This window comes from Lissotriton vulgaris, chromosome 11 (assembly GCF_964263255.1).
Source record: "Lissotriton vulgaris chromosome 11, aLisVul1.2, whole genome shotgun sequence".
Lineage (NCBI taxonomy): Eukaryota > Metazoa > Chordata > Amphibia > Caudata > Salamandridae > Lissotriton > Lissotriton vulgaris.
Window position 1 is genome coordinate 299,206,638 of NC_141699.1, and position 999,390 is coordinate 300,206,027.

At 45.0% G+C, this 999,390-nt stretch overlaps 1 protein-coding gene across 1 annotated transcript; it reads left to right on the top strand.

The window, feature by feature from the left end:
- The first annotated feature begins 298,622 nt into the window (after nt 1-298,622).
- FBXW8 (F-box and WD repeat domain containing 8) lies at nt 298,623-897,925 on the top strand. Its single transcript, XM_086943265.1, has 11 exons — nt 298,623-299,238; nt 416,586-416,690; nt 482,642-482,806; nt 533,501-533,589; nt 594,039-594,196; nt 651,675-651,871; nt 665,092-665,301; nt 781,057-781,184; nt 815,935-816,108; nt 844,328-844,444; nt 896,475-897,925. The coding sequence occupies exons 1-11, from the start codon at nt 298,819-298,821 to the stop codon at nt 896,617-896,619; spliced, it is 1,908 nt and encodes a 635-aa protein (XP_086799391.1). The 5' UTR covers nt 298,623-298,818; the 3' UTR covers nt 896,620-897,925.
- The last annotated feature ends 101,465 nt before the right edge of the window (nt 897,926-999,390 follow it).

Sequence of the window (999,390 nt, forward strand, 5' to 3'; positions counted from 1 at the left end):
AACTAAAGTAAATAATCAGGCGTCTATGAGTGTCCATGGGAGACGGGGTGTCACACTGAGTTTTTTATCCCTGGGTCTATACACTGACACCCATCCTGGTTTTCCCGACTTTTGACTGCCCGCAATCAGAGTCCAACTGGAAAGTACCTTTTTTTGAACGAGGGATTTGATGTACACATCCCCTTCGTGTGTCCGTCTGCCCCACTAGTGACTTTCTCTCACTGTCCATCAGTGGTGTCAGCACTGTTAGGGTAGGAATCAACGTGGTTCCTTTTTCCTGTGTAAAGGCCTCACCTTTAATCTACACCCCAGTGGGCCCCTTTATTTATTTATTGTTAGTTTTCCAGCGTGGACAACTAATCAACGTGTGTAATTTTATCATCTATTACCTTTTCCGCGGGGCTCGTGCATAGCCGCATTCACTCTCTTCAACCGACAAGTAAAGCTTTATTAACCCTTAAGTGGCACAAGGATCGTTGAGCGCAACCGCATCAACCCCCATTAGGCAGCGGTCTAGTTGTTCTACACAATACCGCTACACGCATGCCCACTAGACCCGCTGCACTCGTCGAACGCAGCCGCTATGCGTGTCCCGCTTCTGCCGTCTAACCTAGGCAGGTCTTGATCCTCATTATCGGCACTCTCTGTCTGTTTTATGACATGTACCTCCTCTGCACGTAACCTTCCCAGGTGGGGCGGATCTCGAGGCAATTATGCAGTGTATATGTACTACAATCTACCGACTCCTCATATCGCCAACGCATGCAGTAGGTAGCAACTCTACGCTTGTAACTATGGCATAGTTGCATTGTCAGCTGGATTTACGTTGCCCACCACTTAGTGAGTATCTCCAACTCTGTTTTTCGATTTCATTCCTACAGAGTGCCATTGAGCACAGGGTCCTTTCCCTCTACAGGCTCATGATGCTATTGGCTTCATTTTAACAAGTATGCTTTTTACCATTTACATCGCACTGTGTTTTCTTTTTACTATAAGCATGGAGGTTCAACAAACGACTTTGTGGACCTAGCTAGAGTGTGTGCTTTATGTTATATGTTGGTTATGTCCATTGTACATTAATTCTTTTTTACAGGGCACAGACACTGCACAGATAGACTGATAATTGTATTAGGACACCATATGAGTCACCTTTTGCAGGTCACAGCCACTATCCATGAGTGCCTACCTTGAATTCCCTTTTACATTTTCTTTGTGTTCTTCTTTTTACAGATTGTTTGAGGATTCATCTCAAGGCCAAGTACCATAGTAGGCAAACTAGGCTTTATTCCACACATGAACCTGTAATGTACTATCACTTATGAGTAAGGTAGGGATCTGTGCACACGTCCTGAAGAAGAGGCTTTAGGCCTCGAAACATGTTGACGCACTCAGGAGGTATTGTAAATTAATTACACTACACCTCCATCACACCCATTTTAACAATGCCAGCACAGAGGTATATTAAAGTTTTTTAGCCCTCACCTACAAGGTATTTTGTCCAGATATTCACTTAGCATTCACTTCTAACCCTACCTTTCACAACCCTCACACACTACACATAGCAAATTTATCAGTGCTCAGTCGTATTCGCTGGTCAGTACCACGCTGCATTCCGTAGAGGGATGCAAAGACCCCTATGATGAAGCATGACACCAAGGGCCGTTTTGGTGTGTGAGGGGTATTTAAAGAACTCTGTGTGTGTCCCACCATCGTAGGAGGCACACTCCCTTGTTTTCTTTCCCGGCTTTCACCTATTTTATATGGGTGGATTCTCTTTGTTTATAAACTATAACTGGGGAGATTGAATCCGCCCCTTGTGTCTGTATAGAAGCATTACCTCTCCACTCCCTCTTTTGATATATATGGCGTTGGCCTGCTGCCTGCTGCTTCTGTTGTGGAAGTGAGAAGACGAGACTTTGGTCTATGCGTCCTACTTTCTAAAGTTTCTCCAAGGACCTGAGTGGAGCTTGCCTCCTGTTAGAAGTCTCAGGGCCATCAAAGATTTTACCTGCAGCTCCTGGGCTCCTCTGCTGAGAGTGTTACTCTACCAAGTGGTGCAAAATCCAGGTCCAGTGCCCTTGGAAGTGAGTTGCTGTACTAAAAAAGACAAAAACAGCACATCGATTTCGAGCACCACTTCGGAACTGGAGCTGCTGCCTGCACCGAAGCTGTGGTTCCCACTCAACACATTTACCACGACTTACAATGCAAGTTCTGACACTGCTGCTACACCTCGGAAGAACCGCCACCGTATGAGTCTCGAGGACCGAGTCACGAAAGCTGTGATGCCTGATTTTGACTCCGCTAAAGTACCTGTGGAGCTTGTTGTGATATCGAGGCCGCAAAATTGACGCCTTGCGGCTTGACCCTTGTTTATTGACATCTCATCCCCTTCAGAACCAATGCCTCACCGCAACCATCAGATCACCTCCTCTGCACATCGCATTGTCCCTGGGCATCAGCACTTCAACGACTCTGCACCGCCTCCAGGAACCAAAGCCTCACTTGCTTTAATGATACCTCACCTCCATTGTGCAGCACACAGCCCCCAAGAATCTATGCGCCAACGACCTGTATAGCAGTAAGGAAGCAATGTCACGACAGCCTCAGCAATGCCTCATCTCCCTGGTGCCTTGCACCGTCCTTGCGTCTCAACATCTCCAAGGTTGGGGTCTGTGCAATTCCGTAGCCGGTTCGCACTCCATGATGGTCAACCTGAACTTGTGGATTCATCCTCGTTTAGCACGTCGAGATAGCCCCAACCTGAGCTATTGTGAAAGAACTGCATTTAATCGTGAAAAAATCATATCTTGACTTTTGTATGCTGGATTTATGTTGTTTTGGTCTTGTTTTACTCAGATAAATATTGGCTATTTTTTTAACTGGTGTGGGGTATGTCTGTGGTACTCTGTGTGTATGTGTGTGTGTGTGTGTGCGTGCGCGCACAAATACTTTACACATTGCCTCTTTTAGCCTGACTGCTCTGTGCCAAGCTACCAAGGGGTGAGCACAGGTAAACTTAGTGTGTACTACACTTACCATGTCTAGAATTGTGGGTCCCTCCTTGGACAGTGTGCATACCTCTGCCAACTAGAGACCCCATTTCTAACAACTACCATGGGCAGAGCTTAGGTGTATATTGCTAACTTTGAGCAAACTGAAGGAACTCACCTCCAAGGTGTTTTGAGGCACGATGCAATGTAATAAGTTAAGTGTCCTCAAAGAGCTGAGTAACTCATCTTTTCTATCGACCACACACCGCTCATTTTCATCAATTCCACCAAAGCTCTCCCCAATAATTGATCAATGAATATGCTCGGATGATCGTCTGGTTTGTCTTGCACCCTCCTCCCCTTTTCCCCTCCGCTTATGTACTTGTTCCCTACCCGGCGCGATCCCTCATGCTCTACCAATTACCTCTACCATCTATTTGCACATTATTGTATATGCTGTAAAGTGCTTGATACCCCTGAGTCCAGCCAGCGCTGTATGAAACTCCTAAAATAAAATAAAATAAATAAATAAATAAATAAAATAGCTCCCAATAGAGTGGCTGCTACATCCATATCAGTGTTCATTCTTACACTTTCCTTAAAATGACCAAGAATCCACAACAAACATTCAGCTTTTACATTTATTTTGTCTAGTATATATTACAAGAAAACTATACTCTTATAACCTTGATGTTAACTTGGCGATATGTTCAAGACAAAATTCCCACCAGCTGTTTATGATCCATTATCAGAACATAATGACTTCTTCAGATAGTTTGTCAACAGTTCCTTTTCGGTTACTGCATACTTCCTTGCCACAATGGAGAGGTCACATTCCATTCGTCCTTGCCTGCCCTTTGTGAAAACATCACTCCCACACTATACATACTAAACAAACCTTTCCCACACAGAAATGTTTTGAATGGACACATTGGACTTTTCTGAATTGAGCTGTTCAAAAACTTCACTCTGAAACAGTATTCCAAAAAACTCCATTCCTTTTGCATCAAAATCCTCATGTTCTTCTCACCAAAATATTAACAAACGTGTTCCTATATTCACAAAGCCTTGTGAATGACAGTAACTTCCTTTGTTGCCTGGGGCAGAAACCTGTTGGATGGCATCAACCAGAGACTTCTTAGGTACAGCTCCATTCCCTGACACCATGTGTCCCAAGTACTCTACCTTGTTACAGAACAGTTTGCACTTGTCCACCCTCAGGGTCAACCCACCCTCTCCCAAACTCTTGCAGATCTTTTTGATATGCCTTATTATAACTATTTTTCTAGAAGTTAAGAGGTACTTATTTATAAAATAAGTAAACGCAAAGGTCCTACTGCTACCCTGGACGCATTTATTATCAGGGCAGAATCTTTACTAAACCGTGAGATCAAAATAGCTGAAAGGCAATTATCCCTTAAACCGACACAGATTCAGATATCCTCACCTAGGCTCTCATGCGCCCCGCATCTATTCCCACTGCTATCCATAGGAACAGGCAGAAATGATGGGCTGATAACAAATTGCTCTACTATTTCTATACCTCCAGGGCAAAATGATGATATAACCAACTCACCGAGTCCGACACTAGGAGCCAGATTATAAAAAGAAAAATTTGAGTTTGGGGAAAAAGGGAGTTGACAAGTACCAAAAAAAGAAAGGTATCCCTGCTGCAAGGAAATCTAGGGCTAAGGCGGTAGGGGGGCTAGTACAAGGGGCGAAACCAAAATCCATCTCTAATCCATCAAGTGTATTAGTGAAAAGTGTATGTAAGCAGACAGAGATCAATGATGACCCAAATATCCCAGATTTGAGTAATTACTATGAGGACTTAGAACGTTTTGTAAAAAGATCTCCAGAGTCCCAAAGAGGCTATGTTATCTGAGCTGGTGGATCATATTAGTGCGGTTTCGAAGTCCTTGGAAGAGAAGCTGGGTCAATTGTGAAAGGATCACGGAAGAATGCCAGCCACCCCCTTAGTGAGTGTGTACAGAAGAAAGCGACGCAAAAAACAGATGGGGATTCTTCACTAATATCTGTGTTAGGTGATAATAGGCCAACACAGGCTCCATTGGTGATTAGTACAAGGCATGGTGCGGTTGGAAAATAGCTCCAGACTACTCCCTAGCCCTATGGGAGATGAGAGGGTGGTAATAGTAGAAATGAGATACAAGTCAGTAGTGATCCCCAACCTAATGACAATGGAAAATCATATTGAGACACTTCTTATATTAGACCAGGTGATTCAAGTAAACCAGTACTATATAGTCCAAAAGGTACAGACCTAATTCCTAGCAATGATGTTTTAAATGTGCCTCCCGCCTCATGCACATACGTGATAGTTTTAGCAGGGGTACCGGCGCTTAGGAGGGATCAGAACGAGAACTGGGTAAACCTAAGAAACAAGACGGTAGACTGGTTAGTAAACTTCAAGCAATTTAACATATCAAGAGTGGCTGATATTTTAATGGTACGCAGGGTAGGATGGGTGGGAGGATCTAGGACGAATATCAGGGGTGACTGTGGTGGTAAATTTTAGGCGGCCGCTCACGGTTAGGGCCATATTAGCCGCTAAAGAGTTAATCCTTTCAGGGAGCACTAGCATTAGTGTGTTACCGCTGGGATATTTTTATAGACCGACTGAGAGAGGAATGGCAACTGGTGCTGATTCTATAGTCCAACTATCAAATAGATTTGAGGCATTGTCATCACTAGAGGACCTGGATTGACATGCAAAGTCTCCATATTGTAGGTTGGTTCCTTCAACAGTGTCTCATGAAAATGGTGATTTTAAGGCTAGGGGAATTGTCCCAGGACCACTGGTTGCGGAGATGTACCATCCTGATATATCCAGGGACCGGAGAAATGAAGTACTAAATCTAGAGTTGTCAAAGGGTACTCAGAATCTACAGGTGGCAGATATTGAGGTGAATGTAGCCCCCATGATAGGAAGTAATGATTTAAGTACTCCAGTTAGGAATACTGGAGGAGACTCCGCTCTGATCAGGGATTTGTCCATGACTTCGAACCTATGTCTGACATCGTGGAACATTGCAGGCCTGAAGAGGAATATGGCCGATACTGCTTGGAATGAATATATAGAGGCCAGCGACAATATACACTTGCAGGTAACTTGGCTACTATAAACACCACATAGAGTTGGCTTCAAAACATTTAGTGTAGCTGCCAGCCCCTCAGTGAAAGGGAGGCCCTAGGGAGGATTGGTCATTTGGTTACGGGTCTCCATGGAAATTGATATTGTTCCACTAAATGTACCGTCTCAAGATATATTGGGAGTAAAATTAATTTTGAAGAGTGGGGAGGCCTTATTTCTATTTAACATCTATAATAGACTAGGTCGTGCACACTGCAAATCGATAGTCATAAGCCAGCTGGAGCCCCTTCTTGACACATTAGGATATAGACCAAATATTATAATTGGAGGTGACTTCAATTGTAATTTTGAACCCATATCAGGATTTGGCAATTTGTATGAGGCTGAAGATATGGCATACAATACCCCAGTTATAGAAAGTGATAAGGAGGTGAAGAGCACAGTTGCTGCGACACAATTATTAAGGCTTACAATGGGGCACAGTTTGAGAGCATGCAATGGACGCCTGCCCTCTGACAGACCAAATGCACACATCTTTAGTAGAGGTAGATCTCGAACAAATATAGATTATATACTGGTGACACTGGGATTTTGGAGCCACCTGGTCGATTTTAAGATTGATGCCAGGATGGAGAGTGACCACCGTCCCTTGAGGCTGATGGTAGTATCAGAATTTTTTTTCCCTATTCAAATTGGTTCCGAGGAAATTGGCACCAAGGAAGATGTTATTATATTAAGCAAAAATAATCAAGCTGTAAAGTGGCCATTTATCTTAGGGAATATTAAAGCAATGAGTAGTATTTAGTCTACCTTTACAGACATCACTGCTGCCCACATAGAACAATCAGCCGGTCAAAGCAATATGACGGACCTTCATGGTATGCTGGTCAATGCATTAGAACCAGTGTTAACTAAAAGATCTATGGAGGGGAATGCAGGAGCACAAAACAAGAACAATTTTGGAAATCCCTGGTACAATGCGAATTGTCGAGTGGCCAAGACAGAGTTAATCCAGGCTATTGAGAGCGAAAATATATCTATAATAAGGGCAAAGAGATATAATTATAAACAGACCCTGGAAGAAGCAAAGAGACTATGGGATGACGAAATTTGGTCAGGACTAATCTGTGCGGCTAAAGCCAAGGACCAGGCTGGATTTTGGAATCTGATAGCTAAAGGGAATTGGTCAGGAAGGATCCAAAGAGATGTATTCCTCGATGAAAACATGGGTGAATCATTTTTCTGGTCTTTACTCCGAAACTAACGGTGACGCCTTTCTGGTAACAAAAGAAATGGAGAATGCCGCTAAGGCAGCTAAATTACATTTTAGCCTTAATGACACTTTAGTAGTTCTGGAGTCAGTTAAATCAGGCAAGGCACCAGGACCAGATAAAATCCCGGGCGATCTTTTAAAACAGGATATGAGTATTTGGGGACCTTATATTAATTACCTTTGTAACGCAATCGTTTTTTTTGTGTTTTAAAAAAAATATTTTTATTTGCTTTTTACAGTACATAAACACAACAAGCATGTCACAGAAGACCATCATCCACCACCCTTCATCCCCCCGCCCTCCTCCCCTCTCCCGCGAAGCCATACTCCTGTCTTTCTTTTGACCGGGCTTTATATTGCTTCTCCAAGAGCCCCAAAATACTAAAACACATTTCCAGTTAGACCAACCAGAGCAGCCGAGTACCCCTCTCTTCCTGGTTCACAATCCTCCTTCCAAACCATGGTATCGGCGCCATTTCCCCCATACTCTATTGAACTTCTTAGGGCACCCCCTTGCCTTGTACGTGACCCTCTCTGCTGCCATGTATAGGTCCATATCCCTCCTCCACTCATCCAACCTTGGTGGGGTACAGGCCCCCCACGCCCGCGCCACATCCCTCTTAGCTACCTCCAGAGCCAGAGCTATGAAGATCATGAGGGGGCGGGCTCAGGTCAATATAATGTGTTATGCCTAGCAGCACCAATTTAGGATCTGGCAGTAGGGTGACTTCCAGGACCTTCCCCTACTCCCTCAGGACCTCCGCCCAATATGTCTGTATGACGGGGCACAACCAGACAGTGCGGTAAAAATCCCCCCTCTCCTGACCACATCTGAGGCACTGTGTGTCGCTAGCCCTCCCCATGTAGTGTAAACGTACCCTATCATAATATACCCTGTGCAAGATTTTATACTGGATAAGCCGCAGATGGGACTTGAGGGCTACTTCCCTCGGGTGCATCAGGGCAGTCTCCCAATCCACCGTATCCATCTCCCCAACATCTTGCTCCCACGATTCTCTGAGCTTTACCAGCCCATCTGGTATATTTTTGATCAATGTTTTGTAGGTCAGGGGAACTGCCTTACACGGGATGTGTTCCTGCAACAGTCGCCCCTCCAGCGGTGCATACTCTGGTAAGGGCCCCACCAGCGCCTCCTCCGCCCGCCACGCATGTCGCAGCTGCGCATATCGAAAATACTGTGTGTGGTGCAGCCCAAATTCTGCCCTCAGGACCTGCGAGGACTTTAGTTTCCCACTTTTTATCAGGTCCCCCAGTACGGAGATACCAATGTCATCCCATCTCTTGAACCCAGGCAGCCTGTGCAGCTCCTTCAGCTAAGTGCAATGCCATATTGGGGTCTGTTTCGTCGATGTATGCGTCCAGCCTATTGCCCTAGTTGCCCTCTTCCATATCCCTAGCGTAACCCTAGTAACTGCGTGCAGTTGTTCCTTCCTCTTGCCTCCATATATATAGTGTAGGCAGGTGCGCCACGCCATAGTTCTCCTCTCTAGGCAGTACGTGGGATGCACTGCAGGGGCATGCAACCATTCATTTATGGGGGTGAGGTGTTCCGCCCAGTAATAGGCTTCGATGTTTGGCAGGGAGATCCTACCATTATACTGGTTCCTTTGCAGAGTTCCCAGTGCTACCCTAGGCTGTTTCCCCAGCCACAGCAGGGATCTCAACTCTGCGTTTATATTGGTGAAAACCTGACGAGGAAGCAGGAAGTATTCATTTTGTAAGGGGTACAAAAACCTCGGTAGCGTAATCATTTTAAACATGGCAGCACGGCCCAAAATCATGATGGGGAGCGCCTTCCACCTAGCAGCATCCTCGGCAAAATTATCCAGCACCCGCTGAATCCACAGTTTGTTTCAGCTCCACCCCCAGAAAGAAAAATGTTTTACATAGACAGACAGAATCCCTTGTGAGAAGTACATCCAGTCAGGAATGATGATAACACCCTTACACGTGTGTACGTATACACGCCCATAACTAAAATGGAATTATTAGAAATAAAGAAAATAGTGCCCAGTCACGATAAAGACCCTGCAGGTTTTCACCGTGAAATAAAAGACATGTTACTCATGGGTGATTATACCTATCCCGACATTATGAAAATATTGAAAGTACTATTGCCTGCCGGCATTTACGAGAAACTCAAAGAAAAAGAATGGGAGGTGGGAGACAAAAAGATTGATTGGGCTGCATTGGAAACAGAAGAAAATGGCCGAACCCCAGGGTTGGGTCTTGGGGACAAAACTAAAGCATTACCAGGATTGTTAGTACAGGTCTTGCCACGATTATTAGCAACTAAAAAGGAGGACTGGGATGCTATCTCAGCCTGCAAACAGAAACCCGATGAAGACACTAGTGATTTTTATTCCCGATTTGAGAAATGTTTTATTATTAATTGTGGCCTGAAAGCGAGTAGCGAGTCATACCCACACCTTTTTGTATCCAAATTAGTCGAGAATTCTCTGCCCCAAGTTAAGAATCGTGTGCTGAAAGTCGAGAGCACATGGCAAGCAAACACGCCTTCACAAATGTTACAAATGTTACAGTACCACCAGAAGAGGATTAGAGAAGAACATGATCACGAACAAAGACGTATGAAAGACACAAAAATGAAAATGCTAGTTGCTCAGTCAGTTCCAGCTGACGGTCAGAAAAAGGGTATGCCACAGTCCAATAATTCAGCAGCTCCTGTTAAAGGGACATGCAACTATTGTAAACAGCCAGGTCACTATGTAAACGATTGTGCAGTTTTGAAACACAATATATCTACAGGTAAAACTAAAGAAAGACCACGTCAACCTAGACAAGACCAGGCCCAACAACACGTTCCACAGAATGTACAGCCTATGCACGCTCCACAACAGACAGTGCAGACCGTAGCGGTACCACAGCCCCAACCGATTGCCGCAACACAACATGCAACTCAGCAGATGTACCAGTATGCCCAAACTGATTATCCCGATTATCAGCGATACACATGAAACAGCCTAGAGAGGGAGGTTGGCTTGCCTCTTATTGAGGTTCCTGTAGATCAAGAGGGTCCTTACGTACATAGTCAAGTATTAGGAAAAGATAGAAAGTTTTTGATTGACACAGGGGCAAGCAGAACAACAATCAGTCACGACGAGGTACCAGGGGCACCCCTCTCAGGCTCGCAGAATGTTTCCCTTGGATTTTCAGGCAAGCCTATTGTAAATGAAGTATCGAAACCAGTACCACTTTTAGTTGGTCCATTGTCTCGCACTACAGATTTATTCCTCACGAAATCATGTCCAGAAAACTTGTTAGGTATCAAAACACTGAAGGCTCTAGGAGCTGTGATTTGCTGTTCTCCGGAAGGAGTAAGATTGTTTTTGCGTGACTTTAAGGGTCACTATGTGTTGAGAGATATTGATCCCAGATTACAGAATATTCCTGCACATTTGTGGGCACAAGGCCCCACTGATGTAGGTTGTATGCACATCACTCCATATCGTGTCACACTCAAGCCAGGAGTAGTACTACCACGAATCCGACAATACAAGTTACCCCCAGATGCTGTAGTGGCTTTACTGAAAATCATTGACGAGCTCATTGCACAAGGAGTGGTTGTAGAAACCGACTCGAATCTATGTAATTCCCCTATCATTCCAATTCTTAAACGTACTGATCCAAATGCACCTCCAGTTTATCGCTTAGTGATCGATTTACGAGAATTGAACAAATGCATTGTCCCACAGTATCCTGTGGTTCCAGACATCTCTTCATTATTGACGGCTATTGATTCAGAGGCAACGTTCTTTACTGTAATTGATCTGAAGAACGCCTTCTTTAGTGTCCCAATTGACCCAGAAAGCCAATATCTTTTCGGATTCTGTTTAAATGGCCGAAGCTTCAAATTTGCACGCGCACCTCAAGGATTCACAGAAAGCCCCAGCATCTATAGCCAAGCACTGAAAAGACAACTTGACGGTATTCATATGCCTGACAACACTGCCCTACTGAAGTATGTCGATGATCTATTGATCACCGCCCGACGTGAACCAGAATGTGAACAAGCATCACTGACGGTTTTGCATTTCTTGGCTGACAAGGGACACAAGGTGTCTCCTTCGAAGCTGCAATTCTGTGTTCAGCAAGTGGTTTACCTTGGGCACTTGCTGTCCAAAGGGGGGAGACAGCTAACACCTGACCGTATCCAGTTAATTGTAAACATGTCACAGCCCAGAACACAAAAGGAGGTACGGGCCTTTATAGGCCTCACTTCTTACTGTAGACAGTGGATTCCTCAGTATGCATTTCTAGCAAAGCCACTCATACAGTTGACAACTCAGGAGGCAGCGACATCGACTGTCCTCCCTTGGACTCAGGAACATACACAAGCTTTTGACGACTTAAAGAAAGCCCTATGTCAAGCACCAGTTTTAGCGACACCATGTTACAGTAAGCCTTTTACACTCTTTGTCACAGAACGCGAAGGTACTGCATTGTCAGTACTCACTCAGGATCAAGCAGGTTCACACAAACCGTGTGCTTATTTTTCTAGTACATTAGATCCAGTAGCCCAGGCTTTGCCTGCGTGCTTGAAATCAGTTGCAGCAACAGCTCTAGCAATCAGACAAAGTGATTCCATAGTGTTAGGACATCAATTGACAGTACAAGTTCCACATTCCGTGGAAGTTCTTTTAAACCGAACACAGACTCAGCACTTGACTATAGCACGACTGACAGGTTATGAATTGACATTGTTTCAGCCACACATAGAAATCAGACGTTGCAATACATTAAACCCTGCTACACTTCTGCCATTAAGTGAGACATTTATTTGAAACAGATTTATATTCATTGGTGAGCCGTAACTATGTAACGCACTCTTGTGTATCCGTAGGATAACCGGTTTGCATCAACTATAACAAATATATTGGTGGAAGGAAAACTGAACAAAATAGAGCAGAGAACGTATTGCGTGTTCAAAAACCAATTCTTTATACTGCAACAAAAGTAGGGAGACAGATACAAATGAAATAAGGCAAAAAAGTCATGAACAGAGATAAATTGAATTTTCACTGCAGTTCATAACTGAAAACATCAACTCCAAAAGTTTAAAGACACAACCAAAATTAATTAATAAAAAAGGGTTGTGAATTGGTAACAGAGTAGCGTGACAGGAGATGATGGAGTGTCGACGTTTCGGTCTAGGTAGCAGTCGTCAGATAGACCATCATCAGGACGGTGTTTTTCTATGCAGAAAAAACTCCCTTAAGTGTAGGCAGTACACGCTGTAATTGATAACAAGTTAGTGCGTGAAGATTAACATCCGAAGTTCATTGAGAATTGTAGAAAATCGGCATACGGGCGCATCGTCAACCGTTGTTCCCAAACAACGGTTGACGATGCGCCCGTATGCGCCCGTATGCCGATTTTCTACAATTCTCAATGAACTTCGGATGTTAATCTTCACGCACTAACTTGTTATCAATTACAGCGTGTACTGCCTACACTTAAGGGAGTTTTTTCTGCATAGAAAAACACCGTCCTGATGATGGTCTATCTGACGACTGCTACCTAGACCGAAACGTCGACACTCCATCATCTCCTGTCACGCTACTCTGTTACCAATTCACAACCCTTTTTTATTAATTAATTTTGGTTGTGTCTTTAAACTTTTGGAGTTGATGTTTTCAGTTATGAACTGCAGTGAAAATTCAATTTATCTCTGTTCATGACTTTTTTGCCTTATTTCATTTGTATCTGTCTCCCTACTTTTGTTGCAGTATAAAGAATTGGTTTTTGAACACGCAATACGTTCTCTGCTCTATTTTGTTCAGTTTTCCTTCCACCAATATATTTGTTATAGTTGATGCAAACCGGTTATCCTACGGATACACAAGAGTGCGTTACATAGTTACGGCTCACCAATGAATATAAATCTGTTTCAAATAAATCCCTTGTAGCACCCTTTGACCTAAATTACTCTGTGCCCAAGCCTACAAGGGTTTATTGGGTTTCCCCTGCCTTTAACATTAAGTGAGACAGACCCTTTGGCACATGACTGTATTGAAGTCATTACTATTACGACGAAACCCAGACAAGACTTGACAGACACTGCATTACCAGATCCAGACCTGACACTTTATGTGGATGGTTCATGTATGAGAACAAGAATAGGAGAGTTAGTGGCCGCATATGCAGTCACGACAGAAACTGAAGTCCTAGAAACAAATTGTATTGACACTCTGTCAGCCCAAGCAGCAGAGCTCATGGCTCTGACTCAAGCCTGTATTCGAGCAAAGAACAAAAGAGTTAACATATACACAGATTCACGTTATGCTTTCGGAGTCGTACACGACTTCGGTGTACTCTGGCGAGAGAGAGGTTTCTTGACCTCTCATGGAGCCAAAATCCAGCACGGTCCCCTCATTCAAGCTCTGTTAGACGCAATACATTTGCCTACAGCGATATCCATCATGAAGTGCAAGGCACATACGAAAGTCACAGATACCATTTCCCAGGGTAACGACCTGGCAGACCGAACGGCCAAGCATACAGCTCAGGCTCAGACTCACGCAACTGACCTGACAAAGACAATAGTTCCAACACCAACACATTGCATGACAGTTAGAGATCCCGCCCTAGATGTAATTGACATACAGACACATGCTACACCAGACGAAATCAAGAAATGGATTGAACTAGGAGGGTTTCAGACAGAACAGGGATGGATGACGAAGGGGAAAGCCACATGGTTTCTCCCCGACTCTATGGTTCAAGTTATCATTAATACAGTACACAGTCCTGCACATTTAGGAGAAAAAGCCATGTTAGACAGTATTCCAAACCTTTGGTTCAATAAACATTTACGAGCAGCAGCCAAACAGAAAGTACGTACTTGCATGATCTGTTGTCAGTTCAACCCATTTAAAAGCATTCCCGTAGAGCAAGGTGGATTTCATCCTCCCGACCACCCTTTTGAAGTCCTCCAGATGGATTATATCCAGATGGAACGTTGTCGAGGATTCAAATATGTCCTCGTAGTTGTATGTGCACTCTCCCGTTGGACAGAAGCATATCCAGTCCCAGATTACACTGCTCCGACCACTGCCAAGCAGTTGGTACGTGAATTCTTCCCCAGGTATGGCTTGCCCCGTGTCGTGTACTCAGATAATGGTCAGCCATTTTCGTCCGAGCTTATGAAGCAGGTATCACTCCTGCTAGGTTATCAATGGAAATTCCACTGTGTCCGACATTCCGAGGCAGCAGGTCTCGTAGAGAGACATAATCAGACCCTGAAAATTCGCCTTGCCAAAATCTGTAGAGAGAAAGGCGTTGATTGGATAGTAGCTTTACCAGTTGCACTCTTTTACATGAGAATGATCGCACATTCAAGAACAGGGCTATCCCCGTATGAGGTGGTCTTTGGTAGGCCACCGAATATGTGGGGGACGCCTCTGCCTCGTAAAATCACTGATGTTGACTGTACTATGCTGACAGATTACCTTGCTTCCTTGATGTCTGCACTACAATCATGTCGTTCACAGGTGGCTGCAGCTTTTCCCGACAACACCGAGGTGAAGCCACACGAGATTGTTCCGGGGGACCTGGTGCTCGTGAGGAACTTCGACAGGAGGAGTCCGCTGGAGCCCCGTTGGCAGGCGCCGAAGCTCGTGTTATTAACAACAAGGACCGCGGTCAAGGTGGAGGGCCGCAAGGGTTGGCTCCACTCGAGTCATGTAAAACGACACTATGGACTGCCTCCGAAACTAGACTCCCAGCCCTGCCCCCTTTCAGAGACTGATACTAAACTCCCTTTGGTAGAGAAAACTCCTTCCCAGGAATTTCGCATGAAGTTGAGGTCTAGCAAGTCAGACAGTTTAATTGTTTAAGTCCTCCCCTAGGTGAATCGGTTAGACAAGTTCCTGACATGTATCCACTAGACCCCAATCGAGAGAGAGATAGACAGAAACAGATCAAGAAACATGAATATTGTAAATCTCTCAGTAGTCACTGCATTGTAGCATTATTGATTATGTTTTTTCTGAGTCTTATGATTATTGCTGCAAGTATACTGCTTCACATGTACTGTCCTATTTTCAAACGTGCACATTCTTCTTCAAATGTCACTGCCGAGCATACTTTCAGTGAACTGCCCCCGCACGAGTTATCTTACCGACTTGCGCTGCGCAACAATACATTCATCAGTATGTTACATCATTCCCATCAGACCAGCAATGCTACCAATTGTTGGATATGTGGCCGACTCCCTCCCTATCAGAAGTACAAGGGAGTTCTGCCCCTCTTTCCGTACCCGTTCACACACAATGGTTCCTGTGGTGCATGGTTTAGTTTAATGAACTCTTTAGATTCGGATTCCGTAGTTTACCAGGGTAATTGGGTATGGGGAAATCTGAACACAGTTCTGCATAAAGTATGTTTCCCTGACAAGGAGGGTCTTCCCCAAAGGACAGGGACAGATCTAGAAAACGAAGTATATGGATTAGGTAACTTTACACTCAACCTCATGATTCTGAATGTCCAGTCCGAAGCCGAACCAGTCTTGCCCGCAATGTCAGTATTACCAGTCAGAGGTGAATTATGTGTCAGAAAGAATGGTTCAGTACATCTGGGTCATAGTAGATGTACTACTGTGATCGAATTCAGTGATAAAGTCAAGTCTACATTTAAAGCTTCCCGTCATTCCTATTTCATTTGTGGTCATACAGCATATATACGCTTACCTCTAGATTGGGATGGTACTTGTTACATTGCATTCTTACTGCCACCTGTTTTCCTAGCCCCTTCTGATTATCATAGGGACTCCCATCTAGTACACATTAGACCTCAGAGAGATCTCCCGATTGTCGACTATACTGAAACGGCATGGGAGCAGTATACAGACTTCAATAAAGGTTTCTTTCCCTATTTAGGTGCTGTCTTTAATAGTAAACTGATACGTAAACTAACCAGAACCCTCGAGGCAGTAGTGAATGAAACTACTTCCGCCCTAGGCAACTTAACAGAGGAGCAGTCTGCTATGCGGATTGTTGTTCTTCAAAATCGTCTTGTCCTTGACGTCATCCTGGCCGATAGGGGCGGAGCCTGTAGAGTCATCGGATCGAGTTGCTGTGTTTTCATTCCAGAAAACGCACCATCAGTATATAGAGCCATAACCCGTCTGCATAAAATTACAAGTCAGATACACCAGAATCCAGGCACCTGGACTTGGTCCGGTTGGTTCTGGAGCGTGCTATCAGCCTGGGGATGGAAAGTCCTATCCTTCCTTGGAATAGCCCTTCTCATAGTATTCAGTTGTTGCCTATGTTTACAATGTGGGCCAGCGATTTGCGGCTTGTGCGGCACATCATGTATTCCCCATTCAAGTCCACGTTCAAAATCCCGCCAGAAGAAGGAAGAGCAAATGATGTTATATGAACAAATTGATAGACTAATGAAGATCGATATATCATGAAGGGTCCGTAGGGGACAAGGAGGGAATGAGGTAATATGAATTTTTATAGTCAAATATGTCCCCTAACGTAGACCCCAACGGCTCCATGTACGTGCTTCAAGTACATGTATGTTCCCTCCACAACCAGCTATGAAGACGCAAATACATTTGCGTCCAACGTTAACATGTCCTCTTTCAGATCCACCATGAATGGGTCGATTATTCAGTTCCTAAGTATGCCGTGCCACCGTCTTTACATGGTGCACTTTCACGTTTTTCTGGCTCTGGCGAGTTAGGCCCTGATTCCTGCCATCGAGCCCTTTCTGCCTTCTGTCTCTGAAAGCTGCAGCCTGGATCCGCATCCATGACCCTTACCCTACTCCCTGTGCGGCTAGCGGTGCCTGGCTCGGCCTGCTTGCCTGCCAAAACTGTATTTTACCTTCAAGTTATCTGCTCCGCTCCTTGAAAATACATTCCTGTCTAGTGTTTTAGGAAAACATCTCCCCAGCTGCAGAGCAAAGGGCCCGGCCTTTCTGTCTCCGTGCAAGTAATTCATTGCTCCTGTTACCATGGTAGGCCCATGGCCCCCTCGCATTAACACGTAGACACGTAGTCACATATACACGCACTAGCAGTCAGTATAGAACAGCCTTTGTCCGAGAGACCTTTCCTTCTAGATAATACAGTTCCTCAAACACACGATATTAGATATGATTTGGGTTTAGGTTGTTCTGACACACCAGACTTCTGTCTCCCCGTATGGTGCTAAATGTCAAGTCCCCTTCACCCTCCAGTTCCACGTCAATCACACGTCATGCTGCTGCGCGCGCATCTCTGCCATATATTTCTGCTGACACTGCAGGATTCGTCTATGGATCCACCCATCTGAGACACCTTTATGTGACGTTTCTAGCACACACCTCCGTGTACGCCCTCGTGCACGCCTTCTGTTACGTACATGTGTTCTTATCTCTTTTCTCTCAGCTGTTACGCCTTCTGTACCCATCACCATTGAAATGCATTTACTATATATATGGTATTCTGTTAATAAAGCATTGTCTATACCTTCCTGAACCTTCGTGGTGATGGAACATGATACCTGGTTCGAACCAATTCCTTTTTAAGGAATAAAACCCTTATAAACTCAGATGCCACGGACTCTGCCTCTCATTTATTGATTGAGTTATTCTTATTGAACTTTACCGCATAGAAATTCCGCATAGGTAAATTTTATTTACCACACCCCCACCCGCACCAGTAGAGGTGAGTGGTCCGAGATACCTCTCGCTTGATACTCCGCCACGTCCTCCTCACTTAGAGCCTGTCTCGACATAAAAATGTAGTCTAATCTGGAGTACACTTTATGGGCCCCTGAGAAATACAAATAGATGCTAGCATCTGAGTGCAGCCACCTCCAGACGTCCACTAGTCCCAGAGTGGAGATAGTTCTTGCCAGAAGGGTTGGGGTCGAGTCCCTAGGTCTACATCCCGACCTATCCTGTATAGAAGACATGACATCATTAAAGTCCCCTCCCACCACCTGCAAGGTATCCGTCATGTTCAATAGGATGTCTGTGGCACCCGACAGGGTCCTGGCCTGTAGTTTTGGTGGGGCATAAACGGAAATGATCGTAAGCTCCTGTGGTCCCCATGTTCCCCGCACCCCCACATACGTCCCCAGTCTGTCCAAGTCTGCGCGACCACGAAGGGAGGAGTCTTCTTAATCAGAATGGCGACCCCTCTGGAGCCCCTTGTGTACCCCACATGCGCTAGCACCCTGTAGGATCCCCTCGCCAGGAAGCCACACTTGGTGCCCTGAAGGTGCGTCTCCTGCATCAGGACAATATCAGGCCCCATCCGTTTCAGATAGGCTTGTACTAATCCCCTTTTAACTTTGTTGCCCAAGCCATTCACGTTCCAAGTGAGGATTTTAGCGCCACCATTAACCTGGACCTCCGTCCCGTGACTATCTAGCAACGTAAAGGACATCAGACCATAGAACTCTCAATTGCAGCAGGAGTTGGGCTCCGGGATCACAGGTGCAGACGACGGTCCCAGCCATGACATGCTTAAGAAATTGAACAAACAACCCCAACCAGAATATAGACTCATCCAGAACTACCCCCCTCCCATCCCCGAAAACAGAATGACTCCCCCCCCCGTAGCACCCCCCTCTCCACCCCCTCACCCCTCCCGTCCCTTTGCCATCCTAAGACAGAGATTAGGCCTTACAGGTGAAGGAGGTCTGTCGCCCTCCCAATCTTACCCCCAAGAAACCCGCTTTGAAACTTTTAACCAAGGAACATACACAAGTATACGTGTGAGCAGGTAAGAACAATAAAGGAATTTAGACCAGAGAACAAAGCAAACTGTAGGGGGTTGTCCAACTTGCGTGCTCCCCGGCCACTGAGTCAATACTCGGTCAGCCCAGCCTGTCCCATCTTCATGAATTAGAGTCCAGGGGGTCCCCTTGAGATGTCCCCGTGTCTTGTGCTGTTTCCTGTTCCATGTCGTTGATCGCCACTACTAGGGGATGCAGAGATTTCTCCTCCACGTCTTCACCCTCCGAAGAGGTACTGCCAGGCTCTCCCTCCCCCTCTGATCGTGCTTTCCCGGCAAGGCAGTGGAACCTGGAACCCGTCATCGGACCAGAGTCCAGGAAGGCCGCACTCCGCCTCCGCCTTCGTACGGATCCTTTTACGGGGTAAGGGGTTGCCGCTGCGTTTCGGCTTCCACGTTTCTGTCTCAGTCTCTGTGGTTTTGGCGATCCCCTTGGGGCCTCTGTGGGTTTCCCCACATCCAATGCCCTCTGAGCTCCTGATGCATGCCTTGTCAAAGGGGGGCGCTCCTCCAGCCACTGCCATGCCTCTTCTGGGTTTTGAAAGAAGTGCGTTCTCTCTATGTAGATTACTTTTAACTTTGCAGGAAAGAGAAGCATGTACTGAATGCAGAGGTCCCTCAGTTTAGCCTTCACCGCATCAAAGGAGCGCCGCTGTTTCTGCACTTCCTGGCTGTAGTCCGGAAAGATTATGATCTGTGCGTTCTCCAGATGGATTTTCCCTAGCTTTCTAGCTTCCCTTAAAATCATGTCTCTATCCAGAAAATTCAGGAAGCGGGCAATGACTGGCCGCAGCCTAGCACCCACTGACGGCTTAGCCAGCAGTGCCCGATGGGCCCGCTCTATCACAAAACAAGTCGAGAACTTATCCTTCGGAAAGGTGCCTAGCAGCCAAGAGTGCAGGAACTCCGCCATATTGGCCCCTTCAATTCTCTCCCTAAAGCCCACAAAACGGAGATTGCGCCTGGCTCTGTCTTCTGCATCGTCCACCTTCCACAGGAGCTGTTTATTTGAGGATTGAAGCTCCGCCATGCCCTTCCTCAAGTCCTGGATGGTGTCTTCAGCTTCCCCCAGTCTAGTCTCAGCCTATGTCACTCGCCCCCCAAGTTTAGAAAGTCCTGCCGTAGGAGCGTAACTTCCGTGCCCACCTCCCCGATCTTGTTCTCCAAGGCCGTGCGTGATGCCTGTATGTCTTCACGGGTCGCCTGTATGGCCCCCACCAGTAGGGCCGTGTCTGCACGTGCTCCCGATGAGTCAACCTCCGGGGGGGAGGAGTGCCGTGGTGTAACGGTTCAAAGTACCCTGCCAGGGGGTTTTGGGGTTATTTGTCTTTCTTGCCCATGTTGTGCTATCCTCAGACAGCTCTTTGACAGAGTCTGTACTATCCGCAGTCCCCTTCAGGATCTTGCCGTCCCTCACCGTCCACACAATCCCCCTTCAGGGCAACCCTCCAACTTCAGCTTCACACCAGGCGCCACGAGGGTCCCTTCTCTTGGCCACCCAGGGAAGCCCCTTGTCGTATCTTTCACCAGGCAACCGAGGGGGGTAGAGGGCGGAACCGGGCACCAGAAGCAGAAATGGTGCCTCACCTCTACAGCTGGCAGTCTTCATATGGACCCCCGGAGCTCACCGCCGCTGTATAGGGCACTGCCCTGCACCCCTCACCACAGGAAGTCCACACCCGGCTCTATAGGCGGAGCTAGTACCCCCTCGCTGTTGCCCTCCTCTTCTAGCAACCCACAGCGCTCCTGACGTGGCCCCCGTGTCCTGGTGGGGGTGCAAGCCTGTCCTCCAAACCGGGCTATGCCCTCCGCCGGCAAACCTAGTCGATTAGGAGCCTCCTTCTGGCCCAGTCCTGCTCCCCTCAGGTATAGTGCAGCAGGGGGGCAAAGCAGATCACACACGCTCCCTCTGCCGGGCCGCTCCGATGTAGGCCTCCGCCCAGCATCACCCCGGCCTCCCGGGGCCCCAGATGCTTTCTTTAGTCTCTTATGGGGGTGGCCCGCCCGTGTTGAGGCACAGTCCAGTGTCAGGGCGTCTCCCCCCCTCGCACCCGATCCCGGCAAGGAAGCGGAGCAGGCGTCCCCCAGACCGGTCAGCCGCGGCCTCAGGCCACCGACAGCGCTCTCCTGGCTGTCAGCCCTCACCTTGAGCCACCGCAGGTCTCCATTAGGCCGCCAGGCCTAGCCCGATAGCCACCACTCCTCCAGTCGGCACCTCAGCTTCTCTGGCCCGACGTGGCTCTACGCCGGGCCGCCGATCCACTGCCTCCTCCGAGACCAGTCTGTAGGGCGACACGATCCCACAATCCGGGCGCCCTGCAAGCGGCAGCGTCACCAGGCACTCCGCGATGAGGGAAGCGTCACCGCGGCACCATCTTAGGCCGTGCTCCAGGGGCTCTGAGCTCATCCTCTCCGCCTCACGAAACAGGATCTCCCGACTCCCGGATCACCCACCAAGTCGGCCGGGGGGATCAGGGACCTCCGTGGATTTTATAGTGTCGATTTGCAGGACTGTGGGCCACCTTAATATCAGTCGGATCAGTGAAAAATGCCGGAGCTCTGCAGGGACACGTCCTACTCTGCCATGTTGTTGGCCACGCCCCTTTGTAACGCAATAGTTGATTTCGAACCAATACCCAACACATGGAAAGGGGCAAAAATAGTCACTATTTTTAAACAGGGTAGTCAGCATGATCCAGCAAATTATCGCCCCATCAGCCTAATTGATATCCCACAGAAAATATTTGCTAGGCACATTTTATGTAGATTAATTGCATAGATTGAAGAGGTTGACTTATTTTCAAAATATCAAGCTGGGTTCAGGAAAAAGACTAGTACTATTGATCAAGTATTCAGATTTATGTGTATTTGCTGGAAATATATAAATTGGAGGAAAGGCAGTCTATATATTGCCTTTGTAGATTTAAAGGCTGCGTTCGATTTGGTACCCAGGAATCTGTTATGGGGATGTTTGCAAGATTTGGGTGTGCCAATCGAACTGCTAGTTCAAATAATAAGGCTCCATGAGGGAAACTATGCCAAAGTTAGATGGGGGCCGAGGGGCGAACTCACTAAGGAAATACCGGTGAGTCAGGGAGTGCGCCAAGGATGCGTACTAGCGCCCACCTTGTTTAGCCTTTATGTAAACTACATCCCTCGCTATCTGGAAGGTTGTAAAAATGATTCTCCTAGGTTGGGAGATGAATTAATTCCTGCTTTACTTTTTGCAGATAATTTCGCAAACCCCTAATTGACTCCACAATCTGATGAACTCCTTCCAGCTATATTGCATTAAGAAGGGCCTAGAAATAAATTCCAGTACTGATTGTTATTCACAGATTTTTTAACTTAAATGTATAAGCCATACACATTTAAAAGCTCTTTAGTAACTTGTTTATTTCAAAAATGCACTATTTTTTCTCATCTAACATTTAGCACATTTTTCACTGAAAACAAAAACAAAGGGGAGATAATTTAAGGACAAGGGAACTAATGGCAATTGTCACAAACATTTATTCATTCAAACACATACTTTTACACCACATACAACACAATAAATATACACACGCACTTTTTATGTGCTTTTATGGTCTAAAAGACGGAAATAAAGTTTAATTGATATGCCTTATGTGCTCTCTTTCATTCTTTGAGAAAATCAAACTATTATCTTGGAAACCCTTCACATATGTCTCCATATCTCTGAGCATATACATAGCTCTCTGGAAGCCAAACTAACAGGCAATGCCCTGAACAAGTACAGGCCCTGCAAAGCAACAAAAACAGTAAGCCAACATTAAAGAGCGGAGAGGGTCACAGAACTCGTGTGCACAGTTGAGTACTCTAGGTGTATCACTTATTGGCTAGGTATACAAAGAAACCGCTCACTTCTGATGATCCACCGCCCAGAGGTCATCTAACAAAAGATTAAATCCACACAGAAGGAGCATACAGTTATTATGAATTCATCCACAATTGATTATTGAAGTCCATAAATAATCAAAATTCCAATGCAAGCTTCCTTTTTTTTTTTTTTTTTGTAAATATATTTTTATTGCAGGAATTAGTAATATTTACACATTGGTCAGTGATAAGGCAAGCAGTGATGATGTCACTGATGATGAAATAACAGTGTTACACGGCCATTCAGCCCAAAACCCGGGGGTCGGGCGGCAATTAATGTTGAAACGATGATTCGGGGCCAGCGGCCTTCTAAATATGATGAGGTATAAGTTAAGGTTTTACTTCTGCTTTTCCAAACAAAGAACACCCCCTTCCAACTAATAAAACACTCCCAGAGGCCTAATGTCCAATCAGAAAGTACAATAAACAAATAGTACTATGGGAAGCTAATGATGCTCCCTTCGTCCTCTATCCCCCGCCCTCCTCCCACCCCCGCCATCGGTGTCCTGGTCAATGAGCTAAGAGCGTGTGGTAGGAGACATTACGCATCCTGACGGGAATACTGTGCCTTTGTTGCACTACGGGGATGCAGGCTGCTCATCGGCCTCACTGTCAGTGTCGCTGGGTGTGCTATGATCACGCAGGGCCTGCACCAATGTCTCCCACGCCTGTGCTGATTCTAGCGCCTTCTCATTCTGCTGCCGCCTCGCTAGCTGGTATCGCAGGGTGCTCTCTCCCTCAGCCCACTTAAGAAATTCATTGCGCCATTTTGTGCCCGTTGGACCAACTCGTGCCTTCCAGTGTACATAAGCTGAGTATGTGGTGTTGTATAACTGCCCTCTCCACCTACGCTGCAACGCCAGCCCCTCTGTCTTTGTTAGGTGTGTCTCTTGCAATAGCGCTATCTGCACTCCTCTACGCACCAAGTAAGCGTGGACCTTATGTCGCCTGGACATGGAATGCAACCCGCGCACATTCCAGGTTATGCACTTTAGTGTGGAAAGATCAGCCATTGTCCCATGGTACCTCTTCAAGCCTCCTCCAGCAATGCTCAAGTACTGGTAAATACAGTGAATGCCCCGCACCGACGGCGTACCCCCCCCCATAAACAAAACAACCCCCCAACACATCCCCTCTCCCTCCCTCCCAAGAACAGGTCCCAAATGGTGCCATCTAGTTCCCATCTAAACTGCGCCCACAAAAGAACCCAAAACTATCCTGACGGTAGCCACTGCAGGTATGCCTTAAGGGCAAAAAGGAGGGTCGGGCGTTGATAGGGGGTCTCCGCACCTCAAAGCTACCAAAGTGCGATCGAGCCCTAAGTTATGAGGGCTAAATGAAGGGCTTGTCCCCAACTCACCCCACGTTCAGTCACCCAGCAGTTCCCACATAGTCTCATCCCCCCCATCGCCTCCCCCTCCATTGAATCCGGCTCACCCGGGATTACCCTTGGCCATCAAGCAGGCCCTCCGCTGTCTCTGGAGTTATCACCGGGAGGTTCACACTATCAGTCTCCGAGTCCTCCGTGTCCGTGTGACCCCTACCTCCGCCCGGCTCCGAATCTTCAGTTATAGGTCCACCTTGGGAGCCTGCCAAACTGGAAACCATCTCCAGGACCCCTCGCCGTTTCGCCGCAGTTTCCACTTTCGAGGGACGGCCAGGTCTGCCTCGGCGATTCCGGATCCTCTTAGACCTCTGTTGTAGGCCTACCTCCGAGGTGGTCGAGAGGGAGGACCCAGGGCCATCCTTTCCAGCTCTGTATAGTTCAAGCCAATTGCATGCGTCGTCCGGGGTATCAAAGAATTTGGTGGTGCCATCCAGGATGATGCGGAGCCTCGCCGGAAAAAGCAAGGAATATTGGATGCCCTCGCTCCTCAGTTCACGCTTGATCGCCAAAAAAGAGGCTCTTCTCCGCTGGGTCTCATAAGTGTAATCCGGAAAAATGTTCACCCGGCTATTTGCCACCTGATATGGACCATTTTGTCTGGCGGCATTGAGGAGTAGATCCCTGTCGCGGAAAAGTAGGAGTCGCGCCACCACCGGGCGTGGGGGTAGGCCCTGTTGAGGCGGCCTAGCCAGAACCCGGTGCGCCCACTCTAGGGTGTAAAAGGAGGAAAGCCCCTCAGGTGCCACCACAGTACTGAGCCAGTCCTCCAAGTAGGCCACCATGTGCCCACCCTCGATTTTCTCCGGCAGGCCCACCACACGAATGTTATTTCTTCTATTGCGCCCTTCCGCGTCCTCCGCTCTCCTCTCCAGGGCATCTATGCGGGTCAGAGCTTCTTTCATGGCGGCAGCCAAAGTTTTTTGCGCCGGGCCCAAGATTCCCACCGAGCTCTCCACTTCTTTGACCCTGTCCGAGAGCTTACCGTGGTCCGCTCTAAGCAAGCCCAGGCTCGTCGCGACCTATGCGATGTCATGCTGAAGGGCCGACCACGTATCCGTGATCGCCGCCAGGATCTGATCGAGTTGTTGCTGGATGTGTGTGCTCCCCGACATCTCCGGGTCTAACCGATCTAGACCTCCACGTCTGATGAGGCCTGGGAGCCACCCTTAGTGCTCTTCGGTTTCACCATGGCGGCAGCGGTCTCCAGCGGTGGGCCCGAAGGCCGTCCAGTCAAGAGGAGGGTCAATCAATCTGTCCTCGACGAACCGTCTCCCCAACTAGGCCGCAGCGGCAATGGGCCGGGCGAAGGCCGACAGCACGTCCCCTGGAAACCAAAGGGCCGGAGGGGGGAGAATGGTCACTGTAAGGTAGTAGTGCGCAGCCGGGGTCTTCGATCTCCACAAGATGCCGTCACCTGCGACATCAATTGCAGGCCTTTCGGACCACCAATCCGGCCTATGTAGAGTCTGTGTCTAGGCCGATCTGCGCCCAGCCATTCTCGCTGTCCTCCGGTGTCCGGCCAGGGCTCAGAACTCTGCCAGTGGGGGGAGGGGCTACGACAGCAAGCAAGATGGCCGCATAGTCTCCCGGCTCCGCTGACCTCTGTCTTTCGCTCGCAGATCCTGTCATTTATCCTGATATTCCGCCCCATATCCGTGTCTATGAACTAATCTGCAGTCCGATGGAGCAATCCCGAGACTTTTCCGACATTGTGGAGTGGAGTAATGTCGAGGTTTGATTTGAGGCCTAACCCAGTCTGGAAGCCGGGGTCTTGAGTGCTGGTCCAGCCGGGTCCTAGTTGAACAACAGCGGACCGGTGAGGGCGGCAGTGTCCGGTCCATGGAACTTTCGACATCTTTTGGATTGCTTTGCTGCCGATCTGCTGCCTGGTCTTGTATCAAAGGTGAGGAGACGAGTGATGCCCGAGACGGTGTGGCGGGGGTCCCTGACCCAGAATCCTAGCTTTTGCATCGCCGGTGCCTTTGGGTTGGAGACTTGGCGCGCGCATACGCATGTTGACGATCTGTCCCTCACGGTTCATTCCTGCTCCGACTAATCTTCCCCCGGGGAGGGCGACTCTCCGAGGGGATCACTATGCCTGATGTTATGCGAAACCCAGCGGAGCGGGCTAAGTGCGGCCCGTCATTGCGGTCAGTGCTGGCAGTCCTCGAGGCACTTCAGGTGACTATGGAGGCCCAGGTCTGGAAACTGATGTCGGCAGCGGATGGAATTAGAAGATCGGGACCGGACCCTTACTCGTTGCCCGGGACCCGGCGGACAGCTCTACTCCCGATAGACACCCCAGCGGTGCATTCAGACCCGGTGCATGGAGCTGTGCCTGCCCCTACAGAAGTGGAACTGATCGAACATGCTGAGATCTGCGTATCAACTATATGGTCGGAATCTTTGGTTTCGCTACCAGCGGAACACTTAACTGCTGTTCCCACTCTGGAAACGTTTGGTCGGAACTGTGAACTGTTTTGGATTGTGTCGCACCACCTTCCCAGCTGGTCCACCAAGATGGTGGATGGGACAGTGTCTGGCCTTGGAGTCGGGGAGGGGCATCGTTGGAACCAGCCATCTACTTTGGGATTTGCCATCCTTTCTCCATCTAACAGACTATATTTCGGCAACTTCTGTGTATATTTTGACAATTTGACGATGGGGCTCTACTTATCGGAGGGAATCAGCAAATTTGATCTACGGGGTCAAGGCTGAAACTGTTGTTCTGGGTTTCACACTGTGGTTTCATCGGTAACGGGATTGCTTTACTAGGTTAACGGAGATCGGGCGGGGTTTTTTTTTGTTTTGCCTTTATTGTTTCTATGGCCTTTTTTCTCTTTCATATCTTTCCTTTTGCCTTTTCTTTTCTTTCTTCCTTTTTTGGGTCAGCGTAGTGGGTCCACTCTTCAGTCAATTATCGATTTTTTCTTATCTGTGCCTATACTATTAACGGTATTTCAGTATCATTGGGCGGGCGCTTAACTGGTGCGAACTGTGATTGTATGCTTGTTTATCCTGAACTGTATGCCTTAGCACCACTGTCCTAAATGAGATCGATCTAACTGTGGAAATCCTACTATTTTGCCTGCCCTTTCCGCGACTCTGTGATATTGTATGGCACCTGATCCTTCTATTTTTATATTATAAAATGGAGCCTTTAGAATCCTGTCATTCACATGGTATGCTTAATAGCCAGTTTTAACCGAATTTATGGTACTTTCGCTTCCCGGGCTGCCGAGCCGTGTCCTAACTGACTTGCTGTGATGAAACTGATTAGCGGCCGGCCCTGGTGGTTGTAGGCCCATATTTGTAACTGGTTGAAGTAACAATAAAGGTTTTCCAAAAAAAAAAGAACTCGCTGCCGATTCCCAGGACCAAATTGGTGGCGATCGGCGTCGTCTTGAGGAAGGCGAGGCGTCGGGCCGCTCCCTCTTCCCTCCGTGGCTGTACGCCGTGTTCAGGGCTCGACTGACCGGCGGTCACGATGAGCACCGCTTAGAAAGTTCATAGGTGTCACCAGCCGTTCAAGTAGTCGCCGTTGATGTCGTTCCTCCGGGAAGGGAGGGAAGGAGAAAGTGTCGCCGGAGTCGCCCTGGGTCCACAGGCTACTTCAGGACCACGGAGATGGAGCGGGCGCCATCTTAAGCTCAGCGCCGCACGCCTCGTAGACTCTCGTTCACCTCGATCGGGCCTCACTGAAGGTCCCCAAGGTCGCCCCCCGGTTCAGCACCCACAGCACTCAACGATCTGGGGGTCGGGGTGCCCGTATCGCCCAGGGATCAGGATTAATGGCGGCTCGATCGCGGAGCCGAGCGCTCAAGCGACCTCCACCATCGGCGCCCAAGGCACGCCCCCTTCCAATGCAAGCTTCCTTGTCCACTTGTCTTTATTGACACTTGTTCCAAACTCTTCAAAACACAGATCAATCAATAGTTTAATACTACATGTTTCGTCCCTCATATGACATCAACAGGGCTGTAAAAAGAAACGAAAAAACACGCACTAGCAGTCAGTATAGAACAGCCTTTGTCCGAGAGACCTTTCCTTCTAGATAATACAGTTCCTCAAACACACGATATTAGATATGATTTGGGTTTAGGTTGTTCTGACACACCAGACTTCTGTCTCCCCGTATGGTGCTAAATGTCAAGTCCCCTTCACCCTCCAGTTCCACGTCAATCACACGTCATGCTGCTGCGCGCGCATCTCTGCCATATATTTCTGCTGACACTGCAGGATTCGTCTATGGATCCACCCATCTGAGACACCTTTATGTGACGTTTCTAGCACACACCTCCGTGTACGCCCTCGTGCACGCCTTCTGTTACGTACATGTGTTCTTATCTCTTTTCTCTCAGCTGTTACGCCTTCTGTACCCATCACCATTGAAATGCATTTACTATATATATGGTATTCTGTTAATAAAGCATTGTCTATACCTTCCTGAACCTTCGTGGTGATGGAACATGATACCTGGTTCGAACCAATTCCTTTTTAAGGAATAAAACCCTTATAAACTCAGATGCCACGGACTCTGCCTCTCATTTATTGATTGAGTTATTCTTATTGAACTTTACCGCATAGAAATTCCGCATAGGTAAATTTTATTTACCACACCCCCACCCGCACCAGTAGAGGTGAGTGGTCCGAGATACCTCTCGCTTGATACTCCGCCACGTCCTCCTCACTTAGAGCCTGTCTCGACATAAAAATGTAGTCTAATCTGGAGTACACTTTATGGGCCCCTGAGAAATACAAATAGATGCTAGCATCTGAGTGCAGCCACCTCCAGACGTCCACTAGTCCCAGAGTGGAGATAGTTCTTGCCAGAAGGGTTGGGGTCGAGTCCCTAGGTCTACATCCCGACCTATCCTGTATAGAAGACATGACATCATTAAAGTCCCCTCCCACCACCTGCAAGGTATCCGTCATGTTCAATAGGATGTCTGTGGCACCCGACAGGGTCCTGGCCTGTAGTTTTGGTGGGGCATAAACGGAAATGATCGTAAGCTCCTGTGGTCCCCATGTTCCCCGCACCCCCACATACGTCCCCAGTCTGTCCAAGTCTGCGCGACCACGAAGGGAGGAGTCTTCTTAATCAGAATGGCGACCCCTCTGGAGCCCCTTGTGTACCCCACATGCGCTAGCACCCTGTAGGATCCCCTCGCCAGGAAGCCACACTTGGTGCCCTGAAGGTGCGTCTCCTGCATCAGGACAATATCAGGCCCCATCCGTTTCAGATAGGCTTGTACTAATCCCCTTTTAACTTTGTTGCCCAAGCCATTCACGTTCCAAGTGAGGATTTTAGCGCCACTATTAACCTGGACCTCCGTCCCGTGACTATCTAGCAACGTAAAGGACATCAGACCATAGAACTCTCAATTGCAGCAGGAGTTGGGCTCCGGGATCACAGGTGCAGACGACGGTCCCAGCCATGACATGCTTAAGAAATTGAACAAACAACCCCAACCAGAATATAGACTCATCCAGAACTACCCCCCTCCCATCCCCGAAAACAGAATGACTCCCCCCCCGTAGCACCCCCCTCTCCACCCCCTCACCCCTCCCGTCCCTTTGCCATCCTAAGACAGAGATTAGGCCTTACAGGTGAAGGAGGTCTGTCGCCCTCCCAATCTTACCCCCAAGAAACCCGCTTTGAAACTTTTAACCAAGGAACATACACAAGTATACGTGTGAGCAGGTAAGAACAATAAATGAATTTAGACCAGAGAACAAAGCAAACTGTAGGGGGTTGTCCAACTTGCGTGCTCCCCGGCCACTGAGTCAATACTCGGTCAGCCCAGCCTGTCCCATCTTCATGAATTAGAGTCCAGGGGGTCCCCTTGAGATGTCCCCGTGTCTTGTGCTGTTTCCTGTTCCATGTCGTTGATCGCCACTACTAGGGGATGCAGAGATTTCTCCTCCACGTCTTCACCCTCCGAAGAGGTACTGCCAGGCTCTCCCTCCCCCTCTGATCGTGCTTTCCCGGCAAGGCAGTGGAACCTGGAACCCGTCATCGGACCAGAGTCCAGGAAGGCCGCACTCCGCCTCCGCCTTCGTACGGATCCTTTTACGGGGTAAGGGGTTGCCGCTGCGTTTCGGCTTCCACGTTTCTGTCTCAGTCTCTGTGGTTTTGGCGATCCCCTTGGGGCCTCTGTGGGTTTCCCCACATCCAATGCCCTCTGAGCTCCTGATGCATGCCTTGTCAAAGGGGGGCGCTCCTCCAGCCACTGCCATGCCTCTTCTGGGTTTTGAAAGAAGTGCGTTCTCTCTATGTAGATTACTTTTAACTTTGCAGGAATGCGAAGCATGTACTGAATGCAGAGGTCCCTCAGTTTAGCCTTCACCGCATCAAAGGAGCGCCGCTGTTTCTGCACTTCCTGGCTGTAGTCCGGAAAGATTATGATCTGTGCGTTCTCCAGATGGATTTTCCCTAGCTTTCTAGCTTCCCTTAAAATCATGTCTCTATCCAGAAAATTCAGGAAGCGGGCAATGACTGGCCGCGGCCTAGCACCCACTGACGGCTTAGCCAGCAGTGCCCGATGGGCCCGCTCTATCACAAAACAAGTCGAGAACTTATCCTTCGGAAAGGTGCCTAGCAGCCAAGAGTGCAGGAACTCCGCCATATTGGCCCCTTCAATTCTCTCCCTAAAGCCCACAAAACGGAGATTGCGCCTGGCTCTGTCTTCTGCATCGTCCACCTTCCACAGGAGCTGTTTATTTGAGGATTGAAGCTCCGCCATGCCCTTCCTCAAGTCCTGGATGGTGTCTTCAGCTTCCCCCAGTCTAGTCTCAGCCTATGTCACTCGCCCCCCAAGTTTAGAAAGTCCTGCCGTAGGAGCGTAACTTCCGTGCCCACCTCCCCGATCTTGTTCTCCAAGGCCGTGCGTGATGCCTGTATGTCTTCACGGGTCGCCTGTATGGCCCCCACCAGTAGGGCCGTGTCTGCACGTGCTCCCGATGAGTCAACCTCCGGGGGGGAGGAGTGCCGTGGTGTAACGGTTCAAAGTACCCTGCCAGGGGGTTTTGGGGTTATTTGTCTTTCTTGCCCATGTTGTGCTATCCTCAGACAGCTCTTTGACAGAGTCTGTACTATCCGCAGTCCCCTTCAGGATCTTGCCGTCCCTCACCGTCCACACAATCCCCCTTCAGGGCAACCCTCCAACTTCAGCTTCACACCAGGCGCCACGAGGGTCCCTTCTCTTGGCCACCCAGGGAAGCCCCTTGTCGTATCTTTCACCAGGCAACCGAGGGGGGTAGAGGGCGGAACCGGGCACCAGAGGCAGAAATGGTGCCTCACCTCTACAGCTGGCAGTCTTCATATGGACCCCCGGAGCTCACCGCCGCTGTATAGGGCACTGCCCTGCACCCCTCACCACAGGAAGTCCACACCCGGCTCTATAGGCGGAGCTAGTACCCCCTCGCTGTTGCCCTCCTCTTCTAGCAACCCACAGCGCTCCTGACGTGGCCCCCGTGTCCTGGTGGGGGTGCAAGCCTGTCCTCCAAACCGGGCTATGCCCTCCGCCGGCAAACCTAGTCGATTAGGAGCCTCCTTCTGGCCCAGTCCTGCTCCCCTCAGGTATAGTGCAGCAGGGGGGCAAAGCAGATCACACACGCTCCCTCTGCCGGGCCGCTCCGATGTAGGCCTCCGCCCAGCATCACCCCGGCCTCCCGGGGCCCCAGATGCTTTCTTTAGTCTCTTATGGGGGTGGCCCGCCCGTGTTGAGGCACAGTCCAGTGTCAGGGCGTCTCCCCCCCTCGCACCCGATCCCGGCAAGGAAGCGGAGCAGGCGTCCCCCAGACCGGTCAGCCGCGGCCTCAGGCCACCGACAGCGCTCTCCTGGCTGTCAGCCCTCACCTTGAGCCACCGCAGGTCTCCATTAGGCCGCCAGGCCTAGCCCGATAGCCACCACTCCTCCAGTCGGCACCTCAGCTTCTCTGGCCCGACGTGGCTCTACGCCGGGCCGCCGATCCACTGCCTCCTCCGAGACCAGTCTGTAGGGCGACACGATCCCACAATCCGGGCGCCCTGCAAGCGGCAGCGTCACCAGGCACTCCGCGATGAGGGAAGCGTCACCGCGGCACCATCTTAGGCCGTGCTCCAGGGGCTCTGAGCTCATCCTCTCCGCCTCACGAAACAGGATCTCCCGACTCCCGGATCACCCACCAAGTCGGCCGGGGGGATCAGGGACCTCCGTGGATTTTATAGTGTCGATTTGCAGGACTGTGGGCCACCTTAATATCAGTCGGATCAGTGAAAAATGCCGGAGCTCTGCAGGGACACGTCCTACTCTGCCATGTTGTTGGCCACGCCCCTTTGTAACGCAATAGTTGATTTCGAACCAATACCCAACACATGGAAAGGGGCAAAAATAGTCACTATTTTTAAACAGGGTAGTCAGCATGATCCGGCAAATTATCGCCCCATCAGCCTAATTGATATCCCACAGAAAATATTTGCTAGGCACATTTTATGTAGATTAATTGCATAGACTGAAGAGGTTGACTTATTTTCAAAATATCAAGCTGGGTTCAGGAAAAAGACTAGTACTATTGATCAAGTATTCAGATTTATGTGTATTTGCTGGAAATATATAAATTGGAGGAAAGGCAGTCTATATATTGCCTTTGTAGATTTAAAGGCTGCGTTCGATTTGGTACCCAGGAATCTGTTATGGGGATGTTTGCAAGATTTGGGTGTGCCAATCGAACTGCTAGTTCAAATAATAAGGCTCCATGAGGGAAACTATGCCAAAGTTAGATGGGGGCCGAGGGGCGAACTCACTAAGGAAATACCGGTGAGTCAGGGAGTGCGCCAAGGATGCGTACTAGCGCCCACCTTGTTTAGCCTTTATGTAAACTACATCCCTCGCTATCTGGAAGGTTGTAAAAATGATTCTCCTAGGTTGGGAGGTGAATTAATTCCTGCTTTACTTTTTGCAGATAATTTCGCAAACCCCTAATTGACTCCACAATCTGATGAACTCCTTCCAGCTATATTGCATTAAGAAGGGCCTAGAAATAAATTCCAGTACTGATTGTTATTCACAGATTTTTTAACTTAAATGTATAAGCCATACACATTTAAAAGCTCTTTAGTAACTTGTTTATTTCAAAAATGCACTATTTTTTCTCATCTAACATTTAGCACATTTTTCACTGAAAACAAAAACAAAGGGGAGATAATTTAAGGACAAGGGAACTAATGGCAATTGTCACAAACATTTATTCATTCAAACACATACTTTTACACCACATACAACACAATAAATATACACACGCACTTTTTATGTGCTTTTATGGTCTAAAAGACGGAAATAAAGTTTAATTGATATGCCTTATGTGCTCTCTTTCATTCTTTGAGAAAATCAAACTATTATCTTGGAAACCCTTCACATATGTCTCCATATCTCTGAGCATATACATAGCTCTCTGGAAGCCAAACTAACAGGCAATGCCCTGAACAAGTACAGGCCCTGCAAAGCAACAAAAACAGTAAGCCAACATTAAAGAGCGGAGAGGGTCACAGAACTCGTGTGCACAGTTGAGTACTCTAGGTGTATCACTTATTGGCTAGGTATACAAAGAAACCGCTCACTTCTGATGATCCACCGCCCAGAGGTCATCTAACAAAAGATTAAATCCACACAGAAGGAGCATACAGTTATTATGAATTCATCCACAATTGATTATTGAAGTCCACAAATAATCAAAATTCCAATGCAAGCTTCCTTTTTTTTTTTTTTTTTGTAAATATATTTTTATTGCAGGAATTAGTAATATTTACACATTGGTCAGTGATAAGGCAAGCAGTGATGATGTCACTGATGATGAAATAACAGTGTTACACGGCCATTCAGCCCAAAACCCGGGGGTCGGGCGGCAATTAATGTTGAAACGATGATTCGGGGCCAGCGGCCTTCTAAATATGATGAGGTATAAGTTAAGGTTTTACTTCTGCTTTTCCAAACAAAGAACACCCCCTCCCTCCCCCTTCCAACTAATAAAACACTCCCAGAGGCCTAATGTCCAATCAGAAAGTACAATAACCAAATAGTACTATGGGAAGCTAATGATGCTCCCTTCGTCCTCTATCCCCCGCCCTCCTCCCACCCCCGCCATCGGTGTCCTGGTCAATGAGCTAAGAGCGTGTGGTAGGAGACATTACGCATCCTGACGGGAATACTGTGCCTTTGTTGCACTACGGGGATGCAGGCTGCTCATCGGCCTCACTGTCAGTGTCGCTGGGTGTGCTATGATCACGCAGGGCCTGCACCAATGTCTCCCACGCCTATGCTGATTCTAGCGCCTTCTCATTCTGCTGCCGCCTCGCTAGCTGGTATCGCAGGGTGCTCTCTCCCTCAGCCCACTTAAGAAATTCATTGCGCCATTTTGTGCCCGTTGGACCAACTCGTGCCTTCCAGTGTACATAAGCTGAGTATGTGGTGTTGTATAACTGCCCTCTCCACCTACGCTGCAACGCCAGCCCCTCTGTCTTTGTTAGGTGTGTCTCTTGCAATAGCGCTATCTGCACTCCTCTACGCACCAAGTAAGCGTGGACCTTATGTCGCCTGGACATGGAATGCAACCCGCGCACATTCCAGGTTATGCACTTTAGTGTGGAAAGATCAGCCATTGTCCCATGGTACCTCTTCAAGCCTCCTCCAGCAATGCTCAAGTACTGGTAAATACAGTGAATGCCCCGCACCGACGGCGTACCCCCCCCCATAAACAAAACAACCCCCCAACACATCCCCTCTCCCTCCCTCCCAAGAACAGGTCCCAAATGGTGCCATCTAGTTCCCATCTAAACTGCGCCCACAAAAGAACCCAAAACTATCCTGACGGTAGCCACTGCAGGTATGCCTTAAGGGCAAAAAGGGGGGTCGGGCGTCGATAGGGGGTCTCCGCACCTCAAAGCTACCAAAGTGCGATCGAGCCCTAAGTTATGAGGGCTAAATGAAGGGCTTGCCCCCAACTCACCCCACGTTCAGTCACCCAGCAGTTCCCACATAGTCTCATCCCCCCCCATCGCCTCCCCCTCCATTGAATCCGGCTCACCCGGGATTACCCTTGGCCATCAAGCAGGCCCTCCGCTGTCTCTGGAGTTATCACCGGGAGGTTCACACTATCAGTCTCCGAGTCCTCCGTGTCCGTGTGACCCCTACCTCCGCCCGGCTCCGAATCTTCAGTTATAGGTCCACCTTGGGAGCCTGCCAAACTGGAAACCATCTCCAGGACCCCTCGCCGTTTCGCCGCAGTTTCCACTTTCGAGGGACGGCCAGGTCTGCCTCGGCGATTCCGGATCCTCTTAGACCTCTGTTGTAGGCCTACCTCCGAGGTGGTCGAGAGGGAGGACCCAGGGCCATCCTTTCCAGCTCTGTATAGTTCAAGCCAATTGCATGCGTCGTCCGGGGTATCAAAGAATTTGGTGGTGCCATCCAGGATGATGCGGAGCCTCGCCGGAAAAAGCAAGGAATATTGGATGCCCTCGCTCCTCAGTTCACGCTTGATCGCCAAAAAAGAGGCTCTTCTCCGCTGGGTCTCATAAGTGTAATCCGGAAAAATGTTCACCCGGCTATTTGCCACCTGATATGGACCATTTTGTCTGGCGGCATTGAGGAGTAGATCCCTGTCGCGGAAAAGTAGGAGTCGCGCCACCACCGGGCGTGGGGGTAGGCCCTGTTGAGGCGGCCTAGCCAGAACCCGGTGCGCCCGCTCTAGGGTGTAAAAGGAGGAAAGCCCCTCAGGTGCCACCACAGTTCTGAGCCAGTCCTCCAAGTAGGCCACCATGTGCCCACCCTCGATTTTCTCCGGCAGGCCCACCACACGAATGTTATTTCTTCTATTGCGCCCTTCCGCGTCCTCCGCTCTCCTCTCCAGGGCATCTATGCGGGTCAGAGCTTCTTTCATGGCGGCAGCCAAAGTTTTTTGCGCCGGGCCCAAGATTCCCACCGAGCTCTCCACTTCTTTGACCCTGTCCGAGAGCTTACCGTGGTCCGCTCTAAGCAAGCCCAGGCTCGTCGCGACCTATGCGATGTCATGCTGAAGGGCCGACCACGTATCCGTGATCGCCGCCAGGATCTGATCGAGTTGTTGCTGGATGTGTGTGCTCCCCGACATCTCCGGGTCTAACCGATCTAGACCTCCACGTCTGATGAGGCCTGGGAGCCACCCTTAGTGCTCTTCGGTTTCACCATGGCGGCAGCGGTCTCCAGCGGTGGGCCCGAAGGCCGTCCAGTCAAGAGGAGGGTCAATCAATCTGTCCTCGACGAACCGTCTCCCCAACTAGGCCGCAGCGGCAATGGGCCGGGCGAAGGCCGACAGCACGTCCCCTGGAAACCAAAGGGCCGGAGGGGGGAGAATGGTCACTGTAAGGTAGTAGTGCGCAGCCGGGGTCTTCGATCTCCACAAGATGCCGTCACCTGCGACATCAATTGCAGGCCTTTCGGACCACCAATCCGGCCTATGTAGAGTCTGTGTCTAGGCCGATCTGCGCCCAGCCATTCTCGCTGTCCTCCGGTGTCCGGCCAGGGCTCAGAACTCTGCCAGTGGGGGGAGGGGCTACGACAGCAAGCAAGATGGCCGCATAGTCTCCCGGCTCCGCTGACCTCTGTCTTTCGCTCGCAGATCCTGTCATTTATCCTGATATTCCGCCCCATATCCGTGTCTATGAACTAATCTGCAGTCCGATGGAGCAATCCCGAGACTTTTCCGACATTGTGGAGTGGAGTAATGTCGAGGTTTGATTTGAGGCCTAACCCAGTCTGGAAGCCGGGGTCTTGAGTGCTGGTCCAGCCGGGTCCTAGTTGAATAACAGCGGACCGGTGAGGGCGGCAGTGTCCGGTCCATGGAACTTTCGACATCTTTTGGATTGCTTTGCTGCCGATCTGCTGCCTGGTCTTGTATCAAAGGTGAGGAGACGAGTGATGCCCGAGACGGTGTGGCGGGGGTCCCTGACCCAGAATCCTAGCTTTTGCATCGCCGGTGCCTTTGGGTTGGAGACTTGGCGCGCGCATACGCATGTTGACGATCTGTCCCTCACGGTTCATTCCTGCTCCGACTAATCTTCCCCCGGGGAGGGCGACTCTCCGAGGGGATCACTATGCCTGATGTTATGCGAAACCCAGCGGAGCGGGCTAAGTGCGGCCCGTCATTGCGGTCAGTGCTGGCAGTCCTCGAGGCACTTCAGGTGACTATGGAGGCCCAGGTCTGGAAACTGATGTCGGCAGCGGATGGAATTAGAAGATCGGGACCGGACCCTTACTCGTTGCCCGGGACCCGGCGGACAGCTCTACTCCCGATAGACACCCCAGCGGTGCATTCAGACCTGGTGCATGGAGCTGTGCCTGCCCCTACAGAAGTGGAACTGATCGAACATGCTGAGATCTGCGTATCAACTATATGGTCGGAATCTTTGGTTTCGCTACCAGCGGAACACTTAACTGCTGTTCCCACTCTGGAAACGTTTGGTCGGAACTGTGAACTGTTTTGGATTGTGTCGCACCACCTTCCCAGCTGGTCCACCAAGATGGTGGATGGGACAGTGTCTGGCCTTGGAGTCGGGGAGGGGCATCGTTGGAACCAGCCATCTACTTTGGGATTTGCCATCCTTTCTCCATCTAACAGACTATATTTCGGCAACTTCTGTGTATATTTTGACAATTTGACGATGGGGCTCTACTTATCGGAGGGAATCAGCAAATTTGATCTACGGGGTCAAGGCTGAAACTGTTGTTCTGGGTTTCACACTGTGGTTTCATCGGTAACGGGATTGCTTTACTAGGTTAACGGAGATCGGGCGGGGTTTTTTTTTGTTTTGCCTTTATTGTTTCTATGGCCTTTTTTCTCTTTCATATCTTTCCTTTTGCCTTTTCTTTTCTTTCTTCCTTTTTTGGGTCAGCGTAGTGGGTCCACTCTTCAGTCAATTATCGATTTTTTCTTATCTGTGCCTATACTATTAACGGTATTTCAGTATCATTGGGCGGGCGCTTAACTGGTGCGAACTGTGATTGTATGCTTGTTTATCCTGAACTGTATGCCTTAGCACCACTGTCCTAAATGAGATCGATCTAACTGTGGAAATCCTACTATTTTGCCTGCCCTTTCCGCGACTCTGTGATATTGTATGGCACCTGATCCTTCTATTTTTATATTATAAAATGGAGCCTTTAGAATCCTGTCATTCACATGGTATGCTTAATAGCCAGTTTTAACCGAATTTATGGTACTTTCGCTTCCCGGGCTGCCGAGCCGTGTCCTAACTGACTTGCTGTGATGAAACTGATTAGCGGCCGGCCCTGGTGGTTGTAGGCCCATATTTGTAACTGGTTGAAGTAACAATAAAGGTTTTCCAAAAAAAAAAGAACTCGCTGCCGATTCCCAGGACCAAATTGGTGGCGATCGGCGTCGTCTTGAGGAAGGCGAGGCGTCGGGCCGCTCCCTCTTCCCTCCGTGGCTGTACGCCGTGTTCAGGGCTCGACTGACCGGCGGTCACGATGAGCACCGCTTAGAAAGTTCATAGGTGTCACCAGCCGTTCAAGTAGTCGCCGTTGATGTCGTTCCTCCGGGAAGGGAGGGAAGGAGAAAGTGTCGCCGGAGTCGCCCTGGGTCCACAGGCTACTTCAGGACCACGGAGATGGAGCGGGCGCCATCTTAAGCTCAGCGCCGCACGCCTCGTAGACTCTCGTTCACCTCGATCGGGCCTCACTGAAGGTCCCCAAGGTCGCCCCCCGGTTCAGCACCCACAGCACTCAACGATCTGGGGGTCGGGGTGCCCGTATCGCCCAGGGATCAGGATTAATGGCGGCTCGATCGCGGAGCCGAGCGCTCAAGCGACCTCCACCATCGGCGCCCAAGGCACGCCCCCTTCCAATGCAAGCTTCCTTGTCCACTTGTCTTTATTGACACTTGTTCCAAACTCTTCAAAACACAGATCAATCAATAGTTTAATACTACATGTTTCGTCCCTCATATGACATCATCAGGGCTGTAAAAAGAAACGAAAAAAATAAAAATCCAATTTACGATTGCACATTCAAATTACAAACAAAGTACCAAAATGTTTAGAAAACATGTTCATTACCACCTGCCTATAGAACAGTCTATAATCATCTGTAAAGGTATGCCCCACTATATTTGGCACATCAAAAATGTACTTGCAAATTATTTTCAACAACATACCAAAATGTTTTGATAACTTGTTCATTTCAACCTTCCTATTGCACAGTCTATACTCATATGATAAGTTAGGCCCCACTATCATTAACTTATCCAAAATATACTTATATCAGACAAAAGGAAGCCTGCCTATATGACATTCTTTTAGATCCACAATCCTATACAGTTTCCAACTTATATTCACCTATACATAGTAATTAACTATCTTTGTTCAAAATATTGTTGATCAGAATAGTAAGTGTGCACTGATCCATGATGTATCATGACTAACCTGGCCTTCAATTATTCAAAGTTTTTATCAGTTTTTATCATCAGTTAGCACCAATCCTCCGTCTAACGTATTGAAACCCTGAACACTCCACGTAGTCCTATTTAATGTGTATTTATCAAGAAACACAGGCCTCTGTCCCAATAATTTCCAACAAAAATCCCGAATATTTACTCCCCATCATTAGATTCAAAGTGATCTCACCTGAATAGTTTTCATGGTACTGTCCATTCTTATTCTTTTTCCAATTTTCCGATATTTCGATTTTATGATGCAAATTCTGTGAAATGAGAATTACCACTATTTAGTGTACTCTCCCTTACTTTTAGATCTGTTCCTTAAGCTTGCCTCGTTCTTACTTATTGCTCACCTTTTTATAATGTCGAACAAGTTTCTATCAATTGCTCTTCCAGGCTTCCTAATCGATTTTCAAAATGTATATTTTGTGATGCTAATTCTGTAAAGAAAAAATATAGCCGCTATTTAATATTCTCTCTTATCCCCCTCTAGTAATCCCCCTCTAGTTAGCCTTCTTCCCACTCATCTGCTCACCTTCTTATTATGTCCAAGCATCTCCATGAAGTTCTATCCTCTGCAGCCAGGCCTGATAAATCCCGCTGCAATTTGCTACTATTCCCCACCTCTATTTAAAATTCTTTTGAACCAATCCGGAGTTGCGCATTCAAACCTTGCGCTTTAAATACAATTCTGTCCAATCATTAGTTAGCCACTAACATCATTCATTTAATTTATGTGTAATTTTGAGCTGCAGTTCCCTCTCTGGTCCATGTCGTCTACCTATCTCCTGATTGGTCACTTTATTGACTCAGTGAGCCAATCACCTCTCAGTTAAATTCTGTCCAATCATTAGCGAGCCACAAACATCATTCATTTAATTTATGCGTATTTTTGGGCCGCAGTTCCCTCTCTGCGCCACGTCGTCTACTGATCTCCCGATTGGTCGCACTGTGAGCCAATCAGCTCTTAGGTTCTGTGGACGAGTCAAGTTTCCCATAGCATATTACAAATGTATACCTTTCACCGATAGGTCTTTTAATTTATGAAAGGGTCTTTTAAGACTACATTTCTAGCTGCAGTTCCCTCTCTAGTCTGCATTGTCTACCTGTCTCCCGATTGGTCACTCTATTGACACTGTGAAACAATCAAATCTCAATTCCCATTCCCTGGACGAATCATGTGTTTTAATCGAGTTTAGCTTCACATATTCCAAACCAAATCCTTTCAACTATAGGTCTTTTAATTAATGTAAAAGTCTTTTAATACAATGTTTACCTGCGCCCACTCTGTGCATATCAATTCATAAATTGGATGATATAATTTAATATATATTTGCCGTAATTAACTGGCAAATTCAGATTCCCACTCGATGCATGCTAGGGGTCCCGAAACTAAGAGTTAACTTAGAACTGCTATGTTTAAGCACAAATGCCTTATGTTGGACTTGGCCCGTTTTCTCCCCAAAAAATGTTTGCCTTTAGCCCTCCTAATTTAGGATGTCTGCCCATGGTAAAAAAAGTTGTATAGGCCATGTGTGTTAAGAGATTTCCTATTTAATGTGAAAATGTAATGCAATGGTATGTGCACTTGTTAACCCCCCATTGTGGAAATGCACCCTGGTGAAATGCTGCTTTTAAAATGGATGCCATGGCTTTGTGTTGTGCCACCTGGCTGCAGTGGGTTAGCAGTCTAGTTGTTTGGTACCCAGCGCAGCCATCCCAGCTTTTGGAGGGAAAGCCTGGCACCCAGGGTGCTCTACTCCTCCCCCTGAGCCAGTTAGAGCCGGTTCCCCAGAGGCTTCTAGAAGCTTCTGGCATTGTCTGGTAGGTGGGGTGAGGGGCATATAAATAAGGGGGCTGTGCCACCATGAGCTCAGACAGAGCAGGGACGTGAATGTGAGGGGACCTGCTGCCAGGGGATACCGCCACTTGGGCCTGTGTGCTGGACTCTGCTCTGAACTAAAACCCCTCTGCTGTCCCCAGGGCTAGTGGAAGCCCATCTGCAGGAGTACAGGCAGCTGTACAGGAGGAGGGCCACGCTAAAGTGGAGGATGGTTAAAGCCTACCCTGTCTCGATGAGTTCCCACTGACCGCGGACCTGGCCCAGTAGTGCCTGCTGCTCTGCCACCTGGCCCCTGAGGAAGGAGCGCCAGCCTAGGTCCCTGAGGCTGCTGGGACCTTGCACCACGCGAGCGCTACCCCTGGGCCCTGACTACTCCCAAGCACCTGGGTAGGAAGGAGCACCTTGGACTGGCCCCACAGGAGGTGAGAAGCGTTACCCTCGGGCCCTAAGGCCCTGAGGCTTGCTGTTGGGACTGTCTGCCCCAGTCTTGCGCTGTGCTACTGGAAGCGCTTTCTGTCAGGGCTGGGAAGAATGGCTGTCTGTTAAGCACTATACTGCAGGGTCCTAAAGCGCTGTGTTCCAAGAACTGGGCCTTCCAAAGCGCTCTGTGTGAGGGGAAGGACTGTTGTCTTCTAAGCGCTAGCATTTCGAAGTGCTGTGCCTGCTAAGTGATGAATCCCTAAAGCGCTCACCTGCTGTTGTCCCTCAGAGCGCTTCACCTGTGAAAAGGCTGTTGCCCCGAAGCTCTGTGTCTTCAAAGAGCTACTGGCTTACCTCACCGCAGCGCCTACCCGGAGCCACCCTCTGATTGGCTCTGGTGCCCGGCCCTCGGGGGAGCTGCGCAGCCATTGGCTGGAGCTGCCGCGCCCCCCTCAGGCTGCATCCCTATTGGTCCCCGGGCTCGAGGAAGAGCCAGAAGGCCCAGGACCGCCCGGATCACCGGCGAGGGGAGCTCCCAGGAGGGGGAGAGCCCCCGATCGGTCCAGGCTTGCCAGGAGCTCACAGGAACTCCCGAAGAGCTGCGGGGAGACTGCTTAGCCAGCACGGGCTCTCACAGTGTCTCCGAGACCAAAACGAGAGGTAACACCCCCAGGGGGGAAGAGGTCGAGACACTGTGGAGGCGGTGGGGCTGTAGAGAAGCCTGTGAAATTTGCGAGGCAGCCCCGTGTCTGCCCCTCCCCGGTAAGAGTCTGTAGTGGGGCCTAATGGCCCGCATCAACCCCGTGGTGGGCTTAATGAGTACTGCAAGGGCCTGGGGAAAAGGAACTAAGGGCCCCTGAACTGGGCGATAGCATGAAGTACTGACTGTTGTTGTGCCTGCTGCTCTGGTATCCTGGTGTAGGAAGGGTTAATGATACCACGTGCACATGACTAGGCCCACTGAGAGCCCCTACTATGTTCATGCCTGGGTGCTTATGTTACTGCACCCCCTGCTCATGATTGATTGTGCCGATGCGGAGGCTGATTCCTAACGTCCTGCTAATGGTATATGCCCCCACGTGGAAGGTGTTCATGCCAGGGAAGGCCTTTAGGCCCTGAGTCCTGCCTATACTATTGTGCCTAATGTTGATGCCAATGGCCCCTTGAGTACGCATCCTGATGTTCTAGGCCTATGGTGTACTTACCTACATGAGGCTATGCCCAAGGTGTTTAGGCCATGTTTATGCGCACCGTGTTACCGGCCTAATGAGTTCATGCTAACTGAGAATGCTTTATGTTTTTTCTAATTCAGCATTGGAACTAATGGACTTACCCTTTTCTTCTTTACCCTTTTTCCTGTAAATAATCCCTGTGCATATATTGCCCTTGCGCCAGTTGGCGCAACATTGTGATTACTGTGATTTCTGTTGCAGATTGGAGACAATACAAGAGTTATTCTTTTTCATCAAAACTGGTGTTGTGTCTCTTTTTATGCTGTGTGTGGGGTGTCGTTTTTAGGTCTCGGCTAAAAGACGCGCGTAAGCGCGTCTCCGCCGAGATCTTATGTCAGCGAGTAGCAGTCCCAGGAGACAGTCCTGGCCACGCGCATCCTTCCAGGCGATTTGTAACTGGAACGCGCGCTGTGGCCAGGCGCTGTCTCCTGGGAAGCGCAAGCACCACACACGCATGCGCATACACACACACACGCGCCCATGCACGCACGCACATACATACATACATACATACAGAGACACCACCCCTGACTCATACACACACGCGCGCACACACACAAGTGCACCGAGGCCCCCCTCCCCCCCCCGCCGTCACCGTCGCACACATACATACATACACACACACGAGCATACACACACACACGAGCATACACACACGTGCACCAATCCCGCTCCAGCCTTTAGGAACTTACCTTACCTCAGCACGCGGCGCCCAACCTCCTGCTGGCGCGGCCCCGGGGCTCTACACCGCTCACAGGAGCCCCGGGCCGCGAGACGCAACGACTCCGCCTGCCTCCTCTTCAGTTCCGGTCTGAACGTGGCCCCGCCCCCGTCACTGGCGACCGTGCCTGACTTCCGGGGCGGCCGCGATACGTGCCTAAACAATAGCGATGCGGGCCACTTCATCTTTGGATTTTCATCCTAATCCTCTGGGGGCAAACATACATACAACTGCCCAACTATTTCCAAAAACGTACCCTAACAAAATGACAGATCTATTGGCTTTACCAGTGCATATTTTGTAATCCTTGCGTATTATTCAGAAAATACATATTTTTACTGTTTCTTACAAACGTGTTTTGACCTTCAAGTTATGCTAACTTTAATGATGCTTTAAATGTTTGTTGCATAATATATCCCTCACAAATCTCTGAAGAGTTCTGTGCTCCGCTATGTTAGCAAGTAGGCTCAAATACCTTCCAAGTGGCCTGGTTTCGCTGATAGGGAGCTCTGTTGCAGCTCACATAAAGACAGTGACCTCTCACTGCCTTGGCCTTCGTGTCGGAGTACCTACTTTTATTAAGCATTTTACGTTGCTTTTATATTGCACATGCTCAAAAATGGAAAGTTAAGTGGATTCCTGTTTGTCGAACAGTGCAGAGTGGTGAGTGCAGAGTGGTGAGTGGTGAGTGCAGAGTGGTGAGTGCAGAGTGGTGAGTGCAGAGTGCAGAGTGGTGAGTGCAGAGTGCAGAGTGGTGAGTGCAGAGTGGTGAGTGCAGAGTGGTGAGTGCAGAGTGGTGAGTGCAGAGTGGTGAGTGCAGAGTGGTGAGTGCAGAGTGGTGAGTGCAGAGTGGTGAGTGCAGAGTGGTGAGTGCAGAGTGGTGAGTGCAGAGTGGTGAGTGCAGAGTGGTGAGTGGTGAGTGCAGAGTGCAGAGTGGTGAGTGCAGAGTGGTGAGTGCAGAGTGGTGAGTGCAGAGTGGTGAGTGCAGAGTGCAGAGTGGTGAGTGCAGAGTGCAGAGTGGTGAGTGCAGAGTGCAGAGTGGTGAGTGCAGAGTGCAGAGTGGTGAGTGCAGAGTGGTGAGTGCAGAGTGGTGAGTGCAGAGTGGTGAGTGCAGAGTGGTGAGTGCAGAGTGCAGAGTGGTGAGTGCAGAGTGGTGAGTGCAGAGTGGTGAGTGCAGAGTGCAGAGTGGTGAGTGCAGAGTGGTGAGTGCAGAGTGGTGAGTGGTGAGTGCAGAGTGCAGAGTGCAGAGTGGTGAGTGCAGAGTGGTGAGTGCAGAGTGGTGAGTGCAGAGTGGTGAGTGCAGAGTGGTGAGTGCAGAGTGGTGAGTGGTGAGTGCAGAGTGGTGAGTGCAGAGTGGTGAGTGCAGAGTGCAGAGTGGTGAGTGCAGAGTGGTGAGTGCAGAGTGGTGAGTGCAGAGTGGTGAGTGGTGAGTGCAGAGTGGTGAGTGCAGAGTGGTGAGTGCAGAGTGGTGAGTGCAGAGTGGTGAGTGCAGAGTGGTGAGTGGTGAGTGGTGAGTGCAGAGTGGTGAGTGCAGAGTGGTGAGTGCAGAGTGGTGAGTGCAGAGTGGTGAGTGCAGAGTGGTGAGTGCAGAGTGGTGAGTGCAGAGTGGTGAGTGCAGAGTGGTGAGTGCAGAGTGGTGAGTGGTGAGTGCAGAGTGCAGAGTGGTGAGTGCAGAGTGGTGAGTGCAGAGTGGTGAGTGCAGAGTGGTGAGTGGTGAGTGCAGAGTGGTGAGTGCAGAGTGGTGAGTGCAGAGTGGTGAGTGCAGAGTGCAGAGTGGTGAGTGGTGAGTGCAGAGTGCAGAGTGCAGAGTGGTGAGTGCAGAGTGGTGAGTGCAGAGTGCAGAGTGCAGAGTGGTGAGTGCAGAGTGCAGAGTGCAGAGTGGTGAGTGCAGAGTGGTGAGTGCAGAGTGGTGAGTGCAGAGTGGTGAGTGCAGAGTGGTGAGTGCAGAGTGGTGAGTGCAGAGTGGTGAGTGCAGAGTGCAGAGTGGTGAGTGCAGAGTGGTGAGTGCAGAGTGGTGAGTGCAGAGTGGTGAGTGCAGAGTGGTGAGTGCAGAGTGGTGAGTGCAGAGTGGTGAGTGCAGAGTGGTGAGTGCAGAGTGCAGAGTGGTGAGTGCAGAGTGGTGAGTGCAGAGTGCAGAGTGGTGAGTGCAGAGTGGTGAGTGCAGAGTGGTGAGTGCAGAGTGGTGAGTGCAGAGTGGTGAGTGCAGAGTGGTGAGTGCAGAGTGCAGAGTGGTGAGTGCAGAGTGGTGAGTGCAGAGTGGTGAGTGGTGAGTGCAGAGTGGTGAGTGCAGAGTGGTGAGTGCAGAGTGGTGAGTGCAGAGTGGTGAGTGCAGAGTGGTGAGTGCAGAGTGGTGAGTGCAGAGTGGTGAGTGGTGAGTGCAGAGTGGTGAGTGCAGAGTGGTGAGTGCAGAGTGGTGAGTGCAGAGTGGTGAGTGCAGAGTGGTGAGTGCAGAGTGGTGAGTGGTGAGTGCAGAGTGCAGAGTGGTGAGTGCAGAGTGGTGAGTGCAGAGTGGTGAGTGCAGAGTGGTGAGTGCAGAGTGGTGAGTGCAGAGTGGCGAGTGCAGAGTGGCGAGTGCAGAGTGGCGAGTGCAGAGTGGCGAGTGCAGAGTGGCGAGTGGTGAGTGCAGAGTGGTGAGTGGTGAGTGCAGAGTGGTGAGTGCAGAGTGGTGAGTGCAGAGTGCAGAGTGGTGAGTGCAGAGTGGTGAGTGCAGAGTGGTGAGTGCAGAGTGGTGAGTGCAGAGTGGTGAGTGCAGAGTGGCGAGTGCAGAGTGGTGAGTGCAGAGTGGTGAGTGGTGAGTGCAGAGTGCAGAGTGGTGAGTGCAGAGTGGTGAGTGCAGAGTGGTGAGTGCAGAGTGGTGAGTGCAGAGTGGTGAGTGCAGAGTGGTGAGTGCAGAGTGGCGAGTGCAGAGTGGCGAGTGCAGAGTGGCGAGTGCAGAGTGGCGAGTGCAGAGTGGCGAGTGGTGAGTGCAGAGTGGTGAGTGGTGAGTGCAGAGTGGTGAGTGCAGAGTGGTGAGTGCAGAGTGCAGAGTGGTGAGTGCAGAGTGGTGAGTGCAGAGTGGTGAGTGCAGAGTGGTGAGTGCAGAGTGGCGAGTGCAGAGTGGCGAGTGCAGAGTGGCGAGTGCAGAGTGGCGAGTGGCGAGTGCAGAGTGGCGAGTGGTGAGTGGTGAGCGCAGAGTGGTAAGTGCAGAGTGGTGAGTGGTGAGTGCAGAGTGGTGAGTGCAGAGTGGTGAGTGCAGAGTGCAGAGTGGTGAGTGCAGAGTGGTGAGTGCAGAGTGGTGAGTGCAGAGTGGTGAGTGCAGAGTGGTGAGTGCAGAGTGGTGAGTGCAGAGTGGTGAGTGCAGAGTGGTGAGTGGTGAGTGCAGAGTGCAGAGTGGTGAGTGCAGAGTGCAGAGTGGTGAGTGCAGAGTGCAGAGTGGTGAGTGCAGAGTGGTGAGTGCAGAGTGGTGAGTGCAGAGTGGTGAGTGCAGAGTGGTGAGTGCAGAGTGGTGAGTGGTGAGTGCAGAGTGGTGAGTGCAGAGTGGTGAGTGCAGAGTGGTGAGTGCAGAGTGGTGAGTGCAGAGTGGTGAGTGCAGAGTGGCGAGTGCAGAGTGGCGAGTGCAGAGTGGCGAGTGCAGAGTGGCGAGTGCAGAGTGGCGAGTGCAGAGTGGCGAGTGCAGAGTGGCGAGTGGCGAGTGCAGAGTGCAGAGTGGCGAGTGCAGAGTGGCGAGTGTGCAGAGTGGCGAGTGTGCAGAGTGGAGAGTGTGCAGAGTGGCGAGTGTGCAGAGTGGCGAGTGTGCAGAGTGGTGAGTGTGCAGAGTGAGTGTGCAGAGCAGTGAGTGCAGAGTGGTGAGTGTGCAGAGTGAGTGTGCAGAGCAGTGAGTGCAGAGCAAGTGTGCAGAGCATTGTGTGCTGTTGAGTGCAGAGTGCTGTGTATTGGCAATGTTAATGACAATGGCCATTTATTTTTGATTTAAAGAAAAAAAAAGAAATGTCATGAGCAATGCCAATAGCTCTACCTTTAATGATGCCGAGACCATTGCATTGCAAATGCTTGTTGAGTACTGCGTGGATGCTTCACAAATGCCCTCAGGAGTTTGGCCCGCCCACTCTGCACCATGCTACCCCCCGTAGAATTGGTAACCCCATTTCTAACATTGTTGGTGAGCGGTGGGATGGGACTTGTGTTTGTGCAGTACCGCAGCAACAACGGGTTACACTGCAAATAGAGCTTTGAAAAGTAATCACAGTTTTTCTTGGGGATTATTGTGTTTTTTTCTGATTATTGTTTCCTCCTAAAAGTTTTTTTGAATTGTGTCCCCCTGTCGCACTGTGAGTGGTGTGTCCCGGGTGTACCTTGCCAGGATGGGGTTGGTCTATGATGAGGATTTCCTCATGGAGTACACCGAGCAGGAAGTGTTGTATTTCTGTCAAGAGAGAGGGATACCCCCAGGAGGCGACATTCACAGGAAGCTGTTTCTCTATGAGGCCCTCAAAAGGGGGGAACCCTTAGAGCCCTGTGGGGACCAGTCTGATTAACCCTCTGCGTAGTTAAAGAGTGGATTTGGTAGAGACCAGAGTGAGAGGTCCCAGTCCATAACCCTGGAGGGTGGTGATAGTGATGAGGAGGAAGAACTTGATAGGGCGGAGACACCAGTAGCTAATAAGGACACCATAGATAGGGAGTCCCGCTCTGGGTCCAGTCCCGGGGGCACTGCCCCGTCCCTTTCCCTGTCCCCAGAAGAGTGGGTAGATAGGAGGGAAGAAAGGGAACATTAAATGGCGCTGGAGAGGCTCAGGTTGGAGCATGCCAGGGAATTAGCGCAGCTGAGGGTGGAAGAGAAGAGGCTAGAGACTGAGAAGGTCCTAGCACAGGAGAGGACGGCACAGGCGGAGAGGGCCTTTGCCAGGGAGAGACTAGCTCAGGTGGGTAGGTTGTCCTCTGAGAGTGGTTTCTGTGGTCTGGATTCACCAGTGAGGGTGGGATCCAGTGGTGGCAGCGAGAGTGGTTCCAGTGCAGGGCTCCCATTCCCAGAACCCAGGAGACAGTGCCTGATTCCCAGGAAGAGGGGGACGGGTTAGTGTTCAGACGCAGGGGAAAACTGTCCCACCAGTCCTGGGGGGAGTTTGCAGAGGTGTGTTGGACTGCATTGGAGGATAGGGTGGTGAATAACGCAGTGGAGGATTGGGAAGGGCTGTGTCATGCAGTTATCAGGGAGCACATGCTAAGGAATTGTTTCCCAAGGCTGCGTCACCACCTGTTGCAGTGTGGGTTCTCAAACCCCAGGGAACTTGCACGGGAGGCAGACCTTTGGGTAAGTGCCAGAGAGTCTGAGAGGGCATTGGGGAGTGATCCTGAAGGGAGTGGTGCAGGGATCTTCCGACCCAGCGAGGCGGGAGAGGTGAGGAATAGCCCAGCTAGGTCCCAGGGAAGTGAGAGGGTTGTAGGGCCTCACATCCTATCTTATTTATTTATATTTATTTATAGCATTTGTATAGCGCTCTGTAACCCTACGGGCATCCTGGCGCTTAGATACGTAGCTAAAGCTTTATGGGGACAGGAGCATGAACGAGATGCTGAGCCGGAAAAAATTATTTATTGCGGAGGGTTTTGGGAGGGTTTTTTGGGAAAAGCCAAGTTTTCACCCTTTTCCGAAAGGTTAGAAGATCATTAGTTGTCCTGATGTCAAAGGGGAGGTTATTCCAAAGGTGGGCTGCAGCAATGCTGAAAGCTCGTCCTCCACAGGTGGCTTTCTTGATCCTGGGGGTGCTGATGAAATTCATGGATGAGGATCGAAGAGACCGGCTGGGCTCATACCACTTGAATTTGTGCTGGAGTGGTCGGGGGCCTAGCCCGTGAACTGCCCTGAAAACAATACATAGGGATTTGAAGCAAATCCTTTGGTTTATGGGCAGCCAGTGTAGGTCAGCCAGGGCAAGAGTAGTGGAGGATCTACGCTCACGGGAGAGTGCCAGTTTGGCTGCGGCTGCCTGGACACTCTGGAGTCTGGAGATGAGATAGGCAGGGGACTCCAGTAGGAGGGCATTGTAGTAGTCCAGGCGGCTCAGGATAGTACTCCTGACTATGTCGGCTCTGGTCTGTGGGGGCAGGAGAGGTAGCAGTCTTCGAAGTCCTCTTAGTAGGGCGAAACAGCAGCTAACCTGCTTGTTGACGTTAGTCTCTAGGCTTAGTTTGTTGTTAATAGTGACTCCAAGATTTTTTACAGAGCTCACTGGGGTGGGCGAGTCCCCTAACGACTGAGGCCAGAAGTCAGTCGGAAGACTTTTGGGGATTTTTCCTACTGTGCAATGTAGTATTTCAGTTTTCTCACTGTTGAATTTTAGTGAGTTCTGACTGAGCCAGAGAGACATGTCCAGCATACAGGTGTGAAAAGTTTCCATTGAGCTTGCTCTATTTCCGTCCAGCGAGATTATCAGCTGGGTATCGTCTGCATAGTTTGTCACGCTGATGCCATGGCTTTTGATAATCCGCATCACGGGTTGCATGTAAATATTAAAAAGTATAGGGCTGATGGCAGACCCCTGTGGGACTCCATGCGGAACTTTCGTGAACTCGGATTGGTAGGGAGGGATAGATACTGCCTGCCACCTGTCCGTCAAGTAAGAGCGGAACCAGTCAAGCAGGAAGGAGTGAGATGGGGAGCTGTCCCGAGGTGCCCCAACAGCAGTCTCAGGGCAGGGAGAGTTTCAGATGGGAACCCCAGGTTGGGAGCCTAGGCTGTCCTGATGTGCCGTCCAGGAAAAGGGATCCCCTCTTGTCAGGAGAACCCGGAGCATCTGTAATCGGAACTCCAGAGGTTCGGGGGTCTGCTCAGCCACAGGGTTTAGATCCTGGGCTGGGATGCCAGGTTCAGGGGTTGCCTGGCCTGGCGGGTGGGACGTCTGTAAACAGTGTCCCCCCGGAATTGACTTCCAGGGGTACTTCTCCAGGTGGGAGGGTGCGGAACTCTGGAAGGGGGTGCAGGGGGAGGCAGGACTCACCCCTGTGACCAGTTCAACCTAAGGTTTTAGACTCTAGTTGGGGAATCAGTTGCAGGGTCAAGGTGTAGTGTAGTTCCTATTTTCCCAATAGGCTCTGCGCATTGGAATAACATAAACAATAGTTTAGACGTAGGACTGAGGTCGACTAGGTCTCTATTGAATATGTTAGACTTAATTTAGGTTTGCCAGCTAGCTCAGAGGTCACTAGAAACTTTCTCGAATGAACAGGGAGGAGGGAACTGCCCTGATTAGACAAGAAGGGATTCAGCTTCTGACAACCGCATAAACATGACAACTTTGCTCCCCCAGAATAAGGAGTATATCTCCAGAGTTGTGTGAAAACAATAGATAGCTATTTCACTCAGTCAGTTGTGCATACTTAGTTTCACCAGAGAGCAGAGAAATAGAGAGACAGGCGTTTTTAATAAAAGGTGTTATTTATTGAACAGTCTTCTTTCTCATGCAAGAGAAATGAATTGCTATGATTGCAATACTTGTTCTAAAGTAAAGTGCGTACAGTAAAAGGAGTATTATGAGATAATACTGTAAAAGCATTGATATGGTTTCTGAGCCATATGATACTTAAAAGATATAAAATATATACAGTTACATACAGAGATAAAAGCTTGACTAAACGTACTCAACTGGTGCTTCTAAATACGCCTACCCCGGTGTACCTAACCTAAGCCTAGTACGTGGGAAGGAGTAGGTGGGCTGCAGTTTAAGTTAAGTTAGTTGTTTGCCAAGTATCGGACCCAAAAATTCTCTAAGGATCTAATCAGCTCCGTACCTTGGTTTCTAGAATGGAGGAGGTCTTGTATCTCGCTCTCAGGACTCGATCTCCCAGTACCCCGCGAGTGAGACTGGAAACACCGGAGCTGGATTTTCTCGGCAGGAGAAAAAGACAGCGTCTTTCTCAGTGCGTCAGATGGGAGGGACGGCTTCCTTCGGCACTCGCATCAGCTGTGCTTCGGATAAGTAGATAGCCGCTCTGCTCCACACCACCGTGTGTTGCTTAAGGCAAACGCTGGTATATTTATACCTGGAAGGTGCCCTGTTTGACGTAAGATTGGACATAAGACGTCAATTACAGATGTCATTAAGAACTGACTGTTCTTTCAGTGCATGTAGGAGTTCTAAAACAAATCAAAACAACGGCACGGAGAATTCCCAGGTTGCTGGAAGTTTGGTATGTTGTAAGAACTCGTTGTGCTTTCTAGGAGTCTAAGGAAGTAGCCTTGCCGCATTTGGTTTGCAGTGGCTTATTATTAAATATGAGATATTTTAATTAGGGTCCTAGATAAAACACAACAAAGGCCCTGGACTGGGGAGAGAGTGGTTGTCTGAGGGTGTCACGCATAGGAGAGGGCGGAACCCCAGAAGGAGAGGTAGGGGTAGGAGAGCCTCACCCCTGGTGGCTGGTCAGCCTGAGGGTGTGGACCCCAGGTGGGAGGACCAGTGGCAGTTTGGTAGGAGGAGAGTGGTAAAAGGGTACTACGGGCCTGGGGCTAAAGCCTCCCACTCTGTGAGAGACAAGGGCCAGAGACTTCTGGATGGCCTAGTGGCCGGTCCTGGCCACATCCCGCTAGAGAGCTTCAGTGGGGTGGTTTGGTTGGTGAAGGGAGGGTTGAGCGAGAGAACCATTGGGTTACAGAATGGCAAAGAGCCTGCAGATGCCCCTGCAGGTGTGGGCCTGCCTCCACCTTTTTTTGCCCCAAGCAGGGAAGCCCATCAAGGCAATGATTGGTCTACCCTGGCTTTTGGCTGGGGGCGAGTTGTGTTGGACTTGGCCCATTTTCCCCAATATTTTAGCCTTTCACCCCCCCTAATTTAGAATGTCTCCCCCATGGTAAAGAAAGTTGTATAGGCCATGTGTGGTATGAGATGCCCCATTTAATGTGAAAATGTAATGCAATGGTGTGTGCACTTGTTAACCCCCCCATTGTGGAAATGCACCCTGGTGAAATGCTGCATTTAAAATGGATGCCATGGCTATGTGTTGTGCCACCTGGCTGCAGTGGGTTAGCGGTCTAGTTGTTCGGTACCCAGCCATCCCAGCTTTTGGAGGGAAAGCCTGGCACCCAGGGTGCTCTACTCCCCCCCATAGCCAGTTAGAGCCGGTTCCCCAGTGGCTTCTAGAAGCTTCTGGCATTGTCTGGTAGGTGGGGTGAGGGACATATCAATAAGGGGGCTGTGCCACCTTGTGCTCAGACAGAGCAGGGACATGAATGTGAGGGGACCTGCTGCCAGGGGATACCGCCACTTTTGCCTGTGTGCTGGACCCTGCACCTAACTAAAACCCCTCTGCTGTCCCCAGGGCTAGTGGAAGCCCCACTGCAGGAGTGCAGGCTGCTGTACAGGAGGAGGGCCACGCTACAGTGGAGGATGGTTAAAGCCTACCCTGTCTAGATGAGTTCACTGACCGCTGACCTGGCCCAGTAGTGCCTGCTGCTCTGCCACCTGGCACCTGAGGAAGGAGCGCCAGCCTTGGTCCCTGAGGCTGCTGGGACCCTGCGCTACCCCTGGGCCCTGACTGCTCCCAAGGGCCTAGGAAGGAAGGAGCACCTTGGACTGGACCCCCCAGGAGGTGAGAAGCGTTACCCTGGGGCCCCTGAGGCTTGCTGTTGGGACTGTCTGCCCCCCCCCCTTGCGCTGTGCTACTGGAAGCGCTGCCTGTCAGGGCTAGGAAGAATGGCTGTCTGTTAAGCGCTATACTGCAGGGTCCCAAAGCACTGTGTTCCAAGAACTGGGCCTTCCAAAGCGCTGTGTGTGAGGGGAAGGACTGTTGTCTTCTAAGAGCAAGCATTTCCAAGCGCTGTGCCTGCTAAGCGCTGAATCCCTAAAGCGCTCACCTGCTGTTGTCCCTCAGAGAGCTGCACCTGTGAAAACGCTGTTGCCCCGAAGCGCTGTGTCTTCGAAGCACTACTGGCTTACTTCACCGCCGTGCCTACCCGGAGCCGCCCTCTGATTGGCTCTGGTGCCCGGCCCAGGGGGGGCTGCGCAGCCATTGGCTGGAGCTGCAGTGCCTCCCTCAGGCCGCATCCATATTGGTCCCCGGGCTCGAGGAAGAGCCAGAAGGCCCGGGACCGCCCGGAACACCGGTGAGGGGGGGCTCCCAGGAGAACCCCTGATTGGCCCAGCCTGCCAGGAGCTCACGGGAACTCTCAAAGAGCTGCGGGGAGCCTGCTTAGCAAGCGCGGGCTCCAGCAGTAACTCCGAGACCAAAACGAGAGGTAACACCCCAGGGGGGAGGAGGGCGAGAGACTGTGGAGGCGGCGGGCTGTAGAGAAGCCTGTGAAATTAGCGAGGTCTGCCCCTCCCCGGTAGGAGTCTGTAGCGGGCCCTGTTGGCCCGGATCAACCCCGTGGTGGGCTTAATGAGTACTGTAAGGGCCTGGAGAAAAGGAACTAAGGCCCCCTGAACTGGGCGATAGCATGAAGTACTGACTGTTGTTGTGCCTGCTGCTCCGGTATCCCGGTGTAGGAAGGGTTAATGATGCCACGTGCACATGACTAGGCCCACTCAGAGCCCCTACTATGTTCATGCCTGGGTGCTTATGTTACTGCGCCCCCTGCTCATGATTGGTTGTGCCGATGCGGAAGCTGATTCCTAATGTCCTGCTCACGGTATATGCCCCCATGTGGAAGGTGTTCATGCCAGGGAAGGCCTTTAGGCCCTGAGTCCTGCCTATACTATTGTGCCTAATGTTGATGCCGATGGCCCCTTGAGTACGCATCCTGATGTTCTAGGCCTATGGTGTACTTACCTGCATGAGGTTATGCCCAAGGTGTTTAGGCCATGTTTATGCGCACCGTGTTACCGGCCTAATGAGTTCATGCTAACTGAGAATGCTTTATGTTTTTTCTATTTCAGCATTGGAACTAATGGACTTACCCTTTTCTTCTTTTCCCTGTAAATAATCCCTGTGTGTATATTGCCCTGGCGCCAGTTGGAACAACATTGTGATTACTGTGATTTCTGTTGCAGATTGGAGACAATACAAGAGTTATTCTTTTTCATCAAAACTGGTGTTGTGTCTCTTTTTGTGCTGTGCCTGGGGTGTCGTCTGTGCGTACTGCGTGGATGCTTCACACATGTCCTCAGGAGTTTGGTCTGCCCGCTCTGCACCATGCTACCCCCCGTAGAATCGGTAACCCCATTTCTAACACCCTACCTATTGTAAATACAACCACCTTTGAGTTGCTGTTTAAAATTTCCAACACTCTGGAACAGACAATATTATTTATGTGTATGTTACTGAGCAATTGTGTATTTATTTTTATGTTAATGTTAATTTACAAGACACCCATTTACATCCTCTAGGTTATCTGCTAATGACCACAACCTATGCACTATCGATTCTACCAATATCATGTACATTTATATTCCATAGACCATACCATTCAATGAAATGTATCCAAAAAATATATAAAGTTCTGATTCATTATGACTGTTACATAAATCTTACTATCCACTAGTCTTCCATAGAACATATAGGCTTCTCAAACAATCTAAGAAATAATGCAACTTATTATCACTATTCAAGCCCTGGGTCACCGCTCTGCATCTGCTGATCCATCTTGCCTCTTATTTTCTGATCATTAGTTCGCAGTCTCCACATCTGGCTCTGGCAGAAATTATTTGTATCCCATGGAACCTGAAATTTGTGTCCCTCATGTGGTTTTCTTTGATATGTTGGTAAATGGGTGATTTCATCTCCTGATTAATGATAGCCCTTCTATGCTCCTGAATTCTACTTTTCAAACTTCTCTTGGTGCTACCAATGTAGATTAAGGGGGAATCCTATGCAGCAAGTAGGAAGACTAATAAAGGAAAGTCTCTTTTTTTTTAAAGAATTAGGATTACTAGATGAAGCTGAATTTAAATATCTGAATGTGAACAATTGTTCCTACCCATTTATCTATACTTTGCCCAAAGTACATAAATCAACAACAAGCCCGACAGGGAGACCTATAGTTTCCAGCATTGGAAGCATAACAGAGCAAGTATCTGAATTGTGGGTCTGTTCTTAAAACCATAAGTTGTTAATTTACCATCCTATATTAGGGATACGATGGACATTCTAAATAAGTACAGGGCGTCAAGTGGGAAGCAAGAATGAGTCTGGTTACACTGGACGTGGTTGGGTTGTATACCCGCATAAATAATGACAAAGGAGAACAGGCATTGAATCAATATTTTGGGCAGTCGTGGTGCCAGTTTGCATGATCATTCTAAAATGATTCTAGAAATGAGTGTGTTAATATTGAATAACAATTACTTTTTGTTTCAAGATGATTGGTACCACCAATTCAGGGGAACATCAATGGGTTCCATGGGATACAAATAATTTCTGCCAGAGCCAGATGTGGAGACTGCGAACTAATGATCAGAAAATAAGAGGCAAGATGGATCAGCAGATGCAGAGCGGTGACCCAGGGCTTGAATAGTGATAATAAGTTGCATTATTTCTTAGATTGTTTGAGAAGCCTATATGTTCTATGGAAGACTAGTGGATAGTAAGATTTATGTAACAGTGATTATGAATCAGAATTGTATATATTTTTTGGATGAATTTCATTGAATGGTATGGTCTATGGAATTTAAATGTACATGATATTGGTAGAATCGATAGTGCATAGGTTGTGGTCATTAGCAGATAAACTAGAGGATGTAAATGGGTGTCTTGTAAATTAACATTAACATAAAAATAAATACACAGGTGCTCAGTAACATAGGCATAAAAAATATTGTCTCTTCCAGAGTGTTGGAAATTTTAAACAGCAACTCAAAAAAGGTTGCATTTACAATAGGTAGGGCAGTTTTGCTTAAACATAGCCGTTCTAAGTTAACTCAGGAGTTTCGCGACCCCTAGCATGCATCGAGTGGGAATCGGAATTTGCCAGTTTATTATGACAAATATATATTAAATTATATCATCCAATTTAGGAATGGATATGCACAGAGTGGGTGCAGGTAAACTTTGTATTAAAAGACTTTTACATTAATTAAAAGACCTATAGTTGATAGGATTTGGTTTAGAATATGTAAAGGGAAACTTGGTTAAAACACATGATTTGTCCACGGAATGGGAATTGAGATGTGATTGGTTCACAGTGTCAATAGAGTAACAATTTGGGAGACAGGTAGACGATGCGGACTAGAGAGGGAACTGCTGCCAGAGATTTAGTCTTAAAAGACCCTTTCATAAATTAAAAGACCTATCGTGAAAGGTATACGTTTGTAATATGCTATGGGAAACTTGACTCGTCCACAGAACGGTAACTGATAGGTGATATGGCTCACAGTGCGACCAATCAGGAGATAGGTAGACAACATGGACCAGAGAATGGAACTACGTCCCAAAAATATGCATAAATTAAATGAATGATGTTTGTGGCTCACTAATGATTGGACAGAATTTAACTGAGAGGTGATGGGCTCACTGAGTCAATAAAGTGACCAATTGGGAGATAGGCAGACGACATGGCCCAGAGAGGGAACTGCAGCCCAAAATTATGCATAAATTAAATGAATGATGTTAGTGGCTAAGTAATGATTGGACAGAATTGTATTTAAAACGCAAGGCTTGAATGCGCAACTCCGGATAGGTTCAAAAGAATTTTAAATAGAGGTGGGGAATAGTCACAAATTGCAGCGGGATTTATCGGGCCTGGCTGCAGAGGAGAGAACTTCATGGAGATGCTTGGAGATAATAAGAAGGTGAGCAGATGAGTGGGAAGAAGGGTAGCTAGAGGGGCGATAAGAGAGATCGGGTGAAGAATATTAAATAGCGGCTTAATTTTTTCTTTACAGAACTAGCATCACAAAATATACATTTTGATAATCGATTAGGAAGGCTGGAAGAGCAATTGACAGGAACTCGTTCAACATTATAAAAAGGTGAGCAATAAGTAAGAATGAGGCAAGCTTAAGGAACAGATATAAAAGTAAGGGAGAGTACACTAAATAGTGGTAATTCTCATTTACAGAATTTGCATCATAAAACAGAAATAACCAAAAATTGGAAAGAGAATAAGAATGGATAGTAACATGAAAATGATTCAGGTGAGATCACTTTGAATCTAATGATGGGGAGTAAATATTCAGGATTTTTCTGGATATTATTGGGACAGAGGCCCGTGTTTCTTGATAAATACACATTAAATAGGACTAAGTGTAGTGTTCAGGGTTTCAATAGGTTAGGAGGATTGGTGCTAACTGATGATAAAAACTGATAAAACTTTTGATAATTGAAGTCAGAGGCCCGTGTTTCCTGATAAATACACATTCAATAGGACTAAGTGGAGTGTTCTGGGTTGCAAAAGTTAGAAGGAGGATGGGTGCTAACTGATGATAAAAACAGATAAAAACTTTGGACAATTGAAGGCCAGGTTAGTCATGATACACCATGGATCAGTGCACACTTGCTATTCTGATCAACAATATTTTGAACAAAGATGGGTAATTACTATGTATAGGTGAATATAAGTTGGAAGCTGTATAGGATTGTGGATCTAAAAGAATGTCATATAGGCAGGCTGCCTTTTGTCTGAAATACGTTCATTTTGGATAAGTTAATGATAGTGGGGCCTAACTTATCAGATGAGTATAGACTGTGCAATAGGAAGGTTGTAATGAACAAGTTATCAAAACATTTTGGTATGTTGTTGAAAATAATTTGCAAGTACATTTTTGATGTACCAAAGATAGTGGGGCATACCTTTACAGATGAGTAGAGACTGTTTTATAGGCAGGTGGTAATGAACATGTTTTTTCTTCGTTGTAATTGGTATGTGCAATCCTAAATTGGAATGGATTTTAATTTTTTTTGGTTTCTTTCTACAGGCCTGATGATGTTCATGGGGGACAAAACGCGTAGGCTGGCTGTATTGAAATATTGATTGATCTGTGTTTTGAAGAGTTTGGAACAAGTGTCAATAAAGACAAGTGGACAAGGAAGCTTGCATTGGAATTTTTATTATTTATGGACTTCAATAATGAATTGTGGATGAATTCATAACTGTATGCTCCTACTGTGTGGATAAAAACAGTAAGCTGTCTGGATCTCCTAGAATCCGTAGCTGGTCCAGTGTTTCTTTTCTGGTCATAGTCACTATAAATGTGGGCTCTGATAAATTCATAGGCTATAGTACAAGAATTCCATGAATATCCTGAGATAAATTAGCACTAGGGTTCAAGCTCCCTTCCATTTCTAACAAGGCCTCATCAATTAATTTGATGTACACTACTTTTCTTTCTGATCCCAGACGATATAGTTAAAAGCATTTTTGCTCCCTTTTAACAAACCTTTCATCCATTTCAGTGGCCCTCATGTAAGTCATACATTTTCCTTTCCACCTGTTCCATGGAATTGGTGGTTTGTCCTTAGAAATTGCCCTTTCATTTTTGGAATTGTACTTCAAGTTGAGCTGTGAATCCTGTTGCTCCTGCACAGACTCACTTCCTTGAGTTGTTCCATTGCTGGTCTCTGTCCATTAGTGTGTTTGCTTGACCTCCATGCCAGGGAAATCTTCTCCTGTGTTGTGCCTTCCATCAGTTAATGTGTCCAGCAAGGTACAGCAACTGTTTTCCCAAGTGTCACAGGCCTTTAGGGGAACTTGGGTACAAGTTCCAAATCTAGACCAGTGTCTTCTAGCTGAAGTTGTAGGGGTTCCTCCAAAGTTTAACTGACTATAAAAGGCATGGCAGGAAATATGAACCAATTACAACTTGATCCATGTTAAAAATCATTGTTCCTGCACATTAGTACAGGGCATAGCGCCCATACATTTTTTCATTCAAGGACTACTATTCTACCTGTTTGTGGACTTTGTCTCCAACATCATAGTTTCAACAAGTCATGGGTCTCAGATTTTTGAGTCACTGGACTCAGTTTCCCATGGCACTAACTAAATATACAATCTGATGAAAATGTGTGAAAGGAATAAACTGTTGTTCACCTTTAACCAGAATACGATCTGGAGACACTGATCAGTCAAGTATTTACTATTATGAACCGAGGGATATTGCTTTGTTTATTATATCCACCCAAGTAAAGTGTCCAGGACAGTGCATCAATTGCATAGTATTGTTAAAATTAGAAAAATATGTGGACTATAACTTAGCAGAAAAGAGCCACAGGTTTTCATTGTTTAGAACCCAGTTACTAATAGATCGTAAATGTAAAGCAAGTAAAGAACAGAATCTAATGTACATGATGACAACTTAAACATCAAGCAGGAATTGAGAAGTTCAATTTCTTGTGATTGTCTAGAACTTTCGACAAATTCGGAGGTTCTTCTATTGAGTCCTAGTAAAGAGGGAGACCTTAGATTCCACCTACATTTTTACCATATATCATAGTGGGTATTTCTCTTGGAACAATATATTCTGAAGTGATAACCTAGAGGATGCAAAACATTCTGTTAATTTCACTAGATTCGGACATCGCACATTGTAGTATTCATTGTATCGGTTTTCAGAATGGAGGGTTTAGATGCAATGGTTGCATCAAAATGGCTGTTGAGTACCTCAAAATACCATCAAGGTGACAATCTTTCCAATGAAACTCCAATTCTTGTTCCCACCCAACCCACCATGAGCTGACAGGGAGAGCCACAGGACCGAGCAAGGGGGCCAAAGAAAATGGCACTGGAAAAATATAGAAGACTGCTTCTATGGACCCTTATGTGTGTCATGATTTGGAACCATTAGGGTCAGTATCCTGCCTATGTCCACCTTCTGTCAAAACCCCACTCTGATCCAAATCCATCCAGAGAGTTAGCATGGCCAGATGAGGGGGAAGGGATTTGTGAAGAGTTCAGTGGAAAGGAGATCTGGAACACGAGAACACTGGATTACTGCAAAAGAAAACATATTTATTGTTGCCTCAATTCATTCCACATCATGTTTCCTTACTTAGAAGGTTTAGCAGAAATTATCTAGATAATCTGTACATTCAGAACATACATATCCTTGCATTAATTACTTTTAGTATTTATTATATTTGTTTTCCAAAGTAACTTGGTCTCGTATACAGTTAATCTTCAAAATGAATACTATGATGAACCTTTTTAGCTAAACCATTGCTTCACAACTTGCCCTTTCTGTACATCATTTGGTTTTTGAAAACCAGCTCAAGAATACCTTTTGTGTTTCTCAAAATTATGAGTAACAGATGCCCCTTTGTTTCTTCACCTTTTCCTGTGTCAAAAACAATCCTTCAACAGGTTAATTATCAAATGGAATGCCCTCAGACTCGACGGGTTGTTGCTGGTGTTTTTAATCTCTTACATTTCCTTCATCATCTCTGTAAACAGTAAACTCCAGCAATGCCACAACCATTTCTTCTTATGTATGCATGTATGATTATTTTGTAAAGCTGAAACCTAACCAAAAGGCAAAGGAGCATGGTAGACTGTCATTGACAAGTATAAAGTCAGTGAGTAATAGGAGAGTTAGCTGAGTTGGGATGGTTACTTCATTGTGATGTAGTATTCTTTAAATGGGTGAGCCTTCAACTCTTGCCTGAATTGGAGCAGCACTGGGACGATCATGATGTTTACGGGAATCTTGTTTCAGATACTGAGTGAATAGATGGAGATGTCATGTAGCCTTGGTTTTAAAAAACGTTTTTACACCTTTTAGTCACAGTCTGATTCTGTCTTGGCTGTGGGTCTGCTGAGTGCTACCAGAGGTGGTGAGCTTGGTTGCAAGCTATGAGGTAGTGCTTGTCATGTTGGCAGATGGTTTTGAAGATGGTGCAGGCTGGAAATGAGAGTCAATGGAGTTCCATCAGGATGGGGGGGGGGGGTGTGACGAAATTTCTTCAAGCTTTCCATGAGACATGCTGCAGTTTGTAGGAGGTCCTTAAGGGGTGCCAGTGTGGAGTATGGGAGGCAAAGGAGGAGGGCATTATAACCATTCAGATGCAGGAGTACGAACGCTTGAACAGCAGATATTAAGTCATTTTCTGGAAGAAAGGGCTTGGCTTTCTTTAGAAGAGAGAGCTGTTAACAGGCCACCTTTGTTGTTTCAGGAAATGTATCCCCTAAGAGTGAGATTGGTGTCCACAGTGAATCCAAGTGACTTTGCATTCATTGAAAGGTGGGGTTCGACACTGTCAAGATTCATTCATGGAACCAGGTTTGTACTGTTTCTTGTTTGTTGTTCTTGACAAGAAAAAGGATTTCTGTCTTGGTTGGGTTAAGCTTTAGTTAGACGCTGTGCAGGCAGTGTCTGAGGCATTGGAAGTCTGAAGTAGAGGAGACTTTTAAGAAGAATTGTGTATCATCAACCTACTGGTGAATCTTGAAGCTATTATCTATGAGTAGAGGCCCAAGCATTTCCATGTAGAGTCTGAAAATGGCAGGAAACATTTTGGAACTCTCTGAGAATCCGCAGGTGATAGGGATCTTTTGCGACCTGGAGGTGCCCATGTGAACAAGCTGGTGTTGTTTGAAAAAGTAGGAGAACCAGTGAAGGATATTGAAAATGCGGATAAGTAGGAGGGTGGGATTGTCAACTGTGGAAGGCAGCTGAAAGGTCCAGCAATGTCAGGAGGCAGGTATCCTCTTCATTTGTGGTCATGAGGGCACCATCTACACTGTGTAAGGTAGAAGTCTCCATGCTGTAGCGTGATCTGAAGCTAGACTGGTAGTCGTACAGGAGCTGGTTAGCGCTGATGTGATGTTGGAGATGAGCCTAAACTGCTTCTTTAACCCCTTCGGCCACCATGAGTCACGGTGGGCATGTGCGCACGACGACCAGGGGCTGTCCGAACCACGGCCACTGATTAGAATCTTAGCACTGCGGCGGAATTCGCGCCTCAGCCAAGGTGTTAATGATCTTGCAGATAAATGGTGGGTGAGTGATAAGCAAGTGTTAGATTTGGGGGTCTCTAGTTGGCAGAGGTAGGTATCTTTGACCAAATAGGGACCCTTGCGTCTAGTCAGGGTAACAGGGTACACTCCTAAAATAACCCCTGCTCACCCCCTTGGTAGCTTGGCACGAGCAGACAGGCTTATCAAAGGCAGTGTGTAAGGCATTTGTGAACACATACAGTAACCCAGTGACAACACTGCAGATGGACACCACACAAGTTGTATTATAAAAATAAGTTATTTTTATATAGACTTAACACAAGAGCACAAACGACAAAAATCCACAATACTGTACTTTAAAAATGGTAGAATTAGCTTAGTTCTCTTTAGATGTAAAATGTGACACTTTGAGTTCAATGTACCTTCGTATGCGTAACGCTATACAACTAAAGTGTTGCAGGGAAGGTGATGCGTCGGTTCCTTACACACAAGAACAGTGATGCGTCGGGTCCCTACTAATGCGTAGGGGATGCATCGGTTCTTCTCGGCGTGGGGAGGTGATGCAACGTTTTCTTACTGCGCTTCCGTGGCGATGCGACCAGCAGCGCTGTGATGCGATGAAGATCCAGTGCAATGAAACAAAAATGGCTTCTTCTCCTTGATGCTATACAATGCGTGCACGCCCGATGGCTGTGTGGCGACTCAACGATTCTACTGAGCCACGACAGGCCCTGCGACACGCTCCTCCGGTGATGGGACGGCGTCTGATGCGACGGCAACCCTCTTCTCCGGTGATGCGAGACGCTTCTGCGATGCGACAGCTGCAGCAGCGACACCCTTCTTCAGTGATGCAACGACAGTGGTTGTGGCGGCGACACACTTCCCGATGATGCGACGGCATCTGATGCACTGGCGACACTCTTCTCCAGTGATGCGAGGTGCTTTTGCGAGGCAATGCGACAGCGGCAGCGGTGACACCCTTTTTCAGTGATGCGATGACAGCGGCTGCGGCGGCGACATGCTTCTTCTTCGTGAGTGGCACTTCCAGCTCCTTGCAACATGCAGTCCCTCAGAAAGCCCAACACAACTGCAGGCACTGCCAAAGAACTCTTGGGGAGCTGGTGGGTGAAGTCTGTTGTCCCTGAGACTTCAGCAGGAGGCAAGCTCTATATCAAGCCCTTGGAGATCCTTCACAAGTTGAAGGAAAATAGCACAAAGTCCTTTCTCCTTTCTTTGGCAGTCAGGTAACCACTGCAAGTCAATCCCCCAGACAGTACTAAGCATAGGGATAGTCTATTCCTCAGTTCCTCTCGTTCCACTCCTCAGAAAAGGTTTCTTCTTGTTTTCCAGAAGTGATCTAAAGTTCTGGGGTCTGGGTCCCCTCTTTTATACTCATTTTCCCTTTGTTCTCTGAATGCAGAGAGGCCTTTGCCTAGTCCAAACCAGTTCTGATCAGTCCTGGAGCACTTTGTTGACAAGACTCCTTCTTTCCTTTCACAGTGTAGGCCTGGGACATCAGACGCACCACAGGAGGTGGAGCCAGCATTGTGGAGGGAAGGCACTGCCCTATTCAGGTCCCAGGTACAACTCCTCCCTCCCATCTGCATTCAGATCTCACTTTTCAGCCCTGTGCTGACTCACCCTGTCTCCTGGAATCCCCCAGCCCCTGTCACTCAAACGCCAGACAAGGAATACACAACCTAGCAGAGGCAGGCTTGGATAGTTAGGCAAGAAAATACCTACTTTCTAAAAGTGGTATTTTCAAACACAAAATGCTGAAACCAACTTCACTAAAAGATGTATTTTATCATTCTGAGTTCAGGCATACTAAACTCGAATTTCGACCTAGTTCCCTGAGTCAGTTAGGATTATAACATGTAATAATCAAACTGCCCATTCTGGCCTATGGGGAACAGGTAGCCTTGCAATGGAGAAAAACGAAAATGGCTGTAATTCACTATTAGGACATGCCATACACATCAGGGCATGTCCTAACTTTCACCTACAATGCACCCTGCCATTGGGCCTACTATAGGGGTGACTAATATGCAGAAAAGGGAGGGTTTAGGGACTGGCAAGTGGGTGCACTTGCCCAGTCAACATGGCAGTACCAGACTGCACACAGGCTCTGCAGTGGCAGACCTGAGACACACTTTTACAGGTTGCCTCTGTGGGTGGTACACCCAGTGCTGCAAGCCCACCAGCAGCATTTGGTTTACAAGCCCTGGGCACACTCAGCGCAATGTACTAGGGTCTGACAAGTAAACCAAACCAGCCAATCATGGAGCCTCTAATCCATACATCAAATAGGGAGAGCATATGCACTTTAGCACTGATCAGCAGTGGTAAAGTGCCCAGAGTCATAAAACAGCCAACAAGAGGTCAGATAAAATACAGGAGCAAGGCAAAAAGTCCAGGATGACCCTGCAAAAAGGGCCAAATCCAACAGCTAATAGCTGGCCAGGTCATCAGAGTCTAGTGCAGGTTACCTTAGCAGAGGGCCTGTCTTGAGTGCTTCTGATAAGAAGCCTTGAGGGAGGGAGGCATTGACAATAGTTGGAAGCTGTAGAGAGCCTCTCTAGAGAGAGCTTTAATAAAGGATGAAGGTTAGACATCATCTTCATAAATAGTGGCTTAAAGGTAGTAAGATCAGTAAGATCTATGAGAGATTGAACTTCTTTGAATGCTGAGCACTACAGGGATCTACAAGAAGAAGTGAAGGAAGGGGATGAAGCAGGCCTTTTGTTGCTGATGTGATTTTGGATCTTTGGTATTTTTTCACTGAAGAAGAGGTTGATGGTGTTGCACTCTTCTGTGTAATGAGGAAGGGAGCAGTGAGGAATAGGTGGGTCAGTGTTCAGTGGAAAAACAGTACTAGCTCAAGGCCCTTCTCGGTCCCAACAGGCCCGAACAGGTGATGCCCAAATTTGTGTCTGCCCTTTGATGCCTGACCATGTATTTCCTACTCGGGGTTGATGGAGAGGTCATCTTGGGAGATTTCGACAACAGTGACTTAATCTCATTTTTTAATATATATGTATTGTTGCATAGATTGACATCAGTATTAACAAGACTCTAATGTCAGGAGTACAGATTCTCTTGCAAAAGCAGGCAATAATCCGTGTACCAACAAATCAAACAGGATTGGGATTCTACTTAAACCTGTTTCTTGTCCCAAAACCAGATGGTTCCTATCACCCAATTCTTTATCTAAAAGCCTTGAACACACTTAAACACTTTAGTTCTACTGGCACATTTCAGGATTATTTTTCTCCAGTCCATCATACTCCTAATCATGAAAGGAGACTATCTCACAACACTTGACCTACTGGATGAATACTTCCATGTGGCTGAGCATGTAAAAAGCCAGACCTTCTTGAGGTTTGCAGTAAACAACCTTAATTTTCAATTCCAAGTCCTGCCATTCAGCCCAGCGACTTCTCCTCCCGTCTTCACAAAGGTATTGGCTCCTATTATAGCTTTCTTACAGTTGAAAGGTGTTGTCTGTTTCTTTACTTAAATGATTGGTTGTTGACATCCATTTCTTTTTTAACGCACACCAAGATGTGCATCTGGTACTACAGTCCCTGAAGGACGTTGATCTTTTGGTAAATCTATAGCAATCACATCTGACTCCTTCTCAGGAAAAGATTGGATACTCGAGCAGAAGCAGCATTTCTTCCTATCGACAGGATACATCATCTCTATTCAGGTGTGAGATACTTGTTGGCATGTACATAGAGTTATGTAAGATCCTGGTTAAGAGTGCAAGGACTGTTGGCAGCCTCAACAGCTGTGGTTCCATGGGCAAAATTTCATCTGAAACCAGTAGTAAATCACATTCTCAAGCACTGGGATGCCAATTCACACAATTACGAGTTGATGATACCTCACACAGATCAGATCTCCCAGGGTTTCTCATGGTGGTTGCTTCCGAGCCATCTGTGGAAGGGGATACCATTCCAATGGCCGCCTCCTGTGCATCAGACCACTGTTGCCAGTATGTGGGACTTGGAAGCGATGTTGGATCAGCAGGAGAAGAGTGCTACTTGATCCAATTGGAAAAGTCCTCAGTTCCTTGAACTGGAGGAAACTCATTGGCTATCAGGATGGCCTTGATAGCCTTTCAGGAACACTTAAAAGGAAAAAATTTGGTGGTATGAATGAACAATCAGGTGGCAAGAGTATAGTTCAACAGACAAGGTGGTACAAGGAGCATACCCCACAATCAGATTGCATCCCTGATTTGTAAATGGGCGGAGGTTCACGTTCTGTGTCTCAGAGCCATGTACATTCAGTAAGAGATGAAGGTCTGGGCGGACAGTCTTGTAAGAAACTTGCCCTCTTCAGTGAATTTCTACTTGCCCCTTCCTTAGTGCCACCTTGTTGTCTGTCAGATGTTTGGGAGCCCGTCGTTGGATTGGTTTCTTACCTGGACACTACACAGTATCCTCTTTTTTGCACAGAAACACCATCCCCTCTAGCATGGGTTGTAGATCCCTTGGCCTGATAGGTTGCTGTATGCTTTCCTGCCAATTTCTCTCCTTCCAAGGATTCTCACGAAGATCAGACTGGAGAAGGCCCATGTGATTCTGATAGCTCCTTACTGGCCCCAATGTCATTGGTTTCCTCTCCTTCTATCTATATCCAAGGGTCGTTTTTTTAACTCCTGAAAGATCAGTTTACTCTTCAATACCCAATACTATCTCCCTAAATGGTAAAATGGTTCTGTCTGATGGCTTGGCTGTTCAAGGAGTGGGGTTAGAGAATTTGGGCTGCACTTCACAAGTGACTCTGGAGAATCTATCTGCTTGTAAACAATCTACATTGAGATCCTATAGAAAGCACTGGAATTCCTTTTCCAAATGGTGTTCCGTAATATCTGAGCATCCTAATGTGATTGATTCCTTTAAAATACTTGATTTTTCCAAGGTGGGTTTGAGAAGGTATTAACCCCTACTACTCTTTCCACTCAATAGACTGCAAAAAAGGCTTTCTGTACTTTCAGTGATGATTTCACCACACGTTTTCCCTTGGTGTAGAGGTTACTCAAGCGTTTCAGGTTGCAAAGACCTTCTATTTGGAAGGATATTCCTTCTTGGGATTTGTCTATTGTTTTACAAGGATTACAAGGTGCTCCATTTGAACCCATTGAGGAGGCAGGGTTGCTCTCGTTGTCTCCTATAGTGGTGTTCTTGGTGGCTATTACTTCGGCAAGACACCTGGTGGAAATGGGGGCACTGATTGTTATTTTTCCCTATCTGAATATCTTTCGTGATCGTGTGGTACTTGGGCTGGATCCCAAGTTTATCCCTAAGGTCTCTTCTACTTTCCACTATGCTCAAGAAGTCATTATTCCTGTACTTTTAGGCCCATCCTTGGATTCTCTTCCCTCTACTCTAGATGTCAGAAGGGCTCTTCTGATTTATTTGCGACACACTGAACCTTTTTGATTGACTGAACTGTTTATTTATTGAGCATGGCTCTGTGGCACAGGGTAAAATGGTTTCTACTCAAACCCTGAGTAGATGGGTTCATCACGTTATTACTCGTGTGCACTCTTCAGTTGCAGGGTCCCTCCCTGCTAATATCCAGGGATTTTGCACTAGGACCATCTCCACCTCTTGGGCAGTGGCAGGAGGAGTTTAATTGGTGGAGATTTGTCAAGCAGCTACTTGGTCCTCACAATAGACGTTCATTAAACATTATCGCCTTTCTGTTTGTGATGATTCGAATGGTCATTTTAGATCAAAAGTTCTGACCACGGCAAAGAAGTCATTGTTGTTTTCTAATAAACATATTTGGCATCTATTAGTGTGGTGCAATTTTGTATTGCTTGCATACAACCCCAAGTGTAAAGACTGGGATTAGAAGGACCCCATGAGACGGGTAATGAAGTTTACTGGTAAGTAATGATTTCATTCACTATGCTCACAGTCTAGTGCATTAGTCTGCTCAGGTTGTGGCCTCTGCTGTTGTCAAACACAGGCATTTTAATTTATGATGACTTGAATCATAATAGAAGGTCAGGTGCGTTTTTGACGATGTAGCAGGCACACGAGACTCGGGGTCCACTGGAGACCAACACACTCCAAAGCATGCCAAAGCGTTATTTCCCTAATGGGAACAGCAGGACTGTACTATTACATGAGTTCATGCAGTGGGAGGACTGGCACAATAATGCAGTTAATTATACCCTTAGTCCCTAGTGTTTTCCCATGTACTTTGCAGTCTGGGGATTTCACTTAACAGCTCTTTAACTGGCATCAGCTGGGTGCCTGCAGCCTAATTCATCCAAGCCCTCAATAACTGACTCTCTAGCTTATGCTGGTTGTGTGTGGTACAGCTCTTGCCTGGACATCTGCATGCAACTTCCGGACTCCAAAAGTGAGTTGAAGCATGTTTGCAAAATATAATGCACTTATCTTTTATCATGTGTTGATACAGGGGCACCTCTTCTGGCTCGGTCCCTGCTACTGATCCAGTGTAAGTGGTACAAATATTTCAAGTTTAACTTCCACTTCACTACCACTATCCACTAACTTCATCTATCCATCCAACTGCACAGGGCCCGCTACAATTAGATGGATTACTGCATTACCCTCACCACAGAGGCGAATGGTCCACCAAAAGATCTTTCTCTGCTGATAGGAGGGGTGGGAATTAAAATGCCCAAAACACAATGTTAGTCACCCAATGAGGACCATTAATTGGTGACTAACTCACAAAATTGAAATAAAGTTCAAATACACTACTCTCAGGAACATAATGTAAAAATAAAGTATAGTAATGTGGAGTTCCAATCTTCTAAAGAAATTAAGTCTAACCAGTATGCTATAAATTCGAAATTCTGCTACGGTGACACAAAATATAAGAAGCAGAACTTGATATTGTTAAGTTATGTTAAATGGGTTTTATTAAGTGCACAGCTACTCAGTTGAGTGTCCTGGTGCTAGGCATGATGATTGAATGTCACTGAGCCACAGTATCCGGACATTAGAGTTCGAACAGCCACGTTTTCAGTGGTTTCCTAAATGCCAGGAGATCCGGCATCAACCTTAGTTCCAGCGGCATCTCATTCCACAGTTTCACGGCTTGCACCTGGAAGGAACGCCTCCAATGCAAGTTCGCAGATGTCTAGGGATACGAGCCAATTGAAGTGTTGTAGACCTGAGAGTGCGAGGAGGATGGTAGAATTGCACTCTCTTCGCGATGTACCCGGCGCCACTGCCGTGGAGGGCCTTAAAGGTTGAAGCTATCAACATCTGTCTCCCCCTTGCTAAAAAGAAAAGAACTGTTCATAAGTCACCTGCCCCTTGGTACAATGAAACACTTCGTCTTCAAAAATCCCAATGCAAAAAATTGGAACGTGCCTGGAGAAAGGACTACTCCATCCCAGCCGGTCTTATATATAAAACGGAACTAAAGCAATATCACAAGGCTTGCGCTTACACTAGAGCCACCTATGCTAATAAAATGATCACTGAAGCAATGAACAAATCTAAAATATTGTTCAATGTAGTCAGAGATCTTGCTGGCTCACAAACTACTGCTATACCCCCCCTCTCTCCAGCAGTAAATGTGATGAACTTGCCCAGTACTTTATTTCTAAAATCGAAAACATTTACCAGGATATTGCTGCCCGTGACGAAAACAATGCCTTAACTAATTCATCCTCCATTATGAGTAATGGCGCAGACTCCTTCTCGCTTCTCACTGAACCTTGTTCACCTTCAGCCTCACTATTGACCTGGCCGTATCTTTCTCCTTCTACGTTACTAGAGATCTTAAACAATATTAAGTCTGGCTCTCCAATTGATCCCTTACCTATTTTGATTTTACGTAAGTTAGAGCTCCCTCAACTTACTATGATCTGCACTTTACTCAATTCCTCACTTAGCTCGGCTACTGTCCCTAGCTGTTGGTAGCACGCAATGGTCACCCCGCTATTAAAAAATCCAACCGCGGATCCCAATGTTGCTTCAAATTTTCGCCCCATTTCATTACTGCCTGCATTTTCTAAAATTCTTGAAAGGCATATTCATCTGCATTTATCGCATTTTGTAGCAACTAACAATCTTCTTCACCCCTCCCAGTCTGGTTTTCGTCAGGGTTTCTCTACAGAATCCACCCTAATGGTAATGTAGTTTCTTATATAGCGCACGTATCACCACAAAGGGTATCTCGGCGCTTGCTTTGGGAACCCGTCCTGGTTTTTCCCTGTGGGATAGCCCAGCTGGGCACCCCCAAGGTGAAAGCCAGGCATCCCGCCGCGGGGGCCGTAGTGGAGATTGAGCAAGCTATTGCCCAGAGTTGCAGAGCGTGAACCCCTGATTCAAGTAGGCACCGAAGCGAGAATTATCAGGTCCGTGGACAAATGGGCTCCAAACCCTGCCGCGTCGGGAATCGAACCCTGGTCCCGGGCCGACCTCTGCTTCTGGGTCTGCCTCCTCTAACCGGTGAGCCACACTTCTCCCTCCTCTAGGAGTGACTGAGAATCTTCGCCTACTACTAGATCGAGGCGAATCGGCTGCACTGATATTGCTTGATCTCAGTGCAGCCTTCGATACTGTATCTCACAGTATCCTCCTTAACAACCTTGCTTCTTTCGGCATTGGCGAAAAAGCATTGCATTGGCTTTCGTCTTTCCTCACTGACCGGACTTTCCAAATCTTTTCTCACACGTCTACGTCCAATACTTATGTTTCCCCACATGGTGTGCCCCAGGGTTCTATTCTTAGTCCTCTTCTTTTCAATCTTTATGTTATTCCTTTGGCCCATATTGCACATTGTTTTGGTCTGAATTTATTTACTTACGCTAATGATTCGCAAATTGTGTTTTCCCTATCCCAAGCTGATCCCACCTCTTCCTCTTCTTTGCAAACGGGTCTCAGCGAAATAGCCCGTTGGATGAATCTCAATTTTCTTAAATTAAATAGCGATAAGACGGAGGTATTAGTCTTTGGAAACAAACCCGATCTTTGGAGCCCGAGACACTGGCCATCGACCATGGGTTCCTTACCCACTCTATCTGAACGAGTACGTAATCTTGGGGTCATTATTGATGAGGATCTATCTATGAAAGATGAGGCCAACAAAGTTGCAGCCACCTATTTTACCATCCTAAGGTGGTTGAGAAAAATCTTTTGGATTTTGCCTTCTAACACCCAGAGATCTGTAATGACGGCCTTGGTGACCTCCAGACTAGACTACGGGAACGTGCTCTACCTGGGGTCTACCAGGGCGGTCATGCGCCGTCTCCAATTGAATCAAAATGCTGCTGCACGGCTTCTCTGTGATTGTCGAAAACGTGATCATATCACTGAGCGTCTCAAGGAGCTTCACTGGCTCAATCTTGACAACCGGGTAAAATTCAAGGCACTGTGCTTCATGCACAAGATCAAGATTGGAGTCGCCCCCTCCTATCTTCAGTCCCTCGTTAAACCTTATGTTCCTGCTCGTTCACTTTGTTCTTCTTCCCAACACCTTTTTTGTATTCCTAAGTTCAGACTCTCGGGAATGGGTGGTCGCTCTTTCGCTACCTTAGGACCCAAACTCTGGAATTCTCTTCCCTTGGACTTGCGGATGGAGAACCGTCATATTCTCTTCCGTAGAGCCGTAAAGACCTGGCTTTTTGTCCAATAATTTCCCCCTTGGATTGTATTTTGCTGCAATTGTCTTATAGCGCCGGGAAACCCTTACGGGTAGCTGACACGCTATATAAATTTAATAAATAAATAATAAATAAATAAATAAACCAAGGACTTAAATTGAATCCTCTTGTGGACAGGAAGCCACTGCAAGGATCTCAATTGTGTTGTCATACGCACTGTAGGGCCAAGCAATAGTATTGCCCTGGCAGCTACGTTCTGGGCCACCTGCAGTCTAGCCAGTAACTACTCTGGTAGCCCTAGGTAAAGTGCGTTCACATAGTCCAGCCTAGAAATTATTAAGGCCTGGACCACCGTTTTTATGTGGGGGATAGGCAGGAGAGGTAGGTATTCTGAAAAGATTCACCGATTTTCCCTACAACACAGATTAAAGGAGTAATTCAATACAATATCAAATAAAGAACATCAAGACAAAATAATAGACTCAGGCAATTTAGATAGTTCCAAAATGTATACAAATAAGCACTTTCTTAAGCATGTCATTCAAACATATTAAAACTTGTCATATTTGACCAGATGTTTAGTCAGTAATTCAAATCCAAAAAGGATAGTTTTAATAAAACATCAGATATGAGATTACAGGTTCTTTCCACCATTAGAGCAGACAAATAGTTCAGTTCTATCTAAGATTCACAGCAAAGGGGTAGAAAAATCAAATGTAATATCCTCTAAGGGGGAGTCCATAAGCATTGGCAAAAAGAAGCAAAAAGTCAATTAGTTTGTTATAGAAGGATTCGAGGTCGACTGTTGAATGTAGTTGCATCAGCAAAAAGACAGCCCAAGATAGAATTTAAAGGAGGATTATAAAATCATAGGAAAAGAGTTCCATTCTCCGTCAAAGAAAGCAATATAAAACAATGTGTTGTTCCAAAGAAAAACTAATAGCAATGCCCTGTCAGAAGAGAAAATGGTATGGCGCTGCGCCTGCTTTGGGGTTTCTTCTTTTATAGTCCTTATGACCCCTTAATGACGTGGTGCCACTCCACTAATCAGTCCATTGTATTATTAATTTATGTATGTAGTCACACAATACATATAGTTACTCCTGCATTCTTTCCCAAGCATTTCACGTGAACGGCTTGGCTTTCCGGGCCCCACAGGGGTTAGTCAATGATTGAAATTATATAATGTAACAGGCTATGGCATCGAGTGAGAGTTGATTTTCCCATTGAGCCATTCCCCCATGAAGTTAGAAAGAATGTCCTTTGTATGTATACTGACCCATGCACAGAACAAATAAAGCAATAGCTACAAAAATGTCAATAAATCATTATATGTGTTTAAGGGACAAATTGGAGCGCAATAAAGAACGCATTTAAAGCTTAACACGCATGCATCAGCTTCTAAATGAATGAAACCTAATTGGAAACCAATATAATGCTCAAATCATTATTTCATTAAAAAAAAATAATAATAAATGTTTCACCGTTATATAATTTCACGAAATTTATTAGCGTTAGCTATGGTCTACTGCACCAAATCTTTCAACATCCGTACATGTAAATTATTCTTAGAAAACTTTTTTTAAATTGTTTCTACATTTTTATAATCATTAAGGTCTCCACTATCACCTCTGTAAGTTTCAACTTCCTAGCTAATGTTATTGCATGATTGCACCACAATCTGATTACAATGCATTTGCAATGAAAGGTACTGTTAGGCGTCATCAGTATATTCATTAGTTTTCATCAGTACGTGAATAATAAAACATCATTTCATAAGTAATCTTGTTATGAAACTCATCAAAACTATTTAGCAATGTATTTTCTCCTTTTCTAACCTGTCATGCACGCTTTTACTGTGCTGTTACTTCACTTGTCTCTATTGTATCACTTCGTCTATCTTGTGCAATGTGCACATTCAGGTTTTTGGGCTAGATGTAGGTAAATTAGATTTACCGATTCATAAATACCGAATTTTACCGATTCGGTATTCATGAATCGGTAAATCTAATGTAGGTAGGTAGGTAGAGATCGGTATTTACCGATTCTGTAATTACCGAATCGGTATATGCCATTGATCCTATGGGCCTTAAAGCCCATAGGAATCAATGGCAAATAACGATTCGGTAATTCCCGAATCGGTAAAAATACTGAATTACCAAGGGGTACAGGGTGTCACTTTGACACCCTGTAGCACCCCTGTTTCTGGCTTGCGTGCCATGTGACACCCTTAGGGCATGTATGTGTGCCACATGGCAAAGGTGTACATGCACAGATGTGCATGTACACAGGAATTCGTTATTTACCACCCAATAGTATTGGGTGGTAAATAACGAATTCTTAAGGGCCTGTGGCACTGTTTACTGTGCCACCTACATCTGGATTTACAGAATCGGTAAATTTACCGATTCGGTAAATTTACCGATTCTGTAAATCTCAAGCCCCCTACATGTCAAACACCAAATACCGGTCGGTAACGGCCGAAATCAGCCGTTACCGACCGGTATTTGGTTTCCTACATCTGGCCCAAATTGTGTCTAAATTGGTAAAGTCTCGGGGGGAGGAGCTTCGCGGGCGACCAAGATGGCCGCGTAAGCTCGGAGCTCCGCGGACCCTCCTACCCTCCGCAAATATCCTGCTGAAAATCCTGATCCACGTTTGTGGATTCTGTTTGGTGAATGGTCGCAGACGCGGGAGCTGCTTTCCGCTTTCAATTTGGTGGTTCCTAGGCGAAGTTACGTCGAGCTGAACTTCGTGCCAGTGATGCGCCATTGTCTCATGGGTGGCTGCTGCCTGCACCGACGCTCCGCATGATTGGAATGCGAAGCGGATATACGCTGTCCCTGCTGGCGAAGTGATTGTGGCTGCGGAGTTGCCTACTACCGGCCTGACTTGTTTGCTGACTTCGCCTCTGTTTTGCACATCTGCTCCCTTGCTCTGGCGGTGTAGCCCTTTGTTCTCCTTGGATCCATCATGGCAGGCAGAGGGGACCCCGACAAGGCGTCGAACAGAGGTGTTCGTAGGATGACTCAGACGCAGCTGAACAAAATTGACCGATACGCTCAGCAGCGGACTTCGCCCACGGTTGTGGCCTCATCTAAAGACCTTCATCGTGCGGGCTCGCCTGAGGGTTCTGAGCCCACTCTGAGTGACATTATGGGGGCCATCGCGGGCATTCGGTCTGAAATGCAGAAACAACACGAGGCCCTGACTCATATGGTGGACACTCTGGCCGTGGACCTCACCCTGATCAGAGCTGACTTGGGGAAGACCAATGATCGGGTAAAATCCCTTGATCTCAAGACCTCCAGCCTAACTACCGACGTTTCGGAACTGCAGACGGAGGTCCGGACCTTACGATCGGTTAACTATCAATTTTCTAGAAGGTTGGAGGATTTTGAAGGACGTGCCAGGCGGCAGAATGTCCGCATTATTGGCGTTCCGGAGGGAGCGGAGGAGGCGGCAGTGGACCTTTTTGTGGAGGACTTGGTACAGAGACATCTCGCACCTTCTGGCCTGAGCAACTTCTTCTCTGTGGAGCGTGCCCATCGGATACCGGGCGGCCCGCCGAAGTCGGGTGTTGCACCTAGACCCATCATTGCCCGGCTCTTCAACTTTAGCGACCGGGATGTGATCCTTCAGGCCTCCAGGAGGCAGAGGCCGCTCAAATTCCAGAACTCTGAGGTGCACTTTTACCCGGACTTCACCAGGGCCGTTCAGAGGCAACGTCAGAGTTTCGCAGGGGTGAAACGACGCCTGAGAGACATGGGCTTTAAATACTCTATGTTGTTCCCTGCTAAACTGCGTATTGAGTACGAGGGCCGAGCCCTGTTCTTCGATGTGCCGGAGAATGTGAGTGATTGGCTGGACACCTTGCCACAACGCCGGGAAGAACACAACGAAAATTCTGGAGGCGCAACCGGTGGCTCTGATCTCTAGGACTGGGCTTTGCTGTGCTGATTGTGGCGGTTGGTGACCCTGATGTCTGTGACTGCTAATACCAATGCTATTCCGATTTTGATAGTTCTCCTGTTTCTTACATGGAGGGTGGCCGGAGGGGTTTGTGGAGATTCCTTACTCCTCTAGGGACTTTTTGTAGACTAGTTATGGGGCGACAGGCACACTGCTGGTTGGGGGGGCTTTTTAGTCTGCTGCAGGGGTGCAGGGTGGGGGGTGGTGGTGGGGAAGTTTGTTTGTTTGTTCACTTTTCTCTTTTTCTATTTCTTAGGCAATGGGATGTATGCACTGTTCAGTTTCCTTTGTTGTTGAGGCTTGTTGGGGTTGGGTGGGGCCGGGGACACGACGATGGGGGGTTGGAAGCTACGAGTTCTCAGTTGGAATGTCAACGGGTTGGGTGACCGTATCAAGAGAGGGGTTGTGCTTCAACTGATTAAACGCCATATGCCTGATGTCGTTCTCCTTCAGGAGACACATCTGGTTGGAAATACATGCAAAGCGCTTAACCGCAAAGGGTACAAAATGGTGGCCCACTCGGGGTTCTCCTCGGGATCTCGGGGGGCGGGAGTTCTTGTTCGTACGTCCCTTCCGCTTGAGGTTGACGTCACAGTGATCGATGAGAGGGGGCGGTACGCCGCTGTGGCGGGGCGATGGGAGGGGCGCGCCCTGACATTACTTTCAGTTTACGTTCCCCCGGGCTTACAATCTAGCACCTTCCAGGACCTTGGTGGCGCCATTTTGAATTTGCCTGCTGGTTTGCTGATAGTGGGGGGTGATTTCAATTCGGTTTGCTCCGGCTCCTTGGACCGCCATCCGCCTAGAGACCTCCGTAGCTCCCAATTGTGGTTGCCATCTTTCCTCGAGACCATGGGACTGATTGATAGCTGGCTTTTTACAACAAAGGGAGTTTTGCCCATGCGGACGGAAGTGGGGTAAGGGCCCAAATACTGTATGAAAGAAGGAAACCCACACTTCGATAATTTCACACCATTTAACTTTAGGATGAAAGAAGATAAACAAAGTTTAATATGTTCATCTGGGCGATTAGTTGCGCCGTTTTATTTTTCAATTTTATCAAAAAGTAAAAGTCACTTCAGTCTAGAGAAATCACAATGTCTTGAACGTACTAGCCACAAGCGTACGACAAGAAACTTAAATCAAAAGGTGCATCATAACACAACAATTTAACGCAACATACAACACCAATTGTAAAGACATACAGCTAATGAAAAATACAATGTACAAAAAACATGTGATATTGTTTCACAAAAGAAGGGGGAAAAAAACAATATATAACCATATATTTTTACATGCCACTATTAGAGAATTGTTAAATTTGACCAATATGGAGTCTATTGATAGGTCGTTTTGTTCTTTTTTGGAGATCTATCAATAGACTCCATATTGGTCAAATTTAACAATTCTCTAATAGTGGCATGTAAAAATATATGGTTATATATTGCTTTTTTCCCCCTTCTTTTGTGAAACAATATCACATGTTTTTTGTACATTGTATTTTTCATTAGCTGTATGTCTTTACAATTGGTGTTGTATGTTGCGTTAAATTGTTGTGTTATGATGCACCTTTTGATTTAAGTTTCTTGTCGTACGCTTGCGGCTAGTACGTTCAAGACATTGTGATTTCTCTAGACTGAAGTGACTTTTACTTTTTGATAAAATTGAAAAATAAAACGGCGCAACTAATCGCCCAGATGAACATATTAAACTTTGTTTATCTTCTTTCATCCTAAAGTTAAATGGTGTGAAATTATCGAAGTGTGGGTTTCCTTCTTTCATACATGATTGATAGCTGGCGGCTTTTGCATCCCACGCTCTGTCATTTTTCCTTCCATTCTGGCGCACATGGTAGTCTTTCTAGGATAGATTATGTTCTTACATTGGCTGCACACGCGCCTGCCATTTCTGAGGCCCGTTTTTTGGCACGGGGCATTTCTGACCATTCCCCGCTGTGGGTCTCCTTTGATTTTGACATAGTCACGTCGGACCGACCAGCGGTTGTTAACCCATGGTATTTCCGCAACCCCAAGACTCGCAATCTCCTAGCCAAGGCCATCGACCTCTATTTCACAGAAAATGAGGGATCGGTAGCGTCGGCTGCGACTCTGTGGGAAGCGTTTAAGACAGTTCTGTGGGGTGAGGCCTTCGCTCTTATAGCGGAGGCCCGTAGAGTCAGGGATGCTGATCTGCTACGCATCGAGGAGGAGATTATGGAGCTTCACTCCCAGCTGGAGACGGAGCCTGATCCCGCTTTCCTACACGACCTCTCCCTCAAACAGTCGGAATACCGCAACCTTGCTACAAACGCTGCCCTTGTTCTAGCTAATGAACAGCAGGGACGTATATATGACGTCGGCGATAAGGCCGAGAAGTTACTGGCCTGGTTGGACAGAAGAGAGATGGCTAGCCGTGTTGTACCCGAGATAGTAGGGGAGGACGGAGTTGTCGTCTCCGATCCAAACGCCATTGCCGAGTCCTTCGCCGACTATTTCCGGGGCGTTTACACCTCTGTTTCGGACCGGTCTGAGACCGATTCGACAGTGCTTCTTTCGGCTGTCGATCTCCCCTGTCTTTCGGACGAGGAGCGTGATGATCTGGACAGAGACGTCTCTGTGGATGAGATCGCCCTTGCGATCCGCTCACTGAGATCGGGCAAGGCACCTGGTCCCAATGGCATCCCGGTTTAACTATATAAGATCAGGCCAGATGTGGTTTCCCCATACCTGCGTAACATGTTTCTGGAAGCGCGGGAAACCGGCCTACTTCCCCTAGACCAGAGGTTGGCCACCATTGTGGTCATCCATAAGGAAGGGAAGCCGAGAGACTTGTGTCGGTCCTACCGCCCCATTTCTCTTCTTAATGCTGAGCCTAAGATCCTCGCCAAGCTACTCGCTAATCGACTGATTGGAGTTATCGGCGACTTAGTGCATCCGGACCAGTCAGGCTTTATACCACACCGCAACACTGCCCTTAATTTGCGTAGACTCCACGGCGCCCTGGCCAGGGCCCATACCTTGGAAGAGCCGGCGGTCCTTGCTTCCTTGGACGCCACGATGGCTTTTGACTCTCTTGAGTGGAGTTACCTTTGGGCGGTGTTGGAGAAGCTCGGCTTTGGCCCAGTGTTTGTGGGATGGGTGAAGCTGTTGTATGCTGACCCACTGGCTAATGTTGCCGTCAATGGCCGTATCTCGGCGTCTTTTGCCCTTCATAGAGGCACCAGGCAAGGTTGTCCCTTGTCGCCCCTTTTGTTTGCGCTCGCTCTTGAGCCGCTTGCGGCCCTGTTGCGTACGCACCCGGATCTGCACGCATAAGCTGGGCCCCTGGTTTCGAGGACAGAGTCTCTCTCTATGCGGATGACATTCTGCTCTACCTCACTTCCCCCTGCAAGTCACTTATTGTGGCATGTGATGTACTCAGACTTTTTGGACGGCACTCTGGCCTTGTTATCAACTGGGCCAAGTCCTTCCTATACGTACTGAAAGGGGACACACCGCGCCTCCCTAGAGGTTGCAACATCCAGGTGGCCAGCCAGGGCTTTAAATACTTGGAGATTTATATCTCTGGTAATGCGAAGGCGAGATACGAACACAACTTGCTTCCCCCTCTTCTGCGCCTCCGTCGTGCCGTGGAGGGCTGGCGCAAGCTTCCGCTTTCCTTACTAGGGTGCGCGGCATTATTTAAGATGATGTCATTACCCAGGTTCCTGTACGCCCTGCAGAACACCCAAGATCCGGTCCCCGCCCGTTACTTCCGAGAGATTGAAGGCCTTCAACGTGCCCTACTCTGGGACGGCCGTCCCAGCATCGCTGTCACGAAGCTCACGCTTCCGTGGTACGACGGGGGTATAGCACTACCAGATGTGCGCAGATATTACTGGGCCTCCCAATTGGCGGCTATTAACCATCGATTTTATGGTCCGGAAAATAACCCTGGTTATGCAATGGATAAGTGGCTCTTGAGTGGCGGCAATTTCTACAGGGCGCTGTATTCGAGGTCTCTAGATAGGCGGATGTCGGGCCCAACGAAAACTGCGGTCCATATTTGGCGGACAATTACCAAGGCGCAGGGCTGGCAAGGCAGGCTGACCAGGTTCACCCCGTTGTATGATTCAGATATTTTGGGCAGGCTGTGGCACACCAAGGGATTCGATAAATGCGACCTCATAGGTATCTCCAGGGTGGACGATATGCTGTCGAAGGGTGAGATCAAGACCTTCTCCCAGCTGCAGGCTGAGTACCAGCTGGGCAGCTCGGAGTTTTTCCGATATGCCCAGTTGCGACACGCACTGCTTTCTGCTAAACCAGCTGAGGGGGCGATTCCAGAAAGCTCCCCGTTGGAGGACAGGGTGTTGGATGGCCATATGCCTGACAGTGCTATTTCACTGTCGTACAAGAAACTCATTAATGTTCGCACTGACCTCCTCCTGGGTGTGCGGGAACAGTGGGTGCGTGACGGACTGGAAGTTGACGACGAGGATTGGCTGAGTGCGGTTTCTTCCCCTAAGGAAGTTGCCATTTCCTTTCGTCTCCGGCTGGTGCAGCTCAAAATCCTCCACAGAGTGTACGTGACTGGCCCCCGGCTTGTGCATATGGGCTACTCGATCGATGGGCTCTGTCGTCGCGGCTGCGGCGCCTCTGCCACTTTTATGCACATTCTTTGGGAGTGCCCCGCCATAGCCTCCTACTGGAGACGAGCGCACCGGATTATGGACGAGGTGACTGGGGTGGTAGCGATTGCCGAAGCTAGGAGATGCCTCCTCAACATTTGGGAGCCGTCCGATCACAATGTGGCCCAGACGCAGTGGGTGACCCTTGGCAACATGGTGGCCAAACGCGATATCGCGCAGAAATGGGGGCTTCGGCAGCACCCATGGTGGTGTAATGGAAAGCCAACATGGATTGGTGTATGTTTAGGGAAAAGGCGGTCTATGTTGCCAGGGGTAAGCCCAAAAAGTGGTTGAAAGTGTGGGGGGCCTGGAATGCTTATAGGGGAGAAATTTGTGTGCCCCCGGAATCTGTCTCTTTGGAGGAACATCTGTCGCCATAACCTATGACACCAACTGTGACACGCTGTAATGCTGAATCCTGTCTTCTCTTCTTTCCCCCCCTCTATCCTGTCCCACTCTCCTGTGTCCGTGTTTGTGTACCCGCGGCTCCCCCCGCCCCGCAGTCAACGCTTCGCTGGTCTCATCTACTCCATTGCCACTCTTTTTACGCCTTTTGGCGTCTCTTTTTTCTTCCTTCTATATGTTCCTTTTATGACAAAAATAATAAAACCAACCTTCATTGTACTGTGCCATCCATTCTTGCACTGTTGCTCTCCTGCTTCACTATGCTGCCTTGCCTCCGGGATGTTAGGCTGAATAGCTGTGTGCACTTTTCTAAATAAAGGTTTTAAAAATTTTTTTTAAAAAAAAATAAATTGGTAAAGTCTCATGTAATGTGGTTTTCAAAATATTTGCGCTATCACTACCATGATTGCCAGATCAGTCTGGCCAACACACAGAGGAAGTCCCTGTGTAGAAAAACAGTCCGCTGCTACCAGCCTTCACTGTGCAGGACTTCCTATAGTACCACTCGAGGGCGAGAGAAACTAGGTGGGATTACAAAGAGCTAGCATCAAATTCCAGGAATTTGCATATCAAACTCCAGGGCTTGGTATTTTAGTCCTGCTCACAATGTTATATCTGTAAATCAAGTAAGTGAGGAAGATTTAGGGAAGGATGGACTGCTCTCACAACATACCCTGTCATAAATTACAATATATTAGTCCATGTCATCAGTGGAAATGTGTAAACATTTTTTTGGGCACCAGCGATTATTCTTTCCAATGTAGGCACTCTTTAATTCAGCAGTTTTCAATTGCGCTAGTCAGTACACAGTTAACATTTATTAGATTTTGTTTATTTCTAAACAATTGTCATGACTTTGGCTCTGAGGGAAAATAAGCATTGATGAATGTCAGTTCTAGAGCCCAGCATGAAAAGAAAGCCTGTGCAAGAGAGGATTTAACACTGGTATTGTCAGTACAGAGTCTTTAAAGTTAGCCATAGTTTTTAAATTACACTTAAATTGTGAATATATTTTCACGGGGTTTTCTTTTATTTTGCAGCTTCACTGTATGTGTTTAAATCTCAATTTTATGAGTTCACTCCATGATGGAAAATTGCAACTCTTTCAACGATTGCACACAATTAAAATGTCCTTTTATTTATTAATACAACTCATAATATAGGATAGCTAAAAAGTGCTAAAATGTAATAGCTAAGACAGCCGAAGTGTGGCAAGTAAAGTGATTTGTCCAATATCATACGGTGAGGTCTGTACGGCAGACAGGATTAGATTCCATGTCAGGCCATTACTTGATGAATACCCTCTTGTTAATTTTCACATTCCAGTCATCAGCATACAGACCAACATTCAGGAGCAGGAAAGTGGAAGATTTTAGGGAAAAAAATCAGGGAATGTATTTTCCCAATTCACTTATTTTGAAGCATAGGCATTTTTAGATAGGAGACAGTAGAAGTATCTCGTCTGAATTGGGTCCAATGGCATGAATGCATCTCGTAATTGATGTGCCCTCTGACAGAAACTCATGAGTCATATCTCTTTTATTAACATAGAAGAAAGTTGCACAACAACACTAATATTCCCCTGGCGGACCGAAGCCCTCCCACCTAGAGCAACACATTGCAAGATAATGCTTCCAATCAACATAGACACCTGCAGTTGCTAACACGAAAAGGGTGGTTGACAGGTCTTAACGTCTGAAATGACAAAGAAAGTACTCTGAGTAATGGAATTAGCAGTAGGTAATTGAAGCATTCCATTCTAGTCCAATTCCTCAAGCTACAAACTAAAGTTTGGGTACCTAGAGATCTACACAATCAGACACAGAAAACATTTGGGTATGTACTGGAAGAGGTGTGGCGCCGCGGCCAGGGCGACTGACGTTGGAATCTGTTTGATCCCCAGCGCTGGCGGCAGGTTAGCCCAGCACCATGTGACTCTGGGCAATAGCTTGCGTAATCTTCCCGACGGCCCCCAATGCCTAGAGACCCTTACGGGTGATTGTTCGCGCTTTACAAATGTGGATTATTATTATTATTACAAAATGTGGATTATTAAAGAGTAAAGATTTTATTTGAGATCCTACTCATAACACTGCTGGAATGACTTTTGACCCAAACTCCCTCTAAAATCAGTCTTCACATCTGTTATGATAATTGCTAATAAACTTTTAGGGTTCTGCTCATGTGGCAGCTCTACAACTTTCTACAATAGAAGCACCTTGATCTTCTACCGAGGATTCATACATGCCTCTGGTTGACCTCTCTTATACCCCACCAGCGCAGTGCAAACTACTCTGTTCATAAGAAGTAACAACAGTGAAACAATTCCAGAATAATACCACTTCTACCAGTATAAGCACGGTCTGCAGCTGAAGAACAACTCCAACCAGCACACCATGCCAAGAAGTCAGGCACAGGCATCACCTAACATAACCTCATACTAACCTCAACATACGGATGGACTATAACAACACTCCATCACAATCATGAGAATTGTCTCTACAATCAGTACTAGAAGTACTTGCCGCCACTATGCACATGAAGCCTCAAATCCTGCCCAATGACTCTAGTAACCTACCAACACAGGTTAAGTTGAAATAGTATTTATTTGAGCAACCTCATACAGCTTGGAGAACATGTTCACACACAGGTGAAGTGCAGCATCTTATAACACCATGATTCTAAACCTGTATTTAATTACGTAGAATACATCAGACATTCAAATTCTACTTTCCTCAAGTTCTACTTAGAACATTATGCAAAGTTACACCATTACTACACATCCCTCACCTTTACAAATAAATAATAATACAATAAACAAACAAACAAAACAAGATTATACTATACCTTTATGTTATGAGAAAGTTTTATAATAAAGATTGCACAACTCTACACTGCAATTGTCTTTCCACCCTCTGAACAACCACTCTGATTGCCAACATTTACAACATCACTCTCCGGACCACTCGCACCCCAGCAGTCATTCAACCCCTCCTACCTCTGTTCCGTATTCACACAAACATTGTCCTCTTTTTGTAACTCCTGACTCATTACACTCTCCTCATTATCTCTTTCAGGCACAGTATTAATTCACCAATATTTCTTACTACAAAAGCTACTGCTTTGATCAGTGTCACAAATACTGTTCCCATTATAGCTGACGTTTGCCAATCTGCTCATATGACAAATACTACCATCCTCCAATTCCACCATATTCTTAATTAATTTCACAAGTTTGATAGGATTGGTGAACCAACTTTTCCCTTAAATACCCTCTTGGTGGATTTAGCACATACCCATTGACCCACTGCTCAGTCAACATTACGTACACCATGTTTAGTATTCAAGTAGATTATATTCTTCTCATGTAATGCTAATATACTTCTTTTAATTTCTACTGCATCCCATGATAATTTTTTACCTCTCTTAGTCCACCCTAGATTAGCTTTAGAATGAGGTACGCGCCCCCTATTGCTACCAAATCGACTTTCAGCTACCGACTCATGAATAGTCACTCTATGCATCCACACAATTTTCTCAATTCGTTTTCCCAACATCTCCTTCCCTGACTGGTTACCTGCTGAATTTCTATAAACTGTATCCACAACTACATTACCCCTTTAATGATACAGCACAACAAATTTCTGTGTAATGCCAGGAAACTCCATGAACATTTTCATTTCTTCTGATTTGAATTGGACACCATTGTCCGCGAGCACCGATGTTGGGAAAACTTCTCTCAAAAATAAGAACGTAGTAACGGTTCTGGTCACTGAAGGACTCAATTACCCCTACCTCAAGCCATTTAGAAAACAAATAAATTAGTGCCAAAATATATTGTGGAGTGGTGTGGCTCACTGGTTAGAGGCGGCAGACCCAGAAGCAGGAGGCGGCCCGGGACCAGGGTTCAATTCCAGGCGCGGCAGGGTTGTGGACCAGGGTCAGCGGACTTGATAATTTTCGCCTCTGTGCCTACTCTAACCAGGGGTCCCACTCGGCAACTCTGGGCATTAGCTTGCCTAATCTCCACAACGACCCCATCAACGCCGGGGATGCCTGGCTCCACCTTGGGGACCGACGCCCAGTAGGGACCATCCCACAGGGAAAGCCAGGACGGGTTCCCCAGCGGTATACCGTGCCAGGATACTCCGGTAGTAATTTTGCGCGTTACAAAACAGCTTATAACATAACATATTTACTTGTTTCATCACTCCACACAATTGGACCCATAATATCAAATGCCATATTTTCCCACTGCAAATTAGGGCACACCAAAGAACTCAATGGGGGATTAAATTTTTTCTGAGAATGATCAGCACTCTCACAATCCATGCCAGATCTCACCTATCCTTCTATTTCTATCCATATCCTTCTATTTCAGTATCATTTTTATGCCACCAATATAATGCCTTAATGTTAAGTTTTGTAAGTGTTATGCCTGCATGTCCTTCATGACATAATGATAAAATTCTGTTTCTCATTTTGCATGGAGGTATTATTTTGTCACCTCTCACCAAAAACATATCTTCCAATTCCAGCTCATCTCTGACTTCCCAAAAAGCTTTAATTTCACCAAGGAACTTTGCTTTCACAAAATCCCCCAACCATTCACATTTTTTTCTTTGACAGCCTGTAACATGTCATCCTCCATAAAAGTTATCATCCACTCATCCTTTTGCACATTTTTGGCATCATGAGTGGTGAAAGTACCTGCTCCCTGTACATCATATCAAGAATTACTATCCACCTCCTTAAGAGGCAATGATAACCTACTTAAGAAATCTGCTGTTACATGTTTGTTTTCGGCACGTATTGTACTTCATATGAAAAATCTTGCAATCTCATGGACAGTCTAGCAATACGTGCTGACTTTCCTGATAAGAAACACTAAAAGGGGGCAAGAGGAGGTTAATGTACCGTACTCCCCATATTCAATAAACAAAACGGAAAACAGCCCCCGGGTCTAAAGAGAGAGTGATATGTGTCGGCTGATGATGAAGGCGTCCCTCTAAAGGACGGTCTCCCTCACTCACCAAAGTGGCATGCTTCATCATTGGGGATTCTCCTCACACCATAAAGCCTAGTCATGGTGCTGACTACCACCCCCTCACTGAGAGGAAGGAACTCAGGGATGTTTTTTTATGTCAAAGGGGTTATTACTAAAACCCAGTGTGAGCCTACAAGATGTGGTGAGGGACGCAGTGCAAGTGAGTGGGTGAATTAAAACTAGCTACAGGGTTTACCAAATGTCTTTATTCAGGTTACCGTGTGCTAGGATTAAAAGATAAAAGACAGCACGGGAACTATTAGACCCAGTCGTGCTACGCTAAGATTGGCATGTTTCAGCCAGTGGCTTGAAAGTGCTGTGGCTTTCTACAGGATCTAAAGTGAGCTACTGCTTTGAGAGTGATAGAAACAAAAAAAAAAGCAAGAATGCAGTATATTAACTAGATTCAAAACCAGTGTACCACAGTTTTCAGAATGGTAGATTCGCTGGCCATGCCCATAGGGGAACACATGTAACATACTGTATAGTATTAAACATTTGTTAACAGATTTCAGTTCAGCCAACTACTAAGATGTTATAAGGACAATGTGTCGAACACAATAATTCTATGCATGTGTTTGAACGAAGGAGGCAATTTTCCAAACCCCTCCTGATTGAGACTTTGTCGGTGGGTACTTCAAGCATTTTTTTAAACCAATTCACAGGATATCATAATAGGGTGTCTAAAAAAGAAGAAGCGCTTACCCGCAATAGTCAGGTCTAGTGCCTCGGCTGTCCTTGGCATGGGTGCTCAAGGAGCAGGAGCGTCTCCAACTTGACTGATAAAGGTGGGGACGTTACCAATCATAGGTATAGTGAGGATGTAGCATCAAGCGCGGCTAAAATGAAGACCAAAATCACCATCTAGTCTAGTTAGAGGCAGAAAAGTAAAGAAATGAGTATTAGAGGGGAGGAGGAGGACAATTTTCATTGAATGGTTCGTACCTATAATTGTATTTGGTGCAGGAAAAGCATATTAACGCGTGCCTGATGTAACAGCATTAGAAAATCTGATAAACAAGGGGTATAATGTGAACCGAAATCCTTTCTATACGGGCAATCCATTGTTACCAAGTCCTTTGTACATGTTAACGAGTGAAAAGAAATTACAAAAGGGGGAGGGGGAGAACGGTTGTATAGGAATCTCACTAGAAGATGAGGGGTGAAAGATTGCATACCCAGACAATGTACCATGTGTGGATGGCATATTATTTGATGGGTAATGGGTACAGCTATGATGGGTGCCCGGCGCACAGTAGAATCAGCCATTTGACAGTGGAAGGGAGGGGAAGGGAGAGTAACAGCTCACCTTGGTTCAACTGTTCCCACTTCAACCAGCCATTTCGAGGCAAGGTCCACTAATGTGTTCGGTAGGAAGGCACAGTAGGCTATGGTGGATGGTATACGACTGCGCGGTACACATGGAAAGAAAGAAAGATAACCGTGCTGCCATAGACACAGGTCCGGCAAGCGCGGTCTCTGCCTACAGAAAATGCAACATATAATAAATAAGCCTCACCTTGGTGCGATGGTTGGGAAAGCTGCCGGCCATGCCGAGGGACAGGAGTAGCGGCGAGCAGTCAAGAGCCCAGAGTGTTTCATGTCCCGGGCCGACCCCTTCACCAAATACTTCCTGTTTAACGGCAAAGCATGCCAGGAAGTGTAGTTCCCTGGTCCCAATGAGAGCAGGAAACAGTCAAAGAAGGGCAAAAATGTAATATTGAAATGTATGAAGTATGATGTGGCATTGTGAGGGATATAGTTAGAGATGAGAGCAAAACATTTTGACACAGGATGTTTTATCAAACAGCCCCACTCGCTGGAAAAGTCATGGTACACATCAATGGCTTCGTACATGGGCCTTTTTAGTGTGCCATTCAGGGATAGGTAGTTTAAGATAAATACAGTTTAAGATAAATGCAACACCATTGGACCCAGAGGTCGTCAATGTGTTTAGTCAACAAGTAGTGTGTTTTAATCGCTGGAGAGTGGCCAAATAATGTGAGAGAGAGCCATGGTACTTCATCGTTACGACCCCTTTTGGCAGTACCCAATCTGAACACCCATCTCTGTTCATTTCTGAGGAGAGTTTTTGTCATGTTGGGCGTGGCGGATAGCAAATTGGGTTTATCCAAAACTGTCCATCTCAAGTCCTCTGGACGGTGACTTTTCTCTATGAGGTGTTTAGTGAGCTTGGTAGCTGGTTTCTCGCACCTAACTGTTCTTTTATGTTCCATGACTAGGCTTCATGGTGTGAGGAGGTTCACCAATGATGAAGCAAGTTACCTCTGGTGGGTGAGGGAAACCGTCCTTTAAGGGGACGCCTTCATCATCAGCTGACACATGTCTCTCTCTCTTTAGACCCGGGGGCTCTTTTGTGTTTTGTTAACACTCTGAATAAATGTTCTGTAGTTACTAACTTTTTCAGTGGCTTATGATCAAAGTGGGCCAATAAACTTTATACCTCACAATAATTTATGAAAATCTTCAAGTGCCGAAACAAAAGCTAACGTCTCTGTTTCAATCACAGAGGGGCATATTACCAACAACTAGCGATAATTATCGCTAGGTTGGCTTAGCGGCAATAATTTTATCGCTGTGTAGCGACGATTTCTATTGCTTAGGAGCCTTGATATTATCAAGGTTTATCTTCTAAGCGATAAAAATCGGCCGAAATGCATGAATATTGCTGAAAAGTCAGCGATATTCATGCATTACCGAGCAATTGCTCTTAGCCATGTTATCCACCTCCCATTGGATAACATGGCTAAGAACTGCTCAGGGCAGGTGTTAGCTTTTGGAGATATTCGCGCTTAGCACACCCACTTTGCATGTCATTAGTGATAAATATCACTGACATGCAAAGCGGGGCCCAAGATGGTCGCTATCTCCTACTAGCTGTCGCTAACTGGTGTTAGCGACAGCTAGGTAATAGGGAGATAATTTTATCTCCGCTTTCTTGGCTTTTAAAGCCAAAAAAGCGGAGATAAACCCCCTTGATAATATGCCCCAGAGTTCTTCTCCTATGTAGGTTTCAAGTATCTAGACACAAAACAATTACATCTCCACACCCTTTATTGCTTTACTGTATGAGCACACTTCCTAACCCTTTTAAGCTAGCATCAGGGCCTCTGTGGTTATAAAAGTTTCAACAGTAGGGTTAAATCCTTGCAAGGAAGGTGCACTGCCAATTGCCTGTTTAATTTCTATGAAAGACTTTTGACACTGAACAGACCATTTAAATTTACTCTAGTTCTTAAGCAAGATGCACTTCTCATGCATCTTTTCTGAGACTTTTTTACAAATTAGGAAATAGAACTCAGCTGATCCCAAAAAGGAGAGAAGTTCATCCTTTTTTTTGGTGAAGAGGCTTTACTAATGGTATAACTTTCAGGATTAATGTCTGATAGCTCCAAATGTTCCCCAGTAAGTCTAACAAAATGGTTCTGCAACACTCTCTGCATTTATAGTACACGGGGATCCAGAATGCGCAGTCACTTGTATCACTACTCCACCTAAGCAGACCCAACACAAAGAATCAGAATCACGTTTATTTGCATAGTTAATTAAAACCATTGCATACGATAAAACCAAATCAAGTACTTTAAAATGTAAAAATGTAAAAAAAACTCAAACCCTACTCTAAAAACCATTATCATTTTTAACATTAAGCAGTGCATTCTAAGTTTGTGCAAAATATCCTGCAGTTAAAAAAACCCTTACACAAAAGATTCTGTACAGTAAAACTCGAGATTATTATATGTTCTTAAAGGTAGCCCTCAGTGGCTTAGTGTTATAGCAAATCGGCCACAACCCAGTTCCTAATCGGGGTATAGTTCAAGATGTATTTGCATACTGCAGGCGTTGGTCTAGTGTGGTTAGGAGTTGAGTCCGAAAAAGAGGTCATTGTTGGAGCGTGTTCCCATCAGATAGGTGGAATGCATTGGCAGATCCGTGTTTGTCTTACGCATTTTTGAGCAGTTTTTGTTTGACTATCATTAGGAATTTTACTAGTCGGCAGTTTAGCTGGTTATTTTCTGGATTTAGACAGGCTAACACAGCTTGCCTCCTGGTGCGATTCCCTTCAGATTAAACTTTTTTTTAGGAGTTTCCACCGTGCTTGGAGCATTTCTTTGCATAGGCAGATTAGACGTAATATATTGCCTTGCTTTGCGTTGCACAGTCTGCAAGTGACTTGTGCCGATGGCCTTTGCCATGGTGGAAGGTGCTGAGCACAAGGCAGAATTCCCAATGTATGCCTCATAAAACTCATTTTTGTTGCCTTCGTACCCCTGGTTGAAGTATGTTTGGGGAGCAGATCCTTTATATGTGTTAAGGGTCATCCATGCATGAGCTCTGTTTGTAGGTGTCAAGGATCTAGACACAAAACAATTACAACTTCACACCCATTATTGCTTTTCTGTATGAGCACACTTCCTAACCCTTTTAAGCTATCATCTGTGGTTATAAACGTTCCAACAGTAGTGTTAAAGCCTTGCAAGGAAGGTGCACTGCCAATTGCCTGTTTAATTTCTATGAAAGACTTTTCACACTGAACAGACCATTTAAATTTACTCTCGTTCTTAAGCAAGATGCACTTCTCATGCATCTTTTCTGAGACTTTTTTACAAAGTAGGAAATAGAACTCCGCTGATACCAAAAAGGAGCTAAGTTCATCCTTGTTTTTTGGTGAAGGGACTTTACTAATGGTATAAGTTTCAGGATTAATGTCTGATGGCTCCAAATGTTCCCCAGTAAGTCTAACAAATTGGTTCTGCCAAACACTCTCTGCATTTATAGTACACGGGGATCCAGAATGCGCAGTCACTTGTATCACTACTCCACCTAAGCAGACCCAACACAAAGAATCAGAATCACGTTTATTTGCATATTTAATTAAAAACATTGCATACAATAAAACCAAATCAAGTACTTTAAAATGTAAAAATGTAAAGAAAACTCAAACCCGACTCTAAAAACCATTATAATTTTTTTTTCAAAGTTGTATTTATTGATTTCAGAATCAGAGAAAAAAAAACAATAAGAAGACACAGCGACAGATATCACAATTCCCACACAGGGGACTCCGGGGATGCCCTCTCAATAGACCACGGGAATGCAAGAAGAACAAACGGCAAAGCTAATGCAAAGGCAATGTCCACTCGTAACAGTGGAACAATCGAGGCCAATGCCCGGCCCACCAGTTGTCAAATCGCTACAAGAGGCAGTATTCTGATAGGCCAAGCTACCAGCCAGGCACGCATCTGCACCGGAGTCCTCCATAGTCCGCTTCCAACTGCCGGGTGTCACACAAAAAACAATCAACAGTCCCCAACCAAACCCCCCCCCCCCACCCCCCCCCCCCACCCCTCCCCGTGATGGCGACCAACCACACAATCATACCTGGATGCATACACCCCGTCAATCAAATCTGAAATAGATGTAGCGCTCGCAGCGCTGAGGGACATACTGCCGACGGAAGGCCCCGGGAAAGAAATCTGACCAAGGGGCCCCATTTAAATAAGAAATTCTTAAAGTCACCCAGAAATATATCAGACACCCTCTCCAGACTCAGTAATCGCCACAACCGCGCATGCCACAATGAGGTCGCCGGCACGGCCGGCTTCTTCCACGCCGCCGCCAGCGTCAATTTAGCCGCTCCCAGGCACAGCCAAATAATCCGTTTGTCGGCTCTAGTTTGGTGCTCCAACATTGGATCACGAAGTCCCAACAGGACATAGTCCATGGACTCCGGGATCGGATACCCCATCACCTCCTTGATGTGGGCTAGTATCTCCGACTAGAAAGGCTTAATGGCTGGACAGTCCCACCATATATGACGGAAATCTCCCAATAAGCCGCATCCCCGCCAGCACCTGTCAGAGGACGATGGGAATATGCGATGTAACTTGGACGGGTAGAGGTACCAGTCATACATAAGTTTCAAATGAGCCTCCCTAAGATCTATCGAGTGGTTATGTGCTTTGATATCTCGCCATAACCCCTCCCATTCGACTTTCGAGATGTCCCTTCCAAGACAAGTCTCCCAGTGCTCCATATAACGGGGCCTTGGGAATATGACAGTGTCCAGGAGCAATCTATATAGGAAGGAGATCGTCCCTTTCATACAAGAAGTACGGACGATAAACGCCTCGAAGGGCGTCAGCTGCCTCGTGGCCGCATCCCGCACTTCCGGTGAAGCAGCCTAGTGCATGAGCTGAATATGACGGAATCGTTCAGTGGGTGGGACCCCATAGTCCCTCATGCAGTTGTGGAAGGTAAGGGGATCCGCCCCATGGAACAGGTGGGTAAGCACTCTACAGCCCCCCTCACTCCATAGCGTAAACGGTCCATCTCGCACTGCCGGCGGAAAGGACGGGTTTCTGTGTATAGGGGTAAACGGTGATGGAAAGGTGGTCCAGCGTTCATCGCTATTGACCGTGTCCCAGACTTTCAGGACTGTGCTAGTGGGAGTGCATATATAGGCATTCTTAGGCCGATCAGCTTTAGGCTTCCATGCCAAGTCCCAAATGGACCTTCCAGCTACACTACGCTCCATATTTAGCCAATGCTTCTCCGAGAGAGGCTGTGACCATTCTACCAGCACCCTCAATTGCGCAGCCTTATAGTATAAGTGCATGTCGGGGAAACCAACTCCCCCCTCCCCCGCGGCCGTCGAAGTACAGCAAACGAAAGCCGTGCCCGGCCTCCCTGCCACACAAATTTCAGCATCAGGGTCTTTAAGCGTCGGAAGAAATCCAAGTCCACAGGTATGGGCAGAGCTTGGAAAAGATACAAGAATTTGGGCAGCAGCACCATCTTAATCGCGTGTATGCGACCGAGCCAAGAGATGAATTTCGGCTTCCACTTTTCCAGTTCCCCACGGACCGCCGCTAATGCAGGAGGGAAGTTAGCTGCGAACAGTCCACCCAGGGTGGGGGTTAATCTAATACCAAGATACAGCAAGGATGAAGACGACCACGAAAGAGATGTAAGCGGTCGCACACGGTCTACTTCGTCAGGTGGAAGAGTCAGATTTAAAATGTACGATTTATCCATGTTAACTTTAAAACCCGCAACCTTCTCGAACTCAGAGAGAACCGCGTGGACATGAGGTAGCGAGCGGGCCGGATCCCCTAACAACAAGAGAACATCATCCGCGAACAGAGAAATCTTATGCTGTTCGCCGGTGAAGGGAAGGCCAACAATCTGTTCCCTCTCCCTAATAGCAAGGGCCAGAGGTTCTATGCTGAGAGCGAAGAGAAGCGGGGAAAGAGGGCACCCCTGCCGCGTGCCGCGGGAGTGGGGGAAGCAGGCAGATATATGCCCATTAACCAACACCCTAGACACGGGCCGATCATAATTAGCCCGGATCATTCTCACGAATTGAGGGGAGAACCCAAAAGCCTCCAGTGTTAAAGTCAAAAACCCCCAGTCCACATGGTCGAAAGCCTTCTCCGCGTCCAGACCCACCAATACGGCAGGTAAGCGAAACCGGTCGGCCTTTTCGATCAGATGCATCACCCGTCGCAGATTGTCATGGGTTTGCCGCCCTTTGATAAACCCAGATTGGTCTGGGTGGATAATGGCCGGCATCAGATCCTGGAGCCGTTTTGCAAGAATCGAGGAATACAGTTTGGCATCCAGGTTAAGGAACGCTATCGGACGGTAGGAGGTGCACTGGGTGGGATCCTTCCCCGGTTTGGGGAGAATGGTGACCAAAGCCTCGGCCATCGATCCCGATGTCCGCCCCTCGGCAGCCATGGTGTTGAAGAGGGTGACTAAAAAATCGCAGAGTTCTCCCGCAAACGACTTGTAAAACGAGGCCATGTACCCGTCAGGGCCCGGGGCCTTGTGGAGCTTTAGAGCTTTTATAGCGTCCATCACTTCCTCCCCCGAGATAGGGGCTGAGAGAAGCTCATTCCACTCCCTGGAGACTTGGGGTATAGGGAGGCTAGCTAGGAAAGCGGATTGAGCAGCCCGATCCAGGTCCTCCCCTCCATATAGAGCAGCATAGAAGCGGCTAAAGATAGCAGCCTTGTCCACATCCCTATGTTGGTCCTTCCCCGCCTCATCCCGAATCCCTCCTACATATTCACGCTCCCGTTTATCTCGAAGCTGTCTCGCTAAGTGCTTCCCCACCTTGTTCCCCATCGAGTAGGAAGTCCTCCGCAGCCGCAGGAGTGTGAATTCCGCTCTGTTATTATAGTGAGCCCGGAGCTTCCCCCTAACCGCAGTCAAAGGCCGCAGGGTCGCCCGGGACGGATTGGCCTTATGAGCCTGTTCCAGCACCGCTAGTTCAGACTCGAGAGCCTCACGTTCTTTCCTCCTTTGCCTATTAAGATTAGCATTAAGGCTTAGGCAGGTACCCCGCAGTGAGGCCTTACAGGCATCCCAAGTGGTATACACCGAGGTGTCCGAAGGCGGGTTAAGCTCCAAGAAGTCCCGAATGGCCCTCCTCAGGTCCTTACACGCCACGTCATCCCGAGTTAGTGCCTCGGGGAAATACCATTTCTTCCACCCGTCCCCCCCCATCGACCATTGCAACCCTAGCACGACCAAGCTGTGGTCCGACACTGAGAGTGGGAAGATGCTGGATACCTGGGTGTCCCCCCGCAGTGCTTGGCTTATGAAGATATGATCAATTCGAGAGTAAGACAAATGAACGTGGGAGAAATAGGTGTAGTCCCTAGACTGGGGATAAAGGAAATGCCAACTATCAATCAGCCCCAGTTCCCCCACCCGCCGCTGCGTCTCATTGGAAAATACCCCAGCCCCCGACCTCTGCGTGCACGAGCTATCCAGGACTTTATCCCACACCATATTGAAGTCCCCCAATAGGAACAGCTGGCCCTCCACGAACTCCCCCACCTTCTCCAACAATGTCTGCAAAAAGCCGTTCTGCAAAGCATTAGGCACATACACCACCACAAAAGTGCACATTCGTCCATACAGCGATCCCTTCACCATCAGCCATCGCCCCTCCTTATCTCCGCACACCCCCCCCGGTTGGAAGTGGAGGGACGCCCGAAACAAAAGAGCCACCCCCCTGTGCTTAGTGGAAGCGGACGCCCTGTAAATAAGAGGAAAGTGTCGATGCCGAAGCCTAAGCTCGTCTTTCCTGGCTAGGTGAGTCTCCTGAAGACCAACCATATCCAGGTGGTGGTCCACCAGGTACTTCCACACCTTCTGCCGCTTCTGTGGAGAATTGAGCCCCTTCACGTTCCAGGTGCCTATACTAATGGTCATGATAAATCAAGAAACAGCCCCCGCACCATGACACGTACAGCCGAGGGTGGGGTCTTCTCACCTCTCCACCCGGGGGCCCATCCAACCCCCCTCTGCCACACCCATCTCCGCCCCCAACCACCCATCGCACCTCTCCCCACACTACCAGCACGCCCTCCTCGGGTAAATGCAAGCCAAGCACGACCCCCGAAAACTGAACCTTAGGAACGAGATGTAAAGCACAAGCCCACCCCCACATGCAGCACCCCGTACACACAGCCAACGGTCGCCACCACCGGTCCCCCTTCCCCCCCCCTGAGCCCCAACACCCCCATCGTGACCCCCAGCCCCAGCACCCCCCCCTCACCCCCCCCAAGAAACAGAGAAACAGCAAAACACAACTCAAGGCACTGAACCTGAACCTCGTAGTCATCAGTTCCAGCAGGTCCCAGTTCGGAAGTCCCCCACTGGTCTGGAATCGGGGCCGGGGTGTCAACCTGGTGACCCCCAGGTCCAAGGTCCGGGGTGTCTCCTCCAAAAGTACCATCAAACCCCGGGGACCTCAGGCCAAGAGCCCCTCCGACGCCATTCAATGGTACCAGGGGTCACGCTGCCCCAGAACTTGTCTGGGAGTCTGCCATAGTGACGGAGGCCACCGAAGCCACTGCGGCCCCCCTCTCCTGCACACTAGTCGCAGGATCTGGTCGTCGTCGCTCCGGTGAAGGGCCCACCCTGTGCCAGGAAGAAGAACGACGACGCCTCCGTAATGGTGAGCCGCGGGCCTCCTGAGAAGGGTCTGCATCCTCGATGCCCAGAAGATCCTTCGCCGCCTGCAGGGAATTGATCTGCCTTAGCCTATTCTCCCAACGAAATATAATCCTGAAAGGATGGCCCCATGAGTAAGAGACCCCGCGTCCCCGGAGGAAGGCGGTCACAGGCCGGAAGTCCCTCTGCTTCTGCAATGTCGTCGCCGCCAGGTCCTGGTAGAGCTGCGGGCGGTGGTCTCTAAATTGCAATGAGGAGATGGTTCTAGCCTTCCTCAGGATCCTTTCCTTCAGCTGAAAGTCATGCACACAAACGAGGATATCCGGAGGCGGGCCCCCACCCCGTCTGGGCAACCCCACTCTATGCACTCTGTCCATCTGAATGTCACGCACCTCTTCATCCTCCAGTATCTGGATAAACAAGGCCTGAACGTACCCACGCAAGTCCCCCGCTTCACCGTCCCACGGCACTGCTTTGATACGAATATTATTTCTCCTAGAGCGGTTCTCCAAGTCCTCCGCGTGGGTCTGCAGATCCAAATTCTGCTCCGTGAGGCGAATGATGTCCTGTTGGAGCTGGTGTACATCATTCGCCATGCTTAGATCGTGGTCCTCCAGTGTCGCCACCCTTTCACCAATCCCATCCACGTCTCTCCTCACCTCCCGGAGGTCCGAGGCCAACTGCGTACGGAGTTCGGAGATGTCATCTTTAATAGAGGCGAAGAGCTCCGTCATGAATGCTTTAGTAGCAGGCGCTTCGTCGTCCGACTGCTTTGAGGATCCGCTGGCACCTGGCGATGCTGGCTGCTGCGACGATTTAGAGGCCTCATCCTTCAGCATTTTCCCCCTACGCTGCGAGGAGGACATGGCGACCCACACGGCCGTGAGCAGCTGCAGCACTCCTGTCACAAGACTCCGATGCGGCCATAACCGGGGGTTGTACTCAGGCAAAGCGAGTCTCCGTCCCGGCTCGACCTTTCAGCGGTGCGGCTTCCCCTTCCCCAGGGCAACCACAAGCCGGCTAGTGCTGCGAGCACCCGAAGCCCTCTCCAAACCGATAAGCAGATAAGGGGTGGTAAGACCCTCACCCCGAGGTCGGCGCCCAGTCCATAGGGGCGTACGAAGGCTCTATAACAAGTTCCCCAGTCAGCAGCCAGTTCCAGAAGCAGGCAGGGCCGGGCCGCCAAGCTCTGCTAAGCAAGGCCCCTCCAAAATGGCGCCACGTGCGTGTTTGCGAGGTGCGTCCACTTCACGGGCGGGCGGCAGCGTCTGGTTCCCTCAGTCCGTTCTCCGTGCCCTCCTGGCACCAGCCCCACCGCCTCACTGGGGAACCAATGCTCGGTCCAAAGGTGCAGCTACGCTGACAACGTCCCCTGGGCGCTGCAGACCAGGTCCGCTACAGAACCAAGGGCTAGGGCCCGCCACCGGACAGTGCAGCAGAGGTAGCGTCCCGCCCTATCACCACTGCAGGCGCTGCTCACCTGCCATCCGTATTGACTCACCCTGCGCACCACGGGCGCGGGAGCAGCGTCACACAAGGACTCCCAGCCGGTAGGCCCCCGCCGGGCCCGGCCCACGTGCGCGGTGCGCTGCACCCAGCTGCTACGGCCAGTATCGCCGACTCTGTCCCTGATCCACCCAGTGGCCAGCTCCTCCGCAGGCCAGGCGCGCCTATCGTCCCTGCTAGCGGCAATGGGGGGCTATCAGTTCACAGCGCTCTCCTGCTGGTCAAACGCCGCTCAGATCGGGCCGGCCCTCAGACCACGCAAGGCCGCTGCTGCACAGGCCCCAGCTCGGCTCCAGTCCGGTGAGCTCCGGCGGGTCCCCAGTCACCCCCGCAGGTACAGCCGATGCTTCCTCAGGACCGCTCCTCCGCCAGCAGCACCACCGGCGAGACCAGCTCTCTGCTCCCCCAGGTCGATGCGGGGACACCAGCTTCCGGCGTCCGCTCTCAGGACCAGGAACCGCTCAGTCCCGGGTCGGCCTCCCGGACACGCAAGGCCGCCGCCTCACAGGCCGCGACTCAGCTCCTCACTGTCGGTCGCCTCAGGCACCGATTTCCCCGCTGACGGCACTGGAGCACTCCTCCAGGGATCGGCAGCCTCCTCCGTCCAGATAACTCCAGCCAGCACTCCTGGGACCCCGCTATTCGGTGCTATGCAGGTCTGGCGTCGGAGAGGCTCTAAGAAGCGTCCTACTCCGACGACATCTTGGCCACGCCCCTCCACCATTATAATTTTTAACATTAAGTAGTGCATTCTAAGTTTGTGCAAAATGTCCTGCAGTTAAAAAAACCCTTACACAAAAGATTCTGTACAGTAAAACTCGAGATTATTATATGTTCTTAAAGGTAGCCCTCAGTGGCTTAGTGTTGTAGCAAATCGGCCACAATCCAGTTCTTAATTGGGGTATAGTTCAAGATGTATTTGCATACTGCAGGCGTTGTTCTAGTGCGGTTAGGAGTTGAGTCCAAAAAAGAGGTCATTGTTGGAGCGTGTTCCCATCAGATAGGTGGAATGCATTGGCAGATCCTTGTTTGTCTTACTCATTTTTGAGAAGTTTTTGTTTGACTATCATTAGGAATTTTACTAGTCGGCAGTTTAGCTGGTTATTTTCTGGATTTAGACAGGCTAACACAGCTTGCCTCCTGGTGCGAATGCCCTTCAGATTAAACTTTTTTTGAGGAGTTTCCACCGTGCTTGGAGCATTTCTTTGCATAGGCAGATTAGACGTAGTATATTGCCTTGCTTTGCGTTGCACAGTCTGCAAGTGACTTGTGCCGATGGCCTTTGCCATGGTGGAAGGTGCTGAGCACAAGACAGAATTCCCAATCTATGCCTCATAAAACTCATTTTTGTTGCCTTCGAGTACCCCTGGTTGAAGTATGTTTGGGGAGCAGATGCTTTATATATGTTAAGGGTCATCCATGCATGAGCTCTGTTTGTAGGTCTCAAGGATCTAGACACAAAACAATTACAACTTCAAACCCATTATTGCTTTTCTGTATGAGCACACTTCCTAACCCTTTTAAGCTATCATCTGTGGTTATAAACGTTCCAACAGTAGTGTTAAAGCCTTGCAAGGAAGGTGCACTGCCAATTGCCTGTTTAATTTCTATGAAAGACTTTTGACACTGAACAGACCATTTAAATTTACTCTTGTTCTTAAGCAAGATGCACTTCTTATGCATGTTTTCCGAGACTTTTTCTACAAATTAGGAAATAGAACTCCGCTGATCCCAAAAAGGAGCGAAGTTCATCCTTGTTTTTTGGTGAAGGAGCTTTACTAATGGTATAACTTTCAGGATTAATGTCTGATGGCTCCAAATGTTCCCCAGTAAGTCTAACAAAATGGTTCTGCCAAACACTCTCTGCATTTATAGTGCACGGGGATCCAGAATGCGCAGTCACTTGTATCACTGCTGCACCTAAAGAGACCCAACAAAGGGGTTTGTTATCCCCCTTTCCAGAGATTTTTAGTACCAATCTCTTTTATACATACACTTAGAACAATTGTCTTCACCACTTTCATCCGATATCGGTTTCTCTTCTTCACTCTCTTTGATACACGCTACATTATTACATTTACACACCCTTGCAAAATGTCCTATCAAGCCACTTTCCATACATTTGGCTGGTTTAGCCGGACTCCTGTCAAATCTAGCAGAATAAGCACTACTTACACACCAGTAGCATACACAATTAGCATTCTTGAAACCTGAAAACGTATCACCCTTCTTTTTTTTTCTTTATCTCTTATCATACTAAGTTGTCCTGTATTCTGTGCAAACTTACTTTTACCTTCTGATATTTTACTAACAGTGTCGCCACCATCGTTCTTATCCTGTACTACTACTGTAACCTTTGCACACCTGTCAGACAATTCAGCTTTTTTTACTATTGCAATGATGTCCTTCAAACGAGACTCTCCTTCCACCCACAGCCTGTCTTGAATGGATTTATTTTTTGCATACATTACAATTTGGTCTCTCACCAGCTCATCATGTAAATTGCCAAACCTACACGTAATGGCAAGTTTTTAGGTACTGATTCGTGTTTCTCCTGTTTCCTCTGGAAAAAAACATGTCTCATAACAACGACATATACAGTTGAAGAGAAATGTTCATTCAATTCTAATAAGGTAGTTTAAAGGTGTCTAAATCACCAGAGATGCCATCACATTTTTGTAGCTGATTATAGATTCTTAACCCTTCAGGCCCTGAAATCATTTTTCTTCCCTTCTGGTGAAAAAGTTCCACCACATTCCTCTAAATTGGCAATGTAATTAAGGAAATATTCTTTGCATTCATTTCACTGTATGGCCAGTTCCCCTGGCGAGTTTAAGAATTCCTTTCAGAAACTTAGTTGTAGACCCAGACTTGCAATGGCAGGAGCTTCAGATGCAGACATTCAAAAAGTACTCGTATATGTTGTATTGGAAAAAAATACATAAATACTTTGTCTCTCTCCTAAGCATAGAACTCTCTTTGTACACATTCATCTTATATATGTATAATTTGGGAATAACTATATAAATATTTTGTATCCCCCAGTCTCAGAAAGCTGCTGTGTATAGTGAAGAACAGGATGTGCAAATCACAGTAATTCACAAATACACACAACAAACACAACTTCACCCAAAATGTAGATTGTGGTGTGCCCGTCACCGAGCATCAAATACCTGGTGTGAATGTGAAAGTTTCAGAAATGTGGGAATGGTGTGCCCATCACCGAGCACTTAGCATATCACAAAAAAATCCTCAATTTTCTAAAAGAAATAGGGCTTGCTCTGCATTAGCTGCTATTCTTTCTGCTGGCGAAAGCACTGGTACGGATGTCATGAAGCGCTGCAGTCAATTGCTCGAGGAAGTTGGACCTCCGTTCCAACCATAGCCTTTGTTTCTACAGGTGACTTCCTTACATGCATAGGTCAAAAAACTAAAGGCGAATAGCCCCATGTATCAATGCCCTGGCAGGGGATCTTGCTGACTACGTCAGGAGGCTCAACAATGCACTGCCCTTGAGGACTGAACAATGCACAGCTCGAGAGGGCAGAACTGCACGTGACGGTAAGGTGCGCCCCCGTAATTTATAATCTGAGCACAACGTGCACCACCACCAACTGTCACAACTGTTACAAAGTAGAACAAGCATTTACAATGCAACGGTCTCGCCTTTGCGAAAGTTAGAGCTATTGGCATTGTAAATGACAACATTTTTATTTATGTGTTGGTTTTGAAAACAGATAAATAAATGGCATTGTCATTTACAATGTCAATAGCTTAATCTCTCGCAAATGCGAGACCTATTGCATTTGCACCCACACACACACAGAGAGCCACACACAGAGAGCCACACACACAGAGTCCCCCCACACACACAGAGCCCCCCCACACACACAGAGCCCCCCCACACACAGAGCCCCCCCACACACACAGAGCCCCCCACACACACACACACAGAGCCCCCTCCACATACACACAGAGTCCCCCCACACACAGAGCCCCCCCACACACAGAGTCCACCCACACACACAGAGCCCCCCACACACACAGAGCCCCTTCACACACACACAGAGCTTACCCACACACACACAGAGCCCACCCACACACACAGAGCCCCCCATACACACAGAACCCCCACACACACAGAGCCCCCACACACACAGAGCCCCACCCACACACAGAGTCCCCACACACACAGAGCCCCCCCACACACACAGAGCCCCCCCACAGACACACAGAGCCCCCCCACACACACAGCCCCCCTACACACACACAGAGAGCCCCCCCCACACACACAGAGAGCCCCCTCACACACACAGAGCCCCCCACACACACACACTATTTATCTGTAATTCAGTTCGTACCATCCTAAAATCCGCAAATAGTGACACCACTGTCAAGGGAGGAGGTCTGAAGAGGCAGGTAGGTACACAACTGGTCAAAGCCCGGGATTTGAAGGGGGACTAACAACCATAAGGTTCGTCGGGACTGAGGTACAGAAAGAGGCAGAGAGCACAAGGGGGAGGGGGCAGGTCGGAAGGTGCACCCTTTCCTGGCCGGAAGTCAATCTCGCTCCCAGCTCACCTGCTCCGGGGTATCCTTCTCGCTCACGGTGGCCAGCGGAGTCCTAGGAGACGTCATGTTTGCGGTGGACCCTGAGGGGGTATCCGGTGCAGGGGTTTCAATACGGGCCCTGTTTCTGTCCCTCATGGCGGTGCCACCTCCCTCACACCGCGGCCATCACTGCCGGCCTCTGCGCACCGCTCCCACAGGTGTCCGCGTGCTCGACCTCCACCACCGGCGAGCGACCAGGCTCGTGCACTGCCCCGCAGCTCGAGCACACGCTCCTGTTGATACTACGGCCACCTCCCAGCCTCCCCAACATGGCACGGACAGTGGGCAGGCGGAAGGGAGGAGGCACGGACAGTGGGCAGGCGGGAGGGAGGAGGCACGGACAGTGGGCGGGCGGGAGGGAGAAGGCATGGACAACGGGAGGGAGGGCGGGGGATAAACAAGGCCACGGACAGTGGGCGGGCGGGAGGGAGGAGGCACAGACAGTGGTCGGGCGGGAGGGAGAAGGCACGGACAAGGGGGAGGGAGGGCTGGGGATAAACAAGGCACAACAACGGGAAGGGGAGGATAGAGAACATGGACAACAGGGAGGAGGCGGGAACAAATGGATCGCTGACAACGGGAGGAGGGCGGGAGGATGGAAAACGCAGACAATGAGGGGTGTAACTCCTCGGCGAGAGGGAGGGTGTGGGCGGCGGGACTTAAAAAAAGAGACAAACGCCCACGAATCGCGTCGTGACAGGGGAAAGAGTGATTGACAACCATCTCTTCCAATGGCTAGCCTCCATTTATGGAGCTAGCCAATGGAAGAGAGAGGCGGGTTAAAGCCCCATACTGGAGATCAAAAGATGTCGCCTGCGCGACACTGCTGCGCAGTGAATGCCAGGCGAAACCTAAAAATGCCCGTAAATGTTCCTCACTCATGGAAAACTGGACCGCAAAGCCTCACAGCAGGTCCCTGAGAAAACGAAATCCTCCACGCCTCCAATACGGTTCACCAGCTGTATAAAAGTAGATTTCACCACAATCCAGTGCACTCAAAAAACGTCAGGATAATCCATAAATGCACAAAAGAAATCTGTGGGTCCGGGAGATTGCCCTGCTCATCGCCAAAATCTGTAATAACCTTCTAAAACAGGTTAAGTTGAAATCGTATTTATTTGAGCAACCTCATACACCTTGTTGAACTTGTTTACACACAAGAGAAGTACGGCATCCTATAACCCCAGCATTCTAAACCCTTACTTAAATACATCAGGACATTCTAATTCTACTTTCCCCAAGTTCTACTTACAACATTCTACAAATTTACAAAATTACTACAATGACGTATAACCATATAACCATTAGCACCCCCACAGTTAATTGACACAGTAAATAATATCTACCCTACCTCATACCTCTAACCACAAGATGGAGGACAGTTAGTCTAGTCTGTATGATGGTTCTCCCCATATCAATTGATATGATTCATGTCACCATATGATATCAGTTAATAATTATTGGCTGATCCCTCATTGTCAATGAGACTGGCATACAATTTAATGAAAACATCGTTGGGCCATTCTGGCAATTGAATGCAGAGACGGGCTACACCAGCCTGCTTAGTTACCCATTCATCTCTAATTAGGTAGTTGCACCAAGACCTACGAGTACTGCCACAAATTGTTGGTCACTGGCAGACTCTAACATAGTCCACTTTGCTGGTTCCCAATAGTTACTTATTTTGGCCATTGACATCCTACAATGAAAAAATGGATGACGACAATACTGAACGTCTTGGCAAATCTCTTCAATTAACATCTAATAATGGGAGTGATGACACAGTGGCTCTTAACCTGTGGTCCAGACATCCCCGGGAGTCTGTAACACCTACTCAGGGAGTCTACGACTCCTTAGAAAATGTAATATTATTAGCACATTAATAAAGTATATATATGTCAAAAAGCTAATTTTTTTATTTTAAAATGCTCCGCAAATGTGAAGGAATTTGAAATAAGGAACCTTTAAACTAAAATGGGTATCCTCAACTTCAGTCAAAGATACAGCAACAATAATTTAGGGCCAGATGTATTAACATTTTGCATCGCCCATGTGCCACACAAGGGAACTTGGCGACGTAATTCCTAGAATGAGATTTACTAGGCCACCTTAGTAAATGAGGAGTGATGCAAGTCAGTGCCTTGCATTACTCTGCCCTAGCAAGGAGTTCCATGGGTGGTGCATGTGTGTTCTCACGCATCCACCCATGTATTCTGATGTGTTCCCAGATTTACCAACACTGGTAGACCTATACGCCTTCCCACCAGAGGCGCAACAAGGAGAAATATCTTCAATTCTCCTAGTTATTTCCTCTTTCTAAGTGTTCTGCATTCTTCAGCACATTTAGTGGAAATTGTGCTTCTAAAAATTGTTTTTGTGCAGAAAGATGTTTGTGCACCAGCAAAGGCAGAGGACAGGAATGCGCCATATCTTGAAAGATATGGTGCTTTCCTGCCCTCTCTCTTTTATGCAGTGCAGCAAGTTGTCTTGTTGCGCTACGTTGCGTGAAAACATGTTAAATCTGGCTTTGTTCTGATATCTGCCCACAAAAAGAGAGCATGTATTAGGAACAAAAAAAGATAAGCAGTATTCTAGAATGTAGAGCATCCGAGAGGGTCAACCTTCCCATTAAAATTTCAGTTTTTGCATTTTTGTTGCTCATGATCTTTGCGAATTTAGTAAAATATTTCATAATTTGTGTGGTTTTTGATATTCACTTGTTCCTGTATTTTTGTGTATAGTTGTGTGGTTCAAATCGGAAAAATCGCTTAGGGTGGGTCCCCAGCTTCCAGTAGTGAGTCAATGGCGGCCTCAGAAGTGAAAAGGTTAAGAATAGCTGACATAAAGAATGAGTGTAACACAATCTTTTTGGGTAGATCTCTGACCCCCCCTTCTCTTTATCCACACCAGTTACCTCTCCCAGATACTTAAGACCACAGAGTGGCTGATCTCCTGCCTCAGGCACCATAGGAACTGGGATTGAGAACATAAAAGATAAACTCCCAATGGAATAAAGAGACTTGCAGGCTTAAACATGTTGTTATTATTATGTTGCGCTGTCAACACAGACCTTACTCCGGCCATGGTCTCCAGATTGCAGCAGCCTCCCTGCCCTTGGCACGGTTTAAGAGGTAGACTCCTATGTCTGTCCCAGCACATAAACACAGCTCCCCCTGGATGCCACTCTTGACACCCTCTGTACATTTGTCCAGCTCTAACATGATATACACCACATTAGCTGTTCCAGTTTCTGTTGGACAGGCCTCGTGAAGGGGCCGCTCCCTCCCCGCATATTAAGGCCCGAGCACCGGCTCTCCCGGTGTCCCCAGAAGAACCACCCCGGCAACCCACAGAAGCAACCCGCAACCCGTCCCCAACGGGACGCCTGCTCCCGAACACCTCGACATCGGCTGGCCCGGGCCTCCATCAGCAGCATTGCCCCGGCCCAGCCGCCATCTTGGACACTGCACCACGAGGCCGCGTGGCCCCAGCTCGACCCCAACCCTGGGCCTGGCCAGGCCCCGACATCGAGGCACCACCATCCACCCAGGAGGTGAAGAGACCACTTGGCAGGTCAATGGGAGAAAGGAGTGTCGATGGCTCTCCCTCGCCAGGTGCCGATCGCCCCCGGTCTCCCCGGGCACTGGCTCCACCCCCCTGCTGGGTGTCTGGACTCCCTCATCCCAGACCTCCCGACCTCCCAGCGCGAGGGTCCGGACATCAAAGGAGGCCAGACCTATAACTGGGGCAGCTCCGGAGCAGGAAGGCAGTTGTATCCTGGAGTCGAGAGACACCTTGAAGAACTCATCCTTGACGGACTGCTGGCGCTGCCGCAGCCCTGCCTTGTGAACTAGCTCCTGCCTGCTGGCGCTGCCGCGGCCCTCTGCAACCTACACCTTCGTCGGGACCTGCTGGCGCTGCCGCGGCCCATCCTTGTGAACCATCGCTCCTGCCTGCTGGCGCTGCCGCGGCCCTCTGCAACCTACACCTTCATCGGGACCTGCTGGCGCTGCCGCGGCCCATCCTTGTGAACCATCGCTCCTGCCTGCTGGCGCTGCCGCGGCCCTCTGCAACCTACACCTTCGTCGGGACCTGCTGGCGCTGCCGCGGCCCATCTTTGTGAACCCTCGCTCTTGCCTGCTGGCGCTGCCACGGCCCTCCTCACCGAGACTTATCATTCTAGCCTGCTGGCGCTGCCGCGGCCCGACCTTCCAGACCTCCGAGCTCGAGGATTGTGAGCTCCCCTCCTGCCACACCTGTACCGGACCGGTACCAAGACTGTCCCGCTACCCTTTCCCCTACAGAGACTAGAATTGAGAGGACCCTTGTGTCCCGATCTCACTGTATCGCTGATACCCTTGCTTCAAGAATCGTATCTAAAGAGTGTTGACCTCATCCTTGTGTGGTGTCCATCTGTGGGGGGGGAAGTTACTCGTCTGTACGATCGCTGGAGACGGCCCTCACTGGAGGCCTCTCCCCCTGTCCTCGGCCGACCCTCCGGGTCCCCGTCTAACATTGGTGGCCAGCGGCGCGATCCGAACCAACGCGTAATCGTACAGAGAGTAACTCACCCCACGACTCAACCACAATGTCAACAAAAGAGAGCGGAACCACAGAAAACTTCCAGATGGAGAAACTAGAAGAGTACAACCACAGAGAGCTAAAACAATTTTGCATAGAACTAGGCATTGCTACCACAGGACTGAGCACGAAAGAAGACTTCAAAAAGGCCCTGGAATCTTGGGCGGAGACGGGTACGGCCGTACCCCAAAACCAAAGCCTCGAGGCACCGGAAACAAACACCACTCCGACAGAAGGGAGAAGATCGGGTCTCTCCCCGGAGGAGATCCGAGAACGAGAAAAAAGCAGGCTCCATGAATTGGAGCTGGCGCGACTTCGGTTGGACGGAGAACTGAAATTGGCGGAACAAAAAATAACATTGGAACACTTGCGGCTCCGAGAGGAGCGGGAAGAGAAGCAAAGACAGAGGGAGTTAGAAGAGAAAAAACTAGCCTACGAACATGAGCGCAATCTAGCAGAAATAGAGCTTCGGAAACAGAATAAAGATCTCGGGGTACCCGAGCGGCCGAACACTCCTGGCACTACAGACCCTAAAGTCCACATCCCCAAGGATGTCGTCAGAGAATATTACCGGAACGACGATATCCAGCAATGGTTCAAAGCCTATGAGGTAGACATGACCTCCCACCGGATTTCTCGAAGCGACTGGGGAGCCGGGTTATGGGGGAGGTTCATCCACGAAGGGCGAGATGCCCTGCTGCAACTCCCGGACCATCAGATGACCTCCTACGACCACATGAAGGCCGCCCTCCTCACTCGATACGGACTCACGCCCGAGATGTACCGCCAGCGGTTCCGCGACTGCAAACGGATCCCGGGTACAACTTGGGTGGAGTACGTGAACTTTTTCAGCAGAGCATTCGAGGGGTGGATCAAGGGCAGCAAGGTAACCACCTACGAGCAACTCTTTGACCTCATTGTGTGGGAGCACCTCTCCAACAATTGCTTCGTCGAGCTCAGGCAGCACCTCCTCGACAGTAAACTGACTGAACCTCGGCAACTCGCCGCCGAAGCTGACCGATGGGAAAGCACCCGAGTTGCCCGAAACGGGCCCAGCGAGCCAAACAGAACCAACCAAGGTCCCCATCGCCCCCGAGGAGGAGGAGGCCAGGGTCGGGGCAGAGACGCCGTCCCGGCGGCTCCTGCCAGCAACACCCCGCCCCCGGCCGGCAGGGGAAACCCCCCGATGCGTCCAGGGTTCCGAGCCAACGTTACTTGCCACCGGTGCCAGCGGCCCGGCCACTATGCCAACGACCCTAATTGCCCGAAGAACCAGAATCCTATGCCCCGCCAGGTCGCTGCCGCCGCCCTGGGAGAAGAGCAAACCCCAGAGGATTATGAAGAGTACGAACCGGACCAGCCCGAGTGGGAACCAGCCGCCATGTCCCTGGTCTGCCTAGGGGAAAGAGACATGATCCCGCGGGCTCCCCTACCCGCCAATACGCGAAAATACAGCCAGTGGGTCAACATAAATGGGCGCCAGGCTGAAGCCCTACGCGACACCGGGGCCAGTGTGACGGCAGTCCGCTGTCATCTGGTAACCCCGGAGCAGATCTTGCCAAACGTCCTTTGCCCCGTCCGGTCAGCCGACAACTCAGAAAGCCTGTGTCGGATGGCCTGCGTCCCCTTCGAGTGGGGAGGAGTATCCGGAATGCTGAAGGTGACTGTCCGCGATGATGCCCCCGTGGACTGCCTCCTGGGGAACGACCTCGAAAGTTCCCCCTGGGCAGCCGTCGAAAGAAGAGAGCACCTGGGGATGTTGGGCCTCCCTGAATGGGCCTGCGTAACGACCCGGTCCATGGCCGCCCGCGCCATCTCCAGTCCCGAAGAACCCGAATGGCCAGAACCTCCTCCCACGATCGTCCCGGAGGGAGACGCCCTAAGCGCCAATCCCCCAGGGCAAAACGAAGAAGGGCCCGTTCAACTCCAGGACCTTCCCGAACTAGCACAGTGGCGTCAAGAGGGTGGTCCCACCCAGGAACAATTCCAACAAGAGCAGAAGACCTGTCCCTCCCTCGAGGGACTCCGGCAGCAAGCCCTCGCCCAGAGCGCAGGAGACACCGCAGGGGCCCACTGGATTTATTGGGACAATGACCTGCTCTACAGTGAGCAAAGAATTGCTGAGCTGGGGGCCGGTCGGGTGCTGGTGGTGCCCCTCCGCTTCAGAGACTTCCTTTTGAACTTGGCACACGATGTCCCCCTCGCTGGGCACTTGGGGCAAGACAAAACCTACAACCGCCTGGTAACCCACTTCTACTGGCCCAAAATGCGAAATGATGTCTCCAACCACTGCCGGGCCTGCCCCACCTGCCAGGCCAGCGGGAAGAGCGGCCGAAAGATCAAAGCACCCTTGCAACCCTTTCCCGTCGTCACCACCCCGTTCGAACGGGTGGGAATAGACATTGTGGGGCCCCTAGACCCCCGAACCGCCCAGGGACACCGGTTCATCCTAGTCCTGGTGGACCACGCCACCCGCTATCCCGAGGCCATTCCTCTTTGGACCGTGACAGCACCTGTGGTAGGCCGAGCCCTCATGGGGATCTTCTCTCGAGTGGGCTTCCCCCGGGAAGTCGTCAGCGACAGGGGCACGAACTTTATCTCCAAGTACATGAAGTCTCTCTGGCAACAGTGCGGGGTCACCTACCGGTTCACGTCCCCCTACCACCCGCAAGGAAACGGACTGGTCGAGCGGTTCAACCGCACCCTCAAGGGAATGATCATGGGCCTGGAGGAACCCCTACGTCGCCAATGGGACGTGCTGCTCCCGTGCCTCCTCTTCGCCTATCGAGAAGTTCCCCAGAAATCCCTCGGCTTCAGTCCCTTCGAGCTCCTGTATGGACACCCCGTCCGGGGCCCCCTCAGCCTGGTCAAGGAAGGATGGGAGATGGCCCCCCAGAAGACCCCTCCGGACGTGTATAAGTATCTCCTGACCCTCCGCAACCAGACCCGGCGATTCAGGGAACTCGCCAAAGCCAACCTTGAGGCCAGTCAGGAGGACATGAAGAAATGGTACGATCAGCATGCCTCCTCCATCGAATTCGAGCCAGGCCAGCAAGTCTGGGTGATGTCTCCAGTCGAACCCTGTGCCCTGCAGGACAAATGGACCGGGCCCTTCAAGGTGATAGAGCGCAAGGGCCCTGTTACCTACCTAATAGACATGGAGTCCCCCCGGAACCCCCTACGAGTCCTCCACGCCAACAGACTCAAACCCCACTTCGTACGCTCAGAACTCAGCCTACTGATGGCAGCAGATAGTGGGACGGAAGAAGACTCCGAGCCCCTCCCGGACCTGCTGAGGACCCGGGAAAAAGATGGCTCAGTGGAAGGGGTCAGACTCTCCGAGGCCTTGTCCCCGGAACAACGCAGAGACTGTCGGGCTCTCCTGCTGCAATTTGCGAACCTGTTCTCCCTCACCCCAGGGGTCACCCCCTGGTGCCTTCACGACGTGGACACTGGGGATAGTCCACCTATTCGACACAGGGCGTACCGAGTGCCAGATCGGGTGCGCACCTGCATTCAGGAAGAAGTCTCCAAAATGCTGGCCCTCGGAGTGATCGAGCCATCCGACAGCCCCTGGGCCAGCCCAGTCGTACTGGTCCCCAAGGCTGCCGCCCCGGGCGTTGTCTCCGAGCTCCGGTTCTGTGTAGACTATCGGGGCCTGAACGCTGTCACCCGAACCGACGCTCACCCCATCCCCCGGGCGGTTGAGCTGGTTGACCGCATGGGGGCTGCCCGCTACCTGAGCATCTTCGATCTAACAGCGGGCTACTGGCAAGTCGGCCTCACCCCCAGGGCCCAAGAACGATCCGCCTTCTCTACCCCAGATGGCCACTACCACTTCAAAGTGATGCCATTCGGCATGAAAAACGCTCCAGCTACTTTCCAACGACTCGTGAACCAGGTACTGGCGGGCCTCGAAGAATTCAGCGCCGCCTACCTGGACGATATCGCTGTATACAGTCATCACTGGGCCGACCACCTTCACCACCTCTGAGAAGTCCTGCACGCCCTCCAGCAGGCCGGCCTCACCGTCAAAGCCAGCAAATGTCAGATTGGCCAGGCGTCTGTGACCTACCTCGGACACCAAGTGGGGAGCGGTCTGGTAGCCCCCCTTCAGCTCAAGATCGCTGCCATCCAGTCCTGGCAACCTCCTGTCACCCAAACCGAGGTCCGGGCCTTCCTGGGGCTCACCGGATACTACCGGCGGTTTGTAAAGGACTATGGCAGCATTGTGGGGCCCCTCACAGAACTCACATCCAAGAAAAACCCCAAAACCGTCAACTGGACTCCGGACTGTCAAGCGGCCTTCGAGAAATTGAAGGCCGCCATGTGCACCGCCCCGTGCTCCAGGCCCCCGACTACAGCCGGGAATTCATCGTCCAGACGGACGCCTCAGATCATGGCGTTGGGGCAGTACTCTCTCAACTCAACGCCGAGGGAGTCGATCAGCCAGTGGCCTTCATCAGCCGACGCCTGCTGGCTCGAGAACAGCGCTGGAGCACCATCGAGCGGGAGGCCTTCGCAGTGGTATGGGCCCTCAAGAAACTCCGGCCCTACCTCTTCGGCACCCATTTCAGGGTGCAGACCAACCACAGGCCCCTGCAATGGCTGATGCAAATGCGGGGGGAAAACCCAAAACTGTTGCGATGGTCCATCTCCTTGCAGGGGATGGACTTCACTGTGGAGCATCGCCCTGGCCAGGACCACGCCAACGCGGACGGCCTGTCACGCTTTTTCCGCCTCGGCGAGGAGAGTACCCAAGAGGATGGGTGACTCTCCCTGCCTTCAGCTGGGGGGGACGCATGTTGGACAGGCCTCGTGAAGGGGCCGCTCCCTCCCCGCATATTAAGGCCCGAGCACCGGCTCTCCCGGTGTCCCCAGAAGAACCACCCCGGCAACCCACAGAAGCAACCCGCAACCCGTCCCCAACGGGACGCCTGCTCCCGAACACCTCGACATCGGCTGGCCCGGGCCTCCATCAGCAGCATTGCCCCGGCCCAGCCGCCATCTTGGACACTGCACCACGAGGCCGCGTGGCCCCAGCTCGACTCCAACCCTGGGCCTGGCCAGGCCCCGGCATTGAGGCACCACCATCCACCCAGGAGGTGAAGAGACCACTTGGCAGGTCAATGGGAGAAAGGAGTGTCGATGGCTCTCCCTCGCCAGGTGCCGATCGCCCCCGGTCTCCCCGGGCACTGGCTCCACCCCCCTGCTGGGTGTCTGGACTCCCTCATCCCGGACCTCCCGACCTCCCAGCGCGAGGGTCCGGACATCAAAGGAGGCCAGACCTATAACTGGGGCAGTTCCGGAGCAGGAAGGCAGTTGTATCCTGGAGTTGAGAGACACCTTGAAGAACTCATCCTTGACGGACTGCTGGCGCTGCCGCAGCCCTGCCTTGTGAACTAGCTCCTGCCTGCTGGCGCTGCCGCGGCCCTCTGCAACCTACACCTTCGTCGGGACCTGCTGGCGCTGCCGCGGCCCATCCTTGTGAACCATCGCTCCTGCCTGCTGGCGCTGCCGCGGCCCTCTGCAACCTACACCTTCGTCGGGACCTGCTGGCACTGCCGCGGCCCATCCTTGTGAACCATCGCTCCTGCCTGCTGGCGCTGCCGTGGCCCTCTGCAACCTACACCTTCGTCGGGACCTGCTGGCGCTGCCGCGGCCCATCTTTGTGAACCCTCGCTCTTGCCTGCTGGCGCTGCCGCGGCCCTCCTCACCGAGACTTATCATCCTAGCCTGCTGGCGCTGCCGCGGCCCGACCTTCCAGACCTCCGAGCTCGAGAATTGTGAGCTCCCCTCCTGCCACACCTGTACCGGACCGGTACCAAGACTGTCCCGCTACCCTTTCCCCTACAGAGACTAGAATTGAGAGGACCCTTGTGTCCCGATCTCACTGTATCGCTGATACCCTTGCTTCAAGAATCGTATATAAAGAGTGTTGACCTCATCCTTGTGTGGTGTCCATCTGTGGGGGGGGAAGTTACTCGTCTGTACGATCGCTGGAGACGGCCCTCACTGGAGGCCTCTCCCCCTGTCCTCGGCCGACCCTCCGGGTCCCCGTCTAACAGTTTCCAACACTTTTTCTGAATTTCCCTTTCAGCCCATCTCAATGAAATCCCTTTTACACACGATGGTTTCTATTCAAAGTGTCCATAAAGAAACAGGAGGTGGCAAATTTGGTTTCTCCCAAACTATCATGGTCACCTCCACCGTCTGTAATATTGTCACAGTCCCATCTATTATGGTGGCACTAATTCCTGTAGGGGTGCCTGCTTCCTCTTTCACTTACTTCCAGTTTCACCCTACAGTAGGAGGTGGAGCTCTTAGAACAATGCGTCACAAATGTTCCATTAACTGTGGTGGTGGGTTTCTCTCCTTTTTGTTTGAGTCTAGTTCCTGTGTTTTCCTGCTTCATTCCTGTAGTCCTGTACCATATTCTGGAATCCTTTCATTATCTCATGGAATCTTGCACCTTTTGAATCCAGTCCTCATCTACTGTGGGCCAAGTTTTGTACGTGCCAGGTTATTCAACATTTCTCTACTTTGGATATCCTGTGTGCCTGGAGGTTTTTTTTTATGCGGCAATGCTTTTCCCTCCAATCAGTGACCCTTAAAGGAGACACACTTATATCTGGTAGCTTCAACAAGAGAAGGTGCGATTGTTGGGTTGAGCAGTTGACAATTAATAAAATGTATTCCTATCTCTCACACTCCCTGTCCATCACACAGCTAAATGCAACATCGAAAAAGCATGATAACCACGCCCTTTCCCCACTTTGGATCAAAACAAAGACAAAACACTTTCTGTGGCCTAACATCTAGGGTGGTCGACCTCAAATCTGGGGAACTGGGTTCGAGTCTCGACAACGACGCTCCACATCCTGTGATTCTGGGCAAATCACTTAATCTCCCTGTGCCTACCAAAAAAATAATAATAATTAGGTGTACTTATGTAACGCAACTGGTACTCAAGTAAAGCGCTCTGATACTTCAGGTCACGTTCGTTCTATATAAAACTCTGGGAAAAAAACAGACCCCCTTCATAGTGCAGTGCACTCCCCGCCTAAACAAGTGCTTGAACAGCCCACGTAAGAGTAGTAAGCACTATACAAATACTATAATACAGTACTTTTCAATAGATCAATAGTGTCACAAGCGTGACAGACGTGTGCACAGATGAGATAAGGGGTTCCTGTTCACTATATAGAGTTTAGAAGCTAAATTCGTTTTTTACAGCACAGAGTAGGACTTCCTATGATCAGAGATGTACAGGTTTCGTATAAACCCTTATATGAGTAGAACTATTAAAACATTTATGAAACTTTGCACCACTAAACTAAACAAGTTCGCAAAAAGAAAATTGCCTATAGAACCTAACAAGAATTTTGATTCTATTTTTTTAAATTTGCTTATATCTGACCCCATGACTATACTTCCAGCAATCCATAGGCTTCAATCAAGGATAATTTAATTAAAAATGTTCATGATGTCAATTTTTCACACAGGACAGTCCATTCAAAACACTGTCATTTTAAAATAATTTTGCAGATCACTTTACTAGATATCAGGATTTAAATATAGCATAGAATTGTTGTTATTATGTCTTGGTAAATGGAAGCAGATACTGAATCAGCTAAATATTTTAGGTATTTAAGAGTGAGCATTTTACAATATTATAAAGAGTTGTGCAAAGCCTACACTGGAAAATTACTCAATTATTGTAGTCAACTGTGGCAGAAAAACTGCCTGCTTCGAGTTGGTGAAATAGAAGGAATTGGGGTGCATAACCGCCCATTTCCTTTTCTTCCTTTCAGTCTCCCACGTGGATCTCTTACTCCAGATCCCCCCTTCACAGCTGCATCTTGACCCCAAAGAAAATGACCCTGTTGGCGCCGAAATCCAGGTACGTACATTTTGTACTAATTACCCATTGACTGGACAAGGCACATATGGTCCCGACTCCAGCAATGGGTAAGTACTGATAGTCGGCATTTTTTCACATGTGTCATGCATATGTGTACATTTAACATTTGTGCAGTGAAAATATACACACATGCATCAACACATATGAAAAAACATTGACCTCCGCCAGAAACACTGTCTTTTAATACGGAGGGTGGGACACTGCCTCCATGACGGTCTTCTTGGGACCGCCGCGACGCTACAATGGTAAGACCGACAAACTCGTAATCAGGCCCTCAGTTATAGTGTGTTACTGAGCACCAACAATCAAGAGATTCAAACTGTTTTTATATTTTGAATTTGCCCTGAACATGAAAATCAATCTATTAAAAATATTTCGAGTGATGGGGAAATGAAGCAAAACATATTAAAACTCCAAATCCAAAGTATTTAAATGAAAGGCAGCAGAACACAAATAATTCTATTGGAAAGCATGGTGTCATATATCCAAACTGGGGGACACATGTATGAAACTTTTTTGCATTCGCAAATGGTGCGAATCGCAAAAGCAATTTGAGAATGGAAAATTGCCTTGCATGAAAAGCATTTGCAGGCCCCACTTAAGTAGTTGCAAAAATAGCAATTACTTATTTGGCAAATTCAAATTGTGAATTACAAAATGCAATGAACCATTAGCAATTTGCGAATGAGCCTCAAAATGTAATTTTGCACGTGCAAAATACCACCAATTCAAATCAAGTGGTAACCAGGTGCAAGCTATTTAAACAGGCCCAGAGGGCCACTGAATGTTTCACAATTGTAGCATTATACGTCATAGGGAGGAGAATGAGGATTCAAGCAGCAGTACAGAGAAGGAGGTGGAGACAAGAGAACGTTTTTAGAACATGCGCCACATTGTTTCGGTAGACAAGAGGAAAACATCCATGATAAATATAGATTCAATTGAGCTATAATCTTTGACCTATTATCTGAACTGCATCCACAACTGCAGCATCAGACTCGCAGGACCAATGGCATTCCCACACATGTGCAGATCCTATGTTCAATGCACCTCCTAGCTTCAGGGAGCTGCCAGGGGGTAATAGCAGCAGCAGGAGGGGTCTCCCAAAGTGCTTTACCAGAGAGCCCAATTCCCCCATGTAATTGAGTGCAATGATGCATGATGCATGTAGCTATATGTTACCCTTCAGTCAATGAGTATGTTTACAGGAACAGGAAATCCTATCATTCATTGAACAGCCAAGTTATATGCAATGTCTCACACATAATCACATAGTGGCAAGATATCCAGATAGTACGCATGATTCGTTCATCTTTAGACACAGTGGTATACATACACGTCTCCTTGGAGATGAATTTGGAAAAGGATACCTGCTAGGTAAATGCATGTAACACAGTCCTGCAAACTATCTGGATATGGTGAAACATTACAGTGAGTAATCTGTTAACTTTTCACCTGTAGGTGACAGTGCATATTCTGTCTGCTCCTTCATTCTCACCCCATAACTAAATCCAATTACTCCAAGCGAGCCGCGGTACATTTCTGCACACAAGACTACACACAATGTGATAGAGAGGACCTTTGGATTACTAAGGAGTAGACTCCGCTGCCTACATCGAAGTGAAGGTGCACTGCAGTACAGGCCTGAGATATGCTGCAAAATTGTGGTCACTTGTGCCATGTTGCACGACATTGCGACTTCCAGAGGTATATCGTTGGACCTATCTGATCCAGACACAGATGAGGAGGAATGGCCATGGAGGGCACAGCAACCTGCAGATGGATCAAGGGGAGCAGAGGGCAGACAACGTCCCCCATAAATAACACAGAATTATTTTAGGGTGAATAATGATCAGGCAATGTACTTTATTAATTAAATGCTACTGTGTTTTATTTACATTAATCTCAGGTAAACTGTATGCACAAAGTCGTTATCAGGATACATGTTTAAGAATATGTAGTACATAACTGGATTTTAAAAAACAACATGCAACACAGTCAGCAGAGAGTACCACTTGCAAGAGGTTACTTCACCTATTGGCATGCCAGGGTCTAATCTAATCCCTATCTAATTTTTACACCCAAGCACATCATTTGAACAGTAGTGTGTACACCTGCCTTCCATGAAGAGGCCTCAGACGCTGTAATTTGCCTTGCACTCCGCCGTCTGGTTTCAGCCATTGGGCAGTGATGCTGCTAAGGCCGGAGGCCTCCTCACTGTCCCCTGCACCCAGTACATTTGTCTCCGCTCTTGTAGCCATCTGTAATTGTTTAACAGCATTGGTGACCAGGCACCAATACCCAGGCCATGTCAAAACTGCAGTGAGTCATTTTCACCTGCATGGCACACTGCGTCTGGACAGGACAGCTGTGGCATTGCTCAGACGGTGTATTGCCCTGGTGAAACCATCCAAACGACACAATAGGTGGTGGTTTTGTCTGCGACAAGAGGTATGCTCCCTTTGCATGGTGTTACAGAGTTCTCTGATACCAACTATTATGTCCCTGAGACTATCTACATTTGTCCTATGGCCCTCCTCCACTGTGTTGGTCAACTCTCTAAAGCTGTCCTCAATGTCCACCATGTTGTTCTTCAGGAACACCAGCTGGGATAGCATTGACATACCAAAGGAGATGATGGACGGAGCGCTTGAGCAAATCAAACACTCACCCCCAGTCAACTGATCTGGGTTTAATCCATCATCATTCTTTAGCTCACTCCACCATCCCAGTTCAGACATGGCCATATGCAAATCAGCCTGACCCTGGGCCTCATGGGAACAGTCCAGCCCGAACCACCAAGTCATGTCTTCCCTGGACTGGAAACAAGAATTCTGGGACCGGTTTCTGGCATTTCAGCCGTCATCAGCCAGGCTAGCTTGAATCCAGTGACAAATTGAGCAAGGGACCCACGTCTGACCATACCCTGCTAACTTAGGGTGAACAAAGCAATCCCAAAGGGGATGATGGACCTGAGTACAACTCCCATGAGGCATTGTTGGGTGGCAGCTAAGAAGTAGACTGGAGTGACAGTTCAACAGATTTAGCTGGCCTTACTAAGAGTGCATTTTGGTGGCAAGTGTACTTTAGCATGCATCTTACCTTGAATGGTGGTGGGGGGCAGCCGCTGTGAAGATGTCCATGACGTCAATGTTGGATTCAGGCTGTAGGGTGGACTCCCTCAGCTCCTCCAGGGGAATTGACAAAGACTGGGTTGACGGTCCTCTGCCGGTCTTCTTTGCCTCAGCAAGTCTGCTTGCCACCTCTCCTTTGCCCTTAACCGCAAGTCATACCAGTGCTTGCATATTTCTTCAATGGAGCGCTGATTTTTTTATTGGATGCGCACCCAATTTTTCTATTTCTCTGACTCTGGAACATGGAGGAAGTTCTTTCCAAACAACTTATTGTGGCTCTTAACAACTTCCTCTATTTGGACCTACAATTCTTTTTTACCAAATTTTTATTTTATTTTCTGTCCTCCATCGTATTCCATACTTTGTGTTCTCCTGGGAAGCCATGCTCTGTAGCTGCACCTGTCTCTTCACTGTGGATGTGCTCCTGGGTGTTGAGGTCCTTCTCTCTGCCTCCTACTCAGCATTGGACCCTCTGCAACAGCATGGCAAGCCTCACTTCCTGGTTGTGAGGTCCTCATACTGCTCCTAAAAGCGACATTCACAATTAATGATTACCTAATTGCGATTCGCTATTCAGCGATCTTTGCAAATAGGTAATGGCTAATTGTGATTGCGATTTTTTGGTAAAGGCTAAAATGTAGGGATTTTTTTCTTGCATTGCATTGAGCGATTACCTATTAGCAAATTTTACTGAATCGCAAACAGGTAATCACTAAATGTAATTTTCATACATGTGGCCCTAGGTATACCCTGATTTAAGTAATTTAGCCAATTACGGGGGAAACATGACTTTTCTGATAATACTTTCTAAATAAACCCAAATAAAATTTTGGGGGGAAATATCCATGACTGGAGAGCAACGTCCATTGAAATATTTAGTGAAAACCTATCAAATTAAGTAAAATATCTTGCAATATCTAAGAGTAAAAATCAGTAAAAATATAAAAGGAAGAGTTAGGTAATAAGGCAAAAATGTAGGGAAAACTATTGCCCCATTTCCCCAATTAATCTTGATGTGCAGGGTGTAATAAAGAATGTATTTCATTTTAAATAACTTGAACTACACTCATTTTGATGACAGGCTGGCATTAACCAAGTATACCTGTCAGGTTTCTAGAAGGCAAACCCGCTGAGAATCCTGTTCTGTTCCAAAACCTCTACACAGCGCGAAGACAATGACCAAAAGACTAACAGAGAGATTTGGGGACAACAGAAAGGGATCAGGATTAAGGGTAAATGAAAACCAGGACTGGATTTGCTCAGACTTGAATTGTCTTAGTGTTCAAACAAACCCCTTTCTTACGATTACCGTATGGCATGAGGACTTCGGGATCCCACTAAAGACAAGAGGAGAATAACTATTATGGCCATAAAGTAGCGAAGAGAAGTCGAACACTTTTCCTTGATTTGTCGTGCAGTGTTGAGTCTCTGATAGACTAAGCATACCAGGCAGAAACTCCTGGACACCAGAACAAATCAGAGGGAGCCGCTGTGAAGAAATACAGTTAGAGGAGCAACAAAGGGCAGAGACAACAATAGTTCAAAGGACTGTGAAACAGGGAGAAAAGAAACAAGCATTTGCAATGCAATAGGTCTCGTAGTATCTAAGTTAGAGTTTTTTGTATTGCTTGGCTTTTGTTTTCTTATATTGTATTTTGTCAATGATTTCTTTCGTAGAGAAAGCTGTTCATCCACAGTAGTAAAGATGAAAGTCCCACACACTTCCAGAGAACAATGACCGAAGCAAGGAGAGATAACTTGCTCAAAGTCAGCTGTTATCAAAAAGTATGGGGGGAATTTTTCCAGGGAGTATACCACTCTCCCCCAGCAATGATGCTGTAGTTGCACTTTGATGGCAGGTGGTGTATGGTAATAAATGTACAACAATACTAACTTTTTAGTAATTTACATGACTGATACATAAGTGTTCAACATAGCATTCTACTTACCTTTTTAGGTGTGAGTCATGGCTTTTAGCTAGCAGTCAAGTTGAGAACCATTAGGTATAGGAGGGAAAATGGGTGAAAGTATTAAGGATATCTTTAAGGCAGCAATTACACAATTTCTGTTCTGCTTGTAAACTGTTGACAGAGCAAACTGAGTTACAAGAGCAGGTAATGACAAGTGAGTATCAGTTATAGAGCTAAACACAAAGTGACATGGAAACTTTGACTTCCAGTTTATAAACGTAAGACATATTGTTGAGAAAAAGAAATAACACAGAAGTAAAACAATACTATTAATACACATACTTTGTTTAACTTGTAATCTTCGGTTGGAGTCTAGCAGGTTTATATATAATAGTACAATATAATAGAGTTATGTAGTAGCATTCTATTAGTAAAGTTAAGATGGAGGTAGCACATAAACAAATACATATAGAATCTGTACTATTTTGAGGAATACAAGGTTGATACATTAACAGCAATGGGGAGTGAAGTATTGCCAGGGCAAGAAGGCGGAAGGGATAGAGAGGCACTGGGGAAGGAGGTGCTGGGAATGGAGCAAGATGACCGAAAAGAGCTGGATGTACAACAATGGGCATGACAGGGGCTGGGAAAAGAAATACTGGTACTGAAATTGCAAATAGCATAAGATCAGGTAAGGAGCAATATTGGAATGCGTAGGCAAAATAGTATCTTACAATGCTATGGGAAAATAATGCATCAGGATGCTGAGTAGAGAGGGCATGGTCAGCAAGTAAATAGTTAATTAAGCTATTTTTTTTGTTAAAGTCCCTTTTCTGCTAGTTAGGGATTGTTTTAAAATAATGTGGTATACTGCAGTAAGAGATCTAGTGTATGTCACCAAAGTATTCTGGGGTAGAATAACAAATGCGAAAAGGAGCATTATATGCAGCATTAAGGAATATAAGGTGAACACTTATGAAAGTGGTTAGATCTTATCTGCATTAACATATTTACTGTTCAAATTGAATCTACTGTGCAGCTTGTTACTGATAAGCCATATAGTAGTTTAAGTAGGCAATATGTAGTCTGAATTATTACTTGTTTATAAAATACATTTATAATTATAAATATTGATATGAACATTTTTGATATAAACTTTGTTTTTTGTTAAGTTTTTTTATTCATTGTAAATGGAGAACATGTAAATTTACCAAAAACATGCAAGTTTCCTGAAACTTAGTAGTAACCTTTACAGTTCTATATGTCAAACTTAGTAATTGAAAGCAAATTATAAAACTATAAATTGTATACAGAGAATAGTTGAGTATTGTACAGTAACTCCCACACAGTAATTCTAATAAAAACCTTTCAAACAGTGTTTAGCAATTGAAAGCAATTTTGTAATATAATTTTTATATCAAACATTACCAAACAATATATATATATATATGTTATCTTATTCAAACGTGTGCAATGTAACATATTGTAAACATTAATTGTATTTTCAGTAAGCTACATTTTTTCAATGTTTGTATCATTGTATGACATGATATATTGTCAATGATGCTTGTTATATATCCATTACAAAATGTTATCTTTACAGACAATGGTAAGTATTTCATCAATGCATCAGCTAAGTCCTCTACATCGTCTCTTATATGTAAAAAGTCCATTAATGAAATATTATGAATTATCATGGATTGGAAATAATCTGTTCCATTAACTTGTACTGTTACAATGCTTGTTTCTTGTAGTATGTTCTCTAATCCATAAATTGTTACGTCAAGGTTTTCTTGTGGTGGTTGTACTACCTGCAAAGATACTGTTTTAGTATGTATTCAATCAGTAATATTAGCTAACTATTAATTTTAATACAAAATTTTACTTACTTGTATTTTCGTATGACGAGTTGTGTTCAAAATGTTTTCTTTATTAAATTCATGCACTGTTAGGTGCGATAAATGTACATATTGTCCAATATGTATTGGGAAGTTGGCTGCCTCTCTCCATAGAGTAATTTTTACAGAGTCACTTGTATCTTTAACAGTGATACTTTTCAATTTTGTTTCCTGTCCTCCAACGAATATATTTTTGGATTGTTCTTCCTGTAAAATAACATGTGTTTGTTATATTTGTTATATATAGTAGTATAATATGCAGTTTGTAGTTGCTCATATACAAAATTAATATTTTGCAGAAAATGGTATTTGTCAAATCTGTCACTCTAAGTAGCATTTGTTTGTTATGTTGTCTGTCAGCTGTATTTTTTGAGTGAGCAGCTAGTTTATGAAAGGCCCTTGTAGTGATATAATTGACAACAATGGATACAAACATAATTAGAACACTATTATAACAGCATTAGGGCTGTTGTGGTAGGAAGAATGTTTTTACAGGTTTTCTAAAGGGTAGCAGTTTATTAATAGCATATATATGAACAGGAAGAGAGTTCAAAAGATTAGTAGCAAGTTGACAATAATGTAATTTTTTGTTTACTTACCTTGTAAAGTTGTATGCTTTTATGTATATATCATTTATATTATGATTTTGTTTCTTGTATTTATGATGGCTTAGTGCATACACTTTGGTAGATAGTGTAGTATAGCTTTATATTACTTACCTGTTATTGAATGTTGCATACTTTTGTTGTGATACTGTTTCCATTTCATAATGGTTGTAGTTTTTGCACACCAGCTGCATGTTTTTAGTATAGAATACCATTGTCATGTGTTAAATCATTAAACCTTAAAAAATTAATACTAGTTTACGCGAAGAAAGAACCGTACTAATAATGTAATATTTAGTTTTACTTACCTTGTATAGTTGTATGCTTATATTCATATACTATTCATAGTATTATTTTGTTTTTTGTATTTATGATGACTTCATGTATATACTTTGGAAGTAAGTGTAGTATAGTATTTACATTACTTACCTGTTAGTAAATGGTGCATACATTTGTGGTATGATATTGTTTCAATTCACAATGGTTGCTTTTTTTTTGTTTAGTACCTATAGATAAATTCTATTTATATATGTTTGCACATGTTGTGCAGTTTGTGTATTTTTATAAATTGTAGATTACTTACTTGTTATTATTTTTCGGAAAGTAGCAATATCAATGTACCATAATTTTAACACAGTAACACAGACATTAATCATAAGAAACAGCATATTGAATTTTTTTGTAAGACAATTAGTGATAATTTTTTGTAAAACATTATAGTATTGTAATACATTTATTTATATGCACATAGATGCATTTTAGTAACATGCAATTATTAACATTTTTTAACATTTGTACTTTTTTGGTAATTCAGATAATGCAGTAGTAAAAATACAAAGTATAAAAAAATAGCTTACCTCAGTTATTGTTCCGGAGATGCTTAGGAGTGTTTTTACGCTCACTTCTCTCACTGTCTTTATCGGAGACACTGGTGGAGGTGGTGGTTGCAAAATATTAATAGCTTCTTGAATTATTTCTGCAGGTATTTCAATTGTTGGCATTCTTGAAATTTTAGTTTGTTTTGTCATAATCATAGTATCATTTTTCATAAGGTAATTGCGAATTAGCATGCCATATCCTTCTTTGGTTTGAGCACGGTAGTCTTCATTATAGCAAGTAGCTTTTAAAGATGAGGTTTGATCTGCTAATGCCATATGGTACATTACTTTATTCCCTTGCTTAGCATTGCGATAGTACGTTTTTCCTGTACAGTGAATGATATTTACACGAATTGCCTTTTGGTATGGCTTACTTTCATCTTGTTTGCTGTCTTTCAAATTTTGAATAGAAATCATCTGTAAAAAAAAAGCTGGCTAATCCCATTGTTTTTGTAGAGTCTGCTGGTAATTGCTTTAATATTTTTTTTTCACTTCTTGACTTAGGTCTGAAGCAACTGTGTCTATTGCTAATGTGGTATAAACTGCATGATGTTGCATATGTTGTAATAATACTTTGTTATTTATTTCATTTACTTCTTTGTTAGTACCCATTATATATGGTATACCATTTTTAATACTTTGTGGAGGTTCTATTTGTCGTAATTTGATGTTTGTGATATCGTTTTTTGTGTGTTTGCCTATTCTTAACCTGTTGAGCATTTCTGCAAATGGCATGTCATTTAGTTGCCTCATTATTTTTGTAAGTTCATATAATTGAAAATGTGTTTGCCACAAGTTAGTGCCTAATGGGCCATACAAATGTTTTGAATTCTCAAATATGTATGTGTCAAATACAGGTTTTAATTGATAGAAATCTCCAATTGCTAATATTGATATCCCTCCAAATGGTTGGTTAGAAGCTTTTATTTCTTGTAATCTATTGTGTATGAAATTAAACATATTTGCACCTACCATTGATATTTCATCTATTATCAATACTTTTAAATGCATAAGCTTACTTTGAAGTATGCTCCTGTTTTCATGAGTTACTTGTTTATATGTTAATGTTTGTGATACTGGTATTTTGAAAGTACTGTGTAGTGCTTGTCCTTGTATATTATGTGCTGCTTTACCTGTAGGTGCTGTTAGTAATATATGAAAATTTTCTGGATTCTCTCCGGCTTTAGTATTGTAGTAGCGTAATAATGTTTGATGGAGTGCTGTTATAAGGAAGCTTTTTCCTACGCCTGCACCTCCAGTACAAAAAGTATTAAAAGGTACTTTTTGTGTTTTAATGGCATTTAGATGGTGATAAATAAAGTTTATTTGTTCTAATGTTAAATTTTACATTAGGTCATTGTATTTGTCTTGTGGTAACATATTATTTATTAAGGCTTCTTCTTCTGTAGTACTTCTAATTCCTAAATCTAAAGATATGTCATATTGTAATTCTTGATCATATAGTTCATTGTCATTATTTAAATCATCGGGTATATTTATTACAGGTGATAATGGTGGTGTAAGTATTGCATCATTTTCTGTTGATATATTACTTCTGTGCAGTATGTCATGTTGTTTGTTATATATATAATGGTTTGCATCAATTAATGTTTGTAGTTCCAGATATCTTTCATAGTATGTGTCTTTTGTACCAATTATATTATTCTCTATCCGCCAGGGATAAAATAGCAATAATAACTCTCTGTAATAATTTTCTGAATCATTCAATTTGCTGAATCTGCAGTATCGTATAATTTTTTGTTTTGTGCGTTCAGTAAATATAGTATTGCCTTGTTTATTAACTATGTTATTAATTTCTATTTCTTCATCATCTGAGCTATAAAAGTTGAGTTCTAAAAGCTAGTTATCATGTGTGTTTGTAATTTTTTTTTGCTGTTTGTTTTTTTGTATTGTAATTAGATGCATAGTTGGCTAGCGTGGTTTCTTCCAATGTTATTGGACGTGTGCTGTATTTTACAAGTATATTGTCAAATTGTATATCAGTTGATGTGTCTGGTAATGAGTTTATTGTATTTATAGCTTTCATTAAATATGTGCGTTTATTTGGTCTATTTGTATTTATAAATACAAATGATCGTGAAGCTTTTCGTAATGGTATTTGTAGTATTAGATAAGCTGCCTCTTGTGCACTAATTTCAGTACAGTTTAAGAATTTATTTCCTATGTGTTTTAATTGTTCTTTAATATTTGGATTGTGTTGTACTTCTTTCGTAGCTTGTGCAATTATTTTACTTAATCCTCTTTGAGATTTACTAATATAGGAAACAATATATACAGCACATGCATATGCATCTAAAACGTATTGTAAATCTATGTTAGCTTGCCATGCTTGTAATATTATGTTGTTATAGTTATTTATAAAACACTCAGCTGGAGTTCTTTTGAGAGCTATGGTTGTTTTTTGTATTAGATATTGTATGCATGTTATATATTGTTCTTTGGTTAATTTCATTTGTTGCAAAAAATCATCAAATGTATAAGTAGCAAATTCTTGTGTATGCATTGTTGTATGAATTAATTGTATGTGTTCTTTTATGAGATCATTGGTTGTTTCTAATTGCAATGGTTCTAATATAATAGTATGCCGCATAGGGTATCTAGGATATTGGTACTTACATGTCTTTTGGTGTTTTATGCGACAGTTTTTAGTATGTCCATGTTTTTGCAATGGTATTAAATGTTGTATATTTGAGTTTTCAGTTTTACTACATGTTATATGTTGGTCAATGAATTGTGTTACTTCTTCATTTTTAGATTCATTATACTTAGGTGCATTATGTATCCAAAGTAATGCATGTATATGTGGTGACCCGCGTTGTTGGAATTCTACTCTGTAAAAGTAATCTACAATTTTACCAATAGGATTACTTTTATGTAATAATATGCTATTGAATAATTTCCTTACTTGGTAGTCGAAATGGCGAGCACATATAATGGGGTTTTGTTGTATTAGTGTACATTTGCTTTCCCAAGACATATTTGCAAATTCTTCATGAGTGCATTCTTTGTTACCATTTATTCGTAATAATATGTTAATTAAATGAAACCATTTTGTTTCTGCTGCTGATAATGTTAGAAAAAAAGTTGGTACTCCTAATTGTCTCAGCATTGCAAATATTTCCTTTTTACAATTTTTCCAATATGGAGGTGAACTGCGTATTGTTTTTAAAATGTTGTAGCCTTCATTATATTGTAGTATTCCTTTTAAATTTTCTTTTATGTGTTTTAACTTGCCCATTGTTAAAATGCTTTTTTAGTGATATATAAATTTTGTCTTGTATTTGTTTAACTTGCAATTTTTTAAGTTTAAAAAACATATTTGTTACTGATTGAGCTACTCTCTTGTCACAATTTCTTAGTTCACATTTACAAATTGTACTGTAATGTACTGGTACATGTCTATCTTCATTTGCTGGTCTACGTTGTCCGGCAAATATTGTCGGGAATGCTAAGTATTCTGAATCTTTATCTTCATATAAACCTCGGGGTACGTTATGTTCTGCAGGAGCTAAACTTAAAATATTGATGCTATCTGTTGGTATTGTTTCATTAGTTAACATAGTATCTAAGTTACCTGCTGGTATGTTATCTGAACTGCTTAATGTATTACTTGTTTCTGAAGTGTGTATGTTGTCATTTTTTTTCTGGTATATATTCCCAATCTTTGTTTATTGTTATTCCATATTCTTTAAATAATGCACTATTTTGTGCTAGATATATGGCTGCTTTTTTTACAATGTTAGGTCTGACATTTTCTAAATGTGTATATGATTTATAACTTAATTTTTGTTTCAATTTAATGGGTATTGTCATGCTATCATGTATTTGTCTAGGTAATATTGTATTAGTAGTCATGACATTTGCTGGTACATTAACAACAGCACCTGATAAAGACTTTTGAAAACCACGAGGTAATGTTCTTATTTGTAAAAAAGGTATCCTTGGTGAAACTAATCTTTCTTCTAAGTTATGTAGGTACAGTTCAGGTGGTATATCTGGAAATTTCATTCCATTAAATACTGAACTTGGAGGTATTTTCTTTTGACTAATATATTTGTAGCATGTGTTACATATATGGTCAGTTTTTTGTGAACTTATATCACATAGTATAAATGTTTTGTGTTGCTTAATGCTATGTGTTTGTCTTACTGTTTCTTTATGCCACATTTGATTAGAAATAGTACAAATATATTCTGGCCCTGATTGTACTTCTTGATGAAATTTTGCAATAATATTTGATTGCAATGTGATGTTTTCTATTATATCACTATGTTGCATACTATTTGTTGGTGTGGAAAGGGGCGACCACTCGGTCCCCCCGAACGTATGGTCGGGGGCCCGGATCCTCCCGGGAAATCATTTTGTGCGGGGGGGGGGCGTGTCACGGCTGGTATGCCCGAAGCGGCGTAGCCGGGGCGCGCCTTTTCCCGCCCAAGAGGGGTTGTCCTAGACACCTACACCGTTGGCCACGCCCCGTAGGCGTACCGGAGGAGGGTACACGCCCTCCCGAAGAGGAATAAAAGGAGCAGCAATCCGAAGAAGCATCCTCTTGTTCCTGTGCTAGGAAGCTGCACCCCCTCGTTGCACGTGAGCCCTCGACGGAACAAAGAGCAATTTTGAAAACTTGTAATTTTTGTGTTTCTCTTCCAGTGACTTCGAACCTTCGGATCCAGGACCGTGTTGAGTAACAAGGGTCGAACATCCGACAACAATGCCTGGCAGGAAGGCCGGAAAGAAGCCAGGGACTGACCAGATGCTTCGCATGCTGATGAAAGATATGGCGAGTATGAAGAAGCAGATGGCAGCGATGAACAATACGGGCAGACCGAAGAAGGTCATAGGACCGGCGTTGCCCGGAGTCGTCCCCGCTGGGAGAGGTAAAAGGATCAGGGATAGGGCAGCAGGGGGGGAGGTCCCGATTCCCGAGTTACCCCCGGCAAGCCCGGTCATTCCAGTGGAGGCCCCGGTACCGATCCCGGATGCGGGCCAACCGATTCCGGTCGTTGTTACGCCCGCCAGCGAGGAGGATATGCCTCCGGAGTTAGCCGCCCAGTTAGCCGCATGGCTCGGCAGGAACACAGGGGGTGCTACGGCACCGGGAGACACGGCCGAAGAGGCCAAACAACTAATGCAGCAGTTGCGGCAGTCACGAGATGCCGCGAAGGCGAATCTCCCTCTTGTCCCCCCACAGGTGACCTCGGAAGGACCAGCAGCCGGCGTCGACAAAACGGCGGGACCTGCAATGAAGCCGGGTAAGCAGGCATTGCCAATGGCAAGGGAGGGGTCTTTGCCCTCGAGAAGGGAGAAGGTGGTCCAACATATACCGCTGGCCACAAAAGAGATGATTTGGGCTGATAAATATGTGAATATGTTTTCTCTCCTGACTGACCATCACGAGATGGAGTATGTTAAGACTCAGAAGGATTTGTGGCATCCGAGTGTGTGGCGAGCAAAAATGGCGGGATTCTGGGTTGACGAAACGATCTCAAATTGGGCCAAGGCATTTGCAATGTTTACGGCAATTATTGGGGAACGTCAGCCCGAGGTTTTGACCGAATTGGCCTGCTATCAGGCACGTATAATGGATTTTTATGAAACTTATGAGGGAGATGAATGGATGGGCTATGATATGAAGTTTCGCAAAGCCAAGGAGCACGATTCATCTCTGACGTGGGATTGTCTCGACTCCATCTCTTGGCAGAAGCAGCTCCTGCCGGGCGCGACAAAGTCGTCCTCGCTTGGCGGGAATGGGTCGGGCCGTCCCGCCACCGGCCGGCGGCGCCCTTTCGAGCGGGCCCCGCTGGTGACCACCAACCAAAGAGTGGTGGGAACGGGGGTAGAAAAGGGGTCTGTTGGAATTTTAACAGGGGCAAGTGCACTAGGCCACAAGGGACGTGTAAGTTCAGACATGAGTGTGCAAGTTGCGGAAATTCTTCTCACCCCGAGAGTGCGTGCAGAGCCAAGAATGGTGATACGGGGGGTAGAGGGGGGGCCAAACATGTCTGAGGTGGACCAAGGAGTTCCGCTACCAACCCCTGTAGATATCATGGCACTGATCCCCTGGCTAAATGAATACCCTGATCATGTCTCCTCTGGGGTGTTGAGGAACGGCTTCTCGTACGGTTTCCGCATCCCGGCGGGGGATTTTCGGGGGGAATCATTGTGTAGGAACCAACTGTCGGCACAGCACAATCCAGCGGTGGTGGAAAGAAAGATTGCAAAAGAGGTTGCCCTTGGCCGAGTCGCTGGGCCATATAGGCACCCGCCGGTCACTAATTTCATCTGTTCCCCGTTGGGAGTAGTCCCCAAGAGGGACCCGGGTGAGTTTAGGTTGATCCACAACTTGTCAGCTCCTAGGGGTCTTTCGGTGAACGATGCGATTGACCCGGGAGTTTGTTCGGTGCGGTACGCATCCTTCGATGATGCCGTCGCCATGTTGAATCGCCTGGGGCCCGGAGCGCTGATGGCGAAGTCAGATATCGAGTCAGCGTTCCGGTTGCTCCCGGTACACCCACAGGATCAGCGTCTGTTAGGCTTTGTTTTTCAAGGACTTTACTACATGGATAGATGTATGCCAATGAGTTGCTCCATTTCTTGTGCTTATTTCGAACAGTTCAGTTCTTTTCTGCAATGGGCGTTCACCAAGGCCACGGGCCATACCCAGGTTATGCATTACCTAGACGATTTCTTGTTCTTGGGGGCAGCCGGCGACACTCAGTGTGCTCAGGCGTTATGAGAATTTTGCACTCTCATGGAGCAATTCGGGGTGCCATTGGCACCAGGTAAGACGGTTGGACCATCGACTTCACTCGAGTTTCTAGGCATTGAGCTCAATTCTGTGGAGGGATGTTTCCATTTGCCGGTGGGGAAGGTAGCGAAGTTCAGGGCTTCCTTGGAATTGTGCATCAGCAAAGAAAAAGTCACGCTCCATCAGCTACAACAAGCTGTGGGCCAGCTTAACTTTGCCCTCCGAGTGATACCAATGGCCCGCCCCTTTTCCCGCTCTATTGCACAAACCATGGTCGGTCTCAAGGAAGGACACCGTCGCACGAGACTGTCTGCAGAAGTTCGCCAGGACATGCGCATATGGTTGGCATTTCTGGCGGATTTCAACGGTCGAGTGGTGTGGACCAAACCACCGGCGTCCTCGGACGAGCTGGGTTTGTGGACCGACTCGGCAGGGAGCGTGGGTTTTGGCGCCATCTTTGGTAATCGCTGGTCGGCGCAAACATGGCCGACGTGGTGGCACACCAGCGGTCTCACAGGTAACATTGGGTTTCTAGAGTTGTTCCCCATTTTGGTGGCTCTGATGGCATGGCCGGATGAGTTCAGAGATCGCTCTGTGGTGTTTTGGTCCGACAATATGACTGTTGTTGAATGTATAAATAGTCAGGCAGCGCGCTGCAAGTGGATATTGAGATTACTGAAGGAAATTGTACTAATTTGCATGAGACTGAACGTACAATTCAGGGCGAAGCATGTGCCAGGAGTACTGAACCAGGCGGCTGATGCACTCTCTCGTTCACACATGCAGGCTTTCAGGGGTTATCTACCTTCCGCGGACCTAGCGGCGGCCCCATTTCCCGGAGCACTCTGGCTAATCGGTGCCCCGGATTACAAGACCTCGTGGCAGCAAGCCTAACCCCCAGGACATGGAAGGCATACGTAGGAGCGTTTCGTTCCTATTGTGCATTTTTGGGTCCGGCTGGGGGGGTCAATTGGGGTCAGGAGGAGTATGTCCTGAAGTTTCTTGTAGCACTACACAGTGCAGGCCGATCAGCGGCAACGGGCAATAGGCACCGGGCCGCCATTTCATTCATGGCGCAGGCGCATGGCATCAAGGACCCCACATCGTCTTTTTTGGTAAAGAAGGCCCTTCGTGGTTGGCAACGCCTTGAGGGTCGTAGAGTAAACGAAAGGCGCCCGATTGGGTTAGAGAGGTTGTCCCTGCTGATGTCGATACTCCCCACGGCATGTTCCTCACAGTTCGAGGCAGTGCTGTTCCGGGCCGCTTTCGCATTAGCGTTCCATGGGGCTATGCGGGTGAGCGAGCTGGTAGCAAGAAATAAGAAAGATGTAGAGGGAGGCCTGTGTCGGGATCACATTCTGATCAAGGGTGACTCAATGGTGGTCACAATAGCCAGGTCCAAGACTGACCAGGGGGCTATGGGAGACAGTATTGTCGTCCAGCGCATGGAGGCTCCCCCATGTGCCCGGTGAAGTGCGTTGAGGAATATTTGGCGCGAAGGGCGGATGCATGGGGGGGGAGCTTGCTGAGACACATCGACGCCACCCCACTGACAAGGTTCCAGTTTCAGCCGGTGCTAACGATGGCAATCGCAGCGGCGGGCTTGGACCCGGGCGATTTCGGGACCCATTCCTTTAGAATAGGGGCTGCTACAGAGGCTACAGCCAGGGGTCAGAGTGTTGAGAAGGTGAAAGAACTGGGACGATGGTCCTCGAACTGTTATAAAAGGTATGTGCGGTTGCACATGTTATGAAGCCAATGTCATGCACTCACGCTTCTTGTCTTCTGTTTGGTTTGCAGTTTCGCGAGCATTCGATGCGGGGCGGACTGTGCAGTCGACCCGGCACCTGGGGACCAGCGGTCAGAGATCACCGGCTGAGGAAAGAGTGGTGTGGGTCGTGGGCCACTCATACGTGAGGCGGGCCGGGGACGTATTCAAAGCAGGTGACGTGATTCACGCAGCTGGGGAATACGGGTACAGGGTGACCTTCCACGGAAGGGGCGGGCTCTGTATTGACCGGTTTCAATGTTTTATTGAGGAACTGTTAGGGCGGACAAGGTCACCGCCGTCTGTAATCATAGTTCACCTGGGAGGCAATGACTTAGTGACACTCGGTCGGCGAGTACTACTCGAGCGAATCCTATCTACTGTTAGCTGGCTGGCGAGAAGGATCCCTGGGTGCACGATAGCATGGTCCCACATGATTCCCAGGAAGGTGTGGCGGGGGGGCCTCTCTGTGTCAGCACTTAACCATTCAGTGAAGAAGGTCAATAACAAACTTGGTAGGTTGTTTCTCTCGGCGCAGTTGCACTGTATTCCGCATGGATGTATTCGGGGGGATCACATGTATCTCGAGGATGGGGTCCATTTGTCCCGGGAGGGGAATGTCTTACTCATAGGAGACTTCGTAGCTTGGTTAAGGGGTTTGTAAAAGCATGACCTTTAGTAGGAGTTTGTGGGGGGGCCGGATAGCCGGTCAACTATCCGGCCTGTGGCGGTAAGGTCATGATCGGTGAGCAGTAATTTCAAGATCCCTAGAGGGGGGGCGCCACCCATTATGGATGGGAGCGCCCGGGGGGAGGCGGCCATTGGCCCCTCAAACGGGGAGGCGGCACCCACTAAGTATGGGGTCGCCTAAGGGAAGGTGGTCATAGGCCCCTTCCAGGGGAGGAGGTGGCTCGATGCCCCTCCTATGAATTTCCAGGGGCCAGGATATCCGCGACGGTGGATATGAGAAGCAGTGTGGGGTGGGAGTGGGGTCCACGCTACCTTCTAGACACCTCACACGAGTCCTCGGACGACCATTAAGATGGCGTCGAGTTAAATAGAGGGCCCCCGCGAAGACAAGGGAAATTGGAGTTGTCACAGAGGTACAGTCCTCTGTGCGCCCGCCCCTCACACCGTGAGGGGGGAGTTCTGGTAGTTGGGATCTGACACCGGTTGCGACCTTGCCGTTGGCCCGTAATGCTAGGATGTACAATTTTAATTTAGAAAAGTATGCATTGGCAGGATGTTAGACTCGGCTAGGAAAACCTTTGTACTAGAGATTTGTTAAGGTTAGCCAATCAACGTGTCTTCATCATAATGTAATAAATGAAAATTGTACATGATATGAAACTATTATTTTAATGTTTTAATTTTTGTTTCATATTTTAATAAATACGGCCGGGAGGGTAACTCCCTCCCGCCTTCCAAAAGTTCAGAACTGCGTCCGTCTTCCCATCCTTGGGGATTGTGTTGGGAGGGGGTGACAGGCATCCCGGCCATATGTGCTCATGTATAGTGATGTATTGTTCTGTTAAAGATGCAGTACATAACTTTGTGTTAGTTGTTTGTGACAATAATGATACTTTTGTTGTTTGTTCATTAGTATTGCTTTGATTGTTTTTGGCAGCATTATCACTGTTTGTATTTGTAGGTGAAGATATAATAGTTTCATTTGTAATGTGGGATGCTTTTGCAGTATGTACAGTCATATGTTCAGGTGTATTTGCTGTAGTTTTATGTTTTTTTCTTTGGATTGTCTTTTTTAAAGATTTTATTTGGATTGTATTTAGATTGATTGGCACTAATTGTATTATGATATTACTATTTGTAGTAGACAGTTCAGTAATAATAAGGTGTAATAGATACTTTATTACTTTAATTGCTGCTTCTATTCTTATGGCTGTACTTGTTAACTTTACATATATATGTTCTATTAGATCTGTCGTATTGCAATAATATATGAAGAAAGATTTGCTTGTTTTACTTATTGTAAATATTTTGTCATGTACGAATAACAATATAGCATTATATGTTGTTAACATAGCATGTAATACTTGTTCAATTTCTTTTTGTAAAGTATTTTGCACTGATATGTTATAATAGCAATGTTTATAAAATTTAATTGCAGATATTATATTATTGTGTTCTATATAATTAGGTATGTCTGCTATTTCTATTTTCTTTTTGCCATAAACATTTTCTATTTCTGTTTGTAAGTTGTAACTTAATTGCATTATATTATTAAGGCCTTGTTCAGTCCATTTAGATGCATTGTGAGTGCAGTTATATATAATTGCAAATATACTATTAGTAATATATATGTTATGTTCTGTATTAATTTTGTTTTCATTATCAGTAACTTCATTTGATTGTATTATAATGTTAATATTACATGTGATTGCTTTAGATGTAATATTTTCTTTTTTATCTAAGTTTTGTAATTCTTGTACATTAATAGGTACTTGTAATTCTTGTGTTATTACTGAAGTTGTTAATATACTGGCTTTTATTGAGTTACATGTTTCGGTTTTTGTTGTGTTTGTGTATGTGTTGTGTTTTATATATTGTTTTGTATTGCTTGTTTCTGTGCAAGTTGTATTTTGTTTTGGAATGGTACTTTTTAAAGTGCTTGTATTTTGTACTTGTATATTGAAGTGTGGTTCTATAGCTGTTATATTGTTGTCTATAGTAATATGAGGTTTTGGTGGATTAGCATCATTGTGTATACTATTGTATGCTGGTTTTTTTTAATTTATTTTAGTATTTTTGGAGATTACAGTGTTTGTACGTTGTCTCTTGTTAGGTGAAGATTGGCTGTTGCTACTATGTGTAATTGTTTTTTTTGTAGTTGATGATTTTTCTTTTGTCAGTGTTAGTATATTTCCTGTAATTAACTTTGATGATACAGATTCTTGGTGAGATGTACTTGTACTAGGGTGAAATAGTGTAGTATTATTTGTAGTATGCATAAAGTATTGTGGTTTTGTAGATGCAGTTTTCTTAATGTAATTTTGTTCTGCCTTTTAAAAAAAAAAATTTATGCTTCGTATTTTTAATCCAGTTAATTCGAATGGTACATTATCTTCATTATTTTTTTTAATTTGGTGAGCTAAATTGTAAATGTAATTCATTACATCAGGTAAAGTTTCTTTTTGCAAAACTATACTTGTTCCATGTGGATGTGGCATTCCATTGCTGTCTCTACTATGCGAATCAAATATAAAATAATGATCTCCAGTTTTTATAATAGATATAACGTATATATCCATGCAGAGTAAAACTCCTGAATTAATTAATGATATTGTTAATGCTGTTTGTATGTCTGGGTATAATATATCAAATTTCTGTAATATATTTCCATAGTATGGTTGACATGTCGTAATAGAATATATGTTGTTTGTATGTGTAATATATTTAGGTAAATCATCAGGATGCATAAGATCTTGTTTATTAAAAAAGTGCATATCTTTATATAAAGCATCGCCAAGATCCATAATGTAATGTAAGTCTTCTTTGTTCCATATTTGTGCTGGTTTTTCATAGTTATGAATAATAGCAAATGTACTATTTGGTAAACATTGTTTGCCTTTTGATATAACTGAAAATTTGTCATGTCCTTGATGGTAATTAGCTTGTATTTTTTTGTGCATGTTTTTAATTTTTTATGTATTATTCGGTGTTACAATTTATTAGTAATAGTTATGTTGTTATATTTAAGAAATGTATTTGTGTAATATGTTTTTAATTAAGCTTTTGTTAATCCAACAACGTTAATTAAAGCTATGTAAGGTATTGTTAGTCAACACTGAAATATAAATTGGTTCAATAAATGTCTTACCTTTGTTGTTTTCTTTTCTTGCAATATCCTGCAGAAGTAAGCAAATGGTATAATTAGTATTAAAATAATATATTTAATTCCTATGCAAATAATGACATTTATAGTCAATTAGTCACATTATTTTAAAAAGGGTAATATAATATTACTAGATAGTATATGTATACTACTATTATAAAGAGAGAACTTGCACTTTTTGGCCAGGTAAACTAGGGGACCATAGTACCAATCTACACACCCGATACATCTATGAAACGTCAGGATGTGTAGATGGACATAGGTAACATTAAATTTAAAAAGAACGTAAATTATAAAAATTAAATGTGTAAACAAAATAGTCCCTTAAAACAAGCACCGACTGTGACATAGTGCTAATTGCAACCGACACGTAATGTAATGATATATGTGGCGACTTGCGACGAGGAGTGAACTTGCGGCGAGGAGTGGACTTGCGGCGAGAAGTGGCAGTAATGCAAATGCAGGCAGGAGGTAGGAGGCGGGTGTGAGGTGGGAGGTGGGCAGGAGGTTCAAGGCACAAGGCGTGAGGCGGGAGGCGGGAGGCGGGAGGCGGGAGGTGGTAGGCAGTATGGTACTCTCACCGAGCTAGGCGGCAGGTGGTGGACGGGAGGCTAAAAGCTGAATGTTGAAGGTGAGAGGCGGAAGGGATGCGGTTTGGGCAATGTTGGTGGGGGTGGGGAGGTGTGCACAGAGGCTTACAATACTGCCTCCAACTCCCTTCTGCCTCGGGCAAAGCTGGGGCAGTGTTAGTGATAAGTAAAAGTAGGAGTACTATGCAACAAAGCAATCAATATATATATATTAGTGTTTTGTGGGCTGACGTAATGCACTTTGCTTGTTAACACTTACATATATTAAGAACTGCACTAATGCTATAAGAATGACATTTATAAATAACAGGCATTGCACAAATGCAATGTGAATGTTATTTACAGAGACATATAATGTACAAATGCATTAATACTGACATTAAAGTATAATATCCATTATAGTAATGATATAATCAATAGCTATAGTATATTAGATAATAATATAATAATAATAATAATCTACATTTGTAAAGCATACAAACACCTGTTTGGGTCTTCAGGGATTGGTGGTTGTTAGGAAGTTTAAGCATGTTATTGTTTAGAGTTACATGGTGCTGACCTAATCTGCTGCCAGAGCCAGGAATTGAATTGTTATTTTTAGCTTCTGGAGTTAGTTACTGTGGTTGTGATGCTACACTTTTTACTAGCAGTGTATTAATGCAATGGAAACGACAAATATAGAGAGCAATTGTTGGATAAATGCTATGATAGTGATATTTATAGAGGATACTTATTTAACTGCTGGTATAGAAGTGAGACTTATAAAGAATAGGCACTTTATTACTAAATATGTGATAGCCATATATATATTAGGTACTATAGCCATGCTTGTATTGATGCTATATTTATGACAGTTATATAGAATAGGCAGTGCATTAGTACAATGGGAGTGATACTCCTACAAAATAAGCTTTTCACTAATGCTATAATAGTGATACTGTTAAAGAATAGTTAGTATAGTGATGTTATGAGAATGAGAGACATAAAATAATTAGTACACTAATGGTATAATACTGATATTTATAAGGAATAGGCAGCATACTGATAGTACAAGAATGATACCTATAGAAATAGGTATTCCATAGTATGATGGTAGGTATACACATACAAAACAGGAAATGCATTGCTATTATATTGCAGTTCTAAAGCTTAAGTAGTACAGGTGCAATGGAAATTACTTTTTTAGAAAACTGGTGTTGCATTAATGTTAGATAGTAACACTTATAAAGAGCACACATTAATGCTATAGAAATGACACATATAAAGAACAGATATTGTTAAAGTATAAGTGGCATGAGATGATAGTCAAGAGGTACTAAATACTATTATTGCAACTATTGGACAGATATATCTCACATTTTAACAATGCATGCAGATTTCTTCCATACAATTTTGGGATGGTTAATAAGCTAACACCACTGCTTGTTCAGCCTTATGCTCTTGTGTCTACCCAAAACTCTGTGTACTGCTCCATTTAGTGAGTACTTACACTTCTTTTTCTTTTTTTAAAGCACTGCCTTTGGATAATAAAAAGCTTTCATTTTAAGAGCCCATTATTTTAACTCCTATGTTAACATGATCATTAAAATCAGGAGGTATGGCGATATGATCTAGGTGAGGAGCGCAGCTCTTGGGGGACAGCAGCTAAAGCAAAGTCAAGGTGCTAGTTATTAATGGCAGTGTTGCATTATTGCATGTCCCACTGTATATTGATACCACATTTTATATTTACAGGGCGTGGAAAATATAAAGGTAGTGGAACAATCACTCGAATGTCTTAAAAAGCATAGCGCCTCAAGGATGCTGTAGTTTTAGCAAAAGTGTATGCTGGTTGTGAGGAGAATCTGTTAGGATGCTATATGATTAGGAGTAATCTCACTGGGGACCGTCAACTGTCAAGGCTCAGGGGTGTCAAAGCGTTTTTCCCTTTTAGAAATGTGGTATACTATTAAGGAGAGGATGTAGCATAACAGCTCGAGCTGGTAACTTAAAGCAAAATCAAGATGTTAGTTATTGATAGCAGTGCTGCATTATTGCATGTCATAATGTATATTTAGATTACATTTTGTATTTATACTGCCTTGAAAACTTATTCATAGTGGAGCAATCGCTTGATGTTCTTAAAAAGCATAGCGTCTCAAGGCTGTGCCATAGTAATACTAGTATATGCTGATTGTGAGTAAAATCATGTAAGGATATCATATTATTAGGGGTATTGGTGCAATGGACTTTCAACTGTCAAGGGTCAGGGGATTAGTGTTTGTCCTTTGAGAAATTTGTTATACTATTAAGGAGAGAATGTAGCATAACACCCTGAGCTGGTAACTTAATTATGGAGACATGGATAGCTTCAAACCTTTAGTATATGTTCAATGGAATAAATCTCAGCTAAATTAGTAGAGTAATAACTGCTGATGTACATACAAATTAAGAACTAGTGTAAACTATTGTCACAAAGAAGGCATTGCAATTAGTACTTAACTTTAGCTCGAATGGAATTGTGACAATTGTTACATTGCATTGTTACAATGTCAAGAGAAGGAGGTAGGCAGAAGCTTGGATAAGGTGTTCTTGTATGTTAACATTGCCATGTTATGTTATTACTTTTGCTGGGTAATAGTTCTTGGAGAACTGCTTTTATAAAAATTATTACAATTCAGTTTAGCCCATTATAAAGCTTCATTAATAGCTTCTTTAGCAAAGTTTATGCTGCGTGCTATTAGCTTCACTAAGGTGGCAGGAATGTAAATACCTTTCTTTATGGAGTTGGGGGATGATTAGCCTATGGATATATAATTTCCCAAAGTGCGCCCTATTTTACATGTGTATTTTGGAGAAGCACATGTAGATTTGTTTTGGAAGTAGCATATAAACTCCAGCTGTTGTAATGAGTCGGTTTCGTACACCAGTAAAACTATTTTTTGTTAGCTGGGTCCACTGATTTGACCACAAGCTTAGCTTAGCCCAGTAAGATGTACAATGCAATCAACATTGAGGGGCCCTTGGAAAAGAAATGCAATTTAAGAGCTCATCCCTATAACAAGTACTGATGTAGATGTGACATAATGCACATTCAATGAAACTATAAAATGAATTAATATTTAGGTAGTGTTATGCATTTTTGAATAATTCATGCAGAGTGTTTCTTTTTTGATTAAGAGTCAGCAGTCATTAATGAGTAATGAGGATAGGCAATATAAAAAACAGAGGAGATGTCACAAATACTCTACCAGTCTTTATAGTCAATACAAAAGCCAATAACTTGAAAAAAAAAATTTAAGCTAGTGTTGCATAATAAATTGCGTGTATATTTATGATGTAAACATATGCTGGCATACGTCTGTTAACATCAATAGATAATTGTATCAATATAGTAAGCAATATGTTGCTTTATGTTGTAAATATAAAGAAACATTAATGTGTAGCATTTGACAGCCAAAGAGCAGATAATTGCAGATTGGGCAAGCAAAAAAAAAAATTACTAGCTAGCTTCAAAGGAGTGCTTGTTAACTTAGCTATACATGAGAATGTCCTATTATGGGCCACACATGTGTTCACCAAAGATTTAAAGCTCCTCCTCCAAGTGTGATCTCTTCTCACTTATTTGTTAAACATTTTGTTTTAATGCACAGTGATATAATGGAAAGCAGTCTCTAAGAATAGTCTAAACCTGTACCACAAGCCAGTCTTATACAAGCCTACTTAATATCCCTACAGTATTAACCTTGTAAACAACTGTCAATACCTCAACTTATAGACTATTTGTAAACTCCCATTGCTATCTATTGTTTAGTTTCAACACACTCTTTTTAATATTAGTATGTTAGATTCATCTAACTAATTAAAATGGCTGGCTGCGCATGTCCGTATAAAATATGAAATTATAAATAAAATTGTCCTATCTATTTTGACTCATTTAGCCATATGGCAATTGTCTAGTCCTTTCTTTATTTTGTTTTACTGGCTGCATTGATCCGCATTACTTGAAAACTACTTAAATATGTTTATAATCATTCTCCCATTGCAGCTTTGCAAACCTACTCAGACTTAGAGAAAATGCCGGAATGTGCCTGGCGAAGGTGAAAGAGGTTTACATGTTGTGCAACAGAAGCAAAGCACGAAGTTGCTACTGTTGAAGATGTACAATGGATCTCCTCAAAGATCCGAAATGAAATTAACAATGAATTCCAATGCTTTTGCTTGTGATGTTTATGCTGAGCCGTTGCACATAGGAGGACCTAAAAATATTTATTTTGTGATTAGACTCTAGATAATTATATTTAGAGTTAAACATGATACAACCATGCACTCTAAATGTAATTATCATGTGCTTTCTCCCGGCAAAAGAATGTATGAAAGGCGAATAGTGATTTTTAAATACTCCTTCATTAAGTATATATTAGTTTGTGTAAAACTTGGTGTGCGGCGAATGCGTATATCAAAATGGCCGCTACTTTATCTTGTAACCACGTTTTGATGTAATGCGCTCTAGTTTTTTATTTTGCGCGTGTGTTGTTTTGAACGACGTAACCAACAACCAATGAGATTGCAACGTTTAGTTGCGTAGCGTAACGACGCATGCGCATAAACTATTCAGATCGTAACTGCGTAGCGCGAAGAAGCATGGACTTGGTGTGCGTCTTATCGGTAAGTTTGTTATTGTGAGATTAGTTTTAAATTATTAATATTATGTAATTGTATTTTGTTTGTGCAATAATCGCCATGTTTTTGTTAACGCGAATGAATTTTAGCGAAGTTACTGCGTACATCGATAGAGTGTTGATTTAGTTGTGCGTGTAATTGGTACCTTTTTCGAATATTATATTTAACTAGGTAATTTATACATATTTATTTATTGTTTATAGACTAATTGCTATATCTATGTTGGGGCGGGTGAATTTTATTAAACAACGCATGCGCATGAATTAATCACATTATAACTGCGTAGTGAAGCACTGTTGACTTAGCTGTCCGCATAATCGGTAAGTTTGTTTTTGTGAGATTTACTTTTAATTTATTGATAGATATGTAATTGTGTTGTGTTTATGCAATAATTGCTATATTATTGTTAACATGGATGGATTTATCGAAGTTGTGTAATACGTCAGAAAACGTTTCGATTGTTACGTAGTGTATAATGCTTACACAGTAAATATTTCGATTGTGCTTGTAACTGTATGCACGCTCAATGTAGTATATGGGTTTCCTGTAAGAATAATTACTTGTTACTTTTAAAAACATCTTGATGTGAAAGTGCCTTTAAACAGTGCACTCTTAACAGGTGGCGCTATGCTAATTTTGTCTATTATTATAGTTTAATGTTACTGTTTTTAAAAGTTATACTTATTAGCTCTTTTTTTAATATGTTAAAGTTATGGCGTGGCAATTACAAAATTAATGTTTAATGTTAAGGTCAAATATAGGTAGCGTACACGCTTACAGGCTCCGATTTTGTTAAATAATTCACTGTTTCTGGCAAAGCTAATACTGTGCAAATTTAGGGTGCACCAAAATCGTGCATTTAGATAAACTTCCAGTTGAATTACCTTTAGGAAGCGCACGTCTCTGATACTACCTCCCCTGTATGAATAATTAAAGCCTTTCTGTCTATGTTTATATTGTGCAAACATACAGTGCACTAAAGTTGTGCATTTTAATGCATTTTTTTGAATTAGTTGTAGGCAGTAAACGTATAGACTACAAACTTTCTGGGTATTTACCTAAACAGAGTAAACATTTATAGTTTCTTTTGCATAAACTATTGGTATCTTACTTTTGAAGGCGTTGCATTCCGGTACGTGTCTTTTTAAAATGTGGAAAAATGAAGGTCGAGCAAGGCAATCCTTTAATAAATAAGGGCCCTCTTTATTTTGTAATTGGCTAACATAATGACGTAACCACGTTAAAGTGTACACATAGGCCGGTATGCCCTAAAAAAGCTTCACTTTTTACATAGACTACTCCAAAGTTTACAGCTCTTTTATATTTGGTATTAATTGACATCTACTAGCGTCTTTTACTTGTGCCTGTGGCTGCTTGTTATTTACATAAGACATCCCAAAAAACGTAAGCGTTCTATACTCTTTTTCTTGGCTACCTAACATGAATATTAACAATGAAAAAAAGCAAATGTAGGATGCACCAAATTAGCGCTTTTTGATACATTTCCAGGCAATTTACCTTAAGAAAGTGCACATGCATTTTACTAACGTTTGTGCTTAAATAATTAACGGCTTTCTGGCGAAGTTAATACTGTGCAAACATAAGGTGCACAAAAGTAGCGCATTTTGCCACACTTTCTGTCGATTTAGCTAGAGGGAGTGATTATCTGTACAACAAAATTTCGCTGCATTTACCTAAAGAACGTAAACATGTCTACTTTTATTTATGTAAAGTACTGAGGCCTTATTTATGAAGGCCTTGCTTGGCTACTGCGTTACTTTATTCGGAAAAGTGAAGCACTAGTAAGGAAAGCCATTATAAATAAGGCCCTTTGTATTTTGCAATTGCGTAACACGATGATCCAAGCAGAACGAAAAAGTGTACACATATGGGGCAATGTAAACAAAAAGCTTTACTTTTAATATTAGCTAGTTTTAAGACTTCATAGCTTCCTTATATTTGGACTAAATTTACATGTACTATGGTTATCTAGTTCTGCCTATGGCTGCCTGGCATTTACACCAACCACCAGAAAAAAGAAGTAAGCGTTCTCTACTTGCTTTTGGCCTACCTAACATGAACATTAGTTATTAAAAAGCAAATGGATGGTGCACCAAAGTCGCGTTTCTTGACACACTTCTAGATGAATTCTTTAGAGGAAGTGCACATCTCTAGTATTACTTTTACTGCATTAATAATTAAAAGCTTTCTGTCTAAGTTAATACTTTGCAACCATAGGGTGCACAAAAATGGCAAATTTTTAACACACGTTTTGTCTAATTAGCTAGAGGAAGTGTACGCTTGTATCATAATCTTTTACTACATTTTGCTAAAGAGTGTAAACATGTATACTTTCACTTATATAAAGTACTAAGGCTTCTTTATGAACGCCTTGCACAGACAGTGCGTCACTGTTAAAATGGGTTAAGTGAAGCACTAGTAGAGCAAAGCCTTCATAATGAAGGTCCCTTGTATTTCGCAATCACATTACACAAGTACTTGTGCCTGTAGCTGCCTCGCATTTACACGAGCCATGTAAAAAAACGTAAGCGTTTTTTAATGGTTTCTTGTCTACCTAACATGAACATTAGCCATTAATAAAAGCAAATATATGTTGCACAAATGACGCGATTATTGACACATGTCTAGGCGAATTACTTCGACGGTGTACACATCTGTTACTAATTTTCTGTGCAGTAATAATTAATAGCTTTATGCAGGAGTTAATTCTCTGCAAATATACGGTGCACAAAAGTCGCGCATTCGACACATCTTCCGTTACATTAGCTGGATGTAGTGAACATTTGTAACACAAACTTTCCGTGCATTTTTACATAGTAAAGGCATTTAATAAAGCATAATACGTTTGCTGCTTGGCCCGTATTAGAGTGTACAATAATTATGGAGCACGTATACATATTACTTAACGTATAACTTTTGGCCTGCTATGTCGAATTTAATAAAAGCGATATTCTATCTGCAATTTAGAAATGTATGCATATTGAAAATAATGTAGGTATGTATATAAAACGTTTGAAATTGCCTAACATGAACATCAGTCATTAAAAGACCGTATAAAAACGCCCAACAACAATGGCCGAACAACAACGAAAAACTGTTGACTTAGAGCGCCATGCAAACAAAAATCTTCCCTTTATTTACATTAGTTAGTGTAAAGTCTAGCATCCTTATATTTGGACGTAAATTACATCAATTAGAGTCTTTTACTTGTGCTTATGGCTGCCTGGCATTCACACCAGCTATCTAATAAAACGTGAGCGTTCTTTACTTGTTCCTTGGCTACGTAACATGAACATTAGCCATTAATAAAAGCAAATATACATCGCACAAATGTCGCGCTTTTACACACACCTGTAGGCGAATTACCTCGAGGGAGTACACTTTTTTGTTACGAACTTCCTGTGCATTTATAATTAATGGCTTTCAGCAGAAGTTAATACTTTGTAAATATAGGGTGCACAAAAGTCGCGCATTTCAACACACCTCCCGTTAAATTAGCTGTACGTAGTGAACGTTTGACTACAAAATTTCTGTGCATTTCTACATAGTAAAGGCATTAAATAAAGCATAATACGTTTGCCGCTCTGCCACTTAGACAGTACAATAATTACGGAGCATGTATACACATTTATAGACATATCGTCATTGATACTGTGCATTGCAAAAGCAGATAACGTTCTACATAGTAGAGGCACTAAATAAAGCGTAGTACTTAATATTGCCGTTTGCTTCACAATAAACTGTACAATAATTACGGAGCACGCTAACACATCTATGCAAATACAGCTTTTCGCTTGTGTAAAGTCTAGCATCCTTATATTTGGACGTAAATTACATCAATTAGAGTCTTTTACTTGTGCTTATGGCTGCCTGGCATTCACACCAGTTATCTAATAAAACGTGAGCGTTCTTTACTCGTTCCTTGGCTACCTAACATGAACATTAGCCATTAATAAAAGCAAATATACATCGCACAAATGTCGCGCTTTTACACACACCTGTAGACGAATTACCTCGAGAGAGTACATGTTTTTGTTACGAACTTCCTGTGCATTTATAATTAATGGCTTTCAGCAGAAGTTAATTTTGTAAATATAGGGTGCACAAAAGTTGCGCATTTCAACACACCTCCCGTTAAATTAGCTGTACGTAGTGAACGTTTGACTACAAAATGTCTGTGCATTTCTACATAGTAAAGGCATTAAATAAAGCATAATACGTTTGCCGCTCTGCCAGTTAGACAGTACAATAATTACGGAGCATGTATACACATTCATAGACAAATCGTCATTGCTACTGTGCATTGCAAAAGCAGATAACATTCTACATAGTAGAGACACTAAATAAAGCGTAGTACTTAATATGCCGTTTGCTTCACAATAAACTGTACAATAATTACGGAGCACGTTAACACATCTATGCAAATACAGCTTTTCGCTTGCTATGTCGCAAAAAAAATAAAAGCAACATTTTATATGCAATTTAGAAATATATGCATACTGCAAAAAAAGCAGCTATTTAACTAAAACGTTTTAATATAATGGTAATAGGTACTTACGTTTTTGTTAACAAAGCAAATCTTCCAATACCAATAACACCGTAAGTTATCAAAAGTATCCAATCCTGTAAATAAAATACAAATTAATTATATGCTTTATATTGTAAGAGTTATATTTGCGCTACGCTAACATATAAGAAAATCGGTGTAAAAGCTATTTTTATTGAGAAGCCGTACGTGTATTTAAAGGAGAGCATTAGCAAACGTAGAAAAATGAAGCGTAAATATACGTATTTATAACATTGTATTATATTCAATAAATAATTTAACTATTATGCACTGAAACTAATATTTTCCCTGTTATAGCTTAAAAAGACATTATTAAGTAATATAAGTTTTCTAGAAGCCGAACTTACCAAAGGCATATGGCAGTAGAAAATCGAATCCTTCGTTCACGAGCAGTTCACCTGCAATGTTTACGAATGGGCAAAGCATTGGACTTAAGTAGAGGGTTTTAAGCAGATAGCTATCTTTAACAGCAATAAAATGCAAACAACAGATGTTAAAGGAAATGCATGGCCAGCGTGTGAAAGTTCTACAGTGTTATAAACGGGTGGCTGTTACTTGTCAATGCCAATGGAGAGGGCAAAGTTCAATCTTCGTTGGGAAACAGTTTCGTTTCCCTAAAAGTGTAAAGGTAATCTGGAAAGAGTTTCGTTTCTTAAAGGTTGCATGTACGCTTTCACTATAGAACGATAAAGTACGTATAAATCCCAAATCAATACAAATAAATCATTATTACTAATATAAATAGTACAAGATGCTTCAAACTAGGTATCCTTTACTTATGTCGTTATGCAAAAACATTAGTGTGTTGTTAATTAGGAAACAGTTCTTTTCTTAAAAGTAGTATGTATGGTTTTACTGTAAAGGAACGAAAAAAATACGTTCATATCGCAAATAAAGTCAATTAAATAAATTATTGAACGCTAAACGGTAAAACATGATTAAAAAGAGCTATCCTTTAACTATGTGCTTATGCAGAAAGATGAGTGTTAATAATACTGCATGTGCAGCAAGGTGTAAGTAATTTACGTGCTCAATGACACTGAGTGGCAGTAAATGGCAATGTGAGTATGTATAATTGTGTTGTTGTAATGGATAACTGTTGTTACATGCAACTGATGGTGTGCAGCAAGGTGTAAGTAATGTAGATGCTCAATAACATTGACTTCCAGTGAATAACAATGTCAGTATGTATAATTGTGTTGTTGTAATGTATGACTGGTGTTACATGCAACTGATGGTGTGCAGCGAGGTGTAAGTAATGTATGTGCTCAGCAACATTGAGACTGAGTGGCAGTAAGTGGCAATGTGAGTATGTATAATTATATTGTTGTAATGGATGACTAGTGTTACATGCAACTGATGGTGCGCAGCAAGGTGTAAGTAATGTAGTGACACTGAGTGGCAGTAAATGGCAATGTAAGTATGTATAATTGTGTTGTTGTAATGGATAACTGTTGTTGCATGCAACTGATGGTGTGCAGCAAGGTGTAAGTAATGTAGATGCTCAATAACATTGACTTCCAGTGAATAACAATGTCTGTATGTATAATTGTATTGTTGTAATGGATGACTAGTGTTACATGCAACTGATGGTGTGCAGCGGGGTGTAAGTATTGTAGGTGCTCAGCAACAATGACACTGAGTAGCAGTAAGGCGCAATGTGAGTATGTATAATTGTGTTGTTGTAATGTATGACTGGTGTTACATGCAACTGATGGTGTGCAGCGAGGTGTAAGTAATGTATGTGCTCAGCAACATTGAGACTGAGTGGCAGTAAGTGGCAATGTGAGTATGTATAATTATATTGTTGTAATGGATGACTAGTGTTACATGCAACTGATGGTGCGCAGCAAGGTGTAAGTAATGTAGTGACACTGAGTGGCAGTAAATGGCAATGTAAGTATGTATAATTGTGTTGTTGTAATGGATAACTGTTGTTACATGCAACTGATGGTGTGCAGCAAGGTGTAAGTAATGTAGATGCTCAATAACATTGACTTCCAGTGAATAACAATGTCTGTATGTATAATTGTATTGTTGTAATGGATGACTGGTGTTACATGCGACTGATGGTGTGCAGCGGGGTGTAAGTATTGTAGGTGCTCAGGAACAATGACACTGAGTAGCAGTAAGTGGCAATGTGAGTATGTATAATTGTGTTGTTGTAATGTATGACTGGTGTTACATGCAACTGCTGGTGTGCAGCGGGGTGTAAGTAATGTATGTGCTCAGCAACATTGAGACTGAGTGGCAGTAAGTGGCAATGTGAGTATGTATTATATTGTTGTAATGGATGACTAGTGTTACATGCAACTGATGGTGCGCAGCAAGGTGTAAGTAATGTAAGTGCTCAGCAACAATGACACTGAGTGGCAGTGAGTGGCAATATGAGTATGTATCATTGTGATGTTGTAATAAATGACTAGTGTTACATGCAACTGATGGTATACAGCGAAGTGTAAGTAATGTAAGTGCTCAGCAACAATGACACAGAGTAATAGAGTGTCAATATAAGTATGTATAATTGTGTTGTTGTAATGGATGACTAGTGTTACATGCAACTAATGTGTGCAGCTAAGCTAGTTAGTATTTGCCCTTTGAAATAAATAAAAAGCTTTTATTTCTTAATGACATTTAGACAGATTTATCAAACATAAATCCATTTCAGTGAAGCTCGTTGTTTGAATTATGTGCTGTTGCAGGTTGCCTTACATGGACCTTTAAAAATGGGGGTACATTTCAAAGCATGTTAGCTTTAGGATTGTTAGACGGAGAAGGGGGCCATCCTGTTATACATTGATGTACCTATAAACATCTTTAAAAATACGCCCTTATTGGCTACTGATAAGCAATGTTTGTTTTGCAGTAGGAATACTGACAAAGAGGGTGTTGTATATAAAATGGCCACTACTAAGTGTCATCGGTGGAAGCATTGTTGAAGCTCCAGGCAAAATGAGTGTTGGCCATTTCACATGCGTTCCCATACTGTGTCAAGTAGGCACTTTTCTCTAATATGGCGCCCTCTTACTGCATTTCCTGATGGTGTCATGAGTCAGCCCTTGAAAGCAGCCTTATTATAGGCTCTGCGGTGGCCTGCTCAGTGCTTACTATATGTTGTGTTTTTAGCCACAGCTGCAGTGACATATGAAGTAAATGCAAACAAGCACATTAGAATCTTAAAACGTGGATGAAATAAAAAGCTGGATGTGAGACTTCTTCCAGGATCCTGTAGCAGTCAGTAATTGCGGATGTTATAGTCGGTGCTTAATTTGAGCCAGTATTAGCAGGTGGGGCCCACTAACACTTATGATTGGGGACTGGGCATTTTATTATCGCAGTAGGCTCTAATACAAAGCAAGAAAGACCAACACAAAAGAATAAGTATGGGAAATAGAAAGACGGAAATGATTGTAAAAGAAAGACAACAGGGTCGAAATAGGACTTGCACTAGTTAAATAAAATAGCAGGGAGGGTCTAATGAGCAATTTGAGGGTGCCAGATATCTTGGTTTCCAGTTCCAGAGGCAATCCAGATAATTCAGTAACTGGTGTCCAGTCATGACACCTTTCAAGTCAGACCCGTTAAGAGTTTGGCTGCTCCTATCATATTGTAGCACATGCAGTCGTGGCCTAACACCCACTGTGACTTCTACCCTGGGTACCAAGTTTAAGTATCTGAAAATACATATCTATTCATGGTTCCATTTTTTTAAGGTGAGGTACTACAATGTATGAAGGACGTCTATCTCCAGTTAACAAAGCCAAGCTTTAGACCAGGGGTGTGAAGCTGATCTCTATGTCTGGGATTGGAAGAGGGAGATATGTCACTGTAATTGTATGGGGAAGTTGAGGATGATGCAGGCTCACTGTGTTAGCCAGTTGGGGAACCGTCACCGCCATTTGTGTTTAGTTATTTTTTTTTTTTATTTGCTTCCTAATCTATGTGAGTCACAGTGACCTCCGGATCCCTGCCATGTACTCTTGGGTAGTCCAGTGTCCTCCGTGAGCAGGCCTTCCAAGCAGCCAGGAACAGTTCCTCTCCTCACAAAGCATCTCAGATTCTCATTATTTTAGCTGGTTACAGCAGAAAGGTGATATCATGGAGAGAGGACAACTTGTGCGGAGACTACCATTATACAGTTATAACCGTAATGACCCAAATAGACATATAAATCGTGGCAATGAGAAGCGCTCGCATGAATCTTTGTTTTGATCTGTTGGTCTCCCCTTATATATGTTTATCTCTCTTTCCAATCATTGGAAGTTCGGCAGATATTTAACTAGTTTTATTTAATTATTTCGCCTCTATTTGCAGTGGCCTAACACGCTGCACCAAAAATGCGAAGCTAATAATAGAGAAGATGTTAAAAAAATAGGCTTAGATTGCGTTTAATAATTAAAGACTTTCTCCCCAAGCAAATACTGTGTAAAAAGTCTACACAAAAGTTGTGCAAGAAGGCTGCACAACAGTCGCGCATTTTGACAAAATTCACTTCGAATTATCTACAAAGTGAACGTTTTTACTAAAAACTCTTTGTGCTTTAATAATGAAAGGCTTTGTGCCGAAGTTAATACTGTATAAAAATAGAGTGCACGAAAGTTGCGCATTTTGATACACTTTCTGGCGAATTAGCTTGAGAAAGTGAACATCTGGCTTAGATTGCGTTTAATAATTAAAGACTTTCTCCCCAAGCTAATACTGTGCAAAAAGTCTACACAAAAGTTGTGCAAAAAGGCTGCACAAAAGTCGCGCATTTTAACACAATTCACGTCGAATTATCTACAAAGTGAACGTTTTTAGTAATAACTCTCTGTGCTTTAATAATGAAAGGCTTTGTGCCGAAGTTAATACTGTATAAAAATAGAGTGCACGAAAGTTGCGCATTTTAATACACTTCCCGTCGAATTAGCTGGAGAAAGTGAACATCTCTACAACCAACTTTCCGTGCATTTAGCTGAAGAAAGAAAACGTCTATACTTGCACTTAAGTAAATTGCTTGTATTTTGCTATCACCTAACACGGTAATCCAACCACAAACGGAAAAAAAAATGTAGACTTAGGGCGCCATGCGATCAAAAGCCTCACTTCTCACAGTGCGTTGTTAGTTCACAGCTTCCTGAGACTTAGACTTAATTAACGTTTACTAGGGTTCTCAACTTGTGCCTCTGGCTGCCTTGCATTGACACCAGCCTTGAAAAAATAACGTAAGCATCCTCCACTTGTGCCTTTAGCTGCCAAACATAAACAACAATCATCAAACAAAACGTATAAACACGCGGCGCCTTGAAAAAAAAACATTTTTGTTGAGATTGTGTACTTATAAAGTAGGCAACGTTCTACATAGTAAAGGCTACTACGTTTGATATCATGGACAGAGGACAACTTGTGCGGAGACTACAATTTTTTTGCAGTTAAAACCGTGATGCCCCAAATACACATCTAAATCGTCTTAATAAGAAGCGCTTGCATGAATCTTTGTTTTGATCTGTCGGTCTTCCCCTATCTATGTTTATCTCTTTTTCCCAGTCATTGGAAGTTTGGCAGATATTTAACTAGTTTCATTTAATTATGTTGCCTTTATTTACAGTGGCCTAACACGGTGCCCAAAAAATGCGAAGCTACTAATAGAGAAGATGTTAGGAAAATAGGCTTGCATTGCGTTTAATAATTAGACATTTTCTCCAAGCTAATACTGTGCAAAAAGTCTGCACAAAAGTTGTGCAAAAAGGCTGCACAAAAGTCGCGTATTTTGACAAATTTCACGTCGAATTATCTAGAAAGTGAACGTCTTTACTAAAAACTCTCTGTGCATTAATAATAAAAGGCTTTGTGCCGAAGTTACTGCTGTATAAAAGTAGAGTGCACGAAAGTTGCACATTTTCATACACTTCCCGTTGAATTAGCTAGAGGAAGTGGACATCTCTACTACCAACTATCTGTGCATTTAGCTGAAGATTTTTAAACGTCTATACTTGCACTTGCGTAAATTTCTTGTATTATGCTATCACCTAACACGGTGGTCCAAGAACCAACTAAAAAAAATGTAGACTTAGGGCGCCATGCGATCAAAAGCTTCACTTCCCACAGTGGGTTCTTAGTTCACAGCTTCCTGAGACTTGGACTACATTAACATTTACTAGCGTCCTCTACTTGTGCTTCTGGCTGCCTCGCATTGACACCAGCCATCAACAAAAAAATAACGTAAGCATCCTCCACTTGTGCCTTTAGATGCCTAACATCGGTGCCCAGTACTACTGGCACGGTGCCCACAAGTACCTCTGTCTGTGTACTTTAAATTTGTCAGACACGGTATCCCATAAAACGCTACAGTAAAGAGCTAAGCCGTAAATATCACAAGTTTTTGCACCCAAAAGAGCAAGGCTAAAAAGAAAATAAAAACGATGCGAAAAAGCGAGAGCTAAAATTATTACAAAAAACGTAAAGAACATAAACATACAGCATTTAAATGCTGATTCAATTGACTATTTTAGTTATTTGTGCGTTTTGGCACGGTGCCCGCTACTACTGGCACGGTGCCCACAACTACGTCTGTCTGTGTATTTTGTAAGTTGTCGGCCACGGTATCCCCAAAAAAGCAACAGTATAGAGCTAAGCCGTAAATGTCACAAGTTTTGTTCTCCCCAAAAAGTAGAGAGTTAATTTTAAACAGTTTCCTTTTTACAAATAATATGTGCGCTTTCACTATGAAGGAACGAAAACAACAAATTAAAGATCGAGTTATAAAAACAAAAGCATGTACATGCCATTATAATTATTATTTATCCACGCTGCTCACTCCTACTTCAGATTTGCATTTCTTTGCAATCACCTAACACGCTGGCTCAACCACAAACAAAAAATGTAGACACGCGGCGCCATGCTAACGAAGCTTCACTTCTCACAGTCGGCAGTCGGCAGTTAACACTTCACAGTTTCCTGAGACTAGTACTTAATTTACAGCTATTGGCGACCTCTACTTTTGGCCTTTGGCTGCCTGACATTATAAAGACCAGCCATCCCAACCAGCACCCAAAAATCTTTATTATTCACTACATAAACAAAAAATAAATAAAAAGATATTATTCAAAGCACGTAAACGTACATCATTTAAACTGAAAGTAAAAAAAGAAAAACTGTTTAACGCTCACAGTTTAATGTCTCTTGTTCTATGATTAATGAGGCACACGTGAAAGCCTCGCAGAAAGAACTGAAAATGAAAAAAAAAACACTCTACGACGCACACAGTTGAATGTATCAAATCTGGAATGCTTGCTGAAGCGCGCGGTCTTGTGCGCGTGGCCAGCAGAAATCGCCTCCTTCAACAGGAAATGCGCGCGGCCGGGTACTGTCTCCTGGGAAGCACAGTCAGTAACAAAAGGTCTCTGGCGAGACACAGCTCTTACGCGCTGTTTTCGCTACGAGACCTAAAAAGGTACATGTACGAAGAATGGTGCAAATGATAGCAAAAGCGGGAAAACCTGAGCAATGCGGCACGTTTCCAGTCATCTACTTTCTGTAGAGGTGGACTTAAATACTTAAATTGGCGCTTCTCTTTACATGTATGATGAAATGATGCTCTGTTTGAGTTTGAGTGTATGCATTGTGTGGGAGTGAGTTAGTGGTTGATTGATGGAATGATTGAATTGTGCGTCATTTTTTTATTGCTTAATATAGTTCTGGGCTGATGCTCTTCTCTTCTTGTATTGTTCAAACAAAATGAAATTTTATATGTAATAAGATGATCAAAATGAATTTCTCTATTATAATGTGATTATTATTTAAAATGATTATAAAAATAAATTCTGAAAAGTAAAACAGCTGTTCTGTGGGTGCTTTTGGTTGGCTTTATATTTGGAATTTTTTTTGTCCCTTTTTTTTATACGTTGGGGACGCCCCTTTTCATGTTGTTGAATATCTAATTCTCCCTGGTGGGTTGTTCCCCTTGCCTTTATTAACTTCAGGTTTTCAGGGTCCCTCTACTGTTTTTGGACTTAAATACTACCACCACTACTTTTACTCTGGAAGTACTCACCATAACCAGGAAGTGATGTTCCAAAATGATGCTAAGGGGAATATTCACGAATTGCATTTTATTTTACACTTAGTATTACTACATTAGTAATACTAAAATAGTTTAATATACCATGCGCCAACCTACGAGTGTAAATCTCTACTTCCACCTCTCCTATCTTTTCTTTGGGAAGAGCTTCACACATTACTATTAAATGTGGTAGGGGCCAAGGGGAATGGTTGAAAGATGAAGCTTACTTACTACAAAATAAGTAATGCCTAGGGTAGGCAGGGGTTAAAGGAGGGTTAGGGAAGAACGAGCACCCACCCTTAAAAGAGTAAGCCCACCTCCTTTTAGAAACAGCACTTCTAAAGTTAATATGACCAAAAAGGGACCCGAAAAATTGTAGTAAATTGCTCCTGCTCAGAGCTAAAGTATGTCCAGCACCACACATGGCCAATCACTGGTAATGCTGCATCTGCCCATAGAAAATAATGGTGATAGGGACATAAAATAAAACCCCATGGGAAATAATGTTAAATTATATTAAATTATTTGAAACAGTTAAAAATATAAACAAATATATTTTAACATTACGAAAAATATCAGCATATATCACATATTTATTATTTAATATAAAAATAATGTAAGATTCAAGGCTAATACAATATGAATTTACGTAGCACCAAGCAGCTGGGTCCTAGACGACTTCACTGCCAGGGCTAGTCACAGATTTTGATGCAGTATATTGCCCACCTCAAGTGGCCTGCTGCTAGTAGACCACAAAAAAATATACCACAAGCTAGTTTGAATGAGAGGCAACATATAAAGAACAGAACAAAGTGTAAGCATTCAATGACATGACATATTCAGATGCTGTTTTTCATCTTTTATTTACCTTAAAAAATGCAACAAATGCAACAGTTGGTATTGAGAAGAGAGTGGGACCATGACTAACCGCTCACCCCAGCAGCCACTTGCTGCTCCTCCTCATGTTTGTCCAGTGTCTGGTTTGGCAGGTTATACTAAACATAGCACTTATTTAGTGAAGACTCTACTAACCACAGTGTTTTTCACGTTTAAAAAAATACCTAATAAATCTGAATTTATTGCTAGCCAAATATCACTTTGAAAGGTACACTTCTATATTCTAAAACACAAGAACTCAAAAAGTGAACGCTATAAAGTTTTAATGATAGGAAATGATCAGGAAAACAACCATATTAGAATGGTACAGGGAATAGAGAGGAGAAATATATAATGGGTAAGGAATAGGTTTATGATGCAACAATAGTAAAAACGGGGGAGCGAAAAACACAGAACACAAGAGGAAGTAGGATTCGGAAAAAGAAGAGAATATAATCAGGAAACAAGGAGGCGTGTAGGAGTAAGGCACTTACTAATGCAGATGAAGGAAAATTAGGAAAGTGTTGGAAAAAGTACACACAGAGTTTGCTGGAAGGCCACACTGTATTACTATAGGTGAGATTGCTAATTGAAATCTAAGAAGAGTAAATGTGAAAAGCTGGCCTGGCATATGATGTCCACTAATATAAGTGGCACACTGCACCAGTCCAGAAAACCATTATGGAGATTTAAGAGGTTTTAGACAATTTTAGAAAGCTCTCTAATTGGTAGCTGTGGAGAGCAGCCTTTAGGCTTAGTCCAGATGGAGTATAAATCAGCTTGTTTTACCAGAATGCAATCTTATAGTATAGATTAAATGAAAAAGAACTACACTAAGTATTTATAAAAATATGTATTTATTATATAATACTCTCCAGTAAGTTCCAATATCTCCTACATGGAGATAAATGTAATGTGCAAAATACTTTAGCAAAGAAACACAGTAAATAGCACAAAATACACAGTGGCCCCTGGTGGGGACCAAACCATATACTAAGAAAGTGGTATAAGAACCACGACTTGGTTCAAGACAGGGTCAAGAGGAAGTAGAAGTGCTGGGACCCTAAGGAACCACCCAAGGTGAGTAGATATGGACTCCACGGAGCGTGTGCAGTGTGGAAATACGACTGCGTGGTCTGCTCAACTCTATGTGCAAGTTGCGGTTTTTCAAGATTAAGGACCCTTCCCAGTAGACCTTGAAGACACCAAGTGGTAGACAGAAGGTTGGAGAGCCACCCCACCAGGGGATTCCCTAACACCCATGTTACCTACACCAGGGAAGCCGGGTGCATACGTGTGAAATGGTGTCGGAAACTGCTGTTGAACCCAATGGAGGACTTCAGGAAAGTTCCGCTGTGGATGAAGGAAGAACTGTCTGGTGGAATACGAGGATGGATTATTGATGAGAGGTACCAGCAAGCAGAGGGGACAGAGTATATGTCACTTGGGAGAGACCAGGAGACTTGGAAGACGAATGCTCTCCAATGTCGGGTGTTGCAGGATGGATGACGAGGACTTTGACTCTGCAGCTGTGAGGATCAGGGGATGCTGAGAGGACCAGGAGCCATGCATGAACTGTCCCACAAAGGATGTCAAGTGCTGAGGGGTCGGTGTCTGGCGGGAGCACCAACAAGCCTTGGCAAATGGAACCACTGCAGGAATACAAGAAGGCACAACTTCGGGACCAGCAAGGTCCAGGGGACTCACCAACAGCAGGGGAGTCATGGCAGGCCCCAAGCAATTAGAGGGTCCCAAAAGAAACAAGTGTGACCCTCAAGTAGACCCAGAGGCCAGAGGCACTGGAGTTGCAATTGGACCCCAAGCAGCTCACCAAAAGATGTAGGCCACAATGCACACAATACGGTGTGGCTGAAGATTATGGTCACTGGAGGTGCTCAAGGTTTGGGCTACTTGGAGCCCGGAGACCTTCTTGGAAGGAAGCCAACAAGCCTTTGCAACTGCAAGTTGGATGCGGTGCACAGGGATTTGATTATTGCAACCCCCACGAGGGATACAGTCCTCAATCTTGGTGAGAGGGCAGGGGTGGCCTTGGGAGCCATAGAAAACCACCACCTGTGTTGCAGAGCCCATGGAGTCAGGAGGAGCTCAGGAGCTGCAAACCGGCTGACTTAACTGCGGTGCCTGCAAATTCAGGGGAGTGACTCCTTCACTCCAAGGAAGATTTCTCCAGGTGTCTTTGATGCTTCACAGGCCCTTGAAGGTTTCTGTATGATGCACAGCCATAGATGATGCAGCAGACTGGAAGGGAGATGAAGTCAGGATCAAACGAAGTCCAGCAAAGTCCAGAGTGCCCAGGTGGTAAAGGTGCAGTGGTGTCTGATCTGAATCTAATACCACGTCGAATCTGGGGACCAACACCCAGGTAAGCCCTTAAATAACCCAGGGAAAGGGCTGGGAAGATTCAGGGGACTCTCCCAGGGGAGGGTCTGGACAGGGGGGGAGGTTACTCCCATGTACTTTGTCCAGTTTCACGCCAGAGTGGGAGCCAATGGCTTCCAGAACTGGTCTGAACTAGACTATGCATGGGAACACCAAGTGTGCCCCTCATGCAGACTTTCGGGCACTGGCAAGTGCACCCACCAGGTCCCAATACACTAAACCCTGTCTGGGAAGTGGTCACGCCTCCCTGTGACAGGATGCCTATTGTTCCACCTTCCTCTACTCGAGCTTGGCTCAGTAGCAGGAGGGCAGAAATGTATCTCTGGTCGGCAGCAACCATTTTGTGCTGTCTGGGTCTAGAAGGTTGGCACCGGGAACACTAAGCGCTTGTGCTGTCTGGGTCTAGAAGGTTGGCACCGGGAACACTAAGCTCCTTATGGAGGGCTCTTCCACTGCTTGGAATCATACCTCCCACACCAATGGTGTGGGAGGTATGGTTCCAGCATGTGTGATACCAAACATGATAGGATTTGTTGCAGCCGTTTTCGAGATGGTCATCACTTAATTACACAGTGCCCCGCTATATAGTATATGGCTGCTTCACTGACAACCCAGGAGAATGGACTCCATAGGCCGCAGGGGTGTCCTGCTCATGCAGGGGCACCCTCCCACTTAGAACCAAGCACTCTGCCTTCAGGATTGCAAAGGCCTGCTACAGGGGTGACTTATAGATTTTAAGTGCTGTGACCTTAGATATAGGAAACCTATATCTACAGTAAGTGGTGTAAGCACCAACTTACACAGGCTGCAATGTCAGGCCTGTAGTTCCCTTTTGCATGGTCTCTCATGGGTGGCATAATACATGCTTCAGCCCTTGGGAGACCTCTGAGGTACCTATGCCCTTGGTAAATGAGTACCATATACTGGCGTCTTATGAGGGTACCCCAGTATCCAATCTGGGGATGAACACATTTAGGAAGAAGGCAGATAGACTGGGGTCCTGATTAGTAGGATCCCAGTCAGACTAGTCAAAAACAGCATCACATGAAGCAAAAAGTGGGGGTAAGCATAGAAGCAGATCCTACTTTCCAACAGTAAATGAATAATTATACATGACTTACCGACACCAGAAGGAACACTTCAAGTGATGGTGGTGGCAGATGATGCTAGGTTCCCTGTCCACAGCCATTTCTTCATTGGTGTTCCTGAAAAGCGGAAATAAAAAGAAGACTCTGATTATTCGTAGTGCTATCTATTAAAATGCATGTATTAATTTATCGGCAAATACATTTCCTGTTTTAGTGACTGACCCAGTTCTCACCCTTTTTTCTTCGTCCTAAAAACAGTTTCATCTCATACAAATTAGTTACAGCTACAAATGATATTGTACTTCCACTACTTCATAAGGGGGCATATCTAACTCTTGCCCCAACTATGCCTTCACCAAATGACTCTACCCAATCAGCAGAGCACCTATTCCCAATGCCTCCATTGACCCAGTCACTTTCCCAGATACCCGGAAACATGTCACAGTCACACCCCTGCTCAAGATCACATATGCTGATCCAGTCACGCTTTTCAACTACAGACCCATCGCCCTCCTACCATACCCAATAAAATTCTTAGAAAAAATCTTCAACTGACACCTCACTGACCACCTCAGCAACTACCAGCTGCTTGACACCACGCAGTACGGATTCAGGCCCAACCACAATACAGTAACAGCACTCATCGCTGCCATAGACAACATACTCAGGATCCTTGAGAGAGGAGACATGGCAGCCTTCATTCTGGTGGACCTTTCTGCGGCATTTGACACAGATTTTCACCACAGCCTTATCATGTGCTGCTTGAGATTAGCATCCATGGACCCACTCTCTGCTAGAACACAAGCTGTTAGTCTGGCACCTTACTCTTCGGAAGCCCACAAACTCATCCTCAGAGCTCCTCAGTTTCCATTGCTCAGACTCACTGTCTTCAATGCATACATAACCTTTGGTTCTTCCAGTTAATTTCAAAAGTTTTTTCTATTTGATTTTCCTAACTATAACGTCCCTGCAACCTTTTGTTTTTTCCAAGAATTCCTACGTTTTTAAAAAGTTGTTTCCTAACTATAAAGTCCTTGTAACCTTTGTTTTTTTTGGTGAATTTCTAAGGTTTTTAAAATGTTATTTCCTAACTGTAACATGTAACCTCTCAGTGGGCCTGGGAGTGGCTGTATAAGTGTTTCACTGGGCATGTGAGTGTGTGCGTGAGTGGGTGTCTGAGTGAGTGCCTGAGTGAGTCTGTTTCATTTGACAATGTATCTATTATGGTTTCTATTCTGCAGGGGCACTGCTTGTTCCTTGTTCCCCAATTAGGTCAAAGCGAATGACTTTCCATAATCACCATGCACTCACATTTTCTTATTTCTCAAATTCTGCACCAGTGTGCCGTTTGCCCTATAGTCACTTTCACACTCTCTTGACTTTAAATGTATGTTCTCACTTGACCATCCATGAAGCCTCAATTGTCTTGGTTTCTGTCTACACTGAGATTCGTTTGCGCTATCTAGTTTTTCTGCCTGACCACCATGAGTCTTTTCTTCCAGGAATTGCGACTTTCTTTAATCCACTGGGCACACACTATATGTACACCAGGTGCCCTGTGACACCATTCGTCAACACATATGCCACAATCTGTGGGTGAGGCACCGAGAATGCATACTTCTTTTCCCAGCATGTCTTCATTTAGACTGCTACTCACGCCCCAGTGACTAGTACTGACGCACACATGGATCTTCATTCACATGAATTTCTAGATACGCTTGCTCTTTATACAACGGTCATACTACAGTTCCCAGAATGCACCGTTTCAGGTTCCCTTAGGCACCCGGACCATTCTACGAGCCCCAACCTTAGTTAATTCACATATCTTGCCTTACACCCAGGTGCCCAATTTTTAACCGCTACATACTCCTTGCTGGATCTTTTTAATGTCTGTGACACGCATTGTGGGATGCGTCGATCAAATACTATAACAACTTGGGCATGGTGGGACGTCTGATTTTAATTTTTTCATTTGGTTGTTTTTTGGATTGCTTTTCCTTTGTTTTCCAGTGGCGACCACTCGGCACACAGGATTACAATTCAGCTACTGAACCATTAACTTTGAGTCTTAGATTATGTTGGTTTACATTTCATTATTGTGAGCATTGGCCGTGCAACAGACGTAACTCTGAAGCAGAGTACCATCATTCACTTTCATTATTTACTTCTGTTGAATTACCATGTTGATTTGTGAAGAGTTGCATCACTGATTGTGTATGAATTTTGTGTCTTCTATGTTCATGCATTATAAATCATTGTTTGTTTTCACAATTTTATTAAATAAGCACTGTGATTCGCTTAACCTGACCTGATCAAGGCCATTGAGATGGCAAAAACGTGTATTGGTGGGAGCAAAGCTAAGTTTTTCACATAACTCAGAGTGAACGTCTTTGCAGTGTTGGCCCTGGACTAGGTCATTTTGTCTGAGGGCTCGTCCGGCTTTTGTACTGTACATATCATGGGCCCCAGGTCTTCTTTCGAGCAGTTGGTTTGGAGATATATATTTAATAATATAAAAATATATTTTTATTTAATGAAAAAGCAAAGATTAAAGCTAACTCATAACTAAGAAAACTTTCTAATCTTTCTATACAAACCCAACTTATACAAACTGGAAATTTATATTTCTAATTTATGCTACACTAGATACAACTTACATTAATAATTTACGCACCGCCTTCAATTTACTATATGTAGCTCACTTCCATAAACATTCTCCTTACATCAATCAGCACACTACATACTAATAGCATAGAGTGAATTGGCGTAGAGTGGAGTAATAGACAGTGGAGATTCGTAGACTGGAGTGGTGTATAGGGGATTAGTGTACAGTGAAGTGTTGTAGAGTAGAGTGATGTACAGTGGAAAAGCATAAAGTGGAGTGACGTTCAGGGGAGTGGCATAGAGGGAAGTTGGCATACAATGGAATAGTGTACACTGTAGTGGCGTACAGTGGAGTAGTGTAGAGTGGAGTGGCATAGACTGGAGTAGAGAACAGTAGACAAGCATACACTGAAATAGAGTACAGTGGATTAGTTTACAGTGGAGTGAGGTACACTGGAGTGGTGTAGAGAGCAGTTGTGTACAGTGGACTACTGTATAGTGGAGTGGTGAACAATGGAGTGCAGTATAGTGCAGTGCGATACAGTGGATTGGCGTAGAGTGGATTGGTATACAGTGGAATATCGCACAGTGGAGTGGCGTAGAGAGGAATGGCATGCAGTAGAATAGAGTACGGTGGAGTGGTGAAGAGTGCCATGGCATAGAATAGAGTGTACTAGAGAGTAATAGTGTATAATGGAGTAGTGAAGAGTAAAATTGTGTTCAGTGGAGCAGCATTAAATGGAGTGAGGTACAGCGTAGTGGCATACAGTAGAATAGTGTATGTGGAGTGGCGTACAGCGGAGTAGTGCAGACTAGAGTGGTGTAGTTTGGAGTGGCATACAGTGGACTAGCGTACAGTAGAGGAGCATACAGTGAAATAGCATACAGTGGAGTAGTGTAGGATGTAGTGGCATATAGTGGAGTGGTGTTCACTGTAGTGGCGTACACTGGAATGGCATATTAGAATAGTGTACAGTGGATTGGAGTAAAGTGCAGTGGCATACAGTAGAGTGGCATACAATGGTGTGAGATAGAGTGGAGTAGTGTATAGTGGAATAGCATACAGTGGAGTAGGGTACTGTGTAGTGGGGTAGAGTCGAGTGGCATAGAGTCAAATAGTGTAGAGTTGAGTGTCGTAGAATGTAGTTGCATAAATTTGAGTGTGGAATAGAGTACAGTGGAGCTTTGTAGAGTGTAGAAGCTTACAGTGGAGTGGTATAGAATAGCAGACAGTGGAGTGGAGAAGAGTGGAGTGGCGTAGAGTGGAGTGTGGTGGAGTGTAATAGTATACAGTGAAGTAGATTTGAGTGAAGTGGCATAGAGTGGAGTGGTGTACAGTGAAGCGAGGTACATTATGGTGGTATACAGTAGAATAGAGTAGAGTGAAGTTTCATAGAGTGGAGTGGCTTAGAGTGGCATAGCATATAGTGGAGTGACATAGGGTGGAGGGGCATAGAACAGAATGGCGTACAGTGGAATAGCATAGAGATGAGTGGCGTAGAGTTGAGTGGTGTAGAGCTTAGTGGAGTAGAGTGGAAATATCGTTTAGTGGAGATAGGTACTGTGGAATGGCATAGAATGGAGTGGCATATAGTGGAATAGAGTAGAGTTGAATGGCAAGGGTGGAGTTGCATACAATTGAATAGCGTAGAGTGGAGTGGTGTAGAGTGCAATAACATACATTGGAATGGTTTCGACTAGAGTGGCATAGAGTGGAGTGACAGAGTGGAGTGGGGTAGAGCAGAGCAGTGTAGAATGGAGTGGTGTAGGGTGGAGTGGCTTACGAAGGGCTTAGAAAAGAGTGGCATATAGTACAATAGCATAGAGTGGAGTATCGTACAGTGGAGTTGCGTACTGTGGAATAGTGGTATATTGGATTGCTGTACAGTGTAGTGGTGTACAGCGTAGTGGCAGAGACTGAAGTGCCATACAGTGGAGTGGAGTCAGTGGAATAGTGCAGAGTGGATTTCTGTAGAGTGGAGCATAGAGTGAAGTGGCATATATTGTAGGGTTGTAGAATTAAGTGGTGTAAAGTGGAGAAAGGCACAGTGTAGTAGGATACAATGGAATAGTGTAGTGTGCAGTGGCATAGAGTTGAGTAGCATACATTGAAGTAATGTACAGCGGAGTAATGTACACTGGAGTGGGGTAGAGTGTAGTTGCTTACAGTGGAATAGCATAGAGTGACGTTGGCAATCTTTGTGCCGCCGTTTGACGAATCTTCATGACATTTTCCCAAAAAAGTGTCAAGTTGGGTCTTGTTCTGCATGTAAAGTTTCAGAGTGATCTGTCAAGCGGGGGCAGACAAAAAGGGGGGACAAAAAGTGTGTTTTCTATGTTAAGACCCATAGAGATTTTAGACTCACCTACAGCCTGAACCGCTGGACCGAGTTACACCAAAGTTGGCAAAAATTTGGCTTTTTGTCCAGAAAGCATGTTTTTTTTGTAGTTGGTGTAAATCTGTTCAGCAGTTTTTGAGATGTTAAAGAAAATCCAAATTTGTATATCTAGGGTCACAAAGCCTTCTATGAAGAATGACAAGCTTGTGAGAAGATATGTAGAGCTCTGATCGGCTTCCCACACTTCAGCCATGAAGTGTTGTTCAGAAGAGTCCCAAAAAAAACACACAAAAAAGAGAAGGAGGCAGGGCACGAATACCCAAACCCTCTATCCTTTATTTTGGGGTCCCCCTGAGACCCTGTCAGTGCAGGAAGCTTTTTTTTTGTATTCACATCAATTTTGTAAAAATGTACAAATTTTGCTGTGAATTAACCAAAAAAAACAAGCGCTGAAGTGCCATACAAGACTGAAGTGCCATACAGTGGAGTGGCATGTCAGTGGAATATTGTAGAGTGGAGTTCTGTAGAGTGGAGCAGAGGTTGAAGTGACATATATTGTAGGGTTGTAGAATTAAGTGGTGTCAAGTAGACAAAGGCACAGTGTAGTAGCATACAATGAAACAGCGTAGTGTGCAGTGGCATAGAGTTGAGTAGCACACATTGAAGTAATGTACAGTGGAGTAACGTACACTGGAGTGGGGTAGAGTGTAGTAGCTTACAGTGGAATAGCATAGAGTGAAGTTGGTGATATTTGTGCTGCAGTTTGACGAATCTTCATGACATTTTCCCAAAAAAGTGTCAAGTTGGGTCTTATTGTGCATGGAAAGTTTCAGGGTGATCTGTCAAGCGGGGGCAGACAAAAAGGGGGGACAAAGAGTGTGTTTTCTATGTTAAGACCCATAGAGATTTTAGACTCACCTACAGCCTGAACCGCTGGACGGAGTTACACCAAATGTGGCAAAAATTTGTCTTTTTGTCCAGAAAGCATGTTATTTTTTTAGTTGGTGTAAATCTGTTCAGTAGCTTTTGAGATGTTAAAGAAACTCCACATTTGTATATCTAGGGTCACAAAGCCTTCTGTGAATAATGACGAGCTCGTGAGAAGATATGTAGAGGTCTGATTGGCTGCCCATACTTCAGCCATGAAGTGTTGTTCAGAAGAATCCAAAGAAAACACACAAAAAAGAAAAGGAGGCAGGGCACGAATACCCGAACCCTCTAGCCTTTATTTTGGGGTCCCCTTGAGACCCCAATCAGGGCAAAAAGCTTTTTTTTTTTAATTCACACATATTTTTGTAATCATTTACAAATGCTGCTGTGAATTAACAAAACAAAAAAACAAGCGCTTGTGTTTTTATAAATCCCCTGGGTCAACTCAGTGCGGGGGACATGCATATTTTTATAAACATAATGGTGGGGGCTGCACGTGGCCCCTATCCAAAGGCATTTTTATGCCCCAGGGATCACCAACTCCCCAGGGCTGCTCATACTCATGAGGGGGTCATGCTGATACCCCCTGGGGACTACCCCCTTCCCAGGGCTTTTGTAAACGAGCTGTGTCGAATTTCCAGGTCCATTTTCAAAAGCCCAGGAAAAGGACTCTGGCTGCGCGACATTGCTTGCGCAGTGTACACTAGGCCCGAGACCTAAAAAGGAGGGGGCTGCACGGACCCCATCCTAGGGCTTTTAGAAGCCCTGGGGACCACGAGCTTCCCTCGCTAAATTAAACAATATGGAGGGGTCCACTTGGACCACCTCCCGGAGCCAAATTTAAAATGAAAACACGGAGGGGCCCTGTGAAAAACAAAGGAGGTGGCCCTCTCCTGGAGCCATTAATGGCCCTGGGGACCACCACACCCAGGGATGGATCCTGCTATGTTCCTGGATGCCCACCCCTAGGGACATAGCAATTTGCTTTCGCTTGGAGGGAGCTGATATCTCCCTCTAAGCAAGAGCAAAAATAACTGTGCTTCCAGCAAGCGGAAGCTGTCAAACTGCTCCAGCTTGCTGGAAGCAGAGTTTTCATGAGATGACAGATGAAAGAGTGTTCCTACATGCAGGGGGCTGCATCTCTAGCAGCTCCCGCAAGAGGCGGGGAGGTGGCCGGGACCGCAAGGTTAACCCTGTAGTCCTCATCATTGAGGAGGGAGGAGCCATCTCCCATCATGGCTGCTCGGAGCCGTTGCTCCGTGGCAAACCCTCTTTCCAGCCTCCCGAACGGCATTTTCTCCGCTGTGACCAACCTTCCTCGACCAGTTTCTGCATCCGGAACATATGCAGTGTACCCTTCTCCGATCGACCAGCATTGAATTATCTACGGAACATATGCGGTGTACCCTACTCCGGTCGACCGGCATTCAATTATCTGCCGCGACGTCCCTCCCTCCGACCAAGCAAAGATGGTGTACGAAGAGTTGCGAATAAACGACTGGTGCTGATTTAAATGCACTGCAAGGCCATCGACTACCGCTCCAAGCCTGCATTCAACTCCTCCACCCCTTGACCCCATCTTCTGCCTGCTGCCCCCACTAGAGTAAGACAGCTGCCCTTGACTCTTCTTGCGTAACCGCTCTTCCATTTATACACAACTGCTGCTTGAGAGGGAGGAACAGGCGAGCACAAATGGCAGTGCCCTCCAAATTCCACCTTTGAGGCGGTGAGTGGGGGAGCGAAATCAAAACAGCCATATCCGATCCCAATACAGGCTTGTTGACCTGCTCAAGACTTTTGAAATCCCCTATAATTTTTTCGCCAAATACTCTCATATTTACTCGTTGAGCCTGACCCTAAAATGGCACCCGCCATAGTATTTTCGCTGGTGAGGGTAGATGTCCCTTCTGCCAAGAGGGTCCTGATGTTCTTCCAGGATTAATGGCATAGCCAATTTAACTAATCCTAGAACTTGTGGCAACTAGAACTAGCAACTGAGTCATGGAGACTAATAGACTTGACGCACCTGACTTTAAAATGGCTGCCACACCACATTCCTTCTCCTATCCTGCCATCCTCTCCAGCTCTTCCCACCCATCTTTGGATTATTGACTTTTGATCACCTCCTGATCCTCACTCTATTCTGGCGGAGCCCGAAACTCATACATGGCCGATTCCCGGTGGAGCTGGTCCGGCAGTAATAGGGGAGATTGGCTCTGGCACACTGCAGATAATTTCCTGCTCTGTAAATATGTAATATATAATTTTCCAAGCCTACTCGCTGTTAAAATGTAATCCTAAGTGAATTTGCAATTTGTATATATATATATAACTCTATCTCTTCCTTGAGTGACTTTACAACTTGTACATTTGCGATTTTTTTCTGTTTGTATCTCTTATGTAACTCATGTAATCCAAAGTCCTTATGTAACGCAACTGCTTCTTTTGTAAAGCGCTCTGAAACCTTCGGGTATTGTTTGCAATATATAAAATCACATTAAATAAAATAAATTAAATTGCACACTTGGTGCCTTGGGTGGGCTCTAGGGCACCCAGGGAGACATGGCCGGGCCCCAGGGATGCGGGCCCGGGGCCAAAATCGGCCTAGGTATAGAGGCCCCGCAGTCCCCCGCCCCTTCAATACCTGTGTGCAGGTGTATTTCCACTCATATTCAACGTTTAAAAGCGATCTGAAGTCTTTAATGAAGGCGAATGCATCATTAATCTATTGGAGTGCAATCTGATCTGGGGTGACTGTGATGAGTGATTTCTTTCTCGACGTCTGCTGGTCACTGCAGAGTCCATGATTCTCTTTTGTAATTACACTAAGCATGCAAATGCCCAAAATAATCTCCAAGCTCCGTACGTTTAGCCCCGCGCCGTTTTCCTTCGTAGTATGCAAAGGTCTCCTTGCCTTTTCCCGCATTGATGTACAGCTTAACAAAAGGCCCTTGAGTGCATTTCCCACCGATTTTGGTGGCGCGTTATTGCTGCAGAGGAATACGAGGACATTGTCACCAAACAAACAAGCACTTACATCATTTAGTTAAAGGGAAGCATCCAGGTTTGGTGGAGATTCACCACTTTGTAGTAATGTTGTCTTCTCTTGACGAGGATTCATGTTATCACAAATTTGTGGATGAGGACGCTCGAGGAACAATCACATTGCCAAAATTACATGGAGGTTAGGTCACTGGAGACATTACCCCGTGGACCGTTACACAGCTGTTGTGTAGAATATGCATGACATATCTACCTAACAAGGTAGCACTTACTAATTAACTAAATGAAAGTAATCCAGTTGGGTCGATGTTTTTGCCAAAACTGGTGACTCTTCTTGGAAAAAATGAGGTTAGATTCTGGCCTGGTGCTAATTTCACAGAAATTAAACCTCAACGGGAAGCACTTAAAAATATAAACACAGCAGATGCCCCAGTTTTCCTCCACTTCAGTAAAGCACAAACAATCCTAACTTCTTGGGCTTGGCGAAAGCAAAGTAAGAGTTTTTCCTCTAGTATTCCACATTGAAAAACGATATGAAGTCCTTAATGGAGGTGAATTATTCATTGATCTATTGTAGTGCAATCTGATATGCAGTGACTATGATGAGTGGTTTATTTCTTGTCATCTCCTGGTGGGGGCAGAGTCCTTTCTTCTCCTTTTTAAACATCTTAAGTATGCGAATGCCCAAAAAATGCAGAGCACCACTCACATACCCACTCACTTGGTACGCTCCCTTAATGCACTGCTTATGATCTCTCATATTACATCACTTGTGAGAAGGTCAGTGACATTCCTGATGACATCACTGATGACATCTCAAATGACATTTAAATTTGATAGGAGGGTCGGAGGCAGGCCTGGAAAACCCTAAGTAAGAATCCTTCTTTTGTCATTAAGTTGCTGACAAAGGGGTAATGTTGTGTTGTGGGATCTCAACAAGTATAACCAGGAGGCACAAAGTCAGTTGGAGTACTCTGGGAGCTATGAAAAGGCTTCACCCTTGTTATACAAGCACACCCTTACTCAGTACCATTCTTTACTTTCTTGTTGGCATGAACAGGGTGTCAGAATTACTAAATGCCTTTCTTGTACTCACATTTCTGCAGGAACGTAACCTAATGAAGAAAGGTCCACTACTTCCTCAGTGTGCATACCTCACACAACAATGTTAAAGTATCAATAGCAACTTGGGGAATAAGGGAAAGAAAACAAGGAATGGAGAGGGTCCCACGTTTGAATCAGGATTGATGGAATCAGAAATGGTGGATCAAAGCACAAGTCTGTTGAAAGGAATTGAAGAAGAGGTGAGTATATATATAATCTCTCTGTGACCACTATATCTTTCTATTTACATGTATGTCTACCTAGTAAATTCCCTTCTTCCATGTATAATGTTCAGTGGGGTGAGGGAGGGAGCTTAAACATCTAAAGAGAAATAACAATAAGGTAAGTAAATGTGTGCCTTTGGGGGGATGCAGAAATATTGAAATAAATGTAATGTGAGAAACCGACCTAACTTTATATATATCTGGTGCTCAAAATGATCTTTTCCATGTAATTGTCTTCAGGAAAGATAACCTTCTTCAGTATTCAAAAGTAACATGTGTTTCCTTAGTTTCAGGAAGAAATAAAAAACAAAAAAGAGAGAGACGATCTTCTCAACGCAGGACACCAATCAGATAAGTATACAGATTCTTATAAAAGTAATGTCCAAGTATACAGCGATCAAGCACTGTTATCTAATGTCTCAGTAATGTAGCTTTTGCTTGCCTTTATCTTTGTTTATATAGGGGACCTAGCCGTACTGACCAGGAGGGCAAGGACGAAGACCGAAGAGAAGCGAAGAAACTCAGAAATCAGAATCCCGACTAAGAAGACTCCACAACCGCGAAGAAAGCTGACACAGTAACTGCGTGGATATCCGGAGGTTTCAGGAGAGTGACCCGGAGCGACGCTGTCCGATCCCAAAGCTGGAACGTGAAGCATCAGCAACCGGGATGGGGACGTTTTTATTCTCCTGGCTGACTCTCGCTCATGTGTCAATGCCGGAGTCAGTCATCTTGTAGTTTCCGTCCTCCCGCGTGCCCGGCAGAACTGACAATATACCCCCCCCCCCCCCCCCCATAGAAGCCCTCCTACCGCTCTGGGTTTATTGGGATACCAACGATGGAACGACCTCAACAGACGAGGAGCATATATATGACCAGCAGGTTCCCACGTACGTTCCTCTATACCATAACCTTTCCATTGTACTAAATATTGGAGTTTGCGTCTGACTCTCCGTGAGTCAATAATAGCTTCAACTTCATATTCTGGTTCATTGTTAATCAACAATGGAGCTGGGGTATCAGCAACACGAGTACTGGGTAAGACAGATTTAATAGAGAGACATGGAAAACTGGATGTACTTTCAGTGCAGCCGGAAGGTTTAATTTCATAACAACAGGGTTTAGAACCTTACAAATCTTGTAAGGACCTATATAATGAGGCTTGAATTTACAAAACCCTTTCAGTGTAAGGTTCTTGATGGATAGCCACACTTCATCTCCTTGAGTATACTTAGGTTCCTGGTGTCTATGGTGATCAGCTCTTTCTTTATATTCTGCCTTAGCTTTGTTTAGATTCTTTTTTGCTGTTTCGTGAATATCCTGCAGGTGTTTTACAAAGTCTAATGCTGGGAGAACAGAACAGGAAGAAGAAAGAGGTGTTAACATGGTTTGTGGGTGAAAACCGTAAGTACAAAAGAAAGGAGAGTATGCAATAGAGATATTGCAAGTGTTATTATAAGAACATTCAGTGATCCACACCATTGTGCCCTAATCTGAGGAAGAATGTGAACACTGACATTGTATGTATTGTTCAAAACACTGGTTACCCCTTTCAGTTTGGCCATCTGTTAGACCAGGCATCATTGGCGTGAGTCTCCTCTCCATTTTGATGGATTGCCTCCTCTGTTTTTGCTGGTTATATGCTTTGGGCACTGTGCCACTGCTAATCAGTGCCACAGTGCAAGTGTTCCCTATGTTAAATTGATGTACTAATTGGTGATTCCATGATTGGGTTATTTGATTTACCTGTCAGCCCCTAGTACAGTGCTGGTGGGCTTGCAGCACTGGTTGTGCCACCCACAGAAGCAGCTTTTAAAATGTGTCTCAGGCTTGCCATTGCAAGGCCTGTGTGCAATCTGTGACTGCCAGGTCGACTTGGCAATTGCACCCACTTGCCAGTCCCTAAACCTTCCCTTTGCTTCATATTAGACACCCCTATGGTTGGCCTAAGGGCAGGGTGCATTGTAAGTATAAGGTAGGATACGCTCTGGTGTGTGTAGCATGTCCTAATAGTGAATTATAGCCATTTTCATTTTTCACTATTGCAAGGCTACCTGTACTCCATAGGCTAGAATGGGTGCACAGACAAAATATCGAGATTTAAAATTTCGATATACAATTATATCGAAGTTTAAATATCGGAGGGACATAATATAGAAGGTAAGTAATATCGACACTCTCAATATCGATATTAGTAATATCGAAGTTTTAAATATTGATGTCAGTAATATCGATGTAAATAATTTTGATGTTACTAATATCGATTTTTTAATACATTTTGTGTATATTATATTGTATTTATTATGTTTTTAATTTTTTTATTGTAATTTAATTAAATGTATTTTAGTACTGTAGCGGGTTGTGGGTTTATAGGGGAATAGGGTGGGAAGTAATTTAATTATGTTAAATTAATTATTAATTAGTAGGAATTATTAATTAATTTAATTAATTGGTAATTGTTTTTAATTAATTTTAATTAATTGATTAATTGATAAATATGTTCTGTAGTGGGTTATGGGTTTATAGGGGAATAGGGTGGGAAGTAATTTAATTATGTTGAATTAATTATTAATTAGTAGGAATCATAAATTAATTTTAATTAATTGGTAATTAATTTTAATTATTTGGTAATTAATTTTAATTAATTCATTAATTGATAAATGTGTTCTGTTGCGGGTTGTGTGTTTATAGGGGAATATGGTGGGAATTAATTTAAATGTAATTAAATAATAATAATTTTAAATTTATTGTTAATTTAATTATATAATTGTTAATTATTTATTAATTGGTAATTAAATATTATAAAATTGTATTTTTTAATAATTCTTTTTGGTTACATATATTTTGCTAATCATGTTTTTAATAATTATGTATATGTATTGAAAATGGTTTATATTTATTTAATAGTTCATATTTTTATTATAAAAAAAAAGCTTTTTTTATAAGTATGTCATTTTAACCCCTACGCTATCCAACACTTTCCCTACTGTTGCACTCTCTGGAGTGGGAATAGTATTTGTTACCCCTACGCTATCCAACACTTTCCCTACTGTTGCACTCTCTGGAGTGGGAATAGTAATTTTTACCCCTACGCTATCCAACACTTTCCCTACTGTTGCACTCCCTGGAGTTGGAATAGTAATTGTTATCCCTACGCTATCCAACACTTTCCCTACTGTTGCACTCTCTGGAGTGGGAATAGTAATTTTTACCCCTACGCTATCCAACACTTTCCCTACTGTTGCACTCTCTGGAGTTGGAATAGTAATTGTTACCCCTACGCTATCCAACACTTTCCCTACTGTTGCACTCTCTGGAGTGGGAATAGTAATTTTTACCCCTAAGCTATCCAACACTTTCCCTACTGTTGCACTCTCTGGAGTGGGAATAGTAATTGTTACCCCTACGCTATCCAACACTTTCCCTACTGTTGCACTCTCTGGAGTGGGAATAGTAATTTTTACCCCTACACTATCCAACACTTTCCCTACTGTTGCAGTCTCTGGAGTTGGAATAGTAATTTTTACCCCTACGCTATCCAACACTTTCCCTACTGTTGCACTCTCTGGAGTTGGAATAGTAATTTTTACCCCTACGGTATCCAACACTTTCCCTACTGTTGCACTCTCTGGAGTGGGAATAGTAATTGTTACCGCTATGCTATCCAACACTTTCCCTACTGTTGCACTCTCTGGAGTGGGAATAGTAATTTTTACCCCTACGCTATCCAACACTTTCCCTACTGTTGCACTCTCTGGAGTGGGAATAGTAATTTTTACCCCTACGCTATCCAACACTTTCCCTACTGTTGCACTCTCTGGAGTTGGAATAGTAATTGTTACCCCTACACTATCCAACACTTTCCCTACTGTTGCACTCTCTGGAGTTGGAATAGTAATTGTTACCCCTATGCTATCCAACACTTTCCCTACTGTTGCACTCTCTGGAGTTGGAATAGTAATTTTTACCCCTACGCTATCCAACACTTTCCCTACTGTTGCACTCTCTGGAGTGGGAATAGTAATTGTTACCCCTACGCTATCCAACACTTTCCCTACTGTTGCACTCTCTGGAGTTGGAATAGCAATTTTTACCCCTACGCTATCCAACACTTTCCCTACTGTTGCACTCTCTGGAGTGGGAATAGTAATTGTTACCCCTACGCTATCCAACACTTTCCCTACTGTTGCACTCTCTGGAGTGGGAATAGTAATTTTTTCTCATACGCTATCTAAAATGTATTTAGCTTTTTTATTAGTTTTATGTTGTTATTAATTGTTATTTATATTATTATTTGATGTATATACATTTATTTGTAATTTATTATATTTTTATTTATTTATAAGTTATGAAAATAATTAATTTAGAGTTATTATTAATGAAAAATATATTTTGTATTATATCTTTATTATTATTAATTTGTATTACATTATGTATTCATTTTAAATATTATAATATATTTTAAAATATGTTTATTACATTTATAAGTATTATTTTGTTAATATTACATTTTTATTTTATCAAAATAAAACGATATTTTACAAAAAACGATATTTTTGACATTCTATATATTTTTTTCGATATATTTGTACTTACCTTGTTAGGGATAGGATTCCGATATTTTTGCCATCGATATTTTTGTTGCGATAATTTTGTATCTAGATATTTGGAGTGGGAATAGTAATTTTTTCTCATACGCTATCTAAAATGTATTTAGCTTTTTTATTAGTTTTATGTTGTTATTAATTGTTATTTATATTATTATTTGATGTATATACATTTATTTGTAATTTATTATATTGTTATTTATTTATAAGTTATGAAAATAATTAATTTAGAGTTATTATTAATGAAAAATATATTTTGTATTATATCTTTATTATTATTAATTTGTATTACATTATGTATTAATTTTAAATATTATAATATATTTTAAAATATGTTTATTACATTTATAAGTATTATTTTGTTAATATTACATTTTTATTTTATCAAAATAAAACGATATTTTACAAAAAACGATATTTTTGACATTCTATATATTTTTTTCGATATATTTGTGCTTACCTTGTTAGGGATAGGATTCCGATATTTTTGCCTTCGATATTTTTGTTGCGATAATTTTGTATCTAGATATTTGTGTATTCGATATTTTGTCATAGATTCACTAGAATGGGCCGTTAGATTATTACATTCTTATAATCCTAACTGACTCAGGGAACATGGAAGAAATTCGAATTTAGTATGCCTGCACTCAGAATGATAAAATACATATTTTAGTAAAGTTGGTTTTAATATTCTGTGTTTGAAAATGCCACTTTTAGAAAGTAGGTATTTTCTTGACTAACTGTCCAGGACTGCCTCTGCTAGGTTGTATATTCCTTGTCTAGGTTTGTGAGTGACAGGGCTGAGGAATTCCAGGAGACAGGCTGAGGCAGCTCAGTGGTGAATAGAGAGATCTGCATCTAGATGGGAGGGAGGAGTTGCACCTGGGACCTGAATAGGGCTGGGCCTTCCCTCTACAATGCTGGGTCCACCTCCTGTGGCTTGTCTGATGTCTCTGCCCTGCAACGTGAAAGGAGAGAAGGAATCTTGTCAACAAAGTACTCCAGAGCTGTGCCTTCCTTCCCCTGTGCTGGCTCCACCTCCTGTAGGGCGTCTGATGTCTCTGCCCTGCACAGTGAAAGGAAGGAAGGAGTCATGTAAACAAAGTGCTATGGAACTGGTTTGGACTAGGCAGAGGACTCTATGCCTTCAGAGAACAAAGGATTTTGGGGTATAAATATTGGGACCCATTCCCAAGAACTTTAGATCACTTCTGGGACAAGAAACATGTTGCCAAGGAGAAGAACCCAGGAAGCTGCAGGAGTTTGACTGCCGCTCTACAAGTGTGCTCTTTGCTGGGTTGGCCTGCCGTGGTTGCTTCATTGCCAAGGAAAGGAGAAGGAACTTTTTAAGGATTTACATTATCTAAAGAATCTTCTCCAAGGGCTTAAACTGTGCCTGCCTCCTGCTGAAGTCTCAGGGACAAAAGACTTCATCTCCAGCTCCCCTCTGAATTTCCTTGCTGGGAATTCTGACTACAGACATTTGCGTGTCGCTGGGAGCTGGAAGCGTGATGCACCAAAAGGAAGTGTGTCGCCGCCGCAGCTAAAATCATTGCATCGCCGGAGAAGCGAGCCTTCGCCGCATCTCCCTGGAAGCGTGTGTTCATCGAAGCTGCCTGCAGTCGCATCACCGGAGAAGCGTGACGCCATCGAGAGAGTCACCATCGCATCACCGGAGAAGCCTGTCGCGGCTCCAAAGTACAGAGTCATCGCAAGGCTGCCAGAAAGTCTACGCATCGTCATCGCATCGTCGCTTCAAGGGCGCCATCTTCTCGCATCGCAACCGGTTCATTGCATCGCATCAAGGCGCCATCTTGCGCACCGCAACGGGCCCGCAGGCCAAGAATCTACGCATCACCTCTGCACCGGTAAGGATCACGACGCATCCCCTACTCTGCGCAAGCATTGAGGCACGACGCATCATCTCCCCTGGATCACGGAACCAACGCATCTCCCCTCTGCAAGCCATTTGTTTACTTTGCATTATGCATCCAGGTACTTTGTTGAGAACTTTGTCGCATTTATCATCAACTTGAACTAAGCAACATTTTATCATCTTTAAGTCAACTTTAAGTATAGTATGGTGGATTTTTGTCGTTTGTGGTCTTGTGTTAAGTTTATATAAAGAATACTTCTTTTTATAAAACCTGTGTTGTGTCCATCTGTAGTGTTTTCACTGTATTACTGTGTATATTCACAAATGCTTAACACACTGCCTCTGAGATAATCCTGCCTGCTCGTGCCAAGTTACCAAGGGGGTGAGCAGGGGTTGTTTAGGAGTGTAATCCCCTTATCCTGACTTAGAAGTAAGGGTCCCTATTTGGACAAAGGTGAATACCATTGCCAACTAGAGACCCCCAGATCTAACACCATCAGTTTGAAGGTGGTGGCTGGAGGATAGTCTTACATCAATCTGTAATAAGTCACACACCTTTCTCCAGAATTTGGATACAAATTGAGCATCCCTATCAGACACTAGAACAGAGGCGAGACCATGCAATCGTACTATGTGTTGGATGAACAGAGAAGCCAAAACTTTGGAAGCGGGTAACTCTTTCAACAAAATGAAGTGGGCCATCTTATTAATTGAGTCAACCACTACAAGGACTGTGGTGTTCCCTTGAGCAGTCTTTGGTAGTTCAACAATGAAATCAAGAGCAATTGTATGCCAAGGGCTAGGTGGAGTGGGTAATGGTACTAATAATCCTGCAGGGGCCTGATAGGACGCTTTCCCCTGTGCACACACTTGACAGGTTTAAATGTATTGGTTGATGTCCCTCCCCATACCAGGGCACCAAAAGTGTCTCCTCAGGATTTCCATAGTTTTTTATATCCTGGGTGTCCAGAGAGAGGATGGGTGTGGACCCACTCTAACACCTGCTGCTGCAAGTCATATGCAGGAAAAACTAAACCCCCTTAGACAAAAAATAAATCCTGTTCTTTAATAAGCTCATTTGGGCCCACTAAACTTTCAAGATCTACAGACTCTTGTGCTTCCTTAACTGTTTTGAGGAATTCCTCCTCAGAAGGAACAAAGAACTCCTATTGTGCGCTCTTGCTGTATTATGGGTGGGGGCTCGATTTGGGATTCTTCTATTTCATAACCTTATCGAAATAGGGCGTCCGTCTTCCCATTTTTCTTTCCAGCCTGAAATTGTATAATGAAGTCATAATCACTAATGAACTGTGTTCATTGTAGCTGTCTCATAGATAAGGCCCTTGCAGATTTAAGAAATTGCAAATTGCAACGGTCTGTAGGAACGGTTATCCTGTGATTAGCACCTAAAAGATGCCTCCACTCCTCAAAAGCCTTTTTTATAGCTAACAATTCCTTGTCCCCTACAGCATAGTTCATCTCAGCCGGTAACTGCTTATGTGAATAATATGCCACAGGGTGAAGACATCCTGTGTTTGGGGCAGCCTGAGAAAGAACTCCTCCTACCGCTGACTGGGAGGCATTGTCCTCAACTACAAAGGGTCGGGAAAGGATCAGGATGTTTTAAAACAGGTGCCTGTGTAAATGCTTCCTTCAATTTGCAAAAAGCCTCTTCTGCCCGGCAGTCCTGACACATGGGGCTTTTGAATGTTGATGAATTTTGTTTTTTATGGGTAAAAAAAAAAAATTGCCCCCTGTTTTTACCTGCTTCCAAAGGTTCATAAACATAGCACAGACCCCCTAACATGCCCATCATTTCCGCCAACTGCAGTCTATTTGAGAATGCTTCCATCTATCTTGATTTCTTCCTCCGCTCATATGTCCTGAATTTGTCTGCTTCTGTAGGGACAGAATGGATTTTATAAACCAAATCTAAAATATTCCCTGGCAACCCATTTATATTCTGCTAACAATCAATGTTGGGTCATTATATACATGTATTGACCATGAATTGGGTGTACAAGCATGTTGGTACTTTTTCAGGGATAAATCCCTTTTGCTAAGTGTAACGACCGGGTTCTAGACTAGATGGGATCAGCTCCTGAGAGCCCCTCCAACCCGGCCGGAACGTAACCACCTCCCTCCTCAGGACCATCTATCCAGGCACCTGGGTACCTACCTGAGGATGGGGAACTCGCAATATTCAAGCTCATATCATCAGAAACACCACTAAATCTATAGGGATACTAAGAGTACTCACTGATTACTAAGGACATCCATGCCCTACACCACACTCATACCTCATAGTCTCGCGACCACATAGGTCCAGACTAATCTACCCTGGGGCAGTTCTGATTATCTACCATTACACACTGATCACCATCAGTGCTCACTCGACGCGCAATCCGGCGTGCCTACACACGGGCCTGCAGTCCCAGTGCTCACTCTCTTTCTATTGTGTCCACAATCCAGCGGAACTAAACACTGTGTCCCCCCGGTGCTCACTCACTTACAATCCGATCTGCAATCCGGCAGATCTACACACTGACCACAATCAGTGCTCTCACTAACGCCACTTACCAATGACGACCACTTTCCTATGAATACCTTTAGCTCTCTGTCTCTCTATGTTGGGAAGTCTCTCTCACTACTCACTAAGGGTTCGCTACTACAACAATATTATGGGATGGCCGAATTACTTAGTATATCAATTATCTCTTAGTTGCAGGTCTTCTCTCTCTCCCTACTTATTCAGTTATCACTTACCTGATCAGGGGTAACATCTGTTCAAACAGTAATACCTGACTAGGAGACAAGGTTACCTCCACTGTATGGGGACAAAAGATATACACACTGTGTGTAAGAGTTATTTCCTGATTTAAGCGCTCCTACTCCCTTTTGATCCGTCAGTTGCTGCACAGCATCTGGTTAGAAGAAAGGTTAGCTCTATCTTAAGAATAACACATGCACACTAGTTCACTAAGAACTGGGGTATCTTTGTATCTTTATTACAATAAACATAAAATACACATACACAAATCTGCGGGGTCTCTATGACTAACAGGAACTTTAACACACCGCTGAAAGAAAAGGATTAGACATACAGGGACAATGTCATCTGCGGGGACAGGAACTTTTAACACACCGCTGGAAGAAAAGGATTAGACATACAATAGCCTAGGGAATAAAGACAAGATTAAGGTGTAAGTGTAAAGGGGACTAGTTTAGACTACCTCACCTATTAGAAGGAAGATTTCTCTCTGACTCTGGTGGGATCAGAGCTCTCTCTGTCTCTGGTGGGATCAGGGCTCTCTCTCTGTCTCTCCCTCCGTCACCACAGCTACACGCCTCTGGCTCAATTGCTCCAGCTGACAGCCTTAGCTCCTCCATCCGCTTTGATGCTCTCTGACAAACTGGCAGTCCCAGCTGATAGTTACTGCTCTCTCTTCAGCTTCAGCAATCATCTGCCTTCTTTCTCCATTCCAGAACTGCACGGTATTCTACAGCTCCAGCAGACATCCTACTCTCTCCTCTGCAAGAACCAAACTGAACTGACCACTCCTCCTCTTCTGCAATTCGCTAATATGGATTCCTCTCCCCTCATGGAAATTTCCAACAGAGGGCTGCCTCCCACCGAATTCCTGTGCTAGCTCCAGAGCTCTTTGCGCAACCGCAGTGGCCAGCTGCATGTTACGTCTGGGCCCAAGAGACAAACACATTCCTCGGATAAGAAGCAGTCCTGACTGGTTTTCCCCTAGCAGTCAACAGCCTTAACTATAAACTTTACCTTTCCCCCTGAAGCCTCTCAGCTCCATCAAAATGGAGTCTATCTAGTTCTGGGCCTTGTAGGCCTGAGAAGGATGAAATAACCCTTAGCTCTGTCAGAGTACCTAAAGACAAAGCCAATAGGCAATAGATGGATTAGAGTAAGGGATCTATCATTATATAAAGCAACTATCCTCTTCTAGGTCTGGAAGAAAGGGCTTAAAAGAGCCAACACAAGCTAGGAATACATATCCTAGATGTGAGCAAGATTAAAGTCTTTATCATTCCGAAATAGAGCCAAAAAGCCTGTCAAGACACTAAGTTATCACTCTATGATGCTATTAAGCATGTTGAGATTCTGTCTGGAACATAATTTATTTCTGTTTGGTGACCAATGGTTTAAACAAGTTGCTGGAACGGCAATGGGGAGTTGTTTTGCACCCAGTTATGCCGGAATCTGCATGGGGTGGTGGGAGGCACAAAGCATTTGGACAGAAAAGAATGTAAGGTGGACACAACATCTGGCATTCTGGATGTGTTACATTGATGACCTTTTTGTCATCTGGGATGGTCCACAGATTCCACTGTATGCCTTCCTCTGTTTGATCAATGAAAATAAGTTGAACCGGAGATTTACTCATAAAACCCATAAAACAACTATGGAGTTTCTAGATGTGTTGGTAGATGTCCAGGACAGTACAATCACCACTAGCCTGTTCAGGAAAGCTACTGCAGGCAATAGTGTTCTTCACGCCTGCAGCCACCACCACCTACCCCAAATTTAAAGGGGAGTATCTCCTATGGGAAACTTCTCAGGGCAAAGCGCAATAGCAGTACCCTTGAGGCGTTTGAGACTGAACAGAATAGAATGGTTGCCAGATTTCAAGCTAAGGGGTATCCAGCTGAAGTGATGAGGCCAGCATGTGATAAAGTATCTAGAATCAGTAGGGACAGCCTGTGAATTCCTGAGAAGAAAAACGAAACCCAAAGTCAGATTTATCACTTCATACAATCATGAATCAGGAGCCATCAGTAGGGCGTTGAGGAAGTATTGGGCCCTAGTCAAAGCTGACCAAGTGATTGTTAAAATGGTCAGTGCATTTCCCCGCATAATATACAGGAAGAGCAGATTCTTGAGGGATATGCTAGTACATAGCTATCCCACTAAAAACCGAGTAGCATCAGGCCCATGGCTTGGTGAACAACATGGTTTATTTAAATGCGGGAAATGCAAGACATGCACATATAGTACCAATAAGAAATCATATTCCTTACACACATGTGGTAAGGGCAAAATCAGGAGATTCATGACTTGCTGTACGGATTTGTTGTGTATATGTTGAGCTGTCCATGTGGGCTCCAATATGTAGGGAGTACCATTTTCCATGTAAAGAAAATAACTCTTGATCATATGCGTGCCATAAAAACAATGATTTGAGTTACCCTGTGTGGAGGGATTGGCATTCGTTTAATTCCAATGATACTGAACAGATTTCCTTTTTTGACATGAAAGGGCCCTGATTACTGCAAGAGGAGGTGACAGGGAGCTCATCTTAAGGAAGATGGAGTCTGAATATATTATCAGACTCAATAGCAGACACCCTTGTCGGCCTCAATCAATATGAGGAACTCCATGCTCACATAGGATAAGTCTGCTCTATTATGAAAATCCTTCTGGTATCATTTGTTTCCTGTTTCAGTTTGTGTTAAGATGAATAGATAACGAAATGTATATATTTTGAAGTCAGCCTTTGATGAATTGATTGTGGAATCTGAAGTTTCCACCACTCTGATCTATTTTTGTATGGGTTATTTACATGTGTTTTCTTTGTTGTTTTATATGCTGGGCATTGGCACATATGAAACACAAGGTGTAATTTAATTATTTGTGGTCCTTTCAGGTATACACGTATTATTTTCATACTTTAAGTGACCCTTGTTATTTTCTGCCACTTGGCAATTTACTTTTGTTAGTTTGGATATCTTTTTGCATGGGGGCATAGAACGATATGCTTTTTTACACTGCAGAATCTTTCATTTGAGGATTTAGTGCATTCATTCGTGCGACAATTAGTCATTTGGCTTGTTTACATGTGAAATTGGCAAATGTCATTTGTATAATACATTCTCTATTAGAGGTACAGGTTTTTCCTATAATAATTCCTTGGTTTTTACCATGTGATTAGGATGTTACATGCCATTAGGTGAATTAACTTGGCCTCGCTTCCTAGTGGGGTTTGCACTGCCTGCCCATACTGGTGATATGATCGTATGTAATTTTACTCCCACAACTGTTTGTATTATATCGTGTTACTTATTATGAATTGAATGCATTGTTTTACCTGAAAACACGCTATGTTGTACTATAAATATCTGTGTAACTAGCAATGTATTAGGAGTTTGTCTTTTATGTTTATTATTACTTTTTTAAGGGAACAAGTACACCAATAATGTTTATGGCTTTTGACAAAGACTGTGTGTGTGTGTGTGTGTTTATTACCTAGTGATGGTCCCCACTGGGTGGTTACAGGAAGGACCACTGTGCCTTAGGAAAAGCATTTTTTTTAGTTTTCCTAATAAAGTTGCAGCTATTTGACGAAGCATCACAAAACTTTCCCAAAAAATGATCTTCCACCTCAGCTCCTTCCTGGAAAGTTTTGCGGTGATCTCTCAATTTTTCCTTTTCTATTGGAAATTTAGATTAAGCTAAAGACCAAATGGCTAAACGGATTTACACCAAATTTGAAAGAAAGCTAGGTTTTGATCGAGAAATGTCACTGTTGTGATTTGGTAAAAAATTCAATAGTTGGTTTAGAAAATAAGCTTAAAAAACGTTGCATATTTTGCACTGTGCAGGATCCATGGACCCAACAGATCTCAAGATGAGATCCGATTAGCTGCCACCTAATCAACAATGACGTGGCAGCAGTCATTTTAGGACTCAGGACTTAGTCCCTACTCCTGAAAAAAAGCTAAGAAATAGATGCAATGGGGCAGAAAAGGCATACTATGTGCTTCTGGGCCTGGTGGGGGTTCCCCAGAGTGAGTCCCTGGGACCAAAAACATTTGCTTTTTTAATTTTACTTGACGTTTGTGGAAGATCCACAAATCTGCAGTAAATAAAAAAAAAGTGCAGGCTCCAGTCCTTTCAAGTAATTAACCCCCGGGATAAGCCTTGGCCTGGAGGAGCTGGTGCTAAAATGTTTTTGGGGTGGGGGCATGCAGCCCTCCTCCCTGAGCCTCTCTGAGGCCCCAGGGATCCCATTCCTCTGGGTTCATATTTTTAAAATAGAGAGGGGTTGCGCTGCCCCCTCCTCGAGTCCCGAGGAGGCCCTAGGATCTCCTTACTCTGGGGCCGATATCTTAAAGAAAAAGGCAGGGAAGCATGGAGGGCTCCTGGCAGGTGGAAGGGTGCCAGAGCGAAAGACATATGAGGGGTGCAGAAACTGTTACATAAGCAGGGTACAGGATACAGTATCAAACGTTTTAAAATGATATCTAAAGTGGACAGTTTGTCCACAAATGTGCTGCAACTGAGGAAATTTAATGAGGGCAGTTGAAATAGTCCACTAGAAGTGGTTTGACTCTACAATAAGTCAGGCACAGGAACACAGGCATCTAGGATTGGACAAGAGTTCCACTCTCACTTCTGTTTTTTCATTTTGTTTTACAGTGAACTAGATCCTCTGGTGACATGGGTACTTGTTAGAAATTCTTCTGGAACTTTGACATAAATGTAATTTTATGTCAAACTAGAAGATTCATTTTTGAAAATTACCTTCTTCACTTCTCTGCAATTTAAAAGGAGAACAAAATGTAAAAGGAAATCTATCTTAATGCTCTTAAAGATGACAACATAATTAAACCAGATAACAACCAATTAGAACAAAGAGTCCTGAAACAAAGTTCTGTTAACTGACTAACTATTATTTTTTTTCCTGTTCCTCAGCAAGAAAAGTATTAGTTATTTTTTATTCTAGTAATTTGTGTCGGCAAGAGGTTCATTTGATTAAGTTTATCCAAAATTGCTTCTTTGATTAAGTTAATCATAAAAACTGGCACACAGCCAACGTGTTTCATTCCTGGTTGCCAGAGGGATTTTTGTCAGGGCTGTAACAATTACAAACAAACAGAACATAAATACCACATAACAACAACTAGACAGAAATAATAATAAAATCAAGAACTTGAGATCACCTACATAAACCACAATTATATAACACATTAATACATACAAAAATTACACATTACTTAAACATGTATAATTTGCATCACCAGAAAAAAATCTATTCATACTCCCAAGATTGAAGAAAGGAAAACAGATAATAATATGATCGAAGAACAGACACATGTCTATGAAAGATAAACATATACATATATACAGTGCGATAATAACATACAGTGAAATAGAATATTACTAAAGCAAATAACACATAATTTGATCGAAAAGGACATAAAAGTACCTCACATGAGGCTAAATACAGAATAGAATAGAGATAAAACCTGACAGTAAGGATGAGTGGGAAAAATTATCTGCAGGAAAAAGGCAGCGTGATGTTAGAAAGTTGAAGAGGATGAGCTTATTCTCACCTCAGTATTATAAGGTTTACAAATAAGCATATGGTTTATAAAATTATATATAGTGTATAAGATATGCCATAGTAACTAGACAACGTGCAGGTAGAAAGGTGAACTTATTTCTCACCTCTGAAACATCTGGCTTCGGACTCAGCATGTAGGTTATAACGTTAAGCATATCGTTCCAAATCGCGGTAAGCATCAAAGCGGAAGTAGGCACATATTGTATAATCTATAATAGAAATGGAAAATGAACACAGCTACCGTCCCATGGATAACAATGACCGAGGCTACTCATAAGCACTATATAGTAAGTGCGAAACAACTTGCTCTAATTTATAATGGAGAGAGGGGAGCTCCATATATCAAACAATATGAGTGTTCCAAGATAGAGCCATCACTCATAAAATCAAAGATTGTGGGCTCAAAGAGCATCATCACTCATTCATATACCCTAGACTCACCTCAAAATTAAGGAAGCACACGGTTCATTATATCAAGTATATGCAAAAACCACACAAGTCCATGAGTGGCTCCTTCTTCCAAGAGCTTTATAATAAATGGTTCATGTTGTGAGGTCTATTGGGAGAGTAAACAATCAGGACACCATTGTAGTATGTCGATAAAGAAAAATAAGACAATGTTGTAACTTCGATCCAGAGAGTGCAGAACCACCACCGCAGCAATATGACAAAATACACCAAGGCTACCCATCATGAGGGGCCACTAGATTGCGCAAGCCTAAATCAACAAGAGCCCAAATAGCAAGAAACGAAGAATAATCGCTTCAAAGGTTACACGATTGTTGTGCATACATTATCATCCTCAAATGTATAGAAACACAGCCGACCCATTATCATATGCAGCATGACTAACAAGAAACAAAGCAACATCGCATAAAGAAGTGCAGAAATGGAGTGCATGCAGTAGTAACTCCCGGTGTACATGACAAGTGTCCCATCGAAACATAGAGATATAGGTCAATAGATGTCAACAATTCAAGTAATGTGCATTACGTGAAGCAACCACCGATGACTAAAAGTAAAACCACAGGCAGATAAAAAGTGAAAGGAGCGAACACTCTAAAACTGGGAGCACCCAAAAAGCTTAACATGAACACTACACGTAAAGGGGTCTGTGTCAATGTAATGGAACCAAAGTGGCTAATGCGGGGTAGTCGGCAACATCGAGTCAATTAACTCCATTGCAAGTGTTCCACGGAACATGGCAATCAAGCATGCACATCCGGTATAAGCAGAATGAGGCAAAAACAGCATTAGTAGGGTGATGTAACTAAATAGCTAAAATACATATGGGGCACTTGCTTGGCCAAATAAAACCAGGCCGGGAGCAGAGGGCATCTATCCATCATGCATAAAAGAGTATCTCTCATTGCAGAAAAGCTTACCTATACGGAGCGAAGAGTTCTGAACTCGGCATGGTCACCGGCATATCTGAAGCTAGAGCGGAGGTGCCATTATTTAAAGCACATACGACTCTGTGTTGACCTACGTCGTCGCTGGCTGCTTGACCCAGGGAGCTACAGAGGACTCCAAGCCCAAGGACGCTGCGGGGCTCGGAGCGGAGGTCTCGCCCCTCCCCCTTGTTATCGTGGGTACTTCAACTTCTCGCGTCTCCCGTGCTGCTGGCTGCTTGACCCAGGGGGCTACAGAGGACTCCAAGCCCCGGGACGCTGCGGGGCTCGGAGCGCAGGTCTCGCCCCTCCCCCTTGTTATCGGGGGTACCTCAACTTCTCGCGTCTCCCGCTCCACGGGAGACGCATCGCGCTGCTGGCTGCTTGACCCAGGGGGCTACAGAGGACTCCAAGCCCCAGGACGCTGCAGGGCTCGGACCGGAGGTCTCCTCCCCCTTGAAATTGGAGGGACACAAAAACAGGCAGCCCCTCCCACCACGGGGGACGTGCAAGCCCGGGCAAAGGGCGGGCCATTTGTGGCCGTCAGGGGCCGAAAGAGGCCGGGCTGGGCCACCTCCCTTGGCGCTTTGTCTAAGGACTACAGACCCCCTGAAAATAAGGTAACGTGCAAACCATTTAAAGTTTTGGGGACTCACTGATATTTCACAAAGACTTTTAGCGTATTAAATTAAAGTCCACATTTCCAAAATGAGTAAACGGAAGGGGGTAGCCGGTACATTGGATGACTTTATTATAAGGGCCGAATCAGTGCTCATTCATGAGATCAAGGCAATTGAGAGACGATTATTCCTAGACCTTGCTCCGCCTCAATCCCGCTTGTCAATTGGAGGCACTAAGGATCTACCTTCTTTAGATAATCTGAGATCTCCCCCTGTGCCTTTGAGTCCGGACATAGAAGTTATAAACCCTTTGCCTACCTTCTCTCCGACCATCCAGGACTTACATGCCCTAGCCAGTAACACACGCGGCAAGGTAATTAGACGGCAGACACCGATCGCTTTAGTACCTTGAGGAAAGAAAAATGCACCAAAGCCTAATCAGGCAGAACCCAGGCAAAAGCTAACACATCCTAACACAGATGTCCCGAGCAGCAACGAAGGAGGGAGCGGCAATGGATCAATGGAGGCAAGGTCGACTAACTCCATTTCTACCCAGACTGAAGACCTCCTGGCCATTGGCACTAATACAACTGATATGGGTATTGAAATTTTGGACACCTTAATGGAAGGCTTTGAATCCAGATTAGATGACTTAATGGGGATTTTTGTAAAGAAACGTTATGTCCTATGGAAGGATATGTCCAAGATCAATGATGTGGCAGCAAACATAAATAAGGTGTGGGAAGGTATAATTGCTTTGCAACCCATGTTGACTGGCCAAATAACCTGTGATAAGGACCTGCACTCTCGTGGTGCAGCCGACCCCATGATGCCACCCCAAGCAGCGCCTGGTGATCTACGCGGGGATGGGGGGGCCTCATCATCTTCGGAAAAAAGTGTTACTAATATTAGCAGAAGTTGTAGGTTGCCACCAGGGAATGTTAGTAAAAGTATTAACAAGGGAGGCACTAACCAAAGTGGGTCACCTAAGCAGGGCATAAGGCCAATCAACGGTAGCAATGAAGCTAATAGAGCGTTTAGCGAGTCTAGCTCCACTAACAATCCCACTAATAATTCGGATGTCTTACACCTCCCACCAGCCTCATCCTCTTCAACTTTCTAACAGCACGCTGGCTTTTTCCTGCGGATAATTTTTCCCACTCATCCTTCCTGTCAGGTTTTATCCCTATTCTATTCTGTATTTAGCCTCATGTGAGGTTGAAAGTTTATTATTAATTGTACAATTAATTAAAATCTTTACAGTAAAAAGAAAGAGTACAAAGAACAGTGATAGTAAGCTTCTTTGCTTGGTAAAATGTATGTTACTATCCTAGACAATTAAAAGAAAGAAAAAAGAGCTAAAAAAAAACAGTTTAGAAAGCAAAAAAAATAAAAGGATACGGCACCCCTGACTGAGTCCCATATGATTGGCATTTTTCCAACCTTGTATGCCTTGGAATTAGTCTGTGCAGGGGACATTTCTTTCTTTAAAAGGCTTGCAGGAGGGGCAATGTCAATAGTACTATGTAGCGAAATCGCTTCAGCTTTAGTCCGCTGCATTCACCGAGGGCTTCCCATTTGTTGGAGTACTTTCGTTATTGACCTTTAAACTAACCTTATTTGGTGAACGAATTTCGCCAGTCTCGCTAGGGTCATTGTGTTGGTGGTTGACCAGCACAAGGTTGATACTTCAGAGCATGTTTTTATACTCCGATTGAGGCAGATCGGACGCAGCAGTCGCTGACGTTCATTGTTGAGATGAGGACAGCAGCAGAGAAGGTGCAGCCAAGATTCCCTCTTGTAGGTGCATAGCCTGCAAGTTGTGGATTCCCCTCTTTGAGCCCATGCGGGGTTGAAGTCTGCTATCCCAAGCACGGTCAGACTCATGTAAAGAATTTTACTTCGGGCCTGTGTTGTAAGGGCCTCGCTTAGATATTGTTGAGCTTTTATTACCGTGTATGAGTTATTCAATGGAACCAAGTTGGAGCTTCGGCGAAGGGTTTTATAGTCAAGGTCAAAAGAGATTTAATACACTTGTTTATTAACTGCTCTCTTCCAAGCATTCAGTGGAATATCCTGCCGCAGGATATTTCCTTCCTCAATCTTCAAGGTTTTGATTGCATTTCCCAGCCTGATGTGCCATATCGAGGCTGGCCGATGGATCTCAAGTGGAATTTTAGGGAGTTAGCCGGGGCCCTTAATATCCTTAGATACAGCTTTATGAGCTCCCCCTGGCAGGTCAAGTCTGGCCTCGCTAGGCCAAGCTCCAATCTCAGCCTAGTTCTTCTTGCTGTCCTTGGTATGTGAAGCACAGACTTGTAAGCCTTGACTAGGGCTGAATTGAGAAGAGCGTCCAGCTTCCCGGGAAAAGCGAGATGACCATAACAAATTGCAGGGAGAAGCTTTGCTCTTACGGCTATCAGAATTGGGCTAGCGGACTGCGGATGGGCTGATCAAGTTCTGACTTCGTTGTCTTAACAAATGTATTACCTTGTTGGCTTTGGAGGCCTGCTGTTTTAAGTGTACATTTGCTTTGGCCCGTTCTGTGAATCAGACCCCTAGGTAGTTGTATGAGGCCACCGAGTTTATTTGAGCATTTCCCAATTGCCACTGTGCAGGCCTTTTCCGATAGTAGGACCCAAGGATAATGACCTTGGTTTTCCCTTGATTGACTGTTAAGCCTGTTATGTGAGGTATTTTGATGTCCATTTTGATAAAAGTATGTGTTATTTGCTTTAGTAATGTACTATTTCACTGTATGATATTATCGCATTGTATATATGTATATGTTCATCTATCATAGACATTTGTCTGTTCTTTGATTGTATGGATGATTATTCTGGAGCGAGAGAAGAAACATTGTATTTATTCAACTAAATTGCATAAGCAAGAATGAGAGTGGGAAAACTTGAGTACTGAAAGCTTGTGGAGGAGGGCATGGAGTTCTTCATGCTAAGGAGGGGCCTTGATGCATAACTGGAGATCAATGTATGGGTGGTATCCTTGGAAACAACTGGTGGCAGTAGTAAAGGTCTTTTCGAATTGTGCAGCAGAGAGCAAATCAGTGCCACTCAAAGTGTGGCATCTAAGACACGAAAATGTCACACATCAACACACGGTCAGACATTGGAATGTCATGCATTAGCAAAATCAAAACTTGGCAGCCCTGCACTAATGGCAGGCACCCATTCTTAAGCTACATGTGTTTTGGAAGCACTTATTTGTGTGTTCGTCTGCCGCCTAATTCTGTTTTATGGTGGCTCAAAGATGAATTACTTTAATTTAAGGGCTAAAACGGTATGTACAATAAGGGACTGTTTCCCATATCTATTAGAAAAGTGTGATATTATTAGAATGATTCACTTATATTGAATGTGATTTGCGCAAGGTATATTTTCATTAACCAATAGGTCAAAGGTTTCTCCACTGAATTAGAAGTGCATGCTTTTCTAAAAGTCTAGAGTTTTGTAGGGTGCATTGTAATTGCACAAGTTCTCTTTTGAAAGCTCGGTAGTAGGATTAAATAATCTTTTTTGCTGATAAATTATTAGTTATGTGTTTATATATCTGACAATGTAGTTCACTTTGTAAGACTTGTTAGAACAAAATATTGTTTGAGCTGAATTGGTTTGTGGTTGATTTTGTTTATAAACTGCATCTCATTTCGTTTGTATGGATCATTAAAGAAAAAATGCTGCAAGAATTAAGAGTGAAGTAGACAGTAGGTTCATGTGTATGTTTCTTAATCATGAATATAGAAGTGGAGATAATACATCCTAAACTCTGCAGATTCTATTACTGATAGTCGAGTATTTTACCTGATGGTTCTTTGAATGTAAATAGCCATCAAAACCTACATATTCATCTAATTTTCCTTTCATTTTTTCCTTCTTTGATTTTACACCCATATTGTCTCTTTTCTAGCCTCTTCTTTTCATTTCTTTTACTCCTTTATTTTGTTTTCTTTACCTGTATCTCTCTTAAGTGTCCATTATGTTCATCTCTGCTCTGTTTTTACTTCTTTCCTATTCTGGGTATTGTTTCTTCTTTTTCATTTAACGTCTGAGGCGTTCTTTTCCCTTATCTGTTCTGATCGCGTGTTGTCTGATTTAGGGCCTGTTAATAATCTCGACAAGTATATTTAGAGAGGCATGGCCTGGAATTAAATTATTAATGATTTTTTGTCTAATATCGATCAGCATCTACTCCACTGCTGTCAGTAAGGTAATGTCAGGATTCAGACAAGACAGATCTCATGGGAAAAGACGCAAACCTACTTGCATTTACGTAAGGGCAGGATCTCACATCAAACAGAGATCCAGTTGCAATCAATCATCCTTAGGCAGCAGTTTCTGCCCGACACTACTGCAGATACTTGGTTTCATGCATCCAGTCCTGTGTGAGCTCATTGTGCTCAGCCGATACTTCAACTAGACGCAGGGCTCTCCAAACCGGTCCTGGAGGGCCGGATCCATGCCAGATTTTTGGGATATCCCCATTGAGATACATGTAGTTATTTTAAAAATCTGTCATGGATCCGGCCCTCCAGGACCGGTTTGGAGACCCCTGATAGAGCCTCCACCTGTACCTAGCAAGCGAGAGTCCTTGGGTTCCGCATATTTGACCTGAAGAGGAAGCAGTGTAGTCCACACAATCTACTTTCTTGCTGCCTCAATTTTCCACTTCAGTGTGTGTGCATATGCCACTTGACCTTTTAACAGTCCATGATCTATATACACTAACTCTTACTGTACCTTTTAGACTAAAGAATTGTGGAAGTTCTCCATTTTGACAAATACGTGCCTATTCCTCTGCCTGCCCCAATTCTTTTCTCAACCAGTCACCCAAAAGCCCACAATCTGGTTTATGGTCCCTACTCTGATCCTGCCCCGTCGGTGACAGATCAAGGTCGACGGTACTCCATGCTACAATACAATAGGATGCAGAGCCCAATAATCTGTAACTACCAGTAAGTATGAATATACCATCGATTTAACTAGCAGTGCTTGTTTTGCTTGTAGGTCCAAATTTGGTGCAAATGCTCTCTTCGCTGCTTTAGCTTGAGAAAGCAGGTGCCTTGTTGGCCCACCTTGATTGGTACATCTCTACCACAGGAATACCCTTGCCTCCAATAAAAAATAATGCTTCAATGTTCAATCAAAAACTTCTCATCAGATCCCAGTGGCCCCCTTGGTTTCTCTATGAATACCATTGGACAGTTCTTGGACAGTTCTGTACCCAAATGCTTGACTTTGTGGTTGTGTTGCTTCCCTTCAGAGAATGCAATCTGATAAGCCAAGTACTATGCTACCGTACAAATATGGGGCATTTAATTCCCTATAAGGGATTACCGAAAACAATGTGTTTTACATTATTGTGCAACTCTCATTTTACACCTTAATTTCTACAGTCTTCCATCCATGCATCACAAACCATGACTCACAGTTCACTTCTACATTTTGACAAACCTTTATGCTTGATAATTGAGGTCAGATATTCCTTTGTCTGTTATTCTGCAACCTATTGTTACACAGAAGTGCCAAATTATACCATGGAGCAATGTCTATGGTGGGTCCGTTTCCAAACCCACGGTATCTGGTGTAATCTTCTCAGTGTGGTTGAATTTACATATAAAAAGCATAAAATGCATGCATCTGGTAGAGTATTTCCATTGTTTAATTATAAAAACATCAAATGCATGCATTACATTTTTTCTTGTCTATGGTGTGCATTCTCAGATCTTGCATTACACAGTACCTGTTATAATCTCTGTGCTTGCTTCCAAAGATTAGGTTGCAGATTTGCACGCTGACCACTGAATAAAGTTTTTCTTCTGGTACAGCTCTTTGACATTTTTAAACCACTATTTTTCACACCATTGTCACAAAAACCAGCTCCGCGGTATTCTGGCGTTGTAGCACACCAGGGAGGCACTCGGCTTCTCCAGGTGGGCCCGATGATGAAGCATGTCAGCACCCAGGGTGGTGAGTGAGGGCGTCTATAAAATCCCTAATGATTTCCACTGTGGATTATTCAGGTTGATTTCCTCTCTGTTCCTGTGCTTAAATATACATTGAGCTTAACACTCTTTTGTTGTTTAACGCATATTGACCGAGCGGACTGAGAGTGTCCCTGTGTTTCCCTCTCTCTCTAATTGTTACTACTGATTTGCACACTATCCACAAAACCCTAAAAGGCATCTGGAGGAAGCACACCTGGCCTATTAGAGCTTTGCTGCTGATACACCCCAGAAGGATTCATCTGTGGATCCGCCAGGAGACCAAAAAATGTTGTTATGTACTTTTTACCATAGACAAAAAGGCTCTCACTGTTTTATGTGTGTCTTATTTCATGACTAGAGGTATTTTGAATTTTGGGGTTTCCAGTTGAAAGAGGTCTTTCTTTCTCACACCTCGATGTCTGCATGAATAATAAGTGGTGGGTTTCAGATGAGCAGCCCTTTCTGTAAGGAAACATATATTACATTTGATCCTTAGTTATATTGGTCACCAGTGTGTCTCCTGAAAAACATAGAGTTGGTAAATTTTCTTTTGGACGAGATGAGTCTGACAGTGGAATACAAGGACACTGTAAGTGTGGTGAGAGGGGATTTGGGGATACCAGCTAGAATGGCATTGCTAAAGTCCATAGAGGAGGTAAAAGGAGCATTTGTGCTATTTTCACCAGCTTGAGGATAGATGGCGATTGATTTTTTTTAGAGGAATTGAGAGAGATGTCCGCTGAGGAGCAAGTTTGTTTATGTTAGCATATCTCCTCGATAGCAGCAGATATACCACATATCAAGATCCTGAACCTTGAGACTGCGATGGCTCAGTGAGCAGAACACTCAGTCCTCATAGATAGTCACATGCCTTCACGAGTACCAATCCTGGCAGAGCCAACCCAGCCTTTCATCCTTCTGAGATTGATAAGCTGTCAACATTGTTTAAACTCCAGTTAATATTGCAAAATCTGAGGTACAAAGCACTATATTTCAAATGGGTTTTTATTATGATCATCATTTCTTTGGAATTTCTACTGTTGGAGCCCCATGTAAAGCCTTGGGGCATGGCCAGATCACCCCACTTACCTGTGAGCAAAACCCACAAGCCACACAGTGAGTGAAGCAGGCAGATGGTGGACGCCACAACCCTGCCAGACCCACCAGTGCAGGAGATAAAGGAAACTGCCTGACCACAGGGCTGTCTTAACAGCATAATAGGCCCCCAGGCAAAGCAGTGCACAGGGCCCTGCCTACACAACCACTCACAGGAATAAAAATGTTTCACGGAAAATCAGTGTTAAATTCTGGTGTGCATGGGGCCTCTAAGTTTGTGGGGTTCCCGGGCAACTTCCCAGCATGCCGATGTGTTAAGACGGCACTCCCTGACCATCATATCCGCCACACCTTTCCTGCACAGTGCAGGAGGCTCCAGTAAGAATATGAAGTCAAGAGGCATAGGCATTGACAGGCTCATGCTTAGAGGTATCTTCTATGTGACCACTGAGGAAGGCCGTTTGTGTTCATAGTGTATGTCATGCCCTTTGTTCAAGTGCGTTAGGCAATCCCTCATTTTGTTATACTTCTGCAGTTACCCCCTACCCTTGTAAACCCCCTTTCCTGCAGCCATGCACCAGTTCATATTTTATTCCCATTCTGAGACATTTGGTGGTTCTGCATAACCCCTTTTTTTCAATATCACTTTTCACAATAGTCTTTTATTGACCAGAAGTTTTTCACACCTTCTTATGTCGGTTTTCTCCCAGATTCCTAACAACGCTGTTGGTGTTTCAGTTTGTATTAGCATCCCTCTAGGTGTCTACCATATTTATTTTATTTCTTGCCAAAATCCCTGTATCTCGGGGCATCCCAACAGAGTATGTATTAAAGTCCCACTTTGCTCACATCTCCATAACCGTTTGTCACCAGTTATCTTTTTAAATGTCATCAATATTTCTCTGGTGAATCTCACAGATTCTTTCCAAGTGGGGACCTCCGTTCCTCCAATATCTTGCTCCCATTCACCCCTAGGGTGTTCATCCCTTTTTGGGTGTTTGCCTTCAATGTGTTATATGTAAAAGAGATAGCTTTTTTATCATTTTTTCATTTAACAGTCATCTTGCATGGTGTTAGCCATCTTACATTTCTTCATCCGCCCCAGTAGTAGTAGTTAATGCATGTTTAGCTGCAAGTACCTGAAGGTCTGGGTCCTATTCATATCATATTTCGTCTGTATATAGGTAATATGGATGGACCCAATGACAAAGCATGTCACCAAGGTGTAACCCAGATGGGTGAGGGTTTTCCAAGAAAACTCTGTTTTCTCCAGTTGAGGGTTAATCTCCTTGACATAGCTGGACATTTTGTGATGTAATACTTGTTGTGGAGGACGAACCTAGCATATCTTCTCACTGCCCTCCTTTTTTGATACATATAGGTAAATAGTACCATACATTCACATTCCTCACCTCGTTTCGTGCTGCGATGCAAATGTCTCTTCTCTTAAATCCTTGAAGTGTTGCTACTGCTTTTAATCTTGCTCTTACCTAGAGAGGCGATTTGGAGGTCAATCTATTTTTCCATCACATTTTTAGTTCTCGCTGGCGTTGCAGCACGAAGCGCTGCCGCCAACGAGATTTATAGCTGCCGTGTTTGCCTCCAAGGGAGACAGAACTGGAGACAGACCTGTGCACGAGCCGATTCTAGTATGGGCACGAGCCGATTCAGGTCTGTGAACGCGCTTCACAGTGGATCGGCTTGTGCGCGTTAATTAATGCGGAGCACGTCAGGCGCCCAAGTAACAATTATCACAGCACGAGACCCCACTTATCACAGTATGTCAACAGGCACCCCAGGCTGCTGGAGCACTCAACTATAATTAATGCGCAGTTGAGTGCTCCAGCAGCGTGGGGCGCCTCTCGGCATGCTGTGATAATTATTACTTTGGGGCCTCATGCTGTGATAATTCTCACTTTCTGTGTTGTGATCGGGAGCAGGCGTATTACTGGCGCCACCGCCACGCCTTCATTAGTCATAAAAGCTGCATAATTAGGGCGGCATGTTTAGACATTTTTACGTGCATTTTTACGTATTTAAACGTGCAGCACTGAACATTTTCAAAGAAGACGAATCAGCGACATTCATTGGAGACATGACCTATTTGAAGACGCTTGTTTCTGTTTGTATCTTATATGTAACTCATGTAATCCTAAGTCCTTATGTATTGCAACTGGTTCTTTTGTAAAGCTCTCTGACACCTTCGGGTAATGTTCGCGCTATATAAAATCGCATTAAATAAAATAAAATAAAATGAAATGAACACTGCGGCTCCTTCCGCTTTTACCCCATTCGCGATAGACCGGGGCGCGTGGCTCCTTCCCGCCTCAGCCACCATGACAGAAATGGTCAGTTACGCAAATACACCGCTGCCCCCTCTGGCGGGGCCTCCGTCGATGAATTCGCGGAGGGATCAAAGATAAACGCCAGCAAAAACCAGCAGGACGAGGGGTAAGCTTGGTAAAGGGAGAGGGGCGCGTGCCGCTGCTTGTTTTTTTTGGGCTGTATTGTAATTTGATTTATATAGCGCAAACAGTACTATCCCTTGTTATGTATTTAAGTATAGTGGCAAGCCTCAATTGGATTACTGACAGCCGTGCCTTTGGTTTGTTAGTTGTAGACAGAGGCATTCCGAGGGCGCCTGCTTCGTGCACTTCCTCTGCACTTCCCCTTCCTCTCCCACTTGTTTTATTTTGGTTCTCCACGGTTTGACGTCACAAATCATGTAAAATATTGAAGTTGAATGCCGGTTCTGAGTTTATATTTTCTTTGAAACAATTAGGTGTAATCAGAAGCATTCAGAGGGCGTCTCTTCCGTTCTGTTCATCCCCCCCCACCCCCCCCACCTCCCGCTTGTATTTTTTGCTGCCTGCTGAAGAACACAGCTGTGCGGCCCTAAATGTTGTAATGGGACAGTCATGTTTGTGAAGACGCTGAAAGGATCCAGATGAGGAAGGCCACGCGCCCATTGACTGCGATATTTTTAGATTGAGTAGGCAAAAGAGGCAGAAAATGACACAACTACTGTTTGGATGAGCTATTAAAGGCAAGCGATGCGCCCCAGAGCTGTGTGCATTTTATGCTAAGCATTTGATACCGAATAGAATTACATTCTGATATGATGCTTTGAGTATCAATAATTTCATGCAGACGTACGGTTTGTTACTAGCACATCTGAAAACAAGGACGTGTAAAAGAAAGCCCGGAGGACTGGGGCATTTTTTTTTCTTTGTTCACGTGTAGTCATGTATGCTGAATAAAGGGACACTTGATCACTCTACGTCACTGGGATGGCATGTGTACAGTACAGAGGTATCAGGTGTAACGCTAGTGCATTCTGGTAATTGTAGTCTTGATTTTGTGTCTAAACCCTTTTGATAAGCAAACGTCATGCAGTGATTTGCAAAAGGAAAGCTAAGAAAAATCATCTGATAGAGGCCATGGAAGGCGATACTAACTGACGAATGCACAGGGATGCAATTATTCTATATAGCTAGTATGTGCGAGAATTTTGCCGACATCATTGTGTACGTTCGACTCTGAGCGCAGTCAACCAAGCCCTTCATCCTGCCATGGTCAATGTAACAAGTACTCCAAAACTCAGTAATAACTCCATGTTTTTTATGGTCCAGGAAGAAATGTATTATGGTGTAAACCCGGTAAATTAGCAGGTTCATCAAAAACATAGGTTTAGCTTCTCCCCGGCTGGGCAGCGGGAAAAGCCAGAGTTATAGAACCGCTCGGCTGTTTGTGACTGCTCCCGCCCCCCTTCCCGTGTGGAATTATTGGCCTATCCTGCTAGTTATATAGGATTCTGTTTCTGGCGTCCACCCCTTGGGGCTGAGCACATTCTAGCTGATTTTATATTTAGTGTATCCTTCCATTTATGTGACACAACCTTCACCGCTCAGTGACCGATGTGTGCTCTCCCTCTGCGCCTCTGCTGTTTCGTAATATGATTTTATTAAGAGGTGATGTATTTAGAGCGCACTCCATAACATTAAGCACTGGGCCATGGGCAGTGCTTGAAATGGAAAAATCGAAGTGCAGGTGCCCTGTATCAGAGTGCCTGCTTGTTTCTGAGAAGTGCCGGTACTCTCCAATGAAAAATATGACTTTGCCTTCAGAAGTGAGGGACTCTCCCTCTCAAATTAGAAAAGTGCCGGTACTCAGTACCGGACAGTACTGGCCTACCATGGGCTATAATGAAAATATTTCATGCAGTCAGCTACATCTCTTTCCTACGCATCCAAGAGATGGGTTTTAATCTGAATTTCACATGCAGGGGCATATCTTCAAAGTACAAGACCGAGTTCTCACTTTTTATCCTATAGCACCTTGATGCTGAATCAGGGTAGGCTCAAGCTTTCAGTGGCCAAAGCACAACTACAACTCCCAGAAGTCTAAGTGCTGCTGGTTGGAAAACCAGGACTGGTGTGCAGAGTTTCTGCTGACTTGTGGCCAATTGACAGCTATTTAGTTAATGCTGCTGCAGGAGTGTAAAGCAGGTCTCTACCAATCAGCGGAAGCCCCAAATCCCCTAGGGCGCCCCTACCCCCTTGAGTCCAAGACCAATGATTATATGTAGCATATGGGAGACTCACAGGCCCCTGGTGCCTATTTTAAAATAAGTGAACCTAAACACTGCTCACATGTATAGCCTTGAGTCCTTCTGTGCCGCACAAGCTCTCCTTGGCAAGCTAATATCCTCCCTAATAGCGGGTTTATGGATTTAAATACACAATACGCAAATATGCACCAAATGTTAGTAGGGATTAGATTAACAGCATAGACATGGCTCATACATGTTATGCGGCATTGCTGCCGTTTGCTACCCGTCCTTGCATAGCAGTTTTTCATGCACGTTTGTTGTGTCCCCACCTTATCACCATTATCACACCTACTGCCAGCCACCTTCGGTGTCCGCTACTGCTACCTACCTATCCGTTAAAAAAAAAAATAATTACTGCTTCAGAGTTGCTGGGCTCCTATTAAAATGTGCCCCGGAATGTTAGCAGAGATCCTAATAACAGAATGGGCATGGTTCAGACTCTATATTAAGGCGTGTGCATCAGTGGTGCAGCAGGTGCAGTGACACCAAGACACAGAGTCTAGAGGGGCCCGCAAACAGGGGTCATCAATGCAAGCAGAGTATAATGGTTCCGATTTTAAAAGCAGTGAACCTAAACACTGATCAAATGTATAGCCTTGAGACCTTCTATACTGCACAGGCTCTCCTTGGCACGTCCACCTACACAAAACCCAAAAATATTATTTTAAGTAATGCTCTTGGTTTAATGTATATGGGCGCAGCGCTTTGTATTTAGCACAGTGCTTGCTTGGTTTTATTTTACGGAATTTGACGGAGTCTCCTGGGTCCGTACTCTACGTAAAATTTTGGCAAAGATGAACTATTCTTTTTTCTTGACTACAACAATTACTGCAGATATAGGTGTCAGATCACCATCACTGCAGATATTGGTGTGAGATCACTATCACTGCAAATATAGGTGTGAGATCTCCATTACTGAAGATATAGGTGTGAGATCACAATTACTGCAGATTTTACTTCAGATATAGGTGTGAAATCACTATCACTATAGAAAGCAAAAAATCACCATCACTGCAGATATAGGTGTGAGATCACTATCACTGCAGATGTAGGTGTGAAACGACTATTACTGCACATATATGTATGACATCACTATCACTGCTGATATAGGTGTGAGATCTCTATCACTGTAAATATTGGGTGTGAGATCACCATCACTGCACATATAGGTGTGAAATCACTATCACTGCAGATATAGGTAAAAGATCATCATTACTTCTGATATAGGTGTGAGATCACTATCACTACAAAAATAAATGTAAGCTCACCATCACTGCAGATATAAGCCATCACTGCAGATGTAGATGTGAGATTAATATCACTGCAAATATAGGTGTAAAATCATTATTACTACAGATATAGGTGTGAGATCACCATTACTGCACATATAGGTGAGGAATCAGTGTCACTGTAGATATTGGTGTGAGATCACCATAACTGCAGATATATGTGTGAGATCACTATCACTGCAGACATAGGTATAAGATAATCATTACTTAAGATATAGGTGTAAGATCAACCATCACTGCAGATATAGGTGTGAGATTACCATCACTGCATATATAGGTGTGAGATCACCATCACTGCATATATAGGTGTGCAATCACTATCACTGCACATATATAAGTGTGAGATCACCATTACTTCAAATCTAGGTATGAAATTACTAACACTGCAAATATAGATGTGAGATCACTATCACTGCAGATAAAGCTGTGAGATCACTATCACTAAAGATATATAGACTACATAAGTTTTCAATATATAACAGGTTAAGCTATAGGACAGTGTACTGTGCGGAGAGCCCCCTTGGAGCTGGCCTCCACCCCACCGCGGGGAGCCTATGTTACGCCACTGCGTTCCCTAGTCTGTGACTCCAACCCCACCAAACCCCCCTTCATTTGCTGGGGCACGTGGCGCAGGAGTTACGTCTCCCTCCAGATACGGGTCCCAGGGGAGGCAGTTGGCCCTACCCCCTCGGGGACTCTCTGGGAATGTGGTGATGGCGGTTCAGGTTTCGGAGACATTAACGGGGTTTGCCTGCACGAAAGCAGGATTCCAGCTATGTCAGCATTAGCAAAGGATTCAGCCTCTTGCCCCAACGGCTTTGGTTTACTGGGAAAAAATGAAGAGTGCAATGTCCCAAAGGCGTTCTTAGGAGCCAAGGACGCGTAACCTGGATTCCAGTTCCTGACTTACACTTTCATCGCCCTACACATCCTGTTTATCTCACTCTGTCAGACTTGTTTTGTATTATGAAGTATGTTTATAGTGTGAACCTATCATTTCGCTCTTACTTCCTCTGGGTCCAAGTCTGATGATGAAAACAAGCATTGACAAAGCCAATAGGCGGGGGTCTCGCATTTCCAAAAGTTTAAGCTTTTAGCATTGCAAATGACAATGCCTTTTAGTTATGTTTTGGCTTTTAAAACATAAATAAAAAGCTTTGTAATTGACATCGTCAATAGCTCAAACTTGTTAAATGCGAGACCTATTGCATTGCAAATGCTTGTTTTATTTGTATTCTACTGTGGCAGTTGCAGGAGGGGCGTGGTGTGGCAATGTTCCTCTGGGATGGAAATGCATATATCCTTTCTGATCTATTATGCAACAGTCTATTTTAAATGGAGGTTCCTCCAGGAGTGAGTATTTTTATTTATGCTAAGCCGCAATGTAATATTTCTGGATATTTAGTCGGACAGTGCCTCCTGCGAATGTCAATCTCTGCAGTGTTCTAAATGTTCTCAGTATGGTGCATGGAGATTCATTCATCTATATAAATTTTCCAGTTATTTGACTAACCTCACTTTATGATCTTCTATGGAGTGTTTTGCAATATATACTCACAATATAGTAACCTGATCCAGGACAAAATGGCAACCATATGCGACTCTCCTAGGGTACTGTCAGTTTCTGGTTCTCACGCGCCTGCCTAATGTATAAACTACAAGACCCACGATTCCTTCCCAGAAGGGGAGGTACTTAAAGACTAAGTCGCGCTGGGACTAACGCGCGTAATTCTGACCTGTTTCCTGTTTACTGCCGAGCTATCTGCTTCCTTCAGTATCTTGCCTTGCTGTGCCTGGTGTATCGGTCTCTCCGGCTGGAGAGGGTAGGACGCCGTTTCCTGCGGAGCGCTGTGTGTCGGGTTGGCCACGCGCTGCCGTCTATTCCTTTTCCTTGCGGACCGCTGTATGTCGGGTTGGCCACGTGCTGCCGTATAATCCTTTTCCTGGCGGAGCGCTGTGTGTCGGGTTGGCCACGCGCTGCTGTATATTCCTTTGTGACGTATATTCCTGTTTGTCGGGTTGGCCACGCGCTTCCGTACTTATTCCCGAACTCTCCTACCTATTCATTTTGCTTTCGTACCGAGTGAAATGGGAAGGGATCATTCCGACCACGCGTGTTCGCTGTACCTTCTACATGGTTATTAGGGGAGAAAAAATGTACAGCGGAGCGTAGTGGTGATTGGGTAACCACACGCTACCGTGTGCATTAGTTGTCCAGGTTAGATACGGAGAGCGCGGTAGTACAATCCAAACTAGGCGTTACCTTGGTTGCCTGCAACTAATTCTTGTGAAGTTTTACTTTAGTAATCGCACTGTTAGAACTAGAAACCTGGGTGCCATGACTTCACTACAGCTACCAGAATGCACTGCAGGATAGGGGAGTGGTGTGCTGTCTCATACTGACGTAAGGCTGATCATGTGATACCTTTGGGAGGTTCTTAAACCTCTCAATCCAAGATGGAGGTGCTCGGTTTTGTTTAGCTAATCCTCCATGATCTTGTTGGATTCGTAACCTTTGAAAACCTTGCTGCAATTCCTGAGACTCTTCGTCTCTTCTGTTCCGGATTCCGAGCGCCGTGTGCGCTATTCCCAGACCTTGGATGCTTTTTGTTTAGTCGCGAAGTTTATTTATGACCTTTTCCTGTTCTTGGTTACTCGAGACACTTTTCGAAGCCTCCGTGACACAGTCCGTGCCCTGCCTGTTTTTCCTAAACGCGAGGCCACGGTTATTCAATGTGCAACCTTTTGAACTTCAGCCTGACTGCCTCAACGCGAGGACGCGTTTATTTAATTTACAGCCTTTGAATTTACAGCCTCGAGCGCTGCCTTTATTCCTGTCTCAGTAGACGCGAGGAAGCGTTTTCCTTATTTCCTGTTTCAAGATCTGCAAATGCGAGGACGCGTTTATTTTTTGTTTCCTTCGTAAAAAGCATCAGCTGGTTTCCGATACCGCCCCCACCTTTCATTGCGTTCTTACACGCAAGGGCTCATTTATTTATTATTTCAAACCTTCCTTGAAGCTGCCTCGAGAGGACGTAACTCTGATTGTGGTACGAACAGTACTTAATGGAAATATTGATCTCTGCACCCGTTTGCGCTTGAAATGGGCATTTCAATATTCAAGTGCAGATGAACTTTATTGGGAGTATAAGATTGTGAACTTAACAAGATTTCTCCGCCCCTGTTTTCCTTTTGTTTCGGAGACTATTTGTGTTGTTTCAGATCCCTTTCCCTGCAGTTCCCTTCCCTTTCCTTCCCTCGCTTTATGGTTCGAACACCCTGTGTTTATACTTCAGGGAGTTGGTAACGTTAGGAGGTGGACCCCCATTAGCAACGACTGGATCCTGCGGAGCACATCTGACAGGTACAGTGGGTAAGCAGTTATGATTTACTTTGGGAGGAGATAAAAGTTCAGTCCAGATGCAGCATAACGCATAGTAAATAACACCCCATAAAGGAAACTGTCCAGCCAGAGCAACATTTTTGAAAAGCTGTTCTTCATTTAAAAGAGAAAAGGGTTGAAGAGTAAACAAGTAGATACGAACACATAAAATGTCCTAGTTCTTCCTTGGGTTGAAAAAGAACCCAAATGGAATATTAGCACTTATGCATCTAGATTCTATACACTACTTAGCATGAGCATCTGCATGCAACAATATCCTATTGGGAGGAATCACAAGGAATTGAGGGGATTTCAGATCACCTTAGGACTAGTCATTTAACTACACCTTTTTATTTTCATGCTCTGATCAATAGAGTAAATGTGCCATATAGAGATTTGCAATGTATCTCTCAATGACATTGACCTCTCTACCCTTCATCCTAACAACTTCTCACAGAGAAGTCCAAACAAGACAGCTCACAGGTGTTACAGTTTTGGTCCAACAACCAGCATGCCATGAAGCAGGAATAATCACTTCAGATCTATCTTAGTGAAACACTATACTTAAAGGGCCCCCAAACAAGACACCACTTCAAGATGCGTGCCAAACATAAACACCATTTTAAGATAGCTACCAAACACAAACACCTTTCCAAGATAGCCACCAAATGCAGACGCCATTTCAAGATGGCCACCAGACCCATTGTATCGGGAATAGAGTCCCTACTTGAGCCACTCTCCATCTTTTATGATTACTTTTTACAACCCCTCTTTTTTTTTTTTTTTTGTATGTTCTTATATAGCGCTCGACTACCCGGAGGCATCTCGGCGCTTGCCTTGGGAACCCGTCCTGGCTTTTCCCTGTGAGATAGCCCCTAACGGGCATCCCCAAGGTGAAAGCCAGGCATCCCGCCGCGGGGGGCCGTTGTGGAGATTAAGCAAGCTTAATGCCCAGAGTTACAGAGTGTGAACCCAAGATTAGGTCAGGCACCGAAGCGAGAATTATCGAGTCCGTGGACATTTGAGCTCAAGACCCTGCTGCGTCGGGAATTGAACCCTGGTCCCGGGTCTGACCTCTGCTTCAGGGTCTGCCTGCTCTAACCAGTGAGCCACACTTGTCCAAAAAACTACCTCCATTCTTAAAGATACGAGGAATGTCCTCAGTTTGATTAGTGAGATCAATGAAACAGGGGCCAAGATAGATCTACTCGCACTTGAAGTAGAAGCCCTCTACGCCAATATCCCTCAAGATGCCACACCAGAGGTGATAGAGCAGATCCTACTGTCTGAAACATGGACATCACCTACCCCCATCAGCTTCATTCTAGAATGTGCAAGTCTAGCATTGAAACAGAACTTTTTCCAATTCAGAGAACAACTCTACCACCAGTCACAGAGGACATCGATGGTTAGTACTTTCGCCTCAGTCTGGCCTGCTTGTACGTAGCTAATTTTGAGAAGCCTTTTACCCAGGGCAACAAGAACCCCTATCTTGCTAATTTCATTGTATCGATACACATAACAGTAGGTTCAGGAGAACATCCAATTTAGAAAAAACAATAATGAATAGACATTAAATAAACAAAGAGAGAAAAAATAGAAAATAAGGAAGCCTTTCAATCCAAAAGCACTATTTTCATTATGAAAAATTATTATTATTTATTACATATAGTAATTTGTAATTTGCATTTATATAGCGCGTTATCACCAACGGTCTCTAGGCGCTGTGAGAGAGGGATTCTGCTTTTGGTTAATGATGGGGAGGGGGTGCTTTACTGTGTGCCCCAGGCTTCCTGAAAAAGTATGGTCTTTAGTTTTTTTCTGAATGGTAGCAGGGAGTGTTCTTTCCGAATGTTATCGGGTAATATAGTAAAAACCTTTTAAAACAATTACGCTCAAGACAAAGTGCTGGTATACAAAAAACATATCACAAACCAGACAGGTGGCAAACAAAAATCTTATATGTTACACTAAAGGAACAACATACACAAAAATATAATGTGTCCTCAAACAATTTTGGCCACAAAAAGCGTTGACGGCGTTTCGACCGTTGTGTTACTACACGGTCATCTTCAGAACTCACAATTTACTTGAGCGTTAACAGTCTGTATAAAAACATTCGGACCAACGAAAAAAGTGCTTTTGGATTGAAAGGCTTCCTTATTTTCTCTTTCTTCAATTTTTTTCTCTTTGTTTATTTAATGTCTATTCATTATTGTTTTTTCTAAATTGGATGTTCTTCTGAACCTACTGTTTGGTGTATCGATTGACTGTCCCTGATTCAGGGTTGTTGGACAGCCCCTGTGGTTGCTAATAATTTCATTATATGGCATTGCTACATTGATGACATTTTTAAACTCTGGCAAGGGGACTTGCCAACGTGCAACATCTTTTGCGAGTGGATCTATACACTTGACCAATTCTTACGTTTCACTAGGAGTCTGTCGACTGTGAACCTCCCCTTTTTGGACTTGTTGATTACATTGCAGGATGGCCGTCCTCATACCTCTACATACAAAACACCCACGGACTGCAATAGTCTTTTATGGTATGACAGCCATCACCCCAAACATCTGAGGGACAATCTACCATATGGACAGTTTTTACGCCTGCGCCGTAATTGCAGCTCTCAGGATGATTTTGAACGACAAGCCACCACCTTGTCAGTCAGTCTTGAGACACGCCAGTATCCAACACACATTGTCAAAATGGCACGTAAAATTGCATGTAACAATAGCAGATTCTCACTTTTGGAAACACTACCAAAAGTCCAAGACAAGACCTTAACATGTGTAACATCCTTTACACCCCAATCAAACCAGATAAAAAGAGTTATCAAAAAACACTGGGGCCTTTTACAGACTGGGGAGCAACAATACCCCCTACCTAGGTTTTCCTATAAATGTACGTGGAACCTAAAAGACACCATAGTACATACGAGACCCAAAGTTGTGCAAAAACCCACTCAACAACCCCTGTGGGGACTACCACCTGAGACTGGGCATTATCCATGTGTGTCATGCGGGGTATCCGCTCTCACCAGACCCTCAAAAACTATACAACTGAATGACCACCAGGTTTGGACACAGCAACAACACTCTAATTGCAACTCCATGAATTGCATTTATATGATTACCTGCCTGCCCCTGCAACATACGCTATATTGGCATGACCACACACATGGTAAAACGAGAATAATGGAACATCATAGTAATATATTGTTGGACTTGGCCCTTTTTGCAGGGTCATCCCTGAACTTTTTGCCTTCCTCCTGACCTGTTGTTGGTTGTTTTATGTGTCTGGGCACTTTACCACTGCTGATCAGTGTTAAAGTGCATATGCTCCTATTGTAAATTGTTTTAATGGATTTGTGACTCCATTTTTGGACTATTTGATTTCTTTGTCAGACCCTAGTACAGTGCACCAAGTGTGCCCAGGGCCTGTAAATCAAATGCTACTGATGGGCTTGCAGCACTGGCTGTGCCACCCACAGAAGCAGCTTGTAAATGTGACTCAGGCCTGCCATTGCAGAGCCTGTGTGCAGCCTTAGGCTGCCATGTTGACTTGGCGAGTACACCCACTTGCCAATCCGTAAACCTTCCCTTTTCTACATATTAGTCACCCCTAAGGTAGACCCAAGGCACCTCCATGGGCAGGGTGCATTGTATGTAAAAGGTAGGACATGCCCTGATGTGTGTGGCATGACCTGATAGTGAATTACAGCCAATTTCGTTTTTCACTATTGTAAGGCTACCTGTACCCAAAGGTCAGAAAGGGCAGTTTGGTTATAACATCTTATAATCCTAACTGACCCAGGGAACATGGTAGAAATTAGAGTTTAGTATGCCTGAACTGAGAATGTTAAAATACATCTTATAGTGACGTTGGTTTTAACATTCTGTGATTAAAAATACCACTTTTAGAAAATAGGTATTTTCTTGCCTAACCATCCAGCCTGCCTCTGCTAGGTTGTGTATTCCATGTCTGGTTTGTGAGTGACACGGGCTGGAGTGGCTCCAGGAGGCAGGGTGAGTCAGCACTAGGCTGAATAGGCCTATCTGCATTGGGAGTGGTGGGAGGAGTACCACCTGGGCCTGAATTGGGCTGTGCCTGCCTTCCACAATGCTGCCTCCACCTCCAATGGTGGCGCCAAATACACCCAGAACTGGTCTTGGCTGGACACAGGCACCCTCTGCCTTCAGACTACAAAGGATTTTGTAGTACAAATATTGGGGCCCAGACTCCAGATCATTTCTGGGAATCAAGACAAACCTATGCCAAGGAGAAGAACCAAGGAAGCTGAAGGAGGAGACTGTCCCTGTGCTGTGATGTTGAGGTTGGCCTGCAGTGGTTACTTTATTGCCAAGGAAAGGAGAAAAGGACCTTTGTGTTTACTTTTACTATCTTGAGGAATGTCTCCAACGGCTTTAAGCTGAGCTTGCCTCCTGTTATGAAGTCTCAGGGACATAAAGACTTCACCACCAGCTCCCCCTGAATTTCCTTCCAGGGAATTCTACTTGCAGAGCGGTGCCTACTGTTGTTTGGGCCCTCCGAGAAGACTGCGTGTCGCTGGAAGCTGGAAGCATGACGCAACAAGGAGAAGCATGTCACTGCTGCAGCAGTTGCCGTTGCATCGCTGAAGACGCGTGCCGCTGCAGCTGGTTGCAATCGCATCGCCGTGAGGAGCATGTCGCATCAGCGGAGAAGCGTGTTGCTGTCGCATCACCGGAGAAGCGCGTTGCAGAGCCTGTCACGGCTCAGAAGTTACCAAGTTAGGTGCACTGGTGTCAGGCGTGTACGCATCGCATCCACATTGTCGCATCGCATCAAAAACACCATTTTGTCACACCGGATCATCGCATTGCATCGAGGCGCCATCTTGTTTCATCGCACCGGATCACAGTAAGAAACCGACGCATCAACTCCCCACACAGTGAGGAAGCGAGCATCAACTCCTCTGCGCAGCAGTAAGGAACCGATGCATCCACTCCCCTGAGTGTAAGGAACGGCTCATCCTCTTCCCTGCAACCCTTTTGTTTGTTTTGCGTGACGCATCCAAGGTACTTTGAGAGTAAAGTGTCGCATTTACCATCTACATTGAACTAAGCTATTTTTTACCATTTTAAAGTCTATTTTTGATCATAGTATTGTGGATTTTTTTTTTGGTCTTGTGATTACTTATTTTTCTAAACTGGTGTGGGGTCCATTTGTGGTGTTTTCACTGTATTACTGTATGTGTTCACAAATACTTTACACACTACACTGCCTCTGAGATAAGCCTGTCTGCTCGTGCCAAGCTACCATGGGGGTGAGCAGGGGTTACTTTAGAAGTGTAGCCCATTATCTTGACTAGGAGCTAGGGTCCCTATTTGGACAAAGGTACCTACTTCTGCCAACTAGAGACCCCCAGTTCTAACATATACGCTGCATAAAGATCACAACCAAGCTGGGGGCCCACTGCATTGACAAACCACACTCACTTGATCACCTGTCCTGGACAGTACTGGAAATGCATCCTAATGCGACCAAAACCTATCTGTTTCAGAAAGAACAGAGATAGATTTTCCGCCTGTCCACACATGTGACAGGACTGAATGACGACTTTCCTTGGGGCGCGGTACACAGCTGACACCTCTCTGTGCCCATACCCTACCTAACTGTCATTCTGTTCTCCCCTGGGACCTGGCCCCCATTGTCTGATCATATTTAAGTGTTCAATTTGTGACATTCCTCAACGACTATGTGTCACACATTCTTCAAACCTTGAAGAATGTGTGATAATAGGTCGTGCGCCCACAACAGAACTCATGGGGCATTCTCCAGATATTTTCTGAGAATGTGCCGTTAGAGGAAACCATCCTCTACCACATAACACACCTTAGCGTGTGCGACACATAGATGGTCTCTAATATTTCATTTTTGTAGACCACCACCTTAACACCCATTCACATAAGGTCCTGAGGAATGCCAGACAAATATAGATAGCATGGCTGAAACATGTTGACCATTAAGGATATCGGAGTCACTAATAAACTCCGTTGATATCCGCCTCCCACTTTTCACTACTGCCTAGGGCCCAGACATTGAAATTCATTCTTTTTGTTACTTGTGACCCTCTGGACAGTGTGTTTCCCCTGTACAAACATACACTAGGAGTGCCTACATTGAATCTAGTTCTCCTTGATTTATCCAATTATACGCAGGGAAGTGATGGGCTCCAGTACCTTTCCGCTCTCTCCCATTTTGATATTTGTGACCACTTGATGAATGTCACTGCTGACCTTATTCTGGATTACTTATGTTTTGTAGGACTGGCGTACTGTCATCTCGTTTGGGCATTGAACCCAAGCATGCAATCGCTTTGCATGCCAGTTCTATTAAGCACAATTACTGTGATTACATTTTGTTGCTGTTTTCCTCATTTTTTCTCCTTTCCTCTAGGTCGGTTGACTTATCAATTGCATTCCCTTTTGTATTGGGAATGGCACAGCACTAGGTCACACATGTACCTCTGACCGTCCTCCCTTTGAGTAGTTAAGCTGTTTTTTATTTCACAGTCCTGATAAATTGTCCTGATCCTGCATGATATTACCGGCAAGAAACATGTTGACCAACACATGTGCTTAAAGCTAATGTGGACCATTATATCCACTCTGACCTGTATTTTGTTTTAATATAACATAGGGTTTGACACAATAAATTATGACTTAAATTCCCTTAGAATTACTTTTTAATCCACCACTCTACTCTCTCACTGCACCCTCACTGCACCCTCACTCTTACCCCATACTTCACTACGGCAGTTTAAAAGAACTCTGGCAAACAGCCCCCCTGCAGGGCCTGTTGGGCCAACGAGGAGCTGCCCTATGATGAAGCATGGCACCCCTTGGGGTGCGTACGGGCTCTTGCTCCTGAAGGATCAGATCCCCCATCTTGATCCCTCAGGCACTCCCGACCTTCTTTACTATAGGAACTGCACATCTGCATGCATAACTACAATCCTAGGGGCGCGTGTGCTGGACCTTGATCTGCCCTCTGTCCACCCTTGTGATTTTTGATTTTCACCAAACACATACACCCATTTCACTATGTCCTGCTCTGAGAGCAAACCTTTCTTGTCACATGCTTCCTTTCTGAGAACATTTCCTTCTTGTCAGATTGTTCCTGTTTTCCCAGTATTTAAAGGATCTCTGACTAGTGCACCAATATGTTGCAACTTGTCTAGATTACTCTGCTTTCCCTTACAATTCTTGGTGCAAACATGAACGCAGAAATGTAGGTCCATATGGTTCCTATGGCCAAGTGCCATTAGCACGAAAAAGAACCTGTAGCACTTAGGACATGGAGTGTGACCCATGATGTGGAAAACTGCCCCTCGAGGCTAAAGAACACATATGGTCCTAGGAATTCATGCCACCTTGCTACTCCAATGCTGCTACTCCACCAGGTCTATATTTGTAATCAGCAGAGCAAGCTGCTATCAGCTCTGAACACCACTGATGTTCCAAGCCCACTCCTCATCGCTGAAGGCTGGTTTTAACTTTTGAAACCCTGGAAACATAGACTCAGCCGTGGATGTGAGGCTGCTGAGAACACCAGTGCTTCTCCCAGCATCAGGCCAGTAGATCTTAAGAGAGAAAGAGGGATGAGGGCCATTAGTTAGCCCACTGCTTGATGGTTAGTATCAACCCTGACTATACATAAAGGGGGCAGGGTCGCTTGCCCCGTGGTTGCTTCCAGAGTCAGTGGAGGAGGCTTAGCTATATTTGGGGGTTGAGAGTGAGCTGTCCCATGCCTCTCCAATTCACCAGAAGGAAGCTGCTGAGTGTAGGAACCTGACTCTCTATATTGAATACTGAAACAAAGCACATTGTGAAGAAAGTCCAGTGGGTCCCAGATATGTATACAAAGGCAAAGGTAGCTAATACTAATGCTCTATTTGCGGTAGTGTGGGCGAGCAGTTAGGCTTATCAGAGCGAAGTGCTAAGCATTTGTTGTACAATAATAAATGAGACACACACTCAAGAATAAATCCTAGACCAATTTGCAAAATTAACACTGAATTTTATATAATCTTCAAGATCAAGAACTTCAATCTCCGGTAGTTTTTTAGTAATGAATTTTATAAGTTCGGAAAATAACTCACTCTTGTGCGCAATTACGCATAATGAAAGTCTATAGAGAAAAACACATAAATGTATATAAAATCATGCAGTCGGTTCTAGGGGTTCAGCTTCAAAGTTCAGGGTAGCAGCAGGCTAAGGTCTAAGGATCCACCAGAGGATTGTCTGAAGCGTTTTGGATTCGGCAGGGACCAGGGTGATGAGGTGGTTGGTAGCTGGTGCGCTACGAAGAATGTGGGGCCACCTAAAAACAGGCTGCACAGGAGGACGTACAGGAATGTCCAGGGGACCCAAAATGAGGGATCGGGTCACAAGGGCCTCAGGAACATTGGAGTACAGCTGGTTCGTCGGTATCAAGGTTGGGAGGGCTGGGTGCAGAGCAGATAGGTCAGCCGGGCTCTGTGCATCAAGGTGGTATTCACGATCAGGGGTAAGCAGCTTGCAGTGACAATTTCCCAGCGACTGGGCCACTCACAAAGTGGGTCTCTGGGGACTCAAAGTCCCTTGATGGATTCTTGCTTCCTGGCCAGATTGGACTCTCGGTGTCGGTTGCAGGTTGCCTGGTACCTTGGGTATTGCTATGGCTCGGCTCCTATAGGGCCTGGTATCCTCTTACTTGGTGGGAGGACAGATCTGACCCTCAGGAGCTGGTGTACTGCTTCTGGTTTGATTGCTGTGCCGGCGTCGCCAGGGAGCGGCACGTCGGTAAGTCAGATCTGTGGGTTTGGTGCCTGCAGACTGCAGGGGAGTAGTTCCTATACTCCAAGGGAGTTTTCTGGCAATTGGAGGTGCTCCATGCTTCTTGGTGGTCTCACAGCAGCAGGATGAGTCAGCACACCACCATGGTCAAGTCCTTGGTGGCAGCAGGTAGGGTTTCACGCCACAATTTTGTAGTAGGTACTCTGTTCTCTGGTCAGCAGCTCTTCTTCATCTGTTTTCTTCTTAGGTCCATTGAATCTAAAATTCAGGGTCATGGGGTGCCACTTAAATACTAAATGTAGGGGCATTAAATGGATGACAGGTAGTAGCCAATGGGCTACCTACCTTAAGGGTGTCTACATCCTCTATGTGACCACTTCCTTTGGGAAGTGGGCACAATCGTTATGTTATGTTAACTCCATTTTTAAGCGCACACTGCCCCAGCTAAGGGGCGTCCCGGCGCTGCGCCTGGAAAAGAACACAACACGAACAGAGCAACAGAAGGGATCAGATAAAAGAAAATTAGCAGCTATTTGGGAAGATATACGTTTTAACAGCTTTCCTAAATGTCAGAAGATCATCAAGGGCACGAACATGGGCAGGAAGAGAGTCCAAAGTTTTGGGGCAAGCACTCTAAAAGAGCGACCGCCGGACCTACTTCTCAAAAAGTGAGGAACGGTGGCTTGCATGGCGATGTGAGCAGATGTTCACTGTCGGAGCTCCCGCCGTTCCCAGCATCTATAGGCGATTACAGCGGAGTCGGAGGGCTTTCAGCACACCTCCGGAGCATGTTGGTGGGGGCTGCGACCTCGGAGCGGGGTCCGTTCGAGAGAACTGACGAGAGGGCGGTAGAAAAGAGCTCCTTAACGGCGCCGACCGGAGGATCGGAGTGGTGCCCGCCATCTTGGTGCTCCGGCCCGCCGCTGACTTCACCCTGGCCGACCGGGAGGTGAGCGCGAGTCTGTGAGCGCTGCTGATGCACTCCCACCGGAGGGACATTCTGCTGACCAGTTGCGGCTGACCTTCTCCCGGTCCCGGCGGGCGGCGGCGGAGCGGAGGTGCTGGATCCCCGCTGTGGATCGGACGGGGAGGATCTGCCATTTTGTGGTGCCTGGCGGTCCGAAGTTGCGGTCCGAGTGCCGGACCCTGGGCGCTGCGGGCGCTCCCGTAATAGCAGTCCTGGGGTGCAGACCACGGGAGCATTGCCGGCGGCTCGTCTGTGCAGCGGGAGCAGTGGAGTGACAGCAGCTGCTCCGCTGAACACTGTGCCCGCCATCTTGAGCACTCTAGGAGAGGCCTGTGCACGTTGTGGGTCTCTGGGGCCCTCGGAGCGCTGAGGGACTGGTGCATGGTGTCGCCTCTGTGAGCGGCGGCAGAGGCTCTTGACAGCCGGCGAGGACTAGGGCCCTGGACAACGCCGGCCCTGGTCGAACTGTGTATTGGTGCCAGACCCCCCCCAACCCCCCCACCGGGGCCGGTCCTGATCTCGGGTCCTGTCTACGTCAAACCGCGGAGGAGTGACCGGCGGCTGGCCGTGGAGAGGCGGGGCGGGCCTACTGGTGGGCCGGTGCCGACTGGACGTTGTGAGCCGAGGTGGCCGGAGGCTGCCCCCAGGAGACTCTGCGAAGAGGGACTTGGCTGCATAACAGAGGTGAGCTGCACGGATTCGGCGGGGGGGGGGGAGAAAAGGCCCACCGTTGTCCATCTTCGGCCGGGGGCCTGTGGCCCAGATCGGGGTCCCTCGGGCGGATTGGGTGCTCCTGCTCCCTGTGCTGCAGTTTAACCGGTGCGATACCCCCGGTGGGCCTATCCCCCCCCTGACATTCCCCGACGCCTGCGGTCGTGTGGTAGCAGTGCTGAGACGGACCCCGGCTTGCTGGAGACCAGACTGGCCCTCTGAGCAGGGGCGTGCTTTCCCCCCGGCCTGCCTGGCCAAAGAAGATATGACGCGCTCTAATAAAGGCGCCAAGGCTGAACCGGCGGCGGCCCCCAAGGACAACACTGGGGTGGCCATGTGGGGCAAGACGGGGGCGCCTGCGGCTGGGGAGGGCCCGTCCCGGGCTGCTTCGGACTCCCCACCAGTCACACAGGCATTCATGGCCGCGTTTATGACTGAGCTAAAAGTAGAGATTGGGTCCCTGAGGTCTGAGGTGCACTCCTGTGTCACTGAACTCAGAAAGGAGGTGATGGAGCTTGGAGACTGAGTCGATGGCCTAGAGAAAACTATGGACACGCGTACGGAGGACCAGGAACACCTATGGCAGCACCTGCTGGCCCTTGAGGAGCAAAATGTCGAACTCCAGATCAAACAGGAGAACTTGGAGAACAGGAGCCGGCGCAACAACCTCCGTATCCGGGGGGTTCCGCTCGGAGAGGACATCATGGACTATGTGGCGCAGCTCCTTCAGGAGGTCCGGGGGATGAAGACGCGTCACCCCCCACACTAGACCGGGCGCATTGAGTGGCGGCCCCGGTGGGGGGACCGGGTCTATTGCTAGACATTCTAACCAGAGTACACTTCTTTGTGGAGAAGGAGGCGATATGGAAACGTGCGCGCGACCAGTCAGACCTGATATATAAGGGCCACAGGATTCAAATCTTCCAGGACTTGGCGCTTAACACATTGAAGAGACGGCAAGCATTCCGCCCCGTGACGGAAAAATTGAGGGGCATGAACATCGCCTACCAATGGGGGCATCCATTTGCACTCATTTTTCAATGGGAGGGCAAACGCAGAGTTCTGAGATCCTACACCGAAGCGGCACAACTTCACATGTCGACGTCTCCCCCAGCGGGTCCAACCCGACCTCCCAACCGAAAGAGAACGCCGGCTGGCCCGGACTGGACCACTGTACAGAGACACCGGCGCACTCCCCCTGCTGCGGAGGCCTCACACAGCCAGGCCAAACAGGACATCATAGCCCACATTCGGTCTCTTGAAGGCGACAAGACTGAGTCTGACGGGGGATCCCTCACACCCTGAAAACGGGTTCCGACATGCTGCCTCCCGCCTGATGTGATGGCCTAGCATCTCCCGTTGCCGACCTGCGCGTCGGGCTGCGGGGAGTCCGTTCGCTGTGTGCCCGGATTCCGATGGCTGAGGCCGGGGACGGTGGGAGCCCCATGTCCAAATATACCTTGAGACCACCACGGCCCCCCTGGCCTGCCCCCTAGGGAGTGACATCCCGGAGAGTGTCCAAACCTGCAGGTGTAGGATGCCCTGTAATGGGGTCAGAGAACTTCGGCCAAGTTGTGCCGCGAACGTTGTGTTTAAAGACCGGCCTCTCTGGCTGAAAGTTTCCTGTTTCTCTCTTCCTTTTTTCCTCTATCTCCCTCTTTACTCTTTTCTGTCTCTTCCTTCTTCTGCGTGGGACCTGGGGAGGGGATGCTGGATGTTGGCGGCGAGGGATTGGGTGTGGACTCGTGTCTGGAGAGTGAATGGTGTGTATGGGTTAGAGGCGATGGGCACGACAGCAATTTCTGATGGTACCTAATACAGCTGGGAGCGTGCATGGCCCCCTCAAGATCCTGTCCCTCAACGTTAAGGGCCTTAACTCGTTTAATAAGCGCAAGCAGGTGTGGCATTATCTTACCCGTCAGAACCCGGACATTATTCTCCTACAGGAGACACACCTTCTCCAAGACGACATAGTGCGCATGGCTCACCCAAAAAAAACCCTTCAATTCTGGGCGACTACTGACACAAAGACAGCGGGGGTGGCGATACTGTGCAGGGCTGGCATCAGGAGGGGAAAGGATAAGCCTTACAAGAGTGGTGATGGGCGCTTTCTCAGGGTGAACGTGGAGGTGGGACGGAGATGCCTCACCGTGTGTAACGTTTATTCTCCCAATCAGGTGCAGGACCGCTACCTTAGAGATCTTCTGAGAGAACATGTGCCACAGAACGGTTCCTCGCTTATTGTGGGGGGGGGGGATCTGAACTTAGTTTGGGACCCAAGGCTAGATCGGAGCGAGGGCTCCTTTAGTGGAGCCGGGGCGATGTCCTCGGAACTGCGTAAGGAATTTACAGACCTTGGGCTCTTCGATTCATGGCGCTACTTCTCCCCGGATAAGAGGGAATATTCGTACTATTCCCATGCTCACCGTTCCTATTCTCGCATCGACTTCATGTACATATCCCCTGATCTCTCCCGCGACGTTTTGGGGGTAGAGATATCCGACATCCCGATCTCCGATCACGCTCATGTCGAATTGCTCCTACAAGACCCGGCGGCCGGTTCTCCCAGGGAGAGGAAGTGGCATCTCCCGCCGAGTGTCCTGTGGGACACGGAGGATGTTGAGGACATCCGAGAGGCCATCATTTCCTACTTCGCCCATAACGATCTACCTGAAACGCCCTTCCCTGTAGTCTGGGACGCCATCAAGGCAACGATACGGGGGCATATCACGTCCCTTTCGATAGCAAGGGCGCGAGAGGCGCGAGCATTGGAATACAAGTTGACGGAGGACCTGAGGGAGGCGGAGGTGCAAGACCAGAGCGTCTCTACCCAGAGGTCGAGGAGGCATCTGGCCAACCTTAGGGGCCAGCTCAGGCTGCTACGCGCCAATAGGGCTGAAACCTCCCTAGTGGCATTGAAGCAAAAATACTATGAGGGAGGTGACAAAGTGGGGAGAATGTTAGCGAGTCGGAGACCCTCTATACTGAGGAGAGGCTGCCTCCTGAACGCATAGAGGAAGTGGTGGAGATTTATAGCGGTGCGACACTCCATCCCCAGTATGCCCAACTCTTGGAAGAGGCGATCACGCAGGAGGAGATAACTTCCGCGGTGCAGGAGCTACACTTAGGGAAGACGCCCGGGCCTGACGGCCTCCCACTATCCTTCTATCACGTATTCCGGGCACAGCTGGGCCCCCATCTGCTCCGGTTGTTCAACTCCTTTGCAGATGAAAGGGGCCGGTCCCAGGCATGGGGATGGCTGAGATTGCTCTGATACTGAAGACTGGGAAGGATCTGGCCATGTGCTCGTCATACCGCCCGATTGCCTTATTAAATACCGACCTTAAAATCTACACTAAGGTACTGGCGAAACGTCTGAACCCCCACATGCCGGGTCTGATTGACCCCGACCAGGTGGGTTTTATCCGAGGAAGGCAGGGGGCTGACAATGTACGAAAGGTGACGCATCTTGTGGGCAAGGCCCACCATTGGCAGATCCCAGCCTGTCTCCTCTCCTTAGACGCAGAGAAGGCGTTCGACCGAGTGGACTGGTCCTTTCTCCGGGCAGTCCTCCATAAAGTTAGACTTGGTCCAAGGATGGTCGCTAGAATTATGGCACCCTACATTGCACCACGGGCCAGGATCAGAGTGAACGGACAACTCACTGAACCATTCGCCATAGGCAGGGGAACCAGGGAAGGGTGCCCGTTATCTCCTCTATTATTTGCCTTGGCGATAGAACCGTTGGCTGATATGATTCGTCGGGCCCCTCACATCCATGGTATTCCGTTAGGAGGTCTTGATCATAAAGTAGAACTTTTTGCAGATGACCTCATCTTAACACTCACGAGACCCCGAGAGTCCCTTCCAGCGCTACATTCCACGCTTGGCCTATTCGAATGCGTCTCTGGCTTGAAAATCAATAATGACAAGTCCTGGGCGCTTAACCTCACTATCGCGAAGACAGAAATTCCTCACCTGGAGCAGATAGCACCCTACCGCTGGACAGCACAGCACATCCGATACCTTGGCTTACAGTTGACTCCCTCGCTCGAAGGCTGGACGCATGTTAATTGGAGAGAGTGCCGACGAGAGGTACTGGAGAACCTGCAGAAGTGGAAGACACTTGTGCCATCTTGGCTGGGCAGAATAAATGCCATAAAGATGTCCATCCTACCCAAAATACTATACTTGTTTCAATGTCTACCTACTCCCATCCCACTGCACAATATAAGAACCTTACAAAGGGACTTGACCAATTTTGTTTGGGGAGGCAAGAGACCCCGCTTCTCGCAGACAATCCTCCTAGCGCCCCGGGACCGAGGAGGACTGGCGTGTCCTAATCTGGTGAAGTACTATTGGGCGGCCCATCTCCGCTACGTAGTCAAGTGGGGTACCACGGAGAGCGAGAAGGGGTGGCTGCACATGGATAGAGCTGTGACTGGACATACCATATGGGATCTGGCGTGGAACCACAGGGCGGGGCGCTCTCCGAGCGCCTACATAGCGGTACCAACGAAAACGGTGCTGGACATTTGGGATCGGGTGGCAGTGCGTCTGGGCCTCACCACCTTTCCCTCACCACACACTCCAATTGAAGGGAATCCGTGGTTCCCACCAGCCCTTCGCACCAGAGCCTTTTGCAGATGGTCCCAGGGCAATTGCAGGGTGCTTGCGGACCTCTTCGATGGGGGCACCTTTAAATCTTTTGCACACTGTAGGGAGGAATTCCGATTACCACCCGAAGCCGGAATGCAGTATCTTCAACTGAGACACTGGGTAATGGGGGATGAGACTTACCAGGCGGCTACTCGCACCTTCACCCAGTTTGAGAAATTGGCTCGCTACTTCACTGATTCAAAAGGCTTGGTTTCGAAAATCTATCATATCCTGCAGCACCCCCATACGCCGCCTTCCCATGGTTACCAGAATCGGTGGCAGACCCTTTCGGGCACAGACATCACGCCAGCGCAATGGCTGCGGTTGTGGCGTGATATACCCAAGGTCTACCATAGCATCCCGCAGCAAGAAAACGCCTACAAAATGATGACTCAGTGGTACTATACACCGCAGCGCCTTCATAAGATGTTCCCGGCCTCTTCTCCTGAGTGTTGGAGGTGTCGGTCCGCGACTGGGGACTTCTTACATATCTGGTGGACCTGCCCATCGCTAACTCTCTTCTGGAAGGAGGTCCTGAGCCATATCAGGAGGGTCTTGGAGTTTCCTCTGCCTGATGCCACTAGCACAATTTTACTTGGGGTCAAACCACCTGGGCTTCTGGCGCTCACCCGTACTGACTGGATGATAGCGCTCCAAATGCTGGGGCTGCCAGACAGCTCATTGCCTTCTACTGGAAAAGAACAGAAGCACCACCAGTGGCGGCATGGTTCGTACACCTCTGGCATGTCTTAACAATGGAGCTCCTCACGGCTAGGCTACAGGCCCGCGACACACGCTTTGGCAAAGTGTGGCAGCCTCTGGTGAAATACCTATGCAAAGTAGAGCATGCGCGCCATGTGCCCCCTAGGTTGCGAACCCTGCATCTGGTAGAGGATGCACTGCTCCCTTCATAATGCACCCAGAGAGTGTGATGTGAGCGTGTTGGAGACTGTAGATCTACCTTGCTATAAAGTGAGCTACTTATCTCCCTGGGCCCTGCTACTTCTACTTTTTCCTCACCCTCTGATCTTTCCTCTTTACTTCCTCCCTTTCTCTGCTCTTCACTGCTGATTCCTCTATCAGCACTACATTACTGTTCGGGCCCGTTTGGTCCTAAGAATTCACCAGTTCTTGTTCCTAGTTTGTACCTGGCCCTTGGGGCTGAGCGATTAATGCCAGTGACTGTTAAGCGTGCAGATAGTGCAGACAAGCGAAGAAATGCGCGGCTGGCCCTTTTGGGTTGTAGGCATTCCAGTATACTTGAAGGTTGCCTTATCATGCGGACCTACTATGTTTATGTGCACTTCTTATGACGCGGCCGGCCCAGGCAGGGTTGTAGGCTTATCGCTGTGTTTATGTCACTATCAGGACAACCCCACTTGTGGGGCCACAATAAAAAAAGACTTGAACATAAAAAAGCGAGGAAATACGGCTAAATTTTGTCCACAGGATCTCAGCTGACGGGAAGGAATGTAAGGGATAATGAGATGCTCTAGTATCTGAGGAGAAGTAAGTTTCAATATCTTAAAAGAAAGACATAAGGTCTTAAATTCTATCCTCTGAAGCACAGGCAGCCAATGGAGCTTGAAAATAGTACTTCTAGCAGAACAGAATCTGGGGAGACCGATTAGAGCCCTAGCTGCAGCGTTCTGGACGAGCTGCAATCTCGTAATTTCGGCCTGATTGGCTCCAAGCAACAGCGAGCTCGCATAGTCGAGCCTAGACAGTATAGCTGCCTGAATTATCAGTTGTTGAGTCGGAGCATCAAAAAATGTCAACACCAGCCTAAGCCCACGTAAGATACCAAAGTAGGTCGCAGCTACTTTTTTTGTGTGGCAGGAAACACTAAGCGTAGAGTCCAGCCAAACGCCCAGATTTTTCACCTCGACAACTGGAGTAGGGGTAGGGCCCAGATCAGCTGGCCACCACTTATCACCCCAAAGATTACTATGTTTGCCCACAATCAATACCTCGTTTTTTTTCGCATTGAGCTGCAGGCAATTAGCCGTCATCCATCCTGCCACCGCACTGAGACCCTCACGGAAGTTGGAGGCCTCAGGGTCAGAGTCTCCACTAAGTGCAACCGCAAGCTGCGTGTCGTCAGCGTAGGACACCATCGTAAGGTCCCAACGCTTGGCAACAGCAGCCAGGGGCCGCACATAAAGATTGAAAAGCGTGGGGCTCAATGCTGATCCCTGCGGGACTCCCTGTTTGATGATGTGGGGTTTAGACTCGAAGGGAGGTGTAGAGACCCGAAAGGTACGATCAGAAAGAAACGATCGAAACCATTCCAGCGCCAAACCCTTGATGCCCGCCTCTCCCAGCCGCTGCAGAAGTATTGCGTGAGAAACAGTGTCAAAGGCGGCACTGAGATCTAATAGTACCAGAGCCGCCTTTTGACCCACATCCAGCACTGCGCGCAGATGTTCAACCATGGAGAGGAGTGCGGTCTCAGCAGTGGCGGCTGGTGACATTTGAAAGTGGCAGGGCGTAAAAAAATCAGGTACACCTGTCATTTAGACCCAGCATACAAATTTGAAGGTATGCCTCACCGCAAACATGGATAGCGCACCCTATTTGTAATACGGCTGCAGGTTTGCTGCTATCTGCTACATTTCCACAAACTATACTTTTACAAAAGTGAAATAACACTTTACAACTAAGAACACAAGAGAATAAGAATTACGAATTAACAAACACTGGTGCAATACAGTCCATCCAACTGCCAAGCACTGTTAAAAACACAAGTCAAACACTACACCCCTTCAGGAATGCATGATCCCAGCACTAAACAGTTCGAAATAACCAGCATACAAATTTGAAGGTATGCCTCACCGCAAACATGGATAGCGCACCCTATTTGTAATACGGCTGCAGGTTTGCTGCTATCTGCTACATTTCCACAAACTATACTTTTACAAAAGTGAAATAACACTTTACAACTAAGAACACAAGAGAATAAGAATTACGAATTAACAAACACTGGTGCAATACAGTCCATCCAACTGCCAAGCACTGTTAAAAACACAAGTCAAACACTACACCCCTTCAGGAATGCATGATCCCAGCACTAAACAGTTCGAAATAACACTAAAGAATCAACATGGTCCTTTGGACAACCACATATAAAACATTGTGCAATACAATATCACGTTACAATTGTCTCTCAAAATGTCCTACTTTGAAACAACCTGAACTGTAAATTATGTGTTGGGCTTCTCAAAAGAACAGCTGCGGTTCACTGCGCAATAGAAAAGAAAATCCATCAAGGCTATATTTAGGAAATAAATAGATGCTTTCAAACATTCTGGCTTAAAACGTCCCAAAAAGTTCATTAAGTCGTGTAGCCACAGCACTTACTAAGACGGAGCTGTCCTCACACTGACCTTCACCGAAATTCCCATTACTACCGGCGGCACTGCTCACAGGAATAAATATTCACAAGGATACTCACGTGAATACATATTTTTAAAGTGTGGGTTTACATTGAGTTAAGAATGCACAATAAATTAAATAACGCATGATTTCACACCACTGGGAGAGAGTTCTGCATTGTGATAGAGTCTGGTCGGCACTGAAGAGCGTGGCCTGGCGTACCTCGAATGGCCGTGGAGGTGCCTCACTGTGTTGCGTGTAGTGACAGCATAAAGACACCAGTTTGGGTGATGGCGGTGGGATACTATTGCTCCCGCTACAATGAGCCTCGCTCACCTTCAAAAGCCAGCAGGAATGACTCGGCCAAGGCCTAATTCAACCGGCCCTGGAGGTGCCTTACTATCCCGCAAGGAGTGACAGCAGCACTGCGGTCTGCGGGGGCCCTGGGTGCAAATTTCCCACCATTGGCGGTACCAGCTTTGGTCGTGACGACCTGAGGGGATGAGGGGGGAGGCGGGAGGGGTTTGGAAACACATTTACACAAATACATGAATACAAATATAAATAAGTTAAGTAAACTTAACTTACCGTCCAGCAGACTCCAGAGACTTCGTACCGATTGCCGCCATCCTCGCTTTCAAATCCTGCAGGCAGCACCAGCACGTCATCAGGAAGGCGGCGCAGCAGGCAGCCTCCCTCTCCACTGCCGCGTTTTTCATTGGTGCGGCCGGCTGCCCCAGGTACGTCATTTTCTCTCTGTATGCTGCTGCTGCAGCATACAGAGAGAACAGGGAGAGTTACTAGAGGGCAGGGGGGAGTGGCTTGGGGGAGTGGCTTTCAGTCAGTATTAACAACAATGGCCAAGCCACTCCCCCAAGCCACTCCCCCCTTGCCTCGAGTAACTCTAACCAGGAAGTTCTGCTTTCTCTTCGTGCGAGAAGGCAGAAACAATGGTAGTTATATAATATGATAACTACCATTGTTCTGCCTTCTCGCACGGCGAGAAAACAGGGGGGGCGGCGCCCAAACGCCCACATGGGAGAACCGCCTCTGGGTCTCAGTGCTGTGCCCAGCACGGAAGCCATTCTGCGAAGGGTCTAGAATGTTAGCGGACTGAAGATGATTGGACAGAATGCCGTTGACATGGGCTTCTGCCACCTTCGCAGCCCACGGGAGGAGGGAGATTGGACGGTAATTCTCAAGTTTGAGAGGGTCCAGTGACGTTTTTTTCAGGATGGGAGTGACGTGAGCTTGTTTCCATCTCGAAGGGACTTTACCCGAAGAGAAGGATAGATTTATAAGATGACGAATAGGGGGTGAGCAGAAGGCAGCTGAGTCTTTAAATTGGGCTCCAGATTTCACTTTAACTGCCAATTTCTCAAACTCCTCCTCCGAAAGAGCTGGAAGTGTCGATAGAATCAAATTAGTACAGGAAATGGAGACCAGGTCCTCACTTACCAGCGTAGTACTAGGGAAGGAGCGGTAAATATTAGTCACTTTTTCCACAAAGAAAGCCGCAAGATCCTCACAGTGTGATAGTGAACAGACTTCGGGCACTAAAACTCTATTAGCAGTAAGATCTTTCAAAACTTTGAAGATCAGCTTTGTGGGATTAGGGCTAATATTAAATTTCTGTGAGTAATAGGCTGATCGAGCACTGCAAACAGCTCGGTGATAGAACTTAACTTTCGCAAGATAAAGAGTTTTCAGTCCCACCTCATAAGTCTTGCGCCAAGCTCTCTCTGCTTGTCTACAAGTAGCTTTCAGAAGCCGTAAGGAATCATTATACCATGGACTGGATTCTAACCGGCAGCTCTTACTCCACGCCACAGGGATCAAGGCGTCAAGGGCTTCAGTGACCCAATCACAGAAAAGGGTATAACCGGACTCAACATCCTCAAACTGGCCCAAAGGAGAGGACTCCAGGAGGTGGTGAAAATCCGCAAGTTTAAGTTTTTTCCAAGGACGTCTAAGGATTGTTGTATCAGATGTTTTAAAAGGGTGGTCCTTAGTGGTGACCTGAAACTCGATCAGATGGTGATCACTCCAAGCTATAGGTCTGGGCATACTGACCTTGACCGCACTCAAGTTGGTAAACAATGGCCCTGAAAACCTGGCTTTATAATCAATAACTGGTATATCCGCTGTTTCTACATCTCTCTTTTCAGCCATGGGTCAGAAAGCGCCGGGACACTCCTTGGAGTAGCCGTGCGCTATATAAGACACCCATTAACATAACATACCAATATGACCACACTCATGCGTGGGATGGAGGATCAACTGCGAGAGCTGAAGAGCCTCTAGGTCTGCAAGAATGCCGCTTATCGCTGGAGTATCAGGGGCATCAAAATGAAGATTTAAATCCCCAATGATGCTAAAATTAGCTGAGGCTACCGCAAGAGAACTAACAAGTTCAGGGAGCGCTTTCCTAAATAGTACATTACTGCCTGGCGGTCTATATATCAACAGTCCAGATAGGGTGAAATGATGGTTGATTGTAACAGCAAAAAACGCACATTCACAGCCTGCTATGTCCATAGGTTTCCAAATACAAGGATAGCAGGACTTAATAGCCATGGCAATACCTCCTCCTCTGGAGTTGCGATTAAGCGTAAAAATAGCATATTCAGAAGAAAGTGCTAAATTATTTATGGCCGTAGCCTCGTCCTGCAGCTAAGTTTCAGTCATACAAAATATATCAGGAAATGCCTGAGATAACAAGTCATGGATATCCTGGTGATGTTTGGGCAAGGACCTGACATTAAGATGCCAGATTTTTAAATGTGAAGATGACCGAGTATGTATAGCGGGAGTGGCCGACAGAGAATCCACTAAGCAATGAGGCGTCATATAAGCTAAAATAGGGGTAGGGAAAGGGAATGACACTTACCGCAAGAACAAACATAAGGGCCACAAAGGGGATATAGAGGGGCATGCGTACAAGGGGTGGTCAAATTCCGAATCCTAGGAAGGTCCTTCCTGGAATACTGGAAAGCCATCTGATTAAAAGAACAGAATCCCGCCACGCCTAACGCCTCCATAGCGCTGATGAGCGCAGACGGGCAGGACTCTGGCACGACTCAGGCGCAGGGAGGGCGCGCCCGCTGCATGTCACCGCTGCACGCTGAGAAGAGCGCCTTAAGTAGGCGGATCACGAGCTGCAAGAGCGCTAGAACACTCAAAGATGGCGCCTTGAAATGTCCCCTTCGCTCCCAAGATGGCGGGCGTAGTAGCAGATCCCCGGGACCGGACCCGCTAAAACAGCAGTGCTTTTACAGTATTATGGTGCGAGTAAGTGGGCAGGAGGCAGCAACCATAAAAACAGGGGAAAAACAAAATAATTCCAACTCAAATACAAAACGGGGAATTAAAAAGCCTGACCCAAATAGGCAACTTCCCTCTCAATAAAGATGAAGAAAGCTCAAAGTGGGGTCCCCATCACATGCCCCACCTTAGGATGGTGCTGGCTGAATGTGGGCCAACTCCTAATCTGACTAATTTTCCCACCTGTCAACCCATCAAATGTGAAGCAGGATAGGGGGGTTGTCATCCTCCACTATCTGGAAATGTCTGGGTTGCATTTCAAAGGCAGCATCGCCTTTGAAGCTTCCCACTTTGGAATGCCGTTCTGTCCTGGAGGATGAGTGAAGCACCTCCACCCAGAGCAGGCAATGTTCCTGGCCTCTGAGAGCGAAAGCTTTCACCTCATGAGGTCAGAAACATGTCTGGTGGTGGCAGGCTTGCTAAGATTAGTCAGAGACCACACCAGAGCTTGGTAGGTTATCATGGGGCCCTCTAAGGTGCCCTCTGTGTGCTTTTATTAATAAATCTGATACTGGCATCAGTGTGTATTGGTTCTGAACATTTTTGGGTACAGTAAAGCCATAATTTTGCTGGGGAACCCGTAATGATGGTGTCCAACCCATGTAGTCAATGTGGATCTACAGCTCACTTACAAGATCTAAGAATGTTCTTAGATATTGTAGGGTCATATCTACTCCGGCAAATATGCCCACATGTGGTATAGTATATACTGCCTTAGAGCAATAAGGTCTGCAGTAGGGGTGAATTACCCATGCCTCATACAGTGTTTGGGGGCATGGCACACACAGGGATATGTGTCATGTTGACTCTTCAGTTTCCTCTGCACTGAGACACAAAGCCTGCAATGACAGTGTGCATGGTCTTGGTGAGGGGTCCCTAGGGTGGCAACATTTGGGCTGCAGCCCTAGTGGACCCCCTTCAGTCTCAATGCCCAGGCTACTAGGGGGTACCATTTACTAGGGACTTACAGGGGTTGCTGAAGTTGTGCCAATTGTGGTATAGTTTTAGGAATGAGATCTGGCACTGGGATCTGGTTATCAGGGACCCGATGCACTTCTGTTCGAAATCACATCATGTTCCAGGCAAAAAATAGGGCTAACCATGTCAAAAGAGTCACTTTCCCACATTGAGGTGCAGTTTATCTCTGTGCCTCAATTGCACCTTAAAATAACTGAGCACCTGCATGCCCATCAGCATGCCTCCCACCAGCATCCCATCTAGAGAGGAGAGCGTAATCTTTGCCCCGCCCCCTCACCCCCTTGCAAAACTAGAGATTTTTTCCCTTGGAGACATTGGTGGGACTCCCGGTGAAAGAGGCCTCTAGGTAGTGAATGTCAAGACACAGGAGGGAGTTAAACAGTGAGTGTCGGGTGGCTACGCTGATGAGAAGGGAGCTAGTAAAGAGTTCAAACATCCAGTATATTTTGAAACGGTGCTATGATAGGAAATGCATTCCTGTGAGAGTGGTGTGCAATTATCTGCCGGAAAAGGTCCTTCCTATACTTGTCAAGATAGATTTTGACTTTTATGAATTTCCATTATTGGTTTCTGCAGAGAGCAGTTTTTATCCTGGTTATATTTGGTTCTGAGTGTATGTGTGTGCATGAAGTTGTTGGCATATGAAGTAATTTGAGGTTGCTATGGAATGTTCAGGGAACACTGACTGTTGAAATGTGACTAGAGAATATAAGGACTAGGAACATGGAGTGCTGCCCACAGGCACCAATTTTGATAACTCTACATTCACGCTTCTTGTAGCAGAGATGAAAAAGAGTGCATGCAGTTAAAATACATTTAAAGTAAGGAATACCACAGCAAGGACTCCAGGCCGCTGTGTTGATGTTAACCTAGTCATGAGTTCCCAGTGAAAACTACCAGGTGGAACAGGCAGCGGCATAACTTCAGCAGGGGTATATGGAGTCTGACACCCCTCAAAGCAAATAAAACTGTGATTTGTTAGCTGGGTCTGGGGGCCCCGAGTCTGTGTGGATTTTTCCTCATGATTCTCATTTCACAAAGAGGTTTTAACTTGTTGCTTTATTTTATCGGGATCTCAAACATATAGTGATTTGTTTACCAAATAAAATAGTAAATCTGCATCTATTGGAGTACTCATTGTATGGGTGCAAATTACTATTGCCTGGAATTCACACAAATTGGCAGTAGTAGGCTTGGAAAGCGGCACCGCTCAGGTTTCCAAACATACTGCTGGCAATCAAATACCCAAAAGGTGATGGGCTGAATTCTTGCAACCAGTGGCCATTGCTCTGGTAGCATTCCAACTCAGCGTTTTTCATCCACTATGCCACTCTAGAAAGAGGATCCCACCTAATACAAATCAGTACTGACCCTATTCCTCACAGAAGCAATCCATCCTGAACCTCAGTCATCTCACTCCTCTACCGTGCTGCACTATGCTATTTTTACTTGGGTAATTTTAAATCCACACCCCCTGAATCTCACTGATTAAGCTACGACCCTGACTTTATTTTTCAGCAGCGAATGCAAAGTAAACACAATAGTAACACAATAAACAACACTTCCCAAGGAACACCCAGGAATTGACAAAGAGTCCACCAATCACAGATTCCGCAGATTCAGAAATTCTGTGGACACTCCTTACTCCTCCTCTTTCTTTGCTGTTCAGAAGCTGAGGTAAGTCACATTTTCCTTTTCCTTTGGGATGACTATTGTGTCGTGCTTTTAACTGTTCCTTTTTCTTGTAGCAACTGATCGCTTCCTGACTCAGGGAGCTCTCTTACAGAAGACACCCAGGAGTTTATCAGTCTTTCCCGCAGTGCAACGCAGCAAGCCACCTTGCTCCGCTGCACTGCTCTGCTTGAAAGTGCAAGAATGTGCTGTATTTAAACACTATACAGTGCATACCTGTGCTTTTCTAGTGCTGGCATACTTTTGGCTACCCAGGGCCAATGCAGGCACCCCTGCATCATGTTGCAAGGGTGCCTGCATTGTAGACAGGATTGCTTTTATACAGGAAAGGACACCTTCCTGCACAAAAACAATCCTGGGAGGATTGCAGCACACGTAGAAAGAGGAAACAATTATGAGAAATCATTTTATTTCTCCTTGTTACACCTTACCTGGGGAGGTGTGGCATTTTGATGCATTCCACTGGTTTACCAATAATGGTAAATCTCGAAATGCGCCAAAATCAATGGGTGGATGCATGGAAACACCCATACTACACCCATGGAATGCCTCCCTGCCGCAGAGTAACGCAAGGCAGCGATTTGTACTTCCTTGATTTACTCTAGATTTATCAAGCCATGCATGGCCATGCAAGGTGGCCTTGCGTGGCTTGATAAATCTCACTTTGCGCGTTGCAAGTGCGATGCAAAATCTTGATAAATCTGGCCCTCACTTTGCAGGAAGCCCGAGCATGCTATAGTTCACCACTCCTCTGTGGTCTTAGCCAGCATAGCTGCGGAGCACTTCCCTCCCCATGGTCAGCTAACCCATTCACTGTGCTGACATCTCTTGCCTCGAAGGAGATTTTTTGTGATTAATTGAAAGTGCTCTTGCTGCCCCCCTATCACTTTGACACCTTTCAGTGGTAGGACTTTAAAGGGTATTAGTAAACCTCAGTGGTCTGTTCTGAAAGGCATAGAGCATGAAGGACGGGGCCCTATAGGGCCAGGCGGGTTACTTACAATCACCTGCTATGCCTTCCCAAAATGAAGAGTCGGTCAGCCAGTAGAGAACACAAACTTACGTTTATTCAGCATATACTCTGCAGAGGAGTCTTATCAGACCTTCACCCTAAGATGTCTGTCAAGGGACTGCCTCCCCAACATTTGCCAATACATGATAAACCCCCTTTGGAGACTTTGGCCACACCTCTAATGGAAAACTACGGGCCTGACCTGGGCATAGACAAAGGAGGCACAGAGATGAGCTAACACCTGCCAGATGGATACATTCTATCAGCGGTCCAAGGCCACTGTGCAGATTCTCAGCGTCTCCTAACATGGGAGCAGAGTTACACATTGAGAATGGTATGCAGAAGCAGAATAATTGCTTGTTAGCAAGTCGGGTAGCAGCCTTGAATGAGAGAAAATAATAACGAAGTACAGTGTTCTGCTGAGGCAGGCAATTCTGAATGCTAAGGCCTAGTACAAGCACAATCCAAACAGTCTATTACAGATTACGAAATACAAAATGGAGTCACACAGGCTAATGAAAGCTTACATGTTGCAGGGATAACCCAGTGGGTTGCATAACGTGAACACAAATGGCATCTATTTAGCCACATATTGCTAATCTAATATAGCATAGTCAAGTGCATTATATGAGACGGGAATTCCAAACAAGCATTAGGGTAGACATTGAATATCAATACAAGGTATATTGTTCCTGTCCTGCCCATACTTTTTCTGCCATGTACAGTAGCATGAACCATCAATACTCCCTTTGTGGGGAGGAGGGGGTGATGGAGCTGTGGGGTAGGAGAGTTGCAGTGAGATAGTCCTGACCTCACTGATGCAACTGATATTTTAGTCTCAAAGGCAGTAAGTGCAGCACTCAAAGCACTCAGTGAGCAGTTGCTCATGCTGGCAGCCTGGCTGCCTGAACACTTTCTGGGCAGGGAGAAAAACATCCCGGGTTATGGGACTTCGGCATCTAGTGATCACCATGGTGACATCCTTCCGCTAAGATGCTCAGAAAGTGTAATGCATGGCACCTGGAAGACTTTGATTAGTTTAGGGAATCATTACATAAATATGCATGCACATCAAAGCCCATAGCCTCAACCCAGGAGGCAGACAAGTCCTGAGTAGAAAACAACTCACTTGTCCTGATTTATTCTGGTGATGGGAACCCCTTTGGAGGGGATGGCATGATGGGCAAAGGTTACTTATCCAACAGTGAGTCAGAGATGAAGAGGCAGCGGCACCCCTTGTCTGCACTCAAATTTGAGAGCCTGAAGGAGCCAGGACCAGATTATATGTTCGGGCACTCTATAAATTCTGAGTGGATGCTGACTACTTAGGTGGACTTTTGTGTGGCGAGAAAAATCAGCCAACCTTTGGACAAAGAGGTCCGTGCAAGACTGAGGGCCAAATGCCCAGACCAAATCTGGCGGGGAAGGTCACTGTAATCCTAAAGATTGACACCAAGAGGATTACCTTTCTTGCAAAATCCAAAAGTGACCCCACCCAGGGATTTGATCAGTCCTGGCAGCCATGCTAGGATGGCTGAGGGGTCTAAGGCCTCTGGTGGCAACATGAACCCAAAGATTGTGTTCACATGTGCGCAGAAAGTGATAATGCTCCTAGAGAAAACTGATTACACCCTCTCAATTGAGAGGAGTAGATACCTTTTGATAAAAGTGGACCTGAAGCTTGTTGATCTGGTTCCCTATGAAGTAGAGGCTGTGGCACAGGGATTTCTGTTTTAACAATTTATAAAAGAACTGTGAAAGATTATTGTCAAAATCCCTCCCTGCAAAATATGCAGGCCTCCATCAAAAAGACTTTTAGGTTAAAGTTTTTTTGCAGAGACTGGTCAAGGTATGGAATGCTTTGCCTTCCGCTTTGTACAGCAAAGACCCCAGAGAGGACAGGGAGGTGAATGCTCCTATGGTTGGCAAGATAAGCAGTTTGGAAGCTTCTTCCCATTCACAAGAATTGCCAAAGCAGAGGTAGAGGGTCATGCAGAGGATCAATCACCTCATTAGCAGTTTTTTTCTGCTTAGAATTACCCTCTTTTCCCATCTAATCCTGGGAGAAAAGTTGTGGACATTTTTACCCAAGTGGTAGGAGATCACAAGAAAGCAATGGGTTCTACAGGCAGCGTAATGTTCCCGTATAGAGTTTTAAAGGTCCCTGGTGTAGCAGGTCAGGAGCTCTCCCACCGGATTTTTGAAACAGGATACATTCTCACACACAAAGAAGTGTCAGGGATGGAATGGAAGGTGCCATTGTCAGGACTTCTCTCCACCTAGAGTTTTCATGGGCAACATTTTCCTGGTGGAAGAAAGGACACAGGCCAGAGACCTATTATCAATCTCAGAGAATTCAATGAGTGGCTTACATGCAGATATTTCATGATGGAGGGTATCCATTTGTCAGGGAAATCCTGCTTCAAGGGAGCAGGATGGTCATGTTGGATCTCAAGGGCACCTACCATATAGTCCCCGTTTTCAATGCACACAGACGTTTTCTTCAAGTCCGGTTGGAGAGTTTTATGGTCTGTTGTCCGGTCTCTCCTCAACACCTTGGTGCATCATCAACATTCTAAGGCCTGTGTGGTGCATCAGAGATTCAGGGGCATAAGACTGCTCATATATCTGGATGACATCCTATTGAAGGATTAATGTCCTTTTAAAATATGGTTCCATCTGAACATAACTATTGCTCTTTTGCAGGATTTGGGGCTTGATATCACCAAGAGCAGTCTAAGCTGAGAACCAATCAAACTATGGGGTTTCTGGGTTTCACCATAGCCTTGGAACAAGCATCTCCCAGAGTTCCAATATCAAAGGTAGGAGGAGTCAAGACAGAGCTGAAAAAAGGCCTTCAAAGGATTTTGCTACCAGGCAAGGTAGGTGGGCCTGTTATAGTCTTCTATTCAATCATTTGTTATGGGTTCCTCTACACTACAGGGCATTACAGAGACTGGATGTGGCCCACCTAAGTAAGGGGCTAGCGTATATAGATAGTTGTAGTATCTCAGGAAATTAAGGTGGTGATCCCCTAGTGGCTAGACTATATGAATTCTTGAATTGGGAGAGTGATCTTCGGATCAACCCTGAACATGGTCACCGAGTCGGACATCAGCTTATGAGGCTGGGGTGCCAGATGAGGAGAGATATCCATGGGATAAAGATGGTCAGATTGGGGAAGTATTCTGCCTCACCAAGTGTTTAGAACGTGAGGTGATGAGGTTTTTGACCTACTCAATGATAAAAGACAAAGGGATTTGTTGCATTCTTCTGAAGATGGACAAAGTGTCTGTAGTCAGATATATCAATGGACTGTGGGGGTGACATGGTTAAGCAGACTAGTAGATGTAGGGAAAGATTGTTGGCACATCTGTCTGGAGAAACACAACTCTTTGACAGGAAGCATCTTCTAGGTTATCAGAATATGACAGCGAACTGAAATTCAAGGTTCATTCAGGACTCAAGCTACTGGATTCTAGATCACAGATTGTTTTAAGCCTCAATGTTATGATGGTGTCCATTTAGAGTGGATCTTTTGCTTCCAGCTTATCTCCCAGAATACTTCAGCTGGTGAAAACATTGTGGTGTAATAGCGATGGTTGTGTTTGTTTAGGAGTGGTTGTGGAGAGGAGGTGTGTGGCATCTCAGATGAGATGTTAACAAGCGAAACTGACTCTGATTTGGAGGTCTCAAGCCTGTGCATCCTGACTCTACTGCAGCCATCATGTGAATTTTCCAGTGATAATTCCTTGTTTCACAGAATCTTACTGGATTGCCAGGGGTTTCCCCATCCAGTCGTTCTCAAGAGTGGCCGTGGATTGATAGCATGGAGGATTACAAGTGATGAGGGGTAATCCCTGGCCTTTCGGAGTTCTCTGGCAATCTGATCCAAAGGGCTTTGGGAGAGGGAAACCAGTGAGAGGTACCAATCAGCTTCAAGATTTCGGTTGTATTAGTGTGAGACACAGAATCTGCATCCGATGGGGATGGGAATAATGCACATTTTGAATGTTCATTCTGAATTTGGTGAAGCAGGTTTGGCCTACAGAACAATTAACAGTTTTTGGTAATCTATTTGGTCAGGTTATTTTCTGCTAAGGATGTACCATTGGGAGGAACATCTATGGGTATGTACACTTATGAGAAGAGTGGGACTGTCAAGGTCCCAAAGCCTACATATTTTGGCCTATAGGGTGTCATATTGATATTGCTTCTTCTACTTTCATTCTCAAGAAAATGATTTCCTGTCCAGAAGGGAGTTATTGACTAATTTAGCAATGCTTTTGTGTTTGATTTTGTGCAAATCAGTTTCACGCATACTGGACATTACCAGTAGAATGTTTGTTCCTGAGGGAGTGATTTTTACTTTGGCTAGGAGAACCAAGACCAATTCTAGGTCTATTTCTTATACAACATTTCTGGATAACCCTAAACTTTGTGTGGCCAGATGCATTAAAGCATGTGAGGACATGATGGAGGATTCCAGTTGGGCAGGTAAGAAGCGCCTACTGTTAATTACTCTTAGTAGTCATTTAAGATGGTATCACCTCCTGCCTTTGTGAGATGGGTGGGTCAGATGATTAATGCTAGAGGTTGGAATAAATGACAGAGGCTTGTAAGGCTTTTTCACTGGGGGTATATTATAAATGCTACAGACTAGCTGTAGAAATTGATTTCTAAGAAATTCTATTTTAAACCAAATTTAGATATGGCTTTGCTAGTAGTTAGGATTCTTCAAACATTATAATTCTAGCCTCCACTCCTGACACAAAATGTAAAGTTTACTATCTATTGTGAAGGAAATTTTCAATTCTATCAAGGACACAGAGGCAAGGATTGGCCCGTCCTGAGATCAGTTCAATGGTGGATGATCTTCCCAGTAACCAGCAAGAAGTTTTAACGTTCAGAGTGCGTAATAGTTTGGAAGTTTAATGTTTGATTTGGAAAATAAATAATATATGAATTATGTTATCCGGCATGATAAGTTATGGTCTTCTTCTGAGCATTTTCCTAACTAATGTTATAAAGATTAGTTGACGCTATGTATTTTATTTGTGATTCAGGTACACAGCAGAAGAAGGAGTATGAGAGTACATTATGGACGATTTCACTTTGCATGAAGAAGGAGGGTCCAGAGAGTTTATGGACCTAAGGGAGCTGTGATTGGTGGACTTTTAGATTTGGTCACTTCCTATTCGTGCCTTGTAAAATGTAATTTATTGTATTATTAAACTGTTTGCTTTGTATTGGCCTCTGAGAAATAAGCATGGAACTTTAAAGCCTAATGCTCACCTATGAGCTCTTTATACAATCAAAACCTCCCTTTAGAATAGCTAGAAACGTTTACCTTGTATTGGTGTAAAGGACATTTTAAGATGTAGTAAAAAAAATAGAAAAAAATATATGTTGGATCCTGTGTGTTCCTTTTCCTTGTATGTCTGAGCTGGTGTCTTGAATGCTGACAGTGAATGATGTAAAAGGATGTTGGTGTATGGTCTGAAGTGGAAGCTAGGAGATAGGGACAATTGTAGGAAGGACGTAGTTCTGACAGGTCCAACTAAGAATATATTTTGAAAATGTTGCGACCGGGGGGGGGGCGACCTACTGGCTTGCAGCCGGCGAAGATGGATGCCCATTGAGCGAGCTGCGCTAGCCGCTACTATCTAAACCCCCAAATATCCGTTACCATCGGCTAAACATAGGTACTGGTGCACCAGAGCTGTAACTAAGATGATTGAGGACAAGCAGGAGACCCGAGGCAGCTCCAGCATCCCTGGCAGCAATGATATCCGAGATTAAATAATTCACCAAGGCAGCGCCAGAGGGAGCAAAATGGAGCTGGACCTGACCCGCTATTAGGTGGGGCCGGGCTGGATAAGTGAGTGTCGGTACAGGCGGACCAGTGGCCTAAGCGGCTTCATTGCGGTGGCTCTCAACCACCTGACTGACAATTACAGAGGAGCCTGACTGCCAGAAAGAAGTGCGCCGGCTGACCCTTAGGCCCCGGTGGAGAGACGGGAGGAGGCCAGAGCTGCGACGGTGGTGGCAGCAAGAAATAGAGCCCGGTACTCGACAGGCTGGCCGGAGGACCAAACGGGGAATGCACATGGTAAGATGTACAACAGCAACTGATGCCGTAGTAGTGGGAGCTGTGGGGGTGAAACCATGTGCCTACGCTGGAGGTAAGCCCGGGACTGCACTTCCATTGCAGGATACAGATAAGGCGGACGCGGACCTGCAGAGAGACCGGCCTGTGGGCCCCAACGAATTACAACTGCGTCAAGGCCGCGCGGGCAGGATTGAAGTTCCGGTAAGGGCGCCCAAGGCTGGGGACAGAAATAAGTTGAGGCCACCACTGGTCAAGAAGGGGCCTTAGAGACACCATTTTGGAGCTGCATCCCTCCAGTCATCTCGGGAGAGGCCGGCCTGCTTATAAAGCACAGAAGCATAGAAGGGCGAATAGCCTGCCGTCTGTGGGAAGGGTGCCCTCTTTTCAGCCCCCCATCCCACGAGGGAAACTCTAGGGATCTAACAAGGAGAGCTGGACCGGGTCAATCGGCAGGGAGTGGCCGAGCTCCTGCTCCGGATAGAGAAGGCTGATAGACCCCAGTAGGCGTAAGAGCAAACAGAACATAAAAAGACATTGGGGGCATGGTCTAGTGCGCCAAATCGACAGGGGCAAGGAATGATTACTTCAAGGAACTCCCTCGGCCCCCAACCACTGCAGAGGTGCCCTGAGCCGATGGAAGGTAGAGAATATGGTCCACACCAAAGGCACAGGCCTTGACCAGGCCAACCACTTAGATAAATACACAGTCAGGATGGTCCAGGAAGGAGGAACAACCGGAACTCTGGCACCAACCGAAGAAGACTTCTGTCACGATTGCTGAGCTGGGGGTTCTGGACTACAACAATGGCCGCCAGCAGGAGACTTGCATGAGTGAGGACAAGCCAAACGGGAGAAAACTCAGCCGTCCTCACGCAACTGCGCTTCGCGTTCAAGCACCTGAACCTGTTTCCGTGTATCCAATTTCTCTTCCGGGTCCCCTCGTCAGTTTCTCTTTGTTGGATTCAAGCGTGGAAGATGCCCGTCTTCAGTCACACTTCATAGGATTTCAGCTTTGGAGATGTGCATTGGTTCTTTTGTTTCCTCCACTTCCCTGTTACAAAGCCTCCTGATTCTCACAGAAAAGAAAAGAAAAGGACCAGTTGGTTGCCGTGGTTACGGTAACAGAGCTACGCGCTGCCCTTTATGTTTCAAGTTTTTATACCTCTCATTTCCTTTGTTCGGTACTTGTAATGTGTAATGTATGAGTACTTGTTAAGCGCGGCTGCCACCCAAAGGGTATCCTGGCCCTGGTACTTGGAGTATTGTGGGCATCCGCTCCATCTTGTTGTTTGGAACCACTAGATAGGGCACATGTACCTGAAGTAAGGTTGCTTTTTGTTCATTACTAGATCCTGATGTCATGAATGGAAATATTACAAGCTATATATGAGATATAGGTGGGCATAAATATATATTCATTCATTCATTCAAAAAACTTTATATCGGTTTGTTTATGAACCATAAAAGTACAGAACACATTTTAGACATTGAATAAATACACATATTACATCCCAGTTGATATACATAGACTACAAATTTCCATTTGGTGGCGGAGTCCCATTAAAATTCCTAAGACAATAAGTTATATATTAACAAATTTAAAAAGTTAAAATACAGTAGAAGCCCAAAGTCTTCCTGGATGTGTTATCCAACAACAGCCCAGGAGCTTTGTTACTTCCGAAGCATTCTCCGTCTTATTAGCCACATAGAGAACAGAAACTTGGCAACGGCTGTAACTATTAGTGCATTAGTATCGGATTTTAAAATTCTAAAAAACTCTAGATAATTCCTAACTCCCAGGTTCAGACATAGCTGTATAATCCATTTCTTTCTGCTGTTGCTATAGGCAGGACAGAACAAGATTACATGCATTAGGGTCTCATTAGAGTTTTCACATAGCGGGCAGGGGCGAGCTGGGCCCTCTTTCCATTTGTCTGTATATGAATGCAGGGGCAGTGTGCCATATCTAAACTGTAGATACAACTTCTTTGCTAGAACCGGTTCAATCATATCTAATTCCTTCTCAAAGCTGTAAACATTCTTGTGATCTAAAAAGCTATTGGTGAGACTGGAGGGCCTGGCTGATTGAAGAGCTTCCTGTAGATTATGATATTTTATGGTCTCAGCCAGGGTTTGTCTCGATAACTTGGCATGCAGCCTCAGGATTGGACCACAGGTTCTCCAGACCAATCTTGGTCGCTAACCCCCTTATAAATGATAGCCACTGTATCCTACCTGCACCCTGACAGGCCATCACGGTCTTCAATTCTACTCTATAGCTCTCAAGCTCCGGGACACTCCACAATCTTCGCCAATAAAGGAGCGGGCGAGAGGCAATTACTTCTGCAATTGGCCTCAGATTTAAATCCAGCCTTAATGGTATTAGCGGTGTGCTTTTTGGTAGAGTGAGCAGCTGCCTAATAAAGTTATTCTCGGTAACACCGATCTCATTTACTGGTCGGTGCCCCCAAAGTTCCGCCCCGTATAGGGTGGAAGATCTGGCTTGAACTTTCTATATTTCTAGCGGAGCACTCACTAGTTTATGCACACAAGTTTTCTGCACTTTTAAGATTCTCCCCACGGCCTGTGACAGCCCTAGATTAGCCTTAGACATTTGAGTGTCCCACCCCATTTTGTCGTTCAGTGTCAAACCTAGGTAGACAACGTTTTTTACCCTTTCCAGGGGTCGTCCATACATTTTCGGGTGGGGGCAATTAATTGTGCTGTTGTTTTATCTATGTTGATCACCAGGTTCCTTTTCTTACAGAATTCGGTAAATTGGTCTAACACCCGCTGCATCCCCATTGGTGTTTTTGAAAGCAGCAGGGTGTCGTCCGCAAACATTAGTGCAGGGAATTTAGCGCCAGCTAAATTAGGGGCATCAATATATTTTGCGCTGGTCAGATCTTCTATAAGGCCATTTAGAAAGAGGGAAAATAGTGTGGGGGCAAGTACACACCCCTGCCTAACCCCTTTCTCGATTGGAAATGCCCTAGACAGCTGGCCAGATTTACCAAAGCGCACCTTCGCGAAGGTTCCTTCATGGAGTCTTTTAAGTTGATGGCACAGGTAAAGAGGGATCCCCATGTTGATTAGTATGCTCCACAATTGGTTCCTATCCACCATATCAAAGGCGGATTTGAGGTCCACAAATGTTAGATACAGGCTACCCTCATCCAAGACCACATGCTTCCAATAAAGTACCTGGAGCCGTAGTAATTGGTCGATGGTCGATGTTTTGGCTCTGAACCCTGCTTGCAGGTGGGAGAGAATATTATTCTCTGTAATCCAATCCTGCAGGCGTTGTAAAAGGAGTCTGGCATACATCAATAAGGCTAATTGGCCTGTAGTTTGATGGTACCAGCGGGGAGCCCTTTTTATAAACCAGGATGATTTCGGCCCCCAGCCAGGTGCTAGGGAGTTCTTGTCCGTCCAAAATGGCATTAAATAGGACAGTCAAGTAGGGGACCCATATCTTCAACTCATCTCTATAAAGATCACCAGGAATCCTGTCCAGCCCCGGGGCCTTATTAGGTTTCAGTGCTAATACCGCTAGTGTCACTTCCGACAAAGTAAATAAAGGAGGGCACCAGCTAGGATCCAACCACAGAGGAGAACTTGGTAGCTCAAGAGTTAGGGAAGCAGGACTAGAGTAAAGATCTTTGAAGTAAGCACACCAATCTTCCTCAGCGATGTTAGGGTCGATCTTAGACTTGCCCTCTGCCTTCCCGGTGTGAACCAGATTCCAGAAGGATCGTGCATCTTTCACAATCAGTGCCTGTTTGATTGCCTGCCATCTCTCAGTTTCCCATTCAGATTTTGCATGGAACAGGAGATCCTTATAAGCCTTCCTTGCAGTCATAATGGAAGTCATACAGCCTGTTTTAAGAGCAGATACTAAAATAGTTTTTGCCCTCCTACATGACTGGTTATACCAGGGATTAGAGTCCCGTGGCTGCCGTTGGCTCTGGTTGGAGGATTTGTAAAAACTGCCTGCCAGGGTCTTCATTAATTCTTTATGGATTTCTACAGCCTTTGCGCCTGCCGCAAAATTTGAGGCACTCTCATTCAATGCTAGCACCCGCTCTAGCTGGGAAATTACACTATTGTACAGGAAAGCCAGATTTTCTGGTGAGGACTTAATAGTGACCCAACGGATTCTTTTCCCACCCTGTATAATTCTAATATTACTTGATACAGCGTCAGCCTCTTGTGGCACCGCCTCAGGCTGTGGCAGATCCAACTCTACTACCAAAGGGTTGTGATCACTTTCCGAGCGATCATGTACCTGGAAGTTACAAATCATTGGCCATAAAGACAAGCTAGCCATAAAATAGTCAATTATTGACGAATGGCCCATTCCATTATAAGTACACGTTCCTGGGCTATCCCCTGGAAAGCGACCGTTACATGCTCTAAGTGAATGTGTATACGTTAAGGATGTGAGCTGCATGACCATAGGTGACCAGGATTTAGTTTGGTAGACATCAGGGAATGGAATCTGGCAGACGTCATCCTCGTCTGATGATATCTGAATGGCCCCCCCAAGTGGTTCATAGTGGCAGTTAAAGTCTCCCCCTATTAACACCTTAGTCTCGCTAGGGAGACTATTCAATAAATTAGTTAAGGGCTCTAGTGTCTGTGAGGTCCCTCCCACACGAACAGGACGTGAGTAAATGTTAATAATTGCCAACTTAGGTGTTTTTGGGCGAGCTAGGAGAATGCATAATAAGTCACAGCTATTAGTGCCAATCCTTTTAACAGAAAACCCAAGATGGACACCCACCCCTATAGTCAGGCCACCAGATGGCCTGCCTCTAGCACCCTTTATGGCGAGTTCAGTGTAGGTAACATACCCCATTCTATGGAGGGCGGTCGTAGCCCATGTTTCCTGAAATATACAGATTCCATGAGTATCCACAAAATCACACCAATCAGTGCTGTCTAATTTTGTAGCCAAACCCGCCACATTCCATGATAGGGCCGCTAAATATATATATATATGGTGTACTACAGTGAGTACTTATCTGTTGAAGCTCACCCATATTATTAATGAAGCATTGTTTCTTTCAGCACCAGATTCTATGGCAGGACCGGAGGCTTCTGATTATGCTTTCTCATTTCTTTACTGCATAAACAGCAGTCAATGAAAGTAAAACTACAATGGTAAAAAACAACATTTCCCATGAGGCTTTGAACCACGCCTCCAATAATAATAACCAATCACAGTAGTAACAAGCATATAAAGTATAGAGACACTAATCTGGCCTCCTCTTTCTTTGCTGCTCCGCAGCCCAGATAAGTGCTCTTTACTTTATATGCTTTTAGCTCTTGGAGCGTGTGTTGCGCCCGTAGGCCCCCGCTCTCCCCTGACACCGCTGCTTTACTCGCGGCCGCCTAACTCGCGGTCCGCGATTGAGGGGTGTTTGCCCCCCCCCCCCCCCCCCCTCAGGGAAGGAGGCGTACGTCAGAGCCCGGTGAGGCCCTGCGTGCGTCTTCGAGGTCTCGCGCGAGTGCAGCCCTCCGATAGTGCCTGCTTGACGCTCTGCCCCCGGCTGAAGTGGGGAATCACGCAGTTTGGCCAGGAGCCGAAGGGCTGTTTTTTGACACCGATAAGCAGCGTTTTTCATCGCAAATTGCACCGGAGCTTCCCAGCATAAACCCTTTGCTTCCCAGTGAGTGTGGAAGTGGGACAAATTTTTGAAATCCCTTCTCTGGGCTAGAGAAGGGTTATTCCCTCCATTAGTCCTAGAATTGGACTTTATTATTTCTAATTTTATTTGGTATTTCCGGCTCCTGTGCCTGGCACTTCCCCTGATCGACGCCCTCGCCTGGGCTGGCAACTGTGCTTCCCTCTGGGGACTAGAGTGGAATTTGGAAATTCCTTGTGAATATGGCAGATACGGAGTACTGCGATGACGAGGGTGCTGCGTGTGACTACCAGGGCAATGAGGAATACTACGAGGAGGAATCTATGGAGGATATTATTGACAAGAAATTGGACGCTAAACTTGATAAAGCCCTTTCCTCGGCCCTGCTTCCCTTAGCCAAGAAATTAGACCTGTTAGTCCCTGGTAAGCCTCTTCCGCTCCCTGGCAAAGAGCTTCCCCCCCCCCCCCCCCCCCCCCCAAAGAAGGTGGCTATTGACCCGGCCTGGCCCCATGCTCAGTCCTATGATAAGCTATATAAATCCAAAGAGGAGTCTTCTGGTGATAAGGCCTTACCGTCCCGTTCTCTCCCCTCCCCCTCCCCCCTCCCCCAATGATACCACTACTGACACTGGCACTGATAAGGACTCCTCGGATACTGCTCCTCGCAAGCACACTAAGAAGCGTAAGCATGCCTCTCCTACTGTCACCCCTTCGCCTTCTCCTTTGACCCAGCGGACATTGTACATCCCAGGTCCTCTGATTGGGTTCCCCCCCCCTGCTGTGGCGGAATACCTGGAGACTCATCTCCGTAAAGGTTTTGATAAAGAGGTGAGAGCACGCCTTAAGTCCGAGTGCCCCTGTCCCGATTTGGCCCACAAGGTGGCCGTTACTCCAGACATTGACCCTCCCATGACTATTTTCCTCAAGAAATATAAGAAAGACCCCAAAAAAGGGATTGATCGCGTGCTCAGAGCGTGCCAAGATAACGTCCTTGACCTTTCGGGACTGTTGGCCAAAATCCTGTAACTGGCCCTACAAGCTCAAGAGACAGGGGTTGCCATCCACCCTGAAGTCCTAGCGGGTTGGGCGCAACGTGCCATCTGCATGCTGGGAAACGCCAACTGTGCTCTAGCCTCTGAAAGACGGAAGTCAGTCTTGCTCCGGATGGACCCTCAGTTGGTAGAATTGGCTTCGTCAGAGCCGGGTCCTTTGGCGGAAGGACTGTTGTTTGGGGACAACTTTATGAAAGACATTGCTAAATTTGTTAATACCTTTGCGTCCCTTGATAAGTCTCAGGCCTCCTTGAAGAGGGTGTTGCACCAGGTCTCTAATAGGGCCGGGCGTGGCAGAGGACGCTCGACCGGACGCTATTCGAATACCAGTCCTCAAAGAGGATACGCCCCTAGACGTGGCAGAGGGTATACACAAGAACCGGACCAAGCTGGTTTCTACCCGTCAAGATCCCGCGGCTTCAGAGGTCGCTATAATCGAGGTGTCAACAAAGGTTACAAAAATTTCGACAATCAGTCCTCTGGTAAGTCAAATGTGCCCTTTGGTCCCTTTAGGGGGCAGGTTGCGTCACTTTGTAATGAATTGGATGAGTCTCACTTCAGATGCTTGGGTCCTACAGACCGTCCAAGGCTACCAGATAGAGATGTTGGAATGTCCCCTTCAGCCCTTCCCCCCTCAGCCTCTCCTTTTTTCCCCGTCTAGAACAGAGTTTTATCGACTCAGAGCTGGAAGAATTGTTAGCCAAAAGGGCTATTGCTGTAGGACCCTTCATTCCCGAAGGCTCCTACAGCAACGTCTTCCTGGTACAGAAGAAAGGAGGCGGCCAGCGCCTGGTTTTAAATTTAAGAGACTTCAACCCCTATGTCACTTATCGCCACTTCAAGATGGAGGGTATCCATCTTTTACGAGATCTTCTGTTGGAAAACGACTGGATGGTCCGTTTAGATTTAAAAGATGCCTATCTGACAGTCCCCATCTGCCCCTCTCATCGAAAATTCTTGCAGTTCCCTTGGAAAGGGCAGTGGTACCGGTACAAGGTGCTTCCCTTTGGTCTGTCCTCAGCCCCTTGGGTATTCACCAAGCTCCTCAAACCTGTGATCTCTCGCCTCCGAGAGATGGGAGTGCGTCTCATTGTTTACCTAGACGACATGCTCATTCTAGCCCAAGATCGGTCCCTTCTTCTTACCCACTTAGAGTGGACGACGTCCCTATTGCAGAATCTGGGGTTCTTTATCAATACCAAGAAATCGGTGATGATACCGAACCAGCAGATGGAATTCCTAGGGTTTCTGATAGACTCTGTGTCAGCTCAACTGCTCCTTCCTCTTCACAAGATCAGGTCTATCAAGAGGGAAATAGTTTCCACCTTGACCAAGGAGAAGATCTCCTTGTGTGTGCTAGCGAGGATTGTGGGCCTTCTGGCTTCGTCAATCCAAGCCATTTTCCCGGGCCCCTTACATTACAGAGCCCTGCAGAGACTAAAAATCTTTTATTTACAGAGGAAGTTTCATTACGATCACCTTATTCCTCTTTCCCCTAAGCCCGAGAGGAGCTTCAGTGGTGGCTAGATCACATGTCAGCCTGGAATGGCCGAGCCATCTTCGGCGCAGCCCCAGATGGGGTAGTCGAATCAGACGCCAGTCAATGGGGCTGGGGCGCTCGCTGTGGAGACTTTACCACAGGAGGACGGTGGTCAGCGGACGAACTCACTCTACACGTAAACTGTCTGGAATTGTTGGCAGGGTCCTTTGCCATCAGGTCTGTCTCACCGCTGAAGAGCAATTGTTGTATACTCCTTCGAATGGACAATGTCTCAGCGGTGAGATACATCAATCGGTTAGGAGGGACGAAGTCTCGTATGTTGGTCCACATTGCGAAGGAATTTTGGCACTTTTGCCTGGATCGCAAGATCTCTGTGATGGCAGAATACCTTCCGGGGAAATTCAATCAGGTGGCGGATTGGATTTCCCGGTTTCTTTGAGATTTCAGCGACTGGAGGCTTCACCCATCGCTGTTTGCTCAGATCATGACTATGCGAGGCCCTTGTCAGATAGACCTGTTTGCCTCTCGCCTCAATGCCCATCTTCCCCTGTTTTACAGTTGGAAACCGGATCCGATGGCAATGGGAATGGACGCGTTCCTACACCATTGGGGGCAACGGAGGAATTATGCTTTTCCCCCGTTTGCTCTGATCCCGAGAGTGGCGGCCTTGGTGCGCCGGCAGAGGGCGACAATAGTGTTGGTGACTCCGTTCTGGTCGACTCAGTCGTGGTTTCCCACACTGTTGGAGTTATCTGTGGACCTTCCCTTCCGGCTCCCAGTATTCCCGACGCTTCTGCAGGACCCAGTAGGATCTTGCCACCCCTTAATCCTGCAGAATCAGTTGACCTTGATGGTGTGGATGCTCTCCGGAGACATGAGTGCCTTGCAGGCCTTTCACAAGAAGCTTCCAGCTTTATGCAACAGGCTTGGGCTCCTTCCACCCAGAAACGATACTCTGCATCTTGGAAGAAATGGGTGGGTTGGTGCCTTCCAAAACAGGTGGATCCCGTGGGATCAAATGTGACTGATGTGTTGAATTTTCTGTCTGAGTGTGCAGCTTCAGGCCTGGCCTACAGGTCAGTTAATAATTTCAGGTCTGCTATTTCTGCTGGTCACGATCACATCGATGGTAAGCCTATGGGGATGCATCCCTTGGTGTGTAAGTTACTCAAAGGAGTCCGTGTGGCCAACCCTCCTCGACCCAGGTATTCCACGCTTTGGGATGTTACAAAAGTTCTTACACTGTTGGAAACCTGGCCCGATAATGGTGATTTATCCTTAAAACAGCTCTCTGCTAAGCTTACTATGTTACTGTGTCTCATTTCATGTCGCAGAGTTTCAGATGTTAGAGCTTTAGATTTAGCTGGTAGGATGTTTTCTCCTCAGGGTGTCTCCTTTGTTATTACACGACGAACTAAGACCATGTCACGCTCAGTGGAGTATCCCACCTTTCACCATCAGCAAGCTATGTGTGTTGCAGTGTCTCAAATGTTATGAAGAGCGTACTATTGCACACAGGGTTGATCCTTTAGGCCAGTTGTTAATCTCTGTTCAGAAGCCCTTCAAGCCAGTTGCTGCGGTTACTTTAGCCAGATGGGTTAGATGGATTATGTCAGAGGCTGGCATCGATACTTCTGTGTATGGTGCTCATTCAGCTAGAGGTGCGATGGCTTCTAAAGCCTATTTACTAGGTTCCCGCTTAGAGGACATCCTAAAAGCGGCTGATTGGTCTTCTGATTCAATGTTTAAAGTGTTTTATTATAAACCTATTCCTCGTGTTTCTGATGCTGTGATTGATGAGCTTTGAATCAGCATAATCTGAAGCCTCCGGTCCTGCCATAGAATACAAAATTTTCTAGCTATCGCGACAAGAATTTTAGATTCTATTAAGGACACGGAGGCTAGGATTATCCCACCCGTTGGGACTGTTATATAACTGTAAAGTTGTTTGAAATGATGTTGTTTAACAACTTTGTACCCACCCTATGAGAAATGTAGTTGTGGGCTCCTTTTCTCAAACATATTTTTCTGTTTCAGGAAATGATTCCAACAAGAGTTGATTGCCTTCTTTGGATTGTGCTGCTGTCTCTTCCTGGCGGAAGATGATTCCTTCATGGTTATGGATTATTCTCCATTGAGAATTCCTAAAGGAACTGTTCTCTCCGTTGAGAGTTAAAGACTTTGCTCACTATGACAAGACTGTTCGCGCAAAGAAAGAGGAGGCCAGATTAGTGTCTCTATACTTTATATGCTTGTTACTACTGTGATTGGTTATTATTATTGGAGGAGTGGTTCAAAGCCTCATGGGAAATGTTGTTTTTTACCATTGTAGTTTTACTTTCATTGGCTGCTGTTTGTGCAGTAAAGAAATGAGAAAGCATAATCCTCGCCTCCGTGTCCTTAATAGAATCTAAAATTCTTATCGCGATAGCTAGAAAATTTTGTATTCACGATTTACACTATATCGTTTTTCCTGTTTTACCTATTAAAGAAGAAGGTAGACAGGAGAAATAAGGTAGAAGAAAGAAAAGACACAAGAAAGACATATATAGAGAGAGTTGTTCTGTCACTTGATGTTTATACTGTTGTTCGTCTGTCTGCAGCTTTTACTTTTATTTTGAAGAGACTGTGGCTGTTGAGTGGTGATGAGGGATCTCTTCCCCTTCTTTCCTTGTTTTGTTTCCCTTCTTCCCCTGGTTACCATTGTGGCCTTGACTTATTCAGGCACAATAGGTGATAGGCAGAAGTAGTGGACCTAGCTTCAAGTTCCGTGACGTTCCTGTGGAATCTCACGTGAGATTCTTACATAACGAGAAGCCCAAAAAGAATAGCTTTTCTTTCTGCCCGGACGCCATGGAACTTAGCCAAGTAACTCTAGCAGATTTAGCCCATCTGTTGGGTAATCTTCAGGCAGAAACCGAAAACCTATCAACTAGGATAGATAATATACAACGAGAAATGAGGACTGAAGCTAGTGGAGGTTCTCCGAATCCTAGTGTACATAGTCCGGTGATACAGGTGACTACGCCTCCATCCATCCCTTTAGCTCCCCCGGAATGTTTTTTAGGGGATACCACTAAGTTTGCAGCCTTTATCAGCCAGTGTCAACTTCATTTCATGTGCAAAGCTGCTTGTTTTCCTACTGATCAAGCTAAGGTAGCTTTTGTCATCTCCTATCTTGGGGGATCCGCTGCCAATTGGGATATACCCCTGAGAGAACAAAGGGACCCCTTTCTACAGGATTATAGTGCTTTTAAGCGGGAAGTTAGAAAACTGTTTGACAGACACACCTTCACTCACTCAGCAGACACTGAACTACTGACCTTGAAGCAGGGAAATAAGGACTTAACTTCTTATATCTCCACTTTCCATAGGTTAGTGGCAGAATCTGGGTGGCCTGAGGAAAAGCGCAGCGCCTTATTTTTTATGGGCTTAAAAGACGATTTAAAGGACGCTTTGGCACAAGTAGTGGACCCTCCCGAATCTTGCACGGCTCTTATCGACTTGGTGGTAAAATTCGACCATAGACTTAGAGAGCGTAAGACGGAACGGGGCAGGCCAGAAGGGAGATGGGTTACATATAGAGAAAGGAAACCTGATTCTGAGAGAGCAATTGAAGAACCAGAACCTATTCAAATTGGAAGCGTAAGGGCGCCTCTTAGTGAAGGAGAAAAACAGAGGAGGAGGGACAAGAAACTGTGCTTGTACTGTGGGAAACAGGGACATTTCCTTAGGGAATGTCCTGTAAAACCCAAACAGACTCAGCGTTCGGAAAACTAGAGAGCCCGAAGTCTAAATAGACAAAGGCTTCGGGTAACTCAGGACTGATTGTCTCATCTATGGAAATACGGGTCTCCCAACCCCATCATTTCTTCCTCTCGTCCCATTTACAATGGGAACAACACATGGTGGAGGTGGAAATAATGATAGATTGCGGTGCTTCAGGCAATTTTATGGATTCACAGTGGGCCTTGAGTAGGAAGATTCCTTAAGTGCCTAAATCTTCTTGGGAGGAAGTTACGACTGTAGACAGTAGCACTCTGAAGTCTGGTCCCATTAAGCACTCCACGATTGAGTCGAAGCTAATATTAGAGCAGAAACATCAAGAATACATGTCATTTGATCTCATACAATCCCCTCAGTTCCCAGCCATATTAGGGCTGCCCTGGTTATATCAGCACAGCCCTTTTATAGATTGGAAAAAAATTACTTTAACCTTTAATCCTACCCATTGTGCAGATCATGTACTTCCTAAGGTAGAGGATTTTGGGGCTCATAGTGCGCTTACTAGCGTAGACGAAGGTGCGTTGCCTTTTGTTTACCAGGACCTCAAGGAGAAATTTGATGAAGAACAAGCCACTAGTCTTCCCCCACATAGGGTCTATGATTGTAGAATAGACCTTCAACCAGGAGCTCGCATTCCTCGCAGCAGAGTGTATTCCCTATGGGAAAAGGAAAACGTATATTTGTGTGAATATCTGGATGAGATGTTAAGAATAGGGTTTATCCCCCCTTCCGGATCCCCTGCATCCTCTTCTCTCTTTTTCATACCAGAGAGAGAAGGGGGTCTCAGATGTTGCATAGACTGTAGGGCACTTAACACCATTACCATAAAGAACAAGTACCCTTTGCCGCTGATTTCCTCCCTCCTTGATCAGATAAAGGGCACACAAGTATTCACCAATTGGATTTGCGAGGTCCTTACCACCTGGTACGTATCAAGGAAGGAGATGAATGGAAACCGCTTTTTGCACTAAATATGGTCTATATGAATATTTAGTGATGCCCTTTGGGCTTTGTAATGCCTCTTCGACTTTTCAAATTTTTATCAATGAAGTCCTGAAGGATATGCTAGACTAATTTGTCATAGCTCACATAGATGACCTTCTGATTTATTCTCCGTCCATACACGAACATGAAATACATGTGAGAGAGGTGTTAGAACGTTTGAGGGACAATCATTTGTATTGCATATTAGAGAAATGCCAGTTCAATGCCCAACAAGTAACCTTCCTGGGGTTCACTGTTTCCCCTCTTGGGTCTAAGTATGGATCCGCAGAAGGTAGCAGCCATCCACCGTTGGAGTGCTCCGCAAACCGTGAAAGAGACAACAAAGTTTTCTTGGCTTTGCCAATTTTTATAGACGTTTTATCTGTAATTTCTCTGAGTTAGCCTCTCACATCACCAGATTGTTGAGAAAGGGAGTGGTATTTTCATGGACTGTTGAGGCTGAGGACGGCTTTTGTAGATTAAAGTAAGCCTTCACACAAGCCCCTATCTTAAGACATCCTGACCCTTTCCTTCCTTTTGTGGTAGAGGCCGGCACTTCCCAAGTGGCAGTAGGGGAGGTCCTTTCTCAGCCGGATCCTAGCACGGGGGTATTACATCCAGTGGCATACTACTCACGTAAACTGATGCCAGTGGAGGCCAACTACTCCGTTGGAGATAAGGAATTGCTAGCCATCAAGAGGGTGTTTGAAGAGTGGAGGCAGTACCTACTGGGAGCCAATCACACAGTCACTGTTCTAAATGATCATCGTAATTTGCAATTTCTGAAATCTGCAAGAGCACTGTCTATGCGACAATTACGATGGACCCAGTTTTTTGGTGATTACGACTTCATCATACAGTTCCATGCAGGAAAGAAGAACTGGAAAGCGGATGCTTTGTCTCGGTTAGGTTACGAGCCCATGGAAACATATGAAGAACCACCCCCTATCATAACCAGAGAAAAAATAATAGGAGCCACATGTTCTGAAGAAAACTTTCAAAAACAAGTTAAGGAGGCACAGACAACCACAGCTATGAAGGACACAGTAGGGAAGCAAGAAGTCACCAAGGACCAATACCTGTCCTATGTTCAAGGAGGTTTAGTACTCCCCACAACAGAATTAAGAGCACAGGCCTTAGAATGGTGTCATACTCATCCTCTTGCAGGACATCCCGGGTATAAGAAAACATTAAAATCACTAAAGAGGTATTTTTGGTGGCCAACTATGAAAAAAGATGCAAAGCACTACATCCAAACATTTTACATATGTGCCTTGGTGAAGGCGATTCACCAGAGTCCTGCAGAGTTGTTATAGCCTTTACCTAATCCCCCTCGTCCCTGGCATACAGTATCCTTAAATTTTATAGTAGAATTGCCATGCACGGTAAAGGGGAACACCACCCTCCTGGTAGTGGTGGATCTGTTAACCAAAATGGCCCATTTCATCCCCATGACAAATTTACCCATTTCCCGCACACTAGCCTCTGTGTTCATACACCAAGTAGTGCGTCTACAGGGCCTCCCCTCAGTGTTGATATCAGATAGGGGGGCTTAGTTCAATTACAAATTTTGGAAGGGGTTATGTGCCTTATTACAGATAGACGTTCGCCTGTCTTCTAGTCACCATCCTCAATCAGACGGTCAAACCGAGAGGGTGAATCAATGTCTAGAACGATACATCAGATGTCAGGTTTTACACTATCATGCTCAATGGGATGAGTTGGTATGGATGGCTGAGTTCTCCTATAACAATAGTTACCACTTTTCCACTGCTTTCTCGCCTTTCTATTGTACCTATGGTTTCCATCCTCGTACCTTACCGATTCCTCAGATAACCACTTCCTCTCCTCCAGCAGCAGTAGACTTTATAAGGGAGTTACAAGAGGTACACAAGGCAACACAGGTGAACTTAAAGAAAGCCAAGGTTAGGTATAAGAAGGGGGCGGATGTCCACAGATGCTTAGAGCCTAAATACAAACAAGGTGATGAGGTATGGCTGTATACTAAATATTTAACGTTGAGAGGATCCTGCAAGTTCAAGCCCAAGTTCATAGGCCCTTACAAGATATGCCAAGTCGTAAATCCTGTGGCAATGAAATTGGATCTTCCCCCCTCTCTGAAAATACATCGGGTGTTTCATGTCTCCCTCTTGAAACCTGTGGAACCAAGCACACATGTCCCTTTCGTCCCAAATCCTGTTATGGTGGATGGCGAACAAGAACATGAGGTCGAAGCAATCATCGATTCTCGTAGGGTACGATGAAGACTTCAGCACCTGGTTCACTAGAAAGGTTATGGCATTGAGGAACGTACACAGGTACCGGCTAGTCAGATTCACCACCCTTGATTGTTATGTTCTTTTCACAGACTGCATCCGGACAAACCCAAGCCAGTACGGGGGTCCGTGTGGGGGGGGGTATACTGTCACGATTGCCGAGCCGGGGGTTCTGGACTACAACAATGGCCACCAGCAGGAGACGCGCATGCATGAGGACGGGCCAGAAGGGAGAAAACTCAGCCGTCCTCACGCAATTGCGCTTCGCGTTTAAGCTCCCGAACCTGTTTCCATGTACCCGATTTCTCTTCCGGGTCGCCGCACCAGTTTCTCTTTGTTAGATACAAGCGTGGAGGACGCCCGTCTTCATTCACACTTCGTAGGATTTCAGCTTTGGAGACACACGTTGGTTCTTCCGTTTCCTCCGCTTTTCTGTTACAAAGCCTCCTGATTCTCACAGAAAAGAAAATGACCAGTTGGTTGCCGCGGTTACGGTAACAGTGCTACGCGCTGCCCTTTTTGTTTCAAGTTTTTTTACCTCTCATTTCCTTAGTTCGGTGCTTGGAGTATTGTGGACATCTGCTCCATCTTGTTGTTTGGAACCATTAGGGAGGGCACATGTCCCTGAAGTAAGGTTGCTTTTTGTTCATTACTGGATCCTGGTGTCACGAATGGAAAAATTACAACCTATATATGAGATATAGGTGGGCATAAATATATATATATGGTGTACTACAGCAAGTTCTTCTCTGTTGAAGCTCCCCCATATTATAAATGAAGCATTGTTTCTTTCAGCACCAGATTCACAATTTTACACTATATCGTTTTTCCTCTTCTACCTATTAAAGAAGAAGGGGGAAATAAAGTAGAAGAAAGACAAGACACAAGAAAGACATACATAGAGAGAGTTGTTCTAGCACTTGGTGTTTATACTGTTGTTCTTCTGTCTGCAGCCTTTCCTTTTATTTTGATGAGACCTGTGGCTGTTGAGTGGCGACGAGGGATCTCTTCCCCCTTCTTTCCTTGTTTTGCTTCCCTTCTTCCCCTGGTTACCATTGCGGCCAAGACTTAGTCAGGCACAATAGGTGATAGGGACAAGTAATGGACCTAACTTCAAGTTCCTTGACTTTCCTATGGAAACTCAGGTGAGATTCTTACAACCTCTCCCTAAATATCATGGAAGCAATTAGGGACCTGCGAGGCACCCTGTAGCCTAAGCTTGCCTTTGTGACATAGGTAGTGAACATGCTCAGGACAGACTTACGTAAACTAGCAGACAAATTGTCCACAGCGAAGCAAGCTTTGGGGGTCTACAATCTAGAACTAAATGCCTGGAGGAGATAGTAGGTGTGCTGACGAAACAACAAACTGACATCATGGCCCGTCTGGAAGATCAAGAGGGAAGAGCCTGCCACAACAACATCTGAGTGGTTGGAGTCCTGGAGGGAATAGAAGGACAATCAGTAGACCTCTTCCTGGAAGAACCGATTCTCCACAATCTTAAGCCAAAAGGATTGTCCACCTTCTTCTCGGCGGAGCGAGCGCATCGAGCATTAGGGCCACACACTCGTCCAGGAGCCCCCATGCACAATAATAGCTCGAATCCTTAACTTCAGGGAAAGAAACTCCTTCCTGCAAGCAGCACACTCGCATGGAGACCTTCAATAAAAAAACGCCACAATCTCCTTCTTCCCAGACTTCACACTTCATGTGCAACGCCAAAGACGAACCTTTGATGCGGTTAAAAAATCTCTTGGAGACAAGAATATGAAGTACATGATGTTGTTCCCTGCCAAACTCAAAGTGTTGGCAGACAGACAATCATTTATCTTCACGACACTGGAAGAAGCATGGGAGTGGCTGGAAGGTTGGAAGACAGTCAGGCGGAGTGTTGGCTGGGCATGGGCATCGATCACGAAAGCGCCAAGTAGGCGAGATTCCAGTTCCCTGTCCTGCCGGCCCAGCCAATTAAAAGATGCAGATAAATGACAGTAGCAGGTTGCAATGAAACTCAATGTGACTTTTGATTTGGGGGCTGAGAGGTCCAGGCTGGGGGCGAGGAGAAGGATCAAAGGCTGAGGGTGCTTTCAGGTTTCTGCAACCCAGACTCCAACCCTAGACTCGTAATGTTGTCACAGAGTCGCTCCTGATATTCCGGCAATTGCCTCTAAGTGCCTTCTTCTAGGGAATGGGGGGATCTGAATTATCTGTTTTAAGTACCATCCTTATCGATGCTGGCAGCATAACCACACACTCCTTTTTAGTTATGATAACACTGTTTGAGCGACAGGCACTCTGTCTGTTTCCGAGGTGGGGGGTGTCAACTCACCTAGCAGGGATGCAGTTTGTTTTCAATGTTCAGTTAATTAATGTTGCTCATCACAGACATAGTCGGTACACCACACATAAAAAAACTGGGTTCACTACGGGATGGAGGTGAATCATATATGAAACCTGACATATCCAAACTGGAAGTGAGAACCGCCAATATAGGTGTATGGACATGGAAAGTAAACTTAAATAGACGCTGGTCCTGCAGCATATTAAACACCATTCCCCAGATGTGGTACTGCTGCAGGAGTTGCATCTGATAGGAAATTACTGTAAGGCCCTAGACCACTTTGGTTACAGATTAGCGGCACACTTGGAGTACTTAACGGGCTCTCAGGGAGTGGGTATCCTACTACGAAACTGCCTGCCCCTCACAATCGACAAAACCTGGCAGGACGATGTGGGGTCCTGTGTGGCCCTAGAGGACAGGTGGTAGGGATGTCCCCTGGCCTTCTGCTCATTAAATATTCCGCCTAGGCTGCACACAATCATTCTTCCCAAAATTAGGACACTTCTGGTGGTCCTGCCCATGGGTACCCTTCTGGCGGGAGGCGATGCCAATGCATTGATAAACCCAGGTTTAGACTGTTCGAATGCAACTGGTGGGCAGGCAGACTTTCCCCGGCTTTCTGGCGGTAATGGGACTGATGGACTTATGGATGGCCCGCAACCCACACGAAAAGCAATACACATACTATTCAGCATGTCATGGCTGATTCTCAAGGATAGATTACCTATTCACACACCCCGATCCAGTTGGGAGCTTTGAGGAGCCGACATATTTGGCAAGAGGCATCTCAGAGCATTTTACATTAAGTATTACCCTTAAGGGACCAGCTATTAACAAAGCAGAATTACCCAGGATTGACCCCTGGTACCTACATGACCCAGATCTGAACTCTGGAAGGGAGCCGACCAGTAATTTAAAGAAAATGAGGGGTCAGTGGCATCCCAACAGATCTTTGGGAGGCCTTTAAAACTGTGTTGCGGGAGCAAGCCCAAACACTGATAGGAGGGAAGAAAAAGGAGGAGTAGCTAAAATCAAAACCCTGGAGCAGGAGATACTGGGACTGGAGCGGGAAGTGGTTGATAGTAAAAACATATAGCTGAGACATAGACTAACTCTACGCCAGCAAGACCTGCATACTTTGGCCAAGGAAGCATCTCAGACGCATGAGGTGGCTATGCAGTGCAGGCTATCTGATATAGGAAAAAAAGGCCTCTAAGCTGCTGGCCTGGTTGGACAAGCGAGATAAAGAACGGTCATGGGTAGTGGGTGTTAGAGACAGAAATGGTATGCTCCAGAAAACAAGCTCAGAAATTGCAAAGTTGGTACAAGATCTGATTGGGACTGTGAGGACTTGCTTAATTACTTTTTGCTCCAGATGCTTACCACAGGCGTGCGGGACGCCTTAGATGTTTATCTCACAGAAGAGGAACACTCCAACACCCTGGAATCCTTAAAGTGAGGGAAAGCAGCGGGCCCGAACAGACTACTGTCTGACCTTTTTAAGGGTTTAACTACCAGAATTACACAACCATTGCTGAGCATGTTTGAAGAGCCAAGGGAAGGAGGCCTACTGCCCATAGACCCGGGCACAGCCATGATCGTAGTAATACACAAGACGAGCAAACCTCCAGAAATTTGTAGTTCATACAGACCATTATTCCTGCTGAATATGGAGTCAACGGTGCTGACCAAGGCCCTGGCAAATAGGTCGGTGGCTGTCATAGCTACCATCATTCACATAGATGAATCTGGCTTCATGCCACATAGAAGCACTCGCCGCAAACTAAGGAGGTTATATTGAGTCTTCCACTTGACAAATACCCTCTCCCCCCAGCAGACGGCATTAATGGCATTAGATGCCTTGATGGCCTTGAACAGTATAGAGTTGCCTTATTTGTTTGCTGTGTTGTCCAAACTGGGCTCTGGCCAAAAATTCTGCAGCTGAGTAAAACTGCTATACCAGGGCTCATTGGCTAGAGTGAGAGCCAACAGTGCACTATCAAGAAGTTTTGCGTTGCATGGGGCACCAGGCAGGACTGACCCCAGTCACTGCTTCTATTTGCCCTGGCACTGGAGCCCTTGACACATTGGATTGGAATGGATACAATGATTTGGAGCATCTCAGAGCCAGGAGGATGGAAGGAACGCATCTCCCTGCATGCCGATGACATAATCTTGTATCTCTTGAGACCTTATTTCTCCATAGCAAGGGCACTTCACATTTTCAAACTCTTCGGGAGCTACTTTGGCTACACCATGAATTCGACCAAGTCAGTTGTGTTTCCTTTATCGGGTCCTCCCCAGAGGCTCCCAGCGAGATGTGTTGCTCCGATGATTGAAGAAGGCTTTAAATATCTGGGCATCTATGTAACCCGGAATCAAAAGCCATTCCTACAGCAAAACCTCATACCCCGGTTGAGTAGTCTTTGCAGGGACATAACACGCTGGTGCACCCTGCCACTGTCCTAATGGGCAGAGCAGCCTTGTATAAAATGATGTCCTTACCACGCACGCCTCCAATACATTTTGCAAAAAACTCCTTATCAGGTCCCAGGCACTGTTCTTTAAGCAGGTAGCCGAAGAACTCTGTGCCCTGTTATGGCAAGGGGGCGTGCCAGGTAGGAGATGGCCGCCAGGTAGGAGCTCTGGGCTAGAGCTCCGAGTGCTTGGGATTCCAATTCTGGATTTAATCCCTGTTAGCACCCAGCACCCCCGGGCCTCGCAAGCAAGTAACTGCACCGCAATCTATCGCAAGTAACAGGAATAACATTTTCAGCACCCTTACCTGACTGGAAGCGGCTGGAGCACCTGAGGGTTCGTCTTCTCCACGCCCTCGGAGGTTGGGATAGCCGAGGGAGAGGACCGAATCGCCCCCGCCTTCACCGGACACTCGGCTGTCCCCGGCCAGCGGCGGTGCCTGGGTCGAACGTCTGGCTGCCTGGAGTCTCCTGTGGCTCGGACTAAAGCCTGCGGGGGGTCCCTGGTCGCCCCCCCCCCCCCGGACCGTGGCAGGAGAGAATTGGGACCCCTGGACAGTTGCAGGAGAGAACCGAGACACCTGGTCGCCAACCCCCCCCGGGCCGTTTGCAGGAGAGAGTCGACACCCCCCCCCCTCTCATTGTACGGACCCCGGGCTGCCTTTGCCAGCGGCAGTGCCCGGGACGAATGCCCTGTACACTGAAGCCAGTGGGAGTTGAGGCGAGGGGGAGCGTTAGCGGCCGGAGTGGAGCCCCGAAGAACACGGCGAGGCAAGCTGGAGGCAAACGGCATCGCCTGCTGAGGCGGGAGGGTCTGGAGTTTCCGACTGCCCTGCGGACAGCACCAGGTATCCCATTGCGGCTGTGACTCCCGGCCCCCCCCCCCCCCCCCCCAGCTGCTGCCGGGACCTGGGGAGAGGACCTGCGGACGCTGGAGGGGTAGCTGCTGCACTCAGCAGAGGGGGCCACCGGGCTCCGGAGGATCGAATGAGCTTGCCCCCACCTGCAGCTGGCTGTGAGAGCATGAGGCGAGTGGGAGTATTGCCCCGCTGCCCAGGGAGCTGCCGTGGTGGAGCGAGGCAAGCGGGCGCGAGGCAGGCGGGAAACGAGCGTCGTCGCCCCCATCTGGTGTCTGGCGGAGGGAGCGGGAGCCGAGTGTGAGTGTTGCCCCGCTGCCCTGGGAATCCCCAGGCGTGTATGGAGGCTTGATGGAGCCAGATGCTAATGTCATCCTTGAGAGCTAAGCATACTATAAGCTCAAATAAGGTATTTATTTGAATTTGCCAGTACTCATTTTTAAATCTCCATTGTTCAAAATGGCGGGGCCCAAAAACTAAGGCAATAAATCACCTCCTGTGCCCACGAGGCTCCTTCAAGATAAGACTCCCACACAGCAACTTAGAAGCTGGGCTAGCATGAAAGTGAAACTGCCCTCCCTGCTCACAAAGCACCCACAATAAACAGAGGACTACTGACTCTTTCCCCCCTATGTGGCGGCCATTTTTGTCCAGTCTCTCTCTCGGGTGGCCATCTTGGACTAGTCATTGTCGCTGGACTTTTCATTAATTCTCACTATATGAACTGACACTAAGAACTCACCACTCTAGACCAAGCTCAACTACCGTATTTTGGTACACACCTATCTGTCTCATGTAACTGATTGTTTGCATTTGTATTCTGCTCTTATATTTTATCAGAATTATACCTCCAATTGTATTCTGCACTACTCTGCACAACTCTGCAACCTGCACCCATTTCTCACTTTTCTCTCCTGTAATTTACCGACTGCTACCTCATGTATTTTGGTCGCTCACTAGTGTCACGTTTGCGCACTAGTGTCACGTTGGCGCCCTGGGGGCACTTTGGAGCCATGTAACCTGGTGTTGGCATTTGTAGCGTGCATTCAGCACATTTATGTAACCTGCACTCACTTCACTTTTCTCACCTGTAATGCACCGATTGCCACCTCCTGTATGCTGGTTGCTCACTAGTGTCACTTTTGCCAGCTAGTGCCATTTTTGATCCATGTAACCTGTTGTGTTTGCATTTGCATCTTGCTCCTGCTTATCATTATTGTTCACCCTCCCGCACTACTTTTGCCGCCATACCAACATGGATCTCATCGGCAAGCACACATATAAAATCAACTACCCATCCGTGCTCACAAAAAAAGCCGCTAAACGCTTCAAACACGACTTCCTTAAGTCCCACCCAGAAACCCCCTTTGCCGACACCTACTTCTCATCGGTCAATGGACCCTTGAACACCGATATCATCTTCCACACTACACGCAGAGCTCAATGGAAAAAAGCGTTCCTCACCCTACTCAACGTCTCCACCACCAGGAAATCCACCCATGGCCTAACACTCTCCATCACACCATCCCAACTCTTCCCAGGCAGAACCACCATCACTATTTACAATAACGGGATTGTCCTAATTCAATCGACAGACAGGAACCTGGAACTACTTGACAACCTGTTTCCCACTTTCAAAGAGCACCTATCCAATCCTCGGACTTACACTCATATCACCTCCAGTCCTACCACCCCTGATGGCACAGCACCCACCCTTAACACCCCTAACCCAGTTCATCACCAGAACGACACTCACCTCACCTTCACACCCAGCACCATAGTCAATTACCCACCTGCTGCAGCTACCCCTCCCCACCCCTCAATCTCAGACAGAGATCTCGCCCCCTCATACACCACCCACTCCCCCATCCCCCCTACCAACCCTCGTACCTCCGCTCATCTTCCCATATCCCCCCACACTTTGCACTCCCGTCCCGTCGTCCACACCAATCTTCTCAGAACACCCCTCCTCCCCCAACTGCACCCCACACAACATGACTCTCTCTCCGCCTATCTCCCCCCCACTCTTAGCACTCCCGTCACGCCTAGCCTTCACCCCTCCTTCAACCTCTCACCCCCCACTCTCACTCCCCACTATCCCACCTCCTCCCCCCGCAACCGCCAGCCTCCACACCGCCCTCATTTACCCTTCCCCCCCTAGCACTGATGCCCTTCCCAATAACGCCAACACCATCCCTAACACCTATCCTCTCTCTAACACTTCCAACCCCTTCAACAGCTCCACCTCCTCACCCCGATTCCCCCCGTCTCCAGCAACCTATTCGCCTGTTCACCGCCTGTACCCCTCCCCAACTCCGCGCCCAACACCACGCTGGACATGATTATGTCCACCCTCCTCCAATTGAAAGAAGAACTACACTCCATCAAAGAGTTGCTCATCACACACCCCAGACACCCCCCTCCCACCACCACCTTTACACCTAATAACACTTCCCCTGCGCCTCCTACTCGCCTTACCACACAACACTCCCCACACCGGACCTCTATCCCCTCTCGCAATACCAACAATCACAATACCAATCTCAATCGCATTACCACCAATCGTAATACTCCCTCTACACCTAACAACACTTCCTCCTCACCTCCTACTCGCCTTATCACACAACTCTCCCCACACTGGACCTCTATCCCCTCTCGCAATACCACCAATCGCCCCAGACGCACTACCAATACGATCTCAGACCATGACACACACGCCCTTCTCCAATCTTACGTCCCGGCTCCCCAAAATCGCCTAGCCACCAACCACCTGTCCATACCAACGATTATCTCTAACCCCCTCAGGCACCAAAAGGATAACAACAGAGGCGCCGTCCTCAACAACCTCACTAATGTGCCCATCACTATAGAACCTTCCTCCACCCTCTGCGCCCGTAGCCTCAAATGCATACTTCTCAATTGCAGATCGGCCCAAAGACATTCCGCGGGGGTCGCCGACCTCATCATGTCTCAGGAACCGGATCTAGCCATTCTGACTGAAACATGGTTGTCTGATTCTTCTACACCTATCTTGGATATCCTAGTCCCCCCCCCAACTACTGTATCATTAGACTTGACAGAACCAAAAAGACAGGCGGTGGAATTGCCTGTATTTACAGAAGCAACCTCTCAGTTACTAAAGCGTCCGCCCCCTCTCTTACTTCCTGTGAATACCTCTGCCTTGATGTCATCAGCGAAAGCAAACCGGTCTGCTCACTACACATCATATACCACCCACCTGGGGACAAGCTCTCCTTCTGCCAACAACTCATGGACACAATATCAACCAATTCAGGACGGCAAAACACCCAAATTTTCCTTGGCGACTACAATCTCCATTGGAATGACAGCAGTGACACAGTGGTAAATAGCCTCAAAAGCTTCCTCAACGCCCTTGATCTCACCCAAATATGCAATAGCCCGACCCATGAGAAAGGTTCTATCCTCGACCTTATCATCTCCAAAGAGGACGCTATTCAACTTGAGTCAATCCAACCTTGTGACTGGTCAGATCATCATATTGTCTCCTTCCTTATCAATGAAAAAATTAAATTTAACCCAGTTCAACCCTCTAAGCCCAAAGTCTGGAAAAGGGACATGAAGAAACTCAACCCAAACTCCTTACCGCCTTACAGCTGCAATCTCCTACTTCCCCCGTCCGGCGCTACGGACGTTCAACTCCTGACTGACCACTATTGAAATGCTAGGTCCACAATAATCAATGAGGCTGCACCCATGCAACTGAAAAGAGTCTCGTCCAAGATCTCCAACCCATGGTATGACGGGAGCCTCAATGAGGATAGACGGGCCATGCGAATGGCAGAGCGCACTTGGAGGTCAGCCCCCTCTGCACTGCACCTAAAAAGCCTGAAGAAACAGAGAAACGCCTACTTCAGGAAAATAAAACGCTCAAAAAGAGATTTCTTCAGCCTCCAGCTCGCCCAAGCAAAAAACCGCCCAAGGAAATTGTTTGAGTTAATCAGAACACAATCCAAAGAACAACCCCAGACACTCAGCACCATGAGCATTACACCTTCCTGTGAAGACTTCTCTGCTGTCTTTAACCAAAAAACCGACAACATAAGAAGCGATCTCCTCAATGACGCAATCCTTTACTCCAACCCCCAACACACAACAGCGCCTGAACCAAAGAACAATGCTACATGGTCATCCTTTAGCACCTACTCCGAAGAAGAAATTGGCAGATTGCTCAGCACCCTGAAACCATCCAATCACCTCACTGACCCCCTTCCTGCAAACGCTGTAAAAGACTTTACCCCTTTGCTCCTCCCACTCTGGACTAAAATTATCAATAGCTCTCTTCAACAAGGATCCATCCCTGACGCCCTCAAAGTCGGACAAGTCACACCTCTACTAAAAAAACCAACAGCAGACCCCACTGATCTAAACAATTACCGCCCTATTACAAATATTCCCACCCTCGCTAAACTGTTGGAAAAATGCGTACAGCTACAACTGACTAAACACATAGACAAGTTTGATCTCCTCAACGCTCATCAATCAGGCTTCCGTGCAGGGCACAGTACCGAAACTGCCATGACTCACATGGTGGACGACGCCCTCCAAATCCTAGACCAAAACGATACCTGCCTCCTCATCCTTCTGGATCTCTCCTCAGCACTCGACACAGTTAAACATGAGAACTTACTCGAACTGTTAAACACAAGAATGGGCATATCAGGGACTGTTCTCAAGTGGTTCACCTCTTTTCTACACAACCGGTCACAAAGATTCAAAAGCAACAACCTGGTGTCCTCTCCGGTACCTGTATCGCTAGGCGTCCCTCAAGGATCCTCCCTCTCCCCAACACTGTTCAACCTAGTTATGGAACCTCTCACTACTTTGCTACAGACATCCAATGTTCACTTTCACATGTATGCCGACGACACCCAACTTTATCTCAAAATACAATCCCCCAAGGACATCATGCTTCTGAACACCACGATCAGAAACACCCAATCCTGGCTTGCCGAGAATCACCTCAAACTCAATGCCCTGAAGACTGAGTTCCTCCTGATCTCACCTCCCGCAAAAATCTCTACGGCTCACACATGGCTTAAGCACTTAACGGCTCTAAATGTACTACCTACCGTCGTAGACTCAGCAAAATCTTTAGGCATAACACTTGACGCCAATCTCAACATGCAGCAGCACATCAGCAAGGCAACCAAAGGAGCAAACTTCCAAATCAATACCTTGAGAAAACTTAAACCCTTCCTTCCAGCCAAAAACTTCCAAACTGCAGTACAATCTATAGTCATCCCGCACATAGAATACGGAAGCACCGCCCTCTGCGGGCTCCCCCTAACTACAACGACACCCCTAAGAGCGTCTCTTAACGCTGCAGCGAGACTCATCACTGGCTCAAAAAAACACTCGCATATTTCCCCTGACTTTAAATCCCTGAACTGGCTACCTTTTGAAGCCAGAATACATCTGAAAATCGCCTGCATGACTCACAAGGCTGTACACATGAACTCACCCGCCTACCTCACTCAAAAGCTGACAATCTCGGGTGGCTCTAGAACTACTAGAAGCACAAACAATCTTCTGCTGAAGCCTCGAAGATTCCGGAAGGAAAAAACCTATAAACGCTCCTATTCAGGAATGGCACCCAGGATCTGGAACTCACTCCCTCCTGAAACCAGGCTCATCTCCTCCAACAAACTGTTTAAGAAAGAAGTAAAAGCGATCCTCATGGCTAAATACACATGATCTATTATTCTGTATTTCTCATGAATCCGCTCCGTAATACCTGCCTGACCCCTTGGTCTACTTGTACTACTTGTATTATGACTTATTTGATTGTATTTCCCTCTCTGTATATTGATATATTGACGCACCTGTCTGACTTTGCACACTGTACCTACACCACCTCAACTATCCCTACTTTTGTACTACTGATGCACCTGTGTGACTATACATCCTGCACTCACCTACCTCAACTATGCCCACCTTTATGTTATCTCCAAAAACACTTTAAGCACGCTTAAACAAGTATATGCTTACTTTTGTACTTTTATATTATTGGCGCAACTGTTTGACTATGCACCTTGTACAGACACTACCTCACCTGTGACCTACCTCATGTTTTTTGACCTACCTATGTAACTATGCACCTTGTACCTAACTACCTCAACTATTACATTCTATTATTCTATCACCCCCGTGCCCTTGTAAAGCGCTCTGATATCTGCAAAGATCTTGTTCGCGCTATATAAAACTTTAAAAATATATAAAATAAATATTGCCCTAAACAAACTACAAGGAGGGGTCTACGACGGTGGCCTAACAGTCCCAGATATTAAACTTTACTATTGGGCCTCGCAACTTATAGTAATGAATGACGGGGTCTACACCGCCAGGAAGGAACCAGCCTACACAATGGATTGGGGCGTGATGCCAGACGGGAGCTGTGAGCCTCTTTTGTATGCTCGTATGTCGCATCAAGATTGACGACACATACTGCGACAGTGGTCAGATGTTGGAAAGACGCAAACAAATATTTGGGATGGCTGGGCCGGCTGACAGGCATGACCCCCTACGGTGGGGGGACCAACTAAGGGAGGTGACCGCTCTGGAGGGGTTCAAGAGTTGTTGGACTATAGGTGTTGAGTGTTTGGCAGATGTGTGGAGGGACGGGGCACCCCTCCTCGTCGATGAACTAAAACAAGAATATGACCTGCCATTATCCCAGAGATTTCCCCTGGTACAACTCTGGTCCTACACAGCTCATACTACCCCCGTACATTGCTGCACAAGTGGGGACAGATACAGATGGCACAATGTGCCAGAGGTTGTCAACAGAGGGCTCCTTCTTTCATACTATATGGGAATGCCTAGTGAGTCATTCATTTTGGCAAGGGGTGACTGCAGTGATGTCAAGGGTTTTGAGGTCAGAGGTGTCTATTGGACACCAAGTGGCTCCTATTGATGATTAAGGGTGAGGGAAACTTGCCTCGACATACAAGACTTTGGCTGGCGCTGACGGCAGGGGTGGCAAAACGTAATATTGCGAAACATTGGGGTGCTCCCCTCCCTCCACTGGTGGCAGAATGGAACGCTGACCTAGACTAGTGCCAACAATTGGAGAAAGTAATATACAAAGACGAGGGATGCCATAGGGTAAGACAACCAAGGTCAGCACTGGTGTGTACCAAGGGGTCCATGCCGTTTTAATCCTTCAGTGTTTCCTGCAGTGTTTCCAACACTACAGGGTAGCAGTCTGTTATACGGTCCTGTAAGGGACATGCAGGTTTGGGCCCAATAATTTAGTTAGTAGTAGGCTGAGGCGCACTCCAAACTCCATCAAAAACATACAAGTCCAGATTCGCCCCCTCCAACCATTGCGTTAGCCATTGCTTCGAGGAGGCCAGGAAATAGAGCTCAAAACTTGGCTCTCCCAAGCCGCCCTCTATCATGGGGCGCTGCAGTGTCTTTAACAAATCCCTCCGTCATCCCTCCCCCCAGATTAGGTCCTGCTGCAGGGAATCCAGTGGTCAGAACCATCCTGCAGGCAGTGAGATCGGGAGGTTGATGAAAAAACACAATAGGCGCGGCAACATAACCATATTAGTCAGGGAAATCCTAGCCATAATAGGCAGACTCAAGGAGCACCTAAAGGGGACACACAACTTAAGGGACCCGAGAGCCCTGTTCAGGTTACCCTCCTGAGATCTTTTAGGAAGTGAAAAATATGGGTACCCAAATACTTAAAGGTACTGGGTACCCAATTAAGACCCACTGGGAGGTCCATGGTGCAGTGCGGGGCTTCGACCACAGGAAACAAGTAAGTCTTGCCTTTGTTGACCCTTAAGCCCGACAGGTGCTCAAACTGTCTCAAGAGGGCCAGCGCCGTACTCAATGTAGATCAGTAGATTGTCCGCATATAGGGATATTATATGGTTTCACCTATCCACCTTTAAACCCATTCTGTTGCCCCCTCCCCCCTCAAAACAATGTAGTTCGATCACCAGGATAAATAAAAGAGTGCCTGGTGCCCCGGAAGATGGCAGCCTGGGCAGGTACCGTTTTCCCCGTCCTAACCCGTGCAGTGGGACAATCGTATAATACTTTTACCCACTTTACTTAGCCTTCTCCAAGACCCATGTCTGCCTTCGCTTTGAATAAGTAATCCCATCCTATAGAATCGAAAGCCTTTTCCAGGTCGATTGACAAGAGAGCTTCTCGTGGGTGGGATCGCGCCTCGGGGTGGTATAGCACTGAGTACAGTCTACGCAAATTAAAGGACATATTCCGGGATGGGATAACCCATTTAGGTCCACGTGGATCCCAGCAGGCATGTAGGGAGGCACGCATAGTGCTGATTAAAATGTTTTATGCAAAAAGAGCAGGATATGTTTTAAATTGGTTTATGTTTGCACAATTATGGGTTTGATAACACATTCTAGCATAAATAGTATGAAAATAACATTATGTTGTAAAGTTTTTTTTGCTTGTTTGGCAACTCCTATTGTGCTTACTCCTGTAGCTTAAATGCGTACTTTGTAACAAAGATTTGAAGCTTTGTTGCATCTCCATAATTTGAAAAAACTGCATATATTTTGGCAGTGTGTCGCTTTTCTATGGATCAGAAATGTAGAGCAGCATTACATTAACATTTTCACAATCTGTTGTTAGCTAGTCTTCCTCTTGATTTCGCTCACTGTTGTTTTCACCCACATGTTTCCCATGTTCGTGTTTGTTACTTTTTACTTTTCATCTTCTACTCTTCTACCCTTGGTGCAGCATAACACCACCAGCAGCCCATGCGTTGTTAGTATTGTTTTTAACAATGATTTCAAAATAAATTAATGGCTTTGTGATATCATTATTAAGTAATCATATGTTTACTTCGCAATGAAGTGCTTTATGGTATGTGTATCATGATATATAGTATGTTTCAGGAAGGCATGATTAATATGTTTTATGCAAAAAACAGAAGGTGTTTTAAATTGGTTTATGTTGCATGATTACTGGTTGAATAGTACATTAAAGAGTGAAAACAACAATATATTGTTAAGTACTTTTTAGCTTGTTTGGCGCTCCTCCCATATCCTAATGTGTACATAGTAACAAATATTACCATACCATACCCTACTATGCAGTGACCGGCGATTCCATACTATACCATATTAAAGAATGATAGGCCATACCATACCGCACCATACCATATCATCCCATACATAACCTCCTCTACAATGACAGGCCATACCATACCGAGACTAATGCCAGACAATGCATCAAGTGAATTGCTCGAAAAAACGGTGACAATGATAGGCCATACAATACCATAAATACCACACAATACTATGCAATGACAGGCCATACCACAAGATACCATCCCATACTATACAATGTAAACTGTACCATTCCATACAATACAATGAAAGGCCATACCATACTGTACAATGACCCACCATGCCATACCATACTATAACAGGTCATACCATAGCATACCATAGTATACAATGACAGGCTTTACCCTAACATATTATACAATGACAGACCATACAATACCACTCTTATTGTGCTTCCTCCCATAGCTTTATGTGATTATTGTAACAAAGATTACCATACCATAACATACTATACAATGACGAGCCATATAATATACTATTCAATGTCTGGTCATACCATACCATACCATACCATACTATTTTATTTTATTTTATTTTGAAGGTTTTATAGAGCGCGAACAAGATCCTTGCGGATATCAGAGCGCTTTACCATGATAAAGTTGGTTATACAAAATGAATAACATGACACAATATAAATGCAGTAGATTGAGGCAAAGAACAAATATGGGCTATATATTAGAATAGACACGAAAAGTCGTAAAGTACTGAAGCATGGGAAACATAGTATAAAAACACAGAAAAAGTAATCGAAGAACAAATCAGACGCTTCTCGGTGGGCAAAGGTTCAGGGCAGGGTAGCGTGGTCAAGTACATTTTGCCATGAGAATCGCTTTTATTTCCTATTATTACACAATCATATTACACAATGATAGGCAATACCATATCATACTATACAACGACAGGCTATACCATGCGATACTATATAATGACTGGTAGCACCATACCATACTATACTATACAATCACAGGCCATACCATACCTTACTATACTATGACAGGCCATACTATACTATACCCACGGCCACTGGAATTTTGCGGCAGGAGGTGGCCAAATTATGTGGCTTGGTTAACTAAATTATATAGTAAGCAAAGGCACATAATGCAGCATAATGTGGCACATTTTGTGATAGTATTATTTCTTTTATGTTGTCATTTATACACTGTCTGGGCATTAGTTGCACCTCTTAGTACCAGCTTAACACCTAAATATAGCAACAAGCAAAAGAAAGGTTACCAGTCAACTTTTGCAAAGGGCCTTCCGCTACGTGGCAAAACGTATCACTGTGTTTTTTGTAACTTTTGAACCGTTTGAGCAAGAAACATTTTTTTGGGTTAAAATCTGCACATTATGGAACAGATGATGGATTGTTTACCAAATGCAGCAAATCCAGAATTATGCAAAAACAGCAGCGGACGCGCAATCACATAATTCCAGAGGGCCTGACCATAGCAAGCCATACCATACCATACTACACAATGACAGGAAATACCATAGCATTCTTTACCATATCATACTACGCAATGACAGGCCATACCATACCATACCATACCATACATACCATATAGTGAAAGGCCATAAAATAGCGCAATTTCCAATGACAAGCCATACCATAGAAAACAATACCATACCCTAACATACTATACCATACTATCCCATACTATGGCAAATCATGCCATACCATACAATGACAGGCCATACTATGCATACCATAATAAACAATGACAGAATTTACTATACCATACCATAGAATACCATACTAGGCAATGTAAGGCCATATTGTACTATATCATACTCTACAATGGCAAGCTATACTGTATCATACTATGCTATTCATGGCAGGCCATATCATACTATACAATGACAGGCCAGGCCATACGATATCATACAATACAATGACATGGCATATCAAAGCATGACATACGTACTAAACAAGGTCAGGCCATACTCACCATACCATATTATAGTATACAATGACAAGGCAAACCATACCACCCCATAAGATACAATGATAGGCCATACCATTTAACTGGTGCACATGTAAAGCGCTCCAATACCTTCGGGTCGGGTTTGCACTGTATAAAACTGCAAGGAAAACTATGTACTTACAAAATGGGAACAACATATGGAGTTTAGAAGCAAGCAGTGGTTATTTGCACAACTCCTTATATGTGGGTACCTATACCAGCATGTGAATTAGAGGGCATTTTTTTAAATGAATTCTTTTTTACACACTCTTACATTTGGAAGAGAGAAATGCATAGACAGTCATTTGGCAATAACACTTGTTCTACTATTCTGTATCTCCCTTAGTCTCCCAATACAAATGGTACCTCACTTGTATGGATAGGCACAGTGCCTGCGACAGGACACAGCCCAAAACGCAACATGGGCATATCATTTTATTTCAGTGAAACTGAACCTTTTTTGCAGTGTTCCTAGCTGTGGTTTTTGGACCATAGCTCAGCTGGCACCTAGGGAAACCTAGCAAAACTGACATTTTTAAAAACTAGACACACCGGGGGATCCAGGATGGGATGACTTGTGTGGCTTTCACCTGGTTCTGTTATTTAGAATACCTTGCAAACCTCAAACTTTGTAAAAATTAAAACACATATTCCTCACATTTCTGTGATGGAAAGTTTTGCAATCTGCAAGGAGCCACAAACTTCCATCCACCCAGCATTGCCAAAAGACTCTCTCAATAAAAATGGTACTTCACTTGTGTGGGTAGACCTAGTGCCCGCGACAGGTAACGGGACAAAATGCAACATGGACACACCACATTTTTACAGTAAAAACTGACCCTTTTTTGCAAAGTGCCTAGCTGTGGATTTTGAACCCTAGCTCTCTCTAGGGAAACCTAGCAAACCTAAACATTTATGAAAACTAGGTACCCAGGAGATCCCAGGATGGGGTGAATTGTGTGGTTCCCACTAGGTTCTGTTACCCAGAATCCCTTGCAAACCTCAAACGTTGTAAACAAAACACATCATCCTCACATTTCTGTGACGGAAAGTTCTGGAATCTATGTAGATAAACGAAATTCCACGAACCCTGCATTCCCCAAAGTCTCTCGATAAAAATGGTACCTTAATTGTGTGGGTAGGCCTAGAGCCTGCGAAAGGAAGCGGGCCAAATCGCAATGTGGACACACCACATTTTCACTGTGGAAACTGACCCTTTTTTTGGCAAAGTGCCTAGCTGTGGATTTTGAACCCTAGCTCAGCCGGCACCTAGGGAAACCTAGCAAACCTATACATTTGTGAAAGAAAGACGCCCAGGAGAATCCAGAATGTGGGGACTTGTGAGGTTCTCACCAGGTTCTGTTACTCAGAATCCCTTGCAAACCTCAAACTGTGTAAAAAATACATTTTCCTCACTTTTCTGGAATGGAAAGTTCTAGAATCCATGTGGATCCACAAAATTCCACCCACTCGCATTCCCCAAAGTCTCCCAATACAAATGGTACCTCACTTGTGTGGGTAGGCCTAGAGCCCGCGGCAGGAAATGGGCCAAAAAGCAATGTGGACGCACCACATTTTTACAATGAAAACCGACCCTTTTTTGCAAAGTGCTTTGCTGTGGATTTTAAACCCGAGCTCTGCCTAAGGAAACCTAGCAAACCTATACATTTATGAAAACTAGATACCCTGGGGAATACAGGATGGCGTGATATTGTTGCACCCTTGACTGAGCTGACTTCTAAAAAGCAGACAAAGATTATGAACTGGACTGACACCTGACAGAAAGCTTTTGACGCCCTAAAGATTGCCATGTGCACAGCACCTGTACTTCAGGCGCCCAACTTTTCAAAAGAGTTTGTTGTCCAGACACACGCTTCCGAGCATGGTGTGGGGGCCGTTCTGTCACAGATCAATGAGGAGGGCCTAGATCAACCTGTAGCCTTCATTAGTAGGAGGTTACTTCCACGGGAACAGAGGTGGAGTGCAATTGAGCGTGAGGCATTTGCTGTGGTCTGAGCCCTGAAGAAGCTGTGACCATACCTATTTGGGACTCACTTCCGGGTTCAGACAGACCACAAGCCCCTCACATGGTTGATGCAGATGAGGGGAGAAAATCCAAAGTTGTTGAGGTGGTTCATTTCCATACAGGGTATGGACTTTACAGTGGAACACTGCCCTGGTACAGAACATGCCAATGCTGATGGTCTGTCCAGATTTTTCCGCCTTAGTGAGGAAAACTCCAAAGTGGGTGGGTAGTTCTCATCACATTTCAGCTGGAAGTGACGCGTGTTACACCTGGCACCATTGGCGTGGGTCTCCCTTCCATTTTTAGCTTTTGTCTCCTCTGTGTTTGCTGGTGTTAGATGCTCTGGGTGCTGTGCCACTGCCATTCAGCGAATGCTCCCTACTGAAAATTGACTGTATTACATTCTATAATCCTAATTGACCAAAGGAACATGATAGGAAAGCCGAATTTAGTAGGCTTGAGCTCACAATATTAAAGTGCATCTGGTAGTCAAGCTTATTTTTATATTCTGTGGCTGAAAATACCACTTTTAGGTATTTTCTTGCCTAAGCCTTCTAGTGTGCTCTGCTGTTATGTGTATTGGCTGTCTGGTTTTGGAGGGACAGTGCCGGCTGAGCCCGACCTGGATTGAATAGAGAGATCTGCAGTTAAGTATGGGGAGGGGTGACCCTTTGATCTGAGCAGAGCTGTGCCTGGCAATGTGAATGATGGCTCCACCTCCCACTGTGCTTCTGATGGCAGACCCCCTCTTCTTGAAAGGCAGGATGCAGCCTTGTAAACAAAGTGCTCCAGGACGACACCAAACTGGTTCTGGCTGGGTTCAGTGATTTGTGACTTTTTGAGAACAAAGACTTTTGGGGTATAAAAATCTGTGCAAAAAACCCTACACGACGTGTTACTTCCGGATGTCAAGAATAATCTCTGTCCGTGTAACTAGAGGGAAAGGACTTTGAAACTTTCATCCATCTTGATGAAGCAACTTCCCAAGGGCCTGATTTGAGCTTGCCTCCTGCTGAAGTCTTAGGGACATTAGACTTCATCCATAAGCCGCCCGGATTCCTATTTGAGGGGGATTCTACTTGCAGGTAATTGTTGAAAATTTCAGAGCCTCTGGTTCTACTGTGGGGAAGGCGGGCTGAAAGTCATTGCTTTCGCTATTGTGGGCCACCACAGTTGAGGAGTTGTGTCGCTGAGTGCCTGCATTTGCCATCCTAAGAGAATCATCGCTATCGCTAAGTGCCCGCATTGGCCATCCTACGAGATTCATCGATATCGCTATTGTGGGCCACTCCAGCTGAGTTGCTGTGCCACTGAGTGCCTGCATTTGCCGTCCTACGAGAATCATCGCTATCGGTATTGTGGGCAGCTGAGGAGCTGTGCCGCTGAGTGCCCACATTTGTCACCACTTCAAAGATCTTGTTATCACCTGCGTGTGCCGCTGTGTGCCCGCCTTTAAGCCCCGTCCCAGGATTATCGTGAGTGCAGGCCGCGGGCCGCTACAGCTGGAAGCTATGGCTGCTGCGAGTCCACCTGTTTTTGAGTGCCTTTATTGCTTTGAAGTGAATCTGTAATTACGTGCATTGTGGCTCCTTGAGCGCTTTTAAGCCGCGTGTTCAGTCTATATACTGATAACTATTTTTCTATACTTACTTGTGGTGTCCGTTTGTAGCGTCCTTCCTGCAAGATTGTGTATGGTCATAAATGCTTCACACCCTGCCTCTGAGGTAGGCCTGTCTGCTCGTGCAACGTTACCACAGGGTTGAGCAGAGGTTATCAAAGGGTGTAGCCCCCTTACTCTGACTTAGGAAGAAGGATTCCTATTTGGACCTCAGCTCCAGCCGCTGCCAACTATAGATACCCATTTCTAACAGACGTACCATAGTGCTCTGTTGTAGGCTTGTGTGTACCCTAGTTCCGAGTTGTAGGGTTGGAAGTACCCTAGTGCTGAGTTGTAGGGTCGGATGTAGCCTAGTGCTCAGTTGTAGGGTTGTGTGTACCCTATTCCGGGGTCAGCGTTAGTTGTACACTAGTGCGATGTGTGGGGTTGAGTTCCCTAGTTCTGAGTTGTGGGGTTGGGTGTACCCCAGTTCTCAGTTGTGGGATTGGATGTACCCCAGTGCTGCCTGAGATTCTTGTTGGGTCAGATGTATGCTTGTATCTGTATGTTCCCTAAGGAAAGGGGATGAGTGAGACTTTAATGTATTTATTTGCTTTAGCAAGTATTGCTTGCTTTAGGAATAATCTATCAATTATTTTTGTGATTTTAATGCATTTATGCATTAGGAATGTTAGATCAATTGTTTGTGAATTTAATGTATTGAATAATTTAGAAATATAATTTTAGCTCCTATTTCTTCTTTTGGGTTTATGTTCATGCCTTTGCTTTTTGCATTATTTCTGTCAATAGTTTTCATACGGAAAGGAGTTATGTTGTGACTTAACTGTTGCCATACCTTTTCCTTAGTTCACCTTCCCTAATGCTCAGCCAGGGTGGGTGCTAGAGTTCTTGGTAATGTGTGGAATGCTGAATGCTTGGTGATGTCACAGAATGCGTGGGTGCCTGGTGATGTGCTGAGTGTCAGTTGGAGTGTGCAGGCTGAGCAGCAGGGAGGCTGCTGCTGGTGAGGCTAATTTGCTAAAATTCCTATCTTATATATAGTCACTTACTTACCTGAAACTTACCATCTTGTTAACTTGAACTGAATCTTAATAAAACCGTATTCTGCAATTTAATCTACGGCTACCATGGACTTGTTATACATTATTACACAAATATATGCCGGATTTTACTGTAAGGAGTTCAATGTCGAGGAGCATCAAAGTCCGTCACAGGACTACACCGCTCCAGGTCCTCACCCTTGGCACGCCCCACAAGTCAATCTTAGTATAAGTTATAAGGTGCCGACAATACACAATGACAGGCCATACAAAAGAATACCATACTCTACAATGGCATGTCATGCCATATCACACTATATAATGATAAGCCATATTATACCATGAAAGACTATACCACACCATACTATACAAGCACTTAATTTTATTATTTACTTTCAACCATCATGTAAAGCAGCCATGCTGTTGTATACTATCTCTAAAAATATATATATAGTGACAAAGCCCAAAGGCGAGATCTATTGACTTTCCCAATGCAAGCTTGTTTCTCCGACGAGTCACAAAGGCAGTCCTGCCAAGTGTCACGCTTCGGTGCGGTGTTCTGCATCACCGCACTGAAATGCATTGTCACGCATTAATGCCACTCTGAAATTGGCTATGCCAGGGTACTAGCGCACGCCGCTGGCGCCTCTGTGTACCTGTGCGTCGGTTCTGCTACTACCTGCAGACTTGCCAGCAGCTCTGGCTCAGTTACTGAACTGTTAACTGATCTTTATTGTGTGCTCAGATCTGGAGTGCTACAATGATACAAATCTGCGCCACCCTGTTGCCGCTGCATATTGAATCCTTGTGGTGGGGCTCTCCGTCACTGATTGACAGGTTTTTGATGACCTGGCTGACCCGGGACCTGGGCCAACGCTAGAGTGGTATCTCAGCACCCTGAACTGAACTGGGGCCTGCTGCCTCTTTGCCGTGTGAGTCGAGTGGACTGCACACACTGCCTGGGGAGTCATCGCGGCTGGAGGCCTGTTAGAGGGGAGACAGGTTGGAAGTCAAGTTTCTCCTGAGGTAGGCGGGGCCGCGGTGGGAGCATGAGGCAGTGTTACTAAATTTCTTATTTTAATTTGAGCGGCAGCATTTACTCACACCGCTCACTGCTGGTGCCCAATTGGTAATCACAGTGCGCAGCGTCATCATGCCTGCCGATCTTGGCGCTCCATTTGCAGCACTACTGCTGACTCTAGTGCCTCACACCGGTTGGGCCGCCGCACAGTGGGGCTTATTTTATGGCCATTGCTCGGCCGCCGCCAGGATAGTTATAGACAGGACTCAAAGGAACAGGCCGCAGCATGGAAGAACGCGGGCGCCAGCGGCAAACCGAATTGAGTGCTGCGAGGGTTCCTGGAGGTCCTGTAATGTACATGAAATGTTGTACTTAGTATTTACATTGTGTATTTCTTTTATGAGTGTTTCTCTTCAAAAGTGCATTGCTCGTGATCGATGTATCAGTGTTCTTCAACTGCTTAATGTCTCATTGAGCAGTTGGACATTGGATCATACAGATGTACTCCTGTTGATTGCTCAAGAGTAAGGGGAGTGCAGGAGTTGCCCACACTGCTTCCTGAGGCACACCTGTAGGAGACGGAGACTCCTTCAACGAATTCCAATGTAAGTAATCAAGGTCAAGAAACTAGAAAATGTTTTATTCAATGGTAATCCATTTAGAGATAAATTTATTTTGTAGGTCACATATTACATCATAGTGACTGTATTGAAGAATGGTGCACGCAATTTAATTTTCAACAACATCCAATTGTACGGATGATGTCCCTATGCATTTCGGGACGGGGCCCTTCATCAAGGGACAATTCACAAATCTGAAAATGAAAGGTATCGTATCAGGAAGGGGAGCTATCTGCCACAATATAGAGTACATCACTAAAAAAATAATATGGTCAAGGGGTGAGCTTAAATAGATGTCCAAACCAGTGAAATGACACTTGAGAGATGTGTAAGTAAGAAAAACAGTAAAGCACTCAACACAGTAACTACTAGAAAGTAACAACGAAATCTAAAACTGAGAGTGTACCTAAGTCTATCTAAGTTAATGTGAAACCTCATGTTAAAGAAGACATCAAACGTGAAAAAATAAACATGGTAATGCCGGTCTGTATCGTGACGAAAAGACATTAATCATGGCGACAGTGGAATAATAGCAATATTCTCGTGAAGTTAAACCATAGTGCTCGGTGTGAGAACCGCGTAAATATCGCCCATGTAAGAAATTGTCTCATAGTTGGCTCAAGTGCAACGAATGCATTGCGCAGAAAGGTTACATCTGATATACGGCACCCGTGTGATTAAACGGCAAACGAATGAATACAATAGTCAGGGCTTACCAGATGTCGTGCGTGGAAAGCACCAAGCCGGTCTAACAGGTAGGGCGGCACTCCGTGAAGCAACATGGAAGTTAGTGAAATACGGCGAAACTAAAAACGGACCAAGGTAGTCTAAGATAACATGCCGATGTAGGGAACCAAACTAATGATGGGAAAATAAAAGTATATGGAGGCTGAGCCCTGGGGTCAATGCAATAAAAATATGTACAATAAACAACTAAATAAAATAAAACCCGAACAAATTCAAATGGTGGTAAACATAATAGACAAACAAATGACAGCGGCCATCTTGGGAGGGTCGAACTTCCCAAAGGTTCAATCTGCGATACTAGAGTAAGGAATACTAAGGTCATTGAGGGAAAATAGGAAAATGTACAGGGCAGGGTGAGACAAGTTATAAAGAGAGGTGAGAAATAAAGCTCAATCCACGCGAGTAGACAAAAATGAAACATTAGACAGTCTGCAAAATCGGTGAGACAAAAAGAACATAAGGTAATTCAGAAATTTTGAGAGAAAAGTAAATAATCCGAGGATTATAGAAAGGTAAAGGAAATGTAGGAGAAACAAGGGGAACACCGAAATAATGTGTTGAGGATAGGCAAATAAGTCTTGGAATACACAGATGAAACATCAACCATTACATAGTATGAAATATTCAAAAAGCGTATAGGAGGTTCAGGACTGTACAGAAGGACATCTAAAATAGCACACTAGAAGAAAGATCAGGAAGGAAAAGGTATTGATGAGCGTGAAAAAATTAATAAAAACATGGAATTAGAAGTAGCAAAAGATGATAATACAATGAGTAAAACAACATGTTAATTAGAGAAAACAACTATATTCAATCCTGTCATTGAGGCCTCTAGGCTGGCAAGCATCAAGTCTCTTTATCCAAACCGTTTCTATTTGTAGGAGTCTTTTTTTGTTGTCAATGCCCGATCTCAACGGTACAATCTCCAAAACAAGGAACCACAATTGACTCACGTTGTGGTGATGTGTGATAAAGTGAGCCGCGAGTGGTGCTTTGGTGGTCTTGTTTCTAATGGTGCTCTTGTGCTCCGTCAACCGGACTTTAATTTTTCTTTCAGTTTTCCCTATGTAAGGTAATCCGCAAGGGCATTTAAGTAGGTAAAAACGTTCTTGGAATCGCAGGTTACATTGGTTGAAAGTTTAATGACTTTTCCCGATGAAGGATGATTGATGGTGTTCTCTTTGATGATGTTATGACAATGACTACAGTTCAAACAAGGTATAGTGCCAGAGTAGTTCATGGAAGAGTCTGTTGGTTCTATCTCCAAAATGTTCTTGATATTTTTGGCTCTCTGGTAGGCGAACAGTGGTCTATGATTAAAGATACCCTGAAAATCTGGTTCATAGCGGATCATGTCCCAATTTTTAAAAATGATGTTCTTGATGACGTTGCTTCTGGTGGAGTATTTGGACACGAAAACAGGTCTTTGATCACCGGTAGATTTACTGTGTGGGATCAAAAGGTCTTGGCGATTCTTAGCAGCGGCACATGCTTTGGCTGTCTGAAATGTGGATTCAGGATATTTGCGATCTCTGTATCTTTGTAGAATCTTTTGTTCAGAAAAATCATATGCTTCAGGTTCAGAGCAAATTCTTTTGGCTCTTAGCAGCTGAGAGTAGGGTAGATGAATTTTCAAAGAGGTTGGGTGACAGCTGGTGAAAAAAGAGCATTGTTTCTATCAGTAGCTTTGACAAATAGGTCAGTGATGAGTTTATTGTCCTGTAAAGTAACCTGAACATCCTGGAATGGTAGACTGTCGGAGCTGATAGTATGGGTGAATTGGTTGTGATCATCAAGGTTTTGATATACTCGGGAGGGACTCTTTCCCTGGCACCCAAAGACACGACTATTATCGTATCGACACTGACCTATTTGAAACATTTACTTAGGAGTGCCGCCATCCCTACATAACTTGTTGACTCCTGTTGATTGCTGCCATCAACTTAAGAATAAACCTTTTACTGGAATATAAACATGCGCTTCATCACCATCTTATTTATACATCTTTACATTTTGGCGACGAGGGTACAAGCAGCAAATCAACCAATTTTTGTACAGTATGTCATCTTGATATGAAGATCTCTGTCCCACCGAAGGATTCCGTGTGCCTTCTTCTGTGAAAATCCAGAAGAATTACCTTTCGAAGTGACTCGGCGCTGGATTTTCGGCATTTCTGTGAGTTTTATCCAAGCAATTGGCCTCAACTGCTGTTACTCATGACGCCAAGCACACGTCATAGTGACAAGCTCCAATAGGCATACCATCGGATCACCACGTCTGGGATCATCACATCATCACGTTTTAAAGTGATCACGCACCAGCGGCCATTTTGATTTTGGAAAAGGAAGCTGTTTCCATGGTAACAGCTCGACATTCACGGATAGACATTATTTTTTAATTTCACTGCTTGAACTTGACAAAGCGCTTAGCGTTTTGCAAGCGTTTCACTTTATACAACTGAGGTTTGTTACAATTTATATTTACAAGTCATTTTAGACTATAATTTGATACAAAAACGGACTTCACTGGTACAAGCCCTGAGGTACTGTCACTGTTACTTTTCTTCAAATTTTCGTTTATAATGGAAGACTTATTTTTAAACATTAAGAAAATGGGGTAGCCCATAAGGCATGGACCTGGGTATATATTGTTATAAACAAACAGTGGTCCTGAACCTATAGATTCCAGCGTTTGATTTAATCAATAATGAATCAATATTTAATAAGGAGCAACAATGATCAGTCTGCTCTGTAATACTCAAAGGCTTAGTTATACTGAGAAAAACCTTACACCACGGTTAAAGAAAATATATTCCTATTTTATTTTTCTGTATTCATATTTTTTACAATATATCTTTTGGTAAGTAAAAACACAGGTTGCCCCAAAGCAGGAGCGTGCAAAGAAAAGGTGTGATCAAGAAAGTAAGACAAGTGAAAGGAGAAGAAAATACACAGCGGTGGATGAGAAATAATTCACATTATTTTACAATCAATATCGGACATATAATTCGCCGTATTGAATCCCTGGCCAAAAATGTGGTTTATGTTATTGCAATCAAAAACATTGTAGTACATGGGCCTATATATCCTATGTTTTGCACTGTATACAATGCTGATGAACAATTGGTCCAAGGTTGTATAATGAAGGTGTCGACGTTTCGACTCGACTTATACCCAAACGGTGATTTAGACCTGGGGATTGCGAGTCTTCATCAGGACTGTAGCAACAAACGGGGCAACCAAGGGATTTTTTAATAACCCTAAAAGAGAAGAATTAAGGAAATTACTATCCGTGGTGAAGATTAGAACCTATAACCCACAAGGGGTATGGAGGTTTTTCTTACCCTTCGAAATAGAGCAAGCGATGTGAGTAGATCCAAGTTTACCACATCCCAACAGATATCCTGTAAGAACAAATTGAAATTCAGATTGTATCTAGATCAACTAGTAAGCAATTCACTAATCATTACTACTATGGCAGAGGCATCTATTTACCTTGAGCCCATATCTTCATCCATGTCAGGAAGACGATACTTCATATATATAACATGGTGAATAGGTACCTAAAATTAATTGAGGTAACATCAGTATACCATATCCGAGCAAATTGATTGGTACCAAAATATTCCCATAAGGGGAGGTATCAATTACCTCGTTGCTGTGAAATCAATGCACCTAAATAGGTGGGTCCTAATTTTCGGACTTCCACTCCAGGATTCGAATCACTATGGAAATGACATAAACAATGAATCGTCATTCATTATGTGCCACTTGTTCCACTGTGTTGGATTTACAAGGTTTATTTTAAAATTAAGTCAAAGAGCTTACCTGGATTTGAATGTACTGTTTTCCAGGCAAGCTGATGGTAAAGGTACTCCTACTCATTTTTGAAAGGAGCTATGATAAGAGGGACACAAAAAATTCACTAAAATTCGGGTCTCACTCGATATTTTGAAGATTTAAACTCAACCCGTGGTTGTGTACCAGTCAACCAAGAGTTAAGGAGATCTACACCTACCCGCTATTCCGGTGAAATGATCGTATACATCCGAGCCTCACGGTGCTTCAGGATGCCGTCAAACAACGCTAGTGTCCTTCCGCGTTTGTAAATACCCAAGCTGCCTCACACAGCCTGCATAGAGAAAGGACTAACGTGCAGTGCGCCTCCGTGTATAAACTATGTGGCTATATTCTTCCACATTGTTGGAGTTACAGATGTAACGTGGTATTTTGGCTCGCCGAGCTTAATAAATCGCCCATTTTCAAATAGCGGCGATGTTCTAAAAAACGGCGATAGTTTTTTTTGAAAAAACTGAAGGATTTTTTAATTATTAAATTACCACTAGAAGTTATTAGTTTAGCATTCCGAAAGTAATTTCGGAGGGTACTAATCAGGTAGATTCGAATCATTTGTAAATAACAAAGCTAGACAACCAAGAGATCGAAAATGGTGCTACTGGGTAGAGATAGACAAAGGACCAAAGCCCTGAAATTTAAAATTGAAATTAATATAGATAAACACTGACCCTTCGAGGATGTTTAAGGTGTGGGCTCGAATGCTGTAAATTCATTATTTTTAAACATGGCAGATCATCAGCAGATTATTACTTTGAATCATTTTCTTTCTTCACTTGGTAAACCCAAGGAAACATGGAAGTTGTGGTATAAAAGTTTTGAGAGTTACTTAATTGCGATTGGGGCAGATGAGTATTCAACTAAAAGGAAGCTTGCTATTTTTTTTTTTTTTTAATCCTCATATTGCGAAAATTCTATGCGTATGGAAAATTTGGTTTCTACCTCTGAAGCTTTTTTGTACCGTCACTGCCCAATGGTCTCTCTTGTCATGGGAGTTTTCCCTTTAGCAGAGGACGGCCCGGGACCAGGGTTCGATTCCCGGCGCGGCAGGTTTCTGGACCAGGGTCAGCGGACTCGATAATTCTCTCGCCTCGGTGCCCACTCTGATCAGCGATCACACTCGGCAACTCTGGGCATTAGCTTGCCTCATCTTCACTAACGGCCCCACCAGACCGCCGGGGATGCCTGGTCTCACCCTGGAGATACCCATTAAGGGACCATCTCTCAGGGAAGCCAGGAAGGGTTTCGCAGCGGTCGAAACGCCTTGGGACCCTACGGGTAAGTAGTGCGCTATATAAATGCCTATACATTACATTACATTACACTATACATTGCCATTTACATATAAACATGTCTGTAATCGAGAGGAGGGGAGCTAGCCACCTTGGCTACTCTATGAGTATCATACTCATATTCCAGACTGTGCTTTCGCTTTAATCATAGAACAATGTGTTCTACCCTTTCTTCAGAGGTTAGGTGTTTTTCCATGATTTCCCATTAATTAAACCTCTTACTAAATTTACCCCTTCTGTCTAATTTATTTATCTTTATAGCTGAGTTCATCCACTCTCCATGCGTTGGGGGTGATGGCCCAATCCACTTAATGCATATCTCTCTTCTAGCTATCACCATTAACACAAAAAGTAGCTTTGCTTCCATTACTGTTAATTTTACTTGCTCTGTTGAGTTACCAATCCCAAAAAGAATAAGAGTTGTACTTACTTTTAGGTGTTTCCGGAATATCAAACTTAGCGTCTTACCAACTTCTTCCCAGAATATTCTCAGGGATGGGTAGCTCCAGAACATATGAACATCATCTGCCCTTTCTTCCCCACACTTAGGGCATTTTTTAATTCCTGCGTTTTTAAATTTTGAAAGTTTTTTCGGTGTCCAATAGGCTCTATGTAGGGTGTACAGATGGTTTCTTTTCAATCTCGCAGATTTTAACGTTGACCAACATTTCTCTATTGAGTCTTCCCATAGATTTACTAGGTCTTCTATATCCAGATCTTTCCCCCAGATTTGCTCTGCTATCTGGTAGCTTTCCTCTTCTTCCATTATTAAAGTCCAATACCATTTTGCTACCTCCTTGTTTATGGGTAAAATTTTTGTCATTTCTTTTTCCAAGGTGTTACTATCTTTATCATGTGTTGGTATTGTCTTTGCCCAGCTGTTTAGTTGATAAAACTTAAATTTTGATATTGTTCCATTGGAGATTTTATGCATTTCTTCCCATGAGGTCAATGTTGACCCATTTAGGAGTTGACCCCAATAGTTAATATTGTTTTGTTTTAAGGGAGTGGCCATGACATCTTTCAAACAGTCCGGAGTTCCGGGAGAGTTCCATATCGGTGCCATTGCACTACAAATAAGGAATTTTTAAGATCGTTCTAATTTGTATCCAAAGTTTTACTGCTTCCTTTAGAACCTTTAACTTGATTTTTTTAAAGTATTTTTGGTGGCCAAATTTGAAGAGAAAATGATCCTCCGCTTCTGTCATCACTTGCAAGTATTCCGGGTAGTATTGGTGTATTCCTAGGAGAGTCCGTATATTTTTAAATTGAAAAGCCCTGTAATATTCTGTCAAATCCGGACTTGCAATCCCTCCTTTCTCTTTTTTTCTCCTGAGCTTTCTCCACGATATTCTGGTTCCCTTGGAGGCCCATATAAAACTTGCAAGCTCTCCCTGTAACTTTTTCAACTCGGCTTTTTTAAATTCCAGTGGAATATTGTTGAACAGAAAGGTATATTTTGGAAGTATAGTCATTTTTATAATGTTGGACTTCCCTATAAAGCTTAAAGGTAGGCTAGACCACACTTTAAGTAGTTTTCTTACCTCTCGGGCTACTCTGTTTAGATTGTTTTGTGGTATTTTATCCAAATTTTGGTTTACCAAGGTGCCCAAGTATCTTATCTCTTTTTTTATATTGGGACTATTAAAATGAGTATTCCATGTCATTATTTCTGTTTTTGTGTGATTTACTGAATATCCTGAAACTTGACCAAATTTACTAATGATTTTTTCTATAGCTGGTTTAGATTTCTCATATTTATCCGTGAATAACATCAGATCATCTGTATAGAGTGCTAGCTTTTTCTCCCATCCCTGATATTTAAAGGGAATTATATCCTTACAGCTTCTGAGTTTGTTTGCTAGGGGTTCTATATATAAGTTAAAAAGCAGGGGAGAGAGAGGGCACCCTTGTCTCGTGCCTCTGCCAATTTTGATATTATTCGTAAGGTTGCCATTAACCTGAATTCTTGATCTAGGATTTTTGTAAATTTCTCCTACTGCGTGAAGGAAGGAATCCCCTAGATTATTTTTAATCATTATACTATTTAAGAAAGCCCAGTTTACTCTATCGAATGCCTTAGCGGCATCGACAGTTAGTATTGTGAGAGGAATATTTTTTGACGTGGCTATGTCTATAGTGCTTATAAGTTCATGTGTCAGTTCGTATAATTGCCTTCCTTTTGTGAAGCCCTTTTGATCTGAATGTATAAGTTGGGGTGTAAGCTTTCCCAGTCTTGTTGACATTATTTTAGTAAAAATTTTATAATCTGTATTGAGCAGAGATATCGGCCGGTATGATTCACATTTTTTAGGGTCCTTTCCTGGCTTTAAGATGATTGTTATTACTGCATCATTCCAGGTATCCGGCAGCATTTTCTTTTGTTTAAATATCAGGTTTACTAATTCTGTTATATGTGGGACTAGTGTGTCTATTAAAGACAGGTACAGTTCGTTCGGCAGTGCGTCAGGGCCTGTGGCTTTCCCTTTTTTCAATGTTTTTATTATATCTTTAACCTCGGTAGGTGTAATTTCCCTATTTAGCTCATTTTTCTCCTCCTCAGATAGTTTTAACACTGGCATGTCTCTCAAATATTCGTCTATCTGTTCCTCAGATGGGTTTACATCTTCAGTATATAACTTCGAGAAGAAAGACTCAAATTCATTTCTGATTTCCTCTTCTTCTGAGGTCGGACTTGATTGGTCTTGTTTTACTAAGGTTTTTATTTTATTTCTTACTAAGTCCGTCATTAATTTCCATGCGAGCCATTTCCCACATCCTTCTCCGAATTCATTATTTGCCAACCTGCTTGCTTCCCACTTAGTTTTTACTCTTTCTTCAAGAATATCACTTAGAGAGTCCTTCTGCTTTTGCCTATCTTTTTGCAGATTTTCTTTCCTGACCAGGTCTCTTTCCATTAATATTTGGGTGTTTATAACTTTTTCTAAGTCTGTTAACTCTTGTTTTACTTTCTTTGATCTATATGTTCCTAAGCTAAGTAGCTTACCCCTTAATACTGCCTTATACGTGTCCCATACTATTTGCTTAGATGTTCCCGTTTTATTATTTTCAGAAAAGGCTTCTGTTTCTTCCTTGAGTGCTTGTAAAATTTCTTGATCTAAAAACATGACTCTTTCCACCGTGAATCTTTTATGTATCTGGGTTGCCTTAGTTTGTAATGTTAACTGTACAGCGGAGTGTGAATTAAACTTGTTACATTTGCCAGTAAGCTTCTATCGACTAAGAAAAAATCAATTCTAGACCTATGTCCTAGTCTCTTATTATGTAGTGTAAAGGGTTGACCCTTATCCCCTTTTTCTTTCCATATATCTATTAATTCTAAGTCTCTCTTGTATATACCAATCCACTCCCTCATTTTAGGTAGATTAGGTAAATTGAGATTTCTTCCTGGGGGAGACCTATCAGTTCTGGGGTCTAAGATGAGATTAAAGTCTCCTCCTAAAATTACTGGAGTGTTAGCTGTTAGCAAATGAGTATACAAGTTCTGTAGGGGCTCAGGGTCATCAAGGTTGGGGCCATAATAGCCTGCTATTGTGTAGGCCATGTTCCCTAGTTTTATTTTTGCCAGTGCCCATCTTCCTTTACTGTCGACTTCTGAAGATTCCATACTTGCCTTTAAGGATTTTTTTAGAATTATTATTACACCTTTAATATTACACCCTTGATTTGTGCAAATATGGACGTCCACCCATCCTAGGTTTTTCATTATCTGATCCCATTCCTCTTTCAATAGGTGCGTCTCCTGAAGAATAATAATTTCGCTTTCAGATGCTTTAAGGTATTCCAGAATTTTGCTCCTTCTACTTTTGGTTCTCATGCCATTAACATTCCAGCATAATATTTTTATGCTTCTACTGGTCTCTCCCATTATTTTTTATTGTCTTTTTTTGGCAAGTTTCGGTAGCATTGGTGGTGAATTGATAGTCTTAGAAACAGGAACTTTCTCAAACAAGAGCAATATCCTAAAAATATTACCCCAAGAGAAGTGAAGAGAAGGAAGGCAAAAAAAAACATCTCTAGAGCCCATAAAAAAGTTTTTAAAATTACCCGGAGACAAAGTTGATACAACTCAGAAAATAAAGATCACACCTTCACTAAGAACTTTCTTTAAAGTCCAGACGCAGCAAACAAATCAAACAAAGGACGATACAAATCGACCAGCATTATTAGCAGAAAATCCTGAGCTAACTCTACTGCAGAAAAAAGATCACCCCTCACAAAAAGAATCTCTCAATATTCCACAGAACAAAAGTCCAAATATCCCGTTAAAATCAATAACTAAAGTTGGACTAGAAAGCAAAATAGCTGACAAACTTAGACCTCATCTCGGTCCTCAAGATATGGCCGAAGTAGCCACAGCAACAGTCACAACAGCAACAGTCACAACAGAAGAAACAGAAGAGACAGAAATCATAGAAAAAGCTCAGAACAGTAATAATGAAGAGAGAGAACTAAGCAAAGAGAAAGAAAATGTTGAGATGCAGAAAAAACAAGAAACCGAGAAGGAAGGAATATCGGGTCTCAAAAGTCCCAAAAGTCAGACCGACGAGTTTCTTGAGAAAATATGGATCGAGATGAGAGATAAATTCGCCATATCTGAAGCAAAACAAGATAAGATTCAAGAAGTATGTGAAAAGTTGGACTACAAATTAAACGCTTTAGGTGAGAGAGTCACAGCTATAGAAGGGGAAGTGAGCAAATTATACAGTAGGGTGTAAAGTAACAGAAAGGAGCTATACACGCTGAGACAAGAGGGGAAATCTATGAGTGAAAAAATGGAATCTCTTGAAAACCAGGCAAGGAAAAATAATATAAGAATTTTAAATGTTCCTGAAAATAAAGAAGGTAGTGACATTAAGAAATTTATTGTAGAACTTTTAGTGGAACATTTCCCAACGAGCGACGCTGAGACACTGGGAGAAGACATACAAAGAGTCCACAGAGACCCGTTCGGAAAGGCCAAAGACAGGAAAACACCCAGAAAAATCCTTATAAATTTACAGACGTACACATTAAAAGAGAAGATCCTGGGTGAAGCCCTGAAAAAGGGAAATTTCAATAAAGACTCATGGTCTTTCAGAATCAGATCTGATATGTCCAAAGCGTCTCAGGATAGACAATGGGAGTTGGGGAAATTCATGCCGGAGCTACAATCTCTAGGAGCCACAGTACAAATGAAATTCCCACCCTCTTTACGAATCATGTGGCGCAACAAAATGAGGAACATTAGAGATCCCGAAGAAGTGAAAAATCTGCTCTGCCTAATGAAAGACACTGTTCAAATGGAAAACTCCACAATCTGAAATGGGCTCCAAAATATATATAAAAAAGGTTAAAAAAAAAAAATAAAAAAAAAAAAAAACATCCGTACAAATATTTTTTAAAAAAAGAAGTGAAGGCGCTAAAAAATTAAAATATATATTCCAGGTCCAAAATTGAGGAGCGAAAAGGGGTTAAGATGGAAACCCCAAGAAAGAAAGAAGGAGGCTTCCCCAGGGAAGGTAAGAACAAAACACTAAAACAGAAAAGTGAAAAAAAACACAAGATAAAAAATGGGTGGGGAGCAAAATGGGGGGAAAAAAACCAAAAAATAAATCCTCGATATTGAAAGAAAAATGGAAAAGCTTGTTATTTTATACAGTCATTTAGGTAGTGCTGAACGACAAATTTTCGATAATCTTCCACCCTCTTTACCTCCTACTGGAAATGGAGATGGATGGAGTGAATTCACTGATGCGACTTTGAGACTTAATAACATTTTTTTAGAACAACCCAGTGTCATGCTGGAGCGTTTCAACTTTATGAGAAGGAAACAGGAACAACATGAATCTGTCGAAGAGTTTATATTTGCACTCAGAAACTTAGCTGCAGACTGCAACTTTGGCTCATATTTAGATACTGTACTCAGAGACCAGTTTGTTTACAAGTGTTATCATAAGAAAATCCAGGAAAGGATTCCGAGTTGTCGTGATCCGTCCCTGTCAGAAGTAATAGACATGGCAAAAAAAGTATTGAAAGGTCCATTATTTCCTCGAGATGTATTTCTGAAGGAAATATTCCATCTATTGAAACTGATATACAGGTCAATGCTTTTCATTCTAAAAACAAAGTCGTTAAACCTTTTAAAAAATATTCTAGTTCATTCTGCTACAGATGTGGGTCTAAGACACACCTTAGTAATAGCCCAATTTGTCTGGCACTGGGCAAGAGGTGTACGTTTGCAACAAGGTTGGGCATTTCCACACTGTTTTTAGGAATAGAAAGACAGTTCAAGTCAGCACTCTATCCTCTTTTGATAATACTGATATGGATGTTTCTGTTCTTGAGTCATCTTTGGATAATTTTAATGTTAACACTGTTGAAATTAACGCTTTTGATGCATGTTCAAATGTCTTACAGGAAAATAAGATACTATCTATTGACTTGGTTGAAAAGTCCTCCAACAGTAGTCGTGTAAAAGATCCAACTTGTGTGGTTTCGGTTGATCATAATAACTTAGACATGATGGCTGATTCTGGGGCTCCTGTAACCATAATTTCTGAGGTTTTATTTCACACTCATTGGTCCTCAAAAACACATCTACTACCATTGGATATCATTCCGAAAGCATACGGTGGTAAAGATATTGACATGTTGGGTTATTTTTTAACAAAAATGTCATGCTTGGGTAGATGTACAGAAACTAAAGTGTATGTGGCCATTGATGGTAAATGTATAGTTGGTTGGCAAGGCCTTGCGAAATTGGGTCTTAAATTAGTTCATGGTTTGGATTCTCCTGTCCAGGTAAATGATATCTCTATTTCTGTTGTAGACAATATTGAGGATTCTGTTATGTATGATGTAATTTCTGAGTTTCCGGAAGTTTTTAATGATTCTGTTGGAAAAATCAAAAAATTTGGAACATTGTATTAGACTCAAGCCCAATGCTGTTCCAGTTATTCATAAGTTAAAAATATCCCTCTCAATGTCAGGGATGATTTAAAAAAGGTCTTGGATAAAATGGTGTCTGAAGGCATTATTGAGTTAACGGACTCATCACTTTGGGTCAGCCCAATTGTTGTTGTTAAAAAAAGGGACTCCAGTATTCCCCTATGTTCGGATCTTTGCTCCTTAAACCAGAACATTATTGTGGACTGCCATCCATTACCGAAAATTCAAGATCTGCTCACTGGCATTTCGGGCTCGAGAATCTTTTCACTTCTTGATCTCAGAAGTGCCTATCATCAGATCCCCCTCACTAAAGCCTCATCAGAACTGACCACATTTATTACTCCGTTCGGAGCGTTTAGGTATTAAGACTTCCCTTTGGATTGGCATCCGCGGCAAGTGTCTTCCAGAAATGTATGGACACTATTTTAAATTATATTGATTGTGTCCAGGCGTACCAGGACAATGTTTTGGTACATTCAAGGTCCAAAGGTGAACATATCAAGACTTTAAGGGAAGTTTTGTCACCTTCAGGAAGGTTGGCATACCTTTGGGAGAAAAGAAATGTAGATTTTTTGTAAAAGAGTTAGATTATCTTGGGCATTGTATCTCTGCTGAAGGGATTAGACCCAAGATTTCCCTAACAAAAGCTATTTCAGATGTTCCTATTCCTAAGGATAAAGACTCGTTGAAGTCTTTCTTAGGTCTAGCGGAATATTATTCCAGATTTGTGCAGAATTACTCCCAACTTGTTCAACCTCTTTGTATCCTTTTGAAAAAGGATGCTAAATGTTTGTGGTCTCAAAGTGCAGATTGTGCTTCTAATTTGGTGAAAAAAGTTATTGTTGAGGCACCGGCCTTGTCCTCTTTCACTCCCGGTTTGAAATGCACGATTTCTGTGGATGCCAGCCAGAAGGGTCTGGGAGCGGTGCTATGCCAATGGAGTGGTGCGAGAGAGAACTCCATTGGTTTTGCATCAAGAGCACTGAGTGGTGCTGAGTCCAACTATAGCACCATTAAGAGAGAAGCCCTTGCATGTTCATGGGCTGTGGAAAATTTACATTTCGGGGTCACATTTTACACTGTTGAGTGATCATAAGCCCCTGGTACATCTCCTTAATGGGAAGGGCACAGGGAAAGCCTCTGCCAGACTTGTTAGGAATCTTTCAAGACTCCATGAGTACAATTTTACCATACAACACATCTCCAGAGGTAATAATCTGAGGGCGGATGCGCTTTCTAGACTGCCTTTGGAGAATGATGATAATGGTAATAGTAATTGTGATGATATAGAATGTGTTGTAGCTTCCATAGAGGAGTTGGTTCTTTCACCTTTTTCAATTTCAAAGGCTGATTGGGTTAAAAGTTACTCTGATGATACACTTTTAGTTGCAGTTAAAAATATGATTATTTCAGGCTGGCCCATGGTTCGTGCTCTACCTGCTTCTTTGAAGTCTTATGCCCACATTTCTGATGAACTCTCCATTATAAATGATGTAATTTTCAGAGGAGATCAATGTATTCCTCCTTTTAACCTTTGCAGAAAACTTTTTCTTGCTGCTCATCAGGGCCATTTGGGTATTGGAGGCACGTCACGAAAATTGAAAGAACACTTTTGGTGGCCAGGCCTTGATAAAGATGTCACCTTATGGATAAACTCTTGTGATACCTGTCTGGTTTCAGACAGACATTGGAAGACCCCTCAATTACCGTTGCATACTGTCCCTTTACCAGAAGAGGCTTGGGACAAGTTAGCCATTGATTTTGCTGGACCGTTTGAAATTTTATCTCCTGACAAACGTTACATTATATCACTTGTTGCTTATCACTCTAAATGGGTAGAGTTTGACTTTTGCGAGAGTCCAAATTCATTTTCAGTTGTTAATTTTTTTTAAGAGAATTTTTATCTCAGAGGGTCCGCCCAGAGAAATTGTGAGTGATAATGGTTCTCACTTTTGTTCTACCATGGTTCAGGATTTTGTGAAATTGTATGACATAAAACATCTTAGGGTAGCACTTTACTCACCTTCCTCTAATGGTTTGGTAGAGAGGTTTAATAGATTTATCAAGGAAGGAATACAAACTGCCATTTCTTCTAATGTAGATGTAGAAGACATTCTCAGGAGAAAGGTGTATTCATATTTAGTTACCCCCCATTCCACTGCAGGGATTTCTCTGTTTAGATTGTTAAAAAAACGGAATCCCAATGGGAATATCTGTCCATTTTGGATCAAAGATTTGAATACAAGAGGTGGGCATTGCTTGGCTTGTTGTGATAAAGTTGTCATCAAAGAAAATGTGTCTAATCATCAGAAAGCTCAGAAAAGGAACTTTGATTACAAAGTGTTGCCTACTCTGCAGACCTTTAAGGTTGGTGAGTGGGTTATGGTTAAAACCCATGACAGGGTTAAAAAAGGCATCTCCAAGTTTTCACTGCCCACCCAGGTTCTCTAAGTTTCTAAGGGTTCACTTTTTCTGGATAAAAAGGGGTTGTGGCTCAAGTGTGTGATTGTCAAACTTACTCTTGAGCAGGCTTAAAAAATATTTACATGTAAATGTGTTGATGAAAGTCCTTCCTGTTCTTATTTTCCTTTGGGCACTTCTTCTGATGTTAATTATCAACCTTCTTCACAGGTCTCGCGCACCTTAAATGATACACCTTCTTCATGTGTTGAGTTTAACAATGATTCTCATGTTTTGTCTAGCTCATCTATCATTTCTCCTAATTTAGCTAGAGAACATAGAAATTGTTCTTTTCCTTCACGATTCAAAGATTACTATTTATCTTAACTAGTTTTGTTTTCTCTTTTACTTTTCTTTTTTATTTTATTGATTGTATAAAAAGGGAGAAGATATAATGTACATGAGATGATGTGCTTAGTATTTGCATTGTGTATTTCTTTTATGTCTATGATTGGTGCTCAACCTCGCGCCACGGCACGCACTTTTGAAGAGTGTTTCTCTTCAAAAGTGCATCGCTCGTGGTCAATGTTTCCCAGTGTTCTTCAACTGCTTCATGTCTCATTGAGCAGTTGGACATTGGATCATACAGATGTACTCCTTTTAATGGAATATAAACATGCGCTTCATCACCATCTTATTTATACATCTTTAATGAAGGTAATACCTTTACAGGTCCGCCTGAGCCTGGCAGTTTGCTGCAGAAAGTCGACGATGTAGGTCATGCAGCGCTGCCTGGCTGAAGATCCAGAACAGTTAGTAAGTAGTTACCACTTGCCACCCACCAAGTGTCTGTCAGTGTGTGTTAATTATATCATTTTGAGCGCGCTCTCAGGCACATTGGTAGATCAGTGCCGACAAGATGTTGGGACTCTGTTGCTGTTGGGCCGCCGGCTGGGTCACGCCAGTCACTCGCATCACAGAGGTGCCAGCCCGAGTCCTGATCTGAGATTGATTTTGCCAGCAGCAGGAGGGTGTTGGGGGGACATTGGCTTTGTTTTTCTTTTCCCGCTCGGCAACACTAGGTACCAGTGTGTTGTGTTTAGAATGCTTGTGTCCACTATGGGACACCTTACTTGATGTGCTTCCAGTGTCCCTGCGAGGACATCATACCAGCAGTGAGGTCATCAGTTGGTAACTGTCAGAAGTGACAGTTCCCAGCTGATCGCCAACCTGACTGCAGCTCAGCTCCGCCGCCTGTAGGAGCATGCGTGTTGGCTCGTATTAATAAAAGAATTCTCTTAACGCCTTGCGGAGTAATTCTTAACAATACTGGCGACGTCGAGCCAACACAGAACCCACGGAATATAAAAAAAAGAAAATTGGAAAAATCAAGTACATATCCACGCTACCCGTCATTGTGTTGCAGAAGGTGTTTAACAACAACGGAAAAATCTAATCAGGCACAAAGGAACAAAAAATTCGAAAAAAAATGACTTTTGGCGATCGTAAAAAAAAAAGAAAGACAAGCCGGCCATGGATGCGAAGTGAGTAATTTGCTGTTATCTGACTAAAAATAAGACTTGTATGGCAAGGCAACGGGTTAACTAGTACCTAACCAACTGTCGAGTGGCTTACAGCGAGGCATCGGAAATTGGTGTGCGTACCGAGTAACTGACAGAAATCATCAGCAAAGAAAAATTAACTTTGAATTTGTGATTGAACTGCGCATTTTGACCTCCTATCTGACGTATGCACATGACGGATTGAGGAACGTGAGGCGCATAAGTAAAGAAATTTACCTGCCAACTGTAAGCAACGGACAGTTGTGATTACCGTCAGCAGACTCCCACATCATCGCGTCACACATGATCGACATCGGCGGCCATTTTGAGAGGAGAAATCTACACAGTTTAAAACAGCGGAGCAGACAAAAAAGATAAGACAACTAGGAAGCGACCCACTCGCTAAAGACGACATGGAGTGTGCGCTCGATAATAAAACGACCAAACAGAAAAGCCTTGCAAGTCACAGCAAACGGAGGAGTAGACAGTAATTAATACAATATAAAAAAAAAGGAAATTCACAATATTTTAAGGTTAATGCAGTGTGTTTTTTAAGATTTAACTGAAACGAACTATAGGACACATTCTGGGGTCATAAGCATAGCACTGTCCACACAACATACAGCTATAATTGACACTTAAACTGTATAAGCCTAAGAATACCAATGAGTGACATGGCAACCGGCTGTATCTGGAACCTTTCACCCCCTGAGTCATTTCTGTGTGCAGCCAGTGAACCAGTGTTAAAGTGGGAAGAGTGGAGGGAATATTTCCTCAACTATATTTCCACTCTTGAAGAAGATGCAGAAATAAAACCTGAAAAGAAGTACAAAATGCTAATGCACAACTTAGGGGCAGGAGGAATAAAAATTTACAATTCTATAAACAAGAAAATAAGAGGAAAAAATGAGGGTGATGCATTCTCCAACGCTATTGATGATTTAAATGCATATTACAAACCGACGGTTTGTGTTGGAGTAGACAGGTATACATTCTTCCATAGGAAACAAGGGAAGAAAGAGTCAATTGATGACTATGTATCTGCTCTTAAAGACCTAGCAATAAACTGTTGATTTTGACACCTTCACAATGAATTGATAAGGGATCAAATTGTAATGCAAGGCTCGAACGAAAACATTCAAGACAATCTATGGGCTAAGGGTGAGTACCCTCTGCAGAACATAATAGATATAGCCAGGAAGGCTGAACTCACGGGACGATGCGCTAAAGCGGTGTTAAAGGAAGATAAAGTAAAGAAGGAAGGCGAGAATGTCAACAGGTTGACTGATCAAAAGAGTTGGAGAGTTAGAAAGCAGAATGTGAAAACGAAAGACTCCGCATAAACCTACAGGAGAAATGAGACACGAGGTAGGGGATATTGTTACCTATGCCTCAGCAGTGCTCACATGGCGTATGACTTTAAGTGCCCTGCCCGTGAAGCTAAATGCACATTTTGTGGTCTAATTGGACATTTTAACAAAGCATGCAATAGGAGAAAAAAAACAACGCGTAAAAGCAGTGGAAGACGAAGAAGAAGAGTTTAATGATGAGGATGATGAAGACATCAACATGTACATTCTCAACATAGACGATGAACAAGAAAAAAACAATGAAACCAAATTGAAGGCTAAGACAAATAAACCGGTATGTACCATGACAATTGGTGGAGTGGAAATAGACATAGTGGCAGATTCAGGCTCACCTTATACCATCATGAACGAGAAAGTCTGGAAGGCAAAATTTAAAGAGAAAATTGGAGAAAGACTCAATAAACCAGACATTGCAATAAAATCATTCAATTGTAAGCCTATAGAAGTACGTGGTTACAGAAGTCTAAAGTTTATATTCAAAGGTAGAGAAGCCGAATGTAAGATCTATGTTTCAAAAGTAGGACCATCTGTACTCGGATGGATGGACCAGGGAAGTCTGGGAATCAAGCTTGATCCAAACAGCAACAAACCTGTGCTGTGTCTGACTGACACAGACAGCTATGCTAGTCAATGCTAGTCAAATACTAACTAAATACCCCAAAGTATTCAGTGGAAATGTGGGGGTACTGAAGGGATACCAGCATAAAATAAAATTGAAACCCATCACCACACCTACAGTGCACAAAGCAAGAAACATACCATTTGCAAAAAGAGATGAGGTCAGGAATCAACTTGACAAATTACTGAGTGACGGAATAATAGAGAGGGTAGAGGCATCAGAGTGGGTTGCACCTCTCGTCGTAGCTAAACGGCCGAATGGGAAACTTAGACTCTCCATTGACCTTCGTGACTTGAACCAAAACATAGTAGTGGAACAGTACCCACTCCCCAAAATAAATGAAATGCTGTCCACCACCAAGGGCGTTAAGTGGTTTACCACCATCGACTTAAAATCCGCATACCATCAAGTACAACTACACCGTGGGAGCAAGTCATTAACCACCTTTGCAACACCGTTTGGATGTTTTAGATTCACTCGCGTTCCATTCGGTTTAGCCTCTGCGGCTGCAATGTTCCAAAGATTAATGAATAACATTTTTGAAGGTGTCACTGGAATATTGTTGTTCCAGGATGACATCCTAGTGATGGGGAAAACAAGAGGAACATGACAGTCGAGTGGAGCAAGTTCTGGTCAAATTGAATAAAAAAGGATTAACAGCCGAGCATTCAAAATACAAATTTGCGTGCAATTCTGTCAGCTATCTGGGCCATCAGATAACTGGTGAAGGCATCAGTCCTAAAAACTATCTAATTCAAACTATAAAAGACTCACCAGTACCCACCAACAAAGATGAAGTAAGGTCATTTCTTGGATTGGTGGAGTACTACGCAAAGTTCATAAGGAACTTTTCCACTAAAACGTACGCATTAAGACAGCATTTGAAACTAAAAAACAAATTTGCCTGGACTGAGGAATGTGAACAAACCTTCCAAGACCTTAAACGGGACATGTGCAAACGCTACCTTTACAAGGATTTGATCCCACTCTCCAAAACTACCTGACAACTGATGCAAGCAACAAGGGCATTGGAGCCGTACTAACACAGAAAGATGCCAAAGGTGCGGAGTACACGATTGCTTTTGCATCACGATCCGTAACATCAGCAGAGGAGAAACATTTTCAGTAATTGAACTGGAGGCATTAGCCTGTGTCTGGGCCCTCGAGCATTTCCGACAGTACATCTGGGGTAGGAAGGTAAACATTTGCACGGACCACAAACCTTTAACGAAGGTGCTCACCACGAAGGGTCTACACACGGCCTCTCCTCGTTTAGCAAGAATTTCGATGCGCCTGTTCGATTACATGTATGACATTCAATATGTTCCTGGTGTAAAGAACGTGGTAGCGGACTTTTTAGGCAGAATGCCACTGGAATCTAAAGCAACACAGAAACAAATGAAATGGAAGATTCGTGCATAGCGAATTTGTGGGAATGCTCAAGTGGGATAACGAAAGAAGAATGGTTGAAAGAACAGGACAAGGACAAAGACATTGGATTGATAATACAAATGATCAAGGAAGGTTGGTCTAGCAAAAACAAGTTAAATGCACAAGCAAAACCCTTCTGGGAAGTTAAAAACGAATTGTCATTAGAGGATGGACTACTTATGAGAATCGGAAGATATGTACCGCCAACAGTTATCAGGGAAAACATTTTGGAAATATGCCATGAAGGACACCTGGGCATCGCTAAAAGCAAAAGCAGAGTGAAAAACATGTATTGGTGGCCTGGTGTCAGTCTGGATGTGGAAAGAAAGGTTAGATGTTGCAAGTTGTGCATGAATTCTGACAAGGCACAAGTAACTTTTAAACCACCTCTGCATCCAATACAATGTCCATCCATGCCATGGGAAAGGATTGGCATTGACATAATGGGACCGACAATCAATGACGATGAACAACTATACATAATAGTCATTATTGACCACTACACAAAGTGTGAACAAAAGGATGTGGCTGTGCACAGCAGCGTTTCATCTCTATATTTAATCTATTTAAACCGTTCTCACTACACAAAGTGGCCTGAAGTAAGAATCACAAAGAAGGCCGACTCACAGCACGTGGTTCAATTTTTAGATGACACTTTCACACGCGAAGGTCTACCAAAAAGGGTAGTGAGTGACAACGGTGTACAATTCACCTCCGACTTGTTTAAAGAGTACAGGGTGAAGCACAACATCAAGCATAAAACAACTTCACTCTACCAACCCGGCTGGCAATGGGGCCGTAAAAAAATGTAATAGGGTCCTCAAGGGTATCATTCAGATAGCCAACTCTAACCAAATTAACTGGAAAAAAGAAATAATGAAACCAGTGTGGGCCTACTGAATAACACCATGTGAGTCTACAGGTCACAGCCCATTCGAACTCATGCGGGGACGGACTCCACTCACAAAGGACAATGTGGGCTGGGTTAAAGCTGCCCGCAGAGTACACTGGTCTTCAAAGATTGTGAAAGAGAGACTAACTTAAGCGCAATCTAGGAGCAAGAGTATCTACGACAACAAACATGGATGCAAGGACGTGGCAATCAAGGCAGGAGATGTGGTAAAGGTAAAAAGAAGCGGGCATGTCGGCAAGGGTCAAGAAAGATACACCAAACCCCTTATCGTTTGTGAAGTGTACTGCAATTCTGCACGCTTGAGTGACGGAAAAGTCTGGCATTTCTCAGCACTGTCTGCTCACAAACATCCTGTAGATGAGACAGAGGACAACACACATTTTGATGCCACTGAAGAGCAGTCCAGTGCGCAGAATGGAGGTCTGGCAAAACAAAACTATTCAGACTCTGAATCTGACATGGAACTTCCAACAACCCCAAGGGAGAGGAGTGATAACGGTATGCACGGAGACACTCAACCTGAGAACCGTTCAACCATTTCATCCAGACCGGTTGGCACAAGGCGCAGGCTGCCTTCCATCCCTGTATGTGACCTTGCACAAACATTGAACAGAAGCAGGGCTGGTAGACTGTTGGGACCGCCTGCTAAACTCAAAGACTATATATGTGGATAGCGGAGCCTTACGCTCCTTCCTTTTGCTTGTTGAGTTCAGTTCTCCCTAAAGGATGGGGATGTGTTGTGTTTAGAATGCCTGTGTCCACTATGGGACACCTTACTTGATGTGCTTCCAGTGTCCCTGCGAGGACACCGTACCAGCAGTGAGGTCATCAGCTGGTAACTGTCAGAAGTGACAGTTCCCAGCTGATCGCCAACCTGACTGCAGCTCAGCTCCGCCACCTGTAGGAGCATGTGTGTTGGCTCGTATTAATAAAAGAATTCTCTAACGCCTTGCGGAGTAATTCTTAACACAGTGTGTTGTTGCAGTTGTTGGGACCTCACACATCCTGTGGTCCCAGACGCAGGAGACCTAGCCTAGAGTGCTGCTAAGCTGCCCCATTTATGTGTCCCTATGTGCGAGTTCCCTCTGCCTTTCTACCGCGTTTCTGCAATAAATTGTAGTGGCAGTCTGTCCATGTCTTTATAATGCCCCTGTGTCTATCTCTCTGTATCTGTGTCCCAGTATCAGTTAATCCATCTCTTTCTGCCTCCTTGTCTCTCAGTTGGAGTGTTCTCGTCAGTACCACTGCATAGAGGCCTTTCACAACTGTAGTGTCTTAGTGTGGACACGTTCTAGTGTTCCTGTGTGATGTAACACACTCTACACCCAACCACCACAGACGTCATGGTGTCACATGACGCTGCCAATAAAAGAAGCCGAGCGCACGTGCTCGAGACCTTTCCTACCACTCATTCCTGGTGTCCGTGTCCATCATTGCTGCGCCTAACATGAGGGCCCAGGGCCCATAGCTTTCATCATTACAATGGCGACGAGGTCGGTAGTGAAACCCATGCGTGCCACTACCCTACACTGAGGAAAAGGGGGAGAGAGCTGCCCGCCTGAAGGGCATCCCCTGCAGCAAGGTGCAGCGAGCCGAGAAGCCGGTGAGCACGTCGGAATCCAGCAACACGGCCACCAAGAGGCGAACAGCAAGCCGACCGAAGCCACCCGCGTCAGCCGCCACCAACATGTGCCATCAGGAATGAGCGGACCGCCCAGAGCCCACCTGAGACGGCCGCGAAGCAAGGACCCCCCGGAGAGGTGTACCGGCCGGGCGGTGCCGCGACAGGACGTCAGGCCCGTTGGCCGAAGGTGAGCCCCAGGGGCGAAGCGCTAATAAATAAACTGTGCCCAATCATAAGCAGGACCAGCGGAGCCTACCCGCGGCCTGCCTGAGTCATCCCCTGCCCCCGCCGCGTGTGTGACTGTAAGCGGCGGGGCCCAGAGACAAGCGACTGAAGAGGGAGAGTGCGGCCGGACCCGCAAGTAACATAATCAACGAGGGGGAGGGAGCGGAGTAGCTAACCGCCTCCCGACCCCCCTCGCAACGTGGTCCGGGCCAGCGGAGTCCACCCGCGACTTGCCGATGGCACCCCCAGCCAGGATAGACTCAGCAGCGCCAGCGGAGCCCACCCGCGACCTGCCGGCAGCACCCCAGCGAGTAAAGACATTGCAGAGCCAGCGGAGCCTACCCGCGGCCTGCGAGAAGCAAGGCGGGTCTCCGCCGCGCAGCAAGTGCCAGTAGAAGCTGCTGCGGCGGGAGACCGGCGAAAGAGGAACCTGCTGGGCCAGAGAACAATCAAGTCGGCAGAACCGGCGGAGCCCAACCGCGGCCTGCCTCGAGCGCCCCCCCCAGGGAGGAGTGACCGGAGCGACGCGCTCCCCCGCCGGAGTGAAGCACAAACCCCCGCCCGCGTGAGGACTGCCGAGGCTGCCGCGGGCGGCGAAGGGAAAGCGGGAGACCGGAAAGTGGAGCCTGCAGGGCCGGATCGTTACCGGCGTGTGAATAGGCAGAGCCGGCGGAGCTCACCCGCGGCCTGCCTCAAGCGCCCCCCGCATTGGCAGATGAGTGACCGGAGCGACGAGCTTAGAACAGTTGCCCCCCCCCCCCCCCCCCCCCCGCCCGCGCGAGGACTGCAGAAAGCTGCCGGGGGCCGCGAGGGCTGAAAGAAGTGAAGGCAGGACAGGCGCCGGCAACAGGAGTGTGCCCCCACCTCTTTGTTTCCCCGGCAGGGCAATGAAGCGCTGATAAGCGGCCAACGCCGCCAAAATTAACTAACTGTGCCCCAGGGACACTGCTGCCAGAACGCTCACACACAGGAGAAAGTGACAGTGCCTTTGCACCCGGCAAGATTCAGAACACTTGCATCTCTGGCCCCAAAAGTGAAAAGAAAAGCGACTCACCCATTCACAGCAGCAGCTCCAACCCCCTGTGCACTGAGGCAGTAGAGTGCACACCAGGGGAAGACAAGACAGCCTGCTAACAAATCCAGCAACACTGCCACCCAGTGGCCAAAAGCAAAAGTGCACTTACATCCACCAGTACTAAACCAAGCATTGTACAACGCAAGAGAAATTAGCAGCATCTAGAGGCAACAGACTGAGTAGCGCCACCAGGGAAAGCATCTGAACTCCCGCAGCAAGAAAGCGCGCAACAGCGCAGAAGACACCCACACGCACCAGCAAGGAGTCGGCAGACGCCACTTCCAGAGTGACGTGGGAAGAGGCACCAATGCCTCACCAAGCATCCAAGCAAGGACAAAGCGTCTGGAGAAAACGACTGCCAAGCACTGGAGGAACGATCAAGGAAAAGACTGCCGCGATCGGAAGACGGAGAGAGCAGTGACTCCTAGTGACCACAGGTGTTCACCGCAGCATCAACTACTCCCGCCAACGGTCCGAAGCAGCAAATACCTGACGCCTGCCATAGCAGCAAGTACCCAACGGTCCAAAGCAGCAAAGTACTGGACGTCAGCCAAAGCAGCAAGAAATCGACGCCAGCCCAAGCTGCAAGTACCAACGACACGCAACAAGTGTCCGAGAGCCTTGAAAAGTACGGGCGCAGATAACGCGCCACGTGGCAAGGCACAGCCCCCACAAGATGGAAGAAGGGCATAGGTAACGCCACAGTGCAGAACAGTTACCGGAGACGACCGCTAAGCGTGGCGCCCCCCAGAAGCCGATCCACAGAAAGATCGCGTACCAAGTATGACCCGCGACGGGCCCCCAAACAACACCAGAAAGTGCTAATGCACCAAGTCCGACAGGACGACCGAAGAAGCCTGCCAGAATCATCAGCAGGAGTGGACCGCCATACGGTCCAGGACGTTCAACCTAGTCAAGATCCATGAACACCGTCCCACGAACGCCACCAACAAGAATCTAGAGAAGAGGGTTCGCGACACCAACGCTGGCAGCTGAGGAAAAAGGAGGAAGTGTTCCTGTCGGGGACAAACCAGGATCACACATGCAGCGGGCGCGTCCTGCATGTAGGAGCCAGGTCAGGAGAGAAGACGCAAGATCGGACCAAGTGATGTCGCGAAACAGGAAGGAAGAAAAGGAGAGATCCGAGTGGCACATATGCCACCGTGAAAAGAAAGGAAGAAGAGGAGAGATCTGAGTGGCATGTCTGCCACCGTGACAAGAAAGGAAGAAAAGGAGAGATCTGTGTGGCAAGTCTGCCACTGTGAAACAGAAAGGAAGAAGAGGAGAGATCTGAGTGGCATGTCTGCCACCATGACAAGAAAGGAAGAAAAGGAGAGACCTGAGTGGCACCTCTGCCACCGTGAAAAGAAAGGAAGAAAAGGAGAGATCTGCGTGGCACGTTTGCCACTGTGAAGAGAAAGGGAGAAAAGGAGAGATCTGCGTGGCACGTTTGCCACTGGCACGTTTGCCACTGTGAAGAGAAAGGAAGAAAAGGAGAGATCTGCATGGCACGTTTGCCACTGTGAAATGAAAGGAAGAAAAGGAGAGATCTGTGTGGCACCATTGCCACCGTGAAAAGAAAGAAGAAAAGGAGAGACATGTGGCACCTCTGCCACTGCTAGAGCGGAAGGAAGTATATCCACGTGGCCGTTGCCACAGTTTAAGAATGGAAGGAAGTATACCCACGTGGCCGTTGCCACAGTTAAGAGTGAAGAAGAAGTCAGTGCAAAGTAGGTCCCCACTGTGAGTCCAAGGCCGAAACTGGTACTTAACCATCATTCCACGGCGTACTACAAGAACTCCAACCGCACCCGTTACCACGGAAGTCAACAACAGGAAGACTGTGAGGACAAAGGGGCTACCCAGTCGCCTACAGATTGTTTCCATCGAGCACCACCAACCGGTGCCAAAGCGGACTAAGGTTCCCCGAAACAGATTGAACTCCATCTGCCAATTCCAAGCAGCGGCGGATAGAAAAGCATGGCGGAACTGAACACTTCACTGCATCCTGAGATATGTTATTTTCCCCAATGTGAATTATGAAGTTGGGTCTTTTCAATGATTAAAAAGGGGAGTGATGTAGTGTCTTAGTGTGGACACGTTCTAGTGTTCCTGTGTGATGTAACACACTCTACACCCAACCACCACAGACGTCATGGTGTCACATGACGCTGCCAATAAAAGAAGCCGAGCGCACGTGCTTGAGACCTTTCCTACCACTCATTCCTGGTGTCCGTGTCCATCATTGCTGCGCCTAACATGAGGGCCCAGGGCCCATAGCTTTCATCATTACAACAACCTTCTGATGCTCCCATTCAAACTTCACTGATGTCCATTTCACACAGTGCAGTAATGCCTGCCAGACATTTCACTCCTGCAACGAAGGAAGCAGGGGTGCACTGAGGAACAGTACGTGGTTTCTCATTGAGTAAATAGTTGTAATTTGCAATATTTATCTTTCTCTCGTCTTCATTGCTTTGTTTTGCTTGCGAGAAAGTGTCACTCAAACTCGTTGAAATGTCACTCATAATAACACTGAAATTATAAAAATGTCACACATGGCACTCTGAAACCTGGGCAGCTATGCTAAGGAGTGTTATTGAAGAAAGACAATTACAAGACAGAAGACGAAATTAGCTCGATTTGTTTCCCAGTCGGAGCATTGGTACAGTCACGCGTTTCATCTGGCATTGATTGGATCGGAGAAGCTTTTAAATAATCAGGCAGCAAAACCGGGTATGGGCATATGGGGCGTGTTCGGTCTGAACGACTCTATATTAGGGTCATGCCGACGTCATAGGGTTGCTGATTCTCTACGTGAAGCTGAGGTCACGTGACATCGCGCCTGACCATAACATGGCTGCCTCCATTTCATCCTTACTACAGTACTATGTAAATATAATAATTCCGATGGAGTTGACTACCGCGCGGGCTTCATCACTGTTACGGTGATCGAGGGAACCACGACCCCGGAAGAACCCAGGCTGGGTTTGAGACCCTTGTTAAGATGTCTGGACACTCCTCTTTGCGGGAGTTCCGGCGAAATTGGAAGGAAGAAATCAAAAGACATATCACTGGAGGGGGGCCTCTGAGGAGGAGAGACCAGCAGGGCAGAAGGACAGAGGAGTATCGGCGACAGGAGAAGGGCCCGGTGGAGCCGGTGCGTGAATGGAGCTCCTTACCCGTGGCTTCTGTCAGGGGCCCCTCCTCCAGAGGTTCTGCTTCTACCTCTGGGGCCCCTGCGGTGTCTTCCCGTGCGGTTCACCGGAGGCGACCGGAGCTTCCTCGTCCGGGTTACTTGGAGCTGGCCGAGAGCCTCCTGGAAGGGAGCAGGACCATCAGCAGGACGGAGGCTCCCAAGGACCCCGTACCCGAGATTAGAACCAGCCGAGGAGTGGGACTGGTGGAGCAGCTCATCAGTGATCTGGTAAAAGGCCTTGGTGGGCAGGGGTTAATTACTTTACATTGACAAGAAGGGTGCAGTGGATAATGACAGGCCCGCTTCCTAATGATAATTAAACTTACCTCGTGACTGCTAATTTAAACATTACTGCATGCTGACTCTTCATTGCAGCTACTTTGAAGTGCTGCACTGTACGTTGAATGGCGCATTATATTGACTTCTCTGCACGCTTGAGGGTGGACATGCACACTGGCAGAGATACTATTCCAAGTTACTACCATCAGCATGTTTACTCCCAACATAATTATTTCGATTAGCAAATTGTCACTACGCACCGATACTGTTTATTCGCAGTCAGATGTTTCTGTCTACTCTAAACTGTAGTGCACGTTACGTTGTCCCCAGCACAGCTCATACGCCTCCACGTTGTTTCCACTGTCATACCACCAACGTGATCACAACTTCTTTAAGGGCATTTTAATGCCTTTCATTGTGATTACCAGCAACCACTTGGACATTATTAAATGATGTTAACCGCACAGTACGCTGACGCCACTCTAACATTTCATAATGGCAGTATGGTTTCTCTTTAATCAGTTAACACGTAGACCCACTACACAGACAGCTGTTGCCTGCTGCACGCACCACACAGGTGCCCTGTCACAACCACTGCCTTTTATTTTCCTGTGGCAAAGTGTTACATTTTCTTTTACGGCGAAGCGCTGTCGCTGCCTCCTAGCCTAAACTTGATATCATGTTCTTGCTAATACCTCGTCCCATATCCTAACTTCGGTGACACTACTGAAGGGTTTACAACAGCGGCATGGTATTGGCTGCATTTTTAAAAAGACGAAACTATTTATTTTAGAAAACAACTTCACACGTTCACATCTGGATGATTGTAACGCCCTGTTCCATGGCCTTCCGTTCTTCACGCTGGTCCCCATAATGGTTTCTGATATGCTGCATGACATCTCATCCAAGGCTTGAAGAAATATGTTCACATCACCTCCTTCATGATGGCACTCTATTGGCTCCCCTTGCTTACTCACACCATGTTCAAAACCAGCTGCATCATTTAATCCATTCATCATGACTAGCACCCCTACTTATCTTGCAGACAAACTCGCATCTCTGGTGGTTCTTGGCACACCCACAACCAGCTCATCATCCAACTGTAGGCTAAGAAGTGTAATAAACTAAAAGCAAGTCAGCAGGCCTTTTCCATTTATGCACCCAGGATCTATAATTACATTCCCTTATCCCTCGGGACTGCCCCAACTCTGTTCCAATCTAAACAAGCATTTGCAATGCAATAGGTCTCGCATTAGGAAAGTTTGAGCTATTGGTATTGTAAATGCCTAATTTTTTATTTATGTTTTGGTTTTGAAAATAGCAAAATTAATAGCTTTGTCATTTGCAGTGCCAATAGTTATAACTTTCGCAAACGTGACACCTATAGCATTTGTAATGCATTATGTGTTGTTACGTGACTTAGATGTATTGATATTACAAATAACAATGGCTTTTAATTTTTTTGAATAATTAATACTTAAATAAAAGTTATTGTAATTCATAATGGCAATAACTTCGAGATAGCAACCTTCCCGAAAAGCTGGAAGCACGCCGAGATCAACGCCCTTCTTAAGAAGCCAAAGGCGGACCCCAAGGACCTCAAGAACATCCGGCCCATTTCCCTGCTCCCATTCCCGGCAAAAGTGACAGAGAAGATTGTCAACAAACAGCTAACTCGCTACCTCGAAGACATCCTGGACCCTTCCAAATCCGGTTTTCGCAGCAACCACAGCACCGAGACCGCCCTCATCGCCGCCACTGACGACATCAGGATCCTAATGGACAAAGGAGAAACAGCCGCCCTCATCCTCCTGGACCTATCAGCAGCCTTTGACACAGATTGCCACCGCACCCTATTAGCACGCCTACATGACGCCGGAATTCAAGAGAAGGCCCTGGTCTGGACCACATCCTTCCTCTCCGGCAGAACACAGAGCGTCCGCCTCCCACCCTTCCGCTCAAAAACCACCGAGATCATCTGCGGCGTCCCACAGGGATTCTCCCTCAGCCCGACGCTGTTCAATATCTACATGGCACCGCTCGCCCACGTCGCACGTCAACATAACCTCAACATCATCTCCTACGCCGATGACACCTAGTTGATCATATCCCTCACCGAAGACCCCCACACTGCCAAAGCCAACCTCCACAGAGGAATGAAGGCTGTAGCCGACTGGATGAAGGACAGCAGACTGAAGCTGAATTCAGACAAGACGGAGGTCCTCATTCTCGGACCCACCCCATCGGCCTGGGACGACTCTTGGTGGCCCACATCGCTAGGCACAGCCCCGGAACCCACAGACCACGCACGCAACCTGGGAGTCATCCTCGACTCCACCCTCTCCATGACCAGGCAAGTCAACGCCGTCTCTGCATCCTGCTTAAACACCCTCCGAATTCTCCGCAGGATCTTTAAGTGGAACCCCCCCCCACACGAGAAAAAACGTCACCCAGGCCCTCGTCACCAGCAGACTCGACTACGGGAACGCTCTCTACTCAGGAACAACAACCAAGCTCCTGAGACGACTACAACGAATTCAGAACGCCTCGGCACGCCTGATCCTCGATGTCCCCCGACGCAGCCACATCACACCCCACCTGAGAGGCCTGCACTGGCTCCCCGTCAACAAGAGGATCACCTTCAAACTTCTCATCCACGCACACAAAGCACTACACAACGCCGGACCTACATACCTCAACAACCGACTCAGCTTCCACGTCCCCACCCGAAGCCTCCGCTCAGCCAACCTCGCCCTCGCCACAGTTCCTAGTACTCGAAAAACCACCGCCGGCGGCAGATCCTTTTCCTACCTCGCCACCGAAACCTGGAACGCTCCCCCCACCAGCCTACGACAGACTCAGGATCTGCTGGCCTTCAGAAGACTTCTCAAGACCTGGCTATTCCTCCAGTAGCGGGCCCTCCCCCTCCCCCTCCCAGCGCCTTGAGACCCTCACGGGTATGTAGCGCGCTTTAAAAATGCATTGATTGATTGATTGAATAACTTAAACTTTTGTAAATAACTTTTGTGAAGATTATGTTCAGTGTATTTTATTGTGATGAAAATCCAAGAACAGAAGTGAAATATTAACATCTTTTTGTGACATTTGTAATAAAGCTTGAAACATTGAGAGAACATATTTGAACCAGTTGTTGAATGGTTGCACAGATTGATGCCGTGGTGGTGCTGAGTGATGTGGTGGCAACGAGTGATGCTGTGGCGTTCAGTGATGCTGTAGTAGCTCATAGTGATGTTGTGGTGCCCCTGAGCGATGTTGTGGTGCCCCTGAGCGATGTTGTGGTGCCCCTGAGTGATTTTGTGGTGCCCCTGAGTGATGTTGTGGTGCCCCTGAGTGATGTTGTGGTGCCCCTGAGTGATGTTGTGGTGCCCCTGAGTGATGTTGTGGTGGTGCTGAGTGATGCTGTGGTGATGCGATAGATAGAGTTAGTGCAATAGATAGATAGAGTGAGTGCAATAGATAGATAGAGTGAGTGCAATAGATATATAGAGGGAGGGCGATAGATAGAGGGAGGGCGATAGATAGAGGGAGGGCGATAGATAGAGGGAGGGCGATAGATAGAGGGAGGGCGATAGATAGAGGGAGGGCGATAGATAGAGGGAGGGCGATAGATAGATAGAGGGAGGGCGATAGATAGAGGGAGGGCGATAGATAGATAGAGGGAGGGCGATAGATAGATAGAGGGAGGGCGATAGATAGATAGAGGGAGGGCGATAGATAGATAGAGGGAGGGCGATAGATAGATAGAGGGAGGGCGATAGATAGAGGGAGGGCGATAGATAGAGGGAGGGCGATAGATAGATAGAGGGAGGGCGATAGATAGATAGAGGGAGGGCGATAGATAGATAGAGGGAGGGCGATAGATAGATAGAGAGAGGGCGATAGATAGAGGGAGGGCGATAGATAGAGGGAGGGCGATAGATAGAGGGAGGGCGATAGATAGAGGGAGGGCGATAGATAGAGGGAGGGCGATAGATAGAGGGAGGGCGATAGATAGAGGGAGGGCGATAGATAGAGGGAGGGCGATAGATAGAGGGAGGGCGATAGATAGAGGGAGGGCGATAGATAGATAGAGGGAGGGCGATAGATAGATAGAGAGAGGGCGATAGATAGAGGGAGGGCGATAGATAGAGGGAGGGCGATAGATAGAGGGAGGGCGATAGATAGAGGGAGGGCGATAGATAGAGGGAGGGCGATAGATAGATAGAGGGAGGGCGATAGATAGATAGAGGGAGGGCGATAGATAGATAGAGAGAGGGCGATAGATAGATAGAGGGAGGGCGATAGATAGATAGAGGGAGGGCGATAGATAGAGGGAGGGCGATAGATAGAGGGAGGGCGATAGATAGAGGGAGGGCGATAGATAGAGGGAGGGCGATAGATAGAGGGAGGGCGATAGATAGATAGAGGGAGGGCGATAGATAGATAGAGAGAGGGCGATAGATAGAGGGAGGGCGATAGATAGAGGGAGGGCGATAGATAGAGGGAGGGCGATACATAGAGTGAGGGCGATACATAGAGTGAGGGCGATACATAGAGTGAGGGCGATAGATCGATAGAAAGAGTGAGGGCAATAGTGTAAATATGCAGCATATAATTATGTGGCACGGAGTGGTATTTGGAGTGTGTTGCATTGAGTGGCGTGTAATTATGTGGTACTGAGTGGTATTTGGAGTGTATGTTGCATTGAGTGCAGTGTAATTATGTGGCGTATAATTATGTGGCACTGAGTGGTATTTGGAGTGTATGTTGCATTGAGTGCAGTGTAATTATGTGGCGTGTAATTATGTGGCACTGAGTGGTATTTGGAGTGTATGTTGCATTGAGTGCAGTGTAATTATGTGGCGTGTAATTATGTGGCACTGAGTGGTATTTGGAGTGTATGTTGCATCGAGTGCAGTGTAATTATGTGGCGTGTAATTATGTGGCACTGAGTGGTATTTGGAGCGTATGTTGCGTTGATCGCTATGTAATTATGTAGCATATAATTATGTGGCACTGAGTGGTATTGTCTGGAGTGTATGTTGTATTCAGTAGAGTGTAATTATGTGGCGTGTAATTATGTGGCACTGAGTGGTATTTGGAGCGTATGTTGCGTTGAGCGCTATGTAATTAGGTAGCATATAATTATGTGGCACTTAGTGGTATTATGAGGAGTGTATGTTGTATTCAGTAGAGTAATTGTGTGGAGTGTAATTATGTGGCACTGAGTGGTATTGTTTGAAGTGTATGTTGCATTGTAATTATGTAGCATATATTTATGTGGCACTGAGTTGTATTGTGTGGAGTGTGTGTTGCATTTAGTAGAGTGTAATTATGTGGTGTGTAATTATGTGGCACTGAGTGGTATCGTTTGGAGTGTATGTTGCATTGAGTGCAGTGTAATTATGTAGCATATAATTATGTGGCAATGAGTTTGTGAGGTTGCAGAGTGTGTGAGGGTGCAGAGTGTGTGAGGGTGCAGAGTGTGTGAGGGTGCAGAGTGTGTGAGGGTGCAGAGTGTGTGAGGGTGCAGAGTGTGTGAGGGTGCAGAGTGTGTGAGGGTGCAGAGTGTGTGGAGTAAAGTAGTGTGAGGGCGCAGTGTATGTGGCCTAAAGTAGTATGTGGGCTCAGTGTGTCTGGCCTAAAGAAGTGTGAGTGCGCAGTGTGTAAGTGCACATTGTGTGAGTGTGCAGTGTGTGTGGCCTAAAGTAGTGTGAGGGTACAGTGTGTATGTCCTAAAGTAGTGTGAGGGCACAGTGTGTGAGTGTGCAGTGTATGTGACCTAAAGTAGTGTGAGGGCACAGTGTGTGAGTGCGCAGTGTGTGTGACCTAAAGCAGTGTGAGTGTGCAGTGTGTGAGTGCGCAGTGTGTGTGGCCTAAAGTTCCAATATTTGTCCCCCTCTCGAGAGTGAACCAGTTGATGTTTGTTGCCTGCACAAAGTTGGACTTTCCCAGGATTCCGTTTTTTATTAACTATATCTGAGATTTGTTCGGCTGTGAGCTACCCCTGTTGTTGACATTGCACGTGTAGTTTGTAAACTCACGCACGCTCGATGGGAGACGGTGGCGTGTAAAATTTTATATGTATTAATAAAACAACGAACATGTAGTGAGGCAGCTGCCGACCAGCGAACATGTACTAAAGACCAGGAAATGCCGACTTGAGGTTTGAATACAGGATGAGTAAAAGATCGCTGTTGTGAACTGTGACTGTAGCGCTGAAAACAGTAATTTCCCGTCAAGGCACATTTGAATCAAAGGGGGGCATTTACAAAACCCTGCCTGTTCCCCATGTTGTTGTTTTGTGATATCTTTGTAGTTTAATAAATAGTGTTTTTATTAAATGTACCTCGCCTCACCTTCACAGGTATTTTAACATTCCACTAAGATCGGTTAAGAGTTATTTATGGTTAAACATGATCGTTACTGTTTTACGGAAAAAACGTGTTTTGTGCCGCGGTGAACGTCGAGGCGCTACAAAGTAAACAAGGACAAAATACACTGCTAGAGACTCGAATATATTTGTCGGTAAAGAAAAAGGGTTTATTCAGGAATAGTCGTATTTTTCATTATTAAGTTACAGTTGGTGCAGACGACGGGTAGATATAAGAAAGGTGACATTAAACGGTACACGCAGGCTGAGAAATGAGTTAATCTGAAACACATGCAGGAAAACATGGCAATGAAATCACGTGTTTAAAAAGGCGATTCACAACAAAAACCAGACACATGTTAAATGTGTGTAGCGGTTTCATATCTAGCATTGCCTCATGATGAATCACTGGTATACACGCATGTAAATGCACATGAATACATATTTTAAACTATAACGCATATATATCTGTGAATATGTATCTATATAAACACACACACAGGCGTATATATGGGGAAAAAAACCAGCCATCAACTCGTAAACACCGTACCAAACTGCAGACGCAACAGCGATTATTTATAATAAAGCAGTTTATAAGTGTAAAATGTCATGTTACATAATTAAACACGTCACCAGTTTAAAACTAGCTTCACCAAATACTGACCACTTGACGGTACTAGGACCGGAAGATAACACACAGCGAGACAGACGGCAAGAAAAACAAGGTGTACAATCCCGGGCGGAAGTCAGGCAGGCCGGGGGCAAGACGTCAAGACACACCGGAAGCCCGGGCGGGCTCCCGTGAGGTGAGAGAGCCTCGCACGCAAAGAAGGAAGAGACCGCCGCCGCCTGCAACGAGCCCTCGCCTGGAGACGAGTACCGGTGAGTGGGGGCCTTTGCTGAGCTGCGAGGGCGGGGGGCATGTGTGTGTGCGTGGGGCGGCGGGGGGCTCTGTATGTGTGTGAGCGTGCGTGTGTGTATGTGTCTTGGAGTCTGTGTGTATGCGTGTGTGTGTTTAAAAGAGCCCGATGACTGGGGGAGGGGGGAGAGTGTGTGAGCGAGCGAGTGTCTGTCAGTGTGTATGCGCACGCATGTGTGTAAGTGTGGGGATGTGCACAGCGCTGGAATTGCTGCGAATGTGGACGGAGCCGACGTGCGCGTGCACGAGGTCAAATCCACAGGTTAAAGCGCGTGGCACCCTCTTGTCCTAACCCCCCGAAGTCGATGACTATAGTTGTCGAACTTGGACAGCATCCTACGGATGCTAGTCCAGCTCGACCTAAAAGGAGTTGAAGACTCACCTCTCTAAAGGACACTACTTCACAGCTACCTGTCCTATCACATGTTGACTTTATTTTTTTCTTTCGCCCTGTACAGCACTCTGCTGCCTTATGGCTAGGTTGGTTATTTAGAAATACCAACTACATATGTGCTACTGTATACGTTTGCAGGACCAGTGAAATCTGAAACCCATTTTAACTGACGTCTTCATGACTTCAGTAATCTAGCAAATCGTTTTGATTACCTCAGCAAACTCCATTTTACATTGTCCTTGACATATGCGACACATGTTCATTGGCTGCATTACTGCATAGTCTTTGACAACATTGTTGTACTTTGCATGACCTTGTCAGCACAAGACTATTGCTGTTAGTTGAGTTCTACTCCATGTTGTCTTATTCAGTGGTTCTTACTTCCTATTTACCTTTGCACCAATAAGGCACTGTCATTCTCGGTGTCAGTAGAGTTTTTACAACAGTGGATTCTTTAGCTCATTCACCAACGCACTCTTGACACAGTCTAACAAATCGATACACTATTAACACCACTCCACTATCGCAGCTGTTGTTGCCTGGCATATTGACACTGCCTCTTAACCGTGGAAAGTCACTTAGTGACTTTCTATACTGTTCTATAATGTCACTGAGATGTCAATGTCCTTGCTTGGAAAGGTCACAGTTGTGGCAGATGTTCTTATGTCCTTTGCTCTTGTGTGAGATATGTATACTGTCAGGATCTTAATTAGTGGTTCTGTATATGCTGGTTGAGCAGCGAATATAACCATTTATAATTTTTTAGATTTTTGAGGGGGGGCAGGCAGCGGTATATATGCTCTCCACTCCTTTTCGCCCTATACATAGACCCATTTACACATAAGCTTGAGCAACATATCAGCATCCCTCTTACAGTGTTTAGTGGTTTGGAAACCCAAACTCTAGCTTACGCAGACGATATAGCCTTAGATATGGAGAGGGAGAGAGGAGAGGGAGAGAGGAGAGAGGAGAGGGAGAGAGAGAAGAGAGAGAAGAGAGAGAGAAGAGAGAGAGAGTTTTGGCTTATCTCAGGATATTTGTTAAATAAAGAAAATACAGTGACTATGGTTAATAAACAGATCTCCCGTGAGGACATTGTTTGTTTAAGTTTTTTTGTTAAATATTTTTATTGAGTACTGAAGATAATATACATGTGTACACAGTCGATAGTAATCGTTTTGTTTACAATTCCAATCACAATATAGCAGTAATCCTGCATGTGTCCTGGATCAAAGCATATACTGAGTAAATCCACTCCACATAAAGTGCAACAATATTAGCAGTATTAATGTACAAATTGTATACTGAATGATGACCCAATTATAATCGACTAGTCGCAGTACTCCTTTAATCTCCCGCCCAGCATATCCCACCCCCAATAACTTCCAAACTAAACAATTAACCCATTTGCCGTCACATAGACAATACACCCAGCTGATATTCTTGCATCTGGTGTTTGTCAGGTCTGGTACCACCAGGGAGAGGGCACGGGGGGGGGGGGGGAAGAAGGGGAGTGGGAAAGGGCCCCTGAAGGGGAAAAGCAGAGAAGGATAAAAGGGGCAGAGTAGGAGAGAAGGGAAAGGAATGGGAGGCACAAGGGAAGAGTGAGTTTAGGCATCATACCATTAGCAATCAGACACCTGTACCATTTCCTTGCACTACAATCTGTGAGTCCTCAACTTACCCCCCACAGCAGCCTTAAATAGTTCTACTAGGTGCGCTCAATCCAGAGGAATTGGCAGTTTTCGCAGTCCCCTATACTCCTCACGCTGTAAAGTCTCCCTCTCAGCAACCGCCCACCTGATCACCTCTTCACGCCAAGTGCCTGCACGGGCGCTGAATTAGACTTCCAGTGCTGCGTGATCATACGTTTAGCTAGCATCAAGGCTAATCCTGCAAATCTACGTAGCAGTTTCGCCTTCCTAGAGAGGGGGTAGAGCCCCAGGAGACAGGCCTCAACTGTGTCCCATGGTGTGCTCTCTATCAGGGCTACCAGACTCTGGACAACCTCTGACCAAAACCCCCGCAGCACCGGACAATACCATATCATATGAAGAAAATCAGCTTCAGGCGCCTTACACCTTGGACGCAGTTGGAAACATCTTTCGTATCGTTGCCGGGGCAAGGTACGCTTTATGCAATATGAATAATTGAATCGGTTTTAGACGACAATTACGAGAGACTCGCCGAGGGTGTTCTAACATTTGGGCCCATTCCCTGTCATCTAGTTCCCGCCCTAATATCATGTCCCATTTCTGCTCGAGATGCAATAATGGAATATGTAAATGTTCCCTCAAGCCTCGATAGAGCCAGCGCACCAAATGTCGCCGTGCCCTATAGCTTGTAGCGATTTCAGCAATTGAAAAGTTGGAAGTTCTCTTTGATCTATGTACCAATAACTCCGAATAAAGTGCACAATTGCAGCATGAGTGAGAAACAGGGTTCCAGGCATCGAATAAGTACCTGCAAACTCCTCGTGGGGCATCAAGTGGCCATCCAAGAAGAGATCACCAACTGTCCCCACCCCCTCTCGCGTCCACCCACTGATTCGATTAATCCAGGAAGTGGTCAATTTCAAATAAATTCTTACCCGCCAACCAATATGCCATCCACTGTAATTGTCCCACTATACAATACGTTTTTAAATCAGGCGGCCCCATGCCCCCGCAGCACTAGGTAGATGCAACTTAGTCAGCGCCAATCTGTGGCTGCCCGTCTCCCATATCAAGGATGACAACAGTATGTCAATTGTTTTAAAAATCCAGGCCGGGAGGAAAACCGGTAGGTTCACAAAATGATAAAGGAGGCGGGGCAACATAACCATTTTCAACACCGCCAAGCCACCGTCAATGGCAACGTATTCCAGAAGGCGATCTGGGAGCGTAGCGAATTATTGGTGCGCACTACATTACCATCTATGGTATCGCGGATGGATCTATATACCTTCATTCCTAAATATTTAAAAGTAACAGGTTCGACTCTGAATTGCATCTGACCAAATTGTAAAGAGGGAGAAGTATACGGATTATAGAAGGAGAAGGCGACTGATTTAGAGGCGTTAAGACACAGGCCAGAAATTTCCCCCAAACTAGAAAAGGCAGCGGCTATCGTGTATTTATTGGCATCCAAATCTCGGAAATATATAAACCTATCATCCGCATATAGTGATACCGAGTGTATCACTCCACGCAAGGGGAATGCCATAAGACCTGACGCAGATATTGTGCAAGAGGTTCGAGGGCTAACACAAAGAGCATGGGGGGTAAGGGGCAACCCTGGCGCGTACCCCGCGAGATAGTATAAGAGGGACAGATGGTCGTGCCTGTCTTAGCACGCACTGTAGGACTAGTATACAACAATTTAATCCATTTACAATATGACTGGGGCAAGCCGAATTTAGATAATACCTCTAGCATATATGGCCAGCTTAGGGTGTCAAAGGCTTGGCGCACGTCTAAAGACAAGCAACCAGCAAGAGGTGAAGTTTCTGACGCTGCGTGCATTAGGGAATGGAGTCAGTAGATATTCAGAGAGGTGCTGCGTTGGGGTATGAATTCACATTGATCCGTATGGATCAATCGAGGAAGAAGTGGAAGTAGCTGCGATGCTAAAACCTTACTGAGTATCTTGTACAGAAGGTCAGTCTGTTCCTTATCAGGTTTTAATAAAGACGTGACTATCGCCTCCCTAGTGGTGGGGGGCAGGACACCGTCATCCAAGGAGGAAGTATAAAGTTGCAATAACTTAGGGATCAGCTTATCAGCAAAAGTTGAATAAAACTCCACAGGGAGACCGTCGGAGCCCGGCGTTTTTGTTGCGGGCCAATGCCTTTATTGCTACCCGGATCTCTGCAATAGTAATCAGAGCTGCAAAGTCTTTAGCGATTGAATCAGAAACTGTAGGAAGTTGGACCATGGTCAGGAAGGAGAGTGTGGGAGCCGAGACATTCAAGAGGGTGGCGGTATATAAACTAGCATAATATTCCTGAAAGGCAGCATTGATCTCACCCTGAGAGGTAACTAACGTGGTATGAATTGTATTCATAGCTAAAATGGAAGTAGGACTCACCGTAGGTTGGATCAGTCTTGACAATAATGTGCCTGCCCTATCCGCCTCGGAGTGTGTGCGCAGTGTTTAGGCATTAAAATCTATCATGCGTAAGCGTTCCAGCAATTCAGCATACTTAATCCTGGCGGACTGTAGTGGCTCTACACCATCAGCGCTCCTCTGATCCGCTACTTCCAGAGCCTGCAAGTCCCTCTCTAGGTCTGTTATGTTCCTGATCGTTTCCCTCTGCGACCCTGCCAAAGTCCCCATGGCTACCCCGCATACAGTCACTTTGAAGGCCTCCCACTCAATAGATCTGTACGAGGCAGTACCCTCATTCTCTACAAAATATGTATCAATAGCTGTAGTCAATGCGGCCTGATACACCTGGTCCTCCAATTGTATAGGTTGCATTCTCCACTTTGGAATAGGAGCAGGGGAGCGGCCCCAATTCAACAATAACTCTACGGGATTATGGTCCGATATAGTCTTTCCCAGGTACTCGCATTGTATAATAGAAGAGGATAAATCTGGTGAACACAGAAAGTAATCCAAATGTGTATGTAACTTGTGGGGGTAAGAGTAAAAGGAATATTGTCTCATATTCCCATGCGAAGCCCTCCATACTTCCAATAAATTTCAGCCTTGTGCCCAACATGTTAAGGCCACGGCCTGTGCCCTCGTCGTTGTGTTAAATAAGGGGGGGATTGAAACGATCCAGATATACGTCAATCACCGCATTTAAGTCTCCACCTAATAGCCATGGGAAATGAGACCAGTCAGCTAGTGCTCGGGAGACCCTTGTTGAAAATGCCTCTTGATCTGTATTTGGAGCCTATAGGGACCCCAGCACTGCTTGTCTACCATCTAATGCTCCCAATAGGAGGACAAACTGGCCCTGACCATCAGTTCTGCTCTCACTAAGGGAAAAAGGGATTCCCACCCAAATCCAGATGGCACCCCCCCTAGAAAAGGCCGAATATGCGGCTGCATAAAATTGACCCCGCCATCTTTTGTGTAGTTTCATTGTTTCGGAGGAAACTAGATGTGTCTCCTGAAAGCATATCATGTGTGCTTTACAACAATGTCATTGTGCAGCTATTCTATGCCGTTTAGCAATAGACCCCATACCTCGGACGTTCCATGAGACAAAAGTATAAGAATTAACAGCAGACATTATCAAAAAGTCATAAGAAATCCCCCCCCACCCACCGCCCCACACCCGCCCACCCACAATCCCCAGACCATGCATCATAGATACAAATAACTCAACAATGTCCCAATACTGGGTCCAACGCCCAAACTTCGTTCGACCAAACCGTGAAAACAAGAGTAACATGCTTCACATTCAACAAATGCGAACGCCTATGGGGGAAGGTCGCTAACACTATCAACATCCACACAATAGCAGTGACCAATACATGAAAACGCCCAGAATGCGGGCCAGGGGACCTACTAATCCGTCCCCACCTGTCGTACCAACATGCACGTTTCATAACCTACTACCATTTAGGTAAATGAGCATATTTAGAAAAACAGCACTTCGAACAGGACAGGGAGTCAACAACAGGCTGAGAGTGTCATACGAGGTTGTTTCTCATCAGTGGCAGCATGGATGAACTGCAACTGCCTGCGCCTTAATGGCGAAAAAACTGAAATACTGGTGGTAGGGAAATCAGCCTCAGCATGGTCACACATGTGGTGGCCTACGGAACTGGGTAGCCCTCCTCGTCCTGTGGACTCGGTACGAAATCTGGGCGTAATGCTTGACTCAGATCTTTCTTATAAATCTCATGTCAGTAAAGTGACAGGTAGGTGCTTCAGCATTCTGACAGTTCTTCGTAAGGTTTTAGATCTCCTCCCCATTGATGCCAGAAAGACCATCGTCCATGCTCTGGTGACCCTCCATCTTGATTATGGGAATGCTCTACTCTTAGGTTTGAGTAAAAAAGGCCTACATCAACTTCAATGCGTTCAGAATGCGGCTGCACGCCTTGTGCTCAAACTTCCTCGCAGAGCATCTGGTAAGACCGCTCTTGCTAAACTCCACTGGCTCCCTGTTAAGGAGCGGATTAAATTTAAAGCCCTTTGTTTCGCGCATCGAATTGCCCAGGGCAAAGGCCCAGACTATTTGAAAAATCTTCTTACCATGCACTGCCGTATTCGGAATTTGAGATCGTCCGGCGCGATGCTGTTTAAACCCCCTAGAATCACCAGAGCCAGGATGGGTGGCTGCTCTTTTAGATATTTGGCTTCCAAATACTGGAATGAACTTCCGCTCGATCTCCGAATGGAACCTTCTGAAATCAGGTTCCGCGGAAAGCTTAAAACGCTTTTGTTCCCTCGTGTGTAATCTTCATGCCTTTTTTACCGCTCACGGCCTTCTCTTTCCTCATCTACCTCTGGTGAATTAGCAGCATTCAGCGCTGGGACTCACTGTCTTTTGTGTAGCCAGGCGCTTTAAAAATGATTTATTATTATTATTATTATTACGTGTCACATAACTAAGCACCAGCTGAGGCTAAAGGATCATTGCTAAGTTGTGTGGTTACAGAAGGAAAGAGTTCAATGCTGCCATCAGAATCAGTGTCCGTATTCACTTCTTCAGAAAGACTGGTACTGATAGATGGGCGAGTGGTGCGGAATGTTGAGGCAATATGTAGTGCCCTTCACCTGTCCTCCATCACTTGTTGACGAATCAGGGGACTGGAGGCCAAGCTTTGAGTAAGAAGCCCTACGCCTCCGAGGGGGGCGCTGTGTCTTTGGCAGTGAGGAGTCCATACGTCTCATTGGGGAACGTCTTGTCCAGCCAGTCGTAAGCACTATCAGGAGTATCAAAAAACAGGGATCGTTGATTGTAGAGGATTTTCAGTTTTTCTGGAAACAATAAGGCAAACGACAGGCCCGCTGCCCGGGCTCGTGCCTTCATCTCCATAAAGGAAAATCTTCTGCGCTGGACCGCCAGTAATCGGGGAATATTGAAATCTTCGCATTGTCAATCTGCAGTGGACCATTGTCCCTTGCCGCCTGCAGTAGGTGATCCCGATCCCTGAAATTCAAAATCCTGGCCAAGATGGGACGTGGGTTGGCGCCTGGTATTGGTCGACGTGTAGGGACGCGATGTGCCTGCTCAACTGTAAAATGTGCGGACAATCTGATCTGGGCCACGCTAGTCTTTAACCAGTTTTCTATGTATTGCATGGGCTTAGAGTCGTCCGTTCCCTCTGGCAGACCTACTATTCGGAGGTTATTCCAGCGTGCCCGGCCTTCCGCGTCATCAGCCCGGGCCTGGAGGGTGTGGATCTGTTGGCGCATATGACTTAGTTGCTCTTCATGGGCTTGTACTTGAGGTACCATGCTGTCCACCTTCTGCTTAGCAGTTTTAACTTTCTCAACAAGCTTCTTATGATCATCTTTCAATAAATTGAGATCTACTGAGATCATGCCTAGTTGCGCTTCCAACACAGACCGAGAATCACGGATTTCCTGCTAGGTAATGTTCAGTTTGTCCACTGAAGCATTGGTACCAACATTTCCTTCTGTATGATGAAAGAGGGTTGATGAATGGCCCGAAGGTGGAGAAAGAGAACCCACTCTCCCCGACCTTGTAGACGCTCTAGGCTTTCCTTTGTCCCTGGCCGGCGGCGTGGCGTTACAATACAAGGAACACTTGACAACAGTGAATAAATGTCAGAAACTCTGCCGCATCCACAGTCAGGGGGCCGCCGGAGAGGAGCCACGCCAGGCACCAAGCACCCACCACTAATCGGCAGTACGGCTACAAGATAGTGGCTGGTATGCCATACAACCCAGTCACAATAGTAACCTGGGGCACCCAGGCGGGGTAGGGCAGCTGACACTCAATGCAATAGTGGGCTCCTCCAATGCCCTGGAAAGGGGCCGGAGTAAAGGGTTTTAAGAGAACAACATGTGGCTCCCGGGGTGCAGAGCCCAAGCAGTCCACAGTTCAGTCTGGCGCCCCTCCAGCTTCTTCACTAAGGTGGGCCACTAGATGCTGCAGAAGACTCGTCTCAGTCTGTCGACAGCCCCAGCACAGCGCGGATCACCACAGGTCCAGCCAAGAACCCGCCACCGACCTGTGGCGCGAAAGGGCCTCCTTAATCAATAATGGGCCGCACCACCTCAGCTATCAGGCTGGTGGCAGAGGGGACACATCAACCTGTCCCCGTATTCCGGGCCAAGCCAGACTACAGAACAGCCCGGAGAACCCAAGGCGCTACCAGCAGTCTAGATCACATAAGAGAAGAGGGCGTTGCACACTGGCACCAAGCCCAGCAGCAGCGCTCACCACGATGTTGAGGGGGAACCAAGGAGCACCAGTCAGTGGTCAGCCTCAAGCGCCACCATCCATCCCTCAGCCCAGCATATCAGCAGGGGACCCACCACTGAAGTGTGGTGAGAGGCGGTCCCGTAATCAACAGGGGCTTCCCCCGAGGGAGGGGGGTGCTACGGCGGGCAGCGCAGCACCAGCACGCCACCCCACGCACCCCCAAGCGGCAGCAGCGACCCGGAGCACACCGGCAAGCCAAGTCCGGGTGCAGGCAGAACCAAGCAGCAGCAGCCCCGAAGAGAGGGCGCAGAGGCCCAAGGGTCAGGAGCCAGAGTCACCACTGCAGCCTGGAGCAGGCACCTGCAGCCCAGCCAGTACTCAGGGCAGTCCGCTGCTCTGCTCCATCCACGTATCAGGCCTCTGGATAGGCCGAAAAGCACAGCCGACTCAAAGTCCACTATGCAGGGGTCACAGGATTCCGGAGAGCACCGTCGAGGCAGCCCGCCAGTGCGGACAAACCATCTGCGCTGGAAACACCATCTGACAAGGTAGGTAATGAAGGATTATTGAATGGATGCAATGCCTCGACCCGGAGCTCGTTGCTTAAGCGACCACCATCTTGGGCTGCAGACCACGCCCCCCCAGCCCCCTTTGGATGTCATTGTTAAAGAAAACTTTGAGCCCTTTATTGAAAGGTCTAAAGAGATTTGTTTAGATTAAATAACTTACACCTATCATTGGCAGGGCGGTACAACATCAAGTAATTCGCCAAAATCGTTTACTTTGTTTCGTGCTTTCCCTTTAGAGAGAGGATATCTCTGGTTGAAGAAACTGGAAAAGTTGATCTGCCGTTTTGTCTGGGCATATGCAAAACCAAAAAGAGCCCTAACATTCCTGTCTCTCCCTAAAGAGAGAGGTATGTGGGGGTAACTAAATCTAAAATTATAATACTGGGCTTCCATATTTCAAAATTTAGTGGCCCTGTTGCAAGATAAACCCCCCCCCCCCCCTCAAGTAGGAGTTGAATATGTCCCCTCTCCTTGTGAGTTACTGATTGGTGAAGGGGTTTGGGGAAACTTATGGAGGCAAATTGAACTCCATTACTTCAAGAGTTCTCTTTAAGATCTTATTGAATGCTTTCAAAGTATGGTCAACTGTTCGCAAGCTATCAAGTTTAGGTAGACCTAATTGTTACACTCCATTAACTAATAATAGGAACCTGCCTGAGACTTTTTGTGGATCAGTATACCCTACTTTGGGTTAAAGTTGGCTTAAATAAGGTCGGTCTCTTTTTCTCTTCCATGAGCAGTCATACTGTCACATTTTGCAGAGCTTTATCTGCACCAAGAAGACTTCAGGTGCTTCTGTACAGCTGGTGTTCATGTATTCACCCCTTTACTAGTCAAGGCATTGACCACCGTTGGGCTCAGGGCAGTGTCCACAAACTACAGTAAGAGGAAAAAAACAGGAATTTGTGACAGCTGTTACCTGGGGACCAAGGGAAATTTGGTGGTGGTTTCGAATACCAAGATTGTACATTGAGAAAGCTGGCATTGTATGAAGATTAGATATATGAAAATCAATTAGTGGATAATATAACAGCAGGTATACCAGGCTAATGCCTGGTGCTACTCTCCTCTTGACGCCCTGGTTATTCACTCCGGTGATCACTTACGTAATACAATTAAAACAACACTCCGGAGGTAATCGGATGAAGGTGCAATATTGATATGTATACATCAAGATTTATTGTCCAGTACCTAACAAATAGTCACTACTTGAACCAGAAACTCTTCAAATATAAATAGTGCACAGTACAGTGATCATCAATAGTACATTTTACAACATAGTTGATGTATGAATATCAATATTAAATGTTCAACTGGTTACCTCCTGAGTGTTGACTTAACTAATTAATGGATGACCACATTGGTTGAAGGCGATTGGTCAACATAAACTTTGGTTTGAAAAGTTTTAACTTTAGAAATATGACATCCTCTACAGTCTTACTACTTCTAATCAGGTCGTAAGATAAATGGCTAGACATGTGGATAACATCACTGGAAACTCTAAACATCTACTGTGTGTAACCTGCATACATGTAAACAAACACTCCCAGATTGTGGAGAAGATGCAGCATGATTTACACATAGATATTAAACAATAGGAGGGATAAAGTTGCGGTACGTGGGTGACCCAATTTCTGTTCATAATGGGAGGGCAAATGTGGGTAAAGCAAGCCACTGTATACAGTCAGCCATAAAGGAGAAGAGAAAGAAGCTGACCTAGCCAAGTTTCAAGACCATGTCCAGAAGTCAGTTGCCTTTTGGCTAGGTTTGTGCTACAGAAATACCATATACTTGTCATGAAGCCCTTTTTTATTAGAAGACAGTAGTAGATGTTGTTGAAAGCTGTCTATACATTTGTCATAATAGGGGCTCCCCCACTGCATTCATTTCACCACGAATATCACCCAAGCTGAAGGAATCACACATTGGGTAAATCCTACATGACTGAAGACCAATCCCTCAATGAAACTCAGACCCTTGGGCATTACTATTTTTTCGCATATACTAAAAAGGTACAGCAATAACCATATTGACTGGACGTTTTGTCTTGGTGATCCAGGGTGGGATTTCTGTAAAGAGGAAATACCATTTTTGGATCTAGAGAGCCGTTAAAAATGCAAGCAGCTCAGAGATAGCGGAAACCACATATTTCACAAAAGTGGGCTTGGCAGGGGTCATAAGGCAATCCAGACGGTCCCATGTCAGACTTGATGTCTAAAACTTCATGTGAGAGTAGAGGTAAATGCTCCCACAGGGCATAACTGTAGGCCCGGGCATTGAGAGATACTCAAGAATAATGCAGGGGATATTTTCAAATTCACTAGATACTTTTTCCTTTCGGAGGAATAACAAACATAAGTTGATACATAAATTATTATTATTATTATTGAAATTTGTTAAGCGCACGGCTACCCCCAGCAGGGGTGTCCTGGCGCTGCAGACAGCAGAAACCACGAACACCAGTATACATGCTAGAGGTTAGAAATAAGCCAGGTCTTTAAGTTGCGTCTAAACAGGGGTTCTGAATCAATAAGACAGACTAAGGGGCAGATAATTTCAAAGCTTAGCTGTGACCATTGCAAAAGCTCTACCTCCTTTCTTGTTGCGTTGGAACCTGGGGGAAGCATAAGGCGGAGGTTATTGGATCTGAGAGTGCGGGTCGAATGCACCAGCTTGAACCTACGCTGGAGATATCCAGGTCCCCTGCCGTTCAGAGCCCTGAATGACAGGACCAGGGCCTGGAACTGGATGCTGGAGGAAACAGGGAGCCAATGGAGTTTCCTCAAATGCGGGGTAATTGAGTGCCGGTACGGGATATTGCAGATCAGCCTGGCGGCTGCGTTCTGTATGATCTGTAATCGATGGACGAGGTAGGCTGGAGCTCCCACATAGAGGCTGTCGGCATAATCCAAGTGGTAGGTAATAAGGGCATTGATGACCGTCCTGCACGTGTCTAAAGGGAGATACAGAAAGATTTTTTTAATCTTACGTAGTTTGGCAAAGCAGGCAGAGGTGATTTTATTAATTTGGGCCATGCACGACAATTCGTTGTCTACTACAAAGCCCAAGTTTCGAGCCGAGTCCACTGGAAGTGGGGGCGGGTTGAGCTCAACCGCCACCACATCGATGGCGGCAAAGGGGCCTTTTGATTAAAAAACAACACTTCAGTTTTATCAATGTTTAGTTTGAGAGTATTACCAGTCATCCATGATACAATCTTTGTGAGGCACTGTTTAAAGTTAGAAAGGCCTTCGTCAGAGTGATCTCTAAAAGAAAAGTTCAGCTGCGTGTCATCAGCGTAAGAGACAACTCTGACCCCGCAGTTTTCTATGACCTCAGCTAAAGGAGCAAGGTAAACATTAAAAAACAGAGGGCTGAGAGCCAAACCCTGGGGGACTCCACAGCTCAAGGGCTTTTTTTCTTTGGAGACGAACTGTCGACACCAGACCTGCTGTGTTCTTCCCGTTGAGAAGGATCTTATCCATGTCAGGGAGGTGCCCCTAATCCCTAGATTGTGCAATCTGTCAAGCAGGATGGTATGTGAGACAGTATCGAACGCTGTGGACAGGTCGAGGAGGACCAACATGGCCACCTCACCTCTGTCCACGCTCTCGCGAATAGTCTCGGAGACTTCCAATAAGGCAGTTTCCGTACTATAACCAGATCGGAATCCAGATTGCGAATCATGAAGAAGTCCTCTGGATTACAGATAAGCGGCTAGTTGCTCTTGCACGATTCTTTCCAATATCTTAGCAGGTTTTGGAAGGAGTGAGATGGGTCAGTAATTACTGAAGACAGCTGGATCAGCCTCAGCTTTCTTCAAGATGGGCAGCAGCATGGCCTGCTTCCATGCCTTATGAAACTGGCCTAAGGATAAGGAGGAATTCCATATATAGACTAAAGGGGCTGTGATTACTGGTGCCAGTATGGTAAAAGTCAGGGCTGGGACTGGATCTAGTGGAGAACCGGATTTGCACTGTCTAACTTTCAACAGGGCAGTGTCCACAGAGACTGGTTCAAAGCTAGATAACATTATGTCCTGGGAGATGGAGGAGTCGTGGGCAAGGTTATCTGACCGACTAACAGCAGGTTGCTTAAAGCCCGAGAAGATGTCAGTGATCTTATTATGGAAAAAATCGGACAGACTGTCGCAGAGCTCTTGACTGGGTTCAGTCTTGCTGGCAACCGCCGTAGGGTTGGGAACTTCCTTGACAATTGAGAACAGAGATTTCGCGGAGTTCTCCGCTGCGTTGATTTTGTTCATAAAAAAGTCTTTCATAGTAGCCTGTTTGAGTTTATGATTTTTTTTAGCGCGGCTCTATAGATGGCTTTGGCAATAGGGTCATAGGAGAGTCGCCAGAGGCGTTCAAGCCTTTTGCAACCACTCCTCTCTTCCCGTAAGGCTTGTGAAAACCAAGGTGCAGTAGGTTTGACGCGCGCCGAGGACCGAGGTTGCAGGGGGGCGATGGTATCTATAGCTGAGGACAGTTGTTCATTAAAATTAGCTACCATTGTATTCAGATCGCCTTGGTTCGGCCAGTTCACCTTAGCTAGAGTAGGCTCAAGGGCCTCACAAGTTACTTTGTACCATTTCCTACCCAGGTTACCCGCCTTACTACAAAGGGCCGGCGTCCGAGGAAAGGTCAGGATAAAAGGACTTAAATAATCTGAGCAGGTGAGGGGGAGAGGAGCCAGGGTAGACAGGCCTGATTGATTAGTAAATATGAGGTCCAAAGTATGGCCAGCCCAATGGGTGGGGCCCCGTACCTTCTGATCGAAGTTCATGCCTGTCATAGTATCTACAAAGTAAAAATCTTTTATGCATGTGGAATTATCTACGTGAAGATTAAAATCTCCCAGAATGATGAAGTGCGGATGTCTCAAAGCGAGATCTGCAAAGGTTGCAATAAGCTCCGTAAGGCGGGATGGATGTGTGCAGGGGGGTTGTATATCGGCACCCCTGCTGCGATCAAGTGCCTTACATCCGAAATACTAAAATACATGGCCTCAATAGGGCCAATGCTTTGTAGTTTTCTAGACGTTATAGTCCAATGCTAACGGAGGATGACAGCAATTCCTGTGTGTGTGTGTCAGTCAGTCAGTCATAAAGCTAATGAAAGTTGAAGTACTGAATGGAGAGTTCCGAGACTATACTAAACAGTCCTTTGGCAATATTGTCTGCTTGTGAAATACTAGTACTACAGTCGTGGATTTTGTTATGACCTTTATACTAGAAAAGTTAAGTTTTAAATGTTTTTTAAGCTTGAAATTCCCTTTTTAGGTCTCGGCTAGCGTAGGCTGTGCACAATGGCAGTCTCGCTGGCGAGATTTAATGATTCTGAGTAGCGAGGGTAAACCCCGCCCCTCTTCTCCATTGGCTGGCCTTCTAAACGGCGGCCAGCCATTGGAGAAGAGGTCTCAGTGATGTCATTCTCTCGCTCTAACCCCCTTCTTTTTTGGATTGGGGCGTGGTTTTTTCGTTTCTTTCTCTCCTCTTTCCATTGGCTGGAATGTAAACAACAAGTCAAAAACACGCCCGTTGTTTACATTTCAGCCAATGGAGAAAAGGGGAGAAAGAAAAACACGCCCCCAATCACAAAAGGCAAGGCTTACAGACATGGCGAGCGCTTGTTTCTCTTTCTTGTTTTTGGCTGCATTTCGTGGTCTGTTGATGTCGGCTGCAGGCGGCTTGGTGAGTATGAGCATGGCGGCAAGCGGGGTTTGTAAGTATATGGAAAGAGAAAATAATCTGCTGAAAGGGGAACGTTGAACAGGAAGGGATGGAAGCATACATCTTGTTGAATTAGAGGAGTAACAAGGCCGGTAAAGAAGATTGAGCCTAGACCAAGAAGAAGAAAGAGGAGCTCGTACAGTAAAATAACTTTCATGCAGGCAAGGAGTCGGTCATGCAGCCAGCTAGGACGAGGAGAACCTGCAGCTAATCGGTTTTTGGGGAAATTAGACATGGTAATAGGGTGGAAGCTTCAGCCAGAGGGAAGGTGGAACCAACCTCCAATCTGGTTTGTACGCCTCTAGGGGCCCGGTCGTGAAGCTTATTGCAGGGCTCGTAGTGTATCTTCTTCGTTTGTTGGTCTGCACTGTCCTCTGGCTAGGGAGCGGCTTGCCCGCACCTTAGCCGGCGGCGGCTATTGTCTGATGGAAACCAATCGCCGCACCACCTGCCACTGTTGGCCGGCCATGCCAGGGAGTGACGATTAGTACCTGCCAAGAAGGAAGGACACAGTGTTTTTGTTGGCACTGTGCCAGAGAGCGGAAGGGTTGACACGGTCTCCTGGGCCTCCCTAGTAAGGGGACCTGTGTGAGACTTGCACTCCATACCAAGACTAGCCTGTTAGTGACCAGCGCCCTTGAGAAACTGGTCCCCTCCAATATGGAACATCTACGGCGCATTACCCAGCCTTCGTCACGTCAGTAAGTGTTTCTATTTCTTTTTCCCCTGCATTAGAGTCAAGGGATTATCAGTGCAAATGGTCGGCCCAATCATTTTCTCTCCGGACATGCTTTATGGTACCGCGGGAATATGTCTGATTTTCATACTTGTAGAATGCATTGCAACTGGTCATTTCCGAGTGAGATGTAGCTCCTTCCTAAAAGTCAGTGCCTGTATATCTCATTGCCAAGCAAAAGAAAACATTGGCAAAGTCAGTAGGCCTCACCGACATAAGAGTGATTGGCTTTGTCAATGTGATTGTTTTAGCCATGTTGTACAGTGTGGTGCTGTGTGTGTGTGTGTGTGGTGCTGTGTGTGTGTGTGTGTGGCGCTGTGTGTGTGTGGCGCTGTGTGTGTGTGGCGCTGTGTGTGTGTGGCGCTGTGTGTGTGTGGCGGTGTGTGTGTGTGGCTGTGAATGTGTGTGTGTGTGTGGCTCTGTGTGTGTGTGTGGCTCTGTGTGTGTGTGTGGCTCTGTCTGTGTGTAGCTCTGTGTGTAGCTCTGTGTGTAGCTCTGTGTGTGGCTGTGTGTGTGTGTGGCTGTGTGTGTGTGGCTCTGTGGCTGTGGCTCTGTGTGTGTGTGGCTCTGTGTGTGGCTCTGGCTCTTGCTCTGTGGATCTGGCTCTGTGGCTGCGTGTGTGTGGCTCTGTGTGTAGCTCTGTGTGTGGCTCTGTGTGTAGCTCTGTGTGTGTGTGTGTGTGGCTCTGTGTGTGTGGCTCTGTGTGTGTGGCTCTGTGTGTGTGTGTGTGTGTGTGGCTCTGTGTGTGTGTGGCTCTGTGGGTGCAAATGCAATAGGTCTCGCATTTGCAAGAGATTAAGCTATTGGCATTGTAAATGACAATGCCATTGATTTATCTGTTTTCAAAACCAACACATAAATAAAAAAATTGTCATTTACAATGCCAATAACTCTAACTTTTGTAAAGGTGAGGCCGTTGCATTGAAAATGCTTGTTGTACTATTCTCTTCTCAAGGTCTGGTCCTGGTTGTGAACAAACAGTCTAGTTACGCCAAGGTCACTATTGAACCATTTGTTGAGGCACTGGACTAGGGTCTAGGTTATTTCGCCATTTGAACATCGTTTAGCATATCTAATTTCATGATTTAAGAGGGATCTTGGAGTAGAATGTATCCAGGACAGATTGCAAGTTAATGCCATATCTGAGAAAATGCATGGATCAAGATGCTTCCACTGATAATACAAATTAACTGATAATGACTACTCGGGCTAAGCTAGCGGTGGTCTTTTAGCTTAACAAAATCTAGTTTCGTAAACTGTCGAGCTCCTAAACATTTCCCACCTAGATCTTCATTCTGAATTGGCAGTCTAGAAGTGGATATTGACTATATATTTGTCTCAATTGAACAGCTTTGGTCTGATTTGGAAGTTGATAATCTAGCAAGCAATCATTTGGCAAACGAGTCTCCATTGCATGAGACCAGTCGGAAGGTAGAAGTTGAAAATTGGCTAAACGTCTCTGAGACTCAAAAGACAAACCAGTTCGTAATTTTTGTGAATTTATAATCGAGAGCAGTATAACACTGCTAATTCAGAAATGTTAAGCTTTTTTACAGATCCTAGTCTCTGGACTTCACCAAGATTGTCACATAATTCACTTTAAAAACTCCTCTCACTTTGCAGGCAGAGAAAGAAAATTAAACACCAATCCCATGTTAAAAGAATAAACAGCAGTTTGTCTACAGACATAGCCTGACATTCGACATCTGTCTTTAGGCATGGACAAATGTAATAAGATAAATACATTATTTAAAGCCATCTTTATTTATTGCTTGGGCTCTCCAGACCCACGAAAAATCGGCTTGTGAATGCCCGTTAGGCACGACCCACGGTTTGGGAAACACAGAAATAAAATATATTTGCACTGTAACCGAATGATCAGAATAGTAATAACCCCACTATGCAACAACAGCTCTACACTCACTATGTGGAGGATTATGATGTTGGTAGATCTGCCCCTGCGGTCAGCCTTCCACATTACGATGCAGAGGCAATGGGTGGAGAGACCGTCCGTGGCGCTGTCGACGTGCTCAAGCAGTGTTGGAAAGACACCATAATCCCTTCATGATGGTGGATCCGCTGTCGGAATTATGATGGCATTCCATTTCGACTCTTCCGACATGGAAAGTCTGTTGGAAATGACTTTGGGGGCTCCTAGCAGGACCTCTTCCCCATGGCCCTCCACTATGGGGCCCTCCACTGTGGGGCCTGCTGTACCTATTGTGCTCCTCTAACCATTGTCATATAGTTACTGCTTTTCTATATATTGTGTTAAGTTAGCATGAGTTTATTAAATGTTTAAACAACATATTTTCCTTCGGCTTCAGTTTGCACACGACACATAATTGTTATTGTAGCTTTCAACCTAGACGAAAGATGTGATTTATTTGAGAATAATATGTTATTGCTCTGATATCAGTTGTGCTTGGTACACTTGGTACACTGTCTGCACACTGAGAACTGCACCCTCTAAGAATAACCTAACACAAGGTTGCTGGGAGGCCTGATCCTCGCACCACATTAGGCATAACACAAATAATGTTGCTGCCAACATTGGGCTCTAAGCGGGTTTAAGATAGTTACCGAGAATGCAAAAACACACTTGATGGTGCTTCGCATGCAGAGCGTTGGTAGCTGATGATGTGATCTTCTTCTGCTGACATTTAGACGTATGGGCCCGCCCTGCTAAAACCCAAATGAGACCTTCTTAGATATAACAGGGATGTGGAATTTAAAAAAAAAATTACTTGTCCAAGGGACAACATGCTGCAGAAATCTACTTGCCCTGCAAAGAAACCAACTTGCCCAACCTATTGCTTAATTCAATCAGATGAGCTTCCAAAGAAAGTGCCTATTATTTGTAGTGGAGACTATGGCACTATTAACTTTACACTATGACGCTTTTGACTTTTGATTGGGTAAAACAGTATCTGTTATACATTTACTTGATGTGTATGTACTGGAAAAAATTATATTACATATACATTTTGCACTAGGTATTGGCAAATAAAATACAGTAACAAACATTGTAGACCCAAGATGATCTCCACAAAACATCTGGAATCCAGCCCTAAGTCAGAGATGGACATAAATGTCATTCTTCAGAATGCCTCAACCAGAGCTATGTTTTCTTCAGTAGAGGAAAGAATAGTTTTTCTAATTCATCAGTGACGGACAGGAGTCAGAATTCCTTTCTTCTTAGGAGACAGTTCTGCATATTTCAGACAAATTAACATCCAAGGATCATCTCACATGATGTGAAAGATTTTTATTTGGGTGAGTGTGACATTGCAACACATAATAGTAATAAAGCTAACTCTTGCCTGGGCCCACAGTTGAGCAAGCCGCCAGGGAGGAAGGCTCAGGTTTATGCCTAAGGTATGGCAGTCTTACTAGCAGTCACAAAGACAGGCAGTGTACCATTAAACTTGGTGAGAAATCAATAGGCTCTTGAACAAAGCCCAATTTGTATTACAGATTCACAAAAAGGATTTCCAAGTCTTCCCATAGGAAACAGCTAATGGAAAGTCTTGGAAGGCTGCAGTAGATTCCAGAACCATTTACCTTACACCTGTGTTAGCTAAGTAAAATGTACACACTAACAGGTTGTGCAGCAATGAAAGTCCGAAATGACTAAACCCATGCAAGTAGCTAGTATCAGCGACATGGATGTAAAAATCCTTCTCTTGTGAATCTTGTCAGTCCTGGCAGGATTGTAATATCCCATTATACAAACTGCAAGAAATCTAGTCTATGAAAATGCATTGGTATGCTCGTGATGAACAGCAGACTAAATCTCGTTATAACTATGGACAACATATTAAAAGAGATGGCAGCGCTTTCAAAACATCTGTGGTTTCATTTGTGAGGTTTCACCAGCAATAATTGCCAAAGTGCAGTGGCATAAATTCTGCAGCAAATTTAACACAAAAATTCCACATGAGGGAGAGCTGCAAAATTAGTGTGCATGGACTACTCAATGTCATTTTTAGTAAGCTCCTAGCAGGAGTGGCCTGCATTTACCACAACCTATATTCTCCAGTGAGGGTAGTGTGCCCAGTAAGAAAATACAGATCACTTTCTCCAGATCTAGTGTAACCTCGTCAGACATAAGACAGAGAACAATAGACATGTTTTCCTGATCTACTTTCAAAGGAATCAAACAGGGATCATGTCTGCAGAGTGATCTGACCCAAAGACCACTTGCTTACCTGCAGTGCAGGCTAACAAGAAATTGACCCAGAGTCTGGCATTTCTAGAATCAGATACACTATGGTTTAGGCAGGAGCCCAGGTAGAAGAATGAAGAAGGTGGCTGGTCAGAGAAATCTCTAAGCAAAAAAGCTTAAAAGATCCTGTGTCCTCAAAACACTCCTCAGCTGTTGAGTGGAAGGTGATTGAGAGGATGCTGGGGCATGTTGTGGGCCTGGATTTGGGGTTGGGAAAGGAGAGACCAGCGATACATGGGCTTGTGAATCGGTTTTACATTGAGCTTTGAATGTCAGGAGACTGGGTAACTCAGAAAGAATTTTGATACCTTTTTGCATATGTAAGACACCACCAGCAGCTTTAAGAAATAATGGGGTGTTGGAGGGTAGGAAGTTAATATGGGGAGAAGTAGAGTTGGGTAGATTGGGAGTTTTAGGGCATTCACAGGAAAGGAAATACAGGAAGGTATCTGGGTTGGAGGTAACTGTATTTGCCACATATAGTAGTCCTCATATTTGTATGAGGAGGTTACACCAGCTTCCAACATCTAAAAAGTGACTGCATCCTCAGCTTTTCAAACTGTGGCAGTGTCTTCCCGAGGACAGCAGCTAAAGAACAAGTACAAGAGACCACAAATTTTGTTGTAGAGCCTGTGCACTAAAGTAGGGAGGGTAAATGCAAGCAATTGGGTTCTGCCAGTAAATCATATGATCCAGGCACGCCTTGACACACAATCATGTGACACTCATGTCATTAAATGTATGACAAAACCAAAGACACTTCAAGACATTCACATCACAATTAGTGAAGAGAGGCAGTTTTGAGGGGTTCTATAGATGGGTAAAGGAATACATGGAGAGCCACGGGAAGCCAATTAGGACGGAGGGGTTACACCGGAAGCCAGGGATGTCTTGATGAGTTACACCGGCAGCCTGTGCTAGAGTAAGATTTATAAAGCGAGCAAGTAGTGGCCCTGGGATTCTCAGCAAAAAAATGCCTTAAGTGTCCCTGTGAAGCCGTTGATGGCTTTGTGGTTACATGGGGTGTTAGGCTGGTGGCCGGAGAAGAGTGAGGGATAATTGAGAGGTTAGCCATAGAGTTAGAGAAAGGAGGGGGGTTTAACAGGGAACTACAAAATAGCTGTAGGCTTTAGATAAGAAGAAAGAGAAGAGTTGGAAGTTGAAGTCCTGAAGGGTTACACTAGGAACTAGAGATGGGAGAAGGGTAAAACCAGGGAGATACATTGTACAAAGAGGCAGGCAATTTCAATCCCAGGATACCTGTGGGACAAAAGACAGGAGGAAACATTTAAAACAAGAGTCTCAGTGTGGGTGAGTATCATCCAAGAAGACCATGGATACTGCCGAGATAGTGGGTGAAACCGGGACACTGAGGTGCAAATAATGCAGCGTAGGGAGGAATTTGCCCATGAGGAAAGTTTTGGCCTCTTTTTTTGAAGCGAGCCAGAGAGGAAGTTTTCTGATGGCGGGCGGGAGAGAGTTCCAGATTCTGGGAGCGCCCTGGAGAAAGCCCGATAGTACGTTTTTTTCCCGCAGATGTGCCGGTTGGAGCAAAAGGTCTCTGGAAGATCGGGAATTTCTGGCTCCTCTGGATATCACGAGTTTCTGGGCAAGATATGCCGGGGAGTTGGAGTATAGAGCCTTGTGGGTGATGCAAGCCAGCTTAAGTTGGATCCTGGCCTCGAGAGGAAGCCATTTTAGAGCTTTCAAGTGGGCAGAAATGTGGTCGAATTTCTTTGATCCAGTTAATAGTCTGGTGGCGGCGTTGAGGCAAGCTTTCAGTGGGGCCAACAAGCTCTTGGGTAGACCTGTGAGGGTGGAGCATCCATATTCTAATCTGGAGATAACTAGTACCTGGATTGTCATTTTTAGGTCGGAGTGTCGAGTAAGGGTTTCAAATTTCATAGGTAGCTCAGGTGAAATCTGGCGGTTTTTGCCATCAAATTGATATGATAATAAGTCTTAACTTTACTTAAAGTAATTTTCTTTAAAATAATATCAAGGCCAAGATTGGAATAAAATGAAATGTCTCTCTTCCATCTGCCCTGAGCAGCAAAAGTAGTGCTCTTTCCTGGCTCCCACTGGTGGGAACTGGACCCATGGCGAGTGAGAGGGAGGTTGCTGAGCATTAATGGAGGCAGATTGCAATAAGATATTTGAGAGTTCACCGAGCCTGATGTGGTGAATTCAAGATGGTATCTACCATTGCAGGCTGCTCCTAAATTCAATGCAGCCAGGTGCTCGCCATGAACCACATTGACCAGCGGAGTGCAAGGAGAATGCTGACTGGTTGGTACCGCCTTCCTAGGGACTGATGATTACCTGTGCAGCTGGCATAAGATGATATAGCAAATCAAAGGCCACAATGCTGCTGCAGAGGACCAGGGCAATGAATGGCAGCTTAACCACAATCCCTTGCAGACCAGGTGCAATATTCCATAGCCAAATAAAGCAAGCTGTGAACCTATACAGAAATAGAGGGCCCCAGCTTAGGCTGACTTGGCATACTCCCTCCCAATTTGAAACATCACTGGAGATGTCCCAGGCTTGGCACCGTTGCTGTGCTCCAGGGCCTGCTGGCATTTTGAGAGGGTAGAGTTGTGATCCTGTGCAGCCTTCTGTTGTTGCCTGCTAAACGTTTCACAAAATGGAAGATGAAGCACACCCGCTGACCATAAGAGGTAGATATCCTACAACACAGCAATTAACAGCACAAGCTGGTGAAGTCCACTCTAGAACGCCCAAGAAAAGTCCAGGGAAGACGAGAAATGAGAACTATGAGAATGCACCATTCTACAAAATGTGCAGTAGAGTAGTGCAACATAGGGGTGGAAGCACGCAGGGTAGAGTGCAACAACCAAGTATAGACATGTTGGTGAAGTCCTCAGCACAGAAACCGGAACCAGGATGTGGTCCTGAAACATCTGGTACTCCAAACCCCCCCCCCCCATCCCCCTTGAAGGAGGGTCCTCTTCCCCACCCCATGAGACTCTGAAGTACAAGCCCCGTACTAGTTTATGAAGGACCTATTTAAAAGTCTTCATGACAACTTTCCCACCTTCAAAACTGACCTGAAGGGGGTGATTTTAGACATTAAAATGAATATGGGCTCCTTGGTGCATAGAATCTATGCCCTGGGGGAAGTGGGCAATAATAGATCTGAGGATTAGGAGTTCCTCAAGCTGAAGCTAATCAACATTCCAGAAAAAAGTCATCCTATGAGCAAAGCTTAAAGAGCTGCTCGAGGCGGATCAACGTAAGGATTAGTAGAGTCTCAAAGGAAGAAGAGAGTACAAACATTGAGAGGTTAAGTAAGAGGCTATTTGGCCTGATAATATAAGCTGAAGATCCTGAAACCTCATTTTAGCTGGACCGAACACACAGACCTTTCGGCCCCTTCGAAGTGAAGAGTGCCCGACCAGACATCCTTATGAAAATCCATTACTTCCAGACTAAAAAAAGGATCTTGTAGCCAGCATGGAAGAAAGTCAGCATCGATTTCGAGGGAGAACAAATGTCTCTATATCAAGAATTTCTCGATGACAAATTTACAAAAAAAACAGGACTTATGAGGTTCACTCACTATTTTAAATCCCAAAACCTTTCACTCTGGCAACCTCTCTCGAATGATCTTTACTGGACAAGGCTGGCAATATTAACTACCATCTCTGAAGAAAGCAAAACACATCCTAAATATAACCAACTCAGAGGGAAAAGATGACAAGGGAACCCTGCCCCCTCAGGGAAACCTCTAAAACCAAACAAGACACATGCAAGGGGATAGTAAGAGGGAAAAAAAGGGGTGGGGAACATTCACTGTGCAGGCTGTTCCAGGGCTCTTGCTTGAGCCCGACCCTATTCAATATCTATGTGGCCCCCCTTGCTAAAGTCATCCGAAAGTATGGCTTCATGCCATTGTCTTACGCAGACAACACTCAATTACTCCTATCCTTTGATAAGGATATGTAGTCAGTTGATCAGCGTTTTGCTAAAGGCTTGTGTGCCATAGCTGATTGGATGACTGATCATTTCTTGCAGTTCCATGCGGCCAAAACAGAAATCTTGCTGTTTGGTCCTGAGCTTACTTCCTGGTCACCTGCTTGGTGGCCGACGATGCTAGGCCCCACTCCCTCGCCTACCTTGGTGGCAAAAAATCTAGGAGTCCAGCTGGATCCACGGCTATCAATGAAAGACCAAATAATGGCCACTGCTGTGACCTGTTATCGCACCCTGATCCTTTTGCCCAGAGTGTTTTTTGGCTGCCCCTTGCAGTAAGTCGAACCTTAGTTCTGGCTGTGATTATAGGTCTTCTTGATTATTGTAATTCCCTATTGGCCTCTGCGAATGAGGCCCTTCTTAGCAGATTGCAGATTGTTCAACATGTTGCCGCACGCTTAGTCCTTAATAAACCACCTCGTACCTCCTCTGGGCCATTATTGAAGTCCCTCCATTGGCTTTCTATTCGCCAGAGAATAAAGTTTGAGCTCTGCTGATTTGCCCATAGAGCTGTTTTTGGCAAATGCCCAAGTTATATGGCGGATAAGTTTAAACTGTATCGCCCGAACCAGTGTCTTAGATCAGAAAGCAAAGGACTGCTAGCGGTCCCACGTTTTAAGAAAAATCGAACTGGAGGTAAAACAGTTGCCTTCTTGGCCCCAAAATAGTGGAATTCCCTACCAGAGGAACTACGTAAATGCTCTAGTTTCGCGCGCTTCAGAAAACTCCTGAAGACAGAATTATTCAAGGCCTAAGTAATGGAAACTATGCCAACCCGCTCTGTCATCAAAGTCAGCGCGGAGATACCCCTGCTGGGGTGATTCCCTGCGCTTTACAAATTCCGTACATACATACATACATACCATGGCAAAGCACAGATGCCAGAGATACTGCGAAGATTCCCTGGAGGCCGTAAAGAGGATGTCAAGTGATAACAAGCCAGAAAGTGAAGACACCTCTTTGGGTCTGGACTGCTGGACACTCAGATGGCCGGTAACTCGAGGGGTGGTGGCAGATAAGGCACTATAGGAGGTTACCATCTACCATCTCAATAGCACAGACATTGCCCAGAAAGAACTGGCTTTGAGTTATTGAATCGAATTAAAGACTCTGAGTAAGGGAAGAAATACTGAAGTTATGTTTGATGTCATTTATAAAGTTCAGCAATTTGTTGTTTGGACCGATAGGAAAGGAAGAAGTTGGGATAGTCATTGCCACTAACGTGGATGTTGGTGGCTCACGGAAGGAAGACTGATGGGAGGACCCAAGGGCACTCGTCCAAATGGGGAGAGGGGATTCAGGGCTCGACAACTGAGGCTTATATATGGTCCAGGCAATAAGTCTTAACCTGCGGGGTCTTAACTTCTCAGCTAAATGACTAGCAACTTTAAACATGATTCATTCTCTAAAAGGAGATGCTAATCTACTACAAGAGCTGCACAAGAGAAAGAAAGGCTGGTGCCAATTGAAGTCCTTTAACAGTATCTTCAGACCACATTTCTCATTTGGTCCAAGCAAGTTCGGAGGTGTTGTTGCAGTGTTATTGATACAGAAATTCCAGGTGGAGGCTCTCCAGGGCTGGTGTGATGAGCGAATGCTTAGACAGTGATATCACTGATATTTAAAGCGCTGCTCACCAATGCATCCGATTACCTATGGTCAGCATATCAGTAAAAGCCAAGTGGGAGGGAGACCTACGTAACATGCAAAATTTACAAGGGGTAGAAGTGAACTGAGCATCCAGGATGGTTGCTGTCAAAGCAGGGATACGATTGGTGCATCTAAATGCCTACGGCTTCATACGGTAATACTTATGTCTCATAATCTGCAGGGAGGGGGGACATTTTAATTAATACATGTGCTAAAGGCTTATGGAGTTGTGATATAGGGTCAGAGGCTCACTTTCAAGGGTAATAAATGTCACAATAGATTTTGACGAAAACATAAAACTGCTCGACATCTGTGGCCATTTGACGCCAAAATGCAGTTAAGTGCTTTGAAATGCGGTTGCAACAGTAGCCAAGTGAGACATAGTCTAGTGGTTTGGAAAGTTACGGACACCCATCTTTGGTGAGTGGTTCTGGAATATGAACTGGTGTATAGCAGACGAGAGCGAGCTATACAAGGGTAGAGAAATGCCCGTGAAAGGTCACCAAGACATGGGGTGGATGGCACAAGCTTAATGGGTTATCTTGATATTAACTGTCCACCTATAGTCCCTGGTGTGAGGTTGTTATATTAATATGACTGCTATACACTATTGACAGCTGTCAGTAGCAGGAAACATGAGGTACTGATACCAATTTTCTTTGGACGGTTACACCTCACTCTTTGTCCAGGTTACTCCTTCATCTCTTGGTAGGGCCAAAGGGGGTCTTCTAACATTGGTGTGCTTGTCCCTCGGTTGTTCTATTAAAGTATTACCCACCAGCTCTCCTAATATAGCTGAACTTCTGCTGACATTCTCTAACCTTCCCTGTATACTGCTGATTGTTTTTTAGAATGCTTTTTTTGCAGAAGGGTAGTCAAGACCAAGGGTAGGTTCCAAAAATCTTCTTGGGCAGTTTATCTAATTCCCTGTTAGGAAATAATTTTGCCATTCTAGCCGGAGATTATAATTTGCATCCTTGTACTCCAGGAAGCTTGTTGCAACATGTTAGGGTTGGTGACTCCCCTCTGGAGGTCACATATTTTTTACTCTCGCCTTAGGGGAATTTTATGTACCCACTACTGGCGGAGTATAATGTAGTCCCTATTTCTACAGTCTCGACCAATACTCCGTCTGATGCAGTCATTCCTATTTCCACGGGGAAGAGGCACACCTAGTGTTACTGATTTTATACTTTAATTTTGTTATCTATGGTTTATTTTTAGTTACATTTTGAAGTGGTCTGGTGCCCTTTGAGTGATCATAATCCCCTCATTGCCTTTTTCTGTTCGAACTCCGGAAATGCTCCTTCTAAGCGATGTATGCTGGATAATGTAGTTTTGCAGCGTGAATCTTTCTGGATTCACTATGCTGTGCATTATTCCGCGATCTGGTGGTTGGGTCCAGCGTAGTCTTTTTTCTCTCTTTTTTTTTTTTTTGTAGCCCAGGTGGGCGTCGACGTCCCACCATTTGGTGCACCTTCGTGACGTCGGCACGCTTCCTGCGGAAGCTCCCACCCTTGGGCGCCATCTTCAGATTCTTTTTTCCGCCGTTGGGTCTGGATCGTCGCATGAAGCTCCGGAGAAGTTTCAGGAGAAAAGAAGGAAATACACCAAGTTTTTGAGGAAAAAGGACCAAGGAAAGTCGGAGAAGAAGACCTCCTAGAGCCAGAACGAAGAAAGAGGAGAAAACCTCGTGATTTTCGACGGCCAAGGAGAAAGCGCGCGCAGGGGGCCCCCTGAGCGAGCACATGGACAACACTCCATTCAAGTTCTGCCGTAATTGCCACCACAAGTACGCGCAGAAGGACCAGCATCCGGTCTGCAACCTCTGCCTGCCGATCGACCACTCCAGCGAGGATTGCAACGCCTGTTCAATCTTCACGCCGAAGACTTTGAGAGTTCGAGAGAGACAGAGGGTGGGCCACCACACGATGCCAGGGAAAGGGACCACGCCGACCCTCTACCAGCTGGGTGCCTCCTCCGATGAAGAGGAGAACGTCGCCGAGGGACCAGATGACTTCACGGTCGCAGAGACCGATGTGAGACCTTCAAAAAAGGTAGGAGAGTCTACGACCCCGAAATCCCAGACAGGGCCTAGAAAGCCTAAGGGAGAACCCCGAAAAACAGAGGCTAAGTCCTCGAAAGGAGCGCCGGCGACGAAAGTTTCGACGTCCGAAGCTGCATCATCCGAAAGGCCCAGCGGATCCTTCGAAAAGGACTCCCAGATGGCAAAGACCAGCAAAAAGCAAAGGTCGTCGAAGCAGACCCTCGAGAAGGGACCCTCGAGCGAGAAAACGCTCAGAATGGCCTCGACGTCGAAGGTACCGTCGAAAAGACCAGCCGAAAAGCTCGACGCCGAGCAAGCGGCAGAGATGGAGAAAAAGAGAAGAAGGCTCGAGGCCGAAATGGAGAGTATGCTCCAGAGGAAGAGAGACTTCGACGAAAAAATGAAGAACTACTCGATTCCCTCGAAGACTTACTCGATTCCCTCGAAGACCGCTGCGACCGCCGAAGAGGTAGAGGTGCAGGAGGATTTCGAGACCGAGGAGCCGCCGAAAACTCCAAACCCCACAGATGAGGGAGAAGAGGAGGACTTCTACTGCTCGGAAGGAGATTACATCCGCGAGAGCTACTACTCAGAATCCTCGGCGTCGCTAGAGGAAGAATGGCAGGATCTTGAGGCCGATAAACCCGAGGAACCTGTGGAGACATACCCTTCGAGGCCTTCGCCGCCAGACGACATCGGGGCTTACTATGAGGTCGTCAAGAAGGCTGCAGCAGTCTACAATGTGAAGTTGGAGGAGGAACAGACCAAGGCAGACTTCCTGCTTGAAACTTTGCTCCCCTCGCAGACGAAAAGCAGTTTCCTGCCCATGCTGAAGAGCGTCACGGCCCAAGGGACTGAAGCCTTCAAGGAACCGGCTACATGCAGGTCAGTGACCCCGAGGACGGAGAAGAAATACAAGTTCTCCTCCGAGGACCCCCTTATATCCAGGGCACCGTGGCAGCTGACTCTATAATCGCGGCAAAGGCCAGGAGAAGGGCCAACGTGCCAACCACATCTGGGCCACTACCTGATAAGGAAAGCAGGAGGATGGACCTCATTGGAAGAAAAATAGAAAGAAATGCTGCTATGCATTGGAGGATGGCGAACTCCAATGCACTCCTGAATATACACCAATATCAGCACTGGGATGAGATGAGCCAGTTGCTGAAACACATGCCTGAGGAGTACAGGCAGAGGGCAGCCCACCTCGTGGAGGGGGGAAAGGACATAGCGAACGCATGCCTGAAGACAGCCCTAGATGGGGCAGAAACATCAAGCAGGCTGATGGCCATAGGTATCACTGAGAGAAGGCAAGCCTGGCTCAGAATATCAGGCTTCAAGGCAGAAGTGCAGAACAACATCCTGAACACCCCCTTCAACGGGGAGACGTTGTTCGGAGCATCAGTGGATGACAAACTGGCTCAGCTGAAGAAAGACAATGAGACAGCCAAGTCGATGGGAGCCCTACAATTCAGGGGGATGCGGAGAGGCACCCCCACAAGGAGACCAAATGGTAGAGGTGGAAACCAGCAATCACATTCGCAACAGTCGCACCACCATGGTCAACAGAGTGACAACCAATGGCACCAGGGTCAACAGAGGCAGAATTGGAACTCCCAGAATAGGGGCCAGTCCTTTCGAGGGAGAGGAAACGGACGGGGCCAGAGACGGAGAGGTGGTGATCAACCCCCCCAAAAGTGACTCCATGAGGAAGGAGGCGCTCACCCACTCAAACCCTCCCGGGGGAGAGCACCAACAGCTAATGAGAGGCTCACACGGACACGACTCAAAAGAACACACAACACCAGTAGGGGGAAGGTTGAGATTTTTTCTACACGAGTGGAAAAAAATAACCACAGACAAGTGGATACTAAACATTATACAGCACGGATACTGCATAGAGTTGGAAAGATATTCACCAAGCAGAAAGCCAAAGAGAAGGGGTCACAAGGGCAAAGAACTGCAGTTGCTCCAAGAGGAAGCTCAAGAACTGCTCCTCAAAGAGGCCATAGAACCAGTCCCGCACAGAGAACGGAACAAGGGGGTGTACTCAAACTACTTCCTAGTACCAAAGGTGGACGAAAGCCTAAGACCCATCCTGGACCTACGGTTCCTGAACACCTACGTAAAAACTCAAAAGTTCAAGATGACTTCCCTGCAAGAGGTCATCCCAAAAATAAGGGCCGGGGACTACTTGTCCACCATAGACCTAAAAGACGCATACCTGCACATCCCCCATGAACAGGAAACACAAACACATGTTAAGATTCAAGGTGAACGAAGACCACTACCAGTTCACAACCCTGGCTTTCGGACTCAAGTCAGCGCCAAGGGTCTTTACCAAATGCCTTGCGGCGGTGGCCGCACACCTACGAAGGGAGGGTATACATGTGTACCCCTACCTGGACGACTGGCTCGTGAAAGCAAGCTCTTACACGAGGTGCAAAGTTCACGCAGAACAGGTCACAAGAACGCTTACGAACCTGGGCTTCTCCATCCACTGGAGAAAGTGCTCCATGGACCCAGAACAGGTGAAAATCTTCCTGGGAGCCCTGATCAACACGGTCGAATGCAGAGTAACACCCAGCGAGAAGAGAACACTCAGCCTGCTGAGGGAGAAACGTCACTACCAGAGGGGGCAAGTTCTGACAGTGAGGACGGTGAGCAAGATCTTGGGGATGATGGCGTCATACATCCACCTGGTCCCCAATGTTCGTCTAAAGATGAGACCACTACAGGAGTGGCTGCAACAACAATGGTCACAAGCAGAAGGGAGTTGGGAAGATCTAGTGGTTGTTACGCACAATGTGCAGGAGGAGATGAAATGGTGGACGAAGGAGAATATAACAATGGGGAAACCTCTAACGCCACCGGACCCAACTGTGACCATCACCACAGACGCATCCCAGAAAGGATGGGGTGCACACATAGACAGGCTCAGAGTGAGGGGTCTGTGGAACCCAGGAGATGCAGTCAAGCACATCAACTACCTGGAACTGAAAACAGTGTTGCTGGCCCTCAAGGCCTTCCAGAAACACCTTTACAACAAAAGGGTGATGATACAGACAGACAACACCACAACGATGTTTTACATCAACAAGCAAGGGGGGACTCAGTCATTCCCCCTGTCGAGCTTGGCTCAAGAAATATGGAGATGGGCGATCCCACTCAGGATAGACCTGCTTGCCATACACCTGCCAGGGAAGGACAATGTGGAGGCGGATTGGCTCAGCAGGCAAGCGTCGGTGTCCCACGAATGGGAGCTGAAAAGCCAGGAGACAGAGAAACTGTTCAGGAGGTGGAGCACACCAACAATAGACCTGTTTGCAACATGCCAGAATGCAAAATGCCAACACTTTGCATCGAGGGAACAGGAACCGATGTCCCATGGGAATGCCCTATGGATAAGCTGGTCAAAGAAATTTGCCTACGCTTTTCCACCGACGCCACTGATCCCCAGAGTCCTGAACAAGTGCAGGTCGAGCAACATGACTCTCATCCTGGTGGCTCCCCAATGGGCGAGGCAGACTTGGTACTCTCAGATTATGGAAATGTCGCAGGGCAGAAAACACAAGTTCCCCAAAAGAAGAGATCTTCTCTCCATGGAAGGGGGACAAGTTCTACACCCAGAACCAGAAAGCCTCAGCCTGTCAGCGTGGCTCCTGAGGACTTAGAGTTTGCACATCTAAAACTACCGGAGAGCACACTTCGGGTGCTGAGAGAAGCAAGGAGACCCAGCACGCGGAAGTGCTATGGGGAAAAATGGAAGAGATTCACGCAGTGGTGCCATAGGAAGAACTTGCAGAAGAAACTGACGAAAGAGTCTACAGTACTTAGATACCTCACGCACCTGATCAAAGCTAAACTAAGCTCGTCCTCGCTGAGGGTTCACCTGGCGGCGATTGTGGCATACACAAGAGGAGAAACGGGGAGAAGTTTCTTCACTTCCAGAGTAGTTAAAAGGTTCTTGGAAGGAGCGAAGAGAATAGCGCCACCCAAGAGGATGCCGCCGCCGGCATGGAACTTGAACGTGGTACTGACAGAACTCATGAAGCCACCGTTTGAACCCATCCATAAGGCATCGCTACAGATGCTGACAATGAAGACAGCCTTTGTAGTAGCAATAACATCGCTACGCAGAGTAAGCGAGCTACAAGCTTTGACGCTGCAAGAACCGTACATACAAATACACAGTGACAGGGTCGTGATGAGGACAGACCCGCATTTCATGCCCGAGGTAGTGTCTAAATTCCACATGAACCAGAGTATCCAGATACCTAGCTTCTTCCAGAAGCCCACGTCAAGCGCGGAGAGGGCGCTCCACACTCTGGACGCAAGGCGGGCAGTAATGCACTATATAGAAAGGACGAAAGAACACAGGAAGACGAAACAATTCTTCGTGTCCTTCGCAAGGAGTTTCCTGGGTAGACCAGTGACTAAGAACACCATAGCAAGATAGATTGCCAAGACAATACAACTCTGCCACAAGCAAGCTGGTGAAGAGCTCACTGAGGGGCCACAAGCCCACTCAACCAGAAAGAAAGGGGCAACGATCGCCTTCCTGGTAAACAAGCCCATCCAGGACATATGCCTGGCGGCAACATGGGCTTCAGTGCAAACTTTCACTAAACACTATTGCGTAGATGTGCAGATGAACAAGGAAGCACAAGTGGGCCAAAGAGTGCTTCAACATATCTTTAACAACCAACGCTCATCTTCCACCCAGCCGCCACATGAGTGACAAAACCGCTACGAAATCTATGCACAGCATAGTGAATCCAGAAAGATTCACGCTGCAAAACGAATAGTTTCTTACCTGTCGGTGTAGTTTTGCAGCTTGAAGATCTTTCTGGATTCACTAGCGAACCCACCCACCTCCGCCAGAAAGATGAGGCTGGAGAAGGTGGAAGGACATAGAGTAAGATAGGAACGTTTAACAAGACAATATACGTGAAGAAGTTTACGTTGAAGGAAAGTTTAATACACATAGCCATGGATTCAACACGGAGACAAAAAAAAAAAAGAAAAAAGAATCCGAAGATGGCGCCCAAGGGTGGGAGCTTCCGCAGGAAGCGTGCCGACGTCACGAAGGTGCACCAAATGGTGGGACGTCGACGCCCACCTGGGCTACAAAAAAAAAAAAAAAGAGAAAAAAGACTACTAATCCGGACCCAACCACCAGATCGCGGAATAATGCACAGCATAGTGAATCCAGAAAGATCTTCAAGCTGCAAAACTACACCGACAGGTAAGAAACTATTTGTTTCTAGTTCCCAGGGTTGGTGCCTTAATTGGACGAATGTGATTTCAGACCTTTTTCCCGTAAAGTCGCATTAAAGGTCGTTACTCTGATATTTAGTTGTGTCTAAGTATTGACTGTTCTGTATTGGATATTTTGAGATCATTCTCTACCATTTGTGATAATATTGAATTGCTTCTGACTTCTAAATCTAGCTCAAGGGCTTCCAACTTTTTTTAATTGTTTGATGCAAAATTGTTCTAATGCGCATCGTCTATTGTTGGAAGCCTTGAATTCAGTTCCTAGGGATCATATAAAGGTTTCTTCCTGTCGTTCTTCACATAGAAGAGTACAAAGGACGCGTAAACAAACTTTGGAGAAGGACACATGGGCAGAACTGATTTTTGCTGGTAGGATGTGTGACCATTTTCTGGGAGATTGTTAATCGACCTAATTTTACGCCTGCCCGGGACCCGGCTCTACTTTGTACTATCTCCCCTGAGCTTTGGGTCAAACCTTTTGGTCAGATTTATGCTGGGCCTAATTCCTCTTTTATATCCTGTAATTTCCTTTCATCGCCTGTTCCTAGTGCCTCTGTTACATCTGTTCCTAGTGCCCCTGTTATTTCTCCCATGATGATGTGTGTAAGACTATTCAATTGCTTCCTTCTAATACGGCTCCTGGACCTGATGGAGTCCTTATAAATGTTTTAAGGCCAATTTAGCACTTTGGTCACCCTTGTTAACTCTCTATCTTAAGGCTGCTGCAAACTCTCTATACCCACTTCCTTGTCTCATTGGGCGAAAGTCCCTGTTTTTGAAAGACTGACCCTAAATGTTATCGCCCAATTTTTTTGATGTGTTCTGTTGTTAAGATCTTTGGCCGAGTAGTTTTGAACAGACATGAATTGGGCTACTGAAAGTTCCATTTTATCAGACATTCAGTATGGGTTATGTCCAGGCTTTGGGACTGTTGAGCAGTGTCTCCGCTTATATTTGATTATTCATAAATACACTGTGGCTAAACAAGGGGCATTACATCTGGCCTTTATGGTTCTGAGCCCCTCTTTCGATATTGTTGTAGTAGAGTCAAATTATGGGTCATTATGTTGCGTCTTGTGGTGGAATTGAATTTCGTCTCTCATGTATGTGATCTCCATTGTAATATGTTTGCTGCTTTGGGACGCTGGGGGAATGCACAGATCACTTTAATTTGAGGCAGGGTGTTCGAGAAGGCTGCATATTGGCCCTGTTTCTTTTCACTCGCTATATCAATAATTTAGGGATGTATGACATCACAACGCATGCTTTTACATTGCATGCTTTTACATCGCAAGTTTTACAACGCATGCCTTTACAACGCATAGTGTTGAGGGGTGCTGGATAGTGAATAGTTTAATTTACTATTCCTACTCCAGTCCCCGTGGATAGTAGGGAAGGTGTTGGATAGTAAATTAAATCTATTCCCTATCCTAGAGCACCCCCCAGCGCAATGCGTTGTAATGGTTTGCGTTGTAAAAGTTGCGATGTAAAAGCACTGCGTGGTAAAAGTTGCGTTGTAAAGGATGTTTCCCATAATTTAGAGGAGGTATTAATTGAGGTGGGTACTGACATGCCACAGATTGACAATCGTTCACTTCCGGTGCAGATTTATGCAGACAATGCTGTTGTATTGGGGTTGCGTCGTCTGACTAATTGTTTTGTTACTTTTATGGACTCACTTGATGTAACTTTTCTAAATACCATGTTATGGTGATAGGCGCTCGGTCCACTAAGTCAAGACCTTTTAAGATACATGAAAACATTATTAGTTATGTTTCCTCTTTTCCTTATATCTGTGTCCAATTTGATTCTTCTTTGTCGTGGGCCTCCCAGGTGTCTGCAAAAAGCATTACTTTTGGTAGGAGCATTGCTTCTGGTTTTGAATTTGCAAACCGACTGGGACACAAATTCATTAAGACATTGCTTGATATTTACAGTACTAAGTGTGTCCCATTAGCTGCAAATGGGAGTGAAATATGTGGCTATGCGGATACTTCGATAACTTTATCAGTTATTGGGAATACATTTTTAAGAAGACGTTTATGCTTTCCCTGGAGTTCTTTTGATTTTATTACTCACGAGGAACTTGGTTTTGGGTTCTTGAAGGATATTTTACAGTTATGGCCACTTCTCCTTTGGCTATCTGTTTGGCTTCACCCTGAGGAAAATGTTAACCGCTTGGGGCCACATGCATGAACCAAAACATTTGGGATTTCCAATGTGCGAATCAATGTGAATTGCAAATAGGAATTTGCAAATCCTCAAGTACCTACAATGTGAGTCCAAAAATAATGAGTCTGTAACAAGACGCTTCGCAATTTAGGTTATCACTAATATCGATGACCAAAACTGCGAATCTCATCCCAAATTCCGATTTGCGTCGCAAAGTGTGAACACCACTGCAAATTGGGAGAAAACACTGGTCATGGGTAATCTCCTCTGAACCAGTAAGTACCTCACAGACCTGCCTGGAGACCAGCCTGAGTGGAGGAGGGGTGCTGCTGCCATAAACAGCCCAGTCCCAACAACCTCAAAGGATCCCAAGCATCAGCCATAGCCAGCCAAACTGCAGAGTAAACACCTGCAGGGAGAAAAAGAAAAGCTACGTTTTCGGAAAAGGAGTTGGACATACTTACAGATGAGTGCTGTGAGAACCATGATGTCTTCGTTTGAAGGGCATCAATTACCGTTCCAGAGTCACAGAAAAAGACTATCTGGCAGGAAATCCAAGCTAAAAATAGCTGCCATTGGAGTAACCCACTGCTCCATTGATGAACTCTGCAAGAGGTGGTATGACCTCTGGTCATGGACAAAAGAAAAGGCGGGCCACCAACAGTACCACCACCCACTGCACTTGAAACCATGGTGGAGACCACACTGTTGCCGGAGGCTGTCGTTGATATTGTGAACATAGACAGTTCTGCACCAGGAACATCACAAAGTAAGTGCATAATATTTACTTTTGTCACGTCTCAGACCACACCTTTATGTCCAAATCCACATAGTCCAGCACCATGCATCAGACAGTTGTTCTCCAAATGTAAAGTATTTTACCATGATAGTGCATTATGGGTGATGTAGTCAAAAAGTCATCATTAGAATCATATATACGTTTATTGGGCCACACAGCATATAGGTGAATATAATGTATTTCACACAGATCACCCTGAGGTGCAAAGTGCGGACTTCAGTGATGATGCCAACATGGCAGCAGAGGAACCCATCCCTATAGACAGTTAGTCAAGCACCAGACCACCCCAATTTAGCAATCTGTCACTGTCACCATAGGCCGCAGTAATGGAGGAGGATGATGTCCCTCTGCCACCAAGTCCCGACCCATCCCACAGCCAAGTGTGGGCCAACACCAGTGTGTTCCAGTACGTGGGTGCAAAAGGCATCATGAGGCATGTGAAGCTGTTGAAGATGAAGCTAACGCACAGTTATTTGTTGATCTAGAGGCATCCCTGCTCCAAAGTCAACACCTTCAAAACAAACAATTAAAAATCATAAGCAGGAATTCACATAATATGCAGCAGAGCATATCTGTCGGCTTTAACAATACTGGGACACAGTTGATAACAATGAAACAATGAATACCACTATAGTGAACCTGACCACTGCCATACAGAAATTATGCCAGCAAATGGGGCCTGACCGTGCCCATCAGACTCATCATGATTGCAGTGCTGCGGCTAGTATGGACCGGCTAAATCATTCAATTGGTCGTTTGGTCAATTCTATTACAAGCCTTTCTAGAAGAACCATTATACTGCAGGTGGGAATGGGACACTTCAGTGGGGGCATTGCAAGGGGCCCAAGGCAGATCACTTCTGCTTTTGAACTGCTACAGACCACACAGATAGCAAGAGGCACCTGAGATGCCCCTCAGGATAGTAATGAGGTTTCAAGTGTGAGCAGCATATCGGCCACTGATGCCCATGTCCTGCACCACAGCAACAGCCGTACCCCTGCTGGAGACCAAGCAGGGACTGGGCATGTTGGACATAGACGCAAAAAACGTTGATGGACTCATAATCTTAGCTTGGTGTTTTCAAATGGCTATAATTAGTTTGATAATGTAACCAACATTTTTTATATTGTACTTACCACTTAATCATACAGTTTAAAAATTAAACTGAAAAAATGAGTAGCCTGACGTTGTGTTGCTTTAACTTGCAATATTGTCTATGTGTACATCATTTCAGTGAGTGCAGTGTTACTCCTAACTTAACTTGCAAAGTAATGTGTTGCTATGTGATCCTGTCGACCTCTCCCATCCACTGCTATGCTCAGGTCTCCAGGCTGTTGTAGAGGGGCTTCTGGCTCTTCATGTTCTGATTCCGTGTGCTCCAAATTGAGGTGTAGCCCACGCCTGGTTGCTATGTTGTGTAAAATGGAACAGGTTGCCAGAACTTTGCAGACTTTTTCTGGAGCATACTGGATTGCATCTCCACTTCTGTGAAGGCACTGGAATCTTGATTTGAGCATGCCAAAGGTCCTTTCGATGACCGCTCTGGTGCGTCGATGGGCAATGTTGTAACACCTCTCATTTTATTCTGTGGGGACTAGGTGAGGGGTCAGAATCCAAGGTCATAACGCATATAAAGAAAGTTACGTTTGAGCATGGCGGGACCTTAGACATACACATATATGGTCTTTATCTTACAGCATCACATCACCTAGTAAATAGCCATCATCAAACTCTCCACGTTCCAGGGTTTGTTATACTCCACTGTGCTGCCTGAAGATGTATGTGTCATGGGTGCTCCCTTGGTATTTCGCCACTATATGTGTGATGACATTATGGGCATTGCATACCATCTGGATGCTGAGGGACTGGGTATTTTTCCTATTTCTGAACAGATAATTAATATGTGCTTGAGGACAAATAGTAACGTCATCTACACACCCTAATACTGGGGAAAGTTGGCACTCAGGTAAAAGTTTTAATTTGGTATTGTGTATTTCCTCTGCATTCCTGCGAAGGTATATGTAATTGTTCACGTGTGTGAGTTTGACATCCAGAAACCTCCTTAAAAAAATTTGACAGTACACTTTGAGACACCCCACCAGTGACAGCAATCACCCCTGGTAGGTACCAGAGGCCAAATGGTTCAGTGAGCACGATACTTGCACATACGTGGTGATAGAACTGCTGCACAGGGTACTTCTTTCTAGATGTGGTCTAAGCATATCTATCGAATCTAATATCACAGCGCTACTCGGCCTGTATTTCTCAAAGATTTCCTCCTCTGTCTGTTGGAATATGGTAAGTCTGGTTCTAAAGATCCTCTCCTGTCTCCTCCTCCTCCTCATCTGCTGGGCAGCAATCATTGCAATCACATAAAGTGCAGCCATTGTGGAAACCCCTGATGCATTCTGGACCAGCTTATATAGGTTGCGCACAGTTACCACCTGAATGAAATCAGTGCAAAATTGCATGAGCAATCTGACGTTTTAGGGTCATAAGTATGAAACTTTGGTTTTGCGATTTTCAAATAGCGATTTTTAGACAATTGCTATTTGAGAATCGCAAAACTCTATGTATGTAGGATTTGCAAATACATTTGTAAATCCTACATATTGCTTAATTGCAAATCGCTAATTGCAATTCATAATTAAGGAATAACTACCCATTCATTCCTCTGGGCCTGGAGGCCCATAGGAATGAATGGGAAGACATTCTCATATTGCGATTCTCAATTAGAGAATCGCAAATTGAGATTGCAATTTCAAGGGTGCCAGGGTGTCTAAAGGACACCCTGTTGCACCCCTGAAATGTTCATGTGTGCACATGTGCCACATGGCACTTTGAAAAATGCAAAAAAGTGCATTTTTCAAAGAAATTGCAAGTTACCACCAACTTGAAGTTGGTGGTAATTTGCGATTCCTTAAGGCAAAATTGCACTTTTTCTGTGCTTCTTACATTTCATTTAAGGAATAGCAATTTGCGTTTCCTTAAATGCAATCGCAAAATAAAGAACTGCTAATTTTGCAATTCCTTATTTTGCGAGGCAGTTTTGCTTTCATACATACCACTGAGCCAAATTGCAATTGCAAACGCCGAAATTCTGCGAATTTCAGCGTTTGCAATCGCAATTTGAAATGATACATATGGCCCTTAGCGACTAGTCGCAAATTGCGACATCCTCAAAAATACAGTTTGACTCACAAGCACCGATTCTATATTTGCGAGTGACAAAAACCAGTTGCTAACCATACAGATTTGCAAATTGGTTGCATCGCTATTTTTGGATACCGTATGGCGTTCGTACAGACCAGATCGCCACTTTTTCAGTTGCAAATAGGTTTGCGACCAATTTGCAAGTTGTAAATCATTTGTACATCTGCCCCTTGGTCCTAAAAGATTGCCTGGGTAGGATAGAGTGGCTTCGAATCCATGGTTGAGTTACATTAAAACTAGTGTTACTAAACTTGGACGCTTGAAATCTGTAGCAACCTAGACTTAATCACCTAATGTGACATTGTGTGAACCAAAAAAGCCTTTAAAGCTTTAAAAACAAAAGAGAGATAGTGTGGCACTGTAGAAAACTTCTGTAAAAACGTATATCCTGCTGCCAACTACTGTTTTTTTAGAGCCTTCTCTTTCTTTGGGTGTGTCGAACCACTAGAGGTTTTTATTGACCCGTTTCAGACTGAATGTTAGCCACCATTTTTTGACCTTTCCTTGTGGTAGTGCCTTTGAGTCTGTTTTTAGGTTGAGCCTAGCGGCAGTGCGCACTACTTGCGCTGGGAGACTGCTGTAGTAGAGTATGGGAGAGAAGCAGAGACCACTTTTTTTTTTTATTCACTGTAGATATAATGGTGTTTCTCCTCAGGACGCTTTACATTTTATAATGTTTTGTTCTTTTTATAAACTACTGTGAAAATCTTTTATACTCCCATTGTTTGTTGGTACCCATTTTAAACAAGATTGTCTGGATTTTTTTAAATTTAATGTTATTATCCGATGTGAATGTTTGTTTTTATGTGGCTAATTGTTTATCTGATGCAGTGCATTTGTGAAACGTTTTTCGCCTATATGGATATTATGCTATTTGTTTGTATCTTTTATGGTTTGTTTTGATAAACCAAAAATGGTGACAGCTGTGACCACCCAGAACGATGATGTAATGCGACTGCAACATGTCTCTGTTTGGTTTTCCGATCACATCTATAAAAAGTGTTAAAAAAACAACAACAAAAAAACATAACCCTTGACGTTTCCCATTAACTGTCCAGATATTTAATTGGGAGGCTTTCATATTGAATTGCCAGATGGGCTACGCGGGGCATCGGGCAAAAAGCGAAACTGTGTAAATCTAATACTATTTTGTCTCCATAAGAGGGCATTGTTCACTGTACAAAACAAATACAAATGGTTAAATACAATTTTATGGCAGTATGGAATTGCTGCGCAAAATTAGTGTACATCAAAATCTATATTCTTATAAGTCAACCCAGCATATGCTCTAAGGTGGAGATACAACTCCTGCCATGGGTTGTAGCAATAGGTATACAAAGTATGCTAACATGTTTTTCACAACAACTCTCAACCTGAGCAACTCTAGAGAATATAAAAAGTCCAATCAATAATGGCTTTCCAAAGTTATGTTGTTTTCTTTGTCTTCTTTATTTTTTCAAAATAGATCTAGTCACTGGGTACAAATCATTCAATTATCTTCATATACAAATAGCCAACTGATCCTTGTGTTTCGTCTGGCTTTACAGCCAAAAGACTTTGTCAGGGCAATCTCACTATGTTTTTAGATTGAATATCTTAAGGGGTTGGTATTTTCAATAACAAATTCCTATATTTGATGTTTTGTATAGGCCTCTCGCTCCTGACCCTCATTTGCTGGTTGATTCCTATTTAATATTGATGAAACCTCCACTCGAGGTCTAACCTCCTCTGGGGGTCTTGTTGAATTTCAAATATATTATAATTCCCAAAATTTGTGTCCGCTATAGTAATGCACGTTTTCATATCGCTCACATCGTATCTTGACGTCCAGATACGATGTGAGCGATATGAGAACGAACGCCTAAAAAATCGCAAATCTTTTTGCACCCCAAAATTGTTAAAGGATTTCGAAATTTAGTGTTTGATTTTTGTTCCGCTGTAGATGCAACATTATCTTCTAGCAAGGATTAGATTCTCTCTGATCCAAACTTGACAACAGCCAGCTATGAAATACTCAAGGACTTCTTTCCTTCCATGAGATCACCTGAACATGTCCCCGTATCAGATTCCCTTCTAGCGGTGATTTCCTTATCCCGTCCAGCCCGGCACTTACCTGCTGCATACGCCTGACTTCTTTTCGTGCCTCGGTTTTTCCAGGGCTCGGGACTGGCGTTCTGCTTCTCATTCGAGAGGCTCACTGCTTGCTGTTCACTGTTTCAGGTGTTCCTCGTGGAGGGAAGCGGTTTCAACGGCTTCAGTTGGGCGTGACTGTCCAGTCGAGTGATTACGGCGTTTAGAGGTAGAGACTACCCAGCTCCCGCTCGCCTCGGCGGATACAATATTGCTTCCCTGCTGCTGACTGTGTTCAGCCTGCTTGTCGAGTCGAATGGCTCGGCGACTTTGTTGCAAATTAAATTGGCATCTTCCCGAAAGCATTGCAGTATTGATGGCAGAGGGACCTTTGGCTTGGAGCTAGGAGTGAAACTGTTGCTAACACTCTGAACAGCCTGAACAGCCCTGCGCTCCTTGCGTGCTGACTGAGCCGTTCTGCTTGTGGTGTCTTCTCGAAGTGCTATAGAATCGGAGGTAAAGTGGCCATTAAGCTTTGAGCTAAGTGAGTCTTTTTTTCGTATTGGCCATATCCTAGACTTTTCTTTCATTGCTTACATTATCCACAAACTGGTTACAGTAATAGACTCTATCTTTAGTCAGAATGGCGCCGAAAGGGAGGGGTAATGCCAGGAACAAAGGCGGAGCTGCTGAGACAACAGCCGGGACCCCATGTAGCGGGGAGCAGAGCACTCTCGTCGACAAACGTAGTAATGAAATTAAAATGAGAGGTGCAGTCTCCAAGTCAACAATAGCTGGCATTGATAGCGGTTCTGCTAGTGTGGTCACAGGAGCTGGAGCAGGAGGTGGAAATAATAATGGCCACAACGTGAAAATACAATCTGAGTCAGTGGCGGTCCCGCTATCACAAGCGCTAGGGGGGCAAGGCGCTTTAGGAGCTCTACAGAGTCAGTATAGAGACTCGGCAGCCCACCAGTTTCAAGAGACACCCAGTAAGCAAAAAACTGTTGCGGCGATTTTTGATAAAAGACGTGGTGCCAGACCGAAAGAGAACTTGGAGCAGCTTAATGTGCCGACTAGTGAACCTATTGCCGAAAACAATATTTTGGAACATAGTAGGGAAGAGGGCCTTTCAGCTATAAATGTTAATTCAGTTCAGACAGAGGAAATCACTTTGGCAACGGGTGAAGAAGCTGTTATCTCCCTGTCTGGCTCGAATGTGGAACTGCCTACCTCGTCATTGGAGCCCGAGCCCGAGATAGATGGAAAATTCTACTCAATGTCGGACCTGACAACCCTATCTGATAAGGAACAAGAACTGGACAGTGCTAGTAATCTCGGCGACTGGGGGGATCTTCCGGATGATGATGAAGAAGGAAAAGACCCTGAATTGCTTCAGTCTCAGGATACCGTGAAGAAAATTAAGGATAGTAGGGAAGGTACACAGCGCAACCGTGTACAGCCCTTCGTGCAGATTAACTTGGATGAAGAACTAGATGAGGAATTACATTGGGCCTGATTTATAAGACTCTAATGACACATCGTTGCGAAACTAAAATGGAGGGTCAGCGAACGCAAAGTGCTGTAAGGAAATTACAGAATACTGTACGGCGTTTAATAAAATCATGTGCCGAAGTTACATCACGTGTTGTGGAAGTAGAGGAGAGAGGTTCTTCTGTAGAAGATACTTTGGCAAAGCAGCAGACTGTAGTAGAGTCTCTACAGAACTCAAAAGCAGACATGGACTGGAAGCTTACGGACCTTGAAAATAGATCACGCCGCAATAATTTACGCATATTAGGAATTGCAGAAACGAGAGGGGGCTGACCCTCGTAAGTTTGTAGTACAGCTATTCAAGGAGGCATTTCCAGAACTGACTACATGGAACTTTGAGAAGGAAGTAATTCGTGCTCACAGGTTCCCGTTCTCAGTGCGACAGCGTGGGAGAGACAGACCGGGTGTTCAAAACCCATACCCAAGAGCAATATTAATTTGTGTGAATAATTATCTGTTGAGAGAAGCTCTTTACGATCTAGCACGGCCTGTTAAAAAAACGAACTGGTATGGGGTGTGAGTTTTTTGTTCGCCCAGACTTTTGTCCGACAACTGTCAACGAACGATGGCAAATGCAGAAGTTATTTGTTCCCTTCCAAGCAGTAGGGGCCCAGGTTTTTCTTCTCAATCCCTCCAAACTAAAGGTCATCGTCAATGGTCAAACGCGCTTTTTCACATCTGCTAGGCTGGCGCAGGACTACTTATCTGATCTGGAAAAAAATGCTAAAACAGGATAAAATTGCTAAAAAGTGCTAAAAGGGGGGTAATGGTTTACTTGGTAGAATAGCTAAGAGCATGATTTGGAGAACTTATAATTCATTATTCATTCTCAAGATATTTGGAATTTTGGGTGGAGGGTAGGGTTTAATCACAATATCGATTATTTGTTGAAATATAATTTTGAGTATCTCTCTTTACAAAGACATTCACTCCACAATGTATGTTTGCGTTATAATTGGGTATCCCTTTTTTTTGGAAAACGTTATCAACTATATGGTAATTGCTCATATGCCTATAAGCCTATATGTTACGGTGGAATTGAAGAGTTTTCCCTGTTCCTCCTTTTTTTTTTTCTTCTTTCAGGAAACTTTATTTGCTGGGTCTTTACCCAAGACATTTATAATCTTTAGGGAGTCTTGATTAAGACTCAGGTACCCAAAAGTGTGTCAATACTGTTTTGAGGAGTAATAACTGTGTTCTAGCGCAAGATAAAGAGAGTGTCACATGTGATGTGTGCAGTAGGGAATCTGATGGGGGGTGTGGGGGGTACGGTTGTTGCACCTCAACATCACCGAGGACATCGTCCTTAAGCCTCCATTTGGGTGGTGGGGGTGTGCGGGGTGGGGGGGGGGCGTTGTTGAGGGGGGTCTGGGGTGGGGGTGGGTGACTGGGGTTGCTTCAAAACTAAAAAATGTGAGACTTATTTTGCAGAATTGGCAGTACAGTGTGTTCACATAAAGGTAGGCAGGTACTATTATACACTGTATAGGCTGAGGAAAGCCTTCTTATGTTTTGTCTTTTTTTGCTTTGATGGGGCAGGATAAGCTTGCTATAGGTACATGGAATGTTTGCGGCCTTAATGATGCTAAAAAGCGGGCTCTTTTCTCCAAAATAGTCAATTCCATGCATGTTGATATACTTTGTATACAGGAGACACACATTCCATGGGGGAAGAGGGAATGTTTAAGGCTGCTTGGGTTCGAGGTGCTAGCCTGTTCTAAACAGACATCTATGATCAGAGGGGTTGCTATATATTCAAAGATTGGTGTTGCTATTTGCAAAAGGACACTGGGGGATAGAATGGGTAGGTGGGTTATAGTGGAATTATGTATAGGTGGTAAATTATTAACAGTTTGTAACATATATGGATTGAATTTAGATGACCCTGATGTTTTTAAATACTTAGATGTTGAATTAGCAACATGGCCTAGCCCTCTTATCCTCTGTGGAGATATGAACATTAATATATCAAGTGATTCTGATCTTGCCGCTACCCATAATTATGTGGGGAGAAAACCAAAAGTGTTTCGAGCTCTTCTCCAGGAGCATGGCCGTGTAGATTTATGGTTTCTCCATAAGAAAACAGAGGATGGTTTTACGTTTTATTCCATACCCCATAAGAAGAACGTTCGGTTAGATTGTTTTTTTCTCTAAATAGGTCGCAGCTGTCAGTGATATTTTATGTTTGCCACGGCTCCTTTCTGATCATAACCCACTTATTGCTAAATGTCCATGGCCACGAATCAGGAAACCACCCAGAGATTGGACGTTTGAAAGGAAGTTATTATCTGATGAGGTGTACTGTTCACATATTAAACAAGCATTGGAAATGCAATAGGTCTCGCATTAGGAAAGTTTGAGCTATTGGTATTGTAAATGACACTTTTTTTATTTATGTGTTGGTTTTGAAAGTAGCAAAATTAATAGCTTTGTCAGTTACAATGTCAATAGTTTTAACTTTTGCAAATGTGACACCTATAGCATTTGTAATGCAATGTGTGTTGTATTTACGTGACTTAGATGTATTGATATTACAAATAACAATGGCTTTTAATTTTGTAAATAATTAATACTTAAATAAAAGTTATTGTAATTTATAATGGCAATAGCTTAAACGTTTGTAAATAACTTTTGTGAAGATTATGTTCAGTGTATTTTATTGTGACGAAAATCCAAGAATATTGCATTTGCACCTAAACACACACAGAGCAACACACCTATAGATGTGGTGGTGGTGGATCTGGGGGATATGGTGGTGGTGGATGTGGTGATGGTGGATGTGGGGGTGGATGTGGTGGTGGTGGTGGTGGTGGATGTGGTGATGTGGATGTGGCTGTGGATGTGGATGTGGTGAAAGTGGTGGTGGATGTGGTGGTGGTGGTTGTGGATGTGGTGAAAGCGGGATACATGAGCATACATGAGCTGTCGGTACGCGAGGCCTTACGCGAGGCCTAAAAATGAACGTATGTAGAACTTGGGGAAGAGGTGATATGACTTTGTGCATAATACAGATGATAGCAGAAGAAAGGTAAATGTAATCTAAGTGGATTCCGAGGTGGCAAATTGGTGCTCTTTTAATCATGGATAATGGATGAAATATTTTTTGAAAATGTTCAAGAAAGATGTATTCAGTTTTTTTTGAATTATAGAAATGAAGGTGCAAGCATTATGTGTAGAAGGGTGTTGCTCCATTTTCAAGGCGTAATACAGGTTTGCTTCCTTGATATTTTATTTTTCACACTCCACCTATAAGTTAGTGATCTGTTAGCTCATTGTATTGGTTTAGATCAAGGGAGGTGTTTGGATGAAACAAAAAGAAAGTAACATGCATTGGAAATGCAATAGGGCTCGCATTAGGAAAGTTTGAGCTATTGGTCTCATAAATGACATTTTTTTTATTTATGTGTTATTTTTTAAAATAGCTAAATTAATAGCTTTGTCATTTATAATGCCAATAGTTCTAACTTTCGCAAATGTGACCCTACAGCATTTCATAAATCAGTACACTGCCAACGCGGTTTTAGGTTCTTCACTTGGGTCAGGGACGTAGACATTTGTGTACTGTAAAGACATGCTTAATGCGCCTCCCTTGGTCACGTGACAGTTCGTGGGCAGAGGCCATCACACGGTCAAGGCCAGGTCTAGGCCTCTGCGCACAAGCTAGGTTGGCATACCCCACGGCCAAATAGATCAGGCTACCAGATTAACAAGCCGTCGGGTACTCGGGCCTACATACCATGCAAGGGGCATTCCCGTCCCAAACAACAACTGTTAATAGCTAGGCCTGTGTTCTTTTTATGGGAGGGGGAGGGGGCGTCACGCACGAGTCTGCCATGCAGGACGAACTCAGTGAGGGGCGCACATGAAGTGCTCGAGTTCCCATGAGCCGCGTACCGAGGGCAGGGGTGGGGTGTACTTGTGAGGTGGGATCTAAAAGATAGAGAAACAGGCGTATCAAAAAAGTATCACCTTTATTCTCCCTAGAATTGGCTGCAGTGATATAGGTAAAGTAGAACTCCAAAGCATTTCCTACTACCCGATACAAGATCCATATTGAGAGAATGGATAAGGGATGAAGGGTACACCATGCTGACAATTCTGTGCTGCCGGCCACTGGCTGGGCCCGTAGCCCGTGAGGTAATGGACCGGGAATGTGCGGCCTGCAACAGCAGCACCCCCTCCCCCGCCTCAAAGGGGGCCACTAATTAAATGCCGAGGGAGGGGGCTCGGGACATCTTCACTGCTCTCGGGCGTTAATGGGGCAGGAATGTGAAGACACTGGGCGGGGAAGGCGAGCACTGCGAGGGGGACAGGAGGGTGAATGGATGGGGCCGACGGCGGGGTTGGAAGAGAGACCGCAGCAGCCAAGGGACATTGTTCATTCCCCAGGAGCTGGAAAAAGATCGTAAACTTCCTGAACTACATACTATATGAAACTTTGGAGATTTTTTTCATTTTCATTTTGCAATTTAGCATACATTTTAGCTTGCTGGAGACTGTATTTTAAGCAGAATGTCTCGCGAAGAGAGATGTTTTTTGCTCCAATGGTATCCTGTGTAACTTTTTTTACTTTAGATATTCGCATGCCTTTCTTTTTTATTTGAGATCTTCCTTTGCATGAAAAACGTCACTCAAGATACCAGCAAACAACATTTTGCTCTAAAGGTGTATCTGCGAGATTACCATAAAATGTAATAGAAAAAAAAGAACACTCCGTTTCGCTCATGTCTATAAATGCAAACCAGACTGTGTGCAGAGGCTGGTGAATACCGAACATCTTACTGGAAGAAAGAAACAACACGTCTTGTAGTTGGTTTTGGAAGTCCGGGGAGCGCAAGGACAGCAGGCCGTGTTTCTTTTGGATGGAGCGTCCTGTGGCGACTGCCAAGACGGTGGGGAAGGTAGTGTGTGAACATGCACGGGACGGACGCTGCTGTCGACGGACCTGGCTGTTGACTGTCCTGTACCGACGCCAGCCACAGTAGGGCGCCAAGTAATTGTAGAGGGGAGGAGAGTAGGAGGAGGAGGGGGGAGGAGAGTAGGAGGAGGAGGGGGGAGGAGAGTAGGGGAGGCACGGACTAGCGGCCGTGCAACCAAGAAGTGAGGGGGCGGAGCTGGGGGAGGCTGTGAGAGAGAGTGGGCAAGGCAGGCGGCATAAATGCAAACCAGACTGTGTGCAGAGGCTGGTGAATACCGAGCATCTTACTGGAAGAAAGAAACAACACGTCTTGTAGTTGGTTTTGGAAGTCCGGGGAGCGCAAGGACAGCAGGCCGTGTTTCTTTTGGATGGAGCGTCCGGTGGCGACTGCCAAGACGGTGGGGAAGGTAGTGTGTGAACATGCACGGGACGGACGCTGCTGTCGACGGACCTGGCTGTTGACTGTCCTGTACCGACGCCAGCCACAGTAGGGCGCCAAGTAATTGTAGAGGGGAGGAGAGTAGGAGGAGGAGGGGGGAGGAGAGTAGGTGGAGGAGGGGGGAGGAGAGTAGGGGAGGCACGGCCGCTAGCCGTGCAACCAAGAAGTGAGGGGGCGGAGCTGGGGGAGGCTGTGAGAGAGAGTGGGCAAGGCAGGCGGCTGGGGGCATGTGCACGCGCTTTTAAGCTCAATGCGCATGCGCATTGAGCTTAAATTTCACGGGCACTGCAAGGAATCGCCACGATTCCTTGCAAGTTGGTTAAAGAGTGTTTAAGCCCCCATAGTCTCGCAAGCTCGATGCGCATGCGCATCGACAGGCGAGACCTAAAAATGGATAGTTCCGTTTTTTTTTTTTTTTTTAATTTTTGGAAGACCTTTATTTAGAAAAGGGTTCACACAGCTATTCAGCCAAACATCCCGGAGGCATGGCAGCAAAATTAGAGCATCAAACTGTTTCGGCACACCCAGGAGAGCTGCTCAGGATAAGAGAGGTCAATTCTTTAAATTAAAACAGGATATACACGGTAAATACTTAATACAGTTCCATATGTTAACGAAAAGAAAACAGGAGGGGTCCGGCTACGGGATCTAAAGTAGATACAATCACCGGGTAGGCAGGGAAGCATGTCCAACTGTAGAGACACCCACATTTTGAGGCGAACATTATAAGCAAGCATACATTTCTGAAGACTCCCGACTAATGCCCCACCCGATGAATCCAATGACAGGAGAGGCTGAGCGGCCACAGTCCCAGCACCGCCCAAAAAGTCCAAACAGTAACCCGATACACTGACCCCCAACCCAGGGAAAAGGGAAAAAGGAAAGTCCAGTCAAACTAAAAAAGAGAAAAAGGCCATAGAAACAGAGAACAGAAAAACAAAAATACCCCACCCCCCACCCTGCACCCCTGCAGATGGCTACGGCCTACCCCCCTAGCAGCGTGCCTATCGCCCAGCGACCAAAAACCCGAAATATAGTAGAAAAGAGATTTATAAAGGAAGGAAACACAGAGAAAGAAAGAAAAGAAAAATTAAGGGAGGAGGAGAATCACACATTCCGGGTCACATTGCCCCCCTCCTGCGACGTACAGTCCTGGTCATTAAACAATAAGCAACAAAGCAAAGTAGATTCGGTAGAACCCAGGAAAGACGTCATACCGCCCCGCCCCAATACAAGAAAGTGGCGGATCCCGGGTCCCTCACGAGTGTTCACCATGAGTTCCGCACACCGCATCCGCCTATTCACAGGATAAATCAAAAGTCCAGCCAGTCCACGAATCTGTGCGGCGAGTCCAACGGATATCCACAGTCCACCACAATCCTCAGCCGCCATGACACTCGCCATGGTACGACCAGATCCGACCGTCCCGCACTCCACCACACTGCACAGCTCACACGATCGATAGATGTTCGCTGTTTCCGTCGGGTCACAGTTTCAATAAAGTCATTGGGGGACGAGCTTGTGAACACGACCACAGGCGGACTCTTCAACGTGGGCGGGCGATACACCATGGCGGCAGATTCAGCCGCACACTGTGGTACAGACATTGCTATCCATGTTTCGACATTAGATGGGCCTCGAGTCGTAGATTCCGGGATCAAAGTCGGGGAAACGGCTCGCTTAGGGGGACCAGACAGATCAGAGTCATTATGCGATCGGGCAGTTTCGGTGGCATCCACGATCGACTTATGTGAAAGAGCAACCATGTAGGAGCACAGACCCTGAATGGCGGCCATCACAGTTCGCAATGATGGCTCTTCTTCACCCCGCACCGCCGCGAACTGATCGACTCCAGACATCAGTGCGCCCTTCGAGTCACCCGATTCTCCCAGGGACCGAAGTGCGATGAGGGCAGGCGGGGGCAGGAGGCACACAGTCCAGCAGCGATAGGGCCTCTCGGACGGGGGCCCCACCCCGGCGGGAAGGGAACGCCGAGAAGGGGACCCCCGGCCACTCAGCCACTCACAGGATCATTACACCTCCTCAATGCGGGTAGAACCGCAGGCTCGCCACCAGTCCAGGGGCAGGTTGCTCTCCACTTCAATCGACCGGACCGTGTCTGGGTCCCCCGGCCGCCGTTGTTGCACTGCAACCCGGCAGGGTCAGTACTCGAGGTCCAGGCTCTCGGTCAGCGTTAGGCCAAGAACTTCCACTCGATGTAACTCCGGCAATCCGGGTCGTAAGTTTCCCAGGACCACACCGCCAGTATCAGCAATGGGTCACCCACACGGGGGCGAGGCGAAAAAGCAGGATTTGTAGCAGGATATTCAAGCAGCAGGAGGAGGTCGACGGAGCCGAGAGCTTATGCGGCCATCTTCGTTCGTCGCTAGGCTCCCGGATTGTTCAGTTTTTGAATATCAACAGGGGCTCCGCCTCAGACCAAGTGGTTTGGGACACGATGAAAGCAGGACTTCGGTGCGAGACCAAAAGCATCTCTTCCCATAGGTGGAATTTAAAACAAGCGCAGATGCGCATCGGTTTGAGAGAGCTCAGAGAGGCAGAAATTGAACTGACTGTAAATATTAAGGATGGGAATGATATTGCCCTTTGCCTTCAAAAGGTCGCGATTCTTAAGGCCAGTCTGTTGGAGTCTTTTGGACAGGATCTTGCGTCAAAGTATCTACAATATCGCACAGAGATGTTCGAGTTTGGGGAGAACTCGGGCAGGGTCCTTGCCAAGAGACTGCGTCAGCGAAACATTCAGAATCAGGTAGTTAAAATCCAAGACGAACGTGGAATAATACATGAAACACAGGAAAAGGTTAACAAGGTTTTCTTAGACTTTTATTCCCGCTTGTATCGAGAAGACAGTACCAGATCTAATGTAGAGAGGGCCGCGGAAGATTTTCTAGCAGATCTTGAGACTGCTGTTATTTCTTCCGAACAGGCTGAATTCCTGGCCACCCCCATTCAATGGGAGGAGGTGGAGATTGCAGTTAAATCTCTCGCTAATGGAAACGCCAGCGGCCCCGATGCAGTCCCATTGGAATTTTACAAAGTGTTCTTAGCTGAAATTGCCCAGGTTTTTCTCGAGGTAGTAAGAGCAGCCCAGAGGGGCATAGTCCCTGAATCATGGCAAAATGCTACCATAGTCTTGTTTAAAAAAAAAAAAAGGGCAAACCGGAGTTGTTACCATCATCATTTAGGCCGATCTCCCTAATCAACAGCGATTCTAAAATGTATTCAAAAATAATGGCAGGCCGACTTGTGCAGGTAATCACACCTTTGGTTTCTATGTATCAGCATGGATTCATACCTGGCCGGGACACTGCTGATCACGTAAGACGCTCTATCGCATTACTGGACTGGGCCCATGTTACAAGCTCTCCCCTCGGGTTGATCCTGTTGGACGCCGAGAAGGCGTTCGAGAGGGTCTCCTGGGGGTTCATGTGGGCCGTCCTGAAGTGGAAGGGATTTCCTAAGGAATTCATACAGGCGATCTGTGCGATGTATCTTTCTCCGAGAGCTCAACTACGTATTTCTGGCCAGCAGACAAGTGCCTTCCCTATTACTAGGGGCACACAACAGGGGTGTCCCTGTTCCCCCCTGTTGTTTGCCCTGTACATAGATCCCTTTCTTTTTAAAATTGAGGCTAATCAGGGTATAATACCTATAAGAGCTGGTAATACGTCCTATAATCTGTTAGCGTATGCAGATGATATAGTCGTTATAACATCAGACGTCTCATCTGCTTTTAGGTAACTTAAGGAACTAGCAGGGAACTTCGGGGCAGTATCGGGCTATAAGCTCAATGTCTCGAAGACCCAGGTCGTTCAGACACCTGGTATGGCAATATTGGATGCTCCAGTAGTTCCCGACGCTACGGACTTAGGGGTTTGCATAACCTCGGTAGTTGATACTATCCCGGATTTAAATATTCTTCCAGTTATAGATGATGTCAACACTAAATTAGAGCGACTAGATAGCCTGCATCTATGGTTATATGGACGTTGTAGTGTCCTTAAGATGCTAGTCCTTCCTAAGTTCTTATATTTGTTTAGGACCATCCCTCTTTTGATTTCCCAAACAAGTTTAATTAAGGCAGATAGGATCTGTCATAGATTTCTGTGGGGTTATCGGCGCTCACGTAGGGCAGCCAAATGGATGTGTCTCACCCGTGACCGTGGGGGATGGTCGGTCCCAAGTCTTGTTGCGTATTATTGGGTTGCAATGCTTCAAGCAATGGGATTGTTGATCTGTGGGGATAAAGCGAATGTTCCAATCTGTAATAGTCCGACCATTTTTGAGATTGGATTGGGGTCTGCTGCAAAAGGGATTTTCCTGGAGGTCCTTGAACCCAGCTATTACAAGAGAACTAGTTTTAAAGTCTTGATAGCTGCATGGAGTATCTGGCGAATGATCAGGAGGAAATTAGCTATCCCCAATTTGAATTTGTATGCCCCTTTCAAAGCCACTCAATTGTTTCCTAGTATCTTTCAGGATCATATTATGCACAGCTGGCAAAGCAAAGGTATTTACAGGCTGGGTGACTTGGTGGAGGACGGGGTAATTTTAACCTATAGCGACATTGGAGATAAATTTCAGCTATCTCCACGTGATTTCTTTAAGTATCTGCAGATCCAAAGTTTTAATCAAAAATACTTGAAGGAAACACCTGGTATGTTGGAGAAAGTACCACTTATTGATTTAATTAAGAAGAGAAGTAGAATAGGAATATTGTACCAATATATAGTTTCAACATTTCCGGACGATTTGACTGTCCAAAGTGCCAAGTGGGAATTGAAATTAGGAATTGCTGATATCGATTTATCTCCGGTGCTTGAACTTGCCAGGCAGGTTATTGTGTCCGGTTCACTCAAGACTCAAAGTTATATGGCAATGTTTGATTTATATTACACACCCGCTAAGATCGCAAAATGGGGTGCCTTAAAAGGAAATATCTGTGCACGATGTGGGCTGTTGGCAGCCGATTCAATACATATGTTTTATTCTTGTCAACCACTTCGTGGGTTTTTAGATGATATCGAGCACTATATCAATAATTCACTCAAGATTAGATGTACAATGACCCCGGCACTTGTGATCTTTGGTGTAGAGGTTGGTAATATATTTTCTGGCAGTAATACTGCAAATGAATCAGCCCTCATATTCATTGCTATGTCGCAGGTCCGGTTGTGCATAACCTCTCAGTGGCTTTCTCCGGAAGCTCCAACATTTGTGCAGTGGCGCGCAAGATTATTAGCTATACATCGGCTAGAATTCTCTGTCTTTTCCCGTAAAGGGGGGAGGAGGCGGCAACTTGCAACCCGAATTTGGGCGCCAGTGGCTGAATGGATTGCATAAAGGAAAACTAATATCTAGGCTGCATATTTATGTTATTATTCTCATGTGCCTCTGCATTGCTTCCTTAAGCCTTAATTTTCAGGAATGCCTTTGTTTATTACTTTGATAACCTGTTTAACGACTGTATATTTTACTGTGTTTTACTAAGCCAATCCTGCTGTGTATGTAGGAACTCATATTGTTTAATGTTTGGTCTCAATAAAAATAAAAAATAAAATTAAAAAATGAACATGTCGGCAGGTCGGCTCCCCATAACAAGAATTTCGTGTCTTATAAGGAAAGCAGGTACCACCTGCTTTCACTTTCATGTCAGATGGCTTTCCCCTCCTCCAGCTCCCCCCTCTTGGATACGTAAAAATACAATACCTCGTGGTGACTTTATTTCCACCCTGATGGATAGTGGGACATATTTTTGGGAATTATAATATATCTGAAATTCAACAACGAGACCCCCAGAGGAGGTTAGACCTCGAGTGGAGGTTTCATCAATATTAAATAGGAATCAACCAGCGAATGAGGGTCAGAAGCGAGAGGCCTATACAAAACATCAAATATAGGAATTTGTTATTGAAAATACCAACCCTTAAGATATTCAATCTAAAACATAGTGAGATTGCCCCGACAAAGTCTTTTGGCTGTAAAGCCAGACGAAACACGTGTTGGCAAGGATCAGTTGGCTATTTGTATATGAAGACAATTGGATGATTTGTATCCAGTGACTGGATCTATTTTGAAAAAATAAAGAAGACACAGAAAATAACATAAGTTTGGAAAGCCATTATTGATTGGACTTTTTATTTTCTCTAGAGTTGCTCAGGTTGAGAGTTGTTGTAAATACAAATGGTTTGTCTTTTGAGAGAGAGAGAGAGAGAATGTATTTGTGTGTTACAAAGCTTTCTATTACCCAACAGAATTGGTTCTCAACCTTTTAATTTCAGAAGGATAACTTGTTCTGTTCAAACTGCTTCTATAATGTTGTAGGTCGTGTAAATAAGAGTTTGTGCTATTACCCAGTTTAATGGTGTTCGGTTTACCGTCCGCCCATTGGTGGAGGAATGAATGACTGCTTTAACAGGATTCCAAGTTATGACTTGCTGGTAGTGAGCACAGATCTTAACACGGCAGCTGTTATGTTTACTAGTAATTGTACCGAAAGAAAAACTAGCTTATCTTAGTTAAATGTGGATACTATAATAAACAGCCTTGCGCTTTATCTCTGTTGTGCATTGTCTCCGTTGTTCTGAACAGGGACAGATCGCCCGCTTGGATAAAAACCAAAACTGTGTTCACAGCAATTAACACATGAAGTAATGAATCATGTTGCTGCTGAGATAAATTACCATTTCGCTGTGTTAAACTAAATAAATAAGTTTCCTGTTCTCGCATGGAAAAGAGCCAGTTCTAAGTGCTGGGAGACGGGAGTTGAACCCGCCTCCTATGGCTCTTGAAACTCACTTTAAACCGCTGATTTTCCGTATGTTTCACTAGACGTATACCGGAGCCTGTTTCATCTTATTCTGGAATAATCGTTTCCGGGTTCTTACATTCCAGATACATCTAAAGATCTGCAGGGCAGGGCTAAAGAAGACATGATCAGGACTGCAAAGGGCATTTTGTCTAGGGAATATTTCACTTCCAACCTTTGGGAGTTGTAAATAAATATCTTTTAGAGTTAAAAAATTAGTTAGTATTTCGAACACGCATAATCTTGAATGGTAAAAACTACATACGACAATTAAAGATTAATTTGCATTTTATCTTCGCTTAGAAGCTCTCTTTTACAACTGTTATTCTGGCAGCACTGACAGTAAAACCCCCTTCTCGCAGTTCAGTGCTGGAGATACCACTGATCTGTTTATTTCTGCGCAGTAGTGCGAATACTTTAAACTCTATGGGCCTGATTCACAAACTGTACTTTGTAGTATGTTTTGTAGCACTTCAAAATGTGCTACAAATTACAATACATAAATTACGTGCTGAGTTGTACTCCTCTTCATTACCTATACTTGTTTAAGGAGTTCTCTGCCCTGACTGCGGAGTATCCACACACTTGAATATTTGTTTTATTAGTAAACTAGCAGCCCGCCCCGACGTTGTCCGGGTATGAATTGCTGCCGGCCAGTAGTATATTGTTTTGTGGGATTTCGTTTTGATAGCATTTCTTATCTGTGACAGGCCTGTGAAACGCTCCGATTCACAGTGCACTGCTGATGCACTCAAGAGTGTGTGTTCAGTAGTGTGTGAACTCGAGTTTCCCTACTTTATTTGTCCTTGCAATATTTATATAGCGCAAACTCGACAACATGGCATGAGCACAATTTACATTACAGAAGAAGACATTCATATGTGGTAGTCATGGGCAGACAAAGCGATTTGCCTGGAATCACAGGATGTTGAGCTGATGCCGAGATTCGAACGTAGCTCCCCAGCTCTAAAGTTCGCAATTCTAGAAATTGTGGCGGGAGGTGTGTCTAAAAGTGTATGTCGGTGCTGGCCATCAATGAGAGAGACCTGTGCATTTTTCAAATGGGTGGTGAAAAAATATGAGTATGTTGCAGGAGATGTGGGCCGCCGTGCCACCAATGACCTTACCGGGGGAGGATAAACACCCATTATTCCGCAACTTTCTTTCAGCATACCATCACTCTGCAATACTTTCATTACGAAAGTACCATGACTCCGCAATGCCATTATAACGCATGGCATTACGTTTTATATTCTTTTACCACGCATACATTTACACCAAAATTCGTTGTAAATGCATGAATGGTAAAAGCATGTTTTTTTTAATGTTTGGATAAGGTAAGTATGGGTATAGGGGTATATGTTTTGGGGTACTGAGGTATATGTTTTGGGGTGTTTGGGTGTTTTAAGGGTTCAGATATAGTTTTGGGTTATGGGGTACAGGGGTAGTTTTAGGGTTTAGGGATAGGTATGGGTTTTGGGGTACAGGGGTATTTTTAGGGTTCAGGGCTAGGTATGGGTTTTGGGGTACAGGGGTATTTTTAGGGTTCAGGGCTAGGTTTGGGTTTTGGGGTATAGGGGTATTTTTAGGGTTCAGGGCTAGGTTTGGGTGTTGGGGTACAGGGGTATTTGTAGGGTTCAGGGCTAGGTTTGGGTTTTGGGGTACAGGGGTATTTTGGGGTTCAGGGCTAGGTTTGGGTGTTGGGGTACAGGGGTATTTGTAGGGTTCAGGGCTAGGTTTGGGTTTTGGGGTACAGGGGTAGGTTTGGGTTTTGGGGTACAGGGGTATTTTTAGGGTTCAGGGCTAGGTATGGGTTTTGGGGTACAGGGGTATTTTTAGGGTTCAGGGCTAGGTTTGGGTTTTGGGGTATAGGGGTATTTTTAGGGTTCAGGGCTAGGTTTGGGTGTTGGGGTACAGGGGTATTTGTAGGGTTCAGGGCTAGGTTTGGGTTTTGGGGTACAGGGGTATTTTGGGGTTCAGGGCTAGGTTTGGGTGTTGGGGTACAGGGGTATTTGTAGGGTTCAGGGCTAGGTTTGGGTTTTGGGGTACAGGGGTAGGTTTGGGTTTTGGGGTACAGGGTTATTTTTAGGGTTCAGGGCTAGGTTTGGGTTTTGGGGTACAGGGGTATTTTTAGGGTTCAGGGGTAGGTTTGGGTTTTGGGGTAGAGGGGTATTTTAAGGGTTCAGGGCTAGGTTTGCGTCTTGGGGTACAGCGGTATTTAGGGTTCAGGGGTAGGTTTTGGGGTACAGTGGTATTTTTAGGGTTCAGGGCTAGGTTTGGGTTTTGGGGTACAGGGGTATTTTTAGGGTTCAGGGGTAGGTTTGGGGTTTGAGGAATAGGGGTATTTATAGGGTTCAGGGCTAGGTTTGGGTTTTGAGGTATAGGGGTATTTATAGGGTTCAGGGCTAGGTTTGGGTTTTGAGGTATAGGGGTATTTATAGGGTTCAGGGCTAGGTTTGGGTTTTGAGGTATAGGGGTATTTATGGGGTTCAGGGCTAGGTTTGGGTTTTGGGGTACAGGGGTATTTTTAGGGTTTAGGGATAGGTTTGGGTTTTGGGGTACAGTGTATATTTATAGGGTTAAGATGGGTTAGTGTTTAAGGGTGTTGGGGTATTTTAAGGAGTAAGGGTGGGTTATGATTATGGGGTGCAGGGGTATTTAAATGGAGCAGGGTGGGATTAGCACAAGATATGAGACATGGCATGAAGGGCGGAACGTACCATAAGCCCCCAGCGTTTGTCACGCCCCCAGCACACGCCCACAGCCCAACGCAGACACGCCCACAAGGGACTACTTTGCTGGCACGGTTCTTTACCTTTTAAATGTATATGGTGGTGTCTGCATAGCCTATGTCCTTCTGCTGCAACTGCCCTTTCCAACGCTGTATTGGGTGTTGTGATTGGTGCTGTGGTTCCTAAGATTACCCGCCTCAAAGGTTTGGGCTCTCTCTTTATTATATTAGTATGGATATGGATGTCAATTGGAAAGGAGATAGACTTACTACAAATCGGATGGAATAGGATGATCAATGGATTTAAGTAGGGCCAGGGAGGAGTTTGGGGAGGAACGTCACCCGCCCACACAAGAGTAAGTCAGTTGCTAGGGGTGGAGACATGTGATTTACCACTTTTGTAGTGAGTTTACACTGTGAATACCGAAAATAGTAAATGTACTCAAAAATGTAAACTTACTCAAAAGAGTAACTTTTCTTTGTGAATCAAGCCCACAGTTGGGGACTACAGATTCACCTTCTTTAACGTTTGTGCTAAGTATAGTGACTTGATTCCGGAGACTAGAACAGGAGGATTCACTCATTATCTTTAGCTCCGACAATGACTATGAAAAAGGCATGTGTACACCACAAAGCACAGTCTTAATTTGTGCAAAGTGCTTCTGATTTGGTTGGGAATGTCATTCAAAAAATAATATTTTGTGTATTTCTCAAATGCGAATAAAGACATCAACTTTGGAATGAAAGTTCAAAAAGGCTGAGTAATGAGATTCTACTTAATTCACCGTACATGAACAAGACAAAAAATATCTAATAACGCTTTATTCTTCCCTGGAGACCATACCAATACTACACTATTTTTTGTGGGACCCTTTGATTCCCTTGCTGATTTTTTAAAGATAGAATGTAGTTCACGAGACAGAATACAAAGGGCATCTGTTTAAAGTTGGGACAGAACCTTAGTGAAGTTAACAAAAATGTTCAGGAATTCCATTAGAGCGATGAGGAGGCAGTATTTAAAATGACTTGAAGAGTGGAGAAAGAAGCATTGTGAGAGAAAGCCATAGGTAATGTAGAGAAAGGGTTTATATTTTTTTGCGTTGTCTCAGTTGAGACTTCACATAAGATTGTGCAGGTGAAATAAACTCCATCATTGTTGAAATTGTTTAATACTTTATACTGTTTGTGACGTTGGAATAAAGGTGGAGTCAAGCGAGCAATGATTGGAGTTGTAGATTGAAAGCTTTGTCTCCCAAGTTGCCACCATATAGGTATCGCCTTTCATTCACATTACGTTTTTGGTGTCTGGGTGGCATAATTCCTCTACGAAGGATTTAAATTGTTATACTAACCTTCAACAAACTTATGGAGATAAGTTGGCAATCAAGATTCATGATTTTAGAACATTTCGTTTTTGAAAATAAGATGCAGGCTAACACTGAGTTTGTAAGGCACTTCTCTTGGCTCGTGCCAGACAACCAGGCCAGGCCAACTCCAAATTCTTAGCCACATCCTTCAGGTATTCTTCTATCTCATACAAAAGTAACTTACGTTTCATCTTTGTAATAACTTAACTTTTTGCAAGATATTGCATCTCTTTCCTAATGGTGCAAATACTCCTGCTTTTTTTGCACGGGATAGTAGACCAGATTAGAAATATTGCATTTTTGTTGCCTTTTGGCAGGCCAGTTATCGCTATATCTGCTCTGTCTTTCTTTACAGTGCTATAGTACTCACATTGTTTCCAATAGGAGCTTCAGACATCATAAAGTACCACAAACAATTTCAAGAACGCCTGAAAAATCGCAAATCTTTCTGCACCCCAAAATTGTTAAAGGATTTGAGAATTTAGTGTTTGAATTTTGTTCCGCTGTAGATGCAACATTATCTTCTAGCAAGGATTAGATTGTCTCTCTGATCCAAACTTGACAACAGCCAGCTATGAAATACTCAAGGACTTCTTACGAGGGGTCTTTCCTTCAATGAGATCACCTGAACATGCCGGCAGGGTGGGTCCCCATAACAAGAATTTTGTGCCTTGTAAGGAAAGCAGGTACCACCTGCTTTCACTTTCATGTCAGATGGCTTTCTCCACCTCCAGCTCCCCCCTCTTGGATACGTAAAAATACAATACCTCATGGTGACTTTATTTCCACCCTGATGGATAGAGGGACATATTTATTCACAAGTAGCCAACACCCACTGTTAGACTTGGCATCTTTTGGCGTGTTTCCCCTGAATTTTTTGCTTTCTGCCCTCCTGGTTTTGACTCTGTTTTTGCTGGTGTAGTGTTTCTAGTCACTTTTCGCACTGCTGATCAGAGGTTAAGTGCAAGTGCTCCTGTGGTAAACTATGTTATGGATTGGTGTTTACATGATTGGATGATTGGTTTTCTTGTCAGCCCCTAATAAAGTGCACTTAATGTGCCAGAGCCTGTGAATCAAATGCTGCCTGTGGGCCTGCAGCAGGGATTGTGCCACCCACGTGAGTAGCCCGGAAAAGGTACCTCAGACCTGCCATTGCAGAGTCTGCGCGCAGTTTGAACTGCCATGTCGACATGGCCCATGCACACACTGGCCAGTCCCTACCCTTCCCTTTTCTTACATGTCGGGCACCCCTAAGGTAGGTCCAAGGTACCCCTGTGGGCGGGGTGCTGTGTAGGTGAAAGGTAGGACACGCCCTGGTGTGTTTGGCATGTCCTGATAGTGAATTACAGCCCATTTCGTTTTTCACTATTGCAAGGCTACATATTCCCCATAGGACAGAATGGGAAGTTTGTTTATCACATCTTATAAACATAACTTGCCCTGGAAATTAGGTGGGAAAATAAAATGTAGTATGCCTGAACTCAGAATCTAAAGATGCATCTTTTAGTAAAGGTGATTTTTACCTTCTGTGTTTGAAAATACCACTTTTAGGAAGTAGGTATTTTCTTGCTCAGTCACCCCGTGTGCCTCTGCTGGAATGTGGATTGCCTGTCTGGGTTTTGGACGACAGATGGCTAGGAGGCAGGAGTGGCTCCTGATAGTCTAGGTAGGTCAGGAAAGGGCTGAATAGGCTTGGGCTGCGACGGAGGAAGAGGGAGGAGATTTCCTTGCACCTCAAAGAGCCAGGTTAGCCTATGACAATGCCGTCTCCACCCCCTGCCAGGAAATCACACCAGAGAAGGCAGAACTGGTTCTGGCTGGGCACAGACACCCTCTGCCTAGAGAATCAAAGGATTTTTGGATGAAAATACTGGGGCCCAGACCCCTGCATTTTAGAACTCATCTGGATCAAGAAGACTGCCAAGAAGAAGAGCTGGAGAAGCTATGAGGAGGAACGACTCCTTTGCTGAGTGCTTTGCTGGGCTGATCTGCAGTGGCTGCTTCAGTAAAAGGCCTTCTCTAGACTTTCTGCAACCGAATTTGTGAGTCTCTCCAAGGGCTTGAGGTAGAGCTTGCCCCCTGTTCACAAAATCTCAGGAACCGTCAAGACTTCAAGCTCTACTGCCTGCAGCACTGGGGACTGTATGTTTTGTGCTGCAACAGAGGAAAAGCAACTCAACGGCGTCTACGACACTGCTGCTGACTCAGTGTCCTGATGGCACTGCAGAGGGCATCACCGCAACGCTGCACCGTGACCCTGGTCTCACTGACGCCGCTGCCGAGCCATTGCTCGCACCGCGACATGTGGGCACTTCACTCTGCACCGCCTCGCTTCATGACGACGCCTTGGCCTCCCTGACGACGACGCTTTGCGCCGACATTGACGCCGCTGCTTGCACCGTGGTTCGAGGGCACCGCTTGTAAAGTTACACGACGCACCGCCCTCCTCCCGCACCGCAGCCGTGGCCTATCGACGCCGGCACCATCGACTCCTGTTCGTCAGCCGACGACAGTGCGTCAGCAGCGACGACGATGCTGCTTGCACCGTGATCTGCCAGCACTGTGACGAGCACCGCCTTTATCTCGCACCCCGACCCTGGTCTCATCGACGCCATCTGACGCTGCCACCGAGCCGCTGCTCGCACTGTGACCTGAGGGCACCGCACCCCCGCACTTCGCACTGCAGCACCCGACGCCTGCCGACGCCAGGGCTCCTGATTACAACAGAAAGGAGCTCGACCTGCAACACGAGTGACTTCAAGGGCCTCGGCGCCCTGCATTTCTAACAGACACTGTTTGCGGGTCTTCCCGACATCGTAGCTGGTCCACGACGCCGCGACCAGCCTGAACTGTTTGGATTTGTTTGCTCACGACGCCGTGATAGCCCCGGATGGAGCTATCGGCATCAAGGAACTTTTAAAGCGTATTTTCATAACTATAGATTTTTAAGTACTGTATTGTGGATTTTTATAATTTTTGGTCTTGTATATAAATATTGGATATTTTTCTAAACTGGTGTGGTGTCCTTTCATAGTTCTTAGACTGTACTACTGTTGGTTATGTGCAAATGCTTTACACACTGCCTCTAAGATTAACCTGACTGCTCATGCCAAGCTACCAAGGGGGTGAGCAGGGGTTATTTTAGGAGTGTAACTCCCATATCCTAAATAGGCAGGAGGGTCCCTATGTGGACAAAGGTGCAAGCCATTGCCAACTAGAGACCCCAGTTTCTAACACCCACCCACTCTCCTCACACCCGGCATATATAAAAGTGTATGCAGATCTTTAAAATAACACATGCATGCACCGATAATTGTGTATGGATTCTGAAGTTACATTCCCATTATTGGAGAATGCTATGATAAACCGCAATCTGGTGTTACTTGTCTAAGATGAGATTCACCACTTTTGGTAACAAAGTGAATTCTGTTTAGTTTTGAAAAGTACCACACTTGAGTTTGCATATTGGAATTTGTAGCGTTCTGCCGTGTGTCTCAGTACTTACGTCAAACCTCTGCTGTTAAAGTTGAATATTTGTATCTGCCCGCCTGTTGTTGTAAAGTACTAGACATTTATGATTAACTCTGTGGCTAGGCTTGAATTTAGCAAATAATTCCAAAAGGTAATGTCTACTCATTTTGACATTTATTTAAATACTTCCCCGCACTATCTGGATGGGCTGTCTGCTTTTCTGGCTGCTCCATGAGGTGATATAAAGTAATGTTAAGGTGTCACTGTGCTTTTCGCAATTTAAAAACCTTGAATTTTAAGAGAAACTATAATCCTATCCTGAGAGCCAGGTAACTGAATTAAAGAGGCTTGGGTAGCAGGTAGCTTTGCCGTCGCTCCCTGAAGGTGAAGTGACCAAGTTATAATGCTAGAGGGAACTAGTGTTCATGAGGGCAGACTCTGGGCCGATGGTGAACATCATTCTTTTATTTCCTTCGGTTAAGTGTTGGAATGCAAAACGCATTCGACCAATAAATCATAGTAGCGCGTGCCAACCGGTGATCACCATCGTTATGTAAAAGCCTGTCCTTTGTTTGTAGCGACATGAATTATCCATTCAATAGTTCTAACCCGTGAATGCAAGGCAAAGATGAAAATGTGAGCTTTTCAGTTTTTAGGTTTCGCCTATTATCATTCGCTTGCGAATGTAATAGGCGAAAATTCAAGGGCTCGATCGACTAGTGAAACCACTGCGGTTTCTTCACAGTGCATGTGAGTCACGTGACCACAAAAGCGGGTCACGTGACCACACAAGCACGCGCATCTCGTTAATCCGCCTGCCTCCCCTCGCTCGCATTCCGGCCCCCGGCCATTTACCACACTCCTTGCCTCCCCCTCCATTCTCCTCCCCTCGCTCGTATTCCCGCCTCCCACCAGGCTCTCCCGCCCCCATCCGGCTTCCCTCCGGCCATTTGCCACACTCCTTGCCTCTGTCTTGTTTCTTTTACAGTTGCGCGATATTATCGCTGCTTGCCATTGCTTGCCCAACCCAATTTGCATTGGTGCTGTTACCACCTCCCTCCCACCCGCCTCTTGCATTTTGTCGCTTCTCCTGTGTTCCTAACCCCTTCCAGCAATCCTTCGTGTTTCTCTCCCGCCCCGTCCTTTTCCCGCTGTTTATGAAGATTCCTTTCAGGTTTTGCAAGCCTGTCTGGCTTGTCTCAATATCACTTCACCCCATTCCCCAAAACTAAGCCACTCTATGTTCAGCATATAGCACACCAGAGCTTCTATGCTTATGAGTGCGGAGCAACGGCTGCCAGTGAGGGGTTTGCACTTGGTGATTGTCAACACAGTACCTTCAAGGCTGAGCCGAATTCTGCGACCTCAAACCAGCAGTGAGCTCCATAAAAACAAGGACACACTGCAAGCTTATGGAAACAGGAATTTGTATGAGCAAACATTGCAGGGGGTAGCCACATACACCATTTTAGTTGCATGTGAAGCATGTTCATCAGAGTTACTCCTTCACAGTATTCGGAAGTCGACACGCCGTATGCACATACATGCACTTGCAGTCTTTTCTTTTAGTCCATGAAGCTGCGTTAAACCCAAAACACGGGGAGCTTTTATCTACACACCGTACAATTTCCGGGGTTTTACAGAAGTACCACTCTTTGACCAGCAGCAACGTTATTATGAAAACACGACAGGGACTAGACTAGAAAATCTAATGTTGATATCTGCAATGGAATTTTATTACTCTGAACCCTGAATCAAATGCCAACATTAGCTTAAGAAACACACTTTTACACTTTTTACACTTTACACAAGAAAAACAAGTATTGGCAAACCCAATACCTCTGGTTGCCAGCCTTCAGGCAATTCCTGTTTTGTTGTGTCATGGTTTTCAAAAAACAAATAAGCAAAGCCCTCATCAATCAAAAAAAAAATGTACTACAGGCAAAAAGTTCTTTGGTCTAAAAAAACACACATTTCTATAGTACTCCCTGGCACAGAAGGGAACTGCAGCAAAATCAGTCTGTCTGGCATTAGCTGAAAGCCTCTTTCCTTTAAGAAAGAAAAACAAGCATTTTCAATGCAATGGTTTCGCCTTTGGAAAAGTTAGAGCTATTGGCATTGTAAATGACAAAATTTGTATTTATGTGTTGGTTTTGAAAACAGATAAATAAATGGCATTGTCATTTACATTGCCATTAGCTTTTGTACTGACTAACAGACTCACATGTCCACCCCTTGAATTAACAACTTATATTTCCCTATACTAATATACCACTAACCCTTTTTTGGGCTCCAGAGTAGCATGCTACTTGCTGAAAAAGCGCTACAACACCGGGTCAGGAGTAGTAAGCGCTACATGAATGCAATTAAAATAATTGTTACCATACATGGCCAATTTATGCTGTTGCTAAGTACACCTGTCCTGAATGATGGCTTGTCTATTCAGCATCACTGCTTACTTATCCTTCGGGGTGGATAGTGGAGCAGTTTTAATGATATCAGTGCTGTCTGGAGAGTTCTGAGAATCCTTGATTTTTAAAGGTTCCTAATATGAGCAGTCAAATACACATATATCTTCTCTATCTAGAAGTTGCAACTACGATACTAGCGACCTAGCTTGTAAAGCAGGTGTAACCAAGGTTATAACTGTGGACCTAGAATTGAGACCGAAAGATATCACACCTGAGGGATAGCTTTTGATGTTTAAGGCCTGAACTTTCAAAAATGCTGTCACACAAAGAGACATGCATGATAGCTCCTTCGTGTCTATGAACTATGTTACCTGTAGAATAACACTTGTGTAAATGGTCTAAACATATTACCTGTTTACACCTTGATGAAAGACTATGCTTTCTGAAGTCTGCTTGTGTAATTCTTTTTGTAATCAGGATAGCTTTGCCCTGATGGTTGGACTCCAACCTAACTGAGCCTCTCTGGCTCTCCAGGAACTGCAGCCAACTTTGGAGCCTCTCAGGGCTCGAGAACAAGGTGGGGGGCAAGCGGAGTCCCTCTCAGGGGACTCGGCGTCACTGGAGGTAGGCGGAGCCCCTCTCGGGGGACTCGGAATCACTTGAGGCCTCACGGGCCTCTCAGCACAACGATACTCGCTCTGGAGGGGAGGGGAGGGGCGGGCACCGGCAATGTGCCCCGACGCCCCTCCTCTCCCTAAACACACTCACCGGTTCTGGTGGTGCTCGGCGGCGGTTCTGCCTCTCGGGCGGCGGTAGCGCTTTGCGGGGCTCTCACCACATGAGAGCCCCGCCTTCCCCATGCGCCCGGCCGCTCTTCACCCGGTCCCCCATCTCGGGACCGGGACTCAATCAGGAGCCTTCGTGGCTCCTCGGGCAGTAGTTTCTCTCTCTCGCCGCGATGGGGCGGGACTTCCGGTTGGGGCCGCGCTGGGATTGGCCGGCTGCCCAACCGCTTCCGCGGCGGCCCGGCGGGGACTTGAACAAAGTCCTGGGCTGCGGCGGTGAATTAGAGGCACACGAGGGGTGGGCTCCCTCCCTAGTTTCAATATGCCGCGAGGAAGGCACTCGCTCGGATGCGATCTGGCGGCAAATGCCGGGTGGGCTCCGGTTATGAACAAAACAGCGCTCCCAGGCGCTAGGTCAGCAATACGGCACTCCCAGCGCTAGGGCAGATGGAAAGCACTATAAGTGAAAATGGAGCGCTCCCAGCGCTTACAACAAACACCCAAAAAAAAAAAACGAAACTCCGCCCACCGCCCAATGACGAGGCAAAAAGGGTGGAGAGGAAAAAAATCTCGAACGCCCACGAATCTGGTCCGGCCTTGACGGACAGATCCGGCTTCCAATGGCTAGCCTCCATTTATGGAGCTAGCCAATGGAAGAAGGGGCGGATTCAAGTCCCCCATACTGAAAACTAAAGATTTCTCCTGGGGGCGGAGCTAAAGCTCCGTGCCCCAGGCGAAACCTAAAAAGGCAAGTAAAAGAAAGGAAAACAAGCACTGGCGTTGCCAATAGGTTTCGCATTTGGAAAGTTGGAGCTATTGGTTTTGTAAATGACATTTTATATTTATATATCGTTATTGGCATTGTCAATAACAATATATAAATATAAAATGTCAATTACAAAACCAATAGCTCCAACTTTCCAAATGCGAAACCTATTGGCAACGCCAGTGCTTGTTGGGAATGTGCTTCAAATGGGAGAAGTTTGTGGTTTTGAGTGTACGCTTAGGAGCGTTTCTAAGCTATGCCTAGCCTCAGACAGAGGACATTTCTCCATCCTAGCTCTTTGACTCGCTGCTTCCTCGCCTCTTACCTCAATTCCCAGGTTCCTTTGGAATTTGGAAACATTCCCCACCGTGGCACACTCACCACAATGGTTTTGCACTGTACACCAATGAGAGCCTCCTCGCCATGAGATGTTCAGCCTGAAATATTTGGGCAACTGATTAGTAGCCCGGGACAAATAGTGATTTAGAGCTAATAGTTGACATGTACCTCATAATTTCCAGGCAGCGGCATCTTCATGCTATTGTTAAGGTACTCACGTTGCCTTAGTATGTAAAAAGACTATTGCCATGCCAGTTCATTCATCAGGTCTGGTATAGCACTCACTCTTGTATTGCCAGTTTCCCTATTTGCCCAAGTTTTTAAACAACTATATTGCCAGTTTGTATTACTCCCCCAGTATGTAAAACACCATTGCTGTGCCAATTTTCGCGTTTTCATATTCATTCAATGAGGTTATCACCTCGGAGGATTGTGTGTTTCCTTGGATGGAGTTCAGGTCTGTTGATCTCCAGTCTACTACAGAGGAACACAGTACAGTCTGCGCGGGCATTGATTGATTCTGTCTTATTCATTTAGAATTGAGTTAATTGTAAAACCGAAATAAACATCACTTTCTATAGTTGTGCTTGGTATTGCAAATCTTTTTTTTTTTATAGAACATTAAAACGTTTTTAATAGTAACCAAATCCATGATACTCCATTCACCAACCTCTGGAGGTAAACTCGCTGAGTCAGTGTGACTGGGAACTGAACCTTCAACCAGCATGCGGGCAGAGATGTCAACACACGCTGATCTATCTACCTTATATTATTCTACCAATGAGTTTATGTCAAAATTATTAAATAATTGTCTTTTCTTTTAATCGGCGTTTACTGATACGCTCCATACTATTTTGAAAAAATACTTCTTGACATAGATAGTTTGATTTATAATTAATGCAAAAATCTGCCACTGGGTAGCAGCCTACTTCATGAATAAGTAGTTTGACAATTTATAGATCAAAATGTACTTCTTGAACAGTCTGTTCCTGCCAGAACCAAACATAGCTCACGAGCAGGCTAAAACAGATGGCTAGACTTCTAATTTAACAATGACAAACCAGGGGCGCATGACTGAAGAACGAGATGTGGTATACATCCGTCATTCATGAACTCTTATTCCATAACGAGAATTCCTTTATACTTTGACTTCTGTTTAGCAATGGCACCTGTACACAGCAATATCTTCGTGAATCTATAGGCCGTATTAATCAATTTATACATGTGGGTCTGTGTGATGCTCGATTCGTTAAAGTTTTGCGTAAACCTGCAAGATTCACGTATGATTGGTAGAGCTCGTCATGGTTAAATGTTACATGGATATACCTCGAGGCTCAACGCTACAAATTTCGTTTACTAATTTTTTATTTATTTATTTATTTATATAATGCCCATACTGGGCTCATCACTGGTACAACTTTACCGCTTCTGATCCGAAGGCATTGTTTGACCTGATGTTGCTTAATCATCCACTTGACAGTGCATCAGTTCCTGCTGATCGGTTTCGGATTTTTTTTGCGCAAGTAATATAAATACCCAGGATCACTTGTCTGCACATTTGTATTCCTTTCTCGGATTTTTTTATTGGTTTTCGGTATGTTTTACAAACCATTTTATATTTGTCGACTAACTTTGCTGCCACTTATTTTGACCGGCAGGATATATTTTTTTTGTACATGATACCCGTTTTTTTTTTTAATCGTAAAGCACTGTGTTACCCAAATGGGGGAGTATACCATGTAAAAAACCATATATAACGCGCAAGGGAAGACGCGCCAACTAACACGCTATGGGGGTCATGAGGATGGCGGGCGGACTTTGCCCGCCCGCCATCCTCGTGGTAATCTGGACCGCCCGCCATAAGGGCGGGGGTCCTGCGGGGAGTATTAGGATGTGCCCGCCACTATGGCGGGCACATCCTGTATTTTTAGCATTTGCATAATCAAAGCGGCAGGCACAGCGCAGTGCCTGCCGCTTTGATTATGCAAATGCAGGGGGTACCACAGGTACCCCCCCGTGTGCACCCCCCTACTCTCCTTCACTCTGGGGGCCCGCAGGGGGGTCCGCATGCCTTTCCATGGCGGCATTGCCGCCACGGAAAGGCAATGAAAAATGCCTATCATAATATGGCTGGCGGTGTCTGATAGACACCACCGCCATATTATTCCTTTTCCGCCCCGGCCGCACGGCTACCGCCAGCCTGGCGGAGGCAATCCGCCCGACATCGTAATGACCCCCCAGGTTTTTATCTCAAATTGTGTGTGGAATCGCTTGTAGTCTTTCAGGCAGATCATTGAGTCATTGTATGTTTTGTTTTTTCCGTTCCTGGCTTTTCCTCGTATTTTCCAGGCTCCGTCTTTTAACATGGAATCTGCGTAAAAATTGTGACTTTTTTAAAGTTAAGGGTTGGTAAAGCTTTGCATGTGTTGCTCACAGCTGGCTTAGAAGGCAGGTCCCATAGAGAAGCTACATCTTGGGATACAACAATATGGAAGCTGAAAATCGAACTTCTTTGGTGAATAGACTGTATTACCAAAGTTGAGCTGCATCCACATAAAGGAGTGTTATGAAAAGGAGTCTGAAGTTTGTGTTGATAAGCGGTGAACATAAAAGGCAAACACAGCAGAATATTGCACAATAGATACTTGAGATTAAAGATCAGTATTTGAACTGCATCTATTGGAAAGCCTGTGTGCTCACCTATTTTAACTTGCACAATAACAAAATGTAAAGCTAACAATACTTTATAACGACAGCAAAGTACAGCATATGAAAGTGCAAGGGAGATTAGTGAATAGCACCATATATTTAACAATCTAAAGCTTCCAAACAACATACACTTTGTAAACAAAAAATAAATGCACTTTAAGCAAATGGAATGTCGTTTCAGTAAATTACATCAAAGAACGCACGTGGTCTCTTGTTAAAATGCAGATGTATCCTGCAGCTTGTAACCAAAGGACTGTTTGATGCCCCATCACTAAAATCTAATGGGAACACAATTGGGGAAATGTCATCACCCTCGATATGCAATGCCTTTGATGAACAGCCCATCCAAGCAATGGCGGACCATGAAATATAAATGAAAGCTGCTGATCGATAGTCCACTCTTTCATTGTTCTTTTATGTACTTTTTCAAAGAATTTATAGCAGCTAAATCTAGAAAGGCTACTTTATTAGATACTAGCAGCCCGTCTCGACGTTGTCCGGGTATTGATTGTGGCGGGAGGTGTGTCTAAAAGTGTATGTCGGTGCTGGCCATCAATGAGAGAGACCTGTGCATTTTTCAAATGGGTGGTGAAAAAATATGAGTATGTTGCTGGAGATGTGGGCCGCCGTGCCACCAATGTACTTACCGAGGGAGGGTGAACAACCATTAATCCGTAACTTTCTTTCCGCATACCATCCCTCCGCATACTTTCATTCCGAAAGTACCATGACTCCTCAATGCCATTATAACGCATGGCATTACATTTTATATGCTTTTACCACGCATACATTTACAACGAAATTCGTTGTAAATGCATGAAAGGTAAAAGCATGTTTTTTTTTTAAATGTTTGGATAAGGTAAGTATGGGTATATGTTTTGGGGTACTGAGGTATATGTTTTGGGGTGTTTGGGTATTTTAAGAGTTCAGATATAGTTTTGGGTTATAGGGTACAGGGGTAGTTTTAGGGTTTAGGAATAGGTATGGGTTTTGGGGTACAGGGGTATTTTTAGGGTTCAGGGCTAGGTTTGGGTTTTGGGGTATAGGGGTATTTTTAGGGTTCAGGGCTAGGTTTGGGTTTTGGGGTACAGGGGTATTTTTAGGGTACAGGGGTAGGTTTTGGTTTTGGGATACAGGGGTCTTTTTTATGGTTCAGGGCTCAGTTAGGGTATTGGGGTACAGGGGTATTTTAGGGTTCAGGGCTAGGTTTGGGTTTTGGGGTACAGGGGTATTTTTAGGGTTCAGGGCTAGGTTTGGGTTCTGGGTTACAGGGGTATTTTTAGGGTTCAGGGCTAGGTTTGGGTTTTGGGGTACAGGGGTATTTTAAGGGTTCAGGGCTAGGTTTGTGTTTTGGGGTACAGGGGTATTTTTAGGGTTTAGGGATAGCGCGGGGACACACTGTTCCTAGTGTAAGCAGGTGCTATACAAATGGTGTTATTATTATAGGTTTGGGTTTTGGGGTGAAGGGGTATTTTTAGGGTTCAGGGCTAGGTTTGGGTTTTGGGGTGAAGGTATTTTTAGGGTTCAGGGCTAGGTTTGGGTTTTGAGGTACAGAGGTATTTATAGAGTTCAGGGATAGGTTTGAGTTTTGGGGTACAGGGGTATTTTTAGGGCGGAACGTACTTTTAGGACGGAACGTACCACATGCCCCCAGCGTTTGTCACGCCCCCAGCACACGCCCACAGGACAACGCAGACACGCCCACAAGGGACTACTTTGCTGGCACAGTTCTTTTACCTTTTAAATGTATATGGTGGACGTCTGCATAGTCTATGTCCTTCTGCTGCAACTGCCCTTTCCAACGCTGTATTGGGTGTTGTGATTGGTGCTGTGGTTCCTGAGATTACCCGCCTCAAAGGTTTGGGCTCTCTCTTTATTATATTAGTACTAGCAGCCCGTCCCGACCTTGTCCGGGAGCATTTAGGCTTCCCCTACCCCCGCCTGCCACGACATTGCCCAGCAGCCTGTGCCGCCAGCAGCCCGTGCCCCCGCCCGCCCCGTCCCCCGCCTGCCCTGACCCCGATCATTGTTTTAGTAATTTCCCGTCCCCTGCCTGGCCCGACACCCGCCTGCCCCGACATTGTCCCCGGAGCATTACCTGAGCCGCAGGTCCTCATTTCACGGCTCCAATTTCCCGTCCCCTGCCTGGCCCGACAACCGCCTGCCCAGACATTGTCCCCGGAGCCTTTCCTGAGCCGCAGGTCCTCATTTCACCGCTCCTCGCGCCTCAGCCGCCGGTCCTCATTTCTCTGCTCTGCTCCTCATCGCCTGTCCGTCGCCACTCCTCCCCAGCGCCATGTCCGCGTCACCGCTCCTCCCCCGCGCCAAGTCCGCCGCTCCTCGGTCGCCTCTCCTCCCCGTACTGACGTGAGCAAGCATGTCGTGGCCGGCGGTACTTTGGGGGGGGGGGGGAACTACTTTTTAAAAAAATATAAATATTGTAAATAACGTTTTAGTTTGTCATTTATATAGCCTGTAACCATCTACACACCCTGACGATTTCAACGGTGTATCAGGTGTGTAGATTGGCGCTGTGGTTCCCGAGTTTACCCGCCTCAAAGCCTGAAAGTTCTTACTTTATTATAGTAGTATAGATAGATGGAGAGACTGATATAAGGCATGCCGGATAGGAGTTATAATTTGCCTAGACCTACTATTTCCTGTCAGTCTTCTTACAGTTCCAGTGTTTGGTTGTACATTAGTTCATTCTACAGTTCTTTTTTGAATGTAGCTAAAATGCTCCATTATGGCACATGTCTTCACATCAGCCTCAGAGCCACCAAGCTGGTTCCTACACTGCCTGCACAGGCCCAATCTTCTGCCTTATTAAGGTATCTTCCTGTCTTCTCTCCTCCAATCAGAGACTCTCCAAAATATGCTTCCCAGACACCCATCTCCGCTACTTGCCCACCACTCCAGCAGGCAACTTTCATTCCTTCTTCTCCCATTCAGGATGAGGCCTCTTATTTAGATGGATCCTTCTCCCACCCCTTAGTATTGACTCTTACTTCTCTAACCCTTCCCTTATCTCAGCAGAATCTCTGATACAAAGAAGAGTAAAGAGTTTCTTGGTACTGCTGTTACAGGGACAAATCCCTAAATTGACTGCTGGTGATGCGGGGACAAGGACCCTATGCATGTTCCTCACCAAACTGTGTATTACAGCCTGGAGGGGAACATGCAAAGTGCGCATGACTGTTTGCCCGGCCCAAGACGGCTGGCCAAACTGTCATGCGCACTTAAGTGCCCCAACCACTCCTCCCCTGCTGACGTTTATGATAGCCAAGCTTGCCCTGTAAGCCTGCCTTACAACTGAAAAATAAAATGATTATCATTTTCTTTTTTCTGTTTCCACTGCTCAAAATGCAGTGGGGCAAGAGGAGGAGTCACTGTTGTCTGTTTACAAACTGTTCAACAAAATGTAGCTTCTATATAGGGGAAGAAAAAGTATTTTGCACTTGCTCTCCTCTTGTTGTCATCCTAAGGCTCTTCGGGTGGAATGTGCACACCTTGTCCCACCCACTTCTCAATGCCCCACAATCTATTATTTTTACCTGAAAGCTGTCTGCAGATTTCACAGAAGTCCGCAGAAATCAAAGAACATCACACAAAATGGCTGATGGAACAACCTGTTCAGCTCCAGAGTGCTTCCTGGTCCAAGAGTGATTTGCCTTTTTAGTGGTCAGATATACAAAACAAGAACAGCTTTAAACTTGCCTATTCCAGGGTCATTAGAAATGTATGCTTGGAGTGCCTGTTAGTGTCTTGCTTGGGTATGAATGAGAGACAGTAGATTACGAGTGGGTTACAGCATAGTTTTTTGTGAATTAAATGTATTTGGCCTTGTGATGTATGTTTTTGGGTTATTTCAGTGTTATTGTATGCCATTTGTTCTGGCAATAGATACATTTTTAACATAAAATAATTAGGAAAACGTGATGTCATTTTATGTACAAAAATATGAAATGTGGGAGGAGGAGCTACGACGGCAAACAAGATGGCTGCTTAGGTTCCCAGCTCCGATGATCTCCGTATTCCGCCGCAAGCTCCTGTACAATATCCTGACCTTACGCCCAGCCTCTGCGTGTATGAAGTGTTCCTCACTCCGATGGCGAAATCCCGACGTTTTTATCTGCTGATTTAACAAACTTACACCGTGTTGAAGATTGTGGCCTGTTCCGACGGTGAAGCCAGGGCCTCGAGTATCCGCAAGGCTGGGCTGCAGTGCAACAACATCGGCTAGGGACCTTGGCAGGGTCCGGTCGATCGCAGTGGAAACTTCATCTATGCCCGAATTTGGAGGCGATTGTTTTCCTATCCCAGCATCGAGATAGAGGTGACCTGCTTGCTGACTGAGGGTGGGGATCCCCGTCCCGCGGACCCGGCATAGATTTCTGCGGGTTCTCGGCGGGTCGGGACCCCGGCCCGCATGTTCCGCCGAGTCACTGCGGCTGTGGATAACGGCGGGTCACCGTTTACGCCTGCCCTCTTGTGATCCTGTTCGCCCCTCCTGGAAGTACCAGTTTTCACCCAGGGAGCTGATTGATATTGGTGCCGAACTTGATAAAATGGATCAAACGACATCTGGGCTAACGTTCAGATCGATACTGTTGGACCTTTGGGAGTTTCGCTCGCAAATGGATGTGTCCTTGACTAAAATGGATGCATGTCTAACTGGGATTCTGCTCGGGGCCCCGGACCCTGCCATACGATTGAGTCCGCAATCTACAGCCGTTCCAGCAGTGGCCATTTTGCCTTTGTGTGAGGACCCCGTGAGGGAACGAGTAGAGAAGCGAATATTCGAACCAACGGATGGCGCCCTGGAAGATTGTGTCCCCGAGGCCGTGAGTGTGTCACTGTACCTTACATCGTCATTGACTTTAGACGTATCGTATGGCGTTCCCCCTCCGGAGACCTATGCCATAGACTCTCCCCTCATCATGTGGTGGTCTCTTCCTCCTTTGGATATTCTACGATCCCGGGATGAGAAATATCGAGTCGGTCCAGCGCGGGGAAGGACACTTTTAGTGCTTGAACTTTTAGTAGAGTTATCAGCTACAAGTGGTAATGGCTTGACTTTCGATGGCTTCCGTCTTATTTCTGACATGTATATGTGCTCATGGGTCTCGATGGGGAAGGTCCGTGTGCTGGTTCGGAGGGTCAGGGTTAAGTTCGTTGCATTGGGATGATTTGGAACTACTGTTATTGGCCCCTGAATTGCAATTGTTTGATTAATGAGGCTGGGCGGTGTATCACGGTACCCCCTGTGATCCTTTGTAGGAGTAGCTCGACATCCGTCCTTGCGACAGGGGGATCTGTGTTGGGCGGGGGGACTAAGGGGTCGGAAACATTGTATGAATATGCCCTCCTCCACTCTTCTTCTTTTCCATTCTTTTAGGGTTTAGGTTAGTGGGCGACAGGCACGCTGCTAGTGGGCTTAGGCTACAGCCATTGGCAGGGGTGCAGGGTGGGGGGTTGGAGGGTGGCGTTTTTTATTTTGCCTTTCTTATTTTCTATGGCCTTTCTTTTCTCCCTTCCCTTTATTCCTTTGGATCAGTATGGTTTGTGCCTTCTTTTGACTTATCGAGCTCTGTTATTTAGTGCCCTTGTTTTAAGTTCGGTCGAACCTTGGGTGGACAGGCCCTGAGTACTGGCGTCCACGGAAATGTATATTGCACTGTTGTGTTCTCTGAATCGTAAGTCTTAACGCCAGAATCCCATTAATGGTTCTTGTATCTGCATATTCTGATTTCTTGGCCTGTCCCCCGTGTCCTATTGTTCATATTATATGGCACCTGATCCGCTCATTTAAATAATATAAAATGAAACCTTTATTATCTCCTGTAATGTATCAATGCGTACTAGTACAAGATCCATTCTGAATCGCTGCTGTACCTCAGGGTTGTCGGCTGAGGAGCTGTGTTAAATTCTGATAAATCATGTTAAATCAGGTTTCGCTTCTGTCTAGCGGCCGACCCCCGTGGTTGTAGGCCCATACGTGTACCTTCTGAATGCTGCAATAAAGGTTTTCCAAAAACAAAAACAAAAAATGAAATGTGTGTGATCAACAGCAGTTTATGAAGAATGTAATAAATATCAGAATGAAGATGGCGGTCGTTGACTGTGAGATTAGTGAACTTGATGTGCTACACTCATAACATTATTTTGTTTGGGTTCGTCAATGGTTACCTAACTAAAAATAAATAAATAGATAATACACAAAAAACCATCTGCTGCTTTGAATTAACTTCAAGAGGTAGACCAGTGCTATACCCTGGCCTTGCAAGGCTGGTGTAGGCAAATGTTCCAAAATTGGGTCCATGGCCAAAGATGTGGAGGGTAGCATGGGAAGGGTGGCTCCTACATATGACATTCAGAGAGAATTCCTAGTTGCAAGAGGGAATGTGTCCGATCTCATGCCACCAGAAAAATTATTTTTAGTTCCAAGCACACCATACAATGTAGCTGTCTGGTTGTGAAAGACTTCTTGCGGACATTCAGAAAGCTTCTCTACTAATGCATTCTGCTCATTGCTTACCGTTTGCTTTGTGGTTTGCACCTCACATTTGCTTGGTTTCGATTTGTGTTAGTCTGACCAGCATGCCTTTATCTCTCCCCTGGAGCTTAGCCTATTTACTCTCTCTCTGACTGGTTTCTTGTATTCTTGCATGGGTGCTCCCTGCCTGGGAACTCTTTTGCTCCTTTTTGGGAAGCACTTCACAAGATTAGATGTATGTTTCAGTTATCACCTCTGTATGCTTGTTCAGGAAGCAGTAAAGTGCTGTATTTCTTTGAAAAGGTTTCCAGCCTTCTATCTAGCTTGACTAATTATACTTCTGTCTGTGAGCCTGTTTAGTTTGATCAAAGCTTTCTTCTAATAGCATAACAGAAACAATTATATTCCTCAATTTGGCACCCATGCCATAGGTACAGGAAGTAGGGTAGTGCATGAGCAATAAACAGGCTTTAAAATGTTGTTTTTATGTGGTCAAATTTGCTGTTTATTCAAAGACGGAGGTCAGATATTAGGCTCTATCTTCTAGGAAGCTTGGTGTTTACTTTTCTTTCTCTGACTGCAAAGTGATAGGATTTATGTAACAATTTTGCTGGGCATGGGAATGAAAAAAGGCTATTGGCTGTTATGTTTTTTCTAACACACAGCAAAATGTAAATGCATGTAAATTACTTAGACAAATATTTCAGAATATATCAATTAGGAAAGCACACATAAAGCTCCTTTTTTGTAATTCTGAAGTGTGGTGGAAACATATTTTATTAGGATCAAAACAAATCAATAAACTATGTGATGAAAAACTAATTTTCATTTCACTTGGAAATGTATTCACTGTAATGCCAGTGCACCACCGTACCATGCATGCTCCACTTTACGCAACTCCACTCTGACCCTCACTCCACTCTGCACCCCTAAACTCGACAACACTCCTCCACTCTGTTCCACTCCACTCTACAATCTCCTACTCCACTGTATGTCACTCCACAACATTATACGCCATTCTAAGACACTACTCCACTCTATGCTACTTCACATCACACCGCTCTAGATCCCTCCTCCCTACAACACTTGATACTACTCCACTCTTTTCTGACACTCCATTCACTTTACTCCACTCTACACCACTACTCCACCCGGCCCCACTACTCCACTCTATGCCACGCTACTCCATGCCACTCAACACCTCTCTGCCACTCACTCTTCACACTTCTGTCACTTCACTCTGCCCTCCACTCTACTCTTTGACTATTGTATGCCACTACTCCAACTGATGTCACTTTACTTCACTCTATGCCACTTTACTCCACACCACTTTACTCCACTCTGCGCCACTTTACACCACCTCATGCCATTTTACTCCCCTCCACGCCATTTTACTCCACTCTATGCCACTCTACTCTGCGCCACATCACTTTATGTCACATAGGACACTTTACTACACTGTACGCCACTCCACTCTGACACACATTTTTCTCCACTTCACTCTATGCCACTCAAAGTCACTCCACTTTACGGAACTTCACTATACTCCACTCTACAACACTTCTTTCTACTCCACTCTATGCCATTCCAAGTCACCACACTCTGACACTTTACTTTGCGACACTCCACTCTGCAACACTGTACCCCACTGTACTCTGCGCCACTCCAGGCCTTTAGAAATCTACTCGCTCACTTGCTATAGCTAGTCAGATTTCATCTGAGCGAGCTTTTTTTAGTGCCTACTCGTCCATTCTAATGAGCTGACAAATAATAGCTGTTCTGTTCGCTTGCAAAGTGAATGAGCAATAAAGATGCTTTTAAATCTTGATTTTATCTTGTCACATTTGCTCTGCATTCAGAGACCGAGGTAAAAGGTTTGTCTTCCTACATTTGCTTTTCTTTGTCTGACTGTGAATTGAGAGGACTTTCTAAAGTGAACTGTCTGACAATCATGCTGTGCGAAGTGTGTGAAATAAAAGGCTGTATAATGAAATCGCTAATTAGTAAACTGTACAAACATTTCAAAATATATTTCAATAGTTATGAAGGCACATTTCTGTATTTCTATGTGGTGAAAATAAGATTTTTATTGGATGAAAACATATACTTATTGATGTGCTAATGATGATTAATTTTTAAACCCAATTTTCAAACTGTTTGTACACTACATAGTTTTATCAATAAACCGGCATGCTAGTGTGAAATTTTGTGGCCATCTCAATGGAAATGTGCTGTCTGTAAATGACAGTGCTCTACCGCATCATGTTTTAGTAATATATTAAAAATGAGTTTTTAAACATAAACTGAGAAATATTCCACCCCTGTCGACAATGCTATTAGTGAACTAAGAGGCAAGGAAGGGGTCATGTGTACCACAAATGTGGGCTTAATTATTATTATACGTGGAGAAAACGTGGCCTACACAATTTCTGGACTAAGGTTCACAACACCATAGATGACATATTTAATACTAGTCTCCCTAGGACTTTGCCTTTTTCCAGTTGTGGCAAAAGATGGCCCTCACTCCAGAGTGGATTATAGTGGGATAACTTATTCTTAATCCATTTTATGTTCACCCTGGCTCATTAAACCATCCTTTCCTCTCAGAAGTCACTAGGTAATGGCTCCCATTTCACATGGTGAATGGCTGAGATACATTAGGGGTGCCCACTCCATCCTATAAACCCAGTATCCCTGGATTTTTGCTAATAAGGCTCTATGGATCCGCCATGATTGGTATCTTGTACTGATCAACCACGATTGGTCTGAGCACTGTGGCTTGGCGCTCAACGAGGGAGTGGGCGCCTGGGCATGCTCTCCACCCAGGCAGTAATGCAGCCTCGATGGAGAACATACAAAGTGTGTATGACGGTTTGGCCGGTCCGATAGGACCTGCCAAATCGGAATGCACGCTAAGTGCACATACCACTCTTCCCTCCTGCTGGCTGACAGGACAGCCCAGCCCCACCCCTTAATCAAAACGGTGTCAGCCCAGTACCGTAAAATTAAAATGATAATAACATTATGTCATAATTTTATTTTTGATGTGTGGCAACGCGCCTCCACCTTAGTGGAGAAGCTACCACTGTTAAAATCTCTAATAAAAACTTTAGAAATCAGAAGTCGTAGTCTGAAATTTGCCCCGTCTTTGACGTGTAGGCAAATGTAACCAGATGAATTTAGAATTTAAAGGCAGCTTTATTTAATGCTCGGACTTTTACGCCCCACCAAACATTCGACCCGTAACCTTTCGGTGGGCCGCTACCCACAGCTTGGGAAATACTGGATTAGGATATACTCTGCCACTGAAAACTGTTGAGATCCTACTTACTGTTGCCATTGCTGCACTGCACAGGCTTTTCGAAAATTAAATTGAAATTTTCAAGTCCATGTACAGCAACCTATGAAGACTGGAGGTTTCTGATTTGCTAATAAGAACTTTGGGCCCGATGTAGGTCGGTCGGTAACGGCCGAAAATCGGTATTTTTGGCCGTTACCGATCGGTAAATAGGTGAATGGTATGTAGGGGGCATTATTTTACCGAATCGGTAAAATTACCGATTCGGTAAAATAAAAAATCTGTAAATTTACCGATTCTGAGAAACCCATATGTAGGTGGGACTCTTCAGAGTCCCAGGAGCCTTAACGAATCGGTATTTTACCATCAAATCCAATTTGATGGTAAAATATCGATTCCGGTGTGCATGCACAATGTGTGCATGCACACCTATGCCACGTGACAGGCAGACCTGCCCTTAGGGCATGTATGCCTGCCACATGGCACCCAAGCCTGTTTTGGGGGTGCCAGAGGGTGTCAAAGTGACACCCCCTGCACCCTTGTGTAAATCGGTATTTACCGATTCGGTAAATACCGAATCGGTAATGCCCATTCATTCCTATGGGCTTCAAAATACCGAATCGGTAAATACCGAAATCATCCGATTCGGTATTCCAGCACATCTGGAATACCTACATGTCGACACCATAGATTTACCGATTTTTCAATTACCGAATCGGTAAAATTCTGTAATTTAAAATCGGTAAATCTATTCTACCTACATCTAGCCCTTAATCCCTGCCATCATCTGTGTGTCTTGCTGTGTTGACAGACACAACTTTCTGTGCGAAAACTTTGTTTCTAGTTACTTACTGCTAATTGACTGCAGCTGACCATTACTTCCCTAGTTGATGGCACCTAAAGAACGCCCAGGTACATGTTATGATCTGTGTGCACCCCTGCTACTCTTGCATAGCACATCCATTTAGTAGACACACTGGATATCTGACGTGCAGCATTAAAGTATTCGGACTGCAAAACTTTAAAGGGGTGAATGTGTGACTTTTCTGTTGCCCACGTTGTTAACACATTTGAACGATTAATATTGCTGTAGATGGTGGACTCCTAATTGGTGTGCCAGCAATTAGTGCTAATTTAGCCGAATTGTACTTCTCAGGGTGGCGGAGATTTTTAATAGCCAAGCAGGCAGGCTTTGATTACACGAATTAAGCCCTTAATTTGAACGTGGGCCTGCTTGCTTCAACCGCTTAGGCAGTCTCTGGAAAGCCCTGCTGAGCGCGGCCCGTTCCAGTGCTTCGCTCGCTGTGCTAAATAAATGAAGCGAAGGAGCCCAGTTCAGTACTTGGAGCTCGTTTATCTGTGGCTGCGATCATCCTTTCTTTGTTCACAGATATTTAAAAAAATAAAAAGGGGCACAGGATTTGTCTCCGACAGAGGAGCTGCAAATTAATCCAGTTACGCAGTCAGTTCGACATTGGCACACGGGAGCGTAAAAATCTCTCGCAGCCACAGCAGATGTAGAAATCGCCTCTGGGGCTTTGGACGGGCTCCATCGCCTCTTTGTTCTGAAGTCCAGTAGTTGCGTCTGCGTTGGCACCGGTGGCTTTCCTAAGCAGGCGGCCTGGGCTGCGGCTGCTCCGTCCACACCGGGATGCGTTATCAGTTTGTGGCCGAAGAGCTGGAGGCTTGTTCCAAAGCTCTCGGGCAACAATTTTAATTTTTCACTCCTGTACTTTTCCTCTCCCTCCCTTCTCTCCGAACTGTTCGGTTGCATGGGTTACATCGGCGCTTATCATTCAGTGCACCTATCTTTTGCAACAAACTCTCTCCCAGCATCGTTTTCACACCTTACCTTTCTTGTTTTGCTTTATACTATAGTAGGCCCAGTTTCTTTATTCGCAACCCAATGAAATAAAATGTTTACTGTTTTTAGTTAATCATTAGTAAAAAAAAAACTTTTCCATAGAATTTAAAATACTACAGTAAAGATGATGTGCATGAGCATGTGGCCTAACGGGTCGACCTCGAAAATGAATGTGTCCGTTGGTAACGCAACTGTGCTCTCATGCACTCAATAATAATCCACATTCGTAAAGCGCGAACAATCACCCGTAAGGGTCTCTAGGCGCTGGGGCCGTTGGGAAGATTAAGCAAGCTATTGTCCAGAGTCACATGGTGCTGGGCTAATCTGCCGCCGGCGCCGGCGATCGAACATCCCCACATTCCGGAGTCAGTCGCCCTAGCCGCGGCCCCACACCTCTTCCACTCTGATACCTTCGGGTCGAGTTCGTGTTATATAAATCTAAAAAATTCGGATGGATTTTTTTTTGGGTCTCTCACTAATTTAAAAAAAGTATATGGTATTTCAATCAACTTATCTATATATTTTTTTGTAAATTTTCACAAATATCAGTACAATTTTAACGTGTCATTGTACTGATGACTTTTTTGTGTGAAGGAAACAACTGTTACTTGCCTATCACATACAACCATATATGTGTATGTGATGTATAGTTGGAAGGTTACACAGCACATTGTTTTTTCGACCATTTCATTATATCCAGTTATTCTGTGTTTCGGTAGTGTGTGCTTCAGATATTCTTAAACTGTAATCAAGATTACATGACCAGGTACAATTTCTCCATAGTACCTTAGAGCCCTGTAATAGATTCATTATCTTTTGAATATAACCCATGCCGAATTCAACATTGGCAATGGCCTATTTTGTGATACCTTTGTTACTAGTTCACTTTTACTACTTTTTGTTTTTACATTAAACATGTGATTTTCTTTGTGTTTCGTTTTTTTTCCCTATTGTTCTTTAATATATTAAACTCTTTTTAAGTAAAACTACCACGATACAAAAACTCTTGGGTATCTGAATAATTGAATTAGTAAGAACATCTGGGCAGGTACAGGACTCAGCATGCATTCTGCAGAGTATGTGCATAATGCAACGTTGTCGAGTTTTATTAAATATATACTTGTCCAAGGGACTGCTTTTTTTCAAGTTCAAAGTTCAAAAACTTTATTTGGATAACATATTATCCATAAAAGCACAGACACAGCAACAAGCAAGTTATAAAATGTGCAGATAAGGGAGTCATAATAAGACCATTAGCAGCATACAATATACAATAATCTTTAAAATCGTGAACATTCATAGACAGCTATTCTCAAAAAAGTGCCTGTACGAAAGACCAACTCTTCATCGTCCAGGGTAATTAACCTCAAATAAGCATTATCCAAGCTTATGGGCATAAACTCTTTAAAATTAGGAGTTAAAAGCCACTTAATATACTTTAAATAGTATTTACAAAAAAAAAAGCAAAATAAATTGGCCACTCTGATCATCGCACGGACAAGGTGTATGATCGAGATCGGAGTGGTAGCTAAGGAAAAAAGCATAATACAAATTTAACAGTGCCTGCCCTTAAGCGGAATAAAAGGCTCCTCTCCCAATGGCTCATAGGCAGGGAGATGTAATTGCCCGGCCGGTGAACAGGATTTTCAATGGCCATATAGCTATAGACAAGAGATTTTTTGGATTCCTTTTCAATCCTTTGCGCTTGATATAGCGAATACAGCGCACTACCAAGCTCGTTTTTATTCGTGGACATTGCTGTGCCAGGGTTTGTGAAGATACTTTCCTTGTTAACGCTACATAGGCTTTGATACACCCCTGATAGCCACGGTATATCCTTCCCTTTGTCACATCCTGTACAATCGATAATAATCTCTCTGGTTAAGGATGCAGCCAGATTTTTCCAAACAGAAGGCCCTAATCTAATCTTAAATAAAGTTTAAGTTCAGTTCCCTATGGCAGTTATATTGAGGTGTGGAAATTGGGACGCCTAATAACTTCCTGCAAAATCTATTCTCTTCCTGTTGAATGCAGGAACTCTTGGCAAAGCCCCAAACCTCATTGTTAGATCTGGGGGTCTCTAATTGGCAGAGGTAAGTACCTTAGACCAAGTAGGGACCCTTGCTTCTAGTCAGGGTGAAGGAAATACACTCAGTAGATAACCCCTGCTCACCCTCTAGGTAGCTTGGCTCGAGCAGGCTGGCTTATCCCCAAGGCAATGTGTATAATAAATGCACTTAACACAAACAATGATCCCCCATCCACCACAAACTGAGACCACACAGGTAAGTATATTTATAAAAATATAGCTTTATCTATTTGCAGCAATTAAAAATCAACAATACACAATGTTTGCTTCTTTGACGAAAGGTTGCACTTAATCTTGATGGTTGCACTAGTAATTAGGAAGTTCTTAAGTAAAAATCAGTCTCAAGTCTCTTAAATCAGTGTTAAATAATAATGCTACTGATTTAGTTCAAATTAGCTCTTAAAATGCTTTACTAAAGTAATGCCAGCGTGTTTACTTCAAAGGTCAGTCTCTCGGACTGACCAGCCCTAGCAACGCTAGCGCTCCTCACCGATGACAGCGCCTTCGCGCCAAGCAGAGCAGGCTTTCTCCCTGTCCGGCCGGTCCCAGCAGCCCTCCGCCCGCTCTCAGATCCTCGGGGAGCGGCGGGGAGCTAGCTCGGCGCTCCTGCGCAGGGACAACAGGCCAGGGGCAGAGAGCACACACGTCGCTGCCTCGGCGAGGTCGGGTCAGTCTTCCCCGGCTTCGGAGCATCCAACACGGCTCTCGGCGGCTTCCGCAGAGGTCCCGGGCACGGGGACCAATCGTTGCGCGGCTCGGTAGACGAGCCCCTCGATGACGTGGCACAGCTTCCAGGAGTCAGCCACTCACAGCGCGGCTCCTGGGCCAGGCCCCTGTGACGCGTAGAACTTGCAGGGCGACTCGGCCAATCAGAGCGCAACTCTCGGGGCAGGCCTACGGCAAAGGCCAATCAGAGCGCGGCTCCTCTCGTGGCTCGGCCAATCAGGTCGCAGCCTCTTCGTGTTCTTCTCCGCAGCTCTTCAAACCACTCTGATCACTTTCAGGCCCCCGGGCCGCGGCGTTGAGTTGCGGGCAGATGAATTTAACGCGCCCAGGGTCAGCAGGGCGATCTGTGAATCTCAAATCCTCAACAAGGATTCCTTCGTCCTGGGGATGCCTTCGGGCTCACTGCCACCACTTCCCACGTGCCGACGAGCACGTCGATACTACGCCACAACAGCTGGTAGGCAGGCGATGCTCAGCGCGGCGCTCTCAAGCCAAACAGAGGGCAGCCAGCGCTCCACACGGGCAGATGATCGACGGTCTAGGCAAACAGCTCACGATCTCTGCAGCACACAGCAGAGCTTTGTAGTCTTTGGTAACCTTTCTGTCCCTGAGTTACCAAACAGAAGGCCAGCTCTTCCCAGGCCCTTGGAGATTCAATTAGGAGACACAGCACACAGCAAAGTCTCTGGAGATCAAGTAAGCAGGGTCACAGCACACAGCAAAGTCCCTCTTCTCCTCAGCTTCAGTTGGTCAGCAGAACAGGTCAGCCCTTAGAGCACACAGCAAGGCAATCTTCCTTCAGTTCTCCAGCAGTCCTTCTTCCAGCAGAGGTTCCTCTTGATTGTAGAATCTGATTTTCTGTTGTCAGGGGTCCTTCTCTTATACCCCTAAAAGTCTTTGAAGTTCTTTGACGTCTTTGTGCAAGTGGGCCCCGAGCCCGGTCTAAACCAGTTCTGGGTGTTGCTGGGGCACTGGGGCTTTCCTGGCTTCCTTCTTTCTTTCAGTATCAGGGACAGAGGTGACAGTCGCCCAGCGGGAGGTGGAGCCAGCATTGTGGTCAGGCAGGCACAACCCTAGTCACTCCCAGGTGCTATCTCCTCCCACTTCCTTGGCAGCAGATGCAGCCTTTCATCCACAGGCTGACTCAGACAACCTCCTGGGGGCTCTGCAGCCCCTGTCACCCTCAAACCAGACAGTCAATCCACAAACAGTCCCAGGCACACAGAAAGGTTAGACAAGAGAACAGCCACTTTCTAAAAGTACTATTCTCAAACACAGAATGTAAAAACCACCTTTCCTAAAAGATGTGTTATTAAATTCTGAGTTCAGGGATATCAATCACTTATGTCCCATCTTGTTCCTATGGGAAGATAGGCTGGTATCCATTGGGACCAGCCTACCCCTGTTAATCTATGGAGCAAGATACCCTTGCAGCAGTGAGCACACAAAATGGCTGCCGCTCACTACCAGAGCATGTTACCTGCACTAGCACATGCTCTACCTTACCCATGCACTGCACCCTGCCCAGGGGGGTACCTTGAGCCTTCCATAGGGCTGACTGATGTGCACAGACAGGGAAGGGTTAGGCCCAGCCAGTGGGGACACTGGCCAGGCGGACATGGCAGTCCACTGACTGCACACAGGCGCTGCGCTGGCAGGCCAGAGATACCATTTTAGGGCTACTTATGTGGGTGACGCAAACTGCGCTGCAGGCCCACTAGCAGCATCTGTCATCACCAGCCCTGGCACACACAGTGCACTTTACTAGGGACTTCATGGTGATACAAATATGCCAATCAGGTATACCCAATCAATATGACAATTTACATAGGGAGCACTTACACTCTGGCACTGATCAGCAGTGGCAGAGTGTCCAAAGCATCTAAACCAGCAAAAACGAAATCCAGCACATCATCATAAATACAGGAGGCCGAGGCAAAAAGATGGGGGAAAACCACGCCAAGGGTGTCAGGTCTAACACTCATCACCATACGTAGCTGGTGGGACACATTGAGATTTAAATTTTTTTAAAGTAGCTAAAATAGCACCTATTCTCTTGGGGCGTCTGAGACTAAGAATCAAGTTGGTGGCCTTTGAGAACTTGCTCCTGGAGTCAGCCATATGCTCAGTCCAGGAGCCGTTCGCAGCAAAGACCACCCCAATATAAGGGAAGGTGCTAGGACTAGTCAGTTTATGGTCACCCACAGATATGGAACTAAGTTGGCGTTTACTTGGACCACACGACATTATGACATTATGAAAAACTTTTCAAAATTAGTACGTAGGTCCAGGCTGTCCATGTGGTTAATGAAACCCTGCTCTAGGTTGCGTAAGGAGTTCGGACTGCTTTATTCAGTAATCTACTAGTCCCCTAAAAACACTTCTCCCATTCAGTGCCATGCAGTGAGCGACAACATTTGACAACGTTCTCCTTATATCAGAGCTTTGACAACAATCTGTTTGATTATACCAGAGTTCCTATTTTGTCAGGCTTTAGATTGGGGCAAGGCTTTGAATATGCCACCTCTGTGATTGTATCTGACCATGTATATAACACAGTTCTATTTATGTCATATCTTTGAATATTCACAGGTTCTGAGTATTCATGCGTTCTGTTTAGGCCTTCTTTCTGATCATGGAAAGGCTTGATTTATGCCGATTTCCGATTATTCAAGGGATAAAGTACCCCCTGCCATACATTATAAAGATATTGCAAGTCCCCGAAGAGTTCCAAAACCAAATAGCGGAACAAGGCTGAAGGCTGAGTTCCTTTATAAGGTTGTGGAACTCAGAGGTGACTTGAAATATCCTTTTAATGTATCTCGGGGGGTACTTTATGCCATATAATACATGGTCACGCCATAATTGTTCCCACTAACCACTTAAAACCTTGATGCGTAGCTCTTTCATATGAAAGAGTGAGCATATTTGCAAACATGAAAAATAAAAATAAAATCTCTAGTGAAAAATTAATCACTTAATTGTGTTGTTCCCCACTTTCTTTGTTTCCCAAATTTGTAAGCATATACCAAACACTAGATGAATTACTAGTTTATATTTTATAACTTGAGGAACTCTGCAAGACCTTGTTAGTCAAAATGTTTTGGGCTATATTCTCACAGCTGTTTGCATGTGAAAGTTTGACTTACACCTGCAACAGTTGGTTTTGCCCTCATAAAAGGATTTACGCGCATGAATAATTTCTCATGGTCAACTCTACTAGCAGGGTCTAGAAGTAGGTGGCAAGTGGTAGTTCTTGGGCTGGAGTCATCTGCTTTCTAAGATCTTCACCAACTCCTCTCAAGCCACTTCTCACCCTAGGAAATGTCTTAAATGTCCTATTGAGAAGGACAGGATTCAAACTTATTCAAGTGTGGAAAGTAATCTCCCTTCCTTACAAAAAAGCTGTATGGAAAGGAATTATTATTTTTTTCCGTGGTAGTGGGGGATATTTTCCCTGGAGCAAAAAAAAATGCATTAAGTGAATTTGTACTTGTTCTGCTTATTTTGCTGGGAGGAAATATAGATATGTACATTGCCTCATGTAGAAATGGAGCTCACATACGTTTGTAGGCGTATGGTTCCTGGTCCACTTATTTAAAGTCCTGTGAATTTCTGAAAGTCGTAAATATGCACTCATGCAAGGTTTGATAATTGTGGGTATACTTTTGTGACCTTCTTTAAGAATCTGCAAACAAAACAGGTGATGGACCGAATGTGGATCAATGTCACACATTCATCCCAGTCCAAAGATCTGGGCCCAAATCCATCTTTTTTTGCACTCCACACCACCCTGGGTTAGACAATGGCGATATGCAAATCTGCTCTGACCCTGTGCCCCATGGGAACAGTCCAGTCCGAACTACAAAAGCCATGTCCTTCCCAGAACGGAATCAAGCATCCGAGGACCGGACCGGTTTCGAGGTAACACCTCTCATCAGCCCGGCTAGCTTGACTCCAGTGGTGTGGAGTGCCTGGGACCCACGTCTGAGCATCCCCAGCGCACTTATGGCGGAATTTGCAAACAAAACAGGTGATGGACCGAATGTGGATCAATGTCACACATTCATCCCAGTCCAAAGATCTGGGCCCAAATCCATCGTTTTTTTGCACTCCACACCACCCTGGGTTAGACAATGGCGATATGCAAATCAGCTCTGACCCTGTGCCCCAATGGAACAGTCCAGTCCGAACTACAAAAGCAATGTCCTTCCCAGAACGGAATCAAGCATCCGAGGACCGGACCGGTTTCGAGGTAACACCTCTCATCAGCCCGGCTAGCTTGACTCCAGTGGTGTGGAGTGCCTGGGACCCACGTCTGAGCATCCCCAGCGCACTTATGCCGTCCATCACCACCCCCTTTTGTACTGCTTCTTTAAGAATCGGCACCTATCTTTTTGTTGCCCCTAATGGTTTTATACTGATTCTCCATTTAAAGTCTAACACCAGTCTTACTCCTTTTCCCCTGTATTTATTTGCATACAATCAAGGGACATTTTGGGATCGTGTGCACCCACATTGAAACCAATGTCAGTAATACAAGCTGAGCTTACAGCTCAGTGAATTTCCCTAGACCTCTTACAAGTAAAGGCTTTGCATTAATGTACCACATATACCATTTTGAACATCATCTGCAGAGGGATGCTGATCTTGCTTTAGCAGCAGACCATCTGCCTCACCTCTTCTGCTGTAGTTCACAAGGCAGACATTCCATTGGTACATTTCGGATTGCCCTGGTCTGCAACAGATATGTAACTTTAGTTGAAATTTTTAAGGAATGCTTTGCAAGGCTTTACTGAGAACTATATAAACTGAGCAATAGAGATGCTGTTGTCTAGGGCTTTATTGAAAGCCATGCTTGAGTCAAACTAGTGGTTTGCAGTAAGCAATGGAAGTAAAAAGGAAGAGTTACCAAAAAGTAGAGACGTATAACCGGAAAACTAAAAGCAATACACTGCAAAATAGTAGTATCTGTAAAAAAAAAGTTGAAAATGGTGGTTAAAAAAACATGCACGTGGTACAGTTTGGGTTAGGGATGGGGTTAGGAAGAAGTTTAGGGTAAGGTTTGGGTTATGTTTAGGCTTTAGGGCTAGAGTAAAGTATGGTCTGAGGGAAGATCCCAGATAAAATGTATGGGTTAGGGTAGTGTTAACCTTGGGATTAGAGTTTGGGATGTGGGAAGCATTTGGGTTACGTTCACTCCAGTGTCTGGGTTAGAGTACAGTATGAGTAAGGGAAGGTGCTATGGTTAAGACTGGAGAAAGAGGTTGTGATAGGATGGGTATGAGGTATTTGAAATGGTCAATTGCTAAAGGAGGGTCGATTTTTAGAGGAGATCTTCACCATCGTGGTCCGTTACAAGAATAGCATATCTTCAAGACTCAAGCTGTAAATCTATGCAAGGATTACCCATATTAGCTTCTGAGCATATATCACTTTTAGGAAAATCGAATCACATCTTGATACACCTGTCTCCAGATTGAAGTCTCTGCATTGTACTCTAGTTCATCCCCAATATAATGCTTCACAAGTCCACTTCTTCAAAGACCACAAACTCGCCAAAGCAGACAACCAATGGATAATTACTCTTTTAGGAAAAGAAAGCTCTTATCTTAGTGCTCCCAAACTGAACTGCCCATTTTGCTGTGCAAAACTACCACTACCTCTCCCTAGATCCTCATGTGATAGTTATCAAGATTAAGCAAAGCAAAAGCCTCATATTATCTGCATTAACTCACATCATCCCTATCCCTCCTAGAATCTTCAAGTGGCTGTTGATAAAACTACAGATCCTCGGAATGAAAAACCTTAAACCATCCCAGCACGCTACCTGAAACCAGTCATTCATTCTATGTATTCAAACGGACCTTTGGTTCACATAGGTACCCCTAAAGATTCACCCACAAATAAAGCGCAAACATCCAAGCAATTTACTATATGCAGCTTAATATGCTTGATCTAACTTTTGATAACCCCTGCTACATTTTAGGTCAAACTGAAAGGTGGTTCAATGATGGATCATCTGTGGTATTTACTAGCCTTTACCTTCTGAGATGCAAAATAGCAGTAGAGTGGTTGAGGTTATCCTGATTTTGCCTAAAACATCCCACCTCAACGTCCATTTACAGAAAAACCACAAGATGTACAATGAACTCAAACAGTCCTGTTGCCATGACACTAATGTACAGATTATCAGGCTACAAATCCAACGTTCTGGATGAAACTCACCTTTGCCATACACCTGCAAAACCAGGCACCAAAAATTGTGTAAAGTGTCAATGTGAACACGTGGGTAGATGGACATGGCAAACGATCGACTGCAGAAGTGATTTGAATGTGCTGGGGTTCATCCAAGCTGTTAATGGATACATACTCAAAGTGAGAAAAACACTTATGTTTTCTTTTTTACACATAATATTAATCAGATTCAGATCTGGTGGTACTGTTTTTTTCTATAATTCTATTTTTGAAGATGCTGGTTTACCCAGTACTACATAAAAGAATACAGTATAAATCGGTACTTGGCTGCTGAAAGACTTAAAGCAGAATTTGATAAACAATATAAAGCAGTGGGGTCATGTGGCAAGGTGTCCCTAATGACAGCGATATTAGAAAATTAACATATCCCAACCAGGGAACAGTATGATCACTTGGGGTCACCCAATCCGTTGGAATACAAGCTGTAGCCGGATTTTCAGGTGACATCTGTGGAAGTTAGGATTAAACTTAATTAAGTACACAAAATAATCCAGAACTCCAACAAATGGTATAAATTCTTATAAAAAACACATTTTCAGAAAGAAGTCAGCAGGTCATGATGTAACTTCTTTATTCAGTATTCTTTTCTTTAATATTTACGACATGGGGTAGCCAACGCGTTTCGTCCTTACGGACTTCTTCAGGGCTACAAACAAATACATATAAACACAATCTTTTAGAGAATATATACACAATATGTCCGATATACAGTATATACAAGAAAAATACAAATATGAACATGCATAATATATACAATAAAACCCCATTTTTTTTTACAAAACATTAAAAAAGATAGTGTACATTATTCCATTAGTTTGACTCTATGTACGCGAGAACACTTTGTTACATAAATCTTTAGAGATATGCACCAAGGAACACAATATGTTCCATAAATGTCCAAGGAAAACATGGCCTGCTGATTTAAGACAAAAAGAACAGAAAAAATAGAAAAGTAGAGGAGGGTCTACATTCCAAATTGAATTCATTCTGTACAAAAAACTATTCTAATACCGATGTCTGATGAGGCAATCTATATGTATTATGTGAGGTTATCTTAAAAAACACTTGTTAGACAGATTGGAGAAATGACTTCCAATTTGGGGTTTCATTTAAAATCTAAAGAAGATTATTTATTCGCATATATACAAGAATGTGAGCTTACCGAGGTTATTCCTGTAATATCCTTTTTAACGATTCTACTTCTAATTTTCTTTTTAACATGTAGGAAAAGTACAAGATTTCAAAGGGATTTCATATGGAACCTAAGTTAAAAAACACAAATGTAATCATAACTCTTATAATTGGTTACATTAACCTTTTCAATATGGCAGTCAATATTTCTTGAACGGGACCATAAGCAGTATTATTCATGTTGAGCCATTTTTACATAATTTGGCTATGTTCTGTCCAAATGGTAACTCTAGCATTTCGTGGCTGGCTCTATGTGTAGCCTTAGTCTTACTGGTGACGTAAGCATGAGTAGCCCGTTACTTATCACTTTTTAGGGAATCCATAGAAAATGTAGACTGAGTTACATTTTCTCTTATAGATCTGGACAATCATAGATAAATGAACACTACACTTTGAAGTTTTTCACAGGTGCAGATTGGAATAAAGTTACCTTATTATTAATACTAAGGTACGTACATCCATACTAAAGGTCAATCTTTACATTGAGATTCATGATTATAAGGGTTATGAATACATTTGTGTTTTTTACTGTTTTTTAACTTAGGTTCCATATAAGACTTCCTGGAGACCCGCCCCAGAATTCCTCCCGTAATGGTTCGGTGGATGGCCGTAAACTGAAACACCCTGTCCTCTGGTCCCTAAAGAGCACTGCTGGTGCTGTTCTTCTGTGCTTCCTCTGGAGGCCATTGAGAAGAGGGACCCAGAGGTTAGTTAACCTTTGTATTATTCAACATATTTTACCATATACCTGTGGAGACTGATGCACTGTCTCCGTCGTCCTGCCAGAGAAGGACATGGAGCAGGGGGCCTCTCACCCAGGCCATGGCAGCAGACCCTTCTTCGATGCACAAGAGCACCATTGATTCTTAGAAGTATCTGGCTGAGATAGATTTGTAAGCTAAAAGCACCATGTGCCAGCCATTTTACTCTACTGCATGGGATAGTAGCTAATGGCTGATGGCAGAAGGCACACTTTATTACCATCATTGCTACTATATGAATAGTGATTGGGAGCATTTGAGAGACAATCCGGAACTGTGAACAAAGAGCTTGTACTGTCCATACTCTGGGGCACATTCTTGATTCCCAGAGATGTGGGAACTCAAATATTGGCATCTCATGGCAGGTTTTCTGTTTGAATGACTGTGCCCTTATTGCTTCTGGCTACCCCTCTCACATTTCCTAAAGATGCTCCTCACCTCCTACACATACAGGAAAAACCATAATGCAGAATCTTGATTCACTCAAGGCACCTTCCCTTTGCTTTATATACTGACACAGGATTGTGAGCCATCATTTTTATGCTATTATATTCCACTAGGACTAGTGACTGTTGTGTAGTATTGCATGGTACCGTAGCAACCAGTCTGGTTACTGCCAAATTTCCAGATCAAAAATGGACATACAGTTGTTCTTTATGGAGCCTTAGGTGGCTAAAGCACACAAGTCAGCACAAGAGTAACCTATGTCAAAAATGACAGGCGTTACCTTAGAGTCTATAACAAGAGAATTGATCACCATTAAACTGCCATAATGGTCCTTGAAAGAAACCACTGTGAAGAGTGTGTAACTTTAAATTAATGTGAGGTGATATTGTATCTTTTATTGCAAGACTGACTGCAGCCAAGAATAGGCTGTCGCTTGTTGAAGACAAAATGGTAGAATCATTAGATTGTAGACAAGATCACTAACTTCTACAAGAAAAAGTGATAGTAGTGGTGGAGAGGAATCAGAGAAACAAAGTCTGCTTCTCAGGTGCTCCTTAGGATATGTTACAGTTCCATTTTTTGTCAAATCTGTTTATTAGCATTTTAGGGGTTCTATGGTACAGCAGGCACTTCATCAATATCAGCTCTGCAGTCTGGGCATGTCAAACGAGCATCCATGCACATTATACCATTACAATTGAGCGACACAGTTCCACAGGTACAGTTTTACATAAGCAAAGGATAATCGCCCAAAACTGGCAAGAGCGTGGGGTGCCTGGGGGGCAGCCCCCGTGTTAGTCCATGACTGTCCACACGCTAAGCTTAGTACATTAGCAGTGTTTAGGGTGGATCACTCCAACGTGGACCTGTGCACAAAGATGAATTTTATACAACAACTGTGAATAAGCAAAAAGAAGAAAATAACAACGGCAAAACCACAGACACATGCTAATCCCTTTCTCACCTCCCCCTCAAATCCCCCTTCCTCCCCCTTCAGCCCCCCGCATGCGCGCGCACCCCAGCCACAGTTGGGCCTGCACCTGGAACCTGCAGGACTCCAAGAGTCAATAATGGTATCTAACACATTATCTAGCCTGGAAAAACAGCCCACGGTACACTCCAACCCCCGATAACGCCCCCTAACTTGCTACAGTACCCGCACCTCTATCCCCACCCGGTAATTGCAAGGCATTAAGCATGTGCTCCCAGCGCTCCACTATTGGCTCTTTTCGGAGCCCCAACGTTTCCTCTCTACATATGGCCGTCCACTCCGCCCGGGCCCATGCCTGAAAGGAGGAGGTCTACGCCTTGTCGCCAGGTGGATCACTTGCCTTCCAACGCCTCGTAAGGAGGCGTTTTGCCACCACCATGCCCAGATCTAAAAAGCGGGACGACACCTTATCTTTGGGCAGTATCCTGAAATGGTGCAAAATGTATTCCGGCCAATCAAAGAGTATAATACGACCAGTGCACTTCCGGAGCAGCTCACCGATCACACTCTAGTAAGTGCCCCGCCTAGGACAACTCCACAAAAGGTGGAGGAGCCCCCCACCCATTTCACCGCATCTGAGGCAGGACGTGTCTGTGCGAGGGAAGTACTTGTTGATTAGCTCAGGCGTGAGGTAGGCCCTATGAACAACATAAAGTTGTATCTGGCGGAAGCGCATATTTCCGCGAATACGTACAGGACTTTTAAGAATTCTCCCCCACTCCTTATCAGACAGTAACCTACCCAAGTCTGGCTTCCATTTACCCCTAAGTGACTTAGTCTAGACTAGTCCCCGTGTGGATCCTCAGCGACCCAGCGGACCAGATGTTTACCCCTCCCCATGACGTGGAGGTACCACATGGTTAAGTGCTGTTCAGGCTGCGTCGCTACGTCTCCCCACCTGGCCGTCATCTTTGCCACTAGGGAGCGATGTAGTAGGAACCCCCCAGGGGGAAGCCGGTCCTCAGAGACCAGCGTCTCGTACGCCACTAACGCACCGTCTCTATAGAGGTCGCCCAGCGTCTTGACATCTGCCTCCCTCCACTGCTCTAGCATGGGACGCATGAGGACCCCTCACCTCCCAGGAAACCCTCCGGAGGCACAGCATGTGCGTACAGGAGCACCTTTCATGTGAGGAATAGTGCTCTGCGAAAGCACTTATACGCCACTTCCAGTAGCAGCGGAGTCGGTCTCACAGGCGCCGCCAGAGGATGGAAGAGTTTGGTGACACGCTCCAGAGAGTACGGTGGCTCAGCTGTAGCGGTATTGTCTCTGCCCCTATCCGGCAACCAACGGGCAATCTATTGCAGTTGCGCGGCCAGGTAGTAATGTTCGAAAAAGGGGGCGGCTAGCCCTCCCCTGTCAGTTGGCAGGAATAATTTCACTAGCGCCAATCGGTGCCGGGGCGCACCCCAGGTAAAGTCCAGCAGGACCGCATTAAGCGACGAAAAGAAAGAGGCCGGGATAAAGAGAGGCAGATTAACAAAATAGTACAGGAGTCTGGGGAGCATGACTATCTTGGCAAGGCCCACTCAACCCGTAGTGGTCAGCGGGAGCGAGGACCAAAAGCGTATCTGGGATCGAAGCGCTGCCACCGCCTGACTCAGGTTGCCATCGAAGAGATCGGCCAGTTGCCGGTAAATCTGAATCCCTAGATACTTGAAGATGTCAGCCTTTCATTGGACTCTCGTGCCTTCGAGGCAGTACCCCGGGTCTTCTGTCCCAGTGCCAAATGCATAAAGGCAGGACTTGCCCGCGTTCACCCGGAGCCCCAAGACAACCGCGAACTGGCTCAGCAAGTGGGCTAGTTGTTCGGGTATACGTGTCACGTCCCTTACAAACACCAGCAGGTCATCAGCATAAAGCGATACCTGATGGATCGCATCTCCCAGGGGTATGCTTTCTCCCAGTGTCTGCCGCATTGCCGTCGCCAAGGGTTCCACAGCTAACACGAACAGCAGCGGGGACAGGGGACATCCCTGCCGGGTGCCGCGGCCCACCGCCACCGCTTCAGAGATGTAGGGGCCCAGTCGCACCCGGACCACATGAGTTTTGTAACGGAGCTCCACCATCTGCAGGAAGCCTATGTCAAGTTCGTAACGTGATAGTACCGCAGACAGGTACCCCCACTCCAGGTAGTCAAATGCCTTTTCCAGGTCTATTATCAGGCACCCCGCCCTGGGCCATTCCCTCGTCGCCTCAGCCGCCACCCTAAAAAACCTCCTAAGATTCAGGGACGTGGATCTCACTGGCATGATCACATTTTGATCGGAGTGTACTAGATGAGGGACCACCGGCGCCAGCCGCCCTGCAAGTGTTTGCAAAAACTTTATAGTCCACATTAAGCATTGCCAGTGGCCTGTACGAGCCCAAAACTATGGGGTCTCTGTCTGGCTTGGGCAAGGAGACCAGAAACGCTTCCGGCATGGATGGAGAAAATGAGCCGGCGCTTATAGCTGAGTTATACAGCCGGAGAAGCAAGGGCGTGAGGATTTCCATGTTCGCCTTATAGTTTTCGGCGGGTAGGCCGTCCGGCCCTGGGGTCTTCCCCGTCGCCATATCCTGGATCGCGTCTCCCACCTCCTCCAGATTGAGGGGGGCATTAAGCACATCCCTGTGCTCCTCAGATGCCACAGGCAAGGTAACAGTATCCAGGAACCTTTCTAACACATGCCTGGGGCCAGTGCCGCAAACTTTGTATAGCTGCTTATAGTGGTCAGTCAGAACACAATGAATTTCGCATTGTGTGTACACCATCTCCCCCTCCGCTGTACACAAAGCTCCTATCGGGGCTCTAGCCCTTCTCTCTGCACCAACCAGGCTAGCAGCCGGCCGGCTCTGTCCGCCTTGGCATGCGTCCTAGCAGTGTGCTCCGCATAATTGTGACATTGCAGCTGCTCCATAAGGGCTGCGTGCCTAGTGTGTAGGTTGCTCAGTGTGCGCGAGTGCTCACCTGTCCCCTCACCCTCCATCTCTTAGCATAGGAGCTCGGTCTCCAGGCGTCCCACTCCACCACGGCGCTGCTCGCCGTACCTTCGTTGGCCTCAAAGTAAGCTAAGATGGCGGTGGCCAGCGATGAGCGGTACTCTGCATCTTCAAGCACGGCAGGCTGTAGCCTCCACATAGGCAAAGGTGGACGATACGCCTCCCAACTAATCTGGAACCATAAGGGTTTGTGATCAGAATGTGTTCTCCCTAGGTACTCTGATTTAGCAAAGAGTGGGAGCAGTGACTGGGTGCCGACTATCTGATCTAACCGGACATGCAGATCGTGGACTGAAGAGTAGTAGGAGTATACTCTGTGCATGGGGTGTTGCTCGCGCCATAGGTCATGTACCTCCCAGTACGAAAGCTAATCCCTGAACGCTTGCGCATTAGATGCCACCGCTGCAGCCCGGAGGGGAGGGAAAGAGCAGTCCAGGCGCACGTCCAGCACCATGTTAAAGTCCCCTCCACGCAGCCAGGGGAGACCAGCATATGGGTGGAGGATTTGATTCAAGCTCTCTAGGTAGGAGGGTTGGGCTGTGTTCGGGGCATAAAGAGATCCCAACAGGATTTCCTGACTATTTAACCACCCCCGCACTAGGGAGTACCTTTCCTCATGGTCCACCTGCACGTCTTTGCAAATGAAGGGGACACCCGCCCTCACCCATATCAGTGTGCCACGCTCATGCGCAGAGAAGGTTGTGCCAAAAATCTGCTCCCTCCAGCGCCTGCGGAGTTTGTCAAGCTCGATCTGAGTCATATGCGTCTCCTGGAGAAGAGCAATCCCTACCCCATGTCGCTGCAGGTAGGAAAAGACCGAGTAACGGCGTGACAGAGTGTTCATACCGCAGATGTTCCAGGTCAGTATGTTAGTGTGTCATGAGTCGGGACGCTGCACACCCGCACAGGGCCAGGGGAACACCTCAGAGGGGGACTACGAATACTATCGGGGGAAGGGATGTCAGTGTGCCGCAACTAAAACATGAGAACAATCACAAACAGTAACAAATGGGGCGAGTCCCCGAGAGGGCATACGTCCAAACCTCAACAAGATCCACCACACAAGAGTGAGTTAGCCCAGCGCAATGGCTGTCTGAGTGAGTGTGCTGCCAACAACCCTACTATGTTACGCCCATATCTCAGACCTCGCGGACCTTCAAGAGGTGCTTGGGGAATCTAGGGCATGTAAACGCACCGGGCCGGTGCAGGACGCCAGCAGAGGAGCCCCCGAGTGCAGTGAACGCTCAGCGCCTTCCAGCCACGGGCCTGCCGATACACCCGCGTTCAGTTAGCCGTGCAGCTTTCTATAGCAGCGCAATCATACTTGATAAAAACAAACAGCGCACACAGCAATATTTCTAGAAGGATACCACAAGTAATAGCATAGTCAGGGACAGGGACCCCTGCACGTCCGCCACAGTTCACTACTCAATCACATAAGCAGGTCGGCTGTTTGGGGTGTCACCACTGGCATACTCATATCTTCAGTAAGTACTGTGGATGGGGATGACGAGCCACTCATGTTCGGTTCGCTGTGTGGCTGGGGGTCCAGCCGGACACCACCTTTCACTGCTGCCAGGGTCGCAACCGCTTCAAGTGCTTCCTGCCTTTCACGTCGCATTTTCTCCGGACTGGGTGCAACTGGACCAGGGCCTGCGCCACGACAGGCCCCTCTTCTTCTGCGCCTTCTTGATCGCTGCACCTGCCACTCACCTCCTCCGGGCCCGCAGGCCATGCACCCTTCCACTGTCCCGACTCCTTCAGCCAGTCCCAGACATCCGACTGGGCATCAAAGAAGAGGGCACCCTCCTTCGTAATCATGTGGAGGCGAGAGGGGAATAACAAAGAATACGGCAGCCCTAGTTCCCTCATTTGCTTTTTCACAGCCATGTATGTGCTCCTCCTTCTCTGTACTGTTGCCATGTAATCTGGGAAGAACATCACACGGCTATTCCCCACTGTCAGATCATCCAGCTTCCTGGTTTCGCGTAGCACCACGTCCCGGTCGCGGTAATTAAGTAGCTTGAAGAGGAACGGGCGAGGCCGGGCTCCAGGTCCGGGCTTCTGCGCCGGCACTCTGTGCGCTCTTTCTACCACAAAGTGCGGGGACAACGACCCCGGAGGTAGGAGTTCCTGCAGCCAGTTCTCAGCATACCGCTCCGGGTCTTTCCCTTCTTCGCCCTCCGGAAGCCCGACCACCCGAACGTTGTTACGCCGTGAACATCCTTCCGCATCCTCCTGCATCCTCAATACGATCCTCCAGCACATGAACCCTGTCTATGATGTCTTGGAGTGCAGAAGCATGGTTTTGCACCACAGGTTGCAACTCCTGAAGCGACCGATGCTGCGCAGTAACTGACTCCGACAGTTTGCGTTGGTCAGCGTGAAGAAGAGTAAAGTCAGATGTGACCTTATCGATTCGGGCCTCCAGGGATACCTTAGTTTGCTCCAGTGTAGTGGGGATGCGCTCCACCGCTGCCAGCACGGAGTCCACCTTGGCTGCAAGGGCCACCGCCGGTCCCATGTTGTCACTCTGTTGTTCGTGCGAGGAGCCCAGCCCGTCCGCCACCTGCTGCTTCTGCTGGGTTATATCCCCGAGTCTGCCCATCACCAGCTGCTGCGCAGAAGGCATCCACACCTGCTGACAGCCACCTGTCGTCCAGTGCCAGGCCCCCACTTGAGGCCTAGAGGAGAAGTCGCTTCACCAGTCCAGCGTCGCCAGCTGCAACGGGAGGAATTGCCTATCCGTGCCGGGCGCCAACACCGTCAGGACCGTGGCACCGGGCAGCCGATGTCGACTCTGGGGGTGCCTCAGATGATAGTCCGACTTCTCCGCGCCGTTCCGGAAGAGTGCACCTTCTCTTTCTCCAGGAGCCTCTTTGCCAATGCCCCCTCCATAGCAGACTACACCAGCCTTACCTCAATGCCCCCAAGCAGAAGGGGCCTCAGCGTCACAGAGGGTGGTCCCGACTCGCCCAGCACAGTCCCAAACGCCTGGTGCCGTCCCCGTGCGCGGCGCAGATCGCGCACCAGAGGTGAGTCGCTCAAGGTACAGCAGCCGCTAAGATAGCGCCCAGCACTAAGATGGCGCCCAGGTCCCAGTATGCCAGGTCGTAGGTACGCAACTCGTTCCAGAGGGTCGCGTCTTAGCGTTCCTGAGTTGTGACTACTTGGCCCGACCACAGGTGCCGCTACCGGCGGGCTGCCTGCACTGTCGCTGTAACTTACACAGCGCAATGTCTCTCTGCCTTGCTGGCCAGGATGTCACTGTGCCGCGAACAGGCCGTGGGGGCAAACCCCCCAAGTTGCCGTAGCCACTTGGTCATTTTCTCCCCGCAGTCTTCACTGGAGCAGCCCCCAGCTTTAGCCACGCGCTTAGGGCACCACTCCAATGTGAGGTAGGCCAGGCTCTGGGCCCCAAGGCCCCGGTCTCCCTCCGCTTTGCCGGCTCAGAAGCAGTGCGGCCTCCGATCCACTGCGCTGCCCAAGGTTGTGCACGCTGCAGATTTCAGTCCCCCCAGTTTCCGGCCCACCATCCAGGGCCTCCGAGCTCCGCCGCTACTGCCGCAGGGCGACACCCTCCTCTATGCGGCAGCGCCTCCGCGGGGCTCCCCCTGTCCGCCCCAGGTCCCGCTCCTCACCATGTGGGGGTAGTGCCCCGCGGCTACTCCCATAATGGCAGCAGAGTCTTTCCCGCACGCCAGCCGCAACGTGGCCGGCGAGTCTGGGGGTCTTCACAGGCCTCAGGCTCCGGAGGGAGACGCCAGGCCCCAGCTGACATGGGCCGCGGGAGCCGCCACGCGCCGTCAGCGCCGTCTCACCCTCTGGCCTTCCGCCTCACCTGGTGTCGCAGCCGGCTGCCTGCCAACTCTCGCCTCCCAGCAACACTGGGTCCCAGATCCTCCGGAGGACACCACTCAGCGGGGTTCACAGGGCGCCCGGGTCCAGGGCAATGCCCGAGTCCACACTGCAGTGCCCCAGCCTCTTCAGCGGTCGCCAGGCCCCGGGATACTTTTCGCGCCTCTCCGCCACGGGCCGCGCTTCCTCAGTCGGCCTTCAGTCTCCGCCGCCACAGCCTCAAGCTGAGATCTGCTAGGCTCCTCGGGCTCCCCGCAGCGCCCCCGCACCTGCTCCTTTCAGCACGGGCACGGAAAACACCTCTGCAGGGCAAATTTTAGGATAACTAGGGGTCTAAGGACGGAGCTCTAGTCTGTCGCGTCCACCATGTTGGCTGGCTAGCCACGCCCCCCGATATGTTACAGTTCCTTGCCGGATTTAGCCCAGGGAACACTAAACTGACTTTTGCTCCACCATTGGAATTTCGATAGGCACACAGAGTTGGAGGAGCCAGACATCACAAGGTATCAGGAACTAGACCAAGTATTGCCTGCTTTTTGCGAATTGAGGAATTGAGGAAGCACACCAAGTTATTATAGCCCCCAAGATACATGGTCCAGTTCGTCTGAGAACACAAAATCTGCTTTTGCAACACTTTTGATTTGAAACCAACTTGAAGAAAAATAAATGTCTGTCTCTCGTGCATCACTTGAAGAAGTACATTATTAGATTTGGCCTCCTAGATCTAACTTTCACACTAATAACTTTGGAATTTAAGATTAAGGAGTGTGTCATGAGTAGCTGGAAAAGTTACTAGACTTTATGAAATGGATATTTCTCTCTGAACCTAGCGTTCCCACTTCCACAGGTGATAACTGAACAACCTACAGATTCTTCCTAACTAGAAGACTAGGGACTGGAAGCCATCGAGCATGTCGGGAGAAAGACGCACAGAGAGTGGTCACCTTAAAAAGCAAGGAGCACCCCGAGGTCACCTTTCAAGGACTCAAATCTATTAACCTGGCTACTTTCTTCTCCCACTCCGGGTGCTGTGAGCTATATATCATGTCTTTTGGTCTCTAAAGATTGAATATGATTATTTTTTACCAACCCTGCAGCTTCAGAGGGTATCATTCATCCGTCCCCCTCCCTTTGCGCAAGCCTGTCAGACTTCTTCGAGGAAAAAAATCCGAAATTATATTCCTCATTCCCAGTTAGGGCATAGGATGTGACTATACAGAGCCTGCTACTCCGAACACCTCAAGCTCCTTTACGGTGTTTCGCTCTATCACAGCCGAGGAATCTCTGGCTGAATTGCAGAGATGCTCCTGGAGATCCTTGCCCCCCACAGATTTTTAGATCTTGGGCCCCATTGCTAAACCCGGTGTTGAATCATATTTGGAATTCCTCTCTGAAAGAGGGCATCTTTCCAGCTATTTGGAAACAGGCATTCTTACTTCCACTGTTGAAGAAACCTAACGCTGACCCAGCATGTTAAGTAACTCTCGACTAATTTCCCTTCTGCCGGTACCCGCAAAAAAGCTTGAGAAGATGGGTCAGCGATAGCTAGCTGATTTCACAGAGGCGCATGGCCTCCTTCATGATACCCAAACGGGGTTTCGCACTGGATATAGTACAGATACAGCCCTGGTTGAAGTAGCTGAATCTGTGAGGATAACTGAAGATGGTGGTGCATCAGCAATGCTGGTACTGTTAGACCTATCGGCAGTATTCAACACCGTCTCATACTCAATCTTACTGGAAAGATTAAATCAGTCCGTCATTCGGGGGGGTGAATCTCTGCTGGATCCAATCTTACCTCCAGGATCGTTCACAACAGGTTTTCCTAAGACCATTTCAATCCACTCAAAATCCGCTAGTGTGTGGAGTGCCGCAGGGCTGTGCCTTGAGTTTGTTGCATTTTAATATCTATTTGGCACCACTGTCTGCCCTCATTGCAGCGGGAGGGTCGGGTGGGGGGTGGTGAAGGCGGTCTCCTATGTGGATGACACCCAGCTGTTGTTTTCTTTTAAAGAACATTCCGTAGACTCCTTCTACAATTTCAAAGAATGTCTGACAAATATCTCAAGCTGGATGAATGGTAACTGCTTGAAATTAAATACAGACAAGATGGAGGTCGTGTTTTTTTAGTCAGTTACCACCTCCTGCATCGTGCCTCTGGTGGCCCACAGACATGGGACCTCCGCCAATTCCAACAGAGGCAGCTAAATGTCTTGGCATTAAGTGGGAAATGGACTTATCTTTTACAACACTAGTATGTCAGATTTCATCAGCTTGCTTTGGGAGGTTGCGTTGCCTAAGGAAATTCCTCCACTTGCTTCCGGAGGAGAGGTTCAGGATAATAGTCAACGCGTTGGTGACTTCCCAGTTGGATTACACCAACAGTTTGTATCTGGTGCCACCAGCCTATCTGTTATAAAGACTATAGATGATTCAGAATGCTGCGATAAGGCTGATTCGCCGGGTCCCATTCTCAATATCTCCCCCACCGGCGACACCTACATTGACTCCCAGTGGCTAAGAGGATTGAATTTAAGGCGTTGACCTTTGTTTTCCGAGCTATGGTTGAAAGGGGCCCAGGTTATCTCAAACGCTGGCTCAGCCTATATCGGCAGGGACGGACACTTAGATCCAACCACCAGCTACTGCTCTGTGTCCTGCAATATGCCAAGCAAGGCCCTTCAAGGGGGTAGGTATTTTTTCGGCTAGGAGCATAAGACTGTGGTACTCTTTGCCAGCATACTTGCGCCAACTGGAATCGGAACACGAGTTTAGGAAGGCCTTAAAAACCTGGCTCTTGAAGCAGGGATTATATCTGTATGTTGCGAGAATGCTGATGTAGTATGCGTAGTGCTGGGAAACCTTTGTTTGAGGTAGCTGTGCGCTTTATAAATGTTGATCATTATTATTATTATTGTTATTGTGTGCATTGCACAACTTTATGTCTGACCCAACTGTCAATATTGTGGTCTAAATCTAGGGATCCTGATATACTGAGGAGGTACCTTGTCTTCTTGTTTTGAGAGGTTTTTGTGTTTCTTTGGGCGAGGAGTTGGGTGTCGGGGTTACTATTTTGTTTCCTAGAAGAGCACTGTTCTTTTTGGACCTTACACTGGACACTATGCAGATCGCTCTAATTGCTAAGATGACTAATTCCTGTAGGTCCTGTACCTGCCTCCTTGTAACAGGGCGTACATGACTACACGGCAAGATAGGGAGATGCAACAAACATTAATGCTGATTGTTATGATGCACTGGGTGCTGCATCATTGGGAAGATAAGTGTTGATTTATTTGTTTGAACGTTACATATTACTACAATGATGGCATGATATGTTGGACATTTCACTAATATTGTCGCCAATTGATCTACATGACTTACATGTTAGTTTGTCAAGTAACCTTCTTGACTCTTAACTGGATTCGTTCTCATTTGTAACTTATCTATTTCCTGCCTCACACACATATAATCTCACACACCATCTCACAGCTATCAATCACAATATCAGTCCTGTAATACTTGTCCCATCCTACTTTTACTGTTCGGTAAACCCCTACATTGCGTTGGATCACAAGACCCTCCTCAGGTCACCCAGAGAGTACGACTTGAATACCACAGATCCCCTCACTGCTGAGATACCCTCAATTCAATGACACTTGAGCGTCCTCATCGACTGACTTAGAAATATCCCTCCCTAAATAGAAATCAACATTAACAGTGTGTGCTTATGCAGCTAATATATTCCTCTGCTCATCCCCAGATGTATTTGAACCATGACTTTAACCAACTTTGAAGTCTCGATTCTTTCAGTAAATATGAATGGGATGACTCACTTTAAGAAGCGTAAAATGTTATTACCTCTCTGGGCTCCAAGCTTCCTGATATTGGTTTACCTGCCCTACAAAGAATGTGCCAATTGAACGGGGAATTAGTGGGATACATATGTATGCCCGGAAAGATAAATCATCCCATACACAGTAGGAAAAGAATATTACACCAGCAAAGATTTATTATCCCATAGTGATCGACCCCCCCACACATTTCATGGGAAGGGTGAAGTTTATATCTTGATTAGATAATCCCTAACATTCAAATTGGCTAACAGCCATTTTGCATTCACCACGCTCAAGTTGGAAGATGACCTAGTGGTAGACTCAGTTTATGCCTCTACCAGTGAGTATTTCACCTCCGACCTTCCTAGAACCATGCAATGCATATCATGGAAAAATAAAAAATAGTAGTGGGTAGCAACTGGAATCTCTTACTTTATTTGATACTGCACACATCATGTAGACCGGACCTAAAAAGACCTAGAAACAGACAACTCTGCATGATGTGATGTCGGATCTTACCCTGCTTGATCCATGGCTGATCCACCCAGTTTAGAGCGAGTATGCATTTAGCTCCTGTGTACACGGGACAGTTTCCTGTATTGCCTTCTTCCTGCTCTCCCCATCTCTCCTAAATAGAGTTCTGAAAACATTAATCAACCCAAATGGTGTATTTGACCAGAAAATAGCCAACTTAGAGTTGGATGTTGTCCTTGGTGTTCCCTCAATAGGTGCTTTGCAAATTAATGTATTCCATTAGAAGACACTGGAAGTTGGTTTGGCGACATGTTGGGGGCAGCAGGGGGGCCATACATTGGTGACGGAGCAGAGCAGGGTGAGGGATGATGAAAGCTGCAGCCATAGGTTAGAAAAAAGCAACAGAATCTCATGCTCCTCTATAGGCAGAAGATGCCAGGTTAACATCCAAGTATAATCCTGTGTCCCTACAGAGTACTCAGGTCTTTGATGAAATCAAAATACTAACTTAATACCCCATCCACAACTAAGTTGGAACATGCATTAATATGCATCAAACAGAAGCAGTACAAACAGATTCTTAGTGTACCGCAAAAATATGCAGAATCTAAACACGCCATTCTAGCTAACTATGATATGTATGAGTATCTGCGGACCAGCCTGACCAAATCATAGTCTCATTTCCATCCTTTTTCCGTAGGCTCTACTTTTCTGACCAGCTATACTTCACCATAAAGAAAACAGTTTCTCTGTCCACCTTTAATTTACCAGTGCTCTCAGAAGAACAGAAACGCATACTGAAAGAGGACTTATCTATGGATGACCTAAGCAAGGCCACACATGACCTGTCTACAGGAAATTCCCCTGAGGCTGATGGCCTTCCAGTGGAATACTTCAAAATCAACAAGACAAAACTGTTCCCACTATTGGACAGTGGGTTCTGATAGACCGATACAAATAACAAGTCCCCCTGCAGAAGGATGCAAATTGTTAAAATGAATGTGACACCTTCGATTTAATTCTTTGCAGTGGTCTCCATATGAGCTCCAGCTGCCTTATTGCAATCCTTGGAGGAGAAAATCAAGACCTTTGTGGGGGGGAGGGAGGAGAGGGGTTAAGGCTATGGGCCTCTAAAGTCCAGTCCTCCATGGTTTCAGGCAGATTTTGCCTTTCCCTCATGAATACATACTGCATAGCACATCAGCTTCAACAGGCTCTGTATATGCTCCAGGGCGGTAGAGTGATTTTACTATTAGTACATATGAAACAAGCATTGGAAATGCAATAGGTCTCGCATTAGAAAAGTTGGAGCTATTGGTCTTGTAAATGACAAATATTTTATTTATGTGTTAGTTTTTAAAATAGCTAAATTGATAGCTTTGTCATTTACAATGCCAATAGTTATAACTTTCGCGAATGTGACACCTATAGCATTTGTAATGCAACATGTTTTGTATTTACGTGAGTTGTGTGTGTGTGTGTGGAGTTGTGTGGGATTGTGTGTGTGTGTCTGGGGTTGTGGGGTTGTGTGTGTGGGGGGGGTTTGTGTGTGTGGGGACGTTATGTGTGGGTGTGTGTGCCTGTGTGCGTAGGGGTTTGTGTGTGTGTGTGGGGTTGTGTGTTTGTGGTTGTGTGTGTGTGTGGCAGAGTTAATTACACTCTTTCACACACTCAAATTCCTCAATTGATAGTTCTGTAGAAAGATCAAAATACATTCTTACAAAAAGCCACATTATCCGGAGTAACCTACGAGCAAATCTCGTTTCCAAATACACAAATAAAAAGCAAATCGAGAGTGAAACTATTTAAAGCTGTACAAACAGTTCTGTGACAATTAAGGGAACAAGGGGCGAGGATGTGAGCGTTGGTTAAAGGCCAGATCTACCTAATGGCCAAATCACTAAACTGCCCGAACCACAAACAAAAGGATGTGTCCTTGTGTCATGTAACTGGTGCTTGTGTGAAGCGCTCGAATACCTTCGGGTCGAATTTACTTTACATAAAACTGCAAAAAAACAGGGCAAACTATTTCTTTGTTTAAATCCCAAAATGAGGGGGGAGAGAGAGAGAGAGTATGTGTGTTTGTGTGTGTGTGAGATTAGTTGGTTGAAAAATACACTAAGCCAGAATGTTCTACATTCCTTGCGATGTTTCATGGAACATTGCCAAAAGATGATGTCACTTCCTTGAAAGTTACAGCAGTTTCATTGCTATCATTCTATTTGTCCTGCCTCATACATTTCTAGGCCCGCTTCTGAGATTGCCCTTTAAGGGCTGTGGCATGGGTGTCCAGCCTGCCGTTTCTGCTAGTGCCGGGCCTCACATTGCATCACATATTCGGCCGAAACCGCAGTGTAATTAAATGAAGCATGTTCTACTCATGGAGTTCACACAGATCACTGCAAGGCCTTCTCTAGTATGTAATGCCAGATCAGCACAGGCGATGTGTGCCATAGCTTCCAATGAGTTTCACAATTCACTGTAAACACATGTTAACGAAATGTGAGCATACTTCGCAATGGGGGCACTGGTGTACCTTTGCAGTGACGATGGCCACATCTGCTCTGCACTACGCTGTGGCCATAACTCAAAATAAAGGATGCTCACGTTTCCAGATTTGGAGCCTGATGTACCAAACATGTTTCCCCAAAATACAGGCTTTGCGGGAGCTGCACATCTATAATAGGCCTGCGTGGCTGCAGGCAGATTACAATTAGCCGTGCACTGTGCAGGTGAAATCCCGAGGGCGGGGGCTCTCTAATTACCGTGCCCGTGTGGTGGGAAAAATGGTTTGGGGCTAGGACCAGGCGCTATAGGGCTTCACAGGCAAACAGAATATGGATAATTCGGACAAAAAGTGACGTAGTGCTACTTGGGTAAAAGCGTAAGGCACATAAGTAGAAGGAAAAATAACATGAGTCAGGGAGCATAGCAGAGGGGGACAGAGAATGGCGATCATGGAGCATGGAGAGTAGGCGCTATAAAGACCGGGAAGGAAAGTGGGGTCCACAGGTGCAAAGCAGCATAGGAACAATCGGAGCAGAGGGTGGGGCAGGGGAGCCAGTCCTCATAGGCAGAAGGAAACAAAAAGACAAAGAGGAAAGGCGACCTGAGATCATGCGACCCAAGCAGCAGAGGGACGAAGGAATGGCGATCTCTTTAAGGTGTAGGGCATAATTACAAATAGGCAGATGCTTCCGGTAGTATAGTGTTAATGGACACAAGCGCACATAGGGAAAGGCATCGGGGACAAGGAAACACAGGAGGCACCGTGACATGCTGGCTGGAATAACAACAAGCAAAAAAAAAATAAAACGAGAAACGGCCTCCGGCCGTGAAAGTGAAAGTACGGCCGTGAATAATTAGGGGAGGAGCAGCCAGGAGAGAGCAGCGGCGGAGTCGCCAAGCTGGGGAACAGATGGCTGGCGATTTGATGATGTGCACGCGCATTTTAGCTCAATGCGCTTGCGCATTGACCTAAAAGCGCACGGGCACAGCATCAAATCGCCAGTCTAGTTAAACTCTGTTTAAGCCCATATAGTCTCGCAAGCTCAATGCGCATGCGCATTGACAGGCGAGACCTAAAAAAGCCATCCTGCGCTTTGAGAGAGGACTGAGGCCTTTTTATCTAATTGAACAACGTGTCAATGAAAAGCGTATGCTTTATTGCATGCTTGAACCAGGCAGCACAAGCGACTGGGGAGTACGGAGCATGAAAGTTGCAGTTTGCTTAATGTTTAGAAGAAACTGACGTACAGTAATCATACCCATGCAGAATTGAGAAAGATGGAAATATCCATAATTTCCTTGATTTTGACAATCTCACACAATTGTTAGTAATGCTCGAAGTCTGAATTGCTACGACATTTAATGACCATTCAGATTTCCTTTTTATGCCCCAGTCTGCAGACTAATGTTTTGTTTCTTCCTGATCATCTTTTTTTGTATAGATAATTTTCTGTCTTTTTTGTTGCACGAGAACTTTGCAATCTGACGTCCTCCTTGCAACTTAAGTTGTCTATATCTAGTAAATGCATGTAACCACATTTGAGTGCCAAATTCACAACGATGTTCAAGGTAAGCAGCAACACAGCAGTTTCCTTCACTACAGTTTGCCTATAGACTCTGGATCACTCCTCATTTGAAACCATTGATGCGAGAGGTTTGTTCAAGTCCTGTTGTTATGTTCTCTGAATCACAGATGAAACAGGCGTTTAATGCGCCAATTGGTTCTCAGATGTAATGTATTTTATATGTGGGCACCTACGCTAATTTGTTCAATTGAGACCACTGAAGTAAGCTGCTGCCAAATGGCAGTCAGTGATTTTCAGCCCTAACTTGTGACTTGGAGGTGCCAAACGGCAGTTTTGTTCCTGCAGTTGGAGCTACACGACTCGGAGTACATCATTAAAAATCCTGTTGTACGGAAGATTATTGATACTGTTTGACTGTTTTATATAATGTTTTGAATTTGGTTTCTACTCAACAGCACTTCATGATGTGGATTTTCTCCATGCAGCTGACTCACTGGTCACCATGATGATATTGCAATGATATATATAGCACTTACTACCCCATATGAGGCATTTCGGCGAATAGTACACTACCCAGGAACCCAAAGGATTAGTGGTGGATTAGTATAGGGAAACATAAATTGTTAAATTAGGCAGTGGATATGTGCGTCTGTTAGCTTGAATAGGATAAGGGAAGTATAGAGAAGGAAGGGTCTGGAAAGTGTTATTTGGTGGATCATAGATGTAAGATTAGGTTTGCTATTAGTCAATGAAGGGATACAGGAGGAAAGAGTCTAGGAAGTGTTATTTGGGAGATGATAATTTATAATACTAGAATGAGGTTTGGGGTGAGTCGAGGAGTAACACGGAAGGAGGCAAGAAAGGGATATTGGGGAGATCATGGTAGTAGAATGAGGTTTGGACGGGTCAGAGAGTGCAGGTAAAGGATAGATTGAGAGAGGTATGAGCGGAGACGTAGAGTAGTGCATCGGAGGGCGATTGAAGACTTTTTTTTTCTACAGTAGGAGTAAAGCCATTGTACTGCCTAATATGTGTCCGCAGTTATTTCAAGTGAGAACTGGCACATCCAGCTGTCGCTCACACATGTTCACTGGCAATAATTATTTTGGGTAATTTCTTATCCACAGCATATTAATTGCGTCTATTCTTCTCCACTGCAGAACGAAATTAATGAAGTGCCATTCTTTGATATTCAACTGCCGTACGAGCTCGCCCTGCAAATATTCCAAACCCTGGGACGGAAGGAGCTTGGGAGATGTGCTCAGGTAAGCAGGGCACAGCAGGCTGCTTGCCACTCTCTCTGTATTATTTATTGAAAGGGGTTTAGAGCAGCAAGCCATGGCGAATGCTAGTCTAATGGCCAGGATACTGGCGGTTTTGGTAGGACACACTGGAGGCAAACGACCAACCCTGCCCTGTATTGGGGCATCTCCAAGCCAACTTCATTTACTTTTAGGACATCTGTAGTTTGGTAGACACTGTTTTATCACAGGGCTGTTCAGGCGTATTTTAGGTTTCTCCTTTATTTATATTGAGGTGCTGCACGACGTTTTTTGTAAGTTAGTGTTTATAGAATTGTGGGGGTGCAAGGGTGACTGGAAAAAGATAAACTTGTGATTTGGAGGTGCCAAGTCACCTCCAATATTGAATATTTATTTAGGTTTTCTTATGAATCAGTAATCCAAAAATGAAAAAGTAAGGTTTGAATCTGAGATTAGCCCTGGCTCTCTGCGGGTCAATAGTAAACAAAATGTGTCAGTTTTCAGTAGCTATCTTTGCAACACATAATACAGGATATCTTATCTATTTCATATAAGTATTTATTCCAGAAGGGAGACTTTGTGAATACAGCCTGTGGTTCTCCAGTCAAAAGATGCCCCTGCATGGTTTCTGAGCCTAGCTGCTTTAGGAGAGGAATGACGTAAGGACATCCCACAAAGGAAGGGGTAGCCTGAGGGTGATGAGGTATCAGGGACACAAGGAGTGTTTCAACAAAAATGACCAAAGCATCAGAGACGCATATAAAGAAAAACTTATAGCAAAAATAACAATATGTCCGACTTTAAAGTTGTAGTGCATGCCAGTGTAAAGTTTACACCGTTAGACAGTGCCATAGGGCAAATCGTTATATAGTTTGGGAAACATAACTAAGCCTGTACAACATGTGTTTGGTTATTTTGATTCCCAAAGGGGTTTGTGATGCAGTGTTAAAGGAGAACTGTCTATGTGAACAGTCCTGCTTTAAAAAAAAAAAGGAAAAAAAGGTGCATCTTAGCATAATGCAGATTGTTAACGCTAAACTCCTTATTCTGCAGTCCTGTGGTCCATTGATAAATATTTGCATTATATTTTTATTTTAGTTTCAGTGCCCTCTAGTCGACACAATTTCCTGCAGTGCAGTTTGTATACATCAGTGGTCCCCAAACTTTTTTCGGCGGGGGCCACATCAACTTTCCTTTCTGTGATGAGGGGCCGGGGTCAGTCTTATAACAGGAAATGATATGGGCCAAAGTGACAACCAGTATTACTCACTTGCAAAGATTTCATTTCCGTGGGCTTCTTTGGGATAGACTTGTGTCAAGTGATCACAAACTCACTCTTTCTGAATGGAAAGACCTCTCCACACTATCACCACACACCTATCGGACATGGATACAATTCACCACAGGCAGACAACTCCATGACCGCATTTCTAAAAAATCAACTCGAGCAAAAAAGATAACATTTTGTCCAAGCTATATTCAGAATACACATCCATGGTATCTGCCAACACCTTCCCCTCTCCCACATCCCCTTCCTCCTTGACACTGCAGCACCCCTCCCCGCTCACTCCCTCCCTCTCCTCCGCCTATCTTCTCAGACAATCGCAATTGTGGTAAACATAATAAATGCAGGGAAATACAGTGATTTTATTTTAAAAATACTATCTCACATACTTCTAACAAATTGGGGGAAATGTGTACCCATTGGGCTTCTGGTTTAACTGTCAGCGCAACACCCACAAGCAGAACCATCAAAGAAAAGATGAGGAAGTGTCTTTGTGGTATATCTTTATCTTTATTTTACTCATGTAAAACCCTAATTAATATGTATCTCGAAAAGAAAAAATAACAGTGCCCCAGGGCCTTTAACCCCTTCAGCGCGGCGCACATTTTCGCGCTGTGCTGAAGGTTCTAATGAGCCAACGGGCTCATGACGGAACGGTTCCTTCATGAGCACAGCTCAACCGACGCTCATGACGGAACCGTTCCGTCATGAGCATGGAAGGGGTTAACGTGCTGTACATACATTATAATTGAGACTCTGCACATATAGCCCTTTTTAGGTCTCGCCTGTCGATGCGCATGCGCATCGAGCAAGCGAGACTATGGGGGCTTATCCACTCTTTGTCCAACTTGCAAGGAATCGTGGCGATTCCTTGCAGTGCCCGTGACTTAAGCTCAATGCGCATGCGCATTGAGCTTAAAAGCGCGTGCACATGCCCCCAGCCGCCTGCCTTGCCTACTCTCCCGCCCCCTCACTTCTTGATTGCACGGCCGCTAGGCCGTGCCTCCCCTACTCTCCTCCTCCTACTCTCCTCCCCTCGCCGTCTGTTCCCGCACTCCTCCCACACCCCCGCTCCGCCCCCTCCCCTGCCTGCCATGTCTACCAATGGGTTCCATTGAGAGAAAGCCTCCGTCCATTGACCCTGGAAAGCTTCCATGATGGGACCGTTGTAATCTTTTCTTGTATGAGACCCTTGAACGACTTGCATCAGAGGACTTTGTATTCTAGTTTGGATCATCTAATACTTTGTACCACGGAACAATGGAATATCGGAGTCTGTTTCTATGCGCCTCGAACTCGTTTTGGGTTTAAAACGTTTTAGCCCTTTACAGAAAACAGTGGCTGCTTCCCTGCAAGGAGTTGAAAAGCATCTCACTGGCTCCATAGGATAATGTCCTGTATAGACCGCTGAACTCTCTCCAGCAGGAACCGTGGAACACTTTGGCAAGGTGACATTTCGTGCACTTTTAGCATTAGTGGCCGTTGAATACTTTGCAGAGTAACAATGGCCGATTCATTGCTGGGCTCCGGCCGTGAGCAAAGCCAGGGCTCTAACCATGTTAAACGCCTTCCTGGGAAGAGATGATGCTAAAGGCCGCTTATAGCCGGATGTCCTCGCTCCCACCCCCTCCTCCAATAATGTATGTTTGAAGGCTATTGATTCATCCACGCATTCCTAGGGCGACGCATCGGCCTTTTCATGTTCACCGTGGAATGCTAGCGCCACCCACTGGGATGCTCTGGGCATCAACAATTCGTTTGACAGCATGTGACACTCTCCCGGAAGTGCTGCAGGCTGTGCTGAAAATAGTTAGCAAATTAGCAAGGATATAAGGTGCCAGTGGGTCATCCGGCCACTTTGTCTATCAGGAGTCAGCGGGCGGAGCTGAGGCCGAGAGCACAGACCGGACATCCCGAGCCAGCAGCCTCGGTCTGACATGGAGCACTGGGTGCGAGTACTCGCTGCACGCTCCCTTCAAAGTGCTGCTTCTGTGCCTCTTAAAAGCGTTAAAGTGCTTGTTATCATACCGTTTGGCTAAATTACTATGCCAGTGCAGGTGAACTGTACAACCAAGTAATTCGCGTGTACAATTCATAAAGTGTGGTCTACAAATATAGGTGCAGGAAATCCACGGCTAAATATGGCAATCTAGACAGCGCCGTGAAACGCCTCCTCCAGACACTGATCGCCAAGAACGAACCAGCTGACTTGAGAGAGTGGCGTGGTGTAAAGGTGAACTTTACTACATGATTTCAGAAGCTTGGATCGTTACATCTGCCTCATCTGCATATATAGCGAGCCACCCATAGAAGACACTGCACTGGTGAGAGGGTGCTCCTGGGAGGACGAGTGCTGCCCTGCCAAAGAATAGTGCCAGCACTGCCCTTTCCTAGTGTGGCCGCTCTGCTGAGGTGTGACTCACTGTTTCCTTGAAAGTACAGCAGCGCCGCTGAAAGGTGTCAGTACTGTTCCATTTAAGTATGGCAGTGCTTCCCATTCACATTATGTTCAACTGCAGAACTGCAGAAAAGTGTCAGTCCTGCTTAACTTCGGATCCTCATTTTGAGTGCTGTCGACAAATATCCGTAGTTTGTATGTGGGGTGAAAAGCGCTGGTAATTTTTTTGTCTTGGGCCGCTCCTGGCCCTCTCTGCGCAACAGTCTTCCGTCACACTGCTGCCTTTCTTGTGTGTTCACAGTTCGTGGTGTCCTAGGAACGCACTCACCTTTGCCAAGTGCGCACCCTATTGCACCTGTGTCTTTGGAATGTCTCGCCCGAGGCCTGGAAACAGCCAAGCCAAGCCTCTGTTCTACGAAAGCGGATTGTGCCACGTCATGATCACCCTCACCCTCACTCACCCTCAACCCCTCACCCTCACTCACCCTCAACCCCTCACCCTCACTCTCACTCATCCTCACTCACCCTCAACCCCTCACCCTCACTCACCCTCAACCCCTCACCCTAACTCACCCTCACTCAACCTCAACACCTCACTCACCCTCACCCTCACTCACCCTCAACCCCTCACCCTCAACCCTCACTCACCCTCACCCTCACTCAACCTCAACCCCTCACTCACCCTCACCCTCACTCACCCTCAACCCCTCACTCACCCTCACCCTCACTCACCCTCAACCCCTCACTCACCCTCACTCTCACTCATCCTCACTCACCCTCAACACCACACCCTCACTCACCCTCAACGCCTCACCCTAACTCACCCTCACCCTCACTCACCCTCACCCTCACTCACCCTCACCCTCACTCACCCTCAACCCCTCACTCACCCTCAACCCCTCACTCACCCTCAACACCTCACACTCACCCTCACACACCCTCACCCTCACACACCGTCACACACCCTCTGCGTAACAACACCTCTCACACCCTCACTCACCCTCACACACACTCACGCAACGTCACACACCCGAAGCCTCACACCCCCTCACTCACACTCACCCTCACACCCCCTAACCCGCACACCGCCTAACACTCACACCCCCTAACGCTCACACCCCCTAACAATCACCCCCTAACCCTCACCCCCTCACTCTCACCCCACACCCTCACCCCCTCACTCTCACCCCTCACCCCCTCACCCTCACCCCCCCACCCTCACCCCCTCACCCTCCACCCTCACTCACCCTCAACCCCTCACCCTCACCCTCTCACTCACCCTCACTCACCCTCAACACCTCAGCCTCACCCTCACTCACCCTCACCCTCACCCTCACTCACCCTCAACCCCTCACACTCACTCACCCTCACCCTCACTCACCCTCAACTCCTCACCCTCACTCACCCTCACTCACCCTCACCCTCACTCACCCTCACTCGCCCTCACTCACCCTCAACCCCTCACCCTCACTCACCCTCAACCCCTCACCCTCACCCTCAAACCTTCACCCTCAACCCCTCACTCACCCTCACTCTCACTCACCCTCACTCAGCCTCAACTACTCCCCCTCACCCTCACCCTCACTCACCCTCAACCCCTCACCCTAACTCACCCTCACCCTCACTCACCCTCAACACCTCACTCGCCCTCACCCTCACTCACCCTCAACACCTCACCCTCAACCCCTCACCCTCACCCACCCTCACCCTCACTCACCCTCACTCACCCTCACTCACCCTCACTCTCACTCACCCTCAACCCCTCACCCTCACTCACCCTCAACCCCTCACCCTCACTCACCCTCACCCACCCTCACCCTCACCCTCACTCACCCTCAACCCCTCACCCTCACACAGTGCAATAGGTCTCAGACCATTTCAGTTAGAGCTTTTAGAAATGTTTATGGCTTTTTTTATTTGTAATTCTTTAGCATTGGCTACAGGAAACAAAAATGCTAAACATTTACAAAAAAAACCCATAAACAATTCTAAAAGCACTAACTCTAATGGTGCGAGACCTATTGCATTTCCAATGCTTGTTAGGTCGAGCGTTAGCGAAGGACCTATTGTCAGCGGTTTCGGGGGAATCTGAGACAGCGTTCAGGCGCGCGCCTCTGCTGTCTCAGATTCCTCCTCGAGGGCGCGCATGGCGCCGTGCACATCCCCTGCCTCCCATTGACATGCTCTCTCAATCACACACAGGCAAAGTCACGCATGCGCACACACATTCCCACTCGCACACACTCACCCCCCCACCCCCGCACCAACCCCTACACGCAGGGCTTACAATCACACACAAACGCAGGGCTTACAATCACACACAAACGCGCACACACACACCATCCCAACCCCACTCACCGGGCACACGCAGGGCTTCCATCACTGGGGGGGGGGGGGGCGGGCACCGTCAATGTGCCCCGACGCCCCCCCTTACCGGGTCTGTTATACTCCTCTCGTCCTGTTCCTCCCTGTGTCCAGACTCGGCAGTCCGCTCCGTTGTGTCTCCGCCCCTTCCTTCCTTCCTTCGTGCGTGTCACGCCTCTCCTTTCTCCCGGCCGGAAATACGATTTGCGTGTCGGGCCTTGTTTTTTGTTTGCTGCCTCGAGGCATATTACATCTCCATGTATGCAGCCCCCTCATATTCCTTCCATTGCTCCAAGCGTTACACAGGGAGTGAATGCACAATGGGAACTGAAGCAGAGCAATGTTGCCTGAGCTTCGAGGCATTGAGGCAGAGTCGGTGGGATTTAAATGGCTTGTTGCTTTTGCAGGCTTTGCGATCTGCGTGTTTTGTGCGCGATGTTTCCCAGGTCTTCACAGCACTTTATTCTTTCATAATGTGTTTACTTTCCGAGTTTGGAGAGAAAGGGATAAAGGTCGTGCAGATTCAAGGGTACATGCTGATGAGACGTGGGGGTTGGCGAAAGAAAGAGGGGCATGTTGGTGTGAGAGGCAGGACATACCGATGAGACCGGGAGGTAGCGTGCATTCGAGGGGTGGCGGTCGGGGGCAGTCCAGGTTCCTGTAACCTCTGCTGCATTACCCAAGCCCAGCCTCGCCTCCTCCGCCAGCTTCACGGCCGGAAGGTCGCAGCGCTTCGCAGCACTTTATTATTTGCCAATGTTTTTACTTTCTGAGCACAGCCGGTCGCAGGGCTTCACAGCACTTTATTATTTGCTAATGTTTTTAATGTCCGAGCACGGCCGGTTGCAGTGCCTCACGGCACTTTATAGAAATAATGTTTTTACTTTCTGAGCACGCCTGGTCGCGGGGCTTCACAGCACTTTAATCTTCGATGATGTGTTACTTTCCGAGATTTAGGGTTGGCCGTTCTAGCCGTTAAACCACGTCTAGGGGCCCTGCGCTGCAGGGGCCCGTGTTACCTCCCATCCCCGATGACTTGAAGCTGTGGAAATCGAAGTATGGAGATAAGGGGAGAAAGGTCGTGCAGATTGGAGGGTACATGCTGATGAGACTTGGGGGTTGGTTGCCGAAAGAAAGAGGGGCATGTTGGTGTGAGAGGCAGCACATACCGATGAGACAGGAAGGTAGCGTGCATTCGAGGGGTGGCGGTCTGCGGCAGTCCAGGCTCCTGTAACTTCTGCTGCCCCTTATCCCTGCATTACCCAAGCCCAGCCTCGCCTCCTCTGCCAGCTTCACGGCCGGCCGGTCGCAGCGCTTCACAGCACTTTATTATTTGCCAATATTTTTACTTTCCGGGCACGGCCGGTCGAAGGGCTTCATAGCACTTTAATATTTGATAATGTTTTTACTTAGAGGAGTCGAGCGAAATGCTGTGCCTGCTGTGCCACTTCTTTTCAATCTCCTAGTACTTAGGCCGGCTCCTCAGGCGTTGCTCCGGGCCCCAGCTGCACGAAAAACCTCTTGTGTGCCTTCGCAAGTAGCCGCTCTTCCTCACACTTTTTAGGTTACTGCTGCTGCACTTTAACTCCAGGGAGCACGTCAGCGGCATGCTGCCGATCCTCGCTGCCCCCTGCTACCACACTGCCGGGGTTTTTAACGGTGCACCCGTGTATGCCCCCGACCGAGGCTAACCGAGGGCACCTTGGCCACACCACTGCAGCGGTTCGTATTGCTTGAAAGCATTTGCCTCGAGGTAAATTGCAAAATTGAAGCACTCTTCAAAATTTCACCACGCAGCACGCTGTTTATTTGCAGTCTGCACCCATTATTGTGTTCCACTGTGCTTGTGCAAATTATCAAAGCAGTGCTTTCTTTTAGCTACATTCCGATTTTGAAACACCACGGGCACTTTATTTTCAGGCCACATTTACGGGTGTTTTTTGTTGTACATGTTTTGTGTTTAGTGAACTATTCATTTATTTATAGCCTATAAGATTTATTGCTCAATGTTTCTCATTCTTGTACTAGAATGAGGGGGAAATGACTTAATTGGCGTTAGTTCAACCCCAAGGCTGTTTCAGCTGCCTCCCTACTGCTGCTCATTCCTCCTCATCTGTGCTTTTATGGCTGTCCCGCCAGTGTGCATCTCTGCTCCATGCACTTTCCCCACGTAACGGACCTGACATGCTGTCCTGCTCCTCTGTATTCTTTCTGCTGTGCCACACTTTTCACACACAACAGCGATTTTCTCACATGAGCACCTGCCGAGCGGTGCTTCTTTACTGTGTTAGGTTGCTTCTTTCCATAAATGAGTTCCCTGCCGAGATTCATTGCTGCCTCTGCTACTCCACCCTCCTTCAGTGGGCCATTAAACTTCACATGTAACGTTACCAGGGCCGTGTCATAAACCCAGCACACTAGCAGATCAACACTTTGTATTTAGATTACTGTGCACTTTGTATGTCTGGGTTCTAATCCTATTTCAAGAAACCTTGTTTGCATTTTTAAACATTTGAAATGTTGCTGAAGATTTATTCATTAAATCTGCATTCACCACCTAATTTATGTTTAAAAAGTTATTTCTTTTCAAAGTCATGGGCAGGGGATGGTTTAAAGTGCTGCATTCAAATTGTAATATCACCTGAAACCCTTCATTTAAGTACTCTGGCTGACAGCATCTCCAGGATCTTTGTTTATTTTTTGGAAATGTCGCGGTTTCTGTCAGGTAACTTTGCATCCAACAACTTACTAAGGCTAAAACAGGCTCTGCAAACACATATAATATTGACAGTCCTCCTGCAGCTGTTTTTACTGTTATTCATAACAGATAATAAAATACATTCAATATAGCCTTTGCACATACGTGCACATTCATGTTTGCCACCTAATTACACTCTACTAAATACCAGATAAATACATCCCACATACAACTACTATGCCACATAGCAACCATCCATACAAATACACTCTACGCCATGCCACATAATTCCCATCAGCATAATTTAACTCAAAATACCACACAGTTCCACGCCACACAATTCAGCTCCACACATTTCCATTCTGCACCACATAATTCAACAACAAATCACATCATTCAAATCAACACACTTACACAACAAATGCATCCAATCCACACCTCAAAATTCAACGTCACACAATTCAACAGCTCACCACATAATTAAATTCCACTACATACCATGGCACAAGACAACATACCAATACACATATTTACACTCCATTTCACTCAGCATCACCACATTATCACTCGGCACCACCACATTATCACTCAGCACCACCACATTACCACTCAGCACCACCACACCACCACTCAGCACCACCATAGCACCACCACAGCACCACTCAGCGCCACCACAGCACCACTCAGCACCACCCCAGCATCACTCAGCACCACCCCAGCATCACTCAGCACCACCCCAGCATCACTCAGCACCACCCCAGCATCACTCAGCACCACCACAGCATCACTCAGCGCCACCCCAGCATCACTCAGCGCCACCCCAGCATCACTCAGCGCCACCCCAGCATCACTCAGCACCACCCCAGCACCACTCAGCACCACCCCAGCACCACTCAGCACCACCACAGCACCACTCAGCACCACCACAGCATCACTCAGCGCCACCCCAGCATCACACAGCACCACCACAGCACCACTCGGCGCTACCCCATTATCACTCAGCATCACCACATTATCACTCAGCACCACCACAGCACCACTCAGCACCACCACCACATTATCACTCAGCACCACCACAGCACCACCACAGCATCACTCAGCACCACCACAGCACCACTCAGCAGCACCACTCAGCAGCACCACTCAGCACCACCACAGCACCACTCAGCACCACCACAGCACTACTAAGCATTTCCACAGCATCACTCAGCATCACCACAGCACCACCACAGCATCACTCAGCGCAACCCCAGGTTATAGGTGTCACATTTGCGAAAGTTATAACTATTGGCATTGTAAATAACAAAGCTATTAATTTAGCTATTTTCAAAACCAACACATAAATAAAACAATTGTCATTTACAAGACCAATAGCACAAACATTCCTAATGCGAGACCTATTGCATTGCAAATGCTTGTTCCTCCTGTAATGCACCGTTTGCTGCCTCTTTTGCCTCAAGTAATGTAACCTTTGCTTTTGTAATTTGCTCACTTGTAATGTTCTCATGTATCAGTTCTGTTCCTATTGTGAAGCGCTCTGACACCTTCGGGTAAAGTCCGCTCTATAGAAAAATGCATAAAATGAAAAGCCTCCATGGACTTCCTGAGCCTCCATGGACCTCTCATTCTACAATGGCCCTCTCCTCATCCGCGGACCCACTGCCGCCCGCTCCATCCACGGTCCCACTCACCGGCCCACAAGGCTCCCGCGCCGCTCCTGGTCCCCGCGCCTGTCCCGGACACTGGTCTCTTTCCTGCGCACCCATTCCACCATGGCCCTCTCCTCATCCGCGGACCCACTGCCGCTTGCTCCATCCACGGTCCCACTCACCGGCCCACAAGGCTCCCGTGCCTCTTCTGGTCCCCGAGCCTGTCCCGGACACCGGTCTCTTTCCCGCGCACCCTCCACACACAGACACGCGTGACATAAGACGCGCGCGGATGCCGTCCGGTGAAGTCACAGACGGCGCAGGCTTCGGTGTGCGCATGTGTAAAACTGCGCATGTGTAAAACTGTCCAAGGCATCCATATCTAAATCCGGCACAACAGAATGTACTGCTACATGGGAATAAATATAACTCTGTGCCTGACCACATTTCGGGAGCTGACGCTGTGAATGTGGACGCACCAGGAGGGCCACTCCATTTGATTAGGCGTGCCGAATTTGGCCCGGGGGCTGTAGTTTGGGGACCCCTGCCATAAGCCATCATTGCTCCTACACATGGGGCTCATTACTAAAGACTTAGTATAACCCCTATGAACACATAGCATACTCACTCACTCTGCCAGAAGGGCCTTTCTCTTGCAGATTCTGTAAATTTCAGAGCTTCGCTCCTCAATACGCTCCATCTGATTGTGTGCTCCCCAATCAGATAACAGGAGTGGGGCCTTACAGGAGTAATCCTCAAAGTTGTCTCCAGCCCCAGCTCACAAACATTGGCTGGAACTGTTTTCTGGCCAATGTTAGATCCCTCCCTAAACACACCGTTAACATTTTGGATCTCTGGACAGAAAAAGACCCTCACATCGGGTTTCTTACTGAAACTTGGATCAAGCCCTCTTCCAACCCCGCCATTGAGGTAGCTCTTGTGGACGGCTACCGAATCCAAAAACTCGATAGGCCAGAACGGGCGGGGGGAGGCATAGCCCTTATAGTTAAGGAATCTATGTCAATCGCCATCCTAGATCAGATGTGCAAGGACTCTATTGAATGCCTAGTTTTTAGACTCGACCTGCACCCACAACATAGCTGGAAGGAGGCTCTTGTATACAGAGCCCCTGGCTCTCTGTCAGACTTTACTAACGATCTAATGGGGCTCATTCCCCCCATGTCATTTCTACCCGGAACTTTTTACTCTTAGGGGATTTTAACATCCACAGTGAAAATGCTTCCAATCCCAATGCCACAGTCTGCCTAACAGATCTAGCCACACTTGACCTGTTGTAGATCAACAATGCACCCACCCACTCTGCAGGGCACACTCTAGATCTTTTCTTAAACAATTGCCCTAACATCATCTGTGGGAAATCTCGTACTTTGACTTGGTCAGACCATTCTTTGGTGGATTTCCAGCTCACACGTCCCAGAGTCTATCCCACCTCTAAATCTCAAACCACATACTGGTACAGACCTTGGCATAAACTCAAACCTGACCAATTCAAGACCCCTTTAAATTCTTGGAACACCGATACTGCCACATATAGTTTGGAAGAACAGCTAACATATTTTAACTCCATTGTTCAATCCACTGTAGATCACATAGCACGGAGGAAACCGCAGACCCACCCTCCCAAATACTCCCCAACTAGTTGGTACTCCCCTAGCCTCCTGGTGGAAAAGAGCCAATGCAAAAAGTTGGAACGGAAATGGTGACATTCACATAATGAACAGGACAAAGCGAGATTCAAAGCTGCACTGTCTTCTTATCATAAAAACATTAAGTCAGCAAGGAAACTGCATATCACAAACCAATCTGAACAAGCTGGAAACGACTCTAAGACCCTCTATCAAATCCTGAAAACCCTTACTAACCCCAAGGCTTGCGTTACCGCTGAGACTCTCTCTCAGTGGCTATGTGATAATATAGCTTCCTTCCTAACCCAGAAAATTTACATCATCTACCATAAAATTATCACATCCAACAGAATTCCCAACAACTTCCCCATAGAACTCCCTACAACGCCCCTCGACACCGCGCAGATGCACGTCTTTCCTTCACTAACGCCAGAAGAGGTAGAATCTCTCCTTACCAAAGTCAAATCTGTGTACCCCCTATATGTAATTTCCGCAAAAATATCTTCCCGTCTAGTGCAACAGCTAGCCACACCCATTTGCACCATCTGCAACAGCTCTCTGAGAGCTGGCAGACTCCCCCAGAATGGAAAGCAGCACAAGTCGTCCCCATTCGTAAAAAAACAACAAATCCCCGCTTCCGAGCTATCAAACTATCGCCCCGTTTCTCTGCTCCCCCTGCAGAGCAAATTCCTTGAAAAACATATAAACAGACACCTGTCTAACTTTGTGGAAACCTTGCACTGCCTGGATGTCTCCCAGTCTGGTTTCCAGGCCAAGCACAGTACTGAGTCCGCCCTGATAGAGGTAACTGACAACATCAGAATGGCCCTGGACCGGGGTCAGGCAGCACTTTTAGTACTGCTTGACCTACCTGCAGCGTTTGACACAATCTCTTACCAAATCCTACTGGAGAGGCTCCAGGACATCAGGGTTCAAGGAGTTGCTCTGAAATGGCTGACAGACTTTCTTATAGATAGAACCCAGACAGTCACTTTGGGTACTTTTAGATCTAAGACCACCAAAGTTACCAAGGGAGTACCCCAGGGCTCCTGCTTGAGCCCTATCCTCTTTAGCATTTATATTACTCCCTTGGCAAAACTAATGAGGAACCTGGGGTTTAGTCTCATCTCCTACGCGAACTACACCCAGCTCCTACTCACCTTTAGTAAGTCCAATCCTAACATTCAACTCACCTTCTCTAAGGCATGAAAACCATTGCTGCCTGGATGAGAGCTAACTTCCTGCAACTTAACGCCGAAAAGTCGGAGGTCATGTTGTTTGGAGGTGCAGCAATAAGCTGGTCTCCCAGCTGGTGGCTGGAGGAGCTGGGATCTGCTCCCACCCCAAAAGCAGTGGTCAAGAACCCAGGAATCCGGATCGACCAGAATCTCACACTTGAAGCACATGCCACCACCACCGCTGGTACCTCCTATCACACACTAAGTGTCTCGGAAGTGTGTTTCCCATTCTCCCTTCCTCCACAAGAAAAACACTGATGCAAGCTTTAGTGTTAAGCCGTCTGGACTACTGCAATGCACTGCTAGCCACAGCCAGCGAGGCTTCTTCAAACAAGCTGCAGGTAGTCCAGAATACGGCAGCCCGACTAGTAGAAAACGCCCCTCCCCGAACAGCCTCCATACCACTTCTCAAAAAACTCTATTGGCTCCCCGTGAGAAAGCGGGTGAAATTCAATATCTACTGCACAGTCTTTAAAGCCCATAATGGCCTGGGGCCAACCTATCTATCGGACAAACAGCTAAAATACACTCCCTCCCGGCCTCTTCGATCAGGCTGCAAGCTACTTCTCTGTACTTCAAGAATCAAAAAGGCTCGGTCGGGTGGCAAAGCATTCACTTACCTTGCCCCAACCTTCTGGAATGAACTCCCCTGCCAATTACGCGACTGTTAGAGCCTTCCCCTCTTCAGGAAACTGTTAAAAATATATCTCTACTAAGATCCACTTGTCTGACTCTACCTGCTGTCCTAGCCCAGAGATAGCCTTTACAGGGTGATTCGGGCGCTTTACAAATTAATAAATATCAACTATCTATATAGATTGGAAAGCCTACTTCTCTGTATAGTCAGTCATAGTAATGTTGTGAAAACGGTATTTCTACCTAAGGTTTTATATTTTTTCCAGGCTATCGCACTGGATTCAAGGGTCATTGGTTTAAAGTCTTCAGTGATATGGTAACACGATTCATCTGGGTTTACTCTAAAACTAGAAGGTTCCTCAAATATTTGACACTCCCTAGAGACGGAGGGGGCTATGCTGTCCTGAAATTTACACTTCACTACTGGGCGGCAGCTCTTCAGTATATATGTTCTTTGTTCAGGGAACAGGGGCGTATCGGTGGGTGGGCTTTGGATGTCCCTCCTATCTTTGGCTTACTGCTGGGAGAATAAGCTAGAGGTTGTTTCCTCCGGCAGGTAGAGCACAGCTACATTAAGACGGTCCAATTCAAGCCTGAGAGCTTTTAAGATTTGGTCAGCGCCTCGAAGTTTGGGCTAGGGCAACTTAATTTTTATACCCATCTGCAAAAAAACCTTATTCCCCTGGTATCTTTTGGGATTCTTTGGTGCTTGGCTGGGAGGATTTAAGAAATTTGGTACTTTTTTTGCTGGTATGGAATAATCTCCTTTGAGGATTTAAGGGAAAATTTTGAAAAAGTATTTTTTAAATGCTTGCAAATTTGTGACTTTATATCTAGGAAGGGAGGGGGGCCAAAGGCTTTTGCAAAAGTAGAATTGGTGGATTTGTTATAGATCACTGAATTCGCTGTCGCAAGACGACCTCGAGTGGCGAGTGGAGGAGTGGCAAAAGACGCTGGGGTCTTCAGACTGTTCCTTTTCAGATCCTCTGGAGCGAACGCAAACTTTATTGCTCTCAGCTAATTTGCAAGCACAACATCATAAAACCATATTCGATCTATATTAAACGCCTGGGAGTATCGCCAAGTGGGCGGGGGCCGGGATGTCAGTGGGTACTTGCTGCCCATGCTGTCAATCTCCAGGGGCAGATGTGATACATATGTTTTGTAGCTGTCCCGCACTAGAACTGCTTAGGAGTGAAATTACTAGGTTCTTAGACACTAGGTTAAGAATCAATATCGCCTTAACCACCCAGCTTATCTTGCTGGGGGTACATGGCGGCATGGTCCTGGGACCTTCTCAGCTGTTAACCTTTGTTGCCAAGACTGTGGTCTGTCTGTGTATTGCATTGGCCTAGCTTGATTGCACACCCCAACCTTCCACCAATGGCTAGCATGTTTGCTCATGTTATATAAGCTGGAAATGTCTCTGCATGCACGAAGAGTCAAGAAGGCTAGCAAGAATGGAAAATAGGTTTGGGTGCCTCTTTTAGACTGGCGTGCAGGCCAATCTCCGGACTCAATCGGCAACTAAATAATAATAATAACATCTAGCATTGTACTACCCGTAAGCATCTCTTTTACAGCCCGTATGATGGAATCTGTTATAATATTAGCTGATAAAGAAGCTTGCAGCTACGCACTTTTCTGTATGTGTGGTTTACGGTTTATTGGTTTACGGGGGGTTCGCAGCTACCCAGGAGAATAATTATGGGTATTTTACCTTGCACGGTATGCACGTCATGATTCATTTGTACTGTACACCGTTATGTGATGGGGATTGAGGATTTTTGTACCATGAATTAAAACTTTTAATAACAATGCACTTTACTGAATGTGTGATTAAAGGCCTGTTGGATTACGGGGGGGACGAGTACATAGCAAGAGAACAATTTTGGGATGGGGATTTTTCTTCCACTGTATGCATTTTATGTTTCAGTTGTACTGTATACCGCTTTGTGATGAGGATTGAGGTTTTTTTGTATGATGAATTTAAAGAATGCTTATCTTTCTTCAACTGTATAGTTCCTCACTATAATCCTTGGTATGTATCAGTGGTATTTTCCTCTTGTGTAATTTTTATGTTAAAATCTGCAATAAATTGTTGTTTTTAAAAAAAGAGAGAACTAAGGATTGTGTCACATGAAACAGACCCAACACCTTGGGGGACATACATGGCATTTCTAGTTAGCTATGCACTTGCTCGTAGATGTAGAGCACTGACCATTTCTATAGCAACATCGTACTAAGAGTACTAAATGTGTACAACATAATGATGTGCTGTACACAGTGATTTCAAATTGTTACTTTGCTTCAGAAGAACTGGGCAGGATATTCCTGCACATCACAGGCACTTGCTGCAGAGAGTGTAGAGCAAACCAGGACAATATGACCAGATTGGGTTGCATGAAGCTTATATTGTTTTGGAAGTATGTATTACGTTTGACAAAAGAGATACTAACTGATCATGGACTGTTGGAAAGTAGGATCTGCTTTTACGGTTACCCCCACTTTTTGCTGGTGCCAGTATGTTTTTTTGATTAGTCTGGCTGGGATCCTGCTAATCAGGCCACCAGCCACTGCGCTTCCTCCCTAGATTTGTCATGGCAAGTACTTTGGTACCCTTCACAATTGGCTACTGGTGTACCCAAGTAAATGCCTAGTAAATGGTACTAAGGTACCCAGGGCATAGTTACACCAGGGGTCTTGCATGGGCTGCAAAATATGTTATGCCACCCTTGAGAGACCACTCAAACTGTGACTCCTGGCCTGCCATTGCACCCTGTGTAACACCACTTACGACAGATAAACATGTTCTTATATCTGAGTTCACTACACTTGCTCCGTCCACAGACACGCCATCGAACTCTGGAACCTCCTAGACGCCACAGCCCCTGACGTTGCCTTCCTCACGGAGACCTGGATGAACGCCTCTTCAGCTCCCGACATCGCCATCGCTATCCCAGAGGGCTACAAGATCGTCCGGAGGGACCGAAACGCCAATCAGATGGGAGGAGGCATCGCCATCGTCCACAGGAGCACCATCCGTCTCACGACCATCACCGACAACACCCTGACCAGCGCCGAACACCTGCATTTCCAGATCCACACCAACCCGAACACCACCCTCAGAGGCACCCTGATCTACCGACCCCCTGGACCACGCACACAATTCAGCGAGGACATCGCCGACTTCGTCAGCCCGCATGCCCTCCCCTCCGCTGACTACATCCTCCTGGGAGACCTCAACTTCCATCTGGAGAACAACAACGACCGCAACACCAGCACCCTGCTCGACAACCTCGCCAACCTGGGACTCAAGCAACTGGTGTCCACCCCCACCCACCTCGCCGGACACACACTCGACGCAGTCTTTTCCTCCAGCACAGACATCGACTTCAGCCACGCCACTGAGCTTCAATGGACGGACCACAGCTGCGTCCACTTCACCTTCAAGAGAACGACGACCCACCACCACCAGCAACAGGCCGCCCGCAGAAGCTGGAACAAGATCACAGCAGACCAGCTCGCCACCTCCCTGAGCCAGCACCCTCCTGCCAGCACAGCGAACCCCAGCCAGGCCGCCGACAACCTCACGAGGTGGATCAGCAACTGCGCGGACGAACTCGCCCCACTGAGGAACCCGCCTAGCAGACCCGGCAGCAAGAAGGCCCCATGGTTCACCGACTAACTCAAAAGCTCCAAGAAGAACTGCCGAGCCCTCGAGAAAGTCTGGAGAAGGGAACCGACACCGGACAACAGGACCTCCTTCAAACTTGCCACCCGGAAACACCACCAGCTGATCCGCGCCGCCAAGAAAACAGCATTCAAGGACCGGTTGGACAACAACGCACACAACTGCAAGGAACTCTTCAACATCGTGAAAGAGCTCTCCAACCCCAGCGCAGGAAACAACGACATCACCCCATCGCAAGACCTCTGCAACTCCCTCGCTTCATACTTCCACAACAAGATCGCGGACATACACAGCAGCTTCAACAACCAACCAACGCACACCATGAACGAACAACCGCCCCCCACCACCACCCTCCACGCCTGGACCCCGATCAGCACCGAAGACACCATCCACACGATGAACTCCATCCACTCCGGATCACCGACCGACCCCTGCCCTCACCACGTCTTCAACAAGGCCGACGCTGTCATCGCACCCCACCTGCGAGACATCATCAACACATCCTTCGACACCGCCACCTTCCCTGAGAGCTGGAAGCACGCCGAACTCAGCGCTCTACTCAAGAAACCCACAGCGGACCCCACCGAACTCAAGAACTACCGCCCCATCTCGCTCCTCCCGTTTCCAGCCAAAGTCATCGAGAAGACCGTCAACAAGCAGATGGCCGCCTTCCTCGAGACAAACGGATCCCTCGACCCCTCACAATCCGGCTTCCGAGCCAACCACAGCACCGAGACCGCCCTCATCGCCGCCACCGATGACATCCGAGCCCTGATGGACAAGGGAGAAACAGCGGCCCTCATCCTCCTAGACCTCTCCACGGCATTCGACACGGTCTGCCACCGCACCCTAGTACGGCGCCTCAGCAACATCGGCCTCCAGGACAAGGCGCTGGAATGGATCATCTCCTTCCTCGACGGAAGAACACAGAGAGTCCGCCTTCCACCGTACAAGTCAGAGGCCTCCGAAGTCATCTGCGGCGTCCCCCAAGGATCATCTCTGAGCCCCACCCTCTTCAACGTCTACATGAGCCCCCTCGCGGCCATCGTACGCAAACACAACCTCAGCATCATCTCCTACGCCGACGACACCCAGCTGATCCTCTCCCTGACCAACGACCCCGCCGCCGCCAGAGCCAACCTGCACGAAGGGATGAAAGAGGTAGCCGAGTGGATGACAACCAGCCGCCTGAAACTGAACTCGGACAAGACGGAGGTCCTCATCCTGGGCTCCTCACCCTCCGCCTGGGACGACTCCTGGTGGCCTCCCGCCCTGGGCACCGCACCCAAACCGACAGACCATGCACGAAACCTGGGCTTCATCCTGGACTCCTCCCTCTCCATGACCAGGCAAGTCAACAACGTCTCCTCGGCGTGCTTCAACATCCTACGCATGCTACGGAAGATCTTCTGGTGGATCCCCACCGAGACCAGGAAGACCGTCACCCAGGCCCTCGTCACCAGCCGACTGGACTACGGCAACGCCCTCTACGCCGGTACCACCGCCAAGCTCCAGAAGAGACTCCAGCGGATCCAGAACGCCTCAGCCAGACTCATCCTCGACATCCCACGAACCAGCCACATCTCCGGACATCTGAGAGACCTCCACTGGCTCCCCGTCAACAAAAGAATCACCTTCCGCCTCCTCACCCACGCACACAAGGCCCTACACGACCAAGGCCCGAGCTACCTCAACAGACGAGTCAACTTCTACGCTCCCAAACGCCACCTCCGATCAGCCAACCACGCCCTCGCCGCCGTCCCCCGCATCCGAAGAGCGACTACAGGAGGAAGGTCCTTTTCCTACCTGGCCGCCAAGACCTGGAACTCCCTCCCGACCGACCTGCGCCTGACCCAAGACCACCTCTCCTTCAGGAAGAAGCTGAAGACCTGGCTGTTCGAGCAGTAGCGGCCCCCCCCCCCCCCCCCCCCCCAGCGCCTTGAGACCCTACGGGTATGTAGCGCGCTTTATAAGTGTCACTGATTGATTGATTGACTTAGCACCTAAATATCACCCGTAAGGCAGGCGATTCAGTCCTGAAGGCAGGGTGCTGGGTTATAAGTGTGAGGGTGCCCTGCATGAGCCGGACACCCCCTACAAACCCCGGAGTCGATTATACAGGCTTTGTAAGTGCGGTCAGCCATTTGATACATATAGTGGCCATGTATTCATACGCAATGGTAAACTATATATTGGCTGTACCGAACCTGGGCATGTTTGGTATCAAACATGTTGGAATCATACCCCAACACCGTTACTGGTATTGGAGTTATAAATAAATTCACTGGGGGGGCTCTGTCCAGAAGCCCACAGTACTCCTGGTAACAGCCTTCCAGGACCTGGCAGCAAACTAGCGCTGCTGCCGTCACCAGACATGATTCTGCCCTCCTGCTGCTGAGCTGAGCTCGAGCAGGGAAAGGGAGAACAATTGGTTTCCTTTCACAGTGAGGTGTAACCACCTCCCAGACAGGTAGTGTATGGAGCTGGGGTGGTGTTGCTGTCCAGCGCCACCAGACTGCTTTGAAGGGCACATTTGATGCCCTTCTCGCATCTTCGAGTTAGAACCAGTTCTCAGAGCACTTGGCTCCCGCTCTGGCATGAAACTGGACAAAGAACATGGGCGTATCCTCCCCTCTGTCCAGCCCTGAAGGTCCCTCAGTTGTCCTAATCCCTTTCTTAGGGTATAAAAGGGCTTACCTTTGGGTGGGTCCTCAGATACGTTTTGGGACAAGAATCAAGCCTGAAACCACGTCACTCTTTAACCTCGTGGACACTTGGACTTCGCCTGGAACTGAGACTGTATCACAGAAGACTCCTGCAGCTGCTGGTCTCGCTGTTCTGCAAGTTTTCTTCATTGTTGTGTCTGAGCTTCATCCAGGATCATCAACAGACCTGTGGGTATCAAGGACACCTGAAGTAATCTCTCTTAGAGTGAAGGCATGCATCTGCAGGCACCACAACGAAGCTGACTGGTCTGCTGCTCCTGACATCCCGCGGACTTCGAAAGGCTCAGCAACCCAGTTGGTTGTTCTGCAACTCCCTCAAGGCCTGACCTGTCCTCTCTGCAATTCTGAGGCATCAATCCCTCGTCGGAACCTCTGAACCGAACCCCTATGCACCATGTTGACTTGCCTTTTCCCAGGCTTGTTTGCTCTGCACTCGGATCTTCAGGCTGCAAGAAGCTCCAGCATCTCTTCCTGCAAAGATATTTGTCCTGATCAATTGCGAATCGCCCTGGCAGGATGCATTTTTATGCTATGCGCAGCGATTTCTTTTCTGTGAGTGCCTATATTTATTTTTGGTTCTTCTTTTCTATCACTTAGCTGTTTGAACCAGTAGTTTCTGGGTGTCTCTTCGGATGAAGCCTTTTGCTTTAATTACTCGAGCCACCGGCCCTTTTTGCTAATCCGAACTTCTTATCAGCTGTCTGCAATTCCCGCTATATACGGATTACATCCTAGGCATGCTCCTTCCCTGATTTACAGTAAGTTTGGGAGCCACTGTGTTTGCATTCTTGCTCTATTTCTTGGGCACACTGTTTTTTTGAGCACCCATTAGCATGACCATTTCGAGTGGACCCTCTGGCCTGCGTTTATTGTTGTTCTTAACACCAGAGAACATGATCTGATTTATTCTTATGCTGTGGTTGTTATTCATTATCTTTTTATATGATCCTTATACTTCATCTCTAATCTCTTTTCTGCTTTTTTCTTGGAATTCACTGGGATGTTTTCTACACCTATTCGTGTCTGCTTTTCTTTGACACCGGGTGAAGGTCTTTCTTAGAACCGTTGTAGGATGACTGTTGCCTTGATTCCAAGGGAGAATGTGCTTAATTATATTATAATTCCATTTTTGTAGTTTGGATGGAACGTCCGTACATGGAAATTACCAGATTTGGGATCCGTGCCACTTTCTGAATTTTTGACATATTTGAATTGTTGCTGTTCCACCTTGCTGTTTGTCTTTTTTTCTCTCCACTTCTGGTCCTGAACTACAGAGATTTGTATTCTTAGTGCCCTGAAGAAGGTGGTGGCTACTAGATAGCCTTAGCACCGAAACGCTCATCGGCACCGTGAAAGACAGAGACCGTTGGGCAAGGACTTTCAGTGAATGTTTTTATATATAATATTGTCCATCCTAATATATTTTTTTTGTGTGGTCTCTGCCCCTGCTTTTGCATTTGTGTATATATATTTATTATGTAAATGCCGGATGTGAGTTGGTTTGACTGATTGAGTAGATAGACGAATGAGAGCTTTTTTGTGTATGTGTTTGAGATTCTATTTTTTTTTGTTGTTATCTCAGTTTGTGGGGAGGAAATATCTTTGTGTTCACTGATTTGACAATTGCCTAAAAGGTAATCAGAAAATTCTTGTTGTTCTTTGAATCCTTTTGTACAGCACACTGTATATTTTTGTTATGTATGCTTATTTAGCCTGTTGACATATTTTGTGATAAATTAATTTCAGTGTATTCATTGTATTCATAATAAATTGTGCTTATTTGTATTACAATTTTCTCATTAATTTTTTATCACATTCTCCCTGAGGTTATATTTTAGTTTTGTTGTGTATTATCATTCCTGAGACGTGTTTACGCTCTAGTATTATCATCTGGCAGGTGACACCCTTCTCTCTCATTAGTGAGGCAGATTTTCTTTTGCAAGATATTTGTCCGCACCTCGGGCCTTCATCTTTGGTGAGCTGCTCGAGGTCCTCTTGTGACACCTGTGCCTTCGGCCTGTAAGTCCTCTTGAGGGTCGTCTCTTGCTTTAGTGGGCTCACTTGCTTGCTCGGGACCTGCTCTGACTCACCTGCATTTGGTGAGTCTCTTGGACCTTGCTGGTCCAAATGTTCCTCCTTCATCGTTTTCCACATCTGTCGCTGCTGCCAAGTCTTGTTGGTGCTCCCGCCAGACACCAACCCCCTGATTCTCGACTTCTGAAGTGGGATAGCTCGTGAAAGGTTACTGGACTACCTCAGCTTCGCCTGGTCCTCACAGCTCCAGCAAACAAAAGCAAAACCTGCCTGGTGGATAACAACAATTGTAATGAAAGGATAATATGCTCCAGAGCCCTAAATGTTGCATAATAGCCTACACAAACAGTGAAAGAAAAAAAAAAGTTACAAAAATGTTCTAAACCACAAAACAAGAATTTTTTTACAAAATGTATTATTTTTTTTCTATAGATAAATTGTGTCATAACTTGAGACAATAATACATTGCAAAACAACAGATACAACGAATACAGCAACAAAAATAGAGAGATACTTTTATATTAAAAATCATGAGCACTAAAATTCTGAGAGCCAGGAAGCACCCCTAAAAAATGATACCTCGCACAAACTCACATATACTCTAATCAAACATACACACACAATCCACAGACTTCACTCAAAAACATGATAAACAAGCATTTACAATGCAATGGTCTCCGCATTATTAAAGGTAGAGCTATTGGCATTGCTCATGACATTCCTTTTTTTTGTTTTTGAATCATTAATAATTTGCATTGCCAATTTCATTGCCAATAGCTTAATCGTTAAATAAATGGCATTGTCATTTACAATGCCAACAGTTTAATCGTTCGCAAATGCATGACCTATTGCATTTACACCCACACAGAGCCACACACACACATACAGAGCCACCCACACAGAGACATTCACATAGAGCAACCCCCACACACACACAGCCACCTACCCAGACCCACCCTCACACAGACAGAGCCACCCACACATAGAGCCACCTACAAAAAAAGCTATCCACACAGAGCCACACGCACACAGAGCCACACACACACAGGGACACACACACACACACAGAGACACACACACACACACACACACACACACACACACACACACACACACACACACACACACACACACACACACACACACACACACACACACACACACACACACACACACACACACACACACACACACACACACACACACACACACACACACACACACACACACACACATACACACATACACACATACACACACACACATACACACACATACACACACACAGAGACACACAGAGACACACACACAGAGACACACAGAGACACACAGAGATACACACACAGAGACACACATACACACACAGAGACACACATACACACAAACACACACACACACACAGAGCCACACACACACACACACACACACAGAGCCACACACACACAGATTAGCGAATCAGATTGCTTAAAAAAGTGGCCCACATTTGCAAATCGCGGCAATATTGAACGTTGGTAGTTTTTAACTAGCGAAGACATGTATAGGTGTTTTACAAGGCAACCAACTGTGCACTGCCTTTGACCATGTGTAAGTGGATGGTTATCGAGACTTAATTGCAGGTTGCTTGTGAAAGCCATGCAATGTGAATATGGGGACCAAACGCTCAGAACCTGCAGTACATGGGCTAAGGTTGTGTGCAGCTCGTTCAGCAACTGTAGGTGGTGGCCAAAGGCCACACCTTGAGCCTTGTTTCCACTGCCTACCGCTGAAGGTCTTGCTCAGCTGGCTCTGAACTTGGGATTTCCACAGTCATTGAAAAATAGGGATAGCTGTTTCAAACATTACCTCCCACACCAGATATGTATGCCCGAAAGGGGGGGTGTCCGGTGCAGGGGTTACGCAGCGGTCTGTGCCTAGGACTTCAATACTTTGCCAAAGGCTGTGTGCTGCTAGTACAAGCGGGGCTGGGACTGATGCAGTGCCTGGACACAGGCCAGGCCTTCCTCCAGAGCCTGCATTGCAGATCTGTTTCAGAGCTACTGTCAGAAAAACCTTCATTAACTGAGATACATTGAGTTAATGCCCGGGCAGAAGAAGGGACAAAAAGAAGTGCACAGATCCCTTCTGCTTTGGTGCGGCGTAGACAACAGCATCATGACACAGCCCCAGAGCCCCTGTGTCAGATACGTACACACCACATGCACGCACGTACCTTTCAGGGGCACACCGCTTTATTCTGCTTGCAGTCTTCAGATCCCGCCTTAACTCGGACCAGTGCGTGCACTCGGTGGCCTTCAGCTACTGAGCCAGAGAATACAGACGAGCAACAAAATACTATCGGTGCTAAACTATTCGGAAAGCAGGGAAGTAGGTCAAAAATTCAGTTTATATCATTATACTGCATAATAAATCTCGAGAGGGATCTTCGCTGATGCAGCCCTGTTTTAGCACGAGGCAAGGTGTTGCTAAGAGCGGCGTGGCGTGAGATAAAACAAATATTTAATAGTGACCTCAGCATTTGTTATACCATAGGAGTGGCTGTTTGTAGTTGCTGTAGATACAGCAGTGAGAGAAAATTGGCGTTAAGCTGCACATTGTTTACGCACTAGATTCAATTGGATTGTGGCAGAAAATAAACCTGGCACATGCTTCACATCTTTGGAACTTCTTGCCAAATGACATCTGGGATGCAAGGGCCGGACGCGGTCGGGCAGAAATGGCTGCCGCAAAGCTCCGAAATTTTCGGAATCTGGGGTGTGTTTTTAGGTGAGTGATGGATGACGTCACAGATAGAAAAAACCTAAAAAAAAATGTCCCCGAATCCGAAAAAGACGGGGCTTAAAGGGAGTGACGCCCCTCTCCTCCAATGGCTGGCCAGCATTTACGAGGCCAGCCAATGGAGAAGAGGGGTGGGTTCAAGCCCCCTACACTAAGAAACCTAAAATCTCTGAACTCCGCACACTGCTTATGCAGTGCAAAGGAGTCCTCGACCTAAAAAGCAGATTTTAGTGCTTATCTAATTTAGGTGTGCTTCTGTCTTACATTCAGATACTTCTTATGTCTAATACTAGATGTCACAAGCATGACACAAGAAATGCACAACGAGTGAAATAGGCATTATGTGTTCTGCAGCCAAAGAATACATGAAAACATTTAAGAGTGAAGCGCTCACAGATACTTTGTCACAGAAAGAAAATTGTTATTTACGCATTCACTTACATTGGAGCAGGATAATTAGTTAAAAAGTGTCAAACAAAATCTTAGCTTTAACAGGATACATAGCAACATGTGATCTGCTTGCTACTTGTTGAGAAGGTAACTGAATTAAAAATACATTCTAAAAAAATACTTAATTATTATGTGGGACATCATCAACCAGCCCTGGCTTTTTAGCGCTTTAAGAGCTGTGACGGTTATGCCCACACTTATGAAAGCGATACAACAACAGCTCACAGAAGGCAAAGTGCGTTGTTTTACACAGCACATGCCGACAGTGGTCACGTGTGTTGTACAACAACATGGAAACCATGAACAGTGAGCATATCTAGTAAATTCAGAAAATGTAAGCGAAATGTAAAGGAAGGCGCAGATGGCGATATATCTCAATACAATTAAAGTATGCGTCGAGACTTGTGCACCAGACAGTGACCGCTTTCCCACGGGGGTATTGGGAGGCGTGGAGACACTGCTCCATACCCTCCTATTCTCTACCTACCTCTGCCGGGAAAGCACAACTTTTGGAAAATCGCTCACTAGTTCAACGAAGAGAGCGCCGCCATCTTTGTATACAAGCCGTCGCCATGGCAATGATACTCACTACAAGTTCATATCCGGGTCAACACTCACATTGGGCATGCATACCTATGGAACGACTACAGCGACGGGATTACATTTGGCAATAAACCAATGGATGTCCGACTATATTACCCGCCTTCCTTACTACGGAGAGTATTGACATTGTCCCCCCCCACAAAGAAACTAAAAGCACCAACAAAAACGGTGCTTTTTTTATTGCACAGGCGTAGGTTACCTCTTTTTCCGGAAAAACATATCTCCAGTTTGTTTACGTTTTGCTGTTCTTGAAAGGTCCAGAGCTGGCACTGGGAAATAATTTGTGTGAAAAGTTCAGTGTTCTCTAATCAACATGCATTTACGCGGCGTGTGCTTTAATAATCTGCTACAAATAAATAAGACAGCTCTCTAATACTTTTTACGTAATTTTGTCATCTGTTTGCTGTTTTAGCTTTAAACTTCAAATGGGAAAAATACCGAATTTCACGGCTTTTCCTAATTTGTACTGTCCTGGGATATCAAAAGAGGCAAGGCCGGTAAACATACCGGACAGGGGGCAATGCTAGAAAAGTCGCAATTTTGATAGTTGTGTAATTTGTAATAACATATCTAGTAAACATGAATTCACACTAATACCTGCAGCTTATATCAAGAATATTAGAAAAAAAACTGCCACGCGGAGGCTTGTTGTTCATTCCAGGTGGATATTAGTTAGGTTAATTTATGCGTGTAGGAGTGGGGTGTGAAGAGGAACTCCCTTGCTTCCCAGCCACTACATTGTAATTTGCTTGTCTGTAGAGTAATGACAGGGATAATTCCATTCTTTGGGTCCTGGGGGCAGTGCAAAAGGAGAGGGAGGCACTAGCCGCCTCAGCACAAGGGCACCAGAACCAATGCCGCTCTACCCGTGGACTGGAGACGCCCGCACTCACCGTTGGCTGGGAGGCGGCGTCCTCGCTAGGCTCCTCTGCTCCGCGGTGACTCCCAGGCTGCGGGGCTCTCCCTTCCTCAGGCTGGCGGCGGCAGCATCTCCGGTTTCCCTTTCCACGCGGGAGACCAGTAACTCAGGAGAATGGCTTCCCCCAGGCAGGGGGAAGTGGAAAAAAAGGTCACCAAGCCCCGCCCACCTTCACCACTTCCGGGTCGCGGCAGGCAGCGGCCCGGCAACGTTCCAACAGGCTGCTCAGTGCTGCGGGGGGGATTTTAACGGAGGCAGAATGAGGGGTGGGCACCCTCGAAGTATAAAATAAATGTAGAAACGGGGTGGGCACCCGTGAAGGCACATAAATAGCGGTCATCATCATCAAAGCTCCGAAGTTTTCGGAATCAGGGGTGTGTTTTTAGGTGAGTGATGGATGATGTCACAGATAGAAAGAACCTAAAAAACACTTCCCCGAATCCGAAAAAGACGGGGCTTAAAGGGAGTGACGCCCCTCTCCTCCAATGGCTGGCCAGCATTTACGAGGCCAGCCAATGGAGAAGAGGGGCGGGTTCAAGCCCCCTACACTAAGAAACATAAAATCTCGGAGCTCTGCCCACTGCTTACGCAGCTGAGTATATCAATGAGCAAGGGACTCACATCTGAGTATACGCAGTGCGACTGAACAGCACCAAGAAGAGATGCGGGCTAGCTAAATTGTGAACCTTCAGAACATGGCTCCAGGTTTCAACACTTGATTGAAAATGGTGTGATTCTAAATTACTTGTGCCTCGATTCTAACCAGGTTTTTAAATTCTTAGCATTCCGGGTAGTCCAATAATAATTGCACCCCTGAAGTTTCCCAGCAGAAACGTGGTGAAATGTATCATATAGGAATGCCTAGAGTTAAATGCAAGACATGCAGAATGTGATCTGATAAATACTGATTATTGATATTATGCCGTATTTCCATGTACAAATTTGGAATAGATGATGTTTATTACACCCGGTAAATACCCTACCAGAGAATTGTTGTTTACCGGGTGTGGTAAAAAAAACTACTCCTTTTCTGCAAATTTTTGAGCCAGGGCATTTGACTTTCTTGGTGCCTGCACGTATAAGTAATGATTAATATTCATTGAGTAAAGATCTGCTTTGTTTGCAGTCCATGTTTCTGTCTGGCCACAGCTCTTTGTAATTTGGCCTCACTGGGACCACACGTTACGCTTCAGTGTTCAGCAGGTTATGCTCAAGGCACTCTTGCTAGCCAGGCTGGCAAGCCAGGGAATTTGTGGAAAGGGCCGAGGCCGGGCTCTGGCTAGGGCTTAAGAGCCAAACACACGAGCTGAGTAAGCAAGCATATTAACATGTGAATATTCTCTCCCCATCATCTTGCTATCTCCTTTTCCGCCTCTCTGTGTCCCTCTATCTCTCTGTTTCTCCTCCTGCCTCTTTTTTTCTCTCACTCTCATCACTGGTCCTTTCTGGCAGCACTTTCTCTCTCGCTTTCCTCCTCATCCGTCTCTCCATGTATCTTTCTTTTCGCTCCTGCACTCTCTCTCTTTCGCGCTCACTCCCTATGATGCACTTTCTCTCTTAGTCTTAGCCTTTGTTTCTTCTCTCTGTTTCTCCCTCTATCTTTCTTGCTCTCACTCTCCAGCCCAGTGCTGTGGGGTTTTCCCATCTCTGTTACGTGCTACGGGTTTTAGAGAGTGATGTGAGAGTTCTCAGGAGAGATACAGGAGAAGCAGATGATAGGACTTCTTGGCTCGACTTTTGTTTGGCACAAGAGTCCCAGGGGACCTCGGACGAGCCGGAGCCGGTCACTTGGCTCGGGCCAGGTTCGCACCTTCAGTGACTCACCCATCCCTATGTACATCAACTGCTCTATGTGAAGCGCATCTCGGCTAAATCTAGTACCTGCAATGCAATAACAGCTGTAGGGATCATAAGTCCCCGCGGGAAGACCCTCAGTTTCCTCCATATCTGCTCCTGCCAGCGTGGAGTGTTTTGTTAGGGCTCAGTAATGTATTTGTGATTTAGAAACGAGTGGAGCCGTGCCAGCTCTCGTTGCGAAGGATGTTTCACGTCCCTGGGGTGCAGCCGGTTGAGCTTGTCACTACCGCTGCGGGGCTGGTCCCAAGCTCACAAGCGCCCTACCAACTGCAGACACGTCAGCTGGGAATCCCGCCGGGGTGGCTGCGATGCCACGAGTTGTCTTGGTGCAATGTGTTTAACGGTTTCACTGATCTCTTCCTAAGCTTCTCGTTTCTGCTCGGCTGTGCAGCCCTGCACCGACCGGGGAGGGGGCGTGCTGGGAGGCGGCGTCCTCGCTGGGCTCCTCTGCACCGCGGTGACTCCCAGGCTGCGGGGCTCTCCCTTCCTCAGGCTGGCGGTGGCAGCATCTCCGGTTTCCCTTTCCAGACGGGAGACCGGTAACGCAGGAGAATGGCTTCCCCCAGGCAGGGGTAAGCGGAACAAAAAGGTCGCCAAGCCCCACCCACCTTCACCACTTCCGGGTCGCTGCAGGCAGCGGCCTGGCAACGTTCCAACAAGCAGCTCAGTGCTGCAGGGGTGATTTTAACGGAGGCAGAATGAGGGGTAGGCACCCTCGAAGTATAAAATAAATGTAGAAACCGGGTGGGCACCCGTGAAGGCGCATAAATAGAGGGCATCATCATCAAAGCTCCGAGATTTTCGGAATCGGGGCGTGTTTTTAGGTTTGAGTGACGGATGACGTCACAGATAGAAAGAACCTAAAAAAACACGCCCCGAATCCGAAAGAGATGGGGCTTAAGGGGAGTGACCCCCCTCTCCTCCAATGGCTGGCCAGCATTTACTAGGCCAGCCAATGGAGAACAGGGGCGGGTTCCAAGCCCCCTCTAAGAAACAATAAATCTCGGGCTCCGCCCACTGCTACGCAGTGCGATGGTCCTCGACCTAAAAAGGTTCAACAGCACAATGATTGGCAGTTGACCAGAGGGCAAAATAACTTTTTTTAGATGAACCCCAAATTATATAGAAGTTTCCAATTGTTTATGGTTTATAGCTGTAGGATGGGCCGTATTTCCTACATCCAAAGAGGCTCAGTTGTGTTGGTGGTCCTGGTCTGACTGTTCTTAATAGGAGAGTTAATAGTGGGCAACCCAATATACCCTTGAGGGTTTGGGCAAAAAGTATGATAGTGTGATGATACCTTCAAGGGATTTTAGTAAAACAAGAATTTTGGAATCACTTTAGGAATGAAATCGTGTGGGCTTAGTGATTTGAGCCCACTAGTGCTGGTTATGCAACAACAGAGATTGATGTATATTCAAGACTGTCACTTGTTAGTGATCAGAAAAAGGAGAGAGCAAAAAGGGATTGAAAGACGGTGTATATTTAAAAAAGTATTTAATCTTTTATCAAATCAAGTTAAAATGTTGGGTACAAGATGAACAGCAATGACGCAGAAGGGAAAATACATTAGTCTACACAGCCCTTACTACATCAATTGCTCAAGCTTTTCTACCCATCACAGAATTAATTAAACATTCAATGGAAGATAAAGCCACAGTCTACGTTTCGGTCTCTATTCTTTTGTGTGCGAGACCATCCTCAGGACATGGATTTCATATCTTGAGTACCCTTGTTCATATAAGCGCACGGATCAGAGACTCGATTGCCTAGCGTTGCTGCCGGTTGAGTAATTAGCGGTTTAGGGTGACGTTCCCTTATGGGAGCCAGCAGGTGTCCCGGGCAGGTAGGGTGATTTGCACCGCGAAGGCTAAGAATTGCCGTAAGGAAGCCTTACACATTAGAAGGTATAATGGCGTCTTCTTGCCAATGTTTCTTGGTCAGGTAGTTTGCTCTGGAAAAATGAGTCAGAGCCCGTCCTCACGCTATAGTTGCTTCAGCAGTAGATGCAAGAAGACTTAAAAGAAGGGCACAGCACTGGTGTTCCGTTTCGATAATTGTTTCATTGGCTTGGCCTTGTTGCGCATAAGCCAAACCCTGTGTCGGTATCTCCATCATTTTAAATAAAGCGGCACAACCCAGTAGTTACAACGGAAGTGATTTCCAGTGTCTGACGTTGCTTCTAAGGCGCTGCAACAGGGGCAAGAGGTTCCTATTGGAATACAATACCAGATGCTTGGGACATATATGCCCAGGTATTGGAATCCATCACTTGCGTCTACTATATTGTAGCATTTGGGCAGAGAAGGGAACTTGCCCCATAACACATAAATGACTGATATTGACCAGTTTATGCTGTAGCCCTAGTATTTCCCAAAGTTGGTGAATTTTTGTTACGCTCTATTCAAAGAGATGCTCTGTGATGCAAGGTATAACATGATGTCATCAGCTGATAGGGAGATACAGTCTTCCCAACCTCCGGAGCCCCCTAATAATTGGGTCTTTGCGGATCTACATTGCTAGCGTTTGCAACATTAGGGTGAACAGCAGCAGGGACAAGGGGCAGCCCTGCCTGCTTCCTCTCTCAAGAGTGAACACTGGACATTTCCTATTATTTACTTCTACCTGGGCCAGCGGATCTCTGTGCAGGAGCCGAATCCAACTCAGGTAACCTGGGCCAAATCCCATTTTATGTAAGACTGAAAACATGTAGGGCCATTCAATTATGTCTAACGCCATGGTGGCGTCCAGAGACACCACCACTCCATCTTCCCACAATCTGTCCAATTGTCCCATTCACAGTATCCATTATTACAAATAATACGAAATGATGGACGGACTGATTGAATGTATCTGTCACTGGTTCATTGGGGTTTAGCTGACTATTCAGTTGCTGACGTGGACCAACCATATGCAAAACTTTCATTGCCCCAACCAAAAAGAGACAGTTCAGCCCACACTGCTAGGTGACCGTCCATCAGTATGCATGTTTCTGTGTTTTAATCTAAGGCCTCTGAGATTTTGTCCAAGTCGTCTTTGTTTGAGTTCCAGCTCTACCATCCATCTGCTTTAGTGTCCCTGTTGAAGATCTCTGCTTTCTTGCAGCACTTTTTATGAACTTTCCAATGCACCCCTTATTACTTCCGCACCCCAGCCATATTTTACCTCCACACCCACTTCAGCATCCACAGGCTGATGTCTGTCTCCAGAAGGGTACAAGTACGCACAGTTTTGATAACCAAGTACCACTGTACTAATTGTACATGCACGTAGAAGGAGCAGTGGTTTATCACTGTATTATCCTACAATTCGACCTGCAGAACTAGTAATGTAGAGCTAAAATTCAACCGTTAAACCACCCTTCTGTGTTTTTTTATTTACACACGCTCTCACACACACACACACTCTCAATATATTTATATTTATTTATATTCAAGGGTTAGGTTGTGGGTCTGATGGTTTAGTAGACGAATGCGCCCACTGTTGGGGCCTGTGTTCGACCTCATGGTCATAGGTTAAAATCTCGGCAGGGTCCACTCAGCGTTTCATCCTTCTGAGGTCGATAAAAGGAGCATCATTGAGTTTGGGTAACAATAAACATCTGTTCTTCAGTGCCAAGATACTCTTTGGGGTGAACGTGTGCTTTACAAATACACATAGTAGTTCAAGTTTTTTGTTTACACACGCTCATGCAATATATATATATATATATATATATATATATATATATATATATATATATATATATATATATATATATTTAAATACAAGAGGGATGTGTGAAAAAAGTGATCACGATTGACTAGAAACAAATAGTTCAGACTAAGATGGTACCTATCCTGTGGATCTGTGGAATATTTTAACCGGACATGGGAATTCAAATTGGTAGCGTTGGGTAATAAATTAAACATGGCTGCTAATTATCTTCTCTGTGCAGAGTGGCGGCGTTAAAGGCGTGCAGGCTGGTTTCTGGGCAGAATTAAAAAAGATTAGCTCATGGCGCTAGTTTGTGCAGCTCTTTACCCAATCTTCCGGAGCGGATTACGAGACCGTTTCCAGCAGTGTCGCATCATCCTTGGCAGCAGCCCGAGCCCTTATTTTATATTGATTTTGAGTCGTCTCCAAATCTGTAAAAGTTGTCTAGCTGACTAAGCTTTGTAGTTTGTGGCAAAGACTTATATGTCTGAACCGACTATTATCAGGAAAGTACACGGATCCGACATTTAGTAGTGCTTGCAAAGATGCTTCTCAACTGTGACGTCACTGTGCCACAATTCCCCTTAACAACCCCAAGCCTTTCAGGTGAGGTCAGGGACTGTCGCTACATATTTGCACTTCGCCTTTATGTGACAGATTCTGACTCTTAGTTTCTGCCCATCACTGAGCATAGAAGAACCCAGTAATAATTTCATTTCATTGCACAGTTTTTTTTACCATTAACTATGCATTAGTGTGAGTTCACTGCTACCACTTGAACTCTTAAGCGTTGATTCACAAACTGCATTTTGTAGTATGTAAAGTAGTACTACAATAGCACTACTGACTGCAAAATGCTATTCACAATCGTGCTAGTGGAGCTCTCCATCTCCTAGCTTTTCTGTGGGGTGATCGCCATACATATAAGTTGTGGGAGGGATCAGGAAATGGTGTTAAAATGGGTAAAAAGAACTACTAAACTAGATATGTTTAAGGGAAAGCATGAGGGGTTAGGGAGGGGCATGCAATTACAAACACTCACCCACAAAAGAGTACACTAATTGCTATTCACAAACTACACTTGTGAAGTTACTAAATAGAAAAAGGCCACAAAACAGTTGTAAATGTACTCCAGCCCAGCCTTGGAGTAGGTCCAGCATCACACATGGCCACTCACAGGTACTGCAACACAGTCCATAGAACACCCTGTAGAACATAATGCTAAAATAATTATATTATTTTGACTTTGATATATATAATTTGAATAAATATTAATTAACTTTAAAAAAATGAAATGTAAAAATTAAACTAATACAAATATATATGTGTATATATGAACTAAATATTAATTTACTTGAAACATTTTAGTTTAAAAATGTAAGTGTGTGTGTGTCTATATATATATATATATATATATATATATATATATATATATATGCACTCACACACACACCTGTAGTTCCCTGCCTCTTTTTTGCATATATATATATATGCATATATATATATATATTATAATTTTAATAATTCTACAAAATATTAATTAACAGGAAAAACAAAATTGAATGTAATTAATAAAAAAAATACGTTTACGCTTCTAATAAAAATGTAAAATTCATTTAAATCAATTAAAATCATAATGTTTACATTTATGAAATAATGTAATATTAAAATGGAGGGTGGGATTATTTTAATATTAATATTTAATAGTAACTTTGTAAATGCTGTCTTGCCTGTCTGCATATAAATCTGCACTGAATTGGTGAATAGCAGAAAGTGTAGATTTACACCTTACTGAAAAAATAAATTTGCCTTTGTGAATAAATGTACTCTTGTAAATGTCCCTTTGTGAATAACGCTTTATTATTTAATAACTCTTCTTGTTTGAATAGATGTTGACTTTTACTTGCCACATACTGTTGAATAGCGACATTTGTTTATGTCCTGCTTCCTCGAAACAGCTGTGATCTCCATATCTGTTTGGAACACCAGGACATTGCCTTTTGGTTGCCAGAATGGTTCACTAAGCTTTAACGTGATGGCTAGACAACCCCACCATCAATGGCACATAAATTCCAAAAGACCTTCCTTGTTCCTCAGTCATCTTTCTCTCCCGTGCTTTGACATTTGGCAATGGTGATATAAGTTTGCTGGTACTAGAGAAATTTGAGTGTAATACCACATGACATTGTTGGACTTGACTGCCTCCAAATACAAAGGACATTTTCCATTCTGCCTTTTTGCATTTGTGTCTGTCCTTGTGCAGGATATCTCTTTTGAAGCCAAATCTTTTCTTCTGCTTCAGTGTCCATCTGCATTTTTAAATCCATCCATCAATTGTTTGAAATGCTTCCTTAGCTCTGTGCCTGGTTCCAAAAGTATATTCCAGTGAATGATCAATAGCCCAGACTAGAAGAGATCAAATTATAGTAGTAATGCAAATCTGTTAGTGGATGCGAATTATATCTCTGATGAGAGATTGAAAGATATCACTCGACATTTCTTTGAGGCTTTTGTGAATGGTTATGGTTTTTTATACTAAATATCTCTAATGGGCTAGCATAGCCTTTGTTTTATGTCTGTAGCTAAGAGTTTGCAACCTACTGATGCAGAACATGCTGTTTAATTTGACCTAAAGGGGCCTTTTTATAGTTCAGTTTGTCTTGTTCATGTGGCGCATGTTCCACTGTATCTGCATGTGTTATTTTTACACTTTATTGCTATCTACAGAAATGTAACTTGATTCATGTTGCTAGTGCATCCACTGTCATATGCTGTACAACTTATTTGGGGTGGTTTTCCTTTCAAGTGTTCTTTCCAGGATGTGCCCCATAAGTAGTCTTTGTGTGGAGTGATGCCACCTCAGCAGGGTAGTCACCAGCCTGGAATGCCCACAATAGATGCACAAAGAGATGTGTTCTCAGCCCAACTGAAAGTGTGATCAAGGAAGACAAAAGCCTGGACCGCGCGTGCAGGGTCCCTTTCAACTTTCACAAAATAATCTGCAATCCCAATCCTCACCCCTACCACCTACCAAAAGTCAGTGCTTCCGAAATTGTAATCAGCAGACCCTTGCTAACAAAGCATTGATTTAATATCTAAAGGGAGCACAGTACCCATCCTCACCTCAGTGTCTGCATCTTCATCCCCCAGTCACATTAATGCAGGCAATATATTTCTGCTATCTGGGAAATCTGTATTCCCACTCCACCTTGTACCATGGCAAACCATAGGCTTCCAAATGGACCAATCTTCGCTTTTCGTCGTTGACACTGTGAGCCCCAAACTTGAGGATGATCTTCACAAGATATCCACTTCAGCATTCTCAATATTGGATTTTGTTGCCCATATATCTTATTACATTGCTATGATCTTGAGCCCACTGCTTTCTTTGAGCGCCGTCTAAAGCTCTCCTTTATGCACCCAGCAATTACTTTGTGCTAAAACCCCCCAGGCTGATCAGCTCACCTTGCTTGAGTAGCCGTCGAATGGTAGTCTGATTATAGTACCTATCAAAAGTACCCAATATTGTGCTATTTGCTGTGCCAACAATATTCTTTCTTCAGTTCTACATCCTCAATTGCATGCTGTCTTCAAAAGCATTCTCTATCTTTCGGAAATCCTGCATGAAATACTGACCTTTACTTAGTTTTTGTTCCTTCAAATGATTCTTTCCTTGTCTTCTATTATGGACGGTCTTTCTTCTCTCTAAGCACCACCTACTCCATCACATCTCCTAATTTCTATTATTGTATTTCTGCAAATTGCCTTTAATGCGTTTCATAGATCCCCACCTCTCTTTCTTTGAAAGTCATACTTCTGCAATCTAACAATACCTAATATCCTCTGTCATCACCATTCATCTGCCTGAATTCGCACCTCCCCCACTGATGATAACACCTAACTCCTAATAATTTAATCTGCCACCAGGAAAATGGAGCAAATACAAGGAATTAGCTGCTTGAGCGCGCAAAATTAATACCAACAATAACCAATAACACTGGATTAACCCCTAACCTGGGGTCCTGGAGCAGCATAAAGCACTTCAAACCCTTGTTAGGGTTAATAAGCGCTTTAAGAATGTGATTACAATACAATGGCCTTCTATTTGTTTGCACAATCGCTTTATCACAGTTCGCATTTGCATCTCTGAGGTAAATCTGACATGCAAATTCCATAATTCCATAAGAAAGAAACCAGAATCAGTGGTATAAATATAGGGATCTCGGCGCTCCAAGGTTGAAGTCACTTAATATCTAAATGTGTATATAGTTGAACAGTGCTGTAGGGTGGAGAGAACCACCAGCCTGCCCTAATCTAGTGGCCATAGGCTACAGAAATTCGTATTGGCAATCCCCAGCACACGTTAAAGATTTCAATTCTGGACAGTAGTGGCACATGTGAGTCCAAAGTCAATACAAAATAGGCAGCACAATAAAGTTCCTTATTTCTTTATTTCTTGTCTTCAGGTTTCTTTTTATTCAAACAAGATCTTAGCCAGCCAACACGTGTTTCGTCGCTCCAGTGGGAATACAAGCCTGCGACTTTTTCAAGGCTCTAATGACTCTTGTTCTCAACAATTTCACGTGTGGTGATAATTCCAACCCCCACGACCCTCCGGCGTGGGCAGACGTACTAACTTCCAAGCTGTTCAGAAAATGACCACTGAAATATGGGTGTGTCTTTCGCGTTTCTTCTTATTCAAAAGCGAAACGTCCTACGCCGGTCCCTCGAATACGAGAGGATTCCATAAGAAAGGACCGTTTTGGCTCACTATTAACTTTGACCCCTCATTACCAATATTACCAATCAGCGCAAAATAATTCTAAAATACATTTTCAGCGTAGATGTTTGTAGTTTGCCACGTTTAATTCAGAATGGTCAAGGATGTTAAGGCGGGAAGGCAAAGCTAGAGGGGATCCCAGAATGCCAGTTCCCGTAGAAAATTCCATATGGAATATAATGTTAACAGCTAAACAAAGTAGCACCTTTTTGGCAGGCCTGTAGCGCTTGGCTTTATTTGGTGCCTTTTACTAGGCAAGTGTCTTTCTATTCCATCTTTGGTGCAAAAAAAATAAAACCGCAACGTGCATGTTTGAGATACAAAAATGCATCAAATACTCTACTTGCTTAAACCAGGAAATATTAGGAAACATGTTCTTTGGCTTAATTTGCCTTGTTTGAGCAGAAAAATAAATGACTAAAAAAGCTGAAAGATTGTTCAAGCTCCAGAAAAAGTTGTTTTACCTGCATTTGAAAGTGTTCATAAGCAAAAAAGCAAAGAAAAGGGTATGTTGTTTTTAGTTAAAAAGCACAGTACACCTTTCAGAAATGGCGATCAAGGTGTGTCATGATATTTTTGTGTTTTGGGGGGAGTGGGCCACCCTTGCTTTACAGAGACTTCCCAGTGTTTGCAGGGATCAGTAGATTTGCAAACAAGCATTGGCAACGGCAATAAGCCGTGCCTTTGTGACCTATTTGCTTTGCCAATGATTTTTAGCCTCACTGCGCAGCATCCCTGATACAGTGCAGCGTCGCTAAAATATCAAATGCATTTGACGTGAGTGCCCTGTCATTTTGAAGACACACGTATAATACATGCACAAAATGACGCAGGTACCATTTTTTTCTTTTTAGATATTATTAGATCTGGGGTCTCTAGATGGCAATGGTGTTCACCTTTGTCCAATTAGGGACCCTTGATCTAACATTGGTGGTCAGCGGTGAGGATTTGGACCTGCATTTGTGTTTCATATACAGTAATTGGCGTACACTACTAGTGAGTACAGACCAAACGCGACCACATAATTCTTACTACCATTAGTAGACCAGCATCTATTGCATCTATGGATCTTGATTTTGAGGAAGAGAGGTTGGAAACCTACACTTTGAAACAGCTCAGGTATCTCTGCAAGAAATTGAAAGTTGCTACAGCAGGCATTTCTAAAAAGGATGGCTACCAAAAGTCGCGGAGGGCCTGGGTAGAAGCAAGAAATGCCCCTGATCTAGGGTGGAGCCAGTTGGGGATGCAGATGGGCAACTGGATAGGCCAGTGTTTCCAGCCAGGGGAGGGGTACCGTCCCCACCTGGCAGTAGTATCTCTTCCAAAGACCTGTCCCCCAGAGAGTTGGAAGACAGGGAGAGAAATAGGGCACACAAGCTGGAGATGGCTAAGCTTAAGATGGAGAGTCGGAGGGAAGCAGAGAATAACAGATTGGCCTTGGAAAGAGAGTGAATGAGAATGGAACATGAGAGGATGTTGAGGGAGTTAGAGATCAAGGTGAAGGGCTTAGAGATCAATCCCTCTGGTAGCAGCCCACCATCTGTGCCTTCAGAAGGCAGGGTATATATTCCCAAGGATGTCCTCAAAGATTTCCATATGCATGAAGATATTGGTTAGTGGTTTGCAGCCTATGAGATAGCAATGTTGGTCCACCGGGTCCCTGAGAAGGATTGGGGAGCGGGGTTGTGGGGCCTCTTTGTGAGTGAGGGGAGGGATACTTTGTTAGACCTACCCAGTGAGAATAGGATGTCTTATGCCCACATGGAGGAAGCACTGATGACAAGGTATGGTTTGACCCCAGAACTCTATAGACAGAGGTTTAGGAATTGTAAGAAGCTGGAGGGAACCACTTGGGTAGAATATGTATCTTACTTTTGCAGGATGGTTGGGTGAGGGGTAGCAAAGTGGATAATTTTCAAGCGCTTTATGATTTGGTTGCCAGGGAGCACTTGTCTGCTCATTGTTTTCCTGAGCTACTCCAGCACCTTATTGATAGCACGTTAACTAACCCTAGGAAGCTTGCTGAGGAGGCGGACCGCTGGGCCAGTCCCAGGGTCCACAAGGATCATGTGGGAGACTCCCCCAAAAGTGGGCAGGGTCCCCAGCAGAAGAGTCGGGAGGGACAAGGATAAACAGAGGGAGTTCCAGAAAGGGCCCCAAGTAGTTCCCGAGGGAACCAAGGTAAGGGTTCCCAGCCTCCCCCTGGGAAGATGTTAGAACCCTCGACAGGTAAACCTGTTCATAGGGGGCCTGTTACCTGCTTTCAGTGTAAGCAGGTGGGACACCGTTGGTATGATCTCCAGTGTCCCCAAAAGGGTCAGTATGTGCCACCCGTGCACCGTCAGATGGACAGTGTAGCCCTGGGTGGGGAGGAGATGGGTGCCCTGGGTGGGTGGGGTCCTGCAGAAATGTCCCTTGTCTCCTTAGAGATGGTCCGTAAAACTCTGCTGCCTGATAACACTAAAAAATACAGGCAGGGATTGACCATCAATGGCCATAGAGTGGAGGCTCTTGGAGACACCGGAGCCAGCTGTCAAGTGTCACTTGGTGTCTGAAGAGCAGGTGGTCCCCAATGCATTCTTCCCAGTTGTTGCCGCTGACAACACAGAGAGATATTGCAAAGTGGCTCAAGTTTCCTTTGAGTGTGGGGGGGTCTCTGGTACTCTTCAAGTAGCTGTGAGGCCAGCCATGCCTGTTGATTGTCTGTTAGGCAATGATTTGGAAAGCTCCCCTTGGGCTAAGGTGGATAAAAAGGCTCATTTGGAGCTGTTGGGTCTGCCTGAGTGGGCGAGTGTGACCACTCAGTCTATGGCAGCTAAGGGTGTTCAAGAGTTCCCGGAGCCTGAAAGTATGGCCCAGGAACCTGCCTTAAAGACAAGAGGTAGGGGGCGTGGGAAACCAGCCCCTATTGTTCCCATGGTCCAGGAGGAGGCAGACCTTGAGGGGGATGCCTTGGAACGTACAGGGAGCACGGTTCTGAACTGGGAAACCTACCTGAGCTGACCCATTGGCAGCAAGAAGCGGGCCCTCCAGGGAGGAATTTTGTGCAGAGCAGAAGAAGTGCCCTTCTCTTGTGGGTTTGAGGCAACAGGCCATAAACCAGGCAGCAGGTGATCAGTCAGGATCACATTGGATCTACTGGGAGAATGACCTCCTGTATAGCGAGCCTAAGGTTGCTGAGCCTGGGTCAGCCCCTGTGCTGGTGGTACCCCAGCGCTTCTGAAGCTTCCTACTGGGGTTGGCACATGACGTACCTTTAGCTGGACATCTGGGGCAGAACAAGACCTTTGAAAGGCTTGTCTCCCACTTTTATTGGCCCCAGATGCGGAAGAGTTCAGATACTCATTGTAGAACCTGTCAAACTTGCCAGGCAAGTGGGAAAAGTGGAAGGAAGCACAAGGCTCCTCTCCAACCTTTCCCTGTAGTCATGGGATGGGCATTGACATTGTGGGGCCACTGGACCCCAAGACAGCCATGGGCAACAGGTTTATCCTAGTCTTGGTAAACCATGTTACCCGGTACCCGGAAGCCATCCCTCTCAGGACAGTGACGACCCCCGTGGTGGGACGTGCACTGATGGGGATTTTCTCTTCAGTGGGGTTCCCCAGAGAGTTGGTGTCTGATCGAGGTACAAACTTTATTTCCAGTTCTATGAAGTCTCTGTGAAAGGAGTGTGGTGTTACCTATGAGTTCACCACTCCTTACCACCCACAAGGTAATGGGCTGGTTGAGAGATTCAACCGGACCCTTAAGGGCGTGATTATGGGTTTTGAGGAACCTATGAGGCATAAGCGGGATGTCCTCTTGCCATGCCTTCTTTTTGCTTACCGTGAGGAGCCACAAAAGTCCCTAGGGTTCAGCCCCTTTGAACTGTTGTATGGACACCCGGTAAGAGGACCTTTGAGTCTGGTCAAGGAAGGCTGGGAGAAATCTCCCAGGAAACCTCCCCAGGATGTATACAGTTACATGCTGGCCTTCAGGAACCAGACTCGGCGATGAGATCTCGCTCAGGCAAATTTGGAAGCCAGCCAGGATGAAATTAAGCGGTGGTACAATCAGAATTCCACTCTGATTGACCTGGAGCCTTGACAGAAAGTTTGGGTAATGGCCCCTGTAGAGCCTTGTTCGCTCCAGGACAGGTGGACCGGTCCATTTGAGGTGGTCAAGCGCAAGAGTGATGTCACCTATTTGGTGAACTTGTGGTCTCCAAGGAACTCTTTGCGGGCCCTACATGTTAACCGCCTGAAGCCCCACTTAGAAAGGTCCGAAGTGGACATGCTTCTAGCAACGGATGATGGAATGGAGGAGGATACCGAGCCTCTTCCTAACCTCCTGTCTGCAACAGAGCAAGATGGGTCAGTGGATGGTGTCACCCTCTCTGCCACACTGACCCCTGATCAGCAGCAAGATTGTCCCCAACTGTTGGAGCAATTCTCTGATCTATTTTCCTTGATTCCTGGTGTAACAGAGTGGTGTGTCCATGATGTGGACACCGGGGACAGTCCTCCTGTGAAGGACAAGGCTTACAGAGTGACTGACAAGTTCAGGGCTTACATCAAGGAAAAAGTCTCCAAGATGTTTGCCTTAAGGGTGATTGAGTCCTCAAACAGTCCTAGGGCTAGCCCAGTGGTTTTGGTCCCAAAGGCTGCCGTGCCTGGTGCCTACCTGAACTCCGGTTCTGTGTGGACTACCTAGGACTAAATTCAGTCACAAGGACTGATGCGCACCCCATCCCCAGAGCTGATGAGCTCATTGATCGGTTAGGGGCTGCACGGTACCTCAGCACGTTTGATTTGACGTCTGGGTACTGGCAGATCGCCTTGACTGATGGGGCCAAAGAGAGATCAGCATTCTCCACACCCGATGGGCACTACCAATTCCTGGGTATGCCCATTGGGATGAAGAATGCCCCTGCCACCTTTCAGAGGTTGGTCAAACAGGTGTTGGCTTAACTGAAGGATTTTAGTACCGCCTACCTGGATGACATTGCAGTGTTCAGCCCCAGTTGGGAATAACATCTGCGCCACCTCTGGGAAGTGTTGATGGCACTGCGAAAGGCAGGCCTCACGATCAAGGCGAGTAAGTGCCAGATCGGGCAAGGCTCCATGGTGTACTTGGGTCACCAGGTAGGAAGCGGCAAGGTGGCGCCCCTACAAACCAAAATTGATACCATCCTGGCATGGGAACCCCCAAAGACTTCACCACGGGTGAGAGCCTTTTTAGGACTCACAGGGTACTACAGGAGGTTTGTCAAGGGCTATGGCAACATTGTGGCACCTTTGACTGAGCTGACTTCCAGGAAGCAGCCCAAGAAACTGAACTGAACTGAACTGGACTGTCACCTGTCAGAAGGCTTTTGACGCCCTGAGGACTGCCATGTGCACAGCAGCCGTGCTTCAGGCGCCCAACATCCCAAAAGCATTCATTGTTCAGACAGACACTTCAGAGCATGGTGTGGGGCTGTTCAATCACAGATTAATGAGGAGGGCTTAGACAAACCTGTAGCCTTCATCAGTCGGAGGTTACTTCCACAGGGACAGAGGTGGAGTGCAATTGAGCGTGAGACATTTGCTGTGGTCTGGGCACTGAAGAAGTTGAGACCATACTTGTTTGGGACTCATTTTCTGGTTCAGACTGACCCTCAGATGGTTAATGCAGATGAGGGGTGAGAACCCAAAGTTGTTGAGGTGGTCCATTTCCCTACAGGGTATGGACTTTACAGTGGAACACCACCCTGGTGCCTCTGCCAGTGTGCTGTTTGCTGGGTTGGCCTGCTGTGGTTTCTTTATTGCCAAGGAAAGGAGAAGGAACTTTTTAAGGACTTTCATCACCTCACAGAATATTCTCCAAGGGCTTGAATTTGTGCTTGATTCCTGCGGAAGTCTCGGGGACAAAACACTTCATCTACAGCACCCCCTGAATTTCCTTGCTGGGAATTCTAACTGCAGAAGCCGGTGTGTCGCTGTGAGCTGGAAGCGCGACGCAACGAGAAGAAGCGTTTCGGCGCCGCAGCTGAAATCGTCACACCACCGAAGAAGCGTGCCGCCGCTGCATCTCCCAGAAAGCGTGTCTTCGTCAAAGCTGTCTGCTGTCGCATTACTGGAGTAGCATGACTCCATCGAGAGAGTCGCCATCGCTTCACCGGAGGAGCGTGTTGCAGGGCCTGTCGTGGCTCCAAAGTACAGAGTCGATGCAAGGCTGCCTTGGCATCTACGCATAGTCATCGCATCATCGCATCAAGGGCGCCATCTTCTCGCATCGCGCCAGGATCATCACATCGCATAGAGGCGCCATCTTGCGCATTGCAACCGGACCGCAAGCAGAGAACCTATGCATCATCCCCGCACCGGTAAGGATCACGACGCATCCCCTACTCTGCGCAAGCATTGAGGCGCAACGCGTCATCTTCCCCGGATCACGGAACCAATGCATTTCCCCTTTTGCGAGCCTTTTGTTCATTTTGCGTTACACATCTAGGTGCTTTGTTGAGAACTTTGTTGCGTTTATCACCAACGTGAACTAAGTAACTTTTACCATCTTTAAGTCAATCTTAAGTACAGTATTGTGGATTTTTGTTGTTTGTGGTCTTGTGTCAAGTCTACATAAAGAATACTTATTTTTATAAAACCTGTGTTGTGTCCATCTGTAGTGTTTTCACTGTATTACTGTGTATATTCACAAATGCTTAACACACTTCCTCTGAGATAAGCCTGTCTGCTCGTGCCAAGCTACCATGCGGGGTGAGCAGGGGTTATTTAGGAGTGTAATCCCCTTATCCTGACTTAGAAGTAAGGTTCCCTATTTGGACAAAGGTGAATACCATCTAGAGACCCCCAGATCTAACAGTTATCGATCAGAGTTGGATCATAACTGAAAATAAAAGAAAACGTGCAAAGCATTTTTTTTTAAAGCTGAACCGGAGAGAGAGGAGGGGCTGGTTCAACGGAAGGAACCCAAAGTAACATGGGGGATATGCCAAAGCAACACGGGAAAGGGTAGGTAGTGGTAGATAGCAAATGCAGCACAGAGGGCATGGGTGAGGGGAAGCAACACAGGAATAGTGGAGGCAATGTTGTAAAGCACACGGTAAGTGCAACAGGTATGGTGGCGGGGAGAAGCACTCGGGTGACAGAGAGCAGCATGGAGTGGAGGAGAGGAGAAGTACACAAGGGCTGCAGTTCGATAACACATGCACTCTTATGGCGGGCTAAATAGAAAAAAGTAATGCTGGAGAAGAAAGCAGTGGAAGCAGACCTGCCAGCCAATCAAAGCTATGGTAAAGAGGTGATGTTCCTTTGGAATGTAAATGAGAGACCTGCTGACACATAATGCATCCTCTACCTCACCCATGTCCTGCCCGTGCTCTACCTAGCATTTGATGATACCCAGGAGAGGTTTACTTTAGAAGAGAATGCTTCACTCCAGCCCATGGCCTACAAAAGAACTTGGATGGACTGAAAATGCACGCTGACCCTGATTAAGTGCCGAGATGCATAACTGAAGGCATCCCATCTTTGCTAAAGGGTCAGAGAGAAATGTGATGCTTCCTCCTCCGACGGTGGCTGGATGGTGTGTTTGTCTCCTCATTCCAAAGCTAAACACCCAGCCTTTCAGATGGGTATCAACAGTAATGTGGCTCCCGCTCAATCCCCACCCCACCCATCTTGGAAGTAAGGTCTGGGAAGCGGACAGACTCGCTTGTTCTTTCTGGCCTTACTCAGGTGTGCGGGAGAAGTTTCATGAATGGACTTTAAACCATTCTTTATGAAAATAGGCACTGAGAAGAGAAGGACTTGCAGAGGGTATGGCAGATAGTGATGTCTTACCTCAAGTTCCTGCTGGGAATGGTGCTGTGAATGGTCAAAGGCAGTGTGGGGCACAGTGATTGGTGTGGTAGCATGTGGTGCAACCCCTGCTTTTGAAGACCCTGTCGGGCACATAATAATTTTGGGTTTAGTCAGACAGTCTTCTCTCCTGTAATATGCCTTGTAGAGTGCAGAAGTCTTTTGCATAGATTGTAGAACCATCTGCAGCCTTTTTTCATCATTCAGTATCGAACTACAGACCATTTCACCTTTCTCTGACTTATTGTTAGCTATTGTTTCTGTGATCTTCTACAGCGTTGATTAAAGCTTACTGACTTTATTTTATTTTCTTAGTAGTCTTCCCCTAAATACATTTGAAAATAATACATGAAATCCTCAGGTTTTCGTGTGATTTTCTTTGTTTTTCTCAGAATCAGCCCTCTCTTGTGAAATGGCTTTTCCTGCTGTTTACCATTGTGATCGGTTTAGCTGCTTTGTGCCTTGGTGCTCTGGGACAGAATTCGGAATGGGCCAGGCCTGAGGTAGCATCTGGTCGAGCGCTAGGTGCCCTTGGAGGAAGCTGTACGCTCAGCTCCTTCTCGCCAAATTGGAATTTGTCAAACGGCGATGCAGGGAGCCTGCAGAGTCCCTTTCAGATTCAGTCACACCTCAGAATGCTTCCTGGGCCTTTATCCCTTCAGCGCCTATTAAACTCCAACCTGCCTTTTCTCCAGTCTTGGCTAGTTCGGTGTAACTTCTGTTCATAGCAGAGTCTATTGATCGGCAAAATATCTCAGGGACCTCAATCTTCATCCGGTAAATTGTTTCCCAGACCCGTGACCGAGGCAGAGCATTGTCCATATTTTCAAAGGAACATTTATTTGTGTATGGAGATATTGCCCTCTGGGATTCTTCGTCTCTTTTCTCTGTTAGTCAGAAATTTAGAAGGCACCAAAGAAATGTAGAAAAATGAAAGAAAGAAAATGGTCTCAGAAATGTTTTGACCAAAACAAATTGGCTGGAAGTAATTTGGGCCTCCCAGAGTCCACACTGGCTCCCTTTTGTTGGCGTCCTACACACTAGAGCAGACATCATCATTAGCATAAGACATATGACCAAATCATCATTCATCATATAACTTTATTCAATTTTTATGAAAATCATAAAAGTGTACAAATTAAACACATTTCGTAAACATCCATTAAAGTATAAAGACTTGAAGAAAAATAGCAGCATCATAACACAGTAATTTAAAACAGAGTTGCAACGGGTTTGTGCTAATGGGTGAGCGACTATCTTAAACTAAAAACACCTGCCAAGAAGCAAGACACACAAAAATAGACTTTGGGTGCAGTTAGAAGCTGCAAATATGAAAGCGGAAGTCTAATCTGTTTAAACTCGGTGTTATAAATTTATAACAAAGAGAATTACATCTAGGACAAATAAAACCAATATGAATGGTGTCACAGACTGGAATCTTATCACATACACAAGCCGGTAAATTAGACTTTTTTCATACCATACGCCTAGAGCTAATGGAATATGCCCAATCTAAAATAAGTCCGTAACCGCCAACGATGGTTAGACATCTTCAGAATAAGATACGGTTCAATTCCGTTCACTGATGTACATTAACTGCTTGGGAAATGCAGAGGCCTCACACACTGCTGCCACCCTGAGAAAATAAGCCTGCTTCAACCAAGCAAGATCTTCTTTTTCAATACCACCAGGATTTAAAAAAGCTCTGGTCTCCCTATGGCTTTGAAGTTAGACACGATATAATAGTATGTTGCCCCCACTCCAACAATCCTGGATAATTAGCCTGTTTAATTTTAACTCATCCTTGAGCCAAACATTGCACCAAAATAAGAGGGAGTGAAGGCAAATAAAGTCTGAGATGTAACCCGTGTCCAGCTCTACGTGAACTATCTCTGAGGGAGTACTCTACACAACTCTTAAATGGCCCCTCATAAACTTATTTTCAACAACCTGGATTGGGTCAAAAACAGCATATCCCCAAATTTCACACCCGAAGGGGGCTATAGGGATGTACTTTGCTTTACATACTTGTAACAGTATCTGAATTGGCTTGTGTCCTAGTCGACGAGAAAAGTCATTTAAACATTGTGTTTTTCTTTAGCAAAGGCTGCCAACTGAGAACAGAAACTAATACGATCCCCAAGTAGGGAACATTTTCCACCCTGCTTATGTTCTGTCCATGAGCCAAAAATCTGGATGTTTTAATGTTCTTGGGGCCCACCACCATAATATGAGATTTTTTTTTAATTGTTTGCCAAATCCAAGATATCCATAAAAACAATAAAAAGATCAAAAGTTGTTGGAGGCTTCTCGCAGTGGGTGCAATCAGGAAAGCATCATCAGCATAAAAGAGGGCGGGGAGCAGTCTTCCACCCGATCCTTGGATATCAAGGCCCTATTCAGATAACACCCCCTCCAGATGATTGATATACATACTAAAAAGAAGAGGACCCAAAATACAACCCTTACGGAAATCTCTCCAGGCTGAAATGCTGCATTGCATTCCCCATTAATACCTAATCTTATTGATCCTGTGAGGCCATTATGACGATCTCTCCCAAAGCAGTGAGAGCAGGCTCAAACCCCTTGTCCTCAGCTCTACACAGAGTTTATCTCTATTGACTTCATCAAAGGCTGACCTGACATCCATGAATTCCACGTTAAATGATTCCCCTTTTGCTCTTGTATATTTGGTTATTTGGAAATCTAGGTTAGGTCTTCCCTACAGTGCCCCGGCCCGGTCTACTCTGAAGCTGAGACAGGATATTGTGCTTGTTAGCCCAGTGAGTAACTCTCTCCTAGATCACTCGTCCAGTCATTTTGACCTCTGCATCAATTTGCGAAATTGGTCTATAACCGGCAGGGTCAGCGCTATCCTCCTCCTTAAACACTGCCATTATCACAGAATGACGCCAGGGCTCTGGTAAGGAACCGCAAATGACTGCGTTCATGTGCAGAGTAAGAATAGGCGCCTGGAGGTTCCTTAATGACTTGAACAAATCCCCAATAACCTTTTGCGTCCAGGAGCCTTGCCAGTTGGTAGAGATAAAATGCCATTCCTCATTTCCTCCCAATATATCGTTAACCTGTCACCCTCTTGAGCATTTGAAATATGGGACTCTGTGTAATCACAATCGTATAAAGCTGAAAAGTTATCCACTCACACCGGAGCTGACACTGTAAGGACCTGGTCTGCTACCTGCTCAGCATTATGACCAAATCACCTCCACCCTGATGGACAACCACTGGTTCCTCTTGCTGACACACACCACTTTCAAAACCAGCAGCGCGATCTATAAAGCCATCATGACTGACACCTCCACCTATCTGGCTGACTATCCGACATCAGCAGAGGCTCTCTGCATACCACAGCTATAGCACCATTAGACGACAAACAAAGAAGTGCAAAAAAGTAAAAATAAGACTTTAGGCCTTTTCAGTCGATGCAACCATTCGACCTCCACATACACAACGGGACCAGTTGCTCTTTATCCACCGCTGCCAAAACTTAGAAACCTGACATAAGATTCCTATAGTAGCAGCGTCCAGTAAGATTTTACAGCAACCCTAAAATGTGTTTGTTAGCACAGGTCCTGAGAAGGGTGAGCAGAAAAACCACGCTTAGCAACAACATCGTTAATAATACGGAATTGCAGTGACAAGAAATCTCTGTATTATAACATTAAATATTCAGTGCTTGAATAGAGTATGCTAAAAATAGGGAATAGGCTTTCCTCTTGCGAGATTTCCTCTGTATTAAGTAATTCGCGTTGCTTTCAGGGAATAGCCACTTGAAGAAGTTATACTAAGTGAATATGGATTGCAGCACCCTGGATTTCTCAGTGGAGTTACAGTTTTATTGATGTGCCAGCATGGCATGACTAAAAATATTGTGAGCAGTAAATCACTATTTAAATCCAACTAGTGGATTTTTTTCATAGTGCTCTGCTTACTGTATGGGGCAAAATTTGATGACCTGATTCGGTCCACATTACTGTGCCCCGTATTAAAATGGCAGTAAGTAGGTTCAGGTATGTGGTCTCTGGTAGATATGATACTGTTGGACATGGAGAAATCTTTCAACAGGGTGTTGTGGCATTTCAGCAGGTGATGCAGCAATCCACACCATAGATATGTTCATGTATAGCTGTTATCGAAAACATTGTTGTTCAAACTGAATATGTCTAAAACTCATAATAACATTTACTTGTTTGTTAGAATTTTACACCTCAAAAGCATGGTTCTGTTAAATTATTTTTATCAAATCATTTGTGACACATTTTCTTTATAAATGGAATGGCACGAGTATCTGAAGGGACATCACATGGCTTTTGACCTCAATTACGTCACAGGAAATTACATCATATGACCTTTGACCCTGACTCTTCCTAGGAAGTCATGCACATGATCTTAACCCTCATGAAATCACAGTAATTGACAGCACTGAATTTCCATAATAACTGCATGATTAATATAACACCACAACAGAGACGAATTTCTATTTCAGATACCATGTCTAGTAGGGTACTTACACGATCTTTGAAAGTACTGGGGCATAATACATGCCCTGAATTGTAGGAGTGGGCAAATTCAGTGAGCCACATCTATTCAAGATAGGTGCAGGGTTGGGGGGGGAGGGGTTTTGCTCCCAGAGAATTTCTTTTTTAAGTCAGGCCTAGGCGGTGCGAGTGCGCAGTCTCATGCCCATTAATTGCCATTTGTTCTTTGTTGTGCCATTTAGAAATACAGGGGTTTTATTGGTGCATTGGGTATGATTCTCCCGCCTTTGCCTGCTTGGGTCGTGGCCAGGCGATTTCACTTATTGTTTGCTTGCATTCGCCATCCCAATACGTCCGTGGATCCTACTGGTCATCCTGATCTGCCTTTTTATTTTGTAGGCTATCAACATCGTTTTAGGCTTTCAGGTCGTTTCACGGAGCAGTGCTCTGTTCGGCACTTGCAAAGTGGCAATTTCTGTCCAGTAGCTGTTGAACTATGCCAATAGCTCTAACTTAAAAAAAATGCAAGCCCTATTGCATTTCTAATGCTTGTTTTAAAATGGAATTGAATACTGCATTTACAGCACAATTTCTACATACATGTGCTAAAAAGCCATAGCCTCTAAACGGACACTGATTAATTTTCGAGTCCCTTCATGGTGTTCCAAGCGAATAAAACCTGACGTTCCCCAGGAGTTGACCCCATAATTTTTTTTCAAAATGTGCTCCCCCTCCAACTCCCCCAGGTGTCACAAATTATCTCCATGTTGCCAGGGCCAGCATTTTTAATGGGCAGGCCATATGCTACAAATGACTTCAAACATGCCAGAATTTTGCAATTAACTCTGTCCATGCTATGGATGGCCTTTATGGCAAACAGTATCTCTAGTATGTTGGAGCCAGCAATTTGTTATGGTTGCCCCCCTTGCATATGACAGTCATCCTCCTGTATGCCAAGAATTACCTACAATGTGCTTGAACCAGCATCTTTCCACTAGTACCCATATGCCAAGAATTACCTCTGTCTAGTGAGCCAGTAGCCTGTATTTTACTATAGGTGTCCGTATTTAGTTACAAGTGTCTGTCATGCTAAGAATAGCATCTAGTATGCCAGTATCAGCATTTTGCTATAGTTGCCTCTGTAACCCAAATTCTCATTATACAGACAGTGGCCCATTAGCGGCCTGAAATATGTCTCGTAAACAGGCACACATGTGCTCCTTGTTAGTATTTTCCCTGCCATTCATAGACAAGCTGAATGAAAGAAGGCATTTTCTTTTTGAAGTACTCTGTTTTATTAAATAACAGTTAAGTAGAGTCACTAGAATTAGGTGGCGGAGGAGGACCAAATATACAGCAGGGTTGACTCAATTATGTAGCAAGAAAATGCAACTTATGCAGCGTTATACGTCATTCAGTCTTACTCACTCATTTTCACTTTAATTCACTCCTTCTCACCCATGGACACCCATTGCCACTCACTCTTACTCTCTATCATTCTCTCATTCTTACTGTAACTCTTTCATACTTTCTCACCCGCACTCACTTGTACTCACTCTTACACTTACTTCCTCATCCTCACTCACTCTGTTATTTTCAATCACTCTGATTCACTCATTCGTTTATCCTCACTTCACTTCTACTCATTCATACTTACACTCTGGCTTTCTCAGTCTTACTCTCACGTCCTGATTGTCACTCTGACTCAACCATTCTTACCCACAGTTACTCATGCACTCTCTAATACTGCCTCATACTTATTCATTCTCACTTACTCTCAGCCACTATTATGGTCACTCCTCTATTGTCACTCACTGATGCTTACTTACTTACACTTAAGGCCTAATTAGTTAGTCAGGAGCACGCAACCAAGCATGCCGCATCCCGACCAACGCAGTACAAGTTAACCGCCATACTGGTGGTGTTGCGGGCGGCAGTGGTGCCACATAGGCGGTATGCTTAGTCTCATAGAGAGCCTGCAGCACATGCCGCTGTGGCACCTTCTCTTACACGTCAGTGCACTGTGTACCAGGCAACATATCTAGCATGCCACACAGTGCACACACAACAGTGCAAGAAAATGTGGGCACAACATGTGCCCCCATTCACACCCCTCATGCGCTACAATGCCCTGAGGCCCTGTTTTGGACCCCTCATTGCCTTTCTGCCGACCCTTTCATGGTGGGAAGCCCTCCATGAAAAGGTCGGTGATAAGGCAGGTCGTAAACTGCACAGTGGTAATGGCAAAGGCCCTAGCACTTTCCCCACTGCCACCCCATCAGGATCCTGGCGGTGGTCTTGCATCATTTGTCTGACCGCCAAACCGGATATTGGGCGGCCGGACCACTACCACTGGCATGGCCTCACTCATTCTCATTACCCGACACTGATTCTCATGCGGGCTTCCATACAACCTGAGGTTAAAAGCATTTTTTAATTACCTCAGGTGTCAGCAGACATCCTGTTCCAGCTAATTGTGCTCCACCTTTTACTACACAGATAGTGAATAATAGAGTATTACTCATCAAAACAAGGAGGGCGAGCACTGATGCTCATAAGTGTGAGCTGCCTCTGGCACTGATTTTGCAGCTTGTGAGGCCAGGGGTCACACAGGCAGTGCCAGGGGTTGCAGGCGTGATCAATAAATGACAGGACATATTGCAGACCTATTATGATATAAGGATTACAATTTGACGATTTTGAAAGAAGACTCAGATAATTGCTTCCCCAAGATGATGTTGAATCCATTTCGGACCAGTGAAATTAGTTTCATCCACATAGGAGATGCTCTTTAAATACCTCCAGTTGATAGTCTTTGTAGGGTGGTAGAAAGATAGTAATTTCAAGACACTCTTTCCCAATGTTAGATATTTTTACATCTCCGGCATTTACTATAGTCAAAGTGAAATGCCGCCGTCGACAAGATAGATGATTTATGTTCTTCTAATCGTGAGGGGGAAATAGAAACCAGGACAGTGGGATAACCTTGACCTGTCGAGTAATTGTAGGAAAGAAATCGCAAATTTCTTATAGGTGTGTCAAAATAACAATTCTCTTAAGGGCAAGACATTACATACACTACTTTCAATGTACTTCTTGGCAGCAATGACACCTTTACATTAAAATACTTTTCCTAGAAGCCCACATCATAAAATGTACTTTGTTTTGAAACATTGCTCAGCACCATCTTTTAATGACTTCTTCTTGGGTTGGCTGCTCCTCTTTGTTTAGGTGAGGACACAGTTAAACTAGTGTAGTGACACCTCAACAAAGCAGCTATCGTCCCTGTTGGAACAAATAGCATCCGAGCATCCATGAACCTGAGTGCTTTCTAAGCTAGGTAGATTCTCGATTTTTTTTGCTAGGTTGGAAAATGAAACCTAATCACGTCAGTTCTCAGGGTTCGTTTTCACAAATGAACATACACGTACCATCACATCTCCAGTCATAACAATGAATTTGACTTTTTAATTTTAACTTTTGAAATTGTTTTATGAAAGTGTCATCTGCTTTTGCTGAATAATGCCCTTTTCATTTTTCATGCAGGAATTAGTAAGGATAGTAGTTGCTGCTCTTCATTACAAGAATATCCTCAGGGTCAAAGATTGGGAATGAAATGTGTGCCTTGGCTCTCCTTCCATCCTTCACCTCTTGAAGGACAGACATGTGTAAATTCGATCATGAGGCAGGGGGTTGTAATAGGTCTTTGGGAAATGCGTCCTATCACCAGTGATGGCAGGACGAGTCTCTGATCTGCTACTGAGCAGAGTTCGTAACCTTGATCTACATAGCAGTTGAAGTTTGGTTTGGGGTAGGAGAAAATAACCGTGTAAGAAAGTATTATTCGTTTTGACAAAACAAGATAAACACTGCAATTAAATCTCAGTTTTATAGCATCACGCTGCACAGCTTTTATACAGAAGCCTCTGTCTATGTCAAAGCCATAAGCTCTCTCCCCCATGGGTCCCAAAGGATTTGTATCTGGTTCAGTTTCATCGAGACTGTATTCCTTCTCTGCTTTTGTTCATTTTGAAATGCGACCCCCACACAATGAAGCAATCTCCAGCCACTTGATCCCACGGAGCCCTCTTCTGAGTTCAACATCATCCATTGTGAGATGATGCACGAGAGACCCCCAACCCAACCGACCGCAGATCCAGGCTGTCACCGGCGGAGAGTGCTTCTGAGGTTGAGTACCTTCTCTCAGGAGACCCCTTCCCAGAGTGTACTGATGCTGGTGCCACACACCAGTCTTGATTCTTAGTTCTTCAAAATGAACTGAGCTGGTTGTAGCTTTCCCTTACCTGCCACGCCACCCACACTTTTTCCAGCTCCTCTTTTGCCTAATTAAAGCAGTTTCCAGATCCAGGTTATTTTTCTCGGGATTCCTGCACAAAAGAATAATAAACATTTGCAAAGCTAGGGCTACTGACTTTGTGGATGGTAAGTCTCAATTTAAAGTCACAGTTAGTAAATCCCAGTAGTGCACTGCCATTGTAGTGGCCTTTCTGAATCTTCCTGTAAGCAGCTTGAAGCATTGCACTGCAGAAAGGAAGGGGCGGCCACGATGCGTTCCTTCCACCCTTGCAATCTGCTCAGGAATGCACCTATGCTTTGCAAACACTTGCAAACCCCATGAAGCACTTTTGTTCCTGGGGGCCGATATTGCAATGCAGAACCGGCAACATCGCTGCAAAGCCGGCCCCTCCCTTCCAACCTTCCAGGAAACTCCCAATGCCCGGTATGGCCAGTCCGGCCCCGATTGCAACCCCTGTTCCTTGAAGGGACAGAGATCACAATTTAGGTAAATGGGGAAGTGAGTCCGAAGGTCTGCTGTTCCGTGGCGATCTCTGTCTCAGCATTCATTCATTTTCACAAGAAGTCTCAGTCTGATAGCTGCTTTATTTAAGTTCATGAGGCGGGCAGAGTGTGACTCTTTGCTAAAAGAACATTTGTGGTGAAAGGGTTTTGAGCATTCTTCAAGTTAGAGAGGGTGGTTACAACCTCTAAAATGTTGTGCTACGAGACGCTTATTTTGTGTATCAGGCAGCTGGTATTTCTTTTCAGGGTCGTAACCATAGTGAACTCTTATTTCTCCTTCAAAAAAAGATATTTAAACAGATCTTGAACTTACACCTACCGAACCCGTACACACATACTGCTCATCCATAGTAGGATTTTTTTTTTAAGTACTGACAAAGCCAGTAGGTCTTGCCTTTGGGACCTGATGGGATTGGCAATGGATTTTAGCCGTGCAGTACAGCATCGTCGATGTTGTACAATATGGATAAAGGAAAGAAGCAAAGGCTCTATGACAGGGTGGTCATGTTTTTTTTAAGCGCAGTTGAAGGGAGCAGCACTCGAGGTGGGTGTAGGGGGGAGCAACTAAGGGGTGGATTGGGAGAGAAACATGTAAGACTGGTGTGGGAGAAAGTAATGCGGTGGGGTGGAGAAGCAACAGGCGAGAGAGAAAAGGGTATGGGTCAAGGGAAGCAGCATGGAGGGCGGGGGTAGGGAGAAGCAGCAATGGTCAAGAGAGCCATGTGGAATGGGCAGGGGAGAAACACTTTGCTTAGAAGCAACAGGTGAGTACACAAGGGTTGGGAGAATCACATGGGTGACAGAGACCAACACAGAATGCAGGGGTAGAGAATTATCTGAGGGAGACAGCTGGAAAACACATGCATTCTCATGGAGATTTAACAAAAAAGAAAAAAATACTGTGTGTAAAGCAAGTAGTGGAAGCATAGAAGCCTGCCAATCAAAATAGATGGTAAAGGGGCATATAAATCATGGGATCTAATGGGGATTTCCAAACAAGGTTTCGATCAGACAATACATGGTCTAAAATAGTTTGAGAAAATGCACAATGAATATGATTTATCCATCATCAAGCGGTATAGGTGCTTATGCATATTGGCATGCACTAAATAACCAGCGGTTGGACTGGAATAATATTTCAGACCATAAAGCCATTAAAAAAAGGGCCATCATGGAGGAACGGATTGAAAAAACTATGTCTTTATTAAATAATTGGTGACATGGGTAGCCTGAAGTACAGTTATTCAGGTGACTTGGGTACTTTAGAGGGTATCGAGTGCGAACAGGCCTTTGCACATCACTGAGTGGTGGCCTTACAATCTGGCTTATGGCTGATTCAGTTCAGAATATTACAGTGGGCATGCCGCTCATAAGGTAGACAGACCATTTTGTGTTGGTTTAATTTCAGATCCTCTATGTATTAGATGTAAGAGAGAAGAGGGCTCAATATACCACGTGATTTAGGAATGCAAACTGTACAGTCCTACTGGGAACAAATAATGGTGAACTTGTAACCATTCTGAATTTACAACTTAAACTAAATATTGTGTAGTTATAATGTAGATATGGGTTGATGAGCAAATGCCAAGACACAAAAGAAATGGAAAACTTTGGTGTTATGCTAGCAAAGAAGGATATTGCACAAAACTGGGGCAATAAAATAATCCAAACAGTTGAAAAATGGTGATCTGTGATACACTGGTGGAAGGAGGTGAAAGAGACCATCTTTGAGCGAAGGGTTTGCCCTACAAATTTACGAAAACATATGGGCAACCTAGAGAAATGCACAACGCTCCTCACTTGAGGGTTAATAGTGTGTGTGTATATATAGAAGATACATTGAACGGGATTAATGGACTAAAAGAATTCAGTGGTTGATGAATTTTTCCTTCAGACAGGAGCCTACAGTTTTGCATTCCAACCAAGGCCCAGTTTAAGAGGATCTATTATTAGCACATTATAACGTGTTTGTACTGCTTGCCATAAACAACTGTACTGTATTGCTTATTTTATGCTCTGATGGTACTGTGTTATGTTTCTGGAAATAAACAGTACTGTTGGTTAAAAAAACAAGTGGGTAATAGTAGAGCTCCCACAGAACAGATAAGGTGAACTTAAGCAGGTGAAAGAGTTTTTAAGCAGGCGGAATTTTTGGGCTTTCCTGTAAGTTAGCATGATTGGTGCTGGTATTGGGCTCTGTGGTAGAGATGCTTAGTTTGAGGGCACTACATGGTTGCAAAAGGATTGCATGGCCTTTTAGGCTTTTTCACTTTGGCTATTTTCAGTGAAGGAAGTGATTTACCTTTTGTGTAGCATCAGATTCTTCTAATGATCTATTTGTTTTGGAGTTCTGAATGTTGCCGGAGATCTAAGGTTTTAAAAACAGTACAGCAGTATTGAATGTAATACTGGCTACCCTTGAAAGGCTTTTTCTATGATCCTTAAAGTAAAAGTACAGAAGTATTTATGGGTATATTCTTTTTGAAAGATGGATATATTGCCTTTAAATTGTGAAGCTTGAAAGGACAGGAGAGTCCTGCGGCCCAATGGGCAGTGGCTGTGATAAGGTCAGGCATTCCTATTGTTGCTTCATTATTTGTTGCATCATAACTTTTTGGAGGCAGAGGCACAAAGGTTAAACCTGGTGGTGCCCTGGGAGTATCTTCATGGTTCTGCTCTGACTATCTTCTTGGTGCTGCAGAAAGTTGAGGAAATGTAGAGCAATTGTATGGGCTTGTCATGTTTTTCAGGTGTATTTGAGAGCACAGGCTAAGCAGTGGCTACCCTTACAAGGACTGTCTTGAATGAAGAATTACATGTTGAGTATTTGTCAAAGGGTATGGTTCCATAGTGACACCCCTGAATGACTTAACTTCTAAAAGAATGCCTAAGAAAGTTCAGTGAACAGTCATCTGTCAAAAGGCATTTGATGACCTGAAGCAGGCCATGTGCACTGTACCAGTTCTGCAAAGTCCTTACTACTCCAAAGAATTCATTGTTCAAACAGATGCTTCTGAGTTGGGGGTAGGGGCTGTGCTATCACAATTGAATGAAGAAGGTCAGGATCAGCCAGTAGCTTTTATCAGCAGAAGGCTGATCCCTAGAGAGAAACGTTGGTCATCTATTGAGAGGGAGGCCTTTGCTGTGGTTTGGGCTCCGAAGAAGCTGAGGCCATACTTGTTTGGTACTCCCTTCACAGTTCAGACAGACCATAAGCCCCTCTTATGGCTAAAACAGATGAAGGGTGACAATCCCAAACTACTCAGGTGGTCCATTTCCCTACAGGGGAAGGACAATACAGTGGAACATAGACCTGGGAGTAACCATGCCAATGCAGATGGACTCTCCAGATATTTCCACGTGGAACATGAAGACTCAACTGGTTAAGGTTAGTTTAATGTCCCTGCTTTGGGGGTGGGGTTATGTAGGAGAGTAGGGTCCGCTTCCTATGGTTACCCCCACTTTTCTGCTGTGTTTCACTGGTTTTTTGACTTTAGTATGGCTGTGGCCCTGCTAATCAGGCACACAGCCTAGCTGTTCTCTCTCTAAATTAATACCATGTACTTTAGGTTCATAACAGATTGGTTACGGGTTCATCCTTGTGAGCCCTTGTATATGGTACCTTAGGTACCCAGGGCATAGGGACCCCAGAGGCCTACCAGGGGCTGAAGCATGTATTGTGCCACCCCTGGTTAGCCTTCCAAACTGACACCACAGGTCTGTACTTGCAGCCTGGGTAAGGTGGTGTAAGCACCCCTTACTTAGATATAGTATACCTAATATATAGACACAAAGTAACCTATAAGTCACTCCTATTGCAGGCCTTGACAATCCTGAAGGCAGAGTGCTTGGTTTTGTGTGAGAGGGTGCCCTAGCATGTGCTGAGCCCCTCTGCAGCTTTCGGAACCATCTCCTTATAGCTGTTCTATGATATAGCCATACCATATACACTTAAGTGCATTATAATCCTTGCGGTTAATGCTAACTTTGGTTTGGCTTTCTCAAAACATGTTGTGTAAGGTGTCAAACACTTTCGAATATTACCCCTCACCAGTTCTGACGGCGGGGGTAGCATTCCACTCTTCTAGTGGGAGACGACGTGTACTTAATGGTAAACCCGGTTAAAGTTAAACAGAGCCCCAGCATCACAAAATGGATGCTCCTGCCAAAGACACGAGTCTGCCCTCCTGCTGCTGGACGAAACTCCGGCAGGGGAGGCCTGGACAATAGGTTTCCTGCCCAGGGCAGGGAGGTGCTAGCACCTCCCCAGACAGGCTTTAGTGTATTGGGGCAGGGTGGGTTGCATTCAGTGAATGCTTTTCAGAAGCTGCCTGGTGCACACAAGGTGCTCCATGCATTTCCCAGTTCAAACTGGTTGCTCAGCCCCCGCTCTGGCGCAAAACTGGACAAAGGGGAATGGGTGTAACCACCCCCTCCCCAGGTCCACCCATAGGAGGGTCCTTAAAGTTAGTCCAACCCCTAAACGTACTATAAGTATTGAACCCCAATCCCTAGGACTTTAGATTACCCTGGACGAAACTCTGCAACATATATCTTAGACCTTCGACATTCCATATCGACTGGAAGACGGAAGAAATCTCCCTTTTGGTCAGGGAGTGACCACCCGGTTCAAACAGGCACCAACTGCATCTTTGCCGGTCTGCATTTTCAAGGCTCCCGCCGGATCCCGAAGAATCTGCGACACAGGAAACTGACTTCCAGACATCTCTGAAGCTGACCCGGGCTCCCAGCAAAGCTGAGACCGATAGCAGACACGAGAGACGTGGGACCGGAACTCCTGGACATCCTGCATTTTTGAAACTGCACTTACATCCCGAGGTATCCCGAAGTTGTGCATTGGCGTATTTGAAGCCCCTGCCCCGAGCTCCTTTTGCACCGAAGTACAGAGGCCAGCACTCCACGAGTGACCCGTGAGTCCCCTTTCCTTACCGCAGCTCGAGGCGCCTCCGTGGTTCATAGTCCGTTGGTTAGTGAGCCCCCACGAAGGCCAATCCTTTGTTTCTTGAGCTTTCCTGGTTGCTCCAGATGTGCTCCCACTCCTCTCCTTGCTGGTCTGCACCGAAGCCAATCTTGTCATCTTGCTTGGGTTGCTGTTGCCAAGGCTTGTTGGGTCCAGTCCGGATTCCGACACCGCAGTCAGCTAAATCCTTCGTGGGACAGCTCGAATCCAGCTCCTTGTCGTAGTCGTCGCGCCTCCTGGTCGTCGTGGCTGAAGAGTCAAGCTTCACCTCTTTCACCTGAAATCACCTGACATTGGCTGGCAACTTCTCCTCGCCATCCTGGTCACTGGTTAGTCACCCAGACTTTGTACCTTCTGCTTTCAGGTTCTTCACATCTCCGATCCACCCTTGGATCCACCCGGACACTTTTCCTCTGGTTGCCTGCAGCATTTCTTCGCAGCTCTCCATAGGAATCGACGACGAAACCCGACACCAAAAAACACTTATGCACCCGGCTTCCCTGGGTGAGGTAACAAGAGTACTCCGGTGCTCCCGTGGGTCTTGACTTTCAAAGTGTTCTAGTCTAAAAGGGTTCCATCGTAGTTCACCTCTAAGTGCCCTTAATCTTTAAAATTGTAACTTGTTCGTTCTCCATAGAAAGTCAATGGTGATCCACGGCTGTGTTTTGACACTTCACGCGTCCCGCGTGGGCCTCCTGGATCCTAACCTTGGGTGGTTCTAGTTAGCCCCAGCGGTTCTACAGGCCCTAGGCCTGCTTTCTAACTCTCACGTGATTCTTATACCACTATTTTAGTATATGGGGTGTGAGGCCCCTAGGGCATAACTTATACTGTGCAACTTATCCTATGCTAATTAAGTTCCTTGTATTGTACTTTTACCTCTGACCTCATAAAGAGTCCAGAGGGGTTGTGTTTAGAATAAATATATATATATTTGATATATACCTTGTGTGGTCTGCTTTCATTTGATCATTCAAGATATTATAATTGTTAAAACACTAGCTTAACTCGCCTCCAAGTCTTAGCCTGAAGGCTGCTCTCCACAGCTACCACTAGGATAGCTTTCTATAAAGGTTGACTTTAAACCTACCATTAATAAGGGTCGTTTGGACTGGTGCAAGGTGCACACTAGAATAGTTGAAATCATATGCCAGGCCAACTTATCACAGTCATTTGTTGACAACACTCCTGACTTCATGCGCCAGAGGCCAGGCATTGTCCTCTGGAGAGCAGGGCCTTTAACTCCATCTAGGAATGTGTATTGGGTCTCTGCAGTGACACAACTGGTTCTGAGTTGGTTTTGGCTACGACAGCACAAAGTACATTTTTTTATAAAGTTACATTTCTATTAAAGTTATCAATAATGTCAGCCTCCGTGTCTTTAATGAAATCCAGATTCTCTGGTCATGTTAATAGGAGAATCGCAATTTTCACCATAGAAATTTGATTTTTAAACTAAGTTGAAAGTAACTTTGTATCTTTTTCTAAAGTGAAGTTATAAATGAAGGTTTATAATTATCTGTGCCTGGTTTTGAAGAATCTTGACCTACGCACTGAAAACAGTGGTTAGATATTTAGTCCTTGTGAAGGTACACTGTTTCAAATGTGTAATGTCCACTTTTTTTTACATAATATTCACCCAACCCAATAGGCTCACAAGCCACATTTGAGAGGTCATTTAATATTTTCCTACATGGCAGGGGCACATCTCCTTTCCATATTCCACTGCATTGCTTTTAAATTGTAGCATAACGAGAGCACTGTAGTACTTCTGGCAGTCATATTTTTTGTCATGTATGTAAGCATATAAATACACACTTCAGGTGACACGACATTGGTGAATTTTCTGTGCCATGTACCATGGCCTTACTGATAAGTTAAATACGCCAATCTGGTTAAACCAATGCAGAGTGCTTGATTTAGTGAAAAAGCATTGGGGCTGTGCTGTTGTTTAGCAGTTTTATTTTATATAGTGGACTAACGCCAGCATACCCAGACAAGGAAAATTTGGGAACCACTACAATAATGATGTCCTTTCTATCAATACCACTTCTATTTACCTTTTGAGCACAGTGTTTGGTGGGGTAAGAAGTAATCTAGTAGAAGTGGTTTAGCTGTGTGACAGAGGTATTTGTATTCATTCTTCTTCGCATGCTTCTCTTTCCTCTCCCACTACTCCGTACCCATTTTGCTAATCATAACTTGGATTGTACTGAGACGGTTTGGATTTTGTGAGGTCTCTCAAAGGTTATAATGTTAAAGTTGGAGCTTCAAAAGAGGTATTATCATTTATTTTATGTATAAAGCGCAAACAAACGCATGGAAGAAACCATCTCTACAGTGCTAACAAACAAAATAATGCGTACCCTAAAACATTATGAAGTACATAATATCAGTACAAACCAGAATAACAAATAGACAAACTGCATAGCCAAAACTTATATTTTAAGGCTGTGAGTGAGTGGTTTTGCACTTATAGTTGGTTCCATAATGATATAACGGTGACACTAAAGTTCTTATCTCGTGATAAACCAGCAAGAGATATTCGTTGTAGGTTTCTTTATAAAAGAGGGAAAATCACCTCTGTGGCTAGCAGTCTTTTGAATGGTGTATAACCTTATTCTGAATATATTTCGAAACCACACAGATGATTCTTAGCTTGATTAAGCCCTTTACTGGAGCCAGCACAGAGTCCAAAGATCTGGTAATCCTTTCCCATACTAAATTTACGGATTGAACTCCCCAAAACAGCCTTAGTTTAGTTTAAGCATTACATTAAAATAGTTGGCTAAAAAATAAAGCAGCTTGAAAAGTACAACTGCTTTAACCAATAAAATATTGTTTTTACTCAGAAAAGGCCCTGTTTTTTTCATAGTGTCCTTGTGGCGTTTTGCTGACTTTACTGCTGTCAGTTGCATGACTGACCTGGTGAAAATATTTGTAAAGAACACACAACACTAGGTCTCTTGGCATACATCTCGCTTTAGCAGTCCCAGAAAAACTAGAACAAATGAGGCCGGTAAAACTTTCCTTAAGGTTGTTAACCTCATGCGTGCTCATGACGAGCTCACCTCGTCATGAGGCAAGGTTGCGCTGTGCTCAGCTCGTCATGACGGCCACAATGCTCTCACGCGGGGATATTCCCCCCGCTGTGCTGAATGTTCTGAGGAAACGGGTGTGACCGTGACGAGCTCAGCACCACCGTGCTGCGTGACAAGCACCGGGGCGCTGTGCGCGCCCCCACTCCCCCCAGCACAGCGGGGGAATTACCCCCGCGGCGAAGGGGCTAAGAATGTACTATTGCACAGCCAAAAGGGGAGTGAATTCAAACAGGCAGGGCAAGAGTAAGAGAAAGCTCTTATTCCTTCAACTTAGAACTAAAATTCATTGTCAAAATCAAGAAGAACCCTCCCTGATTTCCACTAAATGTTGGGGTTGTGAGATCAAGCCAAGCGAGGTGTACCACTTAAATTACAGCTGTACTGGTGCAGAAATTACAATCTCTGAATTTACCCCAGTAAAACGGATGTTGTTGGTAGACATCCACGATTTTATTGGCAACAGAAAGTCGGTAACCCTTTAAGTGTCAGAGTTTTTCAAACGTTTCAAAGATGTTAGTATAGTTAGCAGACCCTGAGCAGCAATAATCTGTAAAAGTAATGATTTTGACATTGAATAGAAGGTGTGAGAGAGCAGAGTCCTGTTGCACCATATGCTTTAAGCAATGTGTGGCATTCAGCCATTCCTGAACTGTTAGCAGTTCACTATAAATGGCCATATCTAGTTTTACACCCCTAATTCCTCATCCAGGCATTTGTAGAGCAGCCCATAATCTATGTCATCAAACAATACTGCAAATCTAAAATGATCAAAGGCATAGGCCAGCCTCCATTGCACACATATTTAAGCTGTTCTCTAATATACAGTTTTGCTGTTTGTGCCCCTCAAGGTGAAAAATTTGGATTCCTGTTTTGAAAACGGCAGGTTGTCTTGAAGATATGCTATGACTGACTGTTTTTTTTAACTAAAACAGCAGCATGGATACCCGTCTTTAAGTAGCATACTACTTAGAATGCAGCTTTTCCTTTTCTAAACCTGTGTTATTACGGCCTTACTTTTTTAGAAATATCAGGGTATAATTGTCAATATGGAAATTGATTTCGCGAGTAAAATTATCACCTGTCAGTCAGATTATATCATTTTTCTTCAGATGTGCAGAAAAACTATTCTCTTGTGAGCCAGTTTTTGCACTAGCTGCAAAACATACGAGGGTGGCAGCAGCTTAAATGGTTGGAATGTAGAAGCAGCACAAATCCACAGAAATATCTGTGTCGCTAGTAGGAGGAGGATCTAATTCAAGCTTTTGTCCTAAAATCCTGCATTTTCTGATTCAGCGTAAAAGTTTAGCTAAGTCAATATGGGTCTTGTAGTGCTTTTAGAATGCAGATAACCGTCTTGGACCTGTGATAATGCACATTGCACTCCACCATTCGTGGAGCAGAATTCACCTGTCATCCAAAATGTTTCAGACTTAACAGTTACCCTTCCTCAATAATTTGTGAAAAGATATGAATGATGAAACCTTCAAGAAAGCACTAGAGTTGCCACGTTGCAAATTGCACCAAAGAGTGACACTATGAATTCGATGGATTAAAATCTCAGCTAAAATCTGGGAAATAGTCAGCACTATGTGTGGTTCGTGTGTCTACTGTATGACACCTAGTAATTTCAATAAAGTTAAACAGTCTTTAGCTAAAGAGTAATCCTGTTCTCTTATAACATTACAATCACTTAGAGTTAACATTTTCTTACTCAAGGCTTTGAGGTATTTGCAAGATTCATGAGTCTGGTAAACAATTTACTTCATTGTAGTGGGACAAACTACTGTTATGCAAGATGAATCTATCTCTATACTACATTTCCTCTTTAACTACTTAAAGTAACTTAGAGGGTGGTCAAGAAAGTATCACACACCAATTCAGAAGGATACATTCTAGATAACCCGCCACCTTGCTTGCGTAGGCGGTTAATAAAAATATCAATAAATGATTGAGGCAGATTATCATTTTAAATTATCTGAGTTTTTTTCTGGAAACAATCTCTTATGTAACACTACAAATGCCTCCTATTATATTGTGCATTGTCTTGTTTCTATTGTTTTCTAGTTCTCTTTATACCACTTGCCTATCTCAATAAAGGGATCTGAATATTTGGAAAACCTTTAATCGTTAATCTCTAGAAGAATTCCAGTGTGTGGAGTACCAGGGCACACACTTATTAATTTAATTGGTCTTTGTGTTTGTGTGATTGGCCTATTTTGTAGGCTACCAAACTTGTTTTTTTCTTCCACATTTCCTGTGTGTGGGCATTATCATTCATAATGTTAGACCTATTTATGTGTTTGAATATCAGTACAGTGATAAGGCAACATTAAAGGCTTTCCCTAGTTATTGTGGTAGAAATACTGTGTACAGGTACCCTTCAAATAGCAATACCTCTTTTTTGTTGATAGTGTATCTAGAGAGCCAGTTGTCTTGCTCTGTTGAATATGTTAAGATTTGTGTTGTCCCATCAGTCATGGTGCCTCAACTCAAATACCCATCTGAAGGACACCCAGGTTGTTACAGTCTTAATTGCATAATAGATTCTTCATTTACCCATGCATTATGTGCTGGTAAGGTTTTTAGAGGTTTTGGGAAATGAAGGAGCTACTTCCTTCTGCTTGATTGTTCCATCAGGTGTCCTAGAACTCTACCAGCAGTAGCAGCTGGTTTGGCCCATTGCCTCAGTGCTGATACCAGAATGTACTACAGCTTGCAAATTGGCAAGGCCATGACTGTTTATTCCACTGCTGTCTGATGATTCATGAGTGGCTGCTTTACATGGCTTCTTGCTGTCTGTGAGAAAATCTTCCTATCCGCCTATTTTCAGAACTTTTCCATACCTGATTGTCGAAAGAAGTGACACTCTGGCACACCTAATAATGTATCTTAAAATGGCCAGTTGCAGGCTGTGATTTAATCTGATGGTACACCTAGTCGAAAACCTTGTTGTAGTGCTTCAGCATTTGTATATGTGTCAGGTAAGTTTCATACTTCAAATCAAAACACGTAGGAAAAGGTCTCTACAAGGCCATAGGTATTCTATGAAATTCTGATGGGTCAAGTGTATTCTTTCTCTTTTGTATTAAGCTGCAGCCAGAGGGGATTAACACGTTTTTGGAATTGAGGAAAGATAAATACAAACATTCAAAAATACTGATTTGGAGAAAGCCATCATGGTGGTCCGTATGATGTGTCCTTCCTCTTAGTCCTTGTTTTTCTCTGTATCTGAATTTCCTAACCTTGATTTCTCGTTTTAGGTGAGCAAGACTTGGAAGGTATTGGCAGAAGATGAAGTGTTGTGGTACAGAGTATGTCAGCAGGAAGGCTTCTTGCCTGATGCGAAGATTTCAGACTGTGCCTGCTGGAAACATGCACTTCGAGATAGCCTGGCCAAGGAGAACACTTTAAGAGCCAATTGGAAGGTGAATATATTCAGATTCCATTTTAAGAGGCTTGGGGAGCAGACAGAATTATGTGATCCATCCAGTTGGAGTGTTTTAAGGTGTCCTGAGCACCTAGGCCATTCTAAAAACATTGCATCACGGTCTAAATCAGTAGCATCTGTTAACAAAAATGCCATCCGTAGTATAGTATCCACAGTAGCAAAAGGTCTGATGAAATTACAAAATAAATGAACGTCAAGCCTTGTGAGCATTTGAGATCTGTTTAGGTAGTCCTCATTAAAAAAAAATGTAAGCGTACAGTTACTAAACTACAATATTTCTGTGCACCCCATTCAGGAAATTGCAAGGAATAAAAAAATATATATATATGCTGGGGAGGTGGCGGTTGGGGGGGGGGGAATTAATAGAATTAGTGCTGCATTTTAGGTCATGGTGAGCCTGGTGGAAGAAAAGTTTCCAAGCAATTATTTTTTCGCACTGTTTACTGAGTTGAGGTCTCTAGAGTATCCAGTGGAATGATTTTGGATCAAACTAGTATTTTAATAGGCCGGAGGAAGGTCCAGTTAGGCAGGTTCATTGATTGTCCATATAGTTTTATGAGGTGTGGAGGTGGTGATTGAATCTGGATCAGAGTTTTCTGAGTGAGCAATCAATTAAAATGGTTGTAGAGTTCAGGAGTGCTAAAACATGCTAGTGTGGAGGGGAGGTGAATATTCATAGACTATTTCAAAAAGCTTTATACGTTTCTTGGAGTAGCTCTAGCTTTTTTAAGTGTAGGATTGAGATAAGTCCGTATTGTTAAGTGAATTACTTTTTTCAATTCTCAGTTTGTGTTTAAAGGCAGTCTACTTTGGAGCCTTCCCAGGCTTGTTGTAGTGTTTGAAGTGAGCATTTGTTGAAGTCAAGGTTTTTGCAGATTTGTGTTTCCGTTTGGTGGGACACGTTAGGCAGTCGGGAGAAAAGAGTTTACGTAGTGTTGGTTTAGTGATTAGCAATGACTGATGGAAAGTTAGTTGAAGACAATTAGATGATTTTAGTTGAGGGTGTGTGTAACCATTTATTTTTGCTGTGACCTGTGGACTATTTACTTCTCACAGTGATAGGTAGGTAGGTGGGATTAGAGGATTCTATGAACATTGAACCCATATATTTATACTGAGAAAAGCAAGTGGGGGGGGTCAAAGGGGGAATTTTTAACGACCACGGTAGCTCAAACCCCTATACCAAATGGAAGAACAAACAAGAGTTACCTGGTCCAATTAATTGCCTATGTGTTGTGTTGCGCCAGAAGACCGCTAGACCAACATGTCATCACAATGATAATGCTGGGTTGGAAAAATTCCCATCAGCCCACCATTGTTGGCGGAGTATCGTCATGTGGGATGCAAATCATAAACCCAAATCTCTCCCAACGCACCTGATGATGATGCGGAGATGGGTTTTGAAAGGTACTATTCCAAACCACAGTATTTCAAAGGTAGGACTGATGGAGTGCAGTGCTCGTGAAAAGGAAAATAAAGTGTGAGTAAAATTGGCTCCTGTGACAAAAAATATGTTTATTGAGTATTGTCTCAGGGTCAAAGATAAAAACAGCTCCTAATAGTCTTAAAGAATGACTATATCACGGCGTAGTGCATGGAGGTCGACATGTTTCAGCTTATGTGGACAGGGCGTCCAAGCTTTCTTCAGGACCAAATGATGTTAAGCATCTGCATTATGTGGAAACTAAGTGTATTAACATTTTGGATTAATCCTACCAGAACTTTGAGCCCAAATGTTCTCTGGTGTTTATCCAACTAATCGTGATTCTCCTAGGGAAAAAAACAACAGAGTGTAAGAGACACATGTGATATATTGGTGATTAAAACACAACACAACAAAAATAGACAAGGCGACAGAAGACTTTTCTTCGCCCATCAGAAGCTATATAGTTCTCCTGATTTGAGTCCCGTTAATTTTCAGGTTTTTGAAACATTTAATTGTTAGTTGTTACTCACCCAGCATTCTGTGGGAGAACACCTCACCTCACCCGGCACCCACTCGGGATGAAGGAGGCCCTGCTCTGTTAGAGATGGAAAAGTATAAAAGGACCTCAAAAAAACTAAATTCAGGTACAGAGTATGCATACTCAACTAATCCATAAATATGTACTAACAAATACCAGTTGATTGAGAAGGAGACTCAACCCCTAAAGAGGACATGGTTATGACCAAGCATGGAATGGCAGTGATTGTAATGCAACTGAAAAAGTTCAACTTTAAAAAGGAAACCAGGAAAAGCATTTCCTACACCTAACTGAAACAGTGTGTTTATCAAGAGCATGGGGGTTGTTTAACAAGTTGGTTAGTTAACCCAAGTGGGTTAGTTCATAAAGGCCAACCCAGTATCCAAGTTTACAACCGATGGAGAGAAAAAGAGCTCAATGCATATAACCCTTATTGTTAGATCCTGAATGTCCAGGGAGCCATACCTGTCCGTCGGTACCTCTAGGGCCAGCGTCCGAGCGGGAGTGGAGGTAGTTTGGACTGTGCCTGCCTGCTCATTATATACCAGTTCTAATTGGTTGATTAATGACAGCTGGCCATTAAACGCGAATACGGCGCTTTATTGGGAGATATGTGGTGGTTAATGAGCATGCGCCGACAAACGGGGCAGTGGATCAGTGACTAGACATCTGCGCGCATGTATCAGTAAAAGTCGTAATGGGCCCGCGTTAGTGTTCTGGCCCGTTGCATGCAGGGCTGGAAGTTAGTGTCATGGGGCTAGCGCATGCGCAAAAGCACCGTAGTCGTTCGCGGTGCGCATGCGCGAAGTGGAGACAGCGCTCGCGTATGCTTACTCGCTGTTCTAGCGGTATTAATGTTTATATGGCAAAGCACATTACCAAATTGTATAGTAACCCCCAAATTGGTGTGGCGGAGGTCAAGGATAGACCGGATCCGATTACTTGGATATGGAAATTAAGCAGATCAGGTCTATGAATATGAGATTTGAAAGACTCTAAACGGTCTCGTGTTTAACATGATACATTTGGACCCTGGCTTCACTCTAAGAGAATGTAGAGATCATAAGTTGAGTGGACGGTGAGCCTGGTTTGCACTAATACGACTGTGTAAATTAATGACTATTTAAAGTATGGTTGAAAATATAAGAACACTATGTGATGGAAGTTCAGATTAGTCGTTTAGTTCCCATAGGGGGAGACCACTTAGGGTTCAGGCAAGGATGTATCATATCCTAATGTGCAATTGAAATGAAGTGGAGGTAGTTATAAGGATGCCCATGGTATATCATCATTGAGCCCCTTAGAATCACTTTGTAGTTGGAAAACCCACTTCTGTTCTTTTTTTAAAAGGAATTTTGACACATCACTTATATGAGAGGGAATATAAGGATGTTCAAGAACAACCCATCTCATTTCATCTGCTGTGTGTTTACAATTTAGAAAATGACTAGTGAGTTTCGTTGCCTGTTTGTGACACCTGATGGTGCTCTTATGTTCCCCAATTCTTAATTTAATTTTACGAGTAGTGTATCCAATGTATCTGAGAAAACACGGGCAAGTGATCATGTAAATAACATTTTCTGTGTTACAGTTTGTGTGTTTTTTGAGAACCCAGGTCCTCCCTGTCCCTAGATCAATCGAAGTGGTTTTACTGGTCTGGGGGCAAACACTACATGATCCGCATGGGTGATGACCAGTGACCGGAGGTAGGTCCCATAGGGTCGTCGATCTCTCAATATTCTGTATCCTGGGTCTCGTGTGGACCAACGTGTCACGTAAGCTGGGTGCTCTTTTGAATGAAAAGAGGGGTAAAGGGATATTAGCATCCGTGGTATTGAGAATACCCCAGTGTTTACGCACAGTTTTTTGGAGTCTGTTGGATTGTGCATTGAAGGTGCTGACAAATGTTAGTCTCTCAAGAGGTGGTTTTGGTGGTTGTCTCTCCAGCAGAGCCTCACGATTGTTGTTCGAGGCCTGCTTCCACGCTCTTTTCACAAGTTGCGCAGGATACTCGCGTTCCTGCAGTTGGGTGGAGAGGGTGGTAGCATGTTTGTTGAATAATGTCTGAGATGAACAATTCCTCCTTACTCTGAGGTGCATTGAAGGTGCTGACAAATGTTAGTCTCTCAAGAGGTGGTTTTGGTGGTTGTCTCTCCAGCAGAGCCTCACGATTGTTGTTCGAGGCCTGCTTCCGCGCTCTTTTCACAAGTTGCGCAGGATACTCGCGTTCCTGCAGTTGGGTGGAGAGGGTGGTAGCATGTTTGTTGAATAATGTCTGAGATGAACAATTCCTCCTTACTCTGAGGAATTGACCCACAGGGAGGTTCTCTTTTAAGGAACGCGTGTGGTGGCTGTTGAAAAGCAGCAGGGAATTTCTCGCCATGGGCTTGGTGAATAATTCACTCTGCAATCCACCTGCTTCTGGAAAAATGAACAGGTCTAGGAAGGAAAGTCTAACACGGCTGTACTCCAGTGTGAAGTTGAGATACTGGTTGCGTTCATTCAGCCATTGGTGAAAGGACTCAATCTCTCTTTCAGAGCCTCGCCACACCATCAAAATGTCATCTATATATCTCTTCCATAGTACCACTTGATGGAAGAATGGGTTACTATGGTTGAGAATGAGGTCTTGTTCGAATTGATGCACATAGAGGTTGGCGAGGCTAGGGGCAAAAACACTCCCCATCGATGTCCCGGAGATTTGAAGGAAAAATTGTTCCTCGAATTTGATTTTTTTTTCTTTCATTGCTATTTCAGCACATGCTAAGATGAAGTTCACAGGAGTGATACTATCCAACTCTTCTAACGATAGAAGGTGTCTGATGGTGTCCAAGGTGTCTTGTTGGGGTATGCAGGTGTAGAGGGACTCGACGTCAAAGCTGACTAACAGGTCGGTCTCTGCATTGTACTCTACACTGGGTAACAGTCTGAGAACATCAGCTGTGTCTTCCAAGTATGTTGGCATTTTCTTTACGAGGGGTCTAAGAAAGACATCCACGAAGGTAGAAAGAGGCTCCAAAAGGGAGCCAATCCCAGAAATGATGGGACGCCCAGGTGGTGGTCTGGTGGCCTTGTGGATCTTTGGTAAACAGTAGAAACCAGGAGTGACAGGGTTCTCTGTTATCAAAAATCTTGCTTCCTGAGATGTGATCCACCCTTCATTGAGTCCCTCATCCACCAAGTTCTTGATCTCTGACAGTAGACGGGGAGTGGGGTCTTCAGATAGACGTCGGTAGAATTGCTGGTTGTCCAGTTGTCTCAGACATTCTTGTTGATATTGGACCATATCTAAAACTACAGTCGCTCCCCCTTTATCCGCCGGTTTTATTATGATGGTCGGATCTTTAGTAAGACTGGTGAGAGCCTGTCTTTCTGACTTGGAGAAGTTTTGGAATGTTTGGAACTCCGTGTCTTGCATTTGTGCAACATCATATCTGACTGCTTGTTCAAAAGTAGTTACAAGCGATGGCACTTGATGACTCAAGGGGGTAAAGGTGGATTTCGGTCGCAACCCGGCGTTGGTGGGTTCATCTTTACCACTGTCAGAAAGTTCAGTTTTGTTCTTAAAAAAGAAATGTAAGCGCACTTTGCGAAATAATTTTTCAAGTTCAGTTCTGATCAGGAAAGGGTCTCCCTTATTGGTGGGGACAAATCCTAGGCCCTTTCCCAGGACTGTCTGTTCAACAGGTGTCAGACTACGGGAGCTTAGGTTCACTGTTAGGTCCCGATCGTCTCTGTGCTGTTGCTCTGTTGGGCTGCTTTCCTGCTCCGTGTGTTGGGGACTGAGATGTCGGGATCCCATTGGACCGTTTGTTGTCCTCTTTTCTTTCCCCGGTTTTGTCCCCGGCCACGTCCTAAAAAAGACTGGTTAGGAAAAAACTGGGGGGGTTGTCCAAATGGATTCATTTGCTGCGCAAATGGTGGTGGAGGTTGAAAACCCCACGGGCCTGGATGCCACCAAGGTCCCGGATTCTGATAATTCCCTGGGTATTGGTTGTGGATACCCCCTCTCTGTCTCCCGCCCCTTCTAAAGGGTCGTTGTTGTTGACCATCTAGTCCAGCAGATGTACTTGCACGGTTGGGTGTATCTGAATCGCTCGACTCAGATCCTGAGGTAGAATAGTTAGACCCATACCGTTTGCCTCTATTGTTAAATCCAGGGGCTTCATAGTTGTCACTAGTGTAGGGGTAGACTTTGACTAGGGAGAAGCGTTCTAGATCCTTTTTGAATTTATCCATCTTACTTGCTAGTATATTATCTTTGTATTCTTTGTTAGCTTTGTTAGTTTCATCCATGCTTTTTTTAAACAAAGTACTGCAAGTTGCCTTAATCTGACCCTCCAGAACCTGGATCTCTACAAGGATTGCGTCTGCTACCCTCTTGGCCGTATTAATGATCAGTATCAGCCAATCTTGCGTGCAGCGCCACGTAATTAGAGACCAGTCACGCATAAATTCCTTATCAGTCAAGAATAGCCTTGGTGCATTTGTGACAATAAGACCCGTAGGGGCACACTTCCCCCTAAGGTATTGTGCCATGATGGTCCCATGTGTTAGAATGCGTGAGTGGGTTTTCTTTAAATTAAGAAGAGTGGGCCATTCATCTTTGGTTATGTTAGTAGTATCGGGCAGTGAATCTAGAAGACAGGGATTACCGTCTAGGACTGATTTCAGCATGTCATCATCAAACGCCAGACCAGCAAAGTCAGCCATGGTTCAGAAAGGGGAGTCTCAATGGATATCAACTGGTTGAGCGTATAACAGGAAAGATGCCCTGTATGAAGAAATATGATATATCTAAAAACAAGAAGACCCGCAACAAAAGTTGCACTGAATACTGAGAAAAGCAAGTGGGGGGGTCAAAGGGGGAATTTTTAACGAACGCGGTAGCTCAAACCCCTATACCAAATGGAAGAACAAACAAGAGTTACCTGGTCCAATTAATTGCCTATGTGTTGTGTTGCGCCAGAAGACCGCTAGACCAACATGTCATCACAATGATAATGCTGGGCTGGGCATTGAGCTCTTTTTCTCTCCATCGGTTGTAAACTTGGATACTGGGTTGGCCTTTATGAACTAACCCACTTGGGTTAACTAACCAACTTGTTAAACAACCCCCATGCTCTTGATAAACACACTGTTTCAGTTAGGTGTAGGAAATGCTTTTCCTGGTTTCCTTTTTAAAGTTGAACTTTTTCAGTTGCATTACAATCACTGCCATTCCATGCTTGGTCATAACCATGTCCTCTTTAGGGGTTGAGTCTCCTTCTCAATCAACTGGTATTTGTTAGTACATATTTATGGATTAGTTGAGTATGCATACTCTGTACCTGAATTTAGTTTTTTTGAGGTCCTTTTATACTTTTCCATCTCTAACAGAGCGGGGCCTCCTTCTTCCCGAGTGGGTGCCGGGTGAGGTGAGGTGTTCTCCCACAGAATGCTGGGTGAGTAACAACTAACAATTAAATGTTTCAAAAACCTGAAAATTAACGGGACTCAAATCAGGAGAACTATATAGCTTCTGATGGGCGAAGAAAAGTCTTCTGTCGCCTTGTCTATTTTTGTTGTGTTGTGATCACCAATATATCACATGCGTCTCTTACACTCTGTTGTTTTTTTCCCTAGGAGAATCACGATTAGTTGGATAAACACCAGAGAACATTTGGGCTCAAAGTTCTGGTAGGATTAATCCAAAATGTTAATACACTTAGTTTCCACATAATGCAGATGCTTAACATCATTTGGTCCTGAAGAAAGCTTGGACGCCCTATCCACATAAGCTGAAACATGTCGACCTCCATGCACTACGCCGTGATATAGTCATTCTTTAAGACTATTAGGCGCTGTTTTTATCTTTGACCCTGAGACAATACTCAATAAACATATTTTTTGTCACAGGAGCCAATTTTACTCACACTTTATTTTCCTTTTCACGAGCACTGCACTCCATCAGTCCTACCTTTTGAAATACTGTGGTTTGGAATAGTACCTTTCAAAACCCATCTCCGCATCATCATCAGGTGCGTTGGGAGAGATTTGGGTTTATGATTTGCATCCCACATGACGATACTCCCCCAACAATGGTGGGCTGATGGGAATTTTTCCAACCCAGCATTATCATTGTGATGACATGTTGGTCTAGCGGTCTTCTGGCGCAACACAACACATAGGCAATTAATTGGACCAGGTAACTCTTGTTTGTTCTCCCATATATTTATATTCAGAGTTAGATTTCAGTGGACTTTACGAGGTCTTGAATTTTGCTGGTTGCATGGGCTAGCAATTGTATTGTGAGATGGAGAGGTGCAGGATAATGGATGAAAACTCCATTAGTTTAGATGGAGGACATTGTTAATCTCTTGATGGTTTGTTCTTGGCCAGGGCTTTTAGGTTATTTGGGTTTTTACTACTGAAGTTAAGCTTTAAAAGAAGTTGTATATTTTCCAGGCACAAAGGGTCTTATTGGTATATTTGTGTGTATGTATTCATACCGGCTGCATTTTGATTTTGTGTTTCATATGTATCCAATTTAGACCGTATAGTTGAGTGATCCTTAAATGCAGGTCGAGTAAACTACGCTTTGTGAGGTAAATGATGTAATGCAGTTTAAAAGTTACCATTGATTTCAGCGTGGTTGATATTTATAAAGCTGCATAAGGGATTTTTGCAGTTAAGTGAAAATCAGGGTGTGCTGTGCTGTATTTATGGTGATGGTGAGACTTTTGGAAGGGCCATCCGAAGAGATACATCATGTAAGGCCAGGCTGCCGAAACTGGGTCCAGGAAAGCACGATCCAGTAAAGGTTTTTAGGCTATCCATGTAAGATGATTTTATGGTCAGTCGTCCCGCAAATCTGACATGAATCCAGCCATTCTGAACTGATACTCCGCAGTCCTGGAGTGTCATAGGCGCTTAAAACACAAATAGATGCAGAGAGGTGAGTTAGGTATACACCTTAAACTTCATCCCCATATCAAATATTTCTCTGAGATTATATTGCAAGAAAAAAGAAGAGACAACCTCCTCAAGATGTGGCTAGTGAGAAACAAATTCCATGTCGGCAGCCAAAACTTTAGATTGAGTTGCACAGTATGGATTGGAAACACTCTTGGTTCCTGTGATTAGATTTCTTTGTGGACTAAAGACGTTCAGGTTGTGATTTAGATGGGTTTTTTGTGATTAAACATAACTTGGAGGGGGACTTATGGGTGACAACCTTAATGTCTAAACTCTTGCCCCAGGGCAATTAATTGATTATACTATTATTTCCTTCCATCTTGTTAACTTTTGCCCTAAATTCAGGATTCTGAAGAGGCTAAACAGGGGTTTGGAGTTTGATAAAATATCTACTTGTCCATGGGACAGCTTCCATCTTAAATCGACTTGTCCTGTAAAAAACCCACTTGTCCCTTTGTTGCCACGTAGTGCAGCAACAAATTAGGGCAGCAATCTCATTATATAAAAGCTCAGATATTAGCCTTTCTGATTATGCCAGGGCTCATACAGTAGTAGGGTATGAATTCTAGCAATGTTCTTATTTTGCCACCTTTCTGCAGCTCTACATACTGAGGCTGGAGTTAGTGTTGAGCAATAGTTACAGGGTTGGAATGCTCGTTTGAGTCTGTGCAAATTAACTAAACTGCCTATTTTAGGGGGTTTCACCAGCTCTTCTCTAATCTCCCTTAATGAGAACGGTTGGAAATGTACTCCTGACAATGGCCTACTTAAAACTTCTTTCAGAGTTGGGAAAAAAGTGTTTGGAGGGAAACTTGTAAATGCTCAATAGATTTGTGTGTGAGCAAATCTACACCTGCATATTTGCTGGTGCTAATAAGCAGTTCACAATTAATATTCTAGGAGTACGATTTACTTCTGCAAATTATTATGAATTCATGAAAGCCAGAAATCTGCACTAATTCAAGGACATATACCATGGTTGCAATTTTGTGACTTTCTTTAAGAATTTGGCCCCTAATTAGGTCTGGAGTTAACCAAGACCTTTTATTTTTATTAAAGCTTATTGATCTGTCTGTCTATTGCTCTTTCTCAATATATCGATCTAGCTCTATCTATCACTCTGTCTGTCTCTCTTTATCGCTCTATCTGTCTATCTATCGACTGGCTTCCGCTCTTTCAGAAGGAGCCTGTCGGCACACAAAGTAGTTTTGTTCATTGTTAGGGACTACTTTGGCAAAGTATGTTTTTTAATTCCCAAAAATATTTTTGCTTTTTGCTATAATGCTGAGGGCCTGGAAGCTCCCACAAAGATTTGCAAAAACCATATCAAAGCAAGACACAAATTGAAAAAACCAAAAGGCTAACCACCTATATTTATCTGGTGTTTTTTTAATTGCACTTGAATGATTTGGTCGGTTTTGTGATGATGAGCTTGGATCAGTTTAGAACAACATTATGAATGAACTCCGTTCTAGGATCCAAAGGTTCTTTTTTTTTTTTATTGGATTATTATTTCCAGTTTCTGATGGAAACTTCTAACCAAAGATTCCTCACCTTGAGAATATTCCACAGGTGTCGGGCTGTTTCTTGAAACTTTAAAAGCAGTTCTCCTGCATACCAGCGTAGAAGTACTCCGGATGTGATGAACCAAGTTGCTTATTAGGTCCACCCATACATGCTGTTGGTTCCTTTCTCTCTGTGCCTCCAGCTGTAGATCAAGAGTTTCTCATTGGTCATTTGGCCGATCGTTTTGCAAAGTTTATCCTGTGTGCATGGGAAAATGTCACACCATAAAGCAATAAGGTTTAAACTCTGTAGGGGCTGTTGCAAACAAATGTCTGTGACAGACCCTCATGAAGTCTATTTGTTGTGTTCAGGTGCACTCTGAATTCTCACGTCTATTGACAATATTACAGCCTGTAGAAGCCTTCAGTGATGCTAAGTTGCATATATTTGGCACTTTATCAGCTCTCTTTCATGCACCTTTGGACCCCAAGAATCCTCAGGGACCCCAAGTCGAACGTCCACTGATGGATCCGCCTTCTACATCATCTGTGCTCTTTTTGCACAGCTCTTTTTGCACCAATGCTGATGCCATTGATGCCGTAGGATCATGTACAGTCCATAGTGCTATCCATCTCCAAGCAAAATCCATCACAACCTTGACCAAGATTGCTTTCAGCTCAGGCTTACATGCAGCCACTGGGCAACATTTCAGATTCCAATACCTTGCCCGTACCACATAATAGGGCCCTGACTTTATGCAGTCCTTTCGGCACGGACTTGAAGGATGATAATAATGTGTTCCTCAATATGATAAGAAAAACTGGCATGAAGAACTTCATGATGCCAGTAGGCGGGCCACTTCACTGCATACTGGCCTTGTGTGGACCAAGCACAACTCTCCTCTGATTTTGGCAGGCCATCACTTCAGACAAGTGGGTCCTCCAACTTGTCCATTGGGGCTACACACTTCCATTTCTTTTTACCCCGCCACAACTTCCACCATCATCAGGGTGGCTGACAACGGGCCCCCTTTTCTTTTTGAAGCAGGAAATACAGGGCCATTGGACAGAAGGAGCCATGCAGAGTGTTCCGGATGAGAAGTAGGAACTGGATGTTCCTCCTGCTTCTTCTTTGTGCTAAAGAAATACAGAGCCCTTCTCCTTATTTTGGATCTTCACCCTCTCAAAGCTTCCCAGCAGAATGACAAATTGAAGATGCTCATGCGAAACCAAGTGCTGTCTGCTCTGTACCCTGGAGACTGGATGCTGGCATTAGAAATGCCGTGCAGGACCACAGGTGCCACCTACAGATCACAGTGGACCATGAGCATTTTCAGTTTGCAGTGCTCCCTTTTTACCACACCAGTTTCCCTTAGTGTTTCACAAAAGTGATGGCGGTGGTCACAGCACCCCTTTGGGGGTACCAGCTTTCCTCTACCTCAACAACTGGCTGCTGAAGGTGGGCTTGCCCCAGGCAGTCATCAACCACCTCCAAACGATAGTAAACTGCAACAATGTTTGGGAGTTCACTATCAACATGACTGCGGTAGACTTGACTCTACATCAATTTGTTGCAGTTGAGGGAGATTCTCTTAGCATTGAAGGCCTTCCTGCCCTCATCAAAAAAAAGGCTGATGCAGAGGCTCATGGACAGCGGCAACACAATGTCTTACTGCATTAGCAGTGTGGGGTCAGCTCTTGGTCCCATGTCAGAAGGCGCTGCTTCTTTAGTAGTCGCTGGACAACCAATGTATTTCTTCTATGATAAACCTCCCTGTGGGTACTTTAAACTCCAGGGCTAAAGAACACAGCCTTGGGTGCCTAGCCAATGAAAATGTCAGTTGCACCTGGCACAGGCACAGGGCTTCTTTGAGTTTGGAGAGTTTACAAAGCAGCTCTCTTGGACACTCCTTCCATCTAGGGTGGACCTCAGGACTCATGTATGCCTTCCCTTTGCAAACATCAAATGACTGGGCTGAAGTTATCCTAATATCACTGGATTAGGCCACAAGAATGTGGGTCCCTGTACTCCTGGGCATGAGCATCTGTCCTCCGAACAAGCTGCCACTTCAGAAGGATCTTCTTTTGCAGCAGCAGTGCAAGGTGCTGCAGTCGGGCCTGCCAATCTTCATCTCCATGCTTGGTGATTGAGCAGTGACAGTTGAACTCAATTGACTTGCCGCCCGAAGTCATTGATATCATTTTAAGTGTGAGGCATCCTCTACAAAATCAGGGTCCAGCAGTCGTTGGGCCAAATTTATGAATTGGTGCGACACCCGACAAATTGACCTATTACAAGCACAGTTGTCTGAAGTTTTGTTGTTAGTTCTTTCCCTAGCCCAGCAAGGACTTGCTTTGTACTCTGTTAAGGGGTACTTATCTGCTCTTTCAAGTTTTTTGTGATTGTCGGATCAACCTTCGTTTCTTTTTCCTGTTGTGATGAGATTTTTGAAAGCCTTGATAAATATGTTTCTGCAAAATCTTTTATGATGCCTCTGTCAAATTTGAACCCAGTTCTCTCTCTTTTGATAAGCACTCCTTAGTGGCCCCTGCACAGTTGCCCTTCGAGACTTCTGATGTTAAATTTCTCATTACCATAACATCCGCTAGATATGTGAGTGAGCACCAGACACTTTCTGTCAACCCATCTTATACCACCTTCTTCCCAGTGGAGGACCTACATTTGTTTGTAAAAAGGGTGATTAATCCTTTTGATGATGCTCAGACTATCATCCTTCCGCCATTCTTTGCTTCACCAAATCCCTCTAGGGGAGGAAGAGAGAATTCATTGTTTATGGATCCAGTCTGACTCTTTGGAAATATTCACAAGGTGAGATGTCTGCAGTTAGATAAAGTATCCACCAGAAAAGTAAGTTGCTAGTTCTTTGCTAATATTTTGGTTAACACTTTTGTGTTTTCTGAAAAAATGACATGCCATGTTTTTATGAAACCGATTAATAAACAAGAATATATTCTGGTAATGACAGAGAAATATTTAGACTCAACTTCTCGTCCTTCAAGGAAGAGAAGACCTGCTTCTGTGAGCAGAGTGAGTGGAATCTGTTAGTGGGCATTTGCAATATTGAAATGGCCATGAGCTGTAAGCATTTTGATATCTAGCATAGCTTTCCCCTCAAAGGAATGTTCTGGAATTTAAATTTCAACAATGTAGAAAATAAAATGGATAATGGCTAAGTTTGTCACACAGTGGGGATTAGTCCACACTGAAAGTGTTATTGTCGTCATGTTGTTCCATACGTTCTGGACTATTGAACATTCTGGAATGAGTTGAACATTTTCTGAAGACCTTTGTCTAGTTTTTGAAGTTTAGCAACTCAAAAGTTGTTTAATGTGATTTGATCTTTAGTGTTGCGGCTGGTCAATCAGGATCAACCAACTGCTCTTCTAGTGTTTTATGTGGGTTGAAAGCATGTGTATATCTTTACCTTCTCTTTCTCTGATGAACAGCAGATGCTGTTTGTCTGTGACTTGCTGGCCCTCGGTATGCCTGTTCATCGGGGGAATCAGGATAACGGATCTCTCTGGGACTTATTAGGGTATTGCTGCCCAGTCTGTGACTAAATGCACTGGGTTTACAGAGATGACGGCATATAGCTCTCATTCTGTGAAGAGCAAAAAAGAAAAAAAGGATGAAATAAGCACAAATCAAATTTAATAAGACTCTAGTGTTTTATGTAAAGTATCTTGTGTGTTTTAGTTTGGTTACTGCTGGGCAGAGGTTTTACACCCTTGAAGAAACACCCAGTCAGTGGCGTAATGTTATTTCTTTTTAAAGAGACAAATATCTAAAGCATATTGAAATTCAATTTTGATCTGATCCTTTTGATGGAATTCCTTTACACTAAAAGTTGAAACAATGCTGCTGTGTTCCCATGCCCCTCTATGCTGTCAATCAAGTACAACTTGTAAAGTGCAGCTAATCACTGGTAAGAGTATCCAGATGCTGAAGCTCTTGCTGTGGAGGCTCAGAAAAACAGCCAGGTCTAGGAGTGTTTTCCTGATTTCCAGCAGCGAGAGTGAGGTCCTGAGGTGAACAGGAAGGTCGTTCCAGGACTTGGCCGCGAGGTAGGAGAAGGAGTGACCTCCGCTGTGGCTTAGACGTATGTGAAGGGTGTGAGCGAGGTGAAGGGAGGCGGAGCGCAGGTGTCTGGAGGGTTGGTGGAAGTTCAGATGGTGGTTGATGTATTCCAGTGTTTGTTTGTGCAGGGCTTTGTATGTGTGCCTCAGTATCTTGCAGTGGCATTTCTTCTGAATAGGGAGCCAGTGGAGCTTCCCGAGTTATGGGTCTGCGTGGGGAGGTCAAAAATGAGTCTGGCCACTGAATTCTGTTTGGTCTGTAGTCTCTTCAGGAGGTGCAAAGTGATCCCTGCGTAGAGTGCGTTGCCATAGTCCAACAGCTGGCAACTAGGGCTTGGGTGACAGTTCGAGTGGTGTTGACTGGGAGCCATTTGAAGATGTTGCAGAACAGGCGGAGAGTAAGGAAGCAGGTGGAGGAGGCCGCATTGATCTGGTTTTTCATGGTGAGTTTGCTGTTTAGCATGATGCCGAGGTTACGGGCATGGTCTGTTGGCGTGGATGAAGGTCCTATTTTGAAGGCAACCAGGAGTCGGTCCATGGGGAGGTGTTGTTCCCGAAGATCACCTGAGACCCAGCTGAGGAATGCAGTGCGGGTCAAAATTTGGAGAGACAATGCCACATACTGCAGTGCAGTGAGTATCTATACCTGGTGGGGGAAACTATGCCGCAAGCAATGGGAGGACCTTTGTTGTTGGGCTAGATTGAAGGTCCAGGACATTAAGGGATTGTCTACCCAGCCGTATTCTCAGCTTTTCTGTGTGGCACCACTATACAGTGGGGATCTGAGTTCAGGGTGACTGACTCACCACACTCAGCTGGAAAAATCTGAGCTAAAGTTGACAAAATAGTGATGGATGAAATACTTCAATTAATCTCGGCCACTGGTAATCACTCAGGCCGCATCCTTGTCCATTGTTATTTTGCACACCCTGCCACCTCCGTTTGAAGCCAGCTATATACAAATCATGTCTTAACCATGCCCCAGTGGGAACAATCCAGCCCGAACTTCAAGTCCAGGTCCTCTCTGAACCAGAACACAAATAATCCTGGACCGGTGTCACCTTTGTTAGGGGTCATCAACCAGCTATAATTTGGTTCCAGTGACACAGTGTGCGCGAGACCCGTCCCACTTAGGGCGACACACTAAAGTATACAAAAAAGGGAGTGATGGAATGTTTGAATTATTCCTAGTCACTGGTAATTACTCGGGGCTGCATCCCAGTCCATCATTTTTTGCACCTCAATTTAGACCTAGCTGATACAAATCAGTCTTGATCGTGCACCAGTGTGAACAGTCCAACCAGAACGGTCTGGTCCGGTCCTCCCTGCACCTGAAACCAAGCAACCCAAGACCGGTTTTGCCCTAGTTAGTGCTCATCAACCCTCCCAGACAGTGGAGAAAGTTTTTCAGTGTGGGGAGATGTATTTCTCGCTGAGCAGGATGGCATTGATGGCTGTGCCCAGCCCCTTCCTGAGCTTCAAAGAAAGGCCAATCCTGTTACTGGCAGATATAGCTCACACCTAGGCCTGCTACGTTTTTGTCTTAGCCAGCCTGCAGCCAAACTCAGTGGGATGGGTAGCTACTCCAGATTGGTTTTAAGTGGCCACAATGGAGGGATTGCCCATAATCATAGCCGCACCAATGGTTGGGCACAGGGATCTCTGCAGAGAGGATGCAAGTTTCGACCATCTTGTCTCAGTTTTAAGAATAGATAGGCACTGTGGGATAGTGTACAGTAAAGCACACAGGAAGTGCAGCAAATGTGGGTAGGGTCACCCCATGGAACTTGTAACCCTATTGGTTAGGGTGTTGCCAAGTGTTAGTCAGAAGCTGCCCTCCTCCCCCACAAGCTGGCCCTGGCCATGCAATATGGCACACTCAGTACCCTCTTCAGAACACCTCTGCACCTGTGGAAGACAGAATAAGGTTTGCACCTGCTGTTCTGACCTGTGCAGAGAATGCTATGGGCGGGACCTGCTCACATTTGCACCAAGGCAGCGGACTCTTAAGGGTCAGTTGGCTGACCTCCTCTTAAGCTTCAGGGACACAAAAGCTACAGGACGCCCACTTTCTTGCAGAGCCCGGCTGACCACTACCTGGGGACTTCTACTGAAGTGAGTTCTGACCCCTAAGTGGTGTCGCTAAAGTCCTAGGGCCTTTTTATAAGTGTCAGAGTGTACTCCTCCACTCTAACCCTAGAAACTGGGACGTAGAAACTTTTTCCTGAGATTCTGCCTGGAGACCATTGTAGAACCGGTATCAACTTGCCGGCTGACCCCAGTGAGGGTGAATTGCGGGAAGGCTGACTCCTCCATGGCTCTCACTACATCTTCTGCTCTATGGTGAGACTCATCAATCACGAGGCCGCTCCAGCGTCATTCTGCTGTTTTCTTAATGCCATCGTTGACGAGGATTCGATCAACATCAAGGAATGCCAAGGCGTTAGTACCCAAATTTGCCTGCCTCATTGACGACCACATCGGGACCCCCAACACCTGCAGTTCATCTCCATAGAGTCCTGCTTCTACTCCCACCCATCGACATACCCATCGACGACCAGGACTGTTTCTAAGACGGAAGTTAACTCTTTGACAGGGATGAGCCCAGTCCTTGTATCTGGCTGGCAATCGACCACAGGCGGCCTTAACTTTGACCTTTTCTCAATCTAGCGTAACCAGTTCCCCACGGTTGGTACACTTTGTTTTTTTCTAACTCATTTTATTGAATTTTCTATGGCAAAGTAAATGCGCAAGACACAATATAACAATATTGAAAACTGAAAAGAAACAAGGTGCACAGTTCCCAAGCCCTCTCAAAACTCCACCTGCATAACCCAAGAATCTCCATAAATCAACTCCCCGAACAAAGTCTGGGGAGCCCATTCAGGACCGCAAGTGGTCATCCCTTATATGTGCGTATTTTATTCTCCAGCATTGTGATGCGGTGCGGGTTCCCCATATTTTTTAGGGCAGTCCCTGGCTTTGAACACTGACCTTGCATTGCGCATGTGGAGTCCTTTGTGCTTTTTGATGCAAAAATGTATTTGGCCATTATTTGGGTTGTGTTTTCTACTTTTTAATTGTTTTGGTATTTCTAGATATTTTACACATTTTCTTAAGTTATGCATGTCTGCTCTGTGCTGAAGCTTCGAGGTATTGAACTCCGGTTTAAGATATTGAAACCTTTATTGGACCTAACAAGAATAGTGACATTATCACTTGTGGTGGACCATCCCATCTAATAATCTTCTTTCTCACAATGTCTTTCCTCACAGTGGCAACAGAGGATTTCCTCTCACACATGCCTCTTATCTGAGCTTTTTGTTGACCTTTATATAAACATAAACTTTTATAGCCCATTCTGCCGTTCTTTGGAATTTAGAGGCTGAAGACTGTATTTTCCACCAATAAAAAATATGTGCATTGAGGAGGTGTTTGAAGATAGACCAGTCAGTGGTGGAACGAGCATGTGCAGTAGGCCCTTCACAAAATAGTAGTCTGTATCAAAATCATTGCGTGCATTTGTATTAGAGCTTGTGAGAGGATGAAATTGATCAGATCATTGCTAAACGCTTAAGAGAAGGAGGGTCTACAGTCCGACATAGTGTAAACATTTTCCTCCAAACTTGCCTTTGCTATTTGGACTGGCAGTTTCGGTAGAGAAGTTGTCATATTTGAACAATTTGGAGCTGTGGAGTTGGTGTCCAGCCCTTTTCTGGAGTCCTCATTAGCACCCAGCCGAGGCCCTACATGGCACATCGAATCTTGGGCCCATCTGGCAGTGAGTAAAGCTCTCCTATAGTTGCTTATGATTGTCCTACATTTAGGTAAATCCAGAGAAATGATGACATATATTATATGGGCTAAACAAACTCCCTATGTGTGTCCTCCCATCATGAGGGGGACCAGTTGTACGCAATGATGGGGTTCATGCCATCGTGCACACCCCCGGGGAAAAGATTGTATCTGTTTTCCAAACTTGGGCAATAAAATAAATGTTGCCATTGCACTTTCCTGCCTTCTGACCTAAATGCGCCACCCCTGGTATTTTCCAATAGTTAATGTACTGCATGATGATAGCTTTTTAATCAAGGTGATCCCTTCACCGTGTTAGTATGATACATGTTACTTCAAAATGTGTACCTGGAATACCACAACACTCAGCTGTCGTGCAAAAGCATGTTCCCGCCCTCAACATGGCACAGTCTCTCTGGCAGAGGAGCAGACAAAGAGAAACACTTTTGTGGAAGACAGAGAAGACACAGGAACCTATTTTGTTGGGCACAGAAACGCCGGTGCAACGTTTAAAGTAATTCAGGGCATGCTTTAAAGTGCATTTCTTACAAACTATCAATAAATTAAAGTATTCCGTTATGTCCAAGGACTCAGTCATGTGATTACTTAAAAATAGATGTCCGCTTCCATACAGCTGACAGCTATCTTTGAGAAGTGCTCAATAACCCCATTGCGTTTTTAGCATTTACCATTTTGTAGCACTCACTTTATAGATGCATTCTAGGCATGCATTAGTAAGAAAAGTACTTTTGTGCTAGTGGTTCTACTTTTACAGGATGCTTTTTATTATTGTGATGTTCATTTGACAAACTGGTGTCTGTTTTTCAAGTAGGATGATGACAATCATTTGAGGATGTTTGAAATGAAGCTCATACATGAAGTAAGGGTACTGATCGTAGGTAGGTGGTTAAGTATATAAAATATTGCAACTGGGGTCCTGTAGAGTGAGAACCTAGGAGAACACCTCTATCTGGTTGCCCTTTGAAGATTCAGAGAATGCCATAATTGCATTTGGAGCTTGCAGATCCGCTCACTTTTTTCCTCCAAAATCCTAATCCTCTGTAATGAACATTTTAGGAGAAAATGTATATATTTCAGGAAGCCATTTACTTCCTGGAATCTTCCATGATGTTTTCTCTGTTCCATAGTTCTCCAGAATGAGTCGGAGCTAGACTATAGCACTATTCCCAGTCCAAGATAATGGGTGCAGTGGATCCCTGTGGCTGCTTCCCAATCCAAGAGGGCTCTTGTACTTCTTGTCTTACCACTACATGTTTTCTGGAATCTTCCATGTTCCAAAGCTCCAGGAAGAGGCTGGATTGACTTCCCAATACAAGATGGTTGACACAGTGGATTCCTAATGCTACTCCCAATTTATGATGGTGCCTGTATTTCCTGTGATGTCACTTCCTGTTTCTTTGTATAAAAAGTTGCTGAATTCAGGGGAGCATGCACCACGGTGCAGCCAATAGTATTTTCCGTCATGCTCTTTGCCCCTTGCTCTAGAATGATATTTCCAAACAGATTTTCCTTCGATTCAAGAATCTTCTGTAGTTTCTCTTGCAAATCATCTGAATCCGGATTTTTCACTACTCAGTCAAGGGTGTTTTAGTGTCTTGATACTCTTTTTTCCATGAACTCCTTATTTATTCCCTTCAACTTCTTCTCATCTGCCTCTGAAGTTGTTTCCCTTCTGGCTTTAACCCCACTGTGACATTGTTTGATCTGTGTAGGTGTCACTGTGGCTACAGGAAATGTTGCATCAGTTCCGTCTGGAAGTGTTCGATTGACACAATGCGTCATGGCTGAAAGAGCTTTTTATTCTTAACCCCTTGCGTGCGGGGCGTATTCCCCGCCTGTGCTGACTCCGCCTTGCGCGGGCGGAGTCATGACGGAACGGTTCCGTCATCAGCACAGCTCAACCGACGCTGATGACGGAACCGTTCCGTCATCAGCATGGAAGGGGTTAAGGCTGCATCAATGAGGTTAGTGTAGGAAGTTGCTTTGGCTGTGGTGTTAGTTTCTTAGTCCATAATGGAAAGTATGTTTTTGCTCTCAAAGAGTTTTGGAGCTGTGCCCTTCACCACTTCTGATGCCTTAAATAGTGTGCCGCCACTCTTTGATCACTTGTGCTGAGTCAAGTCAAGTCAAGTCATGAAATTTGTATAGCGCACTACATACCCAGAGGGTTTCAAGGCGCTTAGGAAAGGGGGGAGGATTATTTGTCAAATATCCACGTTTTAAGCTGCTTTCTGAACGCTAGGTGATTGTGGGTGAGGCGAAGGTAAGCGGGGAGTGAGTTCCATGTTTTGGCAGCCAGGTGTGAAAAGGATCTGCCTCCCATGGTGGTCTTGTTGATGCGAGGTACAGTGGCGAAGGCTTGGCTGGAAGAGCGAAGTTGGCGGGCGGGGGTGTAGAAGGACAGCCGAGAGTTGAGGCAATCTGGTCCGATGTCGTAGAGTGATTTGTGTGCGTGGGTAAGCAGTCGGAAAGTGATCCTCTTATTGACGGGTAGCCAGTGGAGGTCTCTCAGGTGACCAGAGATGTGTTCGTTGCGTGGGATGTCTAATATGAGCCTGGCTGATGCGTTTTGGATTCGTTGGAGTTTCTTCTGGAGTTTAGCGGTGGTGCCTGCGTAGAGGGTGTTTCCGTAATCCAGTCGGCTCGTGACCAGAGCATGGGTGACTGTTTTCCTTGTTTCGGAGGGGATCCAGCGAAATGTTTTTCTGAGCATGCGAAGAATGTTAAAGCAGGAGGAGGATACGGCGCTGACTTGTTTGTTCATTGAAAGTGAAGAATCTAGGATGACGCCTAGGTTCCGTGCGTGGTCTGTCGGGATGGGTGCTTTTCCGAGGGCTTCCGGCCACCAGGAGTCATCCCAAGCCGAGGGGGATGTGCCTAAGATGAGGACTTCTGTTTTGTCTGAGTTCAGTTTCAGGCGGCTTTGTTTCATCCATTCTGCGACTTCTTTCATTCCTTCGTGTAGGTTAGTTTTGGCGGTGCTGGGGTCCCTGGTGAGAGAGAGGATAAGTTGAGTATCATCCGCGTAGGAGATGATGTTGAGATTGTGTTGGCGAGCGATGGCCGCAAGGGGGCTCATGTAAACGTTGAAGAGGGTAGGGCTGAGTGAGGATCCTTGTGGTACGCCGCAGATGATTTCAGAGGCCTCGGACTTGAATGGTGGGAGGCGGACTCTCTGGGTTCTTCCATTGAGGAACGAGGTGATCCAATCAAGTGCTTTGCCTTGGATTCCGATGTTGTTGAGGCGTTGTAAAAGGGTGCTGTGGCAGACTGTGTCGAATGCTGCAGAGAGGTCAAGGAGGATGAGGGCGACTGTGTCTCCATTGTCCAGTAGAGTTCGAATGTCGTCTGTTGCTGCGATGAGGGCGGTCTCAGTGCTGTGTTTTGCTCGGAAGCCAGATTGTGAGGGGTCGAGGGATTTGTTGGCTTCGAGGAAGGCGGCAAGCTGGTTGTTGACTGCTTTCTCGATGACTTTGGCCGGGAATGGAAGAAGCGAGATGGGGCGGTAGTTTTTGAGTTCGGTGGGGTCTGCTGTTGGTTTTTTCAGAAGGGCGGTGAGTTCAGCGTGTTTCCAGTCATCCGGGAAGGTGGCGGTGTTGAAGGAGCAGTTGATGACGTCTCGGAGGTGCGGAGCTATGACGGAGTCTGCTTTGTTGAAGATGTGGTGAGGGCATGGGTCTGTGGGGGATCCAGAGTGGATGGAGTTCATCAGGCGGATGGTGTCCTCGGTGGAGATTGGGTTCCAGGCGTTAAGGGTGTTAGCGGGGGGAAGATGGTCTGCAGATGGTAGGGTGGGTTGGCTTCCGGGTTGGTTGTCGAAGCTGTTGTGGATGTCGACAATCTTGTTGTGGAAGAAAGAGGCTAGGGAGTCGCAGAGGGTTTGAGAGGGGGTGATGTCGTTGGAGTTGGCCGAGGGGTTGGAAAATTCCTTGACGATGTTGAATAGTTCCTTGCTGTTGTGGGCGTTGTTGTCAAGTCGATCCTTGAATGATGTTTTCTTGGCTTTTCGGATCAGTTGGTGGTGAGTACGAATGGCGCTTTTGAAGGCATCCTTGTTGCTGGTGGATGGGTCTTTCTTCCAGGTCTTTTCAAAGGAGCGATTTACAAAAGGGGGTGGTGATGAACAGAGTGTCTGAATTGAGCAGACCACTCTTACCCAGTCCAAAGATCAGGGCTTGATCCATCACCGTTATTTATCTCACTGCCCCATCCCAGCTCAGAACCTGGCTATATGCAAATCAGTCTGTCCCTGGCCCAGTGCATCATGGGAACAGGGCAGACTAAACTACCAAGCCAATTCTTTACCAGAAAGGAGACAAGCTACCGGGGACCGGTTTCTGGCATTTCAGCCTCTTCGGCCCGGCTTGCTTGAATCCTGATGGAGCAGTGAGAAAGGGACTCATGTCTGAGTATACCCTGCCACACCTATAGTGGCCAAAATCGATTTACAAAAGGGGGTGGTGATGAACAGAGTGTCTGAATTGAGCAGACCACTCTTACCCAGTCCAAAGATCAGGGCTTGATCCATCACCGTTATTTATCTCACTGCCCCATCCCAGCTCAGAACCTGGCTATATGCAAATCAGTCTGTCCCTGGCCCAGTGCATCATGGGAACAGGGCAGACTAAACTACCAAGCCAATTCTTTACCAGAAAGGAGACAAGCTACCGGGGACCGGTTTCTGGCATTTCAGCCTCTTCGGCCCGGCTTGCTTGAATCCTGATGGAGCAGTGAGAAAGGGACTCATGTCTGAGTATACCCTGCCACACCTATAGTGGCCAAAATCGATTTACAAAAGGGGGTGGTGATGAACAGAGTGTCTGAATTGAGCAGACCACTCTTACCCAGTCCAAAGATCAGGGCTTGATCCATCACCGTTATTTATCTCACTGCCCCATCCCAGCTCAGAACCTGGCTATATGCAAATCAGTCTGTCCCTGGCCCAGTGCATCATGGGAACAGGGCAGACTAAACTACCAAGCCAATTCTTTACCAGAAAGGAGACAAGCTACCGGGGACCGGTTTCTGGCATTTCAGCCTCTTCGGCCCGGCTTGCTTGAATCCTGATGGAGCAGTGAGAAAGGGACTCATGTCTGAGTATACCCTGCCACACCTATAGTGGCCAAAATCGATTTACAAAAGGGGGTGGTGATGAACAGAGTGTCTGAATTGAGCAGACCACTCTTACCCAGTCCAAAGATCAGGGCTTGATCCATCACCGTTATTTATCTCACTGCCCCATCCCAGCTCAGAACCTGGCTATATGCAAATCAGTCTGTCCCTGGCCCAGTGCATCATGGGAACAGGGCAGACTAAACTACCAAGCCAATTCTTTACCAGAAAGGAGACAAGCTACCGGGGACCGGTTTCTGGCATTTCAGCCTCTTCGGCCCGGCTTGCTTGAATCCTGATGGAGCAGTGAGAAAGGGACTCATGTCTGAGTATACCCTGCCACACCTATAGTGGCCAAAATCGATTTACAAAAGGGGGTGGTGATGAACAGAGTGTCTGAATTGAGCAGACCACTCTTACCCAGTCCAAAGATCAGGGCTTGATCCATCACCGTTATTTATCTCACTGCCCCATCCCAGCTCAGAACCTGGCTATATGCAAATCAGTCTGTCCCTGGCCCAGTGCATCATGGGAACAGGGCAGACTAAACTACCAAGCCAATTCTTTACCAGAAAGGAGACAAGCTACCGGGGACCGGTTTCTGGCATTTCAGCCTCTTCGGCCCGGCTTGCTTGAATCCTGATGGAGCAGTGAGAAAGGGACTCATGTCTGAGTATACCCTGCCACACCTATAGTGGCCAAAATCGATTTACAAAAGGGGGTGGTGATGAACAGAGTGTCTGAATTGAGCAGACCACTCTTACCCAGTCCAAAGATCAGGGCTTGATCCATCACCGTTATTTATCTCACTGCCCCATCCCAGCTCAGAACCTGGCTATATGCAAATCAGTCTGTCCCTGGCCCAGTGCATCATGGGAACAGGGCAGACTAAACTACCAAGCCAATTCTTTACCAGAAAGGAGACAAGCTACCGGGGACCGGTTTCTGGCATTTCAGCCTCTTCGGCCCGGCTTGCTTGAATCCTGATGGAGCAGTGAGAAAGGGACTCATGTCTGAGTATACCCTGCCACACCTATAGTGGCCAAAATCGATTTACAAAAGGGGGTGGTGATGAACAGAGTGTCTGAATTGAGCAGACCACTCTTACCCAGTCCAAAGATCAGGGCTTGATCCATCACCGTTATTTATCTCACTGCCCCATCCCAGCTCAGAACCTGGCTATATGCAAATCAGTCTGTCCCTGGCCCAGTGCATCATGGGAACAGGGCAGACTAAACTACCAAGCCAATTCTTTACCAGAAAGGAGACAAGCTACCGGGGACCGGTTTCTGGCATTTCAGCCTCTTCGGCCCGGCTTGCTTGAATCCTGATGGAGCAGTGAGAAAGGGACTCATGTCTGAGTATACCCTGCCACACCTATAGTGGCCAAAATCGATTTACAAAAGGGGGTGGTGATGAACAGAGTGTCTGAATAGAGCAGACCACTCTTACCCAGTCCAAAGATCAGGGCTTGATCCATCACCGTTATTTATCTCACTGCCCCATCCCAGCTCAGAACCTGGCTATATGCAAATCAGTCTGTCCCTGGCCCAGTGCATCATGGGAACAGGGCAGACTAAACTACCAAGCCAATTCTTTACCAGAAAGGAGACAAGCTACCGGGGACCGGTTTCTGGCATTTCAGCCTCTTCGGCCCGGCTTGCTTGAATCCTGATGGAGCAGTGAGAAAGGGACTCATGTCTGAGTATACCCTGCCACACCTATAGTGGCCAAAATCGATTTACAAAAGGGGGTGGTGATGAACAGAGTGTCTGAATTGAGCAGACCACTCTTACCCAGTCCAAAGATCAGGGCTTGATCCATCACCGTTATTTATCTCACTGCCCCATCCCAGCTCAGAACCTGGCTATATGCAAATCAGTCTGTCCCTGGCCCAGTGCATCATGGGAACAGGGCAGACTAAACTACCAAGCCAATTCTTTACCAGAAAGGAGACAAGCTACCGGGGACCGGTTTCTGGCATTTCAGCCTCTTCGGCCCGGCTTGCTTGAATCCTGATGGAGCAGTGAGAAAGGGACTCATGTCTGAGTATACCCTGCCACACCTATAGTGGCCAAAATCGATTTACAAAAGGGGGTGGTGATGAACAGAGTGTCTGAATTGAGCAGACCACTCTTACCCAGTCCAAAGATCAGGGCTTGATCCATCACCGTTATTTATCTCACTGCCCCATCCCAGCTCAGAACCTGGCTATATGCAAATCAGTCTGTCCCTGGCCCAGTGCATCATGGGAACAGGGCAGACTAAACTACCAAGCCAATTCTTTACCAGAAAGGAGACAAGCTACCGGGGACCGGTTTCTGGCATTTTAGCCTCTTCGGCCCGGCTTGCTTGAATCCTGATGGAGCAGTGAGAAAGGGACTCATGTCTGAGTATACCCTGCCACACCTATAGTGGCCAAAATCGATTTACAAAAGGGGGTGGTGATGAACAGAGTGTCTGAATTGAGCAGACCACTCTTACCCAGTCCAAAGATCAGGGCTTGATCCATCACCGTTATTTATCTCACTGCCCCATCCCAGCTCAGAACCTGGCTATATGCAAATCAGTCTGTCCCTGGCCCAGTGCATCATGGGAACAGGGCAGACTAAACTACCAAGCCAATTCTTTACCAGAAAGGAGACAAGCTACCGGGGACCGGTTTCTGGCATTTCAGCCTCTTCGGCCCGGCTTGCTTGAATCCTGATGGAGCAGTGAGAAAGGGACTCATGTCTGAGTATACCCTGCCACACCTATAGTGGCCAAAATCGATTTACAAAAGGGGGTGGTGATGAACAGAGTGTCTGAATTGAGCAGACCACTCTTACCCAGTCCAAAGATCAGGGCTTGATCCATCACCGTTATTTATCTCACTGCCCCATCCCAGCTCAGAACCTGGCTATATGCAAATCAGTCTGTCCCTGGCCCAGTGCATCATGGGAACAGGGCAGACTAAACTACCAAGCCAATTCTTTACCAGAAAGGAGACAAGCTACCGGGGACCGGTTTCTGGCATTTCAGCCTCTTCGGCCCGGCTTGCTTGAATCCTGATGGAGCAGTGAGAAAGGGACTCATGTCTGAGTATACCCTGCCACACCTATAGTGGCCAAAATCGATTTACAAAAGGGGGTGGTGATGAACAGAGTGTCTGAATTGAGCAGACCACTCTTACCCAGTCCAAAGATCAGGGCTTGATCCATCACCGTTATTTATCTCACTGCCCCATCCCAGCTCAGAACCTGGCTATATGCAAATCAGTCTGTCCCTGGCCCAGTGCATCATGGGAACAGGGCAGACTAAACTACCAAGCCAATTCTTTACCAGAAAGGAGACAAGCTACCGGGGACCGGTTTCTGGCATTTCAGCCTCTTCGGCCCGGCTTGCTTGAATCCTGATGGAGCAGTGAGAAAGGGACTCATGTCTGAGTATACCCTGCCACACCTATAGTGGCCAAAATCGATTTACAAAAGGGGGTGGTGATGAACAGAGTGTCTGAATTGAGCAGACCACTCTTACCCAGTCCAAAGATCAGGGCTTGATCCATCACCGTTATTTATCTCACTGCCCCATCCCAGCTCAGAACCTGGCTATATGCAAATCAGTCTGTCCCTGGCCCAGTGCATCATGGGAACAGGGCAGACTAAACTACCAAGCCAATTCTTTACCAGAAAGGAGACAAGCTACCGGGGACCGGTTTCTGGCATTTCAGCCTCTTCGGCCCGGCTTGCTTGAATCCTGATGGAGCAGTGAGAAAGGGACTCATGTCTGAGTATACCCTGCCACACCTATAGTGGCCAAAATCGATTTACAAAAGGGGGTGGTGATGAACAGAGTGTCTGAATTGAGCAGACCACTCTTACCCAGTCCAAAGATCAGGGCTTGATCCATCACCGTTATTTATCTCACTGCCCCATCCCAGCTCAGAACCTGGCTATATGCAAATCAGTCTGTCCCTGGCCCAGTGCATCATGGGAACAGGGCAGACTAAACTACCAAGCCAATTCTTTACCAGAAAGGAGACAAGCTAGATGTGAGACCCTTGCTCATTGCACCATCAGGATTCAAGCAAACCGGGCCGAAGACGGCTGTAATGCCAGAAACCGGTCCCCGGGAGCTTGTTTCCTTCCCAGTGTAAGAATTGGCTTTTGTAGTTTGGTTTGCCCTGTTCCCATCATGCACTGGGACAGGAACAGACTAATTTGCATACAGCCAGGTTCTGAAACTGGGATGGTGCAGTGAGCTAAAAAACGGTGTTGGATCTAGCCCTGATCTCTTGACTGGGTGAGAGCTTTCTGCTTAATTCAGAGACTCTGTCCCTCACCACCCCTTGTTGTAAATATTTTTGTCCACCCTAAGCGTGGAAGGGTATTCTCAGATGTGAGACCCTTGCTCATTGCACCATCAGGATTCAAGCAAACCGGGCCGAAGACGGCTGTAATGCCAGAAACCGGTCCCCGGGAGCTTGTTTCCTTCCCAGTGTAAGAATTGGCTTTTGTAGTTTGGTTTGCCCTGTTCCCATCATGCACTGGGACAGGAACAGACTAATTTGCATACAGCCAGGTTCTGAAACTGGGATGGTGCAGTGAGCTAAAAAACGGTGTTGGATCTAGCCCTGATCTCTTGACTGGGTGAGAGCTTTCTGCTTAATTCAGAGACTCTGTCCCTCACCACCCCTTGTTGTAAATATTTTTGTCCACCCTAAGCGTGGAAGGGTATTCTCAGATGTGAGACCCTTGCTCATTGCACCATCAGGATTCAAGCAAACCGGGCCGAAGACGGCTGTAATGCCAGAAACCGGTCCCCGGGAGCTTGTTTCCTTCCCAGTGTAAGAATTGGCTTTTGTAGTTTGGTTTGCCCTGTTCCCATCATGCACTGGGACAGGAACAGACTAATTTGCATACAGCCAGGTTCTGAAACTGGGATGGTGCAGTGAGCTAAAAAACGGTGTTGGATCTAGCCCTGATCTCTTGACTGGGTGAGAGCTTTCTGCTTAATTCAGAGACTCTGTCCCTCACCACCCCTTGTTGTAAATATTTTTGTCCACCCTAAGCGTGGAAGGGTATTCTCAGATGTGAGACCCTTGCTCATTGCACCATCAGGATTCAAGCAAACCGGGCCGAAGACGGCTGTAATGCCAGAAACCGGTCCCCGGGAGCTTGTTTCCTTCCCAGTGTAAGAATTGGCTTTTGTAGTTTGGTTTGCCCTGTTCCCATCATGCACTGGGACAGGAACAGACTAATTTGCATACAGCCAGGTTCTGAAACTGGGATGGTGCAGTGAGCTAAAAAACGGTGTTGGATCTAGCCCTGATCTCTTGACTGGGTGAGAGCTTTCTGCTTAATTCAGAGACTCTGTCCCTCACCACCCCTTGTTGTAAATACTTTTCAAAGGAGCGGCACAGTTTCTTGGATTTCTTGAGGTCATCGTTGAACCATGAGGCCTTCTTGTTTCCAAGTTTGTGAAGACGTTTTTTCAGTGGTGCTAAGGTGTCGGCGGTGTTGGATAGCCAAAGGGTGAGGTTGGAGGCGGCTTCGTTGAAGTGCCTTCATAGAAGTGTGGGTGTCTATGTTGACATAGATTATGTGGTAGAGGTTGTTGATTAAGCAGATGACATTTTTGGAGGATGCTGAGGAGAACTTTGCGATCAGTTGATGCTTCTGCATTTAACTAGAGTAGCCTCTGAATAAATATAACTTCAGTACAGAGGGCTGTTCTGGTGCAATGAGGTGATCAGGAACAGCTGAAGTCGATGGAGATGGAGGTGTGCTCTGTCCATTCCCTTAGTATGTGTGGGTGATCAATAGTCATGACCGGGAGAAGAGGGCAAAGCTGAGAGTGTTGCCTTTGAGGGTCATAAGTGAAATATGATCTCCGGTGTCAGATTTGGTTAGAAGGCTGTGATGTGCTACTTTATGGTATTTGTTGATGCATTCCTAGAGATTTTGACAAACTCAATTAAATGTTATTCATCTATTTGATTGAGGCTGAGTACATGACAGCGATGTCGGTATTGAAGGAAGAGACCAGGTCCTGGGAGTCTGTAAATTAGGTGGATTATGACTGGGCTGCAGACAGGAAAGAAGCGTGTGTAGAATATTTGTTTGAGGACTATTTCTGTAGTTTGCATAGCCATTTGAACTTGTAGATGACTACAAGGCTACTACTTGGGTGGGTGATCAGCGTGCTAGATTTGTATTGTGATAGATTTGAGACATCAGTGATGTATGTGGAGTAGTAGCGATTTTCCTCGTAGTCTGGCGGGCGGTCCTTGGCGTTCCCACAACGGTGCCTTTCAAAAGGGTACAGCAATAGGAACACCAAAGCAAGTTCCTGCACGGCATGGACAGTCAAGTGCATGCCGTGCAGGAACTGGGCATGCATGCACTCAGGGGGGGAACACCATGTGCCCCCCTGCATGCTTCTCATGGGACGTGAGGCACTAGGGGGCCTGTAGGACCCCCTTAGTTTCCTCACCAATAGCAGTTTCATGATGTGAACATCGCCATGAGACCACTGGCAGCGAGAAAACTTGTAATATGCTTGGCGAGCCACAGCGGCCCAGCCAAGCATATTGCGACCTCACACCGCTGCACCACTGCTAGGGATCACAGATTCCTGGCAGCTGCAGCAGTCCCAAAACGGTCCGACTTTTAATATGCCGGTCGGACCACTGATGCGTCGGTCCCCAACCACCACTCCCCTTCCACCATGGGAGGCAGTCCTCGTAATCAGGCCCTTTTTTCAGTTGGACGAAATGCTTTATTACTGTATTTTCTTTTTCTTTTTTTCCTTTGAAAAATAAATTCAGTTCTATAGCCTCTTCACTGTGGCAGACATTCCGCCGCGGTGCTGTAAAAAATGACGCGTGCGTGGTTTGGACGCCCCGGCCATCCTCCGCACACGCCCACTGTGACGTCAAACGTCCGGGGGCCGTCCAACGCATTGAAAAGGATAAAAAATAAAATGAGTAACAATGTAACTCTTAAAACTTTTAGGAACTTAATAGATTGCTATGTAGCATGAGGTGGACTTAAGCCGTGAAGTTGAATTAAGCCGCATGAATGTTAGTATGAGTCCTCTTTGCAGTAATGTGAGAGATCAATAACAGGGTAGGCTGGGAGTGCTGATCCTTTTAGTCCCATTTGCTGCCTTCTACCTGACCAGGTGTTGTGGCTGTCATGGGTTGTCATATGCCGATGAGACAAAGCTGTCTATCAGATTGGCGCAACAAGCTGCTTCTACTCCCACAAGGTAAGCCTTCGGGTGGCAGCTGTGACTCAGTTGGTGCTTAACGACAACGTGAAACACAAGACAAGCTATAGAGTTATTGATTCTAGGGAATCTTCAGGCCTGTTAAGGCCCCCTCTTCGGCTGAAATGCCTCTCACAGCCCTTGTGAAAAAAGGCAAAATCCCCGAGGATTGTCATTGATCGGTCGGCATCGTTTCATCATCAGGTTGGTGCCTCTTCTTGTCACACGCCATGGCTGCTGAGAACAATCCTGCCTTCTCTCCCGAGTGAGATGCATTGCTTAGTGGTCCCACGTGTCCAATTCAAACCTGACTACTATTACAGCCTGTATTTAGTCTTTGTTAAATATCTCATGATTTAGCTGCAAAGAATACAGAGTTTTCGATCTTCAAAGATAAACTCATGTCTGAAGCCTGGAGAGCACTGCTCTAGCTACCGATCAAAGGACGCAATTTAAAGCCATTTGTATTGCCCAAAGTCTTCTATGCTCCGAGAAATCTTGAATGCTCTTGCTCAGGTTTCTCCAAAGTTGGTCCTGGAGGGCCAGATCCATGCCAGATTTGTAAGATAATTTAATTTATCTAAATGGGGATATGCTAAAAATCTGGCATGAATCCGGCCCTTTAGGATCGACTTTGGAGAACCCTGTTCTTGCAGATAATTAACCCGGATTCTGCGGCTTAGCTATCAATAATGTGTCGGATGTAGTGGCTCTGAGGCCCAGGATCTGAGGGAGCCACTAGAAGTGGGTGAGCCAACAAATCAACAGGAAGAGCCAAGCCAAGGGTCTGGCTCCGCTCTCAGAGCTTGTACACAAGCCGAGTCCTGAAAAAGTTTGCTATGTAAACCATAAACCAAACATAACATGGAATATGATGCAGTCTTATGAAATTTAAAAAACATGTATTTCTTTAACATATGAACGTTTTGACAATAATATGTCTCATTATGACACTGCACCCAGAAGTCGTTGTTTTTAAAAATAAACCATTATTGAACACACAGGCTAGACAGTAAATCCTGCAACTGACCCAGAATATTATAGAGCAACAATATAGTCTATTAAATCAAACACAATTGTTTTTTGTACACCTTGTATTTTTAACAGACATATTTGAAAGTGCTTTCATACGGGACAATGAAGAAAAAGGTGTTTTGGAGAAATAAAATATTTCCCTAAGCTCACACAATTTAAGCAGGGAATCCGCGATTTATCCAGGTTTTCTGGTTTCACTTTGTACAAACCAGCAACTAAATGGTTCTCTATTGGTCTTTCCTTTTTTATGTTAATGCTTTGTATTCACCTGCTTGTGTATTTGTCTTCACTTTTTATATAGGGTGAACGCTATCTGTAGGTATTAAAGCGCTTTACATGAGCGTCAGTTACACTATACAGTGTCACGTTCGTTTTTTATAGGCATGGGAAGATTAAGTGATTTGCTCAGAATCACAGGACATTGAGCAGACGCCGAGCCTCGAACCTGGTTTTTCAGTTCGAAAGTTGGCACCTATGGCCCTAACGCTGGTTCTTCGGAAGATGGAAGGTGACAGACAGAATCCAACTGAAAGCTCGGCTTGGTATCGGTTCCAGGTTCCAACAGGACCTTGAGCTGAGCCAGAGCCAGGCTTTATGGTCGAGCTGTCAGTGGCTTCCCCAGCTCTAAGAGCCACTGTACTCCAATTATAGCGGTGTTGTTGCTGGAAAGTGGATCATTTTCTTTGCTTGCACTAGAGCCTATGACTCCCTTACTTCCCCACTGACTGGGTGAACAGATCACAAAGAAGGCGGAATTGGGGGGCAAGGGGTGGGACGCTCTTTTCACTTGGTTATCAGTCTGTGGAATTCACTTGCTTTGGAGCGGAGAGCACTCGAGCATTAGTTACGTTTTCTTAGAAGTTTGAAATTGTTTCTCTTCAGCTAGTAACGGCATAAAGTAAGGGTACAATTATTGTAGCCTAACTGTGTCTCTTTCTGTCATATTGTACATTTACGCCCCTTCCACTCTTACTCCCTTCCTAGGAAACATCTTGATGATCGTGCACTACATACATTAAATATACACAATCTATACTCAGACACGATTTGATGTTCTGTTCGATATTCAGAAGACTATGAGGCAAACATAGCAAAGCTGCTTAGTTCTTGCTCCCACCTCCTTAAAACACAAGGCTTTGGTTCGATACTAACAATGCCAGAAAGATCAAACCCGCTCCTGTGGGGTAATTTTCTGATTCCTTTACTTGATCCATTGGAAGAGCAATCCTCCTATTGGTCATTAGCAAGAAAAGGCAGTGTAGGTTTTGGCCCCCAAGGTATCAGCAGCAAAAAACCACAACATCCTTCTATAAAAATCTTCTCTGCAGGAGTCGGCACACAGATCATCTTGTCTTTTAACGTGGTCGTGACATCATTTGACAATTAAGGCTTATTATGTTATGCCTGTTTTGTGCTCTTAACCTTTTTATTTATTTATTTTTTTTTAATTTTTGAAAACCTTTATTTGTAGACAAGGTGCACACAGCTATTCAGCCGAACATCCCGGAGGCACGGCAGCAGGATTAGAGACCAGAACTATTGCGGCACACACAATTTTGCACAGGATGAGTGAGGTTAATTTTAAATTTTACAACAGGATAGTTACCGTTAGAAGAAATGAATTTCAATATAATAACAAAAAGAGCAGAAAACAAGAAAGAAGGGTGGGATCAGTCACAGAATCTAAATCATAAATCCATCGGCATCTTTAAGGGGGGCCAATCAGTATACACGTGCAATGAAATACTAAGCACATCGCCCGTACACGGAGAGGCTTAATGAAAAACATTCATGGGCGAAACCCACGGTCAAACGTCAAGAATTCGAAATCAGGTAATGCACTGCACCGATCCCAGAACCCAGAAAGAAGGGAAAGAAACAGAGTCCAGTTAAACTAATGAAGAAAAAAGGCCATAGAAACAAGAAACGGAAAAACAATAATACCCCATCCCTCCCCCCCCCACCCTGCACCCCTGCAAATGGCTACAGCCTACCCCCCTAGCAGCGTGCCTGTCGCCCAGCATCCAAAAACCCGAAATATAGCGAGAAAAGGGAAATATATAAAGATAGAAAAAGGAAAAGATAAGAGAAAGAAAAAAGACGGAGGAGGAGAAAAATCACATTCGCCCTCGGTCCCCTTACCCCCCCCTGCGGCGCACAATCCCAGTTCCAAGTAGAGCAATTATGTAAGCAAGTTATTGAAAATAAAGCCCAGGGAAGGCGTCCAACCCCGCCCCACCACCCGTTAGCAACAAAATGGCGGATCCCCGAACTTCACACACCCCCAAAGTCGAGATCTACAGCAGTCTCACCCTTGACCCCTCCGAATGTTCACAATGAGTGCAGCCAACTGCACCAGAACGTATCCAGGAAAAATCAAAGTTCCCGCCAGTCTGTGGACCTGCATAAGGAGTCCGATCAAGCACCTCAGTCCGTCATGATCCGCCGCCGCCATGACACTTGCCGTTTTCCAGCCAAAATACGACTGTGTCGATCTCAAACTCAGGGCAAAGTCAAAACAATCGAGTGAGGTTTGCAGCATCCGCTGGGTCGTATTAGCCGTAGGCTCAGGAGTAGAGAGGACTACAAACACATCAGTGGACGGATGCGCCGATAATGGCGGGCGTCTCTCTGAGACAACAGGTCCATTAGCACCCAATGTTCCAGGCGATAATTGCGAGGTTTCGACATGAAGGGAGTCTCGTTTGGTAGGTACCGGGAATAGCATAGACATAACAGCAAGCTCAAGGGCACCAGGCAGGTCAGGGTCCTCGCACGATCGGGCAGTTTCGGTGACATCAGCGATCGTCTTCTGGTGGGTAGAGGCCATGAAGGATTGCAGCTCCTTAATGGCGGCCATCACGGTCCTCAAAGACGGCTCTTCATTAACCCGCACCGCCTCCACACGGTCAGCTCCAGACATTTCAGTGCACTTCGGAGCACCCGATTCCCCCCGGGGACCGAAGTGCGGGTCTGGCAGGCGGGGATTGGAGGCTCACTTCCGAACAGTGACGGGGCTTATCGGGCGGGGGCACCAGCCCGGCGAGGGGGCCAGCCGCCGGGAAGGGGACCCCCCACCACTCAGCCACCTTCAGGATACGCACACCTCCGCAGTGTGCTCAGGACCGCAGGCACCTCACCAATATAGGGATGGGAAACACTCCAGGTCGATCATCCGGACCACGTCTGGGGCACCCAACCGCCGCTGCTGCCCAGTAACCCGGATGGGTCAGTAATCGAGGTCCCGGCTTACAGGCAACTCTGGGCCAAGATCTTTCACACGGCACAATTCTGCCGATCCGGGTGGGAAAGTTCTCGGGACCACACCGCCAGTGTCAGCAAAGATTACCCCGCACGGGGGTGAGGCGTGAAAGCAGGATATGTCAGGATCTTCAAGCAACAGGCGGAGGTCGACGGAGCCGAGAGCTTATGCGGCCATCTTCGTTTGTCGCTAGGCTCCTCCCGCTCTTAACCTTTTTAAAGTTAAAAAGTTGATACAAATAACCTCACACAGTTTTAGACCCACTGTGCTAGATGATATAACCACAGAGAAGCACAAGTTCACATACTCGGTTTAGGTGGTCTCATTATTCACTGGCGGATTCTTTTTTATCAAAGATCCACCTAATAGAGTTCTCTTCAGCCCATCACATAATAGTGACTACTCAACATATCTCACAATTTCCAGCAGATTGCTGGTCAGAATTGGTTCAAACCTAGTGATGGAGCATGCCACATGCCTTGGGTGAGGGTTTGATGTTCTTAGTTTGATATACTACACACCTTACATTCACACTACACACCTTTGTTCGAACACTACTCACAGTCATCTAATAATTGGTTTATCAGTGTTGTGTTATGCAACTTCTCTAATATCCTACACCTAGCACTGCATCTGTATTGCAGAGTCAGGTTTGTGAAAAATGGCGTAACTGGCAAACAGTACCATGAATCTTGTATGAATGAGACAACTAAGCCATGTTATTTCAAAGGGGGATACCACAGCCTTAGAAGCCAGATCCTAAAAAGAACTTGGGCAACGTACTACGGGTTACCCAGTGCACAGGATCATCTTCCTGCTTATAGAATAAGCACATGGTTTCTGTTGATGGTTGGACCTGTTTATCCAGAGATAGTTGAGTTCCCACAACCTATTTGAACTGACCCATCAGTCGTTAGTCAGAGCCTTTGATCTGATCCAAGTTACTTCTGTAGGCACAGCAGACTTTTCTAAAGGTAATGTATTGGTCTAACATTGAATTATCATGTGATGTTTGTATGTGCAGTTTTCAAAGTCTCTAATACTGCGCCACGTCCCCTAAGTAAGCCTTGGGCGACTGCTGAATGCGGCCATGCTTCAGGTTCTTCAGGAAGCCGCTGTCATCCCCTGCCTCTCTCGTTTTACCCATGCAAGCATCTATTTTCCAAAAAATAGGAATATAGACCCTTAAAGGAAGTTCCTGAGATTTGTGGTTGTAGGAAAATGTTTTCAACATCTGAAAACCTTAAAATTACATGCAGCTTCCTGAGCTGAATAAACACAGACACCGGAATCTGGCACAGAGCAATTTAGGGGTATGCTTGGACCCTGCAGATGATGTAAAGGTAGGCCTCAGTCCACCCGCTTAAGTTGTCTGGGATCTGTCCTGCTCAGTTCACATCCCAAAGGCTATTTGTGGCTGCCCCTTTAAAATGAGCCAAGAGCTGTCTGGAAATAAGATTTACTCCCCACCTGCTTGGGGAGGTTGACTTGTCTCTTCTAGAACCCCCTTTTGTAGAAATGCTTAAGAAGATGTGTCTTGCACAGGGTTAATGGGAGGTATGATTTTTGGTGGTAGTTCAATCAATCAATCTAGGAGGGGGGTGCGAGCAGCTCCACTGGTCATTCGAAGAGCCAGGTCTTGAGGTCCTTTCTGAACTGGTACAGTGTTGGGTTCTTTGGATGCGAGGGGGGAGTTTGTTCGTCTTGGCTGCGAGGTAGGAGAAGGATCTGCCACCTGCTGTGGGCCTGTGGATGCGAGGGACCATAGCTAGGGCGAGGTCGGCAGAGCAGAGTTTTCTCTTGGGTGTGTGGAAGGAGATTTGTTCATTGAGGTATTGGGGTCCGGTGTTATGGAGGGCTTTGTAGGCTTGTGTGAACAGTTTGAAGGTTATTCTTCTTTCAACGGAGAGCCAGTGGAGGTCACGGAGGTGTTGAGTGATGTGGACATGTTGTTGGATGTCGAGGATAAGTTTGGCTGCAGCGTTCTGGATGGTCACGAGTTTCCAGAGGAGTTTTTTGTTCATTCGTTTCCATAGTCCAGTCTGCTGGCGATGAGTGTGTGGGTGATGGTCTTCCTGGAGTGGGGGGGATCCATTTGAAGGTCTTGCTAAGTATGTGGAGGGTGTTGAAGCATGTGGAGGACACAGCGTGGATCTGGTGGTTCATGGTGAGTGAAGTTGAGTATGATGGTTGTGTGCGTGGTCCGTTGGGGTGGGTGAGTTTCTGAGGGTGGGGGGCCACAAGGTGTTGTTCCATGCAAAGGGGCTGGAGCTGAGGATGAGGACTTCTGTTTTCTCTCAGTTGAGCTTCAGGCAACTGTTGCTCATCCAGGGTGCGACGTCTTTCATCCCTTTGAGGAATTGCACCTGGCGATGTCCGGTTCCTTGATGAGGGAGAGGATGAGCTGGTTGACGTCGGCACATAACACTATGTTGAGTCCATGGTTTCTGACGATGGTTGCGAGGGGGGCCCTATAGACGTTGAAGAGTGGGGAGCTGAGGGAGGATCTTTGGGGTACTCTGCATCTGATCTCTTTTTTTTTTTCATAGATGGAGGGTTGAAGTATTATTCTTTGTGTTCTTCCTGAGAGGAAAGATCGAATTCAGTCTAAGGCTGTTCCTTGGATGCCGGCATCATGGAGCCTGGCGGCTAGTGTGTGGTGGGAGACGGTGCCAAAGGCTGCTGAAAGGTCCAGGAGGATGAGGTTTGCTGTTTGGCCTTGGTCGAGGAGGGCGCGGATGTCGTCGGTGGCAGATTTGAGGGCGGTCTTGGTGCTGTGGTTGCTGCTAAACCTGGGTTGACAGGTGTCTAGGATGTTGTTGGTTTCCATGAAGTGTTCTAGCTTGGAGTGGACTGCTTTTTTGATGAATTTGGAGGCAAAAGGGAGCAGTGAGATGGGCCTGAAGTTCTTGTGATCCGTCGGGTCTACGGAGGGCTTCTTTAAGAGGGGGTTGAGGTTGGTGGGCATCCAGTCAACGGAGAATGTAGTGATCTCGAGGTAGCAGTTGATAGTGTGGCGTAGTTCGGGTGCGATGGCAGTGGCGGCCCTGTGGAAGATTTGCTGCTGGCAGGGGTCAGAAGGTGCTCCGGAGTGGATGCTTTTCATTGTCTTTACAGTGTCTTCTGGGTGAGAGGGGTCCAGGTGAAGAGGGTCTGTTGGATGGCATCACTGGGGGTGGGAGTGGAGGCGGTGCTGTGGTCTTGGTCATCGAAGTTGTCGTAGAGCGTGTAGGAAGGTGGATATCTGACTATATGGTTACCCCAAATTTTTGCCTAGTGTTTTGCTGGTTTTTGACTTAGTTGGCCTGGGATCCTGCTATTCAGGACCCAAGGCTATCTGCTCTTCCCATAAAATGGACTCCATGTACTTTAGGTACATACTTAATTAGGTATTGGGTCACCTTTGTGAGCCACTGTATAGTGTACCATAGGTACTGAGGGCACAGGTGCATCCAAGGCCTACCAAAGGCTGCAGCATGTATTATGGCATCCCTGGCTGGCCATCCAAACTGACACCACAGGCTGATCACTCAGCTTGGGTAAGGTGGTGTAATCACCCCTTACTTAGATATAGTATACCTATATCTACCCTTATATATAGACACATATACACCTATAAGTCACTCCTATGGCAGGCCTTGACAATCCTGAAGGCAGAGTGCTTGGTTTTATGTGAGAGGGTGCCCTAGCATGAGCTGAGCCCTTCTGCAGCTTTCGGAACCATCTCCTTATAGCTGTTCTATGATATAGCCATACCATATTCTCTTAAGTGCATTATAATCCTCGCGGTTAATGCTAACTTTGGTTTGGCTTTATCAAAACATGTCATGTAAGGTGTCAAACACTTTGGAATACTATCCCTCCCAGTCCTGGCGGCGGGGGTAGCATTCCACCCTTCTAGAGGGAGAAGACATGTAGTTACTGCTTTACCCGGTTAAAGTTAAACAGAGCCACAGCATCACAAAATGGATGCTGCTGCCACAGACACGAGTCTGACCTCCTGTTGCTGGGGGAAACTCCAGCAAGGGAGGCTTTGACAATAGGTTTCCTGTTGAGGGAGGTGCTAGCACCTCCCCAGACAGCCTGCAGTGTATTGGGGCAGGATTGGTTGAATGGAAAGATGCTTTTCCAGACACTGCCTGGGGCACACAAGGTGCTCCATGCATAGCCCGGTTCAAACCAGTTGCTGGGGCACTCCAGCCCCGCTCTGGCGCGAAACTGGACAACGGGAAAAGGGGTGTAACCACCCCCTTCTCAGGTCCACCCATAGGAGGGACCTAGTAGGTAATCCAGCCCATTTCTTTAGTATAAAGATAGGTGCATTTTCCCCAGGAATTTAGATTATCCTGGAAGAAACTTTGATACAAACTCTTGGACCTTCAACGTTCTATATCGACTAGAAGACTGAAGACATCTCCCTTGTGGTCAAGGAGTGACCACCATGTGCAAACAGGCACCACCAGTAACTTGCGGGTCTGCTTTGTCGACTCTCCCGCCGGATCCCGAAGACTCAGCGACACAGGAACTGGACTCTCAGACTTCTCTGACTCCGGCCCACATCCACAGCAAAGCTTAGACCCGTGGCGGACACGAGAGACGTGGGACCGGACACCCTGGACATCCGGCATTTTGCTAACAGTGCAACTACTTAGTCACCCTCGCTGTTGTGCATTGGGGTATGAGAAGCCCCAGACCCGAGCGCCATTTGCACCGAAGCTCAGCCCTCCACACTCCACGAGTGCCGCATGGGGCCCGCTCTTTCATTTCAGCTCAACGTGTCTTCCCGGTTGCTAGCCCGCTGGCTAGTTAGCCCTCTGAAGACTTTCCTTTGAAACCAAACTGCTTTCCTGGTTGATCCAGGCTTGCTCCAGCTTCCCTGCAAAGGAGAAGCTCCCCAGACCTTGCTGGTCTGCTCCGAAGCCAATATTCACTTCCTGCGTGGATTGCGTTTACCAAGGCTTGTTGGGTCCAGTCCGGATACCGACACCGCAGTCAACTAGATCCTTCGTGGGACAGCTCGAATCCAGCTCCTGGTCGTCATCGACACCTCCTGGTCCTTGTGGCTGCAGAGACCAGCTTCACCTCTTCACCCGAAATCAACTCAACATCGCCTGGTTCCTTCCTGGTTCCTTTCTGTTCACTGGCTAGCGACCCAGACTCTGTCCCCTCTGCTTTCAGGTTCTTCTTATCTCCAATCCACCCGGACACATTTCCTCTGGTCGCCTGCAGCACTTCTTTGCAGATCTCCATAGAAAATATCGACGAAACCCGACCCGAAAATACACCTATGCACCCGGCTTCCCTGGGTGAGGTAACTCGAGTACTCCGGTGCTCCCGTGGGTCTTGACTCTCGAAGTGTCCTAGTTTAAAGGGGTTTTACCATAGTCCATCCGGAAGTGTCCTTAAACAGTAACTTTGTAACTTCTTCGTTCTCCATTATAAGTCAATGGTAACTCCTGACTGTGTTTAGACACTGCACGCGTCTCCCGTGGGTCTCCTACTTCCTAACCTTTGGTTGTCTAGTGTAGCCCCAGCGATTCCCTAGGCCCTAGGCCTATTCACTATTTCTGAAGTGGTCCTTATACCACTTACTTAGTATATGGTTTGTGAGGCCCCTAGGGCAGAATTGTATTTGTGCAACTTATAGTATGCTAATTTAGTAACTTGTGATGTATTTCGATCTCTGACCTTATAAAGAGTGCAGAGGGGTTGTGTTGGAAGAAAATACATATATATTTGATATTTACCTTGTGTGGTGTCCTTTCATTTAGTACTCAAGGGATTATATTTGGTAAACCAGCTTGCTTTACATGCTCTCTGAAGTTTTAGCCTAAGACTGCTGGTCCATGCTACCACTAGGATAGCTTGTCTATAAGGTTGGCTTTACAACCACCATCAATAAGGATCGTTTAGACTGGTGCAAGGTGCCCACTAGAATAGTGGACATCATATGCCATGCTAACTTATCACAGAGCGTCTTGTTATTTAGGTGATAGAAGGAGCTGAGTTTGTTGCAGATGTCTTGGGAGGGTGGGACGTTGGTTGTTTCACTGTTAGGTCTGGCAAATTCTTGTATGATGGCGAAGAGTTCCTTGAAATTGTGGTAGTTGAAGAGGTTTATGTCTCGGATGAAGTTTCTCTTTGTTGATTTGATGAGGTGGTGGTGTGCCGTGGTGGTTGCCTTGTAGGCGAAGCGTGCTTCCGGGGTTTAGCTGTTTCTCCACGTTTTCTCCAGTCATCGGCAAGTGCGCTTGGATTCTTGGAGGTCCGTGATGAGCCAATTGGCTTTCTTGTTTGTCGTCTCGTGGTGTTCTAGAGGGGGGGCGAGAGTGGTGGGGGCTGCTCACTGCTGTGTTGGCGTCTGTTGTAGTTGGGGGAGAAGTGTAGTTGAGGGTGGAGTTGAGGTGTTCTTTGGAGACTTTGTTCCAGCTTCCATGTGGGAGCCGGGCGTGCGCTTGTGTGCAGTGGGTTTCGAGAAAGAGAAATGGATGCAGTTGTGGTCTGTCCAACGCGGTTACGTGGTGTGGCTGGAGCAAATATTTCCTCTGGCGAAGATTGGGTTGAGCGTGTGTCCTGCTGTGTGAGTGGGGCTGGAGACTAGTTGCTTCAGCCCTATGTTGGTGAAGTTCACCAGAAGTGCAGTGCTCTTGGGATCGCTGTGGTTGTCTAGGTGGAAGTTCAGGTCTCCGAGTAGTATGTAGTCCATGGAGGTGAGTGCGTGGGGAGTGACAGTTCAGTTTCATTAGTCCTTTACTACAGTCTGTGCCAGCTGGAACTAAATAGGAAATAGATCTTCTCAGACTAGTACAATTTGCTTTGCTGTATGCCCCCAATACTCTGACCATGTTATGCTCCTGTGCCATACGTAATTGAAGAGCTTCTGGATTTCACAGTAGGATGAGAAGCAGCCATAACCATTGGGAACACAAAGCAATGCCTTGCTAAAAACATTTGTGTCTTTAGAAAACATCAACTTGATGGCAGAATTGCTGCATGATTGATGTACACACAACACATAACTTGACTCAATTTCTACTAGTTATGGTCTTGTAGACCAGGAGAAAAACCTACTCATGGTGACTCTAAGTCCAAGCAATCAGGCCATCAATGCTGCCAACCCCATAGAGGAAGAATGCATCCCACAAGATGTTCCATAAAAAGTATAACCTGTTCTATAGTATTTTAGAGCTTGACACAATTTAGTGTATGTCTGTAACCCATACGGAATTTCTTACAAGAGTCATAAGAGTGTGCACCAATTTGCCAACTCCTGCTGGAGCTCTGAAAATAGTCACATTTTAACAGTGCCCAGATGAACTGTTGGGTGGACTACTTCATGTGCAGTAAGATTGTCAGTTAAACCCGTCTCTTGCAAGAATGAATGATAGAAGAGGTAGAAAAATAAGCTTGTTTTTAGAATAGTATGTATTGTAGAACTAAAATTAAAGTAATGATGACTATCTAAGTACTGCTCTCCATACAATAATAATCTCTAGGCAGTAAATAGAAGGCTTTATCACTGAGCGTATATCAATCAAGCTACCATTCTCATAAGGATGAAATTCCAAGGGCCTAATTATGAGTTTGGCAGTGTGGAAGTGGGACGCCTCTGCTCCGCTTCCACACATCGCCAAAACCTCACCGCCTGCCGTCCACCAGTTTACGAGTTTTCTCGTGTCTTGTGGGCGGTTATTTGGCATTCCCAACGCAGTGCCTATTAAAAAGGCACCACAATGGGAATGACAAAGCCGGTTCCAGTATGCCATGGACTGTGCAATCCATGCCAAACAGGAAAGGGAGGGCATGCAGGCAGGGGGGCACAACAAGTGCCCCCCTGCATGCATCTTCAGGCCATGAGGGAACAGGGGGCTCTGTAGGGCCCCCTTAGTTTCCTCACCACCGCAGGTTTCATGGCGGGCTCACTGGCATAAAATCTGTTGCGGTGAGGAAACTCGTAATATGCTTGGCGGTGCTGCCGCAGCACTGCCAGCATATTGTGGCCCTCAGATCGCTGCGCCACCGGCATGGATTGTGGATTATTGGAGGTTGTGGCAGTCCGACCGTCCAAGTCGTAATATGGCAGGCGGACCACTGGTACAGAGGTCCCTGACTGCCACCGCACTTCCACCACGAGTTTGGCAGTCCTGTGGACCGCCAAGCTCATAATTAGGCCCCATGTCACCTATCCAAGATTCAAACCGATGACCTGCAGGTCTCAGTGTTGGCACTTATCTCACTGAGCTATCCGAAGAGTCCAATAAGGAAATATTGCAGCTGGATAGGCTGAGGCATATAACCAAGTTACCAATTTAATGTTAAAAGTTACTATCGGTTCCATCAGGTTTAGCCAACATGGCTAGTATAATTTTCAAACCCACGCTGCCTGGCTTCTCTCAGAGGATGCGGTACTCGCTCTGCATGGCTTAACTCAAGAGAAGCAGTACCCATGCTGCATTGATTCTCTCAGGGGGAGCGATACCTACGCTCCATGGCTTCTCTCAAGGGAAGCAGTGACCACACTTCATGGCTTCTCTCAGTGGAAGTGTTGTGTGGTACTTCAGTACAGAAACACACTTTGAGCCACTGGTCTATGAATGGTAATTTATTTAAGATCCGACCATACAGGGAACAGGCTTGCTCGGTCCCACCGCGTCGGCCGATTTCAACACAGAATGCTGAGCATTGGAACCTTGCCCATGTCATGCCTACACCAGGCATTCCATGTTACCTGCATCTGGGTAAATGAAAACCATAACTCCTACCCCTCCTATAATACACTACTATAGTATATTAATTACATGGTAAGAAAACAGTAGAGTGAAGGATCCCATAACACAACCCCCCCTTGAAACAAAATAGAGAAGGAAAACCAAATAAATAAATAAATAAGCAAACATAAGATATAATGCAAGAGAATAGACAGGTAACATAAAAAATACTCATTCAACCAACCACAAAATCTTCCATCCTCCCTGGTAAAACTCTTCTTACCATCGTACGATACACTGGAATTAGCTGAAGTCACTTCAGGCACCTAAACACTCCTTTCACTATCATCATTATTCTGGGCCATATCACCATCCACATTCCCTTCTTGAACAGTACCTTCACCAAGGCTATTCTCCATCCAGACTCCAGCTTTCACACTCCTTTCTAAGTGTTAATACCTAAAGCAGACTCAACCTCATTGTTTTCAAATATGATATCCTCCAACCACACAGAACTTGTGTTATCATTCTCCCCTTCGCATTCCTCACCATCCCAAAGTCATTCTCTTTAATCCCTAAGGCCACCCTTTTAGGGTTCCACACCTTACCATTTTTCAATCAAACAGCATTCCTTAAAACCTCCACCACTTCCTCAGGAGCAAAGAATTGACTCTCCCCTTTCAGAACTTTAACCGGTTTCCGCACTCAATCACCAGCATTTAATTGAACCGGTTCAACACTTTGAGTCTTGGCATAATATGATTTACTTATTTTGTGCGTCTCTTCCAACTTCCCCTTAACCGACCAGAGAACCCCTATTCCGCCTCACGCTGACGTAACCACACAGGGGTGAATTTACATCCTATGTCTTCTACCTCTCATTATTACAATTGGAGATACTCCAGTAGAGTCATAGATGGCTACTCTATACGCCCAAACCTTCACTTCCTAGCACCATTCCTTCTGTTTGCTAACTGCACCTTTAATGAAACCTTTAACTACGCAGTAAAATCTCTCCACTGTGACATTTCCTCTGAGATTATAGAGCGACGTCATCCCATGTGTAGGAAGATGGAATCTGACTATATGGTTACCCCCCACTTTTTTTCTGGTGTTTTGCTGGTTTTCGACTTAGTTGGCCTGGGACCCTGCTATTCAGGGCCCCAGTCTATCTGCTTTCTCTATCAAATGGACTCCATGTACTTTAGGTACATACCTGATTAGTTACTGGGTCACCCTTGTGAGCCCCTGTATAGTGTACCATAGGTACCCAGGGCATAGGTGCACCTTAGGCCTACCAGGGGCTGCAGCATGTAGCACTGTTATTGGTCCACGACTTGTTCAATTCAAAACCATGCCTAGATGGCAAGAGCCTCTATTTATCTGAAGATGAACACAATGGCAGGAATGCCATTGTTTGTCCAGCAGAGGTGGTGGTGGGGTGGGACCTTAAGTTACAGCCTTAAGATTTAGATATTTCCCTATAAATGCTTCCAGCACAGGAGTTGATTAGTTGTCCTTGCCGAAGGGTTGGGCTGGCGGTAGCCTAACAGTGGACAGACTGTTTGCCTGTTCCAGCACCTGTCAAGGTCTATACTCTAGCGCTATCTCACATGCAAATATTGTTGTTTCCACAGTTTTGCATTCTCAGATCGCATGATATTTCAAAACGTCTTCTCTGTTTTTTAGAAAAACCTCCCCTCTCCCTTACTTTCGATGGATCTTCTCCCTACCTGCAATGCCCTCAGTCTATTCCAACATTTCATAAAGAACTTCTACTTTGAAAGTCATCCCTTCAACCTAACAATATCAAACCATCTTTGTCTCCTCTATTAATCCCACCAACCATATGCATGAACTCACAACCCCACCTCCACCAATGATCCCACCTAAATCCTAGTAATTTAATACTTAACAAAGGAACTGGAGTAAGTGCATGGAATGGTTTTCTTGAGAGTAAACCACTAATCCCAATAACCACTGTATTAACCACTAACCTTGGGTTCCGGAACAGCGGGGTGCGTGGCGTAATGTGCTACAGCACCCATCAATGCAACTTAAATTAAATTGAGGAGAAAACAATTGCCGAAGATGTCCAGGAAAACTAAATTAAAACATAGGACATGGATCTTACAGGATATCCTACCATCTGCCCGATGAAAAGAGAATGTGGCTTTTATTTGTTTTGAGTTTCTGAACCTGTAAAGCGCCCTCTAACACCGGACGGTATCCTGGCACTGTGTAGACCTCGCAAACGGGAAGAAAATAGGGAGAAGCCATCAAAGCTAAACTGGCCTTTTAAAAGCTGTGTTTTCATGTTTTTGGGAAAAGTAAGTGTTCTGTCTTCTCAAAGCTTTTGGAATCCCATTCTCAATGTTAGCATTAATGGTAACAAAGGCCTGACTCCACAGTAAGAAAGGAAAGAAGATTTGCTCACAAAGGGCTCAGTTAGGCCTGCATCTGTAAAAGAGGAGGATTTGGGCCGCTTCCATTAATGCCTTGGTGACCAGTACATACTCAATACACTTTTTTATCTGGGAAGCGGTCTTACAGTAATATACAAACAACTGGAAACCGCACAAAGCAGTTACTTTCTGCAGGATGGGCACAGCCACAGAGAAATCAGAAGACGTGGCCAAATGTTAGTGCTGAAGCAACGGTATAATGAATAGTGAAAAAGATGGTGGAACGCCAACCAAGCACAATGAACATTGGGCCTAATCCAGAGAGGGACTGGAATTCTGACTGAACATTAGCAGCAGCACCTTTATTTTTCTCTCAGGTTGCCACAGGTGTTTCTATTGGGCTTGTTAACATAGTAAGTGCCCAGCAAGCTTGTCGAGTCTCAAGTGGCTGGATACAAAGCAAGAAAGCAAAGCATAAATTGTAAGTGAAAATAACTCCTAGTAACCAGAGAAACCCTTCTTGTAAATGGCTTTTTCTTCACCTGCTGCCTCTCAGGGCAACTCGAATCAAGGCGTATTGTTCAAATGTGATTGAGTATAAAGAAACACTGTATTCTTTTTTAATTGTCCATTAGACTTGTCAGGCACCATTAGGACGATCTGTACCTCTTTCTGTTATGGTTTGTGTTTACTTAGATACAGGTAACATGGAATGCTTGGTGTAGGCATGACATAGCCATGGTACCATTGCTCAGCGTTGTGTTGAGATCAGCCAATGCGGTGGGATCGAGCAGACCGGTTTTCTGTATGGTAGGAGCTTAAATAAACTACCATTCATACACTAGCGGCTCAATGTGTTTTTCCGTACTGAAGTACCACATTACAAATTGGCGAGGAGCTTCAGGAACGTCTCATGTATTTGCTTCTAGATCTCTAACACCAGTGGAGGAAAAATACCCGATTATAGGAAAGGAGGCATTGGCTTGTGCATGGGCATTAGGACATTTTCGTGCTTTAGTCTGGGGCAAGCCAGTGACCATAAACTGTTGACTAAACTATTGACTGCAGAAAGGAGTGTGTCTGCCTCTGCCAGAATTGCAAGGTTATCTATGGTTAGGAAGGACTATTTGTACAATATGGTGTATTTTCCAGGCAGAGAAAACGTGATGGCAAGACTGCCTTACAAGAATGACTTCTCCATTAGAGGAGGGTGTTGATGACCCACGGAATGACATCAAAGTTGTGTGGGTGCAGGACGTAGGCACTCCTCCCATTAAAAAGGAAGTGTGCGAAGCAGAACAAAGGGAAGGATATGGTCTTACAAAAAGTCTTGGAGTGTATGTATGGGGGTTGGCCCAAGAAGGAACAAGCGACAGAGGTGTTAAGACCTTTTTGGGAAGTCAGGGTGAAATTATCTGTGGAAAAAGATTTAATTTTCAGAGGTGATGCATTATTCCTCTATCGTGGTACGAGATATGGTTTTAGAGCTGCACTTTGAACAGCATTTTGGAGTTGTCAGGACCAAGGCGGTAGTCAAGAAGGTATTCTGGCGGCCAGGTATTGACAAGATGCTGGTGCTACTCTACTCGACCAAAGGATAGGAAGGAGGAGGCCCACGGGAGACGTGTGCAGTGTCTAAACACAGACACTGGTTACCATTGACTTTCCATGGGACACAAAGAAGTTACAAATATACAATTTAAGGACACTTCCGGATGGACTAGGATGGAACACTTTTATACTAGGACACTTCGAGAGTCAAGACCCACGGGAGCACCGGAGTACTCGTGTTACCTCACCAAGGGAAGCCGGGTGCATAGGTGTCTTTTCATGTTGGGTTTCGTCATCGTTTTCTATGGAGAGCCGCAAAGAAGTGCATCAGGCGACCAGAGGAAAAGTGTCAGTGTGGATCCAAAGGTGGATTGAAGATCTGAAGAACCTGAAAGCAGAAGGGACAGAGTCTGGGTCACTAGCCAGTGACCAGGAAGGAACCAGGCGATGTCGGGTGATTTCAGGTGAAGTAGTCCAACTTGTCCCTTCAGTCATAAGGTCCAGGAGGCATCGACGATGATCAGGCGCTGGATTCGAGCTGTCCCACTATGGATCTAGATGACTGCGGTGTCGGTATCCAGATTGGACCCAGCAAGCCTTGGCAACCGCAACCCACGCAGGATGTCGAGACCAGCAAGGTCTGTGGCGCTTCTCCTTTTCAGGGAAGCTGAAGCAAGCCTGGAGCAACCAGGAAAGCGAGTTAGTTTCAAAATGGAGTCTTCAGGGGCTCCCTAGCCAACGGACTAGGAACCGGGAAGACGCGTCGAGCTCAAAGGCAAAGGCGGGCCCACGGGACACTCGCGGAGTGTGGGGTCCTGGGCTTCAGTGCAAATGGTGATCGGGGCTGGGGCTTCTCATACCCCAATGCATAACTTACTAAGGTTTCCGGAAAGGAGTGCAGGTAGCAAAATGCAGGATGTCCAGGGTGTCCGGTCCCACGTCTCTTGTGTCCGCCACGGGTCTCGGCTTTGCTGTGGATGTGGGTCGGAGTCGGAGAAGTCTGGAAGTCCAGTTCCTGTGTCGCAGAGTCTTCGGGATCTGACATGTTATCTCCACTTCCCTTCTTCCCTCTGAATTCAGTTCAGTATATCAACCATACCTCTGCCTACATAAAAGATATTCTCATGAGTCCCATTCCTCCCCAGATTAGATGGTCCCATAAGATGCCTCTTCCCTTCTATTTCAGTTTTGGATACAAGAAGGTATGAACTGTTTGAAAACTTGCACCATAAGCAATCGTCAATCACGAAACCATGAAATATGCACGGACCAGCTTAGTAGGATTCGGCTTCGGTCACAGTAGGATTCTGCTTCAGACACATTGCCTGTGAATCCACTTTTCCTCATCCACTGTGCCTTTTAACCAGTTCTCTCTGGCAATTGAGGCAAGCTAGTTACCAAAACTCCAGTGATGGAAGCAGAGGTACTGAATTAGATCTTATGTACACAACCATTTCCGGCTACCAGGGTCTGAAGTCCAAGCACTCTAGATTATGCAGTAAAAAGAGTCGGCAGAAAATATATCGACAACAACGTTGCAGAGAGCATATTTAAATTAAGCTAAAACTGAGAAGTTGACTGCTAAGTAGAATAGTCCGATATACAGCTGTTCCATCACGCTTGTGCCTAGTGGTGTCTTGTTTTGAATTAGAGAGGAGCACTTTTTATGGGTCTTGAATTGTTGACAGACAGCGCTGGCCAGCCTGTTGATGCTGTGGGGGATGTCAGTGGTGCGACACACCCATTACTAGAGTCACATGGCCTTATTATTAAGAATTCCTCCAACTTCTTTTAAATGTCTGGAGTTATTGCAGACCATGCCGTCCTCCCTTAAATTTGGAAGGGAGACTCTAACAGTATCCGTGATGCTTCCCTGGACACAAGCAGACTCTCCGCCAGAAAGGATGGAAGTGATATGGCAAGACTCAAAGGTTTGAAGCTGCTGCTTTCTACTGCGGCTGAGCACAGCCCAGCATTCAAGTAAAACCCACGTCGATATGATTCTTGCTTAAACGTTGGTATGAAGATATATATTCGCCCATTGGTGGAAAAAATTTACTACTTCAAAGGTATCGGGTAAACCTGCCAACTACCAGGGCAGTGGCATTTTACCCAAGAGGAACAACTGAGTCAGTGTAGGTGATATTGGGAAGAGTTAGACTGGGCAGTGGTCTTAACGATAGTCACTTACAAACATGTAGTCGACCGAAGACACAACCATAGGTAATTAGTTCCTAAAAAGAGAAAACCTGTATTGGATCTGGAGAACAGGCTGGGGTCTTCTACTCACTTGCATCAGCCCGACCTGATAGCTAGAGAGATTTCACAGACCAATATTTTATCCAGGACCGTGATGGAGCCGAGTCTTCTCTATTTGGTTGGTGGGTTAACAAATACATGGTGAAGTCTACAATGTCCCTAAAATTATTACTATTTGAAGTTGTTTTTGTGATACAATGTGTGTAATCCGGCCTTATTTCCTTCTAGTAAAGACCTGTCCCATATCTTGCAAAATATGTAATCCTGGAACTATCCATTAGGCCTAAAGAGTTGTTTGACGCACAGTAAAGTCTTCAAACCCACCCAGATACACTGCTGTCAAACTGCTAAGTGGTGATATATGCTGCTGTCCACATTCCCACTTGTAAGCCATGTTATAATTTTGGGGCTGCACCGGAAGGAAGCTCATAACTCTTCAGGTCCCCCTTCAGCCCAAAGCTATTGAACATCTGTGAGATGTGGGGGACTCTGAATCTCCTATTCACTTTCTGCAGAGGGCTGCATCATGTTGCCTTATGCCACTGCTGGTAAGTCCTTGGCTTGTTGTGAAATATGTAACCTTGCCTACAGTATAAATAATTATAATAAATATGTATTCCTTTGTGGTATAGTTTGTTCTCCTGTCCATAGCTATTACTTCAGAACTGGATATGTAACTTCTATAGGAATGTGTCTAACCCTGAGTGGGGCTTTCACCACTTTAACTTGTCTTTTATATCTCTTGCAGAACCGTATTGGGGCTGTGAATCAGCTGCAGTATGAACTGGGGAAAGTCCTCTGCGATGTCCACTCCTCGGATGGTGTAGTCATTGCAGGGTAAGCAAAACTGGACAGGATGTCTCTGCTTTCATACCAGCCATGTGAGATTCAACAGATCTGGAATCTAATTGTAGACCTAAAATCAAACAGTCTGGACCTGTAATAAAAACTACACAGGGCCCTTATGGTAGAAAAAGTAAACTTCCAATTCTCAGTCTCTCTCCATGCTGTTCCACACCGTATCCAAATGGGCTGTTAGACAAATGCACAAGTCTGTAGTTCTCTGTGAAAACAATAGGAATAGTGGCAGTACTCAGGAAAAAATAATCAACTGCTCCTTCCTAACAAAGTCTTCATTGCATTTCTAAAGGTAGCTCTGCCTCCATCATCCCCACTTCAGTGTCTGGGTCCCCACCCTCCAGGCACAAGAATGCAGGCAATACACTTCCTCTGTCTCAGGAAGCTATCCTCACCCTCCATCTTGCGTTCCTTTACAATCATGGGCAACCATAATGGCACCACTCTTTTCAGCTATCAGATGCACACATACACACAGAGTTCTGCTACCTTACATGTGTCAAATTTCCACTGTGTATATACCCCCACACACCCCCACACACACACTCACACACTAGACTTGCACACAGGATGTCAGCAGAAGGTTCTGAATTTCACATAACAGTTGAACTTTACAGGAGACAGGTCCGTAGGTTACGCTGTCACTGACACAGATTAAAAGGTCTGGTTTCACTAAAGATTCACAAAACACGGTAAGCGGCCACCAATTTCTTATGTGCTACGCCCAGGAAAGGGCCATTAGTCCACTGTCTACTATGACTGCTTGCTTAGTGCGACCTCCCAGGACAGGTCCTGGACCTCGCTTTGTCATATACTGGGCTAGATCTCTGTGCACATGCTGGGTTAGTCTGATGCCAGGACCAAAAATAAGTTCGGATACTAGTTTTACATGGAGTCAGCCACTGTGGGATGGGAAATTCCCCTGTTTAAGGACAGTTTCATATTTTATTGGTGTTCGAAAGTTTTTTTTTATCTTCGAAAAGAACATTAGGTCCTCTCAGTTGTTGAGAATGATACAGTTGTGAATTAGAGGAAAGGGATTGTGATCAATTCTTGGTACACTTGAATTCATTCCTTCAAGGCATTGTTGGTTTTGGTGATACAAGAATGGAAATAGACTTGTTTCTGCTCTGTATATGGTAGTTTTGCAGCCTCAGTATTTGCTTCAGCAAGTGAGTGAATGGGATGCAAGTCTTCTTCAGATACCTTTTGAGATCTGCCTTTCGTTTTTGTGTGTCTGAGCTTTTCAGAAAACTATGTTTTGTGTTTAGTTTCCTGGGGTTGAAGCTTCTCTTTGGTGATAAGGCAATCTTGTCAATTCCACCAGATGTCATTGAATTGAGGTGGATAAGGATGTTGGACCGTTCTTTTAGATTTGTACAAGTCTTATCTGTTGAGAATGTGGAGGAGACCCTTAGTTTCAATGTTTTTTGGTTTTCTTGTTCCTAAGGCTTGGGGGGGGGGGGTGGGGGGGGGGTGTGAGGGAGACTTTGGCCGCATTTTTTAGAAAGGGCCACATCTTGCAAAATAAACTGGATGCAAGAATGATCTGACCGATGGACCTGTTAGTAACTAGTGATCGCTTATGATTTGTATCAAGAGCAGATCCAGATGTGACCGGCCTTGTGTGTGGGCGAGCCCATCAGTTGGGAGCAGCACAACCTGTCCATATTGCCCTCAATTCCTTGAACATATGAAATATGGGTTTATGGCACAAATGTTGATTGCATCAAACACGTGTTGTCAAGTTGGCAAGCATTCAGAGTGTTTTATTAAAAGGGTTTTAGATGATTGTGCATAATATGAAAGGTGAGGAACTGTTTACATATTTAACAAGCAGATGTACAGGCTAGTTACAGTGGTGACGTTTAAGATTGTGATAGCTAATGTTAGACTGATGTACTGATACTTCTCCTCTTCCTCTGCCAGAGGGCGGTTTCACTGTACTTAAATATTATGTTGGATTTGTCTTGGAGGATGTCTGATAGGATGTGGGTTGTGCTGTCTGACATGTAGGTATCAGTGAGAACCAGGGTATGAGTGGAGAGGTTGGTGATGACGACGACATTGAAGACATATTTGACTTCAGATTTAGCATTAAAGAAAGCCCTTTTGAAGGAGGACGGGAGTCTGAGTGTAGTGAGAAGGGAGGGCCTGGTATTAAGATGTGCTGGAGGCGTGGTGGTAGGAAATGGGGTGTTGTCTGTGCCATAAGAAAGTGAATGGGGGACGAGGTTTAGGAAATAGGTCAACATGGCGGGTTCTGTGCACTGGGAGGATGGGTTTATGGCAGTTGGGGGTGTGGTGTAGATCACAATGAAATTAAAATATGTTTTTAAAGAGAAAGCGTGCATGGGTCAATGCTGTCTCCAAGAAACTAAGCTGTATCAGGAGGAGAAACTTGTGATTTTCAGTGAATAAATCAAGATTTGGGGACCCCAGCAGAAATCTTCTTTTAAATATTTTACCTTTGTTGCGATACCAATATATCAACTTCTTTTGACACTTTTCATTCGTGTGTGATTCCATGGCATGATCTTACAAAAAGTGGGGTTGGCCACCTTTACCCTAATCATAATACCCTAAAGATGGTGTTGGCTATTGATTAGTCAAGAGACCGAAAAGTCAACACGTGTTCACTTCTAGTCCTTGCGTATTGACCACACAATCATAAATAAACATGCAAGAACAAGGAATGCATTATTGATAAACATTACTATACGACATTGATATAAACTATATAGACATTGCTACTCATATAGACATTACTATATGCAAAAGTGGTTTTGCACATATGTCCCTCACAGCACAGGGCATTCCATGACTTTTTCAACTGTTGGACATATATGTGCTACAATTGACCACCTTTTTGTTACCGAAAATATGGAACGGAATTGAAGCCCATTTGTTCTGAGAATGATTGAACTGAACAAAACACAAAATTAAATGTTTTATCATATGTACGCAGCTCTCTATCTACTTTTTATTTTGACCAATTCTGCATTAATCATTACAAGTATGTGTGGTTTTGTCCTTCATTAAGGACCCATTGTAATTATTGATCGTATCGCGCTTGGAAACTATCTCCTTGGTATGTGTGTGTGTTTTGATAATAGGTAACCCTGTTTCTTGTTTTACAACTCTGCTGCAGTAATGCCTTTGTAGACTGCAGTTTTCGCCCGCCTCTGACGGCCTTCCTGTTTCATAATTATTTATTTATTTAATGCGATTTTATATAGCGCGAACATTACCCGATGTCAAAGTTCTTCCTTGATACTAGCAGAGTTCCCTCTTCATGCCTGGCTGCGGGGAGTGTACTTCCTGCCTAGAAGCCACCAAGACAAGCTTTCAACCCTGCAGTGGTTTCTTTGATTTTGGTTGGTGTGTGGATCGCCTTCTCAAGAACCTCATTAAGTGGTATTAGATCACTTTTACTAATGAGGCTCTTTGCTATAAATTGCCCTTTTTGTAAGTGATATACATTTTATGTCAGCTCTGGCTTAGATGGGAGTCGTTGAAGCTATTTTAATAGAGGTTATGTTCTACAGTTTTAGTCTGAAAGACACTCTGACAGATCACTTTGAAGATGGTGTCAACTTGACATTTTTTTAGGGCTTTATCGTGTAGTGAGCTGTGAGTGTGTTTACAGTAGCTCCCTGCAGCCTTTATGATAAAGTGATGGCAAATTTAAAAATTGGCTTGAATGAAGTATCTTTCTGACCTGTGGGTTAGAACCCCACATCAAGCCTATCCAAAGCTTGTTTCATGACCGTGTGACGCACCCTTTGTGTGGGATGAAGAGGGTTAAAAATATTAGGGATTCCAAGTACTGTTGTCAGCCCCTTTTGCCTCACCGAGGCCTTCTCCTTTCAGCTGTAATAAGGATCCCTGCAGTACCATGACATGCAGAAGTCTTGTGCCATCTGTCAAAACCCTTCCAGGTAGCCTGAAAGCTTTAGGACCATGCGTGGTTAGGACAGTTTAAACCATTAAAAATAAATCTCTCCAAACAAATGAATACTGTGGTAACCTGGGAACCCCATGTCCTGTTAATTTTCTTTTCAAGTGTTTATATTATAACGTAAGAACATTCTGCCAAAATCCATGGGTAGCGTAAAAAGCCATCATGGTATATTTTTTACTTATTACATAAAACATTCTGTCGAATATATGTGTAGTTTCACAGCCTGGTGATCATAATGTGTAATAAGTTTAACAGAGTTAAACAAAAAAAACACATAAAAGCATATTTCAATAATGTATGGATAAAGGTGCTGTGAGGTCCCTGCCATCCAGAGAGCCGTTTTGATTACCCTTCTTTAAATAGCCAACTCTCATTGCTAAGGCTAAGCTTTGTTTTTCCACCACTCTTCATTTGACGTGTCTAGCTAAAACATCAAATGGCCGAATTACATTCATCGATCTGGCGCAACCTGAGTCACAATCCCACACTTCAATGCGGCTCCTTTTTCTTGGAGTGCCGCTTGCATGCACCCAGCATGAGATAATTCACTGTGGCTCGGTTGAGCAGCATCTTATGTTGAACATTAACATTTGATCAGCGGTTACGATTCTTGTTTTCTGGGTCCGACCTCGAATGCCTTCTCATATGAGATGGCGGTATCTGCGGTTACCTCATTCGCAATCAATGCTAAATACCCTTGCAGCACTCTATAGTTACGTCTCTCCAAGGACCTGCTGAAAACGCAGCTGTCATTTTCCTGCATTCTCTTTTTCTTCCTATCTAAGCATGTGGTCTTTTAATGTTTTATAATTTTAGCCCCAGCTAGAGCAGGAAAAGTGTACATTTTTAAACATTGGGATTTTGAAGTGGTTTATATATTACTTTAGACTGGCAATAGTACTTTTAAAATTTAAATAAATGTATTCAACTTTTAAGCTGACTGAAATTTCTAAATATCAGGAATTGTCAAGCGGTCATTGTGTTGCATCATCTTGCATTTTTCCATCGGCCATTGTTGTATAGTATATTGTCTCGAGGGTCACTATGTCTGGCACTGTAGCATTATTCACCGCTACTGATATAACTGAGGTATCATGATCCAAGCCTGGATTCTTGTCACTCATGTTGGTGTTACGTTGCTAATAAGCTTTTCTGGGGCATGAACACTTGCTCTGCATCTGTTACATGAGTGGTGGAACCTCAATGAAGCCACTCTCTACCAGTCGGCATTTGACTTTAAGCAACTTTTGTAAGACTAATCAGATATGATATTTACTTAGTATATGACTTTTGAGTTCGGCTGTTCTTCGGGCTAGGCATTTTTGGGTGGTTTCTTAGGACCCTTCATCCTCAGTAGCAGGATTGTGCAAAATTGCCTCTGCTATCAGGAAATATTGTGGCCCAGTTGCTAGAGCAAAAGAGCAACTTGCCCTGGAGCAGAATAAATCTTGCATTGGTCCTGCTCTAAAATCATATCAGTGGTGTTTCCTCTTTAGAGCAAGAATCCTCTTAGTTTTGGACAATTGAGAAATGTATTTAGGTTAATCAATCGGCGTTGCCACAAACTACATAGCAGGTGTGTTTTACAGTGTTCATGTCCTATATTGCTGCATGTAACTTTTTACCTCGTTATGGATGACCATACTTTCCATGATGATTAATCGGTTGATGGAGCCTGATGCTTGGGTGTAGCTGGTCAGAGGTGCGCAGGTGGGTATGTGGACGGCGCCAGACCTTGGTAGTGAGAGGAATTCTGTCTGGGTCAGTGAGTGCTGGTTTAACGAGACCAGATTACAAAACATAAAGGTGTGTGCCGTGGCGGGGCTTGCAATGGAAGAAATACCGGGATCCGATTTGGAGATGATGTGAGCATTTGATATGAAAAATAAAAACTAGACGATGGTGAGAAGTCCACGTTGCAGATGGAAACCTGCTAGAAGTGGTAGATTATCTTACCTTGGGACTGCAATTGGTGGAAACTGCAGTGGAGTTGTGAAAAGAAGCAACAAAAGAGTGCTTAGCTGTAATAAATTTGGTGCTCTTGGATGAAGCAAGGTTTAAGTAGAACGCGATGAGCTGGATGGAAAAGTGGATGTTCTACATTGCTCTACATTGTCCTAGAAGGAGTGCAGACATCTTGGGGTTCCCTGTCTGACCATGAAGGAGAATGTGTTTGAAGTGATAAATGCATTATCCTCTAAACATTTAATGCTTTTGGTCAATATGGTGCACTGGTGATGGAAATGGACCTGTACATACCATCTAAAGGATCTCAGGCTGCCAGGTTCTCCTCCAGTGCATGATTATAGTTGCGCTGAATGACCCAGTCACACAAACCAGTGCTTAAGAATACAGCATGTTTGAAGCAAAGCCTCCAATATAAAAATAAGCAAACATTCATGTTACGAATGTGAGTGTAGGGAAACAGTAGAGAAGCAAGCAGTCAGTTAATCATGGTGTGAACAGAGGTTCTTTTAGTGTACATCTTGGCAGGTTTGTGGTACTCACCTGGACTAAAGGCTTCCCACAGTGATTAGACATTATCTTTTCCATCGCCTGGCTGGAACGAAAAAGAACTTACCTTAAGACTGAAGCTACAAGCAGTGGTGTGAAAGTATATTTTCTGTAAAGTGCTGCTTATCTCCTGTTGCACTCACACACTGCTTAGAGAGGGGTTGGGGAAACCTTATTTGCTTAATGTGTCTATTGTTGCTGCGATGTAATTTCCCCTTCATTGTCTTCTGGCTCTCTTCCTGTTCCTTTGTTTCCTGTATGCTCCTCCTTGTTCCTAACACATCAACCCAGATATGGATAAGTAGCCATTTCTTCATAGTGTGAGACCTGGTGAGACAGAGGGGGAAGAAATTAACAAAGTGCTGCCTTTGAAGTTCTCGTTTAGTAGCATCAGTGGCAATCTATTTGTGGGCGCTTAAAACTTTGTGTTTTTTGGCTGTAATTCCTTCAGTGGCGGGCACTCCAGGGAAGCAGTAGTGGGGCGGGGAGGGGTAAAGGGGGGGAGGAGCTTAAGAAAATCACCAGCCGGCCGCCACCTCTTCTCCGTCCTCTTCCAAACAGGAAGCACCTGTGCTCCCAGGCTCTCCTTAGCCAACCACAGTATTTCAATGTAGCGTTGTGATTGGTCTGAGCACTGTGGTTCGGTGCTCAGCCAGGGAATGGGAGCCTGGGCATGTTCTCCATCCAGGTTGTGATGCAGCCTGGGTGGAAAACATGCAAAGTGCACATGAATGTTTGGCCGGTCCAAGAGTGCCGGCCTAACATTCAAGCGCACTTCCAAAGTGCCCACCACTCCCCCTCCCCCCCACCCTGCTCTGAGAGCAGAAAACTGCCCCGCCAAGACACTACAGCAGGAACAAATAAAATGATAATAATGTCTAGTTATTATAGTTTTATTTTTATTTATTTTTTCACTGCGAAGTGGTGCAACACTCTTCCGCATTAGCGGAGGAGTTGCCACTGAATTCCTTCCTTGTTTATTGCCTTTAAAATATTAAGACCTAAACATCCTGCATCATATACACACAGAAATCTCCCCACCCTACCTACACACCCGTACATTAAAACATATTGCCTTGAAAATCTTTTTTGTATATTAAAAAGGGAGAAAGACGTCCAGAGAATAGTTCCATTGATGCCTGGCCTAACATTTGAGCTCATGCTGTGGTTTCCTCCTGCTGCATTGAGACCAATGCTGGGGGACATGAACCAAATAACTAACTTTATGATTGGATAAAAAGCTCATGCCTTAAGATGCAGCCAAAAGTAAGCTCCCATACGATCCACTTGCACGATGATTTGTATGAGTCTCATATATACGCTAAATGAGGACCTAATTGAAGGCTGAAAGCGATATAATGAGGGTCGAACATAGCCATTGTGCAACGTCAAAAACATCCATACAAATCACAGATTAGTGGTTTGGAACAAAAATTTGACATTTAGTGCCAGTGGAAAATATCACAAGGCACACAACAATACATATAAGGCATATCTGAGCATGTACCTCCACTGGTTGATTTTATGGAAGGGTGGGAGGAATCGCTACATAGAACTTGTTTGGTTTACTGTTGTATTTAGAAGTGAATGTTTCATGGTTATCTTTGACTTCCGGTTTAAGAAGCTTGATAGTTAAACTGCATGTTTTGATTGAGCAACAAAAACCTGTTCTAAGCTTCAGTGATCACGTGGAGGTTAAGGAAGAAGACTTCCTACTGGCCATTCTGTGAGAGAGCCGGTGTGCATGTCTGCTCGAATAAAAGGCATGCAGTGCCTAGAAAAAGCAAATTGATGTGAGGATTCATGAAGCTGCACAGGCACCCGGCAGTGCAATTCTGCTCGCTCTGACTTGACAACAGAAATTAAGGTAGAATAACAATTTGGATGACCAACAAACCAAACCATTGGGCAGCTCAATGACACAGTTCACTACTGATTATTATTATTATTAAAACAGTCTTGTATAGCGCGTGGTTACCCTGGGGCATCCCAGCGCTTAACCAAACAGAATAATTCTTAATTGAGTCGGAGGAACAGCGGTTAACAAAAGAGGAAAGTTTTCAGGTGTTTAAGAAAACGCAAAAGGCATGGCTCAGAGCGCAAACTTAAAGGGAGTGAGTTCCAAAGGGTTGCGATGAGCACTGTGACTGGATAAACAATGCAGATTTGTTTTGCGATCCTCTTGAGTGTATAAATATGGTGTGGCATAGACCGAAAGAAACACAATCTCTAGCTTGGTGGTCCGGCATATCAGTAATATCACTATGCCACCATACCTGTACAAGGTGAATGATTTTACTGAAGCTACGAAGAAAGCGGTGATTTAAACGCGCGTCACGCGGCTTGCGCGGTGCATCAGCGCAATCTAGGGGCTTTCTGTTTTAACGAAGGGGACTCTGATTTTTAGTTGCAGATTATAATTTTAACTTAGAAGGGCCACTTACTTGCACTATAATAGTGTCCGCACCGCTGCTTAGCGGGTCCTTGCCACTACCACGAACTTACTGAACGCCATTTTGGCTTGGGGAGAGTTTGGACGCCGGTGGGTGCCATTTTTGAGGAAACAATCGAATTGTCAGGCGGTCACCTAAGACGCCTATTTAAACCTGCCCCATGCCAGCGCGCAGCGTCTGCGCGCAGCGGTAGCGCCGTGGGCGCGCCGGAGGCTCGCCAGGGGCGAGCCCATCTGCGCCCATCCGCGACCTACCGGGACCAGGGGCCACAAACCCTGGTCCATCCGTCAGGGACAGTAGATCAGATTTATTGTTTTTACATCAAGGCAACCCTGAGCTTAGTGAGGAATGTCTAACATTGTTACGGAGGGAAGGATTACTTAAATCTGTGTCTGAGTTGAAGAGTAGGAAAGCGGATAAGGTCCTGACGTATGGTCTTTTAAATACCAGATCGCTCCAGAAACATAATCTCGAACTTTTGACATTACTACAAGATGGAGAGTTAGAAATCCTAGGGGTCACAGAGACTTGGCTGGAAGATTCATCCACGCCAGATGTGGTGGCCTCCCTTCTCCCTAACTATAGGGCTATTAGTCAGAATCGAGCTAATGGCAAGAGAGGAGGGGGGGGTCGCTTTCCTGTATAAGAGCGGTTGGAAGGCTGAAATAGTTTGTGCTGAAAGCCTGGGCGATGCAGATCTGCTAGTGGTTAAATTTGAGGTGGGTATTGACTGTCTGGTGACCCTTTTGGTGTATAGCCCCCCTTGGGCCACCCCGACTTCGTGGATGATTTTATAGAGCTTGTCTATGACCTCAGGTCTCGCTATAAGGACCTGTTAGTCATGGGAGATTTTAACTTCCATTGGGAGATTTCCCCCAAAGACGGTCAGGCTGACCATCTAGAAGAAGCATTAATAGCGCTGGGACTGCTACAACTTGTAGCAGATCCTACCCATGATAAGGGCCATACTTTGGACTTGGTGTGGTCGACTGACCCCGGGGCCAGGCCGGTGGTGTGTACTCCATGTATATGGTCAGACCATTTTTTGCTTAGAGGACAGAAGGAGGTATCAAAAGATGGAGGGAAATCTAGACCAACATGGAAAACCGTGAGACGATGGAACTCCATAAATGAGGAAGCTTTGGTGGGAAATTTACGCAATTCCACTGCACCAACCATCGGGGATGATGATATAGAGATCATCTGTCAGAAGGTGGTGGACAAACTAAATGCTACCATCGAATTAGTGGCACCAGCTAGAAAGGTGAAAGTGGGGGACAAAGGAGCGGGAGCGCCCTGGTTCAATGACTCGTTGAGGCTTAGGAAACACTTCGGAAGGCAGAGAGAGCATGGAGGAGGGATTATAATATGTTGGCACAGAGCTTATATCAGCAAGAGCTGGCCACCTATAAAAAGGCTATCCTGGCTCGAAAAGCTGAATACTTTGAGACCAGAATTGCCGAATCCGAGAACCCGCAGAAAGAAATTTTCAAGGTGCTCTCTGAACTAAGGAAAAATAAAGAACAGAGGCCTGACGCCTCGTTGGAGGATTGTCAAAGATTCCAGGATTTTTTCACTAATAAAGTTGAAGATCTCCTGTTAGAAATCTCCCACGCCTCTGTCTTAAATTGTTCATTACAAGTTACTCCACGTCTTCCGAAAGTTAAGATTCCCTTAGAAATGTTTCCCTTGATCACAAAGGAGATGCTAGCTAGTCTGGTAGGGAGGGTAAAGTCTGGCTCCCAGGCGGATCCTTGCCCCGAGTGTTTTTAAGCTAGCTATGCCAGGGTTGGAAGAAGATGTTCTCCACCTTTTAAATAAATCTCTGGAAACTGGACAAGTGCCGGTCATGCTTAAGGAGGCCCGGCTGATCCCGTTGCTCAAGAAGCCCGGGGCGGACACAAAGATCTTAACGAATTTTAGGCCCATTTCCCAATTACCTTTTTTAGCAAAGGTTCTGGAACAGCATGTGCTGACATACCTTTCAAGACATCTGGAGGCCAATGATTTGCTAGAGCATAATCAGGCAGGCTTCAGGGCACATCACAGCACGGAGATGGTGATGGTATCCATTTTGGACGAATTGAGGCGTAGAGCTGACGAGAAGAATCCGGGGGCCCTGGTGCTACTTGATCTCTCCGCGGCTTTTGACATGGTGTGTCATAGTCCATTGCTGTCGCGTGTGAGATGCTTGGGCATCGGGGGGCCGGTACTAGGTTGGCTTACCTCCTTCCTGCAAGATAGATCGCAGAAGGTGCAGCTGTCCGACCTAGTATCAACATCAGCGGCCATCAAATGTGGAGTACCGCAAGGTTCGGCTCTCTCACGGCTCCTTTTTAACATCTATCTGCAGCCACTGATTTCAGCTCTCAATCAGATGGAGTGTCAGATTTTTAATTAGGCTGACGACACACAGATTGTTATTCAAATAGAGGATTCTCCAGGTGCACAAGCCAGGCTGCACAACATTCTAAGATACACAGTAAATTGGATGTCTGCAAACTCCCTGAAGATTAACCCGGCCAAAACAGAGGTGCTGCCAATAGCCATCTCTGGCAGCCCCTGGAACGACGGGTTTTGGCCCACGGAGTTGGGCAGGACGCCGGAACCAGCAACCGTGGTGAAAAGCCTGGGCATCCACATTGATAGCACTCTGTCCATGAAAAAACAGGTGTCGGGTGTGGTAGGCACGTGTGTTGGCCTTCTGAAACAGCTCCGCAAGACCGCCCAATTGTTGTCGTTTTCCACTTTAAGAAGTGCTGTGTCAGCTATAATCTTGGGAAGACTGGACTACGGCAATGCGCTGTATATAGGGCTGCCTAAGCAACAACTTAAGAGGCTTCAGACAGTTATGAACGATGCAGCGAGATTGATCTTTAAGAAGCCTAGGAAAACACATGCTTTACCTCTCCTGCGTCAGTTGCATTGGCTCCCCGTTGGACAGAGGGCACTGTTTAAAGGACTGTGTATTACACACAAGGCACTCTACGGGAATGCGCCCAGTTACATCAAAACTAGACTATCTAGTTATGTCCCGGGTAGGGCGCTGCGGTCCTCTGATGCCACTCTCCTGGTTAATCCACGCTTCCGCTTATCCACCGTGGGAGGGTGTGCTTTTTCCACTTTACTTCCTGCAGCGTGGAATAAATTACCAACAAATCTCCGTAAGGAGCCCAATTTATTGTCTTTCTGTCGAATGTTAAAAACCATTCTTTTCCGGGAAGCATGGGGAGGGCTGTAAAGCCACCAGCTGTTTCTGTAGAGTCTGTTTTTTTTCTCTCTTCTGTACAAGCGCTTAGAGACCCTGGGGTGATAATGCGCTATATAAATTGAAATAAATAAATAAATAAATCTCCATGTCAGTTTTAACCCAAAAATAGATAATCGATCAAGCTTTCTGTATTTGCTTTATTGGTACTGAATGAGGTGCTATATAGAGATGGTTAATTGTGCTGACATTCACATAGTAGTTCCAAGTTATAATTAGATTTTTAGGAAAGTGAGTACTTGCAACTATCCATTGATTTGTTCATTTAACAAAAGAAAACAGTTATAAAATAATGCAGCTTTTATCATTAAAGAAACAATACTAGGTATAAGAGTTACAAGTCTGATAAAGAATCTAAACCCGCGCCTTCCAAGATTTAAATCGCTGCTGTGGTGGTTTAAGGTAGGGAGACATCGTACAAACATAGCACAATGCTTTGTCCAGTTTTTCAGGTATTTACTAGCAGGAGAGTCTGGATTCAGCCCTGATTCCACACTGTTTGGAGCAGCGGCGTTTAGTTCAAATATTAACGGTTGCACGCTTCTTGAGAGTGCAGCTGTGTACAGATGAATGCCAACAATGATAAACCCGGGCTGTGTTGCCAAACGTGATTGGACTATTAGCCTCAAGTAGAATAAAACTGTGTCCTGGTATTGAGTTAGCCACGGTATAGGCAGGTGATCCACATTTCTAGAGGGTCACAGTGAGCTCGAGTTCTATTGGTCATTTTAGAAATATTTATAAACAGTAAGTGTGGTGATTTCTATCGCAGGGCTGTGAAAAACGGTGTTATTGTGAATTTAGGAATAAATGCTCTTCATATTTTACCAGATAGCAAACTCAGAAGTAGAATTGATTTAAATGGCAATTTGAAAAAATAGAGCAAGGCTAAGTAGATTTTGCCTTTTAGTTTTTGATCAGTGAATTTGTTTGTGAACAAATGATTATCTAACCCATAGCCTGGGCCGCTGGGATTATGCGATCGTGCAGCCTGGTGATTTTCGCATAATTATACATTTGCCGCATAATCTGCCATCTCCTGCATAATCTGCAGAGTTTAAAAAAAAAAAGGTACTAGCTGAAACGGTACAAATGTTACTGGAAGGCCCGTTACAAAGCTGGACTGGTCCCCTTTCTGTTGCTTATTGTTATATTTGGGTGTTAAACTGGTACTAATGAGGTGCAACCAACGCCCAGACAGTGTTACTAAGTTAAACAAGCATTTACAATGCAATGGTTTCGCCTTTTGAAACGTTTGAGCTATTGGCATTGTAAATGACAAAATTTGTATTTATGTGTTGGTTTTGAAAACAGATAAATAAATGGCATTGTCGTTTACAATGCCAATAGTTTAATCTCTGGCAAATGCCACACAAAAACACACAGACCCCCCACACACACACAGACCCACACGCACTAACAGAGCCCCACCACCACACACACACACACACACACACACACACACAGAGCCACACACAGAGCCACACACACGCACAGCCACACACACAGAGCCACACATACAGAGCCACACACACAGACCCACACACACACACAGACCCACACACACACAGACCCACACCCCCAGACAGAGCCACACCCAGAGCCACACACACACACACCCAGAGCCACACACACCCACCCAGAGCCACACACACCCACAGAGAGCCACACACACCCACCCAGAGCCACACACACCCAGAGCCACACACACCCACCCAGAGCCACACCCACCCAGAGCCACACCCACCCACCCAGAGCCACACACCCACCCAGAGCCACACACACCCACCCATAGCCACACACACCCACCCAAAGCTACACACACCCACCCAAAGCTACACACACACTCAGGAGAGCCAGCACAGCGAGGGGGCAGGGAAGCAAGCACAGCCAGGGGGCAGGGAAGCAAGCACAGCCAGGGGGCAGGGAAGCAAGCACAGCTCCTTAGTGAGTTTAGTGTGCAGGGAAATAAAGGATGAACCCCTGGGGTCTTGTTCATGTGACTCTCCAGCTGACAGCGAGCAGCACCCAATGTTCTTATAAGTGCAAATATTTTGCGATGCATTGGACGGTGCCAGATCCTGCGGCCACGGAAAGTTTGTCTCCAGACACGGTGGGAAAAAAGGTGGCTTTTATCCAAAGCCAAGGACGTAGCTTCCAATTGTGTACCAGGTGCAGTGGCACCTGGACTGGGGGGTGGGTGGGGGGAGAGGGTGCATTCAACCCTGATTAACCCTATCTTTCACCGTTGAAACTGCTGCCAGCAGGGTCCATTCCTTCCTTGCACTAGGGCCCACGACACACTGGGTACTATGCCTTTTTCCAAAACTTTTAAAAAACTGTGCCCTAAAATTGTCTGTTGTCTTGCACAAGTCACCCTTTGTGCACCCTTGTCCTTATGCATACTTGCCCAGCTGTCTGGTAACTAAGACCTGTGCTTCTAGCCCTTGTGCGCGAGTAGCGTTTAAGAATTGTAAATACTAACTCTGTAATTGCCTGCTGTCATATAAACAACTGTTGTCAATGCACATAGCCAGTGGAGAACATCTTGATGAAGCCAGTAGGCAGAAGCTTATTGCTTGTGAAATCCTCTATTTCAGAGTCTGAAGGCAGGGAGTGTTTATTGAAAATCCTGTTGTTGAAGCACATAGGCAGAAGTTTAACGATTGTGTCAACCCATTGTGAAAGCCTAAAGTAAGTGGCGTATTGATTATGAAACCTTTAGTCAAACCCAATAGACCGAGAGAGCTACTGATTTCTATTTATTAATTGCTCTGGTTACCGATTCCCTTCATATAGTCATAGGAGCGGGGGGGTTAGGGGGAGAGGGGACATCTGGCCTACACATTAATCAATTATCTGATCAACCCCTCATGCCGAAAAAACACACAACTTCTACTACCCCACTCCATGCACTCACTTCTTATACTTTGCAAACATGAACTGACTTCAAAAGGATTTTAACCTGTGACCTTAAAGGTAGCACGCTCAACTTTGAGACAAGCTAGAAGTGTCTGCAATCACCTGTCGCGAGAATTCTAGAATAGGAGATGGAACTAGTAGTGACCAGTCCTACAGTTCTGGACATTGCGACTGGCTCGTCAGTGGCCAGAGTAACCCTGATGACGTACGTGGACTGCATGGAAACTAACATGACCGTGACACATGTTCGCTCGTTTCCAGATAACGTTAAGACTCTATTATTGGGGACAGGGACCTAAGCATGGAACATTATTACCGCATGCACTGTAATTAGGCAGTAAAAATGCTATAATTTGGTTTGGGGGCGCCCGTCACACTCCTGGGATCCTGTGCCCCGGTACTTGCTGCTAGGAGAGCTATGCTTCAGTGGTGCAACGAAGCCTGAGGGGTCCCCCTCCGGAGCCCTCAGGCCAGGTTACTGTGCTGAGGGGGGGGGGGGGGGGGGCGATTTACAAAAAGGGGGGTGGTGATGAACAGAGTGTCTGAGTTAAACAGACCACTCTTACCCAGTCCAAAGATCAGGGCTTGATCCATCACCGTTATTTATCTCACTGCCCCATCCCAGCTCAGAACCTGGCTATATGCAAATCAGTCTGTCCCTAGCCCAGTGCATCATGGGAACAGGGCAGACTAAACTACCAAGCCAATTCTTCACCAGAAAGGAGACAAGCTACCGGGGACCGGTTTCTGGCATTTCAGCCTTCTTCGGCCCGGCTTGCTTGAATCCTGATGGAGCAGTGAGAAAGGGACTCATGTCTGAGTATACCCTGCCACACCTATAGTGGCCAAAAACGATTTACAAAAAGGGGGGTGGTGATGAACAGAGTGTCTGAGTTAAACAGACCACTCTTACCCAGTCCAAAGATCAGGGCTTGATCCATCACCGTTATTTATCTCACTGCCCCATCCCAGCTCAGAACCTGGCTATATGCAAATCAGTCTGTCCCTGGCCCAGTGCATCATGGGAACAGGGCAGACTAAACTACCAAGCCAATTCTTCACCAGAAAGGAGACAAGCTACCGGGGACCGGTTTCTGGCATTTCAGCCTTCTTCGGCCCGGCTTGCTTGAATCCTGATGGAGCAGTGAGAAAGGGACTCATGTCTGAGTATACCCTGCCACACCTATAGTGGCCAAAAACGATTTACAAAAAGGGGGGTGGTGATGAACAGAGTGTCTGAGTTAAACAGACCACTTTTACCCAGTCCAAAGATCAGGGCTTGATCCATCACCGTTATTTATCTCACTGCCCCATCCCAGCTCAGAACCTGGCTATATGCAAATCAGTCTGTCCCTGGCCCAGTGCATCATGGGAACAGGGCAGACTAAACTACCAAGCCAATTCTTCACCAGAAAGGAGACAAGCTACCGGGGACTGGTTTCTGGCATTTCAGCCTTCTTCGGCCCGGCTTGCTTGAATCCTGATGGAGCAGTGAGAAAGGGACTCATGTCTGAGTATACCCTGCCACACCTATAGTGGCCAAAAACGATTTACAAAAAGGGGGGTGGTGATGAACAGAGTGTCTGAGTTAAACAGACCACTCTTACCCAGTCCAAAGATCAGGGCTTGATCCATCACCGTTATTTATCTCACTGCCCCATCCCAGCTCAGAACCTGGCTATATGCAAATCAGTCTGTCCCTGGCCCAGTGCATCATGGGAACAGGGCAGACTAAACTACCAAGCCAATTCTTCACCAGAAAGGAGACAAGCTACCGGGGACCGGTTTCTGGCATTTCAGCCTTCTTCGGCCCGGCTTGCTTGAATCCTGATGGAGCAGTGAGAAAGGGACTCATGTCTGAGTATACCCTGCCACACCTATAGTGGCCAAAAACGATTTACAAAAAGGGGGGTGGTGATGAACAGAGTGTCTGAGTTAAACAGACCACTCTTACCCAGTCCAAAGATCAGGGCTTGATCCATCACCGTTATTTATCTCACTGCCCCATCCCAGCTCAGAACCTGGCTATATGCAAATCAGTCTGTCCCTGGCCCAGTGCATCATGGGAACAGGGCAGACTAAACTACCAAGCCAATTCTTCACCAGAAAGGAGACAAGCTACCGGGGACTGGTTTCTGGCATTTCAGCCTTCTTCGGCCCGGCTTGCTTGAATCCTGATGGAGCAGTGAGAAAGGGACTCATGTCTGAGTATACCCTGCCACACCTATAGTGGCCAAAAACGATTTACAAAAAGGGGGGTGGTGATGAACAGAGTGTCTGAGTTAAACAGACCACTCTTACCCAGTCCAAAGATCAGGGCTTGATCCATCACCGTTATTTATCTCACTGCCCCATCCCAGCTCAGAACCTGGCTATATGCAAATCAGTCTGTCCCTGGCCCAGTGCATCATGGGAACAGGGCAGACTAAACTACCAAGCCAATTCTTCACCAGAAAGGAGACAAGCTACCGGGGACCGGTTTCTGGCATTTCAGCCTTCTTCGGCCCGGCTTGCTTGAATCCTGATGGAGCAGTGAGAAAGGGACTCATGTCTGAGTATACCCTGCCACACCTATAGTGGCCAAAAACGATTTACAAAAAGGGGGGTGGTGATGAACAGAGTGTCTGAGTTAAACAGACCACTCTTACCCAGTCCAAAGATCAGGGCTTGATCCATCACCGTTATTTATCTCACTGCCCCATCCCAGCTCAGAACCTGGCTATATGCAAATCAGTCTGTCCCTGGCCCAGTGCATCATGGGAACAGGGCAGACTAAACTACCAAGCCAATTCTTCACCAGAAAGGAGACAAGCTACCGGGGACCGGTTTCTGGCATTTCAGCCTTCTTCGGCCCGGCTTGCTTGAATCCTGATGGAGCAGTGAGAAAGGGACTCATGTCTGAGTATACCCTGCCACACCTATAGTGGCCAAAAACGATTTACAAAAAGGGGGGTGGTGATGAACAGAGTGTCTGAGTTAAACAGACCACTCTTACCCAGTCCAAAGATCAGGGCTTGATCCATCACCGTTATTTATCTCACTGCCCCATCCCAGCTCAGAACCTGGCTATATGCAAATCAGTCTGTCCCTGGCCCAGTGCATCATGGGAACAGGGCAGACTAAACTACCAAGCCAATTCTTCACCAGAAAGGAGACAAGCTACCGGGGACCGGTTTCTGGCATTTCAGCCTTCTTCGGCCCGGCTTGCTTGAATCCTGATGGAGCAGTGAGAAAGGGACTCATGTCTGAGTATACCCTGCCACACCTATAGTGGCCAAAAACGATTTACAAAAAGGGGGGTGGTGATGAACAGAGTGTCTGAGTTAAACAGACCACTCTTACCCAGTCCAAAGATCAGGGCTTGATCCATCACCGTTATTCATCTCACTGCCCCATCCCAGCTCAGAACCTGGCTATATGCAAATCAGTCTGTCCCTGGCCCAGTGCATCATGGGAACAGGGCAGACTAAACTACCAAGCCAATTCTTCACCAGAAAGGAGACAAGCTACCGGGGACCGGTTTCTGGCATTTCAGCCTTCTTCGGCCCGGCTTGCTTGAATCCTGATGGAGCAGTGAGAAAGGGACTCATGTCTGAGTATACCCTGCCACACCTATAGTGGCCAAAAACGATTTACAAAAAGGGGGGTGGTGATGAACAGAGTGTCTGAGTTAAACAGACCACTCTTACCCAGTCCAAAGATCAGGGCTTGATCCATCACCGTTATTTATCTCACTGCCCCATCCCAGCTCAGAACCTGGCTATATGCAAATCAGTCTGTCCCTGGCCCAGTGCATCATGGGAACAGGGCAGACTAAACTACCAAGCCAATTCTTCACCAGAAAGGAGACAAGCTACCGGGGACCGGTTTCTGGCATTTCAGCCTTCTTCGGCCCGGCTTGCTTGAATCCTGATGGAGCAGTGAGAAAGGGACTCATGTCTGAGTATACCCTGCCACACCTATAGTGGCCAAAAAGGGGGGGGGGGGCCTGGAGCTCGGAGGCCCCTGCTGGTGAAGCAGGAAAAGACGATGGGTTCATCATAAGTGAATTCAGAAAGCATGCAATTGTCGAATCATATGCATATCTGGATGCTACCAGTAGCGTGGCTTGGCTGGAATAAGCCCTGGTGATAGTAAGGAAAAAGGCCCCTTTGGCTGCTGTTGAGGTAGTAAAAAGGACCACAGTTATCAGGTTCAATGGATACCGGTGCACTGTACCCGCTGCACCAACTGTAACTTCGCCCCTGCATGCTGCGGATATGCACTCTACGCCCTGCCCGCCTCGGCACTGCAGACCAGCTCCTGTGAGGTAGAACAGCTGGGGGCTGCGGGGCAAAGCAGCATGTGGAGGTCTGCACCGTGCACATATGATCAAAGCCCGTGAACCTTAGCTCAGCTTTGATAGTGAAACGTTCAGTTTATTTACAAGTGGCGCGGCATTGAAAGCAGCCAGGCGGAGGGGGGCGGGAAAGGCACGGACAGCGGGAGGGAGGGCGGGAAAGGCACGGACAGCGGGAGGGGGGCGGGAAAAGCACGGACAGCGGGAGGGGGGCGGGAAAAGCACGGACAGCGGGAGGGGGGGCGGGAGGGGGGGCGGGAAAGGCACAGACAGCGGGAGGGGGGGCGGGAAAAGCACGGACAGCGGGAGGGGGGTGCAGGAACAGGCACACGGACAGCGGGAGGGGGGCGAAAACTGGATAAAAAAAATATTTTAAAATGCCGCTTACCTGCAAGGAAAAAAATCGCGCAGCCCACCGCATCCTGGCAACTTCAATCTCGCAGCCCACTCCTGCAAAGGACACTTTGAAACTGACCAAAACAGGACGAAAATAAATAAATAATTAACATCCGCCCACCGCTGGAATGACGTCACAAAGGGGCTGGATGAGAAAAAATCTCAGGAACGCCCACGAGTTGCCGCACAGAATGACGGACGCCTCGGTCTTCCAATGGCTAGCCTCCATTTATGGAGCTAGCCAATGGAAGACTGAGGCGGGATAAAGCCCCATACTGCAAAACAAAAGAATTCGCCTGCGCGAAACGCTGCTTGCGCAGCTTTCGACAGGCGAAACCTAAAAACAGACGAAATAATGAAGTAATAGAAGTAAAACATATGCTGCATAATTCGGCCCTCACCTGCCCCGTAATTCCAATGGCCCTGCCTATAGCTGAGGACTTGAGTGTTATTTTTAGCTTTGTGGGCCGTATATGGACTGCACCTAGGGTTTTTCTAGTAGTGGATACTGGAACAAATGTTTGATTTTGAGCTACATAAGGCATAGGTCCAGTACTCATTTAAGCCTGATTATCTTGAAAGTAGTTTACTGAACCAAATGTACTGCCTGTCCTGGTTTTGTCCCATTAGTCTTTTGTGAATTTCTTAACCTCTGCCACTGTTCTTTTGTGTACACTGTTAATTGTTTTTTGACATGGTCTTCTGTGGAACATTGTGAGCCTAAGATGGCCGGCCAAACCGACACGTGCACTAATAAGTGCGCACTACTCCTCCTCCCTGCCATGTCCGCCCCGCCCAATTCACATTGCACAGCTCGGACAGCATAAATCAAATGATAATGACGTTCTGTTATTATCATTTTATTCTTCATCTGCTGGCTCTGGGCAGTAGAGCGATGGTTCTCTGCCATTACGGAGGAGCCACCTCTGGGTACGTAGATCGTCCACCTGCCCCGTCGTCCTACAAAGTTCTTGATTTAAGACTGACATTTCTGGTCTGTTACTATTCTGCTAAAGGCCATTTCTTTCTTAAGTGATTGCAAGCAGTGTCAAAAGATGTGACTTCCTATGATTTTACGGTCAGTCAGACCGGCGGGAACTTTCACGTCACTTTTGATTGTAAGGACATGTATATACAAATTGTTTACGTAGTCAAAGTCATAGAATGTTGAACTAGGGGTTAATGTTAATTTCATTCTAGTGTGTGCTTGTGACTGAGTTGTACTCGGTCAAGGAAATAGCGCACACATTACAGACACACAGTTACACAACTACTGGGGTCCGTTCTATTTTCTGTTAAGTATGGCATTCTTGATAAAGGCTTGGCGAAAAAATGGCGCCCCATGTTTGGATGGACATTATATAAAACTATGATTGGGGTTTTGTGGGCCCCTAGGCTTCATGGCTCTGGCGCCACTGCACTTGCTTCATTATTGATAGTTAGGCCTGTAGTGCTACAGTTTTAGATCTCAATTAATTAATCAGGGAATTATGAAGCACGCTACTCATCGTGAGGGTCTCTGGGGGTTGGCAGCTCCGGGTCAGCCGAAGAGCCAGGTCTTGAGGTTCTTCCTGAAGGTGTGCAGAGTAGGGGAGCGTCTGATGTTGACCGAGAGCTCTTTCCAGACTTTAGCCGCGATGTAGGAGGAGGCTTGTCCACCCGCTCTGGATCTGCGGATGTGCAGGGTTTCTGTTAGGGCAAGCTTGACGGAGCCTTTCGTTGAGGTATTTGTGTCCGGTGTTGTGGAGAGACTGGTAGGTGTGGGTGAGAAGCTTGAAGGTTGCTCTCTTCTTTACCGGGAGTCAGTGGAGGTATCGCAGATCTTACCGATCTGTGCAAGAAACATCGGAAGGTGGCTTTAGTTGTGTTAAAGGAGACCGCACCCCAATCAATTTGTGTAAAATGTTTTCAGCTCTAATACAGGTCAGGCAGCCAGCGTTATTACATCACCAAGGGTCATGCTATTGACATAAAAAGATAATCATAGGTTCCATGTTTGAGTTGATGGCAGCTGATTCAGATTAATTTGGGTTCCGGTTTAATGCCATTGGGGTTTTGAAATACTAACGCATTTGCTCATTTCGGCATTTATAAAACTAGTGGACAGAACCCTGTGTAAATTACTAAATGTATTGCAATTGTTGTTAGTTTCTAAACAGTAGTTACTTGAAAATATCAGAGGTGGCTGTCACTCTTTTTGGTTTTTGTTGAGTGCATCTCTACCCAGTATTCATCCGTTAGTGTTCTCTATCAGCACAGTACCTGGAGGGGGGGCCTGTGCTCTGTGCGCCGGCATTGATCGCGGGTCGCACTGTGGAAGGTAAGTTCGAGATACATAAAAAAAGGTGCTTGTAGTGTATTTTGGTATTAAGCATACAAAGTAGAAGTCACATATTGAGTCCCTGTGTTTCGCTAAGAGACAACTATGTTGTAAATTAGTCACCAATGTTGAGTATAATCCTGAGAATGAAAACATCTACAATATGTGGGGGGCATCCCAACAAGCCATAGACTGAAGGGAGCTCGCACAAATAAGACCGTGATTTGAGATAGGTGACCCAAAGCTGCTTTCCACAATGTTGGTGAATATGTGTGTTGTGTGGTTATAATAGGTCTGCCAGACATCGAAAGCGGTCTATAGTCAGCCTTACAACGTACTTGATGCATTTGAGGCCTGATTCACAAATATTTTGCGACTATAAATATTATAGATCTCCAGCCACGTTTTCAGTACTTCAGTAGTTTTACACATTTTTGTGAGTTTACCAAAATGGCTTGAGTACGAATCAAAATCTGTGAAAATCAATTATAGCAATGTGCACTTCAACTGCCCTGCACTTAATTTGAGGATCGTCCCATACTACATACAATCTGCAGGTGTAGTAATGCTGAAAATTTGTATTTGCATATTTTACTTTTTTTTTATCCCACATGGAAAATATTTGTTCTCATAGAAAAAAGCCCTCTCCAACACTTCCTGAAATATGTCAGTATTTGGGGAGTTGGTACTACATTAATCATTGGGTTTTAAGTTTGCAAACTGGCTTTAAAAATCATTTGGGATGTATTATATACTACAGAATTACAACTTTGTGGCAGATTACCACATTCCTTATTGCCTTACCCCTGGGAGTGTTCATGTTCACATATTTATGCTTTGATGGTGCACGATGGCAACACTTGTTGGGTGCCCAAGTAAGTCTCAAACATGTTCCCCAAAGTTGTTTGACTGAGATCTGGGCTGCTGACGGTCATAGAGAGCTTTGCGCCTTATTAATAAAGTGCGCAGAAAGAGCTTTGACTGGATCAGGGTCCACAAGTGTACAGCTGACTAGCAAAGAGGCAAAGCCTTCTCTGTGTCAATCAGGATTGCCTCTATAGGGTATTTCGTAAAGGAAAATAAGTCAATGGTGGCAGGTTGTATTATAATATTTGTTAGATAGGGATCAGCTATCTAAAAAGATTGTTGATCACGGTCCATGACTTGTCCAGGAACTTTGCTCTTTTGAAGACCAAGAACTTTAGTTAAGAACTTTGAGTCTGCCTTTATCAGGCAGAGAAATCCAATAGAGAGATTTTTTTCCTTTTGGAGAAATTTCCTTTTTTTCCAGCAAAGAAGGGATGGCGATTGCTTGTCCACTATGGAACTTTGGAATAGTTATTAAGAAATTTAGGGCACTTTGTCAGTAAACACCCTTTAGACAAAGTTCTCTGGTTTACCAATGCTTGTCTTATATGGGTGACTCAGGACTTCTGACTGGCACACAACTGCGCAGTGGTGTATCTAGGCACCCAGTTAAGTAGGTCTCGCCTCATGGTCAGGAGGTGTTTTTTCACACAGCTAGCAGGGAGTGTCCTGTTCATGCAGGGCTTTCTTCTGACCGTGGGTGTCCGATGCAGGGTACTTGTATTCCAGGAAATACACTGACTACAAGCATGTTTCTACAGAATTTCCTATATGTGTTTCTCTCTGGCGGTTCTGCATGGAGGCAACGATGTGGCTCCAAATCTGGGGGGTTTTAATCAAGAAATTCCTTGTTATTTTTTACTTGCCCGGTTAGAGCCAGTTCAGCTTAGTAGTTCTATGAAGTCTGACAACTACAGATGGCTACAATTACTTCCTGTGACATCTCCTCGCATCTTTCGACCTCTTCCTATGTAATTTGTTCTGGGAAATAATTTAGTGCATCGCAACATTCCTCAATGTTGGTTGCTCGCTCTGTATCCAGCTGCGGCTCTTGTTCCTGCTAAGACTGCTGTTGCTATTTCTTGTCTTTGGTTGCCTGAATGTTCAAGGGTTTTTTCTGCTCTTAGTTTTTTCTCCCGATACTGGAGTTTTTTCCAACTTGCAGTTTTGTCTCTCCCTTACTTCAGTGTTAACTTTTCATTCTAGATGCAAGAAATAAATGAGACGACCTTAAGGCTATTTTAAGGAAGCAAGCAAAGAAAATTTGCACAATCTTTCAAGAGAATTTTTAGATCTTAATGTTCCCTGATCTCGGCAGTGAGTAGTTCACATTCTGTTAGACATTTGGGAGTTCATTTAAGTCAATATAAGCCAATACCCAATCTTCTTTGATATCTACTTCTCATGTACATAATTTACTGCAAAATTGAAGCAATATCCAATATATTTTCATGGGGTTTCTATGCGAGGGCAACCAAAGCATGCTCTCTAATTTTAATTCTGCATTGATTTTCTTAATTTTTTTATATGGCATTCTAAGATGCCTGCCTCTCTTTTACCCAATTCAATTTTTTATGTGTCTACTTTGTGTTCAGACTGATTAGTTAGCTTTGCAAATGATTTGGTCCTTCAATTGCGTCTGTATCCCATGGATTATTTGAGCATAGCTTGTAAGTGTACATGAGCCGTCTGCTCTCTATGGGCTGCTCACTAAGGTACTATTCTATCTTTGTGTATCCCTTAAGTATACATGGTTTGCTGAGGAGTCCATGAAAAATTATTTCTGTAGCCTTTGTGACTGTAGATAAACATGCTCTGCCTTCCAGTGTTAAGCTTTGACATTACAGCTTGTTTTTCTTCGAGGAAGCTTTGAGGCACAAGGTGCTGTGACTCCTCCCTTTAATCCACAGTTAGCACGGATACAGACTCCACCGTGGATAATTTCTTTCCACTATTGGGTTTGGACATGTTTAGTAATGGCTCCTAGTTTGATGTGATCCTCTCAGGCTTTTCAAGACTAGCAGCTTCCAATTTCCTTTGGAACACAATTAATGTACAGTTGAATGCTATTCAATGGTTTTCTCGATGGAACACCGCTCTAGTCCCACCAACTGAGATCAATTTGATGCCCTGGTGACGTGGGCTCCAGTCTTTGCCTAGGTTGAGTCTCTTATGTTCCCTGTGGAACCTCGGAGAATGCAGGCAGGAAGATGGTGATGGAACTCACACCCTTACAATTTTGTCCCAGGTTTAATACAAAGCACCCATTAGAAGACCATCATGGCGTTTTCAACCTCCTTTTCTCCCCGATCACAACAAGACCTCCTCTGAGTTCTGCCTTGTCTATGCAAGAGGACACTGAGCTACTGTAGAGAAAAGTGTAGGGCACACTCAAAAATGCAATAGCAGTCATCCTGTAGCGTTCTAATCTAGGACCCTGATCGATACTGTGACCTTATGCCCCTATTCGGCTATAAATCCATTTATTCCCTATATTGGCATAACCGTTCAAGTACAATATTCAGAAAGTCATCTCTGGCCTCACACGAACAGAGCCACATTCCAGAATAGTTTTCTCTGCCACTTCCTTTGCAACCAATTAGTGCAATGACAGGAGTCACTATCTGAGATTCCTAGATTAACACTCCGAGTTCTTCAACAAGATAAAAACTCAGCAAACCTGGAAATCCCCGCTTGCTGTGTTTTGATTAGTAATAGAACTCTAATGAGCACTGATAGACGATCACTTCCTAGTGACATCTTATTGACGTCTTATGTCCAGCAAACTTACGTCAAACAAGGCACCTTTCAGGTATAAATATTACCAACATGGCCTTAAGCAAACGCTGCTGCTGTCTCGTTGCAGTTGGTGAAGCAACCCCCTGTTGCCCGTCGCCTGAAGCTGCTGTTATGCTGAAGATATCATAGCTGCTATCGCTACTGCTATCGCTGCTAACTAGCGAACGATGGTGTGGTGAACTTAGGAGCTGAACAGCCGTCCTCTGCAAGAGCCCAGCAGATGCAAGCTGCCCGCGGGCGCTGTCCCCCCTCCTCCTCCTCGACGCGCTGAAGAGAGACGCTGCCTTTCTCCTGCCGAGGAATCCAGCTCCAGCGTTTCTGGTCTACCCTTGCGGGTGACTGGGATACCGAGTTACCCTGAAGGAGATACCAGACCTCCATCATTCTATTCAGAGGTATGGTGTTGACTAAACCCTTAGTGAGAATTCTTGAAGCAAACCTTGGCAAAACCAACTTAACTTAAAGCTACTTACTTACTCCCCTCCCAAGTATTAGGCTTAGGTCAGGTACACTGGGGTAGGCGTAGTTAGAAGCACCAGTTGAGTATTTTAGCCTAATGTATATATGAATGTATATATGTTTTATTACTTTTAAACCATTGTATGGCTAAGAAACAATATCAATGCTTTTACAGTATTATTTCGCAATACTTATCTTACTGTACGTACTTTTTATCATAACAAGTCTTGCAATTGTGGCAATACATTTCTCTTGTACGAGAAGAAAGACTGTTCAATAAATGTTAACCCTTTATTGACAAACGCCCGTCTCTCTGTTCTCTACATATTGTGAAAGTAATCTGCACCAACCTGACTGAGTAAAATAATTGTCTATTGTTTCACACGACCCTAGAGATTGACTCTTGATCTGAGGAGCAAAGTTGTCATGTTGCACGGTTGTTGGAAAACTGAATCCCTTCTTGTCTGTGCCAGGGAAGCTGATCACTTCCTATTTCAGTCAAGAAAGTTTCCAGTGACCTCTGAGCTAGTTGGTAACAAACCCAATTAAGTTTAGCATAGTCAGTAGAGGCCTGGAAGATCCGCACTTCTACGTCGATACTACTGTTTATGTTATTCCAATGCGCAGGGCCTAGTGGGAAACTAGGAACTACACTACATGGCGCCCAACGTTTGGTAAGGCGATAAACTAACGCAAGACGTTAGAGTAACTCAGTCGTGCATATTTCACACCGACCCCTTTCTCCCGTAAATACTCCAATAGACGTCTGGAGTGGGTGAAAGGTTAAAATCCGCCCGAACTCAGTAGGAAGAGATTCCTATGTAAAGCTCTGGTTTATTCAACGTTGAAGGATACAGTGTTCCAAAATATTGTGCACCTAATCTTTGTCTCCTTGGAGACCTACTCTGCAAAAACCTTCCTGACAATAAAATGTCAGACAGTGAAGAAGAAAGGGAAGCAGTTAGACTGGCAACCCTATTAATAGAGGAAGACACGAGTCTCCTAGACCCAGACCCGGATGCAATTATCATCCCGGTCCACTTAAGAAAATCTATAACGTTAAAACTTATAGAAAACGGACTGACACCACAAGGTGGTACAGTAATTTTCGTGATAGAGGCACACGAATATCGGCAGACAGAGGTATTCTATTCATGGATAAACTTTCCAGCGGCAAACGCTAGAACAAAAGAGTTTCACTATTACAAAATAGAGAAACCTCCGGAAGAGTACGCTCCTTTCGAGGAGACTGAAATCCCACTAAAATTCCAAGAGCACCTGCTCTGGTTTAATGGCGCCCTAAAACATAATGATCATATTACCAGGCTCGGTCCACTAGGTAGACCAGGAGCAACGTGGCCGGTTCTAGCCGTCTACACACCACATCCTGACATTGCAAAAATGTCTAAAGAAGAGCTGTTAGTACAGCTAAAAGCATTAATTAAAATACTTAGGCAATTAGTCCAATATGTAATGCGGACTGCAACAGTCCAGCCAGCTGTTAATGTACCACAGCTGACCCCTCATCAGGGGAACACTAATAAAATTACACCACAGAACATACAGTCATGTCTTGGTAAAACACCCGTAAAACGGGAACAAATTCCTTTCTGGTTAGCACAGAAAATCACTCAAATAGAGGCAGTATTTCCTGATACTACCCCTATAGAGAAACACAGAATCTTGACCATCTGCCTTCCTATGGGAATCGCACCACACGTGGAGGACTGTGACACTTGGGGTACAGTCTTTGCTTCCATTTACACAAAAACACACGGTGTTCCGTCTATGGCGGTAATACCAGAAGTGCTAAAACAGATTCAGAATGAATACGGTCCAGAGCCCGCTTTAAATCTTGGTATGAAATTACTGAAAGACTTCAAGCAGGTCTCGGCTATATTATTAGCCAACATAAAGGGAGAAGCAGCATCTGTGGCGATCCGCCAGAAGTTGAAGGAAACAGATATAACAGAGCAGCCAGTTGAGCTTGCCAGAATCATAGAGAAATGCTATGAAGAATTAGGTAGAGACAGCTTGGGTGGAAAACCAGTAAAGCCCCAACTGCTCGAAAATCCTGAAAAATTATTTATTAAAAATAATTCGAACACTCCTAAAAAGAGCTGGGATGGAAATAAACAATCCACTCCCAAGGAAAAAGTTTTCCAGTCCAGAGGAAGGTCTCCTCGACGGAGGGAAAGAACTCCGACTCGAGAACACCAGTCTCCCCAGAGGGAGCCCTTTGAGAAAAGATATAACCTTAGAAATAGGGATAATCTGAAAAAACCTGATAGATATCAAAGTATTGATACACGTCCCTCTCGATCTTTTTCGCAGAAATCGGAATGAAGAGGACGGTCAGACCCAGGAGAGCACACCAAGTCCAAAGACAAGGAACCTGCTCGGAGTAAAAAATCTCAATTTCAAAAAAAGAAGGTAGCCAGTATTAGAGTAATCAACCATGCCGAGTATACTGAGGACACAGTTGAAAAACGGGGAGTGGGCATTGACAATGTTGGACAGTGCAGCAGAAATCAGTATAGCGCGCAAGATCTTGATGAGTCATCTGGAGACAGTGGACACGAATGAATACATTCAGGTTGAAACTGCCGACACCAGACTTAGCGAGCCCCATAAAATATACGAAATAACATTGCGTATAGAGGGTGATAAGACTAGGAAAATAAAGGGTATATTTTGGGATAAACTCTCAAAAGGCTATGATATTCTGTTAGCTGAAAAAGATTGGCCCCCAGAGTTTGTCAGGGATTGCCCTCGTGGCGAAGAAATGATTATGCCTGCCTTCTCGAATCACATTCCGATTCACAAAAAATATACATATGCAAGGAAATGGGCAGTAGCCCAAGCACCGGCATTATATAAAAATCATGTAGGATGGGATGAGGACTCACCTCCTCACAAAATCCAGTTAAAAAGTGAACCAACTGCCTAACGGCAGTATCCCATTAAGCAAGAAGCTAAAAAACAGGTCAGGGAGATCTTAGATCAACTTGAATACCAGGGGGTGATTAAAACATGCACCTCTCAAATGAACAATCCTTTGTTTCCTGTCTCCAAACCAGACAATTCATATCGTCTAGTTTTGGACTACAGACACCTTAATGCATGTTGCAAAACTTTTGCAGTACAAAACTCGCATAGTGCAGCCCTAATGAATAACATAGTTAGGAAAAAATATAAAACGACATTAGACATATCTAATGGTTTCTTTTGTCAAAATATTGCACCAGAAAGCAGATATTTGACCGCTTTCTCAGCATTTGGGTCGCAGAAAAATTCTGTCGACTCCCACAGGGGTTCAAGAACAGCCCAGGACTATTCTCAGCTAGGGTAACAGAGTTACTACAAATATATGATGATGAGGCATTATCTTACGTAGATGATATCTATCTCACAGACGACGACTTGGATACTCACTTGAAAAGAGTGAACACCATTATACTTGGGTTCGCAGCAGAGGGTTACAAATTCAACTTTAAAAAGTCTCGAATTGCCCATCTGACAGTACTATTCTTAGGGTACAAATTATCGAGTGAAGGAAAAAGCCTAGCGGACAACTTCTTAGAGAAGTGCGCTGTACTCCAAGCTCCAAAAACGCTGAAGAATTTACAATCCATACTAGGTTTTCTGAATTTCGGAAGAACTTACATTCTAAATTACGCGGAGAGGGTTAAACCTCTCTACGAACTAATTAAACCTGATTTTAAACAAATCAATTGGACTCAAAAACACACAGAAATTTTGAGATCACTGCAAACAGACATGTTAGCTAAAACTAAATTAGATACACGTGACAATACACGCGATCTTGTAATCCGAGTCATCCCAGGAAGCTGCGGATTCACGTACCTAACCTCTAATGAGGGAGAAAAGGTACCAATTTCAATTAAATCTCACTTGTACACACAAGCAGAAAAAGCATTCAGTCTCACAGAAAGAACTGTGAAAGCAGTGCAAATCGCATTAGCAAATGAAAGAGAACTAGCACATGGCAAAAGGATTAATATCCTCACAGCGGAATCCGCCTTCGAGGCGCTATTCAGCCCAGTAAACCTGCCTACAGTATCACTGGATCCGAAATGGATACAGTGTGTAGATTCTCTAGGAGTGGAAGATGTGAGATACTATTTCGCTCCGCAATTTGAAGAACTGAATGATTTAGAATATGAAGAAGAATATCCTCTGCCAATCGAACTCCTGCCTCTCCCACAATACGCCTGTATAATCTATACAGATAGATTTGTACAGCATTTCAAAGTAGAGAGCAAATCCTACGATGCAGCCTGTGCGATTGTTAAAGGTCGTTGGCTGTGCGGTAAATTCAGACCGAAAGTAACAAAAACTGAATCATTGAGAAACTGTTCGGCTCGAAGAGCTGAAATCATATGTTTGAAGATGGCGCTCGAAAATGCAGAACGTGAATTCCCGACACTTATCGTGTGCGATTCTCATTTTTGCGTCAACTCTTACAATAATAAACTGCAGAGGTGGATTGAAAACGACTACAAAGATGACACAGGTGCCACAATAAAGCATAAATTGCTCTGGAAACAGGTAGCTCTTTTACACAAAGAACTACAAAAGACTCACGTGATTCACGCACAGAGTCTTCAACGTGATGGCGTTCACGTTGCAGGGAATTCATCCGCTAATACAGCCATAGCGGAAGCAACTAAACCGGCTTCCGTAGCCACAAAAATGCGTACAGAAAAATACATAGACGGGGAAACCATGCTGGCAGTAAAAACGACCGTAAAAGGCGACTGTGCAGCACTACCCGTGAACTATCCACTCAATTATGCATACATAATCGATGCAAACTCCGTTCCTTTTGCTCGAATCCCTGGAGTGGGGGATAGGGTAATTCCAAACAGGAGCAGGAGGGGCTTCCTCTTACTGGAAGCACACATGGGGTTGGGTCTGAGACATCAAACAATTAAGGATTCTCTGAAAGAATTACAATCAGAGTACTGGTGGCCAGGAATGAGCATAGATATCCAATGTTTTGCTCAAAATTGTGAAAACTGCAACAGAGATCGCAGTAATGAACAGGCCAGTGTAGTCTTAGGAACCCTGATAGACAGCATAAGGCGGTCTATCTGCGCAATCAAAGAAGAGAAGCGCGTCCCATTGTACATAGTTAAGGCTAAACACACTTAAAAAATGTGGCCCCAGCGCTCGGCTGATGCTAGAACGGTTATAAAAGATCTGCGAGTCTTTATCGGCACATACGCAATTACCACGTTCCATTCTGACCAGGGTCCTGCTTTTAGCTCTCGAGCTTATAAGGAAGCCATGGCCAGCATGGGAATTGGGTTGCGGTATTCTTGTCCATCACACCCCGAAGGGAATAGTGTGGTAGAAAGAAAAAACTGAGACATAAAGCGATCTATAACAGCGAAGGCATTAGGTTCAGGCACTGGGTGGGTCAAACATCTAATAAGTGTCCAGTCCAGTCTTAACAATTTGCCAAGAAAATCTCTAAAAGGTTTCAGCCCATACGAACTATTGTTCGGAATTAGAATGAACATTCAGGACCTCGATAGTCAGATGTCAGTGGTACAAGAAAAAACAACAGACTTTGACATCAAAGATCGTTTGGCTGTTTTACAGGAACTGAATGAAACAAGAAAATCCTTAAGCAACATAAAGTTAAAGCAACAGCCATCTACCACTGACGAGGCACCACAAGCAACAGCCCCAGCAAGGCCTGTCTGGATTCCAAAGATTGGGGATCTAGTCAGAGAAAAAATCGCGGTGAAGAAGGAATTTAGGCCTTCTTACAGAAAAGCAGTACCTGTCTTGGCAGTTACGGGAACAAGATCAGTAGTACTACCGCCCCTTGCTGGTAAAAAGGAGAACAGAGTCGTGTCTATCGACCTGGTAAAATCACAACCATGTGGCCTATAATCAACAGTAGGCCCAGTGGACTCCCAAGAAACAACAGAATACCCAAACTTGCAACAATCCAAGAGGTTCAAACTGAAAGACTCATCACATTCGATCAGCCTGCAGTGCACAGTGAAGGACTATGCAATAATGCCATGGAACTCGTGCCTCTTGAGACACAGATTGAAACAGTTCGTCAAGAAACACCAGTCTACAATAATGTGGCATCAGAAAATGCTACCGAGAGACAGATTGAAAGAACAATCCCAACAATTGACAGAACTGCCTCTGGTTATTTCATCAACTTCGACAACTTCTCTGAAGATCAAAACGACACCGAAGTGATGCCAGAAACAAAAAAGTATTCTAAAGAAAATACAACAGGACTCCTTCAACAAATCAAAGAATTATATCTGGATACACCGTTGATTGAGCATTGGATTATTTCAGGGGTACTCATACTCCTACTATGCCTAATTTTAGTTTTAATTTTCGGAAAGTTTATTACAATTGAATGGACACAGCAAGTCAGAACATCAACCTAGTCCTGAAACCACACAGATCATCCCACGTGAAGAAAAGAGAACTGTCAACAGTAAATGTCACAGCCATTCCAATACCTGGTGGGGTAGTATGGGAGAAAACTGACTATGAGATCTATTTATTTATTTATTTATTTATTTACTGGCATTTTTAGAGCGCAACCAAATACCCGTGGGTGTCTCGGCGCTAGACTGCAGTAATGTCTATCCTGAGAAGTAGATACGGTGGGCTGAGGATGTGAGTTACTGGTCAAATAACCACGTTTTTAGTTGTTTCCTGAACTGTAGGAGTGATGAGCTGGATTTGATGTAGTAAGGTAGGGAATTCCAGATCTTAGAAGCTGCAGCAGGAAAGCGACGGTCGCCCCAAGTAGCTGTTCTACTGCGTGGAGTGATTAGTTGATTGAGTGTAGAGGAGCGGAGTGTTCTGACTGGATTGTAGGGTTTTAGTTGATCTTTAAGGAAGCGAGGCCCCTGGTCCTGCATTACTTTGTAAACTATACACATGGCTTTAAACTTTATTCTATTTTGGATAGACAGCCAGTGATAGGTTCTCAGAGTATCTGAGATGGGGGTGAATTTGGGTTTTTTGGATAGCAGGCGTGCCGCCGCGTTTTGTACAGTCTGGAGTTTTTTGGTGACTCTTTTTTGTGCATTTAGAAGGAGGCCATTGCAATAGTCAAGGGAGGTAAGGACCAGTGATGTAACCAGGGTCTTGGCGGCCGTGTCAGGTAGAAAAGGCAAGATTTTTCTAATCATCCTGAGTTTGTAATGGGCAGTGGAAGCTACCTTGTTAGCATGGGTCATAAAGTTGAGTTGGTCATCAAACATGACTCCCAGATTTCTGGCCTTGGAGGCGGGACAAGGTGGAGTGCCGAAAGTTGATGGCCACCAGGCTGTGGGCCAAGATGGTGAGAGCTTGCCAAAGATGACCACCTCCGTTTTGTCGGAGTTTAGCTTTAGGCAGTTACCCGCCATCCATTCACCTATCGCCGCCATACCAGCTTGGAACCGTTCGGCCACCTCCTGACCATCACCCTTAATGGCCAGTACCAGCTGCGTGTCGTCGGCGTATGAGGTTAGGCTCATCCCATGTGCTTTGATGACACTAGCAAGGTCCGACACGTAGATGTTGAAAAGTGTCGGACTTAGGGATGAGCCTTGAGGAACCCCACACGGTAACGACCGACTGGCAGATTGGAATGGGCCGAGAGTGACCGCCTGGGTTCTGTTAGCCAGGAAGGAAGTCAGTAGATCTTTTGCGGTGGACTGGATGCCCATTTTTTCGACACGGTTGACCAAGATCTTGTGGTCAACCGTGTCGAATGCTGCAGAAAGATCTAGGAGCACTAGCAGGGCTGTCCCTCCCTGGTCCCGGATGGATCTAATATCATCTGCTGCCTTAATGAGAGCGGTTTCCGTCCCATGGTATTTGCGGAACCCAAACTGGGTGTCATCAAGCAGGTTGTTTCTCTCTATGTGATCCGATAGCTGTTGGTTCATAGCTTTCTCCGTGATTTTGGCTAAAAAAGGGAGACTTGCTATAGGCCGATAATTTTTCAGCTCTTGTCTGTCCAGATTGACCTTTTTTAGTAAGGGCTTAATCAGTGTGTTTTTCAGGGCATCCGGGTAAGACCCGGAGCTCAGTATTGAGTTGCAGACATGGGTGATGACAGGGATAATGGTGTCTGCGACCGAGGTTAACACAGAGGTGGGGCAAGGGTCCAAGGCTGATCCTGATTTAACTGAATTCAATATGGTCCTAGTTTGATCAGTGGTTAGGGGAGTAAAGCTCGTCAGAGGATTGCTCAGATTGATCAGAGGAAGGGGGTTGCTGGTAGTGCTTGGTTCTGAAGTGAAAGTTTGGTAGATGTTATTTACCTTCTCAAAGAAAAACTCAGATAGAGCATCGCATAGTGATTGCGAGGGTGGAGGTGTTAAGTCTGGTGTGTTACCTGATAAGGTTTTAGCTATATTGTATAGCTGTTTACTGGAGTTTTTGGCTAATTCTATATGTTCAGAGAAGAAGAGCTTTTTTGCTGCTGTTATCATGGATTTGTAAGTAGCTAGGGCCTTTTTGTATTCAACCTTACTTTCGCTATCATAATCTCGTCGCCAATGTCTTTCCTTATTCCTTGTTAGTTGTTTTTGTGTTTTTAATTCTTTAGTGTACCATTGGGCAGTTGGAGTATTCCTATTTCTAGAATGAGATTTAGTTGGTACTAATTCCGAAGTGGCGACACTCAGCCAATCATGGAATTGATGTGTGGCAACACTGGGATCGTTGGATAGGTCTGGTTTGAGTTTAGTTAATAGTATGTTTAAGTTGTCGTAATTTAAATCCTTCCAAGCTTTGAAAGGACCAGGCTTGGGGTGAGGGATCTTTTTACTCAGCGCGTCTTTGATGGTCATGCTAAAGAATATGGCCGAGTGGTCTGTCCATGTCATCGGGAGAATGTCGGTCACATGTAGATTTTCGATGTTAGTGAAGATGCCATCTAACGTATGTCCTGCTTGATGGGTCGGGGCGTCAACCAATTGCCTAAGACCTATTAATTCTAGGTCTGACGTGAGGGAGATAGTATCATGGTCGTAGTGTTGCTCGAGGTAGAAATTAAAATCGCCCATAACCGTGGTGGACTCATCTGTGGCTATAGATTCAGTTATCGTCCCCAGGTTGGTCAGGAACGCTGCTCTGGACCCCGGAGGACGGTATAGGAGCACTCCCTTGAAACTAAAGGACGGAGAGAATTTTATTATAAAATGTAGGGCTTCGCATGACAAAGCCGAGATAGGGGAGGTGCGAATTTCGAAATGGTCTTTAATTATGATGGCCAGACCTCCGCCTCTGTTTTTCACCCTGTCCTGTCTATGGACAGTGTAACCAGGTGGAACTGCCGTAACCAGGTCTGGGGCCGATGCCTCATCAGTCCATGTTTCAGTTACGTACAGTGCATCAAGATTGTGATCAGTGATAAGGTTGGCGATCTCTTGGCAGTGTTTTGGCAAGGATCGCGCATTGATGAGGGCCATGGTGATATGATTCTCCTTAATGCTCTTAGTGGCAGGAGTAGTGGTGGTACTGTTAGTAAAGTGAATGAGGGTATTGCAGTGAGGACAAATAAGATTAGTACCTGTGGGCATGAGTGCCGGGTCAATGATGGTACAGCGAGAGGCGGGAGAGGGGCGAAGTTGCAGCAAGGTGCTCCGCTGATAAGGTAAGGGACAAGCAGGGGTCATGGCCCTAGGCCCGGTCCCGGCGCGGACGGGCGCAGACGGGCTTGCCTCTGGCGCGCCTCTGGCGCGCCGTCGGCGCGCCCGCTGCGCTCGTCCGCTGCGCGGACGGGAAGCCTTCATCTTATATCCGGCGTGAGGAGGGTGGGAAGCGTCCTGCATCTCGAGCGCCACCTCTCCCTCACCCAAGATGGCCGAACCCTTCTCTCCAGGCGCCCCGGATACCAATGCGCTCTGGGAGTCGGTTCGAGTGGCCAGGGATCAGAGAAGTTTTTAAACAGCTACCACATTTAAATCCCTATATTACAAATGCATTAAAACATGTGCAGCAAGTTTTTTTTAAATCAGCTTCAAACACAGTATAAAACAGATCGTGAAAAGTGCAGAGTGCAGAGAGGGCTGCTTTGCCTTCTTGTGGGTGGAGGGGGAGTTTGTAGTGATTGTATTATGTCCTGGATGATTTCTGGGCCCATACTTGTTACACTTTCACCACCCTCATTGTCCGTTTCAAACATGGCTTCCAGCTCCAGATTAGGTGTACCATGGCTATGGAATGATCTTTGGTCCGGTCGAGATCCTGAAGTATCCTCATCAACTGAAGGTTTCCTTAAGTGACTTTGTAAAACCTAGTACATTCTCTGATGATTGGGACTTTAACAGTATTAATGACATGATGTCTGATTTAGTAATGTCAGCTAGATTCACAGATCATGATTATTTACAAGGTTCGTCTAGTTATGAGCAATTATTCTGCTACACACATTATGGCGATCATTACTTGCATAAATCTGCACAGCCTAGAAATGTTTTTATGTATAATCAATGGGAACATTGTGCTACACCACCTAAAAGCAGTTCTAAAGCATTTTTTGAGAAATTCAAATACTTCTCAGGGTTTAACACCAGTGATGCAGAAACGTTTTATTACAAACTGTTAGATAAAACAGGAATGAAAACAATGCTGACAAATTCTAAATTTATATATTCAGAAGCATTTTATGACAAAATGATGACATTTGGTTTTGATTATTGGAAAAATAATATTGAAACAAAAACCATTTGGGGTACAAAAGATTGGCAGGTACAAGGCCTTGAAGCACTGTTCAGAACCTGCATGATACCAGAACAAATGATGTTTTTAAATGACACAATACACCAAACATCCTGTCTTGGCCTAGCTAAGATCAAAGACCTTAAAACACCGTCTATTCCAAAGCCAATACCTGAGAATGCAACAACAGATATTGAGATAGACGTGCCACAAAATTTACATTTTAACAGAACACATCCTGATTGGAAAAAGTGGTTAATCTGGCCTACTGACACAAACAGCTGTCAAGATATATTCCTGAACAAAACACAGGGGTTAAAAATGACCAGACAAGACCCTAGATACTCCCAGAGACAACATCCAGGGATAGTAACAACATACAGTGTAGGGAAACTCTGCCTCGAATGGCTAGGATCATCCACACTGGCTGAAATTAAGCAACACTTGTCTTTACTAAAAGATGGTGCTGATTTGCGCGATTTCATTCTTGGACCACGCAAACAGCGTCAAAAGCGTTTCATAGCGACCAGTATCTATGCTGCGTCCAACGAGGCTTGGAAAGTCACACAAATTGAAACAGCAGAAAAAATACGAGAAATTGATCGTATTAATTTGGAAAAATCACTTTCTGTAGTGGACAATGGGTTAATGACTCTGTCCTCCAGAATATATTCGTTGGACAATATTGTATCTTCTGCCTTTGACATAATAGACAGAGACTTGCTAATGTTACAGCATGGCCAATCTCAATTACGTTCTATTGTACAATTGGGCTGGACGCTGCAAAAATCTTCATTCAGGCTATGTGCCTTGGCGTTTAATCAACACAACGTCATTATTTTCCATTTTTAACCTTCCTGATAAACAAATCAGCTTGTCACAGAAAGGAGCAGACTATACAATCCTGAGCATCGAAAAACTTGAGAGATTACCATTGACAATGTCAGAAAGTCCTGTCATTGAATGGATAATACACGGAATTATCACTATTCCGATAACAACTTTCCGATTTAAAAAGTGCCTTGAGTACATACCTACTGGCCGGTATGAACGATTGGGTAAAGGATACATAAAATCAGAATGGAAATTACCATACACACATTCATGCTATAGTGACAGCGACAAAAATGTATTTCTTAGTGGTGAAAATTGTAAACATTCACTAAGCGGTATACTTTTGTGCCAGGGTATTAATTTACACGGCGCCTGTGAAGGTAATTCTAACAACCTTACATGCCACCAGCTAGTCACACCTGCAACTCAGATAGAGCCCTTCTTTATGCAACTTGCAAACGGGAGTTACATTCTTAGAACGGATCACAGATGTTGTGGCCTTGTTCCAGGGAAAAGTTATCTAGTAAGCGTAACATCCATGGTCAAATGTTGTATGCAGGCACTGTTTCCGAGCGGGCCTGTAGACACAGAGACTCCCATCTGGCCTCGTCTGAATCTCTATTCTATACGAATTGATACTTTAAGCAAAATGAAGTCTGTGCTTTTGCAGACAACAGTGCCCATAACGTCATCAAAAGAGACGTATGATCTTCTAGTTGCAAGGACAGCTACGGAGGTTCATTACCTTTTATCAACAAATTGCCCTGTGCATTTCGTAGAAATGCTTAGCCAACTCCTTAACATGTCTAGTGCCACAGGCATCCCAGGCATATTTAAGACGATTTTTACGGGACTGCTAACACCATTTCAAGCAATTCTGGGAATCGTTCCAAATTTTGTCCACTCTGTTTTTTGCGGCATACCCCTATTTTTGGGACTTGTAGCAGGGATTTTATTTTTGACCCTCCTGCTTCGTTATGGCAAGCCAAAGCTCAGACATAGCTCCCATGGGAATGGAAGAGACAATCCTAGCAATGCGCTACCGGGACAGAATAACTAGAGTCCTTGGATTGGCCAGGCTGAGAGATCTAAACATGACCTGGTTCCTTTCATTCAGACCTATATGGCAGAACTGTATCTTACCGGTACTTCGATGTATGCTATGCGGAGATGAGTGCGTGTTGGACATCTGTCTTTCACTTCCATCAGCAGTACCAATGGACGTCGATACTTTGCTCAGTCCGATAACGGCTCACGCATTGTGTTGTCCCCAGCGGCTACCAATCCTGATGACGGCATTCGTTGAGACTCCTGTGCTGCGACTAGGTGGTAACAGTGGAGCGAGTGACAAAAGCAACATCACCCAGGTACGACCTTCTGTGAGCATTGCTGATCCCGACTATGATGACAGCAATCATTCTCACACCTGCCAAGTTACAGCACTATCGAATTTGGTTGAACTGTCACCTGATTTTGTAGACCAATTCTTTGAGAGCCTGTCTGATATGATGATCTCACCCGAACAGAAACAATAACTTTGGAGAAACTTTCCGACACACAGCGTTCTCATGAACTCTTAATTCGGCCTTCAGTTTTGATCAACAAAAACTGCTAAAAGCGTTGGAACTCTATTTCCCTGTTCAAGCATTGATTCTTTTGAATTGAACACTTTTTAATATTGACCCTTTTTTGGCACGAACAATTCTTTGCTTAAGGTAAAAACTATTCTTAGAGAACAGAAGCTTCAACTTCTATTTTCTACACACATCTAGAGACATAATAACTTTACATCAGCCTCTAGCACATGTTATTGCAATGCATTTATATGTGATGATTTATCTCGCCCGTCTTCTGTTTCAGAGATATTTCATGTGTAATTCTTTTTGCATAATCGTTCATTGATTTCATGTGCTATAATTTTTGAATGATTTCTATGCTTCAAAAACGTACAGTACCTATAATTTTCACGTATTACAAATACGCCTATTTCAAATGCATATATGTATGTTGGGGTGGGCAATGTCACACATGCGTCTTATTGCTCTAGTTTTAGTAATTTGATGGACATGAATTCGTGGAGTGGGTATAGCGTTCTAATCTAGGACCCTGATCGATACTGTGACCTTATGCCCCTATTCGGCTATAAATCCATTTATTCCCTATATTGGCATAACCGTTCAAGTACAATATTCAGAAAGTCATCTCTGGCCTCACACGAACAGAGCCACATTCCAGAATAGTTTTCTCTGCCACTTCCTTTGCAACCAATTAGTGCAATGACAGAGCAGAAGTCACTATCTGAGATTCCTAGATTAACACTCCGAGTTCTTCAACAAGATAAAAACTCAGCAAACCTGGAAATCCCCGCTTGCTGTGTTTTGATTAGTAATAGAACTCTAATGAGCACTGATAGACGATCACTTCCTAGTGACATCTTATTGACGTCTTATGTCCAGCAAACTTACGTGAAAGAAGGCACCTTTCAGGTATAAATATTACCAACATGGCCTTAAGCAAACGCTGCTGCTGTCTCGTTGCTGTTGGTGAAGCAACCCCCTGTTGCCCGTCGCCTGAAGCTGCTGTTATGCTGAAGATATCATAGCTGCTATCGCTACTGCTATCGCTGCTAACTAGCGAATGATGGTGTGGTGAACTTAGGAGCTGAACAGCCGTCCTCTGCAAGAGCCCAGCAGATGCAAGCTGCCCGCGGACGCTGTCCCCCTCCTCCTCCTCGACGCGCTGAAGAGAGACGCTGCCTTTCTCCTGCCGAGGAATCCAGCTCCAGCGTTTCTGGTCTACCCTTGCGGGTGACTGGGATACCGAGTTACCCTGAAGGAGATGCCAGACCTCCATCATTCTATTCAGAGGTATGGTGTTGACTAAACCCTTAGTGAGAATTCTTGAAGCAAACCTTGGCAAAACCAACTTAACTTAAAGCTACTTACTTACTCCCCTCCCAAGTATTAGGCTTAGGTCAGGTACACTGGGGTAGGCGTAGTTAGAAGCACCAGTTGAGTATTTTAGCCTAATGTATATATGAATGTATATATGTTTTATTACTTTTAAACCATTGTATGGCTAAGAAACCATATCAATGCTTTTACAGTATTATTTCGCAATACTTATCTTACTGTACGTACTTTTTATCATAACAAGTTTTGCAATTGTGGCAATACATTTCTCTTGTACGAGAAGAAAGACTGTTCAATAAATGTTAACCCTTTATTGACAAACGCCCTTCTCTCTGTTCTCTACATATTGTGAAAGTAATCTGCACCAACCTGACTGAGTAAAATAACTGTCTATTGTTTCACACGACCCTAGAGATTGACTCTTGATCTGAGGAGCAAAGTTGTCATGTTGCACGGTTGTTGGAAAACTGAATCCCTATTTGTCTGTGCCAGGGAAGCTGATCACTTCCTATTTCAGTCAAGAAAGTTTCCAGTGACCTCTGAGCTAGTTGGTAACAAACCCAATTAAGTTTAGCATAGTCAGTAGAGGCCTGGAAGATCCGCACTTCTACGTCGATACTACTGTTTATGTTATTCCAATGCGCAGGGCCTAGTGGGAAACTAGGAACTACACTACAATCCTCTGAAACACCCTCTTTGGTGAGTAGGTCCCACTAGGAATTTAGGAAGAAGGCGTGGGTCCCTCCGAGATCCCAGCAGCCCAGTCAATACTCAGCCCAGAAACTTTGTCCTTGAGCATCTCCGAGGAAGACCAGGAGGGAGCATCTTCTTCGTTGACATCTACAGGGCCCCGTACTGAGAAGACACAACGATGTTTGTGTAGAGCTCCATTGCCGAGCCACAGAATGTAACACTGCCCACCTAATTGCCTCCACGCTGAAGCAGAGCACCACTCACCTAGTGGAGATGACCATCAGCCCAAGGCAGGTAGAATGAGGACCGCAGCCTCTGGCCCACGGCTGCCCTTAGGCTTCAGTCATCACTGAGGAAAGGCTTCGGAGCTGAGCAAGCTGACAGTGAAGGATGGAAACCCTTGCCATTAATCAACCCTGTCTCATCTGAAGGCCCCCAAACTTCTTCCTTCAGAGTCTAAATCAATGCAGATAGCGTCTTGGAAACCGAGTGCTAAGCTGGTGCCGAGGGCCCCATCGATGCGCAGATCTGAGAAAGGGCAGAGGAACTTGACGCAAGGCAGAACTGGCTCTTTGTTCACCCAGAGACTAGCAAGATTTCCGCTAAGCCATCACCTGGGAAGCCCCCATCAAATAACGTCCAATTCCATAGACGGTGACTTTCAAGGAGGAGCTCGCCTCTGATGCACTGCAGCACCTGGTACCTAAGAGCCGCAAGGACAAGGCAACAGTCCCTTTGCGCCAACGTCCTACAACCAGGAACTCCTCCCCACCCCCTCCTCTTCCTACCCTTCCATCACCACCATCATGCCCATCCTCATCCCCAATTCCCCCTTGCCACCTCCACCAGAGGATCTGAATAGTGTCAGTCCATGGATGTATGACATTACAACGCATGCTTTTACCACGCATGCCTTTACAACGCGGTTTTTACAACGAAAACCTTTACAACGCATAGCGCTTTGGGGTGCTGGATAGTGAATAGTTTAATTTACTATTCCAACTCCAGTCCCCGTGGACACTAGGGAAGGTGCTGGATAGTAAATTAAACGTATTCCCTATCCTAGAGCGCCCCCCAGCGCAATACGTTGTAAAAGTTGCGTCGTAAAGGCACTGCGTGGTAAAAGTTGCGTTGTAAAGGATGTTTCCCCAGTCCATTCCTATTCTAACCCTGGCTGCCGGTGTGGGAAGAGACATTCGTATGACCAGGCTATTGGGGCAACAAACTATAATGTTGATTGCACTGATGATTCAGATCTACAGCCATACCCGGCAAACCATCTCTGCTGGATGATACTACCTCGTATCATTCCATCATCCAGCAAGCAGCTCATTATTCACATGCAAGTCCTACAGGACGAGGACAACTGTTTTAGTGAAAATCCTCTGTAAGACAGAGCGTGCTGTCCAATTCATGCCTATACCTGAAAGAGATGCTCAGGTCAGACTCTGACCACTTCAAAGATACTGTCAGGGCTAAGGGGCTAGCGCCATGGGTCTAGAAACATTTTATGCCGTCTCCTAATTACCCTATCTGTATACACGACCAGGCCCCTCAGGGTTTCCTGGTGGTACATACAGACAGGAAGCAGTGTTCAGCTCAAGCCTCTGCAGTACTGGCAAATGGGTTGTGGTTGGTGCAACCACACAGTGGCGTATTGTCAACTGTGTTGTCTAACTGTCATTGTACAACATGTTAACTCAGAGGAGATGCAGTCAATGGTGTGCACCTCCCTGAAACATTCAGAAAGGGGGGGAGAAGCTAGTTGCAGAGGGAAAGATTATTTCCAACGCAAATATGCACTGCACTCTCAACGCTGTGGATATTGCTTCCTACAGTGTTAACACCAGTATGCTGCTCTGCAGCTGTGCACTGCTTTGCATCTAAGGGTTCAAATCAGAGGACCAACAATACCTCCTGAATAGTACATTCGATGGAGAACATCTCTTTGGACCCTAAGTGGATATGATGTTGGAAAAATTAAGACAGACACTGAGATCACAAAGTCGTGGGGTGCCTTGCAGTCTGCCACACTGTGGACCACCTTTCATAGGCAGTATTCCAGGACCAGTGACAAGCCAATAACTTTGGACAGTCATATGCCTACAAGCACCAGCAACAGGCCTTTGACGGGTCTTAGACAAACAGAGGATACTTAAAGAGCAGTTGTATAGGCAACAGCGGCAAGGGCAGGAGCAGAGGCTGCTCCGCCAAAGGAGCTTCGCTTCCAAGCACTGACACGTCCACATTCTCCTCTGATCACACCACACATGTCCGGGGGAGACTAAAGCATTTCTACACTCGCTGGCAGGAAATTAATTAAGATCAGTGGGTGTTGGCATTAGTTCAGCAGGGCTACTGTTTAGAATTCCATAGCACCCCCATCCTACCGCCAGCCCAATATTTCCTAAGCTGTGCTCGCCTAGAGAAAGAGATTTAAGCGATCTTAAGCGATCCTCCAAATGGTGCAATACAGCTCGTGCCCCTCCACCACAAGGGCAAAGGTATTTACTAACTGCATTGTCCCATTCTAAAGAAGGACGGCTCCTTCCAGCCCATCTGGGACCTGAGATCACTCAATCTGCAAATCCTGTCGGAGAACTGACAACCTTGCAGGCCATTGTCCCTCTGCTCCGCCAAGGGTACTTCATGACGGTGTTAGATCTCAAGGACACCTACTTCCACTTCTCCATTCTTCCTGCCCATCGCCAGTATTTGGCTTGTGGGAAGTGGACAGCTCTACTGATTTGTAGTGCTACTCTTTGGTGTCACCATAGCTCCAACGGTTTCTGCCAAGTGCCTGGAGTTGGTGGCCTCTCACCTGTGCAGAGTGGGCATCCACTGTTGTGTTCTATCTAGGACCCCGATCAATATTGTGACCTTATGCCCCTATACGGCTATAATCAATAGATATCCCTATAATGGCATAAACGATCAGAGCCATATTTCAGTAACTCGTCTCTGCAGCTCATTACAGTACATGACACAGCAGAAGCCACTTCCTTAGATTCCTAGATAACACACCGAGTTCTTTCAACAGATAAAACCCCCAGCAACCTGGGAAAGCCCCGCTTGCTTTGTTTTGATTAGTAATAGAACTCTAACGAGCACTGTAAGAACGACCAGTTCTTAGTGACATCTTTATTGACGTCTTATGTCCAAAAACCTACGTCAAACAAGGCACCTTTCAGGTATAAATAATACCAATGTTGTCTTAAGCAAATGCGATGGTGGTGGTGAATACAGGAGCAGAACAGCTGTCCCTTGCAGAGCCCAGCAGATGCGAGAAGCCCACGGACGCTGCCCCTCCTCCTCCTTGACGCGCTGAGAAAGACGCTGTCATTTCTCCTGCCGAGAAAATCCAGCTCCGGCGTTTCCAGCCTACCCTTGCGGGTGACTGGAATATCGAGTCCTGAGAGGAGATACCAGACCTCCAACATTCTATTCCAGAGGTACGGTGCTGACTAAACCCTTAGAGAGAATTCTTGAAGCAAACCCTTGGCAAAACCAACTTAACTTAAATTGCTACTTACTTACTCCCTCCCAAGTATTAGGCGTAGGTCAGGTACACTGGGGTAGGCGTAGTTAGAAGCACGAGTTGAGGACGTTAGCCAAATGTATATATGAATGCATATATTTTACTCATTTTAACTATCATATGGCTAAGAAACCATATCAATGCTTTTACAGTTTTATTTCGCAATACTCCTTTTACTGTACACACTTTTTATAATAACAAGTCTTGCAATTGTGGCAATTCATTTCTCTTGCATGAGAAGAAAGACTGTTCAATAAATAATACCTTTTATTGAAAACGCCCGTCTCTCTATTCTCTGCATCCTGGTGAAAGTAATTCTTGCACAACTGACTGAGTGAAATAGCTGTCTATTGTTTCACACGACTCTAGAGATTGACTCTTATTCTGAGGAGCAAAGTTGTCATGTTAATGCGGTTGTTGGAAAACTGAATCCCTTCTTGCCTGAGCCAGGGAAGCTGATCACTACCTATTCAGTCAAGAAAGTTTCCAGTGACCTCTGAGCTAGCTGGTACAAACCCAATTAAGTTTAACATAGTCAGTAGAGACCGAGAAGACCGAACTTCTACGTCTACACTGCTGTTTGTTATTCCAATGCGCAGGGCCTATAGGGAAAATAGGAACTACACTACATGGCGCCCAACGTTTGGTAAGGCGATAAAACTAACGCAAGACGTTAGAGTAACTCAGTCGTGCTTTTTCACACAGACCTTTTCTCCCGTAAATACTCCAATAGACGTCTGGAGTGGGTGAAAGGTTAAAATCTGCCCGAACTTAGTAGGAAGAGATTCCTATGTAGAGTTTCTGGTTAATTCAACGTTGAAGGATACAGTGTTCCAAAATATTGTGCACCTAATCTTTGTCTCCTTGGAGACCTGCTCTGCAAAACTTTCATTTATACAATGTCAGTAGAAGACAACCGAACCGCTGATGCCGCAGTAAATGCGACTCAGCAGGGTCACGATGAAACAGGAATTTACCCACCGGGTGCAATAATCATCCTGGTCAACATAAGAAAAACTATAACGTTAAAACTTATAGAAAACGGACTGACCACACAAGGTGGCACAGTCGTCTTCGTGATAGAGGCACATGAATATCGGCAGACAGAGGTATTCTATTCTTGGATAAAATTTCCAGCAGCAAACGCTACAACACACGAGTTCCACTATTACAAAATAGAGGATCCACCGGATGAGTACGCTCCTTTCGAGGAGATTGAAATACCATTAAAATACCAATAGCATCTGCTTTGGTTTAAAGGCGCCCTAAAACACAATGATCATATTACCAGGCTTGATCCACTAGGTAGACCAGGAGCAATGTGGCCGGTTTTAGCCAGCTACACACCACATCCAGACATTGAAAAAATGTCAAAAGAAGAGCTGTTAGGACAGCTAAAAACATTAATTAAAATACATAGGCAGTTAGTCCAATATGTAATGCGGACTGCAACAGTCTAAACAGCTGTTAATGTTCCACAGCTGACCCCTCATCAGGGGAACACAAATAAAATTACACCACAGAACATACAATCATGTCTTGGTAAAACACCCATAAAACGGGAACAAATTCCTTTCTGGTTAGCGCAGAAAATTACTCAAATAGAGGCAGTATTTCCGAATACTACCCCTATTGAGAAACACAGAATTCTGACCATCTGCCTTCCAATGGGGGTCGCACCACACGTGGAGGACTGTGACACTTGGGGTACAGTTTTTGCTTCAATTTACACAAAAACACATGGTGTTCCGTCAATGGCGGTAATACCAGATGTGCTAAAACAGATTCAGAATGAATACGGTCCAGAACCTGCTTTAACTCTTGGTATGAAATTACTGAAAGACTTCAAGCAGGTCTCGGCTATATTACTAGCCAATATAAAAGGAGAAGCAGCATCTATGGCGATCCGCCAGAAATTGAAGGAAACAGATATAACAGATCAACCAATTGAGCTTGCCAGAATTATAGAAAAATGCTATGAAGAATTAGGTAGAGACAGCTTGGGTGGGAAACCAGTAAAACCCCAACTACTCGAAAATCCTGAGAAATTATTGATTAAAAATAATTTAAACACTCCAAAAAAGAGCTGGGATTGAAATAAACAATCCACTCCCAAGGAAAAAGTTTTCCAGTCCAGATGAAGGTCTCCTCGACGGAGGGAAAGAACTCCGACTCGAGAACACCAGTCTCCCCAGAGGGAGCCCTCTGAGAAAAGATATAACCTTAGAAATAGGGATAACTTGAAAAAGCCTGATAGATATCAAAGTATTGATACACGTCCCTCTCGATCTTTTTTGCAGAAATCGGAAAGAAGAGGACGGTCAGACCCAGGAGAGCACACCAAGTCCAAAGACCAGGAACCTGCTCAAAGTAAAAAATTACAATTTCCAAGGAAGAAGGTAGCCAGTATTAGAGTAATCGAACATGCCGAGAATACTGAGGACACAGCTGAAAAAAGGGGAGTGGGCACAGACAATGCTAGACAGTGCAGCAGAAATCACCATAGCTCGCAAGATCCTAATGAGTCATCTGGAGACAGTGGACACGAATGAATACATTCAAGTAGAAACTGCCGACACCAGAGTTAGCGAACCTCATAAGATATACATAATAAAAACTGCGTATAGAGGGAGATAAGACTAGGAAAATAAGGGGTCTATTTTGGGATAACCTCTCAAAAGGCTATGATATCCTGTTAGCTGAGAAAGATTGCCCCCAGAGTTTGTCAGGGAGTGCCCTCGTGGCGAAGAAATAATTATGCCTGCCTTCTTGAATCACATTCCGATTCACACTAAATATATATATGCAAGGAAATGGGCAGTAGCTCAGGCACCAGCATTATATAAAAATCATGTAGGATGGGATGAGGACTCTCCTCCTCACAAAATCCAGTTAAAATGTCAACCAACTGCACAAAGGCAGTACCCAGTCAAGCAAGAAGCTAAAAAACAGGTCAAGGAGATTTTAGATCAACTTGAATACCAGGGGGTGATTGAAACATGCACCTCTCAAATTAACAATCCTTTGTTTCCGGTTTCCAAACCGGACGATTCATATCGTCTAGTCTTGGACTACAGACACCTAAACTCATGTTGCAAAACCTTTGCGGTACAGAACTCTCACAGTGCAGCACTAATGAATAACATAGTTCGGAAAAAATATAAAATGACATTAGACATATCTAATGGATTCTTTTGTCAAAATATTGCACCAGAAGGCAGGTACTTGACCGCTTTCTCAATAATGGGGTCACAGACAAATTTCTGTAGGCTCCCACAGGGATTCAAGAACAGCCCAGGACTACTTTCAGCCAGAGTAACGGAGTTACTGCAAATATATGATGATGAGGCATTATCTTATGTTAATGACATCTATCTCACAGACGACGACTTGGAGACTCACTTGAAAAGGGTGAACACCATAATACTTGGGTTCGCAGCCGAGGGTTACAAATTCAACTTTAAAAAGTCAAGAATTGCCCATCTGACAGTATTATTTTTAGGATACGAATTATCAAGTGAAGGAAAAAGCCTAGCGGACAACTTCTTAGAGAAGTGCGCTGTATTCCAAGCACCAAAAACGCTGAAGAACTTACAATCGATTCTAGGCTTCCTGAATTTCGGAAGAACTTACATTCTAAATTATGCGGAGAGGGTTAAACCTCTCTACGAACTAATTAAACTTGATTTTAAACCAATCAACTGGACTCAAAAACACACAGAAATTTTGAGATCATTGCAAACAGACATGTTAGCAAAAACAAAATTAGATACACGTGACAATACAATCAACCTTGTAATCCGAGTCATCCCAGAAAGATGCGGATTCACGTACCTGATCTCTAATGAGGGAGAAACGGTACCAGTAGCTTACAAATCTCACTTGTACACACAAGCAGAAAAAACATTCAGTCTCACAGAAAATACTGTGAAAGCAGTGCAAGCTGCAATAGCTAAAGAACGAGAACTAGCACAAGGCAAAAGGATCACTGTTCTCACAGCAGAATCCGCCTTCGAGGCACTATTCAGCCCAGTAAACCTGCCTACAGTGTCACTGGATCCAAAATGGATACAGTGGAAAAATTCTCTTGCTGCAGAAGATGTGAAATACTATTTTGCCCCGCACATGAAAAAACTGAATGATTTAAATTATGAAAAAGAATATCCTCTGCCAATCGAAATTCTCCCTCTACAACAATACTCCTGTATAATCTGCACAGACAGATTTGTACAGCATTACAATGTAGAAAATAAATCCTACGATGCAGCATGTGCGATTATTAAAGGTCGCTGGCTCTGCGGTAAATTCAGACCGAAAATATCAAAAACTGAATCACTGAGAAAATGTTCGGCTCAGCGAGCTGAAATCAGATATTTAAAGATGGCGCTTGAAAATGCTGAACGTGAATTCCCGACACTAATCGGGTGCGATTCGCATTTTTGCGTCAACTCCTACAATAATGATTTGCAGAACTGGATTCAAAATGATTTCAAAGATGACACAGGTGCCACAATCAAGCATAAAATGCTTTGGAAACAAGTAGTTCTTTTACAGAAAGAACTACAAAAGACTCACGTGATACACACTCTGAGTCATCAACGTGATGTCGTTCACGTTGCAGGGAATTCATTGGCTAATACAGCCACAGCGGAAGCAACTAAACCGGCTTCCGTAGCCACAAAAAAGCGTTCAGAAAAATATATAGATGGGGAAACCATGCTGGCAGTAAAAACGTCCTTAAAAAGCGACTGTGCAGCACTACCCGTGAACTATCGACTCAATTATGCATACGTAATTGATGCAAACTCCGTTCCTTTTGCTCGAATCCCTGGAGTGGGGGACAGGGTTATTCCAAACACGAACCGGAGAAAGTTATTAATAGCAGACGCACACATGGGTAAAGGTCCAAGGCACAAACAGATGAAGGAATCTCTGACTGAATTACAATCAGTATACTGGTGGCCGAAGATGAGCCTGCACCACTATAAATATGTAAAGACCTGTCCCGACTGCGATAGAGATCACAGCAGCGAGTCAAGCGGAGTAATGCCATGGCCTGGTATGTAGGTAGCGTAATGCTGTCTATATGCAATCCAGCATCCTATTAATTGTATAAGACTACATTCACTTTAGAAATGTGGCCCCAGCACTCGGCTGACGCCAAAACTGTTATAAAAGATCTGCGAGTCTTTATCGGCACATACGCAATTGCCATGTTTCATTCTGACCAGGGTCCTGCTTTCAGCTCTTGAGCTTATAAGGAGGCCATGGCCAGTATGGGCATTGGGTTGCGATTCTCTTGTCCATTCCACCCTGAGGGGAACAGTGTAGTGGAAAGAAAAAAACGAGACATAAAGCAATCTATAACGGCGAAGGTATTAGGTTCGGGTGATGGGTGGGTCAAACATTTAATAAGTGTCCAACGTAGTCTTAACAACCTGCCAAGAAATTCTCTAAAAGTTTTCAGCCCGTACGAACTATTGTTCGGAACTAGAATGCATGTTCAGGATCTTGATAGTCAGGCTTCAGTGGTAAAAGATAAAAATACTTTGACATCAAAGATCGTTTGGCTATTTTACAGGACCTGAATGAAACAAAAAAATCCTTAAGCAACATAAAAATGAAGCAATAGCCAACTACCACTGAAGACACACCACCTGTCCCAGCAAGACCTGTCTGGATTCCAAAGATTGGGGATCTGGTCAGAGAGAAAATAGCAGTGAAGAAGTAATTTGGGCCTTCTTACAGAAAAGCAGTACCTGTCTTAGCAATCAATGGAACAAGATCAGTAGTACAACCGCCCCTTGCTGGTAAAAAGGAGAACCGAGTTGTATCAATCGACCTGGTAAAACCACAAGCATGTGGCCTATAATCAACAGTAGGCCAAGGGGACTCCCAAGAAATAACAGAATACCCAAATTTGCAACAATCCAAGAGGTTCAAACTGAAAGACTAATCACATTTGATAAACCTGCAGTTCACAGAGAAGGACTATGCAATAATGCCATGGAACTCGTGCCTCTTGAAACACAGATTGAAACAGTTTGTCATGAAACACCAGTCTACAATGATGTGGCATCAGAATGCGCTAATGAAAGACAAATGGAGAAAACAATTCCAACAATTGACAGAACTGCCTCTGGTTACTTCATCAATTTCGATAACTTTTCTGAAGATCAAAGCGACCCTGAAGCGACACCAGAAACAAAGATTTTTAAAGAAAAAGCAACAGAACTCTTCCATCAAATCAAAGAAGTATATCTAACTGCACCGTTGATTGAGCATTGGATTATATCAGGGGTACTTATACTCCTACTATGCCTAATTCTAGTTTTAATTTTAGGAAAATTTATCACAGTTCAATGGACACAGCAAGTCAGAACATCAACTTAGTTCTAAAACCACACAAATCATCCCACGTGAAAAAAAGAGGACTATCATCAGTAAATGTCACAGCCTTTCCTATACCCGGCGGGGTAGTGTGGGACAAGACTGACTATGAAGTATATGGCCCGGTCGAAATCTTGAAATATCCTCACCAGTTCAAGGTTTCATTAAGTGACTTTGTAAAACCAAGTACATTCTCTGATGATCTGGAATTTGAAAGTATAAATAATATGATGTCAGATTTAGTGCTGTCAGCAAAATTTGCAGAACATTAATATTTACAAGGTTCATCTAGTTATGAACAAATGTACTGTTTCTCACATTACGGAGACCATTGCTTACATAAATCTGCTCAACCTAGAAATGTTTTTAAGTATAACCAATGGGAACATTGTGCTATTCCACCTAAAAGCAGTTCAAAAACATTCTATGAGAAATTCCAATACTTCTCAGGGTTTAACACGAGTAATGCAGAAACATTTTATCATAAACTGTTGGATAAAACAGGGACGAAAACCATGCTGACAAATACTAAATTGATATATTCAGAAGCATTTTATGAAAAAATGATGACATTTGGTTTTGATTTCTGGAAAAACAACATTGAAACAAAAACCATCTGGGGTACAAAAGATTGGCAGGTACAAGGCCTAGAAGCATTATTTCGAGCCTGCATGATCCCAGAACAAATAATGTTCTTAAATGACACAATTCACCAAACAACCTGTCTTGGCCTAGCTAAGATTAAAGACCTTAACAATCCGTCTATTCCAAAGCCAATACCTGACAATGCAACCACAGATATTGACATAGACGTATCAAAAATTTTACATCTAAACAGAACACATCCTGATTGGAAAAAGGGGTTAATCTGGCCTACTGACATGAATAACTGTCAAGATAGATTCCTGAACAAAACACAGGGGTTAACAATGACCAGACCAGACCTTAGATACTCCCAGAGACAACATCCAGGGATAGTAACAACATACAGTGTAGGGAAACTGTGCCTTGAATGGCTAGAATCATCCACACTGGCAGAAATTATTAAGCAACACTTATCTTTACTTAAAGTTGGTGCTGATTTGCGCAATTTCATTATGGGACCACGCAAACAGCGTCAGAAACGTTTCATAGCGGCAAGTATATATGTGGCATACAACGAGGCATGGAAAGTAACACAAATTGAAACAGCAGAAAAAATACGAGAAATTGATCGTATTAATTTGGAAAAATCACTTTCTGTTGTGGACAATGGGTTAATGACTCTGTCCTCCAGAATATATTCACTGGACAGTATTGCATCATCTGCCATCGATATAATAGATAAAGACTTGCTAATGTTACAACATGGCCAGTCGCAATTACGTTATATTGTACAGTTAGGCTGGACGCTGCAAAATCTTTGTTCAGGCTATGTGCCATGGCGTTTAATCAACACAACGTCATTGTTTTCCATCTTTAACCTTACTGATAAACAAATCAGTTTGGCACAGAAAGGAGCAGACTATACAATCCTGAGCATCGAAAAACTTGAGAGATTACCATTGACAATGTCAGAAAGACCTGTCATTGAATGGATAATACAAGGGATTATCACAATTCCGATAACAACTTTCCGCTTTAAAAATTGCCTTGAGTATATACCGACTGGCCAGTATGAACGACTGGGTAAAGGGTACATTAAGTCATCATGGAAATTACCATATACACATACATGCTACAGTGACTACAACAAAAATGTATTTCTTAGTGGTGAAAATTGCAAACATTCACTAAGCGGTATACTTTTGTGCCAGGGTATTAATTTACACGGGGCCTGTGAAGGGACTTCAAACAACCTTTCATGCCACCAGCACGTCACACCTGCAACGCAGATAGAGCCTTTCTTTAAGCAACTTTCTAACGGGAGTTGCATTCTAATAACGGATCACAGCTGTTGTGGCTTGATGCCAGGGAAAGCATATCTCGTAAGCGTAACTTCCATGGTCACTTGCTGTATGCAAGCATTGTTTCCAAACAGCCCTGGAGATACCGAGACGCCGATTTGGCCTCCTTTGAATGTCTATTCTATACGAATTGATACTTTAAGCAGAATGAAGTCTGTGCTTTTACAGACAACAGTGCCCATCACGTCATCAAAAGAGACGTATGATCTCCAAGTTGCAAGGACAACATCGGAGATACATGACCTTTTATCAACAAATTGCCCCGTGCATTTCACAGAAATGCTAAGCCAAATTCTAAATATGTCGGATGCCGTAGGTATCTCAAACGTATTTAAGACGATTTTTTCGGGACTGTTAACACCATTCAAAGCAATTCTGGGCATTATTCCCAATTTTGTCCATTCAGTCTTTGGCGGCATACCCCTAACTTTGGGACTTGTAGCAGGCATTTTATTTTTGACCCTCCTGCTCCGATATGGCAAGCCAAAACACAGACATGACTCCGGCAAGGATGGAAGAAACGATTCTAGCAGTACGGTACCGGGACCGCATAACTAGAGTCCTTGGATTTGCCCGGCTGGAAGATCTGAACATGACCTGGTTTCTTTCATTCAGACCTATATGGCAGACCTGCATCTTACCTGTACTTCGATGTATGCTATGCGGAGAAGAATGCGTGTTAGACACCTGTCTTGCAGTACCAATGGATATCGATACTTTGCTAAGTCCTATAACGGCTCATGCATCGTGTTGTCCCCAGCGGCTACCAATCCTGATGACGGAATTCGTTGAGACTCCTGCGCTGCGACTAGGTGGCGGCAGTGAAGCGGTAAATGAAAGCAACATCACCCAGGTATGGCCTTCTGTGAGCATTGCTGATCCAAACATCGATGATAGCAATCATTCTCACAACTGCCAGGTTACTGCACTATCGAACCTGGTCGAACTGTCACCTGAATATGTAGACCTATTCTTTAAGAGCTTGTCTGATATGATGTTCTCCCCTGAACAGCAACAATAACCTTTTGGAAAAAACATTCCGGCGCACAGCGTTCCTATGAACTCTGAATTTGGCCTTCAGTTTTGATCAACAAAAACTACTGAAAAGCGTTTGGAACACTATTCCCCCGTTCACCACGAGAATTTGTTTTTTTTTTGGATTGAACATTTTTCAAAATATTTAGCTTTTTCTGGCACAAATACTTTTGCTTAAAGTAGAACTATTCATAAAGAACAGAACTTCTATTTTTGGTAGACCTAGAGACAACATTTTTTACCTCGGCCTCTAGCACAATTCACAGCAATTGTATTTATATGTGATGAAATGGTCTCGCCCTTCTTTTCTGTATTTAGAGACATTTCATGTGTTATTTTTTCGCAAAATCGTTCAACTGATTACATATGCAATAATTTTTGAATGATTTCTATGCTTAAAAACGTATAGCACCTATATTCTCATGTATTTCATATACACCATTTCAAATGCAATATGTATTTTGGGGTGGGAAGTATTACACGCGCATCTTATTGCTTTAGTTTTTAGTAATTTGATGGACATAAATTTGTGGAGTGGGTGTTGTGTTCTATCTAGGACCCCGATCAATATTGTGACCTTATGCCCCTATAAGGCTATAATCAATAGATATCCCTATAATGGCATAAACGATCAGAGCCATATTTCAGTAACTCGTCTCTGCAGCTCATTACAGTACATGACACAGCAGAAGCCACTTCCTTAGATTCCTAGATAACACATCGAGTTCTTTCAACAGATAAAACCCCCAGCAACCTGGAAAAGCCCCGCTTGCTTTGTTTTGATTAGTAATAGAACTCTAACGAGCACTGTAAGAACGACCAGTTCTTAGTGACATCTTTATTGACGTCTTATGTCCAAAAACTTACGTCAAACAAGGCACCTTTCAGGTATAAATAATACCAACGTTGCCTTAAGCAAATGCGATGGTGGTGGTGAATACAAGAGCAGAACAGCTGTCCCTTGTAGAGCCCAGCAAATACGAGAAGCCCACGGACGCTGCCCCTCCTCCTCCTTGACGCGCTGAGAAAGACGCTGTCTTTTCTCCTGCCGAGAAAATCCAGCTCTGGCGTTTCCAGCCTACCCTTGCGGGTGACTGGAATATCGAGTCCTGAGAGGAGATACCAGACCTCCAACATTCTATTCCAGAGGTACGGTGCTGACTAAACCCTTAGAGAGAATTCTTGAAGCAAACCCTTGGCAAAACCAGATTAACTTAAATTGCTACTTACTTACTCCCTCCCAAGTATTAGGCTTAGGTCAGGTACACTGGGGTAGGCGTAGTTAGAAGCACCAGTTGAGGACGTTAGCCAAATGTATATATGAATGTATATATTTTACTCATTTTAACTATCATATGGCTAAGAAACCATATCAATGCTTTTACAGTATTATTTCGCAATACTTCTTTTACTGTACGCACTTTTTATAATAACAAGTCTTGCAATTGTGGCAATTCATTTCTCTTTATGAGAAGAAAGACTGTTCAATAAATAATACCTTTTATTGAAAACGCCCATCTCTCTATTCTCTGCATCCTGGTGAAAGTAATTCTTGCACAACTGACTGAGTGAAATAGCTGTCTATTGTTTCACACGACTCTAGAGATTGACTCTTATTCTGAGGAGCAAAGTTGTCATGTTAATGCGGTTGTTGGAAAACGGAATCCCTTCTTGCCTGAGCCAGGGAAGCTGATCACTTCCTATTCAGTCAAGAAAGTTTCCAGTGTTCTCTGAGCTAGCTGGTACAAACCCAATTAAGTTTAACATAGTCAGTAGTACCCGAGAAGACCGCACTTCTACGTCTACACTGCTGTTTGTTATTCCAATGCGCAGGGCCTATAGGGAAAATAGGAACTACACTACACCACATCTTCCCATAACTTGATGACTAACTGATTAAGAGCTGTAGCAGGCAACCGTTTCTAGCATACACATTAACAACCTTCACTTCGCTCTGCAACCTAGGCTTCACAGTAAATTTAAGAAAGTCCACTTCCACCCCCAACAGATTCAACCCTTCCTGGGCTACAGGAAAAGTATATCCCAACCAGGATAGTGATCCAACAGCTACTGCCTTTTTTTAGTCAACTCGCTCACTAACTGTAAGGAAGTTCTTGGGTATGATGGGATCCTGAATACCTATTGAGCTGCATGCCAGATTGCACAGGCACCCGCTCCAACAGTGCCATACGAGACAATGTTTGTGAGCAGACGATAAGTGGTAAGATCTAAAGTTGTGAAATGCCAAGACTCTGATCTATATGCAGCGGTGGAACAGTAACAACCTGCAGGTGACCATTACCACCAATACATCACTTACTGGGTTGGATGTACATCACAGCAACATGACCGTGCAAGTTACTTGACCCCCTCACCACTAGGGTTAATACATCAACTACCTAGCGCTGATAGCCATACGCCTAGTCCTCAAAGCTTTCTAGAAACTAGTTTATAGCAATGTGAACCTTATAAAGACTCACAACATAACAGCTATTATACATACAGCTAACATACAAAAGTGGGGGTACCCACTTCCCCCAGCTGTCTGCACCAGCACAAAAGATATAGCGCTGGGCAATCTGCAATAAGATACAGCTTCTAGTAAAAACAAATCATGGTGAACAACGGTTTTGCAGACCTGTTAAACCGGATGCATTAACAAGTCAACAGGTGGGAAGTCACCTGCCAGTGCTCCAACAATACTTTTAATGGAACCCCAGTCTTAGAACTACTTGCCACCCCATAAAACTAAAATTGCCACGCTTTACCTCCAGTTACCAACAACCACAGTCCGTGAACAATGCACAGGATGAATTGGTTTGCTGTAGTTTTTCCACCCTATTTGATTATGAAAATGAGACACATGTCTGTGCCTCCTTCTTACTGGCACCAACATGTTCCAGACAACCCTGGTGTGATGATCGATATTCATCAGTCGCTATGAGAAGCTACTTATCAGACCAGATTTTCTCACACAACAATGTGGCCCAATCAGGCACCGAGATCCCAAACAGCGCACTCTAGCAATCTGGCACCTGAGGTCTTAGAGGTTGGATACTGTGAGAAAAAAATCCCTTCGTAGACGTCATGAACAGAAACTACACTCCCCAGAATGCCCTACCGAACCGAACAAAAGCGAACTCCTCCACAGCTGAGAAATCGGAACACATCAACCTCTCCTGTTTCTTCACAGCGGATTCCGGAGCCAGGGGGAGGAGTTAAACCCGGAAGGAAATGCGGGACACCAATAAAGATTGACGTGACCCAGGAAGAGGCGAGAGCGTGGCGTGACTCTGGAGAGTTACGGCGGGGCCGGTAAATGACACCGTACCTGGGAACTGTTACGGGAGGCGGGAGGTATCTTTTGTATGCGGGTGAAGGGAGGGAGCATATGTGGGGAATTGTCACAAGTGCGTGCGTGCATGCTCCGCAGTGCCTTACTCAGCCTCAGCCATCCTATGATATTACTCTTCTGTTTGCACGGGTTTTCTTTCCCTAAGAGCTGACCTACTACCACGTCCAACTTTACCTCAGGGAATATTCCTTTACCCTTCCCTCACGCATAGTTCTTAACCCCTCACTTCCCTTTCGTTTCTACTGAGCACTACTGGGCGTAGGGGTCGGTTGAACATTGTTGACCATGAACACTGACAGGTCCCATTCTTTCTCTCCCCTGGTGAGCCTCCGGGTGAAGATACGCCACGGACGCCTCAACACCCCAACCACCTTGTTACCCAACCGAAGAGGGCAGTCCAACGCTGGCATCGTCATCTATTCCCTCAGGAAGCAAGAAGACCCCAGAAGAAGAGACTTTTGACCCTGTATTAACCCCTGGAACTGTGTCAACTGTTAATAAAGAGACTCCTATTCGCCAATACATCCAGCCTCCGCGTCTGTATATCCGCCCTACCCTCCCACAGATACAAAATGTACACCCGGGAGTGCATGACTTTGATGCATGAGGCACGTAGGCCCACTACAGATGCCTGTTATGCAGCCAGTTGGAAGAGATGTGTCTACTATTTAATCACCAAGCAAGTAGGCCTCCCGCAAAGCCAATGTTTAAGATATCATCTTCCACCCTATACACCTCCAAAAGACAGATCTTGCATATACCTCGATATTCCTTCACTTGGCTGCTGTAGCAGCACCAGTTCTTTCCTGGAAGGTGTTCTTTATCATAGCCATAACTTCACTCCGGCACATCAGCAAGTTACAAGCACTCACCATTAAGCAACCATTCGTTCAGGTACACAAGTTGCACACCTTGGATATCAACGAGCACTGATGTATTACATTGATAAGACAATGTCCTTCAGCAATACTAAACCGCTCTTTGTAGCCTTGGCAAAACCCCACAAAGGTAATCCTATTTCAAAGGCAGACATCGCCAGGTGGATAGCCATATGCATCCAAACTTGCTGTTCAACAGCTAATTGTATACTGTGCTCTGCCCAGCCTGAGACTTGAAGCTTCTTTGAAGAAAAACAAATTATAATGTCGGTGCCCAATACTAGATGGCAGGAGTATGCAGAGCATGTGAATCTACTGCAATACATGTTATGAATAGATGCTAACTGGGTAACTTTTTCATCCTTCTATTGTCCATTGCAGGGCATGATCATGAGAAATGCACTGCTCGAATATCTGTTCTCGTGGTTTCCTTGTAAGGTTCAGTAGTTTGAATGTAACTAAGTAATATCGTCAAATAGTCTGAGAAGTGTCTCAGATTAATAGTAATCATTTTAAGTCTGGCTTCGCAGTGCTGATGTGTGCAAGATCTGTAATCAAGTTCGTTAAAATATACTCAGAGTGGGGTTTGGCTTCACCCATAGGGGTATAAATCGCTCACCTTGCACTTTTGACTATTTGGTGAATCTTCTTGCCTTCCAGAAAGTGCTTCCATTGGAACGTATGAGTGACTACTTTACATTCTAAACTTACATTGAACCATTACACTTTCAGGCACTGTATTAGGGGGAAAAGTATTTTTTATGTGTTTTTGTTTTTACTGTGGCGTACATTTTGTAAAGTTTTAGGAATTGTGCACATATCACATATACACACTTGTGCTTACACACATGAATAATGGCATAACATCCTGCTGGTTAAAAAAACGAGTTGGCAAAGCAAATAGGTCTGACTTTAAAGTTGTAACCACATGAAACACCCAAAGCAAAAATGCAGTCTGCATGCATTAGCACATTATAGCCAGCCTTTGCCAATGCTTGTTTAATCTTGTCATGAATGGGAGACGGATTTGGAAATTATCATACCTGCTGCAGCTCCCAATTACATCCTCTTTTCTGGCTGAACCTGCTTTGACGTAATCTCTGCAGAATAGCAAAGTGTTAACCAGCTTTAAGGTAGGCACTTCATTACTACTCTTATGTAGAATAGTAACGCCCTTGTGCACGTGCCCCCTCAAAAAGCGTAAATTGTACATATGCTTTGCACATAGCCTAGAGCTGATTTAATGTTGTACGATCTTGAAAGGGCCAAGGACATGCAAGTGTAATCCACAGACAGGATGGGGCCTAATGACCTGCGTTGGCGATTTTGGAGCTGGGGACCAGGTTTTTAAGTCCCAGCCTCAGCTCAACGGCCTGCGATTTTTGGAAAATCACTCCGTCTCCCCGTGCCTAAAAGAAAAGTGTAACTTAATCTGGTGTTTATGTAAAGTATTTAATGTCCTTAGGTTATTGATTTGCTGTACTACTTTGCTCCCTCACGTACCTACCCTTCCCACTTATTATGTTTAATTTCACTCTCTTGTTGGTATTCCCGACTTTGTTAAGCGCTCTGATATCTGCAAAGATCTTGTTCACGCTATATAAAACTTTCAAAATAAATAAATAAAATAGGTTAAAATTGTGCTGCATAAGAGAGTAAAAACATACTTGACACCCTGTTATTCGAAGACTTGGTTTTCTGAAAGTTGTTGCTCTGTTGCTTTAAAAAGGATTAGCATTTTTATGTTTGGCCACTTTCTGATTTGCTTTATCCCCCTTTCCCTTTGGAGTGAATGATGTGCTTGTCTTCCAGATACACATCGGGAGACGTGCGGCTGTGGGACACGCGCACCTGGGACTACACGGCCCCGATCCTGGAACCAACCCGGGATACCGCGGAGCCTGGACAGCAGCCACATGTCTCCTTTGTCAGAATAAACAGCTCTCTGGCTGCGGCCGCGTACGAGGACGGTAAGCCACTGCTACTCTTCCTGCGCTCAAAAACAAGAGGCTTTTCAACGACCAGGCAGCTGGGGCTGCCTTCGCCGTGTGTGCGATCCTGCTTATGCGCAGGCACAGGCAAAGGGTTTGCTACTGGTTATGGTCACAATAACAAAGACAAACATTTACAGAGGCACTCTGGCAGACCCACAATCGGATCCACTCCCTCAGGCACATACATACTCAAAGGCAGGCATAAGGACTAAAGCAGATGCATGCAGACAGACCCACAGCCATAACGACGGACAAATACACAGGGACATGCAAAGAGACCCTCAGATTAAATAGTAGACTTCCAGGCAGACTTGCTGAACACCCATTACCCTCCCACCAAAAGTTGACCCATTGCTCATTCTCCGGGCACAAGTCATAAAAAATTAAGTGGGGGACTAACCTAGTTAAGCAGTATGCAAGTGACCTCACGGCGCACGACCTCACAGCGCGCAACATCACAGGGCATGACATCACAAAGCATGACATCATGGCGCATGACATCATGGTGCATGACATCACAGCATCACGGCGCACAACATCACACATGGCATCACAGGAATTGACATAGACATTGACATAGGGTTTCCAGCTGACCTGGAAACCCTTAGATTTTCCCAACGAGTTACGGGCCCCACTCACATTGCAGGCCACTCATTAGATCTACTGTTTTCTAACTCAGAACTTTTAGAATGTAAGGCACCAACCCCCCATCATTTCCTAATTCCCTTCTATATCCAGTCGCCCCCTCCTCCTTTCTCTAAGGGCAATAGAAGACGAACGTCACATGTCTACAGACCATGGCATCGACTCACCCCAGTGGCCTTTAAGGAAGCTTTTTCCTTTGATCTGACGCAAAACACTCCTCAGGCCTCTAATCTATTGGAGTCCTTTAACGCTGCCCTTTTCAAAGCCTTGGACACCACAGTCCCTTATAAATACAACTGCTCCTCCAAACATCGTCCCTGGGCCCACTGGTTCTCTGCTGAGCGAAAACAAGAAAAATCAAGGTGTAAGAACCTAGATAGAGGCTGGGGCCCAAAAAAATTGCCTCAAGATAAAGATCTCTATAAACAAGCTGTCTCTCTACCATCATAATATTAAACTTGCAAAGCGTGATTCTGTCATTGAGCAGATCTAACAGGCTGGTAACTCCCTTAAAGTTCTTTTCAATATAGCGATAGAAGTTTTGTTCGCTCTGTTTATTTCTTTATTTATTTTTTCAGGAAAAATACGCAAATCAAAAGTAGTTATGTGATTGCAGGGCACATTTGTAAATGGACTATTATGATGGGGGGATATCAAAGGTCCATAGAAAATTGCACTAGCAATGAGGCCAAGGTTCAATTGTAAAACTATGCCCCAACCAGAACAGATGCTGAGCCATAGCTTACCGCCGGGCAGCAATATAGTGCATAAATGTTTGTAAGATGATGTCTCTACATTGATTCTCATATACATACTACCAATAAAAAGATTTATTTTTAAAGTTCTTTTTATTATTGTTCAGGATTGTATCACCCCCTGGGCTTGTGCCCAAGTCGGCCCTGTATCCCAGGAATTTTGTGATTCACTGGACAATTTTTGCGAGGAGACAACTTCTCTTATCTACGCAAAACCCGACCTCTCTTCTTGGCCTGGAGTAGAGGCTGTTAGTTCCAACCAGGCCCAGCATATGGAGCCTCTTATACTTTGGACAGCTTCACTCCCTTCACTCTGGAGACAATTTGTAGCTCCCTGAGGACAGCCAAATCGGGTTCCCCTCAGGACATCTGGCCACCTAAAATAATGGCCCAATTGGCCAACTATCTCGCGCCAACGGTCCTATTGATCTTTAACTGTTCGGTGACCTCCGGCTCCATTCCATCTGAGTGGAAGTTGGCCTATGTACGTCCTGTCCTAAAGAAACCCTCCTTGGACCATCAATCTCTTGACAATTATCCGCCCATATCCTTGTTACCTCTTCTGGGTAAATTGCTTGAAAACCTAATTAACAATCAACTAGTTACCTACCTTGAAACCAACCACATTCTAGTGTCCTCCCAATCTGGCTTTTGACCTGGCCATAGTACGGAAACGGCGCTCCTCGCAGTTACCGACTCCTTGCACCGGGGTCTGGACGTGGGTAACTCAGTAATGCTTGTGCTGCTAGATCTCTCAGCAGCCTTCGTCACAGTCTCTCATAAGAGGCATTTGGATAGGCTGTGGGAGATCGGCATTTAGGGCCTCATTAAAATGGCTCCAGCACTTCTTGGAAGAGACACATGAAACTGTCATCTTGGGCCCTTACTCCTCCTGTAACAAAATCCTGGACAAATGTGTCCTGCAGAGTACCTGCCTGAGCCCCACCTTGTTTAATATCTATATGGCTCCCCTTGCCAGGATTGCCAAGTGTTTCGGCTTTGAAATTATTTCATATGCGGACAACACCCAGCGGATATTTACTTTTGACGAACAGAAACTATCTCCACATAAACACTGAAAAAAAGGAGATTATGCTGTTTGGGAAAGCTGCCTCCGTTTGGACAAGCGATTGGTGGCCTCACCAACTGGGCGTCCCCCGTGCCTAAACAAGCCGTAAAAATCTGGGCATAAAATTTGACCTAGCCCTCTCAATGAAAGAGAACATTCTGACCACTGCGGTATTATAAAATGCGCCTTTTGCGCAGAATTTTCCCCTACCTTCCAACCTCCGCCCATAAGACTGTGGTACAAGCCTTGGTAGTCAGTAGACTGGACTATGGCAAAACCCTTCTGGTGGACGTTAACGAGACCCTTGTAGCTAAACTTCAGGTAGTCCAAAACACTGCGGCCAGGCTGGTTCTCAATCAGCTATCTAGTACGTCTTCAGCACCATTGCTGAGAGAACTGCACTGGCTCCCAGGTAAAGAAAAGGTCCAGTTTTATGATCTGCTGCCTCACCTTTAACGCCCTTAACGGGAAAGGCCCGTTGTATGTCCAACAAAAAATCTAATTATACCCCAGGACGCTGCCCGAAATCCTGTGATAAAGCTTTAATATGCGTTCCTCGCTTCCATCTGGTGTGTAGTGGGGGAAAGGATTTTCCGTATCTTGCTCCCCACTGCTGGAACAATCTGCCACTCTATGTCCGCACTTGCACTAACTAATGCAAATTTAGGAAACTTCTCAAAGCCTACCTATTCTAACTCTTTCCTCTCTGTTCTGATCATTGGTGCCCACAGCGCCGAGATGCCCCTGGGTGAGTTGAGTGCTATATTAAACATTTTTAACATATAAAGTGGCATCACAAGCCACAACTTTACAGGAAGTGGCATCACAAGAAGTGACATCAGATCTTAAGCCCTCACATATATGTTTAGCAGGTCAAATTCAAATTTCAAATTCAAATTCAAAAGGCTTTATTCGAATTGTGAAAACAAATTCGTAAAAGCAAACAGATAAAAATACACATTAAAAAACTGTAAGTACTATACATGTCGAGTTACTAGACTTACAGTAGATAATTACCTGTTTAGCAGGTCTATTGTGTACTTTTGAGCGCATTGCGAGGATAATAGCACAGTGAGCTATAGAAGATATGTGACTTCTACACCTTGCAATACCCCAGTTTTATGTAACACATACTTTGCATTAATTTACAAACGTATATAATTTATTGTACATGTAATATGCACGTGTTGATGTAAAGCGCTCCGACACCTTGCATTGGAATGAGTTGGGATATACAAGAAAGAAAAATTGGTACTTAAATTATTTCAACGCCTCCTCAGGGGAAGCGTCCCACCCGCCCTCTGGAGTGATCCCGGGATCCTGGTCCAAAAACTCTACAAACGCGACGAATCGCTGGACTCAACCACCTGCTGCCAATTGAATTATTCCCCCGAGCTCTGCCCAGCTTTCCGCACGCTCTTTACCCCTTACGCAGGATCGTCCGTATTCAACCGCCTCCCAGCCATTGAATGGTTTCCAAAATCACACCACTCCGCGGCTCCAGATTGTTAGGAACCACCTTCTGGACTCTTCCTTCCCCCTCCCCACCAAGTGCTACCAGAGCACTTATTTGATTTGTGTAACCATCGTCCTGATGATGACCTCAAGTTAGAGAGGCCGAAACGCCGTTTACCCTACAACCCCAATTGCGGCTACCGAAGGGTCATTCACGAATAATGAGATTGTTTGTGATTGTAAATACGTTTGTTTGACCCCAATTGTTGTAATTTTTTCGCCGTCTCACGTTCCTTTTTATCACGTCACTGCACCGTTTATTCACCACAACAATTCCAGTGCACATCTGGTTGCTATGGTTACTGCAATTTAGTTGTATTTTGTGCTTCTATATGCAAATAACAAACTTTCCATTCTCTCTTGGTGTCCCTTGTTTCTTTTCTGTGCTATGTGATTGTTATACCAATTGAACAGTCCCCTTGCTTGATTTACCTGTCGAGACGTTGTTTTATTGTTAGAATACTTACATGGTCTCAACTTGGTTAATGGGTTTACTCCTGTTTCTGTTTTTCCTAAGGGGAAGTAAGCCCAATGTAAATGCAATTTGATTTGTGTAAATACTGGGAAAGACCAACACATCTGACATTCTTACAGTGTATGCATGTCTCCTAAGCAGGGACTGAACAAAGTGAAAAGCTGCCTTTCTTAAGAATGATTGAAGTGCTAACTTTTGTTTCTCCTCCGCTTCATTTGCATCAGGTGTGAGGCTCCTGACTGCTCCCAGCCAAGAGACTCACAAAAGGAGGCCTGATGACCACTCAAATTCGGCCTTTGTTATGGGCCCAGCAGGAGTCTTAAATAAGAAAGCTCCGTCCCCGCCTGCACGTTGTTGCTTGTTGCAGATGGAAAGCAGACAACGTGCAGGCGATGCTGAAAATTTCCCGGTGTTTTGAAAATACACCGGGACGAGTTCAGCACATTATTCAATGGGGTCCAAATTCTTGGCAGGGTGGACGGCGTTCACCCTGCGAAAAAAGTGGCTGACCCGCATGTACCCTCGACCTGTGCCCTGCTCATTCGGCTACCCGTCTTTGCCACCTCTATTCCCTTACTTGCTTTCGGTCTTACTTACATGGCTCTTTCAAGTTTGCTCTAGTACATTACCTCCTTGTTCCTCTCGCCGTGATGAATCACACATTTAGGCCCCTGTGCCTCCATTCACAACCCCTTCCAACATATAAAGCACCCTCCCCCTCCTCACTACCTGTTGCTTTTTTGTGTGCCTCATTTGGCATGCTTATACCTGTGCCGTGCTGTGTGGGAGCCGATGTTATTTCTCCCTGTCGCAAGGCTTCAGGTAAATGTTTTATGATCCCAGGGGCCCACAAGGTGTTCAGCGGTGTAGCAGACTCTCCAACCGAGGAGATTCATCTATGTGACCCGGCTAGAGTTCTGCAGTGCTTTCCTCTGGCCGGAGTGGGCATGGCTTCCATGTTAAAAGCTGATTTACTCAGCCGGTGGTCTGCTCTGCCTGCTCTCTGGCTGGTGTGTTGTGTGTATTAGGATGCTGTAGCACCCGTTTGTTAAAAGTGCATTGATTCCCATTGGTTCTTGACAATCTAGGTATAATTGGAATCACAGAATTTTACTAACAGCATCTGTCCTTTGTCTCTCGGTCTGCTGGGCTTACTGTGAAGTTCTGAAGATTTTTTTTTGAAAATGTAGTCAGGTTTCCCTGTTGCCCCAGCAAGGGCACCAGCATCTTCTGCAGCCACATTCTGCTGGTAGTCCCTGTCCTCCCCTGAATCAGGACAGTGTAATCTACACCCCTATGCTGTACTTTTCGCCCTAGTGAATCACCAAGTTACCACAAGAAACACCTCGCCTAAAATAGTTCCAAAAGAATTACCATTGGGGGAAAAATCCCTCAAGAAATAGTTAAACCTGTAAAAACGGCCCTATCATGCCCGGCCAATCACCAACAGGGGTGCATCCCTATGCCTGTTCCAAGGAATCTGCAAAGAGGGAAGCACTACTATAAGGGATCCAGGCCTTGGTGGAGAAGAGAACTGTCATTTCGGTCCCTTTAGACGAGGTCGGTCAAGGGTGTACTCAATCTTTTCCTGGTTTGGAAGGTGTCCAGGGCGTTCTGCCTGGTGCTGGATCTCAAAACACTCAACAAATGGGTGGCATGGATTCCAGTCAACATGCTGCCTCTCCAGTAGATCATTCCCCTCATGTCTCGAGGGGACTTAATGGCTTCAAGCTTTCTCCAGGATGCTTACATGCATGTTCCTGTTCATCCATGTCATCAGAGGTTTCTGAGGTTCGCTGTGAGGACTTCTCATTTCCAGATCCTGCCATTTGGTCTGTATTCGCTCCCTGAGTCTTCATCAAATTCTTGGCTCCCCTGATGGTAGTTCTTCATCTCCAGGGGATTTCAGTACTTCCAAACCTGGACAAATGTTTGGTGAAGGGAGACTTGCTTCCCCTGACTTGTTTACATGGACAGCGGGTTTCTGGACCTTCTGTCGTCCCATGGGTTCTTGGTGAATGCGAGGAATTTGCGCTGGTTCCAACTCCATTTTCATTGGGGCCCAGTTCCAGATGTATATGGGCTTTGCTGCATATCCGACGATGTTAAAGATCTATTCCCATCTGCTGAATTGGTTATCAAAGCCTGTCCAGTCCATCTCCCTTTGGGTGTGGGTACAGGGAGACCTGGCGGCCACTGTGTTCTTGGTTCCATGGACTCGTTGACACCTCAATATCCCGATGAGGTTCATTCTGAGGCACGAGTGCCCAATGTGCAGGATTTGTTCTGTCTGCTCCCTGTGACTACTGTAGTAAAGAAGGCACTGAAATGGTAGCTTCTTCCGTCCAACATCCTGAAGGGGATTGTAAGAGGCCTCCGTGATCATCATGACGGACACTAGCGAGAGCGGCCTGGTTGGGAACCCTTACACAGTCTGTGGCAAGCGTGCCAGAGTTGTAGGTCATCCAGCCGGAGGGAGATGGAGGCTATCCGACGGGCTGTCCTTCATTTCTCCCTTCTTCTGAAGAACAGGGCTGTCATTGTCCAGACCGGCAACACCAAGGTGAAGTTCTATGTCTATCTGTGGGGGGAGAACGAGGTCCCTGTCGTTAGCAATTACAAATCAGGTATTCATGTGGATTCGGGAGAATGTGGGTTCTTTGAGGGCCATCTTCATCCAGGGGAATCTGAATTGTCAATACTATTAGGGAGATCCCGTCCTCTCAGGACTTTTGTCCTTCTCTCCAGGTGTTTACCAAAGTGTCTGCTGTGTGGTCGCTCCCACGTAGACCTCTTTGCAAGCCTTGGCAATGCACTTTTTCCATGTTTATTTCCAGTGGAAATGAGGTGTTGGCTTCAGCGCTGGATACCCTGACATGTCGTAGGCCTGTGGGCCTGATGTTTGCTTTTCCTCTGTTTTCTTTGATCTAAAGGTTTCTGGTTCAGGTTCGGAGCGAGGGGGCTCGGGGTGTCCTGGTGGCTCCAGCATGGGCCTGCTCTAACTTGCTTATTCTGTTGATGGACATAAAGATGGGTCCGGAGTATCGGTTTCCGTTGGGTCTGTCTTCCCTGAATGAATTCAGCAGCACATTGGCGCACCTATAGCGGGACTACCTGACCCACAATCCCCTGCACAGTTCTATAAGGACAGCCCATCAAGGGACATGTGATTTATGAGGAGTGTCGAGTCGGCAGTGCCGTGATGTGCAACTTTCTCTCATCAGCCTCTGAGAAAGAAGCTATCGGCTTCGAAACGCGTCAGGCAACGTGATGATGTGAACTGTGAAAGGTATCGGGACGGGGATTGCCTTCCATACATTAAAGGATTTAACCTTGTGCTGGGTCAAGAGTGCTCCTTACAGGTTGGAGACCTTCGTAGCGTGTATATATATATATATATATATATATATATATCTATATATATACACACACACACACACACACACCTCTCTCCTCTCTCTCCTTTCTCTCCTCTCTCTCTCTCCTTTCTCTCCTCTCCCCTTTCTCTCCTCTCCCCTTTCTCTTCTCTCTCCTTTCTCTCTCCTTTCTCTCTTATTTCTCTCATTTCTCTCTCCTCTCTCTTTCTCTCTCCTTTCTCTCTTCTTTCTCTCCTCTCTCTCCTTTCTCTCCTCTCTCTCCTTTCTCTCTCGCTCCTCTCGCTCCTTACATCCTTTAAGAAAAACAAAAATGTACCTATATGGTAAAGTTTAACGTTGTAAGGTACCTAAAAATGGCCTGTTTGGTAAAGATTGTATAGTAAAGGTTACGTATCACTAGCTCTCTCTATTGAAAAAAGTTAAACTGTTCGTCACAGAAAGCTGCTTCAGAACAGCGGTTTAAGCGCTTAGACGCCAGGACCGCAATGGTGGCAATACCCTGCTCGCCAGATTTCCACCGTCAATGCTAACCATGCTTAAAGACACCTTAAATGCCACAGCATGCTGCCTCAAGAGCCCAAATAAATATGGTCACATCACCACCACTTTGGTGAACTATACTGGCTCTGCTTGTTTGCAAGTACCACCTTCAAGGCCAGAAGCATCATCTACAAATACATCATGACTGACATATCTGTCTGTCTAGCATATAAGCTCTCCATTTATGGTGGCTCTTAACATGCCACAGGTAGTGCACCGTCAGACTTGAGATGAAGTCCACGAAATTTAAACACAAGCAACAGGACTTCTCCATTTACACACCCAGGAATTGGAGCAATATCCCTGTATCCATCAGGGCTGTCCGTGTCCTCCTTTAGTCTAGGAAAGTGCTCTTTAAAGAACATATATCAATGCAGTAAATACTAGACCTCTTTTCTCAGAACCCAGACCCCTCATGCCTTGATTGTATCTCTGCCTTCAGACAGTGTTTCGCTGTTTTTCAGCTAAGTGTGCACTTCACAAATACTACATATGCATACCTGCGAAACCTGGGTCTAATATGGAATTAGTGAATCGGGTGCAAGTAACTCCATTACAAAAACGGTTATATAGCTGGTGAATAAGTAATGTATGTCTGTCAATGTATAACTGAAGAGTTATAAGCGTGTGGCATAGTGCTCTAAAGATCTGTTTAGAAGCTTATAAACCATAGGGAGAAAGGTTCAGAATGTAAAAGGGGCTCAGAAGATGCCTTTGCAATGCATAGTGATTATTCTCTCTAAGTACAATGAGGAGCCAGTGCGTTTTAAATCGTCCTTTTTTTCTACTGGATGTTGACTGTCATCTTTTGGCGCTGCCTCAACCTGAAGCAATGAAGATCTCTGATTCAAAGGAGAATTTCAGTTCTTCAGAATTCTTCCCTTTAGTTTTTTATTTTGCACCTTTAAACACATAAAATGTTTTGCCACCTCTCCCTGGTTATGCTGTAAAAAGACTCCTTATCCTCCACCCTGCTGTGTCCGTGTAACTGCAGGCCCTGGAGGGAATGGGAGAGAGGAGCGCACAGCTTGACCCTGGGCCCTTCTCCGGGCGCTGCACAGCAAAACTGTGCAGCTGCTAGGTTGAGCTACTGGGCCACTTCTGCTCTACAGCTTGTGCTTGCCTCTTCACCGTGTTCCGCAACTGATGTGGTATAACTGCATCTGGAATCTCATGGCTTATATATGTTGTGTCAATGATTTGAGGCAAACCAGGCATTGTTGCATTTGGACCAGCGGCATGAGAAAATACGGTGATAAAAGGGTATCGCTAGTGATGAAATCGGGATTGTTGAATGGAGGCAATGCCCTGCGCCCCAGGATCCCATATAGTGCAATTTACTAAATGGTGGCTACAGTGCAAACCTTCTTGGAAGGTGGTTGCAATGGGAAGATGGTACGTGGTAAGCAATGCTGGTGAATTGTGGTCTTAGAAGAGGAGTTGATGGTAGTGACTTCAAGACCCCTCTGAATCTTTGATTCTACTTGCTGCGTTAGGCTAATTAGGACAGTTGCTTTATATACAATTTCACACTACAAACGAAGTTACTTGTCTGGAACACGTTTTTTCACTTTGTAACTTGTGTACTAGCAAAATAAGAAGCCAGAAAGTGGGACTGATGCCAATAAAATATGCTTCCAATACCAGTATCCTGATTGTCTTATTAGAGACAGCAGCATATATGTTTCCTGCAGGGTACTTTTAAATATTAATGGCTTTGATCGATTCTACCACAAGGTGGCAGAATGATGCAGTTTACATATCTGTAGATGATGCTGAACTGCCAAACCAATGTTACTTTTTTATTTTATTTTTTGTATTTTTTTAGTCGCATGAGCATTTTTACAAAATGTGTTGTGCACAGATCAAATGTTGTATGGGTTAATGTCTGATTCGAAAAATATACATACAGAGAAAATAACTGGTGTGAAGGTTGGTAAGTGTTAGCAACAAAGCAATACGCAAATGATATTTAGAATTGAGGTTTACTCATTCATATTTACAATATTCAATTAGCTGGATGTAGACTGGTTGGATGATGGACTAAGGAGGTTGTCAGCTGTTATGGCATTCTTGCAGTGGAAGGTGTGCTTTGAGAGCAGTCTTGGTTGCATGGAGAGATGACCTTGCTTACAAGTCAACTGAAAGCAATCTCAATGGGGGAACCCCAGTACATTCTAAAATCTGAAACTCGATGTGTGGCAGGGAGGTTTGAGAAGGTCTGTGTTGTAACTGGCCTCCGGCATGTTAAAATTGGGAATACAGCAGATTCGAGTTTGGGAGACTTAGTTGGTGTAGGAAGCCTCTTATAGCTTTTTACTATGATCAACAGTTGTAATAAAATCCTGTTTTTTTGTATGGTCATCTGCCCAGGTCGTGCTCGGAAGAGGTATGGGTGAGCCTCTAGAGTTGTACATAAATAGACAGGTAGGTAGGTCAGCACGCAATTGCAGTTGTTAAGGACTGCAGCAAAGAGTACATTAGGGTGGAATTTGTGTATTTTTATTACTTGATACCTAGCTACCATATCAATACAGGTAAAAATTGCAAGGAGATTTGCAGTGCATGTTTTGGAGAAATGAGAAAGGGTTATAAAGGGAAGTAGGCGTACCTGTGCCTGCCCAGAAAATTGACTAACTCAAATTATCTTCATTTTAAGTTTAAGAGCAGAAACACATGGAGTATAATTTTGCCGAGGTGGTTGGGCACCTGCTACTAGAGGTGAGTTGGGGAGGTTGGAAATGAGAAAAATATTTGGATATCATCGGAGGGAGGATAATCTGAAAGAGGAGATGTCATCTAGAAGTTGTTGTTGATAGACAAAAGAAGCTCACAGCACTAACACTTTTGGGTGGGGGGAGGGGGGAATTGGCAGGGAGCCCAGACCCTCAGGAGAAATAATAGATGATCAAAAAGAGAGGGTAAGAAATGGTCCAGTGCTGACACAGTAATACTAAGTATAGTAAGGGCTAAAATCAATATGGAATGATTAGTAGTATTGAGTGCTGCGGGCAGGCCGAGCAGAATTAAACATACGTAACTGTGGTGAACATCAGTCACATTTAAGTGAATGTTCCTTTGAGAGAAGTACTAAAAATTCTGATTGAGGACTGAGCACATTGTGTATGGTGAGAAGGAGGGTTATGTGGTTGAAGTCAAGACATATATGTTGTTTTAATATGTTTAGTAATTGGAAGACCAGGTGTTAGTTGGGGGTTGGAGTCTGAAGTGTTTTTTTTTTTTTAGCATTAAGGTTATATGTTTGATATGTCAGAGTGACTAAAGAGTAGTGTCATACTGGGCAGAATGTGGGAAGTGAGGGTCAGGGTTTTATAGTTTGGCAGCTTAAATGATTAGATGAGGCTCATTACACAGTTGTAGATTTATGTGTAGGGATTGGCTATGTGGAAGCGATGGCAGAGAAAAGCTGGTCTAGGTAGGAAGCAGGGGGTGGAACGATAAAGAGTGTAGTGAGGGTGATTAAAATGCCTGAAAACCTCTTACATTAACTCCGCTAGCTTTTTTACGCTCTTTTTGCGAAGCATATTTTTTGCACATTGCTGTTGGGATTCTGCCTTTTCGGTATAAATGTACTAACATTTGGCTTTGGAAAAGCATTTCCCAAAATTCAGACTTGGATGCTTTAATTTTTTCATAATCATCATGAAAACATGGCTCACCGCCATGCATTGTCAAACATCCGAAATGTTCTTGTTCCCACTGACCACCTCTTCTACGCGGCCCACCCCACTGCTCATACCTGTATGACCTGTGGCTGTCTCACGACCTCACCCTTCATCCATATGCTGTGCTCACACGATCATAGTCAGCAACTTCAACATCCAGACTTCTACAACATGAATTAAACATGAGGTACCCTCCTCGACCTCCTCAATACACTCTGTGTGGTACCGGATGTCACACTAACAACAGAATCCAACCTTGTCTTCTTGACATCACCACCCATCTAATGGAAGCCTCCCATACCCCGGAACAGGACCAACCACCTTGCCATCCAAATCAACCTACTCTACATCCAACAAATTCACGTAGGTAAACCTAAAAGAGTAAAAGAAACTTTTAGACCCTTCAAAGACTTCTTCATTAACACTCTAAAGCACAAATTCATCGCTTGCTCTACCACCACCTCATCTGATGTTCAGCCCCCTCCAAATGACTTCAGTGCATTACTGAAAAATCCTGTGAACTCCCATGCTCCAAGTGAAACATGCAAGTGCACACTAAACCCTTCTGCATCCTTGCGCAACACGCTCTTCACCAACAAATAAGGCTCTATCCACTAACCGGAAAGAAATGGAAGACAAACAGAAAGCAGACAACCTCTTGCTGCTGAAGTCCCTCCACGTAACAAGCACATAACTAATGACATCATCCTAACACAACTACAAAACAACACAATCAATGAAGCAGTGTTTTTAAAGAAAAATCAAGCAGTTCATCATCACCCTGCTGGACTCCCCTATCCCATACTCTGCAAAAAGTGCAGTGCCATCAACCTCTTTTTTAGTGAAAAATATTGATGATCTGACAGCATATCAACAGCACTAAGTCTGCTTATACTGTTACAAAAACCTCCACACCATCTCACAATAGTCATTCTTCAAACCCCTATCACTTGAAATCCTGGCTGACATCCTCCAGTTGCTCAAAGCCACCACCTATGAAGGAGATATATTTCCTTGGTCTTCATTAAAGCCCTCTCCTCACAGCTCTCTTGTCCCTCCTTGCCAATGCTTCACTCCAGTCATCTTCCTTGAAGCGCTCAAGCCAGACCATACCCTCCTCCTCCTCATTTAAATGTCGGTAGACCCTGATGACCTCACCAACATCTGGCCCATCAGTAACCTAACGTTCATTGGCAAGATGCAATATATGCACAATTTCAGGATCATAACACTTTCGACCATCTCCTGGATGAGTTCCAGTGCAGCTTCAGATCTCTCTGCCGCATAAACAAAGCGACTTTATAAATAATTAATGACACCCTCCTGACCAAGAAAAAAATGAGATCTACCTCCTGATGAATTGAACCTGGCCAAATGGGAAGTTCAACTTGCAACCTATCATAAGTCAATTCTATTTTTATTTGTGTGCACCAACCTCTGCCTATAGAAGGTCATTACCTCAAAGAATAAGACAGCCGCTCCAAAATCAATGTGAAACCATTGCTTGCAGAAAGCCATTTTGGAGTTACTGTTACTTTGGAGTTACTGTTACTCTCATATCTAGATTGAGGCAATGCTCTTCTTAATGGTCTACCAGAATCCAGTATGTCCCCTCTTTCAGTGCATCCTACACATGGTTGCACACCACATCAGGAGTGTGTAAACAAATGACCACAACATCGCAACAGTGATGGAATGGCATTTGCTTTCCTTGCCAGTTTGTACCATGTTCAAAACCAGCTGCATCATCTACAAAGCCATCTCATGCATCACACTTACCTATCTGGCTGACAATCTCACCACCCGAGGTGGTTTTTGGGACACTCACAGCAAGAATTCCATTAGATAACCGACAAAGAGGTGCAATAAATTAGAAACAAGTCAACAGCCTTTTTTCATTTGTACATATGTATGTATATATATATATATATATATATATATATATATATATATATATATATATAATCCTTCTCCTATCCATAAGGACTACCCAAACGTTGCTCTTATTTAGGCAGGTGAAGGAAAACCATTTTAATAAACACTACATCATGTTACAGTAGCAGCTCACTTCTGCTCCCACCACCCACTTAAATCCTTGGTTGGTTGTATCTTTGCCTTTGACCCTGTGTAGTGCCACTCTGCCTTTCGACTAGGTTAATGTCATACAAATGCCACATACATATGTACATAATACTTAGCTATTCTATACCTGCTTTGTTGGTGTATGTGGGAAACCTACATACCTGCTGCATCTTTCTTTTACCCATGTGCTAATATTATCGTGTGTATAGGCGTGAAGGAAGTTTTATTTCTGCTTCATTTATGTTAGTTTGGGGGAAACATATAATGCTGCTATCTATTTGGGGGTGGGGGGTGCGCATCTAAGGATGTTTGTCATGCTTCTTCCATATTCTGTGGGCTATGAAAGCTTGCACTAAGTGGCGGCTCCCTGCTAAGGCAGAGGAGCGTCACCCCACTGCTACAAAGCAGTGAAAGAATCAACAAAACCAATTATGATAACTCAAGGTTATTAACATTGTATTTGTTCCTGCTGTACAGCTTTGCAGGGCAGGCGTGGCTGTTCTGCTCCCAGGAGGATAGTGGTTAGCCCACTCCAAGTGTGCATTGACTTTTTGGCCTACCCTCCTGGGCCGGTCAAACAGGCATGTGCATTTTGCATGTTCTCCATCGAGGCTGACTTACAGCCTGCATGGAGAATATGCCCAGGCCAGCATTCCGTGGCTGAGAGCTGATCCACGGCGCTCAGACCAATCGCAACGCTGCATTGCAGCCTTGTGATTGGCTTATGGAAGGGAGCCTGGCAGCTTCCTGTGCCGGCCCAGGAGAGACTGAGACGACTCAAGAGAGCAGCGAGGTGGTACGTTTTTTTCCTTTTATGTTTTTTTACAATCCCCAACAGGCCCACACCCGGCCCGCCCTGCCACCACCCAATCCATGCCAACTGCTACTGGCACTACTGCTGCCTGTAATATAACGGAGGTTACATCAACAATTGATCAGGATGCGGCCCGAGTGATTATTAGTGGCTGAGATTAATTCAAGGATTCCATCGATCACGGTTTTGTATACATATTGGGGTGGTATAATACAGCAGCGTCTGGGTGTGATGTCATCCTCAGGACTCTGGGCCCAGGTACCACTGGACATGCTGCACCAGTGGAAGCTCCGCTGCTGCCAACAACATTCCACCTCCATCCACACGCCCTGTTTTAACCCTCAATGTTACCCAATCCACCGCCCTACCCCAATGCTCATATTCCCACTTATCCACCAGCGTAATTATAGTAGGTAGTGAGCACTGACAGTCTGGCACTCAATTTCTGCACTGTCATATACATGATCAGACTTTGACCCTAAAGCACAGCAAAATAGAGAACGTGAGCAAATAGAAATAAGGAAGAGAAAGTTAGGAAAACACTGATAAAGAGCGAAAGCACGAACCACTAAAAGTGAGATAAAGAGATCTGGGGAGGGGAAAGGGAAAGGCGCGAGGTGGAATCAGTACTAGGCCACGTTGATATTGGGAACCCTGGCACTCGCCAACACTGGCGGGGGGCTCCTAGGAAAAGTTCGGACCTCTGCACCTACTTACTACCAATGTAGTATTCTCCCCAAGTACACAATACGAATTGGTATATCTCAAGAGAAAATTTTCACCCATAAGACGCTATGGAAGCCCCTCGTGTTAACCCCCAAGTTCCTCTTGTAGACCCTTCGTTCCTAGGCCTCCACCAAGTTTACTTTTTCTTTTGCCGTTATATAGCGCGAACTCGACCGGAACGTATTGGAGCTCTTTATGAGCACAGTTACACTACGCAAGGTCACATTACTTTTTTTTAGGTAGGGGGAGGCTAAGTGATAAGCCCAGAATCACAGGATATTCAGCTACGCCGAGACTGCGCGGTCAGCAGCTCTGGCCATAACGCTACATCCTGTCCCCACACACCTGCATCCCCACACACCTGCGCGCACGACACTTCAAAGGCTGCCCGTGCACACGTCTACTGTTCACAAGTTACAAATGTTAGGTCCTCACACAGACACGTTACCTCACCCGCCTGTCCGCAGGGCCCCGTGCCTTGGCACAGGTGTGCGGTGGGAGCTGTCGCGTGCGCGTCCGCCCGCGAGCCTCATATTTCTCCTTCCTCGTTGTGCCGTCGTCGCTCTGGCTCGTCTCCAGTCCGAGCCCCGCTCCCGCGCTAATTGTGTTGCCTGTTACCGCACTGACATGAATCCAATCAAGCCGTCCTCTCCGGGAGCCCTGCACCGAGCCGGCGCGGGCCGAGAGGAAAGAGCAGATGCTGCTAATGCGGGGACAGGGCCACCCTAGCCAGGCTCCATCTGCTGCACGCGGCCTGCCGCTGGCCAGCCGCCACCGCTGTGCCGGGAGTGCGCTTCACTCCAACTTTTTCATCGTCAGACCAAGTTTTTGTGGCAGGTGAAACTTACCCGAAACTTTCATTTTATGAACAAAACAGATAACCACTTCCTCGCAGAGAACAAGTAACGGTCTAGACTTGAGCGTTTGTGGACTTCACTTCTTTGCAGATTCCCAGTTGACTTGTTTCTTCAGCAGCACTTGAATGATTAAATAAACTTATTGAATGTGAAATATACCTCGTTGTCCCAGTGAATTAAAGTTCTATCTGATGTATGGCAAGGGCAGAATGTTCCTTTACGTCTTTAATAGACATGTGCATAGGTGACCAGCCGTCCCGGGTTTTCACCAGCTGTCCCAGCAGATTTCAGGAAATTTAGCTCATGTCCCGGTTTTTAGAGAGGGTTAACTGAAAACGGCGGGAGGTTCTTTTTATGTTTTGCAAAGCAGGGATAGTTGGCAGTTGTTTCAAGAAAGCAAAGTAAATAACAGACAAGCTACTTGGTTTAAAAATTCGTTCTTACTGCCTGTTCTAAGTAAGGGCGTGGCTTAAAACACGTAAATTAGATATCACCGCTTAGCATTATGTTCCACAGTTCCACCGACTGATATTTTGCCGCTTCTTTCTGTCTTTGCATCAGATATATACAAGTAACGTTACATCTACAGCAACCCAGGGCCGTTGGCTTGTCAATGGTTGTTAGTTGCATAAGCAACAACAATGGCATTTTGTATAAACTGGTTAAAATGCTTCAGTTCTGAAATGATGGGACTGTTAAAGAACTTTAACGAGTCCCTTTAAAGACACATCAAAGGCAGTGAAGGGTGGTACTGCTGCTAAGTTAAGATTTTTTCCCCCACTTAGATGGTGAGGGCAATAACAATGAGTCCGAAGGTGACCTGTCTTAGCACCTGCTTTTTAGAACTGCAGATGCTGAGCACTGGCAAGACCCGGCCCACTTAAAGCTCTGGACATGTGTATGTGTAATGAGCATCGTGAACATGACGGGGCTTTGGGCCATGCTGGGTGATGGCACTCGGTCGTGAGGGATGCACATTTTTTAACCACCCCTTAATTTTTAATCACTTCATTATTTCTCTTATAACTTACATATGCATCTTCAATCTTGCAGTTGGATACTCAGTGTGTAGATACTAACAGTCTACATGTCTATGGCCTTCTTGCATGGTGTGGAAAAGAAATATTAGGTTCAATAGCAACATCATGCAATGAAAAATAAACCAAAGTCATTGTCTGTTCAGGAGCTAAACTTTCCATGGGGGTTTTACCACATCCACAAGTATGAGGGTGCTGAGACTGGTTATGGCAGCCTCATGGGAGGACTGGAGCTCTCGGGTCTCCTGCTAGCACTATCTGTGCCGATAAGAGTTGTAATTCACGAACGGGGTGCCCGACTACGACCCAGGAACCAACGTCCATTCATCCATCTCTCTCTCCAGTCAGGGTATGGGACATATACCCTCTATGCCAGCTCATGGCCCACCAGTCTTCATAGGGCTGTACCTATCGTGTCACAGACTCCTAAAATCTTCGCTCTCTGCTGTTGCGTCAACGTTAATCTGACTGCCACAGGTTCGGCCTCTGCCCACTAGACAAGTCCCCTCCCTGGAGCCCTCGTATGAGAAGTGGTAGATCAGAAAACTTAAGGGACATGTCTCTTTTTTAAACCACTCAAACAATCACTATACGTTTACAATTACATAACATGGGGAAATAAAGTGATTTGCCCAAAATCACATGATGTTCAGTTAAGTGCTAATGCTGGGATTCAACATTAAGCTCCCATGTTCCAAGGTCTGCAGCTCAGTCCCTATTCCAGGTCTCCCTACTCACCAATTCATGTGTATTGATTGTACGTAATCCTCAGATCTTCCCTTGCAGAAACGTCTGGCCAGCCTGTCGCTCCTGCATTTATTCACCGTGCAGGGGGTTGATATGTAAATATTTTCTTCAACTTCAAGTGTGCCATGATACGAAAAACAATATAACGTGCTGACGTCACGATGCCTGTATAATGAGGAGATTGACTCTTCCACCATCCTATTCCAACTCTTCAAATCTTATCACCAGAGTGTTTGCAAATGTCTAAAACCCTTTTTCTAGTGCACTAAACCCATTTAGCAGTTCGGAAAAGTTTTTCCAAATCGCTAAATGTGTTTAGAAATGGATACTTAATCACAGCTGGGACAGGGATATGTTTAGAGCATTTTATTTTATTTATAAAGTTTTATCACTTCCAAGTTGCAGTTTGGTACCCTTTGTAGGAATAGTTTGCGACCATAATTCCATTTTCAAACCATTAATAAGCTACCAACTCCCAAGTTGGGGTGTTAACTTATTTGCAAAAAGGAAGGGGTCCTCTTTGGCATCTGCCCGTTTGAAAATTGTGGTAGCTGCTACAGGGGGAGTAGGCGGTGGTCCACTGGCGCACTGGTATCTCTCACTGAACTTTTTCAAAAGTGAGACCTTTCTTTAAAAAAGTTTTCATTTTTGAAAAGCAGAATTAGGTATGATGGTTTTTGTCCCTTGCAAGGCAAAATCCATATATTTGCAGCCTATCGGAGAGAGTCACTATTTGCGACCTTCCTAATGAATATTCATTAGTTGTGTCACTCTGGGACCAGCCCAATAATTATTTTATAAACCGACCGATTAGTACATAGGTTGGTTAGCAAATTAATTGTGTGGTTGCGAAGAGTCGGTTACTACAGTATTAGTACATCTAGCCCATGGTTCTGTTCTCCTTTCATGCTAATTTGCCAATGGCTTCGGATGGATTCAGGGAATCTAATGGAACTTACGATTTCCTAACCTGTTGCTCTTGCCTGTGTCGGTTCATAAGTACGAATATCTGGTATCCTACTTGAAGTGACTGGTCGCCAGTCATGACTCTAATTGTGAAACTTCCAGATTGTTAGCTTCATATCTGTTGAAGAGCAAAAAGAATTCCAAATTTTAATTGAGATGGCGGGGTAAAGTCGTTTGCACCCCTTCGATCTTGCAAAGGTGATAGTGGTACCCACCGAGTCACCAAGTGATCTAACTCCGTGTTCTCTGCAAAGTCACTTGTGATGTTGTCCAATGTTCAAATGACTTTTGTTTCACATTTGATGTTCAAAGTCAAATCCATGATGGTAGTGACGTTGGCTTACAGACATTAAGGTTGTGGGAGTTGTCCTTAAAAACTGGCTTTTAATACTGGGATCCACACGACAGGTGGTGTGTTTTTTTTTTTTTTTGGAATGTAGGGCGGGGGGGATCTTTTCGACTTCAACCTTTCCTACAGAGGTTACTTTTTTTCAAAAGAACCTTAAAAGCGTAAAAAAAAACTACCAAGCACCTTATATTGTTTTCGTTTTCAGAGACTACCACCACTTTTCTCTCTGATTTAACAGTGCTGCATTTGACAGCCAGCTGATAATCGTATAACTACATTGTTATGTGAATAGCTCCACCATCTTGTAATAGTTATTTTGCCTTGTTTGTCATTGGCTTTAGTAATGGTAGTTGATTGCATAGTGACGGCTTATAACTGACCGGTCGGGCTGCAATTGTCAATATTTTTACAGTCCTTCTGTATCGATTTGAAAAAATGGCATTTTGTTATTGAAGTTGTACGGTGGTGCCTATTGTAATGAGTAGTCTTCCAATCTAGTCTGTCGGCAGCAGTTACGTCACTAGAAAGGGCTTGCTCCTCAGCATTCCATTGTCATTACAAGAGCCTCGAAAAAATAATGGAAATAAATGTTCACACTCTTCCCTTTCTGGCAGACAAATTAATGCAGCAGCGGAATGTCGTTATTACCAGATGTGCCAAGGAACTTTGTTTTTTATTAGTATCAATCAATTAAGCTGTTCAGAAGCGGTTCAAATTTGTAAAGACACAAGGAACACTAGAGTAGAAGCTGCAAACCGGTATGTGTGTATGCGTGGCACATTTCGGGGCGCACCCGGTTTGTCCCTAGCAGGAATCAGAGTAAAATGGTTGACCTACCATTCTTTATCTACTGATGATGTGTGGGCGGAATGCAAAATACGAATGTTGGCGATAAGACCAATGAGTTCCTTTGATACCACTCTTACCCATACAAGCTTCTTACTGCCCCCTCAGACTTTTAAGCCCTTCATGGAGAGAGTGCAAATTGAAAGCAGCCAAACTCCAACACAATGCCTACACTTCGTCCTAAATGTCCACTTTAAACATGCAATCCACCCTACACTGCCAAGAAATAGGCTTGGCTTTCTATTTCTTATTGGAGGGGCTGCATTTTTTTTAAATTAACTTCAACTACCATGCATCCCCAGTGGAAAAGATGTTCCCTTTCCCCAAGAGTGGTAAAACACCACAGGGGATCAGTGGGGTTTAATCATTTTAAAGGAAAGCCATGTTCTCAATTTTCATAGAGTTTTAACCATCACTGGGGATGTGTTTTCCTTTCCCGCCATCATGATACATTGAGTTCTTTTGCACATGAGATAGATACGTAGTGGGCAGAGGATACCGTAATGTACTGCCCAGGCATACTTCTTATGTATACCTCCTGAAGTTAATTGTAAGATACTGCTGAGAATTTGCTTATATTTCAGCCTGAGGGGCAAGTGTTACATCCAGGTTTCCAAGCCTGTGACCTTAAGGCAGCAAGCCTGGATCATTGGCATTCTTGAAATGGACCATGCTAGATGATGTGATGGAGATGGTCCAGGCTAAAAAAAGGCTTTCCACTAAGGCCTATGCCTATCTTTGGGCCTAATTTTCAGCTTTTTGAACAGACCATGTCCTGTCACAAATATTTTTCCAATTCTGAAAGGCCTAGATTTTGCTGTTTCATGGTTGGGAACTGTGTCAGTTTCTGCTCTTCATTGATGATTCCTCCTGTTTTGACGTTCTTGAGAGAGACCATGAACTAGTTTCCACCCTCATCTTTTGTATCGGTTTCATTTATTTATTTATGGAGCATTTATTACCAATTATATATTCTCTTAGATGCCAGAGCAGAAATTTGCCATTAGTCTATTGAATTAAATAGTTGGCGTAGGTTCTCATGACATGGGTCCTCTTAGCTTGAAAACAGACATATTTTGGCTGCTTCTCTAGAGCTCAATAGATGGGTTGTATTCCTTATCACTAGAGGACATGTGTTCCTGAGTCTAGGGACGACAACTGAGAGTCTTCCCTCTCCTTCGCATATTTGTATAATTTTTGTCACTGTCCGTATACCCGACTGGATGATCTCGGATTTTTAGAGGGGATATATAATAAGAATATTTTCCAGAAGGTAAATTAGAGCTAAGTAATTCGGACAGAATAACAGAGGAATCCGAGCTGGGGCCCCTTAACCTCGCAGTTTTTAGAACACAAGCCAATTAGGAAGTTGGAACAATTTCTAGACCTCATCAGAATACCTAGAGACAGATTGATCTTTTTAAAGATGAGGTACGGGACATCACCACTCAACAATTTCACCAAAGGTTGGAAAGGCTCAAGGGCCCCAAACGGTGCATGCCCTTGCTGTCCTTGCAAAATAGAATCCCTTCCACACTTTCTGTTTGGCTGTAAAGCTTATAAGAGGGAAAGACATAGATGGCTGAGACCGGTTTGCAGGGAGCTGGGGGTTAGAGACCTCCGGGTTGCCCTCCGCATCATTACAACTACAAACCTCTTTATTGTTTGTGGTGTGGCAAAATATTTATCAAGTGCTTGGCTCATTCGCACGAGGATGTTTAATGCTACTAAAGCTTAGACCCTTTGGACATGGTCATTTACTCATAATGTTTTTAAATACCGCCATACTTTAGTATTGTCATGTAATTATGTTTTAAATGTATATAGCATTTTAGTAATTTTTTAATATGAAATGTAAATTTTTAGCTCCAATGTTTTTATTTTTTTAATGAATGTATCTACTTTTATGATATGACAATATCGAATAATGTATCGAATAAATCCGGACATTTGTATACAAGGCAGTAGATTTTTAAGGAAATCTTCTTGGCTACTGGCAACCGTAAAGTATATTTAGTCCTGGTGCTGTGCTGTCGGATTTCCAAATTTTCCCAGCTGATCCTGCCTCTGTGTATTGAGCTACCTGAAGCACTGCAATTTCATGTCGGGGTAGCCCGAGTAGAGTATTAGCATAGTCTACTCTGGAGGTGACTAGGGTCTGTGCTACCATTTTCTGTTGGCATTTAATTGATGCAAGGAATAGTTTTTATCGATAGTTTCAGGCTAAAGAAAACTGACTTAACTGTTTTTCCGATGCAGGTTCTGATATTTAATTCTGCATGCCAGATGTTTTGCCTGCTTGAAAAAATTAGTAGCTCCTAACAAATCTTGGAGCTGTGGTACATGCGCAAGCGTGTACTTTGTCCCATTTAAAGAACATCAGTCTTTCCTCCAATCAGCTTGTCCCACTATGAATCATTGATTTCACCATCTCAGCCAGATGGTCCTTCATGTTTGAAAATCATCATTTGGCCCATTGACACTTACCTAAACGTTCTCATCGTCTGCATATGTGTGATGGTGCAGACCCATAATCTGATGAATTCTGAAAAGAGGTGTTATAGAAATGTTTAATAAAAAATGTGAGATGTGAGAGTGGGCAGTCCTTTGGTACCCAACAATATGTCCTTTTTTGTGGTGGCTGAAAAGAGACTAGTTTAAGACACTTTTCAATCTATTGTATCTGAAGGCCCTGAACCACGTGAGAGCTATTTTAGAAACATGTGCATCACCTTGAATTGTGAACTTTCTAAAATTGTAGATTTTCTGGATCAATCAAAGCTTTTTAACGAGTAAGGTCAGATTTTGATAGATAATCTTGAACCATGCCTATTTACTGTGATTGGTTGGCACAATTGTTGTAAGACTTGGGTTTATTTACGATGTGGGTGTTGCATCATACTTGATCCATATAGGTATGATCTTTTTAGGAGCTATGTAATCTTAGTTGTGTGCTTCATGGAATTAAAACTTTCATAGGTCTCCCCAAGAAGGACTTTAATTTACTGGCCATTCTTACTGTCAGAGACTAGTAATGCTCAGGCTATACATAGCAGAATGTCCTGTCCTTTTCTTAAATAAACAAGTGTCAAAAGATCAAAAATTCTCTCAAGAATTGACTCAGTCATGTTGTGTCATCAACTATCTCAGAAAAGAAGTCCATGTGCTTTTAGTGCTCACTCAACAAGGGTTATAGTTTCCTCATCTTGATGAATGGAGTGTTAAGTGTTCGAATTTGCTGAGCAGTAAATTGGTCACTGCGTTGAGTGGCTATGGACCGGGTGTGCTGTGTTTTAGTAGTTTCTTCCATGATGATCTCTTACCCTCCTGTCTATGGTTCTCTGATTCACTTTTGTTGACTTATTTTCTGAGGAATCTGCAATTATACGAATGACTTAAATAGTTACTTACACGTATTTTGTGTTCTTCCTTAGGGATACCATGCCCTCAATTCATGCCGTTTTTTTGGGTAATCATATGCTGAATTCTTTAATATATTTCCTTATTAATATATGAGCCCAATTGCTACATGGTAAAAAGAGTCAGGAACTCCTTTAAGTTAAACGATATTATAAGTGGATCTGTTAAAGAAGAAGAATTTGGTTTTCTTAATCCTAGCTTCTGGTTTGGCTTTAGCCATTAAAAAACTACTAACGGAGACCACCTGCCTATATCATAGAATATATATACCCAAATAGGATCAAAACAATGTTAGGCAACATGGGGCTGACAAACGGACATAGCCAAAATGATTACAAGAATAAATTAATTACAACATTTCCATTCCTTTTATTGTAGTCATTTTGATAACTCACATTCTATCAGACTTCACATAATACTAGGCATGGGCGGAAAATCCGTTCCGCTCGCGGATTTTGCGGATTTTCGGGAAATCCGCAATCCGCGAGATTTGCGAATCTCCCGCAAAATCCGCAAATCCGCGAGCAGCGGATTTTGCTCGCACTGCTCGCACTGTTCGCGTGAGTTCGCGTGAGTTCGCGCCCCGCGAATAAGTGCAAAATTGCAGAAATACGATTTTAGCAAAACTGAAAGTAACTACTTACCAGGTTCAAAAGTTCAGGCTCATCATTAGTAGCCATTTCCTGTAGTGCTTCCTGAGGGGCCCCTCCAGAGTTCAGTTGCCAGTTGAAACTATTATGTGACCCTGCTCTGAACCTCAGAATAGTTACACATATGCCACAAAGGTCCTGAATTACAGCTAAGGGAGACAAGCAGGAGCCAGGCTGGAAGTTAAAATCCATTAATCAGCCCCTAATTCATTATTGTCAGTTGGGGCAGGGCAGGTGTTGTAACTAATTTTGCAACAATGAAAGCACTTAGCAAGTGCAAAAGATCACTAATCAGGGCGCACTAAGGAAGCAGGTGCCAGCTAAAAAAATATTCTGTGACACATTAATCAGCCCCAAATTAATTCAGGTCACTTGAGGCAGGGAAGGTGTGCTTTGCTTTGCCGAAAATAATGTACACTGGACAACCAGAGGGTGTGGTGATGAAACAGAGGGTGGCATGGGTGGGCCAGAGGGTGGCATGAGTAGTCAGAGAGTGGCAGTGGTGACAGAGAGTGGCAGTGATGAAGAAGAGTGTCCCAAACAGGCTGGACACGTAGAAACAACAAGTTCGCGAAACTTGCGACCCGACAGGTAAGTTCGCAATTTGCGAAAGTGTACAAAACCCTCGCGAACTGGCAGAAACACGGGCGAACACACAAAAAAAAAAAATCCGCAAATTCGCGGAAATTCGCGGATTTTGCGGATTGCGAATCCGCAAATCCGCAAAATTCGCGAACGCGAGATCCGCAAAATTCGCTCATGCTTACATAATACATAAATAGGTAAGTAATGCATAATACATTTCGACATATAGGTCCCACACACAACAATCACAGCACTCAGTCATGCCAACACACATTAAAAATTCCAAAATAGCATACACATTCATTCATCACTAACAATCCAAAACATTCTAACAATCATACATATAGGTAAAAAACAATCATGGATGATATGCAGCCAAATGATGTAGATATAGTGGGCTCTTGTGTATCCTCCAGGTCGTGGATGGAGGCAAGGTCCAAATACACGAGGAGATTCAGTGCTGACGCACGTTTTGATGTCAGGCCCAATGGGGCTACACCTTCGTCAGGGCGATAAATGCATATCGAATCGAATAAAGCCTTTTTGAATTGAATTGAATATAAGTAGTGTGAGACACATGGACAGACCTTCAATTTAACAGCGTCCACTTAGACCTTTTAGAGAGACATACAAGGTTGAGACCAGCTCAATAGGCAGATATCCAGGAGACTGTATATAAGACAAGCTCCCGAAGTTTCAAAGGATTTTGACTCAGCAAAGAGCGAGAAAGATGGGAAAATCCTCCATCGTCTTGTTAAGGAGTGAGCGCATTAACAGATCCAGTAGGACACAATAATCTCGGGTAGAATTACGAGCCGCATCCTAAATGGGGGTTCCTCCGGTAGTAGATGGGGCGGACAGCTCCCAACCCGCTGGGATATCCAGGTTAAATCCTCACCGTAGATGATTCTACATTGGCATTACCCCCAAGCTACCAATAAGTCAAGGTCATCAAATCTCTAATTTGGCTTTATCCACCAACTTGTAACACGTTTTTTGTGTTTAGCGGAGTTTATTTCTCTCTTTTAATTGAATGATCCAGCAACCAAACTAAAGTCTCTCAAAAGCCGGCCGGTATAAGATCAGTAATGATAGCACAATTGGCTTTGGTCAAAACCGTGCTGATAATACCTTGATGGTTTTTTGGCAGTATACGTTTAGAACTAAAATCAGACTTATTAGTATAAAGGAATAAAAATGCTGGTAAGATGAAATGCTCTTTTGCTTCAGTATCATTTATAAAATATTAACCCCACTGACCTAGTAAACCAATGCACTCCGCCCTAACCCCCAAGACTAACATGGTTGACGTCCATGACCTCACGGTCTTTTACAATTCCACTATGCTTGAAATTCTTGACTCTACAGCGCCCCTCCAAGAAAAAAACGTTTCCTCCAAAATCTCCAAACCCTGGTTCAACGAGAATCTGAAATAGTCAAACAAGAAGCGCGCAATACGCTTAAATCTGTGGAACTAAACAATCCGGCTATACCTAACTGGGATCAGCTTGCCAATTTCTTCCTTGAAAAAACAAAATCCATTGAACTCGACATCTAATCCAAGAAGGTCCTTCCTCAACCTATTGCTCAGGACACTAAATGTTATGCTCAGATCGTGGTCCATTCTAGTACTCTGACGGAAACCCCTAAAAACAATGCCTCTTGGCGCGCCTTCATGCCCATCCCTGAAGAAGAAATCTACAACACGCTTCTAGCGATTAACCCCTTCAATCACTTTTCTGACCCCTTACCTCCTTTTCTATTCAAAATTATCAAAACCTCTATCATACCCCTATGGTCGAAGATTGTAAACGCCTATCTGAGCCAAGGGCTCAGCACTCGCTCCCATTCTCTGTAATCTATTCATGGAGCCCCTGGCAAACGCATTGAACTCTGCGGACATCCAATGTCACCTGTACGCTGACAACACACTCGCTCCCATTCTCTGTAATCTATTCATGGAGACCCTGGCAAACGCACTGAACTCTGCGAACATCCAATGTCACCTGTACGCTGACAACACAACTGTATATGAAAATCTCCTCACCAGAAGACTTCATCTCTCTCTATGCTATTCTACAGAACACTTAAAGTTGGCTCACTGGCAACCACCTTATGCCTAACACCCAAAAAACTGAATTCCTTCTCATCTCCCCACCCAGACACACACCCAAGATAGACCTTTGGTTGAGACATCTAATTTCCCTTGGACTGTGCTCCCCACATCATTGACTCCACGAAATCCTTGGAGAGTCATCATAGACAAACACCTGAACATGCAAGCGCAAATCCCTAATGCCACCAAGGGAGCCAATCACCCAGTGAGTATACTAAGGAAACTTAAATCCTTCCTTCCACAGACCGACTTACAAATGAAGGTACAAGCCCTGGTGTTACCAAGATTGGATTACGGAAGCACCACTCTATGCGGTCTCCCCAAATACAACCTTGCCCCACTGAGGGCTTCGCTCAATGCTGCGGCCAGACTGGTCTCGGGGATAAAAGAAATAACCACATCTCTCCAACCTTGAAAGCTCTTAACTGGTTGCCCTACGAGGCAAGAATACACCTAAAGGTTGCTATATGACCCACAAATTCCTGCATAACAGTACCCCCACTTACTTAGCACTAAAGTTAGAGCGATCGGGAGGATGCAAACAATTGGAAGTGCGAGGTCACTACTACTGGAACCACAATCCTTCCATAAAAAGAGAACTGGTTGCATAGCTTTTTCAGGGATCGCACCGAAGATTTGGAACTCCCTACCTCCACTGGTACGTGGAATCTCATCCTTTACCTCCTTCAAAAAAGAAGTAAAAATGCTTCTAATGAACAAATGGACATCCTGACATCCTGATGTTGACTAATAGTTACCTATGATATCCAGATATTTCTGTCTACCTCTTTTGGATTGTATGGAAATTACTGAATGTATATATTCTACCTCAACCTCCTAATGTCTAATAACTGTTTACTGTGAAGTGCTCTGATGCCCTCGTGGATCATTCTTTGTTGTCTACTAGTCACCTATGCTACCCATATAATACTATATACCTCTTTTGCACTGAATAGCGAATACCAAATGTTTGTATACTACATCAACCATCTAATGTTTAATAATTGTATATTGTAAAGCGCTTGGATACCCTCGTGGGTCACGTTCGTGCTATATAAAACTTTATAAATAAAAAGAAATAAAAGAACTAATAATTTTTTTTCGTTTCTGTTTTTTTGCTCCAATTTAATTCTTTTAATATAGGGCCCAATTTCACATGTTGAATACGTTGGAGGATAAGTAGGACTGCTCATATTTAGCTTTAAAAGATGACCTACCTGGTTTACGTGTTCATTCTACTCTATAAAATTGTGTAATTTCATTGGGACATAAACCTATTTTGACTTAAGCAGATTAGTTACAGAGTGACTGTGTTAAAGTGTATTGTGTACTGATTTTGGATTTGGTTGGATAAAAGTTCTTTTTATTCAAAGATTTCTTTGTGATAGCTATGTAAGGCCATCCTTTTAATCCTATTTTGTCTCTGACATTTATTCAAGATTGTTGTGAGTTCCGTATAGGGCCCACTGTAGTTCTCACCTATGCTAGCCTAACTGTTGGTTATAGGCTGCTTTTGCTATGCACAAATTACAAGGTTATACGTTTATTTTTGCAACATTTTTGTTTTAAAAATAGGCTGCACATGTTGTTTGTTATTGAGCTCTTCTGCTAGGATTCACTCTGAACATTTCGTACAAGGTTGAACAACACTGTGCCCTGTTTTTCGGGCCCATAGGCACTGATGTGGTATGGTGACTCAATCCATACATACTGGCGTTCTGTGATCTCAGAGATAGTTTGGTTTCTAAGTGAAAGTTAGTTTGGTTTCTAAAACAGAATCCCTACAACATGGTGCCACCAGCAATTGGTCTGGTACATAGTGACAGGTCTCCTGAATAGTGCTTGTCCATTGTACCCTTAAACCTTTCACTGGAGACATCCGTGGTGTTTGGGACTAATGCTCTGCAGTGTTTAGGAACGAGCTAATTCTGTTGTTTTTTCAAGCTCGAAAGTTGAAAAGGATAACCCATTTTGTCCCAGTGCTGTTTTCTAATGGCAGTTCCACAACCTATTGCTATTCCTGTTAATTGCAGACCTGCTCCCCATTTACATGTAACATGTTGTGGACTTACTAATGAAGGTGGTGCTTTTATCTTTGTAGTGAAAGCAGATGATGCCTATCGCTTTGAAGTTTTTTACTCTTGGGTCGACTTTCCGGCTGTGGATGTTAATACAAACATAATCCATACATATACTACTCCACCAGCACATTACAGAGCATATGCTCTCATGGAAATACTTTTATCCTACTGAGAACATCAAACTTGGCTCCTAGGCGCCCTCCAGCATGTACCTACACCTGTATGCTTAAGTCCCCTAAGTAATGATAGGGCACCCTGCCAATGTTAGCTAGATACACATCATGTCCTGACATGGCGAATCTTGATCTTTTGCAAACACGAGCCTTATGTAACACTCTAGAGAATATATAGATGTTTTACTCAATATCTTTTGCGCATCTTGTTGCCTGTACCAGCAAGAATTGGCCTGCCAGGGAAGTCCAGTTGCTTGTAGCGCCTACTATAAGTCCTGTAATTGTTCATTCAGTTATGGGCAAAATTCCCACTAATAGTGAGGAAATCCCATTTTGGATCGCCCAAAAAATCGACCAGATTAAATCTGTGTTTCCCCTTACGGGACCACCAGATGAATGCACAATTGTGACTGTGTGCTTACCCCACGGTATGGTTCCCACTGTAGGAGACTGTAAATCTTGGGGAACAATCTTTGCAGCTGTGTATACCATCAGACATGGCACTCCATCCATGTCAGTGTTGCCTGACTTGTTTAAACAGATACAGAACAAACACTGGGCAGTTGCTGCCCTGGATTTGGGGATGAAATTAATGGGGAATTTTCTCATATTGGCCACAATGATTCTAACATTTACGGTGAAGCACCATTGATGTCTATATTCTAGCTGCTCGCAGTGGTTGCACATGTCGACTGTGAACTTGAGCTGCCTATTACTATTGCTGATGTGTTCACATGCTTAGGACACAATAATTTGGGAACTAGACCTACTAAACCATCTCCTGGCATGCTTAGTACCGACAAGAAAGCCAAGCAGGTCCGTGAGGTTCTTAAAAAAAAAAACATGAGATGAATCAAAACAAACACCAAATGTAAACCTTGCAGAGATTCTCAATCCTCTGATCCTTCCAAAAGGCGATACTATTTTCGTGATCGCGCTGAAGTGAAGGCTCCCAACAGATATCATGTTCTCCTCGTTCCCTACAGGACTCAACTGAAAAGCAGTACGAAAGTGGAGGGCAGTTTGATCGCAGACAAGAAGAGTATGTGAAACCAAAAAGGCAGATACAATGCTCGTCTGATGTGAAGATAAAAAAGGAGGAAAAGCTTCCTCAGTATAAAGCCGCTTTTCAGAAAAACAAAGTTGCGGCTATAACTGCAAAATATGACATAGACACAGAGGACCCTCCTCCAGAACAGGAGTTGGGCTGTGACCCATCTTAAGAGCGCTGTAGAAGTCACTATAATGTGTCGGAATTTCCAGGAGTTTGTTGTAGTGAGAGCAACTGATACCTTTGTTACATTTGCGGCCCCAGATAGGGGTGTAGCCTCCTGATAGATTATATGACGTAGATATGAAAATTGAGGGTGTCGTAGAGCACACCATTAAAGCAACGTTCTAGCAAAATTTTACTTTATCTCAATTTTCCTTTTCGGCTCTTGTCCCTGATGACATCAAACAAGTTTATGCTGCAGAATGGTCTCTTGAACAAGCCTCGGCTCTATACCGCAATCATGCCTGCTGGGATAAGGACTATGCTTATCGCGTGATACCTAAACAGTAAAGCCTGCAAGTACAAACACAATACCCTATTAAATGTGATGCTAAGGCACAATTCAGAGAAATGCTCTCTCAGTTAGGGTACTAGGGAGTAATTGGACCCTGCCTCTCTGATGAATAATCTCCTTTTTCCTGTCTTAGAACCAGATCATTCATATCACATAGTCTTAGACTGTAGACATTTAAATAGTCATACACTCACTTTTGCTATACAAAATACACAGAGTTCGGCATTGATTAACAATATAGTTCGTCGAAAATACAAAACAACCTTGAATATTTCCAACGTTTTTTTCAGCCACAATCTCGTGCCTGAATGCAGAGATTGGACAGAGTTTTCTACCATCAGATTTCATTGTCACTTCACTTGTTTAGCATTGGTCTATATGAACAGTCCAGGACTGTTTGCCTCCCTTATAGTGTCAATTCTAATGATATTGACCCAGACGCTTTATCCTTTGTAGATGATATCTATCTCACAGACGATGAGTTAAACACATTCTTGGCCTGAGTGGAACGCATTATTTTGGGTTTCACAGTATGTGGTTATAAACTCAACATTGTACATCACATTTCTAAGTGTCTCTTTCTTATGTTATAAATTTATACATGAGAGTAAGAATCTTGCCACTCATTATTTGGAGTAGTGTGCACAAATGCAAACACCAAATTATTTATAGAAATTACAATGCTTGTTAAGATTCCTTCATTTTGGCAGATCACACATTCCTGAGTATGCACAATGCATAAAACCACTTTATAAATTAATTCACTCTGATTTTTCCAGTTCACATTGAACATCAAAACAAACGATCACACTCCGATCTCTACAGTCTAATTTACTTGCAACATGTCACTTACAAATACGTGTAAATACCTGAATCTAGTCATCCGGGTATTACCAGGTGCACTTGGCTATGTCCCTTTTAATGAAGGTGATGGCATATAAATTGCATTCATACTGCAGTGTGGAAATGCGTTTTGCTCCCACCGAAAAAATACTGACTGTTGTGCAGAAGTTAATTCTTAAAGAGCATCCTTTTGCACAAGGGAAACACATTATTGTTGTTACTCCAGTGCCAGCCTTAGAGGCTGTCACAAAAGCTAGTGTTCCTAACGCTAAAGCCCTACTTCTTAGATGATTCAATAGGCAACATTCTTAACAGGTATTGATGTAGTCTTTGTCTTTAATCCGTCTTTACAGACACAATAATTTCTACAGTACAGGCATGCTTATTACCCCATGCCCACTTCTGTCTTACCTCTTGACCAGTATAAAAATATATTGTTTTCAATGATGATTCAGCCCAACCGGCAATAGGTTCTAAACAGCAATATTCAGTGGCATGCATCACTACTGTTGGTGTAATGTTGGACGGTAAATTCCAACCACAAAAACAGGAATACAGTCCCTAGGGTACTGTACTTTGCAGTTGGTTTTGCTTCTTGCACTAGAACATATGAAACCTGAATTCGGCCCACATACATGTGATTCCTTTTACTTTGTACAGTCCTTAAATGGTAATTTATATTATTGGTGGCAGAATGGATTCAAAGATTCTAAAGGCAACACAATCAAGCATACAGCTTTTTGGATTAAAGTGGCAGACCTCAAAGACAGGTTGCCATTGCTAATGTTATTGATACTTTGAGTGATCAGTTTGTGGGATCCCACTTTTTCCGGAGGTCATTGGCTGATGAAGCAGCCAAATCTGCAGTTATGAATCCTACTATTGCTGCAATTACTCATTCTAAAACAAGAATTGATTCTGATATCTTGTCTGCCGTTAATGTGCACCCCTTTGCCTAAGGGCTTTCCATCTAAATATACTTACAAATTAAGTGAAAAAATTCCCTTTTTACTATTCCAGGAGGTGGCGATTGTTTGCTTCCCAAACAAGCCCTCAGAATAGCTCTAATTATAGCTGCGCATGAAGATGTTGCTTCTGCACATTCCAGGTGGTGGCCTCAAATTAACTGGTACAGTAATGTTATTGGCAACACCGCTTATATCAACAGGTGTAAACATGTGTCCTATGTTGTAATATTTGTCAACAAATTAAAGCTTCCACCTTGGCTCTCCCACCGTAGACACACCTGTTAATTTACATTTTGGCTGCAATTATTTGGACCACTGTGGTCCACTGATTTTGAATATTTCATTTAAATTTATCTTAGTTGGAGTTGGTTCTTACTCCAGGTCCCTCTGGGTTTAGCCACAGCTTTCGGCTGACGCTTGTACGGTTATTAAAGACCTGCAAGTCTTTATTGTGATACATGCATATGCAGTACATTGCTCTCGGACCAAGCATACTGGGATAAGATGGCATTATTCTTTTCCATACCAGACAGAGGGCAATTCTGTTGTGCAGAGGATGAACCATGACTTAAAGCAGTCCTTAACAGCTAGAGTATTAGGCACAGGACGTAGTTGGATCCACCACCTACATGGGGTGCAGTGAGCTCTCAATAATCTCCCTAAAAGATCTCTGGGTGGCCGGACCCCATACCCCTTATTTACATTCCCGACCTTGACGCTCCAGACATTGTGGCACAAACCACACCCTTTGACGCAAATTATTGTTGTGTCGTCATAACCTTCCGGCTGGATTCCAAAATTTGAGGATCTTGTGCAAGAGAAGGTGGCAGTTAAAAAAGAGTTTGGCCCCTCATACCGAGCACTGGTGCCAGTCTTTTGCGTTCGAGGGGCAAGAACTGTATTTCTTCCACTGATTCCTGGTACTAAAAACAATCATCTTGTCTCTATTGATCACATCAAATGAAATCACGTGGCTGATTCTGAACAGTTGACTATGTGGAGTACTGCGTAGTTTGCAAACACCTCTCACTACCATACAGGAATTTCCTCTACAGCTAGTAAGCACCAACAAAGCTCTTTCTCCCTAGCTGGTGGGGCAGTTAATTCCTGCATCTGCAACAACTACCAGCAACACAACTGACATGCCTACTGCTTTTACTACTGAGTCTTTTGCAGCTGATGTCGTTTATACAGATCTACCTTCTTTGGTTCCACCTCTTCTGGATGTTTAAGGTCCTCTCTTCTGAGTCTTTTGATTCTTCTGTTTTGGACACCTCACCTCGACGGTTCTGTGTTTTCATTTCATGGCTGAAATGCACTTATCGTAACATATATCCAAGGTGGTTTTCCTATTCCTGTGGATTGGATTTGTTACTGTTTTTTTCTTGATGATTAATGGCCATTGTCTTCCAGAACCCTCTGCTACAGAACTGGCCGACGAGGTGTGACTCCCCAACTCATCTTCACATAAGCTAAAAGGAGACCTGTCCCTCGTGAACATTTCAGCTGTTACAGTAAATGATGGAATTCTTTGGGATAAAGTTCCATTTTATATATATTCGGTCCCACAGAGATTCTGCTGATACCATACTTATTTAGGGTTTCTATAGAAGATGTAATTGTACCTGGCTCACATTCAGATAATTGGGATGTTGAAACTGTAAACTCCATGCTCTCGGAGCTGGATTATTATGTTTTCGAATCTGAGGATCTGTACTTAAATTCTGCTAATTACAGTGAAATGTTCTGTTACCACCATTGTAAACATTATTTGCACAGAGCCAGTGTTCAACACGCCATTCTTAATTGCACACAATGGTGACATTGCTCCAGTTCCCCACAAGGGAGCTGCAAAACATATAGGGATAAATTCACATACTTTTCGTGCTATGATACATCAGACCTGACGCCCTATTATTTCAAACTAGTGCCTCCACTTCCAAAGAAATATATTCTTACACAAACTAAGCTAATATATACTGACTCATTTGTCGCCCATTTAGCTGTGAAAGGTTATAATTATTGGAAAAACACCATTAACATGGAGACCATTTGGATTAACAACCAGGGCAGGTTCAAGGGACGGAAACCTTGTTCTGAGCCTGTTTAATTACAACACAAATGATTTTTCTAAATAACGCCGTCCAATAGATTGCGTGTTGATGATTAGTGAAAATTTAAGATGTGAATGCACCAAATATTCCCTCAATAGTCCATTTTGACAATTAGCAACACTTAACCAATAACACTGAGGAACAACTCAATAGTATGTTGCAGAATGGCGCATTTAGTTCCACACTTTCAGGTCCTCGCTACTGGTTATTCTGGCCAGTGGACGCAAGCAGTTGTCATTATCGTTTTTTGAATTGCACACCAGGATTTAAGACAAGCAGACCTGACCCCTGATATTCCCACTCACAAAATTCAGGTATTTTTATCGCCTATTTGGTGAGGAAATTGTGTCAACAATGGTTGGAACATTCCACACTGTCTGCAGTCAAACATCTTTCCCTCCTGTCTGACGACAAGGACTTATCAAACTTTATAATTGGCCTTAAGTCTCCGCGTTCAAAAAGATTTATTTATGCTACATATTACAACATTCAGACACTGTCACAAATGGAAGCTGTCGCATGTTTACGACAAATTAATCGACCTAATTTGAAAAAAGTCCTTACTTTGATTGATAATAGTATTAATACAGTCTTCTTACATTTACAATTTGAATAGCATTGTGTCATCTGTAATTGATATTATGCAAAGTGACATGTCTACATTGCATCATGGGCAAAGTCTGTTTAGATCTATTATACAGTTTAGTTGGACACTTCAAACTCTTAAGAAGGGGCGTGTCCCTAGGCATTATCTAAATTCCAGCCACTTATTCCTCCCTTTCATTTCGGCACATAAACAACAGCCCATGGATAAGAAAGATACCACGTACACAGTGTTACATCCCAAGAAGTTTGAACAGATCCCATTCACTATAGCAGAAGCACCTTTCACTGCCTGGTTAATAGATGGCATAGTATCTTTGCCAATTTCAACATTCCATTTCACAGCTTGCATGGAGCATTTAGCGGTCGGTATATATGAATCCCTAGGAGGCCACTTCATTCATGAATTATGGTCCCTCCCATTTTGGTATTGGTGTGAACATGCCAACAAAGAGGTCTTCCTTACTGGAAACGAATGCTACTCTTCTGTTGGACATTCACTAGTTTGTAAACAAGTGACCATACATAGCCCTTGCAATGCGTCTGTATTAAATTTGGCCTGTTATCTCAAAGGAACACCAGCCCCTGCAATACTCAAACTAATTTCAAAAATAGAGGGAGAGGCCCAAATGTCCAAGGAACAGGGTGCCAACACACCAAGTGTGAAATCAGGAATTCCCTTGGCTCAATATAAATTACAGTCACCGATCGTACAGACCATTCAATGTCACATCCACACTAATATCACAGTCAAAAAACCCAACAGTTATGACGATACACACACCACAGTAGGAACTTTTACAAATTATATAAAAAGATATATACATTTATCGGTTAATAAAAAAAAGATTAATACATGATCATGAGAATGACACACATAATCTATGATCTTGATAAATATAAATTACAAACAAAGAGACAAAATCAAGTGAATCATATTGAAAACATCCAAATTACTAATTTGTTGGGTTCTATTCATAAATTCAGGCAAATATCAAAGATACTCAGAACAATAGTCCCTGGAATTTAATTGAAAAAACAGGCGTCGGTGCGTTTCGGTGTGCTGACTGATATGCACCACCTTTTTCAAGACAAGACGTTTGGTTGTCTCTTAGTTTCTGTCGCAACATTTAAAACGGGCCAGAATTATCTAAAACAATAAGAAAAATATTTGAAAATACAAATAAATATAAGACTGTTGTGTTCATACAATATCCTGATAAGCATAACAATAAAAGACATACCTTATCTACACACCATATGTTTGAAAAGGCATTGCAATGACTTCAAATAAATGAAAACAAATATTATTACCTACTATTAATATTGGGTACCTTGCGCCTGACACAGTATCTCTATCGATTCCCCGTGTCAACCACACTGTTCCACCATGTTTATCTTCATAATGAGCGGTCCCACCACACATGTCAGTCAAAGGAATATATTTTTTTTCATCAACTCTCAAACTCCATTCAGCAAAAACTTCACCGGTCAGCCCAGGAATATGGCTAGACCCAAATAGGAACCCGTCGGATTCCTATCAACTAATCAGTCATAACATTTTATATAGGATTACAATCTCTACATACCTCCTAGGTAAACAGAATTGGGGTCGAACGTATTTGTATGATCCTTCCAACTGATTATACCCTCTCTCTCTAGAATACGAACGGATATAATTATATTAGGGTATTTTACTGTAAAAGTCTTATATTGTCTGAAGCTCTAACTAGGTCTTTGCTAGTATGGATTCCTAGTTTTATAAACCCAAGAGCATAGGCATGTTTACATGATCGAAGTTATATTCTTGCACAGAAAGGTAATAATGCAAGGTTTGGCAGATTTCAAATTTAAACAGATGGGGAGATATCCTTCAACTATAGGCGTCCCTTTCCCTCGCCGCTCTAATAGGACAGAGTATGTTCACCAGTGCGTGTTGTAGATCCATGTCTTTCATTTGAGGTATGATAATTAGTGTTTGATTGTTTTAGTGTCTATACACAAATCATCTAAGTAGCTGAGGGGTGCAAGAACTCAGAAACACACAGACGCACACCTGCATGTCACTACCATCACAATCACCACCACTCACAACATCAAATGATGCAGTTTATTTGGGTTGGGTTACATTTGTAAATTTGCTAAAAATGCAAGTCTGGCATTTAACACTATATTCCGGCAAACAATGTGTCCCAGCATCCATTTTGGATGTATGGACGCAGGTTACACTTAAGAAAATAGCTCCAAAAGCTCAATTACTGCGAACGACAGCCACTCGCATTCATATCGTTCATGTTGTTTCAGAGCTCCCGTGCTATAATTTTGTCATATAGTTTTTCGACGTGGCTTAATGGCATAATTTCGGAAAGATCCTGTAACAAATGTAACTCGAAATTCCTGAAGTTTAAGCCAGCGTGATTGAACCCCGGTCTAATTATTATAATCATTTATTAAGCGCAACTGATTCAGAGTTGCACAGTACTGGGCCTGCAGTAAAACCTGATGCCATTTTATCGTTACCACTTGGTAAAGCCACCCAAGTATCCTGCAGTTAGAAGTAAAACTTCATTGATTAGGGGATTACTGTGGAAGTTACTGCATCCGGATTCTGATGATATTTTTCCATTAAGAAGTACTACTCTGTTATTGCGCTTCGGAGATTAATTCAGGGCAATCTATGTCAATAACCTGTTTTGATCAGATCTTGCAGTAGCCAAAACCTTTTGATTTTACTAAAAGTATGTACTCAATAGTCTGACGTATAAGGGCTTTCAGTCAGCTCTCTTTTTTCCATTGGTCTGTTGTGTAATTCACATTCTTCTTCTGCCTACTACAGCATACAGCGTTGGTCAGCCCACTTCAGCCACAGGCTAACTTCACTCACACAGTGGTTGTTCTAATGGCAGAGACTGCTGTCACCATATGTTTTTTTTAAAGACCAAAATACTATTTTTGCTTTCAGGTGGCATTTTTTTCATAGGGACCCAGCAATAAAAGTTTACAAAGGCAGTGATAAAATAAACATCATCAAAGCCAAAAGGATTTGCAAATGCGTGTTATTCGTTATCTAGCAATATTGCATTTAAAATCGTTTTAATGCAATTTTTATTTTATTTTAGTTCGCCCTCTAGATGTCAGTACTGCATCATCTACTGTGTTCTAGTTTTTTTCGTAACATTTTTATATGGTAAACAAATTGACCCCACATAAATTTCTTCTTTTTCCCTCTCCCCCCCTATATATCTTCACTCAATATTTTTAATGAACACGTAACATATCAAGTGAAAAAATTAAATCATCAAGTTTTAAGAGCACGAAAGAAGTACAAGCTGCAAGATCGCAAATATTGTCAGCTGGTTGACAAATTACAAGGCAACGATCAGATGGTCAATATATATTTATATGTGTGTGCCGCCCACTGTTTTTTTTTTTTAATAACCGTTTTTGTGCCATTGGTATTTTGTGCCTGACAAACGTTGTGAGTTAAGGTGTGTGTTGTGTACGTTGATAGCCATTATTGCAGACTTAATTGGTTTTATACCTTTGAGCCAGAACCATAACTCCACATTTAACTGTGGGTTTTCAGTGAGTTTTATTGTTATGTTTTCACTTTTGTGCCAGGTCTGTGCCTGTCCCTGCTCCCAACCCGCTGTGGTTGCCCAACCCTGGTTGCGCATTGCAGTGAACTGTCCATGTCAGGGTTGGAATACAGGGCATGGACTGGGCCCAGGCCCCGCGACCACCCTGATGCTGGAGACCCCACTCCCCCGCTGCATCCAAGTTTTGGCCGAGCAGGATTTGGGCACAGGATCTAGCCTGCTTCTAAGTCCTGTATTTAACCCACGGGAGACTGCTATCCCCTGCTGCGCTGAAGATTTCACCCATGTAGCCTCTCATTAGACCAGGTGTCCTTATTTAATTTTGGGTTTGCGAATCCTCAATAAGTTGTGTGAATGTGAGGCAAGCTTGACGCTTTGAAACTTGCTTTGGGCTGGTTTCCCTTGTGACTCTCAACTCTCCGATGCCTAATGTGGCAGCTGAGCTGCGTCATCAGCTGGCGTTTCAGAGGTTGAAAATTCATGAGTCAAAAGAGAATGACGGATCCTGCAACGTCTTTTTTTTCTTTCTTTCAATCTTTAAAGAAAATTATAGTAAGGGTTTTGCTCTCCGGGGGGGTCTCTGTGTGACTGCCCTGCCCCCCTATATAGACTCTTTTTACTGCAATACACAGGGACTTTGCCTCGGATCCCGTAATGGGTACGGCAAGAAAAATGTGTCTCTTGTGCTATCCAATCACGTCTCTCCTATCCTCAATACAAACTCTGGTACCGTTGATCCGAAAGGGACGACCCAAGAAAAAGCTTTCCTAACCAGTGTTAAAGCCTGCTCTACTACTTTTTTAAAAGCTAATATCGGAAATACTACTGAATGAATTTACACCAAACCAATGGAGGCACGCTTTCTGAGTAAAGTTCTACTTTCAAGTCAAGTTTACTGCAAATATATTTAATGGTTAGGTCTGTATATGTAAGCAAAATTTCCTATGGGAGCTAAAATGGGAAACACTTTTTTTCATCCACCCATAACCTATTTTCCCCTGCACGGCTCTTCACAAATTTTGGATGCTGAAGCTTTGCTGGTTAAGCCATTAATTTGCCAGATTATGTGCAAATCCCTTGTTCGGTTCAAGAGTTATAGGCAAATCAAAAAAATGCCTTTTCAGTGGAAAGTGCATAACTGCTCAGTGGTAACTGCCACTGTGACGCACACCTGCCACTATGACAGACAGACACACACATATGCACAAAATATTTATTTGCATTGTTGAGTGTGGGCAGGGGCCATGGCTAATGAGGGACACGTTATTGCATTGTAAACAGCAACCGTTTCCACAGAGACCTAGTCATTCGCCCTATCTGGTACAAAAAACATTCACAAATATTTCTGAAAAATGGCCTTCTCTAGACCCAAAGCTTCTAAAACACCCTCTATTAAAAAAGCTTTTCAAGAGCAAAAACCAGAAAAGCCACAAATGGGCCTAAATAAGAACAGTCCAGAGAACCCCACACAGGCACTGCTCATTGTGGAAGATATGCACTCTCCAGCCACTAAGGGGGCATCCAATTACAATTGCAAGAATTTAAAAGAGACGTGACTTCACTCTGACATCCCTTTGCAAAGTTCATAACTGAATTGGACTACAGTCTCCTAAAACTAGAAATTCAGTACGCACATGGCATGATACAATATCTGAATGAATTGCCAGCCCTGGGGCGATCGCAATAAATAATAGAAAATAGTTTTGCCCAATTCTTTCCGAGAATAATGCATAAAACTAGGCACAACACACAGCTAAATCATAAACAATACTATTTGCCATTGTGACTAATTGTTATACGTATGCCAAATGTGCAGAGATTAAATTCCCTTAAACAAAGAAAATCACTGTTAAAATGGCAAAATTCATTTTTGCTCTAAAAGTCCAATAAACTTGATTATCAAAAAAAAGGCAAAATTCTAAAGATACATCCATTGCATTTGCACTAGAAACCTGTTTATTGACAAAGGATACACTCCCTGTTTTCACACAGCAATTTAATCCCACATGTGATACAAAAGCTAAAGAAGCAGTGATATTGTTCAGGAAGGAAATCAACTTTAAATTGGAATTCAAATATGAAGATAAAGAAGGTAGGCTATTGATACTAAGAGATGCAATGGAACCTCTCCTGTTACTTTAGCATTTATATGGCCCTGATCACAACATAGAGAAGTACTATGGAAAACTATTCTCCCTATTGGATTTAACTTGAAAGGTGATATGATTGTAAATGGAGATCACAATGTCTCACTAAATTTATCAATGGACTGTTCTGGTAGTAGGAATAGAATAAGCCACTCTCCACGACAAATGGACTACAGGATCTAGACATGGTAGACATTTGGACATTACACAATCCAGATGAGAGTGATTGTGCATAGTACTCAAGTACACACTGAATCACATCTAGAATAGACCTCCTCTTAGTCCAGTGAACACTGCACAAAACTGCCTATCTGAGAAGGCCATGTGGATGAAGGACCGCTACCTCAAACTCAGCCAAGGAAAGGCTGATCATGATAATCAGAAAAAACATTCAAGGCTGGGTAACTAACAGTTGGCCTGACTTCCTGGAACCTCTCCCTCAACCCGAGCCTATTGTTCAAAATCTTGGCATTTAGCTAAACCCCAACAGTTGTTTTGAACCTGAGGTCAGAAAGCTGGCTGCCGATTGTTTCGGCCATCTGAGATTGTTAAGGAAAATCCTAGGCAGACTACCCCAGAGTAGTCTGAAAACAGTCGTTCAGGCATTGATGAGCTCTCGCACGGACCATGGTAAAGTCCTTTACCTGGGAGTCAGTCGAGTCCTTTTGAAGAGACAGCAAATCATTCAAAGTGCTGCAGCTTGACCATTCCTATGGGTACCTAAACATACATCAATATCTTTTCACCTTGTAGACCTCCCTGTCCAGAAATGAATATATTTTAAAACTCTATACCTGCCATTCTGATCTTTAACCAACACAAACCCTCTGTTCTTACTTGAAATGGTAAGTCCCTCACCCCGACCACAGCATTAAGATCTGTCAATCAGAATTTGGCAATAATTGAGAGATTTTGAAAAGCAAGGCAAGGTGGCCTTGCCTTTCCGTATCTTGCCGAAGAAACTCTGGCACTCCTTACCCCTTCATTTTAGACTCTCTCAAAATTAATCTTTCGTCAAGAAAGTGCAAAAGATGTGGCTATTTGAAATTTCCACCTGAGCAAGTGTAGCGGTCTATATTGTATTGTATTGTGGCATACTTGTATAGCGCGACCTGTCACCACCAAGGGCATCCTGGCGCTTTGACCCATAATCCAGCGAAAACAGTAGCTCAGCCTATCCTGGGAAAGAGGTGAGTTTTCAGAGCCTTTCTAAAAGCTAAGAGATCTTCAAGGCTTCTCAAGGATATAGGCAGAGAGTTCCAGAGTCTGGCTGCCGCTACTCTGAACGAGCGGCCACCCATCCTCACTCTCTGGAATCGCGGGACTACCAGTAGCCTGGACGACGAGGAGCGTAGAGCTCTAGATGGACGATACCAGGCAAACATTCGCCGCAAAGGGATAGGGCCCAGGCCATGAATAGCCCTGAACACAATACACGCTGCTTTGTAGCGCACCCGCAGATGGACTGGCAGCCAATGAAGTTCGCGCAGTGCTGCCGTAGAAGAGCTATGGTAGGGGCGAGAGAGGGCGAGTTTGGCAGCAATATTTTGCACCCTTTGCAGCTTGCCCAGAAGTGTTACCGGGGCCTCCAGAAGTAGTGCGTTACAATAGTCAAGTCGACTTAGGATGGTACAACGCACTACTTCTGGTCTGGCTTGCTCAGGGAGAAGAGGTAGGACCTTGCGCAGCATACGAATCAGCATCTTACATGTAGAGGTGGTCTTGTTTACATGTAGATCCAGCTGCAGGTTAGGCCCAAAAGTAACGCCTAGGTTGCGCGCTGATTGTGCAGCAGACACCGTCTCTGAGAAGGACGGAGGCCAGAAGTCAACTGGGAGATCTCGAGGAACTCGATCGGTGGAACAATGCAAGACCTCTGTCTTTGTTCCGTTGAACTGTAACGAGTTCAAACGGAGCCATTCCGCTGTCGCCTGCATGCACCGGTGAAAAGTCTCCAGTGTGACTGCATCCTGTCCCTCCAGGGAGAAGACCAGCTGGGTATCATCCGCATAATTAAATGCGGAGATACCAAAGGATTTAATGAGCTGGACTAGAGGGCGGAGGTAGATATTAAAGAGTATAGGGCTGATGGCTGAGCCCTGGGGTACTCCTTGTCCCACTCTCCGCTCCTCTGAACTGAAGGGGGGTAACGAAACCCGTTGTTGACGGCAGTCCAAGTAGGAGATTAACCAATCCCTGGCCTTGTCTTTGACCCCGCATTCTTACAGCCTAGAGATCAAGGTGGGATGGCTGACCGTGTCGAACGCGGCCGACATGTCGAGCAGCACCAAGAATGCTGCCCGACCACTGTCGACTCGCGCCCGCAGATTGTCTAGCACGGTCACCAGCGCGGATTCCGTCCCATGCGCTGGGCGAAAGCCGAATTGTGTCTCATCCAACCAGGTGTTCCCTTCTAAGAAGCCGGACAGAGCGCGGGTAACCAACTTTTCCATGATTTTAACCGGAAAAGGAAGCAGGGAGATTGGCCGGTAATTAGAAAGGCAAGCAGGGTCGAGCGTAGGTTTTTTTAAAAGCGGAGATACCACTGCCTTCTTCCAGCAACTTGGTACAATAGCTGTCTCAAATGACTGGCAGCAGATGGCATGCAGGGGCTGGAAGAGGTCCTCTTGAAACACCTTCCATAGTTTTGGAGGAAGAGGATCCAAAGGCGAACCAGATGAAATCGTCAGGGCTAAGTCGCCGAACTCCTTCAGGGAGGGAAGGGGGAAACTACTCAGCTGGGGTCGACTGGCCTCGCTCGCCGGAGCTCCCAAGCTGAGAGCCGGCTCCAGAGAAGAAGAAAAAGGACTACTCTGCTGGGGTCGACTGGCTACACTCGCCGGAGCTCCCAGACAGAGAGCCTGAACCAAAATGGGAGAGGGGGAGCTACTCAGCTGGGGTCGACTGGCCTCACTCGCCGGAGCTCCCAAGCTGAGAGCTGGCTCCACAGAAGAAGGAAGAGGACTACTCTGCTGAGGTCGACTGGCTACAATCGCCGGAGCTCCCAAGCAGAGAGCCGAATCCAGGGCTGAAAGGGAAGAGCTACTCAGCTGGGGTCGACTGGCCACAGTCGCCGGAGCTCCCAAGCTGAGGGCCTGATCTAAAAGAAGGGAAGGAGAGCTACTCAGCTGGGGTCGACTGGCTTCCGCCGCTGGAGCTCCCGAGCTGGGGGGCTGCTCATCTGGTCGGGGTCGACTAGAGGGCATGGCCGGAGCTTCCTGACAGAGGTAAGTAACCCTCTGCAGGGGTCGACTGGCCGTCTCCTCCGGAGCTCCCTCCTTAGTGGTGGAATTCCGTGGGTCCTGCAGACCTGCTAGGATTTTACGGATTTTTTCCTCAAAGGCGTCCGCAAGAGAATCACAAAGAGCTTGCGATGAGGGGACTGCACTCGCCACACACGTGGGGTGAGCAAGGTCCTTAACGATTTTAAAAAGGGCCTGTGCCTTGTTTGGGGCCTGATTTAGAGTGAGTTCAAGAAAGGTCGCTTTCGCTATCTTGATTTGAGCTTTATATTTATGCATAGCAGACCTAAATGTGATTTTCTCGGAGTCTAGGTACTGTTTCCTCCAGACCCTTTCTGCGCGTTTACAGTCAAGTTTGAGCTGGCGTAGTTCACTCGTGTACCAAGGACTGGCTCGGTTCACCCTCCCTCGTGACTTCCGAAGGGGCGCCAACTTGTCCAGCGAGCTAGATATGGACTGGCAGAAGAGGGTATAACTTTCTTCGACTGTATTGCCAAGCTTAAAGTCCTCACCTAAAATGTTTGGCAATGGAGCGATGTTAAGGATACGGGACCAAGGTCTCTCTAGCTTAGCTAGAGGTAGTCCAGCCTTACGCGAAGTAGGGTCCTCCGAACAAAGGGAAAACCTAATCAGAGAGTGGTCCGTCCAGTATTGGCACTTGATGTCCACTAATGATACCCATTGAGGGTCCGCAAACACCAGGTCCAAAGTATGGCCTTTCAGATGCGTGGAAGCGTTCACCAGCTGTACTAAGTTGATATCTATACAAGCTTGGCTGAGAGAGAAAAACGCATTGTCCAGCGAGCTGCCTGCCCACAGATTAAAATCTCCAAGAACCAATAGCTTGGAGTGGGAGCTAGCAAGTTCATAAATCAGGTCAATGAGAAGAGGAATGGATGGTGCTGGTCCCGGGGGACGGTAACAAAGGACACCCGAACAGCAGATCGACTCCTGCTGTTTGACTGTAAAACCCATCAGTTCAAATCCCGGTACCTCTCGAATCTTTAGCTGGGAGAGGGTAAGCGAGTCTCTATAAATGTATCCGATTCCCCCTCCTCGATTAAGTGGGCGCGGTGAGTGGCTGATTTTGAATCCTGAGGGGCAGGCTAGGCCCAGCTCGACCTCACAGTCCTCCCGAGTCCACGTTTCAGTGAGAAAGAGGACATCGAGCTGTTCAGACTCAATGAGGAAGGCTATTTCCGTGTGGTGCTTGCAGAGGGATCTGACATTAAGCAAACCACAGGAGATTGGCCTAGAGGTTGGAGGCCTGACCGGGTCCTGACCAGGTCTGAGTCTAAGTAGCTCAGCCCGAGTATAAGCTATACGAATTGAACCGGATGGGCCAGAGGTAGCGGCCCTAAGCGCGTCCGGCGCCCCTACGGCGCCCCCGCTGCGCACCGTCGCTGCGCACTTGTCTAGCGGCCATCTTAAATGGCCAGCTGAATGTCACGTGGGTCCTGGCAGGGCGAGTGTCTCTCCCTCACCTAAGATGGCGCTGAGAGTGGAAGGACTTCTCCCCACTCCAAGATGGCCCTCGAAACCGGCGCGATGATGCTGCAGTGCCCCCGAGTCCCTTCTATCCCACAAATGTGGGTATGTGGCGTTTATAGTGCGGGTAAGACTCCCTTATTTCCCCCTAAGCGGTAAATAAATGATGGTTAAAAGCGCGAAGCGCTCGGCGCAAATTACATAAAACGAAGCAAGTGATCTTTAAAATTTTACAGGCAATGAGGAGCGTTATGCGCGCAGCGCTAGAGCAGCGTTAGCACTAAATCAAGGTCAGACTGAGCGAGGTAGGAGGTCCTACTAATATTACCTCCTCCTCCAATGCGTGGTCCTGGCAGGGCGAGTGTCTCTCCCTCACCTAAGATGGCGCTGAGAGTGGAAGGACTTCTCCCCACTCCAAGATGGCGCTCGAAACCGGCGCGATGATGCTGCAGTGCCCCCGAGTCCCTTCTAACCCACAAATGTGGGTCTTCTAGTCCGGGGAAGCTCATAGGGGTCCCACATGTTTTACAAATCAACAGATTACAACACAATCCTATCATGTACAGTAGGCTCACAGTTACTATCAGATCACCCTCCACTGACTATACAATATACAGTGGAAGTAACAAAACTTTCCCCGTGAGACAATGACACAGAAATGGCATGCCGTTTCAGGAGCCAATAATTAATTTATCAATCAGAGAGGCCTTCAAGAATTACCTAGAATAAAATAAAAACAAAGCCATTAGTTTGCTCACTAGATGGGATCTAGCAAAATCAGTCAGAGGTGAATTAATGTTGTGCACAATTTATTTCCTGTTGTTGAATTTGAACAAGAACAGAAAATAACAGCCATAAAGCAGTACTTAAACAAAAATGCTCTAGACAGGTGTACACAAAATCGCAAAATACAATAGGGGAGTTAGAACAAAGGTAGGTAGAATACAGGGAATATTCTTACAACTAATTAATTATACAACTACAGAGGTGAAAAGGCTACTAGAGTACTTGCCTACAAACGTAAAATCTCACAACACCGTAATAGTATCAAACAAATTGTAAAGAAAAATGGGGCTTTAACAAGTTCTCTGTCTGAAGTCTCAAGCAAGTTTTATGGCAGTTTTTTCCAACTTATACCGGTTAGAAATGACATATTAGAGTCTGATGAATATTGGGTTCCCAGATATATTAAGGGAGAAATCGGAGGTATTGATAACCCTATCTCGTCTCAAGTGGTCTCAGAAGCGATTACTAAATCACCAGACAATTAATCTCTGACCCAAGACAGGGCTTATTTCATCCTTTTACAAATCATTTAGCAATATATTGACAGACTCCATCACCCAACTATTTAACTCATTCATAGAAACAGGGGAGGTCACACCTACAATGATGGATCCTGGAACCACTTTGATTCTGATACCACTGAAACATCTAGCATGTGAAAATATATGAAAAAAAATATCTCTAATGTATGGTCCCTGCTAATACAGCATGCCCAGTTACAGTTTATGAAAAATAGGCAGGCAATGGACATTGTTTGATTGACCAGAAGCTTGAGCGATTCTATAGCGAACCAAAATACACAAATGCTTATTCTCTCTCTAAATACAGAGAAGCCATTTGATAAGATAAATCAGAATTTTCTTCAAAATTATTAATAAAAACTGAATTATATTCATTAATAGGAAACATATATTAGCAGATCAGAAAAGACCATTCTCTATTATAAAAGTTAATAATTTGAAACGTCTGCAGATAATACTTAATCAAGACACCAGACAAAATTGACACCTGCCCCTACATTTTTTGTTTTGGGACTGGAACCATCTGTGCATCAAATAACACGAACCAGGTGGAAGTGTGTATGGAGACATAAAATAACATATGCTGATGATATTTTCACCTGTATTACAAATCCAGAAACGTCTGTACCTAACTTATTTAGGGAACCCAAGGATTTTTCTCTTGTACGTGTACTAAAGCCACATGAAACTAAAACTGTCAATATGGGCACACCAAATGCCACATCTGAAATGGCTGACATAATTTAAACCCACTTATTTATCCTTATACCTGAGCCCCTTGATTACTTGGGCATCAAAATCCCAGCACATCTGGACCAAATATACAATGTAAACATCCTACCATTGCTAGAAACAATGTACAATAATTTATACAGGGTTGGAAAAATAGTGTAAAAATCAACTTTATGCCCAATCTACATTACTATTATCAAACATTACCAATGATTTTCCACATTGATGAGTTTAAAGAAATACAAGCCACATTAATTGCCTTCATCTGGAAAGGGAAAACACCTAAAACAACATGATGGCTTTTCCACACAGAACGATACATCTGAGCTAACCAATTCATATCCCTGAAAGACTTGAATAGGCCCAACAGCCCAAATTTGTGGCCGAAAAAAGAGCATGCATACTTTAACAAACTATCAAGCATCCTACTATTGCTGTTCCACAGAACCAGAAATTAGCAGAGATTTTTGAAACCCACACAAATCGCATTGACATACTGGAAGATAATAGTAAAGTAAGGAGGAGTGACAGTTTACCCCTCACCAATAACCCCAATTCTGAATAATCCCGACTTCCCACTGTGCATTCAGGGCCCAGGTTTTATGACTTGGCTCAAAAACATGGGAGCCTACTTTGGACAACTTAACGAAAAAGGAATTTCTGTTTGTGACATCATTTAGAATTCACTGGGCAAGTCAAAATGATAAAAACAGATGGCGATAAGTGATCACCCGTCTATTGAAATATTGTTAAAAGGACATGTTGCAAAAAAAGCATAACTGGACTTTATACTCATTTAAGCAATCTGCCAAATACACCTAAATCTAGCTACACTGAAAAATGGGAAACCAAATTGGGCATGGAGGTAAATGAGGAAACTTTGGTAAATATCTTGTCCCGAATGGCTACATCTCACATCTGCAGCCAACTCACAGACAAAAGCTACAAGGTGTTGATGCGATGGTACTTGACGCCGCATCATTTACATGCGATGTTCAGTACATAGAGGATGGAGATGCAGTGATGAGAAAGGGGCAATGACAAGTATGTGGTGGTCAAAGGCAGACAGACATTTTGAAAAGAAATTGTCAAACCAAGTTAATAACAGACATTTGACTTAAACTTAATCCACATACCTTAGTACTAGGAGATACAGGTGAAGATTTTGAATACCCACTGTTGACTATGTCAGGCAAATTTCTAACATAGATGATACAACCAACAATACCTGGCATTGCCCACTGCTGGAAATTACTGGGCTCACCTCCTTCAACCATGTGGTGGTCTAAGCTGTGGTTCATTTCCCAATGGAGAATCTGAATGCAATTGTCAGAGATAAATTAGATCATTTTGAAAAGGTCTTGACAACCTTCTGAACATATTCAAATACCCTAAGTCACCGGATTATTGTCCATGGACACAGGCTAATGTATTACACAGTCTAACAATTGGTGATACAGTTCAATATCGGAAAGCTTGACATCGGATTCACAAATAAATATTTAATGCGGACTAGAAATAATGTAAATGTCCCAGTATAATGTACAATATGTTGTTAGGATACATGTGGAAAAATGGAAATGCTTCCTGTTGAATTAATACACAGCGAGCAATATAATGATTATGATGTATCAAAGGAAACAGATGATAATATGTTGAAAACAATGTTCAATGTTGTGTTCGATTGAATGTACTCCTTGTTTGTAATATATAACTGTAAAATAAATTCTGGGGACGAACATGCTATGATCGTTTGAATAGTACTGTGTTTCCCATTGCAAAGCTTTTTCAAAGACTGTTGATGGCAGCCAGCTGTAAAGTTAGCATAGTTATATTAGATCCCTGTGAAGAAAACTCACTGCTTTCAAATAGGCTCAGTTGAAGCTCTCAATGAAGAACAAGTAAATTATGAAGTGTCAAAGCAGCATGGGACAGACTGTGTTGAAAGTTGTTCAAACCCTTGGAGTGAACTCAACCACTTTTTTAATGCCTTGGACAAAGTAGTCAGTTGAGAAAGGCTAGTTCAGTTCTTGCTGTGACATCCTAGCATTGATACAGCTAGGACACAAATTTCCAACATCCACAATGCTCCAGCCTCTGTGCCTGGAGGCAGTCGTCTGGGCTCGTTGTCTTCTGAGTGGGATTTTTCTACCTTCTCTGCTGCAGACATTGTGTACCACGGACAACAGGCCATGCATTTCAGAGCACTCAGCCACTCTAAAAAATCAAGCCGTCCTTAGCACTACAAAGATAAGTCATAGTTTGCTCCCTAGGGAACAAGCACAGAGCCCTCTAGATTTTACTTGGTGCTTCCAGGTCTGATGTTTTTAAATGCCAATATGTTTGGATGTTCTTAATTGATAAGGATACACAAGCATGAATAATGTTAGTTGAGAACGCTTTTTAATATACTACAATGAGGCAATCTGAAATATACATGTAGTCTCCAGAGGACTTAATGCTTCTATAGTTGTAATCACAAGAAAAACAACATTCTAATATTTAGTACGGCTAAGATTAGAGGTAATTGGTTGCACCGGAAGCACGGTTTTGGCCAAAGTGAACAAATTCAGATTGTCTGGGAATCCCTTTTGTCAACAACCCGACACTGCAGGTATGATGGAGTCAAAATGTTAAAGTGATCCCTCTGCTGGTTGACCTTTGTGTTCCAACTGTTTTAACAGTACTGATCACCCTCTTAAATTCTAACTTAGCACATATAATGACTAGCCACAAAGGGAAGTATGTGAATTATGCTGATTTATATGTGGTTGGCCAGGGAAGGCTTACGTCAATTCTTAATAACTCAGCCATTAGATCAACATCTTTAAGTCTTTAGTAAAAAAATCTTTCATTTCTAAGAAACTAATTTCCCCTAGTTATTGGTTAAAATGATCCACCAGTAGTACTATTGCTCCTATTATACTTCAAGTGACTATATAAAGGATTATGATACATTCAATCGCCATAATAAACTTTTTAAGGTATACACAAGTTAAGTTTGCTAATTACTTTTAAGAATACTGGGGCTCGGTATTACAATTTTTTTTATAGATAAACTGCTAATTGAATAAGAAAGCAAAGAAGTCCATATAACATGTCATGTTTAATCGGTTTTTACTTCGTTATGTTAGACTAGATCACTGTATTTTTATGTACTGCTAGACTCATTGTTTATGAGCTACATCCTGAGTGTGTGTGTCCACAGGTGTTTGCTTTTGTGTGTTGATGTATAGTGTAGAGAAAGGCTCTTCATTTTGAAAAGCCAGATCAACCATTAGTTACCTCTTGAGTCTCAAACGTAATTACCATTATGCTGAAAAGTGATTTGGGATAGTTGTGCCCAGAGCCCTTACTGCTCCCGGCGGACAGTTTTACACACAGACCCATCTCTTTAATGGGAGCCTAATTGCAGCTTTGGTTTTGTGTGCACAAACGGGGCAGCTAATTGTTCAGTCAAACAGCAGATTAATTTAAATATGCATTGCTAATAAAAACAAAAGTGATATCCATTATCCCCCCCGCTAACGGGGCGAGATGCATCAATGGTCCACGCGAGTGTCATTAAGTGGCGAAGGCTCTGGATTCAGGGGCATTACTTCACAGCGGTCGCTCCTTTCCAGGGATCAAATAGTGTTATTTGAAAGTAGACATAAATTAGGTTAGACTCGTTAGTGAGCCATTTGTACAAAGCTTGGCTTCATCATCATACTTTCAATGCCCTCCTTAGGGAGATGAGAGTGGTACACGGCACTCAATGCGTCGTCGCTCCAGCCCTTGCTGCATGGTCCTTCACGTAGCAGGTGGTGTAGTTCAGAATCTGCCGCCTTTTTTCATTAGGATTTCAATCCATAAATGTTAGTTTTATTCAGGGAAAAAAGGCACAGAGTGTTTTGAAGCTTATCAAAGAGTTTGAGGTTTTGAAGACATTGCTAAACTGCAGGTTTAGTGTCACTGTGCCATTCAGATTGCACAAGCACTTGTTAGAAAAATTAGGTGCAATGCTCTTAGAAGAAGCTGCAGATGCTCAGATAGTAGGGGCCATCTTCAACGCTGTGATGTCCAAGGCAACAGACTGGTCCTGGTGGCATTCACACACCAACAGAGCTCTAAACATTCACTAATACTCTAGGACTCATTGACTTTTGGAGAGCCAAACAACCTGAAGACAGATGCTACTCCTTGTCTGGGACGAATGGGACCTTCTCCAGGTTGGACTACACCTGCATAAACAGGGTTGAGTACCCTGTCTGTGGTATATCGGGTCATTCTCCTCTCTTGTGAGCACCAGTGCCACAGGAGAAAATTAGGAGACGTTTGTAGATAGAATACATAGGAACTTAAGGGATAAAGAGACTGTTGTCATTGGGCGATGCCACAAGCAATATATTCTTGAGAATAAATGGTCAGTGGAGTCAGGAATGACACTGTAGAAGGCCTATGAGACGGTGCTGATGGGGCGGCCACAGGACATGGTAGGGACCAAAAGGCGGGCGAGACTCAAAAAGACCCTAGAACTGGACACTTTTTTTTACATAGTTTTCTTTTTGTGTATCACAGTACCTGCAGACAGTGAAAAACTGTCAAAGAAGCTAAATTGTTCAAAAGAAAAATGACAAGATCGGTCAACAATGCTCTGATTACCAAGAAGAAAAAGAAGGGAACTATACCATAGAATGTAGAGCCTTTTTTACATTTATTTTATTATTTTCCATTTGTATAAGGGAAGCCAGCAGTGAAGGAAAGACTGACGAACTTGAGAGAAACCTCACTCGTGGAAGAACTTAGGTTACTAAAGATTGCCTGCCTGAAGTACCACTACCGGACAAGGAAAGCAGCCAAGCTGCTTTATATTATTGTCTAAAGAGGACAATAAAGCAGGGCATATTCTAGCCTGCCTTAGCAAGAGGCATAAGGAGAATAGGTGGTTTATTTATTATTACATTTGTAGAGCATATATTTCACCTCAAAGGTATCCTGGCGCTGAAAAACCACACCAAAAACAGATCAAACAGAGAAACTTTATGGCGATGTCGGACCTTCCTCAGTGCAAACCGGCTATCAGGGAAATAACCTGAACTGAATAAGGATACTGCTGGCTCTCAAAGTGACTGGCAGCTTATTTCATAGTTAGGCTGCCGCTACTGAGAAGGCCCGGCCTCAATGTCTCAATTTCTGAAATTTCAGAATACATAAGAGTTTGGCCGAAGAGAAGCCTAGGTTCCTCAGTGGTATATGGTGCTTGAATTTTGTTTGTAATTCCATAGGTTCTATTTTCTTTATTTCCTTGTACACAATGCATAGTGATTTAAATGTGCATCTTTCTTTTACTGGAAGCCAGTGGAGCTCCTTAAGAGTGCCAGAGGAAGAGGCATGCCTAGGTTTATCTAGAGCAAGTTTTGCTGCTGCAACTTGCACTCTGTGCAGTCTTTTTATTGAATAGTCTGGGGCTCCTAATATCAGATCAGTGCAGCAGTCAGTTCTGCTTAGGACTATGCTTTGAACCACTAGCTTTCTTGCTAGCTGTGGAATCAGTGATACAATTTTTCTTAGGTTACGGAGTAGTGCAAAACAAGTGGCTGCTGTCTCATCAACATGTGTCTCGATAGAGAGCGTGTTATCATTGTATACTCCCAGATTACGCCCTGACTGCAATGTCTCTGGGTTGCCCGTGGTTGTCCATGGCCAGAAGTTGTTCAGGAGTGTAGAAGGAGATTTGGAAGAAAAGCAACATAGAAATTCAGTTTTTATCTCCATTGAACTTTAATGAGTTGCTCTTCAGCCAGTTTGCAAACTCTCATAGACAGTTATGGAATGCTTCTAGTGAGATGTGCCAATTGTTATCTAACGAGAGGCTCAGCTGCGTATCATCCGCATCATTTACAAAGCTAATGCTGTAAGATTGAGTAAGTGTCATCAATGGATGTAAGTAGATAATTAATAGAATAAGGCTAATAGCTGAGCTCTGAGATACTCCGTGTTCTACTTTTTTGAATTCTGAATAAAAGGGGGAGTGAGATCGCTTGAGTTCTATTTGTAAGGTAGGATTTTGATCCACTTTAGCAGTGTCCCACCCGCACCGATCTCTACTAATCTGGATAGTAGAATTCAATGGTTGAATGTGTCAAACGCGGCTGACAAGTCGAGCAATATCAGAACCCCTGTTTGACCTCTAGCTACTGTCAACTGTAGCTCATCTAAGGCTAGGATCAATGCTGTTTGTTAGGTGTCATAAAGAATACTCAAGGCCTGGAAGTGTCTGGAGATGCAGATATAGAGCAGGCTTTTACAGACTACTACCAAGATCTATATATCACATGGGCATGTTAACCTGATACAGACTTGCGATTTCTCCTGAAAGCGGACCAATCGGTGAAAGAGATTACTGACGTGATTGTTCAGAATATACGCTGGGTCCAAGTATCCTCCTGGTCGAGTTATTAAAAAAGCCTGATTTGAAAACTCTTAAATCTATGCAAGTAGACTCGGAGGGAGCTGACTTATGTTTGCCACACAATAATTTTGCATATAAAAGGAGGGAGAACAGATGATGGAGTATGCATATTACCAACCGATTTGACTATGTTGAAGCCAAAATACTGGGGAGCATCTTGGCTTATAACACTGCGTACAGTAAATGCCACCATAATGTATCCGTACCAGTTAGAAGTCATACCCAGGAGTTCGACAAGACTGATCATATAAATGATCCGCAGCTGGCTTCACTGGGCAAGTGGGACAGAGGAGCTGCTAGCGATTCTCAGGATGCAGAAAAGGTTTTGTTTTTGGTAAATGGCCGTTCCATTTCTACCAATGCAAGAGTTTGGGGATAGGCCTTGAATGCTGTTCTTTGATGTGGATGCCCTACAAAGAGCCTACAGCGGAAGTAAGAGTTAATAGCATACTATGTGAGCTATTTTAATTCAACAGAGGTATAAGAAAGGGATACAGCTTCTTCCGGCCTCTGTTGGGTATGGTGTTTTAACCACTAGTCTGTTGGGTTAGAAGTACATCCGTGGTGCAGGATTTTAAAGCCAGAGGAGAGGCCGAGGTTAGAATTTCATTAAACGCAGATCTGCTCCTAGACACTGCAGACCCAGGACAGCTGTCCCTTACACTCCTGCAAATCTTCAACAATTATGTAGAGGATTTGTGATATCAGATGAATTGGTCCACATCAACAGTACTGATAACCAGTGAAAATGAAGTGGAATACCTGATATGGAAAGGCATCTGCACATGGAGGTATTTAAATGTTTTGGCAAAGATGTCGCAAGAGGATATCTTTCTTTAACTCAACATAAACACCATTTCCGTTGAGTTACGGGAGAGATGGCGAAAACAAAGTCTCTGACTACAATGGCAGCTCTTTTCAAAATGAATGTTCTCCCCAAATGCTCTTGTGTCTTACAGAAGAACACTTTGTATGTGATCCCAGATAGCTGCTTAAAGCTACTGGACATTGAGTTGAGTCTTCTGTGATACGGGGGCTTATCACAAATCGCACTGAAGGTACCTCACCGATCAGTTGACAATGTGGGTAAAGGCCTGTCCGTGGTAGGGAAATATTGCTCTGCATCCCCCATCCAGGTGCTAAATGAACAGGCGCAATCACAGAATGCCATCGACCATACTGGACCTACTCTCCATGTGGCAGAAGATATACTCTTCATGTTTGGGGCTTAGGATAAACAGCACTTCCAGTGGCCAGAGAGCATTACTTAAGTTGTGGACTATGGTCACTTTAGTTATAGGGTGGAAAAATGTCTTCATACATGAAACTCCGTGGTGAAAGGAGCTTTATTGAAAGAGTGGGAAACATGGAGGCTGCGAGGTCCTGACAGTGGTACCTTTTGGTAGTTCTAAGGCTGGAGATGTGGCAGGTGCAGGGCAGCTGAGGACATTTACACAAAAGAGTGAGGAGTATGGTCTACCACGAATTCCCGATTACTGTTCTATGCAATTGAGACATGCCTTGCCTCGAGTGCACGTGACGGGAAGAACATACCTGAGGCCTTCCTTCGAAAGAATGGCAGTGGGAGAAAAGTTAACAAGGACTGCCATATCGTCTGTTTACAGGACACTAGTGAACAATACAGCTGACACCTTAGGTAAAGACAGTGAAAAGGGGCCTAGCTCATCGAAGGGGAAAAGCTCACTGCTTATGCCAAAAGAATTGGTGCATGGGTATGGAAAAAAGCGGGTGACCACCTACATTCCGGGGGACATCGGGCCTGTGGTAGATTTACGCTGTGTTGGATTGAGGGCAGAGAAGGGACAACCAGGAGCCGAGCTGTAGTATACCCGATGGAGTGCTGTGCAGGGCAAGCATCAACAGGTGGGGGTAGTGGCGAATAAGTGCCTAGTCGGCTACCGTTTCTCCACCCCAATCCTTGCCGACTCGCACACAAAGCATGGTTTAAAGGGGAAAAAAACTACAGTTTTAAACCACAATGAATTGTGTGACAAACTGATATGAAGGGCCTGCGTAGTTTTTCATATGAGTGTAAAAAAAGATTTTCCCTTGGAAAACCCAATAAAAGTATGTAATAAAAAGAAAACTGGTGGAATATTATTTTTCCTATACAAGAGGAGAAATGTTGTGTTAAGTTGTGTTCAGTTTTAGATACTGGAGGTTATCGAACTTGGTGGGGATCAGCAAGAACGACAAAATGCAAATCAGCTTACACTGTTTCTCCTACCTTGGCTCAGAGGCAATTTCTCCGAATATCGGTTATAAAGAGCGAATTAGCGCACCTCTCCCTCTCTGGAAGGTTCGGTGTTACTTCCATACTGCAGCAGTGCATGCTTCTAATTGTAAAATGCAGTTCATTAACTCTGGGTACATACATATCACACTTTTGCTTTGCTGAAACCTGAATGTTTAAAGAAGGTATGTGTTTGCCTGCTCACTTTGGCTCTCTTTAAAGAGCGATTGCTATGTTTGTTTTTATTTAAGCAAACAACACTATTAAATCCTTTACTTTTCTTATTATTTTTGCGAGCAGGCTATTTTACAATTGCAATGCTGAGCGAAACAGTCAAGTAACGCGCCTGTAAGGCAGAAATAGGAAGGTTATGGATAAGGAAAACTTTATTTGAAACATTTGTCATCATTGCTTTTATAGTATTTTCTTTAGTACTGTGAAGTAAAGCCCCTTGTTGCTATCGAAACAATAAAAAGACAGTCAATGGAAAAGGGATTCAATAGGAATAGAAATGAAGGAATACATGTTGAAAGGAGGAGGGTGTTTGGTAAAGACAGCCACAACAAAGGCTGTGGTCAGCGATCATTTCACTACAATCCTATTATTTGTTCTCCCTCTCTCCAGGTACCATTGATGTCTGGAGTTTAATGATTGGACGGGAGCCGGTGCATCATTACCAGCATAATCAGAAGATACAGGCATTGGCCCTGGACACAGAAGGTGTGGCCATAGCCACAGCCTCTGGCTTCCAGATCAAGGTGGAAAGCCCAGATGATAGAGGATATTGGAAAACCGCAGCTCAATTTACAATCCAGAAACTGGTGAGTCCGCTCTAGTTATACCTGAAAGAGGGCACCTCCTATCGGCAAGACACATGTGGCCATGCTGCACAAGTGCCCTGGGGCGCCGCCGGTGTGTGCACCCGTGTTTTAGACCGCTGCTGCTCTTTGTAATTGCAGAAGGGTGACCCACACTTTTTCAGTTCCTTCTGTGATATAGATCACGCCAGCACCACATGTGTGCCAGTATGTTGTCCAGTGGGCATTCCTTCATTTGCATGGGACATGTCCCCATGCAAGTGAGGGAACACTTTGCCCCGGTTTCTGTGCTATTTTACATACAGGTTTACAGAGGCAATGGACCTGTTTGGGCAGAATACTGACCGTGCACCACAAGGAGGTGGAACACAGTCAGTTCACCCGCCCCAAAGGTGATCGTAAGATGGTCGAAAAATGGGTCCCATGAACCCTTTCTAACATTCCCCTGCAGGTGGGTGCAGTCACTCATTGCACATATCTGCAGGTAGTCTCTGTCATCCTTTGAAAAGCAGGCCAGGTTGCACTATGTAGACAGACTGGCTGCTTTAGCATCCGTTCTGCCTTTTACTAATTGCACACTATGGCAAACTGACCAGGTCTGTGCCTGGCGCATCCAGTGTAAGGGGCGCAGAGGCACACAGCAGGGCTGTGTGCCATATACATAATATGGCCCCTGGAGTTTTAATAGGCTATAAATATAGTTTGAAGAAGTTTACATTCATCGGCTTCAGGGACATTCATCTACTCATGGATTTTATTGATTCATTGAGCTACTGCAATTAACAGAACCTTGAAGGAAGACGTGTTTCCAAGCTAGTAATTGATTGTGTTGTGTATGTGTACAAACCTTCAATGTTTCTTTTGTGTCTTTCCAGCTAGTTTAATTGTTGTGTTTGTGTTGAGAGTCTTTCTTCCTCAGAGACGCCATAGTTAATCTTGCCACTAACAAGAGTAGAGTGATTAATGTACCCAACTTGGGGCCCTTGTAATGTAAGCATGGGATCTGTGAGCAACTCAATTCCCTTCATAGCACAAATAAATAGCAACTTGCTACAGTATAGCTGACTTGTGGGCATCTCTATTGTATTTTTGTTTTGGGGGTACTTTTGCCTCCTGCCTTTCTATTTCTAGCATAAACCAGATTGCAATATTTTCACTTGCAGTACGTGTCATTACATATTCTTCAACATTCCCATCTTCAGCTTTTTTTTATCAAGTGTAATGTTTGACAGCAATTTTCCTTTTCCTCTTCCTTCTTTCACACCTGTCTCGTCATTCATATTACACTGAATGCATGCTCAGCTGAAATATGTATTATTTCATTCTGGTGGATACTTGTAACCACAGATTCTTCACCTTAGATTACTCCCCAGGTGCCAGATTGGATTCGGAAAGCTTTCACTTGTAATGCTAGCATGCACTGCTAGGTGGCTCTGTGCAGCACCACTTTACCTCCATACTACCATAGAAGCGATGATGCGGGCTGCATATAAGCTCCACCCTTGCCCGCTGATCTCCGTTTCTTTCTTATTGTGCTCTCTGATGTGGATCTTGAACTCCGTTACCAATTTTATCAGCATGTCGATAACTCCTAAACAAGATAATCCATTTACAATGGCGCTGCAAATTGAACCCTTTAAGGAGGGGAACTTGGCTCCCTCGGACACCCCTTTGGGCCACAAGGATGCGCTGGGGCCCACGTCGGGTTATCGCCGGAAAATAGGTTTTCTGTGCCATTTAAACTCCTCTGGCACATTACAGGCTCCATACTGGCTCTGGGACAGACTACCACCCACCTAACCCACTCATCTATACTCTGAGACAGACTTTCACACACCTCTCCTCACCTCGTGTTTGATTTTCTCCCTTACCAACACTGGTACGAGTGCTGCTCGCACCAGAGGATGATCTGGTGCTGGTTCCGGTCAGACCGCAAACCAACATCAGCAAGATCCCAACTAATGTCACGCTACATAATTACTCAAGTGCAACCCTTTACCCTACAGCCGGATTTTAATCCAATGCCCCTACTAGAGCCGGTGTGCGCTCAGAGGCTCCATTATCTTTTAAGCTCAGATTCTGATCAAAGCTTCCAAAACCCAAAGATGATGGTGATGGGTATGGGAATAATTTACCACCTCATTATGATTATAGCAATTTTCACAATTACTTACGAGAGGACAGTGGGCTTGATACTTCCCCTGATACAGTTTTAAATTACTATTTCGACCTCCGATGGAAGAGAGTGCATCAATTGCAGTGGTAATTCGATGAGCAGCTGAGGACTTGGAACTACAAGTGCCATCTATTGAGGAAATTTATCTATTATGGAAATCTTATAGCCTGTGCCATCTACAACTGAGCGCGTGCTACCTTCCAATAAGGCCCTTACTAAAACCTTGACTGGCAGCCGGTCAAAGTCCTGTTCTTGTCCACCAGTGAAAAGGCCAGACGCCAATAACAGGAAACTTTTGACGCTAATAATTTTCTCTAAACATCCTATTCCAGAGAGTCTAGTTGTTCAGGCTTCAAACAGCAAGATGATCCTCAAATTTTCTCCCATGACACTCCCCGCCCCCCATCAGGTAAGGGAGATATCTGAGGCAGTCGGAAAATTAGTGTTAAAGTGATGGAAGCACATAGACACCTTGCAGTGGTCCAATAAACGTCTCTATTGAAAAGGTCAACCGCTGTACAGAGCCCAGAAGATAGCGTCACCTGCCAAATATTCAAGCCATCACACTTGGGCATTCTTACCTGGAACATAGAATTAGCCAATGAAGATGGCACACACGCTAGATGAATAACAAAGCCCTGACCACTATTACTAAAGCAGCATTTTTACATTCTCAAAGACAATGACATAATCACAACCACAAGACCACACCACATATCTCCCCCTTTACACACATCATACGACCCGACAACACAAAGATGATATAACAAGTAAACATGTAGCAAGCTTAACCAACAAATCTTTTAGGCACTCTTTTGAAACATAAACTTCTCTGTAAATGATCCACGTGATCGGCAGTCCGCAGATGGTTCCCATGAACAGGAAGGCCCTAAATAGACTTCTTAATCTCCTGATCATTGTGATCCACTTTACCCTTTAACACTATGGCATCATTCACCACCTCGGATTTTTCTAAATTGTTACTCGTGCCAATGTATTTATCTGATTTACACACCTTTGCTACACAGGACATATTCCACCACTGACCACTGGAAATCAGAACAGAAGTGCCGCTCCCATTCATCACCTAAATGGCATCCCTAAACTTAGATAAACCTTTCCTCAACAACAAGTGATCTTTAATGCGGACCCAGTTTCCCACTTGTACAGTCCTGTACAGGCTTTCGCCTTTTAGGACAATGACCGAACATCAACACAAGGATCAATGACATCTGTCACCCATAAATAGGACAAGCTTAACCTCACACTTCTTCCCCTCATTACTTCAAAAGGAATCGGTCCCATAACCGAGTGATGTGCAGTGCGATATGCCCATATGGTGATAGCATCAGCACAATCAAGGTGAAAGTGTGCGTAACCCCATTATTCTTTACAAATTCTTGCATGACTGCAGAAGTGAATTGTACAATATTGTCTGACAAAACTTCAAAAGATATTTTTTCCCTAGAAAACACTACTTTAAAATGTTTTTATAACTTTGACAGTATTAGGTTTAGCAACACCCTTCACTTCTACCCATCTCGACAGATGGTCAATCATAATGATTAGATACCTCATGTGAATTGGCAATACATGGAAGGGGCCCAAAAAATCAATAGACAATTTTGCCATACTTTTTCCGGACAAAAAGACACTCTAGGTTCTGGAAATGATGTAACTAAATGCTGATAAAATTGCCACACTACATCATCGACTTACATTCCATGCTTGGCCACCAGTATGTACACCACACATGCCTTTTTGTGGCAGTTGCCCTGAATGCGCATTTCAATAATTCTTCGTCTGTAGCATGCAGGAGGAACTAATTTGTCTCCTCTGCATAAAACGCCACTTTCCAAGGACAACTCATCAGTGATTTTTCCATTAATGTTGCAAACTCAACCTCACAGTCTTTTCCTTAGGCCATCCTTTCAAAATGAACTCCATAACTTCTTGTAAGTCACTATCACTGACCACCTCCTTACACTACCCATCAATGTTCTCGCACACAATGTAGTTTTCTACACACAATCATGCACTCTTCTACCTCTTCTTCTTCTACAGAATCCGATTGATCACTCATAGGTAGTCTAGATAAACAGTCAGCTTTGCAGTTCCTTCCTCCAGCAATGTGACACTTCAAAGTTGAATTCCAACAACAACAACCTGGTCAATCTTGCTGTTGATTTCTTTATCTTGACACCCTTGAGAATATCCACCAATGGTTTATGATCTGTTCTCAAGCAAAACATTCTACCCCATAAGTACGGCTGATTTTCTTTTTTTTTTTTTTTAATTTTTTGAAAACCTTTATTGTGCATGAAAAATGATACAAATACGGGCCTACAACCGTCCGGCCGGCCACGATACTTTTAAGCACATGAGCAAGCAATACGGTCCCCCAGCGCCATCAGGCAATATAGCAACGATTAACAGCAGTTACACTGAACGGAATCATGTCGCTACGAGCACTGAAGGTTAAAATTTTTTAATTTTTAGTCTAAAAATAAATCAGTGAAGAATAAAACCAAGGAGAACTGAGTCCGTACATTAACTTCACCACATGGGCAGGCAGCATTAAGAAGTAACAGTATTGGGGAACCCCCCATCTAATCGGCAGTACAGTATAAATCAACAGGAGAGTCAGCTCACATTTACGTACCACCCACAGTGCTACCCACTCTCTACTAAACCCCTATCACAGACCCAGAACAGAAAGAAAGAGAAAATTATAAGAGAAGATCATACATAGGCACCATAGAAACTAACTAAAACTAAATATAACCCCCCACCCTACACACATGCAGAGGCTACGGCCTGCCCCCCCCCCCCCCCCCAGCAGAGTGTCTGTCGCCCCAAAAACCCAAAATTTAGGAAGAGAAGAGAAGTAGAGAGAGGAAAAGAAAGAGGAAGGAAAGAAAAATTTTCACCAGTGATATAGGGAGCAAGGAAAGAAATCTGTCCCTGAACTCCCACTAGAGAACGACGGGGAGGAGGGCCACACCATACATGCTCGGACACCGCCGGCTCATTAAACATTCTCTACCCCAGTACCGGTAACAGATAGCTTCACCAAAGGTCTAACCATTAGGGAGAGTCAACAAACAGTACACAATGTCATATGCAAAAGTCAGGGTCCCTCGCAGTCTCCACCCGCCAGTATATCAATGCAGCGAGGGGACCGCCTAGCCCTGGCCCGACCTGGGATTTATTCTCTCACCCACCCTACGTGGCAGTCCGATGCAGTCCGAGTCGACAAAGAAACATGGCCGCTCCGAGGATGGGGGAGGTGCACAGTCGCTGAAAGAGCATCGCCTGACCCCCGTAGATAGTACTCCCCTATTAAAACACTCATCCGAGGCATACAGGCGACAAAAGTCACGAGATGGGGAAGTCAAAATTTCCAAGGAAGGATCAGAGGACACGGCAGGAGAGCAGGCTAGCAGTGAACAAAGCAGCGAGACTGTTACATGAGGCCGACAGCCAGTCAGAGAACAAAGGGGAGACAATGTTGCAGCAGCAGTTCTGACGGGCGGCAACAAATCTCCAGAAGCCTCAGCAGTGGTTCCCTCAATCGCTACAGTAGCACTCGGAGGCGGCGGTGGGCCGGCAGACTGTAGCAAAGTCAATTCCAGACCTTGTCGGGGGTAAACCCCCTGCGCTCGGATATATCATGGGCACATGCATCAAGTGTCTCACTCAGTACATTGTAGTTGTGCAGCATCTCCGATCGTACCTCATCCAAGATCGTCATCACATCCCTGTAGGTCCATTCCGGCTGTAAGTCACGTTGCTCTTCACTCCCGGAGGAGAAATCAGATCCAGCCCCCTGCACGAAGGTGTACTCGTCTTCCCAAGAGGGAGGCACATAGTCATCCCCACAGCGACGGAGAGCAGGCACCGCCATCTTGTCCTTAGTCCACGGAGTGCTGGGGGGGGGAGAAAAGGGGGGCCGCGGGACCCGATCAGTAAGCAGTTGTCCTCCCTATAGCAGACTGTATTCCCTCCTGTCTGACATGCAATCAGAGAACAGGTAGGCAGGCAGGATTGTGAGGAGCTCACCGGTAATAGGCACAATAACGGGAGCCAACCAGCATCATGGCGGCCACGAACAAAGGAACCTCAGGCGAGCCCTCTCTCATTCGTCCTGGTGCAGCTCCGTGTGCTCTCGGCAGGGTAGCGAAGGCAGGTGTCAGCCAAGCAGCAATCGGGTGAAAGCACCCCCGTGTTGCACTGCAAAACAATCACCTCGGGGCACGCGAGGTCCGGCAGGCGCTGAGGAGCGGGCGGGGACCCAGGGCAGAAGCGATCCGTCCAGCAACTTCCGACTCCGGGCGGGCGGAGAGGTCAGAGGGACACCGTCAGAGTCGGCTCCTTTTCCCGCACACTTCAGGCAAAAGGATCCGCAGGATAGCAGGCAGGATGTGGGTGCGGGCATCCAGAGCCGGCGGAGCCGAGCGACCGCACGTCCGTTCAGGTCGCCATCTTGGCTCCTCCCCACGGCTGATTTTCTTGACTCCCAAGTACATGCAAGCATTTCTTTCTTGATAACGGATACCCAGTCTCAATCTCAGTCTATCTCCGAGAAGCTAGCCTAGTATTGAGATCCACCAATGCAAACTGTTTATTGGGCTGATGTACTAATTCACTGTGTGACATAGCCAGTGCGATCTGTCTGGCAGCCCTGAAAGAGCTTAGGGCTTCACTTGCTCAAACTATTCAGTATGGTAAAAATGGGGCCAGCTACGTGATTTGTGCTGACCTTGATAGTGCTGAATCAAGGAAGGAAGGAAGGAAGGCCGGCTTCAGTGTGTTGCTCTGCCACCATATGGGGATGTGCTCCGCAGGACTCTCTGGAGACGTACAGGCTTCTTTTATGGATATGCCTCTTGATTGCTCAAGCGTGTTGCGAAAAAGCCCTTTCTGCCTTGGAACATTTCAAAGAAGTTAGAGCCACGGCACAGCCACTGTTTTTTTTTTTAACCCCTCCCAGAAACTTTCCTCGCCAGTTTTGGAACTTTGGAGGCTAGCCTAGGGGGCTGTTGCATCGACAGTGCCAGTCTACCTTGCCACTACTACAGTCACCCCAGTCCTCCTGAGGCCAGGTACGTGGATCTGGCAGGCATCATGCAGGCCACCAAGGGCATCAGTCCACCCATTCCACTTCCCTGGTGGTAAGAGCCACCAAGCCTTTGAGCTTGCCATTAGTGGCTCACAATCACTGTATGTGAGGCAGAATCCAGCACTTTCATGGTGGCGATCCATCACACCCTTCAAATTGTTCAGTATGGCTAAGCCCAACCCTTTGTTTCTTCTTCATCAACTTTTATATCCCTACATCAGAGCAAACCTCAGATTCCTGTCAATTCTGTTGCAACAGGTGTGAGTTTTTCTTTCCAATAGACTATCGACAAGATTACGAATTCAGAAGTAGGGGATGGCTGCTACTGTTGCTATTTCCTTGTATCGAAAAAAATGGGTTGCTTCAGCCCACCTTAGATTTGTGTTCTCCTGCGGAACGACAAACTCAAAATGCTCACTCTGGTCAAGATTCTGTCTGCCCTGGACCTAAGTAACAGGATTGTCTACTTGAACCTGCAGATGCTGTCCCACAGAGTTTACTTGTGGTTCAGAGTAAGCCCGGAGTATTTTCAGTATGCCATGCTCCCCTTCAGCCATGCCAGTGATCCTTGGGTGTTCATGAAAGTAGTGCTGGTGGTCACTGCCCATCCTCAGAGTTTGGGGATACCTGTTTGTGGCTGCTGAAAGCAGGCTCTCCACAGTCAGTCAGAGACCATCATAAGATGACAGAGAACCTCCTGACATTGTGGAGTTCATGATCAGCAAGTCAAATTGCACCGGGCTCCTTTTCAGAGGTGTACTGTCATTGAAGTTGTCCTGGATACGGAGCAGTTCAGGGTTTTCCTTCCTTTGGAATGAGTCCAGGCCATTTGGGCTGTGATCCCAATATTCAAGCCATGGTCTTGGACCTTGTGTGAGCAGCTCTCAAGCTTCTTGGCCTTCTTGCCCTGCATCCCCTTTTTCAACTATGCCAGGTTGCAAATGCTGACTTACCAATTGAATTTGAAGTTTCAGTGGTCTTGCACCATGGAAACTTAGTAAATGCCATTTAAATTTCAGCTGAGACCACACTCAGTCTGCAGTTGTGGATGCAGTGCCCGTAATTTTCCCATCCCCTCTCGCTTCCAAACCCATATCTGACATTTGTGAGTTGGGGAGGCCAAGTGGGGGAGGTGAAAATTTGAAGACTCTGGCAGAAATCCAGCTCCATGTCACTCAGTTGAAGTTGCAGGCCATTCATCTGGCATTAAAGGCCTTCCTGCCAACCATCACGGAGAGGATAGTGCAGATTCTTATTGACAGTTCCACTGCCACGTGGTACTGCAACAAGCAGGGCGGAGAAGAGATCCTAGTCCTGTGCCTAGGAGTCTCTGCACCTAAAGTTGCCTGGAATATCACAGCATTTTCCTGATGGTTTACCACCTGGTAGGATCCATGAAAGCCAGGCTACTGAGTGCTAACAGCACTGTTAGGCAGATTACTAATGGCATCTACATTCTGAGGTCGCACAGAGCATCTTTTGGCAGTGAAAGGAATCCTGTCTAGAACTTTCCACCACCTTCGAGAGTGTGCAGTATCAAAAGATTAGCATTTTGGAATTTCCGCAAAGAAACTCTCCAAAAGATGTATTAAGGCTGGATGGGAACATGGAACTTATACTCATTCTAACATGCCTTGCCTTCCCGAGTTCTGAAAAAGATCAGGAACGACTGAGCCCAAATCATCTTAGTGGTTTCATATTGGGCCTGGAGAGTGTGGAACCAGGAACTTCTTGGCTTGACCATTTGCCCTCTGAACTGGCTACTGCATTGGAGGATAGCAGGGTCCTTCACTAAAACCTGCGTAATCTGTTCCTCCATGCATGGAGATTGAGCAGAGACAGTTGACTGGGTGGCAGATCATACGTGAAGTGGAGGACATCCTCATGCCCCTAAGTGACTTCCTACAAAGTTCATTTATGCTGGGACACATTTGTGGCCTGGTGGGGAGTACGCAAAATAGAACAATTCCAGGCCAAACTGCTGGATGTTTTATTGTTTGTTTTGTCTTCGGTCTAGTGTGGACTTACAGTGGACACTATTTAAGGTTATTTGTCATGTTTTTTGGTCGTTTTTAGGTCGAGCAGAGTCTGCTCGAGACCTATTGCTGCCCATTTCTGGGAATGTAGATACGAGAGGGGCACGAGCGCAGATTTGACCTCGTGGGCGCGCACAGCGCCGTGCCCATCTCGTGCCTCATATTCCCGTGCGCACACAGCCAGCCCCCACACCCCTGCACACACACCACACAGGCACACACGCTGCCGCCCCCCCACAACCACACACACACATACAGACGCGCACGCATAAACACGCCGCCGCCCCCTACCCCCCCTGCACGCACACACTGACACACACCCCGCCCCATGCATCGGGAGATCTGCCATCCCCCCAAATCTCGGTACTTACTAGTTAGGCGCCGGAGCGGTCAGCGGAATCACCACCTCTTCCTCCTCGTACTCCGGCCCGTCTAGAGTCAGGCTCCTCTGCAGCTCCGGAGGCTCCGGGTGGAGGAGGCAGTGGTGGGAAGGCAGGCCCGGCTTCAGGGGAAGGACTGAGAGTGGCTGCAAAACCGGCAGCTTCCCCCAGACCGGGGGCGCATCCCCGCCAGCCTCCGCCAACATCGCAGAAAGCGGCGGTTGCAGGCCCCCAGCGTAGGAAACAGGCCCCCGCGGTGCGCACACTGGGAAGAGGAAAAGGGGACGACCCACGGCACAGGGAGGCGGTGCGCGCCAGGCCTCCGTCGCTGCCTGGAACCTGTGCTTGCGCTCCCCAGCCTGTCACGAGCACGCCTCCTTCTGGCTACTAGCGTGTCCCAGCCGCCGCGGTCACAGAGCAAATATGCCCGTGAGACTATTGGCGAGTAAATTAATTTTAGAGTATAGATTTCGAGTTGGGGCACAGTTTACAGGACGTGGGCGGTGGTGAAGTGTGTATGTATGTATGGTTTCAGTTTACACACATAAATAATCCCAACATTTTAGTTTTATACCCAAAAATAACAATACATCTACGGGTGAAGTTCATTTCCCCCCCCAAAAGAATCAGTCTTCCAAAAATTGAACCCCGACGCTCTTTATGATTGGGCCAAAAATCCCGTTTTGAGCTCGGAGCAATATTACATATCGCATTATATAGGCATCCATTATAGTGTTTTGCAACAGGGAAAACTTGCTGCACGTCACAGGAACACATTGCTCAAAATTTGATCGTACACAACTTGCAATCGTTGGAATCGTGCGCATTAAAACCTCTTTATCAGCGCGATAGGCTGATGTTAAAGTCTGGTACGCAACAACTGGTTCAAATATGTTAGCTCAATGTTTCACGCTTTATTACAAATGTCACCAAAAAAATGTTAATATTTCACTTCTGTTCATTGTATTTTATTGTGACGAAAATCCAAGAACATAATCTTCCCAAAAGTTATTTACAAAAATTTAAGCTAGTGCCATTATAAATTACAATAACTTTTATTTAACTATTAATTATTGTAAAAAAGTAAAAGCCATTGTTCTTTGTAATATCAATACATCTAAGTCATGTAAATACAACACATATTGCATTACAAATGCTAAAGATGTCACATTTGCGAAAGTTAAAACTATTGGCATTATAAATGACAAAGCTATTAATTTCGCTATTCTCAAAACCAACACATAAATAAAAAAATTGTCATTTACAATACTAATAGCTCAAACTTTCCTAATGCGAGACCTATTGCATTGCAAATGCTTGTTGTGTTTTCCGATCCACCTGTCCTTGTTTAAAACACTTTAATGCAATTTATTAAAGGTTTAACTTGTATGTTCCCTGCCAAAAGATTGTGATGCCATAGTGGGACCGTAAAATGGTCTTCACGTTTCTCATAGGTACGCCATTCAAGCCAATGCAGAGCTGCTCGCTGCGTTTTCTGACTCTCAAGACTGTTCTTCATTGCCATCACTTCAGCTCGTCGCATGAATGATCTTAAGGTACTATCGGTGCAGCCGCTCTACACCATCTTTTTCCCAGCCAAATTGGCGCTAAGGAATCGGACAGCCTCCTTGCCTAGCATTGTGTCTCCAATGCACTTTGGGCAACACATCATCCTACCAGCATTCTTCACCCCTCAAAATAGGAGGAGAGGCTCCATCAGTTGGACTTCAAGAGGGTTTTAAGCTGTTACATTGTTCATTCCAAGATCATTGTTTACATGATCAGCGTTTTGTGGGGGTTCTCTGAGGTGAAGAAAGGGGAGGCAGTGCAAAAGGACCCTTTTGAGGTGGATAGACCTCTGCATTCCGACCTGTTGCTCAAGTTGCTCAAGATGCAGCCCCCAGACGGTCTGAGTGCTCATTCTACAAGAGTCAAGACTTCTATTGCATTGGCATACGGTGTGCCTGTTCCTAATGTCTACCATGTTGCAACGTGAGCACCAGGGCACGCATTCACAGAACATTCCTGCCTCGACAACTAGGCCTGAAGGGAAGAACATTTCTACCATTGTGTCCTGCAGGATTTTTTGATCTGAGCCCACTCCACAAACCCTCTAACTTGCCGAGGTCCTGCTTTGAAATCTAGAAGAGGAGAATTCTGCAGTTAGAGATATCCATCAAAAGAATAGGTTGCTTACCTTTGGTAACTCTCTTCTGGTGGATATTCTGTCTAACCACAGATTCCTCACCTTAAAATACTGACCAAATGGCCGACTGGGGAGTAATATAGGTAACATCTGTGTTTGTTTGTTTGCATCTATGTAACTCTTTTGTTGTACTTTGTAGCAAATAGTAGTAACACATCAGACATTAGCCTACAGTGTTCACTATATCCATTTTGGTTTTTTTACCCAGTATATAGCTTTAATTATCCTAGACACTCTTAACTAAATCTGTACCATTGGTTACATCTAATGTGATATTTCCGCAGTTACTAATACTTTACGGGCTAGAATGAGTTTCTGAAAACAGCACAAAAACCAGCGCTCAGTCTGAAAAGAGAGAATTATTGTCCGTACAGCTTCCTGCGCTTTGACCAGAAATGAACAAACATTTAACACCCTAATTAGATCATTCCAAATTGCAAAGCAATTCCTCTTCCAATATTTTATGATCATTGGCATCACCTACCTTCTATGGATTTGGACAGTGGACATAGCCCCCTCTGAAGAGGTCCAGTGATCATTGCATAATCTTTTATATTCACAAACCAGCCCTGCCTGAGGCACCAGACATAAACACAGCCAAAGCCAAGGAAACGGCTTAGGCCCAGTGCCGCAGCTGCTTTAGACCCATTCATGCCCAAATATGTGGATGCCTTGCTCATATGGAGGTTCGTTACTCATTTCACGCATCCATCTGGTTATGCTCTGCTTCCAGGTACACACATAAGCCCAGTCGTAGAACCTTTCACTTCCAAGGCATTATTATCCCAGAGCTGGAGGAGCATTCATCAGCCGAAACCCTGTTTTGCCTCTATCAAGCCTTTTGTCTATCATGCAACATAGTCAATAATTAAGTTATTGAAGGCTAAATTAACTATAGGTAGAGATGCTGCCTGAGGCCCTATCCGTCCAAGTCTGCCCACCAAACTTCTCACCTTCGCCATTATTTCACCTCCCAGCTCCCTTCTTTTCTGAAAGCACTTTTGCCCAGTCCTCTATTCCAAAGGGGTTCCATATGTGAAAAGTTTCTATTTCCGAATGAGATTTTATGCTATTATCATTCTGGATTGTTGTACTCCGCTATGCTAGGGAGCTGGTGTATAGTTCAATGTGAGAAATAGTGTATCCATGTAGTCAATATTTTATTAAGATAATTTCACATTTTTCTTTTGACAATATTTTCATGTATGCTCGTGTGAATGGTTTGAACAGTGCTTTGAGTTGCTTACAGACATGAGGCAATATAAATTCAATTATTGCTTTTGTGCACTTTTTGGTTGTTTAGGTGAACTTTCTTCATCTTGTTCCCGACACTGGTGGCATTCCTGTCAGTGTGGCAGCTGCTGAGGAAGAGGTGTACTTGCTGAGGAGTGGGCAGCCGAGCCAGGTTCTCCATTCCGTGTATGGGCATCCGGTCACATGTTTAGATGTCTCCCCTACTGTGGCCGTCTTCGGAGTCAAAAGCTATGGCTGGATGATGAATGAAGGGAACAAGGTATTCCGATAAATTCACACACATTAAAATTTGATAATGTATACTTTACAACCCACTCTAGATATTTGTTGGGACTAAGACATTGAGATCCTATTCTACGATGTTTGAGCCAGGCGTAAGTAGGATTTGGAAAGAGTAGTTTCAGGCTGTATCTATGTTGCAATAAGTAAGAAGGATCAACTTAATACAAGATTCAGGCTGACAATTCTCACTGAAGGTAGTTAAAAGGAGTAAAGAGGGGAGATATATGTCCAGTAATTAGCAACCTATGCAAGGATTCATAATGCCAGTTCACTGCCTGAACCATGGTCAGTGGGGCATTTGGGAAGAGACCTGTGGTCACGTCATTGCTGGTAGAGTTTTTGATATGGTGAGGACTCCTAAACTTGATAGCCTAGATGAAATTGCCAACAGAGGGAAGGAGACACCTGCAAATAATCCTTGATGTTTCCAATGTCCGCCCAAGAGGCTATGTCAGTAGAATACATGGGGAGCAACTGGTTGATTCACCTTTCTTGTCCTCTTGGACTATTTGCGTGTATGCCCCTGTTGCCAAGTGCATTCTGGGAATATTTGAAATACTCTATAATACAACATTAACATGACCTTACTAAGCCTAGAGCTTGGATGAGTAGGAATGGATTTGTATACTAGGTATCATTCTCAAACACATGTTCGAGTCTATTTTGAGGATAACTATAACCATTATGGAAAGGCCTTAAGGCTTCAAGTAGGGGGAGATAATGATTGGCGCAGTAACTTAAAAGGGGGTGACCCCAGCATACATGGAGTTTGTGGGACTGACTTTGTGTCCTAGAGGAAAATGCTGATGTGGGAGAACAGCCTTAAAGCACATGCTGAAGTGGAAACCACAGGATTCAAAATAATTAGTACATTGTAAATGCCCCTTCCAGTTTTATTGGCTTTCTCTTAGAATAGAGGTAAAGTCTCAGAGTGTCTGATCGGACTGAATATTCCTGAATTAAATCAGCGCAACAGGGATAATTTGGAGGCCCTGGTTAAGATGTCTAACAAGGGCACACACGGATGTAAAGCACCAGACGGGTATGGTTTCAGTGCAAAATTCTACAAAATGTGCAGGAAACCTAACTGCCTAGTAGGGCGCAAAGGAGGCTGGCCAACAGGATAGCTCCGTAAGTTCCACTTTGTCTGCTTCTGTGATCTCAGTAGGTAACCGGTGTGCCTCCCCCTTAAGGCTGATTGTTTACTCGGAGTGCTTTGAAATGGTAGATGTGTTATGAAGTGCTACATAAAAGCTTCTTATTGATAACAGTGATGCCAAAGGAAGTTCAGATATTTGTCCAAAAAATAGAGCACTTTGAATGAAACATTATTTATATTATATTGTACAGATCAAATTAGTTATTATTTCATTGTAGAGTAACAAATCCGTTCATATAATCTGATAGTCAGACACAGAAAAACATTATTTTTAGTAAAGGGCATCCATGTGAAATATAAAATGAAATGTGTAAATGCTCTGCCACCAGTGAGTATGTATCAGTGTAACAAGTAGAGACTTGATGACCTTTTAAACCACAAAAAACAGAAGAGAAACATAAAATGCAAGTTCCAAAATGGTCCAAAGTACTGCACATTATATACATGTGACTTCAATGTAATCTTGTATTGGCACATGTCTAGTGGGAGTTGGGCCACCAATTATTCTGTAATAAGTAAGGCAGTTGATGCCTTTGTCTGATATACGTTTTATGCATGAGACCATCCAATGGAAGCAAGTATTACATAAGGCCCTTCCTATTCCTGAACAAGTGTCAATGCGTTTCGACCCCACTGCTTCTGGGGTTCCTGCAGTACTGGGAACTGGGGAGTCCATATAAAAAACAAAATGGAGTAGGTGGGCTAAAATATTGTTACTTTTATTCTAGGAGATAGTAAATGTGATGGCCAATATAAAAGGCATACCTTCTCTTTGTACTCATCGAATGCCTAAACAGTGGATATTAGGAAAGTCAATCAAACTGTGCTTCAAAAGAACATATTTGTCTCATGAAACCTATGAAGGAAAGTTTTTTGTGACTCATTCTACCTGCTTTGCGGGGGTGGGGTGCAGAGTTTGTTCATTGAGCACCTCAAATATTACAACCATCTGGCCTCTGCTAAAGGAAAACCGAGGCAGTTGGCAGAGATGGGTAAGGCCAATTGGGGGAAGGAGTCTTACCATTTGGATTGTTGTAGCGTGTTCAGTAAGCTGCTAAGGCGTTTCTCCTCATGTGCAGTCAGTCATTATAATCAGTTGCCCTATGTGGCAATGGGTGAAATGGTCAGCAGTGCCTTCTGTGGAAAAATAAAAAAATAATTTTACAGCCGCGTGTCAGCACGGCATGCTAGAATTGGAAAAGAACATATGTGTGATGTGCAGTGGTCCACCTATAGTGACTGTGCTGCTGTGGAAAGGGCTGTGATTAGTTGTGAACGTGCCTGTGATGATGACACTGAGCCCTAAAGTTCAGAGTAAAAATGACATAGAGTGAAATAAAAATCATAAATAAATTGAGTACGAACACGTGTCTGTCTCAAGGAAAGTTTAAAAATGTGTCATCCAAGTCACACATCAGAATGGGTCGTAAATCAAAAGTGTTTTGGTAAAATTAGTAGGAAAACTCATAAGCAAGTATTTCAGCAATGACTTACATTATGAATCTGTGAGCTGCTGGCACCTCAAAAGGGGCAAGAGTATTCAAATATTAGGAAATTCTTGAATCTTGTTAAGACCAGTCATAGTGGTATTGAAATGCATTATCCGAGATTCTTTTTTGTCTGATTTGTTCATGTATCACCTCCTCTGGGGTCTTTAGTAATGGTGTCTTTCTCTGTCCACCTCGTCTCGGGCATATGAGCACTGTCCTTGTTGGCCACAGAGGGGATTCCATGCAGCCTCAAAGGGAATCTGCTGTCATCCACTCGTAGTCTGTGTGGCAGCCACCACATGCTGTTTTTAGCACAAGATCCTGTCACTTTACTACTTTGCAGTTTTAGTGTGGTCTCGTAAAAATATTGTAATTGTATTTGTACCAAAGTTGAGGCACCAGTGGATGCTTTGGGGATCAACCAAAGGGCCTGTCAACCTGTTCAAAACCTGAAATATACAGAAGGGGATCCACCAACCATCAGTACACCATCATTTTCCCTGCCCTAAATTATGTTCCTGACAGAAGCACACAAGGCAGATGCATTTTTTGTTACTGAAACTTCTAGTGCGTTCTTTCAACGCGCAATTGAAGCTACGATTCTGGAGTGTTTTGAAATGCTGAATTTGATCGGTCCAGCAGTCAGGATTGCGGGGCAGCGACACATTTAACAATTCAGTGAGTGCCTCTTTCTGACCATCAACTTCTTGTAACACTGGTTTGTACATGTCAGCTAGATGTGGTGGAACCAACTATCTTAACTGACTGCGTTGCAGCCTAAAGTCAATTCTTCCTGGCAAGCTTTATTGATCTGTGCAGCCTAACCTCACTTCCCTGACCTTCGCCTACTTGTTGACTTAGGAGCCTTGAATCTCTATGCTAAGGACCTGTTCTGTCAATCCTCTCCTAATTTAGGTAGGCTTATTGACAACCGGGAGGAAACTCCCTTTACATTTGGTCAGGACTCATTGATATGAGGCTGGTTACATTCTTGGCCAGATATTGGCTACCCCAGAATCCATACCCAACACGTCTTCCTGATCTTTGTCATGTTCAGACCACTTCCTGGTTTAATTTGACTTTGTGGTTCCAGCATCTATGTAAGCATGTTCTATCCCTGATGACTTGGTTATCCTTAGCAAATGGAGCCAGTTTCATTCAGAATAAGAGAAGGGCTGTCTCCAACTTTATGATTATACATGACTAAATTTAAGTGGTGAAAAGAGTTGGGAAAGCATGTGTAAACATTGAATCTAGTGTTTTCAAATCCACCTGGTTTCCCTTATTCTGACCTCTACAACTTGCAGTTGAGTGGTAACATTTCCCCAGAGAAAAAAACGCAAGGTCTGGTGAAGGTATTTCTCCAGGCGGTATTCTTGCACAGCTTAGCATATGCATTGTTAGCAGTGTCTTTGCAGTCCTGAAATCTCACTAGCTTGAGAAATCCTGCCTGATATGGGTCCTGCTGGATATGGCTCCTGCAGTTATCTCAGCATCATCAGACACCTGTTGCTCAAGTCAGATGTTGTTGCTTCCTTGTGTAACAAGGCTATTTAATGCCTCTTCTGTGAAAGGCTGGCTTGGGTCCACTCGATATGAAAAGCTGTATAGACCCATCTCTTTATCTCAGATTTTTTAAACAAAACCATCAAGCAACATGAGGCCATATTTTTCTCTGCTTTCTAGGGAAGCAAACCCCTTTAGATTGGTTGCAAGCTATGTTTTGCACCAACCACGACTTTTAATCTGTCTTGATTGCCACACTAGATTGCCTGCTTTCCACTGGGCTATTACTACTTGTAGTGTCCACTGCACTGACTATGGTACAATGCTTTATTTTACTCACATTTTTTTATCCATCAGGACTTGCAGGTCCTGACCCTGCAATGGTTTGGATTCCTCAGTGACAATAATTCGGTGTGTCGCCCCTCAGCTGCAGAGTCTGTGAAATTCCCTTTTCTTAATCAACTTTTAAGTTGGAGCACCTAGGGCTATCAATCCTTTCTTTCGGCTCCAGTATGGTTACTTATGCAGACGGCATGCATTTTCTACTGAGACTTGATGAAATCCCCTCTCACTCCATCAGTTGCACGGGAGAGAGTTTGACTGACATTCATAACTGTATGGTCCGGAAAATGAGTAATTCCAGAACAGAGGATTTTTCATTGAGAGAAAATAAGTTCTGCTGCACCAGCGAGCTATGGTCACACCACTTAAGTCTGTTGCCCTCTCTGGTTTGCATGGTCAAGGATAGGAGTGTCATCTTTGCTCAAGTACCTGCTATTCACAACTACATTTCTAACCCAAGATCCTACCCTTCATTCTGTTTGAGATTCACTCTACAATCATTGGTATCTGTGTCCATTTGCAACTGGATCATGGTAATGCTTTTGCCTTCATGGATCTTTCATTGCCAGGGTTCAGAAAATGGAACAAAATGGTAGTCAAACTGGTTTTATATGTCTTACAAATTTGACTGTGTGATAGATGCTAGGCGTCACGCCACTGGCACCTGGAAAATCGGGCCTATTAGCCTATTATAGACTAGAAAATATGGTTAGGGGTTCTGCCCACCTTACCCTCCTGTACCTGAGCAGGAGTCATCCAAGGATGAAAAAGTAGCAACAAGGGGTACCGAAGGGATCAATCCACTTTTAATTATCAAACAAGAAACAATTAATTATCTTGTGAATAGCGAATTATTAATTGAAAAGATATATATAATAATTCATATATACATGTAGGAGCGGACATCCAGGGAGGCATAACAAAAAACAATCTATATACAAAACATCACATGTACATCATATACAAATATACAACACATTTACAATATCAACAAACACTTTTCTGTACCCTGAATACAAGGAATATATAAAAATATATACACTCACCAATTTACAAAAGTGCCTCCTCTTAATTTACAATGGAGTGCACCGCAAAATGGAAGTCCCAAAAGAAAAGCACCAGGGGGTTAAAGCATCAACCCAGTCTCCAGTTCTGTTGGTGCACGTAAGACAAAAAATATCAAATCTTTTTTGAATTATAATAGGAGACTCCGTTCAAAGCAAGAGGTGTCGAGGCAGTCGCGGTCGTGTTTCAGCCAGATGATATAGGCTTCATCAGGACATGGGTACTCTAGTCTGTAAGGCCCTGGCAGGGCCTAGGGCAGGTATCGCCGACTCGCCCACACAACCACCCACAGGGGTGGGGTAAGAACCAATTTCTTTTGTTAAAGTCTTGGAAATTCTTATATATTGAATGTGTCCGCTGGGAAAAGGGTAAGGGAAATCAGGCGTGGCTAAAGTCACACGATCTTTCTGGAGTCTTCAAACACACCGGCGACACGAACAATCAGTGTTCACCGCAGCGTCAGTTAATCCACCGGAATTAGCCTATTATGACACTGCGTCCGCTTCCTTGAGGAAGTTGTTGACCCCTAAAGTTTCTTTTACATGAGTTTGAATACTGTGATAGGCCCATTGGACCAGGGATACAATGCTATATACTCCAGGTCTCGAATACAAAACATAGATTTTATCTTACTAGGTTAAGAATGGGAATTGCCCATTTTTGAATAGATTTCCCAACCATGGGCAAATGGAAACGAAATCTCCCAAAGTGCACCTGTGATGAAAAATCTGATCAGGCAACCTTACACTGTATTTTATTTTGTGATTTATATAGATACTAGCAGCCCGTCCAGACGTTGTCCGGGTATTAATTGCTGCCGGCCAGTAGTATATTGTTTTGTAGGATTTCGTTTTGATAGCATTTCTTGTCTGTGACAGGCCTGTGAAACGCTCCGTTTCACAGTGCACTGCTGATGCACTTAAGAGTGCGCATTCAGTAGTGTGTGAACTCGAGTTTCCCTACTTTATTTTTCCTTGCAATATTATATAGCGCAAACTCGACAACACGGCATGAGCACAATTTACATTACAGAAGAACACATTCATTTGTGGTAGGCACGGGGAGACAAAGCGATTTGCCTGGAATCACAGGATGTTGAGCTGATGCCGAGATTCGTACGTAGCTCCCAAGCTCTAAAGTTCGCAAGTCTAGAACTTGTGGCGGGAGGTGTGTCTAAAAGTGTATGTCGGTGCTGGCCATCAATGAGAGAGCCCTGTGCATTTTTCAAATGGGTGGTGAAAAAATATGAGTATGTTGCTGGAGATGTTGGCTGCCGTGCCACCAATGTACTTACTGGGGGAGGGTAAACACCCATTATTCCGCAACTTTCTTTCCGCATAACATCACTCTGCATACTTTCATTACGAAAGTACCATGACTCCGCAATGCCATTATAACGCATGGCATTACATTTTATATGCTTATACCACGCATACATTTACAACGAAATTCGTTGTAAATGTATGAATGGTAAAAGCATGTTTTTTTTTAATGTTACGATAAGGTAAGTATGGGTATAGGGGTATATGTTTTGGGGTACGGAGGTATATGTTTTGGGGTGTTTGGGTATTTTAAGGGTTCAGATATAGTTTTGGGTTATGGGGTACAGGGGTAGTTTTAGGGTTTAGGGATAGGTATAGGTTTTGGGGTACAGGGGTATTTTTAGGGTTCAGGGCTAGGTTTGGTTTTTGGGGTACAGGGGTATTTTTTGGGTTCAGGGGTAGGTTTGGGTTTTGGGGTACAGGGATATTTTAAGGGTTCAGGGCTAGGTTTGGGTTTTGAGGTACAGGGGTATTTTTAGGGTTTAGGGATAGGTTTGGGTTTTGGGGTACAGGGTATATTTATAGGGTTAAGATGGGTTAGTGTTTAAGGGTGTTGGGGTATTTTAAGGAGTAAGGGTGGTTTATAATTATGGGGTTCAGGGGTATTTAAAGGGAGCAGGGTGGGATTAGCACACGATATGAGACATGGCATGAAGGGCGGAACGTACCACACGCCCCCAGCGTTTGTCACGCCCCCAGCACACCCCCAGCACACGCCCACAGCACAACGCAGACACGCCCACAAGGGACTACTTTGCTAGCACTGTTCTTTTACCTTTTAAATGTATATGGTGGGCGTCTGCATAGCCTATGTCCTTCTGCTGCAACTGCCCTTTCCAACACTGTATTGGGTGTTGTGATTGGTGCTGTGGTTCCTGAGACTACCCGCCTCAAATGTTTGGGCTCTCTCTTTATTATATTAGTTTGGATATTAGGAAGAGTATTTCAGTCCATTTTTTTAATGGAAAGATTGTTCACCTATAAAACTGCTTTTGATTTCATTTGCAAGTTAGGAAATGACAGTTTGTAATGCAGTGGCGGTTTACATTCAGTCAGCAATTAGAAGAAGAGAAAATAACTCCCACCTCGAGGCCCTTGTTTATGAAGAAGATAGGACGCTTATTGAATAATGATGTTTAGGATTGTAGTTCTGTTACCGTAATGTATATTATGCACTTGGCACTTTATGTACAAACTATCTCCCGCGTTTGCTTTTATTGTATCATGTCCATTTTGTACATTCATGTATAGTTTAATTCTTTTACCTTTCATGTATTTTAATGTACAGACTGGGATGAAATATGAAGATGCTCATTCTTATTTTTATGATGCTTTTATGGTTGTACTTTTTAAACCGAATAAAGCTTGATTTGATTGATTGATTGACAAGAGTTTGCAAGTTGTGCTTAAGTTTAACAAGCTCAGTGTTTCAAGCAGGCTCATTATGGGGATGGAGCTCTCCGAAAACTCGGTCCCAAATTATGGAACTCGTTTCCCTTGGTCTCTAAGGTACAGGAGGTCATTCATTTCTAGAGGGTGTTTAAGACTTTTTTATTATCTCCCTCAACGTTCGCTTAGTAAATAGCTTTCTTCCCCTGCTAGCGGAGGGCTGCTGTTTTATCCTTTTCTGTTGAGTTTTAATGCTCAGTCATTATGGATTGTAAAAAGAATGATCAAATGCTGGACAACATTTAACTTCGTTTATGAGATACCAAAGCCTCTTCTTATAGGTACGACACAAAAGAAGATCAAGATGATGCTTCTAGAATCAAGCAGTTGTATTCACCGAAAGAGTAAGGTCCTTGGATATCCAGGACAAACCTAAAGGATAGCTAGGAGCTCAACACGGATTTCACATAAATAAGTGGGGAACATTTTGACAGTTGTGAGACGTTTATGGTGAAAGTTAGTTTGGAAAGCATCCATCTTAATGGATTTTTAACTGTCCAGAAGAACAGTTTTTGGACTAGTAGCAAAGTTCCAGGCATGTGTATTCCTATGAACCACCAGTCTAGTGGCTCTCATTGGAAAACAAAATTGAGCTATTGCGGGAGAGGGTTAATAATGGGGGGATAGCTTTTACCATGCAGTCTTTACCACAAAGTGCCTTTCAACGCAGGGCTTTACCATGCATGCGTGCCTTTATCATAGGTAAGTATTATTGTGCAATAATTATAATCAAAGTCGGAGAGGATGTGGCCTAACGTCTAGGGTGGTCGACCTCGGAGCTGGGAAACTGGGTTCGAGTCTCGGCAGGGACGCTCAACATTCTGCGATTCTGGGCAAATCACGTAATCTCCCCGTGCCCAACAAAAATGAATGTGTCCAACTGTAATGTAACAGGTGCACATGTAAAGCGCTCTGATACCTTCGGGTCTAGTACGTTCTATATAAAACTCCAGAAAAAAAAGATATATTTTAAATTAAAAGTTTTGGAAATAAATACAAATTTTTCTTAATTGCAATGCATATTTGTTACCCTGCATGATTGTACTGTGCATAATAATAAGTAAAGGTAAGTATATGTTATTGTATTATTGTGAACCAATTAGGATCAAAATCATTTTTATTTATTTTAATTTTAAAGTTTTGAAAATCCATTTAAATTTTTCTTAATTACATTGCATATTTGTTTTAAATTTGCAAAATAATTTTTTAGGAGCGGGATGTAAGGGATCTAGAGGTAATGGGTGGGGAAGTGCATTGATACTCTGGTATTAATTGTACTACTTGTGTATTACTTATTTACATTACAATGCACATTTGATTAAAGTATGCAAAATATGTTTTTAAGACCTGGATGTAAAGAATATAGGGGTTATAGATGGGGAAGCGTAATAATACTCTGTTAATTAACATACATGTATGGTATACTGTGACTGATAAGCTTTGGAACACCATGCCTATCCATCTGCATATGGCTGAGTCTGAATTCGGTCTCAGAAAGGATTTAAAAACCTGTTTTTTTGATCAAGTATAGATAATAGTGGCTGAGTCTGTTCGTTATTCTGCTTCTAGCGCTGGGACGCCTCGGTTTGAGGTAGCCACTTGGTCTACAAATAGCTTTGATTGATTGATAGTAACTATTTAGATTAATTTAAACTATTTCAATTACAATGCGTGTTTGCTTAAAATATTCCAAATAAGTGCGATATAAGGGATCTAGTTCTAAGAGTTGGGTAATTGTATTAATAATCAGGTATTAAGTAAAAATGGAGGTAGGGACTTAAAGTAAAACTCCATAGGAAATGATGTTGCACTAAATTAAGGTATTTAAATTATTTTAAATAGTTAAACATATAAGTAAATATAAACTAAAGATAACATTTATAAAAATATTTTAATTAGATATTTAAATAATAAATATAAACTATTTCTATATATATTGTTGCATTAATTTGTATTTATGGGCTTAACTATTTAAACTAATGTAATTTAAGTTAACATTATTACCTGTATGGTTTTATTTGAATTCCCTACCTCCGTTATTTCCTGTGTGAGAGTGTTGCAGTACCAGTGGTTGGCCATGTGTAGTTGCTGGATTTACTACAAACGCAGACATTAGTACAAAAGTGCAGATTGTGAATACAGAAAAGAAGTACACTAACTCAAAAGTGTAAACCTAATCAAAATTCCATCCATAATGGATTTTTTAAATAATCACTGACTATGTAATTGATTCATGTTCGGTTTATCGTATGCAAATTGTTGTGAGCAAATCCTGTTAATCTGAGCTAATTCTGTGGTAAAATCCTTTGATTTTGGCAGCTGGTGAACTTTCAAAATGGTCGGGGATGTATTTCCAACTTGAATGTTACAGGGAAGAGTCCTCCCCAATGATACTTGCTTTTGAAATGAGTCCACGTGTTGATTTTTAAAGCACAGTGTGCCCATTAATTGGCCAAAAAGCCATAGGTGCTGAATACCAAACGTTACATACTTGATGTGCCAGCTAGGCATCTGACTCCGTAGGGGTATGTTTGGGCTAATAATTCCAGGAAATCATTTTGAGTGCTTGGGGGAAAGCGAGCTTTGATGAAGGCACAAAAACAAAAAGAGCACATTAATGTGACTCCAAGGCACAGTGGCGTAGGAGGCGATTGTGAGTCAGACAAGGGTAATGAAAAACTTTGTAAAGTGGATAACAATTGATGGACCTCAATTTAATATGCCCTGAGTGTAAAGAATATCCTGGCAGGTAATCTACCTCTGGTAGAGTGAACGCCTTCGTTGATTAACTACAGAGGTCAGCAGGTTAAAAGTCTGCTTCTAGCTCCTCCTCCTCCACTGATGCGGTTTGTTTCTCATACTCTGGGAAAGAAGGGGTGAAAAATGTTGGCTGAAAACTCAGAAAGTCATGGGTTGTACCACAATCGAAATGCAATAAATAATAAATCTGAAGCCTGTTGTATGAAGAAAACTGTATCCTGTACTTTATAATGTATTATTTTGGAACCTTTTTACTTCTAACCTTACAGATGTATGACTGCCTGTTCACAAAACAAATGGTAAGAAAACAAGTAGTAAATCTGACCTTGATGAAGTGCACCTATGTACAAGTGCAGATCTCTTTGAGATGTCACAATCATTTCCGGTAGTACGCTTGGAAAATTGCGCCCACATACAGATTTCGCGACATACTTCTGGTAATGTGAGGTGACTTCTCACTTGGTCCCCTATTCCTCCTGGGTGCCTGTGCTGATGTATTTACTCTCCATGGTAAAAACATTTTAGCGATGGAGAAACCCCTTCCCCTCTACTCGGCCAGATCGGCACACAATCCGTTCCACTTACAATCCTTGAAGGAGAATCCCTCAATCCCTTGTCTGGGGTAACTTTTCAGTTCTGTCCATGTAGGGAATCAGAGTTTCAGTCCCTTCGCAGTCCTTCTAAAATATCAATAACCCTTACTTTAGAGTTACTGTTGTGTTACTGTTAAGAATGTATTTTCTTGCTCCTGGAAAATTCTAAATGGTCTGTGCTTCACATCCTGTTGGTTCTGCTTAGCCTTTTGTACTTTGGAAGTCGGTAAAATGCATACTTTTAAGTTGGGCAAACTGTTGCTTAGGTTGCAGTGAAACTTGGAGAAAGGTTCCAAGCATTTTATCATGTACAAGTCACTATTATTCACAGCACAGGCTTATCTTCTGTGTTAACTCTCACACCTGTTCACACCAAATAACAATTTTAAACAGGTGTACACTTAACTAATATCTCCGAAATATGAGTTGGTTTATTCTTGCAAACCAGGTTCCATGCTTACTATGTATCAGAGGGGTCTATTTTTCGGTTACAGGCATAATGTCAAACCTGTATGGCATAGGATTGTTGCGAAAACATTGCAACCTCCTTTGCGGGTCCGAATCATTCACTCTTTGTCTAGACGCATAGAGATACCACCTTACAGTGCTAGGTTGGTAAACATAATAACTGGGTCAGTTCTTCTAGTAAAGGCACTTTTCCTTTATGCAACAGATGCTTCAACTCCCATGAGCACAAACCTTCGCAAGCCGCGTCATGATGTCATGACAAGTCATGTTGAAGGTGTTCCCGTCAATTTCTCAGCATAGTGCACCTAGCTACTGATTCCCTGTCAATACTGCCTTGCTCCTGTGTTTGATAAGTCACATGGCACCTGTTCCATAACTCCTACCCTGAGGCCTGAGTGGGTGGGCCTGCGAGTTCCAACACCTCAGGGATGTTCGGCAGTGCCGTGACAATTCATTCTTGCGACCTGAATATTTACACATTGATGCTTAAATGACACCATGCCCACACATGTATGCCATGAATAAGACTGCTGATCTTAATCCTCACTGTCCCATGTGACTATTTCTTGGCTGCTGAAATGTTACACTTTTAGACTTAATGTCTTCTGACAGTGACCCAACAGATCACCAGACATGTCCTCGGTGTACCTCATATTGTTATTAAGTGCTGAATTGCCCATTAATGCTTCTTGGACATGTATACTCAGAGATGCTACAGTCAATGAAGGAGAGAGAGAGAGAGAGAGAGAGAGAGAGAGAGAGAGAGAGAGAGAGAGAGAGAGAGAGAGAGGGGACGAGGGAGAGTCTGCTGTCTGTCTGTCTCTCGGTTTGACCACTCAGACGATGCAAACTAGTCCGGTTCTCTGTTTAGCTGGTGTTAACCCAGAAATGGGCAGTGTGCCACCACTTTATGTGTACCTTTTCACTGCCCACCTTGCAGACAGAAATTCCATTGTCCAAAATAGCCATTGGTGGAGCATAAGATAGAGGTTTCGTCCAGGAGGGCAGACAACCACGCTGAGGGAGAAACTTCTTCCACCATCACAGAGATGCCCCATGTGGCATCATTTCCACCAGTGCGTGGTGCGTGATGTAAATAGCAGACGTAAATTCCTCTGAGAAAACTCTGAATCCGGCTACAAGTTCCTTAAAGAAATCAATCAGCCTTGAATTATAGATATTGGCTTTGGATAGTGGGTGGTCATAACCAGTGCAAAAACACCCTTATACAAATAAAGTCCCTGCTTAATATCAGGTGTGGTTCCCATATTATCACTTTTGTGGTAAGTCAGGGGAAATAACGCGTGGCAACTCTTTTTGCGATTGATTTTGCACACAATGTTACCCACACTGCACAGGGCCTTTTGGTAATTACCTGTCCGCTAGCACGTGCGCCACCAGTATTTGCTCTTATTGCCCGACGGCACATTTGCAAAAACAGTCACTAAAGTCATTTACACCACCTGGGATAGTTCACGGATCATACTGAAATATTGCGATGGAACTATATAGTTGAAGATGTCGGATTAATTTAACTACGCTGTTCATCTTCTTTGGTACACAAGGCTTCAGGGGCTGGGTGTGTAAAGGTAAGAGCAATCAGCACACACTTTAACCCTAAGTAGGTGTTATTAACGCTATAATTCAACAGATCGCAAGAAAATTGAAGGTCTGCTCAAGTGAAAGTCCTGATTAAACTCCGAAGAGTGACTAGCTCAGGTGTGCATTTCATACCGCATTGTTGGAGGTTTCTTTGCCACCTGAAATCAATTCATCACGTTGTGACTCGCGGGAGGCGGGTTCAGAGGTGAGATTGTCTCATAACGAGGCTATTCCACGGGGCATAGTCTTCCGCCTTGGAATCCAGACATCCACTTATCGCTCCCCGCTTCCGCCCAGGCGCATTCAGCCATATTTCCTAATTTAGTTCTGAAGTATGTTGGCATTTGATGGCAGATTGTATTAAGCAGGGCATCAGCAGCACGCTTCTTAATCAGGGCTCCAGTGAGTGAAGTAACCCAGATGGCTGGGCTGTGTTTGACGAGTGCGGCTGCTTGGCATCGTTCCCCTAGCTGACATCATGCTGCAAATTAATTACTAATGTCTATTACCATAATTACTACATACACAGATAGGGGTTTGCTGATGGCTGTCTAGGCTGCGCGGCCAGAGGTTTAAGGAACTTTTACAGTGGAAACAAGCTTTAGTACTTGCATGGTCTACATTTCTTACCACAGTGTCCTTGTTATTTGGTCTTTATGTATTGCTCAGTTCTTTTTTTCTATTTCTGTGTTGTGTAGTATTTGCTTTGTTTTAAAGTAAGCAGATTTAAGGAGGGGGGTAGTGTACTCAGCTTATATTTTAGGTAGTGATTGTATTGTATTGAAATATTAATATAGCATTCTGTCCCCCTCTGTAGGCGCTGAAGCGCTTGCCTACATGGGTAGCACGCTACACTATGTAGGGTGACTGGGTGGAAGGACCTTAATGTGGGTCTTTGTTTTTATCCTATGTGGGAATTGTTTCCTTGCTATCCGTGACGACCACCGAGGTGTGGTTGTCGTGCTATGGGATGCAGCGCTCTGCGGTGTGATGGATGAAGGCGTGGAGTTTATGGTTTTCAGTAAGCTGGCAGCTCTGTATGTCCTTTATGAACTTTCTCATTTTCATGGTACACTGAGCTGGTCACTGTTGCAATGTATTAAAAAGGCTGGATTGCCACCTATACAAATCACAAGCGTTCAAGGTGGCTGGTCGGACTCTGACCCACTGCAGCCATACTTCTGGGGCACTGCATAGAACAATTAATCACTCTTGTTACAACTTTTCCATTACCTTAAGTAACGTAAGACAAGTAACCAACACCAAAAGTAACCATGGCAAACGGTTTGATATCCAGATGGTGAACAGCAGTTGTCGTCTCCAATCACTCCCTTTGGCAGATATTCCCACTCTTTACAAACTGTAAACAGACAGGATCACTCAGTGATCCATGTCTGCCTGAAGTTATACAAACCAAGGGGAAGAGCCTGAAACCCATGTCGTTCGTAACCTCCTTACGATCTCCCAGAGTGAAGGATTTAAAACCTACCCACTGTTGTTAAACAAGCTTCAAGCCTAAAGTATCTCTCCCACATCTCTATATTTCTGTACGTTGGCACACTTTGACCAAACGGCTTTAGTCCTAAGCATAGGTAAATCACATTTTATCCTGGACTATATTGATGTCTTTCCTGTCTTGCTTACTGAAGGCATGATGCGGGCAGTTTTGGCTGGTGTATGAGCCGAGGTTCTTGACAGTGGTGTCAGTCTTAGGGGCTGATTTAGAGATCAGTGTATGAGGGCCATCCACCAAATGTTGAGGCTGACCCATTCATCCTCCTGAAAGTTTATAGAAGTAGCTACACTCTAAATACAGTTTTGGTAAATGTCCTTATCCACCAAACTAAATCCTGCCCTATGTGCTTTTAGACTGATTTGCAGTATGTAACACGTCTACTCTGCTTCAGTATATCTTTGTTATTTGTAGCACAGGTTGCAAGTCTAGCACTTCAATGGGTCAAACGCGCAGGCTTTCTTTGAAATTGCTGCTAAGCAAGAGCACTGTGGTGCTTTCCAATGCTCATAATTGTCTCTTGTTATTTTAAGTTTCTACCCCTAGCCACTGGCTGCACCGCCTCATGGCGTATGGGGTTCTTAGGGTATGCAGAAGGCACCCAGCTAATTTGCAGCTATAAGAATATCATTGGGAGTTGGCAGCAAACATTATTTGAGCACTGAAGTAGATTTGTTTTTGTGTGAAACAGAAGGTTGACCCTCCAAAACACCCTTGTCTCTTCTGAGTAGCTTGTTTGAGTATGCTAGGGTTAACTCGTGGGAGATGATGTACTGGTTGAATTAGACACAGTGTAACACATCTGTTACGGTCCTGCAATGCCGATGAAGGTCTTCTCAGAGTAATTGTTTTAAAAGAAATAACAATTTCAGAAAAACCTCAAAATACTACTGTAGTAAAAAGGAAGTCTCATGTTGTCAGCCATACCCGTTTGAGCTATACCACAAACTTACTTGAGTGGCATGCTCCTTTTTGCAATTTGTGAACTTATCTAGGTTATGTCTGTGTGGTTTATTTTACTGTAACACCTCCCATATGCAGCAGAAAGCCAACGTAATCCGTTGAGAGTTCAGCACCATGGACAGCCCTGGAGGTGACCGGTCTGCTGAACCAAATAAAATTGAAGAATATGAGTTGCCGTAAGTTACCACGCATACAAGTAGCACGCATGAAAGGCGAAGCAGTACCCTTGTAGCTCTCACTACTGTGGTTTGCACTTTTCACTACCTTTTCTGGTTATTTTGTGAAATAAGCCAAGTGTGGAATCTAGTCAGACCAGATTGGATAAAGCAACATTGTCCTGATTCCTACTTAATATGTTCACTCATGTATGGCTCAGGAGTCCTCCAAGAACTTTGTGAATGGGGTGGTGAGGGTGAGGACACTGGGTGACTAGGACATATATCCCTGTAATTTTCAACCTCAGTATGAAAAATCCTTTGCCCTTAAGCTGGGATACCAGGTTAGTATCTAATTAGGAATCATTTATCACCAAAACCTAAAAATAATTTATTTTTCAAATTCATGGGCTCCTTCAAAAATTGTCAGTTTTGTGCTGCCTAGGATGTTGGCTTGTGTCAAGTTCAGATTTTAGTATTGTGGTTTTACGCTGATATGTGCAGGTTAATGTAGCCAATGCGGACCTTACATGAAAGAATAGTATGACATTTTAAATCAAATTGTATCCTGCCAAGAAAAAAATAGATTATACTACTTTGAACACGGAGATACTGATTTTATAATACAGTAGGGATATTGTAATTCCATTTTATTTATTTCTGTAAACCCATGTTGCTCTGAGTAACCCTTGCTACCCACTCTAAATCTTGAGATTCTTGGAAATTAACTTTACACTTAAATGGGAATTGCCCACTGTCAAATTTCTACATAGAGAATGCAGTTGGTGATCAATCTAAAATGCTTACTAGAAAATATTAAAATACCTTATTAGTACTGCACATAGTGATATGTTTTGGATTTTTTTATTTAGAGATCACTCGCCCATTGGTTTTAAAAACTTCAGAACCTGCCTTTCTAATATTGTAGCCTGGATGACCCTTAACACGTTAAAACTTAATACAGACAAAACAGAGGTGTTGTTTTTTAGTCAAACGAGTCCCATGTCACCCGCCACCTGGTGGCCGGCTGAACTCAACCCATCACCTTCTCCGGTTATGGTGGCGCGTAATCTCGGAGTCCAGTTCGACAACGAACTATCTTTTAAACCCCAGATTCAGAAAGTCACCTCAGCATGCTTTGGTAAACTCCACATGTTAAAAAAAATCCCCCCCTTTCTTCCCACGGAATCACTGAAGACAGTGACTCACGCCTTAATCACCTCGCACCTGGATTACGCGAACAGCCTATATGTGGGACTCCCGGCCTACCTCCTTCATAGGCTGCAGATCGTACAGAATGCTGCGGCCAGGCTGATCTGTAAAGTCCCCTTTCGACATTCCATCTCACCCTTTTTGAGAAAATTGCATTGGCTCCCGATCACCGCCCGCGTCAACTTCAAGGCCCTGGTACTAGTTTTCAGGGCTCTGAACGGAAAAGGCCCTAAATACCCTAGACGCAGACTAAAACTAGTCCATTCTTCTCTTAATCTTAGATCCAACCACCTTCGCCTTTTACTCCCCCCCAGATTCCGACTGGCGAGAAAAGGTGGTAGAGCTTTTGCTGTGATATTATCAAAACTGTGGAACTCTCTCCCCATCAGCCTCCGTCTCATTGACATTGAATCTCAATTCAGGGGCAAATTAAAGACCTTCTTATTTTCTGGCTGCTAAAATTTCTTTTTCCTCAATCCGCAATCTTTAGCGCCGGGACACCCCCGTTGGGGGTAGCTGTGCGCTCAACAAATGTCAATAATAATAATAATAAACAGGTATAACACTCCCTGCACTCGTGTTAACTAAATTGCAAAATGTTTTCTCTTAGATAATGCCCTATAGTTTTCAGGGGCTGTATAAAATAATCAGGAATCTGGGACAGTTGCCAATTACTGTTACACTGAAACAATACTTTATAGTGTACATCCAGATCCACCCCAGACATTGCCCGGACAGATATAAAATCATACACCAGTACCACACCAACAAGCCAGGAGGAGGAACAGCCATCAGCGAACCTCCCACCCATAACCTCCAACAGAACATCTCAACTTCAAACTCCACACGGATGGCAAGACAACCATCGGAGGCACCCTCGCAAACCAACCCCCCGGCCTGTGCTTCAGCTTCTGCAACACCATCGCAGACTTCATTGCACCCATAGCCTTAGACCCCAAGGACTACATCTCCCTTGGCGACATAAATTTCCACATCGATAACCCCAACGATAAAACACTGCACACCTCCTCGACAGTATGAGCAGGTTCAGATTGACCCTGATTGTACACAACCCTACACACACTTTTGGACACATGCTGGACCCAATTTTCACCTCTAACAGCTGTATCAAATACAGCCATGTCAGAAGTCACATGAACCGATCACGCCATCATCCACTATAGCATCTCCTTTCCTTGCACCAGCACCCCCAAGATGACCAGTGCTCCCCATTAGAGGTAGAACAAAATCTCAGAGACCAGCTGGGCAAACGCCCTCAACACCTCCAAACCGGCTACCGCCACCAACCTCGAACACGGAGTGAAAAAGTTCCAACGCCTGGATTACCTACTGTGCAGACAGCATTGTCTCCATCAAGAGCAACATCTATAGAAAATCCTCCAAAAAGGCCAGCTGGCACACCTAAGAAGTCAGAACAGCGAAACTGGAAAACAAACCGTAGGAGAGGATATTATGCAACAGCAAGTACACCTCTGACAGGGCAGCCTTCAAGACCTCCCTCAACCTCTACCACTGCCTGCTGAGGGCAACACAGAAGACAGCCCTTGCCACACACATAAAATCCAACACCAACAACACCAAGGAACTTTCAACATAGTTAAGGAATTCTCCAACCCAGCTACCAGTGAAAATACCATCATGCCCTCACAGGAGCTGTGCGACAACGTCGCCCACTTCTTCCACAACAAGATCGCAACCATGTACAGAAACTTCAAACCCCAACCCACACCTATGGATTTCCCCGACAGATGCGCCACTACCATAAGTGATATGATCCACACAGTGACCACCTGGAACATCCTCTCCACCCAGGACACCACCTCCATCATGAAGTCATTCCACTCAGGAGCTCCCACAGACCCATGCTTGCACCACATCTTTAACCTCAGAAACCAAAGGTTTGGCTAGGAACTCCTCTTCCCTACTTAACACTTCTATCACCACCACAACATTTCCAGATGCCTGGAAACATGCCAAAGTCAGACCACTGCTCAAAAAAACCTCTGCCAAACCCAGCGAACTCAAAAAATACCAGCCAATCTCCCTGCTCCTATTCCCAGAAAAGGTACTGGAAGAGCTCATGACACTTCTGGAGCAGAACCAGTGACTCAACGCCTCCCAATCCAGCTTCCACAGCAGTCACAGCACCAAAACCACCCTTATCACAGCCACAGATGACATCTGAACCCTCTGTGACCAAGGAGAAACAGCAGCTTTGATCCGCCTCGCCACGCAGCATCCATTGACATTGTATCCCATTACACACTGATCAAAAGACTCCCCCACATCGGCATCCAAAGGGACATACTCAGAAGGATCACCACCTTCCTCACTGGAAGAATCCCAGAGCATCCACCTTCCACCTTTAAACTTAAGGAGATCACCTGCGGTGCCCCCCAGGTCTCATCCCTCAGCCCAATGCTCTTCAACACATATATGACTCCACCTGCCAACCTCGTCGGATCCCACAGTCTCAACATAATTTCCTACACAGACGACACCTAACTCATCCTCTCACTCACTAACGACCCCACCACCGTAACGAACTTCCACAGATGCATGACAAACATCAGCAACTGGATGAAGAACAACTGCCTGCAGCTGAACATAGACAAGATAGAAGTACTGATCTTTGGTAGCAACACATGGAAAGACTCCTGGTGCCATCAGACATAGGACCCGCACCCACTCCCTCCGACAACTTCAGAAGCCTCAGAATCATCATTGACAACAAGCTTGCCATGAAATCACAGATCAACGCTTTCTCCGCCGCCTGCTTCCCCACTTTGTGCATGCTACATAAGATCTTTAAATGGGTACCCCTACACATGAGATGTACGGAGACACAGACCCTCATCACCAGCGAACAGGACTATGGCAACGGCCCACCAAGCACCTCCTACAAAGACTTTGGACCATACAGAACGCCGCAACCTAACTCATCCTCGGCCATCCCCTATAAACCCACATACCTCCCCACCTCGGGCAACTCCACTGGCTCCCTGTACAGAAGAGCTGCCAATTCAAGTTGCTGACCCACGCACACAAGGCTTTACACAACCAAGGACCTGCATACATTAACCACCACTTGAACTTGCACCAACCGTCGAAAAGACTACGTTCTGCCTCCCTTGTACTTGCCCATAATCTCTGCATCTACCGAAGCAGAAGTGGAGAACGCTTCCTCTCCCACTTTGCAGAAATGACCTAGAACAGCCTCCCCACACACCTGCAGACCATCACCTAACTTCCAGAGTTCCAAATGGCTTTCAAGACCTGGGTGTTCGAATAAACCTCCGGAACCCGCAGGCACCAGGATAACCGAACTGGTGATTAGCCACACATTATAAATCCCGATTGATTGATCGATTGATTGATTGATTGTAACCTTAGAAAAAAGTCTGGATTGCTTTTTTACGTATTTGAAGATTAAAAAATAAAGGATTATTTTTGCTAAATATTCAAGATTGGACATTTTTACCTGGTGCACCTTCCTATATACAACGAGCATAAAATATGCCTTTAAATCTTGTTTTTATCTTGACACATTTGCTGTCTGTTCAAGGGAAGAGGTCCTATGTCAGTTTGTCTTTACTAATTGCCGCTTTGAAAATTGATTTATTTTTTTCTCTTACTACAGTTAGTTTTTTGTCAAGTTAACTGTCTGACAATCGTTGTGAAACAAAAGGCACTAAGATGTCAGTTATTTTTTTAACAACATTTAAATAGCTTGTAAATGAATAGTACAAATATTTCAAAATGTTTCAAAAATTACAAAAGCACACTTTTTTGTGACTGAGAAGTGTGAGGCAAACAAAGATTTAAATAGAAGCAAAACAAATGACAACACTTTACGTCGTAATGTGCAAATTACAAATATTTACGTAAACTCTGTTTCCAAACATCGTTTGCACACTAAATCATTTTATCAGTAAAATCGCATGCCAGTGGGACATTTTGTGGCTATTTCAATGTAAATTCTGCTGGTTTCAAATGACAGTGTGCTACTACTTCATGCTTTAGTTATGTATTTGTTAAAAGTAATATGTTTTAAACATAATTTGAGAATCCTGCCTGCCCCTGTCCTGATTACCAATCTGTTAATGAACTAAGAGGCAAGTCGGGGTCATCTGTATCCTATGTGGCTAGATTTGTATTATACATCGAGCAAACGTTTAGTCTCTTAAATCAAACAAAATCATTTTTGTGCTGAAGACATGCTGGACTTGCATATTTGAAGGTGCTCTCACATGTGATAATAAAGAAAATTACAACTAGGGGATTAAAATATTTGCTCAGGATCACATAATTTGAAACCAGTTTGTGGACCAAAAGCATTACAAAGAGGTCGAGTTTTATTTAAGTCAGTACACCTGCATGTCTAGTAAAATTTTCATGATTTTGTTCAAGTCCTGCCATCCAAGCCAACCTGGAATGAATAAAAGTAACCACTGATACGTTTGAGTCTTGTTAAAGCTCTTTAGATAGTTATGCCAAAAGGCTTTGTCACTTTCTAGCTTCTGTTTTTGCATATTTTATGCAGCACTGTAAGCCAGAAAGGGTATTGTGTTGAATTATTCAGGGTGCTCTCGTGTCATGACAAAGCTATTAATCTCTGAAGAGATCTAAAAAGAGTGAAACACGTGTCGGGGGTTACGTTCATTAGTATATACATATATATTTATATCCACTGCGTATTCTCCCTAGTGCCTCCGTGCACAAACAGGATCACAGACTCGGAATATGCTGATGCCAGAATTCATTTATTGATTACAAAGTGCTGGAACAGTGCATGCCTCAAGACGCGTTTCAGACACAAGGCTGTGTCCTTCATCACTTGATATATTTATATATATAGATATCAGATCACCCATATTCCCATGATTCTAGTGAAATGGGGGGAAAAGGAGCAAGTAGGAGGCTGTGTTAGAAATACATTTTTATAAAACTAACAAGACAGTGACGCAAGTAAAATTGAGTTTGATACACACAAACAACTCGATCGCTGTTGGTACGAGAATTATGTTCTTCCATATACTAAAAGAAGCAAAAGCCAAGACTATATTGTTGCAAGAAACCCATACCCTGCGAACTTAGAGTGAACAAAGCAAACACAAGGAGATGATGGACGGAACGCTGAAACAATTCACAAACTTACCCCCAGTCACAGATCTGGGTGAATCCTTCAGCGTTCTTTAGCTCACTTTGCCACCTCAGTTCAGACCCAGCTATATGCAAATCAGTCTTGACCCTGTGCCTCATGGGAACAGTCCAGCCCGAACTGCCAAGCCAGTTCTTCCCTGAACCGGAAACAAGCATCCTAGGACCTGTTCAGCCAGTCTAGCTTGAATCCAGTGACAAAGTGAGCAAGGGTATGCCCAGACATGAGTCCCTTGCTCATTTAGCCACTGGATTCAAGCCAGCCTTGAAACTTAAAAACCTTAAAGCCTTAAACCTTAAAACCAAGCCTTAAAAACTTGAGAGTCAAGTTGGACACTAGTCTAGTGATGAAGTCCCATATTCAAGCTGTTGCTGGTGTTTGCTTCGGCTTGATAAGAATGGTAAAAACTTTCTTCCCGTTCTCCCTGTAAGATCGTAGTACATGCCTTAATTACATCAAGGTTGGACTACTTAAATATCTTGTATCTGGGGCTGCCAGAGTATTTGCTCAATCGGCTGCAGGTTGTCCAGAACGCTGCAGCCGGAGCTATTCTTATGGTAAACCTCAGAACAGGCATGTCGCCCCACCTGAAGGCATTGCACTGGCTCCTGGGGAGAAAGAGGATCCAGTTTAAGGTCCGAGTGCTTGCTTATTATCGTGCCTTCCATGATACGGGTGCGGTTTACCTGAGAAATAGGATCCAACATCATCAGCCTCAACGGGTCTTAAGATCCTCTAGATAATACCTCATGGTAATTCCCAAGATCTCGGATAGGAGGACGGTCATTTCAGGTTTAAGCTGCTCTTGTTTGTGGAACAAATTGCCCCTTTACCTTAGACTTGTTGTTTTTTACGAAACAACTTAAAACTTGTTTGTTCCAACAATAACAATATGGTGACAGGGCAGGAATCTTTCTCTTTCAATTTTTGAGATTAGCGCCGGGACACTCTCTGTGAGTATCCGCCCGCTTTATGAATACCCTATTTCATTTCATTTCATTTCATTTCATGAGGCACAGGGTCAAGACTGATTTGCATATAGCTGTGTCTGAAGTGGGGTGGCGAAGTGAGCTAAAGAACAATGATGGATTCAATCCAGATCACATTGTGTTTGCTTTGTTCACCCATTACACATGATCCATTCACCTTGGTACAATTACTAATAAAGCTGGTCAATTTTTCGTGACCATTAATTATAGGAGATGAGTTTAATGTGTCACTACAGAAGTTGTATAGGTAGTCTTCCGGGAAGCTAGAGGTGGATAAACGAAATGCTAGACGAGAGGAATTCTGCTTTTGCTACAGAGACTCTGTAGGGGGAATTTGCATCCAGAGGTCAGTAAAATTTACATACTTTTGTGGCAAATACAAGAGCCTGGCTTAAATCAATAATTTTATGATATTGTATACTTGTATGCAAGGGAGGCAGGTGTCATGACCCTAGTTCTGTGAAATCATGCCACAATATGCATAGAGTGGATAAAAGGTCACTCCACTTAGCTTGTTCAATAGAAAACAGACATGGCAGTGCTAAAAGACAAGGATGTGGGAGAGAAATTACATATTTGGATTCTGGAATATTTTCTGAATTATGATGGATTAGCAAGTGCAGCTGTAGTTGGGAAGCCTTCAAAGCCTACCTACTTTGTGTTCTGATTTTTAAAAGTGTGAGGGGAAAGATGGAAAAGCGTGGTGATACAGAAATAATGTGGACAGTTATCTATGCACAGTGGGAATTGGCTCTTACCCCAAAGAATTAAGACCTGGTCAACAAACTGAGGGGGAAGATTAATATATATTTTTTTAAAAAGCAGGGAACCTTAATTTACTAGGTGGTATATCAGAGGGCCTTTGGGGAAAAACAAGAAAATATGAAGATACCAGGTGTGAAAAATTGAAACTATGTCCATCCCAAATCAACTTAAAGGAATAAAGATTAATAAGATAGCAGATTTAGAGGCGGAGCTATAGCATGTTGCCAAAGTGTGTTTTTTTTAAATATGATCAAGGACAATATCAAGGTGCTTTTGAATCTTGGGAAGTGGGCATAGAAGAATTTAAAGAATGATCTCTAATGCAGTCAGATTTTCACCTTCAGCTAAAATTCCTGGGGAAGATGGGATACCTTTTACAAATTGTTGTGAGTTCTCTTGGTTTCACATATTAATTTAGAATTTGATGCTGTAACTCCGACAAGGAACCTCCACCCTTTTTTAGAAGGCGAAAGTAAATTCCCAGAAGGGTAACAACATGTTTCACTCTCTGGGGCAGGTAAACAAATTCTCCTCCCTCTGTGTCAAAGACAACACTACAGGATTGGTTACATAAAATGTTGGGTTCAGAACAGTTGGTGCCTAGAATCTGCAATGATACCTGAAACTTTGCCACCGGATGGAATACTTTCCTGAAATTACATGTCCCAGATATTCAGCAGTGTTATGAATTATTGCGTCCGAAAGAATCTCAGCACAACAGAGGAAACATGACAGTAGCTACCTCAAATTACTTCAAATTAACAGGCTATTAGAGTATGCCACATAGAAAGTAAGCAAGATCTTTCCCCTGGCACGTAATGAGGAGGGGAGGGTCTAGTTAAAGAGGTTAAAAAAGGTGAAGGAGCAGTGATTTTTTTATCTATTGTCACCGGTCCAAGTTCTATGTTGTACACTGTAGTCACCACAATCCCAAGTACCCCCACTCTGGGTTCCCTGGTTGTAGTTTTTGGTAACTGGGACACAAAACACAAATACAATGATTTGATCAGTGAAAAGGTGACATTAATAACTTTCCTTAAATCTGTTTAGGATTTGTTGAGCTGTACGTTTTTTTAAATTCAAACTATAAAATCTTGAATTATATGTGACTCAACTGCTATGTAGGAATCACATTATGGTTAACCCAAACCAAACTTGATTTATTCCCAGGAAATTATTGTCTCTCGGACATGCATTATTTCTGGGAGGTAGTAAACTGTGCTGAAGTTAATAAACAACCTGTAGGTGTCTTGATTTTAGATGCAGAGAATGGTTTTAATCTAGTAAACTGGGTTTATTGGTAACTGTTTTGGAAACCATGAACTTGCCTTCCCAGTTTACAAGGGTTCCTAAGAATTTATGTAAGTGATTCACCACAGATTTAGTATGGATAAATAGTCCAGCTGGAACTAAAACCATTCGAAGAGTGGCCAGATGGTGGTGCCCTCTATCTTCCTTCTTGTTCTCCATTTTTCTTGAACCTTCCCAAGATATATTCTAAGTCGTAAACAAGTTGTAACTTGCCCAGGATCTCCTCAGCAATAAAAATACTGTTGTCACAGATGGTTTGGCTAAAAAGTAAAACGTACCTGCCATTACACATTCATTAAGCTTTCCTCAAACTTATCAAGTTATAAGAATAAAAGAAAACGGAAGGAATTTTAGAATTTTGGTGAATAGTCAGAAAACAGAATAAAGCGGTTAATGCAGAGAATCGTAACATGTAACCAAGCTAGTTATTTTTGTGTATATATATTCATCCATCCTACTGACACTCGCCAGTAGGTAGTTATAGTTAGGACCATGTTTCCGTAGGAAAAAGATTTTTTGACTAGGCTATATCTTTGGCGCTGTTTGACAAATCTCCACAAAATTTACCCAAAAAATGCCCCAGTGATTCTAGTTGTGCATTGAAAGTTTCCGGGTGATCCGTCTAGCGGGGGATTTGAAAAAGGGCAGGTTAGAAAAAGTTATTTTCCCATGTTAATTCTCATTGAGTTTTTAGACATGACTACAGTCCGAACGGCTGGATGGAAGTACACCAAATGTTACAGAAAGGTAGCTATTGGTCCAGAAAGAACCCTTTTTGGTATTTGGTGTAGTTCCGTTCAGTAGTTTTTGAGATATTAACTGAAATCGAAATTTGTATATCTAGGGACGCAGATCCTCCTCAAATCCTCCTTGAATTTGTGATTTTATGCACCAACAGTGATGCCATGATCAGCGGGCCACAACCTGAAAGGAAAGTATCGTCCGCCATTTTGTTAATCACAACTCCATTCCCAGCTGGGAAAATAAAGTTGAAAAGGGATATAGGGGTCAGGGTAGAGGTACCCTGACTCCATAATAATAATGGAGGGGTCTGTGAGTGACTCCTCATAGGCAAGAAATAGTCCCCAATTTTTTTTTTCAACCATGCAAGGATCCATGGTTCCTCCCCGGATTCTCCTGGATTCTGGTGGATTGGCGGATCTGGACACCAACTTAAAAAAAAAATACTCACTCCCAGATCCACACACACACTCACACCTTCACACACCCATTCACACACAACTCCTAGAACCTCAAAATCACTCACACACTCACTCACAGACCCACACAGCTTTCACACACACACCCAATCACACTTCCATACAGCCACTCATACACCCACTCACAGTCCCTCAAAACCACTCAAACACCCACACAGCTACTTACACAGCCACAGCCACTCCCATTCCGAGACCCACACAACCAGTCACACACACTCACATGCCCACTTACACACTTGCACACCCACACAACCACTCATTCGCCCAGCTTGCAGGGACGTTATAGTTAAGAAATAGCATTAAAAAAACATATACATTCACTGAAAAAAAACAAAGGTTACCGGGACGTTTTCATTAGGAAATAAAATTGAAAAAACCTTAGAAATTCACTATAGAAACCAAAAGTTACAGGGACGTTATAGTTAGGTTCAGATTTTTCACACACAACCATAAAAATTCAGCAGTTATACTTATCTCAAGTAACTATAACTCATGCCCTAAGGTAGCTATAACTCACGCCCTCACCATTCACTGCTAATTACCCCACATATTACATCACTCATGACATCTTCTATGACATCATTTATAATATCACTGCAACATTTGCAGGGGAATTATTGTTGAGAAAACTGTGCATGGCGGGGGTTCTAGTTATAGTTACCCTAGGGCACGAGGGATAGTTACTTTATATATAAATGCCAAAACAATACCCTTTGAGGCATACAGTGACACATAAATTATGTAAAAAAGAAACCGAGAACTCTGGGTAGTCCTCAAGTTTAGTTGGAGAGCAGCTCCTGTATAGAGCACGCTCATCACATTTGCTCACCTCAAATGTTTGCTTTGCTATCAAAATCTTTAAGCATAGGATTAGCATAGTGACATCCTCATCGGGAAAAAGTCTTTTACCATTTCTAAACAAAAGTATTTATGAATAGGATCAGCACAGTGCTATCCATGCTGAGTTGTTAAATGAAGAGAAAAGTTGAGTTTAGAGCTGTGGTGCAGCGACCAGGGCAGCTGACTTCGGAGCACAGGGTTCATGGTTCGATCCCCGGCTCCAGCAGCAGCTCAGCTCAACACTGTGTGACTCTGGGCAATAGCTCATTTAATTTCCACGACGGCCCCCAGCGCCTTGAGACCCATAAGGGTGAGTAGTTCGCGCTTTACAAATACGGATTTTTACAAAAGCCTTTTACCACTCCAGGCACAGTATTACAGCTTTGAATTGGTAAAATACCAAAGAAGCCAACCTGAACATAATAAAGGCTACCCCTGACATGTGTTTCGCTATCATAATAGCTCTTCAGAGAGGTTTAGCTTTGTCCAGACACAATGGAGCACTCAGTATAAGTCAAAACAATACCCATTTAGGCATAGAGTGATGCATAAATTATGCAAAAAAGAAGCAGAGAGCTCTAGTTAGTTCCCAAGTTTAGGTGGAGAGCAGCTCCTGTATAGAGCACCCTCAACACCAGCGACACTCTAAATTTGCTCGCCTCAAATGTCTTCTTTACTATCAAAATCTATAAGCTTAATCAGCCTCATCTTTCCCCAATGCTGATTTCATTTTCATGCTAACTTTGAAAACTGAAAAAGAGCTTTTTAAGAAGAAAATATGTCACTTATTTCCTTGGTTTGAGTGGGCAAAGCCCTGGAATTCTTTAAAAAAATGATTTATATCACCAGAAAGAAGGTGTGTGGGGATTACCAGAATTTGGACTGAATTATCTGGCAGTCAGTCCATATCCGGAGATTTGGCATTCTAATTCCAGAGACTGATCATAACCCACATGCAGAATCTTTTTATTTAGACTACATTAGACAGAAGGATGGCAAAACGTGGGCCACTTGGATTTGCAGCAGATTTACATGGCCAATTATTTTTTAAAGAGGTGAAGTATATGTTTTATGAATTAACCAACTAAAAAAGAAGAGGAAGCTTTGAGATGTATGTTGCTTTTGGATAACTCCTTTCTCTTTGCAGAATTAGGAGAGGTGATTTGTGAACAGAGAAATAAGTGGATTTAGGAGCTGAAAGCATTCCTTGGAACCAAGGGCTTTGACTCCTTTTTAGAATTAAAGTAAAAAAGTGCTAATTTTCGACCTCATTTTTTTTGTAGGTATCTTCAATTAGGAAGCTGTTTTGTTTAGTCTAAAAAAAAAAGGGGAGTGGAGAACTTTTAATTACTCTGCCAGATTTCAACCTGCAGCTGACCTTAATATAACCACATTAAAGGGACTTGCACGCAATGTTTTGTTACTGTAATAATGAAGAGTCCATAACAAAGCTTCTTTTCGCGTGCTTGCAAGATGGTCTGTGTTGCCTAAATCACTTTTATAATGCTGTGAAAATCAATTTGCCAATTGTTTATAGAGTATGCTTCCAGCTATGCATACTGACTTCTTTCTATCGAAGTTTGTAAAACAGTCTCTGGCTGATAGTCAAAATGAGATCATAGCGGTGTAAGTAAGCGTCTATGAAAAGAAGCATCTATTATTCATGTACATTAAGCTGCTTTTTTAATTCCTCCCTCTTTAAATTTACAAGCAATGTGTGATTTACTCCATACAGTGCATGCTATTCTCAGCACTTTCTCTCCCAGATTCCATGGACATCTTCGCTTATTCCACAAGTGACTATGACAGCACATTCTGTGGGCTACAGTCACTCTTGCAATAGTTATATCAGGAGGAAAATACACTTTCATTATACGAATTCAGTTTCTGGTGTAAATACCAAGACCAAAAATCCAAGACGTCTGCACAAATTGTGTACCCCAAACTAACTGCCCACAAGTTGACAGTGGGTAAGGCTGGTGTCACAAATGCTGGTTGACAAATATTGTAAAATTCCGATTTGCTCAGTGCGTTCCAGGCAGCATAAAGTGAAATTTCCCTCTCTTTTCATCATCTGTTCTGAAAATATCAAACATAATAGATAATGTGCTAAATACTATCTAATGCATTCTTCCACAGCATTTAACAGTCACTAGCCACCACTGTACAACTCACTACTGCATTTTCCCCATATTGATTTGCCATAGTTAAAACATAAGCTACACATGTATAAATGGCATATACGTTTTAGCTAATAAGAATTATAAGTCATTTAAATGCTGTACACTGGTCCGAAAAGGTGCCTGTCACTTTGCAAAGGTTAGTTGCCCTCCTTTCTACTGTTGATTGCTGTATTTGGATAGTTGTAAAGACCTCACAGTTTCCCAGAAGCATCAACAGCAACAGTTAATGAGCTCAGGGAAAAGCTTTTGTCTGTCATTTGCATTGTCATCAGTGATGTCACTGACCTTGTCATTATTGATGTAATCTGTGAGGTCATAAGCAGTGCATTGTGGGGACATAGTTAGCTCAGGTAACTATAACTACTTATTTTGAACGAGTGAAATCTTAGCCTAACTGTAATGTCCTATAACCTCTAGTTTTTTCTGTAAATTTCCAAGGTATTTCTAATTCTATTTCCTAACTATAATGCCCCTGTAGCCTTTGGTTTGATAAGTGAATTTCTATGTGTTTTTTAAACTAGTAGTCCTGCGTGCATATTGGTAGAGAAAGGGGGGGTGGGGCTTCTGATAAACTCTAAGGAATCCCGCTGTAAGGGACTTACTGAAGGTAACAGGAGGGCTTCTTGGCCCCCAAGGTCCCTCAGCATCGAAGAGGATTTCATCCCCCAAGAAGTTGTGCTCCAGGAGGCCCATTTGCATAGTGGGTGAGGAAAGGGCCATGGCCTCCGACAACCTCTCAGCAATCCTGCGGTGTGAGACTTACTGAAGATAAAAGGAGGGGCAGTTGGCCCCCAAGGACCCTCAAGATCCAAGGGGACTTCATCCCCCAGCTAGTAGTGCGCCAAGAGGCATGTTTACAGAGTGGTGGAGAATGGGGGCATGACCTCCAATAACCTCTCAGCAATCCCTTTGCGTTGGACTTACTGGAGGTAACGGGAGGTGTAGTTGGCCCCCAGGGACCCTCTGGAGTCAAGGGGATCTCATTCCCTAACTAATAGGGAGCCGATTTGGGCCCCTGAAACCCCATACCCAAGCCTTTTTAGGTCTCGGCGTCAACGCGCGGAAGCGCGTCTCCGCCGAGATCTTTTGTCAGGGACTGTGCTTCCCAGGAGACAGGCTCGGCCACGCGCATTGCCTCTTCAAGGAGGCGATTTCCGCTGGCCACGCGCTCGCGAACGCGCTCAGCTGCTGTCTCCTGGGAAGAAGCAACACCACACGCGCATGCGCAGAAACAGCGACAGACACACACACGAGCGCTCATGCACGCACGCACCCACACATACAGCGAACCCACCCCCGCCGTCGCATGCATACACACACACACACGTGCACCGAGCATCCCCCCCACCCCTCCGTTGTCGCACCCCCCCCACCCCTCCCCTCCGCCGTCGCACCCCGCCCCCCACCCCTCCCCTCCGCCGTCGCACCCCGCCCCCTACCCCTCCCCTCTGCCGTCGCACACACACACGCAGACATACAGGCATTCTCTCCCCCGCCCCGCTCACCGGTCAAAGGCCCTCCGGACACGCAGACATACAGGCATTGTCTCCCCCCCCCTCCCCGCCCCGCTCCGCTCACCGGTCAAAGGCCCTTCGGACTTGTGCAGCCTCCGACCGCGGGGCTCTCCCTCGGTGCTCCTCCAGGCACTCCGTGGGCGCGGGCTTCACAAAACGGAAGTCCCGCCCCACGATAGGTTTCGTTTTGTCAGTCCCGCCCCACGATAGGTTTCGCATGCAGCTCGTCTGTCTGCTGGGCCGGTGTCGGCTCGGTTTGTATCCTCGTACTAAACACATTTTTTATCATAAATGTTTTACTTGCTGCAAAAGGGAAAGCTTGTTTGTTAATAGTGCACCCGTCAGCATTATGGAGCTAAACACATATTTTATCACATATTTTTACTTGCTGAAAAGGAGAATGTGTTTTGCAGTGCATTTATCAGACTCACGTCACGCCGCTTGCTGCGGGTCGGGGGCTCACCGGCTTTTGTTTTCCCAATCACGACCAAACTGGCAGTAATATTACTTTTTTTTTTAAATGGTAAAACAGTTGATTTTAAAAGTTTGTCGAGCGCAGCCATGGCCATTGCAGAGAGTGTCTGCTGGGCCGGTGTCGGCTCGGTTTGTATCCTCGTACTAAACACATTTTTTATCATAAATGTTTTACTTGCTGCAAAAGGGAAAGCTTGTTTGTTAATAGTGCACCCGTCAGCATTATGGAGCTAAACACATATTTTATCACATATTTTTACTTGCTGAAAAGGAGAATGTGTTTTGCAGTGCATTTATCAGTCTCACGTCACGCCGCTTGCTGCGGGTCGGGGGCGCACCGGCTTTTGTTTTCCCAATCACGACCAAACTGGCAGTAATATTACTTTTTTTAAAAAAAATTTTTTTGTTTTAACAGTTGATTTTAAAAGTTTGTCGAGCGCAGCCATGGCCATTGCAGAGAGTGGAGTGCCGTGCTGGTTTAATGGACCGACAAGCAACACGCAATGTGGCTTTAAACATATATAATAACCACGGGCATATTGGTATCAGAGATTATATTTAGTTAGACTAAAGGGACAGGTGTAGTGAGTGCAGAGTAGTGAGTGCAGAGTAGTGAGTGCAGAGTGCAGAGTGCTGAGTGCAGAGTGCAGAGTGCAGAGTATTGAGTGCAGAGTGGTAATGCAGAGTAGTGAGTAGTGAGTGCAGAGTGGTAATGCAGAGTAGTGAGTGCAGAGTAGTGAGTGCAGAGTAGTGAGTGCAGAGTAGTGAGTGCAGAGTAGTGAGTGCAGAGTGGTAATGCAGAGTAGTGAGTAGTGAGTGCAGAGTGGTAATGCAGAGTAGTGAGTGCAGAGTAGTGAGTGCAGAGTAGTGAGTGCAGAGTAGTGAGTGCAGAGTAGTGAGTGCAGAGTAGTGAGTGCAGAGTAGTGAGTGCAGAGTAGTGAGTGCAGAGTAGTGAGTGCAGAGTAGTGAGTGCAGAGTAGTGAGTGCAGAGTAGTGAGTGCAGAGTAGTGAGTGCAGAGTGCAGAGTAGTGAGTGCAGAGTAGTGAGTGCAGAGTGCAGAGTAGTGAGTGCAGAGTGCAGAGTAGTGAGTGCAGAGTAGTGAGTGCAGAGTAGTGAGTGCAGAGTAGTGAGTGCAGAGTAGTGAGTGCAGAGTAGTGAGTGCAGAGTAGTGAGTGCAGAGTAGTGAGTGCAGAGTAGTGAGTGCAGAGTAGTGAGTGCAGAGTAGTGAGTGCAGAGTAGTGAGTGCAGAGTAGTGAGTGCAGAGTAGTGAGTGCAGAGTAGTGAGTGCAGAGTAGTGAGTGCAGAGTAGCGAGTGCAGAGTGCTGAGTGCAGAGTAGTGAGTGCAGAGTAGTGAGTGCAGAGTAGTGAGTGCAGAGTAGTGAGTGCAGAGTAGTGAGTGCAGAGTAGAGAGTGCAGAGTAGTGAGTGCAGAGTAGAGAGTGCAGAGTAGAGAGTGCAGAGTAGTGAGTGCAGAGTAGAGAGTGCAGAGTAGTGAGTGCAGAGTAGTGAGTGCAGAGTAGTGAGTGCAGAGTAGTGAGTGCAGAGTAGTGAGTGCAGAGTAGCGAGTGCAGAGTAGCGAGTGCAGAGTAGCGAGTGCAGAGTAGCGAGTGCAGAGTAGCGAGTGCAGAGTAGCGAGTGCAGAGTAGCGAGTGCAGAGTAGCGAGTGCAGAGTAGTGAGTGCAGAGTGGTAATGCAGAGTGGTAATGCAGAGTGGTAAGTGCAGAGTGGTAATGCAGAGTGGTAAGTGCAGAGTAGTGAGTAGTGAGTAGTGAGTAGTGAGTGCAGAGTAGTGAGTAGTGAGTGCAGAGTAGTGAATAGTGAGTGTGCAGAGTAGTGAGTGCAGAGAGAGTGTGCAGAGTAGTGAGTGCAGAGTGGTAATGCAGAGTAGTGAGTGCAGAGTGGTAATGCAGAGTAGTGAGTGCAGAGTGGTAATGCAGAGTAGTGAGTGCAGAGTGGTAATGCAGAGTAGTGAGTGCAGAGTAGTGAGTGCAGAGTAGTGAGTGCAGAGTGGTAATGCAGAGTAGTGAGTAGTGAGTGCAGAGTGGTAATGCAGAGTAGTGAGTAGTGAGTAGTGAGTGTGCTGAGTAGTGAGTGTGCAGAGTAGTGAGTTCAGAGAGAGTGTGCAGAGTGAGTGTGCAGAGTAGTGAGTAGTGAGTGTGCAGAGTAGTGAGTAGTGAGTGTGCAGAGTAGTGAGTGCAGAGAGAGTGTGCAGAGTAGTGAGTGCAGAGTAGTGAGTAGTGAGTGCAGAGTAGTGAGTAGTGAGTGTGCAGAGTAGTGGGTGCAGAGTAGTGAGTAGTGAGTGCAGAGTAGTGAGTAGTGAGTGCAGAGTAGTGAGTAGTGAGTGCAGAGTAGTGAGTAGTGAGTGCAGAGTAGTGAGTAGTGAGTGCAGAGTAGTGAGTAGTGAGTGTGCAGAGTAGTGAGTGCAGAGTGGTAATGCAGAGTAGTGAGTGCAGAGTGGTAATGCAGAGTAGTGAGTGCAGAGTAGTGAGTGCAGAGTAGTGAGTGCAGAGTAGTGAGTGCAGAGTGGTAATGCAGAGTGGTAATGCAGAGTGGTAATGCAGAGTAGTGAGTAGTGAGTGCAGAGTGGTAATGCAGAGTAGTGAGTAGTGAGTGCAGAGTGGTAATGCAGAGTAGTGAGTAGTGAGTGCAGAGTGGTAATGCAGAGTAGTGAGTAGTGAGTGCAGAGTAGTGAGTAGTGAGTGTGCAGAGTAGTGAGTTCAGAGAGAGTGTGCAGAGTGAGTGTGCAGAGTAGTGAGTAGTGATTGTGCAGAGTAGTGAGTGCAGAGAGAGTGTGCAGAGTAGTGAGTGCAGAGTAGTGAGTAGTGAGTGTGCAGAGTAGTGAGTAGTGAGTAGTGAGTAGTGAGTGCAGAGTAGTGAGTAGTGAGTGCAGAGTAGTGAGTAGTGAGTGTGCAGAGTAGTGAGTGCAGAGAGAGTGTACAGAGTAGTGAGTGCAGAGTGGTAATGCAGAGTAGTGAGGGCAGAGTAGTGAGGGCAGAGTAGTGAGGGCAGAGTAGTGAGGGCAGAGTAGTGAGGGCAGAGTAGTGAGGGCAGAGTAGTGAGGGCAGAGTAGTGAGGGCAGAGTAGTGAGTGCAGAGTAGTGAGTGCAGAGTGGTAATGCAGAGTGGTAATGCAGAGTGGTAATGCAGAGTAGTGAGTAGTGAGTGCAGAGTGGTAATGCAGAGTAGTGAGTAGTGAGTGCAGAGTGGTAATGCAGAGTAGTGAGTAGTGAGTGCAGAGTAGTGAGTAGTGAGTGTGCAGAGTAGTGAGTTCAGAGAGAGTGTGCAGAGTGAGTGTGCAGAGTAGTGAGTAGTGATTGTGCAGAGTAGTGAGTGCAGAGAGAGTGTGCAGAGTAGTGAGTGCAGAGTAGTGAGTAGTGAGTGTGCAGAGTAGTGAGTGCAGAGTAGTGAGTAGTGAGTAGTGAGTGCAGAGTAGTGAGTAGTGAGTGCAGAGTAGTGAGTAGTGAGTGCAGAGTAGTGAGTAGTGAGTGTGCAGAGTAGTGAGTGCAGAGAGAGTGTACAGAGTAGTGAGTGCAGAGTGGTAATGCAGAGTAGTGAGTGCAGAGTGGTAATGCAGAGTAGTGAGTGCAGAGTGGTAATGCAGAGTAGTGAGTGCAGAGTAGTGAGTGCAGAGTAGTGAGTGCAGAGTGGTAATGCAGAGTGGTAATGCAGAGTAGTGAGTAGTGAGTGCAGAGTGGTAATGCAGAGTAGTGAGTGCAGAGTAGTGAGTAGTGAGTGTGCAGAGTAGTGAGTTCAGAGAGAGTGTGCAGAGTGAGTGTGCAGAGTAGTGAGTAGTGAGTGTGCAGAGTAGTGAGTAGTGAGTGTGCAGAGTAGTGAGTGTGCAGAGTAGTGAGTGCAGAGAGAGTGTGCAGAGTAGTGAGTGCAGAGTAGTGAGTAGTGAGTGCAGAGTAGTGAGTAGTGAGTGTGCAGAGTAGTGAGTGCAGAGTGAGTGTGCAGAGCAGTGAGTGCAGAGTGAGTGTGCAGAGCAGTGAGTGCAGAGTGAGTGTGCAGAGCAGTGAGTGCAGAGTGAGTGTGCAGAGCATTGTGTGCTGTTGAGTGCAGAGTGCTGTGTATTGGCAATGTTAATGACAATGCCATTTATTTTTGATTTAAAGAAAAAAAAATGTCATGAGCAATGCCAATAGCTCTGCCTTTAATGATGCCGAGACCATTGCATTGCAAATGCTTGTTTTAAATGGGGTGGCATGTGTGTGACCCCCACCCCACTCCACCCCCACCCACCCAGGCTGATTTCAGCCCCTGGAGCCCCATCCTCTGGGGACTGACCTTTTAATATTATTATTTTTTATGTAAGGAGGCTGATTTTTGCCCCAGCCCCAGCTCCATCCCCTGGGGCCCACCTACATGTATTAGGGGAAGGGGCCACGCAACTCCCCTCCATTGGCTGATTTCGTCCCTGGTGACCCCCATCCCACTTCCAGCAAGCAAACGTTTTTCATGGTCTCACTTGCTAGAAGTGGAGCGTTTTGCTATGGCTTGGCAGTACAGGTAAAGCTTCCGCTAAGCCATAGCTAACAGCTATGTCCCTGGGTGGGTACCCCGGGGCATAGCAGGAGCCGGCTCTGGGGAGTGGCGGTCCCTACGGCCACCTATGGCTCCAGGAGGGGGGCCATGCGTCCCCCATCCTTTCTTGACATTGGGCCTGCCCCGGGAGTTAGTGGTCCCCGGTGCAAATGGCACTGGAAAGGGGGGGGGAAACGTTGCTTCCCTCTCATTTCTGAAAATCATTTGCTCCCAGGGAGGTGGTGGTCCCCTGGGCGGGTCCCTGAGGCCCCCCAAAAGCCCTAAGGAGTCAGGGTATTTCTGCCCTGGCCCCTTTCTTAATTTTTTATGGGACTCCGCTCAAGCCAAGTCCCAGGTTGGCTGCCAACACTTACTGGTTTGATGTGTTGGCAGCACTCCGACCTCAGCACGAGATCGGAAGGGGCCATGGATCCTCCACATCCCTATATATGCAACTGGAAATTTATTTAAATTACTCTGCAACTACTAAATAGATTTACACCAAATCACAAAATTATACTAACCCTGGACCAATATCTACCTTCCTGCCAAATTTGGTGAGATTTCGTTCAGCACTTTGGGCTGTAGCAGTGTCTAAATTTCCTATGGTCATTAACATGAGGAAAACGCTTTTTGGCCCCCATTTTTCTCGACCCCTGCTTGACAGATCACCCTGAAACTTTCAAGACAGTAGCTCAAATGATCATCAAACTAGTTGTGAAATCTTTGCAAGGATTCGTCAAACGACGACAAAGTTATTGCCTGTTGAAAAAAACGCTCTTCCTATGGAAAATACATTCTAACTATAACTACCTACTGGCGACTGCCAGTAGGTAATATATATAGGGTTTAGGGGTCGGTAAGGGTATTGGGTGGTAAGGTTATTTTTAAGGTTCAAGGTGGGTAATGATATTTTTTTAGTTTAGGGTGGGTGAGGGTATTTGGGTTGCAAGGGTGTTTTTAGGGTGGTGAGGGTATTTGAGTGGCATGGGCATTTTTAGGGCTAAGGCTGGGTGAGGGTACCTTGGTATCAAGGGTATTTTTAGCGTTTAGTGAGGGTATTTGGGTGGTAAGGGTATTTTTAAAGTTTAGGGTGGGTGAGAATATTTGGGCGCTAAGGGTATTTTAGGGTTTAGGGTGGGTGAGTTATTCGGTGGCAAGGGTATTGTTAGGAATTAGGGTGTATGAGGGTATTTGGATGGCAAAGGTATTTTTAGGGTTTCGGGTGAGTGAGGGTATTTGGATGGCAAGGGTATTTTTAGGGTTTAGGGTGGTTGAGGGTATTTGGGTGACAAGGGTATTTTTTAGGGTTCAGAGTTGGTGAGGGTATTTGGAAGGTAAGTGTATTTTTAGGGTTTAGGGTTTGTGAGGGTATATTTAGGGTTTATGGTTAGTGAGGATATTTGGGTGGCAAGGCTATTTTTAGGGTTTATTGTGGGTGAGGGTATTTGGGTGGTAAGGGTATTTTCAGGGTTGTGGGTGGGGGAGGGTATTTGGGTGATAAGGGTATTTTTAGGGTTTTGCGGTGGTTGAGTTTATTCAACTCTGGGCAGTTCGAAAAGTTTGTCAGCTCCTTCATATGAAGCACCCTACAACAACACTCAGAATCTGCTCACCTCAAATTTCTGGTTTTCTAGCAGAGTCTTTAGACATAGGATCAGCACAGTGCCATCCACGCAGAGCTAGAAAATGACAAAGCCAGCTGCCATTTTTAAAGCAAAGTATTGAAGCACTGGATTAGCTAGTGCCATCAATGCCAGGCTGAAAAATGGTAAAAACCTTTTAACAATCCAGGTCCAGTATTACAGTGATCGTGATATACTGAACATAAAAAAAATTGGGCCCTCTGATTTGCCGAAGGAGCTTTTTCCTCAATCTCTCATTTTGGTACAGCTGGACTGATTCGACAGTACAGAGCGATCTGATTGTTAGGCCGGAACTCAAAGCAAAACTTTGTAGCTTCTATTACTCCGTCCCCATGTCCTGAAAAGTTAATCAGGCTATAAGAGGGTAAGGTAGGGATACTCTACCCTAAGCACTTTTCTTGTGAAATGATCCCTTGTGGGACCCCTCCCATCCACGCCCAAAGCTAAAAAGAAATGCAAAAATTCATGCCACAGGAATAGCAATTCTCTTGCAGGATCTAGTGTGGCTCTCCTGTGAGGTGTTGTGGTACTCCCGCAGGAGCCAGTACTCAATCTTCACCCCATGGTACCACAAAACCATAGGGGTTAAGGTTTGGCAGCGTGTACTGCAGTAGTACTGCAGTAACTGCAAAGAATGTTTTCGAAAAAATGAAAAAACAAAATGTGAGTTGGGCATCTGCCTGGGGATGGGCATCCGCGATGGTATGGGCACACGGCCAGAGGCCAGGCCCTGCTCCCAACCCCCTGCTGCGCCCCACCATTGACAATGCGCAGCAGGGAATTGTCCGGCAGAGGGTGCTGGGTCGAGGTCGTGGCTGAAGGTTTTGAACAGTAGGGGATCTGGCCGAATCAAACCAAATTTCTAAAAAGATTCACTGAAAAGGAGCAAAAGTTAAAGTGACACGATACTTGGAGATGGTAATAAGATCTTACCTAAAGTTTTAAAAGTTAAAAAAATCACAGAAGAAAACAAAGGTTAAAGTAACATTGTAATTAGGTATCAGGCCAGTTGGATCCGGTATGCGGCTGGTGGGAAACATCCTTTACGACGCAACTTTTACCATGCAGTGCCTTTACAACGCAGGTTTTTCAACGCAAGTCATTACAACGACTTGCGCTGGGGGCGCTCTAGGATAGGTAATAGTTTAAATTACTACCCAACACCTTCCGTACTATCCACGGGGACTGGAGTTGGGATAGTAAATTAAACTATTCACTATCCAGCACCCCTCAACGCAAGTCGTTGTAACAACTTGCGTTGAAAAACCTGTGTTGTAAAGGCATGCGTGGTAAAAGCATGCGTTGTAACAACGTACATCCGCAGCTGGTCGTACCCGGTATCTGACTAGCTGGGACTGGTAGATTAGTGGACTAATGCAGCCACTGTAGGGGCCTGTGTTCTAGCTCATGGTCACAGGTTCAAATCGTGGTGGTCCACTCAACCCTTCATCCTTCTGAGGTTGATAAATGAGTACCATTGAGTTGGGTAACAATAAACATCTGCTATTTAGTGCAAAGATACCCTTGGGTGACCGTGCGCTTTACAAATACACATGCTATGTTATGTTATGTAGTAAAAGCTTATCATAGGTTAAAAATACACGAAGGTTAACGCCTTCGCTGCTAGGCATTTTCCACCCCTATAGCCTTTTTTTGCCTTCTTGGGTAGTTTGCAATTAGGCCTCTGTAACTTTTTGTCAACATAAGGTATATATGTAAAACTTTTGCCCTTTTTTCCCAACGCCCTGAGGATTCTGAATGTACCCAGGATTTGTGGATTCCCACGGAGGGTACCCAGACATTAGCCAAAATACAGCTACATTTTGTTTTTTTAATGAAGAAAGCGTCTTGTTTTTTTCCCTGCAAAGGGCATCAGCAAACGGTTTGTGGAGCTGAAATCGCCATCTTCTCAGCTTTCAGGGACAGGCAAACCTTTGTCAGAAAACCAACATTTTCTACACAGTTTAGGCATTTACTGGGACAAAGCCTATTTTTGCTATTTTTTTTGTTTTTAACCTCCTTCCTGTTAGTAGTAGAAATGGGTGTGAGAGCACTAATGGATCCCAGTAAGCTATACATTTCTGAAAAGTTGCCAAAATGATAAATTCAGCAAGGGGTCATTTGTGTAGATCCTTCAAGGTTTTGTTATAGAAACTAACAGTTGAAAATAAAAAAAAATTGAAATTTAGTTGAAAAACAGCCATTTGTGCCGTTTTCACCTGTAACTTCCTATAAGTATGACATATTTTTTTAAAGCAATATACCGCTATATCCGCTGGATCGTTCTGGTTGTGGGGATATATAGGACTTGTAGGTTCACCAATAACCTGAGGAGCCCAGAGCTAATAACTAAGCTGCGTCTTGAAATGGTTTTTCATTGTGTAGCGCGTGTATAGCAATTCATTTGGTAAAATATAAAGAGTGAAAAATAGGTACCAAGGAAACTATATATTTCTGAAATGGGAGAAAAATATTGAGTTTACAAGCAGTGGTTATTTGCACATCTCCAAAATTGTGGGTACCCATAAAAGCATGTGAATTAGAGGTCATTTTTCAAAATACCTTCTTTTTTTTAGAAATTGTCTTACATTTGGAAGGCAGAAATGCAAAGAAAGACAATTGGTAATAGCACTTGTTCTACTATTCTGTGTTCCCCCAAGTCTCGCCATAAAAATGGTACCTAGGGGGCGTGGCCAAGCAGCGTGGCCCACAGGACGTGAGCTCCTTCGGCTCCCGACAGGCTAGCAGTAAAAATCCTGTTAATTATCTTGTTTGAGGTACTCGGACCGGTTTTGCGGGTGTGTATGGGTCCCTGCAGACTGGGGGTACATTCTGAACAGCGGTGCCCCTGGCTGGCGACCTGAAAACGATCGTCGTGGCTCTGGGTCCGCGAAACTGGTGGGCCGGATCTACGTGAGGCCGGGGCTGTGTCCTGTATTGGCGTAGGTGGAGCGCGGTGCTGGTGACTGCCGTGGCCTGATCTGGGTGAGGTGTTGCAGCGAGGGAGGCGCCCAATATCACCAGGGGCCTCCCGTGGCGGACCGCGCTCCTACATCGCGTCCGGCCCCCGCAGGTGAACGGCAGCCGACACGGAGAGCCGCAAGGAGCCCGGGGGCCTGCACTGGAACTTGTCCGACCTGAGGTGGAGCCCGGACCGGCCACCGGGAGGTGTGCCCTGATCCCCGCAGGCAGGGGAAGTGCCCTAAGTAGCGGTGAACCTGACCGGAGGCCAGCGGTTGTCTGTCGTGGCACTGGGCCCGCGCGACTGATGAGTCAGACCTGCACGACCCGGGGATGCGGCCTGTTTCGCTGTGAGTGAAGCCCGGAACTGGTCCCTACTACGTACTGAGCTGGGCGTGTGGCGGTGGCGGGGGAGGCACCCACTGACATCAGGGGCCTCCCGTGATGGGCTGTACCCCTCTATTGCATCCGGCCCCTGCAGGTGAACGGAGGAAGGCACGAGAAACCACAAGGAGCCCAGGGCCTGGCGCTAGACAATATCTGGCTGGGGCCGACGTCTCGGCCCGGATTGTTCCTGGGTGCCTGCCAGCGGGGCTCGGAGCGTGAGTGGAGGCTTTCCACGATTGGAAGATGGAACTGGGCCTTCTGCTGTCCTGGTGGGACACCCACTGTCATTGGGGGCTCTCCGAAGGGGGTTGAGCCCCTACATCGCCTTTGGCCCCCTCAGGGCGTCTGGTGGCCGGCAATACGGACACTGCAGCCCGGAACAGAGGGTCTTTCCCTTGAATGCCCCTTGGACTCTTCTGGAGATACAGCGGTGAGTGCGGGGTGGCGGCTCTCTGACCCGAGGCGGCACGCGAGGACACGGGGCCACAGCTGCGCAGGACCAGGAAGGTGGCCTGCGCTCGCCCCAGGCTCTTAACCAGTGGGGCTCCTGCGACGTTTCCCAGGGCCCTTCAGCGAGGCGCGCACATTGGGTGAAGCTGCCTTGAGACGCCTCTGACGTTTGCGGTCTCCTCACGCTCCTGCGATGGGTAAGGACAGGTTGCCCTGCGCCTCTCAGCCGAACACCATAACGCAATACACTACACAGCACCTCCCCTCGCAGCGGATCATGCTTCAGACAGCGCTGTAGGGGGGGAAAGATGATGATGACGAGTCCACCCGGGCAGAGCTCCTGCAGGCGATTCAGGGGTCCTGTTCCGCCCTGGAGAAGCAAATAGAGACAGTCTCCATTAACGTGAACTTGTTGCGGGCGGATCTGTCTCTACTACGGAAGGGGATATAGTCCAGCTGCAGGGAGAGGTAGCTTCCCTGAAGAAGACCGTTTCGCAACTTACCGCCACGACAGGGGCACTGGCACGCAGAGCGGAGGATGCGGAAGGGAGGGCACGCCTCAGTAACATCAGGGTCCTAGGCATTCCGGAACGATCGGAGATGAGCAATGCGGGGCAATTCCTGGAGAACTGGATATGCACGACACTCTGCCCCGCAGGCCTATCTGGGGTCTTTGTGATAGAGTGGGCCCACAGGGCGCTGGTCCCGCCGCCGAGACCGGGCGCACCACTAGAATCATCGGGATAGAGACTGTATTCTGAAAGCTGCTAGGGAAACGGCGAACCTCACCTTTGAAAATGCTAGAGTTTCTATCTACCCGGACTATGCCCACCAGGTACAGGAACAGAGGAAATCCTTCCTAGCTGTTAAGTGAAAGCTTTGGGATCTATATCTGCAGTACATGTTACTCTACCCTGCCAAGCTCAAGGTCATATCCCAGGGAAGGGCACATTTCTTTGACGCCCCGGAGGAGGTGTGGGAGTGGCTGGAGATTAGGGGAGATGCTCTCCCGCCGGGTGAACGAGGGGGAGCCCGGAGTACATGGGGGACAAGGCCACCAAGGAGGCGAGGTAACAGGCGCAGGAATTCATCAGCGGATGCCATCCAGGGGGAGAGACAGCGAATCACAGTGGGAGACGACGGAGCCCTCTGCCTGGAGTCTTCTGGAGCCGACGGCCCTCCCGCGCTCTCTGTGGCAACTCTTCAGGATGGGGAACTGGTCCCAGAAACTCTCCAGCCCACCACTGATACGGTCCCTGAAACTGTCAGGGGCTCAGTTACAACCTCCTCAGTTCTGCCATGAGGGACATGTCCTGCTGTGTCCTTAAATTCAATGCCCAGAGGGCTTCGGGTGACCTTCCCGGGGCCATTCAGGATAGTGAGAGCATTTTGGAGGAGATTGGACTGGGGTGTGCACTGGTGCTGAGGGTGCGGGGGTCCTGAGAAGTTGCCCATACACATCCTCGGATGGTTTGTGTCCCTGCATAATGCCTTGAGACGGCTTGAATGTGTCGGGAGCTGGTTTGGGGGAGGAAAGTTCTCTTCTCCACTTGTTGGGTTGTTCGGCCCTGTTGGGCACATGGGTTGACTGTGCACGTCCTGGCACCAGCATGGGAAGGGCATTTCTGCATGTTCTGTTGTTGTCAGTAAATTTCTTGTGGGAGAGGGGAGGGTGTTGTTTAGGGAGGGGTTTTTGGGGGGGTTTGTTGCAGACATTGCATGTATTGCATTTCGGGCACAGGATCGGGGTGGCTCCATGGGTGGTGGAATTCGACATGATCGGTCACTTCACCTAGCATGGGGCATACATTTCTGAGCTGGAACGTGAGGGGGCTGGGTACGTGCACCAAAAGATATAGGGTCCTGACCTCCCTTCGCAGGCACAAAGTATGGATCGCGTGCCTCCAGGAAACTCACCTCTTAGACGAAGGGGCCCTTGGGGAAAAAATGGCGGGGTCAGGTGTTCCCTTCTTCGTTTTCCACATATGCCAGGGGGGTCCTACTCTGGGTAGCCCCTGGAGTCCCATTTGCTGTCCAATACGTGGAAGCTGACTTTCACGGGAGATACCTGCTCCTTAGAGCGAAGCTGGATGGCAGGGATATAACCATACTGAACTCTTATGCACCAAACACGGATGACCCAGTTTTTTTTCAGTCCCTACAAGAGGTCCTAATCCCAGACCTGGAGGTACCGGTACTTTGGTTTGGGGACTTTAATTGTGTCCTAGACCCCACACTTGACAGGTTCCCACTCCACGCTGGCACGAAACCACAAATGACAGCGAAACTCAGGGAGGTCATGGGGAATATAGGAGCTCTCTGGCGCCAGAGAAACCCGACTCAGAAGGTCTATACCTGTTTTTCCTCCACTCACAATACACATAGTCGCTTGGACAGGGTCCTAGTCGCGAACCCAGAGTCGACCATGTCCCTTGAGGTTACCGATCATGCACGTTTCCTGTCTGATCATTCTCCTGAAGCGTGTGTGGTACATTGGGGGGCCCAGTTATGTCGCCCCCGGACCTGGAGGTTACCAACGGAGATCCTTCAGGACCAGGTGGGGAAATGTCACATAGAAACCGCTACAACCGACTACGTGGACCTTAACTGGGGGGAGAGGGAGCTCACATTGGCCACGAAATGGGACGCCTTGAAGGCGGTGGTGAGGGGGGCGTGCATGGGCCTAACCTACAGGGTTCGGAGACAGCTCCAGCGAGAACTACAGGACGCGGAGAGCAGCCTCTTGGTTCTGCAGACCTCTGAGACTCAGGATGCTCTAACACGAGAAGGGGAACAGGATACTTGGATATGTATCCACGATATCCTGGAGAGGCTCAAAAGATATACCCTCACACAATATAGACAGCGCCTTCACAGGGAGGGTGAAAAATCTGGTCGCCTTTTGGCCTGGATTCTGTGACGTGAACAGACCCCGGAGAGAATTGTGGCCCTACGGGGGCGTGGTCCACTCTGAAGTGGGTCTCCTACGAGTTAGTCAGTCTCATCTCCAGCGGGTGTACGCCACAGACCCCGCCGTTTCCGAGACCTCTTATCTCCCTTATCTTCGCAAATTGACCCTGCGGTCTATTCCCAAATCAGTGCAAAAGGACCTGGACGAAGCCTTGACAATGGGTGAGGTGCGTACCGCACTGCAACGCCTACCGAGGGCCAAGTCCCCGGGAAGCCACAGATTTCCTCCTGAATTTTACCAGACATTCAAGTGTACACTTTCCCGACTCCTATTGCAGGTATACCTTGAGGCGTTTGAGAGCGGGATTCTCCCGCCGAGCATGAAAATGGGGGAAATATGTATGATCCTGAAACCAGGGGGGGCGCTCATGAACCTTCGTCATATCGTCCGATCACAATGATCAACACGGACGAACGGATCTTATTCAAGTTACTGGCCTCGCGCTTGGCGCCATATATGTCTCACTTGGTCCATGAAGATCAGTGCGGTTTTCTTCCGGGGCACTATGAACCTGCAGCGGTTGAATCACATTATACATGAGGTGCGCGGTCGGGAGGAGCAGATGGTGTTGGTGTCTATCGACCTCACCAAGGCGTTCAACACAGTCAACTGGGGGTATCTACTCGAGGTCCTCCGCGCTGTGGGGCTGAATCCCAACATCTGTCGTTGGATTTGCATCCTGTATATGGCCCCTCGTGCCAGGATGAAACTTGGGGACGCACGGTCTGAGAAATGGCGACTGGGACGGGGTACACGCCAGGGGTGTCCCCTCTCGCCGCTCCTGTTCGCCCTGGCTATAGAGCCCTTTGCTGTCCGCGTCCGGACGGGTATGGAACAATGGGGTATCACAGTGGGGGACACGTGCAACGTCATCTCTCTATATGCGGACGATCCCTTGTTCTATTTGACTGCTCCCAGGGAGGCGCTGCCGATACTGCTGCAACACTTGGATTTGGCGAGGCATCAGGGTTACGACTTAACAGCAGTAAGTCTTTGATCTTCCCACTGGCGGGACTTGACTCGGTGCCCTTGGGAGACTTACCAGACCTCGGGCTGCAATGGGAACAAGAGGGGTTCCGCAATCTTGGAATCCAGGTGGTTCCAACAGATCCGCAGCTGCTGGGCCGGAATGTGGATCGCAAACTCGCGTCCTTACAACAGTCGGTGTCTTTTTGGAACTCTTTGCCACTCTCATTGATGGGACGGCTGATAATGCTTCCTAGAATGTTATATGTCCTCCAGAACTCACTGTGTCCACTCCCACCACAAGTTTTCCCCATTCTCAGTATGCTGCTCACGTACCTGCTGTGGGCAGGACGACGCAGTAGGGTAGCTCTCCACACGGTTGTCCGCAGTTATGAGGAGGGGGCCTCGAAGCGCCATGCTTAGACTTATATTACTATGCGGCACAGCTGCAGCATGCGGTCCGTTGTTTTACGTACGCAGACAACTGAGAGACGTGCCTCCTTGCTGGTAGGGCGGATATCCAGACGCTGCAGGTCGCTATAATGCAGGGTAGGGGGGCGGACGTGTCTCTTCCTTATGTTGTGCGTCACACTGCCGGCATGTGGCAGCGGTTTGTTGAGAGGATCTTACGGAGGGCACCCTTTCATAGGGAGCTCCCGATCTGGATGCTGGTCCCCTTCATCGACATGGAGGAATACATGTCTTTTCACTCCTGGAGGGAGGGTGGTTGCGAGGTTCTGGCTGACCTTTACCCCAACGAGTCCTTCCTAACTTATGAGCAAGCGGAGGATGCCTTTGCCCTTGGGAGGGGACAATACTTACACTTTCGGGGACTCCAGGATGTAGTGAAGGTTACCTGGCACCAGTACCCGGACGCACCACCACTGACTCACACCTTAGACATCCTCCTTTCCTGAGGCAAGGGGGGTAAATTGATCTCTCTTCTGTATAAGGCCATGAAACAAGATTCCACCCCCCTGGTGCCACCGTCCCGGGCGGCCTGGGAGGCAGATCTCGGCGCTACGCTGGAACAGGGGCAGTGGAAGCGCATAGGCTCCCTCACGCGCAAGGTCTCGCACAACGCATGGTTTAGACTGACACACTTTAATTTTTTACACCGCACCTACCTAACCCTAGTTTCCCTGAGGCGTGTCTCTGGGGATATAGGAGACGGATGCCCTAGAAGTAGCGCAGAAAGAGCGGGCTTCCTGCACTTAGCCTGGAACTGTCCGTCGGTCAGGCGTTTCTGGGAAGGGGTGGTGGAGCGCGTAGTCGTAGCTACAGGCCTTCAGACGGCGATGGACCCCCTGCATTGTCTGCTTGCATTAGTCCCCAGACCCAAGAAAAGGAAACTTCAGTATAAACTCTTACAATTAATGTTGGTGCTAGCCAGACGCAGGGTGGCGATTACTTTGATTGGGCAGTAGAGATGTACGGGAGTGGTCCCTGGCTGAGGAAACTCACATGCAACTCACTCGGAGGGACGAGAAACTGCAGGACGACTTACTCGCCTGGTGAGTCATGTGTGCATCCGGGTTAGCAGAACGGGAGCTTTCCTCCCATGACGCGTCTGACAGTGAGGGCAGTGGGTTGAATACACCAGTTGGGTCTGGGTCTGCTGGGGAAAGAGGGAGTGGCGACTAGCGATATTCGCCGCCTACAGTAATGCCGTGCTTGGTTACTTCCTCACGATCTTTACATTGTCTGCTATTGTGTTCTTTCCCCGTGAATCCGTTCCCTCCTGATGCTGCCTGTAGTCCTAAGTGCCGATAATGAGGTTGTTGATCTGTATACATACACTGATATGATGTCAGTTGGGTGTTCTTGTTTATGTTGTGTAAACTGAAAAAAAAGGAAAAAAAAGAAAATGGTACCTCACTTGTGCGGGTAGGCCTTGTGCCAGCGAAAAGAAATGGCCCAAAACGCAACATGGACACGTCACATTTTTCCAGTGAAAACTGATCCTTTTTCTTCAAAGTGCCTAGCTGTGGATTTTGAACCCTAGCTCATCCCGCATCTAGGTAAACATAGCAGACATATACATTTTTGGAAACCAGACACCCAGGGGAATCCAGGATGGGGTGAGATATGTGGCTCTTACCAGGTTCTGGTACCCAGAATCCCTTGCAAACCTCAAACTTTGTAAATAACAACAACCAAGAACACATTTTCCTCACATTTCTGTGATGGAAAGTTCTGGAATCTGTGTGGCTTCACAAACTTCCACGCATTCCCCAAAGTGTCCTGATAAAAATGGTACCTCACTTGTGTGGGTAGGCCTAGTGCCCGCTGCAGGGGAGGACCCAAAACGTATTGTGGAGACATCAAAATTACCTATCACAAAACAACCTGGATTTGCAAGGGAAGTCACCTGGGTTTTTTGCTCTGGGCTCAGTGGCTGTCTATGGAAACCTATCAAACCCACACATTGCTGAAAACTAGACACCTGGGGAGTCCAGGGATGTGTGGATTGTGTGGAACCCACCTATGTTTTCCTTCCCAGAATCGCCTGCAAACCTCAAATTTAGCTGAAGAAATCGCATTGTCCTCACGGTTCTGTGTGGGAAAGTTGTGGGATCACCGGCCTGACACAACCTTTACACCACCCAGCATTCCCCCAGGTCTCCCAATAAAAATGGTACCTCACTTGTGTAGGTGGGCCAAGTACCTGTGGCAGGAAAGAGCCCAAAACTTATTGTGAAGACTTCAAAATTACCAATCACAAAACGACCAGATTTTGCAAGGGAGGGTCCCCTGGGTATTTGGTCCCTGGCTCGGCAGGCATCTAGGGAAACCTACAAAACCCAGATATTTCTGACATCTAGACACCCTGGGGAGTCCAGGGATGTATTAAAATCATTAAAAGTTGCTAAGCTGAAGAGATGGCCAACTTCTTAAACCAAATGTAAGCCTTATGAACAGCAGTTTAAGGTTCCAATCTCTGATCTACTCTATCTACAACACCCATGTGCTTATTGTAGTATGCAATGCACACAGGTTTGCGCACTTCAGCAACCTGACCCCAAACAGTCACAGGTTAAGTACTTTCATCATGGATGGTATTCAGCATGTAGGCATTCCTCCTGTCCACAAATTTCACATCTAGCTGTTAATCACTATGCAAGGCACTGCACTGTCCCCTCTCAAGCTTTATGCAAACAAGCTCTTTTGGTTAACCTTCACAGTTAGAGCGGATTGTGCCACAAGCAAGAGTGTCCACTTCAAACAATTCCTTAAACAATTGCTCAGCAGTGTAATAGTTATCTAGGCACCAATGGTGACCTTTATTAAAAAGACTTCTACCAAGCTCCCACACAATTTTCTCTGAAACTCATAAGGTGGCTTGTCAACCAGAGGGGGTCAATAGTGGAATCCCTACCAGTGTATACTGGGGAAATTCTAGACATATTCTGTCCTACTCTCAGATAACTTATACATCTTAATTTCCTAACGTGCCCTCTTGCTAGGAATGTTCTGCCTAAAAACCAAATGGCCCTTCAACAGGACCAAAGACTCATCAACAGCTATTTCTTTCTGAAAATCGATCTACAAAGGGATCATGGACAAGCCAAATCTTTAAAAGACGGTCATAGTCAGGGTGATCTCGTGGCAACGCCGAAGCATTATCAAAAAATGAAGCATCTAAAGCAAAAGTAAATACCGACCACGACTCATAATTGCAAGACATATGGCTGTTGCCATCAAGGGACTGGTAGATCAATATGAAGACAGAGACGGCTTCCTTATCAAGTCCATCAAAAAAGTTCAACCCAAAAACTACTACTTCTCATCCAGATATGTGGGTAGCTCTAGGACAGGCCTAATTTTGGTACTGTTGTTCCTCAAAACACTGTTCAGTTTACAAATTAATCTGCTCAACAATCTCAGCCAAAAATACATCATCCATAAACAACTGGAAAAACTACATAGGCAAATCAAATGCACAATTTACTCTACACCTCGCATCACCACTAAAGACAGGCAACACAAGCTGTACTGTGTTTGAATCAACCCACAGTCCAGCACTTTAAATGGGAAGCCTTGCAGCCTCAGGCTGCAATCCAGATACCTCTTGCTGCACTATAAACGCATCAATATCTTCCTTTAAAACAGGCACTTCATCCGCACTGAGAGTAGCTTCATCTGCACTGAGATTAGCTTCATCATTAGATTATTCTTCGTGTACAGAAAACTCCCTGCCAGAATCTTGCACTTCCTCCTATGCCTCAGATGCACCGTCAGTCTCATAATCATGGTCAGAGGAATATTCAAAAAGCATACCAACCACCAGCTGAGCAGTAATCCTGTTGTGACTCTAAAAACCCTCCTTTTCAATCCTGTGAGTTCAAGGCAAAACTTTAAGCTGATATTATCAGTAATAATCGTCTAGTTGACTACAGTGCAGTAAACCCCGTTTCGGACAGACAGCTGAGGGCCCTTCTCTGGCTTTAATATCAGAGATGTCTAGTGATGATCTCGCTAGGCTTTGTGGCAAAATCAAATCAGGGTCCCCACTAGACCCTATGAAACCTGCGCAATTCATTTAATGTCTATCACTTTTCCAACAATCACTAGGCGAGATAATTAACCTATCCTTCTCCACGGCCGTTGTTCCGGAGATTTGGAAGCAGGCCTGGGTCTCCCCTATCATTAAAAAACCCACGCTGGACCCTTTAAAACCAGAGAATTTTAGACCTACTTCTCTCCTCCCGTGGGTGGCGAAGATTGCGGAGGCTCACGTGAATAATGTGTTATCTCAATACATGAGCCTTCATAATATTCTGGATCCATCTCAAAATGGCTTTAGACCTGGCCATAGTACCGAATCCGCCCTATTAGCTACATCTGAACATCTGCGATTGATTTTGGATGCCGGTCAGAGTGCAGCGCTGATCCTGCTGGATCTCAGCGCTGCCTTTGATACGGTATCACATGCCATTCTTCTACATCGCTTAGAGGCAATAGGGATTACTGGATCTGCTTTGGAATGGTTCAGGTCATTTCTGAGGGGCAGATCCTTTCGAGTGTCGGCACCGCCTTTTCTCTATCAAATCCATCCCATAGGCCAGGGAGTTTCGCAAAGCTCAGCACTAAGCCCGTCTCTGTTCAACCTATATGTTCAGCCACTGTCGGCTGTAGCAAAGAACTGGGACCTAACGATGGTATCATATGCCGACGATACCCAGCTTGTTATCACTCTAGCTGAGGGGCCATCTACATCGGCTACTAGGTTCAGAGACGGGCTGACAGCTGTGGCTCAATGAATGGCAGATAACTGTCTTCAGCGTAATGCGACCAAGACTGAGGTCCTGCTGTTTGGAAAAGATACCCCCCTTTGGAATGCGCACTGGTGGCCGGACTCCCTAGGGACTATGCCTATACCTAAGACCTTAGCGAAGAACCTAGGAGTCTGGATGGACTCCTCGCTTAGCTTTCAGACTCACACTAAGCGAGTGGCTGCCACATGTATGGGTTTGCTAAGAGGGCTTAACCCTCTTTTGAAGTTTTTTTGAACCAGCAGTACGACAGCTCATTGTTCAATCTACTATCCTGTCTCGATTGGACTACGCTAGTGTGTTACTCCTAGGGGCCAACAAAGCTGAGATTGAACGACTCCAACGAGTCCAGAATCTGGCAGCTAGGATGCTGGTGGGGCTTCCCCGCCGATGTTCGGTCCGATCTACCATCAAGGGATTACATTGGCTTCCAATTTCTGCCCGGATTCAGTTTAACCAATAAACAACTAAGGGTTGGCTCTAATCAGTATGGCTGAGCAGTCATAGAAAATAACAAAAGGGAATTGCCAGTACTGATAACACAGCAGTAACATAAATTCAGACACAGTACTTGAAAAAACATTCAAGACTGGGGGCTAGTCAATAGCTTTTATTCTGGTTTATGATTTTATCAAGAGAAACTTTTTTTTCATATTCAAAAAGCAAACATATAAAACACATTTGACAAAAAGTCAAAAAAAGGGGGAGTCATTCATCATATCAAACATATCACAACCATACAACATGCAATCATTCATGGGGAGAAGGGGTACACTAGATAAGAGAGCTACAAAAATTACCAAAACATACAATATTTACAATATAATACCAAACATGGGACAGGAAAAGCCAACGTCTGCAAGACAATTAAACAATATTTTCATTTGGTGTTTAGTCAAATATAACGTACATTCCTATGGTCAAGTATCAAAAATACTTTGTAAATCATTAGAAAAAGGATAATGTACAAAAGTTAGTGATAAGCAACAATAATCATGACATTCACGCTTATCACTAAGGCAGACAGTGATATGGCTGGGGCCTACGCGTTTCGAATCCCAATAACTTGTGGGGATTCTCTTCAGGGCCTTTGGTGTTCTCTGTATGAATAAAGAAGAAAGGGACGGGGGGAGAAAACAAGAATTAGAAAAGACTCAGACAGGCATAGTTAGTTTAATCCTAGGATCAACATCAGTCACGTCACTCAGTTACCACCCTCTTCTCCACAGACTTACCACTAGGCAAAGATGCAAAGGGCATGGGGGCCTCAACTGTCTAGTATAGAGTGTTCCAGAATCTGAAAAAAGTTTGTATAATGAAGTCAGCAGGTACGGGGGTGGACAAGCGGTCAATAAGATGAAGGTCGCAATTTTTACTTACCTTCTCTATTTAGGATGAAATAGTCTCAGGGTAGGGATCAGTTGACACAATTTGATGGAGGTGAACCTGTACGGGGGAAATGTTGAATATATCAAAAGGGAATTTCTGATGGGGTTTAGTGCACTACCGGTTTTAGGAGAGAATCTCACCTAGTAGAGTTTAGAGAAAGCCGTGGGTGTTGTCGCCTCACGTATTCACTTGCTAGAAACGTCTTAAAAAATGAAATGAAAAAATGAAATGTTAAAATGGGCTTTAAAATACCATAAAGAACAGGAATGGCCAAAATAAATGTAATTCTTTACTGAGATTCGTTTTCTTTGCAGAGAGATAAGGTTGCAATTATTAATGGGTACCCTATCGGTGGTGAACGTTTGAAACGGCGCTCATCTGGAGAAATAATGCACACAATTAGCCGCTAGCAAGCACTCTTGTTAATAAAACAGGTTTAAATGAAAGCGGCAGCTTACCGCAAAGAAAAGTCACATATGTGTAACCGCGGTCGGCAGGGCACGGAATTATTTCAGTTCAGGGTGCCTTTAGACAAAGATACAAAATAAGTGAACGCGTGGGTGTTATTTCAGTTCAGGGCGCCTTTAAACAAAGAATAAATAAACACATGGGAGTTTAGTACTCGTTATAAATCACAGCTAGGTCAGAAAGGTTGAAAAATGCTGGGAGCTTACCGGCATATCTATTTCACGCAGTCAACAGTAATTTATAATGAACTAAAAAGAAAACGGAAGCATGAGGAAAACTCAATTAGACAATTTTGAAAAGAACAGATGACGTTACTAAGCTGCTTTGCAGGGTGAAGTACTTACAGATATAAATCCGAGTGAGCTTTAGAATCGGCGGCGTCTGGGACAGCACTACACACTGGCTCATGCGTAGTAGCAGGCCAAGGCTAAACTACTCTGCCTATATACCTGGACCCAGAGCAGCAAGGCCGCCCTCTCAGAGGCCAAGGTTGCAAAGAAAATCCGGACCGGATTAGGAGTGAAATAAGAATGACAATAAACTATGGACCGGAGTGAGATGTATCTCACAAATGTTAAAATAACACGGGTAGTCACCAGGGTAAAGGAGATGTGACACCGAGGTCACTCACTGCGTTGATAATTGGCTCACAACAGAAAATTACAATTTGAAGATTTCACTTAATTCATTAAGTCCAGATACAGCTGTATCAAACTTAACTATAAGGAAAGCCTCACGTTTCGACAATGTCCAGTTCAAATCACCTTATGTTAGAACACAAGAAAGTCCCTAGTTGTCAGGGAGTACCCTCTGTCACGGCCCCTTGATCTCAAAGGACCTAGCACGACATCAACACTATTGTTGTGTCTCCCCTGGTCCTGTCATTCGACCGGACCCCAATTGATGTACAGACCAAAAAAAAACTCAAACAGTTAGCGACTCGAGGTCAACAGAACACACTTAGAATAAAACATATATAATTCCTGTGGCATTCAAAAAAGATTTCCTCTATTTGTATGTATTAAAAACAGTAATTTATTAAAATTTCATCACGTTACAGTACATCACATATTGCATAGTCATACAAAAACAATAATATAAAAACCAAAGAGTCGACGCAGCGTTTCGGTGTCTTGACCAGTGAGTCACACCTTCTTCAGGACGGTTTTTAAAATCACTAAAAAGAGAATGCCACAATTATACACTGTTTACAGACTTATTCAAAACAAGACCTCGAGCTAAGAAACATATATACACATTGCACATTTATTTAAAAAACAACACTCCTATACTTATTCATTGCAATTTTCCCATTCGTGCAATTCTACCCTTTCGCATACATCGGATATATTTCTTATAATTCTTGTTGTCACCTTTCAGATCTTATACTGGTAGCCATAGTCCATATATTTTCTTGTTTATGTGACTAATAGAAACATATCATCCTTTTCATCTTGTTGCTTCATTACTGAGATATTCATTGTCTTTACTAGACTTGTTACAGTGAACAAATATGTACATTTCTGATTTACGTAAATCCTAGGGTTTGTTTGTTGATACATCAGAGTTCTACATACCTTGGGCATCAAGTGAGACAGATAATGATATAACCTCTGAGTTTACCCTCTATTTCTTAAGCCATTAGGGGTATCTTTTCCATATCATAAAGAATTTTCACCTACAAAAATAGAGATGGGATCATATAACATGCCTCTCCCATTCCTTTAGCCACAGATGGTTTACTTCTGTTTATAGGTTTGCATGCTATCATACCTTAATCCAGATGTACGTATGCTGGAAAGGTTTGCTGCACCAGGGATGACCACCGTTCTGTTAGGTTATATACACTTCAACTACGGATAGACAGAAATACACACAAATGCCAATTTGTAGGTAGGGTATGGTCTTCTCTTAATGGTCAAAAAAAGACAATTGTTATATTTTAAGTTTTTCATACCTTTTGTTATGAAGCTTAGGGTCACCTCATGGGGTCTAGAGGAGCTTTGATTACTTCCTCCTGTTTCCGATTTTGATTTTCGGTTTTGATCTTCTTATTCTCCTTCTTTTATATTTGAGTTGTCTATTGGATGAGAAAACCCAGGGCGTGGTTGTGATAAAATTTACCGTTAGATTTATTCATTTCTTACTTCCCCTACGTATTAAATTATGGTGCCGTTTACCCCAAGAGTGTGTGTTCACTCATTATTTTTTGCGCTTAATTACCGATTAACTAAAAAGCAAAAAATGTTTTATAACACATAATCTCTTTTTTGCCCACTGTGTTCTCTATTCTATGCGCCTTTCTCTCCACTATATTGTTAGTTCTATGCGTTCTTCCAGTCAATACTCTATAGGTTAATCTATGCTTGAGGTTAATTCCAAGACTGCTGATTAGCATTATTTTTGCACGTTTTACCGGCTTATCTCTAATGTAATTCCCTCAATATTATTACCCACGCTGTTTACGCATTATATTGCAGTTCGAGCCATGGGTACGGGTACTAGAGGACAGCTGGTTAGCATTATTTTCACACGTTTTACTGGCTTATCTCTAATTTAATTCCCTCGATATTTTTCCCTCGCTGTTTACGCATTTATATTGCGGTTTGAGCCACGGGTAGGGAGCTCACCGCCGTCGACATTCGTCTAGCAGCTAGCGGTTATGACATACACGTTCAGGGCTAGAACACCATTACGCAGTGCGGTCCCGATATTACACGAGTAGGACGCTGTCCGCCGACGACATGCGTCTTGTAGCTAGCGGTTTAAAAGTTCAGGGCTAAAGAGCCACAAACGCAGCCTCACGGCTTACCTTGCTAGCAACCAGCGGCCTCCCTGTCATCTTCCTCCCGGTGCAGCATCTGCGGTATCAATCGAGGATGTCCGCAATCTGTTTTTATCCACCCTATCCGGGTCAGGGGTGATGGAGGTTCCGATCACGTGGTCCGCACACTACGTGTCGGCCATTTTGGGTTGGGAAAGTCAGCACTTCTTCGTTTACTCGTTTGGAGGTTCCGATCACGTGGTCCGCACACTACGTGGTCTTATATTTTTAGTATAGTCGAACCTGATATTATTATCTATGGGCTAAGTCGTATTGGTAATAATAATAGATTTAATAGGGTTAGTTACTCTGTTGTAATTTCCTTACTCCTCCCTTTTCCTCATAGACTCTTTAGGGGCAGTGTTTCATATATTCAAAGGATTTCTATCCAGGGAAAGGAAATATATTGTTCCTCATAGACTATTTAGGGGCAGTGTTTCATATATTAAAAGGATTTCTATCCAGGGAAAGGAAATATATTGTTCCATTCTCCAGGACTAACTTAGCTAAACTGTTAAATGCATGGTACCTACATCATCCAAAATTGCCTAAATAATTCTCTCCCAATCTTCCTTGCTGTTTAAACCATTGCGTACTGAGTTAAACTTGGACATGTAAAATTGTTCTCTTTTTTTACGTTTTGTTTCAATGTCTCCTCCTCTCATATTCATTTTCACGGTTTCTAAAACACACCATTTGAAATCTTGTTGGTTGTGTTTTGCCGCGATCCAATGTTCCACTAATGGTGCTGTGGTTTTCTGCGTTCTAATCGCTGATCTGTGCTCATTTAATCTCGTCCTGATCTCTCTAGATGTTTCCCCTATATATATAGAATTACAGGGGCATTTTATTAGGTAAATCAAGTTTTTAGACCTGCAATTAAAGAATTCATGGGCTTTGTGTGTCTTGTCCCCTATCTTAATTTCCGCACCTTTAAGAATGTCCTTGCAATTACTGCAGCCACTACATGGGAAAGTACCCTTTGGAAGTGGGTTCCTGTCTATTGTAGATTGGTTTTGGTGACTGGTTTCTCTATAGGTTTTTACGAGACTATTTCTTATGGTTTTGTTGCGCCTATATGAAAACATAGGTTTTGGTAGAATGGTATCTGTCTGTTTTTCCACCAGGTGCCAGTTGCGATTTATTATGTTTTTAATTTTATTGTTAAGGCAACTGTGGTTGGTGACAAAGGTAAGCGGGAGTGTCTGCTCATCTCTGTCCTTAGATTTAAAGAATTCTTCTCGGTTGTAGTATTTTGCCCTTTTATAGGAGTGTCTGACTAGCTTTTTGGGGTACCCCCTCTCTAGAAATTTTTCCGTGAGAATTTTGGCGTGTTTATCAAAATCCGAATTTTTTGTACAGTTCCTCCTTAGCCTAAGGAACTGGCCATACGGTATATTATTTTTCTGACATGGAGGATGGTAGCTGTCAAAGTGCAGCATTGTATTTCTATCCGTGGGTTTAGTGAATAGTTCTACCATTAGTTTTCCAGTCTCACACTTTATTACTACATCAAGGAATTCGCATCTGGTATCACTTATACAGTGAGTGAACCTTAGATTGTTGTCCCCTACATTGAGCCAGAGAATGAATTCCATAAGGGTTTCTCTAGGGCCCGTCCAAATGAAAAAAACGTCGTCTATATAACGTGTCCAATTGGAGATATTCTCGAAAAATGGTGCGGAGGGATTAAAGATATGTCTTTCCTCAAAATTGGATACATAAAGACATGCCAGACTGGGGGCACAAGTGGCCCCCATACTGGTACCCTTGATTTGTTTAAATAGGGATTTCTCGAATAGAAATATGTTGTTTTTTAAGATGATCGTGATGCACTCGATAATAAAGGTCGAGTGTGGGCTAAGATCAGCTTCATCTGTTTGTAGAAACTCCGACACTGTTCTTATTGTGTCGTCTTGTGGAATATTAGAGTATAGAGCCTCAATGTCTAGTGAGACCAGAAATTGGTTTTCAGGGTTAAATTCTAGATTCTCTATTTTCTCAATCATTGAGGTTGTATCTTTTATATAGGCTTTTTGCCTCTTCACTAACGGTTGTAGGAAAATATCCGTGTATTTACTAAGTGGTTCTGTTAAAGAATTGAGACTGGATACTATAGGTCTCATAGGGGGGTCTTTTATATTTTTATGCACCTTCGGTAGTCCATACAGTGCTGGTATAGTGGGGCTGGTGTTATTCAAGAATCCGTATTCCTCCTGGCAAATGATACCGTCTTCCTTTGCCCATTGTAATACGTTTGTGACTTTTTTGGAAACCGAAATCAGTTCATCTCTGTTTGAAGGGCAGTAGTTATCTCTATTGTTTAGGAGTGAGTACATGCGGGCATTGTAATCTGTTGTGTCCATAATCACAATGCTGCCCCCTTTGTCCGCTGGCTTTATTGTAATGGAGGTATCTTCTTCTAGGGTTTTTAAAGACTGTTTCTCTACTTTGGTGAAATTATTATCTACCCAGGTTTTTTTATCTAGGAGGTCTTCAATGCTTTTTTCTACGCATCTTTCAAACATTTCTATGTCTTTTTTGACCATATTTGAATGTGGAGTCCATTTGGATCTAGCTTTGAGGCCTGACTTATTTTCACATGTTATTCTTTCCTTGCCTTCAAAGTAGGCATTTAGCCGTACTTTTCTAAAAAAAACTTTGAAGGTCCCTTTCCAGGCTATATCTATCAATAGGGCTAGCGATGGCGTATCCTAAACCCTTCTCCAGGACTTTTTTGTCAATGTCTGAGATGATTTTAGAGGATAGGTTTATAATGGGGGCTTTCTTATTGTTTTCATTTAATCCCAATTTTTCTGACTCCGCGTGTTGTAGTGACGTGGTTGGTATTGGGGTTTGGGGTTGTATCCACCCCTCCCTCTGCTCTTCCCTCTCTGTGGACCAAATGTTTTCGGGCGTTGGTCTAAAAAAGGTAGACTATCCCTGATATTACTAGTGGTTTCTTTCTCCTTATTGTTTGTCTCCTGATGTGTTTCATTTTCTGAATCGGAGCTTGTATATGAAGTATCAAAGAAGCGTACCTTCTTTCTCTGAAAGTTACGGCCTGGTTGTGTCCACTGTCTTCTATTCTGATAATCATCTTGTGCTTTTTCATAATAGTCTTTCTGAAGGTATGGATAGACCCTTTCTATGTTATATTGTGCTACATCCTTTCTGAGTTTGTTGGATTTTTTATTAATCATGAAATCCCGATACCCCGATATATCGGCTTGTATTGCTTCTAGTTTTCGTTTTGCATCATCAAGGGCATCACATTCTCTTAGTTTCATTTCTAACTCCTCTATTTCTGCTCTTTCGATTATTAAGACATCCTGTGCTGTTTCTATTATGAGAAGCATCCAGTCTCGGCTGCATCTATTCGCTATCAGGGTCCAATTATCTATAAATTTTTTAACCTTAATGAAGACCCCCGGTTCGTTTGTTATTTGCAAACCTTTAGGGATGATGCCCTTTTTACAGTAGTCAATTAAAAATTCGGCATGTAGTTCTGTCCTTACAATTTTTTTCTTTAAATTCCACAGTTCTTTCCATTGATCTTCCTTACTGTTGTCAATAATTACAGTTGGCGTGCTCCTATTTGAGCCATGTATCATTTTATTAAACTGATCTTCCGTAAAACCATATGTTTTAATGCCTTCCATGGTTCAACGAGAGCTCCCCAGCTAACAAGCTGTATTAATACACAAGAAAAAAGAGGGAGATACCCTATATGCCAATATGGGACAGGGTGAGATAATGTTAGAACACAAGAAAGTCCCTAGTTGTCAGGGAGTACCCTCTGTCACGGCCCCTTGATCTCAAAGGACCTAGCACGACATCAACACTATTGTTGTGTCTCCCCTGGTCCTGTCATTCGACCGGACCCCAATTGATGTACAGACCAAAAAAAAACTCAAACAGTTAGCTACTCGAGGTCAACAGAACACACTTAGAATAAAACATATATAATTCCTGTGGCATTCAAAAAAGATTTCCTCTATTTGTATGTATTAAAAACAGTAATTTATTAAAATTTCATCACGTTACAGTACGTCACATATTGCATAGTCATACAAAAACAATAATATAAAAACCAAAGAGTCGACGCGGCGTTTCGGTGTCTTGACCAGTGAGTCACACCTTCTTCAGGACGGTTTTTAAAATCACTAAAAAGAGAATGCCACAATTATACACTGTTTACAGACTTATTCAAAACAAGACCTCGAGCTAAGAAACATATATACACATTGCACATTTATTTAAAAAACAACACTCCTATACTTATTCATTGCAATTTTCCCATTCGTGCAATTCTACCCTTTCGCATACATCGGATATATTTCTTATAATTCTTGTTGTCACCTTTCAGATCTTATACTGGTAGCCATAGTCCATATATTTTCTTGTTTATGTGACTAATAGAAACATATCATCCTTTTCATCTTGTTGCTTCATTACTGAGATATTCATTGTCTTTACTAGACTTGTTACAGTGAACAAATGTGTACATTTCTGATTTACGTAAATCCTAGGGTTTGTTTGTTGATACATCAGAGTTCTACATACCTTGGGCATCAAGTGAGACAGATAATGATATAACCTCTGAGTTTACCCTCTATTTCTTAAGCCATTAGGGGTATCTTTTCCATATCATAAAGAATTTTCACCTACAAAAATAGAGATGGGATCATATAACATGCCTCTCCCATTCCTTTAGCCACAGATGGTTTACTTCTGTTTATAGGTTTGCATGCTATCATACCTTAATCCAGATGTACGTATGCTGGAAAGGTTTGCTGCACCAGGGATGACCACCGTTCTGTTAGGTTATATACACTTCAACTACGGATAGACAGAAATACACACAAATGCCAATTTGTAGGTAGGGTATGGTCTTCTCTTAATGGTCAAAAAAACGACAATTGTTATATTTTAAGTTTTTCATACCTTTTGTTATGAAGCTTAGGGTCACCTCATGGGGTCTAGAGGAGCTTTGATTACTTCCTCCTGTTTCCGATTTTGATTTTCGGTTTTGATCTTCTTATTCTCCTTCTTTTATATTTGAGTTGTCTATTGGATGAGAAAACCCAGGGCGTGGTTGTGATAAAATTTACCGTTAGATTTATTCATTTCTTACTTCCCCTACGTATTAAATTATGGTGCCGTTTACCCCAAGAGTGTGTGTTCTCTCATTATTTTTTGCGCTTAATTACCGATTAACTAAAAAGCAAAAAATGTTTTATAACACATAATCTCTTTTTTGCCCACTGTGTTCTCTATTCTATGCGCCTTTCTCTCCACTATATTGTTAGTTCTATGCGTTCTTCCAGTCAATACTCTATAGGTTAATCTATGCTTGAGGTTAATTCCAAGACTGCTGATTAGCATTATTTTTGCACGTTTTACCGGCTTATCTCTAATGTAATTCCCTCAATATTATTACCCTCGCTGTTTACGCATTATATTGCAGTTCGAGCCATGGGTACGGGTACTAGAGGACAGCTGGTTAGCATTATTTTCACACGTTTTACTGGCTTATCTCTAATTTAATTCCCTCGACATTTTTCCCTCGCTGTTTACGCATTTATATTGCGGTTTGAGCCACGGGTAGGGAGCTCACCGCCGTCGACATTCGTCTAGCAGCTAGCGGTTATGACATACACGTTCAGGGCTAGAACACCATTATGCAGTGCGGTCCCGATATTACACGAGTAGGACGCTGTCCGCCGACGACATGCGTCTTGTAGCTAGCGGTTTAAAAGTTCAGGGCTAAAGAGCCACACACGCAGCCTCACGGCTTACCTTGCTAGCAACCAGCGGCCTCCCTGTCATCTTCCTCCCGGTGCAGCATCTGCGGTATCAATCGAGGATGTCCGCAATCTGTTTTTATCCACCCTATCCGGGTCAGGGGTGATGGAGGTTCCGATCACGTGGTCCGCACACTACGTGTCGGCCATTTTGGGTTGGGAAAGTCAGCACTTCTTCGTTTACTCGTTTGGAGGTTCCGATCACGTGGTCCGCACACTACGTGGTCTTATATTTTTAGTATAGTCGAACCTGATATTATTATCTATGGGCTAAGTCGTATTGGTAATAATAATAGATTTAATAGGGTTAGTTACTCTGTTGTAATTTCCTTACTCCTCCCTTTTCCTCATAGACTCTTTAGGGGCAGTGTTTCATATATTCAAAGGATTTCTATCCAGGGAAAGGAAATATATTGTTCCTCATAGACTATTTAGGGGCAGTGTTTCATATATTAAAAGGATTTCTATCCAGGGAAAGGAAATATATTGTTCCATTCTCCAGGACTAACTGTTAAATGCATGGTACCTACATCATCCAAAATTGCCTAAATAATTCTCTCCCAATCTTCCTTGCTGTTTAAACCATTGCGTACTGAGTTAAACTTGGACATGTAAAATTGTTCTCTTTTACAGGGGCATTCACCATTAAAGCAGAAGACTAGAAAACATCGATTTCAGTGAAGGCAGGGATAGACTTGTCACCTTAGACGTTACTGCACTATATACACAGATCCCTCAAGATGAGGCTGTAGCAGTACTTACTCACTTCCTTGACTCTAGGCCCAGACCTATGCGGGTGCCCACTAAATTCATAGTGGACTTGGCAACATTCGCCTTGAAAAAGAATTACTTCTGCTTTAATGGTGAATTTTACTACCAAGTTAAGGGGGTGGCCATGGGCTGCCCCTTTGCCCCCCCCCCCCCTTGTGAGTCAGTGCTGCTTTCCACCTTTCAATAGTCTTTTCTCTCTTTAGTAGCTCTGCCATCTTTGCACCAATCCATGTTAGGCGTTTTCTTTAAAAATCCATTGCCATATTTACAAAAAAAAAATATTCCATAGTTACATTGATCGAATTTTATACTTGCTGTTTGGAAGGGGCTTCAGCAGCACAATCATCCATTGCCCACAGCACTAATTACCTACTTCAGTGTTACTCTGTTTGATACTTGGAAGCGTCTTGCTTCATTGGACACCTTGGTTGAACCATGAGCTTTGAGGTAGACTAGAGGTACACAACCAGGGTTTCAAGCTTCCACACAGCAGTCCTTACAATTGCATTTTTATAGTGCAGACCTGTGTGCACTTGAGACCGATTTGAAATGCCATCTTTATGGAATAGTTTTCCAGCTTCCTGTGGTTTCCAAAAAGGATTAAGGGCCTGATTTAGAGTTTAACAGACAGGCTGTAAGTCACAAATGTGTAATAAGGTGTACGGATATCCATCATGTTTAGGACGGAGTCTCCATTCGCTGAACTGTTAAATTAGGACACCAAAGGAGTGGTGGCAATTTCTATGCAGACTAGTGAGAGAAGTAGATTTGGCAAAACAACTGCTTCTTAAGAGTGTCTCTTTCCTCACAGTTACTACCTGCACTACTTGTACTGCTTCTTTTTCTTGTCCCTGAAAGTGGAGATTTGTGCGGCAGGGACGTTGATGAGAAAGACCCAAGTGAGCCTAATTCCCCTGTTGAGTGTCCTCCTGGTCCTATATATTGCCTGCCGCTAGCTTTGTCATTAGGTCGAGCCTGGGCAGCGCATGCTCTGCGAGCCATGCTGTATTGGAGTATGTACTTGAAGCCCACCACACTCTCCGCCCATATTTGTCATAGTCTTGTGTCATTGTCCTTCGTAAATGCTGGCTTCTGATTCGTTATTTGGCTTGTTAGTCCCTCCCTAGTACCGCCTTGTCTTTATTTGTATCCTCCCATGAGGACTGGCCCTTTAACTTCCATTGTTACACGGTACGTCTTCTATAGTCTCTAAGCACTATTTTCTTTAACCCCTTCGCTGCTCATGACGAGCTCAGCTCGTCATGAGGTCAGTGGAGCTGTGCTTATGACGAGCTGACCTTGTCCTGAACAATGATAAATCTTACTTTCCAGCACAGGAGGGGAAAACCACTAGCAGCCAACTGGTTAATGAGTTTCTTACTGCAGGAGGGTCAAGCATTTGGAATGCAATAGATCTCGCATTTGCGAGAGTTTAAGCTCTTGGCATCGTAAATTACAATGCGCTTTATTTCAGTTTTAAAAACCAAAACATAAATAAAGGGCATTACCATGCCAATAGCTCACACTTGCTTAAATGCGAGACCAATTACATTGCGGGTGCTTGTTTTTTACTTCCAGGTGAGGTTTAGGCAACGCTTATGGTGAATGTATGCCAACATATCTCTGCAGCACCACTTTATAGGTCCTGGGTTTGAATTTAAAGCTTAACTTAATTCTTGAATTTGTTATCACGTTCTGCTTGAAATGTAACTAATTCTTGAATTTGTTATCACGCTCTGCTTGAAATGTAACTAACTTCCATTTTTACGAGTATGTAAAAGAAAAACCTACAATTGGAAACATAATGTCCCCTGATATTTCTATATGGTTTTCATCCGGCTACCTTTCGTATTTACCAAACCGGGAAATCCTTTGCAATTTAATTTGATTTTCTTTAAAAATAATTTGAACTGTAATTTAGTTTTCAATTATATTGTTTCGTACAAGCTATCTGGCCGCTTTAGTGAAGCTGCATATATATCTGTTTGCCAGCTTTTTTGACAACAAAGCTCATCACTCAGTGAAACCTAAGTTGTGTATTCCACCAGCTCCCCAATGCCTAAGCAGTTTTATTTATACACAGAATTTCAGTTTGATAAGCCCTGGCTACATCAGAAAGTCCGTTCTGATTGACACCGGCGGCACTACAGCTGAGCAATAAGGGCTCTTTTCACATCGCACAGAGACTTTGTACACTTTGATGATAAGCTGTCGCCGTTGGTGCAACCAACAACACCCTTCTCCGTGTCTAATTTAGTTCTGTCCATACATAGGGCTGAAGTTCCAGAGTTGAAAGGTTTTAATCGGACAGGCCACACAGACTCAAGTTCTTGAGTCTGGAGGTTCAAATTAGCAGATCTTAGAGTGCATGGGAGGTGCAATCCTGTTTCTCTGGAGTAAAGCTGGTCCTATTTTGTTTGTGTCCCTCTCAATGTTGTTCCCCTAGTGCTCTGTTTACCTTGATGTGACCTGTCGCTGCCGTCAAGGTTTACAATTCTTTTCTCAGGAAGCCGGGGCTGCCACAAGGTTCCTTGGTGAATTATACATGATAAGGATTTTCAATTTCATGACCAAACACATGGAACAGGGCAGGGAAGGGTGAGAGCGGCAATATTTTGCCATAAAGCACCATATACCCTGTTGACTTAGACCTGCAGAAGAAACCAATCACAAAGAGATATGATAACTGGGCAAAGCAGGTTACGGCTGCAATGCTCCCTAACCAAAGGACAACTCTGTTAGCTGCTGGTTGAGGTCCATCTATTCTGACTCTGACTTCGAGCTCTACCTCCCCAGTTCAGGACTGAGATTATTCTCAGCAGAGCAAATGGGATAGCTCCATCGCTGAAACTTTGCAGTGGAGATAGATTGTTTTTCTGCCAGTCTTCAAACCTGTGAAGCAGCTTCCTTTGGACACCTACATTGTGTCTGAGCGTATTCCCTTCCATTACAAGTTCAAGACGTTTGGTAATTTACTCGTAGTCTCCTAACTGACTTGATTTAGGCACTCTCTAACTTTATGCACTTGTAGGATAACACCCAGGTTCCAGGCATGTGCTGTTGTCGTGTTGTCCACCTCACACTATGAAACCATTTGCTGTATTTGTGATTTATACAAGACGCTTATCATTTTGTGAGCATTACCACCCGATATGATGCTCACTTTGTCTTTCTCTGATAACTACATGTGCAAAGTGGCTTGAAGCAAATGTCCCAGCCCTCTAGTTAGGCACTGCCAGCAGCAGGCAGGAGTGCATGTCCCCCAGCAAGCTGTGACATATACTGAGGCAGTCCTTTGCTAACTTCTCCTCTTCTGAGGTGGACCTTCTCTACACTAACAACCTACCAGTCTGGATTTTAATTTCATACAAAACATCTGTACCTCGGAAACCGGATCATGAGGACAGTGTTGTCTAAACTTTGTAAAAAAAACATGTTTCCCTCAAAGTAATGGAACCGACAGGTCAACAGCCAACATGTTGGTCTGTATTGCATGCACTCAGGCACTTTAGCATGCTTTTCTCACATTTACTGTTGTATTTTCGTCTCCACTCAAATGCCTCTGAAACATTGGACTGCTGTACTGGTAAGTATGACCTACAGATGTTTCTTGGGAGCTAATTTTCCATTGAAATCCTCTCCTTTGCTGCCAAGTATTCTTCACATGTATCTATAGGCCATGTTTTTTCTTGAACTCTTCTTCGCTGAAGAACGTTTATTTTGTGGACAGGGGCTCTTTCAGTGCTTGTAACCCCATCTGCAATTGAACGCACTAGTGATAACCAGTATTAGATATGTCCCATAATGGTCTGAGACACAATCCGTATCATCATCAAATAACTTTATTCGATTCTTATGAATCATAAAAGTATGCATGTTTACAAATATAAAAATATAATTAAAAAACATTTATGAGGAATGAACAAATTCTCTGCAATAATTATTGATATACCAGCAAAACTCAGTTCGAAATTCTCCCAACCTCGACAGCACAATATAAACATTTAATTAATTCATAAAAGGACCTACAATAAATATAAAATTTGATTCCTTTCATAATTCATAGCGTTTTCGGATTAAAAGTGCTATTCTGATAAAACCAAGTACTGCACTACGGGTTGGATCCGTAGATAATGATCTCAAATGAGCAAAGCCCTCCATACACGAGCAAGGCTCAATGACCTTTAATAAGGGCCTTATAAAGCGTGCTCTAGGCACTGCATACAAAGAACAAAACAACATAAAGTGCATTGTGCTCTGTTTGGTCAAATTATTACATGGACATGGGGTTAGCCTCTCACACCAACCAGCCTGTTTAGGATAAGCCACTAAATAATGCAATGTGCCAAGTCTTAATCTATTCATCAGAAAACGTGAAGGTGCCTTTAGAGTAAAAGACAGGTAAAATTGCTGATGATTTGGCCACAATCCACCATCCAACAATCCCCGATCCTGGTTGGACATACTTATTTCAATACGGTATGCATTTTATTAACCATGTTCCAGTTGTTCTGCATAATTTCTGGATTATTGTAATATTCCTCTAGTCTAATCCTACAAAAAGTGTTCCTTACATATGATAGCCAAAGGAGTGACATTGCATTGTCCAAGTTCATACAATCCCTAAGTACACTCCTAGAATATTAAATCTTCTGAGAGGACCAAATTTTCCCCCATAACATGAGTGGGCCAATATTTGTCCTGTCTTTCACAAATTCCAGGCCCACCCCATAATGGCAAAATAATGTTGGTGAACTACTAATAATCATTAATAATCTTTTTAAGAAAGTATTCTCTAAAATCTGAATCTGGTATCTCTTATGATAAACCCATACTCAAGCCCCAAAGGTAGCTACAGATAGACATTTTGATTTATATAGAGTTATCATCTCTGCTACAGGCTTATGTCCCAATTTGCAGGCAAAACGGAAAAGCCCCTCTATTATTCTGGTCTGTTGGGCCCTACCATAGGTCATCCCAGTTTAACTTGCTGTTAAAAACATTACCTAAGTAAGTAAAACTGGGCACCTTCTCAATAATTTTCCCTTCACCATAAATTTCCTAATTTTAGTTTTCTTTGGGCCACAGACCATAACAAACGATTTACTAAAATGTACTTTAAGGTCCAGAGTTAACATAAAATCAGTAAAAACAGTTGTGGCTTTTTTTAGGCTGTTCGCCGTCAGGGTCATTAAAACTGTGTCAACGGCCTATGAAAGCAGGGGGACCAGTTTACCATTTATATTTGGAAAATCCAGTTGTTGTTTAATCAAAGATGCCTCTAAACCATTTGTGTATATAAGGAATAGGAAGGTGGCCAGGATACAGCCCTGGCGAACCCCCTCTGTAGAGGCAATCGGCCTGGTCTTCTCTCCTCCTGGTCCAAAACGAATCGCTACTGAGGTAGACTCATGCAGCCTGCGTAGGAGGGTGATGAGGGGTTCTTCAAAACCCATTTCCCCCATTAACGTCTATAACTTCCCCCTACTAACAGTGTCAAAAGCACTGGACAAGTCCATGAAGGCCAGGTGAATCGAGACCCCCCTGGCCTTTGTGTACTTTCCCATAATCAGGGACAAATTAAGGCACTGTTCATTAGTTCCCATCCTCTTTCTAAAACCGTATTGAGTATTAACTGTCAATCCTGAGGCGTTTGCCCACAACTCCAATCGTGCTAAAATCACCCTCCCAATGACCTTACAGGCTGCATCTATTTGGGAAATTGGTCTAAAACAAGGGGGTCATTCCTGTTTCTTTTTTTAAAATTGGTACTACCACTGCTTCCTTCCATGATGATGGAATATGTCCTACTAGTACTACTTTAAACACGTTCAGTATTAGGGGTGCCCATAGTTGAAGATTGCTTTTAAGTAAATCTAGGGGAACCCCATCTGGTCCTGGCACTTTTAGGGATATGCCCTTAGCTATCGGATCTTCGACCTCACTTAGGGAAAGGGATAGACTTAATTCATTGGCAGATTGTGAATTAATGACTGTCTCGTCCCTTTGGTCTTGTATTGGGATACCCCGGGGATTAAAACATTTTAGGAAGTGAGCTTCCCAGGCTTCACCTGTTATGGTGGAATCCATGCTTCTAGCATCATTAGAGAAGAGCGGGCAGTTTAGAACCTCCCAAAAACTTAAGCCCTTAAGCGAACTAGCTCTCTCTAGATCCTCCCAGGCTGTTCTTCTTAGTTCGTTTTTCCTTAAGTTAATTACATTTTTGTAATTCTGTCTAGCTAACTTTACCTGGACCATATCATGGGGGACCACCTGCAGTGCTTTTCTAAGATCTTTTTGCGCCTTGCAGCACTCGGCGTTAAACCGTCTAATTTCAGGTGTATCCCGCTTCCTAATTGGTCTATTAAATCTTTGGCCATATTCGTACAAATTGATTCAAAAGACTCATTTCCATGTCTGGAGTGGAATTAAAGGTTAAACAGGTAATAAAGTTACTTTGATTTTCTTTTAAAATTATCTCAAACTGCTTTGAGTCTACCGAGCTCCATTTCAGCTTTACCCCTCGATTATGGTTGTACTTTAATGGGCGTTCATCCCCTCTAACTTTCTGTGCTGTGGCATGCATACATATAGTAAGAGGATTATGGTCGCTAGCGGGGTGTGGTTCAACAGAAAAGCTATCTACAAACCATGTGTGTTTACTGGATACTAGCATAAAATCTATTGTACTCACGCTACCTCCCCCCTGATAGGTTGGAAACTGCGCAGAGTGATTACCAACCACAGTATTCATCATACAAAGGTCATTTACCAAAATGATGGTATTCAGTGCACCTCCCTGTGGTTTATGTTTAAAATGCGACAAAGATTGGTTTTCTACACCAACAAACCCACACACTTTGTGGGAGCTATACGGATAAATAGTGCAGTTGAAGTCCCCCACCCAGATTAAACACAACGGTTGGTGATCTGTGGCCACTTTATCAATCTCCTCTTTTAATGTATTAATGACCTCAATAATATTAGGGTAAAAAATATTGTAATACCAATTAATTAGTAAAATTGTTACATCAATTAAGTTAAAAATTAAGATAAGCTGGTACGAGTGGGAATCTATTATACTCTCTATCCTAATTGAGTCATACATAAGTGAAATAAAAGTCACTAAACGTTCCTTGGCCCTGCCTGCTGAGGATGGGTTTGCGTGTTTATTTAGTGAACGGTAGCCATCAATAGTGATATCAACTACGCTCCAGGTTTCTTGGAAACAGATGATATCAAAAGTCTTCATATATTGCAACCAGGCCTCGTGTTAATTTTGAGGCAATACCCGCAATATTCCATGATATAAACCTTAGAGGGCGTATAGTGGTATTCTGAGCCCCTGGTATTTCATGGGCAGTATCATTATCATTATCGTTTGAACTCCTAGCCAAAACCTCTTCTCCAACAGTAATATTAATATTTAAATATTCCATTTCGATGTTAAAATCTATCCTTATATCCACTACGTTCTCGGAGTGCAGGTGCTTAAGAGAGTTAGAACTGGTATTGTAACAATTTATAGTAAATATAGCCGCTATACAACCTGGTTCCTTTCTTATAATCTCTGAAACAATTTCAGAAATAGGAATTTCCCCTGTATTGTTTCTGGCTGTGGTTAGTCAGTCTATATTCGCAAGGTCACGCAAAGCCTCATAGCGATTGGGGTGAAACCAGGGAGAAGGAAAATGGTGTTGTGCACCTACAGGTCTCCCTTCTTCAACAGTATGCCAATTACCTCTTAATGGTTGGTAAAAGAATCCCAAGTGCAGAACAGACATCCCCTCCATACTTTCAAAGCAATTCTCAACCCTATTTCAAATGGTCCTAACTAAACCTGGAGAACTGAAGGTCAATTCTATACAATCCCCCTGAAAAGATTTGTTAGATTTCCCTACCCATCCAATTAGACGGGTCATTTTAAATTCTGCAAATAGCAACCTATTAATGATTCCTGTTCTAGCACTCAGGAAATGAATAGATGTACTCCTCAGTGTTGACCCGTGCTCCATCACTCCAGTTGTAGCATTGACCAACACCACAATATATGGTGTTGCTTCTGAGGGTAAGTGTAGATTAGAGCATGAGGGACCAGGGGATCTTTGACCACCGAGTTGGCTATTTGGGGCTCCTATGTTTCGGAGTCCTTCTACAGAAAAATTACCAAACTTGGCTATTCGGTCATTTCTTAAATTGTATACCGTCTTATCTTGCCTAGATGTTGACCCTTCTCGCCGATGTTGTATGCTAATGCCTTTTGTGGATTGTAGTACAGCCCTTGGACCGGAAGAATCAACCTGGCTCGTCAATCTAGGAGCAGGTTCAAAATGCTGTACATCCCTGTCCCTGGCAACACCCCTGGCTACGTCTGTGCCATCAGCTATAGACGATACAGGAATATAAGGCAAAGATTTAACCAGACAATTTATCCCTTCCTCAATTTAAGCCATTTTATTTGAAATAGGGCTTAAATGGGAAGAAATTAAATGTTCTAGTTTTTTCATAAAAGAGTCTTCCAGCTCATGAGTAATTGGAGCTTCCAAATGCACTGCATCATCCGGTACTTGTCCTTGATAAGTCCCTTGTTTGCAACCTGTCTCAACAGGTTTACTCCTAATGCCCAAAGGTTTAGAAAGGGAAAGGATTTGCTTATTTGGCTTATCTTGTTTATTTGAAGCATGGCCCTTCCTTCTTTTTGGAGGCGGTGCCAAACTGCTGACCTGGTGTGACCACATTTGTCCTCTATGGGGTATCAGATTTTTGGACTTCATCCAGACCATCACCATTATCAAATCCTGGAGACTGTGTGGCCTCTGCTTGTAGTACAGCAAAATCAGATTGCGACACATAGGTTGCAGAGGATACAGGGGGAACAGGTGAGGCCAGTGTACAAAGGACTATACGTTGTGGAAGGTTTTGCGTGTCCAGGGATAATCTGTGTTCGGTCAGCTGAATTTCATGTATGAGAGCCAACTCGGCACTTAGCAAGAAGGCGTCCAGTCTCCCCACTACCCCTTTACCATTTCCTAGTTTGGATCTATTCATCATATAAACATAAATGGCCTTGTCGACACAGTGTGGTACAGTGTGTCAAATTTGAGCAAAGGGAGGTCACCGTCACATTACCTTATATAGGAGTATTGGGCCCAGATGTTAATGATGTGGCCCAGCCTCATCCGGCCGCGTACGGGCGCAGACGGGCCTGCGTGCGTGCGTCCCACGCTGCGGGAGCCCTGATGCTGTTTTAAGCGCCTCCTGGTGCGTCCTGTGACTGGTGGGCTGTGCGCTGCTCTGGGGCTGCTGGACAATGGAGCCCGCTCCCCTCGCTGCTCCAAGCAGTGCAGGGACCCCGGCACTGAGAACACGGTGCAGGTGAAGTATCAGAATGAGCTCCCGCGCTGAGGGAGCCCCGATGCTGTTTTAAGTGCCTCCTGGTGCGTCCTGTGACTGGTGGGCTGTACGCTGCCCTCGCTGCTCCAAACAGTGCAGGGACCCCGGCACAGAGAACACGGGTGCAGGTGAAGTATCAGAAGGAGTTCCCGCGCTGCGGGAGCCCCAATGCGGTTTTAAGTGGCTCCTGGCACGTCCAGTGACTGGTGGGCTGTGCACTGCTCTGGGGCCGCTGGGCAATGGAGTCTGCTCATCTCGAGGCTCCAAACAGTGCAGGGACCCCGGGGCTCAGAACACAGGTGCAGGTGAAGTATCAGAGGGAGCTCACAATCAGTAATTTTCAGACATTAATTTTGCTGTTATTGCTGCTGCAAATCTTAGGGTTTCTGTTGAGAATGTTGCTGGTGGGTTTAGCGCCAATAGTACCTTCTCATTGGTCAGGCCATCCTTCTTTACCCTGGACTATTTTATGTTCTCTGTATAGTGGTAAAATTAGATGGCTTTAAATCAGCAAGGTAGATTAGAGTGCCTTTTCTTAATCTCTATTCTATGCAGCTGGAATATTTTCTAAACTGTACTATAAGGCGCCTTGTACCTGTCAATAAAACATTCCACTTAATAGTGTTTCACTTTTCCGGGTAGGTATCCAAAGAGGTTTGGTTTTAATCTCTAAAGCGTTATTTAATTTGTCCTTCCTCGTTGCTGCTACCACAACAAGGCCGGTTGTCCGACAGAAGCTCGCATAGCTGAACCACTCATGCCTCTACAATGCAGTCCCAACCACGAATGCGTCATAGCCACACATTCCTTTACCATGCATGCTTTTACAATGAATTTCGTTGTAAAGGCATATTTGCTAAAGGGATGTATGTGGTAAATTACCACTATTTCGACACCACCTCCCCACCTTAAGCTCTAAATTCCTATCCCCTACCTCGCCCCCGCCCTAAAACTGACCCCACCCTGCCCTTAAAACGACCCCTTCTCCTGTCCCCACCCTGAGGCCTAAAACCCTGCTCTACCCTGGCCCCATTACCTCACTCTAAGTCCTAAAATGTAACCCTATGTTTCCCTTAAAACTGCTCCTATGCCTTCCCCCACCATGAGGCCTAAAACTATGTCCCCCTTTAAAAAAAACTACCCCAATCCCCCGCCCTGAGCCCTAAAAACCGACTCAACCCCTAGAAACTACTCCCAACCCGATTCCTGTCCTTAAAACCCCTGAGCTCCCCTTTAAAAAGACTCTCCCGAGCCCCTAAAACTGACCCCAGTCCTAAAACTACCCCCACCAAACCCAGCCTTTTTAACAACTTGAACCCCCCTCTCAGAGCCCTAAAACACTGCCCCCTTCCAAAAACGACCCCCATCCTGAGCCCTAAAACAGACCCCACCCCTAAAAACTACCCCCTAAATCTGGCCCCAGCCTCACTTAACTGTCCGCGTCCAGAGCTTCCTGATCCAATGCTTGCACTTCATCTCCCGCCCATCCGGACACTGGACGCTATCTGCCTTAACCACGCATATGTGTGGTTAAGGCAGATGCGTGGTTCATGCAAGCATTGTTATTCTTGCAGGGAAAAAGAATGCGTGTCTCAGCCCGTGTTGTAAAGGCCGCTTCCCAGCAAGGCCTACTTTCTCCAATGCCCCTATTTTTAGCTTAACCACTCTTTTCTACTTCATTCCCCTGCCTCTACTATGGCTCAGCATACTTCAGTGCAATCAATTTAGGAGACATTTCTGCAGCACTAAAGTATTGCAGTGTTTGAATTCAAAGTTCAGATTGCTGAATGAAGTTGCCCAGCTTATGTTCTTAACCCCTTCCGTGCGGGGCGTATTTTTCGCCTGTGCTGACTCCGCCTTGCGCGGGCGGAGTCATGACGGAACGGTTCCGTCATCAGCACAGCTCAACCGATGCTGATGACGGAACCGTTCTGTCATCAGCATGGAAGGGGTTAATGGTATACACCTTGTTTACTCCCCTGTAGAGTGCCTGGGCAATGCTACAGCCATCTCTTCCAGTCCCAGATAGTAGCAGGAGGAACTTTTTAGATTGCAGACTACCAGACGGCTTAGCTGCAGGGCCGGACTGGGAACCAGAACCGGCCCTGGCAAAGTGCTCGGCTGGCCCCCCTACCCCCCTCTGGGATGAGAGGGGAGGGGGGAGAGGTGCGACCGCGCTCTGTGACAGGGCCGGTTTTCGGCCGTTTTTGTTACAGGGCCGTTTTTGCAGCATAACGGCCCTGTAACATAAACGGCCCCAGGGGACCAAAACCGGCCCCCAACCATGCGGCCCACCGGGGAATTGCCCGGTGCCCTCAACGGCCAGTCCGGGCCTGCTTAGCTGTCTGGTTTGCTAGCAACATCTTGAGGACATTCGAAAAGCTTGGTTTCCATGGGCTTCATGGTTTGTGACTCACATTTATTTGCTTTCTATTTGCTGACTATATTTGTTTCAAGCTGTCCAGCTTGAGTTCATCACTTCCCTTTTCCAAACCCTATTTACTGTATTCTTTCACCAGTACTGAATCTTGGTAAACAGGCCTTTATATCTTGTTCTTATCTTGTCACATTTGCTGTGCATTCAAAGACAGAGGTCCAACGTTAGCCTGTGATTTCCACGGAGCTTGGTATTTGGATTCTCTGACTTCAAAGTGAGAGGATTTATGTGACAGTCATGCTGCTCGCTACTTTGGTGTGTTGTGCTGTATGATGTTTTTTTTCCTGGCAATAAACAAAATGTAAATGTCTGTAAATGAACTGTGCAGATATTCCAGAATATATCAGAATTAGAAAAGCATAAATGAAGCATATTTGGTAATTCTGAAGTGTGGTAGAAACAAATATTTTAATACCATCAAAACAAATTAATATTCTAGATGATGACATTTTAAAACATTGTTTATGCACTGTATACTTTTATCAGTAAAACGGTATGTCTGTGCAAATCTAATGGCCTTCAATTGAAGATGTGTTGTCTGTAATAGCAGTGCGCTACCACACCATGCATACTCCAATTTACCCCACTCCACTCTACTCTGCACCACTCCACCTCGCGCCACTGCACTGTACACGTCGTTACTGCACTCTACGCCACTTTACTCAATGCCTCTCTACTCTACTTTATGCCAGTCTACTCTACCTCACACTATTCTACTATGCACCACTGCACTCTTCACAATCCACCCAAAGCTACTCTGCACAACTGCACTCTACGACACTCCACTCTGAAACAATCTACTCTACTGCATTCTATGCCACTCTGTTCAACCCTGCACCACTCCACTCTACACTGCAGTCTTCCATACATCCCTCCACTATACCCCACTGCACTCTATGCTGCTCTATTTTATGCTGATGCATTCTACACCACTTTACTCAAAACCTATACACTGTACTCCACTGCACTCTACGCCAATACACTCTACTCCATTGCACTGGCCACCTCTATTCTATACTCTGCAACACTCATTCTATGCTACTTTACTTTACTCTGCACCACTCTACACCACTGTACTCCACACTAATGCAATCAGCGTCACTCTATTGTACAACACTGCACTCTGACAATCTACTCTACAATAATGCACTCTACACCACTCTACTTTGCAACACTATACTCTATGCTACTGAACTCTACGCCATTCTACTTTGCACCACTGCACTCTATTCTCCATCACTCTACTCCATGCCACTCTACTGCATTCTATGTCAATGCACTCTGTGACTTTACATTCTATGCCAATCCACTCTAATCTGCTGTGCACCACTGCACTGACACTACACTCTACACCACTTCACTCTATGTTTCTACTCTGTCAGTGCACTCTACTCCAATCTACTATACACCACTGTACACTGCACCACTCTACGGTAAGACACAGCCCTCTTTGCCACTGCACTCTGACACTCTACTTTGCAAGACTGCACACTCCACCACTGTACTCAACACCACTCTACTCAGTCTGACGCTGCACTCGACTCTGCACCACTCAACTGTACACCACTCTACAACACTCTACACCAATGCACTCTATGCCACTACACTCTTATCCAATCTTCCTCACTACACTCCATGCCACTCTGATCTATTTTGCACCTCTGCTCTCCACTCCTCTGCACTCTAGCATGCACCACTCCACTGTATGCCACTTCACTCTACTCTGCAACAGTCTACTCTATACCACTGCACTCTACTCCACTCTACACCATTGGAGTCTACCCCACTGAAGCCTACTCTCACTCTACTCTGCATCACTGCACTCTGCGCCAATGGACTCTATACCACTTTATTCAAAACCAATGCACTCTGTTCCAATCTATTCTGCACCACTGTAGTTTATACCACTTTACTTAAGTCCACTCTATGACACTCCATGATACTCCACTCTTGATGCTCTACTCCATTAAAATCAACTCCACACTGCCACTCCACTCTATGCAACTCCACTCGACAACACTTTACTCCACTCTCTGCAACTCTACGACACAACTAAACTCTGTGGTGCTCTATGCAACTACCTCTACACCACTCCATGCTACTCTAATCATCTCTGTTCTACGGCACACTACTCCACTCTTCTGCTCTACTCTACAACACTCTACTCCACTCTATGCCATTCCACTCTCCTACACTACTCCATGCCTTTTCACTCTAAGACAGTCTTCTCCGCAATAAGTCTCTCTACTCTACAGCACTCTATGCAACACCCTCTACACCATTCCACTCAGCTCTACACCACTCCATGACACTCGAATTCACTCCATTTTATAACATTGTACTCCACTGTGACACTCTACACCACTCAACTCTATGCCCTTCCACTCTACGACATTGTACTCCCTCCACGACACTCAACAACACTCTGCTCCACAACTCTCTATGCCACTCCATAACATTCCACTTTACAACACTCCACTCTCCTTTACCCCACTAACTTTTAGCCATGCTGAACAGCAGCCATGCTGGTGTACAACATGGCTAAAACATATTGGCTTTGCCACTAGCTCTTGCATGTGCGAGACCTATTGGCTTTGCCAGTGGTTGTTCTTTCATTGTCTGCTCTATCCAGAGAAAAAGCTATTCAGCTGAACATTTTCACTTGCAAATTGTGAATCACCATCGATAGAGGCTACAGCAGTCGCGGCACCAACGCTCCTTTCCTACATTAGCCCCTTCGATGCTCATGACGGAACGGTTCCGTCATGAGCATCGGTCGAGCTGTGCTTATGACGGAACTGTTCCGTCATGACCACACCCATTTCCATTAGGGCCCAGCAGAGGAGGGGGGCCATCTCAGCAGCCAAGGTGTTAGATAAGGTTACCAAATGTCCAGGATTTGCCTAGACTGTCCTGGTTTTTCAAGGGCTGTCCCAGTTTTTTAAGGACTGTCACAGCGCCCCAACACTTTTTCTGAATCTAACACATGGCCTGGTTTTTGAAAGGATCTAGTGAACATGTACATTAATCACAGTGTTGTGCAGACTTACCTTTCACCTGACCCTCTCATCACACCAGGGACACAACTTTACTTATTTAGTCTCCTTCTGTGCTGCTTCATTTTATGCCAGCAGCACAACCAGATTTAACCTCTTCAATATTCATGACGGCCATCATGAGTCACAGTGGGCGTGTGCTGATGACGGCCGGGAGCCATCATGACCACGCCAGCGATAGGAATGTTCAGCACTGGGGCGTAATTCGCGCCGCAGTGATGAGGTTAATTAGGGGGGAATCAATGCTGCAGCTGTAAGTCATAGCCGGGCCCACCAGCAGCCTGACCCTCAAGCTCTTCACAGCAAGGGAGGAATTGTTTAATTTGCGTCATAGATCATAATAGGAAATGTAGTCCTATTTCTATCACTGTGCCCATCCCGGTTTTTCATCATGAAAATATGGTCACCCTACATCAGATTATTTCTAGGCAAGAGATCTGCTTTCACCAGCAGCAGTCCTGGAGTTATTTAACCCCTTCACTGCGGCGGCTATCCCGCCGCAGTACTAAGGGGGCGGGGGGGCAGCGGCGCGCCCATGCTGGTGACAGAACCGCTCCGTCACCAGCCGCGGTTGCGCTGTGCTCATGACGGAGCGGTTCCGTCACGGCCCCGCCCGCTCAATAGAATGCTCAGCGCAGGCGCGGAATCAGCGCCGCGCAGGCATGCCGAGTGGGCCGTGACGGAACCGCTCCGTCATCAGCACAGCGCGACCGCGGCTGATGACGGAGTGGTTCCGTCACCAGCAGGGAAGGGGTTAACTAACCTCCTAATGTGAAGTGAAGGCTGGGCACACATTATCTATAAGTTTATATAACTCGATTACACCGTTCTAGTTATGCGTGCTGCTTAGGTTAGCACAATGTCCATTTTGTGCTTGTCTAAAATACTAAAAAAAACAAGCGAAACCACTTGACCTAATGCGCACTGTTGCACTTCCTGCTGGAGTGCTACTGTTCAATTTATCAACATAAATCTTTCCAATTGTTAAATAACAGAACCATTACATAATCCAAACAATCATTGCATAGTCTTTTTCATTGTTGTTTACTTGTTTTTTTTGAAAAGTAAATCACTTATTAACCAATTGTAAATATCATTGGATTACATTTTTACATTCCTAGTTGTGGCACAACTAGGAATGTAAAAATGTAATCCAATGATATTTACAATTGGTTAATAAGTGATTTACTTTTCGAAAAAAAACAAGTAAACATCAATGAAAAAAACTATGCAATGATTGTTTGGATTATGTAATGGTTCTGTTATTTAACAATTGGAAAGATTTATGTTGATAAATTGAACAGTAGCACTCCAGCAGGAAGTGCAACAGTGCGCATTAGGTCAAGTGGTTTCGCTTGTTTTTTTTAGTTAACTAACCTCCTACCACTGACAAGTCTACCTTCTGCCACTCACTTTTCTCTGGACTGAGGAACATTTTCAGCAGTCGACTCTTTTTATTTTATCTTCTGTTGTGAGCATTTGTGTAGAGGATTCCACCATTTCTAGGGCACATGAGCACTTCTAGAGTCTAGGTGCTTATTCCAAGTGGGTCTAGGATTTTAGTTGCCCAATGGTGTTTGGTTATGGAAGATTGGTGTGAATGAATGATGGATTAATGAAGCAGTAGCCTCGCAAGGCATGACAGCGCTAAGGGACAATCCATGGATGGGGCAACGGAGACAACTAAATAATGGTGATGGATCAAGCCCTGATCTTTGGACTGGGTAAGAGTGGTCTGTTTAACTCAGACACTCTGTTCATCACCACCCCCTTTTTGTAAATCGTTTTTGGCCACTATAGGTGTGGCAGGGTATACTCAGACATGAGTCCCTTTCTCACTGCTCCATCAGGATTCAAGCAAGCCGGGCCGAAGAAGGCTGAAATGCCAGAAACCGGTCCCCGGTAGCTTGTCTCCTTTCTGGTGAAGAATTGGCTTGGTAGTTTAGTCTGCCCTGTTCCCATGATGCACTGGGCCAGGGACAGACTGATTTGCATATAGCCAGGTTCTGAGCTGGGATGGGGCAGTGAGATAAATAATGGTGATGGATCAAGCCCTGATCTTTGGACTGGGTAAGAGTGGTCTGTTTAACTCAGACACTCTGTTCATCACCACCCCCTTTTTGTAAATCGTTTTTGGCCACTATAGGTGTGGCAGGGTATACTCAGACATGAGTCCCTTTCTCACTGCTCCATCAGGATTCAAGCAAGCCGGGCCGAAGAAGGCTGAAATGCCAGAAACCGGTCCCCGGTAGCTTGTCTCCTTTCTGGTGAAGAATTGGCTTGGTAGTTTAGTCTGCCCTGTTCCCATGATGCACTGGGCCAGGGACAGACTGATTTGCATATAGCCAGGTTCTGAGCTGGGATGGGGCAGTGAGATAAATAATGGTGATGGATCAAGCCCTGATCTTTGGACTGGGTAAGAGTGGTCTGTTTAACTCAGACACTCTGTTCATCACCACCCCCTTTTTGTAAATCGTTTTTGGCCACTATAGGTGTGGCAGGGTATACTCAGACATGAGTCCCTTTCTCACTGCTCCATCAGGATTCAAGCAAGCCGGGCCGAAGAAGGCTGAAATGCCAGAAACCGGTCCCCGGTAGCTTGTCTCCTTTCTGGTGAAGAATTGGCTTGGTAGTTTAGTCTGCCCTGTTCCCATGATGCACTGGGCCAGGGACAGACTGATTTGCATATAGCCAGGTTCTGAGCTGGGATGGGGCAGTGAGATAAATAATGGTGATGGATCAAGCCCTGATCTTTGGACTGGGTAAGAGTGGTCTGTTTAACTCAGACACTCTGTTCATCACCACCCCCTTTTTGTAAATCGTTTTTGGCCACTATAGGTGTGGCAGGGTATACTCAGACATGAGTCCCTTTCTCACTGCTCCATCAGGATTCAAGCAAGCCGGGCCGAAGAAGGCTGAAATGCCAGAAACCGGTCCCCGGTAGCTTGTCTCCTTTCTGGTGAAGAATTGGCTTGGTAGTTTAGTCTGCCCTGTTCCCATGATGCACTGGGCCAGGGACAGACTGATTTGCATATAGCCAGGTTCTGAGCTGGGATGGGGCAGTGAGATAAATAATGGTGATGGATCAAGCCCTGATCTTTGGACTGGGTAAGAGTGGTCTGTTTAACTCAGACACTCTGTTCATCACCACCCCCTTTTTGTAAATCGTTTTTGGCCACTATAGGTGTGGCAGGGTATACTCAGACATGAGTCCCTTTCTCACTGCTCCATCAGGATTCAAGCAAGCCGGGCCGAAGAAGGCTGAAATGCCAGAAACCGGTCCCCGGTAGCTTGTCTCCTTTCTGGTGAAGAATTGGCTTGGTAGTTTAGTCTGCCCTGTTCCCATGATGCACTGGGCCAGGGACAGACTGATTTGCATATAGCCAGGTTCTGAGCTGGGATGGGGCAGTGAGATAAATAATGGTGATGGATCAAGCCCTGATCTTTGGACTGGGTAAGAGTGGTCTGTTTAACTCAGCCACTCTGTTCATCACCACCCCCTTTTTGTAAATCATTTTATGCCAGCAGCACAACCAGATTTAACCTCTTCAATATTCATGACGGCCATCATGAGTCACAGTGGGCGTGTGCTGATGACGGCCGGGAGCCATCATGACCACGCCAGCGATAGGAATGTTCAGCACTGGGGCGTAATTCGCGCCGCAGTGATGAGGTTAATTAGGGGGGAATCAATGCTGCAGCTGTAAGTCATAGCCGGGCCCACCAGCAGCCTGACCCTCAAGCTCTTCACAGCAAGGGAGGAATTGTTTAATTTGCGTCATAGATCATAATAGGAAATGTAGTCCTATTTCTATCACTGTGCCCATCCCGGTTTTTCATCATGAAAATATGGTCACCCTACATCAGATTATTTCTAGGCAAGAGATCTGCTTTCACCAGCAGCAGTCCTGGAGTTATTTAACCCCTTCACTGCGGCGGCTATCCCGCCGCAGTACTAAGGGGGCGGGGGGGCAGCGGCGCGCCCATGCTGGTGACAGAACCGCTCCGTCACCAGCCGCGGTTGCGCTGTGCTCATGACGGAGCGGTTCCGTCACGGCCCCGCCCGCTCAATAGAATGCTCAGCGCAGGCGCGGAATCAGCGCCGCGCAGGCATGCCGAGTGGGCCGTGACGGAACCGCTCCGTCATCAGCACAGCGCGACCGCGGCTGATGACGGAGTGGTTCCGTCACCAGCAGGGAAGGGGTTAACTAACCTCCTAATGTGAAGTGAAGGCTGGGCACACATTATCTATAAGTTTATATAACTCGATTACACCGTTCTAGTTATGCGTGCTGCTTAGGTTAGCACAATGTCCATTTTGTGCTTGTCTAAAATACTAAAAAAAACAAGCATTTGCAATGCAATAGGTCTCGCATTATTTAAGTTTGAGCTATTAGCATTGTAAATGGCAATTGTTTTTTGCTTTATGCTATATTTTTTTTTACATAAAAAGCTTCATATAAAATATGTTTTATTAAAGTTATTTATGCAGTATCTAAATTTTGTTTGCATAAAACAGTATAATAATATCTTAGTAAAAAAGTCAAATATTTTAATGGAAATTCACCAAACGTTCATTTATGTGTTGGTTTTGAAAATAGCTAAATTAATAGCTTTGTCATTTACAATGCCAATAGTTATAACTTTCGCAAATGTGACACCTATAGCATTTGTAATGCAACATTTGTATTTACGTGACTTAGATGTATTGATATTACAAATAACAATGGCTTTTAATTTTTTTTAATACTTAATAAAAGTGATTGTAATTTATAATGGCAATAGCTTAAACTTTTGTAAATAACTTTTGTGAAGATTATGTTCAGTGTATTTTATTGTAACAAAATCCAAGAACAGAAGTGAAATATTAACATCTTTTTGTGACATTTGTAATAAAGCTTGAAACATTGAGAGAACATATTTGTGCTGTGGTGGTGCTGAGTGATGCTGTGGTGGTGCTGAATGGGGCTGTGGTGATGCTGAGTGATGCAGTGGTGGTGCTGAGTGGTGCTATGGTGGTGCTGTGGTGGTGCTGAGTGATGCTGAGTGATGCTGTGGTGGTGCTGAGTGGTGCTGTGGTGGTTCTGAGTGATGCTGTGGTGGTTCTGACTGATAATGTGGTGGTGCTGAGTGACTGTACTCACTGTCACTCTGCACTCACTGTCACTCTGCACGCACTGTCACTCTACACGCACTGTCACTCTGCACGCACTGTCACTCTGCACGCACTCTGCACTCACTGTCACTCTGCACTCACTGTCACTCTGCACTCACTGTCACTCTGCACTCACTGTCACTCTGCACTCACTGTCACTCTGCACTCACTGTCACTCTGCATGCACTCTGCACTCACTGTCACTCTGCACTCACTGTCACTCTGCACTCACTGTCACTCTGCACTCACTGTCACTCTGCACTCACTGTCACTCTGCACTCACTGTCACTCTGCACTCACTGTCACTCTGCACTCACTGTCACTCTGCACTCACTGTCACTCTGCACTCACTGTCACTCTGCACTCACTGTCACTCTGCACTCACTCTGCACTCACTGTCACTCTGCACTCACTCTGCACTCACTGTCACTCTGCACTCACTGTCACTCTGCACTCACTGTCACTCTGCACTCACTGTCACTCTGCACTCACTGTCACTCTGCACTCACTCTGCACTCACTGTCACTCTGCACTCACTCTGCACTCACTGTCACTCTGCACTCACTGTCACTCTGCACTCACTGTCACTCTGCACTCTGCACTCACTGTCACTCTGCACTCACTGTCACTCTGCACTCACTGTCACTCTGCACTCACTGTCACTCTGCACTCACTGTCACTTCGCACTCACTGTCACTCCGCACTCACTGTCACTCTGCACTCACTGTCACTCTGCACTCACTGTCACTCTGCACTCACTGTCACTCTGCACTCACTGTCACTCTGCACTCACTGTCACTCCGCACTCACTGTCACTCCGCACTCACTGTCACTCCGCACTCACTGTCACTCCGCACTCACTGTCACTCTGCACTCACTGTCACTCTGCACTCACTCTGCACTCACTGTCACTTCGCACTCACTGTCACTCCGCACTCACTGTCACTTCGCACTCACTGTCACTCCGCACTCACTGTCACTCTGCACTCACTGTCACTCTGCACTCACTGTCACTCTGCACTCACTGTCACTCTGCACTCACTGTCACTCCGCACTCACTGTCACTCCGCACTCACTGTCACTCCGCACTCACTGTCACTCCGCACTCACTGTCACTCCGCACTCACTGTCACTCCGCACTCACTGTCACTCCGCACTCACTGTCACTCTGCACTCACTGTCACTCTGCACTCACTCTGCACTCACTGTCACTCTGCACTCACTGTCACTCTGCACTCACTGTCACTCTGCACTCACTGTCACTCTGCACTCACTGTCACTCCGCACTCACTGTCACTCTGCACTCACTGTCACTCTGCACTCACTGTCACTCTGCACTCACTGTCACTCTGCACTCACTGTCACTCTGCACTCACTGTCACTCTGCATGCACTCTGCACTCACTGTCACTCTGCACTCACTGCATGCACTCTGCACTCACTGTCACTCTGCATGCACTCTGCACTCACTGTCACTCTGCACTCACTGCATGCACTCTGCACTCACTGTCACTCTGCACTCACTGTCACTCTGCACTCACTGTCACTCTGCACTCACTGTCACTCTGCATGCACTCTGCACTCACTGTCACTCTGCACTCACTGCATGCACTCTGCACTCACTGTCACTCTGCACTCACTGTCACTCTGCACTCACTGTCACTCTGCACTCACTGTCACTCTGCACTCACTGTCACTCTGCACTCACTGTCACTCTGCATGCACTCTGCACTCACTGTCACTCTGCACTCACTGCATGCACTCTGCACTCACTGTCACTCTGCACTCACTCTGCACTCATCATTACTGTTCCTTTTGTGGCATAAAACGGGTACCTCTTCTGCGTGCACTGGTTTATGTCAGAGGAGCTAAGCTTGGTCAATGTCTGAACAAAATGGCAAAATGATATGTTCCTGCAACAGCACAAGGCCGTAGATTAGAAGCTACGAGGTAAGAGACAAAATGTACCCGCAATACCAAAGTACTAAACGCTTCACTGTATCTTGGAGGAATGTACTTACAAAAAAAAAAATCAATCACCCATAACAACGAACCCACCCGACCCGTCCTTATCAAAACAGATCAGACGAAGACTTGATGGAGAGGGCCAGGCACACAACCCGGCCATCGGTCGCCTGGGAAACCAGATCCATCCACGGCTCAGGAGTCCTCTGTGCGTGGACAGGGTGTACTCCAGGAATCAAGTCCGTGCAATTGTACCTAATAATTTTCTCATAAAAAACTCACTGCGCATTCCACCCTCAACGAACAACACGCTTGGCAAAACAACATGCACGGCAAAGGAAACCGGCCGCTCGCACACTCTCCTCTCCTGCCTCCTTGTATCATACCAAGTCACGGACATGCGCAGACGTCGTGATGCGCATTTGATTCAAGTATTTTACAGTTTTATAAAAAATACTCACTGCGCATTCACCAATCAACGCGCGCGGCAAAGGAAACCGCCGCGCACACACGCTCCTTTGCCCTAAGGTAAGCAATTACGGCGGACTCCCGCTTTCGTTTTCCGCCGGCCTGCGAACAGGAAGTCAGGCAGGCCGGGCGGGACAACCGGAAGTAGGAGGGCGGGAGCCTACCCCGCCTCCCACGGAAGAGCCGCGATTGTTTGGCGCACCGGAGCAGGCAGGAGCCTACCCTGCGCCCCGGTGCCGAAGAAGGGAAGAAGAGTCTTGCTGCCGGTGGGAGCCGCTGCACTGAGGATGCCGGTGAGTGGGGCTTCGCCTTGTGGGGGGGGGGCCTCTGTGTGCGCGCGCGCGGCGGCGGACTGTGTATGTGTGTGAGCGTGCATGTGTGTGTGTATGTGTCCTGGAGTCTGTGTGTATGCGTGTGTGTGACGGGGGGGGGGGGGTTTGCCTGTCTGGGTGCCTGCGTGTCTGTGTAAGTGTAAATGCGTGTGCCTGTGTGTGGAGCCGAGAGGAGAGGGGCTGGTGTGTGTGGAGGGGTCTCTGTGTATGCGTGTAGGTGACGGGGGTGTGCCTGTGTATGCGTGTGTATGTGCGCATGCGTGAGTGCTGTGTATGCGTGTGGCTGTGATGTGCGCATGCGTGAATGTTGACGCGCGTGCACGCAGCTCAATCCAGCCGCTCGTCACAGTTTTGTGTCCCTCATTCCCCCGTGTCAGACGACTATAAGTCTCCGCCCTGGACGCATCCTTCGGATGCGAATTCCAGGGCGAGACCTAACAAGCGAAACCACTTGACCTAATGCGCACTGTTGCACTTCCTGCTGGAGTGCTACTGTTCAATTTATCAACATAAATCTTTCCAATTGTTAAATAACAGAACCATTACATAATCCAAACAATCATTGCATAGTCTTTTTCATTGTTGTTTACTTGTTTTTTTTGAAAAGTAAATCACTTATTAACCAATTGTAAATATCATTGGATTACATTTTTACATTCCTAGTTGTGGCACAACTAGGAATGTAAAAATGTAATCCAATGATATTTACAATTGGTTAATAAGTGATTTACTTTTCAAAAAAAACAAGTAAACAACAATGAAAAAGACTATGCAATGATTGTTTGGATTATGTAATGGTTCTGTTATTTAACAATTGGAAAGATTTATGTTGATAAATTGAACAGTAGCACTCCAGCAGGAAGTGCAACAGTGCGCATTAGGTCAAGTGGTTTCGCTTGTTTTTTTTAGTTAACTAACCTCCTACCACTGACAAGTCTACCTTCTGCCACTCACTTTTCTCTTGACTGAGGAACATTTTCAGCAGTCGACTCTTTTTATTTTATCTTCTGTTGTGAGCATTTGTGTAGAGGATTCCACCATTTCTAGGGCACATGAGCACTTCTAGAGTCTAGGTGCTTATTCCAAGTGGGTCTAGGATTTTAGTTGCCCAATGGTGTTTGGTTATGGAAGATTGGTGTGAATGAATGATGGATTAATGAAGCAGTAGCCTCGCAAGGCATGACAGCGCTAAGGGACAATCCATGGATGGGGCAACGGAGACAACTGTGGAGAATGGTTACCATGGTCCATGATGTGTAGAATGGCAAAATATTCCACCCAAAAAATCATATGTCGTCCCCAGGATCAGTACCCAGTTTTCTTACTGTTGTCTTTTGAGGAGTTCTGCGTCAACCAACTTTCAATGTATTAATTAATAGTGGTTGGTATTGGTCAATGTAAAAAACAAATCGTATCCGACCCTGTCAATTAAATTTGTTCTGTACTGTATGAATGTGCACATTTGTAGAAGGTCTTTACATTGGTTTGTTTTCCTTTGTTGTGCGTACCGCGGGTCGGGTAGACTGCTCACTGGTCTGCCATTGCTGTGCTCTTCGCCTAGGGTATGAATTTGAGGGAGACCAGGGCCACTTTGGAAGTATTTGCGAATCCCCATCGATGCTAAACTGTCCTTGCTGCTTCTTTTCAATGGAATAAATGTACCAGGCTGTATGTTGGCACCCTGCCCGTGTTTGGACGACCACGCGGCATGAATCTCTCTGTGAGCATATTAATCCAGCTCTAAGTGAGGTCTGCCCTCTTAGCCAATCCACCCAACCTTGGCACCAGACAAGAGAGTACGGGTAATGTATTGCCTTAACAAAAGGCATTCCAGCCACATGAATTATTGATCACAGTCTGGGGCCATCTGATAGAATGAAGTCCCATTTGCTCAGCCTTATTAAGAGAGAAGGCAGAGAGGGAGAGGGATGGGAAGGGTCGTTAAGGGACTTTAAATGCCCGAAGCGATGCCTCGGGGATGGATAATGTGTCCTGTAATCTCTGCAGTCTTTAACTAAATAGAATGGCGGAGGTTTTCTCGCGCAGATTTGTGGGCTGTTGAATTTTGGCGGGACTGTTGCACGCGCAGCCAACAGCCGTCCTCGTGACAGAAGAGGAGCGAAACGCTCTGGCCTGATGTTTTGTTTTGATTCATGAGGCTCCGGGGGAGCAGTGCGGTGGGTTGGGTGGGGGCTGGTAAGTGGGGTGATCTGTCAGCATAACCATCATTACTAAATGAGGGAGAACTTTTGTAGCTGGTTTTGAAAATTATGTGTTTGGAAAAGGAATATTGCAATTTGTATCTGACCAAGTCTTTTCATAATGGTTTATATGTCCCAACAGGATTATATCTTTTCGGAGGGCAGATATTATTTTTTATTTTTTTTAAAAAGCCGTAATACCACCCCAGGTAGGTATTTCTGTGTCTGTGCTCTGCTGTCAGCCGAAGGAATAGTTTGCGTGTTTTTCATTACGCAAACATTATATATCGAGGACGACACTGCCCAGTTTCAGCTTCTTCATCTCGAAGGTGTTTAGCAGCTGTGCACTTCCACCGTGGGCTCTGCTTTGCATTGTAGCGTGGTATCACAAACTAGAGTATACAGACAACTACAACTTTGGCTGGTCTCTCAAGAGGGTGTGCCTTCTGATATGGAGTAGTTCTTCCAGGAGCAGCAGCTTTAGCTGATATGGTGGTTCAGTGGGTTAGGGCAGCTGCTGCATTGACAGTCAGAGGTTCAAATCGTGGCTGTTCCGTTGATCCCTCTGAGGTTAATGCAACCAGCAGTGTTGCAGTGGGTAACAATAATCTTCAAAAAGTTGAGTCTGCTTCCCTAATGTGTCCGCCCCAGTGTTAAGTAGTTTTACAACTCTTGGTGGATTCACAGCGAATCCTAGGAGTAGGACTGAAAATCAACAGCAGTCCTACATTTCCAGGGGAAGTCCTGCTTGGAAAATCTGCATAAGTAAGTCATGCAGAAATTAACATTTGCAAAATTGCATTACTTTAATGCACGTATTAGTTAAGCTTCTAACAAAATACCTTTTTTTCATTTAATCAATGAGGTACAATTTCAATCTATTGTGACAAATGAAATCCTTAAGTCAGCCACGCTTTAAGAGCTAGCATCATTTTTTGCTGAAAATATTGCCAATATTACAGAAATATGGCCACAGAACAAATCTCTGCAGCAAACTGTTAATCTTCTATTCTCAAATATTGCTGCTAACCTTGCTTTTAGCTCGTTTTCTCCTTGCTCAAAAGACATTATGACTGTGATTATTTTTCAAAGCAGACTCTTGGGCTCCCCCTTGGATCTAGGTTTGCTATGTGACCTTAGCCTTCTTTTAACAGAAGAACTAATAAGCATTATCATTAACATCCGGTATTATTCACAAAATTTGCAAAAAAAACAATAGTAAGTCCTTCTCTTTAAAAAAAACTAAAAAAACGGCCTGGACCCTTCTACCTTAAAACAACTTTCGTTCAATATTGCTTCTACCTTACTGGTCAAAGCTGCCGGGAAAAAAATGATTTAACCTAAGGGATTGAGCACAGTTCATCAATGCCTGAATCTAAGTACCATCATAGGAAAGTACTTGGTGTCAAAAAAGGGGACGCTATATCTATCCTTCATGGATTTGTCCTCAGTTTCTGACTGCGTTTAGCACTCAAGGCTGTGGAAAATCACGGAGGATCTGGGGATCGAGGCAGGAATCACCAACTATATTAGGCAACTGTTCATGGACACATAACGCCTGCATGCGTTTTGGAAGAGATGGAGAATGCTCGGTTAGCTTTAACATCAAAAGATGAGTCAGGCAGGGGTGAGTTCTAGCCCCCTTCCTGTTCTCCTTTTACACGAAACGGGTAGTCAGCCATAAATCTATCCACCAGGGACACACCGATGTTGGGTTTTGGCCCCCACCCAATTCTACTGAATGCAGATGATGCTCTATTAATCGTTAGAACCGGGAGGGGGTTACTGGGTCTAATAGATGACTACATTACCTTTATGGCAGGCCTGGATCTGAAAGTAAATGGTTCCAAACCGTACATCATGACCTATGGGGCCAAACCCAGGATTAAACTTGTTTTTTATGTGGTAGGCATAAACTGAGGAAATCACCCACCGTCTGCTATCTAGGTATGCTCTTTGACCGCAGAACTCCTGGTCCCTATGATAACGAACAGGTGTGTGCAAATGGAGAAATCCATCAATGGGATATCCACGTTCACAAAGAAATTGGGTTTTATGGCAATAAGGGAACTTCTCATCATATACGCAACAGTACTATTGGCCTCATACGGGGCGTGGAGGTTTGGGTAATGGTCAACACACAAAGTATCCAAACGGTCGAGGATTCATTCCTTAAACGTATTCTCTCGCTCCCCTCAAGTTGCTCCAACTATGTAGCTCACTCTGAAATGGGAACCCGATACATCTCTGATCGTTTAAGCTGGCCCCGATATTGCTTTGGCACACAATCTAGTTGTGCGAAGAAATGGGATTGAATAAATGAATTCTTAGTGATGTAATGAATTTAGATTATGCAATGGAGATCCCATGGCTAAGAAACTTCAAATCATTATGCAAGGAGATTGGCCCAGCGAATCGTTTTATTAGCCCAGATTCCTGTAAATTATTAGATGAAGAAAAACTTTAACATTGTGTCCGGTATAGGGCCGTGGGAGAGAGATGGGAGGGCGAAAGAGTAAAACATCTGCACTCGCTTATAACAGATTGGCCCCCTGGGAGGGCTTGAAACCATATTTGATCTTGGTATACCTTGACCAACAAAGGTTCATTTTGACTTGATTCGGGGCAAATATGCTGCTGCTGCTGATGGGTTTCCAAATAATTATCGCTCTTTGTCAGAGCTAGCATTCTGCCCGTGCTACAGTGTGTCGCCTGTAACCAATTTGCAACTTCGTATTCATTTGTAAACTTTATGAAATTCCTAGGAAGAGCTATATTTTACCTGTATTTAATACATTTAATTTTAGACTGTGCAGGCCAGCTCTTTTATTTTTTACAACAATTACATACACCATATGTGTGCTGTGTAATGCCTTCTTACTTATGGCAGGTACTAAAAAAAAGGAAAAATCTGCAGGAGGTATCCCCATATCTTAAGTACCTCACAGGATAACATTTTGCACTATAAGATTGCGTAACGGAATTGTATTTTTTTTTGCCCGATTGCACCCTTGAATTTTAGTGAAACCTCGGTATACTTGCGCTGAATAAATAGATTTAACATAACATTTAAAAATATGAAACTTGTATTTTTTGTCCCAGGAAAATATGTTTTCAGTGGAGAGTTCTCATCTGCTGCACACCATGAAATACAATTACTGGTCCTGCAAAGGCGCTTATTACTACTACCTTGAACAATTCAGCAGGTGTTGTACATGCATTCCTATGGCAAAATACTTGTGACTACCCACATTTTTATGTGTTTACGGGTGTCCTCTACATTTTGCATGGTCAGTGTACCCAGTAGTGTTGTCTTTGCTGCCCCTACTCTTCAACTAACAGGGATGGAATAATCACAAATCAGGTGGATTTTCAAAGGTACAATTCCACTACTGAAATAAAAAAAATATTCTTCGCTGATTTTTTTTCCACTATAAATAAGGTGCCAAAACTTAAGTCAACCGCTTGATAGAGAATAGGCCTGTGTTGCCACTGTGTTGTCTCTGGACCACCACCAAAAAGTGTAGATAGACCAGATATTTTCCCTGAAGAATTGCCGTCCAACAGACTTTTAGAAAACCTAAGGGGTTAGGCCCTTGAGGACTGGTGGATAGGCTGGGCCCTATTTAAATAAGAAAAACACAAAAGTGCCTAACCAACTACATTTGTACCGAAAATCCAAAAAGGACGAAAACAGACTTTTGGCAAGAAACATGTTGGCCTGATTTCATAGCGCAATACCCTGCAACCTTAAGAACAGGGGAACGCTGTGTATTATTTTAATCAGGATAGTGGCCAGTTCCATTAAAATAGTTTTGAGTGGACCACTATTTCCTGTTTTAGCCTCACACTTTTCACATCTACACTCACTAGGGCACTCACTTGCACTACACCCAAAGGCTAGGATATAAGATCTCTGCTAAAAGGCACCATCTTGGCTGCCGATCGGGTATTGCAGCGCCGACCCGACGAGGAGCAGACCCAATGATGAAGCAAGACACCTAATTGATTGGGTGTGTGAGGGTCCCTTTCCGAAAGGACCAGACCTGACTGGACATAGACATTGTTCAAGTGTAAGGACTTAAGTCAGCAATAATATCGACATCAATTAATACGCAACAATAAACAAAACGAAATATATAGAGAGCACAGAGAGAACCAGATACTGTATATCTTTGTAAAATAAAGAATATTTTTATTATTTAACCCATTCGATGCTCATGACGAGCTCAGCTCGTCATGAGGCACGGTTGAGCTGTGCTGATGACGAGCTGAGCTTGTCATGAACAATGGGAAAACATAATAGTCAGCAAAGGAGGGGAAAACCATAAGCAGCGATGGTATTAATGGAGTATATCAAGTTCATTTCATTTTAAAACATCACCTCATTCACACATTGTTCAATACACACATCTACCTGTATTATATAGGAGGAACAGCATACCGTTCTGGTTTATATTGCGTTTTGGCATGTATGCTGGACCTAGTTAAATATTAGTCCTTCTTTTTGTAGATGCTTGCCAAGCAGCCACCCTTTCTTAGAAAACCTAGCTATGAGGCAGATAAGTAAGATAAGGTAGTACCACCTTCCATGTCCACTACTGTTTTATTACCAAAGGCAAAATAAGCAAAATGATGCAGTGAGGCTCTCCTGCTAAAAGATCACATTATGTGCAATTTGTAATAGGTTTTGACATGGCTTCCGCCATCCAATCATGATCGTTTCATTTGGGGCGAATCCTCAGTTTCTAAAAGTTGGGCTCAAATATGAGGCCACAATGTTAGTGTTAAAGTGCCTGAGTCTCAAAATCTGCGTAAACAAACATTTGCAATGCAGTAGGTCTCGCATTTACGAGAGTTTGAGCTATTGGCATTGTTAATGACAATGCCTTTTATGTATGTTTTTTTAAAATCTGATAAATAAAATGGATTGTCATTTACAATGCCAATAGCTTAAACTCTCGCAAATCCACAAGACCTATTGCACTGCAAATGTGTTTGTGCTATAAAATAAAAAAATAAAAAAGCGTTAGGAGAGAGTGTATCCTGCCTGACAAAGCCATTTGTTGAAATAGTGCTTGGAGGCTGTAATTACAGCCTACTGAGTAACAACACACGTAATAGGGGGGTGTCAACATGGGAGGTTACAAAATAAGACAAGGCGGTACTAAGGAGGGACTACTAAGCCTATTGACCAATGAACAGCCACAGTTTAGAGTGGACAATGATTAAAAGTACGTCCCAAAAAAGAGGGCTGGTTCCCACCACCTGCACAAATATAGCAAAGAGGAAATGTAGAGCATAATTACTGTTGCTATTTGTATTTAGTGTTGAAAACCCTTTGTTTACATCTGGGTCAATTTTGGTTTTGTTCCCCGAAAATCTATTACCTATTGCCTTCGAGCAGAGCACATTAAAAGGCACTATTTGGAATGGGAAAGTGAAAAGGCTTCATATGTATTCACGAACCTACCATGTGTGGCTGTAGATTATCTTTTGCTTTTGGACTTTAATTTCTGCACACAGAAATTCCACCGTTCTGGTGGAAATCCCTAAGCGAATTTCCATGTTAGTGAATAGCTTTTAGGAGGCAAAACCCTACCCTCTCAGATTCTGTGAATGAGTGGGATTTCACCGCTCTGAACACATTGGTTTGCACCTGTATATATGCAGTGGCTTCCTGAATCAAGCCATACGAACACATTATCTTCAATATTGATAACCTGGTAAATGTAATAAAACATTTGTTCGAAGAGAACTGTTTTAATTGTTTCCTCCGGTAAATGACTAAGGTAATTGCATGTAAGGGAGTTAGGAAACAACTATAGCCTTGATTTCGATGTCAGTCGGACGAGTGTCCGACTGACACCATAGCAGAATGGAACCACCCGACTGTAAGTCGGTGGTTCCATCCACAATAGTAGGATGCGATCGCCCTATAAGCGGTTGGAAGTATCCAGTTTTTATTTGCCGCTTGGGCGGCAGCCGGAAAAGGGCTGTAGCACAAGCTGCAATTGAAAAATGTTTTGCAAACATCCCTGCACCATGTGGCAGGCGTCATGAGGTGCCTGCCACACAGTGGATTGATGTTTAGGGTTGCACTATAGGTTCCCCCCCCAAGCCCCATAGCGGAGGGCCAGGGCTTTCCACCTGCCTTTTCAGGCAGGACGGACAGCCATGAAAGCCAGGCAGAAAGCGACATCGTAATCCCGACGGCGGAGCCATGGCTGCCTCCACTATCATTTTGGGATTACTATCCCGCCTGTTGCCCGACGGAAGCGGAGCGGATATCCCCCGTGGGTTTTCCTCCGCCCGCCAGTATCCTAATGTATGCCTTATTCACGAACTTTAGATTAATGAATCTAAATCAACCATTAGAAGAGACATTTTTTGTCTTTTCGCAGCAGTATGTTTATTATTATTTAAGCCATTTCATGTCCCAGTACAAATTCCCAACCAGACTTAGTATGTGGCCCTTTACATGGTACTAATTGAATGATGGCATTGTATATGTGGTTGACTTGCTTAGTAGGCTTGGGGTTTGTAAGTAATGGCTATTCAGGTGGCTCTGCTGGGATGGATGGGTATATTTCCCTAAGGGAATTAAGGCAATTGCATAATCCGTGATAGATTAGAGCTTTAATTGGATTGGTGTGAGTGTCCCTTAATCATTATTGGGTATGATGGATTTATTAATAAATAGGACGCCAACAGTATGCAGTGCTTTTATTCTTAGCTGTCGCTGTACTCCTACTTCAGTTGTCAGGGAGCTTTTAGTTCCCTCTGGTGCATTCATGTAGTGGGACATAGCTGGATATTAAGTATGAGTATGAGGAAACAAGCGAAGTATGATATGTAAGTTGAGGCACCTTTGGTGTGTATGAAACCCCATAGTTTGTTAGTTGCTCCCTAAAAATAGTCATGCAAAAAACACAAAAATTATGGACGGAATGCAGAACAAATCAAAACACTCATCCTCAATCAAGAGATCCGGGTTAAATCAATTGTTCTTTTGCTCACCATTCCCCCCCCCCAGTTTAGACCCAGGTATATGCAAATCAGTCTCGACCCTGTGCCTCATGGGAACAGTCCAGCCGAACTGCCAAGCCAGGTCCTCCCTGGACCGGAAACAAGCATCCTGGGACCGGTTTCTTGGGTAGAAGATGCATTCTCTTTTACAGCATGTTTATGTGTTTCTCCCTCTGGAGTAAAATGTAATAAAGGGCCCCTACTGGCTTCTAATACGCATTTCTCGAAGCAACTTTTGAGCTTTGGTTAAAAAGCGAACCATTTCTAGCAGCAGGCCAGCCCGGTGGCAGAGATATGTGCATGCTAAAGTATAGGGAAAAGTACCTAGGCAAAGGTTTAAAAAAAAATTTCACATTACATATTAGAAATAATTATTTTAAATGTAAAATCAAAGAACAAAATGTTACAGCACTGTTAATTACAGTCTGAATTTAATTATTTTTGTTAAGTATATTAAATTACCTTTACATTATTTTTCCCAGGGTAACATAAAAAAATTCCCACCTCCAGTAAAAATAAGTTTTTTATTGTGCTTTAATAATTATTAAAAGTTGTGCATAGATTTTTTCATTTGAACTAATTTACTAAAATGTATTGTTACATTATGTTTTTAATTGTAAAAAACGTTATTAAAATGTTATAATTAATTTAGCAATATGTGCTATTTCTGTATCTTTTTAAAATGTTATAACATTTTATGTATTTATTTTTTTAGCTATTTAAAATAATTTCATTTACATTAACTTTATTTACTATAGAATTTACATTTAAGTCCCTGCCTCTATCCTTTATTTGTAGTAACTTTCACTAGTAAATTAGGCTTCATCCCGTTTTTCGGGGGGTGGAGACATGCAAGTCTGCACTTTAGAGTAACTTTATACCTGGATTTTGTGACTGCGCAAATGTTGTAAAGATACTCAAAAGTGTTAGAATTTATTTACACATGTAAATTACTCACATTTATAACTAACCTTTGTGAATAGGCCCGAATTTATGCTGAGGTAATACTGCAAAGTTGTTTGCATGACTTTGAGGTGAGTTGTAGGTGTTGAGGCATATTCAACGTGTTTAGTGTTCTTAGCGGCGTCTTGCTGTTTGTAGTGCGGCTGGGACTACTTTGATTGACTGGGCATTTAGTGCTTGTGAGTTTTTGTTTTTGTGTAGATTTGATGACATTTAGACACAACTTAGTGGATTTGCCTGTACGTCTGACGTTTAGGAATTATTTTCCTTACATCGCTTGCAGATACATTATGTTTGAGTGTGTTGAAGCTTAAAAGCTGTAGTATGTTACTGCAGGTGTTTTAGTCTAACTTGCAGTTTTAACGTAGTAATCCATCATTGTGTCTAATATACTTAAAACTGGTGCCTCAGCGGCTCGTCTCGTTATTGGTTATCCGCAGACCTCTTCACCCCAGTGCTTAATTTGTGCCGGTGGCTTCCGGTGCTCGGCACAGGCACTTAATTGTCAACACCAGCGCTTGTGACAGTCTGCCACAAGGTGGCACTGTCGGGCTAATTTAGAGATGACCACAACAACTGTCAATTATTAATTTATCATACACTAAAATTGACTATTGCCTGCCGACCAAGCCATTCTATGTAAATGTAAATGTAAATGTATAGGCATTTATATAGCGCACTACTTACCCGGAGGGTCCCAAGGCGCTTCGACCGCTGCGAAACCCTTCCTGGCTTCCCTGAGAGATGGTCCCTTAATGGGTATCTCCAGGGTGAGACCAGGCATCCCCGGCGGTCTGTTGGGGCCGTTAGTGAAGATGAGGCAAGCTAATGCCCAGAGTTGCCGAGTGTGATCGCTGATCAGAGTGGGCACCGAGGCGAGAGAATTATCGAGTCCGCTGACCCTGGTCCAGAAACCTGCCGCGCCGGGAATCGAACCCTGGTCCCGGGCCGTCCTCTGCTCTCGGGTCTGCCGCCTCTAACCAGCTTTGGGGGGCCTGTAATAGTCCGAATTGTCACACTTGCAGGAGTGTAATGGTTAGTAGTTGTGTTGTTACTATCATTGACAGTATGGCAGGGGCAAAGTGTGGTGCAAGCTGCAGTGGCCTCCTGCTGAGCGCCCTGACACTTACGTTTTTTTTAACAAATTAAGCACTGCTTCGCCCACAGACCATGTGACATAATGGAAATCCGCTGAGCGGGGTCTATTCCAGTTCCAGATCCTCTCCGTGCTTTCTATATGTCATACATTTTAAAAATTAATTTGTGTATATACAAAAGCTCATCAACTCCACTTTCAAACTGACAAGTAGCTGCACATCTTCCACTTTTCTCGACCCTCCCTGCGGCCCTTAAATATATATATCTAATTCCATAAGTGATGCGCGCCAAGCATTAGCTTGTGGTTGCTGCTTTTATCCAGGAATGAGAGTGTAAGGCCCAATTAGGCCTCCTTAATGCGAGCATCATTACTGCGCCATTACTGGATGGATTACACCTGTCTGTGCATACTCTTCGGTTGAAAGCACTGGGGTCTCCCCTGGCCTTGCACGTGCTCCTCTTAGGGGCCTCCATAGGTCTCTTGGTGGGTTCACGGCAGCTCCCCGTGCTCTCCCTTTCCATATACTTCACTCTTACCCTAAGTGCACTGCAGTAAGGTGTCCGTATGTTAACCGCAATGCACGCACGCGGCCAAGATTGATGGCTCGAGTGACAAAAGCAGCAGATTCTGTAATAGACGTCAGACAGCGCGCGAGGACTGACTTCATCTGGGGTCCTGGGACTCTAGAAACGTGGCCATGTGACTTGCTGCAGTATTACATAGAGACTGCATGGCAGTGATAACCATTAGGAAGGGCCAGTGACTCACCATTTGGCAGCGCACACTGAAGGCTGCAACATTTAACTTTTTGCAACGCTGTGATGTTCTTCCGGGAACGCTTGTTAACAGAGGTGCTTTGCCTTTTGTCCCTCCATTTATCACAGGCTTGCCCTCTCTGTTGTCCTCACCTTGCAGGTTTCTGTGCTCATTACTTGTTTTCTGTTGCCCACTCCATTCTCCTCCATACTTTGCCTCGCCTCAAGTTCTGTCTGTCTCCCTTACTTCAGCACCAGCTGCCCCTACACTCTCCTTCTCATGCTGTCTTTCTCTTCGCCAAAGACTCGTTATTCTTGCCTTTCCTCCATCCGAGTCAAACGTGTTTGAGAAATCTGCAAGTAAAGCCAGCAAACGTAAAATCCCCATCAGACTTGTTCTGACCAGGTCCAGCCCCGAGGAACTGTTGCACTAAGTTCCATCCTTGGCACAAAGATTTAGTTTGACATACCTGAAGCCTGAGTGACTCAAAGCTGTTGTATTGTCTTGGAATTTCCAGATTTTCTTTTGTTTACTAGCCTTGGAATTTCTTCTGCTTGATAGGCGTGCTCCCTGTCTCAGCCCCTCAATTCCAAAGGTGTTAAACCAGATCCCTCACACTACTGACCAAAACTGAGAAGCCTAGCGGCTACCTCTCCTCAAAAGACATTTCTCTAAAAAAACATTCATTGGCAGATCTAGTAGGTTTGTGTCATGAGGCTAATTGGCTTTGCCAATGATTTTCCCCAATTAATTCTTAGTTTGAAAATATGTGTGCATCCCCGGCAGACATCTTAGAACTGGATTTGTTAAAATGTCACAAATGCATTAAATATAGGTATGCACTAAGCCATGGCGGCCATCTTTTAATACATTTTGTTGGGTTTCAAAAAATTCAGTTAAAACGAGGCTGTCATGGATGCACAATTATCTGCGGAGACCATCTTTCAATGGGAATTGTTAAAATAAAGCAAAAGCCATTTAAGGATGCCCAAAGTGCATGTATGCACAAGCAAGCATGTGCGGCTATCTCATAATGATTAAAAAAATATTTATGATGGCCGTCCACTCCTAATGCGTCAGGTAGCGAAAAATGAGCTGGTCAAGACGGTGCTGAGTGGGGGTAATATAGGAAGTGAGGAGGATGGTGGAGGGAGAGAAAATAGTCCATCTCCAGCAATACAAATCAAGGACTGACGTCACCCGTGGAGGAATACATCATCCAATCAAAACACTGATAGACTAACTACAAAGTGGGGGACTCCAGAAAATACCCCACCTTGTACCTGTGATAGCTTTTCTACACAGGACACGCTTCATTTAGTGATGTTTTGCAAACACTATTTGGTGGCCCGAAAAAAAATTTTGTTCCCAATCTTGAAAGATCTCATCTTTGTTCAGGTGAGGCCCGCACTTTTACACCTGCAAATGCTTAATTCCGTGCAGGTCACATATGGTGTAGCTAGTTTTTTGGTAGCAGCAGCCCGATTAAATAAAACAAGACTCTCCCAGACGAATAACCATCTAGGTTGATACTCTGTCAACTACGTTCTGGGGAAACGTACCAAGAATAGTGGGAAATAGGGGCGCCTTTTGTGAATCTATGCTGTTTAGTACCTATTCTCTGTATTCAAGCTTTTTTAAATTGTTTTTAAGAATGAACATAGGAACTGCAATCAGGTGTGTATTTGTTTAATTGTAATTTTTTACTTGTATGTTGTATGGATTTTTAAATAATGAATTGTGTATTGCTTTTATGGTTTTAACTAACCGAAATAAAGATATTTGACTGACTGACTAACTTGCTTGTTGGCATGACAAATACAATAGGGAGAGAAGCTATTGAATCAGGAGCAAGGACGTGATGTAGATAACATCCATCCAGTATTTAGAGAGAGGCTGACCCAAAGTCCACTCTAAATAAGGTATTGGAAACCACAGGTCTACTGACAGCTGCCTGAAGTCAAGATATAAAAAGTAGAAAGCGCATATATCCCAAATGCAGTTGTGGCTACCAACTTAGATTTGGTGCACAGAAGCATAACATTCTTGGAGCAGAGAGATGATTTCCCATTTAAGTTTACAGCGCTAATTGTGAGGGCAGTACACTGTCTTAAAATTGACATAAGAAGACACCCTGTAGTTGAGGGCTGAGCATCAGAATTCAGTGAAGCAAGCCATATTGTTTGATAGTGACTGTCTTAACTTAAAAAAGAAACTGATCAACATGAGACATAAACAGGGAAATGATAGGAATGAAAGGCAGCTCGGATTATATCAAGCAATAAAAGCTGAGTACACTGCATAGTTGAAATGCAATAAGACAACATATTACAGGCTAAATTGAAAGGAAATGCTAAGAATGCGGTCATCCAAGGACATGGCTGTGTTCTGGAGATTAGACCATTAGGGTAGAAGAGCGGACAGAAGTGGTATGGTACTAGAAAAATGTTAGTTTCATTTCTGAGTGAACTGTATAAGGGCACCGGAAAGTAAAGTAAGAAAGATATGTATATGGTTGATGAAGACCTTCTTGAATACTTGTCCGCAAGCTCACTGAAAAAGAAAATGTCAACAATCAATTTAGCTCGTGCTGCAGGGCCTGATTGTCTGCATTCAATAATAATTAAAAACATTCAGAGTGGTGGACAAGAATGTTCGAGATCTCCTTTAAATGGTTTACAAAAACAGAATGCCTCCCCGATTGCTGGAAAGGTGCTATCGTTAGGCCCATACAAAAGAAGGATAATCCTTCAAACACAAAAAATTAGCAGTTGATTTGCCTGATTTATGTAGGAGCAGCAATCTCTGGAAAAGCATTGCTCCAATACATGAAATATTGGATTGATTCTGACAATCTAATCCCAACAGAGCAGGGAGGATTCAAAGAATGCCACTTAACGATTGGTCATTGTTTTAGCATCTGGTGCATGGCCCAGAAAGTGATCAAACCAGAGGAAAGTTTTATTGTTGCTCTGCATTTGACCTAGTAAATCGCCTGCCCCTGTGGTAGAAGTTAGAAAGTATGAATGTACCAAGGGGGCTGCTAATGTTTCTAAAGAAGTTACATAGGGAAATCTGTCAGGGTTAGAATTATACCCAGGCAGCTCCCTGTCATAAATTACAGTAGGTAATGGACTCGAGCAAGAGTGTGTCTTAGCGCCTATTTGATATTTATTAATTTTTATAAAGCGCGACTATCGCTCCGGAAGGAGCATCTTGGCGCTGAGCGATCAGAAAAAACCAATTTGGTGGAGATGGAAATCATATGGCTGCGAGGACCAAGGAGTCAGGTCGAAGGAAGATCCAAGTCTTCAGAAGTTTTCTAAAAAGAGTTTCTGAAGGAGCGTGCCTGAGGCTGGAGGGAAGGCCGTTCCAAGCCTTAGCCGCCAGGAGTGAAAAGGTTTTTCCACCTTTCGTTTTGAGCTTGAACCTGGGTGTGGTAACTAGATTAGCTCCTGATGACCTCAGGCAGCGCGATGGAGTGTACTGAGGAAAGCGCTTGACAAGATAGGAGGGGCCTGTGTTCTTAATGGCCTTGAAGACAGTCACCAGGAGTTTAAAAAGGATCCTTTTGTGGAGGGGCAGCCAGTGGAGAGTGTTGAGGGCTGCCGAGGCCGAGGACCTTCTTGGAAGACCGAGAACTAGCCTAGCCGCCGCGTGCTGGACGCTCTGTAGCTTCTTAAGGGTGGACTTTTTTATCCCTGCCAGGAGACCATTGCAATAATCGAGTCTGGACAGGATCAGAGCCACAGCCACTGATTTCCTGGCGGAAATAGGGAGAAAATCAAAAAATTTCTTTAGCTGTCTAATAAGGTTAAAACAGCACCCTGCAGTAATGCGCGCATGGTCGTCAAAGCTGAGGGATGAGTCAAATTGGACACCCAGATTGCGGGCCGATGAGACTGCACTGGGAGGGGCCTCAGAGTGCTGGGGCCACCAGTCTTTTGGAGAAAAGAGGGTGTCTTTGCCTAAGGGTATAATCTCAGTTTTGGCGCTGTTGCACTTGAGGTGATTATTATTGAGCCATGCAAAGACTTGGGAAAGGCAGTTCTGGAATCTGAGGGCGGCATCGGGAAGTTTTTTGTCGAGGGTGACGACAAGTTGGGTGTCGTCAGCATAAGATGTTACAAGGATGCCATGGGATTCAATCAGGGTAAGCAGGGGGGCCATGTAGATATTGAAGAAAAGTGGGCTCAAAATGGACCCCTGGGGCACACCTGATGGAATGGTCCTTTCGCTGGAGAGAAAGGGGCCGAGTGAGACTGTTTGTGATCTGTTAGACAGAAATGAAGATATCCATTTCAGAGCAGTGTCCGACACACCAATTTCGCGCATTCTGTGGATGAGGATTGCATGAGAGATGGTATCAAATGCTGCGGTTAAGTCGAGCAGGATGAGAACTGCGTGTTTCCCCTCATCCTGCAGGAACTTGATGGTGTCGGATAACTCGATCAGAGCAGTTTCAGTTGAATGGCCGGAGCGGAAACCAGACTGCTGGGGATGGAGAATATGGTTATTTTCCACAAAGGCTTTTAGCTCAGCATGTACTATTTGTTCGGTAATTTTGCCTAATGCTGGAAGAAGGGAAATGGGGCGCATGTTGGAAAGGTCTGTAGGGGGTTTATTATGCTTTTTCATTAGAGGCTTTACGATGGCTTTCTTCCATTCATCTGGAACAGTGCCTGAGCTAAGGGATTGATTGATGATGGAATTGATAGGAGGGTTGACGGCCTCAATGAGAAGATGTAGAATAGCCGGGGGACAGGAGTCAGTAGGGGCTCCCGAGCGGCAGGTCATGATGGCCTTCTGGGATTGAAGCAAAGATACTGGTGGAAAACTGCAAAAAGTGGGTGAATCAGAGTTGTGGGGTAAGGGGGGGGTGGCAGGGGGAGGAAAATCCTTGTGGATGTTGTTAATTTTATCGACAAAGAAATCAGCAATTTGGTTACAAAGAGTTTGGGATGGGGGGATTTCCAGTGCCAGGGCTTTGGGGTGGGTGAAGGACTTAACAATATTGAAGATAGTATGTTGTTTTTGATTAGCTGTTTCTATAGCTGTGGTGAAAAACTCTTTTTTAGCTTTCTTTATGTGTGACAGATATGATTTCCTCTGCCGAATGTATAAGGTTTTGGAGGTGGGGTCGTATGTTTTCCTCCACTCTCTTTCAAGGACCCTACACGTACGATGGCTATCGGTGAGGGCCTGAGTATACCACGGAGCATTGGGCTTCCTTTTATGGAAGATAGGTTTTTGGTTGATAGGGTTGGCCTTATCCAGGATCGATTTGTTGATCCAGATGTGGAAGTTTTTGGAATCTTGCGATACATCTCCTACGATAGCGGGAGGATGGGTAGGGGGCTGAGGATGAGACTTAATGGACTCGGCTACTTTCTTCCAATTCATCGCAAAGGTTGAGGGGGAATTCTTACTGTGTGGGTGGGGGGAGGGTTTTGCCTTGATAGAAAAAGGTATAAGATAGTGGTCAGTCCAAATTTGTGGGATTGGGGGGGATACTGTTATAGTGGCAGAATTGGTGCAAATGCCATCTAATGTGTGTCCGGCCGAGTGCGTGGGGGGCACGACCAGTTGGGAGAGGCCAAAGATATCAAGGGATTGTTGAAAGGTTAGGGTGTGGGGGTCTGCGCGGGATTCCAAATGAAGATTGAAATCACCGAGAAGAGTAAAGCTTGGGTAGTGAGTCAGGTGAGATCCAAGGGTGTCATCGACGGAATCCAGAAAGGACGTGGCGTTTCCGGGGGGACGATACACAAGTCCACCCGTAAGAGAGGTGGAGGGGTTAATGTGAATCACGAAGCCTAAGCTCTCACAGTCCTTGAGTGAGGTCAGTTCAAATGTATGGAATCTGACCTCTTTTCTGATGATGATGGCTAACCCACCTCCCCTGCCGACTGGTCTATCTCGTCTGAGAATCGTGAAATCAGGGGGGAGGGCAGTTGCCAGATCCGGATTAGATGAGTCATTTAGCCAAGACTCGGTGATGAACAGTGCGTGTAGGTCATGGGCAAGTACGAGGTCGTGGACATCTTGTCCATGACAGGCTAAGGATCTGGCGTTGATGAGTCCGCAGCGAAAGGTAGTCGGCTTATGTAACGGTGGAGGGGAAGGGTGTGGGATGGTGCCAGTGGGTCCCAAGGATGACCATCTACAGGAGCGGCATGAAAAAGGTCCCCAGAGGTGAGCAATGGGACGGTGATCCTTGCAGCTATAGCTTGATGTTGGCGGGCGCATGGCGAGTAGCGTGTTAGAGTCGTAACTGAGAACGGGGTTGAGTTGGACAGCATGGCCCGCGGCCGGCGCCGTCCTGGCGCGGACGGGCGCAGACGGGCTTGGCTTAGGCGCGGCTTCGGCGCGCGTCCGGCGCGCCCGCTGCGCCAGCCCGCTGCGCCGTCTGGTTGGCTTACACATTATATAGGGAGAAAGAAGGGCGGGAAGGACGGCCCGACTTGAGCACTGTCCCCACCTGCCACACTCAAGATGGCGCCTATGCTTTTTGCCCTTTGCCTTGCGGTTCTTCCAGTAACATTGCAGAAGTTTCAGTCTTTCTTGCCTATAGTGGCGGGGTGAGCATGTGCTAGGTTTGTTATATGCAAATGATCTCGCCTTAAAGGAAATTGCAAAAGAAGGATTCCTAGGAAACTATCTGCGTTTAGTGACAAGTGTAGTGCTAACCACCTTGTAATAAATATGTAAAAAAATAAAAAAGATTATAACATTTGGGCATTAAAGTAAACCCTTTACCTGGTCAATTGGAATGCAGGTGGTCAAGCAAGTCCTATCCTGTGCATATCTGGGTATGACCTTCAACAGTAAAGTATCCAAGAAATTGCACCTAGATACTTTAAAATTCTGCACTTTAACAACCTTAGGTGGATTAATGAAATTTAATAGGGACTTTTATAATGTGGTGATCCCTCTCCAAATGAATGTTTATGGTGCTGAAGTATTGGGCGAAGGAACAAATATTGATTGGAAGAAGACAGAAAGATGTTGCCTTAAACTACTAGGGCTTTGTAAATGTGCAATGGCCAAAGCTATCAGGATGGAAGCCCACTTAAAATCATGAAACTATATTACTAAAATACCAAGTATTCACTTTCGCACATAGTTAGATCCGCCAGTTTTAAAAGTTGTAAGTTAATATTTTACATGAAATCACGTTTCGTAAACCAAGGTGAGCCAAGACAATAAGGGATCGTCTCATGCAAATTTCAAGCTTTTTATGTTAGAAAACAATAATATTGCTTATTTTCTTTTTCCATGTAGAAAGGAATTAAATGCCAGAGGGCAGGAAGAATCTAGGGATAACGATCATGCTTATGTGTCTTAGAAAATATCTGAGGTGTACCTGAGATTCTCATGGGAGAATGTAACCACGTTCCTGTATTTGATAGAGTAACCTAATCCAGCAATGCGGAATGCCCAAATAAAGTGGCGATTAGGATTGAAGCCATTGTACTCTTCAAGGCTTTGGTTACATTTGAATAAGAATGGAATTTGTAGCTGCTGCCTTAGGGTACGGTGTTTGTCCATCCATATTCTGTGTGATTGTCTATATGAATTGACCCTACAGCGTAAGCTATTAAAACCTGTTTTAATTAAATAAGGGATGTTGGCACGAGAGGAGGCTATAAGATTTTTATTTAATGTGACATTTTTAGATGTGATTTACAGTGGATAGATTTTTAATTGTTGTAATCAAATAGAAAGCTTTCATTGATTTTAACAGCTTAGAGTTTTTTTGTTGCTTTTAATGATTTTTAAATATTTTATGTGGTTTCTTTTTTAAAAGACCAAGGTGTAAATAAACTTTTTTTTATTTATCATCTGTGTTTAGAGTAGGATTTTATTTAGCATGAAAAGAGTCCCAGAGAGCGTGATAGTGCTGTATAACCAAGTATTGAAATACAGTAGATTGTGTGGTGGAAAGTTCAAGAAGAGCATTACAAAGACAATGTTATAAAAAGGAGAAATATATAAACTGTATACAATATAAACAGTGTTATTGTCATAATTTTTTAGCTTGTGTTCTTCGATGTAATCGGGTAAAGTACTTGCAATATATATTATCAGAATATTGCAAGTTATTGATTTCTACCACTATATAAAAGGGTGTGATCAAAGGCTAAGTATCTTTGGAGACTGTGGGAGTAAGGCTGTCGGACACTGTTCTGCTTGTGTAGCCTTCTCTAGACTCTGTAATTGCCACGGGGGTTGTCTAGGCAATTGCCTGTGTGAGTAACATTCCTCATCTTCTGTAAGACCTGCTGGTGTTGGGCTGGACAAGCGCCTGTCTGCATGTCACTTTGTTTGACTCTGGTCTGCAATCGCCGAGAGAGGCAGCATGAGGCAACCGGTATGTGCAGTATAATAATACAGGATTCCCAGTTTTAAGTCTTTCTCAGAGGGAGGATTGGGAGCCTTAGAGACAAAAGCTGCAGTAGAGCATACTTCTTGACATCACTAGTCATTTATAATAATTTGTTGCAAGCAGCCGTAATATAATGTACTTACTACAGGAGCTTACAGAAGGCAGAACATGCCTATAGTAACAAAATGATATCCTGGCATTTATATTCGGATGGGCAACTTCCTTATATTATGAAACTACATGAATATAGGGATTGTCATTGGAAGTGATTATAAATGTAAATTGCCATTGAATACAGAAACATTTGGACTGGTGATACATAGGAGGTGTTAACAGTCAAATCGGTTTGTTGGGAGTCACAGCGTAAAAGCTAAGGACTCTGGTGAAAGTTTGTGGCAACGCCTCCTGTTAGCCATACCATGCCCATAGAAATCACTCTTCTGTGAATACTAGAGACCAGCATGTGGGATATGGGGCAAATGTCTGTTTTGGGCCGGTCCTTTCCAGCGCGCAGATAATGTCAGCTATCATATCCCTGTCACCGCCATGCCTGCTGCTACCAAACGCTGTTAATGCTAGGAAGCTTTTTCCCAAACTTGATTTAATAAATTTGAGAGCCAAATGCATCTATACAAGAATATAATGTATAGTGACATCAGATTAGATACGCTTTTCATGCATTAGTAAAAAAGAATTACTTCATGCCATCCAGTGCACATTTGGTGAAACAAAACAAGTCTGGAATTCTTGAATGACACTCCATTGCTTCAAATAAGAGAAGGACTTACAAAATAAAGAAAAGGTAATTTCCAATTCAGTAACAATTATTATCACTTTCTTTAATATTATATGTTAGTATCTGGATCAGTTTTTTCCAAGGAGACTTTACATAGTCCAGATTTATGAATGATCGTGTCTCTGCCCTAGTTGTTTGTGTTTCTGAAATTGGCATCACCTCTTTTCGAATTCCGTGAAGCTTTTTTATCAATCTTGAGTGCTAAATTAAATAACATATATTCTGACAATTCTAATACATCTCCTACCTTATCAGGCACCAAGGGACTATTGCTTCTGGCTATATCGCAAGTACTCCCACATTACTCCACAGTACCTTAATCACCGGCTGACTCACTAAATGGCTCCCCTACAGTGGATGATGGATGTATCTTGATATGGACACTGATGATGATTTTGATGTAGATGATGAGGGAAATTAGAAAAGTCTTTACACCAAAGTATATTTATTGATAAGTGTATAATGTGGGTACTAGACTGATGTAGCTGCTAGAGGGCTTTACGGAGGTTACAAAGCAGATCATGCATGAATGAAATTTATATAGCCTTGAGGTGATAGGATTCCGCAAAATTAGATTCCAAGATAGGTCTTTGAAATATAAATGGCAAAATTATTAAAGTGCATATATATGAAAAATATATAGTGTCTGGGCGGAGTTCAGAAAACTGAATGGGATACAGAATTGTAATATATTAGTCATGGTCATAACCACTTTAATAGCGTTGGACCTCACCAAGGAAAACCATAATTTATGTGTGACATCAGAGATGAGGAGTCAGCCCCACAAGGAATCCTCTCAATTGGTTGATTCAGGATTACAGCTCTCATAGGTACGTTTCAGTTTGGTATTAATACTAGAAGGATTCTTCGTGATGGCAGATAGTGTGGAATGTCACATTAGGGGTGCTCTACCATAGAAGGATTGTGTAAGAGTTGTTTTCTAAGTTGCGCTCCATAATTGCCACTGACTGCTTAAGGTGATTGGTTTCTGAGCTAGATAATTTGATAATTGGATGTAGAGAGTTTTGTGAATAATGCAGCACAACCTAAGTAGACTATTGGCCTCAGGCAGGAGCTCCTAAAGGGAGGTGATGATTCATATGATATGTGTTTGTGCTTCCTAGATTGACTGATAAACCTGTCTGCTGCATGTAAAGATTCCTTAAGAGGATAGAGGTTAATTTAGGGATTCTAATAACTGAAGAGTTACTATAACCTAATCTTCATAAGACTGGCGAGTGGGTCGTTAGTTGAGAATCTTCTCCTGGTAGGAAATGCTTGATTCGCCGTTGGAGTCTGAGTTGAAATTGTGAACCTTGAGAATTAGTATCTCTTCGGAGTTTGAGATTCTTGTCGTTCACTGATGAGCAAGTGACTCTTCAATATGTTAATTACATTGTCACCTCTGCAAAGGTATTCAGTATTTGGAGGAGAGTTTCAATTATCCAATGTTTTAGTTTGAGATGTGGTGTGTCATCCAGCACTGAATTAAGTTTTAGACAATCTGTGTCAACAAGGAAGTGTCATCCAGGAAGTAGAAGCATTATATAGCTGAGGGTGATCAGCATAAAAGTGGTAGCAGATGCTGGCATTTCTACTTTATCTCTTTTTTAATATTTTATTTTTTATTTTTCTTAGAACAAAGTTGAGGGCTTCCATTGTAGAAAGCAACCTTTTGTTCTCTAAATCTACTTGCAAACTGTTTCTACTGATGTACCAGTAGAGACTCTGAAAATAAGTGACTTTTTCTTACTTCGGTCCTCATTGGTGTCTTCGAGCAAACTCTTAATATGGAGTTCGTGAAACAAGCTCTGGGGATAGCGACCGAACTACACAATGAAAATGTAATTATCATAACTCTTGTAAAAAATTATACATCTTCATATTTATATTAAGTTTAAGTTCATGAAACAAGCTGTGCAGATAGGGACGAAACTATACAATGAAAATTAATTACCATAACGCTTGCCAAAATGTATAAATGTCCACGTTATAACTTGCCTCCTTTTATTAAAAGCATTTCCAATTTCGGTATGGGGATTCCTTTATTCTCATGTCAAGTTAATGCTATTATGGACAGCTATTGCCTGCTGCTGGGGTCTCCGACCTTTTCTGTAATAAGAGCTACCCAGGATCAATAAAATTATTCTGAGCAACTATTATTATTAGTGTGCTAATAGTGACCATGTCAGACAAGACTAAATTAGTGACAACCCCATGCAAGATAACCAGCAGTGATCCCCTTGGTGCACCAGGCAGGGTTGCCTGGAGTAAAAGTGTCAAAAACTTTATATATTTGGAATACCTCTACGGGATTAATACATGACAGCCAGAGGTGCAATGCCTGCACTACCAAGGTAATATTATTTGTAATAGGTCTCCTTAACGTCCCATGATTTATTACTCAAAAATCTGGTTTAAATATATTTTCGATATCCAGCCATTTTTCTCCAAACAGCGTATGAGGTCTGCAAATGCACGTTTTGTCTTAAATGCATCAGTTTTTGGATATATATATTATTCAAAAAAACAAAAGCTTCTAATTTAGTGGGCTGTGCTGAACGCAGGAGATCCACGTACAGGTAACTGGAGAGCCACCAGTAGTTCACAAGCTACTTGGAGAAGTTTGGCCTACAGCATCCCATTTCTTGTGAGGCATGAGTCTCCCCTCCCCCAAATCCTAGTTTAAATTTACCACTATTTAATTCTTTCATTTGGACAGAGAAGCAACAGAGCAAAAGTCTTTTTCCCAAGGACATGATTAATATAGAGTGTCAGTTCATGAAACAAGCTCAGTTGATCAGAGGAGTTCCTTCATTCTTTTGCCCGATCCCAAAGATACTGCAGTGGTTCTGGTACACCATAAAATATTTTTTTTTAAAGATGAATTGTTCTAACATTGCCTAAGCAGTTTCAGACTGTCTCTATTTTATCTCGCATCAACCTAGCTTGTCTTCCAGAAATTCCAAACCCCTTATTAAAAGATCATGGGACAATATTGCATATTGCATCACTCAACTTGAGTCAGTGGTTCCTGAAGGAGTGATCGTTGCTCACGCAAGTCACTGCAGTCCTCACATTAAAACAGATCACTCAACTTGAGTCAGTGGTCCCTGATGGACTAAAGTTTGCTCACTTGAATCTTTTGCAGACAATTTGAACATACCAGATGCTATGCAAACATTTGCCACTAGGTGTGGACGTACAAGAACATGCACAAATTCTGAATTAGCCATTGGGTAAACAAATGAACCCTCTAATGGTGGTGTTGTTATAATGTGATGTAGTTCTCTATATACCTAGATTAATCAGTCTTCCACACTGACATGAAACTAATTTAGCAACAGAAGTTGAATACAGAAACAGAAGGAGGATCATCCACTTCTGACAAAGTCATCAAGTGTACTCTCCTAGTCCGCTTTCACCTTTTCTTTTCATTCCACCCCCTCCATCAGATGAAACACTTCATGGTTGGACCTCAGGTTAGTGCTAACGTGATTAATGCGCAAACCAAATTGAAACAAAATCCTTTTGTGAACTTACACTCCTGGAACGCCACTTTTTATGCAGGAGCATACTTATGGAGGCCCCTAATAAGCTCCTGGTCCTCCTTTCCTTGATTAGGGAGAGAAGTTCCTCAGGACACAACACAATTTTTTTCCCTCAAAGATGTTGACAGTTTTCCAGTTGAACGTAAAAGATTTGTTATTCCAATTTCCTCCCACATTTCCCCATCAGATTGATCTGATAGAGAGTCATAACATTGACTTATCTCAGGCAGATCTCAGACTCCAATGCCCATGACCACCTTTTAAATGGTGGTTAAAATGCATGTGACAGTGCATCCACTGAATCCATCACTACTATATTCTATGTTCTGCATGGTTCATGTTCTCCAGATAATACCTCTGCTCTTTGTAGCAGAGCAAAGGAAAGATTCTTCAAATACTCTACTCCTATCACCGATGTACACAGTGGCAGTGTGGGCTACACCACCCACCTTATGCTGGCATTACGCATTAGATGCTTCCTCTAAGTGAGAAATTTAAATTCCGGAAAGTGCTCCTACGAACTACTTATAAAGAGACATTTTCAAATTCTTGGGCATCTGCCACTGAATTTGGAAACAAGAGGTTAGGATGTAAGAACAGATTAAAGTCAGCCTCCTTTGGCACTGTCAGTCAGTTCTTCTGAGGAGTTTACTGGAGACTGGACAAACACTCAAGGCATGGTAGTATCTACCTTCGTTCATAAAGGGTCACACTATGGCAGTTACCCTTTGCCTTTTTTTCTTTCACCTAAAAACAGTGAATGCACTGTCGCTTACATCGCCTCAGTGTCGGTGGTGCAGCGTGCTGCGTCTGTTCCGATGAAGCCACTAGGCTGGAGTTGGCGTGCCAGGACTTGCGTCGAGATGCGTTGGGCTGTGTTGGTTCTGAGGAAGCCACCGGTCTGAAGCTGGCGATGCGAGGGCTTGCATCCGGATGTTTTGATAAAGCTTCCGGTCAGGAGTCTGTTGTGTCCCGGTAGCTCAGAACTGGAAGCCACCGGTCTGGAGCTGGCAATGGAAGAACTTGTGTCGAGATGCATCGCACTTCATTGGTTCTAAGGAAGCCACCAGTCTGTGTCTGCTGATGCGAAGGCTTGCATCGGGTCTTTCGATAAAGCTGCCCGTCAGGAGCCTGTTGTGTCCCGGTTGCTCAGAACAGGAGGCCAGTCCAGCACTCTGGTAGTCCTAAGTTCAAGCTGCATGACAGGCCTAAGGCAGTCCTCAGGAGGCTGATCAGTCCTCCTTCTTGTAGAGTCAGGGGATCCAGGAGTGCTCTGAAAAGTGAGTCTCTGAATCCAATATTTATACCTGGTGCTAGCTTCAAAGTGGTAGAAACCTCTAGACCAGCCCCTGCTCTGTTTACTAGTTGTATGAGGTGATAAAAGGCTAGTGAGAAGTTCTTTGTGGCAGCCCCTATTGAAGTGCTAATTTGGTAGGTGACCGCTCTGCCCCCTCCCATCCTGTCCCGGCTCCCCATCCTGCCAACTCCCAGTCCCCCTTTGTGACACTGTTTGGGAGGAATACATAAGACGCCAGACACAGATTGCAGGCACCAAACGGTTGGAACAAGAAAAGACCAACTTTCTAAAAGTGTAATTTTCAGAATTGTGACTTAAAATTCAACAACATTTTAAATTATTATTCTCTAGAGAACAAAAATGACATTTTTTCCTGTTGTAAGCAAACTGTATCACTTATTAAATGTAAAACGGTAACCCAATGTTATCCTGAGGGAGAGTTAGGCCTTGCAATAGTGAAAAACAAATTTGACTGCCGGGACATGTCAAACTTAAAAGTACACGTCCAACTTTTTAAATGTTATATTAAGGGGATTTCTAAAGCACGTAGCTGTCACGAAATGGGGCTTCCCAACTCTAGCCTACTATCATGTCAGCCCAACCAAGTTAGCACATCATAGAGTAGCACTGTAGGCCAATGCTGCAAATAGTCTGGTCTTCAGCTGCTTTCTAAAACTCATGTAATTTTGGGTCTTAACTGTAGAGGCAGTTTATTCCATAGGACTGGTGCCATCGCTCAGAAAGAGTGACCTCCCAGTCTTGCTCTTTTAATACATGTTATAAGAGCCATGATCAAACGCCTGCTGACGACATGCAAGCAGAGGTGGTGATCTCAGTAGCACCAATTTGACATTTTAACACCATCAAAGGGAAGGCGCCATTGGGATGGTGATTCCAAGCCCTCATTCTTTTGGATAGGTCATAGTACCCTAACATGCGCCACAAGCAGTTATTCACAGGTAGTCACATTTCTCGGCCTTGGGTCATGGGCAAGCACCCCTCCCTTCAGTCAAGTTATTTTGTCTTCATTTGGATGTTCCCCCCACCCTCCCCCCCCCCCCCCCTGGTCGCGATTACTCTACATAGCACAGTTAAGCATCATGACTAGCGACACATTAGCGGTGCAACTATATTGCGCACATCCATGCTGATCCATAGCAGCCGCGGTATACTCAACCAATTTCCACTATCAACTTAGTCCATGTTATGCTAATACACTACTACTGAGCGTTGCTTGTTATTGACTTATATCTGTGCTACTCTGTTGATTTTAATGCCAATAAAAAGATTTAAACAAAAAAGAAATAAGATCCAAGATCAAATGGCAGCGCAAAGGGCCTTAGTAAGTTGATACAGGTGTATGAAGGAGGCCAAATTAGGGGCTCCCTGCTTGATCATGATCCGAGGAGCTATGTACAAGGATTTAAATTGAGTGCGTTTCTCAGTCTGAACCAGTGGAGTTCGCAGATCAGCTGCTACAGAGCAGAGTTTAGGTAGATGGAAAAGTAATCAAGCAGCTGCATCATGGAAAGTCTGAAGCCTGATTATTACAGATATCCTGGCACCCAGCTAGTGAATGTTGCAGTAGTTCAGTCGCAGGATGATTGAAGTCTGTACATTCATTTGCCGCACCTGGAGATGGGAAAAGCCAATAATCGATTTAAGGCTTCTTTAAGTGCCAGAACACGTTCCTGCAAGTGCCTTGACCTGTGTCTCAAAAGAAAGCTTATCATCAAGCCAAACACCTAGGTTCATTTCTGCTCGTTTTCGCTTGAAAGGATACCCTAACACCTTAGGCCAGCAATGATCACTCCATACCTCGACATGCTTCCCCAACAAGGAGATCTGTGTTTCATTAGCATTGGACTTCTGATAGTTCAAGTGCATCCACTCTGTGACGATGGTCAACAGTTCTGAAAGTTGACGGTGCCCTCCGTTGAATCCTCTGACAAGGAGACAATAAGTTGGGTATCATCAGCATATGAAATCAAAGACATCGCAAATGCCTTCACCACCTCTCCCAGCAGCCTGAAGTAGATGTTAAAAAGGGTAGGGCTTAGGGCTGAACCTTGAGGGATGCTGTGTTCCAATGCTCTTTGTGACAATGAGAAAGGACTGATATCACTTGGAAAGATCAGTCACTTAGGAAGGTGGTGAACTAGGCCTACGCCTTGCCATGTATCCCAATCTCATGGAGTCGCCGTAGTAACACCTCATGAGGTGCCGTCTCAAGGGTGACACCTCAGTCTAAAAGAAAAAGTAGTTGAGCCACCTTCGTCTGGAGCCAAACGCAAGGCATCCATCACCATAAGGAGAGCAGACTCTGTACTGTGGGAGGGTCTAAACCTGTTTTGCAAAAGGTCTAGCACTTGGTTCTTCTCTAAAAAATGCTGTTCAGAGATTATTCACTTGTTGTTCCTCTACTTTTTTCAGAAACAGTAGGAGATAAATAGGCTCATCATTTTCTGGTTGAGCTGCATCAGACAAGAGTTACTTCAGGAGAGTGATACCTTTGGCGTATTTCCTAGCCGTAGACATCAGCACCCAGGACAGAGCGAGAATAGCAAGTTTAAAAAAAGAGGGTGTTACAAGCTCTTGCAGTTTAAGTATAAACGCCGGATTTGATCAGGTCGTTAGGGGAGCTGGTCTTAACTTGATTCATCAGGGAGGTAAAAAGGCATTATCCAGCAAAGCTAACTCCTTCAGTTTATCCCCCTAAGATATGGCACCCATCATTAATGCAGGACCAACATCCTCCGACCTACAACTAGCACTGAAGTGTGTGTAGAAGTGATTTACCTTTTTTACAAAGTGGTCCGCAAGTTTGTCACAATTATAGGTGGCTTGCCTATTTGAGCAGGCTGTTGACAATTATTTCATTAAACTAAGAGGCCAAAGGTCTCTTCTTTACCTAGCCCAAATGGGCAGGCATTAAAGCATCCAAGGCCGAGGTGAGCCAGACCTACGTCTTAAGTTCAGCTACCTCGATGTTGGAATCCATTTGAGGAGTATTTGCCTGAATATGGTTTCCAAAATTCATAGACTCCAGTTCATGCCATTGCCTTCTCACAATGGGATTGGCAGTAGCCATTCTCCGCGGCCATTAAAATATTCAAACTCATTGACACCATGCAGTGGTCTTACCACGCCGTAAGAATGAAAGTGGATAGTTGGAGGTTGGATAGGTTGTAAACAACACAATCCAGGAGATGGCCTGCAGCATGCATGAGACTTTATACTAGTTGAGTCAGTTGAATGACTTTCAGATCATTAATAAAATTGTGAACGCAGCCCTCTTCCGTCTGATCAAAGTGTAAGTTCATTTTGCCTCAATATTAAAATTGGCCAGTTTCAATACCAATGACGATATACAATCTATTAGCGACTCATTAAATCGTCAGACTGGACCCAGGTGTCTATAAATCAAAAGACCCCTGAAGGTGACATTTTTAGTTAAAGCACACTTTTGAAGTCCTCAGTACACTGCACCCTGCCCTTGGGGCTGTCCAGGACCTACCCTAGGGGTTACTAAAAAGGAAGGTTTAGGCCTGGCAAAAGGCTTATTTTGCCAGGTCGAAATGGCAGTTTAAAACTGCACACAGGCTGCAATGGCAGGCCTGAGACCTGTTTTATAAGGCCTACCTACGTGGGTGGCACAATGAGTGCTGCAGGCCCACTAGTAGCATTTAATTTACAGGCACTGGGTATATGGAGTATAACTTTACAAGGGACTTAAAAGTAAATTAAATCTGCCAGTTGGGTGTAAACCAATTTTACCATGTTTAAAGCAGTGATCACAGACACTTTAGGAGTGGTTAGCAGTGGTAAAGTGCACAGAGACCTAAAGCCAACCAAAATGAATTTTAGCAAAACCAAATGGGAGAAGGCAAAATGTTTGGGCGAAGACCACCCTTAGGCTGTCCGGTATAACAATTCACTCAGAATTTGTTAACACTTCTTTTCGCCGGCTAGTCTTAACTTACCACAAGGTCAATGAAATACATCTTTGTGCCAATATTGGGCTTTAGAAATAGCCTTGTAGCTAGATGGAAAGATACAATCTGCAGCTTGTTATATATGTTGGTTGTATGTTATGTGATGAGTTTTTTCAAAGTACATATTTTCCAAAATGAGGGTGCAACATTGGTATGCAATGTGATTTAGGTCTGGAATGAAAGATCTCCTTTCCCAGTAAATTTTCACTTTACTCATATGCACATTACACTCCCTATTGTATGTTTCTCATCCATATTAAGGTAACAATATTTGGTGAAAGGTCAGATAGAAGTAAGATTATTTCAGACCGTGTTGATTCTCCTGTTTTCCTCTAATAGATCCTTGTGTACAGTCTACAGACAGGGCAAAGGTTAACAACACTGGGGAACTCTGCTGGAGACTTCACCTGCATAAATATGAAGGACAGCCCTCCAAACTTGCTGGTCACTGGGAATAAGGACAGGAGGTAAGTTTAAGCGGAGACTGTGATGGGTGTTATAGTAGATCTCCTAGGTTGTTCAAGGTAATCACAAGACTGAATTAGAATCCAAATGATCAAGGGTGCATGTTATGCTGCCATAGCAGCAGTGTAATAGGAGGCAAAGAGTTACCAGTTGACATATGAGGGTCTAACATTTACCTCCCTAAAATGCTACATTTCTAAAATTTAAAAAATGCTAAAGAGGAATTTGAGTCTTTTATGTTTAACCTAGAGTGCCTGTGAGCAAATATTTTTCTTTAAAATAAAAGCCCAAAACATATAGCTCGATGTCCCCATCTTTATTAAGTCATACTTTTCTCTCTTGACATGGTGAAGTTATTTTTTACTAAGTTTCAGTCTGTCTTGACCTACTTTTTCATGTCACTGTGAAATCTAAAACATATTGACCTGTGAGAATTGACTGTAGAATGTCTGATTGTTTGTCCCGGGCTATCAGTACTTAGTTAAAAAAAGATGTCTCCCTTCATAAGTGTTCTAGAAAATTGAGCCGAAGAACAAATCAGGAGAACCAGCAAACACCTCAATTGTGAAAAATCCATAGTTAAGTAAATTTCCTTTAAAAAAATTCTTAAGACAATTTAGACACTCCCTTACGTACATTGAATACACAGCAATCTGACACATTTTTGATACTCGCTTACCAGCCAGAGATCCTTGAGGCACCTTTCAAATCAGATGCCCTTACTGAAGAGAGCCAGTACTCTCCTGTATAAAAGCCAGTCCGAATACACAAGAAGGGTAAGCTGCTTTTAAGTCAGAAGGGAGAGTTGCCTGGGTGCTCAGCTCACATTACACGGAAGAGTGGACAGAGGACAATTTAATAGGTATAGGTTTCCTGTTATAGTCTTCTCCACAGAGTTGGCCCATAACCAATTTGCTTTTGTAGGAGACTGGAAGAGAGCTGTGAGACAGTCCATGTTGCTAGTATGGAGTGCATTGATGGTGCTGTGTCCCCAGTACCTTTCTTTTGAGCGAGACCCAAGAATGGAGCTGTGTCCCCAAAATCTTGTGCTGGTTTGGGATCCAGGAATATAGCTGTACACCCAAACTCCTTTGCTAGTGTGGGAGACAGGAGTGAAGCTGTGCCCTCAGTCCTTCAGGGAGGTGAGAGGCCAGAAGAGAAAGCCTAATCAGATAACCCCTGCACCCATAAACAGAGTGAGACTCTGAGAGTAGACTTCAGAAAGTATACAGTAACGAATGGGCAGGAGTAGACACCAGAGAATATGCGGTCTTTAGCTACAAGTAGACTTCAGAAAGTATACTGTAACGAATGGGCAGGAGTAGACACCAGAGAATATGCTGTCTTTAGCTACAAGTAGAGTGTGGATCAGAAAGGGGAAGACTCCAGAAAGTATAAGGTGGAGATGTGACTTCGTAGGAGTAGATCCCAGTGATTATATAGCCTGTACCCAAGAGTAAAGCAAGACTCCAGAGATTACGGAATGAGCATGCAGATCCCTGAAGGGAAGTCATAAATACCATGTGCATCAGCGAGTAGATGTTGACTCTAGGAGGCAGACATTCTTGAAAGTATTTAGTATGAATGAGGCTTAGGGAGTCAATGGGAGGAGATGACCCAAATATTATAGTGTTAGTCAGATACCCTCTGCATGCACCTGCAAGTAGAGTGCCACTGAGGGAGATGGAAGAAAACCACGGTACAGAGTTGTTAGTTGGATGAAAGTGTGAAGAATCCCTAGAGATCTGTGAGAAGAGGGTAAGATGAGGGACAGGGCTTGCCCTAATTTTATACTAGTTATAGCATGAGCTTTACCATGTCGGAGAAACCTAAGTAGGGATGGGCAGGAGTTTGTCCCTGGATACCAATATCCATTGGTATTATACGTCAGACACACATTAGTTGTTCTGTGCGTTTTTCCAATTCTGTATAACTCCATCGTTCAGTGAATCTGCGTGTCAGAAATCGGCCCCTCTCTTCTCGTCCATAGGCAATCCCCTCCAATGACCCTACCTTTGTAGTACAATTACAGCCCCCAGCACCATATTTACACTTTCTGAGTCACTTCTTCAAATTGAATGAGAAGCAAACTTTGAGCCATGCCTCGTCCTTTCACTTAATATGGTTTATTGAAGCCCGAGGAATTGTATTGTCTAAATAGGGGGTATTGCCCAATAACACATTTGCACAGATAACCTCATAGTAGCGTATCCAAGTTGACAAATATTGGATCTAACCACTAGCTTCTTTCCCATATGTAGAATTTGCAGAAAAACAAGAGGACAAAAGCAAGATGTAGACTTTAGTCACTGATTTATCATTATAGGATTTATATTTCCGCTGACGTGTTATCCTTCACCGTTGTGACAGAGTAACCCGTCTGCCAAAATCTTAATCCGGCCCAAATTTAGGTCACGATTATAGCAACAGAAAGGTTTAGGGTCTTTAGTAAAGTCAGGTTACTGTTAGTATAAGGTTAAGCATCTAGAGTTTGTCTATAGTCCAGGTAATGATTATGATCCGCGTTAGTGTTTGGTCAGGATTAGGTTAAAGTTGGCACCAAAGATACAATGAAGGTCAGGGTAACGATTAGGGTGACGTTTCGGGTAAGCGCTGGGGTTCTGTAAAGGTTTGATTTGGAATTAGGTTTAGAAACAAGGTGGGCTTTAGGTTAGAAGTGGTTGGGTCAAAGTTCCAGTTATAGTTAGGAACACAATTTGGATGAGTAAAACGTATGATTGAGGTTAGGGACTGAGGTGGGATCAAAGATTAGAACAACAGTTTGGGTTAGGAAAATATTTTAAAATGTAGAAAAATATTTCAAACGGTAAGATTAAAACTGCTTTTTACGGAGGATGCGTTCACTCAAACAGTTGTCATTGACATTTGAATTTCAATGAAAATATATCTCAAAATCTGACTTTCATTGAAATAGTTTTCAACAAATATTTTCTTCCAAAAAAAAGGCAGGTCTCTAAATGTACTGAGATGAAGTAATGTGGATCCTGATATTAGAAACACAGGTATTAAATACTGCAAGGAAAAATAACAGCCAAACTGTAACACAGAAGAATGAAAAAGGCAAACTGGATTGGATCTTTGAGTTTAAAGCGCACCTTGTGGCAAAAGAACGGGTGGAACCATTCACTCTTGTTTTAGGTTCAACGCAAGCTTCCCTTGAGCCTCCTTGATGTTCTGCTGAACTTATTGTATCTTTTTATCGCTAAAGTCAGCATGACGATGGACCAGAAGTTGATGGCAGTATGACTTTAGTCTGGGCTATGATGGCTAGCAATTCAGAAGCAATGAAAAATCCTTAGATTTGGGAAGGCGGTGTTAATCTTCTTTCAAAATATTTGTGTCAGTAGATTCTCTTGACACGTAATAATTTCCGCCTTGAGGACAATATGATAAAAGTAATTCTGTCTGGCATAGACCAGTGACCGAGAACCCTCCAATGAACTAGAGGTTTGTCTTTTATCGCTCAAAAACTCATCAGACCCTTAGTTCCTCTAATGCTGTAATAGGAACCCATTGGGGGGTTTTCACCTGGAGAGGTAAGATTATTAACGAATATCTTTATTTGTCCTATTAAAAGAACAAGTAAGTGCCACCTGTTTTAAGGCTATTTCTTGGCATATGGTTGGGTACCAGAAGAATGTAGGTGAGTGCAGAGGGGTGAGCATGCTGTTTTAAAGGGAGCGCACTCTAATTTGTTTGCTGATAAAATTCTTGTTCCAGATCGGGTCGTAATTTAAAATAAAGAAATGTAATACTGGGTTCATGAGCAAAATGGATTGTTGGAAAACCTATCGAGCATGATGTGTGTGGGTCATATGTTTGTTCATTTTCTCTCAGTTGGAGCATGAGCATATGATTTCTAAAAACATTATTTAACATTCATTAATAAACCTGGGTAAATTAACATTTTGGCATGTCAGTTGTCCAAGTGAGATAATGACATTTCTAATGAACATGGTTTCCTATGCTATTTGTTTTAATCTTTTGAAGCTCTAGCAGCTGATAGTTTGGGACTTCAGAAACCTTTTTCATGTTTTTTCTGCACCAGTCAGGGTTTCGATCCTATTACTCAGGATCATCTTCTGGACGGGGTTGTGGGTATAGATGGTGCTGTATAAGGAGGGAAAGGAGAAGGATCCGGGATGGGAGGAGGCGCTGGGAGCGCATGGTGGGGAGGTAGAGTTATTGGGTAGCATAAGGAACACTATTGCGTGGTGTGCAGCGCTGGAAAAAAGCATGCAAAAAAAGCCGAATGCTATTTTCCCAATGTCACAAAGTATTGTAAAAAAAAAAAAGTAGGTGCAATGACTCAGCCGCTATTGCCAGTGGCATCATTCTTTAGGTGCGCATACATCACTGTGCATGTGTGCGCCTACAGAATGACACGGTGATGTTTTCATTGTGTAAAAGAGCTTTCGGTGTAGCGAAGCCCGGAGCAGCAAATGGCAGCTCCTTGGCCCTCCAAAATGACGTAGAAACGTATGAGCCAGAGCGTGCGTACAGTGGAACGCAGGAGGGTGGTTCATATTTAGGGAAGAAATCGTCACACGAGGGAGAGAGCTAGAAAACACATGCCCGCTCATTGAGTGTTGAAAGAAAAATACAGGTCATCAAATCAAAAGGATGATAAAAACAAGCATTTACAATGCAATGGTCTCGGCATTATTAAAGGTAGAGCTATTGGCATTGCTCATGACATTTTCTTTCTTTTTTGTTTTTAAAAACATAAATAAATGGTATCGTCATTTACAATGGCAATAGGTGAGCATTAGAGAGTAGTAGAGAGTATTCGCGGACACAGACACACACAGCGAGCCATACACACACAGCAAGCCCCCCCCCCCCACACGCACACACAGGCACACACACAGTTAGCCCCACACACACACACAGCGAGCCCCACACACACTGGGAGCCCCACACACACATGTACTAGCATACTATTGAAAGCTACAGTATTCATGGGGCTTCTTTTCTTCCTCTTTGGTTTTCCCACATTTCTTCTCTTGGCCCGTGTATTCCATCTCTCCTGTCCTCCCTCAATGTGTTCAACAAATAAGCAATGCAATTTCACAATGTCTCTGCCCTTGCACCCTCAAAATCACCCATCCTACCGTCCCACAAGCATAGCACTTCACAAGTTCACACTATGTTACACCCTTGCAAAGAACTAATACTTGAACATTCTTCCAACCTTTACAGCTCATAATCTAAACGCATCTTTAACACGTCAATAGAGTTACAACTCTGGTGCACCAGACTGAACATGAACCGCTTTAACTACACCATAGCACTCCTGCATTCCACTGAAGCAGCACATCTAAGCTGGCCCAAAGAATCGAACCTCTGAACTGTCTTCCACTTCACACCACTGCCATGGATGCACAAGCTGTCCTCCCAGATACCAGCAACCTTCTGTTAGAAGTGTTACCTCCTCAGACCTGTACAAGAACCACAGGGCCCTCCTAGCTGTTCACCACGACAATGTAGTGCTTATTTGAATGGAAACCATAAAGCCCATTCCCACGTTCTATTTTGTCCTTCTCACACTCCTCGGGGTGCATAACCAACAAGCACTTGCTAACGTTGTAGCATTGTGTGTCTGTCTACCTGACCATCCTCCATTCAAGAGATGAAGAGACGGTCCATCAACAGGAAAATGTGTCTCTGTGTGAAAAGGTGAGCCTCGGATCTAGCTGGTCCACTCTGCATTGGATGAGACATGCATTTCTCCAGAAGAAACACTATACACATCAATATCTGCATTTCACAGTCAAAGCCTTGAAAAGAAAACATACAAAATCATAATTTAAGTATTAATTTGGGTACCAAGGCTCGTCTGACTGCTCATGAAAAGTATTTTACACTGTTGCAAAACTAGGTTTTCCTATCATACTGCTGGGCATGAGGCCTGTGACCTTTGTACTCATTGCAGTTCCGATCTAGGTATCCTGGGGCGAAACGGGCAGTATTATGTGCATTGATTTCTAGCTACTGCCCTAGTCAAACAAAGAACATACAAGGGATTAACAAAGAGGTCAGACAGGAAGTACAGTGTGTGGGTCTTGGAGCACTGAAAAGACAGTCCATGTCCCACAATGCAAATGTGCCTGCCAAGCCATCTGCCCTTAAAGATTCATTTCTGCAGGGTCAGATTGTCTTTCACCCTTTCACTGCCTCTTCTGCCGAAGTCCTAAAGATATCCCTAAAAAATCCAAATGAGAGGTCCATCTGTGAACTTAAAAGATGGAGGGAGGTCAGTTTCTTGGCTCCCTGTAGCCCATCTAATTCCTCTCGAACAGAGCAACAATACTTCAAAACTCTTATTTAAATTACTCAAAATGTCACTGCTTCCCCTGCCATCTGACTTTATTCGCCCACTTCTAAATCTTCTAACTTCTGCTGCCTTTCATGGCAGACATCATTGTGGGCTACCCTAAATGCACTATTTTTGCATCCTTAAAGACGTTACCATTTTGATAAAGACTAATCCACTATGAAGACTCTTTCCCAATCTTGCCTTCGCGTTCCTTCACCCTCTCCCAGAACCTGTTGCATCTGCCCCTCTCCCCTCTGAACGGCAAGGGAAAATGAAGCGGCATGAAGCACTATAGAAATAACCATTATTAAATACTGCCCCGTGGCACTACATCAGTGTTACAAGCGGACACAGAACAGCGTGATCAACTGAGCTCTCCCCACGTGTCAAAACAATACAAATACTGACCGATCGGCGGAACCACCCTTCAACCCCATCACCTCCCATTCCCAACGAGCTACCACGAAGCACAACTAGCAATTATAAAAACTGAGAAATGCATGGCGCCGATCATACCATGTTTATTTATTCAATACAAAAACGGACCGATCGGCGGAACCACCCTTCAACCCCATCACCTCCCATTCCCAACGAGCTACCACGGAGCACAACTAGCAATTATAAAAACTGAGAAATGCTTGGCGCCGATCATACCATGTTTATTTATTTTTACAATTTCCTGCATACGTTGCCTTTGATCAGGCGTGACATTTTATGACATAGGGGCACTCCCATGAATCAGGAAGTGTATCCTTGGTGGGATGCACATGTTACCGGTGGCATTTACATATCTATCCTCCTTAGCACTTGTTTACGAGCCATGGGTTGCTGTGTTTTTGGTTCGGAACGAGCAGGATTGGAAGAGGGCGTTTACCACTTAAGGAACGGCGCTAAGGTCCATAGGCCTCCGGTGGCATTTACCTGCTACCACCTCTAGGGCTTGGGGGAGAGGAAGTAATTGCGGAGGTGGGCGTCTTTTTTTTAATTAAAGGATTTACATCACGCCGTCCGACCTCACTCGTGCAGGCTAGTGAGTGGAGATATCTATGGACACCCAACCTGTCTCTTGGGGTGGGGGGGCTTTTAATACCCATCGGACGAACCATCAGAGCAGGGGAGCGAGGCCCTTTGTGAGAACTGTCGGGTGGATATCTCTGCTCTCCCCTTGCGTCTCCTACCTCGGCGCCCTCATTTTGCACCGGCAAGGCTGTGCAAAGGGCCAAACCTTTCTCCCAGAAATCCTCTGAATCAGCCCGGAAGTAGTTAAACCATACCGGGCTGATTCCATATTGTTTGATTCAGCTCTTTTCGATAACGTCTGGCCAACCAGATCAATGTGGCTAGTTAGAAGAACTGTGAGTCTGTGTTGCGGACAGATAGATAGACACATGTTCTGGGCTCTTTACGTTCTCTGTGTAAAGCACGACACGGACGCTAAGATTCGCAGGAGAAGCAGAACTCTATGGCAAAAAGTATTTTGTGCAGACGTAGTTAGGAAGTGCGTGAATCCCGTTTCCAGCATCCAGCGAGCTTAGAACTATAGGGCAGGGGACAGAAGGCACGATAAACCTACCTCCTCGGTAGACGCAGCAAAATGGCTGCCTTAAGCTTCAGATTTTTTTCGGAATCGGGGGCGTGGTTTTGTGGTTCTGAGTGACAGACAACGTCACTGTCTAAAGAACGCAAAAACACACGCCCCCGAATCCGGAAAAGACGGGGCTAGTTTGGAGTGACTCCCTTCTCTTCCAATGGCTGGCCTCTGTTTAGGAAGCCAGCCAATGGAAGCGAACGGAGCAGGGAGGCAGGTTTAAACTGCCCTACTCAAAAACAATAATTCTCTGGACCGGAAGCTGCGCAAAGCTGCGCTTTGCGCAGCTAGGTCCCTCGACCTAATGATATGCTCCAGGGGGTGGATACACCGAAGAAGGTGAAGGCATTTAATAACAAGTAAGGAAATATTAGTGAGAGGAAAGACAACCAATAGTAAGCAATGGGTAGGCTTTAATCCCTCTGTACATTTTTTATAAGCTCACATTTGCACGCTTTGGTAGGTGATACACAAAAATCTGTTTTATAACTCTATAATATTGCATTTCATTGGTTTTTAATATTTAGCCTCTTAATTCTCTGCTCAAATCAAAATGAAACCATTACAAGAATGGGGTAACCCAATGCGGTTCCTGGACCTGGGTAGTCAATAGTATCAACAAACAGTGGTCCAAACCGAATTAGTTTCAGGTCAACAAACAATGTATTCACAGTTGATTATTTACTTTCTTAGGTGAGCTTTCGAATTGATCTGCTCTATAGAATCAATCAGTAATGCTTTTTTTCAGCACCAGAGCAAACTACCCGACACAAAACCAAAAATTATTGAAAAAGGGGGGAGTTTAATAAATTACTCCATCTCAGCTCATTGTTTATATACATTTGTACATTTTTAAATACTAACGGTAAAAAGAAGAGCAATCTGCTTCTAAGAGATTGCAGGAAAAAGAAAAAGGGGGGTAGTGATTGTGAAGAAAGGGTGTAAGCCTCAAGAAAAAATGTGACATAAGAAAACTAAACAATTCTGATGAATTAAATCAAAGATGTTTAAAAGATTCAGCTTATTTAGCAAATGACCACAATTGATTTTCACTGTTTTCACATTTATACAGTCGTAAATCACATGTATAATGTATTTAAATGAGGGGTGGTCCAATTTGCATGTAAAGAAGCGTCGACGTTTCGACCCGTCTTTTGGTGCAAGGGTAATTGGGGGCCTCGACCTGCGGGTCTTCCTCCGGACAAGTGTAGCACAACCTTTGAACCGTAGAGTTCTCAAGACGTAAACCTAGGGTAAATTAAGGTAGTGATCAGGAGTTGCATAGTATAGGAACTTTAAATTAAACGTTCCCAAGTTTCGTGTATCGCTAACCCACGGATTTCTAATGGGTGGCCTCCGTCCTCCTACTTCGGGATGGACGTAATAGATGGATGACCGTAGTTGTACATCTGTAATTAATAAGGTGCAGACGGTCTATTAGGAGCACTTTATTATAATAATAGTTTTTAAGTTGCTGGAGAATCCCAATTAGCGACTTACCCAATCAAATAACCCAATCATGGAGTCACTAATCAATACATCAATTTACAATAGGGAGAGCATGTGCACTTTAGCACTGATCAGCAGTGGTAAAGTGCCCAAAGTCCTAAAACCAACAAAAACAGGTCAGAAAAAGTACAGGAGGAAGGCAAAAGTTCAGGGATGAACCTGCAAAAAGGGCTTAGTCCAACAGGCATCAAATGTTTTATTGCACCAGATACTCCATTAAATCATCCATGCCGCTTTTCAACCCCACACTGGGTCTTGATCACGTCAATACGGAGTGGTCAGTTGCTTTTATAAACTTAAAGTGCTTCAACATAAAGAAAGGACTTTGCTTGGATATTTGTAAAATTCCCAGTTAAATGGCACTGTGCTCTGCCAGATAATTCACACGCTGCAGATTTACTTACTCCTTACTACATCATAAGCTGAATTACAACAACATAAATGATTACACTGGATACGATTTCCACAATTCATTTAGGTTCATTGACCAAATTGTCCATAATGCAATGCTTTTTATCGTCCACTCTGTCCTTATCTGCTAACACTCAAAAACAACATGGACGGCCCCACTAGTGAATCCTTAAGCAAGGATGACTCTGCTATAAATATTGGATTGCCAAGAACCACATGGGTTTTTAAGAAGACCTCTTCACCCACCAAGCTAGTTGGTGGCATGCTTCCTCATCGCATTCCCAACTGGGCAGCCGAATGCCACCCCACCCAGCTGTGCTTAGACGCCTCAATTACAGCGGAGCGGATTTTGTTTTTGTGTGGGTAGTGCTCAAAAAAGTGGTGAGGTAAAAAATGCCTCTGGGACTCCTTGCTGACCAATGTTTTTTCCCAGTGGCCCAGGACATGTTTAAAAGAAAACAGGGGGATAAAGTGAAGACTGGCAATTGGCCTTCGTTATCTGGCCGACATGTTTCAGCCTCAAGAAACACATTAGAGGCTTTCTTCAGGACCATACAACAAAAATAGTGCTGTGGCAAAAATAAGCCACATGTATGTTTCAGCTCACACACTAAGGTGTGCTGTGCATGCAGTGTTGTAGGCATACTTATGGACCCACTGGGTGGTTTAAAACCTGTAACACATAAGCAGAACATAAAGGACACATACAACATATATAGAGATGGTTAAAAATGCTACATTTTGGTTCATAATCCTTTTGCTCGTGGTGCGTTTGTCTTATCATTAGCACTCCGTGAGTCATTCATTCATATGTACCAACAATCATACAGGAGACATGCAACATACACCTAGTGTATGCAAACTCATGGATGGTGGTTCGGTGCAAGCATACATGTCTTGTATTGTTGTTGCTATTTTAGCATGTCAAGACACATGTCGAAGCGTAATCATTTGTGCTTAAATTGAGTGGCCAGGCCATGGTGGACTATTATATTATTTTCTAAAAAATGGCGGCAAAAGTGTACTGTTGATGCAAGAACTATCTTGGGATGGGTGCGTGTATAACCATTCTCACTCAAGACTAAAAACTTTCATACTGTCACAAAGAAAGAGAAACCATAATCACAGGCACAAATATGGTGACAATCATATAGAGATGCTGCAACATGCACCTCCAGACAACAAATGGCATCACATTTCACGCGAAACATTCAGACCAGGTCAGCCTTGGAGTGGAACAGCCACAACCGTCATACGTGTTTGTAGTAGATTTGATAGCTCCCGGAAGGGACGAACACCTATAGTCAAACACTGTGAGGAAGATAATGAAGGCATTGGAAAGCTAGTCAAGGCACTCGGTATCGAGTAAAGTAAATGTCGGGTAGCGTTTGAGTCAGGAAAGGATTTTAAGTTATGCAAGGTCCTGAATCGAGCATGGTCTGTAGGAAAAACTTACTTTGTCATGGCAGGGCGCCCGTCATTCACACCTACTCCGGTCTTCTCTGGATCTTGACGATACCAGAGGCCGGAGATATCTCCTTTTGAAGCCGGTTTTGCAGCAGTGGCTGGGGGCGAGGTCGCGTAACGGCATCATCGAGTGAGCGTATCAAGCAGACCTTTAATGTGATCGGGCACTGGAGCGCGTGATCCTATTAACTCCACTAAATTGTGGAATCACCCGGAAGTGTGGTATCTAATAACTCTATCGCTTGACATCTCCCTTATTACTATGGTTAGCATGAATTATGGTGCAATTGTATTGCAAAATAAAAAATTACTGGATATGCCGTCTGCAACCTAATGTAGCAAGGATTCCCAGAGGAATTTTTAACCTCATCACTTTTTTGAGTACCACTCACACAGAACTAAAACCTGTTCCGCTGCAATTCAGGCATCGAAGCACAGCTGGGTGGAATTAGGCTGCCCAGTTCGGAACCCGATGATGAAGCATGCCACCAACTAGGTTGGTGGGTGAGGGTTCTTCTAAAAAACCCATGTGGTTCTTGGCACTCCAATATTTATTGCAGAGTCGTCCTTGCTTAAGGATTCACTAGATGGGCCGTCCATGTTGTTTTTTGGTATTAATAAGGGGATAGCGACGTACCCTGGTCATAGAACTCGCTCTGTCCTTTGTTTTTTGCTAATCTACTAACATTCCCTTTTCACAGTCTTTCTTGCCTCTTAGTTGTCACTCAAAACCACACACTCTTATTTGGCTCTAGAAATCAATTTCATGGCGGTCACAGTGATGTTTATATTTTACGCACTGTCCGAGGCATTTGAGACTAGCACAATGTCCTTCTATAATAATAAGTTGTTATTCCATGGTTTGCCACCGTTGACCAACATAAATGTGATCAAATTCTGCATTGTGCGGTGTGGAATGCCTCAGCAAACCCTAGCTGCATTGAAACTGTTTTGCGATGTATCAAATGAAAGGATTGCACTAACTCCGTCTATAAACTGTAGCCTCGCTCTCGTTTTGTCACCTCATTTTTTGTCTGAAAGTGCTTCACCAAACAAATGATACTAAGAAATCCCAGCCTCATGGGTGAGGGTTCGTATGTGGGATTCACCGCAAATATTTCCCCCAAAAATATTTATAGGTCTATGTATTACCTCCTAACAGTTTCCAGTAGGTAGTTCAAGTTAGGACTTAGTTTCCATAGGAAAAGCGGTTTTGGTTTTGCTAATAACTTTGGCGCTGAGTGATGAATTTTCATAACATTTTCAGAACTAGTTTGCCACTCACTTCAGCTGCTGTCTGGAATGTTTCTGGGTGATTATTCAAATGGGGGCAAAGAAAAAGGGGCATCCAAAAATGTGGTTTCCCCGTGCAATTTCCCGTAGGGATTTTAGATGACTACACCCCGAACCACAGAATGGAATTACACCAAATTTGACAGAAAGCTAGATCTTGGTCCAGAAAGAGTGCTTTTGGTAATTTGGTGTAAATCTGTTGTGTAGGTTAAAGTTATTAAAGGAAAAAGATGTATGTATATCTAGAGACACAGATCCACTTGCCAACACCAGTATCAGTACCGTGGTTGGCTGCCACAATTTAAAATAGGAAGAGGTGGCAGCCATCTAGGGACTCTGACTCAGCTGAGTCCAAAGAAAAAAGACAAAATAATCCACAAAGGGGCAGGAACGGAATATCGTGGCCTGGTGGTGAGGTCATCCCCCTTGGCTCTGGGCCCAGCTGTACTTAAAAGGGTGGGGGGCACGCAGCCGCACTCCCAGGGCTGATTTCGACCCAAGGTACCCCTTCCCCTGGAACCTGCCCATATTAGTAACGGGGAGGTGGCAACGACCCGCCCCCCCTGCCCTCCACCCCCATGGAAACCTGCATTCGCTCTCACTTGGTGGGAGCAATTTCATAGTTCCTGCCAAGCGCAAGCAAATGCGAAGTCCGCTCCCAGCTGGCGTGAGCTTTAAAAATTCTCCTGTCAACTGGGAGTGGACTTCTGATTGGTTTAGCTGCCCTCAGTGATGCGGGCTGGGAAACAGATCTGACTATTGCTCCCACCCTTAGGCAGCAGCATTCTTAGCTTCTACCTATGAGCAAGAGTAATGGCAGCTCCCGCTGGATGTGGGAAGCTGGCCGGGACCTTGGGACTCACCCCCCAGCCTCAGGCAGGATATGGTGGATGCCCTTGTCGGAAAGCGGGACACTCACCCCCCGGTAAGGGGGGATTGTTTTCCCAGGGACAAAATCAACCTGGGGAGAGAGGCTGCACAGCCCCCCACCCTTAAATAATTGGCTCCCCCATCCCCCTTTACTATGTGGCCTGGTCCGGAAGATGGGAACCCCAAGGCCAAAATTGGCCCAGGGAGGAGGGATGAGTGCCCCCTCCCCATAAATATAGTGGTGGGCCCCGGTGGAGGCAGTCCCTGAGGCCTAAATTAGCTCAGAAGGGGATCCAGGTACCCCTGCTCCCCTAAAAATAAATGCACCGGGCCCCGTGGGGGTCCCCATACCCATAGTCAATGCAGAAGGGGGACACTTGCCCTACTCCCCCACAAAAAGTGCTAGGCCCCAAGAAAAGGGGTTACCAGGCTGAAATCGGCTGTGGGGTGGGGGCTGGATGTACGGAGTTGGCCCCAGGGCCTGGCCGCAGGTCAGAACCATGGCTGTGCGGCAGTGGATGGAATAACTCATGGTAATTAAATATTACTTTACGTTAAAAAAAAAACTAGAAATTCACCGTAAAAAAAGAAAGGCTACAGGAATGTTACAGTTGGGAAATAGCATTTTAAAAGTTAAACTTAGGAAGTAGCATTAAAAAAACGAAAAATTCATTTAAAAAAATCAAAGGTTACAGGGACATTATACAAAAAGACCAATTGATAGACCGAATGCAGAACAATATCATACATTCACCCCAGTACAGAGATCTGAGCCTAAATCCATTGTTTTTTTTGCTCCCCATGCCATTTCAGTTTGAACCCAGCCATATGCAAATCAGTCTTGACCCTGTACCCAAGGGGAACAGTCCAGCCAGAACTGCCAGGACTGGAAACAAGCATCCTAGGACCGGTTTCGGGGTTTCACTCCTCATCAGCCAGAAAAGCTTGCCTCCAGTGGCATGGAGAGCATAGGACCCCTGTCTGGGCATACCCGTCCCACTCGGGGTGACAAATGCAAAAAGAACAATTGATGAACAGAATGCAGAGCAGTGTAATACATTCACCCCAGTACAGAGATCTGGGCCTAAATCCATCGTTTTTTTGCTCCATATGCCATTCTAGTTTGAACCCAGCCATATGCAAATAAGTCTTGACCATGCGCCTAATGGGAACAGTCCAGTCCGAACTGCCAGGCAGGTCCTCCCTGGACTGGAAACAGGCATCCTAGGACCGGTTTCACCCCTTATCAGCCAGAATAGCTTGACTTCAGTGGCATGGAGAGCACAGGACACAAGTCTGGGCATACCAATCTCACTCAGGGTGACAATTGCAAAAAGAACACTTGATGGACAGAATGCAGAACAGTGTCATGCACTCACCCCAGTACAGAGCAGTGTAATACATTCACCCCAGTACAGAGATCTGGGCCTAAATCCATCGTTTTTTTACTCCCTAGGCCATTCCAGTTTGAACCCAGCCATATGCAAATCAGTATTGACCCCTGCGCCCAATGGGCACAGTCCACCCGAACTGCCAGGCCAAGTCCTTCCTGGATTGGAAATGTTAATGTTAATGTTCATAGTGGTTGTAAAGCGCTAACAATCATCCTAAGTTAGGATATCACGGCGCTATAATGACAGTAGTGAATGTCAGTGGTAGGCAGATAATAGAATCCGTGTTTTAATCAGGCTTGGGGAAGAGAAATGTTTTTAATTGCTTCCTGAAAGACAGGTAGCAATATGTCAGTCTAAGATTGACGGGCAGCTCATTCCATCTGGTCGCTGCCAGGTGAGAGAAGGACCGTCCGCCCATCCTTGTTGTTTTCACATGGGTAGTTCTAGGTCTTGCTGTTGTTTGGGAACGCAAATTCCTAGATGGTGCATAGAATTTAATTTTGTTTTTTAAAATGCATGGGCCTGTATTGTGCAATGCTCTATGTGTTATGCACAGTAGTTTAAAAGTAGCTCTTTGCCTCATTGGCAACCAGTGGAGCTCCTTTAGGCAACTCTTGGCTGGATCGTATTTTCTTTTGTTGCAGATTGCTTTTGCCACAGCATTCTGCACGACCTGTAGTTTAGAAAAGAGAAATTCAGCCATTCCCACGAACAGAAAGTTTCCATAGTCCAGCCTACTCATCAGTAGGGACTGGACCAGGATCTTTTTACACTCAGTTGGAATCCATGGAAAGACTCTTCTGAGCATTTTCAATAATGCAAAGCCTTTACCACAGATTGTTGATACATGGATTTTCATGCTCAGAGTGTTATCCAAAGTCACACCTAAATTCTTTGCCGTTATTGTCGGGCTGGGGGGGGCGCCCAGGGTTATAGACCACCAACTGCTGTCCCATAGCTGTGTATGTCTGCCGAACAATAATATTTCGGACTTGTCTGCATTTAACTTAAGGCAGTGGCTATGCATCCAGTTGGCTAGTTCGGTGAGGCAGTTTAGTAGCCTGTCCTTTGAGTCATTTTCCTCATCTAATGTGATCATCAGCTGGGTGTCGTTTGCATAAGAACAGATAATGACACCCCATTTTCTTCCTATTTCAGCCAACGAGGAGACAAACACATTGAACAATGTTGGGCTCAAAGAGGCCCCTTGCGGGACCCAATACTTGATGTTCCGGGGAGGGGATGAACAATCACCCATCCGTACTGATTGTGTTCTATCTTGCATAAAGGATCGCAGCCACCCTAATGCTTTTTCCCGGATACCTTTCGCAGCGAGAATTTCCAATAACCGATTGTGTGGTACGGTATCAAATGCCGCCGAAAGGTCCAATAGTATCAGGGCGACTGTTTTTCCCTGATCTATCTGGGTTCTGATGTTATCTGTCATTGCCAGGAGTGTTGTCTCTGTGCAATTATTGGTCCGGAACCCTGTTTGAGAGATGTCTAGTAAATCGTTGGTTTCCAGGAAATTGGATAGTTGCCTATTGACTAATTTTTCTAGTACTTTTGACAAATAGGGCAACTGTGAAATAGGCCTATAGTTTGCCGGATTATTCGTATCGGAGCCTGCTTTTTTTAATAACAGAGTGACTGTGGCAGTTTGCCAAATTTTTGGAAATTCCGCAGAGGTTAGAGAAAGATTAAATGCTTTTGTTACGACCGGACAAATTATTGGAGTTAGTTGTGAGAAAATATGATAAGGGCATGGGTCCAATAGCGAACCTGATTATACTTCTAACATAACTTTGCCCACCTCCTCTTCTGAAAATGGGCCGAACCTGAGGCAGCTAGCCTGAGTTATAGATGAAACGTGGGGTTCTAGTTGTTCTGGTTCGGTATTAGAGAAAGAGGCATAAATTGTGTCTATTATCTCACAAAAGTAATCATTTATTTTGTTGCAACCTTCTTGTGAGGGAGTAAGATCTAAAGAAAGGCTCACAGGGCTACATAGTTCTTTGACTATTTTAAATAGCTCTTTCGATGAATTTTTGTTTTCTGTAATTCTACGTGAGAAATATTCTTTCTTGGCTTTGCTAACAGCTTTGTTGTAGAGTGTAAGTTCTCTTTTATATGTAGCTCTAGTTCCTTGGGTTTTATTGAGTCTCCACTTATGTTTAGAAGCTGTGCACTTTCTTTTCAATGATTTTTTTGTTCTGGTCCGTACCATTTCTCTGATATTGTTTGTCTGCGTTTATGTTTAGAGTGTAATGTTGAGCAATGTTCTAGTGCACTCCTAATATTATTCTGGAGTAGCTCTATTTCGTCGTTGGTATTAATGACTCCTGTGTTTGCATGTATAAAATGTTGCTGAAATTTTTCTACAGAGAAGTTTTTCCAGCTCCTTGTTTCAACTGCTGCTGCGGTTGATAGTTTGGAGGGTTTAGGTATTAGTTTAAGAGAAAACACAATCATGGAGTGATCTGTCCATATCAATGGGTTTTTCTCATTGATGTCAATGGTTCCTATATTAGAAAACATCAGATCTAATATGTGTCCTCCCATGTGTGTTGGTTGATCAATTCTTTGAGTCAACTGTAGAATTTCCATGTTCTCCACTAGCTGTTTAGTTAGGGGATTATTACTATTATCATAGTGTATATTGAAATCCCCTATGATCAGGATGTTTTTGTTTTTAAGACAGAACGGCATGATTTGTGCGAGAAGCTGGGCACTGAAATCTAAAGTGCTGCCTGGAGGATTATAAATTATCACTCCACCAAATAAAACGTTGGTGTTTATGGACACCGAAAATGCCATTGCCTCATGGCTATTGGCCCGTTCGATCACCTCTTGTCTACAGGTGAGAGAGTCCTTAAATACCAGGGCTACACCTCCACCCCTTTTTTCACTCTATTTAAATTGAGTATTTTATATTCAGCTGGAAGAGCTATTGCGACATCAGGAGTACTATGGTTGTCAAGCCAAGTCTCGGTTATGAAGGCCAAATCCGGTTAAAGATCGGACAGTATGTCCCATATTTCCGTCGCATGTTTGGGTAGGGATCTAGCATTAAGATAGATGCATTTTAGAGCAAGATTAGGGGTATTTACCGGAGTGGGATCATACCAGGGGTCACTCTCCCATCTGCAGTTAAGACAGCCGAAAGGGCCCATAGTATTATGTGGTCCCATTCGTACACATGGAGCAGACTTACTTGCCCTTGTACAATTAATATTAGTAAGCTCACTACTAGAGTAAGATATAATACTGCACGTCTCACCTGGGATATCGTTAGTCAATTGGACAGGTGTTCTGGTCCCGGCCCGTCGCGGACGAGCGCAGACGGGCTTAACTTAGGCGCAACTTCGGCGCGCTTCCGGTGTGCCCGCTGCGCTTCCTATGTGAGGGGACCATTTTATGCCTCCAAGGGCGGTAGGGGCCGAGCACTGCACCGCTCGCCTGCTCCTCACCCAAGATGGTGGCCGCAATGAGTCACGAGCCCAGGCAGCGCCTAATCGGCTGCGCGGTGGGGCTGTGGGGCAGAGACCGACTACGAGGTCGAAATGAGGCAGGTCAGTGCTGGGGAAAATGAATTACAGCAATAAACGTTTTTAAAATTGCACAGTTTAAAAATCGAACAAATAGGTAAAGTGCAAGTAATTTTAAAAATTAAATAATCACGCTATGCGCACACACCAGCCCCGGCTTCCGCCTCAGGACTCACACACAGACACACTGTCAATCGTGGCTGGCGTAGATGAAGGTCTTTTATGCCTCCAAGGGCGAGAGGGGCCGAGCACTGCACCGCTCGCCTGCTCCTCACCCAAGATGGTGGCCGCAATGAGTCACGAGCCCAGGCAGCGCCTAATCGGCTGCGGTGGGGCTGGGGGGCAGAGACCGACTACGAGGTCGAAATGAGGCAGGTCAGTGCTGGGGCAAATGAATTACAGCAATAAACGTTTTTAAAATTGCACAGTTTAAAAAATCGAACAAATAGATAAAGTGCAAGTAATTTTAAAAATGAAATATTCACCCTATGCGCACACACCAGGCCCGGCTTCCTCCTCAGTACTCACACACTGAAACAAGCATCCTAGGACCAGTTTTAGTGTTTCACCCCTCTTCAGCCAGGATAGCTTGATAGGATGCAACTGGACTAAAGCTATCTTGGCTGAAGAGGGGTGAAACCCCGAAACCGGTCCTAGGATGCTTGTTTCCAGTCCAAGGAGGACCTGGCTTGGCAGTTCGGGCTGGACTGTTCCCATGAGGCACAGAGTCAAGACTGCTTTGCATATGGGTGGGTTCAAACTGGAATGGCACGGTGAGGAAAAAGACGATGGATTTAGGCCCAGATGTCTGTACGGGATGAATGTATGACATTGTTCTTCATTCTGTCCATCAACTGTTGTTTTTGCATTTGTCACCCCGAGTGGGACGGGTATGCTCAGATGTGAGTGTCGTGCTCCCCATGCCACTGGAATCGAGCTATCCTGGCTGAAAAAGGGTGAAACCCCGAAACTGGTCCTAGGATGCTTGTTCCTAGTCCAGCGAGGACCTGGCTTGGCAGTTCGCGCTGGACTGTTCCCATGAGGCACAGAGTCAAGACTGATTTGCATATGGCTGGGTTCAAACTGGAATGGCATGGTGAGCAAAAACACGATGGATTTAGGCCTAGATCTCTGTACTGGGGTGAATGTATGACATTGTTCTGCGTTCTGTCCATCAACTGTTGTTTTTACATGATCTAAAAAGCATATCATTCGTGCTCTTCCGATAAGAGATTCTCAGAATTTTATGTGACATTTTTATGGTGGAGAGAAACATTCCAATAACTGATCGAAAGTAACAATGTAATTCTGAACAAAAGTTAAAGGATGTGTGTATAATCAAAAATCCACAAAGCCTATTGCATACACTGCCACTGGGTGTCAGTGTAACATCAGAATCCAGAGGTTACATGTGTTGTGGTACGTTTAGAGCATGCGAGAACCAAAAGCTTCTAACGGAGGGCTATTTATAACATCCATGTTATGTTATTATGTTATGTTATTATGGGTCTTCTATAGCGCGCGGCTACTCCAAAGGAGTGTCCCGGCGCTTTGTGCTCCAGACCCAGAAAAGGAAACTGGAAAACATAACAAAAATAAAGAGAAAGGCAGAACCAGAGAATAAAACTCAGAAGATCTAGCCAGTGAAAAGCCAGGTCTTTAAACCCTTCCTAAAAGCGAGCAAGTTAGATGTGGACCGCAAGGACAGCGGTGGAGAATTCCACAACTGAGGGGCCAGCATCCTAAAGGACCGTCCTCCAATACGGGCTTTCTTTATACGGGGGACTACTGCGAGTGCCAGTGACTCCGATCTTAGAGATCGTGTCGGCAGGTAAAAAGCCAGCCTCTTTTGTAGGTATTTGGCACCCGTGGCGTGTAAGACTTTGTGCGCTAGTGTCATGGCTTTGAATATTATCCTCTTCCGTATGGGGAGCCAGTGTAAGGTTTGCAGCAAGTTCGAGGCACTGGCACGACGATGCAGGCCATAAATGGCGCGTGCAGCTGCATTCTGGGTTACCTGCATACGCTGTAAGAGATATTCCGGAAGACCCAGATACAGGATATTAGCATAATCCAGTCTGGATCCAATAAGGGCCTGAACAGTTATTCTCCGATGTTCCTCAGAAAGCAGCGGAAAGAACTTTCGGAGCATCCTGAGGATACCGAAATATGTTCCTGTAAGGGTCAGCACCTGGGATTTGAGCGTAAACCCGTTGTCAATTTTAATTCCCAAGTTCTTAGCCAAAACAGAAGAATGAGCTGGAGGGAACATGTCGGCAGGCCACCAACCATGCCAGTCCGGTTCCGATGGGCATCCAAAGAAAAGTATCTCGGATTTATCCGAGTTACACTTGAGGCTATTCAGTTGGAACCAGTTAAAAACAGCCCCAAGGCACTCACGGATACTTTCCCCATCGAATTCTTCGCTCTTCCGGCAGGTGAAAAGATGCTGGGTGTCGTCAGCATATGAGACGATCTGGGCCCCGTAGGACTCCACCAATACCGCCAGAGGGGTCATAAAGATGTTAAATAGAGTAGGGCTCAGTACTGAGCCCTGAGGAACTCCGAATCCCAAAGGCGACATCTCGGCAGATCCAGGGGAGACCCAGACCGTTTGTCGACGGTTGGCTAGGAAGGAACGAAACCAGTTGAGCACCGTCCCCCTCAGACCGATGTCATGTAGTCTTGTGAGGAGATCTTCATGGGGGACGGTGTCAAAAGCCGCCGACAGGTCTAACATAACTAACATCACCCTGCCTCCATCATCCAGCGACTCCTTAACAATCTCTGAAACCTCCAAGAGCGCTGTCTCAGTACTTCGGTTAGGTTGAAAACCCGATTGAGACGCGTGAAGAAGCTCATTGGACTCCAGGAAGTTGGAGAGCACGCTGTGAACATGTTTCTCCAAGATTTTAGTGAGTGCTGGAAGGAGCGAGATAGGTCTATAATTGGCTGGGACTTCAGGGGCAAGGCTAGGCTTTTTAAGGAGAGGGATAACCATTGCCTGTTTCCAGGAATGTGGTATGGCTCCCTGACTCAAGGAGAGATTCAGAATAGGGTTGGCTAGGGGGTTAACAACATCTGCCATTTTAGCTAAAAATTTGGCCGGACAGGGGTCACGTGGTGAACCAGATTTAAGATTCCTCATAAATGCTAGGGATGAGGATACCGTGAGAGGCGGGAAGTTCGCCAGGAGAGGGCCAGAGGTGGGCAGATGAGCTAGCTCTTCCGGCAAAGTCGAGGGATCGACTATCGGTCTCGGGGGGAAGAAGTCCTGTATCTGCCTAATTTTGGTGGTAAAAAAATTAGCAATGGTATCAGACCAGGTCTCAGCCGGAACTTCCTGTGCTGAGTTCGATCGCAGGGTAGTGAATTCCCTTACGATCGAGAAAATCTCCTTACAGGAATTAGCTGCTTCCTCAATTCTTTTAGCGAAGTAGCATTTCTTTCCCTGTAAGACTAGTCTATGATAGGATTTAATCATAGATGTGTAAGTCAGTTTTGCCTCGGCATCATATTGGGCTCTCCATGTCCGTTCGGCGACTTTACATTGTCTGCGGGAGTGGGCCAACTCCACCGTAAACCAAGGGGCCGAGACCCGTTTGATGCCGGATCGGGGGGGGCTGTGGAGGGGCAAGCTCATTCAATGTAGCTAAAAGCCAGGTCTGCTGGGTTTCGAGGTCATTGTCCAGATCACCAGTGTAGGACACAGGATGGTTCACCAGGGCCTGGGCTAACAGATCTGGGGTCACCCGATGATAAGCCCTGAAATTGCTTCCCTGCTGTCTCATAGCAGTAGTTGCTAGTTTCTCAGTGCCAAAAATGTGGAAATGAGCAAGTCGATGATCGGATCATAATACCGGCAGCAGTGCGGTGACCTCAATTGGTGAAGTGGAGAAGACCTGGTCTAGGGTGTGACCTTTGTCGTGGGTCGGGCCAGAGAGATAGGGGAGCAAGCCCAAGGCAGACGTAACATCAAGCATCTTAATAGCATCCTGATCATGACCAACTTCCACATGGAAGATTAAGTCTCGCGCCAGTAAACACCGCTCAGATCTCAGAACTAATGCAGACATGACTTGCTGGAGTTCCTCAAAAAAGGACCCAGCAGGTCCTGGAGGTCTATATACTAAAAGCCCCTTGAAAGATTGTTGAGGTGATAGGGATAGGGTGAAGGCAAGGGATTCGGCGCCCGTGATGGTCTCCGTGTGAATGACTGAACACGTGAAAGTTTTTTTCACCACGAGGGCCACTCCTCCCCCTCTACCCTTATCTCTATCTTGTCTAAAGATGTTATACTCAGGGGGGATGGCAGCAACAATGTCAGGGTGAGAGGACTCATTGAGCCATGTCTCAGTAAGCATAAGACAGGTAGGTTTGTCCGTGGAAAGGAGATCAAAAATCTCCTGTGCATGTCTGTGCATTGACCTGGTATTGAGGAGTAAACAAAGGTGTTTAATGCTACACTCCTTCGTGTGGAGAGTGGGGGGAGGTACGCTAGTAAGATGCCAATTACAGCCTGGGCATTTGTGCTTACCCCTATAGCGACCAGGGAAGACTGAGTGACAGGACGTCGCAACTGAGCGCAAGGAATGAAACTCCTGGGATGAGTAAGATAGCATGTTGATACAGGGGTATGAGGAGTAGGAACTAAGAGATCCTGCCACGCCGTACGCCTCCGGGACGCTGACGGGCGCAGACGGGCAGGACTCTGGCACGACTCCGGCGCAGATCCGGCGCGTCCGCAATACGCGTCCGCTACGCGGAGGAAGAGGTGAGCTTTTTATAGCGCTACTAGAGTACGAGGGCGGAGAGTCCTACCCCCAAGATGGCAGCCAAAGTCAGATCCCAGCCCTCGGCGTCAATACTCGGCCGAGGGCGGTCTGAAAACCCAGGCAAGGGGAAGGGAGCAGACGAAGCGCCTAAAAGCGCTGGGAAGTCTCTTAGCAAGGCAGCAAACGCTTATTAGTCAAGCGCGAACCTAAACTGCACACAATTTAAAATGACTAAACAGCAAGTCAACACACACAAATAAAAATGTGCAAAGGAAGAAGGGAGACCTCCCGGCTTCCGCCTCAGGAGGGAAAAGGTTGGTAGCAGATGGTAATCCCAGAACAACTGACAAAGTTCCCTTTTATAGCGCTACTAGAGCGCGAGGGCGGAGAGTCCTACCCCCAAGATGGCGGCCAAAGTCAGATCCCAGCCCTCGGCGTCAATACTCGGCCGAGGGCTGGCACCAGCCAGCAGTGCGAAGGAGACATCTGTCCAATAAAGCGTTTGCGTGCACTGCTACGGCATGTCTGTTTAACATAATTTAAAAAAGCATTAGACACACGCGCGTGCTCCTCGCGCTTAAAGTAAAAAAAATAATAATTGGCTGCGCGCCTCGGCTCAAAGTTAAAAAACAAGCTGCGAGACGCACTTTGGGGAAGGGGAGAGGCATGGGCATTGAAGCGTGGCGCGAGCGCTTGGCCGAGCAAGAGGAAAGCCATATGGCGCCTCTGCTTGTGCCTGTGCGTGTAACCACGCACAGAATGCCACCAACGAGCCGTGGTAGCCCCAACTAAGTGTATCGCAGACAGCGCATGCGCTGACTCAGTGAGACCTAAAAATCAATTGAGAGCTCGCTTTCTCTGGGGAGAGGTAAAGTAAAAAACAATGTATTTTTAAACATAGCAGCTCAGACAAGGCTATGCTACTGTGTTCTCCGACAGTCTTATCTGTACTGCGTTCAATGGGTTAAACTCCAGTGCCTTTGGTTTGGGCGACTCGTAATGATACCTCTGCTCTATATATGTTTATACTGATAAGTGGTGAAATCAATAGATAAATGTTACTAAAATGGTGCATAAATCAATATCGCTGATCGTCTTTAGAGCCTCTTTTGATCTTGCAAGTGGCCCAGCAATGTTATGTCTGTTTATAAGCATCGGCCATCTCTACTCTGAAGGGCTCAGATTCCCATAAACAGGGTTTCATCAAGTGGAGAGATTACTCCCATGAGCAGTAAAACCCAGCAGCCTTATTTTTCTGCTTAACTGGAGCCGGAGAAGCATGTTCTCCCCATTCATAGAAAACATCACTCAGCAGCAGGGCAGCACCATCTCAGCATCTCTCTGTACCACCTCAGCAACGCTCCGCATCACCACCCTGGTACTCGGCACAAGAACAGCACCAGCACAAGAACAGCACACCTCAGCGCACCACCACAGCATCCCTCAGCACACCACAGCATCCCTCAGCACCACCACAGCATCCCTCAGCACCACCACAGCATCACTAAGCACCATCACAGCATCTCCTCAGCACCAGCGCTGCATCTCCTCAGTATCACTCAGTATTAGCACAGCACCATCTCTGCACCATCTCTGCATCAATGTACCAGCAGCTCAGCACCATCGCAGCACCACCTCAGCAGCAACTCTGCTTTCAGGGCAGCACCTCTTCAGAATTAGATCGGCACCACCTCAGCACCAGCTGAGCACAGCACCACCAAAGCATCACTCAGCACCACATTCGCACAAGCACACCACCACTTCAGGTACACTGAGCACCACTGCACTAAAAAAATTCCATTACACTTAATATCATTTAATTACTATCCACATAATTAATCAGCACACCATGCCACATATTTCCACTACCAGTAAATCAAAAAGAGACTAGCTAGAGATGGGGTTAGTATGACATTAATATTGTTATTGTCATGGCGACTCAGTATTGTTTTGCCAATTAGTGGTGGCACCTGTTGGGTGTCTTTAGAAAGCCCTCACCCACCAACCTAGTTGGTGGCATGCTTCATCATCGGGCCCACCCAGTGACACCTAGCGTGTCCCGGGTGTGCTTCGACGCCTGATTACAGCGGAGCAGGTATGTCACTGTGTGTGCGGTGAAGGATGTTTTGGTATGTGAGGTTAAAACGGCTTGGCGGAGGTCCCTGGGGTGAGGATACTTTATTAAGAGGGCCTCCGTCAGCGGTTACAAAATAAGGCTGTGGGACGTTAGAGGCGGGTTACGACCTCCTACGTCCTTAGAGTGTCAACATGTTTCAGCCAGTGCCTTATTACTAATCTGGCTTTCTTCAGGACAGTAAAATATGTGTAGTTAAAATAGGGGTTGTGTGGTGTAGTCTATGTGTCTACACGCCCTAAAGTGTATATAACTGTGAGAGGGGGGATTCCCTTCTCAAGATCACGCTATTTTTGGCTTGCTTTAGCTCCAAGGTTATTGAAGTGGCAAGGGGTGGCCAGGATTTCTGGCCAGCACCGGCGTGGGACCTGTTGTGCCTCCTTCGCAGAACCGGTCCCACGCCGGTGCTGGCCAGAAATCCTGGCCACCCCTTGCCACTTCAATAACCTTGGAGCTAAAGAGAATCCCCCCTCTCACAGTTATATACACTTTAGGGCGTGTAGACACATAGACTACACCACACAACCCCTATTTTAACTACACATATTTTAATGTCCTGAAGAAAGCCAGATTAGTAATAAGGCACTGGCTGAAACATGTTGGCACTCTAAGGACGTAGGAGGTCGTAACCCGCCTCTAACGTCCCACAGCCTTATTTTTTAACCGCTGACGGAGGCCCTCTTAATAAAGTATCCTCACCCCAGGGACCTCCGCCAAGCCGTTTTAACCTCACATACCAAAACATCCTTCACCGCACACACAGTGACATACCTGCTCCGCTGTAATCAGGCGTCGAAGCACACCCGGGACACGCTAGGTGTCACTGGGTGGGCCCGATGATGAAGCATGCCACCAACTAGGTTGGTGGGTGAGGGCTTTCTAAAGACACCCAACAGGTGCCACCACTAATTGGCAAAACAATACTGAGTCGCCATGACAATAACAATATTAATGTCATACTAACCCCATCTCTAGCTAGTCTCTTTTTGATTTACTGACATATAAACCGGGGATCTGGACTAGCTTTCTGGTCCTCTCTCTCCCTCTTGATTCTCCCACATATTTCCACTACACAGCTCACCACCACACAATTCCACAATTCCAATACAACCCATCTCTCCCTCACACTCCCGCTACCCCCTTTCTTTTTGCAATCCCACTGCCCCTCTCATCCCTCCTTCATACTCTCTATCTCCTCTCTATAATATCTGCTCACACATGCTACCTTCCGGTACCTCCTCGCGGTGTGCACTAGCCAACCTCTCTCTTCACCTTCCCCGGGGCTCCACCCACTCATCTCTGTCTCTCTCTCTCTCTCTCTCTCTCTCTCTCTCTCTCTCTCTCTCATACCATCTCTCTCTCTTGTACCACCTCTCACCTCGCTTGCTCATACACTCTTCCCGCCTCTAAGATATGGTTCACTTCAAGTCTTTGAGCACAATATCTTTCCTGTGCCTTTTCATATGTTTCTGTCCCTCAAACCCATGCTGTCCTCCTCTTCTGTTGCTTCTTCTACATACACAAACACTCTATACCACTGTGGCCTGCTGTTCACTTCTCTCACTCTTTCTCACACACTCTTGCTAATCCTCTGTCTAGACTTCATTCAGCACTTCGTGCACAAACTACCTATCCCTCTCTATCTTCCTCTTACTCTATTTTCTGAAGCTCTTCCCCCTGTTCACCGTACCACATAATTCTACTACACAAATACACGACATACCACACAATACCACCCCACACAATCCCACAATTAACAATGCCAATACAACGTATAAAAATGTATAAATAAACCCACATAATTCCACTGCATACCACTTGCATCCACAACACTCCAAACAAAACACAGAGGTAAAAGATATTACCATTTACAATGCCAATTCCTCTAACTCTCGCAAATGAGAGACCTATTGTATTGCAAATACTTGTTCTATGGGTGATGCAGTCTGCATCACACTTGCAAAGAAGAAATTGCCCCGCCATGACTGCGGGCTTCTGCCGCAAGTGCAGAGGCCCTTTGTGAATCGGGCCCATTGTTTATAGAGGTATGTGTGAGAAAATAAGTATACTTAATGCAGCATTTATTTGACATATCTAGTCCTAGAGCATGGGCGGTGTGCTATCCGCTTCTTGTTAGTGATGCAGCTGGTGCAAAAAGTTAATGCGACAACCAAGTTGTCTATGGGGTTTTGGTGCAGCCCCCTGTATAGTATATTAATGCAACATCCTATTTGTGAAAGGGCTTGAGCCAGAAGCACTGAAGGAGCAATCCCGGAAATCCACAAACACCTCAGTAGAAGGTCTCTGCAGTCCACCCATAACTGCTGAATGTGCATCCCAAAGGAAATGCATAAGCAGTGTCCACCCAGAGGCACAGTGATGGCACAGTCACTAGAGATCTACAGATAACCCAAGTAAATAGTTGAAGGGTTCACTGATAATGAGAAAGAATCACATCATGCACATGTAGCTAATCTAACCTCAGAGCCCCTATTCCTTAGCTTGCTATGAAAATACAATAACATGTCTTTCAAATCACTGTTTAAGGTCATAGAAACCCAGCTCTTCCCTGCTTTAAAATATGGCTGGGGCCTTTCTTGGGAACTTTGGGCCATAGCTGGACTGCACTCGAAGCAAATTATTTGGTCTACAAGTAAGGTCCAGGCACTCTGTGGCCTACCAGCAAGCTCCAGTCACTCTTTGGCCTACCATCCAGCTCCAGTCACTCCTTGGTCGTCAAGCAAGCCCCAGTCACTCTTTGGCCGACAAGCAAGCTCCAGGCACTCTTTGGCCTACCATCCAGCTCCAGTCACTCCTTGGTCGTCAAGCAAGCCCCAGTCACTCTTTGGCCGACAAGCAAGCTCCAGGCACTCTTTGGCCTACCATCCAGCTCCAGTCACTCCTTGGTCGTCAAGCAAGCCCCAGTCACTCTTTGCCCGACAAACAAGCTCCAGGCACTCTTTGGCCTACCATCCAGCTCCAGTCACTCCTTGGTCGTCAAGCAAGCCCCAGTCACTCTTTGGCCGACAAGCAAGCTCCAGGCACTCTTTGGACTATAAGCAAACTCCAGTCACTCTTTGGCCTATAAGCAAACTCCAGTCACTCTTTGGCCTACCAGCAACCTCCAGTCAAGCACAAATTAATCTAGGATTATGACTTTCAAATCAGACCCTGTTGCTCGGTAGTGACCTTTTGAGAATTTGTTTTTGAGCAAGTATTGCAGATGTGGGGTGTGGTGGGGGAGGGGTGTCAATAAGACTAAAACTCTGGCAGACATTGCAATCCTTTATCCAATAATACATGGGTTGAAACTTGCAATATGGCACCCACCCAACAGAAGAATTGTACCTGAAGGTCTCATGCTCGCAATTTAAAAGGTCACTTATGCCAAAGATAAAGGCCCTCAGGTTTGTTTACAAGTTCGATAAATTCAAAGGTAGTAATCTCAGTATGGTAGTAATAACTGCTTACTATCAGGGCAATATCTGCCATATCATGTAAATCCTCCTACTCGTGTGTCAAAATTTACTTCTGGTGTTACTGGTTAGGCCTGTTCAAATAAGGCATCTCTGGAAAAAATATTAGGAGGCATTGGTTGTGGAGTTTGTAACTTTGATTTATTGTACCATCGCTCTTGTTTTATGTTGCTGCCCAACTCACCAGCATGCACACCTTTTGTACCTTTTACCGTCTATAAGAAATAAGGCCTTTGGGCTTGTAGCAATACACTCCGGGCAATCTTTTGGGAAGATGGCTGCAGGCTGCTTTCTGGCTTTGTTAAATTCATGAGAACCGTCCATCAAAAATCTCTGTTTGTGTGTTATGAGTTAAAATAATTTTGTTGGTCTCATTTTTCGGTGAATGATTTACATATTGTGTATTAATGTCCAGGAAAAGTTGTATTCACCTTTCTTTTAGTAAAGGGGATTGTCGCTGTGTGTAATGTTGGCAGGTAACTATTTAACGTTGTTAAATTAGTAGAAGACCAAGTGATAAAGGGTAATATTGTGGTAATACATGAGCTAACTTAAGTTGTTTACATTCCCGGTGATTAATGTTTAGTTTATGTTGTGAGGATCAATGATGGCTGTTTTCCTCTTTTTTTTCAACTTCAGTTATAAAATGTATTTGTTTTTTTCATTAATTTGATTGGTTTTATGTTTATTAACCTCAATAAATAATCACTCAGGAGAATTGAAGGTGCAATCCACGAACATCCCTGAACATCATCTTCTGAGAAGCGCTGAAAATGCACACCACAAGGAATTGCATAGAGACCTGATTAAAGTATCTACCGTGTCCATGTAGGAGTGTTGAAATGGTGACCCAACTAAATCTACAGACTCTCTAATAAAGGGTCTGTAAGATTTACCAGAAGCAGTGAGCACAACCGAAAAAGATCCATTACCATTCTATGTTAATCTTCTGTGGATCCCATCAGAAGCCCTCAAGACACACCCAGCCAATGTGGGTGACATTTAGCAAATGAGCATGAGATGGCCTGAAATCTACCTCGACCTGTGATAGGAATGAAGGTAAATTTAAGAGAAGAGAGGGATGGGCAGGCGAGAGTTTTGAAGAATTTAGAGAGGCGCCGGCAGAAGTTCTGTCCCAAGGCCCTACCTTGCTCTGAGAGGCTCAGCTAGGGAAGACTTCTTAGGAAGCCATACTCTACTGCCTGGACTCCTTTCCGTGCAGCCTCTCATGATGTTTGCAGATAGTGTTGGTAGTCACATAATATTTCACACAGCCAGTGTCCGATGACATCATGTGTTCAGACCCTCACGCAGACATCACTGGGGACTGTCCTAATGCAATCATAGATGTGCTGCTGTCTGTTGCACTTACAGACTTTCTGTCTCTGGAAGAAAATCCTCTCACGATTTGCATGTTTTAATGAGATTTGCTGCTTTGCAGGTTTTTGTTTCTGTTCGGCTGCACTATTCGGTATCAGCCCAGCAGAGCTCGTGCTTTTGCCTCACATTGTTCAAGTAGGCTTCTCGTTAACTGGTTCCTTTAACGGTCGATGCTCGTCAACAACCGGGTCACACAGCGGTCTAAACACATAACTGAGTTTAGAAAAAATGTGACTATAAGTAGCGGTATTTTTTTTTTTGGTTGCAGCATACTTTACATTCGATTCATCTAAAGGCTCGAGCCAACTAATATTTTTTTCTCTTTTAAAAAAAAGTATTACGGGAGATTATTCTTCTAGAGGGCCTTTAAAACGGCAATAAACTGCAGGACGTACGATAACGGTCACTGCAAATTCTGCCTGACGCCGACTTGACACCAGGCACCTCCAGGCGCTTGAGGACATAACCAGTTACCCGACGTGTGCCAAGACCACCGCTACCAATCCGTCATATGCCATGGGTAAAATTAGCCCGAAGCAAGTGTTTGCTGTGTATGTAAACGGAACGCTACGAATGCGTGTTTGAGCTTGCGCCTGTCCTGGGTGTTCACTCGCCTCAGTGTCGGACAATAGGTCTGTTTTGTTTCCAGTTACTTTCTGATCTGTGTGCTCCCCGCAGTCCCTGGTCAGATCAGACGCAGCGCCATCATGTCCTGCATCTCAAGTTATGTCCCTGACCGTGCCAGCGCAGCTGACGTGATGTCCGAGAATAAAGTAGTGAGTAACGTGTGCCAGGGTTGGTATCACGTGACAGAAGTACCTGTGCGCGCGCCTTTTGGGCGTTCGAGACCCAGCGGTGACAGGACTCGCTGTTGCAGGTTTTGTGATGGATTTCTATACTGCAAGGAACAAAATTACCTCACTGCGCACAGTTGGGTAGCAAAACGCAGCCACGAGGTGCAGAAGGCCCCGTCCAGATATATATCCGGGCCCCGGTACCCCTGCGCATGCTGCACATTGGTAGCTTCGCCCCTCTTTACTTTTTTAATGAAGCACTTTCCCGGCCTCTTCTAAATCTGCTCTGCATCATTGGCACCGCTCTGCGGGATCCAGGAACGTAACTTCTGGGATGAATCTTGCTAATTGATGAGTGGCCTCTAAGCGCCAAATTAAATAAGAGGTGTACTTTGGAACGGGCGGTGCGTCTCGGGCGACAAGAAAATATTTCCACACGAGCAATTTCCAGCGCCTATTTAGCCGATTATCACCCCTCCCCTAAACTGCTCAAAGTCTCTCCCAGTCCAGTTTTTGGGCTTTGTTTTCTTGGCAAGTTATCTACCGTGTCTGAGGCGCTGCCCAGAGAGACGCAAAATGGCGACGGGCCAGGACCTAATGGCTCCCCCCTCCTGGTGCCACACATCAGACTGCAGGTGCCGCGCCGGTTCAGCGCTGGGTATCAGATTGTGAGGCGGAGACTCTGCTCTGCCAAATCCAGTCCCCGCTCCACCGGGGGAGCAGCTTGCTAAAATAATTATCCCCCCCCCCCCATCCCCACAAAAAAGAAAGAAAACTATAAACTATTACACTGAGGCGCAGAGGGCAATAAGTCAGCAAGGGAAACGATGGTTTCATTGATTTGATGCCAGAGATTTAACACGCACACTGAATATTATTTGTTCTGTTTTTTTCTGGTCAGTGTTATGTTTTAAAGACCATTTGTCTGTTGTTTGATTAGCCAGGTTACACTCTGTTTATCCTATTTGTGGCAATCGTTTTTAGCTTTTTGGGGGGTTTTGGGATTGGCACCCCAAACTGATCCTGTTTTGAGGTCTCTAAATGTTGCGAATGCGAGGAGTGTTTTGCTCACAAACTTCTTATATTTCTTTTCAAGGTATGTACTTGCGTGTAAAGTGCTTGCGAGGTTCCAGGGCGCAACGCTGGTTTCACTTTCAGGAAGTACACGCACCTGGTTTCAGCACCAACTAGCATTACCTGTGATAATGTACCTTAAGGCGAAAGCAAAAGCTCACCAATCATCAACCAAGCGAGTGTACCTGCATCATAAAAACATTGCACACAACGGATCTCAGTGGGAGGAGGTCATTACCTCATAGAGAGAGAGATTAACAGAGTAGTGTAACTATAGAACATTCATCTCCCATCACTTGGAGCCCAGACATCGAACATGCTTCTTTAAACTTTGCAGTGATTCAGGGTTACAGATGCTGGGCTGGAGGGCTCTTTACATCCATAGCAAATGTCGTCTGTGATCATCTCTTACTCAGTGATAACTGCTGCTACAATAACCTCTTCTGACTTCCTGGGTCTTGATGGCACGTTTGGTTATGTATATACACACAGGCGTCCCTGGGTCTCCACTGGTATTGCTCTACAAGTGGATGATAAACTTGCCACATTTGTTCATTTGTCTCTTGAACCATATCTAGCTTGATCATACTGGCTCACTACAGGAGGTGGGAGGAGGTTTGGAATTAAAGTACTATAGGACACAATAATCACAAAAATATGTAATTATTAATAGATTGGAAATGTAGGACAGGTAAAAGAATGAACAGCAGCAAAAACTGTCCTTGCGCCTTCTGCGATCGAGGTACCAGCTGAATCTGTTCATAGCACCACGCAGCAAGTCTCTGCAATTATAACAAATGCCCATCTGTAGACAATGTAACAATATTACAATTGCAAAGCTGGCCTCTCAAACGTTTGGGCTCAGTCCCATTCTCATAATGTTCTAGACACAATGCTACAATATTTAAGTGCACTTTGATACGTTTGCCCTTTGACCTGAATTCACAGCGATCAGGCATACATGAATGGGACAACTTACTGGGTTTGAGTCAATGTAGCAGAGGATCTGCAAAAATGTCAAAAAGCATAAACATGATTGACACACACCAAAAACCCCACCTACAAGTGAACTGGTATTCCCAGCCACAGAATGAAGCTGTTTAAGGGGACCACAGAGACTAGTCCCAATTAAGAGTTCTAGTTTCCTGTTAGCAGGGCGTCTGAATCTTTGATGACAGATGTTTGGTTGCGAGGGCCCCCTGATATTTGCACAGTTGAGGGTCACGTCCCATCTTCCCAGGTCCGGGGTAATGTACTACCTTATCTTCATGACTGGCTGTTGAACATGGGCTTGTCACAGTCAGTCAAGGACTACCTGTGGATGACCATGTTGCCCCTACCTTATCTGGGGCTCCCCATCAACAAGCAGAAATCCCACCTTCGGCATGTGCAGAGGATTCCCTTTATTGGGGCTGTTTTGCACGCTGCAGCATTCAATGCTTTTCTACTCCCACAGCGAACCTGAGACTTTCAGGATATGATCCAATGTTCCAGGCTTGGTCCAGCCTTCCGGCCACAATATGTGTGAGGCTTCTTAGTTTCCTTGCCTCCTGTATCTTGCTGGTGCCTCAAGCCCATTGGTGCATGCAGGCTCTGAATTGAATTCTCAACCTTCAATGGACTCGGCATTGTGGGTGTCTCTCGAACAAAATCTGTGTGTAAGATGAGACGGGCAGCACTTTTGATGTTGGATGAGGGACTCCAATCTGACTTGCTGCATGCCATTCTCCTTGTCCTGTCCAGGGCTAACAGTGGTGACGGAAGCATTGGCACTGGGCTGAGGAGGCCACATGGATGAGGTGGAGAGCGGAGGCTTCTGCCTGTGTTCGATCAGAGGCACCACATTCTGAGACTGCATGTCATCCTGCTTCCTCTCAAGTCCCTCCTACCCTCCGTCAAGGGCATACCTGTGCAAGTTTTAACAGACCATGCCGCCACCAGGTGGTACTGCCACAAAACAGGGGGTTATGGGGCTGAGTGTGCTGATCCAGGAGACACCCAGGCTGTTGCACGACCATGACCATTGGGGAATTTCCTTGACCGCTCTCATTACGATTACTTCTGTACGCCTTTCGGTAAACTGCAGGCGCTGTCCGTGCAACCGCCATGTACCACTGGAACACATGAACATGGTCTGGATGCCTGGTAGGGTTCAAACTTGAGCCCTCTTAAGATAACTGGCCAACCATTGACACAGGTTAAAGCAGAGAGATGCTTTGCATCATTGATAAAGTGAGTTTGGTGTAACCAGTGTGGAGACTGCTTGATATTGATGTCACATGCCAGTGAGTAGGTGAATGTATTGTCCATGCCTTACAATGATAAGCAGGTGAGGTTAATATAAGTGCCACATACCATGACGGGCCCTGGTGTTGATCCTTTACAGCGGGGACATGCAGTATTGACATTGTACAGTTTCTCTTGCCTATGTTATCTCAAGCATGTGTTCAGAATAGATATTTCCTATCATGGCCAAAAGGTGCTTCACGTAGCCCCTCAGTCACATGTATGATCCTGGTGTACATGTTCTACCAGTGACCGCAATATGCTTCCATCAGGCAGGGGTTAAAAATGATCATGCCCTTCACATGTGCTGTGTATGTGCGGTGCATCATTAAATAAACTATATCATGTACAGTGCCTTCCTTTGTGTTTGTTTACACATTCTTGAAGCATTTTTTCTACCTTCTTCTCTTTAGAGTGAGAGTGTATGACATCCGGACCAACAGCTCCCTGTGCTCTCTTTACGCCCACCAGCTGGGCGTCACTGCAGCCCGCATGGATGACTGGAAGATAGTCAGCGGAGGAGAGGAAGGACTGGTTTGCGTCTGGGATCAACGAATGGGCACCAAACTGTGGGAGACGCATGCTAGGTAAAGTGTGCCTGAAAAAAAAGAGAATTTGTATTTCTATATTCACAGATATTTATCCATCGATCCTTCCTTTCTTGACCCTGTTCTTTATTCTGGTTTGCTTCAGCATCCTAGCAGGTTTCCTTTATCTCTTTTATATTGCTCATTTGCAGGTTGTGAGGACTCAAGTCAAAGTTACCCTATCAAATGCCTTTAGCGGTGTTTCTGGACAACAGCTACAGCACCTTTCTTCCCATTGCCACCCCTGCTACCGCTCTTGCTACCCATGGTCTTAGGTCATCAATTCATTGGCAAGAATTGAAATTAAATGTTACGATTCTTGTGAACCGTTGACCGTATTCATATCTTCTATGTTGTCTTTTTACTACTTCAACGGTTATTGTACATCGTTATCATTCTTTATTACTCGTTCTTGTATTTATGCATTGGTAATTGATTGCTTATACGAAGTATTGTTTTTATGATCATATTCATCTTTTAAATAAACCTTTTCCTGAACTTAAAAAGAGTTGAAATTAAACAAGCCTGTGGTGCCCTATTTACTTTCTTAAATTTTCACTTCCTGCCCTTCATCTAGAACAGCCGGAGTAAGTAGTAGGTTATTGGGGTGCTAAAAGTGGGGTCTACCATGATGTCTTTATCGGTAAAAGGCTCTGATTTAAAGTTTGGTGGTGAGGGTACTATATCACAACAGAGTAACCTCTCTTTTAGACTGAAGCTCCGCCGGCCTCATTTCGAGTGACACAGAACTTCAGTGTTCCAGTGACAGAGACTGCCCCGTCTCTGGCACACACCTCTGACAGCCTGACAGAGTAAGGCACATCGGAGGGTTGGTCACCTGACCGCCCCCCCCCGATTCAGATTGGGCGGCCAAATGGCCAGTGGTCCCTGTCAGTCTCTGCCAGTCAAAACTGCAAAAGGACCCACACATTGTAGAAACCGCCGTGGTGCAGGTCATTTGGTATTTTTAATTAAAAAAAAATAAAATCCTGCTTTGGGATTTTGTATTTGAAAATTTAAAAACTGGTTAAATTTGGCGGACTGAACGGTCATGTTGACTGAGCCATCTTTCAAACTTCTAATAGAGTGGCACGACCCGCTCGGATGACTGTTCCTGACAATGTAAGGGATGTCTGCTGGGCCGGCGCCATCTCTAAGTCTGGAGTGTGGGTACTCAGGATGGGTAGTCAGGGCGGCGATATACAATACTCCGTCACACTGATGGAGTGTATACCATCCTCTGCAGTGTAAATCGGCTCCAAGGGGGGGATGTCATGAATACACTTCAAATACCCCTAGCCTTTTGGGTGATCATTACCTTGGCATTAGCACTAATTCATGCACACTCCTCACCCTTTCAGTTTCATTATTTTTCTGTAATTTGCGTGTCAGGTCATCATAGCCTGTTTCTGAAATATAAACAACCCCCCTGGATGGCGTCTCTGGGGAATTCATCACGGCTATTCTTAGCAGTGCAAACCGAGGCGCAGCAGCCTCACTGGCATAAGTGCACCACTCTGGCCACTCAGGCACCTTCTCTCATAGACCACACCCAGCCCACACCACAGTGTAACACTTCAACCAGTCCATGCAATGTGGCTGGCTTCCATCCGCTGATGCACAGTGGCACTTCAAAGGGGAACGAAGCACTATGTAAATACAATTACAATACAATCCTGTCACGCGAGTAGATGAGTGAGTGCGGAGAGATTGCAGAGGGCGGTAGCTGATGCGTGTAGAACGGCTTGCTTTCTTCGAAAGGGACTTTACGGTTATCATTATATATTCCCACTAGACAGAACCTCAAGGAGCTATAATTCCAGAGATCTCCCCTAGTAGTCCTGTTAGGTACCCCGGTGACGAGTCACAGTGTGTCCTATTTATCCCAGCCCTGACTTCGAGGGGAATGCCCAAATAATGACAGTATTGGAATCTACACAAAATCTTTTTTTTTTTAACCATGTACCTTATGTTTTATTTATTTTTACTTGTTTTCAAAGTGCTCCCATCAACAGCAGGTGAGTGGAGGTCAGCCCAGAGCACCGTTGCAAGGCCGCTGGTAACGGGGGATACAGCTGGCACCACAGCGAACATTTGCAAAATCCTGAGGAATTAGGAGTCGTTTTGGTATAAAGGGAGAGAGCAACCGGGGAGGATTGACCTAACGATCGGTGGAATCCATACGGGGTCGGAGTCAAAAGTCAAAAAGTACTTTATTCGGCTAAAAAGGTATAACCATAAAAGCAACAGCAATCATATTTCATTTACATTGCACAGTATTACATCAATGTAGGAGGATATTAAAAACAATACATAGTGTTTACACTATTACAGTTCATTCAAACGAAGCGACTTCCTAAATTTAAAAACCAGTTTAAAATACTCAATTAATGAAGCCACAGTAAAAACATTGTCCATTTTTTGCAGTACTAAATATGCTAGGCGACATCTGTTCACATTCATTTCCTTTAAAATGGGGATAATCAGTTTTCTACGAGGCAGCGTATAGAATTTACAAAAAAATAGAACATGTATATTCGATTGCATAGATATTTCATCACAGGGACATAAAGGAAGTTCTTTGGACCATGAATTCATTACAGGGAAAGTAAATAATCTAAAAACAATGTTAGCTCTAAAACGTGTTAAAAGTAGTCTATCAAAATTACACATATATAAACTTAAGTATGGCTGTAATTTGTCACTTATTAAAATTAATTGATGAGAAGTGACAGTATTTTTATTCGATTCATCAAGCTGTCTTCTATTTCTGAGGAATTCCATACATAGTGTCTTCAGGTCTTTTCTAGAAATATTTGCCATGGAAGGCGGATCATTGTAATAGAGTGAACGGTCTATTTCATTAAGGAACGTTTTAATGTAATTTAGCCATTCAACAACTTTTGCTCTCCCCATTTTTAAGACATCCTGTATTATGGCTCGATTTAATACACATTCGTTCACTGTCCATACTCTGTGCCATAGTAAGATGGGTTGTACTCTAATTGTGTCCGTTATATAGGGAATCCCCAACTCATCATGGCATATAGAGTTCGCTGTACTCTCTGGAAGTGATAGGATGTTCTTTAAGAATTTATTTTCGACTATCTGAAGTGACTTTATATTGGTATAACCCCAGAGGCCAGCTCCATACAGTGCCACAGATACACACGTCGCATTGTACACAGTTAAAATTTCCCTGATTGGTTTCATTCCCAATTTACGTGTAAAATTTTTTAATGCCATGATTGTCTTAGAGAACAAGAGCGTTCGTACCTTCACCGCACTTGACCAAGTACCAGTTTCGTGAAACAAAATTCCAAGATATGGGAAGGTAGATGTTCTTTCTAAGGGGGCATTATTTATGTACATTGTTTTCATTTGTTTTTTGGTGCGCGTGCCACAATTCATTGAAAAAGTCTTACTACAGTTTATTTTTAAATTAAGATCGAGCATGAACTGGTTAAAAGATGTTAACATTTTTTGTAGGGCAATGGGGGTGCGCGCCATCAAAACGGCATCATCTGCATACAGGAGTGTGGGAATAAATCTCTTTCCGATCTTCGGCATATCCACACACTCTTGCAGCAGGCACTTTTCCAGACCATTTATATAAATAAGAAATAGGAAGGGCGCCAGTACGCACCCCTGGCGCACTCCACGGCCTATTCCGAAAGATCTGGTACATTCCCCCTTCTTGCCAAAACGTACTACAGCTGATGCTCCTGCATATAGGTCCCTTAAGAATTGGATTATCGGCTTTTCCACGCCCAATTGTGACATCACGTCCCATAATTTACTATGGGATACACAATTGAAAGCTGATGTAAGATCAACAAATGCACAATATAGGCGCTCCCTTTTTATCACAGTATGTTTCTGTTGAATCAGGAACAAATTTAATCCCTGCTCTATTGTTCCTATGCCTTTTTGAAATCCAAATTGTAAATCACTAATTACCCCCGCCTCCTCCGCCCAGTTTTGCAATCTAACTAAAATCACTCTACCAAGGATCTTTATTGACGAATCCAGAAGGGAAATTGGCCTATAACAGGCACAATCTTGTCTGTTTCCCTTCTTGTAAATGGGTACAATAATTGATGTGAACCAGGAAGGGTTCAATCCCCTTACAAGAGCTGCATTAAAGAGTTGTACAAGTATCGGGCCCCATAGTTCGATATTTGACTTGTACAAATCCGCTGGGATTCCATCTGGGCCCGCCGCTTTTCCGCCCTTGGTAGCTCCCAGGCTTTCAACAATCTCTGGTAGTGTTACTTTAAGTTCACTTTCCTCCTCAACTGATTCGCCTTCTGTGTTTACCCCAGTATTTCTTAACTCATCTACTGACGTATACAAGGTGGAAAAATGCGTGACCCAACTATCCTCATTAATCGCAATTTCCAACCGTGCTTTGGTATTTTCGTATGGTAGGGGGGCGTTTACCACCCTCCAGAAGGCGGATGCATCCCTTGTTTGTGAGGCTGTGCAAAGTTCTTCCCATACTCCTTTTTTAATTGCTTCTCTTCTGTTTTTTAGGGCCTCATTATAAGCCTTCCTTAAGGTTCTTATCTCTACAGCATCACGCGGATCCTTATGTAATGCATGTTTAAGCTCTGTTAGAGCCTTAGTACAGGTTTTATCAAACCATCTTGTACCCTTCGTTAAACCATTTTTTGATACTAAAAGTAGGTTCTCTTTGATAGTGGAAGCAATAATATTAAAATTAACTAATATACTTTCACTATCGGAATCCTCATCTAAACAGATCTCAAAATTTTCTGGGCAGCTAATTAACAATTTTTTAAGAAAGTCTTCAGGTACCACCTTACTCCACTTGAGGGTGTACCCATTCTGTCTACCTAATGTAATGTCTGGGACAACCTGTATTTGCTCATTATAGGAGGCCAAGAAAAGGTTCTCCATCTCAATTTTTTGCGGTAGGTGGTCACTGAGTGGTGCATCCATTATTTTATAACTAACTAATTTATGACCATAACCATTAGACCAGAGGCTAAAGTCTATCGTGGTGGATGCTCCCCTCCCAATAAAAGTTGGGTGAAATGGTATTGACTGCTCAGTTAATTCATTTGCAAATCCCAGATCATGATCAAATAATAATTCGTTCAACAGATCCCCGGTCTCTGTGTGCTTAAAATGTGGTAAATTAACATCCTGCTCCAACATTATACCACAAATTCCTTTAGAGCCTTTTGTGCATAATGGACAATTAAAATCACCCCCCCACAAAATCATTACCTCCTTTCCATTGCTATCAGACTCACACTGTAGGTCGATCGCTAACATTTTCAAAATATCACGTGAAATATTAACTGGAATATTATTATAAAAATTTATAATTACAAAACGCAATCCAGTTTTGGTGTCTATTGCTAATTTGTGGTAGAATTCACACTTAGAATAAAAGCGTACCCTCTCATATACTAAGCTATTCGACAAGTACATTATCAAGCCACCCTTTGGTCTCCCATGTCTAGCCCCAATCGCTGGTGTACAAAACGTTCTATAACCATTCAAATGTATCTGGTCAGTGGCCCATGTTTCCTGGAGGGCCATGATTTCTATGTCTTTTATCACTCCCTCCCAATCCGGATTGGTGATTTTTGTTTTAAGTCCTGCCACATTCCAGAACATTAAGGAACATGTATCTTTTTTCCGATGCGTACTTTCAACACTTCTGGTGTCCATTTCTTTGTAATTTTCAACCTCATTTCCCAAGATATTGGCCACATTTAATACATCAATTGCAGGTATTAAGTTCTTTCCAGATTCCTGCCTTGGGGTCACAGCACGCGGAAGAGTCGGCCCGGGACTATCCAATGGGTTACTTTGGGTGGGTAATAACACAGGGGATTTTACTACCTGGATATCAAACTGTCAATCTACAGCCTCCAAGTTGCTGAATCGATTGAAACAAGGAGTTGGGAACGGAGCTTGTTGGAAGTCCCTCCATTCATTATGTCGGTATTGGTCTGAATAGTTTATTCCCCCTCTCCTTCGTTTAACTATAGACCAACCATCATTTACCTCTTCTCCCCAAGCATTACGAACTGAGTCATGTCGTGTTTTGTTTCCCCATCCTCCATGTGCAGAGTTTGAGCCCCTCATCCAGCTCCATCTATTATCCACATGCTGCACAGACATGTAAAAGAAAGAAAGCGGCCTTGCCACAATTGTTGCCCCATTTTGACCCTTAGACCTTTCACAAATATATTCCACTGATCTCGGGTTATCAAAAGTTATCACCACACAGTCCCCTTGTAGTCTTTTTGTACTTTTCCCCACCCAGGGGACACGCTCCACCATCTTTAAGTTACTATGCAAGTTAGGTGGGAGGGGGTGGTTTGAGTTCAACCAATAAAACACTTTAGCCTCGATAGAGGATCGATAGAAAGACCAAGCTTAGAAGTAATTTATTTAATCGTAATTGCATTTATATAGTGCTTGCTACCCCTGACGAGGCGTTGCAGTTGAAGGCGAGGTGTTACTCCATTAATCGTAAATGTATTTTACTGTACTGTAATTTGATCAAGATGTGTCAAATAAGCATAGGTTACATTATTTGAGAGAGGTATAATTATTGTTTTGGTTTTTGCCTAAGCAGCGTTTTACGGGGCGTTTTGCGTAAATAATACGTTTTCTATTGCAGCTTGGCCGCTTCCCTAACTTTGAAATCCGCTAGATGGCGCCGCAGGCTTTCTTCTATCACAGTTGTTGTACCACCTGCAAGGATCGGGTTGCAAGCGAGTTTCTTAATTAAACTGCTAGCATATTAGGACTAACTTGCCCATCACATGCATTGTGCCTCTCATGATCAAACTGAGCCACACAGCCATAAACATGTTGTTAAAAGAGTATCGGAACACAAACGTGCATTCTACGGTAGCTTCAACAAGTCCTCATGTTGGAATGTGTAATTTATGCATGCATGTGGTATTTCAATAGCGTGAACCAAACGAAGACTGCGGAGCTCTGTACAGGTTCGAAGGCAGTGAGTGCTGCAGTGACTGAGTGACGCTAGGCGGGGTGGGTTCTGAGGGGCAAAGGGGGCTATATACACTGCGATGTGTTTATTTGTGAATGCAGTTGGAAATGTGCGACACACCCGTTCCGATTCTCCGACGTTTGTGGAGATGCATTTCCTTCGGTGGTCGAAGTGCATTAGAAACAAGCATTGGCAACGCCAATAAGTCTCACCTAAGGGAGGTACTGGCTTTGTCAATGTTTTTACAGACATGGTGTACCGCATCACAGCTGCTGTGCAGCATGGCTGAAAGCTAACATAAGAAAAAGGGCTATGACTAGGGTGACCAACTGGCATTGGTGCAAATTCAGGACGGTGAGTGTAAAAATTCAGGACAAAGGGTCAAAATTCAGGACACAAATTCAGGACAGGTGGTCAAAATTCAGGACAAAACTTCAGGACAATAGGTATGTTTTACAGACACATCAGAGGTCGCGCAATAGTATATAAGTAAGCCCAGCCATTTCCAAACATATTCAACCATTTGCAAACCTATCCATCATGTATCCTTCCATCTATCATTTCACTCATCCATCCCTTCATCCATCCCCTCATCCATCCTTTCACTCGTCCTCCATTATCCATCCATCCATCCACCCTTTCACCCTATCCATCTGTACACTTATCCATCCACTCTTCATCCCATCCATCCATTCACTCATCCATTTAACCATTTACCCTTTCACCAATCCAGCCATCCTTTCACTTACTAATCCTTCCACCCATCCACTCTTTTAGTCATCCATCCATCCTCCCTTTCTCTCTCCATCGACCCTTTCACTTAGCCTTCCTTCCTTCCATCCATCCACCCACCCATCCATCCATCTACTCATCCACTCATGAATCCATCCACTGCCCCTATCACTCATCCATCTATCATTTCACTCCTTCGCACATCTATTCATCCTTTTGTCCATCTACCCTCCCTTTCACTCACTCATCCATCCTTACACCCACCCTTTCACTCATATGTCCATTCATTCACCCTTGCACTTATCAATCCATCAATCCATCCATCATTTCACTCATCCACCTACCCCCCATCATCCACCCACCCACCATCCACCCACCCACTCATCTATCCTTTCACCCACCCACCATCCAACCCACTGATCCATCCTTTCACCCACCATCCACCAACCCACTCATCCATCCATCCATCCATCCATCCACCCACCCACTCATCATCCATCCATCCATCCTTTCACCCACCCACTCATCATCCATCCATCCTTTCACCCACCCACTTATCCATCTATCCATCCTTTCACCCACTCTCCATCCATCCTTTCAGCCACCCATCATCCATCCATCCATCATCCATCCCCTCCTCATCCATCCATCCACTCATCATCCATCCATCCTTTTCCCTCATCATCCATCCATCCTTTTCCCTCATCATCCATCCATCCTTCCCCTCATCATCCATCCATCCTTCCCCTCATCATCCATCCATCCTTTTCCCTCATCATCCATACATCCTTTTCCCTCATCACCCATCGATCCATCCATCCATCCTTCCCCTCATCATCCATCCATCCTTCCCCTCATCATCCATCCATCCTTCCCCCTCATCATCCATCCATCCTTTCACCCACCCCCTCATCATACATCCATTCCCTCATCATCCATCCATCCTTTCACCCACCCTCATCATCCATCCATCCTTCCCTTCATCATCATCCATCCATCCATCCTTCCCCTCATCATCCATCCTTTCCCGTCATCCATCCATCCTTTCCCGTCATCCATCCATCCATCCATCCTTCCCCTCATCCATCCTTTCTTTCATCCATCCATCCCATCACCCATCCATCCATCCATCCATCCCATCATCCTGACCCTCATCCATCCATCCTTCCCCTCATCCATCCATCATCCTTCTCCTCATCCATCATCCTTCCCCTCACCCATCCATCCATCCCATCCATTTATCCTGCCCCTCATCCATCCATCCTTCCCCTCCATCCATCATCCTTCCCCTCATCAATCCTTCCTTTCATCCATCCTTCCCCTCACCCATCCATCCATCCCATCCAATTATCCTGCCCCTCATCCATCCATCCGCCCCCTCCATCCATCCATTTATCCTTCCCCTCATCCATTTATCCTTCCCCTCATCCATCCATCCTTCCCCTCCATCCATCATCCTTCCCCTCATCCATCTTTCCCCTCATCAATCATCCAGCTACCCTTCCACCCATACATCCAGCTATTTACATTTTCTCTCCATCCTTCCCCTCACTCATCAATCCATCTATCCTCTCTCATTATCCATTTATTCAATCTTTCATTCATCCATTCCCCCTTTCACTAATTCATCCAACCATTCACACATCCCTTTATTTATTAAATTTATTTATTTGCGGGTTTATATAGCGCTATGAATAAACTCCCGAAGGGGTATCTCCGTGCTAAAGACAACCGGTATGAAACTGATAATGGAAGCAATGCAGTTAAAAGTACAGTGAAGCTCCCATGAACCAGCAAGTGATGGTTAGAATGAACTAAACAGAAAGGTTTTCAAAAATTTCCTGAATTGGAGGTGGTTATGACATTGTCTCAATGAGAGCGGGAGTGAGTTCCAAAGACTGGGGCCTACTACGGACAAAGCCCTGCCACCTAGCCTTGATTTGGTTATTTTAGGGACACTCAGTAACAACTGGTCACTGGATCTAAGGGCCCGGGTAGGGACATAGGGAACAAATTTGCTGGCAAGGTACTCTGGTCCCAATTGATTGAGGCCCTTGTGAATGATGCAGCAGGTCTTCACTTACTTACACGCCCACCTTTCCATATTAATTTTGAGCTGAGCCCTTTTGAGAAGAGGCCCATCAAGAACTTCACCCTCGCTGCAGCGGCCGTTCCAGGACTGGGACAGGATCCACCACAGGGGGGGACAAGAGCCATCACAGGCGGGGGTGGACTGGAGCCACAACATGGGGGGACAGGAGCAGGAGTCATCACAGGAGAGGGAACGTGATCCACCAGGGTGGTCACAGGGGTGGGCATGCAGTATTCTAGTATCATCTTGGGCTTCTCGCCCCCTCCTGCACAAGACAACGAGAAGACAGGCTCTCTGTCCAAAATGCCATCCCCCACTGTGATATACAGTACTTACAGGAGATACTCCGAGAGAACTGATTGAACTGATTGTCCTCCATACTTTGTAATCAGTGTGGGTGCGATTGTGCCATTTCTTTATTGCATTACATTAAAGACTGTATGTTTGAAGAACCGAGGTTTGCTTACAATTTAGTGACAGTAATTAAGCTCGGTGAAGAGAACCACGTGCTGCCTCGGTGTAATCAGGGGTGTAATCTGGCCGAGTCTAGGATGTTTGGGGCCCTGGGTAGAAATGGAACGTGTGAGCCCCCCCTCTAAATAGCAGATACAAGACGCATTCAGGGCTGTTTGCATGTGAATGGATGCCCCTGCTCCTGAACCTGCAGCCCCTCCCTCTCAGTCACCTTCGAAGCACCTCTTAACAGCTCATCAAGAGCTGGAGGTGTGAGGGTTGCCATCCCGCTGTGCCTCTACAGTGCTGCTGGGGGTCTGAGCTTTCATACAGCATCGGAGTCAAGAAGGGAGGTGGGGGCAAGCTGTGCCCGGTTAAAATTACGGACAAATGGCGTCCGTTAAAGAATCCTTCACGGACAACGGACAGACGGCCGAAATTACGGACTGTCCGTGAAATTTACGGACGGTTGGTCACCCTAGCTATGACAACAGCTAGAGTTACAGCTGGCTGTGTCATAGCGCTTTTTGCTTTATTGCTAGCAGGAGGGAGAGCAGGGTCGTAGGCAACAATGAGGGAAGAGGCTCGGGGGAAAAAGTGTTATGACAAAATCAGTGAAGACAATGGCATAGCGTTTTTAGGTCTCGCAGACCTAGTGCTGGAGTGCCCATGCGCTCCTCGCTCTGCAAGGCTTATTGTGCTCAAGACGATTTCAGAAGGGAACTTGATGTCACGCCCATCATTCCTATTGGTTGGCGTCATCATTTATGCTAAACGCTGGCTTCCGAATGAAAGTGAGGCTTGTTGGTTACCGCCCTGTCTCCTTCTAGCCCATCCGGACTGGATTTTTTGATTGCAGCATTAGACTGTTTCCTTTAATTAGTGGGCGAGTAGCACTTTTTTTTTATCATTCAGCCGTGAAGCGTAATGCTGCAGCGCTATGCGCTCTAAATTCGAAGTTTTTAAAATTATTTTAATGAGTGCGGCGCCCGCAAGGGACACAGTGCTACTTTTTTATTCTATGTTTTTTTAATTACTTGAAAGAGAGTGGCACCCGCTAGGGACACTGCGCTCACTTTTTAGCATTATTAGCCAACACCGCTCCCCCTCCCCCCCCACACCCCCCCACACCAAGCACTCGCGGGCCAATGGCATGCATTATTTGTATACACAGTCCGTGATTGGATGTGTCCATGTCCTAGAATTCAGCGGTGTGACTTCTTTCGACCTTCAAAGAATGAGAGGCTAGTTTGTCATTCTGGGATTCCATCATTTTAGGCAAGGACACCGCAATCACCCACATATTTTACTTGTAAGCGAGGCCAGGAGACGGACTTGTGGGCACACAGGCACGCATCGGGCACAGGAACTGGGCCAGGGCAGCTCTCTCTCTCTCTCTCTCTCTCTCTCTCTCTCTCTCTCTCTCTCTCTCTCTCTCTCATATCTGTGGCTTACGGTCACCCGGTGCGGCAGTACAGAGTGCAAGGTGAACAACGTGAATGCAGGGTGGGTGGTGTGGGTGTACCAATGAGTGGTGAATGTGCAAGGGGAGTGAGGTGAGTGCAGGGTAATCAATCAGCATGAGAGTTGCGTGGGTTTGTCCAAGGTGAGAGGTGGGTGAATGCAGGATAAGCGGTGTCTTGGTTAGCATTGATTGGAGCTGGCTGTTGGGCGAGTGGGCGGTATTTGCAGAGTGACAGGAGGATGAGTGTGCAGCGTTTGAGGTGGATGAGTAAGCGGTGTGAGCTGTGTATGTAGTGTTAGTGGTGTAAGATTGTACAAGCTAAGCTGTGTGTGTAGGATAAGCTGAATTTAGGTGCATAAGTAGCAGTCTGTGTGCAAAGTAAGTGGTTGTCTATGCAGGAGAGTGATGTGTGACTAGTCTAGGAGACGTGTTCACGCTGGTGAGAGACGTGTGCACATGTGAAAGACGTCTGCCAGCATGAGTGGTGTGTGAGTTCAGAGTGAGAAGTGTATTGTGGAGTATGAGTTCAGGGCTAAAGATGAATTGTGCAGGGTGTTAGGCATGTCAGTGCTGGGAGAAAAGTCTGTGAGCAGTGTCTGAGTTCAGGGTGAGCGGTCTCTTGCGTGCAGGGTTCGCAATGTTAGTGCAGGGTGAGTGTCCAGGTAGGTACGGGCAGGGTGAGTGTATAGTGTGCCGTATAAAATGCCTGTGGTGGGTAAGAGATGTGGGAGTGCGGCATAAGAAGTCTGTCAGTGCAGGGTGAGTGGTATGCCTGGGTGATCGCAGAGCGAACACTTCGTCTGAATGCTGGGTGAGAGGAGTGCTCTTGTGAATTCTGCGTGCGTTGCACGGTTTTGTGAGTGCAGCACATTGCAAATGCTTGTTTCAAGCAGGGGGTGCCTCAGTTGACAGCGTAGTATTACTTTCAATATCAGAAGTGAGGCAGGAGAGGGGCTCCCTGATTCACGGCTGCCAGGTAGGAATACACCTTGTGTCTTTTTGTTATAAACAATACACAGGGTTAGTCCATCACTGCCTCACCACGGCTGTGGTAATGAGGCCCATTGTGTCTTGCAACTTTTTTCAAAGGACCGTCGTCTTCGGGTTATTAGTGTTGTACATGTATCTGGGAATTCTTGCTTTGTATTTGATAACTTATGCATGCCTTAGGACTTGTATCTGATTGGTCAAATACGTTCGTTTTTCTGACTAATACATTCAAGTGCAACACACACTTTGAAGGGATTTTCTTGGCTTCATCAAGTGCAGGGTGGCGAGAAAAATTAATAGAGCTGTTTACCTGAACGTATAAAGCAAATTAAATGGTTTCATAGATCACGTTGAGTGCAGTAGACTGCAAGGTCATGCAGTGTTGGCACTCATATATAGAACTAGAATAGAAGGCCATCACATCAGTCAGATGTGTTTAGTATACGTTGATGACATGAGTGACGTAACGCCCTTGTTGTGGTTGATGGGGATGCGCAGGGGTTGTCTCTCACCCCACCGTAGGAATCTTGCCCTGCAACTGTAATGGATCAATATTTATTATGAGGAAAATTTAAAACCTCAAAAGTTAGGTTTGGAGACTTTAATATGTGAACTGTGTAGTACTGAATGCCTGTGGAGTTGAAGCCCTTCCCGCAGCCCAAGAGGTTCCTTAAACACTGTGTCTTCATCTTCAAACTTCCCACAAGTAATATCCAGGTTGTACTCCTCCAAGTACACATTTACATCCACCAATGCCCTTACTTGTTAGTTATAATTTTTTAAAATTTTATTACATTGTTCGGAATATGAATAGAAAATATAATTTGGAGAAGTACTCCTTTACAGTTGGGACGAATGCAGAGAAATGATTAAGTGAAGGTAGAATGAGATAAAAGAAGACAAAAAGAAACATTTAAATATGTATGTCCAAATTTCGTCACTCCGTAGGGCTGAGGTTTATTTTGGGTAATTTCTAGCGGGTGCACTGCGCTACATGAAGAAATGGTAAATCTTCCCTTCAGTGCTCTATTAAAGTCCCCTACTGATGCCATCCTGAGTTTTGCAGCTGGATACGGAATAACATTCAGGAATCGGTGCTTTCGAGCCGACTCAGGGACGTTATTTGCAAATTTTAACCAGAACATCACTCGGACATTTTGTTTGTTTTTTATTTGTAACTTAATTTGTCATTTTATAACATGCATATTCAGATTAACTTCAGAAACACGTGAATGCTGCAACACAGAATTTTAATAATCTAGACAGCCGTCCAGCTTGTTTTTCTGTCACTGGAATTGTTTTACTAAAACTACAAGCACGAAGTGCATTGTTTCTTTCTAGTTTTGCCAGTGCTTCATGTTACGGCACAGCAAGGTAAAATGCTTAGAAACCAAAAACATAACTAAAAAACGTTGTCAATTACAGTACCAGTAGCTCTAACTTTCACAAAAGCCAGACCTATTGCTTTGCAAATGCTTGTTTTTGTTGTTATGGTAGGTTGGGGACAACATGGTCAATGGGAGGAAGGTAGGAGTCAGGGCAACACAGACAACCGGAAGAGAGGAAGGGTGGGTGGGGGCAAGCCAACACGGACATGAACGGAGGGGAGTGGGCGAGTTCAAGGGCAAGGCAGCATAGACAACCAACAGAGGGCGAGTTTGGAAGCTTGGTACTAAAAAAAGTGCATTCAATGATAAAATGATAGGGGGGCATGGCCAAGATTGCAGCGAGTGCGGACGCGCTGTAAACAGCTCTGCAATAGGCGCTGTAAAATCCTGATAAATATGTTTCACAGCCTGCCATAAATGGCGACAATCACTGTACGACACCACCGGTCATTGTAACTACCCTGGCAAATCGGGACTGCTGGCATCGGAGCTCAGTGGCCGAGGCTGTCGGAGTGGCGGCCTTGTGCAACGGGGATTGACTGGGCGTGGCCCGGTCTCACTTAGCCAGCACCCAAGGAGTGGGCCTGTGCTCGTCCATGTCTGGGAGCATCTGCTTTTAACAGAATTTTGGGCTCCGGCCTCTCCGCACCTCTTGCGAGGGGGCCGAGAAGCCCTTTCGACTAAGCCCAGACGAAGGGCGCTACAGCAGGAGGTGAGAGCTACCAGATCCGGAGAAATTCCGAAATCACGAGGGCCCCAGAGTGACTGTGAGCGGGGCCCTGGACACCTTGCGGCCTGCCGCAACTCGAACTGCAGCTGCTGGCGGTGAGTGCTCGGAACCCTGCAGGCCGCCGCTGAACCCATCCATCACCCTGCTCAGGTACGCGGGGCGAGGCCAGTGTTCGGGCTGCAGGGAGTGAGGGACACCGAGGTGATTGCCTTCCATGTTCGTGTTGTGAGCGCACCTGGCCAGATTTTATTTTGATGCTACATACCTGGAAGCGGACTGACCTGGGACCTTAAAAGAAGCCTGGGCATACCTCAACCAGCTCAATCCATCGGATAATTGTTGCCTGTCTTGGGGATGCACTGGGGGGAGAGGGGGACCGGAGTCAGTCCCCAGTACAAGACTGAGTTAACACACAAGACCCCACCCCTACCCCTCCGTCAACTTATGGGCACATCAAGGGCCACTAAGGGCCCCTAATTGTTATTGCTCTGCATGTGCGGAAACACTTTTGGGGGTTGGGCAGGTGCCCGCTGACCCTGGTGCGGCCTTGACAGCTTGCGGTAGCTGGCCCTATGGCCCGCCATTTAAATAGACTCGTAAGTCTGTGCTTCATGAGGTCGGAGGTGCAGTTTTACCACAACAAGAGCCCTTCTTCACAGCGACACTTCACAGGAGTCATTCAGAATTGAAGAGTCATTTAAAGTCCACGTATAGAAAGGGATGCACACTTAATATCATGCAAAAGAACAACAACGTCACTCCTGAATGACTCTCTTCCCGAGCCTCCTGCCTACACCATACTTAGCCACCGCCCATTGGGGCCTACTGCGTCACAACAAGACAGGATATATATGACCTGCCAACTGTATCGACTGCACGTGAGTGTCCCATCAAGATCAGTACACCCTGAAGCGCTCGTTTTCTCCCATCACTGCAGGATGCCCTCACTCTTCCAAATAAGAGCTGCAGGGATACTGCTTGACCTGCACACATTTCAACAAAAGAGGGACTGTCCTACTGCTTTCGGGGTGCCACTATCGCCAGCGATATCAACTTACCACTCAACGTCCCAGTATACAGCTGCACAATGGGAAAACTAAGAACAGACAAGGGGCAGTCACAGCTGACTGACACAGTGCCACAGACAACTGGCACAGTGGTCACCTGCAAGCAGCGTCCCTGAAACCCGTTGACCACCCGTTGACCACTCGCATCGATTCGACGAGTTTATGGCAGCGATATTAGATACAAAGTTCACATTAGGTCCCAAAAGAGATTCGCTCTGTGCTGAAATGGGATTCCTATGGGAGGACCACAAGAAACTAAAGGAGAGAGTAGAGGAATCTGAATTGGCATTGGCAACTCTGCGGCCCACTGTGTCAACAGCTACCGACCAGATCAGGTCCCTCCAAAAAGAGGTTGAATACTTGGAGAGCCGTGTGGAGAATCAGCATAAATAACGTTCGCATAGTAGGTCTGCCGCAGTGGATCAAAGGCCAAAGTATAGAGCTATATCTAGAGACTTGGTTCTCCATGGATATCCTTGATGGCAAGTTCTCCAAATTTTTTTCCAGTTGAACAGGCGCATAGAGTGCCGAGCGCGCCCCCCCAACCCAACCGTGTAACCATCCCAGCCCTGTGATCCCCTGACTGATCAATTACAGAGATAGAGACCATATTCTCTAAGTGACACAGTGCAACGCCATAGATCTTCTTATCTGGAAGTTAAAAGATGCCTCCGGGAACATTAAATCCAATATTCACTGCAATATTCTGCTAAGCTGCACATCCGGCATAAAGACAGCACTATCCTTTGTTCTACTCCTGAGGAGTCCTGGTGTTGGATAGACCAGAATGGATTTGCTCATACTCCGAACGCACCCTCAACTGAACTTCGTCAACCATGGAAAACTGCAGGCACACGTAGAAATCTTGGCAAAGGGTGAGCACCACGACCAACCAAAGCCCAGGCAGCAAAAGTAAGTGAAAAACCCATCAACCAGATAGAACACCTTGGCAACTTCACACCCCGTCTCAAGATCTGAGTCTGTCTTGGACAAGATTCCAGATCAAACACTGCTGAAGAGCTCGGGTGACCGCCTGTCAAAAAGCCACAACACACCAAACAACAGGGCACTCACGCATCACCACCGCAGGATTCAAGCCGCTTGCCTGTGCGCAGCAACAGCGGGAACTTGCCATGGCAGACACAAACTGTTATAGTGGCCATTATGCAGCCGACAACAAAGAACAGCCGTGCCCCCATGCACGACCTGGGGTGGAGAGTTTGGCATTAGAAATGTTTATTGCAGTCTGTCTGTTCCGTTATATCATACAATATGCACAACGGGGGGTGGGGGAACTATAATTACATACACGATCTGGGCTTAGATCACTTACGCCCGCCACTCCTGGGTGCGCAATCCATTACCCTAGCACAGCACATGAAGGATGGGGCCAGCAATATGCAAGTCTGCGAAGCCTGGCAGAGCAAACATCCCTCAACACAAGCCTAGCCACACTATTCCAAGATTAATGATCTGTCTGCACACAAGCATAGACACCATCTACTGCTCCGAGACAGCCATATCTAATGTGTCGCATGCAGAGTATTTAGACCACACAATATCAGATCATAATCCGCTACGGTTGCAATTGTCATGGGAGCGCATAAAACTAGCATTCCGACCTGGTGCCTCCCATAGAGGCACTTAAAAACACAACACTTTGTGCATACATAACACAATCTATTGATTCATATTTCCAAACGAACACAAGCTCTGCCTCACATGCCGGCATCGAATGGGATGCATTTAAGACTGTTCTCTGTGGGCAGTTGACTAAGGCAGTGTATGGTACTCGTATGGCGCTTACGTCGGAGCTCCAGAGCCACGAGTCGGAAATACAACGCTGTGAACGACTCTCCTCCTCAGACCAACATATTATGCCCACATTGGCCAAGACTCGCCTAGCATACAAGTAGACGATGGACAGTGTCTGCGCCCTAGACTATAAGCAATACTTAGCCTGACAATATACAGAAGGAGACAAAGCGGGTAGGATGCTGGCATGGTTGTTAAAAACCGAAGCCTCGCAGTCCCCATCACGGCAATAGGCACCCATGATGGCCATCTGGAAAATATGCAGGAAAGGATCAAGGACTCTTTTTTATGAATACTATGCCTGGCGTTGTTTTTCCTATGAACTTCTTTATATAAATAACCTTTAAAGAAAACCACCGGTGTCTACAACTGTTACTACCAAATGTTGATCTAACTGTTGATATCTGTATGTGTGCCCAGGTTTCTGTGTATTCATGTTTTGGCATGGGTCCTAATTTTTTATGGTGGCTAAGGATATTATATGCAAAGCCTAGGATCAGAGTCAAGATGGGCCGCATAATTTCTCCCTCTTTTGTCATAGAACGCGGAACAAGACACAGATGCCCCCTATCGCCCATTATTTTTCCTTGGCCATGGAGCCCCTCGCATACAGGCTACGCTGCTGTGTTCTAGACTGGGGCAAACAAACTTATGGGCAGTGGCACATTGTCTCTCTCGATGCAGCGGACACGTTAATCTATTCGAGAGGCCACAGTACAGTTCTGCAAGAGTTAATGGGGCTGCTGAATGAACACGCCCGAATATCAATTGGTCCAAATCAGTTGTATTCCCAATGCAACCCCTGTCCACAGAACAAAGCCACAATCTATCTTGTACTCTGCTCACATGGGCTTATGACACCTTTAAAAATCTGGGGGTCCAAATTTATCACTCTCAGGTAGACATTATAGAAGGTAACCTGGGAAAAAAGATCACTAGAGCCTGAGCTGCTCTCCTATTCTGGACGAGTCTGCCTTTATCTTCCATGGGGTGTGTCACTATTTCTAAGATGCTATTACTCCTTCGACTTTTGTATTTTTTCTCTTCCTTCCCATACAAGCTACCACATAGGCTCTTCAAAGACTTAGTCACTTCGGGTGTTCCTGATTTGGGGTGGCTCCAGACCCAGAGTGGTGCTTCAGAAATAATACCTACCTACATCCGAAGAAGGATTGGGGGCACCAGATTCTGAGCACTACTCTGCAGCTGTGTAATTACAATGGCCCATGCCGCGGCTTGCGCACAGTAATCTAGCTGAGGCAGACCCCTGGGCGGTAGCCCTGCGACAGCCAACCATGCTGGAATGGCTGTCACACTCCAAAACATTGCTGCAGAAAACGCAGGGCAACATTCTAATGTCAGCAGTTAGACGCATCTGGTTAAAATATGTCCTACCGAGTAGCCGGCCCACACCATATGCTTCTGATCTTCCTTTCGGAGCGCTCCCTGGGCTTTACACTTGTCACAAGTGCTCGGAACTTGAAACATGGTGAGTGGTTGGACTAGATATATCGGGGGACCTATTTGTAGATTCAAATTTATGCGACTTTGCGAAGCTGGTGGACGACTACGGTGTACCACCAGGGACTTTCCTACTACACATAACATTGACACAGCAATTTTCCCAGATATGGGGTAATACACACACAGAACTCACTATATCTAAGGCATTGAAAACTCTATTAACACATGGATGTGGCAAAAACTCGATCACAGCGATTTACAATTCCCTTAAGCACGGTCGTCTAATGTCACTGATAAGCATTGGGCACTATGCATAAGTCATCCCAAGACCATATCCACGAATGCCAGTCTGAAATACACGCAATTTAATTCCCTCCATCACTCGTATCTCACACTGCACAGATTGGCACGCATGTATCCTACTTCCAATGCCATTTGCCCTAGGTGTTCAGCCGCAGACGTCACCTTCCCACACATGGTTTGGGCATGCCCCCGGCTTCAGACATTTTGGAACAATGTGGCCGGGATGTTGACAGACAGTGGGTGCCCGATAGTAGCACAGGGCCAACATTTTTTGCTAGGAATAACGAAGCGCAATGCCCATTGTAAGAATCTTAATAGGGTTGTGGACCTGGCATTTTTGATTGGCAAAATGCAGACTAGCCATAGCTACACACACATGGCTCTTAGACCTTTGCAGGGCACTTGTGGCAGAGCACAAGTCCCAACAGACTAATGCTCTACGGCAACCCCCATCGACTAATTCCGCGCAATGGCAAGAATATTTAACCACCATAGAAGCAAAACTGAGTGCAATCTACCCAACTGCAACTTAAAATATACCATTACCTTATAACCCTCCAACACCATGTCACAATCGTAAAGCATACGGTGCGACACGACACCAGGATAGGGGTCGGCAGAATCACATGCATACCTGCATGAAGGGCAGGGTCTCCCCCTCTAACGCCCCTAAGTATATACTCGGACACATATGCTTGATCGCTCACAGCTTTCACAAAGGACGGATACACAAAACACACAAACTGACTTCTTTGGACAAACACGGTTGTTAATGTTATTGTTGTAATGAACAAAATAGGGATCTGCGGTATAAAAGTTTACTGTTCGCCATAGAAACTATTTGTGTTACGTAGTGGCACCCCACCAAAGCTGCTTTTGTAACTGCTTGCTGTCACTGTGCATATTATCAGTGCTATAGTTTCTTTGTGTAATTTGCTGAACATTAATAAAGATTATCCCAAAAAAAGAAAATGATAGTAAAGAGCTTAGCCTTCAAAAATGTTTGGTATTAAAATACACTATGCTTTTTATCTGGCACCTATGGCATACACCAGTGTTGAGTTACGAGAGACATTTCCTTCTGATCCTTTTCTGCAGTTCCGGCTGCAGGGTGTGTATGTTATGAGTCGGCGTGAAATATTTCTCCTGTAACTTGGTCTCTAAAGAGGGAATAGATCTTGAATACATTTTTAGAGTAGTAGAAACTTGAAAACATGTATTTATCTTTAACCTATAAACAAAGGCACTAAATTGTTCTGGGCATTCTGGTACTGGTGGTTTACGGGAGCACTAGTACCAATAGTGATTGTGATGGGTTGAGTACTTAATAGTGACTGAAGGCGCTGGTGCAGATGGTGGCTGGAGGTAGGGCTCCTCATTTTGACTCTGGGCACTGGAATGGATGGTGACCTGAGAAACTTGTGGTGATGGTGACTGACAGCACTGGAACTGATGGTAAACGGGGGAAGCGGTACAGATGATGGCTGTGAACCCTCGTACTGATAGTGACTCCAGGCAGTGCTATTGATGTTGATTTGGGGTCGCTGACACCAATGGTGTCTGGGAAACCTGAACTGATTGTCACTGGAACTGACAGTGACTGGAGGCAGTGCTAATGATGGTAACTGGAAGGAACAAAGGGCCAGATGTAGCAATTTGGATTTTACGATTCCATAGTAGCGAATTTTACCGATTCGCTATTATGGAATCGCAAAAAGCAATGTAAGTAGGTTTCCCAATAATAATTGCAATTCCTACATATTCCTTAATTGCGAATCGCACATTGCAATTTGCATTTAAGGAATACCTTCCCATTCATTCCTATGGGCCTAAAGGTCCATAGGAATGAATGGGAAGGTATTTGCAATTTACGAGTACCAAATAGGAAGTCTGAAATTGCGAATGCAATTTCAAGGGTGATAGGGGGTCCAAAAGGCCACCCTGTTGCACCCCCTAAAAGGTAAGCATGCACATGTGGCACACATACATACCCTAAGGGCATGTATGTACGCCACATGGCACCTTGAAAAATGCAAAAAACGTGCATTTTTCATGGAAATTGCTAATTAGTTGGTGGTAATTTGTGATTCCTTAAAGGCAGGTCGCACATTTTTTTTGGCTTCCTGCATTTCATTTAAGGAATCACAAATTGAGATTCCTTAAATGCATTCACAAAATAGGAAATCACAATTTTTGCCATTCCCTGTTTGCAAATGCCTTTTGGGACATATCACCGACCGTAGCTCTGCAGTGCAGTGCTGCTCGCACACACAACTGTATTTTATCATGGTGGACGGCTGTTTACTGCAGAGCTTATTTAAAGGTAATATTTAGAAAGTACTTTAATATTGGTTCCTTCATATTAATACGTTAAAAGGTAAAATGTTGATGGTCCTCCCTTCATTACTTCTGTGGGAGTCACCGCACATCACTTAACAAACTAGCTTTCCTATTGGGCGACCCCCGTGTCACATGACATTGAAAACCTATTAGCGCTGGTGTTAGTCTCTGTGCCCTGCCCTGTTCCCTCATGTGCCGTTAATTTCCGCATTTCTAGGAATTCCAATTCGGCGTCAACTCCCTTTGTGCCTGAATCGGATGGCTGTTTACTTCAGAGTTTGTTTAAAGGTATCATTTAGAAAGTACTTTAACATTGGTTCCTTCATGTTCCTTCATGTTAATGCATAAAGGAAGAAGTTGAATAGGGCTGGGCCTTCCCTCTACAATGCTGGCTCCACCTCCTGTGGCTTGTCTGTTGTCTCTGCCCTGCACTGTAAAAGGAGAGAAGGAATCTTGTCAACCAAGTGCTCCAGAGCTGTGCCTTCCCTCCCCTGTGCTGGCTCCACCTCCTGTGGCGTGGCTGATGTCTCTGCCCTGCACAGTGAAAGGAAGAAGAGAGTCATGTAAACAAAGTGCTCAGGAACTGGTTTCGACTAGGCAGAGGCCTCTCTGCCTTCAGAGAAAAAAATGATTTTGAGGTATAAATATTGATACCCCGATCCTGAGAAATTAGATCACTTCTGGAACAAGAAACCTTTTGCCAAGCAGAAGAACCAAGGAAGCTGCAGGAGTTTTGACTGCCCCTCTGCCAGTGTGCCGTTTGCTGGGTTGGCCTGTAGTGGTTGCTTCATTGCCAAGGAAAGGAGAAGGAACTTTTTAAGGACTTTCATCATTTACAGAATATTCTCCAAGGGCTTGAACTGTGCTTGCCTCCTGCTTAAGTGTCAGGGACAAAAGACTTCATCTCCAGCTCCCCTCTGAATTTCCTTGCTGGGAATTCTCAACTCCAGACATTTGTTTGTCGCTGGGAGCTGGAAGCGCGACGCACCGAGAGGAAGCGTCTCTCCGCCTCAGCTGAAATTGTCGCATTGCCGGATAAGCGAGCATTCGCCGCATTTTCCTGGAAGCGTGTGTTCATCGAAGCTACCTGCTGTCGCATCACCGGAGAAGCGTGACGCCATCGAGAGAGTTGCCATCGCATCACCGGAGAAGCATGTTGCAGGGCCTGTCGACGGCTCCAAAGTACAGAGTCGTCGCAAGGCTGCCAGGGCGTCTACGCATAGTCATCGCATTGCCGCGTCAAGGGCACCATCTTCTCACATCGCAACCGGATCCTCGCATCAAGGCACCATCTTGTGCCCCACAACGGGCACGCAGGCCGAGAATCTACGCATCACCTCCGCACCAGTAAGGATCACGACGCATCCCCTACTGTGCGCAAGCATTGAGGCACGACGCATCATCTCCCCCGGATCACAGAAACAACGCATCTCTCCTTTTGCGAGCCTTTTCTTTACTTTGCGTTATGAATCCAGGTACTTTGTTGAGAACTTTGTAGCATATATCATCAACTTGAACTAAGCAACTTTAATCATGTTTTAAGTAATCTTAAGTGTAGTATTGTGGATTTTTGTCGTTTGTGGTATTCTGTTAGGTCTATATAATGAATACTTATTTTTATAAAACCGGAGTTGTGTCCATCTGCAGTGTTCTCACTGTATTACTGTGTATATTCACACATGCTTAACACACTGCCTCTGAGATAAGCCTGTCTGCTCGTGCCAAGCTACCAAGGGGGTGAGCAGGTTTTTTTTAGGAATGTAATCCCCTTATCCTGACTTAGAAGTAAAGGTCCCTATTTGGACAAGGTACCATTTAGAAAGTACTTTAATATTGGTTCATGTTCCCTCATGAAAATGGCTGTAATTCACCACCAGAGCATGTCACCTGCACAAGTATATGCTCTACCTTTCACATACACTGCACCTTGCCCAAGGGGGTACCTTGGGCCTTCCATAGGGGTGACCAATGTGCACAAAAAGGGAAGGGTTAGGCCTGGTCAGTGGGGACACTGACCAGGAGGACATGGCAGTTCAGAGACTGTACACAGGCACTGCGGTGGCAGGCCTGAGACACCATTTTTGGGCTACTCATGTGGGTGACGCAATCAGTGCTGCAGGCCCACTAGTAGCATTTGTCATCACCAGCCCTGGCACACCCAGTGCACTTTACTAGGGACTTCATGGTGATACAAATATGCCAATCATGTATATCCAATTATAATAACAAGTTACACCGGGAGCACTTACACTCTGACACTGATCAGCAGTGGCAGAGTGTCCAAAGCATCTAAACCAGCAAAAACGAAATCCAGCACAGCATCAAAAATTCAGGAGGTAGAGGCAAAAAGATAGGGGTTACCACGCCAAAGATGCCAGGTCTAACACTGCTTTATTTAATGTGTTAATGTTTTGACATTTTTGCATTCTTTGCTTCTTTTTTTATCATTCCATCTTTATTTGCCGTTTCCATTTTCCCCTATATTTTCTTTTCACCCCCTTTCCTCCGATTTGTTCATCTCCATTTAATTTTCCTCCTTTCGCTAGCATCCCTTCTGTTTGCATTTTCTTTCCTCTTTCACTCCTTTAGTTGGTAAAAGACATTGTGCAATGCCAATACCTCTAATTCTCACAAATCCGAGACCAATTTGCATTGCAAATGCTTGTTTTTCCTGCAACTGAACTGCACTGTCCACAACCAATAAAAGGATGTACCCTCTTAATGTGGACCCGGGTGTGTTCTAGCATCAGCCATGACATCTGCAGTAGACCCAACCTCCCAGGGTCACTATCCTTCAGGCCGTCTGTGCTTACAAACCCGAAAATTATGGCTTAAAAGCGCCTTAGGGAATATTAGCTCGCTTGTGCCATAGTACAGCAGTGCGGAGGGCAAATAGCAAGATGTAAATGCTGACCCAACTAATGGGAAAGAATATTCTATTAACTTCTGTGTTTCTGTAGTTTCGATGCGTTAGGACTCCTCTGTGTTGTTTTGAAATGTCTCACTTTGCTCCTTCCTTCCTTGACTGTTGGCTGATGCTTGTAAATTAAACTGCCACTAAGCACTGCATGCCCTTAAACAAGGTTAGTGCGCAGTTCCTGTTTAACATCTATTAGCATATAACTGGAAATAAACAAATAATTGCAGAAGGATTTTTTGGGAAAAGGAAAGAATGAGAACTGATTGACTGTCCAGAATCTTAGTTTATACGTAACAAAAACAGACTCTGACAGCATATAAGCAATCCTCTTTTGTGCATGGGGCCGCAGGCAGTCAAGGGAAGAGGGGTGGGTGGGAGTGCGGCTTAACACATTAAGTAGGGGGAGACGATGTAAAGATACGCCTGTGTCTGAAAGCGAAGGCAATTTTAGGGGACAGCCCTGATGCTCCAGCTGCATTGGTGCTCTCCCATGTCTGCCACATTAAACAGGATGCACAGCCTTAGTTATCGGTGCGCCGCCAGTAATTGGACTAACCTCGGCATTGCTCAATACTACATGAATCACCTCAGTTGAGGTTAGTATCTCACATGAGCTTTCAAGTTTGAATGGGCTTTTAGTTTCACATCCCTGGGAGTTCCAAATCAGTGAATGACAATTTAAGCTCCTACACTTGCGGCTCAAGCTTCTAGAGACTGCACGGCAGCCCCCTGCTCCTACCTCACTCACAGATGCCATCTTGAGGCCAAAGAGGTCCTTGGCCTGTCCCCCATCGAAGAACAGAGCTTTTTGGCCATACTTGTGGATAGAAGAACCAACAGGGATGGATTGTTGGGCATCTCATTGCAGGAAGCGCAGTAACGAAAACACCTAATCGCCATCTTGGACAAGAGCGCATTCAGTAAGCTCCCTAGGACAAAATAATCTAGGCACACACACTGTATAGTCAGACCGTTAAGAAAAATTCACAGATTTTCATATTCTACAACTAAAATTAAAATAATAACACATTACTGAAGCTTCTTCAAAGGTTGTACTGCTCACAGATGATTTTCTGTGGAAGAGCGAGAAGTAGAGAAGTCAATAGGCCAATGAATATCGGGGTTTTTTTTTGCCCTGGTGCGGGTGCCGCAGTATTGTGTCTAGGGTGCTGCATTGAGGAGCATTAAAATGTACAACCCATTCCAGAGCTCGCAATGGCGGGATCTTTGTACTTAATATGTCTAGAGAGTAACCCCATGCGTCACACGACCTCAGAGGGTGTGACATAACTGTCAGGTCTGTCAACTGAGGGACTGGGGAACCGGGTTAGAGTCTCGGCGTCAGCTCTCCCCGTCACAAACAGAATGAAGCAATGGCAAATCCCAACAAACTACGGAAGGAAAACAACATTTCATATGCCAATCGTTGCTACGGCAATAGTTGAATTCCCTTGTTGAACGCTTTCAGTATCGTGTGTCTTGGGACTATTTCAAAGACTAGATAAAGGCATGCAAATAGCAGCTCAAAACACGATAGAGCGAGCTTTTCAGAATTTAAATACAAGCAGTGACCTTGGAGGGGGATGCTCGGAGCGGGCAAGGAGCGTTGTAGGAGGAGTGAAGGGGTGGTTTTGATGGCACAGGCAGATTAAGTGCTGGGAGATTAAGTGAGGGGTGAAGTTTAAACAAAGGAAGCGGCCGGGAACACAAAGTATACAGAACACTTGACACGAGCAGAGGCAGGCCAACAAAAACTGAGTGCTCTCAAAGTATCCTAAATAACCTGAAGATTAAGAGCACATTTAACAGGGGCAGGTTATAGAGTCCAAAAGGAGGGACTAATTAGCATATTCACCAAACAAAAACAAGCATTTATGAGGAACAATGACAGGAACCAATGAAAAAGTGGGAGGTGCTAAATCCCACATTCTAGAAACAGCATGCCTTGAAGACAAAGTGCATGTGCTGCCTCAGTGAGACTTAAAACAGTGAGAACGGTGACGCAGTGTGCAAAGGGTGTGGGGTGAGTGAGCATAGGAGCCAACTCAAAGGGGTGGCTAAAAAACAAAGTGTTCTGTAATTTTTTTCAGTCTTTCACCTTCAGGTAATTACATATAAAATAAGGCACAGCTTAAATGAAAACTAAATGCATCTTAAGTTAATCAGTGAGAAAAGCACTATCGTACATTATGAAACCTCTATTAGTTATTCTTCAGAGGTCTGTGGTGCAACCTGAAAGCCATGGATAATAGTGACTTGTGTATGTTTAGTGCTACGATGTCCCAGTCTGTGACAGAAAACACTGTTAGTATGCAAGTCATTATTTTAAGCTTGCATTACACACATTGTAAGACAGACTGCTACAAAATGCAGTAAAAGGTTTAAGATAAAAACGTGCTTCCTAAATATAGATTTCAGTATTAACCAGACTGTCCATAATCCAATTTCTTGTTATGACTGTCCTTTAAAAGCACACACTTCACCGCTCAGCTAGTAACTCCTTGCAAAACTCAAAAAGAATGCGTCCGTGTCATCAGGAAGCTTGAAGTGATTCCATCAATTAAAGCCTATATCAAGAACCCTCTACATTTACCGATTAACCAGTTATGCACATTTACATTTCTTTCTGGCAAGCAGCAACATGGCAAAAAGGCTTGTTTAGCTGTCTGGCCCTCCTTTGGTTTGACAGCACAGTAGACTCCCTGCCTTACACTTTAACCAAAGCATTCCAGCCCTCTCAATTAACACTCCCGGGACTGTTGTCATTTTACAAAAAGTAGTGAAGCAGTTTTTCTTAAATTAAAAAAAGAATAGGCATCATGTGCCCCTGAGACCCTGCCCACTTCAGCCACTGATTGCCTTCATGGCATATCTTGGTCTCCTGTTCCATTGGTCTGACACTTCACCATCCCAAATGTGCCTCCTCTTCTTTTCAGGGGATTACACTGGCGAATTTGCTGTTCCCTCATTCTCAACACCGTATCCACTGCCTCACAGTGGGGGCGATGGGCTTCTGCTGGAGTTACTGCGGCGGAAGCCGCTTAGTAATGTAAATCAATGGTGCTCAGATGTGCAATGGTCCATCAACCCCCTATGCTTGGGTAACTATTTTACAGCTTATGCCAACCAGATCTATCATGCCCAGCCCATGTGGATGTGATCTGGTATCCCAGAGCCTTTTGATAAACCACCTGCTCCTTGTCGTCCCCTACCTTAGTTACTGTTATGTCGTATTACTATCACTTTTCTTTACAAGTGCAATATAGTGTTTGTTCTTAGTTTCACAACAAAGTGTTATGAAAGTCTGGTTCAGACCCAAACATGTTTATTTGCCTTTTTATAAATACTTTGTCAGTAAGTGATTATAAGTTTCTGAGACCTTTTGTTTATGAAATGACGATTACACCTCAGAACATTGTGTATTCCTAAATAACAGGTAATCGCTCTTTTCTTTCAGGCACCCTGTCCGGCACATCTGGTTCAACGCTCACAGCCTCATCACAGCAAATATCCCAGTCGAGAAAAGTCCCCGCGGTGCATGCATAACAGATGATGACCTCACAGCACATCGAAGGTAAGACCACACTCACAGCCTCATATGTGCAGCTGGCATCATTTATTTGCCAGTATAAGTACGCTGCAGGAAAAGGCAGAGAAATGGACAGAGAGGTATTGAGAGGAAATGACTCATGGAATCATCTGGTAAGTTTCTTGAAGATGTATTCCACAAATAAAAGGGGCCCACTGAACAGCGACCCTTCACATGGACGTCCCGCAGCAACTGTCATGCAGGACCTATGCGTGGAACCTTTCATGCACAGGGACTCCCAGAGTGCATACCACAAACACAAAAAGTACACATCTAATAAAGATTCATGCTAGAAATAGCATAACACTTTAAAATAAAATAAAAATCAGAAGCATTTGAATTAACACAAATATCTTTAACTAAATTAGTGCGAGAACCAGAATTAGTAATAACAATTAGCAGCTGAAGATCCTACATTTACTGGTGACGCTGGAAGAGAAAAAGTAGTTCATGAACTTTGGATTTTGATGTACATTAACGGACAGTTGTTGCTGAAGCCGGTTTGGCTTTGGAAACTCTATGGGCACAGTGTCCGGTGCATGGCGGGCTTCAGTTGGGATGGAGTGTTGGTATCAGGGTCTTCCATTTTGGTGGCTGGAGTAGTGTGACTCCCCAATTGAACGGTGATTAACGCGAAAATAAGGGTCCCGGAAGGAACTGAGTTGTCCAGAGGGGGCCCCAGAAGGCAGTATGCTGTAAGATAGGTGACTGGAGATGGACTCTTCTAATGCAGTGAAGGTGGGGAGAGTACTGGCAGAGCTGGGATCTCAAATAGCACAATATGAGATGTCAGCAACTTGAACTCCCCCATTCCGGTTTCCATTCTGTGTTATTAGCCAGGTAATTTAACATAGGACACAGCTTGGTATAAAAAAGATCACAACGCTTTTAAACATATACATTTCTGAAAGAAAATAGTACAGCATCTGCAATTCTGATTTTTATCATTTTATTGACGCACTTTTTTTTCACTTCCCATTTTGTGACGTATCACTAAGTTACGTTGCCATTAGTAAACGTTAACAATATTGGGTAAAAGATATATCCAACATTATGAACCTTTGCGTACGATGCCCTGCCTGCACAATGGGTCTGACAATATGCAATAAGGGCGGGTAGGAATAATTTGGAATGTGCACACCTGTTGGAAAGTAAATCAAACATGTGGGCATTTGAAATTCTACTAGTTAAAGGGAATAACACTGGAGAGTCTAAGGCTGGTTACCTTCTGTCTACTGAAGTGTGTCTCTATGTGTAATGGAGTCTGGTCATACCTCTCATGTCCTTTGTTGTTACTGGGACCCAGAAATATGGTAATTTAATGAAGCAATGACCAATATTTTTATAACTCACGTGGTTGTTCCTCATATAACTAGGTCAAAATAGAAACTATTAGGAAATCAACATGTAGCGAGGACGCTAAAGCATGTACACCATGGTAAAGTGCTGGGCACGGACGTGCACAGAGTCATTCATGCGATTCAGTATGCATGGATGATAGCAAACACCGAGCTATAACCAGTCAGTCAGTCAATAAACTTTATTCGGTTGTTCGTATTGACAACCATAAAAGCATTTACACTACAATTAAAAAAACACAATTATACAGTAAAAATAAAGTGCAATTATGATATAATCGTAAAAAGGACAAATATACAACAAGCATTCAGAGCATTTGCGGAGTCCGTTAAAAAAGAGGTGATAGCAATTCATATATTAGTATTTTTATCCTTCCATACTGTTTCTAAATTTTACTGCCAATTTTAAAAAACTACATATATATAAGGTGTATTCACAACTTAGCAGCTGAAGAAAGTGCAGTGCAGGGCGAAATTGTGTAAAATTTAGTTTTTTCAGACAGGGTTTTAAATATAGTTTCCTCGGAACAACATCTAAGGGACAAAAAAACAGAAAGTGTGCCAGGTCTTGCGGAGACTTATCGTCGCAGCCGCAAGCCGGCAACACATGTCCACGATGAGAACCCTTAGGTACAGCCAACATAAAATGAAACAAATTGAACCTGAACCTGATCAGTAAAAAACGGTCGTAACTAGACATTTGCCAAGATAGATAGGGTTCCATGAGTAAGGTGCTTTTAACTAATACGTGATTACGGACACTTTCTTTTTTTAGTTCACGTGATTCCCTATCTTGGATTCTAGAATCAATAAAAGCTTTCTTGACCGTTATAACATCCTGTTTAGTGATCGATTCAGGAGATAAAAAGAGTTCAGGACGACCCAAATCAGCAAAACACTTATATAGATACTTTAACCAGGGAACCTTCATCCTGTTATCCCATGTGAGTGTTTCTCTTAAAATAAGCTGGGTGAGTGGTATGTTGTCGTTTAACCAACAGTTCATCCAGCATAACATGGGATTGACAGCAATCTTGTCACTTACGAAGGAAACCCCCAGTTCCTCATGCACAGAGAAGTTAGCCGTACCCCTGGGGACCCTTACTACTTGTTTCAAAAAATTATTTTCAACAGTCTGTAGGGGTTCCAGAGGAACATAACCCCAAATTTCACTGCCGTAACAAGCTGTGGAAATACTTTTGGCCTGATATAGTTGGAGTAAGGCGGCAACTGGACTATTGCCCACTTTCCTAGAGAAGTCCATTATTGCCGCGTTTACCCTAGTAACCTCTCCCTTCTTTTTTTCAATCACGGGTCCCCAATTTAATTGACTGTCAAAGAGGACCCCAAGATAGGAAAATGTATGTGTTGTGGGGATTCGTACACCATTTACATTTAGGCAGTTTACTTTTTTATTACCCAGTCCGACCTTCATTATGAAAGATTTAGAGTTATTAATACTTAACTCTCTTGACTTCATAAAAGAGTGGAAGGAATCTAATAAGATTTGAAGTCCGTTTGCTGTCCTTGATAAGAGGACTGCGTCGTCCGCATATAGCAGGACTGGCAGCCCCCTACGGCCAATATACGGATAATTCGTATTGGTGCTTAAAAGGTGCTCTTCCAAATCATTTATATATAGATTAAAAAGGAACGGGGCCAGAATGCAGCCTTGTCGGACACCTCGATGCACCCCAAAGTCTTTGGTCACATTTAGGTCTTGGGTGAATCTGACATTTGCTTTGGTGTCCGAATGCATGTCATCTAGCAGATCAATTAGGTTTGGATCCACACCCATTTTTACCATGGCGTCCCAGAGCTTCCCCCGACTCACGCAATCGAAAGCCGAGGATAGATCCATGAACGCCATGTGGATCGTTCCTCTTCGAGCCTTGGTATACTTCCCAATAATGAGGTATAAGTTTAAACATTGTGAAATCGTGGAATGTCCAGGCCTGAATCCATACTGGATTGAAGATATTATATTATTTTCTTCTGACCATCTGACCAATCTATTCAATATTACTCCTCCCACAACTTTGACCATGGAGTTTATTAAAGATATTGGTCGATAGCAGGCAGGGCTACTACGGTCTCCTTTCTTAAAAATAGGCACAATAGTGGATACCCCCCATGATTTTGGGCATCCACATGACACAGCAGCATTGAGTACAGCTGTAAGGACCGGTGCCCAGAGTGTTATACAAGATTTAAAAAGGTCAGGAGGAAGACCGTCAGGTCCTGGGGCCTTGTTGTTTGATAGACCTTCTATTCCCTTTATTACCTCATCAATTGTGAAGAACAAGGATTTTTCTCTACTTTCATTTAGGCTACATTGTACCTGCAAACCGTTGCCTTTAAAAATGGAGCTGAAGTGGTTAATCCAGTCTTCTTCTGGGATGTTAGTGCCCACATTAGAAATACTAGGGTGATCAAATATGGGCTTATTAATGATCTCCCAGAACTTTGAGCTGTTTTTTAATATCGCTGGATCTAACAAAGACTCCCATACGCTTTTCTTAACAGCACGTTTGCGAATGGCGAGTGACTTCTTATACTCAGCCCGCAAGACCCTGGTGGTTGATGGATCTCTTGGTTTTATTTTTAAGGCTTTCTTAAGCTCACGACTGGCCTTCGAACAGTTGCTGACTCCACCTTTTTAGCTATCTCATTAAAAGATATCAAAATTTGGGATGGTGCTGAAGCAGTAGATGTGCATATTGTCAGATCATGATGGCATACATCGTTGATAGAGGAATAAAATTGTTTACAGTCCACCATTGACCATTTTATGCGTCGCTTGCCATTAATACATTTTGTTACACCGCAATCCTCTTGAGGGTTACGTTTTTCGAGTATATTCACACCCATAGTAATACATATAGGATTATGGTCGCTGTAAATGCTTAAAATGATCGAAAAATCTTCAACAATATTAACAAAGTCTGCCGAAAGTAAAATATGGTCTATGTATGACCCTGTTGCGTGACCTTTGAAAGTAGGGGTTGAAAATACAGTATGCTCCGCGGCTATTGACATAGCAGTAAAAAAATTATATTCATTCATTAAGTCATTTAAACATGAACCCCTCCGCGAGTGATCAAAGTGAATTCCTTCCAAGTTATTACATCCCATTTGACCAGCAGATCTCAGGCTAGGGTTCCCACATAGATGTGTATTGAAATCACCCGCTATTATCTTGAGACGGGGGAGAGAACCATCTTTAGCCCTTAGGAATTCACGCAATGACTCAATATTGCAATCTCCGGACTGACTCACTGCATTATAAAAATTGATCAGTACAAAACTTATACTACCCCTCTTAAATTCGACAACCTGAATATTGTTATTGCCAGAGTGATGTTCAATTTTATGGCATATAAGTGTCAAATTAACAAAAATTGCCAAACCCCCTTTGGCTCTACCACTAGGTGAAGGAACTGCCGAGATTATAAAACTCTGATAACCTTCAATATGTACATTTTTCCCCACTACCCAGGTTTCTTGGAGGCATATAACGGGGTAATCTTTGACAAAAGACAACCAATCTTTGTTTTTCAATTTATCCTGCAGTCCAGCTATGTTCCAGGATAATAGCCCCTCCTTATTTTTTTTTGGTTCGTGTTGTGTTATAGCCACATTTTCACATGCATCTTGACTAATGGGTATTAAGCCTGTGCTGCAGCGTACCCGGTCTATCCCAGGATTAGCCGAAGTGCAAACTGGGGGAAAAACTGGGTTTATATCATTAAGTAGACCTGGTATGTCAGTTTGATTCACAACCCCCGATGCCACAACCTTTCCACCTTGTGGATCTAACACTTGGACGGTGTCTCCTAAGTCTATATCTTCTGGCAATCGATCATTGAGGAGGAGGTTAGAAAGTGTCAGGTAGTCATTCCACCCCATCCAGCCCCCCCTCATCTGAGAAGATGCCATACCTATTGGAGATGGGAATATTAAAATGATTATTAAAATGGGTAGGGTAATGTTGATCTGGAGGGGGTGGCCGTATAGGGCGTTCCCGTCTATCCTGGCTATAGCCCCAGATATTAGTAGGTACATCAAAACCCCAGCCATTAGTTGTTGCTGGCCATGTAGGCCTGGTAAAGGTATGAATAGGCTTAGGATAAGTCATACTCCGCTGTTTTTTGCCGAAAAATTCTAGGGTGAGAGGAATGATGGTACCTCTTCTGCGCTGCGGCGGCAAAATATTTGGCAGGATGTTTGGTAAAACAGCAGAATTGGCAAAGTTTATAATAATGCAATCACCTTTGAATTTTTTGGGGTTTTGACCTATCCATGGAACCCTCCTGGCTGACTTAATGTCTCCAGCTAGCTGTTGTTTCCCCCACGGGGCCAACTGCATGTTGCCTGATAACCAGTGCAAGGCCTTACTTGTTATTGCCGGGGGGGGATTCTGATTGATCTGGGGCTAGTGGGGGGACATTTGCCAGTACCAGCACTAATGGAGCCGCATCTTCCAAAAACTGTACAGTGTCTTCTTCTATACTAGGTACAGGTATTACAGGCGGGTTTGGGGGTAGTGTGTCTCCTGGCAGTAACTGATTTGACACAGTAATTGGGGTCTGTTCCTGTAAATTTACGTGTGTAGTATTTGAGGTAATGCCTCCCTCAGATGTAAGTCCAAAGGCCTCTTTTACGGGTAAAACCATGCTGGTAACTGTGTCTGATATATTAGACACAGCTTCAGCAAACTTTTTTTGATCTGCTCCTAGTTTCTTTATATCTGCACTTAGCTTGTCCAGTTTAGTCACAACTGGTTTAATTAAGATTTTAAATTTAGTGTCGATTAGATCAGCTATCCTAGATAATAGCTCCTCATCCACGTTATACTTCTCGGCTTCTTCTACTTTTCCCCTACTTTTATCCCTACTTCTCACGGGTGACACAGCCCTCTTCCTCCCTAAATGAGCTCCACCACGGTATAATTGAGTTTTTCTACATTTTCTGATAGCACGTGGCGCTGGGTCTTGGACAGGGGGATCAGTTTCATTATTTAACTGCTCACTCTCCTGCACAATTTGATCTTGTTCGGTGTCAACTAACTGGGAATCCGAGTCATTGGCCTGAACTATGTCTTGTCCCTGTATTATGTGAATGCTCTGGTTTGAGGTACCATTTTCAAGGGTATCAGAAACTAACATTGCACTTCCCTCAACCTGGGAGGGTATATCAATCCACGGTGAGTCTGGTGTTGGGCTTAAGGGAGACAAGTTAGGGGACAGGCTAAGACCTAAGGATTCGCGCCTCTCATTGTTAATCTTTGAGACTACTTGTATCATATAGTTTTCTATGGAGTTACCTCCCGCCGCTAAGTTCTTTTTAGGCATTCTTAATAAACTAGTGATAAAACCCAAATATTAACAATTTTATAATGTATGAGGGCATACGCAGAGACAAAGCTAGAATGTCCAAGATCTAGATTATAAACTAGAGTGAATAGTCTTACTGCAACCATGCAGATCGGAAACAGCAAGGGCAAAGTGGCGTGTCCAGTCCAGTCTCAGCCTGTCTCGGACTGTCTAAGACTGTCCGCCCTTTGTCCGGGCTTCGTCTGGCGTCCCGCACACGCGTCCCGCTATGCGTCTGTGGCACGTTTTTATAGGAGAAGCAGGGGCGGGAAGAGACTCCAGGTGCGCTGAGTTGATCCTGCGCGGAACCCTGGGTCTCGCAGTCCCGGCCCCTGTTGTAACCGCCTTTCACTCTCCTCGGTGTAGTTACAAAGCTCCTCTCCACACACTACTGCTGGCAAACGATCAGGGTCAGGAACAAAGTCACAGGCTCAGCACTCAGCTGCGAGCGGCACCCTCGAAGCGGGGGCTGCGAGCTGTTTTGAAGGCACAGGCCAGGCAAGGCAAACGGGGAGGAGCAGGGGCGGGAAGAGACTCCAGGTGCGCTGCGTTGATCCTGCGCGGAACCCTGGGTCTCGCAGTCCCGGCCCCTGTTGTAGCCGCCTTTCACTCTCCTCGGTGTAGTTACAAAGCTCCTCTCCACACACTACTGCTGACAAACGATCAGGGTCAGGAACAAAGTCACAGGCTCAGCACTCAGCTGCGAGCGGCTCCCGCGAAGCGGGGGCCGCGAGCTGTTTTGAAGGCACAGGCCAGGCAAGGCAAACGGGGAGGAGCAGGGGCGGGAAGAGATCTAGGTGCGCTGCGTTGATCCTGCGCGGAACCCTGGGTCTCGCAGTCCCGGCCCCTGTAGTAGCCGCCTTTTACTCTCCTCGGTGTAGTTACAAAGCTCCTCTCCACACACTACTGCTGGCAAACGATCAGGGTCAGGAACAAAGTCACAGGCTCAGCACTCAGCTGCGAGCGGCAACCAGGCCAAGGGAGGAAAAACAGACATAGGTAGTTACCAAAGTTTAATCAATTTAATTAGAAAATGTTTAACACTTTTGTTTTTTACGTAGTAAAAACATGTATTTAGGCCATGGTCTTCAAAACATTAAATTAATTCCTACCTATCTATAATTACACATACAAAGTTAAACAAAATATTTCCTTCACAATCATTTACATTTTTTCATATTAGTTAAAACAATGAAAAATCGGTCCTGCATACGTCACATCTAAAAATTGCATAGCATAAAATAAAGTATTGTCTTGTCGACCCCATATCCAATATTTAAATAGCACTGGTTTTAGTGGCCAATGTCTTAGTTCGAAAAATTATAAATCACAAGAGCTGCACTGGGGAACTTTGTACCCTGAGGCCGCAGTTGCAATTCCCATCCTTATCAAGGAATTCTTTCAAACAGGCGCCTCGGGCATAAAGAGGATTTAAACAAGGCCTACATTTTAATAAAGCATTCCTCATTGCTGGATTGGTTAATTCAACAAGGTATGGGTACACTGTTAAATCTTCTCAAGAGGCTCTCAAATGTACAGTGTAAATCTTCTTGGCCAAATAGAAATCCTTGACCCTAGACTCCACTAAGGCTCTGCTACTTACCTTCTTTTTGGATGGAAGTAGCAGATCCTCTATATTAAAGTTCTTCAATTTAAGATCTGGACTTGTAAACTCATAACATTTTTACCGGAACTGCTGATCTAGTGACTTAAATAATCTACTCGACCTAACTATAATGTGCTTGACCCATAAACTGGTCTCGAATTGTGTTATACTAGTCAAATATTTTACCTAACTGAGTCACCTTTTTCATAATTATCACATACGAGAGTTACTTCAAATATGTTAATTCTGCTAGTCTTCTGTAAAAAAAAACGATTTTATTTGAGCCAAATCTGCTTAACAATCTTTCAACCTTTTGGGTAAGTAGCAGGGCATGTCTCAAAGTCCTAGTAGTGTAATTACTTTACTACTATTCAACTTCCGGTCTGATGTAGTTCATGCTTATGTGATTGCTCAGATTGCATGAATGTGGTTTAATAATTTTGCAGATGTCAACTAAAAGCTTGGTGCTGCATGGTCCACACATGCTGAGTGCTGTTACATGTGGTTCTTGTTGTTTTTGTAAAAGTTACATGTGGTTCTTGTTGTTTGAGGGGTTGCTGCATAGGCAGTTTAAGCTAGAGTTCTGATTGGCTACTAGGGTTAGGGTTTCGTATTGGACTTGGGGATTAGGACTTTGATTTGCTGTTAGGGCTAGGGCTGTTATTGGTTAATAGGGCCAAGTCTCCCTTTGGCTCTGAAGTTTAGGGTTACATTTCAGATTGGTTAGGGCTAGGTTTCCATTAGCTAACAGGGCAGTTTTAAGCATAGGGCGTGGGGGGTCTCAGTCCTGGTGTCAAGGCTAAGGGCGGAGAGGACAAAGGCAGTTGCCAGTTTGGTCTGGGCGGAGAGGACAAGGGCAGTTGCCTCTTTGGTCTGGGCGGAGAGGACAAGGGCAGTTGCATGTTTGGGCCTGTTTGGGTCAGGCCAAGGGCCAGATATGCTGCCCAATATTCACTCACAAGCTACCATCTTAAGTCCTCCACATCCATTCAAACTCAATATCAGCAAAGGCATTCTACTGATGTACCACAAACAAACCTCATACAGCACTACACAACCACTACAAAACCCCACAAACCACATCTACACACAAAACTACAACACCATGGCTCATCTATTCTCACACAAAACACAACTCTGTCGTATATCACTAACACATCCACACATCACCAACATAACACAAAGCCACATTTCACATAACTTTAATGCATCAAGACACACCCTCCCCGTTCACACAAAACACCAGCTCTGTCCTCTACTTGCTCCTAACAGATCTCCTTTTATAATTTCAAAACCTATACTCAGCCTTCCATCATACCATCCACATACACCGCCTCATCTTCTTATCAATTACACACACTCATACAATCGTTAAACGTGACTTCACCACGCACATTACCTATTCCAGTGATCAAATCTAACACAAACACTACTAATTCTTTTTTTTTTTTTACTTATTTTTTATTAAAAACTGCTTCCACTGTATCAAGTACAAAAGGCATGTAAATACACTTTGGGCTCAGATAAGCAGAGTACAATTTGTGATATCCATAGATCATATTTTGGTTACAGACAGTCTCACCTTCACATGAGCATACTATTTATCCATTATATCGGTGCAACTGCAGTTTATAGTTTTATGTATTAAAACCTATTCTCTTCATAAAAACTAAACAACACTAATAATCCTCCCAACTAGGGAATAAGTCCCTGCCCCCCCCCCTCTAATTCCCCCACCCATGTGACAGCGGCAGATAGGTGGCCCAGTCTAGATAAACTAGTACAATAGTTGGCGGTGCACTCATAACTAGTATGTGAATCCTACGTTCATTTTGTGAGAAAGTGCGAGGTGCGGAGAGTCTTCAGGATGCTTTAAGTCGAGTATGGTTCCCTGTGTGGCATGCTCGCTATCCGTTTCACTCTCATTCATTGTGGCGGACATTTCGGTCAGCATCTGCCCCCAATCCAGGAGATCAGTCTCAGCATTGTCATCCATCGGCACTACCTTAAGGCGACACTCCTCGGCTTCCCCACATTCCGTAAGTCCTCCCTCCATACTGTCCATGCAGGTGGACCAGGCTGTACCCAGTGAATAGCTATACGTCTTTTTGCCAGAACCAGCCCCAAGAGGGCGAGCCTATAACGCATCCTCATCCCTTTCTTTGATATCAGCAGGACTCCCAATAAGCAGTGCTTTATGGAGATCTCCATGCGCACCGCGGTCACTGTGCCAAGAGATTGCACCACTTGGTGTCAGTACCTCTGCAGATTGGGGCAGCTCCAGACCATATGGAGAAAAGTAGCCGGATCTGTGCCACATCGCGGGCATGCAGAAGATACCCCTGGTGTAAATCGAGCCCGACGCTGGGGGGGGGGGGGTCAAGTAAGTGCGTTGTAGATACTGGTAGCTTCAGCCACCTGTGCTAATGCTCCCCTCCACTCACATCTGTCAGAGGGGCCGGCAGGTCCTCTTCCCAACGTGCCCTAACACCTTCTAAATGCAAGCCCCGATCCATCTTCAACGCCTTGTATAAGAGGAGATAAGTCCTCGAGTGGACCCTGGGTCCAGCAGAGTCACCAGTGTACTGGTCTCTTCGGCTCATCAGAAAATGTTGTCCACATCTCTCGGATGGTACGCGATATCTTAGCGTACATTAAAAAATGTCCCGGTGTCACCGAAACCAGACCTGCGCATTTTGGAAGGTCATAAACGTTCCATTCTGGTATAAATCTCCAGCGGTTGCGCAGCCTCCCTCATACCATTTTGTGAGATCCATGACATGTTGTGCCTTCTGAAAACCCTGCAACCAGTGTAGCGGTAAGGTAATAGCGTATGGGGCTTTTTTTAATCACCCAAGTTACCGCCTGCTCCCAGACCTCAGTAACCAGGCGAACTATATGGGGTCACGTCTCTGGAACCCTCAAGCCCATCATTAGGTAGCGCTGGAGTTGCATCCCCTCATTCTAGCTCCCTAGTAATTCCGTCTCAACTGTACGTTCTCCCATGCACCACTGGGCAGCATACTGCAGCAAGTCCGCCTTGTAGTATAATCATAGGTCCGGCAACCCCAGGCCACTCTCATTCATGTCAAGTTTTAACAGTTCCAATTTGGCTTTACTCCGCTTTCCAGCCCAGACCAAGGATATCAGGAGGCTATTCAGTGTATCAAACGTCAACTTTAGAGACAACAGGGTAATAGTACCATTTTGGTCAAGGCTACTCTCCCCATAACCGACAGAGGTAATCTATTCCAGAATGCTATTGACGCTTTTAGACCATCCAGGACATGTCCCATATTCAGGTCATATTGGGCCTCCGGACTATTTGCAATCTGCAGTCCAAGATACCAGAAGGGATCGCACTTCCAGTCCATGCCAACCTCTGGGAGATCCTGAACTTCCCTCGTGCCAAAGCCGCGAGCGGCAAAAGGATAGTCTTCTGACCAATAATACGGAGGCCCGAGGAAGTTCCCAAAAGGTGTAATATCGCCCTGTCTTGCTCACACATGTATAGGAGAGCGTCATCTGCATATAGCGAAACTACATGCCTGCGACCATCCACATTCTCAATCCATGGCTCCATGTCTCTGCGCAGACATATTGCCAAAGGCTCCATTGCCAGGGCAAACAGCAACGGAGACAACGGGCATCCCTTTTGTGTGCCCCTCCAGATCTTAATGGCCTCTGACACTTGTCTCCCAGACCGCACCATAGCCATTGCTACCTGGCACAAGAGCTTAATCCAGGCTATGTAAGCTACTCAAAACCCCATTCTTCGCAACGCTTCCCAAAGGTAGGCCAATCTAAGAGTATCAAAGGCTTTTTTGATATCAGGGCAACTACTGCCGCCCTGAGGTCCATGTCTGCAACCGAATGGAGGACATGGGACAATCTGCGCAAGTTCATGTGCATACCCCTCCCGGGCATAAACCCACATTGGTCCTTATGGACCAGGGAGTTCATGACCCTCCGTAGCCTAAGGGCCAAGACTTTAGCCAATATCTTGGCGTCCACCCCCAAAATTGACAAGGGTCTATATGCAGCAGGGTCCTCAGGGTCCCTATCGGGCTTGAGGAACACTCCTAACACTTTTCCATCCCCTCTTAAACACCACATCGTTTTTGTGTGGTGTGCTGTTCATTTAAACTTGCCTGTTACTCCCTGTTACTCTTTTGGTCATTAGCCCCGGTCCACCATGGCTTGTGTCGCTTGAGTGGAGGGCTCTCTGATCAATAGCCTGGTCTCCCCTCGGAGGAACGCACTTCCGGGGACGGAGCAGGCGGGCCTTCCTGTGTCACTCCTACATGAGGGAATGCCGGTGCTGACGCGCAGCGGACGCACTATCTGGTGAGGCGCTAGCTGCTTGATTTTCACGCTTCTTGTCTGCTAATTTGCACAAGTCACTGAATCAAACTTTTAAAAATCGATCAAAAGCACGAACTGGCATCCGCACAATTGCTATTTTTTTAAAATCTATCTGAGCTCACACTTTTAAAATCGCTCTGAGCCTTCGTTTTTAAAATCGTTTTTGTGTAGTGTGCTGTTCATTTAAACTTGCCTGTTACTTCCTGTTACTCTTTTGGTCATTAGCCCCGGTCCACCACGGCTTGTGCCGCTTGAGTGGAGGGCCCTCTGACCAATAGCCTGGTCTCCCCTCGGAGGAACGCACTTCCGGGGACGGAGCAGGCGAGCCTTCCTGTGTCACGCCTACATGAGGGAATGCCAGTGCTGACGCGCAGCGGACGCGTGCAGCGGGCTCGCCACGGGCGCGCCAAAGGCGAGCCCGTCTGCGCCAGGCCGGGCCCAGGGGCCGGTACCCCTGGTCTCCCAGGGTCTTTGATGAGCAGGACCTGTTGGATTTGAAGTCTGTAGCATGTCCACTATCCAACAGAGTGGTATCTAAACTTGAGCGGGAGGGGTTGTTGAGATTCCCGGTAACCTCGAGGACTGTACCCAGGGCCCTCTCACCGGCCAGTTCTTTACAGCAGAGGGACGGCCAAGGGTGCAGAGTCACATTACTTAATACCCGCTCGCTGCAGAGACATTGCCTCGAGGTCTTCTCGCTGTTACAAGAGGACAAGATGGACCTGTTGTGTGTCACGGAATCCTGGCTTAATGACTCGTCTATGCCGGATTTGGTGGCAGCTCTGCCCCCTGAATATTCTGCTATCTATGCTAATCGGCCTGATAACATGAGGGGTGGTGGTGTTGCCTTCCTTTTCAACGACTCTTTGAAGACTGAGACACTCTGCTCTGAATGTATAGAAGGTGCGGATGTACTGAGAGTTAAGTTCTGTTCCCCTACAAACTGTGTGGTCTTCCTCTTAGTCTACCGCCCACCTAATACCACAATTGGGTTCATGGAGCCTTTTTTAAAACTGGTTCATGACCTTCGCTCCCGCTATGAAGGGTTGGTGGTGCTCGGGGATTTTAATTTTCATTGGGAAATCTCCCCGAAGGATGGGCAGACAAAACATCTTGAAGATGTCCTAACATCTCTGAGACTTAGTCAGATGGTGGGGGGGGCCCACACATGAGAAGGGCAATACCCTGGATCTGGTTTGGTCTACCTGCCAACTCATCGCTCCACTGGTGGTCTCCCCTTGTTCTTGGTCAGACCACCACCTAATTGAAGGCCAATATCCACTCTTTACAAGAAGAGCAAAAGTTGAACCAGGTTGGAAAATGCTGCGTAGTTGGAAACAGGTTAAGGGGACTGTCTTAACAGCTATCTTGCTACACTCTGATCACTCCCTAACCGGGAAGGATGATCTGGAGACCAAAAGTGGTTCCTTACTATCCACAATTAAGGATGCCATCGAGGTAGTAGCACCGGCCCATAGAGTTAGACTGATAGACAAGGGCAAGGGGGCACCCTGGTTCGATAATACTCTCAGGGTACAAAAACAAGTCCTTCGCCAATGCAAGAGGGCCTGGCGTAAGTCCCGCAAGCCCAGTGCTTTGGCTGCTTATACGCTGAAGATTACCGCGTATAAAAAAGCCATACGTCTGAGGAAGGCTGAATTCTATGAGGCAGTAATCTCTGAGGCTGTGAACCCGCAGAAAGAAGTGTTTAAAGTTTTAAACGACTTGCGGACGGTTAGGACGCCTAGCCCGACATTTAGTCAAAATGACTGCCAAGATTTCCAAACTTTCTTCGCGGATAAGATAAGGGACTTGATGTTAGACATCAGTCGTACCACAATTTTACATTGTTCAAATGAACCTCCATCTTCCCTCCCTAGACGGACAATGGACGTTTTGACTAGGCTGCTGGCTCTCACTAAGGAGTCCCTGTCCACTTTAATGGGCCGGGTGAAGTCAGGATCTCCAGCGGACCCCTGCCAGCCCAACATTTTTAAGCTGGGATGGTCTAGGATGGAGGATAAAGTACTTGCCCTCCTGAACCGCTCCCTGGAGATGGGAATTGTCCCTTCTAATTTTAAGGAAGCACGGATGGTCCCTCTTTTAAAGAAACCAGGTGCAGATCCAAAGAATCTTAAGAATTTCTGGCCAATCTCTCAGTTGCCTTTCTTGGCTAAAATTCTAGACCAGCATGTCTTACAATCCCTCACCCAGTTTCTGGAAAGTAACCATCTCCTCGAGCCTAATCAGGCGGGCTTCAGAGCTCATCACAGCACGGAATTGGTGATGCTCTCCGTGCTGGATGATCTGAGACTCAGGGCGGATAGGAAAGCTCCGTGTGCCCTGGTTTTATTGGACTTATCCGCGACGTTTGACACCGTGAATCATGACCGATTAGTGGCACCAATAAAGGACCAGAGGATACAGGGCACAGTTCTGGCCTGGCTGACCTCCTTTTTGGCCGAACGCTCGCAGCGAGTGCAACTAGCAGATCTGGTGTCTGAGCCAACCAAGTTGATCTGTCGTGTGCCCCAGGGTTCGGCTCTATCACATCTGCTCTTTAACATCTACCTGCAGCCTTTGATAGCAGCACTAAACCGGATGGACTGTAGGGTTTATAATTACGCCAACGACACTCAAATTCTGATCCAGATCGACCGTTCATCGACGGCTTACCTGAGAATGCAAGACATTCTCAAGTTTACCATCAACTGGATGTCGGCTAACTCATTAAAAATAAACCTGGATAAAACTGAAGTTCTGGCAGTTACCACAGCCTCAAATCCATTTAGTGACCTGTTCTGGCCGGCCAAATTAGGGCCGTTTCCAGAACCTGCAGTGGCAGTAAAAAGCTTAGGCATCAAAATTGATGCTCGGCTATCTATGACACAGCAGGTGTCGGCCGTGGTGGGCACATATGTTGGCCTGCTTCGCCAGCTTCGGAAACTATCTTCCTTGCTGTCCTTCTCCACCCTGAGACTGGCGGTATCCGCCTTGATCCTAGCACGTCTTGACTACGGTAACTCCTTGTATTTTGGGCTACCGAAAAATCTTCTGGGAAGGCTCCAGGTTGTGATGAACGATGCGGCCAGATTAATTTTTAGGAAACCTAGGCAGACCCGAGCAACGCCTCTGCTGCAGGACTTGCATTGGCTTCCAATTGCCCAGAGAATCAAATTCAAAAGCCTTTGTATAGCACATAAGGGCATATATGGCTCTGCCCCTAGCTACATCAAAGACCGCCTGGTCAATTACATGCCAAGCAGGGCCCTTCGGTCAGCTGGGGCTTGTAATTTAGTCTGTCCTAGGTTTAACCTTGTGTCTTTGGGCGGTAGAGCCTTTTCTAGTACCATTCCCCAGGCGTGGAACCGCCTACCAGCTGAGCTTCGGAAGGAAGCTAATCTCCTTCCTTTTAGAAAGAAACTAAAGACTGTGCTTTTCTTAGAGGCATGGGGGCCTCTGTGAGTTGGTGGCTCCGTGCTCTGCTGATGGTGTATGTCCGCTGATAGCGCTTAGATACCCCTGGGTGATAACGCGCTCTACAAGTGCATAATAACATAACATAACATAACCTACTCCTCTCCAAAACACATCACCATCCCTGTGATATTCAAATACCACTCACCAGCAGTACTTTTTCACAGAAAACAATACATGAATATCTCCTCTTGGTACTCCACAAATACCAATATATTATATTCCTTACACATATATTCCCTTACTATGTAATCTTGTATCTATATATTTAGTATTTTAGTCCTATTGTAAAAGAAAAACAAATTTGCTCTAGAAAACTTTACTCTGTCCTACCATCACCCTACACCTCTATCAATTAATCCTCTATCTTCACTCTCTCTCATTCCAAACCTTTTCTACTACTATGATCGCCAAACTAACCCTTCCTAGACTCCCCCCTCCTAGACACCTTCTGGTTCACCCCAAACATCAGTTTAATGCTATGATCTCCCAAACAACCCAACTAAATCCCTCATGTTGTCTCTCCTTTGACTCATCCCTAACCGCATTTTTCTGCTCTGATTCTCTCTGTCCCTTATCCCTTTCTACAGGCTCTTCCCTCCTCCATCTTCCCTTTACTCATCCCAGACCTCAACTTACTACTATGATCTCCCAATTAACACTTCTGTTTTTCTTCCCTCTTCTATCCCTTCCTTACTCTATTCCATCCAACTAACAGACTCACATATCCTCTGATCAAATTAACTTGTACCTCCCAATACTAATACTAAACTCAAATTCCCCATACTAATCCACCGCTAATCCTTTTGGGTTCCGGAGGAGCGTGCTACTCGCAGAAAAGCTAGTTGACGCCTCGTCTGGGGTAGTAAACACTATATGAATACAATTGCAATGACAGTATATTACACAGTGTTGAGATGAACATACAGGATACACCCAGGAGCTGTGTCCCCCATACCTCTTGTTTCTTTTGTTCTGCAGTTCCCTTGCATATTTGTATTTTGGCTGCACTTCTGGAGCACCTCAAATTCCAGTTCAGGTATTCCTCGGGTACCCCCTTTGGTGGTCCCTCAGATAGGGAGACTCTCCATTATCATCATCTTTTGCTGTTGTCTCAATTGGGAGAGCTCATTGACCCCAAGGCTCCGGTCATGGCTGGTTGCCGTATATTGTAGCTTTTGGGGTGCAATAGCGCAAACTTATTCTTATCAATGTTTCCACAAGTGTTTTTGCAATATTGTATGTTTGCTCACAATTATACTAAAGTTTGCAATCATGAAAAGTAGATACTGTGCAAAGCCAGAGGCTCTTTTAACTGCTATATTGTGCTGCTTTGTTTCATTTTGTATTGTGGTTTGCGTAATTCCTACCATTTGAAACCCTAAATGCTCCCCACATAATAGTAACCTACTTCATTTTTTTCTGTTTGTAAAAATTGTATTAAGTGCTCACACCCACTGTTAATTACTACATTGCTTCAACCTACGTTTGCCTATATATGTCCCCGCACATGGACATTCTTGAGTTAGTATTGCTACTGTGATAATCTTGTACTGTAATTAGTCATCCCACACCACAATCCTTGTGCTAGACTTCGACTGCTTGTTTACGTCTATCTGTAAACGTAAGTAGATTTAATTTGGCCATCCTTCTATTGTAGACCGAGTCCCTGTTGGCCTGTTTGATGTAGACCCCTAACATCCTCACATTTAGATTCCCTTGTGGCCCTGGAAACTGGGCACCCCAGAGAGAGAGTCCGACATATGGCTGACTCTCGCTGCACCGAGTCACCTCCACCTCACTCCTTAAATCCACTCTTATCGACACCTCTCAGCTCAGACTTTTGCAGTGCGGTACAAAAGGGGGTGGTGATGGACGGAGCATCTGAACCAATCAAACACTCATACCCAGTCAACAGATCTGGGTTGAATCTATCACCGTTCTTTAGCCCACTCTGCCACCCCAGTTCAGACATGGCCATATGCAAATCAGTCTGACCCTGTGCCTCATGGGAACAGTCCAGCCTGAACTTCCAAGCCATGCCTTCCCTGGACCGGAAACAAGCTTCCGAGGACCGGTTTCTGGCCTTTCAGCCGTCTTCAGCCCGGCTTCCTTGAATCCAGTGGCAAAGTGAGCAAGGGACTCACGTCTGAGCATACCCTGCCAACTTATGGCGAACAAAGCGGTACAAAAGGGCGTGGTGATGGACGGAGCATCTGAACCAATCAAACACTCACACCCAGTCAACAGATCTGGGTTGAATCCATCACCGTTCTTTAGCCCACTCTGTCACCCCCGTTCAGACATGGCCATATGCAAATCAGTCTGACCCTGGGCCTCATGGGAACAGTCCAGCCCGAACTGCCAAGCCATGCCTTCGCTGGACCGGAAACAAGCTTCCGAGGACCGGTTTCTGGCATTTCAGCCGTCTTCAGCCCGGCTTGCTTGAATTCAGTGCTAAAGTGACCAAGGGACTCACGTCTGAGCATACCCTGCCAACTTATGGCGAACAGTAGGCAAAGCAGACAAGGGTGCCCAATTTAGGGGCATGTGTACAAGGGAAGTGGTGGAGAGCGGCGTTAGCCTTCCTGGCTAAGCGCCTCACTCTGCCAGTTCAGAAACGCAGGGCTTCACCATATTTACAAGAATATGGTGCAGCCCTCCATTTTCCCCTACACTGGTGCGACACTTAGCAGCCTTGCGCCATTGCAGGCCCCCTTGCACCATAGTGCAAGGGTATCTGCGTGCAGTGGAAGATTGTATATGTGCAGGAAGGTCCACCTTCCTGCACATAAACAATCTTTAAATACCGTTTTGTAAGTTCTATGTGTGCTGCTTAATGCAGCACGCACAGCAGTTGCAAAACGGCATTAAAAAAAATATATGTTTTTCATTTGTGCTGCACAACGCAGCACACATTTAAACAGCAAAAACTAGGAGAAATGAAACATTTCTCCTCTTTGCGCCAGGGTAATGCCAGGTTTTCCCTAATCTTAATTCTGGCGCTGCCTCCTATTTATGCCTCCCTTGTAAATAGGAGACCGCGTCAGAATAACAATAAGTGGCTTAACGCTGCCTTGTAAATAAGGCAAAGCCCCTATCACCAAAGGAGCGTCCTAAAAAGTGACCTTCCCATGACAATAGGGGCTTGTACATATTCCCTTATTGTCTATTGCAGATACATATATTTATTTTATTCATGTTCTGATTATAGTAGAGGGTTGGTGTTCTGACTCAACAGTCACATTTTGACACAGCATGGCTGGACCATGGCGCACTGTCACCTCATACTTGATCACATAATTCACCCCCACTCCTTTGTGTGGTTGTCTGTTTCGCAACTCGCAGTCCTCCCCATCCTTCCCATATAACATAATGTTTTACCCAACCTATGTCTGTGGCAGGTAAAAACATGGGCACTCAATTATCAGAATGTGTATCCACAATTATAGTTGTATGATCTAACACCACTTACATTAGTGTTTTTGTTCGCAAAGCACCTCATCAATAAAACAATAAAATCATTTCCTGATCTAGCCGCCTCACTCATCCTGTACTTAACCATACTTACTCGCTAGCAGTTAGAGATCTCACCATCAGAGCCTTACCTGTCCAGTCCATGCCTGCTCGAATTGACAGAACTCCTTTCAGTTCACCTTAACCCCCCACAAAGGTCCACAGGAAGGGCAACCCAAACCGACACAAGTCACCACATGATGATTAAAGAAGGTGAAAGAAGCACTCATCGCTGTGCTTCTTCAGGGACTTATCCCACTCCTGAGTATGGATATGCTCCAAGGCATCATCCCACCCCAACGCTAAACATCTTACATCAACACAGCATTGTAACTAACATAGGACTGTGCTTCTGGTGTCCAACTAAAAGCATAACACCCACACCAATCTGTACCACACTACACACAGGAGCGCCACACAGTAATGAACATGTCTGCATACTGCAAACCATATATTCCAGACACTTCATTCTCCCCTTGTGGAACCACCAACAGAGCATGCAATAAATCATTACAAAAACTAAGAGAGATGTCGACTCTGACAGCAACTGTCTCACCATGGGGGTTATTCAAGGCAGCTTCATAAGGAACCAAACATTTGAGCAGGCTTAGAGCTATACCAGGTAATAGGTTGCAATTAGATCTGATACCAAAGGGATGTGTTAAAAGTTTTCTCTAGTACTTTTACCAGAGGGACGGTGCAGTGTGCTGACAGCAAGGCCCTCCATGAAGGTAAAATATTTGGCTGGGTTGTGGGTTGAACAGTACACTTAACAACCTCAATGCTGAGACTTTTTAAGGCTTGGGAAGAGTCATCAGCTTCCAAGGGGCCCTCTGGGAAAGTAAACTTTCCCTCGAGCTCACCTTTGCCTATTTCTATAGCTTGGCCTCTTTCCTCTTCTCTACCTACCCCTACCTCTCTTTCCACAGTGACATCTTAAGGCCATTTGGGCCCCTAGAAAGTCACTTTGTTATTGTGTGAAACCCATTTGTGAAAGCTCTTTCTGTATCACGCAGGCTTCAATGAGCAGAAAATCAGTAATAAAATCCTAAGTTGTAATGAACAGGAGGCTCCCAAATATGTTTTGCCAAGGCCCCAAAAATCATTATTCAACATTGTCCCGATGCATACAAATAAAACTAAACACAGTGTGAAGGCAATTATCCCCCTGACTAGCATGTGAGTGCGTGCAGAGTGGCAGGAAATTGATTTGCTATATTCCAGGGCTCAATAATTGCCCTACTGTTAGATTGGGTAATTGCACTGGCTTTTTTGCAACTAGTCGGAAGGCCTGGTGCAGCCTACCAAGCCACAGCTGGCTTTAGTTCAATGAGGAGGCAGAGCCTTCTCCTACCTTGCAGCAAAAACATGGAATGGCCTCCCCGGCAGCTCTGGACCTACTCTTTGCTGCTGGAACTCTAAAAATTGCTCAAGACCAGGCTATTTCACTGAGACCCTAGGTCCCTGCAAGCACCCGTATACCCTTTCGGGTGATTAGCTGCACTATACAGATCGACTGGTTGATTGATTGAGTGCTCTGATCAAAGTAATGTGTCCTGCAGGCCTTTGAGAAATATTTTATAGAAGTAAGGACGTGGAATACCCGGGCAATCATTTTTTGATTCTTTAGACAAATACGATATGTGCTGCTTACTGAATATACTTATATATTTCTGAGAAACTCTTTTCAAGTCTGGTATCCATAGATAGTTTTTTGTTTTCTATTTTAGGCGATGATAGATAAACTTTGTGTTATCATCCAGTACCTTTTGCAGTGAAGAAAGTGTCTTAGTGATGCCACATTCCTGTACTCACTCTCAGTACTGCTGTCAAAACTCCTGATTTTCCATCACTCAATACTTCATAGATTCACATCCTTTGGATATTTCCCTGTTGTCAGTTTGTGAATCTTTGGCAGTACAAACTAATGCACATCTAATTAATAGTAATGCTGACTGATTTTTTTTAGCCTTCTGCTGGGACCAGAGTAGGCTTAGGCCCTTTATTTGTAGAATCTTCTCTGATCTTATCTCTTGAATTCTGCTGATAACTCCTCCTGAATTCTCCTGCTGATAACGTTCAGTGTGTGTCATTTGAAATTGTCACTATGCATCGAGGCCTGGTCTTGGCCAGCCCTTCTGCTGGAGTCGTGTGTCGGAAGGCACCTTCTGTGCCATAGCTGCGCTCTGTTTAGCAAGTAGCACTATCAACGCTAGGCTGAGGAATTTATTGTAAAGAACAAAAAGAACTAGAAGGTCTGGAAAAAGAAGCTGAGTCCTCAAAAGTCTTCAGTGAGAGAAATAAGCACTGATATAGCACTGAACCAGACCCAAGCGGTCGATGGACACTAAATATACGATAGAAATCCTATCAGCCCACCCTTTTGGTGGAGCCTCGTCATGTAGGACATCTAGAACCCAATAGGTGTATCCATGCCCAGATGAATTGGCTAGATATCACACTATTATGGTTCACAAGATGGAAGTGTCCACGCCGCTGGCGGTGCTGGTACAGTGCAGTGCAGTGAAAAATAAGTGAGTGACATTAAAATGACGGTCAAGGCAAAAGAAAGATCCCTTTATTGTTATTCACCTGGACGTCATATTAAAAAAGGGTGCAAAACAGTGTGACAAAATCACTGTCTACTTTGCTGTGTGGTTGATAAGGCCAACATGTTTCTGCCATGAGGTAAAACTACACCGGCATTCTTCAGGGCCACTAGTATAAAACTTGCTACTGCAAAGATACACTCTATTGATAGTGCAAAGAAAAAGTGAGGTGTCAGACCACAATAAGTCTGTCAACAGAAAATGTGGTCAACTAGACCATCCTACCGTATCCTCTTGAACCATGTGCTGATAGAGGATGCAATCCCTGCAAACAAAGACAGAGAAAAATAAAACTACTATTTGTTGTTCTCTAAACATGACAGTCTATCAGGGGCAGTCAACCCTGGAAAAAACTATCATGTCGTGTAATGAAGACAAAACAAGACTCAGCTAGGCCAGTCAAACCTGTGACGGCCGATTGATTAATACCGGTTGCACATAGGGTAAACCACAGAGAATTCTGAATAAAGTTTAAACAAATAAATAGACTTACCCAGCAATGTGTGGGAGTCAAGCCTCACCTCACCCGGCAACGGCTCGGAGAATGAGGCCCCGCTCTATGCACAAACATAATGAATAAAAATATAGATAGACTGTCAGCGATCTGATCAGTGTCCTCAATCATAAGTATATAATCACAGTTGTGCATGCAAACGCTTGGTTGTAAGTTGCCCACAATGATCACAGTGCCATGGAGAAAAGGGGTAGGTATAGCATCAAAGTGTTGAATGTAAAAGTAGGTTATAACTGACAAGAAAGATGGAGTGTTCCTAGCCCTACATCCCTCATGATGTTAACAAGCATTTTGCACCCAAGAAATATTTCAATATTCTGTTTGCAATCCAGTACAAAAATAACTGAAATGAGGGAGAGAGGTGGCTCAACTGACTCTGTGTTTAAGCCCATTCCACAGGGATAGTCTACCCTGATCCTAACTGGTATAAAAGGTAACCCCTCTAAGTAAGTATCCAACGGCCAGAGCGCCGGCCGAACGAACCGCTCTAAAGCATTCCCACAGACAGAAGTAAAGGGAAATCAAGCCAACGTGTGGCAGATAAGGTCGCATGGACTCACCTCTCCGTCGGTACCTGTCGGCAAGATCCACAGCCGAAGGGGAGGCAACGAGGAGAGGCGAGGAGAGCATTTAAATACCCCCCGTAATTGGTGGAGGGTCCGTTGATTCGGCTCACCTGGTAGGCCGATGACGTTCCTCCAATGCGTGAATTCTGGCAAATGCGCATGCGCGCCGGTGAACCACTCGTGTTGTCAACGTGGTTCAGAACCGGAGCATGTGCGGTGTTAAAGTGTAAAGTGTGAGCGTTGTAAGCATGCGCGGAGATCTCCATCCTGGTGGAGAATAGCGCATGCGCGCTGTTCATTGTGTACCTGCTCGTCCACGGTGCATGCGCATTCCACGCCAGTGTCTAGTCAAAGACTGGCGCCTGCGGGAATAGACACCCATCATGAACAAACGCTACTACCCCCTCATAGACCTGAGTTTTACTAGTGTCTGCGCCTGCAATGGTACAAACGGGAACACGGGGCACTACAGGGCCAGTTAATATAATCAAGATAACTATTATAAGTGTGGTAGATTAGCGACTCGAAATTGGGATGTAAAGGGGCATGTCTCAGTTGTTAATGTGTTCAAAGCCACAGTGTCCGCGCCTGCAATGGTACAAACGGGAACACGGGGCACTGCAGGACCAGTTTAGCATACAATCAAAAGAAATACCACAAGTGTGGCAGACTAGCGACCAAAAAATTTAGGATGTAAAAGGGGCATGTCTCAGTCGTTGATATGTGCAAAGCCACAAAGGTGTGGGACACCACAGGAATAACTGATCATGTAGGCAAAAATTAGACACATGTACAAGCAGCAATGGTATACAGTGTCCAATATGGACTCTCCATTGGTAGAACCATCTCGTTTGTGTATTAAATCTAACAAAAGTCCAATCATGGGGTAAGACTGGCGTAAAGAGATGTTATATAAAGCAGGCTATGAGTAGTATTACTCATTTTGCATGGGTGGTCCTAGGTGGTCTTGAAGGCAAAATGCCAGACAGTAATGATTCAGATTCCAAAAAATGGAAAATGTACTATGGTCAGTAAACCAGAGGAAAAGTAAACTGTTCATATGGACACCCATGGGATGTTGTCATTCAACCCTGCCACATCAGTTTTTAATTTGAAAATCCACCGCTGTTCCTTGATGAACAAAAACCGTGAAACATCTGTGATGTGTGCTGGGATGAAGGGTTGTTCCAAGACCACCCACCTCAAATCGTCTGCTTTATGTTTCTTAGCTAGAAAGTGATTTGTTAGGCAGGTAGACTGTTTGTTACAACGTATCGTGCTCTTGTGTTCACTAATACGTAATTTTACTTTTCTGGTGGTATGTCCGACATATGCTAGACCACAAGGGCACGTGATCAAGTAGATCAATTTCTCAGAGTTGCAGTTAGTGTGGTTAATCAGTCTCCATGGTCTGGAAGTTCCAATGTCAATAGAAAGAGTCTTCTGAGTCTGAGGGCATACGGTGCAACCACCGCAAGGGTAATGCCCCCTGACCGGAGCAGTGTTCCAAATAGTGTCAAGAGTAGTAGTGGTATCTCTTCTCTGGGTCTTGGGTCTGGTATGAACCAGACTGTCCCTGATACTGGGCCCTCTTTTGAAGGCAAACAAGGGCTTGGGTATTTCTTCAGATGCTGTGTTCAGGATCTTCCAATGTTTCAGCACCGTTTTTTTGACCACATTAGATAGGGTACTGAAAGTATGTACCATCGTGATCCTGTCAGAAGGCGTCTTACTGCGTCGATGTTCAATCAGTGCCTCTCGATTGTTGTTGAACGCTCTTTTGTGCGCCCGACGTATCAGATAATTTGGGTAGTGGCGTTCCTTGAGGTTTGACGACAGCTCTTTATAGTTCTAATAGGGGTTTTGAACTTGGATGGTCTATAAATATATTCCCCTTGACCCTCCTGTAATAGTTGTTTTTCTGAGGAATTTATTGCCCATTTTCCTTTTCGGTTTTGCAACATTACCCTTTGTTGCCTGAAGAAAGTTTTGGCCAATTACTCATCTCTTTCTGAAGAGTGTAATAACCGTCTGACCTTTGCAAACAAAACACAGAGCAACAGACCAAGGGTTGTGCTTATTTTGATGAAGGGTCTTTCAGGATCAACCATGCTGCTTTTTTCTGGGATAAATAAATCGATGGAAAAATCCTGTAAAAGGAAACAGGAATTGAAACACATCCGGGGGTAAAAAGACCAACGGCTCATACCTGACCCTAGGCTGTAGACAGCAGTGCTGTGTCAATCCCATGGAAGGTTTGACAGCGTTGTCCCTGGAGTCCTAGACTGTGGCAATGTTGACATCCCAGAACAATATATGAAGGCATTCTAGAATGCAAGGGCAGTTTCTACTGGGTGAGCATTGTCCATAACAAGGAGACATTTCACCTCTTGGCATCTATTCCTCGTCAGATAGTCATGCTCTTTTACTTTGGGCTCATTCAGATGCCAAGTTGTCTTATCTAAGAGTTCACCTGTTGTCAGTAGCTATGCACACAGGGAAATTCTTTTACATTCTCATTGTTTTCATACAGAATAGTCAACACATTTCTGAGGAGGTTGTTCTTATACTTTCCTCAGAGTTTAAAGCTGCCCAAATAGATTATTTGTTCCTCCTCAAGGTGCAGTGGAATCCTTGCAAAACAATATTTGAAGCAAAGGTGATATTTGTAAAATGGTCTTGATCTTCACTCTCAATAAGCTACAGGCTACTGCCAGATTTTTTAGAAAGACGTTGGTCTGAAAAATGCATCCAGTTTTGATCTTAAAGTACTCTCTTAATTTCCCATAACTGGAGGTATCACCCTACCAGTTTTCTTTCTAGAGTCGTGCTGCCCATCTGAAAAAGTTCTGCACAAAGTGTGAAGACGACTCTACCCTCGTAAATGATAAAACGAAAACTTTCAGAATACATATGAACGTTTGTCACATTTGTAGAAGATTCCAAGGGGCATTGGCATACCAACCAGGGTAATGCCAGGTGGATTTCTTTGTGCGTAGCCTCATTCCATATTGAATAATTAATGCAGATTCTACTGGATGAATGGCAGCAACATCCACCCCCCAGAGCAGGAATAGTGATCCTGGTCATTCCCTTGGCTGCTGCATAGCAGATGCTGCACACTTTTACCAAATATAACTACTTGGATGGCCAATCAGGAGGGAATGTACTGCAGTGCTTTTTTAATGAAGGGGGAGCCTAACTCCCTCAGTCACATTTTTTACAAGTGACGGCTGACAGGTAATGGTGGCATTGGTGGGGGAAGGGGGCTGTGGCGGCTGAGGGGATTAGATAAACAGAAAGGGAAAAAGAAGTCTTACCTACTCGTCACCAGCCGCCACCTCTCCTCCGTTCTTCTTCGATCCCGGCAGCACCCAGGCTTCCAGGCTCCCCTAGCCAATCATGCTACTGTCGTCAGCATGGCCACATTGTCGTGATTGGTCTGTGCTCCTTGGTTCAGCGCCCAGAGTGGGAGTAGGAGCCCCTGCATGTCCTCGACACAGGCTGTGCCACACAGCCAGGTGGAGAACATGCTAAGTGCACATGTAGTTTTGTCCAGTCCAAGACCGCTGGATAAACCGCCATGCGCATTTAGGCGCACCATCCACTCCTCCTTCTGAAACAAGCCCTGCCCTCCCTAACCTAATATTACCCCTCTGGTCCATTATAGTAAAAATAAAATTATAATAACGCTCATTGATTATTATTTTATATTTCCTTTCCACTGCTCATAGAGCAGTTGGGCAACGTGACGCCTTAGAGGAGGAGTCGCCTCTTTTCCTTACCATTCAAATTCACATCTTTGGGATCTATAACAGAGTCACTGCTGGAGAAAAATATAGGACAGATAGGACAATTAAGCAAACAGGAAAAACGAAGCCTACCCTACACTGTGTTCCATAGCAACAAAGTGGTGATTGGAATTCATTCAAGTTTCCTCCCTAAGATTGTGTCTGATTTTCTTGTTAATGAAATTATTTCAGTGACCACTTTCTTTCAGAATCCATTCTTTACAGAGGAGGGATCCCTTCACACCAGAGCTGTAAAGAGAGTGTTAAAATCAAATTTAGACAACACTTAATATCTTAGTCAATCTGAACATTTGTTTTTGAATTATGATAAAGGGTTTACTTTCAACAAAACATTCCCTTTACAGGGCGATAGTATCTTGTTTTTGACTGTGTTACCAGTTAGCAACTATTCTTGACTAGCACAAAGTTTACAATACAAGGAGCATGCATCTACTACGGCTCATCTGAGAAACATTCACATCTCAGAAATATGTAGGCCTGCCACCTGGAGGTTTGTCCATACATTCATAAGGCATTACTGTATTGAATCAGACTCCAGGGTTGATACCCAGGTGGGACAGGATTCCCGAGGAAGCTATTTGAGGAGATGGCATTGCTTTTTCTCTTTTTTTCATTGCTCTGCCTATTTACCTGGGTTGGGCTTGATATTCTTTTCAGGTATTGACTATTAGTGAAGACATAACTGTCAAGTTGTCATTTTGCTAATGGTAAGATATTTTTGGGTTCTCCGTGTTTTTATGTGTGACATTTTAAAGCATATTTGAGACACCGAGTGACAATTTATCGCAAGAAAAAACAAAAGTCACCTTAATTTAATAAGATGAAGGTAAAAAAGGCACTATTTTGACCATCATGAAATCTAGAAAAGCCTTAACTCAACAGTGCTCTGGCCGTAGGTATTATTGATATAAGACACAGTACATTGGCAGCTATATCATGGATCAAACACTTCCCCATAATGATTGATTGGAGCTGCTATTTACAACGGAGTATGTACATGGATTGGATACTTTTTCTCATCCTCGGAGAGAAAGATATAAAATATTGCAAATAGTTTTAACTGACCTTTGTAAGAGTTTAAAGATGCAAGTGATGACTAATGTAGCGACCTAGCACATAGCTGTGTGTATGAGGCCAGTGCAGGGAACCCCTCATGCATCATGCCATGAGGAGACAATGGGAGACAGCTCATTTTAATGTAGCTTTGTAACAGTTTCATGCCACAAGGGAAAAAAGGGAGACAGCTACTTGTAATGTTACTGTGTAACAGTTTCATACTATAAGGAAATGAAGGGAGACAGCTACATTTATTGTTACCGTGTAACAATTTTATTTAAATAAACAACTTATCCAGACCCAGACTGAGCTCTCTATATAAACTCACCTCTCTTGGGCCCTGCATGCAACTCTGGCTGCTGAAACAAAACTGTTGTAGGGTCTTGCTTCAAGATAATGTGTGGCTATAGCATTTTAGTGCAGTGATGCGGACACCAGCCCTTCAGTGCGTTATAGTAATCCATGATGTGTGGTTCTCGGCAGGACTGTGAAGATCTTACAGAGCAGGAAAAGTTACCTGTAATCCTACTGATGAGGAATCATCAGTACATTCTTAACCAGTGCTCCCATCTCACTAGACAAGTGAACAGAAATGTTTATGCCTTCATACCCAGGATCATATCTTGTCATTAATAAAAAATGGACTGACCTATCTGTCACTGGCAGGGCATGGTGGGATTCGTTAAAAGTGCAGTGATAGCTTTCCAGTCTATGTCTTTATTTATTTATTTATTTATTTTGAGATTTGTAAAGCGCCTGGTGACCCGAAGGCATCCCCGCGCTATAATACTGTAAAATCCAGGACAGGGGAAAACCAGGAACTATTTGGGGAAGAGGAGGGTTTTGAGTTTTTTGCGGAAAAGTGTGTGGCTGGGTTCCAGACGCAGCAGACGAGGAAGTGCGTTCCATGTGGAGGAGGCCTTAACCGAGAAGCGGCGTCCACCGGTGCGCGACTTCTTGAATCTTGGGACTGTGGCCAGATGTTCGTTGTCCGAGCGGAGGTTTCTGTGGGCTTTATAAGGTGTAATCATATCTTTGAGGGTGGCAGGTCCAACCCCATTGATGAGTTTGTGCGTGATGCACATGGCCTTAAACTCCACTCGCTGGCGGACCGGAAGCCAGTGCAGAGATTTGAGGGCCGGTGTGGTATGGGCTCTGGGGGGAAGGTTGAGAATGAGTCTCGCCGCGGCATTTTGTACGCGCTGAAGTTTGGTCAGGGTGGTTTCAGGAGCACCGAGGTATGCGGCGTTGCCGTAATCCAGGCGTGCTAATATGAGCCCTTGCACCAGAAGTTTCCTGGACAGGGGGGGCAGGAGGGGGAGGATCTTCCGAATTGAGCGGAGAAGACCAAAGCATGTCCCCGCGGTCTTGACTGCCTGGGTCTTCAAGGAAAGGTCCTGCTCCAACCAGAAGCCCAGTGTTTTAATTTCTGTCTTGGGCGTGGGGATGTCACCGAAGGAGTCTGGCCAGGCTGAAGGAGGGACAGAAGACCATTTGTTGCCCAGCAGCATGATTTCTGTTTTTGTCCCGTTCAGCTTCAGCGAGGATTCGCACATCCAGGTATGTATGTCTTGCAGGCAGTTAAGTAAGATTTCAGGGTTCTTGTCCAACTGGGACAGGGAGACGACGAGTTGTGTGTCGTCGGCATAATTGACTATTTTTATCCCATAGCGGGTAACCACATCCTCCAGCGGGGCCATATAGACATTAAACAGGGTGGGACTGAGCGAGGACCCCTGGGGCACACCACGCGTGAGCGGGAGGGGGTCTGATCGGGAGTTACCGTCCCACACCTGAAATGAGCGTCCCGTGAGGAAGGATTTGATCCACGCATGTGCGGTTCCCACAACTCCTGCCTTGGCCAGGCGGTGGAGGAGGACACGGTGGTCCACCGTGTCGAATGCGGCACTGAGGTCCAGGAGGATCACTGCCACTGATCCTCCTGAATCCAGGATGCACCTAGTCTCCTCGATGACGGAGAGGAGTGCGGTGTCTGTGCCGTGGCCTGGCCGGAAACCGGTTTGTGACTGACGTAGTATTTTATTCGTCTCGAGGAATTGGGAGAGTCGCACATTGACCAATTTCTCCGCCACCTTGCTGAAACAGGGAAGGAGCGAAATGGGTCTATAGTTGGCCAAATCGTCCGGGTTTAGGTTGGACTTTTTCAGCAGGGCCTTGACGACTGCGCCCTTCCAGGAGGAGGGCACTATGCCTTGGGCCAGAGATGTGTTTATCAGATCCCTAATGGTAGGTGAGGTGCTGGGAGAAACAGTTTTTAAGAATCTGATGGGTGCTGGGTCCAGGGGGGATCCACTTCTCATTTTAGCCAGCGTGGTAGTGACCTCATCGAGGGAGACTTCTCTAAAGGAGGACAGCCGCGGGCTGGTAGAGTGGGCGTCTAACTCCACCGGGATGGGGGGGTTGATTGGGGGGAGGGATTCCAAGATCCGCGTGATTTTGGAGTCAAAGAATAAGGCTAAATCCTTACATCTGTCCGGCGGGGGGGGAGAGGCTGCGGGAGCTGAGGGAATGTTAAGTAGTTCCTTAACTATCAGGAAGGATTCCTTAGCAGAATTGGCTGCGTTTTTAATTCTATTGTCGTAAAAGGTGGACTTGGCTAGTTTGATGGCCGATTTATAGCGTCTTACTGCTATGTTATAGGTGTCTTTTTTACTATGTAGCCAGTCTTTCCTCCACAATCTTTCCGCTTTTTTACATTCTTTGCGGAGGTCACGGAGTTCCGGGGTGTACCACGGGGCATGACCTATTGACCTGTCTTTGATCTCCCGATTTTTTAGGGGAATGAGGCTATCAAGGGAGGAGGAGAGCCAGCCTCTTACTTGGGTGTCAGCCTCGGACGGGTCAGCCGAAAGGCTCGGGGTAGAAGAGTCCAGAGCTGTAGCCCAGTCCCCTGTAGAGAGTTTGGCCCACGATCTGTCCATGGAGAAGGTGGGGGCTTTATGGGGTTTCTTGATAGCCCCAGGAATGTTGAAAGTGATAACAAAATGGTCCGTCCATGGGAGAGGTTGGGAGTTGGTAAATTGGAGGGAAGGGATGTTCGAAAACACTGGGTCGAGAAGGTGTCCTTTGACATGTGTTGGACCTGAATTGGCGAGAAGAAGGCCATGGGAAGCCAGGTCGCCGATAAGATCGGCGGCGCCTGTGTCCAACGGGTCATCAAAGTGAATGTTAAGGTCGCCTGTTAGGAGAAAGTTTGATGAGAGGTGGGCTGAAGAGGAAACAATTTCCAAAAGGGAAGCTGCGAAGGGGGCGAAGTGGCCGGGAGGCCGGTACACTAGAAGGCCTGAAAGGGAACTGGTCGGAGTAAGCTGAAAGGTGAAGAGACAGCTCTCTGAGTCCGGGGTTGTCATTGTGTTAATACGGCCGGCGAGGTGTTCCCTGAAGATGATAGCAATTCCACCTCCTCTTCCTAAAGGGCGTGGTTGGGACAAGATGAGAAAGCCGGGGGGGAGAGCCAATACCATATCGGAATTGGAATGCCCCGTGATCCAGGTTTCTGTCAAGAAGAGTATGTCCAGGTTTAGATCGTCAATCAGGTGATTAATATGCAGGGCATGCTTCGGGAGCGATCTGCAATTGATTGTCGCCATTTTGATGACCGGCGGTGGAACCGGGGATTTAGGGAGGTGTAGCTTCGTCGGTTTGCAAAAGGTGCAGCTGACGTAGGGAGTGTTAGGATCTTGCAGGACGTGGCATGCGCTGGTTTTTCGGGGTCTGAGGCTAAGTAGCTCCTTGCGGGAGTAACTTTAGCAACCTATCTGCTTGCATTGCCCTCCTTTCTTCTCCTTTCAAAATAGGTTTATGGAAATTGTTAGTGATTTAATTATCTTATGTTAGTGACAATTTATATTTAAGTAGCTTCGTTTTCTCAAAAACGAAATGAAATTTGGACAGTTTATACTTTTATTAGGGTGCAAAATGAGCATTGCAAATATATGTGTGATAGAACTGGCTATTTCTGGCTGGCTAGGGCTGACGCCAAAGCCAGGCAGAAACCCCCATTCAAGTCAGGGCATGGGAGTCACACGCCAAGATAACCCCTGCTCACCCCCTTGGTAGCTTGGCACGAGCAGGCAGGCCTATCCCGGAGGCAATGTGTAAAGCATTTGCGCCAGCACACAAGAGCACCAACATCCTAGGCACACCACAAAAGGAACTCCACACAAGGTTATATAAACATAACTTCTGTATTGTCAAAACACATCAGATAGAATCACACATGTATATTGTGCCAACTGGCACGGGCAATATTCACAAGGGATTATTTACACAGGACAGGGCCACGTGGGCGCCTGTCAGAATCAGCACTTAGTAGAAAATAGTATATAGGATATAAAATCACTGTAGCACAAATTAGCAAATATAAATCACAACCAGTAACTACTGGTAACAGGTAAGTACCACCTACGCAACCCTAAACACCTTAGGAGAATGTCACGCAGGGAACCAGGACCTCACTAGGACCACCTGTACTATAAAGAACAACCACCTAAGTATCATAATACAATTAGGGGTTTAAGCAAGAACACATTACACATGATGCATCACAACATTCAGGGGTGTAGGGAAGGAAAACACATGATGCATAAAACATACATTCAGCGGTGTAATAACAAGGCACATGATGCATCAAAAACACATTCAGAGGTGCAGGGAAGGAAAAACACATGATGCATAAACCAACACATTCAGAGGTGTAAAATCAAGGAAGACACATGATGCATAAAAACATTCAGAGGTGCCAGAATATAACTCAATAGCGCAAAAACACATGATGCCTAAAAACATTCAGAGGTGTAAGATCAAGGTGCGTAATCATATTAAATGCATTACATTTCCTAGCACCACATCACATTGCGCAAAACTTACATAAGCCACTACCTGTGGCAGTCCCTAGGCCAACTGGCCTTGTTGGGGCTAGGACGCCCTGTGTACAAAAGTCAGGGGCCTAAACAGTGCAGCTGCCCACTAATTGCTGGGCAGCTGGTGTAAAAATGGTGGGAACAACGTTGAAGCCTTCCAGGCTCTGCACAAAGCACTAGTTTCCCCCAAGAGCCTCTCTTGGCTCTAAAACTAAGTAATGCCTGAGCCCCTCGTGGACTCCTTAGCAAATGTAGTGACTGAGCCCCTCGTGGGCTCCTCAACAACTATGGCACCTGAGCCCCTCGTGGGCTCCTCGCAGATATAGCGCCTGAGCCCCTTGTGGGCTCCTTAACAATGGTGGCGCTGTGAGTCTCTCGGGGCTCGTGAACCAATTATCTCGCAAGCAGGAGGGGGCGGGCACCGGCAATGTGCCCCTACGCCCCTCTAACAAAAAATGGCCTGGGGAGCCTTCTCAGGGCTCTACAACAAATGCTGGCAGGGAGCCTCTCGGTGCTCTCAGGTACAACTATGCCCCTCTGGAGCCTCGCGGGCTCATAAATGCCAAGGTATTGCCCCCGGAGCCTCTCTTAGGCTCGAACACCACTGGGGCCTCTCTCAGGCCAGGCCCGCACACTGGAGGGGAGTGGCGGCCACCGGCAATGTGCCCCGACGCCCTCCTCCCTTCACTCGCTCTCCCAGCCCCACTCACCGGCTGACTGTGGCTGCTGCTCTCCTCAGCGGCTGCGCACCATGCTTCTCCCGGTCCCCCATCTCGGGACTGGGACTTGGGACGGCTCCAGGTCACACTTTTTCCTCCGGGGCTCCCTCCTGGTCATGGGAGCCCCGCGACATCCGGCGCTTGTTCCTGGCGGCCCCGGGGCTCTCCCCAGCTCACGGGAGCCCCGGGCGGCCATCACTCCTCCCGGCCTCTTCTCTCGGCCGCACTTCTGCCTCCTCGCAGGCCCCGCCCCTGTCACGGCCTGTCCTGCCTGACATCCGGTGCGGGAAATAAACGAAGCAGCGAGGTGGCACTCGCTTAGGGCACAAAAGTTTTCAAATAAACAGGGCAAATGCCGGGTGGGCACCGGCAATGGGAAATTAAGCGCTTCCAAGCGCCAGCACAAGAATAAAGTGCTTTTCAGTGCGAAGGCACAAACTCCAGCGCCTCCAAGTGCCGAGGGGCACAGGCAGCACAAGGCTCCCCAGGAATGGCCCCCCCTCAGACCAGGGACCCAGCGACAAGGCCCTCCTAGGAGCAGAGGGCAGGAGGGTCAAAAAGGAAGTCCTTCAACCCCCAAGCAAAGCAGAGGGGTCCATAAAACAAAGTCCATCAGGTTTCCAGGGCAAAGCAAAGTCCCCCTTTCAGCCCAGGCAAGGCAGAGGGGTCCCCCAGAAATCCTCCAGGCATCCAGGGGCTGGGCAGAGCCCGCCCCTGGCAGATTCAAGTCAGAAACAAGAACATTTTGGAAGGGGGTACAGCCCCTTTTTATACAGAGAAATCCTTTGTCTAGCAGGGTGCAGGCAGTGTGAGAACCAGCTAGAACTGGTTATAGGGAATTCCTTTCACTGGCCAGGCTGGGGACATCAGACGCACCCCAGGGGGTGGAGCCAGCATTGTGTGGGAAAAACCCAGCCTCACTCAGGACCCTCAAACCAGACAGTCAATCCACAAGCAGGCCCAGGCTCACTCCTCCCCTCACATCAGCATGCTAAACACTCCATTCACCACCAGGGCAGACCCTCCCAGACTCTTGGAGCCAGGCTCACCAGCCAGCCTCAGCCAATTACACGCCAGACACAAATTACACAAATATGCCAACTTCTAATAGTGGCCCCTCTACGCTAGACACAATCATGCCGCATATATCATTACGCAGCATTCAATCTCACGAGTTTGCACATACCAAACTCGACCCTGCACTCCCCACACATCAGGAACTACCATGGTCATACATATTCCCCATGCATTCCTATGGGAGGGCAGGGCACTCTTACTACACACACAGAGAGCTCACACACTTTACACTGTACCACAGTGAAAAAGTGCACAGAGGCCTAAAATCACCAACACCAGGTCATAGAAACAGGCTAGGAAAAAGCAAAAAGTCTCGGGGTGAACCTGCCAAAAGGGCCGGGTCCAACAATATGTATATGTTTTTAAAAATGTAACGGATACCCCACTTGACGGGGGCTGTGTTTATGATTTTTATGGGGATTCTTCTGGAGGAGTACTAGAATTATGCGTAAATAGCTTTCCCTTCCTATTGTCCTTATTTAGAAATAGTTTTATTCACGAAGCCCCAGTTCTGCTGTCCTGTCAAAGAGGTGTCCATGGACTGTAACTTTTAACACCTTTTAGTATGTTTTACTCCTGTTGCTCCAGTTTGGTCTATTATGAAGAGAAGGGAGATGTATCGGATCCATTCCTGTGTTAAGGCCTTCCACTGTCTGACTGATGCTCATCTGCTACAGATGATCATCCAGGTGGACTACTTGATGAGGTGTGTGCCCAACTCGCTTTAAAACGTCCTTTTGATAATTGAGTTAATCTTCTTGGTGGTTACCATAAACATAGAATTTTGAAGAGCCCTCTTTACTTGACATTTAAGAAAATAGACCTCTCAGTTCATATACAGAGAGATAGATCCCCTCTTCTACATAGGTGGACACTAATTAATAAGCGTTCCGTTATTGTACCATAGTCATTTTCACTGTCCTAGGACAAAAACTCAACATCCTCTGTGTTAAGTCTTTTTTTTTTAAAGATGGTTAGTAAGAAGTGATCCTGTCTGTTCAAATTCTGTATCCTCAAACTACCCACTGTTTCTTTGCTTGTTGTACTGAAATGGGAGCTACATGCTTTCAACACATAAACCATACCCAACACTAAAATATGGAATGCTTGGTGTAGTCATTTTCTCAATCTTTCTTGCTCTGTATCATAGTCAGCACAACCAGATTTGCTATAATTTATGAATGGTTAGCCTTTTCCTTGTCAGACCAAAACAAAACCTCCCAAAACGTTGATGGCCCAAGAAAGTCTACTCCTCTCTGGAACAGAATCCATGGCATAGGTTCATAAATATTTGTGCTTCCATGACCTCTGCAGTCATTTCATCAACATTCTCTCAAACATATAAATAAATTAAGTCTTAATGTATCCTTGAGCTTATGTTGGAACAGTCACAGATCATGATCAAAGTACAACATTGGGTGTCTAAAGATTAATCACAGTCTTGCCTTATCAGGGATTCTTTACCTATGGAGTTGAATGCAAGCATGATGACTGATAGAAAATAAGAAGTCATGAATCCATTTAGGAGGTTTTAGCCTGCACATTGCCCATCCTAACATCCATCTCCTTAAGTCATAAAGAGGCTTAAAAAATATCTTCTGATATCAGTCCATTATTGATTGCTTTATAAATGGTCTTAGCTGTTCACTAAAAAAAAAAAAGTGGAGGGAGAGATTTCTTCAGGCATCACCCCTCGCTTGAAAGCCGCTATGTTCATAGTAGGTAGTTGGATTGAGAAAGGTTGCTCTTATGATAGTACTTCTACTACTATTACTAATGGTGATAAAGATATTATGCAGTTTTTCCTAATCCGCTGCAAATTCACTTCTGCCATTTTCTAAGAGCTGTGAACAACACATGTTAAGATGACCTAATATATGGTTCTCAATGTACCCAGTTCAGAAGGATGGAAAACTGGGTCCCAGCGGTGAACAAGACATTCTGCCAGCATGTGTTAGTCGATCAGTATCCTCTCCTTTCTTGGCACATCTACCTCAGGGGCATTGTTTGAGCTCCTGAGAGCTACAGCACCCACCCTGCCTCATTCTTATTAAATTCAGAACACAAAACAATGAACCCTGCCTCCGTACTACCGTACACTCCTACTACTCTTGGAGTAACGAACAGTCAACTCTTATCTGTCAGAATGGAATTTTTATTAGACCATTCCTGTTCCTTTAAAAGTTAATCAAAACAATTTTTTGGGGACTGAAAAAGAAACACAAACTTATCAAATTCACACATGAACTTACACATATGTACAATTCACAATAACATACATTTAAAGACAAAAATGGACCTGGACACTGTGAAAAAATTATTAGTAACAGCTTGCATCATGACAAAATCAGCAAATTAATTCATACATTAATCTGATGCAAAACACATTTTTTGAAAAATTTACATCTACAAAATTAGTAATAAACATGAAAATATTCAATGTGATGAACCACATATGTTATACCAGCTCCAGCGTCAAAAGAGTGTCTGAATAGTCTATCAATCCTTTATCCAAATGTTTCCTTCATCACTCACCGCATTCAGAATTAACTAAAGGCCTCCTAAAATGCCAACGCGTTTCAAGACCCAGGCGAAAAGTACTGGGACTATCATCAGCGCTTCATATAAATGGACCGGATATTCTACAAAAACCAACATAAATAAATGATGCAAAAACAGCATCAACCCGAACTGACTCTCTCTCTTGTACATTTAACTAACTTAGTGAGTGCCTGTTTTCTAGAGTTGGAGCAGCCGCTCCAGCACGTTTACTCCAAGAGTTTTTGGCTTTTCTGCCACTGGACTCATTTATGTTACTGCCTGCGAGGCTCCCTTAACACTTTGCCAGTATAAATTTCTGAAAAGAAAGAACCAAAGTATTGAATAAATCTACTTCTACTCTCGACTTACAAGCACCAAAAAGATATGTACCTTTACTGCGTAGTATGGGCAGGACTGAGATCCTTGAAGACTTTTTATTCTACAAATTAAAAAACAATATTGTCCTCATTTAACAATGTATCCAAACAGGCAAAATGCATGAAGCACTTTAAAACACTATTGACAAGCGGACTTACTTTACAGCATCTTCACCAATTCAAAACTCTGGATGTAATGGACTATCCTTTTGCTCAAATACAGGCGTGCTTTCCCTCACTGGTATTATCTATAAAAAGTACAAACGTAAGCGCATCTAAGCATACGGTCGTATGTTTTAATATTGTAATTTTTAACCAAACAAACACAGGATCAAAACAGTGACTTACTTTTCACTCAAAAACGAGAAGGAATATTCAACTTGCGCACCATGCTGGTTGTGACTCAACTGGGATTTTGCCCAATCAAAACGCTCTAAAGTCCCTCTTTTGCAAATGCTCATGAATTGCATTATGGGATTTGTAGTATACACACTACACTCTAGATAATTCAGTCATACCATTCAATCCCATGGAGGTACTATCAAATTTTAAAATGAGATAAGCTTCCTTTCTCAATAAAGCAGTATCAATGTCAAAATAGAGTTTACTTGTTTCAAAGCTAGACAAAACCGTCCATTTAAAATCCTTCTCAGTATGGGAATGGCCAATAAAGTGTTGCACCATAGGGGCAGTCAATACTTTCTTTTTAATCCTAGAGCGGTGCTTCGTGATCCTTTGATTTATTTGTTGATTTGGTTTGCCAATATATAATAAGGCACACGGGCAGACAATTGCATACACTATGTTTTTTAATTTGCAATTAGTGAATTCTGAATGGTGCCATTTGGTACTCTTATGGGAAAATTCAACATCTTCAATGTTTGAATCCATGAGTAGTAGGAGTGTACGGTAGTACATAGCCGTGTTCATTGTTTTGTGTTCTGAATTTTGAATAGCCCTACTTGGCCCCGGTCCTTTGGGCTTAACCCACATAGGTTTTTGCAATCATTCTTATTGAAGGCAGCATATTGCAACTGGCAAAGGTACCTTAGCAACTGCAGACGGGACCCCATATGCACAGGAAATTCCATTGTGAATCTTCCCTGATTTGCGCAGCTCGTGATGGGGTGAGCAGGACCCTATGGGCTTGAGCAGGGGTTACCATAGTTGGCGTTTTTATAATGCTGGCCTCCTCCTACCGTTCGATGCTATCCTTAAAATATATGACCTTTCCTCAGGGCAGATCCTGACTCATGCTACTTTGTTAAGAGCCATAACATCTACACAAGGAAAGTGTGAGACGGAACCACAGACAGACACACTCACTCTTACACTGTTGACCCAGGGCAATCATAAATACTTCATCATGTATGCATATAGGTCCATAAGGGGTGCTGAGTTCAGACCAATGACCTTACTGATATCCAAGTAGGAGACTGGGCTTGGGGAACCACTGACAGGCAGAGAATGGTGATGGACCCTTCAGTATGGACGGCATATCTCAATACGTGCACAGCTCGAATTCATTCAATGTAACTTCCTCCATGGAACTTATAACACCTGCGTGCCTGCAAGCCATGCATCCCCAAATGCCACTAGTAAGTCTACGATGTGGCCAGCAAGGGCCAGAGTCTGGAAACGTGGTCTAGTCCTGCAGATTCTATTGGGAGAAGATTGAGAGCCAACTATCTGAAACCTTGCCTTCTGGCCTTATGACCAGAACAAAAGCCAACAAATCCACTGTTAGGTACATATATCTTGCTCTGGTCTTTGGCAAATCCCAAATAGCAATGAATTGAAGATCTTTCTCTGCCCTGTTACCACAGACATGGAAGGCACGCCTCGACAGGCATGCAAGGGCGGAACTGATTGCATACTTCCTCCTCCGCTTGTCACAATGCTGGATTGTGAAACTTTCCTACTGGCCATCAATCCCAAATCTGACAATAAGCCGTCCTAAAATGCAAACCGCAAGAATTTCTTCTTTGGCAAAGTTTGACTGGCAATGATACACTAAACTCCTTTTGTCTGCTTATGTTGGCTGTCTATTAACGTGGCCCTTATAGTGCACCTTACGCCTTTTTTTCTTTTTCCCGTCTGTCTTTTTCTTTCAGGTGGTTGATGTCTTGCGGGTGGGACTGGGAGAGTGTGCTGTTCTTTTGGGAAGGTTGTTGTTTTTAATTCCCCTTTGTTCTTTTTCATTGGTGTATACATCAGGGATGTTCCTTTCTTTCATAACTGCTGGAATTGTCCCATATATAATGGGCAGGTCTATATGTGTGAGCTGCTATAGCTGCCTGACGGTATTCTCGGATGTCTGCAATGGCTGTTATAAAAATGATAATAAAGACTAATTTGAAATAAAAGGGAGGTACAACTCCATATTGGAGGTTCTGGAGGATTTCATGTCTAGTTCTGGCTCAATGAGTGGCTATTAGGAGGACCGTATTATGGGAGTTTTGAGGTTCTGTACACAGGACTCAGTCATTGTAGAAAGTTGCTAAATAATTGAGGTCAAGACTGTTGAATATTGGGGAATCTCGATGTAACAAACAACATTCTCTCATGTAAACTGCTGTTAGCCCTCAGCACAAAAACGATTCCTTTTAAGGAAGGGTTCACAGAAATAGCTCTCTGTCGAGTGGATTCTTGGACACCTGTTTTGGTTTGCGTTATGCATTTGTCAGCAAGTGGTTCATAGTGTTGCGGATGGCAAGAGCAGTCATGCAAAACAGTTGCTTCGAAAGCCTGCTGTGATTTGCTTTTTACAACTACCTATGGGTTTTTTCGGAGTAGAAGTATGTTGGCAGGCATGAATACCATAGAAGGGCAACCTGTATGCTAAATGAATTTTTGCACTAGTTAACTCATTTGTAGCATTAACATTAACATTTTAAGGCTGGGTTAGACCTTGCAGTTTTTGAGGATTCGTCATGAAAGAAAGGTTTATGCCGTTAATGGCTTGATGAGTAATGCAGACGGTCTTTATTGTATTTTTGTCAACCCCTGGGAGTCAGTGAAGATTCTCAAGGGATTGGCTTATGCTGTACAGTTTCCTCTGCTTCAGTATCATCCTAGAGTTAGCATTTTGTAAGTACTGCAACCAGAAGACTAGTCTAGTTCCTAGAGAGATACAATTTCTATGATCCAAGCAGGCTGAGATGAAGTATTCACTGCCATGTGTTGGTGGGAAATGTTAGATTAAGGAGAATTTGCTTCAGGGTCTTGATCTGTTAGAAGTACAATGTAAAAACAGGATTGATCTGAATTTCGGGTGAATAAATAAAATCTGACATCATGCTGAGATTTTAAACAATTGGACCATGTCAATTCTTCCTAGGCTGACACGGTCACCTACTTGTCACTCATGCATGGCCTGAAGCTGGGGTGTAACGAATCTCATTGCGAAGGTGACCTGGGAGAGGCAGAGATCAGAGATCTCTGGTCTCTGGCGGGGACACGTATACACATCATCCTCTTGGAGTTGCAGGCCATTTGCTTAACTTATAAAGCCTGCTTGCTGTCCATAAAGGGGAGGCTGTTTTTGGTCCTCATAGACCTCACATCTGCCATTTGGTATTGCTGCTTCTAGAGGGTTTTCTGCAGCTGGGCAGCATCTTGAATACTGTCCTGTGTAATCTAAACTCCCATGCATGGAATTTGATTGGGGCAGTTAACTGCATCCAATATCCCTCCCAAAGTAGTGAATGTCACCCTTGCGGCCAAGCATCCTTCTACAAAGTTGGTCATGCTGGAGCCTGGGACAAGTTTGTGACCTAGGTGTGGCACCTGTGATACAGCCCCTTTCCAGACTATACAGTTGGATGTATCATTATTTGTTTTGTCTTTGACCCAGCATTGGCTTGCAGTGGCACAGTTAAAGGTTATTTGTTGGCCCTCTCGGCCTTTTTGTGTTTACCAGACCAGACCAGCCATTCTTGTTTAAACCACCTGGCGTGTCAACTTGCGTGGTCCCGTTGCCGGGCTGCTATCTCAGTGTCCCCCGGAGTGTCCATGCTCATGAGTGCGAGTCCTGAGTGTCCGCCGCGGGACCTAGACCCGAAGAGTCCTGTTCCAGCAGTTGTATCTCGGTGACCAAGGGGTGGACTGATTCTGGACGGCTGGTCTCTCCATCTCCCCCAGATTCCCGCCCCTCCGAGTCCTCGTCTCCCTCCGAGCGGATACCATTTCGAAGGCTGCTGAACCTGGAGCCCTCCACAGAGTTGTTATTCGGGGATGTCGATCCACCCCCTCTCCTCTCGCTGGCACCCCGGGTCTGATAGGGCGTCGCAGGTTTACGGCCTCTGTTCCTTCCGGTCCTTCTCCGTTGTGGCTTCGGCTGTTCCCACCGGGCCCTCTCCCTCAGTGATCTGTCCATGGCGGCTCTACCCGCTGTTTCCCTACTGTTCAGAATCGGGCGTTCCTCAAGCCATTGCCAGGCGTCCTCCGGACACGTGAAGAAAATGGTTGTGTCTTTATAGATGACTTTAAGTTTTGCCGGGAAAAGGAGCATATAGTCTAATTTCAAGGCACGTAGTTTCATCTTCACTGAGTCGAAGGAGCGGCGTTGCTTGGACACTTCTTGGCTATAGTCCGGAAAGATCATAATGGTGGTATTTTCGAATCGGATCTCCCCCAGCTTCCTGGCTTCCCTAAGGATTAAGTCCCTGTCCGCATAATTTAGGAATCTAGCGATGACCGGTCTTGGTCTTGCTCCCTCCGGCGGTTTGGCCAGCAGCGCCCTGTGCGCCCTCTCAATGACGAAACATTCGGAGAACTTAGCTGCGGGGAAAGTAGTCTTGAGCCACGCATGGAGGAAGGAGGCCATATCCCTCCCCTCAAGTCCCTCTCTAAAACCCACAAAGCGAAGGTTGTTGCGGCGGGATCTATTTTCGGCATCATCCACCTTCCATTGTAGTTGCCGATGAGAGGCCTGCAGCTCTGCCATGTCCTTTTTTAACGCTGTGATCGATGTCTCATTGTCCGTGACTCTGTTCTCGGCCAGCGTTACTCTCTCCGTTAAATTGCGAAAGTCCTGGCGTAGCAGCGTTATCTCCGAGCCCACTTCACCAATTTTTACCTCCAATGCCGCCCGCGATTCCTGGATATCACTTCTTGATGCCTGGATGGCTGCCAGGAGCATTGCCGTTTCTGTGAGAGGTCCCGGCGGGTCCGTCCTCTGTTCCGAGTTCGGCCTAGATGTCGCAAAGTTGTCCATGGGGCCTTGCTTCGTTGGCTTGGGGATCAGATCACGTTTCCCCCATGGCTGCCCTTGCCGCGTTTCCGGCTGTGATCTTGGCGCGATCTCTGTTGGCGCCTGCGACTTGTTGGGGATGAGCGCCTGTAGCCCTGACGCCGTCCCCCGTACGTGTAGAGCTTTTGTTTTGGGGTGGCTGCCGTCGGTTCGAGCGCCGTGTGGCTGTCGGTTCGTGCACCCCACGTCCCCACTGAGGGCACCTCGTCTTGCCCCCTCCCAGCCACCCGGGAGGTTTCCACTGCAAGGTCAGATCCCAAGCGTCTCAGGTTGCCGCTCCCTCTGTGCCATCCAGAGTGTCCGGGGCGTACTCTCTCGCCGTGTAGGACCGCAACAGGGTGCTCGCTGGGGGTCTCCCCTCTTGTCATGCACCCAGTCGTGATGATTTCCCACTGCACCACCCCCAGCGCAGGACTCAGCGTCTGGTCTGCGGGGAAGGAACAGCACTCAGAGACCAGAGTGCATCCCCAGGCTGGGCCTCCCCGCCGTCCCTTCAACTGTGAGGTGCGTTACTGGGCCTGGCAGTAGATGTGTGTAGTCACTGCCCGATGCTGGTTGTGACTCAACTGGGATTTTGCCCAATCAAAACGCTCTAAAGTCCCTCTTTTGCAAATGCTCATGAATTGCATTATGGGATTTGTAGTATACACACTACACTCTAGATAATTCAGTCATACCATTCCATCCCATGGAGGTACTATCAAATTTTAAAATGAGATAAGCTTCCTTTCTCAATAAAGCAGTATCAATGTCAAAATAGAGTTTACTTGTTTCAAAGCTAGACAAAACCGTCCATTTAAAATCCTTGAGTAGTAGGAGTGTACGGTAGTACATAGCCGGGTTCATTGTTTTGTGTTCTGAATTTTGAATAGCCCTACCTGACCCCGGTCCTTTGGGCTTAACCCACATAGGTTTTTGCAATCATTCTTATTGAAGGCAGCATATTGCAACTGGCAAAGGTACCTTAGCAACTGCAGACGGGACCCCATATGCACAGGAAATTCCATTGTGAATCTTCCCTGATTTGCGCAGCTCGTGATGGGGTGAGCAGGACCCTATGGGCTTGAGCAGGGGTTACCATAGTTGGCGGCCTTTATAATGCTGGCCTCCTCCTACCGTTCGATGCTATCCTTAAAATATATGACCTTTCCTCAGGGCAGATCCTGACTCATGCTACTTTAAGAGCCATAACATTTACACAAGGAAAGTGTGAGACGGAACCACAGACAGACACACTCACTCTTACACTGTTGACCCAGGGCAATCATAAATACTTCATCATGTATGCATATAGGTCCATAAGGGGTGCTGAGTTCAGACCAATGACCTTACTGATATCCAAGTAGGAGACTGGGCTTGGGGAACCACTGACAGGCAGAGAATGGTGATGGACCCTTCAGTATGGACGGCATATCTCAATACGTGCACAGCTCGAATTCATTCAATGTAACTTCCTCCATGGAACTTATAACACCTGCGTGCCTGCAAGCCATGCATCCCCAAATGCCACTAGTAAGTCTACGATGTGGCCAGCAAGGGCCAGAGTCTGGAAACGTGGTCTAGTCCTGCAGATTCTATTGGGAGAAGATTGAGAGCCAACTATCTGAAACCTTGCCTTCTGGCCTTATGACCAGAACAAAAGCCAACAAATCCACTGTTAGGTACATATATCTTGCTCTGGTCTTTGGCAAATCCCAAATAGCAATGAATTGAAGATCTTTCTCTGCCCTGTTACCACAGACATGGAAGGCACGCCTCGACAGGCATGCAAGGGCAGAACTGATTGCATACTTCCTCCTCCGCTTGTCACAATGCTGGATTGTGAAACTTTCCTACTGGCCATCAATCCCAAATCTGACAATAAGCCGTCCTAAAATGCAAACCGCAAGAATTTCTTCTTTGGCAAAGTTTGACTGGCAATGATACACTAAACTCCTTTTGTCTGCTTATGTTGGCTGTCTATTAACGTGGCCCTTATAGTGCACCTTACGCCTTTTTTTCTTTTTCCCGTCTGTCTTTTTCTTTCAGGTGGTTGATGTCTTGCGGGTGGGACTGGGAGAGTGTGCTGTTCTTTTGGGAAGGTTGTTGTTTTTAATTCCCCTTTGTTCTTTTTCATTGGTGTATACATCAGGGATGTTCCTTTCTTTCATAACTGCTGGAATTGTCCCATATATAATGGGCAGGTCTATATGTGTGAGCTGCTATAGCTGCCTGACGGTATTCTCGGATGTCTGCAATGGCTGTTATAAAAATGATAATAAAGACTAATTTGAAATAAAAGGGAGGTACAACTCCATATTGGAGGTTCTGGAGGATTTCATGTCTAGTTCTGGCTCAATGAGTGGCTATTAGGAGGACCGTATTATGGGAGTTTTGAGGTTCTGTACACAGGACTCAGTCATTGTAGAAAGTTGCTAAATAATTGAGGTCAAGACTGTTGAATATTGGGTGAATCTCGATGTAACAAACAACATTCTCTCATGTAAACTGCTGTTAGCCCTCAGCACAAAAACGATTCCTTTTAAGGAAGGGTTCACAGAAATAGCTCTCTGTCGAGTGGATTCTTGGACACCTGTTTTGGTTTGCGTTATGCATTTGTCAGCAAGTGGTTCATAGTGTTGCGGATGGCAAGAGCAGTCATGCAAAACAGTTGCTTCGAAAGCCTGCTGTGATTTGCTTTTTACAACTACCTATGGGTTTTTTCGGAGTAGAAGTATGTTGGCAGGCATGAATACCATAGAAGGGCAACCTGTATGCTAAATGAATTTTTGCACTAGTTAACTCATTTGTAGCATTAACATTAACATTTTAAGGCTGGGTTAGACCTTGCAGTTTTTGAGGATTCGTCATGAAAGAAAGGTTTATGCCGTTAATGGCTTGATGAGTAATGCAGACGGTCTTTATTGTATTTTTGTCAACCCCTGGGAGTCAGTGAAGATTCTCAAGGGATTGGCTTATGCTGTACAGTTTCCTCTGCTTCAGTATCATCCTAGAGTTAGCATTTTGTAAGTACTGCAACCAGAAGACTAGTCTAGTTCCTAGAGAGATACAATTTCTATGATCCAAGCAGGCTGAGATGAAGTATTCACTGCCATGTGTTGGTGGGAAATGTTAGATTAAGGAGAATTTGCTTCAGGGTCTTGATCTGTTAGAAGTACAATGTAAAAACAGGATTGATCTGAATTTCGGGTGAATAAATAAAATCTGACATCATGCTGAGATTTTAAACAATTGGACCATGTCAATTCTTCCTAGGCTGACACGGTCACCTACTTGTCACTCATGCATGGCCTGAAGCTGGGGTGTAACGAATCTCATTGCGAAGGTGACCTGGGAGAGGCAGAGATCAGAGATCTCTGGTCTCTGGCGGGGACACGTATACACATCATCCTCTTGGAGTTGCAGGCCATTTGCTTAACTTATAAAGCCTGCTTGCTGTCCATAAAGGGGAGGCTGTTTTTGGTCCTCATAGACCTCACATCTGCCATTTGGTATTGCTGCTTCTAGAGGGTTTTCTGCAGCTGGGCAGCATCTTGAATACTGTCCTGTGTAATCTAAACTCCCATGCATGGAATTTGATTGGGGCAGTTAACTGCATCCAATATCCCTCCCAGAGTAGTGAATGTCACCCTTGCGGCCAAGCATCCTTCTACAAAGTTGGTCATGCTGGAGCCTGGGACAAGTTTGTGACCTAGGTGTGGCACCTGTGATACAGCCCCTTTCCAGACTATACAGTTGGATGTATCATTATTTGTTTTGTCTTTGACCCAGCATTGGCTTGCAGTGGCACAGTTAAAGGTTATTTGTTGGCCCTCTCGGCCTTTTTGTGTTTACCAGACCAGCCATTCTTGTTTAAACCACCTGTTGTGTTACAATTTATTAAAGGCTTAGTTCATAAGTTTCCTCCTAAACCCTTTGTGATGCCACAGTAGCATCTTAATTTGGTCCTTACTTTTCTTTAGTGCAGCCCTTTTGAACCAATGCGAAGCTACCACGTTACATTTCATGGCTTTTAAGATGGTCTTTCTTAGTGCGTTAACTATAGCTCATCTTGGGAGTGAGCTTCAGGCTCTTTGTCTAGCCACCCTACTCCACCTTCTCTCAGGACAAACTGGTGCTGAGACCTAGAGAGACCTTTCTGCTGAAAGTTTGACTTCCTTCCATGTTGAACAGTCGATGAAACATCTGACATTCTTTGCTCCACCTAACACCTCCAAAGGACCCCAAGAAAGCATTGGGGTTTTACATTGATCGCATCAAATGTGGTAAATGATCAACTCTTTGTGGGGGTTCTCAGAGGCAGAGAAAGGCATGGCAGTGCAGAAAGTTCAGCTTGATAGCCCTCTGCCTTAAAGTCTGCTATGCACTGGCCAAGAACCAGCCTCCAGAAGGTCTGACATATGCAAAAAAGGAGGTTCTCAGTGGGGATAAATTGAAAAATATATTTTTTAGACAACAACACTACTAATGTATTGGACAGGCGACTAAGAATTGTATTTCAATAAATAGTGCACTGAATCATATATATATATATATATATATTATTTCCAATCCCGACTTCCAAGCAATAAATATCAGGCGCTGACACCGTGGGGTTACAATCAGGAACAAGAGTTTATTTACTCAGTGCACAAGGATTGACGCGTTTCGACGGTCACAGCCGTCTTGCTCACAACACAGAGCAAGACGCGTTTCGACGGTCACAGCCGTCTTGCTCACAACACAGAGCAAACAATAGGTCTTGGCTTTTAACATGTCAACATGTGATTGGGTCTCGCAGTGGTTTCCCTGTAGTCATGGTTACCAGTTACAATCTCACTGGAAAACTACAGCGTTATGTGAAGTTAATCGCTCTTACTTGATAAAAAGCAATTAAAGTTTAAGCCACATATAATTCATTAAGTAAATACTAGACAATTGGTTCATTGCCGATTACAAAATTAACGCCAAAAAACATTGCACTTTTTAAGAAATTAAACGCGTTGTGTAGATTTTAAGTCATAATGTGTTTGCACAAATATACCTTTCGAATTGTCTGTGTAAGTACGAAAACAATGTTGGTACTTAAAGAAACAGAATACTGGGTCTAGTGCCCGTTTGTGCATAAGAACCTCGAAAATAATGGTTCACTATGCGTTTAAAAACGTTTGGAATTGAGCCCAAGTGGGCAATGGCAACACATTGTATAATTAATGCTACATGCGCATCATACAAGGCTAATTGTTAATTCACATACTAGCAATGTCTAACCGTAAAGATTAAATGAATCAGGGATAACCAAAATTAATTCAGTGAGCATAACTTATACTTCCATTATGATGGTGACATGTGAAATATATATATATAGTTGCATAATAATCTCTGTTTTCGGAGGATTGGTACAAGGGGTTACTTAGATAAATTTATAATGTACCTCATTAACGGATTTATAAATGTACACTCAGTGCTTCATCAGCATTAAGGCCATGCGGCGTCTTACTGTCGAGGAGAATGATGTAACGTGACTCCAACCTCCTAAGGGCTAGCTGTCTGTTTCCCCCTCTCGCGCTATATGGTACATGGTCTATTACAAAGTATTTTATATTGTCTGCATTGCCTGCGTGTGATATGTTTATGTGCCTAGCCACTGGATACGTAGGGTCATTATTTTTTATGGCCCTAAGGTGTTGTAACACTCTTACGTGGGCCGGGTGTATTGTACTGCCTACGTACAGTTTTTTGCAGCTACATTGTAATACATAGACTGCAAAATCTGTTTTGCATGAGTAGTTGGATCGTATCTTTAGTGGGGTTTTTCTATGTGGCACATCCACCTGCGTAGTGTTGGTGCCATATTGACACGCTTTGCACTTAGTGCATTTAAAGAAACCGTTTTTAGTTTTAAGCCATGGCGGTTCTTTCTTCTTCAACACTGGGGTGTTGTTGACTAGTTCTTCCCTCATGCTTTTTGCTTTCCTAAACGTGAGTTGTGGGTTCCTAGTGCAGCATTTACCTATTATCGGATCATTCCGAACTATAGGCCTATATATATATATATATATTATACACTAGCAGCCCGTCCCGACGTTGTCCGGGTAGGCTTTGCTCGGTGAAAGGTACTCACCAGCATCGCACTCCCCTGGGCATGTCGGTGCGGTTTTCCCTTCTATTTAAAGAAGTCAGTGGCCTGCTCACTTCCTGCTTTCACCTCCTTTGCCCATGTGTTGTGGGCACGCTGGAACACCGCCTGTAGCTCGCCTCGGGGCAGCATCGATCGGATCATTGCAGGCCTCACTCTACAGTTATTGGAAGAGTCATCCTGCGCCGCCGCCCCGCGCCCACAGACACGCATGGCGATAGGGAATAGCAGAGGCCAATCAACAGACACCCACTAAGACAGAAGAAGGAAAGGCAGCGCGCTTCCTGTTCCTCTCTGGGGCTGCATTGCTATTTGTGCAACATTCTTTTCCATGTGAAGAGATTCTTACTTTTTTTGTACATTTCTGCCAACTCTCGACTAGCCCCGCTGAGCATGGCGTGATCGCTCCGGCCCTCGCAGTGTGTTGCTTCCGGCTTCCGCGGTCCTGGCCGCTCCTCCCCGCGCTCCTGGCCGCCGACCCGTGATGTCAGCATGCACACCGTTAGCTGGCTCTACTTCGAAGGGACTACTTTTCCCAAAAAGTTACTTTGCCCTTATAACATATATTTTTTTGACATATATAGCCTATGTCCATCTGCTTACCCTGACAATTCCAATGATGTATTGGGTGTTTGGATTGGCGCTGTGGTTCCCGAGTTTACCCGCCTCAAAGGTTCCCAGTTCTCCAATGATGTATTGGGTGTTTGGATTGGCGCTGTGGTTCCCGAGTTTACCCACCTCAAAGGTTCCCAGTTCTCACTTTATAATAGTAGTATAGATATATATATATATATATGTGTGTGTGTATATATATATATATATATATATATATATATATATATATATATATATATATATATATATATATATATATATATATGTATGTATGTATTTTTTTTTTTACATTCAGGAAATTCTTTTTTTATTAATTCCACTGAAAAATGATTTCCCTTTCTAAAAGTCTAAAGAACACTATCCTTGTCCAATTTTATTGAGGTACGGTGTGTGTTTTTTCTATTTGGCTATGTGATCAAACCTGAATATTGCAAGGCAAATAAACATAGAGTTAGGGGCACATCCAAAAAATGGTGCTGTATCCTCCAGTTATATATCCTTTGTGTTACTGTGCATAAGTTGTCGTGTTCCTATTGCCAGGTGTCGGCACATTTCGACCTATGATTACAGGCAGGACTACAGCAAGGTGAAGTGCCAATTCATACATGCATGCATGTACACTAGGGGAACTGTTCCCCTTATTCTATGGTGTCTGGCATTGCTGGCCAGGCTGTCCTGTGTCTGATGTGCTCGCGGGAAAACCTTCTGCCCAGCAAACTGCTAATTGGCTGGATCACAGAGATTCTTCCAGCTGATCCTAAACTGGACCACAAAGGGATATCTTGTGCCTGCCATTGCCCCAATCCCAGGTCTGCACTGGCTTCATCAAAGACAGCCTGCTCTTCAGCTGGACCGCTGTGGGAAATCATGTATCCTAGTCCCAGGTGGACTTGGTGCTTCCACGTTTTTGCATCAGTCAGACCTTTTGGATTCGTATCATATGCCCAGGTTCTGTCAGGCTACCCCTCTTTTCGTCCAGAAGTTTTGACAATCCATTCCTTCAGGGTCAAGTCGTCTGGTAACATTGCATTGCCACGCAGACTGCCTGTTCTGGATATTTGTCAAACTGCAATGTGGGCATCAGTTCATACATTCACGAAGCACTAGTGCCTTGATACCCAGATGCGATGGGAAGGGCATTTTGCCAGCTCGGTCCTACAAAACTTTTTGAGAAGCCATTGTACAGATCCTCCAACTCAGAAGGTACTACTTTGCTTTCTATTCTAAAAGTGAGGAATCTGCGGTTAGAAGTATCCATCAGAACAAGTTACTTCGCATCAGTAGTGCTCTTTCTGGTGGATACTCTATCTACATGTCTCTCATCGCCATACCACCTCTCCATTCTTTGGAATTTCAATTTAAAAAGGTCGCAAGTTAGAGATCTGCACACTGACTCAGAATAATGTTTGTTTTTTTTTACTCCATGTCCAGGGACACCGAAAATGTCCAGAAGAAACTTGCCTCAGTGCACTTGGGTGGCGCTTGTATGCTGGGTAGAATGACACAGAGTAAAACAATGCCACCTTCCTGCACGCATGCTGAAAATCTTCTGCATCCAGTCAAGCACCTGGGGATAGTCTAAAGATGAGGAGTATGCGGTTAGGTAGAGTATTTGCTAGAAAGAGCACTACCAAAGGTAAGTAACTTGTTCATCTTAACACTATTTCTTAGGGGTAACAATGGTCTGGTATGGCAGCGCTACTGAACCACTTGACCTCCTGATGTTCATTGCACTGCCGTCTCTCTGGCAGGATACTGCTTGTCATTCTTTTTACATTGTGTGGATTCAAGAGAGAACCCTGTTCTAGAAAGTAACAGATTATTTGACTGTGACATTTATTCTCTCAGCCACTTGCACTTGGTTGGGTTAATTCCATTGATCACCATCTTGCTGCACTGATTTTTAGTGGCTTCCAGGCAGAAAAGTAAAATGAGGTGTGGCACTTTATAGAGACATGATGTGAGTGATCATATTACAAATGACATGAGAATATGCACTACTGTTTTTTAATGTTGTGATGTTTTGGAAAACTCTGAAATCCTTGTGCTCAAGGATGCAATAGTTTGGATTCATGATGATGATTTGTCATGGGAAATAGCTAAAACTGGGTAAGCAGTTCTTTATTATTCTGAAATCAACTCCGTTGACTTTCTTCATGTGTTTGTCTCCTACACAGGCATCGAGGAATGATCTATTCATATCAGTTTTCCGTGGATCATCTCGCTCGGGAGAGCATTCTTCCCATCTGCCGATCGTCGTATGATGAAGCGATTGGCTACAACTATAACATTGGCTTGGCTGTCCCCTATGACAATGTGTAGGAACCCAAGCAAATTGATGGTTTGTAGACAGATTCTGTTTCCTGAAAGAATTTCAAGATGAGCAGGCAAAAAATGTGGATAGCGGGGACCAACTTTCTACTTCAAGGCACAATAAATACCATTGTTGGAGAATGTCCTTCGTGTCTCATGCTGCTGTTTGTGCCTTGATGGGATCTTGGCCTCAGTGCATCGAGTGTTTGATGCAATAATGGGCTCAGGAAACCCATCTCATGTAGGGCACAATTACTTCCAGAGCTGTGCGCTTCTTTCACATGGACTACACTACACCTGCTCACATTTCTTTCCACTACTTTGTATGAACTGAGTCTATTTTGCTCTCTAAGGAAACAATTGTATCAAACGACTTCTTTTGATTTGGACTATTAGAGGGACTGATTTACAATCCAGGTGGATTCGAAAACCTATACTGCAACCATTTGTAAATATCCTTAAGACAGTTCTTTAAGGATGAAGAAGAGGTGCTCTCTGCTGATGGTCTTGGAGAGCTCACGAGAAAGGTATATTGATCCGCTTTCTAGGGTGTCAAGTGGTCTGTATGTCAAACTGGCACGCTAATTGATTCTGACTGGGTGTCAAACTGTCTGTGTTTATAACAGGCAGGTTTATGAGCCTTCTGATGCACATGTCATGTTGTGTACCCACAACTGGATGCTTTATAAACCATTGAATATTACAGCCATCTTCATTGACCCACATTGTATGTTGGCATGTCTTTGTTCATAACGGCATGTTTCCATGGGAAAAAAAATCTTACCTGATCCAATTTGCATTCTGGATTGACTAACCAACTTGCCGCAAACCCCTGAGTTTGGTGGGCCATGTGGTATTACCTATTGCCTATTCCACAAGTGTAGAAAAACCATGGTCCATGGAAGTGGTAAATGCTTGCATTCTATTGTGAAAAGCGCCTGTGGATAAAACGTCAGCTAACCTTATTGCAGCAAGGCTTGTATGTTTTTAAGAATACACCTTCAAAACAGTAAAGATGGATATTATATTTTAGAAAGGCTGTTAATATTTCACAATTTTCTTTTAATGTCTAGTTTTTAAATTATTTTATCCAAAGTTTTTTTTTTATTCGGACGGCACCATGAGACAGTCAGTGTAGTGCCAACGCACTAAGAGACATAATTGTAGTGGCCACTTTGTAAATTATCGTGTCTGCAAACTTCAAAATGGATCCCAAACTTTGACAACTAGCACAGAAATGTGCTTGTTAAAATATCCGTTGGATACAAAATGTGAAAAATAAAAGCGTGGTAAATAAATCTACCTGTAAAAGAAATTTTGATACCGAGAAATGTGTATGTTTTGGCACGTGAATTTCTCTTTTGTACTCCACTCCTACATGTCCTATCTGAAATTATTTCTGTGGTATACATTAAAAAAATAGCAATCCTGTATACATTTGATTATGGCATCACAATAACCTCTGCTAACATTTGGAACTATGTAATGCTTTAAACACAAATTTATAATGAGCAGGACTGTTGTGAGGAATCTTATTGACACAAAGCTGTGATTTTAGAATCGTATGTTTTTAAATGAACCAAGGAGCCTTAGACGTGGATGCACCCCGTTCTTTTTATATACATTTTAGAGACTGGAGCAGTGGTCCTTTTCCAGGACATTAAGAGTTTTCTGGGGCTGTCTTTCAAACTGTGTTCTCAATTAAGAACAGTTTCTCTGGCTAAAATACATGAAAAGGAAGTTAATGTCTGCTAAGCACTGGCTGGCGAGAGAAAGGAACCTTTCCCTTACGTGCTTTACCAAACTATCAAGGTGTGTGAGTCCATGCCAATTGAAGCTGCCTAGGTCTAACTACAGCTGTGGTCCCTAATGGGCTGGTTGCAATTAGTTACAACAAGTACGTTTTCTGGTCCGTAGGGTGAGCCAAGGTCACAGTGCAATATTCTAGAATAGGAGAAATTGAGAAAACATTTGCTTCTTGCGCACTCTATTACTCTAGTTCTTCCTTGATCTATCCTATTGTTTCCACAGATATTCATTGAGGTTTGCATTCCCAATATTGTGCATGCGTTTACATCTACACCATTTACCTTCTCAAAAAAGAATTGAAAAAAAGACAATATTTCTAGATTTTATGAGCTAGTGCATGCAAATAGCATCTGTGTATATATATGATTCAAAGATATTAAAGCCAGACCGATTGGCTCTATTTGGGTCTAGCAGTATTTCTGCTAGGGCATCCATAGTAATAATCAGTGGGGTAAACAGAGTCCGGCCCTGGACATCATGAACATCATATCCCATAACCGTCTACCAGCACCCATAGTCTGTAGGAAAGCGAAGCCCTTTCAGAAGTTGGTGATCCAATTTTCTCCTGTCAGTGTTTCATACATTTATTTACTCATAACTTTCCCTGAAATTGGATGGAGAGATTATGATCAGCAGACTTAGTGCTCCTGAAGCTTTTAGGCGGAATTGACAATTTCTACTGAGTGAGCCCAGCAGAAACGACTTAAGACAGAATATCCCGTAAGGTGTCGGACCCACAGCTTAAATACCCTGAAAGAATGAAGTAGAAATCTTTATTCTTCCTTCATATTGTGTCCTTTGCTGCTAGTAAGCTCTTTTTCCACAGATGACCAACAAAACAAAGATGCATTGGTAAATGCATTAGGTTTTGCTTATATGATTAATATAACTTTTTTTGTTGTTCCTCAAATTACAAGAACATATCCTCTAAATAGCAAGAAAGGAAAGAATAGAAAATGTAAAAGTGATCAGAAATGCTTGTACTACACCATTAGGCTACTTCTGCTGGTGAGGAAGCTGGTGCCATGCAAGGATAACGATGTAGGTGACCAGTATCTGCAGCCCGCCACAGTGTCCTCACGACAGATGTGCACAACCTGGAATGGGGGTTCAGGATAGCGCCGCTTCCCTGGACTGCAAGTTTAGGGTGGTGCTGCGTCTCATCCATCTGTTCAACATCTGCTGCACACAACTAATGGACACTCCTGCACCAAGTTGTTATCTGCTCTGAATAGTACTCATACCAGAAGTAACTGCAACAGGAACTAGTGATAATCCCAAAACATTGCCACCCTGGCATGTAGGCCAAATCTGCTGATTAGCAGGACAGGAAGAGAGAAACAAACGTGCATGAATAAGTACTACATGTTGGTGATGGATTTGCGAAGAGAACACACTACAACAACAGGAATTGGAAAACAATGCTATAGTTGAGGGCCATCACTCCCAAATGTTGGTCCCTGTCCTGCGGTGTTAAAGAAACAAAGAAGAGAAAGAGAGAGACTATGCAACAGAAACAATTCGCATTTAAATGAAATTGGTTTCTTTTGTGCAATCACCTGGCCCTAACCCAGGCAACGGTAAAGACATTTTCCTTGAATTTTTGTGGTTTTTTGTAGGACTAGCTAAGCAAGTACACTAACATACCAGTTACATTTGTACACTTGCACCTGTTCTTCTTTTAACCTGCCTTAAATTTAATGTATTTACAAGGATTTACATTTGCGAGTGGCGTCCCTATACTATGGCATCAAATGCCAGGGTTTGGCACCTTTGTGCTACGGTCATCTTCTCAGGGCTTGCCACCAGTTTACGGGGACCAGCCTGTTGACAGGGACTGTCATCAAGCTATGCGTGTCCAAGGCATAGATGTGCTATCTGGAACATATTAGAATGGCTGGACTGTTTGTGACAAGTAAAATAGCTCTTGTCTAACTTTGTGTGATGTGCAAATCAGCCCAACATGGGATGGATTCTCTGCCGATTGAAAGTGCGCATTTGGCCGCTTTCCTTCGTCTTTGGCCAGGTAACTGTTTGCTTCTCTGTTTGCAGAATTCTGCACAGGCTATCAGAAGGGGCAGCCATACATTCCTGCTCCCTTTCATCAACACATTTACCTGTAAACACAGTTCTTCATGCTACGTCGCAGTAAGCAATACAATTATCTGTGAAGCCCTAAGCTGCAGAGAGAGAAAACAGAATAGAGAGCTTGTGCAGTATCATTCACAATGAGACAACTCTTTTTATTTATTACTGTAGGAACAGAGAGTAGTGCTTAAGAAAGGAAGCGTAAAGTGTCTCTTTCCAGCCTACACCACAAACAAAACAAAATCAAGGCAAGATATGATGACGTAGGTAACATGCACGTGGGATGGGGAAGCAAGTAAACAACCAGGGTACCACGTACAATCGGTCTAGGCTATTGGAACAACAACTTAACTTCAGAGGACAAGAGACATTAGAGGGACTTGAAGAGAATTTTGGGCTGCTAGGTTTGCATATTACCCACCTCCGGTAAAGAAAGCTCTGGTAGTCCAAATCTCCTCTCCAACCGGGGCACATAGTTGCTCTTAATCTGTAGATCAATTTACTCTCCCTTAAACCTCTGAACTGGCTATACATGTTATCTTATCTTAGTCGTCACAGGACTGGATTGGCTAGCGGGGAGAGGCGCCAGTGTAGGTCTTAAAACTAATTGCAAGATTATCGCATGTGCTCTACGTTGGACTGCTCCTGTCTTAGTGTACACCTTTCTCAAGCACTGCTCTCTTCAGATTTGGGGATGAGATCAGGACTGACGTAGAAAGCGGGAGTACTCTCCCTTTCGAATTAAAGTAATGATACTCCATACTTGCCCAATTAGAGAATTGTAAAAGTGGGGCAGGGACAAAAAGTGAAGAGGAGTGTAAGAAAGAGGTATTGGCAGGAATCACGTCCATGCTACCTTGGTATTCAAAGGCACCGGTGGCTGGATGCTGAATTAAAAACCTGTCCTCTTCAATTAACTTAAGTAGTGTTTATGAGGGAGAGAACTACACTAAGTATGTCAACGGTTCCAAGTCATGAAAGTGCCAATCGTACAGGGCTGTTTTTAGTGACTATCATTAAGTATACTAGGGTTTTTACGTGGGTTACTAAAATGGATGTTTTATTTTTTTAATTTGAGAGTTTTATATAGCTCTGGCTAGACCCGGAGGTATCAGAGCACTTTACATAAGGTTCCACAGAAATTACAAAATTACACCAGTTACACGTTACATCACTTACTAGAAAAACATTTCAAGAGTGTAGAAGACGCCCTTACCCCACCCCACTTACCCTTAGAAGGGTAAAGGGGTGGGGTAAAGGGGTAGGAGGTAGATAGGATGGAGAGATGAAGGAGAGTCTGCCCAAAGTCCGGCTGGGTAGGTGACGCAGAGGGGGAAGTCCACAGCCAATCTCCTCTTTAGCTATCCGGTAGCTTCACCGGGCACTGGTCAAAAAGCTAGGTCTCAACAGGAAAGCAAATAAAGAGCAAAGGGGAGGGATAAATGGAGCATAAAGGAGAAAGGGGTGGAGTAAAGGGGTAGGAGGGAGAATACAACGGAGAGACGAAGTAAGTTCTGTCCAAAGACCAGCTGGGTAGGTGACGGCTGAAGGGGTAGTCCACAGCCCATCTCCTCTTTAGCTATCAAGTAGCTCCACCGGGCATCAGTCAAAAAGCCAGGTCTCTACGGTCAGAGGTAGGTTCACAGATTCTGTATCCTGATGGGTAGGCGGGATATGTTCGTGGACTGGCCGATGACTGTTTTTCTAAGAGTAGTAGCACAAAGTGGTAGGTACCACTGTGGCTGGGCCCCTTTTATCTCTGGGGGTTCCCTCTTTTTACTGCAGGGAAAGGACGTGTCCATAGAAGTCCCAGATATGTGCCCAGGTCCTTCAAAGCCCCTGAAATGGTGGGTCTCCTCGAGAGGACTCATAGCGGCCATCTTAGGGTCAGGCATGTGCTGGGTGTTTCCGTGTCTCACTGTGACTGTGTCATCCGTTCCTTGTCTTAAGCCCTGTCAAGGTGCCTCAATAACTCTCTCCAGTCCCCCCCCTGCTGTGGGGGTGCGACCTACGTGATTTCCCGTCGTTGGGGTCCTGGCCACCATTACGAAGTCAGGCAGACCGAGACAGGAGCTTCCCCCCCCTCCCGGTGGTTGCCCTCCCTGTCCCCTTTCACTTGGCTGGCGGGAGCCCACAGCTGATGTGGCCCGAGGAGCCACAACAGTCCACTCACCACCCCGGGCTGCCTTCCCACGTGTGGTCCGGTGGGCCCTCCAGTGGTCGCGTCTCCCACAGCACCTCTTGCTGCTTCACCCCTGACAGTCTAGGCGAGCAATCACACTCGGTGCAGCCGTGATATCCCTGCAGCCCGCACTGGTTTAGGCGCACCCGGGTGAGGATCAGTCCAGTTTGCCGGCGAGGGAGGGCAGCGCAATCCCCAAGACATCGGACAGAGCGAGGCGAACCTTCCCTCCCCGCGCCTCGCCCCCCCTCTAAGTGAAACTACACATCCTAGTAAGCTTTGTGTATCAGTCTTCGAAAATTATTTTAGTGAAACTATTGGCTGGATAAAGTTTTCAGCCAAAAAGGATGCAACACAAAAGCTCCCACCTCTACTAGCCCCAAGCCATTCCACCTTAAGTGAATTGTCATCAATTTGTGTTTTTGTTTCAGTTTTATGTAGCTCGATCTCGACCCAAAAGTATTGTTTTGAGCGCTTTACATGAGCAGCAATTACATTATACAAGCGTTGGTAATGCATCGGTTCCGCCTATGTGATGAATAATAAATACGCTGTTTTTCACAATCACCTTAAGAAGGAAAGAGCTCCCTGGCAAGGATCACGGGAGTGGAGAGGATGTGGCGCAGGGGCCAGAACTACTAACTCGAGAGCTGGGGATTCCGGTTCGAGCCTCGGCGACTCGATATCCTGTGATTCTGGCCAAATCACTTAATCTCTCCTGGTTATAAGTTGGCTATATACATCTGCTGCAAGACGAAAAAGGAGAAAGAGGCAAACCTTTATGAAAAAATATTTCCAGAAGTTCGGCTACGAGAAACTGATAAGAGAAGGAGACAAGGAACAAGCATTGGTAAATGCAGGAAAATATTTTACAGCTAATATAAATGGAGGAAAAGTAAGTGTCAAGCACAGGAACCTATAAAAAGCCAGGAAAGTCAGGGGCCAGGATTCAAGCCCCATTTCAGATTCGTATTGAAACCAATAGATTTCACAAGCACAGTGCAAATGCTGTGAAGGTGAAATCTAAAAAAGCCAGCAGTAATGTGGGAAATCGGAGTATTAAAACCTAAAGATCATTTTACATTTAAACCTTTACAGATGTGTTACCAAAATCTATTTCGCATGTTAACTTACACTGAATCATATAATTTCGTCATAATGTATTTTCACTGGCAATGCGCGGTTTATGTTTTAACACCCACAACAGCCTCTCCCCCCTCAAGTCAGTTTAACCATTTACAAAGAAGCAACTTTGGCATTGGAAGGACTGCTCCTTTCTCAACAGCTTTCCTGAATGACATTCGAGTGGCCATAGATTAGAAAGAGGCTGCCATGATTAGATACCCCAGTGTGCTTCTCTAGTTTTCCTCCCATGACTCGCAATAAATCTAAAGGTAAATCTCTGACATATTTTTCCCCAGTTTGGATTCCACCTTCCTGCTTTTCTAATGTAGAAGAGCAAGCCTTACCACACGGGTGGCAACTTTATCCCCATCCCTTCTATGAAGTCTAAAGCAGAAGTGTCATGATTGGCCTCCCCTCCCCCACCTCATAATCTTTATTCCTATCCAACTTGGTGAGCCAAATGTCTTTGGAGGCAGGACTTGTGAACCTTCTACAATACATAATGCCTGAGTGGAGAGATGGCTATATGTGATCCCCTTGTCTGTCTCTTCGGTACAGTGGATTGATGAATACGCACTTTAAAAAATAATAATTTGTCTTATTAGAAGTTATTTCTTGCCCATCAAGTTGTGGGAGTGAGGGATAAATGTCCATTCATGCAGGATGTAATGGGTCTCTGTGCATGCTATTTCAAGGTGTTCTTATCCTTTGCAGGGTCTTTCTTTGGGTTCCCCTCTAGTGTCCTTCACAGACTCTACTACAATGTCTTGTACATTGAGTACATTGCCTGAATGCACAGATATAACAACAAAACAGGGTCCCTCACCTGACATCCATTTCAAACTACAGTGGTTTCCCTACAAGGATGCTTCTTTTTGTTGTGCTGAAGTGGGAGATTTGTCTTGGGCTTTCTATTCCTTAATGCAGAGGGGATTGTGGGCTAGTCTTCCTTTCTTTGTCTTTCTGATTCTTATTTTGGAGTTGCTTGGAATGGCCGTGCCTTGTCTCCAGAAGGAAGATAGTTTATTTCTGAATAATTATTCTTTGGATTTATATAGTGTTCTTCTGTGGAAGTTCGAAATTAGGCATTTGAGGTCTCCAAAACCCCTTTCTGATGGAATCTTCTAACTGGAGATTCCTCACTTTTTGAATCTCCTCAGGCAGCTTCTGTGATAGTTCCTGCTTGTCAGCAGGTAAAACCATCATCCTCTGTCCCACCATCTGACATGATGATACAACGATATATATAAGGGCAACCCATTCACACTGTCAGTTCCTGTTTTTCAGTGCCCACTGACATGAATCTAGGAAAAATTGATGGATGGAATGCTGAACAATGTCAAACACTCACCCTCTGTACAGAGATTTGGTTCTAAATCCATTGTTTTTTTGCTCACCAGGAGCCCACAGTTTGGACCCAGCCATATGCAAATTAGTATTGGCCCTGCTCCGCTTGGGAACAGTCCACCCTGAACTGCCAGGTCAGGTCCTCCCTGGACCGGGAACAAGCATCCCAGGTCTGGTTTTGGGATGTCTTCGCTCACCAGTCATGATAGACTGAATCCAGTGGCATGGCAAGCAAGGGACCCATGTATGGGCATACCTGTTTCACATGGGGTGACAATTCAAAAAGAACAGTTGATGGTCAGAATGCTAAACAATGTCAAACACTGGTTTAGAGGTATCACACCTCATCAGCCAGGATAGACAGAATCAGCATTCCATCCATCAATTAGTCTTTTCGCATTTGTCACCCTAAGGGGGATGGGTATGCCCAGTCGTGGTTCCAGTGATCTCCATACCACTGGAGTCAAGTTAGCCTGGCTAATGAGATTTGCACATGGCTTTGTCCAAACTGGAATGGCATAGTGATCAAAAATACTATGAATTTAGGCCAAGATCTCTGTAATGGGGGTGAATGTTTGACATTGTTCAGCATTTCATCCATCATCTGTTCTTTTTGCTTGTGTGTAACCTGGGCACAGGCCTTGCTAATCGTTCCTTCAACTCTACTGTCTCCATCTCTGGCAGTGCTAGTTCTGAGTCCTTCTTTAGCAAGGGTTCTACCTACATTGCACTACGCAATCACAAAGGTGCAGCCAGTTGTGGAGCACTATCTTCCACCACCTCTACTTGGCCAGCAGTAATAGGAGAATGGAGAATATCTTTGGGCCTGAATCTGATGCAATACAAGGTCTTCCACCATCCCAACATTATTACGATGACGATGATGATGAGGAGACAGATAGCTTACTACCTCCCTCTTTATACTGATGCTGGCTTGTATCTCGGGGTTCTTTCAGCACTACCTGAACACTTGTACTTAAGTAATGCCTTCTCAAAAATTATCCAAGATAGAAAAGGCGCTGCAGTTTTGCCTTCTGCCCTGAAAACCACAGACTGTATTGCGTGTGCAATAGTCATCAGTGCCATTATAGACAGGATGTACTCCACCGGATTTTCTGGACTTCATTGATGGATAGGCTTGTTGGTGGGGCTAGACATTTTGGAGAGAAAGCCTGTGCAATCCAAGAGTATTTAAAAAGCAGCAGAACTACAGCTCATGCCTTGATGTACTTCTCCATGACACGTTAAGTCCACCAGCAGTACAAGATGTTCTAGGGTTTCTCTGGGATGCTAGTCTTCAGGCAGCTGTCCAGCAGCCTTCTGAGACTTTGCAATGCTAGAACCAGAAGTGCTAACGGTTGAGGAGCGCAGTAACGTTAATTATTTTCTTCTTCGTCTCCAGGCATTGCTTTCAAACCATGGGCTGGTATGGAACTGAATAAAAAATTTCCGCTCTGGCAATGGCTTACCTTCGGTCCAGATGGTGTCCCTGAACACAGTTTGACATATTCGTGCTGCTGTCGCACAGGGAATATCTCCACTTTGTACAGAGATATGACCACTTCTAGTTCACTATCCTGGATTTCAGTTTTACATCTGCGCCTTTATGAAGGTCATGTCAGTGGCCATGGTCCATCTTTGCACGTTAAGTATGCAGATATTTCTGTACTTCTCTGGAGCAGTCCTCCAGTAATTTTTTGCACACTGTTCTACGTGATACAGTTCCATCTGCAGAGAGCCCTGGGAAATGTGCTTTGTCTGAGATGGGACTTTCATCTTCACTGGGCGTTTCCTCCCAATACTCTGATTAATTGGATCCTGAGGATGCTGCGTCAAGGCTGCACACAGATGATCTAAATAGCACTGGACATTGAGGGTGTGGTAGTGGGATTTGCTCCTCTTGCCCTTCTCATTGGCTTATGCTCTGGGAAGACCACAAATTGCAATTATGATGGGCAGGCCCTGCCACTTAACCTCCAGAGCCTCTTCCTTCATGCCTGCAGATTGAGCAAAGCAATCTGAGTTCCTTTGCCCTGTTTGCCCAGTTAGTAAACATCATTCTATGAGTGTGTTGCCTCTTTACTAAAATGGCTTACTTTGGACACTGGTCTCATTTGGCTTCTTGGTATTAAGATTATCTCATCTGGAATTTTTTTTAAGTTTCAAGAATAGGTTTATTGAACAAAAATAAATGAGTAACAATGCTTTGTATCGTTATTCATCAACTATTACATAAATAAAAAATGTATAAGAAAAAATAGTAATATTACATATTCTACTCGAAAGCAATGAAGAAAATACATTAAGAAATATAAAGATCTGGTTTTTGACAGTCTTAATGCAATAAGAAATGAAAAGTAAAACTTAATACAGTTGAAATATGCAATCATATAAATATTAACAAATTAATATACTGAACAATGTCATCAATATAGGGAAGTCAGGGAGGCTGAGCAACGCCTTGTAGTAAGGGGATGGGAGCAAAGGACTTTTTTGCACTATTATCTAAAAATTGTGTGACAGGAGACCATAGTTGTAGATGTTTTTTAGCAAGAGATATAGGGTAAGAAAATGTTGTGTCCAATCTATGGTTATGACAAAAAGCGTACCACCAAGTTAAAAATGATAATTTTGATGTATCCTTTCAATTTTTTATCTGCTGAAAAGCAACTGCCAATAACAAATCTATGATTTGTATTTGCGATTGTCTCTTCCAATCCATGGAGAAGCTCCCCCAAAAAGATTGGTAAAAGAAAAGGGTGCTGTAGTATTAAAGATGGTGTTAATTTGAATCCAAACCTGTTTACAAAAATTTAGTACGTATGGACATGTTTTTTAAGTCAGCATATTCGTCAGAGCTTGTCTAGCAAGTGCTTGAAATTGTATTGTGCATATATTTTGTGTAAGTGTGCAGGTGTGAAAAGGAGTCTATTATAAATTTAAAAAACTGTGTAGCGTTTGCCGCTCTGGATGATTTGCTGATTTTTGCAGTTGGTAGAACTAAAAATGTCTGTTGAAAGGAAAGAGGTAGATGAAAAAGGGTGCGTCAGTTTGAAAATTCATGAAATAAGCCTTGTTCAAATAACTGATGTACCCAAAGTAAATGTTTGTTTCTCCATAATTTCCAGTATATACCTTTATTGTTGACAAGTATACATTTATTATGCCAAATTGTGGATGCAGGAAAAGTGTCAAAATCATGCAGGGCAGAGTGAAAGAGAGCATCTAATGTCTTATAGGAGTGTTTAGTTATTGGTGTGGAAATCTTTTGTGGTTTATGAATGAATGAAAGGTATACCTGAAATGAGAAAGGTGCTATGAATGAAGTCTCAAGATCAACCCATAGTGGGGAATCTTCTGATTGGCTAGATACCCACTTTCGATAACTGCTTCAGTTGGAAAGCTTTATGATATGTAAAGAAATCTGGAAAATGTAGACCGCCTTCTGAGTTTGGATGTGTCAATTTTTGCAACGACTTTCTTGATTTTTTTATTATTCCATAAAAACAATAAAAGGATAGAATTAACTTTATGAAAATATTTAGCTGGTATTGATAATGGTATATTAGATATCATATAAAGTATGATAGGGGTAAGCATAATTTTAATGGTGTCTAGGCGACCCTACCAAGATAGATAAAGAGGATGCCATTTCTTAGTGAGTGTTCTTAATTTATCTAGGCACTTATCAAAATTTAGGGAGATAGATGTTTTAATAGATGGAGAAAACCATAATCCAAGATACTTTGTGTGTTGAGAATTCCATACAAAACCAGAGGACTTAAAATCTTCTTTAAAGGTATATTTGGTTACGGGTAATATTTCACATTTCTCGTTTAATTTGTAACTGGATACCAGTCCATAGGATTCAACATCCTCCAAAAATTCTGTGAGTGAGGTCTGTGCTTGAGAAAGGAAAATTAATATGTCATCTGCATATGCTGCTAATTTGATCTGTTGAGTGTTAGATATGAACCTTGATATGGAATGCGGGTGTGTTGTGCACCTGGAGACTTTCATGAGGATTTGCCATGTTACCGTGTGCACCGGAGTAAAGTGAGTTCAGCGATGCTGTACGTGTGATCTTTGTGCAGCCTGAGACCTGTGTGTGGAGTGCCCAGTGATCGTGCACCCAGAGTGAAGGAAGACTCTGCGACGCTGTGTGCGTGTGCTTTGTGGCAGCCTGAAATCTTCATAAGTGAAGCGGCCCGCAAGTCCCGGAGGAGCTGAGTTGCCGGCCCGAGCTGCTGTTGCCATTTCACAAAGCTGCATTGGAGGCCCAGCCGCTGGACGAGGAGAGTGAGTTCTTGCCCCCCTGGTAACGTGTGTTGACTCCTGGGGCGGGGCGCGGGCTCGGAGGGAGACGCTCTCTGCCTCTCTCTTGTGTTGGCAGAGCAAGCCTCTGCTTCCGCTCGTATTGCGGCCCGTATTGCTGAGGGAGTGGCGGTCCAGGGGCCGGAGTGCAAAGCTGCACTTTGAGATTACATCGTAGTGTGTTGGGGACAACTGTGAGAGGCTGACTGAAGGTCAACAGGAGAGGTGGAGAGACTGTCTAAGGCCTGGTGATCTGGGGTCTGAGTGTACTACATAGTATTCCATTTCTGCAGAAAGGAGTACCTGACTGACGTATTACACATTGCATCATTTCTGTATAACGAACTACCTGATTGTCGTATGACGCATTGCCTTGTTTCTGCATAACGAACTACCTGATTAGCGTATTGCGCATTGCATTATTCCTGCATATCGAATTATCTGATTAGTGCATACACATTGCCTTATTTTTGCAGAACGACATATCTGGTGGTTGCATTACGCATTGCAATATTTTACATTGCAAAGTGCTTCATTGTTGCGTTACGCATTGCATTCTTTTCATTGCCGAGTGTCTGATTGCTACGTTACGCATTACAGTATTTTTACATTGCAAAAGTGCTTACGAACTGTATGACATGATATTAGGTGTACAAGAGAATGTTTAGAAGTGCTCATTGACATCGCCAGAACTTACAAGGGCTGGCTGGCCTAACAACCGGCCAGGAGAAATATTACACAACCTCTTATGTTGGTTTTATATCGTGTGGTCTTATTGTATATCTTTTTACATAAAGTATACTCGTTTTAAAAAACTCTTGTGAAGTCTATTTGTGGTATCATCATTGGGTTATTGTGAGCGTGGTTGTGAATACTTTACACATTTGCCTTGAAGATAAGTCTGGCTGCTCGTGCCAAGCTACCTAGGGGGTGAGTGGGGCTATCTAAGTAGGTGACCTTCCTTTCCCTGACATTGGAAAGCGGGTCCCTACTTGGTCTAAGGTACGTACCTCAGCCAACCAGGGATCCCGGGTCTAACAGGGGCTATTCCACAGCAACTCATAAGTCAATGGATGTAGGTGAGAGATTTGTATTTTGTGTGACGACAACAATAAATAGATTCAAACCAAAAGGAAAGGGATTCATTTTTACATAGTCTGAGTTCTTACATTGATAGAACTAAGAAGTACTTTGTTGGCAGTTAGCTGTATGGTTTTCCAGTGCAAAGAAAGGAAGGCAGTCAGAAACAAAGTTTATAAAGATGATTATAGTTTGCATCAAACCTAGCTGTGCCTAAGCCAAAAAGATCTCCCTGAGGACCTTATGGATCATTCTACCAGGCTAAAAAAGTCATCTCCACAGCCCTAGCTTTGTGCATTCCAGTTTGCAGATCTGCCAAGTAGCCATTTGAGCACCATGACTTACTTTTCAGTGGTCACTACTAATTTCCAAGTCTGCAAGGAGGTTTTTTTTTACCTCTCGGTCCTACAAGACATCCTGGTGTAAACCCACTATTTAGACCCACCTCCTCTGAAAAGGCATTGCTTTGGTACTGATTCGCAGGCTGAGGAATCTGCAGTTTGAGTCTCTGCAGTTAGAAGTATCCATTAGAAGAATAAGTTACGTTCCTTCTGTACGCTCTTTCTGCAGGCAACTCTATCTACAGATTCCTCCCCTCCCACCTGCGACCTCGTTCTGTGGAGTGGACTTGTGGGAGTAATAAGACCCCAAACCAGTTTTGCTCACTGCATTTGCAAACAAAATATTGTCAACCAAACTCCTCAACTGAGAAGGTGGAAAAAGTAAGAGAGAACGAATGTCCGTGTCAGGATGACGCCTACAAGAGTCTCTGTGTAGTCATGTCATGTCAGGACAGAGGCCAGTGGTACCACCTGCCAACACGTATTCATGATCCAATCTGGCACCTGTGGAGATTCACAAAGTGAGAAATCTGTGTTTAGATGGAATGACCATCGGAAACAGCACTTCCGAAGCTACATAACTTATTCTTCTTTTCTCTGGTTCTTCATGCTCCTGTCTAGTCTACCTTCTGTGCAGATCCATGAGACGGCCTTCTTCAATTTCTTTTTTACTTCTTCCGTGCACAGTTTTATGCGTTGTGTTGCTTTGGGAAGTGGATAGGTTCTTCGGAAATCTTTCTCTTCAATGGATCCTTTTGGAGGAGGTGGGCATAAAAGTCTAAGGGAATTTTTCCTTGCAACTATGACAGGCTACTTAAGACGGTTTAATATGAATGGGGTATGAGTTGTGTGCTACAATTCCGTGTACAAACGAACATGGAATAGATGTCAGCATTCAGTTAACGCTACGTGGAACACGCGGCTCTTCCCAAATCAGCTCCACTATTCGTTAAAACCCCAATAAGAATTTCATGTTCGAAGAAGATAAATAGGAAGTCCGTAACGCAAGAAGATTGTTGATAGTTTTATTTTACTTGCTTGATCTGTTTGCGACTTGAGTTCATAAGAAACTGTCAAACGTCTTGTCTAATATTGTATCAGGAAAATGTCACCGTAGACCTCCAAGCAAACGCTTTCTGGTTATGCATGCAATCTCAATAATTTCCAGTGGATGTCAGTCTTCTCCTACAAATCCTCTGCACAAGATATATCCAGTAGCAGCTTTTAAATTCGTATGTCTGCCAACTACACAATAATCTTTGCAACAGGCCACAACCTCAAAAAATGTTTTAAATAGGCGTTGGATGGCCTGCATTAGTGTAAATCGTTTCCATACAGTGTCGCTCAAGAGGCACGACGGATTCGTTAGACTCCTGCGCTTCTATTGTTGCTTGTGTGACCTCCTGGTAAGAACTTGTCAAATTCTGAACAGGGACAGTAAAAATTCAGGACTTAAATTCAGGGAAAATGTTATTTTTGTGGACTCATATGAGGACATCGCACAATTATAAAAATATGCAGCTGACAGAGTATACAAGCTAACATAGATTTACGTTTTTTAGTCTGTATTAAACCCTGTAGTGTTGAACAAACATGCTCACATATCTGGACAGATTAAAAGGTGAAGACTCTAGCAAATATATGCACTCCAAGCAGAATTTGACAGCCGACATAAGGGGCGGTTTTCACAGTTCTACCCCAGTACCATAAATGATAGCGCCAGACGCAGCACTGTGTTTCTGATCGGTAGACTAAGTCACATGCAGTACCACTACTAGAGAGTGTGAAACAGAGAGAAAAATTACGGTGAGAAAAGGGAGAGGGCTATATACAAACAGGTAGAGACAGAAGGATGGAACAGTGAGAGTCAACAGAGAGAAAAGAGAAAGCAAGCGAGGGCCTGCCAGCTGAGAGAAAGAGCAGATGGCGAAGAGAAAAGAAGACCGCAAAAGAAGATGGGCCAGGGAAAGGGGCAAAAAACGATAGAGAAAGATGCTCAATCAAATACTTGATTTCGCATTTAGGTAAATGTATAAAAGTACATAGACAAAAACAATTCAGTGCATGCAGAAAGCAGTATTCACAGCGATAGTTACAATACAAATACGAGTTTAAAATAAGTGGTAGAATTCATTTTAGGATAAAAGTTTAGTTATGGGAAAACATAAAATGCCACCAAGATAATTAACGTTTCAAGGAATAATAGTTTTTAAAAAGCAGGAGGCATCCTCAGCGTGCATGATGATGATCAAAGTCACTGATTTACAGATGGACAAAAATGAGCACTACTGATTCTCAGATTTTAAGATAAAATTTTTTAAAGAAATAAAATACAATCGACCTGAGCGATGGCAACACCGCCACCCAACGTTAAGAAACTGCTGGCCAAGTAGGGAGTGAGGTGTTCTCATATAGTGATTTTCCCACGATGGAACTGGTGTCACACCGACAGCGTTGACGGTTTTTATGACTTCCGGCAGGAAAGAGGCTAGTGCATAAAAAGTGAACGGTGTTTCTTTTTGGTAAAATGTGGATAAAGAAAGTGCTGGAGAGGACAAGATGAATTTTTTCAGCAACGGTATGATGAACTGTGTTCTCTCCTTTGCGTCAAAAATGCAATAAAATAAGATGTGCGAGGTCGATTGGGTCGAATTATCGTCATAGGGAGATAAGTGACTTATTGAAATTAAATTAATTGAATGCCCGAACATGAGTGGAATATAATTAAAACAAAATCTGGTTAGGATGTATCGATGCTATGTGTTCTCTACAAAAGTGAGATAGGAGCAAGGACCTTGAGGCAATTATCGTATCTCTTTATACACTTTTTAGGTCGAGGCCTCGTCCGCACTGCTGTAAGCAGTGGTGGGCGGAGCCGAAAATTTAATGATGTCTAGTATGGGGGCTTGAACCCGCCCCTCTTCTCCATTGGCTGGCCTCGTAAATGCTAGCCAGCCATTGGAGGAGAGGGGCGTCATTCGGTTTTAGCCCGGCTTGAGCAGATTCGGGGGCGTTTTTCAAGCCCCGCCCCTTTTCTCGTGGTGGGCGTTACACCCTCCCTCTCGCTGAGGTCCAGGTCTATTCCTCTTGTAATGTACCTTTTGCTATCTCTTGTTTAGTTTTGTGCTCCTTTTCTACTCATTGGCTGAGAGAAATAAAAACACGCCCCTCAATTCAAAAAATTATGGGCCTTTATCCGAGCCATTTGTGAATGACCTAGGAGAAACATGGTGGTGTGGAGCGCTCCTCTCTTGCCTTCCAAGATCGTAAGGCAAGAGAGGAGCGCTCCACACCACCATGTTTCTCCGAGATCATTCACAAATGGCTCGGAGAAACGCCCGTCATTTTTGGGGGGTGGGGGGAGGGGGCTGGCGTAACTCCGCCGTGAAACTTTACGGGAAACTCTCCATGCTGTAGTTGTTTCCTTGCTCTCTAACTGGTTCCTTTTGACTGGTTGTAGCTGCTTCGTGCTACATGTTGGAATGTGTGTTGCAACAGAGGGGGTGCGAGCTGTGAGGCCCCCTGGTGTCTGCCAGCCTCAGGTGGAGCCCTCAGGGCCGGATGAAGACCCCTGCTTCCGGTGCCAGCACCCCCTTCCGGTGGCCGGCGTGCGGCATAACATTAAGACAGGGAAAAACACGATAAACGTAAATCCTCAATACAGGCCTCACCAGGGAGCCAGAGGTGGGGACGGTTCACGCCCGAGCTGCCACTTTCCTGGAATTTGGGATAGCCCCCGCCCTCATATCCCCACTGCCACCTCTGTGGACTCCTTCAGTGTCCCTTGAGGCCTTGCAATAGTGTTTTCTCAGACCCTCGCTGAAGCTGTGTGTGGGGCAGGTTGGTATGTCCACATTAAAGAGCCACATGTCTGCTCATCAGCCCGTGCCACCCTATAGTGCCTTGCGAGGCTGGTGCGCTTATTGGCGCTTGCCACACACAGGCCTTCCACGCCGTGCTGTCTTGGACATAGCACCCACGGTTACAGCCCCCTCATATGACGCAGGCCACAGACCGAGCTGTGTCTTGCTGCTGATACAATATTACAGCAGTCCTTCATTTGTAGACTTCGGGAGGCTGAAGGAGTGAGTTGGCCCTGCAGTTGCGCCCGTGCAGCACGGCTGGGCTCTGCTGTGCAGAAAGACGGTGTTTGCTTTTATATGTATATATTTCACCTCACAATCGTGTTCTATATGCAGCCCCGGGCCACACTCTGTGCTCTGTGGCCTCAGGCGCTGTAATCCCGCTGCGCTTCGCAGGCCGAGCTGGAGTGAAGTCACCCGTGCTAGGAATGCGCTGCTCGGCTTCCATCAAGGCGGTGCCTGCAGAGTATAGCGCCTCGGGTTACAGCTCTGCCGCCCTCATGCTCGTCTTCTCCTGCACTCTTTCTCTCTCTCTCTCTCTCTCTCTCTCTCTCTCTCAATCTGTTCTTGTTCTCCACACCTCTGCTATCTCTCCATTCCTTGACCTAGAACCCATTTCCGGCTCTCTAGCCCTGCCTGTTGTTTGCCTATGAGTGGGTTTTTTCTCCTGGACTTTTTTCTACTTATTTAATTCTATCCAGGATATTAATCAATGTATTTTCTACAAGGCGTACCTCCAGTTCCCCACCACCCCAGCTCTTATTCATTAACTCAGACCGGCACTTTATCTCCTCATCCGCTCCTCTCTGCCCCCCCACCATCGCCTCCACCCCCACCCCCCTCGCCTCCGCCCCTCATATTGCATCACAGCGCCCGCTCTTTCATTCTCTTTCAGATTTCTCCTTTCGCCTCCACGTACTCCCTCTGCCCTCTCTCCTTAAAGTGCACGCATCCCTCCTCAACCCCGGTTTCTGGAGTTCTCCTGTTCTCTACTTGTCTCCAGCCCTCTCCCCCGTCCTCCTTCCCTCTGATCGCGCTTCTCCGGACTGTTATCCTCTCCCTGCTCCCCGGTATGTTTTCCTCTCTCCTGGTGTCGCTGCTGTTTCTTTTGCCTCTCACCCATCTGTTCTTTCCCTCTCTTCAGTCCTATCTCCGTTCTTTCTCCTACACTCGCCTCCACCCCCTCTATATATTCTGCTCTGTCTGTACCCTCGCCCCTTCCATCTCCCCTTTGCTTTCTCATGTCCCTCCGTCTGCCCTGCACCCATCCCTCAAGCCTTCCCTTCCCCCTTCCCTCTTCGCTGCTGCCCTCTGCTCCCCTTCTTCTGTCTCTGTCTGCCCTCTCTTGTCCGGTCTGACCTGTCCCTCTCCCCCTCTGCTCACTGCCCCCACCCCCGCTTTTGCAGTTTCCCGCTCCCTCTTTCGCCTACTTTTTTTTCTCCTGTCCTCTCTCTCTCTCTCAATCTGTTCTTGTTCTCCACACCTCTGCTATCTCTCCATTCCTTGACCTAGAACCCACTTCCGGCTCTCACCCCAGCAGATCTCGGCTCTTGCTTGCTCCCGCTGATCTACTGTTTATCAAAATAATAGTTTATCATCCGTTTATGAAACACTATAAACATAAAAAGCATATATTCTCAGTTTATCATAAAAATCGACATCATTTACAACTTTGCATAATAATTAACGAAGTTTCTAAAATGAATGGCAATTTTACAGATAAGCCATCTTTCTCTATTCTTTCTCCGACTGGTCTGGTCGCCTCTGCTCGTCTTCGTCTCGTCTCTCACGTCTCAGTTCTTTCTCATCCCTCTCTGTCGCCTGATTCCCCCTCCTCCCGCCTGTCTGTTCTCTCTCCTCCGTCACTTGTCTGCCCTCCTTAGACATGAACTGCCTCCCCTCCTTCTCGCTGTGCTCTTTCCCTTCGCTGGTGCTGCTTTCCTCCACCTCTGCTTGCTCTCCCTCATCGCGCCGGCTCTCCTCCTGGGTTCTCACCATTCCCTCCACCCTCCTCCCCTGGCTCTCGCCATGAGTGGGGGGCTCTGTGTGTGTGGGGGAGTTCTGTGTGTGGGGAGAGCTCTGTGTGTGTGGGGGGTTCTGTGTGTATGGGGGGGGGCTCTGTGTGTGGCTCTCTGTGTGTGTGTGTGGCTCTGTGTGTGTGTGTGTGTGGCTCTGTCTGTGTGTATGTGTGGCTCTGTGTGTGTGTGTGGCTCTGTGTGTGGCTCTGTGTGTGTGGCTGTGTGTGTGTGGCTCTGTGTGTGTGTGTGTGTGGCGCTGTGTGTGTGTGTGGCGCTGTGTGTGTGTGGCTCTATGTGTGTGTGTGTGTGGCTCTGTGTGTGTGTGTGTGTGTGTGGTTCTGTGTATGTGTGTGTGGTACTTTGTGTGTGGCTCTGTGTGGGTAGCTTTTTTGTAGGTAGCTCTGTGTGGGTGGCTCTTTCTGTGTGAGGGTGACTCTGAGTGTGTGGGTGGCTCTGTGTGAATGACTCTGTGTGGGTGGCTCTGTGTGTGTGTGTGGCTCTGTGTGGGTGTAAATGCAATAGGTCATGCATATGCAAGCGATTAAGCCATTGGCATTGTAAATGACAATGCCATTTATTTGACGATTAAGCTATTGGGAATGTAAATGACAATGCTATTATTTATGATTTAAAAAAAAATGTCATGAGCAATGCCAATAGCTCTACTGTGTGTGTGGCTCTGTGTGTGTGTGTGTGTGTGTGTGTGTGTGGCGCTGTGTGTGTGTGTGTGGCACTGTGTGTGTGTGGCTCTGTGTGTGTGTGTGGCTCTGTGTATGTGTGTGTGGTACTGTGTGTGTGGCTCTGTGTGGATAGCTTTTTTGTAGGTAGCTCTGTGTGGGTGGCTCTGTCTGTGTGAGGGTGGCTCTGTGTGTGTGGGTGGCTCTGTGTGAATGACTGTGTGGGTGGCTCTGTGTGTGTGTGGCTCTGTGTGGGTGTAAATGCAATAGGTCATGCATATGCAAGCGATTAAGCTATTGGCATTGTAAATGACAATGCCATTTATTTGACGATTAAGCTATTGGCAATATAAATGACAATGCTATTATTTATGATTTAAAAAAAATAAAATGTCATGAGCAATGCCAATAGCTCTACCTTTAATAATGCCGAGGCCATTGCATTGTAAGTGCTTGTTTTTAATTGTATCCCCCTCACTGCAAGGAAAACCGTTGCGGTAGCACAGATTCTCTCGTACCTAGACTACTGCAACAGCATCCTGGCGGGAGCCAATAAACAAATGCTAAAAAGACTGCAAGTGGTGCAACACGCTGCGGCCGGCTTAGTCCTGAAGTTACCGCGTAGATCCTCCGCATCCTCAGCTCTAAAAATCCTGCGCTGGCTCCCACTTTACAAGAGAATCCTATTTAAGATTCTCTTCATCAGTTTCAGAGCGTCACTAAACCTTGGCCCAATGCACCTCTCCGGCAGGTTCACCCCTTATACCACGAGCAGGACCCTTAGGTCTTCACCAGTGAACTTCCTCAAGCCCCCCTGCTTTAGGTATAAAACAAAGGGAGTAATAATAGTAGCAGCCATGGGAACAAAAGCCTGAAACCTTTTTCCAACTCAACTGAGAATGTTAAAAACTCAGCCTCAGTTTAGGAAGGCACTGAAAACGTGGATCAATGGATCCCCTGATGATGTCTGCCTATCCCTCATATAAGGCCCCTGTGGTTTCCTCTCACCCCTCCGCCGAATAGCGCCAGGATGCTCCTTTCGGAGTGACAGCCCGGGCTCTATAAATACAACAATCAAATCAAATGAAATGATACACTTTTACAGAACTTTTCCCGCTGCCTCTTCCCAATCTGTCTGAATCCATTTTTTTGTTAAAAAGTTCTTTTAATCTTGATTTGGGGAAATGCAAGCTAAGGGTCTGTGAGTCATCTGAGTGTACTAACCACAACTACATGAGTGTTTGTCGGACATAGACTAACCATGGAATTTTGTGAGCATGCTCTAGATTCATGACATCTTTTAGGATCTTTTGGGTCAGATAAATGGCACTTCGTTACCACACTGACAACCACAGGAATAAAGGGGCCAGCTTAATAACGTCAGTAATAAAGGGCAGGCATGCTTCCTTATGTACGTAAAATTGTTACATGCTGGGGGGACGGACAGTAGTCTTTTGATACATTTGTCCACTATAACTTGGAGTGCCTCCACATCAGTTGTCCCCCAGATTGCAGCCCCATAAATAGTGATTGCTGACGATTTGGCCAGATACATTTTAATCATTTCCTGTATAGGCTTGCAGCCCAGTGTTTCTAAGAATCTAGAGATTGCAGCAATGCTTTTGGCCATGTGATTCCGTCTAATCTGTACCATCTCCTTCCAGGTTAGTTTAAAATCAAAAACCACGCTTAAATAATTAATACTATTGACTTGATCTATTTCTTCCCTAGCTAGGTGAAAACTCCTCAAACTCTTTCTAGCGCCACCTGTCACCAGGATGAAGGTTTTACTTTCGTTAACATGGAGGTCCAGCTGGGACATGAAGGTCGAATATTGAACAATGAGATTTTGGAGGGCCAGAGGGGTCCTTACCAATTATTTTTGTTCATGTTGTTCCTTTATTGTGGTGTGTATTTCTTTGTTTGCCACTTGTCTGGTTAGTGATATGTTTTTGTTTGTATACCAGAACTTTGTCTTGAGTGTAACTATTCTAGTTACTTTTATCATATATAATAAATAATTCCTTTTGATACATGATTTATTTGACTTAGGGGCTTCTTCTTCTTCTCCTCTTTTCTTTTGGAATTTTTGTGATTTGATTGATTTATTAATGTTTGTATATTGTATGTCTTAAGCAATCTTCCTCTTCAACCATTTGTTAGGTGTATATACTGACGGTCCCTGGTTCAGGTTTGTTGGACTGCCCCTGTGGTTAGTAATCGTTTAGTTTGTTGGTATAAAGGGCAAATAGGAACGGGGCAAGGACACACCCTTGTCTGATTCCCCTCTCGATTTAAATGATGTTGTGCATTCGCCTTGTCTCCCTTAATGGACCAAAGCTGTGGCATTGGTATATAGCGCTCTAATAAAGTTAATTATTGACACCTCCACTCCCATTTCCACCGTGGTTTTCCACAGTTTGCTGTGTACAAGTCAATGACGGCCATATATAACTGGCCTTTTTTAACCAAAGAGTACTTGCCCACTATTAGTGTCAGGTTAAGGCACTGATCAATGGTATCCCCACCCTGCCTTACTGTACTTCAGCAAGAATCTTCTTTTTCACTACCCAGGATTCAAGTTTGTTTCGGAGGAGCCTTCCCATTAGTTTAGCGGTTCTGTCATGTAATGAAATGGGACAATAATTACCTGGGTTAGAGGTGTCCCCTTTTTTTCGGGATGATCAGAGATTGTTTCTAAGAGGGTATGGGTCCTGATTTAACTATTGAATTAAAAACCACCGTCAGCAAAGGGGACCAGAGCGGTTTGTTTGTAAGAAAAAAATATCCAGGGAGACCCCATCTGGCCCTGCTGCTTTCAGAATTGGTGACGAGACAAGGCGAGCTCCAGTTCCTCTAGATCAAAGGAGAGGTGGGGTTTATCCTTAATATAAGGGCAGGCTTCTAATAAGTGTGACTCTTCTGGTTTTTGGAAAATATCCTGAAAGTACCGTATCCAGGAGACTTTGTCAATGTGAACATCCAGAGAGGGCCCGCCATTATCTGTGTTAAAGGGCGAATTGATCACCAACCAAAACGTTTTGCTGCCGTGGAGGGAAGATGCTAGCTTTAAATGTTCGCATGTCTCAGATTTAAGCTGTCTCTGCATATTTTCCCTTGCCAGTTTATAGAGATACCTCAGAGGGCGGATGTTAATTTTATCTCCAGGGCGAGTTTTTAAGGCTTTTCACAAATTCGATGAGGCTAGCGGACAGTCCTTGTCGAACCTGCAATGCTGTGGCGTGTCCCTTACAGGTATCTGGTGTGTTAACTGTAATTTAATGTTAATTAAGATATTACCAAATGCGTTGATCTCCTGCGTTTTGTTAAACTGTGGGTCTAAACACATTAGCCTCTCCTCATAGTTAGACATTATGAAATTTGTTAGGAGATTGGTCTCATCCATTTTGTCCCATTTTAATACAAAGCCATATTTTCTGGCTAGAATCGGCTTAGGCGCCTCAGTGCCACTGCTTTTCCTATATATGTTCCAAAGTATTGTGCAGGATAGCATGGCGTGGTCGCTAAATTCAGTAAATCTTGTCTTTATTTTCGTGATGCTTGCACTTAGAGTATCTGAGGAAATTACCTAATCGATCGTGGATGAGCTTTCTGTACTTTAAAAAGTAGGGGATAGATGCCACGTATCTGGGTCGAATTACAAAGCTTAAGTTGTCATGTGGTCATTAAGTTATTAAGAGCATTTCCATGGGTGTTGTGATTAAAATGAGTAATAGGGACCTCCCCATGGTCTGAAAACCCACATAAGTTTGTTTCCTGTTTTGGGCATGCTTTTGAATTAAAATCTCCTACTGATACCTAAATGCTCAACTACCGCCTCAGAATTGGAAAAGGTATTGTTATAATAGTTTATTAACAGTACATCCCAGGTGTCGTAACTTTTAACTACTTGGATGTGAAAAAGGGTGAATCATTTACAAAATTTAAGATGTTAAGTGCAACTGTATTAGATATCAATGTAAGTAGGCCCCCTTAGCTCTGCATCCTTTTGGCGGTACTGCCAATGTTTGAAACAATCGATAACCGTTAACAAAAATTGGAACTTTCTCCCAGGTTTCTTGGGCACAAATAATGTGGAATTTGGCCATTACTTTGAATCACTCCTCATTACATCGTTTGCTATTGTAGCCAGCTAAATTCCAGCAGAGCAGGGTGTAGGTTGGGTTGTTTGCTCTGGTGGTGGTGACCCTGGCGTTGTTATACAGTTATTTTAGAAAGTGGTTCCCATTGCGCCTACCCTGTCCCACCTCCCCCAGTGTTGCATTTGGGCCTCTCGGCGAATTAGCGCCTGGGGGCCCTCGTGGTAATTCTCCAGTCAATCGCAATAGTCTGAAGGAGAGAAGACCCATGGTTTCGAACATCTGTGGCCTACTATTACCTGTTGGGGGTTCTATAACAGTATTTATTATCTTTTTACCTATGGGACTGGGCGGTTTGTAAAAGAACCCCAGCGGTGCTGGGAAGATCTGAGTCGCTGTCCTATGAGGAAGTGGGTGTTGAAATAGTAAATCTCCCACGTCACGTCGGCTATCAAAATTTATTACGATGCAATCACCCTCGTAAGCCTTTGTCATTGGTCCTACCCATGGAATTCTCCTAGGCATAATGAGATGTTTCTGTGCTAGGTGCCCTGTTCTAGTGTGATTAGTGAGCCAGTGGCGTGATTTATCTATGAATTGGGTGGTAGATTCCCTTTGAGTTGGTCTTAGCAATGCGAAGTTTGCTAGGATTAGAACAAAAGGGCATGACCGCGGGGGGAGGTTGAGGGTTAGATGGATATATTCTTTCTGATACTGTATGGAATCGCTCTGTGTTGGATTAGTGATAATATTATTGGTGGACCCAGGAGGTCTGCCCTCCCTCAACCCCGGGGGAGAAGTACCTGAGGTTCTTACTACTGGTGGCCTTTCAGATGAATCGGAACCTTGCCCTTGAACTTGGGGCGTGTTAGTAGTATGTACCTTTTCGAGGGCAGGCTCTGAGATGCCATGTAGCTTCCCTTACCAAACTCAAGATGTTGGAATAAAGGTATAGGAGAGTCATTTTGGAAGGGTATAGACTGAATGTTAAGAACAGTGATCTGGGATCGAGAGGATATAGTTTTTAACAGGCTTTGGAGCTTGAGATCAATGGAATCCGTCCGTGAAAAAATGGGCTGTAGCATGGAAGATATCTTATCTAAAACATTCTCCACGCTAGGTGAAGTCCACGATAGTTCGGTGAAGCCTTTTCCGGGATCTGGCAAAGTCTGTGAGTGCACAGACTTTCTTGGTTTCTTAGATTTTGTGAGGGGAGGGTTTTTTGTAGGGCCTCACTTCCTCTTGCCACTTGTAACTGTGGAAGGGGGAGACTTTGTTACGCTTGTTGAGTGTGGGGGAATGGGTGTATCAGTGGGGGGCTTTTGAGTAGGTGTTGACAGGCAAATAGTTTCTGACAGACCCTGAGTCGATATAACATCAGTTACCTCATTAGCAGGCGGGATACCTCCACTCCGAGCAGGGCCGCCTTCCCCCAAAGAAAGCCTTTTTGCCTGGGCGTTCTCCTTGGATATGGCATCTGAGGCTTTTATCAGAAAGGTATCAAGCGTGGATATAGTTACCCCTGTTGAATCCAAGGATATTGTCTTTTTCTTTCCCATGACAAGTCTAGATCAGCTAGGGCTGTAGAAGGGCAACCAGAAGCCAAACGTTAGAGGGGGGTGCCAACCTCCTCCGGGCTCCAACGGGTGTGGACTGTGGGAGGCTGATGCGGTCTTGGCGGAGTTCACGGTGAGCGGGGCTCCTCGCCCTCGCAGAGGCACAGGTGACGGCTGGGGACCGAGTTCCACCCCAGCAGGAGCAGCATACAGTGGCCATAGCGGGCTCAGCAAAGCCTGTGAAAGTCTCTCGTGATGCAGGAGGCCGTCATGGTTTTTGGCGGCGAGCGGGGCTTCTCCCCCTCTCATCAAGCTGGGCATGTTCTTGATCCTATCTGCACTAATTTTCCAATTCAGGTAGATGAACCTTGCCCAGTTACCTGGTCGGATCATTTTATAACCTATTTTTCTTGGGAGGTGTCCAAGGCGGAGCCTTTGACTCTCCCGAGCTATAATTCAGTTTTGGGCAGGATCGACCCCGTAGAGTTCAAGTCGGCCCTGGCTGCTTCCAGACCCAGGTTGGTTGGAGAGCTCGAGGACCAGGTCGCAGGGTTCTCTAGCTGGATCTTTACTAGAGGCATTACCTATGGTAGCTCTCTTTCGCTCTTCTAGACGGGCTAGAGATTCGCCATCTAAGCCTTGGTTCAACTCGTCTCTCAAAGATCTGAAGCATGACTGTAAAACTCTGGAACGGGCATGAAGGAGGAATGGCGACTGTTCAGCTGCTAAGAGCAAGCTTAGGGATAAGCAAAAGATATACTATGCCGCAATTAAGCTGGCTAAAGGGCAATTCTATTCAGTCCGTATTGAAGCTGCCAATAATAACTGCAGAGAAATCTATGCGATTGTCCAGAATTTTATGTCCCCTGCGGTCGAAGCAAGTTTGATGCCATCTTCGCCCTCCTGGTGTAATATGCTCTCTGTTTTTTTTAGAGATAAGATTTTGGCCATTCAATCTACCTTCACACCTTGTAGTATCCACTTGGAGACCGCTCCGGAGTGTCCAGTGGCTGATGGGGGATACTTACTGTCCAAATTCAAGACTGTCGATCCTTTGAAATGTTTGAAACTGCTGAAAAGTTTAAAATCAGGCTCACCGGCAGACCCTTTCCCTGCGAGGACATTGGCATCATCAGCTGAGGTTGTTAACGAGGAAGTGAATGCCATTATCAATCTCTCCCTCCAGACTGCGGTGGTCCCCGAGGCTTGGAAGAAGGCAAAAGCCCTGCCTCTTTTGAAAAAGCAGTCACTTGACCCTCGCTGCCCAGGGAACTATCGCCCCATTTCCCTTCTCCCTGCTGTAGCAAAGGTTTGTGAGAAGGCGGTTAATAAACAGCTTACCGATTATGTGGAAAAGGAAGAAACTGCTTCACCTAGCACAATCTGGGTTCCAGCAGTCACACAGCACGGAAACAGTACTGGTCGAGGTGGCAGAGGCCATATGGGACTGTTTGGATGCAGGCGGGAGCGCAGCACTTATTCTGCTTGACCTCTCAGCCGCGTTCGATAGGGTACTACACTCTTTGCTCATAACACGCCTAGCCAGGATTGGGTTATCGGGTGCCGTGTGGGGCTGGCTCTGCTCTTTTTTGAGAGGGCGGTCAGAGCAGGTATGGATTCCTTCTTGTTCCTCCGCTTCTCAGTCAGTCACAACGGGTGTCCTGCAGGGCTCTTCCCATAGTCCCCTCTTATTTAACATCTGTATGGCTCCCCTGTTATATTTAGCAGAGGCGATGGGGGCTAAGGTGTTGGCCTATGCGGATGACACCCAGCTGCTTTTCACCTGGGCTAAGGGGGCAGATTCGGTGCTCTGGGCCTGTCATCTATTTTTAAGTGGATGGCAGAGGCACAGCTCAAATGCAATAAGGGGAAATCAGAGATTTTACTTTTTGGTTCATTCCCTCCAAAGTTCAGAGAACAGCTCTGGCCCCCTGAGTTCCCATGTCCTACCTCCACTGGGCAGCCAGCAAGAAATCTTGGGGTCTGGTTCGACGAAGACCTCTCTTTTGCAGACCACATCAAGAAGCTGGCCAGTGGCTGTTTTGCTTTATTGAAATCTTTTAATTGTTTGTTTCCCCTTGCAGCAAGGCAAACGATTACTTGCACGCTCATCTTGTCCCAGCTGGATTACGCAAATACCCTTTTCACTGGTATTCCTGGCTACCCCGCTGAAGAGGCTTCAGGTGGTACAGAATACCGCAGCCAGACTATTATCAGGTCTGTCATCCAGGGACTGTGTTCATCTCCAGCTGCGACTGTACCATTGGCTGTCCTTGGTTGCTAGGGTGAAATTTAAGACATTGGCCATTGCCCACTGTGTGCTCCACGGGCATGGCCCTCTCTATCTGCAGAAGCGTGTTTCTTTTTATGTTCCTACGTGTTCTCTGGCTCCTCGTCCATATTCTTGGCCCAGGTCCCTCGTTTTAAGCATCAAAGGATAGGGGGTAGCTCCTTTTCAGTCAAAGCTGCAGCTGCCTGGAATGCCCTTCCTTTGGTCCTGCGTACCATCCAGGACCTAAGTGTATTCAAGAAAAAACTGAAGACTCATCTGTTTATGTGAAGCCCTCTGCCAATTCCTATGGTTCCGCGCCGGGACACTCACGAGTAGCCGTGCGCATAATAAATTCATTTAACATAACATAACAGAAGCACAGGTGACTGCTGGGGGACCAAATCCCACCCCAGCAGGAGCAGCAAACAGGGGCTGTAGCAGGCTGAGCAACACCCAGAAAAGTCTCTTGCGCTGCAGGAGGCCAACGTGTTTTTTTGCGGCAAGAGGGGCTCCTCCCCCTCACAGAAGCAAAGGTGATGGCTGGAGGACCGAGCCCCATCCCAGCAGGAGCAGCAAACAATGGCCGTAGCGGGCTCTGCAACTCCTGTGAAAGTGCTGATGGTGACCGAGAGAAGGTTAAAAAGATAAAAAAGGTGGGGAGGCATATAAAAGGTGAGGTAGAGGGAGCCGAGAGAAAGCATGTTATGGCGAGACGCAGGGACGAATGGCAAGGTAGGAGAGAGGATGGAAGATAGAGAATGGGAACCTAGAGACGAAGAGATTGAATAGGGAGTGAAGAGAGAGATTATGTGAGGGTTCATTTTGTAACTTGCATGTCAGACATTCAATTAAATTCCAATCCACTATATCTTTGAAAATATGGTGCTACTCTTGTGATCCCTCCTTAAAATATGGTAAAATTGGCTAATCCCAAGTTTGCATATTTAATTTACTTATAAGTCCCTAGTAAAGTTGTACTGTATGCACTCAGGACCTGTAAATTATATGCCGCAGGTGGGCCTGCAGCACTTATTGTGCCACCCACTGAAGAAGCAAACACAAGGAGATGATGGACGGAGTGCTGAAACTTTTCAGACACTCACCCCAGTCACAGATCTGGGTTGAATCCATCATCGTTCTTTAGCTCACTTCGCCAACCCAGTTCAGACACAGCCAAATGCAAATCAGTCTTGACCCTTTGCCTCATGGGAACAGTCCAGACCGAACTGCCCAGACATGTCTTCTTTGGACCAGAAACAAGCATCCTGGGACCACTGAAGTAGCCCTTTAAACATATATCAAGCCTGCCACTGTAGTCTGTGTGTCCAATTCTTAAACTGCCATTTTGGCCCGGCAAAATAAGCCTTTTTCCCAGGCCCAAACCTTCCTTTTTAATACAAAAAAGTCTCCCCTAGGATAGGCCCTGGACAGCCCAGAGGGAAGGGTGCAGTGCATTTAACAAGTTGGACATTTACTTTTAAGTTTTAGGTATCCTGGCCATGAAAAACGATTACATTTGTTTTGTCATTGCTGCAAGGCCTACCTCTCTCTTAGGATAACATTGGAGTTACCTTACTACATTTATTAAACTGTAATTTCCCTACTGGAGCAGATAACTAGTAAATGTTTGGGGGCTTTGGAAATGTAATGCCAAATCATAACTTATGGTGAAGTCAGATTTTAAATTACAATTTTAAAATGCCACTTTTAGAAAATGAGCGTTTTCTTGCCTAGGCCATTTAGCATCCATGGGCCACATGACTGGGTTTAGCTGACAGTCGAGCTTTGTGTATTCTTCTAAGTCAGCCACACTCAATAATGAGTTTAGGTGTGCTGGATGAGCCATCACTGGCAGCATGTTTTGGCGGAGCTGGGCACAGCCCTACTTATACTTGAATAGGCTGTGTCCTGCCTCCGCAGAAAGGGCTGCATGTCCCCTGTAGTTTGTCTGAAGCCAGGAGAAGGAAGGCAGGAAAGCCTCTAGAAGCTTCTCCCCCACTTCAAAGGCACAACTGTGTATGACTATTGGACCTCAGACACCAACTCTTTAGTACACTTCTGGACTTGTGGATACTCAGCCAGGAAAAAGGACTTTTGTACTGCTGAAGGACTGCCACTCTGCTAGACTGTTTCACTGATGGACTATTGCCTTGCTTTGTTGACCTTCTGCCCTCTTGTGTGGATGAGTAGGACTGGACCTGCAACTCCTGAACCCAGAACTCCATAGTGACTCCAAGGGCTTGTTGGTTGGCCCCCTGATATTAAGCTTCGAGGACACAGCAGGCTTCCAACAACCTTGTCTCTGCACCTGGACTCTGCCATCTTTGAGTCTACCTTGCCAAGTGTTGCCACCCCAGCCCTGGACCCTTGGAAGTGGGCCTAAGGTGCTTTCCAGCCTCTTTAGATCTTGTGGATCTTGCAGGACTGATGCATTTTCTCTGGTGCGTGGCGCAACGCCAAGCAGAATCCCCACATCATCGCTGCTGCGTGGATCGAAACCATTGCAAAGGCCCTCGTCGCATCACAGCCTGTTGTCTCATGAGAACCGCTGCTGCGCGGCATGCCCTCAGCACATGGCCTCGCCTTTTTTGTGGACGGCAGCCTCGATACCGCTGACAGATCACCCGACTGTGTGACTCATCCTCTGCCGGACTTCGCATCGCATGCCCTCATTGTCGGGATCTTTGACAATGCAGGTCCTCGTACGGCAGTCTCAGAACAGACACATCACTTCCGCTGCATGATGCATCTTGGATGCGGATCCTTGAAACGCTTTGCAAACCATAATTTAGGATACTCTGTTCAGCATGCCTAAATGGGTCCCTGAGGCCTGCATACGCTCCATTGCAGTCGGCCTGAACTTGTGACTTTGTCCCAGCCCATCGTGCCAGATATCCACATTTGACGCTTTCGCACTTTTTGGCGCTTTTTTACTAAAATCTTTAAACCTTTATATCTCTGGTTCTACTGATCGGATTTTTGTTGTTTTGGTCTTGTTGTATTTATTTAAAAATAATCTATTTTTCTAGTTCATTTGTGAGATTCTTTTATGGTATGTTTTCATTGTGTCACTGTGAGGCGGGGGACGAGTCAGGGGACGATGCGGGACACGATAAGAAGACAACAGAGTGGACTCCTTACCTGCCGCATGACGAAGAAGACAGGCTCCCTGATACTTTCATAACCGAGGCTCTTTTCCCCGCCCCACAGCGCGACCACAGTGACCCAGAAGCCAATCGTTACGGAAGAACCAGCACGTCAAGCCCAACCAATCAGGAGGCAGTCTGCCAGGTCAAGAGGCACAGAAAAAGCAGGAAGCAAAGTACCACAGCGCGCCAGCTGGAGAGAAGGAGGAAGACACCGACGAGTGGAGGACGCCGTCACGCGTGGAGAGCAGCCCAAGCAGACCGCACCCGAGAGTCCAGTAGAACCCGACATCTGGACAGAAGATTGGTGGAGCCCGGGGGACACGCAGGAGCCGCCACAACTCAGGAGAGTTGTGGCTCACATGGGTATGTGAACAAGTACAGCGGGAGCAGTGTGGGAGGGGATCCGCAGGGGAGCAACAAGGGTTTTAAATAGAACGGGGAGCACCAATGGAATTGATGTTTTTTTTTATTATTAGTATCACTCCTCGACAACACCAGTTGCATGACCAGTTGTAGGGAACTCCTTGAGCACTTCCCTGCCTTTATCCTATCTGCTTCCTACTGAATCATATTTTTTCCTTTGCACAATAAGAGTAAAGGAAACCCTTCTCACCCATCCCCTCCCCCCCCCCCCTTCACACAACCCCAATTTCACACGGTGTGGTGACAGTAGATAAAATAAGAAAAGCAGGACATGGGCAGTGACCCCTGTTTTCTTTTTCTTCCATTTTCGAACTGAACCCCGGGGGGAAAGCCATAACTCCAAGAGAGGACGAGGCCGTCTACAGATCATCTGACAAACCCCTTTGGATGACACCAGCCCAAGAGACTCATCGTTTTCCTATGTTCTAAGACCCTAGACTACAGTATTCCAAGACTCTATCATTTTTTGTTCCATTTAAATTCCTGCTACAGGGTTGATCTAATTCAATAAAACACTACAATATTCAACCTTTACGGCCTCCTCGCTTCTGTTTCCGACCGTCCCTCCGACAGTCACTGTTTGAAGTGTTACACAAATACTTTACAGATTACCTCTGAGTTGAGCCTGACTGCTCTCTGCCATGCTACCCGAGGGTTGAGCACAGCTTAATTTAGGGTTTTCTTGTGGCTGCACCCTGAGAAGAATTGTGGTTGCTACTTGAGAAGGGTTTCACCCCCCTCAACCAGTAATCCAATCTTTTACATCTATTAACTGCAAATGTTGAAATAAAAACTTTACAGAAACTCAGATTACAATAAAAATAAATCATAGTCTATACCTTCCTACCAGTCAGTCTCACAATCAGCTCTTAAAGTGCTTTTGCCTCAGGGCCTGGGACACTGCACAGGCTGCAGGAATGATAGCTACATCCCTTACAGGGCATAGTGATGGTGCCAGATGGTGTGAGAATATTTGTTGGGCAGCCCCCACCCCCAAAAGTTCTCCTTCTTCAAGGGTCAATCATTTCTATACTCCAATGGTACCCCTCATTGCTACATAGACCCTCTCACATATGTATTTAATTTCTTTTCTAGCGCTACTCATCCCAAGTTTACAAAGAGACAATGGCTCATATAAGTATGTAAGTCAATGTATAGGAAATGTTACTTAAAACTAGTTACAATTATGCAATTCTGTGGCCGCAGTGATTTTTGCATGATTATAGATTTGTTGCTTTAGTCATTTACTCCACCATCTGCAGATTTTGGCTAAAATGGATCAAACATTATTAAAAACAAAGCTCTTGCATTTCCACGCAGTTGAAGGCCCTTTGCAAAGGTTGACTGGTCACCTATCTGTTGCTTATTGATATATTTCGGTGTTAAACTGGCACTAATGGGTGCAAGCAATGCCCAGACAGTGTTAACTAGTTTAAAAATGGCAAAGAATATAGTAATACTTTCACAAAATGTGCCCCATCCCGCTGCATAATTTGCCATTTCTTGACACAGAATTTACTCAACCCTGCCACATAATTTTACCCTCCCCTGCTGCATAATTCTAGTGGCACTGCTTAAGACAATGAGGACTACAACATGTAGGAATTATGTAATCCATACTGATAGACATTATGGGGCCCATTAGGAAGGGCGGGGGTCCCGTGGGGGCCATTAGGATGCGACCGCCACCCTGGCGGGCACATCCCACATTTTTAACATTGCGGCGGGCAGTGCTGAAAGCACCGCCCGCCGCAATGCAAAAAATGCATGTCGCGCAATTCAATGCACAACGTGACAGGCACCGTGCGGTGCCTGTCACGTTGTACATTGAAGTGCAGGGGGGTACCATAGGTACCCCCCATGTGCGCCCCCCCACCTCACAGAATCCCTGGGGGCCCGCAACGGGCCCCCGCAGGAGTTTCCCGCATGCCTGCCACCACGGAAAAGCATGTTCCCGCCCACATCCTAATATGGATGGCGGTGTCCAACAGACACCGCCACATTATAGAACCCTTTTCCGCCCGGTCGACATGCCGACTGGGCGGAAAAGCGGCAGACGGTCTTTCCGTCCGCCACGGTCCCCCCTCCATAGTAACATGGCAGGGGAAATGGGTGGCGGGCGGGGAAGGATGTCTGGCGGATCGCCACCTCCCGCATGGCGGTGGCTATCCGCCCGCCATCCTAATGAGGCCCTAAATGTTAAAAATGTTTAGTCTGGAGAAATGCAAACTCAGGATTTAAAACATAACATAGTGGTTGCTTTTACTAATTAGTATTTATTATTATCCAAAGGAACCCTATTTAGTAATCTTAGAATAATGAAAGATTGGGGAAAAATCATTAAGGTTGTAAACCCATGCCTTGCAGTTTCCATGCTGCTATTTGATTCTGGTTCATAGCTCACTGAGCATTATTAGAATTGGATTTTATGAACTGCAATAAACGAAAGGGTCTCTGTGACAAAAACAGTAACCCACTGAACTAACAACATTAAAAAAAATCTTTGATCTGCATATAACACATTGTGCTTTGCTGGAGGCACACTGTCCCTCTGTGCTACTTTATGATGAGTCACAAATTTGACTCAGATCTCTTATCACCTACAAATTGCTGCTACATAAGGGACTATAGTGAGTGCTTTAGAATTCTGAAGCTTCTTACAGGGGACAGTGAGGTTTGCTGCAATTTCCAGAACTATGGACAAAAGGCACCCATGAAAGGGTTCATCATGGACAATGGATGTGAGGCCCAAATAACAGACTGTCCATGAAATTATGGATGGGTGGTCACCCTAATTGTTGCTAATGGCATTCACAAACTGGCCTTTTGTGAGAAGACAGTGGTAACTCTCCCAAAGAAGATAAATACTCCTGTGAATACAGTAGACTGGAACAAGGGAGTCTGAACCCTGTGCGTTGACAGACTTCACCTGGGAGAATAACTTCAATGCCTTTATGACATCTTTCAGCTTTTCAAGGCCAGGGTGAGGGTGTTGTCTGCGTGGCCACACAGATACAGAGAAGGGCTGTCTTACTAAGTAATTCAGGGCCGTAGCCCAGGGTTGGGTGTTTGGAGGGTTTGTGGGCATTTGAGGGCCAGGCCAGCCAATATTAATCGTTGACCCCTCCCAAAATGACCCATGCAGCTGGCAATCCATTTATAGAAAACTCTGTTTATTTAAAGAAACTACTGTTGTAAATAAGATGGTGATAGATGCCAGGATACTTCTAGTTGATTACATGTAGATTTATTGTAGGACACAGCTGAGTACACAACCTCGCCAGCTGACCAGACCATCAACTGACACTGGTAGAACACTGTGGTACAGGTTAGAACACTCACAGGTATACAGGAAGGCTGAGAAGGTGAAAACACTAAGGAAGGACTAAAGACTACAGTCAGCCATATTACAAGAAGAATCAATGTACAACACATCTCCCTCCTTACAGAAAAGAAATGAAACAAACATAAAAATAAAGCTTGATGCATGGGAGACAACAACAATAATAATAACAACAGAAAGGAGGCCTAAGACGACTTGAACTAATTTCTTAGTTCATGAAGGCAAACGAGCATATTGGGGCAAAGAGTGTAAAAGTGAAGTGTGAGGTGAGACACAACACTTAAAACAACTAATAGGCATCACCACTACCTACTCCCCTTAGACTGACAAAACAGGAAAAAGATAGTGCACTCCCTCCAAACGGTCTTTGACCAGCAAACAGGAAGAGACAGTCCACTCTCTCAATCTGTTTCCGTCCACCAACACTTTACGCTCTGAGTTGAAGATAGAGAGTTCAACATACGCCTTCATGCTTTATAGATACCACATTCTTACATAAACATAGAAGATTCCAAACGTAGGTACTCCTGAAGATTACTAAGAGCAGTATCACAAGCAATGTAAAGAAATTCCTTTTTCCTTCTTGAAGCTTTCACTCCAAAAGATGGATACGTCCATCCTCGCTGTAAATCTTGGAACCTTTGTCCCAAATACGGGCTTTCCGACTTTGCGTCCGTTGTGGACTTCATGTCCAAACTCTGACTTAGGACCACAGTTCCCGTAGTGGATTTTCTGTCCAGACACTTACTTGGGACCTTTGTCCCTGTTGTGGACTTACCGTCCAGAGTCACACCTGGATTCTCTGTCCCCATTGTGAACTCACCGTCCCGAGTCTCACCTGGAACCTCTGTCCCCGTTGTGGACTTACCGTCCAGAGTCTCACGTGGGACCGCTGTCCCCGTAATGAACCTATCGCCGAGACTCTCACCTGGGACCACTGTCCCCATTGTGGACTTACCGTCCAAAGACTCACGTGGGACCAGGACCTTTGTCCCCATTCTGAACTTACTATCTAGAGTCTCACTTTGGACCTCTGTCCCCGATGTGGACCTTCCGTCGAGACCCTCACCTGGGACCCCTGTCCCGGTTATGAACACTTTGTCCACTGTGTGGGACTTTATTTCTGTTTTAGATCCTCTGAACAGCCTCTGCGCCTTAACTGATTTGTGCTTCTCTTTCTTGTTCCTGGACGCACTGTACTTTTTTAATTTACTTCTGTCACACTTGGCTTCTTTGCCTCAGTTATGTACCCTGGTAATAATCTGTACATTGAAGTTTAACTAATTTTAATTTCCAGTTGGTAGTAAACAGCATAGGCAAAATGATCAAAATAATAGTGGCTTCACGAAACACAGTACATTTTCTTATGCTTGCTCACTGACACGTTTCTTATATTCTGCCAAAATATTAATAAATACAGAAAATAACCACTAGATGGCACTGTTGTTAAAGATTGCTTTGCACGCGTGGGTTCGTATCCCATCCTCGTCGCCAAAATCTTGTAAATAAGATGGTGATAGATGACAGGATACTTCTAGTTGATTACATGTAGATTTATTGTAGGACACAGCTGAGTACACAACCTCGCCAGCTGACCAGACCATCAACTGACACTGGTAGAACACTGTGGTACAGGTTAGAACACTCACAGGTATACAGGAAGGCTGAGAAGGTGAAAACACTAAGGAAGGACTAAAGACTACAGTCAGCCATATTACAAGAAGAATCAATGTACAACAACTACCTTCATATTTGAATGCATACAAAATTATCCCAAATGGTATATAATGAAAATACCCATGGTGCAGTTCAGAAGGTGAACTAGCAATGAAAATATCTATAAATGTTGCTTTCATCTTGTTTCATCTGCTGTGCCAAAGGCAGAGGTCAAATGTCAGGCTATGTCTTCTGACACATTTCTGCTTATTCTTTTAACATGGAGATGTTTACTTTTCTTTGTCTGACTGCAAAGTAAAATCATTTTGTAAAGTAAACTATGTGACAATCTCAATGGAGTATGGAAGTGTGAAAGTAAAGACTTAAAGATGTACATTGCTTTCTAATACGCAGCAAACTTTAAATACCTGTAAATGAACTGTACAAATATTTCAAAATATATCAGCATTTTGAAAAAACAAATGAAGCACAGTTTGTTTTGTAATTCTGAAGTGTGAGGGAAGCAAAGATTTTAATAGGATCAAAACAAATCCTGGCAATGCACAAATGATAAATATAGTATTTATTGTAGTATTTGCATAACACTTAGTACCACTGTCTGGGGCACTGAAATGCTTATCTACATGGGCAGAAAACTACGGCATGTAGGGTGTATGGTTTTGAAGGGTGTTGTCTTTGTTTTCTGATCTATGTGGGAAGTGTTTCCATGTCAAGCATGATAACCAGTGAGGTGTGGTTAGCGTGTTGTGGGATGCAGCTCTTAGCAGTGTGGTGGCTGATCATGTGTGAAAGACACAGACACATAGTATATGGTATTTCAGCACACTGGCAGCTTTGAAAAAAAAGCCCTGCAGGCCCCTTTATGCTATTTCTTATGATTATAGTCTACATGACTGGTAAGATCACTGGGTTGTCCAGTCAGAAACTTTGTGTATAATTGTGAGCCTGAGGTGGCATAGTTGGAGGGAGACAGAAGTGGAGAGATTTGCTGGGATGGGCATTGTTACTATCATCCTATATCTGAATGTCATTGTGACATGTAAAGAAGTGGCCATAGGGCCTGATTGACAAAGATAAACATATACTTTGGTGTGAGTTTACTCTTTTTCTGTATTCGCAAACTACAATGTAATAGGTACTATATAACTATAGAGACTCCACAGTCACAGGACAGGCCTATCTATTTTTGTGCAGAGTTCTCCACTCAGACTGCGGAATCTCTGCAGTTGTAAAGTTTCTATTAAATCAAACCTTGTGAATATTGAAAAAAGGTAAACATACACAAAAGTATAAGTTTACCTTTGTCATCAGGCCCATAATTTATAGATATTTAGGCCCTGCAGTGGTGGCCTGGAATAAAGTTCTCCTGTAGACCAACAGTGTGTGACAGACTACCTCATTTATTTAAAACCTGCTCTTTTGGTGGTGGCTCGTTTATTAGCTGCACAGTACTGGTGAAGGACAACCCTTGTAGCAGATACACCTTTTACATTCCCATAAGACGTAAGTTACAGATGGCTGCTGACCGCTGAGAGTTATGGTGTTAGTTTTAGTGTGGGCCAGAAATGCTATATATGAAATTCATAACTATCTAATGCCTTGGCGAACCATAGGTAAGCCCTTCTTATCTTACCTGCATATCAAAAGTTGTTTGCTGGGTGGGTTGTTTTTAATCTGGAGATTGCAACTTGAAGATTGAGTTTGAAGGTGTGACTGTTTTCCCATGTTCTGTTGTTGGGATGTGTTGTTGTGTAGTTGTCTCGTAAATAGCTTTGTTTTTCAACTGTCTTCTGAAGTGTATTTGCTCCTCGATGCTTCTAATGCTGGCTTTTAATGAATTCCATATCGTGGCAGCTTATATTGAGAAAGGAATGCCTTCTATGCATTTATTATGGTAAAATGGCATGATAAGTGGTGCAAGCCTGAAGTGCAGTGTCCGGTGTTCTTCGTATTGCTTGAATTTAAGTTGTAGGTATAGGTGTCCTTTTCCTTGGGAGTCTTGGTGGACAATTCGAAGTGCTTTTAATATTGCTCTTCCACTTTCTGGTATCTAGTGGAGTAATTGCAGGGCTGGAGTCATGTGCTCTCTTGGGTGAAGGTGGAGAAGAAGTCTTGTGGCGACATTTTAGATGATGTTGTTTGCGTCTGATGAATGCAGGTGCACCAAGGTTTACGCTGTTGACATAGACAAGCTTGGAGCATCTAAGTGTGTCATTGGCTTGCAGTTCCTACTGGTATCCAAGATATGATACGATATAATATAGCATTTTCATTGTGTAGGAGGCGCTCTTGGTGACATTGTTAGCATGTGGTATTATAAAGTAAAGGTCTTAATCCATTGTTACCCCTAGGTTTTTATCTTCTCTTCAAATTGTTGGAGGGGCTCATGTTCCTTAGGCTGTATTTTTGCCTGTTTCCATGGGTCATGGTCTCTGTCTTTGCAGTATTGAGCCTGAGATGGTTATTCATTATCCATGTGTTTATGGCTCAAAGGCAGTCAGCAAGTTTTACATTGTGGAGATCTTCCATGCCATCTACTTTTAAAATGAAAGGAGTTCCATCTGCATAGTTGTAATAGGCGAGTGAGAATGTTTTAATCAGGGTTGGTAAGGGGGTTCAGTAAATTCTGAATAATAAAGGGGATATGATGGACCTCTGAGGGACACTACACTGTTGTGTGTGAGGGTCTGATGTGAAAAGTGGTACCAACACTAGTTTGCAGTCACAGTTGAGAGGGCTAAAATTAAATAGGCATTAGCTACACCTCCTTCTCACCTTTTACATATGGTTTGTGAAACAAGAATGTGCCGTGTGAAAATATTGCATAACTGTGTTCATCACTTAGCCTATTCCTAATACATAAGTGGTTGTCACTACCCAAGCCTACTAGCAATTGAGAAGTAATGTTCAATTGGGAAATGCCCAAATTCTAATGTGGCATAGTGCTTTCTCTAGCCTATTGGCTGGGACAGATTCACCACAAGTCAGGTATGACTTTACTTAGTTTGCTCCAGCCCACACAGCCTTTCTAGGGGGAAGTGGCCTGTTGTAAAAAATAGTCCAGTGAGATAATGTATCTGGTTTAGAGGTCTTTATTTTGTTTGCAGGAGACAGATAGTTTGTTTGTTAATGTGTCTGCTGTTGATGGCTACCATGACCCTACCCGAAATGACCCAATTTAGCCTGCCATTTTATAAAGATCTGCTATAATGGACTATCTATCTTTCACAAATGGTTTTAAACCTAGAAAACCCTGCAAGGGTCAATACGCTGAGAATGTATTTACTTTGTGGAAACCATAATCGGGGCATCTGAGGTTGAAAGCGTTTGTGTTATAAATGACTTCTCTAGAAAGCTCCACACAACATGGGCTAACTGTGGTGATGAAGAAGAAGAAACGTTGACTGCAAACACCAGAAGTAGTAGAGGTAAGTTCATAAATCAGGAGCAACCAAACACATCATGTCAGCTCGGTGGCTCACACCAACTGTAATTGAATACTCATAACGCATCTCCAACACTCCAACCGCTTCAGATCCCACATCACCAGGCCTCCTTTTGCATTCAACTGACTTGTTTAAAATACCACACTAACATTTTCAAATTTTTATGTATTGTAATCTCGGATCTCTATAGAATCAGTCGGCTTCTTGAAATGCTTTGACTCCTTTGAAATTCTGCCTTATCTTTATCTAATTGATGGTCATGACAAATAGATTGACATTATGAGGTCCTATGTCATTAACATTCTAAATGCATAATACTTGGTGAACATTTGGGATACATTTTTATTGGGAGAAATGCGTGTACAGTGGGTGGTAGGATTCTTTTTTTAAAACATCTGTTTATTGTTTTTGCATTTAGTAAACAACGTTGAATATACAACTAAGGCACACTTCAAGACAACACCAGTGGTGGTGAGATAATAAATGTAGGGCCTACTTACGATCTTGGCGGATAGGATACTCCATCACAAACATGACAGATATCCTGTCAGCCAAATTACAAGTTCACTGGTTTATAATAATGTAATTTGGCGGACAGGATATCGATCACGTTTGTGCGGATTTACCTTGTCCTCCAAAATCCTAATCAGGCCCATAGTCCACAATGCAACACCTCACCCTGATCATGGCCAAATAAGTAGAAAGCACAGTGCTTAACGTTCAGCTGCGATCATCCTTAGAACATGAAAACCATAAGCCGCAGATCTTTTAATGTTTAGAGGCACAGTCTCACCACTTGTATAGTTCCTATTACGCTCTGCAGCAAAAGTCATTTCCTCTGGTTTTAGTGAAGACGAGGGGGGGGGGCCTGGGTATTCCGAACATCTGGCAATGTCTCTTTTGGCTACCAGGCAGCCAAGTCCCACTAACAGACTCTGGTATCTATTGTTAGCCCAACCTTCTATTATTCCCAGAAGTGCCACTTTAGGGCCCAGAGCTTCAGGGACCTGCGTGAGGTGCGTTATATTGCATTCCAGAAAGGAGTATGTGGTAAGATGCATATTTAGTTAAATCCTATTATTACTGTGTTATGTGTTTATATGGCTTTACTGTATTGTCTGTTTTCAAGGTCTCAGTTGTTTCCATGACAATTCCTACTGCTGTAAAGAATTGTAAGTAGAATGTATATAGTTGAACTGGAGCTGTGAAAGGCAGTTGGCTGGGAGACCTTTCTCAGGCTGTGACTGGAGTTTCTTCTGTTGAATAAATCTTGCAAAAGGCAACCTTTATTTTGTGTGGATTCTTGGGAAAGGCCACTTTCGCAGAGTGATGGCCGGTCAGGCCCATATGACATGATAAAATGACCCATCCGGTTAACTGCATCGCTAGCAGCAAGGGGATGTGGTACAGCCATCTTCCGTAGCCTATCTAGGCTATAATATGTGCAATGAAAAAAATGTCATTGTATGAGCCTGAGGTTAGAGGGAATAGTCAAGCCCATAAAGCCAGTTTTGCGTCACGCCAGTTGTCCAACCCTGCCACTTCATTCACCCAGCTGTTTCATGTTTTCCTGAATGGTCAGGCGTATTGGAGAGCAGGGACCTGTATAAGTGGGAGATACCCTTCTGACCCAGCGGACACATGGTCAGCTTTGCCTCCAGGGGGCTTTAGTGCTGGACCTCGCTCAGTATCTCCCAATGTGCCTCCAGAGCTTGACTGCCTGTAAGTACTTAAACAACTGGAAATTATGAAGCCCAAACTCAGTCCTGAGTTCCTCAAAGGACAGTATGAGGTTGGTATCCCAGTGATCACCAACTGCAGAGATGCCAATCAGGTCCTTATCACAGAATCCCACCAACTGGATCACTTGTGCTAGCCATGTCCCCTTCCATAACAAGGTTTGAGCAGTGAGTCTCCCCTACTATTTAATAGGAGACAGTGCCACTCGGCAATACAGCAGTGGGACCCAGGATAGAAAGCTCTAAGTGCCAAGAGAAGTTGTGACACTCTCAGAAGAGCCAGCCCCTCGGTGGTACCAGTTGTGCTGCCCAGTAATATAAGTGAAGATCCGGTGCACCAATGCAACTCTCAGGAGCTGCTGTTGTGTATGTATAGTATGCTACCCTAGTAGTCTTCCCATCCCAGAAAAACCTAGTGGATGCAGAATGAAGCTCCATGAAAAGAGTGGGGGTGAGTATGTAGGGATGGGGATGGAACACATTAAGGAAGCGGGCAGTACCAACACCTTGTACTGTTTTGAGGGGAGCATGATTACAAGAGTTTAGGTCACTGTAGACCCATTTCATAATAGAGCTATGTTTAAGTCCATGGCGGACTGGGGATTGTGTGTGATGATGATGTCCAGAAATCAGAAAAGTCCTGGAGGGAATTGTAATCTAGTGTCTGGCATTGGTGTGGAGATTTGTCTGGATAGATGTGTGTATCATGATTTCCCCCAGTTGACGTACAACCTCTATGCATTTCCGGATTTGTCAAGCATTTGGGTTAGATGGGGCAATGTCATCTGCGGGTATTGTAAGAACAATAAAAAGTTGTTGGCATAGAGTACTGCCTAGTCTTTGTGATCGGTTCCCCAGCGAAAGCCCTCTAACTGTGCACCTACGCTGATCCATGCCACAAGGGGCTTGATCACCAGAGCAAAGAGAAGGAGCAACATTGGGCATCAAAGCCCGTACCCTCATAAATAGGAAAATGGGCCGACATCGACCCATCGACACACACACTTGCACTTTAGAGGAGTCGTATAGGGCGTTTGTTAGTTTCAGGAATCGTGGGCTGAAGTTCATCGCATTCAGGATATGTAGTAGGAAGGGCCAGTGGACCGTATCAAATACCTTCCTGTAGTCGACCATGCGCAGGGCTGCAGGTCCCTGCAGCTGATTACGCTGCGAGAATGCCACTGGAAATCTGCAGATGCAGTGACATGTACCTCTGGCAGGCATTAAGCCGTTTTGTTTCTCATGGGCTACTGTAGTGATAATTCTAGCCAGTGTAGTAGATATTATGTTGGCCAATAGTGTACATTCCACATTTAACAAGGAGATGGCCCTATAGGAGGAGCAGAGGTCAATAGGTTTACCATACTTGAGTTTTGTGGTAATAGTGGCAACTCTAAGCTCTAATTCTTGTAAAATTCAACATGGAAACCACTCGATCCTGGTGTTTTCCATGAGGTGGAAGCTGGACTAGCTGCTTGGAGTTCCTCCATGATCAAGTGGGCCTCCAACTGAGCACATTACTATCGGGCTGTACAGCTCCTGTGGAGGTGGGGATTTAAAGCTGTAATAAGCTTCTGGTCTGCTTCTCCACAGACATTGCAAAGGTCTGTTCAATCTCTGCGGAGGAGCAGACCAGCATCCTCTCAGCCATCCTTATGTGTGGTAGGACTTTTATTGATCCTAACAGGTACTAGAATTTTACTTCACAGAAATGTGAGCAAAATCTGTGATTTAGCAAGTGTTTGGTGTTTGTGGGGCATTCTGAGTAAGAACATTTATTGGATCCTCACAAGCCACAGCATCCTGGACTACCCTAGGTGCCTTGTTTTCGGAAATGCATGGGCCTGGAAAGTATCTATGAGTGCCCACCTGGCCTGGCCTAAACACCACAGCTACCCACTTGGGCAGAATAGGTCAATTTGCAAGACAAGATCTTGATGGTTTCTTGTTGAGTTTGAAGCCTTTCTTTTCTTGGGTGATATTCCAGCCACACAAGTGGCATACTATTGTTATTGGGAAGAGTGTAGATACCCAGTGGGGTAGGACATTTGTGTATCCACCTAGATTGCACTAGCATGGTCTGCTTTCACTTTTGCTATGGCATCGGCACACATAGCATGCTAGGTAATAAAGAAAAAAAAAACTCTGGGCTCTAGGAAAGCAGTTACCTTGTTGTCCGACTTTGATTTTGGAAAATAAAATGTTTCTGTTTTTACCAGAAATATTTTCTTTTCCACTTCTGTGGACAACCAACCTTTGAAGTCTACCATTCTGTGAATGCGGTGCAGTGGATGTGCCTAAAAACAGTTAAAAGCCATCAAATCCATGCAGCCTCATTTCCTGTCCAACAAGATTGGACCCAGTAGCTCAACATGACCCTGTTCTTTAAGGCAGCGTGTTGCAATTTTGAAATATTCTCCCCTATCTTTCATATGTTTGGGGTAGAGTGTATCACGTTCATTTGCCCATTTAGTAAAACAAAATCTCCATCCCAATTATAACAGTCCGTGTGGATGCACAGAAAAACTGCTGTATACGTAAAGTTACAATACGTCCAATAACATTCACACTGTGAGTGAAAAAAATGTGCATAGGCAAAATGACCCCTCACGGGCAAACCACCATCGGGTTACCTGATTGGTACTCACCAGATAAGCCCTGTTATCATCTTTGGCGGTAATTAAGCCAAAAAGAAATGTGTCCAACAGGAACAATAAGTGCAGTGTAGAGAGTGAAAAGAGTGAAAAGTAATATTTAAATAGTGTAGAATAAGATCAATAGGTGTACACACTACTCGCACTTTTATTCTTTCATTGCGTGCAACCTATCTAATTAAAAAGCTAGGCTGGCTGCTAAACATGCATACCATTACCATAAGCCAACATGTTTCATTGCCTGGAACTTTTTAGGCAATTTCTTCAGGGCCAAAATATTTTTCAGGAAAACATAAAAACGTCCCACAGGTTTACCCCAAAATGGGTAAGAGATGGAGTAGTAATGCGTTTTTGCAATGTTTAGCAATACCAGTCATTCACTTATACTAATTTCCCAACTGAGAGATACAAGTCATAAACATCAATAGTTGTAAATATGGCACCAATGAAATACACAGTACATCAAGTATAAAGAAACCAATCAGAAAAATGTGTTATTAGGAAAATATATATATATTTTTTATATTTATTCAAACAAACATTTTATACAATCAATTACAAATCATTAAAAACCATACAATAGTATGTTATAACATTTCATAAAAGGTATTTAAAAAAACATCACATGTGCAACAGGTTAAAAGTTCAAAGGAACAGGGGTCGACGCGGCGTTTCGGTTACACGTAAATAGACAATAGGTATCCTTCGCCCAGATGACGATAGAAGATACACGGAGACGGTAGTGGGAGCAGGGAGGCCGAATTAAAAGCCAAAGACCCAGTGGCAGGACAATCCCCACCACGTAATGAATATTAAAAGCTGATATACAAGCGTATTGAAAAGCAGGTGTATCAGATGCCAGTCATTTAAATCTGGCAATACTTGAAGACACATATCGGTGGCTCCTACTACCAGAACAAGTCCTATCCTCTTTTTACCTCAAGAGATCCTGACTAATTATATTTTAACTACATGAACTTATCCTAGTTCATTACCGGATCACAGAACCGGCACGGTGCCCTCCTGGATTTAATTGGAGGTTACTAAAACCATTAAGAACTTGGTCCTGAAGAAGGTTGTCTATTTACGTGTAACCGAAACGCCGCGTCGACCCCTGTTCCTTTGAACTTTTAACCTGTTGTGCATGTGATGTTTTTTTAAATACCTTTTATGAAATGTTATAACATACTATTGTATGGTTTTTAATGATTTGTAATTGATTGTATAAAATGTTTGTTTGAATAAATATAAAAAATATATATATATTTTCCTAATAACACATTTTTCTGATTGGTTTCTTTATACTTGATGTACTGTGTATTTCATTGGTGCCATATTTACAACTATTGATGTTTATGACTTGTATCTCTCAGTTCGGAAATTAGTATAAGTGAATGACTGGTATTGCTAAACATTGCAAAAACGCATTACTACTCCATCTCTTACCCATTTTGGGGTAAACCTGTGGGACGTTTTTATGTTTTCCTAAGCTATCTCCCCTGTCCCAAAGTCGACAGTTAAGGGGGCCTCCTTTATTTTTATCGATTACCAAAATATTTTTCGCCACTGCATCAAAGTTGGACACACCATTCAAAAGGACTTTAGTCAGCCACCGTGTCTCCTACCAGCTGTACGGTCAAGTTAAAAACGGCCGGAAGAATCCCTCATGTGAGTCTCCCTTCAGATCTCGTTCGTTGTATCAATCCGTCGGAGCCTCACTGAGAAATCTATCTCCATCTCTGAAGGACACAGAAAAGGGCAGTGGCTAAAGAAAGGTGGCAATGGCTGTTTATGGCCACGCACAGCCAAAAGAAAGTTTTAATTGCCATAAATGATCAAGGTAGAAGAGGGCTAAGGAGACAATAAAACATATTGAGAAGCACAGAGAAAATAGGGAGAAGAGGTTCTAGAAAAGCAGAGGAGAGAAAGATAAGAAAGTAAATAGAAAGCAAGAGAGATAGCAGAAGAAACAGGAAAGGAAAGATGGATGCAGGGGCAAACGGAAAAGGATAATGGGGTAAAGGATGAGAGGGGCAGTGGGGACAGGTTAAGAGATGAGCGGAGAACAGAGAAAGTAAAAGAGAGGCTCAAGGAAAAAAATTAGAATTAGATATACATGGCGAAAAGAATTATTGAAGATTTTAGGTGGAATTTATAGCTTTTCAACTTATTGCCAATAAAGCTGGCCCAATATGTTTTTAATGATAATTGTGTACTTATTTTCTAGAAAGGGATCTTAATGTAAGATCAAAAAATCACCTTGCACAATGGCCTTTGAAGTAGTATTAAGGTCTAACTATTGTTACTTAATCCACATTGCTTTTTACAAATGCTTAACAATGGCAACCACTTGTGATTTGTTAATATATGCTCTTGGTAGGAAGTGCTGATGCATTACATTTTAATGCATATCAGCCATGTGTACATTTACCGGTATAGTTGCTGGAAAGTACAATCTACGCACTGAGAAGTCCAAGTTCTATTATGGAGGTGACTTGGTTTTCTAGTGTAAGTAAGGCAGTTTCTTAACTGTTTCATAATATGAAGCGTGACCTTTAACTGCCCCTGTAATCCACTTCCAAGTAATTATTTTCAGTTCTAGTACAAATGGCAGGCTTCTATGATTTTTACACTTGACAAAGAAAACCAAAGGGGAGGATGGACGGAGTGTTGAACATTGCAAGCACTCACCCCCAGTCAACTGATCTGGGTTTAATCCATCATCATTCTTTAGCTCACTCCGCCACCCCAGTTCAGACATGGCCATATGCAAATCAGTCTGATCCTGTGCATCATGATAACAGTCCAGCCCGAACTGCCAAGCCATGTCTTCCCTCGACCGGAAACAAGCACCCTTGGACCGGTTTCTGGCTAATCAGCCGTCATCAGCCAGGCTAGCTTAAATCCAGTGGCAAAGTGAGCATGGGACCCACGTCTGGGCATACCCTGCCAACTTAGGGTGAATAAAGCAAAACCTTTGAAAAGTCAATGATTGAGGCAAATAGTCCACCAATCGACTTACTTGGCAAAAAAATGGCTGTTCCAGTTATGTTTAAAAGACCCCAATGGAAACGGGTGCTGTCAACCGGTAAGGGAACACAAATTCTGTATTCGTAATGAAAAAACTCTCCAGGTTTGAGCGCCGACTACTTAGCGAGCACTCAAACCTATTTGCCTCAATCATTGACTTTCCATAATGCGAAGTTAATTTCTATCAACAAAAGCGAAGTCCTGAGGATGGTCTAATGGATAAAGACAATACTAGACCGAAACATTGACTTTTACATCTATTCCCCACTTTATTGTACTAGAGGCAATTTTGACATTGCGTAAACTTTTCAGATTTCCTATAAATACCTTGTGAAAAGGTGTTGACAATTGTGACAGTGAAGAATATTTAACTCTATGTATTGCTTTACCTCTGGTTACATTGTGTTGCTTTCTTGATTTCTGTACCCTTTATAATTAATTATTTTCTATAAATACAAAATTTGGTTCTAGAATACCAACACCTGTGTTGTACTTTTTCCATGTTAATGTTTTGATTCATTGACTAAGTAACTGAATTGTTTGTGGAGTAAACTAACTGTAAGCGACTTTGATAGAGCTTGCTGAATCGTAATTTAACAAATGCTCTAAATATACACTATTGAACAAATCCCTTGTAGGCACACATACCTGTTCATTCCTCTCATAATGGCTGCACGTTTGAGATACGATGGGGAACGGCTACAATATGCTTGGAAAGGATTGAAGAACAGCAACCATTCTGTGGGCATTTTTATTTAATGAAGACAGTTTCTATTTGTATAACTCTTTCATGGATAAACTGTTGGTAGTTTGTGAATAGGGAGTTCTGATATTCCATGAGTCTCAGTGCTTAAGGCTCTTATTGTCACAACAAACTTATAAGGCACAATATAAACACAGTAGTCAGGAGATATTTGGTTATTTGTTTGATCTTTGCTATTGTTTTTGACTTCTTCTACTTCATGGGCAAATGGAAGCCACTTAAGCTCCTGGATAAGCCCCTCTCTACTAGGAGAAAAGACACTGTGGAAAGAATTTTGAGTATAAATAGTGGCATAATGGCAAAAGGTTCAACCCACCGGGCGGATAGTTAAGCACCCACTTTTCTCAAGCCTGTTCAGCCAACAGATTTGCTTATGCCTCTCAAAAACCCATCTAGTGGAGGGAATAAATGACCAAAAATAGATCCAATATCACCTACCGGATTTCCACCCCCATTGACACTTGAAGATTTAATGGCTAAAATTAAAATCTTAAAACTTTTTAATGGAAACTAATAATACCTTGCTAAGACTGGAAGAAAAGTGGTGGAATCTTGAGTCATGGACTTCAGAAGTAGAACAAGGAATAAGTGACGCACAGGGGGTTGCTACCAAAGATGATTAAATGTCCAAAGGGATTGCTGTTTTGAAGACTCAAACGGAAAATTTGGAAAATCGCTGTTGTCTTTGAATATATGATATCTCAGAAGGGGCTGATCTAATTGCATCCCTTAGGGCCACAATTCCTACATTGGTTGGTTTGTCAGACAATTTTATTCCAAATATTCAAAGGGCTCATCGAATTGGACCTACATTTTCTAATCCTCACGGAACTAAAGACATTACTGCTCTCTTCCTACAGTTTACAGGTCTCATGGCGGTTCTTTCTGCTGAAAAACAAAGCTAACAAATATTATGGTCTTGACAGAGAGCCTTCTTTTCCGAAGATGTTTCAAGATTTACAGCAAGCAGTCAAAATACATTTTAGCTTGAGCATCCTGCTTTAAGAGCAATTAATTCCCAATTTGGTCTCCTACATCCCTGTTTCTTGAACGTTTCTTATAAAGGAAAGACTATCATTTTTGAGAATATAGATCAGTCAAAAGAATGTCTCTATTTTTATAAAAGAGAAGCCATGAATGTTGCAAAACTTCATCACTTTGATTCATAAAATCCTCAATCTCTATGTTTGATCTTGTTTTGCATTGTTTGCATCTCAGGTCAAAGTTGGCATTTGCTTTTTTTTAATGTTTTTATTTTTTTTTCTTCTGCAACAGACTTGTGTTGTCTTGGCAAATTGATCCCGATCTCATCCATTGTACCTTCTTTTTGTGCATTTGTGGTCTCCTCAATGTTTTTGCATCCGTCTTGCCTCGTCCTATTTGGGGTAAGTCTATCCTTTTGTAGACTTTTGATGATATTGTTGTCTTGACTTGTCATTTTTTCTCCTTACTTTGTAATCTTTAAATATATTCTATTTTGTCCTCAGTTCCGGAAGGATGTTGGATTGTGGAGTTGAGCCAGTCTTCCATTTAATGTTTAAACATCTCCTACTGTACTTGTGTTAATATCATTTTAACTATAATGATATGGTTACATTCTTTTTGACTTCATACCATCTACTTGTTAGCTATCTATTTTGGATCCAGTATTGAGTCCGACTTCTTTTTTCCCCTTTTTCCTTTCATCTTCTTGCCTTGTACTACTACCTAATAAATCTTGTTGTTTTCCTTACCTTACATTTGCCTGTTATGGCTTTGAAAATGCTGTTAAATTGGTATTAGAGTCTATATTAGTTGATATTTATTCATATATTTATTGAAATGAAATATCTTCAATTTGAGTCATGGAACGTCAAGGGTATGCATGATCTGATTAAACATCATCGAGTTTTAACACATTTAACAATGCTACAATGTCATTTTGTCATGTTACAAGATACTCATCTTCTAGATATACTGCGCCAGGAAACCTACGGGTAGCAGTGCGCTTTACAAGCTCAAATACATTTACATTTACATATAGATGTCTCTTTTGTTAAGAAGAAAAGGGATGTCCAAGTTTATCCACAGGAAAAAGGATTGGTGTGATTATCCTTTTAATTAAATTCTTTTGTTGGATATTTTAAATGTAGACTATGATAACGATGTTAGATGGATATGTTTTTGATATTAAGATGTTTTTGATATTAAGATAAAAAAGTTATATCCTCCATTTTTATTAATATATATGGTCCCAATGGGGGGATGTGCAATTTTGGAAACATCTTGCAGGTAAATGAATTAATATCTCAGGTTCACACCAACCTGTAGTGGGGGGATTGTAATCAATTAATGGACCTTGTATTGTACAGATATTCAAGCTTCAAATATCTTCCTAGCAAAACACAAAATTCTTTAAAGGAGTAATCACATCTAGAGGTTTAGTAGATGTTTGGAGAGTGTTCAATATAGACACTATGGACTATACTTTTTATCCACCAGCACCCCATTCTACAGCCAGAATTTATTATATATTGCTGGACAAATACCTTAACCAGTCTTTGCTTACTGACCAAATAGGCTCAATTTGAATTTCTGACCATGCTCCTTTTATAATTTATTTAGACACGCATTTTGATAAAACCCGATCCAACCATTGGTGTTTTAATAACTTTTTATTGAGGGACTAAAAATTACCACATTTACCTTTATTTTTTTTTAATTACCCAACCTCAGGATTCCAAATGTAATTTCCTTTGTTTTTTTTTAAAGCACTGGTATGAAGATTTATTATTAATTATGTGGCTAATAAAAAAAGAAATGCGGAAGGAATCTTTTTTTTTTATAACAACTCATCCAACAATTAGAACATAAATATTTCTCCTCTAATTATAATTATGCTATTAACTATCTTACTCAGGCTAAATAGAAATATATTCATACATCTATTGTGGATGCAAAATCTGCCCTTTTAAGACTACATTCAAAATATTATGGTGGCAGTAATAAGCAGGGGATTTACTTGGCAACTATCTTTAAAAAAGTTAAAAGCAAATGTCTCTTAATCAATCACATACTCCTATGGCAACACATTTTATAAGAATTCTGACATTTTAAATTGTTCTAAAGAAATGTATACTACATTGTACATTCCAGAAGATGGATTTACCAGGAAGGATTCGGCTAACTTTTTAAATACAATCCCTAAAAACTCACGTCTTACCAGACCTATATGCATTGGAAAAGGGTATTACAATTAAATACATTTTTAACACTATATATTTCCTCTCTAAAGATAAAGCTCCAGGACTAGTTGGATCCTCAGTATATCCAGTACTGGATCTTTCATAGATTCACATGCTTGAATCATCCCAGCTGTCGAGGTGGGAGTCTCACGGTAAAAATAAATATATATATATATATATATTATATATATAATATATATATATATATTATATATGTTATATATATATATATATATATATATATATATATATATTCAAACTACCATCCCCGTCAAGAGATGAACGAGTCGCACAACAACCTCGCCTTAATTCATTTATTTTCGTGCAGAGCAACGGGACACAGCATTATCCCCAACATGTTTCATTTCTCTTGAAACTTCTTCAAAGGTGTGCCCAATCAGTCGTTGGTTTGCCACAGGTAAGATTATCAATGTTTTTTCACTTCCGATGGCCCCGCCCATTTTGGAATCACTTCCTTTTTGATGTTGCATTATGGGACCTGTGGTTTACCAACGTTTGATTTCAATTCTAACCCTCCAGTGGGTGGGTGCACCATAGTCCCGTTGTGGTAACAACCCTTTTCTTGTCTGCTGCGAACTTGAAATGCAGGTTCCCTCACAGTCAGCCAACTTTCAGGACTGACAGAGGGCCAAATACCGGAGTCCAGTCCCCGGGAGCACTGCAGTCCCCTAGTCCGTGTAGCGGTTTCAACAGGATTGTTCAGGTGCGGGGCTGCCTGGCGCTTCGTTTGGCTGTGCGTTTACTCCTCGGCAGAACCAAGCCGACATCTATTCAAACTACCATCCCCGTCAAGAGATGAACGAGTCGCACAACAACCTCGCCTTAATTCATTTATTTTCGTGCAGAGCAACGGGACACGGCATTATCCCCAACATGTTTTGTTTCTCTTGAAACTTCTTCAAAGGTGTGCCCAATCAGTCGTTGGTTTGCCACAGGTAAGATTATCAATGTTTTTTCACTTCCGATGGCCCCGCCCATTTTGGAATCACTTCCTTTTGGATGTTGCATTATGGGACCTGTGGTTTACCAACGTTTGATTTCAATTCTAACCCTCCAGTGGGTGGGTGCATCATAGTCCCGTTGTGGTAACAACCCTTTTCTTGTCTGCTGCGAACTTGAAATGCAGGTTCCCTCACAGTCAGCCAACTTTCAGGACTGACAGAGGGCCAAATACCGGAGTCCAGTCCCCGGGAGCACCGCAGTCCCCTAGTCCGTGTAGCGGTTTCAACAGGATTGTTCAGGTGCGGGGCTGCCTGGCGCTTCGTTTGGCTGTGCGTTTACTCCTCGGCAGAACCAAGCCGACATCTATTCAAACTACCATCCCTGTCAAGAGATGAACGAGTCGCACAACAACCTCGCCTTAATTTATTTATTTCCGTGCAGAGCAACGGGACACGGCATTATCCCCAACATGTTTCGTTTCTCTTGAAACTTCTTCAAAGGTGTGCCCAATCAGTCGTTGGTTTGCCACAGGTAAGATTATCAATGTTTTTTCACTTCCGATGGCCCCGCCCATTTTGGAATCACTTTCTTTTGGATGTTGCATTATGGGACCTGTGGTTTACCAACGTTTGATTTCAATTCTAACCCTCCAGTGGGTGGGTGCATCATAGTCCCGTTGTGGTAACAACCCTTTTCTTGTCTGCTGAAAACTTGAAATGCAGGTTCCCTCACAGTCAGCCAACTTTCAGGACTGACAGGTCCCATAATGCAACATCAAAAAGGAAGTGCAGAGGTGCAGAGCAAGATCCTAGATATGCCATTCGATGGTGATGCACTGTTTGGCAAACACATCGACAAAGCCTTGCAAGAAATCAAAAAGGACATGGACACTGCTAAAGCCTTAGGTACACTTAAGTACAGGAAAACACCTTTTCGAGGCGCTCGTGACAGAGGGGCTTACTCCTTTTGTGGGAGCTACCAAAAATACCAGCCCCAAACTTATCAATACAGATATGGATACCAAGCTCAGCAATCATATAGAACCCCCAGATGCCGCTTACACTAGACAGCAAAACAGGAGAAAACAGCCTCCTCAGGTCAGAGACAATACAAGAAAGCAGTGACACCTCCCCAGCACCTGCAACAATTTGGCTATGCTTCAACTCCAGGACTACTAATATTTCTCTACATTTTAACCAATCGAAGAAAATAACTTTGCACAAATGGGTCCTGGACATAGTAAAATTTGGTCATACCCTAGAATTTGTAAAGATCCCTCCGCCCCATACACCTTCAAAGAAGCCTCCACCTCATCCCAGTCTCCTCAAAAAAGAAGCCAGAATTATGCTCCAAAAAGGAGTTATAGAAAGAGTCCTTGACTCCCAAGTAGGAAAAGGATTTTATTCCCGTTTCTTTCTAATAAAGAAAAAGTAGGGCGAGTGGAGGCCAGTTCTACACCTAGGGAGATTAAACAAATATCTGCACAAAAAGTCATTCCGTATGGCCACTCTTCAGGAAATTCTGCAGCTCCTCATTCATGCAGATTTCATGATGACACTAGATCTGCAGAATGCATATTTCCACTTCCCTATCCATGCCAAACATCAAAAGTTTATCCATTTCACTGTGGCAGGTGCTCATTTTCAGTTCTGAGTTCTGCCTTTTGTTCTGCTGTCAGCCCAAACAGTTGTTATAAAATGTCTTGCTCCAGTTGTTGCTCATCTCAGGCTGCAGGGCCTGCAGCTGTTCCCTTACCTAGATGACTGGTTAATAAAAGCACCATATTTTCGACAAGCCTCAAGAGCAACATCAATTTGCCTTCAAATGTTTCAATCCCTGGGACTATCTCTCAATTTTCAAATGTCAGTTTTTGATCCGTCTCAAAGGATGCAACTTTTTGGGGCCGTTTTGGACACTATCCAAGACAAGGCATTCTTGTCCACAGAAAGGCAATCACACCTAATTTCTCCGGCAACAAAGTTAAGAGGAAGAAAGGTCGCTTCTGTGAGGCTGATAAAATCTCTTCTCGGAATGCTGTACTCTGCAATCCTAATGGTACCTTACTCTTGTCTCAGAATAAGGCCTATACAAGAAGAACTAGACAACCAATGGCTTCAGGTGACCGGATCGTTCGACGACCTGGTAAGGTTTACTACAGTCATGAGAACAGCTCTGCTCTGGTCGCAGCTCTCCATCAATCTCTCGACAGGGCTAACTTTCCTTTCTCGAACACCAGAGTTTGTCCTCACTACCGATGCTTCTCTTGAAGGATGGGGGCTCACCTTCAAGCTCTCCGCATAAGGGGAAAATGGTCCAAAGCGCTTTCAGAAATGCACATCAACTTCCTGGAGCTTCAAGCCATTTTTCTAGCCTTACAGGCTTTCCTCCCAAGGATTCAGAAATCCTCAATCCTCATAAGGACAGAATACCACATGCATGCATTACCTAAACAAGCAAGGGGGATCACGCTCTCACATCCTATCTCATTCTTCACACATAAGGGGAGAACTGCCTATGATAAAGTGTAGTGAGATGTAAAAAAAAAAGTTATTTAATGTTACATTTTAATATATAGCATATTTTATTTTAAATGTAGAACACGTTTTAAATAATGCTACAGCAACATTAGCTTAATTTTGATTTAAATATTTGTAATGAATTTAAATATATTAAACTACAATTATAATTTTTTTTAAATTCTTTTTATTAAACAAAAATCCAACAAAGGAAAAACACATCAGGCGACATTAGCAGTTTTTGCAGATTACTTGATGACATTCCATCCATTCAAAATAATATATACGTGAGACAAGTGTTGGATCAAGAGGACACATGCACACCTACTTCCTCTAGACGTATCGGAGGTGCACAAACATCTCCCCGGTAATGTTTCCAAGCCTCCCAGACCTTGCTCCACCTCTCAGGACACCCCCTAGCAACATAAACTGACCTTTCCCTAAACATGCACCAGTCTAAATCCTCCACCCATTTCTCGATCCGGGACGGCTGGCTGGCTCCCCACAGCTGGGCAATATTACGCTTAGCTATCCTGAACGCCAACGTTGCCCATTGCTTTTTATATGCATTCAGATCCGTGGGTTCCCCTACGTTCAAAATACCCCTGCGGGTTTCAGACCGAATCTCTACCCCCAGGATGTCTCGTAGCGTATCGTGGATCTTCCTCCAATACTCCTGCACGCTAGTGCAGTGCTACAATATATGTGAGAACATCCCCAGTTCCCCATAGCCCCTCCTGCACTCCCCACCCTCCGAGTGGCCCATACGGACCAGACATGGCCCCTTGACATATGACCTGTGTAAAATCTTTGGTTGAACCAACCTGAGCCTCATCTGAATCACCACCACCCGCAGGGAGGAATCCGCCTCCTGCCAGTCCTCATCATCCAGTTCCAACCCATCCTCATTCCAGTGCAGTCTTATAAGCACCAGTGGATCCCCCATGTTATTTATAAGTTTTTTATAAATAAGAGAGATGGTTTTCTCTGGAAGATGCCCGTCCAGCACCCGGTTTTCGAGAGGTGAGGCGTCGGGGATAGTCGTGCCCCTGGGAATGTGTGTGAGTAGTGCATGTCAGTTATGAAGACAACGGAAATACTCACAGCCCTAAAGTTGGTATTCTTGCCTAAGGGAGTTAAATGTATGAACTGTGCCTTCCCCCCAGACATCTCTAAAATGTGTGATCCCTATAAGGTCCCATTTAGCAAAGCCTTTAGACTTCTAGAAACTTCCCAAATTCTCCAAGCTCCACAACGGGGTGGCAAGTGTGAGCCTCCCCTCCCACTTAAGGTGTCTGTTGGCCGCATGCCACACCTGGACGGCATGAGCCGTTTGTCCCGTGAGCGGAAACCTACGAGTCACAGCGTAAAGTTCTCTAGTGTAGTCGCCTCCCGGTAGCTGCCATTGGTCCATAGTGTATCCAGGGTCCCCGGGGGTCCATTTTTAGCGTGATTTACTGCTGCCAACTGGGAAGTCCAGTAGTATTTTCGTAGGTCTGGCAATACTATCCCCCGTCATACCAGGGAAGGGTAAGTTTAGAGAATGCTATGCGGGGCTTACCGTCCCAGAGAAGCTGGGTCTGAAGGGCCTCTATTTCCCTGAAGTAGGACGTGGGAACCGGATCCATCGCGTTCTGGAGTGCGTATAGAAACCGGGGCAGAGCCATCATCTTAAAAGCACTACTCTGCCTAAAAGGGAGAGTGGGAGCGCCTTCCAGTGCACCACATTCCCCCTAAATCGAGTCAGAGGGGAGCACAGGTTATTAGTGTATCGAAGCTTCGGGTCAAGCGTGATATAGATACCAAGATATCTGAACTCTACCGGTTCGATTTGTATCGGGCAAGTATGTGAGACAATCGGCGGGTCACATCTGAGAACGAAGAGTACTGATTTGTACCAATTTATTGCAAAGCCTGAATACCTCCCAAATATGGCCAGCACATCCAGAAAACACATCAGGGATCACCTCGGGTTGGTGAGATAAAGCAGGATGTCATCGGCATATAGCGAGATTTTATCCTCCCACTCCATCGTCCATCGCATGCCGCATATCGAACGGTCCCAACGGACCCATGCCCCCAACGGTTTCAAGGCCAGAGCAAAAAAGAGCGGGGACAGGGGACATCCCTGTCTGGTGCCCTGCTGAGATGAAAGTCACGGGACTTGCGGTTATTTACTACTACTCAGGCCAAAGGAGCAGAGTACAGAAGGTGCACCCAGTCCATGAATCCCGGACCAAAACTCAGCTGCCTGAATACTGCAAAAAGGTAGGGCCACTCGACCCTGTTAAACGCCATGGTGGCATCTAATGACACCAGCACCACTGTCTCCTGAATCATTGAGGTCCTGCCCAGGACCCCGTGCAGCCGGCGTAAATTGAGGGGCGTATTTCGGCGTGGCATGAAACCGGATTGGTCCGGGTGTATCAAGGTGGTAATGACTTTGGCCAACCTCGTTGCCAGCAGTTTCGCCAGCACCTTGGGCTCCACATTCAGCAAGGAGATAGGTCTATACGATGAATAACACATCCTGGGCTTACCCACCTTATGGATGACCACAATATTAGCAACCCGCTGATCATACGAAAGCCGCCCCTCATCCCTGCTTTCCTCAAACATGGAGCGGAGAAATGGAGCAATTCTGTTGGCTCTCAGCTTATACAGTTCTATGGGAATGCCGTTGGGCCCAGAGGCCTTCCCCGAGTGTACTCCTCTGATGGCTTGCGCCACCTCGTCATCTGTAAATGGGGAATCCAGATATTCCCGATCGTCATCAGATAGCGTGGGCATTTGAATGTCCTTGACTATCGCGCTATTTTCAGCCTCCGTGTACACCCCAGCCGAGGTATATACCCCTCGATAATATTCAGCGAACCTATCCGCGACGGCCTGGGGGTCCGTGATCTTACTGGAGTTCTCCCCCTGCAATTCAGGCACTAACTGCGACACCCACTCTCCCTTTTCTAGCCACGCAATCAATTTTCCAGCTTTATCCCCTTGCTCATACACACTGATTTGTGTATCACCGTACTGCACCCTGGCCTTGTCTCTAGCAAGGCCACTAAACTCATCCTGCCACAGTTTTAGCCAGTGAAGACCTTCAGGAATCACCACCTGGGATACCTCCCTTTCTAATTTTATCACTTTCTCCTCCGCCTTCTCCATTTCAGCCTGCTGTTCCTTCTTTTTCTTTGCAATCAGGGATAAGGCCTCCCCACGAATGACAGTTTTTTACGCCTCCCACAGGGTCTGCGCCAAGTCTACCGTACCTTTATTCTCTTGGAAGTACCTGGCCGTGGTCTTAACTATATGTTTATTTCTGGTGGGATCCCTCAGGTGCCATGGATTAATAGGGGCGATCTTGCCTGCACTGAACCGGTCAATCTCCAACCGGAGCCAAACCGGAGAGTGGCCCGAGACGCCCCTCCCCAAATGCCATGCACCCGAATAGTGTATGCCTGAGCGGCCGGTACCAGAACATAGCCTATCATAGACAGACTATGATGTGCGGCGGACACATGCGTATACTGCACCTCGCCCGGATTGTGCACCCTCCAGTCATCCACTGCCCAAAAAGTCAGAGAGCCACTGCTGCGTCGGTCTCAATACTCAAGCGGGATACCGGTCAACTTCACCTTCTACAAAGGCGTTGGAGTCACCTCCCAACACAAGGAGGCCCAAAGGTAAGGTTAGGAAAATAGAGCCCAAGTCGTGGAATGTGTCCGACTGAAGGCCGGGTAAGACATAGATGGAGACAAAGGTGATCGTTCTCCCCTCCCACTGCCCTGATATGCCAATGTATCTACCCCGCTAATCAGACCACGTGGCCTGAATGATCAGGGGAAAGGAGTTTTTCACCAATATACCGACTCCCCTCGACCCTGTGGTGAACCCAGCGTGTGCTACCAACTTGTAACCTCCTTTGTGTAGGGCCATGCACCTATTCCCAATGAGATGTGTCTCCTGTAGAAAAACAACATCCGGGGAGTGTTGTCTAACAAACTGGTTGACCATCCCCCTCTTCATTTTTTCCACTAGGCTGTTTACGTTCCAACTAAGCACATTTATCCCCGATCCCTGTCTAGCATGTGACATTACTCTGGTATGGAAGCGTTACAGTTGCAGCATTGTCTCCAGATGTGATAAAAACAAAACACAGTACAAACATTTCCTCAAACAACAAAATCTCGAGGCTTAGGGGAGCCCCATCAACCCCAAACTCCTCCCCACTTCCATGCACCCCTGCTCATGGCTTCCGCCCATCTCCAAATGGCAGTGTGCCTGTCGCCCCAACACTCTAAATCTAGTAACTAACTAAATGTAGTAATGAGAAGGAAGGCCGATGCCCCGTCCCCCCAAGCCCCCATGAGAATATACCCCCCGAACCGGGGGCAACCACAGCCAACATATAGTCAACAAATTCCAGCAAAGAAACTAGCTGTGGGTCTAACCCCACTACCTGACAGTTTACAATAGTCTGATGGGTCTTGCGGCCTCCTTCACTCCTGCTCCTGCAGTACGCCTCTTCTGTCACGATACCGCCCCCCCCACCCCCCCCCTGCCCCTACGGGGATCTGCTGTCTATCCAGTCTGGGAACATCATTGCAAACTTCAGTCTCTTGTCTCTGAGTTTCTTCTTCACCGGGAGAAAGCTCTGTCATTGTTTCTGCACCATCTGTGTGAAGTCCGGGAAAAAGGAGAGAGTTGCATTCTCGTACCGCAGGAGGACACCCAAGCGAGCCACCTGTAGGATCACATCCCTGTCCCTGAAATTCAAGACCCTCACAATCATCAGGCGGGGAGGTGCCCCAGGCCTGGGTCTCCCCCCCCCCCCCCCCCCCACCACACACCCCCGGGACCCTGTGGCACGCTCAATTGTAAAGAAGTTACCCAGTCCCTTGGGCTTGAGGGGGTTAAGGATAAGGTCTTCGACGAACAGGTCCGGGCCGGGCCCTCTGATTTCTCAGGCACCCCTACGATGCGTATGTTGTGGCGTCGGGCCATCCCCTCGTATTCGTTCAGTTTTCGTTCAGTCAAGTCACGAGAGGTTTTAAGGTCACACACCTCCTGCTGTATCAACGCCATATCATCGATTAGGCTGGCTGTTTTTATATCTAGGGACTTGACTTTTTCGTTCGCTTTCGTATGGTCTGCCCGGATAAGATTGACTTCTATTGTGACAGTGTCTAGTTTATTGTCCAACGACTCCATTTTCTGTCCCAATGATGACTGGACGCCTTTGATGGCTGTCAATTAGCGTTGGTTAAAACGGTGAGCCTGAAGAGTCTCCCCCTGCCGCCTGAACCCGATTCGACTCTATAGGGGAACCCTTGGGCATCGTATAGTGGTCCAGTTTGTTGGTCTAGATCTGTTTTGGCCCTTTGGAGGATCGGAACTGGTGCTTGTCAACGGCTGGTTTGGTCGCCATCGGGCGCAGGCCCCACGGTGTCCAAACACGTGTCTCGCTGAAGAATGGGAGGTCCCGGGCCCCCAGGGCCCCTGGTGTGGTTTATTGAGTCAACTCACCCGGTGGTAGCACCGCAGCAACCCAGCAAAACAAAGCCGGTAGAGAGCCCGAACGCCACCACCAACCAGCTAGTATGTAGGTAGCGATCCAGGTATTAACAGTGCCTTAGAAGCCTCAGAGACCGCAGGATAGCAGGTCCGCCAAGAATCTGGCCGGTAAGTCTAGACACGTGGGGGCATTAAAGTTCCATGGCAACCGCCCGGGACGCAGATGGCCAAGCCGGGAGTACACACAAAGACCTCATACCTTGATCACGCCTCAATGATCATCAGGATGTTAGGAGGCCTGTATAATGTCTCAACCAGGGCGTCCGAAATGCGGTTGGAGAGGTGACCAGACAAGCGCCGACTGCAAATTGAAAGGGTGCACTGACGCTCCCCCGAGGCGGCCAAGTCACAAAGAGCCCTACCACTGCAGGGGCGCCACAGTGCAGCCACCGAGCAGGAGACCAGCTTCTCGATGATAGTGCCACTGCCCGCGCTCTGCCTCATGCAGCTGTCCGTGCACAGGTTGTACCACAAAGTTATCCGAACCTCCTTGGCACCACGTCGGCACCTCCACATCTCGACGGCGGTGCGGACCACCCCGCACGACCACAGCAGCGCGGCAGGACCGCACCAACAGCAGAGGCCCACCTTAAGGATTATAGGGTGCTGAGGCTTCACTGAAGTTTCGACTGCCACCAGAAAAGCGGCCTCTCTCCTCCGTGTGTGTCCGCTTTCCAAGGCACTCCTGAAGCGGGCCGCCGGGTCCTCCCCAGACCGCACAATCGCGCTCTCTCCCACAGCGTTCCGCAATTCACCAGCAGTTCGTGCGCCCTAGATGAGGCGGGGGGCCTCTCAAATGAGCCCCAATCCTCACCTCCGCGCCACTATTCACGGCCACAATCCGCCGATGGTCAGACGGTGGGGCCGGACTGGCGATTTCTGGTTTGTGGCCCCGGTGTTATTCAACTGAGGGCCGGCTGCAGCGCTCACTCGAGCCCCCGGTTCAGGAGGGAGGTAGGCCTCAGCTGACGGGTGGTTTATCTCTGGCCCCCGATGTTGTAGAGGGTCTGGGAACACAGCAGGGAGCGTCGCTCTTGTTCCGCTATCAGGCAGCAGGGTCTGATTACAGGATCAATGTCAGGATAGTATGGCTGGTGGAATGGGTCGGCGGAGCAGAGCTCTTACTTCTTGGACCGGCGCGTGGCTCCTCCTCCAACTACAATTATTTTTAAAGATTTATTTAAAATAACATTTTTATCAAAAGTAAAATATTTTTATTTGTGTTATATATTAAAACGTTCTAAAATCTAAGTATACAATGTATTTAAATTAAGTATTATTTTATAATTAGTTACATTTATTTTAAAATTAAAAGTGTTACCATTAAATGTATATATATATTTTAAACGTCTCATTAATTTATGTTAACATTATTTCTTATGTTTTTTTTTTTTAAGTCCCAGCCTCCATTATGTTCTATGGGAGGTTTTGTAGTACTGGTGGTTACCCATGTGTGGTGCTGAACGTACTACAGGGCTGAGCTGAAGAACATTTACAACAGTTTTGGGTCCTTCTTGGCTGTAGCAACCATAGAAGAGCAGTTTGTGAATAGCAATGTTCTTATTCTTTTGTGAGTTGGTGTTTGTCTCTACTAAAACCTCTTCTGAACCCTCCCTTACAACTACCTAAAACCCTCCCATTTAGTCATAAGTATTTCCCAGCCACCCCTGCACCCACTCCACACACATTTTGTACTAAAATCTAGGCAACTTGTGTTGATATCTCAGTAGTCAAGGTGGAGATTTCTGCACTTGAAAGATATGAGAAGGAGCACATAGGTTAGTGAACAGAGGGGCATATTTGCAAGGCCCTATACCCACCGCAGCATCACTTTTTTGGACGTTGTGGGGTCGCTTATCTACAAGGCAGCGTTAAGCCGCTTAATGTGGCTTAATGCCGCCTTGTAAATAAGGCATCCTTTCACGCTACACTTAGTGTGAAAGGGCAGGGCAATGGGTGTTGCGGTGGGCATTCTGCCACAACACCCATTGATTTTGATGCTGCCCATATTTACAAGGGTGGCGTAAATATGGGACAGTGCCAAAATTAAGACCAGGGAAAACCTGATCTTACCCTGTCGAAACGAGGAGAATTGTTTAATTTCTCCTCATTTTTGCTGTTTCCATGTGTGCTGCGCAGTGCCGCACACATGGAAAAAGGAAAACGCAATTGAAGGTGTCATTTCCTGCACAATAACAATCAATAAAAAAAGACATTTTGCAACTTCTATGTGTGCTGCAGCACACATGGAAGTTGCAAAACACCATTTAAAGATTGTTTATGTGCAGGAAGGTACACCTTCCTGTACGTAAACAATCTTTCCCTGCAACGCAGACACCCTTGCACTTTAGTGCAAGGGTGCCTGCATTGGCGCTAGGCAGCTAAATTTAGCGCCAGCACAGGGGAAAACCCAGGAATGCACCATATTGTTGAAAATATGGCGTAGCCCTATGTTTCAGAAGTGGCAGGGCACAGCGTTAAGCCAAGAAGGCTAATGCTGCTCTTGTCAACTCTATTGTAAATATTCCCCAGAGTTTTGTAGTATGTGAGTAATACTTAAGGTTGCCTCCTGGCTTTTGTTTTAGTGGCTTGGCCTGTATTTTTAAAACAAGACCTGTAAAAATATTGGGAAAGCATTGAAATCTGGCATTTTTTCCCTGCTGAAACATAACCTAAAAGAGCAAACACATAAATGCAGTTAAAAATTATTTCAGAGTGTCTAAATTGTTTCAGATTGATTATTTGAGCAAACAGTGGGATAATTTCCAAGTTGCAAAAGAAACCGGACAATTTTACACAAGTATGTTTTCACCAACAAGTATAATTTTTCCCAAGACTGATGGCAACCCCAGTTGTCCTATTGTAGTGATACTAAACATATTGAAAAAAATTGCATCTTGTGAATAGCCTCCATATTGTTTTGGAGTGTGGTACCAAGCTATATTTGAGTCAAGTGTCACTTCTATTCCTTTCTGTGGCGCACGGACCCAGGAACAGATTGATTCAACTTAGTGCCTGTCCACTGCTCACGCTGCTCCCTCCTCGTTTTGCTTTCCCCCTCCTGCTTTTTTTTTTAACATATTACACAGCTGTTGTGCAATATGGCATTAAAAAAGAGCTAAGACGAGGTCAACGCTGGCTCGGCATAGCACTTCTTTTTTTCTTGACTTTAACCAGTTGACCACGGCGCTAATTCCGCTGCAGTGCGGGTGATTTATGACGGGGCGTGGTTCGGACGGCCCCCGGCCGTCCTCCGCACATGTCCACCATGACGTCAGACGGCTGGCGACCGGCCGACGCATGCAAAGGGTTAAGCAAGCTGTGCAACATGTCTTAAAAATATTGACAAATATGCAATAGATCTTGCATATGCAAGACGTACTGGCTTTGCCAATGTTTGTTCATCATTTGTCCCTGCCGATTTGACTAAATTCAGCACATGTCCTGGTTTTTACAGAGGGTTTGACTGAGGTTATCACAGTTTTCATAGATCAATTTAATTAACACAGATGATACTCTGTGGAAAAATTGCCTTTAATTTAACTTCATAATTGCCTCATTGTCTGTGTTTTCTATGTTGGCGAGAGCTGCCTTTTCTGTAATCCTCGGTCGGTCTGAAATTGTAGCCCTATTTTTAGGTCTGTGAAATGTCCTGGTTTTTCAAATCTGGCCACCCATCATCTTGTGTGTTTTGCTGTTCCCCCTATGTGGGAAGGGTATGCCCAGACGTGGGTCCTTTGCTCACTGAGCCACTGGAGTCAAGCTATCCTGGCTGAAGACGGCTGGTAGCCAGAAACCGGTCCTAGGATGCTTGGTTCCGGTCCAGGGAAGACATGGCTTAGCAGTTCGGGCTAGACTGTTCCCATGAGGCACAGGGTCAAGACTGATTTGCATATGGCCATGTCTGAACTGGGGTGGCTTGTTGAGCAAAATAACGATGGATTAAACCCAGATCAGTGACTGGGGGTGAATGTTTTGCCATTGTGCAACATTCCGTCCATCATCTTGTGTGTTTTGCTGTTCACCCTATGTGGGAAGGATACGCCCAGACGTGTGTCCCGTGCTCACTAAGCCACTGGAGTCAAGCTATCCTGGCTGAAGACGGCTGATAGCCATAAACCGGTCCTAGGATGCTTGATTCCGGTCCAGGGAAGACATGGCTTAGCAGTTCGGGCTGGACTATTTCCTTGAGGCACAGGGTCAAGACTGATTTGCATATGGCCATGTTGAACTGGGGTAGCTTGGTGAGCAAAATAACGATGGATTAAACCCAGATCTGTGACTGGGGGTGAATGTTTTGCCATTGTGCAACATCCCGTCCATCATCTTGTGTGTTTTGCTGTTCACCCTATAGAGAAGACTATTATTGAGTCAACAACAAAGAAGAGAGAAAGAAAGTGGCCAAGCTGTGGAAGCATGTTTGGTAGTGCCTTGGAGAGTTTTCTCGTCAGTATCATATTGGTAGAGAGAGACTCCTTCGAAAAAATATTCCCTCAAAAAAGAAATTCCTTCATATTCGTACAGAGTGACAAAACGGCAAGTGGGACTCCACTGATGTGTCTTGGGTTTGTTACATTTTCCTTTAGTGTATGCAGAGCATCGGTTTATTCTGTTAGCTCGCTGGCTTCCTTAACCACATGGCTGCTGGCCGTTTCCCCCCCCCTGTGCTGGAAAATGCCATTTTAGTGGCACCATGACGAGCTCAGCTCGTCATCCGCACACGACACCCGTGGGTGATGATGAGCTGAGCTCGTCATCAGCATCGAAAGGGTTAAATAAGTAACTACCTTATGCGGATCAGGAGCAGTCACATACAGGGGCATAACTGAGGCCCCCCACAGCCCCTGCGGGGCATGAGGAGTGGGGGGCACCATTCACCTCAAAAGAGGTTTTTGGGCTGGCCAGCAGCAAACAAATAAAACACTCGGAAGCAGCAAGACAGGTAGGTAATGGGGGCCCCCACACTCTACCTTGCTGGGGGCCCCCTGAGGTTTTGTTACACCACTGGTCACATACCTGCCAACAGACCAGATCCAGACAAGAGACTTACAATTTCTGAAGGCAGATAATACTTTATTTTAAATGTTACTCTGCTTCAATAAACATCAATAGGGGAAAATACATTCCCCAGATTTTTTGTGTGCAAATATCCTACTTTCTAGTTTTAAAATGTTGGCAAGTATGCAGTCATGTTGCTTCTTTAATTACTGCTTCCTCTGCACTATGTTTAGAGCTTTGTACAAAGGGGTGTTGATCCGGCTCTCCACCCCCTGGCTTTGGAGGCTGCGTTGATACTTTCAGCATTTCACTTGAAATGTGTGGGTGAGGTTATGTTTTGTGATCTGCGAGTGGTGGGGGAGAGCGGCTTAATGAGATCTGTGATTATAGGTGGAGTGGCAGTGGCCTGACAAGGCTTGTGGGCGGGTATGGCATTCTTTTAGCCTACGTGTATGAGGGGATGGACAAATTCAACATGTTTCACATATCTCATTGAACATGCGATTGCAACTCATGAGCAGAGTGAATCCATTATAAGTATGCAATATTTACCATAGGAGCTCATCAGCAGGGCCCTTTAAGAGTATAGCTGTCTTTCTTGGCCTACCAACTCATCTCCAGGGCCCTTTCATTGTATATGTGTCCTATTATTTTGCTGATGTTCTCGGAATTTATCAGTGGTGTCTTCCCTTTTTGCACTGTCATACATGCCTTTTGAGGTCATTACCAGAGTCCACCCATTTTGAGGATTGCATACCTACGATAGTAGTCTTTTGGTAGGGCCCCTTCTTTTTAGGTCTTGCCTGTGACAGTGCACTCCATGTGCTCTCACTTACAAGAGATACTGTATACAACAAGGGTCTTGCAGCCCACCCTTTGCTTAACATTAGTTGGTTACAATTTCACTCTTATTGGCTGCCTTCTAATTGGCCATTGAGTTCTGGCTTCACTTCCTCTTCTTTCGGCTGGAGCATGGATACTTCAGCTTGATTGCTGATCTTCCACTGATCGTGCTGTGATTGAGGTACTACTTTTATTTTTCCTTCTTCACTGTCATCTTTGTTGAACCTCTGACCATTTGAAGTTATGCTTTACTATGTCACACATACTTTAAAGAAATAATCCTTCGAGATGGATGTTTAGTGTGGCAACAGATCTTATCTACTTTTATTGTGACAATAGATGTCATCTGCTTCCAAATGCATTTTCACTAATTTATTTATTTATTTGTTTATTAGAAAGTTTTGTATAGCGCGAACGTGACCCTTGGGTATCAGAGCGCTTCACATATACAAATACAATACAATACAATAGGTGGGTTAGGGATACATCTTGCAAATCACAGCCATTCCGAGAATGAGGTAGGTAGGTTTAAGGTTATGTAGTAGAATGAATAATACTGAGATGTGGTGGGTTAGTGTAGGATTGTAATGCGATTTCTCATAACAATGTACAATGGCGCAGTAAATTAACTGCAACTTGCCATCGGCAAGTGCATATTCCAATATAGTTTCAGCCGGTGTCTGTCTTCAAGGTTATCATACATGATATTCTATTTGCCTACAGTACTGTAAATTGAAGTACAATAACAAAAGGACCAATAGTCTTTATCTGTGCCTTTCTCCTCCCGATTCTGGATAAGTATAATGCCTCTAGGTCATTCCCAGTGCAATTAGAGACTTTCTCTTTACTTCCCTTTGTTGTTCTGCTTTGGCTCAACAGTGTTGTGGCGGCGGTGATGTCTCTTCTCATCTACATGAGTAACTTACTCATTAGGAACATTTTTGCTTCCCTCTTAAAAGTTGCAGTGTTCGTAATTTTCCTAACATTTGGAGGGAGTGAGTTCCAGATTCTAGGAGCTGCCCCTGAAAAAGCTCTGTCGTATGTTTTCTTCTTCCGGAAGATGGGTGGTCTCAGCAGCAGTTCATTGGCACTTCTGGCCGGTCTGTCTCCTCCCGATAACTCTATTTTCTGAGCCTGGTATCTTGGTGTTTTGTAGTGAAGCGCTTTGTGGGTGATACATGCCATTTCAAGTTGGATTCTCACTTCATATGGTAGCCAGTTTAGAGCTTTCAGGTGTGGCGTGATATGATCGAATTTCATAGATCCGGTGATGAGCCTTGCAGCAGTATTGAGACATGCTTTTAGCGGTGCAGTGGAAATTTTTGGTAGACCTGCTAAAGTAGTGCAACCATATTCAATCCTTGAGATTACTAAGGATTGTACTGCCATTTTGAGATCTGCTGTAGAGATGAATGGTTTCACTTTCCTAAGATAGTTCAGGTGAAAGCGTGCATTTTTTCCCATAGATTTGATATGGGTTCTCATGTCAAGGTTCTTGTCTAATGTGATTCCTAATGATTTCGCTGAGTCCACTAGAGTAGGAGTGCAGTTTAGTGCTGTGATCAATTTTGCCCATTCTTTCACTTCCGTGTGGTTCTTAGGTGGAGAGATTAAAAGGAACTCCGTTTTTTGTGCATTTAGTTTCAGATGGTTGCTGGACAACCAGTTTAATGACTTTTTTAAGGCCTCGTTCATTAACATGATATCTTCCAGAGAAGCGATCTTGATGTATATCTGTGTGTCGTCTGCGTACATATGATAAAGTATGTTTACGTCTTTAAGAATTTCTGTCAGAGGTTCGACATAGAGGTTGAAGAGAGAAGGAGATAGTGTAGACCCTTGAGGAACTCCGATCAAATTAGGACAAGTTGGAGATAGTGTCTGGTTAACCAAAAATCTTTGAGTTCTATTCTGAAGGAAGGATTCAAACCATTTCAGCACATTTCCCGATATTCCCATCCTGTTATGCAGCCTGTTTAGATATTTTTCATGATTTACCGTGTCGAATGCAGCGGACAGGTCCAGAAGTACTAATAGACACGTTCTATTCTGATCAAGGGCCTGTAATGCATCATCAACAATATGCAGGATTGCTGTTTCTGTGCTGTGGCCTGTTCTAAATCCAGATTGGCAGTCGTCTAGCAGTGTGAAATTTGATATGTGTTGGCTCAGTTGGTTTTGTACACATTTCTCGATTAATTTGGCCAGTACTGGAATATTGGTCAACGGACGAAAGTTATTAGGGTCTGCTGGGTCTGCTGTAGGTTTTTTATGATGGGTACCACTTGGCCTATTTTTAAGCAATCAGGGAGTATCCCTTGTGAAGGTGAGGCATTTATTATTCTGGTCCATATCGGGATGATGATGTGGTTGAATTTTTGTAGACATTTGGCGGGTAGAGGGTCATTATAGTGGTTATTTGGTTTGATATCCGATAATGTTTTGGCTATAGTATTCTGATCGTAAAGCTTGAAGTAATCCCAATGCGCTTTGTTTTTTGCCTCGTCTTGTTTAATTGCTGGGATGGGGTTGATCAGTCTGTGTGATTTGTTGGGTATGTTGTCCGCCGCCAACTTAAGCTCTAATTCCAATTTGTTGGCCTTGTTGATGAAGAAGGTTGAAAATTCTTCGCAGATCAGCTGAGTTTTAGTGGTTTCTTGGGCCATTTTGGCTAATTCATTGGATTGTTGCTTTAAAATCTCAAAGCTTCCTTGGCCGGTTTTAAGCGTTATCTAGTTCTTATCTAATATATTCTTTTTTGGAATTGAGGATCTTTTTGTTGTACTCATTTCTAATTTTTCTGAGTGATTTCAGTTCGGGTGTAGTAGGGTGTTGTCTCCACTTTCTTTCAGCGAGTCTTAATTTCCCCCTATCATCATTCAATGCCCCATTGAACCAAGGGTTTTTGTCCTTTTCTGAGATCCTTTTCAGTTTTAGTGGCATGGCAGTGTTGACTATGTTAGATATTGTTGTAGTGCAATGATCCGTTAGGTCATTCACATTCTGCACATTGTCGGGCGGGTTCAGACCTTTCTTACAACTTTCTACTAGACTTTCAATATTCGCGTCCTTGTTGTCCCGGGTCCACTTTTTTCGTTTAATAGGCTGCGTGGTCTTATTCCTTTTCAAGGTGGGTATTAGAAAGGTTATTGCATGGTGATCGGACCAGTCACACTGCATAACTGAGTGGATCACTATGTTCTTGTTTTTTGATATTATCCAATCCAGTGTTGCTCCTTTTGCGTGTGTCAGCTGTGTGCAAGCTTGGGTAAGATTTAACTCAGATAAAAAGTCTTTTAGAACATTGATCTGTTTGTCTTTCTTGTCGTCCCAGTGTAAGTTAATACGTGGACATGGGCTCAATTGCTTTCTCAATGTTATATATTTTTCTGCCAAATGTCATAATTTGTTTTACGCATGGGGAGATTAACTGATTCGCCCAGAATAAAATGAGTGTTGGTCCGAGACCTAACAAACATTGTCAAAGCCAATAGGTCTCACCTTTGAGACTATTGGCTCTCCCATTACCATTTGTTTTTACTGTACAGCATAGGCATTGCCCACTTTGGGAATTATTTTTAGCCATGCGGTATAGCAGTATAGCTAAAAATAAAGGTCTATGATGCATTCAGTGCTAATGCACTTAAAAAATAAATTAACTATGGCTGCATCATAGCACTTTATTAAGTTATTTTTAGCTACACTGTAAAGCATCCATGCTGCTGTGCAGCATGGCTCCTCAACATTGCCAAAGTCAATAGCCCTCATGGGTGAGACCCACTGTTCCCACTAACGTGCGCTCGCGCACCTCTCTGAAGGTGAGCACACACTTACTTATGTGCAGCATTTGTGCATTTTCTAAGGAAAAGCCACAAACCATGGGCATCCCACGGTAACGGCAGACCTCTGCCATTTGAAGGCCCAATGGGATGGATTGAAGTTAGAGGTTTTGACATTTAGCCTCTAGAGGCCAGATCATGGCCCCACAAAGATTAAGATCTGCATTTCACAGCCCCATGGCAGACAGGCCTAAAATTTAGGGTTGACCTCTATGGTTCAAAGGGATACCCCCTAAACCACCTCAAACTTCAAAGACACACAATATATAACTGTGGGTGCCATCCTTCAGCAAAGTGTGGGATATGCTTGTGGGGACGTGGGACCAGAGAACCTGTACTGTGTGGTGCACATTGCCAGAGGACTTTGTTGTGCACATGGAGGATAAATATCCAAATAGTGGCTGGCCTGGGACGAGTACCTACTGAAGTGTGCCTCCAAGGGCCTGACCAAGGCCCTCATGTTCTCCCAGATATCTCAGGGACATCAAAGATCTTAAGTGAGTGACCTACACCATCTACCTGTGACATCATGAGAGCGGTGCCCCCTCAAGTGCCCCCGTTTGCCATTGAATCTCAACTTGTAGCGTGGTGTGAGTGTGGAATTAAGACTTGATTGTCTAGTGCTCAGCCCCAGAAATCTTGCCTGCATCTAAGATGTGTGTTTCCCATACTGCCGGACCCTGACCCTCTTAAGCATCTTGTTGGTGGAGAGTGGATTCACTAGTTGAAGGACCGCGTGTGGCCTGTTTCGTTGATCGTGTTGCATCTCTCTCTCATGCGATACACCGACTGCATTCTCATTACGTGTGGTGTCTGGTTCACAGAATGCTACCCTCAGTGGTGGGGGTGTACCCGTAGTAGTGCGTCATTCTAACTCTGCTGAACTTGTACCTGTGTGTGTGTGTGTGTGACCGGACTGGTATGGTGCAACCTGTATCATGGTGCACCAGACGTTGAGCCTCATTTCCAGGGAGGTACAGAATTGCATCCCTTTGCGACCAGAATTGCCTGGTGCAACCCATCTTAACCTGCACCGATCATTGTGCCTCATTTCCAGGGAGGTTCATAATTTGAAACTCATCATGTTTGAAAACTGAAGTACCTGGTGTGAGTCCTAGCAATGTGCATCGGTTGCTCTGCCTGGATTGCCTGGGAATTACCTGGGTCATCGTGTACATATCGGGGCACCTCATCCTATCCAGATGCTCCCCTGTGTTACTCCCCAATCATTGGTCGTTCCCTTGTTGACCATCATCGCGGCGGACCAACTGCCCTCTCCACACCTGGCACCTCCCGAAGACATTGTGGCACCAAGTAGTAGTAGAGAGATTGACTGAGCTGAAGGAACGTTTCAGAGACAGTTTGGAAGCAGGTCAAGAGACTGTGTGACTCCTTTGTGTTTTGAGACCTGTGGGTGAACTTCTCGAGTGGCTGCTAAACTCTCCCTTGTTTATATATACCTCCTAATTAAAACTGATACTTTTTCCCACCTGCTTTCTGAGGACCCAGACTAAGTGTGACTTCGGCACATGCATCCAGGGTCCAGGAGGTGGGGTTGGTTATCTTCCATCCGGGGGTACAGGACAATTGGGGAGGGCTAGAGGTTGGAGGGAGGCTTGAGCCTCGGAGTCTGCACAGTGTGAACCATTGACCTGCTGGGGACCAGTGGCACCCCATTAAGGTGCTGGGTGCATATGTGTGTAAGAACGTTCCCGTATGGACTGGCTGATACCTGTCGCACTGCGTAGCTGTGCAGAGCGAGTGCGTGTAATTAAAAATCCCAATACATTGGACATTGGGTTTTCCGGCACAGCTCCAGCCTGCGGTGCTGCTAAAAGGTTTCTATTTTCATGTGTGTATATAATTTTGATATCATGCACCACTTAAGGGTGCTCTCTCTCAATTGGGGCGGGGGGAGGAGGGTGGTTAGATTAGGAAATGTCCTCAGTGTGCATACACGAGTGAGCCTAGTACTGCTAGTAATGTTTCTGAATGTGTTTATGCCCAAAAGTATATGATGTTAATGTTGTACGGATTGAATGTATGAGTTGAATAGAAATATTTTTACATACATGTGTGGTCTTTTTGTTGCGCTTCGTGTATTTATCGCGTGTATCTACTGTGCCTTTGCTTATCACATTGCCTCTGATATATGCCAAACTGCTCAGTGCCATACTCTCCAAGGGTGAGCAAGGGTTATACAGTGAGTGTAATCACCTGCCCTTGATGGAAGCAGTAGGTTCTGCCCGGCTGGGGGCGTCCCTTCAGCCAACAAGACACTGCCAGTTCCAACTCAACTGCAATACCCCTCAAGAATTTCCACTGGCAGTAGGATTTTGTGCATGATCCAGGAAATCAGGCTGAGAGTTTGGTAGAAGGAGCACAGTGGTTCAGAGGTTCAAAGATGCCAGATGAATCAAGGGCAGGATACCATGCATTTAAACTCTCCTTCTGATTGCCTTACAAGTACACCACCATTATTCAGTGACTATGGTTAGGGCTACATATATTTCTAGCTAAGATATTTGTATTACCAGTTTGTGCCTCCAGAGCTTGAAGTAAAGTTCGTAAGGTGCGACTCAATATTATATAGGCCCTGACTCCATCTTGACTAATGGAGGTTGTTATCTTCCCTCTTTCAAACAATGGAAGTCGACATCTGTCCTGATTTTTGCAGAATTATTGCCATGTCTGCTATTAAACCCAGATCTCACCTGAAGTGTGACTAAGAACTAAAACGGTGATGGTGTCAAGCCACTTGGTTGATGGCACAGCTACAACCATCAATACAATAATTGTCTGTGTCAAATGTCTACTTTCATCATGTTAAGGTTCATTAAGAACACATACAGACATTTACCAAAGTGCACATACAGACATTATACCAAAATTGTATAGTCTGAATTGACAGCGTATGTGCTCAGCAGGAAACGTCTCAGACATACCTTGATGCACATAGTCTGTCAGACATTCTTAAACTTATGTCAGAAATTCCATTTTCTGTTCAGATTTAGCCCGATATTTATCAGTTTTTCACTCGTGCAACTCAGCAAGCCATCTTGCTTCAGTGCATGAAAGGGAGATGGCAAAAATGTGGCGTATTTTTACACTATACTATGCATTCCTGATCAGCCTGCACTGACACACTATTGCTGCTTAGTGGCAATGCTGGCACCCTTGCACCATGTTGCAAGGGTGCCTGCTTTGTATGCAGGATCGTTTTTGTGCAGGAAGGAACAAAAAAGTCTGTTATTTCTCCTAGGACTGATGTGAGTTCAGAGATCATCCCGGGCTCAGCACAGCCACAGATAGTGCGGAGAAAGGACCCCAAACCCTTACATCTTTTGCAGACAGGTCTTGGCACCAGTCCTATGGTCAAGAGTCACGATCAAGCAATATGAACAATGTGTTGTATCTTAAGTTGTTTTACCTCTGACTGCACAGAATGTCCGCCCTGTGTATATGGATGAGCACATGTTTTCACTCAGCTTCTTTTAGTTCACCAAGATGAGATTCCCAACATTTTTTACACATTATTAAATAGTGTTTTATATGTTTTGGAGGTGGCATAAACATTTTTTCTGATCTCTAATTCCCATTAGGAGTAGTCTGGCAACCCCCCCCCCCCAATTAATATCATAAGCCTTTAACATTGATCGAAGCCTGAAGTAATGAAAATACTCCTGCTAATGTAGATTACATGTTATCTCTCCCTGGAAAGTTCTCAAGCTTGGCGATGCATATATTACATATAGGGACCCATGTTTGAAGCTCTCAATTTTGAATGCTTTGACCAATATCTCACCATCTGATAAGATGGTCCCTCTTGTCAATTTTGCTACTCAAACCAATCATATTTGTGGCTGAGCCTTTTAGCATTGATCGAAGCCTCAAGTAATGAAAATACTCCTGCTAATGTAGATTACATTATGTTTGGAGGTCATCAAAGGTTTCTACGTTATCTCTCCCTGGGAAGTTCCCAAGCTTGGCGATTCATATATTGCATATAGTGCCCCATTTTTTAAGCTTTCAATTTTGGATGATTCGACCAATATCTCACCATCTAATAAGATGGTTCCTCTTGTCAATTTTACTACTCAAACCAACCATGTTTGTGGCTGCTGTCCAGGACCTAAACAAGGGACATGTATATTAGTGTGAGTCATGACAGTGTAGAGCCCTGCTCTGGCCACAGGTCTATCTCTGGCTCGGCTCTGGTGCTCAGATGAAGGTTGACTCACAAACGAGCCAGAATACTGACCTCTCTGCACCTCCATTCTGCAGCCTGGTGAAAGAAAAAGCAATCAGCACCAGGGATAATAAATTACATCTGCTATATTATAGTATTGGTGTTAGACTGGGTATCTTTTGGCGTGTTTCCTCTGTCTTTTTGCTTTCTGACCTCCTGTTTTAGCTAGTTTAGTGTTACTGAGCACTTTCTCACTGTTGTTCATTGTTAAAGTGCAAGTGCTCCTACTGTAAATTATGTTATGGATTGGTGTTTCCATGATTGGCTTGTTTGGGTTACTTGTAAGTCACTAGTAAAGTGCACTGAGAGTGCTAGGTCCAGAAATCAAATGCTACTAGTGGGCCTGCAGCACTCATCATGCCACCCACAAGAGTAGCACTGTAAAAGTATCTCAGACCTGCCACTGCAGTCTCTGCACGCAGTTTGAACTGCCATGTTGACCTAGCAAGTGCATTCACTTGCCAGGCCTTTGCCTTCTCTTTTATTACATAAAGTCATACAAGTCATCTCTAAGGTAGGCCCAAGAAGTCTCAGGAACAGCAAAGACTTTGAGTTCATCTGCTACCAGCACTGGGAACTGTGTGTTTTGTACTGCAACAGAAGAAAAAGCAACCCAACGCCGTCACCGATGCTGCTGCCGGCTCAGGGTCCAGAAGGTACCGCAGAGGGCACCACTGCACTTTGCACACCGCAACCCTGGTCTCACCAACAGCACCGCTTGACGCTGCCACCGAGGGGCAGTTTGCACCTCGACCCTTAGGCACCGCACCACGCACCGTCTCGCTGCACAATGCCGCCCTGGTATCTTTGCTGCCCACGCTGACACCGATGCAGCTGCTTGCACCGTGGTTGGAGGGTACCGCTCGTAAGTTACAAAACGCACCATTCTCATCCCGCACCGCAGCCTTGGCCTGCCAACACCATCAACTCCGGTTCGTTAGCCGATGACGATGCTGTTTGCACCGTGACCTGCCAGCACTTCGGCGAGCCCCGCATCACTTTTCACCGCAACCCTGGTCTCACCAACGTCGCTGGAAATACATATATATAATTATATTTTGTTACATTCACATAAGCCCGCAGCACACAGGTCAAAAGAGTGGGCCAGTTGGGGAAACATAGTGGTGTCTATTCACAAACTGCATTTTGTAGTATGTTTAGTAGTACTTCAGCAGTACTACTCGCATACTATAAAATGCTATTCATGAACCTAAATAACATAACATGTGTATTTGTAAAGTGCACGCTCACCCTGAGGTCTCTTGGCACTGAATAACAGATGTTCATTGTTACCCAACTCAATGGCACTCATTTTATCGACCTCAGATGGATAAAAGGCTGACTGGACCCACCGGGGTTTGAACCTGTGACCATGAGGTCAAACACAGGCCCCTGCAATGGATGCATTAGTCCATTGAGCCACCAGAGCCGGGTAAATACAAAGATCTCCGCCTCACCTTATTGTGTGTGCACCTATGTTTATCAGTAAATGTGGGAGTGACGGGGGAGTGGCTGGAAAATGGGAAATACTTTTAAAAGGAAGGGGATTTGGGAAGAGTAAGGAGGTGTTAAGGTAGGACTGGGGAGGGCTTTTGAGAGGGATAGACACCCACCCACAAAAGATGAAGTAGATTGTTATTCTCAAACCACACTTCTAAAGTCACTAGAGCAAGAACATACCCAACGCAGTAGTAAATGGGCTCCAGCTCAGATCTGGATATAGTATAACTAGCCCAGTATAGCTGGCCCAACACCACACAAGGCATACCACTGGTATTGCAACACTTTCCAATAGACAATAATGGAGGTAGGGACACCCCACACATGGCCTACCACTGGTACTTATAAATAAAAAATAATTAAACGTTTATTTTAAAATATTGTAATAATTTGTTAATTTAAAAATAAATGTAACTTTAAAAAATAATTTCAATTAATTCTATAAATAACGTTTAATTGTTAATACATATATTATTAAATATACACATGTAACTTTAAGCTGGTTTTTCTGTTAATACATGTTTCAAAATACTTATAAATTCATACATTTGAATGAATTAAATATTTAATTTAAAATTCGGTTAATAGTGCTGTGGCTATTTATTTACTTCTACATTCAAATTAGATAAACTGTATTTGCATTCATATATTTAGCTTGCAAATATATATATTTTTTTAATTCTAAAGCTTTAATAAACATTTAACATTTTTCCCTATACTTTACCACAAAGGGCTGTCCACGCCAGTGGTGTAGATCCCCACCTACACGTGAAAAGTTGTAAGTAGTAACTTTACACTTGTAAACTCGCCTCCACCTTTCTAGTTTTAGAGGGGGGAGACAAGTAAGCCTACACTTTGTAGTAAATGTACATGTGTAAATGGTGAGTGACCTACCAGTTAATCTACTACAAAGTGTAAGTGTAGATTTACTGATGTGCAACTACCTTTGTGAATAGCCCCAATTGTACGTATCAGAGTGGAATGATCTTCTTGGGTCTGTGCATCAGCCTCCTCGTGTACCTGCAGCATAATGCATTTTCAGATTTGGCAACTTCTGTAATTCCATAACCCCAATACTTTGTCTACATCCATATCCATAAATATATTGAAGGCACTACTGATAACTTGTGCTACGTCACAGGTGAGCAGCAGGGCTTTGTCTTTAAGTGAACTGTCAGCCCCCTCCATCCCTCAGAACCATAGGAGACGGGCCCCTGGTAGGGGGTGGTTATGACCCAGTGACTTGAACAAACTAGCCCTGGCTTTGTCTATCACCTCCAGTCATACACCCACCTCAGTGTTGTCCATCAGCTCAGTCATGTGCGTTGGCACCATTATCACTGTGGTTACCCGCTGTACATCGCTGCATCCAATCCTCCATGACCCCAAGTCAGTACAATGTTTTTCCAAATGTTTTAACTTTTCATGCATCATCCAGATTTGCTAAGCAGGGTTGTGTGAAGGGGCTAATACAACAGAAATGCATTACTGATAAGAATGACCTGCTGCTGGTGTTATCCATGCTTTGGTGCTCGATGGACAACCATGCACCATGGGGCAGGGGTGTATGTTCACTGACCATCATCAAATTTGTAGTGGAAGCATACCCTTGCAGTACAGATATGTAAGTGCACAGGGGTCAGCCACTTTGGAAGTGTGTTGCGAACAGGCTTCCTTAGTAGATCAAGCTTTGCGTAAAAACATATGAGTATTTTGGTTATACACCCCCAGAAACGCCTCCTGAACACAAAATGCGCAATGTAGATTTTGCGCTGTGAAAAGGACAACTTTCCAGTGGAAATCACTGCTGCCACTTTGTGTCACCTGCCCCAATTCAAACCTTTAGTAAATCTGGGCCTTATTGCCTTATCCTCAGCTATCACTCTCAGACGTGCATGCAGCAAGGCCCTCGATTTCAGCACCACTTTTGGCTGTTTCTCTTGACCGCATCAAAACTTTGCTCTATTTTTGGACTGTTCATGTTTTGCATTGATAGATTAACATTTGCAGTTTTTTTAATGGGATTGGTATTATAATGTCTGTCAATCTGGGTTATAGCATCTCTGTCTAGAAATTTGAGAAGTTTCGCTATTATAGTCGTTGGAGGGAAACAGGTAGCGAAAGACTGTGGGGGAACGGGCCATTATGTAATTTTGAACGCTTACTTTTCAGAAGCCTCCCTATTTATTTACTCTCAGTAACAGTAGCTATGGATGCCACTTAGCACCAGACCTATCATATCCAATAAGGTTAGATTGTGCTTTGCGTCCACCCCTTGCTCATGATTTGATGACTTTATCATCTATTTCAGTTACTTGCTCCTGATTCAATGGCTTCCCTTCCTATTCTTGTGTTTGTCCAACCCAAGGAGAATTTTGGTCTATTGATTGAATGAGTTGTATCCTTTTACCACTAACCTCATGAGTGAGTGTTTTCTTTTTCTCCTTATGTGACCGGCTCCCCACCTTTTACGCAACCCACTCATTTTTTTAATTTAAAAATGCAGCTGCTGCCACCTGCTGGGTCCCAACCCATTATGTATGCCATTCACAGCTAATAATAGCATGTATGAATGCACGTACAGTAACCATATGGGAGAAAAAGCATTGGTAAAACCAATAGCTATGCACCCCAGTATACAAGGTGGCACCTCTAGGCTTTACCAATGCTTGTTATAAAAGTATGCTTAATAGTCGTTTCTATTCTGATTTATGTTTTTCAGTAATGCTTTCATAGATAACGTCAATAATACATGTGTTTTCGTTGGACTTTAACCCCTTCCTTGCTGCCGTCGGCCATTGGCCGAAGGCAGCACTACCGTCCCAGTGCTGCCGTCGGCCAATGGCCGACGCGGCCCCACCCGTTTTGCGGAAGTGCCGCACTGCGGGAAAATCGAGGCTGCAGGAAAGGGGTTAAGCTCATCGATTGCTTTGTGGGCGTCATCCATGAATGAAATTCAGGATCCTGCTTAGTTCTGTATGGATGGTTCTAGAGTAAAGGTTATGTCTATGAGCTGGCAGGAACAATAGTAGCTGTTGACCAGTTCCAGCTATCTATAAGGCTTTGAAATTCCTTGCGGCCCCGCTGTTTCAGTCTCGTATATTTTAATCGGACTTAGTCCATGGTAAAACTCTACTGGACATGTAGCTCAGGTGTCTTGGACTCTACCTCCACCCTCCCTAGATCAACGGCAAAGTGCCTCAAGCAGCACACGCGGAAAGAGGAAATAACAAGGGGAAATAAAGATATTTCTCCTCATTACGCCTCACCTGGAAAGGTGTAGTATTTTGAAACATTCCCAGATTTACTAGTGTTAGTAAATCTGGGAATGCGTCAAAATAACATGGGTGGATGAGTGGGAACACTCACTCTGCACCCTTGAAGTGCCTTTCCAGCACAGAGTAACACATGGCAGCGATGTGCTGCCTTGCGTTACTCCAGATTTACTATGCCACTCAGAGCCATCCTACAACAACGCAAGCCCGTGGTTAATCTGGGCCTAAGTGCCTAGCAATCATGACTCCAAATGAACACAATGTGAGTGTGTGGGTCAGAACGCACCACTGCATCTGAGTCCCTAAGACTGGTATTCAAGGCAATTCTAGATCGGCTCAAAACGTATGAGACTCCTTAGTTTGCAGTGCAGGTCTCCGACAAGAGGTCTTTTGCTACGCAGTAGCAAAAGGTGCCAGCCTTCTCTAGTACAATAGTCTCCATTTACTTCATTTCAAGGTAAGTTCATTCCACCCTCATCTACACCATAATGTCTTGAATGGGATTCACTCACAACATTCTTTACTAGTTTTCTTACTACAGATCCAACCATTATCACTTAGTTCCAGTTAGCTCACATGGACATCCCCAAATCCCATTATCTCTTTATATCCTGGGGAGTGCCCCAGGGTTCTCTCTTGTCCTCAATTTTCTTCAGTATCTACATGGACCTCCTTTGGCCTTAAGCCACTGATTACAGCATCAAAATGTAACAAAATGTTTATGACACACAACTCTGCTTGACAGTCTCCTTTGCTCCATTCATCCAGTATTTGAAACACTGTCTGCACCGCATCATGCATAGTTGAAGCTCAATCCCACCAAAACAGAATTCCTACTGGTCACCAAGAACAACAAGCAACAACTAGACATGAACTTGAATGGATTCAAATCCCAACTATCACCCAATGCCAAGTCACTCAGATTCACCCTGGAGAAGAACCTCACTCTCAAGGAACACGTTGTCAAGAAAATCAAGAAAGTCTGGTACCAGCTCTCTTTTCTAAAGAAGGTGAAACCCTTCCTCCCAGAGCGCAACTTCAGAGGTGCTACTCAAGCAATTGTACTCTTGCAACTGGATGATGAGAATGCCCTCCTCCATTGCATATGAGACCCTACAGTGGTGCCCACTTTAAGAGCATTTTTAGACACCACAGCAAACGTCATCAAGAGCTTGAAAAAGTATAACCAAATCAGCTTAATTTTTACGGAACTCCAACGGCTCCCCTTGCCTGTCCGCACGCTATTTAAAATCAGCTGCTAAGCCTTCACGACCAGCAACCTCACATCATTGCCCTAAATCTGCACCAATGTAGACAAGAGATGAAGATTAAATCTCTCTAAAGAACACCACATCACAACAAAATAAAGGTCTACTTTCAATTCAGGAACCAAGCTATCCTTCCACTTTTTTCAGTGACTGTATCTTTGCTTTTGTCCCTGTACAGAACTCTGTTGGCTTTAGACTAGGTTCATGCTACACAAATACAACCCACCAAACTAGTTCAGATGGTTCAGGCTGCTGCTACTCAGCACTGAAAAAAAGACCCTTTAAGACACCAACTGGAAAAGTTAGAATTGGTGCAGGGACTGGGGCTCTTCCACAGATGTGACGGCTAGCAACTCTGGCTGGCCGCAGTTGCCTATTTTAATGGCACAGTCTACAGGTGTACATTATAAACTTGCATCTTGGTGAACCACCAGACCTAGCCCAACAAAATAGTCCTCATTTAGAGCATTGAGCTATGGGGCTGTGTCTGTGCAGCCACAACTAATATCTAACGAGGAAGGGGCTATCCTGAAAAGGAACTATGAGACAGGATATCTCTGCCCAGACTCCATGGAAAAATTTCCCGAATGAGGAATCAGCCGAGTCAGAGACTGGACTCTCCAGCAGTAGTGAAGGGTTGGAATGAGAGGATACCTCCACGAGTAACTACAGCCAGCAGGAGGAAAAAGAGAACCCAGAAGAGAACAAAACGGGGGTCATACAGGAAGAGGAACAGACATAAGAAAAACCTTGACGAAGAAGGAGAACTTGGATGGGATTATTCAGCAACTCAACTACTATCCCCAATAGCCTGAAAGGAACAGGAAAACTTTCAAAAGAACATCAATCTGTTAGATGAGATCATATCAGGGGAAAAGAAACCTATCGAGGCTAAATGAGCCAATCAACCCTTGTTGAAAAATAACTGAAGACAGAGAGTGGAATAGTGAATACATGTTCCCTTTTTTTTTAAGTGGCATCAGAAGTGAAATGTGAAATGTAGATGTGTAGCAAAATGCGATCTCTTTTTCAATATGCACTAGGATGGGCTTCTCTTCTCTACCTTTCGCTTTGTTTTCTTCTTTTCTTTCTCTTTGGTTTCCATATATATAGGACTGAGCACAAGGCGAGGTGGCGGGAGGGGGGGAGAGAGGGCAGTCGTAGACAACCCAGACTGTATCACACAGGCTCAGGATTGAGCCTAACTGCCCTAAGAGGGGTGGGGGAGGGAGGTGGGAGGGGGGGAGGCTGCAAACAGGGTGGTGGGAGGGTGGGGAAATGGAACTACAAGCACTCAGCAGGTATAAGACATGCAATCAGGATAAATAAATCATGGTGCATCAAACAGATCAAAAATCAAGGGCGGTATGAATGGTATGAAGGGATAGTACAATCAAGGGAGGGGGGAGATAAAACCCTAAATGGCTAAACTAAAAATTCTATCTATCAATATCTGTAACCTTAATGAGTGAAAAAAGTCAAAGAGTGGCGGTGGGATTAAGAGCAACAGAGGCTGATATCATATGTCTCAAAGAGACACATGTGGAGGGATCGCAACAACATCTTCTTAAAACCCTCGGGTATAGGCTGATTATAACCACAACGCAGGCAACAAAGACAGGGGGGTGGCCATCCTGGCAAAGGGAGGGAGAGTAGAATTTGTTAGATCTGCAGCCGATAAATATGTCCGATGGGCAATCACGGAATGCCAGTATAATAATGGGAAAAAATTAACTGTATGTTGTATATACAGTAACGTCACAGATGATACAGATGAATTGGAATTTATCACTAATGAACTAGTCACTGGCCACTCCCATTGATTGTTTGTGGTGATTTAAATTTGAACTGTCATGTGATTGGTCACTAGAGTCAGGATTTGTATATAAAGGGAGAAAACCCAAGGTATATCGTGCCATCAAAGAATTGTGCACCACACACGGTCTGAGGGACTGCTGGCAGGTAAAACACCTTAAAGATCCAGGGTATACTTTTTTCTCCATTCCACGTGCCAAATTTGCTAGACTAGACTATGTATTCATAACTAGTGCTATGATCTCAAGCTGCATAATAGATAGACTACCACGGGTCCTATCGGACCACAATCCTCTAATTATATGTATTGACGGTGGAGGAATGAATAACGACTAGAATATTTGGACCTTCGAGAGGGCCCTGCTCCTAAATAAAGAATACTGCCAACATATAAACAAATGGATACCTGAATTCTTAGAGGATAACCTGGGTAGTACCTCGATAGAGATAGTTTGGGACACTCTTAAGGCAGGAATAAGGGGAGAAACCTTACGGTTCTCGTTAAAATCTAACAAAGAGGCTAAACTAAAAATGGGGATATTGCAGAAGAAATTGGCTGTAGCCGAGGAGGGATTAATAAGGGCGGTACAAGAAGGCCAGGATATCGAGGGGGCACTAAAAGTGGTGGCAGTTGCTAAAAACAACATCATTGATATTTACACAGAAAAAGCAATGTGTAAGGCTGCAATGAAAAGGGAGAATACCTATGAGTTGAGCGAACAAGTGGGGCATCAATTGGTGGTACGTACCAGACAACAAAATACGGCTAATATGATCAAGGAGATTAAAGATCCAAAATACGGCCTTAGAAAGGAGCCTAAAGAGAGAAGAGCCACATTCCAAAGATACTACCAAGAACTATATGAAGAAACCAGTGTACAACAAGATGAGATTGAGAAATATCTAGATCAGACTCCAACCCCAAAGCTGCCACAGGAGGATCAAGACAGCTTGGATGAAACACCACAGTGGGAAGAAATATTACTGTCAATAAATAGCTTAGCCAAAGGGAAAGCAGCCGGGCTCGATGGAATACCAGCAGAGTTCTATGCTAAATTCTATAAACTACTAAAGGGGATTTTAAGTGATCTATTAGTACATGTCTTTCAGGGAGGGCACCCTCCGGAATCTTGGGCTCGAGCTAAAATTGTAGTGTTCTTAAAGACAAATAAAGATGCCACAGAACTTGGATCCTATAGTCCTAATAAATTGTAATTCTAAAATATATGCGAAGTTGCTAGCCAGCCGACTAGCGCCAATCACTCATAAAATTGTATAAGGCCCCCAGCATGGGTTCATCCTGGGGAGATCCACCACCGACCATGTGCAGAGAGTGATCACACTCTTTGACATTACCAAGATGGTAGGAGACCCTATGACACTCATATTACTAGATGCAGAGAAAGCCTTTGACAGGGTCTCCTGGCAATATCTATGGACTGCGATGTCAAAGAGTGGTATAAGGGAACAGTTCATCAGAGCTATTCATATGTTATACACAGGGCCTGAAGCAGTAGTAATGGTGAATGGGGCAATATCAGGAAAAATAGACATGGCCAGAGGGACAAGACAGGGATGCCCATGCTCCCCTCTACTATTTGCAATTTTTATCGACCCTTTTATCCTCAGACTTGAAAACAATCAGGCAATCCCACCAATAAAATCCCAAAATGGCGACACAAAGACCTTAGCTTACGCGGATGACATGGCGCTGGTCACAAGCGACCTAGGCGCAGCAGTAAAAGCGATGGAAGAAGAGGCTAAAAACTTTGGGAAGATATCCTGGTATAAGCTGAACCAGGACAAAACCCAGATAGTTATTAATAACAAAATTACGAATAGGGATGATCGGGTAGTAGAGAGTGCCACCTATCTGGGGTTAACTTAACTGCCAATCTGGATAACCTGGTGGAGGTCAACATGGACCCGCTTATAAAACAACTGAAAAATAGCTCAACAGATTAAACAACCTGCACCTAACTATTGGGGGTAGATGCAATGCGATAAAAATGCTATTTTTCCCCAAATTTTTGTATTTTTTTAGGACAATCTGTTTAGAGTTTACGCCGCAATTGTTCAAAGCCCTAGATAACATGTTCTCTTGATTAATTTGGGGATATAAAAGACCTCGCAGGGCGTTTAGATACATCTCTCTCATGAAAGATTGAGGCGGCCTCGCCCTGCCCATTTTTAAAGTGTATTAGTGGGCTACGATCTTGAAATATTGTAATGTGCTATTGACTACAAATGGGAAAATTAGGTCAGATAGAGATATACCAACACCACAAAAACTTATTCTGGGCAATTAAGCTAGTGGGTATCTATGGCGACATACATATAAGTGTAAATGTATGTATAGGCATTTATATAGCGCACTACTTACCCGGAGGGTCCCAAGGCGCTTCGACCGCTGCAAAACCCTTCCTGGCTTCCCTGAGAGATGGTCCCTTAATGGGTATCTCCAGGGTGAGACCAGGCATCCCCGGCGGTCTGGTGGGGCCGTTAGTGAAGATGAGGCAAGCTAATGCCCAGAGTTGCCGAGTGTGATCGCTGATCAGAGTGGGCACCGAGGCGAGAGAATTATCGAGTCCGCTGACCCTGGTCCAGAAACCTGCCACGCCGGGAATCGAACCCTGGTCCCGGGCCGTCCTCTGCTCTCGGGTCTGCCGCCTCTAACCAGTGAGCCACACTACCTCACTCAAAGTGCTACTTTAAAAGAGTACGCTTCAAACCCCTGGCAGATATACATATAGCCTAGAATAATGTGTGCAAACTCCTGGGAATTGGAAGGTTTTCTTACTATACAACTCTATCCAAAAATAATAATCTCCCGGAGATTTTTAACGACACATGTGTGAATAAATTGCTAAATGCGGGATCACCCAATTTGGCTGTTTCTATTCTTCTACGGGGCTTAAATCATTCGAAGATCAAAGAAATGAGTACAAGTTAGATCATAGAGACTTTTTAAAATTCCATCAAGTCAGGGATTTTTTAACGAAGTAAGATGGCGGGGGATCTAAATTTCAGAGAATTCAGACCATTAAAATAATAAATAAAAGTAAAACAGTAAAGATCGGCGAAATCTACGATAGCTTGGTCGCCATGCTCCCTGATGACATGAACAAATTTGTCGTAAAATGGCAAGACAAACAGGGGACGACGGAGGAGACATGTCTGAGATCTTATGAATTATCTCAATCTATATTACTGTCTGCTAGACTACAAGCCCAATACTATGAAAAAAAATTCAGCTATACTACACAACAAACAGGATAGCCAAATGTGGATCTGGTAAAGGTACAGAAGGCCCGCGGTGTGCTTTGTACGAGGCCGACATTGTACATATATTTGCAGCATGTGATACATTACAAGTACTGATTAGGGACATCTCTAGCTTCTTATCTGAAATTTTTAATGTAAGAATTGAAATCACAACAAGAGAAATAATGCTAGGTACAGATTGAGATATTCAACCAAATTATATTCAAGGGTTGATATTTATATCTATGGCAGTATTTAGAATATGTCTGTCCTCGGCTTGGCTGGACCCAAATCCACCAGTATTCCAACAATGGCGGGCGCAACTACTGGCTGCATACATCCTAGAGATAGCTATCTATAGAAGGAAGGGGCGAAACAAAAGGAAAAAGGGGGTGAAAATCTGGGATCCCTGTGACAGTGGATGCAAAGCCTAGAGCCTCGAGATTAGTGTCTAATTGTACAAACTATGAAATGTAATGGGAAAGGTTGTGACTGTACTATGATGAAATAACTTGCGTAAAGCGAACCTTTGATGTGCTATAACATGCTTATTTGATTTTCAAAATATAATGTAATGCTTATGATGTTATAAATATACCTGATTCTATGTAAATAGTGAGAAAAACAATACCTGGGGGTGGGGGGGCGTGGGGGGAATGGTGGGAAAGTATGTATGTGGAAAAATGCAACAATAAAGATTATTTTAAAAAAAAAGAGATGTATTTGCCCTGTGACAGAAGCTTTGGACAAGTGGAGAAACTGGGGTTAGACATTGGTTGCCCTAGTTCTGAGCTGTATTACAGTTTTTGATCAAAACTCCAATCATAGTTAGATTATGTGTTTACACCTGTTTGTCTGCAATATTGCCATTTTTCCTTTTCAAGCTACAGGCCAAATATTTTCGATAAATCTGACTGTGCTTATTTAGTGCTCATTCATCTGAAAATAAAAGATTAGGTTTAGATCTACTGTAATAAATTTCTTGATTGTGAGTGATAACCTCTTTTAAGGTATTACAACGTATGATAGTAAAGTTGTCTTATTTCAGGGGTTCTTAGGAAGGTCCAGAAGGCCAGATTTAAAACCGGTCCACATAAAATAAATATACTTACAGTGAGTCTAAATAACAGGTTGGGACTTATCAGCTCAGGATGATGGACATGAGGCTCTAGAGTTACAAGCCACATCATTTATTGAATCCTATTATATCCTGTCAACAGTGCATTGTTTGATGGACCCCTACCCTGGTCTCCTGTGTGTTCTAGCCGAGGGACCCAGGAACTGCCTCTCATGATCAGGGCCGACTTAAGCACTTGTGGCGCCCGGTGCGAGAATAATTTTTGGCGCCCCCCACACCCCATGACCCCCTCCTCGGATTCTCTCACTACAACCAGACATAAGTGCCCCTCTTCTATCCAATTATAAGTTATTGGTAAGCACAGTGCCCCCAATGAGGTTGGTGCCCCCTCTACAAGTCAGTGCCCAGAGCGGCCACACCAGTCGCACTGCCCTAAAGCCGGCCCTGCTCATGATTGTGGGCCTTCTGGGTGGCCACACTTATCTGGGTCGCTCTGGACCTCGAGTAACATGGCCTGCATAGTGATCTTCACATCTTCATCCCCTCCTGCCTGGTTGGAGGCCGAAAGACCATGGAGTCAGAGAGAGTGCTGGGGGTGGCCATGTCTGCTGCACACTAGTGGAGGAGTGGCTCTGGGGTCTGAAGTGGGCTCAGCTCTGCAGCCGCTGTGGCCTGTGGCTGTCACCTGGGCGGTGGTTCCAGGCCCAGCCCTGGGTACGTTGGGGCAGAGATGTGGTCCTCTACCTTAGGGCCCTGTTCCGTGGAGCAGTATGGCGGTCTGTGCCTGGCACTAAGGGAGTGTGGGTCTGGAGCCTCCTCTCCCCACAATCTTATGGAAAACACCAGCCGCTTACTAAACAGCTGACTGGTCAGTTCAAGAAGTCTTTATTCGATTAATTCCTCATAAAAGACATAAATACAAAAAGAACACAGTAACATATATAAAATCAGTATTAAATCATTGGCATTGAATAACTCCTTGCAGAAGTATAAAAAAGTTAAAAAAGATACAAATACTGGGTACCACAGTAATACAAGAAAAAACAGTCTCAGCTAATTTAGATTAATAAACCTGCTTCTGATAATCCAGGCCCAGCCTAGGAACTTGGCAACCCCCACCACAATGATCGGTTCCAGATTAGTTTTTAGCAATCTCAGGGCCTCAACAGACGAGCGTGTGCCTAGGCGACTACAGACTGGTTTGAGCCACTTAGATCTGGGGGCAGAGTATTGGGGGCACACAAACAAAAAGTGAGATAAACTTTCCCCAGACCCTTGACACTTTGCACAAAACCCCTGACTAGCTTTTCCCCACTTGATGGTGAAGTCCCCAATAGCGAGAGTGCCACATCTGAATTGGAAGAAGAGTTTCCGGTCCAGTGGTTTGGTAATGATCTCCCAGTATTTTTCTAACCTGGGTAGATCTTTGTGTATCAAGAATAAACCTGTAAGACTACTTGGGCTTGTTTTTGAAAAAGTATTGAGCATCACCCAGGCCCAATAACACTTTTTGAGCTCATTTTTAGATGGAAATGTGGCTGTCTCAGGTGACAACCACAACTCAGGGAGGCCCAAAGATAGAAGAGTAGCCTTAAGATCTCTGAACCATCCTATTTTTAGGGCTCCCGGAGAGTTTTTTAACTCCAGACAGGCTTCAGCATAGTGGTGTAGGTCTGGGGTTGTCCACAGGCGTCGCCAGAATGAAATCGGTCGAAATCGAGCACAATCGACCACCGAGTGACACCCCAGATCGTATAGTAGGGGGATAAGAGGTGTCGATTGTGGTAGACCAATAGCCATCCTTAGGAATTTGTTTTGGGCGTGTTTCAAGGAATCCAGGTTACTACCACCCCATAGCTCTGCACCATATAGCACCGCTGACAAAACCTTCCCACCGTAGATCTTCATCAGCGGTGACATGGGTTTGGTAAAAGAGCTTTTGTGTTCCTTGATCAAAGCTCCACCCAACTGTTGATGTTTCAGGGTCAGGAGCTCGATCTGATGAGACCAGTTAAGTGTGTCACTAAATGAAACACCCAAATAGGTAAAATGCTTGGTCTGCTCTAAGGGGGAATTCCCCATATTTGCCCTAGCCTTGACCTGCTTGTGACCCCTCATGACCATAAATTTGGTCTTGGCAACGTTCACCTCCAGCTCATGCTCGCTGCAGAAACTCTCAAACCTCGACAGTGCAAGCTGTAATCCCTGTCTGGTTCTCGAAATCAGAAGAGTGTCGTCAGCGAACATGAGCAGAGGGATTTTCATGCCAGCCAAACTAGGAGCGTCTGTGGGGCAACCCTCAGAGTACTTGGTGACTCTATTTATGTATAGGGAGAACAGGGTTGGAGCCAAAACACATCCCTGTCTGACACCTTTCAACACAGGAAACTTCTTGGTCACCTCACCAGGCTTGCCCCATCGTACATAGGCGTAGGTCTCGGCATGAAGGTTAACAATGATACGAACCAGAGAGGGCGGCATACCCATTTCCAAAAGACTGTTCCAGAGCCCCACCCTTGGTACAAGATCAAACGCAGACCTAAGGTCTACGAAGGCCGCATAGAGGTTACCTTTGCCCAAAGTGACCGTCTTCCAGTGTAGTAACATAAATCGAAAGGCCTGATCCAGGGTGCTAACATGGGGTCTAAACCCTGCTTGGAGAGGGGTAAGAATATTAAATTCCTCAATCCAGGCCTGAACCCTGGATAGGACAAGACGTGACACTATCTTTTGAACCGCATCAATAAGGCTGATCGGCCGGTAGTTGGAAGGAACCGACCGATCACCCTTCTTGAAGATGGGCAAAATCTCAGCACCCGCGCAAGAAACAGGCACCTTTGCTCCACTGGCCAGCGTGTTTGCCAGGTACAGTAGATAGGGTACCCATAGGTCTTGATCCTGTTGAAAAATATCCGCAGGAATACAATCCGGGCCGGGCGCTTTGCCCCTGGGGATGGAGTTCAGTACGTTTTCAACCTCTTTGGCCGAAAACACAAGGGTGTCAAAGGACAACGGCCAACCAATAGGTGTTTCCCATTCACTGAGGCACCTGAACTGATCCTCGAAATGGGACACCCATTTTTGTTGGTCGACAGAAGCAGGGCTAGGACGATCATCCAGGGACTTACCCCATTTAAGGAGGTGCCAAAAGTGCGTGAGATTCCTAGAGCCGCAAGCCTCAACTAGGAGGGCCCAGCGATCTTCATCCCAGGCGGCTTTAGCCCGCCTCTTGGCTATATTGTAGGCCTTCCTAGAAGATTTAATGAGAGCTGTGTTCCTAGATTTTAGAGCTTTAAACAGGTTTGAATGAGATGTGCCACACTCATCATTAAACCAGTTCGCTGGCTTCCTCGGTTTTCCTGTGCCCTTTTTAGCAACTATTTTAATGAATAAGGTCTTAAGGGATGTGAACAATCTGGCATGAATATCGGAGATTTTAAGAGATATTTCGTTCAGGTCATCACATTGCTCAAATAATCTTAGGGAGTCAGAGACCAGGGATCTTATTTTAGTGCGAGCATCCACGTCCACAGCAACCTTTGGCCACCGGACCCTCCTCAAATCATTAGTTAATACCATGGCCTCTTGTACAACGTTAGGGGGGTGCACAGAGGGCTTGGAAAAACTAAGATCCTTGAGTTCTACTAGGAGAGGTTCGTGGTCACTTTCAGGCCGAGGTCTAATTTCCATATCCGAAACTAGAGGCCACATAGCTACATCGACTAAAATGTAGTCGATGCGACTACTAAATCTTCCATTAAAGAAGGTTGGGTTGCCCAGTCTGTCCGATCTAGTACGACCGTTTAGGGCACGCAGTCCCCAATTCAGACATAGGCCTTTAATGAAAGTGGCACTTTGGGACCATTTAGTGATCGGAGATAGCTCTAATTGTGGAATTCCCCATGTCGAATCCTCAGCCTCCGTTAACATCCCATCATCCACACCTAGTGGTTCGAAACAAGTATTGAAATCACCCGTAACCACCACATGACCCATTTGCTGTACGGAGCCAAGGAATTCATCTAAGAGTTTTAGGGTAGTTGAAACACGACCACCCGATATTCCTCTGGCATACACATTAAACAACAGAATAACCAGTCCACTAGTGAGCTTCAGGCTAACAATGAGGATATCAGGGCAGTCAATATGGATTTCTTTAACAGAGACTCCTACTGATTGGCGCACCCAAACAGTAAGACCCCCCATGGCCCTGCCTCTATGACCTCTAACTGCGGGTTTGTTAAAACTCAGATAACCTGGGAGATAAACCGGGTGAGTTGACCAAGTCTCCTGAAAGGACCAGACATCACCTTGTCTGATGAAGTCAGCCCAATCGGGAATGCATAAACAGGAATCTATACCCGCCACATTCCAGCAACCCAGTGTGGTACCCTTAGGAGGGACTTGAGCACCCGAAACAGTAACATCAACAAGAGGGTATTCGCTGGATTGTTGGGAGCTTACAATGGAAGCGGAGACCTCAGCAGGGACCCCACCAATTGGCAACCTACAAACCCCATCCTGTATTGCCTGTGCTGGGAGTGGGCCTGTAGCAGAAGCCACACAAGAGGGCAGAATGTCATGAGACGGGGGGGAGGTTACCCACCCAGTTGGGAGAACAGGATTGCCTACCTCACAACCAACAACAGGAACTTTAACCCTTACAGCATTACATGGGAGGAAACACGGAGCCAATCCCACATGAGAAATAGGCTGGGCGACATTGCTACTCTCACTAGTATGTCAATCGTTAGACGACAGCCCAGAGAGTGGATCGTATAAGTTTCTCAGTGGGATGTTCCACAAATCCTTAGGATGGGGGGGCCTGTTGAGATTAGAAAAGGCTGGAAATAAGCTGGGGGGCTGCAGAGCCTGTCTAAAAACTGGTGTAGGAGGGATCAAGGGATACGGAGGATTATTAAAACAAGGCATTCCCAAGGATATAGAAGGACCAGAAGGCTGAATATATGGCTTGGCCCAGCCCGGTGTTTGGGGAGGACAGTTGTAGGTGGATTGGATATATGAGCGATAAAGAGCTTCTGGGTTGAAGTGGGGAACATGGAAGCTTGATGTGAAGTTGGACCATTTGGGTGGGTTTTTGGATTTACTAGAACCACCTGGCTGACTTTTGTGTGGGTTAGTCAGGGTTTCGGGGTAAAAATATCCTAAGTTCCTTGTGGAAATCCCACCCTCATTGTTCCCCACATACCAGTCAGTGAGATGGGATACTACCCTATGGTCTCTAAAGTTGATAATGATGATGTCCCCCTCAATATCCTTAGGGCGCAACCCGACCCACTGACATCTTCTAACCGTGACGATGTCCCCATTAAGATTCGGGGGAAGGGGTCTATTTGTTTTTAACCAGAAGATGACTTTATTTTTTAAACTATCGTCATTTTCCCTATCCCCTTCCTGTAAAGGTGGCACACCTGTCATGACAATAACAAAGTTTAAAGAATCGGGCGGCAGGTCAACAATTCTTTTCGAAGGTAAAGATTTCTTCTGTTTACAATTTGTGTCGGCAGATTTGCCCAACCCGTTCTTTTTTGCTGGTACTGCCCTCTTGGCCAATGGTTTAGTAGTTGCCACACTGGGGGTAGCTGCCGCAGGTGGTGGTAGTGTTGTGGATTTTGCAACCACTAACGGTGCTTTGCTAGATATGGGAACAGGTTTGGTAGAGTTGGAAGTGAGTGTTTTGGTGGAAGTGGAGGAAGAAAGACTAGTGGCTTTGGTTAATACACCTGCAGTAAGAGGTAGGCTTGCAGGGATACTGGGGGGGTTTTTGGTCTTAACCAAGCCTGGGGTATGAGACGATTCAAAGGACGCCAAAAGGCGGTCCAATTTTTCCCCCATAACCCTTACACGTTCCAGCAGGGGGAGCATGTATGATTTAATAAGTTTCCCCATGATGTCAACAGTCGCTTCATTCACCCCTGAAGACACTGACTCAGAGGTTACTACGACGGGGGCTGCATGCTCATCAGTAGTAGTGGGGCGGGACTCTGCTGTAGGGGGAGGGCCCAGCACACTATTTGTGGTAGGTTTCAGTGGAGGTGGGGTGTGGTGACTACGTCCTTTCCTTTTTACCCCCCCTTTACGCCTCTTCTTCCTCGGAGGAGAGTGAACCACCCCTAAAACTATGTTGGGCGAGCGTCCTGGTGATAGGCCATTCGCCTCCGGCATAGTCTCTCCTGGGACTAAACAACCCTGAGACAAGGTGGACCGCATAGGGGAAGGATCCACTTCCCTACTATGTGACTCAGGGATATTTATTTCTATTATGCTAGAGTGGTTTATAGGGGGACAGAACAACTGGCCTCCACTAGTAGCACCACTACAAGGAGGGGAGATATCAGGGAACCTAAATATGCTAGGGGTGAGATTGAGATCAGTCGTGTCAGCGTCAATAACGCTCAGACCTTGGGCTGGGAGATCCTTAGTAAGATGAAGGACAGGCAGTGGAATACTCTTTAACTGCTCAATAGAGCGTCTACGCTCAGCTCTCCTTTCGGCCAATATCAGGTCCATATCGACCTCCTTGGCAGATTTCTTGAAGAATTTATCAAGGGGACCCAAGACAGAGACACTAACACCTGGTGGAGCGGAATGGCTCATGTTAACAATGGAATAACAGAATTTGGAGTTCAGAATAACAACACGAATACAATGCTAACAATCCCAAATGTCAAAGAGCAGAGTCACTGCTTACTGCAGGTAGGGTGAAAATGTCCTGGCCCAGCCCGGCCTCCTGCGGCCTCGGACGGCCACAGACGGTCCCGCCCTTGTCCCGGGCTTCTCCCGGCGCGCTCCCGCGCAGCGGGGATGGCACTCCTCTTTTGTTGCTGGCTGGTTGGACTCTGGGGGCGGAGACGGCAGGGAGAGCAGCCCAGGTGACCACGGGCGCGCGGGGGCTCTTGGAGCTTGGAGTCCCCCGCTTCTGGCTCGCAGCCCTGCCGGTCAAGAAAACAAAGCAAACCTGAATGCCTTGAAGTCCGCTCCTAGCCACGAAGCGGGTCCGGCGAGGGGCAGCGGCGGGAGCAGGCAAACAGGCGACACAGGCAGCAACAGGCACCCTCAGCTCCCTCCTCAGACACTGGAGCAGTAGGTCCGTCGAAATCCTAAAAGTTTGGGCGAAGGAATCCGCTTGGAGTGGTGAAGGACGCCGCTTTGTTCGTCCAGGTGGGGGCGGAGCCGGCAGGGAGAGCAGCCCAGGTGACCACGGGCGCGCGGGGGCTCCTGGAGCTTGGAGTCCCCCGCTTCTGGCTCGCAGCCCTGCCGGTCAAGAAAACAAAGCAAACCTGAATGCCTTGAAGTCCGCTCCTAGCCGCGAAGCGGGACCCGCGAAGCGGGTCCGGCGAGGGGCAGCGGCGGGAGCAGGCAAACAGGCGACACAGGCAGCAACAGGCACCCTCAGCTCCCTCCTCAGACACTGGAGCAGTAGGTCCGTCGAAATCCTAAAAGTTTGGGCGAATGACTGGTCATCATCAGTTCCGATGAGGCAGCGGCCTGGAAATAGAGTGGCGCCTACGGTTCTACAATGAACAAGGAGGCCCCCTGCTGATGGCCTGGCCTCAGGACCCTTCGGGAGCAGTGTTAAGCTGGATCCCTACCTGGGCTGCTGCATAGGGTGGAGGACCCCTCTCTTTCTCTGTTCTCCCTTCTCCCGTTCACAACTCCTGGACCGTCAAGGGCTGGGGGGTCACCTGCCATAATACCCTGGGGTATTGGTTGCCCCCCCCAATTGCAATGCTCTTGGCTGCTCAACCGGGAGCCCTGGGGCCATCAACATGGCCAATTACATAGGCAAAGACAAGACCCAAAACCCAACTATTCAGGGCAAAATTAAGGAATTCGAACCACCTAAGACATCGAGACTCTAGAGGCCCTGCGGCCTCGTGAGAATCAGGAGGCGGCAGAAGCTTGAGCCCTTATCCTCCAGACCTTAATGGACACTAAGCTGGTACTGGAGGGGCCCGAACATGGAGAAGAATCTACTAGGTGCATGGAGAACAGTAGCAGGTCTCCGGCTGTGCCTTATGATGGGGTGGGTGTTCCGGATGATCACCCCTTTATTGTCAATCAGGTGGCAATGGCTTGGGACCATACAGTAAAGCGGGTACTAAGACAGGCCCCCTATGCCAGATTTGTGCCCCTTCGTTGGCTGAAGCCTTGAGAATCAATCTTTGATGGACCTGATGTGGTCTATGGGCGTTTGCAATACTGCTGGCAATCTCTACCTTTACGGCACATTCCTTGCAATGGTCATGCTCAGGATGTGTTTAGCCTTCACCAAGACCAGTTCCTGCAATACGCCAAAGTATCCCAAATGATTAACGAGATCTGTACTGAGATGCCCGCCGAGCCTGAGGAGTCTCAGACATAATAGATAATACTGGACCCTGGGTCACCTCGGGGCTTAATCTCACATATTTACAAGGCTCTTAAAGAGGATCACCATATCGGAGTGTCAAAAGTTCAGGACAGGTGGGCGAAGGCTCTGACAGAGCCTCTCACTGACGGGGCCTGGAAGAGAGCGTTTGCCCAGGTTAGGGAAGTACCAAGTAATGAGAGGTTCAAACTCACGCAGTTTTAATACTTGCACCAGGCATATGTGATTCCATAGCTTCTACATTGCATCAACTGAGCTAGTTCGTATGCCTGCCCCCGTTGTGGGTCAGCCTCCGCATCCTTTCTCCACATTACTTGGGATTGTAGCAAGTTCTGAGTGTTTTGGGGGGAGGTCTTGAGGACATTATTAGCAGTCACATGGGTGGAGTTCTCGGTCAATCATTATTTGATTGGGGTGCTCCTGACACTCAAAGCTGGGACCTGGATGAATCCTACATTTGCACTCCTGGGACTGGTACTAGCCAAGCAATGGGTGGCCATCCACTGGATGCAGCCCACTGCTCTGGCAAGCCGGCAATGGCCGGAGAACGGATGAGCATGCTAAGCATGATATGAAGTTGTGGGAGAGCATGGTGGATAGTTTATAGGAAGAGGAGTTACCAACACATCTGGGGACCCGGGGCAGGAGCCTGCGGTATGGCTCAAATGTTGTGTCGGACATTGACTCTGCGTGAGTTACTTTGTCTATGTGTGATGTGGAGTGACACAGGAGATGTGTCTGAGGTGCTGTGGTCATTTCTGCCCCCTCACGTTGGTTCTCTCTGTGCCCCCTGCCCCTTACTCCGTCTTGTATTTACCCCTCTTCCCTTTCCCCCCCACCTTTTTCAGGTGTGGAGTGTCAAAGGATCTTCCAGTCTGGTGACGTTCTACTTCATTTATTCTGCTGTTGTTTAACTTTAACATAGGCTATGTATTGTTATTGTCCTGTTAGCTACTGTTTATAGTGCAGATTTGGGCAACCAATCTTTCTGCTATCACGCTGGAAGTAGTATGAAACATACTGTAGCGGGAGACAGCCATTACAACGTAGGCTTTACACCGTGCTGCCATTACGACGCAGCCATCACAACGCAAGTCGCTACAATGACTTGCGCTGGATGGCACTATATACTAAGGAATAGTATAACTTACTATTCCAACACCTTCCCTACTGTTACGTAGGCTGGAGTTGGAATAGTAGATTATACTATTCCTAAATCCAGCGCCTACAGCGCAAGTCGTTGTAACGACTTGCATTGTGATGGATGCGTTGTAATGGTAGCGCGGAGTAAAGCCCGCGTTGTCATGACATACATCCACTGTAGCCCTGTGTGGCTCCATTACACCATTACTATCTTTAGTATGCCTTAATTTTGTGCTACATGCTAATAAAAGCAAGTTTATAAAGAAAAAAAGCTGGTATCAGAGATTCAGATTGGCGAGTTGGGAGTCGAGGTGTCCCTCTTGCACCAGAATCTGCGGTCACTGGTCAACCGCACCAAGGAGGTTGAAGCCAGCGTTTCCACGGTGGAGGACGAGGTCGCTACCCTACCCTAAAAAAGGAACTGACTCACCTGAAGAAAGCCACAGCTATCCTAGGACAATGGGCTGAGGATGCAGAGGGGCGCTCCAGGAGGAATAACCTGCTAATCTGAAAAGGCTGTTCGATGGGAAATCCGTCTTATTTGAACCCCTGAGTCAGTGAGGTGTAGGTGGAGGAGAGAGGGCCACTGCAGGGGCTAGCCACTGCTGGGCTCTGTTTGGGGAGGGTTTCTAATGTGGCCGCCCCTGGTCACCTGGTCTTGGGCCATGGAGAGGACCACCCAGCAGGGCGGAAGCAAGTGCCGGCAGACTCGTCTCCTTTTTGGAGACGAGTGATGAAGATGGTGCGGGCAAGATGATGTCTGAAACGGTTACAGGTGGCGCTGGAGTTGGCACAGTGATCCAGAGTGTTTGTCTCAATCGACTTTAAAAAAGCGTTCGAGTCAGTGGAATGGCCTTTGCTGCATGCAGTCTTAGAAAAGATGAATGTTGGTCCCTTATTTAGGTTCTGCGTTCACCTGCTGTATAATCTATTGCAGGCCATGGTCTGAGTCAACCGGCGCTCATTGGTCCCTTTCCCAATACGGCATGGCACCAGGCAGGGCTGTCCCCTATCCCCCCTCCTCTTTGTCCTGGTAAAGGAATCATTAGCTGATTGGGTGACATCGGATGCCCTGGTGTAGAATCAACTGGGATACTAAGATCACGAAAACCTCATTGCATTGTAAGCTGATGATATTGTATTCTACGTGCAAAGCCCTAAAGCTTTTATCCCCTGGCTCATGCAAATCCTTAAGGTCTATGGCAAAGACTCTAGTCCCCAAAGTGAATGGGGGGAAATCGGTGATCTTCCCTATCACTCCCCACTGCTGTGAGGGAGAGTTGTGGGAAGCACTTGAGATGCATCCCAAAATGCAAGTATCTCGGAACATATGTGACCCTGGCCCCAAAAGAGACACTGGGAGCTCAACATCCCCACCAAATAAAGTCCCACTTTGAGACATGGAGAAACCTGTTGCTGACCGTAATGGGTCACAGTTCCTTATTTCAAATGAAACCCTGCTGAGTTGTTGTACACCCTCCAAAACTATATCTGTCATTAGAAAAGAGAGTTTTGCACCTCTCTTAATTCTATTATAACAGCTTATATCTGAGGAGGCAAGGCACCGGGGATCGCCTTTAAAAAAAAGTACACAATCGCCATACAGTCACTTTAAATAGAATTGGTTTAAAGAGTAGGTACCCTGAAAATATTTCATGTATTTGGCTTACACAGACCTACATTGCATATTACTACCTTACTTCTTATGTATACTATTCCCACTGCAGCTTCTTTCTCTGAAGTCGCCTTGCCACCAGGCTGGGATCCAGGCCCGGTTCTAGAGGGTGGGCCGGGTGGGCCAGGCCCACCCAAACTTGAGCCTGGCCCACCCAAACATGAGCCTTGGGCCTTGGCACGAGGCTTGATGTGAGCCATTTTTTGCCCCCATCGGTGTTCGGGCTGGCTCTCCTGATCGGAATTTATGAGGCTGCTGCAGCCTCTGCGCAGCCCAGCACAGATTATCGCGGCCCATTGTCACATACAGAATGACAATGGGCCAAAGCCAGCAGGCACAGCATGTGGTGGGAGCTTCCGCCCTGGCCTTAGGGCACAGGCCTTCAAACGGTGGTGCGCGCCTCCCTGGGAGACCGTGACTGCATTCCTAGGGGGGCACAACTGCGTCTGCAAGGAAGGAATTGTAAATGAAGATAGCCTGGAAGCGTACGTTTATCTGGTGAGTTCACAGGTTGTCTTCTTTTATATGCAGAAGTTAAACAGCATAACAAGTTTGCACCTGTAATCATGAGTGTTTCCTGGGGCACTGTCATTGAGTAGGGAAACGGGGCTCAAGAGTAAACACAACATGCTAATAGCTATGTAATTTTTTCATTTTCATATAATTGCATATATAAAAAACGCGCACACACAGTAAATGAAAAAACAAGGCAAATGAAACGGATTTTGGGAAAATATACTCTCTCTTACGTTATAAACCTCCATTATCTAAAGCAATCACTGCAGATTTCTGTGTGACCAGAGTCGCCGATTTGAAACCTGGTTTTCACAGTGGGAAATAGTAACTAGTGTATTTATAGAGCTACACGTTCCATGCCTGTGGTAGGAAGCACTCTGGCATCAGATAAAGCATATATTAGCTCCTCGGCTGCTTTTATGTGTGTTGCTTAACCAGTTGCATAGGGTCCAGTGTCATTTGAGGCCTATTAAAGCCAGGGTCACTGGAATTATGCAGCAGGGAAGGACCAAATCATGTGGCAGGGTTGACTAAATTATGTGGCTATATGAAAAGAAAAATAATGTGGCGTTATACAGAACATTTTGTCATACATTTGATGTGTTACTTTGTCATTTTTACATGTGGTAAAAACTATCTGGGCATTGGTTTCACCTCATTAATGCTGGTATAATACCCAAATATAGCAAAAAGCAAAAGAAAGGTGACCAGTCAAGCTTTGCAAAGGGCGTTTCACAGAGAGATGAGAGCACCTTTACTGCAAAAAGGTGGGGGCAGCAAGTTGGAGCTCATTATTTCTAAAAGGGAGGAGTTGTGTCCTACTTTGGAACCTAGTTCAGGTCCTCCTGTCAGCTCAACTCAAATCATTTAATAGTCCAGTGCCTACAATAAAAAATATATATATAATAAATGAATATGAACTTGTGTTTGTGTAATGAAATGGTGCTTATTTAAAGTTTTCCAATGCCCTTGGGCCGGGTCCTCCCTACATAAAACCAAAAAAAGGGATGGATAACTTGTTTCAAGATTGGAGTGATAGCCATGGTCAGTAAGTTGTGAAAGAGGCAGAGGAGGTGGAGGGCTACTTAAGGCCTCAGCTATCATTAGTGCAGAAAGTGCAATTCCATTGGGGCCCAGGAGTGCGAGGGGCTCACAAATTATGGAGAGAACAGTTTTTTGTCAATTTCTGTTATTGTTTGATGATTTACCCTATCATATGTTTCACATTTACTGTGGATTATGAGCTACAAAAAAGTATCCATGATTTGATCTCAAAAGCTCTGCCGTTGTGCTCAGCCCTGCCTCTCCTGTTTCCCAATCCTTGGAATAAAGTTTTGCAGGGGTCCCCGACTTCAAAACATTTTGCTTTGGGGGCTCCGTGCAAAAATGTTTGAACACCTCTGTCTTAGGGTATGACAGTGAGGCCTCACCACGGTAGATCCTGCCCCTGCGGGCCAGAGTTTTCACTCCCCTTGGAACAGGAGGTGATGGGGGCAAAAAACAGGGTTCTGCTCCCTCCATCCCTCCTCGCAGTGGATGGCTGGCCCAACTCCAATTCATGCTGGCCAGGAAAGGCATCCTCACTGCTCTACCAACCTCCCATCTCAAACTCAGAATTGAACCAGAAACTAACCCTGCCTTACCTGTCTCTTTGAGATGCGGCATTTAATGTATAGACTTTGTCAGCAGATGCCCTCGGTAGCGAGTTTCCTGGGCCCTAGTGCCACCACTGTGCAACTTTTAAGTTACCTCAGTCAAAGGAGGCCCACCACAGAAACTGTTATGGTTCTTTTTGAGAGACCAAATGTTTGATCATGTACTCCTTCCTTGGAAAAAACATAAAGCCCTTTCAATCAAAACCAGCGAAACTGAAAATGTTTACGTCTGTAGGTTATTTTTTTTCACACTCATTTACTGCTTCCTGCTGGGGTGTATGGATATAACCAGGGCCCCTGGAATTATGCAACACAGGGCAGGGAGCCTGGCTCCTTGCATCCTGGGCAGGAGCCGAGAAGACATGGGACCCGGTAACCTAGACTTAAAAAAAATATATTATTAAATTAACCCCCCCCCCCCTGCGTGACCCCCTGCCCCCTCTCCATCCCCTCCGCTAGTCATGCCGGCCGCGATTAACTCAGTGGCCCACCCGAATGCACCATTGGCCCACCCAAATATAAATTCCTGGAGCCGGGCCTGCTGGGATCCCAGAACATTATCTGAAGATGTCACTGGACCAGGGGCGCCATTTACACGATGTAGTGTCACACTGGTGCTACGAGGCTCTGACAACACCTAGAGGACAAATAGTGCTGCTGCTGATGGACTCCTTTGTTTAATTTAGCAATCCACAGGTGTCAATTCTGAATTTGTGACAACAAAACTTTGCCATGGGTTCCAATCAGTGATTTGAGCGGGTGGTTTCTGGTGCCCGGGACTGGCACTTAATCGCCAACACCGGCACTTGAAACAGTCTGCCACATGGTGGCGCTGTTTGTCAAATTTAGAGAGCTGCACCACAACAGCTTTTTAGGTCTCGACCTGAAGCATTGCTTCTAGCAATGCTTTTTGTCGAGATTTCTAGTAAGCAGTTTGAAAAGTCTGCCAAGGGCGGATTAGTCACAGTTCATGTGAGAAAGGCGCGTGCACAAACCAGCTACGTCCCACACCACCATTTGTCTGCCTCCCATAAGACTTCAAAGGAATGCGCTCCCGCCCCGCCACCGCCACAGCAATGCCGAGAGCTTGTTTACCATTGTTTACCATCGATTCATCTTCAAACGAGTGCTGCCAGGGCCCATCTCTGCTGCAGCATTCCCTATTCAAATATAACAAGGCTGCATTTCCTGCTTGCATCGATGCTGATGGAATCGCCAAACTAATCTAATCTTACATTGAGGTGTCAATTAGCTAAAACGAAAGTGCTCGCAAAACCTACTGCTTTCAATTCTATTGAATACAGAGAGGAACAAAATAGCAACAACATGGAGATCGCCTTGGCAGAGAAGTCTTTCAATAAGGGGAACTGTAACCCATGCAGTGCTGGATGTTGAAACATGAATCTGCTGAAGCAACTTACGGTTCCAACTGTAAGGTCTATAATGTGATGTTTCCTCTTTTGGTTAGCCTAAAGTGACTCCTAACAAATTGTATCTATGCAGAATGTCCAGTGTTAGCCCATTTGTGCGATTATCACTATGTCTTCCAAATGATGTTACTTTTGTTTTGGAGATGCTCATTGACAGTTTATTGTTGTTCTTATACATCGTCGGGGAACTTCACAATGTCTGCAAGCCAAATGGAGTCTGATAAAAAAATAAAATAATCTAGATAGGAGAGCAAGCAAATTCTAGACCTCCCTTAATGAGGTGAAAAGCAATGTGTACTTTTCTTATACGCAATCACTTATTCGCTCACCTATTAAATCATAAACCACACACTCACCCATCCATCCTGGCACTAATTTACTCATCCATTCATCTATCCATGCAAGTTCTCATTCATCAATTTATCAACCCACCCACTGATTCAATATTGCGCTCAACTACTCACACGTTCACTAAACTTTTTGTAGAAAAGTCAGCTCCATTAAAGAAGGGTCTTGGAAAGATAAACGCCACACAATAGTGCTTTTCATTACCATTTGCCACCATTC

Coding starts and splice junctions, on each gene's coding strand:
- FBXW8 (XM_086943265.1), top strand. CDS start 298,819: ATGTCTGGACACTCCTCTTTGCGGGAGTTCCGGCGAAATTGGAAGGAA. Junction 533,590..594,038: donor GATGGTGTAGTCATTGCAGG/GTAAGCAAAACT, acceptor CTTGTCTTCCAG/ATACACATCGGGAGACGTGC. Junction 651,872..665,091: donor AATTTACAATCCAGAAACTG/GTGAGTCCGCTC, acceptor TTGGTTGTTTAG/GTGAACTTTCTTCATCTTGT.